The sequence below is a fragment of the Odocoileus virginianus genome, chromosome 1, assembly GCF_023699985.2.
Source record: "Odocoileus virginianus isolate 20LAN1187 ecotype Illinois chromosome 1, Ovbor_1.2, whole genome shotgun sequence".
Taxonomy (NCBI): domain Eukaryota; kingdom Metazoa; phylum Chordata; class Mammalia; order Artiodactyla; family Cervidae; genus Odocoileus; species Odocoileus virginianus.
Window position 1 is genome coordinate 68,746,364 of NC_069674.1, and position 1,153,433 is coordinate 69,899,796.

Below are 1,153,433 nucleotides of genomic sequence, written 5' to 3' on the forward strand. Positions count from 1 at the left end.
GGATTCTCAGTGGCAAATCAGAGACACCAAAGGAAAGAAGGAATGACCCCTTGTGGTGGTTTAAAAATACGTACACACACTCTCCAATAATCCTCCCTACAAGAAATGGCTTCATTTCCCTCCTCTGAGCCTGTGCTTTATTTGTTTTCAATGGATAGAATGTGGTAGAAATGGAGTATTGTGACTTCTGAGGATAGGTCATAAATGGCATTACAGTTTCTTCCTTGCTGTCTCTGGGGCCACTCCCTCTGGGGGAAGGCAGACACTCCAGCAGACCCATGGAAAGATCCAGGTGCAGGGAGTAAGGCCTCTCCAAAACAGCCAGCAAGGACCAGAGGCAGCCTGGCGACAGCCATGCGAGTGAACCATTTTGGGGACAGATCTCTCAGCCTTCCTCAAGCCTCCAGATGACTGCAGCCCCAGATGACGTTGTTTTCCAGCTAGACTGCTCCCAAGTTCCTGGACCACAGAAATCGTGAGATGATAAATTCTTGTTGTTTTAAGTTGCTAAATTTGGGAGAGGTTTGTTATGCAGCAGAACATAAGTAATACACATCTTAATGTGCATATAAATGTAAATAGCTAATTTTGTGGGGGGACACTTGGATCCTTCTCTAAGCATTTTATGTGAAATGACTCATTTAATCCTCACAACAAATGTATAAGGTAGGTAATATTACTCTCTGCATTTGCAGATCAGGAAACTGAGGCAACTTGAAACTAAGAGGCAGAAACTAAGAAACTTGTCCAAGGTTACCCAGCTACTGGCAGAACTAGAATTTGAACTTCAATGGTTTGGCTCTATTTTTCTGTACACTAACTTCTCTTATAATGGTGCTAGTGCCACAGAGAAATATGCTGTAATGAAATAACAAGAGACAGGCTTACCCTTCATAATAAAAGCTGTAGATTAAATATAAAGAAACTTTCCTAAAAACTTAAAAGTTTTGGGAATTTTTAGAAGGAGGCTAGGTTCTCATCCACTAAAGGCCCCAAGATGAATTACTTGACCTCTCAAGTCTATTTACAATTCTATGACATACTCAATATACCTTCTAAGATATATCATGATTCAGTAACTCTCCCTGGAAATACTGAAGTTGGATTTATAGCATTGTTTTTTCCCTATGTTTGATAAAAACTAATATGCTGTCTTCATATTGAATTCTATTGTGCTAGATGGGGGAAAAATGCGTATGTACTACCCTTTTCATTTATTTTGGATTGGTATAGAAACCTATATCTAGTTTTAATACTTTCCCTTTTAATTATAATATTCACATAATTAATTTGATTTATGTAGAAATGATGGTAGAAAAAATTAAACTCCTACTCTATTACTTTCTTTTTTTATTTCCTTCAAATGTCATTCTAAATTTTCATGCATCTCAAAGAAACTTTTATTTCCAAATTGAGAGAGGTTCATAACTTATCATTCTTTAAGCATCTAATATATGTAAAGTTGTTCACTAATGATTAAGTTGGTGTATTTTAACTCAATAAACTCATATTCTCAGTGGCAAATGTAGGTCTCTTCTAATTTATAGAAATAAAAAGATTGGCAAAATCACCTTAAAGTCTTTAAATAAGTGTTACCTTTTCAGTGGGGACTTCCCTGGTGGCTCAGCAGTAAAGAATCTGCCTGCAATGCAGGAGACCTGGGTTTGATCCCTGGGTCAGGAAGATCCCCTGGAGAAGGGAATGACAACCCACTCCAGTTTTCTTGCCTGGAGAATCCCATGGACAGAGGAGCCTGGAGGGCTACCGTCCATGGGGTTGCAAAGAGTTGGACACGACTGAGTGACTAACACCCACACATACCTCCTCAGTGAGATCTTTCCTAAACACCATCCCAACAGGTTACTGTTTTTTCTTTTCCTAGATGCTATTACCATCTGGTAAACAGTGTATATATTTTGCATATTTATTGGGTTTATTTTCTATCATGTGGCTGTAGAATGTAAGCTTTATGAAGGCAGGATTTTTGTGTGTTTTCTATGCTGTCAATTTCATATCTAGAATAATGTCTATTATATGACAGGTATTTGATAAGTATTTGTTGAATAAATGAATGTAAACGATCCAGCAGATTGGGTATGTGTCTCCCAAATAGTGTTCCTGATAATTGCCATCTATTGATTATTTGATTATCATATTGATCTGGGAAGATTGGTATTGATATTATTCCTGTTTTCCAGATGTTGTGATTAAATAACATACCCAAGGTTATGCAAAATTAAGCCGCAGATTTGCTTGAACATTAAGCTGAGAAAGAAGCCAGTTACAAGGCCAGTCACAATATGGTAGAATTGCATTTATATGATCTGTTCAGAATAGGCAAGTCTATAGAGACAGAAAGGTGATTAGTGGTTGGTTAGGACGTGGGGCAAAGGGAGGTTGTGGGGAATGGGGAGTGACTGCTAACAGCTATGAAGATTCTTACAGGGTTGCAAAAATGCTTTAAAATTATTGTGGTGGTGGTTGTGCAGTCATGTGAATATATTATTAAACATTGAATTTTGTACTTTAAGTGGGTGAATAATATGATATGTGAATTATTTCTTAATAAAGCTGTTAAAAAGAATAAAGTGGTTTCAAACTCAGATTTCTTTAGGAACCAAAACTGGAGAAAAGACTGGTTCTGAAGACCCAGTTAGGGATAGCACAAGGTTTCCTGGAACATTTTGTGCCAGAAAGTAAAGAGGTGCTCAGAAACTGATTGGAACATGTCCAAAGACACTGAAATTTGAAAGCGTCTTCCTTGGTCAAATATGGGACAATTCAAGAATCAAAAATCAAAGAGATAGTTAGTAATTACTGTCAATACTGATACTAAAGACAAGAAACAAAAATTAAGACAAAAATAAACAGAAAACAAAGGGGTGACAGGAGAAGTGAAAGCTCTTCCTTACATAAGCATGTCACCTAATTCCATAGATGGAAGGACAGGATTATATCATTATTCTCCAACTGTTATAGTAATAATTGATTCAGGCAAACATCTTGGATAGATGCTAGGCCACGGAGTGAAGGATTCTTGGAAAAGGATACTTACACAGTCTCCAGTATTACCCCAGTTTTTTTTTTTTCAAAAGAGGTGAAATTCACCAAACATGTTAATCATTTTACAGAGAACAATTCAGTGGCATTTAGTACATTTTCAGTGTTTTGCCACCATCACCTTTCCCTAACTCCAAAACGTTTTCATTACTACAAAATAGAACCCCTTATCCATTGAGCAAATTGCGCCTTACTTTCCCTCCCCCTAGTCATGGACCATCACCAATCTTTCTATGGATTGGCTTATTCTGAATGTTTCATATAAATGGAATAGAACACTAGATGACCTTTTGTGTCTGGTTTCTTTCACTTGGCATAAATGTTTTTGAGGTTCATCCACATTGTAGTATTTACCAGTACTTCATTCCTTTTTATGGCTAAAAAATATTTCATTGTATGTCAATACCACAATTTGTTTATCCATTCATATACTGGTGGATATTTGGGTTGTTTCTAATCTTTTGGCCAGTGTGATTAGTGATGCTCTGAACATTTGTGTGCAAGGATTTGAATGCCTGTTTTCAATTCCTTTGGATATAAACCTAGGAGTGGAACTGCTGATAATTGTATATTTAGGCTTTTGAGGAATTGGGAAACAATTTTCCACAGTGATTGCATCATTTTACATTCTCACCACTAATGTATGAGTATTCCAATGTCTCTTTATCCTAACACTTGTTTTTCATTACAAAAAAAATTATAGTCATGCTTGTAGATGTGATGTGCTATCTCATTTTGGTTTTGCTTTTCATCTGTCTAATGATGCTGTACATCATTTTATGTTGATGTATCATTTTTTCATGTACCCATTAGCCATTTGTTAATCTTCTTTGGAGAAATGTCTAATAAGTCTCTTGCCCACTTTTCACATAGACTACTTTTTAAATACAAAGGAAAAAAATGTATCTTTACCATGGAGTAATGATTACAATGTAACATCACCAATAATAGTATAGACATTGTATCCCTCTTGATGCAGTATACTAAAATGAACTTGATATCATCTATTTAGTGTAGATGACAAAATTATTTAACTTGAATCTAATAAGGAGCAGATGAATACAAACTGAACAACATCCTGCAAACAGAATTCAATTCTTCAAAAAAAGTGGATGTTATAGAAGCAAAAAACAAAACTAGGGATTATTCTAGACTACAGGAGCTTAAAAAGACATGGCAATTAAATGTAATGCATGATCTTTGACTGTATTCCAGATTGAGAAAAAGGTCCACTAAAAACGACATTTTGGAGATTTGAATATGGCCGCTGTATGTTACTTATGATGATACTAAATTTTCTTGTAGCGATAATGGAATTATGTTTAAGTCGGAGAGTTATCTTTGTTCTTAGTAGATACTCATGGAAATATTTAGGGGAAAAGAGTAACAAAATCTACAAAAAACTCAAATGATTTATCATAAACAACACATCCCCTCCACACACACAGGGAAAGAAAATCTGGGGAAATGTTCAAAAATGGTGAATATGGGTTAATATGGATGTTCACTATTCTCAACTTTTCTGTACTTTTGATATTTTTTAAAATAAAAAGTCAAGAAAGTATTGTAAAAAGCTCTTTAAGTTCAAGCAGCGCTGTTCCGGTTGGTTTAAGTATCTTTAAAATACAACTAGCTCCTCTGATGAGTTAAGAATACAATTGACAGAGTAAATGATCAGGATGAGTATCTTTCAAAAACATTTTGTTCCCCAGTCAAGTTGATTAGAGTCAGCTAGGCCTAAATTTGAATCATTGTTGGGTAAAGTCTTTAACCTCTTCAGGAGTCAATTTCCTCTTAGTAAGAAATAACTCCTTGGTGGCTTGTGTTAAAATTGTTATACACATGGTGTTTATTGAACTGGACTTTTAATTCCTGTGCAAAAGCTTAATCCTACTGTTTGCATCTTCTCCTCCTTTACACTCAAGCAATCCTGTGGGGTAGGTAAAGATGAGAGATAAAATGACTTTTCCAAGGTCACACAGCTAGTGAAAGACCCAGGTTTCTCAGCTCTTGGTCCTGTGCCCTTTCCACACCCGCCAGAGAGGAGGAAGCGGCGCTCATGGGGATGCAAGGATGTAGAGGAGCAAAGGGGGAGAAGAGGCCGCGTGAGGAAAGGTGGTGTGAGACCCGCGGAGGCGCGGGCCAGGGCAGAGCGCATGGAGAGACGTGTGGCGCGACCCGCCGGGGTGGGTAGGGGAGAGGACGTGGTTGCAGAGGGAGGGTCGCGCGGGCCGGGTGCCGGAGAGAGGCAGGAGGCCGGGGCCAGCCGCGGGGGCGCCGGAGGCGGAGGCCCGGGCGGCGGGCAGGAGCGGGGGCGGCGTGGGAGGGAGTGGCGGTGGTCGTGGGGGGGGGGGTCACTTCCGCACAGGTGGACAAGTCGCGTGGGTGCGGGGCGCGCGGGCGGGACCAGCACGGGGGTCTCGACCCCACCCGGAGAGTGGGGACGGGGGCGGGGCCGGCCGGGGGCGGGTTTTTCTGGGCCCCCCGCGGGAGCGGCGGCGGCGGCGGCGGCGGCGGCGGCGGCGCAGGCGCGGTTCCCGCCTCCTCCCGGCCGGCGGAGCGAGTGAAGGCTGCAGCTCGGCTTGGCTCCCGCGTCGCTGCCGCCGCCGCCGCTGCCGCCGCCGCGAAGCCCCCCGCCCCTCTGGCGCCGCGCCGGGATGAGTTCCCGGAAAGGTGAGTGGCCCACGGCGTCCCCTCCTCCCCGCCACGTGGCCCAGCAGGCCGGCCTGCCCGACCGTTAACGTGTGTCTTCTTTCCTCAGTGCTGGCCATTCAGGCCCGAAAGCGGAGGCCGAAAAGGGAGAAACATCCGAAAAAGTGAGTCCACAGAGCGCCAGTCCCCAGACGCCCGCTCCCGCCCTGTCGGGGGTTGCCCGCGACCGACCGGGGGAAAGTTGCCGGATTCCTGGAGCCGGCGGGCGGGCGGGCTGATCCCCCGGGACGCCGGCGCTCGCCTCCTGCGCGCCCCGCGGGCGGCCCGGGGGGAGGGGCGGGAGGGCGGGGGAGGGGCGCACGCGAGCCCGCGGCCGGCCGGCTGAGCATCCCCGGACCCCAGGCCTTTCCGGCCTCCTGTCGCCGCGGCCGTCAGGGGCGCACGGGCGAGGGGGCGTGGGGCGTCGCACCCTCCCCTTGCCCTCCTAGCTGGCCGGGGGGTCGCGGGCCTTCCAGGAAGGGGCGCTGGCGTCCGGCGCCGCGTCCGGGCGTGAGGCTGCGGCATCGTTCCCACCTGGGCGCCGGGGCGCTAGAGGAAGAGGAGCCGAGTGCGAGTGTGTGTGTGTATGTATGTATGTATGTATGTGTATGCATGTTGTCTCCTCTTCCTCCTCGGCCCCCGCCTCTCGGCCTTTTTGCTGAAAATCCGAGCTGGTTGTCAAGTGGTTTGCCTCGGGCGTGTTCCTGGCGCGAATTCAGCTCCGGGACCTGTACGTTTAGGCTCTTGTGTTTTTTTTTTTCCCCCCGAAACTTTCTGCCCGGGCCGAGCGTGACTTCGCTGAGCCGCGGCTGCGCCCGGGTCTTGGGCTGCGCGGGGCGGGTGGGCGTGTGCGCAGGCGGTCCCCGGCGCGGCTGCCCAGCCCCTCATTGTGCCGGGAGGAGATGAATAGGGTGGTGATATTTCAAACGTGCCAGCCGCCAGCCACCTCCAGCTTGGCCGGGGACCGGAGTGGGAGCGGCCGGCGCCCGGGAAGCCTTTCCTGGAGAGCTGCTCCGAGACCGCAGAGCGCCGCCGCGTCTCCTTTCCCTTTTTTCCCCTAATTTTGAAGAATCTACTAGCGTTCAGAATCTTTACTCCTCCTCCTAGATTTTTGGCTACACTCTTCCATTTGAGCAAGAAATACTCTGTGGTTTTTTGGTATTATAGGGATAATCCGTGATCATCTTTAAATAAAATCACGAAGCATTTCTCGTTGGTTTGTTTTCTTTGGGGCACTAGCCTGCAGCGTCTTAGATTTTTCCCCTTCCCATTCACTTTGGTGTCTGTCTAGCGAATTTCATAACCATTGGTGGCGTCTATGAAAGCTCCTTAAGTCATTACTAATGTGATGTATCATGATGTTTACTTGAACGTATGTTCAGGATGTCACAAAATGTTGATACCTGTATAATAACGCCTTTTCTTAAAAACAAGCACCCTGCCCTCAAACAAACCTACTACTAGAATGAGGAAAACATATTTATTAAGGGCTTAAATTGGTGGGTAAAAATTGAATTAAGATTTTAAATCGCAGTGGATATTTGGTAGATTTAGGTACTTTAAAAATTAACGCTATCAATCAATCTTATATTTGAGATTTCCTCTGGTGAATGATGGAAATTTAGCTCATAAGTAAGGAGAACTATAGTGTTGTGGCTCTTGAGTTTTGGTCACGACTTTGAAATTTAAGCATTTATTCTACACAGCCCATTTTGTTCAGAAAAGTTAAAAGGAGTTGGAAAAAAAGCATGCCCTTAGTTTTGGGGATGGCTGTTTGTGTGAGGGTGTGTAGGTGGATATATGAATATGTATATCTTTTGATTGAGGCAGTGTCATTTTTCACTTAATTCTTTGAATCATGGCAGTATTACTTTAAAGGAATCCTTGATATCATTGCTTTATTCATATATTCAACAAGTATTTGTATGCCTTTTCTAGAATACATTGGTAGAGCTTTGAGCAAGAAAAGCAAAGTTGATGAAGCTTTATCTGTTTGGGGGCTTCAGAACCGATGACAAAGAAGACGATTCCGGATAATGTCCTGAAGATAGAAAGTGAAGATGGGGTGCCCTAAGTACAATGACAGATAACATTTGAAAACTGTGCCAGTCAATTTGCTGCTCTATTTTCATGTATATATCCCTGGTGATAATCCTGTGAGGCAGACACTGTAGTTACCACCACTTTACAGATGAAGCAGAGACATAGCATGAGTAAACAACATGTCCAGCTATTAAGTTCAGTCCAGGCAGACTGAGACCAGAGCACACTCTGAGTTCTCTGAGGAGGTGGCGTTTGAACAGAATTTAGAATAAAGAGAAGATGGGAGTATGGCAAAGGCCCTGGGAAGGAATGGGCTAGGAATGTCGGAGGAACCCAAAGATCGGAGTGGCTAGAGTGCTACTGGAGAGGATGGTGATTTCGGAGGAGTCGAGATGGATAGGGTCTGGCCTTGTAGGCCCTTGAGAGGCACACAGGTAGCAGTGGCAGGCTCTGATTCCTATTTTTAAAAGCATACTGGCTGTTAACGTGGAGAGTGGATCATGAGTGGCGGGAAGAACTACACACTGAGAGCTTGCCTTCCATAGTAATAGGGGAGGACGCTGGTGACTTGAGTGATGTGGGGAGAGAAGTGATGGTGGAGGGACTTCAGGAGACTGATAGCTTCAGAGGTTTTCCTTATTTTACAGACAGCTCCAATAGAGAATAAGGGCACACAATTAGCTTAGTTTGAACCAAAATTCAGGTCTCCAGATGCCCAGTGTTTTTGGTTTTTACTTAGTTTTCCAGAGCAGGAGAGGGAGTAGTAGATCTAATTTTAAACTGTTTTAGTATAATGACTGGCACGCTTGAATTTTATGACTATATAGGCCTGGCTTGATTCAGTATGATCTACTTTTATCATTATATGCTTGTATGTACAAGTGCCACTTCATTTTAATTCAGTTCAGTTCTGTGAGTTTTTATGACTTAAACCACTTCGTGTAGGCTCCTTTTTTAGAATGCTAGTATTTGTAGTTGTGAGAAATGAGATTAAGATATTTCAACTGAGATTGTTAGCTTGTCAGATTGTCACTGATTTTAGTTTGCTGATTGTTAATTGTGCTGCTTTGTAACAGGCAGCAGGGAAGAACTACAGTGTCATTCGAGCACCAATAAAACCTTAAGAATTGGATAAAACACATGTCTTGCGATAGATTTTAGCTTTGGGGCCTGTGCAGCTGTATACAATTTTTTAATTTAAAGAATAAAAGAGTTTTTTTCCTCACGTGCAACTTTTTCTTGAAACACAATTCACATATCATAAAATTTTATTTTTAAAAAGTTTAGTTTTTCAAGTATGTAATTTGCTTTTAAAAAAAATATATTTACAAAGTTGTGCAACTATTATCTAATTCCAGAACATTTATATCGCCTCAAAAAGGAAACCCTGTAGTTGTTGCTTCCCATTCTCCCTTGCCCACAGCAGTCACTAACTTGTTTTCTGTTTCTATAAGGCTGGCTATTCTGGATGTTTCATATAAATAGAATCGTCAATATATGATCTTCTGTCTGCTTGCTTTCTCTTAGCATAATATTTCTAAGGTTCATCTGTGTTATAGTGTGTATTGGTATTTCATTCCTTTATGTTGCCAAGTAACATTTTATTGTGTTGGTATACTGTGTTTTAGTTGGATATTTGTGTTTTTAACTTTCTTGGCTAAAAATTTTTTAACACCTTTTTTTAAATTAAAATTTTTAATTTTGAAATAGTATAATTTGCTGGAAGTTGCAAAAACAGTACAGAGTTCCCAGTGTTCCCTTTGTCCATCTTTCCCCTGTGGTAATATATTCTATAACCTAGAACATTGTCACAACCAGAAAATTGACTTGGACACAGTACTGTTAACTCAAGTAAGGTTTCGCTAGTTTTTACATGCGCTGTGTATGTGTGCATTTCTATCAAGTGTTATCACTCGTGAAATCATCACCATGATTAGTATGCAGAACTGTTTCATCATCACAACTTCTCTTGTACTTTTTAGTAATCATATTCTCTCTTTAGCCCTAACCCCCCATAGGCACTGATCTGTTCATCACTGTAATTTTGCTACTTTGAAAAAACTGTATAAATGGAATCATATAGTATGCAACTTTTAAAATTATTACCTTTTTTAAGTTATTGTCTGTATTTTGGCTGCACTGTGGGACATATGGGATCTTAGTTTGCTACCCAGGGATTGAACCTGTGCCCTTGCATTGGAAGCATAGAGTCCTAATCACTGGACCACCAGGAAATCCGAGTATGTAACCTTTTGAGATTCACTTTTCTCAGGCAGCATAGTGCCCTTGCGTCTCATCTTTGTTGCTGGTGTATTGGTCACTTCTTTCTGTTGCTCTTGCTCAGTAGCATTTCACTGTGTGACTGTACCACAGTTTGTTTAGCCATTATTCATTCATCTGTTGAAGGACACATGGATAGTTTATAAATCCGCTAAACATTCCTGTACAGGTTTTTAATGTAAACATGTTTTTTCACTTATGTAGGGTACCCAAGAGTATGATTGCTGGAGGACTTAGTTTGCATTTTGACTTTCTAGCAAGTTAGCAACTTGGTCTCTTGGTGTCTGTCCCTCTCTCTCTCTCTCTCTCCTCCTCTGCATATTTGTGAACTGTGTATATGGTATTGGTGATGGGATTTTGTATCCTTCGGGCTCTTAACTTTCTATTGGCTGGTGGAGCTGGTTGGTTATCTATATTCTTACAGTATGTATGAGTTCTGACTGCCACAGAAAATGGTTGGCATGGGATTGGTGGCATTGGGTCAGTAAATCACAGGTGAGGCAGTTTAGGAATGCTGTCATCCAAGTTTATATCTTACTAGGTAAGCCTCACAGAGAAGGCAATGGCACCCCACTCCAGTGCTCTCGCCTGGAAAATCCCATGGACAGAGGAGCCTGGTGGGCTGCAGTCCATGGGGTCGCTAAGAGTCGGACGCGACTGAGTGACTTCCCTTTCACTTTTCACTTTCACGCATTGGAGAAGGAAATGGCAACCCACTCCAGTGTTCTTGCCTGGAGAATCCCAGGAACAGAGGAGCCTGGTGGGCTGCCGTCTATGGGGTCGCACAGAGTCGGACACGACTGAAGCGACTTAGCAGCAGCAGCAGGTAAGCCTCAACTGTACCCTGTAGCATAAACTCAAGCTCACAAGCCCATGACTTTGAAATTCCTCCTGTGGAAGGAAATCACTTATTTTTGACTTCTTGACTTTATTATACTGTTGTGTATTTAACAATTATTTTTATATACCAACAAAGCTGTTCAATACAACAAATATATATGAAGCAAATACCTAGTGCTCGCCAGTGTGTTGGATGCTAGAAAGAATAAGATAAATCCCTGTGCTAACTGGCAAGTAGGGGAGATTATCTGGGCAACAGACCTTTGCAGAATGGTGTGATGAGTGCTGTAAGATTTAGGTACAGTGGTGCTTTGATTGTTAAGGGACTTTGATTGTTAGGAAGAGATCTTGTTGGATTTTAACTTTATTGTTATTTTAATGATAGCTTAATTTTAAATGATAAAAGTAATATGATCATGGTAGAAAATTCAGGGAATTCCCTGGCAATCCTGTGGTTAGGACTTGGAGCTTTCATGCAGGGGGCACAGGTTAGTTCCCGAGTCAGGAACTTGATCCTGCAAACTGTGTGGCGCGGCTAAAAAGGAAAAAAATAGTATAAAACAGTTTAAAGAAATAGACATCCATTGTAGTTACACCAATTATTTTGGTGTGTTATCTTTTTATATGTACATATTTTTGTCTTTAAATAATTGAATTATATGTGTATATGTATGTTTGATGCATTATCCTTTTATCTGTGCATATTTTTTCAAGCTTTATTATTATTAAGACATCATTGCCATATAATGTATGTAAGTTTAAGGTGTACAACATGATTTGGTGTATTTATATTATTGTGAAATGATTTGTTGTTTAGTCGCTAAGTCCTGTATCTGACTCTTTGTGACCCCATGGCCTGTAGCCTGCCAGACTTCTCTGTCCATGGGATTTCCCAGGCAAGAATACTGAAGTGGGTTGCCATTTCCTTCTCCAGGGGATCTTCCCAACCCAGAGGTTGAACCCTTATCTCCTTCATTGGCAGGTGGATTCTTTACCGCTGAGCCACCAGGGAAACCTCTGTGAAATGATTACCATATTAAGATTAGTTAATGCCTCCTCCATCCTCTCGTATAATTACTTTTTTCTTTTGTGGATATAACATTTAAGCTCTTTGCTCTTGACTTCCAAGTATGTAATGCAGTACTGTTAATTATAGTTTGCTTATGCATATATTTGTTTTTTCAAAATTGAGCTATAGCATATGTACATACATGTGTGTATAGTAATGTAAAGACCTCTAACTTTCAGTATGTAGCTTGATGCTTTTTACGTTCGTTTATATCCTTGTCACCACCACTCAGATCAGAATGCAGACCCTTCAGTACTCTGTGTCTGCTCAGTTTTGCAGTGATGTCTGACTCTTTGTGACACCTGGACTGTAGCCTGCCAGGCTTCTCTGTCCTTGGAATGTTCTAGGCAAGAATACTGGAGTGGGTTCTTCCAGATCGAGGGATTGAACCCACTATATGGTTCCTCAAACCTCTCCCCAGTTTATATCCTGCTGCCCAGAAGTAACCACTTGCCTGGCACCTGTCATTATTGGTTAGTTTTGTCTGTTCTTGAACTTCATGTAAGTGGAGTTATATGGTATATACTTCAGGTTCTAGCTTCTTTCATGCAACATTGTATCTATGAGATTGGTCTGTACTGTTGCAAGTATGAGTGTATCCTTAGTCTGTTGTTACTACTTTCTGATAGTCCATTGAATGAATATACTACCACGATTTTTTTCCTTCAGTTTTTATTCATTATGAATAAAGCAGCTACAAGTATTCTTGTACATGTCCCTTTGTGGACGTTTGCAGTTGTTTCTATTGGAGATATGTTCTAGTATTGAGATTGCTAGGTTATAGAAGAGGTGTATACTTAGTAGTAATTGCAAAGGTATTTTTCCCAGCTTCATGAAATAGTTCTGATTGAACTGCATTACATTCCCACCCACAATGTATGGGGTTTCAGTTGTTCCATGTCTTTGTAATATTTGATCGTGTCCTTTTTAATTTTAGCTATTCTGGTTATGTACTGATGTCTCATTGAGGTTTTAATTTGCATTTGCCTGAGTGATGCTTATGAACATCTTTTTGTATGTTTATTGGTCATTTGAATTTTCTGTTTTGTGAAGTGCCTGTTTTGTCTTTTACCCATTTAAAAAAAATGGAATGTAAACCTTATTTCTTACAAAAAATTATGAGTTTTGTTGAGATCTAGTGTACATACCATATAGTTCATCTGCTTAAAGTGTACAGTTGAGTAGTTTTTAGTAGATTTACAGAGAGTTGTATTAAACTGGATCTTGAAGAGCCAATAAAAATTTGCCAAGTAAATACGAGGGGGCAGGGTGAAGGTCTTCCAAGCAGAAGCTTCGTTGTGGTTGATGTTAACGTGGGGGTGTAAGTGGCATGCTTGAATTCCTGAAATATCAATCAGGGAGCTAAGACTGGGGTGCAGGTGTGGTGAGTGCTGAGTGGGGTTCTTTGCTGAGAGTGCAGATTGAGATTTTCTAGAAATATTACTCTAGCTGCTGTGTGGGGAATGGCTTAGAGGCAAGAGATCCATCAGGGGGCAATTGCAGGAGGCTTCAGGATACTGGTAGGTATTAAGGGAGTAGAATTCACTGGATTTAATGTGTGATGTCAAAGGAGAGTGAGAGGAGACTGTAATGAACCCCAGGTTTCTGAATTAGCTAAATTTGTGGATGGTGTTGCCATTCCTCAAGATAGAGAATGTGCAGCAGCTTTGGAAAAAGCTAATGATGGCTTTTGTTAGGCAGTTAGAGGTGTCTGGTTCACTTCCAGTTAGAGGTATTGGTCAGTGTTGACTGCTAGAGCACTGGGAAGAACTCCGGTTAGAAGCGGTAACTGGAGTTGTTGGTGGCAGCTGGCTGAAGGTGTTGAACGTGTAGAAAAGAAAGCCGTAGGTAGGGTAAAAGAGGAGGCAGAGGGATAGGAGAGCCAGGAGAAAGCTGATGCACAGTTACCAAGGACATTTCAAGAAGGGAATGGTCAGTAGAGCACAGTCTGCAAGGGTAAAAAAGAAATCCAAGTGAGATGAACCCTAGTGTTGGCCTTTCGACTTTGGCAAGTAGGAAATTGTTAGAGCCCACAGCTAGAGCAGCCTCAGCACAGTGCGTTTGGACACAGAGACCTGCCGCCCCATGAGTGAATGAGATGACAGGGGTAATCTTTTTCTTTTTAAAGATTAGTAGTTAAATAAGCTTTCTTTGTGTCAAGGAGAAAAGGTAAAGAGAAAGTGGTTCTTGAGACGTGTTTTTTTCCCCCTGCCAAAATGTAAGCGAATGACTAGGAGCTAGGAGAAAATACTAACGAGGCATTTATTTGGAGCAAAAGCCTTGAATTGACAGGAGGGGATGGGATTAGAGCACAGGTCTGTTTTGTACAGGAGGAGGCTATCTTCCTCCTCTGAGAAGAGGAAGGCTGTAGGCTGCATGTTTTAAAAGCATGCTCCTAAAAACAATAAATACATAAAAGCATGCTCCTAGACTTTGTTGGAATCTTACATGGTACATGATATGGGCACATGCCATATTGTCTTTGGAAAATCCAGATAGAGAAGACCTCTGACCCTAAGGTTGTGTACTCATGGTAATGTTCAGTACATTTTGGCTGCAGTTAGGATTTGGTTATTGCTGTCTTTTTTTTTCAAAATGATTTGTCTCGTCATCCCAACTCTTTTGCATCTCTCTATATATGAGTATTGAGGTGTTGACTTCTCTGTTCCTGCTTTAGTTCCCTATTGTTTTTGGTTTTATGGTCACTAGGTGCGTGGGATCTTAGCTCCCTGACCACGGATTGAACCCACACCCTCTGCATTGGAAGGCAAAGTCTTAACCACTAGGCCATCAAGGAGGCTTCCCTGTTGTTTTAATTACTGTAGTTCTGAGTACTTTTTTAGGCTTTTGTAGGGCAAGGGCCCTCCCACATCTCCCATATACCCTTTGCCATTCTTGGTTTCAGAATTTTTTTGGCTGTTCTTGCCTGGGTTCGATCCCTGGTTGGGGAACTAAGATCCCTCATGGCAGAGCCATAAAGAAAGAAGAAAAAGAAGACAAAAATGACTCACATTGTCACCATCTAGCAAGATATTCACAAATGAAAAATTGTTAATATTTTGGTATTTTTCTTTCTAGTTTCCTTTTAATCCTTGTTTCTTTTGTGTGTTATGTAATTATCCCGTACATGATTTTGTATCCTGCTGTCATTATTTGCTATTTTGTCATTAACATTTTTATTATTCTTAATATTTTCTCATAATCAATTATTAATGACAGTAATATTCTAATTTACTTAACTGCTTAATTTGTTTGAATATTTGTTGGTAGAAAATGTTTACTGTCAGGCATTATAATATTTCAGTGAACATCTCTGCATTTCAGATTTTCTTAGATTATATGGAATCTTAGAAATGGAAATATTAACTCAATGACAGTGAACCTTTTTAAGACTCCCAATTTTGGAATGTTCTTAAGAGTCACCAGGGCTAGAACTAGCTAATTACAGGATGTGAAGAGGAAAGCAATAGAAGAACAATGGCAAAGTTTGACTGAAAATGTTATACCCAATGAGGATTAAGAAAGTTGGGAGTTGTCTGGAGATGGGCAAGAGATTTTGTTTTCAGCACACTGTATTTGAAGTGACATCTATCCAAAGGGAGGTGCATTATGGGGAGTTGGTATAAGGGTGGGAAGCTGGGACTTAGAATATACCTTTGAGGACAGTTAGGACTGCAGTGTCAGCTTACTGAAGAGAAGGGGGCGGAGAGAAGAGGTCTGGAGCCTGAAACTTGGAGAATGCCATTGGACAAAATAAGACAAAGGAAGCTAATGATCAGTTTAAAGAGTATAAATAAATGGGAGAAGGAAGTTTAAGGAAACTGAGATTTGAGAAGAGTTCATTAGATTTGTTCATTTGGTTCATCATTGATGGCTTTTATATTTCAGAGGTGAGTATTTCTTTCCTTCCTCCCGCCTCCATCTCTCACTCCTTCCTTCTCTTCCTTTCTTACCTATTATTGTCTCATCATCTAGTCCAGGTAGATAAAGTATTTCTTGTGTTGATGACTAAGGATTAAGACTTTTTTTCTTGCTCTGTGTTTATATCAAAGGTCTAGTAGGCCGCTGGAATTTTATCACCAAATCTTATATTCTGTTTTTTTTTTTTTTTTAAGTCATTACCTGGAGTTGCCAGGTTTTTAAGCTTGTACCCTGCCTTGATTCCAGGATCACTGTCAGCCAAGGATAAAGGTAGCACAGCCTAATCTAGACCCCTGGTTTGTGTGGATAGCTCTTAGGCTTTTTTTTTTCCTTTCTTTCCTTTGTTTTGGTGGGGGTGCTCTATTTTGTTGTGTATGTCTCCAAGGGAACATTTCAGATTGTTTGTGTTAGAAAATTCTTCATGTACCTGACTAAAAGACAGCTTTGGTTATAAGTCCCCTAATTCCCCAATGAGAAATTTAAAATTTTATGCAACTTGGAAATAAAAATTTTATTTTTTAATAGATATAGATGGAGTAGTTAAATGGTTACTTATGATATTTAATCTCTAAATTACCAAATACATTTAAATGCACACATTGTATTGGGTTGGCCAAAAAGTTCGTTTGGGTTTTTCTGAAACATCTTCCCCAATACATTAATTTAAAGTACCTCATGTTTCTTGAAGCAGTTTTATTCAGACATTGTACATTTGTAACATCAGTGACTTATCATTAAAAACGCTTTTTCACTCACCACACAAAAAATGGAAATATGGGTAGTGATGGCTGTGTTAATTAACTTGATTGTGGTAATCATTTCACAAAGATATGTATGTCGAATTATGTTGTACACTTTGAATATATATAATTTTGTCAGTTATGTACCTCAATAAAGCTGAAAAAAGTTATCAAAATTGTGAAACTGCAGAAGCTGAAGTACTTGGTTATGAAGATTCACTACTGTCTTTATTTTTCTGTTTATAAAAATAAATTTTTTAAAAAAACATGTTGAAAAGTGCTTTTTGAATCAGGTTTTTTCCAGAACACATGATACATATTTTTAAAAACTCCCCCCCCCAAAATAAACAACTTCCCCTCAGTTTTTATTGAGAAATAATTGACATAAATTTTTGTGTAACTCTAAGGTGTACAGCACAATAGTTTGATGTACATAATTGAGAAATGATTACGACAGTAGATTTAGCTAACTTTCATCATGTCATATAGATAAAATAAAGAGAAAGAAGAAAAAATTCTCTTTCTGATGATAGCTCTTAGGATCACTCTCCACAACTTTGCTGTATACCATATAGTCATGTATGTACATGATTAACTATAGTCATGTTGTACATTACTTCTCTATACTTATTTATCTTATAACTGGAAGTTTGTACCTTTGACATCTTCCAGTTCACCCTCTCCTCATCCCTTGCCTCACAAATCTGATTTCTTTAAAAACTTTATTTCCTAGAACAATTAAAATTTATAGAAAAGCTGTGAAGGTAATACAGAGAGAGCACATACAGAGGTAATACAGACTCCAAACTGAGATGTATCATCCTTGAATCCGTATATGATACTGATACTGGATATTTTATCCAGGTATATCGAGCTTTTTGCAAAACTGAGGCCTTTTTGTTCTTCCTTCATTTATTGTTTGGAATTGCATTTGTTACCATTTAACAATTGACTTTTCTTTTTTTTTTTTTTTTTAATTTTTATTAGTTGGAGGCTAATTACTTTACATCATTACAGTAGTTTTTGTTATACATTGAAATGAATTAGCCATGGATTTACATGTATTCCCCATCCCAGTCCCCCCTCCCACCTCCCTCTCCACCCGATCCCTCTGGGTCTTCCCAGTGCACCAGGCCCGAGCACTTGTCTCATGTACCCAACCTGAGCTGGTTATCCGTTTCACCCTAGATAATATACATGTTTCAATGCTGTTCTCCTGAAACATCCCACCCTCGCCTTCTCCCAGAGTCCACAAGTCTGTTCCATACATCTGAGTCTCTTTTTCTGTTTTGCATATAGGGTTATCGTTACCATCTTTCTAAAGTCCATATATATGTGTTAGTATACTGTAATGGTCTTTATCTTTCTGGCTTACTTCGCTCTGTATAATGGGCTCCAGTTTCATCCATCTCATTAGAACTGATTCAAATGAATTCTTTTTAATGGCTGAGTAATATTCCATGGTGTATATGTACCACAGCTTCCTCATCCATTCGTCTGCTGATGGGCATCTGGGTTGCTTCCATGTCCTGGCTATTATAAACAGTGCTGCGATGAACATTGGGGTGCACGTGTCTCTTTCAGATCTGGTTTCCTTGGTGTGTATGCCCAGAAGTGGGATTGCTGGGTCATATGGCAGTTCTATTTCCAGCTTTTTAAGAAATCTCCACACTGTTTTCCATAGTGGCTGTACTAATTTGCATTCCCACCAACAGTGTAAGAGGGTTCCCTTTTCTCCACACCCTCTCCAGCATTTATTGCTTGTAGACTTTTGGATAGCAGCCATCCTGACTGGCGTATAATGGTACCTCATTGTGGTTTTGATTTGCATTTCTCTGATAATGAGTGATGTTGAGCATCTTTTCATGTGTTTGTTAGCCATCTGTATGTCTTCCTTGGAGAAATGTCTGTTGAATTCTTTGGCCCATTTTTTGATTGGGTCATTTATTTTTCTGGAGTTGAGCTGGAGGAGTTGCTTGTATATTTTTGAGATTAATCCTTTGTCTGTTGCTTCGTTTGCTATTATTTTCTCCCAATCTGAGGGCTGTCTTTTCACCTTGCTTATAGTTTCCTTTGTTGTGCAAAAGCTTTTAAGTTTCATTAGGTCCCATTTGTTTATTTTTGCTTTTATTTCTGAAATTCTGGGATGTGGGTCATAGAGGATCCTGCTGTGATTTATGTCGGAGAGTGTTTTGCCTATGTTCTCCTCTAGGAGTTTGATAGTTTCTGGTCTTACATTTAGATCTTTAATCCATTTTGAGTTTATTTTTGTGTATGGTGTTAGAAAGTGTTCTAGTTTCATTCTTTTACAGGTGGTTGACCAGCTTTCCCAGCACCACTTGTTAAAGAGGTTATCTTTTTTCCATTGTATATCCTTGCCTCCTTTGTCGAAGATAAGGTGACCATAGGTTCGTGGACTTATCTCTGGGCTTTCTATTCTGTTCCATTGATCTATATTTCTGTCTTTGTGCCAGTACCATACTGTCTTGATGACTGTGGCTTTGTAGTAGAGTCTGAAGTCAGGCAGATTGATTCCTCCAGTTCCATTCTTCTTTCTCAGGATTACTTTTGCTATTCGAGGTTTTTTGTATTTCCATACAAATTGTGAAATTATTTGTTCTAGTTCTGTGAAAAATACTGTTGGTAGTTTGATAGGGATTGCATTGAATCTATAGATTACTTTGGGTAGTATAGCCATTTTGACAATATTGATTCTTCCAATCCATGAACACGGTATATTTCTCCATCTGCTTGTGTCCTCTTTGATTTCTTTCATCAGTGTTTTATAGTTTTCTATGTATAGGTCTTTTGTTTCTTTAGGTAGATATACTCCTAAGTATTTTATTCTTTTTGTTGCAATGGTGAATGGTATTGTTTCCTTAATTTCTCTTTCTGTTTTCTCATTGTTAGTGTATAGGAATGCAAGAGATTTCTGTGTGTTAATTTTATATCCTGCAACTTGACTGTATTCGTTGATTAGCTCTAGTAATTTTCTGGTAGAGTCTTTAGGGTTTTCTATGTAGAGGATCATGTCATCTGCAAACAGCGAGAGTTTCACTTCTTCTTTTCCTATCTGGATTCCTTTTACTTCTTTTTCTGCCCTGATTGCTGTGGCCAAAACTTCCAAAACTATGTTGAATAGTAGTGGTGAGAGTGGGCACCCTTGTCTTGTTCCTGATTTTAGGGGAAATGCTTTCAATTTTTCACCATTGAGGGTGACGCTTGCTGTGGGTTTGTCATATATAGCTTTTATTATGTTGAGGTATGTTCCTTCTATTCCTGCTTTCTGGAGAGTTTTAATCATAAATGGATGTTGAATTTTGTCAAAGGCTTTTTCTGCATCTATTGAGATAATCATATGGTTTTTATCTTTCAATTTGTTAATGTGGTGTATTACATTGATTGATTTGCAGATATTAAAGAATCCTTGCATTCCTGGGATAAAGCCCACTTGGTCATGATGAATGATTTTTTTAATATGTTGTTGGATTCTGTTTGCTAGAATTTTGTTAAGGATTTTTGCATCTATGTTCATCAGTGATATTGGCCTGTAGTTTTCTTTTTTTGTGGCATCTTTGTCTGGTTTTGGAATTAGGGTGATGGTGGCCTCATAGAATGAGTTCGGAAGTCTACCTTCTTCTGCAATTTTCTGGAAGAGTTTGAGTAAGATAGGTGTTAGCTCTTCTCTAAATTTTTGGTAGAATTCAGCTGTGAAGCCATCTGGTCCTGGGCTTTTGTTTGCTGGAAGATTTCTGATTACAGTTTCGATTTCCTTGCTTGTGATCGTTTTGTTAAGATCTTCTATTTCTTCCTGGTTCAGTTTTGGAAAGTTATACTTCTCTAAGAACTTGTCCATTTCTTCCAAGTTGTCCATTTTATTGGCATAGAGCTGCTGGTAGTAGTCTCTTATGATCCTTTGTATTTCAGTGTTGTCTGTTGTGATCTCTCCATTTTCATTTCTAATTTTGTTAATTTGGTTCTTCTCCCTTTGTTTCTTAATGAGTCTTGCTAATGGTGTGTCAATTTTGTTAATTTTTTCAAAAAACCAGCTTTTAGCTTTGTTAATTTTTGCTATGGTCTCTTTAGTTTCTTTTGCATTTATTTCTGCCCTAATTTTTAAGATTTCTTTCCTTCTACTAACCCTGGGGTTCTTCATTTCTTCCTTCCTCTAGTTGCTTTAGGTGTAGAGTTAGGTTATTTATTTGACTTTTTTCTTGTTTCTTGAGGTAGGCCTGTAATGCTATGAATCTTCCCCTTAGCACTGCTTTTACAGTGTCCCATAGGTTTTGGGTTGTTGTGTTATCATTTTCATTCATTTCTATGCATATTTTGATTTCTTTTTGATTTCTTCTATGATTTGTTGGTTATTCAGAAGCGTGTTGTTTAGCCTCCATATGTTTGAATTTTTAATAATTTTTTTCCTGTAATTGAGATCTAATCTTACTGCACTGTGGTCAGAAAAGATGACTGGAATGATTTCAATCTTTCTGAATTTACCAAGACTAGATTTATGGCCCAGGATGTGATCTATTCTGGAGAAGGTTCCGTGTGCACTTGAGAAAAAGGTGAAGTTGATTGTTTTGGGGTGAAACGTCCTATAGATGTCAATTAGGTCTAGCTGGTCCATTGTGTCCGTTAAAGTTTGTGTTTCCTTGTTCATTTTCTGTTTAGTTGATCTATCCATAGTTGTGAGTGGGGTATTAAAGTCTCCTACTATTATTGTGTTACTATTAATTTCCTCTTTCATACTCGTTAGCGTTTGCCTTACATATTGAGGTGCTCCTATGTTGGGTGCATATATATTTATAATTGTTATATCTTCTTCTTGGATTGATCCTTTGATCATTATGTAGTGTCCATCTTTGTCTCTTTTCACAGACTTAATTTGAAAGTCTATTTTATCTGATATGAGTATTGCGACTCCTGCTTTCTTTTGGTCTCCGTTTGCGTGGAATATTTTTTTCCAGCCCTTCACTTTTAGTCTGTATGTGTCCCTTGCTTTGAGGTGGGTCTCTTGTAGACAGCATATATAGGGGTCTTGCTTTTGTATCCATTCAGCCAGCCTTTGTCTTTTGGTTGGGGCATTCAACCCATTTACATTTAAGGTAATTATTGATAGGTATGGTCCCGTTGCCATTTATTTTGTTGTTTGGGGTTCACTTTTATACCACCTTTCTGCGTTTCCTGTCTAGAGAAGATCCTTTAGTATTTGTTGAAGAGCTGGTTTGGTGGTGGTGAATTCTCTCAGCTTTTGCTTGTCTGTAAAGCTTTTGAGTTCTCCTTCATATCTGAATGAGATCCTTGCTGGGTAGAGTAATCTAGGTTGTAGGTTATTCTCTTTCATTACTTTAAGTATGTCCTGCCATTCCCTTCTGGCCTGAAGGGTTTCTATTGATAGATCAGCTGTTATCCTTATGGGAATCCCTTTGTGTGTTATTTGTTGTTTCTCCCTTGCTGCTTTTAATATTTGTTCTTTGTGTTTGATCTTTGTTAATTTGATTAATATGTGTCTTGGGGTGTTTCGCCTTGGGTTTATCCTGTTTGGGACTCTCTGGGTTTCTTGAACTTGGTTGGCTATTTCCTTCCCCATTTTAGGGAAGTTTTCAGCAATTATCTCCTCGAGTATCTTCTCATGGCCTTTCTTTTTGTCTTCTTCTTCTGGGACTCCTATGATTCGAATGTTGGGGCGTTTCACATAGTCCCAGAGGTCCCTGAGGTTGTCCTCATTTTTTTTTGATTCTTTTTTCTTTTTTCCTCTCTGCTTCATTTATTTCCACCATTTTATCTTCTAACTCACTTATCCTATCTTCTGTCTCTGTTATTCTACTCATGGTTCCCTCCAGAGTGTTTTTGATCTCATTTATTTCATTATTAATTTTTAATTGATTTTTTTTTATTTCTTCTAGGTCCTTGTTAAACATTTCTTGCATCTTCTCAATCTTTGTCTCCAGGCTATTTATTTGTAACTCCATTTTGTTTTCAAGATTTTGGATCATTTTTATTATCATTATTCTAAATTCTTTTTCAGGTAGATTCCCTATTTCCTCCTCTTTTGTTTGACTTGGTGGGCTTTTTTCATGTTCCTTTAGCTGTTGGGTATTTCTCTGCCTTTTCATCATGTTTAGATTGCTGTGTCTGGAGTGGGCTTTCTGTATTCTTGTGGTTTGAGGTTCCTTTTTATTGTGGAGGTTTCACCCAGTGGGTGGGGTTGGACGATTGGTTTGTCAAGGTTTCCTGGTTAGGGAAGCTTGTGTCAGCGTTCTGGTGCGTGGAATTGGATTTCTTCTCTCTGGAGTGCAATGGAGTGTCCAGTAATGAGCTTTGCGATGGGTCTCTGTGTTAGGTGTGACTTTGGAGAGCCTGTATGTTGACACTCAGGTCTATGTTCCTGCGTTGCTAAAGAATTTGCGTGGTATGTCTTGTACTGGAGCTTATTGGCTCTTGGGTGGTGGTTGGTTTTGGTGTAGGTATGGAAGCTTTTGGATGGTCTCTTATTCCTTAATGTTCCGTGTGGTCAGGAGTTTTCTGGTTTTCTCAGGATTTGGGCTCAAGTCTCCTGCCTCTGGATTTCAGTTTTATTCTTCTAATAGTCTCAAGGCTTCTCCAACTATACAGTACTGATAATAAAACTTCTAGGTTAATGGTGAAAAGATTCTCCACCGTGAGAGACAACCAGAGAGGTTCACAGAGTTACATGAAGAATAGGAGAGGGAGGAAGGAGATAGAGGTGAGCAGGAGGAGAAAAAGGGGACTCAAGAGGAGAGAGACAGATCTACGCAGTTATCTGTTCCCAAAGTGTTCTCTGTAGCCCAGACACCCACAAAGATTCACAGAGTTGGATTGGGAAGAGAAGGGGAATGGAGGAAGTAGAGGTGTTCTGAGGGAGAATAACAAAGATTGAAAATCTAGTGTAGAGGTTAGACTCTTTGAAATACAATATTTAAAAACAAAAACACACAAAAAATTTAGAACTGTATATGAAGTTCAGTTTAAAAATAGGGTTTCTCTCTCTCTCTCTTTTTTTTTTTTTTGTGGCTATAGTGAAATGAAAATGAAAGTTAAGGAATAATAGAGGAGTATTAGAGGACTCTAAAAGGAAATAGGAGAGAAAAACAAGAAAAAGAAAAAAAAAAGAAAAGAAAAAAAAATTTTTTTTTCCCAAATAAAAAAATCGTAAAAATATATGAAAATGAAAGTTGAGGAGTAATGGGGGAGTAATAGGGAATTATAAAAGAAAATGAAAGAGAAAAAATAAAAAATTTAAAAAAAAAAAAGGGAAAGAAAAAAAAATTTTTTTTTAATTAAAAAAAAAATGTACATATATATCTAGGAATTTCTCTGAGGTTGTTGCGGTCAGCGTAGGTTCAGTTCAATTTCAGATAGCTCCTCTTTCCAGCTTACACTTCTCGATATCTGTAGGCCCCTTCCCGTGTATTCGGTGTTACCTTCAGGGATTTTAATCTGTTGCACCGGTCCTTTCTGAAGCGGTTCCCTTTGTTTATTTGGCTTCTGTTTGCTGTCTCTTTGGTGTCTAATTTCCGCCCTGACACAGGCGGGCGGAGGTGATCTCTTATTTAGGTTCTCTAGTTCAGTTCAGTCCTGCTACGGGGAGGGCGGGGCGCTGCAGACAGACACCGCTCTGTGTGGATAGCGCTCACCGTGTTCCGGCCACACTGGGTTTGCCCCGCTCACGGGTGTCTGTGCCCTCGCCGTCTACACTGCTCAGGCTCCCGGCCGCTCCATGTGGAGCGGGCCCTGCGTTGAGTGCGGTTCCAGCTTTCGGGTACTCCACAAAAGCGCAGATTCGGTTGCTCCTGCGTTTTGTGCCTTCCCCGGCCTGAGCGGTTCAGGCAGCCAGAGGCTTGGGCGCACTCTCCCGGGTGCAGCACGCCTTATCCCTCCGCGGCGAGCGGCCCAGGCAGCCAGAGGCTTGGGCGTATTCTCCCTAGGTGCGGCGCGCCTTTTCCCTCCGCGGCGAGCGGCCCAGGCAGCCAGAGGCTTGGGCGCCCTCTCTCCCCGGGTACGGCGCGCTTTTTCCCTCCGCGGCCCCAGCACGCACCGCCAGTCGGGTCTCAGGAAGTCTTCAGCTAGAACCCGCAGGCCTGTTTGCAGTGTGGGAGGGGGTGGCTTCTCAGGGGCTGAGTTTGCCCTTTTCCCCTCCCCCCTGCCTCCTACCTCCAGCGGGGATGGGCCGGCTCTTCTCTGGAGATTCTCAGTCCCTTTGTTTTGCGAACCGCCGGCAGTGTGTTCGGGCCAGTTAATTTTGTCCCTTGCTATCCCACAGTTTAAAAAAGCTCCCTCCGATTGCTCTCAGGGTCTTCGGGCCGGACCTCACCCTAAGCAATGCCGCCCGCTCCTCTCCGTTCCGCCCCGCTTGTTGCTGGCGGGTGCGGGTGTCTGGGGTACTTTTCTGCTGGGAGTTGCTTTTAGGCACGTAATCTGTGGGCCTTGTTTAATTTTTCCTCCCAGTTACAGTGCCGAAAACTTCCCCCAGTCCCGCCAGTGAGAGGGTTTCCTGGTGATTGGAAACTTCCTCTATTAAGACTCCCTTCCCGGGACGGGTCTCCGTCCGTAGCTCTTTTGACTCCCTTATTATCGTTTATATTTTGTCCTACCTCCCTTCGAAGACAATGGGCTGCTTTTCTGGGCGCCTGATGTCCTCTGCTAGCGATCAGAAGTTCTTTTGTGAAATTTGCTCAGCATTCAAATGTTCTTTCGATGAATTTGTAGGAGAGAAAGTGGTCTCTCCGTCCTATTCCTCCGCCATCTTGGCTCCCCCCCCCCCCCCCCCCAATTGACTTTTCAAAAAATTTTTAAAAAAGATTTGTGTATAGCAAAGTCATGTCCGACTCTTTGCAGCCCCATGGACTGCAGCACTCCAGGCTTCCCTGTCTTTCACTATCTCCCAGAGTTTGCTCAAACTCATGTCCATTGAGTTGGTGTTGCCCTCCAACCATTTCATCCTCTGTTACTCCTTTCTTCTGATGTCCTCAATCTTTCCCAGCATCAAGGTCTTTTCCAGTGAATTGGCTCTTTGCATCAGGTGGCCAGAGTATTGGAGCTTCAGCTTCACCATCAGTCCTTCCAATGAATATTCAGGGTAGATTTCCTTTAGATTTGACTGGTTTGATCTTCTTGCTATCAGAGGGACTCACGGGGGTCTTCTCTATCACCACAGTTCAAAAGTGTCAGTTTTTTGGCACTCAGTCTTCTTTATGATCCAGCTCTCACATCTGTACATGACTACTGGAAAAATCACAGCTTTGATTAGCAAAGTGATATCTCTGCTTTTTAATATGCTGTCTAGGTTTGTCATAGCATTTCTTCCACGGAGCAAGCATCTTTTAATTTCATGGCTGCAGTCACTGTTTGAAGTGATTTTGGAGCCCAAGAAAATAAAGTCTGTCACTGTTTGCATTTTCTTCCCCGTCTATTTGCCATGGACCAGATGCCGTGATCTTAGTTTTTTGAGTGTTGAGTTTTAAGCCAGCTTTTCACCTCTTTCACCCTCTTTCACCCTCATAAGAGGCTCTTTAGTTCCTCCTCACTCCTCATTTTCTGCCATTAGAGTGGTATTATCTGCATATTTGAGGTTGTTGATATTTCTCCCAGCAATCTTGATTCCAGCTTGTGCTTCATCCAGCTTGACATTTTGCATGATGTACTCTGTATAGAAATTAAATAAGCAGGGTGACAGTATACTGCCTTGACCTGCTCCTTTCTCAATTTTGAACCAGTTCTATGTCTGATTCTGTTAATTATTGACCTGCATACAGTTTTCTCAGGAAGCAGGTCTGGTATTCCCATCTCTTTAAGACTTTTCCACAGTTTGTAGTGATCCACATAGTCAAAGCCTTTCAGTTCAGTTGCTCAGTCGTGTCTGACTCTTTGCGACCCCATGAATCGCAGCATGCCAGGCCTCCCTGTCAATCACCAACTCCCAGAGTTTACTCAAACTCATGTCCATCGAGTCAGTGAAGCCATCTAGCCATCTCATCCTCTGTCGTCCCCTTCTTCTCCTGCCCTCAATCCCTCCCAGCATCAGGGTCTTTTCCAGTGAGTCAGCTCTTCACATCAGGTGGCCAAAGTATTGGAGTTTCAGCTTCAGCATCAGTCCTTCCAATGAACACCCAGGACTGATCTCCTTTAGGATGGACTGGTTGAATCTCCTTGCAGTCCAGGGACTCTCAAGAGTCTTCTCCAACGCCACAATTCAAAAGCATCAATTTTTCAGTGCTCAGCTTTCTTCACAGTCCAACTCTCACATCCATACATGACCACTGGAAAAACCATAGCCTTGACTAGACGAACTTTTGTTGGCAAAATAATATCTCTGCTTTTTAATGTGCCATCTAGGCTGGTCATAACTTTCCTTCCAAGGAGTAAGCGTCTTTGAATTTCATGGCTGCAGTCACTATCTGCAGTGATTTTGGAGCCCCAAAAAACATAGAGTCTGACGTTGTTTCCACTGTTTCCCCATCTATTTGCCATGAAATGATGGGACCAGATGCCATGATCTTAGTTTTCTGAATGTTGAGCTTTAAGCCAACTTTTTCACTCTCCTCTTTCACTTTCATCAAGAGGCTTTTTAGTTTCTCTTCACTTTCTGCCATAAGGGTGGTGTCATCTGCATATCTGAGGTTATTGATATTTCTCCCGGCAATCTTGATTTCAGATTGTGCTTCTTCTAGCCCAGAGTTTCTCATGATGTACTCTACATATAAAGTTAAATAAGCAGGGTGACAATATACAGCCTTGATGTACTCCTTTTCCTATTTGGAATCAGTCTGTTGAGTCAGTGAAGCAGAAGTAGGTATTTTTCTGGAATTCCCTTGCTTTTTCTGTGATCCAGCGGATGTTGGCGATTTGATCTCCGGTTCCTCTTCCTTTTCCAAATCCAGCTCATACATCTAGGAGTTCTCAGTTCATGTACTACTGAAGCCTAGCTTGAAGGATTTTTCGAATTCCAAAAATATGTTGGAATTATTTGCCTGTTTTTAAATTGATTTTATTGGGTTGATGTCTCTAAGCCTCCCAAATTAGTATTGATTAAAATGATTTCAGACAGTGCCCCAATCAGTCATAAGTAAAGAGTGTCCCTTCCCTCTCTTCTCTGTCTGACCAAGTCTCATCTGAGTCAGGCTTCTCTAGGAATGATCATTATGTCATTCTCCACTATGCCATCAAAGCTAGCATTCTTGTCATTCTGATTGTTCATTTCCTCTGGAAGCTTTTCTTTTCTTTTTTTGCCTTAGTGTGTTAAAAATAAGATACTTGAGAGCAGTCTATCTCTTTAAAGACTTTATAAGGACTAGAACCTAAGGCAAATACCTATTTTTTGAGGGATACTTTTTTGGGAAAAGACCATGGCTTATACTTGGGCTTATATGATGTTTTATGCTGAGTCCTTAGCCTTACTGGATAAATCCTACAAAATGTAGTTTTGTCCCTGATACTTGAATTCAGTTCAGAATTAGTTGACCTATCAATTCCAGAGTGTGTGTTTTCCAGCTATTTTTTGGATATATTCTTAATGTAAATATCTTTAAGCTTTATAATTCTCAAGTTAGGGTCTTAGAATGTGGATCCTAAAAGGATAGGGACAAGAGGGACCATCTGTGTGAGATTGTTGATTGCTTTAAACTTGGCGCTGTGTCCCACAGGGGCATAGAGTGTGGGTGCCGTGTCTCCTGTAGTACCTCAGTGTAGTAGATGTGCCCCTGGACAGTTGTGTGAACTAGGCAGGGTGGGTGGAGTAAAGACAGATTCCAACCCCAGGAAGCAGAAGTTTGAGATGTGGGAGGCATAGGACAGCACGCTGAGCAGTGACGCCTGACTCTCGGGACTCCCGTGGCCGGGGGCTTCCTTTGGTCCCCAGCTGCTGCTGCTGCTTCTGGTGTGCAAGGAACAGAGCTTGCTGCCACTGTTTCTGCTGTCAGTCAGCTGTTCCCACCAGTTACACAGGGAGTCTGTGATTATTTTTACGTCTAGAATGTTCCAGTGAAAGTTTTTTTTCGGGAGATGGGGTACATGATGTGTTTTATCCTAAAATAGAATGTACAGTAAGTCTCCTACGTACGAACGTTCAAGTTGTGAACTTTGAAAGATGCGAACGTGTGTGCCATCAGTGTCAGATGTGAGTGAAACTGCAGCTTGCTGTTGGTCTTCTGTCGCTGATGACCCTTCAGCTCTGCCGTCTCCCACCTCCTCTCCCTCCTCCAGGCAGGAACTCTTCTTAGCCTGTTCACTCGACGCCAGCCGGCCCAGCCCCTGTATATCAGCTGTTGTACTGTACTACTGTACTTTCCAAGATGAAAAGTTTTTTTGTTGTTCATTTATTTTTTATGTATTAATATTATTTGTGTGAGAATGTTATAAACCTCTTACAGTTCAGTACTACGTAGCTGATTGGGTTGGTTGCGTACCAAGGCTAACTTTGGACTTAATGTGCTTTTGGAATGAAACTTGTATGTATGTAGGGGACTTTCTATAAGTGTTATTTGTATCACTGATATAAAATTGGCTGTGTTCTTTTCACAACTGAAATGTATTGCCTTAGGTTGTGGATCTGAGAATGCAGCAAAATAGCCAGGACTTGAGAGAGCACCTGGGCAAGTGTTTTTCAGTCTCTGTAGTAGGAGAATGTTTTTGGGTGGAGAGCCATGCCGTGCAGCTCGTGGGATCTTAGTTTCCTGACCAGGGATTGAATCGATGCTTTTGAGAGTGGAAGTGCAAAACTCAAACCACTGGACCACAAAGGAATTCCTGCAGAATGCTTTTAAAATAAAATTTTACCTAGAACTCTATTATATGTAAAGTGGAAAAACTGTCTCTTGGTCTTTCCCTCATCTACTATAGTGCTTCTTCAAGGCAGCTTCTTGAAAAAGAGCTTAAAATTCTTCAGTCCTTTATTTCTTCTTTTGTCCTTCAGTGCAGAAGTTCCCGTGAAGGAGTAGTAAGGGGGACTGAAGAAGCAGGTACTTAATTAAGGTCACCTGTCTTTAGTTTCTGAGCCAGTTTAGTGCTGGTTAGGCTGCTGGATTCTGATTCACTGGCTTTCAAAATTACCATATAGTCTGCAGAAAGCAAATCTTTCTGGGACTAACACAGAAGGTAAAGTTCTTAGCCCCTAGAGATTATTGCAAGAACCTTATTTTTATTTTTTTAAATATATATTTATTACTTATTTAATTAACTCGGTTGCACTGGGTCTCAGCCACAGCATGCAGGATCTTTCAGTTGCAGCGTTAGGTGTGCTAGACCTTTAGTTGCATGTGGGAGCTAATTCCCTGACCAGGGATCAAACCCAGACACCTTGCATTGGGAGTACACAGTCTTAGCCACTGGACCACCAGAGAAGTCCCCAGAAGTCTATTCTTTCCCAGTTCTAGATGCTGGAAGTTGAGATCAAGGTCTCAGCATGACTGAGTTCCTTCTGAAGTCTCTAGATGAGGGTCCTTCCTTTTCTCTTCCAGCTTCCGTGTCATTCCATGGCTTGGGGCTGCATCACCCAACCTCTGCCTCCATCATCACATGATGTTCTTCCTATGTGCCTGTGTCCAACTGTCTTTTTAAAAAAATTAATTTATTTGTTTTAATTGGAGACTAATTACTTTACAATATTGTTGTGATTTTTGCCATACATCGACATGAATCAGCCACGGGCACACATGTGTTCCCCATCCAGAACCCCCCTCCCCATCCCAGTGCACCAGCCCTGAACACCCTGTCTCATGCATCGAACCTGATCCGACAACCCGCTTCACATATGATAACATACACATTTCAACGCTATCCTCTCAAATCATCCCACCCTCGCCTTCTCCCAGAGTCCGAAAGACTATTCTTTATGTCTGTGTCTCTTTTGCTGTCTCACACATAGGGTCATCGTTACCTTCTTTCTAAATTCCATATATATGCGTTAGTATACTGTATTGGTGTTTTTCTTTCTGAATTACTTCACTCTGTATAATAGGTTCCAGTTTCATCCACCTCATTAGAACTGATTCACATGGATTCTTTTTAATGGCTGAGTAATACTCCATAGTGTATATGTACCACAGCTTTAATATCCATTCGTCTGCTGATGGGCATCTAGGTTGCTTCCATGTCCTAGCTATTGTAAACAGTGCTGTGATGAACATTGGGGTACATGTCTCTTTCAATTCTGGTTTCCTCGGTATGTAAGCCCACTGCTAGGCAGTTCTGTTTCCAGTTTTTTAAGGAATCTCCACACTGAAGAACCTTATTTTTAAATTCCTTCCTTGACTGTCAGAAAAAGAAAGGTGAAAATACAATTTTTTTCCTTTGGATGGAAACTGCTCTTAGCATGTGACATGGACGTGAACTGTTTTATCGAATGGATATATGGCAGGAGTGGGATAGAAATTGCTTTATGTAGGAAATTTTAGTATACAGTAAGATAGTTTTATTTTAAGGGTCAGTTATGCTTTCTGTCTTAGTTTTAGAAACTTGATTTTTCAGTTCCTACAACACTAAGGCTTTCTGTATCCTTTATCTACGTAATAGATAGCCAGCACCCTGTAGGTTTAACAGTAGTAGCAGATCTGTTCTCTTCCCCTTGACTCCACTGATGCCCACTACCTTCACTGTCTTTGCGATCAAGTTAAGGAACACCTGAGGATATGTTTACCTTTCAGAGGATCCTAGGGGGTATAATTTTACTCTTAAAGTTTGAATCCTGATACTTGGTGTAGGCAAAACCTGTCTTAGCTAAATAAAGTCATAGTTTCCCCTTTTCTTGAAGTCTGGTTACTCTTTGAATATTCTTTGCTGAGGCTGATCCTGCTGTCAGAAGGAGGTGACTAGGGTTCAAGTTTTGAAGGCATCTCTTTCCTCAGTGGTGTAAGATAAATTATTTAATTTTTCTAAGTCTTTTTTTTTTCTTCTTAAAATAGAGCTAATAATACATCTCAGAGAATAAATGTAAGGATTCAATAAAGTAATTATATCTGTGTAGTACAAAATAAACTTAAGTGGCAGCTGTTAGTCACTTTATGGTGTTTCAGTTGTATTTTAGGGTTTATTATAATAGGCAAAAAGAAAAGCTGTGGAATTATGATAAAATTTTATTAAACATCTAAATATGATCATGTCTTTAATTATTTTGTCCAGCTTAATTTTTTTTTATCTCAGTAATAACGCCTACAAGTTATGAATAGGACATACGTTGTCTAAGGATAAGTCCTCGTAGTGAATTAGAACAACAGAATTACCATTAGATATAGAAATCATGAGATATTCATTGTTTGTAGCAGGTGATCTCTAGGTCTATAATTTGAAACTAGACTAAGGGGATGGAAGGAGACTGAGACATGTGATGAAAGGAATGGGTAATCCTGGTAGTGGTTTTAAAAATTCATTTTTTATTTTTTAATTATGGTTAGGCTGAGTCTAGGGGCTTCTCTGGTGGCTCAGATAGTAAGGAATCTGTCTGCAATGCTGGAGACTCAGCTTTGATCCTTGAGTCAGGAAGATCCCCTAGAGAAGGGAATGGCAACCCCACTCCAGTATTCCTGCCTGGAGAATTCCCATGGACTGATGGGGTCACAAAGAGTCAGACATGACAGCGGCTGACACACGCAGGCTGAGTCCAAGAGGGAAATAAACATCTAAGTATTCCGTGTTTTATGAGATAAAATTATTTTGGGCAAGATCGAAAAATTACTTCTTGTTAAAGGAATTCTAGTTTCCTGTTAGATTATATTAGGAAATCAAAGTGATGTTTTCCCATGAAAAGAATTCTTAATAAACTGAGTTGAGAACTTTGGCTAATAAAGGATTAAGGTGGCTGTCAGGCCTGAACCACAGTATGTATTGTTGTTAGGGTAGGAAATGCTTCGCAGACTACCAGTCTCAGAGACTTCCCTTTCCCATACCTTGCCTCCCATGTTTTCCACAAGACCAGAGAAATTCCTCTGACTCCATAATCTGAAGTTTAAAAAATTTTGAAAATAAGCCCCATTCCTTCTGTTTGATATAGTTGCAGTCTTACATTTCATTATGGAAGAGCAGGCTGAACATGATTTAATTTTAAGCTGAATACATATGACATTGGGCTATATGAAACTGACTTTTTTTCTTAAACATCAAATTCCATAAAATTTCTTGTGGTTCATCTAATACAGATAATAGCTAATATAGCACCTAACATTTATAAGGATTTACTGTGTTAAACATTCTCCTAAATGCTCAGTATCCACTTATTATGATTAATTTTTATCAACCTTAGATTGTGTTTTTATATTTTAGAATTTACTTATTTATTTTTAAAAATTGGGCTTTAAAATTTTTCAGCTGCTTAGAATCCATTTATCCTCCCAGAAAGAGGCCTCAGTTTTGTGTGGGGTTTTTCTCTTATGTGTTTTTGATTCACATACTTTGGGTCCTTTCCACATTTCCCAAGGATAGATCACAGCCTATTTCAGTTGTATACTCTAGGGCTACAGTGAGACCGTCCACCCAGAGCTAACTCCAGGGCTTTGCTTTCTCCTATTGGCTTGACTGTTAGAGAATGTGAAATGGAGTTCTGAAGCCATTTTGTCACCAGGCGGATCTCAAAAATGAGCAGAGAACAGAGCCTAGCCAAGAAATAAAGAAAAAGTCAGTCCTGGTGATGTTTAAACGTCTGCTGGAGCATGGACTGCCTCCTGGACTTTTATTTATTTGCTTAAGCCAGATTGAGTTGCAATTTCTGTTACTTAAGACTTAAAGAGCAACATTATTCATAATGACCAAGGGATAGAACTGAATGTCCATTAGCTGATAAACAAAATGTAGTATTATATCCACACAGTAGGATATCAATTAGTAATAAAATGACTGACATACTCTTACAACAACATAGATTTACCTTGACAGCACTTTGCTAAATGAAAGAAGACAGTCATAAACATATTCCATTGACATGAAATGCCTGGCATAGGCAAATCCATAGAGATGGAAAGTAAAAGTAGTGTTTGCCTAGGGCTACGGGAAAAGGGGAATGATTGTTGATGGATACGCGTTTCTTTTGGGGGTGATGGAAATATTCTAAAACTGATCATGGTGGTAGTTGTACAGCTCTGTACCAAAAGTCTTTGAGTTGCATATTTTAAATGGGTGTGAATTATGTCTGACTAATATGGCTGTTTAAACAAAACTTTAAAACTGTTATAATTCTAAAAGATACTATTCTGTTATTCTGTTATTATTCTCATTCTGCATATGAGATACTGAGGCACAGAAAGCAGCAGGTCCATTGTTGAGAGATGGTAGGTTCTAGAGCTGGGATTCAGAACCACTGGTCTGACTACCAAGGCCAAGCTTACAGTTGTGCTGTTCTGTCTTTTTCAAAGACAAGGCTCATCTGTATGGAACTTTGAAGTTGGGAGTTACTTGGCACTTAGTCAATCTAACCTTTCATTTTACTGATGAGAAAATTAAACCTTGGATAATGCAGTGACGTATAAGATGGCCAAGCAAATTAGCGGCAGCCTGGGATTCATGACCTACCCAAAGAAACAATTAACAGTGACAGAAAGTGGAGGGGTTAGTAGCAAATCGAGATACAGGCCTTGTGCATGTAAAATAAGGGAAGGGTCGGTTAGTTCGGATGACTGCACAAGGGGATTTTCATAATAAAGGCCATGATATTCTGAGAGGATAGCTGGCGTAAACAGATGTGTTAGGGAGAGAATGAGGTGCCCTAAATATACAGCGGGGTGCAGGTGATTCCCAGTGGGAAAAATCATGAAGTGCTATCAAGGTAATGTGAGGGAATTCTGACTTTTGCTGTAAGCAGTGGGAACCATTGAAGATTTTTGAGGAGCTGAATAGCATGAACACATGCTTGAGAAAGATAATGGGCAGCTTATGTAAAGGATGGATTGAGGTGGGGGCAAAAAACTGAAGAGAGAAACTTCAGCACGTTGTCGCCATGGTCTAGGTGCGAGAGAAGGGTGGTTGTGGTAGGAATGGAAAGGAGGGGATGGATATGAGAGTCTGCACAGGTGGAGTCCCTGGGACTTGGCAGTTAATTGGAAGCATGCTAGATTGTAAGTTCCTGGGGGGGCAGTGTGGCCAGCTTGCAGTGTACCCCTGGCACCCAACACAGTGTCTCATACATTTATTGAAAACAGAAGGGGTAAGATTTTAATAAGCTTTTGGACATCATCTCTGACTTCACAGAGTTTGGTCTGTTAATAAATAGAGCAGGAGTGGAGATCGGAAGAAGGGGGAAAAAGCATAAGGAGTAAGGGGAGATGCAAAAAATTCAGGTTTTGTTGAATTTGAAGTATTTGTGAGACATTCACGTGGAGCTGTTGAGCTGGGGAAACTGGAATCCTGACTCAGATGAGAGGGAGAGGCTGCAGTAGGTTTTGGAGCATTTGCAAAAGGGTCATCATTGAGGCGATGAGAATGAATAGGAGAGAGCTTTGAGGATAACCTACATTTGGAAGGGGCAGTCGGAGGAGCAGCAGCAGTAGCAGAGACAGAAGAGGACCCTGTTATTATTAGTTCTGTCTCTGAAAGCCAAAGGAAGGGACAGTTTTAGATGAGTTTTAGGTACAGCCTGGGAGTGAGTGAAGTAAATGAAGACTAGTGAAAAAGGCCGTTGGACAACTTAGGTGAGTAATGGAGGTGTTCCCTGCTGAGGATTGGGAACTTTTTAAAAAGTCTAGAGAAAGCTGCTAGTAAAGGGCAGATTAAAGAAGTAAGTTTAGTAACTGAATATTTACCGAACTTGCACTGAGTATTGGGCACCATGGCAATGGGCATGACCCTTTCTTTGATTTAATCCTTATAGTGACTCTAAGAGGTAAGGTAACGGAAATATTATTGTAAAATGGAGGAGTGTTTTAAGAATAATTATAAAAATTATTATGTATCATGTTACAGATGGCCAAGTGACCTTGAGAAATTGCCCTTAGTCGAGGTCACAAAGCTTCTTTTGACAGGTGACCTGCAGAGCCTACACTCTTCACTGTTTGTTTTTTTTAATTGAAGTATAGTTGAGTTTTCATAGGTAGTTTTGATAGCAAAGTGTTAGTCACACTTTGTTGAGAGACTTGTTTTCTTTCCTCTTTGTTTTATTTATTACTGTGCAACAAATTGCCTTAATTACCAAGATGTACACATTAAATATCTTAGAGTTTTGTTTGTCTGTTAATCTTAGAGATGAAAAAAAAAACCCAACAAACCATGGTGTCTTAATACAACAAACATTTATCGCCTCATAGTTTCTGACGATTAGGAATTCAGAAGCAGCGTAGCTGGGTGGTTCTGGCTCAGGTTTCGGTCATTTGAAGGCTTGGCTGGGGCTGGAGCAGCCGCTTCCAATCTGGCTTGCGATGGCAGTTGGCAGGAGGCCTTGCTGCTTTGCCATGTGGACCTCTCCTTGAGTGTCCTCGCAACATGTCAGCTGGCTGCGTCCAGAGGGAGGAGTAGAGAGAATAAGGAGGACCCTGCAGTGCTCTTTATGACCTACTCTGGCCAGTCTCACACCTAGCTTTGGAAGTCTCACACATGTCACTTCTGCCACGTTTTATTTGTTAGAAGTGAGACAGTTGAAATTGGAACACGGTTAAAAATAAAATAAAAGCTATCAGAAAAAAAGGTGAGTTACTGAGGGGAGCCTTAGGTTCTGCTCTTCGAGGAGAGTTGTATTAAATAATTTGTGACCATATTTTTAGAACTATCATACACATCAGGTATACTGCAGAGGAAAGGCCCTGGGTGAGGAATAGAAAGACTTGGGTTCCAGCTAGTTCTGCTGATAGCTGCCATGTCTGCTGAGATGTGATTCATTTTCCCTGAACACCTGTCCCCTCTACGGAGGAAAGGTTGTAACGCTGCAGTCTACTGCGCAGTGTGTCCTAGAGGTGGCAGCAAGCAGACGGCATCTGTTTCCTTCACAGTGGTGCGGGCTGCTTATCCCAGTCCTGCTGCTTCCTGACTGTACAGTCTTGAGCATGTTATTTAATCCATTGGTCCTCATTGCCTTGTTTGTGGAACAGGAGATACAGTTGTCTCTCCCGGGGCTACTCTGAGAGTTCAATGAGAGTTCACGTGACATATTTAGCATGATGCCTGCACGTTTTAGGCCAGGTGTTACTGAATACTAGTGACTTTAAGACTCGTGCTTGTGTGCATCCTCTCTTGCTTGGCCTTTTCCCAGTACTTGGCTCTTTCTCATGGTTATTCATGAAGAATCCCTGTTTTATAGGGTATTAAAGTATGATTATAGTTTAAAGCTGCCATTATTACTCTCACTTTAATATATTTTTTGGCAAGCTCAAGTGTATTTCTTTAAATAAAACTCTTTTTAAGAATTTATCACTTGATTGTACATAACTGATTTGGTTAGAAAGTATTTCAAACTGTTCTGTACCACATAGTGACTTAATAAAATTGTCAAGTAATTATAGTCTCATTAGTATTAACACATGTCATGTGTGTGAACCAGTTTGAAACTGTTTTGGTTTTCTGAACTTTCTTTTTCTGAGGGAAATTTCCAGTTGTAATGTAATTGCATCTTTCATGCACAATTGAGACCTTTGAGATGTCTTTGCTAGTGGTAAGTTAGGATTAATTTGTGCAAATGATCACGTGACTTTTCTTAATAGCAGCTCATAAACTGTTGAGGATGACATAAATATAACCTCTTACTGAAACTTTAGGTTTTATTATGGTAAAAAATGCATATCATAAACCATCTTAACCATTTAAAAAATATTTATATATTGATTTGGCTGCACACATGAATCTTAAATCTTAGTTGTGGCATGTGGGATCTTGTTCTCTGACCAGGGGTCAAACCTGGGCCCCCTGCATTGGGAGTGCAGTGTCTTGGCCACTGGAGCACCGGGGAAGTCCCCATTTTAATAATTTTTAATTGTACATACTGTTCAGTGGCATTAAGTACATTGATACTGTTGTGCAGTCATCACCACCATCCATCTCCAGAACATTTTCATTATTCCAAATTGAAACTCTGTACTTGTTAGAATCTGGGGTTTTATTAAACATTTTTTAAAACTAGATGGCATTATGAAAACTGATTTTTAAATTTTTAAAATGACTGATGCGGGATTCATTGCACCTCCATTTGCTACAGTAGAAAATGACAAATGGACACTACCTACATAGAATAGCAGTGTATTTGTAGTACAATACCTTTATGAAGGTCTTAGCTCATTTTATATAATAGGAGACATTTTCAATAGCAGCAAAATATTACGGCTGTCTCTTTGGAGATGATTGTGAATAATCTAATACATAACAGAATACAGAACTTTTGCTTTAAGTTCTCTTTAGAAGAATTTGTATCACATTTGCTGTAGAACCAGTTTCCTATCACATGTAAGAAATGTGGTTGAGGTGAAAAGCTGAAAGCCTTTCTGCTAAATTCAGGAACAAGACAGGGATGCCCACTCTTACCTCTTCTATTTAACATCTTGAAATTCTTAGAGCTGTAGAGAAGAAAGAGAAATAAAAGGCAGCCGAATTGTAATGGAACTGGTAAAAATGTCACAGGTAAGAATGTTACAAGTGACAGTTACTTTCTATATAGAGAACCCTAAAGTCTCCACACAAACACTAGAACTAATAAATGAATTCAGCAGAATAGTAGGATACGCAATTAATATACAGAAATCCGTTGTGTTTTTCTAACATTGTATACTAATAATGAAAGAGAAAGTTAAAAAAAAAAATCCTGTTTAAAATTATGCCGTGAAAACCACCCCAGAAACTTAGGAATAAACTTAGCCATAGAGATGAAAGATCTGTATGCCGAAAGCTGTAAATCACTGATAAAGGAAATTAAAGATGATTTTAAAAAATAGATATCTCATGCTCTTGAATTAAAAGAATATTGTTAAAATGGTATACTACCCAGAGCAGTCTGCAGATTTCATGCAGTCCCTATCAAATTACCCTTGACATTATTCACAGAACTAGAACAGATAATCCTAAAATTTATATGGAGTCACAGAAGAACCAGAAAGCAGTTCTGAGAAAAAAGATCAAAGCTGGAGGCATAACATTTCCAGATCTCAGACTATCCTTCAAAGCTGCAGTAGTCAAAACATTTTGGTATTGGCACAGAACCAGACAACAGATCAGTGGAACAGAATAGAGCCCAGAAATAAACCTGTCCGCACTCCTGTGGTCAGTCAATCATAGACAGAGGAGGCGAGAATACACAATGGAGAAAAGGCAGTCTCTCCAAGCAGGGGCGTTGGGAAAGCTGTGCAGCTACGTGTGAATCAGTGAAGTCGGAACCCTTCTTTACTCCATGCAGAAGAGTAATCTCAAAGTGGTTGAAAGGCTTAAATACAGGATATGACACCAGAAAATTCCTAGAAGAGGACATAGACAAAACATTTTCTGACGTAAATCACGGCAGTGTTTTCTTAGGTCAATTTCTCAAGGCAAAAGAAATAAAAGTAGTGATAAACAAACGAGACCTTATCAAACTTAAAAGCTTTTGCATAGCAAAGGAAACCGTCAACAAAACAAAAAGTTAACTGATAGAATGGGAGAAAGTATTTGCAAATGGTGTGACCGAAATATATAAACAGCTCATACAACTCAATAGCGAAAAAATACATGGGCAGAAGACCTAAATAGACATTTCTCCAAAGACAACTTACAGATCCCAATAGGCACATGACAGGATGCTCAGCATCATTAATTACTAGAGAAGTGCAAATCAAACCCACAGTGAAGTACCTCACACCAGTCAGGGTGAGCACCATCAAAAAGCCTATAAATAATAAATGCTGGAGAGGGTGTGGAGAAGAGAGAGCCCTCCTGTAGTGTTGGCGGGGATGTAAATTGATGTAGCCGCTAAGGAAAACTGAATGGAAGTTCTTTAAAAAGCTGGAAGTAGAGCTGCTCTGTGATCCAGCAGTCCCACTGCTGAGTATATGTTCAGAAAAGATGTGCTCTATTAATGCAAAAAGATACATGCACTCCAGTGTTCAGAGCGGCACTGTATACAATAGCTAAGACATGGAGGGGGTCTGTGCCCAACCCCTGCATTGTTCAAGGGTTAATTTAGTTTATACATATTCACTCTTTTATTGTGATAAAAAGCCACAGAGTAAAAATTTTCTCATCTTAACCATTTTACCTGTACAGTCCAGGAGTTAACAAACTCATTATTGACAGGGTTTTTTTTTTTTTTTTTTGCAGTAACTAGTGCCTTTGGCCAGTGATTTGTTATATAAGTGAGTATTGAAACTCCTCTGGTGAATAACATTTGGGTCACAAAACATGTATTAATACATCTCTGGTCAATACTGTGTTAATAACTGTAAAATAACTGTGTAAAATAACTCTAGAACTTTTTCATCTTGGCAAATGGAATTACCTACTTACTAAACAGCAACTCCTTCTCACCCTGCACTTCAGTTCAGTCACTCAGTCGTGACCCCCTGAACCACAGCATGCCAGGCCTCCCTGTCCATCACCAACTCCCAGAGTCCACCCAAACCCTTGTTAGCAGTCACCATTTACTTTCTGTTTCTGAAAGTTTGACAACTTCATTGTTATTCAGTGGCCAAGTTGTGTCTGACTCTTTGCAAATCCATAAACTGCAGCACGCCTGGCTTCCCTGTCCTTTACTATCTCCCTAAGTTTGTTCAAACTCATGTCCATTGATTCAGTGATGCCATCCGACCATCTCATCCTCTGTCACCCCCCTCTCGTCTTGCCCTCAGTCTTTCCTAGCATCAGGGTCTTTTTCAGTGAGTCAGTTATTTGTATCAGGTGGCCAGAGTACTTAATCTTCAGCTTCAGCATCAGTCCTTCCAATGAATATTCAAGGTTGCTACTTTTTATAAATGGAATCATGCAGTATTTCTCTTTTTGTGACTGGCTTATTTCACTTAGCATAATATCCTCAAGGTTCATCCATGTTCTAGCATGTGACAAGATTTTCTTCTTTTTAAAGTCTGAATGATATTCCAATATAAAAAGTAAATCCATTGTATTTATATATATTTATTTAAAAGTTGGTCTATTTCATAGAAAAGTAGCTGAAAATTTTATGTTAATTTTGTAGTTCTGGTGTGGTATGTAATACTTTATTTCGCCTTGTAGACTTTTCACTTTTTAGTAAGTCCTTGATTTTTAGGAAACAAAAAACTTGTGTCTACAAATATGTGGTGCCATTTAAATCCTACAGTCAGCAAAGTGCTTATAAAATAAGCAGAAAAAGACTTAAAGCTGCTTCATTGGTACAATCACTATGGATGACAATATGGAGCTTACTTAAAAAGCTAAAAACAGAACTATCATATGATCCATTCATGGGTATATATTCAGAGAAAACCATAATCGGAAAGGATATGTGTGTACCCCAGTGTTCATTGCAGCACTGTTTACAATAGCTAAGACATGGAAGCATTGACAGATGAATGGATAAAGAAGATATGGTACATATACAGTGGAGTATCACTCAGCCATAAAAAAGAATGAAATAATACCATTTGCAGCAACATGGATGGACCAAGAGATTATCATCTGTTTCAGGAAGGGGGACCCCTTCCAGGGCCCAAAACTGGGCTCTTGTTTAACACTCAGAAATGAATTGTCCAAGGAGACACAGGTGCTGACAAAGCAAGAGATTTTATTGGGAAAGGGCACCCGGGTGGAGAGCAGTAGGGTAAGCGAACCCAGGAGAACTGCTCTGTCATGTGGCTTGCAGTCTCGGGTTTTATGGTGATGGGATTAGTTTCCGGGTTGTCTTTAGCCAATCATTCTGACTCAGAGGCCTTCCTGGTGGTGCGCACCCTGTTCAGCCAAGATGGATGCCAGAGAGGATTCTGGGAGGTGGTCAGACATGTGATGTCTCCTTTTGACCTTTCCCCAACTCTTCTGGTTGGTGGAGGCTTATTAGTTCAGTGTCATGTTCATTACCAGGCCCTCCTGTCTTAAAACAACTCATGCAAATAGTTACTATGGTGCCTGGCCAGGGTGGGTGGTTTTAGTCAGTGTGCTTCCTTTAACAATACTAAGTGAAATTAAGTCAGACAGATAAAGACAAATATATGAAATCACTTATATGTGAAATAATGATAGAGATTAACTTATTTACAAATCAGAGATAGTCACAGATGTAGAAAACTTAAAGGGGAAAAGGGAAGGGATTAAATTGGGAAATTTAGGACTGATAAAAGTACAGTGAAAGTGAAGTGAAGTTGCTCAGTCGTGTCCCGACTCTTCGCAACCCCATGGGCTGTAGCCTACAACGCTCCTCTGTCCATGGGATTTTCCTGCCATTTCCTTCTGCAGAGGATCTTCCCGACTCAGGGATCGAACCTGGGCCTCCTGCACTGTAGGCAGACGCCTTACCGTCTGAGCCACCAGGGAAGTCCAGCAAGTACAGCACTATACATAAAATAGGTACTGAGTCCAGACCTACTTACAGCACAGGGAACTGGACTCAGTACTCTGTAATGACCTATATGGGAAAAGACTGTAAAAGAAGAGTGGATATCTATATGTACAACTGATTTACTTTGCCATACAGCAGAAGCTTAACATTGTAAATTGATTATACTCCGAAAAATTAAAAAAGAAAAAGGTTTAAAGATGCTTAAATGTTAAATGCACGTAGTTAGGCAATGGAGTCCGGCTTTTTGTTTTTTACAATTCCATAGAGACTTAGAGTTCATTGACTTTTCATGAAGCAGTTATTTGAGTGCTTTCTATATTTCACGCTCTGGCCAAAGGTGACAAGAAGGAGCTATTTTCCATTTGAAAGAGAATTGTGTGATAAATCAGAGTGATACTGAGAATTCTTCACTTTCCAAGACAATGAGATATTGTAGTTGAGAATGTTAAAGATGCAGTTGAGAGTGGTTTAAGGCTAATGAGGCGGCTGAAATAGTTATTGATGAGCTACTCATTTTTCCAGAATGTTGTAAAGCTTTTAGAACCCTGATAAAAGCATTCAAGATGATTATTTTGCTTTATGAGTTCTCCTAAGAAGAAGGTTTTTTTCAGCTTTTAATACAGTAAAAATTTGTGCCGAAAGACTTACTTGGTACTTCCCACATGGTAGGTGGCAGGAAGTAAACATTTTACACTTTCCTTTTGAAGGAAGGGAGAAGTTAAGTTTCATTTTTATGTTTATTTTATGTTTGTGAGGCAGGAAAGCGTGTTACAGGGCTGTCTGATAGAACTTTGTGTGATGGGTGATGGTAGAGATGTTCCGAATCTGTCTTGTCCGATACGGTGGCCACAAGCAAGCTCTTGAGCATTTGAGATACATGACTAGTTTGACTGAGGAACTGAAGTTTTAATTTTCTTTAATATATTTAAATGTCAATAGTCACATGGAGCTAGTGGCTATGTTATTGGCCAGAGTGGATAGAGAATTTAGCCCATATGATCAGAGACCATGTCTGTTTCAGACACTTGTTTCTTTTGCAGCTTTGTGTTTTAAACACATTAATTTCTTCATGTGTAAAATAAATACGAACGGTTGTGAGAAAAGTTTTCATCCTTCCAAGGATGTGGAGTTTCAGGTATCTTTTGCCTTAGTCTCCATTACAACTTCCTAATTGTTAAAACATAGAATGTCTTTTTCTTATATATATTATTTTCTCATTTGTTGCTATATACTTGTTCATATTCATTTGTTTAGTCTGGTTTTATGCATTTTTTAAAAATGTGAGAATGAGTTTAGAGTATCTCATTAGCAAACTCAAAAGGTACACTTGAATTTTTAGTTTTTGAAACTATGGGAGAGAAATCAGGACTGAGAATTTTGAGATCCATCATATTGGACTTTTTTTTTTTTTTTTAAACACTTGACATCAATATGAGTTGTCATTGTCCTTTGTTCCATTTCCACAATTACTTCAAATCCCCTTTTCCTTCCTTCATTGTTTAAATCAGAAACTAGATAAGCAAGTTGTTTTTATTTTTTCCAAAGTGCAAATGTGGGTGAAAGTGAATAGGTTTAGAACAGAAGAATGCTTAATTGTTCATTGTCTAGAGGCCATCATTCAGTTGTGCTAAGTCACTTCAGTCGAATCTCACTCTTTCCGACCCTGTAACCTGCCAGGTTCCTCTGTCTGTGGGATTCTCCAGGCAAGAACACTGGAGTGGATTGCCATTTCCTCCTCCAGGGAAGCTTTCCCACCCAAGGATTGAACCTGCATTTTTTGTCAACTGCATTGGCAGTCTGGTTCTTTACCACTAGTGCCACCTGGTGCTACAGTTGGAGCTTAGCAAAAAGACTTGCAAATAAAGTTATTGGCGTGCTGTAGAAATAAGGAATAATGGAAGGGTTGTACTATTGAGCCTTTAAGAGGGCTGAGGTAGGAGTCTGCAAACTGTAGAATTCTGGCTAAATACAGCCTGCCACCTGTGTTAGCATGGCCTGTCAGGTAAGATGGTTTTTATATTTTTAAATGACTGAATAAATTCAGAAGAAAATTTTGTGACATACAGAGATTATATAAAATTTGATTTTCAGTGTCCACAAAGTTTTATTGAAGCACAGTCACACACATTTGTTTACATATTAAGTGTGTGCTTTTGTGCTATAACAAAGACCATTTGCCTACAAAGTCTAAAATATTTGTCTGGTTCTTTGCAGAAAGTTTGCCAGCCTCTGGTCAGAATATTACTGAAAGATAGGGAAATATGAGACTATAAGCTAAGAAGTAGTTTTTTGAAAAGTAAGAGGCACATAACCAGTACTTAAAGTCTTAAATGGAAATACACTCATAGTGAGTCAACAAATGTGTATGAAGTGAGAGATGAATATGGGTTTTTTCTTCACAGAGCCTGAGTTCTGATAGAAAACTTGACAGGTGAACGCAAATTTCTGCAGGTTTTCTGGCCTTTACTTTCTCCTGTTAAAATTTAAGACTCTGGTACTGCTGAAATACTGTCTTCATCCTAATAATCATAAGTTTTATGCATGTTTGCTATTTTGCAGTAGCTCCTTTAAGTCACACGTGGCACCCAGGGCCTCCTCATAGGTTTCTACTTCCCTGACTTAAGCGTCTTACTGCTTCCTACAGGTTTTTTTTTTTTCTTAATGAACTTGTGAACACATCTTGCCCTCAAGATTCCCCAAGAGTAATTCTGGGCTTAGAGAAATTATTTTTCAGTTCCTTAGCAAAGACCTGTTCTTGTTCAGTCACAAACTCATGTCTCACTCTTTGTGACCACATAGACTGCTGCATGCCAGGCTCCCTGTCCTTCACTATCTCCTGGAGTTTGCTCAAACTCAAGTCCATTGATTTGGTATTTCCATCCAACCGTCTCATCCTCTGTCACCCCCTTCTTCTCTTGCCCTCAGTCTTTCCCAGCATCAAAATCTTTTCCAGTGAGTTGGTTCTTCACATCAGGTAGCCAGAGTATTGGAGCTTCAGCACCAGTCCTTCCAATGAATATTCAGGGTTGATTACCTTTAGAATTGACTGGTTTGATCTCCTTGCAGTCCAAAACCATAGCTTTGACTAGACAGACCTTTGTCAGCAAAGTAATGTCTCTGCTTTTTAATATGTTGTCTAGGTTTGTCATAGGTTTTCTTCGGTGAACCAAGCGTCTTTTAATATTATGGCTGCAGTCACCGTCTGCAGTGATTTTGGAGCCTAAGAAAATAAAGTCAGTCACGGTTTCCATTTTTTTCCCCATCTAATTGGCATGAAGTAATTGGACTACAACATAGAGTTCTAGAAAAACCTCTACTTCTGCTTTATTGACTGTGTCAAAACCTTTGACTGTGTGGATCACCACAAACTGTGGAAAATTCTAAAAGAGGTGGGAATACCAGACCACCTAACCTGCCTCTTGAGAAATCTGTGTGCAGGTCAGGAAGCAAGAGTTAGAACTGGAGATGGAAAGACTGGTTCCCAATAGGGAAAGGAGTATATCAAGGCTGTATATTGTCACCCTGCTTATTTAACTTATATGCAGAGTACATCATGAGAAATGCTGGGCTGGATGAATCACAAGCTGGAATCAAGATTCAGTTCATTGGCTCAGTCATGTCCAACTCTTTGTGACCCTATGAACCGCAGGACGCCAGGCCTCCCTGTCCATCACCAACTCACGGAGTCCACCCAAACCCATGTGCATGGAGTCGATGATGCCATCCAACCATCTCATCCTCTGTCATTCGCTTCTCTTCCTGCCCTCAATCTTTCCCAGTATCAGGGTCTTTTCCAGTGAGTCAGCTCTTCACATCAGGTGGCCAAAGTATTGGAGTTTCAGCTTCAACATCAGTCCATCCAATGAACACCCAGGACTGATCTCCTTTAGGATGGACTGGTTGAATCTTCTTGCAGTCCAAGGGACTCTCAAGAGTCTTCTCCAATACCACAGTTCAAAAGCATCAGTTCTTCAGCACTTCAGCACTTCTTTATGGTCCAACTCTCACATCCATACATGACTACTGGAAAAACCATAGCCTTGACTAGATGAACCTTTGTTGACAAACTAATGTCTCTGTTTTTTAATATGCCATCTAGGTTGGTCATAACTTTCCTTCCAAGGAGTAAGTGTCTTTTAATTTCATTGATGCAATCACCATCTACAGTGATTTTTGGAGCCCAGAAAAATAAACTCAGCCACCGTTTCCCCATCTATTTGCCATGAAGTGACAGGACCAGATGCCATGATCTTAATTTTCTGAATGTTGAATTTTAAGCCAACTTTTTCACTCTCCTCTTTCAGGTTCTGCCATAAGGGTGATGTCATCTGCATATCTGAGGTTATTGATATTTCTCCCGGCAATCTTAATTCCAGCTTGTGATTCATCCGGCTCAGCATTTCACATGATGTACTCTGCATATAAGTTAAATAAGGAGGATGACAATATACTGCCTTGATATACTCCTTTCCCAAAATTGAACCAGTCTGTTGTTCCTTGTCCAGTTCTAACTGTTGCTTCTTGACCTGCATACAGGTTTCTCAGGAGGCAGGTCAGGTGGTCTGGTATTCCCATCTCTTTAAGAATTTTCCACACTTTGTTGTGTTCCACACAGTCAAAGGTTTTAGTATAGTCAATAAAGCAGAAGTAGATGTTTTTCTGGAATTCCCTTGCTTTTTCTATGATCCAGCAGATGTTGGCAGTTTGATATCTGTTTCCTCTGCCTTTTCTAAATCCACCTTGTACCTCTGGAAGTTTTCGGTTCATGTATTGAAGCCTAGTTTGAAGGATTTTGAGTGTTACCTTGCTAGCATGTGAAATAACTGCAATTGTGGGGTAGTTTGAACATTCTTTGGCATTGCCCGTCTTTGGAATTGAAATGAAAACTGACCTTTTTCATTCCTATGGTCACTGCTGAGTTTTCCAAACTTGGTGGCATGTTGAGTGCAGCACTTTAACAGCATATCTTTTAGGATTTGAAATAGCTCAACTGGAATTCCGTCAGCTCGTCTAGCTTTGTTTGAAATAATATGGAGAGGTCCCAAATAACCTTTGTTTACATGGAATATGTCTATCAATTATTACTCTATTAAAATTTTAACTTGAGTTAAAAATTTATTTATAAGTAAGTTTATTGTTTCTTAAAAATGATGGCATCATAGTCACATAAATAACATTTTAAAAATGAAAGGTAACTTTTCCAAAATAAACATTTACTGAGAAAAATGGCATTGTTTTACATTTTTTGCAAGACTCAATATTTGACTTAACAGAAGACAGTTGGATTCTCATATTTACCTCTTCTTTCAGTCTGTTGTGAGGTACTGTTTGAAGTATATGTGAAGGAAATCTGGCCTTGGACAGATTTATTGTTAGAAAAAAAGTGTGTTTTTAGAGCCTTTCACATAACTGTGGATATTTTTTGTTATCACACTGAAACTTGGCAAATGTTAAAACGGAAGTTGATGGAAGAAAGATTGTATTGTGGAATCTGAACCCATATTGATGGATTTAGCATAAGTCTTGCTGAAGACAAAAATCAACATTTTTAAGTAACCACAAATACTTTGATCTGTTTTTCTTTAATTGGTAGGCTTGCTTCACTCACTTTTTAAGAAGATGTCTACCATACCCACGTGTGAATAAGTAAAGTTTGTATATGTGTTCTTTTAAGTAAAAATGATGTGTCATGAAAAAAGTAGCTTGTTTAGCTGACAACTCAGTGGTCAGAATGCTTTTTCTTGAGTGATAATGATATCTTGAATGATAGTATAATATCATATTATTCTATGATAATATTTTGTTGAGCAGCAGTAGTTTTTTGTGTGTTCTATCACAGAATTTTAAAAGTATAAGGGTGAAGATTAAAACTTTATTTTTTTTTACTTCTTCATTAAAGACCATCTTAAGTGAAAAGCCTTTTTTTTAATAATAATGTTGACGTTTACACTGACTAGTACGGGTAGGGATTGTTGTGTTGATTCCTGCTAAGGCACTGGCGTTTTTATCTACCACTGTTAGTGCACCATCAGTGGAAGAAAGCAAACAGCATTTTAGTATTATTCTCAGGGCCCACAGGAGTCCCTTAAAATACATCATCTGAACATAATCAGGTTTGCTTCTTTCTAGTTTGTGTGTGTTTTGTTTGGGCCCTGCTTTGAGAACTGCTGTTGAACAGTTTCGCTCAGTATTCGAGACTCAGTCATTACTGAATTTTTCTGGAAATCTCAGTTTGATTTTTTTTTCTTCCTTCAGCATTTTGTTAGAGTATTTAATGCAGTGTGATGGTGTGAGCTTCTTGAGGATATATACTTGGTGCATAGTCCCTGGATTACAGTACATGAACAAAAAAATGTTTGTGGAATGATTGAGGTAGTTGACACAGATATTTAAGAGAACTCCTAACCTAGCCTGGAATCTTTACCAAAAGAAAAAATGGCCCTATATACCTCTGTTTAGAATTCTTGAAATGTTTTTGCGCATAGAACATTAAATATTATTTACAGTATTGACCCATAGTTATACTACATAAAAGATAAAATTATACCTACCAATCTGTGTGTGAGACTAGGACTTTCATTAAAGTTAATGCTGAAATGGATCAAAGGAGCAAGTTTGAATATCTCTGTTCAAAAAACCTTTTAAATTAGGAATAGAAAGACCCTTAAAAGCATTTTAAAAGGGGAATTCCCTGGCAGTCTAATGATGAAGACTGTTCTTCCAAGGCAGGGAACACGAGTTCCATCCCTGGTCAGGAAACTAAGATCCCACATGCATCATGACATGGGCCTCCACCCCCCCAAGAAAATAAAATAATCAGTCTTAACCTGATAGACTTGGTCTTATTAAATGTTGTAAATAAACCATTCCCATTAAAATTAGGAAACAGATTGGGTTGACAACAGTTGCTTGGTGTTAATTCTGCTACTGCAGTCAGATAAAATACTAAACAAAACATACACAAATTAGAAATAAGCATAGTTTATTATTTTCAGGTTATATTGTCCACTTGAAAAATTTGAGACCATTTTGAAAATTATAATAATCAAGAAGAGTTAAAGAAAATTAGCTGTTCTAAACAGAAAAAAATCAAATTTTAAAAGCATTTCAGGAGTAATTTATTGGACATATAATGAAAAACCCTGTTTACAAAAGGATCTCAAAGTTATGATTTCTCTTGTAATTGAGGTCATTTATGCAGATAAATAATTTGGACAAGTTATTTAGTTAGAACATGGACATTTAATGTCAGTACTTTTAGCTTGAGACTCTTAGGTGAGACCTGTTATTTGAATGAATTTGTTACAGAATTTTTAAAAGATAAAGTTTTAAGTCAGCTCTTATTTTTGCCTCATAATAATTTCTGATTAGTGCTTTGTTATATCTTAAAACATTTTTAGGTTTCAGGTATAGGAATTATATTGAAACACATTTTCATAAGATTTCTTTTTTAAAGTTTTTTTGGTTATGAGAAATTTCAAACTTAGAAGTTGAGCTAATAGCATATTAAATCCCAAGCATCTGTTACCTAAATTTTAAAAATTACTAGTTTTGCTCAATTCTATTTTTCCCCCCTTTTGTGAATGTTTTAAAGCATGTATGAGATACATTATTTCACTCCTATATACTTCCATATGCATGCTGCCATAAAAAAGTACTATAGACTGGGTGGCATGAACAGTAGACACTTATTTTCTCACATTTCTAGAGGATAGAGGTCTCAGATGAGGGTGCCAGCATGGTTGGGTTCTGGTGAGGGCCATCCTCCTGGTTTGCGGATGGCTTTCTTGCAGAGTTCTCACTGCGGAAGAGAGAGTAAATTCTCAGATTTATCTTCTTTTTAGGGCGCTAATCCTCTCATAAGAGCCTTATGCTCATGATCTCATCTGAACCTAATTATTTACCAAAGGCCCCATCGCCAAATACTATCACGGTGTTGGTTTTGGGTTTCAGCGTATGAATTTTGGGCTGAGGAGATGGGACACAATTCAGTTCATGGCTGTATCTACAACACTTGTTTATGTTCTTATACATAATTCCAATGCTTTATCATACCTAACCGAATTAATAAAAATCTTTGTTGTCATCTGAAACCAAATCTATATTCACATTTCCACAGTTACCTAAAGGGTTTTTTTTTTTCCCCCACAGTGGATTTGTTAAAATTGGGATCCAGAAATAAGTCTATGTGTTCTATTGCTATGCTTTTCAGATCTGGGTAACTAAAAGAATGATTTTAAAAGCAGTGCAGTGGAACAACTGACTTTTTATTCCATCAACAGTTGTATAAAGAACACAATGAGGAAGGAGAGGGGAGGGACTGCTATGGAGTAAAAGTTACTTAAAATGTAACAGAAACCGATGTAATATGTGAGTCCCCCCTTTGGATCTTTATTTTAATAGCTCAGCTGTAAAAAGGTGGCAATATCATGAGTTCTCTAGCTCCAATAGTTTAGAAAATAGGAGCATATAAACATTTGAGTTGTGAAGAAAAATTCTGAAAGTATCAATGTTTTAATTAAATAAGCATTTTTATAGTTCTCATAAGTTTATAACAGTCCTAACACACTAATGTAAATGTTATGTGAGGATATTGTTAAAAGCCAAGGAACTGTTGACTCATGATACAGCTTTAGAAATTTCTCCAAAGCTGAATTCATCACAGTAGTTTTATAAAATTTTACAAAGAACACTTAAGATATTTTTGACAGTGAATATTTGAGGTGAAATGACATTATCCAAATATGATTTTAACCAGTAGGTGGCAACAAATCAATATCTGAATTTAGTTTTAAGAAAATTCTTAGGGAAATAGTTTGTCATTGACAAGGTGCATTTGATTTTTCGCCACAAATATTTTGTGCTTACATCTTTAATACATGATTTTTAATAATATAGATTTTATTTTATATTATATGCATAGTGCATTGTAAAGATGTGATTGATTTTTGATAGTTGAATTTATTTTATTTATTTTTTTAGTTCTACCACTTTATTTCTACCAACCCATCTCCCTCCACCCTCGTGCACACATGCTCAGTCACGTAACCCCATGGACTGCAGCCCGCCAGGCTCCTCTGTCCATGGACTTTTCCAGGCAAGAGTACTGGAGTGGGTTGCATTTCCTTCTCCATATAGTTGCATTTAAAAACTGAGCAGTATTGCAGTTACTTGGTTTATTACTTGATAGAAACCAGTAGTCAATGATGATTTGAAGAATTATTCTTTTGTCTTGCATTTTTTAAAGTTTAATGTAATGATATTTAACTTAATGCAAATAAGCTAATGCTTTTAAGGAAAACTTTGTAGAACTGTGTGATAGAAAAAATTGGGAAAAATCAGTGTTTATCAGTAAGGGTTATATTTGTGTGATTATTGTAATGTAAATGCTCTAGATCTATTGTCATTTTTATCAACTGTACCTAACAGCATTGCATCAGAAAGTTTGACACATGACACAAGAATTGTAGCATCCTGGTGAAGTTTTCCAGTGACTCAGTTCCTTATTTTGTTGATGGATATGTGTATATTTTCTTCTTTCTGTTTCTCTCTTGTAAAACTATGAAAATGGGTTGGCGGGGTTATACCAGAAAGTTAATGGTGTAACTTTGGAAGTAGGAGAGGAGGTTGGGGTTCAAGAATTTGCTTTAAAGAGTTAACTTAGCTATTTTTTATAATATTAATAGTTGTTCATTCTGAAGAGGGAGAATGAATCTTTGTTAAAGTACCATTTGTTTTTTTCTGTGTCATTTGAATTAAAATAGACACAATTGAACGTAAGTAATTTTGATGAGAGCAACTAGTGATTATAAAATGTTAATTGTGATTTCATGTTAAAAATGTAAAGATATATACATCTTGCATTTTGTCCATTATCTGTATATATAAACTAAATGTCATTATTTGATACTTGATAGAGTAAACATTTTGGAGAATTATTCAGTCTATACTCATCTTTTTGATGTAAATTTATTCATCATAATTTATATGGATACACATTTGTAGGCTTTTGCTGGTTTCTTATTTTTTATTTTATGAATGTAACTTCTGTAGATATCTTTTGTGCAGTTATTATCCCTTTTTTAAAAATTGAAGTAAAGTTGATTTATAATGCTGTATTTTTGCTTTCCAATAAAGTAATTCAGTTATATGTGCAGTCTTTTTTAAATATTCTTTTCTGTTATGGTTTATCATAGGATATTGAATATAATTCTCTGTGCTATAAGTAGGACCTTGCTGCTTACCCATTCTATATATAAAAGTTTACATTTAGATTGTCTTTATTTTTTTTATTTTTTATTTTTTTTTAATAGGCACTGGAGTCATGGAAAAATAACGTTTATTCTACTAGGAATGCCAACTTATTGAGTATTCTCCAAAGTGGAAATTACACAACGCCATTTCAGGAACAGACTGCTCAACCCACCCTCAACATCCACAAATGACTATCACAATAGTTAAACCACATCAAAACAGTCCAACATAATTAGGCTTCAATATATTGGACCATTATGTTCTTCTAAGATGCTAATAAACCAAAACCAGAAATATTAACATCAAAAGAAAAGATATTACTTGAGGCTAATTATCATACAGATTGTTAGTTCCTTGCTGTATCCCATCCAGAACATTAATAAAGGAAATATTTTACTGCAAAGAAAATTTTATTTTATATATATTACTAGTCATGAATTTGTCATTATAACATAAATGCTGTCCAATGCCATTAACCAAATGGCATGACCATTTTATGTCCACAATTCACTTCTGTATTTACAAACAGTTTTCATGACTTATAAAAGTATGTCTCTCAGTGAAGGTTTAACGTTGAGATGCAACCTAGCATCCATAATAATATTTGCTGTTCTGCAGATATCAATGTAGGACAGAAGTATTTACTCCCCTTTCATCTGAGTGACATGTAGGGGAAAAAAAAGATCAACAGTTTACAAGTTCTAAGTCTCCAAAGAAGATTTCCAGATGCACTTAAAGAATTGCTTACAGACAGTAAGAGTTTTAAGAAACATCCTCCATGTCCACATCCTCTTGTAATTTCTGTACCATTTTGTCTTCCAGCTGCTTTCCTTTGCCTGCAAGAGAGGCCCGGATAAGATGGATGTTTTGCTTGACCTCTTTAACGTCCTGAACTTTCTGTAGTTCTTTACTTTTCTTGAACCTGTTCATTATAAATTTAGCTTGTCGCTTCTGTTTGATCTCTTCAACTCTCTTCATTGCATCCATGGTTTTATTCCATAGTGCTCGCTGGTATTTAACAGGTTCATTTCTACGTTTTTCAAATTCAAATGAATTATCCACCGTGAGCTCTTTACCAGCTGCTTTCCGGAACGCTTTAGTCCATCTGACCTTGCGAGGATTGCGCTTCTTTTTGAAGTTTTTATGGCACTTGGATTTACAAAATCTGAACACCTTGCAATCATTATGAATGAACATCATGCCGTGGCCTGGGTAGATAGGGCCCGAACAGAAATAACACTTTTCAATCCGCATGTTGAATGCGTGTGGAAACTCGCCGGCCGAACACCCAGCTGAAGAGTTAGATTGTCTTTATAAAGGGTAAAGTAATGTGCAATTCTGCTGATGTGTGTATGTACTGCCTTCTCCCCATCCCTGGCTACTTTTGGCTTCATACGTGATTTAATTTTGTAGTTGGATAAATGCAAGTGGCTGTCAGGAATGCACTTCACCTGCTTAATGATATATTTTGCTTAGGGACTTGTGTGCTCCATACTTTAAAATGCCCTCTTATGTAACTTACCCTTGTTTTGTTTTCTCATTCATGGTGACCCTGGGTTCTTGGCTGCCTGTGGCCTTCGCACTGCTGTTTTACCTATCCTTCATTTGGCTAGTTTGTTTGTTTCTTTAAATATTAAAAAAAATTATTTGTGCCAGGTCTTAGTTGCAGCACTGGGATCTTCAGTCTTGGTGTGTGGCATGTGGGATTTTTTAATTAGAGCATGTGACATCTGATTCCCTAACCAGGAATCTAACTCAGGGCCCCTATATTGGGCACCGAATCCCAGCCACTGAACCACCAGGGAGATCTGGCTGGTTTCTTATTCTTCCTCCTTGCATCAGCTTTGATGTGCTTTAAGAAAATTTTTTATAACCGTTGCACCTACAGTGCATCTTCAGTTGTGTTCTCTTGGAGCAGTGCATCTTTTCCTCTGTAGTGTTTACAGGATAATTCCATTGCTTTTTGTGCTTTTTGCCCATCTGCCTACTAGACTTAAGCTCTGTGAGACCAAGGGCCTATGTGCTCTATGCAAACCCTACACAATTTCAGGGCCTACGGCAGTGCTTGGAATGTTGTGTTCATTTAATAAATAGTTGTTGAATGAATGAACTTGAAAGATTTAAGACTTACATGTCAGAACTCATTTAACTATCTTCTGTTCTTTATGTATTAATGAATTTTTCTCTCCAAAGTTAGAGTATGCTCTCAGGATCAAAACTTTGTTTTATGGATTATTCTTTATGTTTAGCTCTCTGACACATCTGGAAGTTATTGTAGAATGTCGTGTTAGGTATAATCCAGAGTGATATGTAATACCCATTTGCTGTAAACTACACTTATTGTGCATTTCTTATTGTTAGTTACTGAGAACTTAAAATGTAAATCTGTAGAGAAATCGTTTTAGTCCATTAATGAATATCTTTTCTGTTTCAAGAGAAAAATCTGTTTTTTGTTTTTGACTTTTTTTTTCCCCCTGGCCACGTGGCTTGGATTTTAATTCTCTCCCAGGAATTGAACCCAAGCCCTCTGCAGTGAAAGTGTGAAGTCCTAAGCACTGGACCACCAGGGAATTCCCTAGAAAAATCTACTTTTAAACTAATAGATTTTCAGTTAGCATGGTAGCATGAATATATAATAATTACCATTTAAATTATTTACTTTTTATCAAACCCATCTCAATTTTACCATCAAAGGAGCAAGTTACAGAAAATACGTAGTTTTGTCCTGCGTTTCATGTAAACTCTGTGGTGTTGTCCTTTTCACATTTGGGTAGGTTTCATGTTTTTAGGTTAAGTAGTACTTTGTATTTTATCTGTTCATCCATCCTACAACTTTATTCTTTGCTCAGCTGTTTGAGAGTATGTTATAGACATACTAACTTCACCCCTAAGTAATTCAGCATGTCTCCTAAGAAGAGAGATTTTTCCTACAATACAGTCATAAAGTAAGTGTGACTCTCAGGCAATTTAGTCTTGGTAGTACAGTATTTTCATCTCATGTATGTGTTATGTGCTCAGTTGTGTCTGACTCTCTGCGACATCATAGACTGTAGCCTGCCAGGCTCCTCTGTCCATGGGCTTTCCTAGGCGGGAATACTGGGGTGGGTTGCCATTTCCTGCTCCAGGGGATCTTCCCGTCCCAGACCCATGTCTCCTGCATTGGCAGGTAGATTCTTTACTACTGAGCCACACACTGTGTGTGTGTGTGTACACATAAAATTTAAATCCAAGTTTACACATTGCATTTAGTTGTCATGTTTCTTAGTTCTCCTTAATATGGAGTAGTACTTCTGAAATTCTCTGTGATGAAGGACCAGTTTTTCCTTTTTTCCATTTTCTATGGACCTGTAAATTTGTAAAATATTTTTATTGTATAGTTGTATTTTATTATATGTATTTTTATAAAATACAGTAAAAAATTCTTAGGAAAATGGAAGAAATAAAGATTTAAAAATATAACTTATTTTAAAAATCAGATTCTACTTTGAAGTTGTTTTAAAAATCCCTGAACCTGTAATTTTTTTTTCTATACGGTCATGAGAGTTTAAAAAAGTCCAGGCCAGTTGTTTTATAGGTGCATCTTTTCATTTAGATTTGAGTGGTTGTTTTGTCATGATAAAAATCAGATAAATACTTTGACCAGAATACAGCATAGGAGATTTTATATCCTTCTCAGTGCCTCACAGATGGGGTACATAATTACTGCTAATGTTAATAACCACTTGATTAAAATGGTATCTTCCAGATTTTTTGATATCGTAGTGGTTACTTTTCCCTTTTAAAATTAGTAAGATACTTTGAGACTGTGTGAATATCTGTTCTTTTATTTATACTGTGGCTCTAATATACCACGATGTTTCTTGATTCAGTCAGCTGTGGGTTGCCAGGTGATAATTGTTACCTTTAACGTTGACTAGTTGTCATTGTTTTGAAGAGAAGAGCTTTTCCTGGTCTCACAGAGTTTGTAAGCCACTGAGTAGAGACCAGCCCTGTCTTTGCCTTTTCTGCAGGATGCGTGTCTGGTGTGGAGGTGATAGGACTGGCTGTCTGTGTCTGACATCTCCCACTCCCCTTTCTGTACCTTCTCCGTCACTGCTCTTTGTTCTGTTTCCCGTTTTCTTGTTTTCCCTGGACTCCCTGGTTCAGAACTGTGTCCAGGCCTGTGAGGGCTCTATCTCCTTTTTTTTCTCACTGTCAAAACTGATTTATTCAGTCTGCATTAATGCATGAGGTTTTGTTGTTTTATTTAACTTTTCATACCTGTTTGTATTTTAAGAGATTTCTAATAAGGTGAGTGAATAGATTAGATGACTAGTAGCCAGTGTGACATGGTGAAATATGAAGGAAAAAAGAAGAAAATTTGTAGGGGGTGGTTAATGCTGGGAAGCAGCCCATCCTGTGATCAATGTCATGTAGGCTCATTTCTGAGACTGGGACCCTAAGTCACGCCTTTTTTGTTGTTGTTAATACCTTTTACTACTGGACTGCAGATTAATTTAAAGCCCCCGACCCCTGACCCCTAATCTCTTGTATGATCCCAGTCTGTTTGTATGATGTTGTCATTACAAAGGTCCGTCTAGTCAAAGCTGTGGTTTTTCCAGTGGTCATGTATGGATGTGAGATTTGACCATAAAGAAAGCTGAGCGCTGAAGAATTGATGCTTTTGAACTGTGGTGTTGGAGAAGACTCTTGAGAGTCCCTTGGACAGCAAGGAGATCAAACCAGTCCATCCTGAAGGAAATCAACCCTGAATATTCATTGGAAGGACTGATGCTGAACCTGAAGCTCCAGTGCTTTGTCTACCTGATGCAAAGAACTGACTCTTTGGAAAAGACCCTGATGCTGGGAAGGATTGAAGGCAGGAGGAGAAGGGAACAACAGAGGATGAGATGGTTGGATGGCATCACCAACTCAATGGACATGAGTTTGAGTAGACTCCAGGAGTTGGTGATGGACAGGGAGGCCTGGCGTGCTGCAGTCCATGGGGTCGCAAAGAAGTGGACACGACTGAGCGACTGAACTGAGCCAAGAGGTAGATACAGTTATTTGTGTGGCTCCTTTGGAAAGTAGCAGTCTGTATATTTGGTATCTTCTAGAAGAAACTCTCGTATGTTTGAGAGTTCTTTAAATTAGCTCATCCAAATTTAGTGTATCTGTCTTCCTCCGATTCAGCAAATATTAGGGACTTGGTATAAGTGGGCATTGCTTGGCACTGGGGGTACAATAATGGGCAAGCAGATGTGGCCTTACCCTGCAGCATAGTGTATTCTAGTTGGGGAGTCAGATGAGTAAGACAGTTACACTTCTCAAAGTGAATGAACAGTGATGGGAGTAGAATAAGATGCTATGGGAAAACTACCTGAATTTGGCATGGAAAAGGAACATTTCTTGAAGACCAGGATGTGGGGAGAGGTGAAAAATCAGGACACTGTGGCACTGCTTCTGTGAACAGGTAGTAAGTATTTTTGCCTTTTCTGGCCACACCTCTGTTGCAGCTACTTGACCCTGTGATTGCAGCGCAAAATCAGCCAGAGACAGTAAAAAAATGAATGAGTGTGGTAATGTTTGAGTCAGACTTTATTTCTGGACAGTGTACTTTGAATTATGTTTAATTTTCAGGTGTAATGAAATATTCTTTTTATTTAATTCCCCCCCAACCATTTAAAAATGTAAAAACCATTTTTAGCTCACATGTAAGAAAAACAGATGGTGGGCTGTAGGCTCCTAAATCTTGGAATATGGTGCTAAAAATCCCGTTATCAATTCTATAAAATTGATGCTGTTATGTAATATATCTGTAGTCAGTGCATGTGCTAGTCTGTTAGTAAGATATACATTTGTAGGTAGGATAGAAAACTATGGTATTTCTGCGCCTCTTGCTATTTTTTTAAAAACATTCCCATAATTCTTTAAGTTGAAAGTAAAGGATGTTGAGTATTAATGAAGGTACACATGCAGAGACACTTGCCTGGTATAATAGTAAATTTAGAAGGCCCTGATTCCAGTCATGATCTTGTCAGTTATTGGCTCTGTAATGTTGAGCAGGTCATTACACTTTTCTGAGCCTTATTTGTGAAAAAGAGAAGCTTAACACAGATAGTGCTCAGAATTACTGTAAATAATAGCATACTTTAAAGCACCATGTAGAGGGATCGGGTGGAGAGGGAGGTGGGAGGGGGGACTGGGATGGGGAATACATGTAAATCCATGGCTAATTCATTTCAATGTATGACAAAAACTACTGTAATGATGTAAAGTAATTAGCCTCCAACTAATAAAAATAAATGGAAAAAAAAAGAAAAAAAAAATAAAGCACCATGTAGTGTCAGTATCTTAAAATTACACAGCCATTTCTAATATCTTCACATATCATATAGATGTAAGATGGCATTATGATTGATTAGTTTATGTCATTAAGATGTGTTCTTGAAGAATTCAGGCATCATGCAGATATTCAGTGTCTGCTATATTCTAGGTGTTTGAGGATGCAATAGTAAACAGAAATTGTTCTGTCCTTGTGGGTTATAACTTGATGTGATACAGTATCAGTCATAAGTGCTGTGAAGAAAGGGAAGGGGATAGGTAGGGATTGTGGGGATGGTGGATGAGGAAGAAACTGGGAAACTGCCTCTGGAAATGATGTTTGAACCAAGACCTTGTGGATTTGGGAAGTGGAGGAGCTTTCAGAGAGATAGAACGTCCAGTGTAAAGACCTGAGGTAAGAAAGAATTTACTATATTTGAAAAGCAGAATAAAGGCCAGCAAGAATAGATTAGATCAAGTGATGTAGGAAGGTAGGGGACAGATTTATAGGGCCTAGTGGACCAAGAAGAAGAGTTTGGATTTTATTCTGAGATTAAAAAGCTGTTGGAGGATTTTGAGCAATGAAGTGAAATAACCTAAGTCCATTTAAAAGTGATAAATCTCCCTTTCCCCTTTCTCCTCAGCAATTTTTTGTCCTAAAGCCATTAGGTAATGCATGGCAACGTAGGTACTCACAGTGTGAGGAGGGGATATGGGAGGCTTTATGGCCCCTGAGCAGCTTGTGTGGGCTGAGTTGCTTCATTTGTGTCCAACTCTTCGACCCCATGTTCTGTATAGCCCACCAGGATCCTCTGTCCCTAGGATTCTGCAGGCAAAAATAGTGGAGTGGGTTGCCATTTCCTTCTCCAGGGGATCTTCCCAATCCAGGGATTGAACCTGTGTCTCTTACTTCTCTTGCATTGGCAGGCAGGTTCTATACCACTAGCACCACCTGGGAAGCCTGAGCAGCTTATTTGGCCCCAATTGGGATGAGGAGGGTGGCCTGGACAGAGTGTCCATGCTGGGAGGGCCTGACAGTTGTCACAAGAGTCAGAGGCCAAGCAGGGTGAAGACAGGATTTCTCCTACCTGATGGCCTGATGTGGGATGCCACAGCTCAGCCAAGGTTAGGATAGGGTGTTAAGGGAGAGCAGACTGGATGGCGAGTCCAACCATTGCCTCCCCCATGTATAAGGGGTGGCCTGGGGTGGAGTGTGAGCATTAAGTCATAGTAGTCTGTCAGTCTTAATTTTCTGATCTTGATGATTTTATTGTAGTTACATAGACCATCCTTGTTCTTAGCATTTGAGTATGATGGAACATCAACATTGGCAACTTCTGAGCTGGTTTGGGGAAACCATTTCTTTGTACTGTACTTTAGTGCAATTTTGTTGTTTCAAAACTGAAAAAGAGAAAAGAAAACCAAAATCCAGTAATGTCTCTCTGGTTACTGTGTAGGATGTGGACTGTAGAGTGACAGGAGTGAAAGTGTGAAAATCAGGGAGGAGACTGCTGCAGTCTAGTCTGGGCAGATTGTGACAGCAGAGTGGGCAGGTGATTTCAGTGGAGGAGGTGAGAATGGTCAGATTGCAGACTTCTTTTGAAGGTAGAGCTAACTGGATTTGGATAAGAGTCAAGGATAGCTTCTTAGTTTTTTCTTGTGTGTGTGTCTGTGTTTGCTTAGTTTTCTTCAAGGTGTGAGGATCTAGAAAAAGATGCTATTAAATAATGCAAGAATTCATTTTTTTTTAATAGGGTTTGTGAAAGCAACTGATTTCTAGTCTTAGCTTACCCACTGAGAATGGTGTGTGAACTTAACTTCTGTCTTGACATTTCTTGTTCTTTGTTACTTCATATGGATAACATAGTATAGAGTGTTTACAATGGGACCATGAGGCTGCTTTAGCCGTGAGAGGTCTTGATAACGGATTGGTTGCTGACTTCTAAAGAGCTTCTTAGCCTGCATGGGTCAGACTGTAAAGAGGGAGACCCGGGTTCAATCCCTGGGTCGGGAAGATCCTCTGGAGAAGGAAATGGCAGCCCACTCCAGTACTCTTGCCTGGAAAATCCCATGGATGGAGGAGCCTGGTGGGTTACAGTCCATGGGGTCACAAAGAGTTGGACATGACTCAGAGACTTCACTTTAATTTTCAAAGAGCTTGTTAGTGATGAAGTGAAATACTTTGTCTTTGAAACCATTTTGTTAAATATTTTTATCATTGACTTGGATAAAGACATATATTACCTAACTGTTAAATTAGCACATATAGGGATCTTGAGAGCTGCCCTTTGAGAGAAAATGCAGTTGGGATTCGTAAAAGTCTTGCTTGAAAGAAACCACTTCTAAGTGATTGTTACTGATGAATACCATCAGTTAACCTCCCAATGTACTTACTTCAGTGTACATGGTGGACTTTACAATAGGAATAATAGGATTACTGGGTACTAAGTGGAAATTAGTGGGAAACTCAAGGCATGGTGCCTTATCAATGCCTCCGTTAGTTGTCAGTAGCATTCCTCCCCAGTCAGAGAGTGTATCAGCTTTGCTTATTCCCACTGTACCTTCATTTTTTTTTCCAGCTATGAATCATTTGGTCAGAGTGCTTTTAAGGAAAGACATTTGAATATTTTCAAAAATTTGTTTCTATTGTGCAAACTTGAGTAGACATTTTTGAAAAAAGCTTTTATAGGTAAAATTTTCAGCCAGTTAGCTTGACTGCACTGTGGAAGGGTGTGAGTGAAGTGATATGTTCTCAAATCACTACAATAGTATTAAAGATAAAAATAATATTTATATAATACTATGCATAATATATTTTTACCTCTTGGAAGTTAATGTACTATTTCTTCTTTGTTCTTCTTGAAATAGTCACTCGAAATGCAAGAAACACTGGTTCCCTCTGTTGTTAGTATGTAGCATCTTCTACACTTTAGTCCTGAGTTACTTAGTAACTAAATTTGAAGAAAGATTTTATTGTTCTTAACATTCTGTATAGTGCCAGCAATATTTTATTTGCATTAATAAGATCAGTCCTTACAAAAAGTTACTTTCTTCTGTGTCTCAAATATGAAATATGGGTGTTTCAGAGAAATTTTTGTGCAGTTCTGCCTTGTGGTTTGAAGTTTGAAACTCAGGAGGAAGTCATTTGATACCTGAATTTTCTGATGTTTTTGCTGATCTTTCACTTTCATTTGTTTCTGAATTTTATTAAAGAAGTTTTGGGCTTCCCAGTTGGGAAACAGTGGTAAAAACTCTGCCTGCTGATGCAGGAGATGTGGGTTTGATACCTGGGTTGAATAGATCCCCTGGAGGAGGAAATGGTAACCCACTCCAGTATTATTGCCGGAAAATTCCACGACTAGAGGAGCCTGGTGGGCACAGAGAGTCAGACGCGACTGCGTGACTGTGCATGCACACACAAGGAAATTTTGATGTGTACTCTGGTGTTTTTGCCCTGGTGCAAAATTTCGATATTTGTGTAAACGTACATTTTTACTGTGTCTTTTCATAGTTCTTTTTAAACCCCCCCCCCCCCCTTTTTTTCTCTTTTCTCCACCTGCATCTCTGGTGTGAGCCAGGATAAAGGTGTTGAGAGGAGATCACTGAGCTGGGGGCAGTATTTCTGGCTGAGGTGGAGATACATGACTAGAAAATGAGATATCTGTGCAAGCTTTAAACACCATTGAGGTGAACATCACAAAACATTCACCATTTTAAGATGAATAGTGGCAGTTGATACATTGACAGAGTTGTGCAGGCACCAGTTCTTTCTGGTTCCAAAACGTTTCATCATTCCCCAGAGAAATCCTGTAGCCATCAAACAGTTGTTACCCACCCCCAAGGCGACCACTAGTCTGCAATTTTTCTCTATGAATTTACCTATTCTGGATGTTTTATATAGTAGAATCTTAAAATATGTGACCTTTTGGGTCTGGCTGCTTTCACTTTGCTTAATATTTCTAAGGTTCATCCTGTTGTAGCTTGATGAGTCCTTCATTCCTTTTTATTACTGAACAGTATTCCACTGTTTGTATATGCACAATTTGTTTATCCATTCATCCATTGGTCGATATTTGGGTTGTTTCCACCTTTTGACTGTTACAAATAGTGCTGCTGTTAATGTATGTATGTGTTTGGGTACTGCTTTTCACTTCTTTTGGTTATATACCTAGGAGTGGAATTGTTGGGGTCATATTGTGATTCTATGTTTAATTTTATGAGGAACCATGGCTTTTTCCCCCAGAGGGTATGCTATTTGATATTTCTTCCAGCAATATATGAGGGTTTCTCTACACATTCATCAAAGGTCTGTGTAGTCAAGGCTATGGTCTTTCCAGTAGTCATGCATGCATGTGAGAGCTGGCCCATAAAGAAGGCAGAGCACTAAGGAAGGCAGAGCACTGAAGAGTTGATGCTTTTGAACTGTGGTATTGTAGAAGACTCTTGAGAGCCCCTTGGACCACAAAGAGATCAAACCAGTCCATCCTAAAGGAAATCAACCATAAATACTCATTGGAAGGACTGATGTTGAAGCTCCAATACTTCAGCCATTTGATGGGAAGAGCCAACTCAGTGGAAAAGACCCTGATGCTGGGAAAGATGGAAGACAGGAGGAGAAGACCGCGACAGAGGGTGAGATGGTTGGATGATATCACCAATTCAATTCAACGGACATGAACTTGAGCAAACTTGGAGTTGGTGAGGGACAAGGAAGTCTGGCATGCCGCAGTCCATGAGGCTGAGAAGAGTCAAACAGGACTGGGCAAGTAAACAACAGCAGCAGCAACACGCCAGGTGTCCACGTTTGGATAACCATTGCTTGTCTGTCAGTCAGGTGAGAAAGGTCCCAGGAAAAGGGACTGTTTCTGCCCAAATGTAAAACAACTGCCAAATATTTTTTATCTTGAAACATCCATTGATGCAGTGCAAGTGCTTTCTATTTTTATTAGACAGACTCGGTACTCAGCATTGAGGTTTAATAAAATCAATGTTTTACTCTTTCGTTAACACTCCTCAGTGAAACTGGCATTGCCTTAACTGCGATCCTTGTCAGTAAAGAATACAGTGACTCTTAGTGCGTTTTGGGGTCCCTGCCTTGGTTGGTGCTGTGGCATCTGCTTTTAACCATGGTTTTTACATTGTCAGTTGCAAATGTCAGTAGCGAAAAAGGTAGTATCTTGGTATTGTTATGGTTTCGATATTGTGGATTTCTTGGGATTTGTGAACTGTCCTTTGAGAATTGCTGGAAGGGATGGACACTCCCACTATTGAATTGTTATGGCAGTTCTTTTTCCCAGAAAAAAGAGATAAATCAGAGTTGAATTTTCAAGTATAATGGAGAAGTTGTTGTTTAATCACTCAGTCTTGTCCGGCTCTTCTGTACATGGGGTTTCCCAGGTTAGAATACCGGAGTGAGTTACCATTCCTTTTTCTAAGGGATCTTCCCTACCCAGGGGTCGAACTGCAGTCTTCTGCCATTGACAGATTCTTTCCTTCTGAGCTACTGAGGAAGAGGGAGAAACAAATCCTTACAGCTTTGCAGTTATTCATTCTTTATTTTTTTTTCATTTATTTTTATTAGTTGGAGGCTAATTACAGTCTTGTAGTGGTTTTTGCCATACATTGACATGAATCAGTCATGGATTTACATGTGTTCCCCATCCTGATCCCCCCTCCCACCTCCCTCCCCATCCCAATGCAAACTAGTACAGCCACTATGGAGAACAGTGTGGAGATTTCTTAAAAAGCTGTTAATCATTCTTATTTAAGACTCTTGACTGGCCTGTAATTCTAGATATTATTGTCACTTATTTGCAGGTGAGGTAACCAGATCCTGAGAGGTTAAATAGCTTGACCAATGTCATAAAACTAGTACGTAATGACTAATGAGCTGAAACTAAATTCTGGGTGAAATCGAAGTCCTTATGCTTTTTCCTAAGCCAAACATGTCTCCAGATGGATGTCATGGATCCTGGAATGAGGAAGAGTCTAATGAGAAGGTCAAGTTATCTGTTACCCTATCCTTGTACCAGTTTCTTATCTCGTCATTAACCTTTTGCTGTTAAGAATAATAGGAATCTTAATTAGAAAGATGCTCATGGAAACATGAGCACCTATTTGTTCTCATTTGTAAGATTGGAATAAAGGCAAGGAATGAAATACTGCCAAAGCTAAAGTCCAAAACATAGCTTATCTGGTCAGTTCTCTGGGTTTCAGAGTTATTTATACTGGTTTGCTCTTGAAGGACTTAATGTGATGGGAAAGTTGTACAAGTGAATATTGTGCTTTACCGTATTCTTGAGAGTGTCTTGATTAGTAGACTACGCAGGTAATGCTGCCTTTCAGTTCTTTCCGAAAATTATTTGAGAGGTAGATTTCGTTGCTTAAAGAGCCCTTTTGCTTCAAGTTAAAAGACACCTTTTTAAACATTACCAGAAAGATGCCATTTTATTTTTGCTTTGTGTACAAAGGCAGCAAGTTTCAACTAGGAAGTAATTTCAGGAAACTTTTGGTAAGCAATGTCTATAATTTGAACACAGATTAGGAGGAAAATGATGGAAGGGTCTCGGAATTACAGTACAGTATATTAGAATCACACAAGTACAATTGAACTGGAGTTTTATTTGTGTGATCATCAAGAATATTTCTAGGCTTGCCATAGGGATGAGAACACAGATGCGTAGTGTTTGGAGTGTCATAATACTACCAGAAACTGTAGGGGTTATCTGATCAAGTGATTTTAGACCAGTAAAATCTTTTCTTGAATAGAAATTGTATCTAGGAGTCTTCATTTTTAAAAATAAAAGGCAGATGATTGAAATGAGAGTTGTGGGTCTGAAATTCTGCTGCTTGTTTGGCAGGTTCTGTTTGTTGCTGCTGCGAGCCATTGGTTAATAAACAGCATTAATTTAACATGGACTGAGTGTTCATTCTGGTCCAGGTACTGAAACACTTCACATGCATGATTTCACAGTTGGAAAGCTGCTCATCTAGTTCAGCTTCTGAATTTTATCTCTGAAACAGCACGCCCACAGAGCTACTATGAGTTGCCCAGGGTCTGAAACTCTTTACTTCCTCTGGGGTCTGAAACTAGTTTATAGTTATTGTTATTAAAATCCTTTTAGTCATTTTATCTAACAATATGTGTGGTGTGTTATTTTTCCAAATGTGAAGCTAATACGTGTTCATTGCAAAAAACAAAAACAAACTTACAAGAGTATAAAAGGGAAAAAAAATAGTTAACCTCAATATTTAGGGATTAATCATATTTTGGCGTTGATTTTTCTAGTCTCCTTTATAAATTGTTTATTAGAAAATTAATATATCTATCATACCATCTTGTTATGAGTCTTTTATGGTTAACAATATATTCTAAGCATATTCTCTTTTTTCATATTCTTTGTGAGAATGATTATTTAGTGAAGTTTTACTAAAGTTGAACAGTTTACAAAATATTCCAGGAAATAAATAAAAGAAAAAATGACAAAACTACAATATCAGCATTTTGTAACACCTAATGAATTAATGGATGTGTCAGTGGTCATCAGTGGCTGACAACATCATAAAAGGAGGGATAATCATACATCACACACACTGAAAAATTAAAATATTGTGAGGGTGGGGAGACTCCAAAAGAATATGTGTTTCTTGAACTCTTATTTTTTAAGAGAGAAAAAAACATCCAAATCAAAAGACAAGCAAAGTAAAAATACTGGGAATTTACAAATGAAAAAACAGAAATAGCTAATAAAGAAGGAAAGTTTGGCCTCATTTACAATCAAACAAATGCAGATTTAAGTAATGGCTTATTTGTTTTAATGGCACCATCTAGAATTCATGGGAGTTAACAATGACTTGTGAGCCCATCAACAGAAGAATGGATAAAGATGCGGTCCATATATACAATGGAATCTTAATCATAAAAAGAATGAAATAATGCCATTTGCAACAACACGAATGGACCTAGAGACTGTCACACTGAGTGAAGTCAAACAGAAATATATATCGCTTATATGCAGAATCTAAAAAAAAGAAAAAAGATGCAAATGAACTTATTTACAAAACAGAAGCAGACTTAAGAGACTAATTCTGGCTCACCAGCGGGGAGAACGTGGGGAAGAAGACTTCCCTGACCTCTTGGACCATTTCTCTGCAGACTCAGGAGTCTTTTTTCACTGCTTCATACCCTCTGCCTGCTCTGTTACTGCACTGACCACAGTGTTCATGGCGTTCTGTCTGGGTGCTTTTCTCCTCTACTGAATGAGGACATAGTGAGACTCAGTGCTTGTCCCCGTGCCTAGCAGAGTATGTGGTGCAAGGGTGGCACCATGGAACCATGCCTGTCTATTAAATGAATAAATAAGACCTACACTATCGTGTGGAGAAGGAAATGGCAACCCACTCCGGTGTTCTTGCCTCGAGAATCCCAGGGACAGAGGAGCCTGGTGGGCTGCCGTCTACGGGGTCGCACAGAGTTGGACACGACTGCAGAGACTTAGCAGCAGTAGCAGCAACACTATCATGAGGTGAAAAATGGTGCTTGTGGGTTGGATCACACCTGTGAATGTGTTCATGTGCCTGGCAATGCTTGGAAGCTTGAAATATTTCACATAAAAACTCCTTATTTCTGTATTCTGAAAACATGAGACTTTCTGGCCACCCTGCATCCGCATTCTTTTCTGACGGCTGTGCCCTAGACCTAGGTTGTGGTTTGCGCCCCTTTTAGATGGTCTGCCATAGTCCCACGCGCTCATCTTACAGGAGGCCTGGCTGTCCCCTTAAGACGTTTGGGCTTAGAGCTCTGATGTAGTGGAGGGATGGATGCTACAGAACCAGATCTCTCTACATCTATCTCTGATTGGCCTGTTGGTAGAAGGTGGACAGCTGTTATTTTGAAGTTTTGGTCTTTGGCATGTTTCTGCAGTTTTACATTTCTTTGAGTTGGTTAAGGATACTGCCTAAGACTTTGATACATACATATACAACTAAAACAAAGTGCTAATGAATTGAATTTCCAAGGACATTAGCAGAATGACTGTGCTAATGACATAAGCCTGAATAAAATGAAGTGTTTTGCTACTGGGAAAGTTTATCATTCAGAAGTTCCTAAATTCCTCTAAAACTTTTGATATATAATCTGTATGCTGTTCTATGGCTTTTTGGTTAAACTTTTCTGACATTCAGGAAATATTTATGGACTTGCCTGGAAATATCTTTAATTTCTTTATGAAATTAGAGATGGAATTTTGTTATTTATGTTTGGAGTTTTAAGACATTAAATAAATTGTTTTCTTCGTGACTAAAATTGTGTGTCTCCGTTGCAAAATTTGTGTGCAACTTTTGGGGAGACATGTCAATAATTCTTATTTTTTAAATATATTTTTATAAAGCTGTCAAGAAATGCTTTTTTATTTTCTAATTATTTATTTGGCTGCATTGGGCCTTAATTGTGGCACACAGAATCTTCTTTGCATCGTGTGGGATCTTTCTGTGTGGCTCATGTACCCTCTAGTTGTGGCTTGTAGGCTCAGTATTAGTGGTGTGCGGGCCCCGGAGCACACGAGCTTCGGTATTAGTAGTTGTGACTTGCCGGTTTAGTTGCTTTGTGGCATGTGAGATCTTAGTTCCCTGACCAGGTATCATACCCGTGTGACCTGCCTTGCAAGGCAGATTCTTTACCACTGAACCACCAGGGAAATCTCCGCTCCTTACGTTTTTATAGGAGACTGATCACAAGCAAAGTAATGTGGCCTGAGGAAATGGGGCAGTGCTGAAGGGCTTTAAGCAGGGCTGTAGTGGGATCTGTTTGCTGTTTTTGAAACTTGACTGCAGCAGTGGTGGGTGGAAGTTTCAGGAAGTGTGAGGCATCAGGGGCAGTGTTTCTGTTGGGGGAAGAAATAGTGAGGGCGCCAGCTAGAGGGAGGGAGATTCCTCCTGTTTATTTTTGATGAAGTTTTAAGTAGTTAGGTTAATTTGGCAACTCTTTTTCAGATAAGATGAATGAGTACTGTAAGTAGGTGCCCAACAATATCCCCTTAATAGCTCCCATGCAGATTGAATAAAAGGAAAGATCATTTCATAACTCTCTTGAGGAAAAGATTCTTGTAGTTGAATAAGCAGACACTCATGATTACCCTCTCTGCCCTCTGATACATTCAAGGTATACACGCCAAGTGCTTTAGACATTCCAGATGGGTTTCTGGTAATAGGAAGTAGTTACTGGTACCAGTCACCAAGCTGCGACCAGCCTAGTAGTTTAAGAGAAGAGATACTGTGTGGATTTCAGTCATGAGATTCACCACTTCCCCTCTCTTCGCTGCTGTTCCCTCAGCTGTACCTGGGGATTCTAAAAGTATCTACCTCAGAGAGTAGTTGCAAAGACTAAATAAATTACTACATATTAAGTGTTTACAATAGTGTTGTAAGTAGAAATTTTATCATAGGAGTTATGTTAAAAACAGAAAAATACTTTTGGGTTGCATTACAGTCTTTTAGTTGGTCATCAGAATGAAGATTACAGTCCAATCAGTTAGAAGTTTGTACATGTCTACCATCCATTAAGGTAACCACCCCCTTCACCTGTCGATTGCTCTTGAAGTTCTAGTAATACAGCACTTTCCACATAAACAAGACGAACATTTACATGTGAAAGCAGCCAGCGTGCTCTGGAATGGGTTTTCTAGAGCTCTGCCACAACATAGCCCTGTGAGTGATTCTGAGGGGACGTGGAAGGAGTACGCGGGTGCCATCTCAGCCTGTTTCAGTTAGTTGTTGGTCAAAGGCCAGGACTTGTTTCCTGCATATTTTTTAATTACCCTTGATGCAGATTTTTTCTTTTTAATGAAAACAATATATAAAGTATTATGACCTCCAGGCGGAGCAAGAAAATCTCTAACCCCTAACTTGTAACTGTGGGACATATTCAGGTGATAAGCCCACAACTCTTAACAGTGAAGCTGTTGACTGATATGTATTAAGGCCTTCTATTTGTCAGTGCTTTCGCATGCATTATTTTGTGTCACCCTCACTACAATTTTGAGATAGGTATTCTTATTATATTCTGTTTTTGTAGGTGATGATTAGGGATAGTAATTAAGTTGAATTTTAGGAGCTATCATTCAAGTCCAGGCAGTTGGCCCATATTCTTAGTCATCATTGTATATACCCTTCATTATTAAAATATTATCACAACTATAAAAAATAAAGCATTCTGATTATATTTATAGTCAAATATAGAATATTTAGAAAACAATAAAGGGAAAACTTCATAGTCTTACCACGTAAACAATGGCTTTGAATATAAATTCGATAACTTACAGTGAATGATGTCTGATTCGTGATCTCCAAAGAAGATTTAGCTTCGGGACCAGGGACTCGGCTTGATCACTCAAGAGCTGAGTTGTAGCAGAGTTTAATTAAAGTGAAAGAGGACATTGGAAAGCATCTGACATAGACATCAGAAGGGGGACGGAGAGTTTCCCCCTTGCTAGTGTTAGCAAGGGAATTATATACTTTTTTAATTGGTTATTACAATAAGTCAAAAGAATGTCTTAAGGTCTTACTAGACCCACTCCCACAATTTACATTTTAAGATGACAGGATTAGTTAGACAATTTTCAAGAAGGAGAAACTGTCTTCAAGCAGGATACATTGATGTTATATAATCCTTCCTAAGGAATGTAGAAAAAAAAACTTTTGTCCTTTCCTCCTCCTCGAGAATTCCAGACCCCTATCTCCTCCTCAAGAGCCCTAGACCCCTCTCTCCTCCTTGGGAGGAGAGAAGTCATCCTCCTGGACCTCTTATCAACCTGCCGAGGAATTGACTCTCAAATTCATCTAGATTTCCGTGTTCCTCATATTTACTGATATTTATTAAAGATTTCTGCAAGACACTGTGCTGGAGCATTGTACAGGTATGTCTGGTATTTTTCCTCAAGGAGAGTCTTTTTAATAAAAGTATAATGTAAAACGTGAGATTTAGGGGCTGCCAGTGGGGCAGCTGAGGGGCAGGCTGGGGGCAAGAGTGGCCTCTTTGCCTCATTGTGCCCTAGTACCGCCTGGACACTGCTGGCTACCGGCACCACTAAGATCTGGACTTTGGAGCACGTCTTTGACCACCCATGGGAAATCGTTACAACAGCTGCAGTGCAGAAATACCCAAACCCTATGAACCTGAGTGTGGTTTGAGTTGATGTACTGAACAAACACATAGATCCCTCTGAAAAGTTGCATAGCCATGCACTTCTCAGCACAGAGTGGGGACTGCTTTCCATTGTGAAATTTATTATTGGTGCAGCAAGAACCAAAACATATGTGCAAGAACATTCTATAGTGGATGCCATAGAGAAAACAGTGGAACTTAAATCTGCGAATATTTCATTTACAAATAAGGTTTCAGTAATGAGAGACTTACATACAAACCACATCCTTAAGCCCCAGAAAGAGCTATTTTGAGTCAAGAAGCCATAATTACTGAGAAGGGAGTCAGTCTCAGCAGTTACCTTGAAGGGCTAATGGCAAGTGTGATATCGTCAAATGCTAATAAAGGCCAAGAAGCAATGGAGTGTTTAATACATAAATTAAATGCTGAAATTGAGGAATTGACAAATTTGGCAAGAGGAAGCATACGGACACCAATGGCGGCAGCAGCATTTGTGGAGAAATGATAATGAAAGTTGATATATGACACCTAGTTTCCCAGGTTTCTACAAGCTGACAGTGCATTTATTTGTTATTTAAAAAATACAACTCTATTTTAGGTAGATTTTTTTTTTTTTAATAAGCTGAAGAAAAGTTATGTGACTTGACCAAAACAAAGATGTGCAGGGTTTCTAAATAAAAGGGATCAGTTGAAATTACTTTTTTCTGAGATGACTGATTTTGAGGATTCCAGTATTTATGCCGAAATTTAACAATTTTTGAAAAGTATACTTGGAAATTGGTATTGGCAGGTGAAACCTCCCCAAGGTAGAATTTTAAAGCTTTTCATGCATTGGAACTCTGTCTGGATCTGGACCAATCCCAAAACCAAGCAGAGTCCCCCTCTGCATATGCACGACTGCTGTGCTGTGGTAAACTTGGAGAGCTTATGTGAGGGAACTCGCTTTTAAAGGAGAAATTGTATCATTTAAAAAATACATTAAAAACATAAAATAAAAATACATTAATTGTATAAAATAATTTGTTCTGCTCTAAACCACCATTAAAAATCACAGTGTTTTAATTTTGTACTCAAATAACATTTTTGGAGTAAAAATAATCACGAAAGTAATGACTCCAACAAAAGTAAAAAAAAAAAAAGGTGAGATTTAAATAATACTTTGAAACAACAGGAGAAAATAATAAAAATTAGAATACTCCTATTGGCAAATGGATGGCACTGCCAGTGAGTGCTGTAAGGGGGTAGGAAGCTTTTCTCATCTTTCTGTTCTTGTTGGTATTTGTAGGAGTCCTAAGTCACCAGCTTCATAGACTTAAGTTCTAAAGTAAAGCACTTATTATACATTGGAAACTGTTTGATTCTTTATGCTTGGTTTTGATTTATCATTTGTTTATCCTTTTTAAAAGATCATAAAATTTCTTTAACAATAAGAGCTGCTTGCATGAAGAAAAGCCTCTTTGTATTCACCAAGGCAGATGTAATGACATTTGTACTTCTAAAATTTTCAGTAGTAAGACTACTATAGCACTAAAATTAGTTGCTTCAGTTGATCCCCCCTTCTCCCTACTGGGGAAATCGTGCTTAAGTCTCCCTCCAAGATAGTTCATGATCTCTTTTACATTATATGGTCCAGCCCTCACACTGAAACCTCCTTTTGAGCTGAGACCTTTGTGTTTCCAGGCCATGTTCAGTTGCACCTGCCTGGTGTTCAGATCTCTTTTTCCAGTAAGCATAGAGGGAAAGGCTTAGGTTCTTTTTTTTGGAGCTAGGTGGTATGATGATTTGACACCTGACCATTAATTTACATTTTGCATTTCTATAATCAGATTGTGTTCCGGCATTTCTTCTTTCAGTATTGTAACTATTGATAAATCTCTCCCTTTTTAGAATTATTTTCTTTTAAATAAATGTTCCTGTGATAGTGTTTTAATTTTAATCCTGAGAAATTTCTGACTTTGTTCCTCATTTTCTTCTTCAAAGTTGTTTTCTACTTAAGTTAGAGATGTATACAACATTAAAAATGCATCACAGCTAGAGACATTTGTAAATGAATGTTTTGGTTAAATGCTTTTCCAGCTGAAGGGTGGCATCTTGCCAGCCAGAGGGCGGCAGTTAGCCAGCAGTCTCTCTACATGACTGTTTCTTTTTTTCCATTGTTCAGGCAGAGTAGTATCCTGCTTCTTTAAGGGTAGAAAACTCTTGTCCTCTTTTCTCCATGAGATTTTAAGTCAATGTTTTTTGCTTGGTTTAAAAGAGTTGACCAGATGATCGTGGTGTGGTCTCCAGGTTAAAATTTATACCTAAACAGTTTGGTTCTAGCAATATGTCGCATGCAATAATAATAATTCATAGTTATTATGAGTTTCATTAATGTTTTGAAACTTCAGTATTTTTGGTAAATATATTTGAAGACAGACTGAGAGTACAGAGATAGATGACCTTCTGCAGCCTGATGAATTCTTTTAAACGCCTAAAACACTGCCTCTTTTTCTCTCCCTGCAAACTGAAATCTGACTGTACTGAATTGCAAACTAAAGAAAAGAAATCCAGCACAGTTCTCATCATTGCTTCTGGCTCTTAAAACTAAATAATGTATTGATCTTGGCGAGAAGTATTTTGATTTTTGGGGGTCTCCTTTCTTGTTGGTTCTCTAAGCAAGTTAAATGAACAGAAGAATTGATTAATAAAGCCATAAGAATGAGGAAGAGAGCATATTTTATCTGAAAGAAGCTTTTTGTTTTTAAATGTTATTTATCTAATATAAACTGTATATTAATTCCTTTTCATGATCTTTTATATACTGCTGTAATAAAGTAACAGGCAACAGGATTTTTGATCAGTAAATATCCTGTATCTTCTCCAAGCCTTTAGAACCCCAGAGAACAGAGAACTTTATTAAAATAGATACTTGATCCTAAAGCATTTTGAACAATAGTTATTTGTTGCCACAGTGTAGATGCTTCTAGGGTTTAGACTAGAGTGATAGTTTATATTTTTCCTTTAGATCAGGAATCTGAGCTGTAGTTTGATTTTACGGTCATAGTCTCGGAAGGCTTTTAGTTTTTCTTTTAGCAAGGAGGTGTGTGTCTCTGGGTTGAGATCTGTAGGCCTCACATAGCAATTACTGATAGCTGCTTGGGGCTAGGGCAGTCCTGAGGTGCCTGGAATGGGTTGCAGTGTGTACCGCTGGTCCCTGGGTTCCTAGAGTCACAATATTGAAAAGGTAAAGCAAATAGTTTAGTTTGTCAGTTTGTCAGTTTTCTCACCTTTAATCATATTAGGAGAGTACCTAATGGGAATGAAGGGTTAATACAAAAGTCCATCTCAAGTCTTTGAGCAGGACATTTCTGTTTACTTTAGTGTGCGTACATGCACATCCTGCCTTATTCCAAAAAATTTAAGGTGGCACTTTCCTGTAGTTTTTATGATCTGAGTAAGACTGACTTATGAATACGCTTGCCAGTCTCAAGTTGAAATGAATCTGGCTTCCAAATGGTGTGTACTTATTCCAACAATGCTTCCATTGTACTGCAAGGTCTTGTTATACCTTTAGGGTTTGAATATGTTCTCTTGTCGTAAATCTTTATCCTTTGATGTTAGAATCAATTTTTGGCATTGACTAAAAGTCATTGAGTGCCAAACCTGGTGAATAACCTGGATAGGCAGCCTGGGTTGTTAAAGCGTTTGGTTTATTGTTTTTGACTCATGAGCTATGAGCCAGAACGGTTTCAGGATGATGAAATGAGTTTCTGAGCCACAGTTAACTCGTTGTTACATCTAGCAGCCTTGAACAATGGGTTCAATTGACTCTCAGTCTTTGTGGGATGCGTCTACATTAGCAGTACCATTGATATCAAATAAACAAGTTAACATTGTCCTCACTGTGATTTTGATATGAATGTTCTCTTGCATTGGAACTGTAGCAAAGTTTTCCACCGCAGATTTCATATTTTCAGATTATAGTGAAAACTTTTATCATTAGCTCTAGTTATTTTCTTAAAATGTCATTTGAAAAAGCTTTTTGTAAAAGGTGCAAAATAGAGAACAACTTCTAACTTTTTCCATTAGTAGAAATGTTTGAAACAGTCTTCACCAACTTTCTGTACCTTTATTTGCCACTGTCCGCTCACCACCACTACCCCTCCCCAACTTTTCCTGTGTTCTGATTTTCCTGAGTAATTAACCTAATTGGATGAATCAAATTATTAGTTTGACAACATTTTATAGAAGGTGAAACAGACTTATGGAAGATGTGACTGAGTAGTTTGAGGAATCAGAGATACTAATGAGTCAAAGTTCAAATCTCAGTTTTCTGATTCTGAATACCTTCCTTAACAATAACTTGAAAATTATGAGTTTTCTCCCTGTATTTCCATGTATTTTACTTGTGGATTTAATGCTGCACAAAGTTAAATGTTAAGCTTTTTCTCAATGAGGTAATTTTAAGTTTTATATTGACATGGAGCTGTACACGCATTAATCTCAACTGATTGTGTTTTGGCCTTGAAAATAATTGTCGAATATGAAAAAGTTACATTCCTCTTATGCCTGGGCCTTTGTTGTTTGCCAGAAAGTTATATTTTATAATCATATTTGTGTTGGTATTGAAACATTTATTTGTAGCGGTGTTAGTCATGATGATGCTATGCAGCTGTAAAAGTCACATTTTAAATTTTACTGCATGAGATATTTGTTGTTCTACTATTTTGTCTTATAAATTTGTACATTTAAATTAGACTGAAGCATAAAGTTTATTTGTAAAAATACTGTAATTCAAGTATGATGGTATCCTCTCGTGCTTTTGAATTAAAGAAGTGATCATTTTTATTTTGGAAATGTTTTAGACCTGTATAAATATTTGTATCATAGTCTTAAAGTTTGGATTGCAGTAGCTCAGATCACCTGCCACTGAATTCATTCCCTGGGGAATGTGATATGGACATTCACATTGACACCTCTGTTCGTGTCAGCTTCGTTGGAAAGTGTGCGTGTTCAAGACCAGTGGGTCCCCAAATAAAAATTAGAATGCTTGTGGGAAAGGAGACTTCTTCACTAGCAGTTTCCTGTGACCTGCCACTGCCTGCTGGTAAACAAGAGTTTAATAGCTGTGCTCCAGATTCTTATGAGCAAGTGTCATGTTAAACTCTGGCACACCCAAATGCTCAAAAACTCAGAGGGAATGTTTATATGAAGGATTGTGTGTTGGATGTGCAGTCCAGCCATCCTGTAGTAGTCTACATTTTATGACTGTTTAAAACTGAACCATTTTGGTGACCTGCATTCCTGAAAAGCATTGTATCAAAATGGGTTATGCTTCTTTCAGTATGGAGAGGCCATTTCATCTCTCCTGCCTCATGATACAACATAATTTCTAATTTTTAAAGTTCCTCTTTAAAGTAATCACAGTGTACTGATTTTCCTTAACTAGAAATAGATACGTTAGCTGTCATATTCTTTTAGGTTCTGATTTTTTTATGGTAGGTCTTAAAAAATGACAAGGTAAAGAATAATAGTAGAAAGAAAGCATTAAGTTTAGCTAAACAGAAAAAATTATAGAGCATCAGAGCACCAAATCTCATATTTAAAATTTCAGCGGACTGAGACCTAACAAATTTCAGCATCTTTTCCCCCAAACTAACAAGGGCTTGGGGTTCAACACAGGTTTCATGACTCCAAGTTTAGTCCTGAGATTATTACTGAGATTTTTGAATGAAGATGTTTGATACTTGGGTTGTGAAAGGAGAAATAAGGACTAGAAGGGAGGGTGTCAAATGCTGCAGGAGTTGGGAAGAGTGACAACTGAAAGTTACCTGTTAATCTGGTATCATCAGCAGCAGCTTTTATTGGGTGCCTCCTGTGTCAGGGGCCTTGTGTTTCAGTTCTTAGGAACAGAGAGAGGAGGACCTTGACATCAAGGGCTTGTGCCAAGGGGAGGGAGAAGGGAAGGTGAACCTTTGCAAACATAAGAGATGATAGATATGGTCAGATGACCTTTCAGGTCTCCTTCACGTGTGTGTGTGTGTTTCACATGTGTGTGTTTTAATCTCTTCATATGGCTTGTGGGATTTTAGTTTCCCAGCCAGGGATTGAACTCAGGCCGTGACAATGAAAGTGTCAAGTCCTACCACTGGACTGCCAGGGAATTCCCTTAAAATCTGTGCTTCTCTTCTCCAGTTGCCAGTCTCTGAACTACTCTTCCAGAGTAGAAACTGTGGGATGTGTTCTGATGTGTGGAGCATGTGGGATAGGATAGAAGAAAATGCTATAGTTTCAGTGAAGAAAGTGTTATTTATTCTCAAATAATAAGTGTAATGGATATAGAGGCAGTTTTATCCAGACAGCAGTTGACTTTACAAGATTTATTATTCTCTATTCTTAATATCTGATAAATTATTTTACCAATATCTTTTTCAAAAAGGTTAAAATGCAATTCTTTAAACAAGAGTTTTAGCCATCATCCTATATATGTGTTATGTAGGAAATATTTCATTCAAAAAGTTATGTAGATAAAGTGCTGTTCAAAATGTTGAGATGGGATGAAACCTTTAGTTGAAGAGGGTTATGGGAAATTTAAACTTTACTTGGAAGAACTGTGCTCTTCCATCCGAACCCAGTAATAAGTCATAAGAATGGGAAAGTCTGAGTCTGGGGACAGTGACAGTAGCAGCCGCACCTCCATCTGGCCCTGCGGAAGAGGGACATTGGAAGAACAAGGGCCTTCATTCCCAGGGTCTGCAAAAGTAGTGTCCTCAGGGCCACCAACCCTGTTAGTGCAAGAAGCAGTCCTTTTAGAGACTTGGCATAGGAGTCTTAAGTTCCAGTGGGCGTTGGGGGAAGAGTCCCCAAGGGCCGGAGTAGGGACTGGGAAAGGAGAGCAGGTTAGTGTTGCTGTTGATGTGCCTTGCCTGATTCTAACTGGGCTGAGCAGGGTTTGGGAAGGTGGCAGTTCTCATTTGAACAGGTGCTTTTGCTGGTTCCTGAGTGCTAATGAAAGATCCGCGTGTAATGGAGGGCCAAGTGAAGGCCTCCTGGGGAAGGCAGGCTCTCAGGAGGAGAGCCTGAGAGCTTGGGGAGACTCCCCCCCCCCCCCCCCCCCCGTCTTGGGGAGGGTCAGTTGGAGGAGGGGCCAGGGAAACTTCTAGGCTGGGGGTTGTCAGCTTATTCTGAAGGCCTTTTTACGCTTTCATCAGTGCAGAAACATTATACTGTAGTAGTGATTGGATCAATTTTTGTTGCTCTTTTGTTTAATGAGTTTTCAGCTTTTTAGTTCCCTAAAACATCCTGCCCAAAATGCTAGCATGGAGTAGTGTCTGCCATGAATACAAAGTGGTTAAGAAGAATTCCTCCCCCTGCCCCATAGCTATTTCCTGAATAAGCCTTATTCTTTCAAATCTTTGTATATTGCTTGTGGTATTTCCTCTTCCTAGAATGTTATTCTCTGCCTGGTGAACTATCGCTTAGTATAAATAACATCCCTCCTAGCTGTTAGCTGCTCAGTCCCTTCTCTTGCCATTGTGCATGAATTTACTACTCTTCTCTTAGCCTGCTAACTGTGTACTTTAGTGAGTTGATTATGTTGTACTCTCTTGTTTACTGTTACATTCTTAGGCTAAACAGAGGTGTTTAAAAAGCAGTTGTCTGTGATAAGTGCCAGAACATCGGATCAAGTAATAAAAAAAATAGAAATCAATATTTAACTTCACAGTGTGCAAAAAAATTAACTCAAAATGGATTATAGTCTTAAATGTAAAACTATAGACTATTAGAAAAATCTTTGTGACTTGAATTAGGCAAAAATTTCTTTGATAGGATATCAGAAGCATGATCCATTAAAAAAAAAAAGTTGGACTTCCATAAAAGTCTGCTTTTTAAAGAGGCTCTGAAAGCTATCAGAAAGAGAAGCTACAAACTGACAGAAGTGAAATGAAGTGAAGTTGGTCAGTTGTGTCCGACTCTTTGTGACCCCATGGACTGTAGCAGAAAATATTTGCAAATCGCATATCTGACAAAGAACTGTTATCCAGAATATATAAAGAATTTTGCAGACTCATTTAAAGAATTAGCAAAAGAAAATGACCCCAATTAAAAAATGGATGAAAGATCTTAACATTTTTCTAAAGAAGATAATATAGATGAACCCATAAAAAGATGGTCCATTTTATCAGTCATCAGGGAAATGTAAATTACCATGAGGTACTTCTGCACACATTTGTTATGGTTCAAATAAACGGAAATTGTGCCAAGTGCTGGAGAGAATGAGGAACCACTGGACCCCTTCACACATCAGACCGTATGACTCACTCCTGGGTTTTACCCAAATGAAGTTAAAACTTATGTTCATACAAAAACATGCACGCAGGTTTTAGAGCAGCTTTTCTTGGGTTTTGTTTACAAGTGCCAAAAATGGGAACTATTCAGTTTTCTCTCAACTGGTAAATGGATAAGCCAACTGTGACACATTCCGTGCAATGGAATATTGCTGAGCAATAAAAATAAATGAACTACTAAAAATAAATGAAATTGTTGCAACAAATGGATGGATCTAACATGTATTATGCTAAGTGAAGGAAGCCAGATTCAGAAACACACAGACTGTACAGTTGCATTAGTATTGGAAAGAGCAAGGTGCTGGGAGCTGGAGGTGGGGGAGGTTAGATGTAGAGTAGCAGGGAGTTTGGGGAGGGGATTGTTCTGCACCATGAAACTCGAATGTATTTTGCTCATGGGGCTGGTTACACAATTGTCTGTTTCTCACAGAACATCTGCAGAACTGAACACTTAAGGGTGAATTTTTCTGTATGTAAAATTTACCTTAATTAAAAATGAAAACAGAAGTAATTGTATGGATGATTTAGTAAAGGTTTTGTTGACTCTAATAAAGCTTGATTAAATTTGCAGACTTGGACGTGGTGACAGTTTGCCAGAACGTGATAATCTCTGGAGGCCTCACAGGTGATTGCAGCAGGGACCTCTGTAGCTAATCTTTTCCCGAAAGTGCACAACTACAGAGGCAGGCCTTCGGATGTTGGCACAGTGTGTGGATGAGATGGTCCTTGTGTAGGGAGAGCCAGTGTCTTGAAAAATCCACGCATGTCGAATTAGACAACGCGCAGTGGAGCTTATTAAAGAGAGGAAACTCTACGATTAAGGAAAATGTGGCAAGACGTAGCCCTGCATCCTCCTCCCTTGCGTTTCCCGTAGTTGTTTACCACTGGGTGTGGCTTGTGGAGCAGCACTTCATTCTGTTCAGTATGTTACTGAACTCCATGTAAAACTAAAGACCTGTGATTGGCAATTGGTTTGCAGTTCCTAGGCATTCCATTTGTTTCTATTTTTCAGCTGTAAAGTAAAATTGGTTTATTTCATTTTGACAGTTTTGCCACACTTCTGAGTTATTGTTACTGAAGTTTCCCCAGAGTATTGCCCAGTGGATGGAGGAGGGGCTCAATTAAGTATGCTTAGTTTCTACATTTTTTAAAGTTCATTTATGACATTTGAAAGTGAAAGTGTTAGCTGATCAGTCGTTTCCGACTCTTTGTGACCCCATGGACTGTACCCTGTCAGGCTCCTCTGTCCATGGGGTTTTCAAGGCAAGAATACTGCAGTGGGTTGCCAGGGGATCTTCCTGACCCAGGGATTGAACTTGCATCTCCTGCATTGCAGGCAAATTTTTTACTGGCTTCACCTCTGAGCCATGGGGACCCACCACAAATATTGTGACAACCCCCCCCACTGCCCTCCTGCCCTGGCTCTTATGAGAAGCAGTCGTATATATAGTAGTGGCTTCTGGAGCCAGGTTGCCTGGGTTTGTCTGTGCGCCCTACCGTTTGTTTACTAGCTGTGTGACCTTGGGCAACGTTACTTACTTTCTCTGTGCCTCTGTTTCCTCATCAGTAAACAGGGATGATATTAACAGTTACACTACTGACTCCATCGAGGGTTTATGTAGATGAAATGAGCTGATAATAAAGAGAGCGCCCTCACGGCAGATGGCAGGCAGGGGGTGTAATGTCAGTGTTTTGGCTGTTGGTGTGGTTGTGCGTGCATGTTCAGTCATGTCTGACTCTCTTGCGACCCCACAGACTGTAGCCTGCCAGGCTTCTCTGTCCATAGGGTTTTCCAGGCAAGAATACTGGGTTGCCATTTCCTCCTTCAGGGGATCTTCCCGACTCAATGATCGAACCCACGTCTCCTATCTTTGCTGCATTGCAGGCAGATTCGTTCCTGCTGAGCCACCACGGAATCCTGTGGTTGTAGTTGTTATTATTTTTATTCTATGTTAGTGAATAGCCTTCTAAGCCTTCCTTAAATGTTGAAATCCAAGAAAGACTATGATGCTATTTCTCCTTTGACTTCCTGAAAATAGGTTTAGTTCTGGTAAAGTCAGCTGAGTTAAATCCTTTTTTTTTTTTATCCTTGTTTCACTGAAATTCCTCTCTCTTATATTTCATTGTATATTTGATTTTTAGTTAATATGCTTGATACATTTGCAATCTGCCTTCTAACAACTCTTACATAAACTAATTGCAAATCATTTGTTACAGCATACCCTCTTCTGTGTTCAGAGGTTCAAAACCAGTTCATTGTCTTAAATTTGCAACAAAACTAAATGTATCTCTTAAGTTAAAAGCTAGGGTGGCGTTCTTGTGGTGGTATTCAGTCGCTAAGTGGTGGCTGACTCTGCATCTCCATGGCCTGTAGCCTGCCAGGCTCCCCTGTCCATGGCTTTGTATAAATTGAGACTTGGAAACCTCCTTAAACTTCAAGGACTGAATCCTATCAATCAGAAGAATACTGACTGTTTGCTTCTCTGTGTACCATGTCACCTTTGTAAAATTGTGTCTTTTATGTAGAGAAGTGCTTTCAGCACAAAGCTGATTGTATTTGTCAGAGTGTTTTGAAGACTTTTGTTAAAAAGCACTTGTGGAATGGTTTGTGGAAATGGTTATAAGGTTTCAGATTATTCCTGTCCTCTTCAAATCCATTCTTCAGCAGGAAAAAATAAGACTTGTCTTTTAAACTTAATAGTAGCAAACTGGTTTGCTAAGACGTTTTTCCTTGTGGGGTTATATTGGGTAGTTGTTCATTAGGGTTACTTTAAAAAGCCATAAACTGACTTGCTAGCAGCATGTATGTCCTCTGTACTGAGATTCGAGGTGACTCTCACACCTGCTTTCCTACCTTGAGTTAGGCACCTTTCCTGCAGAGCCTGAACTGTATGGTTCCCTTACTCAGTGCCTGCTAACCTCTGCTCTGCTTTCTGTCTTAATTGCTTGTTCTAGGGATGTCGTGTAAGTGGAATTACATCACATTTGTCCTTCTGTGTCTGGCTTTCTTCACTTAGCGTGTATTGAAGTTTCATCCATGGTGTAGCATGTGTCCAATATCATTCTTTTTTACAACTGAATAATATGCCATGAATTCAAAAATATAAACAATGTATTGAACCCAACATATCCAAAACAGTATCATATCAACATGCAATCTGCATAAAAGTACTAATGAAATATTTTCCATTAACTCGTCTGTTCAGATTAGCCACATTTCAGGTGCTTGGTAGCTAACCGTGGCTGGTGACTGCTGTACTGGACATCAGAGAACTAGATAAGGGAAGAATTACTTAAGATTGTTAAGCAGCACAAACTTTCTTTAAAAAAAAAAAAAAAGTATGCTGAAAGGCAATATTAGAAATTTTAGTCATTAGCCATAGTGGGGAAAAGGGTTTTACAAACAATGATAAAAATCCAGGCATAGCTATTCCTTTATTTCAAATCTCATACAACATAGGAACCTTTAGAGGGAAAAATAGTTCACTGTGAAATTTTTTTCACCAGAAGTCCTAGTCTCTTTACAGGATTTTTTTATTTGATATTCACACTGTCCTAAATACAGTGCTAGTAAGCATCAGGTAATTAACCTTCTGAGTAGAAAAATTTGAATGGTGAGTTGAACTGGAACAGAACCTTGCAATGGGTGCCGTAGGATTTGATGAAAAGTCTTATCCAAACTGAAATTTTTCCTTTCCAGCCGCATTTTTTGAACTTTGGAAATTGGGCCTGATTTATGTCAGTCACTTATTCTTCTAACTTGTTGGACTGTCAGGACATAGGGGCACAAAGGTGAGGGTACAGAGAGGAGATGCCCATCGCAGCCATTTTGGATGTGGCTTTGTTGTATGCTATGTCTGCTGAAGGGCTTGGATTAGAAGCAGGCCTTCAGCTACCTTTCAGAGGCCCTGAGAGTATGAACATAGTGCCTAAAATGAAAGACTCTGAGATAGCCTAGAAACAGTATATTATCATCAGATGAATGCTTTGGAATAGAATAATTAAAATGAGGTAAGGAATGTTTCAGCTGTGATGAGCATGTGGCGTCAATGATCATTCGTTCCTTGAAGCTTTGGTATCTGAGGTTTACCTGTATTGCAGAGGAGTAAATAGGAGAATATGTGGTCAGAGGAATGGAAAAAAACTTAAGAAGTAAGTGACTAGGCAGTTGTTTTAAAATAAACAAGTGTTTCACTTTTGTCCTGGCACATCTTTCAGTTACTGTTCTGGTTAAATAGATATTTTGAAGTTACAATATCTTTCATGCCTGTATTGTATGAATTATGAATGTAAGTTTATTGTTTAGTCGCTAAGTTGTATCCAACTCTTTTGCAACGCCATGTACAGTAGCCCTCCAGGCTCCTCTGTTTATGGAATTTTCTAAGCAAGAATATTGGTGGGTTGGACATTTCCTTCTCCAGGGGGTCTTCCTGACCCGGGGATTGAACCCATGTCTTCTGCATTGGCAAGCGGTTTCTTTAGCACTGATCCACCTGAGAAGCCCGAATGAAAGTTTAGGAAACAATAAAATAGGCACCTGGATACCCACACCCTAACTCAAGAAATAGAATGCTGTCAGTCCAAGTCCTTGCCACCATTTTAGCAGTCTCATTCCAAATTTCAGAGTTAGACTTTAGAAGAAAGTTGGTTATTTTAGACAAGTTATTTAGACAGTATATTTCAGCAGAGATTGAGGAACTTGTTATTAAAATGGTTAATTATGTGTCTGGAAGGAGGTTATTTGTTTATTTTTTAAAAGGCAAGAGTAGAATTTCTTAAAGCTCTGTTCTGAAGCCATTTCACACTTGCCCTTCTTGCTGTGGTTCTTCTGTGGAAAGGGCTTTTTGCTCTGTAATTGCACTGGCACTGACTCTAGCTTCTTGAGCATATGCCTTCCTTCCTTCAATGGTCTAACAAAAGCATCTAATAATTCAGGTGGCTCTACTTAAAAGAATTTGTTTTAATCTTAAACTATCATCTATGGGATTCTCTTTTTCTGCAGCAGTAGCGTATCTTTCGTAAAACACATATATCCATTAGTTGAGACTTGTTCATTTCGGGATTGCTAAATTAATACCTATGTTTTTAGATAGGTTGTGTTTTTAATTCATCAATTTATTTCAGCAATTTTGTTTTAAGAGATTGTTCTTGATAAAATTAGAAGGAGCAGACTGAATTTAGTTTTTATGGCCAATTTTGTACAATCTCCGTGAGACTTCCCTTTCTTATGATATAATAGTATCAGAATAATGAGGCTGTTCTTTTTTCCCCTTCAGTATAACAATCTCAAAGTTCCAACAGAACATTTCTTTGACCTTGATTAAGCTGTGAATTTTATTTGAAAGTGAAAATTGGCATTTTGGAGGCTATTTATAATGGTGTGATGGCAGTCTTTTTGCAGACTGTCCATTTGAAAGCTGTGTAACTGCAAAAGAGATTTATTTGATATTTTAAATTACATATCCTTTGGTAATGTGTAACATTATTTAAGAAAATTATTTTTAATTACACAAGTAATGCCTATAAAAAATCCAAGTTCAGATAATCCCCCTGACTGCCATTCCTCATTCCCTGTCCCATCTCCAGAAGTGAGGAAGCACTTTTTCTAATCATTTTGAGATTGATATTCTCCCCCAACTTTATATACATATATGTATATGTATGTATATGTGTGTGTATATATATATGCATATATGCACCTGAGAACATAATACATCTGTAATAAAAGAAGTATATTGTGTGTATTCTGCAAGTTGTGATTTTCTTTTAGTTTTGGAAATCATTCAGTACATGCAGATCTACCATGAGGCTTTATGTTGTGAATGTGCCATAGTTCTTTTAACAGTTGGGTTGTCCCCATTACTTTCTGTTGAACACAGCTTCATGTTGAGTGTCTTTTTCTGTGTGGTTCTCCTAGGACATGTGTGAATCTTTTTCTAGCTTAGATTTGGAGCAAGTGGAATTGCTGGATTTTAACTATCTAGTATTCCCTACATGAAAGTTAATAATATAATATTTTTTGACATGATTGAGTGTTAATTGTGCTCCTGGAATGAATTTTGTGTTTGTAATATTGGCATTTTAGTTAAATAGGGAGGATAAGGTCCAGGTATAAAACTAATGATTCTCAACACTGGCTATGCATTAGAATTGCCTCTGGACTTTTTAGGCATCGTAACCCCAAGAGAATGATTTAGTAGGTCTTCAGAGCAGTACAAATAGCTCCTTGGCATGAAGAGGAAAGTTAAATACAAGACATACATCTGAGACTTTTCTTAGAATGCCCAAGTTACTTGGCCCCAATCCAGTACCTAAGTTACACCTAAGATGCAGTAAAATATAGTAGAAAAAATTTCATTTTCTTTAGACTCTTAATATAAGTTAACAACCCTTTCTTTCTCTGGACACTTAACATAGTGTGTTAGTGTAATGAATGATTACTTTAATATTGATAGGAAGAAAAAGATAGTTTTTTAGGGGGGAGAGGGATAGCAAGATTATAAACATGAAATCTGAATAGGACTGAAGTTGTAGGATTGTGGTACAGTTTTCATAAACATTATTAATAAAAATGAATGTTTAAGCTTAATTTTTTTCTTTCCTTTTTGTTTTTTTTAAATTATGAAAGTATTTACAGGACACTCTGAAAATACAGAACAAGGTGACATATAGTTCCACTATATATTAGAATTTTTTTTAAGGAGGTAAATTTTATAGTAGTAGTAGATAATAAAGTTTTTAGTTGAAGTTTTAATATCAAACTCTCAAAAATTAACAGAATGAATATACAGAAAAGTAGAAGGTTCTAGTAGACCTGAAAAGCACCATGAACCAATTCAACATAATTAAGATTTATACAGTTTTCACACAAAAATAGAATACAAATTCTATTCAAGGTCCCACGGATTATAAACTGGGAGACTCTGAAACATATCTAGGGACATAAAACAAGGTACAAAATTTCATGGTTTTTAAGGCATTGAAATCATACAGAGTCTATTCTCCTATCACTATGTAATTGTTAGAAATCAATATCAAAAGATATTTGAAAATAACCCACATATTTTCAAGTTCAGTGTGACATTTACCAAGAGAGATCTTTGAGTTAACCATTGAAAGCCTCATGATTAGCTTTTTAATATGGTTGAGGGCCCAGACCCTTTGCATAGGCCACCTCGGTTTGTATTTTCCTGCTAGTTCACATACTAGCTCTGTGAACTGTGGTGAGTTACTTAGCCTTTCTATACCTCAAGTTTCCCTTTCTGTAAAATGGGATACTGATAGTATTTATTTTACAAAGATATGGGATTATCAAGAGAGTTATTATATATCTAAAGCAAGCAGAAGAGTGCCTGATGCACTGCAGCTGGTATGAAATGTTAACTGTTGTTATTGTTGTTGTTTTTCATTACAAATACAATTAACACTTAAGTTTCAGTCTTCAGGCATTAATGTTCTAAGTGACCAGAAACCAACAGTTGAATACATAGCTGAAGATGATGAGGATGAAGTTCTTGTACTCTGGTGGATTGATTCAAAGATGCTTTGATAGGTCAAAGCTAAGATTCTTTGTGTGTCTTTGATAGGTTTCAGACCCGGTCTGTTGCTTCTCGCATGTTAAATGGAGAACTAGTTCAGATTTCCTGTTCATATAATTGGTAGGAAATCCCACAGACAGCAAGACAAGAATCGAGTCTGTTTCACTGAAGTGTTTGTGGTACTTCCTAACGTTTTGTAAAGCAGTGGAGCTTGGAAGTACACTTACTCTTGCTAACTTCTGTAAAGGTTTTTATAAAACTAAAGGACAACTCAGACATGAGGTGAGAATTTTAGGGTTACCAAACAAGGAGTGATAGTCGACAGCGTCCCTTGGTGTGGGTACTGTGTGGGCACACAGACACGATGAGCTGTGGAGAACTGAGAAGTCTTACAGGTACCTCCGTGAAGCTTGATATTTCTTCTTCAGTGTGACATAGATTTTAAAACCTTGTTTTTTAATCTCATTCACCTGCTGGATGTCTTATTTTGGTTTTGGCTGTGTGGTTCTGTATCTACCCTACATTTAGCCAGGACTTCTTTGTATGGCATGGAAGATTCTCCTGGAACAGTCCACTGCCAGTATCCCTGGCTTCTTTCCTTACCAGTACGTACTTTACTCCTGCCAGCCACCAAAACAGTTTAGAAGGCCAGTGTGTTAGGGTTCTCTGTAGCTTTGTTTGTACCATTTTCCTGTTCGGTGTAGACTTTTCTTCACCTGGCAAAGTTCTCCCCTAACCCCAATAACCAAGCCCAACTGGCTTCTCTGACTGTTTGCTTTCCCCAAACACACTGCTTGTTTCCTGCTTGCAGGCTGTGCTGCACACCTGTGTAAGTAGACTTTTGGCGCTAGACTGTCTGGGTTGTCATCCTGGCCCAGCCACACACTTGGCTCTAGGATCTTCTTCTTTTTTTTTTTTTTGTTAGACTGAGATATTATTTACTTTTAAGTCACCTTTCTAACCATTTAAAAGTGTACAACTCAAGGGCATTTATCATATTTATAACATTGTAAAACGTCTCCATTACCTAATTCCAGAACATTTTCATCCCCCTAAAAAGAAACCATTGTGTGTTAGCAGATACTCCCTATTTTCCCACCCCTAGCCCCTAGAGTTTTCCCTCTGTAAATTTCCCTGTTCTGGGTCTTTCATGTAAATATAATCATATGTGTTTTGTGTCCGACTTGTTTCACTCTCTGTGATGTTTTCAAGATTCATCCATGAGGTAGCATGGGTCAGTACTTCGTTCCCTTTATGTATGGATATACCACGTTTTGTTTATCCATTCATCAATTAAAGGATGTATGGGTTGTTTGCACTTTTTGGTTATTATGCATAACACTATTAAGGATATTTGTGTACAGGTGTTGTATGAGCATGTTTCCTCTTGGGTTTACATGAAGGAGTGGAATTTTTGAGTCATATGGTAACTCTGTTTAACTTTTTGAAGAGCAGATTGTTTTCCAAAGCAAAAGTACCATTTTACAGTCTTACCAATAGCACATGAAAACTCCAAGTTCTCCATATCCTTGCTAACACTTGTTATTGTCTTTATGATTATAGCCATCCTGGTGGCGATAAAGTGGTATTTCGTTGTTATTGGTTTGCATTTCCCTAATGACAAATAATGATGAACATCTTTTCATGTGCTTATTAGCCATTTGTATTTCCTCTTTCGAGAAATGTCTATTTAAATTCTTGGCTCAATTTTAAATTGAGTTGTTGAGGTTTTAATTGCTGAGTTGTAAGAGTTGTTTGCATATTCTGGATGCTCAACCCTTATCAGATACATGATTTTTCAACATTTACTCTCATACTGTGAAGAATTTGCTTCTCATTAGCAAAGTCAAGTGGGCCTTAGGAAGCATCACTGTGAACAAAGCTCTAGTGGAGGTGATGAAATTCCAGTTGAGCTATTTCAAATCCTAAAAGAAGATGCTGTTAAAGTGCTGCATGCAATATACCAGCAAATTTGGAAAATTCAGCAGTGGCCACAGGACTGGAAAATGTCAGTTTTCATTCCAATCTCAAAGGCAATGCCAAAGCATGCTCACACTACTGCACAATTGCACTCATTTCACATGCTAGCAAAGTAGTGCTCAAAATTCTCCAAGCCAGGCTTCAACAGTATGTGAACCAAGAACTTCCAGATGTTCAAGCTGGATTTAGAAAAGGCAGAGGAACCAGAGATCAAATTACCAACATACGCTGGATCATAGAAAAAGCAAGAGAATTCCAGAAAAACATCTACCTCTGCTTTATTGACTATGCCAAAGCATTTGATTGTGTGGATCACAGCAAGCTGGAAAATTCTTCAAGAGATGGGAATTCCAGGACACCTTATCTGCCTTCTGAGAAATCTCTATGCAGGTCAAGAAGCAACAGTTAGAACTGGACATGGGGTAGCAGACTGGTTCCAAATCAGGAAAGGAGTACGTCAAGGCTGTATATTGTCACCCTGCTTTTTTAATTTCTATGCAGAGTACATCATGAGAAATGCTGGGCTGGATGAAGCACAGGCTGTTATCAAGATTGCTGCGAGAAATAGCAATAACCTCAGATACACAGATGATTCTACCTTTATGGCAGAAAGAGAAGAGAAACTAAAGATCCTCTTGATGAAGGTGAAAGAGGAGAGTGAAAAAGCTGGCTTGAAACTCGACATTCAAAAACTAAGATCGTGGCAAATGGTTGCATTGCATCATAGCAGATGGTCCCATAGCTTCGTGGCAAATAGACCCATAGCTTCACGGCAGATAGACCCATAGCTTCATGGCAAATAGATGGGGAAACAATGGAAACAGTGACAGATTTTATTTTCTTGAGCTCCAGAATCACTGCAGATGGTGACTACAGCCATGAAATTAAACGACGCTTGCTCCTTGGAAGAAAAGCTATGACCAGCGTAACAGCATACTAAAAAGCAGAGACATTACTTTGCCGACTAAGGTCCATCTTGTCAAAGCTATGGTTTTTGCAGTAGTCATGTATGGATGTTAGAGTTGGACCATAAGGAAAGCTGAGTGCCAAAGAATTGATGCTTTCGAACTGTGGTGTTGAGGAAGCCTCTTGAGAGTCCCTTGGACTGCAAGAAGATCAAACTAGTCAATTCTAAAGGAAATAATCCCTGAATATTCATTGGAAGGACTGATGCTGAAGCTCCAATACTTTGGCCACCTGATGTGAAGAACTGACTCATTGGAAAAGACCCTCATGCTGGGAAAGATTGCAGACAGGAGGAGAAGGGGACGGCAGAGGGTGAGATGATTGGATGGCATCACTGAGTTGATGGACATGAGTTTGAGCAAGCTCCAGGAGTTGGTGATGGACAGGGAAGCCTGGTGTGCTGCAGTCCATGGGGTCGCAAAGAGTTGGACATGACTGAGCGACTGAACTGATGACTATCATTCTGTATATTATCCTTTTGTTTTCTTGATAGTATCTTTTGCACAAAAATTTTTAATTCTTATGTTCAATTCATCTATTTATTCTTCTGGGTTTTTTTTTTGTGTGTGTGTGTGCTTTTGGTATCATATTTAAGGAACTCAAGGCTAACCCAAAATCATCAAGATTTACACCTATATTTTCTTCTATAAGTTTTATAGTTTGAGCCTTTATATTTAGATCTTTGATCCAGTTTTGATTAATATTTTGTTTATGGTGTGAGGCAGGAGTTGAGCTTTATTGTTGTACATGTGGACATTCAGTTTTCCGGCACCATCTTTAGAAGACGGTTCTTTCCCCCGTTGAATGGCTTTGGCACTCTTGTCAGAAATCACTTGACTATAATATGAGGGTTTATTTCTGGACTCTTAATTCTTTGGCATTGATCTGTATGTCTGTCTTTATGCCAGGTCCCCACCATTTTGATTACAGTAGCTTTGTAGTAAGTTTTGAAATCTGTGTGTGAGCCTTCCAACTTTGTTAAATTTTTTTAAAGTTGGTTTTGGTTATTCAGGGTCCCTTGCATTTCCATATGAATTTTAGGGTCAGCTTGTCCATTTCTCCAAAAAAGGCAGTTGGAATTTTGGTAGGGATTGTATGGATCTTTAAATCAATATAAGGAATATTGACACCTTAACAGTAGTAAATCTTCCATTCCATGAACGCAGGATGTCTTCCTGTTTGTTGGTGTCTTCAATTTTTTTCAACAATGTTTTGTAGTTTTCAGTGTATTAATTTTTCACGTTAGTCAATTTTTTTTCCTAAATATTTTATTCTATCTCTGGCATCTTGAGCAAATTTCTGAAACTTTCAAATCTTCAGTTTCCATGCATATAAAATGAAAATATTGAGTACTACTATCTGCATTTATTGTAAGGGTTAAATGAGTTAATTCACATAAGAGGCTTAAATAAACTAGATTGTTCAAGCTAAATGTTAAATATTAAACTGTGAACTCCAAGAGGAGGAATTTGCGTTACATATTTTTGTGTTATATTTTTTCTTCCCTTTGCTCAGGTAGCAAATCACTCAGTAACTGTTGATACTTGAAGGAATGTAGAAGGGTGGGAAAATTGGGCTATATCACAAATTTCAGTTCCTAAGTTTGAAGGTTAATGTTGGTTAGGAGTTAGGAACACTAATTCCTCCTTATACTCACATATTTTGATATGGCTTGTTTTCTTACACATTTCAGTATGCCTTACACAATAATCTTGTCACTTCTTGAGATAATGATTTGTTTTTTTTTTAAGAAGTTAAGGGGACTTTGGCTTCTTTGGTGAACCCACAGTTCTTTATGTGCCAAAATTGTGAATGAAATGAAACTGTCTTAATATAGGACATTGTAAATCACAGTTTTAGAGAACCAAGTAGTTTCAGTTGTATATTAATATCTAGTATTGAAAACTATCTTTAGGTTAGAATTATAAAAGATGAAAGTGAAAATTGCTCAGTTACGTTCGTCTCTTGCAACCCCATGGACTGTATAGTCCATGGAATTCTCCAGGCCAGAATACTGCAGTGGGTAGCCATTCCCTTTTCCAGGGGATCTTCCCAACCCAGGGACTGAACCCAGGTCTCCCACACTGCAGGCGGATTCTTTACCAGCGGAGCCACCAGGGAAGCCCGAGAATACTGGAGAGGCAGCCGTTCCCTTCTCCAGCGGGTCTGCCCGAACCAGGAATCGAACTGGGATCTCCTGCATTGCAGGTGGATTCTTTACCAACTGAGCTATCAGGGAAGCCCTGAAATTATAAAAATGCTTCCTTTTTCTGGGTACTATACTGATATAATTTCTAAAATTCTTATACAGTTGATAATTATTTTCTAAGCTTGTTATAAATTAGAGAACACTTTAAACCTTAGCATCATGGTGAATACAGCACTAGATCTCATCCTGTGTAAACATCTCAGTTATGAGTGTAAACATCTGTTATCTAAGAACTTGTGTTACTTCTTCTGTCTCCCCAGCAGAGCAAGGGCAAGAGTTTAGTGGCTAGATTAACTATTAATGATACTCTGCCGTGGTGAGAAACTGGTAGACAGTTTTCAGGGATTAGTTTCATTACATTTCATTGCCAATAGGGGGTGAGGCTCACAGTATTAGGAATTTATTTAAAGATTCATGTTTTCACACTTTAATGCAGTTTTGTATTTCTGAAATACCTCAACATAAAAATAACAAATCAAGAGAAACAAATACTGTGTGATGAACGGTGCTCAAAGTGTTAGGATGGATGATCTGTGGTCTTGACCTGGTGCACAGATAGTCCTGGCGTTGGTCTCTTCCCTCTGCCTTCGTGTTTGATGGCTTCCAGGGGGTGGGTGAGAATGGGAATCCAACTTTTAGAGACTGACCCACTTTTCTTGCTAGGAAACAAGTCTTTTCTTTTAAAGTAGTATTTCTTTGGGGTTATACATTGTACTCAGAATAGTAATTTTAAAAGTGATTGAAGGAAAAACATTTACTTTAGTAAGGGAGGTTTCTTGTAAGTGGCAGCAGAAGTTACCTTGAAAGTTTTAAACCAGAAACCTAACCAGCCTGAAATCACCTCCAGCCCCCTCCAGTTCCTTCCCACCTCCCTGCCCCCGCACATACTCACTCCTCACCCCATTGTAGAGTTTGGAGTGGACACATTGTTGTTGTTTGGCATTGTGCCATATTCAGGAGCATAAAGTAACCTTGTTTTGGAATTATAGCAGGAGAAAATTTTACACCAGAAACATAAGCAACAAACTAACTTTTAGGGAAGAGAGCGAAATGGAGACTTTACCTTGAAAAATAAAATTAGATTTTAGAAGTACACTAATTTAACCAAAGTTTAAGTTATAGTTGAAAAATATGTACTGAGTTTTAGAATGAAGACTGTATCAAGTGTTGATTGTTTTTGGCATAAACATTTTCATTTTATGTTCAGTATATAGTTGATGGAGGGTGATTCCAAATCCATGGATACTCAGGGCCAACTAAGGGACTTGAGCATCCATAGATTTTGTTACTAGCAGGGTGTAAGGCAGAGGAACCAGAGATCAAATTGCCAACATCCGCTGGATCATTGAAGAAGCAAGAGAGTTCCAGAAAAAAATCTGTTTCTGCTTTATTGACTATGCCAAAGCCTTTGATTGTGTAGATCACAATAAACTGTGGAAAATTCTGAAAGAGATGGGAATACCAGACCACTTGACCTGCCTCTTGAGAAACCTGTATGCAGGTCAGGAAGCAACAGTCAGAACTGGACATGGAACAACACAGTGGTTCCAAATAGGAAAAGGAGTACGTCAAGGCTGTATATTGCCACCCTGCTTATTTAACTTATATGCGGAGTACATCATGAGAAACGCTGCGCTGGAAGAAGCACAAGCTGGAATCAAGATTGCTGGGAGAACTGTCAAAAACCTCAGATATGCAGATGACACCACCCTTATGGCAGAAAGTGAAGAAGAACTAAAAAGCCTCCTGATGAAAGTGAAAGAGGAGACTGAAAAAGTTGGCTTAAAATTCAACATTCAAAAAACTAAGATCATGGCATCTGGTCCCATCACTTCATGGCAAATAGATGTGGAAATAGTGGCTGACTTTATTTTTTGGGACTCCAGGATCACTGCAGATGGTGATTGCAGCCATGAAATTAAAAGACACTTACTCCTTGGAAGGAAAGTTATGACCAACCTAGTTCAGTTCAGTCGCTCATTCGTGTCCGACTCTTTGTGACCCTATGAATCGCAGCACTCCAGGCCTCCCTGTCCATCACCAACTCCCGGAGTTTACTCAAACCCATGTCCATCCTAGAGAGCATATTGAAAAGCAGAGACATTACTTTTTCAACAAAGGTCTGTCTAGTCAAGGCTGTGGTTTTTCCAGTGGTCATGTATGGATGTGAGAGTTGGACTATAAAGAAAGCTGAGTGCTGAAGAATTCATGCTTTTGAACTGTGGTGTTGGAGAAGACTCTTGAGAGTCCCTTGGACTGCAAGGAGATCCAACCAGTCCATCCTAAAGGAGATCAGTCCCGGGTGTTCATTGGAAAGACTGATATTGAGGCTGAAACGCCAATACTTTGGCCGCTTGATGCGAAGAGCTGACTCATTTGAAAAGACCCTGATGCTGGGAGGGATTGGGGGCAGGAGGAAAAGGGGACGACAGAGGATGAGATGGTTGGGTGGCATCAATGACTCAATGAACATGAGTTTGGGTAAACTCTGGGAGTTGGTGATGGACAGGGAGGCCTGGCGTGCTGCAGTTCATTGGGTCGTAGAGTCGGACATGACTGAGCAACTGAAATGAACTGAGGGGTGGGAGTCCTAGAACCAGTCACCCCCTATTCTGTGGATATCAGGGGATGACTGTAATAATATGACTGGGTATCTTATAAGTAATAACGGAATTGTAATGTTGGATATTTTTGCAGACTATTTTTAAAAGTATTCTTATTTTCCCCTGGTAGTCTATCATAATCAAATAATTATCATTCTTGAGACTTTAGCACCAGTGAACCAACTTATCCTTTATTATTCTTAACAGTAACTAACTTTCTTAACTCGTTTTGTTTTGTCATTTGTCAGTGAATTTATTTTTTTGTATTGTCCATCAGTTTTGTCTAAAATTGCATCCTTTGTTGCAGATTTTCAGTGTTTACTTTGCTCTGGACTTAATAAAATGAAAGCCCAGAGCAAAGTAAACACTTAATCTTTTTTAAAAAGACTTATTGGAGAAGGGAAGGGCTACCCACTCCAGTAGTCTGGCCTAGAGAATTCCACGGCCTGTATAGTCCATGGGGTCGCAAAGAGTCAGACACGACTGTGTGACTATCACTTACTTACTTACTGACTGTTTTTATTTTTTTGGCTGTGGTGTGTCTTCATTGTGGTGTATTCTCCTTGTTTGTTGCAGGCTTCTCGTTCGGGTTTCTCTTGTTGCGTAGCGCAGACTCTAGGCACACAGGTGCAATAGTTGAACCACACCAGCTCTAGAGGTTGGCCCAGTGTTTGTGGTGCGCATGCTCCAGGCATGTGTGATCCTCCTGGGCCAGGGATTGAACTGGTGTCCCTTGCATTGCAAGGCGCATTCTTAACCACTGGACCACCAAGGAAGCCCTAATGGTTATTTTTGCTTGCACAATTTTTGCTGTTTTGTGCATTCTCATCACAAAGAAGCCTGGAATAATAGAGACTCCTTTTTAGGTTAGACTGATCTTTCAGATGTTGGGCAGTTAATATTTGATGGACCTTCCTGGTTGGCTCAGAGAGGTTGCTTTACTCCCTGCCCCTTTGAGAAGAGTCTCTTTTGTGTCAGTCTCCTGAGTTTTCAGTCAAGACCTCGGGACTTGGTCTTAGGTGGTAATATCAGGGATTGACACCTGAGCCAGAAAAGTGTCTACTGGCCCTCTTGTGGACTTAGACAAAAGATACTCAACTTAAGATACTCAGCAAAAGATACTCCAACTTAAGTTGGAGACACCAAGAGATCGCTTTAAGTGCGCATCCCAAGGCAGTGGAATCTGCAAACATGTGAAGTAGAGAGGAGAAGCAGTTAATTGGTAGTGAAGGAGAAATAGAATTAGGGTCCAGAGGTGTTGACCGCCAGAGTGGGAAGCCTTAAGGTGGAGAACAGTCCCTTTGAACACTTGATATCGTAACTGGGTTTCAAGAGCTGTCCTGTTTTCTGAACAAGATTCTGAGACATACTGAGGCTTTTTCTTCTTCTAGATTTATTCTTGCTGTATTATCCTATCATCTGAAGTAACCTGAGCACATACCTGTTTCTTGTAGCCTGAAAGTCTCCAAACTTGACAAGTGAGAGGAAATTTAGTAAATATGTTGGAAGAACACCTGTGTTAAAAGGATGACGGCCCTAGAGTTTAGGTAGAACTGTCTGTCCAATTGTGATGTCTTATTTAATTTCCATGTCATAAGAGTAAGGGTCCTGTGTCTGAGCTCATGCTTGGTGCTGAGTGATCTTAAAGGACACGGTAGTGGATTGTCTCCATTACAACCCTGTGTTACTCTTTTGCTGCTGTTGCTCTTAAAATTCTACGTGGATTCAGGACTGCCCTATTTCTCTTAGGGTCTGAATCTTTGAAGCACCTCCTTTACTGTACTTGGTTTCAGTAGTATTTATCAGTCACCAATATTCCTTGTCAGAGATCTTAGGAATTGGTTCGTCTCTGGACCCTAATTGTTCCGTGACTTTTCACACTCATGGTATTGAATGGAAAATGAAGTATTAGAGATAGTAGGCCATTAACTGAAGAGTTGAACTATTCATCTTTACAAGAAGTTTGAGTATGTTTTAAAGTGTCAGTGTAGGGAAAGCACGAGAAGTTCCCCGAGGTGCTCAAGCGGCTGCGGCTTCAGAAGCGAGGCACAGGCGGTGTGGACACTGCCGCTGTGGGCGGGGTCTTCGAAGTCTCCAACGCGGACCGCCTGGGCTTCTCGGAGGTGGAGCTGGTGCAGATGGTGGTGGATGGCCTGAAGCTGCTCATCGAGATGGAGCAGCGGCTGGAGCAGAGCCAGGCCATCGATGACCTCATGCCGGCCCAGAAGTGAGGCCCTGGCTGCACCAGCCGCCTCCACCAGCTCCTCCGCTGCTTCCTAACTTATTGCCGAGGCTGTGCCTGCCATGCGCCCCGGAGGCTCGCTGTGTGGTGGCTGAGCCCTTAGCCTTGCTGTAGAGACTTCGTCGCCCTCGGTAGAGTTTATTTTTGTGATGGCTGAGATGTTGCTGATGCTGAAATAAACTAGAGTTTTGGCCTGTCCCAAAAAAAAAAAAAAAGTGTCAGTGTAATAAGAATAAACAGAGATCATAAAGCGGGTCTGTAAGTTGGATAGAAGAGAATGAGTGGGCAAAATCTCAATGAATTGATTTTTCTTCTTTGTTATATATATACAGTCGTGAATAAGAAGAGTATGATGTCACAGACCAACCAGTTTTATTCAGGAAAGTTGACCAACCGTGATGATTTTAATTTATCGGATGTATGAGAAAATTGTCTCCCCTAATAGGGTTAAGAATTCGCCTGCAGTGCAGGAAATGTAAGAGACATGAGTGGGGAAGATCCCTGGGTGGGGAAGATCCCCTGGAGGAGGACAAGGCAACCCACTCCAGTATTCTTGCCTGGAGAATCCCAGGGACAGAGGAGCCTGGTGGGCTACAGTCCATGCAGTGGCAGAGTCAGATATGACCAAAGTGACTTAGCACACACGCAGTCATGAGAAAATCACATTTAAGAAGATGATTTAGAAGAAGGCTGGAATATTCTGCTTGGGTTGCCAGATCCTTGGAAATTAGCGGTAGGTCTCAGAGACAGTAATCCTTTGGAGAAGATGAAGAATGTTATTGTTACCAGTTGTTTATCTTTTCTCTCCTCAGATTCTTCTCTGTAGACTTCTGTGGTTCAGTGGTATGATGATCTCTGCAGACTCTCCTAGCTCTACTAAATTCTAGTTGCTTGAATCTCTGAGTAATTTTATCTGGAAATATTTATTTAAGAACTAGGACTAGGAAATTAACTATATTATAACTTTAACTTGAGTAGAACAGCTTAAGAATACTATGAGAGTGTCAACAAGTAAGTGTGAATTGAAGTGAAAATTCAGGTCTTTATCTCTAAGGAAGCTGTGGTCTCATAGAGAGTGACACAATGTATGTATTTTAGTAATTTTGTAATGCAGGTACATGTGATATGTAGAGGGGCAAAGGAGACAAACTGTATTTTGTCTGGGAAGATGTCAGGGAAGAGGTAATGTTTGGGCTGAGATGAGAAAAGTGAGTTGGGGGGCTTCCCTGGTGTTTTAGTGGTTAAGATTGAGCTTCCATGCAGAGGGCAAAGGTTCAATCCCTGGTTGGGGAACTAAGATCCCACATGCTCTGCAGCATGGCCAAAAAAAAAAGAGTGAGTTGGGTATTTAATGGAGTGGACAGTGGCATACTATGGAGAGGAAAGTGTATAAGAGAAGACTTGGTGGTATGAGAAAACATGGTCTTTGGAGAATCACAGAGTAGAGATCAATATTCTGGAGCATTACATATATATATATATATATATATATGTATATAATATATATAAGGAGAGTGGTGGCAGTAATATCCCAAATGAAACATGGGTACTAGTTTGGAATCCGCCAAAAATGTCTGTCTTAGTGGGCTGTGGTGCTGCTGCTCGCTGAGATAAAGACTGTAACAGGACACTTTCGATTGGTTAAGTTAGATTTGTTTTGTTGTTGTTGTTGCTGGCCGCACTGCATGGCTCGTGGGGTCTTAGTTCGTTGACTGAATTGAACCCAGGCCCTGGCAGTGAAAGCTCTTGATTCCTAACCACTGAACCACCAGGGAATTCCCAGTGAGGTTAGTTGTAGACATTGCATTCACAGCAAACCAGGAATCATCCATGTGAAAATGCCAAGTAGGCCTGGAAAGATACATAGTTCTAGGGTGCAGGAGAAAGTATTGGGCTAGAAATTCAGATCTGGTCATCATCAGTGCCCTGATGGTTATCCATGTCATGGATGTCAGGGGTGTAGATAGAAGAGCCAGTGAGTGGAATCACCACCATTTAAGGTCCAGGTGAAAAAACCATCCCGCAAAGAACCCAGAGGAGAATCATAAGAACCCAAAAGCACTGAAAACAAAGCTTGCATTGTTCTATAATGTTGCTTAGAAATTAAAAGTTATGACTTAAAAAAAAATCAAAAAATAAATAAATAAATAAATAAAAATCAATATAATTTTAAATAATTTATTCACACTTCCAGGTCCTACTTGCTTAATTCTTTGTGAAATAAGCAAATGTGGCCTTCTTTGTACTCACTGGCCTGAATGTATAAATGGAGATTGTGGATGGTTGAATAAATACGTGTTTGCAAGGTTGTAAGACTGCTGCTTTGGAAGTACCGAGGAGGGATGGAAAAGAGAGTAATTTAAAATTGAGGGGATGGGCTGGGTGTAAGGTTTCAAAATGTGAACTTATAAAAACAGACCAGATCTCTATGTCAATTCTTAAACCAAAGCAAATTCTAGAAGGAGTCCAAGATGTACGTGTAAGAATGAAATTAGAAAACATAGAGAAAACAGGATGACAATTTAAAATTTTTTGGTGTGAGGAAAGTTTGTAAAGAAAAAGATTGGTGGAATTAATTACAGGAAAATAAAGTGTAGGGTCTTGGATACTGTGAAATATCCAGTATGGTTATAGAAAAACAACTAATTTGGGGGACAGATTTGCAGTATGTGTGAGAAAGTGTCCTGTGTGTGGTCATGGTGGTAAATGACTCAAGTGATCAGGGTTCAGGACACTTGGGGAGCCCAAAGGCCATGGGACTTAGCCAAGAGTATTTGAAATCATATTGACATGAGCATCAAAGCCCCTAGGACTGTGTCGGATATTGTGGTGGAATGAACATAGGGAGTAGTCAGACCCAAGAATGGTATTGATAAGGATTAGATAGGAGTGTAGATGGAATGCGTGGCTTTCAGTGGATACAATGTTATCGTGGTATTTGCTAACATTCCGGAACCTTTCAGTCCTTCTGGAGCTATAAACAAATCTGAAGGTTTGAAGAAAATGTGAAAATTATTTTGGAAGCGTTCTCATGAATTACTTGAAACTTTTTTGATTTGTAGCTTCCAAAATCACCAGCCAGAAACTGGTTTAGAGCTTTGACTTTTCTAATGCACGTGTAAGATGAGTATATACTTCCTTAGAGCTATGCAGTTTAATATCAGGGACTTTGAGCTTAAGTGCACAGATATTATATAGATACACTGAAGTGTGAACTTTCTGTCTTTGTGGAATGAAAAACTGCTACAACAGAAAATGCAAGTGTCATCTCATTCCTGAAATGGCTAGTTGATAAACTGAGAATAATTCTCTAGATATATAGGAAGGCAGAGATACAGATTAAAATTTAATTTCCACATATAATAGTACTGTGGTGTTAGAAAGATGTATTTTATGGATGGCAATAAGAAAGAGAAGGTGGATTAAAATTATAGAAAAGCTCTTTAAAGTGGGACAGACCTAGTCTACCTCATTATGTTATTCGGCAAATATTTATTTGGATCCCATCCTTTTCTGGGCACTGCCTAGTAAATAGCAATAGGCAGAAAGGGCTTATTACTTTGTGCCAAGCACAACACTGTTTGCCTTTCATGAGCTTTGTCATTAAATCCTCACAATAATGCTTTACATAAAATTATTAACCCATTTTATAGGAGAGGAGATAGAGGCTTAGAGAGTTTTAAGTAATTTCCCCAAGGTCGTATCGCTATTAAAAATGACGGAGGAGTCCGCTTTCAAATCCAAGGCTGCTTGGCGGTGGGCCTGGAGCCTGAGTCTTAAATGTCTTTTTAAGTGGGGCGTTACTGAGCGTTCACTGTGGCACCAGGTGCCCGGCTCTGTCATCCACGTAGGAGTCCTCAAGGTGAGCTGCGCTGTCAGCTTCAGTTTACCGCTCTGCTGTTGTGCTCTCCCCAGTGGTTGGCTGGCTGCAGCCTGTGGTAGACCCTATGCTATCATCAGATATTCATGCCAGCTTTATAATGCCCACTGGATGAAGCTGTTAGCTTCAACAATTTGGAAAAACTATTTTAGCAGCATTGAGAGGGTATTTCTGTACAAATCCATTGTATTTTATGTAACTATCTTCCTTTTTCCTTTACATCTCATAGTCCTTGTATTTCTAGAATTAAGATTCTTAAAAAGAAAAAAATCACTTTACCCTTTAAAAAAATCTGAAAACTATTGAGGTCTACTTTGAAATTTTATGACTTCCTGTAGATTTCAGTGGCACTGTGTTTTATGTTTGATATGTGAATTTTTAAGATTTTGAATAGGAAAACATTTACAAATAGGAAATCAGCTTTACGTATATGAAATAGTCTGGGTAATAGGACCATGTCAATTTTTTTTCCACATAAAATTATGTTCTTTGGTTAGTGGTTAGTATTTTAAAGGAAATGTTAGATTTTCCCCTTATTCCTCTTTTATTTTTATCTCACTTTCCCTTTTAGTCTGTGATCTATTTTTCCAAATCAATATGAGCAATGATCTTTTAATTAAATTGAATTGGCGCTTACATTTCTGTTGCAGAAAGCATTGTCAGTCCTCTCCTAAAAGGACAAGTATATTATCTGCTCGGTAACAGGGTGTTGCTGTTCACTTGTGCTGTACTGCAAAGGAGGAGGGGAAATTAAGGTGTAAAACAGAAGTGTTTTTCTAAAGGAGTTAGGGAGCAGGTACTAAATGTATCTTTAATTAAAAGACAATCAATAAATTTTAACAAAGATTAAAATATTTTTAATCTAAAAATTGGGGTTCTGGTTTGATATTTCATTCTTAAGTGACAAAAATGATTCACTGAGCCATATTTTTCAGGGCTGGTGAAATAGAAGTAGCCAAGGGTTGCCTATCTGTTCATTACAGTCTGTAACTTTATTATCCCAGCTTCTCAAATTATCTAGTAAATTGAATCCAGTTGTTAGCATTTTTAGTTTGTATTTTAATTTGCCGCATTTAAAATCATCTTGGAGAGCCATGCTAGTTCTACCTTAAAAAAGAAAACACCCCTCTGCTTGGCAGAAATGGTACTTCCTGCTTTCATAAACAGTCATGTGCATAGTTTAGCAAGGCCTGATGCCTCTGGAGCTTTTTCCCTTTATAGCACCATTGAATCCCAGTCCTGACAGAAGTACTGCGAATCTTGTGGCCTCATTCTGAACAAAAGGAATTAGAGAAGAAAAATCTCTTGATATAAGGCTTGAAAGCAAGGGCAGGCAATCTTGGTTGTGAATATTTTCTGATTTTTCCAGAAATCAAGCAGAAGATTGAGCTGCTGATGTCAGTTAACTCTGAGAAGTCGTCCTCTTCAGAAAGGTACAGCTCCATCTCTTGCATGAACAATTAATGGTGTAGCATTGCTAAGAAACAAATCAGGGCATATTGTTTTCTTGTCAAGTTTGCTATATAACGTATTGTACTGCATGCTGGTCATTGTGCTGTCTTGAAGATGTGTATTTGGGTAAGCTGTTCTGCTTTTACAAAAAGGGTAATTGATTTTTTTTTTTTTAAATAGTGAAGCCTAATCAGCTGCAGCATGCACACCATAACACAGCAGACTGCTGGCTTATGTGTGACAGCTGTTTGAAGGCTTTAAAAAATAATTTACTTAGCTAGAAAATAAACAAAAACCTTGCTTTCCTTAAGGAAATAGTACTAGGTTTTCTTACTATATTTTGAGGTTGTTGCTGCACAAAATTTCCAATATTATTTGTAAGGTCTAGGTTAAAAATACTTAGCTTTTGGTTGTAATAAATATTTTCTTGTGTGGAAAGGGAGTGCCATTTGTAAATAGCTTAGGAATTGCAAACCCACATATTAGTCACATTCTGAAAGAGAGATACGATGCTTCTTCAAGTCTGTGCTAGGAAATGGAACAGTCACTGCATGCAGTAATGGTTCATGCCTGCAGGTAAGGACAAAATGACTCAGAAGTATTTTTAAAGCGATTATTTTATCTGTCAATCAAATGATTATACCTGTAAGGAGATATTTCCATAAAATGTCTGTTTAACTTAATAAATAGAATTAACATACGTTTCTCTCAAGTCAGAAATGAGACTATAGTTGCCTATTTTTATATGTGAATGTGTGTTCACTTCTCTTTACAAAAATGGTTTATACTACAAAATATTTTAAATTGAAGTTCTTGGGCATACAGTTGGTACTTACTTTTCTGTTGGTTACCTAATAGTTTATACCTAATGTTGATATTTTTATATTTAAGATGTGTTGATTTCTCTCTTCCCTGGTTACTCTTCAGGGTTGTCTTTTTGTTCACATTTAATATTTAAGAAGATATTATGGAGAAATAATTTGCTAGTTAAAGAATGATGTAGGAAAAACACCAGAAAGAAAATAGGTGAAGAACCCAGCATGGTAAAATGAATTTAATTATAGTTCACTAGTGTATGGAGGACATGATCTGATGGCAAAATGATGACATTAAATTGATTTATTAGTATAATTGGGTGAAAGGCCTCTGGCTTTAATTTAGGGAATTATAAATAAGGAAGGTATTACTGCTTTCTTTAGAGGTTGAAAATAGAAAAATTTAGACACATTTGTGTTTATTTTTATGTAGCTTCTAACTTCTCATTTGTGCTTAGCTATCCCATTTTAAGTGTTCTTTTTTGCTGAGATAAAAAACAATCTTCAGCCTTGTGAATATTCTGCCAGTAAAATGGTGGTGATGGGAAGGGGAGAGGATGGTGGTGTAAATGGTGAACGGACTGGGTGCCAACTGTAATGTTAGAGTTTTGTAACTAGGAAGAGCATTCTTAATGGCATGACAACAGTAATTATGTTGGCTTTTTGAGTATCATGTTTTCTCTATTGAGAAATTGAAGGTTGAACAGAATGGATGAGTATTACCCAGAAACAAGTTCGGAATGGGTGAGGCTTTTATGGTTAAAATATACTCTTTTAAGGAAATATTCTAAAATATTTTGGTGATGACATTTATTTTAAAATTATTATTACCGTCTCAACTAAGGTCTTGTGGTTAAATCTGATAAAAGGGAGGATGAATGCGGACATGGTTTTAAAGTTTAGAAATCAGCCACTGTGCTTATGACAACTTTATACATATTTTTACCAGAGGGTGCTTGCTTTATTATTCTTTTGGGGTTTTTCACACATATATTTAGCAATTGTGATATGCTGACCTAATGGATATTAATGTAGTTTATGGATCAGCCAACACTTTGCTAACATAGAAGTTGTTTTACTAATGTAGGCATATTAAAAATAGAAATTATTCTTCCCCCCCAATTTAAAAAATTATACAATGATAAATAGTCATTCATTTGCTTTTTTAGTTTATCTGGAAGAATTTGAAAACCAAGAATCTGAAATTTTAAAAAAATTACAGCCTAATTATACTATATTCAGCCTACAAATTTAATTTAGTATCACGTAGCATTGCCACTACACTCTGCAATTCCTTGTTCTCTAATCACCTAAATTTTTAACATCTTTGACTGTTGTATTTTAAATTAGTTATCTGAAGCATGGCATGAGTCTTAAAGATATTTGGAATTTACCTCTGGTCAGTATTTCCATGTATTTATTGGTTAAAGAAAGAATGAAGAAACCTTGTTTTTCTTTAAAGAGAGGAGAAGCTTCCTATGTATTTAATGGTTAAAAAAGAATGAAGAAACTTGTGTTTCTCTAAAAAGAGGAGAAGCGAATTGTAAAAACCAAGTTATCTTTTGTTACGATTGATTTTTGTTTACTGTCTGCAGTGTAACATGATCTTTGAATGTTTGGGAGAATCAAGTGGAGGAATGATGTTTTTAAGTACAAAATACAATAGGTGTACAAACAGTGATGTGATCACATTCCTGATAATCTTAACAGATCTCAATACACCTTGAAATTTATTTATTTATTTTTAACACCTTAAACAGAATGAGGGGGATCCATCCAATGTCATTTGGCCGGGGAGGTGTGGAGCACTTCTTTTCAGAATGGCTGACTCATAGGACAAAAATCAGTTGGGTGGCAAAAGTTACAGTTTATTTTTTGGTTTTATATTTTGGAGAGAGAGAAAAAAAGTTAGCTTACCTATTTTCAAAATTAAGGATGGAGAACACTACTGTGAATGAATAAAAAACCAAATGATCCTAATTGTTGCCAGTTAAAAGGAACACATATATGTGGCAAGAGTGCCCTTGCACAGATTTTAGGAATAAACCTTACACTGAGTATTTCTTTTTTAATTGAGCTACTGTTGAATACATGAGTTGTATTCAGCTTAAATATGATAGAGACAAGGGTCAGGCACAATTTTACTTCTTCATCTACTGCTACTTACTGTTTAAAAAAAAAGCCATGCATATTTATTTGATGCAAAAGTTAAGTTTTCAGATATTTGCTTCTTCTTGCCTTTTCCTAGCTAGAACACTCCAGGGAAGTGGAAATTTATGGGGTTACAGTCGGTGGGGAAGAGGCGGATGGTAATAATGATAATACCTAGGAAAAAATGTAATGATTGTTTATTCAACATTTTTAGATGATCATTTATTGAACATTTTCAGATACTAGTTCTCAGTGAGGAGAAAGTGTGTGTGAGGGAGTGGGGTGCTGTTGGAAGGACTCCGATAAACCATTCCCAGAAGGGCCCTGAGTGAACAAAAAGCACTTTGCTCTGCTACAAATTTTTTCAGACTCTTTTACTGCTTCTTCAGTGGGCTCATGAACAAATTCAGACCATACTTAATACAGAAGAGTTGAGCCCAGAGTGCTGAGAGCTGTGATCCCCAGTCCATCTAGGCTGAGTTCAGGAAGAGTTGAGGAGGTAAGAGATAAGGGGCTTGAGAAGCTGAGAATCCGCATTCGCCGTAAGCATTGCCCACATCTGCTGTTATAAAATGTGAATGAATGATGTGATTAATAAGGTTCACAGTCACTCAGAAATTAAAGGAGTATCAGTGCCTTGTAGGAAATGGAAATATCAGTGCCCAGTATCCTCCCTGAGAAGGAAATGGATACTAAAAGGACCATTTCTTGTTGTGCGTGTGTTTCTTACTATTTTTTTTTTGCTGTCAAAGGGGTCTTTATATTGGAATAGATAAATAGTATCCTAGATCTTTAGCATCCCACAGAGCTAGCACATACTTGGCAAATTGCTAGTTACCTTTTAAAGAAGAGAGAAAGGGAGAGGGAGAGAGCATCTTAAAAATAATTATGCTGTGGCCTATATTCTACCAATGCTATGTAGACGGAGTTGGTAAGAGCTGATGGAGATTGGTGTGTTTGCCCCTCCATTCATATAAGGGTATTTGAAATACATGAAGAACCTGTGCTGTGTGGCATGTGGGATCTTAATTCCCCAACCAGGGATGGGACCCGTACCTCGGCTGCATTGGGAGTGTGAAGTCTAAAGCACTAGGCCACCAGGGAAGTTGCGAATCTGTGCTATTTTTGTGTATATATTTTAGTTCCTTTTCTTACTTTGGAGCCTATTCAGTGAAGAGAAAAAGGGCATATGATAATAATGCGTGGTTGCAGAAAGCAAAAAGAGAAGTCTGGAAGAATCGGAAGAATGGAAGGGAAAGAATAAATAAGAATCTCACCATATAAAGAGAGAAGAAAGTAAAGGATGTTCAGTGGAAAATGATCCAGGATCAAGGGGTCTTTTATTTGCTCTGATGTTGAGTTTAATTTTCTCCATGTTGCTGTGGTGAAGTAGTTGTGAGAGGAGAGCCAAATTTTTAAGATTCTCTCTTCATTGAACCTATCCCCTCCCCATTCCAATACAAAGGATAGATTGGCCTCAATGATCAGTATTTTTCCCCTTTCCACCTGTCACTCTTAACATTTTTGGCTTGTTTTTGTATGTGCAGGATAGAAGCATTTGAGACATTTTTTTTGAGATAACTGTGGCTTACTGGGTTGTCTTTCATCTATTCTAGCTTTATGCTTTCTTCTGCTTTTATTGATTATTTAGTAATATTTAAACTGTAGTTGTGTATGGGAAAGTATGTAGATCACAGATCATTATAAAATTCAGTTTGATTTTTTTTCTTTCCTGTGTAGTTTATGTGTTGTATCTAAATCTTGGCCAAGTCCTTGGTCACTAAGGTTTTCTTCTAGATTGCATATAGAAGTTTTCAGCTCTTAATAGTTAAGTGTGTGATTAATTTTGGCCTTTAATATTAAGGTAAAAGTTGAAATTGTTTCTATACATGACCAGTCAGTTGTTTTATCTCTTTTTGAGTATTATATGTATGTATACACACACACACACACACACACACACACACACACACACTCTGTGTACTCTTTTGGTCTGTCTGCTCGCAGTGTTACCTGTGTGAGATTCATCTGTGTTTTCCTGTGTAGTTGTGGTTGATACAGTCTCATTGCTGTACAGTATTCACCATATGAATCAGCTTAACAGTAGATAAGTAATCTGTGCTTCTATTGATGAGCTTGTGGGATGTTTGCAGTTGGTAGGTATTAGAAGTAGTGCTGCTGTGAGCATTTGTATACATGTCTTTTGGTGAATGAACCTATGCATAGCTTTTCTGTTGCGTGTGTTCCTAGGAGTGCAGTTGCTGAGCTTTGGTGGATATTGCCAACTTTCCAAAGCAAATGTGCCAATCTGCACTCCCACCAGCTGTGCTCCAGGTCTTTGCCAGCTGGCTTCTGTATATTCTTTCTCTCTTCCCTTCCCTTTCCCTTTCTCTCCTTACTTCCTATTTCTTTTAGCATTCTGGTGGATGTGCCAGGATGACCTAGAGTTTGAACCTTTTTGAAGAGGACTAGAAGCAGATAGGGGACTATTTCTGAGTTCCTAAGGTGGCTCAGTTGGTAAAGAATCTGACTGTAATGCAGGAGACCTGGGTTTGATCCCTAGGTTGGGAAGATTCTCTGGAGAAGGAAATGGCCACCCACTCCAGTATTCTTGCCTGGAAAATCCCACTGATAGAGGAGCCCGGTGGACTACAGTCCATGGGGTCGCAAAGAGTCAGACACGACTGAGCGGCTAAACCACCAGCAAAGATGCTTAGGAAGACGATCAGAATAAGTTTAGACCAAACAAGAACCAGAGGATATAGCCATCTGAGGTGCTGCTCTCCCACTCATGACTTCTAGTCTTTTACCTGGGTGTTACAGACCATAGGTGTTAACATCAGTTTTCAGATTTGGTTTTAGCAACAAAATTATTCTTTCAGCTGAACCTTATTAGAAACCTTTCATGCAAAACATAAAAAAAGACAAATGTGAACAGGGAAGCAGGACAGTGACCAGAGCCCCACAGTTGTTGACACTCAGCCACCCCAGCCCTGAAAACCCCTCCCTAGAGTTCCAGACTTGCTACTTTAAAGCCCTTGATGGAGGTAGGCCCCATAGGTCTGATGAAGAAATTGTGACATTTTTGATATGTTTTGGTCTACGTGTAGTTGTTCCTAAATTATTTTTTTAGTTTATTACCTATTTAAACTTTGATTCTGTATTCTGATGCCTCTTTAGAGGGTTGCCATATTACAGCCATTTCAAACCTTCCAGAATGCAGATCTGCTCAGGTAGGTAACTCCACTTTACAGACTCTTCTGCTGTCTTCCTGTTCTTGGCCTAAAGGTGAACTCCATACCTGGGCCATTGAACACTGGTACTCTTCAGCCTAGCCTCAGACTCCTCCACTTTGGGCATGTTCCTCCTGCCTTGCTATTTTGCACCTCCTAACCGTCTCATCTCAAGGAAGCCCTGTCTTGGTCAAATTATGCCTATTATAAGCCATTACAGAACCATGCATCTTTCCTTTGTAGCATTTGTCACAGCTGCTGTTTGTCAACTGGGAGTATCAGTGACATTTGGTTTACTTACTGGTTACATTTGGTTTACTGTTAGCCCCAACTTACGATTTCAAATGCAGAAGTGCTCTCATCACAAAATATTTTTTATGTCATTATTTTCAGCTTATAAATTATGAACTTTGTGCAAAGGGTTTTTTTTTTTTTGATGTACGGAGATACTGATTTCTATGGTATTGGCATAGATTAAGTCAATTTTATATATATGTGTGTGTATATATATATATATATATAGTCATATGATCAAGTATATGTGTGTGTGTTAAGTTGCTTCAGTCCTGTCCAACTCTTTGCAACCCCATGGACTGTAGCCCGCCAGGCTTCTCTATCCATGGGATTCTCCAGGCAAGAATACTGCAGTGGGTTTCCTTGCCCTAAGCTAATTTAACTCTTAATGTCAGGGTTACAAATCTTAGCATTAAAGTAAATCTGAACATGTTCCACCTTGGTTCTGTACTGGTAACATCAAGCCATATAGTCTTTTATTTTCAGATGTTAGTATTTCAGATATCACCTTGGTGCTTTTTGTCATGGTTTACACTTCATCTTCTGTTGTTAACATCTTGTTTTTTGTTTATGGTTAACAGTGATAAAATACATAACATAAAAACACAAAATTTTATAATCCTTTTTAAATGCTAATTTTCTTTAAAAAGGAACCTTTGTACCCCTCCCAGAATGGGAGAACCAGTATCATTTGCCTTTAAAAACAGTTGCTATTAAATTCTGTCTAGATTCTGTTGTCCGATAAAGGCTTCGGGCCTGAGCCATATGCTCTTTCTGTTTACAAGGGAAATTAAATTGGCCAGTGTCATAAAAGAGCTTAAATATGTGTGAGTACCAAAGTGAGGCTTGCTCTTTGATATATTCTGATAGATTTAAAGAACCTTGGGAGAGGGGTCATTTTCTCAGTATGTTGTAAGATTTGAAAAGAACCTGATGCTGGGAACGATTGAGGGCAGGAGGAGAAGGGGGCAACAGAGGATGAGATGGTTAGATGGCATCATCGACTCAATGACATGAGTTTGAGCAAACTCCAGGAGATAGTGAAGAACAGCGAAGCCTGAGGTGCTACAGTGCATGGGGTCACAGAGAGTTGGACATGACTGAGCAGCTGAACAACATCATCGTCATCATAAGGTCATCCAGCCAACGTGTATCAGCAGCTGCCATGTGCTAGCCAGTCAGTTATTGGGAGACCAGGGAGCAGCAATGGCAACACAAAAGCAGAAGAGATTTTGGTGGGTGGCTTACCCCTGACATACCCTGGTTGTTGGGTGTGCAATGCTGAGTTTCTGCATCATGAATGACTCTATGGTGGGAGGCCATTAGCACTTTTTGAAAGGATTATAAATAACCAATAATTGCATTTTGGGGGAATGTATAGTAAGACTATAGCTGTGGTGAAGGGTTGCAAACACAATTGTCTACTGAAGGCCATTGTAAAGGAGCTATAAGGGCCTGGTGGGGACTTCAGCAAATTGGCAACCACAACCTCATCTAAAGAGATGGCACTGATCAGCTGTTGCTGATTGCTGCCATGTTGAAATACAAAGTTGTGTGAGTTTCTGTGATTTTCAGGAAAGTTGAAAATTTGGTTTTCATGTAAGGTGTCTCATTTTAATTGAGAGTGCAGATTAGAAAACAAAACAAAGCAGAAACTTGTGCCAGTTTTTTTTTTTTTTAAGAAAGAGTATCTGTTTTCTTTTTTCTTTTTTTTTTTTAAGAAAGAGTATCTGTTTTCTAAATTCAGTTCATGGTAAACATTTTTTTCTACTGTACTGTAGCACATGGATTTACAATTTGTGAGCCACAGACCTGTGCAGATTTATTTTCAAGGAATTTCAAATTATATGAGTACTAAGCATTATCTATAAAATATAAGTCAAACAATTGCCTTGTTAAGGGATGTATTTATAGGTTTTCTTGACATTTCAAATATGCAGAAATACTGATGACCTCTCCTCTAATAACCACATGCTGCTGCTGCTGCTGCTAAGTCACTTCAGTTGTGTCTGACTCTGTGTGACCCCATAGACGGCAGCCAACAGGCTCCTCTGTCCATGGGCTTCTCCAGGCAAGAGTACTGGAGTGGGTTGCCATTGCCTACTCTGAACCACATGCTAAGATACCTCAAATTCCATGAGATACCAACTGTTATAGAATAGAAATGACCTCCAAAAGAGATGTATTTCTCAGATGGAACTTAAACTTTAATAAGTAATCTGAAAATTACAGAGGTAGGACACTGTTCTGTTTGAATGACTGCCACTTCATCCTTTCCCCCTTTCCTCCTTTTTCCTCTTTGCTTCCATCTCTCCCCACATAAAAGATTTTAAAGCTAGTTAGACATAAGATAAGGTGTTTGATCCCTGGATTGGGAAGATCCTCTGGAGGAGGAAAAGGGAACCCACTCCAGTATTCTTGCCTGGAGAATCCCATCGACAGAGGGTCTCAGAGGACTCCTGGCGTGTGACAGTCCATAGGGTCGCAAAGAGTTGGCCACAACTGAAGCAACTTAGCATGCATGCATGCAGAATAATACCTACAATGCAATAGAAAAGGGCCAGAGAAAATACATGTGAGGGTAGAAAGTTACGAGGGAGGAGATTCAGATACACATGCAGATATGTGGTGTTTTGCTGTGCAGCTTCTGAAGGTGACTAACAGATTTTGCCTTATGTTTTCTAACAGGCAAACTAAAGGAAAAAACGTAACATTACTCATATTACCTATAAAGAAAAATATACTAATTTATGCAGGAGAATCAAGCCTTTCCTTAATTATGATGATCATTATCTAACAATCTTTCCCATGTATCTCAGAAGATAACACTTACTCATTTTAGAATATTCAGATTATAAAGAAAACAAAGTACTGTGCTTTTATCATTAAAGGTCGGTTATTATTATTGTTTTTAAGGTTAACTTTTTGTTTCAGCATAATGTATGTCTATAAAATTCAAGCAGATGTATGTTAATATTAATCACATCACCAACAAGAAAAACCAGTGTCATACTGACAAATTATTTAGGAATTAACTTTTTACACTTAACATATGCAGTTTTTCTTATGTTATGACAAACTTTTTTGCTTACACCCTCATTTGGGATTTTTGTGTTAGTCTCTTTTTGAGTGTTTCAGAGATGACTTTAGGCAATATGCTAGGCAGTGTTGTCTTACTAGTCTCTTTGCTCCTTGTCTCTTCCTTCTTGTAAAGTCAAATATTGTTGTGGTACCTTTGCTGTTTCTTCGGGTGTTTGATAGTGAAGTTTGTACGATCAACTTTAACAAGATACAAGACTCAGTAGATTGTTGTATTCACTTAGGCATTTGCTAAATTGCTTTAGTGTACTTAGTATTCATGGCTAATGAATCTTAACTTTGTAAGAGATTTCAGGAAGTTAAATGATCCAAGCTTCTTGCTCCATACAGGTAACCTTTGATGGTTGGTTTTTCTCTTTTTATTTTTTTTAAAATGTATAGGAATTAAGATTCTCTAACCTTCCTTGTTAAACCAGGGCCTTGTTGGATGTGCGGTAAGTGTTCACTGACAATTGCAAATTTTAATCATCTTTTCATTCAAGATCTTCCCTTTGACAAAATGCACTTTTCTTGGTGGAATTTGAATCTTTCGGGAGGAGTAAGGGTAAGGAGTATGCTTTGTACAGCAGGAGTCCAAATCCTTCGGTGAGCCTAGAAGTAGCGTGTGAGAAGTCAGAGTGAAGTGGAAGGCTGTGGGACCGTCTGGGAGCCCTGAATAATTGCACATGGCTTGGAATGAGGCAGAAGAAAGGGTGGGAAGATAGATGAGAGAGATGCTGTACCCTGATGGCAAGGACTCTTCTATGCACCAGTAAGGGTTTTGACTTTTATGCTATAGTTTACAAGAATCATGGGGGAAAAAAAAAGAATCATGGAAAGGTTTCAGTAACAGAGATGTTCTGCCCATGTTGAGAACAGATACATGCTCCGTAAGGCTAAAAGTAAGGTCTTTTAATGAAGTTCAAAGAAACACATTTTATCTTCTAGGCTTGAAGGTTGCAGCATGTCCTGTAGAGTTGATAATTCATTTGTTCTGGAAGTGGGTAAAAAAATTATAGCAGTGTTTTCCATTTGAGTGAGAGAGGGCAGATGAATTCCTTGATGCTGGGAAGATTACCACGAGAGGCAATCAGGACTTACTGGTAGTCCAGTGGCTAAGAATTTGCACTCCCAATGCAGGCGCCCCAGTTTGATCCCTGGTCAGGGAACTAGTGGAGTAGGAAATGGCAGCCCACTCCAGTATTCTTGCCTGGAGAATTCCATGGACAGAGGAGCCTGGAGGGCTATAGTCTATAGGGTTGCAAAGAATCGGACATAACTGAAGCGACTTGGCACACATACACTCAGGGAACTAGATGCTACAACTAAGACTCAGTGCAGCCAAATAAATAAATAATTTATTTTTTTAAAGCACAATCATGCATGTGTGGCTGATTCATATCGACGTATGGCGAAAACCATCACAATGTTGTAATTATCCTCCAATTAAAATAAATTAGTTAAAAAATAAGCAATGAGGTCCTACTGTATAGCACAGGAAACTATATTCAATACCTTGCAATAATAAATTACAAAGGTAGAGAAACTGAAAAAGCATCTAAAGTATATATATATGTATATAAAAGTATATATATGTTTATATATAAATATATATGTAACTGAATCACTTTGCTGTACAATAGAAACTAACAGAACAATGCAAATCAACTATACTTCAGTCTTTAAAATTTCTTAATAAATAAATAACCTAAGAAAATAAAAACATACTCACACACTGCTTTTTTTTGTTAAAGGCTCTGAAATACATTTTTCTTCAAGGCTGTAAAAGGAGGTGATTCCGTATTTGTTTGGATGGGTAGATATGCTCTAAAGACAGATAGTTTGCCAGTTGGATCCTAAGTATTTTTTCTATGTTATATATAGGTAATCATGATTTCAGGATACCCAATAATCATGAATATGAAATATTAAAATATAAAATGTTTGCCTCAAAATTTTCTGTCAGCAGTTTGTGACAGAAGTCTTTGTATGCTGTATATGTAAAACTTCACTTCTGTAATTTATCTAAAATACACTAAGCCAGGCCTGTATAATGGACTTTGCATAGTGGTGGAAGGTTCTATTATGTGTTCATGTCTTACTGAGCATTTGATAAGTTGCTCTTATGACTAAAGAATAAATTTTAAATTTTATTTAATTTTAGCTTAAAATTTATAACAACTGAATAATATTTTCAGATGGAACTGCCAATGAACTCTGTTGTCTTAACCTTTCTTTTTTCATTTAGAAAAGAGTATTATTTTCTTTATTATTTTTCTTTCCTGACCTCCACTCTATCCCTTTCCATTTTCTTGTTATTTTGCTTTTTATCCTGACAATATTACATTATATGGGTAAAAGAATTTATTTCCTTTACTTGAACTCAAATTGATAATACAAAGGCATTCACTAGTTATTTGTCCTTTGATAAAGGTGTTTTTAGTTCCTCTTTTTCTTTTAAGGGCAAAAAAATATCACTTAATTATTTGCCATTGCACCACTTAACTAAATTTTAAGTCCTCTTTTTAATGTTGTACTAACGTAACAGTGTCCAAGTCTGTGTTCCATCTGATTTTATGGTTTAAGGTATTTAACACATACACACATACACAGATTACTCTCAGATTGTTCCTGGCCTTGTTTTAGCCAGAATTTAAACAAAATCCAAAGACTTCATAGCGCTCCAGTGGTTTAAAACTACGCTTGCTCTGCAGTGGGCATGGGTTCAGTCCCTGGTCTGGGAGTCCCTACGTGCTACCAGGCACTCCCTTCCCTCCTTCAGAATCTGTTCTTGTCCTCTTCACTAGCCTTTTTGCCCCTTAACAGTTTTGTATTGATTCTGATAGTACTGCCTGAATTCTGAATGAAAAAGGGCATCCTGTTTTAGGGGTCAAGATAATCCGTAGTTTGAAGGAGGAGCCTTTGTTTAATGCGGGGCTGAAGAAAGTTTACAGCTATGTTGCGTACAAAATTATACTCACTTAAGAAAAAAAATTATACTCATTTATGGAAAAGGAAGTCTGATGGAATTAAATACAGAATTGTGGGAGAAAGTTTTACTTTGTTGCTCAGCTCAGTCATTTTCTTAAGAGATTAAATGTTTGCTTTTATAATTTGACAGTCTGTGTTTGAATAAATGAAAGACTTCTCTAGCAGAATCCTTGGGTGCCTATGATGCAGTTCAACACCTTGGTCTGTCGTGTGTGATTTTCTCTTTAGTTTAGGACTGTCAGTTTTTTCTGGGCTTTTGTAGGTGAAGGAAGAGAGTGTATTGATGGATTTATTGCTACAGTACTACCTTGGTATACTTCTGTTTCACTATCGATGCAAGTATTTATTTCAAAGTGAACAAATCAAGAATTTGTGTTTGGGCATAATGAGCTGTGCAGTGTCCAGTACATCCTCGCTCTGTCCCTCCACGGTCGTGTGCCCCCAAGGAGCTTCTGCTGCTGTTGCTGCCCTGAGGTCAGCTATGTTCTCTGTGGCAATGTGGCCCCTATTTCATGGTCCCCTGAGGCAGTCATTATCCCTTGTTTCTCTGAGTTACTATAAAGTGCTTAATGACTGATGGCAAAGGCGGAACTGATTTTCATAGTAGTAAAACTTAGCTGCTGTTCACCCACCTGATTGTTTAATGGAATCACAGATTTTTGTGGAGAACCTTAAGGCCTTCTGATTCTTAGGACTAGATGTTATGAAGTATCTGTAGAAATATTTTTAGGTGAATGCAAATCAAGTGTTTTCCAAGAAATTCTTCAAATTTAATGTTTTAAAAGTGGATCCACAGAAGTTGACTTTTTCTAAAGATGAGGCTTTCTCTAGTTCCCTGATGTGATTTGGTGCTTTTTGTAGTTCTAACTTTTAAATCCCCATGGCATCGTTCAGTGGCATTGCTCCTTGCATGCATGTAAGTTAAAACCTCTACATCTGCAAATGTGAAACTGTAGAGTGACTGATATCATGTCCCCCTGTAAGCCCAACACAGCCCATAGCAGCCTTTTTCTAGTCATACAGCACATCAGTGTTTCTTTTCTTGCACTTTTTGCATTTAAGTGCATGTGGTACAGAATAATGTATTTGAATTCAAACACTAGAATAACATTTAGCTCAATGATAGCCTCATGCTTTGAGAAGCACATAGACAACAAGAGCTCATGTGAGGAAACTGAAGATACACTGTCATGTCTCATTTTTTTCCAAGTCATAGGCTTATTGAAAGGAATGTTTGGAGCAATCATCACATTATTAAAAGTATTTTCTCTCTAACTTTAATGTATCTTAGTTGAGATGATAAAAGTAGAAGTGTACTTATGAATGATGTGGCTCAGTTATAAGATTTTGTTTTTTATTAACTAATCAAAAGCATTTAACTCGTTTTTTTGACCAAGCTTATATGGATGAATGTAATGATGAAAATTATCATAGCAAAAAGGGAAATTAGAGATCCAGTTTATCCTCCACCGTTGTTTTCTGCATGAGAAAAGCCAATGCCTGAAATAGTGAAGTGATTCATCTAAGGGTCCAGATAGGATTCTTGTAAACCTTCATTGTTTATAAAGTTAATAAATTTGGAGTCTTGGAACATTGCACAAGGCAATTGGTTTGCCTAGTTACCTTTTCTTAAGAAAACCAAGAATGATTATTTTAAATTATACTAGTACTCTTCTTTAATATCTGCTCAAGCCAGAGCATGGAAGAAGTAATGTTCAATGCCTTTCGTTTTATAGCACATTTTCATATTCACTATTAATTCTTCAAGAAATCCTTACAGATGCATATTGTAGATGGTTCTATTCCCACTTTATAGATAAGAAATCAGTATGTTATGGTTTAACAGTGTCATACCTCAGTTAAGTCAAAGAGGTCCTTTCAAAGCCGTATTTTGCAATTCCAACAACTGTGCTCACATTATCTGACAGTTTTGCGTATTTTTTTGTAGTAGGTGTCCTGAGTCAGGTCGCATGCATTTAATAATTGAGTTTGTACTCATTTCTTCACTGACTTCAACATACAAGCAACCAAGAAGGAAAGAGATTAAGAGTGCCAACCTTTGCTTTGAAACAGACCAAATATAACTAGGACACACAGACAGAATTCAGATTTTCACTGTCTAATACTTTATTGCTCATCCTGATTTACTGTTGTATATCATAGCTTCCCTGGTGGCTCAGACGGTAAAACATCTGCGTACGATGTGGGAGACCCAGGTTCAATCCTTGGGTCGGGAAGATCTCCTGGAAAAGGAAATGGCAACCCACTCCAGTATTCTTGCTTGGAAGATACCATGGATGGAGGAACCTGGTAGGCTACAGTCCGTGGGGTCGCAAAGAGTCGGACATGACTGAGTGACTTCACTTTCATCATGGTGCTTCACACTCAACTACCTGATTCTAGAAGGCATTTGAGCTACAAACCAGTCACATAAGGGGAAAGTTTCACTTATCTGGAAATGCTCCTCATCAGCAGATTTTACTCATATGGGGTCCCTTTTCTCCTGACAGTTCTAGGCAAATGAAAGATTGTTGTCACTAACTGGCCACCTTTCAACACTGGTAAAATTTATAGTTGATGTCTTCAGTATTCAAAATATCTGGCTCTGAAATAGATCAGTTCAGTCCAGTCACTCAGTCGTGTCCGACTCTTTGCAGCCCAAGAACCGCAGCATGCCAGGCCTCCCTGTCCATCACTAACTCCCGGAGTCCACCCAAACTCATGTCCATTGTGTCGGTGATGCCATCCAGCCATCTCATCCTCTGTCGTCCCCTTCTCCTCCTGCCCCCAATCCCTCCCAGCATCAGGGTCGTTTCCAATGAGTCTGCTCTTCGCATAGGTGGCCGAAGTATTGGAGTTTCAGCTTCAGCATCAGTCCTTCCAGGGAGCACCCAGGACTGCTCTCCTTTAGGATCAGTCAGTAGACAGGTAGGCTGAGTGCAGAAGGGTTCTGTGGTTAGTGAAGAAGTTAGAGTAGAGAATGAAGAAGTGAAAGTCATCTGTCTCAGTTTCTGTTTTGATTTCTTCTTTACTCACGTGCTGGCCCTTCCTCAGAGTCTCTGTCCAAGGACTGTGCTCTTCTTGCTGCCCTCTCTCTGAAGATGACCTCATCTCTCATGTTTCATTTCTCATGTTTCCATGCTGTTGAGTACCATCTGTGAGCAGACTTTTGAACTTATACCTCCAGTTCTCATTTCTGAGCTACAGACATATATATCCAGCTGCCTGCTTTACATCACTACCTAAAATCTACTGAAATGTCAAATTTAACCTGCCCTATACCAAACTCATTATTTGGTTAATTTTTCCTCACTGTGCTGGTAGATAGGTTATATGGCCAATCTGTGCTTCACGTTTCTGTCTCGTAAAATGTATTTGTTGTTGTTGTTGGTTAGTCACTCAGTCATGTCACATGTCAGACTCTTTGCAAACCTGTGGACTGCAGCATGCCAGGCTTCCCTGTCCTTCACCATCTTCTGGAGCTTGCTCAAGCTCATGTCCATTGAGTCGGTGATGCCATCCAACCATCTCATTCTCTGTCATCCCCTTCTCCTCCTGTCTTCAATCTTTCCCAGCATCAGGGTCTTTTCCAGTGAGTCAGCTCTTCAAATCAGGTGGCCAAAGTATTGGAGCTTCAGTTTCTGCATCAGTCCTTCCAATGAATATTCAGGATTGACTTTCTTTAGGATTGACTAGTTTGATCTCCTTGCAGTCCAAGGGACTCTCAGGACTCTTCTCCAACACCACAGTTCAAAAGCATCAATTCTTAGGCACTCAGACTTGTTTATGGTCCAATTCTCATATCCACATAGTTCAGTTCAGTTGCTCAGTCATGTCCGACTCTTTGTGACCCCATGGACTGCAGCACACCAGCTCCCTGTTCATCTCCAACTCCCAGAGCTTGCTCAAACTCATGTCTGTCGAGTTAGCAATGCTGTCCAACCATCTCATCCTCTCTTGTCCGCTTCTCCTTCTGTCTTCAATCTTTCCCAGCATCAGGGGCTTTGCAAATGAGTCAGTTCTTTGCATCAGGTGGCCAAAGTATTGGAGCTTCAGCATCAGTCCTTCCAATGAATGAATATTCAGGACTGATTTCCTTTAGGATTGGCAGGTTGGATCTCCTTGCAGTCCAAGGGACTCTCAAGAGTCTTCTGCAACACCGCAGTTCAAAAGCATCAATTCTTCGGTGCTCAGCTTTCTTTATAGTCCAACTCTCACATCCATACATGACTACTGGAAAAACCATAGCTTTGACTATATGGACCTTTGTTGGCAAAGTGATGTCTCTGCTTTTTACTATGCTATCTAGATTTGTCATAGCTTCTCTTTCAAGGAATAAGCGTCTTTTAATTTCATGTCTCAGTCACCATCTGCAGTGATTTTGGAGCCCAAGAAAATAAAGTCTGTCACAGTTTCCCCATTATTTGCCATAAAGTTTGACATTAGATGCCATGATCTTCATTTTTTGAATGTTGAGTTTTAAGCCATTTTTCATTTTCCTCTTTCACCTTCAAGAGGCTCCTTAGTTTCTCTCTGCTTTCTGCCATAAGGATGGTGTCATCTATATTTCTGAGGTTATTGATATTTCTCCGGGCAATTTTGATTCCAGCTTGTGCTTCATCCAGCCCAGCATTTCAGATGAACTCTGCATATAAGTTAAATAAGCAGGGTAACAATATACAGCCTTGATGTACTCCTTTCCCAAGTTTGAACCAGTCTGTTGTTCCATGTCTGGTTCTGTTGCTTCTTGTCCTGCATATAGGTTTCTCAGGAGGCAGGTCAGGTGGTCTGGTATTCCCATCTCTTTCAGAATTTTCCACAGTTTGTTGTGATCCACACAGTCAAAGGCTTTAGCGTAGTCAATGAAGCAGAAGTAAATGTTTTCCTGGAATTCTCTTGCTTTTTCGATGATCCAACGGTTGTTGGAAATTTCATCTCTGGTTCCTCTTCCTTTTCTAAATCCAGCTTAAATATCTGGAAGTTTCTGGTTCACGTACTATTGAAGCCTTGTGTTGGTTGCTCAGTCATGCCTGACTCTTTGCGACCCTATGGACTGCAGCCCACCAGGCTCCTCTGTCCATGGAGATTTTCCAGGCAAGGATACTGGAGTGGGTTGCCATTTCCTTCTCCAGGGGATCTTCCCAGCCCAGGGATTGAACCCGGGTCTCCTGCACTGCAGGCAGATTCTTTACCGACTGAGCTACAAGGGAAGCCTAGCTTGGAGAATTTTGAGCATTCCTTTGCTAGCATGTGAAATGAGTGCAGTAGTTTGAACTTTCTTTGGCCCTGCCTTTCTTTGAGTTTGGAATGAAAACTGACCTTTTCCAGTCCTGTGGCCACTGCTGAGTTTTCCAAATTTGCTGGCATATTGAGTGCAGTACTTTAACAGCATCATGTTTTAGGATTTGAAAAGTATTTGTAGGGGGAGGGAAAGAATAAGTAATCCTTTTGTTTATGGTTGCCCTTAGAGCTTTTGGAGTCATTGATAAAAATTACCTTATCTGTAAGTTTATAAGTGCATCTTAAATATCTTTGAAAGAAAGCAGAAGACAACAGGAAACTTTGAGAGGCCTTTACAAGGATAGAAGGAAGTCCCTTACCCCTAATGTTACTCCAGCAAATAGTGATGTTTTGCTGATGTGTGTACGTAAATTTCAAGCTTTTCTTTTGGGAGCTGCTGGAGCCCCTGTCACCTCTGCTAGACTTCTTACTCATGTTACTTCTTAACTGCCAGGCTCTACAACTCTGGGGCCCACTGTGACTAGGAAAGGCCCTTTTGGCTCTAAAATTTTGTCACTCTGCTTATTTTAATTTTTAAAAGGGAAGGTTTATAACTTTCTGTAGACTTAAAAGCCTCAGCATTACCATATCTCATTTGCTGCACAGTGTACATCTACGTGGTCACTAGGTCCTGTCTCCCCCGCGACTTGACTGCACTGCCCTCTCTCTCCAGCCGCTCCCTGCCTCAGGCCTCAGATGCTGACCTTCTTTCCGAGCTCTGCCGGCCTCTCCCCTTTGCACCACCTCCGCGCTTGGGTTCCTTGAGAGACTCTTCAGTATAGCTTAAGGTCTTCCACAGTCTGGTGCCCCTCATCTAGGTTCACACTGGTCTGCCTTCCCCCGTTTGGTGCTTTCACCCTTTTATCTTCCCACCAGACTCTTCCTCTGCCTTGACCTCCGGACCTTTTAGGCGCCATCTCTGCTTTGAGCTGCACTTCTCTCCCCCTGGGGGCCCTTCTCCCTTTGTATTTCTGTACTAGATAGGAAGACAAGTTACCTCTTTTTGTGTTCCTGGTACCAAGAGCGTCTTCTGACCCATATAGTAGTAGACTTAAGTGTTTAATGTTTATTTGAATTAAGGTTTTAAGTTTCTTTCCTAACTAGTAAGGAAGTTTTCTCTAAGAAAAAGTTATTTTTGTCTTTTTTATTAGATAAAGCTGGTCAGTATCTTCTTGTTTCACTTTCTTCTAAAAAGCTTTGATGAATGTTCTTTCTGTGGCTCTTACCCCACCTCCCTGTCCTTAGAGACGTCAGAGGCTCCCTCGCTGTCAGTGGGCTCTCCAGCCTCTGCTTCTGGAAACGCCTGCCTGATGTTGGCTATCCCTCGAGCCAGGAGCCTTGGTGGCGTACTCAGTTAATTAATGTCAGAGTTGGGGCTTGAACTTACGCTGCCTCTTTGTCTGGTGTTCTTTCCTTTGTGTCTGACTGAAGGCAGCATCCAGAATACTAAGCAAAGCTCCCTACATTGGTTTGAGAAAACATTGTTTGGGCGGTTCTCACATTTAAATTTAGGTGAACTACTGAACTGCATATATTTATTGATATGCTCTAGTTTATAGATAATTTTAAAAGTGAAATATAAAGTTTTATACCTTTTCTCAAATCCAGAATTTATTGAAATTCTTACCTTTGTTCACAGCCCTAAATTTATTGTTATTTAAGATTGTTTTGCAAGTGATTTTAGAATTTTGATTTTAATCTTGCCCCCTTTGCTTCTTCTTACAGCCCCCTGCTGTAAAGTGACTCATTTAGACTTGGAGAATTAAGATTGGAATGTAAGGATGTCCAGACTTTTGAGTCTTGGCCAACCTTTCTTTTGATACCAGAAGAAATGAGATACTGAAATAAATGTGTATATTTGAAATGCTGCTTTCTTGGCAAACTGAAAATCTTTCTAGCTTTCTTTTGTTATATTCAATTTATGGATGCAGTCAAGCCAAAGGTTACTACTCTTAAGGATCCAAGATTTGTCTTGCCTTAGAGATTCATTGGTGAGCCAAGTTGACTGTTCAGCAGTTCAGTTGACTACTGCAGACCAGCCTAGGCCATCTCTTGAGTGGATGTAAGCTAAAAATAGATGATTCTTTTCGAATTGGCAAAGCACAAACTCTGGATTGTTTTTTGTTGCTTGTTTCAGATTGGACTTTGTGTGCCTATGAGTAGATCTTTGTGTATACATTAGAAGCTAATAATGGTTATTTTGCTTTAATTACTGTGGAGTTTTATCTACCTTCCCCCACCCTACCTACCCACCCCACAATTTCCAGCTTCTTCCCCAGTCAGGCAAAGGAAGGGAGGATGTGTATTAGATAACTTAGAGCACTAAAATGCAGGATGATGCTGTTGATTTAATAGATGTAGTAGCAGACCTAGAAATGTCTGTCATTCACCAGGTTGATAATGGCACAAGATGGAAGTGACAGTGGGAAATGTTTCATTTTTTTATTTTAAAAATATACCAAACCTAATTTGGTCCTTGGAGTAAGATTATCTCATACAGACTTGAGAGTGGCCCTGAGGACTTTTTCTAGGGGGAAGATTTCCTTCTGCTGTCTTTACTCATTTCCAGTTATGTGTTTGACAGGGGAGGTAGTGGAGTAATTGATGATAATCCTTGAGAAGTTGTTTGGTCATTTTGCTGAGAAAAATGAGGGGGCCTGTGAAGAGAGGAAGAGGAGAATTGCCATGGTAACAAGAGATTCTGTCTGACTAGATCTTCATCCCAAATAGAATACTTCTTTCCTGTAAGGGAAGGGATCATCTTGTGTTGATGAGTTTATTCAGTTCCAAAACTGGAAAAGCAGCATGATATATTGAAAAGAGTTTATGGCCTTTACAGCAGTGAACCAGAAAGTAAATCCTAGCTAGCTACCTAACTTCTTTAGGTCTTAATTTTCCTAATCTTTTTTATAATAAAAATGATAATGCCCACCTTATGCGGAGTTGTAACGATTTCAGGAGGTAATATATACAAAATGGGTTCTCAGGAGGCAGTGGTTGGTGGTGTTTTAGGAAAGAAAAGGTAGCATAGAGAAGTTGTCATGTTTTGGAATCAGGCCAGTTTTGGTACAGCTTGGATCAGTTGACTTACTCTGTTTACCTCGGGCAAGTAGGTAACCTTTGGGCCCCAGTTTTTTATCTATATAAAGCAAATCTAATAATGCATATCAATTATATATTTATGAGCTTTAACTGAGATAATGTACATGAAGATAATGTGCATGATATACATGAAGTTTAAGGCAAGATAGCAATTAGCAATTCAGTAAGTGATCTAGGAGCTGGTAGATGCCTCAGAGCAGGAATGTCTAGATTTAGTCCCTCAGGATTGTTATATACTTCAATTTGCCACCATCAAATTTTGGTATTGGGATTAGCATTCTTTAGGAGCAAAATTTCAGAAGTAATACATACCATTTTTCCCATACAGTCTTTTCTTAATAGTTAATATTTTGTATTCTGACTGCATTTCTGTTTTCAGTTAGAGCTCTTACATCCTCTTTCCTTTGAGCTCTTCCGTCCAGTTTGACAAAATGATTCTTGAACATTTAAAAAAACTGAGACAAAATAATAATAAAAATAAAGGTTACAGACCATGAACTAGAGTAGTGCTGCCAAAGATTACTTTTATTAAATACCTTAAACACTTAAGTAAATATTCAGTAACTATATCTGACGGAAATACTTGATAAATATTTTGGTAAATATCAAGTAAACATTTTCATTTGTACTAAAGTCCTGTAATAAATCATGAGCATATTTAAAATAAAACACATGGAGAAAATGTACTTTAGAAATTGCTGTTTCAAAGCAGTAGTCTCATCACCCAGAATTCTTGCCATTTTTGGAGACTGTGGAGGTCCAAAGATCAGCTGTTAGTTTACTCTGTATTTTCTGAAACTACAGTGTATGTTTAGGCTATTAAAGTTAAAACATTTTTTTCCCTTCCCTTTCATTTGTCCCTGACTGTAATTTCTGTTCAAGATTTATATGTAGGGAACTATATAAACTAGAAATATTGTATGTTGCCTTGCATGGTTTTTATACCTTTTCTGTACTCTTGGAACTCAGTTTGAAGAAATGTTTTAAAGTATGTTCATTCCATACTGGTTCTAGGTAAAATGATTATTTCACTGATTATCCATAAAAGGATAAAAATAGTAAGTTTATAGAAAATTTACTTTTGACCTTTTAGATTTGTGCACAATGTATTTGATGTAGAGATTGAATTTACTGTAGGTAAAACATGCGTTATGATGTGGAATGCAAGCAGGATTGATTTCCAAAAGAATGCTTGTAGAAAAGAGGTAAGGCAGTAGTTTGTAGGTAAGGAGCAGTTGTTGACTAGATCAGAAAGCCAAAAGTGAAGGTGCTACAAAGCAAGATTCTGGTTTAGGGAAGAAAAAATTAAAAGCTCACTCTCTCTGGTCTTCTTACTCTTATCAACTACTTGTCTGTATTTAAATCTGTATTCAGATACTTTATATTTTTCTCTTGCTTTATATACAGAATGGTACTATTTCTATATCTGGTTCTAACTAGATTTTGTTAATCATATTCTTATTTTCTGCTGTCATCCCATTACTTCTTATCAGCTCCCAGGAGTCTGTTTGAAACAGTGTATTTTGATGTTCAGGCTCTTTCCCCCCTCTAGCTTTCTTAAGGCCTCTGACCCAATTATAGGAGGGAAAACCAGAAAGATGTGTTATTTTATTTTTGGGTGTGAAAAACAATGTACTGCTTTAGTGATGCCTTGATAATCAGGAAAGAAGTCTTATTCTGTGTGTGTTTTTTATTGGGTGACTTCCTGTGTAAAGATAAACTGTATCATTGTTTTTTCTAACTTAGGCAAGATATCTATATTTTGTACTGTTTGATGCTAAGTATGTTGTAGGTTTTTGTTTAAGAAATTTTTCATTAAAATTTGTGCTCGCTTCGGCAGCACATATACTAAAATTGGAACGATACAGAGAAGATTAGCATGGCCCCTGCGCAAGGATGACACGCAAATTCGTGAAGCGTTCCATATTTTTTTTAAAAAAAAAAAAAAAAGAAATTTTTCATTAAAATTTTCAACTTGTTAGGACTTGGGTTTATCATCATCATCATCTTTGTTGTTGCTGTTGTTGTTTTAGTTTTCTCTTTTTGCCAAGTTATAAAAATAAGTTGTGCTGAGTAAGAATTTGTAATTCATAGCCTCTTTGGGACTGTTTCTCAAGTAAGGATTCCTAAAGTGTACGTGTAACTATTCTGATATGTAGGGGCAGTGTACACTTGGATTGGCCAGGGATAACCCCAATTTATGTATGTTTTCTTGACTAACTTATTAATAGGAGAAGCAAGGAAAGAAGCCCTTTCACTCTGAGTGAATTGGATGATGAAATATGTGGTTGCCCTGCCCTGGCTTAATGACTTTAACGAATCTCCAGTGCGGTCACTGTGTTTATGTTTTCTTCTCTGGGGTCAAGATGTCCACTTCCACATGAAAGCTTGCAGAGGTGTGCTCCAAAATGACTGTGGTTGTTTCTGTCTATGTGGTGGGATTATGAAGAATGTCACTTTTTTCGCTGTACTTATCTCTCACTTCCAGCTGTCTACGAAATGAAATTGAAAGTGAAAGTTGCTCCATCATGTCCAACTCTGTGCGACCCCATGGACTATGTAGTCCATGGAATTCTCCAGGCCAGAATACTGGAGTGAGTAGCCTTTCCCTTCTCCAGGGGATCTTCCCAACCCAGGGATCGAACCCAAGTCTCCTGCATTGCAGGCGGATTCTTTACCGCTGAGCCACCAGGGAAGCCCAAGAATTCTGGAGTGGGCAGCCTGTCCCTTCAGCAGATCTTCCCGACCCAGGAATCGAACTGGGGTCTCCTGCATTGCAGGTGGATTCTTTACCAACTGAGTTATCAGGGAAGCCCACTAAATGAAATTAATTGTTATTAAAACCATAGCAAAACAACTGAACATGTTTTCAAAAAGCATTTATTTTTGACCCCAAAAAATGGAGACTGTGCAGTGGTGAAGCCTATCAGTCAAGCTTCTGAGTGCCAAGAGATACAAACTGGCTGTTTTAAATAGAAGTAGAACTGAAAGGTTTAAAGAAGGTGATGGAACAACAGAAAGGCTCGAGAACCGCTAACAGAGGCAGCAGATGGCCTCCTGCCATGGGGTCAGTCTTGGGGTCTCTTGGCTACTGGGCCACCACCACTGTAGCTAGGCCTGCCCTGCTGTGACTTTGCTGAGCCCTCGAGTGACTCTCCGAGAGTGCAAGTGCTAAAAGCTGAGCCTGTACCCCAGCTTCCAGGGAGCAGGAGCAGACCCGCTCCAGGAAAGGGAGGCACTGCTTCTTGGTGATTTCCTTTTGAGTTCTGTTTTTTGTTTTTTTTTAACCATCAGCATGATGTTGATGATGAAAATAGTAATGATGATCTACTTATTTTGATATTTGTTTATTAGGAATTTAAATGAGACAGGCAGTACATTTAAAGGGAATCTGCTTTGACTTGAGAATGATTGTTAATTGCCACTAGTTGGAGTCACAAGTAATGGTGCTTTGCTATTGTTTACCCTCCATAATTCAGCCCTTACTTAGAACCTTTTGTCATTTCTTTGCCTGGATGGGGGAGTTTGGAATACTAATTATTTTGACACAGGGGTTGATTTAGATACATGCCTTGCTTTTAACTCAGGGTTATTTTGCTCCTGAGTTGTGTCAAATCTAATAATATGGTAGCTTTTTTAGTGCTTTAATTGTCAGAATGTACTGCCACTGTTATTGACTGTTTATAAACACTTAAATGCATTTCCGTAAATCAGTCTAGAACTTAAATGTTTATAATGAACCTGAAACCAAGTGGGAAAAATAGAAACATCTTCTGTTTATTGCTCTGGCCATGTTTCCCTGGGTTCTCAAAGTTTGACTTGGGATTTAATAGAGCACCCAAGTGGTAGACATCATCTGTGTGACAGTTCTTCACTCATCAGAGTCAAGACATTCCAATGTGCTGAGATTGTAGAATTTAGTAAATGTTTTATTAATAGACCTGCAGTAGGGAGTGGGGATATGTAGAATGTTATGACCAATAGTACTTGTTAGATTTTCTATTTTAATTTTCTCCTTTAAGTATTAGAATTGAAAAATAATTTGGCAGTCTACAGAGTGGTATTTCAGAAAGTCACAGTTTTCAAACCAAATTTAATCAAAAGCTTACAATTCTTGTTTTTTTGAGGAGTCATTTCTGTTTGCCACTGAAATACCTTGGACTTGTGGCGTCTCTTAGAAAGTCGATCGTGCAATGTTCTGGCAGCTCTTCAGGCCCAGGGCCTGTTTTGGCAGAAACCTGACTTCATGGTATCATCTACCATAATTTAAAGTGAATCCTCATACCAGTGTCTTTCCTCAGAGAAATTATGTCATTCATATTCTGCATCTTGCAGCATGATGTGAAAGAAACCATATTCACAAACTGCTGTTTGATTCTCTCTATATATTTGTGGAAGTGGTTCATTTACCTGTTTTCATTTATTTATAGTTTCTTAATAAAAGTCTTGAAGATATTTATTTTAGTTTCTTAAATTTGGTGTTTCGTACCTGGTGCCCATAAAAATCTTGGCTCCTGTTGATGTGTTTCGGTGCACTGGTTTGCCCTCATCTCCTTTCTCTGGCATGTGTCATTAGTATAAGCAGTATCATATTATGGGAAGGATGCTTGGTTTATGTGTCAAATGATTTTGGATTTTCTAATCTTGGACCTGTCGTTTAGTAACTGTGTGGTCTGGATTGAGTCTCTTACATTATCCTAAAATCTGTTTCCTCATCTGTAGAATAGAAATAAAACTCACTTTCTCTTTTATAGAACACTGCTTCCCTGGTGGCTCAGTGGTAAAGAATCCACCTGCTTGTGCAGCAGATGTGAGTTTGATCCCTGGATCAGGAAGATACTCTGGAGAAGGAAGTGGCAACCCACTCCAGTATTCTTGCCTGGGAAATCCCATGGACAAAGGAACTTGGTGGGCTACAGTCCATGGGGTTGGAAAGGAATCAGACATGACTTAGCATCTAAACAGCAACATGAGAAGAAATGACATTACTTTTCAGAGAATCAGTCACTTAACAAATTATAATGCACCATTATTTTATGTGCCACTAAGAAAGAAAATTCACTGCCTATTGAACTGTGATATACCAATGGTTGCAAAAATGCATCCTCCTTCCCGAAATTATAAATGTAAAAAAGTGATGCGCATTAGAATCAATATGAGATGTTATATATGAAAGCCCCATCCTCCATAGTGCTGTAAGAGTGGTATTTTAAAAACCACATATCTTATGCCATTTCCCTGCTTGAAATTCCTCAGTGACACCCATAGCCTAAGGATAAAATCCAAACCCTTAACATGATGAACAAGGTATGGCAAAATGTGGATCAAAGTGTGATGTCCAGACTAGCAGCATTGGCATCACCCAGCAACTTTAAAAAAATGCAGCAGCTCAGGCTCTCCTGTTCCTGCGGAATCAGAAATTGCAGGACAGCTCCCAGAAATATGTGCTTTAACCATCTAATCTCTTCAGGAGCTTCTGATACATCCCACAGTTTGAGAACCACTGATCTAGGTCAAACTTATTTTAAGTTTCTCTTTTTCCCCTTCCTCTCATGTGCACATAGAAGTTAATGTAGAAATACTGTGACTGCTAGAGTATAAGGTGAGTATTCTTCTTAAGAAATGATCTCCCAGAAAAGAGCGCTTGCACTCATATGAGGGGGGACTATCTCAATGACTGTTTTGAATAGAATTCTTTGTAATGACATGAATTGAAAAGATTTCAGTCAGTGCTCAGTTTCAGATATTTTTAGAATTCAGTGGTGGCAAGTAATTAAAAAGAGAAAAAAAAAAGCAAAGGCATTTAATACCAATTTTATAATTATTCCTCACAGTTCCAAATACTGAGTGTCTGCCTAAGGCCTTTAAAGATCACATAAAAACAAAGTAAAACAATAGCTGACTATAATGTGGAGATGATATGTGTATAAAATCAAATGGGAAAGTTAACTGACCTGAATGAAATAATTATTTCTGACTTGGTATAACAGTTCTGTGGCCATATACTTAAACAAAACAACTTAAGCAACTTAAAATGAAGATGCTATCTTTTGGAAAACTGACTTTATGAAGTGGCTTTATTGATGGAATACAATAATGACCAACATGCATGTGAAACATTTGAATAAACATGCTTCATGAGAGAAAAAAAATCTTTGAGTAATATTTACATGAGTTAAAACCGTCAAATATTTAAAATAAATTATATATTATACTTAAACATTCATTATTATTATAAGTAAATATTTGACTGTTACATCTCTGTACCTGAAAGTTCACTTAAAATTTTCAGGGCGCAATTGCCAAATAATAATAGCTGTAGTTTCCAAAAAAAACTACATCATTCTCTCTGCCTGAAATGGTTCTACCACATGTTTCTCCTCATTTGGGGGTTTCTGTGTTCTTTGAAACATTGGTACCATCTTCTTCCCATGTTGACTGTGCCTGTTTTCCTTCCCACCCCGAGGTCAGCAGAACCTTTCTTTAGCCTCCTATAGCGTCTGACACAGGCGGTAGCATCAGGCACCTGTCTGCATTACTTTGGTGCTTTCGGTAGCTTTTTTATTTCTTCTGTTAATGTGTTTGTTATTTTAGGCTGTGTCTGTATCTATAGAGTAACGCACAACTAAGTGTAGTAAACATGGACTTTGTAGACAGTCTTGGTTTCAAGGATGGCTTATCCGATGTTTAGTTTTATAACTTGAGGATATTTAATTTTAGTCTCCAGATACTGAAACTCATAATTAGTTTGTTGAATTACAGTAAGGAGTGAAGGAAGTGGCACATGGGAGCCTTTACCAAATGCTTATTATTCAACTTTGTCTTCACATCATAGGAACCCAGAATATATTTCTTAAATGATAGGGAGAGATTTTTTTATAACTTAGACCCCACTGTCAATGGATAGATCAAAAAGCAATAGTAATCCATGGATATAATTTTAGCATATGTTTCAAAATTTTGTTTATTAACTAATATTATTTGTATCATTTCAAACAGTATTAGTTTATTCTATCCCTTTGAAAAAATACCACCCACAATCTCACCTTTCAGTGGCAACTACTGGTATATATGTTTATATCCTTTTCGTGTCTACTTTTTATTTCTGCATAACTGAATTTGCCAAAATACAGTCTTATTTACCTTTTATAATTGGAATAGGAAAGTTCTTCTTAAGGTGAATCTGTTTTAATTAGGGACCTAAATTTGACATAAAGGGTGAAAAAGGTTTCAGTTCAGTCTCTCAGTCGTGTCCGACTCTGCGACCCCATGAACTGCAGCACGCCAGGCTTCCCTGTCCATCACCAGCTCCCAGAGCCGTCTCAAACTCATAGTCATCGAATCTGTGATGCCATCCAACCATCTTATCCTCTGTTGTCCCCTTCTCCTGCTGCCTTCAGTCTTTCCCGTTATCTGGGCCTTATTTTGATATAAAAATAATAAAAGCTATTAAAATTAAATTAATTTTACCATATACTTAACAAAATATATATTGTTGCATCTGTAGGTCAGTTCATAGAATGAACAAAGAATGACTTAAACATTATTTCTGTTGTAATGTTTCCATTTCCCTCCCCCAATATATTTTTTACTTCCTATTTGAACGTTACAGGAATTATTAAGAGGGCCTTGCCTTTATTTTGTCAAAGTAGTGGAGAGTTTCATCTCTTTTCCCAGGGATCTCCCCTAATTCTTGTATATTAAAGTTTTCCTCATTTGAAGAGTCTTAATGTGTTATTTTTGTTGATCTTATCATCTGCAGGTGTGTGTTGGTTGACTAGGTTCTCATTTGTCTGGAACTTTTCTATTATATACATATGTTTTATTGTCACCATGAAGTCTTATTTATTTTCAAGATTTTTAGTTTCATTGAATTGTATCTGCATTCTGTTAGCAAGTGCTTAGTTTTCAGCGAAAGACTAGTCTGTGCCTCCATTAGATAATTCTATGTCTGTTTGTTTTTTTAAAGTAGGGAGAGATATTGAATTTAATTTATGACTGGTTAGTTCACTTTTGAGTATTTTTGTGTTACTTTTGCAAAGTCATTACACATTTGTGATTGATGACAAGTTTTTAAATACAGCTTTTTACATGGCCATTTTTGCTTTAATGTTTACTCCTGACTCTTCATTTTTAAAAAAAATCTTATTTTTTAATGAATTCAGGTGTACTAGATTCATATGGTCTTATGTTTGCTTCTATAAACAGTGATTCTTGATAGTAACTGGTATGTGCTTTTTTAATTTCAAAATGTTTGGATTGTTTTCTATGAATAAATTCCTAAGGCAGGATCACAAAATAAGTAAGGTAGGATTTTATTTTTTTTTTTTTGGCTACACTGTGCAGCTTGCAGGATCTTAGTTTCCCAACCAGGAATTGAACCTTGGACCTTGGCACTAAAAGCATGAAGCTTTGATTACTGGACTGCCACAGAATTCCCTAGATGGGAATTTTAAAGGTTTTTGATACATATTGCCCAGTTATTTTAGTATTTCACATTCAGCAGCAGCATGTGAATTTCAGTACACTTTTATCATATATTTTTTTTAAGAAAACAAATGATAACAAAAGTAAATCAAGAGTATCCCATTGGTATATGCCTTTTATAGGAAAGTAAATTCACTTTCTTGATAAATTTTTGGCACATCCTATGTTCTTCTATTTTTTTTTATTTAAGTGTTCCAGATTAATCCTAAAGTACAGGCAGATATGTCATTTCCTCATTCCCCATTTTCTACTTACTTGCTTTTCTACCAATTTGAGAGCCTAGCAGTGGTCTCCAGCATCCATCTCCACCATCTTTGCAGTTGAGTTTATTCTGTCCCATGATCCATGCTGCTGGCAGCCTGAGGCCCTGCATTTGCCTGTGTTCTCCTTGCTGCTTTTCCTTTGCCTGAGGTGCTCCATCTCCATCTCTGCCGGAGCCATAACACATCCTTAAGAAGCCATTGTTTATTAAAGGGGTACCTTTCTCTTATTAAAGAATTTTGTGGTTTTGATCACTCTCATGCTTAGGTGCTTGGGTTGAGATTGAGCCCTGGAGCAACCAAACCAGTGTGTCCGCCATGTTTGTTCCTAATCTAGTTTATTCAGCCTGGTATAGGGGCTGAGTCTTTCATTACAAAATGTCCTCCCCAAACCTGCCTGTATTCTACCTTCAGGTCAGGTCAGTTCAGTTCAGTCGCTCAGTCGTGTCCAACTCTTTGCGACCCCATGAATTGCAGCACGCCAGGCCTCCCTGTCCATCACCAACTCCCGGAGTTTACTCAAACTCATGTCCATCGAGTTGGTGATGCCATCCAGCCATCTCATCCTCAGTCGTCCCCATCTCCTCCTGCCCCCAATCCCTGTCAGATCTGGGTCTTTTCCAATGAATCAACTCTTCGCATGAGGTGGCCAAAGTATTGGAGTTTCAGCTTCACCATCAGTCCTTCCATTGAACACCCAGGACTGATCTCCTTTAGGATGGACTGGTTGGATCTCCTTGCAGTCCAAGGGACTCTCAAGAGTCTTCTCCAACACCACAGTTCAAAAGCATCAATTTTTCAGTGCTCAGCTTTCTTCACAGTCCAACTCTCACATCCATACATGACCACTGGAAAAACCATAGCCTTGACTAGATGGAACTTTGTTGGCAAAGTAATGTCTCTGCTTTCTAATATGCTATCTAGGTTGTTCATAACTTTCCTTCCAAGGAGTAAGCGTCTTTTTAATTTCATGGCTGCAATTACCATCTGCGGTGATTTTGGAGCCCCCAAAAATAAAGTCTGACACTGTTTCCACTGTTCCCGCATCCGTTTCCCATGAAGTGATGGGACCCGATACCATGATCTTAGTTTTCTGACTGTTGAGCTTTAAGCCAGCATTTTCACTCTCCTCTTGCACTTTCATCAAGAGAGTTTTTAGTTCCTCTTCACTTTCTGCCATAAGGGTGGTATCATCTGCATATCTGAGGTTATTGATATTTCTCCCGGCAATCTTGATTCCAGCTTGTGCTTCTTCCAGCCCAGCGTTTCTCATGATGTACTCTGCATAGAAGTTAAATAAGCAGGGTAACAATATACAGCCTTGACGTACTCCTTTTCCTATTTGGAACCAGTCTGTTCCATGTCCAATTCTAACTGTTGCTTCCTGACCTGCATACAGGTTTCTCAAGAGGCAGGTCAGGTGGTCTGGTATTCCCATCTCTTTCAGAATTTTCCACAGTTTATTGTGATCCACACAGTCAAAGGCTTTGGCATAGTCAATAAAGCAGAAATTGATGTTTTTCTGGAACTCTCTTGCTTTTCTGTTGATCCTGTGGATGTTGACAAGTTGATCTCTGGTTCCTCTGCCTTTTCTAAAACCAGCTTGAACATCTGCAAGTTCACGGTTCATGTACTGCTGAAGCCTGGCTTGGAGAATTTTGAGCATTACTTTACTAGCGTGTGAGATGAGTGCAATTGTGTGGTAGTTTGAGCATTCTTTGGGATTGCCTTTCTTAGGGATTGGAATGAAAACTGACCTTTTCCAGTCCTGTGGCCACTGCTGAGTTTTCCAAATGTGCTGGCATATTGAGTGCAGCACTTTCACAGCTTCATCTTTCACGATTTGAAATAGCTCAACTGGAATTCCATCACCTCCACTAGCTTTGTTCGTAGTGATGCTTTCTGAGGCCCACTTGACTTCACATTCCAGAATGTCTGACTCTAGGTGAGTGATCACAACATCATGATTATCTGAGTCGTGAAGATTTTTTTTTGTACAATTCTTCTGTGTATTCTTGCCACCTCTTCTTAATATCTTCTGCTTCTGTTAGGTCCATACCATTTCTGTCCTTTATGGAGCCCATCTTTGCATGAAATGTTCCCTTGGTATCTCTAATTTTCTTGAAGAGATCTCTATTCTTCCCATTCTGTTGTTTTCCTCTATTTCTTTGCATTGGTCACTGAGGAAGATTTTCTTATCTCTCCTTGCTATTCTTTGGAACTCTGCATTCAAATGGGTATATCTTTCCTTTTCTCCTTTGCTTTTCGCTTCTCTTCTTTTCACAGCTATTTGTAAGGCCTCCTCAGACAACCATTTTGCCTTTTTGGATTTCTTTTCCATGGGGATGGTCTTGATCCCTGTCTCCTGTACAGTGTCATGAACCTCCGTCCATAGTTCATTAGGCACTCTGTCTATCAGCTCTAGTCCCTTAAATCTATTTCTCACTTCCACTGTATAGTCATAAGGGATTTGATTTTGGTCATACCTGAATGGTCTAGTGATTTCCCCTACTTTCTTCAATTTAAGTCTGAATTTGGCAATAAGGATTTCATCATCTGAGCCACAGTCAGCTCCCGGTCTTGTTTTTGCTGACTGTATAGAACCTCTCCATCTTTGGCTGCAAAGAATATAATCAGTCTGATTTTGATGTTGACCATCTGGTGATGTCCATTTGTAGAATCTTCTCTTGTTTTGTTGGAAGAGGGTGTTTGCTATGACCAGTGTGTTCTCTTCGGAAAACTCTGTTAGCCTTTGCCCTGCTTCATTCTGTACTCCAAGGCCAAATTTGCCTGTTACTCCAGGTGTTTCTTGACTTCCTACTTTTGCATCCCGGTCCCCTATAATGAAAAGGACATCTTTTTTGGGTGTTAGTTCTAAAAGGTCTTGTAGTTCTTCATAGAACCGTTCAACTTCAGCTTCTTCAGCGTTACTGGTTGGGGCATAGTCTTGGATTACCGTGATATTGAATGCTTTGCCTTGGAAATGAACAGAGATCATTCTGTCATTTTTGAGACTGCATCCAAGTACTGCATTTTGGACTCTTTTGTTGACCATGATGACTACTCCATTTCTTCTAAGGGATTCCTGCCCCCAGTAGTAGATATAATGGTCATCTGAGCTAAATTCACCCATTCCAGTCCATTTTAATTCGCTGATTCCTAGAATGTCAACATTCACTCTTGCCATCTCCTGTTTGACCACTTCCAATTTGCCTTGATTCATGGACCTAACTTTCCAGGTTCCTGTGCAATATTGCTCTTTACAGCATCGGACCTTGCTTCTGTCACCAGTCACATCCACAGCTGGGTATTGTTTTTGCGTTGGCTCCATCCCTTCATTCTTTCTGGAGTTATTTCTCCACTGATCTCCAGTAGCATATTGGGCACCTACCAACCTGGGGAGTTCCTCTTTCAGTATCCTATCATTTTGCCTTTTCATACTGTTCATGGGGTTCTCAAGGCATGAATACTGAAGTGGTTTGCCATTCCCTTCTCCAGTGGACCACATTCTGTCAGACCTCTCCACCATACCCGTCCGTCAAGGGTGGCCCCACACGGCATGGCTTAGTTTCATTGAGTCAGGCAAGGCTGTGGTCCTGTGATCAGATTGGCTAGTTTTCTGTGACTGGTTTCATTCTGCCCTCTGATGCCCTCTCGCAACACCTACTGTCTTGGGTTTCTCTTACCTTGGACGTGGGGTATCTCTTTATGGCTGCTCCAGCAAAGCGCAGCCGCTGCTCCTTACCTTGGATGAGGGGTATCTCCTCACGGCCGCCCCTCCTGACCTTCCCAGATCACTAAGTCCTCACCATTTTCATCAGAACCACTTTGTTCTTAAATTAAAATCTTTAGTGCAATTTTTGTCTTGGCTCCTGTGTTCAATCCCTGTGACACCAAATCTCCTTTGACTCTTTTGTTACCACTTGTACTTGATAATATATTCAAATATTTTTATCCTGTATGTGCTTGACTGATATTTCTTGGCTCTCGGCCTCACTACTTACCTCGGTAATCTTACCAGGACTTATTCCTTTTCTGTGATCATGGAACCTGACTTGAATTTTATTCCTGAATGAGGCAGTGGAAGAAAAATAATCTCTGTCACAGCAAAGAGTTGTGATTAGGACTTTATATTTGATATAATAATGATGAGATATTTAGGTGTGTGGATTTTTGTATGTTAGCCCCAAAAGAAGGACTCTTTAAAGTAACAGTGCCTCTTAAATTTTTGAGGTGTTTGTATCTGCTTGCTTTGTTGAGCTGAACTTGCTGCCGTTTTCTTTCCTTCTTGGGTATCTGCTTTTTAAACAACTGTTGGTGGGTTAGTGTCATTCCAGCTTCATTTCCACCACGAAAAGGCAGCAGAGACTGTTACTTCTGCGAACTGTAAAGTTTAATATAGCAGAAACTATTTATTTGTAAACTACAGTGTTTCTATATAAAAAGGTACTGATGACTGTACATATTAGTTTGACTCCGAAGTAGAAGAATAAAAAGATGTTTTGGCATCATTTCTGCACCTTTACTTTAGACTCATCATTATATATCTAAAGAACTTTTATTACATTTTTCATATTCCCTTTAGTATACATACCCTGGATTATCAGAAATTTCTGTTAGAAACATTTTTGAAGAGAAATATTTTCAGAAAGTTGATGTGCTTTTTGCAGCTTCAGATGGAAAATTTAAAAATGTTATTCAAAGAATCTAAATCCAGACAGTGTATTTTTCTAGTAACAACTAGTCAGTTTTACACTTACAATGAATTTTATATATTTTCCTTCATCATTTTTCACCTATCAACTTAGGATATTGGTTCTGGCCACTATTCATGTTTTTATTATTAAAATCTTCCTATTTTAAGAATAGTCAGCTAAAAATAGCTTGTGGATCTGGAATTTTTACCCATGTCAGTTATTTTCTTCTCCCTCATTTCTCTGAGGGTCAAGGTAGGTTGTTAGATGTGTGTGATTTTTTTTTCTCCTTTTTTGTTAATGATATTTCTTTAAATGAAAGAGGAAAAGCTACTTCTTTGGGCTCTCAGAACTGTTTTGTATTAGTATAGAACATTGCATTTTCTGTGTAACTGAGTGCAATAAAGTGTAGTAATGTAGTTTTTACATCATCTTTCCTGACCGAATGTACAACATAGAAGTGGGGACTGAAGCACTGTATTTTTAGGGCTTTTTCTACATTTACCTCATTGAGAAAAGAAATGTGACTAAACAATTACACTGAAATAAAAAATGTTTTCCCTTAACAATTTTGTACTTTAAAAAAGTTCTGTTTAGAGTTACTGGTTCAATTAATGGCAGTTGTTCTAGATACACATTTTCCTTTAACTAGTAAATGGATTTCCTGTGGTCTGTGGCGTATGGTGTTAGTTTGCTTGTTTGATAGCAAATGAGGTAAGGGTATAAAATGACTTCAAAGGACTATGGGTAGGAGGGCAGGATAGGCCTATTAAATGCCCTTGTCAGACTTTTTATTTTCTTTAATTATTTCCCTTGATATGAGGGTTATATAAAATAGGCCTCAGTTTTCTAGTAGTATTCTGTAAAATGGAGGATAATAATATCCATCATAGAGTTGTAAGAAGGATTGAGTGAAAGTATGTAAAGTGCTTAGGACAGTGGCTAGCACGCATTTAACTCTCTCTTGTTATTATTACATTTAATACTGTTTTTAATTGTCCCTGTACGGAAGCTTTTTAGTTTGATGTAATCCCACTTGCTGTGTTTGCTTTCATTGCCTGAGCTTCCATATGAAATCATTGCCATGACCAGTGTTATGAAATCTTTCCCTTATGTTTTCTTCTAGGAGTTTTATGTCTTATATTTAACTCTTTGAACCATTTTGAGTTGATTTTTGTGTATGGTGTAACATAAGGGTTCAATTTCATTCTTGTGATGGTGGATATTCAGTTTTCTCAAGACCATTCGTTGAAGAGACTATCGTTTAACAAGACAGCACTTTAGTTAGTGTTAGTCATTCAGTCATGTCTGATTCTTTGCGACCCCATGGACTATAGCCCTCCAGGCTCCTCTGTCCATTGAATTCTCCAGACAAGAATACTGGAGTGGGTAACCATTCCCATCTGCAGGGGATCTTCCCAACCCAGGGATCAAACTGGAATCTCCTGCAGTGCAGGCAGATTTTTTACTTTCTGAGCCACCAGAGAAGAAGGTGTTTTATCCCATAGCAAAATAACTTTTGTTATTTTTATTATTATTTTTTTTACTTGTGGTTTGGTCACAGAGGTTCATATTTTTCTGATACCTGCCTGGAATAGGAAGTGGAGAAATGGGTGAATCTGTTTGTTTTTTTCTTGCAGATGTCTATGTATTTAGTAATAGACAATAGGTAAATTTCTTGAGAACCCCTCAGGATGCAGTAAAATGAATCTAAATGGGAGGTGAAGAACATACGTGTTGTGAAAAAGAATTCTGGATTTTGAGGCAGAGTTAATTTGGCTTTCAGAGTTTCAAGAATAGGAATAGTTGCATTACTGACAGAGATGAGAGTTTTTAACATTGGGAGGGGGAGCCATAGGATCTGTGGGAATGTTGAGAAGTCTGAGGGTGGTTTTGCATTCTTCCAAATTCATAAACAGGTGTTTCTGAAAAACTTTTTATTTTCTGAAGCTAAAGTATGAGCTTGGAACCCAGGGGAGGAAAAACAGAAGAAAAAGAGGCTCTGTATGTCTAATGTCCATTCAACAAATAAAACTCATCAGACTTGTATTATAGTTTTTGATTATGTATCAGTGCTTTAGCTCTTCTATATAGACTTGGGGTCTTTGTACCTTGAGCTTTCCTTGGATGAGGTTGTAAAATAACAGAGATGTTTTAAGTCTGGGGGTTCTGATGGAATAACTACTGGGGGATTGTCTTCAAACTCGGAGACTAGGATTTGAGGAAACATACCCTCTTACTCCCTAATAAAGCATGAGGATAAAGCCCAATCAAATCCTGGGCTCAGATCCTTCTTGATTTTTGTCATGGCTCTGTGGTTTTTATACGATTCACTTGACTTCACTGGTAGTTCCATCTCTCCCATTTTTGAGCCTGAAGTAACCCTTATGGTTAACCTTTTGTAGAAGCTTCCAGACTACTTTTCAAAGCAGCTTGCCCTTTTTCATTCACACATGCATTATAAGAGATTTCCACTTTTTCCACATCCTTGTCAACACTTGTTATTATCTTTTTTATTACAACCATCCCATTGGGTGTGAAGTGATATCTCATTGTAGCTTCTGTTTTTATTTACCTGATGGCTGATGAGGTTTGATTGTCATTACTTATCGCCATGTGCTATTTGGTCAAACATATATCATCTTTGGAGAAGTGTCTGTTAAGATCCATACTTGTCTCACTTGTAAACTGCGTCATTTATCTTTTTTATCACTGAGTTGTAAGAGTTTTGTATTTGCTTTCCGCTATTGGGTTTGAACGTAACATGCCTTTTTTGATTCTGGGAGAAAAAGGACCTGACAGCAGTTAATAGAGACAGTTGTCATTACTAAGATGTTTCCAGTAATCTTAACACAGAAGGTAGAGAAAGCCAGAAATGAGGAATGACTTGCTCCTGAGTGCAGATGAAAGAAATCACTGTTCTCTTATCCTTATATCCCAACCTGTATGTTGTTTTTATTTAACTCTAAAACTTAGGCGGGGAAAAAGCTATCTTTTTGAAGTGAAGGTCTTTGTTGCACTTATCTTTTTAAAGCATGAATTTTGTTTCTTCCTTGAACACATATGCAATGGTTTATTTTTTTTTAATCAAGCAAAAAAATCTATTTTGTATGCTGGGAATAAATATAAACATGATAGCTTCTTAAATACTTCACAGGCAAATTTGGTTTTATATTTATTTAATTGAAAATCTCATATTTTCACATAGTAGTTATTAGCATATTTTGGAGGTCTTTAGAGTCTGAGTACGTACACATCAACAGAAATTTGTATTTGGTAGTAAAATGCTATGTTTTAAAGGTAATTTTATTAACATAGTTCACAACTTTTAAATTCCACTGTAGCAATGCTCAGTAGAACTTTCTGTGATGATGGAAATGTATTGTGCAAAAACCACCCTCCACATGTGGATATTCACACTGGAAGTGTGGCTGGTTAGACTAACTGCTAAATGTTTAGGTTAATTCATTAATTAAAATTTATTTATTTATTTTGAGAGAAGAATAGTTTATCAGAACCTAGGGAGACACTATTAGAACAGTGGGCTGGCTCAAGGGAGAACCCGGCTTGTAGCCAATTTTATTGCCTCAAGAAAGAAAATTCTTACTGGAACGGTGGCATTAGGTGATTGGTTAGGATGCTATAGGGTGGATAATAGGGTAGATATTTTACCCCATATATGGGGTCAACTGCCTGATTTAGATCAGGAGGCTTATGGCAACAGTTACTCTGGAATTTGGTTAATTCCAGAAGATGTTTTTCCTTTGACTTTGGTACAATGCTCCACACCTGTCACCTTGGTATAGGCCTCCATGTTCCCCCTTCTTTTGATTTATGGACCAAATCTTTGGCTCCTTAACACCCTGCTCATGACTGTCTACCTATTCCTGTGTCAGGCTGTGGGGACCAAGGTCACTGGGGAAAGAGGAGATGACCTCTCTGGTTTCTTCAGGCTGGACAGGGGCATTGTGGTGTCATGGGTCCCAGTGCCTGCTTCTGTCAGGGTTCATGTACTGAGGGAGATAACGAGACCACAGAACAAGGCGGCTTGGTCTAGTGTCTGGGTGTTGGCCAGGTGATATTCTTGTTGTACTACCATCTGGAGATTTATTTCTTGTATTCTAGAAAAAACAGACTTAAGAAGAAGTTTAAAGATACATGGCTAGAAGATTAATAGACGCAGAAAGGTTGCCAAAGGGCCTAGAAGGAGGGGCTTGCTTGGAGAACCAGGACCAGACTTTGGTCTGTGACATTAGTGTTTCTCTAGGTTTGAGAAGATACAAGAATTGGGGCTCATGAAAATCTCTACCTGAAAACATAAAACTATCTGAAGACCTATTCTGCCAGTTTTCCTAAAATTTTGTATAGCCACCTGTGGCTAGTGGCTACGTTACACAGGTTTTGGACAGCACAGTTGCAGAACCTTGCTAATCTACTATTACTTTCTTAAAAATAAACAAAACAAAACAAAAAAGCAAAAACACTGAGTTCTGTTGTAAGAAATTTTATAAGAAATAAGTAGAATATATTTTGGTTAATTTATTGACTTTATTTCCTTTTTTCTCCGTAGTCTGTCTTTAAGAGTGCTTGTTTTCTAGATGCAGCCTAGTTAAACTTTGTATGTAAAATAAGTTTTCTTATTTTGATTTTGTAATTAACAGTATAAAAAATGGCTGTGCAGTTTTTCACCAAATTTTCACCAGATTTGAGATTTTCTGAATGAAAATGAAGGCTGTGGGTCATACTTTGAGTGACTTTGGGAGTAAGATGGCCGTCATCGGTGAGAGAGGCTTGGGGGGGTGATTTGGATGCCCTGCCACATTTCACCAGGATGTGACACAGGAACAACATCAAGTGTGAGTTCTAAACAGAAAGTTACCAAGAAGATGAGCTTAAGTGCTGGTTGGCAGCTGGCTCTAGCCTGCTGCAGGGTTGGTAGCAGCAGTGATTGGCCAGTGCAGATGGAGAGAAGCCAGTTGCTTCTCTTAAATAAAATCCATCATTTACTGACTTTATAGGCAAAAAAGCAAGGCATATTTTATTGACAGTTTTTGGGTGGTGGCAACATTCTGGGAAAGGGGGATCTGTTCAGTTGATACTTTAACACCCTTTTTTGTTTAAGCTCATGTGTCTCTTGAGATTAGGGCCTTTTCTCATGAAAAGGTCTAACTCTGATTTAGCAAATAAACATTTGAAACCTTTTGGGGTCAGGGAAGATGTTCAAGTTCACTTTAAATAATAGCACAACATACATAGTTCATAAAATCAGGTATAATGGTAGGACATATTTTCACTGACAGTTTGCAGTTTGATTTGGAATTCTAAATGTTCCAAAATGGAAGATGGTAGTAAACTATACGTAGAACACATTGACCAAATGATACTTGAGGGGTGTGTTTACTAGGTAAGTTAACTGTGTTAAAATCTTTTGTGAGTAAAGGACAGAGATTCTGAATTCCTAGAAATAACTCTTTACAAAGCTGTGCCTGTCCTTATGGAGAAAATGACAAAATAGCCCTGAGGATGTAAAAGCCTTCTTGAACATGATGTGAACAGAGGATGGAATGATTTTATATTGTGTGGAAGCCATTTTTTCTGAAATAGCCTTTAAATTCAGTGAACCTGTGTAACTTGATAATCTCATCTAAAATAAACAATTGCTGGGACAATTGGAATGAACCAATATCAGAGCTTTACCTCACACATTAAAGAAAAACTCCAGATGGGTAATTCTTTGGCCTCTAGATTACACACCTTTAAGCAGGGAGTTTCATATTTTCTCTTTCATGACCCAGTGTGTACCCAAACCTATCTTTGTATAACTGAAATGTTTAAAGAGGCAGTACTCCATGAGACAAGTGCTTGGGCCTGGTGCACTGGGAAGACCCAGAGGGATCGGGTGGAGAGGGAGGTGGGAGGGGGGACTGGGATGGGGAATACATGTAAATCCATGGCTAATTCATTTCAATGTATAACAAAAACTACTGTAATGATGTAAAGTAATTAGCCTCCAACTAATAAAAATAAATGGAAAAAAAAATAAAAATAAAGAGGCAGTACTCTTACACCTAAATGCATATTTTCTACTTTATTTCTTTTTCAATAAAATACGGTCTGTGACCCAGTACATTGGTTTCGTGAGTTGCTGAGTATAGCTTGACAGAAGTGACAGGCTGCCTTTGAGAAACTCTTGTATGTGTGTACTGGGAGATGTGTGTGAAAATGTCAGAATGTTTATGATAATATAAATACATCCTGGACATTCATTGAGAAAAGAACTCAATATACTGATAAATATTCAGATGATGTAATACTATATGACAGTTACAGTGAGAACTGGAATTGGAGTTACCTCTGTCAACATGGGTAAATCTTGGAAAACAACTTGATTGGGAAAAAATTGTAAAATGTTGTATCATATTGTTATTGGTACAAGCTGAGTCTTAATTTCGGGATAGCTGTTAAATGTCGAAGGTTGAACTGAGGCGGGGGAGAGGGTGGGCTTCAGCTCTGTAGTAACTTCGTCATTCATTTAAAAAGATCTGAAGCAATTTATGACTAAATGTCAAGGTTTGTTAATATGCAAGTGAGTATACCTGTTTTGTTTGTTTCAAATAATGGAATATAATACATAAATATGAGGGGGACAAAAAGGAGCAAAGGGGTTGGATGAGGCTGGGGCCTTAAGCAAGGCCCAGATCGTCAGAGTTGTATTTATCATGTTAAGAATATTTTGCCTTATCTTGAAGGCAAAAGAATTTAAGAAAGAAATGAGATAACATTTGTGTTTTTGAAGACTTACTTTCACTAATGTGTAGGACATAAATTGGGTGAGAGGAGGTTGAGAGTAACATCGTCACAATTCAGTTTTGAGGTATTTGTGGTCTGAGCACCGCTGGGCGGTGGGAGGGGGAGGAGGGTCTGTAGATATCAAGGAGGCCAATTCATTGGTAGCCGATCACATTTAGGGGCAGGGGCTGAAGTTGAGGATAACTCTTAGGGTCTCTGTTCACCACTGTTGTATATAAATGGTGGTAACAAACTCCAGACTGTGGGAAACATTATGAAATAGCTGACCCAGTTTCTTCAATAATTAAAGATTTTTTTAAAGGTGATAGAATGGGAACCTGGTGATTAAAAAGAGGGACTTAAGAGCATATGAACCAATTATAATTTATGAACCTATTTGTATTCTGATTTGAGTAATTAAACTAAAAGTTTATGAAACAATGGGAAAACGAAAACATGGGTTGAATATTCAACAATATTAAGAATTTGTTATGTAAGTGTGATAATGAAAGTGTGGTTATCTTCTTGTGATCCAGAAAAGCTGGATCAGATTATAGGTGATACATACAGAGAGAACTGGACAGTAAGTCAAAGTTTTCTATGGGAAGGTGGTCATGCTAATCATTTTCCATTTGAATTTTGAAAGAACTAGAACTAAAATTTTATAATTATTGTTTTTATGTTCACACAGGTGTTTTTTGTTTTTTTGTTACGTTGTTTGGTTTTGATTTAAAAAGTAATTTTCTCTTTAAAGATGCATGCATGCTAAGTTGCTTTAGTCACGTCCAACCCTTTGTGACCCTGTGGACCATAGCCCACCAGGCTCCTCTGTCCATGGGGACTCTTCAGGCAAGAACACTGGAGTGGGTTGCCATTTCCTCCTCCAGAGGATCTTCCCAACCCAGGGATCAACCTGCTTCTCTTACGTCTCACTTTGGCAGGTGGCTGCTTTACCACTAGCACCACCTGGAAAGCTTTTTTAAAGATGGAAGAGGGCAATTCCTTAGCTGTCAGATTTGGCCCATGTTCAGTCCCTAGCTGGAGAATTAAGATTTCGCAAGTTGTGTGCCAAGGCCAGGGGAATAAAAAGATGGACCAAAAGGTACTATGATTGTCTGACAGAGTACCAGCTTGAATAGTAATGGAGATATGTGTGATGATAATGGAAAATTGGGTTTGCATCATTATACAGTTTGTGTATGTTTATTGTACTTTCAGATGTACCATTGGGTATGATTCTTTTTATCTGTTGGGTTTTTCCTTCATGATTTATCATTCTTAAACATTATAAGAATTTTTAAAGTAATACCACTGTTTCTTAGGTTTATAATTTTAACTTCTGTTTCAGTTGCAGCTGGTTCAGGAAGCCAGCTTTGTGTTTATTCTTTTATTACTTTATTGTCTTCCTTTCACATGAAAGAAATTTCATAAAACCCAAAGTCAGCAATTCCACTGACCCCATAAATAGAAACCATTTTTCTGTTGGGGGTATGCTGGGATGCATCTGGTGGAATGGAAACCTACTTTGTTTCTCTGCATCCATCTTTATATGTTGGAGATGTTACTAAAAATCTTCAAAGATGAGAGACCCTTGTGTGTTTCATCATCAGAGATTCTGTCCCCTTGTTTGTAAATCAATGTAATACCTAGCACATTGCATGGCATGTGCTGTGCTTAGTCACTCAGTCATGTCTGACTCTTTGCAACCCCATGGACTGCAGCCCTCCAGGCTCCACTGTCCATGGGGATTCTCCAGGCAAGAATACTGGAGTGGGTTGCCATGCCCTCCTCCAGGGGATCTTCCCCACCCAGGGACTGAACCCAGGTCCCCCGCACTGCTGGCGGACTCTTTACCAGCTGAGCCACCAGGGAAGCCCAAGGATACTGGAGTGGGCAGCCCGTCCCTTCTCCAGGGGTCTTCCCGACCCAGGAATCGGACCAGGGTCTCCTGCATTGCAGGAGCACTCCTTGCCAGCTGAGCTACCAGGGAAGTCTGCATGGCATGTAGTTGGTCTTTAATAAATACTTGTTGAATGAAAGTATCATCATATTGAATGTGTGAGTCTTTTACAGTTTGTTTTTAAAGTTCAGTTTTGCTTTGTTAAAGTAAAGGCATCACTCCTGGAAGCATGTTTTTACTTAGAATAAGAACACAGACAGTGGTTCACAGTGAGCAGGATTATGTGAGAGGTTTGGGTGTTCCTGTGATGTAATTCATGGTAGAATGAGCCTTGTTTGTGCTGAGCCCTTTACCGGTCAGGCAGTCTTATAAAGTACCAGTGGGGTTTCCAGATAAAGACTTTTTTGTTTGTTTAAATTCACACATATATTATCCAGAATTATATGGTAAATAATTTTATTACTTTGGGGCATTGAATTTATTTTAGAAAAAGGTTTAGATAAATAATAATAAAATTTGAAAATGGTGGCATATTTTTAAAGTAGTTAGATGTTTGAATAGTAGCTGTCTTCTTGAGCTATCTTCTATAGTAAGAACTCAGGGTTTTTTCTTCTTTGTTTCAACTATTTGAAATATAGGTGAGAAAAAATTGAAATGTTTTTGAAATGTTGTGATGTGCAGGACACTGAACCAGAAATTGCACGGTGTGGAGACGGTGGTGCCTGGGCATGGGAGAGGAAAATGTGTGTGCAGCTGATTGAACTGCTGGAAGGCCGAGCTCTGTGGAGGACTGTCATTCCACAGACCTGCCTGTTGAAGGGAGAGTGCGACTGCAGAGGTAGAGTGAGTGAGGAAGCGTGGCTTTTTAAGGCAGACAGGATGGTCCTGAGTCCTGGTAGGAGATCCACTCGGGTAGGGAGGTTTGCAAGGATGATAGACGCAGATTGGGAAGGAATGGCCTTCAGCTCCACCTTCTGCCTGGATTATTAACATGTGGAAAGAAAGCCTGTGACTGACTGGTCAGCACTTTACTAATCTCTCCAGAATAGGCTTTTTCATTTTTGCATACGTTAGTCCAAGTATAGTTGTTGCAGTTGATTTTTTTCTTTTTAAGCTGAAGCGATGTGCAGATTATTCTTGGAGTTTTTGCTGTGGGGCCCATCTGGGCAGGTGGAGTTCAGGTTGTGAAACCTGCGTGGCCCCGTGTGCTGTTTCTGGACTGAGAAGCCCTGGGTAGAGGCGGGTCTGGCCCCTCAGGTGTCTGTGCAATCAGCACTGACTCAACCACTTCTCCCTGGGTCATTTTGCACAAAGAATTGCATTAGTAATGGAAATTTTATTCTGTGCCCTTTGTGGCTTTTAAAAAAAGATTAGTTTAAAAATATCTATTTGAATAAATGTGAAAGCTTTTAGATAATGCCTGCCTCATAGCAGGAACTAGAGTTTAACTTGGCTTTTTCCACAGTAAAATTGTAGACTTCTCTCTTCTGTTTCCCGTGTAGTTTGAACAAAATGAAGTCAGCAGGGCCATGCAGTCAGCAGGGCCTTATCACTCTTATTCATGATGAAGCATGTATATGCTATCATATACACAGTGATAGCATGTAAGTTAGGTCTGTTGGAAGTGTGTTTTAAGATTCATGTTATTATCCATTCAATTGCTGCATTTACACTAGAATACTTTTTTAAAAATGTAATTTATGATGGAAAACATGTAAGGGATACTGTAGAATAGTAATGTTTAAAGAGTTAGAAGTACTCAGAGTAGATACTAAAAGCAGGTAAGAAAATAAAAGTTCTAAAATGGCAGTTGCACTGTTAAAAACTGTTTTCTGCTTGAAATGCTTAAATTGTTAGGAATATTGTTTTCAGCTACTGTTTGGTCAAATTTTACTTCATATTTTAAGTTTCAAGCTTTACTGATGATAGTGCCTTTTTTGTTTTGATATCATGGATTGTTACTTATTAGAAATGTTAATGAGCCATTGAATGAAAATGGTGTTTTCTTTGGTTGCTTGGGTGTCTGTAGAGGATTGTGTGTAGGAGCTCATTTTAAGCAGTTAAACTGTCAATAAAGATGTTCCCTAATGTTGGCGGTGTAACATACAGATTTTTGTATAGCAGTTTCTTAGTATGTTTGGTTTTTAAATGTGGAAAATCTTTGACCTGGTAAGTTGCCTTGAAACTCTGTTTCAAGAAAATAAACTCTTGAAAGAGGTGTTTTTTTTTTTAAGCTTGGTATCACAAGTCAGACTGTAAAAACTATAATGGACCCAAGAATGAGGAGAAACAAGTTGACTTTAAAGCAGTCAGTGTGTAAAACATTAGTTTTATTGCCACATTTAAGCTCCACCTTTTGTCTGCTGATTTTAAAACAACCATTTAAGTGAAAGCTTATTTCACTTCTTCAGGATTTAAATCATATTATTTGAGTTCCTGAAATTCTCCCAAATAAGTGGTGATGGATAGACTAACTTGTATGCCTCTCAAGTCAGGTGTACAACCAGGGAATTTTTGCCTGTTCTTGCCACCGGTTTGTAATTGAGTCCTTACTAAGATTCTTTGCTCATGAATTCCTAACATGTAGAAATAGTATATCTGTTCAACAAAATTTCTTGTACTTTCAACTGGTACTTTATTTATATGCTTATTGCATATTTGGGAAGAAGAAAGGAATAGTAAATATATTCTTTAATACAGAAAATTTTCATTACTTCATTGAAGAATCAATGTAAGATAATAAAACCAAAGTTTTAGATTATAGGCTTGATGAATTTACAAAGAAGAGGCATACACTTTTTCAATTTAGACTTTTAAAATTTATTTATTAATATTTTATTTTTGGCTGTGCTGGGCTTTTTTCTAGCTGCGGTGAGCAGGTGGGGCTACTCTAATTGTAGTGTGTGGGTTTCTCATCGCAGTAGCCTCTCTTGTTGGGAGCACAGGCTCTCGGTCTTCAGTAGTTGTGGCACACAGGCTTAGTTGCTCCATGGCATTTGGGATCTTTGCAGATCAGGGATCAAACTTGTGTCTCCTGAATTGGCAGGCGGATTCTTTACCACTGAGCCTCCAGAGAAGCCCCTAATTTTGATTTTTTAATCAGCTTATATTTAATGTCTCTCTTAGTAAAATGACATGTGCTAATAAGCACACAGGCACTAAAGCACAGCTCTTGTCCTCAGTCATCTATTCAAAGTCATACCTAATGAAGAGTCATTGACACCGCCCCACACCCTCCTCCCCCCCACTCCCCACCCCCCACCCCGGGGTAGTGGAAAGCCTAAAACAGACCTGCGTAATTGGAGCTCTGGATGACCTTCATCCCAGTGTAGAGAACCCAGGGGGTGATATGTAAATGCTCATTAGTTTTTTTGTTTTTTTTTTTTTGGCTGAGCCAGTTCTTAGTTGCCCCATGTGGGTTCTTAAATTGACACATTCAGACTTCTAGCTGTGGTATGTGGGATCTAGTTCCCTGACCAGGGATCGAACCTCGGCCCCCTGCATTGGGAGTTCAGAGTCTTAGCCACTTGATCACCAGGGAAGTCCCTGCTCATTAGTTTTTAAGCGAAGGATTTTTAAAACCAAATTCTGTTGTAATTGCATGTGGGCCTGGCCTGGATGTGGCTATTCAGTTTCTTCCATAAAGAATTCTCTTCACTTATCTAAAGGGAGGCAGAGTGGAGTAAGGAGTCTGAGATTCTATTAATCATCAAATTGGTTTCTCATCACAATACCTTACCATAACTTCTTCAAAGTACTGTAGCCAGATTACAGTCTTTGCTCCGGGAGAGATTATAATTTGACTGCCCTGGGGTTAGGGGTGAGTGGGGAGGGAGCTGTTGCTGTGTCCAGCTGAGCTCTGTGTATTCAGTAGCATACCTCCCACAACCTGCTGCTTCCCCAGCCCTTGGTTTTCATGCTCTGGTTCTGAGGAGGTGTCTGATCAATGTCTGTCACTTTTTGTTGTAGCTTTTGTTCTTCCCAGCTGTTACCTCTTCCATTCACTTTGTTTTCTTTCTTGTTTCTTGGTTTTTACTGTTTTGTTGTCTGTTATTTTCGATTTTCTTGTTTTTTTGTTTTTTTTTTTTACTAAGGGAAGGAGAGGAGAAAAATGTATGATGTTAATAATCAGTCATGTTAAGTCTGTTAGCTATGCTTTTCTGTTTGAACTCTTAATGGTATAATTGAGAGTTGGACAGTGAAGAAAGCTGAGTGCTGAAGAATTGATGCTTTTGAACTGTGTTGTTGGAGAAGACTCTTGAGAGTCCCTTGGACTGCAAGAAGACCCAACCAGTCCATCCTAAAGGAGATCAGTCCTGGGTGTTCATTGGAAGGACTGATGTTGAAGCTGAAACTCCAATACTTTGGCCACCTCATGCGAAGAGTTGACTCATTGGAAAAGACCCTAATGCTGGGAAGGATTAGGGGCAGGAGAAGGGGATGACAGAGGATGAGATGGCTGGATGGCATCACTGACTTGATGGACATGGGTTTGGGTAGTCTCCAGGAGTTGGTGACGGACAGGGAGGCCTGGCGTGCTGCGATTCATGGGGTCGCAAAGAGTTGGACACGACTGAGTAACTGAACTGAACTGATTTATATTTTGATGAAATTAACTAAAATTTGGTTTTACCTGAAAGAAGTAGATGATTGAAACAGACTGTGATTAGTGTAATGACTTTTAAAGAGACATACATTTACTGAAATGGAGCATCCTATTCTTGAAATCTTTTGGAGCACCAGGAATTCTTATTTGTATCTGCCTTTCTTTGCCTGTGTCTATTTGTATCTGCTTTCCTCACTTGTATTTGAGTCATAAGCACACCTGGATATATTGCCAGTAGACATCTGTTAGATATGGTAATGACTGCTTATAGCAGAGGTTCCTAACCATGGGTGTGTGTCAGTCTCCTAGTGACATGGGCCGAGGCCACATTCGAGACCTGCGGAGTCAGAATCTCCTGTTTATAGGCTTTTGTCTTTTGAAAAAGCTTCTACGTGATCTTTGTATATAGTCCTAAGAACTACTATGTATCTAAAGTAAAAATAGATTCAGTTTTGCATGGCATTTTATATCCCACTGGAAATAAACTCCATATTCTTAATTCAAGGGTGTTGAAATCTGGTCCCAACCTTTCTTTCTAGCACTTCTGCCCATATTTTGCTCTGGGGACCTTGTGTATCAGCAGAAGCAAACTTTCCTGTTGCCATGCCTGGGTCTCCTTCCTGAGAGTCCCCCTTGCCTCCAAAGCCCTTTCTCATAGGTCAGCCTCAGAGGTCACTTCTTTCCGAATTCCTTGGGACTAAACTAGCCAGAGAGAGCATCTCTGCCTTTCTGGATATTTTGTTCTGTCGTTGTATTCCTGAGCCATGACTGTGTTGGGGTAATTAGGTTAGTAGGGTTTCTGAACCAGTGTCTGCCTTGTTTTGTGGTGTTATTTGTATGCTCTGATCTGGTAAACACCTGGTTCCATGCATGAAGACACATTTTACTTGTTTTAGCAAGGAAAAAAAAGTTTGATAAATATTTCTTGAACAGATGTGAGGTATTTTCTCTGTAATTGGGTAGTCAAGCAGAATTTGGAACTAAAGGGTAGAATCAGAAAATTTATGACACGGGGAAGGAGAGAATATCACAGTCCCCAAGTTCTCTTTGAGTTGGTGGGATGCTTAGACTGGTGGAGTACCTTAGTTCCTGCCACATCAGTCTGATGAGATATCAGTTTGATGTTTTTCAAGCAGTCCTCAGTTGTGAGATAAACTTGAACTGGGATGGTACTGTGCCCTGTGTGAATACAAGGGAGAGTTATTTGTAACATTTGGTTTAATGGGTGCTCAGCTCAGCACCATCTTATATTTTGAATTTCTGTTCCACCTTAGGTAAGACTCTTATACATTCAAAACTAAAGATAAAGTTTGGTTCTCTTAATCTGTGCAGTGCTGCCCTTGTAAAACAGTGAGTGGTTTAAAACTGGACAATGAGTTTCCCATGTGTTCATATCCATGACTGGGAGGTTTGAAGAATTTCATATTTGGTAGTAAAGAGTATTTGACCTAAACTAATTGGGAGTGTTAAAAGAGCATAGGTTAAGAGTGGTTGACAGGGGAGAACTCACTGGTAGCTATGATGATCTGTTTTGTTTTCCTTTTAGTCAGCTTTATTAAGGTATAATTTACATTAAATACATTTCACCATTTTTAGATACACAGTCAGTGAGTTGTGCATGTGCATGGTGTAACCGCATTGATGAGGTGACATTTCCTCAGCACCGAAGGTTCCCAAGTCCCTGCACAGTCAGTACCCTTTCCCCACTCCTTAGCCTCTGGTGACCATTGTTCTGCTTTTCATCACTGAAGTTTTGCCTTTCTAAAATGGAGTCATATGCATTATAGTTTGACTTCTCTCTTAGCAGAATTCTTTTAAGTTTATTAATGTTCTAGTATTTATTGTTCCTTGTTTTGTACTGTTGAGTAATTATTCCATTGTTTAGCAACAGTTTATCCTTTTTACTGACATCTTTTGGTGAGCTTTAAACTGGCACATTATTTGTTTAAGGATTTACTTGACATCTAGTATCCAGACTGTAGAGAAGGATTCTTGCCTGAAAAATCCCATGGACAGAGGAGCCTAGTGGGCTACAGTCCATGGGGTTGCAGAGTCAGACACAAACGAGCGACTAAACAACAGAAGCAATACAAACTACACATGAGCGTGATTTTTCTTGCTTATGAAAGTGAAAGTTGCTCAGTTGTAGGTCATTAAAATCAAGTAGAAACAGACAAAAGGTCTGAAAGTAGTGGTTACATATGCAGTCTCTGAAAATGGTCATTCCTATAAGATTAACATTAATGTGCTTCAACATCTCTGAAGAACTGTATACACAATACATGTAGTAAGGTTGGCATTAATGCTAATTGAAACAAAAGTCTTAAAAAATAAAGCCATTTATCTAAAATTTAAGAATGTGGATGACTGAAATTATGAAGTTTCAGAGAGGCAGAATATTGCAAAATTCTCAGTCAGCCATTGTAAATTGTTTTCCCTCTAGGGGAGCAACTTTAAGATGAGAACATTTCTGTTGTGTAGTCCATTGAAACTAGGTTACAAGACAGTCTTTGAGGACTGGGCTTAAGTTTGTACTTGTCAAAAAAACCCTGGGTAGAACAAGTCATGTGTTACTGGAGAATGTTAGTACGCAATTTGCTTAGTTGTTAAACTTGAAAAATGCACGTTAAATTTGGTTCAGCCTTTTTTTTTTAATCTAGATGTGTTTGTAGCAGCAGTACGACCCATTTTGCCATTTTGCCGTGTAGAAGTATATGATAATTAACAAGGGATCCTTCTAAAACATCCTTAAATCTCATAACCAGTCATTATTATAAAATAACATGAGTTTAGAAACAGGTTAAGAGGTTGACTGATGCTGACCTTTGCATTAGGATAGTCACAGATGAGCAGAGGGCCAGAGAGATCTGGTCACAGTATCAGGGTATACTTCCTTATTGGTCATAACTGGAGCTCTGAGGAAACTAGTTATGGTATCCACACACCAGAAGGATGGGAACTGGACGTGAGGATTAACCTTCATTGACTGCCTACTACATGCACAGTTACCATACCAAAGAATTTATGTATCATCCCTTTTAATTATCTTAAACCTCTGACTTTCATTAGAGGCTCAGGGAAATGAGTGTAGTCACTGACTTGAGTTCTTGTGGATTTTTAAGTGATGGAACTGGTTTTCACACCTAACGCACAGGCTTTCTACCAGAAAATTGTGTGTTGTTTGGACTTGGACTTTTATCCTCGCTCTCCAGCCCTAGACAGTTCACTTTGTTGTTCTTTAGTAAATTCTCCTGAGGCGGCACGGATTGGGGAGGGGTGGAGTGGTTTTGGGGTCAGAGATTGGAACCACTTTCCCAGCACCCTCTTTCTCTTTTCTCTTTCTTGTCTTTATAAATTAATAATTTATTTCGGTACGCGTGTGCATGATACCCAGTTGAAAAGGTATCAAAGGAGTTTAGGAATATTTGAAAAGTAATTCTAATCCCTGACCATCAGTCATTGAGTTCCTTTTCCTGGAGAGAGCCATTATTGTCATTTTGTTGTTGCTCCTACCAGAAAAAGTCTGTTAACATGAGGTGCATGCTTTGTATCTGTAAAACAAATGTTACATGCCATACACAAATGCACTATACCTTTGTATTCATCAGTGGCATATCTTCCATATTAGAACATAGAGGACAGCCTCTTTTTTTTTTGCATGCAACTTTTTTAGTCTACATACAGAATTGTGCAGCTGTCACCAGCCACCTCATTTTAGAACATTTTCATCATCCTCAAGAGTAATTCTGTATACTTGAGTAGTTACTTCCATTTCTTCAAATCCCCTCAACCATAAGCAGCTACTAACCTACTTTCTCTCTCTCCTAGGGATTACATATAAATGGGATCATGCAATATAGTCTTTTATGACTGGTTTCTTTCATTTACCATAATCTTTTCAAAGATCATCCATGTTGTATCATCTATCATTACTTCCACTACTTTTTATTGCTGAGTAATATTCTGTTATATTACTATTTTGTTGTATTTATTCATTCATCAGTTAATAGATGTTAGATTGTTTCTGCTTTTGACTATTTTGAATAATGAGGCTAACAACATTTATGTGCAGGTTTTCCTTTTGAAGTACATTTTAGCCTCTCTTACGTATATCCTTGAGAATAGTATTGCTGGGTCATATGGTAACTCTGTTTAACCTTTTGAGAAACTGCCTCTAGTTCTTCAAAACGGCTGTATCATTTTCCTTTCTTATTAACAGTCTGTGAGGAGTGTAATTTTTGCGTATTCTTGCCATCACTTGTTGCTGTCTTCTTGATTGTTGCCGTCCTAGTAGGCGTGGACTCATGTCTCACTGTGGTCTGTACATTTGGCTGTGCCAGGTCTTAGCTATGACACTCTGGATCTTTGATCTTTGTTGTGGTCTGAGGGGTGAGCTCTTTAGTTGTGGCATCGTGTGTGGCTTTGATTTTTGTTTTTCTGATGGCTAATGATGAACATCTCTTCTATGAGTTTTAAATAGTTTTAGCTTTTAATATCTGGATCTGTGATCAACTATGAGTTAATTTTTTTTTTTTTTTATGGTGTGAGGAGTCCAACTTGATTCTTTTGCATGTGGATATTCATTTGTCTCATGACCATTTGTTTAAAAAAACACTATTCTTTCCTTATTGAATGGTCTTGGCACCTTTGTTGAAAAATCATTTGACTATAATCTGAGGGTTTATTTCCAAACTGTCAATTCCACAGAGTTGATTACTGTACCTTTTTTGTAAGTTTTGAAATCAGGAAACATTTTTCAATATTGTTTTGGCTCTTCTAGGTTGTTACATTTCCATATGAATTTTGGGAATGGCTTGTCAATTTCTGCAGAGAAGCCAGCTGGTATTCTGATAGGCATTGGGTTGAATTTGTAAGTCAGTTTGGGGCATATTGTCATCTTAACAGTATTAAGTCTTCAATCCATTAATGAGGGATTTTGTTCTATTTATTTGATGGTGGTGGTTTAGTTGCCAAGTCGTGTCTGACTCTTGGGACCCCATAGACTGTAGCCCGTCAGGCTCCTCTCCATGGAATTTTCCAGGCAAGAATACTGGAGAGGGTTGCCAGTTCCTTCTCCAGGGGATTTCCCTGACCCAGGGAATTGTACCCAGATCTCCTGCATTGCAGGCAGATTCTTTACCAACTGAGCCACCAGGGAAGCCAAGGCAAGATCTGTTTGTTTAGATCTTTGATTTCTTTCAGTAGGATTTTTTAGTTTTCATAGTGTGTGTTTTGCACTTCTTTTGTTAAATTTATTCCTATGTACAGTTGACCCTTAACACAGGTTTGAACTACTTGGGTACACTTACATGTGGATTTTTTTTTTTTTTTTACAGTAGTACCCATATATACGGAGGGCCAGCTGTAAGTAATATTTGGATTTTCAGTCTTACCCTAGCCCTCTCTAATTGTTCAAGGGTCAACTGTATTTTTTTCCCCCATAAAAAGCAGAAAAAAAAAATTTACTCTAAAAGATGGCAGAAGTAAATTCATCTTGAAAATATACTTTGTTATAATTCTGGTGAAACAGATTTTCCCTCTGAACATGTTCTTCTACTGGCTGTCCCACTGAAGTTTTATTGTCTTGTAATAATTCTTAAACATTTCTCTGATTCCCATGTTATGAGCTGGCAGTAGCCATCTTCAAATCCACAGATTCCAAGGAGAGAGTATTGTTGGCTATTTTTCAGAGGGATAGCACTTTTTATTTCAAAAGAGTATATAAACATTTTATGGAGGCAGCAGTTTAGGGTAAGTAGGCACATCTTTTATCAAAGTGTAAGAAAGGTGACAGGAAAAAATGCTGCATTGTAGAATAAGGCTTTCAAATATGGTGGGAACATTTTCAAGGCTGCTGATGGCTAAAATAATCGAGTCAAGGAAAGTGGTCTGAGTATGAAGGTGATTTTGAATGTAGACGAGTTCTGATTGTGATCTCAATGACAGGTGAGCAGGTCTTCTTTCTCAAGGACGATGATGCTTGAGGTACCACATGGTTCCATTTTTCAGTTGTGGTCCAAAGAGAGGGTTGAGTTGGGCCAGAATTGTAACCAGCCAAAATAGATAGCAGCAAACCAAACAGGTCACCAAAATGGTGATGATAATTCCCCAGCTGGGATTGTTCAGGTGGAACCAGGACATCAGGAAGCTGATGAAGCCACAGAATTCATTGATCACATTGAGAGGCACCGTGAGCCTGGTATCTGCTATGATTGCTGCCAGAGCTCTTTATTTGATGTTATATTTTTTTATACTATTGTGAATGAAATTTTCTTTATTTGCCTCATTCTTTGTATTGTCTGCATGTGCCATAATCTATCATCAGGTTATTAACAGATCTCCGCTTGATGGACATTTAGGTCCCCAGACATTGCTGTTTGTAGACACTGTCATTGTATTCGGTGAATCCCAATAAGGAGGTGTGCTGAGCTGAAGGATACTCCAAAATATTGAAATCATCAAAAATGAATATGCTCTCCTTGTTTATAATTTTACAGCTAAAACTTTCAGGATTCGACTGTATAAAAAAATTGTTCCAAACGCTTTTCAGTTTTTTTTCTTTTTAACTTATTAAAAATAATGATATGCTAGAGGAAATTCATGTTGCTAAAGTATCGCCTAGAGCAGCCTGTCCAGTAGAACTTTCTGAGATGATGGAAATGTTCTATCATCTGCACTGTTTGGTACTGTAGCCGCTAACTGTGTGTGTAACTGTTGAACACTTAAACTGAGGGTAGAGTGACTGAAGAACCAGGTCTTAAATTTTAATTCTGCTTAATTTGGCTAGTGGCTATTGTGTCATATAATTGTAGTTGCTTTTAGATTTAAAGCTTGCAAAAGGGACTTCCCTGGTGATCCAGTGGTTAGGAATCCAGCTGCCAGTACTGGGAACGTGGGTTTGATCCCTGGTCTGGGAAGACCCCACATGTCGTGAAACAGCTAAGCCTATGCGTGGGCCACTACTGCTGAGCCCCGTGTACCTAGAGCCTGTGTTTCACGAGAGAGGCCACCGCGATGAGAAACCCCAGTGCAGCAACCGGAGAAAACCCAAGTAGAGTGGTGAAGACCCAGTGCAGCCAAAATTAATAAATAAATAAAATACATGACCAAAAACCCCTTACCAAAAAGAAAAAAAAGCAACCTTGCGGAGGTGTGCAAGAGCCATGTCCAAAGTGGGACATCTTGCATTATTTCCTGCATAGCATGAGGCAATCATTAGTGGTTCTAGTTAAGTTTCATCAGTATATGGGTCTCAGTAAACAAGGTTTTTTTTGGGGTGGGGAGGAAGAGTGGTAGTTGCAGCTTACCCTATACCCAGCTGGCTTCAGATTGCCTACAAACAGATTTACATAGAAACACATGGTCCTTAGTTTGCTAGTTTTTATATGTGTATCTCATCTTGATATAAAAAGTATACTTATACAAGGTAAAACTTGTATATTCTTTAGAATCTGTTTTTAAATTTATGAATTGATCTCAGTGATTATGCTATGGGTCACTGAAGATCAGGAAGTAGAGAAGGCTAGAATCTGTTGGTGGTTTAACTAATCTTGTATGTTAGCTCTCAACTAAGGCTCTGCTCTTGGCTCTTTAATTCCTCAGTTCTTCCTGGCACTCACACATGCTTGGAAAGACTTTAGCTACCAACTGCTTGGGCTTCTGAGGTGGCTTAGTGGTAAAGAATCTACCTGCCTATGCAGGAGATGTAGGTTCGATCCCTGGGTCAGGAAGATCCCCTGGAGAAGGAAGTGGCAACCTACTCCAGTATTCTTGCCCAGGAAATCCCATGGACAGAGGAACGTGGTGGGCTGTAGCCCGTGGGGTTGCAAAAAGTCGGACGCCACTGGGCACATACACACCAGCTACTTACTCGTGACCTCTGATTCTGTTAGCAGCCCAAACCTTTGTTTTCAGCGTACACACCAAACAGTCCGCTGTATTTTTCCAATGCTAGACATCTCACATGCGCCTCAAATGCTGATGAGCTAAATCAGAGGTAAACTTGCACTGAAAACCCTTCCTCCTCCTCCTGCTGCTCAGTTCTCCATCCAAATGAATGGTGATACTGTCTTACTGTGAGCGATCTAGGAGACAGACACTCACTTCCAGTTAGCGAATTACTGAGTTCTGAATTCAGGTTTTCATCATCAACTCCTTGGACACCTCACTAGTGTTCCTCCTTCTGTCTTTTATCCTTTGTATCCATTCTGTATACCAATTCCATATATTTGCAGAGAGCAACTCTCTGGCCCTGAAATTGTATTTCAGTGGCTCCTACTTATCTTCAGGATAAAGCCCAAATTCCTTAGAACTGTACATTTTTTTCTCTTGTCAGCTGACTGATGCTGAACCTCTTGCCTATCTCCACTCACACTAGGCTATTTCAGGACTTTGTGCCTCTGATCACCCTGTTTCCTGGGCCGTGGCCACCTTCTTCCACCCTCTGTGCCTCATTCTGGTCTATATCTAAAATCACCCCCAACATGTAGATGTTTGTGGCTCAGCCCTCTGCCTCTTCACCTTCCATAACAACACTTAGAGGAGCTGATTATGTTCCCATATTCATGTTTATAGGAGCTTCTCTCCCTCTTGCTAGACCACGCATTCCCTCAATGCTGGGCTCCTTTGCATCCCGGTGCACGTCCTGATAAATGCTGTATGCTTGTCTGAGTACTTGTGGAATCAGTGGATGCCATTTTTACATGCTTTTTGTACTCTGGTTTAAAGTTTTCTCTTTTTCTACTTTGGTAGTAATAACATGTTCTGCCAGGCCCCACAACTTTTGTATAAGATATTAGTAAAGTGGATAAGAAGTATATAGCTCTGCCATACATATGTTGTCAGGTGATCAAACCTTCAAGCCATTTGTTGTCTAAGGTGTAGTTTACTTTGAAAGCAGGTCTGATTAACATCTTCACTAACTGTGTTACGTGTTCTAGAAGACAGCACAGCCTTGGATATAAAATCATCTAAAGTGTCTGACTTGATTGTTTCTGTTAGAATTGGGAAAATAAAGTTTTTTTGTTTTTTTTAACATTCCTGTGCCCCAAGGAGAACTAGTTCTCAGTTCTTAATTCTTCTGATCATTTCAGTTACCTAAAAAAACAAACCCAATCCAGTTCTCACTGTTGAGGCCAAAATCTGATAATTTAAAGTCAACTACTCTCTTACTTGGCAGCTCTGTTCATTTTCTATTGCTGCATTACAAATTACCACATTCTTAGCAGCTTGAAACAATACCTGTTTATTAGCTCACAGTTCTGTAAGTCAGAAGTTAGGGCTGTACACTGGACTGAAACCATGCTGTTGGCCAAGGCTGCTATTCTCGTTTGGGGATTCGAGCCCTCTTTTAAGATGTCTGGTATTGGCAAGAACTCATTTCTTTGCACTGAAGTCCTTGTTATCCTTCTGGCTGTTGGCTGGGGACCACTCTCACTCCTAGAGGCCACTGGCAGTTTCTTCCAGTGTGGCCCTAATGGGCAGTTTATGACACATTTGCTCTTTTCCAGGCTAGCTCAAGCACATCTCTGACAGCGTCTGTGACCAGAGAACTCACTCTCCTTTAAGAAGGTTCATTTGATTAGGTCAGGTCCACCCAGTGTAGCTGTCCTTTTGCCATATAACATAATTGAAAGAGTTATATCATATTCAAGGACTACCTACACCCAGAGGAATGGGGAATTACAGGGTGAGGAGCTTTGGAGCTCGTTTTAGAATTCTGCCTACCACCACAGACACTTCACGTTTAGATTTAATTTACAGAAAGATTAGAAATTCTCTTTTCATTGGAGAGGAATACATGACATCATTGTGGCTTTTTCCCCCCTAGCTGTGTGACTTTACCCACGGCTATAGCAGCTAGCCTTTTAAGATAAGCTATTTTGAGAGAGAGTGTATATTGATTGATTCTGTCCTTAAGTAGAAATGCCAGATTGCATGTTTCTCAGGCTGACAGTAACCACCAAAAGAGGGAGAGTAAGGAGGGTGGAAAGAAGAGAGTGAGTTTTAGATGCGGGTGGTCAACATAAGAAAGAGAAGGAAATTTGACTTTATGTGAATGTCCCTAGAATAATACCTGAAGAAATTGGTTTGGAATTTCTTTTTTATGTTTTGGTTAACAATTAAATGAATTAATTTCTAAAACTGTGTCAGTTTTTAAGCTGATACAAAGGAAAGTATTTATTTTTCTGCCAAATGTGGAGTTTACTTGTCCTTTTCTCTGCTGGAATAGAAAAGAAATAGCAGCTGGAAGGAAATTGGAACTCCTATCTGGTTGCCTTAGCAATATAGAGCAGATGATGCATGCATTGCTAGGGTAGTTCAGTGTTTTCCTCCTTTCTCTAATAGAGCAAATATACATGAAAAATATAATATGGTGTAGATGATAATCTTAGTATTCTATGTATTTATGTATATATCTTTGTATTCTAATGTAATATTTAAAGGAAAATATTTTGTGGGTTTTTTTTTTTTTAGCTATTTTTACAATAGCCCTGTTTGGAATAATGATTAGAATATTTAGTTATATTGTATGTAAGGCAAAGTAAATATAGTTCTTTGTGAAAAGTATGAATGACTAGTTGGAACTTTTCTTTTTAATTTTTTATTCTGAAGTCTCTGAATTGGTACATTCTTCAATCACTAGGGCTTCCGCAGTGGCTCAGTGGGTAAAGAATCCGCCTGCACTGCAGGAGACACAGGAGATGTGAGTTTGATCCCTGGGCTGGAAAGATCCCCTGGAGGAGAAAGTGGCAACCCACTCGGTATTCTTGCTGAAAAATCCTATGGATAGAGGAGCCTGGCAGGCTACAGTCCAAAGGGTTACAAAGATTAGGACATGACTGAGCAACTAAGCAAGCAAAAATAACGTGTGCCTTATGTAAACTTCAGACTATTATTAAATAGACTCTCAGCCTACTTTTTACAGAACCACATGTTACTTTTCACTGTAAATGTACTGGGCAGTTGTAAAAGAGACCGTGCATATAGATTGCTTAAATTTAAATGTAGATATTTCTGATTTTTCTTGGAAGCATATACTTTATTAAAGTATAAAGTAGATATTAAAAGGCATTATATAGTTTTATAGGTTTCTGCTTTGTAAAAGCCAGCTTTTTGAGGTATAATTCACATACCGTATATCTTAGACACTTGAAGTATGCAGTTTAACATTTTTTAGTATATTCACATGGTTGTGTAACCATCACCACATTAGAACATTTTCCTGCCTCCTAAAGAAGCCCTCGTACCTGTTAACAGTCTCCATTTCTCTTCTCTCTTTCCCTTGCTCCCAACCCTAAGCAACCATTAATTCACTCTGTCTCTATAAATTTGTCAGTTTTTCATTTAGTATAATGTTTTCAAGGGGCATCCATGTTGTAGCATTTTATCAGCACTTCATTTCTTTCTGTTGCTGAATAATATTACATTTTAAGGATATACAGTTTTATTTATTCATCTGTCAGTTTGCACATTTCGATTGTTGCCGCTTTTTGTCTATTATGAATAACACTGCTGTGAACATTTTTACACAAGATTTTGTGGGGTCAAATGTTTTCATTCCTCTTGAGTATATACCTGTGAGTGGGATTGTTGGGTTTTAATGGGCTTCCCTTGTGGCTCAAAAGGTAAAGAATCTGCCCGCAATGCAGAAGACCTGAGTTCTATCCCTGGGTTGGGAAGATCTCTGGAAAAGGGAATGGCTACCCACTTCAGTATTCTTCCTGGGAAATCCCATGGTCAGAGGAGCCCGGTGAGCTATATAGTCCATGGCGTCGCAGAGTCAGACATGGCTGAGGAACATTCACTTCTCTCATGGAAACTCTAAATTCAGCCTTCTTCAGAACTATCAGATATTCCAAGACAACTAATGCTGTATTACACTCCTACTGCAACATACGAGGGCTTCAGTTTCTTCATTCTTGACAGTACTTGTTACTGTGTTTTTTATTATTATAACCTTCCAGTAGGATGTGAAGTATATATTATCTCATTGTAGTTTTGAATTCACTTTCTCAAATGATTGATGATGTAGAACACATTTTCATGTGCTTATTGGTCATTTGTATATCTTCTTTGGAGAATTATCTGTTCTGTTTCTTTTCCTTAATTTTTAAATTTATCTTTTAAAATTGCTTATGCTTTTAGTATCGTGTCTAAGAAACATTGCCTAGCCTTAGGTGATTGAGATTTACCCGTTTTTTTCCCACAAGTTATTCATTTTGAGTTAATATTATGTGTTTATGTGTGGTAGGCCTCACACAGGTGTTTTTGTATGGTTTGTTTGTTTGTTTTTATATACAGATAGTCATTTGTCCCAGGACCATTTGTTGAAAAGAGTATTTTTTCACCGTTTAGTTTTGTTGGCACTGATGTTGAAAGTATTAATGTCCTGTCCTACCCCTCCCCCACTGCATCTGACATGCTTCTAATAATTTTTGGCCACCGCATGGATTGCAGAGTCTTAGTTCCCCAACCAGTAATTGAACCCAGGGCACAGCACTGAGAGTGCTGAGTCCTAACCACTGGACTGCCAGGGAACTTCCCTAGTAATTCTGAATAATTTTTTCAGTTTATTTTTTGAAATAATGTCTTGATGGTTGTCAGTAGGATTAATGAAATTTTTTTTAATGTCACTTGATGTATTTCGTGATTATGCACTTGATGAGATCATCTCTTGATTTTTTTTTTAACAGTTGAGATTTTAACCAAGCTTTTAAGTGTGGTGGAAACCACCAGAGACCACTCTGAAGAAGTCGGCCTTAAGAACAATGTGGCATCATTCTCTCTTCTGTACAGTTGCCCTGAGACAAATTGTTATGCTTTTCCTGTGTGGTAGGCAGTAACAAGGCTGGATGGGATGAAAAGGAGTCAGTGATTGGGCTGTAACATTTGGCAATTACAGTATATTGACCTTACTATGATGAACTGGGTAGTTTGAGAATTGGTGATTATTAGTGTGAAGCAGATTACTGGGAGACACCTTAGAAAGAAATATTCACTGGCGTGACCGGTGCCAAGCAGCTCCTCTGCTGCTGTTGAATCTGAGGGTCTAGACTAGTGCCATCTAGTAGCAATGTAATGTGGGCCTCATTTGTAATTTAAAGAGTTCTAGAAGCTACATTTAAAAAGTAAAAAGTAGCAGAATTTCATTTTAATGATTTATGTTTAAAACATTATTTTAACATGTAATAAGTATAAAATTATTCAAGTATTTCACTTTTTGTACTAAATCTTCGATATTCAGTATGTATTTTACATTTAGAGCACATCTCAGTTAGTACAAGGCACATTTTGAGTGTTCAGCACCCAGCTGGGGCCAGAAGACAGCACAGTTCTCGATGTTTTGATGTGATAGCCGGTCAAGATATTACATGAACATTACTCAACTTCCTCTGTGTTTCAGGGTACCCTGACTCATCCCTTTAACTTGATAGGACTGGCTTTTGGGTAACTGCCTGCCTGCTGTTCAATGTGACCCTCCCTGAGACCAGAGGGTCTGAGAATTTTGTTAAGTGATACGGCAGCTCGCCAAATGGGTCATGAATAATTGAGAGACATATATTATACTAAAGATACCTAAGCCTCTCAAACTAGATGAAATGGGCCTGTGAAAATTAGAATCTTTCCTCCCATATCACAGATACAATGTACTCCATTGCAGTACAGCTGTGTATAACAAATACTACTGATGAGAGGTGCTCACATGGGCATCATTTTGCCCCCGCATCCTTGGATTTGTCAATGTCTGGACATGTTTTTTTGATGATTTAAAAAAATTTTTATTGGAACACAGTTAATTTACAATGTTGTGTTAGCTTTAGGTTTACAGCAAAGTGAACCAGTTATACATAAATCCACCCTTTTCTTTTTTTAGTTTCTTTTCCTGTGTAGGACATTGCAGAATATTGTGTTGAGTTTCCTGTGCTATAGAGCAGGTTCTTTTTAGTTACTTATTTTATATGTAGTGGTGTGTGTATATGTCAGCCCCAATCTCCCAGTTTATCTCCACCCTCCCCACATCCCCTGCTAACTGTAAGTTTGTTTTCTATGTTCATGACTCTACTTCTGTTTTGTAAATATTTTGACTTATACCCATTTTTTAGATTTCATGTGTAAGTGGTATCATGATATTTGTCTTTCTCTATCTGACTGACTTCACTCAGTATGAAAATCTCTAGGTCTATCCATGTTGCTGCAAATGGCATTATTTCATTCCTTTTTTTGGCTGAGTAATATTTCACTGTATATATGTACCACATTCCTCTGTTGATGGACATTTAGGATAGCTTTGTCTTGATGTGTTTTGATGATCACTGTCATGCAGTGGCTTGAGACCAGGCTGATAGCATCCCACAGAGTATGAAGCAGCACCCACAACAGTGAGCCATCTGGCCCAAGTTTCAGTGGTGTTGAGCATAGCAGTACCCTGCATCAGTGAAACAAGATCCTTCAGTTTTACTAATAGTTACATAGTCTCCACAGGTAACAGGTGGTGGTGTTTTTTCTTTGTTTTTGTTTTTTAAATTTAGAGAATCTCTTTTTTCTTTCATATAAAATTTCTAAGGAAGAAGCAGTCAACTTGTAAGGTATTTCTGATTGAGCCAATTTGTCAGATAGATTCCATCCATGCCTCCTTTTCTCTAACCTCTTCTCTTTGGGAAGTGGTGAAACTGGTGAAGTTCCTCTCCTATCTCCCCTTCCTCAGACCTCTTTTCCCTGGAACCATTTTACTTTCACTAAAGAAAGTCGTGTCTGTTAGAAAAGAAAATAAGCAGTTGCAAAGCTGCCAGAAGGATGATTGCACTTCCATAAGGTCTCCTGGGGTTTTTTTTGGATGTTCTGTCAGAGATGTGGGTGTTTGGTTGTGATGACTTCCTTTCAGTGCTCCATCATGAGGCACAGTTAACTCAGAATGTTATCACCACCATTGTCCTAATGTCTGTTACCCAGGGAGCTGTAACTTTGAGTCTTCATAAATTCTAGCAAGTAGAAGTCAGTGCTAGTCATTGTCAGATTATAAATGTTCCTTAGTTGTCCTTTCAGAGGTAATCATACTTGCCATTGTTGGCCTTTAAGGTTACTGTGGGGTGTGATCCCCCCCCCCCCCCGCCGCGCCCCAATCCTTATGACTGCTGGTGTTTCTATTGCCTTCCTTCATCTGCTGTGGCACTTTTGAGTTTTTGGTGACAAACCACATATGAGCTATAACTACCTTAGGTTGAAGGCAACGTAATAAAGGCTATTTGGGGCCTATCTTAGATTTGGCAAGAATTTAGAGTTTCAGCTTAAAAGGGGGCAACTCCTCTGGCTCTGCCTCTTGCTAGCAGCTGGAATGAGCTTGCACCCTATGATGGCTGACCTTCTCAAGCAGGTTTCCAGGGCTCTACGCCCTAGGCTGCACCACGGTGAAGAGAGAGAATTTAGAGTCAGCCTTCCCTGCAATGCGGGAGACCTGGGTTTGATCCCTGGGTTGGGAAGATTCCCTGGAGAAGGAAATGGCAACCCACTCCAGTATTCTTGCCTAGAGAATCCCATGGACAGAGGAGCCTGGTGGGCTCCAGTCCATGGGGTCGCAAAGAGTCGGACACGGCTGAGCGACTTCACTTTCACTTTCATTGTGCAAGGAGTAACAGTGTTCTAAAAGGTGCTTTTAGAAAGGGGGCATCAGTACAGGGCAGCCCCGCTCCCTCCAAAAAAATGGTGGTTATCTACCACATTGGTGCCTGTGAAGTTCTCCTTGCTCCCCAGACTAGAGGCCCTCTACCTATCCCACTGAACCTGTCTCTGGGGACCAGTTTAACAGCCAAAGCCCGTTGTCCCTGTTACTTGGTATCCGTTCCTTCCTCGCTTTATACCTATAGAGCTGTGGCCAGCTCAGGGAGAGCAATGGTCCTATTGTTAGGGTAGCTTGCAACTCAAGGGACATTCTGCATCCAGTTGAGTCTTGAGGTTCAAGATTTCCCATTGGGATGTGGCTAGAAATTGCAGTTAAATTTTATAAGTGGAAACTTCATTTTGTAGAGTTGCATTACGAATGCTTTATTTTTGAGCAAATTTAATATATTCTTGAGGTATTCTAGATATTTGAAAGGTTTACATCTGTAACCTCTTAAGTTTTTTGCTTCTTTTTAGTGTTAGAGGTTTTTCAATCTTTTGTAAAAGAGTATACTAAATATTTAGCTTTTATGTGACAATCAGAAATGACCCATGGAAACTTTGCATTGATGTATGAATTGTATTTGTATTAGACTACATTCATGTGTTTTCTTTGTTTAATTTCCAGTTTAGAACAGTGTTCTTGTCTTGATAAGTAAGGTTGATGGATACCTGAATTGTCTAATGAAAATATCTATGTGTCAGTTACAGTAAACATTAGTTGGCTTTTATGAGTTATCCAAGAATCCTAACCACTTTTCTATGGTTTCAATGGGTAAATGAATTTTGATTTAAAAATGACGGATAATAAACTGTTGTGTTTTTTTTTTAATGTCCAGGATTGTTGTCCTCTTTTTTTCTAATCTCTGGGGAATGTGTTCTAACTAATAAGGTTATGTGTCATGGGGAGCTGATTGTCTTATTTCACTTACAATTCATGGTATTAATATATGAAAACTTAAGAAATATTGAAGCTCTGAGTGAAAATGTGCTTGCAAAAATACTCCTCGGCTAATAGGATAGCCAAGGGTAGCCCTCTTGTGATTTGAAACTTTACTTGAATTCACCTAAAATGAAGTAACATTAATCAGCATCTCTTCTTAGTGTGTGAAAAGTTACATTTTTTTCCATATTAAGAAACTCTCAAGTGTGTCCATAACGCAGGATTTCCTTCTGAGTAAATAGGAATTCTCCTTCCTCTGATTTCAGGCCGGAGCCTCAGCAGAAAGCTCCCTTGGTTCCTCCACCGCCGCCGCCACCACCGCCACCACCCCTGCCAGAGCCTGCCCCGCCAGAGCCAGAGGAGGAGATTCTGGGGTCAGATGATGAGGAGCAGGAGGACCCCGCAGACTACTGCAAAGGTGATGTTCTTGTCTTCCCCCCGGGCCACCCCATGGTTTGTTGAGGGTAAGGACAAAGGGAGTTAATGATGCAGACTACTTGATCTTTATTAAATTAGCCTCTTGATGTCAATATTGTTAAAAAATTTTTAGATTGTTTAGTATAAAATGATACCAGAAAATATGAGAGATATCAGAAGGAAAAATTTTAAGAGCTAGAAAGTAAAATACATAGGTACATACATATACTGAGTAATTTCAAGATTAAACCTGCTGGCAGAATTAAAGATGGTATACAGCAGGATAATTAAATATAAAAGCAAAATAAGCCATCTGAGAAGGACATAGAAAGTAGGTTGAGCACTGAAGAACTGATGCTTTTGAATTGTGGTGCTGGGGAGGACTCTTGAGAGTGCTTTGGACAGCAAGGAGATCCACCCAGTCAATTCTAAAGGAAATCAACCCTGAATTTTTATTGGTAGGACTGATGCTGAAGCTCCAATACTTTGGCCACCTGATGTGAAGAGCTGGCTCATTTGAAAAGACCCTGGTGCTGGGAGAGATTGAGAGTAAAAGGAGAAGGGAATGGCAGAGGGGTGAGATGGTTCGATAGCATCACCAACTCAATGGATATAAGTTTGCCAAACTCCGAGAGAGAGTGAAGGAAGTGAGTGTGCTGTAGTCCATGGGATAGCAGAGTCAGACCTGACTGAGTGACTGAACACCTACCACCACCAGACTCCTACTGGGGTAGCCAGTCTAAGTGTTGTTCACCACATTGGATATGTTTCCTGGCTGCCAAGACTATCAAGGAGCTCCTCCTTTCTTTGGGTAGCATTGAGTTACATAGTATTTTGTCTGTGGAAAGAAAATCTGCCCATTTGTTTACGGAGACAGATGTTTTCCTGGCATTGTACTCAACAAAAAACCTACCTTGTGGATTCTGCCATTGTGTGACATAGTAGATTATGTTTTCAGCTGTGATTTCACAGAACGCATAGAAATTACTCAGGTGAAGTATTCTTGTATTTATGTTTTGTAAAGACCAAGAGCATACAGCTAAGCTGCTAAAAGGCAAGCATATTGTATGATGAATATTGAAAATAATTTGATCCAGACCTCATACTCTGTGTAGACTGGATCCCAAGAATCTAGTAGAAAGGAAAGGGAGTCCATTTGCCGCCTCTTTGTAACTTACCTTACTCTCTTGGACTTTAGTTCCCTGTAACAGAGAATTATCACAGTCTGAATTCTTAGCTTCCAGACAGTTAACAAGACATTTATTTGCTACAAATTATGGAAAATGTATATCAGATTCTATATGGCTTAAGGATAGATGGCAGGAAATACACACTGTTTAGGCCATGAAGTGTAAATGCCTCTGTCTCTCTTGTATCATAGTATCAATTTAGCTAGTGATTGCAGATCATTTGTGTGTTTGGTTAAAGAATAGTGTACTCTTTATCAGGAAGTGAAAGTTATCATTCTGCTATGAAACTTTAAGAAGGAATCTTCTTGTCTAATGTGATTCTTCCATAGGTGTAGATTTCTACACATAGAATCAGCGTTTTCCTTAGAAAATTAAATATTCATTTGTAGCATTTATATGACTAGTGATTATGACCCCACAGTTAAAGGTCTGTGCCTTCTAATATGGAAAAGAAGATGTTTTCTCTCTCTCGTAATCTGTATTTCTTGGTTTGAAGTTTTATAAAGAGGAGATGTGGACAACTGTCTTTAGATTGTGCCAAAGCATCAGGCTGGTGTGAAAGAACTGTTCTCTGCAGGAATTTAGGCTCCACCCTGCTGGAATGAGATCTGTTTGCCTCACACCTTTTGTGAGGAACTTTTGTGGTATAGATCATAACATGTTGTTTAAGATAACTGATAAAGACTTTCAAGGAGCTGATGGAGTTGATTGGCAATGTCTGGGAAAAGAACTGTGGTTCGCCCCATCTCACCCCACCCCCCCGCCCTGCCCCATCCATTAGAATAGATAACTTTCTCTCTGGAAGTGGATGAGTTTCAGTTACCAACATGGTGCTTTATCACCCATGAGTACTTCAGTGTATTTTGCCTGCAGTCAAGTACGTTCTCCTGTGTTAACCATTACACAACTGTTAAGAAGTTAATGTTGATATACTTCTGTTCAGTCCTTAGACCCCACTCAGGTTTTGCCAGTTGCCCAATAGTGTTGTTTATGTGAATCCAATCCATTGCAGAATCACATTATATTTTGTTTTCTTCTTCCTTTGATCTGGAACAGTTCTGTAGTTTTTTTCTTGGCTTTTATGACTTTGACATTTTTGAAGATGTGGGCCAATTATTTTGTATACACTTTCTCAGTTTGGAATAACAAAATAGTGTTGTTCTGTGAGAAGTGTTCTTCTCATTGCATCATATCAGATAGTACATGATTTTGATTTATACCAGTACTATTGATGTCAACCACTTGTTCAGATAGCTCTATTGTAAAATTGCTCTTTACCCCCTTGGAGTTAATAAGCAGTCTGTTGAGAGTAACTTTGAAGCTGTGTAATATTCTTCTGTCAGAAAATTTACTTGCTTCTTCCTCTCCCTCTGTCCTGTCTCTCCCTCCGTCCTATCAATCCATCCATTTATCTGTCAGTTTGTGCATCTTAAATGTACTCACTCATGGGTTTTCTTTTTATTCAGTGGGTTATAGTCAGTTACTTTATTTGTGTTTATGCTTAGATTTTCTCAAATTGGCCATTAGAAGTCCCTTCAGGTTGATTCTGTGTCCTTTTGAAAAGTACCTATCATTCTTTTTTTGTTCTATACATTATTTTCTTCACTCAATATGTATTAGAAGTCACTCTGTAAACTACCTATAAAGCTGTGTCACTTGTTTCATTTATTGTTGTTTTTTAGTTTCGTGTAAACCTTTATTTTTAATTAAAAATTTTTATACAATTTTAAAGGTTATACTTTATCTACAATTATTTCAAAATACTGGCTATATTCCCTGTGTTGTACAATACATCCTTGAACCTGTCTTATATCCAGTAATTTGTACCTCCTCCTCCTGCAGCTGTGTATCTTCCTCCACCCCCCAGCCTGTAACCATCACTTTGTCCTCTGTATCTGTGAGCCAGCTTCCTTTTTTTTTTTTTTTTTTAAACTTACTGGTTTGTTTTTTAAGTTTCTCATATAAGTGATATCATTACAGTATTTATCTTTCTCTCTCTGACTTATTTCAGTTAGCATAATGCCTTCCATGTCTGTGAATGTTTCTACAAATGGCAAAATTCCATTCATTTCAGTGGCTGTGTAGTATTCCATTGTGTGTGTATGTGTGTGTGTGTATATATATATGACATCATGTCTTCTTTATTCTTCTCTTGATGGGAGAAGTCCCTCTCATTCTTAAACCCTTTCTTATTTTCAAATAAGATGTATTCATCTTATATTTTTCGAGGCCTGGAATCAGCTTTCTCCACAAGGAACCCTGGAGATAACAGTATTTAGAAAAGAAGATCTGAGCATTAGAATGAGACTGTTACTATTTGGGTGTTCCTGCTTCTCCATCTCTTAGCACAGAGCTAAAGACACACACTTCCTTTAGATTTGTATTTCTGTTTTTATTTACAGATATATTAAAATCCGTGAGTTTATTATATCTCATTTCCACTCTTAATACCAGGAGATTCAGCTCATTTTTCTCCTTAGCCTATCTGTAGTTTCTTTCTTTGGCAGTAAGAGGCTTGCCTGTCAGTATCCTCATTATATTTACTTATTCAACTTCCTTGTATGTAAGAGTCACCAGTCATTGTCACTGCCATTTTGAACATGTCTGCCCTTTCCTTATTACCTAGCTTGTTCTTAGACATCCTTTGTTGCTTGGCACTACCTAATGGCTGTGTACTGAAGTGTTCAGGAAGGTGGAAGGAGAGAGCTGCCCTTCACAGTCTAAGGGTATGTTTTGCTTAGTCTGTGTATGTGGCTTCTCTCTCTTCCGTCACTTCACATCTTCACTTGTTTCCTTCATCTTCATTCTTAGAGAACCTCTGACCTGCCAGCCACTTCTTAATAGTCCTGAAGTAAAATAAAACAGTAACCGAAACAAAACACACCACATCTTTTATCTCTCTTTACAAAAGACGTTTTTGTTCATTATAGGAGTTATAGGTATTTTGGGGGTCATGGTGTGGAAGGTCACCTGGAATCCCACCACCCACCTTTTGCTGCAGTAAGCTTTTAAGTTCCTGCAATTCTGAGTCATTTATGACCAACCAACTTGTATCTTAACTTTTTACCTTTTTTTTACCTCTTTACCTTTACAAGGTAAAGCTCATTTCCTTACTCAGAGCATGTGCAGTGTTCATTGTTTTAACAAAAAAGCCAGTGTTTAAAGGTCTGATATCACTAATGCATTATTCATTGCTCCCTTCTATTGTGCTTGGCAATTTCTGTGGCCTGGGAGTCTTCTTTCCCTTTCTTCACAGCTAACATGTTCCTGCCCACGAGTCCCGGGGAAGTATGGACTTCAGCGTCTATAAAACTTGGGTCAAAACCTGGCCCTGTTGCTCTCCATTTCTGTATCCTTGGACATGTCCCTTTGTTCTAGGCTTGAGTGTCTTCATCTGTCCTATAATGTCATCTGTCCGTATAATAAAATATGTAATGGCATCTATCACCTATGATTTTATGAGGAATAAAATGAGATAAATATGCTTCTGTGTATCAGGGCATGTTACCTGATACCTAGAGAGAGGATTGTTCTGAAATACGAATTCTCTTTTTGCCAGTCCTTTTTTTGTTCAATCATCCTCTTGTGTGTGTTACCATTTATACTTACATGCTGGCCCCTGAGTGGTCTTAACTGCCTTACTTGTGGTGGACTTGCAAAGAAAGTGGTCAGCACTGCTTCTTTCTCTCCTTGTTTTTTATTGGTTACCTCTGGTCAGTTGTCTGGAGCGGTAACTGTAGCAGCAGGCTGTGCGGTTTATTCTGGATTTTACTTCCAAGTTCAGAGGATAACAGGGGTCAGGCTTGGAGTCAGCTTATAAGTAAACAGTTCCAGGAGGCCCTTGTGTAATACTTGCTCACTTTATTTATTTTTTTTAAACTCACAGCTTCCTTGTCAATGCAAAACTTCCTCCTCTGGGGAGATTTTAGTCTAATGTGGGTTTTCAGAGTGTGACCCTGTATCAGAATGTTCCTAGGCTGGACTCTGAATCTTGAGTTGGAATCCTTGGGAGTAGGACCCGGACTCTTTAAGTATTTTTAACAGGTTAACTTAGTGATTTTTTCTGCACATTGAAGCTGAGGTTGGCTCACATGAGGCACCTACCATTTGTCTAAAACTCCAAAGCTCTAACTGCAAGAAGTGATCCTTCTCTTCACTTTACTCTGTGTTACTGATTTACTGTGAAAGGGGAATTACTGCTTTGAACTACATTATCTTCTAAAATTTCCCCGGAACTCTGAGCACACATGTACTCCAAGGACTAGTAAATGGTGAAAGAAGGAACATTGCTTTGATATATCATGCTGCCTGCACCAACTGACTTCCTCAGAGATCCTGTTTTGTAGCTCTCCTAAATCATTTTTAGATAAGTTGGCACATTAGTTATACAGTTTGTCACTTAACATTATTTCTGGAGACATTGGTCTCAACATAGTTGTGGCCTGACTTGGTACTAAAACGTCGTTTCCTTATGCCTTCTTCAAATCCCTGACACATCTTATTTAGGACCCTTGATCACCCACAGTAGTGCCCACCCCACCCCATCCCCCTTAGCACTCATGATGTGTGATTATACATTTATTTTTGTGTTTCTGATCTCCTCCTCAATCTGAATGATTTCCTATAGTCAGGAGCAGTATGTTTTGTTAATCGCACTGTGTTTGAACCATCTACTGTGCAGTAAGTGTTTTTGGTTGGGTGAAGAAGTTGTCTCTAGTGTTAAACTTCAACTAAGGGCAAGAGAGTACTGGTGTTACCCTGTGTGTCTGAGAAGGCGTGTCAGAGTGAGGAGGTTGACATGCCATGGAGGACACACAAATCAGAGTTCAGATCCTTCATTTCTGCTTTAAACTGTCTTAAAATCATCCACGGTGCCCCAGAAATCTTCAGTAGGGATTTGGGAATATCTTCTTCAAAAAAAGCATAGGGTAAACAATATGAATAGTTGCATAGTAAAAATGTGAAATGGCTTCCTTATATACAAATTGCCCTTACCATATGTGTTTACTTTCCATTTGTGAAAATTTAGACTAGTTGAGTTTTAGTAACTCTCAAAATTTAATGTTGGTTACAAGTTCATATTGGTCTTCTTGCCTCAGAATCTGTGATTTGTGACTACTTTATAGTTTCAAGGTTTGTTTGTTTGTTTTTTAAGGAAAAAAGCAATATTCATTACACAAGTTGACTTCGAAATGGTGTCATTTAGCTGAAATATTTTATTGAAAGTGTAGTCTTTTTTTTTTCAGGCACAACTTTATTATTATTTTTTCTTTCATTTTGAAATCAGTAAAGGAAACTGGGTTCTAGAAGCAGCAGTAATCTAACACAGCAAGTTTGTGCATTCATCTTTTTTGTTTATGTTTAAATACATTTAAATTACCACACTGTTGTCACACCTCATTTGCATGAAATTCTGTACCATACATACTAATTGTAGTAAAGTTACCCTCCCATGCCAGTAAAAAAAAAAAAAAGAAAGAAAAACTACTCTGGAAGATAATTTTCACTGAAATCTAACCAAACTTGGTTAAGTGGACAGTGACAAGATTTCAAATTATACAAAAAACAACGTTTTAACATTTGGGCATCAACTTAAAGAAATGGTTTGCCTATACAAATTTTTGTAATTTTTTATATATTCTACCCTCATATGGTCCTCAGAATTAAACCATAATGAGCAGAAGAGGAAAAAAGAATGCCACTGAGTGCTAAGGCAGAACATCCTGACAGAAGTAATGAAGGTAGAGTCTATACTATCAAGTGCAGAATTTCATAGGGCCAGTAGGTTAACAGTCTGTATTTTTCACTTATACAGGTGAAGTGGATTTTGCAGTTGTCAGTTCTGTTAAGTGCACCAAGTAAAGCTCCTAATATTGATACTATAAGGCTCCACCTTAAGTTTTCCAGGCTGCAGTTGTGCAGAAAGTCTTTTTTATTTATTTTTTACAGTAGGTCCTTGTTGATTGTCTGTTTTAAATATAGCAGTGTATACTTGTCAATCCCAAACTCCCAGTCTATCCCAACCCCCACCTTTCTCCTCCACAACTATAAGTTCATTTTCTAAGTCTATGAGTCTATTTCAGTTTTGTAAATAAGTTAAACTTTTTTAAGATTCCCTATATAAGTGACATCATAGGATATTTTTCTTTCTCTGTGTGATTTACTTCACTTGGTAAGTCCAGGTCCATCCAAAAATTTAGTCTTTAGTTTCTGTTCTTTTTGATAAGTAAAAAATAAACTTTATTCATTCACAGTTCTTTTCCTTTAAACTACTAACGCTGCATACATACTGGATTCACCATGGTAGTCTGTGTTTGTAGAAATTACTTGGCTTAATTTGGCTTACTTGAATCCTTGAGAAAGAGATTCTGCATATCTATATGAGGAAGGTAATATGCCGTTGAATTTTTTACATGAAGCTTCATTATATTCCTTTTTCGGAGACTGAGGTGATTCCAGCACAGTCAGGCCTGTTGCTGCTTTGAATCACTACTGATGCGGCTATTTATTGATCACTAAGCTTTAGTTGCATAACAAGGGAATTCTCTGAGGCTTTCCTATATGTATTGTATTTTACTACAACAATTGTAAGGGTATATGAGAAACAGCCTGTTTTCTAGGAGCTCAAGGCCTTATAGACTTCGCTAATAGAATATAAGCTCCTTCACGGAAGAGCCTTGTCTGTCTAGGCTCCCGTTCCATCAATAATACCGAGGGAGAACAATCTGTGGTCTGAATATGGAGTGATTGAATGGACCAGACTAAGAAACTACTGAAGTGCCTTTCTTCATATTTTTTTGTGTGGTTAATTATAAGAGGAGGAAAAAGGAAAATCTGTGAGGATTTTAAAGGAATGAGGTTGTATTTGATTAGAGGTAAAAGAAAAGACTTCATAGAAAATGGAAAGGGGGCCTTTCCGGTTAAGAATAATTGAACTTTGTTGTAGGGGGTGGGCTTTTCTCTGTTGTTTCAGTGCCAAGGGTGCAGGTTAGTCCCTGGTCAGGGACATGAGATCCCACAAGCTGCTGGACCGAAAAAAAGAACTCTTATAGCGTGATCATCTCTCTTAAAAATGTGTTTAAGGATGAAATAGCTATACCAAATGTCAGCAGTAGGTATGTGGTTACTGTGGAGGCTTCCTTCTATACTATTATGTCTAGTTGTTGTAGTACTGTCTGTTGAAAAAACACTTTTCATTCTTCCTATGGAATTGCCTGGTGCCTTTGTAAATAAGTTCACCGTATGTATTAGGGTCTATTTATGGACTCTTTTCTGTTCCATTCCACTTTTGGTCTGTTCGTGCTCTTACTGTGTGCTGCCTTGATTTGTGTAGCTTTATATAGTAAGTCTTGAACTGGGTAGTGGATGCCCTCCAACTTTGTGCTTCTTTTCCAGAATAGGTTTTGACTTAACTAGTTCCTTTGCATTTACATATAATTTCAGCCTCAGCTTATACAGTTATTTTAGATGTCTCTCTTTAATGGCATTAAATCTTCTTATCTATTGTAGAAGAGCATAACTTAACCACCCCTAAAGTCTTTTTGGCATGTGATTTACTTTGAGCTGAAAAGGGCCGAAAGACTCAGGAGGACACTTCTGATCTTGGGTGGCCTGTGCCTGCAGCAGCTCGGGTTCCCAGTCAGAGACTGAGACTGGGCCGCAGCATTGAGCACACCACATCCTAGACACTGGACTCATGGTCAGTGACGAGGGCTCTGCTTTTCAGCTTTACACAGAAGAATTTCCACAGAGATGGAAAGTAGTGAGGCAAGTAAAGTATTTCTTAGGAGGAAAAGACATGTGTGAATAGACACATGGGCAGATTGAGAGGCAGAGAGTCCCTGAGTTGTGCCCTCCTGGCAGTTTAAACCACTTTTCTGGTTGTCATGGCAATCACCAACTGTCGAGGCCCTGAGAGTTGTGTCATTTAGCATGCTAATATATTAGAGTGAGTGTATAATGAGGCCTGTGGTCTCCTGGAAGTCAGACCTTCCGCCGTCTTGAGCCTTGTTGGTTCTAACCAGTTCTTTTTTTTTTTCCCCCTTCTTTTTGCTGCTTCCCCCTGAAACTTAGATAAGAGTAATTGATTTCTAGAAAAAGATTTTTAAAAAGGAAAAAAAGGAAGATTAATTGGTTTCTATTTGGAGGAGGGATTGGGATATGATTCTGGGGTCATAGTCTTGGCAACATGTTTGTTTATGTCTTTAATTTCTCTCAGTGATTTTTTTTTTAACGTTTTCAATGTGGAAGTCTTGTGTATAGTTAAATTTTGCCTTTCTCTCTCTCTTTTTTTGAATGCTGTTAATAGAAGTTGTTTTCTGATGATGTGTAAAATGTAATTGATTCATTGACCAGGTGTCGTATAACTGCTGAATTTGTTTGCTAATTCTATTGGTGTTCTGTGTGCAGATTTTTTGTATTTCCTGCACAGTCATTTATCATTTCAACACAGGTAGTTTTCTTTTCCTTAGCATTCCTTATGTTTCTTTCCATGCTTCATTGCTAGACACACAAAGCTGAATAAAAGTGGTAGGACTGGAAATCCTTATCTTGTTTCTGATCTTACAGTAAATGTGTAGATTTTTTATTTATTTATTTAAATGTGTGTATTTTTAAAAAATATATCTCTTTATTAGGTTATGATGAATCCCATGAATTTAAAAGTAAAATGAAAAGCATAAGGCTTACAAAGAAAAATAGTAGATGTCTTCACAACCTTGAAGTAAGGGGAGATTTTGTGGAGAGAATGCAAGAAGTGTTAAGGTTAAATCAGTTAGAAATTGGATTTCATAAAAAATGAGATGACCAGCTTCGGAGTAGGAGAAAATAATTGCAATGTATGTAGTTGACAAAGACCGTGAATTGGAGACTATATCAAGAAACTTTGTGAAATTTTAGAGAACTGTTCTTTGTATTAATTAGGGCATATACATTTATCAAATATTAGGAAATTGTATATCTAGATTGTAGGATTTCTCTCCTTCTGTCTCTAGCTTCTTTGTCTTCTGTTTGTTTTCTGCATTGAGCATATATTTCTTTGTAGGTAGGAAAAAAAATGTTTGCAGAGAAAAAACTTAGCAGTGAGGAACCATTGCAGATTTTGGCCAAGAAAGTGCTATATATACTTAAAGATGATTAATTTAAAATTTTAAATTACTTGATTTGGAGAGAGAAAAAAGGTATATAAAAGAGAAGATAAAAGCAGAGCATTACAGAGATAGCACCTTTATCATTGATAAACTATTGGACATAGAGGGCAGCAGTTTCCAATAGTTTCCATAATGTCTGCATAGCAGATCCCTAATGAATATTCCAGACCCTAAGACTTGGGTGACATTCTCTGGTTGGCAATACTATGTGCATTGTCGTGTGTCATTAACATTGACACTGCATATTGGGAGAGGACACTTCAGTTCAGTTCAGTCACTCAGTCATGTCCAGTTCTTTGCAACCCCATGAATCGCAGCACACCAGACCTCCCTGTCCATCACAAACTGCCCATCGAGTTGGTGATGCCATCCAGCCATCTCATCCTCTGTCGTCCCCTTCTCCTCCTGCCCCCAATCCCTCCCAGTATCAGGGTCTTTTCCAGTGAGTCAAGGCTTCACATGAGGTGGCCAAAGTGTTGGAGTTTCAGCTTCAGCATCAGTCCTTCCAATGAACACCCAGGACTGATCTCCTTTAGGATGGACTGGTTGGGTCTCCTTGCAGTCCAAGAGACTCTCAAGAGTCTTCTCCAACACCACAGTTCAAAAGCATCAATTTTTCAGTGCTCAGCTTTCTTCACAGCCCAACTCTCACATCCATATATGACCACTGGGAAAACCATAGCCTTGACCAGACGGACCTTGGTTGGCAAAGTAATGTCTCTGCTTTTTAATATGCTGTCTAGGTTGATCATAACTTTCCTTCCAAGGAGCAAGCATCTTTTAATTTCATGGCTGCAATCACCATCTGCAGTGATTTTAGAGCCCCAAAAAATAAAGTCTGACACTGTTTCCACTGTATCCCCATCTGTTTCCCATGAGGTGATGGGATCAGATGCCATGATCTTAGTTTTCTGAATGTTGAGCTTTAAGCCAACTTTTTCACTCTCCTCTCTCACTTTCATCAAGAGGCTTTTTAGTTCCTCTTCACTTTCTGCCATAAGGGTGATGTCATCTGCATACCTGAGGTTATTGATATTTCTCCCGGCAACTTAATTCCAGCTTGTTCTTCTTCCAGGCCAGGAAGAAGATGTACTCCGCATCATGTACATCATGTACTCATGATGTACTCTGCATAGAAGTTAAATAAGCAGAGTGACAACATACAGCCTTGACATACTCCTTTTCCTATTTGGAACCAGTCTGTTGTTCCATGTCCAGTTCTAACTGTTGCTTCCTGACCTGCATACAGGTTTCTCAAGAGGCAGGTCAGGTAGTCTGGTATTCCCATCTCCTTCAGAATTTTCCACAGTTTACTGTGATCCACACAGTCGAAGACTTTGGCGTAGTCAATAAAGCAGAAGTAGACATTTTTCTGGAACTCTCTTGCTTTTTCGATGATCCAGCGGCTATTGGCAATTTGATTTCTGGTTCCTCTGCCTTTTCTAAAACCAGCTTGAACATCTGGAAGTTCATGGTTCACAGATTGCTGAAGCCTGACTTGGAGAATTTTAAGCATTACCTTACTAGCGTGTGAGATGAGTTCAATTGTGTGGTAGTTTGAGCATTCTTTGGGATTGCCTTTCTTAGGGATTGGAATGAAAACTGACCTTTTCTAGTCCTGTGGCCACTGCTGAGTTTTCCAAATTTGCTGGCACTTAGAAGCTCTGAATTTGAGACCCTCCTTGATTCTGCCCTAGGTGTCTGCTTTCCTCGACTGACATTGATTTCTTTCCTTGACTGACATTGATTTGTAACCCTTCTGCTGTAATAAACTGTAACCACAAGTATAACTGTCCCCAGTGTCTTTCATGAGTTCTTGCCACATACTATTAATGCCTGGAACTGAGTGTGGTGTTGGGACCCTCCAAACCTTCACCTGGTGCCAGCAGTTAGGGTGATTTTGGGGACCCCTCGACACTGCAGTTCTGTCAGATGTGAGGGTGGTCTTGTGAATGGTTTCAAACCTTACACAAATATTATAGATTTGATAGGGAAACAAATGGTATAAGGAGTATTAAATGAATAAAAAAGATGCAGATAAGCTGTTTAGAGAGAAGTCTTTGAGAGATTCTGTGGGGCCAAGAGGAGAAAGAACGAGTGGGAGAACAGAGCAGTCAGGCAGGCAGGAGAGCAACTAAAGGGGTCTGTTCCCCTTGACGTGGGGCAGACTGGGGAGGTCTGAAGGTACAGCTATTAATGAAAATTTAATTTCTTGGGTGTAGATGAGGGCTCGCTTGTACTTTGTATATGTCAGTGGCCCTTGTCCCCACTGGTCAGCCCACTGCATGGTCTGCCCCTCTGGATCCATTAGTCCCAGAACACCACGTGATGTTTGTCGCAGTCTTTGCACTCCTGGTTCTTGTGGTGCTGCCAGCACCCTCTGTGAGGTGCTCTGGTCTGTGTACTTAGTACCAGAGCAGGATTGTGTGGGGCAGGAAGTGAGAGTGCCCAGCCTGGATGCCCGCATGCCTGTGCCTCTGCACCTCCCTTCGTGGGTCCTCCAGCTGTCCCACAGCTCAGCTCTCCACCAGCCTGCATACTGGTCCCTGCAGGCTGGTTCAGAAAGGGCCCATAGTCCATGCAATGACTTCACTTCTACTCCTTCTGTGTCCCGTCCTCCCTCACCCCTTTATGGGCTCACTGGAGCACAAAATCCCTTCCTTCTTGCAGCTTCAAACTGAAGCATTCTTGCCAATCATTTCTCCTAGTTTGACTCTTTAGGAGCTGTTCACTAATTTCCCAGGTGGACCCACATGTTTGATTCTTATGTGGTGTCTACAGTATAATTCTAAATACGTTTATAAACAGAACCTGGTAAGGGGGCAGGTTTTTCTCTTTCTTAAAATTTACTTTTACTGAGATATAATTGATATGTTGTGTAAGTTTTAAGGGGTACACTGTGTAGGACAAGGTCTTTATTTGATAGGTTTACATATTGCAAAATGATTACTACCATATTCCTCTGTCATGTACTTCCCCGGTGGCTCAGATGGTAAAGAATTTGGCTGCAACGTGGGAGACCCAGGTTGGATTCCTGGGTTGGGAAGATTCCCTGGAGAAGGGAATGGCAACCCACTCCCATATTGTTGGCTGGGAAAATCCATGGACAGAGGAGCCTGGAGGGCTACAGTCCCTGGGGTTGCAAAGAGACATGACTGAGCAACTCACACCTCTGTCATATCACGTAATTATCATTTCACTTCTTTTTTGTGGTAGGAACAGTTAAGATCTTGTCTCCTAGCAGTACTGAAGTTTATAGTACATCATTGTTGTCTATATTTTCTCTTTTGTTTTCCATCTGAAACTAGTATAAAAAAGGACTGTTTTTTTGTTTTTGTTATTTAGTTGTTAAGTCATGTCCAACTCTTTGTGACCCCATGGGCTTGTAACACACCAGCCTTCCCTGTCCTTCACTATCTCTTGGAGTTTGCTGAAACTCAGGTCCATTGATGGTGATAGTATCCAACCATCTAAACCTCTGTCACCCGATTCTCTTCCTGCCCTTAGTCTTTCACAGCATCAAGGCCTTTTCCAATGAGCCATCTCTTCACATCAAGTGGCCAAAGTATTGAAACTTCATCATGAGTACATCCAGTGAATATTCAGGGTTGATTTCCTTTAGGAGTCACTGGTTTGATCTCCTTGCAGTCCAAGGGACTCTCAAGAGTCTTCTCCAGCACCACAATTCAAAAGCATCAATTCTTGGTGGTCAGCCTTCTTTATAGTCCAACCCTCACATACATACATGACTACTGGAAAAACCAAAGCTTTGACTAGACGGACCTTTGTTGGCAAAGTGATGTCTCTGCTTTTTAATATGCTGTCTAGGTTTGTCATAGCTTTCCTTCCCAGGACCAAGCGTATTTTAATTTCATGGCTGAAGTCACTGTCTGCAGTGATCTTGGAGCCCCAGAAAAGAAAATCTGTCACTGTTTCCACTTTCTCCCCATATTTGCCATGAAATGGTGTAACTGGATGCCATTATCATTTTTGAATGTTAAGTTGTAAGCCAGCCTTTTCACTATCTTTCACCTTTATCTAGAGGCTCTTTAGTCCCTCTTTGCTTTCTGCCATTAGAGTGGTATCATCTACATGTCTGAGGCTGTTGATAATTCTCCCAGCAATTTTGATTCCAGCTTGTGATTCATCCATCTTCGCATGAGAACATTTCATGCAAAGATGGGTTCGATAAAGGACAGAAATGGTATGGACCTAACAGAAGCAGAAGATATTAAGAAGAGGTGGCAAGAATACACAGAAGAACTGTACAAAAAAGATCTTCACGACCCAGATAATCACTGTGGTGTGATCACTCACCTAGAGCCAGACATTCTGGAATGTGAAGTCAAGTGGGCCTTAGAAAGCATCACTACGAACAAAGCTAGTGGAGGTGATGGGATTCCAGTTGAGCTATTTCAAATCCTGAAAGATGAAGCTGTAAAAGTGCTGCACTCAATATGCCAGCAAATTTGGAATATTCAGCGGTGGCCACAGGACTAGAAAAGGTCAATTCTCATTCCAGTCCCAAAGAAAGGCAATCCCAAAGAATGCTCAAACTACTGCATAATTGCACTCATCTCACACGCTAGTAAAGTAATGCTCAAAATTCTCCAAGCCAGGCTTCAGCAATCCGTGAACCATGAACTTGCAGATGTTCAAGCTGGTTTTAGAAAAGGCAGAGGAACCAGAAATCAAATTGACAATATCTGCTGGATTATCGAAAAAGCAAGAAAGTTCCAGAAAAACATCCATTTCTGCTTTATTGACTATGCCAAAGTCTTCGACTGTGTGCATCACAATAAACTGTGGAAAATTCTGAAAGAGATGGGAATAGCAGACCACCTGACCTGCCTCTTGAGAAACCTGTACGCAGGTCAGGAAGCAACAGTTAGAACTGGACATGGAACAACAGACTGGTTCCAAATAGGAAAAGGAGTACGTCAAGGCTGTATATTGTCACCCTGTTCATTTAACTTCTATGTGGAGTACATCATGAGAAACCCTGGTCTGGAAGAAGAACAAGCTGGAATTAAGTTGCCGGGAGAAATATCAATAACCTCAGATATGCAGATGACACCACCCTTATGGCAGAAAGTGAAGAGGAACTAAAAAGCCTCTTGATGAAAGTGAAAGAGAGAGTGAAAAAGTTGGCTTAAAGCTCAACATTCAGAAAACTAAGATCATGGCATCTGATCCCATCAACTTCATGGCAAAGAGATGGGGGAACAGTGGAAACAGTGTCAGACTTTATTTTCTTGGGCTCCAAAATCACTGCAGATGGTGATTGCAGCCATGAAATTAAAAGATGCTTGCTCCTTGGAAGGAAAGTTATGACCAACCTAGATGGCATATTAAAAAGCAGTTACATTACTTTGCCAACCAAGGTCCATCTAGTCAAGGCTATGGTTTTTCCAGTGGTCATATATGGATGTGAGAGTTGGACTGTGAAGAAAGCTGAGCACTGAAAAATTGATGCTTTTGAACTGTGGTGTTGGAGAAGACTCTTGAGAGTCTCTTGGACTGCAAGGAGACCCAACCAGTCCATCCTAAAGGAGATCAGTCCTGGGTGTTCATTGGAAGGACTGATGCTGAAGCTGAAACTCCAATACTTTGGCCACCTCATGTGAAGCCTTGACTCATTGGAAAAGACCCTGATACTGGGAGGGTTTGGGGGCAGGAGGAGAAGGGGATGACAGAGGATGAGATGGCTGGATGGCATCACCGACTCGATGCACATGAGTTTGAGTAAACTCCGGGAGCTGGTGATGGACAGGGAGGCCTGGCGTGCTGCGATTCATGGGATTGCAAAGAGTCGGACACGACTGAGGGACTGAACTGAACTGAACTGAACTGAACTGTGATTCATCCAGCCTGCCATTTCACATGGTACTCTGTGTAGAAGTTAAATTAGCAGTGTGACAATATACCTCCTTGACTACTCATTTCCTAATTTTGAACCAGTCTTTTGTTCCTTGTCTGGTTCTAACTGTTGCTTCTTGACTTGTATAACTGGTTTCTCGGGAGACAGATAAGGTGGTCTGATATTTCAATGTCTTGAATTTTCCAGTTTGTTCTGATCCATGTAGACAAAGGCTTTAGCATAGTTGATGAAACACATGTTTTTTTGGAATTCCCTTGCTTTTTCTATGATCCAGCAGATGTTGGCAATTTGATGTATGATTCCTCTGCCATTTCTAAATCCAGCTTATACATCTGGAAGTTCTTGGTTCACGTACTGTTGAATACTAGCTTGAAGGATTTCGAGTATTACTTTGCTAGTATGTGAAATGAGTGCAATTGTGCGATAGTTTGAATATTATTTGGCATTGTTGTTCTTTGGGATTGGAATGAAAACCGACCTTTTCCAGGCTTATGGTCACTGCTATGTTTTCCAAATTTGCTGATATACTGACTGCAGTACTTTAGCAGCAGTTTTTTTTAGGTTTTTAAATAGCTCAGCTGGAATCCCATCATCTCCACTGGCTTTGTTTGTCCTAATGCTTCCTAAGGCCCACTTGAGTTCACACTCCATGATGTCTGGCTCTAGGTAAGTGACCACACCATTGTCATTATCCCAGTCATTAACACTTTTTTTGGTGTAGTTCTTCTGTGTATTCTTGCCACCTCTTCTTATGTCTTCTGCTTCTATTAGGTCCTTACCCTTTCTGTCCTTTATCATGGCCATCCTTTCATGAAATATTCCCATCGTATCTTTAATTTTCTTGAAGAGATCTCCTGTGTTTCCCGTTCTATTGTTTTCCTCTATTTCTTTGCATTGTTTACTTAAGGCTTTCTTACCTCTCCTTGCTATTCTCTGGAACTCTGCATTCAGTTGGGTATATCTTTCCCTTTCTTGCCTTTTTCTTCTTTTTTTTTTTTTCCTTCTCTTCTTTTCGCAGGTATTTGTGAAGCCTCATCAGACAACCACTTTGCCTTCTTGCTTCTTTTTTTTCTTGCAGATGGTTTTGGTCACCTCCTGCTGTACAGTGTTATGAACCTCCGTCCATAGTTCTGCTGACACTCTACCAGATCTAATCCCTTGACTCTATTCATCACCTCCATTTTATAATCATAAGGGATTTGATGAAGGTTATACTGAGTTGCCTAGTTGTTTTCCCTACTTACTTCAGTTTAAGCCTGAATTTTGCAATAAGGGGTTCATGATCTGAGCCACAGGCAGCTCCAGGTCTTGTTTTTGCTGACTTAATAGAGTTTTTCCATCTTCGACTGCAAAGAATATAATCAGTCTGATTTCGGTATTGGCCATCTGGTGATGTCCATGTGTGGAGTCACGTCTTGTGTTGTTGAAAGAGGGTGTTTGCTATCACCTTATCCATATTTCTGCCCATCTTAGCATTGAAATTCTGGACTGGGTGGAATCATGATAATTTTTCTCTCTCTGTATTGAAACCTGTTTCAACCTGGAATTGAAAAAATTATGAGATAAAGAAGTTTCAGATTTTGTTGGAATCTTTTGGTCTATTTTATATTGACTAGGAAGGAGTAATTGAAATTTTGCTGTTTTTCTCTTATACAATTTTTTTTAAATTGATTACATAAGGTACACCCCCTTTAAAGGATGTACTTCAGTAGTTTTTAATATATTCATACAACTGTGCAACTACTACCACTCATTCCAGAACATTTTTATCATGCCTCAAAGAGACATGTTTGGTAGCAGTCAGTCCCCATGACTCCCTCCTCCCAGTCCGAGTTTTTAGTAGAATTGTTGGGTAATATTATAACTCCATGTTTAACTTCTTGAGGAATTACCAGACTGTTTTTCCAAAGTAGTCTACATCATTTTGTATTCCTCCCAGCATTAAATGAGGGTTCTTGTTCCCCTACATCCTCACCAACATTTTGTCCATCTTAGTGGAAGTGGTATCTCATTGTGATTTTCATGGTGATTTCCCAAATGGCTGTTAATGTTGAGCATGTTTTCATGTACTTACTGGCCGTTTGTATATCCTCTTTGGAGTTGCTATGTCTGTAAGTGTGTGCCCATGTGTACATGTGTTCTTACCGCTAAAGTTGTAATCCATAACATATGATTTGTTTTTGAGGATCCATGAGTTTTCCTTCACTTTCTCAGTGCCTGGAAAAGCGGTACCACTACCATGTCTTAATAATGTCATCAGTGCTTTTAATACCATGACTATTGTGCTGCCCCTGCTTTCTTGTTGGCTTTCGGTGTTGGAAAGTACTATATGAATTGAGGTTCATACCTGTAGTCTAAGAGATCTTAAGTTTGTATTACTGTAGCTGTGTATTTTAAACTCTTGTTTGCTAGTTCAAAAAATTTTTATAAAAGTGGTATATGCTAGTGTTAAAAATTCAAACAAAAGAGGGGGACTTCTCCTGTGGTCCAGTAGTTAAGAATCCACTTTGTAATGCAGGTTGCCTGGGTTCAACCCATGATCAGGGAACTAATATTCCACATCTTGCAACAAAGAGCCTATGCACCATATCTAGAGTTTGTGCCCTGCAATGGAAGACCCTGCCTGATGCACCAAAGAGGCCACGTGCCACAACTAAAACCCGAATATTTAAAAAAATTCTAAAAAAAAGGAAGCAAGAAAATTAACAGTCTCACATTTTATATTTGACACACTATTCCACAGCCAGTTTCCCCAAGGTAAATTATAAAGGGGTTTAAAGTTTCATAGGTATCCTCCCAGAAATTAATCTCTTCATATGCATATCCATATTTATGGAAGTTACATATGGATATGCATATCCATATGTAACTTCCATAAATGAGATTGATATGTTTGTGATCTCCCATAATATGCTATTTTCTTTCAGTAATTGAGGATGTATTTCCTTGAACCTAAATACAGTTCTGCATCATAGTTTTCTGCATAGCATTCTCTTCTTTGTGTTTACTTTGATTAACTAGCTTTGTAGTGATTAGATGTTTATGTGTTCTCAGCTTTCATTATTGTAAGTAATGTGACCAGGAACTCCTTGTCTGTTCACAAATTGGTTTGTTCTGAGCATCAATGTGTAGGTGGAATTAGCTAGTTTGAAATATAGTGCATTTTCATTTTAAAACGTGTCACCAGTTGCCCTCCAGGAAGATTATACTGATTTATGTACTAACCAGAAGTACATCAGTGTGCCTCCACATAACACCACTGTCTTTAAATGTTATCTCCAGTAATCTCTTCATTTTTATTGTACTCATTTGATTATTTGTAAGACAGTCCATTTGTATTTAGTATTTTTAAAATATTGTGTCCATATTATTTTTGACCACTGAATTTCTAAAAACTTGATTTTTTTCTTTTTATGTCATGTGACCTTGTATTTTTTTTTTTAAAGAAGTTTTAGTTCTTTGATTATAATTTCTTAGCATCTTGACTATACTCTTTTTTGTTCTATTATGCTAAGTAAAGTAATTTCACCTATTTTCCTTGTATTGATCCTAGCAGCAGCCTACTTAGCTCTACCATCCATAGATGGGACTGTACCATCCATATTCACTGTGACCTATCTCATCAGGCCACCAAAATTCTTCCCTAGGGCAATAGTAATTTTTCCTGTATTGGCAACACACTAAGATGGTGGTGGTCTTTCCAATACCATCAAATCTGAGGCATAAAAGAGTGTTTTCAAGAAGGAAGGATTTAATAATAGCAGTATTCAGTTAAGCCACAGTTTCAGGAAGATGAAGGCTAAGAGTCGATGAACTACTTGGGCTGGGGTCCCTAGGGGCCCATCAGCTGGGGCCAGTGACAGGTCATGCAGATGTCAAGGTGAGGACACACTAGAGCGAGCATAACAGATTCTTTGGTGAAATTTAGCAATGAAATTGAGAGAGAGGACTGTTGCTTGTAGGGGTTGAGGTCAGATATGGGCAGGAGAAAGTTGATTTTAAGACAGGATACCCGAGCAAGTTTCTAGGCAGAAGAGAAGAGATCTGAGGAAAGGTTGGAGAGCCAACAAGGACAATTAAATGAGTGATTTGGGGATGTGGTGGGTTAATCTTGGAAAGATTGAAGGCACATTTTTCTTGCTGAACAGTGGAGGAGGTTTCATATGGCTTTTGGGTTTAGGAGAGTAAGGACAGCATTTCACTGTTGTGTAATGCATTACTCCAAAACTTAGCACACTGGGCCAGCTTTTAATTTTACTTGTAATTTTATGGATCAGGAATTTAGAAAGGATAAAGCTGAAGGAGGTTTGTCTCTGCTTCATGATATATGGGGCCTCAGTTGAGACATTCTAAAGGCTGGAGACCAGAATCATCTGAAAACCCACTATTCACAAGTGTTGTAAGCCCAGAACTGCTGCTGGGTGTGCCCGTGTGGCTTGGCTTCCTAACAGCATGGTGGCTTCAGAGTGGTCAGTTGTCTTACCTGGCGTCTCAGAGTTTCAAAAGGAAACCTCTCCTTTTCAGGATGGAAGCTGCGTTGCTTTATGACTTAGCCTCAAAAATTGCACATCCATTTTCATTATATTCTGTTGGTTAAACACACATCAAAAGCCCATCCAGATCTACAAGGAGAATTAGAGTCTATTTCTTGTAGTAGAACCTCAAGGTTCCATAAGAGCCAGTGGTTAGAGAGATGCTGTTGTGACCTTCTTTGGAGAGTACAGTCTGCCAGAAGAATGCCATAAGAAATTAGTAAAAGGATGATGTGCACTTCACATTATGTACAGCTATACTTTTATATAATCACTTAACCATTTTTCCTAAGACATAAATTCATATAATATTCTTTTTGTCTGGTGCAGATTATAAGACCTAAGGCCTACTGACTGTATCTAACTTGCTGTGTTAGGTACTTAACCATAGGAATACACACAAGCTGGTACATGAGTTAGTTTTTCTGATGATGATTAAACTGGAAAATGTTAATTACTCTTGGATTGTAAAACTAGGTGGGGCTTTAGAATGAGGCTTGGAAAGCAGTTCTGTTTTTCATCTGTATGTCAAAGCACTTTTACTTACTGCATTTGTAGTCACTCATCTGTAAGACCCATGTTCTTTTCCCGTTTTTTAAATTCCTTTAGAAATAATGAGAATTTGGATAATTCACAATGAATTATTCTTCATTGTTTACAAGAGGTATGACATACACCTGGGAACATGCCTGTAGTTGTGTGGATGAGTCAGATGTTGCTGTGCGCTGTGATAAACCCATGCTCATTCATGAACAGTAGAAGTATGAAATAACAATAGGTCTTGACATTGAAGGAACTTAGTCTTTCAGCTGTAGTTTGATGTCTGAGTGTATAATTATGTCCTTTGGTTTTAAATGGATAGGTAAGTGTTGTCAGTTCTTTTATTTTAAAAGTATTTTTGTTCCTAAAAGAATGCTTTTTTTTTTTAAAGTTGTGAAAGAAATCTCAATATTTCTCAGGTATCTTCTGATTTTTGAACTCTACTTTCACCCAGTTCTCATTGCAAGATCCTTTGTCTCCCCAGTTCATAATTCAATATATTGTATTTTTGCTTACCCAGAACATAATTAAGAACTAAGAAATGAGCCCAAAATCTTTGAGTTCACATGAAATGTCCAAGTTCATGTACTAAAGTTCATGTTTGCTATAGAGAAAACCCCCTGTTAAGATCTCAAATAATGACTGTTTACTCTTCCTCTGCCTACCAAGCAAGTAAGGATAAAGCTAAGAACAAGAAGGAAGACATTAAAGCTATGAAAATCATTGTAAGACCTGGTGAACATTGCGGCCTTAGCCTATTTGATGTAGTGATAAATTTTTTTCGGCAGGTGGACTTGCCTAAACTCATCAGGGGTTAAAAGTCAGATTATTATCAAGCTTTTATACAGCAACATTTGGGCAAGAGGTCAGCGCAAGTAAATTTTATAATACCTTTATTGGAGCAGTGGTTAAGATTCCTCTGTCAAAGATACATTGATGAGACAAATGACTGTGACTGGCACTGTGTACTTAAACAATAGAAAGTATTGGCATTGGATACGAAGTGTGTCCATTAACTATCATTAATTGTGAATTCTAAGATTTGTAGATTATTTATATGCTCAAAATACCTTCAGTGAAATTGAACACTTAGTTGTATGTGTATGTTTGAGAAAAGAAGTTCGTAACCCAAATTAGAGAGTCAAGTAAATCTGTAGACTGGACTACTTGAAAACAGCCACTAGCAATCTGATCTGATGGTAACTCCTGTGCATTTTAAGAACTCCTGCCAATAACCCACCCCCGCCCACCAGGGTGCATTTAAAATGCTTTTTTCTAAAGCCTTTTCACTGGATTTAGAAATGATTCTGGACTGCTCTAGACTATACAATGTAGAGATTGGGCTTTGAGATTCTTGCTTGACCCCCAAGATGTGAATTGCATTTCCATTGTGAGCTCTGTTTTTGTTGAAGCTCTTTTCTGTTAATTTTCAGTATATATATATTTTTAAACATTTGCTTATTGCTCTAAAGTGACGATGAAAGGAGAAGAAACCTAGATTATTGATCATAAAAGCAGAAGGAATCCTTATTTTTATTTTATGCTGTTTAGAAGCAGATTCTAATTTTGTATACATATGGAGCTGTTAGTGCACTTCTGCATCTGAAATGTTTGTACATCACCCTGATCGTTATGTTCAGCATCTATGTAAGGCAAACGCTAACGAGTATGAAAGAGGAAATTAATAGTAACACAATAATAGTAGGAGACTTTAATACCCCACTCACAACTATGGATAGATCAACTAAACAGAAAATTAACAAGGAAACACAAACTTTAACGGACACAATGGACCAGCTAGACCTAATTGACATCTATAGGACGTTTCACCCCAAAACAATCAACTTCACCTTTTTCTCAAGTGCACACGGAACCTTCTCCAGAATAGATCACATCCTGGGCCATAAATCTAGTCTTGGTAAATTCAAAAAGATTGAAATCATTCCAGTCATCTTTTCTGACCAGAGTGCAGTAAGATTAGATCTCAATTACAGGAAAAAAATTATTAAAAATTCAAACATATGGAGGCTAAACAACACGCTTCTGAATAACCAACAAATCATAGAAGAAATCAAAAAAGAAATCAAAATATGCATAGAAATGAATGAAAATGAAAACATAACAACCCAAAACCTATGGGACACTGTAAAAGCAGTGCTAAGGGGAAGATTCATAGCATTACAGACCTACCTCAAGAAACAAGAAAAAAGTCAAATAAATAACCTAACTCTACACCTAAAGCAACTAGAGAAGGAAGAAATTAAGAACCCCAGGGTTAGTAGAAGGAAAGAAATCTTAAAAATTAGGGCAGAAATAAATGCAAAAGAAACTAAAGAGATCATAGCAAAAATTAACAAAGCTAAAAGCTGGTTTTTTGAAAAAATAAACAAAATTGACAAACCATTAGCAAGACTCATTAAGAAACAAAGGGAGAAGAACCAAATTAACAAAATTAGAAACGAAAATGGAGAGATCACAACAGACAACACTGAAATACAAAGGATCATAAGAGACTACTACCAGCAGCTCTATGCCAATAAGATGGACAACTTGGAAGAAATGGACAAGTTCTTAGAGAAGTATAACTTTCCAAAACTGAATCAGGAAGAAATAGAAGATCTTAACAAAATGATCACAAGCAAGGAAATCGAAACTGTAATCAGAAATCTTCCAGCAAACAAAAGCCCAGGACCAGATGGCTTCACAGCTGAATTCTACCAAAAATTTAGAGAAGAGCTAACACCTATCTTACTCAAACTCTTCCAGAAAATTGCAGAAGGTAAACTTCCAAACTCATTCTATGAGGCCACCATCACCCTAATTCCAAAACCAGACAAAGATGCCACAAAAAAAGAAAACCACAGGCCAATATCACTGATGAACATAGATGCAAAAATCCTTAACAAAATTCTAGCAAACAGAATCCAACAACATATTAAAAAAATCATACATCATGACCAAGTGGGCTTTATCCCAGGAATGCAAGGATTCTTTAATATCCGCAAATCAATCAATGTAATACACCACATTAACAAATTGAAAGATAAAAACCATATGATTATCTCAATAGATGCAGAAAAAGCCTTTGACAAAATTCAACATCCATTTATGATTAAAACTCTCCAGAAAGCAGGAATAGAAGGAACATACCTCAACATAATAAAAGCTATATATGACAAACCCACAGCAAGCATCACCCTCAATGGTGAAAAATTGAAAGCATTTCCCCTGAAATCAGGAACAAGACAAGGGTGCCCACTCTCACCACTACTATTCAACATAGTTTTGGAAGTTTTGGCCACAGCAATCAGGGCAGAAAAAGAAGTAAGAGGAATCCAGATAGGAAAAGAAGAAGTGAAACTCTCTCTGTTTGCAGATGACATGATCCTCTACATAGAAAACCCTAAAGACTCTAACAGAAAATTACTAGAGCTAATCAATGAATACAGTAAAGTTGCAGGATATAAAATTAACACACAGAAATCTCTTGCATTCCTATACACTAACAATGAGAAAACAAAAAGAGAAATTAAGGAAACAATACGATTCACCATTGCAACAAAAAGAATAAAATACTTAGGAGTATATCTACCTAAAGAAACAAAAGACCTATACGTAGAAAACTATAAAACACTGATGAAAGAAATCAAAGAGGACACAAACAGATGGAGAAATATACCGTGTTCATGGATTGGAAGAATCAATATTGTCAAAATGGCTATACTACCCAAAGCAATCTATAGATTCAATGCAATCCCTATCAAACTACCAACGGTATTTTTCACAGAACTAGAACAAATAGTTTCACAATTTGTATGGAAATACAAAAAACCTCGAATAGCCAAAGTAATCCTGAGAAAGGAGAATGGAACTGGAGGAATCAATCTGCCTGACTTCATGTCTCAGTATCTTTCTTACTAGCTTGCCTTAAGTACGACACATTTTTATTTTGCAGTGTAACAAATAGAATTTTTCATATATGCCATTCTCTTGGTAGTGTTTTTATATGATACAATTTTACATTTAGATTATTAGTTCACTTTTCCCTCATCTAGTCTAAGAGAAAAGGATATCTTTAAGGATATCCTGTCTTGTTAAATTGCTTTCCACAAATAATGAAAGTCTGGAATTGGACAACTTGCACTGCTCTCAAGGCTTTTCCCAAAGACCATCAGTGTGTCTTTTCAGAAAATATGCCAAAATTTTGTTGATGTGGATCTGGTTCTCTCATGATGTTGCAGTCAAACCGTGAGCTGGGGCTGCTGTCAGCTGAAAGTTTGGCCCAAAGGAACTGCTTCATTTCCCTGCTCTTACCTGCTCAGGTGGTTGTTGGGAGGCCTCACAGGGCTGGTTGCAGCCAAATAGCTGGCTTGGCAGGGGTGGGGAGGGCACCCAGGGCACCTAGCAGAGTAGCCACAGCCTTATCTCTTGGGAGGTGACATTAAACTTGAGTGCTGAATGTCTTGATTCTCTTATAAGAAAATTTCAGTCTTTGGATAAGTCATTAATAAAATGGTGAGTTAATTGTCATGTGGCCATTTTGTTTTATATAGAAATATCAAATCATTGTGTTCTGCACCTTGGACTAACATAATGTTGTGGATCAGTTATACTTCAATAAAAAGAGAAAAGATGAGTTAGATTCTTTTCCTTCCTTTTTCACTTTGGGTCAGTTAGTTGTACCATCTTAAGTGCTGTAGGCAATACTCTTAACATTGGCCTCAGTTGAGTTCAGTCGTGTGTGACTCTTTGCCTCCCCATGGACTTCAGCACGCCGGGCATCCCTGGCCATCACCAACTCCCAGAACTTGCTCAGACTCGTATCCATCACGTCAGTGATACCATCCAACCGTCTCATCCTTTGTCATCCCCTTCTCCTCCTGCCCTCAGTCTTTATCAGCATCAGGGTCTTTTCCAATGAGTCAGCTCTTTGCATCAGGTGGCCAAAGTATTGGAGCTTCAGCTTCAGCATCACTCCTTCCAAGGAATATTCAGGATTGATTTCCCTTCGGAGTGACTGCTTTGATCTCCTTGCAGTCCAAGAGACTCTCAAGAGTCTTCTACAACTCTCTCTCGAGAGTCTTCTTAGATTCAAGGGATTAGATCTGATAGACAGAGCCTGGTCTCTGACTCACAATCTGTGTCATTAGTCACAGTGGGTTTGGGCAGTGGTGGAACAGTAGTCAACACTTATGGAGCACTTAATATGTGCCCAGATATGGTTTTGAGAAAGTGAAGTATGGGGCAAGTGCCCAGAGAAGTAATTTACTCAGTGTCACTTAATGAGTAAATGCCACTGCTGTGGTTCCAAGTTGGCATCCCTGAATTTAGGCACAAGTCTGTACAAGTAAATTGATAAGGAGGCAAAGGCCTGAAATTATTTGTTGGCCTTTGTATTAACATTTCAAGTGTTCAAGGTCTCTTATTCTGTTTACTGCAGTCACCGTAGCTCAACTGCAAAAATTGTTTCTTCATCCGTCATATTTATCTTTTTAAGGTTGTAGATAAATAAGGATCCTTTGTCTCTGGAGCATTTGTCTTTTCTCTGGTTTTCCCTCTACAGCTCTCTCCCATTTATTAGTATTATGGGAAATACTTGATGTAATAACAGATTAATCTATATTCAAGAATTTTTAAATAAGTTTTCCTTATTGAATCTCCCCCAGTCTGAAGGGAGTTTCGCAGTTGTGTCATAGGCTTCATAGTTGCTTATTTTGGGGTTAGATTCTTGGGCTGTTTTTGTACATTTATGCATACTGCTTTGTGTGTGCCTGTGTGTCCATGCAACTGTGTGGCATGAGGGGCCACTGGGTCTTATTCCCCCTCAGTGGAGGCACAGTCTTAACAGCTGAACTGCCAGGGAGTCCCTGCCTTTTTATATTTCACATTATTATTAGTGTTTCTACTGAGGTGTGTATAATCTAAATTTTACCTTAAATTACTAAGGAAAATAGTGTTTCCTAGTTTCAACAAATTTTTAGTTGATATACCCTACAAACATATTTCTTACAACTGTTATGTATGATATGACTGTCACACATTAGGAAGTTTGTGTATGATATGATTTTAAAGCAGTAATTTATTTTCTTATTTGTTTTGTAACCTGAAAATCACAGTTATTAAACACTGGTTCTAAAATTTTGTTCATGAAGATTAATTACAATAGATACTTATGTAACATTGATGAACCATTTCCAACTTCTTATCTTGTATTGAGAAAATGCCTACTGCTTAAAGTGCCAGTTTCTGTTTTATATCAGTTTTTCTGAATTCATTCGCAATTCTATACAGTTAATTCATACTTTAATCATCATAAAGAAAAGGGGTACATATTTTAGCTATGCAGGTCAAGAAGTGACAGTTAGAACTGGACATGGGGCAATAGACTGGTTCCAAATCAGGAAAGAAGTACGTCAAGGCTGTATATTGTCACCCTGCTTATTTAAGTTATATGCAGAGTACATCATATGAAATGCTGGGCTGGATGAAGCACAAGCTGAAATCAAGATTGCCAGGAGAAATATAAATAACCTCAGATATGCAGATGATACCACCCTTATGGCAGAAAGTGAAGAAGAACTTAAGAGCCTATTAATGAAAGTGAAAAACGAGAGTGAAAATGTTGGTTTAAAACTCAACAATCAGAAAACTAAGATCATGACATCCAGTCCCATCACTTCATGGCAAATAGATGGATAAACAATGGAAACAGTGACAGACTTAATTTTGGGGTGCTCCAGAATCACTGCAGATGGTGTCTGCAGCCAGGAAATTAAAAGATGCTTGCTTCTTGGAAGAAAAGCTATGACCAACCTAGACAGCATATTAACAAGCAGAGACATTACTTTACCAACAAAGGCCCATCTAGTCAAAGCTATGGTTTTTCCAGTGGTCATGTATGGATGTGAGAGTTGGACTATAAAGAAAGCTGATCACCAAAGAATTGATGCTTTTGAACTGTGGTGTTGGCGAAGACTCTTGAGAGTCCCTTGGACTGCAAGGAGATACAACTAGTCCATCCTAAAGGAGATCAGCCCTGGGTGTTCTTTGGAAGGACTGATGTTGAAGCTGAAACTCCAATACTTTGGTCACCTGATGTGAACAACTGACTCATTTGCAAAGACCCTGATGCTGGGAAAGATTGAAGGCAGGAGGAGAAGGGGACGACAGAGGATGAGATGGTTGGATGGCATCACCGACGTGATGGACGTGAGTTTGAGCAAGCTCTGGGAGTTGGTGATGGACTGGGAAGCCTGGCGTGCTGAAGTCCATGGGGTCGCAAAGCGTTGGACACGACTGAGTGAAGTGACTGATTTTAGCTGATGGTTCAATACTTTATCATAGTAGAAAGAGCACAGTGTTTAGAATGTAGCAGAGCTTGATTCTAATCCTGACTAATGCTTCCATCCTGGGTGATGTTGGACTAGTGTGTGTAACAACCCCCCCGCCCCCCACCACCACTACCAACACACAAGTCTTTCAGCAGAAATGATGATAGAGCATCCCAGTGTTGTTTGCCTCAGATGGCATCATAAACAAGAGTCTAGAATGGCCCCTGAGCAGGTTTTTTCATTTATTTTCCCCTTTAACCTGCTGTTCAGAGTTTGTTTCTGAGGATCTGGGGTCACACCCATATGTATTATCCAGACCTGCAACAGAGCCTCTCTCCTCTGCCCCAGTGGTTGGAGCTGGTCCCCACCTGCTCTGGGATTGCCTGTTCATCCAGAGAGCTCCTTGCACCACCACACCTTTGGAATGAGTAAGAGACAGGTTGAAAAATGGCATTCTTTTTTATTGTGAAAATTCTCAAGCATAAAGTAATTTTAAAGAATAATATGGGGAATCCCTGAATTTCGTCTATTTTAGCGTCATTGAATAATTACATTTTCTTTTATTTATTATATATGTATGTGATGTATATACATTTTTCTTATGCTTCATTATTTAAAAAGCAGTTAAAAACATCATGACATTTACAGTAGACATCTAAGAAAAAGTACATTCTCCTGTTACATAACCATATCATTGTGTTACACTGAAGAAAATGAATTATTCCATAATGTCATCTAAATTTCCTTTACATTTATCTAATTGTCTCAAGAAATGACTTTGTTTGCGCTTTTCCTTTTTAAATTTAAGGCAACTAGCATTTGCTATTACATTGGTTTTTATGCTTCTTTAATCCTTATTTTTTAAAATTTTTATTGTTTGGGCCACACCATATGGCTTATAGAATCTTAGTTCTCTGACCAGGGGTTGCAACTGGGCCACAGCCATGAAAACGCTGAGTCCTAGCCATTGGACCACCAGGGAGATCCCTTTCCCATCTTTGGTTAAATTTATTCCTCAGTATCTATCTTTTTTTTTTTATTTTTAGGATTATGTCTTTGTGATTTATCTTTCTTCAAAATTTATTTAGTTTTTGGTTGCACTGGGTTTTCGTTCCTTCACACAGCTTTCTCTTGTTGCGCCAAATGGAGGCTTCTCATTGTGGTAGCTTCTTTTGTTGTGGAACTTGGGCTCTAGGTGCTTGGGCTTAGTTGCTCCATGGCATGTGGGGTCTTCCCAGACCAGGGATTGAACCTGCATCTCCTGTATTGGCAGGTGGATTCTTTTCCACCAAGCCACAGGGTAGTCCAAAGTATCATTATATTGTTAAGATTTCAGTTTCTCATTGTTTATTGCTGGTATCTAGAAATACAGTTATTACATCTTGAGCTTATATCCTCCTATTCTCTTTACTCAGTAGTTTTAGTAACCTTTTTGTAGACTCCTTTACCTTTTCCTATTACCATTCAAGTTGTCTATGAACAGAGATACATTACTGAATCCCCAAGCAAGTTCGTGTGCTCCACCTCACAGTGAGATCAAGCAGACTGAACCATCAGAGTTTCAAGTAGAGAAAGGTTTATTGCAGGGCCGAGCAGAGAGACTTCAGGTAGCTTGTGCTTCAGAAAACCCCGGACTCCTTGAGGGATTTCAGCAAAGCATATATTTAAAGGCAGGGCTGTCCCAAGGTGTGTGATCTCCTCATGCCCAGTTCTGTGGTTGGTTGATGGTGACCACACCTTAGGTACCAGTAAGTCTGGGGGCTGCCTGCTCTTGATCATCAAGTAGTTAATTTCTGACATTTGGTGGTGGTTTTAGCATCTGAAAAACTTAGGTATATGCTTGAGGTACTATTATCTGGGTACTTCAGAGAAGAGTTGTGGCAGAGGATATGGGGGATGGGGGTCTATCCCAGGAAGGCCCCATAAGGGCTTCTTTGGTTACAGATAGTTTTACATCTTCCTTTCCGTTTATTTTGCCCAGTGTGCTGACCAGAGCTTCCAGGCCAGTATAGAATAAAAGTAGGGAGAGTAGTCTCACTTACCTTGTTCCTGATTTTAGCAGTTAAAGCATTCATTCTTCCACAGTTAGGACTGATGTTATCTGTAGATTTTTCATAGATGTTCTTTTTGCCCTGCTTTGTTGAGAATTTTCATCAGGAATGCATGTTGATATCGTGAAGTATTTTTCGTGTGCTTGTTGATCTGATATATAGTTTTTGCTCTTTTGGTGTGTTATTTGTGGTGAATTACATCTATTGATTTTTGAATATTAAACAGCTTTTAACTCCTAGAATACTCCCGACTTGGTCATGATGTGTTATTCTTTTAATATGTTGTTTAATTTATTACATCACTATCAGAGAGCTTAGAAACTAGGGTCAGTGAAAAAAATTATACTTATATTTTTTGCTAGAAAATAGTTTGCTGAAAATTCTTCCAGGCTTTTGTCTATGAGAGAGTTCTGAACTTTTGATTCACTGTTCAAATTGAACTAGTCTTGTGCTCAGCAAGGAAAAGGGAGTCATCTTTATCCTGGCCAACAGTTCGCCCCAGATAGCTGAGGATAGTTTCAGAATTGTTTCCTTTGAAGCCTTCCTAATAAATGGTGCAGGTAGATCTTTATGGGTTTTTGGGTGTGCTTGGGAGATAAGAATCGGAGTGGACTTAATTGCTTAATGACCCATTCTTGCTCGCTTGTGTTTGTAATCCTATCTAATATATATGTTTAAAGACTAAAAGGAAAACTTTGGGGAATTCCCTGGAAGTCCAGTGGTTAGGACTTTCACTGCCGAGGGCGTGGGTTCGGTCCTTGTTCAGGGAACATTAAGATCCTCCAAGATGTGTGACATGGCCAAGTATTTTTTTTTTTTTTAAAGGAGAATAAAAGGAAAACTTTTAAATGATGAATGCATGATTTATAATAAATAGTGTAAGTCATGAAGTACAGTTGTATCAACCAAACCCCTAAGTCAGAGGAGTCATCCGTTGCTGGACCCTTTCTGGTTCTCTGAAGCCGTCAGCAGGGCCCTTGTATGGCACTGCTGTTACCCCGTGCTCCTATACTGAATGATGGTGAAGAAGCAGAAGGAGGGAGCCTTGTCTAACCTTTGACTGTTCTCAGGATTCCTTTTGTGTGGACAGTGTTGTGTAGGACACCGGGTTTCCTCTGTTAGTAGCCATCGTGGTACGTGTTGTTTGCTCATTGCAGGGAATTGGAGAAGAGAACTCATTTTCTCTTAATTCCCTGGATGCTGAGGCAGTTGGTGAGGTCTGCTGTGCAGAGATGTGCTCCACTCTCTTGGCAGCCTGAGAGTTAACCATTCTGTGAGAAGAGACTGAAACATGTTTGGAAAGACTGTTGCTTCCTGTAGAAATCAGGAAATTAGGATTTGAGAATACATGGATTCAGTTTTGAAATTATGTACATCAATTTTCAAAATAAAAATTAGGATCAGAGCTAAGATTTTGTGTGCTGCGTGGCAAGGCCAAAGAGAAAAAAAAATTAGGATATGTTTGATACTTTCAGTTGTTTTTATATTTTTGTCTTAAGATTTACTTTTATGCCCCTCTTGTTTAGTTGGCCTTTTTTTTTTTTTTGCATAGTATTCTTAGTGTGAGGACTCCTGAAATAATTGGACTATGCTAGTAATTTCTTCAACTTTCAGTCCTATCGAGAAAAGGAACAGCTGCGCTTCTGCTGTGATTACACTGGAAATAGTGCCCGTTGATTGTAGCTCACATGTACACACTCTGGCTGTTCAGGAATTCAAATTTGAAACATGCAGTAGTGGTACAGGTTTCTTCTCTTTACACATAATTAAATTAGTTGTAAATTTAGAACCTTTCATGTTAGCTATAATATGCAATTAAATGATAAATAGCTTTCAATTAAGCTATCATGTTTCTGTGTAGTAAGACTGGGAAACGGTCCTCTGGGTATTAAAAATGGAATGCATTTCTTACTGGTGAACAAAGTATGCTTTGGAGTCAGACCCGACTTCCAGCCCTGAACCAATTACTTATGGTTCCTGAGACTTTTGTCCAGTTCAGCAGTGTAGAAATTACACCGTCTGTTCTGAGTGGTTGTAAGAAACAGTAGACATCAATGTTTCCTAAATACTTTGAGTGGTTGTAAGAAACAGTAGACATCAATGTTTCCTAAATACTTTGTGCTGCGAAATGTGTCTAGTTTCTTGACGAAATGATTTTATGTCTGGAATTTGTAGCATCTTCTGTGCTCTTGGAGGTTCCCAATGTGTGTTAAGACACTGGGCTCTGAGAACCCCTTTGGTCAAGAAATCTACTCACTTTGTTCAACTTAGCATTTCCCAAACAGAACTTCTCCTCCCTTCCTTCTTCCTCACCCCTGCTTGCTCGCTTTGTGGAAGGTCTGCAACATGTTTCAGTGGATCATGATTTTGAAAATACAGTGCTTAGCACAGTATCCCTAGTTTACTTGAATAGTATTCAATTTCTTTTCCTCCTTTTCATTGTTAATTTGAATGATTTAAACACTGTTGTGAACTCAGAGCCCACTTGAATTTGGTGTAGCCTTGTATGTTAAGTAATAGCCATTTTTTCCTCCAGTTTTATTGAAGCAGAATTGACTTAAGCATTATGTGAGTTTAAGCAGTACAGCCTAATGACTTAACATGTATATATTGAGAAATGATAACCACAATAAATTTAGTTACCCATTCATTCATTTAATAATTTATTATGTTTTATTCCTAATTTATTATCTTTCATTTCAGTTCTTCTTTTGCCACAAATGTTGTTACAGACTTTGAAAGTTCTTATAAAGTTCTTACCTAGTTAAATTCCTGCTTTAATAATTCAACACAATTTATAATGATAACATTTATAATATTTCTTGAACTGCTACTCCTGGCCCTCTGACAGATGTATTGAGGGTGTGGTTTAGATGCTTCTTGTTTTGAGCATAAACACTAGGCATGAACCATCCTTACCTTTCTTGAGGGATTTGTAAGAATTCTGAAGATTTAAAAAATGAGAGCATCATTGCAATTAAAAAAGAAGCAGTAGATATTAAAGAATAAAATGTAGAAAAGTATTTTTTTAGGAAAAAATTGGAAAAGATAGAGGAAAAAAAATAAAATAGAGATAAAAAGAATAAAAGAGTAATTTTATAATCCAGAGATGTTTGCTGCTAAATATATTTATCTTTCCAGACTTTTTCTTGTGTGTTTCACCAAAATGGTATCATATTAGGCATGCTTCTTTGTACCCTGATCATCTTATTTACAATGCGAAGTGAGGTCCCTATGAAGCATTCTTACCTCCCCAAGCCCACCTTAACACTGAGTACTCTCTCTTGCTCTCCAACCTGTTTCCTGTCTGGAGCTTGAGGTTGAGGACAAGTGGTGAGAGGAGCACGTTCTTTTGGTGGGTAAATTGTCATGTATAGTATACTTCCTTATTGGTATGCAGAACTATGCAGAGTACACATCCTTTGTTTTGGTGAGTTGTGTTACACTGACCCCAGAAGATTTGCATTTAACTTACTGGTTAGAAATGTCCAGAGTTGGAATACACATAGTATGTGCACCTAGACTTTAAAACCTTCAGTTACTGTTATGGTGTGTTGGGCTGGTTCATTGCTTTTTCAAGGTAAGTTTTTAAAAACTGAAGAAGCCTAAAAGAAAGACATAGGGCATTTTTCTCTTGATGAAAGATGCTCTTGAAAAAATGTTTTATTATTAAGCATGTTTCACATCCAGTTTTACTATTTAGAGATTTATTTCCTGATATGAAGAACTGATAAGGAAAAAGTTTCTATTACTATTTTTCTGGGAAAAAAAAATTTCTTTTTTTAAACAATCATAGGTGGCTATCATCCAGTGAAAATTGGAGACCTCTTCAATGGCCGGTACCATGTAATCAGGAAGCTAGGATGGGGCCACTTCTCTACTGTCTGGCTGTGCTGGGATATGCAGTAAGTGCTCCTGGTCATGTGTGCTGTTGATTCCTGATCTGGTTCAACATCTTTATTTTATAACAAGCTATTTAAATATTAACTTTCTTCTGCTTTTATATCTCAGACTTATTCTTTGTAATTTCACAGTCTAGTCATATAGTAATTCATCCATACCAGAAAAACATTTCAAATATAAAATAATAACATATAGACCTTTCACATTAGTGGGTTTTGACTTTCTTTTTTTTAAAAGCTATGATCCTTAATATGAAACTGCCTTCTTATAGTACACATACTCATGTGTAGTATGTGTGAATTGAAATAAAAGTGTTTTAAAATAATACTTGATCTTGACCATACTTGACGATGAACTCTGATATTTATCTGGTGTGCCATATTTTTATGAGGACAGAACAGAAACAAAAAGCAAAAAAGATCTACTTATGAAGCCACTGCTTAACTGTGGCCCCACAATTTGAAAAGTACTATTTTAAAGGAAAGTATTAAAAGTTTCTATTAATTAGAGCTTATTAGAGTTCACTATAATGTTTAGTTTATTAGTCTGGTTTATTAGTTAACACTTCTGCTGTTAATATTTTTTTTAATGCATTTTTTCAAAGGGGAAAAAGATTTGTTGCAATGAAAGTTGTAAAAAGTGCCCAGCATTATACGGAGACAGCCTTGGATGAAATAAAATTGCTCAAATGTGTAAGTATTACAAATATGTGAATAATATAAGAAAGGTTAATGACATAATTTTACAGAGGAATTTTTCTGAATTTTACTAAATTAATTGAATTTATTATTTATAAATTCAAATACTGAATCTTTTATTTTAAAAAAATTTTCTTTTATTAAAATAGTTTTGGTTGGTATAGTGGAAATGACTTTCAGTCTTAAACACTTATGTTCTTGACTTTGTTTTTCTTTCTCTAGGTTCGAGAAAGTGATCCCAGCGACCCAAATAAAGACATGGTAGTGCAGCTTATAGATGACTTCAAGATTTCAGGCATGAATGGAATACGTATCCTTTCTGACAGTTCTGTTGCTTCCTAATGGCTGAATTAATATTCTAGTTTTTCTTTTCAATTTTAAAAAATGTAAATATTTCAAACCCTTATAAACGTACGTCTGCTCTGCTTTATCACTCTCCACATGAAACGTCTAGTGTCACCGTATTATATGATTCTTGAAAGATGAAAGCTTCTTAATTATAAGATGAGTTGCTCCTTTTCCTTTTTTAATATGGAGGCCTTACTTCTAGTTTTGGAGAAGAAATATGTCTTACAAGTGAAGCAAGGGCATCTCATGATCTCTTTTTTCTTTGGAGAATATCATTTTTAACTATGCTTCTGGTCAGTTGTTTGCATGCTTAGTAGCTTTGGAGGTGAGGCTCAGCAGGGTGAATAGGTGTGGAAGGAGTTATTTTCTGTTTTTGCCTGGGGCATTACTAAAGGGTAGCCCAGGAGTGGCAGTGACAGCGGAGTAACCTGTAGTTTAATGTCATTGGAACCAGTGGAGGGAAGAAATAATGTCTTTAGTTTCCAAAATGCTGTTTCCGTATTTTAGTGTTGGATCCTCTGAGTTAGCTCTTTGTGTGATTGACCTAGGCAATGCCTTCATTTCCCAAGATTCAGGAATACTGGACTGTGTATTTGTAGTCCTTTGAGGGCCAGGAATGTGTCAAGAACCAGGGTCCTTTCCTCCTTCCTGACCTTTATTATGCCATTTACCATCTTTGGAACAGAGCCAGCATTTTGGTGTCTGGCCTGTTGGAGCTTCAGAAGCCTGAGGGCGAGCCTCTCCAGCTTTCACCCCGAATGACATCCCATCTGTGCGTCTGCTAAGTCCTGGTTCCTCCGGGAAGCACTCCCCTCACGCCTGGTCATTTGAGGAGGTTTTTGTATTTCTTACAGGGATCGGATTCGGGGACACTGGTGACATTTGGTGACCGCTGATGTTGCCTCTTCTTAGCCTTAAGATCCTTTCTGTTAACTGCAGGGTGCATTTTCCCTCTTGATAGATGGAAAGATGGAACTGGTCCTCTGTCCTGTTCTTCAAGTGAGCCTGTTTATGGTAGGCAGGGCCATCCTTCCTCTTGCATCACATTTGGAATGTTGTTAAAACAGCTGCTGAAGAGAGGGTTTCTAGAGGAAACACCTAATTTTTAGGTCAGTGGAGTTGATTTTTTGATATATACACTCCAGTGGCTATCAGTGCTTTGTGAATACTCTGGTGATAATTTAGAAACCTTGGGCTTTGGCTCTATGTCTGCTATTAAGTTTAGACCTTAAGTTCCATTTTTTTTTTAAATGAGTTTGGGAAATAGTAAGGAATTTCTTGCTTTAGATCATCCATGCATAAGTCTGTAGCACATTTGTTTTCCGGTATTGTAGAAATATTTTTCTTATTTTTATTAAAGATATTTAAAGCAATAGTTACTATGATGATGTGCTTTAATAGATCTAGAGATTACATAAACTATTAAATGACCTTTTTATAGCCCATATATAGGCCCTAAAGGGTTTCAGAGCCATTCATTTTTGAGTGAATGACATGTTTATATTTACATTAGAGACTTTGATGGGGCGTAGTTCTGGAGGGCCAGTGGTTGACTTGAATTTCTATTTTTATAAAAAAATGACAACAGATTCCTGAGACTTCATTATTAAAGGTTGTTCTTACGACCATGCCATGTCCTAAATTGTGATCATACATTCTTAAAAACTTAAACAATTAAAATTTTGATCTAGTGACCCAGTGAAAGGTACTATTGAAGGAAAAGGTTAAATGTCTTCACTGTGTTTGGTAAATTTCTGTTTTATAAAATGTTTTATGTGATGATTGGATAGAAATTTAGTTAGGCAGGCAGGACACTTAAGAGGGGCAAGTTCTCTTGTTCTTTCCCTCATGGGTTTCTGTGAGGTTTTAGTCTTGCTCATTTTCATTAAGGCTTATTGTCAGGAGGGGTGTGCTGGATGGAGGAAGCCCACAGGTAAGTATTTTGTCAAGTCATGACTCTGCCACCTTTACCCTGTGTCAGGCAAGGAAGGGTATTAGACTCGCTGAGGTTTACTTGCCTCGTTCCCCCCATTGTTATGTTAGTTAGTTAGTGAAGTTGCTCATCCCCCCCATTGTTATGTTAGTTAGTTAGTGAAGTTGCTCAGTCGTGTCCGACTCTTTGCAACCCCATGGACTGTAGCCTACCAGGCTCCTCTGTCCATGGGATTTTCCAGGCAAGAGTACTGGAGTGGGTTGCCATTTCTTTCTCCAGGGAATCTTTCTGACTGAGGGATCGAACCCTGGTCTCCCGCATTATAGGCAGATGCTTTACCGTCTGAGCCACCAGGGAAAGCCCCATTGTTATGAGTACACATTAAATCCTATATGGTACATAGTAAGTATACTTAGTAAATGTTAGATTTTTCTGTTTAGGTGAGAAACAGTAAGCAGCCATTTTTTTTCTTTTTTATATTTTTTATCTTGGCTGCACTCGGTCTTTGTTGTGATCTGCGGGCTCTAGTTTTGGTGCACAGGCTTAGTTGCGGCATGAGGGATCTCAGTTCCTGGACCACGGAGCGAACCTGTGCCCCCTGAATTGGGAGCATGGAGTCTTATCCACTGGACCACCAGGGAGGTTCCACACTTTTGGTATTATTGATAGTATTGATGTTATACTTTATAAAGAACTAATTCTTTTGCCAAGTGCCACAGTGATTCTGCTTTCAGTAATTGTGTCACTCCAGGAATTGCCTCCAGAAATGATCCTTAACCCTGTCCCAGATGTCTGCATGGTCTTCGAAGTGCTTGGCCATCATCTCCTCAAGTGGATCATAAAATCCAACTACCAAGGCCTCCCAGTACGTTGTGTAAAGAGCATCATTAGACAGGTGAGAGACTTATGACTGCAGGCCCCATCCTCCAATACCTACTGGCCAGCCTTTCAACACAAATTACTATTTGTTTGTTTGTTTTAAAATATTTATTTTTTTTGGCTGTGTTGGGTTTTAGTTGAGGCACCCAGGCTTAAATAGCCCCAACGCACGTGGGATCTTAGTTCCCCAACCAGGCATTGAGCTGGCATTTCCTGCATTGGAAGGCAGATTCTTAACCTCTGGACTAATGGGGAAGTCCCAAATTACTGTTTTGTTTTGTTTTAAATAAAAGTAAAAAATACATACACAGACACATATCTCCCGTTTTAAAGATACATATATTATAGTGCTTAACACTATGAACTTGTTAAATCAATTTTATATTGATATTTGCCTAATGATAAGCTATTCTGTCTTATGAAGAGAGTAATATGTAAATGTCAAACACACGTTTCTTTTGGCATCTGACTCTTTTTTCACATAAATGATGCAGTAAAATAAGAAATCGTTTTATCCAATAGCATTTACAAAATGTTCCACTTAGAAGATAACACAGATAAACATGTAATGTGTTGTTTTTATTTGCTATTTCTTAGTATTTGGATGAAGGGTAAATGAAAGATAATCTAAGGAATGTTTAAGTTATATAGGGAATATTTGTAGTTTTGCCTTGACAAAAGAAAAAGACCCTTCAGTTAGGGTCTGTTTGAGTGATGATACTTAAGCAGATATTTATAGAAATGGAAGTATCCATATATGGAAGATCTCCTTCTGATTAGAAATGCTTCCCAGATTCAGTTTTCTGCATAGAACATACCAGTCTTTGACTCATTGTCCTGAGAGCCTAAGGTGGGAAAGTTGTGGATATGTCTTATTCTGGATTACCTATTCTGATATAATGGATAATATCTGTGGATATTTCTGCAGTGTAAGTAATATCAAGGAGGTTGTTTGGTTTACTTGAGAAGAGGACTAGGTGGTTTGGTTCTCTTTTTTTGGTCCCAGAGCCTAAAACTTGAGCTAGATCTGCCTGAAGATTCTATACCTGAAATATAGACCTTGATCCAGAATTCTTAAATATGAAAAGAATCAGGGAATGATTCACAGTTAAGGAATTGTGAATTTTAAGATCTGAGTGTCTGAAGAAGAAGCTTCCTGACAGTTGTAGAGGTATTTGCATGTTGGCATATGTGTGTAGGTTTTTAAATTTTTAAAAAAATTTGAAGCTGAATTTGTTTTGTTAAAAGCACCCTGGATATTGCTTTTGAAATTGTGTATGGGTCACTCTGTTTATTCAGTATGTTGTTCATCTCTTTATTTACCTTTGTCTTTTTTGTACTGCAGATTGGCAGCTTATCTTCTAACATTGTAGATGGTACTTGAGAAGAGGGGCTACGCTGGCCTCCCGGGAGGACTGCACTCCCACACTGTAGTGTGCATGCATGTGTGCCTAGTATGGACCCATGGGGAGCTTTTGTTTAATATATCTGTTCCCTTGTAGGTTTTAGATAGTAGCATTTTAACTCATTATTTTAACATGCCTAACATCTCAAGTGAAAAAACAATAACTTTCCTTTGATTTAGAAGACGATTCATGTTAAGGGAAAATGTTAATTGGAATTTTTTGATCCCCGAATGTCGCTTTGGTATACGTAACTATTAGTTTCAAATCTAAACTTTAAAAAAAAAAGAATATAGTTAAAATTTTGAAAAAATTTGTTGTCTAATGTAAATTTTCTACTTTATCTCTGATAAATCCTGGAAATATTGAAAGATTTACATATTTTTTATCTTGATGAAAGGAAAATGCCCATTTATTTTTCTTGTAGTTAAATTTAAAATTAAGAAAATGCACAGTAAGAAACAACTTATTATTTATGACAATTCTTATTTCTAAATATGAAGTTAAGAAAGCATGTGTGTATAGTTCTTTAAATTGGAGTATAATTGCCTTACAATGTTATATTAGATTCTGCTGTACAACAACCCAGAATCAGCTCTACATATACATATATCTCCTCCCTGTTGAACCTCTCTCCCACCCCTCTAGGTCATTTTAGTGCCCCGAACTGAGCTCCCTGTGCTATACGGCTATATAGCTAGCTTCCCACTAGGTATCTTACACATACAGTGTATAATGTCAGTGCTACTCTGTTGATTCATCCCACCCTCTACATCCCCCACTGTGTCCACAAGTCCATTCTCTACATCTACATCTCTGTTCTTTCCCTGCAAATAAGTTCATCAGTACCATTTTTATAGATTCCATATATATGCATTAATATACAGTATTTGTCTTTCTCTTTCTGACTTATTTCACTGTGTATAACAGACTATAGGTCCATCTACATCACTACAAATGACTTAGTTACCTTCCTTTTTATTGCTGAATTATGTACTACATCTTCATCCATTCATCTATCGATGGGTATCTAGGTTGTGTCCATGTCCTGGCTATTATAAGTAGTGCTGCTATGAACATTGAAGTACAGGTTTTACATATTTTAACAAAGTTCATAATTTCAGAAATAACAGCTTGAATGTATATCACACAGGTTCTGTCATCCCCTACTGTTGCCTTAGGTGTCACTACAACTTAAGCTTGGCATTGTTGGGAGAAGGTGAATTAGCAGAGGAACCGTCAATATTTATTTTGTATTCCAGAACGGAAAACCAAAATCTTGCCATTCTTAGCTGATAACAATGTCCCTAAATCTAAATAAGATGTTCTTAAAGTGTATTGAAACTTTAATGCATACTTACTGAACAAATGATTTCATGAATGCAATCCTCACTTTAATTTATGTACACTGCTCCTTAGAGAGTAAGAACTTATGTAGTATTTTATTGGTCTAGAATAATTTCAAGATGAAATTTTGATTTTATGTGGTCTGCACTTAGTTCTTGTAGGCATTGTTAATAGAAGCTTTAATTTGATCCCGTCTTTAATTTTCTTTTAAGAAAAATACCATGAAATCTGGATTTTTTTCCCCCCTCTAAACTTATAACTCTCAAAGTAGTACATTGTTATATATCCCAGGCAATAATCTCTCTGCCTGAATTTCCTTTCATTCTCTTTGAGTCATCCTCTGGGTTCAGTACTTTTGATTCCTGGGTAATACCAGGAAGATCCTTTATTAATAGACCCACTCAGCTCTGTTACTCCGCAAGATACAGCAGAGTGGGCCACCTTTCTAATATTCTCTCACTGTGCGGCCTCCTTCACCTCTGAAGTCCAGTGCAGCTAACAGTGTTTCACTTATCGCTGTTGCACCCAACCCTCTCCCCTGGTCACCTAGCCACTGATCCCTTCTGGCCATGTATGTTTCTCGTGGTATTCCTTTTGTTTCCAGCACCACCTTTCTTAGTGGTCCTTATCACCTCACCTTTTCACTTCAGTTTATTCTGTTGACAGTTATTTTCCTCAGTAAAATTTTGCTTTAATAATTCATATCCTTATGTAGAAACCTTTAGTGGCATTCTGTTGCGTGTTCTGGAAGATCAATATTGTTGACTTCCGTGAAGCAATGTATATAGTGATGTAGAACTTGGGTGTTGGTGTCAAGTATAGTTCTGTGTGTCCTCAGGTTCTGAATCCATGGATTCCACCAACCATGGATTGTAAACATTCAGGAGAAAAATTTGAGAATGTCCCAAAAAACAAATTTGAATTTGCTATGCAGACAACTATTACATAACATTTACATTTTATTTACAACTATTTATGTAGTATTTACATTGTGTAAAATACTGTAAGTAATCTAGAGATGATGTAAAGTATGTGGGAGGGTGTGTGTAGATTACATGCAAATACTACTGCCCTTTCATTATAAGGGACTTGAGCATCTGGGGCTCTTGGCATCCACAGGGGAGGGTGGATGTCCTGGAACCAAATTCTGAGATTCTGAGGGACAACTGTATACGCTACTCCAGCTAAAGAACTTTGGCCAAGTTACATAATCTTTTTAAGTCATAGTTTCATTATGAATAAGATGAGAATAATAATGGTACCTTCATTATTATTGTTATGGTATAAAGGAATATTGCTATAATAATTATGAATATTTGTTCAGTGCTTACTATGTGCAAAGTATAATTTTAAGTACTTTATAAATTTTAATGCATTGAATCCTCATAATAAGCCTATGATATAGGTTTTTTGTGTACTTTTTCTTTTCTTTTTTTCTTTTTTTTAACGGAAGTGGAACTACAGTTAAGTAGTTTAGCCTTAGTCAAGAAACAACCAGTGTATGTGGTGGAGCAGGAATTCAAACCCAGGTAGTGTGGGTTTGGAGTGTATGTGTTTACCATTTTTCCAAGCAACAAATAATATCTTTGGACTTGTACATAGCTCATGTCCAATAAACGTTAAATCATGGCTCTTCTTATGAACCTATTTAAGGTCTTCTACCATCTAATGAAAGTCCATGTTTCCCTTACAAACCCTGAATCAGCTTTTATTCCCTGGCAGGTAAATCTTTCCTTATTGATTAATTAATTAATCATTTTTTAAATAGAGATTTGTTAGTGTCCTTCCGGTACACAGTTTCCTTTCTAGAATCACCCAAATTAGGGTTATTTTATGAATATTCAGAGATGTCCCAAGCATTTATAAACACACGCTGCTTTACCAGGATTTTTTGTACATCATTTTTTACTACTTTTCTCTAGGTTATTTAGAGAAAGTGCTTACTTTGCCATTTTTTTAAGCACCACATCTTTGATTCATTTCTTTTGTCCTAGGCTGTAGAAAATAACCGTTCTTTCTTTTCTACCATGTTTATAAAGACGCAACCAAAATTCCACTTCTATGACAAGGCTTCCCATACTTGCCCATTAAGAGTGGTATTTCTTCCCTCCCCAGGGAAGGATGGCTGAAGCCTGCACTTGGTTCTTTCTAATGATTGCAGAGCCTTATAATGTAAGCTAATGTTTCTCACCCCTGGCACTATTGATGTTTTGGACTGGATAGTCCTTTTTTTAATTTCATGGCTGCAGTCACCATCTGCAGTGATTTTGGAACCCCAAAAAATAAAGTCTGACACTGTTTCCACTGTCTCCCCATCTATTTCCCATGAAGTGATGGGACCAGATGCCATGATCTTAGTTTTCTGAATGTTGAGCTTTAAGCCAACTTTTTCACTCTCCTCTTTCACTTTCATCAAGAGGCTTCTTAGTTCTTATTCACTTTCTGCCATAAGGGTGGTGTCATCTGCATATCTGAGGTTATTGATATTTCTCCTGGCAATCTTAATTCCAGCTTGTGCTTCTTCCAGCCCAGCGTTTCTCATGATGTACTCTGCATAGAAGTTAAATAAGCAGGGTGACAATATACAGCCTCGACGTACTCCTTTTCCGATTTGGAACCAGTCTATTGTTCCGTGTCCAGTTCTAACTGTTGCTTCCTGACCTGCATACAGGTTTCTCAAAAGGCAGGTCAGGTGGTCTGGTATTCCCATCTCCTTCAGAATTTTCCACAGCTTTTGTGATCCACACAGTCAAAGGCTTTGGCATAGTCAATAAAGCAGAAATTGATGTTTTTCTGGAACTCTCTTGCTTTTTTGATAATCTAGCAGATGTTGGCAATTTGATCTCTGGTTCCTCTGCCTTTTCTAAAACCAGCTTGAACATCTGGAAGTTCATGGTTCACGTATTGCTGAAGCCTGGCTTGGATAATTTTGAGCATTACTTTACTGGCGTGTGAGATGCGTGCAATTGTGTGGTAGTTTGAGCATTCTTTGGGATTGCTTTTCTTAGGGATTGGAATGAAAACTGACCTTTTCCAGTCCTGTGGCCACCGCTGAGTTTTCTAAATTTGCTGGCATATTGAGTGCAGCACTTTCACGGCTTTATCTTTCACGATTTGAAAGAGCTCAACTGGAATTCCATCACCTCCACTAGCTTTGTTCGTAGTGATGCTTTCTAAGGCCCACTTGACTTCACATTCCAGGATGTCTGGCTCTAGGTGAGTGATCACACCATTGTGATTATCTGGGTCTTGAAGATCTTTTTTGTACAATTCTTCTGTGTATTCTTGCCACCTCTTCTTAATATCTTCTGCTTCTGTTAGGTCCATACCATTTCTGTCCTTTATCGAACCCATCTTTGCATGAAATATTCCCTTGATATCTCTAATTTTCTTGAAGAGATCTCTAGTCTTTCCCATTCTGTGTTTTCCTCTATTTCTTTGCATTGATCACGGAGGAAGACTTTCTTATCTCTCCTGGCTATTCTTTGGAACTCTGCATTCAAATGGGAATATCCTTCCTTTTCTCCTTTGCTTTTCGCTTCTCTTCTTTTCACAGCTGTTTGTAAGGCCTCCTCAGACAGCCATTTTGCCTTTTTACATTTCTTTTCCATGGGGATGGTCTTGATCCCTGTCTCCTGTACAGTGTCACGAACCTCCATGCATAGTTCATCAGGCTCTCTGTCTATCAGATCTAGTCCCTTAAATCTATTTCTCACTTCCACTGTATAGTCATAAGGGATTTGATTTAGATCATACTGAATGGTCTAGTGGTTTTTCCCTTTCTTCAGTTTAAGCCTGAATTTGGCAATGAGGAATTTAAGTCTGAATTTGGTAAAATCACTGCAGATGGTGACTGCAGCCATGAAATTAAAAGATGCTTACTCCTTGGAAGGAAAGTGATGACCAACCTAGAGAGCATATTAAAAAGCAGAGACATTACTTTGCCAACAAAGGTCTGGTCAAGGCTATGGTTTTTCCAGTGGTCATGTATGGATGTGAGAGTTGGACTGTAAAGAAAGCTGAGTGCTGAAAAATTGATGCTTTTGAACTATCATGTTGGAGAAGACTCTTGAGAGTCCCTTGGACTGCAAGGAGATCCAGCCAGTCCATCCTAAAGGAGATCAGTCCTGGGTGTTCATTGGAAGGACTGATGCTGAAGCTGAAACTCCAGTACTTTGGCCACCTCATGCAAAGAGTTGACTCATTGGACAAAGCCCTGATGCTGGGAGGGATTGGGGGCAGGAGGAGAAGGGGACAACAGAGGATGAGATGGTTGGACGGCATCACCGACTCAATGGACATGGGTATGAGTAAACTCCGGGAGTTGGTGATGGATGGAGAGGCCTGGCGTGCTGCGATTCATGGGGTCACAAAGAGTCGGACACGACTGAGAGACTGAACTGAACTGAACTGAACTGAAGTCCTTGTTTGGACTGGATAGTGCTGGGGCTTCCCAGGTGGCTCAGACGGTAAGAGTCTGCTTGCAGTGCAGGAGACCTGAGTTCGACCCCTGGGTCGAGAAGATCCCCTGGAGAAGGGAGTGGCAACCCATTCCAGTATTAGTCACATCCTCATTAGTCACATCAGGATGATAATACATAATTTGTGGCTTTCTTGTGGAGATGAGTTTGGAGGGATTGCCTGTAAAGTTTTCGGCCTAGTGACCGGCACAGGGTAGCTGCTCTGTCTGCCCGGCTGCATTGTGAGCACCCTGTGACCCCGACCACGTGTTATGGGTTTCACATCTCTTCGTAGCTTCCTTCATGTTGTAGGCAGTCAGGAATGAGAGGTTATCTTTTCTTAAATAAGAAATGTATGTTCCTCTTACTGTACTAAGTGGCTGACCTTTCTGTGATCTGATGGGCCTGTAGATAAACGTTCCCACTTAGTTTTGAAATGTACCAGCATAATTGAATCACTTGCTTTTCCAGGGTTTCCCATACACTATTACCAATCCTTTGATCGTTTTTTAGCTGTCCTCATTTAGTCCTGGTGACCTTGTGCAGGGTCGGGAGGGGCCATCCTCTGGTGATGATGGTGAGAACACTCCCTTGCCTCCCTCCAGGCTGCTTCTCTGAGCTCAGGTGTGGGTCTATTCCCCCCCACCCCCAGCTTTCATTTATTTTTCTTTTAAAATCATCTTTATTGAAGTCAATTTTATGTTTAGCTTTTATTTCTAAAGCTGAAAGAAGAAATGGTGCTGTGATGGCAGTGTTTGTTATTTGTGGTGCATTGAAGGTATACCACAGGTGATGGGGTTCTAAATGCTGTTGCTGTTCTTTAAACATGGCTTTTACTTTCCTATGTAATCGAAAGGGTAGCTGATATTTCACTTTTTAAAACTTTATGGTTTAATTCATTGCCCTTAACAAAAACCTTGTGAATAAGCGGCAGCTTACCATTAAATGAGGCTTGGTAAGGGCACGGTGACTTTGCTATGATACACAGGTACAACATGTAGCCTGGGATTTTTGAATCATCATTACTCTTTCTGTTATCATGATTATCACAAACATGGATTATGCTCTTGCAGGCACTCCCTGTTTTAAGTGCTGTCTTTGTGTTATGCTGTCTAGTCCTTACCACAGCCTTAGTAGGAGGCTAGCGGTGTTATTACCGCCACTCTGGAGGTGGTAAAAGCTTCTCCAGGTTCCACAGTTACTGTGGGAATCAAGGCTGGAATCCGGATGGTGTGATCCAGAGTCTATGCTCCTGACTGCGGGCTAGTGTTGGTATGGAATGTCTACACAGGAAGATTCGGAAGCATTTTACATTATAGCATGTCTTGTGAAAAGTGTGCATTCATGTTTCTGGTGATGGTTTACTTTTACATTAATAGTGCAACTAGCAATTAGATCATTTTAAAGTACATTACTTAATTGGTGATATGTACTGCAGTGTGTAAGCTAAGGGACTTTCCAAATGCCTTGCTCTTTCAAACCCACCTTCTGTGGGGCGGCTGACTTTGCAGACAAAATGAAGAAATCAGGTCCCCACCCAGCAGGCTGTTACCATGAATTTGTCAACACTTATTATTTACCATTTAAATGATCTCACTGGTCCTAGTTACCAATGAATTCATTATGATCAAGCCAATATTGTTCAATTTTTAGAATAGAAAATTGATTGGTAAGCGTTTTTATGCTCTTGGATTTGCCCATGTGGTAGTACATATGATTCTCTACTAACCTGAATTCTCCTCCTCAGAGTGCTGGGTATGCAAGTCAGAAATTCGGGGAAGCTGCTCTCTTCAAGGGACTCTAGCCCCTTCCCCAGCTCATGCCTCTGCGCTGCTGCAGTGCTAGGCAGTGTTTTATCTTTTGACCTGACTGTATTCAGAAGTGAAGTACAGCTACTTAACTTTTGTATTAATTTTCGCTGGTCAGAGTTGGAAAGAACAAGGAGCAGAGGGAGATTTCAGGACAGAGCGGATGAGGAAAGTGTCCGTGGCCCTCATCCTTGGTGATTGTGGCATGTGTTTCCCACACTTCTCATTCAGTCTAGCATGTGCTTGTCGGAGCAGCTTGCAGCATTTACCTCTTGTCTGTCCTCTGTCCTGGTGAGGAAGGGAGATCCTCTGGGAGCTTTAGCTTTCCCAGGAGCGAAGCCTCAGGCTTGAGGAACGCCCTCTGCTGTTTCCCTTCATGTCCACAAGGACCAGTGTCCCCGCGTGGTGCTGTTGCCCTCAGCGCTCCCCTGTACGGCCAGCCCCTCTGCTGCTGGTCGGGTCTCCCTGGTGCTGGTTACGAGGCCTTGCCCACATCATCAGAGGTCACCCCCTCTCCTTGCCCAGCGTCCTTTGTTGTGGTGTGGCAGAAGAAAGGCACCCATGTTGTGACCAGATCAGAAGAAAATGTGCAAAATTGCTCTTGTTCTGTTTCTCTGTGCAGTTTAGAATTTGGGAGGAAGCTTTCTGTGGGTGGTGAGCAGGCCCTGGGAGATACCTTCAGGTGAAACCTCCATGTTATTCCCAACTTACTCCTCCCTTTCTGTATGTGACAGGACCGATTTCTAGCACACCGAGGTGGAAAGGAGCTAGTGTATGTTGTTAACACCAGTAATAAATGGTCCTTCACATGGTTCATAGGTGCCTAGACAGAAATATTAGAGACTGTCCTAACCAAGTGCCTTATTTTACGGCTGAATTTGAGGTCAGGGGAGGGAAGAGACTTGATCTGAGCCATAGCTAGTCAGTTTCTGAACCAGAACTGAAATCTGGCTCCCAGCCCAGAGCTCGGCCTGCGGGTCTGCACTACTGCTGCCTCACGGAGAGGCTCGGCCCCTGGCCCTGGGGTGTGAGCCGCCTCCCTGGAGTGGGATGCAGCCTGTTCCTGGCCCATCTGTGGTTCCTTGACCTGGGGTCTCATGATGGAGCAGATGGCAACGAGGATCTCTGCTGCCTCCTGCTGATGAGGCCCAGTATGTTTTTTAGGCAAGAGATACACACGTTCTGTGGTAAGACAAGTGAGGCTGCCGAGGTCTATCCTTGAGCATGAAATTTGATTCGTTGTTTTTTTTTTTTTATTGTCATAATATTTGGCATAAATTTTTGTAAGATTGCCTATCATTTTTTGATTCTGGATTCTGGGATGTTTAACTGTTTTAACTTCACTGGCTGAGACCAGAAATGCTATTTTTGAAAATAAAATCATTCTTACAGCTATATGTTTTAAAAATATATATTAGTATTCATTAAAAGAATCAGAGTTTATCAGGTAGATCCCATTCATATTATAGATGGGAGAAATGAAACCCAGAGAAATTTAATAAGTGACTTAGTGAAGTTATGTTTATTAAGTCAGTATCAATACAAGTCTTCTGACTTAGTTCATTTTACCATTTAGTTTGAGCTTCTTGTCAGCTCGACATTGTACTGTGAGTTCTTCATACATTATTTCTAATTCTTTCCATATTTCTGTCTAACGGATAATGTTCCCCCTTTTATAAGTAAGAAAATGAAAAGGTCAGGCAGCTTAAGTACCTCGCCTTGTAGAGTGATTGAGAAGAAATGCAGGAATGGTCTGAGTCCCAAGGTCATGGTTTAACAGTGCTCCATGCTATCTCTTAGCTGTTTCTTCAAGATTTCCTTTAGCTTAATTAGTTTATCCCTGAAAGCGATAGTCTTTTCCTTGTGTTCAAGTCTTCTCTTTATGTTTGTTGTTAGACATAAGCAATACTTCTTGAGGAAGGTTAACTGTGTTGAGTGCAGTTGTTGTTCAGTTGACCAGTCATGTCCAACTCTGCGACCCCGTGAACTGCAGCACACTAGGCCTCCCATCCCTCACCATCTCCCAGAGTTTGCACAAGTTCATGTTTATTGCATCGGTGATGCTGTCCAACCGTCTCATCCTCTGACGCCTTCTGCTCCTTCTGCCCTCCATCTTTCCCAGAATCAGGAACTCTTCCAATGAATCGGCTGTTTATATCAAATGACCAAAATACTGGAACTTTAGCTTCAGCATCAGTCCTTCCAGTGAATATTTAGGGTTGATCTCCCTTAAGATTGACTGGTTTGATCTCCTTCCTGTCCAGGGGACTCTTAGGAGTCTTCCCCAGCACCACAGTTCAAAGGCATCTATTCTTTGGCATTCTGCCTCCTTTACAGTCCAGCTCTCACAACCATACGTGACCACTGGGAAGACCATAGCCTTGACTATACAGACTTTTGTTGGCAGAGTAATGTCTCTGGTTTTCAGCACACTGTCTAGGTTTGTCATTTCTTTCCTGCCCAGAAGCAATCATCTACTGATTTCATGGCTGCAGTCACCATCCGCAGTGATTTTGAAGCCTAGGAAGAGGAAATGCGTCACTACTTCCACCTTTCCCCCTTCTATTTGCTATGCAGTAACGGGTGTGGATGCTATGATCTTAATTTTTTTAATATTTAGTCTTAAGCCAGCTCTTTCACTCTCCTCCTTCAACCTCATCAAGAGGCTCTTTAGTTCCTCTTTGCTTTCTGCCATTTAGAATGGTATCATCCATATATCTGAGGTTGTTGATGTTTCTCCCTCCTATCTTGATTCCTGCTTGTAACTCATCCCACCCTGCATTTCTCAGGTTAAACAAACAAGGTGACAGCAGACAGCCCTGTCATACTCCTTTCTCAATCCTGAACCAATCAGTTGTTCCATACAGGGTTCTAACTGTTGCTTTTTGACTTGTGTACAGATTTCTCACGATACAGTGAGATGGTCTGGTATACCCGTCGCTCTAAGATCTTTCCACAGTTTGTCATGATTCATAGAGCCAAAGGCTTTAGCATAGTTGTTGAAACAGAGATAGATGTTTTTCTGAAATTCCCTTGCTTTCTCTGTAATCCAGTGAATGTTGGCAATTTGGTTTCTAGTTCTTCCTTTTCTAAGCGCAGCTGGGACGTTTGGAAGTTTTTGGTTCGCATGATGCTGAAGCCTAGCCTGCGAGATGTTAAGCATGCTCTTACTAGTATGGGAGATAAATGCAGTTGTCTGATGGTTGGCACACTCTTTGGTATTGCCTTCTTGGGAATTGGGGTGAGGATTGGCCTTTTCCAGTCCAGTGGCCACTGCTGGGTCTTCCAGATTTGCTGACATAATGCAAAACATTGATGGCATCCTCCATTGAAGTGAAGTCACTCAGTCGTGTCCAACCCTTTGCGGCCCCATGGACTGTATGTAGCCTACCAGGCTCCTCCATCCATGGGATTTTCCATGGAAAATGGAAAAGTGGAGTGGGTTGCCATTTCCTTCTCCAGGTGGTCTCCTGCATTGTAGGCAGACACTTTACCATCTGAGCCATCAGGGAAGTCCTGTCCTCCTCTCGGGATCTGGATAGTTCTGTGGAGTTTCATCACATTCACCAGCTTTATTAACAGCAGTGCTTCTTAAGGCCCACTTGACTTCACACTCCAGGATGTCTAGCTCTGGGTGACTCACCACACCATCGTAGTAATCCAGTTCATTAAGATCTTTTTTATACAGTTCTTCTGTGTATTTTTTCCATCTCTTCTTGACCTCTTCGGCGTCTACTAGGTACCTACCACTTTTATCCTTTATTGTGCCCATCTTTGGGCAGAATGCTCCCTTGATGTTTCCAGTTTTCCTAAAGAGATCTCTAGCCTTATCTCCTTTGTTGTTTTCCTCCGTTATTAAACACTGTTCATTGAAGAAGGCCTTCTTGTCTCTTCTGACTGTTCTTTGATTGGTGCTTTTAATTGGATGTACCTTTCCCTCTCTCATTTTTCCCTTCTCTTTGTTCTCCTGCTATTTGTAAAGCCTCCTCAACTAACCGCTTTGCCTTCTTGCTTTTCTTTCTCTTTGGGATGGCTTTGTTCGCCACCCCCTGTACAGTACTATGGACCTCTGTCCATAGTTCTTCAGACACTCTGTCATATAGATCTAATCCTTTGAATATACTTGTTGCCTCTACTGTGAATTCACACAGGATTTAAGTCATACCTGCTGGCTTAGTGTTTTTCCCAGTTTTCTTTAGTTTAAACCTAAATTTTGCTATCATGATCTAAGCCACAGTCAGCTCCAGGGCTTGTTTTTGCTGACTATATACAGCTTCTCCATATTTGACTACAAAGAATGGAATCAGTTTGATTTCGGTATTGACCATTTGGTGATGTCCATGTGTCAAGTTGTCTCTTGTGTTGTTGAAACAGAGTATTTGCTATGACTAATGCAGAATTCAGTTAGCCTTTGTTTGCCCCTCTTTATTTTTTGTTCTCTAAGGCCAAACTTGCCTATTACTCCAGGTATATCTTGACTTCCTACTTTTGCATTCCAATTCCCATTGATGCATAGAATATCTTTTTTAGGTGTTAGTTCTAGGGGGTCTTCTAGGTCTTCGTGGAACTGATCAGTTTCAGCTTCTTCGGCATCAGTGGAATAAGCATAGACTTGAATTACTGTGAGGTTGAATGGCTTGCCTTGGAAACGAACCGAGATCATTCTATCATTTTTGAGGTTGCACCCAAGTACTACATTTCAGACTCGTTTGTTGATTATGAGGGTTACTCTGATTCTTCTATGGGATTCTTGCCCACGGTAGTAAATATAATGATCATCTGAATTAAATTCGTCCATTCCCATCCATTTTAGTTTACTGATTCCTAGGACGTCATTGTTTATTCTTACCATCTCCTGCTTGATCACTCACAACTCACCTTAATTCATGGACCTAATGTTTCAGGTCCCTATGCAGTACTGTTCTTTGCAGCACCGGGTTTTACTTTTGTCAACCAGACACATCCACAACTGAGCATTGTATCCACTTTAGCCCAGCCACTTTATTCATTCTATTAGTATTTCTCCTCCACTCTTCCCCAGTAGCATATTGGACACCTTAGACCTGGGGGACTCATCTTTTGGTGTCATATCTTTTTGACCTTTTTAAATAGTTCATGAAGGTTCTCATGGCAGGTATACTGGGGTGGTTTGCCAGTCCCTTCTCCAGTGGATCACATTTTGTCAGAACTCTCAGCTGTGATGTGTCTGTCTTGGGTGGCCCTGCATGGCATAGCTCATAGCTTCATTGAGTTATGCAAGCCCCTTCGCCACGACAAGGAAGTGATCCATGAAAGGGATTAAATATCTGAAACCTTAAATTCTTACTGAGAACACTTTGCTCAAGTGTCTCATTTTCATTGAAATTCATTTTAACACATTTGGATACTGGATTGTATTAACTGGATCTTACCTAAGTATCTTCACACACAGTGAAACAACCCAAGAACTATGAAAGAACTAAGGTGGAAAGTTAGAAGCAACTTGTTCATGAGATGGTAGTGAAAGATACTTTTGGAAAGATGCTGACATTTTAACTTTGAGTTAATATTTGATGACTGAAGTGAAATTTTAGTTGAAATAATTTAAAATAGTTTAAACTTTCTAAAAGTCTTATTCCTTTTCCTTCCACAGACTGGAAGTCATCAGTGTACTTGTCCATTAATTTCTTGTACTTCTCAGAATTTCTCTCACTATTCATATGTAAGAACTCCAAGTGATACTTCGGTTTGCACAGAGAAGATGCATGAATGCCAGTAAATATATACAGGCTCATTGAATTGTGTTCCCTTCAGAATTATAACCTATATATGGAAACATATTTCCTACTGTTGGTCCTTTGACATTTTAAACATAATTTAAACATATTTTAGTTGAAGTATTATCTAAAACATTAAATATTAATTTTAAGGTAAAAAAGTCAAAGCCTTGTGGAGATAGGGAACTTTGTTTATTGCTGTGTATCAAACATCTATAAGCATATGCAGCCTGTTATAGGAGCACAAGTGATGCTCAGTCAGTGAGGTCATGTGAAAGCATTTCCAAGGAAAAGTTTTTTTTAAATGAATGTGAGGATTTTCATCTTGGTTGAGAGACTCATGTTCCTTCTGCTTTCCTTGCAAAATCTCTGTGCCTTCACTTACTAATGTTTTGTCATCTTAAGATTGTTTGGGCTTCCCTGGTGGCTCAGCTGGTAAAGAATCTGCCTGTAGTGTGGGAGACCTGGGTTGGATCCCTGGGTTGGGAAATTTTCTTAAGAAGAGAAAGGCTACCCACTCCAGTATTCTGGCCTGGAGAATTCCATGGACTGTATAGTCCATGGGGCCACAAAGAGTCGAACACGACTGAGGGACTTTCACTTTCAAGATTGTTTAGCCAGAAACTGGAAGGTAGACAGAAGCGTTGGGTTTTTGCTGAGAACTTTTCCGAGTTGTTCGGTATTATATATCTTCTGCTTGTCTTTTCCTCACTTCCTTGTCTAATGTGATCAAGACCACCAAATGACTTAAAATGTTTGAATGAAGATATTTATCAAATGCTAATGTTTATTGAGCATGTAGAATTTATAATATATGGGAACATGAACTGTATTTTAAAATATTTTTTTCCTTATGAAAAGAAAGAATTCCCCTTTTATGGAAATAGTTCCAGAAAAACTTTGGCCTTGCGTTTAGGTCGCCATACTCTGTAATTTTTGCTGTAATTTACACACACACACACACACACACACACACACACACACACATATGGTAAGTATGTGAGTATCTTGGTTTAGCAGTTTCTTTTAGTTCAGTACTATAGTTTATTGCCTGGGTACCAAAGCTACCTAATTCTCCTTTCCTACAATATTAGAAATGTACAGATATCATTAGCCATTATGGGAATGCAGATCAATGAGATACACACTTCACACCCACTAGAGTGACTAAAATGAATAGACAGATAGCAGGTATTGGCTATCAAAAAAGTTGGAATCCTTGCACATTGCTGATGTGCAAGGTGTGTAAAATGATGCAGCCATAGTATAAAACAGTTTGGCAGTTTATTGAAAGACTAGAGTTACAGTATGACCCAACAATTGCACTACTAAGAAAAATAAAGGCATGTCTGCATAGAAACTTGTACATGAATGTTTATAGAAATATATTTATAGTAGCCATAAAATGGAAAGAACTCAAATGTTCATCATTGAATGACTAAACAAAATGTGGTATTTTCAGTGGAAAATTATTTGGCATTTAAAAGAAATGAGGTATTGCTACATGCTACACATGGATGAACCTTGAAAGTATTGGGCCAGGTACAAAAGACCACTCTGTATCATTCCACTTACATAAAATGTCCAAACCCAGGAAAGTAGATTAGTGGTTGCTTAGGGCTAGAGGAGTTGGAAGGAGACGGGGAGTGACTGCTAATGGGTGCAGTATTTTTTTTTTTTTGAGTGATGAATGTGTTCTAAATTAGATAGTGATGACTGTTGCACATCTAAAAACCATTCTATTGTATGCTTAAAAGGGTGAATTGTGTGACATGTAAATTACATCTCACCAAAGTTGTTATTTTAATAAGTATATGTTTAAATGCATTTGCTTCTATGAGCATAAATTATCTCCAGAATGATATACACTGGTTGCTTATGGGAAGGAGCTGGGTTCCTATCGGGCCCGAGTTTCTGTTGTGCCTTGTAATGACTGTAACTATTTTATAAATAAATGTTGAATAATAGAAGTATTAACTCCTTTCTGATTTTATGTGATCAGGTCCTTCAGGGGTTAGATTATCTCCACAGTAAGTGCAAGATCATTCATACTGACATAAAGCCGGAAAACATCTTGATGTGTGTGGACGATGCGTATGTGAGAAGAATGGCAGCCGAGGCCACTGAGTGGCAGAAGGCGGGTGCTCCCCCTCCTTCCGGGTCTGCAGGTGAGAGACTGGGCCAGCTTTGTGTTGGTCTGTGTAGGGCACTGAGAGCCTGCAAAGCTGTTCATAGGAAGCAACTGAGTTAAATGTGCACATGTTAGGAACTTGCATAAGAGCCCGATGACTGGAAGTAAGTAGACCCTTTGCTTGAGAAGGAAAATGCCCCAATTAAGTTGTACTTTAATATTTGAATTACTTAGCTTTGTCCTCCCTTAAAAGGTCACTGAATTCTTCTTACCTGTTGCTTCATTTCCATTTGAACATTGTCTGTGTTGGCCACTTCTCTGCAGAGGAGTGTATGGTAACAGGTTTCCTTTAGCCAACCTACAATCATCAGAATGCTTCCTTGTCTCCATTGAGCATAGTTATATCACTCTGAGTGTGACTGGTGGACTTAAAATTAGTTACAAGAACTTCACGGTGAAAGAAGATCAACTGACTTGAGCATTGGTGTATGAAGTTTTATTTCTGGTTTTCACAAGATGTCAAGATGGCTGTGAAGTGTGGATGATGCTTTCACCCTCTCTTCACATGCTTTCTGCCCTAGTGTGTTGTCAGGTATGCACAGGGACTACAGAGTGAAAGCCCTTTAACTGAAGCTGTTGGCAGACGAACCACTTATGAGTCTTGTTTTCTACCATCAGGTTGCTGTTTAGATCATGGAACCATAGTCTGTTAAGCTTTTGACATTGGCCAAGTCTGTTCATGTCATTTCTAGACTATTTGCAGTAGTATTGGATTTATTTTAGTTGTGTAAACTTGTGAAATAGTTTTCAAACATAGATGTGTAAATTAATTGTTCTGAAAGGTGGAGATTAATTGTTCATTTCATTGTCTGTAAACAAGTTGGGTTGTGTGACTCTTCTCCATTTTCTTATCAGTCAGTGTTTTGTGATTGTGTGCTTTTGAAATGAATGAGTGTTTAATTTCAGATTAATAAGAGAAATGACTCCATGTGAACCACTATGGCTTCGCTTTTTAAGAGCCAATCATTTGTTTGAGTTGGATAAACTTTCTTTAGGGCTCTTTGAATAACAAGTTTTAATATTTAACAGTTGTTGAAGTTGCATAGCCATTGAAAGGCAGTAGTTATTTCATTTTACAGTTCAGATTACCTACAAAAAGGTAAGTATCTGTTTCACTCTAAATGTTCACTTTGTTTTGTTTTGTTTTGTTTTTAGTGAGTACTGCTCCGCAGCAAAAACCTGTAAGTACTTACACATATACTTATATTACCTCCTTGTCAAAAGTGACTAGTCATTATTGAACTTTTCTAATTGTAGCATTAGTTTTTGTTTCTTTCTGCAACAGCTTTTCTTTAAGGGTTGTTTGAGGGAATTAGTTTTACTTTCTGTTGTTGTTGTTCCTTTCTCAATCACAGATGTTGTCATGCATTTTAGTGTAAAAGACAGCCATGTTTATAAATGCCGTGTATCCTTGGATATGCAAGACAATGTTTTGAAAAAGTGAAGTGATTTTTAAAAGTGGGGTAATTGGAGCTGTCCCAAAGTCTGTGTTTTCCTCGTGCGCTTTCTGGAGTGCTGTTGGCTGAGTCTGATAAAATGTGAGGTTATAGAGATAGGGTTTTAAGTGTGATTATTCCACAAACCCTTTTGATTATTTCTGATTTGCCTCTAAGTTACCTGTTTTTTCTGAAGCTGCTGTTCTAATTTTCTTCCAGCTAGTATAGTTAAATGTGAAAGAGCGTTATCTGTGTGGTCCTATCAAAATACCAAGTGTGAGCAAATGAAACAGGCTGTTTGGAATTAAATTCTACCCCAGAGGACCTAAACCTGGTTTAGGCTTGGTTCCAGTCAAGCATAGAATATATGTATATCTCAAGTTGATGAGTCACCTGCAAGTTTAAAGATCTTTATGACCGGAAAGCCCTTGGGAGGAAATGTGCAGAACTCCAGAGTGCAGCCAGCAAGCCTCAGTCTGGAGTGGGAGTCCCAGCAGGAGGGGGAGCTGTAAGAATTCTCCCACCTGGCCTGCTGAGCTCTGCCAGGGCTTGAGCAGCGTGCTTTGATTATTGGTTCTGTGAAAGACTGGAGGATCCCGTTGCCAGTACTTTCCAAGTCAGATGGCCATGACTGGAGGCAGACTGAAACCATGGCTTTCTCTTTTTTTCCCTTTACTTCATATGCTCATTTCTTACAGTTCCTGCTGTCCTGGCTGTTGCTAACAACTTAGTGTGAGAGACCCAAGCACAAACAGCGCTGTTGACCAAACATGAATGAAGAACACCTGTTTTGGCAGACAGTTGAGTAAGAGAGTAAAGAACAGGGAACATTGTTAATACTTTGTAGACAGGCAGCAGCAAATGAAACTTGCAAGCGAGCTTCTTGTCTAAAGGCAGGAATGTCTCGGCATATTTAGTTCTTAGAATTTAAAGGGAAAAGGCTTGCTGGATTTAAGCTGTAGCTCTCCATGGGCAGGAGCTGATAATAGTTCCGCTACTTGATATCGGCACTGGTTTCTTTTTTTTCTGGCTTTGCTGCAACACTAACCATATTGTGGATCTCATGTCTGGGCATGTGATTTTAATTGAATAGACCTGAGAAAACAGACTGTGTTGGTATTTGCCATGCTGCCAGCACTTAGACGCTGCTGCATAGTGCTTTAAAAAGAAGCAAACTGACCTGTGCTATTTTCTTAACATGTTGTAGATAGGAAAAATATCTAAAAACAAAAAGAAAAAAATGAAAAAGAAGCAGAAAAGGCAGGCTGAGTTACTGGAAAAGCGCTTGCAGGAAATAGAAGAATTGGAGCGAGAAGCTGAAAGAAAAATAATAGAGGAAAACGTCACGTCAGTTATACCTTCCAATGAGCAAGATGATGAATACCACCCAGAGGTGAAGCTAAAAACAGCAGGACTGGAGGAGGTGGCTGAGGGAGAGACTGCGAATAACAATGGTCAGTGAACGCTGGAGAGCGGGCTGCACCCCAGGGCATCACACAGGGTGACCTGTGCTGCTGTGTTCAGACCTGAGGGTCTGAACCCTCCCTTCCAAGCCCTCCCTGGAGAATGTGGGAGCTGTCTGATACTTGCTTTGTAAAATATGCATCAGAAATATGTTTCAAAATAGCTTTTGTTTTTTAATGGAAAATGTCTGAGAAGCACCATATCTTTATCATGTTAATGATTGTCCTTCATTTTGTAATTAAGCTTTGATTTAACAGTAATGTACCCTTAGACAATCTCTGAAGATTATAGAGGAGAGGGTAGAAAATGGAAGTACAGCTCTATTTATGCTCATTTTCTCTAAGAGCTAACTTTTTCTAATAAGAGTAGGCTAGTTATTTAGTAAATGAAAAATAAGATTTAGAGAACCTGGAGATTTACCCCGAGAGCCCAGAGGTGTTTGCTGTGTAGCAAATGAAATTAGCACATTCAAACATTTCTCTTGTTGGAGAGGATAAATGCCTGGTGCACTCTGTTAAGGAGAGTGACAAGTTCTGATTCTCACCCTTCCGCTTCTTAAGGTGAAGCTGAGGACCAGGAGGAGAAAGAAGACACTGAGAAAGAAAACACTGAGAAAGATGAAGACGATGTTGAACAGGAGCTTGCGAACATAGACCCTACCTGGATAGAATCACCGAAAACTAATGGCCATATTGAGAACGGCCCCTTCTTACTGGAGCAACAGCTGGATGATGAAGATGACGATGAGGAAGATTGCCCAAATCCCGAGGAATGTAACCTCGATGAGCCAAATGCAGAAAGCGATTACACGTATAGCAGCTCCTATGAACAATTCAATGGTGAATTGCCAAATGGACGACATAAAATTCCCGAGTCACAGTTTCCAGAATTTTCCACATCATTGTTCTCTGGGCCCTTAGAACCTGTGGCTTGTGGCTCTGCACTTTCTGAGGGATCCCCCCTTACTGAGCATGAGGAGAGCAGTCCATCCCATGACAGAAGCAGGACAGTTTCAGCCTCCAGCACTGGGGATTTGCCAAAAAGTAAGTGTTCCTTCCCATGAGCTCTGCCTTCAGTCCCTTGAGTGTCATGCCCTTGACAGATACTGGGAAGGGGGTTGCCTGGAGGAGGTATAGACATGTATGTACGCAGTAAGCACTTTTATTTTATTACTTTTGTAACCATGAGTAAGTTAGTATACTTTAAAAAGTATTCTGGGCCATGAGGATTTCTGTCAGATCCCATTTCTGAGGTTTTTTTTTTCCTTCTTCTGTCTTAGTGATGATACCTTTGCAAAAGTTTTCCAAGTCTGGCATTTTACCCTGTAGTTTTCTATAGTGTACTTCCATCTGATAATGCGATGTTTAGTTTTTGGGTTTTTTGTTTTGCTTCATTTCTAGTCGAGGGAAGATGTGCCTGCTCTCTATCTGTATTGAGGAAAAAGTATCTATTTTGATAGCTGTTCTTGATTACACCACTCTCCTGTTAAAATTTTAAAGGAAATGATGTAGGTTTAAATGTAGTGATGATGTATATCAAACCCTGATTTTGAGGGTGGATGCCACAAGACTTATCTCTGCCTGTAGTGTGCTGGGGGACTTCAGAAGGTACACACTGTGTCCCAGTTGGTTCGCACTCTGGCCCACAGTGGAAAAGCTCAGAAACCTCCTCTGCTCCCTCTGCTGACAAGAATGTTAACACATGGCGAGTCCACTGATGAGCCAGCCCTGCAAATAGCTCAGGATGTTCTGCAGCCCCAGAGACCCGCAGAGTCCTCTGTTACTCATTGGCCACAGCTAGTCATCCTAAGGATGTGGTTTTTCTTGTAACTTGGATAGACGTATTCTCCTCCTGTCAACCTTTACTCTGACCGGAAGGTTTGAAAGTGCTTGAAATGCTTTCACAAGCAATGTGGCTTCATCTAAGGAAAAACTCACCTCTTACCCTCCTTGACTCTCATTCTCTTCCCGTCCCACTGCTGACGCTTCGGGCACCACGTGTGTGGGGGGGCTTTCCTGCACTGAATAGCTCTCCAGCACCAGCCCAGTGTCTCGCAGTTTAAGTAACGTTTGACGCTGCCTGGAGATAGTGTCATGTGCCAGGGTCTAGGGCTCAGTTTCATCAGACTGTTTTGTTCCCCCACCCCCAACCCGTCACAAGTCCAAGTTGTCATCTCTGCTTCTGATAAGTTCTAAATTGGAGGTTTCTGTGATGCTGTCCTGGGGTTCAGTTAATTTGTTAGAGCAGCTCACAGAACTCAGGAAAACAGCCAGCTAGCTGCCTAATCCAGCTAGCTGGATAATCAGTTGATGAAGAAAGGATGTAAGTCAACAACAGCCGGATGAAAGGGATGCACCGGGCATGGTGTCTGGGAAAGGTGCAAGGCTTTCATGCTCTTTCCTGAATCACCCCCTCCCTGATGTATCATCCATATTCCTCTGTGGTACGGACTCACCAATTCTTTTTTCTTTTCAATTAACACATCCAATTGTGTGTTGTTATCATTTACAGCTTTTTTTTAAAATGCCAGAATTACCCCAAATTTGCCCTTTGTCAGCCTCTTCAAGTTGGTTCTTAGGTCCTTTTGACACAGCCTCATTATTCTCCAGGTGCCTGCTCGCTCTTCTAGAACCATGTGTCCCAAGTTCATACTTGGGACAGGACCCAGGCTGGATTCAGCCTTGTTGCCGAGTAGTTTTTGCTTTTAAGATCTTGTCAGTGTTTTATAATGTATAGGAACAGTAGTATGTAAACTTTATAAACACGCATATACTGAAATGAATGTTCAAACATCTTTTATTGATGGAGTGAACAGTATAAAAAGGTTTAGTAATCTCAAGTGTAGCATGGTCTCGTCCCCATTTATTTTTAAGACCTAATATCGAGTGTCTGTGTGAACGTGGCATGCTTACTGATGCTTCTGTATCCTTGCTGATGCTTTTCCTCCTTCTTGGAAGGCTTCCTCCTGTTTGTGTGAGCACACTTCTTTTGTCGGGTCCTGGCAGATCCCAGTTCTTGTTCCCTTCTTTTTCCTTTGGTCATACTTCACTGTGTGATCCTTGTTCACTTCCACTGTCTTCCTCGTCACTGGGGTGTACACATTGAGAGTGCTTTGTATTTCTACCTTTGTGTCCTCAGCATCTAACTTGGTGCCGAGACAAGCACTTATTGCATAATGAACCAACAAATGAGTGATACCTGCCTGTATTCTCCCACCTTTTCCCATTCACAGCAGAATTTTACTTTGTCGAACACACACGCCTTCTTCAGGACCCTATCTGTGGCATGAATATTGCATCAGGGAGAAAGAGCAGGTCTGGTTTTTCCACTGATGCCAATCTCTTACCAAGCTGACCTTTTTGTTCATCCAGTCATTTGTTTGGAGGCACTCAGTTTGGGTTTTCAAAGCCTGGTCCTTGGAGAACTATGGACAGCCTCTGCGTGGAGGTGCTTTGTTTCCTGTTGGGAGGGTCCTGTCCTGGAGGTTGGCAGTTGGCCCCCGGGCACTAGAGAACAGGAAGTGGGAGAGGTACCCTTTACTCAGAGTGTGTGGATCCTTGTCACTGCAGCAGAGGGCGTATATCAGGAAATAGTAGAAGAAATGCCAGGGCTGGAATGAGAAGATTGAGGATCACCTTACGTGCCAGGCTTAAGAATGCAGACTTCTCCCTGGAGTAATTGTATAGCAACTGAAGGTTGGGAAGAGGAGGCAGCGTTCTTCTTGGATTATTAGCTGCTGGAGCCATACCACATATTTTGGCTTAGCATGTCTGAAGGACAGAGGCCTGGGAGCAGGGTGGCACCTGCAATGCACATGTTGGCCTGTCACCCTCACCTCGTGGTGACCGTGTCAGCAGCAGTGCTTGACTGGACGCTGGAACACAGCTGCACACTCTTCTCTCTCCCACCCTTGCTCCCGAGACTGTTTCCTGCAGAGCAGTTCAGAGAGGGCTTTTTAAAGCACACCCTCCACACCCCATCTCCACTTAGCATACCCCCAGAGGCGTCATTGTCTGAAGCTTACAGCCCTGCGCCTCTCTTTCTGATACCATCCCCACCCACCTCTGTTTCCCCTACTTGTTCTGCTCCTCCCACACAGCCTTCTTTCTGAAGTTTCTCAAGGGTGCACATTTATTTCTGCCTCTCTGCACCTTGTACGCACTGTCATGTCTTCCCAGAGCCTCTGTCCTTCCTGCTGCCCTGCATTCAGACCTCTCCTCAAACATCGCCTTCTCAGAAGAGACCCCTTCGGCTGAATGCCCTCATCAGTAATCCATCTTCCATTCTCTGCTTTTTTCTTCTTAGCACTTAGAGTTTCTTGACATAGTATGTGAATCATTCGTTTTATTTACTTTATCATCCATATTCTCAACGAGCTTGTGAGTTTCCTAATTAGGGTGTGGTGGCAGAACCTTGTATGTCTCATTCATGCTCTTCTGGTGCCTGTACAGCATTGGCCACGTAGAAGGGACTTGCAAATACTCGGTGAACAGAGAGGTAAGGTCTGAGTGTTAAATCTTGTAGGTTCTGCTATTTCCTTGAGCGGGTATTAAATCTTCTGCATATAGAGTGTTTGTGCCTTCCTTGTAAGGCTGTTTTAAACTTAAAGTATCAGTGAAGGCCTGCACAGTGCCTTGCAGATAAGTGATGGTGGCTGTTCATCATGGCGGCCCCACTGGGCGGCATCTTGCTGGCACCCAGGCTCACCTGATGGCATGAATACAGTGTTACCCAGAGACTTAACAGTCCCAGCCCTTCCTGAAGCAAAATCTTCTGCCTTTCTCTTTGTACTTTTCATTCCCTCCTTAGTAGCAGAGAGCAAGGATGAGCCATGATATAGTTGCATAATAGTGACTGAATCAGGAGAGGTGATCTGATTTTCTGGGCAAAGCAAAATCTGTATGATTATGTAGCAAGTGTGTGGGCCTTTTTGAGTGTTGTAGTCTGATAACCTTTCAGAGACACTTAGAGCAGGAAACTGTCACACTGAGAAAAGAGATGCAAACTGATTCTCTTCTACCTCCTGTGTGTTCTGAGTACAGTTAAATTTTTGAGGTAAATTTCCAAGTATCATTTGGAAGGCATTGTGTGCTGGGTAACCATGCACAGACATGAACCAGGAGGCTAACAGCAGGTCACCAAAGAGACTTTGTCTGGTGCTCATAAACCAGGGTATTAATGGCAAAGAAACTGTAGTGGTGGTCCCTGGATTAACAATGGTTTGACTTTATGATGGTTGCAAAAGTGAAATGCATTCTGTAGAAACTGTGCTTCATGTTTGGAGTGGTGGCACCCACCACTTGGCCTCTCATCCTTGGCTGGTCCCTCTCTGGCCTAAATAGAAGTCTTGGCCCTCAGAGGGCGGGTGGAGCGGAGCCCCTAGCTCTCCTGTGTTTGGTCTTTTCTTTTTGGGGGTGAGGATGGTCCTTTTCTCTTCCTCCTTTACTGAGAACTGAGCCTCACAGTGTTTAAGTCATTTGTAACTTGTAGATGTTGAAAATGAAATTTGAATCCAGTTCTGCAAAGCTCCAATTCCACTGTTGTGCTTGGTGACTTTATTTAGTGACATGAGGGATTCATCTAGCCATTTCCGGTGCTGGCCATCTGTCTGTTGGGTCAGCATTTTTGTTTTCTCTGGAGCTCAGTTTCTCAGCCCATCCCCTGTTCAGTGTGAACACCTCACATGTCTGTGTGGGTCTCTGTGCTGCTGCCCTTGTCATTTCTGATTTCTGTGTTTCTTCTCCTTGGCTCATATCTGGCCTTTGGTGAGACACCTCATGGTGTTAAAACTTCCTCATAAAGAGGGATGTGGGCCTAGGGCAGATAGAGAGAAGGAAACACCAGAGTCTTGACTGGCTCGGCTTGATACATCAGTCCGAGGAACAGTTCTTGAGGGCTAAAATGCAGAGTTCTCTCGCATTTTCTGGCCCCTTCTGGGAAGCTTTGTGGGTGCCCCAGGTCCTGGATGCCTCACTCAGTCACTGCCCTGCTCATGGTACATGCGGCCTGGCCTTGCTGCCTGCCTGGGATGCCAGGCTTCACACAAGGGTCTGCCTGAAGATGGTTGTTCAGTTGCTAAGTCATGTCTGACCCTTTGCAGTCTCATGGATTGCAGCATGCCAGGCTTCCCTGTCTTTCACAGACTCCCAGAGTTTGCTCAAACTCTCGTCCCTTGAGTCAGTGATACAATCCAACCTTCTCAATCTCTGTCACCCTCTTCTCCTGCCCTCAATCTTTCCCAGCGTCAGGGTCTTTTCTAATGAGTCAGCTCTTCACATCAGGTGGCCAAAGTATTGAAGCTTCAGTATCAGTCCTTCCAGTGAATATTCAGGGTTGATTTCCTTTAGGATTGACTGTTTTGATCTTCTTTCTGTCCAAGGGACTCTCAAGAGTCTTCTCCAGCACCGCAGTTCAAAAGCATCAATTCTTTGGCACTCAGCCTTCTTTATGGTCCAACTCTTATATACACGCACACACACAACCCCCTCTTCACCCCACATGCACACACACACACACACACACATACCTCTCCATCCCGCCAGGGAGTGTTCTCTCTACCCTTGAGTTTAGTAATATCACACTTCCGAGCTAGACGGAATCCAGTAGGGAACTGACATAATCTAATGAGGAGCAGCTAAAAGTTACAGGAACTGAGCAGGCTGACCCAGAGGTGAAGGATAGGGAGAAAGGAGAATGGGCAAATCAGTGTGCATGGGGTCTCTGGGCAGCTTGCCCTCTTGTGAAGTATTTGCCTGAGATGGAGAATTTGAGAACTTAAATTTGTTGAGTTCAACTTACAGGATTCCATGCCTAATTGATCATCCCACCACTTTTCTAGAAAAGGAGTGTGCCCTGCAAGCATTGTGTACACACTTGCAAACCACTTAACCCAGGCCCTAACTGTCCTGCTGTTTACTCATGCCAGCAAAAACCCGGGCAGCCGACCTGCTGGTGAATCCCCTGGACCCACGGAATGCCGATAAGATTAGAGTTAAAATTGCAGACCTTGGAAATGCTTGTTGGGTGGTAAGTAAAGTGTTCTTTCTTTGGTTGTGATCATGTATTAGAAGATGCTTTTTCTCTTTTTACGTCTGTGTTCCTCCACAGTAATGTAGTCTGTTCCCTTCCAGCATAAACACTTCACAGAAGACATCCAGACGCGTCAGTATAGATCCATAGAGGTTTTAATAGGAGCAGGTTACAGCACGCCTGCTGACATTTGGAGTACGGCGTGTATGGTAAGAGCGGCCTGTGCCCTTTCCTCTATGTAAAGGCTTGTCCCTTTAGTCCCCGCGGTAGGCCAGTCTTACCAGCGCCCATGGCCTAAGCCTTCTGACTGGAGGTTGTCCGCTGAGGGGCGGGCGGGCAAGGTTTAGAGTTGGCAGGATCCTTCTCAGGCATGTCCTTGGGTGTGGTTTGGTTTGGGCTTGTGAGAGACAGCCTCGCAAGGCCCTCTGTGGCCCCCAGCTGCAGACCTCAGCTGTGGTGATGGACTCCACGTAGTTCCTGTTGGTGCTTGAAGTCTTGTGGGCTCTGCGCAGCCTGTGTTTCCCTCCCTCAGGCTGTGGAGGAAGATGAAATAGCTGTGATTTAGGGGGAGCTTTGAGGCAGTCTGACAGACCTGTTACTGGAGAGGAGAGGCTCTCCCCACACACCACTCTTTATGCTCTCTCCTGTTAAGCACAGTCTAGAAACTGTTCTGGCTTACGGTTCTAGGCCGTCTAGCCTTGTCAGAGGCACTAGCAGCTGCATATGCTGTTTGAGTAAGTCTGTTCCCACAGGCAGCTTGGCAGTGGTTTTCCTCAGGGCCTCGGGCTGCCTCTTTTCTCTGATATAACAGAGCCGTTTTGCTGCCACTTGTGTGCATCAAAAGTCTGGTTGTGTCTAAACTCTCCCAAGTTCCACCAGTGTCTCCTCTCACTCTCCTTACCTGTGAACTGATGAGCATGAATAGTCCCTTGTCTATAAGCCAGTTTCAGTTTCTTTCTCAGTCCTGTTTCCTGGCCAACTTGTCACCTTTCTCTTAGTGAGCTGAGCTTTGTGGTCTTTTGTTGGAAACGTGGGTGTATCTGTTGCTTCAGGTGGTGTTTCATGCTTTTCTTGTATTGTACCCCACCCCCCCACCACCCAAATTCTTCTCTTCTGTTTAAAGTGAGAGAGCATGTGTGTAAAGCTTGGTACTTGTCTCCTCACTAAAAAGGAAGAGTGCAAAATAAATATAACTGTCTGTGATTTAAAGGTAACTGCAGCACTACTTGGGTGTGTGTCCTCTGATGCTGAAACAATATGAAAAAAGAAACTCTGTCTTTCAAGCTTGCAACCAATATGGCCAAACAGGTCTAGAACAGAAAGTATGCCTTTCTGTTCTCTGATGGGTAATGCCAGAGAATAATTTTAAAATTACATTTCTCAATAAGTATAAAAAACTGAGTCCTTGCCATGCTGAGTATGGAGACAAATGGTTAGAAGGGTTGGTGTGTGTGTCATGGTTCCTTTGAATGTAGGGAAGAAATCAGGCTCTCTCTGCAGGAGTCCAGGGGCAGGATGGGGTGGAAGGGCTGGAAGGCAGTGGGAGGCAGAGGCCGGGTCAGGAGAGGGAGGGCACTTTCACCAGCTGGAGCTGCAGGGGAGCAGTGTTCTGTTTCAGGATGTGTGAGGTCAGGCCTTACTTGTCTTCAGCTACACAGAAGGGGCCATATGTGGGTTGTCCTGAATTACACTCTAAAAACTCTGAAATCTTGTACTTCTAATTTTGGGTGATAAATTTTGGTGATATAACCAGGAAAAATAGGACAAGATCACAGATGTAGTAGCATAATGCTGGAGCTGTCAGTACAGTTTTATACCAGATTGTCTGTCTTGCCTTCCGTGAGATAAGAGTGTGTACCTCCACAGTCTCCGGTCCTGCCAGCCCCTGTAATCACTGTCAACTGTGGCGTCAGTGTCCAGCTTAGACTCCTAAGAAAAAGCACTCTCTCTAGTCTCCTTCTGCCTCCTCCCTTCCCAAGAAGTGAAGTCCCTCAGTGCTTCTAGAGCTACTTATAAAGTTCTTTATAATTAGTTTAAGGGTGATTTTCTGGGAGTGGGGCAAGCCTTCATTCCCACCCCACTCCTCCCTGGAGGTCCTGACTGAGAGGTCCCGTCTTGTTCTCCATAGAGAAACTGGTGAAGGTGAGGCAGTTGTCACCCACCCCACTTCTGTTAAAGTTTAAATACACAACAGTGTATTAAATTCGTGACACCAAGCTGTAGTAAAGCTCTGGATTGCTCTTGGTGGGAAAATCCAGGGTTTTTTGTTGTCGATGGCATTATGTCTTAGAGACTCCAGCGGAGGGAAGGGTGGTGGCTGGTGCCCGTGTTCGCTGGTAGGTGCGTTTGCCACTGGCAGGGAGGAGTGCTCTTGCAGCCGGACAGGGTGAGGCAGAGTAGCTGGGGTATGTCAGTGGTTGAATCTCTTGTTCTTTTCTTGAGCTTTAGCGCTCCTCCAGATGTAAGTGTGCATGATCTAAAAATTTGGTGTGGATCCTGACTTTGGTGGTTCTGCATTTGTGCGTCAGAGTCCTTGAATAGGGCTCCATGGTGACCCCCAGTCAGCGCCATAAAGACAAGAAAAGCCAATCTTGACACATTTAACCAAACTGCTCAGGAGTGTTCACATCATGGAAGGAATTCATGACCTTATTTATTCAGAATGGAGTGCGTTGATATGCGATGGCATTTCAGGAAAGGGGTACTTGGTCTCCCCAGAGCCTGAAGAGAAACGCTGCTCCAGGGGAAAGCCATCTGAGGGGACTGGTCCGAGTACTGAGGGAAGAACCCAGAGTTCTCCAGTATTAAACATGGACAAAAATAATAAAGGTTATATTGAGAGTAACTCAGAGAGTTGAAGGCAATAATCTTTCATGATTTCCTAGTGGCCAGCGTAGAAACCTGTGGCAAAGTACAGAGGCTAGTGTTTCATTATGGTGTGCATTTACCCTATTGTCTGTGTCCTATTTGTTAAAATCTTTTAAGCAGAAATCCTGCAATGAAAGATACTATATTTGTTAGACTCTTGACAAAAGATATTGTATATGAAGAGATTTTTTTGTGTGTCTTTAAATTGATTTTAGAAAGAAGTATTGAGTTTAATCAGGTTGTAACTTATGTTGAAGACAATTTGATACATAATAAAAGATAACGAGAATATGCAGAAAAAAAGAAAGTCTTATCACGCTTCAGAGAATTAGGACCTGATAACTTGTTGGGGGAGCCTTCATCTTGCCTCTTCCTTACCATTTCATTGACAGGCTTCTTCAAGTTGTATTTCCTTGGAAATACATGGATGCTAATCAAAATGGCCATCTTTACAAAATGCTGAGCTGATGTAGCTTAGTGTTAGGCTGATAGAAATGCATACAACCAGATTGGAATGATTTTGGAAATCAATTAGAAGAATGAGGTGAAACCAAGGATGGTAAAGAGCAGTTGGTGCTTTCCATGGATCCATCCCTCAACTTCCGGAGTCTTCTGCCTGCATTGGGCTTTTACCATTTTGTCTTGGCATGTGTCCCTGGCGAGAAAGACACTTATTTAGCATGTGATCCACTGTTGCCCTTGGGCCTGTGGCCAGGCATGAGGTTTTCCGCCCTCATCTGCAATTGCCAATAGTGTCCTTATTGTTTTCTGGGTGGAGAGGGCAGGCCGTGAAGTGCGCAGACGACCCCCTTGTTCCACTAAGACCTGGCACATCTGGTTTCAGCTCAGACCCAGGTCTGGTTCAGGGCAGGGATCCTGAGTTCATGAACTAGTGCTCGTCGCAGGGTAGCTGGCAAGAGGCTTGTCATCTTACTTCCCTCTTTTCTTTAAAAAAAAAAAAAAAAATGCAAGATGAAGAGACGTGGTCCTGGGCTAAGTGCGCTTGCCTTGGTTTGTGAAGGACTCCACCCTAGGCAGATGAGCCTTCCCTAGTGGGTGCACATTGGCGGTCATCAACAGAAGGGGAGAGGGTGGGCCAGTTCGGCCGGGGCTGGAGAGGGAGCGGGCGGTGCAGCAGCCACTGAGCCCTGGGCCTCAGTGAAGTAGGGACGGGCCCCTGGGGGCCTCCACAACAGCGCACGCTAATATACAAGAGAAGTAAGTATGAAGGAGACCGGAAGTGGGGTTTGGCTTGTTCTTTTTAAAAAGAATTTGTTTAAATTCTTACTTAAAGCATGTTTTTTTTAAAACATGATATTTGATTAATAGAGCAGTAGCAATTGTCATCTTTATTTACTGTTAGCAAATTAAACTCATGGTCCTTAGACAATTTTATAAATAAAAGATATAGACTCACTGGCAGAAATGAAAATAAATACCCCTCCTGTCACCTCACCAGCACCCTACCCTGTACCTTTGGGGGCTGATCCTATAACCAGGAAGTTCTCCTTGCCAACCATAGGTGGCTTACACAGTGATCTAGCACCTCCTGGCCTGGGGTGACCGCAAGAGGGGCTTCTTTGGTTCTAGAAATTTCCTTTGGTTGAGTCAGAAATGAATGAAGTGATGAGAGTTGTTGAAAGGAGCCCCCAGTTACTAAGGCACAAAGGTCTTCCCTTCAGGAGGGTGGCAACACCCTCGGTCCAGGCCCAGGCCAGCCTGCAGGTTGTGGGCAGGCTCTGGGTCAGACAGCCCTGGTCCCTGGAGTGTTCCGGCTAGGCCTGCACACAGTCGCTTCCTCCGAAATATATGAGTGTTTCTGAAGCTTCTTTGAATTTTTGGGAAGAAGAAAAAAAGCCTGATGTTGAGCCTTTAAAGGAGACTCTGGTTTGATTCAGATCCTCATAAAATGTAGGTCTCTTGTACCAGAAAACATTGCTGGCTTGGACCCAGTCTCTGAAGCGCTTAGCATGTCATCTGTTGTATCCTAGGCATTTGAGCTGGCAACGGGAGATTATTTGTTTGAACCACATTCTGGGGAAGACTATTCCAGAGACGAAGGTAAGTATTGTTGCTTGCTGAATACCTCAGTATGGGTCTACAGAGAGTCTGGGCCTTCTGGAGAACATTGTGTTTTTGCACAAAAATAGAACTGTGTTTGGTTTTCAAACACCAGATTCAGATGCTTTCCCTTAGAGCTTGAAGCCCCCTCAGTCACAGTGACTGGGCAGAGCCTCCTGGCACAGGTGACCCTGCAGGGAGCTTGTGGCCTCAGCCCGCCCCCTCGCAGGCTGGGAGAGGACAAGCCGGATGAACCCGAGGCCTTTCCATGGTCCTTTTGTCCACTGATCTGCTGCCCATTTCTCTGTCCTGCTGGGGGCTGAATTTAAAATGACGGAATTCTGGCTTGAATTCCATCTGCAAACCTATCCATCTCCATGCTTACTTGCTTGCAATGCTGGGATGACCTGGGGTGAGCTGGCCTCAGGTCAGCTGGTTAACTGGCTGTTAATGCTCCAGTCCTGAGGCCTGCCATCCCAGAAGCCTCTGCATGGATGTGCTGCAGACATTGTTGATTTGAATCTATTTCTGATTTTTTACTAATTTCGATTTTTCCCCCCTCTTCTTTTATCCCATCCTTCCCTCTGCCCCTCCCATTCCCGTATCCTTTTTTTTCTCTCCTCCATAGACCACATAGCCCACATCATAGAGCTGCTAGGCAGTATCCCAAGGCACTTTGCTCTATCTGGAAAATATTCTCGGGAATTCTTCAATCGCAGAGGTAGTACCTCTTCTTTTTGAAAAGCGCCACGATGCAGACAGAAACGAAATAGCAGCTGCTCATGGTAGCATTAATGGTGACAAAGGCATTTCTCTTAAATTCCCAAAGCAACCCAGCAGAATTCCTCTGCTGATGTCAGAGCTGAGGAGGAGACCGCACTTGGCCCCAGGCCACGGTCCCCTGTGCGTCATCCCCTCCGAGGGGCCTTGAGCAGAGCCTGTGCTCTGTTTGTGCAGGCGGCGCTCTGTTTCTGTCTGCGCGGGCGATAGCGGTGTCTGCATGCAGTGTACTGATTAAACTGTCGTGTGTTTCTGTTTTGCTGGCAATGTTTCCCAATGCAGATCACATAGCATTGATCATTGAACTGCTGGGGAAAGTCCCTCGAAAATACGCTATGTTGGGGAAATATTCCAAGGAGTTTTTCACCAGAAAAGGTAACGGTATTTACGTAACACTAATTTTCAGCATGATCCTCTCCCTAAGGAGACATTGTGCATTCACATTTGGGCAGTGGATACAGATCTGGACTTTTACACCTGGGGGATTCTGCTGAAGAAAACTCTCAAGAAATAAAGAATCATCCGATATCTGTGGAATAAGAATTTTGTGAGACAGCAGTCTTCAGAAAATCCTTTGATCTTCTCCACACCTCTCCTTTACACTAAGCATCGGTCCGTGTATTCAAGTATTTATAAAAGGAGTTTAAAGGATTTTTAGAAACCAGCTATACTTGCCTTTCCATTTTCCATGTTGTTTCTGGAGCCAGAGTGCTTTTGCAGTGGAGCAGAGCCCTAGAGGGTGGACTTAATGGCAGTCCGTCTGCATCCTAATTCATGGGTCTGAGCTGGTTCTGTAGGGGGAGTGGGCCTGTGACGTCCTGTGTGCCTCACATTCTTATACATCAGATCCTGTTCTCCTGGGGCCTCACCTCACACTGTACTGTGGGTGATTTATTTTAATATTATACTTGGTGATCTCCCCTTGGCATGGCCTAGAACACAGCTCTTTGCCCCAGATAGTCCCTAGTTAATGATCAATTTTTAAAAACACCCAAAAGCCCCAGGGAATTTATTTTTACAGAACCTTCCCCCAGTGCCGTCGTCTTTCATGTGAGCATGGGTAGCTCTCTTAATTCATGTTTTTTCATCATAGATTTTTTTGGGGGCGGGGGGAAGGAGTGCAATTTCCTTTAAAAAAGAACTTTTTTAAGTTGATGTGGGCAAGACATGGAGTTTCTAGAAATTTTTACAAGTACTAGATACTCTGTCTTCTATTGTCAAATTGATTCTCCAAATTTGGCTTATTTTCCTGTGAGATAAGGCGTTCTTGTGCAGTAGTAATGCTTTATGATTCACTTTGGTGATTTCCAGCTAACCAGTCCTGTCTTGTCTTTTGAATTTCATTTCCCTGTTTTTGCATGAGGCCTGATTGCTAACCATGCCAAAGACGGTGTTTTCCTACGCCACTTACTCTGAGTGCATTGACCAAACTCTTAACTTTATTGCACCCACCCAGTGGGTAACCTGTGAAGTATGTAACTGGATGCAGTATTTTTTCTTTTTTTAAATCTCATCACAGGAAAAAAAAAAAACTGTCAGGGAAAAATGTTCTTCAGACATGTCTTAGTTTGATTCTAAGAATCTTATCTTTGAGTCTGGGTCACTCAAGCAGGTACAAAAGTCCCCTCACCACACACAGACCTTCACGCGGTCTCAGGTTGTACTCAGGGCAGCACATTCAGTGGCAGAGCTGGGGCTTAGGGTGCAGTGGGGGACCGGCATGGCATGTCCCATTGTCTCCGAGGCTGTTGTGGGGCCCTTCTGGTGGTGCATCCTCCCTCCAAGGAGGCGTAAGAGGGTATCTGCAACCCGGGGTACGCCGAGAGCTGATGCCTTTATTGTTGTAAACAGCAAAACACTGTGTACATTGTGAATTTCTGGACAGCAGTATTGCTGAGAGTGGACAGTTTCCTAGGAGATTTCTAGAAAATGTTATTTGAACATAGTTGAAGCAAAGGAAAACTCTGGATTATTTTGGCCTGGGATGGCGTGACTTGGGGAGTTGTTTTAATTTTAACCAAGGTAGACTCCTTCCACATTTTGGAGTGTTTTCAGAGCCGTAGGAGATGGCCTGAGCCCCATGGGGACTTGGCTGGGAGATGACCTGCCCCCAGCTGCAGCCTTCCCCATGTCGGGTGCAGCTGTGAGGGGAGGTGGCCAGAGTTGCAGCCTGAGCTGCCACGCGGTGTGGGCCTGCGGGTGCCCCAGAGCGGGTGGGAGAAGGCCCGGGAGGGCGCTCGTCCCCACCGCAGGCACCAGGTGTGGTGATGACCAGCAGCCAGCAAGGTTCACAGGGGCTTTTCCTTTCATTGTGCTGCCGCCGCCCTTGGCTCTATAACAACAAGGACCAGCACTGTGCATAGTGGGGAAGAAGCTGAAGAGGGACAAAAGGCGGGGCCTTAAATGGTGAGAAAATGAAGTCAGGCAAATGACTTGAAGGTGCCTCTGCCCACAGCCTGTGGACAGGTTTGCTCATGGAGACCCTGCTTGGAGACTCTTGCTCCTCTTGGGCTTTGCCTCTGATCTGAGCTACAGGCACGGCGGGGGGGGGGTGGGGGGGTGGGGGGTGGTGGTGAAAGCTGCCAAGTCCCATCCCAGAGCCAGTAGTGGGCCTGGAGCCCTCTCCTCACCGCACCTGGGGGGCTCCTTCAGCAGATGCTGATACGTGAGCCTGGGGTCCTGCTGTGCCCAGTGGCTCTCTGTCCAGGGTCCTGGCTTTCACACTGGCCTTTCCGTAAGAGCCCTTACTCCTCGGACAGCGGGAGCACCGCCCGCGCCCAGAGGGGAGTGTAACGTGCTCGTGTGGACCTGGCCGCCCCATCGTCACGTCTTCATGTGTGTGTGTTGTGGGGATTGTGTGGCTGGGCTCTTGTTTGAGGAGCACGTTTGAAGGTGGCCTGCGGAGTTGAAGGGTGTCTGGCGTCCTCGGTAGAGGTAGACTGACATGGAGCTGACGTGTGTTACTCTGGCGACTAGGGTCCTTTTCTCCTTCCTTTGGATGATTAGGTAGGAAATCCCCTACAATGACTGGGAATGGGGACTTAAATTCTTTCTTGATTATTATTTATTTGTAGTAACTCTGAAACTCATGAGGGATTTAGGGCTTTCACAGAACTCATGGGAATAGTATGATGATGAGTGAGAATCTGTCTTGAAGTTGATTTCACTGTGTCCCTTGGGATGAGGGGGATGATCGGCTGTAATTAAAATGTGTGTTGGCATGCCTCCACCAGTAAGGGGGAGTGTATATATGTTTTAGAAATTTCTTCTAAAATACCTTTGTGCCAGAACTGGTAGAGAAAGGTGAAATTGAAAACTGTCATTACTTTGCTTACGCCTCTTTGGAAAGCAGGGGGCTTGAGAGGCTCGAGCAGCGGCCTCCCTGCTCTTCTTTGTCCTCCCCATCCTCCCTGTCGTCCTGGGCGGGAAGCACATCTTACCCTGACCCAAGGCCGGGGAAGAGGTGCCTTAAAGCTAAAAATGAGGTGTAGCTAAGTGGCATCATCTTGCTTATAATTCAGAATAAAATAACTGCTACTGGTTTGAATTGTTTCTTGGTCAGGCATTTTGAAATTGAGGTGGACTTTTTTGGCCAGCAATGTAATTACTGTTCTCACCATGTTAGGATTTAATCTTCTGATCTTTCCTTCGAGTGTGGGACTAGCCTCAAAGATATATAAGAAAAGCCATCTTGGTTTGTATGTCAAGGTGTGGCCCAGCAGAAGTGAGCGCCTCTGTGGATCTTGTCCCCATGCTGTCTTGCATTGGTCTGGATGTCGATATGGGTTCCTCCAAACCTGTGCCTGACCCCTAAAGGTGACAGTGTTAGGAGCAGGGCTGTTAGAAGATGCATCAAGTTATGAATGGTGTAGTACCTTATGGAGACACCTGGAGAGCTCGCTGGCCCCTCCGCCACCAGAGGACACAGTCTCTGCCCTGGAGGAGGGCCCTCACCCGCCCACACTGGCGCCTGCCTTGAGGACTTTGAGGAGTCAGTTTGTTGCTGTAAGCAGCCTGAATGGACTAAGACACAAGCCTAGGAAAATGTCCTAGTCCTCAGGTGATGGCAAGAAAAACAGTACAGCCAGGAGCACACCTCATTGTTCTGCCAAACAGGTATTCTGTGGTGCCATCATTTTAGTAAAAGTTGCTGTATTGAAGATTGAAATATCAGAGGAGATGGTTATCTTTAAAAAGAAAAAGCTGCTTGATTCTAGATGAGGGTGTTGAGTGTGTTGTAATATATGTGAGTGATAGTATGTGTCAGACCAGAGACCTCTCAAGTACAGTGGGAAATTTCAGAGCATGCAAGAAACTCATGTGTAGTCAAAGGACTGCATTTGCAGGCACACCTTCAGGGTTTGTGACGTCCAGTAGGAGGAGGAGAAAAGTGCAGGAGAAGGTGAAACTCAGGAGCCAGGTTTTCAGTCTTTTTTTGTTTTTTCTTCTGGCTGCATCTCTCCGCTTGTGGGATCTTAGTTCCATGGCCGGAGATAGAAGCTGGGTCCCAGCAGTGAGAGTGTAGGGTACCAACCACTGGACTGCTAGGAAATTCTCAGGAGCTGGGTTTTAGTATAGGTACTATTCTTGATTTTTAATGTTCAGATGGAACATTTTAGGTTGATTTTTAACTTATCTCCAGAATTACCTAAAAAATCATCACATTCTCTTATTTCTGTGAAGAGAAAAGCTGCTGTGTGATGTTTGGCATGCACTGGCTGGGCACTGCCCCGCCTGATCTGCTTGGCTTCAAGTTTAAAACCTTCTTGATCATAGCATTTCCATGCAGCATATGCAGTGAAGACAGGAAGATGCCCAGGTACGCTTACAGTGGTTTGCAAACTTGAGGGCCGCCCAGCCTGGCAGCGCTGGGGACGGAGGACGCGTCCGTCGCGGCCCCGCTCTGTCCTGCAGGCGTGTGTCCACTTGGTTGAGCTCAGTGGGAGCTTGATTCTGGAAATAACTAGAATAAAGTGTCTTCATACTTGTGAGTCTTAAAGCCTTTGAAACAGAAACTGCTTTAACTCTGATTTTATCAGGAGCGTTAATTCTGTGTGGTAAGAAGTCTGGTTTTTCCTCTCTGTGATAAACTCTCTCAGGACCTGAGCTCCGTGTGAGCAGGGGCTGGGGCTGCCAGTGCAAGTGGGGTTCTGCCCACAGTGGGTGCATTTGAAGTCTCCACTGGAGTCCCAGTCTTTGCTGTAGGGCGTCCTTTGTGAGCTGGAAGCAGGCTGGCAGTGGTCCCCATGCTGGGCCAGTCCTGGTGAGGCCTGTCATCCCACCGGGCCCTGCGCGGAGGCTGTGTGACAGAGGCCCCCGCGAGGGTTGCGGTAGGAGACGGTGTGATGATGTCACAGCCAGCTCCAGCGATGCCGGACACAGCAGAGGTGTGAGGGAGATGACAAGCCACAGCTGAGACTAGGTTTCAGTTACTGTTCAACTGCTTAAATTTGAGCATATGGTTAAAAAAAAATGGCAGTGAAATTGCTACAGCATGTTCAGGTAAATTCTATCATAGTTCATCCCATTTATTCCTGTCATTTATTCTGAGCTCCTCAGTAGTGAGTTGTTTTTACTGTATCCTTAAACAGCCTGGAATTCTTTTTTAAACTTATTTTTTGGTAAGCTTTTTGCCAGTTTTTCAGTAACAGTTTTATTGAGGTGTAATCTACATACCATAAAATTCACCCTTTCAAAGTGTGCAGTTCAGTAATTTTTAGTATATTTACACAGTTACGCAAATGTTACTGCTGTCTAATTTTAGAAGGTTTTCATTACCTCAAAAAGAAGCCCTTGGCCTGTTAGCACTCCCCCTCCATCCCCCCACCATCAGCCCCTGGCAATCCTGGTCTACTTTCTGTCTATGAATTTGCTTATTCTGGATTTTTTCATATAATTGGAATCATAAAGTATGTTGATATTTGTAATGGCTTCTTTCATGTACTCTCGTGCTTTCCAAGTCCATCCATGGGTAAGCATGAATCAGTACTCCATCCTTTTTTTTGTACGACTGAACCACATCGGATTCCCCATTTACCACGTGATGGACATCTGGGTCGTTTCCACCTTTTGGCTATTAATGCTGTTGTGAACATTAATATACAAGTTTTTGTGTGGATATGATGTTTTCATTTCTCTTGAATGTGCATGTGATACTTGAGTTACAAAGGTTTTTACTTTTTTATGAAGTTCAGTTTTCTGTTTCTTAATTTTATTACTTGTGCTTTTGATATTTTAATATAACATCTAAGAAACCCTTGCCTATTTCAGGGTCATGAAAACTTATTTTTCTGTTTTCTTCTAAAAACATATGGCTCTAGCTCTTCTACTTAGGTCTAGGATCCATTTGAGTTAATTTTTATTTGTGTGGGAGGTAAGGTTCATTTAGAATTTGACCTCAAATATTTACTTACATGTACTTTGTAGGAAATTATTCAAAATTTTTAAGTTTTTTGTCTTCCTTAATACCTGTATCTACTGATAGGTTTCCTTTCTCTGTGTCTGCTACTGAAATTTGTCATAATTTATTTTATATCATGGTTTCTTTTTTAGTTACCAGTAATACAGTACCAGGATTTTGTTTTATAGTCCCCTATGTGCGGTGTAAAACCTCACGTTTGTGTGTTTAATTCTGGAATGTTATAATCTCATAGGCAAAGTAATACATTTTCCTTCATAAATCACCTAAAATAATACTCCAGAGAAGAGAAACAGAAGGGCTTAATATTTTTCCTTAGCAAGAACGCATAGCAAGCAGCTGGCATGCGGAGTGGCCGACCCGAACTTTCACTCCAAGGGAGGAGCCCTCTTCCAGGCCTGTTGATGAGTCTTCCTCGGTGTGTGTGTGGCGGGGAGGTTCTGCCCACAGCGCCGGTCAGGGAGCCTGAGAGGCAGCGCTGCCCATCTGGCCTTGCTGGCAGCCAGGTGGCCTGCATGTGTGTGAGAGCTTGATGCTGAGGGACAGTTAGGTGTTACTCAGCATTCTTTAAGAAAGAAAGGGCTGGAAAGGGTTTAAGAAGTAAAAACTGTCTCAGTCAAGTGTTTCAGTATTGGCACAATTTGTTTAAACAAAACATACCTTGATATATTTTCCTAAGGGAAAAAATTGTCAAGTTGTAAAAGCTATTTATACAGTAGGACAGATAGTAAAAAAAAAAAAATATTTTGAAAATGTTTTACTATCTGATAGTTTTATTTTTGTTTTGTATTATACGTGGTGGGAATGGCTGTGTTTGGGGTGGCTGTGTTTCTTGTGTGTTAGGGGTCAGACTGGTCAGAGGGGTCAGATGAGTGGACTTGAGGCCCTCACTTATCAAAGGAACCTTTCCTTGGCAGTTCTAGGAATGTGTGTGCTGAGTCGTGTCTGACTTTTTGCGAGCCTGTGGACTGCAGCCCATCATCCTCCTCTGTGGGATTTCCCACAAGAACTCTGGAATGGGTTGCCATATCCTTCTCCAGGGGATCTTCCTGACCCTGGGATTGAACTGAATTGCAGGTGGATTCTTTATCACTGAGCCACCAGGAAGGCCACTGCATGTATGAATTTGTGTGAGTTTGGGAACTTACGGTTTGTTTTTAAGTAACTTCTATCAACTATTTATAAGATAGTGCTGCTGCTGCTGCTTAAGCAGTTGAACATAAATAGTACATACGATGACAGGGTGAGGTAAGTACATTACCTGTTTCTCTTGGCATCGTAGAGTTTTCCCACCTACCTTCATAATCCACATATTTGTTCACTTTAGAGGCAACACACTTCTATTATTGCAATATTGTTATGTATTCAGTATCTTTGTACATACAGTTTTCTGTGTGCGTTTTACCTGGTCAGAAGTGTGTCAGGTATTCTAGGATTTCTTTTGGAATCACCTTTTTCAGTTTATAGTATAGCTTTCCCGCCTTGTATGGTTTTCCTGTTATTATGCAGATTTTAAGGCATCTCTCATGGTGAAGCAGCTCTCCTTTCAGGGAAGTTTGTGTGTACTTGGATGCCTGTTCATGGAGCTTAGTCTGAGAACGGCATCCTCAGGAGCAGATTCCCAGTTCTGAGCAGCTTGTGCTCAGCAGTTGCTCTTATTTGCAAGCCTGGAGAGTGCTTACTCCACTAAAGTACAGAGTTATGTCCCCCATGGAGCTGGTTTTGCCATGATGAGTGTGTTTCCGTAGTTTGCTCTAACCTTGTCCTGGTGTCATCAGCAGTCACTACAGAATCAGTGGAGCTGCATTAGAGAGGATGCGGAAAGAGGAAGAAACAACCTTAAAGCTGATGTCTGGGGGTGGTTGCTTTCCATCTTTATGGCTCTTTGAAAATTACTCTTGGGATCATTTGTAGAACATAGTTTTGGTTGTTTTGGCCATGCCAGACAGCATACAGATCTTAGTTCCCTGATCAGGGTTTGAACCCATGCCCCCTGCACTGGGAGTGTGGAGTCTTAACCACAGAACCACCAGGGAAGTCCCTAGTATGTAGTTTTGACTTTTATTACTACTTAACATGTGGCTATATAGTTTCCACCATGTTACTGAGTAATATTAAATAACATTCATCAAGTATATGTACCAGGTCTGGCTGTGTTTTTGACCACAATTCTCTGATGACTGAACACTTATGAAGTTGTGAGTATGTAACATAATTTTACAGTGAGCATATTTGGGGGCCAGGGTTTATTTCCTTAGGTAGGATTCCTACAGCAGGAGTTTCTGGGTAAAGCGGTGAACATGCATTGCTTGCTCCCACTCACTCTCGCGGAGACTGCTGCCGGGAGAGGAACTCTCGCTCCTGTCAGACGGCAGACACCTGCCTCGATCTCTCTGCTTGGCTGTCTGCCCTGTCCGCGTGTGAGAGTCAGGAACTTACTTACACCTCTCCCTTTCCCAGAGATACATTCTTGTGATTTCTTTGTTCAGAACTGTGTGCACATCGTGACAACCCTGTAGACAGACCAGTTCATAAGAACGTAGGTTGAAAGAGTCTAGGCCAAAAGGAAGTCATTGTGGGTGAATTACAAGTTGTTTTTCCTTTTGTTTTTTTACATTGTGATACTGTCTTTTGGGATATTCTTTTACCTTCTCTATGATTAAAGAAAGAGGAGGGGTGTGCATCTACTCTGAGTCACAGACCAGGCCTCCTGAGGAGACCTCTGTGAGCACAGGACTGACCCTGTCAGCGCATGTTGGGTGCTAGCCCTCCTGCTCTGGTCGGGTCACAGCAGGCAGCCCCAGAGAGGGGAACTGGCCCAGCCCCTGTGTGAGGGCGCCTGGGAGCAGCCTAGGCCCCGGGGCATGGAGGTGGCCTCGTGGTGTGCAGGTAAACATTGCCAACAGGGAAGATGAGTTATTCTTCATGACAGTCATACTGTCCTTTTGCCTTAAAATGACTTTTCTTCCTGTTATGAAAAAGGCTATTGCAGTTCCCAGACCATTTACTAGCATGTCAGTCACTGTCTGACATGGACAGGGCTGTTCATGACTCACACTCTTCATGCTGCAGTTAGGACATTTTGAAAAGGATAACTTACGGCTTTTTATAAATTGATGTCTGATAGATTTTAGAACAGATTTGTGGAGATCGATGGAATTCTGATTTGGGTTGACTCTAGAGTTGTGCTGTCCAGTTACAGGAGCCAGTAGGTACTTATAGCTATTTAAACTAAATATTAAAACTCTGTTCCCTGGTCACACCAACTCCATCCTGAGTGCTCAGTAGCTGTGTTGAGCTGACAGCGACCATATGGCAGTAGACCATGTACTGTCTACTGTATTGGACAGTAGAGATAAAGTATTGATACATCTCTACCATCACCCAAAGTTCTCTTCATTAGCACTCTTCCAGATGAAAAGATTCCCCTTTCTTTTCATGGTAACCTGCAGGAAAAAACCAGTCTATTTAAGGAGTTTAAAGCTTTTTCTAAGCAAAGAAGCAAATTGCAAAGAGTCCCAAGTTGAAGAGTACCTGGATCCATCTTAGCAAATGAAAATATTCTGAGTGTCCTCAGCATGCTCTGCTTATTTAAAGAAACCTGGAACTGATACAAATGAATTTTTCCCTTTTAAATGAACCCCTGTTTACATTCACCAAGCTTCCTTAGTGGGGAAGCTGGCTTTTGTTGTTGTGTAGTGTTGCAAAGGTAAGTATCTGCTTTATTGTAAAGAACTCGGCTGGACCAACAATGGGAAATGCACCTTAGGAGCTCTCCTGACGTTGCCTGTCCTTCCCTGCAGGAGAGCTGCGGCACATCACCAAACTGAAGCCCTGGAGCCTCTTTGATGTACTTGTGGAGAAGTATGGCTGGCCCCATGAAGATGCTGCACAGTTTACAGATTTCCTGATTCCGATGCTAGAAATGGTTCCAGAAAAACGAGCTTCAGCAGGCGAATGCCTTCGGCATCCTTGGTTGAATTCTTAGCAGATTCTACACTCACCTGTTCTGAGCTGGCACATGTTGTCCAGTGCATTTGGCCCTAAAGGGGGACTCTCATTCTTAACAGGATTACAAGTGAGCTGGCTTCATCCTCAGACCTTTATTTTGCTTTGAGGTACTGTCATTTGACGTTTTGCTTCTTGTGCACTGTGATCCTGGGAAAGGGCAGTCTTTTGTCTTCAGCTTAGTAGTTTACTGACCCACTTTTCTTCTGAAAACAATAACATGTCTCTAAGCATTGTTTCTTGTGTTGTGTGACATTCAAATGTCATTTTTTTTTTTTGAACGAAAAATACTTTCCTCCTTGTGTTTTGGCAGGTTTTGTAACTATTTATGAAGAAATATTTTAGCTGAGTACTATATAATTTACAATCTTAAGAAATTATCAAGTTGGAACCAAGAAATAGCAAGGAAATGTACAATTTGATCTTCTGGCAAAGGGACATCATTCCTGTATTATAGTGTATGTAAATGCACCCTGTAAATGTTAATTTACATTAAATATGGGATGGGGACTCAAATTTCAGAAAAGCTACCCAGTCTTGAGTGCTTTGTAGCCTAAGTTGCATGTAATGGACTTTTAACTGCTCCAAGGAGTTGTGCAAACTTTTCATTCCATGACAGTCCTTTTGCATTGGATTTTAAACTGGTTCTAGGTTATGTCATTCACTGTATGGCACTTTAAAAAAAGGACATGCTTCTCATTCTAAAATACACATTATAGTTTAGTGGTCCCATTCGTATTTTTGCATATTTTTAATTAAAAGTACTTTTAAGGAAAAAGAGCAATTTCCCTTTAAAAATGTGGTAGCCCAGTACCACGTGGTGTTGCTTCCTCCAGGCACTGTAAGTTAAACTCTACATAGATTAAATTGGACAAGAGAAACATGTTCAGTGTGTGGAATGAAAAAATACACATATCTTTTTTTGGAAAAGCTTATTCGTGTTTGTCTAGAACAAAGGTATGGTATATACAACTTGCAGTGCAATGGAAAGAAAGAATACTAACATCTCAGAGAAAACAGGGACTGCATTCATTCCAGAGACAGTTTTGTGTGTGGCTACAACAAATTTTACTAGATTTTTCATTGTCCTTCCATGCATTGAAGTTGAGAAAATGATTTTCCCTTTGCAGGTTGCACACAATTTTGTTTAAGCATTTCCTTAAAATTGTAGAATCCAGGACACAAACCATAGTAGGCAATACAATTTTAGAATGTAATATATAGAGGTACATTTAGCCTCTTTTAGAAATCAGTGGATTGAATGTTGTTTTTTTTTAAATTTTACATTCCTCAAGGTGCCTCGTTTTTCTTGACTTTGTCCATTAACATTTATCCATATGCCTTTGCAATAACTAGATTGTGAAAAGATAACAAGTGTTGTAACAATAATCCATTGTTTGAGGTGCTTGCAGTTGTCTTAAAAATTAAAGTGTTTTGGTTTTTTTTTCCCAGACATTGCCTTGGTCATTGGCCTGTATTTGAAGTGATAGAAACAAACATCTGCTATCCTTTTAATGTAGTATAACCAGAATTAAAGGACACATCAGCATTCCTGTTGAAAGAAATGTAGAACATGCATCAAGGCTTAATATGAGGAAAACACTATTTGTAAGGGGTATGACATGGTCTAGAAAACATGCTGTAGCGTAGATTCAGTACCTAGAATTTCTGTGAACCCTTTCCATTCATATTTCATCAGAAACATGCTAGTTACGTTTTGTTTGAGCATTGTCAGTTTTATTTTTTTAAACTATTCACTGTGAGGGAATGAGACACATAATTCTCTTAGAAGTCAACATTAGATCGTATTGCTGTGAGGTGGAAGATACCATTCATTTATGTGATGTGAATGCTAAGTTTTTCTAATGAGGCTGTAGGTTACCTTGTAGGTTCTGTGAAAGATAGTGGCTGTAGACCAGTGATGCCATCCATGACGTGCACAGGAACCAATCTCACGAGAACCACGGAATACATGTATGTCTTCCCTAAGTCTGTAAGAATTTTTATCAGGGTTATAGCACACTTGAAGTTAGGAAACAGTCTAGATTATTACTACTTTTGTTAGGATCTTTCACTTATAAAATAGCCTGCTAGTTTATAAATGAAAAAGCGATTTTTAAGAAAGAATATGCAAGGGTATTAGGTATAGTTTGGTTTTTAGCAGATTCTTGGTGGCTTGATGATGATAAATGCATATAAGCTCAGTGAGAACCACTGGTTATGCAGAACACTATAGCCAGGTCAGTGATTTTAGTTGAATGTCCTGTCTTTTCCTTTCTCTAGTCTATGTGACGTCTTCATGGAAAATGACAAGCAGTGGATCACATATGTGATTATAGCAGATTCAGAAGCTGGCTGGCTGGAAATTAGGACTGCCCCAAGGCAGAGGAAAAGTGGATATAGGAGCTCCAAAAAAGCATAAAGTTTCTAGGTGAAAACTGATTTACTAACTTGCTTCTTCCTGTACTTGGATCATCTATAGCTAGCTAACCAGGATAAACTACTGTTTCTATTGAGATACTTCTTAAATTCCAGTTTTCTCCCATTACTTTTTTAGAGATTAATGGAGTTTACAGAAAGGCTTCTGTATACTTATGTAGTAGGCAAATATAAAAAAACTATGAGGAATTAAATCTTCAGGCCAGTCCTTTTAAAGAAGTGTGAATACTGATAGTTCATTATGGGACTTTGTCTTCTGTTTAAAACTATCAGGCAGTGGATGATGTAAAGCTCTTTCTTCTCAGATAGATATTTCTTTAGTGAATGCCGTAAGTAGAATTTTGTCTGCTAATCAAAGAGGGCAAAGTTGACTTAAGTTCTTTTAAAATTTGAAGATGATCAGGATTGAGCCCTAAGCAGAGTGCTATTTAATGTAGCTATTTTTAAAAGGAAATGGAAATTAAAAGTGTAAAACGTATTACTGCCGATCTTAGTCATTTTTAGTCTGTCTACTTTTTCCTCCAGTACACAGATTTCATATACTGTGCCAAATTTTAAGCAATTGGATGATGAAAGATGTGTTGACAAATACTGTCCCTTCTATTGGTTATACTTACTCCTCCTGAGAAGTAGAAGATAATAAGTATTATTCCAAAATAATATTTTATATTTCAGCAATAAAATGTTCACTTGAGAGGCCGTTTTCATTTTGCTTAGCTAAGAAATAATGCCTTTTTCCTTTAGTTTTGTACACCCAAAACAAATTTCCTACTACTCTTTTAAGTACTATAGCTAGACAGTATTGTGTTAATTTAAGGTTTCTTGTTAATGTAAGGTTTTCACATAATTTTGATTCATCAATAGGACATTTCAGTCATGTGCTAACATGTCCAAGTGAGATACTCTGTATTTCCAAACAGTTGTAGTCTATAATTGATTCCTGTGCTGCTTTAATGAAATAGATTCGTTTCGAATGATGTCAGATATAACTGAATGTTTGTAGCATTGATGTAGCATGGTAGCTTCCTATGGCTCTTGCTCCTGCGAAGTAACATGTAGGAACATTACAGGAACAAGCCTTTACTGCTTCCTGATGCTTGTCGCAGTCCAGTCCAACTGAGGTAGTAGTTGCTAAAGAAAATGGAAGGCTTCTTACAAACTGTCTGGAAAAGGTAACTCTTGTAAAAAACGCTTAAACAGACCCCAATCTCAGAAGTTGTTCAGGACAATTTGGTAAAACTGACATAATTGTGGTTTATTAACATGAATTAAAATGCCCAACCAGTGCTTCAATGTGACAGTATATTTAAAATAAAAAAGAAATTAAAAGCCATATACTGTACTACTTTCACAAAGATCACATAGTTTTGCAAAGACTTGTCATATGTACAATGCTATATATCAAATGAGAAAAGCTGTAAGCAATTATATACGCAAAAGAAATGCAGTATTTACAGTCAGGAGACATTAAAAATCATTTATACATTTAAATTACATTTTGCTTGCAAATAACCGATAAAACAAAATGAGCCATGTTCACAGCAAACTATAAAAATCTGTATTGCATTTTTTTATACCTAAGATGCACTCACAGAACTGCTGAAAGAAAGAAAATCCTCATACTGCCATTACTCAGCTGTGTGGTTAATGCATATGTATAAAATAATATAGAAAACATTCACTAAATGAATTTTAACTGCAACAATAAAATTTAAAGATCATGTAGCATCAAATCTACTGCCAGAAAAACAGCTGGAATGTTCACTTACAAAATAAAAGATACTAACACTGGCTTAACAGCACATTTTTTTAAGGAATTTTAAAAAGCAAAAATGGGAAAAATACAATGAAAGAGCACTGGTGTTTTTTCTTTTTTTATACAAAGTTTCATGTACAAGCTTTAAAAAGTACCTTAACAGGTACATATGAAATATACAGTTTTATCTTACAGAACATTTTAAAAAATGTTTTTGGAGTCCATTTTAATGCCACCCCGAACCATGGTAATTGTTCTGAAATGTCGGTGGCACCTGTGCTCTGTGAATTGGAATCTGTCCAGGCACTGGAGATGCCTGCTGAGGTCCTTGGACCCCATGTGGCAGGGCCACAGAGCCAGGATGAGGACAGAACCCTGAAGCGGTAGGTGTTGGAATACTGTTTGGTCCTTGGGGCTGGAGATGAGGACCTGCAACTGGTAATGGACAGTGTGGCCCTGTTCCAGAAGGCTGGTGTTGGGGTCCCAGTCCCAGAGTGGTGTGATGTGTAGCCTGTGAGGGATACGGTGGTACAGCTGGATGAGCACTTGAAGGAAAAAGTGGAGGTCCTTGATGAGGTGGATGGTGTAAGGCTTGAGCTGACGTGGTGTGATGCCCAGAAGCCAGAACACTGGAAGGCGGAGGAGGAGGGGGTGGTGGAGGGGCTGAATTTACCACATGCTGGTGTTGTGCTTGTAGACCTTGGAGTCCCGAGGAAGGGTGGGGCGGTGGATGGTGATGAGGGGCAGGACCAGGAGGTGGAGGGGGTGGTGGCAAATGGTGTCCAGCAGTTTGAGAATGAATATGCGATCCGGGGGTGACAGCGTGAACAGGCCCCACTACATGTGCGACAGAGTGTGGCTGATGGGAACTTGGCTGTTGTACAAGGTGTGGTCCTGGCGCAGGTGGCGGCGGCGGAGGGGGCGGGACTACAGCAGCAGCAGCTTGGTGGTGAACAGGAGGGTTCTGAGAAGGCAAAAAATGCCCTGGAGTAACGTGGTGTCCTGGAACTGTTTGCTGGCTTGTGGTGCCAGGAAGTGCTTGATTTGGTCCTGATGTAAACACAGTTTGTTGGGAAAGACTACCTTTAAGCTGATTATAATTCTGAAAGTTTGCAGAGGGCTGCTGGCTTTGATAATAAGACGAAGAAGAAGGGGGTGGAGGGGGCGGAGGGGGCGGTGCCGTGCTGCTCAGACTCGGCTGATTAAACTGACTGTATGTTGCCGAAGATTGTCCTGAGGGTGTCTGTGTAAATAATGCTCCAGAAGTTGCCTGCTGAGTACTGGCAGCTGGGTAAAAATTTCTTTGAGGCTCTCGCTGAGGTGTTCCAACTTGAGGTGACTGTGAATGGTGAGGCCTGTAGGGAGAGCCTAACTGCTGTGTCGGAGGCTTTGGTGAGAGATAACCATGCTGTACAGGCGTGTGAGGCGTCGATGACTTTGGAGGATTTTCTATGTGAGGTGACGGAGGACAGTGCAACTTCATGGGTGCAGAAGGCAGCTTCTGTGAAAGTTGCTCAGAGGAACAGCGAACGAGTGGCTGTGAAGGATGGTTCTTTGAAAGTGCTTGGGGGTTATTTGACAGCTGTTTTTGATGGAGTTCTGTTTTCAGGTGGACACCATTCTCAGCTTCAGATACAATAACTGTTCCCTCCCAATGGGAATCTGGTTTTGTAAGTATTTTCCCATGTGGCTGAACAGGAATTACAGGTCCAGGTGAACCAGGCTATGTAAAGAAAACAAATTATATGAAGTTATGAAACATTCTGTATACACTGAGGTTTGTTATTATAACAAATATTTTATATATTTAATATAATGAATGTTTATATCATTCATTTTAAAAGGGGCAGGGAATAGGATAGGTCTGAAGACAACCACAGAGGTTATGGATATTAAAAAGCCAGTTTTTTAAGTAGTTCAACAAGTTCTGATAATAACCTTCAACTGAATTCCCCAAATTTTCATTGAACACAAATTAAGGAAATTAATCTCCATTTTTTTCCCCTAAGCACCTTAAACACTTGAGGCAAATTTCAATTCTGTAATTTAAATTTCTATACTCAACCTAATGACAAATCTGCTTGGGGTTGATAAACTTCCCCCCACCCCCAACTGTTTTCATTCTTAATACCTTTTCATTGTTCAATACAGATATATTCACATACTCTCATACTTGGATTATAATGATATTCTTTAAGGAAAAAGATCAGATTGTCTTGTTATCAGTTTCCAAAGATATTGCCCCATTAGGTTATCATGTATTCATGATCTAGGACAGAGGTAGCATTTCTTTGAAATGAATGTCATCTGACCTTTTGTTTTTAGAGAATTAACTGACTGGTCAAATATTTCATGAACATACTCTAAATTTCCTAGACACAAGCATAAGGAAGGGGTGAAACTGCTGAAGCAAAACATAAGCAGCTGAAGTGTTTACCACGTTGGAACTTTAACAGGAAAAATGTCCAGAAATCACAAACTGATACTTGGGTACACCAGGTGTGCTTTACCATCCACTTTTCAGAAGTGGAACTTTCACATTCAAAGGTCAATGTTATTACCTTGCTCATTTTTGAAGGACTTTTACAAGTATTTTGGGAAGTATCTGGGGATGGGCATTCATTTGTAGTTGTGGGTTCTAGATTTTCAGGATCAGGATCTGTAAAGCATAAGGAATCACAGAAAATGTAAAATTACATGATAAATATTTCCTTTTACTAATACTTCAATGTACATTCTATTAATTCAAACCAACGTCTAGAAAGGCTCTCTCCTTTATGCTTTTAAAAGGTATTTAAAACCACCACCTTGACAGGTCATCTGCTTACTGACCTTCCGTAAGCTCACTGAAAGAAGGGACTGGGCCCTTGGGTTGCAACTGGGGAATGTGATTTGAATGAGATGAAGGAGAAGACGGAACATGACTCGGTGAACATGGGACACATGGTGACTCTGCCCCTAGAGATGAAGCAGAAGCAGACCCGAAGAGAACGTTAGGAATGCAGAGGACGGGGTGCAGGGTGATTAGCTGACTCCACTTTTTGGCAAAAGAACAAGCTCACTTACCACTGTCTTTGTCTTTTCGGTGATCGCTGAGAAGCAAAGCTCTCTGATAACTCCTCTCTCTCACTTGCTCTACTGAAGTTGAGGCCGTCCTTTAAAATCAAGTTATATCATCAGTTTAAAAGTTATTGCTGGCTAGGTCATTTTTTGCCACTTGATGGTCAACATATCCTCCCAGGTATAAAGGCTTTGGCAGTTAAGGAAAATACTTTGGTGTTAAGTTTTGAAAATAGTACCCAAATGAAGAACTCAAGCAGACTCCATTCCTTTGTCTTAAGCAAGTTCTTGGTGAAGAGGGAGTTGTTGAAGGGTAGCATGTTAACATTCAGACCATCACTTCAAGTTACCAAAGGGACCAAATATACCCCTTAATTTACCTTGTGTCTGGATTAGAAGGCTAGCAGGAAGCTAAGAGGACCAAGATGTAAAATGCACATGGCCTCCTGCCCTTTGCCAAGACCCTCACTAGCCAGCTGCTTCTATTTTTTGAAGAAACACTAGACATGGTTGTTTCAAGGTAATGATATGGGTGGTAAACAAATTGTGAGATGCTATGATAAAGGTTCTTTGGAAAGGAGTATTTGTTTGAAAAACGTGAAAATTATCAAGGAGTAGCTACAATGGACCTTTAACGACACAGGCAAATAAATATCTTGGTTTAAAACCTTATCTCTCAGCAAAACGGATCTGTCAAAATTAATATTACAAACCACTGTCTGCTTAGCCTTAGGAGAACAACAACAAACAGGGAGTAACTGATTAACAAAAAATCTGTTGTTTTGCAGGATAAGATAGTTCAAATCTTTACAGGTATAGCTCCATTCAAAATGAGCCAAAATACTGACTGGGAGCTAAAATAACAAAGACTACTTTCATAAGAAGGTATACTGTTTGTTTGTAGTTCTAAAGTTACCAATGAGGTCTGTGTTGTTTTTTTTTTTTTCCAAACAGGCAGCTTACCATTGAACTTCTGGTTCATTCTTTTCACTGGCAGACGCTTCCTTAACAGTACCGTTATTGCTGGTTTCTTCCGAAGTAGCATGATAAACTGTAGCTGGTGTTGGTAAAGGTAGGCTAGCAGTACTTTCTACCTGCTCCCCATTTTCACTCCTGTGGGCACACCCATCACCACTGTTGCTGCTCAAGTTTCCACTTGTGTGAGGTGATACACTAACCAGGGCAAAGTGTTCTGTCTTAGAGCCACTTTTCCTAGCTTCACGTTGTCTTTTCCGATATTCTAATAGGGAAACCTTAAGCAAGAAAGATAAGGAAAAGCACATCTTTTATTCTTGTTTTAAGTATTAGAAACAATCTATTCTTTTTTCTAAAGAGAATTATTATATTTACATTAGGAAAATTATGTAAAATAATTTGATTCCGAACAAATAACAATAATAAACAATTAGCAAATGCCTACTTTATGCCAGGCATTGTATTTAGATGATTTTACATACATTATGTCATTTAAGCCTCACAACAACCCTATGAAATAGGTATATTATCATCCCCATTTTACAGATGAGGAAATTGAGTAACTCACTCACTCAAGGTCACACAGCTGGTGAGTGTTGGAGCCGGGATTCGAACCTAGGTCTTACTTGAAAGCCCGTGCTCTTTCCACTATACTATATTGCTTCCCACAAAGTTGCCAACTGGACTCTGTTATAAAAATTAAAAGCACACATCACTAAAATTCTTTGACTTGAAAAGCAATAAGCCTATTAACAAATAAATACGTGTTATAGCTTCTCCCACTGCTCTGAAATAAGGCATTCTTATTGTTTCAGTATGTCTGCCAACCAAATAATGGTGGTAAATCAGGGACAGGGAACTATTTAAATAATCTATTAGTACAATACTTTTCAAAATACTTTTATATCCATGGCTTAAAAATACTACAGGTATTACTGATGAGGAAAGAGGCCATTTCTTCCATTTAGGGCCTCATGTTCTATGTAAAATAAGACAAATAAAATAATCTGCCTGCAGTGCAGGAGACCAGGGTTCAATCCCTGGGTCAGGAAGATCCCCTGGAGAAGGAAACAGCAACCCACTCCAATATTCTTGCCTGGAGAATCCCATGGACGGAGGAGCCTGGCAGGCTACAGTCCATGGGGTCGCAAGAGTCGGACATGACTTAGCGACAAAACCACCAAGATGACATAGTACTCAGTTCCATTTCTTTGGTTGGGAAGTGGTTATCTTTAAAAGTTACTCAAAGTGAAGTAATCACCTTGAGTTTTTGATCTCTGAAACCATGGTCCTTGTAATAATTTAGTTCTCTGCAAACAGTATCTAGTCAACGGAGCACTGACAAAAGGTTTAAAAATGTACACATCAATAATTTAATATGAGTAAAGTATGAATGCCTTACATAATAACTACTAATTACCCTCAGTAGTAGTATGAATAAAACACTATTAAAAGGACTATAAATTGTTAAATTTGTAACCTTTTTCTTTTGTGGTGGATTCTGGGGTGTGCAACTTCCGTCGATCAAATTGTCATTAACAGTCCGTCCGAAACCAGATACAAGCCCATCTTCTGAAGTACAAAACACAGGTGTTTCCATAAACATGCCTCTAGTATCATCCTGCATCAGGCACTTTGACTCACTTATTCGGAAGCCGCCTCCAACCTCCAACTGATGTGAGGGTGTCAGGTCCCTCAAGTTGGAGTTTACTGAGAAGTTAACGCCTGTTCTCTCAGGACTCTTTACCCAGGAAGAATACAGTGGGCCCCGACCCGAGTGAGCAGATTCCAGTTGGCTGTTAGAATCAGTCCTGTCATGTGTACTTGTTTCCATGGTTTTATGTAAGGCAGTCTGCTCGACTGTATCGAGTCCCAGTTGAAGATCTGACACCGGTTCCTTTTCTCCAGGGCACTGCCTGTTGATTTCAGTCCTACTCCTAGGGCTGCCATAGCCAATAGTCTTTATTTCTTGCAGACCCAGTTCCGTTAAATTAGAATTTCTAAAAGGCCCCAATGTTAACATGGTTGACGATCTGTCATATCCCTGTTGACAGAATTAAAAAAAAAATTACAAAAATAACCACATTTGGAAGCTACTTACATTAAAACTACCAATAATTTAAGCAAAATAATGATACTAAGAAAAAGCCACCAATTAAATCTTTCTTAACATCTCCTTACCTCTTGACTATAAGTGCGTCTCTTAATTTCTGGAGAACTTTCTGGGGAAGAAATATTCTACATAAAAGACAAAAGCAGAATTGAAAATTAAAATATATAACTAAATCCATATTTACAGAAATGAAACTTACAAGAAACTACTACTCAAACTGTTACGAGAAACACTTTGGTTTTAAACTTTCTTTTCTATTTCCACTGTCCTTATAGTTGGCTTTGAAGTCAGTTTGATATAGTCATTTAGTCTGACTTCTGTAGATCAATAAAATGAAAGTTATGTTCATTTGAATAAAAAAAGTTAAGTTTAAATTCACATAAATGGAAGTTCAAAAGTTTTCACTTAGTTCCTTAAAAACTATTATTAAAGGTTACACTATTTATTAAAAGGGGAGAAAAGCTATTAAAGAAACCCCATCCCCAAGGGCTTTTGTTTTTGCCATGTAAGTTTCTCACCTCAAAGTGCATGGTATTTCCTGGTGTGCCAGGAGTTACTGGGGTAACTGGTGAATATATGGGCTTATAACCATTTCTACAAGCTTCATCATCTGACTTTATCCGTGGAGGAGTGGAAAATGATGGGTCTGTAGGAGTAATATCTGTGTGAGTTGGTGTAGCATATGGTGAAGGAGTAGGTGTGGAGGTTTCTGAGTAAGCAGAATCTAGCAACTGATAAAGTCTTCGTTTTTTCAGTGGTGTAGTTAAATCTGTTGGTAAAATAATAAATTATAAATTATATTGCTGACATTTGCTACAATCTGTAATGCATTCTGGGAAAGCACAAAACATTGACAATCATCATTATGATGATTTTTCACCCCAAAACTAAATTTGAAGGTTTTCAAAGATAATACTAACATGAAGCAATCTCTCCCCACCCCCATTCTCCTCCCCCCAATTTCAGCAGTACCAAGCATTACCTTGCCAGAAGGCTTACAGAGCTAGAGGTTGCAAAAAAATCTTGGAAGTACAGCTGTTAATTTAACTGATTTCTAAGAGTCCTTTTGAATCTGAAAAACAGATGGCTAACTAGTCCCAAAATTCAACCATAAGCCTCAACATACATGGTACTGCAAATTCTAGTTTTCATGTCTATATCTATCTTCATCCAAAACGTTGGAGGCAGAAAAGAGGGGGAAAAAAAATATACACACACACACACACACACACACAACAATGCGCTACTTTTGGGCTTCCTTGGTAGCTCAGATGGTAAAGAATCTGTGCTGCTTTTTGTAAGGTATATAGTAATTAGAGTAAATATGCATATGTTTTATTTATATATATGTATATGCTATATATGTCCTGTTACATTCTCCACACTAAAACAACACTGAAAAGAAGTTCTACCTGGAAGGGAACAGCTATCATTTAGTAGTAGTGGGCTTCTATTTTCACCATTGACTGTAGGACTTCTGGATCTTTCTTGACAGGGTGAATTAAATCTATGTAAAATTGCTGAGTTTTCCTCTTCCAGAGCTTGTTTCAACCACCGCTGAAATACACAAAACAATAAGTGAACAGAAGTCAGTTTGCAGCTATAATGGTACAGCCAATTCCAAAAGTATTTCACTACCAAGAATGGTAGTATGGAATGAGAATGGCATTGGCTCAAACTAGATTTTCACATCCAAAACAAAGTTTACCTTTTTGCATGAGCCAGATATGTTTTCAGGAGGTTCTTTTCTTCTCCTTTTTTCTGAAAGGAATGGTGAAGTGAACCTAATATAGTGCTTAGGAGTAGAGTATACATGCGGACTGTAAGTGAGACCTGGTAAAGAATTGAGCTGTGTAGCTAGCACTTCAGGATCTGTAGTTATGCGGAGAGGCCTCTCTGAAAGGCTGTCTGAAGGTTTTCCTGTCTTCTCATTCTTCTCACTTAACCATTCATTGACCAAGTGCTAGACAGAAACAAAATTTGGATCACTATATATGTAATTATACAGCTTCTCCTATAGAGTATTTGAACAGCAAGTTGAAAACTGACATTATCTAAAACAATTAATTTAAATCACTCATATTCTATGTTCAAAAAGTCAATATGTTATTCTGCATTTCCTTGGTTATCCACTCTTATTACTAAAATTTTTTACACAGTAATACTTGTATAAATATTTTTATAAAATAGTAAAAATCTAGGACACCTAAATACCACCTTAAAAACACAAATTCTAAAGTTAGGTTTGTTACCGCTTCTGTATTATGTGGAAAATGTCTGTCAGACATGAGGCAGTGCTCTTTTACCCTGGCTACTCATCAGAATCTCTAGGTGAGGCCAGTGCATATGATTTTTCCTTTAAAGCTGTTGCATTGACAATCACTGTTGATTTATGGGGTTTGAAATCTTGTAAGTTCCCATGCTTTGAAAATTCACATATTCCTTTTTTTAATTCTGTTGGGGATTTTGGATCTACATTGTACATAATAATTCAGTCTTTACTGGCTACATGAATATATCTGAATATCCTCACCTTTTTCTTTAAAAAACAAAAAAAAACTAGTTAGTAAAGTTCTGGTGTAATGGTCATGAAAATAAGGATTACAATTTGTCAGCACAAGCACATTTTCTTTGCTGTGTGGGCATTTTTATCTTTTCTATCTAGTTATTTTCTATAAATACCATTTATACTAAAAATATATGTAGAAAAAACAGGTGTATATGTATTTAAACATACATTCTCACACGTACAGAAACACACACATTAAATAACTACCCACATCCTGACTTCCAGAAATAATCCAGATAAGCATTTTGGCATCTTTTCTTTCCCTGTCTTTTTCCATGTATTTAAACTTCCTTTCTAGGACAGGCAATAGAATGCAGTGCTAAATCAGGGTAACACTGAACAGAGATTAATAACAGCAAGACTTAAGTGTGGGCGAAAAAGAAAAAGAACGGCAGTGCTAAAGCACTTGGGATTCTGCAACCAGACTGCCACTTACACCATGACCTCCAACAAGTTATGTAACTTTTCTCCATCTTAATCCTGGCCTATAAAAGAAGGGTTATAATAGAAACTAGCTCTACAAGTAGGGTTATTATTAAAAGAGTTAAATAACCAAAGCTCTTCTTACAGTACCTGGCACAGAGTAAGTGCTGTGTCCTAAATGAAGGACGCTTTTACATTATGGGAATTCAGGATCATTTGGTATTCTTGTCAAACAGTATGTTGTTTAAAATAACAGTATATATCGTAAGCGAAACCTGTGGGGGAAAGCTGTTTTTTGTTTTTTTTTTAACAGTATCAGGATATAGGAACCTGTATCTCAGACCAGGAGATTAAGTCTGTAGCCCCACAATAGTTTAGTAATTAAAGGGCAGGGTTTAAGTCATAATGTATCATCAAGAAATTTTTTTTTTTTTTCCTGCACCACATGGCTTATGACTAGGGACTGAACCTGGGTCCTCAGCAGTGAGAGCTCAGAACTGCTAGAGGATTCCCAAAGATAGCTTTTCTTTTAAACATGAATCTGTTTTCTTTCTCACTAATCCAAATTATAAAGAAAATTTACGGTTACTTTTTGTCCTTCCAAAGTGGGCAAAAATAATGGTCATTTTCAAAAGCAAGTACTAGCTTGCTTGTTCAGGATCCAGAGTGCAAAAACGTGAGCACAGACTTCAAATTAGAGCTGTAATTTTAGCTCTTACCTCCATCCAGCCATTACAATATACTTGCAGATTCAAACTAGGTTTTTACTAAATTACTTCTCATGGTTTCATAGTACCTACAAACTATACTGAATTTGGTAAGAACAAAAAGGAGATAAATTTGGTTTTGAACTACTTTGTTGTAAACAATATAACAAGGATTCATTTATGAGCTACCCCACTCCCCAAAGAGTCTAAGGATTATCACTTTGGTATTCTGCTCCAATCCACTATACCAGAATGGGAGTAAAACAAAGCTTCATAATGGTGGTGTGTTATTTCTGAGGTTACTATAAAGCTCAAGGTGGTTGATCTCAGTAAACTGTTTCCCTCAATTGCTTTATTAAAACTGACAGTAGTTTTTGAAATTAGTTTTTGAAAGATTTTTATTAATAAGTTGATGTAAAACTACCCTTCCTGGAATCCTCCTACACAGTTGATGAGAATGTAAATTGGTACAATCACTATGGAGATTCCTTAAAAACCTAAAAACAGAGCGACCATATGACCCTGCAATCCCACTCCTGAGCATATAACTGCAGAAAACTAATCAGAAAGGATACATGTACCCCCAGTGTTCATAGCGGCACCATTTACAACAGCCAAGACATAGAAGCAACCTCATGTCCATTGAATGGTTAAAGATGTGTGTACACAAACATGATGAAGTATTTACTCAGCCATAAAAAAAGAATGAAATAATGCCTACAGCAACATGGATGGATCTAGAGATTATCATACTAAGTGAAGTCAGTCACAGAGAGACAACTATCACGTGATGAGACTCATGTGGAATCTAGTTTAAAAAAACAAATGAACTTATTTACAAAACAGATTTACAGGTACTGAATTGAAAACAAACAATGGTTACTTAAGGGGAAACGTGGATGGGGAGGAGGTGTTAGTTCCTCAGTCGTGTCCAACTCTGCAACCCCATGGACTGCAGCCTGCCAGGCTCCTCTGCCCAAGGGATTTCCCAGGCAAGAAGAATGGATTGGGTTGCCATTTCCTTCTCCAAGGGATCTTCCTGACCCAGGCCTCCTGCATTGCAGGCAGATCCCTTACCATCTAACCCAGTGGTGGGGGGCATAAATCCGGAGCTGGGATGAACACACACACTAATGTGTCTGTGTATACAGATTGTCTGTCTGTATATAAAACAGACAACCAACAAGGACCTACAGTATGGCACAGGAAACTCAATATTCTGTGATACTCTATATGAGAAAAGAATCTTGAATGAATGTATCTACAACTGAATCACTTTGCTATTCATCTGAAACTAACACAGCACTGTAAATCAACTATATTCCAACAAAACTAAAACTACCCTTCATACATTTTCAAATCCTTAGTACATTCTATGGAAATCAATTTCTTAACATTTAATTCTTGTAACTACCTATATACCACAAAATTTATATATATATTATATATATAAAGAAAAGATAATGTCTCAAACCAGCCGTTCCTGAGAAATATAGTTTAAGTACATAGAGTAGGCAAAAGGAAATCATTAGAAATCATAATTGCAATACTAAAAGGAAGTCTTGATATATCAAATATTTTATATTTTTACAATTCTCTTTAAAATGTTTAGAAGTATAAAAACTATGACTTAAAAAAAAAAACTGACTCTATCACTCTTCCTTATGAAATGTTATAGTCTTAATTCCTAAAACATGAATATATTTAACATCATGAGACACTTGTTAGACAACAGTTCTTACATTCATTTAGAATCATACCTTCTTTGTTTTAGGGTACTTTGTTGGACATTTATTAAGTACTGGAACTTCATTTTCAGTAACTATTTCTGTTAGTGCAGTTTCAGTTTCTGGTTCTATTGCAACTACAGTATTTTCCACATCGTTTTGTTGTGAGCTAACTTCTATGTCAGGAGAAGACGGCTGGATATCCGAACACATACTGACAGTCCTGTGTCTCCGACGCTGCTGTCCAATGTGAGTTCTACTCCGAGAAAAACTTTTTCTCTGTTTAGTTCTATTTACTTTGGCTGGGGTTGGCTTGCTAGCAGTTTCTTCTTTTGCTTGTTCCTAATTCAAAATACAAAAGAATGTAACTTTGAACAACATGTTTATATAAGACAGTAGTTGAACTCTAATGGTATCACAATCTGTCTCAGAAGCTAACTTCCTCAAATTTCTTTATGAATTCTGTAAATTGACATAAAAATTTCCTTACTCAAAAATGAAGCAAGTCTCATATCTGAAGTCTAAGTTCTCAAAGGATTTGAAAAATGCTGTTGAAAGGCTAATATCACATCAAAAATTCTTTAGAGATGTAATTGTGAAGATTCTATTACAAAGTGGTTAAGTGTGAAAATAAAAGTAGCCCTGAGAAGCAATACCTGAATAACTTCGGCATCACTGACAGTCTGTGTGTCTTTACATTCAGTTTTAACTTCCGTTTTGGCTGTGCTGATTCTTTCCAAAGCTTGTTCTCTTCTCTTCTCTCTTTTTTCAAGTCTGGCAAAAGCTTGCAGAATTGCTTCCATTTTCCTTTCTTCTCTTGTCTGTGAAATTTAAATTTTAAGAGACATAATAAATATTGCTCTGAAGAAAATTCAAAATCCAAATATTCATAGCAAATTAAAAAAAATTCCTATGATGGTGTTTAGCAAAACACTTCAACTGATGATAAATAAGGGATAAAAAAAGATTTATATTCATTTCTGATAATTCCAAACATCTTGGTAAACGCTGTCATTACAAATGTATTTCATGAAGAGCAAAATTCATAAGGTGATATGTTGAAAGAGTTAAATTCATATAAATTTAAGAAGTGAATATATTGATATGTCATAGCAGGATATTGTGGGGTGAAGACTGGGGTTAAAATCATGACTCTATCCATGACCCCAAGCAACATAATAACCCTGGGTGGGTAACAGTACTTCACTGAATTGTTAATGAGTTCAAATACAAAGTCTCTATGAAGTTTTCCAACCTTACTTGAAAAATGGTACGCCTTCCATAAGTGCTATTTATTATTTCTACTTCAGTTCTCTTGTCTTCCATTATAATTCCTATGAGGCATTCCTCTACCTTCTGCTCTTCCCAAGGCAGACTAAGGAACAGCACAAACTCCTTTGAGCATCAGTTCTCTTTGGAGAGAGAACATTAAACGCAAGACCCAGAGCCCTGGCCAGTGGGCCTGGTAAATGCTGCTGGTTTCAGCTAGAAACAAGAAGCAGGTCCATCAACTGCCCAGTTCTCCAAATGAAGAAAACCAGGTCCTGAGATTCAGATCCACTTGTCTTTCTTCCTTTGTCATCACTGATGTGGGAAAGATCAGTAACTCAAGATCTGGCTGCATGATCATCTCAACATTGGAGCTTTAGAGTTCGAGTAATTAGCAGATATTCAAGCATCAAAATACCCACACGAAGGAAACTATTAACTCTTTCCTGTATTTTTTTTTTGCTTTGTTACACTAGATAAGGGAAATCTATAAACAAACCCCTCTGAGAACTTTCTAGTTAGTTAAGGGCTTCTCTGGCAGCTCAGACGGTAAAACAAACTACCATACTGCAGACGTGTTGGTCTTACAAATGCGCTGTCTTCACCCTCTTTTACAGGTAAGGAAACTGAGATCCAAAGAGGTAAGGTTACTTGTTCATGGACAGATATCTGCATCTTTAGCTTTCTTGGTCTGAGATGATTAATAAGACATTAAAATAAAGAACACAAGCAAAAGATTATTTTTACTGGAAGTTTTAAAGCTGCGTTCTTCAGCTAATTCATGTCTCTCCAGTCTTATAACTCACTTTACTCAACCACCATTCATCTATGGCTCTCTATAAAAATCCTTTCTCCATATATTAGGACTTTTCTAAAACCCTAAATTTAGAAGTCTGGAGTAACTAAAAAATGTGATTTTCATAACTGCTTCACCTGTTGATGGGGGTGGGTAGAAAGAGACGGGGTTCATTATTGTGCTTATAAATTTAAAAATAAATCTGAGAAAAGTATACCTTTCCAAAAGAAACAGACTAGTCTTAGCAAGAATCATTTTATGTGTAAAACAATTTACCCACAAGCCAGGCACCCAAAAAAGGTATTTTCTAATCCACAATTATTCAAGGTTTTCTAAGATAAATATGAATTTATGCAAAAAGAAGTGTCTTTGACATAATCCATCATTCACTTGTTTTAGAGTAAGAGAGAAAATTATTTGGTGTAAAGACAAAGTTCATTCATTTAAAAATTGAAAAAAATATAACTGACAGTAAAGCGAAATCCTTTATTTAAAGGTGACTCAATCCTTTTGAGCTAGTCAGGATCTTAAAAATTATCAGTCCTACACTGCTGAAGAAACCAAAGCCCATGAATATTAAGTGAATCTCTAAAAGGCAGAACCATAATTGTTATCCAAGTTTCCTGGCTTCTGATTTGCTCTTCTTTCCAATTACCAACCAGTGACATACTACATAAAAAGCATAACTCTTCCTACAATTACTACAACTACTAACTGAAAGCACTAAACAGGTATCCTAACAGCTTTAACCTAGTTTCGTCTTAAAAAACACACGTTAGAAAATGTAAACATACCTTTGATTATATGAAAAAAAATTAGTTACTAATCTACTTTTAAACTCCACATATCATTCAGCTTGTATATTCAAGAATCTAATACATTCTTTGACACACACAACCAGATATACAATATCTAATGACTGAAAATTTACCACCCACTTTATGGATCTAACTGAATAATAAAGTTTTATATGTAACTTGAGATATTATAAGATGATTGTGCAGGGGACTAGAAATTAGTAGTCTTAATTAGCCCCAGCAGACTGTTTATATAGACCCTAACATCAGGGCTTGATGTAGTTTAGGTAATACTAGTCATGTAAGTCTACCACTAGGATGTGCTTGTTAAATTATCCAGACTCTTTCCAAGCCAGTGACTGCTGAGACCTCAAAAAGTCATTTTTATTCTCTGTGTTCTTGGCAATTGTTAGACCCTGATATAGAATCAGAATCACACAGGGTTGAACTGACACAGTTATTATTGCTGGAGGGTTAGGTGCTAAAGTAAACTATGAGAGATCTCTGATGAGATCTACAGATGGCTTTTATGACTTATTTCTCAGTTTATGTACTTTACAGTAATGCATAAAGAGTAGTTTTTGTCAGCAGAAAACTTTGTAAGAAAGTCTGTTTAATAATATCCCTTTAAAAAAAAATAATATCCCTTTATAGGGTTTTAATCATTTAAGGATGGGTTCAGTGAGAATTTTTATTCTAACTTAGTGCTTCACTAAGTATAAACACTTAAGTGTTTACTTCAGTGTAAACACATTGGAAGACAAATGTAATTTGAAATCACATAACATTGTACTTGGAAGAGATTACAGAGATCTTCTTGTCTAAGCTCCCTATTCAACAAATAGTGAAAGCCTAAGGTCCATATAGTTCAAGAATTACATAAATAAAGAACATGAATTAAAGTTGTATACAATATCACAGTGAAAATATATAAACTGAGTAAACTTAAAATTCACTACAATTAGAGACATTTGGTAATCTGAAGCAGAGTGAAAATAAGTTTATGCACTGCAGATGCCTTACAGTAGCTTTGGAAGGAAATTTGCTAGTAGGATGTAAGAATTAAGAAGGATACAGAAAATGGAAGACATTTAGGTACTTGTGATTTACTTTTTTCTTTTTTTTACCTTGCCACCAAGTAGGAAGTAGCTCTTTAAAACAACAAAGTTGCCTTTTAAAGCCAAGGGAAATAGCAGGGCCAGCCTGCCCAATCACTCTCCCAGCCTGACAGAGAAATGAAAAGGCTTCTTCCTCAGCTGGCGGCTTCTCTGGTGGCTCAGACAGAGTCTGCCTGCAGTGCAGGGGATCTGGGCTTGATCCCTGTGCTGGGAAGAGCCTCTGGAGAAACGGCTGCCCACACCAGTATTTTTGCCTGGAGAATTCCATGGACAGAGGAGCATGGCAGGCTCCAGTCCATGGGGTTGCAAAGAGTTGGACACAACTGAATGACTAACACTTTCACACTTTATTCAAATAACTTCCCTTATCCTTTCAAAAAGGAATTAGAAACTAATTTTTAAAAAATGGGTAAGATTATTGCTTACCAATAAAATTGTTCCATAAGAGTATCTCCATTTCTTCTCTACCACATGATTTAAGCTCATCATGCTGTTTTCCTGTTTGATGTTTTTCCTTATACCCCATCCTCCATGAAAGCTGCTCCAGAACAGGACCCTTGCCTTCTTTGTTCACCCAGTACTTTAGATGGTGCTCAGCATATAACAAACATCCAATTTTTTGTACTGTGTATACACTATATACACACCATATATACACACACTATATACACTATATTGTGTGTACACTATATAAACCATGTATATCACTATTATTTGAAGGCATGTAATGAAATCTTTAAGCAAGATTTTGGAAATCTTGATTTAATTAAGGCAGCTGAAACTGAATGTCCTCATTTTGTTTGAACAGAAAACCTATACAAATAAACAGGTTCCTTTTTGCTATTCAATACTATGATTAGTTACCCATTCATTGATTACTCATATTTGAAGATATAATTCCTAAACACGGATGAGAGAAAGTAAGAAAATTAAAACTAGTGATCAGCATTAATGCTGTGAGGAGAGAAAAGTGAGATGGACAATACATGTCAGATGACTTTTCTGGCAGATTTACCCTGCTTATATTTTACTATTTATTATTAGAAATCCTTTTACAGCTTCTAAAGTGATCTAAACCAAGTCACTTCCTGGAGGCATTAGTAAGAGCATGGATTCTACAGAGTAGTGTTTTCTAAGTCTGTTTTTTCTATGGAATGAAAATTTGTGGTATGACAAAGGTGTCAACACCACAACAAATTGCAAGGATGTATTAATACAAGTTTAGGAAATGCTGACAAACAGAATTTCTCAAAAGCATTTAAACATACCATGTATACTGGGAATCTCCAAGTTGGGGACAAGGTATATTGTTTACTAAACTCAACTAGCCACAAAGCTCTTTCACAAAACATCTTAGAATTCCATGGAATACTTTTTGATGTCAAAGATCAATATTGAGAAAACAGGAATCCTACATCCTGGTAGGACCTCCAGGGCACTGCCTGGACTATAAGGAAGCTTAACTTGGTTCACACGCATGGGCCTATCTATGTAGCTTTCTTCAAATGGCAGCCAGGCACATTTAGTGTTTAGCTCATTGATTGACCACCTACTTTTACAAAAGCCAGACATCTTCTATCCCCTAGAAGCTATGGCTGTGACAATGAATAAAATTACAAACCCTTGCCCTTATGCAATTTATATTTTAGTGATACACAATTTTAGATTGTCCTAAATGCTTAATAGGTTCAAGAACTTCACACCTAGGTAACTATTCTTTCATGCCCTTGGTCTCAAATTTCTCTCCTAAGTGTGAAGACCACTGGAATCACAGCTTCCCTGGTAAAGAATCCTCCTGCAATGCAGGAGACCCCGGTTTGATTCCTGGTTCGGGAATATCCGCTGGAGAAGGGATAGGCTGCCCACTCCAGTATTCTTGGGCTCCCCTTGTGGCTCAGCTGGTAAAGAATTGACCTGCAATGCGGGAGACCTCAGTTCAATTCCTGGGTTGGGAAAATCCCCTGGAGAAGGGAATGGCTACCCACTCCAGTATTCTGGCCTGGAGAATTCCATGGACTATGAACCATGGGGTCGCAAAGAGTCATCAAGTATTACCCAGACTATTCCCAAGGTACAGTCTTTCCATAAGGTTGTAGAAAATTATTTTGAAAACACAATATTAGAAGATACTATATATAAAGAAAGTTATTTTCATTTAATTATAAATGGGGCAGAAGAGGGGAAGTAAACCTTTTTAATTTAAATCTTTCAAAAGTTTTATAGTTTTTATCACCTGTTAGTTCATCAAAATAAGGTGAGCTTCCCAATATCAAACCCCCTTCTATACACTTAACCTCTCACAAGATTAACCTCACACCTAACCTCAACTACCAAGGAACTGGGGGAGTCTATTCAGTAGTCTCGGTTTTAGAACCAGGTAAGTATAAGCAACCAGCTGAATTACAACTTACTGTATTTTAACCCACTGTATTTCAGCTTAACTAGGATGACTGTAAGATTCTCCCAAGTCAGTTTCAGCCCACTGATAAAGAAGAATCTCTTGCTAAAGAAAAAATGTCTAATAACCATCTGTTTACTTCCACATCATTTAGCCCCAAGTTAGCTTTTGTAAGCAGGTAGTAAATTCTTAAAGGGAGGGGATGGGACAAACCATAATGAAGGAAAAAGGAAACTGTTAATAAAAGAATGGCTTCCTATCCTAGCCACATAATGATTTGAATATTCTTCCAAATCTTAATCATTCAGCATTTCATATGATCTACAACCAACCAATCTTACTACCCTATATCCCTCCCCACACCTCACCCAAAAAGCTAGCCTATAAATTCAGCCAAATGTGATTTATCATATAACCACCTCCAGGCTATTTCCCCTAGAGAAATAACCACCCATTCAATTTCACACAATTGAGCCACAAACTAATCTGTACTTATTTACTAAACATCATAAGGTCCATTGTAAATTCTACCTAGTTCAAGAAATGGCCTCTGAACCCTCCAGCCGTTAAGTTACCAATCTTGTCTCTCCTTTACCACACTTCTTGCTGCATTCTAACCGTTGAAGGCAGAGACATTGTCTTCCACTCTTAAGTAGCAACCAAAATACATAAAAGACACTGGTGCTATTTTTGGAGACCAAACAACATACTAATATTAACCAACATACTAATATTGTGTATGGAACTGCCATTTTTGTAAGTAAAAACTATCCTCAAAAATTTCATATGGTTCAAGCTGTACTACAAAAGGATAAGCTGAAGTATATTTGAATTGGGATATTACATGGTACTTAAAGGGGAGGAAAGTCTGACTCTCTTTATACCCCAATCTCATGAGGACTGGTATTTCCTATTATAATGATTTAAAGTCTGTCCTGTCCAGGAGAAAATTTAAATGAGATTGACCTAAGTTTCTCAGGAGTTGACCTATCTTTCTCATTACTGATGATAACCTAGCCTATAACCTAGTGTAAAAGGCAAACACTAGACTATGAAGAAAGTGAAAGTCACTCAGTTGTGTCCTACTCTTTAGGACCCCATGGACTATACAATCCATGGAATTCTCCAGGCCAGAATACTGGAGTGGGTGGCCTTTCCCTTCTCCAGGGGATCTTCCCAACCCAGGGATCAAACCCAGGTCTCTTGTATTGCAGGCAGATTCTTTATCCACTAAGCCATAAGGGAAGCCTGAGAATACAGGAGTGGGTAGCCTATCCCTTTTCCAGCAGATCTTCCAGACCCAGGAATCGAACCAGGATCTCCTGCATTGTAGGCAGATTCTTTACCAACTGAGCTATCAGGGAAGTGTGTAGGTTAATAAAGACTGATTAGCATTTAAACTTTTCTAAGCAAAATATTTCAGAATATACTACAAATAGTAATACTTGGGGGGTCATGGCAACTGCTTATGAATTCTTAAGATGCATGCTTTTGCATTCTCATCATTTGAGTATAGCAAAAATTCTATAATTAAAACATCAAGGCAAATATTGAAATGACAATAAACAACATTACAGTGACTTTGAAGGCTACAGGTTACAGAGCCAAGGATTTTAAAATAACTTATTTCAAAAGGGAACTCTGGAAGATCCGCTGGACAAGGGATAGGCTTTAGTATTCTCAGGGTTCCCTTGTGGCTTAGCGGATAAAGAATCTGCCTGCAATACAAGAGACCTGGGTTCAATCCATGGGTTGGGAAGATCCCTGGAGAAGGGAAAGGCCACCCACTCCAGTATTCTGGCCTGGAGAACTCCATGACTGTCACACACTGTTGCCTATGACAAAAGGGAACGCTCATACACTGCTGGTGGGAATGTGAATTGGTGCAGTCACCAAGGAAAGCAGTATGGAGGTTCCTCAAAAAATTGAAACTATGATCCAGCAATTCCATTTCTCAGTATTTAAAAGGAAACAAAACCACTAATTTGAAAATATACATGTATCCCAATGTTCACAGCAGCATTATTTATAATTGTCAAGGTACAGAAGCAACCTAAGTGTCCATCAACAGAGAAATGGATAAAGATGTGATACACACATGCACGTGCATACACACATCAATGGAATACTCTTCACCCATAAAAAATGAAAATTTCCCATTTATAGCAACATGAATGGACTTGGAGGATATTATGCTAAGTGAAATAAGTCAGAGGAAAACAAATACTCTTATGTTATCACTTACATGTGGAATCTAAAAAATACAACTGGTGAATATAAGAAAAAAGCAGACTCACAGATATAAAAAAACAAACTAGTAATTACCAGTGGGGAGAGAAGAGGAGGAGGTGGGGAAATATAATGGTAGGGGATTAAGAGGTACAAACTGCTAGGTATAAAATAAGCTATAAAGATATAATGTACAACACAGGGAATATAGCCAATGTCCTGTAATAACTATAAATGGAGTTAAACATTTAAAAATTATGAATCACTATATTGTCCATTTGTAGCTTATTTAACACTGTACATCAACTATACTTCAATAAAAAAATTTCACACCCCTTCAAGATGCCAGACAAATTCCTAATACTGACATTTGTTTCATCCTATGAAGAATACTGATATTAAAATGAGTATGCTAAAATAGATACAAAAACATGAAGTATTCATTTGTCAATATAGCATACTAGTAGACAAAATCAGGACAAAAATGGATTCCCAAGAACGCATTTTTATCTACTTATTCAAACTTCCATCATATTCAATAAAAGGCATTTGTATTTTCTACTGGGATCTAAAAATGAGAATGTTATGGGTTTCCCTAACTTCTGCAATACTAAAAGAAGAAAGTATTTTTAAATCAACCCCAGAGTCATATAACAAATCTCCAGGTTTGAGTTTCTTTTTTTTTCCCCATTGCCCATCTCCAGCCCCCATCCCCACCCCCACAGTCCCCAAGCACTGTTATATCCTTTAAAGCCATATTTTTACCAGATGCATGTCTCAAACAGAAACCAGTCATAGCATAAAGTGATCTTCTTAAAGCTTCTCCAGGATTATTGCAAAGACAAGGCTGTGGCAATTGTGGAATGAAACAGGCCAATATTGAAAATCAAGTTTAAAAAGGGCCATAGGTATTTGGGATAGGTACAAGTAATTTATTAGATGTAACTGAATCTTAGAAAAGGGTCAAGATAATTTCTCTATGTAAGAGGTAAAACTCCTTTTTCTTTATAAGCAACCACCAATATTTTTTCTCCTTTGTTTTCCTTCTCTCCTATTCCTAACACTACCCTTGTCCTATCAGAGCAGTGCTTCTGAAACCCCAAGGCTGTGGAACAGTCTGGCATCGCTTTTGCAGTTTTGAATATCAACAATACATCAGTGTTAGAGAAATGACCATCAAGGCAACAGAACAGTTACATTAAGCAGGCCTACAAACGACCAAGATCCAAAGACGCTACCACTAAGTCCAGTGACACTTGAGAGTCCAGGAAACAACATTAAGATCACTGAAACAGGGAATGAGGAAGTATATAAAAAGGGAGTGGGGAAAACCCACACTACGATCATCAGCTGGTAAATAAAGACATTTTCAAATCTTAAGGCAAACTATACCACAGTATTTTCTTAACTGGCCTAGACATTATATCAATTGCTAAAATACCATGGATTTTTAAGAAAATATCTGTCCTAACTTTTATACAGGTATTTGCAAATAAATAGTACAAGGAGTATAAATGCCAAACTTATTTTAATGAAAACCTTATTTTATGATAGCAGTATGAGATACAGAAATAGCAGTTGCCAGTATCTTTTTGCATAAATGTTAGTGCTTTTATAATCTTTTATTTTTTTATAATCTTTTAAACTCCATTTTTGTTTTACATTAAATTATGAAGAAAAAAAGATACATTTAAATAATAAAAAACATTTTGAACAGTAATTCTGGCATTAAAATTTATTAACAGTACACTGCTTCAAAAATGTTAAAAGTATTTCATAAATGTTACAAATTCTAAATTGTCTAGTGAACATACAGTAAAAATACAAAAGATTAGTGGAAGTTACTTGAATGGTAATGACAAAGCCAAACAGAAATGCTCGGTGACACCATCCTGTTTGCTAATTTCAAAGAACAGGGTAAAGACCCACCTAAAGGCAGCAACGAGTATTCTGGGAAGAACAATGTCACTAAACACAAGTGACAGCGTGAAGCTGCTACTGGCCTTCCAACTTACCATCTTCCTTTTCCTCTCTGCAATTTGTTCCTCAGACTCCATTTCTACCTCATTGCTGATGGGAGTTTTTTCTTCTATATCATCAATAAAATCTGGTTCCTGAAAGATGGAAATGACTGCTTTAAGCATCTACTCCTCCATCTACAAACTAGACACACTGAACAATGTATTTTAAATAACTTTCAATCCTGAACTAATTAAACATAAAAATTGTTCTTAAGCTCATTTCAGAAATTTATAACTGGTTTCTTAATTCAGGAAACTTTTCAAAATCCTTCAATCAAATAATGTTGTTTTTAAAAATTCTAGTCAGTAATATTCTTTTATCTATAGAAACCACAAAGCCTTAGGTTTATATTCTTCCCAACACATAAACATATATATTATTTCACAAAACCTAGTGCCCACAAATACCACGTGCTCGGTAAATATCTGTTCAATTTAAAACTTAAGGGAAACTTATGAAAATAAGACACTGGAGATGAATAAAATCTTAATCTTCACATTTAAAAGGTCTTTCCACTTGTTTAGAGGGCATATAACAAAATACTTTGTGAAGCAGAAGAATAGGCCAAACTCTTTTCTTTCCCCAAATTTATCTTACATATTTTTAAGAGAATTTCCTCTCAAAAATCTTATGTCACACTTACAGAATTGATTTCATTATGTCCCAGATATTGGGCTTCCCATGTGGCGCTAGCTATAAAGAACCTACGTCCTGCTAGCCAATGCAGGAAACCTAAGAGACAGGGGTTTGATCTCTGGGTCAGGAAGATCCCCTGGAAGAGGGAATGGCAACCCACTCCAGTATTCGTGCCTGGAGAACCCTATGGACAGAGGAGCTAGGCGGGCTATAGTCCCTAGGGTCGCAGAGTTGGACATGACTGAAGTGGCTTAGCAAGCACACATGCATGCATGTCCCAAATTAAAAGAAACATTATGGCTTAAGACTTTTAGAGTTCTTAATAAGTAAGAACATTTATTATAAACATAAGAACAGTGTCATCTGGAAAAAATGCTTAAATTACCCAGTCTTAGAAAAATCTTATATTCAATTCTACAAGGATTTGCTGTGTGAGCTGTTCCTTAATAGTTTAACAAATATTGTACAAATTCTAGCAGAATTTGTGCTCTATAAGTATACTTCATTAAATAATAGAATGAACTTAATTTTAAGCTATTTTACATAAAAAAGTTTTAAATATGACAAATTAATTTTCTTCTGTTAATTTCTGTCATCAAGAGTCAGTAGAGGACTTCCCTAGTGGTACAGTGGATAACAAACTGCCTGCCAACGCAGGGGACACAGGTTTGATCCCTGGTCCAGGAAGATTCCACATGCCGTGGAGCAACTAACCCCAGGTACCACAACTACTGGAGTCTGTGTCTATAGAGCCCACGAGCCACAACTACTGAGGCTGTTTGCCTAGAATCTGTGCTCCACAACAAGAAAAGCCACTGCAGTGAGAAGCCCATGCACCACAATGAAGAGTAGCCCCCACTTCCCAATATGAGAGAAGCCTGCACTTATCAACAAAGACTCAGTACAAGCAAAAATAAAAATAAATACATAACTAAAATGTGGAAAACAAAACAAAACAAAACCCAGTTAGTCCTGAAATAAAAAAATTCAGTACCTGATTATTGGATACTGATAGTCTCAGTGGAGAAAGCTTTCTCTGTTTAGTTTCTGGGCTCTTCATTTTGTTCGTTGTTCCTTCACAATCCAGAGTAATATTCTGATTTTGTGTGTCTTTTTCTTTTGAAATATCCTTTTCTTTTTTGCCTTTCTTCCTTCTGGTCTCATAACCGCTGTTGATGTTCTCCGTGGATTCAGAACTATGTTTCAGAACGGGGCACTCTGAATTTTCTTTGAGGCATGCACAATCCACCTTGTACTTACTGGAAAGAAAATCACTTAAATATTTATTCAAGACATAAACTGTAAAATTTTCTAATCCATCTTAAGCTATATCTCTACAAAACTCTATGCTGTTACTAATCATAAGCACTCCTTTTCACTAATTTTCATCCCTGGTAACTATGACAAAATAAATTTTATTTTCTCATAAAACCAATATAAAAGTTAGAAGAACCAGTCATAAGGATCACCAGTGATGGTTTATAGAAGGAAAAAAACAAAACAAAACTGTAAGCTAAAACTGAGTCTTTTTAAGTAAAATGATACCACGGCTTATATCAAGGCCAAAAAAAAAAAGTTTACTTCAGCATGTTATAAAATATATATGCAGAATATGATAAATACTCTAAATGTGACTTAAATTAAAAAATGCTAGGTAAATAAATACCAAACCTTAACTAGTTTGTCTTAAATAATTTCAATAACCAGAGTTCTTTAAAAAGCTACCTTGAAAAAAAAACTGAGTCTTAATTCCTTTTGCCCTTACGTATTCCCTCTTTCAAATAAATGGAAGCTTGAAAAAATAATTCATTCTCTTATCTTCACAGTAGTGATAATCATTACTCCAATTTTACAGATGAGATTAAAACTCAGAGGGTTAGTATCTTGTCCAAAGTCATACATTAAGTAGTAAGGAAGACAGTCAAATACAGGTGTATCTGAGTCCAAAGACCACACTTTCAGCTCTTCAATTTTCTTAACTTTCTGCCTTCTATATGTCTACCACCAAGATTTATTAGTTCTATTCCTGGATAAAGGTTGAATGCCGAAACTGGAGCTACATAATGAGAAGTCTCCCACTTTGCATGTTTTGAATAGTTTAATGTTTGTTCGTGACTTTACTTTCACTTTTCACTTTCATGCATTGGAGAAGGAAACGGCAACCCACTCCAGTGTTCTTGCTTGGAGAATCCCAGGGACGGGTGAGCTAGGTGGGCTGCCATCTATGGGGTCGCACAGAGTTGGACACAACTGAGGCAACTTAGCAGCAGCAGCAAAATATAAAATAATTGATTTTTCCAAGTTTCTAATAGTCCTGCTCATCTCATGTTCAACACTGGTTCAGTTCAGTTCAGTGGCTCAGTTGTGTCTGACTCCCTGCAACCCCATGGACTGCAGCACACCAGGCCTCCCTGTCCACCACCAATTCCCCGAGTTTACTCAAACTCATGTCCATCAAGTCGGTGATGCCATCCAATCATCTCATCCTCTGTCATCCCCTTCTCCTCCTGCCTTCAAATTTTCCCAGCATCAAGATCTTTTCTAAAGAGTCAGCTTTTCGCATCAGGTGGCCAAACTATTGGAGTTTCAGCTTCAACATCAGTCCTTCCAATGAATATTCAGGACTGATTTCCTTTAGGATGGACTGATTGGATTTCCTTGCAGTCCAAGGGACTCTCAAGATTGTCTTCTTCAACACCACATTTCAAAACCATCAATTTTTCGATACTAACCATTTTCTTTATAGTCCAACTCTTACATCCATACATGCCTACTGGAAAAACCATAGCCCTGACTAGAGGGAGCTTTGTTGGCAAAGTAATGTCTCTGCTTTATAATATGCTGTCGAGGCTGGTCATAACTTTTCTTCCAAGGATTAAGTGTCTTTTAATTTCATGGCTGCAGCCACCATCTGCAGTGATTTTGGAGCCCAAGAAAATAAAGTCTGCCACAGTTTCCCCATCTATCTGCCATGAAGTAATGGGACCAGATGCCATGATCTTAAGTTTTTTGAATGCTGAGCTTTGAGCCAACTTTTTCACTCTCCTCTTTCACTCTCATCAAGAGGCTCTTTAGTTCTTCTTTACTTTCTGCCATAAGGGTAGTGTCATCTACATATCTGAGGTTATTGATATTTCTCCCGGCAATCTTGATTCCAGCTTGTGCTTCATCCAGCCCAGCGTTGCTCATGATATACTCTGCATATAAGTTAAATAAGCAGGGTGACAATATATAGCCTTGACACACTCCTTTCTCTATTTGGAACCAGTCTGTTGCTCCATGTCCAATTCTAACTGTTGCTTCCTGACCTGCACACAGATTTCTCAAGAGGCAGCTCAGGTGGTCTGGTAATCCCATCTCTTTCAGAATTTTCCACAGTTTATTGTGGTCCACACAGTCAAAGACTTTGGCATAGTCAATAAAGCAGAAATAGATGTTTTTCTGGAACTATCTTGCTTTTTCAATTATCCAATGGATGTTGGCAACTTGATCTCTGGTTCCTCTGACTTTTCTAAAACTAGTTTGAACATCTGGAAGTTCACGGTTCACATACTGTTGAAGCCTGGCTTGGAGAATTTTGAGCGTTACTTTACTAGCGTGTGAGATGAGTGTAACTGTGTGGTAGTTTGACCATTCTTTGGCATTGCCTGTCTTTGGGATTGGAATGAAAACTGACCTTTTCCAATCCTGTGGCCACTGCTGAGTTTTCCAAATTTGCTGACATACTGAGTGCAGCACTTTCACAGCATCATCTTTTAGGATTTGAAATAGCTCAACTGGAATTCCATCACCTACACTAGCTTAGTTCGCAGTGATGCTTCCTAAGGCCCACTTCAGTCCACATTAGAGGATATCTGGCTCTAGGTGAGTGATCACACCATTGTGATTATCCGGGTCATGAAGATCTTTTTTGTACAGTTCTTCTGTGTATTCTTGCCACCTCTTCTTAATATCTTCTGCTTCTGTTAGGTCCATACCATTTCTGTCCTTTGTTGAGCCCAACTTTGCATGAAATGTTCCCTTGGTATCTCTAATTTTCTTGAAGAGATCTCTAGTCTTTCCCATTCTATTGTTCTCCTCTATTTCTTTGCACTGATCAGTGATCAACACTGGTAGAAAGATACAAAATAAAACTGCCTAATTCTATGAATCAAGGATAGAATTCAAACATTATGCTCTACCCTTCAACTCTCCAAATCAGGTATTAATAGAAACTAACTCTTTCTGGGTATTTTTTTTGTGATTTTAGGAAAGTAGAACTGCAAACAGTAACAGTGGCAACAGGTAATATTTATTCAGCACTTATTTTGTACCAGGAACTGTTTGAAACTTTTTACGTGTGTTAACTTATTCTTCTAAACATTCCTGTAAGGTGGTATTATTCTCATAATGAGGTAATGAGGTAGAGAGATGACGAAACAGGTTCAAAGTTGTATACCTAATATAAGTCACTGAGCTAGGATTTGAAACCAGAGAGTCATATTATAAAATGTTTGTGTTTTTACCCACTACGGGAAACAGTCTCTCAAAGCAATGAGCAAAGAGCCATTATGCTAAATTTCCCACCTTGGGGGGGTGGGGTGGGGTGGGGGGGAGTGGGGGGCCGTGGGAAGAAAGAGCCTAAAAGCAAATACTTTAGTTATCAGGAGAAATCTGACTCCAACAATCAAGTAGAGATGCACACTGAAGAAAGAGAGATTTCATTGAGAAAACATAATGGGCATTAAAAATGTCTCCATGTAAAATAGATACCACACAAACTTTTAAAGATACTACATGGATTAACTTTGATTTTTTAAGTTGTACAGTAAAGAAGTGCTGCAAGGAAGTAAAACTATGGGAATATAAACTGGTCATGCATCCTTATCTGGTAAAAACTGAGTTTGGACACATTCTACAACCTAACAATTCTACCTCTAGGTGCCTGTCACGGGGAGAACATGTACACATGCAGCATTTTTTGTAAATCTAAAGGCCCATCAATAGTGGAATGGATAAATAACATCAGCAGTCAAAGTAATGAACCAAAGCTACATATAACAAAAGAACTGAGTCTCATGAAAGTAATGAACGAGAAAAGATAAATGCCAAATAATACAGATTGTAACTTACATAAATTTTTAAAACATACAAAATTACTGGTTACTATTTAGGGATATCTAAAGACAGTAAAAACATTAATTCACCAAATTAAAGATGGCAGTTATCTCTGGTGAAAGAGGGAAGAGAAATGCAATCTGGCTGCTAAACACAGAGGGCCTTCAGTGGACAGTGGTTTGTTTTCTTAATTTGGAAAGTAGGCACATGGACTTTTTTGGGGGGAGCACACAGCTTGCAGGATCCCAGTTCCCTGAACAGGGACTGAACCCAGGCTATGGCAGTTAAAGCCCAGAATCCTAACCACTAGGTTACCAGGGAACTCCCTACATGGACCTGTGTATTACTATTTTTTACAGTAAGCTTTTTGAAAATTTAAATTGAAGTTTTTATACTCAGAATTAACTTTTCTTACCCCCTAGTGTTTCAGAACAATAGTTCTCAGAGTTTCCTTGCAGGATCTCCACAAACCCTTTCAATCTACATTGCAAAGAAAATTTGGCACAATTTTTCTTTTCTTTTGAGGGGAAAAAGTGAAATCATCCATTTCTATTGATTAACCAAATTAATTGAATGACTAAAATTGCACACCCTACCTAAAATACAAGAAAGAAAAGGAAAAAATTCTCACATAAACAATGTCAGTATTGCTGAATTAGGATTACAAATTATTATACTATAAGCATCACATAACAACAATAAATAAGAAAATTTAGAATAAATTTTAGAATAAAATTTTATTTTTTAGAGTAAATAAATAAGAAAAACTTAGAAGAGTTAAGCAACCATGCTATAATGGAAGCTAATACCAAAATGTTTGTTTCCAAGTATTTTAAATTGCCTAATGGTAAGTAAAAATAAAATGCTATAAAAGTAATGACAATACCCATATTTTTATAGGGACATTCAGAAATTATTTCAAAACAACAGACTTGAACTTACCAATTCCCATAGTCAAAATCAAAGGCAATAGTAATTTCAGTTCCCTTTGGAATACTTTGTATAGAATAAATGTAAAGATGTATGGTTCCATCTTCAATTTCATGCCTCACCTGTTAGTTAAAAGAATACCCAGAAGGAGTTTTGTATCTCTATAAATTATCTTCTACCTTTAGAAGCATCTCATCTTGCAATTTTGAAAACTATTCTTTTCAAAGTAACTCAAAACACAACATGGAAAATATGCTATTAATTATAAGACTTGTACATTTATTATCAACTGGGAAGGAGGTATACATCAATGCAAGTTTGATACAGGCTCTAGTAGCATCAAAATGAAAATACTCTATTTCATCAGTTCTATGATGCACATTTTTTCACCTTTTAACATCTCTTAATGAGAGTTTTACAACTGATGGCATCTTTGATTTAATGAAAAGAAATAATGATACAATTTATAAGTAAGCAGTTAAAGTACAGTTTAACACTATACTTTTCTACAGTACACACTGTTCCAGGTACATAGTCTACACGTATTAAATCCTTTAGTCCACATAGTATCTTTTTACAAATAAAACTGAAGCACAGACAAGGATGCAAAGCTAGTTAAGTCAAATAAAAGACATGAACCTATAAGTCTGGCTTCAAACCCTACACTCTTAGCTGTAACACTATATAACTATAAAATGTTTATTTTGGTATGAGAAAAAACAAACCAGAAATATTTTATATACCACTTCTAAACACAACTAAAAAAAAAAAAACTATAGAAGCACATATAAAGTCAACTTTAGCTTTCAGCTTTGTCATCAAGTTTGAGCAAATCAGAGCATATATTTGACTCATAAATAGAGCTTCCAGAACAGAGAAGTCCAATAGTTTTTCTTAGAATGAACATCACCATTTCTTCAATGTGCAAAGTAACTGAAGACCTCACAGCCACTATCATCTTAATTTTTATAATGGAAAGATGCTAGGCACTAGAAAATGCATCAATGGATACAAACTGGTGATCTTTTTTGGCCACCAGACTTCTGTGCTTAATTAAATACTCAGATTCCATACATTCCCTACCCCTGCCTCCCCAAAGGATTTATGTGTGCTTACCTCTGCATTGGGTGTACAAGAACGCCTGATGAACCGAGCTTCATTCCCAAAAGTCCTTGCATCAACACACACTTCTAGGCCATGAAATTTAGAATAGAATAAAACAAAAGGGTATGGTCTACGAAAAAAGAAATGCATTAGAACTATTAACATTTTGAATTTAAGAAATTTCTAAAAGACTCATATTAAGTAGGGAGGCCAAGATTTGAATATAAGCAATCTGATACCAAAATCCATTCTTAACCACTAGGCTAATTCATGCTAATAAGATTTTTACCTGTTCCTATAACCTTACCTAAACCAAAGAAAATTAATTAGTTCAAGGTGGGAATTCAAATTTACAAACAATGATAAAAAGGGAATGACTACTGCCTTTACATAAGGATTCATAATGAGATGCCATTAAAGTTCCTATCACTCCATTTAAGTGTTTGAGTCACAGCACTGTTTCAGATCAAATCTGCTAAGTAAAAGGGAAAGATTCTTGTATATCTTTTGTAACTTAAGTAACACAAGTTATAACAATACAAAATACTTAAATAATTATAGTATATAGGTTGAAAATGTTATTTCCCTAGAGAGAGAAAAATACTTCCAGACCTCAGGGATGCAATGGCTATCATAAGATCACATCAATTCCCATCCCCCAAATCACAAATGATAGAGGCCTCCAAAGTCCTTCCAGTACCAAGAAAGCCAGATTTGAAAGTGGTGACAATAAAGTAAGACCAAATCTAACATACTCTGATAAAAGACAGACATGGTCACCAATGGTCTTTGCAGGTTCTAGCAAATCTAGATGGAAAGGGTTCCTTGTAACATCAGGTAATCAGAGATTTTCATTACCTATACTGCTATTTTTAAGTAGATTGCTCTAAGACTGTCAACAAAATAGGATGGGTAAGATTCTAAGGAATGCATTTGCATCTTTTTTGTTGTTATATTTATCATGGTTCAAAAGTTGTCATTAATCACTGTTCAACAACACTATAATTTTAAATATTAAATTGATCACTTAGAGAACAAAAAAACACATTATAGTTAAATTAGTCAAAAATTCAATACTTGACTATAAAAAACTAATATGGGAAAATAAGTATACCTCTTAAAGAAATATCCATTTGCTTCAAACTGTTCTCTCAACATAAACTTCCCTCTGTATTCAATGATAAGTGCATCAGGAGGCAAATCTTTTGCAGATTTCAGAATCTTCTTATTTTTTTGTATATGGCTCTACAATGGGAGAAGAGTTAAGATTAACTAAACCAGATCGCTTCTGGACTTTCCTTAACAATTTGCCTGCCAATGCAAGGGACACAGTTCAATCCCCGGTCTGGGAAGATTCCACACGCCTTGGAGCAACTAAGCTCATGAACCACAAGTACTGAGCCCATGTACTGCAACCACGGAAGCCCGCTGGCCTGGAGCCTGCGCTCGGCACTCACAGAAACCACTGCAGCAGTTTCTCTTTGAGCACTGCAGTGAAGAGTAACTCCTGCTTGCTGCAACTAGGGAAAGTCCGTGCACAGCAATGCAGACCCAGCACAACTTAAACAAATAAATAAAATAAAACCAGACTGCATTCAGTCTAAGTACTTAAAATACACAGCAGAAAAACATTTTTGTTCTATCATCTTTTGGCAAATGATGTATTTACCTCTACAGGAGGTTTGAAGATCAAATTGTTGGTATTCAAATCTGATTTAATCTCTTTTTTGTCATTTCCATTGCCCAATCTCAAAGCTATTCTTTGTGCCTCCCTCTGAACACCCTCACTATATTGGTTATTATCTGCCTCTTCATATTGATCCATCCACGCTTTCATTTTTGTCTCCCATCCAAAATTTGAAACATCAGATGAAGGATCAATCTCCGGAGCTGAGCCCTAAAATCACAGCAAACTGAGCATTAATATCTGGATTTTAAGTATTTACACACACACACACACACACACACTGACAATCTATATAAAAGAATATAAACTAGAAATAATAATAGGCTTTCTAAGTAGGTCCCAGTGGGAAAAAAAGTGAGCAGCTTACTACATTTTATACTGATGCCAGACACACGACTTGGAAAACTGAAGGGAGGGGAATTAATCTGAACAGCAGAAACTTTTTACTACTGTAGCCAAAATTGGAGCTATCAATAAAACTGCAACACCCCAAAATAGTCTACAGTTAAAAAAAGACAGCATATGAAAAACTTCTTTGAATCTACCAATATCTAGTCTATGCTCACAGTTGTATTTAACCAGAAAAAAAAATCTGCAATTATACGTAAACTATACATATTGCATATTAAGTATAAACTTATTTTCTGATATAATACTTCAACTTTTACCATGTTTGTAACAAAAACATACTCGGATATCTTACTTTTGTGTAATTCCAAAATCTATAATGAATTGTCCACATGATAAACTTTACATAAGAATAAAATTCACTTCTCACAGAGTGTGAACAAGGACCTTTAAGCTTAAGTGCTTGCCCCCTCCATACCCCCGTTTAAAACGTTTAAGAATGCTAAATGCTACACCACAGCAATATCTTTTTTGATCCACCTCCTATAGTAATGAAAATTTAAAAAACTGAACCTAACTGAACTTAAACACTTTTGCGCACCAAAGAAAACCATAAACAAAACAAAAAAGACAACCTACAGACTGGGAGAAAATAAATACTTACAAATGAAGTAACTGACAAGGGATTAATCTCCAAAATAAACAGCTTATGCAGCTCAATTGAAAAAAAAAAATTAAAAAATGGGCAGAAGATCTAAATAGACGTTTCTCCAAAGACGACACACAGATGGCCAAAAAGCACGTGAAAAGATGTTCAACATCACTAATCATTACAGAAATGCAAATCAAATGAGGTTATCACCTCACACTGGTCTGAGAGGCCATTGTCAAAAAGTCTACAAACAATAAATGCTGAAGAGGGTGTGGAGAAAACTGAATCCTCCAATCCTGCTGGTGGAAATATAAATTGCTACAGCTGCTATTAAGAACAGTATGGACGTTCCATAAAAAGTAAAAATAGAGCTACCATACGATTCAGCAGTCCCACACTCCTGGGCATATATCCAGAGAAAACCATAATCCGACAAGATACAGGCACCCCATTGTTCACTGCAGCACTATATACAATATCCAGGAACAGACAACCTAAATGTCTGTCTACAAATGAATGGATAAAGAAGATGTGGTACATATATAAAATGAAATATTACTCAGCCCTAAAAAGAACAAAATATAATGCCATTTGCAGCAACATGGATGGAGAGACTGTCAGATTGAGCAAAATAAGACAGAGAAAGACAATTATAATATCACTTATATGTGGAATCTTAAAAATGGTACAAATGAATTTATTTACAAAACAGAAATAGAGTCACAGATGTAGAAAACAAATTTATGGTTACCAAGGGTGAAAGGGTCAGGGGAGGAATAAATTGGAAGATTGGGATTGACATATATACTAATATAAAATACAGATAACTAAGAAGGACCTATTCAATGTTCAATACTCTGGGAACTCTACTCAATACTCTATAATGACCTATATGGAAAAAAAAAGAGTGTATATATGTATATGTAAAACTGATTCACTTTGCTGTATAGCAGAAGCATACCACTGTAAAACAATACTCCAATTAAAAAAAAAAGAATGCTAAATGCTAAGTAGTGAAAAGTTACAACCTCTCAATAGATTTTATGAAACAAAAAGGGAATTCCTTTTCTCACTGGAATAAAATTTATAGAAAGGCATAATTACCACATTATTTAAAAAATTTATTAAAACCGGACTCCCTCAGTTACTTGTAATCTCAGGATGAAAATGAATTAATGCAGATAACAAAAACATATATTGTATCTTACTGATAATTCAAATTTATAGTGAATTTATAACAGAGTTAACACAAAGTTTCAATTAAGCTGTTTGTAAATGCTGTTCTGATTTCTACAGAACTGAACATCTTTATGAGAAGATAACTTCCATAATGTGTACAACCTAATGTAAGTATGAAATTTTAAAATCATGTAAAGATTTCAAGAAAATTTTTATATATGCTTTATATATATATATAATTTTTATATATGTACATGTTAAACATGTACATGTGTACAGTAACACTTAACTAAAATTTACCAACAGCCCACCTTACGTATAAGTAAATAAACTATTACAAAAAGTATCTTAAAAAAAAAAAGTATGTTCTCTGTAATGAAACAAACTATAGTAAGTTGTTCAGCTATTTGATAGGTTTATTTTACTAATTGATATTTTATGGACTCATGTATTCCACATTAATAATTGATCACTCAATAATATATTTATACAAATATGAAACATTACATATTTTTGGCCTTTATTTTTTTTTCAGAGTTTTTCACAGTGAATATAGTTCTGTAATACAAAAATGTTTTTCATATATTACATACAGACACAAAAGTCTACAAGCACTTTTTTTTAACTACCTATTATTTGTATTGAGGTACAGTTGATTCACAATATTATATTAGTTTGAAGTGTATATCAGTGATTCAAAATTTGTATAGATTACACTTCATCTGAAGTTCTTATATAATAGTGACTATATCCCCCATGCTTACTATTGTCCTTGTAGCTCATTTATTCCATACACAGTAGTTCGTGACTCCTAATCCTCTAAGCCCCATCTTACCCTTGTCCCCTTCTCTCCCACTGGTAACCATGAGTTTGTTCTCTGTAAGTCTGTTTCCATTTTGTTGTATTTATTCATACTGTTTAGATTCCATATGTGATAACATAGATACCTTTCTCTTACATAACTACATATTAAGATTTTTATCACCTCTATTAAAGAAATCTAGTCCATTTAAATTTTTTTCTTTTTTGCTCCCCTTTCCAAAAAAAACCTCCTCTACAGAAGAGGATCAGAGCTCTTCTATATCTCTTTTTCACATATGACAGAATCACTTACTGGAAATATAATGATCATAAACAGACATCTTCAAGTTAAGAAAAAAATTTTCATAAGATGCACAAAGCATTTTGAAAGTTTTAATTCCTTAGTCACTTCCTTACATAATAAATGAAAACATATTTCAGTTAAGTAAAAGATGCTCCTTCCTCATTAAGTCTGATATTCAGATTAAATAAAGTGGAAAGAAAGGAAAACCACTGAAGGATCAATAGATCCAAGAGTTTACTATAAAACCCTTTTTCAGATCGCCACTCTGGCATCAGAAAAAATACCATAAATACAAATTGAACATGGTAAATATAAAATACCCAACTTTAACATATAAAGAACATTTTATAAAACTTTGGACTTGCAGTATGTTGCCAACACCATGTATTAACATTCTTAAGAAAAACAAATCATTTGACAACTACTTAATGATCTCTCTTTCAGGAATATGAGGTAATTAATAATTATTACACTTTATACTATGGGGACAACAGATTCTAACATTCTTCCCACATCCTATTTTAATATCTGCCAACTTGAGATACTTATTTTCCTTTACCACCTATCCTAGAAACCTAAGAGTAACACTGTGTAGCTGACCTCTATCATCCAACACAAACCTATCTTTTAAGGGAAGGCAGAGTTGGAGGAGGGTGGGAGGGTTGGGGGGTGAGGGGCTGGGCTTGCTTCTCTCAGCAATCCCGGCATCTACAAAATTAAGGATGTATACTAATTAATTCAAGGTACAAGTAACAAGTTTGTACTTACATGGTGAATCTATGGTGATTTCAAAGTATTTTATAACTACTGACTTGACTAAATCCCTAGAATTCAAACTATGTAGAAGAGCAAAATTTCAAATTCCAAGTATGATTTTGCATTTATATGTCTGAAGGTGAAGGCGAAGTCGCTCAGTCGGGTCCGACTCTTTGCGACCCCACGGACTGTAGCCTACCAGGCTCTTCCATCCATGGGATTTTCCAGGCAAGAGTACTGGAGTGGGTTGCCATTTCCTTCTCTAATTTTATATGTCTAGTATACTAAAAAAAAGTGGCACTAGAGACATGGAATACAATGATAAATGAAAAATGAATCAATATTAGAAATTACTTATGTATCTCTTTTTGTTTAATGTTAACAGTGTTAATAAACTTTAATCCAATTAGAATTCTCTATGGTCCCACTTCTTCCCACTTCATTTCATAAAGATAATAAACAATGAAATGACACAGAATGGGGAGAGCATTAATGAAAGACTATGACCAAGCAACCACTTAGTAAGTTTTTAGATACTTGACAATTGATAATAAGGGCTTAGATTCAATGTGTTTACCTTAACTCTTGATGATTTCCTAGATCCTTCACGAAAGGCCTGAAATAACACAGCATTCTGAGTTAGATCTTTAAAAACTGGATAAATTAATATCTAAGAATGAGCTCACTCAAGCTTTTTCTTGAAATTGCATAATTACACAAAATATGGTAAAAGCCAATATAGCCAGAACTAAGGGAATATTGAAGTAAAATCATCTACTAGAACACTAAACTACTAATAAAAATAAATACAGACAATGTAAAAACATGAAAATATGTATATATATATAATGCTAAGAAAATGTCTAAATTTTCTATTTGCTCAATATTAAAATACAATCATGGAAAAACACTTGATAAAAGTTGGAAGGTTTTAAAAATATTATAGTAGTTTTAAGTCATGAGCAAAGATTTGGGGTGGTGATAAAACAATTTTGTTATTACCTTAATTTTCTAGGTCAACTAGCAAGTAATATTTGAGTACCTATCGGGACTCAAATAATAAGCAATGTGGTAAACAGAATTGTACTTAACTAATATTTAATGGGAACTCTCTATTCTGCCACATTCTAAAGTGGAATTTAAGACTCACTTCACCACTCCACTCCACAGAGTGAGTGTATTTAGAGATTAACTCTGTATTTACAGAGATTAACAAACATTAAACCTAGAGTAAGCAATATCGTTCCAAATTTAAATTCCAAGTTTGTGTGCAGACTGTATGTTGGAAGAGAGCAAGTTTTGTTAAAAGAGAGGAGGAGGAGGAGGAGAAGCAGAAGCAGTAAGAGCAGCAAAGAATCTTCACATAAAACTTGGGGAAAGAGCTAGGAACGCAGAAAATGGCTTTGTTCAGCCATGTGGAAAACTGAACACAATTCTGGTACTAAAGAAATAAGAAAGAAGGCATGCAATAAGCAAAAATATGTCGCATTAAAAAAAAAACTAGTATACCACACTTGTACCTACTAAAAACAGTATGACGTAAGACTGGTTAAAAAACTGTAAAATTAGGTCATGAAAGTCAGTCAGATTTTAAGATTCTGGCTTAAATACTTTAAGATCTTCACTATGATGGAGGAATCTATGAAATACCTCTCAACAGGGAAGGGCTTCCCAGGTGGTGCCAAGAACCCGCCTGCCAATGCAGGAGGCATAAGAGACATGGGTTTGATCCCTGGGTTGAGAAGATCCCCTGGAGAAGGAAATGACAACCCACTCCAGTATTCTTGCCTGGGAAATCCCATGGACAGAGGAGTTTGGCAGACTATGTTCCATCGGGTAGCAAAGAGGTGGACACAACTGAAGCAACTTAGCATGCAGAGAAGTGATATAAAACAGTATTTGTAGAAAATGTCATATCCAAGTGCAGAATGACTGAAGTGGAAAGAGGATAAAGTTGGAGAAATTAAAGAAGGTATTACTATACTACTATGAGGGAATGAGGGCATAGACTGGGTTTGTAGGAAAAGGAAGAAAAATAAGAACACAGCGAAGAGACATTCCAAAGGAAAAATCAAGAGTGAATGTCAAAGACTGAAGATGATTTACAGATTTTAAACCTGCATAATGGCTATGCAGCTGAAACAAAAGAAAAAACTGAAGTATGATGAAAGAAGATACAAGTTTGGTTTACAGAGGAAACACTGAAAGAAAATAATAAAAGAACATTTGTAAGTAATATGTGCGGACAATAATTTCATGAAAAAATTAATATCAAGTGTAAAAAATTATTTTCAAGTAAAATCGGAAAATTTTAACAATTAATAAAATTTTTAAACTCCTCATATATGGGTCACAATACACAATCTATGTCTCTAACAGTGTTAACACTTCATGTCAAAGTTCTGAACTGCTAAAACACCAACCAACACCTTACTAGGTGTTTATGAGTATTTTTTAAATGTCATCTGTCCAGAATGTCTACTGTGAACACCATTCACATTTTTAACAATCAGCCATAACAACAGGTTGAATAAAAAGCCAATTTTTAACTACATATTGCCCCAATAGTAGTAAAAACATAACAGCAAAGCAAACTAGATCTTTATGCCCAGTTCTGAGATTTTTTTTTCCTAATCCTTATCAAGTATTACTAATTCAGCATGAGAGAAAAAAATCATTAATACCTAAACATGACTTCCTAAATTGTAAAATGCACTTAACAGATGATCTCTTCCTCTGTACACTATACTCTGAGATGAGGAAAGTAACAATGAAATAAAGCAGAATGTGATTAAGTGCTATAATAACAGGTTCAAGTGCCATGATGAAATACGAAGAAAGATGATCATTTTTGATAGGAGAAAAGCAAATTTCATTGAAAAAGCAGTGCTTCAGATGGGCCTCAAAGTAGAATAGGAGTTTAAAAGATAAAGACAGAGAAAAGAATACTGTAGTAATGAAGGGAACAGTGTAAGGATAACATGTCAGAAAACAGAGGTAGAATTTGGTAACAGTTGTATAGAGAAGCAAAATTAGAGAGACATATATGTGAAGACTACTAATAGTTAATCAAGACTACTAATAAATCAAGACTTATTTTAAATAGGAAGGTGAAATTAGAAAATGGAAAAATGTACTTAAAAGTACATGCTGCCTATTAAATAATCAAATATCATAAAGAATTACTCCAAAAAAAACAATGTTTGGGGGGGTAAAACTTCATTTTATATCTAGGTATAATTTCACTCTTTACAGTTTTCTGCCATATCCTGGTGATATTTTAATACAAAAATTTAAGTGAGAAAAATCTAGATAGTAAGAAACTCAACAAATGTGTAGCCTTATAAAATGATTAATCATGATTCAGAGACAGCTACAAACCTCTACCCATTTATAAGCTACTACAAATTTACCACGCTTATTTCTGTTTTATAGAATGGCAACTTTCACTAAATCTTACCTTAAAACTTATCTTTTGCATTTCTATAACTAGTCTCATCATAGTGATGATTTCAAAGCAGTTTGCAAACATTTTTCTCCACTCCATTTCAGTCTTTAAAGTACATTAAAATTTTTTAGAGTTTTTTAAAATTAAACTTGATCTTGCTACCTTTTCTAGCTATTAATACTATCCAAATTCTCTTTCCTGTAAAACTGTCACTCCCTGTCTAGTCATCTTCAAAACAGAAAAAACTTACTTTTTTACATTTTGAAATATTTTGTTCTTTCTCCCCACTTTTTTTCCTTCTTTTATCATTAACCTTAGAAACTCTTGAAGCAGTTAAAGTAATCGATGTTGGGGTATGCTGAAATGCAGTATATAATTCCACAGGAACCTCATCACCACTCTCAGTTGCACTGGTATCACCATCTTCAAAGGCAAAATAAAAATTACTGCATAAATAATATTTCTATTTCAAACAATAAAATACCATTCTACATGAAAAAACTATTATTTCTCTATCTTTCTGAAGAATAAACCTTTTCCCCCCACTTCCTCACTCATAGTAAGACACATTTAAATACAAATTACAATGTATTTCTTAACCATTAAACTAGAAAGGATACAAAATCTGACAAGGTACTCAGATGGTGTGACCATGGGAAACAGACACCTACAAACATTGCCAGTGTCTGTAATTAAAAATTCTTTATGAAGGGGAATTGAGCCATATCTAGCAAAATTATATATGCACTTACCCTTTTCACCCAGCAACCCCATATCTAGAGATCTATCCAAAGATAAAATGGGACACATACAAAAAAAACACAAAAAACACCTTATCTATAAGCGTTTCATTGACCTTCCTATTTGTAATAACAAAAACAAGACAAAACAAAAATGCTAGAAATAATTTAAATATCCATCAAACAGTTAAAAAAACTTATCATTATTCAAAATCAGTTGTATTGGCGTTAACATGTTTTAAAAGCCACAGTGAAAGTTTAGCATATGTTAAACTTTTAAATCCTATTCCTAAAAATAAAATAAATACTATCCCATATGATCAACTAATGGATCACCATCTTTCTAAAGAACAAACATATTTTACTTCTTTAAACCAATAGGTTATCTATGTGCACAAAAATATGTTTTAAATTTTTATTTTGTTTTCCATATTTTCTAAAATAAATATTACTGTTCTATAAGATCTATAAAAAAGAATATTTAAAATGTATACCTGAGATAATAAATTATACATATAACCAATGTTCATTAGCCAGGGGTTTACATCTGACTAAAAACATGCAGGCCACTTATTCTCTCAGTCATACTAAAGTTCATTTACTATAGATCCTTTTTACCTACCTGACATATTTTCCCTTTTCCGGCGTTGTAGTAGCACCGCCCTCTCTTTATCCAAACTCCTATATTAAAATATTAACATATTTATCACTTTCATAAATTTAGATATAAATCAGATCTGTTTTAAATGTGATAAAAACTTTATAATTTCTCTAGTGTTCTTATTGAAAAATGAACAACACAAATTATGTGTACTATCACTTGCCTTGCAGTTTAGATTTGATTAGCATAATTAGCAGTAGATGCCAGTTAACTGACTCTGTTAAGAAAACAATTTTTTACTTAGAAAACCAGACTCCTGCATCCTTGGGGATTCTCCAGGCAAGAATAATGGAGTGAGTTGCCATGGCCTCCCCCAAGGGATCTTCCCAACTCTGAGACTGAACCCAGGTCTCCGTTATTACAGGTGGATTCTTGTCCATCTGAGCCACCAGGGAAGCCCTACTTTTTCCCAAACTGAATATTTAAAGCAAAAGTTTAGGGGGGAAATGGTAATATAATTACTGCACTATTACTATCTGCCTAAATTATTTCCATTTTTGAAATGATAAACATTAGATAATTACTATTTGCCTAAATTATTTCCATTTTTGAAGTGATAGACACTAAGTATTTAACAACTAAAATATTTCATTAACCTGTTCCAGCCTCCACTCATGAAATAGAGCATCCACAGTAACTGTTTTATTTGCCCCCCACACCATCCTTGCAATGTTTTCACTGTCTAAACTTATTAGTCTAAAGGTCAAATAGCTAGATACAGTTATTTGGGAGAATAAGGGCTTTAGACTGAAGTACCTGCTACTGAGACTTGCCTTAATGTCTGGTAGGTCAAAACTATCCTAGCATTACTGATAATTGTAGTTATCACAGAATGACAGTCAGTTATTGCCTAAGTGACTATCCTCATTAATGGTCAGTTTTTAACTAACTCTCACTGAATTCATCAGCAGATATTGACTTCATGATTAAAAATAAAAGATTATTAATATGTTAAAAAAAAACTCTCTGGCAAAAGGCTAGTAACTATTAAAAGGTGAAACAAAGTCACATAGAAAAACCTCACTTCATAATAAAGCAATGAAAAGTATCACAGTGACATTACCATTTCTCACTTAGTTAAATCAGCAAAAATCCAAGTCTGTCAAAAACTGTTGTGAGGCGGGGGTAAATAGGCATGCTTATCCATGACTGGTGGAGATTCAAAATGGAACAGGTCCTACTGGAGGGGAATTTGGCGGTATCAGACAAAATTTTACACATCCATTTACCCTTTAACTGAACAATCTCACTTCTATTTGCAATTACAAAAGACTGGAAACAACACAAATGTCCAAAGGGCTGTCTAAAGTACACAACATGTAAAAGATGGAGCATTGAGTTATAGGAAGAAGTAAGTTAATTTCTATATTATTACCATGAAGTGATCTTTAGAACAAATTTTTAAGACAAAAAACTACTGTGGCAAAAACTCTATGCACCATTGCTTACCTAAGTAAGCAGGGGATACAAATATACATGTTCGTATCTGTACTTCCCTGGTGGCCCAATGGGTAAGGAATCTGCCTACAATCCAACAGACCTGGGTTCGATCCCTGTGTCAGGAAGATCCCCTGGAGAAGGAAATGGCAACCCACTCCAGTATTCTTACCTGGGAAATCCCAAGGACAGAGGAGCCTGGTGGGCTACCGTCCAAGAGGTCAAACGAGTTGGACATGACTTAGTGACTGAACCACCACCATGTGCATATCTGTTTCTATTATTATAACAAAAATTGGAAGGAATAACTGATTTTTTAAAAAACTGTTACTTTCAAAGTCAAAGGAACAGGAATGATGGGACTACTTACATAACTAAACAAGCATATGACTACACAAGAAAGATATAAAAAGTCACTCTTAAAAATAAAATTATTACTCAATCCATTTCTCACAGGAAGTAAACTAATACAACTACTCTGCAAAATAATTTGACAATTTTTCTAAAAGTTATTTTTAATTGGAGGATAATTGTTTTACAATGTGCTGGTTTCTGTAGCATGACAATGTGACAATTTCTTACAAAACTAAACATGCAACTGGGGCTTTGCAAGTGGCTCAGTGGTAAAGAATTCTCCTGCAGTGAAGGAGATGGGGGTTCAATCCCTGGGTTGGAAAGATCCCCTGGAGAAGGAAATAGCAACCCACTCCAGGGTTCTTGCCTGGGAAATCCCATGGACAAAGGAGCCTGATGGGATACAGTCCAGGGTTGTAAAAGAGTTGGACACGACTGAGCAATTAACAACAATAGCAAACATGCAACTACCAAATGACCAAGCAATTGCACTCTTGGGCATACACCAGAGAAAGCAAACCTTAGGTTCACACCCCAATCTGTACACAAATGTTTACAGCAACTTTATTTGTAATAGCCAAAAAAGTGGAAATGACCCAAATATCCTTCAGTAGGTGGTTAAACAAACTCTGGTACATATACACCATATAACACTAATCTGAAAAAGGAAAAAAGAAAAACACAAAATACTGATAACATGCCACAAATTAGCTGCTTTTCCAGGGAATTTTGCTCAGTAAAAAAAAAAATCCCAAGAGGTCACATACTGTGTAATTTCATTTCTGTCTTTAAATGACAGAATTAATGAAATAGAGTATAGATAGATTAGTGGTTGCCAAGGGCCAAAGATCGGAGTGGAAAGAGGTGGATATGTCTAGAAAAGGCAATGTGAGGGATCTTTGTGATTGAAATTTTTTGTATCTTAACTATACCAATGTCGTATGCTGCCTGTGGTACTGTATTAACAGTTTTGCAAGATGTTACCTCTGAGAGAAATTGAATAAAAGATGCAGAGGATCTCTGTATTATTTCACAAATGCATGTGAATCTACATTACTTGAAAAGGTTAACTTTTAAAAAATCAAAAATAAAACAATCAAAGCCTGAAGTGTGTACACAGTATGTAAACAGTAAAATTCTTTCAAGAGACCCCAAACACAATAAATTAACTATACATCCCTATGGAAAACATCTAAAGGGGGAAAAAAGTTCTAAACTTTTTACATAATCATATTGTTGGTGCTAATGTTGGTACTGTTACTCTGAAACTGTTATATTCGTCCATGCAATTAAGCAGTTGAGAAAACTATGTGATACTCTGATTACTGACCGTGTTGTAGAGAACTAGCATAGGAGACACAGGTGGAGTACAGAAACAGTAAGATGAAAGCTTGTAGAGTTGACCCCTGAACAATGTGAGGGTTAGGGGTGCCAAAATGCAGCATTTGTAGTTTTGTAATATTTACTATTGAAAAAAATTCACACATAAGTGGACATGCATAGTTCAAATCCATGCTGTTCAAGGGTCAACTGTATCCCTAGATTTAAATTGTAATTATCAATATAAACTCCTGTATTTTATCTTAAAAATAAACACACAAAACTTATAGTAGACTAGCTTTGTCTACTAAAAAGGCATAGGAACATTGAGAAGTCCAGTAGGAAGGAATATTACTAGCTCTCTGATTCTGGTCTTGAAAACTTATTCTGAGCTTGGGGCACAGAAGTAGAAGATAAGCCTGAGATATCTTGTCATGCTGACAACTGCAATATGCTGATACCCAGTATGTTTAAACCCCTGACTTCTTAAAATTATTTTCATTATTCTAAAAACAGGTAAACACTACAAATCAACAAGTATTCATCCTGCCATTCCTCAGTAAAATATAAAAGAAGTAAACAGTTAATATGGAGAGGTTCTACAGAAACAGTCCAGCTAATAAGTGGTAAGCAACAGAATTAACACATCACTTAATTTGCAACCAAAATCACCGCAGATGGTGATTGCAGCAATGAAATTAAAAGACGCTTACTCCTTGGAAGGAAAGTTATGACCAACCTAGATAGCATATTAAAAAGCAGAGACATTACTTTGCCAACAAAGGTCCATCTAGTCAAGGCTATGGTTTTTCCAGTGGTCATGTATGGATGTGAGAGTTGGACTGTGAAGAAAGCTGAGCACTGAAAAATTGATGCTTTTGCACTGCAGTGTTGGAGAAGACTCTTGAGAGTCCCTTGGACTGCAAGGAGATCCAACCAGTCCATCCTAAAGATCAGTCTTGGAAGGACTGATGCTGAAGCTGAAACTTCAATACTTTGGCCACCTCATGCGAAAAGTTGACTCATTGGAAAAGACCCTGATGCTGGGAGGGATTGGGGGAAGGAGGAGAAGAGGACAACAGAGGATGAGATGGCTGGATGACATCACCAACTCAATGGACATGAGTTTGAGCAAACTCCGGGAGTTGGTGATGGACAGGGAGGCCTGCTGTGCTGTGATTCATGGGAAAGGAGAAAGAGTCGGACAAGACTGAGCGACTGAACTGAACTGAATCAATTAATAGATCTTAAAAATGACTATCAATGGGTCCCATTCACATATTATGGGTCACTTGATAGAATACAGTCTATGTCTTACCCCGCAAAAAGGAGGGGGATCTAAATCTAATTACACACTATTTATAGAAATCTATATATAGAGAAAACTCTTAAATCATGAAAATGGAATTGGTAAAGTCACCAGGATAAACAATTCATTCCCTTAAAGAAACAAACTGCAACAGAGATTGGGGTCGGTGGGGTAAGGAGTATAGGTGTAGATTACTAGAGACTTAAAAGAGATGTCTATCAATACTTTAAGAATGCCTGGGGGCTTCCCTGGAGCTTTCCTGAGGGCTCAGCAGCTAAAGAATCTGCCTGCAATACAGTAGAAACAGGAGACTCAGGTTCAATTCCTGGGTTGGGAAGATGCCCTAGAGAAAGAAATGGCAACCCACTCCAGTATTTTTGCCCGTAGAGTCCCAAGGACAGAGGAGCCTGGTGGGCTACAGTCCAATGGGTCACAAAGAGTCAGACACGACTAAGCACAAGCATGAACGGGGGCTGCCCTAGTGGTCCAGTGGTAAAGAATCCGCCTGCCAAGGCGGGGGACACAGGTCCAATCTCAGACCTGGGAAAAGCCTACAAGCTGCAGAGCAACTAAGCCCACACGCCACAACTATTCAGCCTGTGTTCCAGAGCCCGCGCACTGCAACTACTGACCTCGCGTGCCGCAACTACTGAAGCTCCAACGCCCCAGAGCCTGTGCTCCCAACAAAAGCAGCCTCCATACCGCAAAGGAAGAGTAGCCTCTGCTCACCACAACTAGAGGAAAGTCTATGCAGCAATGAAGACCCAGCATTGCCAAAAATAAATTATGTTTAAAAACAAAAAGTGTTTAAATGTAGATTTTGTTGTAATCACTGTTTTGTGATTACAGATTTTTGTTAAGAATTCTTTTATTGATACATACTGAAATATATAAACAGAAATATATATACTTAAATATATATGTGGATACATATGAATGAAATAATATAGTTGGGATTTGCATTAAGATATATGAAGGAGAAAAATTCATAGCAGTGTAAATGAAAAGATTATTGAGAACTGCTAAAGCAGGGTGGTAGAAACATGTGGGTTCGTTATACCAGTACTTTTATATAGGTTTGAAATGTCCATTTAAAAAGATAAAGCAGGGTGGTAGAAACATGTGGGTTCGTTATACCAGTACTTTTATATAGGTTTGAAATGTCCATTTAAAAAGATTTTTTAAAAACATAGAAAAAGAAATGGGAAGAAAACACATTATTGCCAATAGGCAGAATAATAGTATAAGCCTTACAAAACGGTGTATTAGAAGGGAAGACCCTTCTAATAACTTTTTAACATAATGTGCAGTCCACTGAAAAAAGATGTCACTTAGAAAATGCACTAGTATTTTATGCATTGTTAAAAACCCTAGATAGAAAATAAACCATGACACATTATCAATGGAAAGATTCTTCCCAATTCTGGAGATGTCAGAATGAAAACAAACAAAACCTCAAACCATAAAAATAAAGCACATATTAACACAGCATCCATTCATTGTTTAATCTAGAATTCATACAGAAACTTCTGTTAAGTAAAGATTACCTCGGTAAAATTACTGGTAATTTTACTGTATGCACAACTTACCTAGGCTGACAACGTTCACAAAGATATGTATCAGGAATATGCTGCCTGTCAATCCCCATGCAGTCAATATGTTGCCAAACACTTTAAAAAGGAAGAAAAAAAAGCAGAACATACAAAATATTATTAAAATCATACTTAAATTAAGATTTGATATTCTATTTAACTATCACTTAATAAGTGCCTATTTTGAGTTTAGCAGTATAAAAGGTAACATGAAGAATTCATAGAAATATGTCCTTGGAAAGATAAAACTTTGAGATGCAAAAGTAAGAGGACAAATATAGGATATCATATACATGATACAAATTTCTAAAGCAAATATAATATTAAAATGTTAAAGGTACATATTTTATTACAAATCACAAGCTGCAGATGTCCACACTATTTGGAATTAATGGGAAAAGCATCCTGGAGAATAATGGGACTTGAAGAGAACCTCACATGGGAAATTATGCAGAAAGAAATGTCACATAGCAATGTTTTCTCAAGTAGGTGGATATAGACAGCAACAGTCAGAAGGCAGTTAATGTATTTGAAGAATGTTCATTTTGAGAAACAGAGGGGAATAAAATTCAATTAGTAAAGTGTATTTAGAGTACATAGAACCTGGAATGTCAAAGTGTGTGTAGCATTCCTTTAACTGGCAACAGGTAACAACTAGAGGTTGTTTTGATTGTATGAGTATAAAAATTAACTAAGAGGCTTTTCCAACATTCCAGATCTAAGTTAAAGAACCAAAAGAACTAGAATGATGGCAGAGAAGAAGAAGTTAAAGAATCCAAGAGTCATTCCATGAAGATAGAGACTAAATTTATTACGAACTCTTATTTTTAAGAGTAATACATGGAGCAGCTTGAGGCAAACTTCTGAAGTTTGAGGCTATTTTATGGACAAAACTTTAATTGGTTTACACCCGATATATATGCCTGTTTCTAAAAATAATCTTATTTATTCTTTATATAATAATGAGCTACTTTTTAATATATATAATTTATACATAAAAGCTACTAAGTTAACTGCTATGATCTTGCTTTTTCTCAACTGAGGATGTTGGGACAAGAATTGGTAGAATGTAAAGATAACTGTCTATATATCAAAGATGATAGGGGAAAAAAGTTTAAAAGAAAAGCAAAGCACTTGACAAGAGTTAGAATAACAAATTATGTTAAATTTGGGGGGGTAAGTAATAGAGTCATGGAGACAATAGAAGAAATAAAACTAGGAAATGAATAAATATCAGAGCCCTAGTTGGCAAACTTGAAAGAAAGTATGGGCAGTAGGTACATGAAAATGCATAGAGGCAATGTAAAACAAGAACAGAGGAAAAAATTAAGTATGTATTATACTGGCAGTATATATTATACTACAGGTTAAGCAGTAGAAAAGTAGAATAACAAAAATTCATAACAAATAGACCAGTTGCTAAAAAGCAAATACCTTGAATAATCCAAAATGTGTGAACTGGTCCTTCAAGAATTTGTAGATAGGTATAAATCCTAAGAACTATTTCACTATTTTCTAATAGATATAATTCTATATTATATGTAGATCATTGTAATTAATCAAAAGAAAAACACTTTAGATTATGCGTTAGAATAAAAATACTGTCAAATGGTATATAATTTATCACATAAGACAAAAATCAGCTATGAGATATTTTATATGATTGGTTAAAATATGAATTGAGAGTTGCTACTAAGTAATAAAAAAATAATTAGGAAAACAAGTTACCAGTGAAGTTATTTTCTTCGGTTTTAAATTTACCTCCTGAATAAACTTGCTGAGGTGATTGCTTATGGTAATAGTATGTACCATAAGTTTAGTTGTTAATTTGAAAGAGCATCACAATATAGTTTTATTATTAAAATTAACTCAAAGTATTAATATTACAACTTTCCATAAAAATAACATCAAATTTCACATTTCACTTAAGACTAATTTTTACCATTTTTGACAAAGGTAAATCACCTTTTTGAAATATAACCCTAACTGCATGTTTGTATCAATTACATCTCACTCCTAATCACCTAACTTAATAGACGGGAATAGGATTACAAATAATGTAAAGTAATTTATATTTGGCTCAACAAGGCCAAATGTTATTCTCACATTCAAATATGAATACTATTTCAAATAAAATAATGAAGCTATGCCTTAAGGACCAGATCCAGGATATTCTGAAAACTATCAAACTTTCTTACCCTCTACAGTGCTTAAATACTGCTTAAATACACTCTGCTTCCCAGCCTATGCAGGGGATGGACTCAGTAACTTCCAGGTTGAAACCCTACTGTTCCCTCTCCATCCTCCCCAACTCCCTCCCACCAGAAAAAAAAAAAGAAAGAAAACAAAACCCCACTTTCTGTCCCAATCACACCTTCTCTAGGGGAGGAGGCCTTTCTTGGTGGCTGAACCAGGGTTGGGGGAGGGGAGACTGTGGTTCTGGTTCAAGGAGACTCCAGAGTGCTGCAAGGTTCAAGTCAAAAGGAGGTGAGAGAGTCAGGTCAAACAAGCATCAATCAAATGTATAATTCCCCCAAACTGGAAAATCACAGTTGACTATACAGCACAAATAATTCCAAAGGAAATACACAGGACTCAATTCTCCTCTCATTTGTATCTTGTCTACTTTATGTAGTGTATTACTACTGAATGAGTGAAAAGAGTGGTGTGATTCTGTATAAATAAAGTTTAGAATTGATTGCCTATTACTCAATTAACAATGAGGATTTCCAAAAAACTCTTAAGATAGTTTCTTTTCTTTCTTTCTTTCCCATAGGGCACTTTCTAGGAGCAGAACAGTTTGCAATGATAGTAGCAGAAGGATCACTTTAAAAATTCATTTATCAGTTCCTTTCAAAGTGACTTTAATTATCTTTTCCAACATTAACAATCACAAACATTAGGAGCATTCAAGAAAATAAGCAAATAGCATGAAATATTTTACCTGCATTTGTCACAACAGATCATGTATCCATCATCATGTGTAAAACCACATATGCACCTGGTTACATCAGTACCATAACTTCCATCCTCAGATGTGCTGATTGTAGTAGCACTGGAAGTTTCATCAAAATTAGGAGTGGTAAAGATGCCTACTTCATTTTTGCTAATAAGAACTGATGGAGGAGGGGAAGCTGGAGGTGTTGGAGGAGGACGAGCACCATAATTATGGTCCTGGATAATTAAACACAAACACAGCACAATGTAATTTCAATAACAGTATGATCTAAGCAACTTAAATAAAATTCAGTCCTTAATCTGAGTATTTGAGAGAGATGAAATTGGCCCATTTCTTATACCTTTAAAATAATGACTTTCTGAAACTAAATTTTAAACCATAGTAATAACTGAAAATATCTATATACAACCTTGGTCACCTTCACAAAACAAGATGTGAGAATAGTGATGGTTAAAAAAAACAAACACAAAACCCTTGGGAAAACAGAGGCTAAAGAACAACAAAAACAATTACAAAAGACATATTGTCACTAGACAGTATACAACAGGGATTTTTTAAGTTTGGGTATTTTTTATTCTGGTTCAAGTGGTAAAAATTTCTGATAATGGTAACTCCATAATACCACAAATGTGTTCAGTTCTGCAGTTGTTTTAGTCTGCGCTCTGCCTCTTACTAGCTATGCAACACTGAGTAAGTTAGCTAAGCTTTCATTTTCTCAGCTATGAAATGGGGATGAAAATTATACCTATGAGGTTGTTTTTGAAAATTAGATAATATATGTAAAAATTCTTAGCACAGAGCTTGACATATAAGAGCTAAATGAGTGGTAACTATATAATTTATCATACAAATCACTATATAATTTAAAATCAATAGTAGACAGTATAATTTTACCTACAATCTTTTTAAAGAGAAGGTAAAGAATTATAACACAAACTAGTAAAAGCATAAAAAGCAAAATAATAATACTATAAAAACTTCTAAGGAATTCCTCTTATAGAATTTTAATCCCTTGAATAAATATAATTGGATCAATTAAAAATTAAACTACAAATTATATACCTAATTGTTTAGATAGTATAAAAGGTCTGCCTTTTAAATATTCATTTTTAGGCATAATACCACATACATCAACTTTCAACATTTAAATATAAAAAATATAAATTTATATACAGATATTAAAAAACTTTCCAGAGAAATGTTTGACACTTACCGCATAGGGCAAACCAATGTAACTGTGTGAATGATGCGAGCTGCTGGTATATAACTGGTGGGGATAACTGTTGGATTTCTCAACTACCACAGGGCTAGCTTCTACGGATTCTGGTCTGGAGGGAAAAACATTGCATCAAAGAGAATTCCACTGATTCTTTTTTTTCCTTTTCATCTATTTAAAATTATAGTTCATCACAGCACTGTTTATAATAGCCAGGACATAGAAGCAACCTAGATGCCCATCAGCAGACAAATGGATAAGAAAGCTGTGGTACATATACACCATGGAATATTACTCAGCCATTAAAAAGAATACATTTGAATCAGTTCTAATGAGATGGATAAAACTGGAGCCCATTATACAGAGTGAAGCCAGAAAGATAAAGACCAATACAGTATACTAACACATATATATGGAATTTAGAAAGATGGTAACAAAAACCCTATATGCAAGACAGAAAAAGAGACACAGATGTATAGAACAGACTTTTGGACTCTATGGGAGAAGGCGAGGGTGGGATGCTCTGAGAGAACAGCATCGAAACATGTATATTATCTAGGGTGAAACAGATCGCCAGTCCAGATTGGGTGCATGAGACAAGTGCTCGGGGCTGGTGTACTGGGAAAACCCAGAGGGATGGGATGGGGAGGGAGGTGGGTGCGAGGTTCAGGATAGGGAACACATGCAAATCCATGGCTGATTCATGTCAATGTATGACAAAAACCACTACAATATTGTAATTAGCCTCCAACTAATAAAATTGGGAAAAAATAAAAAGAGAATGCCAGGCAAAAAATTAAATAAAATTATAACACTTACTATATTGACTATACAAATGTCTTTAAAATGTCTAAAACATAGACACCCTGCAGATATGACATACCTCATCTAGAGTCCATGTTATAAAAAAAACTTTTAATTAAGCACAATAAATGTTCCACCTTCAAATTCTGATATAGTTTCCCTCTCTATCACTGAAAAAATTACTAGACATTAAAAATTAGTTACTCAGTGGCATTGGGGACACGATGCACAGGGGTGGACAAAAGTGGCAGAAATCATTTAAACGAGACCAAGGACATACTGAATGCATATGGATGGACCCCAATTTGAATGTGAAGTATACATTTCAATGTGCAAAGTTTTATGTATGTGTTACTATGTCAAGATATAACAAAGCCTTGGAACTATCAGAAAAGCTAAGGAAAAGAAACTTTACAATGAAGCAAGATTTGCTTATGAAAAAAAATGCAATCAGTAGACTGTAGTAATGTCAGATTAGCAGTTCTGGCCTGATAATGACTAAATGATGGTGAGCTGACCAACCACTGACAGTAACAACTCACCTACTATGGTTGACTTCTAAGTTCCCTGGTCTAGCATTTTGTGTACATCATATGCCCAGATTCTTCACTTATATCAATCCTCTTGGAGCCCTCGTCTGACAATTCCTATTGATCAATGTGGTAGTGAACCTACTTCTGAGGGCAATTCACAGTGAAATTAATTTCTCCCTTGAGCAAACACAACGTGACTTATTTCCATGCCTTTATTCTTACCAAGCCACTGTTTGAGATGATTTTTTCAAAAGCTTTATCAAACCTGTTAATCAAAACCTTCCCTTAGAATTTAATACTATTTGAATTCTTCACGGTTTAAGGCTGCTTAATGCAGTTAAAATCTAACTGGTCAAATTTCTATTGTCAACTACTTCTCTCCTCAACTCATCCCTTAAGCAAATTCTCAATTTTGCTCTAAGTGACTATTACTTGGAATCCAGTGTGCTAGAATCAGGAGAGAGAGGAGACACAAACTGAGGTCAAGTGGTTCTGAAGGAGATTATAAAAGAAGTCTCCAAAATGTTCTGAATCTTTAGAAAACCAGTACTCACCTAATAGCTATGCTGTGATGTTAAAAATTGACTTAATTTTTTTAAAGAGAAATGTGTTTCTTAATTCCAAAATTAATTCATGTTTATTGTACACACTTTAAAAGAGACATAACAAGAAAGTGAAAGATCATGTCTTCACCCAAACCTGATAGACCCATGTAAGATGCCATGTATCCTCCTCTATATTTGTCTATCCATCTCAGTTTTTTAAAAATGAAAATATACAATATGTATTCACAATCTGGTGCTTCCCTGGTGGCGTGTGTGTGTGCTCAGTTGCTTCAGTCGTGTCCAATTGTTTGTGACCCTGTGGACTGTAGCCTGCCAGGCTCCTCTGTCCGTGGGATTCTTCAGGCAAGAAGACTGGAGCGGGTTGCCATGCCCTCCCCTCCAAGGGATCTTTCATACCCAGGGATTGAACCCACATTTCTCAAGTCTCCTACATTAGCAGGCAGGTTCCTTATGGCTAGCATCACCTCAGAAGAATTCACCTGCCAAGGCAGGAGACCCGGATTTTATCCTTGGGTCAAGAAGATCCCCTAGAGAAGGAAACGGCAACCCACTCCAGTATTCTTGCCTGGAGAGCTCCATGGACAGAGGAGCCTGGCCAACTACAGTCCATGGGGTGCCAAAGAGTCAGACACAACTTAGTGATTAAACAACAATAACAAATTCACAATTTGCTTTTTCAACCTTCCAATGTTAACACATAGTGCTGTCTTATTTTTTATAATAACTGCTTATTTCATTATATGAATGTACCATAGTTTATTTAATATATTCCCTACTGGATGTTTAAATTGTTCCTATTCTTCAGTGTTAAAGGTATCATTGCAATTGTACACTGTTTTATGTATCATTTTCTGTTTACATAATGGTATTTCTACAGCATGGGTTCCTTGAGGCAGACTTGCTGAACAAAAGGGTAAAATTCACATAAAATAAACTGATAAACCGCTCTGATTACAACACTGATTCCTTTAAAATTCTTTTAAAAATATACAGCAGGAGGACTTCCCTGGTGGTCCATTGGTTAAGAATCCACCTGGCAATACAGGGGACGCCAGTCTGATATCTGATCAGAGAACTAAGATCCTACATACTCCAGAGCAACAAAACCCGACTGCCTCAACTACTGAACTCATGTGCTCTGGGCCCATGCATCACAACTAGAGAATCTGTGCGACACAATGAAAGATCCAACGCAACCAAGTAAATAAATATATAAACACTTTAAAAAATACATAGAGGGAAGAAGTGGAGTTTTAGCAATTCCTGGTTATTAGAGCAACATGTAAGAATTATGGCCATTATAGAAAGAATCACTTTTAGGGATTTAGAGTGTGGCAAGAAATTTGTATTTTGGAGTAGATAATGGGTGGGAAATAAACAAGACTTTCAGTCCAAATATAGATAAATTCAAGCATGTAAACAAGCCACAAATCCTTTGCATAACCTCATGATTCAAATTAAAGCTATACAGTACTATTCACAATTGCCAAGACATGGAAACAACCTATACGTCCATAGACAGATGAAAGGGTAAAGAAGATGTGGTACATATAATACAATGGAATACAACTCAGCCATAAAAAAGAATGAAATAAACTATTTGCAACAACATGGATGTAACTAGAGATTATCATACTAAGTGAAGTAAGTCAGACATAGAAAGACAAGTAATGTATGGTGTCACTTATATGTGGAATTTAAAATATGGCACAAATGAACCTATCTATATAACAGAAGCAGACTCAGAGACATAGACAACAGGCTGTGGTTGTCAGAGGGGGAGGGAAAGAGAGGGAGGGACTGGAAGTTTGAGGTTAGTAGATGCAAAGTACTATATTTAAAATAGATAAATATTAACAGCGTCCTCCTCTGCAGCACCTGGAACTATATCCAATCTCCTGGGATAAACCACAGTGGAGAAGAACACAAAAATGAATGCATATGCGGATAACTAAGCCACTTCACTATACAGCAGAAATTAGCACAATACTGTAAATCAACTATACTTTAACATTAAAAAAAAAAACAAATTAAAGCTCTAAGTACTGAAAAGGCAGCAATGCAAGAAGGCAGAAACACTTCATCAAGATCTTCATTTCTATGCTGATACTTATTAAAAGTAATTTTTAAAAGGTAACAATTTAAAAAGAAATGGGTTGACACAGTTTAAGGATTTTCCTGAACTATAAGATAGTTTTAATAGAAAACAAAAGAAAAAGCAGGGCACCAGACATCCTGAGAAGTGTTCTTTAAAAAGTCCATGGTGCTAAATATCCTCAAAGCACACAGTAAATCTGAAAACAACTTTGTGACAAATACCAACAGTCAAATATCCTTTAGATCCAGTAACCCCGTTTTTGAAAATTTATTCTAATAACATTAATTTTCACTAAGTAATTACTCACAGAATTGAGATGTTCTTTGTAATACTATTCCTAAAACCAGGTATACAAGTAGAAATTATTTAAATGTCCAACCAGTAGAAAATGATTAATTAAACTTGAGCAAACCTACTATATTTACACATGGACAATGCACAGCAAGAATGCATAATAACAGAAGTTACTACATTATGGTTTTGGGAGCTTTCTCAAAATCTCCTGGAACATTAACACAAAGCTTTAATAATTTTTTTATACTGCATGGCTAAACAGATAATATACAATAAGTTTTTGTGTAAATAGTTGTTACAGAGTTTTGCCAAGAGAACACACTGATCATAGCAATATCCTCTTCCAACAAAACAAGAGGCGATTCTACACATGGACATCACAGGTCGTCAATACTGCAGTCAGATTGATTATATTCTTTGCAATCGAAAATGGAGAAGCTCTATACAGTCAGCAAAAACAAGACCTGAGCTGACTGTGGCTCAGATAATGAACCCCTTATTGGAAAATTCAGACTTAAATAGAAGAAAGTAGGGAAAACCACTAGGCCCTTCAAATATGACCTAAATCAAATCCCTTACAATTACACAGTTGAAGGGACAAATAGATTCAAGGGATTACATCTGGCAGAGTGCCTGAAGAACTGTGGACAGAGGTTCATAACATGGTATAAAAGACAGTGATCAAAACCATCCCCAAGAAAAATAAATGCAAAAAGGCAAAGCAGTTGTCTGAGGCCGCCTTATAAATAGCTTAGAAAAGAAGAGACGCAAAAGGCAAAGGAGCAAAGGAAAGATATACCCAACTGAATGCAGAGCTCCAAAGAATAGCAAGGAGAGGTAATAAAGTCTTCCTCAGTACTCAATGCAAAGAAACAGAAAAACAACAGAATGGGAAAGACTAGAGATCTCTTGAAAACTAGTTACCAAGGGAAGATTTCACGCAAAGATGGGCACAATAAAGGACAGAAATGGTATGGACTTAACAGTAACAGAAGATATTAAGAAGAGGTGATAAGAATACACAGAAGAACTGTACAAAAGCAATCCTAACAACCCAGATAACCATGATGGTGTCATTACCCACCTAGAGCCAGACATCTTGGAGTATGAAATCAAGCGGGCTTTAGGAAGCAACATGAACAAAGCTAGTGGAGGTGATGGAATTCCAGCTGAGCTATTTCAAATCCTAAAAGATGATGCTGTGAAAGTGCTGCACTCAATACGCCAGAAAATTTGGAAAACTCAGCAATGGCCACAGTACTGGAAAAGGTCAGTTTTCATTCCAATCCCAAAGAAGAGCAATGCTCAAACTACCACACGATTGCACCCATTTCACATACTAGCAAAGTAATGCTCAAAATTCTCCAAACTAGGCTTCAACGGTATGTGAACCAAGAACTTCCAGATGTTCAAGCCAGAAACAGAGATCAAATTGTCAACATCTGCTGGATCATAGAAAAAGCAAGAGAATTCCAGAAAAACATCTACTTCTGCTTCTGAGTATGCTTTATAAAGCCTTTGACTGTGTGGAACACAACAAACTGTGGAAAATTCTTAAAGCCATGGGAATACCAGACCACCTCACATGCCTCCTGAGAAACTTGTATGCAGATCAAGAAGCAACAGTTAGAACCGGACATGGAACAACAGACTGGTTCCAAATTGGGAAAGGGGTACATCAATACTGTACAGTGTCACCCTGCTTATTTAACTTATATGCAGAATACATCATGCGAAATGTCTGGCTGGATGAAGCACAAGCTGGAATGAAGATTGCTGGAAGAAACATCAATAACCTCAGATATGTAGATGACACTACTCTTATAGCAGAAAGCAAAGAGGAACTAAAGAGCCTCTTGATGAAGGTCAAAGAAGAGAGTGAAAAGGTTGGCTTAGAACTGAACATTCAAAAAATGAAGATCATGGCATCCAGTCCCATCACTTCTGGCAAACAGATGGGAAAACAATGCAAACAGTGACAGACTTTATTTTCTTGGGCTCCAAAATCACTGCAGATGGTGACTACAGCCATGAAATTAAAAGACACTTGCTCCTTGGAAGAGAAGCTATGACACAGAAGTTTTTTAATGCAAGGTCTTTGCCGACAAAGGTCCGTATAATCAAAGCTATGGTTTCTCTAGTAGTTGTGTAGGATGTGAGAGTTGGACCATAAGGAAGGCTGAGTGCTGTAGAATCTATGCTTTTGAACTGTGGTGTTGGAGAAGCCTCCTAAGAGTCCTTTGGACTGCAGGGAGATCAAACCAGTCAATTCTAAAGGAAATCAATCCTGAATATTCATTGGAAGGCCTGATGCTAAAGCTCCAATACTTTGGCCACCTGATGTGAAGAGCTGACTCATTAAAAAATTGACTCTGCTGCTGGAAAGATTGAAGGCAGGAAGAGAAGAGGACAAGATGGTTGGACGGCATCACTGACTCAATGGACATGAGTCTGAGTAAGCTCTGGGAGATGAAGGACACGGGAGCCTGGAATGCTACAGTCAGTCCATGGTGTCACAAGGCATCAGACATGACTGAGCAACTGAACAACAACAATTTCTAGTTACATGATATCCTGAACTTCTTTGAGTCGACTTTTCCATTTAAGACTGCTCAGAATTCTGAAAGAAACTTTTAATTTGACTATTTAGCTACACAAAGGTTGAGTCATCTTCAAGGGCTTGTTTTTGATTTATAGCACATTACTAAAGAGCTTCCAAAAAGAGACCTTTACATAGATTCTAGAGTTGAGAAAATAAAATTGTATTTTAAACTCCTACTCTTAACTGTGAGATTTGGGAACTTAATATTCATTGGTTTAAGATAATACGATTTAAATTTCCTAGTTAAAATCTATTACTTAAAAAAATACAATCACTTGTTAAAATTTTTATACTGGAGAACTTTATATCCCTCCTACTTTTATATTCTGTCCCAATGTATGCTATCATAGTCAGTACTCAGTCACTCAAATAATGCAGCAAATTTCAATCTCGGTCTTGTTGCTGTTTTAATTCTGCTAGTTTCCTAATGCCTTTTAGTATTTCCCAGCTGCCTGAAATAGGCACTAACCAGAACTGTTCAACAATAAGGAATCTGCCTGCAATGTGGGAGACCTGGGTTCCATCCCTGGGTCAGGAAGATCCCCTGCAGAAGGGCATGGCAACCCACTCCAGTATTCTTGCCTGGAGAATCCTATGGACAGAGGATCCCGGTGGGCTACAGTTCATGGCGTTTCAAAGAGTTGGACATGACTGGGTGACTAACACTTTCACTTCCACTTGAAATAGACACTAGCTGGACCTGTTACTTTAAAGAACTATACCATTCAACTTATTGAAATCACATTGTTATTTTTTACATATAGGGACATTTTGTTCAATTCTATAGCCCCTTATATCTGTCTACCATGAAGAAGCTATAAAAATTTTGTAGCTTTAGTTCTACCTCTCCTAAACAAATGAAACAGAATTAACTAAGATAGTGAGCATTCAACAATATTTGTATGTAGTAAGTTTCAGAGTTCACAAAGAGACCTTCAAGCCTTATGATTCATGTTTTACTACTGTTTCCAAACTTTTTCATCCTCTCAAACAGACACTTTGTTCCATATCTCTTACTTTCTATAGGTCCAAGCACCTGGTAACCTTTACTATCTATCTCTATTTGCCCATTCTAGACAACTTACAGCAGTTCAGTTGCTCACTTGTGTCCGATTCTTCACAACATACTCTTCACAACATAAGACAATTTACATAAATGGAATCATAAAATATTTATTTTATGTCTTTTATTTTATTTAGCATAATGTTTTCAAGTTTCATCCATTTTATACCATGTTTCAGAATTCTATTCTTTTTTATGGCTAATATTCCATTGTATAGATGGACCACATTTTGATTTGTCCATTCATCTGTTGATGGACACTTGAGATGTTAGACCTTTTGTCTATTGAGAGTAATGCTGTTATGGATATTGGTATACAAATATTGTTTTGAGCCTTTGATTTCAATTCTTTTGAGTATAAACCTAGGAGAATTTCTGGGTCATAAGGTAATTCTGTTTAACATTTTGAGAAAGTACCAAACTGTTTCCTATTTTTTTTAATGCCTTAATCTCCGTTTAAAATTTTTCTTTTCCCTATCTCCTAAATGTTTATGTTTTCTAGGTGTCTGTACTTTAAACATTGGAGGTTTCATCCACTACTATAGTTTTCAACATTTCCTTTGTGTTCATGACTTCCAAATCATCCTCAATCTATTTCATTAGCTCCACCCAAATAGCTCTCCATATTACTGCTGCTGCTGCTAAGTCACTTCAGTCGTGTCCGATTCTATGCGACCCCATAGACGGCAGCCCACCAGGCTCCCCCGTTCCTGGGATTCTCCAGGCAAGAGTACTGGAGTGGGGTGCCATTGCCTTCTCCGCTCCATATTACTAGACCTCTTAATTTAGATTTAGGGTTGCCATTTCCTTCTCCAGCGCATGAAAGTGAAAAGTGAAAGTGAAGTCGCCCAGTCGTGTCCTGCTCTTAGCGACCTCATGGACTGCAGCCTACCAGGCTCCTCCGTCCATGGGACTTTCCAGGCAAGAGTACTGGAGTGGGGTGCCAGTGCCTTCTCCGCTCCATATTACTAGAACTCTTAATTTAGATGTCTCATGACTATAAAATAGATGTTTGTTGTAGAAAACCCTTTTTTACATCCCATATTTTGGGATTTAAAATTAAACCAGGGACTTCCCTGGTGGTCCAGTGGCTAAGACTGGGCACTTCCAATGCAGGGGGCGTGGGTTCAATCCCTGCTTGGGGAACTAAAATCCCACATGCCGTGCAGTGCGGCCAAAAAAAAAACTAATTAAATTTAGAGCTGAAGCCAACCAACTTTTTCTGTGAAGAACCAGAGAGTAAATATATTCAAGACCTCAAACCATGGTTTCTGTTGCAACTTCTCAGCTCTACTGTACCTGAAAAGCCAGAAAATACAAGTAAATAAGTGGACATGACTGAGTCTCAGTAGAATCTTATTCACAAAAATCAGGCAGCAGGCTGGGTTTGGCTCAATGATCCCAGTTTGCTGACTACTTGTTTAGAGAAAGCAAATTTGGGGAAGGAACTGATTGTAATAGAGCACCATTTTTCTCTGATTTCAATGGCTTTAGCAAGTGTTACTAGTTTAATGGTATAACTTTCTTTGAAAATGTATCATCAACAGGAATTTATTAATAAATAATTATTGAGGGTTTATTATATACCAGCTACTGTTCTAGGTACTGGGAACACAATTCCATATCTAAAATCTTGTATTTACATTCAAATTGTTTTTCTCTTATAAAAATGGAAAAATGCCACTTTGTATTACAACCCTATTCTTCCACTTACTCTCTGGACCTTATCCCTTCTCACCTTTTCAAGATCTGTACACTTTACTCTTGCCTGCAACTATTCCCTGTGTCTTACATATTCAGTCTACCTCTATATTAGATCACTGCTGTCTTATTATTCCATTTAAAACTCTTGCCCCCTTTCATTTGTCGTTTCTCTGTTCCTCTTTTTAGAAAACTCCTTGAAAGAGTTATTCGTGCTCAACATCAGGCTTCACAACACCACAATAACTACCCATACTGTCAAACTCATTGGCAATTGTAGTTTAAATAGACTTTTCAGCACGTGATGTAAATGTTCCCTTCCTAAGATTTAACTCTGCTAGCTTTCTGGATACCACACTTAACTGGCCACTCTTTCTCATTTTTTGCTTGATTTTCTTTTCTGCCCACAAATGTTTTCTCTTTTCCCCCGGCTCATCTTTTTCTTTAAACAACTCTCCAGCCAGTTACTTAATCCAAAACCATAAAGTATCGTTCTTGATTATTCATTTGCCCTCGCCCTCCACATCTAATTCTTTGGTCAATTCTGGCTCTTCTTCCAATATACATTTACAATCAATACACTTCTCTCCCTAGTCCAAGTCTTTGTCATCTCTTGCCTTGGACACTGCAGTAACACTGTGAATGTATTGAATGCTACTGAACTGCACACTTAAAACTGGTTAAAACGGTAAACTTTATGCTATGTATATTTTACAATTTAAAAAAAAAAATCACAAAAGGCTAGTTTCACTAAAGCCAAAGGTACAGAGAATCAAGAGTAATAAATCCTCCTGAGACAATAAACAATATGAGGCCTGAAAACTATGCATTAGCTTCAACATGCCAGTAGCATGGCCAAAGTAAAAGTCAACTTGTATGGAGTAGTTGGAAGAAGAGCGAAGGACGCAAGCATTCAAGCATGTGAACAGACTGACATTTGAGACAGTGCCCAAGGAACCAAAAGAAAGACAGGTGCAGATAATACTGACACAGGGTCAAGAGTTAATCTGAAATAACCACTCTTAGAACCTACCTCTAACCCTGTGAGGTGATACTGGGTGTTAGAAAAGGTAAAATGCTGTTGCTAAGACTAATTTAGTGGAGCAGGTAGAACAAAGATGCAGTGGGGATGCTTTGCAGATGGCCCCAAGGGAGTGGCAGAATATGGATTTCTTTCCTTCAGACTGGAAGTAGTTTTGTTCTGGCCTAAAATTAGTGTTAATAGATCTGCTTCTGCTGAGTTTATACAGGTGTAATGTGGAGGGCAATTCTTGGATTCCCAGACAATGCTGTCATGAAGCAAGGGGTGGAGAAGCAGTCGCTGAGTTCTGCCTGTTGTGACATTGAGTGTAGTAGGACAGAACTATTCAGGAAAACAGTACCTGCTGCTCCAAAAATGATATTCAGGAACTGTTCTAGAAGGTATTTTAAATATCACCATTGTTCAACCTCCAGTATTATTATACACCAGGAGATGACTGATTTAAGTGCCACAAACTGATTATCATTAAGTCACTGTGTATCCATGAGACATGAAACAAGCACTCTGGATTTCAGATTTCACATTTACAAAATCAAGTCTTAATTCTAAGTCACATGATATTGTAATAACAAAGCAAATACTAAAGCCTAGATTCTCTTAGGTTGGTCTAGTACTATTCCTATCAAACTGCATTATTCCCACGTCCTGTGAGATTTATCAGAGTGCCATTCTGTCTATGGATTAATGACCTAATGATGTAAACAGCTTTACCTCCTTTCTGTATTAAAAAGTGGTACCATGTATTATTTTATTAGACTTACACAAAGCCTCATTTCTGGTAATTCTGAATCTATACCACTTTAACTGTCATTACTTCATAAACTTTACAAATATGGAGAACAAATTTGGGCATTAAAATTTAAATTATTTATATAACATTTCAATTCTTAAAAATGAAAAAAGGTCATTTTTAAATGTGTTACAGTCCTAAATTATTATTGACAACTCAGAAGGCAGAACAACTACCATTTTGTTTGCAGTAATCTACCTGATGTTGCCACATTTTCCTGGAACCACTTTACAAATTTAAAATTGTATTTGTTTATACCAAAATATCCTTATTCTTTAAAAAGCCATCATAAATTATCATTCATTATATATTTTAGTGTAGACATTTAAGCAGTCAGGTGAATTGAAGATCTAAACAGAGAGAAATGCCAATCATAAAATTAAGAGAGGAATTTAGAGAAAAAGGCTAGAATGATTGATTAAATAACTCTGGTTCCTCCTGAAACTGGACCTCTATGATTTCCTTCTTCCTCATCAAAATTTTAATTTCTTCCCTATATAAACCTTCAAAATACAGTTGTATTTTAATGAGAAGTTTATATGAGTATTTTAAGTGAAATCTCTAGTTTTTCTTTCAAAGTTAAAACATTTAATAACAGACACCTGGGTATCCGTAATTGCACATGGACAGAACGGCTCCCTCTTATAGTAATGAATATAAAAGATATCCATGAGTTCTCACTATGCTCCTTCAGATTTGTGATCAAAACATTTCTATCATTCTTGTTATACCTAATACTTTTTAAAGATATATTAAAATTACACACATTACAATAGCATACAAGAAAAATTTTTAAATGGAGAGATTTGGTGTGACAACTGTTCTCAGTTTACCACATGTGGCATTTTACCTCATTTAACTCATCAATTAACAAAACAGCTCTTTTGATCTATGTGGCAAATGGATCTGGAGCCAAGCAGCCCTGGATTTAACTCTTTATTTTTGGTTAACTAACTATGTGGCCTTGGGGGAAGTCTCTAAATCTCCTTGAGCTGCATTTCTTTTGTAAAATGGGAATAACAGCTGCTTACACACTGTGTTACAGACAAGAAAAAAAAAATATTGAAAAACTTTATTATTAAGTATAATAAGGCAAATGAGAAATTTCAACAGTTCTAAACAATGATAAGAACTAAGAACAGTACTTCAAAACCTTCTTTTGAACATTAAAACAAATCACAATTAAATGAAAGCACTTCTAAATTAGGATAAGCAAATTAACACTTTTAAGGGCAGCAAAAGTATTAGTTTCTTGACAAATAAAAAGTGTAAAGAAATCATGAACAGAAACATTAAATACCAGTGGAACACAAGTAAAAAGCTACTGAAAACATTTCATTATACATTAAACATTTTAGTATCTTTAATTACATAAATTCAGACTACAAGCAGACAAATATTTCAACAAACTAATAATGAATTCTGTCAGCAGATGGCTCTAGTAACACTGAGATAACCTAATATTAAACACTATAAACAAAATACAGGCAGTAAAAATGTACTGAATCTCAGAAATCTGGAGTCAAAAAGAGCCACATTAATACTTCAAGACCTCCTTTTTAAATGAAGATACCAGAGTCTACAATAATTGTCTTAAGGGCTCACTGGTATATTAGTGGCAGAACAAAACTGAAAACCTAAATATCTCCCTTTAGTACTCTCAGTCAATAAAGAGGCATTTACTGTATTCCTAGTCATAGCACTAAAAGCCCTCCTCCAAAGTAATTCACCTGTAACTTAGATACGTCACGTTTACTAATTTGTCCACCTCACCCCAAAATACACATATTTACCCAAAATCTCATTATAAAGATTTCTAAAGAATATTTGGTAGTAAAAATAACGTTAAAAAGAATACAATGTTAGTAATCATGTTCCCAGTGTCTGAGAGAAAAAGTAATTTGGTTTTTCTTTTTTAAAAAAGACTAGGAAAGAATCAGTTTAACACTCCTTAAATTACTTAATACCTCTTCCCACTTCTCAGCTCCAGAAGGGTTTCTCACCTTTGCTTCTTTATTTTTTTTTCCATTTATGTTTATTAGTTGGAGGCTAATTACTTTACAATATTGTAGTGGTTTTTGCCATACATTGACATTAATCAGCCATGGATTTACATGTATTCCCCATCCTGATCCCCCCTCCCTCTCTACCCGATCCCTCTGGGTCTTCCCAGTGCACCAGGCCCAAGCACTTGTCTCATGCATCCAGCCTGGGCTGGTGATCTGTTTCACCCTAGATAATATACATGTTTCGATGCTGTTCTCTCGAAACATCCCACCCTCGCCTTCTCCCACAGAGTCCAAAAGTCTGTTCTGTACATCTGTCTCTTTTTCTGTTTTGCATATAGGGCTATCATTACCATCTTTCTAAAGTCCATATATATGTGTTGGTATACTGTATTGGTCTTTATCTTTCTGGCTTACTTCACTCTGTATAATGGGCTCCAGTTTCATCCATCTCATTAGAACTGATTCAAATGAATTCTTTTCAATGGCTGAGTAATATTCCATGGTGTATATGTACCACAGCTTCCTCATCCATTCGTCTGCTGATGGGCATCTAGGTTGCTTCCATGTCCTGGCTATTATAAACAGTGCTGCGATGAACATTGGGGTGCACGTGTCTCTTTCAGATCTGGTTTCCTCAGTGTGTATGCCCAGCAGTGGCATGGCTGGGTCATATGGCAGTTCTATTTCCAGTTTTTTAAGAAATCTCCACACTTTTCTCCATAGTGGCTGTACTAGTTTGCATTCCCACCAACAGTGTAAGAGGGTTCCCTTTTCTCCACACCCTCTCCAGCATTTGTTGCTTGTAGACTTTTGGATAGCAGCCATCCTGACTGGCGTGTAATGGTACCTCATTGTGGTTTTGATTTGCATTTCTCTGATAATGAGTGATGTTGGGCACCTTTTCATGTGTTTGTTAGCCATCTGTCTTTGGAGAAATGTCTGTTTAGTTCTTTGGCCCATTTTTTTGATTGGGTCATTTATTTTTCTGGAATTGAGCTGCAGGAGTTGCTTGTATATCTTTGAGATTAATCCTTTGTCTGTTGCTTCGTTTGCTATTATTTTCTCCCAATCTGAGGGCTGTCTTTTCACCTTGCTTATAGTTTCCTTTGTTGTGCAAAAGCTTTTAAGTTTCATTAGGGCCCATCTGTTTATTTTTGCTTTTATTTCCAATATTCTGGGAGGTGGGTTATAGAGGATCCTGCTGTGATTCATGTCGGAGTGTGTTTTGCCTATGTTCTCCTCTAGGAGTTTTATAGTTTCTGGTCTTACATTTAGTTCTTTAATCCATTTTGAGTTTATTTTTGTGTATGGTGTTAGAAAGTGTTCTAGTTTGACCAGTTTTCCCAGCACCACTTGTTACTAGAGCTAATCAACGAATATAGTAAAGTTGCAGGATACAAATAAACACACAGAAATCCCTTGCATTCCTATACACTAACAATGAGAAAACAGAAAGAGAAATTAAGGAGACAATACCACTCACCACTGCAACAAAAAGAATAAAATACTTAGGAGTATATCTACCCAAAGAAGCAAAAGACCTATACATAGAAAACTATAAAACACTGATGAAAGAAATCAAAGAGGACACAAACAGATGGAGAAATATACTGTGTTCATGGATTGGAAGAATCAATATTGTCAAAATGACTATACTACCCAAAGTAATCTATAGAGTCAATGCAATCCCTATCAAGCTACCAACGGTATTTTTCACAGAACTAGAACAAATAATTTCACAATTTGTATGGAAATACAAAAAACCTCGAATAGCCAAAGTAATCTTGAGAAAGAAGAATGGAACTGGAGGAATCAACCTGCCTGACTTCAGACTATACTACAAAGCCACAGTCTCAAGACAGTATGGCGCTGGCACAAAGACAGAAATATAGATCAATGGAACAGAATAGAAAACCCAGAGATAAATCCATGAACCTATGGACACCTTATCTTTGACAAAGGAGGCACGAATATACAATGGAAGAAAGATCACCTTTGCTGAATTTAGTAATTCAGACAGAATGCCTGACATAAAAGACAGAAGAAGCAGTAGAAGAGGTCAATTTATATCAATTAGGATAAAAAACATACAATTCTAATAAATGCTGAACTCTGGCTCAACTTTCCTATTTATCTACTGGTAACTGAGTCTAGGTTTTCTTTCATATTTCTTATCTTGAAGCAGAGACCTGAAAATATCTTTGTTATATGCAGTCATTGATTATAATAAATTTACTACTCCTAAAAGTAAAGCTACTATTTACACGAACTATATATCAAAATAACTTAGTTACGTTATGGAAGTCATTTTTGGTAACAGTATTAGGAAAGAATAGAAAAGGCCTAAAATTAACAAATCAATCAGTTCTGCTTCTACTATTCTGCTCTGTGACTTGTTTCCTCATCTGTATTTGAAAATAGTATCTATCTCGTAGTCATATCTTTATCTTTCTTATTCAAAAAGAAAGACTGTTATGATCTCATAATTTTCATAACTAGCCGAGGCTTCACTGTTCTTTTCTCTTCTGAGATCCTATATGTTGTCATTTAGCCTAGAATTTCTCTATCCAATACAATGGCCTCTAGACATATATGCAATAGAACACTTGAAATATGGCTAGTTTGAATTGAAAGATTCTGGAAGTGTAAAACCAACTCGTGGCAAGGTAATGGGGAACAGAAAAAAACAAAATACAAGATCCCTAACTCTGCAGGAAAGGCAAGACAAATCCAAGATGTTTAAAAACCTAGTAATGACAAGAAAACAAATATGTAACAGAGAAGCTGGACTAATGAGTTTTATTTCAGAGACACGATAATCCAAGAAGAAACGTTACTGCCTATGGGAATACTGGACTAGAGTATAGCAAGTCCATTATTATAGATCCTGAACCAGACCTTCAATTTCCTATCTATAAAATGTGACAGATAGCATGTATTCTATCTAGATGAACTCAAATTAGATGAACTGTGATTAAATAAATTCCCCTTTATAGTCTTAGAAATGAGTATAAATTTGGTTCAGTAAACTAATTCACTCAACAATCAAGTATCCCTAAACTTTATAGTAGTTTAATCTATGAGTGATATATTTTAGCAGTGTTTTTAAAAAATATAACTAATAGGGACTTCTCTGGTGTGTCCAGTGGCTAAGACTCCACACTCCCAACGCAGGGGGTCTAGGTTCAACACTGGTCAGGGAACCAGATCCCACATGCCGCAACTGAAGAACCTGAATGCCTCAACTAAAAGATGCCACAGATGTGGCTACTGAAGACCCTGTGTGCTGCAGCAAAAATCAAAGATCCCACATGCCACTATTAAGAGCCAATGCAGCCAAATAAACATTTACATATATATAAAACTAATATATAATTAATAACATCATATAGCTACATGAGCATAACAAAATTCAGTACTTAAAAAAAAATATTTTGGAATAATTATGTAGCTGCACAGGACATTAATAAAGAAATATATGGGGAAGTCCCATGTGCCCTTTCCCCAGCATCCAGCACCAATACAAGTACAGTATCTTCTGATTACATATTTGAAATAAAAAGGAAACATTATATAAAAATTTCTTATGAAAATAGCTCTAAAAACTTTATATATATAAATATAGTTTTTATATATATATATAGTTTTTAAGTTTGAAAATTTATCCACAAAAATTCTGATAGTTGTCTCATAGTAGAAATTGGTACCAGTTATACTTTTTGTGTCCACTGAGTAAGGGATACTATATCCAAGGGACACATACTTGTATGTGGAATAGAAAAAATAATTTCCTAAAACATAAATGTTCTTTAAAAAAAATAGTCATTCTGTAATTACCTACAAGTTGATCATTTTCTAATAATAAAAATGCCCATATTTGTACCAGGAAAGATTTGGCTCAACAATATAAATCATTATTATTCTATAAACACTCTTATAAATGCATTTAATAAAGAACACAGGCAGAAAGCTCTCCCCTAAACTGCTGTCAATATATTATTCATTCTGTTTTAACTGTATAATTAATATGTGGCTTTTATTCTGTTTGTGAATTGCCTTACAGCATACATACTAAACATGCAAACAAGACAAAGGAGCATCTCACATTGTATACTGAACTAATTCCTATCTCATACATAAATAATATTTCATAAATTACATTTTGCAGTAAGTGCTTATGAGGTTAATTTAAAAAAACTGTCAAGGTGAATTTTTTAGGAAGCAAAAAATCTTTGATTATTACCAATAAACGCCTATAACGATCATCAGATATAGATTTGCATCTATCAGATGCATTAAGAAAAACTGGTAGTTTAGTCTGGGACCCACTTGCCTGTCAAGCCCTGCTTCCAGGTTCTTTTTTCTTCCTTAGGAGTGTGCCTATCTGGGCAGAAGGAATGTCAATCAACAGTCACAAGAGTACCCTTGTTTGGGAATCCATTATTTTACAACAAAAACAACTTACACATAGTGCAAAAAAAGAGAGGCTTTTAAAAACTATAATAGTCATACAGTTAAATGGACTATGTAACATATTATAGAAATATCAGAGAGCACCCCTGAGTCTTTCCTAATGGTAGAAGCGGGAGTGGTAAAAACATTTCTAGACCATTTGAAATGCCAGCAAACGGAGAGTATTAACTGTTTTTTGTCCTTTCTACACACCAGTTTTAGGAGCCCTAAAAGAAATAAATTTCCTTTTTTTTTTCAAAAAAGTTAAATTCAGCTTTCTGGTCAATGAGTGTCCCATTTAACACAATTCAACTATATACTGAATCAGAGAGCAAACATACATCTTTCTATTCTTTAGGTATTCCAACACTGTCACATGAACCTTTTGCAATTTTCAAAAAACAATCAATTTTTGTATCAGTAATTCAGTGTTAACATAGTGGTCTTTCAAAATAAAAGAAAATCTATCCAACACAACTGCCAAGACCAAATAGTCTAGAGGCAAGGTAAGAACCTTTCGCTAAATCCCTCAGAAATGGCTCCCACAAAAGCAAAAGGTGCCAAAACATTCATCTAGAAGGAAATACTCCCTTTTTCTTATTTAAAACTGGCTGGAATTTTATTTTTCAACTCAACTTAAAAAAAAAGGGGGGGGGGGTAACGGTGTTTAAATGGACATTACGTTTAAAAAGATTCAAATTGAAAACCAAATTAATTTTCCAATATAAACAAGACAGATGCACCATTTTAAAAAACAACCTATTATCTTGATGCTTGCTGTCAACAGTCAGCAAATGGAAGAGACAAAAAGAATCAGAAAAAGAGAATTTTGGCTCAAAAGATCTTTACAAAAAGTAATTAGAGTTACAGGAATTTTTGCATTTAAACTTCTGAGATTTTACTTTAGCCAAGAGTCTAAAATGAGAAAAATATAAATGCAAATCAAGAACTGCTTGGTTGTGCTAAAATAATTATACGAAGTATTTTGCTCTTTCCTATCCAAAGTACCTATGATTTCAATACTTACTCTGAGCCTGCAGCCATTTCCAAGTATGACGTTTCTGCTGTATCAACCCCCAATGGGATCACTATGCTCATGACGTTCGCCTCTGGTAAATTCGATTACTATGGAGTCCTATGCATTGGTGTCCAAAACACTGGGGCATGCCAGCCACAGTGCTCATTGCAAACATCTAAGTGCATCCACAAACCCTGTTTAAAAGAAAAGGGAGTCAGAAGTTAAGAATCATCTTCATATTCTCAGAAACAGTCAACCTATAATAAAGGAAAGTAAAATACATAAAGCAAGCATTCTTTATTAAAATATCAGTATCAGTGCAATTTGCTTAGGGAGTCTCTATTTTGTTCATTTTTCTGGAATTAAGTTATGAGATTATGCTCAAAAGAAAAGTTTCTGAATCATAATCTTCCTCAGGGAATGAATTTAGGGTGCCACAAGTGGAATTACTAAGGCATACTGCTTAGTAAGGAACCAACAAATATTATTCATTTTGAAAGATGAAACAGAATTTCTTAAAGCACTTTCCAAAAATAAGGCTTCCTGGTTCAGTGAATGATCTAACAATAAACTAACAAACATCTGAGCACTTACTGTGAACTAAGCACCATACTAAGCTTTCACACGGATAATCTAGGTAATCCTCACAACTCAGGTGAGGATCTCCATTTTACCACCAAAGAATTCAAAAGTAACAATGGATAAATAACATAACCAAAGCTGCTGGGTTTAAGGGATAAAACCAGAATTTGAAACAATTCTACTCTACTATCTATTTTTTTTAAAGCTATTTTATTTGTAATAAAATTATTTTACAGTGGTTGTCACTTTCTATTCTACATAAATACATGTATATTAAGGGAGTTTCTCTATTTCTCCAGTTTTCTTCCATGAGTTAATGATTCCTAATACAATTAAAAAACTAACATAATTGAATTATGTTTAAAGAAATTTACCATAGTAAAGAAAATATATTCAGCTTCAATATCAATTTTTCCAATTTAAATTGTTTGTGCATGCGTGCTCAGTTGTGTCTGACTCTCTGCGACCCCGTGAACTGTAGCCCACCAGGGTCTTCTGTCCATGAGATTTTCCCAGCAAGAATACTGGAGTGGGTTGCCATTTCCTCCTCCAGGGGATCTTCCCAACCCGGGGATCAAACCCACGTCTTCTGCATTGGTAGATGGATTCTTTACCACTGAGCCACCTGGGAAGCCCAGAACACCTGCTGTATGTTGTGTGTGTGAAATATCTACTTAAAATATTTCAGCAATGATATAGTACAACTTGGAACAAAGCAGATAATCATACAAACAAGAAAAACAGTCAAAACTGTCCCTCTCATGTTATACCTGAAATACTGAAGACAAGTATTTCTTCAAATAGCAATTCTTTATTTACCCTTAATTTTTATAAGTAAGTTTGAGAATATCTACTCAGGTTAATTCCTGTTTCACAGATGATACAGATTGTGAGCTCATATTTTATGGGGAAAAAAAACACCAAAATAGAGAAATAAGGTAATAGTGGTTTGAATTCTCCAAGAAAACTAGCCTTTACTTTTAAACAGTATGTAACTGAGGAAGAGCTACTAGATTATAAGTTATATTAAAAATATACAATAATAGGCAATTGCACTTGAAAGTTAAAAACGTAAGCAGTGGAACCTATCTCTAACACTCTAACAGTAGATGTGTGAGCTAGACAAGTTATTTAACCATTCTAAGCTTCAGGTTCTCTGTTTATAAAATGGGGATACATCCTCATACAGTTTCTGTGAAAAAAAAAAAAAAAATGAAAAAATGACTGTAAAGCATTTCATACACTGCATTATGCATATTTAGCAATCATTAAGTGGTAGTCACGTAAGAGTTGCTCTTATTTCATAACCAAAAAACTATGTGGATTAAAAAAAAACTCTCCAGTTCTCATTTAAAGAGAATCTTCTAATAGTTTTTAAAAATAAAGTATGTAATTATAGTTCACCGTTTGCTATGATTTTACATTTTCAACAAATTAAAATTATCCTCTAAAAACAACTGCCCTATCTGCTTTTCTGCACCTGGGACTGTTTTAGAGTTACTTCATAAAAAGCTGTATTTATTAACCTGCACAAAGCTATAAAATTATAAAATTTCTAAATGATAAAATGCAAGCAATATATAAATCAAATGTTATATTATTTTGTATTTCTTTAAAATGCTGAAGACCTGGACCTAAGAACAATTACAAATAAAAAAATTTCTCCTTGTTGGTAGCATCTAGTTGGTAGAAGCTTTCTTCAGCTCAGCTGATCTTTTGACTCATAGGAAACCTTATCTTTTAGGTGTATGTTGCTAAATATATAGTTGTATGCTTTTTTTTTTTTAACCAGAGGCAGAAACTGGAAAACAGAAATCAAATAATTATGTATTCTTTTAGGTAACTGAGTAGTATTTCAAATCTAAAACAATCTATTTGAGTATGTATTTAATACATACTTTCATACATACATACAGCCCATTTTTACATAAATATACAATCTTCAGTATTTAACACTGTATTTGAGCTGTTTTTAAATAACAGTGAAGAGCATGCCACAAAAACCTATTTCAGACAATAGTTTATATTTGTGTCATTACTGCCTCTCTCTCAAATCCTGCACAGCGCACAGAATGAAACAGGTACTCTACAAAGAACAGGTAAATGAATTAGAGCACCCGCGATGACAATGCAGCTCTGGTCTCATTAATCAAATGAGTTATCAACCTATGCAAGTAAGTGCTTTAAGAACAACCACATGACACCTTTTCCAGAAATGCACCTCTCTTCTAAAATCACAGAAGCTCATCCCCAGGATAAACACAGCATTACATCTGTAAAAGAACCACAGACGCTTGAGTTTGATTCAGCAGAGAAGATGATATCAGAATTTACTCACAAGAGGTCAGAAGGCAAAAAGTCATATCTATTGAGATCATAAAAATGGCAAATATTTCACTATATTCATTAATATCAAAAACTACATAGCCAGAAAACTCATGCTGCTTAAAAATCCAGCTGGCACTTAAATCATAAATTCATTAGGGTCAGATCACTGTGTCTTTAAAAGTAAGAAAAGACAATATAGTATACAGATGTAGAAAAGATGTGAGCTTATAACACAGGCATAACTAGGGAAAAACAATTCAACAATCGAAACAACTACCACAAAGGCTTCATATCTTATATGTGAATCAAAAACCTGGTTTACCTAACTGACAAGTTAAATATATACAAAATATATTGAGAATAAGTGGTGGCCATTAAAGGAATAATATAAAAGGAAATACCATGAGATGTCTGGTAAATCTGAGGTCCAAGAAAGAATACAGGTCTTCACAAAACCTGCTATCCAGAATAGACCTAGAAACCAAGTGAACATAGGAGTATTGAGCTATTTATTAATGGCACAAAAGTATACACAGTACTTCTAACATGGAACCTAAAACCAAAGGGATTCATAAGACAGCAGCTAAGTCTTAAAATGATAAATTTATTCTTCACTCTTTAATATAGATGAATACAAACAGAGGCTAAGGAAACAGTGCTAACTACCAAATCAAACTGGAAAGAAACTGGGAAGATAGTATTACAAAGAATTTCCTGGTAGTCCAGTGGTTAGGACTCTGTGCCGCCACTGTGGAGGGCATGAGCTCAATCCCGGTCAGGGAACTACGACCCCAAAGCTGTGTGGCGCAGACAAAACAAGAGAAACAAATGAAAACTGAGGCTGCAACCCCAGTTAAAGGGTCCAGAAAACAAAAAACACTGAAAAGATGAACATGATACCAAACAGGCAAGAAGGATGAAAATAAGGACAATTTTTTTCCTAAAAGTACAAACAAAGGGCCCAGCTCAATTTAACACAATCTCTTTGAAGAAAGGGTCACTTATTATTATCTTTCAGTCCTTAAATAAACACTTTACATAGATAGAACTCAATAAACATGTAAAAGTAGATCCATGTTGACACTTTGGACATGTAACACTAAGAGAATAAGCAGGTGAATTTTGGGCTCAATTACTAATAGAAAGGAAACAAAGAAAACTTGCAAGAAACTATGAGGACACATAACTGAGATTTCCTTATAAATCAGAAATTAAACTGTCCATATTATTCATATAAGATTTTAATTTTATTTACAGCTGTTGACTAAGGTATAATAAAAAAGAATACTAGTTGATAAAAATCTATTACCAAGTTACTACCTATGAAACTCTGGGCACCTCATTTCACTATTGTGGGCTTCAACTATAAACAGAGGTAGGTTAGGCTGATGATCTTAGAGTTTAAATCTTAGTCCTAAGTACATTAAAATACTTCTTGATAATCAAAATGACAGATAAATATCAGATTCTAAAAACCTAACAGAATCAATTATATATTTCTCCAACTGGGTTAATGTATCAGTACAGTGCTCCAAGAGCACTCAAATGTCCTGAAAACAGCTTATAATAATGATATAATGATACAAATGATGATAAATACTGAGTGCTTTCAATGCTTAATCCTCACAATGAGCCTATGGCATAGGTACATTTATTATCCCCATTTTACAGATAAGGCAGAGAGGTTAAACTTATCCAAAGTTCCACAGATAATCAATTAGAAGAATCAAGTTTTGAACCCTAATGGTGTCTCTAGAACCTACACACTAGTTTCCCTGAAATTAAAATTTGCCAGATGACTGGTAAAATAAATAATCTAGAATTTACAGCTAGAGGGGGAGAAACTGACAATTGCCTCTCTCAAGAAGAAGAGAAATTAAATAACTACGTAAGTGTTTCACTGCAGAACATCTGGACTACATTTATTCTGGCTCATTAAATAACAGTTAATAAAATCTACTTAGTTCCCCGCCCACCCCCCACCCCCTCCCCCGCCACAAACCTCATCTACTTCATAAACTTACACCTCTCCCACAACAATGCATTAAAACACTATGAAATAGTGTTTTAATAGTAATAACGCACAGGCTCAAAGCCTAAAATTTGTGCTTAAAAGAGTATTTTGGTGACAGTACAAAGCATTCAGAAGAAAGATAAAAATATTCAAATTCCCTATTATTTTCAGGAACAAACACATGCCTTGCTAGTGTGTTGAAAGCAACCCGAAAATTAAGGAAACCAGGCTCCAAATCTGAGATTACTCCTGGTGCCTCAGTGGAAAAGAATCCGCCTGCAACCTGCTCCAGTATTCTTGCCTGGGAAGAATGGAGAGAGGAGCCTGGTGGGCTATAGTCCATGGAGTCACAAAGAGTCAGACATGACTTAGTGACTAAACAGCAACAACGTATATACATAAGTATACTCAATTCCTTATACAAAGCTATATTAAACAAAGACCACCTATCAAACCAGTTGAATTTTAACTTGAGTCTCCTTTGATAACAATTTTGTTCCTAGAGATAAAAAATTTCATCAATTCAACTTGCACTATGATAGTTTTGGTGCAAATAAACTTTAGAAAAACCTTTCTTCTGGTAGTCAGGATTAATGCAGATGGACCTACTTGAAAAATGGAAACCTATATATAAAATTCAATGTTCAAAAAGCACAGTTTCTGTTTCTATATGAGAGTTCCACAGAGTTTCACTATATATTTTAGTAATAAATTCAGTATCAAATTAGCAATGCTTTAGTTTTCATACTCTACCACTTATTAATAATGGTTACTTATTCTCTTGAAGCATTAGCTTCTCACCTGTAAATAGAAATAATCACAGAACATATTTCTGTACCGTTTCAAGGATTCTGTGTGGCATTCAGTTAAGTATAAGCTATGACTACCAGATAATATTTCTAGGAATTAAATATTTAGGAAAAGTCTTTAAAAGATGAGTATTGGACCGGATGGCATATGTGGAAGCTAAAATATGATACAAATGACCTTATTTACAAAACAGAAACAGACTCACAGACATAAACAAATTTAGGGGAGGTGGGAAAGGAATAAATTAGGAGTTTGGGATTAGCAGATACAAATTACTGTATATAAAATAAACAACAGGGTCCTACTATACAGCACAGGGAACTATATTCAGTATCTTATAATAAACCATAATGATAATTTTTTTAAAAAGTATTGTAGAACAATTCTCAGCTATTATACTTGTAAAAGTCAATGAAACTATTAGGAGTTTCTGATCTATTGTAGAGTCCATTTTTGTCAGTAAAGGAGAAAGGATGCTTCTGGCAATGAACTGCAAATTCAGAGAATGTGGCAGAAGTAGCTGCACTTAAAAAACTAACAGTCAAACCTCTTTATTACAAACTCTAAACGTACTGTTTCAATTAATTTCTTAAAATAAAAACCGATACAGAGTAATGTTTAAAATAACTAGGTCATCTGGCCCTTGAAATCCTTTGTACAAAATTTCTGTCAAAACAAGATTGGCTTTAATGAGATTAAATTCTTTAAAGAATAAGCCAATGCCAGCCCTCATGATAACTTCCCAATAAGCACCAAACCACCCCTATAGTTAAGAACGAGGGACTTTCTAAAATCAGCTAATGTCTGGCAGTACTCCACCATAGCTTACCTTGCAACCCAGTTTACCTTATCTTTAGCTCACTAGAGATTCGAAGAGCTCAAAAAAAAAAAAAAAAGCAACATAAATACAAAGAGTGAGCCCTAGTGCAAATTTTGGTTGTTAATGATGTGCCAATGTTGGTTCACAGAATGTAACAAATATACTATAATGATAAGAAATGTTGATAGTGAATATGATATACTGAACTATCTGTCCGGGGTACCACTCTTTCTAACAGGGTCTGGAGAAGCTATTCTAAACACCAATTTTCAACCTGTCAAACTACTGGTATACTCCTCTATTACCACCCTAAAACAACCTTGAATTAAAACATTTTCAATACTATCCAGTTTTTTAATGCATGCTATTATTTTAAAAGTGTTCATCATTCCTTAAGGTGTTGGATATCGCTAAACTCTAATGTAAAATCTAGTAAAATTCAGCCTTTATGCAATTCAGTGATTAGCATCTGCTTAGAGTCTCTGGGTATAAATGTACAACTTTATACTTTGTAAATGCACAAACAATTCTCAGAATGAGTTTAGCCTTTGTTCATACTCCAGTATGTAAGTAACAGAAGTATTTCATTCTAAATTGTTACCTAATCCTACTTTCTACTTGCCATGTGGCCCACGACTATCTACTTAGAATGTACCACTTGATATACAAACACAAAAGAAAAATGTATCTTTAAATTTAAGAATCACATCTTCCCAATTCCTTAATATCTTATTTTTATGTATAAAAGTAATGAGTAGTATACTCATTACCACATACTTCAATGGGTTCTAAACCTTCCTTCAGTTAGAAAAAAAAAAAACCCTGTTATTTACAACAGTAATTTTAAAATGGTGCTCCCTATAATAGTCCTAACAGAGCTGGGGATTGAGATAATAAGAGAAAACAGGGAAGCAAACAAAAGAAAATGAGAAGACAATATGTTCTGGAGATTTAAAAGGAAAAGTCTGAAGCTGCATGTTCTATGTGGTAGCTACGAAATGGGAAAATAACATTAACACTACTCAGCAAAATATAAAGGAATGAACTATAGATACATGCAACAACTTGGGTGACTCTCAAAGAAACTGTGCTCATTAAAAAAAAAAAAAAAGTTAATCCCCAAAATGTCACACATACTGTATAATTTCATGTATCCAACATTCTTGAATGACAAATTATAGAAATGAAGAACAGACTAGTGTGGCATTAATATTAAGAGAGTAACACCAGGGATCCTTGCAATGATAAACTGTTCTGTATCTTAACTGTGGTGGTGGAGACAGGAATCTATACCTGTGATAAAAATGAAAAGAACCATATACACACACACAAGGACAAGTAAAACGGGATATCTGAACATAATGTGTGAATCAATGTCAATATGGTGCTCATACTGTACTACAGTTTTGCAAGAGGTTACTACTGAGGGAAACCAGGGAAAAGACACACAGAATTTCTATTATTTCTTACAATTGCAGGTGAATCTACAATCACCTCAAAATTTAAAAATATTTAAGTGACATTAACATTATGACCTTCAATTTTTGAGTACTGACAGAAACTTTCTGCAAATAAAAATCTTACACAAAAATCTAATCATCTATTTTTATTCTAGGATAAAAGACAGTTTAATCTCCTATGCTTTTCCCAATGATTGCCAGCTCAACTTCAAGTGTTGTGTCAAGGAGGCTACAGCCACATACAAATGGGAGGTGGCCACAGTGATTAATGATACTTGCTAATGGGCACAGCAAACATTTTCACTTCATTATTTGCTAAGCCTATGGTTAAACAGGGTGGCAGGGAAATGTCCCTGCCTGCACATCCTCCCACCTACCAGTTAAGTTTCATTAAAAACCTAAGAATTCCTGCAGAATAGTTTGAAAATCATTAGCTAAAAGGAAATATTTACTAAGTCAACATGTGACATGAAAAACTTATTTCATTGGTGAATTCTCTTATCAAAGGCAAAAAACAAAAGCACTCATAAAAAAGTAGTATTAAGGTATAACAACTAAATATCAAAATTAACAATAAAAATCCTGCATTTATCTTTAGTCTCTCAACCTATACAGACTATCAAGCTGGTTCATTCTCGCTTTTTTAGCCTACAAAAAGTATGTCATCAGGAAAGGGCATATTTTTTACTGAAACGAAGTTGGCAATACTTTTATTCTCTCATTCTTTATCCTACTCTCAAGCAAAACAATGTTCTCACCCTTCATGAACTAAGTATTCCTTCTATCACTATTTTCAGTCTTTTAGACTGAGACTTGAATCCTCTCATTTCCCTATATAAAAACAACGTGCATCAAATCTAATTAACAGGATTTGAACAAATCTTTCTGATCCTACTGTCTACATTTTATTCTATTAGACTAGGCTAGCAGAATAATTTTCTAAGTAGTTGCTCTTCTTATTCTGATTTGACCTTTAAATCAGTGATTCTCAAACATAGATCCAAAAAGTGCCCCTTTTCATACATATGGGGTTAGGAGTTGAAAGTAACAGATGTGTAGGCCTCACCCCAGAGATTCTGATTAGGTAGGTCTGGATGTGATCTTAAAAATATATATAAAGGATCTGCTTCAGTGTTCTATTTTAGAACATTTGCTTAAATACTGAATATACTTCAAAGCCCACTCTAGTTTCCTAATTTTGCCCTCTTTAAAAAAGCATTTTTAAAAAAGCATAATAGCTCACAGTAATAACTGGTTTCCTAATCTTGGCATTATCAAGTTACCTTGTTCCATTCTAATATTCCAATATATAAATCCACTGATTATGCCAGTCTTTTTGTGACTGTTGTCATATCCTTGCTCATTCTCTTTCATTTTCCTGTATTTATACCCATCCCACCCAATAATAAAAATATTATTAAACCTTCCAGGATCCTTTAGGTATCAACGCTTCCTTGAAGTCTCAACTTCCCAAGTTTGACATCCCTGCCACAACCTAGCTTTAAGGTTGTCAGCAGATCAACCTCCTGATCACTGCTTTCCTTCTCTGTAAACAATAACGTGACTAGGTTAACTCAGAGACTGTTACTGCTATACAGCCTCTTACACACTAATCTCTTCCCTTCTTAACTGCCCAAAGAATATATTACTTCTATTTTTTAACCACTGGTTTATACTCTGACACACAATTTTAAGTGTTAGATATACAGATTATCTACTTCACTCTATAGCAAGAACTGAGATACTTACATCTGAGAGAGGGATCTAGCTCTCAAAGCTTAGAACAAAGTGGCTAAGACATCACCTAAGCTATTCTTTCTTTAAAAAAAATTATTTTTAAGTGTTTGGCTGTGCTGGGTCTTCAGTGCTGCACCAGCTCTTCTCTAGTCATGCATGTGGGTTTCTCCCTGCGATGGGTTCTCTTGTTGGGGAGCATGGACTCTAGGGCACTCAGGCTTCAGCAGCTGCAGCACTCGAGCTCTAGAGTACAGGCTTAGCAGTTGTGGCACTCAGGTTTAGGTGCTCCAAGGCATGTGGGAGCTTCCCGGACCAGGGATCAAACCTGTCTCCTGCCTTAGCAGGCAGATTCTTATCCACTGAGCCACCAGGGAAATCCCACCTAAGTTATTCTTGTTTCAACCACACTTTCTTTAACACATTTAATCCCTTCCTCCCTTTTTAGATGAACATATCTTAAAAACAAACAAAAACTCTGCCACTGAAGAATGTTAGTGATTGATTTCCTTCTGGAAACTTTTTTTTTTCTAATTGCTTCTTTTTTCCTTATTACTCGAAAATGTGGCTGTCCTTTAAGGTTCAATCTTCCCCATTATTAGTCTCCAATTTTGTATTTAACCATTCATTGCTGATTCCCTATTCCTAGCCATTAATTCAAATACCTGCCATCACTGCAAAATTCAAACTTTCTAACAGAATCTTTTCACATTATCTTCTTCCATTCCATTCTTTTTATTAGTACTCTATTCTCCCAGTTCTATTTTTAATCCTTCTTTTCTCAGTCAATTTAGTCACCCAGTCTTTTATGTCTCCCCAGTATTTCAGATTTACTCTTTCTCAATTTTCATGCCCACCTCCACCAATCATCGTCATCATCTGAATAATTTCCAACAATCAACCCTTACAGCTTATCACCATCGAGTTGAGTACTTTGTCTCCAAACAATAGAAGAAATCTTTAGTGTTAAGCACTCCCCCATCCACATCATGGCAACTATTCTGTTATTTCAAAACACAGTAAGTATAAATGCAAGTTCATTCATTTAACATACTTATTGAGCATATATACTTTCTCAATACTATTCGATGTGCTGGGAAATGAGGAATGTATAAAATTAAGTTGTCCTTGAGACACCTGAAATGAGTTATGACAATCTAATATAATCAAGGCTATCTTAAGAGTAGTTTTCTCAAGTAACTGCCTTGGATTAATAATTTGTATACTCTCATTACCTTGTCAAAAAATAGTCTTTTTTAAAGATTAATGGAAAGCTATGATGATTTTCAAATGACTTAAAATTCTTGATAATTCTTTAGCTCTGTGACCCTCGGCTCAGTCTCTAGGTCTCTCATGAAAAATCAGTGAAAGATCTACATTGCAGAGTTGCTGCACAGAGAAAATAAGATACATAAACACACTGTAGATACTCATTTATGGACATTAGTGTTGTGCCTCTGAGAATTAAAGCCATGAAGTTTATATTTTCCAATTCAATGATCATTTAATTAATTCCAGTCAAAATCCTATTGAGTATCAAAGCCACTCAAATGGTGAAAAAACACATCAAAGAATAAATGATGGGACTTCCTGGGGGTCCAGTGGCTAAGAATCTGACTACCAACGCAGGGGACAGGTGTTTAATCCCCGGTCTGGGAAGATTCAACATGCTGCAGAGCAACCAAACCCATGTGCTGCAACAACTGATGCCCGCATGCCCTGGCATCCACGCTCTGCAATGAGAAGCCACTGTTATGAGAAGCCCACTCATGGCAACAGAGTAGCCCCCACTTGCTGCAACTAGAGTAAGCCTGCATGCAACAATGAAGACCCAGTGCAGCCAAAAATAAGTTAAAAAAAATTTTTAAAGATCAAATTGATAAAAATAAATAAATGGTGAAAGAAAATAAATACATGGTGAAAGAGTTTAAAATATTTACTATCAAAATCTTAAGTATAAAGTAAGAGTACTTTTGGGACTTACATGGTAGTCCAGTGGTTAAGAACCTGCCTTCCAATGCAGGGGACTTGGGTTTGATCCCTCATTGGGGAAATAAGATCCCACATGCCACGGGCAACTAAGCCCACGTGCAGCAAATACTGAGACCGAGCTCCATAACCAGAGAGCAGCCTGCATGGCGCAATGAAAGATCCCATGCCACGACTAAGACCTGGTGCAGCCAAATAAGTATATATTTTAAAAAAGAGTACCTTAACTTCTAAGTATTTAGCAACCTACAAAGTCAGCGAGAGAATGAATAAAAAAGGGGAAAATACTTTCCATGTTTAAACTGTTTACTTTTATGGAATTTTTCCCAGTCTTCTGATTCCAGAGCTTACAGTATTCAAAGATCAACTTCCTCCTCTTCATACTTTAATATAAAAACAAAATCTAGAAATGGAAGACTAGTGTATTACAACTAGACAGCTGAAGCTTAGAGAAAAAGTCTATGCATTTCACCCTCAAAAATGAATCGACACTAACAGATCTAAATCTCTATCAGGAATGCTTTTAGAGGCATATACTCACTGAGAAATTCTGCAGTAAAGAGGAAAAAAAAATTGAGAACAAAGTTGGTAGATATGAGTGCTACAGTGACTAGTATTATTTGTTAAAAGACAGGCTACATCCACTTTTACTTTCAAATTTCACTGTAAAGATCTTCATGGAAAAGATTACATATAAACAAAAAATAATCCACATGTACTGAGCTGATCAGCCACTCTTATAAATAAAAGTCATCTGAACATGGAGAAAGAAATTACTATGTAAAGTCAAGGACTGAACTAGAAATACTTTTCCCCAAATCCATAATGAACCACTTACTTTAGTACATAAGAGGCTTCTTTTAAGTGATAGTTTAGGCTATACATATAAGCAGAACGTCTTTTAAAATCTCCATCACTCTAGATTAAATATCACACAGGCTGAAATTTGAAAACCACACAAACTGATCCCATGGACATTAGCCAACACAATCATCAGTTACTTTCCATAGGAAATATGTACAAGATCAGCAAGCCAAACTTAGTAGCTACCATGATGCTCCCATACAGAGGGCATTCAATTTTTTGCCATTAAATGAATCTAGTTTATAATATTATCAGAGATAGAAAGGTCCTTAAAAAAGAAAAAAAAAGTACAGTTTAAATCTCACAAGATAACAAGGGCTCTTGGATCTTAACATGTCAGTGTATCTGTTAAATTCCAGAATCTGTCATTTCATTTAGTGAGGGTCCTATAAACCCCACTGGACAAACCAGGGTCTAAGTCTGAAAGAACATTTTAGATCTCCAAGATACTAAGAAAAAAAAGAAAGTTACAGAACACTGTAAGATCCATCCTCTTTTGGATTAAATATAGAGAAATCTAGATTTACATATAAAAAAGTGTGCTGTGCTTAATTAGTTGCTCAAGTCATATTTGACTCTGTGACCCCATGAACTGCAGTCTGCCAGGCTCCTCTGTCCATAGTGATTCTCCAGGCAATAATTCTGGAGTGGGTTGCCATGCCCTCCTTCAAGGGGACTTCCCAACCCAGGACTGGAACCCAGGGCTCCCACACTGCAGGCAGACTTGCCACAGGGAAGCCACAGAACACTGGAGTGGGCAGCCTCTCCCTCCTCCAGGGGATCTTCCCGACCCAGGGTCGAACCGGCTCTCCTGCACTGCAGGCAGATTCTTTACCAGCTGAGCTACCAGGGAAGCCCAGGGACTAGAAATTTCATGAGTTCAAAGTCCATCATTTAACATACAGAATAATGAAAGATTGTATACACATATATATTGGTATATACATATACACACACAAATTGTATATGTAATACAATTGTATTTATAATTGTATTGTATATATATTGTATATATAACATGTGTGTATATATGTAATATATATATGTATATATAATATAAACCTGTATTTTTAATTTAGGATATTGTTCATCATTATTTTTGGGTCAAGCCAAAATATTTTTTGAATATGGCTCTTATTATTTGAATCCTGGGTTCTCATTCTTGCATAAACCGTATCTAGAATGCATTATCCATGGTTTTTGGTTTTAGATTATTCCAAGGTAAGAAATCACCTAGACACTTATGGAGCAATGTGAATGCAGATGTCCTTCTAGATTTGTATTATTTTTCCCCATAATCTTTTGTCTTAGCAATACCTAACTTGACAATTTTCTTCAGCAATTAATTTGCCTTTATCAAGTTTTCCAAAGCATTTAACTAAGCTTTCGTCTAAACAATTCTCTCTTCACATTCACTTATCTCTGATTCATGTAATATCTAACTAATATAAGCACAATACAATAAGCACTCCATGTAAACGATACATGTGGGCCCTGGGCCACAGTAGGACTATTTAAAGAAAAGATCTCACACATTAATTCTAACTCTAGGTTCTTAACTTTAGTCAACATGGTGATATTTTACATGTCTACAATGGGGATTTGGGCCTAAAAGAAAATCTTCTAATTCATCATGGGACTTGTTTTTGCACCTTTTCACTCTATACCTTTTTAAAACAGGATAAGATTTGGTAATGCTACAAATAAGCTTTCTCTTAATGCAGTTGTAATATAATTGACTCAAAGAAGTTTTAAATCAACAAAGTACCTCTAAAATGCTTCAAATCCACTGTATCATTTTATTAATTCTCACTATTCTGAAATACCACCTTAATTTTCTCAGAAGGGAATTTGAAGTTTTATAGGATTAAATCCCCACTCTGCAAATGTTTACAACACTTTCCTTCTCCTAGTCTCTCTGAAAATTTCCAAAGAAGTTAATAATTTTCATTCAATATGTTTTCCAGGATCTGAATCAGTGTAACATTCAAATTATCATCCAAATTCATTACCAAGATTTTACTATCACCGAAAGGAAATATGCCAAGTTGATAAAAGTCTCATCAAAATGTAATCAAAGCATAAATGTGTTTTCTGTCTCTTGCCCCTTTCGTGCCCTTCTGAGCTTTTTGAGGCACACGTATTTCTTGCACTACAAGGCCCCAAAGATCAGACTCTGCTTTGTCCTAAAAGCTGCAATGTCTGATGCTCTGCTGCACCACCTTACCAAGGCCTTTTTAAAAAGTGCTGCCTTGTATCTGTGTAAATGAAGAACCTGTCTCAGTGCTTTCAGAAAAAAATACTTGTAAAAAATTATACGAAGGAAGAATTTTTAAATGGAGGAAAAGAAACAGCACAATTAAAATAAGTATTTTCAGCCTTGCTTTAGAAATCAAATTGGTAGCACTAAGAGCAAATCATAAACTGTAACTCAAGGTTCATATAACAGTAACTCTAAAAATTAAACAAGGACATGGAACTACACCATTTTAAACAAATCTACCAGTCTAAGTACTTAATTTTTATGTTCTGAATTTAAAATTAGACCAGATTCGAGAAACTATTTTAAATCCCATTTGTATGGAACACTGTGCAGGAATATTATCAATACTATCAAAATTATCTATACTTTTCTTACTTAAAATTAATTTATTGTCATGATTATGAAATCAAATTATATGCATTACAGAAAAACCAAAAAGGAAAACTCCCATAATGCCAATTACCTTGAAACAAACCACAAACTAAAAACCTTGGTAAATGTGCAGTCACCAGAGTAAAAACTTACTCAGGCAAGAATCATCAACAGATGCTAAATCTAGGAGAGGAAAGTCTGATGAGGAACAGAATAGTTACACAATCTCAACATACCTCTTTAGGAATTACTTAATAATGACAAAATGAGAAACAATTTACTCAATGGATGGAGAAACTACTCAATACCTTGGCAAGCAATCAAAATGAACATACTGGTAGTGGGCAAACAAACATCAAGTACCTTCAGATAATAAAAACAAACAAACACTTATTATCCAGTATTCCAGCCAAAAAGGCAAAATCTGAATTTAATTATGAAGAATCCTTAGACAAACCCAAATTGAGAGGAACTGGATAAATAACTAGCCTGCCAATGTCATGACAAAAGACAGACTGAGCAACTCTCTTCCAGACTATTGGAGTCTAAAGAGACCTAAGAACTAAATGCAATCTATGATCCTGGATTGGCTATTGTACCAGAAAAAAAAAAAAAAAGTACTAATAAAGGGCATAATTGGGACCACTGATGAAAATGGAATATGGTCAATAAGCTAATCTCTGCTAATTCTCCTGAATTTAACACTCTGGTTACTAAGAAGGGATGCTTGTTCTTAGGAAATCCATACTTAAGTATTAAGGGCTCTAACAGGGCACGATGTATACAATATATTCCCAAATGTTTCAAAAACTTTCTAAAACATGTACAGAGAGACCAATATAGTATATAGTGAAAAAATGTTAAAAATCAGGGGATCTGGATGAAGGATATAAGGCAAGTTTCGAACCATTCATATAACTTTCCTAAGTTTGACATCACTACAAATTAAAACAAAAATGAAAACCCTGGTTTTTCTGGGGAAATTGGTCAACATACACATACATATTTATATACATGCAATATAGCATTTTAAAATTAAGAAACAGAATCATCAGTTTGATAATACTTAGTTTTAGAAATCTTCCCAGATACATCTGGGTATCTGGGGGAAAAGCAATTATTTTCAGATGAATTAGAGGTGCTTTTCTCTTGCCCTCCATCCAAGGAAACTACCCCCCACCTTACCCCCTACACACACAACATAAAAACTCAAACCACTACCATCTCCTTTACCAGTCACAGCTAATTAGAAGGATCAAGATGGAGAATACTGGCTCTCTGACACCTTGCCAATTCTTCTGAGGCCCAACTGCACTTTCCTCAAATAGGTTCTGTGAGATTTCCCTACAGCCTTGTAACAAAACGTTTACTTCAGCTAGCTGGAGCTGATTTCTGTTCCTTGCATCCAAACAAATCCTAAAACAGTAGGCTTTTGAAAAGTAGAAATAAATGGAACAAGGGAAACAGTAGCTACTGAAATTAATCTTTTGTCTGTGCTTCAAAAATAGTGTTTAGGTGGAAGTTTAAAGCTAAAATGTAATAAGGCCCTGTCAAATTCAACCAATTAGGCAGCTTCATTTAAGGAGAAATGCAAACAATTCCCAAAGAAACAATCTTACTTTCAAACTTACTTTCTCAAGAAGAATTCCTACATCAGACTAACATCAGACCTGCCCCCAACCCCATCAATCTATGGCTACTGAAGTCAAGTCCTAACCATTCAGATCTCTCACATCAGGAGAGTTTTTTGCCACATGATTAAAGATGAAATGAGCTTTCAAATTCTAGAAAGCCGTCTCCCTTTAAATGACATACAAAATATGAGGAATACAAAAGATCTCTCTGTAAAATCAAAAATAGAAACTATCACCTCATTAATCTGTGGGGGGGGGGGGGGAATATTAAAAGGGTGTATCTTTCTCAAACGTCTTCTGACAGACCAAACAATGAGAAAAATGGAGAACATTAAACCTATTTAACTCTAAAGTTTAAATGATTTATCATAGTAAATTCTGTTAAGGCCTTTAAATAAAAATTATGTTTTAAATACCTTTTGGGAATAAAAGTCAACATAAATCTTTGTTTTTTTTTTAAATTTCTGGTCTCAGATAAAATGTTAGATAACTATGTAAACTTGAAATTATAAATACCACAATCCAAAACTAACTCAATCCCAATGTTATATTATACGCTTAGCTTCTGCTACAAGCTCAGACCTTAAATGCTGCACCCATGTTGGTTATAACACAGGTATGATTACTCAATATTATCTCTCAATAATAAGCATCAGAACCAAAAATGTCTATTTGTTTGGATTAACTCTAAATTGAGCAATCTAAGAGTTGCTAGAAAATCATAATCTTCTCCAGATGTATAAATAGAATAAAGAAAGCTGTACTTATTTTGCTTCTCATGTTAAACCCAGATTTCACATTCGAGGTAGTTTTAAAATGCAAAAACAAACACTTTTATTTAAAATTATGGATGTGTAATTATTTATCCACTAAATTGTAAATCAATTATTTATTCATTAAAAAGTATGATGTCTGTTTTGATGACATCTTAATGCAACACATCAAAAACGAATTCTGTGACTGACCTGTTGCATGGAAAATATTCAATACGCCTAAAAGCTTAAACAGTTCTGGTAAACAACCCAATGAGATCTGAAAAGGATGTAAATTTTACCTAACAATAAAATATGGCTTTCCAGTTTAAAATAAAATTTGATTTATAAGTTGTCCACAAGAATTCATTTCAAATCAAAATAAAATACATATCAAGTGAAATACAAGACTGACTACCTTCTCTACAGTTTTCAACCACAAATACTGCTCTTCATATTAAAGTGTTAGGTAACAAAAATAGTTATCATTTTAATATTAAGAAAAAATGAGGCTCCTCCCAACATTATTACAAAAGAGGCAGTTAAAAAAAGGGGGCGAGCCACTCCAATTTTAAACCCAGCCTACAAACTGAATAAAATTTACACAGCAATATCTCAAATAGTATGTCTTGTTACTCTGCCAATCAACACAAAAAACTTTATTGCAAAATAAAAATGTTATACTAAAAAAAAAAAAGTTATACTCAATAATAAAAAGTCTTGCAGAATACAAATATTTAACATTCATTCTAATAAATGACAAGGAATGTTCCTGATCACTCTGAATATCTGAGATGTAAACATATTCACTTAAAAGCTTTAAACTGAACAATTGAGCACCTACTATCTGCTAAGAATGACTCCCTTGGATACAGACACTATTATATATTATTAAAATACCTTTTAAAAATAAACATAACATTTCTTAAGATTCCATACTAATATTCTTTAAGCAGTTTTTTGATAGCTCTTCAAAGTTCTGTTGATTTTATTCAATAATTTAAACACACAGTGACAGTACATATTTTATATCCCAGCAGTAATTTCCAGAAAAGAAGAGCTATTAGAGTAATACACTTTAAAAAATAAAACCATACGCCTCTGTAGGAGTTTGAAGCATTAAAAAGGGTATACTATTCTTAGAAATCAACTTAATAAATTACAGTTTCACTAAGACCACCATGGTATGTACTGAGACTTTTTCCTAACTTATTAATTGGCTCTTTGCCTCACTTTTTCATTTTTAGAGTCAAGAATTCCTAGGGCTTACTGTAGTATATAGGGAAAAATTCTCTGGTTGGAAGCTGTGAGGAAAATAGACAAGGCAAAATTGTAGAAGAGTTATCAGAGAGACCTAAAGAGTTGAAGAGAAATGAGAAGCCCTGTAAAGGTTCTAAACTTAAATTGAGATCAAAGGAATCCTATAACTTATACTGACAACAAAAAAGAAACATGATCAAAACACAGTCTCTAAAAATAAAATTTGCTCTCCAATTATGTTATGATTTTCTACAGATCCATTTAAACAGATAAACAACTAATCCCTCAAACTTAGCCACCCTAAGAACAAAGACCTTTTGACTAGCTTTGCCCCAAGGGCCAAATGTTTCAAAACTCTCTGTGAACAAAAATTATGCCTCACCTTTTAATAAATTTGCCTCGACAATGCAAAACACACATAGTCAACTGGAGTACACAAGAATCAAAAGCAAACATTTACAACCATGTTTTTTATAAAGGGCAATATACAAACAAATAAATAAAAGGCCAGACTCATTTTATAGGGACCAGAAACATATCAAAAGAAAACAAAAAGAAACAAACCTCAAAGCAATGAAACAGGCCAGTATGAAGAAAGCGCATACAAGTGAAGGCATCTTTTCTCATAATTTCCAACTCTGTATTGTTTCTTTGAAGCCAAATAAATCCAAATGCCTTATATGTCTAGACTTGATCAAGGTCAAGATCAACAAAAACACATGTATAGACAGCATTCCCTCCTATGACTACATAAACCAAGTTTTCCTGGGAGTATACTTATTTCCTACATTAGGTAGTAAGTTTAAAGTACCAACCCTCTGATCTTAACCCACAGATCTTAATCACTTAGTCTATAAATGTGCAATCTTTACACAGCAGTTGAGGATCTGAATGAAATGCTCACTCAGAACATAATACAAATGAGTAATGACCCCAAATCCCTACACAAACCCTCCCACTACCCACAAACATTTCATCTTAAAACATTTCAAAGATTTTAAGCAAGGCAGTGTGTTCAGTCTTCCATGATGAAACTGCCTAAGCTAATTTCTAATATTTTGTAAATCAGAAATTATCAGTCTAATTCACACAAGCTTCATAAATTCTCTTATTTCACTGTAAATATTTTAGAGCAGAATTTACAAAGGAATAAGAGAATCATTAGAGAGTGGATCCTCTCCAACCTCTTTAAGCAGTACTGGATTGAAAGGCACTCATCTTCCAGTTGCTCCACAATCATCAGAATGGTCACTAAACACCATTAATAACCCACTCATATCTCATTGCTTACTTCAAGCCAAAAGAGATCGACCTCCCACTAGACAGATGAATTCTAATCATTCACACTTTTAAAGTTAAGTGACATCATTTCGTTTTCTGCCCAGATCCAAGGCCCTATTATGATATGGTTTTTATTTAAAGTCCCACTAAAACAGACTAAATTTCACATCCCATAGCGAGTAAATAAATGGACATGTTTGGCAAAGAACAATATCAAGAGCTAGAGCTTTACTTTTTTACTTACATAATTGTGACAGTATAAGACAATTACAAGGCAGCAAGGCACAGAGCTCTGCTTTATCAAACACACAACCAACTTACAAAATTCCTAAGGAACGCTTAAATATATGGGGAAAATGGATGCAAAATATGATAGTGAAAAGAACAAGCATCTCCACACCCAGTGAAGTAACAGGTTTAGGCTTGTTTGTACAGCTCCCTAAAAATTAATTTGAAAGAGTACAAAAACCAAAATTCACAAAATTGTTCAAAAGTTCAATGAGAAACGTTCTACTGTAGATTAAAACATCGATTCTTACAAAATAGGCTGTACTTGCACACTAAATATTTTAATTTACTTTAGCTTATTGAATGAAAAACGCTTGGATTAAACCAAACAAAAACTATTATTTGCCCCCTGATAATTTTTTTATATGTAAGAGCACCTGACCTCACTGCTGAAATTTCTAAATAAAAACACCTGAGTGCTTTTTAGTTTTTGAAACGTGGTGTCATTTTACTTGTCTCTCAGGAGAAACCCATAAAACTAATCAACTAAAACACAGCATTGCAATTTGCAGTAAAATCGACACATCTTTGTAAACGGTTTGGGGAGGTGAAAAAAGGCCCAGCCTTTTCATGTAAACATAATAAGCCTGTAATATGCTGCAGACAAACGCACTGCAAGGGGTGTGGAGGACCCGAGCTGATTAGATTACCACAACATCAGCCTGGGGCCGCCATTTTTAGAATCTGTAAAGGACAAAAGAGGGAAATTTCACTTTTTACCGGCCATCTAGGAAATTAAAGGAAAAAAACTGACTGTTTTCCAATTAGGTATTGATGTCTCCAGCCTAGAGCTGAATGCACTGCACTTAATTCTCTCCAAGGTCTCCAGAACTCCGAACACCTTACGTTATTCACATCTCTAAAAGGTGAGGGGAAACGGGCAAAACGGGGCTTACTCTAAAGCTAACTACAGCGATTTCCCCCTTGACTTTAAACTGTGTCGTTCGTAAGACACAGTCCAGCAAGAATGCATCTCTAAGGAGCTAAGGCCGGTGGAGAGAGCCCTCCGGATTGTTTGCTCTCTCCTCCTCCCCTCTTCAGCACAGTGAACCGTTTGTTTCTCTTCTGTGTCTGCTGCCACAGTGTTTGTGCCAATCCCTTGGTCAAAATCAGCTTTCCTGAAATGTGCCATATTGTGGCTTCTAAGCCTCCGCTACAGTAAAGGGTGACGATAATGCAAGCAGGGAGGGGGCGGGGGGCAGCCTGAGACGGCTGGGTGCTGGGGTGACCACCTCAGGGGCGGGTTTACCCTCTCCCGGAGAGGATGAGGAGCTGACTCGTTCTCCCACAAAGGGATATACCCAAGGCGTTCTTTCCACCCCCTTCGTATTTACGAGAAAATTAAACCAGAGACTGCCGGGCGACAAATGGAAGCAGCAGAAAAAAAATGGGGCCTATACGGGTTCCCAGCACCTGAACAAGATGCGGTAGAGGAAAGGGAGAGAGCTGGCAGCTCCTGGGACCACTTCGACACAAACCCTACTAACAGTCACAAACCTACCTCCTTACCCAAGCGGCTCTAACCCGCTGCCGGCGACGAGTGCGCCCCCTCCCTAACTCCCACTCTCAAGGGGGTTTAACTGCCAGTTTCCCCTTCCCCAACCCTAAAACCCGCCATAATGCTCCCTTCCTAGGGAAAAGGAAGAAAAAGGATATATTCGAATCAAACAAGCAACGTCTAGCCCCCGCCAAGACACCTGAGTCAACGTCGACTCCCCCACACCGTAAGGATAAAGATGAGAAAGCCCCCTCCCCCTGGCAACACACGTCCCTCCACCCCGCAAACCCCAGGAACTCCCAAGGAGACGACAGGCACTGACCTGTGATGTTCACACACCAGACACCCGAACCCCGTTATTTGCTCGACCCCCAAGGAGTCTCTCCACACCTCCGCGGTCAGACGATCCCCCGACAGCAGCCACTGCAGACACAGGAGCCGGCTCCACACACCCCCTCCCCAAACAGCAGCGCTCAGCCTCTTCGCCAGCAACCGAGGAGTAGGGGAGGGGGCACAGAGACAGTCAGCAGGAACGCAGAGGCTACGGCGAGGCTGCTCAGAGTGTCTATGCCCCCTCTATTTGCCGCTTCCGAACTCAGGTACCGTCTCCGACTCGGCCCCCTGCGCCCGCTCAGTGTCACTGCCTCTCGCTCTGGGAAAATGGCGGCTGACGGCGGCGGCCGCGGCGGCGGCGGCGGCCGCGGCGGCGGCAAGTGCACGGGGCCCGCCCGCCCCGCTCCGCAGGGGCAGAGGGGGAGGGGACGAAGCTGCCCGCCGCCATTTTGCTTATGGGCTGCCGCCCGTCGTTGCCTCTCCACGGAGGCTCGAAGACAGCCAACTGGAGGCAGAGCGGTCGACAGAATCTCCGTCTATTTCACAACAGATGCATTCAACAATTCACCGAAGGTTTGGGAAAGTTTCGGTATTTGATGGGATTGGTTCTTTATCCCCTTTCCCTGAGTAGCCCTCAAGTCTGGATATGGGTGAGCTTGGGCGCGACACTACTGGGTGGAAGGATGATGATTGTAGGCCTTGTAAAGACCCCCATCCTCCCCGCAAGCACTTTCTCCCACTCCCAAAACCACCTCTGTCCTGTTCTTTCCTCCCCCCCCCTCCCCCCCCCCAAGTCTGGCCTCTGGAGCGGGGTGAACTCGGTTAGGGTGTCACTCGACGCCCACTAGGGGCTGAGGCGGCTTCAGTGCGCAGGCTCCGAGCACCGGATAAAAGCGGAGCTGTTGAGTCCAGCGCCGTCTCGATGGAGGAGCGAGAAACGGAAGAGGTCGGGGGGAGAAGCAACTGGAAAAACACAGCCACCGTCAGCGCCGCCTCCCTGCCACCGTGTATCGGGGTAAAAAGCTGTCGTTGCCGTCGGTGCAGTTGCCGTCGCTACCTCCTGCTTCTTTGGCCCGGGGAACGATTTCCCCGCCGCGGGATAATGTGCGGGGAGGGGATCGGGAATTCGTTTAGATGGCAGTTGACTAAACGGGGGAGGGTCAGACAGACGGTTATCGAAGAACAAAAGGGAAGGCCAAAGAATAAAGGGTTTCCCCAGTAAAATGACACGGTGATTGCGGTTCCTGTTTTCGGGGTCTTTCCCCGAAATGGCGGTTTCCGTCTTCTTGCTCCACAGCGACCCGGAGCGCTCGGTAAGCGGGGTGGGGAGAGGCAGAGGTGGTCCATGCAGCCAATCAGTGTCTGATGTGTTCTCTCGAGCGCGTCCTGATTGGCTAGCAGTGACCTCATGCTGCAGCAGCGGGTGGGGCCAGAGCCGTAGGGGGAGGCTGTTGCAAAGGCCGAGAGGGAGAGTGACGATGGTGTTCGTTGCTGCCGCGGCCGATTCGGAACACAAGCCGTGGCGAAGGGAATCTAAAGGCTCTTCCTTGACTATTTTCTCCTGTCCCTGCGCGAGGTGAGGGCCCCGGCTCGGCCTCTGCGAAACTTTGGGGCGCTGGCGCGGATGAGGAAACAAATTCTCCCGTGACTTTAGTAACTGCGTCAGGGCAAGATGGCGCTGGGTCTCCTTGGGGCGCGGGGGGAGAGGCACGTCCACCGTCGCCGCAGCGCATGTGACCGGGCTGCATTCCTGTGGGGTTTGGCTCAGACCCAGGCGGGGGCGGGGGAGGGGAAAGGGCTGGGGCGGAGTAGTCTGTGGTGCGGTCGGCGGCGGCGGCCTGAAGAGGAAGAGTTGACTGAGGGCGCTTCCCCTCCCCCATACTGCTTAACAGTTGCGGCTCGCTGGGGAAAGCCCCCCGAGGGACGCTCCCGATGGGGCTGTGACGGCTGTTGGTGAAGGAAAGGCTTGTCGCCCTATTTCTTATCTGCCTTTCTCCTTACAAAGTATACTTACGTAAGGTAGCAGGTCCCTAATGTGGGAGCTGGAATCCACGAGTCGGGAAAGGCCACTGGACTGAGTAAAGAGGCTAGCTGCTTGGGCTACAGCGCCGAGGAATATCGATTAATTTCTGAGAAAACTTAAGTTTCCAGATTCGAAAAGCAAAGTAATCTTTTAAGTTTGGAATCAAGTGTAAAAAGCGTGATGATCATACCCAGGAACACTTGTAATTTCCTGAACGTTAAAAAGAAATCAAGGAGTATACCATCTGAAGTTTGAGGGCCCTTTTCAAACTTGTCGCTTCTATCTGTATTTACTTTCTTCCCGTTTTCTCCCTGTCTGTATATCCTACAAGAATGTGAAATCCTATCTGAATTTTTTTTTAATTTAGACGTGATTAAGTAATACAATAAAAACTGCTAGTATTGTAATATACATGAAGTAAGGGCGTTTTCAGTATTCCTGGTCTCCTGTTGTTTTTCTGTTGTCCTCTTAACTGTGGTTTTTAAAAATAAAAATGAAATTGTAATCATTTTTGGTAACTGTTATTCATTAAGATTCCTGCACCATTATGAAATATTAAAACTTGCCTCTTTAAATCACTTTTGTCTAAGTAAGAATTTTAGTTTTAGTATTTGAAACTTTGCTAGATGAAGATTTCCAGCAGCTCAAAAGTTCTTATGGTCAATATTAGCAGATTAAGTAGGGAAGTTTAATTTTATTTTTTTATTGTTCCCACTTGCCAAAGTAGTATAGCAGCTATTAACTGAACTAGAGAAGAAAAAGGGCTTCTCACCTTGGGTGGTGTTGAGTGAGAGCTGGAAGTTATTCAACAAAGACTTTTCCATCTAAAACCTGACTTGCTTTTTTACTGAATATCTATATTTGGTGCTGTGAGAATGTTGGTCCTACAAAGAAGTTTAACCTGGAACCAAGGTTGATCTATTTCGTCTTAGTTGTAGACTTGGTAGTTTGAAAACAAGATTGAATTTTTAATGCTTTAGTACAAAGATTTTAAAATTAAACTTTTTTGTCCACTCTATAAATTGGGCTTTTTTTCCTGTAAGAATTCTTGAGTAATTTCAGGACTCTATATTACATATAAGTAAATGTCTTATTCCCCTTAAAGGAATTTTCTTCTGGCTTAGAAAAGAGGGACTAAATATGAAGTCAGTAGATTTAAATGTAATTTTCAAAATGTTATAACTTCACTGTGCCTTAATAAGGAAAACAGGCCATATTGCAAGCTAATGGAACCAAATCCTTGTGCTTTTAATCCGTTTGTGTCCTCACTGTTCCTGATTGCCAAATCCATGAACATATTTAGCTCTTATTTTTCTTTACTTTCCTGTGACTCTTGAAATAGTACTTGCAGTTACTTGTCTTTGTCTACCTTCTTGGATTTTATGTTCTCCCTCGACAATTTCATTTGTGCCCATTCTCTAATTAAACATCCAAATTTTCATCTCAGATTTGCAGATGCAGTGTTCAGGTTTACCAAGGGCCACAGGCTTCCTTAGGGTTGCAAAGAGTTCCACACAACTTACTGACTGAACAACAGGCTTCCTGAGCTCATTAAAAAAGAAAAAAACTAGGTACTTGATCCCAAACTGTAGCTTTCAGACTAAATCAACAAGCCAAAAACAAAAAGCCCTCTTTTGGCCCTCAGAGTTTTGAGTAGAGGTTAAGGGCTGATGATGCTCAGCAGCAAGGTTTCCTCCCCTTTCATGTGTGATATGGGGAGGGGAGGCTGCTAATGGACAGAGATAGTGCTGCCCCCACAAAGATGGGAAAACAGCAAATGGCCTTAGTATTTTTTAACGTTCATATTTCTCACCTATTAATGGACATTTTAACCTACAAACTTCAACGATATCTGAACACCAGAAATTATTTGGGTTTTATAGTCCCTTGATGTATTTGGGGCTTATCATGTAGTACTGCTTGCTCTGATATAGACAACCCAGTAAGTACTGCCCTTGTGTTTTTGTCACTTGTCATTTTATGTGTTACTGTGTCAGCCACTAGCAGCTACATGTGTTTTATGTATTATAAGGTTGGCATTCCAATAATAGGGCTTATTAAAATGGTATGTAAAATGAAGCCCTGAAGGAAATCAAATTTGAGCTTTTAACATAAACACTGATAACCCTTCTGTCTTAAAGCTTTTGGGGGGATTTTTGAATAGTCATTGTCTGTTAACTTCATTTTTTGACATTTGCTGAAACTAAATTCATAGTAAAAAAAGAAATCATCTTAATTACATGTGACTTTCAGTGGATTTTGTTTTTATATAAAACTCCTGCTTCACCTCTGGTTTTAATGGCCTTTAAATGCAGAATGAAAAGATTTATATCTGAGAACGGAGTTGAAACCATTAAATACACCTTAAAATATTATAGTTAAACAACATACACAGTTTGCTTAGTTTAACTTCCTGGGGGTGGGTGGGCACAGATTAAGTGCTATCTTATTCTCCCTGGGCAAGGTGTTTGTTAACACTAAAATTCATATTTGCAAGTGTTGGTCAAAAAAAACTTTCCAGGGTTGTGGATACCTTAGGTCAAATTGATGTTTTTCTCTTAAGGAGAGTTAATAAGTTTGTTCCTCTATCTAAAAGAAAGTTACCTGCTCTCAGCTATTGAAAAAGATCAGGTCCATAGTCTCTTCCCTGTTGACTTGTTTATGTTTAGTTCAAGTTTGAAACATCTGTAAAGACGGGATTTCACCTGGAAACTAGAAAAATCGTGTTCTTTTATCTACATGAGGCAAATAGGAAATACAAAAACTTACAGACCCCACCTTCTCTGAATGATTTAGGAAAAGTATTTTATGCCTTTTTTTAATGCCATTTTTTTCTTCAGTGCTTATGTTTGCCATAAATTCTGCTTGCTTCAGTGTTGATCTTGCACTTAAATTTCTTACAAAATAAAACTGGGTTTGGGGTATTTTTGTTTTTCCTTTATTATATGCATACAACTTAACAGAAAAGGACATTGTCAACCTTGTGTTTCTGAGGTACAGAATATACCTTCAGTAAACAATCTTTTATATGGTGCTGGTTCTATTAAAAGTAATTTGGTTATGGACCCTGGGTAAATGGTATTTCATGCAACTGAAAATTAAGCCAAGGTATATTATGTGATTATTTATAGGGATGATATCACTTTAATATATTTTATCCTCAAAAGTATTTATTTTTAAAGGTGATGGTAGTTTAGTCACTAAGTTGTGTCTGACTCTTGTGACTCCATGGATTCACATAGACTTGTCAGGCTCCTCTTCCATGGGATTTCCCAGCGAGAATACTGGAGTGGGTTGCCATTTCCTTCTCCAGGGGATCTTCACTACCCAGTGATCAACCCAGGTCTCTTGCATTGCGGGTGGATGCTTTACCAGATGAGCCACCAGGGAAGTACCCTCTCAAAGTACGTTAATATTTGTATCTTAGATTTAAAACCACATTATGGTTTTCTCTCTGCAATTGCTTTGTTCTTGGGACAGACTGGAACTGTAGCTCTAAGTTCAATCAAATAGTTTGCATTCCTAACATATTTAGGGCTTCCCTGGTGGCTCAGATGGATGGGAGATCCAGGTTCAGTCCCTGGGTTGGAAAGATACCTTGGAGAAGGGAATGGCCACCCACTCCAAGATTCTTACCTGGAGAGTTCCACGGACAGAAGAACCGGGTGGGCTACAGTCCATGGAGTCACAAAGAGGTGGACACGATGACTAATAACTTTTCACACCATATTTAAGATACATGGAAACATGGAAGATGATTCCTAGCTCTTACATTTTTCAGTTCGATTGACAAGATAAACTCCTTTGAAAAATTATATATGACTGAAGAGATATTCTACCGATAACATAGAGGTCAGGGGTTCACTTGTACCATCTTTGAACTTTAAATGACTAAAAGTTAACTAGTTCCTCTTCTCCACAAACTCAGCCCTTTAGGTAAGTTTTATCTTAGGAAATAAGACTATATACAACTGTTTGCATTTATAACATTTTGTGAAAGTTCTTTATTAAGTGCTCCTGATGCAGGTGGTGTTATATAACCTATAGTATGTGATTCCTTAGAATATACCTCTTCAAAACTCCTTGGTCTATATGCTAATTCCCTTTGCTAGTTGCTACTCCTGTCCTTCCTGTTTTTATTAATTGCTTTTTTCTGCTGCTTGTTTCCCAGTGTTATGTCCACAATCACCTTTTGTTGTTTAGTTGCTAAGTTGTGTCCAACTCTGCGACCCCATGGACTGTAGCACACCAGGCTCCTCTGGCCTCCACTATCTCCCATAGTTTGCTTAAATTCATGTCTACTGAATCGCCTTTACACACCTTTTATCTATTGATGAACTCCAGAATCCTCTCTGAACTCAATTGGAACAGCCAAATATCTCACACATCTCTGAACAAATTCAAAACTGACCTTCTTTCTCTTAGCTTTTCTCCTTTTGTTTCCTTTTAATGGTTCTCCTAGGTAAATTTATATAATCAAACATTTTTCCAATCAAGTTTTTTTTGCTTAAAACACTCAATTAGTTTGCCACATTTGAGGATCAAGCTACAACACACCCTATGGCATGCAGCGTCCTTCATCTGTCTCCTGTTTATCTCCAGAAAATGAGATATTCCCTTTTCTTTGTTAATTCTGTGTCTGTCACACTGTCCTGTTCATGTTCTTTTCCGTTATAGTTTATGAAATATTGGTAGGCAGTGTCTCATCTTTGTAGCTAACGTGCAGAGTTCCTGGCATATAACAGGCACTCAGTTTTGTTGCAGGAATAACAATATGTGTTCTGATGCTAACTGCCTGAACATTTTGCCATAGCATGTGTTTATAGTAATGATATCTAGTCAGTTGGATATATAAATGGATGGAAAATGTTCTGGTTCATTCTATACCATCATGTTACAAAACTTTTGGGGTTGTTCTCCCACCCACCCATCCATTTAACACCTATTTTGCCAGTGTTGTTAGTCCTCAAATCTGCTTTCTGCCACCTCGTCCAAGTGAATTTAAATATTCACTTAAATATTTGTACCTGTTATTGTACAAGCTAGGGTTTCCCTGGTGGCTCAGTTAGTAAAGAATCCGCCTGCAATGTGGGAGACCTGGGTTCGATCACAGGGTTGGGAAGATCCCCTGCAGGAGGGCATGGCAACCCACTCCAGTATCCTTGCCTGGAGAATCCCCATGGACAGAGAAGCCTGGCGGGCTGCAGTCCATGGGGTCACAGAGTCAGACACGACTGAGCGACTAAGCATAGAATAGGACTAGTCTGTATTCTGTTAATTTATAATCTGGCTTGGGTTTGGGCTTCCCCAGTGACTCATGGTAAAGAATCTGCCTGCAATGTGGGAGACCCGGGTTCAGTCCCTGGGTTGGGAAGATCCTCTGGAGAAGGGCATGACAATCCCCTCCAATATTCTTGCCTGGGGAATTCCGTGGATAGAGGAGCCTAGTGGGCTACAGTCCATGGGGTGCCAAAGAGTTGGACACAACTGAGCAACTAACGCTTCGGGATTAAGCCTTGTAGGTTTGTATTGTAAGCATTCAACCAGGAGCCCCAGTTAACAGGTAATGTGCTTTGTAGAGGAGATTGAATTTTTGAACTAGGAGGGACAATGTGGATTTCAATAGTGGATGGGGTAGGAGCAGTGAAACAATGTATTTGCAATCAATCAGTATGGCTTTATGTGCAAAGGCAAAGAACTGGAGTAAAGAAAATATGTTCTAAGTATAAGAAACCTGTTTGACTAGTCTTACATGCAGTACACTGAGAGATGAGACTGAAAAAGAGGGTGGACTGGAACCAGATTATTTTTTTTAATCTAGAGTCCTTTTATCAGTGAAGCTCAAGCCATTCTCTCTTCTTTCTCTTTTATTTTGAGGAAATAGTTTCAAAGCGGAAAACTACTGACTTGTCTCACAGAGGTCCTCAGGGACTTCACAGGGACCCAGATATTGCTTACTAACTCCAAATTGAAAACTGGACATTCAGTAAAGAGTCTTGTCATGTAACATTTTAGATACCAGAGTCATAATTTGTAAATGTTCACAAGTAGCTAAACATCAGAACAAGCTAAGAATGAATACCATTTATAAGGGATCTTGACATCTGTGTGGCAAGGATATGGAGGGACAGCTGTGCTTAATCTGTCACGTGAGCTAGCGTTATCTTTGCCTTTGTGCTGTGTCTTACAGAAATTAGTTTTTAGTGATAGAGACTTGGTTTTTATTGTCTTTTTACAAGTGAGGAAGTATCCATCAAGATAACTTGGATTTAAGTACTTCATTTTTCTAGGTATGACCAAATTTGATCATGTTTTCTTTTTTTCCTTAATTTTTAAGTGAATCCTAATCAGTGAGTGCTTACGTTGAAGTCATTCATGTTTGTTTTCAGTATTTTATGTATCTTTGTCTTGCTCCTACGTGATCATTAACATAGAGTAGACACTTAATATTCGGTTCCCATTCTTGCTCTCTTCCCCCTTTTTTCCTCTTTTGTATTCTCCAGACTTCCCTCTTGATTACTCACTTGATTAATTGCGGTTTCTATATTTAATGTAACAATGTATACTGTTGATATATGTGTATCAGTGTGATCTAAATTTATCCTTACCTCTGTAGGCAAGAAATAATATAACAAGTCAAACTTTGGTATTCTTGAAGCCCTCAGCCTCTGTAAAGATGACCAGTTAAATTGATGGGGAGATTAATAAGACTTTCTTAAAATTTCCTCACATTAAGCTACAGAGTAAACTGAGCTTTAATTGAAGTTCGGTAGTAGATTACTTCCTAATTCATAGCTTTAGGTCCAAATAGCCTTCTCTGAAATAAAAAAACAGAAAACATTGAAAGAAGCAGAGGTTTATGTCATGAAAATCAAAATTTCATGATTATGAAACTATAATAGCTATGGCATAGTTATTTCTGTGTATCCCTACCTTTTTTTTATCAGCCAAATGGGAATTATCAAATTATGTTCAAGGATAAGGTCTAAATTCTGACCGGAATTTAATTGGAGACTTAGATCAAAGTGAAAAAATTTTTAAAGGTAAAGTCTTTGAACAAATGGCTAAGTTTTCTGAACCAGGTACTTAGTAAAATTAATCATTTGTGGAAGCGAAGCAACTGCTTGCTTTTCTATGCATGACCTTTTTTTCTCCCACCAGCCGTTGCCATCATGTGTTCCAAAAATACTAGTAATGAACAATACTTAGGTTATGTCTTCCATTTTTCAAACAGTAAAACAAATCTTATGTTCCTATTGGAATAAATGTTACATTTATAAATGCAGTTTTTTCCTTGCTATGCATTTTTGTGAAATAACAATTTGTGTGAAATTAAAATATAATCATTCTGAAATGAATCAGCAATGTAAAATGAAGGAATCAGATTATAAAATCAAATGAGGTAAGGCTTAGAAGATGGAGGAGGATAGTTAAGCATTCATATGTGGATTTTTAATTTCATTCTTTGGAAAGGAATTCTCAGTGAAAAGAAGATCTTCATATCAATCATAAAATTTGGCATTTTAGAACTCAGTAATTATATCCAGACCAGCAAACTTCTTAGAACTTGGGGCCCCAGAATGATCAGGTGAAGGTAAATGTGTTAAGGTATTGGTCCTCTTCAGATTGAGAGCATAAGGAAGAGTTTTGACATCACAGGCTATTTTGACTTAAAGCATGAACTTGAAAGTAGTTTTATTGTTCAGAGTTTAATTATTCATTCCCTTGCAGCCTCTCCCTCTCACTGGCAGAACTTACTTCCTTGCTTGCTCATTCTGTTACTATGCATCAAAGAGGCATTGTGTACCCAAAGTTGTTAAGCTACTTGGAAGAAAGGTACTTACAAGAACAGGATAATTATTAGTCATAATAAACTGTCTTTGTAGAGATACATGGGTAACTCCCTTATATATTAGTAGCAGTGAGCAACTAGATAGCTTCCCAACAAGCTGGTTAGATTTGTTCTAAATGAAGGACTTCTGCCTCATAGTCTAGGTCTAATGTTTATAGCAGCCTAACAGAGTCTGTTTTGAAGATAGGATAACAAAATTTAGGACAGATCAATGTGTGTCCATAAATCTCTAAGATATGAATCAGCAAAGCAAAACAGTCATGAAACTTGTAGGGATTTTTGGTAGAACGCAGCAATTCAATTCAGTACGTATGAGAGACAGACTAAAAAGAACTAGTTGGCAGGGGGTTCAGTTCAGTTCAGTCGCTCAGTCGTGTCTGGCTCTTTGCAACCCCATGAAGCACAGCACGCCAGGCCTACGTGTCCATCACCAACTCCCGGAGTTTTCTCAAACTCAAGCCCATCGAGTCAGTGATGCCATCCAGCCATCTCATCCTCCGTCGTCCCCTTCTCCTCCTGCCCCCAATCCCTCCCAGCATCAGGGTCTTTTCCAATGAGTCAACTCTTTGCATGAGGTGGCCAAAGTATTGGAGTTTCAGCTTCAGCATCAGTCCTTCCAATGAACACCCAGGACTGATCTCCTTTAGGGTGGACTGGTTGGGTCTTCTTGCAGTCCAAGGGACTAAAGACAGTTCAAAAGCATCAATTCTTCAACGCTCAGCTTTCTTCACAGTCCAACTCTCACATCCATACATGACCACTGGAAAAACCATAGCCTTGACTAGACAGACCTTAGTTGGCAAAGTAATGTCTTTGCTTTTTAATATGCCATCTAGGTTGGGCATAACTTTCCTTCCAAGGAGTAAGCGTCTTTTAATTTCATGGCTGCAGTCACCATCTGCAGTGATTTTAGAGCCCGAAAAATAAAGTCTGACACTGTTTCCACTGTTTTCCCATCTATTTCCCATGAAGTGATGGGACCAGATGCCATGATCTTCAGTTTTCTGAATGTTGAGCTTGAAGCCAGCTTTTTCACTCTTTCACTTTCATCAAGAGGCTTTTTAGTTCCTCTTCACTTTCTTCCATAAGGGTGGAGTCATCTGCATATCTGAGGTTATTGATATTTCTCCCAGCAATCTTGATTCCAGCTTGTGCTTCTTCCAGCCCAGCACTTCTCATGATGTACTCTGCATATAAGTTAAATAAGCAGGGTGACAATATACAGCCTTGATGTACTCCTTTTCCTATTTGGAACCAGTCTGTTGTTCCATGTCCAATTCTAACTTGCTTCCTGACCTGCATATAGGCAGGGGTTTAGGCCTAATCAAATACACTATAGAGTTGCTAGATTTAGTTGTCTAAATAACAACACTGTCATTTTTCAGAAATAGTTACTAACAGCAAATAAGGACAGGGTCTCTTGATTTTAGAAAGTGTTACTTTGAAAAACTTACTGCTGCTGCTTAGTCCCTTCAGTCTGTCCATTATTTTTTGGTTCACCTCCCCTTGTCTTCGTAACCATTGCCACTATTTTAGCTCAGACCTGGCATAGAGTAGCCTACCCTAAATATCCATCAAATAAATGAGTATATATAAAACTGTGTAGTGACATAGCTTACTCTGGCTTTAATCTTGCCCCTTCTAATCCATCTAACATCCTTCAAAGTGATTTTACTAAAATGTGAGACTGATCTTACTTGAAATGCTTTAAAAGAATCCATGCTCCTAGAGTGGCATAAAGGAAGGAACTCTGTGACTTGGTGGCTTCTCCCTTTTTTCCAAAGATCCAGTTGCTTTTGCTTCCACCCATATTACTGCTTTCAGTTCTCCAAACTTGTTCTGTCAGACCTTTCTTTTGTATCATCTCTTCATAGAATATTCCTTCTGAATGCATCCTTCGGTTCAAGTGTTCTTTTCTCTCTCAAGCTTTCTCTGGTGCTCTTCCAGAAGTCTGTTGTTATTTAAACTCCATGTACCCTTTACCCAGTTCTATTAATATCATAGCAGTTTGTTATAATTGTTTAGAATCTCCACACCCTGCTAGAATGTGAGCCCTTGAAGGGCCGTGTTTAACTTGTATTGTCTCTCAGATAAATGCATAGTCCCTGTATTAATTCTCAGGGCATAGTAAGTGCTCAAGTAAATGTTTTAATTACTTAGGTCTCTTCTCTCTTTGTTGTAAGTAGGAAACTGCAAATTAGCTCCTGAACTTTAATTGTGAAGAGAAGTAAAGATGATTTTTTTTAGTTAAAAGCTAGGAAAATGGTAATGGTTGTGCCCAAGAGCAAAACCACTCTATTTGGGGGTGGAGGTGGATGAATAATTGAACATCAATTCTATCTTTCCTAGTACTCTTTGTCCATTGCAGATAAAAGCCTCCTCAAAAAAAAGTGTTCAGTTGTGTTGATCAAATTGAAAATTCCTGTCCAACCTCTGGTATTTGGTTATAAATTCTTATTTTTCAGGTTAAACTTGCCTTTCCATAGCATAATAAGAAGATAACTGTACGGGTACTTTTGCTTCATTACATTAGAAAAAAGAACCTTTCCATTGCAAACTTTTCTAAACTGATCAGCAGCCCTATTAATAGGATAAAATTTCAGGACTAGATTCTGGTATCTCATTTCAAAAGAATAGGCATGGTTCCACAAATAATGAATGGAGATCATAAATGCTTACCAATAGGCAGCAACAGTCCTAGGGACTAAACATCCCAAAATGGCTTTGATAAAAAAGTACATGTTTGTCTCTGTACAGAAGGATCCTTAGTCTGAATTCTTAATAGTTTACAATCAACAGATGATATTGTTGATATTCATTTTTATAAAGTTGAATCTAGTAATGTGTTGACCAGTCCCTTCCACAATGCAAGCAATTTTATAATCTTCAGGCAGGTTTGGCACTGTTAAAAATCAATTCTAAGATTTGTAACATTTTTATAAGGTGATACATTCTGTTATACAGATCCTGACAAATTCTTTTCCTTCTTTTCCAAACTGCTTTGTGAAACTGCTACATGAAAACTGGTAGAAATATCACACATTTAATTCAAGGCAGACTTAAGGTTGGTCACCCATTTCTAACAACTTAATTGATTTTTCATTGAAGACAAATTCTTAATGCCCACGGTCATACTCATGGCTACCAAGCCTTTAAAAAAAAAAAAAAAAAACTTAAAAAAATTAGCTTCTCTACTACAGGCATGTTAAAATGTTGCATGTCAGTAGTTCCCAAGCTAGTTTGACTACTATAATTATCTGGGAAGCTCACTAACTATACATTCCAGGACTCCACCCGAGTTCCCCCAAACAGATTATTATGTATCATTCGTAATTTTCTTAGAATGTAGCAATTCCATAAAAACCACAGTTGCTGAAGTCCTTAGTGTGACCCAGGAGTCTGCATTTTGCAGAAACTTCTCATGCTCAGGCACTTGCCATGCAGGTGCCAGTTTGATAAACACATGGAAGGAAGCATTCCACTAAAATGTGTCTATAAAGCTACAGTGCCAACAGTTGTTCCCCATTCCCTATTTCTTTTTTGGAGAGCTTTATTGTACCTTCAACCTAAGAAGCCTGGAGGTACTATTGGCATGAACCATTTAGTTTCTTCTTGGAGATTTCTTCAGCATAGCGACATAATTTGTTTCCTAAAAAAATCATAATGTTCTGATGGACTTTTTTCTGTAGTAGATAAGGGTCAAGTCTTGTTAGCCTGGAATCAGTCTGTCTTTTAGGAGTGCTTAGGTTTTATGTGAAAAATACCTTATTTATATACTCTTTTAATATACAGGAGCATTTTAAATGGAGAGGAGCTATCAGCTGTTATTTTAAACATAGTGACATTTCATCCTGCTACTTTGACAACTAACTGTTCAGAGATATTTAGACAATGATCTTTCAACCAAGGTTACTGTTTTTTCTTAAAGGTAAAAGCAGGAACTTGAAATCCCAGAAGTGCAACTCAAGAGCAGAAAGAAGCATCCTTTCATTTAATATTAGTAACTTAAGAGTAGTAGATTTTAAGAACTTTAGATATCATGAGTTAGGACTTAAGGACCCACTTCAACATAAAAAATCCAGCCCCAATACCAGTAAATATTCTCATCATGTAATTCCACATGTATCATGTTCACCAGGCAACTTTATGCACACTATTAGACTTCCTGTATAATAACCTCCTTGAAGGAAATTACTGGCTAAAGAGATAATAATGTGTCTTTTCTTCATAAACTGATAAATGAACTTTTTTTCAAATACACCTGCTCCTTGGTTACTCTGTCTTCAGTCCAAAAGATACCAATTTGCTTATTAACAAGAACAGGTTTTTTGATCTTACATTTAGATTGTTAAATTAGTATTCTTTTGACTTAAGTTATTTATAAATGCCAAATATAAAGAACTACAAATGAGTTCAGCAAATCCATAATACAGCATATGGGGATATATATATATATATGAAAATATAGTAAATAGTATACCAAGAGTTTATGCTTCCATCAAGCTTCCATTGTTGTGGGTGTGTGTAAGGGAAAGAGGGAGGCTGTTTCTGAGAATGCTGACATATCTTTTAGTCTTGATATGGTCACCATGTTGTCCAGAGGATTAATCTGGAATAGAAAATGTAAATTTAACTTACTCTAGATCAGAATTAAGCTCAAGGTGGTCTTTGCCTGCTGATTGTGCCAAACTAATTGTCTTGGCAGTGTTTCAATGGATACTGGGTAGGGACAGTGGGAGTTGCATTCATAGGCATCACTGTTTAGATGATGAGGCATTTGGCTATCTTAAAGAGTCATAGTTACTCCTTATCTTACCCTCACTTATTTCTTTTTGATTTGTAATTAACTTTTATTGGAATCTAGTTGATTTGCAATATATTAGTTTCAGGTGTACTACAAAGTGAATCAGTTGTAAATACACATATATCAATCTTTTTAAAATTCTTTCCACATACAGGTCATTACAGAGTGTTGAGTAGAATGCCCTGATCTTCATTATCTATTTCCTATAAAGTAGTGTGTATATCTCACTTAATTGAATTTTTAACTTTCTTTTCCCCCAAATTAAGGCATAGATTTGCCTCAGATGGGAAACCTAAGTGGTCATGTCATTAATTATGGGATTCTTCAACTTGAAAAGCAAGATGACATAAATGCATTTAGAATGTATGGATATTTTGTGGGGTGAGAAGGAAAGAAAATTTTTTTCAGATGAGTATATTCCAACACATCATGCCTAATAAATTCAAGTCTGAAGGGACAAATGGAGTGTGGAATTGAGTCCTTCCAACATTCCACTATGTTGAGCATTATTCCTGTTCAAAGAGGCAGTGAGGGAATTTGTGAGTTGCTACAGTTAAAAGGAATTTGCCATACAAGCACCCAAGGGCAGAGAGAAGGATGGAGTTACTGGTCTTAAGAATATGACTGAGTTTACAAAAGTGCCAATTACATGAACAAGAACACATTGTTAAATTCCTCTCAAACATTGTATATGAGAGTAGGTACATCTGTGGCCTGTCACAGTGGTCAGTCTTGCTCCATGCAGCATAAGCATAGCAGATGTTAGCAGAGATTGATAGAATTCAGATTAGTCTAAAAACGTCCAATATACAGTGTTACCTCTCCCTGCCTCTTTATGCATGCATTAGTTTGCCCAGCAAGTGACCGACTTCTGTTTAAACAGCCTCAGTGATACTGGACATCTCTGTGGTCAGCTTTTTTCCTCTGCACCTCTGGAACTGAATACATTATTCCAAATTGGTTCTGTCCCACAAAACATAATGAGTAAAATGAGGAACTGGATAGGTAGGTGGCAAACAGCAAAAGTTATTTGGACATGTAACTCACTTGTAAGTAGACTAACCAAGTAAGAACTACTGGAGAAATTTAATCTCAATTTTTTTTTAATGTTATTTTAAAATCTTTCAGTTCAGTTCAGTTGCTCAGTTGTGTCTGACTCTTTGCGACCCCATGAATTGCAGCACGCCAGGCCTCCCTGTCCGTCACCAACTCCCAGAGTCCACTCAAACTCATGTCCATCAAGTCTGTGATGCCATCCAGCCATCTCATCCTCTGTCTTTGGGAATATTCAAAAAATAACTTCTATTATGTTACTAGAATTACAGCAAGTTTCAGAAGTTATTTGAGATAAAAGATATTACTTGTAAAACTAAAATTATACACATAGTATATAACTGTACACATTACAATAAACTTAAATCTGTTTGAGTTATTTCTTCATAATCATTGAATTTATTTTTCCCTAAAGTGTGAGTATGTTTTAATACATGCTATATTAATTGACCAAACAAGCACTTGGTGATATTTTCAGGTGCCAGAAAGCATTATGATGAAGACCATGTTGAAATAAATATTCAGCCAGCACTTGTAAGTTACTGTGACCATACATGCTTGCATGAAGTTGAGGTTTATCTACCCTTTATCCCATTAAGGACTAGAATAAGACTAGGCAAACTATAACCAGCACTGCCTGTGTCTTTATAGCTGAGGAGTTAAGAACATTGTTTATATTTCTGAAGTGTTATTGTGGGGGTGGGGACACCCTATTTGACTGAGACTGTGGTTTGAAAAGCCTAAAATATTTCCTTTGTGACCCCCCTATAGAGAAGAAAAAAAGAAAAGATTGTGGATTCCCGAACTAGAGCAGTTAAAGTATGCTGAACTTAAGACTTCTGAAAACAAATAATGCTCAAATGGTAACCGGTAAGCCAGAGAGCCTGCTGGTCATCAAGGGATCAGTTGGTACACAGAAAAGGAAGCCAGGTTAGCCAGGAGGTCAGACTACACATACCAAGAAATGGCTAAGGAATAGGCAAATAATTATATACCCTGTGTCTGAGCCAGTAGATGGAATAATATGCTATGATTAAAATGAATTTATAATAGCATTTAAAAAGTTCTTAATATATTTATCAGTATAATGCTTTATGCCCTCTATCTTAGTGGCGGACAGGGAGTGTGCACATGGAGCGCGCACCCTCGCGTAAGGGGGCTACTTAGTCCTCTGCTGAGTGCTGCGCAGCTGGTCAGACAGCAGCGTTCTCTGAAGTGTCATGTTGTTGTTTAGTCAGTCAGTCGAGTCTGACTCTGTTGCAGCCCTGTGGTCTGCAGCACACTGGACTCCTCTGTCCATGGGATTTCCCAGGGAAGAACACTGGAGTGGGTTGCCATTTCCTTGTCCAGGGGGTCTTCCCGCCTCAGGGATTAGACCTGCATCTCCTTCATTGCAGGCAGATTCTTGACCGCTGAGCCACCAGAGAAGCATAGTGTTGGCACTGCCCGTATTTTAAAGAGAAACAAGCTAATGCGTTAAGGAAATCGTGCGTCAGGGCCTGAATCATGCTCAGTATTCAAAAATAATTAATTAATGGGATAGGTGACATTAATAAATGGAAAACAATTATATGTCTTCTCATTAGGAAAGTAACCTTCAAATATGGCACTAACCAAGTAAAAGTTTTAGTGCAGAGGAACCACAGATTACTGTGAATACTTTATTACTTGACAGACTACTAATAAAGTTAATTGAAGTTTAATAAGCATTGTCAAGATTTTCTTTTGAAATGATAGACTCTTCAGTGAAGTGTTGGCACTTTATAAAGCAATTAACAAAGCTGTATTGAACCTAAAAATTGGTCACCAATTCTTGTACATCCTATGTGTAATTGCCTTCCTTTGGGCAGCCTCTGACATATTAAAATTTAAGACAGAACTGTGCACTTAATCACATTCACCAATAAGAGAATTTACTTCATGAGGCATTAATACATAATATATACTGACAGTTTCACAGGGGGGACTGAGTAAGGAGTTGAAACTGCAAAAATTACCCTATAAGATTTTCTTCTAATTGTAAAATACATGCATGAGGTCTGTTATCTTAAATTTTTAAAGTGTACAGTACCGTAATATTTCTCCTAAGCTTTTTTTCTTTCTGCTGCTTATTTTCCAGGTGCCCTGTCTTTCTAAAAATGTCTTCCTCTAAGTCATCTTTCATTTTGCAGAATAATTTAGCACTTGTTGGCAATATACAGACTTAGCAAGTATATTCTCATACTTGTTTAGGAAGTAGCAAATATCATATTGCATGTTCTTCTACCTTGTGGCACTGATCTTAGTACAAGGTCCCACTGGGTTGAGAGGACTGGTAGTATCAAGAACGCTGTAGCCGCTTGTCACAGATGGACACAGCTATAAAAGCAGCATCTGTCTGATATCTTTGAGAAGTGTCTCACTGGATTTACCTTTTTTTTTTTTTTTTGCAAAGAGAGACAGATGTTTATTTCTTCTAAGGGCCCAGAAGTGAGACAGCTTGAATACAGTGTTTATAGTCACTAGCTAGTCACTTTTATTTATTTTTTTTTCCCATTTATTTTTTATTAGTTGTAGGCTAATTACTTTACAATATTGTAGTGGTTTTTGTCATACATTGAAATGAATCAGCCATGGATTTACATGTATTCCCCATCCTGATGCCCCCTCCCACCTCCCTCTCTACCTGATCCCTCTGGGTCTTCCCAGTGCACCACTAATTTTACCAAGTATTTGGCAAGGTGTGACTGTGGTACAGGACCTTTTCTTTCACAACTTAATTCAGGTCCTTGGCCTGCAAAGGCTTGGTCCACTTCAGTGCTTTCCCTCAACCCCAGGCCCTTGGTCGGCAATAAAGTAATAAAGAACTGTACATTTTAATCATAAACAAGTGAAAGAGAGCTTAAATTAGTTTAATAAACTTGGCATACATTATCTCCGAGCCTAAAACATTTTGAATAAATAACAAAGCATTTGTACAAACTGGTTTTTCTATAAAAAGGCCACATTTCCATCCAGCACATTTTATTTGGCTGTGTTCCTTTCCTATAATAGGACAGAACTTCAAGAATTCCAAAGCAAATTTGTACTTTCGTATAAATTACTGTTTGGTGACTGTCATGCCTCCATAGATATTTTCTACCTGATTATATAAAATACGGATAGCTTGAGATTAGCCAGAGAAATGATTCCAAGCAACCATGATGTATTTGCTTTTAAGCCAGTAGTACTTAAAAGGGGGATTCTGGGTCAACCTATAGCAGAATTAACTGTGGTGCCTGTTTTTGACAACCTACCAAGTTAAAATCAAATCAGTCCTGTATTTTGAAAAGGTATACTCGAGAAAATTTAACCTTTTTTGAGGTACTAAATTTCAATGAAGAGTTTGTCTCTTAAAATACAATTATGAGAAAGGATACCATAATACAGGCTCCTCACTTATGAGATGTTTTATGAAACCCGGATTAATATTTTAATAAGACTTCAGGAATGCAAATATTACAGGCTATAGCTTGAACAGTTGTAAATAGTGTGTTTGAGCAATCATGGTTTTTTAAAGGAGCTCTGAATTTACAGTGCAATCCTATGAGGAAAGAAGAGAGAGAAAATTGCTATTTTCAGCTGCACACAGATGAATTAATTGCATCACATCTGAGATTTGATAGTCCCTCTATTCTTGTTGAACAGGAAAACTGCATGATTAACTTGATGTTAAAAAAAAAAGATATACTTTAGGATGTCAGAGAATAATGAAAACACTTTCAAAGATTAGTTGTGGAGGCGAGAGAAGGATTTTGCCTGGCCAAATGAGTTTAAATATTATAACAAGGAAATTAGCAATATTTAAGAAAATTGGTTATCTAAAAGGAAGTTACTTGTCTGCACAGTAGGTTTACCATAAACAATCTGATACTGCTAACCTTTGGTAGGCTTAAAAAAAAACTTTTTACAGTTACATTTGTAATCTGTGAACCCAACCATTAACTGGAAAATAGTCGAGGAGAATTCAGGTGCAAAAAGCAAGATCTTTGTACATAGGGAATACAGCTTCAAAACACCTCCAGAGTGTGGATTAAAGTAGTTCATCAGAATCCTTTTCTTATGGCGTTTCATGGAACCAAATTATTTGGGCTAAGATTGTTTCAGGCTCCCAGAAAAAAACTTAAATGACCTTTAACATCAGTTTCTTCCAGAGATACTCCCCTAGATCCCAAATACGCAGATTCCTAACCAATTTTGTGCCCTGACCTTTTGACAGCCCCATGAAGTGAAGTGATAATCGCACAGTTGTGTCCTACTCTTTGCGACCCCATGGACTGTAGCCTGCCAGGCTCCTCTGTCCATGGAATTCTCCGGGCAAGAAGACTGGAGTGGGTTGCCGTTTCCTTCTCCAGGGTCTTCCCAACCCAGGGATTGAACCCTGGTCTTCCGCATTGCAGGCAGGTTCTTTACTATCTGAGCCACCAGGGAAGCCCCATGAAGCCTAAGCATTCTCAGCATGCTGTAAATGTGCATTACAGAGTGCACACACGACTCTCTGCCATCCCCGGACTAGTCGTTAGTAATGAGGCCTTTAGCTACTGTTACCCCAGCACCCCGTTCTAGCTTAGGACAGCCTCTTCCCTCAACAGACCCTGGAGAAACCAGCTGACTTCAAAGTGGAGCTGAGAAGCCACAGTGAGGAACTTAAAGAAGTTAACACTCTTCAAAGTCGGGCCAATCAAGAGGAAGGAGAGGTTCTGTCGTCCAGTTTTGGCCTTTTGTGGAAATAGGCCCTTTCACTGTATATATGACAAACGGGCTTAATCATACAGTGGACACACCCAAGATCCCCTTTCTCTTCATTCAGAACTCGCTCGCTCCTGGTGGGATGGAATTTGCCCTCGTGAACTCTACCCAGCCGTCCAAACATTGGCTCCCCGTCTGGAAGAGGGAGCTGTGGGTGGCTGCGCAGCAGATGCAGCAAGCTCGTGGCTTGGCCACCGGCCCGAGCGAGTCGGGGCCTGGCGCGCTCGTCCAGGCAGCCGGCTGGCCCGCGCCGAGAAGGGCGCAGCCAGCCCGCTGGCAGCGTCACATGGGCGCCGCCCTCGCGGCGGGGGAGGGGCCGGGGTTGGCCCCGGAAAGCGGCTCTTGGGTCTTCAGAGGCCCGCCGCCCCTCCGCCGAGACTGCCAGGCTGCCGGCAGCCAGCAGTTCCACGGGGTCGACGGAGAGGGCAGGCCGCAGGCCGCGCAACCGCTACCGGGCTGGAGCTGCCGCCCCGCCCGCGTCGTCGCGGAGGAGCCTCAAAAACGCACTTCCTCCGCGGCCGAGCCCACTTCCGCCCAGCGTTTCCTGGCGCCCCGGGGCCCAGAGCTTTAACCTTTTCGGTGTTCAGTGTCCTAGTTGACACACTTTAAGGTCAGCTTCTCATTCCTTCCAAAAAGTATATAATGTATCTTACAACTTGCCGCGGTGCACAAGGCTCAAACTGAACCTGGCCGCAACCATTTTCGGAAATACTGGTAGCTGTCAGTCTGTCCATTGTCCTACGTGCCGAGTGGAAATGACTGTGCATTATGCTCTGCTAGAGGAGGCCAGAACGATAATGTCCCTGCCATGGGAAGGATTTGTATTTGAATTCTGAGGCCCCTGTCGCCGCTTACCAGCTGTGTCCAAATTTAAAAGAATGTCGCTGAGTCATTTGTTGATGGATCTAATGAGGTAAAACATACAAATCCCTTAGCATACCTGGCATAGAGTTGTATCTAGCATAAAGGCTAAGTAAAAATAAGGAAATGTATAAAATACTTATCGAGCATCTATTTGTTCAGTATTATGTTGGTTGTATTAGGTAAGGCTTCTCCCCGTCCCCCATAGGAATGGCCTCCTCCCATCTGAAAGAGCTGGTGTTTCTTGGTATGTTACCAGCTCCCAGGCATCCTTCAAGCTCCTGGTTCTGAAGAAGTTTCTGTTGTATTCGACTTGACCATTATTGCGGAGCTTCGTACCGGATGAGTGTTCTGTAGGAATGGTAGACAAGCCTAGGTGTGGTATGACTGTAGCACCGCTCTGTTCTTATTTCAGAGAAACACTGGACTAGCAGCAGTCGAGAGGCCTCCCAAGCACACTTCATGCTGCTGGTTGACAGCGAACCGGAACACTTCCCAACCGTGCCCCTACCGTTTGGAGCCAGGTGCAGGTTGGAGATGGGGTGGTGGTAGTTGCACTAACAAAAAAAAAACTGACACTATTAGTTTTCTGTGCTGCTTGTGATAATTTATATGGAAATGATAAGAGAACTAAGCATACAAAAATTATTTTCCACCAAAAAATTGACAAACTCCATACTTGTGACTAACTCATTCATGATCCATTTGATCTTGAGATATTGAGGAGTAATTAGAACTTTTCTAGGCTGAGTTGTTAACTTGTTTTGATTGATTTCTGCATTCCCAGCAGGACTCTTTAAGTCCTTGCCCCTTCAGACACTATTCTCACTACTGCATATCTAAGACAAGATCTTCAAATATCACAATTCCTACTGTGGAGTGAAATGTTCTTATCTTCACGCTGGTTAAAGAGGTGGAGTTTCCTTATACTTTAGAACATTTTTTATGTAAGTTACACTACAGTTTTGTTTTTTTTTCTTAATGACATTTTCAATGCTTAATGACATGGAAGGATGAGCATCATTTATAATTTGATGAAATCCCATATACAAAGTAATCTCATTATTGTAAAAAAAATAAATGTTATGCAATGCTGAGTTATTCCTCTCTAAATATGGGGAAATAAAAGTTACTTTGTAAACTGGGGTGGGTTGCTGTGCCCTCCTCCAGGAGATCTTTCTAACCCAGGAATCGAACCTGCATCTGTTACCTCTACCTGCATTGGCTGGCAGGTTCTTTTACCACTGGCACCACCTGGAAAGCCCATAAAGATAAACAAATAATGTCAGTTTTATAAATCAAGAAATAGAAACATAAACATTATTTAGGAATCTAGAGTTACCTCTCAAAGATGTTGCCTCTTGAGGTTAAGAATGGGGTGGTGTTCCTTTTAATTTTAAGCTCTTGGATGTAAGATGGGGTATTTCTTTTCTTTAAAAAGAAAATGCATGATTTACTTTGCTAAATAAATTTAAAAAAATAAAATATCTGTGTTTAATTTTTAAAAATTTATTTTCATCCAGATTACCCTACCCTTTTCCAGGTTACTCTTCACCACTCAGCTTGCAGAGCAAAGAGAAATTTGAAAACCCAGCTGAAAGGCACTTTGAATAACATCAGTATCAGGTAGAGACAAATTATAAATTGCTGAATATAAAGCACGAGGGTTTTTCCTTTCTTTTAATTGTGGGGCTAGAAATACAACTGTTTAATTGTCCTAAACTGCATCACACTCTTTCTGGCTTGAATCTTTACTGATTATATGTTTTGTTGCACTATGGGAACTATATTAGCAAAACAGTTCTAAAGTCACAGTTGTGTATTTGGCGCCCTCTAGTGCAATTTTTAAATGACAAAAGCATAGTTTATCTTTGCTGAGCTTGTTAACTGGAACAGAATAAAATTTAAATTTCAATCTACCTTCCCAGTGTGACTGATCTTGCTTTTTTCCGACATGCGCCAAGACTGACCCCCCCCCCACTCTGTATCTACATGTTATTTCTAGTCATGACATTCACTAGGCTGTGACCTTGCACTAACTGTAGTTCCTTAATCTCTGCACTTCAGTTTTCTCATCTGTAAAATGAGGATGATAATCATAAGAACGCTAACATGAATGCCCTGCACATATTAAGAACACAATAATTGCTAGCTATCTTTCTTTTATACTTAATAGATCAGTCAGTACTCAACATACTTAAAGACAGTAATTGATCTTGACTCATAATCTGCTAGTTGGAGAATGTGAAGAATGCTAATGACTAGCTTAAAAAATAAAGAATAAAAGCTTAGATGTGATTCTCCTCTCTGGTCCCATCTTACTGAGTCAATTCATGCCAATTCTGAAGTCTGGAAGCGTGGTAGATATCTGCATCCCTATTTCTTAAAGGGTATATAATTACAGGCACTGTACATTACTTCTAACTCTCAAAACTACAATCTAGTTAGGCAAAGGATATTATCCCCATTTTCCAGAAGAGAAAATAAGCTCTAGGTCACCCAGATAAATGTCAGAGGCACACTTCCAACTCGAGTCACCCTCTAGAGCCCATGGCCTCAAAGGGCATCAGAAACACTTTCCAAAGGGAGAATGCTAAGTTATGTAGTCTTCGGAAGTGCAAGGAAAATCTTGTAACTCCCTTCAGGCATTCAGTCATCAGTTCAGAGGATTCTTCCTGTCAAGAAAGCCCATCTATCTAGCCCTGCCATAATGATATTTTTTTTTTTTTTTAGATCCCTGATGGTTCACATTTGCTTGGCAGCTTGCAGTTTTCAAAGACTGGCCCATGGGTTATCTCATTTTCTATTCCAGAAAGCTTTTTGCACTCATTGTCCACTGAACCTCCAAGCTGGGGCAGTAAGTTCTTTCCTGGCAGAAGATTGCAGCTGCTTTGATTTACCCTCCACGGAATATACTGCACACCCTAAGCCTTACAGCTGGGAACACAGATCTGGCCATGCAAGCATATAAAATAAACTCTGATGGGGAGAGGTGTCCACACTCGGATCAGCCTGGTCACCCCACGTTGGGCAATGAGCTCTCTCACTGGAAGCCGTGCTACAGAATCAAAGGCAGGGTCTTGGCTATCGAAACCACATTCAGCAGCCCTTCAATCAGCCAGGCCTCCCCAACATATGTGCTCACTTGCTTGGGGCAAGTATATGATCATGTAATTGCTTTTCCTCTCTTTTACCTTTTCTCCCATCTTCCCCTCACTCCCAACTCCCTCTGGTCCTTAAAAACTTCCTCCACGTTTACACCTTAACCTCTTTGTTTGGATCCCAGTGAATGCCTAGGCTTGTGTGGGTGCAAGGTTTTGAATCAGCCATAGACACAGGCCTGGGGGGTGGGCCTCCTGGAATGTGGAAGGGCCACGAGTTGAAAACAAATGAACCTCTTTTACCCTAGTGGGATTTTGGTGGTTTTCTAAGCCTGCTGTTCAGCAGGGCACTTCACCAGAAGCTGCAGTTTCTGGATCTTTCAGACAGCGTGAGCACTAACGGCAGAGCTGCCCACAGGTGTGTCCTCTTCACGGATTTCGGCAGAGCCTGGGGGCCTGGGAAAGTTGTCTTTTAAACAAGCCTCAGTTTCTTCCTTAGGAGAACAGACTTTACATTATTTGAAAAGTAGCTTAAAGTATATCACTCACCATCATTTTTTCCATAATGAGAAGTTCACAAAATGATAGAAGGGGTCAGATTTGACAGATCTGACTATAAATCTAAGAAAAATAAAATCCTGTTCATTCTCAATTATCTGTGCTGGTGGAAGGAAGCAGGAGACAGAATTCCAGTGCTACGTCAATACACTGTTCATTTCTATTGGTTTTACAGGGCATTTTAGTCATTAACATTTTTATATGGGTGTGTCTGTGGTTCTGGAAATTTACAACTGTTTACAGCAAATAAAGCTACTCCGGGAAGATGCTGAAGGGGCTAGAATGCTGTCAAATGACTTTTCCACCCTTTGGACCAACTCTGCTTAGTGAGGGGTGGAAACAAACTGGGCTTTAGCCTTAGACAAAGAAAGGTTTAAATCCTTACGCTGCTGTGTGACTTTACACCCCTTACTTGGAAAATGGGGGAAATGCTTTATGGTATTAGAGAATAACCTTCCAAGTTATTCCAAGGGAATTCTCAAAACACAACCATGAAATGTCTCCAGCATTCATTCAGGTATTTTAATCTAGAGGAGCCTGGATGAGTTACAAATGTCCAAGAACACACCAGAACTGCTAATTAACTTGGATTGGGGGACTTTAGCAACCTCTCTCTGAGATTCTGGCTATAGACTATAAAGGGGCTTCCAGGAATGACCCAGGAAGGTCACAGACTACAGTCTCTGGCTGGAATCTGGCCAGTGAGTAACTCAGCCTGGAAGATAAGCATATTTTGTGTCCCTGTAAGAGAAATAAAAAAAGCTCAGTTTCTTTTAGGTTGCTACTCCATGGTTTATCCTTTGTCAACTTATCCTGTTAATACATGATTAATTTCCAATAATTAATTTAAATGTATACTAAGTGGCAGGTGTGGCCTTGAGTTCATGATGTTGCCTGAGAGGTTAGATGCCAAGAAGGCTCATTTGAGCAGCTGCCCTAAACAAAACCCTGGCACCATATGCACAAGTTCTGAACTGGGGTGGCAGAAGTGGGTGGTGGTGGTGGAGGGATGGATTAAAGGCAGGGATGAGTTGGTTAGTATCAGGTAGAAAGAACTGGAAAGTGAGAGAACCCAAGAATATAGATCTGCTGAAAATACCAGATAAATCTCTGCATCTGTATTTAATCATACCTATGATGTAACTACCATGTTCTGGACTAAGGACCCACTCTTGATCACCAGGGTAGAAACGGGTCCTTGTGCCCATAAACAAAAGAAAGCTTGACAAACTCAATCATGTTCTTCCCAAAGAGTACATTTGTACTCAGGATCAGGAAACCTGAGCACTGTTCTACTAAATGTTTCGATCTGTATTCCTTAGAATATAGGTTCAACAACCAACAGAGAAAAGTTCAGGGACTCCTCTGGTGGTACAGTGGCTAAGACTTGGTGCTTCCAATGTAAAGGGCCTGGGTTCAATTCCTGGTCAAGGAATTAGATCTCACATGCTGCAACTAAAGGTCCCACATGCCGAGTATAAGACCTAACGCAGCCAAATACAGAGAAGTTCAGACAGTAGGGCAAGTAGCATTTTCTGCCATGATTCCCTTCCTGTGGTTTCCCACTCCAAATCTACTTGGTTAATAATTCAAAATGCTGAACTAGGAGCTGACTGAATTCCCTATAGACAGAAAACACTGAAAACTAGTGGCAGTACTCCCTTCTCTGTTGTTTTTCGGATAGCGTAGGTACGTGTGTATTCTTGGGGCAAAGAGTAAACGAATAAGGACTTAAGAATTGGCATTGTAAGACTCTATCCCCTAGTGATAATGATACCAGGATCTTGATGTCTTTCCTGACAGACAGTCTTGTCTAATACAAATGTAGACATAAATTACATAGAATCTCTGGATGGTAATTTACATTACATGATGGCAGTGACGATAAATGGTCTGTCTCGTTATATGGGGTGGGAAGAGGACTTTTAACTGGTTAAACAATTAAAACAGAAATTGGGAGGCTTGGATTTTAGTTCCACTTCGTAATTGACCCTGCATGACTGAGCAGGTAACATATTCATAATGTTTCCATTTTTCCATACATAAAATAGAAATTATGTGTGATTTTATCATTCAAATCACTGTAGTGATTACCTCACTATAAAGATAGTTATGAGAATCAAGTATTCCTTCCTGTATTCCTGCACACACTCTTGGGTGCCCTCCATGTGGTGGGTACTAAAACATGTTCTCTGCTCCCATGGAGCAGAATCTAGTGGGTGAGGCATATCAGAATGTTTCGAGGAATGTCCACTGAGTCACACAAGTCAAAGGTTATTATCAAGGGGTGACCACCAACTATCATAATGTTCCTTGGCCCTTCACTTCTCTCTTCATACTTCCTTGTCAAGGTCGAAGTGATAGAAGAGGGAGGAGATTAAGTGGTCATTTGGGAAGAGGTGATCTGCTTTGGACAGGCTGCCACTCCCCCCGCCATCCCCAATCCCCAAACCCAATCAGCCCTAACTCTTAACTACTGTACAAATCAGCATTTTCTGGTTACATCTCTTCTCTTCCATTTGCCCCACCCTCTTGACAGGGAAGTAGGAAAATTGAGATTTGCAGAAGTTGGTAAAAACTCATGTCAGAAGGCAGAGTTCCATTTCTAGATCCAAGAAAAACTTCCTGTTTTGTTAAGACCCTTCTTAGGAGCGGAAACTAGCTCACTCAAATGAAAACCACAATGAATAATTTCACTGATTTGTACCATATGTTTAGCAAGCCTAAAATCTCAAGAGGGGGTTGGTGAATCAGAAGAGAAACCATCAGAAGGGAACTGACCCATATCATCCCCCCAACTGACCAGGCTCTTCCTCACTTCCTCCTGCAACACACCCTGCAGGAACAGCCACAGCTCAGAGAGTGGAATAACTTTGGGAGCACATGATACAAAGGCAACCTGGCAGAGCCTCCTAGGCTGGTTCAAGGATGGCACCACTCAGATTGCTCATCCCTTCTCCAGATGGATTTTTGTTTTTTTTTACAAAAAGATCTAGAAAAGCAGCTGTATTAGCTTAGACTATGCTGCAGTAACTAGCTAAGCCCAGAATCCTGGCTCAACACAATGGAAGTTTATCCTTGCTTTCCTTATGTGACTGATGCAGGCTAGGGGGAGAGTGGGAGGTAGACACAAGGGAATCCTGCTCAACAGCCCTGGCTGATACGAGCTCTGCCATTTGGAGTCTTGTCCTTCACCATCCTGGCAGCAGAGGAAGAGGATGCGTGGAGGACGCACACGTGTGCTCTCCTGTGCACAGCCTGGAAGTGACACCGTTTACTTCTGCCCCAGTGGCTGGACAGGGCACACTACGAGGGGCTGTGACTGGTGCGGAAGTATGTGGATATTTGGCAAGCGTTCAGTGCCTCTGCCCTTGTAGCACTGAAAGCTGAGTGCATGCTGGAACATGCAACGACAGTTCAGAATCCCAGACCATGGAAGAACTGTTTGAATCCGGATCCACTGAGATGTATCATCTCGGGGTCTTCCTTATGGGTTTCCTGAGTGCCTAATAGGCAGTTCTCGGGTCACAAACGGCCCACCCCATTTAAGGAGTGTTCTTCATGAGGGTTGTGCTGGCATTGCCTATTAATTTGCCTAATTAGCCAGTTCACAAGAACCGGTCGCTTAGCATAGCCTCACCAAAGGTTGTTGGGGGGCTGACTTAGCTTGGTGTCCCTGAAGCATGGACAGATCAATCACTGGAATCAAAGCTGACTTTTTAAAAGCCGTGGAATTTTAAGCTGTTTACATTTAATTCCACAAAAATGATACCATAAAACCAGAAGATTGTTCTCTGAAAGACTATTGACCAAAATTGTTCAAAATATGATTCAAGCCTCTTGCAGGTGACTCATGTCTGACTCTTGTTCAATGTTTTTATGCCAGGGGAGGATGCTCTGTACTCAACATCATCACCAATTAAATATACATAAGGCCCATACATGGATGATAGAGTTCTCTTAAATGATCTCGTATGTCCCTGCTGGGGGATACGGGGTCACTTTCCATGTAATAGCTTACCCAGTACTAGAATTTCTCTGCCTCCCCTCCACTCTTGCTCCTTGCTCTGGGGACATCTTGCCACCCACCAAAAAGGAGAGAAGCAGAGAAACAAGGGAAATAAAACTCAGTTCGAGGCCAGCTGACTTCACAGGGTGGTTCGCAGTCAGTCTGTTTTACTTGGCCTGCTTTGAAGCTGTTTTGGGACATATGAGGTTCTTCAACCAAGAGGTCTTTTCCAGACCTGATTTCCCCTTGGAATGACACATTATTCTCGCTTCCAACGTAGCAATTGTAATTCCTGCCTGGGGAGCAGCAATTGCTTTGAATTACACACTATTTGAATAAACCAGTATAGGATTAACAAAGACTTATTGTTCTGCAACCTTCTACTGAAATTTGCAGGAGTAATTTCTGGCGACATTACTTTTCCCTGCTGAGCATTTGACTATTCAACCAACACTTCTCCACTCTTTAATTGATCCTTCTTAGTTGAATGTAATAGAAACCTTTTTTAGCATTCTACCAACACTGAACAGGATGAAATAATACTATCAGGGTTTTCTTAGTTCACCTTTTACTCCCTTTCCCTCTCTGGTATGTTTACTATAATTCCATATCTTTAGAATTTCTCAGATTTCTTGTGCCCAAAAACTACTTCCTGGCCACTATATATACGTGCAGGTACACATTGTAACACAATTTAGGATTCTGTCCTTTACAGTATGTGTATCATGCTGTATTTTAAGTAGACCTCAGGAGCACAGAATATAAACAGTGATTATCCCCAGTCTGGGATGACTCTCATTGTTGAGCTGGAAATGCTATTTTAAACACGTTTTTATGACGACTTGAGGAAACCACCTACATTTACTCTATTCCGTTTTAAAAAATTCTCATTCACCTTTTAAATCATTTGCAAATGAAACTCAATAACTAAGAATAAATCTACCAATATTTACTTCCAAACCAAAATTATTTCTAACAGTACCAAAAGAGGATCTCTTTACAATGACAAGGTCTAAAGTTACAACTATGAAAATGCTGAGACCAAGATATTACTGACTGATAGAATAGATCTTTATAAAAGCTTCTGATTTCGGTGAATGTGAAATCAATAAATTAGAGCTGTAATGGTTTTTTTTTTCTAGCTGGTTTTAGGCCAGGTAAATCTAATAAAGATCATGAAGATAGGAAGCTAACTTGAAACCAAAATAACTACCAAGAGCACTTTGTATTCCATTAATAAGTAACAAAAAGCTATGCATTGCTAAATGAAAATATAAATTCTGCTTGCTTATGTAAAACTTTAGGCCCACATAAATATTGATCAAAAAAACAGCTTAATAGTACAATATTTTTAAAATCGGCTTTGATGAAATCCACAAAAAGTAATCTTGACCCATTTGTCTCCAAACTGTCTTCTCATATCCTATACCTAAGTTGAAATTTTTCTTCCAGGGGGAGTTGGAAGATATTTCAGATACAGTTATAAGAAGTTTGATAAATTAGTATTATTAAATTAGATGATGATCAGGAACTAAAAGAAAAAAAAGTCAAGTCTAGAATCTTCACTGAAAAGATTTCAATATATAAAAATATAAGCCAACTTTTCTCCTTTTTCAAACCAGAGACTTTGAAGCATTTCCTTTTAGAAAAATAAATAAATAAAAGGAAATGGTGTTGCTGCTGGTGATAATTTCATTAGCAAGGAGATAAAACTAATTCATTTAGGGAACTTGTTTCAAAGTTGAAGTGCAGATGAAATCCAACAACACACAACTGGAGTTGAGTGGGCCTTATATAGACACTTGGCTCACAGACAGCATAAACAAGAAATCCCAGTAAGTTCAAACAAAGCTGAGGCCAAAATCATGCGGCGATTTGTAGAGGATCAAAAGGTATTTGCAACTGTCCTATAAACAGACGTTAAAGTAAATGAAAATCGTAGGAGCAGGTTTAAAAAAAAAAAAAGAAGGGCTTTAGAAAAGCTGCATCTAGCCCAGATTTACAGTACTCTTGCCTGGAAAATCCCATGGACGGAGGAGCCTGGTGGACTGCAGTCCATGGGGTCGCTAAGAGTCAGACACGACTGAGCGACTTCACTTTCACTTTTCACTTTCATGCATTGAAGGAAATGGCAACCCACTCCAGTGTTCTTGCCTGGAGAATCCCAGGGACAGAGGGGCCTGGTGGGCTGCCGGCTATGGGGTCACACAGAGTCGGACACGACTGAAGTGACTTAGCAGTAGCAGCCCAGATATATTTTTTTCCTCCTCATGAGTAGTGAGGGCATGATTACAAACAAGTGAGTAGGAAAAAAAAATAACAAGGAACTTGAAGCATAAACTTCCAGACTTCTGGTAACACAGTTTATAACAGGCTCAAGTATTCAAGCTTCTAAATTAAAAAGAAACAAAACAAAAAAAAATCCCAGTCTGAGCCTAAAACATTTCATATTTGGTAAACTATTTGGGGAAATTCCACCAAATCTTCAGGCCAAGTAATTTTATTTATCCTTACCCTCCAGCCTGTCCATTTCATTTTGCTTCAGCAGTTGTTAAAAAACTGAGTAGATAGCTGGGATAGACCCAGGAGCTCTCTTTTCTAAGGAAAAAAACTACATGTGCATCCTAGGCAGATAAGAGAAGTCAGTTTCTTCCTGGTTTGGGCCCTTGTCACTGTTGAATAATGTTCTCCTTACTCCTGTCTCCCTCAGTGCACCATATACTGACCACTCGCCTCCCTGGGCACCAAGGACCACAGTGCTGGGAGCTGTGCTGAGTGCCAGGGTCACCGGTGGCTGTGAGCAGTGAGGCAGACCTCTGGGCGCCTAGGTGCTCTCCCAGATCGTAGCTTTTCCTCCCCTTCCTTCCTCTACTGGATGTTCACCCTGCAGTGACCGAGTTGGTTGTGCTGCCCTGGCGCCTCAATTGCCTTCATTAGGACTGAAGGGCCGCCCCTTAGAGGCCACCCCATCTTGCTGTTTGCCAGCTGTATGCCCTCCTAGCCACCCTCCCACAGCCCGCATGGGCTGGGACTCGGCTGCGCGTGAGTCAGTTGCTCAAGAAGCATGACTCCATCCAGATACAGTCACTTCCCCTGAAGATACTGATGGCTGCCTGGACCAAATCCTAGTTTGGGGACTTCCCTGGTAACCCAGTGGCTAAGACTCTATGTCCACGATGCAATCGCTCCCAGGGTTCTACCTCTGATCAGGGAACTAGATCCTACACACCACAACTAAAAGATCCTGCCTGCCACAACTAAGACCTGGCGCAGCCAAATTAATTAACAACAACAAACCCTCCAAATTCTAGCTTGCCTTATCTACTGAGCCCACCTGAGTACCTTTTCCAGAGCCGGTCTAACCAACAAAGTTCGCCCTTTGCCTCCCTCCTCCTACCTGCTGATGATGCTAAAATGTAGGTGATGGTAACAGTAATCAATGACAGTTATTAGTAAAAAGATTAGTCTCAGGACTTCCCTGGTGGCCCAGTGGTTAAAGAAAATCTGCTGGCCAATGCAGGGGATAAGGGGATTGCTAGTCTGGGAACTAAGATCCCACATGCCACAGAGCAACTAAGCCCGTGAGCTGCAACTACTGAAGCCCATGTGCCCCAGACCTTGTGCTCCAAAACAAGAAAAGCTACTGCACAAGAAACCCGCGTACCACAACTCGAGAGTAGCCCTCACTCAGTACAACTAGAGAAAGCCTATGCACAGCCACAGAGATCCAGCACAGCCAAAAATTAAAGTTTCCCTCAGAACCTGTCATAGGTGTTTAATATACTTATTTATCTAATAATGACTATAGCATTTGGAGAAACCAACACGAGGAGAGGTTAGGTGACTTGCTCAAGGTCACCCAAAGAACAAATAGCACAGCTGGAAAGTGAACCTAGATCTTTCTGATGCCAGGTATGTTTCTGCTCCCAATTCCAACATGTGGGGTTTTGCCACACACCAAGCAATTTTAAGGCACCAGTTGGGTGTCCTATAGTTCAACTCAACTCTGACACTATCTGGAGAGCATCAAATCCCACAGGCTAAGGGCTCAGTCCTGTGAAAATTCACACCCCACCCCACTTCAGACCCCACCCCACAATCACAAGAACAGTTGTCACCTGTGCTTCTGGTCATAGATTGGAGGTTCCACCAACTCCTTCCTTGGGATCCATTAATTTACTACAGTGGCTCACAGAACTTACAGAAACATTTTACTTTCCAGATTAATAGTTTACTGTGTAACTCAGGAACTGCCAGATGAAAGAGCTGCATTGGGCCAGACAGGGGGAAAGGACGCAGAGAGTGCACCACTCCTCAATCTCCACCTGTTCTCCATCCCAGAAGCTCCCCTAAGCCCATCCTCTTAGCTTTTCCTTGTTCAGTCACTAAGTCATGTCGGACTCTTTGCAACCCCGTGGACTGCAGCATGCCAGGCTTACCTCTCCTTTATTATCTCCCAGAGTTTGCTCAAACTCATGTCCATTGTGAATCAGTGATGCCATGCAACATCTCATCCTCTATCATCCCCTTAGCTTTTTCTGGAGGCTTCATTACTTAAGCATGATTGATTAAATCACGGGTCGTTGGTGACTGAGTTCAGTCTCCAGCCCTTCTCCCCTCCCCTTAGGTCAAGGGCATGTGACTAAAAGTTCTCCCTAATCACATTGTTGGTTCTCCTGGTAGCAAGTCCCCATCGTCAGGTGGGGTCCAAAAATCATCTCTTTGAAAAAGGCACCTTTATCACTCTCATCACTTAAATTCGAAGGGGCTCTGGAGCATTATGCCAGGAACAGGCACAAAGATCAGATATCTATTTCTTATAAATCAGAATATCACACCAGATAAAGACTCTTCCCCACCGGCCGATGGTTCTCAACATTTACTTTGTGACTACATCATCCCCACATGCTGAATGTTTGTTGAAGGGAGGCACCCCTCTGGGCTGTGCAGAATCTCAGTTATGTGGCCTCGCAGTAGGCCTTGGACACCATCCATTAGAAAACTGATGTCTTTGCCCCTCTCGTTTATGCTTCTCTTATGTAAGCTGGCTTCACTACCAGCTGACATGGCTTGTTCACAGTGGTTGAGCTTTACACCTAAGTGTGGTTATCCATCTGCTCTCTGGGGCCTGTGTAGGTTTCCCCAGGATCCAGGAAGCTCCAAATCTTAGGGTTTGGGCCCAGGCCTTTACTTTTACTATTCAGAGCTGAGCCTCAGAAAACTGTAGTGAGCTGTCCCACATCAACAACTAGTTAATGGCAGGGCCAGGACATTTTATATGTAGTATTACCTTTTTCAACCCCCATAACAACCCTATGAAATAGATGCTTTATCACTGTCATTTAACTGTAAAGAAATTGAGCCACAGAGAGGTCAAGTAACTTGCACAAGATCACACAGCTAGGAAGTGGCAGAGCCAGGATCTGGATGAAGATGTCTATTTCCTAACCATACTCCTAACACCTGCACCAGATTGGCTTTCATGGGAAATGGGGAATGGATGTTTCTGAAACCCAACCGAAGACACAGGGATCTGAAGTTTTTGGTGCAGGAAGAGCAAGGACCATTTATCATAGACATCCATATTCCTAGGCTCAAGGCTTGCCTGCTAATGGACAAAGGACCAAGGATGACCTTTACCGTCCACAATTAGCTTTTCAGAGCTTTTCACTTTGCTCCAAGAAACTTATCCAGCCCCATGTGGTCTCTAGGCCATTCTCTGCATGCTTTATGGTCACTTCAATTCCTAGGTTAAAGTTCAAAGCATATAAGACACAAGGAAACAGAAAAGGAACCAAATAAAAACTACCAATAAAACAAAAGTTTGGCGATTTTGAAATCTTGTTGCATAACTCTTTGCTTGGGAAGAAATGCTCAAAAATCAACAAAAGGAAGAAAAAACAGGATGTTAAAAAGTACTTTTATTATGTTTTTAGAAGCTTACTGCCAGACTACAATTATTTCTGCCAAAAATAACATACTTACTCCTTGCAACCTACAAGATTTGGGGTTTGCTTGGAATTTTGTGGACTTTCGGGGAGTGAAACCATAAGTTCCCACCAAGTTCATTTTCAAAAAGAATGTGCCAGAAATGAAGATGTGTCCAGGGAAGGAGTCCCCAGGGTGGAAACAAAGGTCCAACAGCCCCTACTATGAGTGATGGGTCCCAGAAAGCTTTGGCCTGAAGACCGGCACCTTCCATGGGGTCCCTTCAGTGCATGCACCTGGAGTGAGCGCAGGGCTCCTTTGGAAGGCTCTGTCCAACAGGGCAGGGGATGCAAAATGACACAAGATCTAACGATGTGGGAAGGGCCCAGGATCAGGAGCCAAACAAAGCTGGGCTCAAATCCTGGATCCGCCAACTCCTAGCAGTGTGACCTCCCTGATCATCCATTTCCTCATTGGTGAAATGAGAATAACATACTGTCCTGCAGGATTGTCGTGAGGGTTAAATGAGGTATCAGACGTGCATGGCTCAGTGGCCAGAAGTGTCCAGAAGTAGTAGGTTAAGCCCTTCCACTTGGGAAAAGCCTGGATAGAGCCACATCACTGCCAGCCAGGAACAGAGGGAGGGGAGAAGCAAGACCCTGAGGGAGCAGAGAGCTGATGGGTGACTCAAGGGTTCAGGAGGGAGAGGAAGAGAAGAGAGAAGGGCTTGCTCCCTTTTGTCCTCCAAGATATACTTGGTGGAGACAGATAAAAGATTCCAAGGGTAAAGGAAAAATTACTTTGCACCATCCAAGAGTCAGGTTTTTTCAACCACTTAAGCACCACCCTGGAGAAGGCAATGACAACCCACTCTAGTACTCTTGCCTGGAAAATCCCATGGACGGAGCCTGGTAGGCTGCAGTCCATGGGGTCGCTAGGAGTCGGACAGGACTGAGCGACTGCACTTTCACTTTTCACTTTCATGCACTGGAGAAGGAAATGGCAACCCACTCCAGTGTTCTTGCCTGGAGAATCCCAGGGACTGGGGAGCCTGGTGGGCTGCACAGAGTCAGACATGACTGAAGCGACTTAGCAGCAGCAGCAGCAAGCACCACGCTTCCAAATATTGAAAGCATAGAAAAGTGGTCTCCATTATTGTTACTAGTGGTGGGATTTTTTTTTTTTTTAAAGGTTTTTAAAACATTCTCTGCACTTTCTTGGTCAAGCTTCATGTCGCTAACAGCAGGGGGTTCCTCACCTAACTTCCACATTTCTCAAGTCGAATTCAGTAGCTTCAGGGACAGCCCCCGATCCCCCACCCTCCTAAATTGGGCAGAGATTATAGCTCCTGGGGGTGCTGGGCAGGGGTCAGTTCTCTGGGTTTTCAGGGAGTCACTGCAGAAGGCACCAGCCCAGAAGCCTGTTCCTTCAGTACTGCAAACTATTTTACAAGCACCAATTTTCCCAATTGGTTTTGTGCTTAAATCCTAGTTTGGTTCATATTTCTTGCACTAAGAGTATACTATTCCAAAAATGAGGGCCGAGGGGGCTTGCCTTTATTTTAAGTGGAGAATCAGGACATTTGTACAGAAATGTTTATAATTCCAGAAAACCATGCCATGTGCCAAAGGAGCAGCAGGACAGCGTGGGTCTGAGGGGCTCCCAGGCAAATATCCTCACCACCCCAGCTTTCTTAGGCTTCACAGCAGGGTGGGACTTGAAGGAACCGTCTTCAAAGACCGAGCAGTGTGCATTCCAGCTGCTTTCCTGTTCCAGCGGGCCGTGGCCTTTGCCTTGCTCCTGCTTCCTCGTTTCCTCCTCCACACCTTCCTTTGTGTAACTGCCCATGTGGAGCTCCCTTCCTTTTCTCCTAAACGCCAAGCCCCTTTCTCCTGCCATCTTTTTTACCAGCGTGACTCCTTTCAGAGTATCCATGTGTCTGTATGTTTCAAAGAAGTTCATAGTCTGCAGCAAGCGTGACTAAATGGATGTCGTTTATTTATTTCAGGATATGAGCCCCTGCTGACTGCCAAGCATTGTCCCAGCGCACAAGGACTCCGCAGAGTTGCTGTTTGTTGTTTGCTAGGGGAGCCTCCACCGTCTGAAGGCAGCTCGAGAAGCTGAACATGGGGATTTCTGTTGCTGCCCGTGCCTAATGAGCATTTGATTAGCTTTGTCCAAAATGAACAGAAATTCAAAATGACCCATTCCAAGCCTGTAGAGTCAACCTGGACTGACTCTCCCTATAAGAAGCTTTCCACATGAAGATTCTGGCTTGGCAGGCAGGAAAGGCTTTAGTATTTTAGTTGAACCCACTGTAGCTTTTCCAGGGGTAAAACCAGCCATGAGTGCAGCTCAGAAGGCTGGTGTTCCAGCACTTCTCTAGGTGGAGACACCACGAGCATTTCTCAGGTGCCTCTCTCACCAGAGATGCTCACTGAGCCACTGCACTGAGGCCTCAGCTCCTACTCAGGAAGCTCCCGTCCCTGGTCTGCCATCTGCTCACCTCCTGTTGGTGAGATCAAAGCGGTACTTCTGTTCTGCTTCAAGTGTCACTACTAAAGAGAGAGTACTATGGGCCTGTGTCAGTCGCGTATTCCAGAGAAATGGAACTAAGAGATCTGTAATATATAGTGAAGGAGTTTTATTTTAAAGAATTGGTGCATGCCCTTGTGGAGACCTGGAAGTCCAAAATCAGATGGTAGAGGCCAGCAGCAGGCTGGAGACTCAGGAAACAGTTGTGGTTTGTATCCACAGGTTCTGCTAGCAAGCCAGGAAGAGCTGATGCTACAGATGCAGGAGTAAGGTAGTCTGCTGGCAGAATGTGCTTTTGCTATGCGAAGGTCAGCCTTTTGTGCTATTTACGCTTTCAACTGATTAGATGAGGTCCACCCACATAATGGAAGATAATCTGCTTTATCTAAAGTCCACTGATTTAACGTAAACCTCATCCAAAAACATGCTCGCAGAAATATCCAGAATAATATTGGACCAGATATCTGGGCACTGTGTCCCAGCCAAGTTGACACATAAAATTAACCATCACAGACCCTTTTTACTAAGCGACAGGAAGGAACTGTCTCCTACTCTTTCTTCCTGCTGTACCATTTCTCTGGTGCAGTCACTTCATCATAGGTACCCCCCATCCAGCTTCCTGTGTCCCCGACCTGGTATGATTTTCCTTGGAGGTCAGTGACGGGGGGGTTGAGGTAGAAGAAGGGGTGCTGGACTAGAAGATAGTTAGAGGAACACTGAACTCAAAATCTACTCTTCTCATGAATTCCCAGCCTATATGTCCAGACCAAGAAAGAGAACTCTCATTGCTCTCAGGTTTCCTTCCACAGCAGCCTTCACCCCCAGGTCAGAGGAAGATCATTTCCCACCCTTCACCAACATCTTGGCTCTGGAGCTCAAGTTTAGCCAACCACTGTCTCTCTAAGGAGATACATCTCCAGTTGGTCAGCCCCAGTAGCCCGTGGTGTGAGTACAAAACTTCCTGATTCCATGTATGTGGTTTTGTTGAACTATGGGGACATTAGTCATGTTTACTGTTGATGGAAAACAAAGAAAAGCTGTAACCAAGGCCTCACTGTGGTTCTTAACTATTGCTCACTAACTGTAATAAGATTATAAAAAGGCCCCAAATAGAAAGTGTATACACGGTCAGAGTAAACAGGATCAGAGACCAGACTACTCCTACAGGGACGGATGGTGACTTGTCTCCTTCGCTGGAATAAGTTTGTGTACACACCCTCCCTGATGCTGCCTGTGTATTTCCTGTTTTATTGAGATACAATTCACATTTCATACCATTCACCCATTTAACATGTATGACTCAATGGTTTTTAGTATAATCACAGAGTTGTGCAACCATCACCACAAAGAATTTTGGAATATTTCATCATCCCCTAAACAAACCCCATACCCATAAACAGCCACTCTGATTGCTTCTCTCCCTGCAAAATTCCCAGATCCTAGGCAGCCACTAATCTACTTCTTGTACCTTATGGATTTACCTATTCTGGACATTTCATTAAATGGAATCATATAATATGTGGTTATGACCAATTTTCACAAACATAAAATTAGCTTAGATCTTGTCATGATAATTAGACCAAGCCCTCACTTCCCAGAGATACCGGTCACATTGCTCATCTCAGTACAACAGGCAAATAAGTATCTAAGCAGTAGGAAAGTCAGATTCTGAATTTCTAGCAGCCCTAAGCAGGCAGAAATCCTGGATTCCGTGTCAGTCTGACTTACAGTCAAAGGAAATCTCAAGGGGTGTTTAGTAGACAAGGCACTTGTGATCACATGAAGAGCCTGCTGAACAGTTCTGTCCGGCAGGCCAGGTGGCGAATTTCCTGGAGTCCAGCTGTACCCTTTAAGATGTGTTTCTTGGGAAATTAGCTCTCTTAGCTCTTGTAATTCTCTTCCCAAGGAGAAATAAGTAAATATGAAATAGGCATTTTATCTCTATGTCCTGACTGAATAAGACATGGACACAGAGGGTGTAAAATCAAACGTGTACAGTATCAGAGCCAGACCCCCAGGACCAAAGATCCAGAGCATGCTGCCCCACAATGCGGTGCATTTGGCAGGTTCCAAGAAGGAAGTGCCGAGAACTGGAGTCAGTGCTCTGAAATGGTGAGAACAGCTAGCTATTCAAAACAAAGGAAACACTCATTATTAGCCAGCTCTCAATCGCCTGTCTCTAAGGCCTGTGGTATGATTTTCCATTCTCAGAGTCTGAGAATTATAAAATGTGGCTTAAAAAGAAATGAGTTCTTAAACCTAAGAGTTTAAGGATCCTTCAGCCAGTTCATGAGGCTAATCAGGACCCATGTTTGTGACAAAGCTCCTTGTAGAGGTTACAGAAGGCTGGTCCATTGGAAAAAGGTACTGGCCAGATGAGCAAACTTGAGCTTGAAGGGAAAGAATGACGGAGTTTACATAACAGCAATGACCGAAGTGAGAATGAAAGGGGAGGAGGGTGGAGCATGTCCCTGACCACAGCTCATTCCAAACATGGCCTGGGAGTCAAATCCTCTCAATAAAGAACTCCAATGACGCCTAAGCTTTGTGCAAAGGTTTCAGAGACAGAAGATCATGGCTATTCCCTCTCTTTCATGCAAATTTATACAAAGCTCAAGTTATTTTCATAGGCCTTTGGAAAATGACAGCTTGCCTTCCCTGAGAGCCCATGCTTGGTCAGAGGAATGAAGAAAACAAATTACTCAGCTTATCTAGTCAATTAAGCTGGCAGACAAATACATTCTAAAAGGAATCTAAACAAGGAAAAGTTTGGAACATGGCCGTTACTTTATAAACTGCCTTACACTGTTTTTATAATCCCTTGTGATTTCTCCTCTCCCCTTCTGCATTTTAATCTTGAAGGCGGGGGGTATGTATTTTCCTTCTGTGCTGGCATTCACTGTGCCCAGCACACATGGGACAGGGAACTCTATCACTTTAGGCTGGTGGTTTGAAGCCAAGAACCCACACTCAGGCAGGCAATGGTGACACAAGGCAGAAGAAGCAAAATTTTCGACAAATTAAGCAAATCAATTTGCGACTAATCAATAGTTAGTTGTAGCATCTTGAAACCCATTCCAAGACCCAAAGTGTTTTAGAAATTAATCCCATGAAATGTGTTGCACATTTTAGTGAACTGAAAGCAAAATTACGGTTTTACAAGGAATGTATATTTTAATAAATCATGTGTGTAATCCCTTGAAACAGTCTAGAAAATTTTATTTTTCTTGGCTGGGTGCAAACGTGTTAAATGAAGTTGAAATGCAAGGAAAGAAAATGCAAAGGTCCTGTGTTGAAGAAGAGTTTTCTCATTCTGGGAAGGAAAAAAAAAAAAAAAACAACCCAAAAGGTCATGCTGCTTTCTGAAGTGCTGCAGCCAAAGAAAATAATGCAGATACAAGCTGGACTAACCAAAAAATGGGCAAAAGATCTAAATAGATATTTCTTCAAAGAAGACATACAGATGGCCAAGAGGCACATGAAAAGATGCTCAACATCATCACTAATTATCAGAGAAGTGCAAATCTAAACTTACAATAAAGTACCACCTCACACTGTCAGAATGGCTACCATTAAAAAAATATACAAGCAATATATGCTGGAGAGGGTGTGGAGAAAAGGGGACCCTCCTACACTGTTGGTGGGAATGTAAATTGGACAGTCGCTAATTTAAGAAACCTGCATACTGCTAATAACAGTATGCAGGTTTCTTAAAAACCTAAAAATGGGACTTCCCTGGTGCTCCAGTGGTTAAGAATCTGCCTTGCAATGTAGGGGACATGATTTCAATCCCCAGTCGGGGAACTAAGATCCCACACACCAAAGGGCAGTTGAGCCTGGACACTGCAAGTCCACACCCTGAGCTCCAATTGCAGAACCCGTGCGCCACAAGGAGAGAGAAGGCCGCACCGGAATGACATCCTGAGAGGCGCAGCGGAGACCCAGCACAACCAAATGAGTAAATAAACGTCAAAAAATAAAAATCATTAAGCGTCAAAGGAAAAAGCAAAGCTCGGGAATAGTAAAACAAACAAACAAACAAACAAAGCCTAAAACTACCATATGATCCGGCAATCCCACTCCCGGGCATATATGAGGCGAAAACCATAATTCACAAAGATACAGGCACCCAGTGTTCACTGCAGCACTATTTACAATAGCCAGGACACGGAACCTACCTAAACGCCCATTACAAAGCAATGGTAAAGAAGATGTGGTCCGTGTATATGATGGGATATTACTCAGTCATAAGAAAGAACAAAAGAATGCCATTTGCAGCAACACGGATGGACCTGGAGGTCGTCATAGTGAGTGAAGTAAGTCAGACAGAGAAAGACAAATATCATATGATATTGCTTGTATGTGGAATCTAAAAAACTGGTACAAATGAACCTATTTACAAAACAGAAATAGAGTCACAGATGTAGAAAACAAATTTATGGTCACCAAGGGGGAAAATGGGGGCGGGGAATAGGGATTAAATTGGGAGACTGGGATTGACATATACACACTATTATATATAAAATAAATTACTAATAAGAACCTACTGTGAGCACTGTAATGACCTATATGGGAAAAGAGTCTAAAAAAGATTGGATATATGTATATTATAACCAATTCACTCTGCAGATACAGCAGAAGCTAACACAACACTGTAAATCAACTATATTTCAATAAAAATTAATTTAAAAAATAAAATTAAAAAGAGTGAATATATGTATAACTGATTCACTTTCTTGTACAGTAGAAACTAATACAACATTGTAAAGCAACTATATTCCAATAAAAATTAATTTTAAAAACTTAGAAAGTACAAATTGGGGGATGGAAATACTGACCTTATGAAATTTAATGTTTTAGTTGCCCCTCCCCCAACACGTGGGCACCACTAATGTCCATTTCCAAGTTAGTGGTTCTCATCTAGGATGCTTGAGATAGTTACTAGGAGGTTATTAAAAAGTCAGGTGCCGGGGCTCAACTTAGACCTACTGAATCTGGGGCAAGATTTCTGATATTGAATATTTTTAAAAGCTCAACAGGTCATGGTATTATAGCTGGGTCTGTGGATTGTACCTTGAAGATACACTGAAGTAGACTGCTGCTATGGACTGTTTCCCTTCCATATGGCTATGCTGAAGCCCTAACTCCTGTGATGATATTTGGAAATGAAATCTCTAAGAGATCATTAGTTTAAGGTGGCAGCATTGAGACTGGGGCCCTCATGATGGGATTAGAGAAGGGACATCCAGGCCCTCACGCTTTCTCTCCATGTAAGGACACAGTCAGAAGGCTGCTATTTTTGAGCAAGGAAGAAGGCAATCATTAGGAACTGAATCTGCTGACACCTTGATCTTGGACTTTCAGCCTCCACAACAGTGAGAAATAAATATTGTTTAAGCCACCCCATCTATGGTATTTTGCTGTGGTAACCCTAGCTGACAAAGATAAGCATGAAGTAGATACATGGAGTTTCCCCTGCTCTGTAATGCTGGAAAAGCTGCAGTCATATCATAGCACAGAGTTTTTCAAATAGTTTGAGGTCACATTTTCTATACACATTCAAATTTATATTATGCTAGGCCTTGGAACACTCATATGTAAATGCTGAGTCAAGCATCTAAGTCATGGTTGGGTGGGAATGGATTCGGTAAAGATAAATGTTTTTGAAACTGTTCTAGACAGTCTATTCCTTTTTGTAATACTTAGCATGTTTTTTGTCCTATATTTCATTTGTGTACAGGCTTTCTTTGCCACTAGATCATAAACTAGCTTCAAAGAGGCAGTTCCTTTGCCTCTTTGTGGATTGGCATGACCAATCCACATCTGCAGCCTCCCAGTTTAACTGAGTACCTGGCACACAGTAAGTGTTCAATTAATATTGAATGAAATGCTTGTTCAATGAATTATACTTTCAAACATTTTGAAGGACAGTTTTCTGCTCAAATAAAAAAGCAACAACAACATCAACAACACTTCATTACTGGACATTTTCAAACACAAAACCATAAAATAAGCTCCTATACACTCATCATCCTGCTTAAAACATTACCAACCTATGACCTATCATGTTTCAACTATATCCTTCCACTCCATGTACCCCCAGATTCCACAACATACACAATTACTTTAACAAAAACCCCACACCTTACCTCATTTCATCCATTTTCTTCAGCGTCTATCTCTTTAGGATAAAGACCCTTCAAAGAAAATAGGACAAAATATAATTACAATAACACTATCAAGCTTGAAAAGATTAACTATAATTTTAATACCATAAAATATCCAGTTAGTATTCAAATTTTTCCAATTGTATCATAAATAATATTTTTGTTTTTGTCTGTCTGAATCAGGACCCAATGCCCCCAAGGCGAATTTACCTCTTGATCTGTCTTTCAAGTTTTTTAACCACCAAATTTCCCTTCTTTTTCTCTTCTTGCAACTTTTTGTTTGTGTTGTTGAAAAAGCCAGTTTATTTGTCCTGTAGAGATTTCCACATTCTGGACTTGCCTGATTATATTTTTGTGACATCATGTTCCCCTAATGTGTTCCCTAATCCTGCAAACTGGTAGGTAGAATGATATCTATCTAGAAGGTTGATAAAATTCAGGCCCCACCACCTGCCCGAAAACTGCTTTTCTTGGTAGGGGATGAGGACAAAAAGGCTTCTCTTTTGGTTACTATTGTTGCATAAAAAATATATAACTTAGCTCAGCAGCTTAAATAACTACTTTTTTTAAACTAATTTATTTTTAATTGGAGGATAATTGCTTTACAATGTTGTGTTGCTTTCTGCCATATATCAACACGAATCAGCTATAGATACACATATGTCCCCTCACTCTTTTTTTTTTGTCCCCTCACTCTTGAACCTCTCTCCCACCTCCCACACCCCATTGTACCTCTTAACTTTTAAATTTTGCTCATGATGTTTGGGGTCAGGAATTTGGAAAGGAAAACAGGTACAGTTTACCTTTGCTTCAAGGTGTCTAGGGGCTTAGCTCAGGCTAAAAACTATACACATACCCCAATACCAATATTACCACTGCACATGGAATATAGTTTTAAATTTCTTTATAGTCTGTTATGGGCTGAACTGTGTGCCTCCAAATTTATATGCTGAAATACCTCAGAAAGTGACAATATCTGGAGATAGGGTCTTCAAAGGGGTAATTAAGGTTGAATTCATTAGGGCGGGTCCTAATCCTATGGCTGGTGGTGTTATAAGAAGAGGAGATTAAGACAGAGACTGCACAGAAGACTGTGTGAAGACTCGGGGAGAAAATAGCCATCTACATGCCAAGGAGAGGCGCCTCAGAAGAAACCAATCCTGCTGAGCCCTTGAGCTTGGACTTCTAGCTTCTAGAACTGTGAGGTAGGAAACTTCTGTTGTGTAAGCCACCCAGCCTACAGTATTTTTTCACAGCAGCCCTGGCAAACTATGACACAGTTCCTTTTATCTTTAGGATCTATCACAGTAGGGACAGAGTTAGCTTACTATATTATAAAGTTATTAGAAATAATTCCTTTCTGTATAGTTGCCACTAATTCAATACACAGATTCATTTGCTCTCAATCTTTAGGAATTTCTTTTTTTAACCCATCTTGTAAAATTTTTGCTTTATAATATTTAAAACATAGACATGGTTCCAAAGTCAACCCTACAAACTAAAGAACACTGAGAGAAGTCAAGTCTTCTGTGTAATTTTCTCCTCTTCACTCAACCCCCTTCTCCTTGAAGATAACCAGTTTTCCTAGTGTTTGGTTTATATTCCATACATATAAGTAGCTGTATTTCCCTTCTTCAGATAATACTAGTATACTCGACATGCTGTTGCACATCTTGTGTTTTTCATTTAACAATATATTCCAGAGATCATGTGAATATACAGAGCCACTTCTTTTCTACAGCTGCACAGTACTCCATTTGCATAGACTCCTTTCTAGGTGGACATGGGTGTTGTTTTCAGTCTTGCGCTATTACATAAAGTAGCTTCTTCGGCTGCCTGAGACTTTAGGATAAAATCTGATTAACTCTGCCAACATCCTATGTCCACCCCTGTCTCAAACTGAGTTACTGATAGTTTACCCTGATTGCTAAAATATTCCATCTTTCATTCTTTCTTACCTTATTTGGCATAGGAAATCCTTAGCATGAATAACTCAAAATTCTATATTCAAAATAATACTCATTGGGTGTCTGAAGGAAAAAAGCAGCAATTTTTAGTTCTGTGGGTTACTTACTATTTAGCAACTTAGTCTCCTCGCCCTCCCTCCCTCCTTCCTGCCCTAAGCAAGACCAAAGTCAGGGGTTGTAGGAATGCTTCTGGTTCAGCATTCCTTACATCTAGATGAGGAGTCAGACCACATCTCAGGTACCATCTCCCCACTGCTGATGTGGAGAACAATCTGCCTTCACTTATTCGGTAAATATTTAATGGATCAGTGCTATGTGTCACACATCATGCTAGGTGCTAAGGACAAAGTAGTGAACCAGACCTCATTATCTATTTTCCTGGAGCTCAGACAGAGGTCCTTAGGTTCTGTGACTGGCTCAAGCCATTTTGGTCCACACAAAAAACAGAACTTAGTTATCCTTCCCAAGTAGCTCACAGCTTCAAGAATATCGTCATCTGGAGAAGGAAATGGCAACCCACTCCAGTGTTCTTGCCTGGAGAATCCCAGGGACGGTGGAGCCTGGTGGGCTGCCGTCTATGGGGTCGCACAGAGTCGGACACGACTGAAGTGACTTAGCAGCAGTAGCAGTGGCTATATAACATTCAGCCGAAGACTAGCAGGATGAAGACTAGCAGAAGACTACTCTTTCTGCCCCCTTCTGATGCCTGTGTCAGAAGCTTTCTCTATCTCCTTTATACTTTAATAAAACTTTATCACACACACACACAAAAAAAGAAAAAAAAGAATATCGTCATCTTCCCAAGGTTAACACCAGACTGAGACTTTCTCCTCTTTGTATGAAAGTGATGGCATGCTCAGTCATTTCAGTCATGTCTGAGCTTTGCAACCCCATGGACTGTAGCCCACCAGGCTCCTCCATCCATGGGATTCTCCAAGCAAGAATACTGGAGTGGGTTGCCATTCCCTTCTCCAGGGGATCTTTCCAACCCAGGTTTCCCACATTACAGGCAGATTCTTTACCATCTGAGCCACAAGGGAAGCCCAGAAAGTGATGGGAAAAGGCCCAAAAGGTTTGGCAGTACTTTCAAGGCTTCGCTCTCAGGTGGACAGATTGTAGATCCAATGGGAGCAAATGCTCTAATTTTAATGGATAGCAGTAAGGCTTTCCTTTACATGCCTCTTCTAAATCAACCATGTCTCAGTCTTAATTTCACATTTATTTTGCTCTGGACTCCCAAATTCTTTTTATAAGAGCAACAATCATCATTCATTGAATATTAAATATGCTCCAGGCATCGTGCTAAGTCTTTTCCACTTAAATCATGTAGTTACCTCCAATTATAAGGTAGGTACTATTATTATTGGGTTTCTCAGGTGGCTCAGTGGTAAAGAATTCACCTGCCAATACAGGAGATGTGGGTTCAATCCCTGAGTTAGGAAGATCCCCTGGAGAAGGAAAAGGATACCCACTCCAGTATTCCTGCCTGGGAAATCCCATGGACAGAGGAGCCTGGCAGGCTACAGTCCACAGGGTTTCTAAAGAGTCGGACATGACGAGATTAAACAACAGTACTGTTATGAGGAGCACACTGAGGTTTAGAGATATTAAATAACACGCCAAGGTCACACATCTAATAAGGGCAGACACAATTAGAGAAATCAGACTGGGGCAGGTAAGGCAGTCTCTACTATGACTAATTGGCTATAACTAGAAAAATAATAGTAACAGCTAAGTTTTACTGAGCTCTTACTATTGTACCAAGTACTATGTGTTTATGCATATTTATGGGGCTTCTAGGGTGGAAAAAAAATTCTTCCTCACCCCTGATATTTCCTTCCACAGGGCAGAAGAAGCACTTCTGGCATAAAATTTCTGACCTCTCCTTTTTCCTTGACTCACTCGTCCCGAGGAGCGGAGAGGGACAGGAGGCCACCGAAGGGGAGGAGAAGCAGTTTCTCCGCGGTGAGTATGTGGGTAGGAAGCCTCTCTCTTCTTTCTTTCCGCAGCAGGTCTCCTCCAGAACCCCTGTTGGTTCTCTTCTCTCCTAATGCCTGGTTTTCAGGGACAGTTCACAACTGGGCGGCCTGCCCCGGCCAAGTGGTACCTTGCCTAATTCTGGGGTTCACTTACCCACACATACAAACCACTGACTTCAATATAAAACCTATGAGAGTAAAGTTGATATTTTGATTCCATTTATTTGACTTGTTCACGTCCATTCCTTAACTACTCAGAGCTTTGTAATGGATGAGGGGTGTCCTTTATTATATCCTCTTGAAACCCCAACATTATCAACCCATTTAATTCTAGTAAGACTTCCATTAAGAAAGTACTCTTATCCTCTCAGATGAGGAAACGAAGCAGTCCTCATTTGGCCTCTCCCTTGAAGGATAAATATTTGCTCTCAGTTCAGGATCAGAAGAAACTAAAGCACGTGAGAAAGTCTGCAAACTGTTAAAAGCTATACAAACAGAAGGCCAGAGAGCGGTGGTTCTGGCTCTGACGCTGGCAGTGGGACTCGGATTGGTTAACTTTCCTGCTTCCCGTTCCTTTATCAGTAAAGCGAGGGTTACGAGAGGCTGCGGGTTGCAGCTTGGTCCTGCTCTACCGTTCAGACTGTGAATCAATGGTGACTCGCCACTGACTGTTTCCCCTGGCTTCCTCTGCGTCATTGTGGACTCTTGGAGGCTGACTTTTCCTTTGATCGAGCTGGGCCCAGTCTCTGGGGGACACTAGGTGCTTGAGATTCCCCCTCCGTAACCGGCTCTGCCTTCTGAGGTTTGCTGCTCGGTTGCCTTTGGTTGCGCGGCAACATAACTCACGCCCACACTTCCGGTCCTGAGAGCCGGATCTGCTGTCGTCGGGCTGTCGTTGAAGGGGCTTCCCCCACCCTGCTGCATTTCCTTGCTTCCTTACAAGGGCCAGATGATGACTCCCTAGTCATTCCTAGGAAGTTGTGGGGACTGAAAAACATGCACATATACATCAGGTCAGCATTAGGAAGAAAAACGTCAAGAGAGCCAGGATTAAAGCCTGGTTTGGGACAGTGAGTTCTGCCATTGCAAAAGCCTGTGCTTTCAATGGCACCGTGAAATCTCGTTGAGTCACCAGGTTCTGGGGGGATGAGGCCATATGGCAGGCCTACACTGTGTTTCATCTGATTCCGAAACTCTGGTGGTTTAACACCGGAAGACAGCAAAATAGCAAAGAACAGGAAGTGGAAAAAACATTTTGCCTAGTGGAAACTACCTCTCCTTCACCTGCATTCCTCCAAAACAGCAGTCAAATTAGCACAGATACCTCCTTTTGGCGGGGGCGGGGATCCGGGCATCCCCACCCAGATGGTGCCTCCCCAGAAAGGACTTTGTTGATGAATTTGATACCCCAGTTCTTCAGAGGAGTTCTAAAGGCTTAATTAGAGGAACCTGAGGTTGTGTCTCCCTGCTTCCATAACAAGATAGCTCACTCTCTTGCATTTTTTGAAAAAATAAATTGCTGTGGGGTTGGGACACGAGAATAGAGCCAGAGCCAAGCTCTAAACCAGCGAAAGGAAATGTTTACATGCTGGGAAGTATTGGGACTACTCCTCCATAGGGAGGAGCAGAGATGTGTTTGGTTTGACCAAGGGGAACAGAGGAATAAGACAAGCACAGGTTTTGAAAGTGCAAAAGGGTGGGGAGGTCAGTGTGTACCAGAGGGAACAGGCAGTCAGGATAAGAAAGACTCCTCTGTCCTTCTGAACTTTGCCCTCATAGGACCTGTCCCCACCCACCACCAGCAGACACTTCCTCACTTAGGTGGGGGAGGGAGGCTGTGACCCTCTGTGGCATTGTTCCCAGGATGAAAAATATGGGTGTTGGCAACCATATCAAAGGCCTGGAATTGTTCAGAAATCTTTACACCTCTGATCACCAGACTGCAGAGCCCAAGGGCCATTCAAGGCCTGTGGAAACTTTGGAACAATAGACTTGGCCCCCTGCCTATCTGTTTCCCTGGCTTTCTGACAGACGTATTGGGCTTTAGACCAATCACCAACTTACCGATCTCCTTCAAGCTGGTTCTCACTAGTTAAAGTCTAGGCTGAAGCCAACAGCAGTTAGAGACGGAGAGCTGAAGTTGGTGCACTCCACTCTTCTGGGACTGAAACTAGCCTGACTGAGTGAGGTACTCGCCTCAGTACACACTTTAAGGGAGTGCCAAGAAACTCAATGAACAAGATAAATAATATTTAATATCATTAAAATGTTTTCTGATATTTTGTTCATCATAGATTATTTTGCATTAGTTTTGATTTTCTAAAATGATTAATATGAATATTATTAATCTTAAAATTACTGAGGTTTTTGGTGCCCCCTTAAATTTTATACCTTGTGGGGAGTACCTTAATCATCTCACCCTAGACTTCAGTCCTGATGAGAAATGATTCACAAAGGGTCAAAAATAGGAGATGTGGAAAAGCTCTGTGAAGACTAATCAGGAGGTGAGGATCCTTCAGAAGGTGTGGAGAGTGTGGCCCTGATATCCCAGGCCTGGATACAGAAGTTGGGTGAAGATATGACAAAAATCAGCCTTGTTACAGAGAATTCTGCCAGGGAATACAGCTGGAAAGTTCTCTCCCAGGGCTTTGTCCAGTCCACCTGAAACCATTCATGGGGAAGCTGGGGCAAGTGTTAGCAGCAGGTTGTTGCCTACTTGTATCATCTGAAAAGGATTGAAAAAGTTCTTTTTCCCCAAGGTCACAACGGGTACACCACAGTAGAGTGGTCAGTCCTTTGGCTCTTGAAGTTGTTTTGGTTTGAAAGAAACTGCTGTTGTTATGTTTAAAAATAACTGGACCAAATAATGATCTTTTACTTTTATCTAGTTTGTTTCACTTTTTCTATTTCATATTCAGTGCTCCCATTTCATTTCATTTATGTTTTCCAACTTCTCCATCTCTCTTTTTTTTTTTCATGTTCTTTCTGAGGCCTTTATCAAGCATAGTAGAAAAGCTTTTCTATACATATACATACATAATAAATATATATATATTTTAGAAAATTTAGGAATTTTTGCCTAACTAAAAAATTTATGACATTTTGATTCTACTTGTTTGACTTAGTATGAATAGAATGCTAGATTTCTAATTTTAAAAAGATGCAACAAGCAACAAAAGTTTACTTACCGTGCAGGGAAACTATAGTCATTATCTTGTAATAACCTATAATGCAAAATAATATAAAAAATAATATATGTGTATATGTATAACCGAGTCACTTTGTTGTGCACCTGAAACATTGTAAGTCAACTATACTTCAATAAAAAAAATATATATGTTAAGAAAAAAAAAAGAACCCGCCCTTATAATACAACGATCTCTGTGGCAAACAATTATTGGTAGAGATCTCAGCAGAGACAGACTTACTCATTCATTCATTCATTCAACAAATATTTATTAAGCACCACAAACCAGACTAGAGTAGGATCTACCCTGCTCAATATAATAGAAAGTGACAGATAGGAATGTGAACTGTGTATGCCAAGGTCAGGTTCAAGGGAAGGGCAGGATGGCAGAAGGACCCCTCATTCAGTTCAGATCTCCTTCCATCTGGGACTATAGTATGTAAGGAAGAGGAGGACTCAGGGAAGGCGCCTGCCTGGGATTACAGAAAGGGACAGAGAGAACTCTCAAAACACCCTCATCCGTCTCTCAGATTTGTATCTGGGCTTTGCAGGACTAAAGTGAAGTCGCTCAGTTGTGTCCGACTCTTTGCAACCCCATGGACTGTAGCCCACCAGGCTCCTTCATTCATGGGATTCTCCAGGCAAGAATACTGGAGTGGGTTGCCATTTCCTTCTCCAGGGGATCTTCCCAACCCAGGGATCAAACCCAGGTCTCCCGCATTGCAGGCAGACGCTTTAACCTCTGAGCCACCAGGGAAGCCCTAAGCATGACCTTAATTCGCAGAGGTCTTGCTGCACAACTCCAAGGGGTACCATTCTCCTAGAATATAGTGGCCTTGGACAGGATGGAGGGTTCTGTCTTGGCACAGTAAAGAGTCTCTGAGAGGGAGTTGAATTTGCCCCTGAAGTTATGTCACTGAGCATCTGTGGGCCTGTGCACCAGAAATCCTGACCTTTGGGAGGGGGGGCGGTGGTCAGTGGAGGGGAAGAAGAGGGCCTAGATGGGTCCCACCCCTTGGATTCCTTCCCAGGGCTGACCTGACACTGTGAGAGTTTGTTCGGCTTTGTGGCCCTGGCCTAGCTTCTTGGGTGAGAAAGGGGCTGTGACCCTAGTTAGGCAGCCTCCCTGGGAGACAGAAGCCATTCCACTGGTGCTCTCTAGCATGTGCTTCCCAGGGGAGGTGGCCTGGGACCTAGTCACTGGTCAGGAAGCCTGGGAAATGACAGGAGAGGGGATGACAGGAATGTTTTAGGTCCCTGAAACCTCTCTCTCTTTTTAAACAATTAACCAACAAACATGAATGCAGTGCTTTTCTACACACCTTCCTGTTCCCTTTTCATGACAACTCTGCTATGAGAGGTTCTATTATTTTATTCCTGTTTTCCAGCTGCGGAAATTGAGTCCCACGAGGTGACATAATGTCCAGATAAGACAGTGAGTAAATGGAAAAGTTGGGATTGAATGTTACATTGGTGCTTCTTTCCCTGTGTCACTCAGGTCCTGTGACCCAAATGCTTCTAGACCTCAGACCAGAACCCTGGGTCACCCTTTCCTCCTCACACACGCCCCATGGTGGCGAGTGTTTCTACCTAAGAAAGCGCCCCATCTGCTCATTTTCCCTCTCTCCCTGCCACTGTCCTAGTTCAAGCCATACTCATCATTTTGCTACCACTCCTATAGTCCCTTGGTTTTTGGTTTTTCCCCCTCTTCTTGCTGGCTGTGTGTCTTTGAGCTGGTTTCTCAACCCCTCAGGGCCTTAAAAGGGAACTGAGACTAGCACCACCACGGGGCTGTGCTAAAGATTAGGCAGATGCTTTGTTTACAGGGGTTCCTTCCAATAGAATTGTAAACGTGAGACCCACGTGTAATTTATACACTTCTCTAGTCACCATATTTAAAAAGGCAAAAAAGAAATGAGTGAAATTAACTTCAGTAATATAATCTATTTAACACCACATATATACACAGTATCCATTTTAAAGGGGCATCCCTGGTGGCTCAGATGGTCAAAAAATCTGCCTCCAACGCTGCAGACCTGGGTTTGATCCCTGAGTCGGGAAGGTCCCTTGGAGAAGAGAATGGCAGCCCACTCTAGTATTCTTGCCTGGGAAATCCCATGGACAAAGGAGCCTGGTGGGCTACAGTTCATGGGATTGCAAAGAGTCAGACATCACTGAGCAACTAACACTTTGACTTTAGTATTTTAAAATATTAACATTTATATTCATTTATTTCATACTAAGTCTTCCAAGTCCAGTATGTATTTCACTCTAACTGTGTGTCCCAGTTTGAAGGACTAGTCACATTTCCAGTGGCCAGTAACCACTTGTGGCCAGTGGCCTCTGCCCTGGGCAGTATAGGCTTCGAGTGCTCAGAGCAAGGGTCTGGTGTGCGCTCTGCCAGTGGCCTGTTGGCTGAATACAGTGTCACAGCTGTTCCACGGCCCTGGGCCCCAGGCACATGCTTCCTCCTGGGATCATGGCTTCTGCTCTTGCTGTTCCCTGCCTGCTGCCTTCACCACGGGAGGTTATGGGACTGACTCCAGGGGGCAGAAGCTCTGTCGTGTTTCCTGCCAGCTGCCAGCCTGAATGTGAGGCCCAACACTCCTTAGTTTTCTTGTCTGCTCATGGGAAGCCCTTCCACTCAGCGAACCTAATTATATCCAATCAATCTTCAAACAATGAGCATGTCTGGTGGGGCTCCCCGGGGTGGGAGAGCATATTTTGAGTAAGGAGGGTTCGGGAAATTCCCCTTTGAGTCAGGAGAAGAGGCCCATCCACATCCCCAGCCCCATGATGTGGAGGAGGGAGGTGCCGGAATCCACAGTGGAAGGTGGTGATTAGGAAGCGGTTTCCGGGCAGAGCGCCGAGCCTCTGCAGAGTTTAGGCTGTCCTTCCATTTCTTTCATTTTAAAAGAGCTTGCCGAGAAGCATCTGGAGCCTGGAAGGATACTCTGCCCTTCAGTGGGGTGTCCTGTTCCCATCCCCAGTGCTGTCTGCCTCTGCCCAAGTACAGAGGCAGAGCACTCTCTTTAGAGAGCTGGGTCCAGCAGGCCAACTGCTGGCGCTCAGCCCCGGTCAGCTTCTGCCAGGGGCTACTCACGCTGGGGGGTCCACTGCGCTCCTGCCCAGGGCAGCTCCAGGGCTTGGCTTTGCCTTCCTCCTGTTGTTCAGGAACTCAGGTGTCGCCATTTGCTGGGGCTGCCCTGGCAAAGCACCATAAACTGGGTGGTTTATCTTAAAAGAAAGTTACTATCTCCCAATCTGGAGACAGAATCTGACAGAGGTCAGAAACCAGGGTGTGGGCAGGTTGGGTTCCTCCTCTGAGCTGTGATGGAAGGACCTGTTTGAGGCCTCTGTCTCAGCTCCTGGTGGCCTCTGGAGATCCTTGGCTTATAGGTGATGTCGTTCCAGTGTCTCTGTGCTTGTCTTCCTCAGGGTCCATGTATCCTTTTACAAGGAGCCCAGTCAAGCTGGATTGGGATCCACTCTAATGACCTCATTTAGCTTGTTTATCTTGGTGAACACCCTATCCAAACAAAGTCACTTTCTGTGGTACTAAGAGTTAAGATTAAATGTGTGAATTTTGGCGGACGGATGCAATCCACTTTATAACACCAGCCTAAGCTCTTCTGGAAGAGAAGAGGGAACCTGGGAACCAAGGAGGTGTCTGAGCCTCTGAGCTCTCCAGGGCCAGTGACCGTGTCTTTAAGCCTGTGGTGTATCCCACAGAGCTACCAGGATAATTACCCACAACTACCAAACCAGTTCACAGACACTCAGAATTGCCTGGTGCTGCAGCCAATACAATGGCCAACAAAACTCTGCCCCTGCCCTTTAGAAATGTAATCCAATAGGAGAGATAACCAAGTAATAAAATAAAGGGCAGAGAAAGGTATGGAGAATAAAGCTGGGCACTCCTGGGGTGGAATTCCAGGGAAAGGTGGGCATTCCAGGGAGGACTGGATTGCATGGACGTGAGTGGAAGCAGCTGGGTGGGAGAGCAGGACAAAGCCTGGTCGTGGTGGGCTCTTCTTGCCAGGCCAAGGGGGCCCATGGGGGTGTTTTGTAGCAGGAGCACCACATAAAGCAAATCACTCCTTAGGGATATACATCCGGTCGGTGAGAATGGGCTAGGAGGGCTTAAGGTGGTGGAGGAGGGAAAGGGCGGGCTTGCAGGAGTCTGGGGAAAGGCCTGAGTTAGGGCAGGTGCCCTAGAAATGCAAAGCGGGGTTGGGAGCGGGGAAATGGAAAGGAAGAGCCCACAGAACATGATGCCCAGGTGTGGGAGAAAAGAGCAAAGACAAAGATGGCTTCAGCTTTTCAAGTCTGGGCGATGCAGAGAGGGCGGTGCCGTTCAGAGCAGGAAGCAGGGAAGTCAGGGTGTGGCTGTCCTGCTCCGTGCAGACACACCCTGCCAGAGTGGGACACTTCCCCTCCTCCCACCTCCCTTCAGTTGCCAAAAGCAGGAGTGAGTGGCCTCCCCTGACCCCACTTTGTCTCTTTTTTTCCTCAGAAGCTGTATCTTAATCGGTTAAAGGTACTCTGTTGTCTCAAGGGTGTTCTTAATGTCGCAATGAGGAAATGAGAGAAGGGAAAGACGTGCAAGCAATATCAGGGAGACTATGAAAAATGACGAGGTTTCAGTGGTGTAAAATAGATATCTGACAACATCCGCCCACCGCTGGCTCAGTATCCGCAGAACACCTCTGACACGGGCATCCTCCTTTTGAGGCAAAATAGACATTTGTGTTTAGTCCCCAGGCCCTGGCTTTTCTGCAGGACCTGAGATGTATACAATATGACTTTTGTCTCCTTACGGAAACGTCTTATCTCCCGTGTGTATAGGCTCTGGAACATGCCTGTGTGGTGTGTGTGTACGTGTGTGTCTCTGTGTACTGTGTTCCCTACTTAGTATCTCTCCATCCCTACCCTATCTCAGCCCTCTCCCACTGCTAGCAAGTTCCAGGGCCCCGGCCTAATCAGGCAGAAACTCTAGTACGGGCAGCTGTCAACAGTGTAGCTGGAAAATCACTCTCTGCTAATAAAGATGCTGAAAATGAGATCTAGTTGACGCCACCTTTTTCGTCTCAGCCGTGATCTGTTATCTCTGAGGGCTGAGGTGCGGGGCGGGGGGGAGCCCAGTAAGAGATGCGGTTGGGGCCGTGACCACACCTGTTTCTGGATGGGGCTCACACAGGGAAACATCTGGAAATATCATGAGGTTGAGTATAACGCAACACGATGTACAAAAGGCTAAGCAGTCAGCCTGATGGAGACGATGGGGTTGAAGACTATAAAAGGCTGGGATATCACCCCTTCTGGTTTCAACGTCTGCCACTTCATAAAAGGATTTAAATTCCGTCAGAAATGATCCAAATGGACTGCGGTAGGGGAGTGGCATAAACCATTACCTTTTATCCATATAATAAAACACACTACAGTCATTAAAAGGGAGTGGCAAAAGTGATTATACTGACATGGAAAGATGTTTACGATCTGTTGTTGAGGATATACTGTAGTAGCTAATATGTGTGTGTGTGTGTGTGTGTGAAAAGCATATATAAACTAAGTGTTGAAAGTGTTTATGACCTAGTTGTATTATGGGTGAGTTATGTCCGAGTTGTAGCATGGGTGATGTTTCTCTCTTTTTCTTCCTCTTTTTTTTTCCTTCAATGAAAATATAGTACTTGTGAAATTTTAAATAGATATAATTACTTCTCAGTTATTTAAAATTATTTCATATATGCCCTCAGAAATACTTCACTGGTGCTTAGAGAGTAGTCTTAGATGAGGAGCATTTCCTGACTACCCAGGGTCTCCCCCAGGCCCTCCATCTCAAAGCTCCTGTCGGCAGGACTGCTCTCCTGAATCCTGCTGAGGAGGCTGTGGGGAAGCACCAGTGCCTTCATCGGGAGAGGAAGGGGGTCTTAGGCAGGTTCAGTGACTCTTACTGCGAAATCCCCAGTTACTCGGGTCCTGTAGGAGGTGAGGATTGGCCTTTCTGTCTCTTCTCCTGTTTTCCAGCTGCTTCTCTCATGAATAGGTTTCCTTCCCCATTTCAGTGCCATGACTTTGCTCTCCCAGTGCTACTGTACCCAGGCCAGCTGGTGAGCAGGACTAGTTTTTAGGGTTACAGAGTCTTCAGGTCTCACTGGGGTTAAGCGCCACAAGAAAGGGAGAAACAAAGTTAGAAGGTCAGCTGAAAATCGGGGGGCGGGGCCAGGGTGAAAGGAGGCGGCCTCCCTGCACTGCATGCCTGGAGGGCCTGTGCAAGTGTCCAGGCACCAGCGGGCAGGTCACTCTCAGGAACTTGAGTGCAAGGTTTCCTGCAGCAAAACTCTTAGGGCTGAAAAGACACCCAGCTGTTCTCAGACAGCTGTGCAGACTTTTGTGGCGGCTCTGAAGGGTTAAAGTGGGTCAGACCCACCTGTTCAGCCCCACCTTGCCCTCCGAGGGGCACCAGGGCTGCAGGCGAGGGCACTCTGCTTCCTGCAGCGCCTGCAGGGAGCGGAGCCAGAACTTCAGTGCAGCCTTAGACACTGTTGGGTTGAAGGATGGCTTCTTTGTGATTTTTTACCATGACCCAGCTATCAGTGTTTCATCTGAGGAAATCTGACCTGGAGAAAAGGGGCTACCCAAGGATACCCAGACTCCCCAAGGCCTCAGGCTGCAGCCTCTCGACTCTTCTTTGCTCTGCTTTTTCTTTTCTAAGGACAGAAGAAAGAATTCTGACAAACCAACTCCAGGGGGTTCAGCCAGAAAATAGGGAGCAGTGATTATAAACTCTGCCTGTGACCCTGGGTTACTTATATAACCTCTCTGAGTCCCAGTTTCTTCATATGTAAAGAGAAAGACTAATAGTATATGATTTGGAGTTGTTGTGAAATAATGTATCTTAAAGAATTTAGAGGACAGCACTGGGAGGCACTAAACAGGGATGGACTAGAAAAACGTGTAACAACTGGTAAGGGCAGAGACAGCTGCTCTCACCAGAACAGAGGGTGGGGCTGCCGGAGCAGGCTCTGGAGAACCACTGGGTGCCAGGTGTTAACTCATTACCTGCTGGATTGTGGGGAGACTCCAGAAACGAGCTGGGGTGATGAGAAGGGTAATGCTATGTGTCCACAAGTGTGAAGTTGCTTCAATATTTTAACTGTCAAGTATGGCAGCATACCACCTGAATATCGATTGTAATTCTGAATGTTAACTGTTAATTATTCGCTAGAATAAGTAGATATTAGCTACTTTGAAAGCTATCACGTTTTGAAAGCTATTAGGACTTTGAAAGCTATCAGGTTGTCCAAAAATTTCATTTGGGTTTTTCTGTAAGACATTATGGAATAGATTCCCTCCTCCCCATTATATGTGTGTATGCATTGACAGACAGACAGACAGACAGACACACACACACACACACACACACTCACACACTCACAGAACATCTTAACCTTTAAGACAGAAAACCAGAAAGGTAAAGGATCGACATGTGTCAGACTTGAACTGTCGTTGCTCAGATGTGCGGTCTCAGGGTCTGGAGTGTGCGGGTGCCAGCAGCCTGTTCAGAAGGTATTACCTTCTGATGAACCTTGCAGTCCTGCTCTGTCTCGTGTGGGTTCTGTGGAGTTCACACTGCAGTGTCAGGGAAGAAGGCTGGTGGGATATGGGAAAACCTCCCTGGGCTCTGGCGGCAAATCAAGTTGTTCTCTGCTAGCTTGCTAGGACTGCCTTAACCCGGTATCACACATTGGGCGGCTTAAACAAGAGGAAGTTATTTCCTTGCAGTTGTGGAGGCTAGAAGTCCTAGATGAAGGTGCCCACACGCTGGTTCCCTCTGGGGGATCTGTTCCCGGCCTCCCTCGTTGTCTTGCAGATGGCTGTGTTACCCCTGCATCTCCACACCATTTTCCTTGGGTGTGTGTCTGTGTCCAGACCTTCTCTATTTACAAGAATTCCAGCCACCTTGGATCAGGGCCTTTCTTAATGACCCCACTTTAGAGCCTATCTCCCACTGTGTTTACATTCTTCGGTTTTGGGGTTCATACTTCAATATAACAAACTGGGGGGGAGACATAATTTGGTCCATAACAAGTTCTTTCCGCCTAGCCTGGTGAACCCAGCATGCTTTGCAGGCTTTCCTCTCTGGCACATGTAGGGTACATGCTCCTCTGAGATTTCTCCCTGTGTCGTCTTTTTTTGCTTTCTTGCGAAAATACTCAAACACACAGTAGTATGTATGCCAATACATGCATCCCTCACTAAATTCAATACAGCTTAAACATTTTGTCATATATCATTCTTTGTATGTATGTGTGTGTATTTCCCTAAAGGTAAATATTTAAGTTACCTTTAAATGTTGTAGGATGCACTTCTAAATATAAATGATAAAGAAAAAGATAGTCTTTCACACACCACTGTACCATTATCATGTGTGTATGTGCTAAGTCACTTCAGTCATGTCCAACTCTTTGAGACCCCATGGACTGTATCCCACAGGCTCCTCTGTCCATGGGATTCTCCAGGCAAGAATACTGGAGTGGATTGCCATGCCCTCCTCCAGGGGATCTTTCGGACCCAGGGACTGAACCCATGTTTCCTGTGGCTCCTGCATTGCAGGCAGATTCTTTATCACTGTGCCATTTGTTCTAACAATAATTCCCTATATCATCTAAATATAATCAATCCATATTCATGATTCTTAAACTATCATCAAAATGTCTTAAAATTATTTTCTTCACCAACCAAGCAAGATTCATGCACTGAAAATGGTTATGTATCTTCAGTATCTTGCCTCTTTTTAGCTTAAACAATTCTCCCTCACCTTTTCAGGATACTGACTTTTTGAAGACACTAAGCCACTCATACTGGCAGACATTCCAGCCACTAATACTGGAATGTCCCTTATTCTGGTGTTGTCTGACATCTCCCTTGAGGTCACTACAATAAACAGCTATTAAAACCATTTATTTACTGTAAAACAGTTGCTGAGGACAGACCTGGCATGACTCCAGCTCCTTATGTATGTTCTATATGAGAAATTCTCACCAGATTTTAGTACCAGGAAAGAGTTGTGCCTCCCACCATGAATGGTATTTTATTTTTTTCTGATGAGAGCTAGGAAACATTCTGTTTCTCTTTTTGTTCAAAAAGTGCAGAGTGTAATTTACAGCTGTGGTACTTTGTAGGGTTATCACATCTGTTTCACCTTTTCCCCTTGATCCTGAGTTCTACTTTGGTCACTCTTTAAGGTATTGTGAGTCTTTCACTGTAAATTCAAATTCTTTTTTTGTTTGCTTTGAAGATTTGGGATATAAGTAAATCCAGCTGATTTCTGCAAGGCCTTTCCCAACATCCAAGCTCAGAGATGAAGGGCTTGCCCAAAGGTGCTTTATAGCTGATTCCTTTCAGGGAACCAGAGGGTTGCAGAGAACTTCTGAAGACCAAGCCTCTCCCCCACACAAAGCGTTCTTCAAGGTAGTTATGATTTAACACTAACCTTGTCTTCTTGTCTTGTTAACAGTAAACAGGACATCTGCTTCACTTGTTGATTTCTTAAGGGGATCCTGGCTCTCCCATAGTAACTTGTGGCCCACATGTATCTGCCATCATTCAGCTGTTCACCAAGCTCTGTGCCAAGAATGAAGAGAAATCTAAGAAAGCAGTTATGGCCTCTGAACTATCACGGTTAGGATTTATGGCTCTTTTATATTTCCTTGAGATCACAATAGCTTTTGATATGCTAGGACTTATGCAAACCCGTTCAGTGGGGTTATTAATCTCAGTGTAAACTTGATAGCCAGAAATATAAATACCATGAGGTCTGGTTTTAGTGGCTGCTTATTAAGTACTTATTATGTGTCAGGAACATAAGTGTATTGTCTTATCTAATCCTCACAACAATTCTGTAAGATAAACACTGGTGTCTACATTTTCTAAAACAGAAATCAGAGGTTCAGAGATGCTGAGTAACTTGCCCGAGTAAGTTGTGAAGCTAGAGTTTAAATCTACATCTGTCTCCTAAACACATCTTTTAACATTATACCACATTGTCTGTGTTTTGTTCCTTGCCTAGAAAAAAATTAAAGAGGAGAAAAACACTGCTGCTAAACTCAGAGCAAGGGGAAAGGAAACTATTACGCTTTTGACCTCCTCCAATACACATGGGGCAGGACTGCTCCAGGACGGGAGTTAGGTTAATTCTGCTTGTTTATTTTCCTGATCCCTAGGGTGGAAGTGACTTCTGACCACCCCAGCACCTGACAGTATGTGAGGCATCGGCAATAGCATCTGGTCACACAACTTCTTCCAGAAGGCCCACCCACGGCCAGCTTCCCTTCACACTGGCAGAACGAAAGCAGCAGCATTCCCAGACCATGAGGCTCGCCAAGAACTCAAATGCTTATTCAATAGAACAAATATGGTTGAAGAGAGTTTATGATTTGATTACATGTTGGCAACCCACTTCAGTATTCTTGCCTGGAGAATCCCTTGGACAGAGGAGCCTGGCGGCCTTTGGTTAATAGGGTCGCCAAGAGTTGGACATGACTGAGTTCCTGAGCACACGGAGGCAGAGCAGCTGTGCCAGCAACCTTGATGATCTGTGCTAATGGGGGGATGCTGGGACTGAAGTGACACCCACACCATCTGCACTCGGAGGGGCTTTTCTGGGGTCTGGAAGTGTGAGGTCAAGAAGTGGTAACTTAGGGCTCCTCCAGGGCTTCAGGAAGTCCCTGAAGTTCAATGCAGACTTCATGTGTATATGCACATATTTCTGGATAAGGGTCTTTAATTGATGTCAGATTTTCAGAGGGGACTCTCACTCCCAAAGGTTAAGAATCATCACTTTGAGACTAATTGAGATAACGCTTTATTATTTAATATTAACTGGAGCTAATTTAAAATTAGTTTACCTTTCTATTTGGTTATCTAGGTGGTGGGGAAATGCCAAGAGTGAAAACTGTGTCACTGATTAACTAGAGGAAGTTTAACCCAGCAGTTAAGAGCCAGGGTCTGGAACTTTGCTGTTCTCTAGCAACATGCTGTTGGGCAAGTTACTGAATTACTCTGAGCTTCAGTTTAGTCCTCTGTAGAATGGGTTGATAACTACAGTTCTACCTCATGATGTTTCCAAGTGGCACTAGCAGTAAAGAACCCGCCTGCCAATGCAGGTTAGATGTAAGAGACGCAGGTTCGATCCCTGGGTTGGGAAGATCCCCTGGAGGAGGACATGGCAACCCACTCCAGTATTCTTACCTGGAGAATCCCATGGACAGAGGAGCCTGGCAGGCTGCAGTCCTCAGGGTCGCACGGAGTCGAACACGACTGAAGCGACTTAGTATACACACACCTCATGATGTTATGAGGGTTAAGCAAGATTAATAGACACAACGTCTTTAGCATTACCTGAGGTTAGCCATTATTACTGTTTGTTTTATTATTTTGTTTCTTATTTAACAGAGTGGAATCATTACTGGTGGCAGAGTCTTTGTGGCAAGAAGCTGTCAAGGTTGCCCTTCCAATTTCTGCACATGTTCGGCACAGGCTGGGTCCTCCCACATCATCCCTCCTCTCTCTTCCCTAGATCATTTAAAGCTGGCTTAGTCTTGAGGCCAATTCAAGAACCACCTTCTCAGTATCTCACAGCAAATTCCATATTCCAGCATGGTTTATTATTTCTTCTTTAAAATTTTTTACATTGAAGTATAGTTTATGTACAATATTATATAAGTTATAGGTATATAATATATAAAAACTCACATTTTTAAAGGTTATACTATATTTACAGTTATTACAAGATATTGGCTATATTCCCTCTGCTGTACAATAAATCCTTGTAGCTTGTTTTATATACAGTTCTTTTTACCTATTAATCCCCTACCCCTATATTGCCCCTCCTGACTCCCCCTCCCACTGGTAAACACTAGTTTGTTCTCTATATCTGTGAGTCCGCTTCCTTTTTCCTATATTCACTAGTTTGTTGTATTTTTTTAGATTACATACAAGTGATATCATACAGTATTTGTCATTCTCTGACTTATTTCACTTAGCATAATGCCCTCTAAGTCCATCTATGTTGCAGCAAATGGAAAAATTTCATTCTTTTCTTTGGCTGTGCAGCATTCCATTGTACGTATGCTTTTATGTGTGTGAGTGTGTGTGTGTGTATACACATTTTCTTTATTCATTCATCTGTTGATAGACAGTTAGCTTGCTTCCATATTTGGCAACTGTAAATGCTGCTGTGAATATTGGGGCACATTTATCTTTTCCAAATTAGTGTTTTGTTTTTTTGAATATATACCCAGGAGTGAAATTGCTGGATCATATAGTAGTTCTATTTTTAGTTTTTTGAGAACCCTCCATACTGTTTTTCACAGTCCATTTTAACCAACTTTAAGTGCACAATTCAGTGACATTAGGTACATTCACACTATTGTGCAACCAAGGTCACTATTTCATATCCAGTGCTTTTTTCTTATCATCCTGAACTGGAACTCTGTATCCATTAAATAATAATTCCCCTTTGCCTCTTTCCACCAGCTGCTGCTAACTATCATTTTACTTTCTGTTTCTGCAAATTTTACTATTATAGGTAACATATACTGTGCAATCAGACAGCATTTATCTTTTTGTGTCTGATTTATTCCACTTAGCATAATGTTTCCAAGGTTATTCACACATGCATCAGAATTTCATTTATTTTTAAGGCTGAATAGTGTTCCATTGATGTATTAATATATATCTCATTTTGTCTATCCATGTATTTGCTGATGAATATTTGGGCTGTTTCCACCTTTTGGCTACTGTGAATAATACTGTGATGAGCACTGGTGTACAAAATCTGTTTTAGTCTTTATTTTCAATTCTTTCAGGTATTTACCTAGAATTATCAGATCATATAGTAATTCTGGTGACCAGAGACCTGACCTTGGATCTTTCTCGTGTCCAAAGATCTACTTGCTAATGGACTGGGACAGGCTGTTCTTTGTCTGCATCCTGGGGGGCTATGCAGATTAGGCTGCCTGTGACCTCCCACCACAATGGTCCCTTGTGTTCCCACTGGGCATTTACATTGTGCCAGAGTCTGTGCCGAGTGTCATGTCTTGCATGACTCTGTGAGATAGATTTGATTATTATGCCTCTTTTACAGATTAGGAAACTGAGGCCTGGGAGTGTTTCATAACTCTCCAAGGGCACACAGGTTGCAAGTTCTGAGCCAGGATTTGAACCCAGATAAAATAATGTAGCATTTGTGTCTAACTGTATGCAATTCTACTTTTCCAAATGGAGTGACCATTAAATTAGTCAGTCAGGATTGAATTTCTTTGCCTAGAAGGGGTAAACAATTTACATAGGATAATTATGGTAAAAATCAAAGATATAAATAAAAAAGCTAATCCAAGCCTCTGTGGTTTAAGAGAAACTCTCTTGGGCACCCCCTTATATATCTATGTTAAAAAAATTTTTTTAGCCTCGTATACTGTGTAGAGGAGCTAATTTGCTTTCTATCTGCAGCATAAATCCTGAATTCTATGATGTTTAAGGGTAACTCAGCAGACCTACAGAAATGTGCTCTAAGGTGTTGAAATTTGCAATGAAATGTATCACTAGATGGCAGTAAAAATCAATGTTTAAAAATCCAACTGCTTTCTAACTCTGAAAATGAAGCTCTAGGAAAGCACCATCATTTTTGACAAGATTAGGGCAAGTGTATTTAATTCAAGATGGATTTTAATTACCAAGAAGAGGATTCACAAGGTTTTTAAAGGTAAAAGACCTGAAAAGTGTAGACTTTTATAAGGAAAGACACTTCTAAGATTTTTGAAATTCCTGCTTTGGAGGAAGACAAGGTTTTAAGTAAGTATTTTGACTTGGGAAACTGCCATCAGCAAGGTAACATCACATCCGCAAACTTCTGACAGTCTTTCAGTCCACCATCTTGGTTTGGATAAGAATCAACCTTTAGTCCATAAATGAAAACAAAACTGCCAGTTTAGTCCTTGGGGAAATTCCTTTCAGTTAATGCCAGAGAAAAACCCAGTATTTAAGTAATTCAGGAAGTCAGAATTGACCTACAGGTTGGTTTAACACCTAAGCCCCTGGGTCTGTGAAATATGATAATGATAATGAAATAATGAGATAATGAAATAGATCTCACCCATCAGAAGGGAATTCCCAGCTTTTTATTTGAGAAAGTGGCAGGCAGTGAGAGGTGAGGTAAACACATTTTCTCATCTCAGCTCACCAAGATTTGGCTTTCATAGGATGAATTTTAATGATCTAACTGGTATCCTGCTTAGGAGAGAGGATTAATGTTTTAATTTAGAGAAGGCCTAGAGTCAAAATGGGAAACTTTCTTTTTTTTCTCTCAAGCTATCATATGAAAATTATAGCCTCTTCCAGAAAGTTCACAGGGAACCGGCATGAGAGAAATGGAATTGAGCTAACACCTCCAAGAAACTGAAATTTCAGGGCACGCCTTTCAAAAGGCACACACAGGCTGACTCCAGCCCATAGACCACCGAGAGTCAGAATATATCTGGAAGGCCCTGTCAAAGCACAGAGTGACAAGACCATTCTTTGAGACCTTAGGGGCAAATCATTGAACCTCTCTGGGTCTCAGATTCTGCGTTTGTTAAATGGGCATAATAATACCTCACAAGTGTGCTGTGAGGGCAAATGAGACAATGGATGTGAAAGTACTTGTAAGGTATATGGTGCCATCATATATGGGCTACTATTGCTTTTAATATGTCAGCCCACCTAACTCCGCAATCATTCACTCACACACACACACACACACACACACCCCTCAATAACGTAGACTGGAAGCCCGAACATTGTCTTTGTTCTCTATTGCCCCAGACGCATCAATCTGCACCTCCTTGTCTCCATTTCCAAAACCAGAAGACTCTCCTGTGTGGACTTTCTGCTTCTAACCTAGCCTTGCTTGACTCCTGCTCACTGCTGAAGGAATAATCCTGTTAAAAAGCTCACTGATTAGATCTTTCCCCTGCAAAACTTTCAGTGGTTTCCTACTGTCTGCAGAATAAAGTCCAAACTTCAAAGCAGCTAAAATGAAAAGCCATCGACAATCTGGCTCTCCTACCTAAATACCATCAATGAGAGGGCCATACAGAAATCAAAATGTAATGTTACATCAGAGGAGAGGTGATGTAACCACAAATGTTTGCCAGCAATTTTTTCTTCCTCGTCTTTCAATCTTGACCTTGAGAAAGTCCATCTGAGGCTTGCTTTCCTCTGTAGGGTCATTTTAAGGGAAACCTACCCACCTTTCTACCCCTTCTAGCCTGCCCAAGTTCCCTGCACTCACCCACCTGTCCTAGAGCATGCTCTGCCATGATACTTAGCTTACTTTGTGAGAGTTCACCCTCTTGCTGGAAGTCAGAAACTCATAACCCGTTGGCTGAACCTGACTCTGAGATGTGCTTTTGACTCTCATAATGTTGGTCTGCGCTGTGCTGAACTATATACCAACTTATTGGACAACTGATATTATAAAAAAATTCTGCCTTGTCTTGAGAAACTAGGAAAGCTAAGCAGCCGACCCTAGAGTCTCGGATTCAAATGGCCTCAGATACAGTAGCCTTCTTGTAAAAGTTGTCTATAAAGCTGTCTCCACCTTCTCAATTTCGACGTTTCCCCCAATTCCAATACTTACAAATGTTTTATTCTGCAAAGACTGCTCTTGTCAGTGTCATTAGTAAGCCCCATACTTTCCAAATCTAGTGGTTTCTTCTCAGTTTTGTCTTACCCCACCTTTCAGTAGATTTGACACAACCACCTTTACTTCTTGACATACTTTTTCCCTCCTCCTGGCTCTCATTATATCCCATCTTCTGGGCTCTTCTCACTCTCCTTTGCCGGTTCCTGTCCTCTGTCTCACTTCTAAAGTCAGGGCGGTCGGGACTGGCTCAGGGTCCTCTTCCCTATTTGTACATTCTTCCTAAATTATCCTATCCAGTCTCAGAGCTGTAAAAGCCATCTATTTACCATGCACACTAACTTTTTTTTCTAACTTGGACTTTTCTTTAGGAGTCCACATGTCCACATCTAACTGCCTAATTTGCCGTGCCTTCTGAATTTTTAATAAGCATTTTGAACTTCACTGTCACAAAAAATAATTTTTGGATTTCTGTCTTCCAAACTTCTTCCTTCTCCTCTTCTTCCTACCTCAGTAAATGGCGCCACCATCTGCTCTCAAAGCAAAAAACCAGTAGCCCTCTTCCCACATTTAGTTCTATTCCTGAAACACACATCTGTAGTGGATGCTGTGATGTGCCCAGCAGAGGGGAGGAGGGGACATATGCCCACAGCTGCTGGATGTCCTGACAATTCAGCCCTCTGCCCTCTCTGGAAATTGTCCTCACCTGAAAAGAGCTACCTCACTCAAGGTCACCCCCCTTTCCTAGGGGCAAGAAGCCATACAGAGACATGTTTTGAGGCCGAACTCCTAACACCAGGGTTACCCTGGAAAGCCATCCCAGCTTCAGTGTCCCACCCACTCCCATCCCAGGGAATCAGCTGAGGCTTCACAGAGACTGCATCACAGCCCAGCTTCTCCTGCCCAGCCTGCTTCCTTCCTTTCCCTTTTCTTCCCTGCCCAAGAGCCCTAAATAATACACTTATTTTACCCTGATCTCACTCTCTTAGAGTCAGCTTCCCAGGAAACCCAATCTGCAACACCATCCCATATTTATCCACCTTTTTCCATCTCCACTGACTATTCTAGTTTAAGCCACCACCTTCTCTTACCTTGACTACTGAAATAGCCTTCCCCCAATGCCCCTGTTACTACTGTTTTCCTCACAATTGTCAGCTATCTTTTTAAATATTCAACTTGTTTTATCTTATTTCATTAGATGATATTTGATACAAAAATGTAATATGTGTGTGTGTATATATGTTTTGAACCTTTAATAAAAGTAAAAAATGAATGCAAAAAAAAAATCATGATGCAGAAAATTTAGTATGAATGTAAATCTCACTAGATGTTCAAATTTGGTATAGTGCAAGGTTTTTTTTGTTTTTTTTTTTTTTTGGTATAGTGCAAGTTTTGTTCATACTATTTTGCATTTTTAAAAACTCAAATCACTTTGGTTTATATGCATGCTATAAAGTATTGGCAACAAAATTCTTCAGATTCACAGTATTTTGGCTACATTATTTCTAACAGATATAGATTTACTTCCAATTTAAAAGAAAAGAATATTTTTAAAATAGACAAAAGAATATTTACTGTTTGTACATAATTGAGACTCAATTAGCGGTTTCATCTAAAAATTTGTTTTTCATAAAATGCTGACATTGTCATTGAATACATCTATATATATGCATGCCTTCCACTTAATTAAGATCTGGAACTATTGGAGTTGCCTGAGTATATTTCCTTGATGATAACCCCTCCTAGCTTTCCAGAAGTGAGATTTGTTTTTATCATTCTTGTACGTAAATCTTTATACCTTCACCATATAGGCATTTATCACTAAATAATAAAGAGTTTAGTTTTGTTTTTGTTTTTCAGATTTATAAAAATGCAGCCATAGTGTACCTGCTGAGCTTGTGTTTTTCCCACTCAAAAGTATATATCTAATATAATGTGGTCATTTATGTTGATATTAGTTACTTAGGTTTATTCATTTCCATAATTATGGTAGTATTAATTAATAACATTTAATAAATTGATTATCCACATAAATAAATCCACTATTTATATATTCTCTGATGATAAATATTTGCATTTTCCATTTTTGTACATTTTTTTGGTGCTTATAGTTAAGAATGTCTCAGGCCTATATACCTAAAAATAGAATTGATGAATTTAGTATATGTAAAATGCTCAATTTTATAACATATTGACAAATTATTTTTCAAAGTGATTATATCAAATTTTTCTTTACCAACAGCATAAGAAGCCCTATTGCTGTACATCATAGTAGTGCTTTAAATTTATGCCAATAAAATGGATATTATCATTGTGCAATTAATTTTAGAATTACTAAGGAAGTTGAGTATCCTTCAATGTGTGTACCATTTGTTTCTTTTTCTACTAAATTCCTGTACATATTTTTTGCTCATTTTTTCCCATTTTTTTGGCTTTTAGGAAGTTGATTTTCGAGTTCTTATATATTTAGTATTATTATTTCTTACCAGTAATAAAGTTAATAAATACTTTCTACCAGTTTGTAGCATCACTACAAACAAAGCTAGTGGAGGTGATGGAATTCCAGTTGAGCTATTTCAAATCCTAAAAGATGAAGCTGTGAAAGTGCTGCACTCAGTATGTCAGCAAATTTGGAAAACTCAGCAGTAGCCACAGGACCGGAAAAGGTCAGTTTTCATTCCAATCCCAAAGAATGCTCAAACTACTGCACAGTTGCACTCATCTCACACGCTAGTAAAGTAGTGCTCAAAATTCTCCAAGCCAGGCTTCAGCAATACGTGAACCGTGAACTTCCAGATGTTCAAGCTGGTTTTAGAAAAGGCAGAGGAACCAGAGATCAAATTGCCAACATCCGCTGGATCATTGAAAAAGCAAGAGAGTTCCAGAAAAACATCTATTTCTGCTTTATTGACTATGCCAAAGCTTTTGACTGTGTGGATCACAATAAACTTTGGAAAATTCTGAAAGAGATGGGAATACCAGACCACCTGATCTGCCTCTTGAGAAACCTTGGCATCTGGTCTCATCACTTCATGACAAATAGATGGGGAAACAGTGGAAACAGTGGCTGACTTTATTTTGGTGGGCTCCAAAATCACTGCAGATGGTGACTGCAGCCATGCAATTAAAAGACGCTTGCTCCTTGGAAAGAAAGTTATGACCAACCTAGACAGTATATTAAAAAGCAGAGACATTACTTGGCCAACGAAAGTCCTTCTAGTCAAGGCTATGTTTTTTCCAGTTGTCATGTATGGATGTGAGAGTTGGGCTATAAAGAAAGCTGAGCGCCAAAGAATTGATGCTTTTGAACTGTGGTATTGGAGAAGACTCTTGAGAGTCCCTTGGGCTGCAAGGAGATCCAACCAGTCCATCCTAAAGGAGATCAGTCCTGGGAGTTCATTGGAAGGACTGATGTTGAAGCTGAAACTCTAATACTTTGGCCACCTGATGTGAAGAGCTGACTCATTTGAAAAGACCCTGATGCTGGGAAAGATTGAGGGCAGGAGAAGAAGGGTACGACAGAGGATGAGATGGTTGGATGGCATCGCTGACTCAATGGACATGAGTTTGCGTAGACTCTGGGAGTTGGTGTTGGACAGGGAGGCCTGGCGTGCTGCGGTTCATGGGGTTGCAGAGTTGGACATGACTGAGCGACTGAACTGAACTGAACCAGTTTGTGGCTTTTAGTTTTCTTTATGGAATATTTTGACGAACAGAAGTCTTTTTAATCTAGTTGTTTATTGTGTTTATTATTTCCCTTATGATTTTTGTGTTTTGTTCAATAAATCTTTCCTGCTTTCCTCGGTTATATTTTCTACCAAAAGTTAAATGTTTGCTTTCCACAGTTAAACCCTTAATTCACCTGGAATAGATTTTTGTGTACAATATGAATAGATATCCAATTTCTTTTTTTCTCCAAGTGGCTAGCCGTGAAGAACTGTGAAGGGTCTGAGACTTATCCTACTTGCCAGTGGAGAAGCTAGTCTGCCACAGTCTTGTTGACACTGGCAGAATACATGAGACTCCTGGATCTCAGACAAAGGGCAGGATTTATTACTCACAGCACAGCAAACAGTGTGCTGGGTGTTGGTTTCTTTGGTCATGTTCCCAGACAGAGGGCTATGAGAAGAGGACTGGGTGGAACCTGCAGTGCAGTGGTTTGTGTTATGGGAAAGGAAACAAAGTTTAGAGAACCTGAACCTTTTATAATGGGCAGTGAGTCAGTCTGATCTTTACCCCAGCGTGTGCTGAGTCGCTTCAGTCGTGTCCGACTCTGCAGCCCCATGGACTGTAGCCTCCCAGGCTCCTCTGTCCATGGGATTTCCCAGGCAAGAATACCGGGGTGGGTTGCCATGCCCTCCTCCAGGGGATCTTCCTGACCCGGGGATTGAACCCGTGTCTCTTAATGTCTCCTGCATTGGCAGGCAGGTTCTTTACCACTAGTGCCACCCGGGAAGCCCACTAGGGATACGTTATCTTCTTAGAAAACAATAAACAAACCTACTCTCATTCTGTAGGAAGACCCTATCTCTGTTTTTTCAGAGTAAGCTATACAAAGAGTCTTGAAAAGACAGCCTGGAAAAAGGCAGTCAATGTCTCTGCTCACAAGATGTTCAGAAACACAAGAAGCTCATGTAAAATTGTCTCCTAATAACAACCAATTTGGGGAGAATCAAATCTTAATGATACTGAGTTTTCCTATCAGTGAATATACCTCTATACTAGAAAACATTTTCTTTCAAGTTTTTCACTGACGTCATATAATTTCCTCCATAAATGTTCTCTATATATTTTGCTTGATGTATTCTTGGGTATCATAAGTTATGTTAATGCTATTTTTTTTTTGAAATTATGTTTTCTAATTGCTTGCTGCATGATAGAGAAATGCAGTTGTTAAAATAAAAAACTTTAAAGAACTTCTAAATTGTAAAGTAAAGTAAATAAATAGAGAGCTTAGTGAATAACTATAAGGTGGCTACACTAGCAACCATCTGGGTCAAGAAACAGAACTTTTCCAGTCATATCACAAGTCCCTCTATATGTCCCATTCAATTCAGTGCCCCCTCTCTTCCTCCAAAATAACTACTATCCTGACTTTCATAGCAATCTCACTCTTGCATTTCTTTATGCTGTACTTCAGTTTGCCTGTCTTTTTTTAAAACACCTTGTTGTCTTTTAACTCTCTTAATTTACAGATTCCCCCTCCATCCTTTCTTTTCCTTACACCTCATCTGTTGCAGAACTCAGTCTGTTGGACACAGAGTTTTATAATCTGGATTTCGCTGTTTGCACACTTGTGATATAGTCAGTCTATCATGTTTCTCTGCCCTCTGGATTTCCCAGAAACTGGCAGCTCAGTCCAGATGCTCCATCAGGATTAGGTTTGATTCCTTTAAGTTTTTTCTTCAGGAAGTCTGGTTTTCACTTTTTTAAAAAAATATCAGAAAAAAAAAATATCAGCAGCCACTGATATTCAATGTTTAGACTCATTAACTGTCAGTTGCAAAAAAGATAATATTCTATTTCTCCCATTTTGCTTTTATGGATTACTTTAAATAACTGTTTGAGATGCTTCCTTTTCTCTACTAGCTGGTTATCCAATGGAACAGTTTATACAGAAGAGGCAGGAAAAGCACTTGAGTTTTCTCTTTTATTTCCCCAGTTTTTTTTTGTAAGAAATATAATTTTATATACTGATCTTAAATCTAGTCATTCAATGAATCTCTTATAGATTCTAATAAGTTTTACCTGTATCTTTTATGAAGGCAGTTATAATTTAAAAATGATGACAGTTTCATTTTTCTTTTCAAATTCTTATCCCTTTTACTTCTATTTCTTGCTTTACTCTGCTGGTGAAGATTGTGCAGTGTTGACAGAGGTAGTGATGGTGGGCTTATCTGTCTTATTCTTTATTTTAAGGGACTACTTTTTATATGTGATAATTACAAGCAGAAGTATATTATTTGGTAGAAATTGTTTCTTAGGTAAAGGAAAATTTTCCTCATTCCTAGTTTTGTAAAATTTTTTGTTATCATCAATGAGTTTTAAGTTTTATCAAATGATTTTTTTGCACTTATCAGGTAATAATATGGTTTTTATCTTTTAGCCTCTTAATGTGGTGATTTAAATAAATATATTTTAGAAAGCCATTCTTACTAACATATAAATTGGTCCATAGTTTTCCTTTTTCAAACTGTCCGAAAAATGAGTTGTAGAGGCATTGCTTCTATCTATCCTCTGGATAACTGTGTACTAGATTTAAGTAAATAGATTGTTCATTGAAAGTTTGATAGTTACTTTCTTTGTGGGAGATTACCAGTTTTTAAAAAATCAGGTAAAACACATAAGGAACTTAAAAATTTTTCTGTGTCCTTATATTTTATATGTTTCTTGTAAACAGTATACTGATGGGTTTTTTTTTTCATTTATTTTTATTAGTTGGAGGCTAATTACTTTACAATATTGTAGTGGTTTTTGTCATACATTGACATGAATCAGCCATGGATTTACATGTATTCCCCATGGTTTTTTTTTTTTTTTTCTCATTTGTTTTTATTAGTCCATGGCTGATTCATGTCAATGTATGACAAAACCCACTGAAATGTTGTGAAGTAATTAGCCCCCATGGGTTTTAAAAAATCCAATCTCAAAAAAAATTTTTTAACTGACAATTTTAGTCTACTTATATTTATTAGCTTCTCTAATTTGGTTTTATTTTTTTTCTACCTTACATTGTGCTTATTTGTTCTGCTTTTTCTACATTTTTCTGTTTGCTTTTTTGGGGGGCCATCTTTTGTATTGATTTAGTGTTTTTTCTTTCTTATTTTACTTCCCCTCATTGAAGCTATATCTTCTATTGTTTACTTAACATTTTTATCATTGCTATTTAACTTTCTAAAAACAGCACAGAGAATACTATATAATGGATCCACTCTGGAGTTATTTTACCTGAATTTGAACCCAGCTCTTTGCTTACAAGCTGTGTGACCACTTTCTTTGCCACTTCATCTGTAAGCTGAGGATAACTATAATATCTAACTCAGAAAGTTGTTATGAAGGTTAAATGAGTTACTACATACACCTGGTGCATTATAAACAATCTGTGGCTAGCTACTGTTCATCTCTATCTCAGGTCTCTTCCCAATTAACACACCTTTCTTCAACTCTGATCATCTCATCTTAATTAACATGCTATTGTTATCCAGTATTTTAGTTCTTTTTCTTAATCCCACAATTTAGATGTTTTATTACTATTTTGTACTATATCTGTTTAGATTTACTTACGTATGTCCCAATTTCTTTGCTCTCTATTCCTTTTTGCATCTCAAATATTACTTGTTGACTCATTTTCAGAAATTTTTTCTGTTAGTTTATTGTGAGTAAATCCCCTTAGGTTTTGTTTATCTGAGAATGACTGTATTCCACCTTTGGTCTTAAAAAACTGTTTTGATGTATAAAATTGTACATCAACTATACTTCAACTTTTAAAAAAATAATAAAAAGTTTTGCTGGAACAGTTTCAGGCTGACAATTATTTTACTTCAGCACTTTGAATAGATTATGCTAATATCTCTGGGGTTTATTATCAGTCTAAAAGTTACTCTTTTGTAGCTGGGATACCACTTCTCTTTAGTTACTTTTATGGTAGTTCTGCTATGGACTACGCTTTTACTGTCATGTTTGACTTTACTTTGCATTTATCTTGCTTGATATCCTTTATGATTCCTATATGTGTGGATTCGTATTTTTCACCACTTATGGCAATCTTTCAAACAACCTGGATTCAAATTTTACCTTTCCTTTATTCTTTTACTCCTACTGGAACTCAAAATAGACATATATATCTTCCCTGATTCTGAACCTCTTTTCATTTTCCAACCCCTTGGCTTTGTGTATTTCATTCTGGGTAATTTCTTTAGATTTATCTTCTAGCTCACAACTTTCCTCTTCAGTTATACTTAGTGTACATTTAATTTACAACCATATTTTAAGTTTCAGTGATCATATTTTTCTAAGCATTTTTCTTCAGATCTATCTGGTTATATCTAATGGATTCTTTATATATTTTTTTAGAAACCACTTTTATTTCTTTTACATATAAAATATGATTACTTACATTCTCTATCTGGTGATTCCAATATCTAAAATATAAAATAATATGTTAATTATTTCTGATGATTCTGTCTGATGGTTTATTTGTGTGTTTAGTAATTCTAGCATTGTGAGCTCTTACTCCACTAAGCATAATTGGTGAGCCAGCTACCGGTGTTCTAGCAAGTTAACAGATTTCTTGGTTTGGAGTTTCTTTTGACTATCCAGAGTCTGTAAGACTGAATTCCAGACTAGAGTTGGCCAATTTCATGGGTTAAAAATTTCAGAGAGTGTCTATTCCTCTTTTTCTTTTCTCTTTTTCACCCTATCTAGAATCTGTGGAGACAGAGTTCTTGATAGGCTTCTTTGCTTTGCTAGCTTGAATATTTTTCCTGGGCCATGCTTATCTAAGGTTACCCATCTTCAAGGGTACTGGTATATAGTGTGGGGATTCTCAAATTTAGCCCATCTACTTCCAGCAGCCCAAAGCTAAACGTCCCATTCCTTTCTCCAATATATGGATTTTGCATTTGCTTACACTTTATGCTACTTTTTTTCCCATTTATTTTTATTAGTTGGAGGCTAATTACTTTACATTTATGCTACTTTTTACTCTCTTTCTTTTTTTATGCCTTTGGGATTTCTCTTACTTCCTTGCAAGCCACTGCTACTGCTAAGTCACTTCAGTTGTGTCCAACTCTGTGCGACCCCATAGATGTCAGCTCACCAGACTCCCCCGTCCCTGGGATTCTCCAGGCAAGAACACTGGAGTGGGTTGCCATTTCCTTCTCCAATGCATGAAAGTGAAAAGTGAAAGGGAAGTCGCTCAGTCGCGTCCGACTCTTAGTGACCCCATGTATTGCAGACTACCAGGCTCCTCCATCCACGGGATTTTCCAGGCAAGAGTACTGGAGTGGGGTGCCATTGCCTTCTCCATCTTTGCAAGCCAAGCCATGTCTTAAAACTAAGCTCATTGTAACAAAAGTAAACAAATGGGACCTAACTAGGCTTAAAAGCTTTTGCACTTCAAAGGAAACCATAAACAAAACAAAAAGACAACCTACAGAATAGAAGAAGATATTTGCCAACAAAGCAACTGACACAGGATTATTCTCCAAAATATACAAATAGCTCATGTGGCTCAGTATGAAAAATGAAACAACCCAATCAAAGAATTGAGTGGAAGATCTAAATAGACATTTCTCCAAAGAACTCATACAGATGGCCAAAAAGCATATGAAAAGATGCTTGATGTCACTAATTATTAGAAAAATGCATATCAAAACTACAATGAGGTATCACCTCACATTGGTCAGAATGGCCATCATCAAAAAGTCTACAAACAATAGATTGGAGAGAGTGTGGGAACCCTCCTACATTATTAGTGGGAATGTAAATTGGTACAGTTAATATGGATAACAGTATGGAGGCTCCTTAAAACACTAAGAGTAGAGCTACCATTAGATCCAGCAATACCACTCCTGAGCATATATCTAGAGAAAACCATAATTCAAAAAGGTACTGCACCCCAGGGTTCACTGAAACACTATTTACAATAGTCAGGACATGGAAGCAACCTAAATGTCCATCAAGAGGAACAGATAAAGGAGATGTGGCACACAGACACAATGGAATATTACTTAGCCATAAGAAATAATGAAATAATGCCATATGCAGTGACATGGATAGACTTAGAGATGGTCATACTGAGTGAAGTAAGACACTTCACTTCAGACAAAGACAAATATATGATACTGTTTATATGCAGAATATAAAAAAATGGGAATAAGAAACCTATTTACAAAACAGAAATTGAATCACAGATATAGCAAACGAACTTATGGTTACCAAGTGGACAGGGGAGGGATATTAATTGGGAGATGGGGATTAATATATAGATTCACTATATATAAAGTGGATGATCAACAAGGACCTAGTGTATAGCACAGGAAACTATACTCAGTACTTTGTAATAACCTTAATGGGAAAAGCATTCTGAAAAATAATAGATATAGGGATATGTATAACTAAATCACTTTGCTATATACCTGAAACTAACACAACATTATAAATCAACTATGTTCCAATATTAAATTTAAAAAAATGTCATTGTAATTTATTTATTTGCATGTTAATCTAGTCTTTAATTAAGACTTTGCAAGACGAAAATGTCCAACTGCTTTTTATTTTTTTGCAAAAAGTAGTGACACTTGGTAATATATATATATATATATTTTTTTTTTAACTTATTTACCAAGTGGCCTGTTGCTTTATACCTGATAGGGTTTTCTTTTTTTTTCTTTTGTAGTGGTTTTTGCCATACCTTGACATGAATCAGCCATGGAGGGTCAATGTAATTTATTAAAAATCTGGTAGTATTGTATTAGGAAGGCCTTTTAGAGTATCCAGCTGATACCTGATAGAAGCACAAGTAAAGAATAATCTTTTAAAAATATAAAATAGTTTCCATCTCTCCCCTATTAAGACCCTCAAATGGCTTTCTCTAATACTTAAAAAATGCACCAACCATTCTGGCCTACCAAGCCATAAGCTGGTTTCTAAAGCTCCTATCCCCTCCCTGCCATCTGCTGCTCCTCACCTAGAGTGACCTTCTTCCTGCCTTAGAGCATTACACTAGTGGCTCCCCCTGTGTGGCATATCCTTCTCTCTTTCTTCACATGGCTGGCTCTTCTTATCATTCAGGTCACACCTTAAATGCCACCTTTTCATAGCAGCCTTCCTTGATTCACTTCCCTATTTCTGCATCACATCACCTTGTTATAATTCTCTCTAGAACACCTCCCCTTCACCAATCACAGCCTTGTCATGGTGAAGGGACTTGAATAACTCAATGAAGCTATGATCCATGCCATGCAGGACCACCCAAGACAGACAGGTCATAGTGAAGAGTTCTTACAATATATGGTCCACTGGAGAAGGGAATGGCAATCCACTCCAGTATTCTTGCCTCGAGAACCCCATGAACAGTATGAAAAGGCAAAAAGATATGACAATAGAAAATGAGCCCCCCATGTTGAAAGATGTTCAATATGTTACTGGAGAAGAGCAGAGGGCAATTACTAATAGTTCCAGAAAGAATGAAGCAGTTGGGACAAAGCGGAAACGATGCTCAGGTGTGGAAAGTAAAGTCCTATGCTGTAAAGAATGATATTGCATAGGAACCTGGAATGTTAGGTCCATGAATGAAGGGAAATTGGATGTGGTCAAGCAGGAGATGGCAAGAGTGAACATCAATATCTTAGGAATCAGTGGACTAAAATGGACAGGAATGGGCGAATGTAATGCAGATGACTATTATATCTACTACTGTGGGCAAGAATCCCTTAGAAGAAATGGAGTAGGCTTCATAGTTAACAAGAGAGTCCAAAATGCAATACTTGGCTGCAAGCTCGAAATTGACAGAACGATCTCGGTTCATTTCCAAGGCAGACCATTCAACATCAGAGTAGTCCAAGTCTATGCCCCAACCACTGATGCTGAAGAAGCAGTTGACTAGTTCTGTGAAGACCTACGACACCTTCTAAAACTAACACCAAAATAAGATGTTCTTTTCATCATAGGGTATTGGAATGCAAAAGTAGGAAGTCAGGAGATACCCGGAATAACAGGCAAGTTTGACCTTGGAGTACAAAGTGAAGCAGGGCAAAGGCTAACAGAGTTTTGTCAAGAGAATATGCCAGTCATAGCAAACACTGTTTCCAACAACAGGAGAGATGACTGTGACTCTGCACATGGACATCACCAGATGGTCAGTACCAAAATCAAATTGATTATGTTCTTTGCAGCCAAAGATGGAGAAGTTCTATACAGTCAGCAAAAATAAACCTGGAGCTGACTGTAGCTCAGATCATCAGCTCCTTATTGCAAAATTCAGGCTTAAATTGAAGAAAGCATGAAAAACCACTAGGCCATTCATGAATGACCTAAATTAAATCCCTTATGGTTATACAGTGGAGGTGATGAATTGATTCAAGGGATTAGATCTGGTAGATACAGTGCATGAAGAACTATGGACAGAGGTTCGTAATATTGTACAGAAGGCAGGGACCAAAACCATTCCAAAGAAAAAGAAATGCAATAAGGCAAAATGGTTATCTGAGGAGGCTTTACAAATAGCTGAGGAAAGAAGCAAAGTGAAAGGCAAGGGTGAAAGCAAAAGATGCCCAACTGAATGCAGAGTTCCAGAGAACAGAAAGGAGACAAAGAAAAAGCCTTCTTAAATCAACAATGCAAAGAAATAGAGGAAAACAACAGAATGGGAAAGAGTAGAGATCTCTTCAAGAAAATTGGAGAGATCAAGAGAACATTTCATGCAAAGATTGGCATGATAAAGAACAGAAATGGTAAGGACTTAACAGAAGCAGAAGATATTAAGGAGAGGTGGCAGGAATACACAGAATTATTAAAAAAAAAAAAACAACTCTTAATGACCCAGATAACCATGATGGTGTGGTTACTAATCTAGAGCCAAACATCCTGGGCTGTGAAGTCAAGTAAGACTTAAGAAGCATTACCACGAAAAAAGCTAATAGAAACAATGGAATTCCAACTGAGCTATTTAAAATCCTAAAAGATGATGCTCTGAAAGTGCTGCACTCAATATGCCAACAAATTTTTAAAAGCTCAGCAGTGGCCACAGGACTGGAAAAGGTCACTTTTCATTCCAGAAAGGCAATGCCAAAGAATGTTCATACTACCATACAACTGTGCTCATTTCACATGCTAGTAAGGTTATGCTCAAAATCCTTCAAGCTAGGCTTCAACAGTACATGAACTGAGAACTTCCAGATGGGAACTACAAGCTGGGTTTAAAAAAGGCAGAGTCGTCAAAGATCAAATTGCCAATATTTGTTGCATCATGGAGAAAGCAAGGGCATTCGAGAAAAACTTCTGCTTTATTGACTACACTAAAGCCTTTCACTGTGTGGATCACAACAAATTCTTAAAGAGAAAGTTTACGAATTTTATGTGTGGAAAATTCTTAAAGAGATGGGAATATCAGACCCCCTTACGTGTCTCCTGAGAAACCTGTATGCAGTTAGAACTGGACATAGAACAACAGACCAATGCAAAATTGGGCAACAAGTATGACAAGGCTGTATATTGTCACCCTGCTTATTTAACTTGTATGCAGAGTACATGTGAAATGCCAGCCTGGATGAATCACAAGCTGGAATTAAGATTGCTAGCATAAGTATCAACAACCTCAGATATGCAGATGACACCCCTCTAATGGCAGAAAGTGAAGAGGAACTAAAGAGCTTCTTGATGAGGGTGAAAGAGGAGAGTAAAAAAGTTGGCTTAAAACTCAACATTCAAAAAGCGAAGATCATGGCATCTGATCCCATTACTTCATGGCAAACAGAAAAGCAGTGACAGATTTTATTTTCTTGGCCTCCTAAATCACTGGAAATGGTGATCAAAGCCATGAAATTAAAAGATGTTTGCTCCTTGGAAGGAAAGCTATGACAAACCTAGGCAGTGTATTAAAAAGCAGAGACATCACCTTACTGACAAGGGTCCATGTAGTCAAAGGTATAATTTTTCCAGTAGTCAAGTATGGATGTGAGAGTTGGACCATAAAGAAGGCTGAGTGTCAAAGAATTGATGCTTTTGAATTATAGTGCTGGAGGAGACTCTTGAGAGTCCCTTGGACAGCAAGAGGATCAAACCAGTCCATCCTATTAGAAATCAATCCTGAATATTCATTGGAAGGGACTGATGTCGAAGCTGAAGCTCCAATACTTTGGCCACATGATAGGAAGAACCGACACATTGATGCTGGGAAAGACTGAAGACAAAAGAAGGGGGCAGCAGAGGATGAGATGGTTAGACAGCATCATCAACTCAATGGACATGAATCTGAGCAAATCCTGGGAGATAGTGAGGACAGAAGAGCCTGGCGTGCTGCAGTCCATGGGACACAGAGTCGGACACAACTTAGCAAGAGAACAACAACAATAAGAACAACAAGAGCATCTATTATTATTAGCAGACATTTCCCTATTTATTATCTCTTTTCCTACCAGAACATGAGACCCATAGGAGCAGGGATCTTATGTTTCTGGTTCACCACTATCTTTCCCAGGCTTTAGAATAATTCCAGATACACAGTAAGGACTCAGTGCATGTTTGGTAAATGACTGGAGCTGAGTACTGGCAACGTCATCTCTGTAGACAGACCTAGACTCTCCAGGGCTCCACTGTGCCCACTACTTCCTATTATCTCAGCAGCCCAGCTTGCTTTGCTCTGTGACTTACTGGCTCTAGTAGGTATTTGAGTTTTAAATCCCTACTCATAATGTTACTTTAATTATCTTCAACATTTTGAGAGCCGAGGCCATGTTTATGTTTCTTTTCTTCTTCAACGTCTTGCAAATAGTAGGGGGGAAGGAATTAAATTCATTGAATATATTGCCTACTAGTCAAGCACCAGCATAGCACTATACCTTAATTTATAGCCTCACAACACCACTATGGGGCCAGGCTTTATTATTTGTGTTCATTCAATAGGTGAGGACACCAAGGCTTAGGGCTGTTTAGAGTTATGCAGTAAACGAAGGATTTGGCATTAGGACCTATCCAGACAACACATACTCAGTATGAACTACTGCAAAACTGCTGCCCGTGTCGAGGGAACAGGTTACTGTTTCAATATGCGAGAGCCACGGTGGAGCAACTAATCGGGTATTTCAGAATATTTCAGGCCAGGTTTTACTTAACAGTCTGGCTATTCACTTCTCAATTCCATTCCACTGAGCCTATGAAGGTTTAGCTTGAGGTGTGTCTCTACTTGGTGAGGAGAGGCCTTGGAGGTATTAATCATGCCTTTCGCATGATGAGGGTCCTGCACACCCAATAAATGTCTGCTCTTGGCAAATATTATGGAATCTGACAGCAAGATTTTTCAAAGATGGTTATTTCAGTCAAATCATCACCTGTCACTGGATCACTGAACAAAGACAGACGTTGAATACAATGAATGTACGCCACAACACCAAACAATCTTTTAAATAACAAAATCTTATTTTTATTTTTTTACAGAAATTCAGATATTCCAACAAATTTCTTTACATTTCCTGGACCTTAAAAAATTACACACAACTTTTGGACACAATACAACAGAACAGAATGAGAAAGGGAGTCACTTTTTTTTAAAAAAGATAAAAACATACTTCTTATACCTAATTAACATTTAGTGATTTACATGTGTTTTACCTATGTACAAATGGTACACTGTCAATGACCCATCTTCAGAGCACTATGGTATGCTAAATTACACTTAGGTTTTATGGAAAACAACTTCTTAAAAACACTTGCATGTGGATAGGAAGCACTTTTCCATTTTCATAAACACCACTATTAGTGTTGTAGGACTCCCAGTGGAATCTACAATTTACACGGATTAGAGAAAGCCAATACCTTCTATTTTTATTGTAGGTAAAGTAGAGAGGTACCTCCCCTTAACTAAAAGATGAATTCTTGAAAAGTTGTGTGTAATTAAATTTAGTAAGTAGGGTGTTTTGAATGCAGAGGGAGAGCTAATATTTAAAGCAACAAATAACTCCCAGAACAGCTAATACTTTAGAGATAATAAGTACTCCCCTAATGTGGTTCTTTAGAAAATCCATATCTTTGTGAATTGTATTTCACTTATTTGACTGTATCTTTAATATACTTTTTAGCCATTTGAAACATAAAACTCATTTGGGGTGAAAAGATGCTAATACCAGTGACATTTGACAAAACTAGGGGTGTGAGACAGGATAAGAGAAATCAACCACGATCTGTATCTTGGTTGATTCTTCTTGTATTACTCTCCATTGTTCCAATAATACATACTAAATGGATCTTAATTTTGAGTTCAAAAATGAAGGCATTCTACATGTTCATGTTTTCTGCTCAGGTATAGAATATGATTTGGCTTATATTGATAACTCCTGCACATACATTTTAGCTTGTGTCATTCTCAAGCAATTGGCTACTTCAATATTAAATATTTTTCTGTTGTTGCATATTGCAGGACATGTGATGAGGGTGATGGTGTGGGACGCCTGGGAGCAAAAGATTGTTGAAGACAACTAATCATTTGTCACTACTTTTAAATGCCAATCAACTAAAAACAAACAAACAACAAAAAAAAACTGTGTTCTTGAAACTAAAATTAGTAAACAAAAAGACCACTTACTCCTATCAAGTTTCTTTGACCTGTATTAAGTATATATTCATTTAGTTCTAAGGCTATTAAATTATTATGTATTTTATTAGTACCACTTACTATCATTTAGAAATAGGTTTAATGGAATGGTGTTATTTTTAAAATAAAAATGAGTGCCTATCAGTAAGGGAAAGAAAGGATATGGATTTCTGATGATATGACAAAGAAATAGAAAAAGAAGATATTTTAGATGTTTATTTGTAAAGTATATTAAATTCTTATACATATTACTAGGGGCAATTAGAAAAAGTGTTTATTTGATAGCAGCCTATATATTACATGTGAGCATTCAAGGTGAAAATGAGCTTTCTATATTTTTCAGAGTTCCTTGATGCTGTTTCCTGAAAGATAGGGAAATCTATGTTGCTCAGGAACCTATGATGTAAAAATGTACTTCCTGTAATATACAGCTTGATGGAGTAATAGTATACATCAGAAACACTTTCTCAGTAATAACTGGTACAGACAGATTAAACTGAACAAAGACTCAGTAAAAAGTTTGAAGCGTTAACATCTCTTAACTGAGTGGTTGTAACTAATCACACAGTGACATAAATGAACAGCAGAGATGGGAACCAAAGGTCATGGCTCCTATGAAAATATTCAGAGGCATTTTCTAAGACGCTTCCTCAATAACTGATGGTTGATCAGCCTCTTGGCTATTGAGATAGGAATAATTTGGGATGCACTGCCTTTTTTGAAATAATGTTGAAAGATTAAAGCTTTTTGTTTTCTGTTTGATTAAAAAAGGACAGTTTACAAACCTCAGTACATATATATTTTACATGTTAATTCTAGCACATTTATATTCCTCTTCCTTAAAATATTTCCTGAATGTGATTTCTCATGAATGTCATCTGCTCTTATTCAATGATAGTTTCCAATGAGCTGGTGTTTAATCCGTGATTGTATCTCCTTTCAGGAAAATCACTCCCATCTCTGCCGATCTAGGTTTAGTAGATGCTTTGACAGTTGGATGCGTCACTCTTGCCGGTATCCATCTTGGTACTCTGATCTCTCCCAAGCGTTTTCCTTCTCGATGCTGATGTACAAAAGCTGTTATTCGATTAGTTTAGCTGTTATTTGATTTGTTTTGTGCTCATTCTAGAGAATATTGGCTTAGCAGAACTGCAGAGGGGGGTGGGGGGATGGGCAAGAGAAAGAGAAAAGAGAGAAAGAACAAATGCATCATTTTCTGTCCTCAAGATTTTTGTGCATATTTGTCAAGGAAAAACCATACCAACAAATGCACCTTAGATTTGTTATCAAACAAGACTGAAAAGAGTGAGGTTTCTGGCCCATTAAACAAACAGCATAGCCTTCCTGGTAAGGGGGGGTCCCCTGATAATTCAGGCATGCATATCCCCTGCATGTGGATGAAGATTACAGGCTGCTTTGAAGGAGCAAGGAAGAATGCAAAATGATCCCACGCATCACCGATTTTTCTGCCTGGCACAGAAAATGCCTCACTTGAGTGTTTTCCTTTTCCTTTCAAGTTTTAGTTATTATCAAATGAACATTATAACAGTTTCAAAAGGAATGACTACAGAGGTGAATCATCCACAATCCAACCACTTTGAGACACCAGCTGTTTTCTTCCCACGTCTCTTTCTGTTCCTTATCTAAGGTGTGCACTTATTTGATATAGTTGGAATCACAGCGTAGATGACATTTCCAATACAATATTAAAAAGTTTCCTATATTTCCACTCTCTCCATCATCAGCATCAGTTTCTCATGACTGCATTATATTCCATTCCATTCTCATTCCTCTCCGGGCCACGCTCAATATTCCGCCCTAAATGATTTCACCACGTCAGATACATAGGTACGTTTCTGTTTCTTTTGTTACTATCGAAAATGAATATTTTTGCATATGAAACTTGACTTGTTCTTTTAAATTCTTTTCTTTAGGACAAATGCTCAGGGGAAGGCTGCTATTCCTTTTCTGCAACATACTAGGGACTGTGCCTGTATTGACAGAGACCACAGATGGTGTGATCTACTCCATCCTCTGGCTAATTTTCATAGATTTTGGCACTGCTAACCAGGAGTTACAGGTACCTTATACATTGTGAAGATGGGCCAATGCACCTAGTAGCTCAGATTGGGGCTGACAGAAAATAATCTGTTGGATTTTGAATTACAGAGCACTTAGAAACACAAATTATAATAAAACAATTGGCCCATTATTCAGTTATAGTCCTCACCCCACATTTTAAGATAAGATTATGCTTTCTGCATAAGTGCAAGAGAAACCCCTGAAAGATTCTGTCGTTGTTTCTAGAATTTATCCCCTGTTGGCTTCCAACAGGCTTTAAAAAAAATCTTAATGCACATTATGATTTTTAACACACTTCTCTCAGTCAGAGAATTTGCTTTAATGTACCCAGACTACACAGGGGATAATTGAAATGTGATCATGCCATAATGATTATTAGTCTGTAACGGTTCTCTGAGCTTGAATCATGCTGGCAGAGGCCCTCTGGAAGGGAATGCTTTCTTCAGATAAGCAACGTAAGCCAGCAATCCAAGGATCTGACATAGTGCCACAGGGCACTTCTGAACTTGAGTGGTCTCTGCTGCAGTGTCATGGAGGTACTCTGGCTTGATGGAATCCAAAGTTGGGCTTGTGGGTCCATGATTCCACTGCTCCAGCTTATAATTCGCTCATTCTGCATCATTTTCTATTTAAAATCCACAAAACTGAAAGTCTGGGTTTTCCAGCAAGATTTGTGAAAGGTGCTACCTGGGGAGGGAGAAGGGGAGAAGAGGGTGGGGTTGCAAATGTGGGAAGGAGAATAGGGAAATGATGATGAAAAGTGACCCTGCATGTGGAAGTGCGCTTCTCAGCGTACCTATGTGATGCAGGAGACAAGGGAGACAAGAGGGGGTCCCCATTGTATTGAGGTTCACAAATGAATATACCCGATTTAATGATAGAAAATTCTGCTTTGGTTGAACCATTTGTTTCTAGTAGCGGTAAAGAACCCGCCTGCCAGCTCAGGAGACATGAGACGTGAGTTCGATCCCTGGGTTGGGAAGATCCCCTGGAGGAGGGCATGGCAACCGACTTCAGTATTCTTGCCTAGAGAATCCCATGGACAGAGAAGGTGGGAGGGCTATGGCCCATAGGGTCACAGAGAGTTGGACACGACTGAAGTGACTTAGCACACATGCACACAGAACCCAAGACTCCCACTTTCTCTCTCCCCAGTGCTAAGCTGCCTGATTTGGCCTTATAACATCACATTGGGCTGGGGAGAGAGCAGACGGGGGTGGAAGGGCTTCAGATCAGCCCCTAGAGCTCTGACATCCAAGCCTGGGGAGAAAGGAACTTTCTAGAGGAAAAGCATCTTCCTGGGAAGATCCTGAGCTTTCTTGTACAAAGTGAACCTCTGTGGCCAGTCTCACAGAGTTCCTATTTATGCCCCACCATCCTGGCCCACAGCTGAGGGGCAGACCAGGACAAGTCTTTCATCACCAACCCTTCCTGGATCTGCTCTGGTCACGGGTCACAGGTAGCCACTGCGTAGCCAAATGCCTCATTGGATCCTTCACTGCAATCTCACCATCAATTTCTCAGCTCTTCCTTCTTAAAGCTCTCTTCTTTGTTGACCACTCTCAGCATGGGGCCTATACTCCCCAAACCCATTCCTAACCTTGGGCAGGAGGCTGAGGAGTGAATGGGAAAAGAGAGTGAGGCCTTTGAGGCAGGCCTGGACAAAGGGAGGCAAGTGGGTCTCTGCATACGAGATTCAAGGAGGTGCTCACTCTCAGAGTTTTGCAAACACAGGACAAGGGCCTCCTTAAATTTTGCATGCTAGGCTCATTGGCCTCATCCTAGTCCCAGTCCTGCTGTGAGTGCAGGCTGCACGGTCACCAGGTCCCTTGGGAAAGCTGGCTGGGCTGGGGTTACTCAGACATGGCTCCCACTGTGTATTCTTTCTTCCTAGAAAGACTGATTCCACCATGCAACAGGAACCCCGGGGCATGCAAGAATTCTGCAGCATGTGCCAGGCTGAAAAAACCAGCACTTGTGTTCCAAGGGTGATCAGAACACCAACACTCTCCACTCAATGCCAGGACAACACTCTGTAGAAGCAGTGCAGTGAGAATGCTATCATGACTACTTAAATGACCTGCACAAATAATTTTCCACCTGAAGGCTTGGAGGGGCTAGCCCTTCAAACAGATGTGTGAAGCTGGCAGGTTAAGAGGGTAAAGGGCAGGGTTTTCCCCTCCAGATGTTGCTGTTACTCCTTCTAATGATTCTGAGACACCAGGGCTGTCTGCAGAACTTGATGGCAGCATTAGCATGGTTACACTGTGATCTTTGCTTTATAAAACTTTCTGCTTTTTTCAAAATTCTTGCTAACATTTCACACGCACCACGGATGTTGCATAGCTCAGAGGAGTCAATTTAAAAGCTGTCATCTTCTCCTAGGTTTATACAGAGCAGGACTGAATAAATAAGTCATTCAGTGCGGCTGTGGATCTTTGTTCAGTTGGGTTTGTCCTTGTAACATGTCATAGGCTCTGAGGCACCCATGTTCCATTTCCAAAGGGCTCTTTGCAAACCCTTTTCGAAGCTGTCATTTGAATCACTGCTCATGAGAGCAGCATTTATAATGGCCACATTGTCCACACTATCTAAATGCTGTGGTATCGCTGGATTTTCTATGTGTTTGCCAGCTCTGAAAGGTCTCCTGTGACCTGCTTCTGCAGATTGTTCCCATCTGACCTATTCCATAGGGGCTTGGAGTTCCCAGTGTCAGGACAGCTGAGGGGCAGGCACTGGGCAAGAAAAATGAGTGGTGGGGGCGGTCAGGCTTTTAGCAGGATGGTGTGCTAAATCTTTGTTGTGAAAATGAGTAAGGGTGGAATTCCAGGCTGTTTTTTCCTCATTGGCCCTACAGGCTTTGTCATTTTCTCCCACTCTGTCGTTTCAAACTGTGCTCACCTCTAACAATGCTTTCTGACACTCTTCATCTTCTGGAGGTTGAATATGCCCCCCTGGAAATAACACCTCACCTTCTAGGCCCTCAGGAGTTCTACAGGATCTGCCCCAAGATAGGGGTGGCAGGGGGAGAGCTGGCTACAGATTCTCCACATTCCTTTCACTGAGAGGTGGGTTTATGTTCCCTTCCCCTTCAATCCGGGATTTAAGAGTATCAGCGGTTTGCTTTTTAATGTGGTAAACAAACAAACAAACAAACACATAGAATACAATCTACCGTCTCAGTCATTCTGAAGTGTGTAGTTCAGTAGTGTTCAGTAAATTCACATTGTTGTGAAACAGATCTCCAGGGCTTTCCATAATGCAAGCCTGAAATTCTATACCCATTACACAACATCCCCTCTCCCTCAGTAACATACCCCCATCCCTCAATAATCACCGTTCTGTTTCCCCTTTCTATGAATTCAATGTCTTTAGATAGCTCCTGTAGGGGGAATTATACAGTATTTGTCTTTTTGCAACTGGTATATTTGACTTAGCCTAATATCCTCAAGGTTCATCTATGCTGTAGCATGTGACAGGATCTCCTTATTTTCTAAGGTGGAATAATACTCCACTGTGTGTATGGACCACATTCTGCTCATCCGTTCATCTGTTGATGGGCATTTGGGTTGTTCCCACCTTTTGCGTATTGTGCGCAGTGCTGCTATGACATAGGTGTAAAGATACCTCTTCAGGACCCTGCTTTCAATTCTCCTGGATACACACCCAGAAATGGGACTGCTGGATCATATGGTAGCTCTATTTTTAGCTTTTTGAGGAACCTCCATACTATTTTCTTTTGTGTGTGTGTGGTTTTTTTTTTTCATACTATTTTCTATTGTACTGTTTCATAATCCCACTCACAGTGCACAAAGATCCAATTTCTTCATATCTGTCTGACATTTTAAAATTTCTGTTTTGAGAGAAGCCATCCTAATGGGTGTGAGGTGATAAGTGTAGTTTTGATTTACATTTTTCTGATCATCAGTGATGTTGAGAGCCTTTAGAGCACTGGCAATTTCCGATCTCTCTGCTGGAGTGACCACGTGAAGAGGTCCTGGTAGCACGGAGAGGGAGACTGGTCCAGCTGAGCCCAGCTTTCCAGCCATCCCTGCAAGGGGCCTACCTGTGAGTGAGCCTTCTTGGACCCTCCATACTACTGATCGCCAGAGTGACCCTAGTTGATGCTACATGGAGCAGAAGAACTGCTCAGTTAAACCCTTCCCAAATTCCTGATCCACACAATTGTGAGAAATAATAAAACTGGTTGTTAGGAGCCATCCTAATGGGTGTGAGTTTTTTCAACAAAACTTTGACAAAGTTTTAAGCCACAAAAATTTGGGATAGTTAGGGCAATAGATAACTGCAACAGTGGGCAGATGCCCTTTCTCTGACTGTGGTTGAGATCTGCTGCATTAAATATTCCTTCACGACACAATTTCTAGAGGAACAGTACCTGAAACCCCATCCTCTGATGACTGGTTTACCTGTATCCTCTCTTTGGGCAATCACTGGTTTGTCCCTCAAGGGGTCTAACTGCAGTGGGTTTGGATTTATGCTGAAAATAAATGCATGGTCAAAATATACTTCTGCGCTGAATTAAGGTCTAACACTGATTTTGGTCACAGTCGATTAGCACTAACACTGTAGGTGATGAGAAGGTCTGAAGTTGTTGAGGTTGCATGTATATGTCCATTGCTCATCTTGCCTTGCAGGCCACCCTCCCGTCCATCAGTCCCCATCAGCACATACTCTGGCCCTTGACCACAGTGATGCAAGAAACCAGTGATAGGAAGCTATGCCCCAGTTCCCAAGTCCTTCTAGATTCTCTAATGCCTTTTTACTACAACCAGAAAGGTAATGCCAGTACTTCTTCTAGGCTTCATCATCCAGCTCACATCCAGATTTTTAGTTGCTCATAGCCTGGACTTTTTGATGGGCTTGGCTGTGACTGTACCTGCTTGGTGGTATCTAGAGTTTCAGTACCAGTGCCAGAGGCAGAGGGATGGGCATGGAGGAGAAAAGAAGGATTACAGTCGATAGTATTATAGTCTTTGACTCTCTTCACATAGGACCAGTGGTTATGTTTACATTTTTAGAACAGAAAGCAAAATACAAAATAGAAGTAACTTACTCATGAAGACATCCACCCCCATAACCTGTCATAGTTCGGTTTGGTTTCTTACCATCACGTTTCAGTTTATTTGCTTCATAGCACTGCTCATGATCTGTAACTAGCTCATGCATTTTTTTTTTTTCCTGCTTTTCCCCCCATGAGAATGTGAGCTCTAGGCCATCAGCATCTCCTTTGTCTTGCTCACCCATGGACCATCAGCTCCCAGCTCCGAGCCTGATGACAGGTGATCAAAAAATATTAGCAGAATAAATGGGAGAATTAAGAAACCAAAGAGCGTCTCCCTCTCCCCTGCCAAAACCCCATTAGGTCAGTGCTTTTTAAACTTCAATATGCTTAAGAATTGTCCAGGTATCTTGCTAAATATGCAGATTTTGATTAAGCTGGTCTGGGATGAAGCCTGGAAATTTGCATTTTTAAATATCTCCCAGGTGATGCTGCTGCCGCTGGTCCCACACTCTTGGAAGTAAGGCTCTGGACTGAGCTCCCTGAGGAGAGACCGTGTCCTACTCATCTTTATACTCCCAGCTCAATGAGGTGCTTGGTTTGCAATAAGTGTTCAAAAATTGTTTTTTGAGTGAATGGATGGAGCCAACCAGTCACATAAATCTATGAAAAACCCAGCAAAGCAAAGCTTGGGAGACTGGTGGAGGCACTCAGTGACCTGAAACTTCAATAAAGACTCTGAGGGGCTTTCTATTCCTTCTACTTCCATTAAAGAGCTGGGCAGAGGAAGCCAAGGTTAGGGAGAGGGGTTCTCCCATCCTCAGCCTACAGACAGAGATTTTATCTCTTGGTTGTAACAATAATTTAAAAAAAAATATACACACAGAGGTATCTAGGAAATGCAAAATATACAACCTGAGACAGACCTAGTAACTTTTCTCTCATCCTTACTTCCCTTCTCCTACTTTTTAGCCTTTATATTCTCTGCCTTTCTTGCTCTTTTTCTGTCTCTTGCTAATTTCATTTCCATCAGACGTACTGATTTGAACACAGGAGAGTTAGAGGATAATTGCAGAGGATAGTTCTTCTGGCTACTCATGTAGATCTTTGCTGAGAAGGGGCAGAAAATGGCCGAAGGATAAGGTCCTGGTGACCGTGCACTATTCTTGTGTTCAATGGACAATTCACCACTGACATCAGGCACAACACTATCCCATGTGACCTTTTCTAGAAAGTAAATAATTCATGAGCAGGAATTTCTATTGCTAACTCAAGAATGTCTCTTTTCTTTCTCCCCTTGTCTCCACTAAGAAATACTATAGAATCTGTTCTCCATAGTGGCTGTACTAGTTTGCATTCCCACCAACAGTGCAAGAGGGTTCCCTTTTCTCCGCACCCTCTCCAGCATTTATTGTTTGTAGACTTTTTGATAGCAGCCATTCTGACTGGCGTGAGACGGTACCTCATTGTGGTTTTGATTTGCATTTCTCTGATAATGAGTGATGTTGGACATCTTTTCATGTGTTTGTTAGCCATCTGTATGTCTTCCTTGGAGAAATGTCTGTTTAGTTCTTTGGCCCATTTTTTGATTGGATCATTTATTAAAAAAACTGGAAATAGAACTGTCATACGACCCAGCAATCCCACTGCTGGGCATACACACCGAGGAAACCAGAATTGAAAGAGATACATGTACCCCAGTGTTCATTGCAGCACTGTCTACAATAGATAGGACATGGAAGCAACCTAGTTGTCCATTGGCAGATGAATGGATAAGAAAGCTGTGGTGCATATACACAATGGACTGTTACTCAGCTATTAAAAAGAATGCATCTGAATCAGTTCTAATGAGGTGAATGAAACTGGAGCCTATTATACGGAGTGAAGTAAGTCAGAAAGAAAAACAACAATACAGTATATTAATGCATATATATGGAATTTAGAAAGAAGGTAATGATGACCCTATATGCAAGACAGCAAAAGAGACACAGATGTAAAGAACAGACTTTTGGACTGTGGGAGAAGGCAAGGGTGGGATGATTTGGGAGAATAGCATTGAAACATGTATATTATCATATGTGAAACAGATCGCCAGTCCAGGTTTGAGGCATGAAACAGGGCGCTCAGGGCTGGTGCACTGGGATGATCCTGAGGGATGGAATGGGGAGGGAGGCGGGAGGGGGGATCGGGATGGGGAACACAGGTAAACCCATGGCTGATTCATGTCAATGTATGGCAAAAACCACTACAGTATTGTAAAGTAATTAGCCTCCAATTAAAATAAAAACATTTTTAAAAAAAGAAATACTATAGAATCTATTAAAAGCAACAGGTACAATTCCTTGGAAGGCTTCCCCAGGCACACGAGAATAGAATGAGGGTGCTTGCTTGTTAATCCTAACAAAATTCACTGTCCAGTTTTAACAAGAAGCCATTCCGTACTTTACAGGTTGAAAGGCTTTTAATAATGAGTTCAAAAGACACGCCTGTGGGAGGAGCAGTGTAGCACCCTCATTCTCAGTGCATTTCATAAGAACTCACAGGGTGTCAACCTTACTATGCCATTCCTGCTTTGGTGACTTCCACAGAAGTTGTATACTTCCACTTCAGTGACTTCCACAGAAGTACATATGCTTCTGTGCACAGAAATTACACATTTTTTTCAAAATTGTTTTGCTTTCCCCTTTCACAAACTAGCTCATAAGTAACAATTCACTCTGTGGTCATGACAACCTTTTAAAAATATTAATAAAAACAAATTGAGTATTACCCATACATGAAATTGCAAATCATGGAACCCACATATGTGTGAGCTCCTCAAAATAAATACTCATTTCTGCCTGTGACTGAATATTTAGCCTCCCACATCTTCTTCTAAGCTGCTTCTCCTTCCTGCTCAGGGAAGATGACCAAGAATAACGTGTCATTTCCTCCTTCCTTGCTTCTGTCCACGTCTGTCTCGCCCGAGGTGCACTTTCCCTCTGCCTCACAGGTTTTCTCTTTTCCAAATGCTACCTTGAGATATAAGTTTCCTGATTTTCCTGAAGGCATATAGCTGTTTGGTTAAATATGTTTTCTCTGGCTTTGAATACGAATCTCACGTGGGTGGGTAACCCTATAGAAGCTCTTTAACATCTCTGAGTTTCATTTGAAAGGTGGGAGTAACCCCTTCCCAAGGCTGTCCTGATGACTGACTGATAGAGATGATGCTTATAAGGTGCTTAAGACCGAATGGACAAATGTGGCCAATAGGAAGAACTCAATAAATGTTGCCAGGTTGTTTTTGTTGAAGGGGTGAGGTAGCTTTAAAAAATGTCTGAATATGAAACAGACACACACATCAGTGCTGTATCTCTACTATCGTGATTTCCCAAGTGACCAAGTGTGTATGTGTACATGTATCTGAAGTTTTTGGTCTTGGAAAGACTGGTCAGAGTGACTCTGAAGTGGCAGCCAACCCCAGAGGAGGTGCTGGCAGCTTTCAGAATGAAAGGCAGGGCCACTTTCCCTGGTCAGGCACACCAGATAGGCTTCTCTTTGGAACTTGTTTGAACTCTCAGGCTGTTGAGAGTTGTCGCTAGGAAAATCCAGTCCCAACCCAGAATGTCCCAGTCCACTCAACCAGAACCACAATCACCTGCTTCTAAGTATATCTCCAAGGTTTCAGTTCTATGAAAACTTTCCAGAGTTGTCCTGCTCAGCTTTGTTTATACACAAAATGACTTCGTGGGAGAACATCCATTTTTTAGGAAATATTTTTTTGCAAAAGTCAATATTCGCAGTAGAGGCTGTAGACTCTCCGCCTTTTACCCTTGAGTGTTGCCATTTCACTGTCCACTGGACCAGTGTCCGACTGCCTGCCCCAGCTTCTCTTTGCCTTAGGACTTTCTCTGGACATAAGAACCCTCTCTGCTGTGCACAGGGCAGACGAGAACCGCCATGGGATTAAGTCTCCTCTTACCAGCAGTCCTCAGTCGATGCCTGATGGAAACTGAGGTTTACATACCACCTGCCTTGTCCACGGTCTCCCAGGCTTCTCCCATGGGACTGAGCTCCAATTACCCAAGAAGTGACTTGTGGCTGCCCTCCCTTTCATGTCTTCCCTTCTCTTGTCCCGCCTGTGTTTCCTGGGATCACTTCCCCAGCAAACTATTTACACTTGATTCCTGGTTTCAGGGACTGCCTATGGCAGAATCTGAACTAAGACTGTAATTTTTTAAAATTTATTTTAATTGGAGGAAAGTTGCCTTACAATGTTGTGATGGTCTCTGCAGTGCGACAATGCAAATCAGCCATAATTATACATACGTCACCTCTCTCTTGAGCCTCCACGTCTCCTGCCATGCTAGTCCTCTGGATCATCACAGAGCACCTGGCCGGGCTCCCTGTGTTAGACAGCAACTTCTCACCAGCTATCTGTTTGACACATGACAGTGTGTGTATGTCTGTGCTACCGTCTCCACTTGTCTCACTCTCTCCTTCCCGCACTATGTCCACAAGTCTCTGTAACTGTGTCTCCACATTAGAAAGTCATCTCCCCTTCACTCCGGCTGTTTCTCACAAAGGATTCAGTTTGGCCTTTTTGCTCTGCTTTGTGGAGCTGATGCTGATATGCTCCCAGCAGAAGTAGATACCTATCTTTGTGGGGAAGTTTACGGGTAATGGCTGCCAGCAAAACAAGCTTGGCCATGAAAAGAGAAAATGCTAAGGATTTCTTTAAGGCATAGGAAGACAGGCACAAAACAAATTATCCATCAAAAGTTAAATGTCAAGATTAGTAAGCTCTTTTGTGAAGTTTCATCTCGCTTCTCTTCCCTTGACCCCTGAGACCCAGGGAGGCCTGCAAGAGTTTTAATGTGATTTCTACAATGTGCTTAACTTTCAGAGAAGGAACAGCTTAGACCCTGGGAGAATTCCATTAATACAATTTTGCAATAGAAAAGCTTCCTATTGCCTAATCTTATTAGATCTGTTTTATGGACAGTAAGTGGGTAAAAGCTGAGTTTGTGACTTGGTAACTGTGAATACATAATTTTTGAGTGCTTAGAATTGTGGAATAAAGAAGAGATTTTCTATGTCTGCAGAGAGGAGGTACAGAACTCCAGAAATGACCATTTACTAAAACAGAATAAAACGGAGCATGCCACATCCAAGTAGCCACCACAAAATAACACACGGGAGGGAAAAAGAGAGGAACCAGTTACTCCAATCTTTCTCCAACTCTCCTAATAAATAAGACCTTTGATATAACCTTAAAATGATTTGTTAGTAGCCATCCTTACTTATATTTCTACTTTTGCTTAGTTTTACATCATTCACTCAACAAATACTAAATTGAGCATATATGATGCATCAGGCACAGTTGTAGGCACTGGGGACACCGTGGTGGACAGAAGAGAAGAAATCCTAGCTTTCACAGACCTTGCACTTGAATGTGGTAGACAATAAACAAATAAACATACATTGTAATATGTCAGATCATTTTAGGTGCTAGGAAGAAAAAGAAATCAGAGTAAGAAAAGAGTTGCTATTTGGAAGTAGGTGATCAGGGAGGGCCTCTCTGCACTAAGCGGGGGGACAAGATAGCTGGGGTCCCCACCTTCTGGGTGGAGCCATCAGCAAAGGCAAAGGCAGGAGGGAGAGCAGGGGAGCCAGGGCATCTGGGAACAGGAGACGGGTCAGCCACGAGGATGGGGCAAAGCTTGTGATAGGGAAGTCACCGGAGGGTAGGGAGGTAATGAGAACTATGTTAGAAAAACTTCAACTATGGCTATTTGTAGCAACCAGACTGTAAGGGTAAGAGTGGAAGCAGGAAGGGCAGTTAGGAGACAATGAAGTAGTCTGGGTGAGCAGAAGTGCTGGCTTGGACCAGGCTGGTAGAGGTGGAGGTGGTGATAGGCAGATTTAAGATGCACTCTTTTTTCTTTTTTTATTTTTTATTAGTTGTAGGCTAATTACTTTACAATATTGTAGTGGTTTTTGTCATACATTGACATGAATCAGCCATGGATATACATGTATTCCCCATCCTGATCCCCCCTCCCACCTCCCTCTCCACCCGATCCCTCTGGGTCTTCCCAGTGCACCAGGTCCAAGCACTTGTCTCATGCATCCAACCTGGGCTGGTGATAAGATGCACTCTTAAGGCAGACTTGGCGATAGGCTGCATGAAGTGTGTGTTGGGGGAGGGGAGAAGACTGACTAATGGATGATGAAGCTTCTGATCCAACCCATTTGGGTGAATGATATGCTATTTCTTGGAATGGGGGAACACTGGGGGAGAAACATTAGAGGAAAACAAGAAATTTAGTTTTGTATGTGTTAAAGTTTGAGCCAATTATAAGACATCTAGGTGGAGGCCACCTAAGACAGACGGGTCATGGTGGAGAGTTCTGACAAAATGTGCTCCACTGGAGAAGGAGATGGAAAACCACTTCAGTATTCTTGCCTTGAGAACCCCATGAATAGTAAGAAAAGACAAAAAGATACGACACTGAAAGATGAACTTCCCAGGTCAGGAGGTGCCCAACATGCTACTGGAGAAGAGTGGAGAAATAGCTCCAGAAGGAATGAAGGCTGAGCCAAAGTGAAAACAACACCCAATAGTGGCTAAGACTGGTGATGGAAGTAAAGTCCGATGCTGTACAGAACAATATTGCAGAACCTGGAATGTTAGGTCCATGAATCATGGCAAATTGGAAATGGTCAAAAAGGAGATAGCAAGAGTGAACATCGATATTTTAGGAATCTGTAAACTAAAATGGACAAGAATGGGCAAATTTAATTCAGATGACCATTATATCTACTAGTATGGGCAAGAATTCCCCAAAAGAAATGGAGTAGCCCTCATAGTCAACAAGAGTCCGAAATACAGACTTGGGTGCAATCTCAAAAATGACAGAATGATCTCTGTTCGTTTCCAAGGCAAACCATTCAATATCACAGTAATCCAAGTCTATGTCCCAACCACTAATGCCGAAGAAGCTGAAGTTGAATGGTTCTATGAAGACCTACATGACATTCTAGAACTAACACCAAAAAAGATGTTCTTCTTATCACGGGGGACTGGAATATAAAAGTAGGAAGTCAAGAGATACCTGGAGTAGTAGGCAAGTTTGGCCTTGGAGTACAAAATGAAGCACAGCAAAGGCTAAGAGTTTTTCCAAGAGAACGCACTGGTCATAGCAAACACTCTCATCCAACAACATAAGAGATGACTCTACACATGGACATCACCAGATGGTCAATACCGAAATCAGACTGATTATATTTTTTGCAGCCAAAGATGGAGAAGCTCTACACAGTCAGCATAAACAAGACCAGGAGCTGACTGTGGCTCAGATCATGAACTCCTTATTGCCAAATTCAGACTTAAATTGTAGAAAGGAGGGAAGACCACTAGGCTATTCAGGTATGTCCTAAATCAAATCCCTTACGATTATACAGTGGAAGTGACAAATAGATTTAAGGGATTAGATCTGATAGACAGAGTGCTTGAAGAACTATGGATGGAGGTTCATATCTCTGTATAGCAGGCAGTGATCAAAACCATCCCCAAGAAAAAGAAATGCAAAAGGCAAAATGGTTGCCTGAGGAGGCCTTACAAAGAGCTGTGAAGAGAAGAGAAGTGAAAGGCAAAGGAGAAAAGGAAAGATATCCCCATCTGAATGCAGAGTTCCACAGAATAGCAAGGAGAGATAAGAAAGCCTTCCTCAAAACCAGATCTGAAAGAGACACGTGCACCCCAGTGTTCATCGCAGCACTGTTTATAATAGCCAAGACATGGAAGCAACCTAGATGCCCATCAGCAGATGAATGGATAAGGAAGCTATGGTACATATACACAATGGAATATTACTCAGCCATTAAAAAGAATTCACTTGAATCAGTTCTAATGAGATGGATGAAACTGGAGCCCATTATACAGAGCGAAGTAAGCCAGAAAGACAAAGACCATTACAGTATACTAACACATATATATGGAATTTAGAAAGATGGTAATGATAACCCTATATGCAAAACAGAAAAAGAGACACAGATGTACAGAACAGACTTTTGGACTCTGTGGGAGAAGGCGAGGGTGGGATGTTTCAAGAGAACAGCATCGAAACATGTATATTATCTAGGGTGAAACAGATCACCAGCCTAGGTTGAATGCATGAGACAAGTGCTCGGGCCTGGTGCACTGGGAAGACCCAGAGGGATTGGATAGAGAGGGAGGTGGGAGGGGGGACCGGGATGGGGAATACATGTAAATCCATGGCTGATTCATGTCAATGTATGACAAAAACCACTACAATATTGTAAAGTAATTAGCCTACAACTAACAAAAAAAAAAGAAAGCCTTCCTCAGTGATCAATGCAAAGAAATAGAGAAAAACAATAGAATGGGAAAGACTAGAGATCTCTTAAAGAAAATTAGAGATACAAAGGGAAAATTTCATGCAAAGACTGGCACAATAAAGGTCAGAAATGGTATGGACCTAACAAAACCAGAAGATATTAAGAAGAGGTGGCAAGAATACACAGAAGAACTATACAAAAGAGATCTTAATAACCCAGATAACCATGATGGTGTGATCACTCACCTAGAGCCAGACATCCTGGAATATGAAGTCAAGTGGGCCTTAGGAATCATCACTATGAACAAAGTTGGTGGAGGTGATGGAATTCCAGTTGAACTATTTCAAATCCTAAAAGATGATGCTCTTAAAGTGCTGTACTTAATATGCCAGCAGATTTGGAAAACTCAGCAGTGGCCACAGGACTGGAAAAGGTCAGTTTTCATTCCAATCCCAAAGAAAGGCAATGCCAAAGAATGTTCAAACTATCACACAATTGAGCTCATTTCACACACTAGCAAAGTAATGCTCAAAATTCTCCAAGCTAGGCTTCAACAGTACATGAACTGAGAACTTCCAGATATTCAAGCTATATTTAGAAGAGGCAAAGGAACCAGAGATCAAATTGCCAGCATCTGTTGGATCATAGAAGAGGCAGAAAGATTCCAGAAATACATCTACTTCTGCTTCATTGACTACACTAAAGCCTTTGACTGTATAGATCACAACAAACTGTGGAAAATTCTTAAAGTGATGGGAATACCAGACCACTGTACCTGCCTCCTGAGAAACCTGTATGCATGTCAAGAAGCAACAGTTAGAACTGGACATGGAACAACAGACTGGTTCCAAGCTGGGAAAGAAGTATGTCAAGGCTGTATATTGTCACCCTGCTTATTTAACTTATATGCAGAGTACATCATGAGAAATGCTGGGCTGGATGAAGCACAAGCTAGAATCAAGATTGTCGGGAGAAATATCAATAACCTCAGATATGCAGATGACATCACTCTTATGGCAGAAAGCAAAGAGGAACTACAGAGCCTCTTGATGAGTGTGAAAGAGGAGAATGAAAAAGCTGGCTCAACATTCAAAATGTCCCATCACTTCATGGCAAATAGATGGGGAAACAGTGGAAACAGTGACAGACTTAAATTTCTTGGGCTCCAAAATCACTGCAGATGGTGACTGCAGCCATGAAATTAAAAGATGCTTGCTCCTTGGAAGAAAAGCTATGACCAAACTAAACTGCGTATTAAAAAGCAGAGACATTACTTTGCCTACAAAGGTCCATATAGTCAAAGCTATGTTTTTCCAGCAGTCATGTATGGATGTGAGATTTTGACCATAAAGAAGGCTAAGTGTTAAAGAATTGATGCTTTTGAACTATGGTGTTGGAGAAGACACTTGAGAGTCCCTTGGACTGCAAAGAGATTCAACCAGTCAATCCCAAAGGAAATCAATCCTGAATATTCATTGAAAGGACTGATGCTGAAGCTGAAGCTCCAATACTTTGGTCACCTGATGTGAAGAGTTGACTCATTTGAAAAGACCCTGATGCTGGGAAAGACTGAGGTCAGGAAGAAAAGGAGACGACAGAGGATGAGATGGTTGGGTGGCATCACTGACTCAATGGACATGAGTTTAAGCACGCTCCGGGAGTTGGTGAAGGACGGGGAAGCCTGGCGTGCTACACTCCATGGGGTCCCAAAGAGTTGGACATGACTGAGCGACTGAACAACAATGACGGGGGAGGCATAAAGGAGGCCGTTAGACACAGGGTCTGGACAGCAAGGGGAGAGGGTGGGACTGGAGACACATATTTAGGAAACACCAGTTGTGTGGATGGTATTTAAGATCATGAGCTAGGAAGAGTTCACTTAGAGGCTGTAAGAGAGAAGGGGGTGGGGGACACCCAATAATTGGAGGCGGGGTCATATCCATCTTTAGAGGGAGAAGTGGTCTGGAAGCAACAAAGAGCAAGGGGCTATTACTCCTTAGCAGCTTTATATTAGGCTGTGCAGCTGGGCAGTTTCATATTAAAAAAATAAACTGAGTAGCAAATAAAATAGAAGCCTCAGCTGTGATGTCTCTGGGATAGAGTATAAAGGATTGCAGCAGGGACCTTCTGGACTTGGATGAGCTTGAAGCACACACGCGGCTGGGGTGGGGCTGTTTGGGAGGGTGGTTCTTCCTGTCCACAGCTCTCCCAGCTCCTCTCCTCACCTTCCAGATATCTCCCCGTCTTCCTCCTTGGCCTTCTTCTCTTCTCTTTTCCCTCCACTCCACTAGTCAGTGAGCCTGGGGTTCCAGGACATAAGAAAGCTTCCCCTGAGGTATGGGTCACTGGCAAGGTCATTTTACTTTAAACATCCATCCCAGACGTTTCACTAATTAATAATTCAGCAAAATTTGTAAAATGTCAGAATGCAAATTCTCCTGAAAGGGGAGTGTATTTGTCCTTCACAGATCAGTGTGAATTACTTTAATCAAATAATCAGTTAACAGCTGGTTGAGATCAATGTGTACTATATTCTCCATTAAAAAAAAAACAAAAAACCTCACTAGGAATAGAGCAGAGATTCTTAAGTTTTATCATGCATAAGATTGACTTTGGAAACTCATTAAAATGCAGAGTTCTAGATTCCATCCCCAGAAATCCCCACTTTCTAGATCCAGATGATTCTGATGCAAGTGGCTTTTGAACCACATGGGGAAACACTGGGTAGAGAGGATTGAACAGAACGTTGGGAATCACTGTATTTCTGTGGAGAATGTCCTTGGCAAATTGCCAGAAGGAAGACTTTTGAAGCAGGTCTCAGGAGATCTCTGACGAATGAGGGAGGAAGGGAGAAGAGATCCTAGAATGGAAGGAATGTAAGAGAGCTAATGCCTTCTCTGTGACCTTGTTGGCATTGGAACCCCCTAACGGCTTCCAGGGTGTACTATGGAACTGAGCATTTACGATGCAAAAAGTACGGGATTAGGTATTAAGCACTTTCCAGACATTGGCTCATTTAATTCTTATCATTTGCCTTTGCCTGAGGTACTTTATAATCCTTGTTTGTGGATTAGAGAGGCCACGTAGCACCTTTGCAGAGCAGTTCTGAAACCCTTGCCTGGCTGACTCTGAATCCATGCGCATACCCATCCGGTCGCTTTGCCGAAAGGCACAGACTGGGCAGGGATCTCAAAGGGGAGGCTGTGATGATCACCCAGCTGCTCAGGAGTCAGACTCCGTCCTCCGGAATGGTCTTCCTTTGGTGCCCCCTAGTGGCCGCTAACCTGTAGTGCTGAGAAGTGACGGGGAGAACCATCACTGAATTGAGTCCTGGCTTCCAAGGTCAAGAGTATGATTCTTAAAATACAGCGCCAAAAACCACTGCAATGTTGTAAAGTAAAAAAAAAAAAAAAAAAAAAAAAAAAAATATATATATATATATATATATAGCGCCTTTCACCTGGTCAAACATGCAAGCCGTTGACTCCCTGTATTTGAGCATTTCCAGGGAACTCGCGTTAGAGCTATGTCCCTCTTCTTCTGCCTCAGTGACACATGACATGCTAATTTCCAAATTACAAGCCACAGCCTTTTAACCTGATCACACAGGGGCACACACCTTCCCTCCAACCATTTGGGCTCAGAGGACCGGCTTAATTTTCATTAATCGGTGAGGAAAAGGACTCCTGCTTCTGTACTCTACTAGGCCTATTTCTATTTTTAACAGCCTGTCTTCTAAAACACTAGTGGGCCAAAAATAGACTTACTTACAATACAGTCCATCATGTACTCAGATGCCAGGAGGAACTAGTTTATGCTTCATCCAAGATGAAACACTTTAAAGAAGCACATTATTTCATGTAACTATTTATTAATATCATTCTTAAAGAGTCCTCTGACAAGAACCCTTTGCAGTAGACCTTGGAAACTAGAGAACTTGAGGCAGAAAGTTGTGAAAAGAGATTTCTGAAGAACTACTTGGTAATAGTTTTGGCCAAGGTTATAAAATGCTTTGGGAGCTTTCTTCCTTAACTTCAAACACTATCGGTCTCTTAGATTTAAACTTAACTCTAGATCTGTGCTTCTATGTGATCTAGATGAATTGGATCATCCTGTAAAATCAGGGTTGCCAGATTTAGCAAATAAAAATAGAGGATGCTTAAATTTCAGATAAACACTGAACTTTTTTTTTTTTTTTTTTTTACTGTATGTCCCAAATATTGCACGGATTGCCTAGGACTTTTCTAGTTTTAGCACTGACCATTATGTTTGGGAACGCCCTCAGTGCCAGGCAAATGAGGACAGTTAGGTACCCTAAATAAAATATAAACCATACATTCCTCTTGAGGATTTTACCATTCACTGAGAAGTCTTGTGGAAGATAAACTATTTTCTTGGTAATAGCTTTACTAAGACGTTAACTTACATACCATAAAATATCACTTAAAGAATATAACTCATTGATTTTTGATATATTCATAGAGTTGCACAACCAGCACTACTAACTAATTGTAGAATATTTTCATCACCACAAAAACATCATACCTCTCCACTCTCCCCTCCCTCTGGTCTTTGGAAACACTCATTTATTTACCTTCTGTCTCTCTGGATTTGCCTATTCAGGGCATTTCCCATAAAGTAAGTCATGCAACACATGACTATCCTTTGTGACTGGCTTCTTTCACTTAGCAAAATTTTTTGAAGGTTCATCCATGTTGTAGCATAATTCAGTACTCCAGTCCTTTTTATTGCCAGATAGGGTACCGCTGTATCAATATGCCACATTTTGCTTACTCGTTCTTCAGGTGAATAGTATTTGTTCCTAACTTATGGTTATTATGAGTAACGCTGCTCTAAACATTCTTGTACAAGTTATTGTGTGATGTATGTTTTCATTTCTCTTGGGTACATATACCTAGGAGTAGGATTCCCGGGTTATATAGTAACTGTGTGATTTTCTGAGGAATTTCCAAGCTGCTTTCTAGTGTCCACACCATTTTATATTCCCATCAGCGATGTATGGTGGGTTTCAATTTCTCTATATCTTTGTTAACATTCATCTCTCTATTTGATCACAGACATACTAGTGGGTGGGAAAACGTATCTTTCTGTGGTTTTGATTCATATTACTCTAATGATTGAAGATACTGAGTATCTTTTCATGTGCTTATTGGCCATCTAAATATTTTATGTATATCATTTGGAGAAATTCTGAAATTCTTTGCTCAGTTTTTAAACTGGGTTACCTAATTTCTTTTGGTTGAGATTTAAGATTAATAAAGGAAATTAAAGATGATTCAAATAAATGGAAAGATACCCAATGTTACTGGAAGAATTAATATTGTTTAAATGGCCATACTACCCAAAGCAATCCACAGATTTAATGTGATCCCTATCAAACTACCCATGGCATTTCTCACAGAACTAGAAGAAATAATCCTAAAGTTTATACAAAAACATAAAAGACCCAGACTTCCCAAACTAGTCCTGAGGAGAAAGAGCAAAGCAGGAAGCACAACCCTTCTAGACTTCAGACAGCGCTGCAAAGCTACACTAAACAAAACATGTGGCATCGGCACAAAACCAAATATACAGATCAATGGAACAGAACATTGGGTCCAGAAATAAACCTGCACACCCACGGTCAATTAATATTTGACAAGGGAGGCAATAATATAAAATGGGAAAAATACAGTCTCTTCAACAAGTGGTGCTGGAGAAGTTGGACAGGTGCATGTAAATTAATAAAGTTAGAACACACCTTCATACCATGCACAAAAACAAACCCAAAATGGCTTAAAGGCTTATACAAGACACCATAAAACTCCTAGAAGAGAACATAAGCAAAACATTCTCTGACCCTATCATACCGGTATTTTCTTAGGTCTTCCGAGGCAATAGCCATAAAAACAAAAATAAACAAATGAGACCTAATCAAACTTATAAGCTTTTGTACAGTAAAGAAAACCATAAACAAAATGAAAAGACAACCCAGTGAACGGGAGAAAATATTTGCAAATCATGTACTGACAAGGACTTAATTTCCAAAATATATAAGCAGCTCACATAATTCAACAATAAGAAAAAAAAAAAAAACAACCAAAAAGTCTACAAATAACAAATGCTGAAGAAGGTGTGGAGAAAAGGAAACCCTTCTATTCTCTTGGTAGGAATGTAGATTGGTACAACCACTATGGAGAATAGTATGCAGGTTCCTTAAAAAACTAAAAGTAGAGCTACCATATGACCCAGCAATCCCACTACTGAGCATATACCCAGAGAAAACCATAATTCAAAAAGATACAGGCACCTCAATATTGCAGCACTATTTACAATAGTCAGGACATGGAAGCAACCTAAATGTCCATCAATAGAGGAATGGATAAAAGAGATGTACGTATATATACAATGGAATATTACTCAGCCATAAAAAGAAAAAAAATGATGCCATTTGCAGCAATATGGATGGATCCAGAGATTGTTACATAAAGCGAAGTAAGTCAAACACAGTAAGACAAATATCATATGATATTGTTTATATGTGGAATCTAAAAAAGGGGTACCAATGAACTTATTTATAAAACAGAAGTAGAGTCACAAATGTAGAAAATAAACTTATGGTTACCAGGGGATGGGGAGGGGGATAAACTGGGAGGTTGGAACTGACATATACACATTGCTATAAAATAGATAACGGACAAGAACCTTCTGCAGCACAGGGAACTCTACTCAATACTCTGCAATGGCCTACATGGGAAAAGAACCCAAAATCAAAGACTGGATTTATGCATATATGTAACTGATTCATTTTGCTATACGCCTGAAACTAATGCAGCATTGTAAATCAACTGCACTCCAATAAAAATTTTAAAACAGATTATGCATATGTGAAACAGAAAAAATATACTAAATGTATTAGTACTATAGTTAAAAAAAAAAAAAGATACATGCACCCCTATGTTTGCAGCAGCACTAGTTACAATAACCAAGTGATGGAAACAATCTAAATGTCCTAGGTGAATGGATAAAGATGGTGTGGTGTATACACAATAGAGTAATACTCAGCCATAAAAAAGAAAGAAATAATGCCATTTGCAGCAACATGCATGCAACTAGAGATGACCACACAAAGTGAAGTTAAGTCAGAAAGAGAAGACAAATACTATTTGATATCACTTTTAAGTGGAATCTAAGCTATTACACAAATGAACCTATCGATGAGATATTCCCTGGTGGCTCAGACAGTAAAGTGTCTGCCTGCAATTCAAGAGATCTGGGTTCGATCCCTGGGTTGGAAAGATTCCCTGGAGAAGGAAATGGCAATCCACTCTAGCACTCTTGCCTGGAAAATTCCATGGACTGAGGAGCCCGGTAGGCTATAGTCCATGGGGTTGCAAAGAGTCGGACATGATTGAGCAACTTCACATGAGATGGGAATACCAGACCACCTGACCTGCCTCTTGAGAAATCCGTATGCAGGTCAGGAAGCAACAGTTAGAATTGGACATGGAACAACAGACTGGTGCCAAATTGGGAAAGGAGTACGTCAAAGCTGTATATTGTCACCCTGCTTATTTAACTTATATGCAGAGTACATCATGAGAAACGCTGGGCTGGATGAAAAACAAGTTGGAATCAAGGTTGCCAGGAGAAATATCAATCACCTTAGATATGCAGATGACACCATCCTTATGGCAGAAAGCGAAGAAGAACTAAACAGCCTCTTGATGAAAGTGAAAGAGGAGAGTGAAAAAGTTGACTTGAAGATCAACATTCAGAAAACTAAGATCATGGCATCTGGTCCCATCACTTCATGGCAAACAGATGGGGAAACAATGGAAACAATGACAGACTTTATTTTCTTGGGCTCCAAAATCACTGCAGATGGTGACTGCAGTCATGAAATTAAAAGACGCTTGCTCCTTGGAAGAAAAGTTACAACCAACCTGACAGCATATTAAAAAGCAGAGACATTACTTTGCCAACAAAGGTCCATCTAGTCAAGGCTGTGATTTTTCCAGTGGTCATGTATGGATGTGAGAGTTGGACTATAAAGAAAGCTGAGCACCAAAGAATCGATGCTTTTGAACTGTGGTGTTGGAGAAGACTCTTGAGAGTCCCTTGGACTGCAAGGAGATCTAACCAGTCCATCCTAAAGGAAATCAGTCCTTAATATTCATTGAAAGGACTGATGCTGAAGCTGAACCTCCAATACTTTGGCCACCTGATGTGAAGAACTGACTCATTTGAAAAGACCCTGATGCTGGGAAGGATTGAAGATGAGAGGAGAAGGGGACGACAGAGGACGAGATGGCTGGATGGCATCACTGACTCAATAGACATGACTTTGAGAAAACTCCGGGAGTTGGTGATGATCAGGGAGGCCTGGCATGCTGCAGTCTGTGGGGTCGCAAAGAGTTGGACACAACTGAGCGACTGAACAGAACTGAACTGAACTCATGAAACAGAAACTGACTCACAGAACAGACTTGTGGTTGCCAAGGGGAAGGGGAGGGATGGACTGGGAGATAAGGATTAGTAGATTACATATAGAATGAATGGACAAGAAAATCCTACTGTATAGCACAGGGAACTATATTCAATGTCCCGGGATAAACTATAATTTAGGAAAAGAATATAAAAAGGAATGTATATATATGTATAACTGAGTCAGTCTGCTGTGGAACAGAAATTAACACATTATAAATCAATTATACTTCAATAAAAAAGAGTGGGGGAAAAAAAAAGAATTCTTAACATATTTTGGATACAAGTCCATTATCAGGTACATAATTTCCAAATACTTTCCCTCTATTTGTACTTTGTCTGAGAAATCTCTTTTCCACCTAGTGTTCCCCAAATGGAACACTAGAATTCTTTAGTCCAACCATCTTTCAAACATTGAAGTTACACTGTGCCAGGCAGGGTGGTTCCCAGGATGAAAAGGAGCTTCCAGGAGGAGCTCAGTCTTGCCTGTGGGGGGTGAATGAGAAACATGCAAGCAAATGATTTTGGGCAAGACTGGGGTGGGGAAAGCTTTAGAAATATAGATATTCAGCTATCTCTAGTATTTGGTGCAATTCAGAACACACAGAAGTGATTGAAACATATCTGAAATAAAGATTAAATCAACAGCTAGAGAAACTTGGGATCCTCTTGCCTCTCTTTTTCCTGGGTGTTGAGTTGTGATGTTTTTATTTGCCACATAATTGAAAGAATTCTAAATGGCTTGTAACAAGCAACATTTCCATCACCATTAAACATCCCTAAGACTTTGGTTACAATGAAGTCATGCTATCTGGGAGCTATTTTCAGTTGGGTAACAGATTTAATGACCTGCCAGAACACAGGAGTAGTAAATTTCGAAAGACTCAGGCCAGGGAGCACAGAGCCCGTGTACATCCATAGACCTGGTGAGTTGGAGGGAGAGTGGCAGGAGTGTGAGGATGGGCAAAGGATGTCAAGGCAGGAGAGGCCAAAGAAAGGAACACCTAAGAGTGTCAAAGACGAGTTCTGATTGCACAGTTGTGCCCCAGGCCTGCCCTGTTCATGGGGAATGAGCATTTCACCTTATAAGGTGAAAGGATAACTCACATAAAAGTAATTCTCTGCAAGAAGGATCAAACTACAAAGCTTGAATGTCATGAGATTAGGGGCAATGAACGAGTGTGAATTAACATGTACGCATTGTGATTCTGAGGGCCTCCTGAAAACCAGCTCATTTGAACATAAGAAAGAATTACTTTAATGTAAACAGGCTCCCTTTTAGGCACTAAAACACTGTCAGCAGAAAGACACTCTTGAAAAATCTCTCCCATCTCTTTTTATATACGTCAAATATTAATTAAAGCAAATAAATTAGGTTGCAGTTATGTGTAACTGTGAATTGTAGTATTAAGAGGAAATGCTCTTCAGCACAACTAATTGGCATCAACTGTGATTTGTCCAAATTAATTTAATATCCAGAGTGAGGTTAATATTTTGAACATTCTAATAATAAAAAGAATTAGAGAATGAGATTAGAGCAGCTGCCAGCTATGGATGACATTTCTTGGGAGTCCTATCACATTTCTGGGGTTACCTTCTGTTCACCCCAACATCAGTTGTCTCATCAGTGAGAGAAGACCCCATGGACCGGTTTCCATTAGGGATCTCCGAGTTTACAAAACGACTCATCCTTCCCTCCTCTGCCATCTCCCCTACAAAAACCCTGTCGGACTTTACCATGATGTTCTGAGAAGACCAAGACTAGCTCTGTAAGATGAACGCAGTTCAAAGTCTTGCCAAGGGCCATCTCTCCCATTCTGAGATCTCCCACTCTATGAAGGCAGTTTGCTCTAAATACTGGAATCCCCTTGGAAATATGCAGGAGAATTAAAAAAAAAAAAGTATGTGTGTGTGAATGAATGAGCACATTCATATATTGTTAAAAATCAGAATTTAAAAAACTAACAAACTGGTTTCAGGTTTTTCTTTTCCTTAATAGGATCACCTGCCACTGTTTTTCTTTGAAAATAATCTTAGTAACAACATGTTTACTTGACACGTGATCCTTTTGGGAAGATGAGCTGAAGACTAAATAAACCTGACAGAAATATTCATGTACACATGCATAAACACACACACACTCCTATTTTCTCTTCGTCTGCAAAGTTTAAAGCAGCCCAGTGCTTCAACATGCACTGGCTATTAAAAGGACACCCTTATCAAGTATTTGGGTGGCTGGGGGACCTCAGCCAGAGAGGCTGACTCTCAGTCCAGTGCTATTGCTTGCTCCCACCCCACGCTGAACCAGAGAACTGTGGCCTCTCAGGACTGGGTACAACCACACTGCCCATACAGTGCCTCATGGCCTCACTCTGGTGAGAAAAAGCTGTCCCAGTTGAGATCCTTTCCTCCTCTTTGGAGGGTTTTTGAAGACATATCTTTTAATGGGAAGGTGTGGGGAGGGCCAAGTCCTCCGGACGCCCAGGTTCTAAGTTCCAGTTTGGACACATCTCAAGTTGGCAACCCAGGAGGAAGTCAGAGTCCCTAAGGACACTGCCCTGAGGCTCTTTCCTCGATACACAGACTGGGCCGTCAGTCTCTGGTGAAGGTCCTGCTGTCTCAGGACCCCTGCCCTAGGACTGGTAGGGTTTTCTGCTTGGGCTTTTCCACCTAGCTGAAAATTTCATGAAGTCATTTCTTGGACCTGGGACAGTGCCTACAATGACATTAGCATTTAGCATTTTACCATTTATTTTGCTTTTGCCATGAGTGAGGCAGGCTCTGTGCTAAGAGCCTTCATACATTTTCGCCTGTAACCCTTGCCCCATGGGACATATATCAATATTCCCATTTCACCGGCGTGCAAGCAGGCTTACAGAAGGGAAGCAGCTTGATTGTGGTCACTGGGTTGGTAAGTGGTCCCGCTAGGGTTTGCACATCATCTGTATGATACTAAATGCCATACTGTTAGCTATTAGTGGTTGTCACTTCTCAGATTCAGGGCTGTTTCCTGCACAGAACATTTGCATACAGGGTGACCCAAAATGTTTGTTGACTGAGTGAAGGAGAAAAGCTAACAGTTTCACACTGCCAACTTTATGCCAGGCAATGATCTGGGCACTTTATGAACATACACACCCAAACAATTCCAAGAGGCAAGTATCGTTAACATCCCCGTCTTACAGATGGACAAGGGAGGCGTGGAGAGGTAATGTAACTTGTCCAAAGTCCTATGGCGAGCAGGTGGTGGGCCTGGGATGGTATCGTGGGCAGTTTGACTGGTCCAGAGTCTGTGATCCTGAACATGACACACACTCCCACTCCTGAATGAGCATCAGCACATCCAAAAAGTGGCCACGAGGCTTTTATTCTGGTGGTGTAAGGGAGGGTTATTCCGGATGAGGAAGCTATTCTTGGAAGCTATCCTGGCCCCTGTAGGCCTGCTCAGCTACTACCCCTGCTGCGTTCCAGGAGCATCTGGTACTTAATGGCTTTCTTGTCTATTGCTCCTTGGCATGTAGTATGTGATTTGGTACATTTTAAGTGAATAATCAGCTAAATGCAATCTCCTCCACACATTTCTTGACTGTGCAAGAAATTAGCTAAGAGGGAAAAAAGGAAATTGAGAAATAATTTTAGAGATGAGAAGGAAAGGACAAAAGCTGACAGGAAAGATAAAGAGATTGTGAGAAAAATAGTAGGACCTAAATTAAAAATAACACTAAGTTAAAATGGAGTTTCATTTTGTTTTTCCTCCAAGAAAAACACATGTGTCCGCATCAGGGAGGAGACCTGCTCAGCAAAACATGAGAAACTTCCTCTCTAGGGCTGCCTGTGAACTGTGAATGACTGATCCCAGTTTTATCAAGTTCAGTGCCTGATTCCTGCAGAGATGAAGTGGAATGAGGAGCATGGCCGAAGGAAGAGGAAATGGGCTTCCTAATCAGAGAAAACTGGGTTCAAATCATGACCCAGCCAGTGATTCACAGTTTGAGCTTGAGCCAGTAACATGATGTCTCTGGGCCTGTGTTATCACCTCTCCAATAAGGATAATAAACCTCACCTATCCCATAGGGTTAGGTTAGAACTAAATGATGACAATTGAAGCAAAGTGCCTGGCATGCAGAAGTTATTCAGTAAAAGTGTCAACTGCCTTTTCCGCTGCACCCTGACATTCTGACTACAAGCTGCCCCAAGGCAGCCCAGAGTTTCTGCCACACAGACCTCAACTGAAGAGGAGCTGGTATAAGAGCAGAGATCCTGAAAACACAGTGCTTGCGTTTTAGACAGACTTTGATGTCACTGAAGCAAATGCAGAGGTGGTAACTGTAACCAATTTGTAATTGGTTAGGGACCACACCTTTTAGTAGATGTGCTTTGAAAATGGAGGCAGGGGAGTCAATTTCATTTGGCCAGAATGGAATTCAATACACTCATAAAAATAAATCGAAATGTTTCCAACTAGAAGATCAACCTTATACTCATCATTTGCATTATTCACTTCATAGGATTTTTGAGAGGGAGAGAGAAGTTAAATGGAGGTCAAGGAAAATGAGGAAAATATGATCTGGAATCAATAAGGCAAAGCCATTTCTATTCTTATTTCTTTTCAGGGCAGATTAGGGGCTCCAATTAGAGAAATCCATTAAGCCAAATATGAAGGGCAACTAGAGCATTTCCAGCTCTGCATAAACGGGCTTTGCTGTCCACCTCTGAGACAGTGAGGGTTGTTCGCAGACTCTCAGACGCTCTACTGCATCTTCCCACATGTGCTGTCCTGGGATTGGGCTGCCAAACAGCTGGGCTCCTCTCCCAACTCTGACACTGGCAGCTGCTCACGTGTGTGTGTGTGTGAGAGAGAGACAGACAGACACACAGAGAGAGACAGTTTACCTCTGATCCTCCCTGGATGAGTGTACTCTGGCTATACCTACTTCCAGGTTGACCACGGGGTGGTGTGGATAAAGTGCCTTGAAAAGCTGGCCCTGGGGTGCTGCAGGTACAGATCCATGACCAGCTTTGAGCTTTGCAGGAGGCAGTCAGATCTGGCATCCACTTAGAGACCTGGAACCCAGGGCAAGACCAGCAGCTCATACACTGACAGGTAGACCTGCCCTTCTCCAAATCACTGAGGCCAGCACATCAAACCTTCTGTTGCCTGGAGGGGAATGACAGTGTGATCCTGTGCCTGAGGTCAGAGAAAGCTGGGTTCCAATTCAGCCCTATCAGTGTGTAATGAGAACTGTGCTTACTGATGCCAAGAAGCTCAGAATCAAATCTGATGCTCAGCTGCAGCAACTAGAGTAACTTTTATGATTAGCATATTTGAATTGGTTCCATTCCTTGGTTCTGAGTTTTCTCTTTTAATAATATATGTATCTTTTATTGTATATATATCCTTTATTATAATTAATATATAGACATATATGTGCATACACTTTATTATAAGTGGAGTCAGATCATTTTTTGGAGATGTAATTTTTGCCCAATAGAAGTGGCTGGGTGATGATAACGTTTAAGATTTATTGAACTTCCCTGGTGGTCCAGTGGTTATAAAGAATCTGCCTGCCAATGCAGGGGACATGGGTTCTATCCCTGCTCTGGGAAGATCGCACATGCCTCAGAGCAACTAAGCCCATGCGTCACAAGTACTGAGCCTGCCCTCTAGGGCCCGCAAACTGCAACTACTGAGCTGGTGAGCCACAGCTCTAGCCCGAGTGCCTAGAGCCTGTGCTCAATAAGAGAAGCCACTGTAATGAAAAACCCAAGCATTGCAACGAAGAGAAACCTCCACTTCCCGCAACAAGAAAGCCGTGGAGCAGCAATGAAGACGCAGCACAGACAAAAATACATATATTTTAAAGCAAGATTCATTAATTAACTGAAAGAGTTCATCCTCAAATGATCTTTTTTAGCATCTATCTCTTTGGGATATCTCACAAGCCTAATAAATCTGGGTTATAGCCTTAGACCCTCTGTGGTCTTTGAAGTTGTTTAACCTCAAGTCTCAGTATAAAAATCACTGCCCCATTTACTGAATAAAGTGCTACAGGGATCAGATAAAATAATGAATTCCTTTGAATTGAGGCTTTTTTGAAAAGTACAAGAGTGGTTCAACCATTCTCAATGTACAAATAATTGTTGCTTGATGAGGAAAATGCAACTAGGAGGAGTGAGGAAGAAGATGAAAGTGTATTACACACTTCGCTTGATATTTTCTGCTGGCTCCTCCGGATCCCTTCTCCACCCAGCCCTACATCTTAGGAGGCTGATCCCCTTCGACTGTGTTAATCCGCCTGTTTTGCTCTCTTAGCTGCAGCCAATAGGAAACACTGGCAGGAGGTCAGAAGAGAGAGCAGTTAGGGGATTTTTTTCTCGTAAGGGCCATAGGTTTGTGGCAGCATCCTTCTACTGAAAGCCACAGCTCCTGGGAGAAGCCCTCTCCCACAGCCAGCTGCCAAAACAAGTCTCTCCAGCTTTTTGTAACCACTCTCCACGTAATGGCTCCCTCTGCTGGTAACCTGGGGACGCTTTATGTTCTTTAGTCCTCCCCACATCTTTGTAAATAGTTGCTTCAATAAACTCTGCTAATTACTCTGATGGAGGGCATCCGTTTCCTTTTGGAATCTGGTTGTGTCCCTTCAGAGGCACAGCCATCACAAAACCTCCTTAGGGTAGATATCACTGCTCATTTTATAGATGAGAAAAAGACACGGTTAAATAAATTTCCCAAGGTCCCGTGAACTGTAACCTATAGAGCTAGGTATCAAACCTTTGTCTTACGTCCTTTCTATCCATCTCATGTTCTCTTCTATGGGTAAAGTGTTTTAATTTTTGATACTTTATTAGGACCTATAGAATAATGCTCAATGACAGTTTGTGGTGAAGACATCTTGTCCTTTACCTTAAAGGGAGGTCTTCCAGAGTTTCACAGTTAAGGATGATGTTTGCCATTGATTGATTTGTAGTGGATACCCTATATACAGGGTCACAACAGAGTTGTCCTGTATTCCAAGTTTTCCAAACTTTAAACTTTTCTTAGATCACTGAATATTTTCTTTTTCTGTAACTATAAGAATGAATGTTGGCTTTTCAACTTTAATGTGATAATATGATGAGTTTAGTTCTGGGTAGGTGTAGATCATCAAAGATTTTGGTGATGGAAGAGATGTGAAGAAAGGAAGCTGGAATTTCCATCTCCATATCCACTGAACTTGGAAACTTGCCCTAATCACCTCCCCAGATAGTCTTTCCAAGCTCTGCTGTTAAGAGAGTGGAGAGTTTCTCATCGGCCTGGGAGGAACCAGTCTCCTGCGGTGCCTCCTCTGGGCACTATATAACATGGAGCTACAAAAACCTGTCCAATCTCTCTTCCTCTGGAGAGCCCTTAGGACATGGCCAGAGGACCTGTCTCAGGTACTTTCATCATCTCAGTTGTTCTTTCTGAATGCCCAATGAGTGTTCTCTAGACTTGCTTTAAATGTGGTGTCTAGAGCTGAAATCAGCACTGCAGGCCTGGTTCAAATACTGTTAAATGGAGGACACTCCCTTCCTCGCTCTAGACATTTTATCTTTTACAGCTTGAGATTCCATCAACTTTTTTTTTTCACAGTATTGTTGCCCAGTGGCCCTGCCACTTAACTAAACCCCCACGGTTTTCCCCATATAGCTCATGACTTATGACTTCTCTGACTGTGTGGTTGGATGGTGAGAACTATGGTCAGGTCCTTATATTGACCTTTGTTGAATTTCATGCTATTAGAGCCAACCTGTCAAAATCTTTTGGATCCATATACTGTTATTCATCAATATGACATCCCACACAGCTTTGTTGTCTGATACTTACAGTTGTCAAAATCATACGGGCAAAGAGTAGAAAGGTGGTTCCCAGGGGCTGGGGGCAGGGGAGAGGGAATAGGGAGTTAAAAGAAAAAGAATTCAGGAGGAAGAGAAATCTCTGGGATAGAAATAGGATGGATCCAGTGGTGAGGGGATAAAAAGTGTGCCAATAAAGATCTGAGATGGACAGAAGGGGATCTGAAGTTGTTATTGGATGAGCATCATGTCAGCAGAGGGGCTGGTGGGGTCCACCGAGGTTGGAGGTGCATTTTAAACCTGAGCAAAGGGGAAGCAGTTTGGAGTCATTTCTGGAAGGGAAACGTGAAGGACCAACAGGGAACAGATGAAGGAGGTCCCCATGGGCGATGGATGAGTGCTCAGGGGTGGTTAGTCTTGGGTCTTTTTCCAGCAATGCTTGGCTACCTAGGAACAGAGGTGGGGAAAGCAGATGGGGTGTTGGTGGTGATCCTGCATGCAGGGTTCTCAATGTGGGGGAAGAAGCTTGGGGTGCTGACAAGCTCTGAGGAGGGCAGGGCAAGACACCCTCTCTGTCTACAGTTCAGTTTAGAAGGAGGGGTCTCTGGATGCAGCTTTGCTTTCAGGAACCAAATTGTGAGGGGTGGCTGGCAGGCTTGTGAATTGTAGTTTGCTGTAAGATCTGAGCCTGCCCCAGGTCAGGGACTTGAGCCCCGAGGGCTGCTTTGCCCCCAGGAAGCCCCCCATAGGAACACCTGTAATGTAAGAGGGGTGAGAAAAAGCCTTACAGATTGGTTTGGGTGGTTTGGTGTGAAAAACATCTGCAAGGCTTATTTTCAGGGCAAGTCTAAAGGGTCTTCAAGATACTTTCACAGTTTTCCTATTGACAGTGAGATATCCTGGTTTGTATTCAGTCTTCACAGCAGGCTGGGACAAGGCTAGAATTCACCGACTTATTTTAAGTAGATTTTAACGGCCACAGGAGCTGCTACACAGTAATGATTGCAAACCACATGCACCCTTTCTTTACTGCAGAACCTTCAGTCAGAGAATCTCCCTGCTGTTCTCAGGCACAGCTTCGCTCTTTGTTTTTAGGGATGACAATGAGGGGGCCAGTTTTGGGAGCCAAGTAAATTTTTATCAGTATTCAGGAAGGAGGAAAATGATGGACTTTAACACACTGAAAGATGTAAAAATTACACTTATCTTTGCATGACAAAGAGGCTTCAGTTCCAAATTTACTGCCCCCAGGAGCAGTTTTGCTTGAGTAAGAACAGCTAAACTGGCAATTATTCTGACATCACACTAATGCTAGGGAACTGGAAGCTCCGTCCCCTGAGAGAATTTTAGAAAGGCAAGCCACGCAGCTCAATGGGCTCAAAGCTGCTCAAGGAAGTTGGAGGTTCTGAGTTTTAACTCTGGACTTTCTATATGATTCAACATTTTGGTAACTGGGATCTTCTTGACAAACAATGATTCATTTTGTATCCCCAGAACCTGGCATGCACTGGTGCTTCATGGGTTTAATACACAAAAAATCACCACTGGAATAGAAACCAGGGGGCTACATGGTGGTACACACTTCACAGCATCACCTCCTAGTTTCTGCGTTATTAGGAAAAGGAAAATAACCATGATGGTTGGAGTAGTGGTAAATAAGAGCCTGTGTTCTGGAAGTAGACTGTTGAGAGTGAATCCATGTTCAACTGTCGACTCGTCAGACAGCTCCACTGAGCTATCTTCATCTGTAAAGTAGGACAATATCTTTGTGCCTACTTCACAGATGATTTTGAGGAAGAAATGAGATAATACAAGCAAAGCCTCTAGCATATGGCAAAATCACAACGATGCAAGGGAGTGGAAGTCTTTTAGCCATTATTATGGTTACATTTTTCTCTAATTCTACTAAAGACTGACTTCTCAATCCTGGCTTGCACCCTGAGGTTTTCCTAAGTACACCAAACATGCAGGATGTCCCTGTTCAGAGAGAAGGCATGGGGCTCAGTTAACTCACAGAAGCCAGCACCGTGTCCAAGTCACAGTACTTCCTCAGTTGGTGCTTACTGAGAGAATGAATGTTGAAAGAAATCTGCTCTTGACTTCTGGGAACCACAGTGAGTTGCTCAGTTGTGTTCAACTCTGTGTGACCCCGTGGACTGCAGTCTGCCTTGGGATTCTCCAGGCAAGAATACTGAAGTGGATTGCCGTTTCCTTCTCTTGGGGATCTTCGCGATCCGGTGATCGAACCTGGGCCTCCCATATTGTAGGCAGACTCTTTACCATCTAAGCCACCAGGGAAGTCTCCTAGTTAACTAAAAAATGCCCAAAGAATCAGAATTGGGGGATCTGTGCAGAATGCAGGCCATAGGATTTTAAACCAATTCCCCCAGTGGTTCTGACACAACACTTTAGGGCAGCCTAAAGGCCTCCACTGAGAAACTCCAGGGGTTATTTAAAAATGTGATTTGTGATGTTCTTTTACCTTTAGGTTTCCTTCTTTCTTCAATGAGTGAAAGAGTGAAAGAACTGAAATCACCTTCAGTCACGTATTGGGCTGGGAAGGTCTGAGCCCAAGCAAATTCTGGGGCTCAGAACTTGAGCCCTAGAAGTTGGGTGGTACACGCATGGACATGCTTAAAGGGTTTGCCACAAAGAGGTAGAGTTATGTGGACATCCTCTATGTCTGGAAAACCCCCAAAAGGGCCATTCTTTCGATTGTTAAGCTAGAAGCCTATCTGTTCCTCAGTTTGACATTTCAGGACTACTGAATTTTCCACTTAAGAATTAAAGGAAGAAATACTCTGTAATGCCATTATAAATAATTCAAAATCCAAGAAGGCTTATGACCTGCAGTCACACTCCAAGTCCAGGAAGGATGTGTTTAGATCAGCAATATATATATATATTACTAGGAAATAAATGCTAGGCTCATGAGTCTGTAGGGGAGACATGTCTGTGTATTTCTATGATTTGTCTAAGGAATTACACTTTGCCAGAGTCTGGCTACTACCTCTCACCTCCAGTTGAGGTCACCAGTCTGTTTTATTACCACATGGCGCTACAAGGCACCACTCTGCCTTCCCCACTAATCTCTTGTAGTAGATGTTGCCTTGAACTGGTCTTAAGATTCAATTATTAATCAGAATTAATTTAACAGGCTGTTGATGCCAGGAATGAAATTTTTTAAATTTGCAAAGCTGGGATAAGCTGATCAAGGAGAATGGTATGATTTCACAGGAAATACATTAAGCTTCCCATGACCGCCTAAAGAGCTTACCAGGGTTCATGGGAATGCAGAGAAAGGTGTGTTTGGGTGGATAGTTACTGGTCCACAGAGAGTAATTAGGAGGAATTTGTAAACTTAGAAGGCCTCAGTTTAGCCAAAATTTTCTTAACTTTTAAGGATCACAATGCTACTACACTCTTAAAAAAAACTTATTTAAAATGTAGCACCACAAATTTTCCTTAGACAAATGGTACTCCGGAGATATTTTCTGCACTGAAATCTGTTTTATTTCCTTTTATCATACCAAAGTGGTGAGATGTTATAATCTTATTATCTTTGAGGCACCAGACTTGAGACAGGAGGCTGAAAAATGACCTAAATTATTTGCCATATACTGGAAATACAGAGGAATCTGTGTTAAGTGTGAGAAGCTGTTTTTAAAGACATTTTCTCATCAATTAATGAACTGACCTCACCCCGGAACTCTCACACTGCCCTGTGCTTATCTGAGGTCACCTAGAAATGTAATGGGTGCTCATCTAAGTGCAAGAATCTGTTTTCTTCATTTTTATGTTTACTCCTTTTTTCCCACCTGTAGATGAATGTTGACGAAGGTTGAAATTACTTTTTTTTTTAGTCAGAGAATCGGACCTCCCTATCCCCTGCTGCCAGGATTAGAATTTGCTCTGTAACATTGTGTAAGCTCTATGTGATCATGTGCAAGTCAGGAGGGGCTGTGAGCTGCACCATTTGCAGACTCAGTGTTAGATGAAAATTGTTCAAAAAGCAGAAAGAAGTGCCATTCAAGACATTAAAATTCAAATTTTCATCATTTTTTCCTGTGGTCATTCTCTCTTGCCTCATCAAGATATTTGTTTCCACTCTTTCTTTTTGCTTATTGCAGTAATAGACATGTAACATAAAATCTGCCACTTAACCTTTTTTTTACATTTACACATTCCATGTACATCTTAAGCAATACAGTTCAGCTGTATTAAATACATTCCCATTGTTAAGCAACCACCACTGGCCATGGTGCTTTTTACTTCATATTTAATGTCCCTCTGAGTAAATAAAAATTAAAAATTTAAACAGCATGAATTTTACCATGTGTTTTTACATCGTGCAACACCAGTTTTAAATGCAAATGTCAGAGCATTTAACTTATTTGCGCAATCACTGAAACCACACAAATATATTTTGTCCCTGGGGAGTGCCTTGAGCTGGCCAGAAAAAGTAAACACAGACAGATTCAGGAAGACTGGGAAGGAAGAGAGGGTTCCCCGGGCAGAGTGGGCTCCAGAGAGTGGCTGGGTTGGGCCTCTGGCTCGGGGACACGTCAGAGCCTCACGGGCACCCGGGAGCCCTGTCCCGTGCGCCTCCCACGCCTGACGGCTGCTGCTGCTCCCCCGCTCGCCGGCTGATGGACATGCTGCTCCCTGGCTTGGGGAAGCCCTTGGGGTTCTCCCCTTCCCATCGCGGGATACACGGGTGGGAATCTCCAGCCCTCAGCAGACGGGTGGACCACTCCGCCCCGCCAAGGGTACTGCAACGGCTGCATTAGGTAAAAGGGTCAGGGCGGGCAACAGGTTCTTCCCTCACCGAGTTGCAGCCTCCCATCCACTGTCCACCAGACACGCTGCAGAATGGCCGGTCCTGGGGCAGAGGGTGGCGGTGGTCACAGTGTGGGCACGCGGTGGGAAGGCTGGGCGGGGCTCAGGTTCCAGGGCTCAGCCGACTGGGCTGAGAACGCACCCCGGGGAGCTGGGGACACGGGGTGGGTGAGGGGAGGAGGGGGTCGGAGGCAGGGGAAGCAGGCACCATGGAGAGCCCCCAAGCTCCCGTCCGCCTCTCCACTGGCTCCGGGGCGCCACTGCCCCGTCAGACCTCACCAGCAGGACCCGGTTTCAAGATGGGGGTTGCACAGCATTGAGCCCCAAGCATGGGGCCCCTCGGAGCCTGGCAGCCTGCGGGACTACGCTGGCCGTGCGCTCACAGTGCCCTGGATACAGAAGCGGGAACAAGGAAGCAAGAGGAGGCTCTGCGCGGCCCACCTTCGAGGCCGGCCCCGCCCATCCCAACCAGCAAATGGGGTCCTTCCTGACCCAGCAACAGCCCTGGGAAGAGTGGTCTATCCTCTGGACAAAAGCTTTCTCTGCTCTTTACGACTGCCCTGTTTTTAGCATTTCCCCCTTTGCTTCTTCCTCTTGTTTCCTGCCGACTTAAGCCTGGTGCTTTTACCAGACCCCAGGGCTGGGGACAGCGTGGGTTGCACTCCTTCTGAACACAGAGTTTAAAATTTGACACTGTTTGTGGCTTCTTTTTGAATTTTCCTTTGCTGCTTTTCCCTTCCTTGCTTCCCTGCTGTCTCCCTCTGTCTGAGCGAGGGGAGATCTGTCTTTTAATTATGTTTTACAGTAAATTAAGGTGACATTCCCTGCCTGGCAGGATGCCTGTGGTTTCAGCAGTTAATGCTGGTGAGGCTCTTGCGGCTCCTGGGGTGGGGAAGGGGAGCTGCTTATGAGGACTATGGGAGGCCCAACAAGAAGAGGAGAGGGGAGAAAAAGCTGGAGAAATTCACAGAAGCACAGAAAACACAGGAAAGGAAGCATGGGGAAATGGGGAGGGAAGAAGATGGAAGGAAAGTGTCAACAAAGGAAGGGAGGCAAGGAGAAGGAGGGAAGGAAGAAAGGGAGTGAGCATTTTTGCCTGCTTTACCCGCGTGGTTTTAAAGACTTGACCTGGTAAAGATGCTGCCCCCAAGCAGACATACTCCCGCACACAAGCCTCTTGACAAGGAACGAGAATCCTGGGTGGAGACAAGGAATGTCAGTACCACATCTCTCTCTCTGTTCCTGTCAGATTCTTGAAAATGTGAGTGCGTAGGAGTCCTGAAATGTGCTTAAGAGTCTTCTCAGAGCACAGCTCAATGAATTAGCACCCCGTGAAGGTGTGGGTGCTTGGCAGAAAACTGGGGGGGATGTGTTTAAATGGGAATGTTCAATGGGATAGAAGAATGCTGGCAATCCGCACCCCCCCCCAACCCCCACCGCCCTGATCTCCCAGTAGGGCCCAGAGCTGTGATGAGAAGACCTGGGCTTTTTCATTCATAAGAATCTTCACAACAAATGAACTCTATTTTTCCAGAGTGATCAATGCAGGTGCCATATAAGCCAACTGCACTCATAACCTCAAGTCTTGAAAATTCTTTCCTCCTAACAGTAATATAATGAACCAACGTCTTGGGCCTCACTGAGAAAGTACTACTAAATCTCGAATTGTTCAAGAAAGGAAAAGAAAAAGGCAACTTGCTATCTGATGGACTCATAGCCAAGATGGCACACAGCTTCTTGGTTGAGTCTGACATACCAACCAGAGATCCAGGATCTGCAGGCCTCCTGCTCTTCCTGTCCCCTCAGTAACTATTGTTTCTTTCCAGAGGAAGGGCTCATGTTGAATTATGATACAGATCCCACTGAGATCTTCCTCACAGCTGCAGCAACACCTCATCTGCCAAGGGAGACCTCCGTCAAAGGCCTGGAGTATCTGAAACGTTTACCGAGGTTTCTCTCACAACCAGGGAAATGTGAGAACACTCTTTATCTCTCATTCAAGAGAGGAAGCTAACCCGTCCTGGCAAAGGTGGCCCTGTTCTTTTAAGAACAGACTTCCTCAAAACAGTGATGTGTGGATCGCTCCCATCAGAATTATATGGAATGATGGCTTATGAATCATCTTTCTGCATCCTCACTGCACAACTATGAAATCCCTGTGGGTAAGGGGTCAGCGTCCACATTTAAGTAAGCTGAGAGTTTGCCATCACTTATATACTGATGTTTGTGAATCACTACTTGGAGCAGGGGCCTCAAACCAGGGCGAGTCTCACTGTCACCCGGAAGCCTGAAAGATACAGGTGGCTGGACCCCACTCACAGAGTTTCTGATTCAGTAGGTCTGGGGTGGGGCCTAAGCATCCACATTTCTAACAAGTTTCTGGGTGATGCTGACGCTGCTGGTCTGGGGACCACACTTTGAAAACCATTGGGTTAGAACAATTAAAACAATTTAGCCTTGTGTCAGTCAGGTGTAACCTACTTACTGTTCCCGGAAGCCCTGAGGACAGTGTGGGAGGCAGCGGCGGGCTGGTGTTCTGTCCCTTTTAGAGCTGAATGTCCGGGGAAAGTACAGGGTCCCCTGACCCCGAAGTCAGGTGGGTCAACACTAGGACCCCGGGGGACAGACGTGGGTTAGTACATATGCCTGTCAGGTGGCCAGACCTCTGGCTGGCTCTTCAGACTCTTGCGAACTCAGTTTGGTTTCAGGTAACAGTGGGGTTAGGGTATTGTCTTAGCGCAAGTCTTGAAGGGTCCGGCAGATCCCAGAACTACACTGGAATAACCAGAGGCAGATGATAAGGCAAAGTCATCATCACCATGGTAGCAGCCATCTGGGCATGTTCCCACACCGACAGGCCACCAAGCACCAAAAAACTGTGTTTTGGGGCTTTCCACAGCGTCTGACTTCCTCCCCTCTCACCACGGTCTCCTGTAGTTACCAGTACGGCCACTAGAGGGCTCAGCAGGACAATTATTATCTGAAGGGCCAGGAAGGAGCTGGAAGAGGCCTGAATTTCCAAAAGCTGCTCCCTCCCATTGACAAGGTCTACTGGCATTTTTCAATCTTATGTGAAGTGCCACGCAAATGTAGCTTTAAGAATCCTTTAGAGCGACCCTTCCAGCCAGGTTTGCTGCCTACAAAGCCCCTACTCCATCAAAATGATGGAGCTGAAATTCTGTCCCAATAGTACTTTTCAAGGTCACAGCTCTTTGCAGTTCTCCATTTTGTCCAGCAGCATTAAGAACCTAAGACCATGCACAGGAAGTTATCTACTTCTGTATTTCCACCTCCCTGTCCTGTTCTTCCCATCCAACTCTAAATCAGCATCAGATACAGGGAAGACGGCTGCAGACCTGATGCACTATCTTGGAAATAATTGTGTGTTAATCCAGACTGGATCTATGGAAACCAAAATGGGCCAAATGATAACTTAGTGATGATCCTTTGCTTTTTAAAAAAGATTCATCATAAAATGCCTTGGATTTACCATGGGAAAAGAAATCTCTATTAACATGAGATGGCACATTTGGTTAATCTCTGTATTTCTAATTTTACATAAACAAGGAGTGTATCTCAAAACTCTTCTGGAACTTTGCACATGTGGGTCTCTACACTTGCCTTAAGTGGCTTTCAGATTATGTTCGGACTGCGTCAGTGACTTCCCTGGCCCCCTTAGTTCATTAAGCAATACACTAAAAGGAGAAAATGTGACTTAATCCAGCTACTGAGTGTCCTTAAGTTCCAGAGCTCTAATCACCGGTGTCTTGGAAAGAAGTGGATACCAGCCAGATAACCTCAGACTGTAGAAATCAGCATAACCGGGATAACTAAACCTGGGGTCAGCCACGTCCCCCTATGACGTGGTAGGTCTGTGTGGGGAGGGCAGGCTATTTGCCTTTCTCCTGTGCCTTGTCCCTCCTGACCTCATCGTTCCTCACTTAGTAACAGAGACTCACAGGGCTCTTGCTCCTCTGGGCTGTCTCTTTGCACATAGCCCAACTATAATTTTCTCCATAATCCTACAGTGAGAAATGAATACTGCCTGGAGGAAGCTGCATGGAAACAGCTGAGTTAGAAGCAAACTTATCATTTACTTTTTGAAACTGGCTGTTGTCAAAGTCATTTTATAGATCAGGAGCCCAAGGTCCAGAGAGGGCAGTGTAACTCTCCCAAGTTCATCCAGACATATAGTGGCAGAGCCAGGATTGGGACCTAGAGTCCTTTCTTGGGATGAAATCAAAGTGACTCCTTCACTTCATTCACTTCCTGGTTGGGTACAGGGTTCTCTCCCAAAGAGAAATGAGCTGGGGGCAGCACATTGATAGGTGCTGGGATGGAAAGAGAACTGAGTTGCAATACAGGCTCTGCCCCATGTGGCCAGGTTGCTTTCCCTCAGTCATCTGTGAATTAAGGGTTCTGGAGTGAAGAGTCCATCTCTAAGGACCCTTAAGCTCCACAATTCTTTGTGTATCTAAATGATGGGTAGGGGTCCCAACACTGCAGGGGGAGTAAGTGCTTAGTCACATCTCATGAAAGTCCCTGCAATTTCCAATTCTGGTCATCACAACAAGTAACTTGTTAAGTTTCTTCCTACCCAATTCCCTCTCGACACATTTGAAACTTCAGGGAGACCAAGAACAGGAAGTTCCAACCCGGAAGTCACAGTCAGGTGGGGAGGCTGTACAGGAAGTCAGGACTCTGTGTCAGGCACAGATTCCTTCTCCCCAACTTACTTATTCAGTAAATCTATTTTATCACACTGAATTCACTCAAAGTAGAAATATGGTTTATGTAGATTCAAGGAACACCAAAAGGGAATGTGTGTGCACATGCATGTGTGTGTACAATGAAAGGCCAATATAACCCATACGTGGCTTAAACACTATTCCCCTTTCTCATTCATAATCGCATGTTTGTTCAACATATGTATATGTGTCCACCATATACACAGGTACAGAGAAAACAGTAAAGAAATGAGGAGATTTCCACTTTTCTCCATAGCTCATTTTAACCCTGCCGCATGGTATTTATTTTCACATGGCATTCACACCTGTGAAGACTCACAGAGCATTTATCTGTTTAAGCTGGTGGCCCCAGAAGAACACTGCACAGCAAAGATGCACTGGTGACCACAGCTTGCATGAGGAGCCTACACACGTTTTCACTCTATGGAGTAGAATGCTGCCGTGAGAATGTGTTCACATGCCCAGAATCCTAAAAGCTGACAATATGAGGGCTCATTGTCAGAGAACAATAACCAAACGCTTTCTCCAGGCATCCCCAGCTCCTTCCCAGGGAGGTGCCAGGCTGACAGCGGCAGTTCTCTGGGGATTGTAGGAGAGAGAAATACAAATACAGAATCAGGAACAAAGACAGGCGCTCTATGGCTTAAAAGTGACGGTTCATGCGGCCCCACTGCCAAGCGGCGGAAGCGGGAGTCAGAACAGCAGAGGAGCCATGCGGGGATGGTCGGCAGAAGCGCACGAAACACAGCCATGCTCACACTTACATGGCGTAGTCTCACACTACCTTAGTGTGCTTTAAGCATTTCCATCATCTGAGAGTGTAGGAGGGAAAAACAGAATGGTTAATGGTACAATAAATTAAGAGCTCGCACTTTTATTTTTAAAGGTTAAAAATAACAGTGTCATTCCTGGCCATTCCATTCCCAGTGTGAAGAGAGACACATGTGATTCATAGTGGTGAGAAATACAGTTCTGAGAGCCAGAGTTTAGTTTCATACCTTGGTTTTGCCACTTGCAGCTGTGTGACTCCATGCCTCAGTTTCCTCATCTGTAAAATGGGTCTAACAGTAACACTTACCTCATAAGTCCGTGGTGAGGATGGAATAAATTAACACATGTGAAATACCTAAACAGTTCTATTCAATGCTAAGCATCATTTAAGTATTAGTTATCACTGTTGTTCTTTTGATCTTTGGCTTCCTCAGGCAATACCACCCAGATTAGATGATTAAAACTTTGCAGAAAGCTAATGACTCAGCAAGAATTTAAGATGCTCAATAAGAAAAACAAAGAAATAAAAAACACTTAGGATGAATAAAAGAGACAAAGTTAGAAATGCAGAGGTTGAACAATAGTTTATATGTTATTATAATTCTTTGAGGGCATCATTTCAAATTCCAAAGCAATTCAGAGTTGCTTTTTAAGAAAGATAAATAAAAATCAATGGCACACACACAGATTGATTAGAGCCCTGAGGCCTGGTTCACGGTGGACAATCCCAGGCTATGTGCACATCACCAGGTGTTACCCTGCGGACTGCTGGCATTTTACAGGCTTTACCTTGTTTCTGCCCTGTGCCTCACGCAATAAGCGACCAGTGCTAGGACAGGGGTGGGCCATGAGTACCAATTCAAACAGAAGGACACACATCTCCCCTCTATTCTTTTCCAGATCCATTCTGTCAGCTTTGACCTCACTCGGCAGGATACTGTGGTCAAGGAGAGTATGAGACCTTAGCCTGAAAGGAACCTGCAAGTAGAGAGCTCTGAGGAGGATTACACTGCCTTCACTGATTACACTGTGTCCCTGAGTGGGCAGAACTAGTGTCCTGCTAGTTCTTTACCTGCCTCCACAGTGAATTCCCTCCTTCACATCCATCTCCTAGTGCTGCATCTGCTTACAGAGACAGGTCTAATTTAAAAACATGGCAGATGGCCAAGAGGCACACGAAAATATGCGAGAAACGCAAATCAAAACTACAATGAGGTATCACCTCACACCAGTCAGAATGGCCATCACCAAAAAGTCTACAAACAGTAAATGCTGGAGAGGGGATGGAGAAGAGGGAGACCTTCTACGCTGTTGCTGGGAATGTAAACTGGTAAGAGCCACTATGGAGACAATGTGGAGGTTCCTTTAAAAACTAAAAATAGAGCTACCATATGATCCTGCAGTCCCACTCCTGGGTATATATCTGGAGTAAAACATGGTTTAAAAGGATCCATGCACTCTTATGTTCGCAGTGGTGCCATTTACGATAGCCAAGACATGGAAGCAACCTATACGTCTACTGACAGATAAAATGGATAAAGAAGATATGGTACACGTATACAGTGGAATACTACTCAGCCACAATGCCATCTGCAGCAACATGGAGGGCCTAGAGATGATCATACTAGTGAAATCAGACAGTGAAAGACAAGCATCATATGATAGCACTTACATGCAGAATCTTAAAAAATGATACAAATTTATTCACAAAATAGAAACAGATTCACAGACTTGGAGAACAAATGTATGATTACCAGTGGGGGATGGGTGGGAGGGGAGGGCAAGACTGAGAGTTTGGGATTGACAGGTACACACTGCTACATTTAAAACAGACAGGACTTCCCAGGTGGTCCGGGGGTTAAGAATCCACCTGCCAATGCAGGGGATATGTGTTCAGTCCCTGGTCTGGGAAGAGTCCACGTGGTGTGCGCCGGCTAAGTCCATGCAGCAACCTCTGAGCGGGAGCTCTGAGCCCATGCGCAGTAGCTGCTGAGCCCGGGCACCGCAACGACTGGAGCCCATGTGCCCTCGAGCCCGAGCTCTGCCACAGGAGAAACCGCTGCAGCGAGAAGCCCACAAACCACAGCCAGAGAGCAGCCTTTGCTTGCCACAACTGGAGAAAGTCCATGCGAAGCAAGGAAGATCCAGTGCAACCAAATTAATTCATTTAAAAATAGAATAGATAACCAACAAGGGCCTACTATATAGCAGAGGGAACTCCAGTCAATATCCTGTAATAACCTAAATGGGAAAAGAACTTGAAAAAGAATAGATACATGTGTATGTATAACTGAATCACTCTGCTGTACGCCTGAAGCACAACCTTTTTATTTTAGGACCATCTTACTTAACACAACATTCTCAATCAACTATACTATGAAATAAAAATTTAAAAAAATAAAAAATAAAACAATTAAAATAAAAAGAAAAAAAATGTGGCATTCCATGAACCCAGAGTAATGGCTGTCCTGTCCTTCTGACCCAGGGACACCTGATTCCTTCCCCTCTGACACCTCACATCTCCTGCTTCCCATTTCACCCTCTCCTGATTTCTCTTGTCTGGTAGTTACCTGACTATGTCACTTCTTGTTCATCACCCGTCTGAGAAAGTCTCCAGGGAGGAAGCTGGAGGCCTCTCCCCCATCACTCTAAGTTCCCTCACACCCTTTCTCACTTCTTCAAAGGCAGGAAGGATTGTGTTGGCATTCACTGGGACGTGAGCATTTGGATGAAGCAATGTGATTCTTTAAAGCTGGAACATTCGGCACTAAAAACATCATTTCAAACGAAAAATTAAAAGCAACATTGAAATCTTTAGCTGCTTGAACACAGAAGAGAAGGATGACAAGGAAGATGCCAGGGACTGTTTAGTACCCTGGCTTAACCAACCTTTGGCAGAAAGGGTGGGTTATAGGCTGCCTGGGCAGGAAGCATACTCACCCCTGGAGCACAGATCCCACCATGGTTCTCGACTTCCACAGGAGTGCATTCTCCCACCATGCAGTGTGTGGTGTGTGTGAGGTGTGTGTATATGTGTCCAACCACAGACTGCTGTGCTCTGAGAAGGCCTCTGCTCTGATGGTATTCTTTGGTGTAAATATACCCCCAGCTGCCAGTTAGGCTGTAGGCTCCTAAAGGATGGGCCTGGATTATTTCTCAGGCAGCCTCTCTTACTCTGTCAAGCACAGCAGACCCCCACTGCAGGGGTGTGTCAGGGTTGCTGGTGACTGCAGTTTTTATTTGTCTGGCAGGTAAGCTAGCTTCTTAAAGACATACTCTCAGATCTTTCCCAATCACAGGTACTGCTTCAAGGACAGAGAATACAGAGCCTGGGCTCCGGAACACAGAGAGGCACCCTGATGTGTCCAACTCCTCTTTGAAGGGATGCTACTTATGTTGCATGGAATGCTGCTCTGGCAAAATTACAAACGGGAGAATGAGGCAGCAAATATTTAGGGGAGCAGAGGGATTTCTAACCAGAAAAAAGCAGGTCTAATGAAATGATACTTGCAGCAATGGAGACATTTAAATAGAATTATTAAGCAATTAGCTAAATTATAACTAGAATGGGAACTATATGATGATTCATGTCAATGTATGACAAAAACCACTACAATATTGTGAAGTAATTAGCCTCCAACTAATTAAAAGATAAATAAATAAAGAGGATGAGCATCTCTAAAAAAAAAAAAAAGGAACCATTTGAAATAAGTCACTCTATTGCCTTGGAGGGCTTTCATTCCATGCTGACCAGAAGGGCGCGTTATTTTAACAGAAGAGAAAGAGGCAGTCACATTTTTCTTGCTGATGGGAAGAAATGCCATGAATCTCAGAGGATCAGTGATCCCATCAGACTGTGGGACCACATCTGGAGGGCTGGAGTCCTTGGTGCAGGGAAGACAGCTGTGGCGTCATCATTCTACATGGGGTGAAGTTTAGGGAAGAGTTCAACTGCAGTGACTTCTAAATTCTGCTCTGGATCCCATGACCCAGTGCTTGCCTCCCAAGGTATGATAGGTATTTCCAGGTATAAGTTTTCAGGCTGTTTTAGTGGGTAGCCAACGTAAGAAAAGGTCAACAGAATGGGTTCTATTGCTGGCTGAGGAGCTGATGCCAGAGTAATCTTTAGAGTACTTTGATGCTCTGTGCTGTGTCTTGGCTGCACAGATCTCAAGGAAAACCTCTTCTGGATCCCTCTGAACTCTAAGAATTATCCCACAGATGACAGGTATGATATTCCAATCATGGCTGAGGCAATACTTTATGTGCGTCCTTCCATAAGAGTGGGAGAAGACTTCTTAGAGAAAAGGAAATGCGTTACCTCTACCAAAAGGCAGCAGTGGCTTGGTGGTTCCATGTCCACGTGTGGCCAGCGTCCTCTTCTCTTTGCTATAGATGCACACAGACCTTGTGTACAATCACTGCTCAAATGCGGCACCTCTGTTTTGAGAGCTCACTAAATATGTGTCGCTGTCAGAGTAGAAGATCAACCAGCAGGCTGAGAGTCCACTCATTAAGCAATTTTAATATTTATAATACTCAAAACATAAAAGCAGACATAGTTTTTGTGTTTCCATTTGATTTACTCACACTTGAATGAATATCTGTCTCATTCACTGGAAACTTTACAGAAACCAGCCCAAATGTCCCCCTGAGTATTTCTTTTGTATCTGGGTGATTTACACTGAGTCCTTGGAGTTTGGGTTCTATAGTTTAATTTCCCACTTCCTAGGTAGTAGCAGATAATAGATGGAAGGCTGAGTGTTGACTGATTTTTTTTTTCCCCTTCAGATGCATCACCTCCTGACCCTTTGGTGCTCTGTGGTAGAGTGTAACAATGAAAAGAACAGAAATGAAAGAGAGTCCTAGTAAAAAAGCATTTTCAGCTGAGAGGCCTTTCATAGAAGACATATGAGATGACGCTGCAATTTATTGTGAGTATCAAAGAAGTCTAAGCTGGATGTGACCTTGGTAATTAATTATCCAGTCCTCGGCTTCATTTTTCAGATGAGGAAACAAAAGCTCAGAGAGGACAAGTGAAAGCCAATTGGGAGAGTCAGGGTTAGAGGCAGAGCCCCTGACTAGTGCTCCAGGACCACCCTGCCCACCACACTGTTTCCCATTTGCAATAGAAGAGTACAAAGATATCCATCAGGGAATATATTAGGAAGAGTATGTCCAGCCTGCCTTCTGAGTTTGGAACGATTTAACCTCTTCACAAGAGAGTTAAGGGCAAAGTTAGAAAACTGCGTTAACTCCTCCAACAAAATACAAATCAAAAGGTTTGTGTGGTCTGCCACTAGGCCACTGATCCCCAAATGTGAATAAACTATGGACTTCTTTAAAGGAAAATAACTCTATAGGACCTATGGTAAATTTTCTTAATCAGCACTTGAGAAACAGTTACATAAGAAAGTCTCATTCTTTGAATAAGATTTTCAATTGAGAAGTGTCACTGAGAAAAGACAAATTTTACCTTTATAATTGGTAAAATGAAAGCACAAAACCTAAACGTCCTTATTAAACTTCAAGACCCCCATCTCTCTGCAAGCATACATGCCCCAAACCTGATTTAAGAAAGGCTGTCCTAGCTTAGAACTCATCACTGCTCCTGTCTGGCCCGTGAATAAACTTCTGTTTACATCCCTCCCATCTTTGTTCCTTTGGTGGATGCTTCTGTACAGAATCTGTTTTTTTTCCTGGTTCACATTTTTGCAGTGGAGCCTGTGTGTCCTGTATTCCTGTTTTCTCTTCACTCTCTCTCTTTCTGAATCTGGGGTCACGTTCTGACTTTCCTAATATTTGATTTAGATGAAAATTCAGCACGTTCTATTTTTGTGGAATGGAATTTTTAATGGAAATGCTGATTTTCCAAGGTGAAACAGATGCAGGTTTCGAATCTGCCATCTAGGAAGCATCAGTCTGTCTGGATTTCAGCAAAGAAGTTGCATTGGTTAAGATGCACTTTAAACACCTCAGCTGGCCTTGTGCAGTAGTAGTTAAGTTCTTGTTTTACAACCTTACCAACTTAACATTGCCATCCTGTCCTCCCTCCGGGGTGACAGGTGGCTAAAAACACATTTAGCTTTTCCTCTGAGGGGGAATTTCTCTCTCCCTGACAACCTCTCTATGCTCCATGTCTCATAGACAACTCGGAGTTTGCCAGGGAGCTCCCCTTGGGAATGCCTCTTTGCGTCCTACCTCCATTTGTCTATCCTGGGTCAGAAATTTCTTTTTTGTTAAGAATTCATTTCCCAGTGGAAATGTAAACATGGTAGAGTTTCTTCTAGGTTTTTACAGTACTGTTGTTTTTGCTTTGGATTTTATAGAAAGGAATGGGTCCTAGCTCTACATTATTTTGGCTTAAAAAAAAAATGGAAGGATGTTTCTTTATACTGTACTTGTACATTCCAATGGACTGCAAGGACATCAAACCAGTCAATCCTAAAGGAAATCAGCCCTGAGTATTCATTAGAAGGACTGATGCTGAAGCTCCAATACTTCAGCCACCTGATGTGAAGAGCCAGTTCATTGGAAAAGACTCTGAAGCTGGGAAAGACTGAAGGCAAAAGGAGAAGGGAGTGACAGAGGGTGAGCTGGTTAGACAGCAGCACCAATTCAGAGGACTTGAATTTGAGCAAACTCTGGGAGATGATGAAGGACAGGGAAGCCTGGCATGCTGCAGTCCATGGGGTCGCAAAGAGTCAGACACGACTTAGTGACTGAACAACAACAACAAATTGCTAGATACAGGATGCTATTTATATTTAACTTAATTAAAATAAAAACAATTAAAAAAATTAGTTCCCCAGTCTCACTAGCTACTTTCCAAATGCTCAGAAGCCACGTGTCTAGTCCAGGACACTGGACTGGACAGAGCAGATAGAGAATGTTCCCATTATTGTTCTATGGGGCAGTCCTGCTCTACATTTATTAAGTTCTCGTAAAACATTAATGTAAGCTGTATACTATGTGATAGAAGTCTAATTCTGAAAAAGACACAGTGAAACATAAGTATGTAAGTATGTAACTCCATCTTCTGTGAAAACCCACCTGTAAAAGTGTTGAGGATAATGATTTATTTACTAAGCAGTACAGTAGAAGTCTGGATGTATTTATGTTCATGTCAGCCACATAAAGCCTCATCATTTAATTTCAATTCTAAGAAGATCAGCCTTTATTTAAATGAAAATATAGAACTGACTGTCTCTAAACCGAGATGTGTGTGTGCCAAGGTGGGGATGTTGGAAGTGTTTGGTGAAACATATCAGAAACACCTGGAAACTTGTATCAACTTAGACATTTCCTCTCCTACCCATCTAGGATGAGGATTTGTTGGGGGAGAGGAGGTGCTGCACTTGGAACTTCTGGAGTTTGAAAAAGTTCAAGTGGTTCTCATGTGTCTCCTCATTCCATCCTTCTAGTTGGGAACCACTGCTCCCCAAAATGGTTAAACTAGTTGGGGAGACACACCTAATCAGATAATATCAAGGAAAATTTATGTAAGTCAAGTATGTAAGTCTTTATATAGGTTGTATTAGAGTTCTCTAGAAAAGCCAACCCAATGGGAGATAGGTACGCACGTGTAACTGATGATAAGAACTGATTCATGTAATTACGAAGGCTGAGGAGTCCCATGATCTGCTGTCTGCAGCCTGGAGACCAGGAAACCCAGTGGTGTAATTCAGTCCAAGTCCAAACGCCCGAGAACCAGGGGAGCTGATGGTACTGAGTCCCAGTCTAGGTCTGAAGGCCAAGAACCAGGCATGCTAATGGTGCAGGAGGAGATGGACATTCCATCTGAAGCAAGAGAGCAAATCTGCCCTTCCTCCAGCTTTGTGTTCTATTCAGACTCTCAACAGATGGGATGACGCCCACTCACACTGGTGAGGGTAATCTTTTTTAACTCAGTCTACTCTGTTCTGGAAATATCCTCACAGACACACCCAGAAATGATGTCTTACCAGCAATCTGGGCATCTCTTAGCCCAGTGAAGTTGATCATAAAATTAATGATCATATGGGTGGTTCCAGTTATAGGGACAGTCTCATGGACAATTCTGCATAACATAAGGACAGTGGGTAAAGCTTTATGGTGAGCAAGGTTACAGTGCTTCTCCAAAGCAGTGTGAGCGATGCCTGAAGGGAAGTCAGCAAAGCATTAAACATTTATTCATTCAACAATCACCTATTGAGCATCTAATAATATCTGTCAAACATCTTGACATGTATTGTGAATATGATTAAGTAATAAACAAGGGATGACACTGCAGTGTGGCAGCTAAATTTTTGCATAGGTTTTGGAGTCAGCCTGGGTTTAAATCTGGTATGCTCTAGCCATGATCTCAGGTAAATTAATTAACTTTTCCAAGGTTCCGTTTCTTGCATTAAATTGGACATAATAGTAGTGTTTACAAATGGGGTTATTATGAGAATTGAATGACATACATTTCATAGTCAACATTCAGTAAAATGTAGTGACTACAGTATTATTAAAGAGTATATAGTTTAGTGAGGAAGATAAACTCACTTGATCTGTACACTTCAGGGCAGAGATGCCTGGTTCAACTGATATGAAATGGTGCTAAAGAAGACAAAGGTATAGGTTTAACCCCTGTGTGGGCCAATCAGCTGAATGGCAGACCAGTTGTCCTTGCCTTTAGTCTTACCATCTCACAAATGTGGGCCTCTGGAAATCAAGATGATGGTATATGGACAATTATACATGAGAGCTACTTATTACCTAGTTTAAAAGACAGTCAGGGTGTACCTTTAAAAGTTTAAGTCAGATTACATCACTCCCAGTTTACAGTCATCAGATAGCTCCCATTCCCTGGAAAAGGAAATGGCAACCCACTCCAGTATTCTTGTCTGGAAAATCCCATGGACAGAGGAGCCTGGCAGGCCACAGTCCATGGGGTTGCAAAGAGTTGGACATGACTGAGCAACTAAACACATAAAATAGCTCCCATCACGGCTCCTAAAAAATTGGGAAAGGAGTATGTCAAGGCTGTATGTTGTCACCCTACTTATTTAACTTATATGCAGAGTACATCATGTGAAATGCCGAGCTGGATGAATCACAAGCTGGAATCAAGACTGCAGGGAGAAATATCAATAATCTCAGATATGCAGATGACACCACCCTTATGGCAGAAAGCAAAGAGGAACTAAAGAAACTCTTGAGGAAGGTTAAAGAGGAGAGTGACAAAGCGGGCTTAAAATTCAACATTCAAAAAACAAAGATCATGGCATCCAGTCCCATTACTTCATGGCAAATAGATGGGGAAACAATGGAAACAGTGATAGACTTAATTTTCTTGGGCTCCAAAATCACTGCAGATGGTGACTGTAGCCATGAAATTAAAAGACGCTTGCTCCTTGGAAGAAAAGCATGACCAAACTAGATAGCATATTAAAAAGCAGAGACATTACTTGGCGAACAAAGGTCTACATATTCAAAGCTATGGTTTTTCCAGTAGTCATGTATGAATGTGAGAGCTGGACAATAAAAAATGCTGAGCACTGAAGAACTGATGCCTTCAAATTGGGGTACTGGAAAAGATTCTTAAGAGTCCTTTGGACAGCAAGGAGATCAAACCAGTCAATCCTAAAGGAAGTCAGTTCTGAATATTCACTGGAAGGACTGATGCTGAAGCTGAATCTCCAATACTTTGGCCACCTAAAGTGAAGAGCTGATTCACTGGAAAAGACCCTGATGTTGGGAGAGACTGAAGACAGGAGAAGAAGGAGATGACGGAGGATGAGATGGTTGGATGGCATCACTGACTTGATGGACATGAGTTTGAGCAAACTCTGGGAAATAGTGAACAACAGGGAAGCCTGGTGTGCTGCAGTCCATGGGGTCACAGAGAGTCAGACATGACTGAACAACAACAACAACCTAGTTTAAATTCTCTGTGTAGCACTTTTTAACTCTGGTATCTTCTTGCTTCTTAAATATAAAGTCTGTCTCTCTCCAGTAGAAAACAAACTCTAAGAGAAGTGGGATTTTTGTCTACCTTGTTTGCTATTTTATCTCCATCTTCCAGAATTATGCTAATACATAGTAGGTGCTCAATAGGTGTTTACTGACTGAAATGAAAGGATGAACAAGTGACAACTGTTTGAGGATCACAGCTCATCTCAGCTTTCTTGTTGGTGCTACTTGTGCCTACAGTGAGTTTCCTAGGCTGTGGATATTGGCTGCCTAGATGCAAAGTGTGAAGCACCCTGGAGAGCTCACTAAAGCTCACTCTTACCAGCAAAACACACAGCAAATGTTGGTTGATTGAATAATACCCAATGAGTGCTTACTCTGCATCTGATAATAGGGTCTTTATGAGCACTCATTCATTTCATCTCAATAAATCAATCAGATAGGCACCATTCTCATTTCCATTATAATGTGAGGATCAGTAAACTGAGGTCTTTACAGTTAAATATGTCACCCATGGCCACACAGATAGTAAATGGAAAGGTCAAGATTTGAACCCAGGGCATCTGACTCCAGAGACCACACTGCTAACTGTTACAGAAAATTCACAAAGGAACACACACAAGTGAAGAGAATGCAAGGAAGGAATGAATGGCAAAAAAAAATGCCAGGAAAACACACTTATACTTGTTTAATGCGTATAAATCTGGCTGATAACTGTCTTCTACCTGTATCAAAATAAAAAGTATCCCTACTTCTCCAAGGCTACAATGGCCTTTAGTGGTTTAGGAACATCTGGTAAGAGGTACAAATGTCTCGGCAGTATGGAGATCTATTAAAGGAATTCACTGGGCATGATCCACCCAAACCATCATGTAACTGAAGCTGCCTTCTCAGCATCCAGACCTGAGTAGGTCATGCTGAATGGATTGTGCACATGCGTGTTGATTAACTAGTCATTGTTACATTGGGAGCCTGTCGGCTAGCTTTTGGCCCTAAGTCTTCCTTCTGTCCCCTTTCTTCATGTAAGAGTTTGTCTCTACTGGACAATGGCAACTGCCACAACTTTTTGTCACCTGGTCTTGCCATCTTGACCCCTCCTGCCCAGCCAGACCCCACTGATGTCTACTAGGCCCAGACACATAATTTTAGGAAGCAAATGATGCTACAAAATATTTAAGGTCAAATAACAAAAGCATTAGAGTTTCCAAGGGCGTCCAGGAGATATAGGAGAGAAAGAGAAATGAGGATTCACAAGGAGTTTGTGGTTCAGCCCAGACTGAATCCAGAGACAGGAAAGTCCTCCTGAGGATTTAGTTATTCTCACCATCTGGTCTGACCTTTGCATCAAGTAGAAATACTGAACAGAAAGCTCCTAAGACAAGGTGGTGAGCTATGACAGGGAAGGAGCCTTTTGAGGTGGATGAAAAGTATTCTAAGTGAGAAATGACAGAGTAAAAGAAATGCTTTAGGACTCAATTTGCTGGGTTAAATATGCTTTGCAGAAGTATTACTCTGTGACACATTTGGACAGAATGAACATTGTTTATGAAGAAAATTATTCTCTCCTCAGATATATGTACTCAAGCCCTATGAATTAGAGTCACTGAGTAGCTGGGAGCAAAATTTGGTCCTTTGCAGCTACCTGTTTTTTCTGTTATTGTTCAATAGAGAACACAACGCTATGGGCACTAATATCACCCCATAGGATGATGGACAATGCAACCAACTTTAGATTTTCCATCATGAAAGGCCTATGACAGTTTGCTGCTGCAGTTAAACTCACAAATGTTCACATTTATCATCCGTGCCAAGCTCTTTAACTGGAGCAGAAAATAACAAAAGACAATGCTGATTTCTGTAAGTTTCATTCCATTTCAAAGTTTTCTCACTGTTCCAGCTTGGTTTTCATTAATATATACTGAAACTGCAAAAGATAGGAAAATAGGAAGAGAGAAGGGATGGAAAAAACTTACAGAGAACACACACCATTAGTCCCTAAATAACTGGAGGGCTGATCAAGCAGAGGGACTGAGACTATTTAGTGTATGACAGGCATTTCCTTGTGCCATCTTAGTCCATTTCCATGACATCTGTGAAGGCAAGTATTATTAATCCTCCATTAGTAGATGAGGACAGTAAGTCCAAATTTAGCCTCTTACCCAAATTTAGCCTCTTACTAATTAGTAAGTAGTCGTGCAGGTTCGGTGGGTAGTGATTTAAATTCAGGGCTGGATGCTCTGAAGACTACACTCTATCAAGCAGCCTCCGTCATCCTCCCCCTGCCCAATGCCCTGTGTGTTGCACAGCATTCCAAAGCACCTTTTTTCTTATGAATTAAGGTGTTCTATGAGACTTGACATCACTAAAATTGACGATTGTTTTGTGAAGCAGGAAAATACCCACCGCATCTGCTTTTTTTTCAGTGAGAAAATTGTGCTGAAAGGAGGCTCTCAGAGAATTTGAGAATCTGGCTGGGGTGTCTGGTGGGTTTGATGTAGGCAGGAACTCATGGGGACTACATGGGAGAAGGTGACAAGGGGCTCCTGGAGGAGAGGGGCCTCAGGTCACTTTCCTGTATGACAGTGCTTTAGCCCTGATTTTTCCCTGACTGTCACCAACTCCTGTAGCTTGCTCAAACTCATGTCCATCGAGTCGGTGATGCCATCCAACCATCTCATCCTCTGTCATCCCCTTCTCTTGCCTTCAATCTTTCCCAGCATCAGGGTCTTTTCCAGTGAGTCAGTTCTTTGCATCAGGTGGCCCAAGAATTGGACTTTCGGCTTCAGTATCAGCCCTTCCAATGAATATTCAGGACTGATTTCCTTTGAAATGGAAATGGACTGATGATTTGATCTCCTTGCCACCCAAGGGACTCTCAAGAGTCTTCTCCAACACCATAGTCCAAAAACATCAATTCTTCAGCACTCAGTTTTCTTTATGGTCCAACTCTCACATCCATACATGACTACTGGAAAAACCATAGTTTTGACTATATGGATCTTTGTTGGCAAAGTAATATCTCTGCTTTTTAATATGCTATCTAGATCGGTCATGCTTTTCTTCCAAGGAGCAAGAGTCTTTTAATTTCATGGCTGCAGTCACCATCTGCAGTGATTTTGGAGCCCAAGAAAATTAAGTCTGTCACTGTTTCCATTGTTTCCCCATCTATTTGCCATGAAGTGATGGGACTGGATGCCATGATCTTCATTTTTTTAATGTTGAGTTTTAAGCCAGCTTTTTCACTCTCCTCTTTAACCTTCATCAAAAGGCTTTTTAGTTCCTCTTTGCTTTCTGCCATAAGGGTGGTGTCATCTTGCATATCTGAGGTTATTGATATTTCTCCCGGCGATCTTGATTCCAGCTTGTGCCTCATCCAGCCTGGCATTTTGCATGATGTACTCTGCATATAAGTTAAAGAGCAGGGTGACAACATACAGCCTTGACATACTCTTTTCCCAATTTGGAACCAGTCTATTATTCCATGTCCAGTTCTAACTGTTGCTTCTTGACCTGCATACAGATTTCTCAGGAAGCAGGTAAGGTAGTCTGGTATTCCCATCTCTTTAAGAATTTTCCACAGTTTCTTGTGATCCACACAGTCAAAGTCTTTAGTGTAGTCAATGAAGCAGAAGTAGATGCTTTGGATGCCCATGCTAGCCAAACGGAAACCACTTTTTGTCCATATCTTCCATGAAAATCCAGCAATCCATGACTTAAAAGGCACCTGTGACTTCTATCACTCCTCATAGCACAAGTAGGTCATTCTATATTTTTTCTATTCTCTCCCTTTATAATTTCCCATTTCTACTTGCCTTTGATGTTAGGCAAGCCAGGCTGTGGACCCTTGGTCAACAAGAATAGAACTATTCTAGGAGGCTCTTGACTGGCGGTCCTGTCTTTCCAGAAGGCAAGTCCTGAGACCAGGAGTTTGGGATTGAACTGCAGCCTGGGCCTCATAAGGATGAGCTTTGGGAATCAGTATGTTTTGGGGACAATTTTTTCCCCTTACCTTTCTACTTACACCATCTGTCTGGCTAACTTCTTCAGCTTCTCTGGCCTGGGGAGCCTTCACCCATCTTTCCTGTGGTTGGAGGACAGAAGGGCTGCTGGCTATGTGCTCCTGAGCCCTGGGAAGGGCCATCAGGCCAGTACCCTCAGGCATAAGTTCTATACTCCAAGACACTGCTCCTTTGCTGGAAGGATATCTGGGCATCTAGGTCTCTTGGTTTTGGACAACAGGGCAGGGAGGGAGCTAGATTTGAGTTAGGGTTCTCTGCTTGCTGGGGCAGGGCTCTCCCCTCCTCATGCTGTGAGGCCATGTCCTTGACCCTTTGCCTGCTAATTCTGGGAACAGACAGCACCCTCCTGTGGGTATGGGGAGTCTGAGGGCAGTGGGGACAGAGACCCAAAGGTCCTGTTTCTCTGCTCTAACACCATCAGCACCCAGGAAGGTTAACTGTATTTCTTAGGCTGTCCCATAGAAAGAGGCCCAGGCTGTCTCAGAACCTCAGATGAGAGTTTGCCAGGGCTGATTTGAGTCAGGAACAGCAGTAGTGGGCTGCAGAAACTGAGTCTAAAACTAGGAAACTGACAGAACTTCTGTTTCCTCTTGGGTTGTCCTCACCTGGATCATTTGGTTCTGCTGTACAAGGCCCTGCTAAAGAGAGATCTGGTTCACAGCAGAATGTTCAGGACTTCTGACAATACCATTTGACTTTAAGGATCAGGGGGTGTTTGGTCTTGAGCTGAGACAATCTAATAAGTACAGGAAAGTGGCTTTCAAAATGCCAAGGGTTGTCATCTGGAAGAGGGTCTGACTTCTTTTGTGAAGTCTCCAAAGGGTGGCAGAGGCCTCTGAGAGGTGGGCCTCGACCCAAAGATTGAATAGGCCTTCTAAGGGAGTCAGAATCATGAGAGGAGCCTAGCATTTCCAAAATAGTTTTAAGAATACTTTAAATAAAGATCCCCTGGAGAAGAAAATGGCTACCCATTCCAGTATCCTTCCCTGGAGAATTCCATGGATAGAGGAGCCTGGTGGGCTACAGTCCATGGGGTCAGCAAAGAGGTGGACATGAATGAGCAACTAACACAACATCATATTCATTAAATAATAGCTTTTATTCACTGATAGCTTCCTTTGGCTAGGTGCTTTACATACCATGCTACCGCTGCTGCTAAATCGCTTCAGTAGTGTCCGACTCTGTGTGACCCCATAGATGGCAGCCCACCTGGCTCCACCGTCCCTGGGATTCTCCAGGCAAGAGTACTGGAGTGGGTTGCCATTGCCTTCTCCTTACATACCATGAGAGACTACTAATTAACTACCCAATCCATTCTTTCATTTTGCCTTAATCCCCTATCTTCTTGAGGGTAGCAGTATGTCCATCTAAAATCCTAACTCTTCCAGTCTCTCGTCAAGATAGGTAAGACCAATGAGTTATAAATAAAAATTATTGGGTGGGGCATCTAGTGTATTATAGTGCTAAGTTGTTCAGTTATGTCCAACTCTGCGATTCCATGGATTGTAGCCTGCCAGGCTCCCCTGTCCATGGGATTCTCCAGGCAAGAATACTGGAGTGGATTGCCATTCTCTTCTCCAGAGGATATTCATGCCCTAGGGATCGAACCCAGGTCTCCTGTGTTGCAGGCAGATTCTTTTACCATTTGAGCTACAGGGAAGACTTGGGGAATCTAGGAAAATGTTTTAAACAGTTAGCTGGAAGGCAAGCTTCTTTTGTCCTTCCTTCTTCTTCCTATCTGAAATGCAAATGTGATGGTTGGAACTGCTGCAACCATCCTATGATCACAAGGTAATCTCAAGGATACAAGCCACAAGCTAAAGATAATACAGCAAATTAAACAAGGAAGCTGGGAGATTCTTGATGTTGTGGAGCCCCTTGCCAGTCATGAACTGCTACAATTAGAATTCATACTATATGAAGGAAAATCAATGTCTCTGTGTTAAAGGTATTATTATTTGAATTTTCTGTTATATGTAGCTGACTCAGTCTGGAAACATACATTATTTCGTTTAATCCTCACAACAGTTCTGGATTATAGGGCTTACTATATCCATTTTGTAGACAGGAAAATGCAATCTCCAAGAGGTTAAATAACTTGTCCAAGAACACATAACTAGAAAGTGGTAGAGGTAAGATTTGATCTTGGATCAATCTGACCCCAAGTTCATCACATTTCCATGTTGCTTATTTCTCTCTCTCTCTCTCTTTTTAACAGAGTAGCTAATGTGTGACAGCAAATTCTATAGAAATCCATACCATGAACTACTCCTGTTTTCTGAAGATGCTTCATTAGGCTCGCTGTTGTTATGCCTGACCCATGCCAACCTGACTGGAGAAGGGGAGTGATCATTTGGAACCTTCTAATCTCCGTGCCACTTCCTTCTACAACCCTCCTATCTTAACATATCCTCTCTCTTTCTCACTTACCCACTCTCTCTCTCTCTCTCATACATGCCTGCTTGAAATGGATACTCAACATTAAGTGCTATTCTGTTTTAAGTTAGTGGACCTATTGTTTCCAATGTCCATCCTCTGCATGTCTAGACACCAGCCAAATCACACAAACAAGAGTAATTTAAAGAAGGGAAGTCACAAGCTGGGCCCTGTGCTTTCCAAGCTCCTAAATCTTGTTTGAATAGTTTATTATCTATATTTCTTTTCCTCTTCTTCTTCTTTTTTTGTTCAGCTTAGTGGCCATACTAGCAAATGCGAAGGTTGATTTACAGTTTGTACTTTGTGCACTCTCTGAAGTGGAGCAAAAAACTGAAAGGCTCATGTCAAGCCCATTCATTCTGACACATTTAGGATCAAATTATTTTTAAAGCACAAATTAACTTTAAAGCCCATAAGGGCTATTTAATGTTTTGGAGTTTTGCTTTACAAATCTATAGTGATCTCCCTGGCATAACATATATTTCAAGCTAAAGCTATTGCAGATTTGGAAATATGATTTTTTATATAAAACACTCTGAGATGAAATACTTCAGAGGATGAAAAATTAAGCTCGGAGTGAAGTAAACCAAACCTGCTCAATAAATACAGTCACCTGGAGACAATGACCCAAAAGGCCCCAGAGTCGCAGAATGTTGTAGCTGGAAGGTCTGAGCGATCATCCAGCCCAGCCCTCTCATTTTAGGGAAGGGAAAACTGAGGCCTAGAGCAGTCATTGGGCTGTTGTCTAAACACATAGAGAGCGGACACTGGAAGCCATAGGTCCAGGAACTCAAAACAGAACAGCACTTAACGTTGAGTATCCATTCAAGCAGGCATGTATGAGAGACAGAAAGTGAGAGAATGAGTTAAGGTAGGAGGGTTATAGAAGGAGGTCGCACAGGTCGTAAGTCACATAGCTAGTTAGGACAGAACTAGTCCTTGAACCTGGGCATTCCAAACTCTTCATTCAAATGAAAAATACTTATAAAATAAAAAATTCTGGTAAGAGAGAAATTTTGGGGGACCAATTTATCTTTTTTCTGAAATTATTTATTAATCTGGGGAGTTGTTAATAACATTCTCCACATACCTTGCTGCAGGACCTATGGAATATGCTATCATGTATCACTATTTCTATTCATCACATATTGCTTGGGCCATAATCCTACTGATGTACATGTCTATGTTCATTTCTTCATGCACACTCTAAAGTTCTAGAGGCTTGGGGCTCCAAGTTACTTTGGTTTTGTATTCCTTGCTGGTATAGCACCAAGACAGTTACAGAGCAGACACTTAACAGCTACTTCTTGGTAGAATGAACAATCAGAACAAAGCAATCTTTGTGTACAAGCCCACAGTCCCTAAAATTATTTACTTTTACTCTCCCATTCATGGCCTGCCTGTGTTAGACCTTTGCTGAAGGTTACAGCCACTCTTCAATCTATGATTCCCTCAAGCTGTTATGGGTTACTTGGTTTTAGGGGTTGGACAAAGAGGGATTTGCTAAAAGGCCACTGATAGCCCACAGGCTGCCTTTATGTGAATTAGAAAAAGATCACTCCTTCCTTGCCAAGGGTTCTCAGTCAGGGGGAAATTTTGGATCCTAGGGGATATTTGGCAATAACTGGACACATTTTGGTTTATTACAACTTAAGAGTGCTACTGGCTTAGAATGGGTACAGGTCAGGGATGCTGCTAAACATCCTGAGATGCACAGGAAAGCCCCTGAGACCCAGATAATTAGCGGGTCCAAAATGTCAACAGTGGTTATGCTGAGAAATGCTGCAGCAGGAGGAAAACATTCAGAACTAGACTAGGATGAAGAGGGGCCTTGTTTTTACTTAAATGTGCTTTACTAAGAATTTAGCATTTTCTGCATCAAATATTGATTTGGACCAAGGCTGAATACTTCAGAACACCTGTATTTAGGAACATCAGGACTACACTAGAGTTTATTTAAGCTCTATGTTTCCACCTTCGAGAAAGACCCTTCAGACTAGGATCAATTCTGGAATACAGTGAGCCTTGGACTACAGAAGTCTCATTCATTCACTTGGTATCATGGAAAACTCCTTAAATGCACAAAGTCCCAGTTATAATTGATGATTGTGAATTATTGAGAGATTCTCCCCTGTTCCTCCTCCAGGTGATATTGTCACCAAATTCTAAGTTCAGCCCCTCATGCTTCACTCAATAAGCTTTCTCTCGCTGGTATTGATGTCTTCTTGATATATGCAGGTTGTTATCATCTCCACCCTCCAATTCAACAAAACTAAGTAGCTCTCTAAAAAACTCTTAGTAAATTTACCAACCTTTGATTATACCACTTAATCTGTGTTTGCAAAGTGCTTCACCTATATTCTTATTTAAGCAGTTTATTGCATCTAAATGAGGTTTCACTTGGAGGTGGGAGAATGGGTTATTTAATTTGTTCCTCTGCCTGCTTTTGCAACTCCAGAAGCTCTGCTACTTTAGGCCTTCAAAGATAGCAAAAACAAGGTTATAAAGAAATGTAGTGAGCTGGTCGCATTATAGACTAAATCAGATCTCCTGAGTTCAGCATCACATGGAATGACTTTAATGGGTCTAGTCTTTGTTTTCTAGAACATTTGGGCTGACAAGGTTATACCCCCTGGAACTAAGACTTAGCTTTCTCTGAGGAGCAGGAACAGTAAAATGTACTTAAGGAATAATTCAGGATTTCATTTCAGAACCAAGATGATTCTCCCCACTTCAGAGTGCATCTGCATTAAACAACCTCCTGTCCATAGCTCCAAGTGCTTCTGGATCAGAAACCTTCATTTCCTGTCTCTTCTGCTCTTATGGAGGCAGGCTATCTGACCCTGGGGTGGACACTATGAGCAGGGCGCCTGTGCTACTCTGGAGGGAGGAGGAGGATATTGTGCAGCCCACTCAGTCACATTTCTGCATGTTCTCACACCTACGTACACTTGCTAAAACCCATGGAATAGATTTTCTCTGGCTGGTATTCCCTTGCATGTTTATTAAAAATTTGCTACAACATAATAGTATTGTTTTAGAGACAGAAAACTTGCAGAAAAGATTAATTTAGGTATCCAGAATGAGTGACATCAGCAAGATGGCTGAAGAAGATGTTTGTTACTTATATTCCTTCCTCAACAACAACAAAGTGGAATCCATCCATAGACAAAAGTACCTTTGTGGGAACTGTGGGATCCAGGTGGAGACTATGAAATGCCAGTACAGTCTAAGAATGAGGAAAGCTATTTTAGGAGAAAGACTCTCATTTAGGCATCTAACTGGCTGACCACAGTCATGCCTATAGACCCAGGAACAATACTGTCCCCTGAGGACTAGGCTACAGGCCCTTTTGGCTTTGGTTCTGTCTTATGGATCACGGACTTCCCTCATAGCTCAGCAGGTAAAGAATCTACCTGCAATGCGGGAAACCCCGGTTCAAATCCTGGGTTGGGAAGATCTGCTGGAGAAGGGATAGGCTACCCACTCCAGTATTCTTGGACTTTCCTTGTGGCTCAGCTGGTAAAGAATCCACCTGCAATGCAGGAGACCTGGGTTCAGTCCTGGGTTGGGAATATCCCCTGGACAAGGGAAAGGCTACTCACTCCAGTATTCTGGCCCGGAGAATTCCATGAACTGTATATAGTCCATGGGCTTGCAAAGAGTCAGATGTGACTGAGCGACTTTCACTTCACTTTCATTTTCATAGATCATATACTCAGGGACCTGGAACAAGTCTCGTCCACCTCTGGGCTGAGTCTCCTGTGTGCTTGGCCTTGGCTGTGGACCTTGTAAAGTGCCCTGTGAATTGGCTTCAGCTACTCTTGGCCATGGGTCCAGGAGCCCCTGGTAAGCACTGACTTAGACAATCACTCATGGAGGAGAGCACATCTGTGGAGGTCTGCTTTTCCAGAAGAGAAATTCTAGCAGTTCACTGGAGCAAAACAATTCAATACTGGATTCAGTGGAGAGGAAAAGAGGAACAATTTGACTTGAGCTGTGTCATCCCACCCCAAGGTGGCACTGCTCAGAGTCGAGAGCCCTTCTCAGCCTGTGGTTACTCCTGTGGGACAAAGGAGGGTGTGTGCACGAGTGCTCAGCTTCCCCACCTGTGCAGGATGCTTCTGGAGAGGCTCACCTCTCTGTGTCATTAGCTGCAAGGATGGGGGCTGCAGTGTGTCAAGCGGATGAGATCCTAAAGACAGTATTAAGGACTCCACGGGGCATGCCTGCCCATGAGCCAGTGGGGATGTCTCACCTGCAGATCTCCTCACCGGGCCCCTGCACATTCCCCTGTGCTCCACAGGGCCCATCCACATGCCCCACTACCTCATGCCTGACTCCCTGTATGTGTTCCTAATGAGTGGCAAGAGCAAGCTTTTGTGGATGGTGACACGACTGAGTGACTGAACTGAACTGGACTGAGTGAGCTTGAATCAGTGGGCCCAGGAGATTGACAAACTTGAACATTTAGCACTACCCTTGGAAAAGCAAAAGAGAGGTTGTCAGCACCTGGCATGGCTCTGTAGGGTTGAGAGAACTCATTCCAATTTAAGAATTCTACCACAAGAGGAGGCAAGAAGTGTGGAGCCGGTATTGCTATAGAAGATCTGAGAAAACCTCAGATCCACAGCAAGGCTGGCAGAAAGTATTTCTCTCTTGAAATCAGTTAGTAAAGATGCAAGAGGCAACTACAAATGCTAAGAGAGCAATGCAAGAGTTCAAGGAACATAAAGAATCAAGGACACATGATATTACCCAAAGAACACAAAAATTTTCCAGTAACCGATCCCAAAGAAATAAGGATATATGGTTCACTTGACGATTCAAAATAGCTGTCCTAAAGAAGTTCAATGAGCTATAAGAAAACACAGCAAGATAAACCAAAGTGAATATATATATATAAGAAAAATTTAGTAACTAGATAGAAGCATTACAAAAAAAAAGAATAGATCAAGCAGAAAAAAGAATCTGTGAATTAGAAGACTGGAACTTTGAAATTATTATATCAGAGAATAAGGAAAAAGAATAGGAGAGAGTAAAGAAAGGCTGTGTGATCTATGGGCTAGCATCAAAAGAAATAATTGGTGAATTATTGGAGTACTATAAAGAGAAGAAAGAGGGAAGAGGGCAGAAGTTATTTAAATAAATGATGGCTGAGAACTTCCCAAATCTGGGGAGTGATTTAGACATCCACGTTCATAAAGCAGATGTGTTCCCAAACAAACTCAATTTAAAGCAAGACACATTACAATAAGACACACATTACACTAAAAGTGTCAAATATCAAAGACAAAGAGAGGGACCTTAAAAGAGCAAAGGAAAAGAAGTTTATAACTTACAACAGAATCCCAGTAAGACTAAGAGTGTGTTTATCAGCAGAAATGTTACATGACAGGAGAGCTTGAAACAATATATTCAAAGGGCTAAAAATTTAAAAATTGCCAACCAAGAATTTTCTACCCAGCAACACTGTTCTTCAGAAATGAAGGAGATAAAGACCTTCCCAGGCAAATATTTACATTAAACAAAAAGAAAGATTTCAAATAACCAAACTTTACACCTCACAGAACTAGAAAAAAAAAAAACAAACCCACCACAAAGTTAGGAGAAGGAAAGAAATAAACATCAGAGTGGAAGTAAATGAAACAGAAATGAAGATGATACTAAAAAAAAGAAAACCAATCAAACTAACAGCTGGCTTTTTAAAAAGATAAACAAATTGACAAACATTTAACTAGACTAACAAAGAAAAAAGAAGATTCCAATTAATAAAATCAGAAATGAAGGATGAGCTATTGAAAGAGGAGATACACCACAGAAATAAAGAAGATCATAATACTATGAAAAAATATACACAAGTATATTGGACAATCTAGAAGAAATGGACAAATTCATAGAAACGTGCCACCTACCGAGATAGAATCATAAAGAAAGAGAACATCTGAACAGACCAATAATGAGTAAGGAGGTTGAATCAATAATAAAAAACCTTTTGGCAAAGAAAAGCCCAAGATCAGAAGGCTTCCCTGGTGAATTCTACCAAACATTTAAGGAGGAATAAATGCCAATCCTTCTCAACCTCTTCCAAAAAATTAAAGAGGGAGCACTCCCAAATGCATTGTATAAGTCCAGCATTATCCATATAAAAAAGCCAGAAAAGGGTGCTGCATGGAAAAAAAAAAAATATATATATATATATATATATATTTATATATGAGCCAATATATCTGAGGAATACAGATGTAAAATTTCTCAAAGTATTAGCAAACTGAATGCAACAGCATCTTGAAAGACTCATACACTATGACCAAGCTGGACATACCCCTGGGGTGCAAGGATGGTTCAACATATTCAAATCAAAAAATGTGATACACCATATGAATAGAATGAGAGCTAAAAATCATATGATCATCTCAAAAGATGAGAAAAAGCATTTGACAAAGTGCAACTCCCTTTCAAGATAAAAACTCTCAACAAATTGGGTATGGAAGGAATGTACCTCAACAAAGTAAAAGCCACATATGACAAACTCACAGCAAACATCATACTCAATGGTGACAGCTGAGATCTTCTCTAAGATCAGGAACAAAATAAGGATATCCACTTTCACAACTCCTATTACATAGTACTGAAAGTTATAGCAAGAGCAATCAGGTAAAGAAAAGAGATAAAAGGCAGCCAAGATGAAAAGGAAGATATAAAATTGCCTTTGCTTGTAGATGGTATTTTATATATATATATAATTCTAAAAGACTCCAGCAAAAGGACTGTTAGAACTAATAAAAAATTCAGAAAAGTTGCAGGATACAAAACCAACATACAGAAATCAGTTTCATTTCTACACATTAACAACAAACTATCTGAAAAAGAAACAAAGTAAACAAAAATTCCATTTTCTAAACAATAAAAAAATAGTAAAATACTTAGGAATAAATTTAACTGAGGAAGTGAAAGATTTCAGATACACTGAAAACTGTAAGACTTCGATGAAAGAAACTGAACACAACACAAACAAATGGAAAGTTTCTTGTATTCATGGATTGGAAGAATGGATATAGTTAAAATGTCCATACTATTCTCCAAATGATCTGTAGATGTAATACAATTCTTATCAAAATTCCAATGGCATTTTTCATAGAAATAGAAAAAACAATCCTAAATTTTGTATGGAACCACAAAAGACCTCAAATAACCAAAGTGATCTTGAGAAAGAGCAAGGGTGGAGGCCTCATACTTCTGCTGTTCAAACTATATTATTAAGCTATAGTAATCAAAACAGTATAGTCCTGACATAAAAATAAAATAGACATAAGACTTGAAAGCCCAGAAATAAACTCATGCTTTTATGATTAATTAATCTAAAAGCCTGGAGTGCTGCAGCTCATGGGGTTGCAAAGGGTCAGACACAACTTAGCTACTGAACAACAAAAATCTACCAAAAAGGAAGCAAAAAAATACAATGAAGAAAAGATGTGTTGGAAAAACTGGACAACGACATGTAAAAGAATAAAACTGGACCACTTTGTTTTTATACCATATCCAAAATAAGCTCAAAATGGATTAAACACTTACATAAGATCTGAAACCATAAAACTCCTAGAAGAAAATGTAGTCAATAAATTCTTAGGCATTGGTTTTAGCAACAATTTTTTTGGATCTGTCTCCTCAGGCAAAGGTGATAAAAGCAAATATAAACAAATGGGACTACATCAAACTGAAAAGCTTTTGCACAGTGAAAGGAACTAGCAACAAAATAAAAAGGCGACCTACTGAATGGGAGAAGATATTTGCAAATATTACATCCAATAAGGGGTTACTATCCAAAATATAATAACAACTCACACAAATCAATATAAAAAACAATCTAATTTAAAAATGGGTATTGAATTAAAATAGTTTTCCAAAGAAGACACACAAATGGCCAACAGATACATGAAAAGATGCTTCTTGCTGCTAATCATCAGGGAAGTACAAATCAAAACCATGAGATATCACTCACATTTGTTAGAATGGCTGTTATCAACTCTATAATTTCAATACCTTTAGAGCACGAAATTTTTGCACCTTGTTTTATGTCCTTGGTTATGTTCCAGTGTGTTCTAGTTTATAGTCTATGGGAACTTGAATAGAATTCATATCCTATTATTGTGTGAAAACTGTATAAATATTAATTATGTTAAATCGGTTCACTGTGTTTTTCAGGTCTACCATATCCTTCTACTTCCCTGTATATTTATTCTATTAAATTTTGAATGTTTGATATTGAAACTCCAACTAAAAATCTTACCTACTTAAAAAAATAATTGTATACATACAGTGGAACTATATGTAACCTTGTTCTCTATTTTTCAAGTCTCCCGTAAATGTGTTATACTTTCATAATTAAAAAAAAAGAAAAGAAGGGCTGTTATTAAAAAGACAACAAATAATAAGTGTTGGTGGGGATATGAAGAAAAGGGAATCCTTGTGCACTGTGGGTGGAAACGTAAACTGGTATGGCCACTATGGAAAACAGTATGGAGGCTCCATATATTAAAAATGGAGCTGACATATGATCCAGCCATTTGACTTCTGGGAAAATATCCAAAGGAAATGAAAACAGGATGCTGAAGAGATATCTGCACTCCGAAGTTCATGGCAGCATTATTCACCATGGCCAAGACATGGAAACAACCACTGGATGAGTGGATAAAGAAGATATGAAAAAAAAAAAAAATATATATATATATATATAAACTCAGCCATAAGAAAGAAGGAGATCCTGACATTTACAAGAACATGAATGGACCTTGAGAGCATTATGCTAAGTGAAATAAATAAAACTGAGAAAGACAAATAGTGCATGATCTAAACAGACAGTACAGTTGTAGACTGGTGGCTGCCTGGGGCTGGGCAGTGGGGGAAATGGGAAGATGTTGGTCAAAGGGTATAAACTGCCAGTTATAAGAGGAATAAGTTCCGGGGATTCAATGTACAGCATAGTTAATACTGTATTGTACACTTGAGAGCTGCTCATTTAAGTTCTTAAATACTCTCACTTAAAAAAAAAAAAGATAAATATGTGAGGCAATGGAGTTGTTAACTAAACCTATCCTGTCAATCACTTCATAAACAGATACCTGAATCAGATCATCACTAAACTTAATGCTACATGTCAGTCATGCCTCAATAAAGCTGAGGGAAAAAGAAAAAAAAAAGATTAATTGTGGAGATGCTTTGAAGGTTCTATTTTGTAAATTAGCAGCATAAGGGTTAATTTTGGGAAGAAGGCTCCTGGAAGATGTTTGAAGCTCCCAGGGAAGGGGGAATGGAGGCCAGTTTAAGCAGGGAAACCCCGGGGGTGTCACTCTAGGCTCCTGGGATCAAATCCTGAAAATGATCAAAAAGGCTGACATGCTGCAGTTCATGGGGTCACAAAGAGTTGGACACCACTTAGTGCTTGAACAACAACAATCTCAGGACAAACTGGTTGAGAAGTTATCTATTTGCTTTCCTTGGCCGTGGGCTCATTGCAAAGGATCAGGAGGCATTTCCTCCTCTTCTGGAGGGGGTGTGGCCTGGACCTTCTGGAGGTCTTTACTTCTTATGTTGAACTGGGAGGCAAGGTGTCTCTCCTAAGTCAGTGCTCACTAAGGCAGTGATGGTCAGACTGTAGAAGTGAGGTGGGCTGTCTGAACAGAGGGAGAAATAGCTTCTACCTGACACCAGGAGGACACTTGTGTTGCTGATTCCACATGTGGTAGACCTCTGTTTGTAAACTGAAGAAAACTGGGCATGAGGTAGTAGGTGGCTGTGGAGCCTCAGTAAAGATCCCTGGAAACACCGATTAATCTGCCTCACAATTCTGCCAGCTCATCTCTGCTACCAGTTTGACAAGGCATGCTTGGCTCATGAAAGTGTATTCTGGACATTCAGCTCACATCTCTGAGTATCTTCCTTTTGCTAATCAAACCCAGAGAAGCATTTCAGCTGCTCAGATGCCAAGCAGAAGCACTGACACTTTAATCTGGACCGTGGCACGTTATTAGCACTGCGCTCATCCTTTCATTCATTTGCTTCTCTAGCAGAAGAAGCCGCGTGAATGATTTTTTCACTGAGAATGATAAATGGGTTTGACGTTTCCCACTCTCATTTTTTGCATGGTCTGTGAATGTACTTGTATTTCCCAATTTTCAAATATAACATGTCCAGATGTGTATGAATGAGAAGATGCAAATATCCTGATGAGCTTAATTTTCCTGGAGGGAATTTTGCAATAATATGAATGTGGAGCCCAAATTGTTAAACGCACAAGGGAAAAAGAACAGAAAAAGAGCTTTCTCATTAAAAAGAATCGCAATCTGCTCATTTTTTGCATTGCTTTGATCCTAGAGTTTCCCTCCCATCAGGGGTCTGGTGACAGGGGGGACTATTGTGGCAGCTGAAACTTCTCTATAGCCATGTTTGTTTCTTTGTAATTTTTGAAACTGATTGTTCCTTGACAAACTGTTTGGGTGCTTTCAAATATATGGGCTGCAGTGGTGAACTCAGAGAGATGATGTGGAATCCCTATTAAAATATGCAAATATCAACGAGCTCTGATATAAAACGACTGGAATCCTGAATGGTCGTGATTATTTTTGAGCAAAGGGCTTCCCCATGAACTGCATTTAAAGTGATTAATTTAACTACTGTAACATGGGGTATTAGTGTTGAAGGATATATACTTTATAATACAGGAGTAATACAACTGCTGTTTTTTATGAGAGAAGAGGGAAAAGAGGCACAGGCTTCCTACTGCAAATTATTTTCTGCTAGGATATTGAGAAATCATTCAGAAGCCAGGGTCAGAGTTTTTTGTGTGTAATCATATAGGAGGCTCTGGTGCAAAGCTGAATGTAAGTGGTTGAGGGAGCAGAGAATAGAGAATGGGGTTTTTTGTTTTTATTTCCTCAGATCCAAATGGACTAAAGAAATGCATCCTTTTGATGACAGACAAAGGGCAGAAGAAGATGTTTGCATAAAAATAAACTGTGGTGAGTGTGGCGGATTCCTAGTGGTGCTCTGTTAATTGTGATGGTTGTAAATATGGACCATCTGTTTTGGAACCATTATTAAAAATGCAAGCACATTCTCCACCATTCACATGATTTACTACTTTCTTAGCAGGATCAAGATGAAAAATTTTCAGTTGCATTTACAGGGATAAAATTAAGCTGATATTAAACCCATTTAGTAATGCTGGGAATGGTTTGGGGCTTTGCCTAATGCATGTAAAATAAAAATTATGAATACCAACAGGAGGCCATAATATATTTGCTCTTAAATTTCTACACAGCTATGAATTGTATAGGCAGTTTCTTCTATGTAGCAGACATATAATGAGGAGAGAGAATCTCAATGTTGGTAAGGGCATTACCAGATATTAAAAAAGAGGAAGAAGCCTAAACACTAGCACTTAAAGATGATATCTCAAAGATCTTGAGTTTGTATAGGAAATCCCTCTTTTTATTTATTTTAACATTTGAGTCAGAGAATAGAACAAGCTAATAAATTCCCAAATCCAACCCATGTAAATAACCACATTATAGGAAAAGTGAAACATCTTTGTTTTTCTGACTTTGCTCCAGTTTCCTTCTCTGAGTGCTTCTGAACATCTGAAATTTAGATTATCAATCATTTCACTTATAAACTTGATTCCATAATGATATGCTCACTCAAGGTCAAGTACAAAAGAATCTCAGAAGAACACAAAACTGAAACTGCAATTAAAAAAATCAAGTAGATATTTAAAGATCACATATATTGGGCTATCAGGTCAGCTGTCTCAGGCACACTAAGAAATCCACAAGTAAGGATAAACTTCGGGGAGAATTTCCTACTTGTGTGGATTGTGATAGGTTCAACAGATTACCCAGAAGGTGGTAAAAAGACTCTCCTGTAATTGACAGAAAATGAAACAGAACAGGAAAATGAGCTAGCATGTTCTTCAGAAGAGTTTAGGCACATTCATCCGTAAGAGCTCAATCCTTCCTTTCCCTGTTTTCGCATCACTCCTCCAGCTTGTTGTAAGTCAGCACTGCCCAATACAACTTTCTGTGATGCTAGAAGTGTTCTGTATTGTTGTTAGGGGAAACACACTGATTGAAACTGCCCACTCTGGCCAGGCACCATAGTAACCATTTGCATGAGTTGTTTTATGACAGGAGATCCTGATAAGGAATACGGAACTAATAAGCCACCACCAACCGGAAGAGTTCGGGAAAGGTTGAAAGGAGACACCGTGTGTCCTTCCACTTCCCAGAATCCCTCTCGCTAGCATCCATCTTGGCTGAGCGATGCGTGCGCCACCAGGAAAGGAATTAGACTGATTGGCCAAAGATCACCTGGAAACTAATCCCATCACCATAAAACCTGAGAACTGCAGAGCAGTTCTCCTGGGTTCCCTGACCCTACTGCTCTCCACCTGGGTGCCCTTTCCCTATAAAATCTCTTGCTTTGTCAGCACATGTGTCTCTTCGGACAATTCATTTTCGAGTGTTAGACAAGAGCCCAGTTTCCGGCCCTGGAAGGGGTCTCCCTTCCTGCAACATTTGTGCTGTCCAATATGGTAGCCCCTGGCCACATGTGACTACTGATCATTTGAAATGCAGCTAGTGTGGCTAAATTGGAAACTTTAGGAAACAAATTGCATTTAATTTTAATTAGTTTAAATTTAGCCAGTGTAAGTCTAAGTCCTTAATATTGCAACTGAAGACTTCACGATGAGTCAGCAGTGGGAGGATTCCAAAGGATAGTTGGTGATGTGGTGTGAGGGAGGGATTGTTCCGAGCAGGAGGGTGTAAGTGTGTGGTTAAGGGAATTCATATGAGATTAAAATGATACAAATGGTGCCTTCCAAGGGAGAAGGTTTCTGTGAATCTATACCTAAAGCTCTCAATAAGCAAATTAGGGAAGGTCTTTGAGTTCCTCTGGAATGTGAAGCCCTCGGGGCTATATAATAAAGCACAGGCATGGTTTTTCCTTAGGATTCTCCCAGTGTAATGGAGAGAGATGAAGAAGAAGAAAGATTATACTATTGACCAAAACACAAGTAAATACATTTTGCAAGAGATTGGGAAAGGGACGGAATCCAGAGATAGCACTGGAAAGAAAGATTGTTAAAAATGGTGGCATCTACACGAGACAACTTCCCAGGAACAAGAAAGCCATGATTTTCTGATTTGTGGTTGGGCTGGGTCAAGCTCAACCTTAGAGAAGATTAGAGAAGGTCAATCAGATGAACAGGAAAGGGTTGGGGCGCTGTGTGGGCTGACTGGAGATTATGGGGTGAGGTTAAAAAATCTGAGTTTTTACCTGACATATCAGTATTTAATGCTCAGCATGAGATAGGCATCGTTTGTGCATGAAGTATCGAACAGGGTTCTACCCTCAGGAAATTATAACAAAGATGGCAAACCAGCTCTACCTAAGCTGCAATAAACAACAACACAAAGCAACACTTCAATGCAGTGCCTGGAGAAGCAGAGCAGGCTACCCCCAGCTTCAGAGCAGGCAGAGACTCCTGTGAGTTGGGGTGGCCAGAGTGCAGGGTGGGTTCGGCTTGAAGAGTTTAACTGGATGGAAAGCAGAGGAGGGAGAAGGGACAACAATCAGAGGGAAAGTACAGAATGACTGGAGGAGCCAGCTGTCCGAAAGTTACGGTGGTCATAGTCAAAAGTGTGGGGTTGACCCAGAGAACCCTAGAAAGTCAGCAGACAGCTAATGCGGCAGGCTTGGAAAGGGCATTCTCTTGACAAATGCAGTGGTGTTAAAACAGCCCAAGGCTGGGAGGCCCCAGGGAGGCAGTGGCTGGAGCAAGATGAGCTATTTCTACACCAGGGCAAAGGATGCTTAGGACTGAGCCCACAGCCCAGCTGAATGGCCTGAAAATGAAACTGTTCAGCTCTAATAGCCCCTGTCTGCCTGGGAAAGAGGGGTCCAAAGTTCATTTTATACGTGAGTTGCCACCCAGGTCAAGGCAGAAATTTCAGAGGAGGCTTAAGAGATTAAACCCAACATCTCCTTTATGTAACTGCTCATAGTAATTGGAAGAAGGATTCTGAAACCATGGTTACCATAGAGGACTAAAATTAAGATCAAAGGTGATGATTTCAAATCCAAGGAAATAGAATAGGTTCAAGCTAGAGCTCACATTTATGCTTTGTGTAGACTATCTGATAATCCTTTGCAAATGCATCCTTTTATGAAGCAATCTCAGGAGACAGAATAGCCGTTCACGAAGCCCTGAAGCTTAGTGCAGACCCTCCCAGTACTGGGTAACAGGACGGAATCCTAGGAAATGAGGTTTATAACAGGTATGAGGTTTTTAGACATGCATTTTACAGACACTGCTGATTCTTGTTGCTCCTGCTGGGCCTAGTTGAGAATTGGCATCTATTAGCAAAGGCAGTCACTGTAAAAAATATTTTCCCAGGAGACTTCAGAGTAAAGATTTTCTAGTAGAGCTCAGTTCTTCAAGTTTTTCTTTCAGTAGGGATAACCATATCATTTATAAGGAGGGGGAAAAACTGTTGTGTAATGTCCTAGAACGGGTGACAGGAAGTACACCCAGGGGCTAGCTCTCCTCATTGTGAAAGGGGTTCTGGCCTGTCTGGAATGTTGTGGACAGCTATGAGGCCTCTCTACTCTGAATAAACATAGCAGTTCCCCGCATAAGGGCTTCCCTGGTGGCTCAGATGGTAAAGCGTCTGCCTGCAATGCGGGAGACCTGGGTTCAATCCCTGGGTTGGAAAGATCCCCTGGAGAAGGAAATGGCAACCCACTCCAGTATTCTTGCCTGGAAAATCCCATGGACAGAGGACCCTGGTAGGCTATAGTCCATGGGGTCGCAAAGAGTTGGACATGACTGAGTGACTTCACTTTCTTTCCCCACATAAATCCCTCATTCTTCAAAGAGAGGGGTACACTGTCAGCTGTTCTCACCACGGAGTTTCTTGCCCGCATTGCTGCTGTCAGGCAATGTGGTGGTTACCCAATGTCTTCCAGAAGCCACAGCTGCAGCCTGTCTTGTGTCAGAAACCAAGATGGGGTTCAGGGTGTGGGAACCAACTGTGGGCGGGGTGGGGGGTAGGGAAGAAGTGAGTGGAATTAAAAGGAAGGGCCGTCTGAGAGGGAGGTGGCTTTGGGGAAGTGTTCTGAACAGGAGAAAAAGGTAGTGCTGGAATAATTCTTCGTCTTTTGGGGACAAATCACTATAATTAGAATTTTAAAATTTTATATTTTAAGTTCCCTCAAATTGTTACTCAAGTAGTCTCTTTATCTTAAGAAATTTTTTGTGTGTGATGTAGAGTACACATTCAGAAAAGTGCATAATATACAAATGCACAGACTAATAATTTACTATAAAGTGAACACTGGTGTCACCACCAGTCAGGTCAAGAAATAGGACATCCTGGAAATCTCATGTGCCCCTCCCCAGTCACAGGCTTATGTCTTGCCTCTGGGGGTAACACCAGTCTACATTTCTTAACAATCATTTTTCATTATGGCACTATGAGCTATGAACATATTCCAACAATATTCTAAGTCCAACTTTTGATACTAGAGTAATACTAAAAATATTCTTTTATATTTTCTTTCTCTCAGCATTGTGCATTGTGAAGTTCATCCCTACTGATGTGGGTAGCTATGTTTCTTTTATTTTCATTTCTGTATTCCATTGCATAAATACACCAATTTATTCATCTGTCCTAGTAGGGATGGCCACTTGGGTCGTTTCCCTTTCTTTTTGAGATCATTGTTTTCTCAGCAGCTGCTGGCTCCCCATACTGATGATCACTACTGAGTGATCATGCCAAAAAAATAATTAAAGTTCAGAAGGAGACTTTCCAGACTGTAATAAAGATCAGTCACTGAGAAAGTGTTATTGATCACTTTCCAAGTAAGACATCATACACGATACACAACAGGGTTCACAGAGGCTCCAATACTGGGAGGAATTCGAGTTTCTGTATTAGCAACTCAAATTTTTACCTGCTCTAATTTTATCAGTATGAGACAAATAACTTTCTGTATTGGTACATTCAGGTTACAAATTATCAAATAACAATTTAAACCTTTATTTTTTTGAGCTGTGTTAATTTTGCAGACTTACTATCCAAATCTTTCCTTGTTGTCTGCATTCTCTAAAATAGCTTTCTCTCATGATGATATAATCAGCTAGTAGGTGACAGCAATAATGTCTTCATGTTATTTCAGGTTTAGCCTTCAAAATGAGAATGAACTAAAAGTGGAAAGTACTTTAATATATGCATTCATTTATGCTAGCATTGACAAAGAGTGATGCCAAGCATCAGTCTGGCATCTGTCATAATAATAATAATAATGATAATTGCTAATGATTATAACAACCATGGTAACAACATGCTGTCATCCATACATAAAATGATGCCACTAATCCAGAGTCAGTAGACCGTAATTTTTAAGTTTTTCCCCTTCAGGATTGGGAAATATATGTCCCCAACCATCCCTGCTCTCTTAACTAGCTCCCACTAAAAGTCTGCCCTCAGGCAAGTTGACTTTGATCATATTTCATCCTGACTCTAACTTCAAACTAGATAGAGTTCTCCTGGGCACACTCAGGGTATTCCTGGACCACTTGATATAAGAAATGCTATAAGAGAGAGGACAGAGTGATAATCATTTGCTGCCAGTTTATTTTGGCAGCTATGGTGACAACAGTCATAAAATGTGTCTTAATTAAACATCATAAAGCAACTGGAAAGAAACAACTCACTTAACTGTTTTCCTAGTGGAAAACCCTTTGGTCATGGATTCCATATAAACTCAGGCCCATATATATCTGCTGTCTAGTAGATATCTTCACTTGAATATCTTCTTGGTAGCTCCCACCTCAACATGTCCTCAAACTAGAATGATCACGTCTGGTTTTCCAGCCACAGGCTCAGTTTATATTGTCCCAGTAGCATGAACAGTACCTCCCTTCCTTTCCAATTGTGTGCAGGTCTGAACAATAAACAATATGCTCACCCTACCCAAAATGCACTCTTGTCCTCCCTGCCTCAATTTCTCTCCACATCTCCGATTTACTACTTCACTGACGTTCACTTTCTCAACTGCTGGCACTATCATCCTTTCTGTGGCTTAAAGTGGAGAAGAATGATGCTCTCTCATGAAGTCTTGTAGATTCTACCTTGGAAGCCTCTCTCCCACCAAGCACTTCTCCAACTGCCAATGTGCTTCTCCACACACCATTATCTCCTGCCTGGGTGCTTCCATGAAGTCTCCCCTCTGCTTCCTTTGCCTCTAGTATTGCTCCTCTGTAACTTGATTTTCACCCTCTTTGAACCACAAGACTGATCATGTCACCCCAACTAAATCTGTGCAATGGCCTCTCACTGCCTTTGGATGAAGTCCATGGTTCATGGGGCCCATCACGGCTACCTGCAGGCTGCTCCTTTTGGCACTGCTCACGTCACCCTCTACCCTCTAGGAGTGCAGGACCTCAGGTGTTAGGAGCATGGTACCTGCACTCTCTAGATACACTTCTCCTCTGGCACCTTCCTCCCCTTCACCTGGTTCACTCCTCCAGATTTCAGCTTAGTTGCTGCTTCCTCCAGGAAGCTTTCTCTGGCCCTTCTAGACTAGCATATGTGTTCCTGCAAGGTATAGCCTGCATCTTTCCTACTGGAGCACTGACCATAATTTATTCTCACTGATTATTTATAGACTATACGCTCCAAGAGGCTAGAACTGTGTTCATCTTGTTTATCACCAAAACCCCAACACCTGACTCAGTGTGTTCACAAAGGGTTCATCAGTGAAATGACTAACATTCAAATTCAGGGTATCTGAGGCACAGAAGAATGAACTCTTTCTGTACTATTTGGGTCAGACACCTTTTATCTTCCATAATAATCTCCCTAGGAAAAATAAATAAATAGGACCTATTCTAACTTACAAGTTTTTGCACAGCAAAATAAACCATAAACAAAATGAAAAGAACCTATGGAGTAGGAGAAAATATTCGCAAATGATGCAGCTGACAAGGGCTTAATTTCCAAAATATATAGACAGCTCATACAATCTAATAATGACAACAACAACACCAAACCCAATTGAAAAATAGGCAGAAGACCTAAATAGACATTTCTCCAAAGAAGACATACAGATGTTCAATAAGGACATGAAAAGATGCTCATTGTTGCTAATTATTAGAGACATGGAAATCAAAATTATAATGAGTTACCACCTCACACCAGTTAGAATGGCCATCATTAAAAAGTTCACAAATAGTAAATTCTGGAGAGGGTGTGGAGAAAAGGGAATCCTCTTACACTGTTCATGGGAATATAAATTGGAACAGCCACTATGGAGAACAGTATGGAGGTTCTTAAAAAAACTAAAAATAGAGTTACCACATGATCCAGCAATCCCACTCCTGGGCATATACTCAGATAAAACTATAATTAGAGGGGCTTCCCTGGTGGCTCAGCGGTAGAGAATCTGTCTGCCAATGCAAGAGACACGGATTTGACCTCTGGTCTGGGAGGATCCCACATGCCAACAGAGCAACTATACCTGTGCACCACAATTACCGAACCTCTGTTCTAAAGCTGGAAATCACAGCTGCTGAGGCCACACCCCACAATTACTGAAGCCTGGGCACTCTGGAGCCTGGGTTCAGCAACAAGAGAGGCCACTGCAATGAGAAGCCCATGCACTGCAACTAGAGAGTAGACCCCGCTTGCTGCAACTAGAGAAAAGCCAAGCATAGCTAAAAATAAATAAATAAGATTATAAAAAAAACTGTAATTTGAAAAGGTACATGTACCTCTATGTTCATAATAGCACTATTTACAATAGTTAAGATATGGAATTAAATGTTCACTCTTGCCATCTCCTGTTTGACCACTTCCAATTTACCTTGATTCATGGACCTAACACTCCAGGTTCTTATGCAATATTGTTCTTTACAGCATTTTATTTTACTTCTGTTACCAATCACATCCACAACTGGACACTATTTTTGCTTTGGCCTAGTCTGTTCATTCTTCCTGGAGCTATTTCTCCATTCTTCTCCAGTGGCATATTGGGCACCTAATGACCTGGGGAGTTCATCTTTCAGTCTCTTACCTTTTTGCCTTTTCATACTGTTCATGGGGTTCTCAAGGCAAGAATACTGAAGTTGTTTGCATTCCCTTCTCCAGTGGACCACGTTTTATCAGAAATTTAATTCAGATGACCATTCTATCTACTAGCGTGGGCAAGAATCCCTTAGAAGAACTGGAGTAGCCGTCATAGTCAACAAGAGAGTCTGAAATGCAGTACTTGGGAGCAATCTCAGAAACGACGGAATGATCTCTGTCTGTTTCCAAGGCAAACCATTCAATATCACAGTAATTCAAGTCTATGTCCCAATTGTTAATGCCAAAGAAGCTGAAGTTGAATGGTTCCATGATGACCTACAAGACTTTCTAGAACTAAAACCAAAAAAAGATATCCTTTTCATCAGAGGGGACTGGAATGCAAACGTAGGAAGTCAAGAGATACCTGGAGTAACATGCAACTTTGGCCTTGGAGTACAAAATGAAGCAGGGCAAAGGCTAACAGAGTTTTGGTAAGAGAACGTACTGGTCACAGCAAACACCCTTTTCCAACAACACAACAGACAACTCTACACATGGACATCACCAGATGGTCAATACCAAAATATTCAGACTAATATATTCTTTGCAGTCAAAGATGAAGAAGCTCTATACAGTCAGCAAAAACAAGACCTGGAGCTGACTATGGCTCAGATCATGAAATCCTTATTGCAAAATTCAGACCTAAATTGAAGAAAGTAGGGAAAATCACTAGACCATTCAGGTATGACCTAAATCAAATCCCTTATGATTATACAGTGGAAGTAACAAATAGATTCAAGGGATTAGATATGATAGATAGTGCCTGAAGAACTACGGACGGAGGTTTGTAACATTTTACAGGAGGCAGTGATCAAGATCATCCCCGAAAAGAAGAAATGCAAAAAGGCAAAATGGTTGCCTGAGAGGCCTTACAAATAGCTGAGAAAAGAAGAGAAGCAAAAGGCAAAGGAGAAAAGGAAATATATACCCATTTGAATGCAGAGTTCCAAAGAATAGCAAGGACAGATAAGAAAGCCTTCCTCAGTGATCAGTGCAAAGAAATTGAGGAAAACAATAGAATGGGAAAGACTAGTGATCTCTTCAAGAAAATTAGAGGTACCAAGGGAACATTTCATGCAAAGATGGGCACAATAAAGGACAGAAATGGTAAGGACCTAACAGAAGCAGAAGATATTAAGAAGAGGTGGCAAGAATATGCAGAAGAACTATACAAAAAAGATCTTCATGACCCAGATAATCATGATGGTGTGATCACTCACCTAGAGCCAGATATCCTGGAATGTGAAGTCAAGTGGGCCTTAGAAAGCATCACTACGAACAAAGCTAGTGGAGACGATGGAATTCCAGTTGAGCTATTTCAAATCCTGAAAGATGATGTTGTGAAATTGTTGCACTCAATATGTCAGCAAATTTGGAAAACTCAGCAGTGGCCATGGGACTGGAAAAGGTCAGTTTTCATTCCAATCCCAAAGAAAGACAATGCCAGAGAATGTTCAAACTACCTAACAACTGTAGTCATTTCACACGTGAGCAAAGTAAAGCTCAAAATTCTCCAAGCTAGGCTTCAATAGTTCGTGAACCGTGAACCTCCAGATGTTCAAGCTGGATTTAGAAAAGGCAGAACAACAAGAAATCAAATTGCCAATATAAGTTGGATCATAGAAAAAGCAAGAGAATTCCAGAAAAACATCTATTTCTGCTTCATCGTCTACGCTAACGCCTCTGATTGTGTGGATCACAACAAACTGTGGAAAATTCTGAAAGAGATGGGAATACCAGACCACCTGACCTGCCTCCTAAGACATCTGTATGCAGGTCAAGAAGCAACAGTTAGAACTGGATGTCAAGCAACAGACTGGTTCAAATTGGGAAAAGAGTACGTCAAGGCTGTATATTGTCACCCTGCTCATTTAACTTACATGCAGAGTACATCATAAGAAATGCCGGGCTGGATGAAGCACATGTTGGAATCAAGACTGCAGAGAGAAATATCAATAATCTCAGATCTGCAGATGATACTACCCTTATGGCAGAAAGTAAAGAGGAACTAAACAGCCTCTTGATGAAAGTGAAAGAGGAGAGTGAAAAAGTTGGCTTAAAACTCAACATTCAAAAAACAAAGATCGTGGCACCTGGTCTCATCACTTCATGGCAAATAGATGGGGAATCAATGGAAACAGTGACAGACTTTATTTTCTTGGGCTCCAAAATCACTGCAGATGGTGACTGAAGCCATGAAATTAAGATGATTGCTCATTGGAAGAAAGCTATGAACAACCTAGACAGCATATTAAAAAGCAGAGATATTACCTTGCCAACAAAGATTCACCTAGTTAAATCTATGGTTTTTCCAGTTGTCATGTATGGATATGAGAGTTACCATAAAGAAAGGTGAGTGCCAAAGAATTGATGCTTTTGAACTGTGGTGTTGGAGAAGACTCTTAAGAGGCCCTTGGATAGCAAGGAGATCAAGCCAGTCAATCTTAAAAGGAAATCAGTCCTAAATATTCATTGGAAGGACTGATGCTGAAGCTGAAGCTCCAATACTTTGGCCACCTGATGTGAAGACCTGACTCATTGGAAAAGACCCTGACAGTGGTAAAGTTTGAAGTCAGGAGGAGAAGGGGATGACAGAGGATGAGATGGTTGGATAGCATCACTGACTCAATGAACATGAGTTTGAGCAAGCTCTCTCTGGGTGTTGGTGATGACAGGGAAGCCTGGCATGCTGAAGTCCATGGGGCCTCAAAGAGTCGGACATGACTGAGCGACTGAACTCAACTGAAGATATGGAAACAAACTAAATGGCCATTGACAGATGAATGGATAAAGAAGATATGGTACATATATAAAATGGAATACTACTCAGCCACATAAAAGAATGAAATAATACCATTTGCAGCAACATGGATGCAACTAGAGATTATCACACTAAGTGAAGTAAGTCAGAGAAAGACATATGATATCACTTATATGTAGAGTCTAAAATACAGCATGAACACATCTACAAATCAGAAACAGACTCTCAGACATAGAGAACAACCAACCTTCCCATTGGTTGCCAACAGGGAGGGAATGAGTAAGGGAAGGATTGGGAATTTGGGACTAGCATATGCAAATTATTATATTCAGAATGAATAAACAAGATCTCTCTGTATAGCACAGGAAACTATATTCAATATCCTGTGGTAATTCATAATGGAAGAGAATAAGAATAAGAAATATATATATAAATGTATAACTGAATCACTTTGCTGACAGCAGAAATTAATACATTATAAATTAACTACAATAAAATTTTTAAAATATCCATCTGGCTTTAAATATGACACTATATATGATACAAGATTATTGATAGGAAAAGCTATTTATCAATAATTCTAAATTTAAAATGAGTTTGCTGATTATTTATTTTAAAAAAGAAAATGTATCAAGAACTAGTATACACAGTTGACATTAGATCAACAGCCTAAGGACTTATTCTCATAGAAAACCTGTCCTATTTCCAGGCTCAGTCCCTTAGAGGCAGATGTGGATAGTCCCCCCAGCACTCACTGCTGCATCCATTAATCTGTTCTCTTAGACAGAAACTGGAAAGGGTGCTTATCATTTTGTTCACTCCCTTCAGCACATATACTAAGAAAAGAATCTGAAGGCACATGGTCATCTTCTGCCTGGCTTAGAAAATTGACATTTTTGAAAAAGGAGTTCAATGATTTATAAACTTATGAAGAGCTCCAGGCTGAAGGACTTGAACTTCATTTTTTAAAAAATCCTTTCCCTCCAGATTTATTCAGATATAATTGACTATTTAAGGTGTACAACATGTACAATAGGTTTGACGCATTTACCTATTGCTAAATGATTACCTTCATAGCATTAGCTCACACCTCCATCTTGTCCACAATTATTAACATCCTTTCTTTTTTACGGTGAGATCTACTCTCCTGGCAACTTTCAAGTATATAATATAACATTGTTAACTACAATCACCATGCTATATATTAGACTCCCAGAACTTATAACTAGAAATGCATACTCTTTGACCAATGTCTCCCCATTTCCCCCAACCCCCAGTTCCTGGTAACCACCACTTTATTATTTGTTTCTATAAGTTTGTTTACATTCCACATATAAATGATATTTTCAGCATTTACTTTTCTGTAAGACCTGCGCTTTAGATTCATTCCTAATCTTTTTGTAAGATGATCCAAGGTCCATGGGGTTTGTGTGAGATGGCAGCAACTGACAAAAGAGTGAAGAATAAATATTTTGTGAGGGATTTTCCCAGGCAGTGCAGTGGTAAAGAATATGCCTGCCAAAGCAGGAGACACAAAAGACATGGGTTCGATCCCTGGATCTGAAGATCTCCTGGAGGAGGAAATGGCAACCCATTGCAGTATTCTGGCCTAGAAAATCCCAAGGACAGAGGAGCCTGGCAGGCTATAGTCCATGGGGTCACAAAGAGTCAGACATGACTGATCATCCATGCATGTACCCTAAAATCAACAGATAGTCCTATAATAATAATAACCTTTTGCTGTTGTTGTTTTAAGGCTCATTAGCTTTAAAGTATCTAATAAATAGTGCCTTGCAGTGTGTGTAATTATTACAACTGGGTAGAACCAGCCACTGGTAGAGCAAAAATAATATTTTTCCCTTAATATCCAGACCCCAGTCACCCAAAGCTCTGGCCTTGAGTTTCTGTCTTCTTCACCTCTTCTCTTCCAATTCTAGAGAATTTCTACCATGTTGTAAAGAGTGTGGGCCTTGGAGTCATTCAGGCCACAAAATACTTGACCACTATGACGCACCAAGCACCATTATAGGGTCTGGCTTCTAAGCAGGGCATTCCTGAGGCATAAATTCAAATTCTAGTTCTGTCAGTTCCTTTCTGGATGATCTTGGGCAATCCAACCACCTTTGAAATGAGTGGTAATTTTTGAAATGGGAATAATAATTCTTCTATGCTGAAAGTGGAGGTTGTGGGATTGACTGGAATAATGACTATGTAATAAGTGTCTCATAATGTTTTAAATACCTAGTAGGTGCTTGATAAGTGGTAGCATTTAAAATCACCTGGGCACTCTGGCCCTTGCAGGAGGTCAGCATAGTTTGTTGTCTCATGCCTTTTCATGCCTGCTGGAGGAAGACTGTGGAAGGGGAAGAAGAGGAGGTCGTGAGAGCACAAAGTCACAGGTATAGCCCTTGTGTGCACACAGACCACCTCTTCCCCTAGGATGGAGTATAGTGCTGGCTGAGGCGGAGATCCAGACCGCCTGATCACAAGTAAATACTTCTGTTGAATGTACAAAGGGGCCAGGAACTATGCTTTCCTCTCAAGAATTACCCATGTGTGATTAAACACCAATGCCTACCAATATAATTAGTAAGAATAAACATTCAGAAGATTAAATAATGAGTCTGCTTTATTCTCTTTGGGTGGATGAGTGAAATACAAAGAGAGAAAAAATATATATATCTTGTGGAGACAGTTTACATTTTTTGTATTTCACAGAAGGGAGTCAGACTCAGTTAATTCATTCTCTTCTTCCTCCTGCTGATTCTTTTGCTTCTCCTTCCACTGCTCAGCTTCTCCTCTCCCTTCATCTTCTGCCACTTCACCAGCATCATCGCTATCATCATTATCAGCAGCAATAGCAGTAGTAGCACCATTAACTTTTATTGAAAACTTGTTCTGTTTGAGGCATTAGGCTACTTAAGCCCTTTGGGATGTCTGTGCACCTCTTGTCAAGCAGGCAGTTTAGAAAAGGGTTTTGAGCTGAAAATAGTAATTTGGGAGTTGGGATCTGTATTCATTTTCTAGGGTTGCCATATGTACTGAGTGGCTTATGTAACAAATTTGTTGCTTCAGAATTACAGAGGCTACCAGTCTAGGATTCAAAAGTTGGCAGGGTTGATTCTTCCTGAGGGCTGCAAGGAAAGATCTTTTCCAGGTCTCTCCCCTCTGGTAGTTTGCTGGCAATCTTTGGCCTTCCTTGAATTGTAGAAGCATCATCCTGATCTCTGCCTTCATCTTTATATGGTGGTGGTAGTGTGTGTGTGCACACACGCATATGTACAAATTTCCCCTTTTATAAGGGTACAGTCACACTGGATTAGGGCCCACTCTAGGACTGCATTTTAGCCTTACTACCTGTTTAGAAACCCTATTTTCCAGCAAAGTCATATTCTAAGGTACTAGGGATCCAATATGTCCTTTTTGGGAGGGACAAAATTCACCCCAACATGGACACGGAAATTAGTGAAATTATTAGGAAGAACATGTAGAAGGAGGAGAGGACTGAGAAAAGGAGCTGAGAATTTTCAAAAGCAGTGTTTACTGCCTGCCTGTGAGGCATCATGAGCACAATGAGGCCCTTGGCTCTGACAGTCAGGAGGGTGAAGGCAGATGGCTGATCCCAGGCATGTCCCATCCTAGGACTTGGTTGGGTTCCCTTTCCTCATTCCAGGGCCCAGCCCTACAGATAAATATTTTGTTCAAACTGAATGAAGAAAAAGGACAGGCTTGCATTAATAAATAATATTCATTCTAGGAATGTCAACAGAATTTAATCATTTTGATATTTTTTTCATGTTGTAAACATTCAGATGATGTTCATATCAAAGAACATAATGGACAAACATTCTAAACAGATCCTAAGTGCTCTCCATTTTAGTAGACACTTCAGAGAAAATTTCACGGTCATCAAAAGAGCATCTATGATTACAAAAAAGAGAGTTTTAATGCTTTGGTTTTGAGAATCCAGAAGCTCTATTTGTATCAAAGACAACTTTGGGGTCAGTGCAATCCCTTTGCTGGTTTGGGAATCTGTTAAGATCTAGAACCATTTGAGGATGCTGGGAAGAAACTGTTGTAGACATTTTTCTCCTAATAGAATGAATTTTATTCTGAGTTAATAATTCAAAACACACAATACATGTCTAAACAATCTATGAATAACTCAGTCCTGAAAAACTTAATATTTTAAATATGAGAGAATCATTATGCTTTGCAACAGTTAACATAGGAACTCTGAAAAAAAAATGAAGTGTAACTAAAACCCAGAACCTTCAAGTCATTTTGACCCAAATGACCTAAACATCAACTAGAAAAAAGTTAGCTTTCCCCCGGAACCCTGATCTTTGTCTGAAAGCTTGCACCTCTCAATGCCATGTGCCAGGCAGAGCTGTGTCTTCACCCAGGATTGCTGTAATTCTGTGCTGTCACTCTCGGTCATTATACATGGCCTGCAGCAAGCTTCAATTACCCGTAAAGGCACCACCTGTCGCCTTTTTAGTGCTTAATCACAAAATATATCACGGTTTACTGTGTGACAAGCCTGAAACACTATACTGAGTCGCAGAATCTCAGAATCCACGGAAGAATAAAGCCCAGGTTTGGGATGGAACTGAGTGGCTGAGATAAACCTGGTGAATCTTATTCCCTGAGGGGTGAGGGATCCAGTCTAAAACCTGTGGATTGGGCTCAGAGGAAATGAGTGTTAAGTAGAAAGGGTGTTTGAGGGCAGCCTAAAATTCCCAGAGGAAAGAGGAATATGACTCTCTATGTGGGATGATGGTCTCTAAAGAACTGGGAGACCCTGGGGCCCAACTCCAGGCTGGATGCTTTGTGCTTTGGTGGCTGGAAGCTTCTCTGTGGTGCTGTGAATCCTCCTTCAGTGCCACTGCAGTCCAGGCTCCACAAGATTGCAGTTGAGGGCACCTGGAACGAGTGATGGAGGGGAAGAGGAAGGGACTGAAAACAGGAGGAAGACTGATGTGGGGCCATTCAGGTCAACTCTGGCCATGCATGATGGCTCCAGATAGGAAAGGATGTCAAATACAGTAACAGGTGATAGCTGTCCCCATTATCATAGGCAGTCGTGACCTCCATTCATGAGGACTGTGTTTTCATTTGAGTCATTTTTCTCCTGAAGAGCAGTTACTGGGGCTCCAAAATGCTTCCTTACCCTTTAGCTCTGCACTATCACATTATACGTGGAGCTGACTTCTTGAGCTGAACTTAAAAGAGATGCCAGAGAGGACCCCAGATATCATCAATGAAAAATGTCACTGAATGTCCTTTCCTTTGGGTTAAGACCAGGAATCTGTGATAACTGGCTCAGTCAGATGCTTTCTCTGAACAGTAAACTGAGGTGAGTGTACAGATGAGTGAGGGGAATGTATGGGGAGCAGGAGTCCTGAGCCTTCCCTAGGGTCCTCAAGGAGAAGGCATTACAAAAGGGCAAAGTGCCAGGAGTTGGGGGTTACTTAAGAGGAGCCACTTAAGAGGCTGCCCACCATATGGAATCAAGAAGGATGGTAGACATCTATTGTATTTTTTTTTCTGCTTTCTATCCTTTCATCTTTCTTCTGGTACTTTGACTTTCCCTCTCCATCATCCCCAAAGTGATTCTGGCAGTCCTAGCTGCAGAGTTGGACATGTGAGTCAAGTCTGGTCAACTAGAATATCACACATCTGGTGATAGTGATTGGCTTAGGGTTGCATATATGGCCCAACAAGAGCTGATAAAAAACAATGAAACTTTCTTGGGAATCCTGGAAGGATATGCCTCACTTTTTAGACTGACTTAAAACTAGAGAGAATCTAGGGCTTGGAGCTTCTCTTTCTACATGGTATGATGTAAGGCTCAAGACTGAAGGTTGACATATCAGAAGGAGAACCAAGAAGAGTCCTGATGCTATTGTTGAACCAGCCCTGAATTCAGCTGTGCTTTAAGTGAATTATTCCTGACGTACTTAATCCAGTTTGGATTGTTTTCTGAGGTCTGCAACTGAAAGTGTCCTAACTGACTCAAGGGAAGAAACTAACATTTATCTGATACATTTAGCAGTCATGAACATCCTACATCCCCATCTGAAGGCAACATTTTTTAATACCAAAGAGATTTACTTTGCTACTGGTTAGGTTGAGTACATTTGTGAATTTTTTAGACATTTACTTTATCTATTGCTAATTGACTGTGACAGTTCTTTGCTTTGGTATAGTGGGCTCAGAGTGTTTATATTGTTTTTGATTGTGATCTTTCAAAAACAAGGACTGGAGTTTTCCAACAACTTTGTTGTTTGACATTTAGTTTCTTTTGAAGGCAACTTTTGAATCCTCTGGTTTTAGAGTTGACAAAGTATTTCACCTACAGTGATAAATATTTTACCTAAAATATTTAGCCTATAATGAATTGCCCTAACATGAAGTACACATGAAGCTTTGAGATAAAGGAAGTGGCTTCCATGATTATCACCTTCCTTTCATCTTTGATTTTCTTGTTTTAAGCAGCCTAGAAAAACAGAAGGGTCCCAGATATGTATAACTTGCACAGGAATTGAGAGCTTCTTCCAGAGCATATTTATGGCAAATATGACCCACAGGGTCCCCTGCTGCTGACATTCACCAGTTCAGACACCTCCTTCTAGAATGAAGTCTTTATACCCTGTGGCCTCTTTGTCTAGAGCTCAGGGCTCTGCTAGACTACTGATATTCTCAGAATCTCTCTGGTCTCTCCTGGGACAAGCAGGGACTTCTGAGACCCTTATATGCCTCGAGCAGCCCTTGAGAAACTGGAAGCATATCCTTAGGCCCATCTGCCTGATCACCCTCCCTCAGCTCTGTATAGTCTGTGACTCAGAGGCCAGATGATATGGCTTTCTGCACAAGGCTGGTGGTCTCATAAAGAGAAGCTGGGACAAGGGCCTATCTATTCTGGGGCCTCCAGAACTTATTTGGAGCTTCTATTGTACTTTGACTCCTGTCCACTCCCTGGTTCTGGTCTCAGAGTTGTGTGTGTGTATAGAAGCTCCAGCATCTCAACTGCTACACACGTCTCCAATTCCTCTTTCATGTACTCTCTCTGGCCAATAAGGAAAGGAACTAGTTTTCTAAGAATACTCAAAGAGGTAATTGGGTAGGTAGGTTGATGGTGGGGGTAGGAAGCAAAGATTTGAGTGGGAGATAAAGGGCCATTTAGTCCAGCTTAGATTGAATTTGGGAGAAGGCAATGGCACCCCACTCCAGTACTCTTGCCTGGAAAATCCCATGGACAGAGGAGCCTGGTAGGCTGTAGTCCATGGGGTCGCTAAGAGTCGGACACGACTGACTGACTTCACTTTCACTTTTCACTTTCATGCACTGGAGAAGGAAATAGCAACCCACAGTTCTTGCCCGGAGAATCCCAGGGACGGAGGAGCCTGGTGGGCTGCCGTCTATGGGGTCGCACAGAGTCAGACATGACTGAAGCGACTTAGCAGCAGCAGCAGCAGCAGATTGAATTTGAGGTGTCTAAGTGCTGCACTCAATATGCCAGCAAATTTGGAAAACTCAGCAGTGGCCACAGGACTGGAAAAGGTCACTTTTCATTTCAATCCCAAAGAAAGGCAATGTCAAAGAATGTTCAAATTACCGTACAATTGCTTTCATTTCCCATGCTAGCATGATTAAGCTCAAAATCCTTCAAGCTCGGCTTTAGCAGTACATGAATCGAGAACTTCCAGATGTACAAGCTGGGTTTCAAAGAGGCAGAGGAACCAGAGATCAAATTGCCAATATATGTTAGATCATAGAAAAATCAAGGGAACTTCAAAAAAATATCTACCTCTGCTTCATTGACTATGCTAAAGACTCTGACTGTGTGCATCACAACAAACTGTGGAATATTCTTAAAGAGATGGAAATACCACACCACATTATCTGCCTCCTGAGAGACCTTTATGCAGGACAAGAAGCTACAGTTAGAAATGGACATGGAACAACAGACTGGTTCAAATTGGGAAAGGAGTACATCAAGGCTGTATATTGTCACCCCACTTATTTAACTTACATGCAGAATACATCATGCGAAAATCTGGAATGGATGAGACACAAGCTGGAATCAAGATCACCAGGATAAATCTCAATAACTTCAGATATGCAGATGATACCACCCTTATGGCAGTAAGTGAAGAGGAACTAAAGAGCCTCTTGATGAAAGTGAAAAGGAGAGTGAAAAAGCTAACTTAAAACTCAACATACAAAAAATGAAGATCATGGCATCTGGTCCCATTACTTCTTGGCAAATAGATGGGGAAAAAGTGGAAATAGTGTCAGATTTCATTTTCTTGGGCTCCAAAATCAATGTGGACAGTGACTGCAGCCACGAAATTAAAACACACTTGCTCCTTGGAAGAATAGCTATGACAAACCTAGACAGCATTAAAAAGCAGAGACATCACTTTGCCGACAAAGGTCCATATAGTCAAAGCTATGGTTTTTTCCAGTAGCTATGAATGGATGTGAGAGTTGGACTATAAAGAAGACTGAGCACCTAAGAATTGATGCTTTCAAACTGTGGTGCTGGAGAAGATTCTTGAGAATCACTTGGACAGCAAGAAGATCAAACCAGTCAATCTAAAGGAAATCAACCCTGAGTATTCATTAGAAGGACTGGTGCTGAAGCTAAAGCTCCAATACTTTGGTGACCTGATACAAAGAGCTGACTCATTAGAAAAAATCCTGATGCTGGGAAAGATTGAGGGCAACAGGAGAAGGGGGTGTCAGAGGATGAGATGGTTGAAAGGCATCACTGACTCAATGGATATGAGTTTGAGCAAACTCAGGGAGATAGTGAAGGGTAAGGAAGACTGGCGTGCTGCAGTTCATGGGGTTGCAAAGTGTAGGACAAGACTTAGCAGCTGAACAAAAACAACAGGGTATTTCAAGGGGCTTCCCTGGTAGCTAAGTGGTAAAGTGTCCACCTGCAATGCAGGAGACATGGGTTTGATTCCAGGGTTGGGAAGATCCCCTAGAGAAGAAAATGGCAACCCACTTCAGTATTCTTTCCTGTGAAATCCCATGGACAGAGGAGCCTGGCGGGCTATAGTCCATGGTGTTGCAAAAGAGTTAGACCTGACTTAGCAACTAAACAACAAGGTATTTCAAGACACCCTGCACTGGCCATTGGAAACAGGATTTGGAGCTCAACAGTGGTTGTGGTCAGAGTGGTTGATTATGGGTGGTCAAAATAATAGGAGTGGATGAGTGTAAGGAAGAGAAGAGAAGAGGTTTGAGAAACAGAAGCTGGGAGGATCCTGGGAGGAGGCAAGTTCTCCATCCTGCTTGACAATGAAGCCTAAGGTCCCACACATACATACATACATACATATATATTCATACAGATCCATCCATTCATCCATCCATCCAGATCCCAGAGAACTTGATGCCTCTTGGAAAGCTCACAAAAATCTACTTAAGCAGCAATACAAAGTTCATTTTGCCTTTCAATAAGAGAGAAGTATATCTGGCAAACTGAGATGTAAACTCAATTACCACTGAGCAAAATTCTCAAAGGGAAGGCACTGTCAGCCTTAGGCTTAAGAACATCACTGGTTTAGGGACAGCAGCCTCTTCATGATCTGCCTTTGTAACTGTTTAAAATTTCAACTCACTTACAAAACAGCAACAAAGGACAAAGCCTAGACCTGGTGTCCTGAGCTCACAGAAAAGGAAGGCCACCTGGAAGAGCAGAACAAGAGACTCCAGCACCAACTGTTGTGGGTCAAGAGATAGAAAGCTGCCAACACAATTGCCGGGAAAGAAGATGGAAGACAACTCCTGGAGATCAAGACAGCCAGGTTTATGCCGGAGCAGTGCCTGCAGGGTGAGTTGTGGGAAAGGCAAACTTATGAAGGGCATTAATCAAGGTAAGAGCAGAAGGAAAATGAGGCACTTCAGGGCACAGTGTGTGGGAAGCAAGGGTGTGATGGGAATCATTAGGAGAGATGCTGGGACTCCTTTGGCCAGCAGGCCCTTTTGTTAGCACTGTTTGATTCTAGCTCCTAAGGTTAGATGCTGGGATTGTCAGTGCCCAAGGGTGGTCCTCGAGGAATCTGATTCTTCCCTATGGTGTCATGAAAAAAGTGGGAGCCCAGGGTCTGGGAGCTTTGGGATGCTTTTCTCCCTGGACTACCTATTAGGGGAGGACTGGGTGGGACATAGGCATGCATCTCATGTTGACCAGACAGACCCATGAGGATCGTTTGTCAAAGCGAAGGGAATCTCTTCTTGAGGTGAGGCTGGTGCAGCTGTCTGGATGTGAACATGCTGTATGTGTTTCCAGCACATGTCTGAGACTACTCCCATCCAGACATTGCTGACTGCAGCATCAGCCAGCCAGGTCCAGAACCCAGAGCCCAGACCTTCTGGCTCCCAGGCCAGTGCCTTTTCACTAGCCAGTAGACAGCCCAGTAACAATTTATGTGCCTGACCATTTTCACCTCTGAAATTATGATAGTAAAAAATAGCTCTAAAGCACAGAATTTTAACTGCATTTTAGAATAGGACACAAAAAATTTAAACTATGAGCACCTTGTCACTGAAATCATGCCATGTTTTGAAGATTATGACCTAATCAAAACTATCCAGATATGCTGTTTTGGAAGCTCTCAACAACCAGACAGGGTGTTTTTGAATGCAGCAATATAAATCATCTATATGACGGAAAACCACCGACTCTTAAACATTACTCTCAGGGGGAAAAAAATTATCTTCCAAACCATTCTCAGATTATATACCAGGGAATTCCATATGATTCATTATATACCAGGGAATTCCATATGATTCATGGAATTCCATATGATTCCAACCAGTTAATTTTGAACTGGTTAAAAAAAAATTTCAATATATACAGGTCAGAGTCAACCCAAAAGGAAAAAGCAGTGACAGAGACAGGAGTTGGTTTTAAAAGTCCTTTTAAGAAAATATATTTGAATATAGAGAAGAGGTATTTTAATTATTAATCACTAAAAAATTTGAGACTTTTCTTCTGTTTTATTTTTCATTTGACAATGAAGCTTTCACCAATCAGAAAATATCCACAGACTTTATAGCACTTACCTTTTTGGTACTATGATAGCCTATATTATTTGCCTATTTGTTCATACTTTAAAAAATGCTGACATTTTATAAACAAGAGAATTAAGAGTGAATGATGATTACCAGGGTTTGGGGGAATTAGGGAGATTTTAAGGGTACAAATTTGTAACCAGTGGATAAGTCCTATAGCTCTGATACACAGACAGTACCATATTACAAACTTCAAAGTTGATAAGAGATTATATCTTAACTGTTCTCACCACAAAAAGAAATGATCATTAAGTGATGGAACATAGATGTTAGCTAATACTATAGTGATGATCACATTGTGATATATAAATATATCAAATCAACATGCTGTGTACCTTAAATTCATACAGTGTTATATCAATCACATTTCAATAAAAAGCCAATTATATGATGAAATGGTACCAAAATTATACTTGTTTGGTAGATTATACATTAAGGCAATAAACACTGCCTATGTGTAGTAATATATACGTATCAATTAGCGATACCTACATATTTCAAATGCATTTCAAAAACTAAAACTTATTTTAATAAATGTAAGACTTAAATTTTTTTTCTATGTTGCAGGTTATTTTTTCCATGAATACATTTCTGATCTTAAGTAACTGTATATGAATTCAGATTCCCTTCATTTGAGTAATCCTTTTTCCCCAAATCTCTTGAGTAACTTCTTTAATTAAAAATACAACAGAAGGTATATTCTTTATTTCTTATATGCCAGGCATGTATTTATGCCCTTAAGATCATTAGATTATTTAAAAGAGACAAATTAGGAATAATCTTTTTTCTCTCATTTCCCTTGAGGACAAGAACTATAACCGGCAGTTCTGTCTGTAGAAGAGGATTCTCAGGACAATGTTTTGTTTTGTTTTGTTTTTCTGGAACAGACTTTCTTACCCTGGTCTGCTCATACTGATATGTGATACTGATGTCCACCTCACCTGGCCTCCTTACCTAGGACAAGACCCCAAGAGCTAACACTAGCTGCTGTCACAGATGTTGTTTATAGAGGTATCAAGGACAGATATGTTGGAGTAGAAAAAAAGATCTTAGTGGGTTTTAACAACAAAGTTTATTTCTTGTTCATCTTCACATGAGTTGGCTGGGGGCTCTGCTCTATGCTTCTTTATTCAGAGACATGAACCAAATCAGCAGCCACAATTTTGAGCATTCATTTGTCTCGCAAGCAGAACTGAAGATAGGTCTTGAGGCATCACATTGTCTGTTAAAAGTGTCTGGTCTGGACAATACTTGCTACTCATTGACTAGAACAATGTCATGACCTCACTCAATCTCAAGGAAGCAGAAAGTACAATCTCATCATGTGCCAGGAAGGTGGGAAGCCAGAAACACTTGGTGGGCAGCATCAATGATCATTATAGTCACTTACACAATATGCATTCACTGTCTCCTTCCTAGGAGAATGCTGACTTTGATGAGTTATCCATCTCTCCCAGGCTGCCCATGGAGTTAGGCAAATCTGACCCTATTTCCTATTCCAGGAATCAACCTTGATGTATTTAAGTGAATCAAAATAATCTCAACCTGGTTATAATAGTTCAGGAAGGAACATGAAACATAATTCAGGCCAATGAGATGGAGTGAGAGGTTATAGGGCCTTTGGGGAAAGTTTCTTCTCACTTTTCTGGGACAGCTTCTAGGAATGACTCCCTTGTTCTCTGTGGACATGAAAGAGAAAGCATGAGAGCCCAAATGCAACTTGCAGCTATTCTGCAACCAAGAGGAGAACCAGTTTCAGGATGGAGTTGACACTGAGGCTGGTAGAACAGAGAGACAGAAAATACCTAAATAACTGGCCTCTGGGTCAGCCAAACCTAAAGCCTATTCTACCTTTGGACTTATAGTTATCTTATCCAAGATATGCCCTTTTTGTTAAAGCCATTTTGAGTTGGATTTTCTGTTACTTGCTGCCAAAAACATCCAAACAGACACATCTGCTTAACCAGGTCTCCTATCATAGCCTTCCTGCTTGATCTGTAGCCCTTGACTCCAACCTGGTCTTCTTATTCATACCCTACTGGCTGTCTTTCTCTCTTGTCACAGTTCACTCAGATATAGAATATAAATTTGCCTTAAATTCCCAATATCTTATGGTTTCCTCCCCTTGCTTTCAACTTCATGACCATCATATGTAGCCTGCTGATATTTTACTTTCTGCCTCCAACTGCGTGGACTGTTTCTGGTCTCCCTTGATTAGCAGCCCCTCACACCAATGCTAAGAAGGACATCAGCTTCTTGAAGACATTTTTGCTTCTTGAAAACATGTCCTTTGTATTGTTAAATTGTATTTTACCTGCACAGTGGCTGAAACTAAAACAGCCTACCTGGTCAACTGCTATCCAATACAAAAGGTCAGCAGAGTGGTACCCCTACTCTGTCAGCAGCACATACTATCAAAGAACTGCTAGCTTTGTGATTTAATGACTTGTTTGAGTCCTAAATTGGGGCTGTGCTCCCAAGGCCTCAGCCATCTGATTTAAAGCTGCCACTGAAGCATCCCATCACATCTCATACATGGGCTGAAGGGTGACGGCAGAACCCATCCCTATGGCACTTGTCACAGCGAAAAGCAGAAGCCCCAGCACTCAGTGAGCAGGGATGTGCTTTTAAGGCTCAGGTTTTAATGGGGATATTTTATGAGAATTCTAATAGGACTGAGGTTAACACATCTTGTATGTCTCCCAGCCTGGCTCATTTACCACCATAAATATAAGAAGCTGTGCCAAGATATCTTACCTCAAGTAGTTTTGGAGAAGTCAAGGATGAGGCAGAGCTGTGAGTAATCTAAGAAACAGAAATATTCTAGGAGCTGTCAGAGTGGAGGGCCTGGTGTGACTGGTGACTGGACATATGGGGCCTGAATTGATCCTTTTCTGAATTATTAATACTTCCCCAAACCATACCATGAAAGACCTGGACCTCTTAGATTTACTGTCCTTGTATCTAACAGGGATGATTCCAAAGAGATCTCTGGCATATTATAGGAGAATACTCAGAGACTGACAGTTGCTTTGGGGAATAAAGAGACAGCATGTGTCTGCTTTTTTCTCCCTATTCCTTTTCTTTAGCTCATTTTATTGAGTCATGCAAGGCTTTCACTAATACAGTCGAGGCTTACAAACGGTCAGAAGAACCATTGTCTTAATGAACATCATTTAAGGAAAAGAGGAAGAAAGAAAGGAGATGAGGGGCAGGGAGAGAGAACAGAAGGCTGTTATCTAGCCCTCTTGGCTTCCTCTCATCCAGAAGGCTGACTTTCCGGTAGTGGAAAGGAGGACGGGTCAAATTATGGTAATTAGAATCTTATGTGGCAGCTCATGATTTGCATTTCCTTCATTTTATTGTTTCCCTTCACGTTTGCTGGAGGATGAAATAATACACTTCTATGTTTGTACCAAAGGATTATTCTTGGGACTCAGAAGAGGGATGGCCATCAGCGAGCACGTCTGGCCTGGTTTCCCAGAACGGTTTTCAGGAGGACAAGGCAGGTGGCTTAACAGAATCAGGTGACCTATCTATAGGGGACTTGAGAGACTTGAGAAAAGGATCATGAGATTTTTAAGAATTTCCCTGTGCACCCAGGTGCTAATTCGTTTGATTGTACATTGGATTATCAAAATCATTAATTTTTTCCTTTTGGTTTTCTACTAAACATGTTTTGCCTTCCAAGAGACTCAAGTTATAGGAAAAGCCCACTGGGAGTTAGGTATAGCTCATTTTCTTATCAAAGAGAGGTTGCAGTCTTTTCTTCTATCAATACAGCAAAGACCTTCCAGCCCAGGCCCTGGGTTTTCCCCATCTATTGTGAGGTGTGATTGGCAACTTCTCACTGATGATAGAGGCTACCAATTTTCCCTAGCTGCCAGTCACAGGTCATCTTCAAGCTCACTTCATACTAAATAAGAAAGGAAAGAAAGTGCTTGAAACATGAAACTGGAGGATTGGTTGGAAGTTCCTATAATATATTTTAACAGAATCACATTTTCCAGCAGCTACTTTTGAGAAGAAACTATTAGAGAAACATTGGTTTTCCAATGTAATATGATCGCAACTAGTTGTGGGATGAACATCTGCTATTAAAAGCAGGGGCCCACACTGACAGCCACCTGAATTCTTTATCTTTGCTATCAACACAAGCCCTGTAGTTCCAATTATTATTCTACATCACTCCCCATGCGGAAAATTTACACAGCCTTCAGTTCATTCCCTCTTCTGGGAGGCCCTGTGGCAACTTTGTCCATGTTCTGATTATTATTCGAGTCACTAATAGTTGGAAAGTGAATGCTCTGCATTCATCATGTGCCAAGGATGATGGCCTGAGAAGCTTCAGCACTGGGATCATTTGGTCCACTTTTTCGTTTTGCACAAGAAACTGGGGCTCAAGTGACCTCCCTCAAATCTGTTGGTTATTTAGAGAAAATTTGGCAAGAGAATGCAAAGGTTTCTTAATGTAAATGTCTTATTAAAGTCTAATGTGTACTGTACTTCTGTAGTATATGTAGAAAAGTATGCATATCATATATGTTAGCTTAGTGAATTCACAAAGCAGGAACACCTAGCCAGATGGCACCCAGTTCAAGAAACAGAATCCACATATCTGTACTCCTTTCCCAACAATATTGTGCCCCCCAAAGATGACCTCATCTTGACTTCTAACACCCTAGACCAATTTTGTCTGTATCCAGACTTTATATTAATGGATCCCAAAGCCTTTGACTCTGTACTCCTTACTACTAGAGTTTCTTTGGAAGAGAGACACCTTCTAAAGGAGATAACATAAAACTTCAGTGCTTTGAAAAATGATGCTGGAAGGAGAGCCCAGCTTTATTTTGAGGTCAAATTTCCATCATATTCTAGTCGACAGTGCTACTATCTTTCACAGTTAGGGAAAATGCCACTTTACTGGGGCCAAGTTGCTAAAAAAAACCCCCAAAAACAAGACAAACCTAAACCTGCTCCTGTTCAATCAGCTGTGGAGTGCAGGGCCACCTAGTTTCTTCGTGGCCACTCTGATGACAGTTATAATTCTGTAAGAGTAGGTTCTAATCATTCTTTGGAAAAATTTATTACCTTTTTGTGGCTGCTATTGACTTTCACCCTGACATATTACTCTTCTTGACAATATTGCTTTTTCATTGCTGATCTTAGTAGATCCAGAGACAGACATATCATTTGAGTACATTTTTAATTTCTTCACAATGAAGAGCCAACTTTCTAAGGCTCATTTCCTATAACGCAATGTTAGTCTTTTTGTTTGTTTTCATTTTGATTTAAACACTTAGTTTCTATGACAGACATTTACCATCCTTCCTCTGTTTTCTCCCCTTTCTCCAGGAGGTAATGAAAATCTACATGCTTCATTTACCATCCCATTGTACAGCGGACTGCAACTTATAAATGCGAGTAAATAGCAGGGTCTGAGACAGACTAAAGGTCAACTCACAAAACATTCGTGAGACTTACATCTTTGGTCACACATCCCTTTTTGCATAGTCAGAAACTTTTTCCAAAACAGTTTTTTATGTATGGAAATGTAAGTGGCTAAAGATTCAATCTATCAGCTGTTCAAACTTTTCAGCTTATCTGTGGATCATCTTATTTTTCTGCTCTACAAGTTACTGAATATGGGAGAAACAGAATAGATTCTCCTTGTCTAGTAAATGAAGGAGATCAAGTTATAGTAGTAGAAACAAGGTACAGGATCAAAGTGCTTGGGTTTGCTTTTCAGAGAGCGTTTTATACAGCCTGTGTCTTCTTCCCCAGAGGCAGCAGGATTCTTTGCCATTTGAGTCCTGAAGAACTCTGAAAGAGCCAATAGTGAACAAGCTATTTAGTCATGGATTGTACCATGTAAAAGTGAACTGAAATAAGTGGCCATGACAGAAATGATTAACTCATCTGTAATAGAGTTTGGACTCACAGAGAATTCTAGTAGTTTTTTATTTCAAATGTGGAAGAGAGATGTTATGGTTTCTAGGGAAGAAGCTAGCCATAGATAGTTCTTCCCTCAGGTTAAAAAAAAGTATAGGCTGCAAGTCTTCAACTAATAAGGGGACTAGAGGCATACACTTCTATCCATTCTCCTTCCTGAGATGTCTCCCTATCCACTGGATGGTTGTAGGCCCTCTTGCCTTTGTGGGGTGAAGGAAGAGGGAAAAGGGAGGTGGGAAAGAGGGCCAGAATGATACAGATGGGGAAATGCCCTATCCTTGACTTTGAATGAGAATGTGATGTTTTCCTTCCATCAGCAGTATGGAAACTTTGCTATTTTGAACTTCTTAAAGATCCAGTATCTTTCTATAATCCACTGGGAGACTGGGAGTAGGCGAACTCTCTCAGAGAAGCCCTCAGGTTCCTGAGAGCATAGTATCTCAAGGAAGAAAAACCTGAAATCATCCTGTAGCTACTACTGAAGACTCGTAAAAAGCTAACTGTCAGATAAAGATTGTCCTAGTTTGCTAGGCCAGGTGAATCAGACGTAGCTGCCTTGGAAACCAAGAATACCAAGGCTCTGCACTCCTGGGAGAATATTATTCCTAATCAGGCATGAAATACATCCCTTAAGATGCCTGAAAGTTAGAAACTACCTCCATCTTTGATTGGCAAAAGTGGCAGTAGCCCAAAGAAGTTGAGGACCCCAAGGATGGCAAGGCAGCCAGCAGTTCCGGCCATGCCGCTAAAGATGCAGGCAGGTGGGAAAACCCTTGAATTGTAAGGACCACATGGCTGGAAGCTAAAAATATCAAGGAGCCTGTGATGTAAGGCTGCCAGAAAGTCTTTCTCTCTACTTAACTCCATGATTAATTGAATCCTTTTTAATTATGCCAGAAATAGCCCTGTCAATAGAAATGTTGCCCAAAGGCTCAATGCCCAACCTTTTGAAATGTCCTTTGTACTTCTTTGTGTTTGTTCTGAGCAATGAGAAAGCTTCTCTGATGCCAAGGAAGTCTAAGCCAATGACATCCTCTCCCTTTTACAGATCATATCATGACAGTGGTAACTTGGTTACTCAAGAGGAAACAGTTCAGAAAGACTGTTTCAGTTACACCAACAAGAAGCATGAGAAAAAGGGAGCAGGTTATGGCAAAAATAACAGAATATCAATCAGAAAATCAGTGGTAAAGCCCTAGATTTGTGGAAGATCTAGAACGTTCAAGATGCTCTATCCACCCTTTCATGTCAAAAATGCATAGAAAAACCAATAACTTGATACTTAAATGTATATATTTTGGTGTTTTATTGATATGAATTGCTTTGCTTATTCTTTTTTGATCCTTATTTGAATCTTGGAGATAGAAAGGTATATATTAATTTTGTATACAAAGACAATGAGGCTCAAAAAGATGTGACTTGTCCAAAGTCCACACGTGGTTTACAATCTAGTTGGGGAGAGTGACCCTGAAATAAGGGATGAATAAGACACTGCAAAGCTTGATGGTAGCAAAAAAGCAAGCAAATTCCAGAAAGGATATATATACATGGCTAGGTAATGCTGGCAGGTTTTCAGATAGGAGGCAGGATCTACAGGAAAGAGGCATTGTAGAAAAGCAGTGCCTGTGGGGAGACCAGTGAATGTGTGATTTGGACCCAGAGAGCAAAAAGGCAACTTGAGGAACATCTTGATTTTAAGTTGTGTACAAAGATATTTTGGAATTTGTGGGGAGAGCTGCCTTGGGGTGGTGAATAGGTCTGAATTTTGTTGTTCAGTCACTAAGTTGTGTCCGACTCTTTGTGACCCCATGGACTGCAGCATGCCAGGCTTCTCTGCTCCACTGTCTCACTGTAGAGTTTGCTCTATTTCATGTCCATTGAGCCAGTGATGCTATCTAACCATCTCAACCTCTGCTTCCCCCCTTTCCTTCTGCCTTCAATCTTTCCCAGCAAAAGGGTCTTTTCCAATGAAAATAAGTCAGGCTACAAGGACTCAAATAATTTAAAGCTTCAGGATAAATTTCAACACTTGGAATTGCATTTGGAAGCAGTCAGGGAGCCAGGCTTGGAGCACAGAGCCGTGGTGAGCACACAAAGTCCATCTGGTTTATGCTACTCAGCAAAGTGCCATCACCAGCTTTCTTCTTGTCTTGAAAGGCAGTTTTGAATAAAAAACCTAGCAGAGTAAATCAGGAAATTCAGAAACCCAGAGACATACTTGCTTGGATGACAAATTCTACAATATATAAAGTAAATTCGATGCTTTCATGTTACAGAGAAGAGAAGAGCTCCTAGAAACAGGGCCTACAATCAGTCAGAAAGTTGACAAAGAGTCTTGTCAAGGATTCATTACTCCATTAAGATGTGTATGGAGGGGAATTCTCTCGAGAAATATCTAAGTCAGCCACAGCCACCTGAACCCAGGGCTGGTAATAGTCAATGTTGAAGACTAATACTTTAAGGAAAATCATAGTTTATGAATACATGGCTACATTAGGTAATTTTTCTGTTTTTTTTTTTTTTTTTTTACTACTCAATGATTTGAGTTGTCCAAACCCATTTTAAGGTACATATGGATGTAGTAGAAAACAGTGGGAAGAGAGTAATTGATGCTTGAAATAGAGTCACAGCTTTTTACTTCTAGTAGGCTGGGCAGTGGGACAGGAAGTCAGAATCTATGCTTTTATATTAATTTTATTTCCTTCACGGTGGCTTCCTGTGCAGATAGCTGAAGGCTGGCTGGGAACATGGGAAACCCCAGAAACTCAGTCCATGTAAAGATAGCCCCTTGGCTATCCTCTTTTCTCTGGGAGTTTACTATCCTTAAAATTCACTTATTCCCTGACCTCTGTTCTTAGATCTGTGCTAAGTTCTCTCCATGTATTCACTAAGAACACCATGTGCTTATCAGCTGTGGTGTGAGAATGTATACGTGTGTGTGTGTGAGAGAGAGAAAGAGACAGACAGAGAGACAGACAGACAGACAGGGAGACAGGGAGAGACAGGGAGTTGGGGGTGAGGTAGGCAGAATTAAATGGTACAGGGTGGTTACTGGCTTCCAGAGTAGTTCTGGAAGGGAAGCTGTCATGAGCATGTGATGGGCTGTGAATCCCAGCCTTTGCTTTGCCCCTCTCAGTTCCCCTGTGCTTTTCATACTGGGAGCATCTTGGTCTATTGGATATTTTGAAGTTTAAAGATATTTTTTAAAGCATAGTCTGTAAATACAAGAATGGCATTCAACCAACAGGCAGCAACTGCTTTCCACACCAGCAGAAAGCAAAGTTGGATGTGTTGGATTTAGAAACACAGTGCTTTCCTAAAGGAGTTTTCCAGGGTAATTCTGGCTATAATTTTTGTTCTGCTGTTGACTTTCACCACAATTCCCATGAGCAAGCAGTCCTGCCCAAGAATGAGAGAGAGACTGGTGAAGGTGAAGAGAAAGTCAGAGGAGGTGGGCAGTGCAATTTGGACGCTTCTTTCACAAACACCTCAGGAAAATGCCTCCTTGCCCATGAATGGCTACATCTCCATACACTGTTGGTACAGTATCTTTCTCTTGGGCTTCAGCAATTCTCACAGCATTCACCTGAAGAAGGCAGGGAGAAGACAGCCTTAGCCTCAGTAGAAAGGCAAGAAAGTCACGGTACCAGCTGGCCTTAGTCAGTGAGAAAGCGTTAGACTTGGAACTCCAGGCTCAGTTTATCTCCTCACATACATAATTTAAGCATAAAATAGAGTACTATGTGCTTTCTCAACAGTGTGAGAGCAAAGTAACAGGAAAAGGTTTTATAGTCCCATTGGATAAAGCCCTACAGTAGATTGAAAAGATAAAGTGTGAAATGGTGTGTGGAGAGAATGAGCAAAGCTAACGGAGTCAGTCTGAGAGGCTGCAGCTGACAGGATTTGGGATGGAGCACCTATGATGCCTTGTGGAGGACAGTCTTGAATAGTTTGTTCATATCTCTGGATACACATACGCTGAGCTCCCTGATAGGCTGTAGGTGATTCTGTTCTGCATTTTAGACTATAAACTAGTTGACCTACATCATGTGTCAGAGATTATAAGAACAGAACCAAGGAAACGGCTGGGAAGTTAAATTTCCTATGTGTGATCAGAAAGAAATGGTTTCTACTCCTCCTGTGGTACTGTGCACAATTATCAATACAAAAGCCTCACTCGGGATAGATTGCACTGCCCAGGTTTTAAAAATTCAGTGAAAAGAATGCAAGGTAGATAACCATTCCAAATCTATTGTTCTCATTCTTTCTATTGTTTTAGGACATGTGACTACCCTGGGAATGAGCTGACATTAATTTCTGGCTTCACAGCTGCTGTATTCCAACAAGTTACCCAAATTGTACCGAAAGGAACTATAAGACTCTCCTATACTTGAAGGGTAGTAAAGAATCCGCCTGCCAATGCAGGAGATGTGCGTTTGATCCTAGGGTCAGGAAGATCCCCTGGAGAAGGGCATGGCAACCCACTCCAGGATTCATGCCTTGAGAATTCCACGCACAGAGGAGGCTGGCAGTGCTACCGTTCATGGGGTCATGAAGAGTCAGACACAACCAAGCAACTGACACTTTTACTTTCCCAAACTTGAAGGGCAGAGAGCATAAGATGAAGAACATGAGGCTTCAGTGATGATGGTGAGGGCTTCTGAGTGGTTGTCTGTGCAACTGTGAGAACAGCCCCTTTTAGAAGTGGAAGAGTATGTGCCACAATGCCCAGCAATGAAAACATATACAACAAAACAGAGCATAAATGTTAGGTGGCTTGTAATAGCAAAGATCTATCTAAATAATCATATACTGCAGTAAGGCTGAGAAATATACAGGGTGCAGTAAGAGAATTTTCTAGAACTATTTTGGTTCTGAACAATACTGGGCTTTTAGAATATATTACATTGTTTCTTTAAAAAGTTATTTTTCTAATAGCACAAATGCATTCACATAATCTGAGTAATTAAACTTAATTGTGCAACCAGAAAAAATAAGCAAAATTAACTGCACTAACCATATATAACAACGTTATTAGGCATATAAATCTTCTGTTTAAGTTTCATACAGTGTACACGCTCCTGCTTACACACACACATACACGTCTTCCCCAGGTTCATGAACCTTCATCTCACCATGTTATTCAGTATGGAACCTATTATTTCAATCCCTCTTTCTCCCCTACCTACAAGGAAGTAATAGTACTAAAGATGTTGATGAGGTCTGTTAGTGAGAACACATGCTAAAGTAGCAGAATAAGAAAGTTCATTCTATGATAACAATAGTGGCCATTTATTAGGCATTACATATGTCTCGTATTGGGTTAATCACTTTATGTATCATCTCGTCCAAACTTTGACAACTCTATGAGGTAGGTATTATTTTTAATCTTATTTGGCAGATGAGCAGACTGAGCAAATAGCAATCTACCTATAGAATATACCAAAGTTTGGCTCCTAACCACTATACTACTTTGATGTTGATAATATTTATTATTTTAATTCTAAATATTGCAAGCCAATCCTTGCTCCTACATCTTTTCTTGTGGGTATGTGAACTTTGTATAAACATTTCAGTCTGTAGTCAGTAGCTAAGCTGGCTGGACTACTGTGCTCAGGGGGGATGTTTTTCAAAGTGAAATTGTTTATACCTCATCCATATTGCTCCTTTGTAAGTTTTCACCTAATATCCATGAGGCATGAATTGTTTCCATGAAGAGAAGTTGGGGGTGGGGGAGAGTCTGTTCACACAGAGGGATGCAGACCTGGAGTTAGAGATGGTGGGGGACCAGAACACAGGTGTACTACTGGCCCAACCAATGTTTGTGAGATAACTCCATAGGCGATAAGAGTCCATGGATGTGCTCACAGGGTTAAAGACTAAGCAACCTTGCTACATAATGAGATATGCCTTTCAGAAAGAAAAATTTGGCACTATTGCACAGAAGGGACTTCTTGGAGGAGCAACTGGAGACAAGGAAGAAGTTACTGCCATAGTCCCTTTGAGAGATGATGTGGCCCTGGGGAAGGAGAGAAGTGTTCAGATTTTCAAGACATCTCTAGTTTGAGATTAACAGGGTTTGGATATCAGTGTGAAAGAAGGTTGGGAAAATATGGACAATATTAACCAAGATGACAAGGAGGAGCTTCTTTATTTCCTTGTATGCATGCTAAGTCACTTTAGTCGTGTCCAACTGTGCGACCCTGTGGACTATATAGCCTGCCAGGATCCTCTGTCCATGGGATTCTCCAAGCAAGAATACTCGAGTGGATGACCATGCCCTCCTCCAGGCAATCTTCCTGACCCAGGGATCGAACCTGCGTCTCTCACATCTCCTGCATTGGCAGGCAGATTCTTTATAAGTGCCGCCTAGGAGAAGTTAAATAAATGAAAATCTGGATATGCTGGATTTGCCAGACCAGTGGGACAGTCAGCTGGCAGGGTCCACTGAGAAGAGCTAGAGCTCTAGATGCTCACTGACTTAATATATCTATTGAGCACCTACTTTAGCTCCAAGCCCTCTTTCAGAGACTTGGGCAAGAGCAGTGAATAATCATCATCATGTCAAAGTCTGGTAAGGTCACAGGGTGGCTGAAATCCCGGGAGTGTGAGACAAACAGAGAGGATGGCCAAAGACGGAATCCTAAACAACCTCAACAACCAGAGGGCAGGTGGGAGAGAAGGGGGCAGCGAAGGGAGCTGAGAAGGAGTGGTGACAAGAGCAGGAACACACAGTTTTAGGTGGAACAAAGGGAGGGAATCAGGTCTGCTTTTTAAGTTTAAAAAAATATAACGTGCTTAAAAAACACACAACCTCAAATTCATCATATAAACTATTTTAAGTGTACAACTCCATGTATTAAGTGTATTCACGCTGCTGTACAAAGGATTTCCAGAACTTTTTCACCTTGTAAAACTGAAACTCTATACTCTTTAAACAGTTACCCATTTCCCTCTCCCCCAGCCCCTGGTAAGTGAAAAGTGTTAGCTGTTCAGTTGTGTCTGACTCTTTGTGACCCCATGGACTATAGCCCCTGCTCTGCGCTGTCATGGACTATAGTTCCTCTGTCCATGGAATTCTTCAGGCAAGATACTGGAGTGGATTGCCATACCCTTCTCCAGGGGATCTTCCCGACCCAGGGACTGAATCCCTGGTCTCCTGCATTTCAGGCAGATTCTTTACCGTCTGAGTCACCACAACCCCAGATCCTGGTAACCAACATTCTAATACTTCCTGCTTCTATGAGTTTGATTACTTTAGATTCCTGATGTAAATGGGATTATACAGTATTTATATTTTTGTGACTGGCTTATTTTCTTAGCCTAATGTTCTCCGAGCAAATCCATGTGATAGGATTTTCTTTATTTAGAGAAGAATAATATTCCACTATATGTATATACCATATTTTATTTATCCATTTACCTGTAGACGGATGTTTGGGTTGCTTCTACCACTTGGCTATTATGAATAATGCTGCTCTGACACAAGTGTGCAAATACCTCTTGGAGTCTCTGCTTTCAATTCTTTTGGATATATCCCCAGAAGTAGGGTGGCTGGATCATATAGTTCTACTCTTAATCTTTTGAAGAACCACCATACTGTTTTCCATAGTCTACTTGATTTTTGATAACCCTCTCTAATTCTGACTGGGAAGAATAGAAAAGAGAGCTATTTTATATATTAACTGTGTGTTGAGGAGAATATATGTATTATCTCACAAATCCTCAAAACAACATTATAAAGAGGTATTATTACCACATTGTGCAGGAGATACAAAAACAATAAGTAGTCTATACAGCTCGTTAAGACATGGGACTTGACTTTGGGTTGCTCTGATTTTCAGATATAGCCATTTTGTTGTTATATTTCTAAGAAGAAGGGCTCATTTTTTCAAGTTTCCTATTGATTAATGAACAGATTTTCATAATTTGGGAAGTATTTTGTGAATCACATAGTTACACTGAAAAGGATCGAGTCAGTAACTATACAGCCACTCTGATTACGTGGGCCCCAAATTCTTACTCATATCCTTCTATGCAGAAAATAGACGCAGTTCATTCCTAGGCATCACCAATAGTACTCTAGGTTAGCACTACCCTGAGCCTCTCATCTTCAGCTTGCTGTCTGCATTGTACTCAGTTGCTGTTATTGTGCAGAATTAATGAATAGTTTGCAAACTAGCATCACTTCTGTGAAAGTTGATGGACATGTTAATTATACCTTATTTAGATTTCACAGTTGCATGACCCAGATTCGTCTTTTCGGCCAAATTTCCAAAGATTCAGGCATTTTAGAAACTCCAGTAACACAGTGCATTAAAATGCAAGCAATGGAGGAACTGGCCACACAGAGGCAGGATGATGATGAGCTTGGTTTATCTGATTGGAGGGCTAGAGTCAGGTAGTCTGTTTTTGGGATTTTAAGTTGATTCAACAGTGTGTATCTTTCCTCTCTGGGGTTTTATTAAAGTCTTTTGTAGGCACTGTACCTACTCACAGTGTCTCCTTTCTATTAGGCAAGGATGAAAGCATTTACTTGAAGCCTAATCCTAGCTGCTCATTACCAATTTCCTCAGTGCATTAACTCTCTTATTTTTGGTGTTTGTAGTCTATCTTTCTAGAAGATCATTATGCACACTTGGGTTTGAATTCTGGCTTCACCACTTTTTATTGAGCTACTAATATGACAGGCATCATGGGGCCACATTTTGAGAATTGCTTTTTTTTAAAATTTAGCTGCACCAGATCTTATTAGTAGTTGTTGCACGCAGACTCTTTGTTGCAGCGTGCAGGCATCTCTCTAGTTGTGGTGTGCGAGCTCTCTTGCTGTGGTGCATGGGCTCAGTAGTTGAGGCACACAGGCTTAGGTGCCCCATGGCTTGTAAGATCTTACTTCCCCAACCAAGGATCAAACTGTACCCCCTGCACTGGAAGGCAGATTCTTAACCACTGGACCACCAGGAAAGTCCCAAGAATCACTTCTTCAAGCCAAGATATGAAGGAGGGTGAAGATGGAAAGAATGTGTGTGTATCTGTGTGTGCATATGTGTGCTTGTGCTCACCCATGGGGGTGGATGAAACAAGGGGAGTGCTGGGTAGAAGTATTCCAAAGGCTTGGTGATAAAGAAAGCATGCCATGCTGGGGGACACTAATGCTGTAGAGTGTAGAATGTAGGAAGTGCTGAGAGGGAGGTGTCAGCAGTGACACATTACAAAGGACTCAGTTAGTTGGAGTCTTGGTGGATTTATATAAGGACAAGGATTTGAAGATGTTGACAAAGAGGACTGAAGTGAGGGTCAGAAAGCAAGTGATGACAGATAAAGTCAAGCCTGAGGGATCAAGGTCTTGATCAACTTGAAAGACAGAGAATGGATATTTGGGGTTTTTTACCCTTTTTTTTTTTTTCCCTGGAGGCCAGAGGTAATGGCAGAGTCCAGAATCTAGAGTGGGTGACTGGAGTGGCAAGGAACTGAAGAGCATTAAGCAGAGGAAATCAAAGAACTGAAAGTCCACACTTGTGTGCATGATCACTGATAAGCTCTTTATGAAGGTGGCAGGGCTTGAAGGTGAAGGAAGACTGGGGAAGCTGATCAAATGCTCAGAAAGCATGCAGGTCTAAGAGGCTGTAAATTACAATGATGAGGGACTGGGAAAGAGGAAGCTTGGTGACATAAACCTCAAGTCTTTTTATTTTTTGTGTCTTTTTTTTAACCTGGGGGTGCCAGAATATGCCCTGGAATCTGCACTCAAAATCAAGGAAGGCAGTGTCCTTAAAAGGCTGTGGGATGATGAGCAGGAGCTTCAGAATGGGGCTCTCAGGGCAGAGCAGGACTTTGGCTGAGGCAAGGAGGTGGGGGAAGATTCAGGGAGGAAGTTGAGGGAGTTTTTTTTAATCATAGGGGGAAAAAAAGGAAGACAGTGTGGAAAGTCAGATGTCCCTGGCATTATGGTGGTTCCAGGGTCTTTCTGACAGTGGGAGTGGGACCCCTGCCTGGGACACTGTTATGACTCTCCCATCCATCGAGTCCTGGTTCCCATGAAGGAAAAGTAGACTTCTGCACGAGCACTTGCTCAGGAGGAAGAAGTGGCCACCAGTGTGGAGGTGGGATCTCGTTGCTCAAGGATGAAGCTACACCTATACGGATTTGCAGAAGACAAGGGGCACTGGATTCTGCAAAATAGGCAACATTATAAATTATGAAATAGATTAAAGATTACTTTAAAAACAATAAGTTTCCCTGGAGAAGGAAATGGTAACCCACTCCAGAGGGAAATCCTATGGATAGAGGAGCCTGCTGGGCTGCAGGTCCATGGGGTTGCAGAGTCAGATATGATTTTGTGACTAAGCATGCATGCATATTTGAAAAAATAATTTAGAATATAATTATCTGCTTTTCATACATTTTCTGAGAGAACTATATGGCATAAAATTGAAAGCTGACAATCAATAACCTGTAAGTACCTAATTTACTAGATTATTTCTTTCTTCCAATTACTTCTGTAGAACCTTAAAAAAAAATTTGTATTATATTCCATAGTAACAAATAACAGACTCTACCTTAAATTTGTTTAAATTATCCTGAATATTATAGCTTACTGGAAAATCTTTCTTATAGTGTTTTATAGGGCTTCAATATTTTCTATGTAAAGCACATTATAATAATTTTTTTTTTTCAAAATTGAAAAAAAGAAAACAAATTTATACTAGTTTGAAGAATTCCACTTAGGGATTTTAGTCATGAAACTGTGCTGCAGGGATGGATTCTTAGAGATCAAACACTGTTATGATAAGAAGCCTATGAACTGCTGTCAAGTCAGACTTGTTGCACATGCTTATTGAGCTTGTATAGAATCCATGTTACAGGAGAAATGAAAAGAGGAAGGAAATGAAAACTAGTGATCAGGAGCTCTAGACTATAATCTGTTAAACTATATTTTAGGTACAGATGATGCAGAAAATCAACAAGACATCTCCCTGTCCTTAAGTAGCTCCAAGTTTAATGAGACAGACAGATAAGGAGTCCACACTGATTAGAGACTCTGCTTATGTGGCACTTACTAGGCCCTGGTGATGCTTTACATGTGTAACTTACTTTATCATCACAACCACCCTATGAAGTTACGACCTATCATTATTTATTCTACAGAAGAAAAAAACAAAGGCACACAGATCATACAGTTGATAAGCGGCAGAGCCAGATCTTGAACCCAGGGAGTCAGGCTGAAGACTTTGTGCGCTACCACAGGAAGCTGCCTGTAATTACAGTATGTGTGAAAATAGCTATAGAAGGCTCATGAATAGGGAACAAAAGAGGGAAGGAGGGCTCCCAGAGGACACAGTGGCATCTGAATAGGCCCCTGAGAAGAACAGCTCACATTTATTGAGTCAGGCATTATGGCAAATATTCTACATAAAATAATTCCATTGAATTGAACCCTCTTGACATCCCTCTGTGGAAGCTTAGTTATCATCATCCCCATTTTAGAGAAGATGACACTGAGACACAAGATGCTCATCACTGGCTGCACGTTTTGGAGCATATTTTGGAGACTGACTTCTCTAAGGCAATCTGGTGCCAGAACTGGGGCACCCAGCCACTGCACTACAGGTGCCTCAGTCCAGGAGCTCCAGGGGCAGAAAGGGCAGGCAATGGTGAGAGGGGACGGGGCCTGGGGCAGAGGGAGGGTGTTGGCCAGAGTAGGAGGAGGTGTGTGTGGGAAATGCCCTGAGGCTAGCGGGTTCAGGGACTTCCTGCAGGGAGCACATAGCTGGGAGACTGGACAAATGCAGAGTGAAGGATTTTGATTCCACTTGGGAATGAGGATAATTGTTCCTTCCACACGAATATACAGAGCTCAAGAGTGCCTCTTGGATAAATTTGTTAAGTGGTGAAGTCTGTGGTTGGTGTGCTCCTGCCTACCCCCTCCCCACACCAAGCATACATCCCTAACTCATGTGACCCAGCAATTCCAATCGTCAGCTGATTCTGGCTTAGAGAGGGGATGACTGCACAAGGCACTCAAGCCCGAGGCGGGTATGGTTGCCAACTCTGCACAAGGTTGTGGGAGAATGAGCTACTCACAGTACTGTCGGGCTGCTGGGGACTCGAGGAGGGACCACAGAGAGCCCAGAACTATGCAAATCTAAACTCAGTCAATCTGGTTTGAAGCATGCATGAAGGACACTGTGAGAAGTATGTGGGCTTAGGCTCTCTCCAGCCATAGCACCTCTGGCTCTGCCACCCTGATAGGAACCTGGTCTGTTTCCTTCTCAGTCCTTCACCAAGATAGTGTTCTAGTCCCAGGAAGCTGAGCCCAGGTTGTTATGGAAGGAGCTTGGGTAAGCACTGCCTGGGCAAGGAGAACAGATTAAATACATGCCAGATTCTTTCTAGACATCAAATCTAGACAGGCCAACAAGCATCTGGGGGAGAAAGGCTGCTGAACTGATTTATTTAAATTACAAGAGACCGCCATCCTCTCTTTTCTTTTCACTGGGAGGAATTTCTCAAGAGAAAGTGATTTCTGCTGTCTCTGTTCCAACTTTGCCTCTAGCTCAGTCATTCAGATAGGGAAGGAGAAAGAACAAGTGGTTAACCTACAGCCACTGAGCCGCACATCAGTGAGCCACAGAGGATGGTGCAGTGGTCCCCTCAGGTTCTGCAGAGAAATTAAATAAGACAAGCGATGTGATCAGGCACTGGGGATTTCTGGGAACGCTGCCTTTGGGAGTTTGGATCAGGGCAAGGGAATAAATAGCTGCAAAGGACAATAAGAAACTGTAAACACAGCAACTAGAAGGTATCCTCAGGAAAAGCCTCGCGGCTCCTCATTCCCATCAGACCCCGAGCCTGCAGCACTCCCTGACTTGATACCACAGCAGCAACAGAATCAGGGCTGATGGGCCCCGTAGGGATTCTGCTAAAGGACTTCAGGGCTTGTGAGAGTGCCATTCCTTGCTAACTTCTTAACTCCTGTTTTCTAGGAGCCCCTGGAAGGAAAATACCAAGTGCTCAAGCCTGAGGTCATCTCCAAACATATCAAAGAATGTTCAGAGGTGATGGTTTAGTCACTAAGTCGTGTCCAACTCTCGCGACCCCATGGACTGCAGCCCTCCAGGCTCCTCTGTCCATGGGATTTCCCAGGCAAGAACACTGGAGTGGGTAGCCACTCTCTTCTCTAGGGGATCTTCCTGATTCAGAGACTGAACCCAGGTCTGAAGAGGGGACCACTTCAGGCAAATTCTTTACTGACTGAGCCACCAAAGAATGTGCAGAGATCCATTAAAAATCATACATGGAACACTGTTCCTTCAAGCCAGAAAATAATAACAAGGGAGGTGGCTTCTTTCTCCTAAGGTCACACCAGAAGTCTGTGGGGCTATATTTCACTCTCTGCATCTCTTTCCTTTGGCCCAGACAACTTGAGACTCCTAGAGGTCATGGCACTCAGAATCAGCACAGTGCCCTCTGGATGATGCTGGAACATAATGCTCTTTTTCAGCAAGGTTGTCTCAGGACATAGTTCACTAAATTAAGCATCATTTTATTTCTCAAATGGAGCTTTTTGCAGCTGAATCAGGAGTGAGGGGTGTTCATCCATAAGTAGGTATGTTTGTTCCCTTTGTTATAAAACCTGTCACAGATTTTTACAATGTGGGAATAGTTGCCCTTCAGTCTGGCAGCCCACCCATCCAATGTGATCTTCATAGTTCTACATGCTGTAAAATAAGAAACCAAACACTAGAGAAATTCTCAATGAAAATGCAGCATCTAACTGTCAATACAAATATTTGGGATGTTAAAAAAGCTATTTCTTGTTGGATTAAGACCACAGATTCTCCAAGTATGGACCCAGGACCCACAGATCCATATGACCTATGAGTTTGTTAGAAATGCACATCCTTGGCCCCACCTCAGACCTTCCAAGTCAGAAACTTCAGGGTGAGGCCCAGTGGAGCAGAAGGCTTAGAAGGTGGTTTTGGTGTGTACTGCTCGGCGAGAACCGCTGGTTTACACGGACCTGAGAAAAAGAGGGAGCAGGCGGGGGGCTCCAGACACAGGCTGAGCTTGGGAGGAGGGAGGGAAGAGTGACAACTTGGCAGTGGGGGCGGGGAGACCCATAGGTAGCCTGGTAGCATGCATACGGAGTATGAATTCTTAAAATGTGCTTTATTTGACATTACAGTCATGGCAACAGGCTAAAGTGTCATATTTCCAAATACGCTTTTCTCATCAGTATAGGCACGGAGCTGCAGCTGTAGCCTGGGTGACTCTGGACTCACAGAGATGACTTCCCTTCTAGTGCTTATTGTATCTAGCATGTCCACCATGACGGAGCCTTGATGTTCTCAAGAATGCCTTTAGAGCCACATCCACTGCATTTATATACCTCTTTAGCTTTAGTCAGATACTAACCAGTCTATACTTTCACCCCCCACTAGGAAATATGGACAGTGCGATTTTTGAAATTATATTTTCTTTCTTTTCTTCTCAACAATGCATTCTAAGATTCTGATACAAATCGGATGCATTTTAGAGTACATATGGAAAATCAAGATTTAAGAAAAATGTAAACATGCATTTTTTCATATTCTGGTAAGCTAAGGAAAAAAAAAAAAAGGATGGGAAAGACAGTTCAGAGAATCGAGAGGAAGAAACCCTGAAGAATAAGCCTTTTAGCCAAGAAAAAGGATTGTTGGTTGTTGGTTACATTCAGAAGATTTGCATTTTTAAAGTTAATGACTAAAGTAATAAAAGGTTCCAGTTAAATTATTACAGTGACTGTTTGCTTCAGGGCAAGTAAAAAACCTTTGAGGTTTTAAATCACATTTTTCAGTCTGGCAGGAAAGGGTATTTTAAATTCCTACAAATGATTTCTTTAATCTTTGTAACTTTTCTCTACCTGGTCCCTCATTCTCACACCCCTGGCAGGCAAATGAAAAAAAAAAAAATTGTACAAAAGAATGTTGGTATTTGGATACAAAGGTAGAGCTGAGGCTTCCTTGGAGATAACCTAGGTTAATAACCTATAAAAAATTGGTAGCTGTATTTAATTGCCTAAAAAACATCATGTTTTGGTTATCCTGTTTTTGAGCTTTGGTGTGATCCAACCTTTGACATGCGCGTTGACAATGCGGCAGGACCCTTGAAATTGAACCTGCCCCAGAAAAGCCCAGTGATGTGCTGTAACTGTAACACCAGAGCTGACATCTCAGCATTTGCATCAAAGAGTCAGGGCAAGTGGAAATTTTACAGTACAGTTCTGCACTAATGCATAAAGATGCTAAGACTCACATATTTTGCCTCCTGAATGAGGTCTTTAATCCAGCATGCTCCTGGTACTGCAAACAGAGATCCTCAGAGCAAAACTCCATTAAAGAGCATGATCAGAAAGAACTGAATGTACAAAAGTTTTTGAATAAAACAAAACATATCTCAATGCCCAGAATATAAGTAATCAAAGCACTCTTTGTCAACAAAGCCCACCTTCTGGAAAAACATTGGGGCCTAGTGATAGGCATTTGCTTAGAGGCTTTACTGAGGTTTAAGCCCTGGAAAAGCAAAAGGTTTTATTTGACCTCAGACTGCAAAGACTCTTTCTACACTCTCTGAATAAAGGTATAGAAGTGAACAGTAAAGTGGCTGGAACTGGGCTCTGGAGACTGACTGACTGGGACCAAATTCTGACTCCATTGCTTATTAGTTGAGTAACACTGAACAAGTTATCTAACACTCTTTTGCATTAATTCCTTTATTTGTACAATAGGGCCAACAGCAGTATCTAACTCAAAGTTGGGGTTGGGTAATGATGTAAAGTACTTAGAACCATGGCTGACACATAGCAAATTCAATAAGTTCAGCTTCTACTACTAATATTATTTTAATTTTTATGACTGAGAGTCCTGTAAGAAGATGAAAGAAGCAGCATTGCTTTCTTCCTTTCTTTCCTCCTTTCTTTCTGTCACTGTTCTTTCTTTCCATTTCTAGTTCTTTGCCACATTCAAAAGGGATCAGGAGCTGAGGAGTGACATTGAGCATGTGCAGAGTTATGTGTGGATGCAGCCCTGGTCTGGAGGCAAAGAGGCTGACTTCTCTTCCTAGCTTTACCGTTAACTACTAAAAGCCGTGTGACTGCGGGGAAGTTTGCTTGCCTTCTGTATTAGTTTGCTAGGGCTCCCTTCACAAAGTTATCACTCCCTTAAAACAACAGAAATGTCTTGTCTCAGTTCTGGAGGCTAGCAGCCCAAAGAAAGGTGTCCACAGGGTTGGCTCCTTCCAAGGCTGCGAGGCAGAATCTGCTCTAGGCCTCTTGCTGGCTTCCAAGGGTTTGCTGGCCATCTTCAGCCTTCCTTGGCTGGTAGAAGCATCATTCTGCTCTCTGCCTCCATGGTTACAAGGTGTTCTCCTTGTGTGGGGGGTCTGTGTCCAAATGTCCTATTTTACAAGAACTGGATTAGAGGCCCACCCTACTCCAGTGTGACCTCATCTCAACCATTATATCTAAAAGGACCCTACTTCTGGATCAGTTCACACTCTGAGGTACTGGGGGTGAGGACTTCAATATGTGAATATGGTTGTGGGGGCAAGATACACAATACAACCTATGATAAATGGGACACTTTTCAGAGTCTTCTGGATGTTGCTGTGCTCTGCGATTCTCTGAGAGGGGCATAAAGCATATACGGTATTTCTCCAACTTAACTAACTAGAGAACACTTTTGTTCTGCTGTGGAGAATCCTGATGGCCTCATGCTAATCATGGCAACATTGTGGACAGTGCTGATGGGGCTGTGACTTCCCTACCATGAATATGGAGAATCGGGGCTGACCATAACCCAGTTTGGAATGTCTTCCCTCCATCTGAGGGCAGAGTCCATCCTGGCTCTCCTCCAGAGGCACCCCCCCTGTCTGTGGCTAACTCACTGGGATGATGGGTGAAACCAAGCCAGCAGCCCCTCACTGCCCTGTCAGTCTTTGGGTGGGTGAGAGCTCCACACCCCCACCCCCGCAGAGGCCCTTTCTGGCTCACAGACAGCTGGTGTGGGTGACAGGGAGACTGGGTGGCTGCATTGACATTCAAGTAGCTATGATCCCATGCAAACTAGACGGGAAAGCCCATAAGGGAGAAAATGACTTACTCATAAAATTTTATAAATAGGTTGAAAGAAATACCTGCCTCAGCTTTGCTTTGTGTTGCTGTCAGCAAGCACATCTTTCAAAGCAAGCTGACAGTCTTATTGACAGTGCTGTTAACAGCATTCTGAATAAGGTAATTACCCAATAAAGTTAATGTTAGCCAAACTGCACAAAATTTGAGTTAAAAATATATCTGATTGCAGGACGGAAACCTGAGTCATGTGTCTTACCCACTGAACCTGTGATGTGCCTGCCTTGAGAGGAGGAACCGTCTCAGGAAGGAGACTGTCATTTATATTCTGGACATGAACCCACTCTTGGAAGGAGGAGCCTCAAGGATGCTTTCTTCTCTACCTTAAGGCAGCAAGAAAACGAGGTTTTTGCTTTCTATTTTATCTCTGCATGATGTTTCTGTTCACTTTGCAGGGCACAGTGCAGTTTAGCACAGCCTGCCCTTTTCCTTGAAAAGTGAGCTGAGGTGGCATCAGAATAGGAATTCATACTACTGCATGGGTTTCAATGTCCTTGTAGGACTGGTGCAAGGAAACAGTCTGAGTGCTGTCTGAGCTCTCCTGTCTGCATGCCCTGGAACTGCAAAGTTGTGAGACAGCTCACACAAAGGGCATTAAGATTGAGCAGAGGGAGTACAGGACTTAGGGTCAAAAGAATTGAGTTCTAATAGCCAGTATGTCATTAATAATTGATTGATTTTTGGCAAGCCAGTTTCCTTTTTCACACCTTGTTTTTCTCATATGTCAAATGGAAGTAAAAAAAATTCACTCTATCCCTCTGGGATGAGATAATAATAATAATAGGTATGGAAGTACCATGAATATAAGTAGTTATTTTTAGTCTTAAATGATTGGCCAGCAGGGAAGTTGTCATTTTAGGATATTAAAAAAATAAGATAAAATAGAAACTTATAAAAAATAAGATTTAGGAACTTCCTAACAAACATTTAAGTCCATGGCAGATAGCCTCATTAGTGAATTCTACCAAAGAATCAAAGAAGAATTAATACTAATTCTAATCAAACAACTGATTAGAATTGAATAGAAAATAGAAAAAGAGGAAGCACTTTCACACTTCTTTTACAAGGTCAGTGTTACCCTGATACCACCAGACAAGGGAGCCATAAGAAAAGAAAATTAAAGGCAAATATCTGGGATAAACACAGATGTAAAAATTCTAAACAAAATATTAGCAAGCCAAATTTAACATTACATTAAAAGGATCACACATCATGATCAGGTGGATTTATTCTAGAGTTTCAAGGATGGCTCAACAACCACAAATCAATCAATGTGATACATTAACAAAATAATGGATAAAAATTCTATGACCATCTCAAGAGAAGCAGAAAAAGCACTTGACAGAATTCAACATCTACTTATGATTAAAAACTCTCAACAAATTGGGTATAGAGGGAACATAACTCAGCATAATAAAAGTCATATATGACAAGCACATAGCTAACATCCTACTCAATGGTGAAAAGGCAAAAGCTTTCCCTCTAAGATCAGGAATAAGACAAGGATGCCCATTCTAGCCACTTTTATTCAACAAAGTATTTGAAGTCCTAGCCAGAGCAATTAGACAAGAAAAAGAAACATAAGATATCCAAATTGGAAAGGAAGAAGCAAAACTGTCACTGTTTGCATATGAGATGATATGATATATATTAATAGAAAACCCTAAATACTCCACCAAAACCCTATTAGGACAAATAAATACATTCAGTAAAGTTGCAAGATATAAAATTAATAGGCAAAAATCTGTTACATTTCTATACACTAGTAATGAACTATCAGAAAGAGAAATTAATAATCTAATTTACAATTGCGTCAAAAAGAATAAAATGCCTAGGAATAAATTTAACCACAGAAGTGAAAGTCTTACACAGTGAAAACTGTAAGACATTAATAAGAGAAACACTACACAAATAAATGGAAAGATATTATGTGCTCATGGATTAGAAGAATTAATATTGTTGAAATGTCCATACTACACAAAGTAATCTATAGATTCAATGCAATCCCTTTGAAAATTTTCACAGAAACAGAACAAACAATCTGAAATTTGTGTGGAGCCACAAAAGAATACAAACAGAGAAATTTTGAGAAAGAAGAACAAAGTCAGAGGCATCATGTTCCCTGATTACAAGCTATGTTACAAAACTACAGTAATCAAAACAGTATGATATTTGCATGAAACAGATATATAGATCAATGGAACAAAATAGAGAGTCCAGAAAAAGTCCATTCATATATGATTTATGACAAAGGAGTCAAGAGTATGCAATGGGGAAAGGACATACTCTTCAATAAATGATGTTGGGAAAACTAGATACCCACATGCTAAAGAATGAAATTGGATCAATGTCTTACACCACATACAATAATTAATTTTAAATGGATTAAATATTTGGATGTAGAAAGTGAAACTATAAAACTCTTTGAAGAAAACACAGGCAGTGAGTTCCTTGACATTGGTCTTCGTGATTTTTTTTTCTTTTTTCTTTTGGCGATGAAAGTAGAAATAAGCAAGTGGGACTACTTCAAACTAAAAAGCTTCTGCACAGTAAAAGAAACCATCAACAAAATGAAAAGGTAGCCTAATGAGTGGGAGAAAATATCTTCAAATTATATAGCTAATATGGGGCTAATATCATACCTATATGTATAAAGAGGGCTTTCTTGGTGGCTCAGTGATAAAGATCCACCTGCCAATGCAGGAGACATGCTTTCAACACCTGGATAGAAGAGATCCCCTGGAGTAGGAAATGGCAACCCACGCCAGTGTTCTTGTCTGGAAAACTCCATAGAGAAGCCTGGTGGGTTGCAGTCCGTGGAGTCGCAAAGAGTCAGACATGACTGAGCACTACTATTATTACTACTTTATATATAAAGAACTCATGCAACTCAACAGTGAAACCTCAAACAACTTGATTTTAAAGTTGTTAAAGAGTAATTATCCTCCAGTTAAAATAAATAAGTTAATTAAAAAAATTGTCAGAGGACCTGAACATTTTTCCAAAGAAGACATATAGATGGTCAATAAGCAATGAAGATATAATCAGTAATCATCCACAGTCATCATGAAAAATCAAATCACAACCAGCTATTACCTCACCCACAATGAGCTATGACCTCACCCCTGTCAAGAATGGTTGTGATCAAAAAGACCAAAAGTAGCAAGTGTTAGCAAGGATATGGTGGAGAAGGCAATGGCAACCCATTCCAGTACTCTCACCTGGAAAATCCCATGGACGGAGGAGCCTGGTAGGCTGCAGTCCGTGGGGTCGGGAAGAGTCAGACATGACTGAATGACTTCACTTTCACTTTTCACTTTCATGCATTGGAGAAGGAAATGGCCACCCACTCCAGTGTTCTTGCCTGGAGAATCCCAGGGAAGGGGGAGCCAGGTGGGCTGCCGTCTATGGGGTTGCACAGAGTTGGACATGACTGAAGTGACTTAGTAGCAACAGCAAGGATATGGAGGAAAGGGAACCCATTTACAGTGTGGTGGAAATGTAAATTGTTGCAACCACTATGGAAAACATTATGGAGGTTTCTAAAAAATTAAAAATAGATCTACCATATGATCCAGTAATTCCACTTCTCAGAATTTATACAAAGAGGATGAAAACACTAATTTGAAAATTTTTTCAAATATCTCAGGTGAAGGGCTGAGAATAATTCATTATGGAGGTTCTGTGTGAGCTGTCCCTGAAAAGTGTGAACAAGCAAAGATTGATTGATTAAATCAGTATTTGCAGAGCTCCAACCCTGTGACAAGCATTGTTCTAGGGACTTGAGAGTTCATCAATGAACAGAAGGAAGATTCTGGCACTTAAGAAACTTACATTCTAGTGGAGAAGGTCAAGGCCAGGTGAGTCAGAAGATGCAAGTCATGAGGGTGAGGTGAGATCAACCTGGGAAGACAGCAGTGTTAACAAAGATAACAGAAAAGGAACTCACAGGGGCGATAGAAAATATGTTTCATTTCTGGTTTTGTTTCAGATTATTTGGTAGTGGCTGTCTGGAATTGATGCTGAGGAGAATTCTGAGACTTCCTTCTGGCTCAGGTGGATGAGGGACAGGGTTATTTAATGATGTCTGTAATGAGTGTGGAAAGGGAGGATTGGAGGATATGTGTTGGATATTCACCATTCTCACGTGGCTAGATCATACTTGTGCCATTATGGTCTGTGGTCTTCCAGTCTCCCAAGAATGTTTTGAAGTTCAATAAGCAAGTATTACAAAGGCCAGCACTTGGATATTCTCACAGCAAGGCTTTCATACATACGTGGAAGTGTTACTGGCTTACTTCTCTAACTTTTATCTTCTCTACATTGAGATCACAAGTAGGTGTGTAATGCAGCAATGTTTCATAGAACTTGTTTCTGTTTGTGGTTTCATTTCTATGGCACCCTGGACCCCAGCTCAAAGTAATCTTCAGCCTATAAAGATTCTCAGAATTTTAAGTTGCTTATTTTTTATTCCCATCTTCTGTTTGAAGTCATCTAATTTATCCCCTTCATAGCACTTTACAGAATGATATACTTCTTTCCTTTAAGTCTCTTAAAGAAACTATGCAGCCCTTCTTGTTGACTCATTTTTGCCTCATACCTCTTAGATAGTTTGTTGGGGTTTCAGAATATCTTATCCTAGAATGACTCCAACTGTCTAGTTGGGTCTCAAAGGAGGAAACCCTACTACTTAGGCTTTGATGGGTCAAATAAATAAATTTAGAAAATCCTTTCTCTGTTAGGATTGTACTGCTTTTAGACTACCATGTTAGTGCAAAATTTATTTTGGATATCAAGAGTGTCCATTTTTTCCTATTAGAGTGGACTATAGGAAATTGTCATATTTTAGATCAAAAAGGCTGCCAAAATTTTTCTATGGTTCAAGGTATATTTGCATACCTTCATTAGCAATCCTAATCTGGAGCATTTGAGCTTTAGACTATATTAGGGAAGACTGTCTTGTTCTTAGAAAGGCAAAAGAGAAATGAATGTAAATATTTTGTTAAAACATGTCTTTCTGCCTTTAAAGTACATTCTTCCTGTTACCTCCTTATGACAGTAAAGTTGCTCAAAAGCCTTTCTTCCAAAACTTGAAGAGTTGGATGCGCTTCAACTCAACTTTTGTAAATGACTTAAAGCCAGAAGGCAGATTGTTCCCTTTAGTATTCACTGGTTGGATGGAAAAAATGAAGTATTTAATGAGAAACTCTGGGATATGTGGAATGATATTAACAACTCTATTTGTTTCCCAAATGCCTGAGGCCAATTTGGTTCCTGGATTAACTACTGAATAGCATCTGTGTTTAATAGCTGACAGAACCTTGCAGGCTGGTGTTCAGGGAAGTTCTGTCTGATCATCTCTTTTTATTTCATTCATGTAATCCAGCGACTGTTTGTGCATGCAGGTATGGAGGTACTGGATGTTTTGATAAACATTTGTATGAAGGACTGCAGTGCAACTGAAGAGTACAATGTAACAGACAGTTGGAGAGAGGGCTGTTTCATTTTGCTAGAAATTGGCAACTAACCCATTTTCTTAAAGGGAGATGCTGGGAGTAGTGCTCTGTTCCTGGAAATAAAAGCCAAACCAATCTCTTTGTGCCATGGACTTTGCTCACTGGACCTACTTATTATTGTCTGAAAACTGTCAGTCATAGAAATAATGCAGCCAGTTGGCTAATTAGCAGGGATTCTGCTCCTGGGAAGGGGAGCATCTATGGATGACAAAGGGACACTAAGAGACCTTGGCTCCCTGCACTGTCATCTTATACCATTTAGTCACACACATGAGATGTGTGGGGCAAAACAGCAGGCTGAAGCCCAGCTCTGCTGACATCACTAATAAAAATGGCAGCACCCAGAGAGGTTTTCACCCCCCAGAGACAGGAGTGTGAAGTCAATTCACAAAAGGCTGGTGAGATGCTGTCCTTTGGTGTCAACTTTTTTTCATTGTGCCAAGAAGAGGTTTCTCAGCAAAGTCTCAGACTCCCTCTGCCAACTGACCAGGTCCCGGTCCTTAAAGATGATAGACGACATGAAGCATGAAGATCAAAACTAGAGATCTGAGATATTCCCAGTAACAGGAAGGAAGAAGCAGTTTCTGGTTTTGTTTTCTAGTAGAAGAATCACAAGAGTGTTTGAATGTCTGCTTCAGTCTTTCATGAGCATTCTCCTTGGAGGCTGATGTGAAAGATATCAGAAGCTTCTTTTTCTTTCCTCAGATAGTCATTGTCTCAGAGCTTTAGGTATTAGAGAACAGAAGATGCCATGTGATGGGGATAAGAGGTAGAAAGCAATCTGGGAGTGCTTACTTTTAGGTAAAGACGAAATCTCATGTCTTCTTTTTCTGCTTTGTTCTATAATTTCCTTAAAAGTCATGTCACATAAAGACAGTATAAATAAAAATTATTTTGCAAGTGGGTAAAAAGAACTCAAATTTGGAGGTATGATGTTAGAAAGGCATAGTCAGAAGCCACTGAACTCTGAGTTTTTATTCTAAAGCCAGTCTGTGGATCTGGTGATATATTTTGGTCCATTCATTTAACTTTCATGATTTTTTCAACAAAATCACTCCCTGCCACCTGTGGAAGTTGCAAGTTGGTTTAATTAGGGTTTGTACTTTGAGAGGCTCATGAAAGGTGTTTAGAAATACAAGGTAGTGTAACAAGTAGGCTGAGGACATCTTATAAAAAGATTAAAAATACACACAGGGTACCTAAAGCTCATTTCAGAGAAGCCTAAAAGCAAACTTTGCCCAGAGGCTACATAAATACCAACTGGAGAGAGTAAGATCAGCTTTCCCAGGACTCAAAATATCAGAGATAGGGTGATTCTGTTAATCCTGTCCCTTTGAGTACTACTAGAATTTTCAGCCGCTCTCTCTAGTTCCTCTCCAGGATGGAAGCACCTCTGGGTTTACAAATCCTCCAGCAACCCCACTTCTTCCAGAGCTCATTCCCTGACTGCAGGGCCAAATGACCTCCCTCAGCCCCATCTACTCCCCAGCAGCTCTAGTTCTAACAGTTTCTATATTGAGGGCACTAAGTGAGAAGACTGCAGAGAATGGGCATGATGGTTATCCTGACAAATAGCATCTTCAGAAAGTCCCAGTTTATCCCATTTGATCAGAACTTTGATCTGTTTTTAAATTGGTTTGGATTATAATTTCATCATTCAAAAGTTGGAGATATTCAGTGATTTTTGCTTTTAGCTTTCTAAAAAGAAAATCCAAGTATCTTAAAGATAAGCAATTACAACTCTTCCCACAATTATAAGCTCTGTTAAATGCAAATAACAATGGAAGTAAAATGTATGAACTTGATATCCAAACCAAGACTAAGCCACCTTGGATTTGGTGCCAATCAGAGATACTGACTACAAACACTTGAAATGAGTTTTCCTTCCCCAAACAGTTACTTTATGTGTTTTGAGTATGACTTTTCTGGACATCTGGTATGGTTTCCCAAACCCATAGTTTGAACTTTTTCAAAGATTGACAGAGTGATAAAGGCAAAAAACTGAGAAGAAAGGGACATCAGAAAAACAATGGGAGCAGGACGTTGGGGAGTAGAATAAAAGACTGAATGTTTGTTCTCTTTCTCATCCTCTGATGTCAAACTTTGTGACTCATCTTAGGGGCTCAGAAGCAGAGGATCACACACAAAGCTAGAAGTATCACAGCCATTTTCAAACTGCAGGCCAAGGAACCCCAGCAATTCTTTTCTGGGGCTGCCTCACAGATGGGGAAAGAGAGAAAGGCTTCATTCCCGTTATCCCAGATCTTTCATGGACTTGACAACAAAACAGAATCCTAAAGGGAGAGCCAATTAAAATAGTTTTCCAGATGAAATTTAACCCATTTAGCATTTCGGTTTTAAAATAAGGATCATCACAAAGTGAACAAGGTGGAGAAAATCAGCAACGATTAGAAATGATCCAAGTGAAACATCCTGTCATTATTGGTTCACACCCATCATGGCTGGACTTTCCAAGCTGACAAAGAGGGTACTCCTCACATTGGCCTCTCCAAAGTCTCATTCCTATGATATTCAGACTCACAAGAAAATAGAAATTAGCTGTAGATCACTCCACTTCTCACTCTTTACATCGTCTCCCAGCTCTCCTAAGTTTCTTTTGTTTTCTAGAAAACCAAGATAACAGCAAATCTCAGCTTCATGATTTGCACAGATTATTTTAAGGTCATTCCAGATGGTCATCATGGATTTCTGTGCCAACTCAAGAAGAAAGAATTTTGTTGTACAATGATGGGATAACAGAAAAGATACTGAAACAAGCCATAGACCAGGGTTTAGAGAATTACTGGAGCTGACTATAAAATACGGAAGAATGTGCTGGAGTTTTAAAACAGTCCCCAGGTAGTGTAAGAAGTGCAAGGGGGTAGACAGAGGCTGATGTCAACCATGAAAGCGCTTCCAGAACTCTTCCAGAAGAGCAGGATTTCTTCCCAAGAGATTGGAGGCTGGACTCCCACTACTGTGCCAGTCATCACACATCCACATTGCACATAAATGGTGGGGAGTGGAAACACCTGCTGAAAGCTCTGCTGAGACAGAATTACAATAATTAAGTCACGGGGCTCTGCCCTGCTGCCACAAGGTCATCATGGGAGGAATGATGCAGCAGCTTACAAAACTAAGAAGTATTTGGTCTTTTATATGCCCTGCACTGCACTTCGTATGTGACAGTAGCTCGGTAACTGTTAAAGATGGTGCAGAAAATGCCTTTGCAATTTCTCTTGGGAAATGTCTTTCTTTGCAAAACCTAGGTTGAAAGGAAAGCATAACTATTTCTAAAAGTGATGAGAAGAGAGCAAGAATGAGTCCTTTATGCTAATGCTGTCCCTCCCCAACATAAATAATTCCCAGGGTGTATTAAAATTGGAAGGTCATCTAGGCATCTCTTTGAAGTACAGCAAGAAACCACAGCAAGGTCTTTTTGGTCAAATACCAAGTTCAACAGCATTCTGCAGCCTATGCTGAACTTTAAACTTCTAAGAAAATAATCTAACCTGATTTCAGATGTGTTTTATCAGCTCACTATTAAACTCTTAGTGACATAACCTTTCCCATTCCTTTTAACTAGGCTGGAATCCTTTCCCTTAAAATGGTCATTTATTTAGACCTATCAAAATTTTAAGAGTTCAAAAGGATTTTCCCCACCCACTTCATCAAAAACCAAAACAACAAGCGAAGTGTTATCTTCCAGATGCTTTTAAGGAACCCATTATACAAAGTGTCTTTGAAGTTTTACATCTGATAGCCTGTGAAACTGAGCTCCATTTTACACTGCAGCTTCCCTCATCCATACCCAACATTATTTCCTCTAAGAACTAGAAGATGGAGGTGTGAACCTTGGCACCAGCTCTTATGAAATGTATGAACTTGAACAAGTCACCTAGCTTCTGTAAGCATGAATTTTTTTGGGGGGGGGCCTGTAAAATGAGGACAATAAAATGAAGATTGCTGGAAGGATCAAATGAGATAGAGGATATAAAAACACATTGTAAATTGTAGAGTGCCCCGCAGATAATAAATACTAAAGAAACAGTGATAGTACAGTGGGATGAGCATCAAATTTGACATCAGGAGACATAGGTATAAATCTGGAATCTTCTGCTTAACAGTTGTGTGATTTAGGGCAAGTCTTGTAAACTAGGGAAAAGCCACTTTCTTCAAATGTAAATCTGGATTATTAAACTACCAAAAAACTTTGTAGTTGAAATAACAGCCAAGTGAACCAGGTGGAGATGTCTAGCCTAACCCATGCCAATCAGTTATTTTCTCTTGGGAATTTGGGATTAGGATTAAAGGACTATCATTCATTTCTGAGCAAGGATGTGAGACAGAAGAACTTGAACCACCCTGTATAAATGGCTTATTAGTAAAGAAAGCAGGTTTACTGATGAGGAAGAATGAAATGCGTGAGCAAGACAGGGATACACACGTACACAGACAGAAAGAGTACTGTGTATGAACTTCTTTACTCTTGACTCTTGACCTCTTTACTCTTCCATTTCTAGGTGACATCCCTAAGTATCCTTTTTGTAAATTCCTCCTGGATTAGTCAAGGTTCAGTCGTAGATAGGAGAATCTTAACTATACTTAACTAGTGTAAGTGGAAAGGGATTTAATGCAGGAATTGGATACTTACCAGGCTGTTGGCAGGGAGAGGAGCAGGCTTTAAGCCAAATTTTCAGGAAAACCCCCCCAAATGATCCCACAGAAGTGGCCCACTGGGGGAGTCACTACCCTTCCAGAAAGCTGGTAAACAAGAAAGCTGGGGAAGCAAGAAGCTGCTCCCACAGCCACTGGCTTTGGACCGCACTGGTTTTGTCAGGAGGCACACCAGTAAGATTCCTTATACCTGTGAAGCTGAGAACTGGTCAAGGAGATAACTGCTACTACTCTCAACTTCCAACCCAACCCCATAAATTCCAAGGATCTGAGCAATGTGAGCTCTCTTGCTTCAGTCTGTGGCATGCAGCAAACCAAGCATGGGACATGATAGGGTTCAGTGGGCTAATCTACATATCCCCACAATATCTACTTTGACTCTTTCTCCTCAAAGGTGGTCCAGTCAATTTCCGTTCATTTGAACCGAAGAGCACTCATCAACACACCCAAGTGAAACTGCCAGGCTCCTGATTTGCTACAATGGAGCCCTTAGGTTTCTTTCTATGAGATGCTCAGGGATGGTCACTTCAGAGACCAACATAAAGAAATAAGGACGAGGTCTGGCTCTGCTTGGGAAGTTGTGATCATTATGATGTCTCTTCTGTCCTCTTTCAACATTTTTTGTCCTGAATTACTGTTGGCAAGCCCAGAGCTTAAGATGTGGGTACTTTCTACATGAAATGGCATAACTGCAGAAGAATTAACACCGAGAAGAACATTTTTGGCACCACCACAAGCCTGAACTGAAGTCTTAGTAAAACAGCAGGTCCTTCTGTGTCCCACAGTGCCGGGCACCTTACCCTTCCCTCACTCCCCCACCTTCAGTTCAGGCCACTTGTTGCACTGAAAGCCCACATTCCATGGATCTGGGGGCATATTTCAGGAGCCCTGGGCTAACCTTAAGTTACTCCATTAGTGTGGTGCTAGGCCTGCATAGAGTCATGGAAAGTGCATAGAATGTGAGTCATTTGCTTTGGCACTTAATAGTAAGGGACCTTAGACTAGAAATTAATCCCTCTGAACCTCAGATGCTTGTCCAAGATGGAGCAGTAATGCCTGATATAGATATTTGTGAGAACTATGTGAGATAGTAATTACACAGCCCTCTGTAACAGTGCTCAGCATACAGACCACATGTATTAAATACTAGCTTTTTGGGGGTTGGAGTTTTGATATTTGTGGGCTCAGCCATGTTTCTGAAGCCCTACTTTTGGTCAATGGAACCTCGTCTTGTTGTCCTCAGTATGAGTCTGTGTCTCCGTTATAGAAATCTGCTACTCAGCTGCTTGCCCACACAGACATCTGAAAGTTTTGAGTTTCTCCACTATACCAATCGCCCTCTTTATGGTCACGACATCCTTAACTGCCACTGCTGGCTTGAGGTGCCACCTCCTATTTGTCATGTTGTTCTCTGGATGCCAAGCTCTACCTGGCTTTCCTCTCGTCACTTTTAGTTGGGTCCTTACTTTTCCTTCTTGCTACCGGTATCTCCCTCTCTTCCTTTCTGGCTTCAGTGAACATATCTGCTCTCAGAGTCTGGATATTAGCCTTCTCATGTCAGGTATGAAACAAAGTCCTGCAGGTCCCTGCTGCTCAAACTGTGGTGTACTGGCATCACCTGAAGCTTACTCTGAATCAGAATCTGCAGTCTAACCAGATCCCAGGTGATTCACAGGCACATGAGAGTTTGAGAAGCACTGAACTATACAAGGAAATGTAGCTAGGCTTAGAAAATCTTTTGGTAGTGGCTGGAAAAATCTTTTAATCTTTTCCCTTGTGATGTTCTAGAGATAAACTGCTGTTTTCTAATAGAGCTTGCTGGCACCTCCATCAAAAGGACTGCGGTATGGTATTCCATGCCTTTTCATTCAGGGCATGTGTTTTTTGTGCTTTAAAGATGAAGTCCAGACTTCAGTTAAGAAGCCATTAAATGAAAACTCTGGTAGGATGTTGACTCTAAGGCAGTTCTACTTGCTTCTGGATCAAATCAAATGAAGGAATTCTGCATTTGTGAATCATACTATAAAGAGAAAGAACTCTTGAAGTCCATTTTTTATCTTTGGTTTGCCTTCCTCCTACTCCAGATTTCCCCAAACCTTCCTTTTATCAGTCCTTCAGAACTAGCACCCAAGCACACAGCAGAGCCAAGATGTCCTAAGGAACATGGTGGAGAAAAGCTTTGAAAAATGGCAGGCATTTTTGGTGACATGACTGAATTGGTATCCTGTGTTTGTATTCAAAACATGTCTTTGTGATATTGGGGTATTATAATTTTATCCTTTTTCAATTATCCAGATACACCAAAACCCTGCCCTTCCCCTTCTTAAAAGCTCTAAGTGGCATAAGGATGAACTATCTTAAACAAAAGCAAAAAGAAATCATCTTATGAAAGGTATAGAGATATTGAGAGACATAGTGGTCTTTCCCACCTAATTGCCCCACACCACCTCACTTCGACCTATCCTGTCATTAGGTGATTGAGGGAAAAAAAACATACCCTGTCCTTCATTTTGCTTTTGTACACATAGATGCTACCCATTTTTCTGATGAAGCATTTAAGGAAAATAAGTCTTCCATTCTCAGAGCCAAAATCAGTTTGACCTGGTCCTATCCAATCAGTACATCTAGGTTGGCTGTCGTCTTCTGAAAATGATGGGCTCCATGATATGCATGAGGTAATCTGCTGTTTTCCTTTAGATATTGACAGGGTTTGGGAGTTGGGTTAGAAGAGAGGGCTTAAAAGTCATTAAAAATAAATAAGAGGAAAGAAAAGGGCTCTCCCTTGCAAGACGGAAAAGGTCTAGAGGTCAACGGCTAGAAAGATTGAAAGTGCCCCCAAGACACTTAATAAATCAAGAGATAGTGGACTTTGCTGTTAGTAGAAAGGCAAATAATTTCTTGCTTCTTAAGCACAGCAGTGGTGGTTAAAATACAATAAGTTAAATTTCTGACCTGAATAGGATTTTTCTAAGCTGTGCTGAGTGCACAGTGACTATCACTTGCTTTTAAAAAATGCCACCAGGAAAATATCTAATGGTGGGGCTCCATCTTAAATAAAAGATACTGTATGAATTTTTCAACAGTAGGGATGACTTAGAAGTAAGTGCCTCAGAAAAGACTGCCTGATGTGTACATGATGCAAGACATCTTCATGGATCATTTTCTCATCCCTGCAGGAATTGAGTGAAGAGGTGAATGTTTCCCTACTTGCAATAAAATACCTACGTTCAATGGTTAATTACAAATTAATAAAAAGGGTCATAATGAGTGAATGAGTCCAGTGGGCCTTAGAAAGCATCACTGTGAACAAAGCTAGTGGAGGTGATGGAATTCCAGTTGAGCTATTTCAAATCCTAAAGGACGATGCTGTGAAAGTGCTGCACTCAATATGCCAGCAAATTTGGAAAACTCAGCAGGGGCCACAGGACTGCAAAAGGTCGGTTTTCATTCCAATCCCAAAGAAAGGCAATGCTAAAGAATGCTCAAACTATGACACAATTGCACTCATCTCACACGCTAGTCAAGTAATGCTCAAAATTGTCCAAGCCAGATTTCAGCAATATGTGAACCGTGAACTTCCAGATGTTCAAGTTGGTTTTAGAAAAGGCAGAGGAACCAGAGAATAAATTACCAACATCCGCTGAATCACCGAAAAAGCAAGAGAGTTCCAGAAAAAACATCTATTTCTGTTTTATTGATTATGCCAAAGCCTTTGACTGTGTGGATCTCAATAGACTGTGGAAAATTCTGAAAGAGATGGGAATACCAGACCACCTGACATGCCTCCTGAGAAATCTGTATGCAGGTCAGGAAGCAACAGTTAGAACTGGACATGGAACAACAGACTGGTTCCAAATAGGAAAAGGAGTATGTCAAGGCTGTATATTGTCACCCTGCTTATTTAACTTATATGCAGAGTACATCATGAGAAACGCTGGGCTGGAGGAAGCACAAGCTGAAATCAAGATTGCCGGGAGAAATATCAATAACCTCAGATATGCAGATGACACCACCCTTATGGCAGAAAGCGAAGAAGAACTAAGAGCCTCTTGATGAAAGTGAAAGAGGAGAGTGAAAAAATTGGCTTCAAGCTCAACATTCAGAAAACTAAGATCATGGCATCCAGTCCCATCACTTCATGGAAAATGGATGGGGAAACAGTGGAAACAGTAACTGACTTTATTTTTCTGGGCTCCAAAATCACTGCAGATGGTGATTGCAGCCATGAAATTAAAAGACGCTTACTCCTTGGAAGGAAAGTTATGACCAACCTAGACAGCATATTAAAAAGCAGAGACATTACTTTGTCAACAAAGGTCCATCTAGTCAACGCTATGGTTTTTCCAGTGGTCATGTATGGATGTGAGAATTAGACTATAGAGAAAGCTGACTGCTGAAGAATTGATGCTTTTGAACTGTGGTGTTGGAGGAGACTCTCGAGAGTCCCTTGGACTGCAAGGAGATCCAACCAGTCCATCCTAAATGAGATCAGTCCTGGGTGTTCATTGGTAGGACTGATACAGAAGTTGAAACTCCAATACTTTGGCCACCTGATGCAAAGAGCTGACTCATTGGAAAAGACCCTGATGCTGGGAAAGATTGAGGGAAGGAGGAGAAGGGGACGACAGAGGATGAGATGGTTGGATGGTATCACTGACTCAATGGACATGGGTTTGGGTGGACTCTGGGAGTTGGTGATGGACAGGGAGGCCTCGCATGCTGCAGTTCATGGTGTCACAAAGAGTCGGACACAACTGAGCAACTGAACTGAATGGAACTGAATGAGTGGATCTTTCCCAGTCCACATTACAGGGTAGCTAACTTTAGCTAAGAGAACAAAAATGCAATATTTATAAAACAAAGTTCAGTTTCTGGCAGCATAGGGAAGCATCATTCTTAGTTTAAGACAGATGCCTATTAAAGATATTACATCCAGATGGTATAGCAGAGTTTTTCACACTGTGGTCTCTGGGCCAGCAACATCAGCATCTCCTGGGAAGTTGTCAAAAACATAAATTCTACGGCCCCACCCTGACCTGCTGAATCAAAAACTCTGGGGGTGAGAGCTAGCAACCAGTGCTTGAACAAGACCTCCGGGCAATTTGGGTGCTCACCAGTTTGAGAACCACTGCTACCCAGCGAAGTCTAAGCAGGGATTGTGATAGAGTAGAAAGTGCCAGGGTTCTGGAGCCAAAACTGAGTTCCTCTCCTCCTTGCTTTGTCAGCACTAGCTGTGTGATGTTGGTGAGCCATTGGCCTTCCTGATCTTGACTTTTTCTTCTGAAAAATAAGGACCATTTCCCCTCCCCACAGATCTGTTGTGGGGCAAATGAGATGACCTAAGTCCTTATTCATGCAGTAGCTCAGAAAACACTGATGCTTCTTTTCTTTCCTTCCCTGAAGCTGGGTTCCTGCTAGCAAATCTAGCAGGTCAGATTCATCAATATTTGTGGAAAGTTAAGAGCATTTTCTTATACTATGGACATGATACTGAAAGTCAGAAACTTGTATTAGGCAGGCTATTGCTGCCTTGGCCTGTGCTGTCTTATTCAGGCCTTACTGCCATGTGCGGCCACTGAGCACTTGAAATGTGGCTCCTTGAAGAGAGATGAGCTGCAAGAATAAAATACACACAAGATTTTTAAGACTTAATATGAAAGGATGTAAAAATATTAATTCATATTTTTTCAATATTGTTCACATATTGAATTTAAAGTTTGGATATCCTGGGTTAAATAAATATATTCTTAAAATTAATTTCACCTTTTTTAAAAAAAACAAAAAACAACTTTTAAAAGTGTGGCTACAGGTAAACGTGAAAGTGTTTTTGTGCCTCACTTGATATTTCTCTTGAACAGTGTTGGTCCAGGCATCCCCAGGGACTGGCATGGCACTGTCCACATGGCAGACCCAGGGGACCGGGGAATAGAAACTGCTGATAAAAACTGCTTATTAGTTTCTTGGCTACAAAATTTACAATCTCTGTGGCACTGCTCCTCATTAAAGTCTTTGCAGCGTTTTGTAGCTGCAAAGGATTCCACAATCTTTTCATGAGTTATTCCTCAGGACATAGTTTGTGAGGCAGGTCACTGCTAAATTATGAGGCTCATTAAAATGATCTTCATCATTCAAAGGTCAGTGGAGGCCTCCACAGACATATACCCTCACACAGTGGTGAAACGGAATAGCAAAGGAATGCTAAGAACTACAAAGAAGAGTCTGGGGTGGGGTGGGGCTGACTTAGAGTAATCTGCGCCTGTTAGTAACGGCCTGCCCCAGGGAAAGCTCACTGAGTGGTCCCTGTATCCCTTGTGGCATCACCTCTCCGCACTCCACCATGCTTTCTTACAGGCAGAATCTAGAGACTTGATTAACGCTTCAAGCATTTTAAAGTCAGTTTTCAGGAAATGAGAATTCTTTCAGCATTCAGCCCACTCTATCTTCTCTTGCTTAACAAAAGACTGTCAAAGGCAATTCCCTCAGATGTCTATTTGTCCTCAGTTCGACTTAAAAATCAGCTCAGGAAATCATCTGTCAATCAAGTATATTACAGAGAGAAACAGTCATGGAATTACGTGAGCTGAGATGTTTCAAATGACAATTTTGTACTTGCACCTCTTCAATTATTCAAGACAACACAAGTCTGCTCTAATCCTTAAAAAGATTTTAGGATTAAGGAAACTTGGCACTCTGTGTTTCAAATATTTAGAGTTATTTGAAGAACCCAACTCTTACATGAGACTCAGGGAAGGTTCTAAAACTGGAAAGAAGACCCTCAACATGAGAAAAGCACCAGGCAGTAAAGACAGGTGACCCCATGTATGTCTAATATGTGTAATATCTGATCACTCTTTTCATTACAAGGGTTTGTTTTGATGGGGTGCAGGAAGTTCCCAGCTAGCTAAGCTGAAATATATTGAGCACCTGCTGATGCCAGACACTCTGCCAGGCACTGCAGGTACAGAACTGAAAGAGATACAGTCCGAAGTCCAGCTTGCACTAAAACAGAAACAGATGACAATCCCTTTTATATATCCATGATTATTATTTTATTGATTTTCATGTATAGAGTTCATTGTTTTCTTTTTTTCCTTGCTTGCAAGGCACCATTCTAGGTAATTGGCCCTTGGGACATTTTTAGAGTATAAAGCTATATTTAATTTTAGCAACAGAGAAAGGGTTATTTTACACACAAAAGTGAAAAGTCTTTAGAGTCTATATTTAGTATTCAGAACAAAAATGTCTTTTTTGAATGAATGAATGCTTCTTTGAAGGTAAAACTGTCACATCATAATGTAATATGAATGCACATTTCAGGCTGCTTAAGCAGGTTTTCCCCTACCCTAGGACAAAAGATTCATTTTTTTTTTTCCTTAAAAGAGACTTGAGGATACTCATCCATTTCATCAACTGACAATTTTGCATTTAAAGTTTATATATGCCAGACTGTAGCTATTGACATTAGTATGAATATCAACATCAGTCTATGACAGTCTACCAAAGGTTCAGGGCAAGGTACTGTTACTTAAAGTTTTATAAAAAACTCCTAATTTCATCTCAGAACTTGGTTAACATGTCTACATTTGTTCTGGATTCGAGAGTGGGTTTTCCCTCTTCATTTCTTAAAATAATACCCCCAAATAGCACTTTCTACTCAGTTGTCTACTTTCAGGATAGATCTCCACCCCTCTGCACCTCCCACCCTCAGAGCCCAGAGTAGGACTTACCTATCTTTGGTTACTTTACTTATTGTATTAAAGTTAATACCACACTAGTCACTGGGCTTCCGCCCTACTGTGTGGGTACTTCTCTCTGTGAGACAGACTCGCTCAGGCCCACTTTCTGCACTGTCTGGTATTCAGTTTTCCTGCTTTTTCCTCTAGGCCGTGTTCCCTCTCTCCTGTCGCTCAGGACCACTCGTCAGGGTCCATACAACTTGCTTGGACCAATGGAACGTTAGCATTGTGACACAGCAGAGGTTCAAACATCCTGAGCTATTGAGCTTGATTTTTCTGTGTCTCTTGTCATCACCTCATGAAGGACATGCTGGCCTATTAGTTCCAGGAAGAACAAGAAGGACACATGGAGCAGAATACCCCGAGAGAAATCTAACCCAATGCCCAAACCCAGGTAACCCACCGACTTGTAAGGAATAATAAATGACTGTACCGAGCCACTGAGTGTACGGATGGTTTGTACACATCTATAACTCCCATCCTTCCCACCCTGTCATTACCACAAGGGACGGCTCTCCTCTTCTCTATTTCATAGGCTTCTTTTCCACCTAACTTCACTATGTCCCAGCAACCGTTGGCAAAAAGTGGGACCTTCTATGGCACTGGGAAAGTGGAAGAGGAAATCAGGGGAGGATATAAGGGCAAAGGAGAAGACTGATGCTAGTTGTGAGATTCCTATTAGGAGGATGAAAAACTTAATTGTCACCATATTCAGCCTGCTCCTGCCTCAATTCTTCTATCTCCCTTCTCTCCCCCAGTCCTAATTTCTTACCCGTAATAAATATTGTTCCCACAATCAATCTTCACAATGAGGCTGAAGTTCTACTGTATTTATTGCTAACATTTATTTGATACTAACCAGATATATTAAGCACTGAGCTAAGTACCTTACTTAGATTTTATCTTTTAAACCTCACTGTGATGCTGTAAGATAGATAGCTTGATCTACATTTTACTTCTGAAGAAGCTTAAGAGACATCAAGACCAACAGCTAGTAAGTGGTGGAGCTGAGACTCCAATCCAGGCAGCCTGATGTCACAGCCTGGGTTCTTTCCCCCCACATCCCACTGCCTCCTCTTGTTGAATCCCCTTGTCCCCATTTCCCACTGTCATTCTCCTCACCCACTCCACAGATACACAATAATGAATGTACTTTTATTCTAATATGTTTTATATTACACTGTGGATCACTGTTTGATGTGTATTATTTTTAATTTTTGTAAATAGTATTTTATTATTAATCATATTATTTCTTTTTATTTTTCACTAAGCATCTTGTTTTTAATACATTCATGTGCCATGAAAAAAAAATTTTCTTCCTGATTAAAAAAAAAAAAAACTACATTCATGTGGTCATGTGTTGATTGCCAAAGCAATCCTGACAAAAATGAACAAAGCTGGAGGTATCATCCTTCCAGACTTCAGATTATACTACAAAGCTATAGTAATCAAAATAGCATGGTACTGGCACAAAACCAAATACACAGTTAATGAAACAGAATAAAGAATTCAGAAATAAACACACGTGACTATCATCAATTAATCTATGACAAAGGAGGCAAGAATATACAATGGAGAAAAGTTTCTGCAACGAGTGGTACAGGGAAAACTGTACAGCTACATGTAAAACAGTGAAGTTAGAACAGTCCCTCACACCATATATAAAAATAAACTCTGAATGGTTTAAAAACCAAAATGTAAGACATGACAGCACGAAACTCCTAGATGAGAACATAAGTGAAACACTCTTTGACATAAATCATAGCAACACTTCCCCAGATCAGTCTTTCAAAGCAAAATATAAGTAAAAGCAAAAACATTTTTAAATGGGATCTCATCAAACTTAAAAGCTTTTGCACAGCAAAGGAAATCAACAACAAAAAGATGACCTTGGAAATGGGATAAAATATTTGCAAATAATGTGGCTGACAGGAGGTTAATATCCAAACTATACAAACAGTTCGCCCAACTCTCTCTCTCTCTCTCTATATATATATATATATATATGTATATATATATATATATGTATAAAACAACAATACAATTAAAAAATGGGCAGAAGATCTAAACAGACATTAACCCAAAGAACACACACAGATGGCCACCAGGCACTGGAAACGATGCTCAACATCACTAATTATTAGAGAAATGCAAATCAAAACTACAGTGAGGTATCACCTAACACCAGTCAGAATGATCACCATCAAAAAATCTACAAGTAATAAACGCTGGGGAGAGTGTGGAGAAAAGGGAGCCATCTTACACTGTTGGTGGGAAAGTAAATTGGTACATATACTATGGAGGACAGCATGGAGGCTCTTTAAAGAACTAAAAATAGTGCTACCATATGATCCAGCAATCCCACTCCTGGGAGTATATATTTGGAAAAAATAAAAGACACATGCATCCCGATGTTCACAGAAGCACTGTCTACAATAGCCAAGATATAAAAACAATCCAAGTGCCCATCAACGATAAGTGGCTTAAGAAGATGTGGTATACATACACAATGACAGCGTGCAGGAAGACATGGCATATATACACAATGAAAGTGTGAGGGAACTCAGACTTTCTGTTTGGTTTTGGTGTAAACGGAAAACTGCTTTAAAAGATAAAGTTTATTCATTTGAAAAAAAAACACTCCTTAGAGCTGTTTCTTGGAACTACTGAAGCCATCTTTTCATTTTTAAAATTTATTTAAAATAAGCATCCCCAGGTACATATTTTTCTCACAGAACTTTGATAGCTACAAGAGACTGAGGGCAAGAAAAGGGGGTGCAAAGGATGAGATGGTTGGATGGCATCACTGACTCAATGGACTTGAGCTTGAGCAAACTCAGGGAGATAGTGAAGGACAGGGAAGACTGGCATGCTGAAGTTCATGGGGTCACAGAGAGTCGGACATGACTTGGCGACTGAACAACAACCTGAAATGTATTGTTTAAATAATAATAAAGTTTGTTATCTAGTGGTTGTTAATCAGCTGGTGAGGGAAAGAATCAATTTAGAGTGCATCAGGAGAGAGAGCCAGAGAGAAATGGGTTTTGAATAATGAGGGAGGATTTCTCCCCATTCTAGCTTCTAATAAAATTTTATTACTTACGTTTGTTTGACTTATGGATTATATTCGCCATGTGTATGGCGAGGAAAATAAAGATGTGCTCTGACCCAAACACAGTCACACACTAGCCTAGTGGCACGAAATTTTTATCACCCTGTGGACAAACGGAAAGGACTGTGTTCTCCTATATTCAGGAGATTCTTGTCTTGACTGCATTTTCTGCCTTGGTGGAATCCTTTCCCTCCATCAGTTCTGAAGGACATTTCTCAGAGACATTTTTAAGGCCCTGAGTTTGCCTCTCACAGTTCCACAATGCAGTGAAGGACTTCACAGACACTGGAATTGGGTAACATGGTAAAGAGCGAGTCTCATTTCCATCAGGGGGTCATGGATTCTCCTTGGTGATTGCCACTGAATTTACAGAGCCAGCTGTAAGGTTTGAGCTCTTTGAGTAGCAAGTGTAAAGGAATAACTCCTCCCACATCCCACCTCTGCTTATCCTGAGATATGAGTATATGCAGGAAGATTATAAAAGTCAAAGGAAAAAAAAAAACTTCCAACAAACCAACCCTCACCAGTCATATTAAAAATATTTGCAAAGCAACCAGATAAAAAAAATCATATTTAAACATGTGAAAGGAGCAATCTCTAGATTTTAACGAGGTCCCCATAACAACATAGAGTTGATAAGAACAGAGGGAGCCCCTGGTGCAGTGCTTAGAGTGGGGGCTCTGCATCACATGAACCATGGCATACAAATAAGCTATTATGTGTTAGTATAATAAAAACTATAAAATCAAACTCTCAAAGTAAACACAGTTGATAGGTGTCAAACACTGTGACAGACAGTTTACATGCATTATTTTCACCAAATCTCTGTGAGGCAGGTACTATGAATGTCCTTACAGAAGAAGACACTGAGGCTTACAGAGGTTAACCCAAGTTCACAGGGCCAGCAGGTGGCACAAATTGATTTCCCATGGCTGGCAGACATCTGTTTCCAAAAATAGTCGCAACAGAACTATACTGTGGGTGCGTGCTCAGTCGTGTCTGACTCTTTGTGACCCCATGAATTGTAGCCTGTCAGCTTCCTCTACCCGTGGGATTTTTCCAGCAAGAATTCTGGAGTAGGTTATCATTTCTTCCTCCAGGGGATTTTCCTGACCCAGGAATTGAACCTGTGTCCTCTGAGTCTCCTGCATTGACAGATGGATTCTTTACCACTGTGCCACCTGGGAAGTCCAGACTATATCAGAGAGGTGATTACTTAGCCTATTATAGAGTGAAATTACTATTTTCATGGGTTACCTGCTGATTTCAAATTATAAAAATTAGAAGCGATTTGAGACGGTCCGCCTCCTTATCTGTAAAATGAGGCTATTGGTCCTCAGCCCTGGCTGCACATGAGAAACTCCTGGGAGTTCTTGTGCTTGGGTGCACCTCACGCCAACTGAATTAGAATCTCTGCATTGGTGCCCAAGCACCGGAATCTACTTTAAAGCCCCGCAGGTGATTGTAAAGAGTCAAGTGATTTATGCCTCTAAAAGTCCTCACTCTGCATTTCAACACTTCTTTAGCTTGATCGCTCTTTGCCCAATACATGAGAGGGGAGAGTTGGTCATTCACTCTACATCTGAAGAGTTATGAAGCCCACCACTAAGACTTTCTCTCAGGTTGATTAAAAAAAAACAAAAACTAACTAACCAGTCACTCACGTTTTTAGATTTTTCTGAAAATGAGACTTCAAGATAGTGTTATCTGGTAATCTGCTACCTTATACTAGTCAACATAGTATCTTTGAACACCTTCAGGGAAGGTGTTAATTTTTTTTTTTTCTTTTTCTTTTAAATGGGTGAACTGGAAACAAAGCTCCCAGAGCCCGGATAATTGCACTTCTCCTGTCAGGACAGTCAGAGAATGTCTCTTTCATTTTGGGTGTTGGCATTGGCACCAAAACGCCAGCCCCTGGTGAGGAACTATCAGGCCAGCAGACGGAGTTTGCTCATGTGACTTCTGGGCTTGTCATCTTCTCTGGGACAAGGGACAGTATTCTAGATTCTCTGTGGAGAACTGCCTCTGCTAAGGGCTCTGGGTCAGAGCCTCCTTCAGGGAGGGCCGCAGCCTCACCTGTTGCCTGAGGCGCTGTGGCTGGCTTTTCTCCAGAGACAACCAGTCTTGTGGGTCTGTCAGAACACGTGTTGGGGTGGCTGACACTAACACCACAGCTGCTTTTTCTCCCTGGTTGAATCCTGCCCTCCAGATCTCTTGATGATATTGTCACTCTCTCTCTTGTGGGCTCGACAGCACATCAACTTGCAGACAGCGTTGGGTGGCAGTTGCCAGAATTCACATTTCACCTCCTGGTTATTCCAGGCACATCATCAAAGGTGACACGGACGAATTAAGTTAGAGAGATGATATCTAGTCAGGCCAAACTGATCTTTCTCTACCAAATCCAAGGCCCAGATTACATGTGCAGTAAACCAGGAAGAAAAAGTCAGTGAAATGCATAAATAGCACTTGCTGAGGATCAGCTGGCTGACTGACTGGAAAGACATGGTTCAAGGGTGACAATGTTGGCAGTTACAAGGGACTTTTCCTCAGTTTCTAGAGCTTAGATTTTCAACAGGCTGCTCTAAAAACGAATGTTTTAGCAGTAAGAGAAAAATCCCCACCTCTCCATTCTGACTTGTCCCTGTCCATAACATACCTACTGCATTTTTTCATTTCTTTACAGTTGTGTTCTTTTTTGTTTATCTAACACTAACAGACTCGATGCTTTTCTGCAAGCTGATTTTTTTAAAGCCTCTCAGCAGATGAAACCTTGTATATCCAATTGTCCTTGGGAAGCAGTCTCTACTTATTATAGCATCATCTTTCACTGGTGCTGGAGTGAGGTAGCTCAGGGATGGGCATGCGCTCACTTTACAGACACCAGGTACCAACAAAGTTACCTGCCAAAGCCACAGGTATGAGAATGGGAAATATAACCTGATACATGTAACACTACCTGTTCTCCCCAAAGAGACAGAGGGCAGACTCTGCCCCACTTACTCAGGAACTCCTGGTGTCCATCATGAGGCTTGGCATACACAAGAGGAGGAAGAAATGTTTGATGAGTTGACTGCCCTGGTTTTTCCCGTCGCTCAGCACACAGCAACTGCATAGCCACATTTTTGTGGCTGTTGAAATAAGGCCTAAAGAGGTGCACTTGTGTGTCACAAGTGGCAGAGTTAGTACATTGTTCTAACAAGCTATTCTTTGATTCTTTAAAAATACATGTGAAGGAAGAACTGCTTCATGTACAGAAAACATGTTAGGAGGGGACATTGTTTACAAAATTCTTTCATGTAATTGATTCAATAAAAATAGTGCTAAAATTTATTAAGCATTTACTATTTCCTGACAACTATAATACTGGAGGTAAGAGATAAATAAGATATAGTTTTTATTTTCAAGAAACTTAGAGTAAAAAATGTTATTTGCAGGGTTTTTGTGGGAGGTGGTCATATTCTGTGAAGCACTGTGTAGTCCACCAGGCTCTTCTATCCATGGGGATTCTCCATGCAAGAATATTGGAGTGGGTTGTCATCCCTCCTCCACGGGATCTCCCCAACCCAGGGATAGAACCCAGGTCTCCCACATTGCAGGTGGATTCTTTACCAGCTGAGCCACCAGAGAAGCCCTGAGGCACTAGCAGAGAACTCCTATTTCTGCAAGTAATCTCAGCATTTATTTATCTCAAGAGTATTTGCTTGGAACTGTGTCCTTACCTTCCTTACCAGATATTAAAAACAACACTCTCCTTTGTCGGGCCAAGTGAAGACTCAGGTTACAGTTAGGGGCAAGTGAAGTGACAGGTTACATTTTCAGTGTGTTCTCTGACCGGGCAATTGAATATCAGTGAGCACGTAGCAAGAATGTAAACATCATTTGCCAAAACAGTTTCATGTACACTAAAAAAAGAAGTCTGAGTAGGGAGGCTGAGGCCCAAGGAGATTTAACTAGAATTAAAGTTAAGAACACTAACATTTCACTTGGTACCTGTTTTTTTCCAGGTAGGAGACATGAAGAGAATAAGAGACTTCAGCGTGAATAAGAGAAAAAACTAGAGGGGTTCATTGTTAGGAAACTAACTAGATAAACAGGAAGAAACTAAATTACTTGAGCATATTTATGGGGGGGAAAAATTTTCAGAGGTATATTTGTGGCCTAGAAACTTAAATGTGTAGATGAGAAGACCAGAAATAAGAGATTTTCCCTGAAATAGAGTTTACTTTAATGACTGAGTCCATATTACATGTAAAAAACAGCAAATTTAGGAAGAGATAATGGATCTTAATTAATTTATTGGATCATTAATTTCAAAGACTGAGGGGCCTACTGATGCAATCTAGAGTACATAGATCTGAAATTGGACATAGTCTTAATAAAATAAAATTAAAAAATAATTGGCCACAGATCAGTAACTTAGAAGTAAGTAAACATAATCAATAAACTTGAGTGGCCCCTCAAACTTGGGAGGTGGCGTTAAGATATTCCTCAAATTTTCAGCTCTCATGATGATACTGTTAAAACAGGGAAGTAAGGGGTAGGGAGAAGCAGGTAACTTTTAACCTAACTACAAGACTTCATTTAAAGTTTTGCTGGAATGTTGAAAATTTACTGGTAGGGCTAAGTGTTAGATTTCATGTTTTTGTTGTATACAATTTCTTTTTTATTTTCCACTCCCTCCTTCTTCCTTTCTTTTAGCTGCTTTGATGTTTACCTAGAGATTCTTTCTCAGTCCTGATCTCAGGGACTGAAAAGATCACTGAAATGTCAAAACTGTTTTGGATATTGGAGTAAAGTGGTTAGAGATGGAGCCTGTGTGATAGCCACTCAAAGTCCGCCCTGCCTTTGCCCTCAGATTCTTAAACCACTTCAGACTGGCAGTCTAATCGGGGAGGGCTGAGAGGAAGACACTTGCTCTGAGGGCATCATTTCAGGTTGGGTACCCATCAAAGGGAGAGCTTCTTCTTCAAGCGCACCATGGTACATTCATGATCTCAATGTGCATTTGTTGGATAGACTAGAGTCAGTCTCACAACATCATCTTAGATGTTGTCCAAGTTACCTCAGCATAGAGGGTCAACTGAAGGAGACGATCTCTAGCAACACATCCATGGGCAACTGTAAAGTTCTCTTCCTTCTCCCACACTTTTGGATGTCCCCCCCTCCCCCTCCCCAGTGGGGCACTCTGCCCTGGCACCTAGGGTAGACAGCGGACGGCACTGACTACATGGGTGCCTGCAGATGCCCAGCAAGACATGGAGAATCATGCTGCTGGTGAATGTGTAACTTTAACCATTACAGACACAGTAACTGTTTCCACATAAATCAGGAGTCTGAAGTGGAAGAGGGGTTAGCTATGAGTAAATATCACAAGGATGTGGGCTTCCCTGATGGCTCAGATAGTAGAGAATCTGCCTGCAATGCAGGAGATGCGGGTTCAAGCCCTGGGTCAGGACGATCCCCTGGAGAAGGAAATGGCAACTACTTCAGTATTCTTGACTGCAGAATCCCATGGACAGAGAAGCCTGGTGGGCTACAGTCCATGGAGCTGCAAAGAGTCTGACATGACTGAGTGACTAGCACTTTACTTTCACTTTAAACATTAAAGGAGGAATGTTTCAACTTACTAGAAATAAAAACTTCCCAAGGTTAAGATCTGTGAAATAATGGAACGACCATTTCATGAGCTAGAGATGGATTCATTAATTCATTAATTCAATCATTCAATACATAATTATTGTATACTTACAAATGCCATGCATTATTCTAGGCTCTGAGGATACAGTAGTGAACAAGAGAGAAAAATCCCTGCCCCTGTGGAGCTTTTCTGGGGAGACAATTAACAACAACAGCAACAACAAAAGACGCAGAATATCCAGTGGGCTGGATAAAATACATGTGTCAGAAAACATTTTAGAGAGGTTGGCCAGGGAACACCCCACTGAGAGGGTTATGTTTGGGTAAGACAGGAAAGATATGAGGGAGCGAGCTTTGAGGTTTTGAGGAAGAACATTTTAGGCAGAGGGAACAGCAATCGTAGACCCTGAAATGGGACCACCCCTGGAGTTCTGAGAAACAGCAAGAAAGTCAGTGCATCTGGAGCAGAGGAAACAAGCAGAAAAAGCTCAGAGGAGGTCAGAGTGGCCAGGATGGAAGCAGATCTGCCTGGTCTTGCACACCCTGGGAAAGGATTCTAGCTTTCACTCTGAGTGCATCATCCAGTCACTGGAGGGTCCCAAGTTGAGGAACAGCATGATCCAGCAACCCTTCTTTAACAGGATCGCACTGGTTCTGCTCTGCTAAGACTTGGCCTGCACCAGGGTGGCAGCAGTGATGGGACAGAGAAGGGTGAGGATCTGGGTGTCTTTTGACACAACTGAGCAGCTAAACGAAAACAAAAGCAAGTTAATATAAGGACTGGTAACTGACTATGAAATCGGGCAGTTAGGACACTAGGGGCGGTCTTCATATGACAGGGTCCGTGTAGAGCTGGGGGAGAAAATGTGAATGAAGTGAGCTTATGAGAGAGCAAGAAGCTGCAAGTATATAAAACCATTCTATGAGCACTAAGGTCTGTTTCAACTCTCAGATTGATTTGAGTCCTTCTGAAAAAGTGTCAGGATATATGCTATTTTTTCAATGTACACTCTGAGATGCTTTAGTGACCACAAGGACTTCATTCAACACAAATCCCATTGGGAAACACAATTCACTGTGGCCTTGCTAAAACTTTAATTCAAAGTACTTGAAGGTTTCCTGATCTTATCTCACTAGGTTTTTTATAAAGTTACAAATTCAAGCAAGAGGATGAGTTTTAAACCAAGGCTATTCCCTATTCTCAAGTGTATTAAGTGTATTAAGCTTTTGTTTGAATACCGTTATCTAAAAGCTACCAAATGAAAATAAGACTAAACTCTTACTTGTACAGGGCTGACTAGTCAGTGGAAAGCAACAGAATCAGCATGCACTAAGAACTGATTACACTATGTTGTGTAATAGAACTTGAAATTCTGAGTAAAATGATTTGTGTTTGAGTCCTGGATCCATTCCTTCCTAGCTGTGAAAATTTACACAAAATATTTAACTTTTACAAGCCTCAGGTTCTGACATGTAAAACTAGGATGGCAGTAACTATCTCACAGGATTATTCCAAAGATCAAATAACATGTCATTTGGAGGAAATGATTAGCAATAAGCAAACCCTATATCAACATTACTGATTATAAGTTGCTTCTATACTCATGTTTTTGTCAGATTCTCCCAACTCTATAGAGGAGGCAGAGATGGGTGTTACTGTTCTCATTTTAAAGAAAGTGAAGCAGAGGCTCTGAGATGTTAAGACACTTATTCAAAGTCACATGACTAATAAGTGCCAAAGTTGGAACCAGAAACAGAGTTTGGGTCTGTGATCTGGGGCTCTGTTCACTGTCAAGGCGTCCACATGGAATCTAGTGGGGCAAGGAGCCTCCTCTGCATGGGACTGAGTTTCTAAATCTGACGCATTCTCCTCTTGATGGTATGAATGAGTGCAGCTGTGGGGAGGTACATGGCTAAGGAAGAAACACTGAGGCATCCTCGACCTCCTTCCTTTTGAACTTTCTTTCCCTTCTCCTAGTCACCCCTGCATTGCTAACACATCCCTAAAAAGCCTTCAAGGACAACCTTAAAGGACAGCTCTGAAGGTGTCCCTTGAATTGGAATATTTTACAACTGGAAGAAACCTCAGATGTCATGTAGGCAAGCCTGCATTTTATGGACAAGGAAGCTGAATTCTGGGACTATTAAGATATGAATACAGAGCCCCTCAGGTCACATCACACCAGCTCTCGGCAGTGAGTGTTCTATCCACAGGCCACACTGCCGCCCACAATGAGGTCGTGGCACGGCATGGTACCTTCAGTCAAAATTCTGAAGTGTTCAAAAAAAAATTCTGAAGTGTTTCTCAATTAATTATTTACGTAAAATGAATTTATTATAACTCCCCCTATTATAGCATTAAAAAGAGCTTAAACCACTTAATAAATGGTAGCTGAAGTCATCTCTTGATGGATAATGTTTTCTCATTTGCAGTTGAAGTGCTAGAAGACAAAGTGACTTTAAAATTGCTTGAGAGGCCCCAATTATCTGATAAGCAGTTCCAAAGACCATACCCACAAATGCAGAAACAGACCTCTTTATGAGTGGTGTCTGACAAGGAAAGAGATATTTGTGGCAAAGGAGCTCTGGAAAATGTAATTATTTATCCTTTCACAATTAATGAAAGAAATTGAAAATGAAGCTTTCATTTCAAATCCTTTTTATCTGGATGAAATTTTAATTTTACATAATTAAATTGACTTCACAGTTCAGTGTGTTAAAATATGCAATTAAGCAGCATAACGAGGTTAAATGCCTAGTGTTGTTGGCTCATTTAGAAATCACGCTGTCCAACTCCCAAACAAGAATGAACACCTGCCTGTCTGCATCTATCCCCAGATCCAGGGACAGCACACAGCCAGCAGGGCTGGCTCCCCAGATTCAGGGGACACAGCTATGTTTTCTTGCATATGCTAACTCCTGTATACAGTGAGCTGGGTATTTAAAGTTTTCACTCCTTTTTTGTTTTTCAGTGGAAACTTTTATGGGGCATGTAAAAATATTTCAGAAGTCTGATTGACTGCCACAGATGATTAACTTTATCTCTTACAGAAGTTCCCTCTAATGTAACGCTTGCATCATCAAAGCTGTTGCTTTTGGTTTGGTGAAAGAACATCACAACTCCTTCATTCAAACTTTGACATTTCACAATTTACGATAAACTTCAGCTTTGAGCTCTTTCAAATTATGTTTACATTCTTTGAAAAGGAAGGCCTTATGAAATGCTGTGAGGGGTGTGGTATGGGGACATGGAAATGGTATTGAGGTGAAGTCACTGGAAATCCATCTTAAGAAGCAGAGGCAGACATGTTCATCTGAGCACCTCTCCTCTTTTCTCTTTGAAAAGCACCTTCATGAAGATTAATTCATGATTCTGGAGCATATAGGTCAACAATCAGAACTGAGTGTCCTTCCCTTCTCTGCTATGGTCTGTAACAGTGATTCTTGTTTTGACCACTGGGGTGGCTGTTGGGAAGGACTCATAGATCCAAGCAGTATCTCATTATACTGAAGCCATTTGGTGGCTTCTCTAGATACACAGGGCAAGCATGTTCTTATATTAATTATAAAAAACAAATGAAGAAAAATGATAAGGCCTTTCAGGACAAACTTCTTTGCATTGGGGGGCATATGCCACAGTTGCAGGTTTATTCTTCCTATAATGGTCCCACTACTTGCTATAGGGTGTAGTTTGTTATGATGATTGGCAGGTCATAAAACTGTACATGAATGTACAAAGGTTTCTTCTTCTGAGCCAAAGCTTCAATTATGGTACTATCTGCTTCCATGATACTAGAAGGCATCATGTAGTTTATAAAATCTCCTAAAATTCCATGAGCTAGATCTGCCTCTTGTTTTACTGCATTGCCTTGGAACCCAAAGGAGGCCTTAGCTATCAAAGGACATAACGTTAGTTTTATTAAAAAAAAAATTTATCATGAGAAACAGTTTCAATAAGGGAGAACTTATAGTAATGTAGCCATGCAAATTGCAAAAGCCCCTATTTGTATATAACCAATTTCATAATTACAAATTATTTTTATAGATCCTCAGGGAAGTAAGATCTAACATAAGGTAACATCAAGTTATTTGGTTTTGGTTATTGTGTGCACTTCAAAGCCATTAAACTACTGGTTAGTGAAACTATGACTATACACAAACATACAAACAAACCACTGATAGGCTTTCTCTCAAACAACCTAAGTTATTGCAAGTTTCAACACTGAACAAGTATTTGAATAATAACAATAAAGGCTACTTTGTACAACTGCAAATCTATAATTTCTCAGAAACATTCATGTATGATTACATTTTATACAAGGCTTAGACCTGTTCTGACTTTAAACAGACCTTATTGTTTAAGAAATGCCTGGGTAATAAAACTGTTGACACATTATCAGAGTTCTAGGAAAAGGAATTGCAATTGTGAAATAAAAATGCAGTAGAATTGAAATATTTTATCAGTATGGCCTGATGTTCTCTGCTGATTTACTAGATCTATCTTATGTGATCTAGATGAACTGCTACAGATTTTAGTTCTTCAGAACCACATGGAAGAAACTATGGTCTACACCCATATATGATACATCCAAATGCAAAAGAAAAAGAAGATCAATACGAAAAATTATACACAGATAGTCCCTAAACCTTATATTGGTTTATTTTAATCTTCTTTCCCATTAAAGCTTTTACTACGGTGTTTCCAATATATCAAGTTGAAAATAACATTTTCTTTAATAAAAACCTAGATAGAAGGGATCAGACATCCACATTTAATTGAATCAACTGGAAGGAAAGATTCATCTTAAAAACTGTTTATTATTATTCTATAATCCTCCTGTTCCTTCCTGAGGTATGAATTCAGGAGAATTGCCAGATTCTCATAATATGAGATCATGCGTGAGAATTCTCAGTAGTCAAGTGAAAACTTTCCTGGTTTTGCTAATTTTTTTCTTCTTGTTATATGTGGTCAAAGAGTACCTGGAAAGTTAAAGGTTCTTAATGTAACTTTGATTTGTACAGTGAATAAATAGCATTCTGGGTGGTGGTCAGAAACAAGCATTTGCAGAACAAAGTAGTATTTTTTAAAATTCATTCTCTAGGGAAAGTTATTCTAATATTAAGTTATCTTTACCATGAAATGTGAAGTGCATTTAACAGGACAAAGACCCATGTACATACAAGTCCCAAAGACAATAGCCAAGGGCACCAAATTAATGAGCACATGTGAAAGCACTTTAAATCTGCAACATGCTTTGTAAGTGTAATTACCATCTTCACACAGTCCTTTTTACGTAGAATAGGCAACTTTGAGAGGGAAGTAGTTGTGTTTTAGGAAGTTCAGCACTATTCCCTTATGAAAGGATTATTTTTGTGTTTAGAATATTTCTGCTAGAACTGAGTAAACCATTATGTTTTCTGTCTATAAATGAGGGAGATAAAGGGCTCATGGTTGACTGCTGCTCTCCTAGACTTCTCTATTTATCTCTTTATATTTCATGGTTTACAAGCATAAAGAGTGATGCTCTAAACATAAAGCTTACTACACTATCATTACATGTGACATTCATGTAGGTGCTAACATATGCTTATATTTGAGGCAGTAAAGAGTTTTGAAGTAAACACTACTTGAAATAAACTGAATTTCATAATTCAAGGATGGATTTAGTTCTTAATTAGGGAAAAAAGCTAGAAGGCTGTGCCACTTAATTGAAGGTGGCTCCAAAGTATTAAAGATAATATAAAGATAAAACAATTTAAGGAAGCTAAGCCTTTAACAAAACAGAGACAGTAAAATTCTATCCCAAGAAATTGGTTTAGAAATCTGGAAAGAAAATTAAAAGATTCATCTTGAATAATGACTTGCTACCTCTTACTGGGATACTATAATATTCATATATCATTCACTAGTCAATATCCTATTATCTATCCTAGTTTGTGTGTTGTGTGTGTATGTTTCAGAAGGCATTTTCTTTTTGAAAAGAAATTTGAGGACTTTGACAACCCAGATAACACATTTAAAATTCAGCTAATTAAGCAATTACTGAAATAGCTTACTGTAACTATTTGGGGTATCTCTACCTCTTTTGGAGAGATTGAGTCTAAATTCAAATATAGTGAGTAGCTGAGTAAAGAGGCTTATAGATGATTCTCAAAGATTCCCCAGGCATTTATTTCACTTACTGTTTAGCCAAGTAGAGAATGCTCTCCTCTCTCCCTATACATACATGCTGTATCATAGCCATGAACTCAGAGAGGGAAGGAAAAAGAAACTGAAAAAGTGAAATATAATGGACTCAGAGAGCCTCAGAAAGGTAAATGCAAAAATACACTATTTTAATTGTGTAAATGTCTTGAATTATGCTTGAGAAAGTCTAAACTAGACACCATGAAAAGATGCAGCATCTGTTTGTCCCAAACTCCCAAATCATCCTTTCCCTAACCCTCCACCTCCTTGGTAAACCTTAAGGTTGTATTGTATAGCAGAGGGAATTACATTCAATATCCTGTGATAAACCATAATGGAAAAGAATATGAAAAAGAATGTACACCTTGATGTACAGTAGAAATTAACATTATAAATCAACTATATTTCAATAAAATAGATTTTAAAAAACATGAACAGTGGATAAACATCAAGGCCCTACTGTATAGCACAGGGAACTATATTCAGTATTTTATAATAAACCATAGTGGAAAGGGACATGAAAAAGAATGTAGATACATTGTCTAACTGAATCACTTTGCACTACAGCAGAAATTAAAATAACATCATAAATCAACTATATTTCCATTTTTTTAAAAAAGCAGCAAATTAGACCAAGAGGGGATGCTACCAGATGCGAAAGGATGGAGAATGCCATTTTTTGTGCTGTGGGGTAAGAGTTCCCCAAAGCAATCTTACCTTTGTTTTCTGCCTTCAGTTCCTCTGCCATCAAGCTGTCTTGTCGGTTACCAAGCACGAATGCCAGAAATGAGAGGATGAGGGCATCCAAAATCCCAATGATAGCCAGGATGTAGGCCCAGCGGACTGAACAAGCCCCAAGAGTGTACTTGTCTGTCTTTTCTCCACACATCCGTTTTACTTCATCTGAATCCCAGCCATCAGGGAAAATCATACAGCCAAGCACAAGGCAAGCAGCTTAGAAAGAGGAAAAAAAGAGAAAAAGACTTAATATAAATTTCATTTTAGCAAATATTGCCACTGTGTGTCAAATCATTGTCCAAATTCTCCATGTAAAGAACAACATGTCTTACTGCGGTCCAACCCTGAGTGGCTCTCCCTCCCCACCAGTTAACTTAAAGCCCATCACTCTGCAGTGAAAGGGGCTCTGGGAACACTCTTTACATAGGGCGGAACATTAAAAGAGAGATCGAGGTAGGTTGATCAATAAGAAAAAACCTAAAAAAAAAAAAAAAAAAAGTCGAATTTTGGCATGCATTTGTGAGAAGGCTTTCACTGCAAATAGGCCCACAAGCAATCCTAGCACTGCAAGATGACAATTCAATTCCAGCTTTCAAGAGCTATGACAGCAGTCAGATAAGGGATTAGGTGTGGGATAACATGGTGATACAAGAGCATATATTGACTCTGAGTCACAGTAAAAAATAGTTTCATATTGTGACCAACACACACACATACACACAATGAAGTTTCTTGAAACTATACTTACTGCATGCAATGCACTCTGATATTTTCTATTCTGTTCTCTGTTCTATTTCATTTTTAAAAAGGTTGAAAATCATGGCAACACAGTATGGCACTGCAGAGCTTTTATGTAATATGTAAATTCAGGAATTTAAGGAGAATGCTTAGTACTTGTTCTATTTCCCAAAAACCACCATGTGAAATACACAAATACTTTTTAATAAGAATATATTGATTTGAAGGCTATCACTGCTACTCTCCTTAAATTTAATAAAATTATTTTGGGGTAAGTGGTGACAGTGTTAGGTTATATTCTGAATAGGTGGTTCATCCATTAATTAATTCACTCATTAATTCAACAACCACTTCCTGAGTGTCTCTGAAGGAGTACCATAGTTCTTGGTGCTAGGGATACAGGTATCAAGAAGAGAGACATGGCTTACGCTACCATAGACTTTATGTTTTGTCAGGGAAAAAGGACAAAAGAAAATGAATAAGCATCCAAATAAAGTAATTTTAAGTTGTAATAAGTAATAGGTAGGAAAGAAACAAAGGGCTTAGAGAACAGAGAGTAAGACCTTCTTCAGAGAAGGTAAACAGGTAATGCCTCTTGAGGGAATGACATTTAAACTAAGGCCCCAAACAAGCAAAGCACTAGACATGGGAAATGGCAACAGCCTGTGCAAAGGCCCTGAGGTTGAAGAGAGGCTTGGTGTGTTTGAGAAGCTACCAGGAGATTAGTGATGGGGCTGGAGTAACTGATCATGTGGAGGCATCCTTGCAGGTTACCCATTTGCGGGGCACATAAATAAAGAAAACTATGACGGCACAACCAAGTTAAGAGTTCTGTGATTGTCAGAGATAAACAATCCCTGAGGCTGGCAAGAGGAAGCTGCATATAGCTCTTGCCTCACTGCTACTTACTGAACAAGCCAGAAGTAGACAACTACTTTCTTACTTCTTAACAGAAGCACAGGTCTACAAGGCAGGTCTGGAGAAGACAGATACCAACGGGGCAACAATCAGGAAGACAGCCTGGGAGAACTCTGCTTTTGCGTTCCTTTGGATTATACAGAATGACAGTTCAAAACTTCAGGTCACACTTGGTTGCTCTTTTGTCTTTGCCCACATCCCAAATGTTAACATGCTTGCCTTATCTATCCGTGCAGTATCTCTATATACACGCGCCTACTTTAAGCCTTTGTTCTCTCTCAAAGGGAACCCTAACTTCCCTCTGCCTTCTCTGCCTTCACTCTATTTCAGATCAGACATTACTGCTCATACTGAAAATGTCATGCTGGTTCCCACTGGTGCTGAAGAACACTTAAACACTCAGCCAGGTATTCAGAGCTCCACGGATCAGCCCCCACTTATGTTTCCAGTCTTCTTCCCTTTATACTCTCCACTTCACGTGGGCTGTAATATGCATGATTGCCTGTCTATGCACCAAGTTTTTGGATCTCTGTTTTCTCTTCTGCCTAGAATATTTGCCACTACTATCCCTAAATAGTCTACCCTTAAATATTTTTTATTGTGGTAAAAGTCATATAATATAAAACATACTACTTTAACCACTGTTAACTGTACAGTTCAGTGCCACTAAGTATATTCACATTGTTGTACAAATCTCACCATCATCCGTCTCCTGTGTTTTTCACCTTCCTTAGACGAAACTCTGTCCCTAACCCCCTGGCATCTATCAATGTGCTGTCTGACTTAAGTATTTAACTACTCTGGGTAACCTGCACAAGGGGAATCCAACAGTACTTGTCTGCACCTAATGTATGTGCTGTGCTCAGTCGCTCAGTCGTGCCCAACTCTTTGCGACCCCACGGACTGCAGCCCGCCAGGCTTTCTGTCCATGGGGATTCTCCAGGCAAGAATACTGGAGTGGGTTGCCATGCCCTCCTCCAGGGGATCTCCCCAACCCAGGGATCAAACCCAGGTCTCCCGCATTGCAGGCAGATTCCGTATTGTCTGAGCACCAGGGAAACCCACACCTAATGTATACTGGAGAGCATTTTTAAGGCTAACTTTATGTCCCACAAACATCTGGTGCCTTCTCCTCCCCACCCTGTACTCTACAGCAGGCCTCACAGCCATCTGCTGCATACACAGTGGTGTACACATGTCAACCCCAGCCTCCCAATCCATCCCACTCCCCTTCCCCCTTGGTGTCCAGACATTTGTCCTCTGTGTCTGTGTCTCTTTTTTTTTCTGCTTTGCAAATAGGTTCAGCTGTACCATTCTTCTAGATTCCACATATATGTGTTAACATACAAATAGCTCATGCAGCTCAATATCAAAAAAGCAATTTAAAAAATGGGTAGAAGACTTAAATAGACTTTTCTCCAAAGAGGACAGACAGATGGCAAAAAGGCAAATGAAAAGATGTTCAACATCACTAATCATTCAGTTCAGTTCAGTCGCTCAGTCGTGTCCGACTCTTTGCGACCCCATGAATCACAGCACACCAGGCCTCCCTGTCCATCACCAACTCCTAATCATTAGAGAAATGTAAATCAAAACTCAGTGAGGGGACTTCCCTGATGGTCCAGTGGCTGGGCCTTCACACTCCCAATGCAAGGGGCCCAGGTTCCATTCCTGGTCAGGGATCTAGATCCCACATGTCGCAACTAAGACCTGGTGCAGCCAAGTTAAATAAGTACTAAAAAAAACCTACAATGAGGTACCACCTCACACTGATCAGAATGGCCATCATCAAAAATATATTTACAAACAACAAATACTGGAGAGGGTGTGGAGAAAAGAGAATGCTCTTACACTGTTGGTGGGAATGTAAAGTGATACAGCCACTATGGAGGACAGTACGGAGATTTCTTAAAAAAACTAAAAATAAAACTACCATGAGATGGTTGGATGGTATCATCAACTCAATGGACATGAGTTTGAGCAAACTCTGGGAGACAGTGAAAGACAGGGATGCCTGGAGGGCTGCAGTCCATAGGGTTACAGAGTCAGACACAACTGAGCAACTGAACCACAAATGACTTAGCAATTTCACTCAAATATTTTTTTAATTAATTTATTTTCTATTGAAGGATAACTGCTTTACAGAATTTTGCTGTTTTCTGTCAGTCCTCAAAATTTCACTCAAATATTTAACATTCAGTCAAAAGCAACATTCTTCACAAAGTGAACCATCTCAAATTCTTCTTGACTTACAATGTTGCCCTTCTCTGAACTCACATGGTTGTTGACTGCACTGATCTTAAACATCTTGTTTTTTAAAACATGTTCTATAATTATTTATTTACAAGCATTGTCTCAATTACAGACTATAAACTTTCTAAGAAAGTCTCCTGGGTTAAGTCATATTTATAGCACCTAAATCAGTGCCTTGTACAGATTGGCATTAAAATGCTTTTGAATGGGAAAGTGAATAAAGGAACAATCAAATTATAGCACCTAGACAGTATACTCTAAAATACAGTTTATAAAAGTCAATATCACAACCACCAAAAGTCACAAATCTAGTTAAATATGGATTCATATTTCAGTGACATTTAACAGAAACAATTTTGTTATAACTAGACAACAGATTACAAGTGCTTGGGAGATTAGAACAAAGTTAAGCAAATGATCTTCCATTCCTTCTGTAGTTTCTAGCATTTGGTACCAACATGCTCTCCACGGCACTTCTAGTAGTAATCATTTTTGTATTTTAAAAATATGTGGTTTCCATGAGTGAAAATTCATTTTATTTGCAAAGACCCAGGTTTTAAAATACAAACTATACCTCAGAAAAACACGGCCAAGGAAGCTACATTTAAAATATCCTAAATGCTTTTTTAACAATTTTTATTAATGAGAAAATTACTTTCTTATAAGAGGAAAATTAAAAAATTTAATGAATGGGAATCACTTGGAGAATGGTAACTTGTAGTTTTAGCCAAACTTAACACACATCATCAAGTGACCCAGGCTCAGGCAGGGTATTGGATATTATAGGTCAATTTCGCTAGAATAGGATGTTTGTGGAATGCTGACATCAACAAAGACATCTTTTCTCAAGGTCTTTCTGCACTGAAGGTAGACTATCTTAAAAGTTTCCATTTATGGAAACTCTGAATATCACACTGTGATAAAAAGAGCAAAGATAGAATTCACACTCTGAAGCTAAAACCACAGGAGAATATGAGTGGCAATTCATTATTCCCCATCTTCAAAGCATATGATTGTCTTAATCAAATTTTAAGTGAAGAACCTGGGAAAACAGAGGCTATACAATATACTGTTGTGCTTCATTTTATACAATTGCTATTCTCCTGAAAGTAACAAAAATACAATTTTTGAAATGCAATTTTCATTTTCTATACAGTTTAAGCGAGTTGGCTATTCAGAGAAATCTTAAGATAAAACCTGGGCTGATAAGGTTGGGTTTTGGCCTCCCAGGGTCAGGGGAAAGGCTTAGGTCCCCCCAACCCACCCTACAGGTGTATCCTTCAGGCCATGGGGCACTAGAATTTGTACTGAATTCTCCAACCTTTTCTTGTTGGCTCTCTCTTAAAGTGAAAGGTCTGATCTTTTAAAAAATTTGTCTGGTTTGAAAATCTGAACGGTTATATAGAAAGATAATAAAACATGAAATTCAACTGCATTTAAAAGCTTCTAAAACTCTGTAAGTGAAGTCTGTGATTAAAATCCAATTTTTAAAGAAAGAAATCCTATCTTTTTGAAGCTGTGCTTCTACTTCAAATGGCCACTGCATAGCAAATTTTATCTTCTTATTATGTATTATTAAATACACATTTTCTTCTCATCCTATCTGAACTTCCCCAATTTGGCTATTTTATTTTTGAAAGGTAAATCTTCCCCAAATTACAGTGTATTAAAGATTACTCTACACCATTAAGATAGTGTAGGCACTGTTGGTTTCTTTAGAAAGGTATGGGTCTCACATTCTGCATTGGTGCATTGATGCTATTATAAATCCTGCTTCCTGGCATTCTATTAACCAGAACCTTACCAACCTGCACAATCTGTAGAGCTTCTGGAAACTAACAGCTATTTGTAATCTTGACTAAGAAGTACTTACAAGATCCTAGGCGAATGTCTCAATAAACGAAAGATTAAATAACATTCCTCTTGGTTCTATAATTAATTATTTCTAATTCTTTACAAACTGATCATGTTGTATGATGCAGCACCATCATTACACTAAACATTAGCGTATACATGGCACCAGAACATTTGATTAATTTGGACATGCTATTTCCTGACTGGGAGGGATAGTGGAGAATTAGTTCCAGCTGGGCTGTTATCCAAAAATGGGTTTCCTATTAGGATGTCACCTAGGAAATGACTAAGTTACTTGCTGTTATATATTCCTTCATTTCGGCAGCAGGTTTTCCAGAAGTGTATCACAGAATATTCTTGAATGTTAAAGAGACACAAGAGCTCGCAAGCTGGAGATGAGCAGAGAAGAATGATGAAAAGAAACCCGTGTCCTTACTGAATGCCGCCATGACATCTTCTAATCTGGAAATATACAATCAGGCATCTTTGTGAAGCCAGGACTGTTGATTTCAATTTTAAGCATACTCCAAATAGTGAGGAAGCGTTCACATTCTAAAAGGAACCTCTGTGTAGAGGCTACTGCTGCCCACAATGGGTCCTTCTGAAATAGTACATAAACAACTAGTGGTTCCCTAGAGCCACTAATTGCTCTGGCATTTTTCTTTGCCAAAGAGCTGAATGTAACCTCTGTGAAAGAAACAGCCTCAGAAAAATCCACAAATGTTTTTAATTGGGTCTTTCTCCGAAGGGAAATGAAGCAAGAGGGGAAAAAGCAATAGAGGGGTCTATGATTTGGGTTACTTTGGCCTGCTGATATTGCTGGACCAACTATCCAATCAGGACTTTCAACACTGCAAACCTGAGAATTGCTTATTTTTTGGACAGGAAGGGAAAGTCTAATTCATTCTTTTAAAAGTCTATGCACTGGTGCACAGAAAGCATGATAAATTGCCTCATGTTGCTGAAGCACTCAAGGGGAACGCAGCGAAAAAAACGAACCTGCACTCACTTAACTCTATCAATTACTGAGGCACACAGTAATTGAAGAAACTGATAGCAGGGCTGCCAGGCTATGGAGGGGGCTTTCACATGAGGACTGTTACTCTATACACCTGCTAAAGGAGAGGCACATCATTCCTACAGTTTCTTCATTAGCACACGGCCAACAGAACTGAACTGCTGTACGAACTACAGTATTCATACATCTGGGAAAGGTACTGTATTTATACCTCTGGAGAACTGAGTTGCTAGACAATCCAGGACGTGAAATACTGTGGTTTAGAGTCCAATGGAGAAAACAAAATTTTCTCCTGATCAGGTCTGATTTTAAACCTACTATAATTTTATGGCATTTAACTTTGGGTCATAACACAAAGAGATACAACATTCCTCAGAAAGGGGAGGAAGAGAAAATGTAAATAAACAATGGGCTCTCAAAAGAAGAGCATTAGAAAGTTGTGTGTGATGAAGACAGGAGCTTCTCTATGCAGGTGCTCAGCCCTGATTGTCCCAGTAAAGGGAGCCATACATTCACCTGTACCTTGTGCTCAATCACCTGTAGAACCTACCCCATGGGGAGAATCAGGAGTCCACCCACACCTGCCCTGGCAGCTAAGGGGTGGAGAAACTGCTTTTCTGGAATAGGATACCAGACAAGAGGAAAAACATTTAACTAAGTACAATGTAGCTTGTTACTTTGCTCAAATTTTGAGGATTACTAACCAGATATAATATAAATCAGAATGTAGAACTTAAAAATACAATGCAGTTCTGATCTCTAGAATTCCAGCAGATGGTTTCTGATGTCTATCTTGGATCCAATCAGACTCTGTGAAATCTTACTATGACATAGTTAATAACAGTATGCATCATAATAATAGCTAACATTTATTATATGAACATCATTAGTGGGGCACACTGCACACACATCATCTAATTCTCAAATAAAGCAAAGACAAACACAAGAGCATTACTTCCTGTCTCCTCTAACTTCCAGAAAGAGGGGTTTTTCCTGAAATACCCTTGGCTCCTTATCTCATTCTTTCTTCCTTCCCATGGAGATGAAGTGAATTCCCCAGGAACACCTGGAAAATTACTGGCTGTACCAGCCCAGTCCTTTCCCCTACTTACCTTAGGAGCAGTTTGCCCTCATGAAGCATATATTCCAGTCCTCTGTGCTGTACATTTTATACAGGGTGAACTTGATTTTCCAGTGCTGCCCAGGAGTAGGAAGATGACTATGCTTGATTCTGGGGTTGCAAATTAGGGTGTCCTTTTGGCTCAGAGACTCAGTCATTTCTTCAGTCATCCTCAATCATTTCTTCTTTCTCACATAAAGGGCATATTTGGCCTTCATCTGCCAGCTCTCCTTTCCCTCAGTTGGTTCAGAGCTTCAGAGTGTCCCAAGTTCTGGAGGCTGGAAGTCTGAGGTCAGAGCACCACCATGGTGGGTTTGGTTGGCACCTTTTTCTGAGTTGCAGAGAGCTGACTTCTCTTTGGGTCCTCCCTCACGCATGGAGGAAACGGAGCTAGCAAGCTCTGTGGCCTCTTCTACAAGTGAGTCATGGGGGCTCCACCCTCAGAACCTAATTACCTTCCAAAGGCCCCACCTGCTAATACCATCACACTGGGATTAGGGTTTCAACCTATGAATCTTAGGGAGGCATAAACAATTCAGCCCTTTGCAGAGCAGAAACAGAGGGTTGTCATTCATTGCTTCTCCACCAACCCCAGCATTACTTCGTCTTTTACATATAGGAAAAAAGGAAGCTGAAGCACAGAAATTCCAAATAGCTTGCTCAAGGTCATACAAAGCCCTCAAGTGGTGGAACAGGATTTGAACTCAGGTAGTCCAGTATTCTTGCCTAGAGAATCCCGTGGACAGGGGAGCCTGGTGGGCTGCTGTCCATAGGGTCGCACAGAGCTGGACACGACTGAAGCAACTTAGCATGCATGCACTGGAGAAGGAAATGGCAACCCACTCCAGTATTCTTGCCTGGAGAATCCCATGGACAGAGGAGCCTGGTGGGCTGCCATCTATGGGGTCGCACAGAGTTGGACACGACTGAAGCGACTTAGCAGCAGCAGCAGTCTAGCTTTGGAATCTATGCTTTTAACACCACATGCTATCATCCTTTACTTATTAACAATAATGATACACATGAAATTACTTTATCTTAGAGTTTAAGATTTCAGTTTTGTTTTTCTTTTTTTTCAGCCACGCAGCAGGGCATATGGGATCTTAGTTCCCTGACCACAGATGGAACCTGTACCCCCTGCAGTGGAAGCGCAGAGTCTTTACCACAGATCTACAAAGGCAGTCCCCAAATTACTTCAGAATATTGTTTTTTCTTAAAATGAGAACATTTACAGAATCTTGGCAGTGCTTATTTTTTATAATTAGACATTTATTTTTTGAGTACAAGAACTACTAAAATGATGCTTAGAAACTGCTAGCTTTTATATGAATTTTTTTTTTGTTTACACCAGTATTATACCTAATCAGAATTTTACCTTTTATATAGTGGCAAGAACATTAATTATAAATTATAAATGTGAGAAATGGGAATTGATGAGATTAATTATAAATAAATATAGGTATATTTTGGTTTTATACACATTTCACAAAAAATGCATCCTTTTTTTGTTTGTTTTGGCTTGATATTTTGAGTGAGTTTTTGGCTTGATATTTTGAGTTAGTTTTTGGCTTGATATTTTAAGTTGGCTTCGTGTTAGCCAACATTTTATGTGTTCTTAAAAGGCATATATTCGAGTATATATGCATAACTAAGAATATATGTATCTTATTCATTTATATATGGCTACATATATATAGAATAATTTCTGCTTCAGTTACAAATAAAGACATGAATCAATCCAGTTCTATTTAAGTTTCTGTGAAGCTTTGTTTCTTTTAAGTAACTCCCTGGGTGTCAACAGATACATTGTTTTAATGAACATTTCAATCAACAGGATACCAAACAAGCTGGCAGTCACAAACTTGTCTGAAAAACTGCCAGAGAGCTCTTGACTCAGGCAACATTTTCAAGTGCTAAAATCTATATTGCATTTCTGACACAGGATCTTAATAGAGGAAAATATCATCTTTCTCCACAACCGTATGAACCATACACCAATCACCATTCTCCCGGTAAAATCTGCTTCAGCCATGATAACACCCAAAGCAGAGACCAATGATTATCTTGCCAGCACTTTTCCAAGTGGCTCTTTGTGCTAAGCCTACTTTATTTGTAAAACAGGGAGCCCTAGTCTAGATGATTGAGTGGTTATCTGCTATTTACCTTATATCATTCATATTTAGGAATACATTTGTATTCACCTGATGCTCCATACATACACACATGATGGGAAATAACTGCATTTGTAGAAGTGATTCCTGAGTGGACTCAATGTGGCACCCTCACTCTCTGCCCTAACTTGGGAAAAGTTGCCATTGGCTGGAGACAAAGTCGGGAATCTCATGCCAATCCGGTTAGCAACACTTAATTTCTCAGTAAAAGGGGTAAATTTAGGAGCAACTGAATTCCTTGTCAGTGAGGATGAGCTCTCCCAAGCCTGCTAGACTCCCTGGAAACCATGTGCCTATTTGTATACACTTTCCTGAATCAGACTTTGGTACCAATATAGCTATATACAGCTTGACTACTTTTTATTCTCCTGAAATAACATTTGAATACTTTAGAAACTTCAACTGGCAAAAATCAATTGTTCAAAGAAAACATGTGGAAAAACTACTACATACTAAAGACGTTAAGCAGTGGAACCAAGCTCAGGCAAGATGGGTGCTTTCCTAACCATCCTTTGTAAGGAAGGCTCTTACTTTCAAAGAGGCATCAGATACACGTTATTAACAGGCTCCCAGATTATGTTTTTTTTCACAGTTTAGCAGATATTTCTTTCATTCTCTTTCCCTTTCTTTCTCCCCCACGTCTTTATTCTCCCTTCCTTTTTTATATCTATATCGCTATTAATATCCATATTGATCTATAGAGATCTCCCTCTGCTTCACTCCTGGTGCATATACAGCTTAAGAACAGTCATATAACCTATAGAGTGCTGTCACTCTCTTTGCAGAAAGGGCTTGTAACATCACTCAGGACAGACACGATACAGTCTAGGCACTGAATTATTTTTTCACCAAGTTGAAAAAGGCAGAACAGCAGAATGGGGCTCTGAATCTGGATAACAAAATGTTCGAACTGACTGTTCCTGATGTCTATTCTGTTCCTCCTCAGTGTCGCTTCCTCTCTTCCACCCCCTTGCCCCTTGGATGCTTAAGATAAAGGTAATGTGGATTCTGAGGGATGTTTTATTACATCTAAAACAAAAAAGTGCTAAAGAAAAAAAGACAACTATGGTAAATTGTTTGAGTTCCTTTTTTTTTTGGTTCTTTATTTCTTGTTCCCTTTCCCCATTAGATTTTCCTTGAAAAAAAAAAAAAGTCTTTTAAAGGCTTCCATTCTTTTGCTCTGTCTTTGAAACAATTTATCAGACTTGGGGAAATACTGTGAGATATGTCAGGCTTTAACCAATCTATGGTAAAATCTTCCAGTTATTTATATGTTTATGAAGAATGCCTATGATTTAGAACAAGAAACTGTCCCCAGAGAAACCGAATTGGAATTGGCAGTAGGTATCAAAAAAAGAATAGGAGAAAAACTGGTCAAGAGAGGGTAAGATAAGTCAGCATGTTAAGTGTTCTGTCAAAAGATTTCCACACATCTTGCAACTTCAAATTCTGAAAGCCAGAAGTTTGTAGATAAAATCTTGACCATTGTGATATTTGAAGAACAATGCCTGAATCAGAACAATGCCTTCCTTTGACTAAGACAAAGTGTAACTCAATCTTAACTTGCCCGAAGGTGTCTTTGCTTTGAACTCAGGTGCCAGAATGGCCTGAGGCAGGGCTGTGTAGAAGTCTGGAACTTTAGTGGGTAGCTTGGGCTTTTGCTCTCTGCCCTTGGGGATCATTCCTCTTCTTAGGGTTCAATACTTTGACCTTTTAACCACCACCCCAGGTTCCTGCTTGAGGGTTAAAAACTCTATTGTGATTCATTTGCCACTCTCATAACCAAGACTGGGTTGTGCTGATGGAATTACAGGACTGTGATAATCTAAAGTATTTTGAATTTTGAGATGATGGCCACATGAATTACTGATAAACTCTGCTAGTTAGAAACATTTCATAAAGTGATAGGATGGTAGACTTGTTTCAAGATGTTTCACTAAAGAATTTCTTTGTTCTTTCATTTTTTAATAAAGAAATTCTTTATTATTTATTCTATCTTAATCCAGAATACCAGTTTTCTATCTGTCCAGACAGAGTAGGGGCTAAATCAATTTTTGTTAGAGATAAATAAATGACCAGGGGAAGAGCTTAAAATTACTGAAACAGAACAGTCTAGAGCAAACATGATCTGGGCTTGGGTTCTGGTCCTGATCTTAACTTGAACCCAGCTCTAGGCCAATACTTTGGCCATGTGATACGAAGAACTCACTCACTGGAAAAAGATCCTGATGCTGGGAAAGACTGAAGGCAGGAGGAGAAGGGATGATAGAGGATGAGATGGTCGGATGGCATCACCTACTCGATTGACATGAGTTTGAGCAAGCTCTGGGAGTTGGTGATAGACAGGGAAGCCTGGCATGCTGCAGTCCATGGGGTCACAAAGAGTCAGACACGACTGAGCGACTGAACTGAACTAAGGAATAAGAAGAAGATGAACACACATTCTCCACCTTACAGCCCTGCCTGCTCTCCCTCTTCAAGGTACCATCTGTATTCTTCAAAGAGAAGTCAACACATCACTTGGGACAAATTGAGGGTTTGTTTCTATAATCAAACACGATTTAGATGAAACATTTCCTCATTTGCAATGTGCATTAGTTTTTCTACAACTATTAAAACAAACCATGAGCTAGTGACTTAATACAAATATTTTATAATTCTGTACATCAGCATTCTCATTTGCATCTCAATGGGCTGTTTTAGTTGTTTGGAGGGCTGCATTCCTTTCTAGAGGCTATAGGCAACAATCCATTTCCTTGCCTTTTCTTGCTTCTAGAGACTGCTGGCTCTTCTTGGCTCCTGGCCCCTTAGTCCTCTTCAAGGTCAGCAATGGCAAGAGAAGTCCTTTTCATGTATCATCTCTCTAACTCTATTGTCTCTTCTCCATCCACTTTGAAGAATTCATGTGATTAGACTGGAATCACCCAGATAATCTAGGATAATCTCCCCATCACAATGTCATCTGATTAGCAAACTTAATTTCCTCTTTCCATGTGACCTAACATATTCAGAGGTTACAGGGACTAGTGTGTAGACATCTTTGGGGGGCATTATTCTGTGTATGTGTATAGTGTGGTATACGATGTAAACATAGGGTGTCATTATAATCTTTTTATAAAATTAAAGTCTAGTTGGTCTATAAAATTTCACGTATACAGCAGTGATTCAAATATATATATATATACATACATATATGCTTTTTCAAATTCTATTATTATAAGATATTGAATATAGTTCTTGTGTTAAAATGTAGGTCCTTGTTGTTCATCTATTTTATAAATAATTGTGGGCTATGTGTTAATCCAAAACTCCTAATTTATCCCTTTCTCCCACCTTTCCCCTTCAGTAACCAGAAGTTTGTTTTCTAAGTCTGTGAGCCTGTTTGTTTTATAAATAAGTTCTTTTGTATCACTTTTTCAGATTCCACATATAAGTGACATCATATATTTGCCTTTCTCTGACCTACTTCATTTGGTATGATAATCTCTAGGTCCATCAGTGTTGCTGCAAAAGGCATTCATTCATTCTTTTTCATGGCTGAGCAATATTCCACTGTATATATGTCCATCAATAGATGAATGGATAAAGAAGATGAGAAAAAGGACAGCTCTTTACCAGGACTGGAACGCCATATAGGACAAAACACAAACCACCTTGCCTCCTGTGATTTTCTCTACTCCAGGGCTCTGCTATGGGGGTACCATGTCACCTCTCTACCTCTGCAGTCAAGTCATCAAGTTACCATGTAGCTGGGTTCAAACTCCCCAAGGAATTGTCTGGTTAGTCACTATCTAGTATATAGTGTCCTGTTGATCAGAGCTTCTCTCCAATCTGCCAGTTGGCTGACCTCTTTCTAGATGGCTGTCTTTGGCCCCAATGTCCATCCCTGGCCCATAGCTGTGATCAGTTAGTAGGACCACATGGTATGCTTCATTTGTGCATGAGGGACTGCCATGGCTCATGGCCTTGGATGGGTGCTGTGGATATGGCCATTCATATCATATTTTGCCCAGTTCTGGGGAGGCAGTGTTGATGTAGGAAGTTAAGGTAAGGGTTAGGGGTGAGGGTGGTTGATTACTAAATACTCTGAATAATTTGTGGCACCAAAAGTTTGGGTTTGGTCCTCTTTAATGGTCACTCGAAAGTAAGATGAGGAGCACTTTTCTAAGTCCAGGGACAGACCCTTAACAGCTTTGGCATATGGGGAATTTACCCCAGAGCTAAACTTAAGCATTTCAAAGATGTTAGCACCTTAGGTGAACTGGCCCACCTGAGGGATCAGAGGGAGTGAAAGTGGTGGCCCTTTGGTGGCCAAAGCAGGAGACGGCTAGGGTATTTAGTGGTTGAAACTTGAAGAGACTGGTCATGGAAAGCCTATGACGACTCTATCATTTGGGTTTTCTTCCCTGGTTGCTGTGGCTAGAACTCCCAAAACTATGTTGAGTTAAAGTGGTGAGTGTTGGCATGTTGTGATTATCCTGTTCCTGTCCTCTGATTTGCAGTTGCTGTGGTACAGACTGAGGGACGTTAAGTCAATTGCAGATCTGCTGTATGGGACAAATTCTGAGTCCCCGTGCTTCACAAGGCTGGCCTTCCATGGATCTTTGCTGGGTTTTCTCAGCATGACATGGTTCTGTCTTAGTTTCCTACTTAGCCTTATGTTTTCCTCTTGGGACCAATCTTTGACTTTATTTTGAGTCTGCATGTCTGAAGTCCTGATACTTTGCCTGTCTCTGACTGTGTACATCCTTTTGCTTAGGCCCTCAAAGGCAAGCTTGAGTCATGTTTCAAGAATATGGAGTATCTTGACCAAAGCAAGTGATGCTCAGAAAGGCCATGACTTGGGGGCCTTCTTGCTATAGGATCAAATCCACTGCTCGGCCACATCTCTGCCTTGGATATTGCCTTCAGCTTGAATCATGCCTAAATTTGGAATTCTTTGGGCTATCTGCTGTTCCTCTTAGTGACTCTATGCAAGCACAGACTTGCTAGTCCCTACTTTCTCTCTTTCAGTCCTGGCTCCCCACTGGGATCACAGCATACTATCTGGCTGAACCTATCTAAACTGCGGCAAACAAATCCATTTCAAAAGCTCCAGACTTGTAGAGGTGACTACCAAAGACTATTATTTTCTCCTTCCTTCCTAAAAATGTGGGTGATCAATATGAGTACCTCTGATGTCTACAGGGTGACAGAGCTAAATAAAAATTTCCTGAAACTTTTGCCATTTGACACATTTGGAAGTTTGAATAAGAATGCATATGGGCCCTGTAGCCTAACCTCTAGGTATTGTTGCACTCAACCTGAGGGCTCAAGCTTCACACCTCTAATCTATCTTCACAAAGACAGGCAATATATTGGGAGGTTCAGATGTAGTTGCATGAAGTTAGTGATTGGTCTAGTGTGTAGCATGAGCTCAGTACCTTTCTTCTTATCCATTATTCCCATTTACTAATCTCTATTAATGTACTGATAATACATTAATAGTATTATTATTTTTATATAAAGCCAAAGCCATCATTTAGGTGTCTGAGAATTCAGAATCCTCAGTGAAAACAAGCAGTTTGCACAAATGCTGAAGAAAATAAATTTGTCAGAGAAATTGGAGCAAACACCTTTAGTTTCTTCATTTTCCTAAATTTTAATACTGTAAAAATAGTAGCTAACATTAGTAAGCACCTGTATCAGACATATATTAATCAACTCATTTAAACCTCATTCCAACCCTGTGGAATGGGTATTATTATCATCCCCATTTTACAGAGGTTGAAACAAGATCAGAGAGCTTAAATTCTTTAAAAATGTCACAGTTACCAAGACTGACACCTTCGGCAAGCTGATTGTTGTTCTCTTAACCAGTCTACAATGATAGAGTTTAGTTTTTACTATTTCAGGAAAATATGGAGCTTTCCTCTGACAATACAATCAGAATACCAAAAAAGAATTAGAGTCACCTAAGAACTGATGAGACTAGTGTAGATAATATGACAAAAGACAGGTTTGTGACTTAATTAAATACAGTCAACAATTAAGGTCAAAGCAGGCTGGAAAAAAGGCAAAAATTGGACTTATCAACAAATACTTGTACTGCAGCACATGGCTAGAAGTCTGTTACTGAGAAATGGTCTTGTGGTGCAATAGTACTAGAGTTCCTATGAACTTCAAGAAATGGACCAATTTATCTTAAAGTATTGGCATTCTGAATTGTCAAAATGACATCTCTAGAAATAACTGGCAGCAAAATCAAAGTAAACTGAAATGAAGCTACTTCATTGATTTTTGTTATTGTTGTTGTTGAACTTTAGAGCAACATATTCACAGTTAAGGGAGTTTCTGTCAACAGCTGATGAGAATCTTAGGAGATGCCATTTTTTGTATGACCAGACATAAAGTTATTTTAATTTCCTTGGCAAACAGCCTCTTCAGTCATGTACTATTATATATGTTCCTGTTCTGGAGATAGCAGGTGATTAAGACACATCTAAATCCTTTTCCCAAGGGACTCATAATCTAAAAGGGTACCCAGTTTAACTGCCATAATTAGAAAAAAAGGGGAAATATAGGCTTCTGAGTATAACTGAACATATACTCCCAAATCTGCAATCTACGTTTTGAAATCTCAAAATTTACTGGAAGGGGAAATTTAAGATATTTAGTCCCACACCATTATTCTTTCAACCAGATTCAAGAGTTGGAAAAGTACTGGAACACAGAGGAACTAGCAGTTAGAGAAGAGAAGTAAAACAGTATGTGTGTAAATGTGTGTGGGGGGCATGGTTGTTTAATTGTAGTATATAAAATAAAGTACAGGTACAGATATAACTGTTAGGAATAGGAAGATAATTAGTACCAAAACAGGAATACGCAGTAAAACTTACAATTACCAGTGGAAATCTCTGCTATACGACAATAAGATTCAAACTCAAGTTCCCTACCACTAGTGTGGTATGTTATTCATCTCTTCTACTGAAAATACAGTAAATATCAGGACTAGATGTTTCCAGAGTGAAAGTTATGTTTCCTCTAAGTAGCAGGAAAAATGATTTACAATTCCCATACTTTAGATGAGAATACTTCATGTATTTCCTCAGTGCCAGATCCTAGAATGTTGCCTAGAAACCTGATGTGATCTATGGTTTACATGATCGATAAGAGCTGACAAGAACCTCACTCTTGGGTGTTTCTTCATGGTGATGGGTGTTTGGTTTCTACCAGCCCTCCAAGTTGGCCCTTGGAAGCAAGGATAAGAGTTCTAGAAACTGATATTCCTGTTCTCCCCTTACCATTTCTTTATTTTTGGCACATTCTAGGTTTTTGGCCTTTCTGATATCCCTGTAGACTACATTATTAGCATTTCTTGGAATCAAGCACCATTTCATAGCTTTAAATTATACTTGCTTGCCTTTACTTTGCTGGTAGTATCATGGTTGAATATGCCCCTCAAATCCCGAGTTCCTCTCCTTGAGCATCCTCTTCCTGCACTGGGTAGGGGGATCATACTGGTTCCTTAAATTCTACAGGAAGTGTTTTCAGTCATGCAGATACAATCAATGGAGAACTCAGCACAGCCTTTATAAGCCAGAATGGAGCCAGTATACAGAAAAATCTAAAGAAAAAAAAAGTACCAGAGAAAATGGAAAAGGCACACAGTTCTGTATCTAAAACTACTCATGGGTCAGAGAGAGAGAGAAGTAACATCCTCCTTGTGGTTCCAGCAAGACCTCTATCAGGGATGATTAAATCCTTAAGTTAAATGTTCCTTGAAGTTTCAGCTGTCATGGAGCTATTGTAGACTGGTCTTCCCAAGATAACAATAGCTGCAGTATTACACATTATTCTTATATGGTTGGTGACCAGTGCATTCTCATGGTTCCTACTGGGTCCCAATTTTGTACGTCCACCTGACCAGAAAGTTTCCACACCTGGGGAGGGGGTATGTGTTTTATTTTACACATTCCAGGCTGATATAATGTTAAATTTGATAGAATATATTTTTCAGTGAACTGGCTAGAAACCCTAGGCTCTTGGCTCTTCCCTGATTGAACACTATGTACCCTGGGAAATGGTGAGCTCTGGAGTGAATTAAGCCTAATGGAGCATGAACTTAGGTCTCCATCCATCTGCTGTCAAGCACACTCATATATTTGGTTTGACTTGAAATGGCGCTTTAGATGTGGTTGAGTGATGATGCAACTGCTCCTCTGGCACACCTGGGATGTTGAATGTTTGGTGTCAAGTTTAGAATGAAGACCTAAGGCTTCTTTTTGTTTTTTTTTATCATCATGCCCTGAGGGACCAGGATATTGGTTAGCATCATACTTTAGTCGAGCTGGGCGTTGGATCCTGTAGCTATTACCCACCCTTGCACCCTTGCTCCACTGCTGCTAACCCTGCTCCTGGAAAACTCTCATAATTAAAGCTTCTCACATTTTTTGTCATTTTTCAAATTGTTGCCAAAAATGAGAACTGTGGCTGGGCCACTTAATCTGGATGGTATTGAGATCAGTACTGACCACTGAAATGTCATCACACAAACATCATCCATGATGATCTTTCTCCTATTTGAAGATTAATAAAAAAGGAGGCCAGCATGGGGTATTGTAAGATATGTCCTACTAAACTGAAAATTTGACTTCTGTAGTAAATAGCTATTACCTATAATTTTTTATCACCTCAATGTAGTCAGTTCATACATCCTCAAACAATGTAGTTTGGGGATACAATCTTCACTGAACTTGATTTCTGGCTCTGCTTCAACCTAGAGTAAGAGCTCTATTATGAATGCCAACTGTCTTGAATATATGACCTTAATGGTCAAAATATTGAGAATACTGCCCACCTGGTCTGACTTGTCCAGCTGTAACAATGCCCACAGTAGTCCTTTGGGATGCTGAGTCATAGGCCAGAGCTGGATGTTATGCAGCAGTGTCCCTGTTGAGGCCTGTCAGTGATAGCCCTATCTGGTTTATGTGCCAGTGGTGGCACTTGCTGGCAGCAGTTGATGTCTTGGAATTTTTAAGGGAATGCCAAGTATCATGCCTGTGGTTACTTTTGATGATGATATTGACTAGCTAGTATAATCATGAAATACAGTTAGGCTGTATGCCTATAACATACAGCCTACTGCTTTGCCACTAAAATAATGTACTGGAAGATGAAAGCTTGACAACACATCCCTGACTCATTCCTCCAAACAAAACGAACAAATTGAGAGTGCTGGCAGAGACAGGAGGGTGTGTGCCAACCTGAGTCAAAGTTTTTGCTCCCTATTGAGGAACAGTGAAGAGGGCTTGTGGAGACGCTAAATTTCCTGCTCCTGGAGGGAGTCAGACCAGCCTGCTTGCATGTGCTGCTTATATTCCTGGGAGAACTATCAGATTTCACATCCTGGAGGAGAGAGATTTGGTCGCTGAAAAGAGGACTGCTGTTTGTTCCCAGAAATGCCTCCTTCCTGCCTCAGCCCAGCAACTGCCAGCTCAATGCTTATCAACTGACATAAGCAGAAGTTTTCATGACCAACATCAAGGGCCGAGGGAACCTCAAGGTCATCACTGATGCTGAAGATAAATAAACCATGATGAGACAGAGGAATGATAATTCTCTTATGGGGTATCAGACACCCAAGAAGGAAGGTAAAGCTGAATTGGACCTGGGGGGTGTACTGTCATAGAACTGAAAAAAAGTGGAAGAAAGACAAGAGATTTGAAGTTTAGAAACTTAAAATATAAATAGTAAGAATATATGGATAAATAAATTTTTTAAAAAGAAGAAAACTTCTTTGGATAGACAGGTCTTAAATTATTAATGGTTACCAAGACTCAGATGGGATTAATGGGAAAACATTCACATACCTAGTTATACCTTGGGGAAGCTTACAAATTCCTTGGACTAAAAAAATCTTATAAATTTCCACAAAGAACATTATGACAACAAAAATTAAAGGAACAGTTACTATGTGCTACAGAATTCTGAAACAAAACATATACTGAAAGGGAAAATAATAATCCCTCAACTAAAATTCTGAAGCAGTCTAGCAAATCCTACACATTTTAGTGGAAGTAGAAATGCAGTGGTATAGTGCAAATGCTTAACAACTGACTCTACAGAAAAATGATAGATAAAAAAAAAAAAACCCCGAAGCCTTGCTTTGTAGTGCTTGCCAATTTCACAGTGTAAATACTCCCTCCATGGTCAATTTCAAGCTATCAAGGTGATGTCATTGAACACAGAGTTGAGAAGAAATGAGTCAGTTTAAACCAGCTCTAGGACATCCCTCTACAAGAGAAGCAATGCAGACAAAAGAAGTTACAACAGCTTAAAAATACCATCTTTGAGGAATACTGGATGAGTAAGCAAAGAAAATACCTTAGTGGGAGGACACTTTTAATATGTTAATAGAGAAATGAAGAAATGCAGGTGTGATTATTGCTGTTGGGCTGAGAAGGTAAGCCTTTGAAGACTTGAAAACAAATAATTTGCACTTCCAAATTAATAGGGCAAAATGCAATAAGGAGAGAACTGACCAAGTCAGAAAAGTAAGAAGAGGGACTTCTGGGTTTCCAGTCCACCACACAAGGAGCTTGGAAGTCACCACTTAACCTGAACCATAAGTAAAAATTTGAACTAAAAAGTCAATAAGCTTTTTAGATCTGTCAGGGAAGTGAGGTCACAGGGCAAACCACTGCTCCCAAATTTGGAGAGCCATACAGGTGGACATAAATATTCACAATAGATAAGAGCAGAAATCCATGAGTGGAAACCTCAGGTACCAGTGCTGAGGTAGGAAAACCTGAACTGTGGACAAGTCTGAGGGTTAAAAACCCCAGGGGACCCTGTCATAAGATGGCCCCCACACTTTGGTGAGTTTTACGTCCTTGAGCTCTGCCAGATCCCCACCACGAAGACTGGAGAAAAATCACTGCGTGCTTCTGGCAGAAAGATGGGAGAAGGGACCATTCTGAAAATCGCCAGAGCATCTGTTCATCTTAACAGGACCTATCTCCAAGGAAAACTATCTTACCAGAGTCTAAACCATTGGAATTTTATCAGAGGCTAATAACCCTTGGAGAAGGAAGGAAATATTCAACACTAGCCTCTTCTAGCCATCCTATTCCATGTAAGGCTAGAGAAAAATTGAGAAGCACTTATAAAGAAAAGTAAGTAGAGGCAAAAAGAAAATATGATGTATGATAATATTAAACCTAAAATAAATGGAAGAAACAACACAAAGAATATCAGTTATGGAACAAATATGAAAAGTCTGAATTCCCCTATCAAAATACATTATCATACTCAGACAAAATCTAGTTATATATGTTAATAAAAATCAAAATTAAGATAAGACAAAGATATGTCAAACATATGTGTGAATATGTCTCCTTAGATAAGGAAAACAAAAGCAAAATTAAACAAATACGACAAATTAAACTAAAAACCTTTTGCTTTCAGGAAACTACAAAAAAAAAAAAAAAAAGAGAGAGAAAAGGCTACCTACCGAATGGAAGAAGTTATTTTCAAACAATATTACCTGATAAGGGGTTAATAGCCAAAATAAACAAAAAACTCATACAACTCAACACCGCAAACAACCTGATTAAAAACTGGTCAGAGGATTCAAATAGATGTTTTTCCAAAGAAGATATACAGATGGCAACGGGCTTATGAAAAGATGCTGAACATAACTAATCATCAGGGAAATGCAAATCAAAATCACAATGAAATATCATCTCACACCTGTCAGAATGGCTATTATCAAGAAGACAACAAATAACCAGAGTTGCCAAGGATGTGGAGAAGAGAGACCCTTGTGCACTGTTGTGGGAATGTAAATTGGTGTAGCTTCTATGGAAAACTGTATGGAGATATCTCAAAAAATTAAAAATAGAACCATCATACAATACAGCAATTCTACTCCTGGGTATTTACCTGAAGAAAACGAAAGCACTAACTATAAGAGATATAAGCGCCTATGTTCACTGCAGCATTATTTACAATAGCCAACCCAAGTATCCATTAACATATGAATTGATAAAGTTTTGATACATCTTTATCCATCAGACTTTATCTTTATACTTTATCCATTAGTATACCACAGACTATTACTCAACCACAAAAAGAATGAAATCTTGCCATTTGTATCATCATAGATGAACCTAGATGGTATTATGTTAAGTGAAGGAAGTCAGACAAGGACAAATACTGCACTGTATGATTTCACTTACATGTGGAATCTAAAAACCAAACCAAATCAACAAATAAAACAGAATCTGAGTTACAGATATAGAGAATAAATAGGTGGGGGAAAATAAAAAAGAAAGGTTGAAAATAAGGATAGGGACAAAGTTAAATCTAATTAATGCATACAAAGAAAGGAGAAGTAGCACAATTCAAAGTCAAAAGCATTTAATGGGACCTTGGCCTCTGATAGCTCAGCTGGTAAAGAATCCACCTGCAATGCAAGAGACCCTGGTTTGATTCCTGGGTCAGGAAGATCCTCTGGAGAAGGGAATGGCTACCCACTCCAGGATTCTGACCTGGAGAATTCCATGGTCTGTATAGTCCATGGAGGTCACAAAGAGTTGGACATGACTGAGTAACTTTCACTTTCTGCCTCTGGCCACTTGCCTGGCCAGGGTCACCTCCCAGCTCAGAGAGTCTGTACCTTCATGAAGATATCTACCACCCCTTTGGCCATGTACAGGCTCATTCATTTGTCACCCTTCTCCACAGGGACTTCTGTGCCCACCTCATCAAAGTCCAGGAAGAACTCCCAGGACAGATCAACAAACTGCCCTGCCTCCTTTACCTTGCTGGTTCGCTGAGGTCAGCCCTGCTCCTCCAACGGCCTGGTCTTGGTACATTTGTAAACGGCTGTGTCCTCCTCAGAATAAAGTCAGGGAACATTTCTGAAGATACTGAACACAGGAAGCTGCCTCGCAGCCATGAGCTAGTGATGTCTGGGGATTACAAGAATTCCTTGTGTGTGTATTTCTCTTACACACACACAAACTTGACACACTCTTTAGTGCACGGCCTCTTCCATAGCCACCTTCACCCTTCTGGTCTAACTGTACCTCCTTTCCAAGCCCTTCCCCATCCATGTACTTTTTCACTCCCGCAACCCTCCCAGTACCTGGCCTTTCTGAGCAGCTGTGCCTTCTGTCTTTACACTCCGGTGGAATGCTCTCTACCTGATAACTCAGCACAATCCTGCCTCCTTCCCATTCAGGTGTGACATATGGAGCTGTAGCTGGGTCACACGTGAAATCAGATTGCCTGCAACACAGCTCCACGCACGAGGCGAGTTAACCGACCCGCTCCTCACACCAGTTTCCACCTGTGGAGAATACAGACCCCTTTGTCTCGTCTTTCCACAGACAACCGCCTGCCCTCGAGGCCCAAGTTCTTGGTATTTCAACAGTAAGGCTAGACTGACACAAAGAATAGTGTGAAAACTCCAATATAAAAGATAAGCACTTTCACTGAAAAAAAAAAATTTTTTTTTTTTTTATGAAATATCAGTAAATCCCCACCTTTTTCTTAATTCTCCTGGGCCCCACAGCCATTTTCAAGTTTTCCTGAGTGCTCTCCTCGGAGATGAGCATAGCTTCCAAAACGCAGTTCTGAGGAACTGAAGAGAAACGAGAGACGCCCGGGAGGGGAGGGGAAAGCCCTCTGCACTAGCGGAAGCCGGCGGGTCTGGCCACAAGATGCAGGCGAGGAGCGCAGAAGATGCCACACTCCCCAGAGTTCAGCGGGAGAATTGCGTCCAGAGGGGCCACAAGACCAGCGACACTAACTTCCGGTACTCCAGTCAGAGGGAAAGGGACTCTGGTACCACAGGGGTTGAAAAGTGAGGCTGAGGCTGAGCCCTCCTGCTGCAGAAAAGCCCTGTTCAGAAAGCCTTCTCCAGCCGGTGGCTCCACGTAGGCGAGGCACACGTGCGATCATGTCACGTGGGCTTCTGTGCTTCGGGCTGATTGGTCGATTGATGGAGGGCAGGCTTACTGCAGGCTCTGGAAGCCGAAGTGACATCAGGCGCCTCTACGGAGATAGGAGTTTGAGGGCTTTTTCTTTCTTTCTTTCTTTCTTTCTTTCTTTCTTTCTTTCTTTCTTTCTTTCTTTCTTTCTTTCTTTCTTTCTTATGCCTCAGAGTAGGGGCTGATATCTGGAGGTCACTTAAAATTTTGGATTAGGTCACACTGAAACTGTCTTAGCTTGCAAGGAGTCCGTGTCAAGAAGCAATTTATTAAATGGTGAGGTCAGAACTATGCTAAATCACTGTGTTAAAACTTAAGAGACAGTTCACCCCTAAAATATCCTGCGTGCTTTTAACTGGATTCTGGTTTGCACAAAAGACATTTTGAGAAACATGAGATACAGTTTAACATAAACTGAAAATTAGATTGTATTGGGGAATTATTGTTTTGTTAGGTAGCCAGGGAAGAGGCCAAGGAGGAAAAATAATTCCAGTTTTCAGTGACGCATGTTGAAGTATTTAGCCAGCTAATGATGTTTGGAATTTGTTTTGTAACATTTAAAATTTTACTAAATCAAGGATATGGGGTAAAATGGAAGGAGAGGAACTATTATAGAATAAACGAAGAGTGCTCGCTTCGGCAGCACATATACTAAAATAGAATAAACGAAGGAAAATACTTAAGACCATGTGAACTGAATGCAATAGAATGGACCTTGCTTGGATGAAAATTTTTGTCTGTGAGAAAGTGCCATCACAATCAGGGGAATTAAAAAATGGCTTTTTATTAGATAGCATTTAAAAAAATAATTTTATTAGATAATAAGATTTTTTAGGCATGTATTTTTAAGTCCCTATATATCAGATAGATACATGAAAGAATTTATCATTAAAAATGTTATCTGGGATTTGCTTTAAACTATTCCAGGAAATATGCTGGTAGGGGAATAGATGAAACAAAATTGGCAGTATTGATAATTTCTAAAGCCAAGAAACAGGTACATGGGTAGGCTTATTATAGCAGATTGGTGCAAAGTAATTGTGGTTTTTGCATTGCTGAACTTTGTCATTTGTTATTGGAATACATTCTTAAATAAATGTGGTTATATTGTACATTATTTTTATGTGCATTTCTAGCTTTATTTTTTGTTTTTTGCTAATGACATTGCCTGCTGTTTATATTTATTTCAGACTATAGAAATGATGTAAGACAAAAAGCAAATTTGAGCGATTTTTAAATTTGAATTAAAAATGGGTTATAAAGCTGCAGAGACAACTTGCAACATCAAAAAAGCATCTGGCCCAGGAACTGCTAATGAATATACAATGCAGTGGTGATTCAAGAAGTTTTGCAAAGGAGAACAGAGCCTTGAAGATGAGCAGCATAGTGGCTGGCCATTGAAAGTTGACAGTGACAGAAAAGAAAACATGATGGATGTTTAAGGGAAAAAATAAAGGATATGGTAAAATCAAATAGTAGAAGACAAAAAGGCAATTAAAAATAGAAGAATCAAAACTATAAATATGGCATGAGTTTAAACCTCTGGACTGTAAGAAGAGTGAATCTATTAACCTCAGTGCTAAAAACACTCTCTTGCTTGCTGATAGAGGAAGAGAATAGAATTAAACACACCATGTGACCCAAGACAAAAGCACATTTGAAGCCTTGTTAATGTAAAGGCAGTTCAGCCATTTTCAACTTTTAGAGTCAACCAATGGACAAAGTGGAGATGATTAATGGTGCTTCCAGGATGTGTAACATTGGAAGTTCCATATACTCCTCATCCCCCAAGGAAAGAGTGGAGAACCCTTCCTGCTGGTGGAATCAAGAGAGGGAGTTTCATGGTCAATGACTAAAGAAGAGTGAAGACCCTAACCGGGGTCCTCATGTATCCAGTAGTTCACCAATCTAGCTCACCCCCTGGCCAAGGAGGGTAAGTGGGTAAAGAAATTATAGATTTTGGTAGGCTAAGAGGAAAACCAAAAACAGAGGGGATCAATTAGCTCTTTCCTGATTATCTTTGTGCCAATATTGAGAAGTGACAGGAAAAAAATGAAATGGTGGTATAACATGTTGATATTAAGAGAGGACTCAAAGCAGCTCTTACTGATTGTACATAGCATGTAGATCTTGCATGGTCCTCACACGTGGGGGGTGTGTAAGAAGCCTAAAGATGTTGTCTGGTGGTCTTATGGCCTGAGGTTGGGGGGGTGGGGGGTCAATACTGCAAGGAAAGAAGTGATCTTACAGCTAAGGACTGAAGGGTAGATTCCCAGACTGGGAAATGAGTAGAGATTGGAGCTGACCCCAGGGAATCTGTGAGGCCTGATGTCTGAGGTTGGGACCTAACTCATTAAAGCAAGATAGCAAACTCCTTGGGAGAACAGACCAAAGATATTATAATGCTGGAGGCAGTATGGCCAGAACTTCTGCAGGTCAAAACACCTCAACTGATGTCAGAATGCAAACCAAGGGTGTGGCGCCAATGCTATGAAGAAATCTAAGTTCCCTGAGGGAGTAAGCATCCCGGAGAACCTGTAAAGTAGGGAAAACTGCTCTTATAATAAAATATACATAATATAAAATTTACCACTTTAACCATTTTTAAGTGTACAGTTCTGTAGCATTTTAAGTTCATTCACATTGTTATGCAACCATCACCACCATCCACCTCCAGAAATTTTTATTTTCCTAAAATGATACTTTCCCCATTCCCCTATTCCCTCAACCCGACCCCAACTTATGGCAATGACTATTCAACGTTCTGTCTCTATGAATTTGACAGCTCTAGGAATTTCACAGCAGAGAAATCATACAATGTTTTGTTTTTTGTGCTGGTTTATTCCACTCAACATAAGGTCTTCAAGGTTCAACCATGTTGTAGCATGTGTCAGAATTTCCTTCCTTTTTTAACAATGGGTAACATTCAAGATTGCTGGGAGAAATATCAATAACCTCAGATATGCAGATGACACCACCCTTATGGCAGAAAGTGAAGAACTAAAGAGCCTCTTGATGAAAGTGAAAGAGGAGAGTGAAAAAGTTGGCTTAAAGCCAACTAAGATCAGAAAACTAAGATCATGGCATCCGGTCCCATCACTTCATGGCAAATAGATGGAGAAACAGTGGAAACAGTGGCAGATTTAATTTTTGGGGGCTCCAAAATCACTGCAGATGGTGACTGCAGCCATGAAATTAAAAGACGTTTACCCTTGGAAGGAAAGATATGGCCAACCTAGAGAACATATTAAAAAGCAGAGACATTACTTTGCCAACAAAGGTCCGTCTCGTCAAGGCTATGGTTTTTCTGGTAGCTGTGTTTGGATGTGAGAGTTGGACTGTAAAGAAAGCTGAGCACCAAAGAATTGATGCTTTTGAACTGTGGTGTTGGAGAAGACTCTTGGGAGTCCCTTGGACTGCAAGGAGATCCAACCAGTCCATCCTAAAGGAGATCAGTCCTGAGTGTTCATTGGAAAGACTGATGTTGAAGCTGAAACCCCAATATTTTGGCCACCTGATGCGAAGAGCTGACTCATTGGAAAAGACCCTGATGCTGGGAAGGATTGAAGGCAGAAGGAGAAGGGGACGACAGAGGATGAGATGGTTGGATGGCATCACCAACTCAATGGATATGAGTTTGAGTAAACTCTGGGAGTTAGTGATGGACAGGGAGGCCTGGTGTGCTGCAGTCCATGGGGTCTCTAAGAGTCGGACACGACTGAGCGACGGAACTGAATTGAACTGAACATTCCATTGTTTGTGCACCACCTTTTGTTTATCCATTCATCTGTCAGTGGACACATGGGTTGCTTCTGCCTTCTGTCTATTGTGAATCATGCTATAAACACGGGTGTACATGTTCATTAGATATTTTTCAAGTCTGCTTTCATTTTTTTTTTTCATTATATACCCAGAGGTAGAACTGGGATCATATAGATTTTCTATGTTTTTTTATTCTTTGTAAAAAAATGATACTATTTTAGCTGTTGCATCATGTATTAGGTTGGCCAAAAAGTTTGTTTGCGTTTTTCTATAACAGCTTATAGGAAACACCGAACAAGTTTTTTGGTCAACTCAATACATTCCTACCAGCTACATGCAAGAGTTCCAGTTTCTCCATATCCTCACCCACATTTGATACTTCGATATTTTCCTTTTCTATCTTTCTTTCTTTCTTTTTCTTTTTTTGATAGTAGTCATGTTAATGGATGTGAGGTAATGTTGTGGTTTTGATTTGCATTTCCCTGATGACAAGTGGTATGGAGCATATGTTCATGTGCTTATTGGCCATTTATATGCCTTCTTTGGAGAAATGTCTATTCAAGTCCTTTGCTCATTTAAAAATTGGGTCATTTGTCTTTTTGTTGTTGTGTTGTAGTAGTTCCTTATAAATTCTGGATATCAATTCCTTATTAGATACACGACTTACAAACATTTTCTCCACTTCATAAATTGCCTTTTCACTCTGTTGACAGTGTGCGCTGATGCATGAAAGTTTAAAATTGTGAAGAAGTTCAATTTACCTACTCTTTTTTTTTTATTGTTGTTCTTGGTTGTGCTTTTGGTCCTTATAGAGTTTTAAACTTAGAATTGACAGAGACCCCAAAGAATCTGTCAACATACCTCTAAAGCCTAATGAGCAGAAGGAAACATGGCTAACTTTAATTGGGAAATTCATGCCTTTTTTAGTTTTTATATTTTGCTACTGAGTGACATTGGGAGCTCTACTGTAAAATATGATCATGTTGCTTTTTTGTTGTTCTTGTATATCTGAATTTTAGTGTGTACATTCTTGGCCCTTAATCAAAAAGGTGGCAGAATATTCAGGGCAAAATGTGACAAAAGCCTCATGAAAACTTTGATAGAATATCATTCCACACCAAGAACAAGCCCTGGCTGGCAAGCACACTGCTCACACACAGGCCCTGTGATGTTGGATGAGGATTTGGAACTTATTTAGGTTAGTTTGTTTTTCTTTCTTGAGAACATGAAAACCATCACCCTGGGAATAAGAAATCTGTAATACAACCATGCTAAAGATGGGAATTTAAATTGAACGTCATAAAAGGCAAAACAGAGTTTCAGAAGGAATCATTGCACTGTCACATCCATTACCTTCCCGCCAGATCCATGGGACACAAGTTCATTAAGTGGGTGTTTTCTGCGCTGCTCTGGTTCCAGGAGTGCCACATTAAAGAACCTGACAAACTGGCTTTCTTTCCCTTTCATATTTGAGAACATAAATATTGCATTGGCACTAGGGTAAAACTCAATTATAAAGACAAGTTATATGAAAAGCTCAAAATAAAAGCTTTGCTCTTTTAGTTTTGTTAGACTTCTGCAATCGGGTATGGAGAAATTGTTCCAATCTCCAAAGTATACTACATACTCATTGTTTTTTAAAAGGCAAATGAATTATTACACTTACATTCTTTGGCTTAATATACCGCAAATCTGATTTCTGTTTTGTTGATGCTTCTAAGAAGGCTATAAACCTCCTTTTGGCAGGAAAAATCACTGTATATTTTATTTATTTTTTGATCATGTGCTATTAATATTCTCAGGCAGTATATTTGTTCTGTCCTTGTTTATGGATTCTTACAGTATATAAATCATGTGAACCTCCTCATATATCTGCCAATTTGAAATAAACTGCAGGTTTTCGCATAGATTCTCAGCTCAAACTGTTTGATAAGTCTTTGCTCAGAGCTTATCTCTTATTAGTCATTAATGCTTGTCTTTATTTCGGGAGAGTATTTTCTTTTTGCATTATTACCCCCTTTTCCTGACCTGATAACTATTTCCTTGTTGTGGGAAAGATTCCTTTGACATGGAACAGAGAAATCCTACCCAGAATGACTTGACCTGCCTCTCCCAGAGCTTGTTATTTTCTTTTTTGGTTGCACTGGGTCTTTGTTGCTGCGTGGGCACTCCTCTAGTTGCTGGGAGTGAGGGCTCCTCTCCAGTTGTAATGCATGGGCTTCTCATTGCAATGACTTCTCTTGCTGCAGAGCACAGGTTCTAGGATACGTGGATTCAGTAGTTGCAGCACACAGGCTTAGCTGCTCCACTGCATATGGGGCAATGACATTCCTGGACCAGGAAGATTCTTAACTACTGGACCACCAGGGAAGTCCTCTTCTAGAACTTGTTGATGGAAACAGTTTCTAACAAAAGGATAAAATGATGGATTATTTCATTTTAACTTCACCAGCTAATTTGGCTTTAAAGAAAGACCCTTGTCTTTTCTTATGCTTCCTATTCACCTTTTCCCAAAGAGTGGCATTTTTGCAAGTTCATTCCCACCCTTTGAGACCCTTCTTCAACGAGCCTGTCTACTGCCCTTTACCTTAAAACTATGCATTTAATTTTTATCAATCAGTTCCAACACCAACTCCCAAAACAAATTCCTGGGTTGGAACTCTACAGGAACACCCAGTTTACCAGATGCTGAAAAATCCTCAGAGCCGTCAATATCTTTTATCTTTTGTGACACATGCTTGAATTTTTCAGTTCTTGCTGTGTTCAGTCTGCTTCTTTAGTGATGGTGAAGCAGGGACCTACACTTGTTTCTTTCTTCCCTTCTAAGACTTTCTCCCCACTCCCTTAGCTAATTTAGCTCTTATTCTCAATACCCCTCATAAAGGAAATTTGGTAAATTTACAGAATTTAAATTTGTACATACAAAGTATGTACACACATGTAAATACTCAGTGACCCAATTTTTTTTCTGTTTTGTCCTTTTAAATTATCTCTTTTTAAACTCTCATTTGCTGAGTACATTTTTTACACCCTGTTGCTTTGTAGTTCACATTTAACCCTCAAAATGATCTTGTAAGTAGGGGTTAATCCTGGTTTATAAATGAGAGGTTTGAATCTTGGGAGTCAAATCATCTGGCAAAGAGCGTGCCTATTTCAGAAGTGGGCAAGCAAGAAGGTGAGCCTAAGCCTGCTTCTGTTTCAACTCTAGCCCACTACATTTGTACCTGGTGTTCTGCACAATTTCCAGGCCTTCTGCTCATTGCTAGCCCTTGTCTATATAAGGTAGACAAGTGCTAGATTTAGTACATTTACTGCTAGTGCTGTAGGTCCCTTGGGTAAGTGGTAAGTTTATTCTGGATGTTTTATATTCCTCCTGTCACCTAACTTCATCTTTTGTTACATAGATCTCACTCAGCAGAAATAGTGTGTAAATATTCCAGATGTGAAATATGCAGATGCAAAGCCCTTGACGTTCATAGTCTCAGCAGCTTCTTTGGCCTTGTTTACAATTAGGATATTTGCTCCTTTGCATCTGCATTTCTCTCAAGCTGATTGTCCTTACCAGAATATTGAGGATTCAAAAGTAAAGGAAATCCAACCAATAATGTTGTACCCTTTTGATAAGAGTCTCTCTGTCTTCTTCTCTGTTGCTTTGCATCTTTCATTGTTTCACTCAGTTCCGGTTGGAGATGACCCATCAATGACAATTACATTGAAATAATACAGTTAAGTGATTCAGGTACTCAATTAAAACCTGGCAAACTGTTTCCCTTTCTTTTGGGGAATTGGTGGTGGTGGTATACCTCCATACAAATCTGAATTTTTCACTCTATTTTGACATTAGGTTTGTAGTGACACAGATTTCTATCACCACTGCTTCCACTTTCAGAAAAAGAAAAAAAGGGGCTTTTAGTCTTTTAATTGGATAAGTGAATCAATTTTGTTAATTCAATATAATTGTCACAGTGCCTTTAATAATTGTTATTCTTCTGGGTGTACTTGGGTTAAGACTATTAAATCTGGTTCCCAAGGCTTCCATACTGCAATAGATCAGTGTTTCTCAACATTCGTTTTTAATTATTCCTGTATAAGGAGCATTTTTAGACCTTTTTCTTAATTGCCCCCTTCACAAGAAATTTTAATACCAAAGTGCATCGTGTATCTGTTTATAAATTGCAGCCCTTTGGGAAGGGCTCACAAATTGCTCTAAATTGATATTGCCCCCATTGATAATGAATGTAGAGACCACCAAGGTAAATTTGACAACATTATGGTTAGGTGTTAATTCTAGAACAGTTTTTATGATCCTTACTGTTTTTGAATAGGGAAGAAGGGGCAAACACTCCTTATTTCTCCTGTTTCAAGACCCTACCACTAGACCTAGCTACTTCTCAGCTATGTAGAATATAAACCAATTACTAATTATGTGTGGTGTTATTAAGAATCTCAGATGACAGAAGTGCAAATCAAAACTTTAATTAGGTACCAATTCACTGGTCAAAATGGCTATCATGAAAAAATCCACAAACAATAAATGCTGGACAAGGTGTGGAGAAAAGGGAACCTTCTTACACTGTTGTTGGGAATGTAAACTGGTGTAGCCACTATGGAGAACAGTATGGAGATTCCTTAGAAAACTAAAAGTAGAGCTACCAGATGATCCAGCAATCCCACTTCTGGGCATGCATCCAGAGCAAACCATAATTTGAAAAGATACAGGTGCCCCAGTGTTCATTGCAGCACTATGTACAATAGCCAAGACATGGAAGCAAACTCAATGTACACTAGTGGAGGAATGGATCAAGAAGATGTTGTACATAGATACAATGGGATATTTTTCAGCCATAAAAAAGAATGAAATGATGGCATTTGCAGCAACGTAGATGGACCTAGAGATTATCATACTAAGTGAAGGAAGTCAGACACAAAAACACAAATATCACATGATATCACTTATATGTGGAATGTAAAAAAAGAAAAGGGGTATAAATAAACTTATTTACACAACAGAAAGAGTTACAGATTTGGAAAACAAAACTTATGGTTACCAGGTGGTAAGGTGGGAGGGGAGGGATAAATTGGGAGATTGGGACTCATATATACATACTGTGCTGTGCTGTTCTCAGTCACTCAGTCATTCATGTCCAACTCTTTGAGACCCCATGGACTGTAGCCTGCCAGGCTCCTCTGTCCATGGGATCTCCAGGCAAGAATACTGGAGTGGGTTGCCATGCCCTCCTCCAGGGGATCTTCCCAAACCAGGGATCGAACACACTGCTATATACATATAACAGGTAACCACCTCTTGTATAGCACAGGAAAGTCTACTCAGTACTCTGTAATGACCTACATGGGAAAATAATCTAAAAAATAGTGTATATATGTATATGTATAACTCATTCACTTTGTAGTACACCTGAAATTCACACAACACTGTAAATCAACTATACTCTAATAAATTTTTAAAAAAGGAAAAAAAGGATATCAGATGACAAATTGAGGTGTATAAGAAACCCAACTTTCTGTATTTTTCTATAATGAACTGAATTTCTATTTCTTTCTCCCAACTGCTGTGTGGTAGACATTTGATATCAGGCAACCCAAGGCCGTCACTCCTCTTTTCTCTGGGGTTTCATTTAAACTCCAGGCAGGCTTACAGACCTCTGGTCTGGAATCTCCTATCAGGACTGGTATCTGCTGAGATGCCCTGTCTTCCAGCTGCGGGTTTCGGTGGGGCGCTGTTATATTCTCTTTGCGTGCGTGTGTGCTCAGTCCCTCACCGTGGTGCTCCCGGGAGTCCACCTCTCTATTCCATCTGGCATCAGGGCTCACCGGGCATGCCTAGCAGGTGGTGCAGGGGACCTGGACCTGTCTGGGGCCTGTCTGCTATTTCATGCTGCTTGTAGGACTGGGCTCTTGCTACCTCTGCCCACTTTGAGGGTCTGAGGACATGGTCCTGGGGTGTGATAAGGAACAAGACTTCTCTTTAGGGGCCCCCTTTACTCCCCTCAACCCTCCTTACACCCTGAAGTCACTTTGCTCTCACTATTCACAGTGCTCCTTTCACATCTTTTGTCTTACGCCAGGGCTTGGGCTTTTGCAACTCAAAAGCCAAGAATTTGACTCTTGTTATCTGCTAAACTGTCCTTTAACTGAGGGAGTGAAGGCAGAGTTCTGCCCAGCTGCCCCAGATATGGAAAAAGCAAGGGTGACACAATAGACTAGAGGAGCAGATGTACGTTAGCTTTCTGAAACAGGATCTCACCTATTCTCAGGTGCTTATTTCTCACTCTAAAGGATTAGTTCTTAACATACATTTCCATTGGTAAAAGTATTTCAATAGGGCAAGGCATGGCCTACCCATTTAAGAATCAATGGTAACCACTCCTTGGTGAATTTAGTAAGGTATGCCCATTTATATCTAAAATGCATAAACCACGCAAGAATCCTTCCTTATTGCTTTCTGAGAATCTGTTGTGTTTCTTGAACTTTAAACTTATCCTTGGAATCTAGGTTTTGGAAGCAGAGGCCTAACTTCAGTCTGAGGCTTCAGATGGTGGTGAAGAAAGGATATTGGCCCGTTTGCATCTGATCACTCTTAAGAGATATTCATGGAGTGCAATCTGCAAAGAGACAGACTTCTTGTGGTTCTAGCAAGACCGAGGTGAAGAGCATAATGATGGCCATACACATTTAGATTCTGGTTAATCCTGGACATACCAGTTACATGGAGAAATTTATTCTGAACCTGGTCTTGAAGATCAAGCAGAACTTCTTGTACCATCGGCTGTGTTTGGGACTTTGCTTTTATAGCTCTTCTCCAAAGAGGGGCAAGGTACTAAGAAGTGCAGAGTGCAAGGAGTTCAAGCAGAAATTTATTCCCTTAACCAAAAATTTTAGAACGTACCCGTTTTAATAGAGAGTCATTTCAGAAAGTACTCCCCTAAGTTTGAAAATATTTCATTCAAGTAAAGGGCAGAAATGGTTTGGACCTAACAGAAGCAGAAGATATTAAGAAGAGGTGGCAAGAATACACAGAAGAACTATACAAAAAAGATATTCATGACCCAGATAACCATGATGGTGTGATCACTCACATAGAGCCAGACATCCTGGAATGGGAAGTCAAGTGGACCTTAGGAAGCATCACTATGAACAAAGCTAGTGGAGGAGATGGAATTCCAACTGAGCTATTTCAAATCCTATAAGAGATGATGCTGTGAAAGTGCTGCACTCAATATGCCAGCAAATTTGGAAAACTCAGCAGTGGCCACAGGACTGTAAATGTCAGTTTTCATTTCAATCCCAAAGAAAGGCAATGCCAAAGAATGCTCAAACTGCTGTGCAATTGCACTCATCTCACATGCTAGCAAAGTAATGCTCAAAATTCTCCAAGTCAGGTTTCAACAGTACATGAACCATGAACTTTCAGATGTTCAAGCTGGATTTAGAAAAGGAAGAGGAACCAGAGATCAAGTTGTCAACATCTGTTGGATCATCAAAAAAAGCAAGAGAATTCTAGAAAAACATCTACTTTTGCTTTATTGATTATGCCAAAGACTTTGACTGTGTAGATCACAACAAAGTATGGAAAATTCTTACAGAGATGGGAATACCAGACCACATTAACTGCCTCCTGAGAAATCTGTATGCAGGTAAAGGAGCAACAGTTAGACCTGGACATGGAACAACAGACTGGTTCCAAATTGGGGAAGGAGTACGCCAAGGCTGTATATTGTCATCATGCTTATTTAACTTATATGCAGAGTACATCAGGCAAAATGCCGGGCTGGCTGAAGCACAAGCTGAAATCAAGATTGCCAGGAGAAAATATCAATAACCTCAGATACTCAGATGACACCACCCTTATGGCAGAAATAGAAGAAGAACTAAGAGCCTCTTGATGAAAGTGAAAGAGGAGAGTGAAAAAGCTGGCTTAAAACTCAACTTTCAAAAAACTAAGATCATGGCATCCGGTTCTATCACTTCATGGCAAATAGATGGGGAAAGAATGGGAACAGTGAGAAACTTGATTTTTTGGTGTTCCAAAATCACTGCAGATGGTGACTGCAGCCATGAAATTAAAAGATGCTTGCTCCTTGGAAGAAAAGTTATGACCAACCTAGAGAGCATATTAAAAACCAGAGACATTACTTTGCTGACAAAGGTTCATCTAGTCAAAGCTCTGGTTTTCCAGTAGTCATGTATGGATGTGAGAATTGGACTGTAACGAATGCTTGGCACTGAAAGATTGATGCCTTTGAACTGTGGTGTTGGAGAAGACTCTTGAGAGTCCCTTGGACTGCAAGGATATCAAACCAGTCCATTCTGAAGTAAATCAGTCCTGAATATTCATTGTAAGGACTGATGCTGAAGCTGCAACTCCAATACTTTGGCCACCTGATGTGAAGAAATGACTCCTTGGAAAAGACCCTGATGCTGGGAAAGATTGAAGGCTGGAGGAGAAGGGGACGACAGAGGATGAGATGGTTGGATGGAATCACTGACTCGATGAACATGAGTTTGAGTAAACTTCGGGAGTTGGTGATGGACAGGGAGACCTGGCATGCTGCAGTCGATGGGGTCGCAAAGAGTCGACACAACTGAGCGTCTGAACTGACTGAACTTTAAAGACAGACAGTATCAGCCCTAATTTCCCCTTCCTTTCCTCTCTGGCTAAAGAGCACACTTCGGGCCTTCATTTGCCTCTGCAACACTATGGTTGCTGCAATAGTAAATCTATTTACCATGCTAACATGGAGTCATCTGACTGCAGTGTCTCCTAGGATCTTGCCTGGACTTGCTGTCCATTTTCTCAGTCTTCGTCTAAGCCTTCAGAGATATTTAAACACAAGGAGAAACCCATCTTCATGTGGGGAATACATACAAGGTCCTGGGCAGGTCTCATAAGTGATCATGCATAGTGAGTGTATCATGGAATCTCTGTTCTCAGCACTATACCCTGTCTCTTGTTGAATGAACAAAATCTTAGAGACTGAGGGTCCTGCATTTCTGGTGATCAGTTGATCGCTTGTGGCTACAGGTACCTGGTGGCACCTTCTGGAGGTTTCCCATGATGGGTATGGGAAGGGTATCTCCTAGGGGCTCTTACACCCTGACATTTGAAAGTCTAGTCAGTTGAGTAAGGCAGGGAAAATATATTTTGGAGGAGACAGTGTGGAAGAGGACAAAGAGTACCTCGATATGGCTCATGCTACTGCTTCTAAGAGTTTCTGTTGTTTTTTTTTTTTATGAGTTACTGAAGCATTCTGGGTTAGGCTTCATCTGAAAAAGGGAACACATGAATTAGACCTGCAGTGTCCTAAAATTCTATATCAAATGCTTTCCTCCGTGGTCACAAGAATAAATAAATGAGTTTCTCTTTGAGGAGAATGACCTGTTTCTCTCTGGAAGTATCCACAGAGGCAGGATACTCTGAGATGATCGATTCATGTTTTGTTTTTACTGCTGTCACAGAAACAGCATGAGTATGATTTTCCCTCTCACCCAAAAGAGGACAAAGAGAGCCCTGAGTGGTGGAGAGCAGGAAAATCCTTAACTCCTAAGTTCTCAAATAAGGATGGGAAATTATCTGAGATGTAGGAGCCAGTGAGGTCTGAGCTGGGTGTGCTTCTTGTCTCAGGTCCAGACAGCACATGGCAGGGTGGAGCATCCGGGGCTGCCTGGCAATGGGCGCCTGCATTCCAGCCTCTGTAACTGCCTTTCTTTGGGGCACCAGGGAGGTTTTACCCTGAACACATCAGTAACACCAAGTGTGGACAGAAGATCAGAGCAGGAGTTGGAAAATCATATACCCTGCTGCCTGTCTTTACACAGCCTAGGAGCAAACAATGGATTTTACATTTTTAAATGATTGAAAACAAATAAAAAAGAATACTTTTTTATGACTGTGAGATAACAGGGGGGGAAATGTATAGATTGGTCTCTGCCCCTGGATCCTGGAATAGAACTTCCCAAATCCTTGTAATTTCCTAAGTGATAAGAACCCTAGGAATATCAGGACCCTGGTTCCTGACACAGAATTCCCAAATCCCTAGGAATTTTCTGTGCGATTGGAGTGTTATTTGTTCTACTGAGGTGACTTTTCATGGGCTCTTAAATGAAGTTGGTCACCAGAAAAGACCAAGTCATGATTAGAAATGGAATTTTCAGCTCCACCCTCCATTCTCCAGAGAGGAAATGGAGTTAATATTGATAACTGACCATGCTTACATGAGGAAGCCTCCATAAAATTCTAATAGTATGGCGTTTGGAGAATTTCTGGGTGGGTGACCACGTGGCGGGTTGGGAGGGTAGTGTGCTCAGGAGAGGGCAAGAAGCTTGGCACCCCTTCCCACATATCTTGCCTTATCTATCTCTTTCATTTGGATATTCATTTGTATCCTTCATCATTTCCTTTTATAATAAAGTAGTAAACAAATAAATAAGCTGTTATTTCTGAGTTCTGTGAGCCACTCTAGCAAATTAATCCAACTCAAAAAGAGGGTCATGGGAACCTCTGCCTTATGGCCAGTCAATCAGAAGCACAAGTGATCTCCTGGATATGTGACTGGCATCTGAAGGGGTGGGGAGTCTTGTGGACTGAGGCTTTAATCTGTGGATCTGATGAGATCTCCAGATAGATAAAGTCAGAATTGAGTTAAATCATAGAACACCAAGCTGGTGTCACAGAATTACTTGGAGTGGGGAAAAACCACACACACATGGTGTCGGAAGTACTGTGACTGTGTAATAATGTGAGAGCAAAGGAGAAAGACAGGAGGAAGGAGGACTAAGTTTTCTTTTGCATGCATATGTGCTAAGTCACTTCAGTTGTGTCCAACTCTTTGTGACCCTATGGACTGTAGCCTGCCGGCCTCCTCTGTCCTTGGAGATTCTCCAGGCAAGAATACTGGAGTGGGTTGCTCTCCTCCAGGACATCTTCCCAACCCAGGGATCAAACCCGTGTTTCTTATATCTCCTGCATTGGCAAGCAGGTTCTTTACTACCAGCACCACTTGGGAAATCCAAGTTTTCTCCTACACAATGACAATTGAAAATTACATGAAATTCAAAGTTTCAATGTCTATAAATGAAGCTTTGCTAAAACACAACTACATTCATTTGTTAACCTATATATTGTCTATGGCTGGTTTCTACAGTTTTGGAACCAAGCAATTCCAAGGGTGACCACTATGGCCTGTAAAGCCTGAGATATTTATTATCTTCCCATTTATAAATCATGAACCCTTGACTAGAGAGCCCTAGGAGATTTTCACTTATCTCTGGTAAGAGGATGCCCATAATGATTGAGGTGAAATTCACCATCACCTGGGGTTCATGGTAGACCAAATTAGATCTAGAGAGAAGAATGTGATGTTTATTATATGAGTGATGCAGATTGACTTACACCTATTATTGTTGTTTGCAGAAAAGATTAATTACATAAGAAGTTTTATTGAATTGGTAACTTGTCTTAAAGTGCCTTTTTTATTAGGCTTTTTTTTTTCATTCAAATATCATCTCTGGGTAGGGTGGAACGTTATATAATCTCAATTTATTAGTAAACTGCAAGTTCTGAAAACAAATATAATCCATCCCTATTACAGTTTCTAGTTTAAAGTGGAAGATTCTTTAATATTTGGCTATACAACCAATGAAAAAGATAAAAAGTTTCATTGAAACTATGTCTATGTCAAACCTACCTCGCAGAGGATTATTAGAGGCATTTCAAAGAGCAAGAATCAGATTCTTCTACTGGGAAGAACAAGTGGCATTCTATTCTATTTCATTCTATTCCATCACATTCTCATCCCATTTTACTTATTAAATTTAGCTACACAGTCTTTTGTTCAAAAGAAATCTGAAGCACAGAAGCATGGTATAAAACCAGATAAAAAGTTGAGCTGAGTTGGTTGGTAGAGAATTTGGAGGTAGGGTTGGAGAAGGGTTATCCAGAATCTTGCCTCCTCCTCGTCTTCACCTATGAAGGTCCCTTAGGAGGGGTTTCAGAAGCCTGATTTTGAAAAACTCTGAATGAATATAACTTTATTATTTGTATGAGTATTCGGTGATTTGTTTTAAATCTCAGTTAAGTGGGAGATAATTCTTTAACATGAATTAACTTTAGTACTACAACAATATGGCAATAAAAGGAAATAACTAGAAAGCAAAACTTAAATTCAGAATTGTGGATTAACAAACTTGGCACGGATGTATGTTTTAGAAACTAAAACTTCAAAAGTAATCTGGGGCTTCCCTGGTGGTCCCAAAGGTTAAGGATCTGTCTGCCAATGGAGGGGACATAGGTTTGATTCCTATGTCTGGGAATTCCTATGTCCTGGAAGACCCCACATGTGGAGCAGCTAAGCCCCAGCGCCGCACTACTGAGCCCTTGCTCTAGAGCCTGCAAGCTGCAACTACTGAGCATGAGCGCTGCAACTACTAAAGCCCTTGCTCCTAAAGTCCACGCCCTGCAACCAGAGAAGCCCGCACACAGCAATGAAGACGGCGCAGTCGAAAAGAAATAAATCCTAAAAAAGCAATCTGGCATTTACTATAGCATTTTCTTTACTATAGGGGGTTAAGTTCTTCCCCTAAATATACATGTGCCCTTATTACAAACATTACAGACAGAAATAGTTCTTTATCGACAAGAACAGCATACACAAAAGCCGATAAAATTTTTTTGATTAAGTCTTTAATTTGAATAAATGGAAAGAAATGTCAAGTTCCTGGCTAATGAGGCTAAATGTTGTAGAAATGTAAATTCTTCCCAAATCAAATTAAAGGGGGGTGGACTTTTGATAGTTGTTTTTGTTTTAGTAACTTAGTGATAATGTTGAAGTTTACTAAGAAACAATGAAAGCAAATTAAAATAAGTATTATATTGATATTACCTCTCTATTAGTAGAAACTCTGAAATATATACTAACTCGAAGTCAGTTGGCTCTGAATTTAGATTAGTACTTAAACTGCTTTGGGGGCCAGGGATTGGCATAGTCTTTCTGGAAGTTGACATTATGTTTCAAAGTAAAGGAATCAATTTCCTTTGACTCAGGAAAGTGGGGTGGAGGAACAAATACTAAGAAATCACCAATCATGGACAAAGATTTCTAAAGAACATTCAGCATACAATGATTTAAATAGCAAACAAAATTAGAAACCATATACCTTTTCAATTAGGGGTAATTAAATTTTAAAATAATCACAAAGTAGAATAATAGAGATCCATTTAATTATCTTCAAATTATATGAGGTGGGAAAGTGTTCAGGACAAGTGAAAAAATCAGGTCACAAAATCCATCCATATAATATCACTTTTGCTTAAATTAAGATTGGTAAGAAATGCATCTTAGCAACAGTGGTTTGTATTTTCTAACTTGTCTACAATAAGCATGTATTATTTTTCTAGTCAGGTATAAATAAGTACCATAAGAAGAAAAAACATTCCATCTGAACTAAATATAAGCTTGAATTCAAACTGCTGCCTATTAAAATTAATGTCAAAGCACATGACACAATCAAATCCTAACAACGGCTCAGCAGTTGAGAGGATAAAAATAAACTTGCAAATACACATTCAAGCGGAGGAAAGGGGCATAATTACCTAAAAATTGTCTTCCCTGTTGGCAAAGTCCCATTCCAGGACCCTCTAAAGCAAGCCCCTCACGTTGACTCTGTAGCACCAGAACACTTGATCTTCCCAGAGATTCCAAGGTTTCCCATTACGGTAGGGAACAGAATGGGGTGTAAGCAACAGAGTTCAATTGAGCATCGTCAGACACTATGTTGACAGATGAGGTCCTTGAGTCCTACGGCTGTGCTTCTCAAAACTCAATGTGTCTGTGAGTCACCTGGGGATCTTAAAATGCAGTGTCTGATTCAGTGGGTCTAGGGCGGGGCCCGAGGTTCTACATTTCTAACAAGCTCCCACGCAAAACCTGTACTGCTAACCCCGCCCGCCCCCCTACCCTTCCGCTCCCCCAACAGTGATACTTGGAGGAGCAAGGATTTCCAGAGGGAGGTCTCTGGTCCAAAGTCAAACAGCTAGTATAAAATGTGTGTGGGTGTAGCTTTCTACTCTTTTGACTGTTTTAAAAACAAATGTGAAATGAGTTTGAGAAATGGATGTGTGAAACATTAGCTTTCCCAGGATGAATTATTTTCCATAACTATTCAGGCTGCTAATAACAATGCTTGACAATTATGTAGTTCATTATATTTTCAAAGCTTTTCTGTAACTATTAATTTGCTCATCCACCAATTTATCTTGAAGAGAGGTAACTATTATCATGGCTCAGTTAATTGTACACGGTGTTTTCAGTTCTTTACAGTAGGCTGATGGTGGAATCTGGATTTAACTTAAACTATGGAAGTATTATTACACATAAGTATTATACACAGACATATATGAGAACATAGACCAAGATAATGCGGGTGGGACCTGGCTCACATGTGCCTTAGTGTTGTCTTTTAAAAGTTAGAAGAATGGTATTTGTTGAATGAATACATGTTAAAATTAAGTCCTTCGGTAGCTGTGTGGTTTAGGCAAGTTACTTAACCTCTCTAAGCCTTAATATTCTTATTTGTAAAACAGGGATAAAAAGGTCTTGTGGGGATTAAATGTGATGATATTTCCCTCCTCTATTAACCCATCCCTTGCTCCCTTCCTTCCTTCTGGTCTCTTGCTTCCTCTCTTTAATCCTACCTCCTTCTTTTATTTCCTTCATCTTACCCCCCAAGTGTTATTAAGATATATGTAACATGTAACATTTTATAAGTTTAAGGTATACAATGTGACACTTTTATACACATATATATTGACAAATGATTATCCCAGTGATGTTATTTAACACATCCTTCACCTGACATAATTACCATTTTTGTCATTCTTGAGGACAGAACATTTAAAATCTACTCTCTTAGCAACTTTCAAATACACAATATGGTATTGTGAACTGAAGTCACCATGCTGTACATTATACCTCAGGACTTATTCATTCTCTCACTGGATGTTTGTACCCTTTGACCTCTTTCCTTCTTCTCTCAATAAATAATGTTTGAGAGCATACTCTATGCCAAGAACTGTTGTACATGTTGCCTAGAGATATGGCAGTAAATGAGACAGACAAGAACCCCTGTCCTCGTCCTCATGGGCTTTACATTCTATTGGAGGAAACAGACAACAGATGGGGCATACCCACCCCCCGAGCCCTGCCAAAGCCAAACAAGCAAACAAACCAACCTCTCAAAACCAGTAAGATATGTTAAGCATGTACAACAGTCACTTAATAAATGCTTATTAAATTAAAATATTATCAGTACACTGGGGAATGAGACTATGTCTCATGGAACACAATCTGTTCAAGTACATGCTCACTTTTCCATAGGAAACAGCAGTATTTTATAAGCTTAAGCTTAGTTTAGGTTGGATATCATTCTTTGTATTCAGTCAGCAACTCTTTCATTCAATAAACATTTAAACCAGACTAATTTTTTTCTCCTATAGATGCTTCCCTTCCTCTGTTTTTGCCCTCTGGTAGAATTTACCCTGTGTGGGTACCCCCAAGCTTCCCTTCTTTACTTCTTCTTTCATCTCCTTCAAGTTTATCTTTTTTTTTTTTTTTTTGGTCCTGATTCTTCCAAGCAAGGATCTCTTAGTGATTACAGTAAGCATTGCATATTCAATTGTCCTGGCTAATGTATACATTTACAGCATGAATAGTCCTTCCTATTTTCACAGAACAAAACCTATGATAGGCCTTTGGGACAAACTTCCCTGGAAGGACTTGAAAATTGTTAGGTCCTGCAAGGGAAGTTCCTTTTTATGGAGGTATGAATGATATGGTAAGAACCAGAAAATGGTAGGACTTGATAGGGAGATATTTTTGGAGCAAAGAGGCTTTCAAGTATCCTCAAGTCACACCATCAGAATTTCTTGATCATGTCAGCCACACAATCCTGAGCATAAGTGATTGATGAGTAATCCCCTGTGTAGGCAAATATTCCTATAGCCATGAGGGGTGATGAGTGCTGTCACGTAGGCAGTGCCATGACATCCAAATAGGGGACATCTGTTTTCAGCTTGGAGACCAGTCAGGACATCACTCTTGCTGTCAAAGGAGTGGAATGTGTCGCCTCCCATACTCTCTGCATAAGGAGCAGCACGGCGGGGACGGCAGGCTGCGTGGCCATGACTCCACGTGGGCAGAAACAGCCCATTTTCAGGTGAAGCAAGGAGGGCTCATTGTCCCGCACGCTAATCTCACTGCTTTTCTTCTTCCCCGTGACACTGAAGGAAATATTCTGCTTTGGACATGGCACGTTTGAGAAGCCAATTAATCATCTCAGCAGAGATGCTGAGGAGGCAGCTGGATATACAAGTCTGAAGATCAGGGAGAGATCTGGGCTGGGAATAAAAAAATTGAACATCACTGAATTGCATGAAATCACCCAGAAAAACAGAGGACAAGGAGGTATTTCAAATAAAATGTCTTCCACTTGCCAAAGCAAAGCTGTAGAGCATTCACTGTGAGACTTTTCTGCTCCTGTCCTTCAGAGTTGAGAGACCATCTGAGATTTCTTTGAGCTCTTCTTTCACAATGAGCCTAGAAGAAGTCTTAGGAAACAGAGGGTCCCATGCAGTTTGGACTTTTGATCTCACAAAGGTACATTCTTAGTGGGAAAAATGTGCCAAACACAAAAGTACAATTACCGTGTAACAGAACCTTAAGAAACATGGGGGAGAAAAAGTATATTGTAAATCTGACATTTGACTATGAACCTTGGCTTGTAAGTTCTATTCAGGTTCCAAGTATGACTTTGTCTTTCGCTATTCGACAAAGGTATAATAAACACAGACCAGTCAAGCTAGTTAACAGGCTAATTCATTTCATGTATGTTTTGATTTAAAGTACACATGTCCCTTGATACTGCTTTAGAGCCTTCAAGAGGAGGACTCTCATTCCCTATCTCTTCAACACAGGCTGGACTTAGTGACCCTTCTAATGAACAGAATAAGGCACACATATGGCTGTGTGACTTCAAGGATGGTCCACAAAAGATGAATGAAATTTCAGACTTTCTCTTTTGTATTACTAACTGTGGCAGCAGTCAGCTGCCATGTAGTGAAGACAGCCAAGCAACCCTGTGGAGAGATCCATGTGTTGAGGTCTTTGTTTCTGCCAATGCCCTGAAGGAACTGAGGTTTCTTGCCAACAGCCATAATGGAAGTGGATCCTCCACTGGAGGCTCGAGTTAAGGCTTCAGACGACTGCAGCCTGGCAGAGAGCTTGACTGACATCTCATGAGAGACCTTGACCCAGAACCACCCAGCCAAGTTGCCATAGGATTCCTCACCTTCAAAACTGTGATTAATACATATTTAGGTTGTAACGTTTTACATTAATTTTTTACACAGCAATAAATAATGACTATAATGTACACTTATCAGTCATAAAGTATATTTCTTTTACTTTTTTGCTTATTTTGTAGAAAACTTATTTAGATTTTAATAAAATTTTCTATGAGTATCCTCAAATTAATATGAAAACAAAAAGAAAAAAGGATTTCCTATGTTATTTTTAAGAAGCAAGAAACAAATGAAACCTAAGGCCACACAAATGTCAATATTCAAATGCAGAATTAACTTCAAAGTAAAGAAAGTCTAATTTAAAGTTTTTTATGGCTATATAATTATATCTAAATGCTTCTGCCATAATTTCATTATTCTTTAAAACATTATTCTCCCATCAGAGTATAATAATTACATTTCCTTAAGTGCTATGAAATTTTATAATCTTGATGAGAATTAAGAATTCTGCCTTTTTCTTCTAGTTAAAAACAGAGATGGCAATAGATTGGGGGGAAGCTTTTAAACATGTTAACGAGAAGAAAATAGCTCTTAGAACCCCAGGCACAAAGCAAAATATCAGAAAATAAAGGTTTTTTTCCTCCTTCATTTAAGAGGGTAGTTATTCATACGTAACTCTAACATGTAGCACATGCAGACAGAAACAAAACTATTTATTTATTTTAATTTAACTACAGTTGATTTACATTATCATTTTTGTTTCAGGTATGTAGCTTCAGATTCTTTTCCATTATAGGTTATTAGAAGATAGGAATAACCTTATGTTACAGAGTAAATCTTTGCTTATCTATTTTATACATAGTGGTATGTACCTATTAATCTCATACTCCTAATTTATCCCTCCCCCTCCTCTTTTTCCTTCAGTAACCATAATGTTTTCTCTTTTCTTTATTTCATTCTTTTTTATGGCCATGTAATATTCCATCAAACACACACACACACACACACACACACACACACACACACACACCCCCCATATGTTCTTTATCTGTTGATGGACACTTAGGTTGGTTGCTCCCATGTCTTAGCTATTGTAAATAGTGTAGCTATGAACACTGGGGTAAAAATATCTTTTCAAAGTAGTTTTTTGTCTTTTCTGGATATATGCCCAGGAGTGGGTTGCTGGATCATATAGTGACTGTTTTTAGTTTTGGAAGGAACCTCTATACTGTTTTCCAGAGTGACTGTACCAATTAGTATTTCTCCCAACAGTGTAGGAGGGCTCCCTTTCCTCCATACCCACTCCATCACTTATTATTTGTATACTTTTTGATGTGTCCATTCTGACTGGTGTGAGGTGATACTTCATTATAGCTTTTTGTTGTTGTAAATATTGTCTTTCTTTCCTCCAGCTGTGCCACACAGCTTGCAGGATCTTAGTTCCCCAACCAGGAATTGAACCCAGGCCATGGTAGTAAAAGCACCAGATCCTAACCACTAGATCACCAGTGAACTCCACGCTGTACTTCTGATTTGCAAGAAATAAGCCTATTTAAAAAAAAAAAAACAACATTTGAGAAGCGCTGTTGTCTTCCTCCTCCGAGCATTAGACTCTTGCCTGTAACATTAGGATAGTATTTACCCTGTCCAGAATTCTATCTTTACCAGGATCCAGAAGAATTCTTTAATTATGCATTTAATGACACCAACCAACTATAGAAATTAAGAAAAAAACCTACATTATGAAATTAGTACTCTATATGGTTTATTTAACAGTTAATTTACACCTAAATTATGTGCATCTATGAATTCCATAGAGTGGGGTTGGAAATAAACCTGCAGTTTCTCCTAGGAAACTGATGGGATCCAAACTCCAAAGGGGTTGATAGTCTTGAATCTCATCTACTCTGGATCTTGTCTCTTTTCATATTGAACAGGGTCTGCAGAGCCTTTCCTTCATGCCCCATGCCAAACTGCCATAGAACCCCACTGTCCAATTCCGTGGCCATTACATGTATCTCGGTTCTGTAGATTTAACTTAAACTGAAGAACAGATTTCTCAGCTGGACTAGCTACATTTTAAGTGCTCAAGAGCCACATGAGGCTGTTGCCTCAGCACTGGGACAGAGCATGTCCATTGCTGTAGAAGGTTTTAATGGATGTGCTACTCTAGAATGCTGCTTCTGTGCTATTTCCATGAAAAGTTCCCAACCTTGTCTTCTGTCACTGCTCCATGTGCCAATGTAACTAATAAATGAAAAGCAGAAAAACTGAAACTGGCAAATTTAATAAAATTAAGATCATTTATCTGACACCACCCAGAGATGAACATGTTTTGGCTTATTTCCTTCCAGTCTATTCTCCAAGCAAATGTACACAGAAGTAGGTCATAGTGTGTGTGTGTGTGTGTGTATATATATATATATATATATATATATATATAGAGAGAGAGAGAGAGAGAGAGAGAGATTTTTCTATGTCATTTCTATGTCAATATTTTCATATGTCACTGGCATGACATCATCTTAATGCTACACAGGATTTTATCATATAGATATTTCTGTATTGTTCATGCTGTTCCCAAATTTTCACCACCCTGATTTTGTATATAGTGAACATTCTCATAGTTAACTTATTTATTGTTTAATAAATCAATTATCGTTCCCTTTAATACATTTCTAGAATCAGAATTTCTAATGTTGGGACTGCTGAGTCAAAGAATACCAAAGTTTTCAGGTTTTTGATGCAAGTTGACACAATGTCTTCCAGAAAATGTACATTAATTGACAAACCCTCCAACATTATTTCAGAAGGACCCTGTCTTTTATTTCCTAGTCAGCTATGGATTTTTTAAAAATTTGTGTTCTTTGCCACTTTGGTAAGATTAAATCCCTTTCATTTGTATTTATTTACTACGAGGCTAAACATCTACCAGTCTTTACCAATGGTATGCCTAAGATGCTTTGCTTCATCCAGTGTGGTTGTCAGATAATTTTTAAAAGACCAGATATGCTACCAGAAATATCTACCAGAGAAGAATTTGCACATCATAAGTGCATAATATGATGTTTCTTAATGAAACTTTTTCTACATCTTTGTTTTGATATGCTTAAAATACTATTTTTTTCACTCCTTTGGAAGCCAAAGATGATTTTTTTTAAAGGTGATAAGCTTGAAGCTATGACTTCCTAAATTCACATCTGTTTACATGTATAACCTTTTTTTTTTAACCACTGAAGTGTTAGTATTCCTCCTAGACATTTCTGAGTTTTTAAATATATAAGGAATATTAACCCTTTGTTCAAACATTTCTCCTCTGATCTTGGTTTTTGCCTTCAGACTTAATTAGCAATGTACTAAGAAGTAGAGAACTCTTAATAAACATAAAATGATTAAGTGGACACCTCACTAAGTGATGGGACTTCCCTGGAGGCCCATTGGTTAAGAATCCACCTGCCAATGCAGGGGACAGGTTTGATCCCTGATCCGAGAAGATCCCACGTGCCGTGGAGCAGCTTAGTCTGTGCAGCACAACTGCTGAGTCCATGCTTGAGAACCTGGAAGCTGCAATTACTGAAGCCCGTGTGCCCTAGAGCCTGCGCTCTGCAACAAGAGAAGTCACTGCAATGAGAAGACCACGCACCACAACTAGACAGTAGCCCCTGCTTGCTATAAAAGCCCTTGCAAGCAATGAAGACCCAACCAAGCCAAAAACCAATAAATAGATAAAACTAGTTTTTAAAAAATGACTAAAGGAGCATAAAAGCAACAGGGCAAGTCACAAAGCAAACCTTGGCACATCTCACCACATAAAATCCTTATTCTTGTATAGTTCTGTTTTCCTTGCTGACTGCCCCTCATTAGTTGGCTCTTAAGGTTAGGGTACCCCAGGCTCAGCCTCAGACAACTTTCCTTCTGTCTACCTCTTCAGTACCAAAGATCACATCTGGTATCAGCTTTAAAAATACACCCATATGCTGAGGATTCCATGTCCATCTCTAGTCTCATCCTTTCCTCTGAACTTGAGACTTATATATACAACCACTTTGGAGGGACCTCTCAAATATAACATGCGTAAAAGGGAACTCCTGGGTTTTCCTCCCAAACCAGTTTTCCCCACAAACTCCCTTATGCTACAAATTACTGATGTAGCTACTCAGGTCAAAAAACCCTTGTGTCATTTTGAGGCTCCCCTCTCTCTCACCCCCACATTGGATACTTCAGCAATATATGCTGACTCTGCCTTCAAAATATGTCCAAGATTTGATTATTTCTCACAACTCTTTATTATCACGCTAGACCTAGCTACTTTCATGTGCTATCTGGATTGTTGCAATTGTTTGCTAATTGCTTTCTCTTCTTTAGACTTTGTCCTCTCCACCTTTTTTCTACATAGCAACCAGAATGATGATCCTTTTAAATCTTAAGCCATACTATGTCTCTCTTCTGTTCTAGTCTCCCAAATGCTTCACATCTCACTCAGAGCAAAGGCAGGGGGGAGCAGGAAGATCCTGCAGAACTGTTCTTATCTACTGTCTTTCTGATTTCATTGCCCATTGCTGTCCTTTCTGTCTACTCTGCTCAGCCACACTGGTAGCTCTTATATTGAAGACACTGAGTATTCACTGCCTCAGGGCATTTATAGCTGCTGTTTCCTCTCCAGAAAGCTCTGTTCTTAGATGTCCAAATAGTGAGTGCCTTCTCTTCTCTGCTCAAATGTCACCTTCTTAGGCATACAGCCTCCCAATTCCTGGGATTCTTTACTGTTTCTACTCTGCTTTATTGTGATTGCCTTATTTAATGAATACATTTCTATTTCTTCTTCTCTGAATTGCTCAGATCTTTGATTCCTTTTTCTTTCAAATTTTTAGTGTTTCTGTTTAAAAGACTGACTTATATTTGGGATACATTTACCCTTTGTGGGAAACATTTTCTCCTGATTTTGATTTGCATTAAAATTTTATTTATGATATCCCCTGAAGTATAGAAATATTAAAATTTTATGTTGTGTGTGTCAATCTTTCTTCCTTATCATTTATTTAGTTGCTTTTATGCATTATGAAGTTTCTTCCCCTTTCAAATTTAATAACATAATCACATATGCTTTCATGTAGAGTGTTCTTAAATTTTTTAACTTTGAAGTCTATCTGAGATCTTTGCTGTATGGTATAATTGACAACGAGATTTGAGTAGATGACAATAACACAAAGGTATGTGAGAACTGACCAAACAGGATGAAGAAACCAGGGCTTCTAGAACATAATTGGTTTTGATATCTAAAAAGTATGCTTTCTGAGCTTTTCCTAATCATGGATAAAATAGAAGATACCCCTGCTACTGGATTCTCGTCTCTCTAAGCTGATTTTGGAAAAGCCTCAATGTGGCCGAGGAGTCTTACTGAAGAACTGAGCTATTTGCAGTTGGTGTCTGCTCACCAGGAATCTGAAGGGTCCTGCAGAAGCCTTCGTTGGCAACCCAGTTTCTTCCATTATTAAATGGGTTGAGCAATATTATTGATGAAATATATAGACAGGCAGCAAGTAACACACAGACATAGGTCCAACACAGAGTGGCTAAGAGTGCAATGCTTTCCCAGGTCTGAGGATCTAACTTCAAAACAAATAACTGTCTTTATTGTTCTCACCCAGGACTGAGCTTTGGCCACTGATTAAGGTTGGTTTGGCTTCAAGCCATCATATCCGCAGCTTACTATGAGCAATGTCTCTAACTTTACATGGCACTCACAGTCTGTAGCAGGCAATGTTTTCTCTCATTGTATCCTCTTTTCTGGACTGTTATCTCATTGTTTCACATCTTTATGTCCTATTGCCCCAAAGAGAAAGGTTTTTTCCTCCAATTAAACACACACAGCTTTTGGAAAATATCAGAAAGCATCACATCTGACTTGATTTGACCTAACATTTCACACAGTGCATGAAGCAAAGGTGCAAAGACGAGAAGTAACTACCAGCCAGAAGGATCGCTGCGTGTTGCCTTTGATTACAAAGCCCTCTGATCATGCAACAGTTGTTTTAATCTTAATGATAAGATTACACAAAATCAGTGACTCTCCAACAAATGTCAGGGAAGAGTACATAACAGATAAAGGCAAATAATTTTATACTTAATATTCTATTTTGGAACTTCTTGAGGCAAAGCAACAAGATAATGCTAATTGAGTGTTTCCCAAGAACTTCATACTATGTATGGCCAGGTCACTTTTGACCCATGTATAGACCCTTTTTATGTTTTGCTCACGTGTTTAAAAAAAATTAAAGATTGATTTAGTTCATAATTCAAGTCATTCTCCACCTTTAAAGTTATAGAGCCAACATACAGGGCAGGCTGTGAACTTGTAGGGGGTCTGATGAAAGTCATAATAGATTAGACATAAATGTACATTAATCAGTAAGTGAGCTAGCACTGCAAAGAATAAACATCTAAGGTCAAGTAAAAGTGGGGGGAACATTATTTCATTCACATTAGGAATAAAAAGTCCTGACACAGTCATGCAGTGAAATGACCACATTTTTTTCTTTACTGATTGGGTAGAGAAAAAAGACATGGGGACCCTGAGGGCCCAGTTCCTCTAAAGAAGAGGGTAGCAATAGGAAGCTGTTCCTGGATCAACCAAAATGTTGGGAGAAGAAGAAAGGTGAAGGAAATCAGCACAAACTCCATGAGGATTCGGGATGAACTGAAAAGGTGTGCTTCTCCACAGAAGCCAAAACTAGATTAAGCTGTGATTCAAAAATACAGGTCTGGGACCGAGATAGTTAACAGTACTTTCGTATAGGAGAGGAAGGGGAAAATCCTTTGAGTTCCCACTAAGTGCTAGGCATATCCTAGGCACATCACAATCTTATGATGCTGGTTCTTCCATCAAGAGAGGAGTGGGGAGGAGAGTCAGCATTGGTACTGCCATTTCTTAGCATTTGACCTTGAAGAGATTGTTCATTTCTCTGAGCCTTGTTTCCATGCCAGTCACTCTTTAGCCACTTACTCATCCAACATTTATCGATCATATTCGCTGTATCAATCGGTGTGCTTGGAATCAACAATGCAAAGCCGAATTAGGATATGGACTCTGGACCCAATAAGCCCTCAGTCTAGAAGAGGGAAAAACCACATCTAGCAGGTAGATTATAAAACAAGATGGTTAGTGCAACTAGGAGAGAGGAACTCTGTGAGCTCAGACCATTTATACTGTGATGATATTAAAAATATTTACCATCTTATTAATATGGTTTTATTGAGTCACAAGGGAGGCAGCCATAAAAAATCAACCCATGACCCATCATTTAGGCCCTTCCTCTGCCTACTGGCAGGATGTCAGCCCTGAAAACATCCCTTCAAGTAGGAAATTTGCATGAGTAATTACAGCAGCAGCAGCAATACAACAAAATATGCACTTGGGAATTAAAGAAGGGAAATTTCTTACAAAAAAAATTCAAGACTCTTCCACTTGCTTTTATAAATTTCTCTTTAATTCTACAATCATAATCAATAAAAGTAATGAAAAGAAAGAATAATTCTTTCAAAAGAAAGAGGAACATTGATATTAGCAGAGAAAAAAATCAAACACCAATTCTTCAACTAAATTGTAAAATGCGTATAGTAACATTTTCTGGGTTATTAATAGGAATAAACTAAATAAAGGATGTAGGCCAGCTATTTCCATACTTAGCAGTTACAGGGCCCTGAATAAATGGAGACTCTTAAAGTCTTTTTAACAGATGAGGAAACAGACTCAAAGAGGTTAAGCAATTTGTTCAAATTTACATAACTAGTTAGTGCTGAAGCCAGAATTTTATATCATTATATAATAATACAATGGAGAGTCCGTAATTTTTCCTTATATTTGTTTAATTATTTCTCTAAGTTGTAAGTGGCAAGTATAATGATATGTTAACCTTAGTCACTATTTACCTTTAGCTGTTTTGACAAGTTCAATGTTGTACACTAAACATTCATTAATGCTGACATTTGGTCGAATTACAAGGCTTTGGAGGAAGACTGGCTAATCTGACCGCAAGTTCATCACTCAGGAAACATTGATCCTGCTGGGGCAACTAATCTAAATTATAAGCATAAGCACCCACGATGATGGAAGCAGCCACTGGGTGTGAGCCTTGAAAAGTCAAATCTATAAAGTGACAGCAATGGCCCATGGCATGTGATGATGTTTAATACAGGCAGGGAGCGTGAAAGTGATTTGTGATTACAAGGATGTGGCATAGCCACCATAAAACACCTTTAAGCACTCACATATACCAGGTGCCATATAAGCCAACTAAGGATTTTTCTTCACACACAAAAAAGGATAATTGTAGGAGGAGATATTTTCATTGAAAATTTGCACCTTTAAAAACATTTCACCTAAAATCATTTAGAAACTATAGTGGAATATTTTAAACAGGATTTGTAAAAATAAAGCAAGGTACACCTGCAATGCATTTGGAGTCTGTGATTTTTATGCCCAGAAGGAGAACTCCATGCAGAAACAGAAGTGATTAAAGGAGGAGACCTCCCCTCCTCACACTGTCTGAGTCAGGCAGTCTTCTCTGACAGTTAAGAGATTAGGAAGATACCTGTCAGTCTAGGCACTGAACAAAGTAAAAAATAGCAGATCAGTTCTTTCCTCAATTGCAAGTCCATTAGCTAGATCATTCTTTCCTCATGCATCTGAAACAACTCACCTTTAAGCAGAGATAAAACCTATGTAAAGCTTCACTAAAAAAATAATCACATTTTCCTTCATTCAAGTTACAAACAATGGATAAATGGGAATTAGGGTGTCTATAATTTAGCTCTTGCTGTCTTGGACACAACTCTATCTTGATATCATTGCTTTGCAGTTATGCAAAGCAGAGTTTCTGTACAAAGACAAGTCAAAGTGACCATGGAATCTACAGTTTAGACTTTCCTGGATTTTTTTTCTTTACAAATAAAATCTCAATATGGTTTTATTTTTAAATCAAATGGATTAAATTTAAATCTGAATTTTAAATCTCTGAACCATATTTTCCTCATCTTCTGAAGAAAACACTTTAACTTTGAAAACAATTCAATGTCCAGTCTTCATTTATGGACCCACCTACTGAGAGTTCTGAGGAAAACTATGCAGAAAAAGTCCCTGGTTAATTACAGATATGCAAACCACTACTTTCCAATAGATGCTACACTTGGAGATAACAAAAAATGTTTCCATAAAAACATGACCTATTATTTCAACACAGAATGAATTAACCTCTTTTGAAAGTTAGTTTTATAATAGCAATCTAGGGCAAGAAGTTCATAACTAGTAAATTAGTAATTAAGTGCTAAAATTCATCCCATGAATTGTGTTGCTTTTAAGAAATCTGAAATTCAACATACATTCCTTTTACAGGACCAGCAGAATAGTAGCTATGTGTATAATACACCTATGGCTGTGATGGCTAAATGTCTATCATGGACCCATATTTCACTTCCATGATGTAAGACTGTTGTTGGGAAGTAACTTCTCAGCCAGGGACTACATTTCCCAAGCACCCCTGCATCTAGGTGGAGCCCTGGATTAATTCTCACTAATGGAAGTGTCAATGATGACACTTTCAAGGCAAGATGACTCAGTAAAGAGTGTATGTGTGTTCTCTGCATTTTTTGAGAAGATTCTGAGACCCAAGGACAGGGATCAGCAAAATATATCCTGGTGGGCAAATCTAGCCTGCCACTTGTTTTTGTAAGTAAAGTTTTACTGGAATAGAGCCTTGCTTAGTCACATTATGGCTACTTTCTGTGCTACAATTAGAGAAATGAGGAATGGCAGAAGGGTATGTAGCCATAAAAGCCTAAAATATTTACTCTAGCTCTTTAAAGAAAAAAGTTGCTATTTCTTGTCATAGGGAATACTGTAGACAAAGTACGAAAGGAGCCTGTGTACTTGCATCATCATGAGGAAAAGTGCTTGATTAGAAATACCCATTTTGGGTCTAAAGGAGTGACAGAGAAATAAACTTTTGCATTTGAGGCACTGTACAATTTTAAGTAAAAGGTTTTTTTGTATTATTTTAGCATATGTTCAAAGAGAACTGAAAGGTCAAAGTTTTTATACGGCTGAAAGAATGCTTAACTGAAATTTGGTGCAAAACTGGCTAATGTTTTAGGACAAGAAAAATGTAACCTTTTGGAAAAGAAGAAGTAAAACTGTCACTGTTTGCAGATGATATGATACTAAACCATAGAAAATCATAAAGATGCTACCAGAAAACTACAAGAATGAATCAATGAATTTGGTAAAGTTGCAGGATATAAAATTAATACATAGAAAACTCTTGCATTACTATACACTAACAAATAAAAGATTAGAAAGAGAAATTAAGGAAACAATTTCATTTACCATCATAACAAAAAGAATAAAATACCTAGGAATAAACCTATCTGAGGAGGCAAAAGACCTGTACTCAGAAAACTATAAGATATTGATGAAAGAAATCAATGATGACACAAACATATGGAGAGATATACATCATGTTCTTGATAAGAAGTATCAATATTATGAAAATGACTATACTACCCAAAGCATTCTACAGATTCAATGCAATCACTGTCAAATTAACAAAGAAATTTTTCACAGAATTAGAGCAAAAATTTTTACAATTTGTATGGAAACACAAAAGACCCTGAATAGACAAAGCTGTCTTGAGAAAGAGAAATGGAGCTGGAGGAATCAGACTTCCTGGCTTTAGACTATACTACAAAGCTACAGTAATCAAAACAGTATGGTACTGGCACAAAAACAGACACATCAAAAACAGATCAATTAAACAGGTTAGAAAGTCCAGAGATAAACCCATGTCATAGATTAGGTGACAAAGGAGGCAAGAATGTACAAAGGAGAAAAGAGACAGTCTCTTAAATAATTGGTGCTGGGAAAACTGGACAGCTACATGTAAAAGAATGAATGAAATTAGAACACTAAATAACACCATACACAAAAATAAACTCAAAATGGATTAAAGACCTAAATGTAAGGCCAGACACTATGAAACCCTTAGAGGAAAACATAGGCAGTACATTTGCTGATATAAATTGCAGCAAGATTGCTTTTGATTCACCTCCTAGAGTAATGAAAATAAAAACAAAGATCTAATTAAACAGCTGAGATCTAATTAAACTTAAAATTTTTTGCATAGCAAAGGAAACCATAAACAAAACAAAAACACAATCCTCAGAGTGGGAGAAAATATTTGCAAATGAAGCAACTGACAAGGGATTAATCTTCAAAATATACAGATAGCTCATGCAGCTCAATATAAAACCAAGCAAAACAAATAATCCAATCAAAAAATGGATGGGAGATTTAAATAGACATTTCTCCAAAGAAGACATTGTTGTTCAGTAGTTAAGTCGTGTCTGACTCTTTGTGACCCCATAGACTGTAACCTGCCAGGTCTCTCTGTCCATGGGATTTCTTAGGCAAGAATATTGGAGTGGGTTGCCATTTCCTTCTCCAGGGGATATTCTCAACCCAAGGATCGAACCTGCATCTCCAGGGAAGGCGGGTCCTTGGCAGGTGGGTCTTTACCACCCAGTCACCAGGGAAGTCCGAAGAAGACATACAGATGGCCAAAAAAGCACACGAAAAGATGCTAAAAATTGATAATTATTAGGGAAATGCAAATCAAAACTACAATGATGTGTCACCTAACACTGGTCAGAATAGCCATCATCAAAAAATCTACAACCAATAAATGCTGGAGAGGGTGTAGAAAAAAGGGAACTCTCCTACACTGTTGGTGGGAATATAAACTGATACAACCACTATGGAGAATAGAATAGAGGTTTCTTAAAAAAACTAAAAATAGAACTATCATATGACCCAGCAATCCTACTCCTAGGCATATACCTGGATAAAACCATAATCCAAAAATATACATGCACCCCAATATTCATTAAGCCAGGACATGAAAGCAATGTAAATAGAGAGGAATGGATAAAGAAGATGTAGTACGTATATACAATAGAATACTACTCAGCCATAAAAAGAATAAAATAATGCCATTTGTAGCAACATGGATGAACCTAGAGATTGTCATACTGAGTGAAGTAAGTCAGACACAGAAAGACAAATATCATATGATATTGATATATGTGGAATCTAAAAAAAAAAGATACAAATTGGACTTATTTACAAAACAAAAGTAGAGTCATGCATGTATAAAACAAACATAGCTATAAGGGGATGGGAGGGAGGGATAAACCGGGAGGTTGGGACTGACATATATACACTGGTATATATAAAATAGGCAACTAATAAGAACATGCTGTATAGCAGAGGGAATTCTATTCAGTACTCTGTAATGGCCTATATGGAAAAATAATCTAAAAAAGAAAGAGTGGAGATATATATATGTGTGTATATATATATATATATATGTGTGTATATATATATATATATATATAAAATTCACTTTGCTGTACACCAGAAAGTGATACAACATTGTAAATCAGTTATATGCCAATAATTTTTTTTAAAAATGCAACCTTTATCTTTTCTATGGGACAGAATAGGGGACATAAATTAATTTCTATCTCTACTTTATAAAATTAATTGGATTGCCATCAGATAAGAATCATTTTCATCACTATCAATTTTCTAAAAGTTATTCTCTATCTACTACTAATCAACAGTAAAAAGGAAATTAAACAAATGAACACACTCTTAGAAAATAAGATAATCCCCAGTCAGTTCTACTCACTAGCATGTCCCCTAATGCTGAAAACACATGCAGTAAAAAACTTTTGACTGTTTCAAATTGTGTCGGTATTATAGGCAAGGTGAATGAATAACTAAAGTCTGAGTGACTGACTAGTTGAATATCCAATTCCAAAGACCTTAAAAAACTAAAAACAGAACTATCATATGACCCAGCAATCCCACTCCTAGGCATATATCTGGATAAAACCATAATCCAAAAAGATACATGCACCCCAATATTCATTAAGCCAGGACATAGAAGCAACCTAAATACAGAGGAATGGATAAAGAAGATGTAGTACATATATACAATGGAATATTGCATGCAGTATTATATTTAATGGAATATTACAAACTACCGCACAATTGCACTCATCTCACAACTAGTAAAGTGATGCTTAAAATTCTCCAAGCCAGGCTTCAGTGATACATGAACCGTGATCTCCCAGATGTTCAAGCTGGTTTTAGAAAAGGCAGAGGAACCAGAGATCAAATTGCCAACATCCACAGGATCATCAAAAAAGCAAGAGTTCCAGAAAAACATCTATTTCTGCTTTATTGACTACACCAAAATCTTTGACTGTGTGGATCACAATAAACTGTGAAAAATTCTGAAAGAGACGGGAATACTAGACCACCTGACCTGCCTCTTGAGAAATCTGTATGCAGGTCAGGAAGCAACAGTTAGAACTGGACATGGAACAACAGACTGGTTCCAAATAGGAAAAGGAGGACGTCAAGGCTGTATATTGTCACCCTGCTTATTTAACTTATATGCAGAGTACATCATGAGAAATGCTGGGCTGGAAAAAGCACAAGCTGGAATCAAGATTGCTGGGAGAAATATCAATAACCTCAGATATGCAGATGACACCACCCTTATGGCAGAAAGTGAAGAACTAAAGAGCCTCTTGATGAAAGTGAAAGAGGAGAGTGAAAAAGTTGGCTTCAAACTCAACATTCAGAAAACTAAGATCATGGCATCCGGTCCCATCACTTCAAGGCAAATAGATGGGGAAACAGTGGAAACAGTGGCTGACTTTATTTTTTGGGCTGCAAAATCACTGCAGATGGTGACCACAGCCATGAAATTAAGAGACGTTTACTCCTTGGAAGGAAAGTTGTGACCAACCTAGACAGCATATTAAAAAGCAGAGACATTACTTTGTCAACAAAGGTCCATCTAGTCAAGGCTATGGTTTTCCCAGTGGTCATGTATGGATGTGAGAGTTGAACTGTGAAGAAAGCTGAGTGCCGAAAAATTGATGCTTTTGAACTATGGTGTTGGAGAAGACTCTCGAGAGTCCCTTGGACTTCAAGGAGATCCAACCAGTCCATCCTGAAGGAAATCAGTCCTGGGTGTTCATTGGAAGGACTGATGCTGAAGCTGAAGCTCCAATACTTTGGCCACCTGATGAGAAGAGCTGACTCATTGGAAAAGACCCTGATGCTGGGAAAGATTGAGGGCAGGAGGAGAAGGGGATGACAAAGGATGAGGTGGTTGGATGGCATCACCAACTCAATGGACATGGGTTTGGGTGGACTCCAGGAGTTGGTAATGGACAGGGAGGCCTAGCATGCTGTGATTCATGGGGTCGCAAAGAGTTGGACACAACTGAGTGACTGAAGTGAACTACAATGGATACAATGGATCCAATTCTAGAAATGTGGCATTCTGTGATAGTAAATACAAATTTATCTTGGTAATACACCATGGAATCGGCTCTTTTAGTTTTCTGGTTGTTCTTTTTTTAAGCATAAAATATGTAGTTTTCTGAACTGATCTCCCATATGGTAACCTAGAAAATTTTGGCATATACTCTAATTAACTCTCCTTGGTTTTCCCATGACAGTAAGTCTGTTAGCAGGGCATATGAATTTTTACAACTCTATGAAAGATACACGTTGCTGTATATGAATTCTCCAACCAGATGGTATAGCCATGTTTCATTTGAAGTTAGCAGTCTGGATCTATACTCAGTTAAGGGTGAGTAAGCCTTGGATCCTCCTGCAGACAGGGAGCTCCAGCCAGAGCTGATGCATGGTTTTCTTTAGTTGAATCTCTTCAGATAAAAGTGCAGTTTTTCTTGGACTGGAATGTTAACATTTTCTGCCCATCAATGTTGAGGTTTTCCTCAAGAAAAATTAATGAAGATTCTATGTGTTGGATATATGTTACTTCTGATGTTTCTTTTCTCTCAGTGTTTGAGTTGATCTCTAGGATATGGTTAAAATAACTTGTTTTAAAAATCCCTAAAGCATTTCAGATTCAAATTCAAATGCACTGTAAACAAAGTTGATTATATAACTCAAGAGGTTGAACCTTCAAGTTCTTGAGTTTGTGATCAAGGTTATTAGTTTCTTTTATTTTCTGAAGTTAACACTGGAAGAATAGGCATTCAATTAAATATACATATTTTTAAAAATACCAGTCATGATTGGGTTTGTGAAGAAAGTTTACCTGAGAAATTGGGACTTAAATTGTGTTGAAGAGGAAGATACTTTTAAACACAGAAGATTATGACTTATTTGAGAGAACTGTGAGAATCAATTAAAAATGTCTAAAGACAGGGACTTCCCTGGTGGCTCAGGGGTAAAGAATCCGCCTGCCAGTGCAGGAGACATGGGATGGGTTTGATCCCTGCTCTGGGAGGATCCCTCTGCAGAGCAACCAAGCCTCTCTGCATAACAGTTGAGCCTGTGCTCCACAGCCCATGTGCCACAACTACTCAAGCTCGTTCACTCCATAGCCCATGCTCCACAGCAAGAGAAGCCACTCAATGACAAGCTCGCACACTGCAACTAGAGAAAGCCCGTGAAGCAGCAGTGACCCAACACAGACAAAAAATAAATAAATAAATTGAAAGTTTTTTTTTTAATGCCTAACGATTGTTTCAGTAAAACCATATATTTTGATTTAAAACTTTGAAAGTTGATGATCTAATGGTCATTATACAGAGTTTTTGCTTTTATTAAATTATTTTGATCCAATATTTGAGAAGATAGGTTCTGTCAACAATTGCAAGTCCTAAAGGAAGAAACTTCTTTGCTTTCTTTGCAAGCTGGTTGAATATTCCTTGGCTTGTTTGTTCACTCACTTGTATCATCCCTCCAACCAATACTTATTAAAGTGCCTACAAATCACCCTCATTACTCTGGGAGTTGGGTATCACTTATGATACCTCAAGGAGCACATAGTTAAAGAGACTAGGTTCCAGAGTCAAGCTCCCTGAATTTGATTCTAGACAGCTCCATTTATTAGCTGTGTAACCTTGGATGAGTTACTAAAGGTGGCTGTGCTCACTGTCTTCATCTGAGAAATGGAAATTAATAAAAGTACTTACATCATTGAGTCTTTAGGAAGATTCGATGAAATAATCTAGTTTAAAAATCTGGAGTGGTGAAGGTAAATAGCGAATACTAACGTTGTTGTTGTTAGGTTGTGTCTGACTCTTTGTGACGCATGGACTGCCACATGCCAGGCTTTCCTGTCCTTCACTATCTCCTGGAGTTTGTTCAAACTCCTATCCATTGAGTCAGTGATGCGATCCAACCATCTCTTCCTCTGTCATCCCCTTTTCCTCCTGCCCTCAATCTTTTCCAGCATCAGAATCTTTTCCAGTGAGTCAGCTATTCTCATCAGGTGGCCAAATATTGGAGCTTCAGCTTCAGCATCAATCTTTCCAATGCATATTCAGGGTTGATTTCTTTTATGATTGACTGGTTTGATCTCCTTGCTGTCCAAGGGACTCGCAAGAGTCTTCTCCAACACCACAGTTCAAAAGCATCAATTCTTCAGGGCTCAGCCTTCTTTACAGGCTCACTCACCCTTTACTGAGTATAGATCCAGACTGCCAACTTAAAGTGAAACATGGTTATACCATCCGGTTGGAGAATTCATATACAACAACATATATCTTTCATAGAGTTGTAAAAATTCATATGCCCTGTTAACAGCCTTACTGGCATGGGAAAACCAAGGAGAGTTAGTTAGAGTATATGACAAAATATACTCTCACATCTTTACATGACTACTGGAAAAACCATAGCTTTGTCTGTATGGACCTTTGTCGGCAAAGTGATGTCTCTGCTTTTTAATACACTGTCTAGGACTGTCATGGCTTTCCTTCCAAAGAGCAAATTTCTTTTGGTTTCGTGGCTGCAGTCACCATCTGCAGTGATTTTGGAGCCCAAGAAAATAAAATCTGTCACTGTTTCCACTTTTCCCCCTTCTATTTGTCATGAAGTGATAGGACTAGATGCCATAATCTTAGTTTTTTGACTGTTGAGTTTTAAGGCAGATTTTCACTCTCCTCCTACAACTCTCATCAAGAGGCTCTTTAGTTCCTCTTTGCTTTCTACCATAATAATAATCTGTAAGATGATTCAGTTCAAATATATCACCAGAACTGAACCATAAACGCAAGCCATGTCCTGCCATTACAGTTATTAGTATCTACATATTATAAGGTAAACACATATTGGATTTATCATCTATTTCTCCCTGTCCCCATCCCAAAATAGCATACAAATATCTTTCTCTCTTCTCAATCAAGTAGACAAGACAAAAAGTCAGGATACAGGCATTTTGGACTCCTGAATTAATTTTGCCTGTCATTCAGGAAGATCCTGTGAAGGAGGGCATGGAAACCCACTCCAGTATTCTTGCCTGGAGAATCCCATGGACAGAAGACCTCTAGAGAATCCCCATGGACGAAGGACCTGGTAGTCTGTGGTCCATGGGGTGGAAAAAAGTTGGACATGACTGAAGCGACCAAGCATAATAACGACACAGAGGACAGCAGTTCACATGGCTTGCTTTGGTCTAGTATGAGTTAACTCAATTAGTTACTAATATCGCCATGGATATTGTTAACTATTTGGGGAAAAGACTCCAGGGAAAAGTGTACTTGGGTAGAATGGTTAGAGCAATCACCTTCCCCTCAGTCAGCAGAACACTGCTTCTGGAGGCTAAGGAGATTTCTCTGTAGTTTACATCTTTATATACAGCTGCTATCACCACCTCACGGGAACTTGAATTTCCTTTGACATTGTCTTAATTAGGTTTACTGTGCTCTGGGTCCAGCAACTTCAGGGACCATTACTGCACCATTCTTAAGCCTGGTTGATATCAGTGTTTACGTGATCTCAATATGGAAGCATCTACTTCCTTAAGAAAGTTAGTTGTACTACTAAAAGAAGTATGGTGTCTCCATGACCACACTGCCAGTCAGCACAGCACCACTTTTAAGATTTAACCCCATCCAAGTTTACCTTTGTAGGTATAATATGGAGATGTATGGCATCTAGTTTTAGGGAATGTGTTTGAGAGTAATGAAAAGGGGACCAGACAAATGGTGTATAATAGAGTATATGACCTTGGGAAAACATTTGACTTTTATGGGTTAAGAAAGAAGAGATGAATATTGATGCACAAAGGGCTGCTGTGAGGCCAAGTGTGGAGGTTTTTGAAAACAAAAGGAGCTATGCAAATGTGACTATTAATATAACCTTGAAAGCAAAGATGAAAGTCTTCAATGATGATTTAATTGACACTGACTAGAGAGCAACCTATTTCCTTAACACCTGTACGTACAACACAAGGTGACTAGGAAGTTCACATGGGGTTGTTTATACAGCAACTTTCTAACCCACTCTGACACGGAAATCATGTACCTTCTGCTAAATTTGCATCTAGTTGATAGAAATAGACAACTTGGCATAGTAAAAACAGGCAGCATGGTATAACTAACACTCTTCCCCACACTGACTGAGGGAAGAAAAAACCCCTCTTTTTTTGACTCCAAGCCACAATCAACTGGAAAGAAATCTCAGCCTGAGGTTGGAAATGGACAGAGTTGGGCTGGTGTGCTGACAAAGTGGATGGTAAAGGGATTGCTTGTTGTTACATTGGGTTCAATTAAACAAAAAGGGTTACTGTGGGAAACTTGAGGGAGGGCCAGGAAACAATCTGAAACATTTCATGATGATTAGGGAAGAAAGGGCACAATGAGGACCTTCTCCGGGGGGCAGTGGGCCAGCAGGGCACAACAGGGGACCACTTCTAACTAAACCCTTTCTTGCTAATATTAGTGTTAGTTGGCTCAGAAATAGGGTTCCTGGCTAATCCAGATCAAAGCAAGACAGCTTTCTATGGCAGCAGCCTAGCTTCTTCCCTGACATCACTCTCTGAAGTTTTGAGAAGCAGCACCATTCTGTTCAGTTGCTTATTTAGAACATTTCACTAAGGTACCCACGTTAATGGTTTCAATTTTTGTGCTGAAAGGTAGTCTCTTTGATCTGTTATAGGGCCTCAAATCATTTCCCGAATCCTACTAAGAATTCCCTACCACCACCAGAAGCATCCATAAAAAGCGTATGGCTATTCTGTGTGTTATGCAGCACTCCTAGCCAGCATCTGAAAGTTCCTGCCCTGCTGGTGCGGCCTGGAATTTCCTGGTGAGAGGGAAAGAGCCCTGAAGGGCTGACAGAAGATGGTGGTTCAGATCCTGGTTCTAAAACCCGAGTGCTTTATGGAGGAAGTACCCACTATGCTCTAGGCAGAGAGAGGCACAGGGTATCTGAGATGAAGCTTGCCATGGAGGAGCTGACAGTCTATAGGGGCACAGACAGGTGGAGAATGAAACATGTTAAATGTGGCATCTACTTACCAAACCATCAGAGCAAGCCAAGGGCAAGGAGTGGATGATGCACTCTACCCACATAGAGCCACAGGTGCTGAAGGATGAATGGGGTTCCAGTCACAAGAAGGTCGTGTGCAAAGATACGTGGTGGGTTCAGGTAACCAGATGGTGCAGGTAGTGAGACCTCACTGAATCTCAGATTTTCCACTGGTAAATTTCCACCTCACAGGCATGTATTGAGAAACAAATAAGATAATGTAATGTTTGTTATGCTAGCTCCGGTATCTCTTCTAGTTTTTCTCCAAGTAGGGTTTGCGGATCACCTGTGTCAGAATTATTTGGGTTACTAGTCAAAAAGGCAGACATCTGGGCTCTAACCCAGATATCCTGAGTTTGAATCTGGGGTGCAGCCCAAGGAGTTGACATTCCAGTAAGTACTCCAGGTGCTAAAGATGGAGAACCACTAATGCCATCTATAGCGATTCTGAGCAATTCTGAAAGAACTAACTTGACTTCACAGACTCACTGGGTAGCTAAAGGACTAAGTCAGCATGTATTCAAAGTTGGGCTGAAGTGAAAAAAAAAATCAGAAAGATGTCTGTGTAGATAGATTGGGGAATGTATTTCCCTGAAATCTTTCTTCTCAGTCTATCTCGAGATATTTAAAAGAAGTTTGATATTTAAAAGAAGTCAGAACTGAGAATTTGCAATAAAAAATTTATATATATATACACAGATATATTTTTAATGGTGCATAAAGTACTATATGCATATTTTCTTTTTACGAAGTCAGCATTAAATACCAAGCAATTCTAACTGCAAGGAAGCAAGAAATTTGAAAGCTCTCCATAATTTTACTTCAAATCATGTATTATTTTCTTCCAATGAACACTTTGTGATTTAATATTATGGCCCTATTTTTTTTTCTGCCAAAGGCGTAGCATTGAAAATAATTGTACTAGTATCTATGGAAAAATACTTGATTAAATGGATCCACATATCACTGTAATTGCTTTCTACTGGCAAGTTAGTAGCCAAATAAAATGGGATATTATTCAACTGTCAAGACTCAGGATTTACTATCATTAAAGCTGCTCAAGTTGACTGTGATTGTGGAAGTTCTCAGTATGGTGGAAAACGAGAATTTAAAGCCGTGACCTGGGAGCTGGGGGAGGGGAAGTCTGTAAGGGGCTGAAACGAAGCTCCAGAGGAAGGAAGACAACAGACAGAAGGGTGAGTGAGAATGAAACGCTCCAAGGGAGTCAGTTATACCAGAAAGAGTGCGGGATTTGGAATCAAATCCATACTCACTTTCAGGCACCTTTATGCATTTGGCAAAGTAATTAACAATAGCATTCTCAATTTCTTCAGTAAAGTGAGAATATTATTGTCTATCTTGCTGGGCTGCTATGAGGATTCAATCTCTGCAGATACTAGATGTTTAGTAACTAATAACTATTAAGACCACTCACTGGTATATCCAACGGAAATGTAAAAAAAAAAAAAAAAGACCCTAGATTTTATTTTTAATCCTCAGAATGAATTTCAAACCATGCTTTGTTGTTTGAAGAATCCAAAGTCATTAGCTACATATGACTTAGAGAAGTTGAAAGCACTGCTAGGCAGGCTTTGCAGAGCATGCTTTCGGGAAGCAGGGTTCCCTCTGGCGGCATTTCATCTAGTCTGAATTCTTCAAAGGCGAGATTGTGCCAACAGCTACTGGTTTCAAAATATACAGAGTCGGAAAATATGTTGATGATGGGATATTTTGATTCTTAAGAACCACTTGGAGAGGGAGCCATAAAATTAATTAGCATACACATAAGATTGCTCAGCATGTATTAGACTATGTTCTGCTAGATTATGCATGGTTGAAAGAAAATAAAAAGGGGAATGTAGAGAAAGTGAGTCACCACAATCAGCCAAACCCCTATTCTTACCTTTAAGAAAGGGTAAATGGGAGGCCAGGGCTCTGTTTCTAGCCAGGCATATTGTTCTGAGGCATGTGGACATGTGGACAAGCAGGCATAAATTAACATGGGCTCCAAAGGGAAGTGGAGAAGGCACTGGCACCCCACTCTAGTATTCTTGCCTGGAGAATCCCATGGCCGAAGGAGCCTGGTAGGCTTTAGTCCATGGGGTAGCTAAGAGTCGGACACGACTGAGCGACTTCACTTTCACTTTTCATTTTCATGCATTGGGGAGAAGGAAATGGCAACCCACTCCAGTGTTCTGACCTGGAGAATCCCAGGGACGAGGGAGCCTGGTGGCTGCCGTCTATGGGGTTGCATAGAGTCGGACATGACTGAAGCGACTTAGCAGCAGCAGCAGGCAAAGGGAAGTGGTAGACACCCATGACCTTTTTAAAAGAGATGTCCAGATGGAGAATGAGAAGATCCATGTAATATCTTAGAAAGAAAATAAAATGTGATTGCAAATGGTCTTACAGTCAGCAGATATTCATCCAGACAGGTCCTCCTCATCTCAGGGAGACCTGAAGAAGTCTGAAAGGTAGGAGGAGAATGCTGTGAGGATGGTGGGCAGAGGAATCTTGTGCAAGGCCAGTGGGTTTCCTGTGGGCAGGCCCATCTCAGGCTGAGCAATGTCTAAACGGCCACCCTCTTCAGGAAGCGTGAAGGGGGAGGATGCCTCTGTGTGTCAACTCCTCATGTGGGATTTATATCTGCCTATGCCAGGAGACTGGTCATTAGGTTTTAGACAGCATCAAGAAGTGGGGCTGGGAGCAGGGGATCATCAGTATCACATCGCTGAAAGTAGATCCCAGATTAGTTCACAGACACTTATTTCCTAGCAAGACCCATTCCAACTCATGTTGCCCTCCTCTATGGCCTACAGCAGGCCTCACCAGACTAATGGATGCATCTGAATTAAGCTCTTTTGAACTTGTGTAGAACAGTACGTGTTGACCATGCAAAAACAAAGAAAGCTTCAATGGAACAGGCTTTTCCCCTGCATACCACAGCTCCAATCTCATCTACTTTCCCTTGGAATCATGTAAGACACAATTAGCCAATTCAGGGATGTTGGAAGGAATTAAAAAAAAAAAGCAGCAGACATCTTATTTACTTTACTTAGGTAGAGAAGCTCAAATTACTATTTTGTACAACTAGAGTGATTATACAGTTTTAAATAAAATGTCTCAATTCTAAAATCTGTGACAAGAGGAATAAAACCTCCCCAGTAAAGAAAACCCTACCAGTCATTTTCTGTTTTTTTTGTTACTGTACTCATTTTATTGAAGAAACAAAATGTGGTGCTTCTCTGGAGACAAAAGCACGTCATTAGTTTTAACCTTTGTCAATGCAGCACAAAAGCAGACATATTTTGTTTCATATCAGAAACCCACAAATGAAAAACTGAAAGTCATTGGTAACCAAGGAAACTAACAGTGAATGGCTGGCTGTCTTTCAAAGGAAGATAAGAAGGGGCAGGAGAAAGATAATGGAACAGAGGTTAAATTCCACTGCAGGAAAAGATGCCCTGTGCCCAGGTATCCTATTAGTACCATCTCTATTTGCATTTTGCTGATTTCTTGTAACAAAATCCCCTGCCACAAACAATTCAACACAAGGGATACCTATTTTTGGTCTTAGTCCACAGAAGAGTTGTGTTTTATGATAAAACCTATTCAATATTTCATTTTGCCTGTGGCCCTGTAGGTATCCCCAATTTTGCCCTCAAGGGCTGTCACCCCAAAGTACATACCAAACACTATTTCTTGCCAAAATATTTATTTGCTGTGTGATTGCCAAGTTATTATTCCTGAACATAATAACATTGTCAACTGCACCTATTCACGATGCACACCCAGATATCTGCTACAGAGTCATCTTTCTCCAGCTTTAATTATCAGTCAAATGCATTCACAGGATGCCACCATGCACTGAGAGAAGAAATTAGATGTAGAATCCTGGGCCAAGATAACCTTAAGAGATGGAACAGACATATGGAGTGAAAAGATAAAAGACATCCAACTGGAAAAATAGCAAGAGAAAACATAGCAACTGCCCTTTGCCAAAGCCAGCTACACAGCACTGTACATACATGTGGGAGAGCTGGAACAAGGGTTGTCATCACTCACGGATGGCTTCCTGAACCAGCTGGAGACAGAAAAGGAAGCAAAGATGGAAAAAGGCATAAGAAGCCCCTGAGGTAGGGAATGTGTCAGGTGTGAATGCTCGCAAATAGGAGAGAACAATTTGTATTTAGTGTAAGACAGTGAATGTGTGTGTGTCTGTATAAGTGTGTGGAAGATTCACTTAGCCAGTATAAGGAGTATAGCTGCCCTATAAGAAAGGGCTGGTGGGGTAAAGAAGCATGTGGTTAGAAACCTGGAGTTTATAGAACTAGAACTAAAACAGACTTTGAAGAAAAATCACATTGCTTAGTGACTCATCTCCAGGCAGGTGAATATCCAGACTGTTGGACATGGATGGAACTTAGTTTCTTTTGGCATGTTCTGAAATGAGACTCTTTGACCTTACAAATATTATTACAACCATATACAGAGTGCCTTCTGGGTGCCGGATGCCTCACTCAAAGGTTACAGATATTATGTCTAATTCTCACGATAAGCCTGCAAGGTATACACAATCATCCTCATGTCACAGGTAGGGAGTCTGGGGTCAGAAAAGTTAGGTCACTTGCTCAAGGTCACACAGATAATTGAGTCTGGAATTCAGATCCAAGTCTGATTTCCAAATTCAAATGTTCCCAATATAACCTGCTGCTTTCCTTAGAGATGCATTTCAGAGGGTACAAGATTCAGGAAATTATTTTTTCATGGCAGCCCACCTATATCCTCTAACCCTAGAAACATGTCTGAATATCTAAAACAAACAAAAATGCTCAGACATTATTATCACTAGCCGAAAGGAGCAAATCCTTTGGGTCAGTTCTTAGATTTTCTGCCAATGACATGGGGCAGAAGGACCAGCATGATGCCGTGGAGGACTGTCACATCTACTTTCCTATTCCTGTTCTTAGGTAATGCAACTAAGAAACCTACTAATTAAATCGCACGTGGAGTTGCAATCCGAGGGGAATTGCCTACTTGTGGTTTCTCTTTGGAAGCAAGTCAGAAATTTCTTGGCACACAGTGAATGGGCAGACCTTAGGTGCCATCTGAAGATATTTTTAATGTGAGCATTGTCATGCAGGAAGTTGCTCCCAATTAAGCTTAAATAGTGGGCAAAAAACGGCCGTCCCAGGGAGGCAGTATCACCTGGCTCTGAGTGGAGGCTGCTAGTGTGCAGCTTAAGAGAATGAACTGGGCCTGAGGATTTGGAGAGATGCCAAGTAACAAATTAGTTCTGCATCCAGTAGATGAGGTTGTAATTTCCTTTCCTTGGCGGGGAGGAGGGGATGAAATTTTGCAGGTAAATGCTCTGAGAAAGTCCCCACAGACGGGGGAATGTCAAAGTGTTCTGTGTAAATTTGAGGGGGGAAAAGAGTGACCTCCATACACATGTGGGGTCAAGCCAGGGCTCAGTAAAGGGGTCAGCAAGTGACAACTGGTTAAATCTGGCTTGCAACCTGTTTTCATACAACCAGAATGACTTATGCATTTTCAAAGGTTTAAGAAGAGAAGAATGCTTGTCAGAGCCCATATATGGCCTGCAGAACCTAAAATATTTACTATCTGGCCTTTTACAGAGAAAATTTGCTGATCTCTTTCTTGTATGAATGACACTGGTAAGGGACTTAGAGCTCCTCTGTGCCTCAGTCCCATTCTGGGGATTTGATTACTTGTGGTTTTTAGTCAATCCTCAATTTCTGGTTCAGTCTTGCTTCTCTCTTGGATCTTTCCACTCAGCTTAAAAATATCTTTATGTTTCCAAGACCCTGCCTCCTTTGAAAGACTCTGCCCTTGGCCAAACTCAGGCTCCTCTGAGCCTTCTTCTAGATGAGGCTTCAATCTTGGCCTATAAAGACGGCAGACTCAGAGCGAAGGACCTCATCCTCCCCTGCTCCACCAAGAGACTTAAACCAACTCTAGTTTCTCACAACTCAAGGCCTCATCTCCATCCACTCTTAAGTTCATGTCTGAGAAAGCTCAAGGCTGCCAAAAAATTTACTGCATCCCAGCCAACACCAGAAACCCTGCCTCTGATAAGCATCAGTCAGCAAATCCAGATGCCCTAATTACACAGAGCAGCCCCTTTAACCTGTGTTTAGTAATTTTCCACATTTCCAGCTTGAGCCCTAATCATTGCCCTTGCCTAGTCCCTCCTTCTACCTTTAAAAGACCTACTCACTCTACACGGATCAAAATGGAGCTCAGCTTACACTGGACTCTTTTCCCTACTATGGTAGTTATTGAGTAAAATCAGTCTTATTTGCTTTTTACTAGTGTCAGACTTTAATTTTTTGGGCTCCAAAATCACTGCAGATGGTGATTGCAGCCATGAAATTAAAAGACACTTACTCCTTGGAAGGAAAGTTATGACCAACCTATATAGCATATTAAAAAGCAGAGACATTACTTTGCCAACAAAGGTCTGTCTGGTCAAGGCTATGGTTTTTCCAGTGGTCATGTATGGATGTGAAAGTTGGACTGTGAAGAAAGCTGAGTGCCGAAAAATTGATGCTTTTGAACTATGGTGTTGGAGAAGACTCTTGAGAGTCCCTTGGACTGCAAGGAGATCCAACCAGTCCATCCTAAAGGAGATCAGTCCTGGGTGTTCATTGGAAGGACTGATGCTGAAGCTGAAACTCCAATACTTTGGCCACCTCATGCAAAGAGTTGACTCATTGGAAAAGACCCTGATGCTGGGAAAGATTGGGGGCAGGAGGAGAAGGGGATGACAGAGGATGAGATGGTTGGATGGCATCACCGACCCGATGGACATAGGTTTGAGTAAACTCTGGGAATTGGTGATGGACAGGGAGGCCCGGCATGCTGCGATTCATGGGGTCACAAAAAGTCGGACATGACTAAGCGACTGAACTGAACTGAACGTCTGACTTCTCTTTCTGATGCCTCCTAAAACTTTCTTCATCACCCAAATGGCCCTTGCTTATTACCTCTAAGATCCTACCTCCCACCTACTCCTCAGTCCCCAGAAAACAGGGTGCTATTTCCATAAAGTTCCCACTGTCCTCCTTGTTTGTGTAAGTTGCTCAGCCGTGTCCAACTCTTCGCAACCCCATGGACTGTAGCCTACCAGGCTCCTCCACCCATGGAATTTTCCAGGCAAGAGTACTGGAGCGGGTTGCCATTTCCTTCTCCAAAGGATCTTCCTACCCAGGGATCAAATCCAATTGTAGGCAGATGCTTTACTGTCTGAGCCACCAGGGAAATCCTATAGATAGATAAGGTAGCTGACATTTATTGAACGTCTGTTTTGGGTCAGAGAAATGCTAGACACCTCACCTAGATGATGTCATTTAATCCTCACAACCTATAATCACCATTCATAGATCAGGAAACTGAGGCTGAGATGGTACTATTAATACCTTCCCCAAGGTATCACTGCTAATGAGGGCAGAGTGATTCTAGAGCATACGCCCTGATGTGCTTCTTAGGCAAAATCAAGGTGGTGCTATATGCCAGAGGCATAGAGACTGGAACCAGAAATGTATCATCTTGAGGAAGGAAGAAGACCTGGCTGAAATCATCTTTATTTCTTTTGTACACCTTTATGGAAGAATCCCCTGGAGGAGGGCAACCCACTCCAGTATTCTTGCCTGGAGAATCCACATGGACAGAGGAGCCTGGTGGGCTACAGCCTATGGGGTTGCGAAGAGTTAGACACTACCAAGAGATTAAGCACAGCACAGCACATGAAAGAATCACGATGCTGGATTTCTTAAGTCCAGCTCAGCCCAGTCTGAATAAAAAGCAAAGGCAAGCACCCCGTTTCCCTTCCTTTCACAAACTACACTGCTGAGGGCATGTGAGCATCTGATCAGTGGCCAGGTACAGAGGCATCTGGAAGCAGGGGCCAAGGCCCCGGGGCTCAAGGTTGCACACAGACAAATTTTCCCAGAGATACTTAACCCTTGGGTTCCCAGAGCTCACAGTGCCATCCAGCCAGATAGCTTATGGCTTAAAATCTTTATTTCAGAATAATAGCCGTAAGGAGCCCAGACAATCAAGGCTTTGTTCAAATCTATACCAGTTTCAGAGCTTGAGGAGGCTCAGATTTCTAGCTCAGGGAAGAAACATCACCAGGGATGATGCTTATCCTTATAGATCATTAAAGGGCAGCCTTCTCTCCACTTATCAAATATCTTCCCTCACTGGCTTGACTCAAACTCACCCTTATCCCGCACCCCACGGGGTGTTACATAGTCTGATTATTCTCACAGCAGCTGTTTCCTCACCCCCTAGTACACTCGGAGGTGACCCTGTCACATGAAGACAATTGGATTCTTATAAGGCCTTTGAGATGAAGATAGACTTCTATTGAAGTAAGTCACTATTGAGTCGGATTTTTTTTTTTTTAACCAGACTCTCTTTCAGAGTATGAATCACTCCTTTTAGAAGTTTCACTGTGATGCCCCATTGAAATTTTGTATCACCTTAAGTGACTGTCCACTTTGCTTTCACAATCTTGTCCCTTTTCCTGCCACAGACCTCTTTTGCATCTCTCTGCAGTGTCAAGGGCAACTCTCCCTCCACACTGTGGACTTTCTACCCCTCTCCAAACGGGCTTGTACTGACAAGAGAAGGAGTACTCAGAAGTTTTTTGCATTGAAGAGCTCACTTTCTTCAGGTTGTAAATGCTTTCTGAAGATTACAGACTCTTTGGGCACTCGGTCATAAACAAAACAATGCTTTTAGCAAGGCATTCACCAATCTGAATGAAATAATCTAATTTTGCTTATGTAAAGTTCTGCATTGTCATTATTAGCCTTGTATGAAACGTTTCTCCAATAACTTCAGAATCATAAAGTCTTGAAGCATTTAACTGGCTCACTCCCATAAAAGGGACTGTTCGCTAAGGAGGAAGAAAGAAGTAGTGAGGATGATCTCTAGCATCATCCTTATTATCTGGGAGCTATCTGCTGGAGTGCCTCTCTTGGCCCCATTTTTGTGGGCTTTCCAGCAACTTCTGAGGCTGTTGGGGATGTGTGTGTCCATCTCAAAGGCTGACTCAGTCACTCCTGGGAGAAGCTGTGTCTTCTGGTTACAGTGGCTTAATTGTAGCCTCTTATTATACACACCTTCTCCAGATCACTGAGCAGGAGCACATGGCATCTGATCCTGGCATTTCAGGCTCCTTTGCATTTATGTGGGCAACAGACAGATATCTACTCTTAGTTGCTGTCTCCCCTCAAGTAAAAGCCTTCTATTGGGCTCATTCTTGGATGGGATTTAAAACAGATTCCTTGATAAAAAATTTTCTCTCTTGCTCATTTACTAGAGCAGTGCTTCTCAAATGTTAAACAACATGTGGGTTACTTGAGGATTTTAACCAGAAGTGCAGATTGAGTAAGCAGATCTTAGGTGGGGCTTGGGATTCTACATCTTTTTTTTTTTTCTAATTAAAAAAATTATTTATTTATGGCTGTTCTAGGTCTTTGTTGCTGTGCGGGCTCTTCTTTAGTTGTGGCCAGCAGGTTTCTCACTGTGGTGGTTTCTTGTTGCTGATCCCCAGCTCTAGAGCACAGGCTCAACAGTGGTGGTAAATGGTCTTAGGTGCTCAGCAGTATATGGGATCTTCCTGGATCGGGGATCAAACCTGTGTCTCCTGCGTTAGTAGGCAGATTCTTTACCACTGAGTCACCAGGGAAGCCCAAGATTCTACATCCGTAACAGGCTTCCAGGTATTGCCAATGTGAACCACCAAATACACTTTTGAGTATAAGATATAAGCTTCAGTGAAATTGAAATTTTGTGACAGCATCTCAAGGGAATCCCTCCCAGAAGCCCATGGTCCCAGTGGATGTACAGGCACCTTCTTTGCTCTTGGTGCTCTCCATCACTCACACCTCTGTGCTTGTTTTTGTCCCGTCATCAAGTCCTGTCTGACTCTGCAGACCCATGGATTGCAGAACGCCAGGCCTCCATGTCCCTCACCATGAATCCCGCTGTTGCTGCTAAGTCGCTTCAGTCGTGTCCGACTCTGTGCGACCCCATAGATGGGAGCCCATTCCCTGGGATTCTCCAGGCAAGAACACTGGAGTGGGTTGCCATTTCCTTCTCCAGAACCTCTGTGCTAGTCACACACAAATCCATCCACCCTGGATTACTCACATTTGGCAGATGTGTACCCTCTCAGCAAGAGCTTGTATTCAGTTAGTCAAAATCCTAAATGCAGTGAACATCACAATTTATCTTTCTGGGCTGGTCTCCTGTCTACCCCCTAGTCCTAATCACCTACTAACTGACCGATACTGGCTGAGAGGTTGCTACAGGCCAGGTCCTGCCCCGCGGACTCTGCAAACTCCATGTTCTGTCATTCCTCAAGGCTCTTGAATACACTACTCCTTTTCCAGGAGTCCTCTATCCCCTCCTCTGCTGTTAGGTGGCAAGAGGTCCTTGCCACCTCCTCTGGAAAGCCCTCCTAAATTCCTCCAGGCAGGGCTGCATGGCATCCTTCTCTGTACTCCAACAGCTTCCAGGAAAGATCTGTTTTATTTTGTTCATTTGCCTGTGTCTATTCCCCAAGTGTACCCTCCAGACTGTGAGTTCTTAAAGTGAAGTGTTAGTCATTCAGTCATGTCTGACACTTTGTGACCCCATGGACTGGGCTTGCCAGGCTCTTCTGTCCATGGGATTCTTCAGGCAAGAATACTGGAGTGGGTTGCCATTTCCTTCTCCAGGATATCTTCCCAACCCAGGGATTGAACCTGAGTCTCCTGCATGGCAGGCAGACTCTTAACCGTCTGAGCCACCAGTGAGTTCCTGAGGGGCCTACAAGTGTCCTGCCATTCCTAGCATCGATTCCGATGCCTTTCCCTGATCTCCAAATTAATGCAATAAAGTGAATTCTGCTAGCTAACCTATTTGCTCTTCAGAACAGTCAAATCCTTTCTCAACTCCTAGATCATAGGTAAGCAACATCTAAGTGATGCTGTCCACTGATCCACTTTACTGAAGCACAAAGAATAAAGAGAAATGGGAGGAGCTCTTCAAAGGATGGAAGGCCAGGGTGTTGTTCATGAAGTTCCCTATGGCTTGGACTGGGGAGTTGACAATACATGTCTCATACAGTAGAATTAAACATCCCCATGTGCTACTCTACGAGCCACTACTGCATCATGGTGAAGAGTATGGGGTGTGGGATTAGATATCCTGGGTTTAATCTGAGTGAACAGCTTAGTTTCAAAGCCAGTTCTCCTGACAGGACTAGTACTTCCCAGCACTAGTAGTCACAGACAGCTGTTGTGAGGATGGAATGGGCTTCTCTAAACCAGCACTTAGTCAGTGCCTGGCACCAAGCAAGCACTCTGTACATGGTTGTTACCACATTAAATAGCACCATGCTAATCTGAGGAAGAAAGGCAATGCCAAAGGATGTTCAAACTACTGAACAAGTGCATTCACTTTACACGCTAGGAAAGTACTGTTCAAAATTCTCCATGTTAGGCTTCAACAATACATGAACTGAGAATGTCCAGATGTTCAAGCTGGATTTAGAAAAGGCAGAGGAACCAGAGATCAAATTGCCAACATCCGTTGGATTACAGAAAAAGCAAGAGAATTCTAGGCCATCCCTGATAAACTCACTCCTAAGCACAGTGCTTGGCAGTGGGGAAGCCCTCAGTACACAGAGATGCTATTATCACTATCAGGAGTAGAAGCAGCCCACGAATGGGAACAGCACACTTCAGGACTTGCATCTCTGCCACTGGCATCCTAAATAGGAAAAGTTCTACAGGGATAATTATATTGATGTTTAGATCTGTTAGATGGAAATGGCCCAGCTACTCAGTTAAGAAAGTGGAGAACACATATCTAAATATCTAATAGAAATGGTAGATATTTCACTCTCCAATCATGAGAATAGAAGGCTTCCTCAGAAGTCAGGTATCACTGCTGATATGAGTCAATTTGCTTTAATTAGTAGATATGTGAGCCCACTTATACACTTATTTCAATATCATCCACTACAGTGATGAGAGGGGTGTACAGCAGACACTGGTGGTTGACTGACTCATCCCTTCCCAAATCCCTTTCTCTTTCTGACTCAATAAGTTGCCAGATGAAGCCTGTTGTAGGCTTCCTAGGAGCTCTGATTTTTCTGGTACAGATGCTGCCCTTTCTTCTTCATCCTTCTTCCTAAAGGAACATGAAAAAGAGGTCAGGAACTGCAGCAGCTATTCAGTGATTATGAGTAAAGGACAAAGAGAATCAAGGCGATTTCGGCACCGGCCTTGTAGATTTGCTGAAACGCGTTCCAGTAGGGTTATGTGAAAACTCTTTGCTGAAGTCCCTCTTGTGCAGGGTGCTGCCTGTGTTTGTGCGTGCTCAGTTACTGCAGTTGTGGCCAACTCTCTGCGACCTGTGGACTATATAACCCACCAGGCTCCGCTGTCCATGGGAATCTCTGGGCAAGAATATTAGAGTGGGTTGCCGTGCCCTCCTCCAGGCGATCTTCCCAACCCAGGGATAGAACCTGCATCTCCTGCATTGTAGGCAGGTTCTTTACAAACTGAGCTACCTGGGAAGCCCTGGAGGGTGCTGCTACTTGAAGCTAAAAGAATATCTAAATGATGCAACATGGATATAATTAGACATGATCATACTAAGTGAAGTAAATCAGAAAAACACAAATACTACATGATATCACTTACATGTGGAATCTAAAATATGACACAAATAAAGCTACCTATGAAACAGAAATAGAATCATGGACACAGAAAATTGACTTGTGATTGTCTAGGGGGAGGGATGGAGTGGGAGGTTGGGGTTAGCAGATGGAAGCTTTTATATATAGAAAATGGATAAACAACACAGTCTTACTACAGAGCACAAAGAACTGTATATAATATCCTATGAGAAACCGTAATGAAAAATAATATAAAAAGAACCTATCTATCTATCTATCTATCTATCTATCTATGTATAACTGAATCACTTTACTGTATAGCAGTAATTAATGCAACACTGTAAATCAACTGTACTTCAATAAATAAATATAGTACAATAAATACATTGTGGTGCTTTAAAAATTAGTATTTGTTATATAAACCCTACGAATATGTGCTAATGCAACAATAGAAAGACAAATTAATGACTTATTCCAGACTCTTCCTAGATCCCTGCAGAACTCATATTCATAAATCCAGCCCCAATTCACTCTATTTCCTTGGAGGCAAAATGAACACTTTCCTCAGGCAAGAACCACTAGCTCAGGCTAAACTCAGCTATCCAAGGTCCAATCTTAAGTTGACATATGTCAGCCTTACTTAGTTCAGATCATTTCACTTGGGGTTCTGGGTGACCTGAACCTTTATGAACTAAGGAGGAAGATATCTAGAGTTGATCCAAACAGATTAATTCCCTCTTTCTGAAAAACTCAGGTTCACAACTTGTACATTTTTGCAACTATATTATGAATAGTAAAAGAAACAAATGAATAAGGAGACTTGTGCTTTCATCAGGCTGAATGAAAAGAAGTAAATAATTGAGACTTCCCCTAAGACTCCTAGCTTGTCCTGGGTATCCCAAAGAGATTTCTGATCCCTTTCACTAGGCAGCAGTTGGGGTCTGTGACTCCACAATAATCAATCTTTCTAAGAGCATCCACTGTACTCAGTGTGAATCAAGGTATTCATGTTCACAGCTCCATGGGGGGAGGGTCCTGAGGGCAGGAGGTTGGGGGGAGCAGGCACTGTGCTTATTCGACTTTGTATGTAAGCAGTTAGCCCAGAATTTGGTACTCCACAGAAGTTTGCTAAATGCTGAATAAATGGAGTCATTTCTATTAATAGTGAGTTGGTAATTCAAACCTCATTGCTGTACTCTAAATGTATTATATTTGCAGAAAATCATCTTAGTGACTAATGATTTATGTTATATAAACATTCAGTAGCGCGGTCCTCTATAATTATGTTTATCTTTGATTAGGACAACTACAATTTGTGCCTGCCCATTTAATTTGTTTCAGTACAGTACATACTACGAGTAAACTTGGAGTGTCATCCCAGTTAAGACAAATTTCTTATTGAGTTTTAGGATCTGTTTTTCCAATGGAAACTGGATAACGCAGCCAAAAAGATTTCAGCTCTCTTTTCTTGCTGTTTGCCAATTTTTATGTTCTATTTCACAGAAATAAAACTTTGAATCATAATTCCTCATTGCACATACATACAGTACTATTTTCCTTCACTTACAATGATACTGGTGATCATTTAAAGAATGTTCCAGAGTGTGCTACAGAAAATAAAACTTAGAGTCCTCGGTGAGCAGCTAACAACCAAAGTGGAAGTGAACAAATTCTCTAAAATACAAGTGTATAAACTGAACAACTGATTTATTGACTACAATACACCTGGCACTGGGGCTATTTGCTATACAAAATTTACTCAAGTCTCATGCAGTCACTGAAGGGGATCAGGACATGCCATCCCCAAATATGCCCTTTAACAAAGATAATTTTGATCTGAAGGCAAGTAAGAAACAACAGATATGGGAAGGGTTCTTGTCTGCCTAAGAACAGGGCACACATTTCCCCTTTCCTGCTCTAGGATGAGGGGAGTGACCCTTATCGCTGGAGATGGAGAGCTGGCACAAAGAGTCTCATTTGTTTATGAGTCTCCATAAACTAATCTTCCATTAATTCCCCCATATATTTCCTAATGTGCTTTGTTTTGTTTAGTCACTAAGTAGTGTCTGACTCTTTGTGACCCCATGGACTATAGCCCACTAGGCTTCTCTGTCCATGGGATTCTCCAGGCAAGAATATTGGAGTGGGTTGCCATTTTCTTCTCCAGAGGATCTTCCTGACCCAGGGATCGAACTTGGGTCTCCTGCATCTCCTGCACTGCAGGCAGATTCTTTACCACTGAGCCACCATGAAACTGCGTATTTCCTAGTTATACTGTCTAGCCCCTCCTGTGACATACGGGAAATTTCCTGACATTTCTGCTCCATGGGGGTAGGTTTTCCATACTATTGCTCTTCAAAATCAGGATCTGTCATCCTCAAAAAGCAGAGCAGTACCTGATGCAGGCTTCTTCATAACATTCTAGGCACCATGGCTTAGGGGAACATGAGGGCCAGGTTTGCCTCCAGGCAGCACTTTGTACTAGCCAGCTAACCAAAAATAAGGTGATTAATCTCTCTGAGCCTCATATTCCTTGGTTATCTAAGAGAGGGGTAATAATACTGTTGGGGAGTAAAATCTTTCCGTCTATCCTCTTTATGTTCAGTGAACGGGAGTCTGTAAATTTAACTGACAAAGACTGATAGACAGGAAGATAACTGCGTTAATATTTTTACACACATGAGAGTTCACAGGAAAAAAGTGAAACTCAAAGAAGTGGTTGGATGAGGTTATACACCCTTCTTAAAGAAAAGAGGGTCTGGGCTTCAAAAGAATGATTGTAGAGAAGTAATCAGTCTTTTGTCCATTAAATTTACAGATCCCTGTTCACTGAACCTACCTCTTAGGTAGATGGAAAGCGTTTACTCCTGTTGGATGTCACTCACTGCCAGATATCAAGCAGCCTTTCTACTGAGAAAACTGTCTTGATCACCATAAAGTGCTCAGCTTGGCAGATGAAGAAAATGCTGTTAACCCAGTTTTATTATGACTGATTCTAGATGTTGCTTTCCCAAGAGTGAGCATGCGTGCTGCCAGTTCATCTATGGTGTGTGTGTGTGTGTGTGTGTGTGTGTGTCTGTGTGTCTGCTTCCTTATAAGCACCCACTACTATTTATATGGCAATGGCTATGTTATGGGCAGTGTGAGAAAAGGGATTTCTTGGGAACAGTTGGGTTTAAGAAAGTTAGTAAAGAACTCTCACAGTGCTAGCAGTTTGAGCTGGGATGGTGTTTGAGCAAGAGCTCTAGGTGAGAGGGTGTGGAAGACAAGTGATGCTCTCACCTACAGCAGCAGATCATTCTACAGACATAGGTCCCCGAGCCTGTTAGAAACAGCAATTGTAATTTATGAGTGTATCAGTGAAATATTTGTCTGGTGATGAAGGAGAAACTTGATAATTAGTATTTTGACTAGTCTGTGAAATCAATGACAAGTTATTTTGACTACTGTCAATTCAAAAACACAAAATGTTTTATCAGTGGCTGCAGTCTCCTGGTACAGGTTAACATTCAGCAAAGAACTAGTAGCTGACATCCATTAACGGGGCTTGGATTTGAACTATGTTAGTGGATAAGAGCTCATTAATAGATTTTTCAGGGTTTCTCATGGGTAAGATCATAGTTCAATAGCCACACAAGGAAATCCTACAATTCTTACCACAAGTAGTTAGAGCATTCCTTTGTGAATGGGCTTTATGCTGGCATTTTTACAAGCTATTTGCTGAAGACAGAACCCCATGCTAGATTTTGCTCAGATTGTTTGAATCTAAGTTTGAACAAAAATAGAGTTTTCAGGGACTTCCCTAGGGTCCAGTGGTTAAGACTGCTTCCACTGCAGGGGCTGCTGGTTCAATCCCTGGTTGGGGAACTAAGATCTTGCATTCTGTGTGGTGCAGTAAAAAAAAAAGTAAAAAAAAAGAGTTTTCAGTCTTGGCTGCCCATTAGAATGACCAAGGGAGCATTTAAAAGACCCAGGCTGTATTCCAGGCCAAACAGTTTAAGTACCTCTGGGTGTCGGGCCCAGGCATCAATGCTGTAGTTTGTAAAACTCTCCAGGTGATTTCCACGTGTGACTAGGGTTAAGCAGTAATAGCCTAGAGCTCTCCGTGGGTCACTCAATTTCTCCCACTGCTTCTGCTTTACCCTGGAGATAGCAAGATACATGCAAAAATTGCTAGTAAAGTTTCAAGACAATCTATCCAGAAGAATCATAATGTGTATGATAATCATAGTGTATATAATGTATATAGAATGTATTTGATTCTACATATAATAGTCCCTGTAGTACTAAGTAGTAGAAGCAGCTAAGAATAACAACAAAAATAACTAATACTATGAATTATCTCATTCAGCTATTAAGAAAAGCCATGTGAGGTAGGTACTATTGTTACCTTCACTTTAAAAATAAGAAAACTGAGGCTATGGAGGGTGTAAGAGTCTGCAGGAACGTTCAGAGAAGTTTTTATCTGGCATGAGTGCGTGCTAAGTCACTTCAGTCATGTTCGACTCTTTGTGACCCCATGGGCTGTAGCCCACCAGGTTCCTCTATCCATGGATTTCCTAGGCGAGAATACTGGAGTGGGTTGCCATTTCCTTCTCTAGGGGATCTTCCCGAACCCAGAGGTCGAACCCACATCTCTTGCATCTCCTGCATTGGCAGGCAAATTCTTTACACTAGTGCCACCTGGGAAGCCCCTTTATTTGGCATGTCCCTCTTTTATTTCCTGTGGTAGAGAAAGAGTCAGAAGGAGATTAGGCCAGGAGAGCTGCCTTCTTGCAGACAGAGTCCAGAGAAGTCAAGGCTACACCGACAGAGGAGATCTGATGGGTAAATGCCTGCCTGATGAGCCAATTGCACCTGATGTTTAGACATCAGATTCTTGTGGGCATACCTGCCCTCCACCTCCCTGTAAAGATCAAGCTGAGTTTTTGCAAAAAAAAAAAACACACATTATCTAAAACAGTAGAGCTTACAAGCCAATAAGCTCACAAGTCCCTTGGCTAAGTATCACTGAAGTTGAACTAAAAAGGGGGTAAGCTTTTAGTTTCATGAAACTAAAGAAAAATCACTGTGCATTACAGGATTTTGAAAATAACAGCTCAAGAGACAGTTGCTGGGTTATAGTTCGATAATTCGTTAGTGTTATGAATGCCAGGTGGTGAAGAGGAAAAACCTCTAGAGCCGAGACTTACGCTGCGTGTCTTATAATCAGATCTGGCCAGCTGGTGGAAGCAGGATGCTCCCCAGTCCTCTCCTATCACACCCTGCATGGGAGAGTGGGAGTCCAGGCTACTGAGAAGAATGTGGGAGGGGGTAAAAAGTGGCTTTTATTTTCACTTGGAGGGAAAAAAATACCCTCTTCTTATGACTAACAAGAAGGAGGAGGAAGAGAGAAACTTCACAAGCGAGAGGCTCCATTTTGTAAACATGAGAAGTACTGTGCTCTGAAAATTGAAGCGATGAGTAAAACAAAAATTTTCGGTTGGAAACATTCTTATTTATGCTTGTTCTCTACCATATTTATTCCTGAACAACCAAATTACTCTAGGGGAGGAATAGAAAATAAACTAATTTGTGAAACTTGGAAGTTATGAACCAGCAGAAAAATCTCAGTGTGAAGCAATTTAAATATTGCTCCCGAGGAATCTTTAAGAGCAATAACCAAAAGATTTATTATTCTTCGTGTCTATTTTGTTATGTCTGGTTAGAAAAACTTAGGTTGTTTTTCACCATTTATATATTACTTCAAAAACATTGGCTAACATAATGAGGTACAAAGAACAGATAATCATCACTTTCATAAGATCTTCTTTCTATGCCTGTAAATAATAATAATTTAAAAGTTCTGATATATACAATGCTATGGTAATTAAGTGCAACATGAAAAAAATGTCATTCAGAAGCTAATCTTCTGAGGATGTGAATGTCTTGCAAATATTCTATAATCTCTCCCATCTGTTTCTCCTTCCATATAAAACTTTTCCCACTCAATTTAAGGAGGAATTTGTCACTGAAATGACAGGCCAGAGCAAGAAAGGATAATTAGTCATCTGAAGGAACCCTCTCATGTTTTACTTAAAAGATACAGCCAAGAAAGAGAGGTGTCTAAATAAGTTCTGATTCTCAAGTTTACCTGAAGTGAAAATGGACCAAAGAAGGATATTTACTGAGAAGTAATTATTGCAAAAACAATCAGCTGGATCCTCTTTAATAAAAAACTAGCTCATTCATGTATCCTCTCTATAGAGTTCACTGAGCATGCAATGTTTTCCGAGGTGCATTAAGAGAGGGAATCGCATATTCCCATTTAAGTGAAACTACTGGTGATTCTAATTTAACTCATTGGCTGATGATCTAAAAGTCTGATATTGCCAACTTTCCCTATCTTGTGCATTGCTGGTGATCAAAAATAATGCCTGATTTATTCTGACATTCATACTGTAACTGATATTTCTCAAGTTATTTGATATCTCACTTGGAAATAAGATAGACTGTCCAGGAAAATATGTGGTACCAAAATACAGTCAACATGCTTACTTATTCCTTGTACTACTTTCAATGCAATGTGCCTTATTCTTGCCCTCCCCACCCACCCACAGGGTGTGTTGAGGAGAAGCAGACCTCTTTAATATGAGTCAACCTAAGGAAGCATTGTATAAGGGGCAAATATGCTTCTAAAATCAAGTAATATGGTCCAAAACCAAACATAAAAGTTTTCCCCATCCCTCAGAGGTAAGCCCTTTCAACTCTTTGAACTGTTTCTTCTAGCATTAATTTCCATGTTTCTAAGTGTATACATATACTGCTACCTAATACATTTGCTTTAGACACTGACTATTGAAAAATGCTTAATTTCCTTTATGATGGGTAAATATTCTTCTGCTAATATAGTTATGGCTAAGTCCATATGTATTCAATGTTCCCATTATAATGACAACATAAGGATTGTTCACTGCTGAACCAGACAGTTAATATTATTCCATTTCCTTATTTGAATTATATTTTATTGTTCATGTAGCTCATAACTTCCTTATTTATTTACTCATGTGCTGGGGAGCATCTGATTAAATGTTTCTCACAACCTCCAACAGCTCTATAAAATGACTTTCAGTATGACCTTCAACACGGTCAAACTGTCATTTAATTTATGGGTCCATCTCTCTCTTGCAGATATACCTACTCGGGTCCTCTCGTTTCCTGCTCCGATCTTGGATGGCTGTGTTCTGGCTGGTGGCAGAGATATCATGCTTGGACTTCCTTTCACTCTCACAGGCTCTCCATCTCTTTCCTGTTATCCATCTCTATGTCTTCCTCCTTCTTTGTTTATTCCCTTTGGTTTCGTGGGACCCATGCTTTAGTAACTTCTTGAATAATGGTGCGGAGAGAGAAAATTTTTTGTGTGCTTGCATGTCTGAAAATGTTTTTTTTTCTATCTTCTTTACACGATAGTGTGATTATAGCATTCTCTGTTAAAGATCATTTTCTTTCAGTATCTTGAAGGTATGACTCTATTGTCTCCCAGCTGCCAATGCTTCTGTAGAGAAATTCCATACTCCTGTAATCATTTTCCTCTACATTTTGTCCCTTTATTCTCTCCAGAAGGGTTTTTTTTTAGCATACTTTCTTTCTCCCTGGTATTTTGAAATTTCATTATCATGTACCTTGAAGTATACCTTGTTTTCATTCATTGTCTGAGTACCTGGTACCTTTTCAAACTAGAAATCAACACCATCCTTCTTAGAAATTTTGTTCCATTTCTTTGAAAATGTCTTCCTCACTGTCTTGTAAGTTCCTCTTTCTATAACTCTTATTAGTTGGGTGTTGGGCATTCTGAATTGATACTCTGTTTTCTTACCCTTCCCCTGTCTCTCTCTCTCTCTCTTTTTTTTTGTTCTACATTCTGGGGGATCCTTCCATTGAAAAAATTATTTGGGCACACCGATTGTCTTAACCTCTTTGGCCTTAAGTTATCTGTATTATTACTAAATTCAAAATCATAGTAAGGCTTCTGTGAATATATATAAAATTTTTAGTACACTATCTGGCACTCTTCAATGAACAGTATGGGAATCCTAAAGACATGATGTTATGGACTGAACTGTGTCCCTTCCTAATTCAGGTGAAGCCTGAACCCTCAATATAACTACATTTGAAGATAGGGCCTGTGAAGAGGTGATAAGGGTGGGGCCCTAACCTGATAGACTGGTGCCCCATAAGGAAAGAAGAGACACCAGAACTCTCTGTGTCCACCACACGAGGTCACAGTGGGAAGTAGCTATCTACAAAGGAAGAAAACTCACCAGGAGCCAAAACCAACCATGCTGGCACCCTGACTTCAGATTTTCAGCCTCCAGAAGTGAACATAAATTTCTGTTGTGTAAGTCATCTAGTCTATCAGATTTGTTATGGCAGCTCAAGCTGATTAATATATTTATAGTGACTATATGCTTTGTGAAAAATGTTATTAGCTATTGGACTTACATATTTACTTCAGAAAATAAAGAAGGTATCAGTGAAGAAAGATATCTGTTATGTAGCCATGAAAGTTTAGGATGTTAGTGGTACTTAATGCTATTGTAGAATCACTGAATTACATAGGTGAACAGAGAGGAGAGGTTAACACTACTAAAGTGGTCTTTATATCCAACACTAGCTGTCAGGTATCAGAAGTGGGCTGGACCAACAAGGTTGGTGCCAGAGAAATGAGTGGACAATGGGTAGAAAAAACGGCTACTCCATAGTGAAATAAATCAGCCTAATGATGGCAGTTTTAGCATTACTTTAATAAAGATGAATCTTTTTTAAGAAGATGAAAATATACAGATGGCAAGTTTTCCCAAGTGAGGAGGTTTATATCTAGGACAGATTAAAAAGATGAATTAAATATTGTTTCCACTAGTGTAATTATGTAACACAGTAACAAGCTGTACTTGTTGGAAAAATGACCCCTTACTGCCACAATGTAATAAAACATGTGGCCATTCCATCTAATATCAAGTTTTAGAAAGGAAGCTACAATGATGAAGATATTAGGTGGTTTCTATCCTTACAGAAACAAAATTAATAGAGAACAACTGTATAGACACCAAGGAGGTAAGGGGAGGCAGGGTGGATTGGGAGATTGGGATTGACATGTATATACTATTGATATGCTCTATAAAGTAGGTAACTAATGAGAACTGACCATATAGCACTAGAAATTCTTTTGGATGCTCTGGTAACTTAAGTGGGAAGAAAACCCAAAAAGAGTGAATATATGTATACGTAAAGCTGATTCACTTTGCTGTATAGCAGAAACGAACACAACATCATAAAGCAACCGTACCACAATAAAATAAACAAAAAACCCAAATTATTCCTGCTTCATTATGGTGGTAACCTTCAGCCAGTCTGTTGGGGATGGAGGTACTATAGGCCACTTATGGTCATCACCCTAGGGGAAGGTCATGAATAGACTTATTTAGTCCAAAACTATGTTTGCTTTCACTTTACCAGTAGTTTCCCCAGCCACCTGAATAGAAACAGATAAACAAAATGTCCATCACAAGGTAGGTACTGAGGTATGAGTTGTGGAACAAATGAACATTGTTTCTCTAGAAAGTTGTTTTTGCTGACTATAATCTTGGGAATTTACAATGGAAGACAAACCACTAAATTATTCCTCCAAATGTTTAACTAGTATTCAGGATTGACTGATGTTTTCAAGTATCTGACACTGATAAATTGAGTAACTTGGTTAATAGTTACTTTAAACTATTGTAACAAGTTATAATAGTTGGAAATAATTATAAAATAGTTTTATATTTATATTTATTTTTATAATACAGTTATAAAAATAGAAGGCTTAGCCAGGGCTGGAAAAGTTTCAGAAGCCTCTCACAGAACTAAAAATTGTTTGTAGATTTCATGATTAATATCATCATCATCATCACCCTTTGTACTTACCAAAAAATGCCTATTTTGAGGTGCTCAAAGCATTAGTAAGGCTATACAGTTTCTTGGATAATATTCACAGTTTTCATATCTATACCTTTAACATTTAACATTTAACCTGGTGCCCTGGATTGTATATAATTCTGACTTAATTTAAAAGGGTTATCTGTATAGAAAACTAAAGGCATTGAGTCAGGTTTCTTAGAAAATATTTCTAAAATAGTCATTGTTCACCTTTTAAAGTGTAACTAGGTTATTTCACAATAGTTGTGTATTATAAATTGTTCACATTATAACACAGTAATAATCTTTAGGCTAAGAATCTGTATAACAGTTTAAAATGAACCACCAAAACCTTTCCTTTTATTGTAATAATAATGTCTATATTCTGAAGACCACATTCAAGTAGTGGTATTAGAATGGTCCTATGCAACTTAACTATGTACAGGAATTTAATCATTTGTGTCTTTAGGACTAGGAAGACTGCAAATCTTATTGCTGCCTCTAAATGAAAAGCTGGGCTTAGTGATTTCTTCATTGTTTTCTTTCTAAAAGAGCTATGACCTCATCAGGCACTGATAACTTAGAGGATGGGTTAAATATGAGGTTTGAGCCTTGTCTCTTTGGAGGAATATTGGGATAATAAGCAGGGTTACTTTGGCCTGTTCATAGAATCTCATAAAGCGCTAGAGAAAGGAATCTCAAATAAATGTGTTTCATCTCAATCCAAAGAGAGATGACTCATTACCCACTATATCAGTATCTGATTTTTCTAAGTAATGCCAGTGTTGAGAAAGTCCTCCTTATATTAGATCTCAGGTTCCTTCCTACAATGTATATGGTTCCTCTTCTGCCTTTTGGGATGATAATGCATAAGTTAAAATTCTTTTTTGATATGGGCGCTTATAAAGGCTGGAACCGTGTCTTTTTTGCCTTCTTTTTCTTAGGCTAATATCCCCAGGTCCTTCCAGCATTCTTAGCTTCTTCATCATACTGTTTTGCAACTGTCTTAGTACTTCATTGTCCTTCTTTTTTTTTAATTAATTAACTTATTTTAATTGGAGGCTAATTACTTTACAATATTGTAGTGGTTTTTGCCATACATTGACATGAATCAGCCATGGGTGTACATGTGTCCCCCATCGTGAACCCCCCTCCCACCTCCCTCCCCATCCCATCCCTCAGGATTGTCCCAGTGCACCAGCCGGGAGTGCCCTGTCTCATGCATCCAACCTGGACTGGCGATCTATTTCACATATGATAATATACATGTTTCAATGCTATTCTTTCAAATCATCCTACCCTCGCCTTCTCCCACAGAGTCTAAAAGTCTGTTCTTTACATCTGTGTCTCTTTTGCTGTCTCACATATAGGGTCATCTTTACCATCTTTCTAAATTCCATATATATGCATTAATATACTGTATTGGTGTTTTTCTTTCTGAGTTGCTTCACTCTGTATAATAGGCTCCAGTTTCATTCACCTTATTAGAACTGATTCAAATGCATTCTTTTTAAAAGCTGAGTAACCTAGATGTCCAACAACAGAAGAATGGATAAGAAAGCTGTGGTACATATACACAATGGAATATTACTCAGCTATCAAAAAGAATGCATTTGAATCAGTTCATTGTCTTTCTTTAAAATGTGGTGCCTGGAATTGAATGCAGTATTTAGGCTATGGCAAAAGCTCTACAAATAAAAGCTAAGCCAATATCTCCCTTGTTTTGAATCCCATTAAACCATCCTAAGATTGCATTTGCTTTTTTTTTTAGGGATCACATCATTTTGTGGACCCATAGTGTACTTTCAGCAAACTAACCCTCTACACCCAGATGTTTATCACAAAAACTGACAAATTCATTCGCCCTCCATCCTTTGCAAGTAGAGCTGATTAACAGTCTTATTGAATATAAGCATGTTAGTTTAGACTACTGACTCCCAGTCATGAGTCATGCTCTTTTCCAAGGACTATTCAGGATCTCTGGAGGAGGGAGAGTTGGGTGACTGGATGACACACAGATGACTAATTTAAAAAGCATAGTCTACATGGTTGTATATTTGAAAAATAAAAAAGAGACACTGGAAAACCCTCAGGAAATGAGAAGTCAAGGTATTCCAGTTACCAATTTATTACTCAGCTGCAAATTCATATTTATCACTTGCTTTGCAAAAATTGAGCTGGACCTTTTAAAATATTTTATTTTGTCAGCTAGTAAGATCTTAAGCTTTGTCAGTAAAAGGTACTGTAGAGATACTGAGGGGGACGAGACATCTCCTTGTGAACAGCTTTTCTTGGTACTCCAAGAGCAGATTTCTAGCAAGTCCCATCATCATGGCACTGAAGTGACGTCTCTGCCATTCAGAGAGCCACAGCGTGTCCCTCTCCACCAAGGTCTGGATTTTAATCCTCAGCCAAGGGTGGAGGGTAGGGAGACTTTATCTTGGACACTCTAAGCTCTAAGTATATCTGATTTTCTTATCTTCTTTAGAGCTTTTTGGGCTTCCCAGGCAAAGAATCCACCTGCCAATGCAGGTTTGATCCCTGGGTCAGAAAATTTCCCTGGAGAAGGAAGCAGTAACCCACTCCAGTATTCTTGCCTTGAGAATCCCATGGACAGAGGAGCCTGGAGGACTATAGTATATGGGGTGGCAAAGAGTCAGACATGACTGAGCATTTTTGTTGTCGTCCAGTTGCTTCTAAACAACAACAACAACAACAGTAGAGCTCTTTTTTTTTTACTCGTCAATCTCTTGTTGCTCCAATCCCCTTTAGAAGTAACAGTTCTTTATATTCAACATTCTGGCTCAAGTTACTGTGTGATTTTTTTCTCCTAATTGGAACTATAACACCTGACAAATGCAAAAGAAAATAATGGAGCTCTTCCCTCTCCTGAATCAAGTGGTTCTGAGGTGCTGGGTTCAAATCCTGTGCATGGTGCTCCAGGCCTCCCACTGATGGTCTCTATTCTGGCTCTACCATCTTAGAAATCTTAGTTTTCGGATTTCTCCTGTCAGCACTCTTTACCCCAGTCAAATCTGTATGCTGTTCTCCACGAGGTGACCTATATTCACACCCATCTCTGCCTTTTTTTGCATGTGGTTACCTCCTTCTTGAATGCTTGTTTTCCTCCGCTGAACCAGTCTTATTTCCTTATAAACTTGGATTACCATTCCATTCCTCTAAAAAAAAAAAAACCTTCTCATCAATTTTATCACATTTTAATTGCTCATTTGTCCTACATCTGATGTTGCTATTTCTGTGGCTTTGGTGTACATGTAGAATGTAAAGTATGGATTTTAAATATTTGAAATCTCTTTTTAAAATCTGTTGAAACTCTGACAGTAAATCACAAATTCCTCAAAGGCAGGGACTTTGTCTTTTATTTGTCCTGTATGTCTTTCTTGGGGGGCCTGGTACAGAGCTCATTGGAGGTTTCTTACTTAGTCAGAGCTAGCTGAATGACTAGGGTCAGCCAGAACCTTCAGTTCTTTGTCAGTGTTTTGACAAATGATGTGCTGACAAGTGCTGCAGGAAAAGAAATATGCCCAAAGAAGTATCCATTGCTTGGGGTATATGTGACATTGAGGCAGTGCATATGGTCCAGTTTATACATTTCCTACTTATGAATACAGGTCAGAAATAACCCCATTCAGTGTAGCATTAGGGCCTCCCAGGTGGCACTTTTGATAGAGAATCTACCTGCCAACACAGAAGACATAAGAGATATGGGTTTGATCCCTGGGTCAGGAAGATCCCATGGAGGAGGGCATGGCAACCCACTCCAGTATTCTTACCTGGAGAATCCCATGGACAGAGCAGCCTGGCAGGCTACAGTCCATGGCGTTGCAAAGAGTCAGGGCATGACTGAAGCAACTTAGCATGCATGCAGCGTAGCATAAACACTGTGTCAAGCTAAAGAGTCAGCAAAATGTTACAGAGTAGGGAACAATCACATTTAAGAGACAATATGGCTGGGATACAGACTGGCTATAGCTACTATAAGTAGTTTCTTAAACAGTTTACTCAACACATTTTATGCATTAATTGGAAAGTCTGAGTCATGAGTGGCGAGCTGGAACACAGCCCCTCTATCAGCACTGAAGCCAGGCTTGGAATAGCATCAGCTCTGCAGGATTGGAAACGTACAAATGACAGATAACACAAGGACTGCTAACCAGCTTCCATGTGGGGACATGAAGGGCAGGCAAAAGAAATGTGGTAAAGACTTCTTAAGGAAGACCTGAGGTGCTACTACCTACGCTGTAAATAATACTGCAGAAGCTAATCAGCCTCGCTTATGGCCCTCAGATGCCAAGTAAATCACTTTAAACCGTGGGACCACAAACTCTAGAGAGTCAATAAGCAGAATTGTGAACAGTGACCAAGTCAACAGCTAATTTTCCAGAATATGCAATAAGTAAGGAGCTGCTGACCCCTCTTTATCAGTCTTCATCACCATGTGAAAGCACATGAGCCTCAGAGTTGCCAATACCAGCCTTCTATGAATATAAAGAGAAGTGAGGAGGCAGGTCTAAGATGTTGGAAGAAATAATAGAGAACTGACATTGTAAAGGAGAGAGGAATGTTTACAGTCATCAACAAGTAATAATACATACAAGATATTTTTGGCGGCTTAAATGGAAGTACTACAATTACACAAGAGGAAAAAAATCTAAACAAAATTTATGTGATAGAAGGCAAGATGGTATTTTATTTAGCAATATTCTCAGACACTTAAGCAAAAACATTTTCAAGATATCTTAAGGTTAATATAACTGGTGCCGAGGACAGTCATTGATCTCTGGATTTGAGAAGTCTTCTAATCTGAAATCAAGAAACAGTCCCACTTAATGTGCAGCCTCCCCAAATTATGGCCTAAATGTCCAAAGGCACCATTATTAATCATAAGAGTAGAACTGGGGTCAGTTCTTAACTTCTTTAAAAAGAACCAAACTTTAATTAAAATTACATAGAAAAATTCTATAAAAGTGGCTTATTTAATTTTAACTGAAAAAGCCTAAATTTAACTCTAGGGAATCTCAGTAACATTAATCTCCTTATCTCACTACACACACTCACACACACAGCCACTTATTTCCACTGAACAGAAAACGCTGCCACTTGTTGCAATAATTTAGCAATTCTGTACATGCAGTAAGATCCTTGGCAGTTTTCACCTGATGGAACCACAAGGGAAGATTTATTAAACAAATTTAACATTCTAGCATCACAGTCTCAAAGTAAATATTATTTACATCATCTTTGATATCTTCCCAAGAGATATTTTGTAAACATAAGAGGATCCTTCATACATCATCAGATTAAACAAATCATTGAGCATTGGATTTTTGCTGTTCATCAAATTCTACAGCTTGATTTGCCAGTGTCTGAGGATTGTGTATTCCAGGGCAGTGCTGTGTTTTGGCTTCTGGTGCTTTATCTTAGCTGAAGATGGCAGTGATTTAGGAAAGCCTTAGTCTAGGGTAGTCACTGTAGCAATAAAGTACTGTTCTATTTAAAGCGTGCTTAGTAATGTACCTAATACAACATTACCTTCAATGAGGTTTTATACTCATGCACAGTTATCAGTCTTGATGTAGACAAGAGTGAGCCATGTGTATCTGATTTTCAATGGACAAGAGAACAGTTATCACTGTCATATACCCCGGACTTGTGCTTCCCTCTCTCTACTCTACAAGCCCTTCCATCTAAGGCATTCAATCAAAAGTTACCTTGACTTCAAGATTAAGGGCAGAGCATCCCTGACCCCAGAGGAATGTTACGAACCTCCTCTGCTCTGACAATTTCAGATGAAAAGGGTCACAAATTTACTACCTTTAACAGATTTAGACATCTGATTTGGGTAATGCATGCTTACAATTATTTTCTGATTTCCTTTATTGCAAGAGTAGCAGTCAAGTGTTGAACAAGAATATTAGATTTTTTCAATAACTCTCTCACCACAACACCACATGAGGCAAAAGTGCTGTCTTTGAATTCTGCCGTGGAGGCAATATAGGCTGGCAGTTTGTGGATCCAATTTTAGAAACCAGAGTTCTAATCCCATATTCCCAACACAGAGCAGCTGATGTATGCAAGGAACCATCCTGGTGCTGAATTCTTCCTGGTCTGTTATTCACAAGAACATTCAGTGCAATAATGAAAGCAATGGTATTTTCATGAAAGTTAAGCAAAATCAGTAAGTCTCTACATTGGAAAAACAGTTCAGAAGGAGACTTAGTTTTGTGGTGAATCCTGTTCATCTCAGATCTGTCCACAATTACAATATCTTCTTCTAGTTCTTCCTGAAGATGTCCCTTCTCTTACCATAATAACCAAAAGGTACTTTGGTTATAAAAGCAGCAGAATAGTGCTCTATCAAGTAAATAATTTAGTTTCTAGATGTTACCAACCAAGACATTCCAGTACCTCACAATATCTCAAATTCTTTTGCATCTTTACAGTGTCCAGCATCCATATGTCAAAAATTCTACATTACAAAGATTTGTATCCTAGACTGAGGACCCCAGATCACAACAAGGGAAAGGAAAGTGAAGTCCTTCAGTCGTGTCCAACTCTTTGCAACCCATGAACTGTAGCCCGGCAGGCTCCTCCATCCATGGATTTTCCAGGGAAGAATACTGGAGAGGTTACCATTTCCTTCTCCAGGGGACCTTCCCCACTCAGGGATCGAACCCTGGTCTCCCGCACTGCAGGCAGACCTTCTCTGTAGGCAGACCGTCTGAGCCACTAGTGAAGTCTTGGAGACTGAGGACCCCAGATCACAACAAAGAGGACCATAAAATGAGGGATGGAGGGGAGGTAAGTATTTTAAAGTTCTTAAATAAGAGAACAGAGACAGTATATTATGAAAATCAGACCAACTCAGTTTATTGTAGATTCCTATTTGGGAAACTGAAAAAACAGAATGGAAGCTTAAAACCATCTGCCTCTAACATTGACACCTGTAACTGTGAACAGCTGGACTCTAGAGGCAGGAAGTCTAATGCTCAGAGCCCTAAGTGTTTTTGGGGTTGAAATGAGTCACATATACCACCCTCTCTGGAAAGCAATCTTGTAAGAAACAAGCACTCAGGTCAAAAATGTGAGGTTCTGGAGTTAGCACATATGTTGATTAAAGTGAAAAAATTACATGAGTGTGGAGATGTTTTTCCTATAATATTGCTGTCTTATTTATATGAAAGGAATGGCTACAGTATGTTTGTGTTGTTTATTCTTACTGACTACATGCCAAGTGTGAAAGTGGAGCTTATTAAGTCCTGTCAGGAAAATTGGCTCTGGCAGGGCCATGGGAGGGAAGATGACAGCTAGTTGGCTGGGGTCTTATTTTGGAAACTTGGAAGAAGCTTCATGATGTGAGTACTATGTGAATATTTTAAACATTGCCATTTCTGTGTGGGCAAATTTGATTGCATTTGGTTGATAAAGTCACATCCAGTACATGAAAGACCCCAGGGAAGAATTCACAGATTGATAAAAATTTCCTCTTTAGATTTCAAGTTTAGGTGGACCTTTGTGACTCAAAGTTATTTGTAACTGGGGGACGGAGGACAGCCAATGAGCAAGGAAGTCTGTTCACATCACAAATGCCTGGTGATGTTAGTCTGCACAGAAATTATCAATGATAAAAAGAAAAATATGATCTTACGGATAAGATATAAAGGTACAAAACTAAGGCAGGTACGGTAGATACTCTGAAGAGTGTGTGTGTGCTCAGTCGCTCAGCTGTGTCCACCGCATGCACTTTGCCACCCCATGCACGGTAGCCCTCCAGGCTCCTCTGTCCAGAGAAAATGCCAAGCGTTGCTACTTTCTCTGCTGGTTTGCCACACTTATTACTGCTGTTGGACTTTGGTTCATGAATGGGAGGATTCTGGTCCCCTGTACTGTGGAACAGAGACATGTGGCATTATGCTTAAAGAACAAAAAGGTAAAATGTTAAGTTTGTTGTTTAAGTTGCCTGTTTCATGTGATAGGCCACAAAATGCCAAATGGAATTACAGTCATTGTTTCTAAATAAATGTCACACTTAGTTCAAAATTGTCATCTTTTCAACGCACATTTTGTTTGGTGAAGGGTGATCACATACTCAATGTAATTTCTGTCTTTGCATGATACTTAAAACTAGGTGGAAACTTAATGCAAGGGCTATCTTAGTGAAGAATTTATCTGACTATGTATGATTTTCAGGGATGTTTCAATAAATTAGAAGCAGGAAGGGGCCTCTACATACAACTGTCACATAAATGATTATGGGAAGATGAAAAATGAATATGGGAAGGCTTCCCTGGTGCCTCAGATAGTAAAGAATCTGCCAGCAATGCAGGAGACCTAGGTTCAATCTCTGAGTCGGGAAGATCCCCTGGAGAAGAGAATGGCTACCCACTCCAGTGTTCTTGCCTGGAGAATTCCATGGACAGAGGAGCTTGGTGGGCTACAGTCCATGGGGTCACAAAGAGTTGGCCACAACTAACTGACTAACACATGAATATTTAATTCATCATAATCTTTAAGGAGGCAAAAACACAGTGCTTACTATCTATAAATCATCTTAATGATTTACACTACATATGATGAGAAAGTTCAAGGTTATACCAGAACTCAGATTTATTCTCCTTTTGCTCTTTAATCAATCTCTGGAGATAAGTGTCTCTCATATATGATAAACCAAAGACATTTTCCACTAGGGAGAGACAGAAGAAAATCTCATAAATCTCAACCTTTTTTGTAAAGCTTCATTTTTTTTTTTGAGTTGAAGGGATACTACTAAATGGTCTCTCAAAGAATGTTCTTTTTCCTTCTATCCATTCTCCTATCCATTCAGACATCTATCCATACTCCTACCCACCTTTCTATCTATCCATCCACCCTCTCTCTCTTCAAAATAATAATAATTCAAAATGACTCCTTCTTTTATTTCAATGTTTATGTCAGAATAAAAGCAGAGCTGTTTTGGCTGAAGGGATGGTGATGAGGAGGCCCACCCACTGGCCTCATCCTCCTTTCTCACCTCTTCTTCCCCCTGGAAGTATAGCTGAAGCAATACCATACACCCTATGGGACTCTGTGGAGTTCAGGAGGAAGATGAGTTCCAAGGAGATGAAGTGACTTATCCATGAGTGACTATTAGAACAACTAGAATTCTATAGGAGTTCCTGACTTTCAGCAGTCCTCTTTTATATACAAATCACAGAATTTAATTAGAGGAAGCCTCTGATTCTCAGTATTAGGTATTTAACTAGTAGCTGGGTTGTTGACCATAGCTACAGCTCCACAAACTGCACCCTGAATTGTTTTTAAAAGTAGATGCTCCATTTTCAGATGTGTGTAGAAGTCTCAGGATATTTGGTTTAAGTTTGTGGTGATATAGCAAGCAGTTGAGAGATCACTACTGCCTAAAGTAGTGGAAAAACTTCTGGAAAACTTCCAGCATCCACAATATTCAAGACTCAGGATCACAATCATAACACCAAAGAATATCATTTTTTATAGTAAATTCTTCAGTAAACTTAACCTTTTATTTCTGAACTAGACACAGTCACTTTCCCAGTGTTTCAGTTACCTACTTTTGCAGAACAAACTGTCTCAAAACTTGGTGGTTTAAAGTAACATCATCTTATTTTTTAATGATCTGAGTCAGGCATTTGGACAGGGTGCATCTGCCTGGTTCTCTTGCTTCACATTGCAGCAAGAATTCCTGGAATTCCCAAAAGATCCAAAATGGCCTCATTCACATGGTTGGCAGTTGATGTTGACTTTGGCTGGGAGCTTAGTTAGAGGTGTTGGCTAGAGGCCTCAGTTATCCTTCATGTGGACTTCTTTGCACAGTTATTGGGCTTTCTCACAGCATGGCAGCTAGATTCCAAGAGGAAACTTATCTGTATTTGAAGACATAATCTGAAAATCTTTTAAGATACAGACTCAGACTCAGAAGTTGCTCAGAGTCACTTTTGCTATGTATCAGTCAAATGAGCCAAAGAGTCAGCCCGGATTGAAAAAAGAATGTCAAAGACACATTGCAAAAGAGTTTGTGGGAAGAGAATATGTCTGCTAATCATATAAATGATTTGTATCTAAAATATATAACAGATCGTTACAACTCAATAATAAAATACAAATAACCGAATTAAAAGTGGACAAAAGGATTTAAATAGGCATTTCTCAAAAAGAGATATATAAATGGCCTATAAAAACACAAAAAGAAGTTCAGTGTTATTAGTCATCAAAGAAATGTAAATAAAAACCACAATTTGAGAATACTTCCTAAATATTAAAATGGCTACAGAAATGGAGACATAATAACAAGTGCTGGTAAGGATTGGTGAAATTAGAACCCTCATTCGGTTCTGGTGGGATTATAAAACGTCGCAACCACTTTGGAAAACAGTCTGGTAATTTCTCCAAAGATTAAACATAAGAGTTATCATGTAATCCAGAAATTCTATTACTATAATAGGTATACAACAAAGAGAAATGAAAATACATGACCACACAAACTTGTACATAATATCCAGAGCAGCATTATTCATAATAGCAAAATACAAAGGTGGAAGCAGCCAAGATGTTCACTAGCTGATGAATGGATACATAAAATGTGGTCTATCCATACAGTGTAATCAGATCAGTTCAGTTCAGTCGCTCAGTCATGTCTGACTCTTCGATAGTATTTCACAATCAAAATAAATGAAGTACTGAGGCATGGAATAACATGGATTCATTTTAAGTGAAAGATACTAATCACAAAAGAACACATATTGTATGATTCCATCTTATATGAAATGTACAGAAATATACATTAGTGAAATCTATAGAGACTAAAAGTAAATGAGTGATTGCCTAGGGCTGTGGTGCAAAGGATGGAGAGGAAAGGGAAAATGATTGGGTATGAGGTTTGGGGGGGGAAGGTAATGAAAATGTTCTAAAATAAATTGTGGTGATAGTTGTACACTTGTGACTATATTAAAGCCATAGAAGTGTACAGTTTAACTAGGTGAGTTTTAAGGTACATAAATCATATCTCAATAAAGTTTTTAGTGGGATGAAGAATATTGTTGCAGCCATCTTTGAAAATGCAATCTACCACTCTGAGGGATTCGCAGTTTATGCCACAATAAGTAGAAATCTAGGGAATTTAATAAGTTGTAAACACATATGCTTTACCATCTTTAATGGGAAGAGTACTTTTTGGTAGGTAGAAGATGACGTTTTCTGTGTCAGCATGGATTACTAGAAGGTCAGAGACTAGGCATGAGAGGCCTATTTGAAAAATAAAAAATTTCTTTGGAGACCTAGAGTTCAAAGTTGTTATAAAGCTAAAGTTTGTGACCTCTGTCAGTGCAGGGATCCCCTCTTCCTGCCCTCCTTCCTTTTAACATTCTATGATAAAATGAGAGAACTGAAGTTGGAGTGTACATGCTCCCATCTCTTACCCTAGTTACAGATGCAGCTAAAAAGCCAGTTATAATCCCCTTGTGAGAGAGAGAACAATTCCCTAGTCTGCCATCCTCACAGATGGCAGTAAGATTAAGTGATCTGCCAGCTACATGGAGGGAAAGGTGTCAGTGTCATCACCTCTGTTTGGAAATACTAGGTGCCCCCTCTTGCCCAGCTCACTCTTCTCTGGTTTTCATCATCATTTTGTAGCACCTGCTTCTTTTCATATGAATCTGATGGAGTGGGCAGTAATTCAGTTTGCAAACATGCTAACTCTGGGAAATTACATATTAGCATCATGCTTTTAGGAAAGGCCACACACAAAAACATGAGTGTACTTGTTTCTGGAGTGGCAAACTCCTTCAGTGAAACCTCTCTCATGGAATATTAGGCTTTTCTCCTAATACCTCAAGAGGGAAAAAAACAAAACAAAACAACAACGACAATTCAACTAAATCTCAAGAGCCCTCAAATTAATTTTCAGGGCCAGATCTCATTTGACTTTTGGATGGGCAGCAGATGCGTCATGGGATTATTTAATGGGTAGGGTTGGAGACTGAAAATGTGGAGATCTGAGGATGGGTCCACAGATTATGAAGATAAAGAAACTTGAAACCGTAGTCCTCACTTTGCCCCTTGGATTGTCTGTGTAAGAGGACATGGAGGACAAATGCCTGAGCAGAGCTGACTTCTGGGAGCAGAGGATGGGTTTTCCTAAAACGTGTAGAGATGTATCATGTGAAGGACTGTACAGAAGGCTTTCTTTCTGAGGAAGGAAACAAGACAGGTTTCTCAACCTCAGGGCATTTGAAGGTCAACCTCAGTCATAATCACATGATATCTTTCTCTATATTTGCACTCGGGCTATGAAAAAAGTAGTCAGATCTTCATTTAGCCTTCTTGTTAATCATAAACCCCCAAACTGAGCTCCAACACACATAAAGTGTTGGTTTCAATATCCTAAATGATGAGTCTGGGCTATTATGTAACTAAAAGTGGAAAATCACTGGAGGGAAAAAGTGCTACACTAAAGATAAAAGGTATTTCTATTTGGCTAGAGTTGCCATGTGCAACAAAAGACCAAATTGGAGAATTAGATGAGGGGTTAAAACTGATAAGGAGTCCCTGTAGAAATGAAATGAATGTTGATTTATGAATATATTCAAAGAATCCCAGACCTGAAGGAGTAAAGTACAGACTGTCACACAGCGATAAATGGTCAAAATGGAAGCAAAAACTGCACAATTTGATACAGCAAAAGATGAGGTAGAAGCAAAAAATGTGTAACACAATCTACACAGACAAAAGAGTTTTTGCATAATTGTTCCATCTAAAACTCTTAAACGCTTTTATGAATCTATGCTAGAGTGACAACTCTTCCTAATAAGTCTAAAGCACTATTAGACATGTAAGTGTCCTTTGAGTCTTCCAGGATCAAATTGTACTTAATAAGATTTTCCTGCTTCTCTAATTTCCGAAGCCTGGTCACAGGCTCGTCTGAAAGTCCCCTAAGTACTGTGTTCTTACCCTCACCATACAACACTTGCCATATTGTACGATGCTGTGTAGCTCCCCAAGTAGACCACACACTCCCTGGATAGAGATGTTATGACATTGTTAATTTCTCAGTATCTAGAACACTGCTTGATTCAGCTAATACATATTTTCTGAGTAAAGGAAAAATTAATGAGCATTAAGTGGTTAGGTATATTTAATTCACACTATTTGAAAACTGATACCTCAGCATATTGATTTAATAAATATGTAGCATTCTACCAACTAGAATAAATACATATTATTCTATTAACCAGAACATCTCTCACCCAAATAATTCCAAATTAATAGAATCTTTAATTAATTATAAGGCTAATATGATGAGCACCGGCCAAAAAAATTCTAAAACTAGAACAAGGACTACAATTTGCAACCTGATATGTAGCACTCAAATATCAGTGGCATTAGACTAGAAATTTTAGAAAAAGTCATGGTAAAAGGAGTACATGAAAAACAACAGAAGTAAAGAGGAGGACTTTTTTTTTAAAGATAATGAAATTAATGAAAGAACAGTTTTCACACTGTGTTCTAAAAATAGTATCAGAAATAAACATTAATAGTGACAAATAAAAGAGACTGTAGCTTGTGACTACATATGAGAGCCTGAATATTATTCTTACTAAAGTCATTTACATCTGAAAAGACCGCTTTGTACAATCTTAAAAAGCCTCCCATTTCTTACTCTCCACAGCACACACTGCAGGCTGCCTCATTTCTCCTGGAGTCCAGAGGGAAGGCATTAAGCCTCAGCACTGCTCCTGATACAACCACAGCTGATGGTTTTATCTGATCACCGAGTGAAAAGTTACTAGGTGGGGATGAGTTGAGAAGCTACCAAGGGGACTGTTGTTTCAGCTGTCCTGAATTCTAGTGATCTACTCTGCTAGTGGAAAGGGGATTACACATCATTTTGAACTCAATGAAGATAACCCTCCCTAAACTCAGCAAAGTAGCTGAGATATTTATTTACTAGTCCTAGCTCTACTATTAAGAGGAGTGGGACTCCTTTGGCCATCATATGACCTTTCTGGATCTTAAAGAGTTTCCCATTTGAATCAAATAATCTGAATCTAGTGATTTTTTATATCACACTTCCTTTTCAGAATCTAGTATAGAGTTCTTCTCTCTGAAAATAAGAACTACTTTTAATAGAACTGCCGTATGACCCAGCAATCCCACTTCTGGGCATACACACTGAGGAAACCAGATCTGAAAGAGACACATGCACCCCAGTGTTCATCGCAGCACTGTTTATAATAGCCAGGACATGGAAGCAACCTAGATGTCCATCAGCAGACGAATGGATAAGGAAGCTGTGGTACATATACACTATGGAATATTACTCAGCCATTAAAAAGAATTCATTTGAATCAGTTCCAATGAGATGGATGAAACTGGAGCCCATTATACAGAGCGAAGTAAGCCAGAAAGATAAAGACCATTACAGTATACTAACACATATATATGGAATTTAGAAAGATGGTAATGATAACCCTATATGCAAAACAGAAAAAGATACTCAGATGTACAGAACAGAATTTTGGACTCTGTGGGAGAAGGCGAGGGTGCGATGTTTCAAGAGAACAGTATTGAAACATGTATATTATCTAGGGTGAAACAGATCACCAGCCCAGGCTGGATGCATGAGACAAGTGCTCGGATCTGGTGCACTGGGAAGACCCAGAGGGATCGGGTGGAGAGGGAGGTGGGAGGGGGAATCTGGATGGGGAATACATGTAAATCCATGGCTGATTAATGTCAATGTATGACAAAAACCACTACAATATTGTAAAGTAATTAGCCTCCAACTAATAAAAATAAATGTAAAATAAATAAATAAGGCACAAGAAAAAAACTAAAAAAAAAAAGAAAAGAAATAGTAGTTACTCTAGTTTATTAAGGTCTGTGACATAGTCCAAGTGAATCATTAAAAAATGTTATGACAAGTACAGTCAACATAATCAAACAACATACAATGAATTGGAAAAGGTAGGGCCTTAAAAGGGGTGTAAGTGGAGACAGCCAAACATGGTGTTTAAGAAGAAGGGCTCCAGAGCCAGACTACCTGGGTTTGAATCCTGGTTCTGGCACTTACCAGCCATGAAACTTTGAACAAGACATTAACCTCTTGAAACATCAACTTCCTCATCTGTAAAATGGGGAGGATAATAATAGCACCTTACTAATAGGTTGTGATGAGGATTATATGAGCTTGTGCTGTAAAGCCTAGAATAAACACTGCATAGAGTGGGGGTTGTTAGTCAAGCATCTATTCATGGAAGCACTGATGGGGTTATTTTCCTCATCATGGAATTTTCTGTCAATTTTGAAAATTGATGTATCATTGATTTACAATGTGTTAGTTTCTGCTGTGCAGCAAAGTGATAGTTATATACACACACATGCATTCTTTTTCATATTCTTTTCGATTATGGTTTATCATAGCACACTGAATATAATTCCCTGCTGTATACAGTAGGACTTTGTTGTTTATCCATTCTAATATAATAGTTTGTGTCTGCTAACCCCAAACTCCCAATCCATTCTTCCCTCAACACCTTCCCCTTTGGCAACCACAAATCTGTTCTTTGCATTACAGACTTTCTTTATTCTTCAATTTTTTCATGTTTATAAAACATAATCTTTATCAAAGTACAGTAATGGGTATTATATTGCAGTAAGAAGCCAAGATGAAAAAAGTTTCTGGCTATAAAAAAGAACAGCTGTTTTATGGAGCTAGTATGAAAAGAGATTATGGGGAAAAAAAAAAAAAACCCACAGCAAACAAGGGCTGAACATAATCCTTTCAGTTACACCTGGGAGTCCTGTTGTGAATAAACATGTATTCAGTCAACAGATATGTATTGAAATATTACATTGTGCCAGGCACTGTTGTAGTTGCTGGGATACAATGGTGAATAAAAAAGGTAGCACAGAAGAAAATAAAGGAATTGCTCATGATGCTGTTGGGAAAATGGAACCCCTGTTAAAACAACAATACCATCACTACCAAATCACTGAACAATGGTGCAAGCTGCTAATGTCAGCTTCAGGATGTGCTGTTGGTTTCTGCAGACATCAAGTGTTTTGGCAGGAGAGACATGATTTTGACCTATGTACATTACCAGGCAGAGTGTTAACAGAGGGGCTTGTCTTTTCACTACTTGTCTTTTCATAACATAAAGTTGTCATTCTCAGAGTCTCATTCCATAGGAGTATGCAGGTGCTCCAGTGAGAGGTCCATCCTCACCAATCTACCAAAAGAAACACCTCTTGTCAAAGTCACCAATGATCTCCTTGATTCTAAGTCCAAAGATCAGTATCCAAACCTGCTCCTACTCCCCCAAGGCTGGTCCCTGAACAATCTTCCTCATCTCAGTTAATGGTGATCCTGTCCTCCTGGTTGCTTAGCCCAAAGTCTCTCGAATCATCCTTGACTTTCTTTATTTCTCACACATCATGCCCAATCCTCCAAAAGTAAATGTGTTCAGAATGCCACCACTTCTCTTCCTCCACTGGGCCAGACTTTCACCATTTCTCATCTCAGGATGTCTTTGGTGTCTTCAGAGGGTTCCTACATTGCCCTTGTCCACTTATTATTTACTTTCTAAAAATACTAAGTCAGATCACATCACTGCTCTGTATAAACCCTCCAAAATCTTCTCATCTCACTCAGAAGTACATCCCAAGTCTCTGCTCAAATGATGCCTTATTCAGTGAGGTCTTCCCCAAATGTCCCATATAATAGAGCAGTATCTCCCACCTCCCATCCCCAATGTATACCTATTCACATACTGCCCTCAGAACCAGAAATCCCCCAACCCCTTCATCCTCCCTTTTCCCCTTCAAGGCACTTATCTCTCTGACAACTTGCTTTTTGTTTTGTTTCTGTTTTTGTTTTTAAATATTTCCTGCCTTTAGACCATAAACTTAGCACGTTGCTGCTGCTGCTGCTGGTAAGTTGCTTCAGTCGTGTCCGACTCTGTGCGACTCCATAGATGGCAGCCCACCAGGCTCCCCCATCCCTGGGATTCTCCAGGCAAGAACACTGGAGTGGGTTGCCATTTCCTTCTCCAATGCATGAAAGTGATAAGTGAAAGTGAAGTTGCTCAGTCGTGTCCGACTCTTAGTGACCCCATGGACTGCAGCCTACCAGGCTCCTCCATCCTTGGGATTTTCCAGGCAAGAGTACTGGAGTGGGGTGCCATTGCCTTCTCCAGGAACTTAACGTGAACAGGGATTAATCTGTTTTGCTCACTGCTCTATCCTCTGTCCCTAAAGTAGGCACTCAGAAAATAGTTGCATATGTATAGGATGTCAGAATATCCAAAGCCATCCCCTCCTTCTTTGATGGCAGAACCTGGACATCCAGTTAGGGAAAATCCTGATTATTCCTTCATCCATGGTCTCATTCTTCTTGTCAGTGACTAGTATAGCCCTGCATAAATGATTGAATAATATGATGCAATGTGAAAATTGCTGGGAAAAATTGGCTGATAAAAAAGGGACATGTAGGAAAAGAAGTCCCTTCTCCCTCAACATAGTATCTGGAGCTGGGGCAGTTACCTTTTGTTCCTGAGGACAAGGAAGACACCTGGAAGACTGGAGAACATCAACAATGGACAGTGATGAAATTGTTAAGCTGCAGATTCAACTAGTATGGAACTGCCTCACCAATGAGTTCTTGTTCAGTGAGACTATTTGATTCCTTATTATCAAAGCTTAAGGCCAAAGTTATTCTGAGTTCATTTTCAGTTGCTTGGCAGGAAAAGCACTTATAAGTGATACAGTATGCATAGATTGCAAATTTCCTCCACATACACAGACATTGGCTAGGATTTTGTCTTCAACAAAGTAGGGATTACTACTGTTGTGACTATGTTAAAGAAAGTTATAAAACTCTAAAGTCTCAGCTCTAAGTCATTACTGGTGCCATAGGAGTAGTAAATTCAGGGGTTACTCAAAGTTAAACCATTTGGATGAAAGGCAAACCATTTATTTAATAATTATTTCTTGACATCTGTGTATCACTGTGATTCAGATATCTGGAAATATCTGGATAGTAGATATTATCTAGGAAAAAATCATAAAACTATTAATTGGAATTTTAAATTTACATTCAGGTGTTTTAGCATTATGTAAACATGAATTATATCTAGGAAAAACAGAAGAAATATAAGGTGTCATTATTAGAACTCTTCCAAATCTGAAGCTTTGGAAAGAACCAATTAAATATATAAAGGAGTAAATTAGCTTTGTTGTCTTTACAAGGCCCCTGAGAGTCCTAGAAGAAGAAAGCCTTTATTTTTTGTTATGTTTTAAGAATGCTGTTGTTTCATGTCATGCATGAAAAGCTGATTCTTGGTGGCTAGAAAAAAAATTTAAATTTCTAGATTTATTTTACTAAAGTCTGTTTCATGGCTTCAGATTCAGTTAACAATCATCTTTATTTTATTTAAAAGTCAGCTGAATCACTGACTTTAGGGGAAGGATCCTTATTGAGAAGGCTGTATTCTAGGGTCTGTAAACACTTTAATTCTTCTATCAGAACTCATTCTTCTAGTCCAAGGCTAGACTTGAGTGATGATTTAAAATGTTTGTAAAACTACAATGACTATTTCTGAAAAACAGTGATGAATGGGGTGACTGCAAGTGCTTTTACTTGCTGTGGGGAAATATTTTTGAGAGAAGAAAAATGACATAAGTACAAATGTTTCCAAATAAATTTTAAAAGATACATCTGCCATTTATCTCCTGAAAACATCTTTATAAATGTGAAGAGGGTATGCAGAATTTTTCCACATTTATTAGGGCTCATCTATTAGTTTGAGCCAGCTCATACATATGAAAAAAAAATATTTTGTGCATCCTTTTGTGCAGACTTTTGTTCTATCAGTGTTTACTTGACTTATCAAGGGATAATCAAGTAAAAGGCATGATATTCAGACATGACAGAGCTGTAGTCATGGGAATAAATATTTATAAATTACCAAATGAAGTCCTTCTTCTTTTACCTAATATCCAAAAGAGCCTTTAACCCTGTGATAACAAAGAAGAGCAGGGAAGAATTCTGAAGAAACTGGATTCTTTTAGAAATTTTTCCTTTTCCCACAAATATTTAATGAGAGTCTGGTATGTGTCAGGTACTCTGTACTAAGGACATAGTGGTAAACAAAAGTGACCCTGTTCCTGTCCACTAAACATACTCAAGATTGGTACCTTTGGGGCTCTTATCAAAAACTCTAATTAAGTGTTTAAATTCACAAACTTTAAGAAGCCCAAACAAGTAACTGTAATTGAAGCAACTATTATGAAAGTGCCATGAAAGCATAGAACGTACAGAAGGACCACGACCAAGATGTTTCTAGTGTTCTTCCTAACTGGTCTAAACTTTAGACAGGCTGCCACGATTTTCTTAGAACATTTACATCAGCATTTACCTCTTGCCAGTTTAAGATAAGAATGTCTTTCTCAAGGACCTAGGAGCCATCCCTTGGAAATGTAATCATCAAGAAAGACAGCACCCCTATCTCCCAGTCTGGTCATGAAGGGGTGTAGAAGCCTAATTTAAGTGCCAATTAGTAAATACAGATGGCCTAATCACATTCACCAACCTTTCCTCTAGCTCATTTCAGTACTTGAAACCTCTCCCTCCTTTTCTCTCAGTAGAGCTGAGTTCAATCCCTCGCAGTAATCTTGAATAGTCTTCTCCGCCAGTTCAACTTGTTTGGTCCAGCTTTTCTTTGAGGGCATAATCTAGTTTGAGTGACAGAGTGGCTGGGGACACTTCACAAAGGAAGTGATGATTAAGACAAGTCTGAAAGTTGGATTATTTAGGCAAATACGGATGGGGGATGAGTGGAGTGTAGGTGGGTTGTTGTTGGGGATGGAAGAGGTATGCCAGGCAAGGAGGTATACATTATTCTTTATCACAACCTTTCATCAGCCTTGGTCAATTTCAGCCTTCTCACTGGTTCTGAAGAGGTAATTTCAAAAGCATGATCATTTTATAAGCCCTGGATTCCTTTCTTTGACAGTAGCAATTAAAAGGCATTGAGGTTCATTTGCAATTACACAGGAAAGCCAATTTAAGATTCAAGGCAATAAAGGTTTTGTTCTTAAAATTCTTAAATAGCTCAAGTTGCTTTTCACTTAGCTGATCTTTGAAGTTCCCATCTGGACACTGACCTTTTAAAAAGTTCTGGGGCTTTAGCATCATTTATTTATTTTTTTTGTTCTGGAATTCTGCCTTTGTTTTTTTTTTTTTTTTTTTCATTTATTTTTATTAGTTGGAGGCTAATTCCTTTACAATATTGTAGTGGTTTTTGCCATACATTGACATGAATCAGCCATGGATTTACATGTGTTCCCCATCCTGATCCCCCCTCCCGTCTCCCTCCCCACCCCATCCCTCTGGGTCTTCCCAGTGCACCAGCCCTGAGCACTTGTCTCATGCATCCAACCTGGGCTGGTGATCTGTTTCACCTTTGATAGTATACTTATTTCAATGCTATTCTCCCAGAACATCCCACTAAGACTCACTCCCTTCACCCCACCCCCAGCTTTATTGAGGTATGATTGACAAAGAAAATTTGTATATGTTTAAGGTGTACAACATGCTTTGATATACATATACATTGTGAAATTATTACCACAAATCAAGCTAATTAACACATCCACCACCTCACATAGTTACCTTATGTATGTGGGGGGTGAGGTGTGTAGTGAGAAGACATGAGATCTACTCTGTCAGCAAATTTTAGACACACTATTGTTGACTAAGGCACTATGCTGTATACTGTGTCTCCAGAACTTATTTATCTACTAACTAAAAGCTTGTATGCTTTGACTGACATTTCCCCATTTACTGTAAGCCTGCCCCAGTCCCTTGTAAATACCATTCTATTCCTTGAGTTTAACCTTTTGGATTTCACATATGAGGAGCTTTCATTACAAGCACTATCATTAGATACATTTCTTTGCATATTTATTTCTGAATGAATTACTCAAATTCCACCTCTCAGTCATACACATGAGAGCTGAGTGTAGCATGAGAAAACATTGATATGAAAAATTTAGGAACAAAGAAGCTGTGATTAATGGCACAGGTTAACTCACAGCATTTGGGTTCTCAAAGATAGCCTATGGAAGAGGAGGAAGAGAATCACTGTCAAGGCAGTTAGGAAAATGAAATGTCAGTCTCTGTAAGTAAAGCAGTGCCTTCATCCTTCATAGCCCTCCACTGCCCTGTATTGACCCCAAACTACATAATTAATCAGTTAAGAGGTGTGAAAATTTAGATCTGAGCACATGTCACTGTGGGGCTTTCATCAAGAACTCTTTTTAATTCAAAGACAAATTTTAGAAGCCCAAACACATTTTGTAGGCATTTAAATACTTCTAAAACTACTAGCAGCTATAATAGAGGAACTTCTCTTTATTCTGAACTTTGGTATTTGAAAGTACACTCAATTCTTTTTGAGGCATTCATTGTTATGTTCTGCTTCTTGGCAATCAGTCCATCCATCCGTCAGACCATCCATCCATTTATCATCACTGCTGAATCATCACGATAATACTTAACATAATTATTCACTCCTCAACAACCTGGCAGTTGGCTAAAATCATCACTAGTTTGCAGATGTGGAAACAGAGGTACAAGGATTAAATAACATATTTAAAGTCCTATAGCTAAAAGGCAAGGGATCTGGGATTTAAAATGTGGTTTGACACATTAAGACACATAGAGTCTATATTCTTAATCTCTGGTCTTGAATTTCTAAACCTACTTATGTAATTGTTCCCTAATATTTCCCACACCATGTAACTCCAAAAGCAGAACAAATTCAGCTTATTGCCTAATGATGGAACAGGAGTTATTGTGATAATTATCCAATTCAATGATGGAGAATGACAATATTTTACTGAGTACTTAGTGTAGGCAAATTATTATGTCAGAAGCTGATGTCAGCAGTAGATGACACGCTTCCAAAGAGCCTACAGACAAGCTGACATGTACAAGGCAGCCCAGGATTGCATCATCTAATTGTACAAAACTCAGCACTTCTATATTCTTTCTTTCAAGTTATCTAAACTGGGATTTACTTCAGATACCTATAAATACCCTTATTCTATCATTATCCTTATATAGAAGCCAATCTAAATTTTGTTTTCTAACATTTTCTGCCTTTTAATCAACTCTCTTACTTCGACCCCATGTTTCTCTTTCCTCTTCTATAATTAATTTCAAGTATGAGGATGGGGAGATTGAGCAAAGATGATTCTATTTCTCTTTTACTCTTTCCCTTTATTTTTCTTTTGCTGCAATCAACTATCTGCACTGCCAACTTCTCTCAGTTGAGATAAACATCAGACACTAGTCTTCTTTGTTTGCCTTTTAATTCAGACACTTTCAAGTGTTCTAACAAATACACCCTTCCTCTAATTAGCTAAGGCAAAACGGTGTAGAGGATGATGTGTGCCCTGGAGTAGTTTCTGCCTGGATCTCTCCCCATGCAGCCTGTTGCTTGGTATTGATATCTCCTTCCCACAGTATCACATGGTGGATTGGAATTCCAGCTCTGAACTGACCAGTGACTGGATCTAGCTTTCAGATATCTCAAGTTCCTTGTTTGTAAACTGGAGACAATAATAGTACACGCCTCATATGGTTGCTCTGAAAATTAAATAAAACTTGTGCTGTCATGTTATCTTATTATGATCATTTAATGAAGTATCTGCTATTCTTACCACCACCACCACTACCATCACCCAACACTTATAATCATCATCCTAGGGTTTTCTCCAACTCCCTTATCAGCCTATGTTGACATTTCCTGGTCCATACAGCTGTGCTAAGTTGCTTCAGTCATGTCTGACTCTTTGTGACCGTATGGACTGTAGCCTGCCAGGCTCCTCTGTCCATAGGATTCTCCAGGCAACAATACTGGAGTGAGTCACCGTGCCCTCCTCCAGGGCATCTCCCCAACCCGGGGTTCAACCTGCATTTCCTGTGGCTCCTGCATTGCAGGCGGGTTCTTACCGCTGAGACACCAGAGAAGCCCCCCGTACAGCTAAGAGCTGCTTTATTTCTCACTCTTCCTGCACTACTGCTTTTTTTTCTTTTTGGCCTTTTCATGCAGCTTGCAGAGTCCTAGTTTCCCAACCAGGTATTGTACCCTTGGCAGGGAAAGCATGGAGTCCTAATCACTGGACTGCAGGGAAGTCCCTTTATGGTACTTAAAATCATACTCCCTAACGTAGAGAGCTGACTTTGCTTTAGTCAATTAAAAGGGAAGAAAAACCCTGACTAATTCAAACCCAGATATTTAGTGAGTCTTTTAGAAGATTAGGGATACAAGGAGGATTTCTTATTTACAAGTCAAAGTCTAACATTTACTCCCAAGTTTTAACTTGTTGTATTGCATCTCCAGTCAAAGAAAATAGTTATACAGCCAACTGGAATCAATACTAGAATGGGGATCAGCTAACATGATCAGTTCAGTTCAGTTGCTCAGTCCTGTCTGAATCTGCGACCCCACAGACTGCAGCATACCAGGCCTCCCTGTCCATCACTAACATGATAATGGGATATAATTTTGGTTTTAGCAATAATTTTGTGAAGGAATTATGGCAAAATGATGTCTATTTAACCTTAGTTGGGGGAAAGGTGTTTATTTTTGGTACTTTTCTTAGTTTGAATAGTTTCATTATGAAAAATTAAAGAATAACTATGCATCCCGCATAAGCCCCAAATCTCCACTGGCAATGTCTGAGAATGTAATATCATATCTTCCCAGAATAGTCTCTTCCTTTTATCTTCATAATTGCATTATTTAATTACTGTACTATTTAACTAAAATATTTTAAAACTAATTAGACACTGTTTTAACTATTTCTCCAGATGTCTTCCTTGCTTACCAGCCAAATTTAGGAAGTGATGGCAAACATGCTTGGCGGTAGCTGTATATTTAACTGTTTATGGTTGCTGTATAATACCAGTACTGTCATTCTAAATGTACTTTACTGTTCTCATAGGTTTTTACACTCTCTGCCATTTCCATTACCGATGATTCTGTGCTTCTACCTGCTCATTTAAGCTGAAACCCCTTGTCATACCCAACCTCTCAAATCAAAGATAATATTTATTTTGAATATTATTTACTTCAAAATAAAAAATATCTATCTATGTATCTCAAGACATATCTCAATTACTGAAAATCCTCTACTTATAGGAGATGGGAAGTTTCTTGCATTTATATTATAGATGGACAAATAGAAGTGCAGGACTTTAAATCCCAATTAAGATAATTAAAAAAAAGCTGTAGCTAACATTTATTGAAAACTCACTCTGTTGCTTATTATAATTATTTTTTTTAAATCCTTTCATCAACCCCATAGTTGTTGTTGCTGCTCAGTCACTAAGTTGTGTCTGACTCTTTGTGACCCCATGGTCTGCAGCACATTAGGCTCTTCTGTCCTTCACTAATTTCCAGAGTTTGCTCAAATTCATATCCATTGAGTCTGTGATGCTACTTAAGTATCTCTTCCTCTGCTTCCTGCTTTTCCTTTTGCCTTAAGTCTTTCCCAGGATCAGGGTCTTTTCCAGTGAGTCAGCTCTTTGCATCAAGAGGCCAAGGTATTGGAGCTTCAACTTCATTCCTTCCATTAACTATTCAGGGTTGATTTCCTTTAGGATTGACTGGTTGATCTTCTTGCAATCCAAGGGACTCTCAATAGTCTTCTCCAGCATCACAATTCAGAAGCATCAATTCTTTAGCACTCAGCCTTCTTTATGGTCCAACTCTCACATCCATACATGACTACTGGAAAAACCATACCTTTGACTATACGGACCTTTGCCGACAAAGCGATGTCTCTGCTTTTTAATTTGTTGTCTAGGTTTGTCATAGCTTTCCTTCCAAGGAGGAAGCATCTTTTAATTTCATGGTTGAGGTCACCAACCGCACTGATTTCAGTTCAATTCAGTTCAGTCTCTCAGTCCTGTCTGACTCTTTGCCACCCCATGCACTGCAGCACGCCAGGCTTCCCTGTCCATCACCAACTCCCAGAGCTTGCTCAAACTCATGTCCATTGGGTCAGTGATGCCATCCAACCATCTCATCCTCTGTTGTCACCTTCTCCTCTTGCCTTCAATATTTCCCAGCATCAGGGTCTTTTCAAATGAGTCAGGTCTTCACATCAGATGGCCAAAGTCTGGAGCTTCAGCTTCAGTATCAGTCCTTCCAATGAGTATTGAAGACTGATTTCCTTTAGGATGGACTGGTTGGATCTCCTTGCAGTCCGAGGGACTCTCAAGAGTCTTCTCCAACACCACAGTTCAAAAGCATCAATTTCTTGGTGCTCAGCTTTCTTTACAGTCCAATTCTCATATCCATACATGACTACTGGAAAAACCATAGCTTTAACTAGACGGACTTTTGTTGGCAAAGTAAAGTCTCTGCTTTTTAATATGCTGTCTAGGTTGGTCATAGGTTTTCTTCCAAGGAGCAAGCGTCTTTTAATTTCATGGCTTCAGTTACCATCTGCAATGATTTTGGAACCAAAGAAAATAGTCTGACACTGTTTCCATTGTTTCCCCATCTATTTGCCATGAAATGATAGGACCAGATGCCATGGTCTCTGTTTTTTGAATGTTGAGTTTTAAGCCAATTTTTTCTACTCTCCTCTTTCACCCACATCAAGTGGCTCTTTAGTTCTTCTTCACTTTCTGCCATAAGTGTGGTTTCATCTGCACATCTGAGGTTGTTGATATTTCTCCTGGCAATCTTGGTACCTGTTTGTGATTCATCCAGCCCAGCACTTCACATGATGTACTCTGCATGGAAACTCAACGGACAAAGTGACAATATATAGTCTTGACATACTCCTTTCTCAGTTTTGAAACAGTTTATTGTTCCATGACCAGTTATTACTATTGCTTCTTGATCTACATACAGGTTTCTTAGGAGACAGGTAAGGTGGTCTGGTATTCCCATCTTTTTAAGAATTTTACACAGTTTGTTGTGATCCACACAGTCAAGGGCTTTAGCAGAGTCAATGAAGCAGAAATAGATATTTTTCTGGAAATCCCTTGCTTTCTCTAAGATCCAGTGGATGTTGGCAATTTGATCTCTGATTCCTCTGCATCTTTGAAACCCAGCTTGTACATCTGGACGTTCTCGGTTCATGTACTGCTAAAGCTTAGCTTGAAGGATTTTGAGCATAACCTTGCTAGCATGTGACATGAGTACAATTGAATGGTAGTCTGAACATTTTTTGACACTGACCTTCTTTGGGATTAGAATGAAAAATGACATTTTCCAGTCCTGTGGCCAGTGCTGAGTTTTCCAAGTTTGCTCACATATTGAGTACGGCACTTTAACAGCATCATCTTTTAGGATCTTAAATAGCTCAGTTGGAATTCAGTCACTTCTACTAGCGTTGTTGGTAGTAATGCTTCCTAGGGCCCACTTAGTTTCACACTTCAGGATTTCTGGCTCCAGGGCAGTGACCACACCATTGTGGTTATCTGAGTCATTAAGGCCTTTTTTTGTGTAGTTATTCTATGTACACTCGCTACCTCTTCTTAATCTCTTCTGCTTCTGTTAGATCTTTACTTGTTCTGTCCTTTACCATGCCTATCCTTGCATGAAATGTATCTCTAATTTTCTTGAAGAGATCTCTAGTCTTTCCCGTTCTATTTGTTTCCCCTATTTCTTTGCATGTTCATTTAAGATGGCCTTCTTATCTCTCTGTCCTCTTCTCTGGAACTCTTCATTCAGTTAGGTATATCTTTCCCTTTCTTCCTTGCCTTTTGCTTCTCTTCTTTCCTCAGCTACTTGTAAAGCCTCCTCAGGCAACGACTTCCCCTTCTTGCATTTCTTTTTCTTTGGAATGACTTTGGTCACTGGCTCCTGTACAATAGTTCTTCTGTGTCCATAGTTCACTCTGTTCACTCTGTCTACCAGATCTAATCTCTTGAAATTATACATTACCTCCACTGTATTATCATAAGCAATTTGATTAAGGTCATACCTGACTGGCCTAGTGATTTTCCCTACTTTATTCAAGTTAAGCCTGAATTTTGCAATAAGGAGCTCATGATTTGAGCCACAGTCAACTTCAGCTCTTGTTTTTGCTAACTGTATAACACTTCTCCATCTTTGTGTAAAAAGAATATAATTGATCTGATTTCAGAATTGACCATCTGGTGATGTCCACATGTAGAGTAATCGCTTGCGTTGCTGGAAAGGGGTGTTTGCTATGACCAGTGTGTTCTCTTGGCAAATTTCTGTTAGCCTTTGCCCCACACTCTAAGGCCAAATTTGCCTGTACTCTGGGTGTCTCTTTACTTCCTACTTTTGCATTCCAAAGTCCTATGATGAAAAAGACATCTTTTTTTGGTGTTAGTTCTAGAAGGTGTAGGTCTTCCTAGACCCAGTCAATTTCAGCTTCCTCAGCATCAGTGATTGGGGCATAGACTGGGATTACTGTGATGTTGTATGGTTTGCTTTGGAAACAAACCAAGATTTTTCTGTCAGTTTTGAGGTTTTGCCCAAGTACTGCATTTTGGACTCTTTTGTTGACCAACAACCCCATTAAATGTGCATTATGATTATCTTCATTTCACAGATGATAAGACCAAGGCACAGGGAGGTTATGTAACTTGCTCACAAAGGTAGATCGAGCAGGATCCACTTTTTAAACTCTGTTCTGTACAAGACTGACTTAATTACCATGCGTAGACTTGCATGTATTTGCTTAAAAGGTTAGATTTCTGCCAGAGGTGTCCTAACGCTTCCTACAGGACTGACAACATTCACAGCAGCGTCAGCGTCTTTTACTCTTTGTACTCACTCTAAGGAAATGTTATTGTTCTTTTTTTTTTTTAATTTATTTATTTTTATTTGTTGGAGGCTAATTACTTTACAACATTGCAGTGGTTTTTGTCATACATTGAAATGAATTAGCCATGGATTTACATGTATTCCCCATCCCAGTCCCCCCTCCCATGCCAGCCGTGATGCCTCTGGCCTCAGGCTTCGCCCTCTGTGGGTGCTGACCCTCTGCCATGAGCCCTCAATCTTCAATCTTGCTGGACCTAGCCATGGTGATGGTTTAGAGGGGACATCACACAGGGAGCTTTGCAAAGCCTTTGGCAGACATACAAAGGCCTCTGATCTGAACACAAGTAGTTAGGTTCAGGGATTGCTTGGTGCATTTCAGGCAGACAACTCTCCTGAGACAATTAGAACAAAACCATACATTTGCGCAGTGTTATGTGGTTTTCAAAGTCCCTTAACATATATAATATCATTTGACCTTCTTCCCAATCCTTTGAGGCAGGCAGGAGCAGTATTATCATTATTTCCCTTTTTTACATTTTTAGAGAAATGTGACATTCAAAGAGGATAAGTGATTTGTCAAGCTCACAAAATGTGAAGCATTTCAAATACAGAGTCAAGGCAAGTCAGCCCTGGATACCTGTCAGGCTGCTTAAAACAACAAAGCTAGTTTTTTTCTGTAGACACGAACAAATGGTGGATTTGAAAACGACAACAACAACAAAAACAACATGATCAAAGCAACACTGCTTTCTGATATCTCTGTTTATCTTCTTACTTCCAAATCCCATTCACTACTGTCTGGTTAAAAACCAACCACGCTGACGGAACCCTATCACTAAAGATGGATAATTATGATGGGCGTGTGGTTCATGCAATACGTTTCCAGTCCCCTTGAGCCTCTAGTTCTGTCTGAAGTGTTCTTCATTGGCTCTAACCAACATGTTTATATTAAAAAACAAGAGCCTGACAAAATCTGCGGAAGCTTTTTAATATTTTTTATGATGTTTCTTTTCAGTAAGTGTCATTTTGATTTTGATCAGCTTCAAAAGCAACCTGGGTTTTCTGCTCTCTTCATGTGAAAGTAAGTTTGGTGTCATTTCTGAAGATGTAGCAACAGTGATAAATATTGCTTTATGTGTCGGGGATGTTCTTGAAAGTTATCTGTAAACTGAATCACCAAAAATGTGATTGAGGCTCTTAAAGTGAAGACTGCTTTGATAAGAAATATCACTTACTGATGTGTTATAATTTTACAGTCAGCTTTATCAAACCAGAGTAGACCTTAGAATTTCTCTCTCTCTCTCTGTGTATGCATGTATAATTTATAAGTACATAGTGATTAAATATTTTTTACTCATTACTCTGTCATTACTCTGTAGCCTGAATTCTCAAGTTATAAGTTTGTGCTACTACAGTAGTTATAATATGAGTGAGCATGATTTTGAAAGCTTAACCAAATACAGTTTGGATAGCCATTTAGAAAACGAATATACATGCTCATTACTATCACTGGAATTAGAGGAACTGACCATTTTCTTCACTTGCTTTAACAGGAGAAAACTTTTCATTTCTTTTTATTCCATTACTAAGAAGGAATTCTTTGTAAAGTTGGATTATTAGAAAGGAGAGGCACATAAAAGGATTGTCCTTATGAAACAAAGTGAAAGCCCTTATTCTGACTGAGACCTGTCAATCAAAGGTTTAAGAACTTTATTAGATGTGTAGACTTTTTCTTATGGGTTAAAAGAAAGGATAGTTTCTGAATTTGCAGTGCCAAAGCCCAGGTTATTTGAGTATTTAGTTATCTATACCTTGTATAAACAGCTGAAAATAACAGAATTGTGTTTAGTGAGAGACATTTCAGAACCTTAAAGGATGAAGGAGGTGGCTGGTAAATCCCATAGGAAAACAACTGTTTTCCCCCAGTAAAGTCCATTTAATTCTGATGGTCCTCTGTAACCATTTTGAAATAATTCATCGGCTCCCTGGAGACTGACAATCCTGATAACTTCATCTGGCAGGGGAACAGTCTTGAAACAAGTTCTGCATGGCCCAGCAGCTTCAGTAGCTGAATAATTGAGTGGAAAAATCCATTATTGAAGGAATTTGATCTTCCTGCTATTTGCTTTTCCAAAAGTTGGAAAAACAAACAAACAAACTATCATCGTGACTGACAGAGTTTTTTCCTGTTCTCCTGGAGGAGCTTCTGTCAATCCAGGTAGATTCAAATTATACATTTAAGCATTTTAAGTCATAAAAACCTTAAAATTAAATCATCAGGACTTATACAGATTTCAAAAAAATTAACTGTTATATTTTAGTATGTATTTAAAAATCTATGGGGTCTAAGCTGATCGACATAGTACACGTTAATTAATACTTGCTGAAGGGATGAATAAACCGATTTAGCATCCAAGCCCCATTTGATAAGCTTATCTTAGAAATTTAGAATTTTGTCCAAATGCAGGAATTTCTACAGGTCTGAATATAAGAAATTGTATTCAACAAATCTTCAGCATCTATGTACAAGGCACTGTGGGGCCATAAGGGAAAGATACTAAGTGCCATGTAATATAGAGGTGCCATCATAGACCCAGCAAGTATTGTGGAAGAGTGGGAGTGTGTTAATTCCAACTTGTGGTCATCAGAGAAGAATGTTTAAATTCTGACCCTGGCCTGGTAGTTTCTACAAGTTGCAATTTATTTAAAGCTTGCCTTTGTGAAAAATGCTCTTCACATAGGTTCCAGAATTTTCTTTCTGCTCCAACATAGACTATGAGTAACAGAGTTGAGTATAATGACTATTGTCAAAGGAATCATATCCCCAGTATGTGCATCACAGTTTTTTACAAGGCGAGAATGGAGTAATTTGAAAAATTTCGTTAAAGGTCATCACCTCCTTTACTACCCCCTCCAGTTCCCCAATCTTTTAGATTATGGTTTAAAGTGTATTTTTCACTTTTATACAAACATAAACTTGGTTTCCATTCACTGTAAGTCCTAGACTGATGTATTTCAGTGATAAGTTTGTACGAAACACTTCTACTGACATCATTCTGAAGGCACCACTGATTCTGTGTCCTTGATGTTTAATTATGGGGAACTTTACCACTCAGCATTCCAATGTAATAAAAACTGAATGGAATCATAGTTGCCAGTCACCTTACATGTAAAACTTACAGGACACCGGGGACAAACATATCAAGCAAAGACTCAAGAGTCAAACTGCTTTCTGGAATCTTCTAGTTCCTACCCACTCCACTTGCTGCTTGTCTCCTGTATATTAAGTTCCATTCAGAAGGCAATGAAAGAAAAGAATCTGGATCTTTAACAAAGGCAAACTGCTTACAGAAAAATAAGCCTCCAATGCAAATGGTTTTCAGTTTTTTAAAAATGGACATTTTGACAGTTGACTATCACATGAGTCAGGGGCTCTCTGTGTATAGGTTCCCACCCTTGCTGAAGATGGAATGAGTTTTTCTATGGGTTTGGGGAGCTGTGGAGCCAAGTGCAGGGCAGCCACGATTTTAGGTCATGTGGACCAGAGCCAGCTGTAGGCTCTGACATAGAGAAGGGCTTGTGATGACAAGGCTTGCCTGGTGCTCTTGGCATTCTGGCCCTAGCTGGGAGTTGAGTAGTCTGAGTTCATGTTTGGTGCTTCTGTGGGATGAGGGAAAGCAGTGCCAGTGCCAGCTGTAGGGAAAAAATTGCCCAAGACCTGACTCCAGCTCTCCACATGGCTGCCTGCTTTTTGCCAAGTTCAGGCCTTGGCCTGATTCCCCCTCAGAGAGAACTTCTTGACCACTCTATCCAGCAGCCACTCTCCCAAAGTCTATCTCCTTATCCTGTTTAGTTTCATTCAGAGAACTTGTCATTGTCTGGAATATATGCTTCATGATGCTGGAGCCTCAGGTGACCAAATCCTTTATGAAAAATCTCCATAGTGTAAGAAGAGATATTAACAATGAGCACGTGCTCTGCTTATAAATGGATTGGAGATGGGAAAAATACTGCAAACCTCTGGCTTAGTGGAAAAAGCATCAGAAATGAATTTCAGAACTGCATCTACTACCAGTAAACGGAGACTTGGGTAATTAATCGGTTTGTTCTTCCATCAGATATGGATGACAGTACCTACTTCACAGACCATTATGATTTAGATAAGACATTATCTACGAATGCACTCAGCACAGTGCCTGACACAAAGTAGCAGCTTGATACCTCTTAGCTGGTTATGAATATGCATGACTTTGGGCAGTTATAACCCTTCTATATACATCAGTGTCCTTATCTGTAAAAGAGTACTAACTCCAACTCATGGGGAAACTGTGAAGAATGAATGAAATAACAGTACACCCCCTTATGAACGTTCAAGCATGAGGCTATATTTCTGGTTTTGTCACGAGCTAAGTGACTACATCAGTCTTTGGTGTCTAAATCTTTATCAGTAAAAAGAGGATTTTATCTGCATTATCTACTTCTTCACTCTGAGAATAAAATGAAATAAAGGTTTGGAAAATGCTAAAAGTGAAAAGTATTATGAAACATGAGCTTTTTGTCATCACCACCATCAACATCAAAATGATGCTTTCAATGGCTCTGATAACAGCTCAGATAAACAGTAAAGGTCCTATTAGAACCTGTATGACAATAATCTTTCAGTCATAAATCAACCTGGTGACTTGGAAAGTATATAGGATGAAAGTTACATATACTTTTGAGTGTTTGTATTCTCCACAAAACAGAGCTCAATATTTAAATAAATATTTGTTGAATGGAAAGAATGGAGGCTTAATTTTCAAAAGTAGTCAGCTCAGAAAGTATTCAACAGTGAAGTAATGTTATGGTGATAAAATCTACTAAACAATTTTTCTACTATGAATTCAGATGCCTTACTTATTTATTGCTGCTTTTGAACCGTGGTGTTGGAGAAGACTCTTGAGAGTCCCTTGGACTGCAAGGAGATCCAACCAGTCCATCCTAAAGGAGATCAGTCCTGGGTGTTCATTGCAAGGACTGATGCTGAAGCTGAAACTCCAATACTTTGGCCACCTGATGCGAAGAGCTAACTCATTTGAAAAGACCCTGATGCTGGGAAAGATTGAGGGCAGGAGGAGAAGGGGATGACAAAGGATGAGATGGTTGGATGGCATCACTGACTCAATGGACATGGGTTTGGGTGGACCCCGGGAGTTGGTGATGGACAGGGAGGCCTGGCGTGCTGCAGTTAATGGGGTCGCAAAGAGTTGGACATGACTGAGCGACTGAACTGAACTGAACTTTTCCCTCACTTCCCAACCTTATGTGCGAGTCAGTGGGCCAGGAGTTACAGTTATAAGCGTTAAACACAAAAGAGTGGAGAGGAAGGCTGGGTGCATTACCCTACACAGTCATCAGGCCAAGGGCAAAGAGGCTTGCGTCCTCTCTTGTGGCTCCTGGTATAGGATGGGGCGTCTACCAGCCTGGCTGGAGCCAGAGCCTGAGGATCAATGCCACGGTGCTCCCTGGGGCTATAGTTGCAGGATAAGGGAAACTCTGGGTGGTGTCTAGGTTTAAGAGGTATAGGGCTTTTGCAAAACTAAGCTTGGGCAGCTCAGGAGTGCCTGTGTAACCAGGCTACGGTTATTATGGGGCTTCACATCAGTCATTGTTGATGTTTGGCACTTTGGTTGCTTGGATGGGTAAAAAAGAGACTGGGTGCCTGGCCTTTTCTCACCACTGCTACAAGGAACAGAAGCCTGTATGTAGGTCCTCTGTGATGTTTCCATAATACCTAGTGCACATCTACAACAGAGACCTTCTTCAGCATATTCAAGTATTAAGTTTTTGATGTTTCTGTCATTAGACTGTGATAGGTGCTTAGTGAAGCTTCACATCCTCTGATGATGGACAAAGTCTCTGGCATAAAGAAGGTTCTATACTGGTTAAATGAACGAGGAAGAGAATGGATAAAATGTGTGATAGGTTCTTTCACTCTCAAACCCTAATACTGCTCTCACTTTAAAGAGAGGACAAAGGATTCATCAATCAATTAAGGAACATCTAATATCATTGCTCTGTCCTACTACTTCTACCCCATTATAATCAGTCCAAGAATTTCAGTTACACCTACAAGAAAAAGTTTATTTCCAAAATAGGACTTGAAAGCCACATTTAACTGAAATGATAACAAAAAGAAAGTAAATATAAAACACTTCTGTGATGGAAACTATTAGGGGTAATAATGGTGATTCTACATACATAGGTTTAAAAATCACACAAACTAGTAGAAAACTATAGCAGTTACTCTCATTTATTACATCACTAACTCTGAACTTGTGATCATTCAGATCGGATGGATCAAGAGCAAAGTTTTCTCTTTTAAAAATAAAAAGTAGACACAGTTGGGAGAATATTTACCTATTAAAGAAAAGCCTTCAAGGCCTTTAGAAGAATTCACATACATGCAAAGGGAGCAATCACAATGCTAGCAGAAGCCAGTATGGTCAGTATACAAAGCAATTTTATATACTGACTGAAAAAGGACAAATTCTAGTCAGAATTTCAGCAAAGATAATGCCAGTTCCTTAAAAATTCAGTCTATTTCAGACTTTAATTAATTACAATTGTATTTCCTCTGAATTAATGCAAGTAAGTAACCACATTTTATTTTCTTTCACATATGTCAGTAGAGGCAGGCTCTACTTGCCTATTTATATGTATAGTGAAGTAAAGTAGAGTAGACTTGAATAACCTAATGAGAATAATAATCATTTAATTTCTTCTGCTATGACTATTATCGGAAGCCTGCAATCTACCTTTAATCAAGGGAGATCAATTTAAAGATGCATCTGCAAGTCTTTTTTTTTTTTGCATCTGCAAGTCTTAACTAAAGTGCTTAATGATTCAGTTGTATCGAAGCTTGAAATATAAAGAGTGGAAACTTCATTTTGTAGTTAATTCTAAAGGCAGCTTTAATGAATATTCACAAAAAGAACGACTGAGTTGAATTAAGCAGTGTGGAAAAGACATACAAAAAGAACAATTATGCAAAAGCAAGTTTAAATGGCAAGAAATACCTTAACGTGCTTTGTATACAAATTAATAAAAGAATGTTACTTCCATCAAGCAAAGTATTATTGGCTGTGTCACCTCATATATCCATTTATCATGCCATAGCTTTGTGACTTACATCCTGCATGAATTTATCTGGCAGGCAGATGACTATATTTGCTTTTAATCAGGGAAGAACAGAAGAGATAGTATTTGTGAGTTCTTTAGTTCAACCAACATTGTTATTCAGTACTCAGATGTGGGTTAGACATTGGGGATAAAACAGAAGAACAAGATAAGGTCACTGATTCCCTCAGTGAGCTTATAGTCACTTGGGGAGGATGGACATACAAAAAGAAAATGATTTAGAGCTCATTAGTCACTCCAATAAAGAGTGCAAAGGCCTAGCCATTTATCTTCTGGCAGTGAATGCTGGCCAAGTCTAAGAGCGTAAATCTTAGATTGTATTATTAGGTATTTGAATGCAAACTCCATCTGTAACAGTAGATCCTATGATCACCAAGGCAGGTATGAAGTTCAGTGAAAAGCTTTGTGTCATGAGCTATGTTTTGTCATTAATGTGCCTTTAATCTACCTTGATACAAACAGATCTGAATAGAGTGATTTTTATTTCCTAGTCTTTGATAACATTCTAAAAGATACAGGATTGCTATTGTTATCTCTTTTTCACATTGGACAAAGAAACCTGAAAAGTGCTCACTTAGACTTGTAGCTACTCATCAATCATATTGAGATTAAAATCACAAATGGAGGAAACTACACTTCATGAAGATGCTGTTACTTCTGAGTAGGATCTATGTGATCTGTCTCAACTGATCAATTCTACATATTTAAGTATGTCATGGGCTCACCGTGGAACTAGAGTTCACAGTGAACATCTTCATTGGCACTTGCCCTCTTGGCTAAACACATGCTTATGAGCCCTGAGAAGGTCCTATACAGGGAGACTGGATCCTATGTGATGAAAATTAAAGAAGCAATTAAAAGTTTGGGCACTGTCATCACAGCGGGATAGAGGGCTCTTGCCTGCAGCAACAGGGAAGCCTAGGAAAGGCTTGCTCCAAACCATTTTCAGAAGAATCAGATAAACAACTGTCCTCATATCTGCCATTATTTTCATACATGCCAGCAAAGAATGTTTGAAGCAGATTCCACAAGAGGAAGGGGCATTTGGTGGGAGTATTCCATTCAAAAACTATTTTTTAAAAAAAGCCAGTTTTTATTAAAGCAGTTCATATCACCCAGCATTCAGCAATCTTGATTGTTTAAAAAATAGAGAGTCATATGATGTACCTCAGGATTCACTGCTACTTATTACAACATTACTCATTGGAAATACTGTAATCATAATATTATAAATACAACTTAATTACAAAATAAAGTTTTCATTTTCACTCTTGATACTTCACTGTTCCTACTTATGTCCTAACCAGATGCTATTAAGTGTAAAAAAACAAACGATTCCCATTAACACAAAGCTTATAGTCTGGTGGGGAAATGGGCTGCCCCATTTGAATTACAGAAAAAATTTCAAGATTTTAATAGGGCTCAGTGGGTTTTTTTTTAACTTTATTTATTTTTAATTGAAGGATAATTGCTTTACACTATTGTGTTGGTTTCTACTAAACATCAACATGAATCAGTCATAGGTTTACATGTCCCCTCCCACCTGAACATCCCTCCCACCTCCGTCTCCATCTACACCTTTAGGTTGTTACTGAACCCCAGTTTGGGGTCCCTGAGTCATATAGCAAATTCCTATTGGCTATCTATTTTACAGAGGGTGATGTATGTTTCCATGTTACTTTCTTCATACCTCCCACCCTGTCCTTCCTCCCCACCCCGAGATGTCCATAATCTCTTCTCAATGTTTGTGTCTCCACTGTCGCTCTGCAAATAGGTTCATCAGTGCCATCTTTCTAGATTCCATATATATGTGTTGATATACAACATTCGTTGTTCTCTTTCTGACTGACTTCACTCTGTATAATAGGCTCTAGGTTCATCCACCTCATTCAGACTGACTCAAATGAATTCCTTTTTATGGTCGAGTAACATTCCATTGTGTATATGTACCACAGCTTCTTTATCCATTCATCTGTCAAGGGACATCTAGGTTGCTTCCATGCCCTAGCTATTGTAAAGAGTGCTCAGTGTTTTTAAGAAGAGTTGTGGAGGGCCAAGGGCACCCATCGGGAATACTAAATTTGGTCAAGAGGGCTGAAATTTCCCCTGATGTTTAGGTAGAGACCTGGAGTATGATTAGGTGGAAGTGGGGTTGTGGGGGAGACACAGAAAACAGACCATGGAACAGCGCCTGTCACAGAGTAGGCTCTTAATAAATGATTGCTTAATTAATAATGCAACAGCATGGGCTCTTTAGCCTTTTGCCAATGCTGACAAGGGTACCATGACATCTTCAAGCCTATGATTATAAGTTTTCACTGCTGGAAGCTATGCTGTGAGGTCTACAGCAGCTTCAAAGGTAAGTTTCTATATTATGAGGTATGCTATGGAAGTCCTGCAGTAATTGTTTCACACTACTAACAGTCAATTTCCAAGAAATTCATGCCCCCAGAGCAACTTGACCCCGAGAAGTTGTCAAGAGATTTCTGAAGCTGTTCCCCACAGACTGAGAGCATACAAGGGGAAACTGTACCACTGAGTGTGAATTTAGTCATATGCACTGCAGATTACAACAGTCTAAGACTGTGGGAAATGATCCATACACAGTGTAGTCCAAAATATGATTCCCTTCACTCCATGTGCAGCACACCTTTCTCTATAGTTTAATTTACCAAACCAAGTAGGAAAGATTTGTCAGGAAATCAAAGGTACCCTCTTACTCAAGTGGGCTCTCTGCACTAGCTTGTTATCCTATTATAACAAGGCTCAAAATATTAAAAAAAATGATTTTAAAATAATATTTCTTTGGTCTTAATGACTCCTCTTACCCTCACACCACATTTTATGATTTTTATCTTTCTCTAATACTAAGTGAGCCAGTGGCTTATGTAATCAAGTCTGCACTCTGATTTTTGCTTGAGCGGGTGGTTTTTCTAGCTACCAAAACAATAATTAATATGTTAACCTAAAACTCCATTATGGGCATCTGAAGCTTTTGAATCCTTGAGATACAGAGTGATACATAGAACTTTTTGCAAATTCATATATAGCAACCTTGTGAAAAGCAGAGTCATCTTTTAAACTATTTAAACTGGTGTATGAGGCTCTGGCTTGCTAGTAGACCATTAAGAGTCCCCTTACTCAACCCTCCCACCCTTCCATTAATGGCAAGTCTCTCTCATTTTTTAAAAATTGAGATATAGTTGGTTTACAATGTTGGGCTAGTTTCAGTTATATAGCAAAGTGATTAATTTATATATATATTTATATATATATAAATGAATATATATACACACACACACATATATATATTCTTTTTCATATTATTTTCTCTTATAGGTTATTACAAAATATTGAGTACAGTTTCTCGTGCCATACAGTAGGTCACTGTTGGTTATCTATATTTTATATAGAGCAGTGTGTACATGTTAGGGCTTCCCAGGTGGTGCAATGGTAAAGGATCCACCTGACAATGCAGGAGATCGAGAGACCTGGGTTTAATTTCTGGGTCGGAAAGATGCCCTGGAGAAGGGAATGGCAACCCACTCCAGCCCAGCATCCTTGCCTGGAAAATTCCATGGACAGAAGAGCCTGGTGGGCTACAGTCCATGGGGCTGCCAAAGAGTTGGGCATGACTGAATGCCTGAGTATGCATGCAGTATGTATATGCTACTGGCAACTCTCAAAATGGAACTGGTTGCTGTGGGTATTCCCCGGGCATCTTCTCACTTTCCAGTTGGCGCACAAAAATGATGTTGCAACAAATGAAACTGACTTTGTAAAGGTAGAAGGAAAGCTCATGTGTGGCTACATGAGAAGGAATGAGATTATGACTCTTCATGGACCACGTCTGGCTCTAGAGAGACCATCTGGGGACAGCCCCAGTGAACGTCTTCTGAGCAGGGACCACAAACTATTTTGTCTCGCCATCTCCGGGGCCCATTGTAGGACCTGGCACACAAGCACTCACTGAATAAATTAATATGTTTGTTGAGCTGAGTGGTGGAGGAGAAGCAACAGGAAGTTGGGCAGCCTTAGAACTCCCAGGTGAAGGCAAGAAAACTGGCAAACAGCAAGCCCTCTGCGGTCGTGGTGGGTGCTGTGACCTGCCCTCCATGTCACCCAGATGACTTTCACAGTACGATTGCTGAATGTTTAATTTCTGGTAAAAATAAAATATCTTTAAACATTGTTGCTTATATTTAAGTCCTCTTTCCTATCACCAGATCATCTTCATATTATAACTGATTGTATTACTCCTCCTGCTTAATACCTTCAGGACTGTCAAATGCCTACCAGATAAAGTCCACACCTTGACAGAGCTTAAGACAGCTTTCATAATTTGAAACTTACCTAGTTCTCCAACTCGTCATCCCCTTAGAGACTTGACCCTGCATAAACTCAGCTACTTGTAATTTCCACAACTGGGCCATTTCATGGGGCCCTAGGCTGCTGTTTATCTGTCTCCTTTGCCTTCCTCCCTCAGTTGAACATCCACCAATCTTGTAAGACTCAATTCTGAACAAGTCTCTGACTCTACCTTTCTGGATGGCCTGTACACCCTTCTTCAGTGGCACGCATAAGGCGTCACTGAATTTGTGAGTTAACATAGATACCTCTGAATTCTAGACAGAGGCCTAGAGGCCTCCTGTCTGGAGCCACTTTCACATTCATTTCTGTATCCCAAGTGCATATCATATGGTAAATGCTCAAGCAGACTAAATGAATAAATAAATAACCAAATGAGCATTTCTCTCTGTGTCATTTTTGGCATCAAAATAGGAATAATTTGTCTCTTTGTTTCACACACAAACTAACCTCCAAGTTTTATGTCTCTAATATGGAAAAGAATCTCTCAACAAGATACATTTGAAAAGAAAGGTCCTTTTCAACATTTCACATACTGCCAGAAGTGCCTACCAACTTTTCCAGTAGTTTTCCAGCTGACTCATCTGGGGCCTACAGATTGGGTTACTGTGCTCTGCTAGAAGAGCTTTTTATAAAACACCCCTATATTGCCTGGCATATAATGTAGGAGACTCATAAAGAGAAAGGAAAAGGAAAGAGAAGTCGCTCAGTTGTGTCCAACTCTTTGCAACCCCATGACTGTAGCCTACCAGGCTCCTCCATCCATGGTATTTTCCAGGCAAGAGTACTGGAGTGGGTTGTCATTTCCTTCTCCAGGGAATCTTCCCGACCCAGGAAATGAACCTGGGTCTCCTGCACTGCAGGCAGACTCTTTACCCTCTAAGCCACCAGGGAAGTTCTGCTAACCAAATCAATCACTTTTTAAAAAGTTACTACACCATCTGTTGCGACTGTTCCATAAAAATGAAGTGAGTACATAATGCTAATTCTAAAATATTTAAGATGTTTTCATCCCTTGGAAATTTTAATAAAATATTTAGATTAAATTTTCTTAAACATATACAACTTTTTTTTTCAAATTTCTTTTTTTTTGTTTTTTTTTTTATTTTTTATTTTTCCATTTATTTTTATTAGTTGGAGGCTAATTACTTTACATCATTGCAGTGGTTTTTGTCATACATTGAAATGAATTAGCCATGGATTTACATCTATTCCCCATCCCAGTCCCCCCTCCCACCTCCCTCTCCACCCGATGATCCCTCTGGGTCTTCCCAGTGCACCAGGGCCGAGCACTTGTTAAACATATACAACTTTTAAGAAAGGGAATCTGGGGACTTCCCTGGTGGTCCAGTGGCTAAGACTCTGAGCTCCCAATGCAGGGGACCCAGCTTCAATTCCTGCTCAGGGAACTAGATCCTACATGTTGTAACTAAGACCCAGCACAGCCAAATAAATAAATATTGAAAAAAGGAAAGCGAATCTGGGACAGGGGAGATGAAAAAAACATAATTTAAGTCATTTCAACTTCTTACTTTGTAATACTTTGTACAATCAATTATTTTTTGAGCAGTAAGGATAATTTATATGTTGTGTTATCTCTTCTCTTCAAAATAAGAAGAAAAGATGTGGGCACAGATAACACTCGGGAAGAAAAACTAGTGGGGGGCAGAGTGGTATGTGAATTATAAAAGTTGCTTTTGGCTCTCTAAAAGATGGAAGAAGTAGATGTGAGAAGAAAGAATACTTCATCTTCTCTAACTTGCTTTCCCCACGATTCTTAACTCCTCCTTTCTCTTTCTCCATTCAGTTCAGTTCAGTTCAGTTCAGTTCAGTCGCTCAGTCATGTCTGACTCTTTGTGACCCCATCAATCGCAGCATGCCAGGCCTCCCTGTCCATCACCAACTCACGGAGTTTACTCAAACTCACGTCCATCGAGTCGGTGATGCCATCCAACCATCTCATCCTCTGTCATCCCCTTCTCCTCCTGCCCCCAATCCCTCCCAGCATCAGGGTCTTTCCCAATGAGTCAACTCTTTGCATGAGGTGGCCACAGTATTGGAGTTTCAGCTTCAGCATCAGTCCTTCCAATGAACACCCAGGACTGATCTCCTTTAGGATGGACTGGTTGGATCTCCTTGCAGTCCAAGGGACTCTCAAGAGTCTTCTCCAACACCACAGTTCAAAAGCATCAATTCTTCTGTGCTCAGTTTTCTTCACAGTCCAACTCTCACATCCATACATGACCACTGGAAAAACCATAGCCTTGACTAGATGGACCTTTGTTGGCAAAGTAATGTCTCTGCCTTTTAATATGCTATCTAAGTTGGTCATAACTTTTCTTCCATTAGAACTGTCTAATTCTTACAGCTTCCCTAGGTTCAAATTCAAACACACCTTCTTTTATTTCCTCCTTCCAAATGAACATAAATGAGTTTTATTTTCATGTTTCACCTTCCCCATAATTTATACATGTTCTGATATCCTAGTTCAGATTTTCATTCTATTCATTTTTCACACTAATTCTCAACTGACTGACCCTCTTCATCTGTAATTATTACCATGAAGGTTTTGAATATCATTAAACTTTTCTCACTGGCTGTGTTAACTTTAAGGTAATTTGATTAATTCAGCAAGTCATTGGTAGATGCAAAATTAACACCTAACTGAATTTGTGCATTATCAGTTTTTTGCAGTAACTAGATATGAAAGATAAATTAAATCCTTAGGGACTGGATTTTTAAAAGGCTGGTTGTTTACCTGCAAGATTTTAAGTAATTTTGTTAAGCTTTAAAAAGTACGTTCTAAATTGTTTCCCCCAGAATTACAAACAGAACAATCTTCTGAATTCCCCTGCAGTCTTAGTTTAATAACTTTTCATTTCTGTGCAGTGTGTATATTTTCAGGGGTCAGTCAAAGGTTTTTCACTTGGGAAAACCCAATGACTTGGAGGCAGAAAAAGTTATCAACTGATAAATTGTAGAACAATGTAACTTGCCAAGGTCCTCCTCATGCAGAGGCTTCTGCTTTCTTCATCCTTTATCCCAGTACAAAGCGAGGTTAGTACACGTGTGTGTATGTGTGTGTGTCCGGGACAAAGCCAAGTTAGTGTGTGTGTGTGAGTATGTTTCCCTAGTACATTATTCCACTTCCAGCATGAGCTGCATCATGTTCAAATACAGTAGCTTTGGATTAAAATGATAAGGCAAGTGATGTAGAGTGCTAAAGAGCCCCATGCAAATCGTGACAAAAGTAAGACCTGTTCATGGTGTGTGTGTGTGTGTGTGTGTGTGTGTGTGTGTTAGTTGCTCAGTCATGTCCGACTCTTTGCGACCCCATGGACTGTAGCTCATCAGGCTCCTCTGTTCGTGGAATTCTCCAGGCAAAAATACTGGAGTCGGTTGCCATGCCCTTCTCCAGGGGATCTTCCTGACTCAGGGATCGAACCTAGGTTTCCTGCACTGCAGGCAGATTCTTTACCGTCTGAATCACCTCATGGCAAACGTCAACATCTTCTTTTACAGGAACAAATAGTTAGCTAAAATGTTTTCGTGGGTGGAATGGGAGTCACCAGGTGCTACAAGAATCCGTGACAAGCCCATGGTACAGGAGAGACAGAAGGCAGATGATAAAACGAGGAAAGGAAGTACAGGAAGCGGATGATACAGGATTGTTAGTAGCAGAGAAGGGAGAGTATATGAGAAATGAAAAAGTGCTAATCATGGCAGACACACATGAGGCTCAGGAGCCACTGAGGGATGACAGTGAGATGTAATCACTGCCCTTTATGTACGTGCATAAGGCTTTCGTGGGCTTCCCTGGTGGCTCAGAGGGTAAAGTGTCTGCCTGCAATGCAAGAGACCTGGGTTCGATCCCTGGGTCAGGAAGGTCCCCTGAAGAAGGAAATGGCAACCCACTCCAGTACTCTTGCCTGGAAAACCCCATTGACAGAGGAGCCTGGTAGGCTACAGTCCATGGGGTCGCAGAGTCGGACACAACTGAGCGACTTCACTTTTCACTAAGGCTTTCGTGTAAAAATAAAACATAAAACCAAAGTAAAATCCAAAGGATGTCATCTACATTGGTAAGCCTAGTCAACATGTCCTAGTTGATTTAGGTTCATCAAATTCATTGAGTTACTTTGGTGACTTCTGTTTATTCTGTGGACCACTATATGTGTGAGTTTTTTCTTCTAAGTAACTACTTAAATGATAATTTTAGTTAAATGCTAGGAAACAGAATAAAATCATGTTAAAACTTTATTAATAAAGATTTAGTATATTATTTTCTATTTACCTGCTTGACTAAAGGAGTAAAAAGGAATGTTTGCAATGTTTTGATTTGGACAAGTCTATCTTGGCAATACTTTAAAATATCACCTATACAGATACTCTGTAAAATGGTTCTAGAAGTACCAGACCAGCTACTGAATGATCTTCAGTTTTTTATCTGGTTTTATTAAAAATAATATTCAATAAATAAAAAAAACCTTACCAAAATAACATAATTCATCATATTACAGCCCCCAAATAGACATATAATCTCAATAGATACAAAGAAGCATTTGACAAAATTCAACAAATGGGAAAGACTAGATACCTCTTCAAGAAAATTAGAGATACCAAGGGGACATTTCATACAAAGATGTGCACAATAAAGGACAAAAATGGTAAGGACCTAACAAGCAGAAGATGTTAAGAAGAGGTGGCAACAATACACAGAAGGACTATACAAAAAAGATCTTCATGACCCAGATAACCATGATGGTGTGATCACTCACCTAGAGCCAGACATCTTGGAGTGCAAAGTCAAGTGGGCCTTTGGAAGCACCACTATGAACAAAGCTAGTGGAGGTGATGGAATTCCAGCTGAGCTATTTCAAATCCTAAAAGATGATGCTGTGAAAGTGCTACACTCAATATGCCAGCAAATCTGGAAAACTCAGCAGGGACCACAGGACTGGAAAAGGTCAGTTTTCATTCCAATCCCAAAGAAAGGCAATGCCAAAGAATGTTCAAACTACTGAACAATTGTACTCATTTCACATGCTAGCAAAGTAATGCCCAAAAGTCTCCAAGCTAGACTTCAACAGTACATGAACCGTGAACTTCCAGATGTTCAAGCTGGATTTAGAAAAGGCAGAGAAACCAGAGATCTAATTGCCAACATCTGCTGGATCTTCAAATAAGCAAGAGAGTTCCAGAGAAACATTTACTTCTTCTTCATTGACTCTGCTAAAGCCCTTGACTGTGTGGATCACAACAAACTGTGGAAAATTCTGAAAGAGATGGGAATACTAGACTACCTTACCCACCTCCTCAGAAATCTGTATGCTGGACAAGAAGCAACAGTGAGAACAGGACATGGAACAATGGACTGGTTCTAGATTGGGAAAGAAGTACATCAGGGCTGTATATTGTCACCTTATTTATTTAACTTATATGCAGAGTACATCATGCAAAGTGCTGGGCTGGATGAAGTACAAGCTGGAATCAAGATTGCTGGGAGAAAATATCGATACCTTCAGATATGCAGATGACACCAGCCTTATGACAAGACAACAAAGAGGAACTAAAGAGCCTCTTGAGGAAGGTGAAAGAGGAGAGTGGAAAAGGTGGCTTAAAACTCAACATTCAAAACACTATGATCATGGTATCTGGTCCCATCACTTCATGGCAAATAGATGGGGAAACAGTGGAAACAGTGACAGACTTTATTTTCTTGGGCTCCAAAATCACTGCACATGGTGACTGCAGTCATGAAATTAAAAGACACTTGCTCATTGAAAGAAAAGCTATGACCAACTTGGACAGCATACTAACAAGCAGAGGCATTACTTAGCCAACAAAGGTCCATAGAATCAGAACTATGGTTTTTCCAGTATGGATGTGAGAGTGGGACCATATAGAAATCTGAGCACCAAAGAACTGATGCTTTTGAACTGTGGTGTTGGAGAAGACTCTTGAGAGTTCCTTGGACTGCAAGAAGACCAAACCAGTCAATCATAACGAAATCAGTCCTGAATATTCATTGGAAGGATTGATGCTGAAGCTGAAACTCCAATACTTTGGCCACCTGATGTGAAAAACTGACTCATGTGAAAAGACCCTGATGCTGGGAAAGATTGAAGGCAGAAGGAGAAGGGGATGACAGAGGATGAGATGGTTGGATGGCATCACTGACTCAATGGACATGAGTTTGAGCAAACTCTGGGAGTTGGTGATGGAAAGGGAAGCCTGGCATGCTGCAGTCCATGGGATCACAAAGTGTCAGACACAACTGAGCCACTAAACTGAACTGATCAATAGACTACTGATAAAATCAAAGAGGAAATCAACAAATATCTGGAGATAAATGAAGGAACACACAATTATCCAAAATTTATGATATACAGCAAAAGAAGTTCTAAGTAGGAAGTTTATTGCAATATTAGCTTACCTCAGGAAATAAAAAAATATATAAAATAAATTACCTTACCTTATATCTAAAGAGGCTAGAAAAATAATGGCAACAATAACAACAACAAATTCCCTAAAGTTTGGAGGAAAGAGTGAAAGAAATCATAAATATCAGAGTATAAATACAATAAAGGTGAAAAGATCAACGAAACTAAGAGCTGGTTCCCTGAAAAGCTAAAATTAAATAACATTTAACCAGATTCATAAGGAATAAAAGAAAGAGGGTCTAAATCAATAAAATCAGGAACAAAATAAGTGAAGTTACAGCTGATACCACAGAAATACAAAGAATAAGAGACTATTAAGAGCAAGTATATGAAAAAAAAAAAAAAAAGGACAACCTAGAAGAAATGGCTTCACAGGTGAATTCTACCAAACATTAAGAGAAGAGTTAACACCTCTCCTTCTCAAACTATTCCAAAAAACTGCAGAGAGAAGAATGCTTTCAAATTCATTCCAGGAAGCCAGGGTCACCCCGATACCAAAACCAGAAAAAGATATCATAAAAAAAGACAATTACAGGCCAATATCACTGACGAACATAGATGTAAAAATCCTTAACAAAAATGATAGCAAACCAAATCCAATAATACATCAAAAGGATCTTATATGATAATCAAGTGGGATTTATCCTAGGGATGTAAAGATTTTCCACTATTAGCAAATCAATCAATATGATACATCATATTAACAAATTGAAGAATACACATCATATGATCATTTCAGTAGATGCAGAAAAAGCTTTTGAAACAATTTAACATTTATGATAAAAAACTGTCCATAAAGTGGTATAGAGAAAATATACATCAACATAATAAAGGTGATATAAGACAATCCCACAGTGACCATCATACTCAGTGGTGGGAAGGTGAAAGCATTTCCTCTAAAGTCAAGAACAAGACAAGGATGCCCACTCATCACTTTTACTCAACACAGTATCGGAAGTCCTAACCACAGCAATCAGAGAAGAAAAAAATAAAAGGAATCCAAATAGGAAAGGAAGAAGGAAAACTATCATTGTTTGCAGATGATATATTACACATAGAAAATCCTAAAGACCCCACCAAAAAGACTACTAGGGCTCATCAGTGAATTTGGTAAAATTGCAGGATACAATTTGAAAATCTGTTGCATTTCTGTATACCAACGATGAATTATAACAAGGAGAAATTAAGGAAACAATCTCATTTTCAATCACATCAAAAAGAATATTTAAAAGTAAACCTACCTAAAGGAGGTAAAAGACCTGTACTCTGAAAACTATAAGATAGTGATGAAAAAAAAACTGACAACAGCAAAAATAGATGAAAGATATACTGTGTTCATGGATTGGAAGACTAAATACTGCTAAAATGACAATACTATCCAAGACAATCTATAGATTCAATACAATTCCTATCAAAATACCAAGGACATTTTTCACAGAAGTAGGATAATTTAAAAATTGTGTATGGAGATATAAAGGTCTCTTAATAGCCAAAACAATTTTGAGAAATAAGAATAGAACTGGAGAAATAGTGCTCCCTGACTTTAGGCTATACCATAAACCTACAGTAATCAAAAACAGTATGATACTGTCACAAAAACAGACACATGGACCAGTGTGACAGAATAGAAAGTCAGAAACAAGCCTACACACAGTCAATTAATCTACAACAAAGGAGGCAAGAATATACAATAGCGAAAGTCAGTCTCTTTAATAAATGGTGCTGGGAAAACTGGACAGCTATATAATGAAATTTGAACATTCTCTAACACCACATACAAAAATAAGATCGAAATGGATTCAATACCTAAATGTAAGATTGGAAACCATAAAACTGCTAGAAGAAAACATAGATGAAACAGAAGTGCAACACTCTTAAGTATAAACAACAGTATTGTTATTTTCTTGATCTGTTTCATAAAGCAAAGGAAATAAAAGCAAAAAATTAACAAATAGGACCTAACTAAACTTGAAAACTTTTGCACAGCAAAGAAAATCATTGACAAAATGAAAAGACAACATATTGAGTGGGGGAAAATATCTGCAAATGATATAAATCACATGGGATTAATATCCAAAATATGTAAACAGTTCATACAATTTAACAGCAAACAAACAAACAAACAACCTGCTTTAAAAATGGGCAGAGGAACTGAATAGAGATGTTTGCAAAGAAGGCATACAAACATTCAACAGGCATAGGAAAAGATGTACAATATTGCTAATCATCAGAGAAATGCAAATTAAAACCACAACAAGACATCGCCTCACACCTGTCAGAATGGCTATCATCAGAAGGAACACAAATAATGAATGTTGCTGGGAATGTGGAAGTAAAGGAATCCTGTACACTGTTGGTAACAATGTAAATTGGTATAGTCACCATGGAAAACAGTATGGAGGTTTCTTAAAAAAAATAAAATAGAACTACCATATGACCCAGGAATTTCACTACTGGGTATTTATCCGAGAAAAAACACTAATTAGAAAAGATATACTCATCCCTATGTTTATAGCAATATTATTTACAACCACCAAGATATGGAAGCGACCTAAGTGTCCATTAACAGATTAATGGATAAAAACGTTATGGTATATGTACACAACAAAATATGACTCGGCCATAAAAAGGAATGAAATGTTTCCATTTGCAATAACATGGATGGGCTTGCAGGGTATTATGTTAAGAGAAATAGGTCAGACAGGGAATGACAAATACTATATGATATCACTTATATATGGAATCTAAAAAATAAAATGAACTAGCAAATATAACAGAAAAGAAACTGACTCAGATATAGAGAACAAACTAATGGTTAGCAGTGGGTGGGGGCAAGATAGGGGTAGGGGTAGGGGATTAAAAAGTACAAACCACTATGTGTAAAATAAGCTACAAATATACATTGTATAACACTGGGAACATAGCCAATATTTTAGAATAACTACAAATGAAATATAACCTTGAAAACTTGAGAAGCACTATGTCATACACCCTAAACTTATATAATATCGTACATCAACTATACCTCAAAAATATATTAAAATTACTAATTAGAAAAAAATTGATAATTAGAACTTAGTAAGTTAGTTATAAGGTCAACATATAAAAATCAATATTTTTATATATTAGCAATGAAAAACGAGATCAAATAACATTTCTCTTAATATGAGTTTCAAAAAACAATTTAAAAAGGATTTGAAAAGAGGAAGAAACTTTTAAAAGATGTACAAACCTCTGTACTAAAGACTACACGGTATTGTCATGAGAAATTAAAGAAGACTAAGCAAACAAGAGGACATACTGTGTGTTTGGATTGGAAGACAGGTTCAGTTCATTGTGCAGTCGTGTCTGACTCTTTGCGACCCCATGAACCGCAGCACGCCAGGCCTTGTCCATCACCAACTCCTGGAGTCTACCCAAACCCATGTCCATTGAATCAGTGATGCCACCCAATCATCTCATCCTCTGTCATCCCCTTCATCCTGCCCTCAATCTTTCCCAGCATCAGGGTCTTTTCCAGTGAGTCAGCTCTTTGCATCAGGTGGCCAAAGTATTGGAGTTTCAGCTTCAATATCAGTCCTTCCAATGAACACCCAGGACTGATCTCCTTTAGGATGGATTGGTTGGATCTCCTTGCAGTCCAAGGGACTCTCAAGAGTCTTCTGCAACACCACAGTTCAAAAGCATCAATTCTTCGGCACTCAGCTTTCTTTATAGTTCAACTCTCACATCCATACATGAATACTGGAAAAACCATAGCCTTGACTAGATGGACCTTTGTTGACAAAGTAATGTCTCTGCTTTTTAATATGCTGTCTAGGTTGGTCATAACTTTCCTTACAAGGAGTAAGCAAGCGTCTTTTCATTTCATGGCTGCCATCACCATCTGCAGTGAGGAGCCCCCCAAAATAAAGTCAGTCACTGTTTCCACTGTTTCCCCATCTATTTGCCATGAAGGGATGGGACCAGATGCCATGATCTTAGTTTTCTGAATGTTGAGCTTGAAGCCAACTTTTTCACTCTCCTCTTTCACTTTCATCAAGAAACTCTTGGTTTTTCTTCACTTTCTGCCATAAGTGTGGTATCATCTGCGTATCTGAGATTATTGGTATTTCTCCCGGCAATCTTGATTCCAGCTGTGCTTCCTCCAGCCCAGCGTTTCTCATGATGTACTCTGCATATAAGTGAAATAAGCAGGGTGACAATATACAGCCTTGACATACTCCTTTTCCTATTTGGAACCAGTCTGTTGTTCCATGTCCAGTTCTAACTGTTGCTTCTTGACCTGCATACAGGTTTCTCAAGAGGCAGATCAGGTGGTCTGGTATTCCCATCTCCTTTTCCCCACAGTTTACTGTGATCCAACACAGTCAAAGCTTTGGCATAGTCAATAAAGCAGAAGTAGATATTTTTCTGGAACTCTCTTGCTTTTTCAGTGATCCAATGGATGTTGGCAATTTGATCTCTGGTTTCTCTGCCTTTTCTAAAACCAGCTTGAACATCTGGAATTTCACAGTTCACGTATTGCTGAAGCCGTGAGCAATTGGAGACTTTTGAGCATTACTTTACTACCATGTGAGACGAGTGCAATTGTTCAATAGTTTGCACATTCTTTAGCAATGGAATGAAAACTGACCTTTTCCAGTCCTGTGGCCACTGCTGAATTTTCCAAATTTGCTAGCATGGTGAGTGCAGCGCTTTCACAGCATCATCTTTCAGGATTTGAAATAGCTCAGCTGGAATTCCATCACCTCCACTAGCTTTGTTCGTAGTGATGCTTCCTAAGGCCCACTTGACTTCACATTCCAGGATGTCTGGCTCTAGGTGAGCGTGACTGATCACACCATTGTGATTATCTGGGTCATGAAGATCTTTTTTGTACAGTTCTTCTGTGTATTCTTGCCACCTCTTCTTAATATCTTCTGCTTCTGTTAGGTCCATACCATTGCTGTCCTTTATTGAGTCCATCTTTCCATGAAATGTTCCCTTGGTATCTCTAATTTTCTTGAAGAGATCTCTAGTCTTTCCCATTCTATTGTTTTTCTCTATTTCTTTGCATTGATCGCTGAGGAAGGCTTTCTTATCTCTCCTTGCTATCCTTTGGAACTCTGCATTCAAATGGGTGTATCTTTCCTTTTCTCCTTTGCTTTTTGCTTCTCTTCTTTTCACAGCTATTTCTAAGGCCTCCTCAGACACCATTCTGCTTTTTTGCATTTCTTTTTCTTGGGGACGGTGTTGATTCCTGTCCTATACAATACCACAAACCTCTGTCCATAGTTCATCAGGCTCTCTGTCTATCAGATCTAGTCCCTTAAATCTATTTCTCACTTCCACTGTATAGTTATAAAGGATTTGATTTAGGTCATACCTGAATAGTCTAGAGGTTTTCCTGACTTTCTTCAGTTTAAGTCTGAATTTGCAATAAGGAGTTCATGATCTGAGCCACAGTCAGGTAAGATACCAATATTCCTGAAACTGGTCATAGATTTAATGCAATTCTGATAATAACACCACTGAGACTCTCTTGACAAAAATGAACAAATTAATTAAAAATTTTGTATGAACATGCAAAGTATCCAGACCATTCAAAGCAACATGAAAAGAAGGAACATAGTTAATGGACTTTAATACTTTAAAATTTACTATCAAGCTATATTAGTTAAGACAGTGTAGCATCTGGCATCAGAATAGACAGAAACAGATCAATGAAACAGAATAGAGAGCCCAAATATAGAGCTACATTTATATGGTTATTTGCTTTTTGATAAATTGTACCAAGATAATTCAACAGGGAAATGAAAGTCTTTCAACAAATGAGACTGGAACAACTGGGTATCTGTAAACTTCATCATACACAAAAATTAATTCAAGATGGATCATAGCCTCAAATATAAAAGCTAAAACTATAAAACCTCTAGAAGGAGATATATGAGAATATCTATATAAACTGGGGGTTGGAAAGGTTTCTTAGATTGGATACAGCAAATACGCACAAAATTGTAAAAACTGATAAATTTGTCTTCACTAAAATTAAAACTTCTGTTCATCAAAAGACATTGCTAAGAAAATGAAGATTCCAGCCACACAATGGGAGAAAATATTTATAAAACATGCATAAGACAAGGAATCTATATCTAGATCATAAAAAATCTTCTACTCAAAAATAAATGGCAAACAAATCAATAAAAATGGGAAATATCCAAATCAAACCTTTACAAAGGAAGATTTAGGGATGGCCAATAAGCACACGAACAAGTGGTCAACATCATTAGGCTTTGAGGATTTGCAAAGGAAACCATATCACTAAACATCCACCAAATATCACTATACATCCACCAGAATGGCTGACACTAAAAAGACTGATGACTTTAAATGTTGGTAAAGATTTGGAACTCTCATACTTTGCTGATGGAAGTGTGCAATAGTCCAACCACTTTGGAAAACATTCTGGCAGTTTCTTATAAAACTAAACATATCTTACCCTGTGACCCAGTAATTTCACTCTTAGTTTCTTACACAAGGGAAATGAAACATATTCACAAAAAGATGAAAAAAAATTCATGACATCTTTATTTGCAATGTTCATTAACTGGAAATAACCCAGGAGAGTACGTAAACAGACATTCATACACAGGAATGCTAATCAACATAAAAATAACTAGGACACATGCAACAACATGAATGGATCGCAAACACATTACGCTTAGTGAAAGAAGCCTTACACAAAAGAACTCATCCATTTTTTTATATGAAGCTTTAGAACACACAAAAGTAATCTGTTGTGGAAAAATCAAAACAGTGGATGCCTTGGAGAGTAGAAGTTAGGACTGAGAAGAGTATGGGTGAACTTTCTGGGGTGATAAAAATGTTCCATCATTTTTATGGGTGTTTGAGTTACAGGGGTATGCATTTGAATGGTATGCCTAAGATCCATACTTTATAATGAAATATTGAACTCTAGTTAATGATACTCATGCTGAAGTGTGTGGGTGTGAAAGTCACTGACATTTGCAACTCATCTTGAAATATCTAAAAAGATGGATTGATAGATGGAAAGGTATATGATAAACCACAAACATGTTAACAATGCTAGAATATAGACAGCAAGTACATGGGTGATTACTGCACAATCTTCCAACTTTGCCTATGTTTGAAAATTTTCATAATAAAATGTGTAGGCAAAAATAATAACATGTATTACAGTTGTCACCTGTGATAGACTGTGCTACTGGGCTACACGAATAGTCACCAATAATTAGCTTATGTCAGCACTTCAGAGGGACCCTGACTGGTCAGCTGAAAGGAGTTTATTAAGCAAGCATGAAAAGATTCTCAGAACTTATTTTGACTAAAGATGAGTGAGTGTTTTAATTTCCATAAATCTCCTGAGAGTTTTTGCCAGTACATCCTTGGGTATATCACCTTTCAACTTAGGACTGAATATTGAGAGGTCTTTTTGTAGCACAGAAGCTAACATCAATAGTTAACAATTTAAGGACCCCTGGTGGGGGAGTAGGGGCCTTGAGACAAAATGGGTACAGTGATGGTTTTCTAGAGAATACAAGGTGATAATGAGAGTGACCACTCACAGAAGTCACAGCTCAATATGCTTCCCATTATGGAGAATAAACTCCACCTCCAACTTAGCCATTCGCATTTACAGAAGGCATAGATTATGAAACTTCTAACAAAACTGAGTATCAGAAGGAGAGCAGAGGATACCATCTATAGGTTTAAGAACTTCTATATGAAATAATTGATTTTGCACACACACATATTCACTTATACACATGTACCCATATGTTTACATATATACATTTATAAATATACAAACTATATATAATCATATTTATATTACATAATGCTGGAATTTAAACCACCATAGCCAATCCTCCCAAGTGTAGAATATGATGTGTTTTGAAACAGAAAGTATAATTGACTAGACTTCTAAAACTATTCCAAATTAAATAAAATCTTAAGCTATATTAAAGGTGAGATAATAATAGCACAAATCAGATTTACATTGGTTGGAAACATATTTGAGCATGGACACACGAGAAGGGATGCAGTTACTTTGCCTGTGTCCTGCTTCCCCTACCTCCCTGCTCTTAGCTTGGAGAATTCTTCTCAAGGCATGATTAGAAAGACCCTCTGAGTACTTATGAAAATTTCATTTACATGAGCTATCTAATTTTAGTTGCCCCTAGAAACACTTTCACAAAGCTACATTTTAATACCATGATCACTAGTTTCTGTTCTCTAAGGGTTTAGATTACTACTACCTTGGCACTGAGCTTCCCAGGTGACTCCGTGGTAAAGAATCTACCTGCCAAGGCAGGAGACACAGAAGATAAGAGTTCCATCCCTGGGTTGAGAAGATCCCCTGGAAGAAGAAATGGCAACCCACCCCAGTATTCTTGCCTGGAGAATCCCATGGACAGAGAAGCGTGGTGGGCTGCAGTCCATGGGGTCGCAAAGAGCCAGACATGCCTGAGCATGCACGCACCTCGGCTCTACCATGTCAGTTATCACTTCTGTACCTGCTTGACTTTCTATCCTGTGAAAATATGTTGAGATCTTTCATCCACTGAGGTGGTCTTTATAGTTTTTTGTACACAGTGTGTAGGTGGTAGCTGTACTATTTTATTCCTGCCCTGTCATTTTATTGGAGCTTCAGGGGAAGACTGCTACGTTTAATTGGTATGTTTTTAGAAAAACCTAGAGTCAAATTTGCACTTGCATTGCAGCAGCTAGCCTTAGCCTAGGTTTTTCCACTTCTAATTACTTTTCATCTATTTTTTAAAATCCTCATTATAATTTTCCTAATTTACTTTATTTCATCAATCTAAGATTATAAAACAATATTAGTCTATGAACCACAAAGAAAAAATTCTGTCAATTAGTCTAAGAAACTATGCTAAGATCTGTTGATATTAAAACACACATTGATTTCAGAGAGAGAAAAATGAGAAAAAATTCATTCTTAGAATTGATAAGATATGGTATCTGTTTTGCATTGTTTGCTCCTCAAATTCTGTTTGGAGGCAGGTGGAATGTTTATAACAAATGACTGAATGAGCCTGCACATTGCATGGGGTTCCACTTGGCTGGGTGAGCTATTGGCAAAAAGGACAGAATGACTATATCTCTGGCACTTGTGTTGGTACCCTGGTCACATAAGAGACACCCTCACAGACCGGCGATTCTGAGGTACGCTTAATAAAAACCTCTCCTCTGATATATGTATCTTTAAACCCCACAGCAACTATAGCCCTTCCAAATGATATACAGACAATAAAAATTTGTGGAATTAAGCAAATAAATGACGAACTTACAGAAGAAAGTTTTATGTGAACCTTTATTGGCTACTTTTTTTAATAAGAGGCCAAGTTAAACCATCGATTAAACTTAAGGTATTTTGATATCATTTATTAAGACTAAATAAGGCATTGAACATAATGCCTAATACAGAGTAGGTCTTTAGTGAACATCTTACTGCTGAATAATTAAACAAAATGAACTAGTTCTTTCTAAACTTATCATGAAATAGAAATTTGAAATGTCAAGTGGTATAGTTGAAACAGAAAAAGATACCTCAATTAGTTCAATCAGACGACTCTATGGTCTTGATTCTTAGTTTAGAATATCAAAGTGCTGTGTGGATGACATTTTTTAAGACTAATCAACACAGTATGGAATTCACAACCAGGTTCTCCCGTGGGCTGAAAGCTTGCCAGCCTGCAGCTCGGGCTGTTCATTTACAAAAGAAAGTAAACAAAGTGAGCTCCCAGGCTCCTAACAGCTCCTAATGTTGATTTGTTAAAACTAAAAGAAATAAAATCATGAGGAGGTCCATGGGCTGAATTGCCATGCAATCCTAACTCTTCTATCCTTGGATGAAACTCGAAGGACATAACTTCACTGCCTCCAAGGATGCCTTTTCTCATTAATATTCTTGGGAAAGCCTCTTATGAAATACACTGCCTTTGATAATAATCATAATTTTCTTGAAAATGGATCTACTAAATAAAAAATCAACAGAAGTAATTCTAGGTGAGTGAATGCTATTTAGCTAACAACAAGGTATTTAGCTATTTGTCACATAAACCAGAATGACATAATTTAAAGGGTGCTGCTACATAACATACCTTTGAGACTAATGGGACTGTTGAGCAGTTTGTATGTAGGGAAATCTGTTGTTTCTCTGATATGACAGCCTATTTTCCCACTCTTTGAAGCACTTCATAAGGATAAATTTATTTGGAAAACATCTTAAAGTTTTTAATAGAAATATAGTTGATATACAATATCATATTGGTTTCAGGTGTACAGCATTTTTGCCATTTGTATAAACTGTAAATAAAAGTTAAAAGTTATTACATTTATTATCCAATAAGCTATTACAACATAATGCTATAATTCACTGTTATACAATATATCCTCATTGCTTATTTATTTTATACATATCAGTCTGTGTCTCTTAATCCCATTACCCTAATGTTCCCCACTCCCTTCCATCTCCCCACGAATAACCTCCAGTTTGTTTCCTATGTCTGTGAGTCTGTTTGCTTTGATATATATCTTCATTTATATTATTTTTTTAGACTCCATATACAAGTGATATCATACAGTATTTGTCTATTTTTGCCTGATATTTCACTAAGTATAATATTCTCTAGATCCATCCATGTTGCTGCAAGTGACAGAGTTCATTCTTTTCTATGGCCATTTTTTCAAATTCATGTTTTTGTTTTTCTCCAGGAGTAGAAATGCTGGGTCATATTGTAATTCAAGTTTTAGTTTTTTGAGGAGTCTCCATATAGCTTTCCATAGTGGATGCCCCAATTTATATTCCCAACAACAGTATATGAGGGTTCTCTTTCCTCAACGTTCTCACATTTGTTATTGTATTCTTTTTGAAGACAGCCATTCTGGCAGGTGTGAGGTGATATCTCATTCTGGTTTTAACTTTTGTTTCTCTGAGGATTAGTGATGGTAAGCATCTTTCCACGTGCTTGTTGGCCATCCGTATGCCTTTTTTAGAAAATTTAGAAAAATGTCTAAAATATCTAAATTAGACATTTAGAAAAATGTCTAAAATATCTAAATGTCTAATAAAAATCTAAATTAAAAATCTAATTAAATTAAATTAAAAATCTAATTAAAAATCTAAATATCTAAATGTCTAAAATGTCTAAAATATCTAAAAATAAAAATATCCTCTGTCCAGTTTTCAATTGGACTATTTACTTTTTAAAATTTTGAATTGCATGAACTGTTTATATATTTTGGATATTAACCCTTTGTTGCTTATATAATTTGCAAATATTTTCTCCCATTTAGTAGGTCACCTTTTTGTTTTCTCAGTGATTTCCTTTGCTGTGCAAAAACCTGTAAGTTTCATTGGATCCCATATATTTATTTTGCTTTTATTTCTTTTGCCTTAGGAGACAAATCCAATAGAATATTGCAACAATTTATATCAGAGTGTTCTGCCTAGGTCCTGTTCTAGAGTTTTCTAATTTTAGGTCTTACATTTAGGTTTTTAACCCTTTTTTTTTTTTTAATTTTTGTATGTGATATGAAGAAATGTTTGAATTTTGCTGTTTCACAAACAGCTGTTCAGTTTTCCAAGCACCATTTACTGAAAAGATTGTCTTTTCTCCACTGTATACTTTTGCCTCATTTGTCATAGACAAAAAGGCAAAACGGTTGTTTTAGGAGGCCTTACAAATAGCTAGGAAAAGAAGAGAAGCTAAAGGAAAAGGAGGAAAGGAAAGCTATACCCATTTGAATGCAGAGTTCCAAAGAATAGCAAGGAGAGATAAGAAAGCCTTCTTCGGTGACCGATGAAAAGAAATAGAGGAAAACAATAGAAAGGGAAAGACTAGAGATCTCTTCAAGAAAATTAGAGATACCAAGGGAACATTTCATACAAAGATGGGCACAATAATGGATAGAAATGGTATGGACCTAACAGAAGCTGCGGATATTAAGAAGAGGAGGCAAGAATACACAGAAGAACTATACAAAAAAGATCTTCACGACGCAGATAATCACAATGGTGTGATCACTCACCTACAGTCAGACATCCTGGAATATGAAGTCAAATGGGCTACAAACAAAGCTAGTGGAGGTGATGGAATTTCAGTTGAGCTATTTCAAATCCTAAAAGATGATGCTGTAAAAGTGCTGCACTCAACAAGCCAGCAAATTTGGAAAATTCAGCAGTGGCCACAGGACTGGAAAAGGTCAGTTTTCATTCCAATCCTAAAGAAACTCAATGCCAAAGAATGCTCAAACTACCACACAATTGCACTCATCTCACACGCTAGTAAAGTAATGCTCAAAATTCTCCAAGCCAGGCTTCAACAGTACCTGAACCATGAACTTCCAGATATTCAAGCTGGATTTAGAAAAGGCAGAGATCAAATTGCCAACATTAGCTGGATCATCGAGAAAGCAAGAGAGTTCCAGAAAGACATCTACTCCTGCTTTATTGACTACACCAAAGCCTTTGACCGTGTGGATCACAACAAACTGTGGAAAATTCTTAAAGAGATGGGAATACTAGACCACCTTACCTGCCTCCTGAGAAATCTGTATGCAGATTAAGAAGCAACAGTTAGAACTGGACATGGAACAACAGACTGGTTGCAAATCGGGAAAAGAGTACATCAAGGCTGTATATTGTCACTGTATATTTCTTATTTAACTTATATGCAGAGTACAACATGTGAAATGTCGGGCTGGATGAAGCACAAGCTGGAGTCAAGATTGTCGGGAGAAATATCAATAACCTTAGATATGCAGATGACACCACCCTTATGGCAGAAAGCAAAGAACTAAAGAGCCTTTAGTTCTTTGATGAAAGTGAAAGTGAAAGAAGAAAGTGAGAGAAGTGAAAGTGAAAGAAGAGAGAGAAAGTGAAAGAAGAGAGTGAAAAAGTTGGCTTAAAGCTCAACATTCAGAAAACTAAGATCACGGCATCTGGTCCCATCACTTCATGGTAAATAGATGGGGAAACAATGGAAACAGGGAGAGACTTTATTTTGGGGGGCTCCAAAATCACTGTAGATGGTGACTGCAGCCATGAAATTAAAAGATGCTTGCTCCTTGGAAGAAAAGCTATGACCAACTTAGACAGCATACTATTAAGCAGAGACATTACTTTGCCAACAAAGGTCTATCTAGTCAAGGCTATGGTTTTTCCAGTGGTCATGTATGGATGTGAGAGTTGGACTGTGAAGAAAGCTGAGCGCCGAAAAATTGATGCTTTTGAATTGTGGTGTTGGAGAAGACTCTTGAGAGTCCCTTGGACTGCAAAGAGATCCAACCAGTCCATCCTAAAGGAGATCAGTCCTGGGTATTCTTTGGAAGGACTGACGCTGAAGCTGAAACTCCAATACTTTGGCCACCTCATGTGAAGAGTTGACTCATTGGAAAAGACCCTGATGCTGGGAGAGATTGGGGGCAGGAGGAGAAGGGGACCACAGAGGATGAGATGGCTGGATGGCATCACCAACTCGACGGACATGAGTTTGAGTAAACTCCAGGAGTTGGTGATGGACAGGAAGGCCTGGTGTGCTGCGATTCATGGGGTTTCAAAGAGTCGGACACGACTGAGCGACTGAACTGAACTGATACATTTTAGGGTTATTTGTTTCTGTGAAAACTGTCATGGATATTTTGATAGGGATTGCACTGAATCTATAGATTGCTTTGAGTAGTTTGGCTATTTGCTGCTGCTGCTAAATTGCTTCAGTCGTGTCTGACTCTGTGTGACCCCAGAGACGACAGCCCACCAGGTTCCCCCATCCCTGGGATTCTCCAGGCAAGAACAGTGGAGTGGGTTGCCATTTTCTTCTCCAATGCATGAAAGTGAAAAGTGAAAGTGAAGTTGCTCAGGCGTGTCTGTCTCTTAAGTGACCCCACGGACTGCAGGCTACCAGGCTTCTCTGGCCTGGGATTTTCCAGGCAAGAGTACTGCAGTTGGTTGCCATTGCCTTCTCCTTGGCTATTTGATCAATATTAATTCTTCCAATTAAAGAGTACAGGATATCTTTCCACATCTTTTTATTGTCTTCTATTTTCTTTTCAATAATTTTCTAGAGTATAGGTTTTTTTACCTCGTTGGTTAAGTTTATTCCTAGGTATTTTATTCTATTTGATTTGTTTTGAAATGAGATTGTTTTCTTGATTTCTCTTTCTGATAGTTCTTTATTGGTGTCTAGAAAAATGATAAGTTTCTGTATATTTATCTTGTATCTTGCAACTTTGCTGAATCCATTTATTAGTTTTAATAGTTTCTGGGTGGAGACTTCAGGGTTCTCTCTATAAAGCACCATTTCATCTGCAATTGGAGAAGGAAATGGCAACTCACTGCAGTATTCTTGCCTGCAGAATCTCATGGGCAGCAGAGCCTGATGGGCTTCAGTCCATGGTGTCACAAGAGTCAAACAGGACTTAGTGACTAAACCACCACCACTACTATCTACAAACAGTGACAGTTTAATACCTCTCTTGTAATCTGGATGACCTTTATATCTTTTCTTCTCTGATTGCTATGGCTATGAGTTCTAGTACTATGTTAAACAGAAGTGGCAAGTGTGGGCATCCTTGTCTTGTCCTTGAATTTAGTGGAAAGACTTTCAACTTTTCACTGTTGAGGATGATACTGTCTGTTGGTTTGTCATATTTTGTTGAGATATGTTTCCTTTATTATGCTGAGATATGTTTCCTCTATATCCACTTTAACAAGAGTTTTTATCATGAATGGATGGCATTCACATGTGGCTCCTGGCTTGTGCTGGCCACAGACAGAGTTCTGATGCTTTGCTATGCCTGCACAGGTGCCCGTCGCTCTGCTAAGACACAGCGTCAAGTGCAAGTCCCCTTTATCCCTCATGGCCAATCACTGCCCCCAGCCTCTGCCACCCTTGCCCCCTATGGGATCACAGGGGATGAGCTGTGGTAGAGCAGCTACCGTCAGGGATCTGGGCTGCTTCTGGGGCTCTGTTTGAGTAAGCACCAAGAGCGGCCACTGCCACTCCACCCCGGCTCCTTGTTGGGACCAGGTTGCCTCTATGTCCCATAGTTGAGTCTTTTATTCAGTCATGGCTGGCCCAGATCCAGTGCTGCAGTGTGACAAGGAGCATTCGCTCAGTCTGAGCTGAGGTCTTTAGCCAGGCAGTTGTGGGAAAACCGGAAGACGCTAGATCACACCTTTCTCTGCCCTGCCTCAGAGGCAAGCCAGCTAGCTCGAGAGTGGAATCTGTCCTCTTCACTGCCCTTCTCTGCGGTCCTCCAACCAAACAAGGGGGCTTGTCTGTCTCATGCTGGACCCAGAACTGGTGCACCAAATCTGCGTTTTGGACTGCTCACTCCATAGGGCAGGTGTCTGCCTGTGTAACCTTCTCTCTTTTCCTCTGAGTCTCCTCCCAGGGGCACAGGTCCTGATCTGATCCCTTTTCTTCCCTTTCTACCCAATTACATGTGGATCTTTCTTACAGTTTTGGTTGTACAGGAGTCCTTCTGCCAGTTTGCAGTTTTTATTCAGTAAGAATTGCTCTACATGATGTACTTCTGATGTGTTTGTGGGAAGAGGTGAGCTCCAAGTCCTCTTACTCCACTATCTTGATCTGATCTCCCTTAAAAGATCAATTGCTTATTACTAGTCACAATCTATTGAGAGGCAAGAGTGGATTTTCACAAATAAAACAATACAGCTTAGGAATACAAAAATAAATCTCTCTGACATGACCAAAAGGGATCAAACCACTTGATTTAAGTTTTGGATAGTTTATCATCCAATAAGAGTTAATTCACACTTGGGAAGTACTGATTTATAAGGCATAAGGGACTAGATAATTCAGTTTGCAGACACTGAATAGAAAGAAAATCCCTAGAAAAGGTTAAAATATTTGGGAGCATTGAAAGAAAGTAAGTTACATGTGGTTTTATAGTAAAATGCAGTGGCAAGAAGTTAAACTCTGTAAACAGAAAGGTTAAACTACACAGTAGAGGTTATGATTATTTTCTTCACACACATCAAGAAAACTCTAAGTAGAATGTGGAGCTTTCAATGTCAAATGAGGTAAAAATATTGGCCTGAATTCAAAGAACTGCTGCAGCAAAGTGATTAACGTAAGGTGATTGAATTATGAGACAAGATTAAGGGTATTTCTTGTGTATAGGCTGATCACGTATAACCCAGTACCATGGAAAAGAAAAGCAGGCAGAAGATTTTATCTGAGACAAGACAGCAGTGGTTCCATTGGCATTTTACATTGGTGCTATACAGAAACTGAGACTCGGGGGACTGTCTGAGAGCTTAAATCCTTTGGGTGCTGATGATAGAGATTTAGCCCTAATTTTCAGTTCTGTAGGTATCCCATCAGGTGAGATAATCAGAAAATCTAGCAAACCATCTTCTCACTAAACTGTGAGGGGATCTTGCAATCCTGATCATACTAACTGTTCCTGGGTAATATCAGCCAAGGGCTTATAAGTCTTGGCTCTGGACCACTTAAATTCCTAAGGAAGAATGAGTTTTTCAGAACAGAAATCTGATGGTGGCACTATCACTTCTTTCCCCAAACATCCTGCTGTCACAGCTGTCATCACACACAAGGACACTGATGGGGCCACATCTCTCTCCCTGAAGCCATGCTCCTGTTTTGCTCACCTTCACATCTCATGCACCCAGTACACAGTCTGGCATGTGCCAGGTGTTCATAAAGGTTTGCTAAATAATAGAACTGATAGGTATTGTCAAAGAGGATGTTTCAAGGAGGAGTTTAGCTAATTAACTAAAGAAAATACAGTCTAAACGTGTGGAAAGTTTCCAGATCATGAGTTCCAAAGGAGAAACTCTCCCCAAGGACTTTGGTGGAACTCTCATTCTTTGCTCTTATTTCCTGATGTTTTTAATATGAGGGCAGACGGCTCATACAACAATTAGACTGACTTGAGGAAACCTTCTCTACAGTGATGGTTACCCTTGATTCTGACTGATGTGCAAACTACAAAGTCAACAGGACCAGTGATTCTGAATTTTTCAAGTATTCTCAGAAGGGAGAACTGCTCAAGTCAAACAATCTCACTTGCTCCTTTTGTGATGGTATCTGACCCACTAAGTACAAAGTGTCTCTGACATACTAGCTATTTTGCAGCGAAGGACAGGCCAGTTCACAGATGAGGAAGAAACCTTGTGCAGCTACTGTCGGTCTGCAGCCCTGTGAAGGCTGATGCTTGAATTTTAACTGCTAGAGTTCAAACACTTTCTTGGACATCAAATACTTTTCTTTGATATCATTGAAAAATACATTTGACATTAGAACAAAAATGGTTTAAGCTCTTATTTTCATGGTGCAGGGAATTAAGAATCATAGAACAAATTTAGATCCAGAAGAGGAAGACTCAGGAGAAGGTAGGGAAAGCAGGGGTTAGCAAGAGAGGAGAATAAGAAGCCTACAACATTAAACTATGTTAAACTACAACATTAAACTCAACTAGTTAACACACAAATACACAGACACACACACACACACACACTTCCCACTGACAGCAGATCTTTAAAACATCACCATAAAAATAGGTTTATTTCCCTACTGCCAGCTTCAACTAAATTTCCCTCTCCTGGGGCCCTAGCACTTTCAGAAACAAGGGAGAGTGACTTGTGCATCCCAGCCCCAACCCCGACCCCATCACAGCTTCTCTGCTACCATCACCTACTGGGATGTCTTTGAAACTAGGAAAACCACTCTGGCCCTTTATTTACTAACTGGGCCCAGCATCAATATCCCTGCCTCCCAAGTGCCTAGAAATGCCCAGGGAAGTATCTCCCATCAATCTCTTGACTTGTCTTCAGTCAACTCCTCTTGTTCCCCCTCCGTTGGAATCTTAGACTCACTTCACAGGGGGCCAGTTAGTAGGAATGATCTCAAGCAACAGGTTCTCTTTAATGTCCCCCAAATTTATCTACATCCAACTCATCCTCATATGCATATGCAGGTTTCAGAGAATGAAACGGGTCAGGTCCAATACTCTTATCTGTGCCCTTGACCATATCTTCTCCAGTAAATTCTAGAACCATATTTTATCTTCCATTCCCTATCCCTTGCCCCTATCTTCAATCATTACAATTCTTTTCTTTCCTTTGGTTTTCTTCTAGTTACAAGATTCATCTTTCTCTTCCCTTTTCATTAAAACTCTCAAATACACCCTTAGTTTTTTTCCACCCCTGTTCACATACATGCCCATTGCAATCTGGCTTTTATCACACACACTCTCCCTTCCCACCCTTATTTAATCCTCCTACACTGGCTTGCAAAATCTACAGGGAACCCTTCAGCCTTTAAAATACTCAAACATTATTAAACATCAAACTGGTGATACTTCACTTTTCCAAATTCCTTCCTCCTTTAAGTTAACTTCCCCTCTTTCCTATTTCCCCTGTGAGGGGTTTCACCATCTACTCAAATCTTACAACAAGCAGGGTCCTAATTTCACAACTGCTTTTTTCTCACATATCCCAATGCCAAATAATCACAACAGTTTGCCTATCTTGAGTCTTATATAGCTCTTATATTTGTCTTTTCCCTTGTCTAGTTCAGGTTCTTATAATTTTATCTTTAGATTATAGCCACAGCCTCATCACTTATCTCTTTACTTCCCACTTTGCACATCTCATTCTTTAATGTGAGCTTCTGGACTTTTCCCATGCTTAAAACACCCCACTGACTGCCTAGTCATTCATGTCCTCTTAATACAATAGTTTATGTTTACAAACACTGAACGAGTTGAAATTCTTCATATTCTCTGTGTTGATTCTTACATCCAGACCTTTGCTTATGTTGTTCTTTCTGCCTGGACACCTTTCTCTCACTAACCTTTATTTCATGCAAGTTTATCCCTTAAGAATCAGATTACCAGTGACTTCTTCCAGGAAGCTCTCCCTGACATGCCCATGCTCCCACTTGCTTCTCTATACACTCCCACAGCTTCTCTGAGAGCACCTTATCTTTGATTATTTAATATGCCTGCTCTCCCATTTATAAAATATGTCCCTTTCCTGAGGGCAAGAACTGAATGTTTATATCCTTAGAACTGCAGTTCCTGATTCATGTTTAAAGTTCAGTAAATGTATACTGAATGAATAAATCAATGAACCGCTGGAGCCTTTTCATGAAATACAGGAAAACTGAGGCTATATAGATTCAATTGATTTTGATGTGCTTCATAAAGGTAAGAGTCTTCAGAAGGCAACCAATTAAACAGAAGATTAAGCTAAAGCCCAGGGCCCAAGGAATGTTAAGCAGAGAATCTTTGGAGACAGATTTATTATGGACAAGAACTCAGTGAGAGAGTGTCAAGAGAGATTAATACATACGTAAAGACCCGTAGGAAGTGATGGCAGATTAAACTGATGGCTTTTGGAAATTTGGTGCTCGTCATTCTGTTTAAGCTATGATACGGATATAGCCACAACTTATTTGTTTCTCAAGGAAACTGAAGGTCAATGTTTAAAACTGTTGACTAAGGGGCACTGGGGAATGAATGTCCATGAAACAGTATAGTGTTTTAGTCATTCAGTCGTGTCCAACTCTTTGCGACCCCATGGACTGTAGCCTGTTAGGCTCCTCTGTCCATGGAATTCTCCAGGCAAGAATACTGGAGTGGGTAGCCATTCCCTTTTCCAGTGGATCCTCCTGACCCAGGGAATGAACCCAGGTCTCCTGCATTGCAGGCAGATTCTTTACCATCTGAGCCACCAGGGAAGCCCATGAAACAGTGTAAGTCTTATAAAAAAGGACAACAACTTTCTCCAACAGGACAGAGGATCCACAGGTCTTCCCTGGAAGGAAGACCTATGTTTACAATGGTGGTGGGATATAGAAATCTAGCCTTCATTTAGATAGGAAGTCAATCTTGAAGCTTAAGAATTAATAACAATGTCTAGCAATGGAGGGATATTGGTGGTTCTTGAGACTGCCTATCATCATCATCAGTTTTCTTCCTCAGACTACTCAAAATGAAAATACAGCCTAAATATGAACAGTGTGTTTGCAATCTTTGCTACAAGACAAATTCCTTAGCCACCCATTCTAAAAGAATGGCCTCACTCAAGTCCCTTCTGTTTGGAAGTTCTGGAAACAGTGCTTTCAAGGACCACAGATCAAGAACAGTTGGGGTAGGGGAAAGTAGTTTCCCTCTTCATGTTTCAAGGGTAACTTGAAAAAGCCTACCATAGGGCCCTAGGCAGCTTGTTTGCTTCTGTTTTTTTAAAATTCTTGGGAATATTATCTGCTATTTTATCACTCACTTCCCACATGTTAAAAATAGGCTTATTTGTCAACAATATATTAAAAATGCACACAACCCTTTCAGTGAACTTTAGTCAGAATTGTGTAGCTAGTCATAGTCAATTTCTATCACTATAGTTTTTAAGTAAACTAATCTCCAAATTTCTTTTCCAGGTTGATTTTTTCAAAGTAATTAGGGGCATATGATAAACTTTACAGCTTCCCAGGCAGCTCAGTGGTAAAGAATCTGCCTGCTAATGCAGGAAATGCAGGTTTGACCTCTGGAGAAGGAAATGGCAACCCACTCCAGTATTCTTGCCTGGGAAATCCCATGGACAGAGGATTCTGGCCAGCTACAGTCCATGGGGTTGCAAAAGAGTTGAAGACAACTTAGTCACTAAACAACAACAACAAAATCAGTAGAGCAGTAAGATCTTCTGTAAAATAATCCAGGAGAAATACAATATGGTAATTCACATTTTTCAAAGAAAGATCGAAAATGTACTTGTGACAATGGGTTATGTAAAAAAAAGTTGGACATCATTATTATGAATGTTCTCAGTGTTTGAAGAAAAGGAAACCTCCCTATGCTTGATTTTGACACTTCCAAATGAATCTGGGTGCTGTAAAATTCTTCTTCTCAAATAGAATATTGTTTTGAACTGAGACAGACTTGATCACTGGCCAAACCAAGTTCCATATTTCTCTCTTGCTTCCAAAGTGACATCTCTAATAGATGGACCATAGATGATCCTAAAATTATAATTGTATGTTATTTTTTTAAATAACAAAATATAGATTTAACTCTGTGAGAAAAATACTCAAAAACACCACCACAGTTTTTTCTTTTCATCTAACAGATTTGTTTCTTTCAAAACTCATATGGTACATCTCTTGAGAGGAACATAATTACTCAGTTAAAAGCTGTACTTTAAGCTAAATTGACAGCCAGAATACCCACCAACCCAGCCAATGACTCAGAGCGGTTATCCCTGGGTGGGAGGGGTATTGAAGATTTTACAAAGTTTTTATATTCTGTTTTACATATTGCATATTGTTAGGTTTTCTAAAAAATAAAAAGAAATATAATTTAATTTTTTTTAGAAATATAATTTAAAAAATAGTTTAAAGGCAAAAATAGAATGCATCGAAAGAATTACTAGGGTGGTAAATATAGTTAACACCATTCCTTTGAGAAAGGAATGAGAATGTGAGAATATTTACCCTTGGGAAGACTTGGTTGTCTGCAAATACCTAAGATGGAGTGGTGTTTCTTCTGAAGGCAGAACTCAGGTTTATTGGGAGAAATAGCAGGGAAACAGATTTTTGTTTCTATTCAAGGAACATTTTTCTGATAACCTGAGCCACTCATCGGTGGATTTCACTTCTTTCAAAGGAGTGAACTTCTGTTCGCTAAACGTGTTTAAGAAGAGGCTTGGGAACCACAGGCCAGGGACTGCAGAGACGAGGCAGCTGCACTGCGGGGAGTCAAGGGTGGAGAACGGAGCGTGGACTTCGAGGCTCCTTCCAAACAGGAGACAGGCCTCTGATCTGTGCTGAAACACACAGCTTCATTCCACACCTCATCTTATGCCATTGACTGAAGATTGAACAAACAGAGGAAGGAGTTTAATATAATGGAAAATCATTTTTGGTCTCTTAACTGGATGAAATGACAAATTCTTAATTTTTTCATGGCCGTTTTTATTATATAGTCTACAGTAGACACTTCAGGGAATCATGTAAAAATGTGAAATATGAATTACTGACATCATAAACCATTTCAGATGGAGCTGCTGAAGAAGGTTTTGAAACACTGAGGCAAGATGAGTTTAAGCAGAATATGAAATACAATCAAATTAATATTTTAATTCAGATGCTACTCTGATTCACATTTGCTGGTTTCTCAGAAAGAGCTCTTTTTACCAGGGGAACACTGAAGGCAGGATGTCTGAGTAGTGTGAAAATTCTGACAAATTATAAGGTAAGAACAGCCACTATTTCAGAGTGATTATTAGAAGGAAAGGAAGGGTGATTTGGATAGGGTATATATTTACATAGAAGAGTTCATAAGAAAGCAGCATAGAGCTTATTAGGAGCAATTCTATTAGTGGAAATTGATGATAATAGAGACAGTGCAACTGTTAGGCCCTCATTCCTGAATAAACAGGGACAGGTACTGGAAATAAATTTTTGCTTTTATTTGCTTTGCTTTTTATTTTATTTGCTTCAGATAGAGCATCTGTTCACTTATCAAGGAGACTGAAATTCAAGAAAATTGCTACATCTTTTTGGCTTGTGACATAATAAAAAATGCAAATCATACCATCAAGGTCAAATTTCAGTTTGAAATTAGTTGCCTGGAGAATCCCCATGAACAGAGGAGCCTGGCAGGCTACAGTCTATAGGGTCACACAGAGTCGGACACGACTGAAGTGACTTAGTGTGCATACATGCACTACCAAACGTATTGACTGAGTGTCACTGAGGACATAGCCAGTGAGGACATAGCTTAGAGGGATTAGAGATGCATCTGAAATTCGTAATATGTGGCCAGGAAAGGTACGAGCTGTCATTAGCCAAAGTGTGGTACTGTCATGAGGCGTGTTAAGTAACGCTGATGACTGCTCAACATGGGCAAGACTTGACAAGAGTAGGCAAAATGTAGAAGTGGAAAGGCTTCAATCAATCAATTATCAAAATCAATTGAATATTTACTCTGTAAGATATATTTTACCCATCCCACAATGTTTCAGTGGTTTTGGAAAATAGAGCTTTCATAACACAGAAATAGTCTAATTTAATTTAAGTCAACACTTTAAACATGTAAGAGCAAACAGATTTTGGAGAAGTCAGCATTTTCATATAAGACTCTTATGCCCCAAAACACAATGAGTCATGTCTCTGTTACAGCAAATATTTATGATTCTCATAAGCTTGTCTTAAGATTATCCTTGAAGATAATCAGGAAAATTGGGTGGTGGAAAGGAATGAAAGACAGTATATATAGCACAATGGTTTAGAAGATAGTTTTTAGTCCCAAACAGAAAGTAGAGTTTGTTTGGAGCTTATTTACAGACTATGTAACCTGGAAAGTTATTTAACTTTTTAAAACCTGTTTTGTATCATGTACACAGGGGAAACAATGGCATCCCCCTCATAGGGCCTGCTATCAGAATTGAGTGACACAACATCCCAAACTTAGCACTGTGCCTGACACATAATAAACTCTCTATAAACAGATGTTATTATGAATACTGCATTTACAATTGTTGCTTTTAAGAAATGATGAATGAGAAGGTAAGGACAGTCATGTACAATTCTTTCTACCTTTGCCATGAAAGTAAGAATGTTTATCTTTAGTTTACAGGTCAAATGTCATCCATTCATTTGAATGTTTATTTAAGATCAGCAAGATGCCAGTAATATAAAGACATATAAGGCATTTCTTTGCCCTTATGTTCTTCAGAGTCTAACATAGGAACTAACACAGTCATAAAAATAGTTGTTGTACAATGTCATGGGTGCTACCCTGGAGATAAATGTCAGAGATCCCATGGTCCAAAGAAGGAAGGTAAGGGCAGAGGAAAAGTTCATCCTCTGCTCCTCTGTTCTTCAGTCACTACACAGTCTATATTATTCAGGGCCACAACATAAAAGATGAGTTGCAAAACATTATATAATAAAATATGGCATTAGAGGTGTTGAATCTTTTAATGAAGACTAATCATCAATCAATTAGAGGATTAGATGGTTGGATGGCATCACCAACTCAATAGACATGAGTTTGAGCAAGCTCCGGGAGTTGGTGATGGACAGGGAAGCCTGGTGTGCTGCAGTCTATGGGGTCACAAAGAGCCAGACATGACTCAGCAACTGAACTGAACTGAATCATCAATTCTATTAATTCTTAGGGGGATTTTTTTTGTTGTTGTTAAACTATATTTATGTTAGCCTGTCACTTTCATCTATGTTGATTTTATGTTTCAGTCAAAACAAAGTTTCTTTCTCCATTAATTCACATAACTTAAAAAAAGCTCACTTTTAAAAAACTAACATTATGTTGTTTTACATCTCAAGGAATAGAGCCATAGGAAATTGAACAGGAATCTGAGTAACTGATCAAAAAGCTTAGTTCTTGATTTATAATGTTTTAGGGAATGAATTCTGGTTTCTCTGGCCTTTGGTAGGAAACCATCACTGAGTTTTGGGGACCCAAGAATCTGTACCATATCACTGGTGGTAAGAAGGCAGAAACAACCAGAAAGGAAAAGGAAGCGGCCAGATAGGTGGTATGATTTTTAGCATGTCTTACAGGCTACAGCCAGGCATCAGTTAGGTCCTACAAGAGAGAAGCTCTATGGATACTACAAGGTTACAGGGTAAACATAAGATGTCAGTTCTGGAATAACAGAAAGAAGAGTGGACTGTAAGTGAGATGATCACAGTCCTAGTATTAACTGTGCAAAAAGTCCATATGTGACTTTGGTTAAGTCATTTAACATTCACCAGTCTTGGCTTTCTCAGCTGAAGAAATTTCCATCTCTTCTATAGCACAAATACTGAGTACTTACCATAGGAAAAACAGTGAGATTCAAAGAAGAATAGGACATAGTCCTTGCCTCCAGTTTAGTGAGGGAGATGGGAAAACAAGTACGTTTAGCACAAAAGGAAGAGTGCTACATGGCATCAGACGCTTAACTGGGACTGCGCGTCAGAGTCACCTAGGGATTTCCATTTTGAATCCACCAAGTTAACTGTTCTCTGTGGAGCCTGAGTTTGAAAATTCTCCCCAAGTTAATCCTAAGGTATATACCTATTAGGGATTCTATTAGAAGGTTGGTTTTTTTTTTTTTGGTCTCCAGGGTTCCTTGAGGGCCCATAGGAAGGATGTGGAGAATGGAAAGGAGGGTAATTTAGACAGGAGTATGAGCCTCAGGCTCCTTCAAACCTGATATCTTTGAACCTACAGAAGAGCCAAGCATGGCTCCTGGGGAAGCCACTGTTGGTACTCCAAGGCCTGATCAAGAGGGTAACAGACATGCATTAGGGTCCAGGGCTTAGAGGGATTAGAGGAAGTGTCATAGGTGTGAAAGGGGTGGGAGGGTCCACAGGACAATGCAGCTGGCATAACAATTAGTTCAATAGCAGGGTTCACCTGTTTGTACTGAAGGTATGTCCTCTACAAAGCCAGGATCCATAGGCGCATGTGGAAGGATGCACTAGATCCTTGAGGCATATTCATGATACAAATTATAAGGAAAGAATCCCCCTCCCTTATCATCAGCACCAGTCACTTTCTTCACTGTGGTCTGGTCTCTGACAAAACAGCTTTCTTATACTGTCTAAAAGGATTCCTCCCCAAAGAGGAATGGACAAACATAGTTTTATGACTAGAGGAATGCTTTTGTCTAGTTGTCTATTGGTTTTGACCCTAAAGCTTGTCCAGATCCTCATCTGACACCATAGAATGACGGACATATCAGCTTTGGGGATGTCAGTGCATTAACAAGAACATAAGAATGTCTGCATCTTCTGATACAATGTGGGCATAACCAAGGTGAATGGAAGCTGTATTGGAACCTTCTGAAGACATGTCAAGTCAGTGGCATCTCCTGAGAATGACTGATTTATTTAGAGGGTCTAAAACATTTCTATGATTAAGCACTGCATTACTGTATATGTGTTCCTTTGGATATAAGTATTGAGAAGAAGTCATTGAGTTCATTGGTAAAGGAAACAGAACAAGCATGGTCTCTCGCTTTGGAAACTGCTGTCACAGAAGTTAAGTGAAAGACTTTACTACCTAAAAATTTTAGTTTGATATAAAGTTGACTCCATTTTGTATACAAAATACAGAAAATACATAGCTGTCTGAGAAGAAGTGATGCAAATAAAACCAAATTTGACTAGAATTACTTTAGTCATTGGGGAAAGACTGGCACAAAAGAGTGTGAGGGGTGAGCCACAAGCACATTATCTGGAGAACAGAAACCCTAACAGAAGATCAAGGAGAATTTTCATTTCACTTGAAAGTTAGAACATTTTACTCCTTATGAAGTACCTCATACAACATAGTTATGAAATGGAAAACTGAATGTAAGAGATAAATAATGTTTTTCCTTGGTGCTTAGAAAAACAAATAAGCAAATGGTATAGAGGGGACTTGGCCATCTCATGTAGTACTTCCTCAAAAGCTTTCATTAAAAGAAATAAAAATATAATTCTCATGAGATAAGGTACACAACTCCCCCAGTGTCACCACTGGGAAGAAAGGCGAGACTTTTGGGGCCATGGATTGACTAGTGGGAAAGAGGTCAGAAAAAAGGCTTTGTGTCCTTTCATGGTCCTCTGTGCATCTCTCAGTTTTAATAATATGCATAATCTTTGGATGCTACTTGAAAATTCTACATTTTTTCCTCTTTTAAAAAGAAACCTTGAAAGCCCTTGTATAAAACTTATGATTGACAACTCAGTTTCTAAACATGAATAAGATGACTTGTCATGACAAGTCAGAGTATTTTTATTTCCAGATGTGGAAGCTGAGAGTAGGTGTTGAGTGCAGAGAGAAGGCAGATTCTGAGTCATCAAACTGATTAGAGCTTACCTCCCAATTCCTACCTCTGTTTAGCTCTTCTAATTAAAATACACTTTCCCTTTTGTGAGTGGATGGCTGTATGCCTTAATGCATCATGTTGTTGGCCCTGCCACATATAGTCCCAAATGATCATCACTCACCAGCAGCTTCCCCAGAATGGGAGCCTGGAGGATCTGTTGACTGATAATATAAATATTACTAAAAGAATGGACTAGAAATGTCTTCAATACCTGTACAGACCAAATTTTTATATAAAACCCACTTACTATCATTTCTCTAATGAATCAAGATGCTACATGAGACATACATTGTCCTGGAATTGATCTTTTAAGTGGTAGGTCACATGGCAAGATTATTGGAAATTATATTGAGACAGGATGGTAAAGCAGGGTATCACTTATACAGGGTAAAGTGAGAAAACACAGGGTAACTTGAGAAATAAAAGGAGGGTATCTGTTATCTGTCTTCATCTGGATGAAGTGCATGGGTATGCTGAATGACTTTCATTCAAGTGCCAAGCAATAAGTAATTTGATTTTAAGTTAGTATTTTCCCTGGATTTAAACATTCACACAGCTTTCACTTCTCCTCCTGTCTTCCCTATCAATTTTCTTCTCTTCTCTCCTCTCTTAACACAACCTCCCCTCATATCTACTGAACAAATCTGTTTTAGACAAGTTAGAACAATTTAACTAATAGGCCAGTTTAGTCCTGATTCTTAAATACAGTTGTTGTTGTTTTTTTTAAGTACTCAAGTAAATAGCAGCATTTCATCTTCTGCATTATTCTCTTCCATGTATTATTTAAAACACAGAGGTTTCTGAACAGGGGGTAGACTGAAATTTATGATTTTCTGCAGGGCTTCAGTTTCTTTCAAAATATCTATGAGTCATAACACTAAATAAGGTCATCTCCACAGGATTTAACATTTTTTCATGAACTATGTTTCACATGATTGACTGCTTAGGTGATTGTGAAGACTTATTTACACTTTTCTAAAGTCTACTAGTTGGCTGTAATTTTAACTCATTAATAATATTTTCTATTGATGATAAGTTAAGCCATCTGAAAAATGAGTTTCTGGATATGCAAGCTACACGTTGTTTACTTTTCCATTTTTCCAAGATTCCATCACTGACTTCTTTCAGCTTATATTTCATTGTCACTACTGGAGAGTGGTTACTAATGGGAGTAGTGAGCATGAATAATTCACAACACACAGCCAGCGTCCAAGCCTCTGGTTCCAGTGCCAAAAGAAAGATGGCACCCTCCTTCCCAGTCTTCTACCCATTTTGGGAATCTGATCACAGTTTTCTCATACATGGACACAAGCTGGGTATTATGGGGTGGCCCTGCAAGACTTCAGAACCAGAGAACTCAGCAATGTCTGTTAACTGAAGGTCAACTTTCCCATCCTCAGCTTCTTCCCCTGCCTTCTGAAATGGAATGGTTGCAGAGTCACTTCTGATTGTCTTGGTCATATAACATAACCAGACTAGAGAGACATACAAGAAAATACATTTCTCTCTGTCTAATTTTTCCTGTTTTGTTTCTTTCTCATATAAAAACTTTTATTTAGGTGATCAGATTCACTGTAGTATCTAGATGAGCTTATTACATTATTCATATATCTTGTTATCCTTAGTAATAATCAACTTTTATAGCTTACACACCACAGGCCCTTGGTAAATATTTGCTGAAATAAATGAAATATAATTTAATGTCATGAGTTCTTACTCCTGGCTAGTTTACCTGTCTTAGTGGTATATTTTGTAATGCAAGGAAGGATTTTCTAAAAGTGGTATCACATCAAGAATTATTAAGTCTTGACCATGACAAGCAAAGCTATGATTGTAATTTTGACATCTGAACATCAACCAGTAAAAGCAGACCCAATAAATCACATAACCTAGGGGTTATGAACACAAAGTTAGACAAAAAAGGTGTAAATTCTTTATTCTATCTGGTGTGTGACTTTGGCCAGGTTACTTTATCTCTCTGTTCTTCTTATATGGAATAATAGAAGCTATACCATAGGATTGTTGAAAGGATCAAATGAGATATTACATATGAAGTGCTGAACATAATGCCTGACATAATAAGCACATAATACTAATGGTGAATTAGAACTCATAAGTGGTAGCTAGTACTACAGTTACTAGAAATGTTCTATGACAGCAAGATCAATTATTGCAACTCCATTTACCAAACAATCATTAAGTTCTTGGCTGAATGCCAGTTTTAATATTTCTGCTTAGCCAGATGATTTCTTTATAATCATTGAGTTTTATATGTAAAATGCTATATTTGAAGGCGATAAAACATAACCCAAGGATCTTCTAATCAGGTTGTTAGCTTGAAATTTGGTTAGTTGCCTTGCACAATGTAGAACTGATGACAAGTCAGATTTGGAAAATATCTAGAAGGCATGATAAGAAAAATAAATATTAATGAAAACAATTATAATGTAATTATAGTCCTTTTCCTAGATAAAGACAGCAATGACAAATCAACTAAGATTGGTTAGAACAATCAAAAATAAAAATGAACAAAAACCAAAAATATTGACTTATTTATCAAAATTAAATAGACAAGAATAACTCACTGTAAGACTGATGGACAATATAAAGCATGGTGCAAAAGATCAGAGATTTTTTTACTGATGAACTGTCATCAGCCAGAAATAGACACATCATAAAGTATCTTAGGTATCATATGGAAAGAACTGTGGAACAGAGACATCACAAGTGAATACTAGGGGACACAGTGAATGAGAATGAATACACAATCCACAGTAGTTCACATTCACACAGTCAACACCTGAGCCTCTAGTCAGTCTGCCCAGACACTAGTTACTGGAAAAGGAAGATTTCTCCAAGCCTGGACTAATTAAGTTCTAGTGTTTACTTCTCAGCACAAAATGATGTTAATAACAGCTGGGATGTTAATATGGCAACAGAAAGGATTTGATTATTTTTAGGGTATGAAATAATCTCAATATTCTGTGGTTTTAATTTGTAAATCGCCTTAGTCTCATGAAGAATACCATTTAGGCACAGCAAAACAAAAGTTAAATTGAAATGAGAAATGAAAAAAAAAAAAAGAAGAAGAAAAAAAAGAAATGAGAAATGAGAACAAAGTAACCTCAAGCCACTTACATTTTAGATTCACACTCCTAAATTCACTGGGCCTAGGGGCAGTTTCATATTGAATGGGGAGAGTTAGGGTTAAAATTTTCTGAAAGATGTTCAAAGGTTAAGAAGTAGCAAATGGTCTCAAGTCATTCCTTCCCTTCTATGTTAGGAAAGGACCTAACTCTATCTAGGCTGAGGAAGTTGGGTCCTTTGTAACTTATTATCAAAGACAGGTGCAAAGCAGCAGAGGAGAGCATATTCTTGTGTTACAACACAGTTTTCTGCGCGCTACTTTCTGCCCTGAGTTATTAATCTGAAGGCCAAACTCTGCTTTCAATTCAAAAGGTGTGAACTCTGAGAATGTGAAATGTTGTTTCTCTTGGGCAAGGATATTGCAAAACATTTATAGAACAAGACCTGAATTCTTAGTTTAGATTCAGGGTCAAAATGACATGGTAAAAAGCTACAAACCAAGCTGAAAGTGTGGACAGGCACCTTACAATAAAGAAATCTAATATACAAATAATCATAATTATAATACAGATTAATGTTTAATGAGGCAGCAATCTAAGTGCCTTATGGATACATCCAATTTTCAAAATAACACACAAAATACGTACCACTCACATAATCATTTAAAGAAGGAAAGCTAAAACAGAAAAGTTGAGTAGCATGCCCAGGTCACACAGCTAATAAAAGGGTGAACCAGGATCTGAAATATAAGCTTTATGTATTTTTCCATTTTTCAAGATTATAAAAATCTAGCTTAAGAAAGAGGAAAATTGGGAGATGGTAATTTTCATCATTGGATTCATTAGATTACAATCATTAACCTTAAAAATATGCTATACTTAAAGATATATCAATTATAAAATCTACATATACATAAACTTCATAACACAGATTAATTATAGGTAATATATGTACTTTCTTAGAAATGGTCAAGAACTGAATTTGTTCCTTATAAGGCTCCAACCTGGATTCATACCTCTATTGTTTAATGCAAAAGTGACAGTAAGTCCCCAAAATAAATTTTCTGAGGGGAGAAAGAGTTGCCTTCCCATTCCTACTCTACCCTGAGTAAACTTAAACCCTCCTAACAGGACGCTCAGCAACATCTGTCAAGTTGGAAGATCTCAAACAGCCCAACCATGGACAGGGTGAGGCCTAATCAATTAGAAGGAAATCACTCCAGTGGTAAGTCACAAAGGCAACCATTCTTTTCTCGAAAAGGAACTCACAGCTGGCTCATATGGAGCTGTCTATGATGCTGATCTCTTTTTGAGCCTGGCTACTCAGGCCAGCAGCAAAGATCATACCCTCAACCTCCACATAGAATCACTTCTATGAATAAAGGTCTACAAGGCTTAAACACTGTGTAGAAGCAGGCAGGAAGAGCCATACTGTGAAACTCAGAGTTCTGGAGCAGATATGGTGGCTACTGATGCGAGCACAATACAATTACAAGAGTAATGCTCAAAATTCTCCAAGCCAGGCTTCAACAGTATGTGAACCATGAACTTCCAGATGTTCAAGCTGGATTTAGAAAAGGCAGAGGAACCAGAGATCAAATTGCCAACATCCATTGGATCATCAAAAAAGCAAGAGAGTTCCAGAAAAACATCTACTTCTGCTTCATTGACTATGCCAAAGTCTTTGATTGTGCGGACCACAACAAACTGGAAAATTTTTAAAGAGATGGGAATACCAGACCACCTGACCTGCCTCCTGAGAAATCTGTATGCAGGTCAAGAAACAACAGTTAGAACTGGGCATGGAACAACAGACTGGTTCTAAATAGGGAAAGGAGTATGTCAAGGCTGTGTATTGTAAACCATACTTATTTAACTTATATGCAGAGTACATCATGAGAAACGCTGGGCTGGAAGAAGCACAAGCTGGAATCAAGATTTCCGGGAGAAATATCAATAACCTCAGATATGCACACCATGAAAGGAGCAAACGGCCAGCTGGCCACATTTCTATGAAGAAAGAATCTCCTTTTGGAGACCAGTGTGCTTCAAAAGGAGTCCTTCTTCCTTTTCTCATGCTCTTACCTGGGAGAACTACCAGCATTTCCTCTGATTATGCACCCTTCCCTTATTTTTATTTCCGAGAATCACCAACACCTAAATTTTAAATAGGATTGTCAAGTTTAGGTTAATTTGTAAGCATTAATGTTGCCAAGGATAGAAAGGCATGCTTGTTTTCCCATTTTGTCACCAACACTGTAGTTACTATTACTATGAATACTACAATAATAAATAAACGGTAGAGGCATTTATGGGGGAGAAAAAAACTTGATTCTGCATTCAAAGTACCTTGACAACATGACACATGTCTCCCTGAGCAAAATAAATCCACAGGAAAAGTATAGCAAAGTCAGGGGAGAGCACAAACAAGAGGGAAGGAATTGTGTTCCTAGGAGGAACACTACACTCCTACAGGTCAGTCTCTGCATGTAGACCCTGCCTGCAAATCAAACCATACCTGAGAAATAGAAGCCAAGGGTGAATTATCCAAAATTTATAGCTCTTATAAACACGCCAACATTATTCAAACAGAGAAATTTCCTGTGAAACACTAAATGCAAATCTATGTTCACCTAAACACTAAGAAATAAAGACTATTTAAAACCTATGTTGTTACCCAAGTCACAAAACATCTGTCTTCCTCTGGACCAACTTAAAAGCTGTTTTTCCAAAATACTCCAAAACATGAATGAGTGTATGCATGCACGCTTGCATGTGGTCAGGGCTGGGGTTGGGGCCACTAACCTCATTCAAGTCTACTAAGAAATGTTCTGATTAGTATATCATGTTGTGCAGTCTATTGAAAAGGTCAAGGTCTATAGCTGAGCTAAATATAACCTGGTAAGAGGGAGTTAGAAGCACTCTGGAAAATTTTGAGAGGCTTTCCACTGTTTGGAAGATACGAACATTTTTTGAAGGGATTTTGTTCTCTTTTTATGAAGTGTGTGACTGACAAAAAAGAGGTATCAAGGACAACTGAAACTTCTTAGACAAATAGCTTTAGAGAGAAATCTAGAATAATTTCTCACGGCTTAAGAAAATCATACAAATAATGTTATGTTCCTCTTGTCTATCTTTTCTCTAAGAAACTTGAATCATCTTCACAGGTTTAAATAGAACTGGCAATCTTGCTGCTTTTGTGAGAGCTGAGGTCGGCGTGACCTTCCTGAAACAGCAGCTGACAGGTGTCCTTTGCTGCCTAAAACCCCAATGACTCCTCATCGCTCGTGGGATGAAGCACAACAGCCTTCTGCCACGTAATCAAGGCTTTTGGTTTTCTGGCCAATGCTTATGTTTCCAGCTCCCTCTTACATTGTTTTTCTCCTACTCATTCTGTGGTCCTTCAAATGACCTGTGATATAACTGTGAACCTTGGACAGGTGAACCCACATTATCTGTATACCCTTCCTTACCCTTGAACTGTTATTTCCCCAATAATACCACCACTTACAGCTCTGTCTCACCGTCTGCTCCTCTTTCCAGAGCAAAAATGATCGTCTCTTCCCTTTTGCCACCACTGTACCTTTTGCAGGCCTACAACATAACACCCAGAATATTTATCATATTTATCAACATGCTTGTCCTCCCCTCAGCTGTAAATTCCAGGAGGGAAGTGTCCACCCAGCACAGTGCCTGGTACATAATAAGTTGAACTGTAAACAATCAAAATCTCCAGATAGATAAATACAGAAGTTAAGCAAACAATTTCTGCATTGTTTAAAGACATCCTCAGATTAATCAAAGCTGCTATAATTTTTCTGTTTTTAAATCTCATCCCTTCTTCCTCACTATGTGCCAATTACAAAAGCAAAACCCTTAAAGCAATGTCCCTTGTGGGTTCCTACCATCCCAACACATATTTGGGAAGAAGCAGTACATACCAAAAGAGTATTGCATATGAAAGCATGTCAGGGGGTGCTGAAAGAGTGTGCCAAAATACTAGGCTGGTGACTCCGCTAGCCCTGTTTTAATCTGTTTCAATTTTCTGTGCCAAGCAACAATAGTTATCACGTGCCTAGCACTGACGAGTACTAAAAACAGTTGCACCTGCATCTTATATAATTTTACATGGCAGGAAACTGAGCTTTCATTTGCACAAGATTATTTTTATTAAGATTCTTCAGGCTTCCTGGACAAGTTTCCTACTCATCCCCTTATACTAAACTGAGCTCAATGACAGGAAATCACCACACATCACGTTCCTTCCAGCACTTCCCTTCAAGCACCATAAGACAGTGGCCTTGGAACCAATTGCCTGGATTCAAATCCTAACTCCATTATAGGTTAGCTATACAACCTAGAGCAGTTTTCTTTACCTATCTGTGCTTGAATGCTTATAAAATGGGGATTAACAATATCTACTTCATTGGGTTGTAGTCAGGAAAATGATTAAAATCAAATAAAAAAGTATACATATATGCATATGTATGTGTAGTATATGTATACTACAATATGGTAAGGACTAGAAAGTATTATTCCTGATCAAGAAGCTTCAGCAGCCCACCTTGATTCCTGCATCAAGTGTGAACTTTTGATGTTACTTTTTAAATCTTTGCCATTTATTTGTTTTTCCACTCACACACCAGGTTCCCACATTATTTCCTATTTAGAGGTCATTAACTCTCATCTCAACCTATAGATGTCTCTTTCCCCCACAGGTCCAACTACTGGATTCTCCAAAGCTGAAGTAAAGTCCAGTTTTCCCCAAATATTTCTAGACTCTACAGTTCTGCTCTAAGAATCCCTGGAGCACTATCAAACAATTAAAATAATGCACGGAGTTACCGCCTAGCTGTTTTGTATAAGAAAGCAAGAACAATGGCGGCTGCCTCCTTTCCTCCCAGGGCCGGTTCAGAGTCTGTGCTAGTGCTTGAGAAATGCTGCTTTGTGTCTCTCTCACAGGAAGACAAAGAAAAGAGTTGTGGGCCCCACTTTCTTCCTACCACTCACCTGGGCTGGCTAATCAGCGCACGTTTGGCCAAACTGTAGCTCTCCTGGGCAGGGATGCCTATTGAGGCAGGAGATAGATGGGCTCCAGGTGAGGCATCTACAGCCAGCCTCTTGATTATACTTGTAGATAGAAATAACAGCAACAGGGTAAATAGCTGGACTTTGCCTTCCATGGACACTTTAACAGTAATGGCAGGGGCAGAGAGGAGGTGAGTCCTGCCTAGATAAATATAGACAGACCACAATTCTCGTTCTTGAGGTCAAGGAGACTTTACCAACCGCACATACACAGAAAGGCTCCTTAGAGGTCAAAAAGGGAGGGGGTGCCACCCCACAGTAGGTGATGTCAACCTGCCCACAGGCCTCTTCACTAGAATCCATCTTGGCTAAGAGATTGTGGATACAGGACGATCCTGAGATAAACCAAATACAGTCTCAGAATCAGGCAAAGCAAGAAGACTGGCCAGAGGAAACTCAGAAGAAATACTCCATATGAGTGATTCAAACTACCAAAAAGGCCTGACTAAGTCTGCCTGTGTGTGCCTATTCACACGCACTGTTTTTCCTCTTTAACACTTTACTTGCTTCACCACTTTCTGTCTCTTTGAGGAAATTCATCTCTACAAAGCGGACAGGCCAGGGGCCTTGCATTGGCCACTGGCCCTGAAGGTCTAGTGGCTAGGAATCAGCACTCTGGCTGCCACAACCTGACTTCAATCTCTGGCTGAGGAACTGAAATCTTGCTTCAAGCCACTGTAGGTCAGGGTCACCTGGGATCACTACTGGAACACTTATAGAAGGGAATTTCCTACAATAATACAAATATAATGATTAGCTAAAAAACCACCAGTTTTTCAAAAAAATTTCCGGATGTAGACAGATTATACAAATTTATATTTACAAGAGCTCTCCATTTGCTCCTCTCCCTCTGTTCCTTTCATTTTGCAACACAGAACTATTTATGTGTTCATACACAGACATGCAAGTGGAGAACAAATGCTTGTAATAAAACAAGTAATCAAGACTGAGAGGAAAACTGCATTAATTATTTGAAAGAATTTTATCATTTAGAAGAATATTGGTTTCAGACATTTTGATTCTTATTTAGTTTAAGCATAGGATGAAATGTAACCCAGAATAAAACAACACTCTAAAAAATGTAGTGAACTTTTAAATCACAAAGTAATAATTAATTGTGTATATGTTCTCACAGTTGCCTAGATGTTTTTATATTTCTGAAAAGTCATGTAATATTAAGCCATTTTCTCCAGACTTGGAATAGCTGGAATTTAACTTGTATTTGCTGATATTTACAGTGAGAGCAAATGAAAATATTTTTTCTAAAATACTGAAAATCTAGCTGGTTGTCATATTACTTATTATTGTCTTGTCTGACTCTTTGTCACCCCATGGACTCTAGCTCCTGCCAGGCTCCTCTGTCTGTGGCATTTCCCAGGCAAGAATACTAAAGTGGGTTGCCATTTCCTTCTCCAGGGGATCTTCCCAATCCAGGGACTGAACCCAGGTCTCCTGCATTGGCAGGCAGATTCTCTATCGTTGAGCCACCGGGAAAGATGTATTTAACATAAATGAAAATTAAAGAGGGATGGCCCAAATATTCCTTCCATATGCTTTCCAGGCTCCTGAAACTTGGAAAGGTATACATCTCCACTTTATTCTCCTACTTTCCTCATGTCCTATGGAATGAGAAAGGCCAATGAACTGGAAGGTCAGGATACCATGTAGAAGGTTTCTAAGAGGAGTTTGCCAGAACGTGTCCCTCTAGACAGCCAAGGAATCCTGTCTACTCTTACCATCATCACAGTCATGATTTATTTATACAGGATATGTGTGTGTACAATCTTTCATTTGTGTCCAACTCTGCAACCCCATGGACTATAGCCCGCCAGGCTCCCCTGTCCATGGGATTCTCCAGGCAAGAACACTGGACTGGGTTGCTGTGCCCTCCTCCAGGCGATCTTCTTTACCCAGGGGCTGAACCCATGTTTCCTGTGTCCCTGCATTGCAGGAGGATTCTTTTACCCACTGAAGCATCAGGGAAGCCCATAGAGGATACATATACATACAAATTGCTTATATACTCAAGAGGGAACCTTGAGGGATCATTCTGGAACCACATCATTATAATTCAAATAAACACCTATTATAATTCTCATGCAACCTCCCAAGTCCAGATTCCAATGCCTAGAATGCACTATTGAAAAAGAATTACAATATGTCCCTCAAGTACTGTAAAGTAACCAATGCAGCCATCTACACTGACAAGTGAATAAATTAATTCCACCTGGAAGCAGAAGAATTAAACTGGCATAGACTCTACTTCTTAAAGCAAGCATTTGTTGAATTCTTATTAGTACATATGCCAGAAACCTTACATTAGCTCACTTAATCCTCTCAACAACCCTCTGAGGTCAGTACATATTACCACCTTCATTTTATAGAAGAGAAAACTACGACTCAGAATAATGACCAAGGTCACACAGCTTTCTGAGACCAGGCAAGGGAGCCAAGATCTGAACCCAGACCTCCAAATCCAAAGTAAGAACTTTCGTAACTCAGTTACACACCTTCTAGAGGACTCAGGAATTTACTATAGGTGTTGAGGCCCTATACAATCCTCTATAGCTACAGTGGATCTTTAATTCAGTGTGTTACCAAGGACATTAGCAATAGTAACAAATTGTACTACAATGAATTCTACATTGTCACTTTCATTACAGGGAGGAGTCCATTCATTAAAAGATCAGTGTTCATGTCAATTATTAGTTTCATTACCTGACTTTATTTGAGCGACTTTCATCTCCCCCTGCCTCTCAACACACAAAACTCCATTTGTTATCTGCTGCCTTATTAACCTTTATTCTGCAATGTATGATTAATAATAGTTGGCAATGAGTCTGGGTTACATATCAGGGGGATTTCCAAGATAAATTTACTGACCCAAAGGTGCTAGGGTAAATATTTTGTTATGGATTCATGTATTTCCACTAGAAATATACAATTAAATACAAACTACAAATGAGGTATTAAATCAAATTCCATGGTTCTTTCCCTGGGATGCTTTTTTTAAAGTCAGGCTGCAAACAGCATGCATCTACTAAAGACCCAATAAGTATGCTGTGGTTCAGAAAGTTGTGTTATAATGAAACACACTGCAATACAGCTCAGAAACAGCCTCTGAAACAAAAATTTCATTTGTTAATACCAGGCCAAAAATTTCCTCCTTTACAATGTGTGTGTGTGTGTGTGTGTGTGTGTGTGTGTGTGTGCGTGCACGTATTATCCTTTGTAAGAGTTATGGCTTACAGAAGGCTCAAAGGCAATCAGGAATCCATTAAGTTTCAGTGTCTGAATATTTTCACACAAGTTGAGAAGGAAAGAAAATTCCCTGCCTGTTCCATATAAAAGAGAGGTTCTTGCCTATTGTAAACTTTTCAGCTTGCAATGCCCTAGTGGAAGAAGGCCAGGTGGAGGCAGGAGGCTGACCCAGGAAGACAGAATGTGTAATTTCCTTGCTCTTAGACTTTTCACATAGATTTGCTAAAGCAGTAAGCTCCAATTATGGGACCCTTTGGAGGATGGTAGGAAGGAGCTGCTGGTTGGAAAGAGGCAATAGGCTAAATTAAGTCTCCTTGACATTTCTAGGGACTACCCATACAACTGGAGGGGAGGGAGTGGCTTCCATAGTATTCCACCAGAAGCCAACCTGATCAAACTCACCTTGAAGCTCTTGAAACATTAGAACCCCTCTTCATACCCTACTCAGAGCAAGCAGGAAAGATGCAGATGAGTTGACTGATAACAAGATCTGGATATTCCCTGGAGGTCAGTATTAGAGGAGAACAAGAATCTAGCGAGTGATGGAAACTGGCAGGGACGAACATTTAAAAGAGGCCCAGAGCAGGCCATTCAGAGGTAAAAAAAAAAGCCCAGGGCTGGTACCATTTGGTGAGGCTTATTTGATATTTGATCATTCTCTTCAGTGATAAAAAACAAAGCCAGACAAAGACAAAAATTGCAAGGTAATGAACTACAGGAAAAAAAGGAACCGGGGCAGTCCAAGATGGCAGTGTAGGAAGATCCTGACCTCACCTCCTCCCCCCCACACACTGAATCTATAGCCACACACGACTTGAAAACTAGCTGAACAGTTCCTTCACAACAAACAGTAAAGGAGACACACCAAGACAGGTAGGAGAGGCAGAGATGAAGTCTTGCCAAAACTCCACCCTAGGCATGATGAGCTATAATCAGGATGGAGCTCATACATCTGGAGTTTCTCTCTGAGGAGCAACGGGTTTGTGCCCCACATCAAACATGTAACCCTTGGGACCTGCAATGGAGAGATAAGCCCCGAGAACATCTGTTCTGGAAAACAAAATGGAGCTCATGACCAGGAGACTCAAAGTGCTATAGGGAGCTGAAACTTCTCTCACCCTGGGGACCAACACAAAAGCAGCAATTTGAAAAGTAACTAGACTATATGTGAAGGAGATTCATTTGCTAATCTCAGTGTCTGCTGGAGTATCAGAGGGGCTGATGGGACTCTCCTCAAGCATGAAGGCACTGGTGGGCATCATTTTAAAGCCCTCACTCTGCCTTATAGCACTGGCAAGTGTGCCCAGCTCTGTGTTCTCCAGTCACCTTGCTAAAGCCAGCAGGCATGCAGAGTCCACGCAGGGCATGCTTCTTAACCATCTGACATCTTTTTCCATTGCTTCACTTTCAGTCTCTGTGTGTCCTTATTCCAACCGAGTCTCTCAAAGGCAAAACATAGGTTTTTTTAATTAAAATTCACTCAACCACTTTATGTCTTTTGATTGGAGAATTTAGTACATGTACATTTAAAGTATTAATAGGTATGTTCTTATTGCCATTTTGCTCATTGTTTTCTGGTTGTTTTACAGTTCTTCTCTATTTATTCCAAGGATGAAAGCATGGTTCAATATTCACAAATCAATCAATATAATGCACCATACTAACAAAATGAGGATAAAAATCATATGATAATCTCAACAGATGCAGAAAATGCCTCTGACAAAATTGAACATTCATTTATGATAAAAACTCTCAATGAAGTGGGTATAGAGGGAACATATTGAAACATAATAAAAGTCATATATGACAAGCTCACAGCTAACATCATAATTAAGCTCAAAGCTTTCCTTTAAAATCAGAAATAAGACTAGGATGCCTACTCTTGTTACTTTTATTGTGGAAGTCCTAGCCAGAACAATTAGGCAAGAAAAAGAAATACAAGTCATGAAAATTAAAAAAACCCAGCAAAACTGTTGCTATTGGTGGATAACATGATTTTATATACATAAAACTGCAAAGACTCTGCTAAAAAATAGAACTAATAAACTCAATAAAGTTGCAGGATATAAAGCAAATGTACACAAATCTGTTATGTTTTCACACACTAACAATGAAGTATCAAAGAGAATTAAGAAAACAATCTCATTTACAATCAAAAAGAATAAAATACAGAGGAGTAAATTTAACCATGGAGGTAAAAGATCCATATATTGAAAACTCGAAGATATTAATGAAATAAATTAAAGAAGACTCAAATGGAAAGATAGTCCTTCCTCACAGACTGGAAGAATTAATATTATTTAAATGCCCATACTACCCAAAGCAATCTACAGATTCAGTGCAATCCCTATCAAAATCACAGTGGCATTTTCTATAGAACTAGAACAAAGAATTCTAAAATTTGTGTAGAACCACAAATTACCATGAGTAGCAAAACAATCTTGAGAAAGAAGAACAAGGATAGAGGTATCATGTGTCTTGATTTCAAAGTATACTGCAAAGCTACTGTAATCAAACCATATGGTACTGGCACCAAAAAAGACATAGAGATCAGTGGAACAGAAAACAGAGCTCAAAAATAAACTCATGGATATATGGTTAATTAATTTATGACAAAGGATATAAGAATATACAATAGGAAAAGGATATTCTCTTCAATAAATAGTGTTTAGAAAACTGGAAAGCTATATACTAAACAATGCAACTAGACTTTTCTCACCGTATATCCTTGTATCCTATCTTGCACCATATAAAAAAATTAATTCAAAATTAAAGACTTGAATGTATAAACCATAAAAATTTATAGAAGGAAACATAGACAGTAAGCTCCTTGACATCAGTCTTGGAAATGATTTTTTTTTTTTTTTTGGATCTGACTCCAAAAGCAAAGGCTATTGAAGCAAAAAGAATTTTAAAAAGCAGGAAACAGGGCTACATCAAACTCAAAAACCTCTATACAGCAAAGGAAACTGTCAACAAAAGGAAAGGGCCTACTAAATGGGAGAAAATATTTGCAAATCATATATCTAGTAAGGCGTTAATAGCCAAAATATATAAGGAACTCATAAAATTCAATAGCAAAAATATGCAAACAATCTGATTTTTTTTTAATTGGCAGAGGATCTGAATAGACATTTTTTCCAAAAGAACATATATAGATGATCAATAGGCACATGAAAAAATGTTCAGCATCACTAATTACCTAGGAAATACAAGTCAAAACAACAATAAGATATCATCTCACATCTGTTAGAATGGTTATTATCTAAAATATAAGAAATAACAAGTGTTGGAGAGGATATGGAGAAAAGGGATTCCTAGTGCACTGTTGGTGAGAATGCAAACCGATGCAGCCACTATGGAGATCAGTATGGAGGTTCCTTAAAAAATTAAAACTAAAACTACCACATGATTCAGCAATTCCACTTCTGGGAATATATGCACCCCTATATTCACTGCAGCATTACTTACAATGGCCAAGATACGGAGACAACCTGTGTCCATTGATAGATGAATGTATAAAGGTGTGGCATATATACAATAGAATACTATTCAACCTTAAAAAAGAATGCATTCTTGCATTTGTGACAGCATGAGTGGACTGTGAGGGGACCCTCAAAGTGCCCTTACATGAAATAAGTCAGAAAAAGAAAGACTAATACAGTATGATCTCACTTACATGTGGGATATAAAAAAAAATCCAAACAAGCAACACATAACACAACAAAACTCATAGATAAAAGAACAGAATGGTAGTTTCCAATGGCAAAGAGTTTGGGGGATGGTCAAAATGGGTGAAGGAGGCCAAGAGGTGTATAAACGCTCAGTTATGAAATAAATAAGCTAAAAGGATTAATAATATGGTAGTGCACATTTGAAAGTTATCAAGAGAGTAAATCTTTAATGTTCACATCACAAGGAAAAAAACCTTCTTTTGTATAATACCAGATGCCACCCTTATGGCAGAAAGTGAAGAAGAACTAAGAGCCTCTCGATGAAAGTGAAAGAGGAAGAGTGAAAAAGTTGGTTTCAAGCTCAACATTCAGAAAACTAAGATCATGGCATCCGGTCCCATCACTTCATGGCAAATAGATGGGGAAACAGTGGAAACAGTGGCAGACTTTATTTTTTGGCTGCAAAATCACTGCAGATGGTGACCACAGCCATGAAATTAAAAGACGCTTACTCCTTGGAAGGAAAGTTGTGACCAACCCAGACAGCATATTAAAAAGCAGAGACATTACTTTGCCAACTAAGGTCTGCCTAGTCAAGGCTATGGTTTTTCCAGTATTCATGTATGGATGTGAGAGTTGGACTATAGAGAAAGCTGAGTGCCAAAGAATTGATGCTTTTGAACTGTGGTGTTGAAGACTCTTGAGAGTCCCTTGGACTTCAAGGAGATCCAACCAGTCCATCCTAAAGGAGATCAGTCCTGGGTGTTCACTGGAAGGACTGATGTTGAAACGGAAACTCCAGTAATTTGGCCACCTGATGCCAAGAGCTGACTCATTGGAAAAGTTCCTGATGCTGGGAAAGATTGAGGGCAGGAGAAGGGAATGACAGAGGATGAGATGGTTGGATGGCATCACTGACTCAATGGACGTGGGTTTGAGTGGACTCCGGGAGTTGGTGATGGACAGGGAGGCCTGGTGTGCCGTGGTTCATGGGGTTGCAAAGAGTCAGACATGACTGAGGGACTGGACTGAACTGAACTGAAGATGGTAACTAGACTTATTGTGATGTCCAGTGTACACCAATATTGAATCTTTACATTGTAGATATGAAACTAATACAATGTTACATGCTAATTACACCTAAAGCTTTTTAAAAGCTGTGACTTTGGAGAAGAGTGCATTACAAGAATGATGTATGTGGGAATAATTTTCACATTATTCAGTGAGCCTAATCACACCAAAGAAGAAGTCGGACAACTTTTAAAATTAAAAATTATTTGAGACCTTTTCAGGGGGAAATAAGAACACAAAGGGCATCTTTCTCTGGTGTTAGTTCTAGAAGGTCTTGTAGATCTTCACAGAACTGCTCAACTTCAGCTTCTTCAGCATTACTGTTTGGGGCATAGACTTGGATTACAGTGATATTGAATGGTTTGCCTTGGAAACGAACAGAGATTATTCAGTAGTTTTTGAGACTGCATCCAAGTACTGTATTTTGGACTCTTTTGTTGACTATGATAGCTATTCCATTTCTTCTAAGGGATTCCTGCCCACAGTAGTACATATAATGGTCATCTGAGTTAAATTCACACATTCCAGTCCATTTTAGTTTGCTGGTTCCTAAAATGTCAATGTTCAATCTTGTCACCTCCTGTTTGACCACTTCCAATTTGCCTTGATTCATGGACCTAACATTCCAGGAATGCAAAAGTAGGAAGTCAAGAAATACCTGGAGTAATGGGCAAATTTGGCCCTGGGGTACAGAATGAAGCAGGGCAAAGGCTAATAGAGTTTTGCCAAAAGAACACATTGGTCACAGAACACACCCTCTTCCAACAACACAAGAGAAGACTTGACTCTACTCATGTAGAATCTTTTACACATGGACATCACCAGATGGTCAGTACTGAAATCAGATTGATTATATTCTTTGCAGCCAAAGATGGAGAAGCTCTACACAGTCAGCAAAAACAAGACAGGGAGCTGACTGTGGCTCAGATCATGAACTCCTTATTGCCAAATTCAGACTGAAATTGAAGAAAGTAGGGGAAACCACTTGACCTTTCAGGTATGACCTAAATCAAATCCCTTACGATTATACAGTGGAAGTGTACAGATTTAAGGGATTAGATCAGACAGAGTGCCTAAAGAACTATGGACAGAGGTTCGTGACATTGTACAACAGGCTGGGATCAAGACCATCCTCAAGAAAAGGAAATGCAAAAAGGCAAGATGGTTGTCTGAGGAGGCCTTACAAATAGCTGAGAAAAGAAGAGAAGCAAAAGGCAAAAGAGAAAAGGAAAGATATACCCATTTGAATGCAGAGTTCCAAAGAATAGCAAGGAGAGATAAGAAAGCCTTCCTCAAATCAATGCAAACAAATAGAGGAAAACAACAGAATGGGAAAGATTAGACATCTTGTCAAGAAAATTAGAGATACCAAGAGAACATTTCAAACAAAGATGGGCACAATAAAGGACAGAAATGGTATGGACCTAAGAGAAGCAGAAGATATTAAGGAGAGGTGGCAAGAATACACAGAAGAACTATACAACAAAGATCTTCACAACCCAGATAATTACAATGGTGTGATCACTCACCTAGAGTCAGACATCTTGGAATGCGAAGCCAAGTGGGCCTTGGGAAGCATCACTATGAACAAAGCTAGCGGAGCTGATGGAATTCCAGTTGAGCTATTTCAAATCCTAAAAGATGATGTTCTTAAAGTGCTGCACTCAATATGCTAGCAAATTTGGAAAACTCAGCAGTGGCCACAAGACTGGAAAAGGTCGATTTTCATTCCAATCCCAAAGAAAGGCAATTTCAAAGAATGCTCAAACTACCATACAATTGCACGCATCTCACATGCTAGCAAAGTAATGCTCAAAATTCTCCAAGCCAGGCTTCAACAGTATGTGAACCGTGAACTTCCAGATGTTCAAGCTGGATTTAAAAAGCAAAGGAATCTGAGATCAAATTGCCAACATCCATCGGATCATTGAAAAAGCAAGAGAGTTCCAGAAAAACATCTACTTCTGCTTCATTGACTGTGCCAAAGCCTTTGTCTGTGTGGATCACAACAAACTGTGGAAAATTCTTCAAGAGATGGGAATACCGAACCACCTGACCCGCCTCCTGAGAAATCTGTATGCAGGTCAAGAAGCAACAGTTAGAACTGGACATGGGACAGCAGACTGGTTCCAAATAGGGAAAGGAGTATGTCAATGCTGTATACTGTCACCCTGCTTATTTAACTTATATGCAGAGTACATCATGACAAATGCTGGGCTGCATGCAGCACAAGTTGGAATCAAGATATCCAGGAGAAATATCAATAACCTTAGATATGCAGATGATACCACCCTTAGGGCAGAAAGTGAAGAAGAACTAAGAGCCTCTTGATGAAAGTGAAAGAGGGGAGTTAAAGAGTTGGCTTAAAACTCAACATTCAGAAAACTAAGATCATGGCATCTGGTCCCATCACTTCATGGCAAATAGATGGGAAAACAGTGGAAACAGTAACAGACTTTATTTTTTGGAGCTCCAAAATCACTGCAGATGGTGACTGCTGCCATGAAATTAAAAGACTCTTGCTTCTTGGAAGAAAAGCTATGACCAACCTAGATCAGCATATTAACAAGCAGAGACATTACTTTGCCAACCAAGGTTTGTCTAGTCAAGGTTATGGTTTTTCCAGTAGTCATGTATGGATGTGAGAGTTGGACTATAAAGAAAGCTGAGTGCCATAGAATTGATGCTTTTGAACTGTGGTGTTGCAGAAGACTCTTGAGAATCCCTTGGACAGCAAGGAGATCCAACCAGTCTATCCTAAAGGAGATCAGTCCTGGGTGTTGATTGGAAGGACTGATGTTGAAGCTGAAACTACAATACTTTGACCACCTGATATGAAGAACTGACTCATTGGAAAAGACCCTAATGCTGGGAAAGTTTGAAGGCAGGAGAAGAGGACGACAGAGGATGAAATGATTGGGTGGCATCACCGACTCAAGGGACATGAGTTTGATTAAACTCTGGGAGTTGGTGATGCACAGGGAGGCCTGGAGTGCGGCAGTCCATGGGGTCGCAAAGAGCTGGACACGACTGAGTGACAACTGAACTGAACTGAAGAACAGAAAGGCTTGAATTCAAGATAAGACAGAAGCACTATTCATTTTCGTATAAGTCATAATGGACAAACCGTCAGGTTTTATCTAATGTAACTAATCCAGAAATCCTATATTTGAGGTTTAAATGATGTTATCCTCAATTAAGCCAGATACATTTTCAAATGGCTAAATCTCTTGGTTTTTCCAGAGCCTGTTTTATAACAACAGTTTTGCTTCTGGGGAAGGGCAGGAAGAGGATTTCACAATTGCACAGTCCTTATCCTCAAATCACCGTCTATTTACTACATAAAACAGACCTCTTTCCCTTCAGAAATCATTTTTGCAGATAGAGTTGCAGTATGAAGGGATGGAGTGGCAGGGAACTGACCCATGGAGGGGGAGTTTTTGTTTGCCAAGAGCTCTCATTCATCATTTCTTAGCTAAAACTTCTGGTTGTTCAAGAAAGAACTTAAAGAGAAATGACTTCAGGCTTTGGGGTTATTGGGAAAAGAAAATGTCACGTTTCTGCGAGAGGAACACAGATGTCCCATCAAAGTACATCTGACTCTATAATATTCCAAATTTCTGTCTTTGTGAAGGCAAATTATAATCTTGTGGTTGCTTGCCTAACCACCACGTGTTACGCAGTGACTTGTGTATGTGGTTAGCTTATATCCTGAGATAACTTGAGAGTCATGCACATCTTCCCCCAAACTTCTAAATGTGAATTTGAATTTACTATTGGAGTTACTTTCATCTTCTAAAAGTGGGATCTTCATTGGAAAAGAGTTGAAATTCCAGTTATTAGTGATGTTTTATAGCCATCAGTATTTGGATATAACATACTGATTTTATTTCCATTTTCTCTGAATGGAATTTAGTTAACTTAGATTAACTAGAAGAATTAAAATCAGACAATTCTGTACTTCCTTATGCACTTTATGGGGTTGAATGAATTGAACACTCCCAAAAGAAGATATTTTAAAAGAATTCTTGCACTGAGAAAAGTCAGTGAAAAAGTAAGCAGCATCAACTCTCTCTTCCCTCCCTGTTGCACTGGGGTGGTTCTAGCAGCCTCCCATGTGGAATGGGTGCATCTGGGGAGGAGACTAGGGCAATTCTCACTGAAGACCATGACTTGTCTGGGCAGAGTCTCTTATCCAAGATTCCACTTGGGGGAAGACAGAACGATAGAATTGGATTATCAAAGCATGTTCTGTATGGGACTTATTTGGGAAGTCTCAAAGAGCAGCCCAGGGCCAAGATTGGGTCTCAGGTTTTTTATGGCAGTCCAAATACTGCATCTGTTCTTCAGAAGATGGGGCTACTCCTCACTGGCTTTTCCATTAAAATTATGGAATAAGTACTCTCTGGCTCCTTAAGACCATTCAGACCAGTGAAGAGCTTTAATCTTCACTAGTTTTATTGCCTTATCTTGCTTAGGGGAACAAAGTCAAAGTGATGCAAGAAAGGAAACTTTTCAAAACTGAGTTTTTGTGACGAAGTCCTGGAACTGGGGCCAAAAAAATACAAGTTGCCTTCCCTTTGAGCTGTCATCTCTGTTCTCGCAGAGTGTGCTAACACTCCTGGTACTACGCTTTACCATGAGGGAAAGCTCTGTTGAACAGTCACCTCTCTTCCTTATCTTACTCAGGCTTTCAGCTGCACTGCAACGAGATGATCACTTCTTTCTTCAAACACTCCCCTCTTCTGTCTTCCACTGCAGGCTCTCACTCTTCTGGTTTTCTCTGATTGTTGGGCATATGCTTTTTCATTGCCCTATCAGGCTCCCCCTCTAAAGACCTATGATTTTTGGCATTCCCTGTGCTTCATCTCAGGCTCCTTTTTCTGCCTTGCTAGATGTTCTCCCTAGGGGATCCCATTTATTCCTGTGGTTTTAAATGTCATCTATGTTTTAATTAGATGGTTCTTAAATTTAAAGAAAAAATGTTGATGTTTACTCATTTAACATTTATTGAGATTATGCAAGGCAGAAGCGTGCTTCTATATTATCATTTTGACAACCTTAACATCCTGGTCGTACACACTCATTCACTTAAGAATCCTTTCAGTAATCTCTCTTCATTCACCAACATTGCCAATCTGTCAACAAGTCTTAAAAACTTGCTTCTTTTGTGTTTTTCACACCTCCTCTTTCCTTGCTCCTGGTCAAAATCTTATTCAAGAGCCTCATCACCTTCTGCCTATGGGGAGAAAACAGAATTTTATCTGGCCCTCTGGTGTGGAGAATACTGAGCCCAATTCCATGTTCATACAGGGTGATGGTGGGGGTCATTCACTCAACACATATCATTTGGGCCTACTATGTGCCTAGTGCCATTTGGGATCACACTGTCCTTGCTCTCAAGTTGTTGATATCTTAAGTGGAAGAGGCAGAAAAATTAACAAACCCCTAGAAGATGGTAAAGGTGATAATGGGATATGCACAGGTGCCATGGGAAGGGCACTAGCCTCAGCCTTGGGGATCAGAGAAGTTCTACCGCTGAAAGTGAGCACTGACAGAACTGGAGTTAGCCAGAGATGTGAGGGTGTGTGTCTGTGTGTGTGTGTCTGTGTGTGTGTGTCTTGTGTGTGTTGCAGCGAGGATGTGCATATGAGGAATATAAGCACCAGCACAATGAGGCAGAGAAACTGCCAGTGTCTCCCCACCACAGAGTTTTAAGCAGGAAAGTGATAAGGTCAGAAGCACTCTTTAGAATACTCCCTCTGACTAGAGTCAGAAAAAGAATTGAGAGGAAAGTCATTTGGAGGCTGTTGAATTCAGTAACCAGCAACAGATAATGGTGGCTTTGAACTAAGACAGTGGCAATGGGGATGGGCAGAAGTGGAATGATCAATAATTGACTGGCCTTGGCAAATGATTACATGGAACAGAGCTAGGTTCAAATCTGATCTCGATCATTAACTGGATGCAAGCCAATCACAACCTTCCCTAGCCTCAGTGTCCTCATTGTATGAGGGAGATAACAATAACTAATGCCCAGGATCATTATGATGATAAATCAGGATTTACTGCATGTGAGAATACCTGACATAGAAAGTTGTCAATAAATTTTCACTTCTTTCCTTCTCCAAACATTTTATTGATTTTATAATACCTTACTCCAGAACACAGCTGCTGCTGCTGCTAAGTCGCCTCAGTCGTGTCCAACTCTGTGCGACCCCATAGACGGCAGCCCACTAGGCTCCTCTGTCCCTGGGATTCTCCAGGCAAGAATACTGGAGTGGGTTGCCATTTCCTTCTCCAATGCATGAGAGTGAAAAGTGAAAGTGAAGTCGCTCAGTTGTGCCCGACTCTTAGCGACCCCATGGACTGCAGCCTACCAGGCTCCTACAGCAGTTCTCTGCTATTTCACAATATTGAAATTAATTCCCTGTAGAGCAATGTTTCTCAGTCTGGGCACTACTGAGATTTGGGGCCTGATGATTCATTGTTGTGGATGCTGTCCTGTTCACTGATTAGGTGCCAATAGATGTCAGGAGTACCCCAACCCCAGGGATGACAATCAACAATGTCTCCAGACATTGCCAAACTTCCCCACAACCTGAAGTGGAGGGAGTGGGAAATGGCTGTAGTTTAGAACCAGTATTCTAGGCTTTCCTGTCCCTTTGCCAGCCACACTTTCAACACCACCTCCCATCCCTCCAAATACAGATTTTTTTGGTTACTTTCCTCCATGAACCACCACTCTAGTCAGGTAAGTATATTACAATCTCATTCTCATCTCATACCACCTAATTTTTTCCACACCATACACAATGCCAAGAATACAGCATTGAATATCACTGAATGATATCTTCATCAACTCTATTATCAAGAGATTAAAGCCCAAACTCTTAGCATGTAGTCAGTACTGCAAAAGCCTAGCCCTTCTAACTCTACAGTTGGATATCATTATCTCCTCTTATTACCCTCCCTCCCCAATTCATCCTTTGCCATAATACTTTGCCTTCCAGACTTCTAACATTTTGTAGATTAGGGCCTCCCCAGGCCCCACCTTCAGCTTACCCACACAAAGAAAACCAACATAGATTTGCCAACTTTATTTTTCCAGGTAGTAACATTTCAACAATGATGACAGGAACAAGCATCCCACTATCACTTCGTGAAAGGAAATTTTCAAAAAAATAGAAAAGAATATAATCTCGATATAAAAGAAAATAATTTAAATGGATTGAATTTAGTTTTATGAAAGAACTCAAAACATTGGTCTTATTTTCTAAGAAAATAAGATTTCTGGGATTTCTGAGAAAGTTGGTACAGATTTCATCATGGACCACCTTTCAAAAACCACCAGTCTCATTTCCAGGCTGACCAGACTAAGTTACTTTCTTCTTTGACCAGACCCTCCTAGCCCATGGGCTTCTATATGCAACCACCCAATATTCTCTTCCAACCCATCTCTGCTGGAAACCTCCACTCTGTCTCCAAAGTCAGCATATAGAAATTAAGTTATGTCCAAATCAGAGGCAATCTTTCTTTTACTTACTCTACTTCTTGGGGAACTTCCATAGTCTATCTATTGGAGATGTGTTTACATAGGCTACAACCAGCAGCATCGCCTCACCTTTGACCCCACAAGTAAATAGCAGGCATCTAATAAATGCATGCTGTATCAAGTGATGGGATAGACTTTGGCTTTGGATATTCCATTGCTTCCGCCAGGAATACCTAATCTACTAGTTTTCTATTGCTGCCATAATAGATCGCCACAAATTGAGTGATTTAAAATGGAACAAATTTACCACCTCATAGTTATGTAGGTTAGACGTCTTACACAGGTTTCACAGGGCCTAAATCAAGGTGGTGGAAGGGCTGTTTTCCTTTTTTGGAGGCGGAATTCTGTTTGCTTTTTTTCCCTGAAATTTCACCTTGTAGAAGCCACCTGAATGTCTTGGCCCAAAGCCCATTTCCTCCATGTTCAGAGCCAGCAAAGCTGCATCTCTCTGACCCTTCTTCCATAGTCACATCTTTCTCTGACTCTGACTTGAGCCACAACAAGTCCTCTGATTGTAAGTATCCATGTGATGATATAGAGCCCACTTGGATAATCTAGGTGAACACCTCTACCTCATTTCCTTAAATTTAATCACACCTGCTAAGTTACTTTTACCACAGAAAGTAGCATATTCACCGGTTCTGAGAATTTGGCTATGGGCATTTTTTGAGGCTATTATTTCATCATCTTTACCCACTTTAACTGTTCTTTATCAATTTACATTCCTCACTTTTTATTCATGATCTGAAACTTGCTCACAATCACAGAAATAATAGATGATAGAATCAGGATTTGAACCTGGGTCTATGTGGACACAAAGCTCCCTCTAATACTTATGTGATGGAGAAAGTGATGGAAATCCTCTGTCTTGTGCTGTGTATGGCCACCATGTGGAGTGGGTGATGAGGCAGTGAAGTACCTTTCTCTGAGTACATTTTAGATGGCATTTGAAAATGCACTGATGCTTTCCACCAACCCCTGTATGAGTCTATGGTTCTGTGTTCAAAGACAAGTGTTCACGGTCATACGAGACATCTGAAAGTCACTCTTGTACATTGGATTCCAGTTTCTGTAACTCATCTCTGCATGGTAAGGCGACACCAATCCCTAGTTGCCAATGGATTTTTAGCATCTTGGAACATTACACAGTTAGGCTTCCTAAGCTTTGATCTAAGAACACATGTCCCACAAGCTTCCTTTTAGCTGTCACAGGGTTCAGATCTGCAAAGAAGGGCTATTTTTGTTTAAAAACTTAGCATTGATTATACAGTGGTGATTCATGGCTTGGGTACTTCAAGGCTTAATTAATATAATAGCGCATGGTAAGTAAGGTCTCTGTGGCAGAAGTCATAACTAATTGGCACTGAACTAAAATCCAGAGTAACTAAACTTTTTTCCTCTAGCAGGGCTTAGTAGAGACTGTTTCTTACAGTAGAAACCTTGCCATGACCTCCATTCATTATGACCTACAGACTGTTGAGCCAGTCAGACAATACAAAAAAGTGCTCCTGACTTCAGAATAGTCTTCACCTACCTGAGGAAGACTTGGTGGCAAGGTTTTAAAGAAATCATTGGTTTAGAGGCAGGGCTGTATATCCTGTCTCTCCAATTTCTCTCATCCACTTGCATTAGAGACTACTAGGGAAAGAGAGCTCTTTCCTTTTTTCCCCAGCCTTGTTGAAGTATAATTAACAAGTGTTTTCATATATATATACTTGTAAAGTGATCAGCACAATCAAACTAAGTAACATATCCATCACCTCACAAAGCTACCATTTTCTTTCTGTCTCTCTCACTTTTTTTTTTTTTGGTAGGGTGAACACTTAAGATCTACCTTTTAAGCAATTTTAAGTATATAATACAGGTTTGTTAGCTATAGACACTAAGCTGTACAGAAGCTCTCCAGAACATATTTTTCTTTTATAAATGATACTTTATACTCTTGGATCAATAACTCTCCATTTCCCCTGCCCTTCAGTCCCTGACAATCCCCATTTCACTCTCTGCCTCTATGAGTTTAACTATTTTTGTTTTTAGATTTAAGTGAGATCATGCCATATCTCTGTGTCTGATTTATTTCACCTGGCATAATGCCCTCCAGATTCATCCATATTTTTGCACATGGTAGAATGCCCTTCTTTTTAATGGCTGAATAATATTCCATTGCAAATATATGCTACATTTTGAGAGTGCTGTCTTGATTTAAGTAGTAAAGTGTCATTGATGATAATCCTCCATCTATATATGATTATCTGAGCTTCAAAATGTTCATATCCACGAAGGAGAGAATCCAACAGTTTTATCCATGTTAATTAAAACTGACAGATGCATCATAGATTCACATGCACAACTTTTATTGACCATCAAGACAGATAAAACAGATAGAGGGGCTGAGGTTCAGATGTAGGCTTAGTGAGATCACCCTGTTTCATCATGTGCTTCAGATATGGGCGATCTACCTAGCAAAATCAAACAATTGGGCTGGAACCCACAACAATTGAATAGTAGGGATAACAGATAAACAATCAAAAAGCAAAACCAAAGTGGCCTAAAACAGGAAATTTGGCATAAGAATATCTTTCTAATAAATAGTCCAAAGACTCTATTAATAACCTCATTTTCTAAAAGTTCTCTATGGGAAATGGAAGTGTCAGAAGGAGGAAGTAACATGTAAAGAAGCTGAGAGCTTTTAGAAATAATTACTGCTAAGTGGAAATGTCACTCTCTCCCACATTCCCATATCTTTTTAGATTAGCAAGCAGCAGTGACCAGATGGAGGCTGTGTGTTCAAATGCCTTCTGTGATGCTTGCCAAACAATTGCAGGAGTCAAGCTCCTCTTGAACAGATGGACCACTGATTTCTCAGGTTAAAGATCAGTCAGGCTCATTAAAGAAGTTGCAAGGGTTCAGCAGCTAAAATTCCTTTTTAGCCTCCCGTCCTGAGGGACAGAAGCATCTTCTGCAACCAAAAAAAAAAAAAAAAGGTTGACCAGAGTTGGGCGATTAAATATCCCACAATATTGATATCAAGGACTACAGGAAAGCATATGGACAAAAAAGAATGGGTTTAAAGGATGGCCATTTAAGCCTAATGCTGTTGTTCTTTGGAATTTTTTGGTGTGGTCTATTATCAGTACTTTCTAATAGCCTATATGAGAAAAACAGTGGTTTTTGTATATACGTGGGGCTTCCCTGATGGAAAAGAATCTTAAAAAGAGTGGTATATGTATGTATATGTAACTAACTTTGCTAAACACCTGAAACTAACACAACTTTATAAAGCAACTATACTTCAATAAAAAAAAAATTTTTTTAATGTATTGACCTGAAGCTAATTAGTGGAAGACATTTTGTGTAAATTCAAGCTTAATTTATTACCATTTTGAAATAACCAGCACAATCTGGATAAGGGAAGTCAACAATAGGGGCATCTTGTCATCAGCATAAAAGGATTAAATTAAATGGAAAATTTGAGACCAGCACTCCAGGGGAAACACATGAGGAACCACAGGTCAAAAATTACATTTCATCTTTCCTGAGCAAGATCAGATCACAGAAGATTAGATCAATAGCTTCTCTGACAGAACAACTTTAATTGATATTGAAAAAGAGCCAATTATTTACTCCTACTTTAGGGAAAGACTTGATTGATGTAATGGTCTGGGAAACTGTGTTTGGAAAATTTTTTTCAAATTGACCTGGAGATGAAATGTCAAGTATTCCCAAGTTAACCATTAAAAAGCATGTGAATTAGTTAAAATTTGACTTCACTGTCCTCTCACATTCATCTGCTTTCCATCTTCATTTATTGCACTGTAGAGTTACAGATGTCCACCAGTTTCATTAGAGACAGATATTAAATATAGTCATAGATCAACATAAATGAAACCAATGATAACCAGAACTCAAAAACCTATGACAGATACACAAAAACTAGAGAGAAAGGAACACAAGCACACCACTACTCGAAATATTTTTATAATTAGAAATCTTTAGAAAGGTATTATACATATCCATACATCTACACTTTCCTAAGCAGGAAAACAAAATGCCATTTTACCTCGGTTTGACTTTGGGTCCTCTTTATGATTATGAATTATTTACAATAGCCTCTCTGCAGCTATGGGTGTAGACAAAGCTGTAGATGGTGTGGGCCACAGGAACACGATGTAGCTCATTAAGGAGACCTTGTGAGCACACCGATGCTTCCTCCAGGAGGCAGAGCTACACCAGTGTGCTAAGGGGGACACATAGCTCACTCAAGGGGGATGGCGTCACTTGCTTCCTACTTTCCAGTGATACAAAGCTTCTCTTTTCTTTCTTTCCATGGTTTCCATTCCCAACATCTGTAAAAAGCTTATGATTTCCACAGCTTGTTATCTCTGCTGATTTTAATGTTCACCACTCTCTTCTCTCTGCATTTTTCTTTCTTGTCTCTTTGGATGCCCATGCTTCTCTCACGTTCCTTAACTCTCAAATGTTGGCCTGGTCTTGATACATTACTGCACAGGCACGGGGCTCTTTTTCCTTTTCTTTGTAATATGCCTAACAACTAATCTCAGTGCTCCCCGTCTGAAATTTAAGTGTTCTGTGGATTTCACTGTTGCTGGCCTCAAGGGTTACTCCTCTGCTGGTAAAGGCCCTTTTCAACTTGAAACCATGTTTAGAGCAGAACCGGACTCTTGAGGGGGCTCTTGGTGAGGAGGGTGTCTATGAGTTATCATGAATTTACTGAAGTGGGTCCTGAATTATTTCACTCAGTAATAGAAAATGAATATTTTCCAGATATTCCATGGGCATGCACAGAATAAAATGATGGGTACATTTCTGAATGCCTTAGAAATTGCATTTGGGTGCATTTCATTGGATTGTAGCCAAATACAACTTCATGTAATACAGATCCAGAATGACAATTCTCACTGCCCGACAGAAGCATCATTTGGATTTTTGGAAAATTCTCATCAAGTAATATGATCAATCCTGTCCGAGAGATGTAAAATAACACAAAGTATTCCATTTTCTCCTAGGTTTTCTCTCTTACCAAGAATAATTTATCTTGAATAACTCATTTGCAGCTCAGTCAGAGAAATACTTATGCCTAAAACACCTGGTGATAGGATTAATGAGCATCTTAAATACAGGTTAACAGGACAAAAAGAGGACAGAAAGGGAGTCAGGACTTACTGTCTGTAATGCAGTCTTGGTAAATTGACTCTTTCCTCCTCTCCCAATATTTTATGCCTATTTCTGTGTCCAGCATGGAAGAGGCAACAATGGAACAGAAGTAATAATTGTAAGTCCTGTTTGTTATCTCCAATGGGCTTGTGGTATAGTTATTCAAAGCAGAAAAACCACAGTTTAAGAATAGGATAAAATAATGGAATAATTTGGGAAAGTTATCACCTTATAGAGAAACAGATTTCTAAATTAATAGTGTAGAAGCAAAATGCATACTTGTTAGTTCAGTGATGACTAAGTGAGGGTATAAAAGCAGCCTATAAATACTTTAAAGGTGTAAATACCAAGTAGGGTGAGGAATTATTTTGTCTAGTACTCTACAGAAATAGCACTGAACACAGAATTAAGAAAAGGAATACGCTGAATTATATTGTGAACAATTATAAAGGAATTCTTAAACTGTAGTCCCAAGTAACTTAATGACCTGAAGAACAGCTCTGGCTCTTTGATACCACCTGCTGTCATCCTACAGCTGTCCAGTCAGGTCAATGAGTATCAAGACTAAATAGACCCCATGATAGAGAAGGGTAAGAAGTATTCTCCAGCTCTTTCAGAACAGAAGGTGAGGTGGAAAGGCGGGTAGAGGTAGGTCATGGTAGATTTGGGGAGCCATGCTAAGATAGCTGCACATCAGACTTACCCAAGAAGCTCTACCAGTACATTGGTGCCAAAGTCCTGTCTCAGATCTACTGAATTAGCATCTTTGGAGTCAAAGCCAAAATCAATATATTTGAAACATTTCATGGAATTTCTTTTCTGATGAGATATCAGGGTTACAAATATTTGCTGATAAGCTTTAAGCAAAGGAATAATCAGCACTGCCTTTTAGAATAATCATTCTGGCTGCCATATGGGGAACAAAATTAGAGACTGGAAACCACATGGAAGTTTCCTGAATAACCCAGGGAAGAGGGGATGAGGGCTTAAGTTAAGGCAGTGTCAGAAAGAGTGTAAAGGAGAATCCAAAACATGTTCAATGATGGCTAGCAGTTTGAGGACATGAAGGAAAGTGAGGAGCCAAGACTTCAAGTCAAGTCTGCAAGTCAAGACATCCTTTACCACCCTTCACTAGAAATTAGGTAGGGAGTTTCTTCCAAGACTGTATGGCACAACATAATCAGAGAGATAGAGTCAAATATTAAAAGAGAAGTTGAAGTCCAAGAAGCAAAAAGGGACACCAAAGCCTACCAAGCTGGCAGGGGTAGAAAGAAAGAATGAAACAAAGCCTGGCATCCCAGAGCCAGCTGAATAACAGCAATAGCAAGGAGACAGGGAATGCAGCAACTATTTAGAACAGGTGTAAATTTTGTGGGCTTGAGTGGACTGGTCAAGATTAAGAAGGAGGGAGGGGAATTATAATCATGTGGAAGATAAAAAGAAGCCTAAAGTGAGATACAGGTTAGTGGGATAGAAGTTGAGGCAATCTGCTCTGGAAAGATCAAGCTTGAAGTATTAGGAACCATTCAAATGGGGGTGTCCAGGGCACATTTGGAGGTAAGGGTCCAGAGTTCACTGGGCTGAGCAAGAGTGAGTCATTAGCAGCTAGTTGGTGGTTAAAACTTGGAGAGTGAATAAGATCACCTTATGAAAGGACCAGAGGCCCAAGAAAAAAGGCTGGATTTGTACATGGATAAATATACAGATGCTGATAAAGGGAATAGTCTTATGAAAGGTTTCAAGGAAGAAAGATCGGAAAAGGCAGGACAAGAACTGTGAAAAAGTGCTTTTCTGGAGTCTGCGGGAGAGTTTCAGAAAAGAGTGATCATTCATGCCCAGTGCAGTCAAATGTCACGAGACGGTTCATTTTTTTAATGGTGTTTCTGTTTATATACATGTACCTCTATTAAAAAACAGTATAATGTAGAGGACTTGTCTAAAACTAATAGGTAAAAGATGACTATAAAAATCATTGCATTATATATAAAATCATGGGCTTCCCTGGAAGCTCAGCTGGTAAAGAATCCACCTGCAATGTAGGAGACCTGGGTTTGATCCTTGGGTTGGGAAGATCCCTAGGAGGAGGGCATGGCAACCCACTCCAGTATTCTTGCCTGGAAAATCCCGATGGACAGAAGAGCCTGGTAGGCGAGAGTCCATGGAGTTGCAAAGAGTCAGACATGACTGAGTGCCTAAGCACAGCACAGCATGGCATGTATAAAATCATATAAATAGACAATTAATTTGGAAGTGGAAGCATGGCAGTTATAAGTACCTGGGAAGATTACTGGGAAGCTGATCTTTTCACTTTCTCCTCACCAACACACTAAACTAGTTTCTCTTTTACCTTGGACACTGTGACAAATGTATAAATTATTCAATCTGATGAGATCTGTAGGTTCTTTTGTCTAGTGTTTTGTTTGTCTACTAGCCTAGTGCAAAAAAAAAAAATCAGGCATCTACTTTTGAGAATATATGTTTGTGTCTATGGTAGAATCATTTTTTTGTGATAGTAATTTATAATTTTCACTCCATATTTCCTATTTCTTCTTCCCTCTACAGATAAAGAAACAAAGACTACCTATAAAAACTTCTCTTCTTGGCTTTTGTTTCCAGAAGCAAAATCCATTGAGAGAAGTGGGGTGTCAGAAGATAGGGGTATCATGAGGAAAACATGAAGAGAGAAAGATTTTCCCAAGTTAAAAATAGGCTCCCCAGAATCAGAGGAACAAGAAAGAAAAGTCTGTGTGCATGCTTCTGATGGAAATAGGAAGAAAGGGAGATATTTTCCAAAGCCAAGACCATTATCTATGATGGAAGGAAGAGACACATGTATGGTTTCTTGGGCATTAGAAACTATGAAGAACTGGTATTGAATAGAGCAACAGGACCTAGGAGAAGTCAGCCTAGGACTCCTAGCCTTGACACAGCTTCTTGTGTGCTCAGTGTCAAACCAAAGCCATCAGTCAATGCACTTGATGACATGAGCTGGGGTAATATAGGGACAGATATGTGATGGCTGAGGGACCTTCATGATTCCTGGCAAAACCATGGTGGGAGAAGACTTACGGATAGCTGAGTTTATAGTCCAGCAAAATGTAGCGCATCACGAGTTGCATGCTACGTCACTTCAGTCATGTCCGACTCTTTGTGACCCCATGGACTGCAGCCCGCCAGGCTCTTCTGTCCATGGGATTCTCCAGGCAAGAATACTGGAGTGGGTTGCCATGCCCTCCTCCAGGGATCTTCCTGACCCAGGAATCAAACCCACATCTCTCAGTCTCCTTCATTGGCAGGTGCGTTCTTTAACACTAGTGCCACCTGGGAACAGTCAGAATTAAATTGCTAACTGAAAAATAAAGGAATATGGTATCTCCTGTACTCATGAGCTTGTGGTCCTCTATTCATACCCACAATATAAATCATTCCCCACATGAATCCCTTTGTTATACATCTAGATGTGATCCTTGGGGAAATCCTAAAAGACAGGCTTTCACACAACAGGTGGGCCAGGCTGTCTTTGTGAAGGTCTCAGGCTCCAGAATAAAGTAAAACAATTGCCTTTGGAGCATCTCTGAAAGTAACAGTCTCATTTTAAGGCCAATGACGTAATTATGTTAGCTTCATGCCACAAAGTTAATTGGGATCCTGAGTGTGTTAATCAGCAGACGCTTAACTCTCCCACTAGGAAAATAATCAGTTCAGACCCAATGGCCTTTGCCAACTCTTATTTTATCTAGTGGTTAACAGATGTTGGCTTGTGGGAGCTACTTGTATCTTCACTGGAGTCCTACTACTCCTGAAATTTTCAGCTGACAAAGTGAACTGATTAGTTTGGACACTTCAGGGAAGAAGAAAGGGTTGTTGGGGGAAAGAAAATAATACTCAACACTGACAGGAATAAAATCAAATGAAAAGAGATGCAATGATTGTTGTGAAAATGAACATCAGTGGTTTAGAGCAAGAAGCAAACATTAAGTGGGCATCCTTCGGGGCTGACCTAAGACTTTGTAACTCAGACCCATTCCAGACTGTGTTTCTACTTTCAGAATTTTAATTTTTCTTTTAAATACAGGCAATATTTTTGTTTCAGATCTTACATAATTGTAAAGCACTTTCTACCAGAACAACCAAAGAGCATTATGCCCCTGCCATGGAGAGAAAGTATAAATGTAAACTGATACTGGGTATCATAAATTATTTTTTATTACAAGACAAGTAAATGACTGCCTCTGAAAGTGGACTTTGCTTGTGTGGTAAGAATTAGAAGAATGTTTATTGTTGCAATACAAACCTTTAAAACAAAACCCTTGGAGGTACAAAGACAGATTTTAGTGCTCCTGTTACTACTCTACAATTTGCTGTTAAATCAGTCCCCTTTCTTAAAGCAGCTAGTAATTTACGGCCTAAAATATGTTGCTGTTGTCGTCTGTGAATTCAGAGTCACAAAACTGTTAAATTTAATGAACTATGGTTAAGAAATGAATGAATAGATATGAGCATCTCAAATCAAATTCTCAAATCTATACTTCGCTTTTCTTGAATTCTAAGTGTGCTTGCAACAAGCACAGCTCCACCCCTCATTGGCTTGTCATGCTCAATTTTACAAGGACAAGCAAACAACCAGGCATGCTAGCTGTCTGCCAATTACAGCTGTGGCTGCTCTGGGCCTCGGGTGTACTGGAAATATTACTGCTGGGTAGGAAAGTGCTCTCTAGGCCATATGCTTGCTGTTTGTGGCCATAAAGAGCCACATGGCCTCTGGTGCGAAGTGATTTGGGCTGTATTTGAGTCACTGGAAAACAGAACTAATATCTCATGCAAGTCTGCGGCAATTCACTTGCTTTCATTTCTAAGGGATATAAAATGACTTAGATCTAGAACTATAGGCCCAAATCTCAAACTGACTTGCAATCAATAATGATTATTCAGTGCATTATCTTTTCCTTCTCAATGTCAGGGCCCCCTTCAGACGTTATACTACTGTTAACATTTCAACAGAAGTTGTACTGAGGACCATTTAGTCCAGGAGGATAAAATCACAGAATAGATACATTTTTGGAAGAGAAGTAACTAAAGCAATACTCTCTCATGGACCAGTTTTGTAACTGTACATCCTTACTTCTCTTGTGTCTATACTCCCTTCAGAGCCTGACTCATGCTACCTGGGTCTCACTCTCAGATTTGCTATTGTTGGGTTACCCCAGCCTCATTTGAGGCTGCTACTCAGCCTCAGTGTCATAAGACACTGAACTCCCGTCCAGTATCTCCATCTCCTGTGCCGACTAAGCCTTTCTGGAATGACCCTTCACAGATACTTTCTACCCTTGTTCTGGATCATCAGGCTATGCTCCAGGTGAAGAATCTGCCTGGCTTCTTGCCTGCCACTTCTTCTATGATTCTGGCCCTCAAGCTGTGGGCCAACTCTTTCAACATGACTTTTGACCCTTCTCTCACTGCCCACAGACAGGGTATGGGAAGCACTTCACAACTACTTTCACTGAAGGGGGTGTTATACCCAATATTTGATGTATGTTCTTTATCACATTTCTTGTAAGACTCTTTACCAGCTCTGGTCAGGCAGGAGCTGTATCTTGAACATGAGACTGAGTTTTCCTAAAAGAGGAGATGACATCACAGGCAGTGGCAACTATATAAACACAAGTTCATCATTCTGAAAAGGGCTTGGGGTTCTTAGGAAACAGGAATTAACTCCTTGCAATAAGAACACTGAGGGCTGAACAAGGAACAGCAAGAGATGAAGTTAGTGATATAAGGCCTAAGGGAGGATCTTGTGTTTAAGATGTGTGTCTTTGCTGTCCCAAAGACCACCAAAGAATATCCAAGGGAAGCTTTGCTAAAAAGGTCTGGCCAATCAGAGCATCACATCCTTCTGAATCTTGTCCTTGGTTCAGAGTTGGACATGTGATACAATCAAAATCAAGAGACGCAGTGAACCTTTTGCTGAACCTCTAGAGAAGAAAGCACATGGCCTTTGTTCCCTGGGACTATGAGCCTGGGGCTGCTAGGAGCTAACATGTTGGGTCAGACACTGAAAGCAGCGAGGGAGAAGGCTTCAGGGGGAGAAACTGAGCTCCTATATGAAGCCATGAGTGAAAACAGACCTAATCCTAGATTGGTTATATGAGCTAAAAAATTTCCTTTCCTGTCAAAACCAGAGTTGGGTTTCCTATCCCTTGCAATGGTTCCCAACCTTTGTGGCACCAGGGGTCAGTTTCTGGGAAGATAGCTTTTCCATAGACTGGGGTGTGGGGATGTGGGGGATAGTTCAGCAGTAATGCAAGCAATGGGGGGGCAATGGAGAACAGCAAATGAAGTTTCGCTGGCTCACCCGCCTGCCATATTCCTCCTATTGTGCGGCCTGGTTCCTAACAGGCCACAGACAGTACTGGCCCAAGGCCCAGGGGTTGGGGACCTCTGCCTTACCCCCCAAAAGTCTTCAGACATATGGCCTGGATGCTACACTAAGGTACTTGGACTTAATGCTCTAGAAAATAAAAAGAACGTGTGAGGGTATGGGATCTACATAGTTATGACTCTCTTAATATTAAAGTTATAATTAACCTTTCATAATCCTGAAGAAAGGCCTGGAGATCTTAGGGAATGATAAGCCATTCCTTAAAACTAGATTTGTTTGATTTACATTTGTTAACATGGTCTGTTGCACATGGTTTATAGCCCTTCTCTATATGTTACCTTAGGCAGTTTATCATTGGTTCTTAGACACCTGTCTTATTCTCTCAGATAGCTCTTCTCTTGTTGATACTAGGGACCACGACTCTGTGTGCAACACAAAGTCCTGAGAATACAGTAGGTGTTTTCCAACTGCTTAACTGCCTGGGGTAAAAAGGATGAGAAAAAAAGGCAAAATTATTTTACTGGAGACTGTGAACCCTTCTCACCAAGATTAGTTTCAATTTCCTTTTCACAACATAGCTTATTCTCTAAGAAGAAGCTAAACGACTCTATCTACAGAAGTGCTAACCCTCCTGCTCTTGTATATGTTTCTGCCAATCAAAGCAACTCACCCAACTGCATTGAAATGCATTGATGAATCTGCTGATGATTGCTGAAACCAAAAGGAAAACATCAATCCTTGTGAAATAATCAAACTAACAGTTTCTGATGTAAAAGCAACTTATTTCATTTTCCTTTGTGAAAAATGGATCACAATGTCTAAGGAGCTATTAATCTAATTATCAGCCTTCTACATAAATCCTCTACTCTCTTGAGAGTTTAATTAATTTGGAACATCCATTTCCAAGAGATAGAGGACAGAGATCTATGTTCCCAAAGATAACCATGAATAAATTTTTAAATTTGATTTACACTTAAATAAACATGGTCACCCTTTTTTTTTAAAAGTACCATTTCTGCCTTTGTCACTTTTTTTTTTTGAGTTCTATCAAAAATATGTTGCTAGATAAAGATAAATTATCACCTCTATCACGTGGGGAGGCAGAACTAAATAGATTCTTTAAAGAGTTTAGAAGATAAGAAGTGAATTTTCCCCTGTATTCCAACCTATAACTGAAGGTAAAGTAAGCTTCATGCCCATAGAGAGGCCAAAACCTTCACTGGGGACACCTTGGGCCTGTTGCTTGATCTTCCTCATTGCCTGCGGCTGCCCTCCCACCCCTCTGTCTAGCTTCTTCCCCAACATTCTACCTGTACCTCTCTGCAATCACTACTGTTATTCTTCCTTCTATTTAAAAATAAAACTGACCATTGTCTAATACAAGGCCCTTTTCTCAGTCTTGACTCTCCCTCTTTGGGGGGATTCTTAACATTTGTTACTGTCCTCTTCTTATTGAAACTCCCTTCCCTTTGGTCTCCAATCCAGTTGCATCATTCTTCAAAATACATCCAAATCTGTCCAAGCTAAACACCATCTCCATTGCTACCACCTAAGGACAGCTTTTATGAAAGCTTCCACCAAATCATTCATTCAGACTGTGCCTTACACAAAAACCAGAGAGATCTTAAAAAATTGTAAAGTTTTCTCACCATGATCACCGCCAAATCTTCCAGTGGCTCTCCACCACGTTTAGAGCACAACTTAAAAGCCTTGCAAAGGACTAAAAGGCCCTATAGCATATATTCTCTTCCTGCCCTTCCAACCTCATCATCCACCACAGACTGCTGTAGCCACAGTGCTGTGAGCATCCTGAGACTGTTTTCAGAACAAGGCCTCTGCTTTGTTCTCTCACTTCATTCCTGAGTCATCTCCTTGGAAGAGCCTTCCCTAACCCTTCAGCTGAACTAGCGCCCTTGTTACTCTTATTACCCGGCTTTATTTTTCCTCACTGTACTCAGCATTATTGAGCATTTTATTACAGAGGTGTGTTTAGTTACTATCTGTCTTTTGACTACAGTGTACGTGTTTAGTTACTGTCTGTCTTTTGACTACAGTGTACGCTCCATGAGGGTAGAGATTTTGAGTCTTCTCCATCACAGGATAGTGCCTCTCACTTACTAGTTACTCAGTACAATCACTGAATGATAGCTTGCCTGCCTTTGTTGAGAAGAATCCCTTGTTATTTATACTGAGTCCACAGAATCAGAACTAGTTTCTGAGATGGTAAAACTGCTTCCTGGCCTCTGATATCAGCACACCAAGAAATCTTAAATGCAGCGTCAACAAAAGTCTAGATAACCTTTCTCAAGTGGGTCAATAGGATTGTTTACAAGTGTCTTAAACAACAGAAATGTATGTCTCACAGTTTGGGAGACTGGGAAGCCCACATCAAGGTACCAGCATAGTCAGATGAGGGGCCTCCTCCTGTTCCACGGCTGGTGCCTTTTTATTCTTTCCTCACATGATGGAAAGGGCAAGGGAGCTTTCTGGAGTCTCTTTCACAAAGGCATTAACACCACACCCTTATGACCTAAGCACCTCCCAAAGGTACCACCTCCCAATACCAGTCAGGCACTAGGATTTTCAACATGTGAACTTGGGAGGGAATACAAACACACAGAACACAGAAACCAGCATTTTAAAGAAATACTTGTACATGCAGCCTAAGTCACTTCAGTTGTGTCCAACTCTTTGCAACCCTATGGACTATAGCCCGCCAGGCTCCTCTGTCCATTGGTTTCTCCAGGCAGGAATACTGGAGCGGGTTGCCATGCCCTCCTCCAGGGAATCTTCCCGACCCAGGGACTGAACCCATGTCTCTTATGTCTCCTTCATTGGCAGGCAGATTCTTTACCACTAGCGCCACCAACTAACATCAAAAAGGGGTGTATCACATTTTCAGGTTGACACTGGTCATTATATACTCATGCTACTTAAGTAAATAGCTAATGAATTTGTCATTTTTAACTAGAGAGATAAGGACTGTTATGACACTTCCATACAAAAAGCTCCATATCTTTTGCCCACCCCTATCTTTGAATGGTCTCACTGCTGTGCCATAAAGATGCTTGTTGACATTTTCATAGTCACATATACTAAGTAAAGTTCTTTTACAGATATTTTTTCTGTGTTTGCTTGGTTACTGTCACTATGTTTTGGAAAACCACCTCTTCCCCATTTCATGTGGTTTTCCTAACCACTGAAATTGGAATTTCTGCTGGTGGGGACTGGGAATCTGAATTTTCAAAATTACTCAAGATAATTCGTATGCATAGTAAAAGGCCAGAAAGGGACCAATCCAAGACCAAATCTTGCTTTGGATTGCTAGATGAAGTTTGAGAAAAGATACTCTTCATACTAGAGTTGCTGATCTAGAAAGAATGAATCTGGATCTTCCACCAACCCTCTTTTTCACACTTGGGGAGAGGCTCCCAACCTGCGGGATAAAGCCAAGAAGAGATAAGGAGATTCAAGAGATTTGGAGGTAATTCCTGTGGACTAGTTCCTGAGACTTGATTCCTTAAGTTCTTCTTCCAGTCTTGTGAATCCTCTCATAGCCCTCTCGGCTGCAGGAGCCAACACTTTCTCCTTTTGCTTAAATTCATTAACTTGGGTTTCTGTCACTTCCAAAAGAATCCTCACTACCCTAGAGTAAAATACTGCCCATAAGAATCAGAGTAAAATAATGCCCAGGAGGCTCTAGAAGGCTGCTAGAATCTTTATCATATATATTAAAAAAAATTTTTTTAAATTTTATTTATTTTTGGTGTGCTGAGTCTTCACTGCTGCAAAGGCTTTTCTCTGGTTGCAGAAAGTGGGGGATACTCTCCAGTTGTGGTGTGCGGGCTTCTCATTGCTGTGAATTTTCTTGTTGTGAAGTACAGATTCTAGGGCAAGCAGGCTTCAGTAATTGCAGCTTGAGGCCTCAGTATTGGTGGCTCCCAGGCTTTAGAGCACAGGCTCAATAGTTATGTCATACATGCTTAATTGCTATGTGGCATGTGGGATTTTCCTAGATCAGGGATCAAACCTGTGTCTCCTGCTGTGGCAGGAAGATTCTTTACCACTGAGCCACCAGGGAAGCCCTTATCATATACATTTATACCAATGCTGTTAGTCCTCAGAATGCCTAATGTCATTATGTTTCATTACAAGTGAATAAGTATATATAGAAATGGGGACATGAACAGTTGGAAAAGGAGAGGAACTGCTTTTCTTGGAATGATTTGGGAGCTAAAACAGTGAACAGCATATTGAGATTTAAGATGTGTGATACACATTGAGGAGCTCAACTCTTGAGTGGGAAACAAACACCCACTACTACTTTAAGAGGAGCTGTTAAACTCCAATGCAAGCTGAAGGAGTGGTTGAATCAGTATCGTCTTCTCATATTTCCAGGATGATGCATATGTCCACAGCGCAGTCTGCTTCTCTAGAAAGCCGGCATCACAGCAGAAATACCCGGTGTATATAATTTTTCAGTAGCTTAAAGTACTGAAGAAGCCAAACCAGAATAAAATGAATGAATATTTTTTAAAAAGTAAACTGTGGAGCATAAAAATAAGATTAACAGGGATAAAATAATACTTTAGGAGAGGCACAGTTTCTGTACATTTTGGAAGAAATCTGAAGAATTGTGGGTCAAATACGACTCAGCACTAAGAGTCCCCATTATTCTTGGTCTTATCCAAAGTAGCACTGTAATCAGTGTTCCAAATTTAAAACACAATTTTTTTCTGGTGGATATTATAATACTCTTGAGCAATACCATGTGTCAGAGTCTATCGGGGTCCTAAAGTCAGTTTAATTCAGTTCAGTAAACACTGACAAGCATGAGGCTAATCCTGGGAGAGATGCTACAAGACCTTGACAATTGCAGAAATACAGAGAAAAAGGCAGGACAAATTTCACAAGTGCCAAGGGCAACCATATGTATAATTTCTAATTCTTCACTTGTAAAAATGATGCCCCTGACCACCTTTCAATACATCTACAGTTGTTTCCCCAGAAGTACTTGGAAGCATGTGTGCACAGCTGGCTTCTCTCCTTTGTATTGATTATTGTCTATAGCTTCCAAGTAACATAAAATTAATAGTCAACACATAATCAAAGCCATAATCTTGGCCTGCTTCTTGGATTTTTTTGTAATGGAAAAAAAATCAAAGGTGTTTTCTTGACACAGAGTACAGTTGGGGGAAGGTTGAGTTAACACAATTTAAAAAAACAAACAAACCCAAGGACACAAATGATCAGCTTCTTTTAAAGGTGTTGGTTTCCCTTTTACTCCCAAACTAAATTAGTTTCAATCTTATTTTCAGTATATACATATATCCCTGGTGGCTCAGATGATAAAGAATCTGCCTGCAATGCAGGAGATCCAGGTTCAATCCCTGGGTCAGGAAGATCCCCCAGAGAAGGAAATGGCAACCCCACTCCAGTATTCTTGCCTGGGAAGCCCCACAGACAGATGGGCCTGGTGGGCTACAGTTCATGGGATTGCAAAGAGTCAGACACGATTGAGCTACTAACACACACACACATATACTGGGACAGTCATATCAGAAATATCATGGTTAAAACACTAAAAGCAACACATACATAGTGAGTTCAATTTTCTCAGTCATGAATTTAGCCAAAATTTGATTTGGTACATGAAGTTGCCAATGGCTCCTGTCTGTGTGGTTGGGCAATTCTGAACATCCTGTGTGACCTGCAATCAGAGAAGGCCCAGCAAATCTCAAAACACCCATACAAGTTTTGGGAACTTTCCTTCTTCCCTCAAATACCTTTATGTCTGGTTGAAAATTCTCATGGCAAAGAACCTAACATCATTCTGTCAGGTTACATCATTATTTCCAGGAAGTCTTTGTACAGAACAAATGAATTTGGGGAAGAACAACTGATTAACAGTTACCCACACCAGAATGTAAATAGGAATAGCTAGCCACTATGGAGAATAGTATGGAAGTTCTTAAAAAAAAAAAAACAACTAAAAAAAGAGCTAACATATGATCCAGTAATCCCACTCCTGGGCATATATCTGGAGAAAATCATATGTAGAAAAGATACATGCACTCCAGTGTTCATTACAGCACTATTTACAATAGCCAAGACATGGAAGAAACCTAAGTATCTATCAGCAAATGAATGAAAAAAGAAGATGTGGTATATATACACAATAGAATATTACTCATCCATAAAAAATGAAATTATGCCATTTGCAGCAACATGAATGGAACTAGAGATGATCATACTAAGTGAAGTAAGTTAGGCAGAGAAAGGCAAGTAGCATATGATATCACTTTTAAGATGTAATTTTTTAAATGATATAAATGAACATATTTACAAGACAGAAATAGATTCATAGACTTCGAAAATAAACTTATGATGACCAAATGGGAAATGTAGGGGGAGGAGGGATAAATTAGGAGGTTGGGATTAACATATGCTGCTGCTGCTGCTGCTAAGTCGCTTCAGTCATGTGTCGTGTCTAACTCTGTGTGACCCCAGAGATAGCAGCCAAGCAGACTCCTCTGTCCCTGGGATTCTCCAGGCAAGAACACTGGAGTGGGCTGCCATATACATACCACTATCTATAAAATGGGCTTCCCTGGTGGCTCAGATGGTAAAGCGTCTGCCTGCAATGCGGGAGACCCAGGATCGATCCCTGGGTTGGGAAGATCCCCTGGAGAAGGAAATGGCAAGCTACTCCAGTACTCTTGCCTGGAAAATTCCATGGACCAAGGAGCCTGGTAAGCTACAGTCCATGGGGTTGCAAAGAGTCAGACACGACTGAGCGACTTCACTTTATATATAAAATAGATAATCAACCTGCTATATAGCATGAGCAACTCTACTTAATATTCTGTAATAACTATATGGGAAAAGAGTTTGAAAAAGAATAGCTATATGTATGCCTGCATGCTAAATTGCTTCAGTCATGTCTGACTCTTTTCGACCTTGTAGACTGTAGCCCGCCAGGCTCCTCTGTCCATGGGGATTCTCCAGGCAAGAATACTGGAATGGATTGCCATGCCCTTCTCCAGGGAATCTTCCTGCCCCAGGGATTAAATCTGTGTCTCTTATGTCTTCTGCATTGGCAGATGGGTTCTTTACCACTAGTGCCACCTGGGAAGCCCAGATATATATGTTCAGTTGAAACACAACATTGTAAATCATCAAATATACTGCAATATAAACAACCACAACAGCAACAATAAAACAGTCACCCACACCAAAGTGAGTGCTAGCATGTCAGGCTAGAAGGAAGCAGTGAGGGTCCTGAGGGAACAGGAGGAGGCGAATTTTGTTGGAAGAGAAAAGAAAGCCCTAAGACAAGGGTCTCCAAAACATTTTTGTTCATATATCCCAATCCCTCCAAATTTTGAAAAATTATGTGCCCCTTTGCAAATTTTTTGATTAAACATCTAAAATAATTTATTATAAAATGGAACAGCTGTAAAGGAAGTATGTACCTATTCTAAAACAAAACACTTTCACATTACTCTTTTAAACATATCCAATGGAATTTAAGTAGCATAGAGACTGGATAACCTTTTGTCATTTATTTAGTAAAACTAGACCCAAATTCTTAGTCAAAGTTTTTACACCATTCCTTTGCTCCTTTAAGTTGTATTTGCCTTCCACTTCCCCTCTAGTCATTATTCAAAAATATTATATTTTAATCTTTTGAAAGCTTTTATGATTTTATCATAGTTCTCTGAAAAATAAAAGTATATGAATTAGAATTTTTAAATGTCCTATTACTACAGGTGGCAATAGGTTTAACAATTTTCCTTTGAATGAAGAAATAATATTGATAATTATTGGTAGTAATGCATAAATATTATCAGTATTATAAAAGAGATCAAAACAACACATGTAGATTAAGTTTTGATAAAATATCAAAGTAAAATGCTTCTGAAACTGCAGCTGTAATGGTCTGTTATTTTTACTGCTGATCTAGCTCATACATTCCTAGATTAATATTTATTACTGGAATGAACAGAGTTCATTATCAATTTGATTCCTCTTTTTCATTTTATAGACATATACTGTGAAATGTTGCTCAAGTAAATAAGTGGATGGGATTGTATTACAGTAATTCCAACCAGTTATTTGAACAAATTTTGAGTCATATGCCCTAAATCCCAGGGTGATTTATTCATCAAGACAGTATGGTACTGGCACAAAGACAGAAATATAGATCAATGGAACAGAATAGAAAGCCCAGAGATAAATCCACGAACCTATGGTCACCTTATCTTTGACAAAGGAGGTAAGGATATACAATGGAAAAAAGATAGCCTCTTTAACAAGTGGTGCTGGGAAAACTGGTCAACCACCTGTAAAAGAATGAAACTAGAACACTTTCTAACACCATACACAAAAATAAACTCAAAATGGATTAAAGATCTAAATGTAAGACCAGAAACTATCAAACTCCTAGAGGAGAACATGGGCAAAACACTCTCCGACATAAATCACAGCAGGATCCTTTATGACCCACATCCCAGAATTTCAGAAATAAAAGCAAAAATAAACAAATGGGACCTAATGAAACTTAAAAGCTTTTGCACAACAAAGGAAACTATAAGCAAGGTGAAAAGACAGCCCTCAGATTGGGAGAAAATAATAGCAAACGAAGCAACAGACAAAGGATTAATCTCAAAAATATACAAGCAACTCCTCCAGCTCAACTCCAGAAAAATAAATGACCCAATCAAAAAATGGGCCAAAGAACTCAACAGACATTTCTCCAAGGAAGACATACAGATGGCTAACAAACACATGAAAAGATGCTCAACATCACTCATTATCAGAGAAATGCAAATCAAAACCACAATGAGGTACCATTATACGCCAGTCAGGATGGCTGCTATCCAAAAGTCTACAAGCAATAAATGCTGGAGAGGGTGTGGAGAAAAGGGAACCCTCTTACACTGTTGGTGGGAATGCAAATTAGTACAGCCACTATGGAAAACAGTGTGGAGATTTCTTAAAAAGCTGGAAATAGAACTGCCATATGACCCAGCAATCCCACTTCTGGGCATACACACCAAGGAAACCAGATCTGAAAGAGACACGTGCACCCCAATGTTCATCGCAGCACTGTTTATAATAGCCAGGACATGGAAGCAACCCAGATGCCCATCAGCAGACGAATGGATGAGGAAGCTGTGGTACATATACACCATGGAATATTACTCAGCCATTAAAAAGAATTCATTTGAATCAGTTCTAATGAGATGGATGAAACTGGAGCCCATTATACAGAGCGAAGTAAGCCAGAAAGATAAAGACCATTACAGTATACTAACACATATATATGGACTTTAGAAATATGGTTAATGATAACCCTATATGCAAAACAGAAAAAGAGACTCAGATGTAAAGAACAGACTTGTGGACTCTGGGAGAAGGCGAGGGTGGGATGTTTCAAGAGAACAGCATTGAAACATGTATATTATCTAGGGTGAAACAGATAACCAGCCCAGGTTGGGTACATGCGACAAGTGCTAGGGCCTGGTGCACTGGGAAGACCCAGAGGGATCGGGTGGAGAGGGAGGTGGGAGGGGGGACTGGGATGGGGAATACATGTAAATCCATGGCTAATTCATTTCAATGTATAACAAAAACTACTGTAATGATGTAAAGTAATTAGCCTCCAACTAATAAAAATAAATGGAAAAAAAAAAAAGGACAAATTGTTTTTAAAATGTCAAAAAAAAAATAAAGTTAGTTATTAATTTAATTAATAATATTAACAATTAAAATTTTGTCATATAAATTTACTCAATTAAATTTAATATTATAATTATTTAAAATAATTTAAATGCTTATTATCTTTTAATCTACTTTTAAAATTATGGTATACTGATATACAGTATGAGTTTCAGGTGCACAACATGATGATTTGGTATTTGTATATATTGTGAAGTGATCATCACAGTAAGTCTAGTTAACATCCATCTCCCTTCATAGTTACAAGTGCTTTCTTGTGCAGAGAACTTTTAAGATCTATTCTCTTAGCAATTTTCAAATATGCAATTCAGTAATATTAACTATAGTCTCCATGTTATACATTACATTCCCAACACTTAGTCTTTTATAACTGGAACTGTGTACCTTTTGACCTGCCTCACTTACTTCACCTACCACCATGCCCTGCCTCAAGCAATTTTTAATTTATTTTGGAAAACAGCAACTCGTCTTACAAGAACATTTGATACTTATTCATTAGAGTAATTAATTTTATCAGGTTCTGGGAAGTACACCAGAAAGATTTTACCAAGATTCTTCAAATAACTATTAATTATAACTGTTTCTCTTTCACTTAAAGACATCTTATCTATCTCAGTGTACTCAGAAATATTGGAGAAGGTAAACTATCATCAATTTCAAAACTCATTTGCCAACCAATTTTTAAAAAACAACATGACAATTAAATTTTTGGCACAACTTTGGAGCTGCAGATCTAGCTCATTCAATTTATGGAAGTTGGCTTTGATATAATGTAATTGGCTAAGTAGCCCTTATTGCCAAACAATTGGCTTGACAGCCACGCTTTTTGTTAGATACACTTTGGCCTCATGTTTACCTTCTAACAAATGTGTTAATATGTGCAGCCACCTCATTCTGGATTCTTAATTCTCAGATAGAGAGGTAGATAGAGCATGGAGCTCTGCCAAGAGTTTGTTGCAAGGATGAAATAAAATACTGCCATCTTCACTGTTTGTTTTTATTCTTTGCTGGCTTTGTTATCAAAGAACTGTCCCTCAGGAACAATGTTTTCTTTAATAACAGTGGGGGATGGAAACAATGAGTCATTAAAGAAAGATTACATCACTTTGGGATCCAGACTATTTCAACAAGGACCAGCACACTTGCCTCTAACACTATACTTGACCTGCAACAGAAGTGTGTCTAAGACAGGAAAGATGCCCTACCTAAGTGCTTTGATTAAGGGAAGTTACCCAACTTCAATATGTCCAGTTGTCCTTTTGTTTGACATTTTGGGGGTTACCACAGTGAGATTTTCGAGGGCTTAAAGAGACTTTGTTTTATAAAGCAGGATAAGAGCGAGCATGAAAGAGGAGATGAGAAAGAACTCTCATAACAGATAGATATATTGGCTACAAGTCTCCTGTTCGGTAAATCAGTATTAGTAAAGAGTATGTATGGACCCTGAGGATCCAGAAATTGATTCCCTTGTGCGTGCTTACCGCACGGACACCCTCTGCAAGTCCTAGGAGCATGTGAACACAGGTGTGGAGCTCTGTTTCCTTAGGAAACCAAAGGAAGGCTGGAAGGCAGTGCTACAATCAGAGAAATTGTGAGGGCAGTTTGGTACATTCTGGCCAACAGCAAGGGTTTTCCTAAGGAAGTCATGTCTTCTAATTTTCAGGTTAAGAGAACAAAACCTCTTTTTTTGCCAGCAGCAAAGTACATACTAAGTGTATCAGGAAGTATGTTTTTTTGCGGACACATAGGTCACTAGTTAAATTTAGGCAAATGAACAAAGTAGACAAACTTATTTAAAAGGCCTCTAACTTGCCCTGAGGGTAACACACCCAACTCCAGTCCCATAGTCCCTGGCTAGTCCTCAGGAGCTCTCAGACTGCTTCTGATGATTTGGAATTCCCCATTCAAACCTACTTTCCTTATGCCTTGAAACTGACCCCACTCTTCATCTCCCTTCCAATCCAAACTCTCAAGTCATTTTTTACGGCTGACTTCCCTGAGGAAGAAGGTGACCTGATTTTCTAATTCACGGTAAAGTGTGAATGATTAAAAGGCTTAATTCTCCTTGACATTGCATTCATTCTCAAAGATGAGTTATTGGTGGATTATGAACAGAGCTATTTTATTTGAGAGGTAGAATAAAGAAAGGGGTGTTCTCTTCTTTTGCTCTTCCTTCCCAAATACAGAAGAACTGAAAATCAGCCCTTTGCCTGATTCCTTCCCACTCACCAAATAAAAGATTTACCTAACCTACTGGGAGTATGTTCAGGCCTTTATCTTTTACTAGTACGTTAAGCACTTAGGGAGGCATGATGCAAGTAACTGAACTACTGAAGAAAGGGCTCAGACAGTATTCTTCTGATTTCAAGAAATGAATAGGTTTCCCAGACACTCACCTGGCTATCGGTGACTCAGGCAGAGAAGGAAATATATTTGTCTACACTGCTCAAGAATGAAGAGGACAAATCTTCCTGATAGACACCCAACAACTTAAATTGTCCTGGCGTTTTCCTCATGCACCTTGGGAATGCACCATCATGGAAGTACACTTAATTTCAAAAATTCTTTCTCTTCACAATGTTTTTGTTTCTTATGACAATGAACTTTATCTAATTAGAAAGAAATCATATAATTCAAAGCACAGGTTTAAAAAAAAAATTCTAGTCATTCTATTAATCAGCTGAGATTTATGTCACAATCCCAGTAAACAAGAGCAAAAAATAATACAACTTGGTGGAAGCTGGAGGATGCAGCCCTGGCTTTTTACTTCTGGAGCAGCCTCTTCTATGCCTGGGTAACAAGCTCTTTCCTAATTTGCATCTTATGATCCCAGTTCTTTGAACAGGGGCACTGCTCTGTTGTGGATAAAAGTCATGGAACCCAGTGAGTTCTTTTAGATCTTAGAGTCAATTACAGCTAAAAAGTGACAACAAATGAAATTTGTCATCAGACTTTATTTTTAGTGCCAAATATTAAAAACCAAACCAGGAGACTGTTAAAGAGTGAAATATCTCAAGGAATTAATCTTCAACGCAGATTAGCCCCTCTGGGCATTTGGATAGAAAGATGTGTTTTTAAACTGCTATTTTGAAAACCAGAAAGTTAAAAATCAAAAGAGCAAAATGTTACTTGCTCTGTTTTTATGTCAATAATTAATTCCCAGTTTACTTACCCCTCACACAGCACCATCCTACAATCTCACTTTACAGAATCCCAGCAAGCCAAGTCTGTTGAAAGATAGCAGTGCAAACACTACCACTATTGAAGGTAAAAACAGCAGGAAAACATTACTGTGATAGGTTACAAAGACCTTTCACTTTAAGTATGTCCCTGTGTTACCATGGGCTTGGTTTCTTTTGGGTGCAGATAGTTTTAACAGAAAAGAAGGACTATTTGCCAAAAAAAAATTTAAAAAGTGGAAATGGCTATTTTATATGATCCTAGAATCATTGTGCCAGATTTTAGGCATCATTAAGCTTAGCCCAGTGGTTTTCAATTTTGATTGCTCATTCAATCTTCCTAAAGCATTTCAAAATGTCTAATACCTGGGTGCAACCTCAAATCAGTTAAATGAGAACATCTGTGTTGAGTCTTCCAGACCCTGGTATTTTAAAAGTTTTCCCAGTTCTAATGCACAGCAGAGTTTGAGAACCATCTCTGTTTCACAGATATATACACAGAGCCCCAGGGAGAATTAGTGACCTGTCCAAGGTCACATTAAATGGTTTTCAGTGGAACCATTCCTAGGCAACAGCTCTTTTGACATCCTCTGTCTTTGGTGAACACTCCCAAGTTTCTAAACAAGAGACTAGCTGGTTCCTTCAGGCTATGAATTATTTATAGAGCATCTACAATATGCCAGATGCTGGGCTAGTAGCTGAGGATAAAATAGTGAGCAAAACAGATGAGATTTCTGCCCTTATAGAGTTTATGGTCTAGTGGGAAAGACAGACATAATGGATTAGTGATAAAATAATTGCAAAATTATCACTGTGATAAGTATTGAGAAGGAGAGGGTGATGGTAGCAAAAGAGACTGACTTTTCTGAGGAAGTGAAGACTGAATGAGACCAATTTGGCAAAGGAGAAAAAGAAGAAAGGGTTGGGGAGGGGGTAGAGAAAGAGGAGGGAGAGGTGGCAGGGGGAGAGAGAGCTCAAGGGCAGAGAAAGGACTTCCCGATCTGTGTAAGAGAATGGCATCTGTGGCACAAGAGAACAGTTCCGGGAGAGAAGGCCAGTGAGACAGGAAGGGAAGTCTTGGGGGAGCTAACAACCGACTCTGTTCATTGATTTCATTTACAATATAACCCCTACTTTAAAACATGGACTCAACCTGCTCACTGCAGAAAAAAGAGTCACATGTACCATGACATTGTTCCTTTTCTTTCAGTTTGAAACAAACACAAGATATGAACCCACAGGTAAGATTCAAATAGACTGTGGACCTTGGATTGGGCACTGATTCTCAGTGTCTGGCTACCAAGTCCAATTACTTCAAGATTTTAAAAAACACTAATGCTGAAGAGAAACCTTAAATCAATTTAATCAGAATTTAGGGAGGAGGTGAGAGGGTATTGGCATTTTTTAACAGCTCCTTGTGATCCCAGTGTACAGCCAAGATTGAGAATCCCTGTCTAGGTTGAGGATTTGATTGGGAGAAATATAAGGAGTGAACAGAAAAATTGTTTGTATTTGCTCTTCTCCATCTTCAATTACTGCCTCCACTGGATGCATTATGACTCACCATGTAATGGAGTTCTCCTCTGTGTTAAAACTTCTTAATGAACAGCTGGATTGGAATTAAAACTGCAGGAACACCAGGGAGAGCTCCTAAATGAAAAGTAAAACTCCCTGCTCCTGTTTCTCCCTCACACTCTCTCTTCTCATCTTTAAGCTTTAACCTTTCTACTGACTCAGTGCATTTTGTTTTAAAAACTAGAATTGTATATTGTGGATCACTATAGATTAATATGCAGTTGTAAGAAATTACACATAGACTTCCATACCCATCACACAATTTCCCCCAAAGGTAATATCTTACAAACTATAGTACAATATTGCAACAGGGATATTGACTTTGATACATTCAAGACAGAATGTTTCCATCACAAGGATCTCTCATCTTGTCCTTTAATACCACATCCCCTTCCCTCTACCCTCACCTACTCCTTGGCAACCACTAATCTGGTATCAATAGCTACAATTTTGTCATTTAAAGAATGTTATGTAAATAAAATCATAACTTCCTGGTATTATCATTTTTCACTCTGGAGATTCATCTTAGTTGTTGCTTGGAGTTTGTTCCTCTTAACTGTCAAATGGTATTCCACACTATGAATGTACCACTGTTTACCTTAATCATTCACCTATTAAAAGACAACCTGAGTTGTTTCCAATTATTGAGTGTTATGAATGATATTGTTATGAATACTTGTATGTAAGATTTTGTGTGAACATATGCCTTCACTCCTCTGGGAGAAATGTCTAAGAGTACAAATGTTGGGGCTTATGGTAGTTAAACATTTAGTTTTATAAGAAATTGCCAAACTGTTTTCCAAAGTGGCTATACCACCAGTTTATATACCCATTAGCAATGCTTGAGTGATGCAATTTCTCCATATCCTTGCCAGAATTTGATGGTGTCATTATCTTTTTATTTAGCCATTCTGATAGGTGTCTAGTGATGCCTTGTGTTTAATTTGCATGTCATTAGCTGCTAATGATGTTGAAGAGTTTCTCAAATGTCTATTTGCCATTTGTATATCCTCTTTGATGAGATGTCTTTTCATGTCTTCTGATTATTTTCTAATTGGATTGTTTATATTTTTACTGTGGAATTTGAGAGCTTTGATTATTCTTTATATGTTCTAGATACTAGTCCTTTATCAAATATCCAGTTTGCAAAATGCATTCTACTGTGTAGCCTGAATTTTTGTGCTCTTAACAAGTCTTTCACAGAACAAGAGTCTTACATTTTGATTGAAATCCAATGTAAATTTTTCCTTTTATGGATTTCATTTTTGATGTCAAGTCTTAAGAACTCTTTGCTTAGCCCTAGATCAAAAAGATTTTCTCCTATGATTTTTTCCTAAAAGATCTTATAAATTTTCATTTAATTCCATAATCTAGTTTGAAATAATTTTCATATGAGGTGTGAGAATTAGTATAAATTCATTTTCTATTATAAAAACATTTTTATACTTATGGAGGTACAACTGCTTCATCATTACTTGTTGAAAAAGCTATCTTTCCTCATTAAATTGCTTTTATACCTTTTTTTCAAAATGAATTTATTTTATTCCATCTACTCCTCTGCTAATATCTCTCTGCCAATCTTTTATTTGCTGTGTTTAGACTATTTACATTTAAAGTAATTATTGATATGTTAGGACTTAACTCTGTCATTTTAATCTTTTGTTTGTTCTCTCTAGTTTTTACTTCTTTGTTATGTTTTTCCTGGGATCCTACAGTCACTTGAACATCTGTTTAGAAGTCCATTTTAATTTATCTATAGTGATTTTGAGTGTATCTCTTAGTAAAGATTTTTTAGTGGTTGCTCTGGGTATTCTTTTATTTATACATAACTAATTGATAACAGTCTACCATTATCATCATTTCACGAGTCTGACTGGAGTATAGAAATTACCTCCTTCTATATCCCTTTAGTCTCCCTTATTTATACAATTGTCTTCAATAGTTCCTCTACATTCATTTATAACTGCATCAGTATTTTAATTTTTACTTCAATTGCCAAATGTAATTTAGAAAACCCAAGAGGAGAAAACAAGTCTATCATATTTATCCACATTTTTGCTTATCATGTTCTCTCTTTCTTCTGAATGTTCTAACACTCCTTCTCTTGTTTCCTTTCTGTTCCAAGAATTTCCCTTAGCCATGCTTTTAGGACAGGTCTACCTTTGTTTCTCATTATTTGACCTTGTTTTGATTTCTCTTTCATCCTTCAAGTATATTTTTGCAGAGAATAGAATTTGGGGTTGACAGTTTGATATTTTTTTTTATTTTAGCACTTGAAAAATAGTATTCCAATTCCTTCTTTTCCTCCATGGTCTCTAAAAAGAAATTCACTGCCATTTGATTTTTTTTTTCTATATAGGTAAAGTGATATTTTATTCTGGCTGCTTTAAACAGCAGCCTTAGTTTTCAGAAGTTTAATTGTGAAGATCCTCATGTGGCTATCTTTGGGTTTATCCTGTTTACCCTGCTCAGCTTCCTGGATCAATGGGTTTACGTCTCTTGACAAATTTGGGAAGTTTTCAACAATGTTTCTTCAAGTACTTTTTCAGCCCCATCCTCTTTCTCCTTTTTGACTGAGACTCTGATGACATAAATATTTGAGTTTTTGTTATAATCCCATGGGTCCCTGAGGCTGTATTCATCTTTTTTTCTTTTTTCCTCTCTGTTTTTAGATTTGGTAATTTCTGTTGTCTTTCAGTTCACTGATACCCCAATCCCTATTTTGTTGTTGATTCTATCCATTGAATTTTTCATTCCAGTTGCTGAGTATTTCAGTCCTAAAATCTCTACTTTTTTTTCTTTATAGTCTTTATTTTTCTGGGACTTTATACTTCTTTCCTGAGGCTTTCTATCTTCAGATTTGTTTCAATTTTACTAGTATTTGTTCACTGAAGCATTTTATTATTGTTGCTTTAAAATCTTGGTCAAATAATTCTAATATCTCTGTAATTTTGATGTTGGCACCTATTGATTGTCTTTTTTTCCTTGGTTTGAGATCCTCCTGGATCTTGTATGACAAGTAATGTTTAGTTGGAATCTGGACTTTTCATGTTATGTTATGGGGCTGTGGATCTCATTTAAATCTGTTTTAACTGGTTTTCTCTGTCATCACTCTGGCAGAGGTAGGGGTAGCTGCAGGTAGAACTCCATGTTCCTTACTTAGATCTGTTGACACCCAAGGGTATGGGTTCCTTGTTACTACTGGATGATGATGGAAGTTCTGACTCTAGACTAGACCTTCTCTGATACTACATCAGTGTGGAGGGATAAAAGCACCTGGTTACTGCTGGGTGGAGATGGAAGTCCAGGCTTCCTGTGTGGTCTCCACTGACAGAAGCAGGATAGAGTGGAAGTCTAAGCCTCCAACTGGCTGATGCTGGCATGGGTGGAGGTGGAGCCACAGTTTCCTCTGTGATGTTGGCTGGAGTGGATTGTGCATGGATGCTAGGTTGCTTCATTTGGGACTGACTCTTTGCCACCCCAGGACTGTAGCCCTCCAGGCTCCTCTGTCCATGGAATTCTCCAGGCAAGAATACTGGAGAGGGTTGCCATGCCCTTCTCCAGGGGATCTTCCTGACTCAGGGATCGAACCTTCATTTCTTACCTTTCCTACACAGGCAGCAGGTTCTTTACCACTAGTGCCACTTGGGAATCTAAAAGTTTTCTATCTTGCTGGGCTGCCGCATGGTGCTTTGGATGTATTTGGAAAATAAATCTAATGCATTTGGAAAATATATTTTGAAAATGTAATAAATAAATACATTATAAAATAAATCAAATGTATTTGGAAAATTGTCTTCTCTGGGGTAGAACTTGGCTCTGTGCTTTAAATGTGTACCATGTCTCTCCTTCTAAAGAATTTCTTAGTATACCTCAGTAACCTTCATATTTTTTATGCCCGTGACCAGAAAACTTTTGAATTAGCTATCTCTATTACTTCCACTTCATTGCAATTGGTTTTCCTTAAATTTCCTAGATTTGCACTTCTACTGAGACCACTCTGAAAGATTACCAGTTCATCCGCAAACTGTTTTTCTTTAAAGTAAATTCAAGTGTCTGCTGCATTTAGTATATTTTGGTTACTGCTGTTAACATTATAATTTCCACCTCTTTCACTAACTGTTGATATGACTTTGTGCAAATCATAGTCTCATTTATCTTCATTAAAAAGTGGGGGTTATAATCTGGACCTATACCTTTTTTAGGATTGAACTGAGGCCCAAGTGATATCATGTCTATTTATTTAATGAACATCAATTAGTGTCAGACACTATGGTTGGCTCTGGATATACAACAGTGAGTATAATACACACTCAAGGACTTGAACTGGTCTAAGACAGAGATAAGTGAACAGGTCATGGGATAAGTGGAAGTGAACTTTATATGCTCAGCAATGTCACGTGTACACTTAGGAACCTTGAGGGCTCAGGCAAGGCTTCTCAGAGGAGGTAGATCTAAGCTGAGTTTTGATGTATGAGTAGGAGTTTAGTGATGGGATAATACATGGGATATGCTCTGCATACTTTGAGGTGCTAGGAAAAAGAGAATATTTTCCTTATAAAGTCAGGAAAATAGCTTTCATGCTATTCCAACAAACTAAAAGTGAGGTTCACTTTCAAAGAAATGTGTGTGTATTATGTGTAATCAACTCCATTCTCTGCTTTGGAGGAAGAAATATGTACAGAATGTCTTTGCACTATGTAATTTTGGTGTACAACCATGGTCTTTGAAAATGGAGAAGAGAAACTTCTTAAAGACTTTTCATTAATCTTTTTGAGAGAGATTAGCTCTTATATCACAATGACATACTCTGATAATTATAATAGTGACTAATTCCATTAATTGCATTTATTCATATTTGAATACTTGGTTAGGTTCTTTTACTATCATCATTCATTCATCATTTTGTGTTTATCTTTTTTGATATATAAATAAGTTATGTATATGATAATTGGCCAATTTCAATATTCCCAAAGAGTTTTAATTTTTTACTTCATGAACAAAACAAAACATGAACAAAACAACTCAGTCATCTATGCTCAGACAGTTTTCGCTACAACATCCAACAGCACTGTTACACCTTTTTCATCCAGAACTCACCTACAGTTCATGATTCTCCATCTTAACCATTTGCAACTTTTTACCGTCTGCTTTCTCGTTACCTCTAAGTACATATAGGAGAATGCACAGTTGTGCTTTGCAATTATCATCATTTGCTTCTAATTTGCTCTTCAACATTGGCAATGTGAAAGCTTTTCATTTCCATATCTCATTTTAATGTGATGGCTTTAAAAATAAATGCAGCCCAGGTAAAATGTTTTTTCCCCGTTCATGACTGAATGTAGTCATGGAGTTCAGCTCAGTTCAGTTCAGTTGTTCAGTTGTGTCCAACTTCCTGCAACCCCATGAATTGCAGCACGCCAGGCCTCCCTGTCCATCACAAACTCCCGGAGTTTACTCAAACTCATGTCCATCGAGTCAGTGATGCCATCCAGCCATCTCATCCTCTGTTGTCCCCTTCTCCTCCTGCCCCCAATCCCTCCCAGCATCAGGGTCTTTTCCAATGAGTCAACTCTTCGCATGAGGTGGCCAAAGGACTGGAGTTTCAGCTTCAGCATCAGTCCTTCCAATGAACACCCAGGACTGATCTCCTTTAGGACGGACTGGTTGGATCTCCTCCCAGTCCAAAGGACTCTCAAGTCATGGAGTTAGAAGGCACAAATTCCACTAGTTGTATGATTTATATCCCACAGGGCAGAAAAGTAACATATATTTTCTTTAATGCCCATCTTTCTGAATATTGATTTGTGGGGCCAGTGTCATTCTGATACAATTGCAAATGTTGAAGAGTTCTGCTCTGATGCACTACTTCCTACATATAAGCAGTGTGTGACTTGGCAGTTCTACTAGGGAAATTTCATCAGGTCATTGCTAGGGATCAGCCAACAGAAATCTACCACAATAACTCTTTGAAGACTAAAGCATGCTAAGCCAATTACATTTCTTTTTACATCAATGCCACACAAGAAAAAACAAAGAAATAGCGACAAAGTAATTTATCTTGAAATATGGCAATGATTTTAATGCTATTACACACCATCTCTCATCAACAAGGTAGAAAGTAAAGTGTTTATTGTCCTCTTATAATGCGGGCAGATACTTGATTCAAGGATGGAACATGGTGGAAGAGGGCATATGGTATGTATTGGAATTGGTCCTGAGACCACTGTATTTATATTCAACATTTATGACCCAGAATCAGAAATGCACTTATAGACTTGTGGTGAATTCTCAATCAGAAAGGCTATTACTGCTCTCAATACCACAGACTGTGTTCAAAAATACTTTAATACTTTTGAGATATTTTAGTATCAAAAGAATGTAATTTAATGCCATAAGGGTAAGCATATAAATAAGAGAACATTTGGAACAAAAATCTAGCAGCAGATATTAAAAAAAAAAGAATATCCTGGGAAATATTAACTGTTTATAAATATAAAGTGAATGAACAAGTAACAAATGATCATAAAAAAAAATAACATGTTCATGAAGAGCTAAGGGTTAAGGATAATTCCTTCCACTATAGTCTGTTTTAGCTACATTTTTCTATGAATGCCTCTAGCTCAGTTACTACATTTTAAATTCTTCCTGAAGGAAGTAGGGAACAGTTAGAGAAGAGCAACAAATCAAGATGAAAGGAACAGAAAACTGGTTCACAAAGAAAGATGAAAAAAATGGGGTCACTTTAGGCATGGGGAGAAAAATAAGTAATAGGTGACTTGATAACTATTTTCAAATACAGGCTGGATCATGTCAGTGGGCCGAAAAGTTATTTTCAGTATCAATCAAATGAAAATATAACAAGACACAGAAAACAAGACTCTAATGAAAAGAAATGGGCTAACATGAATGCTAAAGAAATACTGGACTTATAATTTTTTCTTAAATATGGAAAATATCAAACTATGAAATAGAATTACTTGAAAACATTTTGCAAATCATTTCCTCCAGCACATAAAAATATTTTTTGTTTTTTATAAAATAAACAAGCACTTATTATAGAAAATCTAGAAAAAACAGTGAACAAGAGATGACTATAAAAAGCATCTATTCTACAAGCTGGAGAGAGCTAAATCCTTCCAGTCTTTATTTTTTCACATGTGTGTGTGTGTGTGTGTGTGTGTGTGTGTGTGTGTGTGTGTATGTTGTGTGTTTTTAGCAAAACAGGGTATCTCTGTTCATTCTATTTTTGACCTGATTATCCTTCCACTTAAAATCATACGTGAACACTTTTTCACACCTTCATAGCATTCTACTGTCCTGTAAAGTGAAAGCTCAGTCATGTCTGACTGTGATCTCATGGACTGTAGCCTGTCAGGCTCCTCTGTCCATGGAATTATCCAGGCAAGAACACTGGAGTGGGTTTGCATTACCTTCTACAGGGGATCGTTCTGACCCAGGGATCGAAGCTATATATAATTATATTTCTAATGCAAATTTATATATACATATCATCTAATATAAATTTCTGACCCAGGGATCGAAGCCATATTCCCAATTGTTGAATCAAGGGTTTGCAGAATTAATATTTTTTTAAATTAAAAATATAAACTTATGTATAAACACATGTGGCAAAAATACAGCATATACTTTAAAGGTATGTAACATAATTAAGATGTTATTTGACTTTGTCTAGCAAATAGAAAGAATGAAGAAAGACATAAACAGAACTTCAGCTTGATTTAGAATTTTCTATGTCCAAAACATTTCAGCTAAAGAGAGAAGACATGTTTACAATTCTCCTTCTAGGTGACAGAATGCATGGGAACTACTCTCTCTATATATTTCTATAATCAAAAGCTCTTCAAAATAAAATAACTATTGTTGAAAAGAAAACAAATTCTAAGGGCATCAGTAACTGTTTCTTAATTATCTTCGATAAAATTTGAAATGATTGATAATACCACCGACAGTGTGAAAGAATGACTTTTTCTAAACACTCAGATATAACTGAGTATTACAACTTTAAAACATAATATACTGAAAACTAGACACACCAGAATCATCCGATAACCCATTTAGTATAGAATAGAGTTGAATAAACAGTAAGAAATATTAACTATGCCTTAACAATACTGACATTGGAAAAATAAAGGTTAGTAGAAACCCTTTGAGTTGTAAGGGTTAGAAAGATACTCTTAGACAAGTTACACTACATTAGTGCATTTCAGCTTCCTTGTAGGGAGCGTACTCAAACACCTGAGGAGGTGATCTATGTGATGAGGACAGGTAGAACACAGCATTCTGGATTCACCCTGGACAATAGGTACAATCTTCTGTAATCTTAATGTAAGGTAGTTATCATTCATGCCATCAGAATCAAGAGCTCTGTAAAAACCTACTAGGCAGATGACTTAGCCTACACAAGGACGCTGATTCTGTGGTCTTTTTCTGCACATCTTTATGATTTCAAGTAAGAAAAGCTTAATACCATTTTTTCCTCAATTTGGTGGTAAGCATCATATCTTTTAAGAATTAAAGCATTAAAAACTGACTTCTTCCCTACTTTTTAGGTAAAAGTGGCATTTACTTCCAAATTCCAAACTGTGGACAAAGATAACAAATTTTCAGGTGTCATTAATAGCAAGTCAATTGTGTTTTACACTATTATATTTCATATATAACATAGAAAGTAAAGTGCTATACTGATCTGGTAGACATGAACAATTCTGAATTGTTTCAATATTCCTAAAATCTCAATAATGATATGTGAAGGTTTGATGATTTATGTCTATTCTCACTGAATCATTTTCTTTATAGGTATCTTTAGGAATCTAATTTCTACCCCTTTGACCAAATGTATTCACAATAAGCAGACCTCAGTCTGATTATTTTAACATTCTTTCAGTTAATCCTATTTCCAGCACAGTAAAATTGATCTAATTTATTGTTCAGAAATTCAGTTATTACAGCCAGAAAAAGAAATGAGAAGAAAAAGAACAACAACCATGAAATCAACTACGCTACAGCTAGTTCAATAGCAGAGTGTAGACAGAGCGCCAGAATAAATTTGATTTTTTTGAGATTTTCCTTGAGTTACAATCTTTCTTTTTCCCTCTATTTCAAATGGAAACCTGCCATTTCCAGAATTCTGTTTTATTTCTGTTAATATACCTGAGCCCTAGGCTCTGACACGTCAATTGGCCCAGAACTTCTGAACTCATGGTATTTTATGGTAGACATCAGAGAGGAGCAGGCTTGGGAAATACAGCCCCATACCCCCAGAAAAGGAGTGTCAATAAGGCTCACCCTTACATTTAAGGGATAGGGGTATATGTCTTCAGTTCTACAGTTCACAACAATAAAACCACAGGAAAAAAATTCCATTTAGATGGAGCTCCAAATTTTATTAACACCTTATTTGCTCTTAACTTCAAATATAAAAATGTTTGCCTTCAGTTTAAACCATATTAGCAATTGTAAAGAGCAGTTGCTGCCCCCAAGTGACTGAAGTGGTTTAGTTGACTAGTTTTGAAGGCTTCATCTTACTTAATAGCTTTTAAATTAGTAAAATGAATGTTGTTGAAAGAAAAACAGCAATAAAAAGTATATGGAATTGGACTACAATTTTGTAAACAGTCTGTGCAAAGATACTTATGATTAACCAACACCCAATGAAGAAGTTTGTTCTTTCCTTTATTCTTTCCTTCCTTCAGTCAATACACAGTTAATTAGCACTTTTGCCAGACACTGTGAAATACTGTGAGGATATATTAATTCATTAAAGATGAGAAGTCAAGAGGTAAATACAAAGTTGCAATATGAAATGATAAATCTATAGACCAAGACAACTAAATGTCAAGTAAGCTAGAGGGTAAAGCTACTAGAAGTGTAGGGTTAGATGGGGCAGGTTTAAGAAGGCATCTCAGAAACATGTGACAGCTTAAAGATGACCAGGTATTGGAAAGGTCAATAAGAATATCCCATGGAAGGGAGGCTGCGAGACATAAAGGAGCATGGACCATTCCCAGAACTGTGTGTGGTCACACATGAACAGAAGAGAGGGTTTATCCCATGGGCAGGGATTTGCTCAAGAATTTTAGACCAGGGATTGATTTGATTTGCTTGTAGAAAATTCACTCAGTATTCTGTGGAAAGGAAAGGTGTAGAAGAGCAAAAGATGCGAGGCAGGGGGACCAATATGGGCTAATTACAGTGGTTCAGGTGAGAGAGGATGAAAATCCAAGGCCGGAAGGTACAAGGAAAGAGAGAAGGTGGGTGAATTTAAGTGATAGTGAAAAACCTACAAGGACTTCAACCCACATGCACATATGAAAGGATCATTACATATTAATATGTAATTATATATATATAATATACATGTTTTTATATTGTTATATAATATATTTTTATATTGTTATAATATATATATTATAAATGTTAACATACTTTCAGCTTTATGAAGCAAACTTTAGTAAGCCATACTTTATAAAATCACAAACTAGATTGTAACAAATTATTTCTATTTTATGTTTCAAAATATCTAGTGTTGATATCCACATAATTAGAAGGGATCACAAAAATATTGATAAAATCAGCAGGTCTACTGAAATAGATTTCAAGAAGCTGTCTAACCCCCTCAACTATCTCTGAGAAGAACAAACCTCAGAAGAACTTTGTCACAAAGACTTATGATTACCTGTGGAATCTTTGAGGCACCAATATTCACCCACATTTCCATTTCTTCTAGGACTGAATCAGTCCTGGAAACAGCCATCCAATAAGGGATGATGTACAGCCAGTGTTTACCTATTTACATGTACTGTACTCATCTTTATGATTCAATCCTCTATTATTCTGTTAAAGAATTCTTTAATACAATAATGCATTTATTGCATTTGGAAGAATAAAAATTGTGAAACATCTTCCTGTTGATTCATTTCATTATTTTTTATTTCTATCAGTATTTCCTTTTTCTTCTACATTAAGAATGCACTATTAAAATATAATGGAATGTTTTAAAGCAATTTACCAAATTCTGTACAGTTTTGGTGTTAAATATGATTATAACTGCATGTGGTTTATTATCTTGCTTCAAAATATAGATGAGATCATTAGTTTAATGATTTAAACCTCCCAATAAAAAGAAATTAACATAACAGAATGAGCTAATTCATCTTATAACCACTCAATGGGCCTCTTTGGGGAGGGAAAACATTCTGTAATTAATGACATGATATTGGTGCACTAAAAGCCAACACAAGCACAACATACTCCCTCATTCTCTTGAAGGCCTTTCTCCAAAGGCCTGGGAGCCGCTGAGAGGAGCTGGTGGAAGACCTTTTCAACAGGACTTGCCAGGGTGCTATTAGAAGAGTATAAAAGAATAAGAGCTGGGTCATGCTTCATTGCAAACATAATGGGTTTCTTCCCTTAAGAGCAAATACTAACACAAAGTTAAACAATGAAGGTTTGAAATATATTAAAAATTATTTTTTCAAAGTATATCACATCAATCATTTTAAAACAAGAACTCTGCTTATATGAATAGGGAAATTTTGATTCATTTTGTAAATGAGGCAACAGGTAAACAAGGGGTAAGTGGATTTCCCAAGATCACCCATAAATTTGATGTCACAGTGGAGGCTGGATTTCATGAATCCTGACTCTTATCCTTATATCTTTCTTTTCCCCATAAAGTGGTTAAGATGACACTACTCCCTTCAGGAATAAGATTAAGACAATAAGAACGCTTTCTAACCATGTTCTATGCTAGCGCTTTTGGAGTAAAAAATGACTTTCATTCATGCTTCCCTGAATCTGACCTTCTATGAGTCATTATACTTGGAATGTTCATGCCCAAAGCCCAGACCCATTGTCCTCATGGGAGGAAATTCACTGAACAGTTTTGGAACTGATCCTCAAAGGAGAAATAGATAAATACACCTTTCCACTTAAAAATTTACTTACATGTTCTATTTTTAGCTTAGAATTGACAGTGGATGCCTTTTCATCCTACCAGCTGGTGTTTTTAAGCGTTCTTATTGCCAAGGGAAAAGAAAATTTTATTAAACATTCTTGCCATGTACAGATAGTGAAGCATAAATGAATGCAATAAATGAAGACTAAAATTCATTTCAGATTAAAAGATACTGGACCAATTATCTTCTAGTGCAAAGATAAGACATCTGGAATAAAGAACAGAGGCAGGTAACAAGGAAGCCTTAGGGTCCAATGATTTGATAGAACATATGGGGATAATTTTCCCCCAGTAATAGTAGTTGCGGTTGATTTTGTTATCATAGTAGCAACCATAAGCACAAGATGAAAAACTGTGTTTTATAGTACTGTAAGTCCACAAGAAACATCCATGGTGATTACCTCACTTAATCTTTACAATAACTCTATGGTAAGTACTATTTTTCTATCCTGTTAGAGACTGAGAAACTGAAGATCAAAGATAAATCTGACTTAAAAAAAAGAAACTTGGCAAAAATCACTTGGGCCTTGGGCACCAATACCTACTTCACCCCATGCCTAGCTCTTCTGTCTTCCTTAAAACCCAGGCCTTTGGATCCTGACTTTTCACAGGGTGTCTGTGCTGCTTATGATAGGTTAGGACTCTGTGACTCAGGTGTCCAGACTCTGTTATCAACAGGAGCCATGCAGGGCTCTGGCTCCGCCTTTTTGCCCCGAGGCATCTGCTGCCTTCTCTGGTGGCAGCAGAGATGGGATTAGTGGAAAAGACTGGGACATCAGAGTTAAGAGATTTCTGCTCATCAGAGTTAAGAGTTAAGAGGATCCAGGCAGATTCCCAGCAAAAGGCACCATGGGAGGGAGGACTGACCAGCACTTTCCACACTCCAGTATATCTTGTATCCAGTTTTGCACACTTAGGGAAGGGCATTAATATTGAAATTTACGTTTATGCTTTCTTTCCCTCCTTTTTTATTGGTGTGTGCAGAAATTCTGTAGGAGGGTTACCATAGTAACAGAAAAGTAAGAGAAATGATATTTCACCTTGAAAATGCATATCATAGGCTATTAACTAAAGTGGCAGATCTGCTTACCCTCACAGATGAAGACAAAGCCTTCTAAGGTGACTTCCAGTTGGCTTTACTATTGTTCCTATATATATATATATACATATATATACATGTATATATATATTATGTATACATGTGTATTTTTTATTAATAATGTTCAAAAGGAAATTTTACCTTTTGAGGTTGAAATCTAAGAATCTTTCTTATCAGATAAGTTAGCAATGCTTTTTGACTATATATATATATATCTTTGCAATGTATACATATTTTTAAATAATAATGTTCAAAAGGAGATTTTACTTTGGGAGGTTGAAACCTAACAATCTTCTTTATGAAATGAATTAGCAGTGCTTTGTTCTGACACATAAGTAAACGTTGCAAATGCATAAAACATGCTGTGGGAAGAATGCTTTTGTTTTTTGTTTTGTCAGTCATACTTGATGACTATAATAACGGTAATCAGATCATTTTCTCTTCCATTCTCACACCCCCGGCAGCTCAGCTATCCAGCAAATCACCTATAACAATCAGTGTCTCCGATCACAGAATAGTCCATGGGATGATTTCCCTTGGTTCTATGGAGACAGGAAGATGTTCAGGGCAGGAATGATAGAACGAGCAAAAGAAATCTTGTTCTAAACTTAGGCCTTTAATTTTATGTCATAAAAAGGCAGAAATTATATCTGAAAAGCAATTTGGAAAAGTTCATAAGAAGAGGAGAGTTTATAAGGATCTAGACTAAAGTTTTTCTAGGTTTCTGCTCCCTCCCTTTCCGGGAATGCTTTGTATTCATGTCTTATTTATGGACTGGTCTGCGCTGGGGCCCAGAGGGTGAGCACTGTTCCTGCCTGATGAGTGGGACAAGATAGATTTTCAAGGGCATGTATTCAATTACATTTAAGTTGAAGCAAAACAGGTTAATGCCTTAACACAGACTTTGGAACCACCAAGATTCCACATATTGTTTAAAATCCTGGTTCCTGTATTTACAAGCTGTGTGATTTCTGATGATTAGTTTATCATTGCAAAGTGAAGTAATAAGAGAAGATTAAAGTGAGTTAAGGTACACAGTGTCTGATGTACACTGAGAAACAATATGAACTGAAACACTGTTCAAGTAAAGGTGTCCACAAAACTCAAAGAAGGTGGTAACTAGCTGACTGGTAGGGGTAGAAGAGGAAGGGGGTGAGCCTTCCATGAAGAGATGTGTAAACTAGATAAACACCTTATGAGAGAGAAGCATAGAGAAAACAGGGTGACAGATTGGGAAACTGACTGTAATCTTGGCTTCCGCTTTTTGCTGTGGATTTTGAAAGATAAAGAAATCATGCAAGCATGATTGTATTGAGATTATGGAGCAATTTGCACACACTGCACACAGCATTAAAGGAGCTGTGCTAAGTCACTTCAGTCGTATCCAACTCTTCGTGACCCCAAGGACTATTGCCCGCCAGGCTCTTCTGTCCATGGGATTCTCCAGGCAAGAATACTGGAGGGGGTTGCCATTTCCTTCTCCAAAAGGAGCTGAGGGGCATTTTCCTTTTTGGCATGGGAAAGCAGGGAATATTTTATTATGGAGCGATATGGCCATGGAGGGGTTTTAACAAGATTATTGGTAACCTTCAGGATCCCAGGTCATAGGGAGAACTGTAGCCAATTATAGAAGGTTAAAGGTCATGTGGAAAATGAAGTGGAACAGGGCACACATATTACTCTTTAAATAAATTTGAAGAATAAATAGATGAGGAATATAGGAGAATTGCTTGAAGGAGAAAGTGAAGGTTTGATGCTTTGTCTTTAGGATTAGTGAAACATGTTCCTCTTTAGAGACTCAAGAGAACGATTTGGTGGCAAAGGAGTAATGAAAGAGTGATGATGGACAGATGAAGGCCCTGAAAGAGGCAGAAGGGAAAGGGAATAAAGATGCAAGCGGAGGGAACAGGTGAACATCTACATTGTTCTTTAAGTCAGAAAAGAAGGGGGAGAGGGTAGGTTGAGACACAGCCATTTTAAATTGGAAAGCAATAAATTTGAGGGCTCTCACAAGTCATAGATCCTTTAAATTGGTGAACATGGTAGTTATAAATGAATGTGAAAACAGAATATATTTTCATGTGATTTACATAAGAACCAGAACCATATGTCTTGAATATTTATTATTATACAATATTTATTAAGCTCTTCTGTGTAACTGAACAAGTTTCCAAATGGAAAGCACAGCCAAGAAAACAGTTTGCATGCGCCAGGCAAAGCCTGAAGACACAGCTATTGCCCAGTACTCCCTGCAAAGCACCATTTCTTTGGTAAATTCAGTATGGTCTATGGTCTGATGCTAGGTTCAGACGTGCTCTGAATGGATCCATTTCAGAGATAATCAGTTTGAAACTGAAACATTCGCCCTAAAATGAGTCAGTAAACAATCTGGGGTAGGACAGTCCAGTGATTCAAGAATTTAACTATCCTGTTTCTATCACAGGAATTTTGATGTTGTTTCCTGTCAACTGTTGTAAACAATAAAAGAGAAACTATCACTTAATGAAACACAAATGCAAAACCAAAATTTTACAATAAAATCCAATTCCTAATAGCATTGTTATTCAAATGACCCTATAGTTCTCATTTGCTAGTTGAGAATTTATGCAGGAACAAAAAACCTATAATAATTTTAAACTAAATTAACTCCTGATGAATAAGCACATACTAAAGGAAAGAAACATTCAAAGCTAATGAGAATATTGTTTAAATGTGATGGGAATGAAATTGTAAATTGGTAAGCATAAAACATTTCTAACTGGAAGATTTGTATTTTGTGTGCTGTGTTAGTCATATTAGTTTGAATAGGAAAATTTATTGATTATTTTGGATATAGTATTAGAATGTTTAATTTAGATGAGATAAACAGACTATAATGGAAATCACTTTTACATGTAAAAGGAATATAATTCTGTACTTTCATTTACTGTATGCCTCTAGGTCCCCACCTCTACACTGAAGGCGGGTTGGTGGGGGAGCCCTGAGCTGCTGGTCTTCCCCGGTGATGTACTGCTCCCCAGCAAGTATTTGGTAGAGCCCTGATCTCTGCCTGCCCTCCCTGAGGCAATGTGTGGGTTGCTGTTTTTAATGCCTCTCAATCTACAATGTGCTTTTGCACATGGAAAAGTTCTTGCTATCTTGCCAAGCTTGATAGGGTCATCTCTTCACTTGCAATGCTAAGGGAAAATATCTACAAAGGAATAGGAATGTGGAACTTCAGCAGGAATAGACTATGATCTATAATGGGAGACACACACCTATGAACACATCAAAAAGCCCCTAAAACTCGGCTGAAAGTGATCATTTTCCAGTCCATTTCCCTCAACTGTATATTCTGTGGGGCAGCAGAGTATTACCAGTATTCCTAGTTAAATGACTGCTGATGCAAAAGGTAAATCTTAGGAGTCAGGGTAGAAATGAAACACCAGAGCTGCATATCTGAGTCTCCGGTCCAAGATAAACCCTGTATTTATCTACCAGAGCTACAGCTGGAGTGAAGCCCAAGACTCCTGCTCTCTGAGATCTACTCTTCTGGATCTGAGACCCCTAAGCATAAATTCTGGGTCCCCAGGATCTAGATACCAATATTTACAGGAACTTTCACTGAGTTCCAGATGAACTCATCATGTAAATGAATGTAAATTCTAGAAACTCTAAAGGGGTCACCAACACCTAGGACACGGCAGGAAGATGAGCAAGCATGGGTACCTGTGGCCACTGTAACTGCAACTCTGTAAGAAGTTCTTATAAATAGGAGGTGGCAACCCAAAAGGAAACATGTGAGAGGAGGAAAGAATGAATTCCAGATTGTAGTACTTAGATAGAAGAGGCTTAGGTTTTATATTATACATTGTTCTACCTGGAAAAAGAATTAAAGCAAGCTTTCTGGCAAAACATTTAAATCAATTTTTACTGCTTATTTTTCTGATCATTATTAATATATTTTAAACATACAGAGAATTATTTTCTCTTATTTTAGTAGCTTTAGGTCTTCAGGCCCCTTTGTGGTTTTCTGTGCACCCATTGGAGAGTGGAGAACTCAAAAAAATTTTAAGGCTACCTAATACAACTACCTGAAGCTCCAATACTTTGGCCACCTGATGTGAAGAACTGATTCATGGAAAAGACCCTGATGCTGGGAAAGATGGAAGGCAGGAGGAGAAGGGGACAACAGAGGATAAGATAGTTGGATAGCATCACCGACTCGATGGACGTGAGTTTGAGCAAGCTCCGGGAGTTGGTGATGGACAGGGAAGCCTGGCGTGCTGCAGTCCATGGGGTTGCAAAGAGTCGGACACGACTGAGCAGCTGAACTGAACTAAACTGAATATGACCAGGGGGAATTATTGGATCTGAGCACTCAGGGGTTGATTTTCAGATATTCTGCTGGGGTTAAGAAGGATTAATATCCCCAGGCATCTCCTACTCCATCTGGTTTCTCTAACGAAGGGTCATTATTTATTTGTAAATTCTCTTACAAATTCAGAAGAAATATCACTCTACTGGGGGTGATTTGGGCTGCTTCCATGTATCGCATGGTAGTACAGGAACAAAAACAAAGTACCTAAAAGGATGGGGGAATGTTGACCACTCACTTGTGGTTTCTGTTTATCTTACTTATTAAAAAAAAGGAAAGAAAAGAGGGTTAGGCAAGAGTATCTAGTTTATAAAGAAAAAGAAAGTGGGCTGCTAGGAAGGTTAAAAGTGGGACTGATTATAAAACTGCAGAAACTATCTGAAAGTTAGCTACAAAACCACCTAACAAGAGCTTGATAATGAGGCAGACATAGAGATATCAGTGCAAGTCCCATACCGGCCCCACACTCTCCTATGGGATGGTTGGCACATATAAAAAGGCTCCCCTGATTAAGTACACAGGAAGCCTACACTGGGCCACAGTGTGAAAACACTTAGGGCATCATCAGTGAAGAGGCTTTAAACTGCAGAACTATTTGTACCAGCCACATGGAAAAGAAGAATAAGCTAATCCTCCACAAAAATTCCTCATCTCCAAACTTTTCCACTAAACTAGAGTCCTATATCTACCTGGATTTGGGGGCAAGGTACTAGTCAGGGTACTAGGGTACCACATACATCACATACATGGTACCCCACTGCATCACTCATCTGTGCATCTTCAACCGGCCAGCTCCTGGTCCTCACATTACCTAGAGTTGAGAAACCTGGGGTCTGTTCCCAACTCAGCTTCTGAGTTCCACCTTAGTCTTGACAAAGGAGAACTGAAAGAGCCCAAGGGCAATTACCCGAACCTTGTGCTCCCCCTCTGGTGACCACTACACTAATTTATTGAATATTTACTGAGGCACATTAGATGATGAGGACAAAAAGTAAGATAGGATGTATTTGAAGACTTGAACTGAAATATAAAGGATAAATAGGAATTCCCTGAGCTCTATCCTGAGTTACACACAGCACCTGCCACAGAATTCACAAGGTTCAGGGCAAATGAACATTCAGAGCCCTTTGTTCAGAAAGTATGAAGAATTTCAAGACAGTGACAATAGAGCAGTAAATCATGTGGGGCCCCTTCTGAGCCTGAAACACTCTCGTGACACAGGTTGCATGCCCAGGAAGCCAGCCCTAACTATACAACCTTTATTTTTTTGCCTAAAGTCCAATCTTCCAAGATCTCAGAACATGTCTTTTATCACTTGCCCCTCATTCTCGGTGGAGACTCTGGATCCTGCTAATGCTGGCAGACTTAGCTGCCTGCCTGGAGCTTTGCTGCATGCTCTGGACTCTCAACAAACCTGTGTCATTGAAGCTGGGGTTCTCTGACACTACATTCCTACAGAACTACCCCTGCAACCTGCTGCTATGTGTATACATGTCCTCTTACAGCCCCCATCAGCTGGACCTCTCTCACAGTCAGATGGATGGGCTGTCTCTCCTCCTTTGAGCATCTGACACCCACCTGAGGGGGTGAAAGGGTAGGTATAATTCAGGTCCTGGACCTCCCAAATTCCTTAGGCTCTGGGGGTGAAAGAGAGAGACATCATGAAGTCATTCCCCTAGGCTGAAGAGCAGTGTCTCAGGATCCCAAACGCAAGTGGACCAGATGAAAAGTAGTATGGTGGCCTTCTTGGCCTCTTATACTTAGTAAAGGAAAAGTGAATCAATGAAAATAGCATTGCTCCCCAAAGATCAACACAGAGTTTTGATATACATGCTTTTAATATGTACATGGTCAAGCGTTTTCCTTTCTTCTCTTGAAAGTCATCCAAAATCACACTCAATTTTTGGCAAAACAAGGAGAAGAAACTCTGAAATATTTGTAGGGGCTACCAAAAGCAATCACGTTCACTCAAAGCTGCATGAAAGAAACTGGAGAGGAGCCAAGCAGCGATTTCAATGCAAGAACTCAGATATGGTGGTCTCAGAAAGCACTAACAAAAATACACATTCTTAAGTCAAGAGGCCCATTCCAAGAGGACTGTGCTTGCAGCACTGCAGGTAGAAACGGGAGTGAGCTGACCTGGTTTAGTTCACAGAAGCAAAGGAGAAGGAACTACAGCATGAATCACGGACATAGCGATATATACAGGAAGCCAAGAAGAGCCATAGGTCTGTGAATTCCAGTTATCAAGCAGTATAACTCCCATCCCTTCCTGCCTTCAATTTTTAAAAAAGCAATAGAAAATCTATAGCATCTGTTTTTCACAGGAAGCTATCAAAGTGATCTCCCCCATCCCTAAAAAGAGTCAGGCCAACATGCTTCTACCAGAAAAGTTTACCAAACCCTGAAAAGGAATATAATTGTGATGCTACTTAAACTGTTCCAGGAAAGAACAATTAGAGGGACATTTCCAAATTCTTTTAATATAGTAAGCATAATATTAATACCAAAAGATGATAAAGAGTGTCCACAAAAAATTCCCAAAGGTCAATGTCTCTTATGGATGTCAATGCAAAAATCCTAAATAAAATAATAGTAAATGGAGTCCAACAGTACATTAAGGAATAATGATAAAAAGATGGCCTAATATTTAGAATTATATTAATATAATTCATCATACTACTAGTTTCAAGAAAATAAAAATATAGGATCAGCACCACTTTTAATTTTTTTAAAAAAAGAACATTCCTTTAAATAAGAATTAAAGATACTGCCTTTCACAAAAAAATATATTTCTCTTAGTGCAAAAGTCAGCATCACATCCAGAAACTGAGAGGATGGGAATAATCCATGGGAGACAGATTTTTCACTGTCTTCATGATGTTTAAATCGCATGAATGAATTATCTATTAAAAACTGTATGAATAATATGTTAAGAAAGAAAAGACCTTCTCATCAGGCTTTCTGTCCACAACCCCATTCTCTCACCTGTAGTAAACCCTCCAACCATGTGTGAGAGGCCTTAAATCCTCTGCCTCACCTGCCTCAGTAGAGGAGACAGACTTCAAGGAGGTAAGTCCAAAAGGAAGCGAGAAGCCAAAGGGATCAACAGGAGCACGCTTCCTGCAGACCCAGAGTTTTTAACCTCCTCCCCTCCCCACCTGCCATCATGCTATATCCCCAGCACTCTGGCCCAGGAACATCCATGCTCTGAGGCATGGCGTGAAGGAGATGGAAATGTCTCTATGTCAGGGTAGGTAAGTGTGGAGTGAACTTTGAGACCTTCTGTGTCACTAGTTCTTGTCTGCTCAGTCCTGCTTCCCTTGATCTTTTGGAGCCTGCAAGTATCATTCAAAATCAGATGGAGGAAGAAATGCAATGCCTCTACTTTTACAGTTAGATGAGCTTTCTTAATAGTGAAAGGACATGATAACTTAAAATAAAGAGCCCCAAATCACTGGAACGAGAGGAAAGCAGGGGAAGGAATTAAAAATCCTAATCTCCACACCTACTATGATTAATAAGATGTGAAAATCTCAAAGATACTCTGTAGAGACAAATCAATAAAGTTGCCACATAAGCCAATTCTGCTCATTTACTGGAACCAATTATCTTATGTAAAATGACTATGTCCAAAATAACAAGTTTAAGATTTTTTTATTTACTAAGTTACTTGGAACAACTACAAATATTTCAAAATGTATCAAGGGTATCTAACCCACATGTTCACTCTTACATCTCCTTTGCATGATACACTTTCTGGGGGGAGACAAACAGTAAAAATTTCTGTATAGCTTTAGAAGTTTGTGGATCGTTGCTTTAAAAACCTTGTCCTTTCGTTAAGAAAAGATATTATAATTGAACATAAAAGTTATAAAATGGTAAATGAAAGTGGCATCATCATGATTCATACCTTTTCTATATAATTCCATCATCCCCAAATGATTTATCAACAATTAATTAAGCATCACCACTTGCTGAAGATTATTTGCCACCCTACTTTTGGACAAGAAGGGCATATAAAGAACAGAATTGATCTTGCAAAACATTTCAGGAGTAATACTGGAATTAAATGACTGGTTCCTGTCCTTTGATCAGTGGATGGACTGGTCCTCAAACTTTTGCTTTGATCACAGTGAGCACATTTTCACAGAATTTAAGGACTTCCACCCGTGGAGTCAACATCTCAGTTCAGCGAACACTTCAGTCTCTCTGCAAAACCAAGGTTGAGAGTATCCATGTGGTTCCACATGTGCCTATTTCATCAGTTCACAAAGTATATACAGCACACTTCTTGTATTCCCATGTACATTTCCTTCCCTATGGGCAGATAATAAATACTGTCCAACAAATTAAAACCCACATGGAGTTCTGGCTCTGCAAAGAATGATGCTGAGCGTATCTTCCAGGCATTCTCTAATCCTCAGCCTGGATCACAGCCAGCCCACAAGCTGCCAGTCAAGAGGGGGCACACCTAGTGTGGGAAGAATGGCAGATGGCACACTGGGCAACTCGCCAGCTGCCTTTTGAGTCCTAAATCTGTTCAGTGTTCATGAGATGAAAGCAACTGATGTTTTAGGGTTTGAGGAGGTGGCAAGGAGAAGGAACAAGAAAAAGCAAAACTTGGAAGGGCAATATCTTCTTTCAGCCCTTTTCATGATGAATGACTGACTCTACCTACTACACACATTGCAGCAGAGAGAGTCACCAGAGTGTAAACACCTAAGAGCCTAACAGGACAGACCCAACTTAGAAGAGAACTTTGCTAACTGCACCACTGATGGAATGAAAAGAGTGGCTTGAAAGAGGCTCCACCTGGGCAAATGCACAAATGACAGCAATCCTCTGGAGCCCCTTGATCAGGAAAGTCTGACTCCACGAGAGGGTTAGACTGGGTCCCTAGAAGCAGAGCCAGAGCCACGTAATTTTGCAAGTGATTTATGAGGAGTATTCTCAAGAGACACACTTGCAAGGAAATGAGGAAGGAAGGAGATGACAGGGGAGGGCCACCTGTGAGGGGAAGGAAGCAATTACCCTCTAATAAGGGCAGTTCTCCAGGGAAAGGTACAAATGTGAGTCCATAGCAGCCAGCACTTACAGACTGAGAGGGGTAGGTGGGTGCAGCATTACCGATGTGCTACCACAGCATGGCGCATCCTAGACTTGCAAGGTCAACCACTTAGTCCTCGACCCTACATCCTTTCTAAAACAGCCATCTTGGGCTTCCCTGGTAGTACAGCGGATGAAAACCCACCTTCCAACGCAGGGGACACAGGTTCAATCCCTGGTCTTAGAAGATCCCACATGCCAAGGAGCAATTGAGCCTGTGTGACACAATTACTGAGCCTCTGCTCTAGAGTTCACAAGTTGCAACTACTGAAGCCTGTGTACTCTCGAGCTCATGCTACACAGGAAAAGTCACTGCAATGAGAAACTCACACGCCACAACTAAAGAGCAGCCCTGCTTGCCACAACTAGAGAAAGCCCACATGCAGCAACAAAGACCCAGTACAACCGAAAATAAAAGAAATAAATAGATAAATAAATTATTAAAAAATAAATAAAAGAGCCATGTTCACAAGTAATGGCTCTTTTTCAACTCAATGGTTGAAGTGGGGCATCATATATCTTATACTCGTGAGATGTTTATTATATAAACTTCAACTTCCATTATGCACAGCAATGCTGTTTCAAATATTTTCATGAACACACTAGATCCCTCACCAGCTCCCGTGCTCTCATCCTCTTTTCTGATTCCTAAGCTCCCACTATGTTTCATTTTCCATGTCATTCTGGACTCATGGGACCTGCCCTGCCCTGGCCCACTTGCTCCTCATTGGCAGCATCCACACTTTATAAAGAAGGAAGGATAAGGAAGCAGAGCTCAGTACTTCCCCACAGAGAAGGCGTCTTCTTTCAAAAATTAGTCGTCTCCACAAAATCAACAGAGTTTGGTCTCTGGGTTCTGAACTGCCAGTTTTATGTATCCAGGTGTGCTGAAGACTTGCAAGTATCAATAATTTTATGTGGCTGAAGCCTAGGCTGAGTGAAAGTGAGAGAAGAGGCAAGAATGATAATTGAAGAGCCTGATCATGGAAGGGCTCGTATGCCCTTATTCATGGAAGTGCAGAATACGTGCTAGGATAGCCCCACATTTAATAGGTGAGAATCATGTACCCTAGGAAGGCAAAGTGACATGATTGACCAGTGGCAGACATGAGACTAGAGTGCTGGCTTCCTTGCTTCAGCCTGGTATTGCCCCCCCAAGTGGTTCCTTTAAAGACTAGGCCTAGGACATGACTGAGCGACTTCACTTTCACTTTTCACTTTTATGCATTGGAGAAGGAAATGGCAACCCACTCCAGTGTTCTTGCCTGGAGAATCCCAGGGATGGGGTCGCACAGAGTCGGACACAACTGAAGTGACTTAGCAGCAGCAGTGCTTTATTTCATGAATGGGTAAGTCTCATGGTTTTTCTAAGTAAATCAGAATTCCCAACACCCTCATCCTCAGCAACTCTAGTTTAAATGTCAGCTGCAGATATCTACTGAAATAAATTCCTAATTTTGCCCACGGGTTATTCAGAATTTCATTATTGTTAGCTTATTTGCATACTGAATACCTGTTTTATGCATGGCCCTATTCTGGCCATAATTTCAGCTCTGGGACACTCTATGTGTAGAACAATTGTACAACATGTTTCATAATTTGTTATTTTTTTTTTTTTGCGGATACTTAACTTTGTAATGAAGTGATTCAAAATAGCCTACAACAGCGATCTGTACAAAGAAGCAACTCTCAACTTGGCAATTGGGCATAAGCACATATGTTCAGGCCTCACAATTACTCATCCTGGAAGTACCTTCTCAGAAGAGTCCACTCCAAACTGTCCAAGTAAAGTTGTTTATTCTCTTTTCTATTTGAGATACATTTTCCATTCCATGGAAGGGTATTTTCTCTATAATTTTTCACCTGCAGGTGAAAAGGACTACCTGTAACCAGCTACTCACAATTAAGCATTGAGTATCTTGTCACTTTCTGCCTTTTGGAAATTGGGGAGATGGTAGGGAGGGGTCAGGAGGAGGAATGTCCTTTGATGAGCAGCTGGTATGCATCAGGCTATGCATCAGGCACTGAACTAAATGACTCGCATGTTTAGTCTCATTTGATCCTTACGGCAACTCTGTGAGGCAGAATCATTATTCTGATTTGACAGTTAAGGAGCATGGCTCAGAGAGTCAATGGTTAACCACAGATCCCAGAACAACAGGATTCACACAGGGGTCTGTCTTGCTCCAGGACTTTTATTTCCCTCCTATGTGATATTTTCTTCTCTCCCTACCTGTTTCCATGACAAAATGCTTCAAAATTTTGTTTGGTATAAATCTGTGATGAGTAAATACCAAACATTATAAACTTCATCCTAAAGTTCCACTTTCTGATTTGCATGTGATGATAATGATACCTGTTTCATTACAATTTACAACCTTACAAATTAATTGTGAGGAACAAATGAGATGATCAATAAAAAGAATCTCAGAAAATAATAAACTGCTACACAAATGGGAAGCGTTATTCTACGTATAGTTACAGTAGGTTCAACTGTGGGGGCTGGGAGTAGAAAACAGATGCTAGGGGCACTGAGAGCTCAAAAATCTGCAGGTTTGGCAGACACAGGAAGCCTGGGAATTGAACAGATTTGCCCCTTGGGGCTGCTGAATGTCAGCAGAAGTGGAAGAAGCACCCAGGATGACCACTCAAATATCCTGAGTTAGTTCAAGGGTGGTGCAGAACTATCAGACCTAAGAGCTCCTACGGAACCCTTCAGGATGGCCTTTAGAGAGCTAAGCACCTGAAGAACGTAATTACTCCTTAATGAAAATTGCAAGTGCTTATATGTTACTGTCCACTATGAAGGATCCACGGTGACTAGATTTGAGTAAGTCAAATTCTCTCCTTTCAGATAAGGGACCTATGGGCTCTTAGAGCTTTTTCCCAGCATGAATCCCTTCTGAACTATGTGAGACAGTAGGCGAGCCCAGCCTCAGCCAAGCCCAGCAGCAGTGCAGACTCCAGCCAAGGCAGGCTTTCTTGAAACGGTTCTACTCAACAGTGTAGGGATATCTCCCTGGACACCACAAGGGTATGGTTTCACCTGTCACTTTGCACAGCTCTCAGAAAGTTATTTTAGCCAACAACTAGGTCCTACTGTATAGCACAGGGAACTATATCCAATATCCTGTGATAAACCATAATGGCAAAGAATATGAAAAAGAATATATTTGTATAACTGAATCACTTCGCTGTAGGGCAGAAATTAAAACATTGTAAATCAACTACACTTCAACAAAATTTTTTTAACAAGGAAAAGAAAAACCTGTTTTCATCAGATTATGATTTTCTAATCTGGGTTCTGGGGCAATGTCCTGTTACCACCCCACCTTCAATCAGAGCTCACTGTCTCCACTGAACATTCTTGCTATCCAGGGTACAATTTATTATGCTTTGGAGTTGAGACTAATAACAGCCGAGAGTTAACTGCAGCAGCATGCCAAGGGAGTGCCTGACACTGGAGAAGGCTCCTTTACTAGCAGCCTTTAAGTATCCACCTGAGTTTCCCTAGGAGAGAGATTTAAGATGCAGGGACAGAACACACAGAGCACGCCTCTAAGCAGCACTCACAGAACAAAGTAAAGCTCAACAGGACCCTTAATACCAGGGACATGAGTGAGACAGAAACAAGTAAAAGGGTAAACCACTGGCCAGTTAGGGATTAAGATGAGCTGAGGTGCCTGTTTGTTCCCAATCCCCCACCCCTGCCAGTTTCCCCCTGGAGGATTCATTAATACTTTCTGGGTCCAGGGAAGTGCAGCAATGGAGAGAACACTAAAAAAGCAAATATCAAAATTGCCCCAAGGTCCATAATCTTGGCTTTTACTTATTCAGGAGCTATGGCTTCTAGGACTCCTTAGAGACTGAAGACCCAGAAACCAACAAGACTATACACCTTCCCATGCCAGGTAATTTTGTGGAAGTTAAAATAATTCCTCAACCAGTCATAAGTTTGTTTTAAGATAATGGAGCCTCACAATGGGTTCTTATAAATGTATCAATCTAATAAATGCCAATTTTGATTCATGAGAATTTTGATAACTTTCAACTTTAAAAATATTATCTTCATTATTATAAAATGATAAAAACAGAAAGGTTAAAATTTACATTTAACGTTGTATTCTCATTCTGCCGATCTTTCCTCCATTGCAAAATGTAGAGAGAGCTTTGGAGATTTCAGTAATTAATTCCCATGGTATGGGGCTCAACATGGACCAGCCCCTAGAGCTTTTCATAAGCTGTTCACAAGTCTGGAAAGCTTTTCCTCCCCTTCTGGTGAATTTCTGGGCATCCCTCAAATCTCAGTTAAGTGTCATTTTCTCAGTGAAGCCATCTTGGATGTATTGGACTCCTTTGTCAAATGCCCAGGTAGGATACCATTCCTTCCTTTAACGCACATCGCTGTGCTCATAATCACCCACTTTGGTGTGATCATTGGATTAATATTCATCTTCTCTTCATGGAAGGCTGCATGAGAGCAGAGACCACACCACGTTTGCTCACCAACTTAGGCCTATTGATAGCACAGTGCTTGGCACACAGCAAACACCTAATAAATATTTACTGAATGAGTGAAGAAATGAATGAAAGTACCTATAAGAAATTACGATCTATAAAGACCAGGTTCACAATGAAATGTTCAATACAAATCAACAGCAGTTTATCAAATGACCTCTCTTCTGTTTTAAAGTGAATATTGCTCCAAATGTGTGTGCCTATGAAGTATATTTGTTTTTAGCTTATCTAATATGAAGACTTGAGTGAAAATAATTCCTCTAAAACTTTTCTTTTCCTTTAGCAATAAAATGGAGAGGGAGACTAAGGAGTTATTCCAAACTTTCAGTGAAAGTCATTTATATACATCCATTCCCTCCAACATTTGGATCTTATAATACTCAAGGGGTGACAAAAGTCAGGAGCAATATCAATACTCAACATCATCTGAAATCTAGTTTCCAAATCCGTTCACCAGAAAAGTTCTGTAACATTATTTTGCTGTTTTATGTCTCCCGCGTGGTATTTCCAAGTCAGAAAACCTTTTGATGGGATTTTGTGTTTATTTTTCTATTCATAATAACAAAGAAGCTCCTTTGGGCATGTCCATTCTACCTGGAAGAAGGTAGATGTTTGTCAATTAAAAATGCTTGGGAGAACATCGAATAGATGTTTGCAATAACAAACACATGTTACCAGGCTAATTTCTCTAAGCTCAGTACACACAGATTTGAGACATGCTACACTCAGGCAGGAAGAAAAATTACTTCTAAGATCGACAAGTGTCAGTGACAATACGTGTTAAGAATTTTTTTTTTTCATTAAGAGGCTAAAAATTAACAGAAAAAAAACATTGATCAATTTCATGTATTCCATTCAAGAAAGGACAGAAAACTATTTTCTAGTCATGGCATCTAGATAAGCATTTCCTGAATATTTTGAGAAAAACTAGTGTGTGCTACTATATTTCAAAATTTAGCACTACACAGAATTAAATGGTGTCCTGTATTGCAGGATTTATCAGAACCTTTGTGAACAGTTACATCACCAGAGTGGAATTATAAACATGCATATTTCACAAACATACTTGACCACAGAGCCCTTTCTGTAAGACATGATTTTTTTTTAATTTAAAAATTTAAAACTGTTGTTAAAAACATAAAATCTACCATTTTAAACATTTTGAAGTGTACAGTTCAGTGATGTTAAGTATATTCACATTGAACAGATCTTCAGAACTCTCTCATTTTGCTAAACTGAACAACTATTTCCCCATTTCCTCCTTCCTTAGCCACCTTTCTGGCAACCACCTTTCTACTTTTGTAAGACATGATTTTAATACACCAAAAAACAAGAGTCTTCAAGTAATATGCTAAAAAAAAAAATCTGGATTAGTCAAAAGATTAAAACTACCAGGACAGATGTAGTGGATGATTATCTAAAATTATTCAGTGGTTTTCTTTGACGATAATGGGTCACATCTTTTTGAATCCCCATCTGCACCATTACTTCAAAGTTTCTATTGATTATCATTACTATCATGAGTTTCAGAACCCACTCCAGTGCCTGGAGAATCCTATGGACTGAGGAATCTGGCAGACTACAGTCCAAAGGATCACAAAGAGTCAGAAATGACTGAAGCGACTTAGCAGGCATGCATGCATGGATGAGTTTCAGAGAACAAAAGTAGGGAATAATGTTTTGGTATTATTAGAAACAATGGTTTTTCCATCTGTACTAAGAACTTCTTGAGAGGAAGCTTATAGTTTACAAGGGCTGTTTTATATATAAGGAAGAATTACCATGAAAAATTATCATTAAACTTATTGTATCAAGTTTCTTCTCATCTTAACACCCTGCAGTAACTCTCATGGCCTGAAACATGAAAATAAGCTTCTTTGTAAGTATTCTGTGGCTCCATGATTTTGTCCAAGTTTAAATTTCTAGTCCTTTTTCTCAATACTCACTGCTTCATACATCCCACTAGTCCTCTGCCTGCTGTATGCTGTTTTTAGATCTCTGTCCCTTTATCTCTTTTTATGATTTTATCTGAGCAAGGGCTTCTTCCATGTTCTCCACTAAGAAGCCACCTTCTCTCTGCAACAGGAAGTAAAGCCTCTCCATGACATCTTGCTTAGTCTTTCAGCACATAATTCATTCTGCTATTACATCCACTATTCCAGAGCCACAGGGTCTTTGAGGTCGAGGATAATGCTTTAATCTTTTTATTCACCTTAATCCTAGCACAGTGTCTTTTCATAATAAATACGCAAAAATTAGTACAACTGAATTGAACTGAATCCCCAAATAGACCTCCTCTGAAGGTCTTTTAGAAGTAGATTAAATTCTAACTGTTCAGGGATGACTTATGGCTACATCTTCCACAAGGAAAGGGATGAGCTAAACCAGCTGCAATGATTTCTTGTACTGTGGTGAATGTGAGTAGAAGAAGAGGTCTTATTTATTTATTTTATATGACTCTGCTGAGTAGATCACATGTGCCTCCTGGCTTGGTATGTTTTCCTGTGCCTCCATAACGGCAGGTTTGAAGGAAGCATGGTGAGCTTGTGGGCAAATACTTCACAGTGTGCATAAGTGTGTGTGTGTGTGTGTGTGTCTAGGTGGGAGAAAGAGGATGTGTATGTCACAGAGCTTTATAAATATTTTAACCTCAAATAAATATTTTACTTCTTTCTTATTTACTTTAGTGAAGGGTGACTATTTAGATGCCATTTGTCAAAATCAATTTCTAAAATAAATTTACTCTAAGATTTATTTAGTGCTTATTATAGGCCAGGCACTATTCTAAATGCTTGGCATGGATATCTAATCTGATCATCACAACAACCCCACAAGATAAAGACTGTTTCATTGTCATTTTACAACCAGGAAAAACAAGGCACAGAGTACTTATATAATTTGCCCAATGTCACACGGTAGAGAAGGGATTGAAAACCAGGCTGTTTTGACTCCACAGCCTCAACTTCTGCATCATGTGCATGAATAGAAATGCACAAAGTTAGGACTGAATAAATACCTGTTTTCTTGGCAAACAGTTGAATCAACTGATAAGACAGGAAGATTATAAGAGAAGCACAATTGTGTTAAATCTTTTATAATATTAGTTGACTTGCCTGTCATTTGCTATTCATTCTGTAGTAGAATACAAGTTAAAAAAAAAAATGTGGGGTATGTTGGGTGCTTGACTGAAAAGTCTAAATGGGAATAATTCTCATAAAGAAAATCTTTATTGTCATTAAGAGGAAAGCTTTAGACCAGCTATAAGTTACACTGGAAAATACTTTAACAGGTTGTAAAACTTACATTTGAAAAAAGCATTTGTTCCCTATAGGGTTCTGGTAGTTCTTCTCACCATGGACAATATGTTGGTTGGATTTTTTATTTCACAGAATGTCAGTATAATTCTGAGCCATTTCTTTGAAAACAGTTCTCATTTCACTGCCTCTAGGTCCACAAAGGATAAAATCTTAGTTTTGTTAAAATTACAGCTATTTGAAATTAGAAATCTCTTTTATTAGAATCATTAATACTTGTTATCAGTCTCCTAGAGGGTTTAACATAGGAGGCTCCTGTAATGCCACATCAAATTGTCCTTTGATCAGGTTCAAAATCCTCAATCAAGGGTTGGATTGTGACATTTTACAGTGAAATTGCATTTTTTAAATCAAGCCAGTGTCATAAAAAAAGGACTGTGTTAAATTAAAAGAGACTTAATGGATAATAACCAAATATAATGATACTGGTTTAAACAAATATAGAAAAATATTGGGTCAATTGGAGAAATATGAATATGGACTTGATTTAGATGAGATGAAATTTTATCTAAATGAAAAGAAACCATTGGTTGTAAAAGTAACAGATTACATAATAGTGGGCATAATAGGATAACATTTTGATTAGATAAAAATGAATATTTGCAAATACTCACACATATCTGCATACAAAGGGATTTGAAAATACATGCAGGAGAATACTATAGTGATGATTTCTGAGTTCTAAGAATGTCATATTTTTTATTTTTGCTTGCTTATATTTTCTAATATTCTAGAAAACCCTTAGTGTTTAAAGGTTATTAAAAATAGAATGAAGTAGCTTTTTAGGACAGGACTTCATATTACCCATTTCATGGAAAGTGAGACTGGATTTCTAAAAATGTATCTTCTCTCCACGCCTCATCTTTCCCTCTTGAAAGCACATAAAATTCATCAGTGGCACAAATCTAATCTATATTGTTTTACTCAGTTCTAGCGACTAAAACAGTATACATTTACTAACCCTGAGTAATGAAAATGTTACATTAAGTAAAATGTTTAATCAAAACATTAACAATCCAACTTCAGTGTGAGATTTCTCATAGTATCTATACACATTTATTAATATAATTCAAATTTAATATATTAATCCAAATGAAAAGTATTAAACATGAAATTGTATCATGCAGCTCTTAGATTCTATTAAGAAAAATAAAATGTAGTCAGAAAAAATGAGGTACAGAGTGGTTATGTAACTTGCCAAAGTCACAGAGTAGAGAACCTTCTATCTGAGGTTGATTAAGGTTTCTATAAACTATATACAGTAATTGTCAAGATCACAGATTTTGAAGCCATTGTCTTGATTTTGATCCCTAGCATTGCCATATACAAACTAGGGCAAGTGACCTAAACATCTGTTCACTCATGTGTAACACAAGAGTAATGACATTCATCTTATATTGGTGATGAAGCTTAAATGAAACATCTTATCACTGTGGCTGGTACAGAATAAGCTCATGGTCAAAATAATGAAAGAAAGGAAGATAAGATAAAAACAAGGAGGAAGCCACATCACTTTGTTTCACCAGTGACAACAAAACATCATATCCTATTCTGAAACTGAGTATTGTCATCGTCGATAACTATTACCATTGCCATCAGAGATATGTATTCAGAATATTCCATGGGATGCTCTGAAGTGAATCACAAAGACTGTTCCTGACTTCTAGAGTCCAGCAGACCATTAATAAAAACACATAGAAAATAAATCAAAATAATCAGGCATATCCTCTAGAAAGAAGTACGTAATCGTCTTATTGTGTATAGCATAATGATCATGTGCCAGGAATACAATGAATGAGAAAATTGTTGGACCTTGATGTTTATAAAGAAAAACTGTCTTCTTATTGCTGACAGATGTCTTTGTAGAAAAGCTGAGATTTCTTGGACTTACTTGAAAGTGAGAAAGCTTTAACAGGCAAAGGGTAGAAATAATTACTCTGTTAACTGGGTTGGGAACTGATGGGGAGGCAGTATTCTAGCTGTGACACGCAGACTGGACAAAAAGATCCCACCAGAAATTAGATTATGGAAATGATGGCTGGGATGAAACAGAAGAGATGGAAAAGCCAGAGAGCTGGCTGTGAAGAGAAAGCACCAATGAGGAGAATATAACAAGCGTCCTTTCGCTATGTGACCCTGATCAAGTTCCCTACTTTCTTTGTTCCTCAGTTTTCTTATCTGTACAACAGAGAGTAATAGGGTTGTTATCAGAATTCAGCAAATTAGCATTTGTAGTGCGGTTTGTGATTGCACAAAGTAAGCACTTAAGGTGCTGGGTAAATGTAGCATGTTGGGACTGTTCCCAGGTCAGGCATGGAGAAGGTCACAAAGATGAGTTGCTCTCTCAGTCAAGGTTAAAACACTTCGAAATCTTGTTTTATACACAGTATGCTATATGAATGAGATCATGTGGGAAATAGAGGCTTACAAAGAGTGAAATAAAAATAAGAGGATCAATATGGATTAACCCATTTGTGAAACAGTTCATTTTCTCAAATTCAGAATAATCCTGCAAGAGACATGGCATGGAATTATCAACAAAGGCCAATTCTGGCTAAGAATACTACTGTAATTGATCACTTTTCCTTTTCTTGCTTTTGAAAATATGGGGACACTAACAACAGAGAGAGGAAAAAAGCCAACAATATACACTTTCTCCTTTTCTCAGTATCTCCCAGCTTGTCCATTCTTCAACCTCTCATCAACTGTTCTCCTTTCAAAAAGAAGCACAAAGCAGTGTATGCACTAATCTAACACTTGACCCCACACAGGGCCCTCACCTGGAGTGTGGGCATTCTTGGAGTGTACAGCCACTTACTTCACTACACTTTTCCATAACTGTGCTATAATTGTGCTCAAAGGGAATGCCAGATTAGGGATAGATATTCGTACATTATTCATCTCACATATAGGATATGGATTGTACCTCATTTGTGCTCACAAAGTTAAGAAATGTCACCTTTCTCTAATCAATGTCAACAAAAAATGCTACATTGATTTGAGCTGGTTAAAGTTTCTCTGATAACCATTTTTTTATGGGCTTCTCAAAAACAAGAAACAAAATTTAATGTTTACTATTAGGGAACGGAGTTCTATCACTGTTAAAGGTAATTTAGAAGGGGGTGACATCAGGAATACTGGAAATCTTCAAGAGCTAAATTCAAATAGGACAGGCAGGAAAACTGACAGAAAATGCAAATTTTCAGTTAATGTGTATCTCAGTCACATGACCAGACTTTGGAGAAGATTTATACCAAGTTTATGAGCTATTTGAACCCTCGTAAATAATACTAAGAATAGTTAATAGGCTATTTATTTGGGAAGGAGCCAAATGAAGAAAAAACAAGCTAATTCACTAAGATACAATAAACAAAACCCAGTTCGGCATCACTTCCAATTACCGCGTCCCAGGAAATACAAAATGAAGCCCCCTGCACAGTGCTGTAAGGCTATATCATCAGACATGCTGATTTCACACGACAGGGCACAAAAGGTGGCAGGGGTTTAAAAGGATCCTATCCTTTCTCTACTTGAATAAAACAGTGCTGATGAGCTGGGGACAGGGTGGAGGGCTGCTTTGAGCCCCCTGCTTCTCTATTTCTACACAGCACTTACAAGGATCTGCAGCAGCCATTTCTGACATTAATCCATCTGTTCTGAAGCTGTCGGCACTCACTTTATTTACTCCAGTGACCAGAGGTTAGATCAAACCATCCCTATGTCCAGAGGGCAAAGGTTTGATGTGAGCTCATTAAGTTGGAATCTCTCATGGAATGAATGACAGGAGAGCTAAGTGAATCAAAGTTCTCTTTCCTGGGAAGCACCTCAATGGTTAAAGTTAGGAAATGTTTTGACAAGCCCTCCCTACTTTGGGAATTTGTCATTCTCCATGGAAACTGCTCCATGTTGAAACATGCCTATACATCTCTCAATCTGAGAGCAGATCTTCACGTCTTTGCTCTCAACTCATAAGAGTGCAAATGATGCATCCATTTTATTGATTGCTTTTTTTTTTTTAATATATAACTGAAAATCACTATTTCCCTCTCTTTGTTTCTGAAAACTTCAGGATGACCTGGTAATATAAGCCAGTCGTCCTCCCAAGCTGAAGCTATTGCCAATAGCTTCCATTTTCACCCCATTCTTAAAGAAGGTAGGAAGTGAAAAAGTACATTTCTAGACTCCTTAGAAGCTAGGTTTTGGATGCAATATATATTCTGCCAATGAGATGCCTTTGCTGGCAACAAAGGTCATTAAAAACCTCAGGAACTGGATTCCATATTCCACAGCTTCAAGGGTGTCAGACAATTGACGAAGGGAGCAGGTAGGGAAGGAGAGCAGTTGTGCTTTTGACCTCTGTGTTGCAGCTATGGTATTTTAACCTCAAAATCAATTGTCCAGTTGGTTTCTGCTCCTCCAGCTCTTTCCGATAATTTTGTAAACACCTAAGTCTCTATACTAAATTCTTCTCTTTAAAATAACTCAAGTACACTGAAAACCGACAAAGCCATCTCTCCTGGGTGAAAGTTGGACAAAGACCTGTAGTCTACTGCTAATGTTACAGGAAAACAAAAACACTGAACGCTAAGGAGATTCATGGGTCGGTCTACCAGTGAAAGGAATCGTAAACAACCTGGAGAAGAGAAAAAGAGAGAGAGTGGCAGGGCAGGGAGACAGAGAGGAGGAAGAAGAACATAAAGCAGGGAGAAGGAAAGGGAGGAGGAAAGAAAGAAACCAAATGACTTGGTGTCCAAATCGATAATTTGCTCAATGCAAACTCTCAATTATTGCCAATCTATGTTTTCAGTCTGTCCCTTCTCAAATATGCTCCTGTCCAAATGCATCTAATTTCTTGACTGGGTGAGGAGAAATCAACCCAAGAAACATTATTAAATTGGATATGCATCTAATGCCATCTGCCAAATAACAGAAGATGGCTTGTTTGTCATGCAGCACAATCTAATACAAGGATAATGAAATGGATTAGCTCCACATAGTTAATTTGCCACTTTTTTTCTGAACAGAGATAAGCCTGTATAACCTGAATTTGTAGCACTTTACAGTGTATTAATACAAACTATATTCATATACCCTATCTCATTTACTCCTAATACAGTTTTGTGAAATAGACAAGTAGGAATTATTTTCACTTCTGTTTGACCATGGAAGGAATAGATACTCAAAAAGACCCCATGTTATTGAGTGGCAGAAATGTGAGTTAAGCTAAAGATTTTTGTTCTTTTCCCAATCCTAACTGCATCCTATTTACTCTTGCTTGACAATCACACCAACCATGTGAGACAGTAAGGGCAAGAAATGACTTCCCTGGCATTTTTACAATGAATCTTATTGACACCAACAAAGAACAAGTCACTGCCTTTATCTTGACTTACTAACTTTAGATACCACTGGACTTCACAGATACAAGTACAAAAATAAAAATAATTAATTCTATACAGAATGTTAGGAAAGAGGGGCACTGATGTGTGTGGTGATGTTAATAATGGAGGTCACCATTGGAGAATCATTAGGATGGTTTATTCCTACTGCGGTGAGCATCCTAGAGGGAGGGAGGTAGAATTAAAAGAGAGCATCAGATACACAATTCTTGAGAAACAAAAAAATGGAAATAGGATCCAAAACTCAGATGATAATTCTGGGTAAATGCTATGCTGTTGGAACATGTGGAGTCCTAAAACATGGTTTTGCTTGATTCTCATCATAAGATTTTTAACTCCAGCTAAAGTCCTTTCTAATCCACAGACAGAAATTAGAGCTAGGTCAAACATCCAGTTCCACTTATCCATAACGTCTTGACCCAACAACAAAACAACAACATAAAAGCCAGTTTGCTTCAATCAAGTAGAACTGATGGAAATACTAGCAGAGCTATGACTGAACAAGAATTGACAACACCATGGGCACTCAGCCAGACTCTGCAGACTTTGCAAAAAAACACAACAGTTGATTTTTAGCAATGGAAGAGCAAATTCTTCCCAAATTACCTAGGTATTTTTAGTAGTAGCATTGGTGGTGGTGGTTTAGTCGCTAAGTCATGTCCAAGTCTTTGCGACCCCATGGAATGTAGCCCTCCACGTTCTTCTGTCCTTAGGATTTCCTAGGCAAGAATACTGGAGTGGGTTGCCATTTCCTTCTCCAAGGGATCTTCCCGACCCAGGGATCAAACCTGTGTTTCCTGCTTGGCAGGCAGACTGTTTACCACTGAGCTACCAGGGAAGTCCAGTAGTAGCATTAGAGTAATGCTACAGAATAAATGTTTGTGTCTCCCCCCATTCATTTATTGAAATCTTAACCTCCCAAGTTGATGGTATTAGGAGGAGGTAGGGCCTTGGAAAGGTGATTCAATTATGAGGGCGAAGCCCTCGTGAATAGGATTAGTGCTCTTATAAAAGAGACCTCACTGAGCTCTTTCGCCCCTTCTGCCCTGTGAAGACACAGTGAGAAAACACCATCATGAATCAGGAAGCTGATCCTCACCAAACATGGGACCAGTGCCTTGACTTTGAACTTCTCAGCCTCCAGAAATGTGAGAAATTAGTTTCTGTTGTTTATAAGCCACTCTGTCGGTGGTATTTTGTCAGGGCAGCCTGATTGGACTAAGACGTGGCCACAGTTGTCTGAAGCATGGTAACACAGTCCACTTATTTCTTGTTTCCAATGTTTACATTTCCTGCTTTCCTGAGGAAGGACAAATATGTAAGTACTGTCTAAAAACACATTAATGTGATGAGCTTCTGCAGTTCAGATGAAATGCAATAGATCCCTAACCTCTAGGAAATCCCCCCAAACCATGTTTTTAGTAGGCTGAAATCAGAAACATACTACAATTTCCAACAGCACTAGGAATTTTTTTTTAATTGAAGGATAACTGCTTCACAATATTGTGTTGATTTCTGCCATACATCAACATGACTTATCCATAGGTGTATATATATATATATGTCCCTTCCCTCTTGGATGTCCTTCCCACCACCCCGTCCCATCCCACTCCTCTAGGTTGTCACAGGGCATGGGTTTGAGCTCCCTGAGTCATATGGCAAATACCCACTGGCTGTCTATTTAACATATGGTAATGTACGTGTTTCCATACTACTCTCTCCATTTGTCCCACCTTTTTCTTCCCCTTTCTGGGTCCACAAGTCTGTTCTCTACGTCTGTGTCTCCACTGCTGCCCTGAAAACTGGTTCATCAGCACCATCTTTCTAAATTCCATATATATGTGTTAATATACGATATTTGTCTTTCTCTTTCTGAGTTACTTCATTATGTACAATAGGCTCTAGGTTCGTCTACCTCATTAGAACTGACTCAAATGCATTACTTTTAATAGCTGAGTAATAGTCCATTGTGTATATGTACCACAACTTCTTTATCCATTCCTCTGCTGATAGACATCTAGGTTGCTTCCATGTCCTAACTATTGTATTTACACTAGGAATTCTTTTATTTGTTTGTTTTTGCATACTCTTGATAGCCATAGCTAAAGAGATATCAATTTTCAGATATGTCAATTATTGTTAGGTAAAGGTATCACTGATACAGTTTTTTGGTAAATCTGTTTAAGCAATAAAGATGAATTCTTCTTTAAAATTAAAGTTAACATGTCCCTGGAAAATAATATGCAAAAAGGAGGATATCTTACTCAAATGTTAGATTCCATTATTAATTCTGGAACAAAATGACAAGTATATCACCCCCTAGCTACTTATCTCCTCTCTAGTACCTGTCATCAACGGGACACTTCTCTTTCTCCCACTTGTCAAGGCTATAGCTTGGGGGTGATGTGATGTAGCCAGGAATAAGATGGGTCAAACCAGCTATAAAAGTACTTGGATCCCTATAAATTCTTGCCTTCTACACTCTTCACAGCCAAACATTAAAGTATTCTTTAGATGGTCAATGGTGGCTGTTGTAAGAATTTTGATCTCCTCCAACCAATATTTCTGCCCACTCCATTTTGTTATAGGCTTCTTTGAAGAAGACTCAGCATGAAACCTTATGAATGAACCAAGGTTGTACTTTTATTTTGGGTTTAAATCTGTTACTTCTGGTAAAATTCACTTAGCATACATAAAATACTACTTAGCATACTAGAATTTGGACACATTAAGAAGTAACAAGTGGTACTTAAATGTGGGGCTGAACACAGCACATTATGAACTGATCTGAAAACAGGAACCACTCTATATATATTTAAAAGAAGAGATTTAATATTTGGTTATGTAGTTGTTGGAAGCATCTTAGAAGCCAAAGCAGACAAGGTTAAGTTGCTCAAAGATTAACTGCTGCCCAGGGCTGGAGAAACAGGAACATTCTTGGGGCCAGGGCTCCATGTGGTATGTTTCCGGCTATCCCTGCAGCTTGGTTATGGGTGCAGGAGCCCAGGAACCTGCTGCCTAGACAACCCCTCACCCCTGTGGCCAAGGCCACGATGCTGTTACCCCTCCTGTACTGTTAGAAATCCTCCCCTCTCTCTATCTCCCCATCTCCTAACAATGTCTTTCATTAGCAGAACCTCATGGAAAGCCCACTGATAACAAGATATGAGCAACACAATCTGAGTGCTGGGACCTAGAAGAGCACAGGCTAGTTGAGAGCAAACAGGCCAATAACAGAACATAGGGTTTTTAAAATATAGCAGAACAGAGACCCTTTAAAACTGAGTTGGTGATAAAGTTGAAAACAATCATAAAGTATTTAAAGCCTAAATGTGAAGTCACTGTATATTTCTTTCCAGATCTTTGGCAACATCTCACAACTTAGTTGTTAATACTGGATTTTTTTATTTTTGAAACTGTAGCCTGAACACACATATATTTCACTACTATTTCAATTTGTAAATGTATTATTAAAGGTGTATACCATTAGTCCTCTATCTATGCATTATCCCCTTCCACCCTTCAATCTTTCAGGTAAACATAAAGTTTTTCTGAGAGCATCTTAATAGCTCCATTTTGAGTTAACTATTTCATCATAATTTTTGAGCTTACAAATACTTAAAGCAGCACATTATATAAATACAACTTTATAAATTAAATGTATATGCATGTTTATGTTATTCTTTACTAATAGAGTAAATAAAATTGCAAAATACAATGTTCATTTATATATACAGAACTGTAACAGTTAACTCATTAAAAAGTGACTCTGTAATTGCACTAACAAACATAGATAACAAGAGTATTCCTGGCACTTAGAAACTCCATGCTCTGTTGGACAACAGAAAACAAAAATGAAACCAAAATCTTCATAATCAACTAAATTCCCATTGTGAACACTTAAAATATAAAATAATTATCAAAATAATACATATAATGATTTATGAAAATAGAGGTTGCTCTGACTTTTTAAATTTCTTTTTCTTACAAATAGCTAAATATTTGAACAATCTTATAAGGAGTATACTTGGTCATTATCTTGAGCTGCTAATTCTTAGCAGTTTGAGAGAAATTACCATTAATACATAAAATTCAAATTCTAAGTCCTTCTTTTTTATGAATTGAGTTTTAGATTTGGAAGTGCTTGCCATACACTGTCTGAATTTTCAGATCATAAACTTTTCAATTAGTTGTGAATCAACTAATGTGCACATTATAGATCTGAGATAAGCATTCTGTGACTCAATTAATTTACTTCATCACCAGTAACTCATTAAAATAAAAATGATAATAATTGTGCATTTTTAAATCACAAAATCCATTTTTGGTGAACAGGGCTGCCTATAGTCAATGCTGGTAATGATGATGAGGTGAAAAGTTGCAATCCACACCTAGTTTGTAGATTAAGATTAAATGAAACTATAAAGGAAAATCACTGAGGAGGCTCTGAGGGAAAATGACAGAGGCACAAGGAAGAGATCAGCTAACTGATCCCACCTACTAAGATAAGATGTAAGAAGCGGGTTACACACCTCATTTCCTTTTCATTCATCATTCACACAGTATAGACTAGACCATGACACCAAAGGGTAGGGTTTCCACGTAATTTATACATATATAGCTGGGCAATAGAGGAATTAAAGAATAGAACAGTTAGGCAATTACACCCCTCATGTCTTTTCATCAAAGCAGTGGGATGGCATTAATGGGTTGGGGAGGCAACAGAATAGGAAGGAAACAGTAATTATTTGAGCTCATTCTATGTGAGGGATCTGGGCCAGGCATTCTACATACAAGATCCCACTGAATTACTCTAAAAGTCTTGAATAAAACTATTATCTTCATTTTACTGGGAAGGACATTGAGTCTCACAGAGGTTAAATGACTTGTCTACAGGATACTAATAACAGAGCTGTGACCAGAACTTAGGCCTGCAAGTCACAGGACTCTGGCTTTTCTCTATGTTACGCATACCTCTGACAGCTACAATGCGAGGCAGATGAGGATATAGTAACTGACTAGAAACTAGCAGAATCCCTGTTCTGAGTGCCCAAGGACAGTAACAGTTCTCATTTCTCAGAGGTTAGAACCAATCTTACAAGACAGATTTTGACTGCCTGCTTTATTTACCACAACTTGACCTTGGTGGAGGGTTTCAGAGGATAAGCAATGGGTATGGCTATAACAGTTGTCTGAGTGATACCCCTCCTCACCACCTTCCTTTTTCCTCAGCAACCATTTGTACACATATGACATGAATTTCAGTCCTAGCTTCTGCCTGAAAAGTACTTCAACCAGTAAATGGAAGAATCAAAGCTATTCATCTTACCCCCATCTCTTTCCTGATCACCTTCCTTAGGCCTGCGACGGGTGTTACCAACCAAGACAGTCTTAACAGCCCCCTCAGCTTTACTAACCATTAGACAGGTTTCTTCCTGATGTTAGGCCCTTTAAACTTCCCTTTTCTTAGGGCATCTACTCTAGAAAACTTGCAATTGTGAATTTTTTTTCTGCCCCTATGAGATGTTAAGTCTTCTACAATGCAGGAACATCTTTCTCAAGGGCCTGGGAGCCATCCCTTCAAAATGTAATCATCAGGAAAGATACCACCCCCATCTCCCAGTCTCTGTGGGAGTGCAGGAGTCTAACATAAAAAAGCACTAATTAGCAAACACATATGGCCTGAATCACAGGGTCTAACTCCTCTCATCACAGAAATCCTCCAGTGCTTTTCCACTAGTTCATTCTAGTGCTTAAATTCACCACCTTTTGTTTCAGTGAAGTTGAGTTCAATCTCTCTGCCATACTGCAACTGTCTTGAATAAAGTCTTCCTTGCCTATTTAGCTGATCCAGTGCAATTCTTCTCTTATGTAAGCAAGTCTTATTTAGATCAAGAGCCAGGCAACTGCAAAGGCTCTATTAAGTAAGTTTTCAAGGCAAACTACAAACCAAAAATGTATTTGAAATGCATATGACAAATGCAAGGTTAATATCTACTAAATAAATAACTTTTACATATTAAAAACGGTACAAACCCTCCTACTCTGTTGGTGTGAATATACATTGGTACAACCACTATGGAGAATATTGTGGAGGTTCCTTCAAAAACTAAAAACAGAACTACCACGATCCAGCAATCCCACTCCTGGACATGATCCAGAAAAGACAATAACTCTAAAAGGTACATGCACCTCAATGTTCATAGTGACACTATTTACAGTAGCCAAGACATGGAAGAAACCAAAATCTTTACCAACAGAGGAATGGATAAAGAACATGTGGTACATATGTATAAGGGAATGTTACTCAGCCATAAAACCAAATGAAATAATGCCATTTGCAGCCACAGGGATGGACTTGGAGATGATCATACTAAGTGAAACAAATCAGAGAAAAATAAATATCATATATCACTTATGTGTGGAATCTAAAAGTAAATGATACAAATGAACTTATTTACAAAACAGAAATAAACTCACAAACATAGAAAGCAAACTTATGATTACCAAAGGGCAAAGGGAGGGAGAAGCAAGGGATAAATTAGGAGTTTGGGATGAACAGACACATATTACTGTGTCTGTTTATATGTGTCTACACATATAAAGTAGATAGCAAGGACCAACTTGTCTGGCACAGGAAACTAAACCAATATTTTGTAATAACCTATAAATGGAAAGAATCTAAAAAAGAAAATAAAAGAAAGAATGAGCTTTAACAAAAAAGGTACAAGGATGCCTACTGTACCACACCATGAAAACTATAAACGACTTAAATGTACAGCAATAGTGTCATGGTACATTAAAATTCCCCACCTGTTGATTAAAATATAATGCATCCATTAAAACTGGTACTTGAGGTGAGAAGTTGCCTTGTTACACTTTGAGTTAAATAAGCAGATCCCATTTGTGGAAAGTCACATAAATCAATTCATACCTACACATGAATGGGGGAGGATTCTAAGCAAAGAACACCAAAATGTTAACAGCCGCTATTTCTGGGTGATACTTATAGGAAGATTTTTACTTTCTTTCATATTTGACTATATTATTTGAAAATGTTAAACAATAAGCATCATCATTTTTGCAAACACAATAAAAATATTTTAAATATAGAATATATATTCTAAAACCAATTTTATCATGTATATTCAGGCATAGAAAAACAGACGCTTTAACCAAAGTGTTTACAGTTATCCATCAATAAAATGATTACTAATTTTTATTTTCTCATTTTTTTCTATATTGCTTGCTTTCACAAATATAGTACTTTTAAAATCAGAAAAATCCATTGCATTAGAAAACAAACAGAAAAAAATATTCTTTATCACCAGCAAAGCAGAAGACATTTTCCCTTCCCTATTCATACCCTAGTACTTTAAAGATTAGATATGCTTAAGTGAATTTATAATTGATGGGCGGGCTTGCCTTACTGACTCCAATTCCTTCAGTTATCTTAACTTGGAACATGGGAGCCAAGTACAGTTTCCAGTCTTGCCAGCTTATCACCAGGAAGACATTCTAAAGTGTGAGTCATAAGACACTCTCCCTGACATTCTCCATGAAAAAAATAATGAGCCATTGCAATACATATGCCATCCGGAAAAAGAAAATCTAAAATTTCAATTCCACTTTCAGTTCTCTCTGGTCCTAGTCCCACTGGATTTTAAGAAGGAGTTATGGGCTCTGGTTTTCCTATTATAAGCCCTCCACCTCTGAGAACCTGCCCGGGATAAATGCGTGAAGTGAAGAAGTAGAGGGTTTATAGGAGCCTGATCTTATCATTTCCACTCAACTTTGTCTCTTCACTTTAGTAAAGGTTTTTCAGAAAAGGGTGTGGGCAGAGAAAGAGCTCACTGCAGAATGGAGACAGGACATTCTCAGGGAAGTAACGAGGGCAAACACAGAGTCAGAGGCCATTCCTTTTCTCTCTGTTCCTTTTGAGAAGGTTGACTTTGTTTCCATAAACTGCTTTTTAAAGACATTATTTAAAATCTGTAAGTCAGGAAGTGTCTTTTAACCCCAAGGATAGCACTTTTGATGCTAAACTCCATAAGCAGAACATCTCTTTTCTTTCTTTTCTGCCTCAACCTACTCTCTAGATTTCTCAGATAGGTTCAGGTGATTTTTTTCCCCTCAGAGTCCCCAGGAAGACTCAGAAGACCACAGATGTTTCTGAGGAAACAAACAGAAATTTAATTGCCTTAAGGTATCCATCCATCATGAGGGGGTTTTCTTTTGCCCCTTTTCCTTGAATGTTTCCACTAAAATGAGGGATGAAAATACAAAACCAGAAAGTTGTATGAACTGAAGGAAGCAGCTGAATGTGAAGGAACTAGCCTCCTCATATGCACCTACCAAGAGAATTCAAGCAGACACCCAAGCAAGTGGTCATTCGAGACAGAAAAAGTTACTGACATTTCACATTCTTAGGGAAAAGAGCCCAGACTCACTAGCTGGAGAGAAAAAGCCGAGTTTGAGACCATTATCACTGAGAGGGATGATGGGAAAGCACCACAGAGAGATGCTCTTTGTCCTCAAACTCAGTTTTCCACCCTGATTAAATCACACATGGATTAGCCAGATGGACTGAAGTACTTTCCTTGGAAATGTAAACGGATCAAGGTAAACCCTCGCACTAAGGCCTAAAAAGATACATTGAGATACCACGAACCACAAATGTGAAGAGCAATAAAAATCTTATTCTTTGCCCTGTCTCATAGAGTTATTGAATGCAGCAAGGGCTGATGTGACTTATGGGATTCCATTTCAGAATCCTTAAATGATCTCATTCTAATTCCCCACTTCTGTGCCTGCAGAGACTTGCTAAATATACTGAGATTATCACACCTGTACTCCGTATATGTATCATGCCATCAGGGGAAGAAACAAGAAACAGCGTGACATTTTCCATCAAAGCCCAGGAGCATAGTGTGGCAGGGCAGTTATTTTTGGCTCTCAGGGGGGAAAAAAAGTAATTACATTGGGCAGGGATTCCTTGTATATCCTAATGCATGGCTTTGTTAGAAATCCTCACATGATGCATCACAACAAAAACAAATGAGCACAGATTCCTCACCACTGTCTCCATGGAATTCTGTCTCTGAGTTCTGAAGTTTACTTCTTCACATTTGTCTCCCTAGGAAGCCAGACCAAAAACTCCACACCATAATTTCATCTGAAAGGAAATGAATCCTTTCGAAAGATAAAGACATCATCTTAATTTTAATCTGAAAGGCATTTTTGTTTGTGAAACTACATCTATTAGTATTAAAGCTCAATCTTGCCAGTGTGCACCTCCTTTCAAAAAGCAACAATAGACACTTCAGTATATCTTCTTAAATGGGTTTTATACTTCTGTCATTGCATGCATACTCAATCTCTTCAGTTGTGTCTGACTCTTCATGATCCCATGGACCTTAGGCCCCTCTGTCCATGGGATCCTCTTGTCAAGAATACGGGAGTGGGTTGCCATGCCCTTCTCCAGGGGATCTTCCCCATCCAGGGATCAAACACATGTCTCCTGCATCTCCTGCATTGCAGGCAGATTCTTTACCTGTTGAGCCATCAGTGAAGCCCCCACTTCTGTCATTAAGTTATTTCAAATTTAAATGATCAAATAAAAATTGTGTTAGGGCCTAAACATTATAAAATCATTTCTTCCCATTCTTTAAAGGCAATCAAAGCCATTTGCTTTTCTATCAAAGCAATTCACATTAATAGTCTGAGTACTGTGTCCTGGTATCTTTGACACTGAGAGATTCATAATAGAAATATCTATAAAAACAATCACCCTAAGTGATTTTTTACATTGAAACAGAGCCTTGTACAATGTTCATTTAGTACAAGGATGGTTTTCAAAAGCAGGTTCCAAAATATTCATAAAGGGTGATAGGGAATTAACTGAATGCTGTGGATTGACAGGCTATCAACAAAATAACATACATTTTTCATGAAAATGGCTAAATCACTATTTACTTGATGAACTGCAATGTAATGGCTCTGAAGGAGCCATTCTGCTGTATTGGCTAAATAATATGTGTTTACCAAAACTGAGTAATTATAGAGTCATCATATAAAGCACTGTCTGTGCCTGCCAAGGAGCGAGATGAACCTGCTACAGGATGAGACCTTGAAATCTGGCTACAGTTATTTCTAGTTCTGGCACTGCAGACAGGAATGAATAAACTATATTCTGAAGTAAAGTAAAAGAAGGAAAAGAATTTCCCTGTCATTTTCACCATTCAATACTTTTTAGGAGAAAAAAAGTTCTACCAGTTAAGACTGTGATTCCAATAAATTATTTTACTGAGAAAGAACCCAAGGATGCCATCTTACTTTGCAATATTTTGTACCATATTAATGATAATGGAAGTTACCCACATGTCTTGAGGAAAATATAAAATCAAAGTAAATCAATTTAGCTGAAAATGATAGTTTTTTCATCACCATGAATTGGAAAGCCTAAAGGTAAATCATATCTCAATTTATACAGCAGAAGATGGATTTCCTACATAGCGGGAGACAAACAAATAAAATATAAGAGAAAAAGAGGAAACTGCCATTATTTGACCACTCCTGACTTACAAAAATTGTAATTTTATGTGGTTCAACTTAATATCATTCATGTGTTCCAAACTTTTACTTCCAGGTATGTGGATACTTCCATTTATCTAAATTGACTGATAGAAAAAGAAAAAAGTAAAAAGTAATGTTTTTAAAGCATTTTTATAAAAACAAATGTTTGTTTCAGGGAGAATTGAAAAATGCCTAAGATATGAACCTTGATGAAATCTCTATTTAGGAAACACAGAAGTGAGAAAGGTAAGAGATTGTCAGCCTAGGGTTCCCCAAATGAGGAGCAGGTATTGGTGTTAAACATGCCTGAAAGCTAGAGAAAGCAGTAGTAAGCAAATGTCATTGGACTTAAAGATTTAGAGACTATTTTTGGCCTTGACTTATATATAGCCTAACTGGCTTTTTCACTTGTATTATCAATTAGATGAAAAAAGTCTGGAAGGTGAGAAACTTGTAATTGTTTGATTCTCTCATCTAGTTCAGTAAGTGTTTTGATAATCTGAAAAAAAAAATGACACAAACGAACTTATTTACAAACCAGAAACAGACTCAAAGGCATAGAAAACAAATTTATGGTTCCCAAAGGGGAAGGAGGGAGGGATAAATTAGGAGTTTAGGATTATAATATATATACTGCTATATATATGGGCTTCCAAGATGCCTCAGTGGTAAAGAATCTGCCTTGCCAATGCAGGAGACACAAGAGATATGGGTTTGATCCCTGGGTCAGGAAGATCCCCTGGAGTAGGAAATGGCAACTCACTCTAGTATTCTTGCCTGGAAACTCCCAGGGACAGAGGAGCCTGGTGGGTTACAATCCATTGAGTTGCAAAGAGTCAGACGTGACTGAGCAACTGAGGACACACTACTATATATAAAATAGGTAAAACTGAAAAGGACCTACTGTATAGTACAGAGAGCTATATTCAATATCTTATAATAACCTATAGTGGAAAGAATTTAAAAAGAATAAACACATACTACATATTATAGTTATATAAATATATATACACACAAATATACACATATAAAACTTAACCACTTTGCTATATACATGAAACTAAATCAACTACAGTGTAGTGTTAGTCACTCAGTCATGTCCAACTCTTTGTGATCCCATGGACTGTAGCCCACCAGGCTCCTCTGTCCATGGGATTCTCCAGGCAAGAATACTGGAGTGGATTGCCATTCCATTCTCCAGAGGATCTTCCCAACCCAGGGATCGAACCCAGGTCTCCTGCATGGCAGACAGATTCTTTACTGTTTGAGCTACAGAGAAGACCAAAAACTTCAATAATTTTTTTTTTTAAATAGTAGTTTGACCAGTTAGAGAAAGCATTCTCCTTTTAAATTCACTATTTATAGAATGAATCCCAAAGACACCTGGGGAGTGAAACTTTCTTTCACTGCTGATTAAAGTTATCATCAGATGTTTTAGAGAAAGAATGTGGTTTTTCCCCTGGTGTTTATCTCCACAATATGGTCAAGTCCTCACACTCTGCAGTCTGAGGGCCAAGCTCAAATGCAATTTGGTATTCAATTACATCAACATAACACATTAGAAAAAGTTGTAGAAAAAGGACAACACATACTATAAAGTTGCAATCAGAACCCAGATGCAAAATAACAGCTACAGATTTCAATACTGCTCATAATGTGACAGCTTTCGTATCTTTGTGTCTGAAAACTATTAATCTCCTAAAGTTAAGAGTTTATTTATCTATTGCTATTAACCAGTCAGAGGAATGCATGCTATCTTGTAACTGATAGCTTAAAAAACAGTTGATTAAATTTGAAAAAAAATTGAACACTTGAGATGTTAAGTTCTAAATATGATATGCATGCCAAATAAAACTGTCATCTATGAATAGCTCTGATGAAGAATCTTCCTAATGAAAAGGTTTATAGACACAGAAAGAAAATAGAACACTCAGTGTGATCTTCTGGTGGCCACATCTTCACTTACTTGGTTTTTAATCTGCTTTTCCACCTGCCCCCTTCCTTCTATAATGCAAGGTATCATTCTAAGTGATTAGAAAGCAGAAAACACAAACAGAACTGATTTCCCTTAAGTCAATTTCTACTGAAGGTTACTTTTCAAGTCCAAATAATTTTTTTCATTTCTGGGATAATTCCAGTCCTCTTGAGGAAAAATTCATAGAAACTGACCTACAAGGCATTTTACGAAATAAATATCCAGCTTTGTCCAATCCCTGTGTCCCTCTGAGAAGGCACTAACTAATAAACCTTCTTGGTGATTAAAACAATATCATATAACAGTAGACTTTCATTAGCAGCTCCTGCAGAAAATGAAAAGTACTGCTCACAGTGTCAAGAGGCTCAGATTAAATCAAAGGACAGAAAAAAATGGTCTTCGTTCTCTCCTTTGCTACTACCAACATGCAGGAGAGATAGTAAGTGAGGTGGAATTTGAAAAATTAGGGAAGTATTACAATATGCAAAACTCTCTTTTTAAAAGACATATAAAAAAATGAAATCAACTGTTTCCATGTCTGATATCATCAACTCTGTCTACATACAAATTTGATTGTTATAAACAAAAAAGTTATCTATATAGAGAGGAGGAATGAATCTAGAAGACTGATTGTTTTGTGTCATTTCCTTAAAAGAAATGCAGTAACCAGAAAAGGAAGAATTAACTTTAGCGGCAGGTACCATTTCTCAAGCTTTGAGAACATTAATAGATGAAATGATAAAAGTTTATTGAACATTTACTATATTCTGGGTCCTTGTATTAAGTATATCACTTCCTTTAATCTTCACAACAACCCTATAAGGTAGATGCTCTTTGATATACCCATTTAACAATGAAGAAACCAAAGACTAGAAAGATTTACTAGCTTGCCCAAGGACATACCTAGTAAGAAGGGAAGCTGTGGTTGGACTCAAGAAGGCTGACTCCAGAATCAACGCTCTTATCCATCATGTTATACCATTACCTTATACACTAAGGCTTGTGAAATTGATACTTCAGTTCCATAAAACACCTACCTGTATTTTAATAATATAAGGCACTTAAGTGTCCTAGGAACAAATAAATACACAAGACCACCACATATAGGCCAGATGACCAATATAGTATTAAAAAGAAAAACAATGACTACTATAAACCAAAAACAAACAAATCAAAAGCTATCTAGGCAAATCAAAACTTCAGAGCAACTATAGAGCATTATTAACAAATATCTGAAAGGTCCCCACATTTAAAATATTCTTTAAAAAGAATCATCACCTACCTAAATCAGGTTCCTTGTTGTTAGGTTCTGCCAGTCCATATTTATGATTCAGAATTACTGGAAAAGAACAACTTTGGGTTGACAGAAGGTATTCTATAACCAATACAGTGGAGGTACCCCAAACCTTCAATGAAAAGTTCTAAAATTCCTTTCAACATAATCCATAAACAATAAATCTCTTAAAGGAACGGCTTCTAAAACATTCACAAAGTGGGTCAATTAAGATAACACTTAATACAAGGGATTTCACAGCAATCATAACATAGCACTCACTTCACTGACACACAAATTAATTGTCCTGAAAAAAAAAAAAAAAAAAAGCTATTGTATGCTTTCTATAGGGATGTGCGCCTGGCTAGAACACACACATGGATCTCCCTTAGTGAGCGGTGAAGTCACTCTGCAGGCATGTCAAAAATACTCTGCTGGTTACAAACGGCCTGGGCTGGTATCTCTCTCTGCTTCTGTCCTGAACCATGCATGGGGAAGGAAGTGCACTGAAGGAATCCAGCTTCTGAGTCAGTTGTTAACTGCAGGCGGAATGATGGTTTCTCTATCCTCTTTAAAATGCCCAATGGTTGTGTTAATTTGCCAACAACCTTTTTTTTATGGTAATCATCAGTCAACTTTAGCGGGGATGAATACTGCATTAATCTACATTTCAGTTCAATAAGCCCATCAAGATGCTAGATTTTGATACGTCATCTTCCTATTATTATAATTTTTCTTTTCAAAATTTTATTAATTCTTTCTTTCATGCTCCTCTGTATCTTTTTTTAAAATATAATTGTATTTATTTATCTTTGGCTGTACTGGTTCTTCGTTGCTGTGCAGGCTTTTCTCTAGTTGCAGCAAGTGGGGTGAGCAGGGGCTATTCTTCTTTGCAGTGTGTGGGCTTTTCCTTGCTGCGGCTTCTCTTGCGGAGCAACAGGAGAAGTGGGCTTCTGTGGTGCGTGGGCTTCAGTAATTGCAGCACATGGAGTCAGTAGCTGCAGCTCCTGGGTTCTAGAGTTCAATCGTTATGGCACATGGGCTTAGTAGGTCCATGGCATGTGGAATCTTCCTGAATCAGGCATCAAACCCACATTGGCAGGTAGATTTTCTACTATTGAGTCACCAGGGAAACATCCTGTAATTTCTCCTATCCTCTCTGTATGCTCCTCTACTACTCTCTTCCAGTTTCCAAAGATAACACACCCATACCTCTTTTTCTGACCACTGAAGAACATCTCTGAAATTGCTCTTCGAAAAAACCTGCAAAAGTATAGGCCACCAGTATTTTCAGAATATCATGGAGTAGCCTTAGAATGAAATGGGGTGGACTTCCAGACTCCTCACCTAGACCACTTACCAGGGGTAAAGAGTCACAGTGGCTTTAGGATTAAGGAATTTTACAATTACACATTGTTGGTGGTTAAACAGAAGCACATGGGGCCAGACTCCATGTTATCTTCAATGCTTCTGAATTTTCTCATGACTTTTATGGAGGGTCTTTAAAAATGTTTTACCAGCTGAGCCACCAGGGAAGGCAAAGAATACTGGAGTGGGTAGCCTATCGCTTCTCTGTCGGATCTTCCCAACCCAGGAATCGAACTAGGGTCCCCTGCATTGTGGGCAGATTCTTTACCAGATGAGGTGGTGCTGCTGCTGCTGCTAAGTCGTTTCAGTCGTGTCTGACTCTGTGCGACCCCATAGACGGCAGCCCACCAGGCTCCGCTGTCCTTGGGATTCTCCAGGCAAGAACACTGGAGCAGGTTGCCATTTCCTTCTCCAATGCATGAAAGTTAAAGTGAAGTCGCTCAGTCATGTCCAACTCTTCACGACCCCATGGACTGCAGCCTACCAGGCTCCTCCGTCCATGGGATTTTCCAGGCAAGAGTACTGAAGTGGGTTGCCATTGCCTTCTCCAGATGAGGTGCTAGGGAAGCCTTAAAAATTCTAGATTTCTGAGCCATCTGCTGATCTATGAGTGGTGGACCAACTGGGTCAAGGGACTCATGCAAAGATGACTAATGGTGTTTGTATCCTTCAGTGCTAATGGTCAGTCACAAAATAATCAGAGCTCACAGAGGTCAAGCATCCACACAATGGAAATAATGGTCATGGACTCCTCCTGTCTCCTCTTGCCAGTTCACACCTAACTGCGCCATCCAGGGTGGGTACTATCCTGATAAATGGGTATTACTGGGGGACATGAGTATTGGGTAATACTGTGCTGTTTGCTTTGGAGACAGGCTTAGGATTACATCTTGCTTGTCTCTCACCCTCTTCACTGGCTAAAAAAAACCAAAAAGTCTCCCAAGTTTCTACTAGCCATACTGATCTTTGTTTTTTAATTTCCTAACCACACTTTCTGAAAATGGGGTCCTGACATAGTTCCAACTGTTAGGTATACACTTTCTTACTCTCCAACATAACCCAAGTCAATGAGGACGATTCAAGATTTAATTACCAATCACTAGATCACCTATGACAATCACTCCAAAGGAAAACTCAAAATATCACAAAAATGAAAGAAAGATCGGCTTAAAAATGAAAAGCATCTCTGCAGAAGTACAGTGAGGTCTAAAGATAAGGAAGTCCTATTCTTTGGCATTCTAGAGCAGAGGAGAGTAAGTAGTGATCTCTGGCAGCCCCAGTGATATACTTAAAAAAATAATCACCGCCCAAATCCAGCAGTTTGCCAAGGAGACTCTTTAAAAAAAAGTACAATATGATGCCAGAAAGAACAAGGTTTAATAAACACACAATTAAATAATCTAGCAAACATTGCCTGGTCAGATGGCACCGAGCCTGCAGAACCATCTGGCCGAAGAAATATTCAGAGAACCAACAACCTGAAAACCTAGATTCTACCCAGTAGGCTACAAATCTAGGTTCCTAGATATAAACTGCTTCATGAAAAAAAATAACAATTCACAAAACCTCAGCAATCTACTCTTTTAGATTTTCCCCTCAGTTTCCATAAATTTATCATTCAGTTTAATTTGATATACAATGTGCCATTTCTTTTATCTTTTAAAAAGCAAGAATCCTTGTACCAAAGCTTCATGTCAATGTCTGTTATATATAGGCTGAAATGGAGAATTACATTAAGGCTAAAATTTCTTTTTTAAAAGAAGTGAAACAGATAAGGGTTAATAACTAAATCATATAAGGAACTCCTACAATAGCAAACATTATATATAACTCAAAAACTGGGCTAAAGACTTGAATAGAGTTTTCTCCAAAGAAGAAAATAAATGGCCAATAGCTATAGGAAAAGGTGCTCAAAATCACTAATCATCAGGAAAATGCAAATCAAAACCACAATGACATATTATCTCACATCCATTAGTTGGAGGAGAGAGGTGTGAGGAAAAAGGAAGAGAAGTTGTATAAACTGTGATTGCATGTTGATTGAGTTAGAATGCTAAGTAGAGAGTTCAGGAAAGATCATGGGATTTTCAAAGCAAGAATACTGGAGTGGATTGCCATTTCCTCCTCCAGGGGATCCTCTTGATCCAGGGATCGAACCCATGTCTTCTGCCTCTCCTGCACTAGCAGGTAGATGTTTTACCACTGAGACCCCTGGAAGCCCACACGACATCGTGCTATACTTAACAACACAGTTTGCACACTTAAAAAATTTATTAAGAGGGTAGATCTCAGGTTAAAGATTCTTAGCACATATACAAAACAAAGAAGAGGCATAGGCAACTATTAGAAGTAATTGATATGTCTTGATTGTGGTGATGGTTTTATGGATGTATTTATCTCTTTAAACTCATCAAATGATACATATTAAATTTGTGCAGCTTTTTTGTGTATTAATTACATCTCAATAAAGCTGTTTTTAAAAATGTAAAAAAAAAAAGGAATTGAAAAGAACCACTCACATGACTAAGTCATAAATCATACATTGGTGTATATAAATATTCAGTAAGTAGATACCCAATCTTTCTTAGGATTCATGGTTAATCTATGCAGTCACACAATTCTTTAGAAATAGAGTCCCATAATTCATATGTCATGAACAAATCAGAAAGTCTTAGTGGTCATGATCTTTCCTAAACTCTCTACTTAGCATTCTAATTCAATCAACATGCAATAACAGTTTATGCAACTTCTCTTCCTTTTTCCTCATATTTCTTCTCCTCCAACTAATTTTCTGCTAAAGAGACAATATTTAAACTGTAGGTTGAATGCCATTTGCTTACATGTCTGTGAATATACACACACAAGCTTCCCTGGTGTCTCAGTAGTAAAGAATTAGGCTGACAATGCAGGAGACATGGGTTCAATCCCTGGCCAGGAACACACCTGGGAGAAGGAAATGGCAACTCACTCCAGTATTCTTGCCTGAGAACTATCATGGACTGGGGAGCCTGGCGGGCTATAGTCCGTGGGGTGCCAAAAGAGGTGGACACAACTTGGCGACCAAACCACAATAATATGTTAGTTACATGCAAATCTTCAATTTCTCAAATTTCCCTTCCCCTCATTATTAGGCTGTTCCATATAATTGCTGTTCAGGTAGTTCAAAATTTCATATACTTATACTTCAGTTCACTTAAAACCATACTCTATGGGTGATGAGTTTATGGCTTAGTGATAAGAGTGAAAGAGGAGAGTGAAAGGCTGGCTTAAAACTCAACATTCAAAAACCTAAGATCATGGCATCTAGTCCCTTCATTTCATGGCAAATATAAGGGGAAAAAGTAGAAGCAGTGACAGATTTTATTTTCTTGGGCTCCATAATCATTGCAGATGGTGACTGTGGCCATGAAATTAAAAGATGCTTGCTCCTTGGAAGGAAAGCTATGACAAACCTAGACAGTGTATTAAAAAGCAGAGACATCACTCTACTGACAGAGATTAGTATACTCACTGCTGCTGCTGCTAAGTCCCCTCAGTCGTGTCTGACTCTGTGCGACCCCTTAGACAGCAGCCCACAAGGTTCCTCTGTCCATGAGATTCTCCAGGCAAGAACACTGGAGCGGGTTGCCATTTCCTTCTCCAATGCATGAAAGTGAAAAGTGAAAGTGAAGTCGCTCAGTCATGTCTGACCCTTTGAGACCCCATGGACTGTAGCCCACCAGGCTCCTCTGTCCATGGGATTTTCCAGGTATACTCAGAGCTATGGTTTTTCCAGTAGTCATTTACAGATGTGAGAGCTGACCATAAAGAGGTTTAGCACTGAAGAATTGGTGCTTTCAAATTATGGTGCTGGAAAAGACTCTCGAGAGTCCCTTGGACAGCAAGCAGATCAAACCACTCAATCTTAAAAGAAATCAACCGTGAATATTCATTGGAAGGACTAATGCCAAAGCTGAAGTTCCAATACACTGGCCACCCGAAGAGCTGACTCACTGGGGAAAGACTGAAGGCAAAAGGAGAAGAGTGGCAGAGGATGAGATGGTTAGACAGCATCACTGGTTCAGCGGCAATGAATTTGAGCAAACTCCAGGAGACAGTGAAGGACAGGGAAGCCTGGTGTGCTATAGTCCATGGGGTCACAAAAAGTCAGACATGACTTAGTGACTGAACAACAACAATAATAATTGTATACTGACTTGAATTGTGAAACATATAGTAGTTTTAGTACGCTTTGTCATGGTGGCTGAGATTGTTGCTGCTTCCTTAGAATTCTCTGTAAATCATGTTGTTTATATACAGGGATAGTTTTATTTCTTTCTTACCAATTTTGTTTTACTTCTTTTTTTTTAACCTTATTCATTGGCTAGGATTTCTACTATTACGTAGAATAAAAATGGAGACAGTAAACATCCTTGGTTTGTTCCTGATCTGAAGGGGAAAAACATTCAACTTTCATCTTTTACTATTCAACTTTCATCTTTTATTATTTTAGCTATGTGTGTGCTGCATGCTAAGTCACTTCAGGCTCTTTGAGACTCTATGAACTGTTGCCTGACAGGCCCTTATGTCCATACGATTTTCCAGGCAAGAACACAGGATGGGGCTGTCATGCCCTCCTCCAGGGGATCTTCCTGACCCCCTGGATCAGACTCGTGTTTCATATACCTTGCGTTGGCAGGTGGGCTCTTTACCACTAGCGCCACCATAGGCTTTTTGGAAATGCACTTTATCAGATGGGGAAGTTTACTTTTATTCCTTGTTTATTGACTGTTAATTTTTTTACATCATGAAATGAACATTGAATTTTGTCAAATGGTCTTTCTCTATCATTTGAGATAATTGCATGATATTTAACTTTTAGTCTGTTAATATAGTAAGTAAAATTGTTTGATTTTTGAATCATTCCTGGAATAAAGCCCAGATGGTTTTATATATACATTCTATATATATATATATGTATAATGTGTCATACATATACATTTTATATTCATCATATATCTATGCACACACACACATATATTAGTATATTATATATATTATATCATAAATTAGTCAAGAAGTATTTCTGTTTCTTCTGTTTTTCAAAGTTTATTATTATATATATGTGTATATATATGTGTGTGTGTGTGTGTGTGTGTGTGTGTGTGTGTGTGTGTGTGTATATATCATATGTGTGTGTGTATGTGTGTGCGTGTGTATGCTCAGTCACTCAGACATGTTTGAGTCTTTGCAAACCCCTGGACTACAGCCCAGCAGACTCCTCTGTTCATGTAATTTTCCAGGCAAGAATACTGGGGCAGTTTGTCGTTTCTTTCTCCATGGGATCTTCCCAAACCACGGATTGAGCCTGCGTCTTTTGTGTCTCTGGCATTGACAGGCAGATTATTCAACACTGTGCCACCTGGGAAGCCCAAATATATCTCAAATATATTATATATCTCATACATAGTATTTTATATGTATTGTTGGATTTGATTTGCTAATTTTAAATTGATTTTATGTCTATGTTTATGAGGGATTTCATTTGTAGTATTCTGTAATATCTTTGCCTGACTTTGGTATCCAAGGTTACTCTGGCTACATAAATTAGTCAGGAAGTATTTCTTTTTCTTCTTCTGTTTTTCAAAGCTTATTATATCTTTCTAATTCTTTGATAAAATTCATCAGTGCAACTACAAAGATCTGAAGTTTGCTTTACGAGATTTTTGTTAATACATTTAACATTGTTTATGGCAGAAAGTGAAGAGGAACTAAAAAGCCTCTTGATGAAAGTGAAAGAGGAGAGTGAAAAAGTTGGCTTAAAGCTCAACATTCAGAAAACTAAGATCATGGCATCTGGTCACATCACCTCATGGGAAATAGATGGGGAGACAGTGGAAACAGTGTCAGACTTTATTGTTTTGGGCTCCAAAATCACTGCAGATGGTGATTGCAGTCATGAAATTAAAAGACATTTACTCCTTGGAAGGAAAGTTATGACCAACCTAAACAGCATATTAAAAAGCAGAGACATTACTCTGCCAACAAAGGTCTGTCTAGTCAAGGCTATGGTTTTCCAGTGGTCATGTATGGATGTGAGAGTTGGACTGCGAAGAAAGCTAAGCGCCGAAGAATTGATGCTTTTGAACTGGGGTGTCGGAGAAGACTCGTGAGTCCCTTGGACTGCAAGGAGATCCAACCAGTCCATCCTAAAGGAGATCAGTCCTGGGTGTTCATTGGAAGGACTGATGCTGAAGCTGAAACTCCAATACTTTGGCCACCTCATGTGAAGAGTTGACTCATTGGAAAAGACCCTGATGCTGGGAGGGATTGGGGGCAGGAGGAGAAGGGGACGACAGAGGATGAGATGGCTGGATGTCATCACCGACTCGATGGGCATGAGTTTGAGTAAACTCCGGGAGTTGGTGATGGACAGGGAGGCCTGGCGTGCTGTGATTCATGGGGTCGCAAAGACTCGGACACGACTGAGCGACTGAACTGAACTGATTGATATAAGCCTGTTCATAATTTACTTCATCTTGTGTTAATTTTGATAAATTATAATTTTCAAAAAATTGAACTTGTTGAGTTGATTGACATAGACTTGTTCATATTATTTATTTCTTATTCTTTTTAGTTTGTAAAATCTGTAGTGAAATCCCCTTTCCTTCCTGATACTGGTAATTGCATTTTCTCTCTTTTCTCTTGAACAGCTTTGTTAGAAATTTAATAATTAACATAATTATTAAATTATAATAATTAATATAATTAAATTTAATAGTTTTGTTGATGTTTTTGAAAAACAGCTTTTGGCTTTGTTAATCCTGTTGTTTGCATTATTTAAGTTTTATTATTTCCTTTCTTCTATTGATACTTACTTTTGGGTTAATTTGCTCATCTTTTTCTGCCTTCTTAACAAGGAAATGTAAATAATTGATTTTTAAGCTTTTCCTTTCTTTTTTTTAATTTAAATTATTGAAGTATAGTTGATTTACAGTTTTGTGTTAATTTCTGTTATACATCAAAATGATTCAGTTATGTATTCATTTACATACTTTTCCATTATGGTTTGTCATAGGATGTTGAATATAGTTCCATGTGCAATATAATGCCTTTCTAATATAAGCATTGAAAACTACATATTCCTCTTAAGCATTGCTTTAACTGTATCCCCAAACTGCTATGATTCATTTTCACTATCATCCAGTTTTAAATATTTTCTAATTCCCTTCATGCACAAATTACATCTCAATGACAAAATCATGAAGAATTATTTTCATAAGTCTCTAAAGACAAGATATACAAGAAAATCTATATGCTCATAGTATGTGAATTATTTGAAAATCTATGCAAGTATAACCAGTGATGGAGTAACTTTTTAAATTAGAATTTTTAAAGAAAATATTTCCAAGGTCAAGTTTCAGAGAAAGCACCAGACACAAAAATCATTCACTGCAGTCAAACTAATGCCACGAACAAGAGCAGCCCAGGTGCACAATCTATCAGGTCATCAATGCAGTTCATTCTGTATAAACATTTTTTAAAAAGTAGAATCTGGTAGAATCTTCACAATACTTTGGTAAAAATCTTCCTAATGCTTTAAAATAAGATTGCTGCTAACCATAAAATTTGTTTCATCTCTGGATCCTGTGGAAAAATGCCGAACTGAAGAAAATTGTCAAACATAAAGATGTTGCACATTTTTTGACAAAGGACAAATGTTACAAATCTTCCAAATTCCTCTGTAATGACAAGTAGTATGTGACATAGCAGATACTTTGAAAAAATATAATTACACTTAATCTGTCTCTTCAAAGCAAAGGTGTCATTTTTAGCAATGAGAACAGAAACATTTGAAAGACAAACATGGAAATGTTTAAACATATGGATTTTAAGAAATAACATATGGAAATATTTTCATTTTTTTCTTCATAAAAATTATGTGTCACCTTTAAAAAGCCTCACATCATTTTAAATGTGTTTTAAAATCTTTTGAAGAATTTTAGTAGGAACCATTTGAAATATAAAACTGCAACATCATCCAGTTAGTGTGCCAGAACAACTTAATGACATGAGAAGAGATAGAAATCTACTAGCTGAATTTCAGTAAAAGCCTTTGCATAATTAATAAGTGAATGAAAAAACTGAGCATCATGCTTTAGTAAGTGCACTCAGTGATGCCCCTCCTCACATGATGCACATGTTGTTGTAGACCTGTATTTCAGCCATCAGATCTATTAAATGCACACATCTTTAAAATGAATGAGACTTTCAAGCTGCTCCATCACAAAGTAAGAAACCAAGATTTAAAAAAATAAAGAAGGTTGTTCAGTCACATTGCTGTTGCTGGTAACAAAAAAGAACTGACAAGTGATGCTATCAAAAAGCTTAGAAACTACTGGTTAATAACACAAGTTGGGTTTGTGTACTGGTTCTACCATAAATAATCCTAGGATAGTTATTTAATCTCTCTAATAATCAGTTTTCTTCTATGAATGATAAAAACATTAAAAATATATATCTCTTAAGATTGTTGTAAGGATTAAATGAGACTAAAATCCATATAAACTACCTAGATCACTCATAATCACTTATGTAATTTTATTTTAAAAATATTATTACATATTATTATGTTAACAATTATGTTATATTGTTATAATTAGCATTATATAACTTCATATAATGTAAGTTATATTACACTTATTATAATATAATTATACTTATATACTTATAATATAATATATATAAAATAATATATATGTACTTATATATTTATAAGTATAATATAATTATACTTATTATATATAATATTATATATGTATATGTAAGTGTACATGTAAGTTAATGTATAATGTAAGTTATATTATACTTATATTATATATGTATATATAAGTATAATGTATGTATAATTGTACATACATGTATGTATACATGTATACATATAATTATAGTATGTATAATGTAAGTTATATTATACTTATTATATTATATATTAATATTATATATTATAATATATATTATAAGTATAATATATTATACTTCATATAATGTAACTTACATAACTTTGAAATATTCTAGTAGCCTCATTAAAAGAGGGAAAAGAAACAGGTGAAATAGCTTTAATAATATACTTTATTTAACCTTATAACTCCAAAATATTGCATGCATGCTAAGTTGCTTCAGTCATGTCCAACTCCTTGCAACCCTATGGACTGTAACACACCAGGCTCCTCTGTCCACAGGATTCTCCAGGCAAGACTACTGGAGTGAGTTGTCATGCCCTTCTCCAGGGATCTTCCTGACCCAGGGATGGAACTCACATTTCTTATGTCTCCTGCAATGGCAGGCAGGTTCTTTACCACTAGCACCACCTGGAAAACCCTCCAAAATATTATTTTTTGACATGTGGCATGGGTCATATTTCAAGTGGTCAGTAGCTGCATGTGGTTAGGAGCTATCATATTTGGTCAGTGCAGGTCTAGAAGATAATAAACATACAATAAGTATAATTTGAAAATTTTTATTGTTATTACTACTATAGTTTTCAAATCTCCAGTCATCCTCACATTCAAATTCAAATCCAAAACACATTACTAGATAAAATATTATAGTATTATCTTTGCCACTTCTCCTTTTGGATCTTGGCGATGGCCTTCTTTTGTTCTCTGAAAATCATAAGCAACCCAGTTGACCTTATGAGGTTGAATCACAGGCCATGGGGCTAGTCTGTAAATAATCAGTCAGAAGGAAATGTATATTTAGTTAGGAATTCAATAAGAAACAGACTTTCTTGAGGTGAACTTTCAAAATAGGTAAAAAAATAAAAGATAAACAATCCAAGCAAGGAGCCATTGATTAAGGACATTTTATGTTCTAAAAAATCCAGAATATATTCCAATCATAAAAACTAGTGTGTAAATCTTAGGTGGGAAGGGGTGATAAAAAATAAGTAAAGAAATCTAATCTGAGAGGGAAAAAGCAAAGTATAAAGGCTTTTAATAAATAAATACTGAAAAGAATATTACAGAAAGCATTTGATCCTATTTTTTCCATTCATTTTTATTTTTAGATGCATACTCTTTTTTCATTTAATGTTGTTGTGCTATCAAATGAGAAAATTATACCTTTAGCAAAAAAGATATATCCAAGATGCAAATAAAATATTTAATAAACACTGAATATACTCAATAAATAATTAATAATATGTTAATAAATTAATTAATAGTTAAATAAATATCTAATAAGGTGAATCAGATGGTTAATGAAAAACATTTTTGAAAAATATTGTTTTTTTCAAACTATCTGTCTAAAGAATTGATCAATAACTGCAATCTGTTCTTACAAAATAACTTTCTGAGCATAAGGCTATTTTGAATGTGACTTTTTAGCATTAACCTGAAAATTTAGGTCTTCATTTTCCTCTAATCATTTTTAAAGTCTATTTGCACAGTAAATGTCTAATTTAGAAACACTCATATCCTCAGTTTACATTACATACAGTACAGAATTCTACATATACAATACAGAATCCTCACAGAATCATAGTAGGTATAAACATGCCATTGTAAAATGGACCTGGGATACTGATAGATCTTGCACTAAGTTCACACTTTTTCACTGAAAATAAAATAGCCCATTACCCACTGAAAAGCAAGTCATTAATTGTTAAGGTGTCTCTCAGGATCCTTGAGCCTTTTCTGAATCCTTGAGCCCTTCCAAGGGGGAAAGCTATTCATGCCCGTCCCAGAAAAATTGACGTATGCAAAAAAGCTTTTGTATGCAATTTTCATTGTGCCTCCTCGCTCCTCCAACCCTAGGTTAATCTACTGGTGGCACAGAAAGATCACCCATAGGCAAACATTCCATAGTTCTACCAGCCAAGAAAGTAGTTACACACAGGAAACTGCTTCTCCTTATGGCCTAGCCCCACCATACCAATTACCTTGTTGGTAAGGGGAAGGTAGACTCAGTCAGGGACAGTTAGTTCTCTGTAACCATCAAATAAGTTGGTCCATAGTATATACCCAGTAGCATCACAACTAACATCTTATTGGTGTTTTTATTTTTTTAAGTTTTATTTTAAATTGGAGGATAATTACTTTATAATGTTGTGTTGGTTTCTGCCATATATCAACATGAATCAGCCATAGGTATAGTATGTCCCCTCCCTCTTAAACCTCCCCCCTCCCCTCCCACCCCTCTAGGTTGTCACAGATTTGGGTTCCCCGCGTCAGAGAGCAATTCCTGCTAGCTATCTATTTTACATATTGTAATGTATATCTTTCAATGCTGCCCTCTCAAATCATCCCACCCTCCTTCTTCCCCACTGTGTCCACAAGTCTGTTCTTCATGTCTGTGTCTCCTTTGCTGCCCTGCAAACCAGATCATCAGTACCATCTTTCTAGATTCCACATACATGCGTTAATATATGATATTTGTTTTTCTCTTTCTGACTTACTTCACTCTGTTTAGTAGGCTCTAGGTTCATCCACCTCATTAGAACTAACTCAAATGCATTTCTTTTTTTCTGATTAATAGTTTATTGTATATATGGACCACATCTTCTTTATCCATTCGTCTGTTGATGGACATCTAGGTTGCTTCCATGTCCTAGCTAATGTAATGCTGCAGTGAACACTGGGGTACATGTCCTGTTTTCAATTATGATTTCCTTGGGGTATATGCCTTACTGGCATTTTAAAGTTGGAATTTTTTTAACAAAAGGGGTGAATTAATATATATTATAGAAAACCATAATGTCAGTTTACTAAGCATCTAAAGGAAAAATACGTAAGTCAGTTATACAAGCCTTATATTACTATACATCTGTTTTTTCATCCAATGATGCAGCAATGCTTTTGAACTCATACTGTCTGGCACTAGAAAGCTACAGCAAAGACCCAAGGAGCTTATAGTTCAATGAAGGAGACATACACAAACAACAGTTATAAAAGAAGGAAACCAGAGGAGGGCCCTGGTTTTCAGGGAAGGTTTTAGGAAAGACTGAAGATGAAGCTGAGTTCAGAAGAATGAGTAGGGACACAAGGCATCCCAGGTCATGAGCAAAGCAGAAGTGACAGTCTGCGAAGAGAGGAAGTGCTGAAGCTGGCAAGCTCATCAACCTGGTTGACGCAGAGGTCAAAATGGGGACATCATAAGAGCTGGGTCTGGAGAGATGGATAGAGGTCAGATTATAAAGGATTTTACATATCTTGCTGGAGCTTTTGGACTCCATCCTGAAAGACTGTGGCAAGGTAATAAAGTGATTGAAACTGGGAAGCAAAGGCATGAATGGATTAAGCAGTGGTTCCCACAACGAGGTCCACAAAGCTTTAGGACATTGCTAAAACCGTCAAGAGTTTTGTGTGGTCAAAAATATTTTCATAATAATAGTAAGACAATGTTTACTTTTCTTACTGTCATTCTCTCATGTACCATGGAGTTTTCCAGAGGCTACAAACTGAGTGATGACATCATTGATCCGATGTTCCTATGTTATTTTTGTGTTTTTGTCACTTTTGTTTCTAATGAAGTAAATGTCTGTAACTAGATCTATATCTATCCATTGCACATACACAAAGCCCTCAACAAATTTTAAGAATGGAAAGGTTTCCTGAGACCAGAATATTTCAGAATTGCTGAATTAAAGGTTTCACTCCAACTGTATAAGATGGAACAGGGGTGGAAGGAGAGGAACAGTTAGGAGGGTCATTTGCATCACCAGTGATTGATGACAATGACCTGGATTAAGGCTTAAAGTAGGAACAGAGAAAAGGAGATGAGTCTAAGATATGTTGACATAAGCAACAGAATTTAGTAATTAATTAAATGTAAGCTATAAGAGATCTAGAAGGATACTCAGATTCTAGCTTTGAAAGTTAAGGGGAAGCCTCACAGAGAGAGCAGCCAGGAGGAGCTTTCAAGAGCAGGATGATTTTTTTGGATGTGTTTTACATTTATTTGGTCATGTGCACTAGAGAGCTGGCTATACAAGTCTGGAAAACAGTAGTGTCTAGAGCTAGAACTAGATTGTTAGGTAGCCTCAGCATGTAAGTGGTAACTGAAGTCTTTAAAGGAGATGGGATCATCTCTAGAGAATGTGGAACATGACAAGAAAGCAGGACTTAAGAGAAACAGGAGTGGGCAGAAAAGGACTCTTAGAAGAAAAAAAAAAAGCAACTCATAAATGTACTATCAGGAAGGAAAGGCAAGGGTGTTTTAGGAAGAAGATATGAGTCAGTTATATAAAACACTGCTGAAAGGAGTCTTCCAATTCTGACAAGATGACAAACCAGACCTGATCATTGAGCTCCTTCCCCTAAATCAACCCTGGAGAAAGTACGTAGGTATCAGGAACATTAAAACTGAGAAACTCCTGGGGATGCCAAAGGCTATCATGAATCAGCAAGGTCAAGTGCACTCTGGTGCAATGGGAGGACAGGTTGAGGGGAAGCTTTTAAATTCTGCTCTAGTCTCCATCCAGCAATGCTGTGGAAGATCACAAAAACCAGCACAAATAGCCTGTTTCTGGGGTACTACATCATGCACGCAGAATCCTAGTGGAGCAGGGAGCTGGAGTACAACACTGAAGCTGATTGACCCTGGTACATTTATTCCTCCACTTCTCCCCTTTAAACCTCCAGGACTAAATGATGACAAATGAAGGAGACTGGCATGATAGTTAAATGAAACATAGGAGAAAACTCTTGAAGAAAGGAAGAGCTTATCATTTCCAAAGGGATAATGAAATCATATCTCCAAATAGGAAAAAAAAGGATACAGGAAGAGAATAAAGTAATATTTAAAAGTATTGAAAGGAAAAACTTTTAGCCTACAATTTTATGTCCTACAAATTATTATATAAATGTGATGGTAAAATAAATATGCTCTCAGGCTGCTAAGGCCTCAGAAACTGCACCTCAAAGGCCCACTTTGGAAATATTCTTAGAGGAAGTACTTAAAAAAGACAAGATATAAATTCATGAGAATCCTCCAAGAGATACAGGAAATAAGAATGATCAAAAAATTAGAAAAATGTATTACCCTCTAAAAAGGGAAGGACCAAAGAAAAGAAACAGAAAAAAAAAAAAAATCATAGCCCCAAACAACCCAGTTCTAAATACCAGAAGATATCAACATGGTGTGGGGATGGAGCAAGGGGCACTAAAAGGATGAGAGTGTCTCATTGGAGAAACCTGTAAATGATGCTAGGTTAAGAATTCGACAACTATGAATACAATAAGAATGGCACAATTATGGCAGAGAGGTGAGGAGAAAGCCTGAGAGGTGTCTGCTGAGAGAGTCATTCTTGACTATATGGATAATCAATTTAAGACTATTTGGATGATCAATTTAAGAAAAGCCAGATAATATACGTGTTTCGATGCTGTTCTCTCTAAACATCCCACCCTCGCCTTCTCCCACAGAGTCCAAAATTCTGTTCTGTACATCTGTGTCTCTTTTTCTGATTTGCATATAATGTATATTATCTAGGGTGAAACAGATCACCAGCCCAGGTTGGACGCATGAGACAAGTGTTTGGGCCTGGTGCATTGGGAAAACCCAGAGGGATCGGGTAGAGAGGGAGGTGGGAGGGGGGATCGGGATGGGGAATACATGTAAATCCATGGCTGATTCATGTCAATGTATGACAAAACCACTACAATATTGTAAAGTAATTAGCCTCCAACTAATAAAAATAAATGAAAAAAAAAAAAGAAAATAAGAGAAAGGTAAGGCCTCTTTTAAATAAAATGATGTTTTATTTGCAAAAAAAAAAAGAAAGAAAAGAAAAGCCAGACAGCAGTGGATTTAGGAAAGACCAAGACATGAAGAAACAGACAAGTGGACAAGTGTAGAAAACTCTTGTAAAATTGCCTTTATGGAACAGACAGGAAACCACAGATAGGCAAAACCCTGAGTTGAGGGAAGGCTTCTGAGATGGGAAGGAAGTGAGCATTTTTTATTTTATTTATCATCACAAAATAGATTTAATGTGTTTCTGAAAGACATACAAATCAGTCGGGCAAATTAGGATAAAGGGGAACTGAAAGGGGGAAATTAAGTCATCAGATGTCCACCATGCATACCTTATACACTTGTAAAGTGGAGGAGTGTGCTGAGCTTCCTTGCAGCCGGTCAAAGAGAACAATTTGCTTAAAAGTAAACCCACATAAACATGAATTTCAATTAGAACGTCTATCTGCATTCACACAAGATGGCACAACAGGCCCTAGAAGAGCTGGCCAAGTCCTTGCCTTGGACCACCACTCTTCTACTCTCATGTTTCCATCATCTTCCACAGAGAATAGATGATGCCTCGATAAGGCATTGGATACTCCAACTTGAAAGCAGACAAGACGCAGGTTGAAAGGGCATTTTTTGCAAACCAGATTTTTAAAAGAATATCTTAAATTTAGGTTTTTTTCCTATCTTGTTTGCTGTAACCATCATATTCAGTTGATACTGAAGCCCTGCTAAGAGTAATGACCAGAGCAGTCTGAGGAGCCATTGAGACATTTCTCCTTGATTTTGTCCTTCTGTATCACAACTAGAGATACACAAACTGGATGAAGCACAAGCTGCAATTAAGTTTGCTGGGAGAAATATCATTAACCTCAGATATGCAGATGACACCACCCTTATGGCAGAAAGCGAAGAACTAAAGAGCCTCTTGATGAAAGTGAAAGAGGAGAGTAAAAATGTTAGCTTAAAACTCAACATTCAGAACTTAGGATCATGGCAATCAGGTCCCATCACTTCATGGCAAATAGATGGGGAAACAATAGAAACTGTGAGAGACTTTATTTTGGGGGGCTCCAAAATCACTGTAAATGGTGATTGCAGCCATGAAGTTAAAAGACGCTTGCTCCTTGAAAGAAAAGCTATGACCAACCTAGACAGCATATTAAAAAGCAGAGACATTACTTTGCCAACAAAGGTCTGTTCAGTCAAAGGTATGTTTTTTCCAGTAGTCATGTATAAATGTGAGAGTTGTACTATAAAGAAAGCTGAACACCAAAGAATTGATGCTTTTGAACTGTGGTGTTGGAGAAGACTCTGAGAATTCCTTGGACTACAGGAAAATCAAACCAGTCCATCCTAAAGGAAATCAGTCCTATTTTAGTATATGTGCTGCTGAAGCAAGCACAGGAAATCAGTCCTGAATATTCATTAGAAGGACTGATGCTGAAGCTGAAACTCCAATACTTTGGCCACCTGATGTGAAAAACTGACTCATTGGAAAAGACCCTGATGCTGGGAAAGATTGAAGGCAGGAGGAGAAAGGGATGACAGAGGATGAGATGGTTGGATGGCATCACTGACTCGATGGACATGAGTTTGAGTAAGCTCCAGGAGTTGGTGATGGACAGGGAAGCCTGGCGTGCTGCAGTCCATGGGGTCACAAAGAGTCAGACACAACTGAGTGACTGAACTGAACCGAACTGAACCGATCTCAAGTAGAACAAGAGCCTTGTCTTCAAAGAATAGCTCAAATATCAATAGGCATGTTCCTTTTCATAAACCATGGGTCCACCTTAGCTCCCTGTTATCTTTCTTTCCTGGATTAAAGTTCTAAGTCTACCTTCATTTTTCTTTGCTGACTTGCCTCAGTCATGTCTCAAATTCATATACATATATAATTTCATTTATTTTTCCAAACATAAATGAGGGCTTCCCTCATAGCTCAGTTGGTAAATAATCTGACTGCAATGCGGGAGACCTGTGTTCTATCCCTGGGTCAGGAAGATCCCCTGGAGAAGGGAAGGCTACCCACTCCAGTATTCTGGCCTGGAGAGTTCCATGGACTGTATAGTCCATGGGGTCGCAAAGAGCTGGACATGACTGAATGACCTTCACTTTCACTTTCATGTTTCCAAACAACTCTGTTATGTACTATGACTCTACCTTTATAGATAAGGAAAAATAAAATCAGAGTAACTTGACTGAGTTGTACTGATTATAGCCCAAATAGCAGTGCTGAGATTCCAATCTTTTTGTAAGAAATAATTAAGGAATAACACAGACAGACCTCCAAGTGTACAACCCTGGATCTTTTCCTGGATCTTTAAATGGTTATTGCTCTGTTCTGGTATTTTCTATGTTAGTCTGTTTGTTTGTTGGTGGTGATGGTGGTTTAAATAACATCAGGGATGGTTAACATAAATTTCTAGCTGGAAGAGCAAGTCTATTTCACAGTACCTAGTGAGAATGTGAAGGGAAAATGTTCATCCCATGGTTGTTTCAGAAGGCACTTCTTGTTTGCTTCAGAAAGTTGAAGGAAGACTAGGGACACATTGATAGATAGTGACAACTTTTTCTGTAGGAAAGAGTGAAACCTTACCCCACTCTTGGGGAAGATGGAACATGAAATATTGTGTTATATTATCTTTCTATATTTAAAAAAAAAAGCTAGGCTGCTGTTTTAAAATAGGGCAGATGTAACCCCAATTGCCTTTTGGGAGGTTAATTTTTAAATGTTTGCACACCAACAATTTCATCAATAAAAGCATACATCTCTGATTAAAATGAGAAATACTCATAACTAAGAAGAAAAATAGATAACATCACTAGTAGCTATTGATTTTTTAATGATTTTCAGTTTATCACAGGGAATTTTCTTTTGGTGCAAGCATTTTGCTTGCTTATTTTGGGTCAAATTCTAAACCTAGCTCTGACACCAGTATTTAATTCCCAGCGGCAAGTATATATACACAAGTAAATCTTTCAAGAATATCTTCTTATCAAGTGAGCTATTTAAAATAATAATCTGTGCCTTCTTTGGTGGCTCAGTGTTAAGAATCTGCCCAACGATGCAGGAGCCACAGGTTCAATCTCTGCTCTGGGAAGATCCCACATGCCAAGGAACAACTAATCCCATGCACCCACAACTGTTGAGCCTGTGCTTTAGAGCCCAGGAACCTAACTACCGAGCCCATGAGTCGCAAATACTGAAGCCTGCATGCCCTATAGTGTGCGCGAGATGCCACTGCAATGAGAAGCCTGCACACCACACCTAGAGAGTAGCCCCCTCTCTCCACAACTAGAGAAAAGCCCACAAAGCAATGAAGACTCAGCACACCAAAATAAATAAATAAATAAGTAAATTAAAAATTATAATCTATTTTCCTGCCAGAAAAAAAAACATACTGATGTCACAGTTCAGCTAGACTTTTGGATAGGGAAAGTTATTTTCTTATTCATTTCTAAACAATTAAAAAATAGAAATCTGGAAATAATGGCAAAATAAACTTTTCTAGAGTCATAAAATTATTTTATAATCCTAAGTGGTTAGTTATTTTTAATTAATTTTAGTATATTTGATTTACAATATTGTGTTAGTTTCAAGTGTACAGTTAAGTGATTTAGTCATATATATATATGTATATATATTCTTTTTCAGATTCTTTTTCCACATAGGTTATTACAGAGTACTGAGTAGAGTTCCCTGTGCTATACAGTAGGTCCTTGTTGATTATCTATTTTATATATAGTAGTGTGTATATGTCAATTCCAACCTCCTAATTTATTCCTCCCCTCTCTTTCCCCTTTGGTAACCACGAATTTGTTTTCTAAATCTGGGAGTCAGTTTCTATTTTGTAAGTATATTCATTTGTATAATTTTTTTAGATTCCACATATAAATGATATCATATGGTATTTGCCTTTTTCTGTCTGACTTCACTGAGTATATGAAGTCTAGGTTCATACGAATCTCTAGGTTCATCCTTGTTGCAAATAGCATTATTTCATTCTTTTTTATGGCTGAAAAATATTCCATTGTATATATGTACCACATCTTCTTGATCAACTCATCTGTTGATGGACATTTAGGATGCTTACTTGTCTTAGCTGCTATAAACAGTGCCGCAATGAACACTGGAATGCATGTATCTTTTTGAATTAAATATTTTTCTGGATATAGCCCAGGAGTGGGGTTGCTGGATCATATGGTAGTTGTATTTTTAGTTTTTTAAAGAACCTCCATACTGTCTTTCATAGTGGTTGTATCAATTTACATTCCCTTAACAGTATAGGAGGGTTTCCTTTTATCCATACCCTTTCCAGCATTTATTATTTGCAGATTTTTTGATGATGGCCATTCTGACCAGTGTGAGGGGATATCTCATGGTTTGATTTGCATTTCTCCAATAATTAGCAATGTTGCACATCTTTTCATGATTTTTGACCATCTGTATGTCTTCTTTGGAGAAATGTTTATTTAGATTTTCTACCAATTTTTTGATTGGGTTGTTCATTTTCTGGGTATAGAGCTTTATCAGTTGTTTGTATGTTTTGGAGATTAATCTCTTGTTGGTCACTTCACTCACAAATATTTTCCCCTGCTCTGTGGGTTGTCTTTTCATTTTGTTCATGGATTCCTTTGCTACACAAAAGCTTTTAAGTTTAATTAGGTCCCATTTTTTAAATTTTATCATCACTCTAAGAGGTGGATCCAAAAAGATATTGCTGCAATTTATGTCAAAGAGTATTTTGCCTATGCTTTCTTCTAAGAGTATTATAGTGTCCAGCCTTACATTTAGGTCTTTAATTCATTTTGAGTTTGTTTTTGTACATAGTGTCAGAGACTGTTCTAATTTCATTCTTTACATGTAGCTGTCCACTTTTTCCTGTACTTTAAGTGGTTAATTCTAATAGTTCCACAAGGACAGGTTATAAGCAAGAAGCCAGAAGCCATGACTTAGACTTGAGGTAGACATTTTAGTACTACATGAAGCTCTGTGAACATCTGATTAAGTAAACATTTTAGATTCAGCATTAATCAGACAATATAATCAGGACAGCAATTGTTAATATGTCAACTACACATAAACAGATACTGGTGACAGAACTGGCTAAATTATCAAACCTGAAACGAAAATGCCTACTTTGGTTATTTCCTTAGTTTTCAAGAAGATCCAATTGCTCTCATCTTTGAATAAAGAATATTGACTACAAAAAAATGTACAGAGACAATAGGGCAGATTCTCAAATATGATAAAACAATTTAATTAATGATTATGTTGGGATCCCATTTTCATACATGAATTGTTCTATTGTCTCTTCCTAAGTGAGGAAAAGTTGGTACTATGGGATCACACTAGTGGGTTATATATCTAGATTTTAACATAATTGTGAACAGACATCTACAAGACGGCAATCATTTAGGATGATGTTAGGCAAAGGCAGCATAATATGATTGCAACTCCAAGGGGCTAAATGACCATTTAAAAATGAGCAGGGTGAAATGTTATCATTACCTACATGATGCATTATGACACAAGGTATTATCTGCTGCTTTACTGGGATAGCACTTTCCATCGATGGTCATTAAGCAAGTTGTATCCTGGCATATGCTGCATAACCTCAGCTTTTATACTGTGAAAGAGCAGTTGGGACTGCTGGGCAATAGTTCTCATCCCTGATACTCATCATAGCCAAAACTGATGCATGAGGTGTTTCAAGTTGTGATTGCTTGAAGTGAACAATCGAAGCTACTTTGTTCATGACCCTGCATATAAAAACGTCAAGTACTTGAAAAACTAGATGATTTGAATCTGAAACAGGGTTTAAAACTGATTCCACACAACCCTCTGGTCTGCTTATAACCCCAGATGGAGAGAGTGCAAATGATTTCAACTCACAGCAAAGAAGAGCCCTAACATAGATCAAATCAATCAGGACACAAGTCAGGCAAAGTCAGTACAAAATCTGATCACAGAATGCTTTGTAAGTTATGTAGTTTGCTTCTTTCAAATTTCCATAGGAATTTAAACTACATGTTGACAAAAAAGACCCTGCTAGGCCTGCTTTAAAGAATGATCTGACATTAGCATGATTCATTTTATATAAGCAACTAACAGATTTAAAAGAATAATTTGCTTCCTTTAGGAATTGGGAGGGAAGCTCTCTGATGGTGAATTTCTTAGCAAACTCTTCCACTTAGATAGTTTAGTGTAGGCTGTAAGAGGTATAGGAATAATGATATTTCACTAATCCATAAAGCCAGCTTTTCAAGTTCAAGAGGTTTCATGGGAGAACTGGACTGGTCACCATGACGATATTCAAGGACACTGTTTTTCTCCTCCCATCCTCCCTCCTCCCACCTTGCCTTCCATCTCACCATAAACATTACTAAATGTTGACAATGGACAAGTCTCTCCTGGATTTGACTAGACAGACTATGAACACCTTGAGATAAAATGTTTTTTAATCCCTAGCACGGTGCCTAGAACATAGTAGGTACTTTACAAAGGTTTGCTAATTATTCATCACTTTAATTGTATTCAATAAAATTTTTTGAAAGTTTATTATGTGTCACACATTGGGTTAGGGGTGGCTGGGGTGACAGTGAGAGCAGTGAATAATACATAGCTCCTCCTCTCTCATCTAGTAAAGAAGAAAGATCCCAGAAGTTAATTATAAAGCAATGTTCAACTCTAAGCCATTCATCAAAAAGCATTTTTTAATGTAATAATGTAAATAAAAGCATGAGGTTGGTCCAAGAACAAAGGATGTCTTGTGAAAACAGAATTCTTAGGAAAATGTTTGTAAGATAGAGAACTAACAAAATTACCCCTGGCACGCCTATTTTTAAATTCTCTGATCTGCTCTTATTTGGGTCGCTTTCATAAACACTGGGCTTCCCTTGTGGCTCAACTGGTAAAGTGTCTGCCTGCAATGTGGGAGACCTGGGTTCGATCCCTGGGTCGAAAGATCCCCTGGAGAAGGAAATGGCAACCCACTGCAGTACTCCTGCCTGGAAAATTCCGAGGATGGAGGAGCCTGGTGGGCTACAGTCTATAGAGTTGCAAAAGAGTCAGACATGAGTAAAGTGACTTCACTTTCTTTCTTTCTTTCCTTCATAAACACTGACTTCATTTTCTTAAGAGCTTCACTATGGTTTGGAACATAGTGTAGAACACAAGAATAAAAATTAAAATGTCACATATAAGTTAACTGATGAAATTCCAATCTTTAACAACCAAGACAAATTAAAATTGAAATCCCTCCATATATTAGAATAAAATGCTAAAAGGACAGTGTAGAAAATGCCATGCCAATAAACTGGGAGACATCCTAGTGCCACACTGCGCCAGAATCAATAGGGCAATGGAAATATTTTACACTATTTTATGGGTGTTAAATTATAATTTTACCATTGTGAACAGAAGTAATGGGTACTGTTGGTGAAACAGCAGTTAAAATGACACAGAAGCTTCCCTGAAATTTTCTAAGTATAATGATTTATTTTAAGAATATCCAGTCCAGTAGAAGGGAGAGCTGGGAAAGGATAAGAATGTATCTATTTTTTAAGTAAAAGGTTAAAAAGAAGATGGAAGAAATACTTCATTTAGTCATCTATATGAAAAATCTCCAGAAAAACCTTCTAGGGAATAATTTCACCAAATCATCTCCCAGAGTTAAGATAATCCCTCAGACATTCCCAACTGTGAAAATATAAAAACAACTTCATTACTAAAAATAGAAATTAGTAACATAATTAATCACCTACAGATGTGACATTAGAACTAAGAAGAAAGCTGAATCTTTAAGAAAAGCATTTCATCTAAACTGTTTTTCTTTCATTACCTGTCCTTCTTTTCCCCTCAGGTAACAGATAGCAAAAAACCATAGTTGTCTTTCTAATCATCATCATAATAGTGATGATAAGAACTGATATTTATTGAGCACCTAATATGTGCCAGGTAGTACCATATTAAGAGCTTGTATACATTAATTCCATTCACTATTCCTAGCAAGCATATGAGGAAATTTTATTTTTCAGACAAAATCTTATTCTCAGTGAAATTAACAAAGATCACAAACTACTACATGTTGGAATAAACACTCAGGTTCAGGTCTACGTGTACATGACACCAAACATCCTTTGTCAACATCAACACCTGGACAATCCCTTTGAACATCCCCATTCCGAGCATCCCCGGTCTCCACTTCACACCTGCTTTCCATCTCATGTCCTTCACTACCAAGATTACAGCACGCCTTTCCTCTCACTGGACCCTACAATCTACTGATTGAACAACATTTTACTGCCCCACCTAGCAAATTCCATGTATCTTAACCATAGACACAAAGCGCTATATTAGCTCTCCAGAACTTATTCATCTTATAACCAGAAGTTTGCATCTTTTACAACCTCTCCAGCTTCCAACAAATATTTTCTGTTTCTATGAGATGGGTTTCCTTAAGATTCCATATATAAATGAGATCATAGAGTATTTGCTTTGCCTGATTTATATCCTCGTGGTTAATCCATAATGTCGCAAATGACACGGGATTTCCTTCTTTTTAATGACTGAGTAATTCTGTTGCATATATATATATATATACATATATATGGTGTATATATACACCATATATATGTGTGTGTATATATATATACACACACACCACATTCTCTTTATCCATTCATCATGGACATATATATATACATCATGCATATATATATACATATATATATACACACACACCATATATATATATATATATATATATATATATATACACACACCACATTCTCTTTATCCATTCATCATGGACATTTAGGTTTCCATGTCTTGGTTATTGTAAATTATGCTGCAATGAAATGGGGGTGCAGATACATCTTCAAGATAATAACTCCATTTCTTTTGGATTTATATCCACAATCGGAATTGCTTCTATTTGTAATTTTTTGAAGAACCTCTGTGCTGTTTTCCATAGTTCTGCCAGCCTTTCTAACCATCACTAACACTTCCTAATAGTTCAGCCTTTCCTCCAAGGCTGGGCCAAGTTAGATAGCTCACCTCTTTGCTTCTATAAGCAGCAGCCTTCCTGATGACTTCATTATAAATGTCCCAGTGACAACCCCCAAACATCTCGCTCAATGAGGCCTACCTTACCCTTAACCTTTATTTTAACTGGCATCCCCACCACCTCTCCCACACTGGTCTCTATCACCATTACTTTATTCTCCTTTCCTCTCACAACACATAATGCATCCTTCCTAATGGACTAGAGTTATTTACTCTAAATACTTATTTTTTTCTTTCTCTCAGTAGAATGCAAGTTCCATGAAGGCTGAGAATCTTGGTATGTTTCACTAACCAATGTATCCCCAACACCTGAAACACTGTAAGGAGCTCAATAACTATTTGTCCAGTGAATCAGTTAATTTGATTATAATTATTGATTCACTCAAAGGTATTAATATATTTCCCAATAGCCCTTGAGTCCTTGGGTTTAGGGATTCCATCTTATTCATCTCTGAATTCCCAATGTATTTTTCATCACCATAACCATCATCAGGGTAATGGGGGATAACAATGAATGTGTACAAGTTGCCAGCTCTGAAACCCTTTTTTTTTTTTTTTGGTACAATAATAGCATATTTCATCTTCACCATCAGAGAGCTATTACATTTTATCCCCTTTGTACAGGTGAAGAAACTAAGGCTTACAGAGATGAAGTAACTTGTCTAAGTCATATAGACAATTAATGACAGAGTTGGGATTCAAGCCCATGCAGCTTCACTCTAGAATTCTTGTTCAACCACTCTGTAATAAAAGTTAGTTGAAGAAAAGTAAATCTCTATAAGCCACATAGCTCTACTTTAATGTATTTGGGGAAAGAAGGAAACTAGAGTGATCAGCATTAGGAGGACTATGGCAATCTTTGCTTTCTGCACTTGAACAATTTCCAAATCCATTTCTTCCTCCTTTTCATCTTGGCAACTTATTATTCCCCCTTTTTATTTTTCTATAGCACTTTTTCTCTTCCAGTGCTTTGATCTCCAGTGTTGACAGCCATCATCTTTTTTGGCTTTCCTGGCTGAGCCTCTCCAATACTCAGTGAAGACTTCATTTCCTCTAGTTTAAGACGCTGCAGAAAAATTATCTCCATGGCCTCTTTCCAAGAAGATTTTTAAGTGACTTGCCCCCATCATTATGTAATGTTCGTTGACCTCATCTCACATTTGCAGTCCATTTCCTTCTCTCCAGTGTGCTCGTTTGGGTCTTTTCTTTCTGACTCCTGAGTCTCTGATATCATTCCATAAATATTAGCTGCTAACAGGTGGCCATCTGCAGCACATCCAGTTTTCCCCTTCCCCAATGTCTCTCATCTGCTTAGGACTCACTTTCACTTTTTCTCTTCTCTACCCTCAACCAAATCTGCCTATATCTTATCTTTCTTCATTTAATCTACTTTAGCAAAGCTATTCTTGCTCACCTACCACAGTTATTTCTCAAATTCACAGCATTTTCCTTTTTAAAAAAAATTTCAATGACAAGTCTTTTTCTAATGCTATCTTTTCTCATGTCGTCCAGCGTCTTACTTCATAAAGTATTATTTCTCTTTTGCACAAACTTACTATATTTATTGTTTTCTCTCTCTGTCAGTCTTCCTGATCTTTCAAACAGTTAACAACTACAAATGTCTGTCATACCATGCCCTTGAGTTCCTGGCCATCTCCCTCATTCTTCTTAACTCACATTACCTCAAAGTGTAATCCACATTACTCTTCTCCATGCTTCCCACCTGATTATTCTTCAATCCTGTCAATATGTTTTAAATATACTATTCTACCAAATCCAACCCTTGGAAGGCTACCAGCAACCATCTAAATTTTAATTTTAGATATCTTAAATGCAACATGTCTTCAATTTTCATCTTCCTCCATCCTTATGTGGAATTCAACACTTAGCACTACCTCTACCTCTCAGCTCTTCTTTTCTTCTTTGACAAGCCTCTTTGTTATCTATCTGTCTTGTCTCTTTATTAAATAAAAGGCAGAGGATTGTGATAACGGTTCTATATCTGGTGCCTCTACTCCACCTGCAAGGTAGAGAGCCTGCCACCGACATAACGCTGAGCGCTGTGCTGGTGGGTTGGGGCCCATTACTAGTGTGGCCCCCTCTGGCTCTCTCCTTTCTGTGTACGAAAAGCAGTAAGAAGGTCTGGCTGCAACCCCTGGAAGAAAGCCCAGCAAAGTTCTTTCCATTTTGCTTTGCTTCTTGGCTCTATGGCTTATCAGCCAAGGCAGACACAGTCTTCTGTATGACCAAATCCGGGCCCCTGAAACTCTCCCTGGGATCAGAGCCAAAGCTCTCTGCTAGTAAGTGTTCCTCTACCTTTCTTTGTCTTCTCTGAACTTTTTTTTCACTTGGAATTTGAGGATGAGAGTAAACTTGTCAAGGATAGGATGGGGATATTTCCAGTGCCCTACTCCAGCTCAATCATCTTTTCATGCCTTCATAACACAGAGAAGATGATTACTTCTCTGTGTTCCTCCTGCCCCTTTTCTTCCTCCCTCCCCTCACTGTGATATTCCTGAGCTTCTAGCTTTGATATGATCCTATTCTGCCTTTCCTTCAGCAAACATATACGGCCACTGACCTCAACTAAAATCTCCACTCAGAGGACCCCTAAATCTGTAGCTTTAGTTTCATCCTTCTTCCCAGTTCTAGTTTGGAATCTTGAACTTTTTGCTGAAGATACCCACTGCAAAATAAACCTGTCTAAAGCCAAGTTTATAATCTTCCCCCTAAAATCCACTCTCCTTTTTAATATCTAGATCTGTGCTTTTAGTGGTATTATAATCCTCCAGTCATCCAGATCTGAAACACGAATCCATCTTTGACTTCTTCCTTTTCTTTCCCTTTCCCATTTTCCATGGGTCACTAAATTCTGCTCACTCATCTTAGAAGTGTCTTTCAAATTCACAACTGTTCTATATCAATCTGTCAACTGTATTTCAAGCTCTTGTTACCTTAACAACGACAATTTCTTTCTTTAACTGGTCTCCTTAACTCTGGTTTCTCTTTCAAGTAATCCTATACAATGGCAGCAGATTGCCCTTCCAAAGAAACACTGTGAACCCATCACTCTACTGCTCAGAACACCCATGGCACTCTAGTCTCTGCTGAATGAAGTTCAAGCCTCTTCATCTGACATTTTGGCACTCTCCATGATTTTTCACCAATATACCTCTTCTGTTTTCTCTTTTTGTCACTATCCAACTTGCATTCTAGACTGCAATCAAATTGGATCTACTAGTTTTACTGTTTGAAACAATTTCCTCACACAGAGTAAAGAGCTTGGGCTCTAGAGTCAGGCAAATAAGAATTCAAGTTACGGACTTGATCACTTGTAGTCTGTATAACCTTCCTGAGCTATGGTTTCCTCATCAATAAAATGGAAACAATCATGGTATTTGTCTTGGAGGCTTGCCATAAGGATTTAAGTGCAGAATTAGCACAGTACCCAACACATTAGAAGGGATTCACTATCTTTTAGCTAGAATGAAAAGTGAGAGTCACTCAGTCATGTCCGACTTTTTATGACCCCATGAACTGTAGCCCACCAGGCTCCTTTGTCCATGGAATTCTCCAGGCAAGAATACCAGAGTGGGTTGCCATTTCCTTCTTCAGGGGATCTTCCTGATCCAGGGATTGAACCCAGGTCTCCCACATTGCAGACAGACTCTTTACCAACTGAGCCACCAGGGAGTTTTTTAACTAGAATACTACTGATTATTTCTCCTTCTTGGAGCATGATTTATGCTTTCCTATCTATGTCTTCTCCATGCCATCCCCACTGCATGGAATGCTTCCACTCTATCTCTGTTCATTGAAATCACACTCTCATTTAAAGGCTAGGTTGAAATCCTTCCCTTCTATGAAGGGTTCTGGACTCATTATGCTCTGAAGTGACTTGCCCTTTCTCCAAAATCCTAAGAAGATCTGCATAACTTTTAAGAGGTTTATCACATTGTTTCACAGTTCTTCATTTTTAGGAAACTATCACAATGTAAACTTTGCAAGTTTTCTCATTTCTTATACTCAATTCAAAGCCACTTGACCCATGTTCATTGTTGAGTCATCTATTGTGCTGCTGCAGTCTCTTGACTCCAGGAACTATTTGTTTAAACAATGAATTAATAAAGTTTTGATTTCACTTCCCTTAAGAAAAATAGAAAATACCCACAACATAAAAATAACATAAAAGTTAGGCTTTATTGATATTTTATTGAGCATGTCAATGTACTTCCCCTAGGTCAGGCACTGCTAAGCCTTTTATGGCATATTAGGCATGCCGTAAAAATAGGACTTTCTCATATATTTTAATTAATATAACTTGGGGGGAAAAGGATTATTTTCTTAGCTATTTCACATACAATTTGGTTGATTCTCAGCAAAAACACTGGCAGCAACTTAAAGCCTCTCAGGACTAATACCTAAAAAGTGGTTTTTTTAAATATAGCCTTCAAGAAATAGCAAGGCAACAATAAAATCAGATCAGAAGAAATTCAAAGTGTAAACTATGTATTTGGGAAGATCCCCTGGAGAAGGGAAAGTCTACTCATTCCAGTATTCTGGCCTGGAGAATTCTGTGGACTGTATGGTCCATGGGGTCACAAAGAGTCAGACATGACTGAGTGACTTTCACTAAACTATGTATGGAAAAACATTTTTCCTTTCTAAAGATTAAATAAATGCAAATCAACACAGCCTTAAGGAAATGATGATGATGGTGATTATGCTCAGTTGTGTCCAACATTCTACAACCCCATAGACTGTAGCCCACCAGTCTCCTCTGCCCATGGATAGAATACTGCAACGGGTTGCCATTTCCTACTCCAAAGGATCTTTCTGACCCAGGGATCAAACTCATGTCTCTTCAAGAATCCGTCTGCCAATGCAGGATATGCAAGTTGAAACTCTGGGTCAGGAAGATCCCATAGAGAAGAAAATGGCAACCTGTTCCAGTATTCTAGCCTGTCCAAAAATCCCATGTACAGAGGAGACTGGTGAGCTACATCCATAGGGTAGCAAAAGAGTCGGATACAACTTAGCAACTAAACCTCGGCAATATAACCTAAGATAATGATCAAACAGGCACACACATATACTATACATTAAGTTATAAAGTGACAAGTAATTTTTTGAAAAGAAATCTATGAATATGTAGTTGGGAGTCATGAAGGCTGTAATATTCCATTCAAGACATGGCCCAACAGAAGCAAAATCATACAGGCAAACATATGTTACCACATAAAATAATATCAATCTGGAAGTTACTTTGCCCAATAAAAATATAAAAAGCTTTTTAGAAATGGCATCAACATGATGGAATATTATATAGCCCTTAAAATTCATAACCATAAAGTCAATTATATCAGACTCCTGTCCTTCCTTTTGGTTGTCTGGCATCTGAGTCCCTCCCTAATGTTAGGAGAATTCCATATCTTATGAGTGTCAGTAAGAGGCTACAGAAATATAAAATGCCAGATCCTCATTCTCCTGGCCTTCCCTATAGCTAGGGCATGGACATGTGTCCTACAAGTTACTGTTCAGATTCTCCTGCTGTGCTTTAAGGAGGAGCTGGTGAGTCAGAAAGAGGAGCCAGGAAAAAAAAAAAAAAGAAAGAGGAGCCAGGGAAGGTTTCTCTCTAGAGACAGTGGTGGTCAGTGGTGTATTAGTTTGCTAGGGCTGCTATGTCAAAGACCCATAAACTAGGTGGCTTAAAACAACAGAAATTTATTGTCTAATGGTTCTAGAGGCCAGGAGTCCAAAATCAAAGTGTGGGCAGCACCGTGTCTCCTCTAAAATCTGTAGGGGAAAATAATTCCTTGTCTATTCTAGCTTCCGATGTTTGCTGGTGATCCTTGGCCCCCACTCTCTGTCTTCATCATCATGTGGCCATCTTTTCCTTGTATGTCTTTCTCCTCTGACAGGGGTATCACTCATATTGGATTAGGCCACCCCCCAACTCCACTCTGACCTCATCTTAACTACCTACATCTGCAACTATTTCTAAATGGGGTCACTTTCTGAAGTACTGGAGATTAGGATTTCAACCTCTCTTTTTGGAGGGCCCAATGCAACCCCCACAGGGGCTTCCCTGTGGCTCAGCTGCTAAAGAATCCTCCTGCAACGCGGGAGACCTGGGTTCGACTCCCGGGTTGGGAAGATCCCCTGGAGAAGGGAAAGGCTGCCTGCTCCAGTATTATGGCCTGGAGAATTCCGTGGACTGTATAGTCCATAGGATCACAAAGAGTCAGATACGACTGAGAGACTTTCACTTCACTTCGCTTCACTTCAATGTAACCCATGACAGGTGGTATCTACCAATCAATGCCAGTCTATCTGCAGTGCAAGCTTTAATGTCTATTGCTTGGGTGGCTTCCTCCTCATGCTGGAGACCTGACTGGGACCTTGCATGGGCCTCTCCAGCCAATTACAGCCCTCCTGGCAATTTTAGAAGTTATCTAATACCCTCTAATAGCTATGTTCTACTTAAATCAGCTACATTTCTGTAGCTTTCAACCAGGAATGCTATAGACTATTCAGAAGTATAATAATTATGTGTCTATGAGTTTTGATACAGTTTAATGACGTGTATCTACCCTTATGGTGTTATACAGAAAGGTTTCATTGTCTTAAAAATCCATGTGTGCACTCATTCATCTCTCCCTCCCCCCTCTCCTCTGGAACCACTGATACCTCTTGAAACTGTGTCCATACTTTTGCCTTTTCCAGAAAGTCACAGAGTTGGAATCACACAGTGTTTAGCCTTTCCATATTGGCATCTCTCCCTCAGCAATATGCATTCAAGATTTCTCCGTCTTTTCTTAACTTCTTTTTACTGCTGAATAATATTCTACATGTACCACTGTTTATCCATCAATCAAAGAATACATGTACACAAAGAGTAAGCCCTAATGTATCCTGTGGACTTTAGTTAACAATGTACCAATACTGGCTCACCAATTGTAACAAACGCACCTTACTAACGCAAGAAGTCAATAGAGTAAACTGTAGGGGGCATGGGGTGAGGGTATGAATTCCCTATACTTTTGCCCAATCCTACTGTAAACCTAAAACTGTTCCTAAGAATCTATTAATTAAAATAGTAATGTATAATTATTAAAATAGTAATGTACAATTATTAAAACAATGTATATTTATGTATCACATCAAATGAAAAAAAAGAGCAGGATAGAAAATAGAATGTGTTATATGATTGTAAGCATGTGGAAATATGTGTACTTTCCCAAAACTGGAAATTAGGGAAATATTATATTGGGGTTGGGGTGACAGATAGCTCTGCTTTATTAATTTATATTTCATTTATTATAAATTTATTAATTTATATTATATAATTTTCTTAATTTTCAAAAATTTCTTAATTTTATATGATGTTCAAAAATTTCTTAATTTTATATAATTTTCTTAATTTTCAAAAATTCTGGAAAAAACGAGAAGGAAAGAAATAATGACTCAAAGTACCTCCAATCTAATACTATAATTTATTATTTTCTTAGTAGGAATTTCAAAACAGTGTTTGGGGATAGAGAATCTATCTACCACTTTGGTATTAAGAAAAAAATATCAAGCATAATTCACAGAATAGTTAAGAGTGACAGCCATTTAACCATGCTCTCAAGACAGAAATTGAATCTTAACTATTTTGCTGTTAGTACCTAGCACAGGCATTACAAACAGAACATGCTTAAGTATTCGCTGTTGAACGGTTAAATTACTTATAATTGTATGAGTAAGCAAGTGTCCTTGATGTAGGAGTAAGAATTTATTCTCCCAATTTTCTACTTCAATTTCCAATTTCTTGGCTCTGCTCAAACTGACACCAGTTGATGAATAAAAATTTATGCTCTTAAATCAATTTCTGCACTTATTGTTTTTCATCATGATCTCAATTATATGCTAACCGGAGTTAACATTTACTAGTGGTATAATGATATGGGGCAATCTGTTTTCTTTTCAGGCTGACTCGTGAGTGAATGCTAACAACCATTAAATCCAAATGGGCAATGCCATTATTAAACATTGGAAATACACTCACTTGAGATGGTGAATAAAAATTTTTAGACAGCAACATTATATGAACTTGTCAAAGCTCTTTTTAAATCAGTAAGAAAATTCAACCCTCAAAATTGAAACGTTAAGGCTGCTGGTTGGTAGCATGAAACTGTATGCAACAAGCCTATTTTGGATCACTGCTTAGCTACTAAGGTCAATAAGACTGTTTGTGCCATTTACAGTTTATGCATAAATCTAACAGCATAAACAGATACTCTAGCCAATTTACATTCTCAGCAGCAACTCTGCTTTTACAATTTGTTTGTCTTCTGAAAGGGGGGAAAGAACAATTTAATTGATTGCACATAGTGTCTCCCTTACAATTTTCTTAAAAATATCAGGCCAGCTGTGTTTCATTTCAGAGTTCCCTGTCCTCAGATTGAGGCACAATCATGTTTTGCTCAGAATATAGAGGCTCCTAAGAAATTCTATGAAATGCTTAACAACGTTCCTTCTACAGAATTCTTTAAAGAATCCACACAGAAATTCCTCTGCTAGAGATCCTGAAAAACTCATCAGCTGCAATTTCCTCTTCTTATTCCTGAAGCTGTACGTGTTTCTTAAAAAGCAAAAGAGAAATTCTAATTAAGAGCATTGTTTTTACACGGATAAAATATGAAAGCTACTATGTCTGATGGTTAACCATTTTTGATATAACTATGATTCTCCACTGTTCACACTAATGCCCTCAAACAGGTTTCAAAGAAAAAATAAACTTCTGTGTGATACACAGTTCACATACTGTGTATCACACAGTTCTCTTTCACTGACGTAGGAGAAATACAGTGCCACATTTAGAGGAGATGAAGGGATTCATTTAACTCTCCCATCTCTAAGTAAGTTGTACTTTTTAACAAAGTCTCTAATAAGCAAGAAAGATTTATATTTTAAATCATTTTTTCTACAGAAAAGAAATAAATCAACCAGCAGGTCAAGTGCCAAAAAAAAAAAAAAAAAAAAATTCCTAGAGGAAAAGAGATGATGTCACGAATAGAACGCTTTGCCTGGTGTTTGACTATGACAGGAATAGAAAAGAGTTGTAAACAATGACCCTAAGATACTAAAACCAACATGAGATGGTGTTTTTATGAGTAAACACTGTTTATAGTGCAAAACACACCGCTGCCTGGAGCATCCCAGAAAGGTTTACGAGAGGAGAGGCACACAGCTGTCCTCACAGAGAAAGCAAGAGTACAGGGCTCAGAAGCATGGACTCTAGAGCCAGACCACCTGGGTTCCAGTTCTCCCTCTACCTCTGATCGACTATGTGACCTTAATGTAAGAAAGTTACCTTACTGCTTTGTGCCTCAGTTTCCTTGGCTATAAAACAGGCATAATAGCATCTTCCCCATAGGGTTGTTAAAAAGAACTTGGAGGAGTACCTGGCAAATAAACACTTTCTAAATCTTAGTATAATTATTTGTGGACATTGAGGATCCAGAAAAGAACCAAATGGCAGGGGTCAACTGGAGAAACAGGCACATCTTAGGCAAATAAGGTAGGGATGTGATCACATCCCTTTATGCCAGTGCCAGCTTAACAACATCAAATCCATTTGAGAAAAGAAGCTGGTCAGCACAACCTAGGATCTCTCTCTGACTGGTCTGATGAGGAAGGAATCTGCAGGTGGCAATAAGCCAGAGCCAACCCCTTTCCTTTTCTTTGCCTGATGTATTCTAAGCCAGTAGTTGATTTTGAAAAAAAAATAGTAGCTACCTTTTCTTACTCTAAGCTTACAGGTAGAAAAGGGATAACGAGTAGGCTTGCAATCCAACCTTTTCTGTTATTGCATATGAATTGTGGAGTGGACTAGAAGGGGATGCAGAATTTCAGAAAGAAATCTCCTTGTCAACATGCTAATGACAGACCTCTGATGACAAATGGTATTTACTTAGGAAAAAAAAGATACATATGTATGTACAACTGAATCACTTTGCGGTCCACCAGCTGAAACTAACACTGTTTAAACAACTATACTTCAATTTAAAAAAAATCAAATGGTATTTACTAACAGAAGAGTCCTTATCTATAGAATACTTATAGGAGGATGTACCTGGACTACCTAGAACTGCTTATGGTAAACAGACTTGGAATCTGTAGATTTATGGGATAGAAAATGTCACATAAACTATGGAACTCTCTAGCATACAATGGAGATTTTTCTAAGTGATGCAAACTGCACACATCACTTACACGCCTGTTTATCTTGGCCCAGGATATACATACTGGTGCAGCAAGAAAAGACCTGGGGTGCAAAGAAAAGACCAGACCACTTTCTGCTTTGCCTGTGCCCTGCAACTACTTGACTCCTTACAATTATTACTGTGTGCATGCTAAGTTGCTTCAGTCGTGTCTGACTCTTTGCGACCCTATGGACCATGGCCCACCAGGTCCATGGGATTCTTCAGGCAAGAATACTAGATGGAGTGGGTTATCATTTCCTTCTCCAATTATTAGTGCAATTGACACTAGATAAGATTTTACTATTTTTTCTACAATGTGTAACATTTCACTATTTGTTGTTTCACGTTAATCTAGCCATATTTTGAATTATTGATAAGCAATTCTAGTTTCATTTGTTTCCTCTCTATGACAACCTTTACACAGCAACCACACAAAGGGAGGTGAGGGAATTGAGTGGATTGGAAAAGAGCAGGAGTTTTGGGAGTGACACCAGCTCTAACAATTCTGCACCAGCTATGTAATCTGTCTTCATTTCAGCTTCCTCATCTGTCAAATGGAGAGAGTCACATAGGGACTGCTATGAGGATGAAGTTAACTGTGTGTGTGTGTGTGTATGGCTTAATATAGCACATAAAACTACAGTAAACACTTGCTAAATCACAGTTCTTGAAATTAGGGAGAGATCTTACTAAATCTTAGATCAGTGCCTCTTGTTGGCAGACAAAAGGGAGGAAAGAGATAGTAAAATGAGAAAGATCCTGTTCCTTTCACCTTAATTTTATGCTAATATGCTTCCTGTTCTGATCTGAACAATCAGAAAAGAAATTTGCATGTAGAACTTCAGCCACATCTTTCAAAACAGATTTAAAATAAATATATATAAAATATTGTTACTTGGTTTGTATCTGTTTTGTGGAGTTAGCATATCTAGTTCAACAGATTGCCACTAATTTAAATAAATGCTTTTACTTTCTAAAATCTGAATTGCAGTACTGCAGTATGACTTCTTTTTTTTTTTTTTTTTTTTTTTTTGCAGTATTACTTCTAAAAGGAAAATATTCCTTTGGTTTGTTTTCAATATTGCCCTTGTCTGAACTGCTTTTCATGTGTGTGCTATTTGTCCTGCTGATATTCTGATAGACTCAACAATGAAATTAGAACAAACCCACAATCATTAAAGGAGTAGAAAAGAGCAAATTTAATTTTCCAAGGACTTCTTCTGGGCAGCCTATTTCTATTGTTCTGAAACTTACTTCTAAGTTTCAATTAGGTGTATAATGGGTGACTTTAGGAAAAGAGGTGGTATCATCTGCGTATCTGAAAAATATCAATAACCTCAGATATACAGATGACAAAAGCTCAACTTTCAGAAAACTAAGATCATGGCATCTGGTCCCATCCCTTCATGGCAAATAGATGGGGAAACAGTGGAAACAGTGTCAGACTTTATTTTTGGGGACTCCAAAATCACTGCAGATGGTGACTGCAGCCATGAAATTAAAAGATGCTTACTACTTGGAAGGAAAGTTATGACCAACCTAGATAGCATATTAAAAAGCAGAGACATTATTTTGCCAACAAAGGTCCATCTAGTCAAGGCTATGGTTTTTCCAGTAGTCATGTATGGATGTGAGAGTTGGACTGTGAAGAAAGCTGAGTGCTGAAGAATTGATGCTTCTGAACTGTGGTGTTGGAGAAGACTCTTGAGAGTCCCTTGGATTGCAAGGAGATCCAACCAGTCCATCCTAAAGGAGATCAGTCCTGGGTGTTCATTAGAAGGACTGATGCTAAAGCTGAAACTCCAATACTTTGGTCACCTCATGCAAAGAGTTGACTCATTGGAAAAGACCCTGATGCTGGGAGGGATTGGGAGCAGGAGGAGAAGGGGACGACAGAGGATGAGATGGCTGGATGGCATCACCGACTCGATGGGCATGAGTTTGAATAAACTCTGGGAGTTGGTGATGGACAGGGAGGCCTGGTGTGCTGCGATTCATGGAGTCACAAAGAGTCGGACACGATTGAGCGACTGAACTGAACTGAACTGAACTGAACTTAGGAAAAGAGTGGTGAGGGTCCTTTATGAACATCCATGTTACCTGTATATTTCAAAGAATTAAGACTATTAAATTTCAAAAGCATACAAAAGCCTTATAAACTATCTTTCCATCCTACCACCTTCTGTCAAAAAGTTGTACTAATAAGACTTTTTGGTTGTTCTCCTGTGAAGGATATAGCCCAAATACCATCTGAACAACGACTTCAAGATATTCATAATACAGCCAATGGCTCCATAACTATCTATTATCTTGTTACTCCTTTCATAAACATAAGTAACCAACATTAAATTAAAATTAAATGTTAATTTTTAATTAAAAAACTACTAGAACTGAGAACTGAAATTATAAGTCATAAATTGAGAGGTTAACACATTCAAAACCAACTTATCACCAGTAAGCATGCGGACAGAGTGAAGCACTTAAAAACTGATGCTTTCAAATTGTGGTGGTGGAGAAGACTCTTGAGAGTCCCTTGGAAAGTAAGGAGATCAAACCAGTCAATCCTAAAGGAAATCAACCCTGAATATTCATTGGAAGGACGGATGCTGAAGCTGAAGCTCTAATACTTTGGCCACCTGATGTTAACAGCCGACTCACTGGAAACAACCCTGATACTGGGAAAGACTGAGAGCAGAAGAATAGGGCAACAGAGGATAAGATGATTGGATGGCATCACCGACTCAATGGACATGAGTCTGAGCAAACTCTAGGAGATGGTGAAGAACCGGGAAGCCTGGTGTGCTGCAGTCCATGGGGTTGCAAAAAGTCAGACACGACTTAGCAACTGGACAAGCTTTTATTACCTTTTAATTAAAATAGCCTTTCCCTTCTCCAGGGGACCTTCCCAACCCAGGGACTGAACCCAGGTCTCCCACATCGCAGGCAGAGTCTTTACCAGCAGAGCCACAAGGGAAGCCCAGAATACTGGAGTGGGAAGCCCATCCCTCCTCCAGGGGATCTTCCCGGCCCAGGAATCTAACCAGGGTCCCCTGCATTACAGGTGAATTCTTCACCAACTGAGCTATGAGGGAAGCCCTTAAATACCCTCACTGAAAACAATCCATTTGGAAAGAGTCTATTTTTATGAGGGCATAGTCAATATGCCTTCTCTATTCTGCAGTGTTTAAAGCACAGAAGAAATTTTCCACTAAAATAATTTATGGTTGAGTTCTATAATACTCTTACATGATTGAGGAAATGAATCATTTCTGAAAATCACTCAAAATCACATTGAGATGCTCAATATACATCAGTATTAGACATTTTGCTTTCCCAATCCATCCTTCAAATGTTTTAATTTACATGTTTACTAATATCCTTTTTAACTGCTTCTTTGTAGATTTATTAAGATCATTTGGTGATCATCTTTGTATGATTCACCTTAATCAGCAAAATATTACATACATTATTACACATACTTGGTTCTCTGCTGCAAAATAATATACTGTTTATGTCCTTTGCATGATCTTGTTTGAATCTTTAATAGGATGTGTTATAACCAAAAATGACTTAGTCAGTCAGTTTAATGGTGAAACATTTCAATTTATGGATTATTACTTTCCTTAGCCACTAAATTTATGTTAACTTTTAACTTGTTTACACATTCATTATTTTAGTTATCCAGTTGATTCTCATAGCAACTTTGTGGACAAGTTAGATTCTTCAGTGAATAATGCAGGCACAAAGAGAGGTTAAATTATTTGTTCAAGTCATGCAGTTGGTTAGTGAAGGAATCAGGTCTCCTGGTTTTTGTTCAAAAGCTCTTCCTAATAATCAGGAAATACCACCTCACACCTATTATATGTTAGAGAAAAAAGACAAGAAATAGCAACTGTCGACAAGGACGTGGAGAAAAAGGAACCCTCATACCTTGTTGGTAGGAACGTAAACCTGTGGAACTGCTATAGAAAACAGTACAGAGAGTCCTCAAAAAATTAAAAGTAGAACTGGCGTGTGATTCAGCAATTCCACTCCTGGGTAGTTATCTACATGAAATGATACACTATCTCAGAGAAATCTTTGCACCCCCATGTTCATTGCAGCATTATTCACAATAGCTATGACATGGTCACAACCTAAGTGTCCACCAATGGATGAATAGACAAAAAAGATTTTATACACACACACATATACATACACACAAATGGAATATTATCCAGTCATCAAAAGGAAAGAAACTGCCTTTTGTGACAACATGAATGAAAACTTGAAGGCATTATGATAACTGAAATAGGTCATAAAAAGAAAGACAAATGCTACATTATCTCATTTATATTTTAAAAAGTTGAATTCACAGAAATTTAAAAAAGCTGAACTCACAGAAACAAAGGATAGAATGGTGGTTATGAGGGGCTGGAGGATGGGGGTTGGGGAGAAATTGGCCAAAGAGTATGAACTTCAAGTTACAAAATAAGAAGTTCTGGAGATCCAATATACTGCATAGTGACTATAGTTAACAGGACTTCATTTTATCTTTGGAATTTGCTAAGAGAGTGATATCTTAAATGTTCCCACCACACACACAAAGAAGGTTAATTATGTGAGGTGATGAATATGTTAACTAACCTTATCGCAGTAATCATTTCTCAGTATATAGCATATATCAAATCATCATGTTATACATCCTGAACTTATACATGGTTATTTTGTCAATTCCATCTATTCATTCTAAAGCTAGGGAGGATCAAACTTAATGAACACACACTAAAGGAAATAAAAACTGAAAAAAGAGCATCTGAGTGTCAATCCCTGACTTAGCCTCTTTTAGGCTTCTTCTTCTAAGATACCTACACATATAAACACACACACACACATACACACACAGAGCTAAATCATTAAAATGTGAGACAAAACAAAAGTTGGGGTACTGTCATGAAATTTGGAGGCAACAGGCTAGTAGAATCTGGACTGGAGCTTGCCATAGTTTTCCCATTGAAATAATACTGACATTTTTGAAGAGACAGACAGATGCTCTCCCCTCTGCCCCACTCTTCCCAGCCCCTGACTCAGTAATCAAGTACCTGAATCAACCAAAACCTTGCACCATCTCTCTGCCATGAGTTTGCTATGTTTGGTCACTACGTGTTGGCATCACCCTCCCTCTCTGGATACCTCCTCTACATTCATTCTGTAACTCTCGTATCCAGAAAACTATAGGAACCATATTGGAAAGGGGATGGGCATAAGAAAAGAACGTATACCAGCAGTACACTGCTTTCTGAGAGGTGAAGTCCTATTGAAGTTGGCAGAGAGCAAATTGATATAACCACTCTAAAAATAAATCTGATAACCTTTAACAAGAGCCTGCTCATTTAAAATACCCTACCAATTCCATATCTAGAAGTCAAGAGAAATCATCAAACATACAGGCAAAGATCTATGTTCAAAGATATTTATCATGCTATTTATGACAGCAAATAATTGAAAATCACCTAGACATCCAAAAATAAGGCAATAATTACACATCCTAATCATAAATACAATGAAATAGTAGGCAGTCGTTTTATTTTCAAGACTATTGAACAAATGAGAAAATGTTTACAATTGGCTAACAAGAAAACACATGCTTACAGTACTTAAACCTGGATAATAAGATGATGAGAGATGCTAAACTTTTCTTACTTTCTTCAGTTCAGTTCAGTCACTCAGTTGTGTCTGATTCTTTGTGACCGCATGGACTGCAGTATGCCAGGCTTCCTTGTCCATCAGCAACTCCTAGAGTTTACTCAAACTCATGTCCATTGAGTCGGTGATGCCATCCAACCATCTCATCCCCTGTCATCCCCCTCACTTCCCACCTTCAATATTTCCCAGCATCAGGGTCTTTTCAAATGAGTCAGTTCTTCACATCAGGTGGCCAAAGCATTGGAGTTTCAGCTTCAGCATCAGTCCTTCCAATGAATATTCAGGACTGATTTCCTTTAGGATGGACTGGTTGGATCTCCTTGCAGTCCAAGGGACTCTCAAGAGTCTTCTCTAACACCACGGTTCAAAAGCATCAATTCTTTGGCACTCAGCTTTCTTTAGAGTCCAACTCTCACATACATACATGACTACTGGAAAAACCATAGCTTTGACTAGATGGACCTTTGTTGGCAAAGTAATGTCTTTGCTTTTTAATATGCTGTCTAGGTTGGTCATAACTTTCCTTCCAAGGAGTAAGTGTCTTTTAATTTCATGGCAGCAGTCACCATCTGCAGTGATTTTGGAGTCCCCAAAAAATAGCCTGTCCCTGTTTCCACTGTTTCCCCATCTATTTGCCATGAAGTGATGGGACCAGATGCCATGATCTTTGTTTTCTGAATGTTGAGCTTTAAGCCAACTTTTTCACTCTCCTCTTTCACTTTCATCAAGAGGCTCTTTAGCTCTTCTTCACTTTCTGCCATAAGGGTGGTGTCATCTGCATATCTGAGGTTATTGATGTTTCTCCTGGCAATCTCGATTCCAGCTTGTGCTTCCTCCAGCCCAGCATTTCTCATGATGTACTCTGCATATAAGTTATAAATAAGCAGGGTGACAATATGTAGCCTTGACATACTCCTTTTCCTATTTGGAACCAGTCTGTTGTTCCATGTCCAGTTCTAACTGTTGCTTCCTGATCTGCATACAGATTTCTCAGGAGGCACGTCAGGTGGTCTGATATGCCCATCTCTTGAAGAATTTTCCACAGTTCGTTGTGACCCACACAGTCAAAGGCTTTGGCATAGTCAATGAAGCAGAAGTAGATATTTTTCTGGAGCTCTCCTGCTTTTTCGATGATTCAGCGGAGGTTGGCAATTTCATCTCTGGTTCCTCTGCCTTTTCGAAATCCAGCTTGAACATCTGGAAGTTCATGGTTCACGAAGCTGAAGCCTGGCTTGGAGAATTTTGAGCATTACTTTACCAATGTGTGAGATGAGTGCAATTGTACGGTAGTTTGAACATTCTTTGGCATTGCCTTTCTTTGGGATTGGAATGAAAACTGACCTTTTCCAGCCCTGTGGCCACTGCTGAGCTTTCCAAATTTGCTGGCATATTGAGTGTAGCACTTTCACAGTGCCATCTTTTAGGATTTGCAATAGCTCAACTGGAATTTCATCACCTTCACTAGCTCTGTTTGTAGTGATGCTGCCTAAGGCCCACTTGACTTCACATTCCAGGATGTCTGGCCCTAGGTGAGTGATCACACCATCGTGATTATCTGGGTTGTGAAGATCTTTCTTGTATACTTCTTCTGTGTATTCTTGCCACTTCTCTTTAATATCTTCTGCTTCTGTTAGGTCCATACCATTTCTGTCCTTTATTGTGCCCATCTTTGCATGAAATATTCCCTTGGTAGCTCTAATTTTCTTGAAGAGATCTCTAGTCTTTCCCATTCTATTATTTTCCACTATTTGCTTGCATTGATCACTGAGGAAGGCTTTCTTATCTCTTCTTGCTATTCTTTGGAACTCTGCATTCGAATGGGTATTATCTTTCCTTTCCTCCTTTACCTTCACCTCTCTTCTTTTCACAGCTATTTGTAAGGCCTCCTCAGACAACCATTTTGCCTTTTTGCCCTTCTTTTTCTTGCAAGTGCAAATCAAACTACAATGAGATATCACCTCATATCCAAGTTGTCCAATTTTTACTTAAAGTTTTCAGATGGTTGCCATGTAAGACAATGTGATAATTTAAATAAAACTATTTCACCCCAAATGGGAAATGGGGCACAAAGAACTTAGTTGATCTCTACTGATTACGTTCCCACTATTTCTCATGGTGAAATCTTAAACATCCTTCAAGACCTCAGTCATACCGCAGTGACACCAAGGTTTTCTCCATTCTCCATTTCTTTTGCTTCTTAAGATCCGCACAGCAGTCTTTGTGCCTTTCTCATAGAATTTATCTTATCTGCCATTAGAGCTATTTTTGCTCTCGACTATCCCCTCAAAACTTTAATTACTTAAGTGCAAGGACTTCTGTAGTGGTCCAGTGGTTAAGAATGCACTTCCACTGAAAGGGGGTGGGGTGGGGATTGATCCCTGGTCGGGAAACTAAGCTCCCATATGTAGTATGGTATGGCAAAAAAAAAAAAAAAAAAAAACCCACTTAAGAACAGGGATTATGTATTATAGTCTTCCACCAACCACAGAACCTAGCAGGGTGACTTGATGTTTTAGAATTAGCATCCAAGTGAGAGTAAGCTGAAGAAAGGAAAAGAACTTCTTGTATCCAGCAGAGGGTCAGACGTGGTTATACGGGATGTCACTGAACCCTCACTTCAACCTCATGAGGTAAGTCCTGCTGATTTTATAGACAGAGCATCTGTTGTTCAGAAGGGTTCATCAGGGTACCCACAATCCAATAGCTATTAAATAACCAGGAGGAATCCAACCCATTTCTTGCACTCCAAATTCTAAGGCCTTTCTAACTCTAACCTCTACCAAGAGACAGAGGTTAACAAGCACAGGTTTCCAGAAAGACAAACAGTATGGATACCCTTAAATAGTCCCTAAACTATAAATCCTTGAAAGCAGGGTACACACCTGCATGCATGTCTTTTTGAATCTGTCTGGTTTTTGTACACTGCCTTTAACTCCAAGAAAAAATCAGTGAGTATCTATCATCTCCGCTTCATTTCACCTGGCATATCTGACATGAGTTGGCTGCCAGGCAGCATTAATGACATCACATTTTCTTCCTGCACACCTACCCATGTCTTTCTCCAAAAGAACACATTTAGTTCAGAAGAAAAATCATTGGCTTCGAGTCTGATGACCTGAATTTGAATTCAACTACACAACTACAGGAATGTTATTCGCTCTCTGACTTTAATTCATGTATCAGTTAAATGAAATGATTTCAATTAGTGGACATAGTTATAACCACATCCTAGGGTGATTTTGAGGAATCAATAATATAACTGATTGTAAAATCTGATACATGAATTTTCTGGTACCTGGTAGATAGGCAATTGACTTAGTCTGTTTGGGCTGCTAAAAGAGTAGTATTAATTGGATAAATGATAGAAACTTATTTCTCACAGTTCTGTTTAGCCTCCATATGTTTGAATTTTTAATAATTTTCTTCCTGTAATTGAGATCTAATCTTACTGCACTGTGGTCAGAAAAGATGACTGGAATGATTTCAATTTTTTTGAATTTACCAAGACTAGATTTATGGCCCAGGATGTGATCTATTCTGGAGAAGGTTCCGTGTGCACTTGAGAAAAAGGTGAAGTTGATTGTTTTGGGGTGAAACGTCCTATAGATGTCAATAAGGTCTAGCTGGTCCATTGTGTCCTTTAAAGTTTGTGTTTCCTTGTTCATTTTCTGTTTAGTTGATCTATCCATAGTTGTGAGTGGGGTATTAAAGTCTCCCACTATTATTGTGTTACTATTAATTTCCTCTTTCATACTTGTTAGTATTTTGCCTTACATATTGCGGTGCTCCTATGTTGGGTGCATATATATTTATAATTGTTATATCTTCTTCTTGGATTGATCCTTTGATCATTATGTAGCGTCCATCTTTGTCTCTTTTCACAGCCTTTATTTGAAAGTCTATTTTATCTGATATGAGTATTGCAACTCCTGCTTTCTTTTGGTCTCCATTTGCGTGGAATATTTTTTTCCAGCCCTTCACTTTTAGTCTGTATGTGTCCCTTGTTTTGAGGTGGGTCTCTTGTAGACAGCATATATAGGGGTCTTGCTTTTGTATCCATTCAGCCAGCCTTTGTCTTTTGGTTGGGGCATTCAACCCATTTACATTTAAGGTAATTATTGATAGGTGTGGTCCCGTTGCCATTTATTTTGTTGTTTGGGGTTCACGTTTATACCACCTTTCTGTGTTTCCTGTCTAGAGAAGATCCATTAGTATTTGTTGAAGACAGCCACGTGCCCCTTAGGGCCCAGCTGATCACTTCTGGTGGTGGTCTCATTTGGGGTCTGGGCCAGCAGATTAGTAGCTTCCTCGAACTCGTGGAAGGCCAGCTCGTCAGCCGCTGCCATGGTCTCTCAGGGTCGTCTCCGCATCCCTCTGAGGCGATCTCAACCGGTGGGGCCTCACAGTTCTGGAGACTTGGGAAGTCCCAAGATGAAAGCACTCACAGATATGGCATCTGGTAAGGGCCTGATTCCTGTTCATAGAAGATCATCTTCTTGTTGTGTCTTCACATGATGGAAGGGATGAGGGAACTTTCCAGAGTCTCTTTTCTGACCTAATCATCCCCAAATGACCCAACCTCCTATATTACATTGGGAATTAGGCTTCAACATATGAATTTGGTGGGGGTGGGAGGGACACAAAAATTCAGTCTATAGCAACAATACATATTGGTTATCTCTTTGACCTTTCCTTGGATAACCACTGCTAATGTCAGCTATGAAACTGTTCCCTTGACATGTCCAAATCAGCCTGTATTCTGCAGGTAAAATGCTCCCTCTCTCTCCCGCCTAACAAAGAAGCTTTGCTTACCCAAGTCTATGATCTTTGGACTCAAAGTCTCCACATAAATAGGAATATATCTGATGCACAATTACACCTCCATTCAGTTGGGTCCCAGCTCACTAGGAAGCTCCCAGTTGGCAAGGATCTGAGTGGAGTGGCTGGGTTATAAATAAAAAGCTTTAAATTTGTGAATGACTATGACTTGACAGCATGCTTGTGAAAAGGTATGAATCCTTATCTAGAAGACAATAAAGGAAACAGAAACTCCTAGCCAGATTCATCCAGAAATGAGTCACTCTGTGCTAGAATTCTAGCTGTCACTTTACCTGTTTAACTCAGGGAAACTTGTTAACCTCCTAAAGGTTCCATTTCCTATTTCATAAACAGGAATTATGAATCTTACATTTCAAGGCTCTTGTGAAGAATAAAGGGAATTATAAGAAGTGAATGCCACAGGCCTACAGTCTAACATATAATAAACACTCAATATATGCCAACCATGTGTTCTCAAATATATTCATGCTTTAAATATTATGTTTTGTTCCAAAGATATAAAACCAAAATTTATGATTAAAAAGTTGCCAGGAATGATTGGTAGGCAATATAGTATAGTGGTTAAAATCTTGGACTTTTGATTTAAAGAGTTTGAATTTGAATCCTGAATCCACCATTACTGTGTGACTTAAGACAACTTACACTCTTTGCCCAGCTTACAAAATGAGTATAACAATAGTACTTGGTTCATTAGAGTATTGAGAGGATAAAGTAAAATTTTATGTTAAGCACTTAGAAGAATACCAGGTATATAATAATGCCCTAGATAGTTGTCATTACTTGGGAACACTTTTTTTTAAATTGAGATAACACTGGTTTATAACATTATATTAGTTTAATGTATCCAACATTCTACTTGTATTTTTGTACACACTACAGCATAAATACCACCAAAAAATGACTTTCCATCCATTACCATACAGCTGATCCCCTGGATTTTATTCTTACTTTGCCACTCATTTGATAAATTAAGTGTTAAATGCATTGCTAAAGTCAGCAATGAAAAACACTTTATTTCCCATCAGTTCTACATTATTACTAAGTAAAAGTTCAAGAGAGGAGAAATAATAGTTTTTATACCATGAAATATAAACAGGAGAAAATAATATCTCAAATGTCATTTTTTCTTCATTCTCTAATTCTACAGTACTGAAACCATTTTGCTAGGCTCAAAAATTTAATCATTAGAAAAGTAGATGGAAAAGGAAATGGCAACCCACTCCAGTATTCTTGCCTGGAGAATCCCATGGACAGAGGAGCCTGGTGGGTTACGATCCATGGGGTCTCAAAGAGTCAGGCCTGACTGAGCAACTGAACAACAAAGTCGATTGACAAAGCCCATTATGATTTTACCTTAGGTGAAAAATAAGATCTCACAAAAAGGATCAATACTATTTTGAAAAACTATACACCTGAATTTAGAAACATATAAATCACACATACGTACACACATACACTCACCCACACACCCCTCCTTAAAAACTCAAGTAACTAAAGTAATTGTAAAAACTTGTTGAGTAGTTTTGATGGATTGGGTCTGTTAATGCCAAATATCAATAAAAGACCAGGGTGAAACAACCAACTTGAGAACAACCTAATTTTCATCTTCTTTGCATTGGCAATTCTAGAGAAGTTTATTTTTACTCAAACTATAGGAATACTAAGCTATGAAGTCAAGTCCCTATAAGGTAACACAGGATAAAAATACAAAGTATTTCAATATAAATATTTAGCTAGAAAATAAACATTTAAAATTTCTAATTGTATTAATATTTATAAATAAGTGTCCTAAAGCTCAATACATATTGCATACTCTTTTGCATACTCTTGTTTTATATTAAATTTTATTTTAATTGGGAAAAATAAATAAATATTTAGCTAGTTAATAGGTAGCTGGTTTCTAGCAAAAAAAAAAAAAGTGCCACCTACTCCCTTGAGTTTTTCAGGTCAGATTCATGGAGCTCAGCTCCTCTACCTCCTAAAAAAGTTCTTGTCTGACACAGAGGCAGAAAACCATGGAGACAAAACACTTGTTTGAACTAGTGCAGTCTGTCTTATACTTTTACAGCTCTATTCTGATTTCTTTTATGACTGAAGAGGTGACTACAGTGATTTACTGCTACTAACCAGAATCAAAAGTCAGTAACCTTCATTTTCAAGCCAGATTTTACCTTTTAAAATACTCTCTCTGAAATATACTGTGCATTTCTCAAACAATTTTACTTTAGTAAAAATGGACCAGTAATCACATCATTACTGATCTCTAATGAAACACATAATCACTTTTTTTATAGAAATCTTTGCTTCATTTGGGCTAAGAGTCTAACTCCAAAGACATTCAATTAAATGTAATTTTGAAAAATTTTAAATGTTTAGTGTCAAATTTAAGCATAGTTATTCACCCATATTACAGAAAGTAGGAAAACCAGAAAATAATTGTCTAAGTGATCTCATTAAAATAAATGTTTAAAGATTTAATTTATCAACTGTGATATAATATATCATTCTTTTCAAGAGTATGTGCTGTGCTTTGTCACTCAGTCATGTCTGACTCTTCGCGACCTCATTGACTGTAGTCTGCCAGATTCCTTTGTCCACGGGGATTCTCCAGGCAAGAATACTGGAGTGGGCTGCCATGCCCTCCTCCAGGGGATCTTCCCAACCGAGGGATCGAACCCAGGTCTCCAGCATGGCAGGCAGATTCTTTACCATCTGAGCCACCACGGAAGCCCTTTTCAAGAGTATGGTAAAACTATTCTCTAGGACAAGCATCAGCCAAATTCTTCTTTAAAAGGCAAGGGAGATCTTTGAAGCTTCAGGCCATATGATCTCTGTCACAGCTCCTCAAATATGCTGTTACAAAAGCACCTACAGATAATATGTAAACAAATGAGCAGGGTTGTGTTCCAGTAAAACTTTATGTCCACTGAAATAAGAATTTCATGTAATTTTCACATATCACAAAATATTCTTTTTATTTTTTTTTCAATTCTATAAAAATATAAAAATCATTCTTAGACATTAAGCCATGCAAAACCATGTGGCAAACCAAATTTGACCAGGTAGCTATAGTGAGCCAACCCTGTTTCTAGCCATCACAAAGGAATGTGATGTTATAAATTTACTGTCTGGTAATAAGAGAAATTAGGCTCACAAAGGACATGCTTTGATCCATAGTGCCATCAAAACCATAATCTATTCTGGAGAGATCCTGAGGTTCACTTCATAATCTTTCTCTTTTTCTTTCCCCTCCAAAGACATCTTTAAGCACACTTGTAAAAAAAGTTATCAAAGTTATCCAAAGACCAAAGTAATGTACTCAAAAGGAGAAATTTAAATAGCTCCATCATTAATTATATATTTTTTCTCATTCATTCATCCAGGTGATAAAATTTCTCTGAGTGTCTACTCTGTGTTTGATGCCTTGAGAAATGTCAGGAGTGCAGAGAGGTGTAAGAACACAGTCCTCGCCTTGAAGGAGACCAGGGTGCAGTGGGTGAGACAAGCAAGTAAACTCAGATGCCACACTCTGTGCTCTGTGCTAGGGAGCAGGGATCCTCCTCTGCCTTGGGAGGGTCCAGCCCAAAGGCCCACTCCTCGCCTGTGTGGCAAAGCCTTCTGGTAGGATATGTGAGCTGAGCCTCAAAGACTCTGCCAGATAAGGCGAACCGGAAGAGAGTAAGCAAAGTCTATTGGCAAAAGCCCTTGGCTAAGCAAGCCAATTCCCTACTTTAAACTTTCACATAAATTTACTTTAATTAGATTGTGGAATCTCCCCCAAGTGAAGAGACTAATAAGTAATAACAAAGTGGAACTTTTCTGTTTTATTTGCTCAGAAACTTCACTATTTAAAACCTAAAGCACTTCTAGTGGGAGTAAACATTGAGTCATCCACAAGGAGTCACTGGTTGGAAGCTTTTTTTGATAACCTTTTGGAGTTTACCTTGTTATTTTTTATTGCATCCATGTGGCATAATGCTAAATAATTCTTCTTTCTCTCAGTGTTTTATACCTTTTAAATGTTTGTATACTGCTATTATCATTCCCCTGAGTCACTTCTAAGCAAAGCTAGACATTCTTTGCTAAAGATTCTTTAATCTTTCCTTGTAATTTAATTCCATTGTTCCCTTAATAATTCTTATTATTTGTTTTCTCTTCAAGGCGTTTTATCTTCAGTTTTCTGAATCTTTCTCTTAATGAAATGTCCACACCTGAGCCACTCAAATACCAATAGCAGAAACAGAGAACATATAAGTTTATTGATGGCTGCTCTTAGTATAAACCTAGTTTGTCTTGACTTATGTTTTCTAAATATTCTTCTTTCCAAATTGAATTTCTGAAAAATATCTGGCACTGGGTAGCGTCTTTTTCCTTAAATAAAATATGAGTTTAGGATTTTTGCTTTGTTTCTCAAATTCTAAATCACCCAAAAGGCTATGCTCACTTGTTTTTTATCTTCCCCATTGGTCTCTGTCATTTTCTATTTGGTAAACACAAGTTACTTTTTGGTCTTCTGAATACTGCTGAAAGTAATTGGCTATTTTTATTTAATGAAAATGTTAGCTTAAATATTATGCCAAATACATTTCTAAAAATTCCATCCTTTGAAAATGTTCAAAAATAATATTTTCTCTAAGGTTTTCTTTTCCTCCAAGAATTTCAAGAATCTTTATAAACACAATTGGGATAAATACTAGGAATGAGCCAATAGTAGCCATGCTATACTGTGTTTACAGTTTGCAGCTGAGAATTTTTATTTTCTCAACATATAATTCACTACTTGTGCTACTTCTGAACACTACACAGGGGGTGAGGGTCCTTTCCAATGATAGGGGAGAGGTGAAGTGACCCAACAGCCACACCTAGGACTGGAGCCCAGCTCCAGACTACAAATGACCCTAGAACTTCCTCTCTACATAACAGACAAGAAAATGTACATTTTGTTACTTCTACAGGACTTAAGTGAGAGGCTTCACAGGTGCCTAGGTAGTAAAGAATGCAGGAGACACAAGAGATATGGGTTTAATCCCTGGGTAGGAAATGGCAACCCACTCTCCAGTATTCTTGCCTGAAAAATTCCATGGACAGAGGAGCTTGGCGGGCTACAGTCCATGGGGTTGCAAAGAGTCAGACACGACTGAGTGACTGAGCATGTGCGCACGCACACACACACACTTCAGTGCAGATATCAATATAAAATTCATAGCTCTAAAGTACTTACAACAATGTAATGAGACACACAGTCCAGTAAACCTTTACAGATGGTGGCTGTCCTCCACCATCAGGGGGTATTTATGAGAATGATGTAAAATGGAAAATTCATAAATAGATCTTGTGAAAGGTTTAGAGAAGAAGAGGGTTAAAATTTTTGAGCTAAAAATAATGAGAAAAAATTTTAAATGTCTGTGTGTTTCACAGAAATTATAGAGGCTGGGCTGCTTTAGATAGTGTTAAAGGGTATTTGAATTTGCTAATTTGGTTCAGTGGAAAGGATATTGTCTTTGAGGTCAAATGTCTAGATTTTTTTTAACATTTATGAAATCTGGTAAAAACCAGATGACAAGTAATTGAAATCTGGAATTTTTCAAGCATAACTCATCAACTAAAGAATCTTCGTATACTCTATGTAGAATATTTGATTTTCTTTAGCAAAACGGCAAGCATATATGACTTGTCAATATGAATAACCTTAAGAATATGCCCCTAAGTAACTGAAAGAATTGACCTACCAGATAGGGCTAATTATATTCTCCCATTAAGTGATGAACAAAAATCTGCCAAAACCAACTTCTGTTACAGTATAATTTATGCCAAATTGTTCTTTTTAACAATTGGCAGATTCAGACACTTCTTGTGTTCATCATCACCATTGAGAATACACATCTTCTTAGAGTGTCAGTAAGGAACTTGACACTGGATGACTGCTCAAAGACATCAATCTGTGAAAACACATGGCAGATCAAGTTCTAATTCTCTCAGAGAGCCTTTCTGTAGCCCTCCATATAACCCCTGAGCAGGGTAGCCACTTCAGGGTAACATAATTGCCTTAAGAATAGACAAACACAATGGAATTCTCAACTGTGATCTCAGTGAACACAGCAGATGTGGAAAAACATCATTAGAACAATAATAAATGATAAGTGAAAGTCTTAAATTACCCAGCAAAATTAAAACTGTACAAAATACCAACATTCACTCTGATTTCAAACAACTTAGTACCTAGATGCTTGCTCTAGCATCTTAGAGCTATACCAGGGCCTTGCCCACCTGAGGACGCAGGATGTTCAGGGTTGTGAGAGACAATAGGGCTAGCAGCTTCTGGGCCAGCTTACAGAAAGTCTCCATCCCTCAGAAAACTCCACAGGAAGTGACTTCTTCCTCCCAGTACCTTGCCATCTTTCAGCAGTGCAAGGAAGCTTCTGGAAACTGGTGTTTTTACTCCCACAGGACTAAAACCCCAGTCAATAGAAAGGGAATTTACCATTTGTAAAGTGAAAGTCACTCAGTTGTGTCTGACTCTTTGCAACCCCATGGACTATAGAGTCCATGGAATTCTCCAGGCCAGAACACTGGAGTGGGTAGCCTTTCCTTTCTCCAGCAGATTTTCCCAACTCAAGGATCGAACCAGGATCTCCTGCATTGCAGGCGGATTCTTTACCAACTGAGCTATCAGGGAAGCCCCGTACTGTTTGTAAGTACCTACTATATGTCAGACCCTACGGGAGGCCCTGGGGACACTGAAACAAATAAGATCTAACACATGCTCTCAAAGGCACTAAGGCCAGCAAGTGTCTTGGCCACTAAGCTCAGCAAAAAAAAAAAAAAAAGGATAAACAAGTCATAGTAAAACAGTGTGATAGGAGCTGTGAAACAAGGACATGTAGCTTTGATGAGTACCCGCGCGTGTTAAGTCACTTCTGTCGTGTCCAACTCTTTGCGACCCATGGACTGCAGCCTTCCAGGCTCCGCTGTCCATGGAATTCTCCAGGCAGGATTACTGGAATGGGTTGCCGTGCCCTCCTCCAGGAGATCTTCCCAACCCAGGGATCGGCCCCACTGTTCTTAATGTCTCCTGCATTGGTGGGCAGGTTCTTTAGCACTAGTGCCACCTGGGAAGCGCCAAGAGCGTACCTAGGGGATGCTCTTTTTTTCAGGAAAGGTTTCCTGAAGGAGGGAAAAGAGAAGTTTGCCAGTGAAGAACAGAGAGTAAGGGAGAGGAATGGGATGTGGCAGCTGTCGAGCAGGCTCACCCCGTCTATCATCACAAGAAAGTATTGAAGGGGTTCTGGTTTTTGCCAGAATCCCTTTTCTATGGGGCTCAAGATAAAGTTTTAGCCCACAGGAGACTTTATTTGTGCTATTTGCTTAACATGGAACCCTTATTCCCTGTTTTCTATCAAATTCCCACGCTCCTTTCAAGACTCAAGTCCCCTTTGAGCTAAACGCTCCTTGGTTTAGTTCAAAGCAGCTTGGTTTAGGACACCGCTTCTTTCTGCTTGCTCACACTCCTTGCTCACACTCCTTTCAAATAACAGATGCGATGCTCTGTAAGTGTTTGCTGAATAAGTGGGTTAGTGGAGGGTAAGAAATGTGCCTTCTTTTCATACCATGAAGTGTGTACGGGGGAGAAAGACAGATTGCAGAGAAGAGGAAAACAAAGGACAGTGTGGTAACTTGGGGGAAGTGAGGGGATAATGTGAGGAAGCGGCTGAAAACTCCCTGATCCACAGTACATTTTTCTTCGTAGGCTTCCACTGTAAGCATGGCCACGGCATCCCAGGAATTCCCAGAATTTCTCAAAGGTCTCAGATTTTCTTAGGTGGTGTGGGTGATGAGACAGCCAAAAATTAATGGAGATTCATATACAGGCATGCATCCTTTTATTTTGCTTTGCTTTACTATGTTTTCTTTTGTTTTTTACAAATTGAAAGCTTGTGGCAACTCTATACTGAGGAAATCTATTGGTGCCATTTTCCCAATAGCATCTGCTCACTTTGCTTCTCTGTATCAGATTTGGGTAATTCTCACAATTATCAAAACGTTTTCATTATTATTATACTTGTTATGGTGATCTCTGTTTGGGGATCTTTGAATTACAAAAGATTATGACTTACTGAAGCCTTAAATGATTGCTAACATTTTTTAGCAATAAATTATATTTAAATTAAAGTATTTACTTTTTTAGACATAATACACTTTTAGACATAGAGTACAGCATAATATAAAGATAACTTTTATATGCACAGGGACATCAAAAAATTCATGTGATTTGCTTTATTGCAACACTCACTTTATTGCCATAGTCTGGAACCAAACTTGCAATATCTCTGAGGTAAGCCTATAAAAAATATTTTTTTTTTAATGAAATAACTATGGAAGTTAAGAGGAACATGGTGAAATGATTTATTGGGTAACAAAATAAAAAAAAATATAAGATTCTCTACTCAGTGTTACAGCTCTAAAGAAATTTTTTAGATGAGAATACTCCACGATATAATATTATAGTCTATAATTTTTACTTTAAAGGAATTTTTACAATTTTATTAGAAAATTCACTTGTTACTAATTACTTTAAATGTGTTTCAAGTGCTATAGGAATGTTCTTTATGCTCTAATAAATTTACTTTTGCATTTGATTTTATTTAGTCTTCTTTGACTTCCAGATTTTTACTGGGACTCCTTGGATATATTAATCTAATGATTTTTAACTCAACCAAGCAAAACACTACAACTAAAAGAATAAGATCTCTGCGTATTTTTCAACTTTCTTTTTCTTAACTCTTCAGTATTGTGCCTTTGTACCATATTTCATTGTAGAAATATAGAGGATCTAATAAAGAGCACAGGTTGAAGAAACGAGGATGTCTTTGATTTTCCTAGATTGAGCTTTGAGAAACCTTTAAAGTAATAGTTCTGTCATTCTTTCCCTTGAGAAACTCAGATTTATAGCATCATAACTCTACCCTTGCTAGCTAAACCCTCTGCTTTCAGTCAACATCAACTGCCTCTAGTATCTTACCATAATCGCTGCCATGGAGCCTTTCATTTCTGGACTATTATTTTTCTTATGTCAATACCATTTGGTGTCATTTTGTGCCATCTTTATTTCACTATATTTGACCTCCTTCATGTCTCTCTGTAGAAATGGTCTTTGAAAGCCATTTCATACAATGTAACCAGAGTTCAAAGAATAGCAAGGAGAGATAAGAAAGCCTTCCTCAGCGATCAGTGCAAACAAATAGAGGAAAACAACAGAATGGGAAAGACTAGAGATCTCTTCAAGAAAATTAGAGATTCCAAGGGAACATTTCATGCAAAGATGGGCTCGATAAAGGACAGAAATGGTGTGCGCCTAACAGAAGCAGAAGATATTAAGAAGAGGTGGCAAGAATACACAGAAGAACTGTACAAAAAAGATCTTCACGACCCAGATAATCAAGATGGTATGATCACTCACAGTCACCTAGAGCCAGACATCCTGGAATGCGAAGTCAAGTGGGCCTTAGGAAGTATCACTACGAACAAAGCTAGTGGAGGTGATGAAATTACAGTTGAGCTATTTCAAATCCTAAAGGATGATGCTGTGAAAGTGCTGCACTCAACATGCTAGCAAATTAGGAAAACTCAGCAGTAGCTACGGGACTAGGAAAGGTCAGTTTTCATTCCAACCCCTAAGAAAGGCAATGCCAAAGATGCTCAAGCTACCGCACAATTGCACTCATCTCACACGCTAGTAAAGTAATGCTCAAAATTCTCTAAGCCAAGCTTCAGCAATACATGAACCATGAACTTCCAGATGTTCAAGCTGGTTTTAGAAAATGTAGAGGAACCAGAGATCAAACTGCCAACATCCAATGGATCATCGAAAAAGCAAGAGAATTTCAAAAAACATCTATTTCTCCTTTTTGACTATGCCAAAGCCTTTGACTGTGTGGATCACAATAAACTGGAAAATTCTGAAGGAGATGGGAATACCAGACCACCTGAGCTGCCTCTTGAGAAACCTGTATGCAGGTCAGGAAGCAACAGTTAGAACTGGACATTGAACAACAGACTGGTTCCAAATAGGAAAAGGAGCACGTCATGGCTATATATTGTCACCCTGCTTATTTAACTTATATGCAGAGTACATCATGAGAAATGCTGGGCTGGAGGAAGCACAAGCTGCAATCAAGATTGCTGGGAGAAATATCAATAAGCTCAGATATGCAGATGACACCACCCTTATGGCAAAAAGTAAAGAAGAACTAAAGAGCCTCTTGATGAAAGTGAAAGAGGAGAGTGGAAAAGTTGGCTTAAAGCTCAACATTCAGAAAACTAAGATCATGGCATCCGGTCCCATCATTTCATGGCAAATAGATGTGGAGACAGTAGAAAATAGTGGCTGACTTTATATTTTGGGCTCCAGAATCACTGCAGATGGTGATTAAAAGATGCTTACTCCTTGGAAGGAAAGTTATGACCAACCTAGACAGCATATTAAAAAGCAGAGACATTACGTTGCCAACAAAGGTTTGTCTGGTCAAGGCTATGGTTTTTCCAGTAGTCATGTATGGATGTGAGTGTTGGACTATAAAGAAAGCTGAGCACTGAAGAGCAGATGCTTTTGAACTGTGGTGTTGGAGAAGACTCTTTAGAGTCCCTTGGACTGCAAGGAGATCCAACCAGTCCATTCTAAAGGAGATCAGTCCTGGGTGTTCATTGCAAGGACTGATGTTGAAGCTGAAACTCCAATATTTTGGCCACCTAATGCCAAGAGCTGACTCATTGGAAAAGACCCTGATGCTGGGAAAGATTTAGGGCAGGAGGAGAAGGGGACGACAGAGGATGAGATGGTTGGATGGCATCACCGACTCAATGGACATGGGTTTGTATGTACCCCGGGAGTTGGTGATGGACAGGGAGGCCTGCCGAGCTGCGGTTCATGGGGTCTCAAAGAGTCGGACATGACTGAGCGACTGAACTGAACTGAACTGAACATTAGGTGAGCAACTGAAAAAACTGAGTAAGCCCAAGAGAGAAGTAAGTGGTTCCTATTTTAGTGTGGCTGAATATATAGGATTCAGTTCAGTTCAGTCTTCAGTTGTGCAGTCCAAGGGACTCTCAAGAGTCTTCTCCAACACCACAGTTCAAAAGCATCAGTTCTTCAGCGCTCAGCTCTCTTTATAGTCCAACTCTCACATTCATACATGACTACTGGAAAAACCATAACTTTGACTAGACAGACCTTTGTTGGCAACGTAATGTCTCTGCCTTTTAATATGCTGTCTAGGTTGGTCATAGCTTTTCTTCCAAGGAGCAAGCATCTTTTAATTTCATGGCTGTAGTCACCATCTGCAGTGATTTTGGAACCCCAAAAAATAAAGTCTGTCACTGTTTCTACTGTTTCCCCATGTATTTGCCATGAAGTACTTCCCTTGTGGCTCAGCTGGTAAAGAATTCGCCTGCAATATGGGAGATCTGGGTTTGCTCTTTGCTTTCTGCTGTAAGGGCGGTGTCATCTGCATGTCTGATGTTATTGGTATTTCTCCCAGCATTCTTAATTCTAGCTTGTGCTTTTCAGCCCAGCATTTTGCATGATGCACTTTGCATATAAGTTAACTAAGCATCCTATATATATATATATATATATATATATATATATACACACATACATACATATACATATATATATATATAGGATTATGAGAACATTAATTCAAAGTTGCAAAAAAATTAATAAACAGAAACCTCAATTATTACAGAGTTGGCAGACCAGAAGGGGGAGCTCTCACACCCTGCAAACATAGCAGAGTCCAATGGGAACTCTTCTTTCCTGGCAAGGACTGCACCAATGAAAAACCATGGGCTCTTTGTTTACTGAGCCTGCCCAACATCATTTTCCCCTCTATAGGAGCGGTTCCTTCCCTTGCCCTTGGGAGACTTGCATGTGGCTCATCATAATTGCAGACCCAGACTGCACTTCTCTGCTGATCCCAAATAAACTCAACTTTGTGGGAGAAATGTCTGGCAGTTTATTATTATTTCAGGTCAACAGAGGTGATAGAGTAGCCATGCTTTCTATGTGGACCCAAGGGCAGGAAAGATGCCCTACAGAGAAAGAAGAAGGAAGAACAGGAGCCTTGGTGTTCTTCCAATGTCATTCTTTCAGGCCCATCTGCCTTCCTGTTCTTGAGGCCAGTGAGACAATGTGGATCCCCTTTGGGTTTTAGGTTTACTTGCCTATTTCTACCACATTTAGCCAGAAATAGCTTTTATTAGTACATGTACATTTATAAAAAAACAAAGTTATTTTTGAGTGTTTGCAAAATCTAAAGCTCGATGAACACCATCCACATTAGGAAATAAACAGTAAACCTCACTATGACTTAATCCAATATGTGAAATTACCTGGCGCACTAGAAAAATCCAAACTGAGGAAATTTACTCTCATAAAGTACTGAAATTTATTCTGATAAAGTATATTTGAGACAGAGCAGAAATTGAGACAAAAAATGCAGAAGAAAGTCAGTATCTCAGTGGTGGGCAATTTATTTCTTCCACTTGTTGTCCAATTCCTCCCACGTCTCCTACCTACTGCTTCTCTTGTCAGTCAGTGGGCCCTTCTGATAGCTAAGTAGATAAAACCTGTGGAGAGTGTCTCTGGGGTAGGAGTAGAAGAGGAAGTCTGAGAGTGGGTGGCAAAGAAACTGGCTGCCAGTTTCAGGAAAAAAAATTATTGCCTGTAATGATACAAGTGACACTATGTGGCAGACTGGCTGGAGCCCACAAGAAAGCCACTGAATGTGCTCGGAGAACGAGCGGCATGTCAGCAGATGGGAGAACACAGCTACGTCACAGCTGAACAGCTCTGAAGCTGGCTCTTTAATGGACTAGACATGCATATTTAGGAAAAACTAGAGTTAATTTTAAAATCTCCATGTTTGGTGATCATGCTAAAATAGCCAGCCAGTACTTAATAAAATAACTACAAGCTTCTTGTAGATCAAACCTTTAGAATCTCCTCCTCCCTGATGTCTTTCATGGCAATGAGGCATAGAGTAGATGTGGGGTAATTGTAATATAAAATGAGCTCTCTGGACAAGAATTAGGCACAGCATGTGGCAGTGTTGATCCTTAGAAAATGATGGCTACTAATTATAACTAATTAACCTCAACTGACTTATTAAGGATAACCAGAATGTTTAAAAAGGGATGTAAAAATAATAATAATATTAATTATATACTTAAATATTCACCCATAACTTCTTTACAAAATTAATTATCCTGACGGAAATGTAGGACAGAAGGAAAACTAACACTAGCCTAAAACCAATATAACATGCTTGCAGAAGATTTCTTTTCCTTTTTAGAAATAGCTATTTTTATCTTTCTGATTATTTTAAAAAAAAACTTTCAAAGAATCAGAAGGCCTAGAAGGATATAAAAAAGAAAATTTAAATGACCTAAATTACATCACTAGGTTCATTAATTGATATTCCTGAAATTATCCTTCCCAGACTACACTAAATAGTTGAGAACTACTATACTAGGTAGATTTTTCAGTTTGCTTTGCCAAAAGGTTGAACCAGAATTTTTTATAAGAGTTTTATTGAGATACAATTTGCATGCTATATAAGTCAACCTTTTAAAATATACAAATGGGCTTTTAGTATATGCAGAGAGTTGTTGAGCCATTGCGAATATATGACTTTAGAATATAGCCATTACCATTAGCAGTCACTCCCCACTGCTCCTGCCCTCAAGCCTCCAGTAAACATTAACCTATTTCTGCCCCTAAAGATTTCCCTATTTTGGAAATTTCACATAAACAAAATCATATAATATAATATAATCTTTGTGGCTAGTTTCTTTCACTTAGCATGTCTTCAATATTCATCATGTTGTAGCATGTATCACTACTTCATTTCCTTTTATTGATGAACTGATGCTGCTGCTGCTAAGTCACATCAGTCGTGTCCAACTCTGTGTGACCCCATAGACGGCAGCCCACCAGGCTCCCCGTCCCTGGGATTCTCCAGGCAAGAACACACCCCATTATATGGACACATGGAATTTTGTCTATCTATTCATCAGTTGACAAACTTTTTTTTTTTCACTTTTTGACTATTATGAACATTCATGTAAAAGCTTTTGTGTGAATGTATATTTTCATTTCCCTTTTGTAGAATTGCTAGGTCATAGGGTAACTACGCTTAATTGTTTGAGGTCCTACCGGACCGTTTTCCAAAGTGACTCCACCATCCTGCATTCCCACCAGCAGTATATGAGACTTTTGATTTCTTCACATCCTCAAAAACACTTGTTATTATCTGAATTTTTTGATTCTAGGCATCACAGTAGGTGTGAAGTGGTATCTTGGGGGTTTGATTTGCATTTCAATGATGGCTAATGATGCCGAGTATCTTTTCACATGTTCACTGGACATTTGTATATCTTTCTCAGAGAAATGTCTATTCAGACTCTGCCTGTTTTTAAATTGGGAATTCTTAAAGTGATGGGGATACCGGACCACCTGACCTGTCTCTTGAGAAATCTGTATGCAGGTCAGGAAGCAACAGTTAGGACTGGACATGGGACAACATACTGGTTCCAAATTGGGAAAGGCGTAAGTCAAGGCTATATATTGTCACCCTGCTTATTTAACTTATATGCAGAGTACATCATGAGAAATGTTGGGCTGGAGGAAGCACAAGCTGGAATCAAGATTGTCAGGAGAAATATCAATAAGCTCAGATATGCAGATGACACCACCCTTATGGCAGAAAGTGAAGAAGAACTAAAGAGCCTCTTGATGAAAGTGAAAGAGGAGAGTGAAAAAGTTGTCTTCAAGCTAGCTCTACATTCAGAAAACTAAGATCATTGCATCTGGTCCCATCACTTCATGGCAAATAGATGGGGAAACAGTGGAAACAGTAACAGACTATTTTTTGGGGGGGCTTCAAAATCACTGCAGATGGTGACTGCAGCCATGAAATTAAAAGACGCTTACTCCTTGGAAGGCAAGCTATGACCAACCTAGACAGCATATTAAAAAGCAGAGACATTATTTTGCCAACAAAGATTCGTCTCGTCAAGGCTGTGGTTTTTCCAGTAGGCATGTATGGATGTGAGAGTTGGACTATAAAGAAAACTGAATACCGAAGAATTGATGCTTTTGAACTGTGGTGTTGGAGAAAACTCTTGAGAGTCCCTTGGACTGCAAGGAGATCCAACCAGTCCATCCTAAAGGAAATTAGTCCTGAATATTCATTGGAAGGACTGATGTTGAAGCTGAAACTCCAATAGTTTGATCACCTGATGAGAAGAACTGACTCATTTGAAAAGACCCTGATGCTGGGAAAGACTGAAGGCGGGAGGAGAAAGCGACAGAGGATGAGATGGTTGGATGGCATCACCAACTCAATGAACATGAGTTTGAGTAAACTTTGGGAGTTAGCAATGGATAAGGAGGCCTGACCTGCTGCAGTCCATCGGGTTGCAAAGAGTCGGACACAACTGAACGACTGAATTGAACTGAACTGAACTGATTTGTCTTTTTTATTACTGAGTTCTATAAAAAATAGACCCTTAACAAATAAATGATTATTTTCTCTCATTCTAGGAGTTGTAACTGCACTTTTGATGTTCTTTGAAGCAATAAAGGTTTAAACTGTGATGAAATTCAATTTATATATATTTTTTCTCTTGTGTTTGTGCTGTTGGAAACAGAGCAAAGAAACTGTTACCCAAGGACAGAAAGATTTACAACTATATTTTCATCTAAAAATTTACAATTTTAGGTCTAATATGAGCTAATTCCTGTATATGGTATCAGGTAGAAGTCCTGACTTCATTCTTTTCCATGTGGATATCCACTAGTCCCACTACCATTTCTTGAAAAGACTTATTTCCCCATTAAATACTCTTAACATCATTTTTTAAAGTGGACATCTATAAATAGATGTATTTATAGATGTATGACTCTCAACCCTATTTCCTGATCTATATGTCAATTCTTATCCCAGTACCACATTGTGTTGAATAATAAAGTTTTGCAATATGTTTCGAAATTGGGAAGTGTGAGTTTTTTAACTCTGTTCTTTTTCAAGATACGTTTGCTTTTTTGAGTCTCTTACACTTCCACAGGACATTTAGCATCAACTGTCAACTCTTGCAAAGAAGCAAACAGATTTTCATAGGAGTTGCACTGTCTGTAGATTAACTTGGGGAGTACTGCCGTATTAACAATATCATGTCTTTGGGTCCATGAATATGGGATGCCTTTCCATATTAGTTCTTTAATTTCTTTCAACAATGTTTTGTAGTTTTCAGTGTACAAGTCTTAAACTTCTTTTGCTAAACTTGTCCCTATGGATTTTTTAATGCTGTTAAAATGGAATTGTTTTCTTGATTTCATTTTCATCATGTTGGTTGCTTGTGTACAGAAATAAAACTGACATATATTAATTTTTTATCCTACAACCTTGATAAATTCACTCATTAGCTCTACTTTTTCCAGATTCCTTAAGTTTTTCAATATACAAGACCATGTCCTTTGCAAATAAAGTTTTTCTTCTTCCATTCCAATCATGATGCCTTTTATTTCTTTTTCTGGCCCTATTTCCCAGATTAGAACCTCCAGTAGAATGTTAAAGATCAGTTGTGAGAGTAGACATTCTTGTCTTGTTCCTGATCCTACAGGGATCTTTTAGGGCTTTTAGTAGTCTCTTAAGTATGATGTTGCTTGAAGGCTTCTATTCCAAGCTTGTTGAATGTTTTTCTTTTATCATGAAAGAATGTTACATTTTATCAAATGCTTTTCTTGTGTCTATTGAAATGCTCATGTGGTTTTTGTCCTTTACTCTGTTAATAAGATATATTACATCACTAGTATTTTGTTAGGGATTTTTGTATATTTATGAAGGATACTGGTCTATAGTTTTCTTGTGAGTCTTTGTCTGAGTTTGATATCAGGGTAATATTGCTCTCATAGAATGAGTTGGGAAGTATTCACTTCTCTTTTTACATAAATTTATGAAGGACTAATGTGACATTCTTTGGGCACTCTGAATACATCATTTTTGGCCTTCCAGTTAACAGTTTCAGTGAAAAGTGAGCTGTATATCTTACTGAATGAAGACCCGTTGCATATAATAAGTTGTTTTCCTCTTGCTACTTTCAAGATTCTGTTTGTCTTTGTCTTTCAATGATTTGACTAATTTGTCTAGGTATAGATATCTGAATTTATCTCACTTGGAAATGGCTGAGTTTCCTGTATGCTCAGATTGATGCTTTTCATCAGTCTGGGGGCAAGTTTGCCAGTATTTCTTGAAATATTCTATCCCTTCCTCTTTCTCTCTCTTCTCTCACATCTCTCCTGCGGGGACTCCTACTATGCATGTATTGATACGTTTGATAACGTCCACAGGTCTCTGAGACTCTGATCATTTTTCTTCATTCTTTTTCTTTTTGTTTCTCAGACTGGATAATCTCAATTGGGCTTGCTTCAGTTCTGCTGGTTCTTTCTTCTGCTAGCTCATATCTGCTTTGGAACTCCCTACTGAATTTTTCATTTCAGTTATTGTACTGTTCAATTCTAAAGTTATTATTCAGATCTTTATAATCTAGCTCTCTATTTATAGCCCCTATCTGGTAAAATATCATCCTTCTATTTCCCTTTAATTCTTTAGACATAGATTTCTTTTAGTTCTTTGAATATATTTATATAGCTAAAGTCTATTAAACATAATAGCTAGAGGAATTGTGCTCAATAATTCCAGCATTTTGGCTTCCTCGGGAACAGTTCCCATTGACTGCTTTTCTTCTATTGTAGGGGCCATACTCACTCATTTCTTTGTGTGTCTTACAATTTTTTGTTGAAAAGTAAGCATTTTAAGTAATATAATGTGACAACTTTGGAAATCAGATTCTCACCCCTATCCAGGGTTAGCTGTTGCTCTTTTTTTTCTGCTGCTGTTGTTTGTTTTCTGACTTTCCGGAACTAATTCTACAGAGTCTGTACTCTATGTTATGTATAGCTACAGAATTCTCTGCTCAGTTAGTCTAATGGTTGGTTAATAATTGGACAGGGATTTTCTTAATTGCCTTAAACTAAGTTTCCCAGCCTTTGTTGAGGGGTTCTATGTGTATACTGGGGCACAGCTGCAGCACACTGTAAGTTTATAACTCTGCCTTTAGTGCCTTCACTTCCTGCTTGCACAGAGCCTCAAAGTCAGTCAGACATGATAAATCAGGACATTCTCTGGTCCTTCCTGACATGATCACAGCCTTACACATGTATGTAGCCTCCTATGTCCCCAAGACTATGGAAAAGCTTTTCAAAAACTCCTATGGACATCTTGCTTCTCACATTTTCCTTTTAAGTTTGTAGTCAGGCTCTTGGTTGCCCCAATCAGCATTGCAGCCTTGGACAGCAGTAGCATTAAACAATCGCCAACGATTATCTTTTACACACTTCTAGAGGATAGTGATTTTCCTAGATAGTAAGCTCCAAATCAGTCAATTACAAATGCCGTGTGAAGAAAACTTTTCCAGGTAACTGTGGGAAAAGTCAAGTAATGACAGTACTCTGGAGAGAGGATGTTTTGGAGAGTTCCAAACCCATTAGCCCAGTGGCTACTAGGTTGTTAATTGTGAGACTCCTAGTAATCAAGGCTACCACAGAGCTGGGTGAAGGGTAATGCGTATATAGGATAAGTAAGAATGCCACAAAGGTCACTTTTACTATTGAGATTCAGCTGTTTTTCTTTAATAGATGCTTCTCAGATTTTTGTAAGCCTTTGGTTACCTTCTAGAGCTTTGAAAAATTTGATTTTCATAAACTTTGCTAGTGATCTCACTGCTTTTATGGAGGTGCAATTTTTAGAGACCCATTCCCAAAGTTCTTCACCCCTTCAAACTTTTAAAAATAAGTATTGTAGAACTTTTTCCTGTACTAAAAATAACAAAAAATGAGAACATGACATTTGAAGCAATGATCTTCAATTTAGAACCACTTATAGTTCACAGTATTCTAATCCAGCTAAGAAAGTACAGTTGCCTTAGCTCATCCTAGCATTAAAGTAAAACTCATTCTACTATTTCTTGAAGGACAGAATAACTGAATTGGTACCTGACAAAATAAATGAATGAATGAGTGAACACATGCATAATTGATGAATGTCCTTCCTCCCCAGAAGCTCAAGTGTGACCAAGCGAGGCAGGCTGGCAGCCTACCAAGATGCCTTCTAGGGAGGCAATTATTATCATGGTGATTTTACCCTGATGCCAAGTCTGGCTTTTGGATTTGCAGACTCAGCTTAAAGCTAGTCTGTCACCTTATAAGTGGGACCACATCCCTCCAACAGCTTCTTGTTAACCCAGCTGAGAAAGATCAGAAAGCCAACTTATTAATTTACTATATAAACTATAAATACCACAAGGACTACAATAATTTTTCAGCAGGTCTAGTGCATTTTCCCCCTGGAGGTAGATCTAGATGGAAAAACAAATCCTTTTGAGATGTTTGCCAGGTGAGCACAGAAACACCATAAGAATTATTCTAAAACACAAATGTTTAATGACACTGGGTGACTGAGGCCTGAGAATCTATTAAAACTTAGCTTCTGCCTTGTTCCTGTTGCTTAGGAGACTAGAAATAATGAAAAGGTAATCTCACCATATAAGATCTAAGATCTTTTTACCTGGAGGAGGGAGTTAGTAGAGAGGTAAATGAAAGAAAGGCAACAAATGCCTTCTTTTTTTGGGTGGGGGGGGCCACCACCAGTCTTTGGAAAGTTGAGCCCAGCATGGAGTTAGGCTGGCACGGCCCCAGTTGTGATGGACAGGGAGATAGATGCTTACATGAGAAGACGAAGTGGTCTGACCTGGGGAGAACAAGATTTCCCTGAGCCTGAGAAAGGTAAAAAGAGGGGACAGAGTTTGGGAAAGTGGTTCTACAAGTAGAGGCCCACAGCCCCCTTTCAGAAAACTGTACACTTAGTACCTATCTGCTCAGAAACCCCAGTTTTCAAATGGACCGTTAAAGCTATGAGAGTAAAGGCAGACTAAAAATGGGAGGACCAACTTCTCTAGAACCTGGAGAACTTCCCTGTAACCTGTAGAATTCCTCAGTGGAAAATATGACTAAGATTTAAATTCCCAACTGCTCCTTACTTTTCTGGTGTGAAAGACTTCCTTCTCCCGGGCAAAGTTTACATGGTTCTCATCAAGGTCCTTTTTGCCGATTCCCCTTTTAATATGTACCATTTCTGAACAATCCCTCTTTTGATATGTTCATTCCTTAGTCTTACTTTGTTTTCATAATAGAGCTGCTCCAACCCAAGCTCTAGGAGGTGTCTCATTTTATCACCACCTCTTGATTCTGCTTCTCAGTTTTATATCTCCTGCATCTGCATCAGACAGGTTCTTGAGGCATTTCGTCTCAAAATAACTGTCTAAAAAGACTTCTAATCTTTCTCTTTCCCATTTGTGTGGGTGTTCAGTCTCTTCAGTAGTGTCTGACTTTGAGACCCCATGGGCTGAAGCCTACCTGGCTTCTCTGTCAATGGGACTCTCTGGGCAAGAATACTGGAGTGGGTTGCCATTCCCTCCTCCAGGGGATCTTTCAAACCCAGGGATTCAACCTGTGTCTCTTATGTCTCCTGCATTGGCAGGCAGGTTCTTTACCACTAGCACCACCTGGTACCCTCTATTTAGTCTTCTATGTTCCTTTTATTGGGGTTCCTTGGTGGCTCAGCTGGTAAAGAATCTGCCTGCAATGCAGGAGACCTGGGTTCAATCCTGGGTTGGGAAGATCTCTTGGGAGAAGGGAATGGCAACCCACTACAATATCGGAGTGGCAGGCAGATTCTTTATCACTAGCGCCACCTGTACCCTTTGTTTAGTCTTCTTTGCTCCTTTTATTCTTTAAACTTTTATTCAACCTCCCTCAATTGCTGGTGTGGATAGCATGTCCTAATATGCTTATTCACTGGGTTTTCTCCTTCTTCCATCCTCAACACCCTCACAATTGGCTTCACTTGGTTTCCTTTGCCATCATTATTGCCCACTATTTAACTTATTCTCCCCACACCCTCTGCTCTAATTATTCAAAATGTCCCTCACTTCCATTTTTCCCACTTGCATAGGTTGCAGAGGGAAAAGGAAAAGTGAAGTGAATAGTACTCACGTCCACCATGATTCCAGGATTCACAAGACACCCTCTTAAACTGCTGAAAGGGGCTATGGCTAGAAGTCAGATAACTGATGATTTGCCTCAAAAGTAATTCCACAAGACACACAGAAACAAGAGGAAGTGGTTACTGACATTCAAGATTCAAAACTAACCTTTAATGAGGGCCCATGGACTTTTTCCATTTCCCTGATGAGAAAAGAATGAAAAGAGTGTCACTTTCTTGCATATTTATAGCTTTTTTTTTCAAAAATAAAAAAACAAGACAGCAATTCCTACAATCTTACTTTTAGACTTTAAAGACTGTCAAAAAGAGGAGCAAACTTGCAACAAGGTCCAGGCTTACTGAAAGCAATATTTTTCCATCTGGAAATCAAATGAATTTAAAATGTTGCTGTTTAGGAGAAAAGACCATTTCCTTCATAGAAACACTTTGAAAGAGAAGCCAGGTGCTGTGTATTTAATCAGCAAATGCTAATGAAATGCTAAGATCTCAGGGCATAAACTGTCAAACTGAAGACCTTCAAATGCTGATTCAACTATCTGAATATCTAGTTAAAGGAAATACACTCACAGGGGCCAATTAGCATGGACATTTTTAAAGATTAACTTTAATGATGATTGACAAGGCCAGCCTATGTCTAAACAGATTAGGAAAGCGCTAGTTTGTGAGGGATGATGGCAATCCTGTGTCTAAGACTCCAGCCACAGATTATCTCGGTGCTTGAAACCTCCACACGTTGTCACTGTGTTGTGTTGTGCTTAGTCAGTCAGTCGTGTCCGACTCTGTGACCCCATGGACTGCAGTGCACCAGGCTTCTCTGTCCATGGGGATTCTCCAGGTAAGAATACTAGAGTGGGTTGCCATTCCCTCCTGCAGGGGATCTTCCCAATGCAGGGATCAAACCCAGGTCTCCCACACTGCAGGTAGATTCTTTACCGACTGCGCCACCAGGGAAGTCACTGTGTTAGGAGCCACAATAAGAACTGACACTAAAATATGAACGATTGACAAGAGTAAAGAAAAGGTGCAGGGAGGAAAAGCATAGATACTAAAGTCCTATGAGGGTTTTTTCACATCTGTGACTACAAGTGATCCTATCACTACATAAGATATTCACAAAAACCTCCCGAGACCCAACAGTTACTATCATTAAGACCAGCCATTACAGCATGCTGGTCAGGAGCACGGGCTACACAAGGAGACTAACTGGACTTGAAGCCTGCATCTGTCATTTCCTAGTGCCTTACTTGCCTCAGTTTTCTCATCTGTAGTGCTAATGAAAGTCACTCGGTCATGTCCGACTCTTGCGACCCCATGGACTGTAGCCCGCCAGGCTCCTCTGTCCATGGGATCCTCCAGGCAAGAATACTGGAGTGAGGTGCCATTTCCTTCTCCAGGGGATCTTCCTGGCCCAGGAATCAAACCCAAGTCTCCTGCATTACAGGCAGATTCTTTACCAACTGAGCTATGAGGGAAGCCCTTCTCATCTGTGAAAGGGGGCAAATAATGTACTTTGAACACTGCTGTGAGCAGTAGATTAATTATTACATATAAGTTGCCTTTAAGAGTGGCTAGAGCATGGTAAAAACATAACCAGTATTTCGGTTATTATTTTTCAGATGAGAAAACTGAGCCATAAGGAAGTAAGGTGCCTGCTGAAAATCACAGAGCAGTTGTGCCAGATCCCTAAGCAGTAATCAGGGCCATCTGTCTCCAAACCCAGGAATGCACTTTGCCTATCATCTCCTCATAGTAAGATCTTATGAAGCTGGCTGCTATGTTTTTCAGATTTCTTTGCAGAAATGGGATGCAGGATATGTAAACTGTGCTCAGATGTAGGGTACAAAGATAACCTGAAAAGATCTAGGTCAGGGATACTCAAATCTTGATGCACAAGTTCAAAGCTCTTGATATTCAGGCTACATCCAAGAACAGTTAAACCCAGTATCTTTGGAGGTGGGACCCATTCATCAATAGTTAGTAAAGCTCCCCACACTTGTCAGGTCAGAATCACTGGGAGAACTTGTTAATTCAAACTTCTGTCACGCATCCCCCTCCCTCCTGCCCACTGCCCCAGAGTTTCTAATTCAGTGGAGATGGGATAGGACCTGAGAATGTGCATTTCTAGAAATTTTCCTGGATAAGTCTGAGGAGCCACACATAGTAGGAGGATGAATGTATGCAGAGGTAGGAGGAGCTGATTATTCCAGATTGGAGTCTAGAGACACAATGGGGAACAAAACACGCTCCTGCCCACCTCACAGCTTCTTTCCTAAAGCTGATTCAAAAAGGTCGACATTTTTATGCCCATCTTTGGTACTTTTAATCAAATTAGTGTCTCTCATCATTCCAGTGCATCTATTCCAGTAAAAGCAGTAATATTTCATTCAACACTAAACTTTCAGATTGGATATTTTTTAAGTCGCAACCCACTTACTGCTATTCATTTACCAAAATGTTTTGTATTAATGGATGAGCAGAAATTCATCCAGCAAATAGTGAAAAGAGGAGTTACAGTCCTAACTTGTCCTTGAATTCTAAGTTCCATGACAGCAAAGACATGTCTGTTTTACTTACACTTCATGTCCAGAATAAGTGCAGTGCCTGACACACAGCAAACATTCCAGAACTGTACATTGAACAGAGGAAAGAGGAAGGGAGGATGGTAGGAGGAGAAAGAGAGGAAAGAAACATGATGCAAGGCAAAAAACAACAAATGGAACAAAGAAGATTAAGTGCATATTGTCCACAGTAAAGAGAAAACAGTCATTGACCTTTATGTATTGAAATGCATATCATGGAAATACGGAAAAGAAAAACTTTTAACATATAAGGCAGAAATACTAGAAGCTCAGTAATAGTAGATCTTTTTGAGTCACCCTATTGAAGTCTCCTCTTATATAAAGTATTCCACTGAATTCTCCTGTTAATTGACTTGATCTGTAAATCTTGGTCAGCACATAGAGAAATGGCGTCCACTTTAATTTATAGCCAAAAGTGAATATAGTCATATGTGAACATTGGATTTTAATCCTGTCATCAGGCTTTATGCCTTTTACTTTATATAGTAGTTTAATATTTCCTTTATGGTCTGTTTTTGCAACATGGATTATGTTTTATTTCTCTACCCTTAAAAAACAGCTTTATTGTAGTACAATTTATATTGCTTAAAATTTGCCTGTTATACATGCCTATCTGCAGTCTCTATGTTTTTTGGAAGGTATAGTTCTATTTCAAATTCTACTTGTGAGTAGCTTTCAGCTTTAGAAAACATACTGACCCTATGATACTAATTATCAGTAGGACAGTGAAACAGTATTAACTCCCTCTCTTGATGTTAAAGTGTTAGTTGCTCAGTCATGCCCAACTTTTTGGGACCCCCTGGACTGTAGCCCACCAGGCTCCTCTGTCCATGGGATTCTCCAGGCCAGAATACTAGAGTAGGTAGCCATTCCCTTCTCCAGGGGATCTTCTCAACCCAGGGATCGAACCCCCGTTTCCTGCATTGCAGGCAGATTCTTTACCATCTGAGCAAGCAGGGAAGTCCAAGAATACTAGAGTGGGTAGCCAGTATAAAAGGAAGCCCTTTATTTACTAATTTTCTTCTTACTGTTCCTCACACTTGCTATTTTAAAGACAATTCAAGATTTTCCACCAAGCTTATAAATAATAAACCAGTATTTATTTTCTTTCAAGATTTATTACAATTACATTCTCAGTAAACACATTTCCAACAATTAGGAATTAAATATGCACAAATCAATTTTCTTAGTGATTCCTTTTATGACATTAATTCCCCTTTCTTGTTTTCTTTGTTTTTATTCATTTCTTTCTTGGCTAGAGAATGCCTGTAAGAAAAATTTCCAGCATTATATATAAATGACATATTTTCTAAGCCCTTCTAAATCTGAGAATGTCTTTCTGTTTCTTTCAGGCATATATGGCTTAGAATTCCTCTGTCACAAATGTGTCTCCTAAAATTCTGTTGACACATGGTTTTCATCTTATGGAGATTCTAAGACTTATTTGACTTTTTATTGCATTGTAGGAAACTTATTTTTTTCCTTATTGAATGCTTGTCAGAATTTTTCTTTACTCTTGGAATTCAAAAATATCACACAAATATGTTTAGACTACAGCTATTTTCATTAATTTTTCCTGAAACACAATAAACTCTTTCAGTAGATTCAGATCTTCTTGGACCTTGGAACAGTTTCTTCTATTTATATCTATGAATTCTGTTGACATTCCATTTCTTCATGAACCTTCTGTTAGAAACATCAATTACCATAAACTGGACTGTGGTTTCTCATTTCCACCTCTAACATCTATTAATTTTCACTTCTCTACACACACACACACACACACATATATATGGATATTATTTTAAATAACATAATGGTTAATATCTAGGAAGGATTCACCACATGCTAGGCACATGAATTATCTGAATGAATCTTCATAAGACAATTCTATAAGATAGGTTCTGTTGTATCCTTATTTTGTAGTTGAGAAATTTAAGGCCCAGAGAAGATGTAGGCTGCATAGCTGGTAAGGGATGGAGTTATGATGGGAAGGCAATTATTCTGGATTTTTGATGCTGTGCTCTTAACCACTATGCTTACTGATAAGAATATGATATATATCATAATGAAACAGATAAGACTTTATAGTATAAGCAGAAAGCATTTTTCCCATTAGGTCTATGCCATCAGCAGAATTTAATATTTCTGCTATAGTCAGAGAATTTCATATAATCAATCAAAATATATAAATATAAATATATGGCATTTCCCATCATGATTGACACTAGGTTTGGTGAAAACCAGGACAGCTCTATGACTGAGTCCCAGACTGTGGCCTTAACCACACCCACTGCTTCCTCCACAGTGATGCCCAGCCATCTTCCCCCATCTTTATTTCCCCTAAAGTTGAAAATGGATCTACACATACACACGTAATTTTGTGGCTTCTTGTGATTGATAGTTCAGTGGCTTTCTTCTCTATTAGGTCTTGTCTTACAAGCATTAACTGATGCACCTCCAGGAAAGTCCATTAGCTAATGTATCTGTCTATTATACCATCCTCCTCCTCAGACGTCCTACTTCCTCACCACCAGCTTGGAAAATTAAAATAGTTGACTTGTTCAAGATTTTAGAAAAGAAGCACTTTTTTATTTCAGATACGCTGCTTCTCTCAGATACATACTGGCCTCTTGAAATAAGGAAGGAATTCCATTTTCACGCTCAAGAAAATGTCAAAATGGACAGGCACATTTACAAACTTACACAGGAAATACCCCCAACATCAGCAGGTAGTTTGTTCTGGTTCAGACCAGTCTTCAATGAGCAATGCCCAGGAATTTTACAAAGTTTCCCCATATTACCTCAAATTCCCTGACAGATCAATTTGGCAACCTGGTCTTGTCCTGCAGCACATCAGGGAGCTGCGAATCTATCTCATTTTCAGATCTGCTCTAAAAGTGGATTTGGTTGCACTGAAGTTGGCAAGAAGAAGCAAGGTCTATACCTCCAGGCCATCTGGCACTATTTGTTTCAAAACTTCTATGCTAAGTTTATAAAATAAAAGTCAGGATTCTTGCCAGACATAATTTGGTTCTTGGTTTCAGAATTCAGGAGCAATATATTGGATAAGAGACAAGAATAAATTGAACCCAAAGCATAAGAGAAAAACACTGATAAATCGAACTGAAAGAATCCACTAACAAAAATGAAAAAAGTAATTCACAGACTAGGAGAAAAGATTCAAGATCTACATCTATATCAAGGGAGTAGTACCAAGGGTACATGAAGAGCTCTCACACCAAACTCTTAACAAAAGATTTGAAAAGACACTTCATTGAAGAAGATATGTGCCAAGAGGCACATAAAAGGATGCTTAGCATCATCATTAGTCATCAGAGAAATGCAAATTAAAACAATGAGATACCATCATACATCCATTGAATGGCCATGTACAAAGGACTATCAATGCCAAGTGTGAATGAAGATGTGAAGAAAGTGGAACTCTTGTACACTGCTGGTAGGAATGTAAAGTGACACAGCCATTTTGGAAAACAGTTTAGAAATTTCATAGAAGTTAAACATGCACTTATCACTTACCCTTATGTCCAAGAAATTCCATTCCTAGGTATTTACCCAAGAAAAGTGAAAGCGTGAGTCATTATACTCTTGCACATGCATGCTCATAGTAGCTTTATTCATAACAGTTAAAACTTGGAAACAACATAAATGCTCATCAACAGAAAAACAAAAAGTACTACATTCATACAAAGGAACACTATTCAGCAATGAAAGGAAATGAACTACTGATTAACACAATCATTCTGATGAATTTGAAAAGGCTCTGCAAAAGAAGCACAAGACTATACACTGCATGTTCCAATTCTCTTAAATTCAAGAGAATATCAGCTCATTTACAATGACAGAGAGTAGATCAGTGGTTGCCTCAGTCAAGGATGAGGGGAATGACTGCAAAGGGGTGAAAGGAAAGATTTGAGGATGAAAAAAAATTGCCTGCCTCTTGCTTGTGATAGTAGTTAGGCATATAGTTTGTCAAAACTCACAACTGCACACTGGAAATAAGTGCCTTTTGTTACATGAAAATTATACCCCCAAAGAGTTGAATTTTTTTCTTAAACTAAGCCAAAAGTAAATTTCATTCAGGAAAGCTCAGAATTCTACTGCAGTGCTCCACCCATTTCATGTTTTAGAATTTTTATAAGAATGAGTTTGCCCAAACTCCAGGAGATAGTGAAGGACAGGGAAACTTGGCGTACTGCAGTCCATGGGGTTGCAAAGAGTCAGATACAACTTAGTGACTGAACAACAACAATAAGAATTGAAGAAGCCACCAGCAAGGAAACTCTAGATTTCTAAGTTGAAGGCAAACAAAAATTTAACTAACATTATTGAGAAGACACAGGAAAAGTCAGGAAGCATTACTAGTTGTTGTTTTTTTGTTTTTTTTTAGTATGCAGATTTCTCCTTCCCAGGGGTTCTGTACTGCTGAGAAGACACTGAGTTGATTTGAGAAGGGGATAAATGTGAAAGGTGGAGCAGTCACTATTGCGGCAACTATCACAGAAAGTGGTGAAAGAGACAACTTATGCTAATGGACCCAGTTCTCACAGGTGCAAGATGATTCCTTAGAAAAGCCAATAGACAGTTTTAAGTATTCCAAGCAACGAGGCTTCTGTCATTTCTTTAAAAATTGATTCCAAGGAATAAAAAGATATTGTGATGAAGAGATGCTTTCCCAAAGCATTTGGTTTGAATTGCTTCACTCCTTAAACTCTTCCTGTTCCTGTCCTCCTACCTGATGTGTGCATTTGTGACACATCAAAATCTGATTTCTTTCCTTTTCCCATAAAGAACAGAGCTATGTTTCCCTTCAAGTAACAAAAAAGCAGGGAAAGTAGGACATTTTAACAATCAAACGTATTTCACAAGAGGTATTCAGGATTATCAGCACTCCAGGATCCCTCTCTGGGTCACCTTTCATAGCAATGGTTTAAATCAGGCACCTGTGAGGATGCGAGGTGAGTCAGCAAATTCTTCCCTTCTCTCTTGTGATTATACAATGTGTGGAACTTTACGAGATGTCACGGTGAATTCATCCCCTGCCACCCACAACAACAGGGATATTTTCGACCTTTCTGCAGTCCTAATAGGTAGTTGGAAACTGGAAACTGTCCAGATATTTGGGGAAATGTAGCCAATCTGAGATATCTCCTTTTTGCCCTCACCAAGCAAAACTTCCTTCCTACATCATATATCAAAATTTTAAAGTCACAACCCAGGTATACTACATAATGACAATGCTATATTGCTTTGTAGGATTCCTAGAACTTTTAAGGAAAAAACTACATATTCTGAATCGTAGATGTATAAATATTACTGGGAAGATAACTAAAATAGCATAATTCACGAATATATTCTAGCAACGGGGAGGAGGAGCATAGCCACAACTTCCCTGCCCAGCCTTGAGTAACAGAGAATGGCCTGCAGACATTTCACCAACTTTATTTTCTTCTTGATGTCCACCCAAGGAGCATATTTTGACAAAGCTTTTTTACAGAGCAAAAATTCCTTCTCACAATGCAACTTTTCACAACCCCCTGCCAGTTCAGTCTTATCACCATGACAACCTCATCCCAAGAAAAACAGCAGGGATATCATCAGGAGAACGGAAAGGAGACAACTTCTAATGTTACCCTTGCCCTAACGGGGGAGATGACTGACTTCAGAGATCTCATCTAACATTGCCCTTCCTGTAGGCTCTCGGTATTCGATGATACGCTGAAAGGTTCTATATGAAAACTTCCTTATACTTCACTCATGGCAGTTAGCACTATCTGAAAATATATACTTTTTACTTGTGTATAGTTTAACACAGAAGATGAAGGCAGGCAGCTATGATAATGGTAAGACAGAGCAGGATTACTAGAGAGCTGTAATAATGCATGCTTTGGAAAATAGAGTGAGAAAAAATACTAGTCCATGCAGGTTTGACTCTAGAAACACATTACTGAAGTGGTGGACCCAGGATAGTGACTATGAGGTTTCCTTTGCACACACTTGTTTCTACCAGATTTTGGGGTCAAATCTTACAAATCTAAATGTTGTCAAGCACTCTCTGCCAATAAAAAATTGAAACATGTAGTTTTCAGTCTCGTTAGTTTTATATTACTTTGGTTACTTTTCATCAAGTCCAGTTTTACCCAGGTCAATTTTTACAAATTTCAATTTTACCAAACAGATTTAGTCCTACAACTTGTTTACCAAACATACAAAATTTTACCATGTGCAGTATTTATCACTTTAATTTTCACTTTGAATTTTTATTTCATTGTGAATTTTAAATAAACTAATAGTGTGTATTTATTGCTCAAAGAAAGCAACATTAGTAAGGGAGACAAATATGATGACAGGTGGGGATCAAAACATTCTGCTTCCAATTCTACTAATTTATCGAAGGTTCAAAAAAATAATTTCATGTTTACCATGTGCTGAGGACTGTGTTAGGATCTAAGAGACAAAAAAACCCACATAAAGTCAGTCCTAAGAAGCTCACAATCTGGTGGAAGAACACATACTTCTAGTGGGCTCCAAACTATTTGCAATAGCATTAGTCCCTCTGATACCATTCACCGGAATTTACTACAAAACCATCCCATTAGATCAAGGCAGGGCCCCGTGTGTTTTTAACATCTCAGACAACGTCCAGATAGGACTTCTCCTGCCGTCTTACTTGCCATTTTTCATATGTGTCTCCCACCCACCCATCCCTATTCTACAAAAAAACTTTACTATCCATTCATAGATAACAGAAATATCCTTCAAATAAACAAACATTCAAGACATGTTTGGGAGCTGATGCGATAGCAGGTTATAACACACCATCAACAAAGAGAAAGTCAATTAAGTGAGCACATTGGATCAACAAGATTCTCCAGCACTATGTATTGTGGAACTTCTCAGAACCTTTAAGATGTTAGTGTGCTTTATGAATCATTGGTAGAGCAAGAGAGCATGCAGCAATTCACAAACTCATTTGCCTATAGAAATATTTTTCTTAAAAAGTATCTCTTAAGAAAAAAAAATTGCAATGGGGAACACATGTAAATCCATGGCTGATTCATGTCAATGTATGGCAAAAACCACTACAATATTGTAAAGTAACTTAGCCTCCAACTAATAAAAATAAATGAAAAATAAATAAATAAATAAAAGAAAAAAAACTGCATGTTTAAGCTATGGACATTTTCCTCTACTCAGAAGTATAGTCAATGTCAGGCAGAGTGCTTTATTTGTATTAATTCATTATCAACTATTTACTGGTAAATGTATAATAAAATCACAACCAGCTGACCCTAGGACAAATCAGATGTGAACAAGATCCTGGAAACATTGAAGTCAATGATGAATCAAGAACTATGCTAATACTCAGATGCAAGTACCAAATTTACTGCTCTTGTTGGTCCCACATAGACATCATATATTCAGAACCTATAACCCTTGAATTTCCTTTCACAGGCTCCCTGGCCAGAAAAGGACAAAATCCTAAAAGTCAAAGTATATGTGAGAAAGTAGCTTCCTCACCATCTCCCAGACCATTAGAGGATAGATGTTTATGCTGTGGGTGGACATCTGAGTATTTCCAGCTATAAAACTAAAGTCATCTTTTAGGTACTGACTGCTCTGGTTGAATTCATATTGTTTTTAATGGCTGTTTGAAACAGTAACAATTTATCACCAAAGAGGAAATTATTCTGAAAGACCTAGATTATTCTTAAATGGACTACAACTTTCACTGAAAGGAAAAAGGAATTAACTGACCATTAAGCCATTCACCAAATTTCTTTTATCCTTTCTGATGTTTTCAATGTTCAGAGAGATAATTCTGGTCCAGATTTTGGCCTGGATAAATCCTACAGGTAAATTCATAGAATTGGGGGACACTCGTTTACTATGTGCATATCCCAGACAGCTCACTTTATTTTGCTGCAACACTATTTTGTCTGTGCTAAATTATGTACCTGTACTCTTATAAGTAGTCTCTAATGTCACTTTCAAAATCTGAGCATAAAGCTACCAAATAACCTATGAACCAATTATGTACATATAACATCTATATTGTGACTCATCTGGAAACAAAGAAAATTTGCCAAATCTCTCATTTGGGGAAATAATATTACTACTTTAGAACTTGCAAGTTAAGGAATGAAAGCATCAAGTTCAAGTCCAAAGTAAAAACGGTGAACTATATTCTGAAACTCAGAGAACTAGGAAGCAACTAAAAAATAGGAAAGACATAATGAACTGGAAAACACAGAACCAAGTGAATTAGACTCTCACCCTCTGAGAGAATCATATCCAAATGATATGATATCCTCTAATGCTAAATTCTCCCAACTCCCATGAATCATTCTGGGAGAAAAACATTAGCTCTTGTTGGTAAATCATTTTGATGTTGTAGGAAGCAGAGAGTTGAAAGTAAAAAACACAGGTTTTTTTTAAAAGGAATAAACCAGGTGGATTGGCTTGTTTTGATGACTGAAGCCAAAGCTCACTGTCTGGGGTCTCTCTGATTAGGGTCTAGAATTTTATAATTCTCTTATACGTTCAAGAATTCCAAAAAACTATGTTAGCTTTTTTCAGCTAACAAGATCACAGGATCACAGAAGATCTAAGAGTACAAAACAGGAAGGAACATTGTTTGTAAACAGTATGCCTTATTAAAACATGTGGTTGGATGAGAGAGGCAGAATAGTTGCAGTTAAGAAAATGGACTAGTTACAGGTAAGAAATCTGGAGCCAGATATGTGAGTTCAAATCCAGCTCTGTTCCTTATCAGCTTTAATATCTTGGGAAAGTTATGTAATTTCTTTGCTCCATCTACACATGCTGGTTACTAAGCTACTTTCTATCAGCTCTCCCTTTTATATTCTAATCTTTAATGCTAAGGATAGACCTCTGCAAGCCACATTTCTGCTTTGTCATATTGCTCATTTTAGGCTCTGCCAATGTGGAAGGGGGAGGAGCCAGGAAGGTCAGAGGAGGAAAAAGGGACTTCTTATTGATCTTCTTGTCAGTTGCCCTAATCTTTTTGTTCTTCTCATCAGTGGCAGTTAGTTTCAAAACCTGCAGTTGACTCCAGTTTGCAGTTTGCCAAAATTCCAAGAGCCTTCATTGTATTTCCACACAGAGACTAGCACCAACAAGGAAGCGTCCTCTCCCAAGAGGACTAAGCTCCTTCTCTGGGCTTCTAAGTCTTATAATTTTAACCTCTTCCCTCTGTTCCTCCGTCCTTAGAGGTGTTTGCTGCTTCGTGCAGTGGTTGCCTCCATGAAGTCTTTGCATTCTTTTTTGGCCTTTCAGTCCTTCAGTACATGGTTAATGTGTATGTTAAAACGGTTAATAATTCTTCATACTAAATTTTCTCAAAACAATTGATGTGTGAAAAGATCATCTAGAGCTTGGGAGAAAGCATTTGCAAATTATGTATCTGATAAAGGATTTACATCCAGGATATATAAAGAAGTCTTTCAACTCAAAAATAAGACAATAAGGGCTTCCCTGGTAGCTCAGTGGTAAAGAATCTGCCTGCCAATCCAGGAGTTACAGATTCAATATCTGATCGGGAAAGATCTCACAAACCATGGAGTAACTATGCCTACCTGCCACAACTACTGAGCCTGTGCTCTAGAGCCCAGGAGCTGCAACTACTGAAGCCCAAGTGCCCTAGACCTCGTGCTCAGCAACAAGAGCAGCCGTGGCAAAGAAGACAGTGCACCACAACTAAAGAGTAGTCCCTGCTCTCTGTAACTGGGGAAAAGCCTGTGCAGCAATGAAGACCCAACCCAGCCAAATAAATAAATTAATAACAAGCAAGAGACTTTAATAGACAATTTACCAGATAAGACATACTACCAAGAATGAGCAAGAAACTGGAACTCTCACACATTGTTCATAGGGATGTATAATTGGACATGCTGTGCAGTGCTTAGTGCTTGTGATCCCATGGACTGTAGCCCACCAGGCTCCTCTGTTCATGGAATTTGCTAGGCAATAATACTGAAGTGTGTTGGCATTTCCTACTCCAGGGGATCTTCCCGACCCAGGGATGGAACCCATGTCTGTTTCTTGCATCTCCTGTATCAGCAGGCAGACTCTTTATCACTGTGCCACCTGGGAAACAAAATGGTACCTACACTCTGGAAATAGTTTGGAAGTTTCTTTGAAAGTTGTTTATAAACTTACCATACAACCAAGTAATTCCAGGCCTAAGAATCTATCCGAAAGAAATGAAAACACATGCCCACACATTATTCATACTTGTCAAAACTAGAAAAATGTAAATGTCCATCATCTGGGGAGTTAATGAACAAAATATAGTAAGTATATCATTCTAACAAAATTCAATTCACCAATAAAAAGGAATGAACCTATGATACATGCAACTACATGTGTGATGTTTAAAAGCATTATGCCAGTAAGAGACAAGGGATTCGCAGGTGGCTCAGTGGTAGAGAATCTGCCTGTAATGAAGGAACACAGGTTCAATTCCTGGGTCTGGAAGATACCCTGGAGAAGGAAATGGCAACCCACTCCAATATTCTTGCCTGGGAAATCCCATGGACAGAGGAGCCTGGCAGACTATAGTCCATGGGGTCACAAAGAATCAGACATGAGTTAGGAACTAAACAACAACAATAGTGAAAGACAACAACACAAAATACCACAGACTATAGGGTTTCACACTTATGAAATATCCAGAAAAATATATCTATACAGATAGAGAGCACATGAGGCTGGAAATGAGAGCAAGTACAGACTGCAAACAGGCTATAGGGAGTTCTGGGGGGTGATGGGAATGCTCTAGAGCTGAACTATGGTGATAATTATACACATCTATAAATTTACTAAAAATAACTTATATAAACTTATGATGTAAACTTATGATGGATAAGTTTTATGGTATATAAAACTGTATCCAACAAAGCTATTAAAATGGTATGGTTTCTGTCTCCTGGACAGATCTGACAGATATAACTTTCATAGGATCTCTGTGAATATAAAACAAGTTGATGAAGTTGAAAGAGGAGAGTGAAAAAGCTGGCTTAAAACTCAACATTCAAAAAACTAACATCATGGCATCTGGTCCCATCACTTCATGGAAAAGAGATGGGGAAACAATGGAAACAGTGACAGACTTTATTTTCTTGGGCTCCAAAAGCACTGCAGATGGTGACTGTAGTCATGAAATTAAAAGATGCTTGCTCCTTGGAAGAAAAGCTATGACAAATCTAGACAGCATATTAGAAAGCAGAGACATTAGTTTGCCAACAAATGTCCATATAGTTAAAGTTATGCTTTTTCCAGGAGTAGTGTATAGATGTGAGAGATGGACCATAAAGAAGGCTGAATGATGAAGAATTGATGCTTTGGAACTGTGGTGTTGGAGAAGACTCTTGAGAGTCCCTTGGCCTGCAAAGAGATCAAACCAGTCCATCCTAAAGGAAATCATTCCTGAATATACATTGGAAGGACTGATGCTGAAGCTGAAACTCCAATACTTAGGCTACCTGCTGTGAAGAACTGACTCACTGGAAAAGACCCTGATGATGGAAAAGATTGAAGGCAGAAGGAGAAGGGGGCAACAGAGGACAAGATGGTTGGAAGGCATCACCGACTCAATGGACATGAGCTTGAGCAAGCTCCAGGAGTTGGTGAAGGACATGGAAGCCTGGTATGCTGCAGCCTATGGGGTCACAAAGAGCTGGACATGACTGAGCAACTGAACAACAACAAGGAGGTGTGTAGCCTAGCACCAGGCATTTAGTAAGTGCTATGTAAGTGTTAACTCTTAATTATATTACTTTGTCCTACCACAAATTAAACACTATATGTACACTGCTCTTGGCAAAATATTTGGCACATAGTAGGTATCAGTACAGAACAAGCTGACCATGCCCTTGTAAAAGGCCAGTATGGAGGTATCCATATTGAAATGACAGAATCACTGGTCTGTGGGAATGCTATGCAAAGAAAAACAAAACAGCACATGCATACACACACACCATATTTCAAAATGGGACAAATATACTGGGCTAGGAGTCAGAGACAGGAAAGGAGAGGAAAGATTTAGGCAGAGGGCAGGAGCAAAGATATAAATGAAAGGCAGGAAGTACTGCTGAGCATAAAGGAACAGACTGCAAACCAGAGAAGTGGGTCCCCCACCACCCTCCCTCCTGCTACTCAGGCAGGTACATGTCTACAAGCATCTTGTCTTGGCCAAGGTCTTTCAGCTTCTTGCTAAGCTAAAATTAGAGCCTTGAAATTTCCAAACTAAACTATTAAGTTTCCTTTCTTCCTTCCTTTCTCCCCAACTTTTTTTTTTTTCCCAAAAGAAGCTAGAGGGAGGTTTTGACCACAAGGAAAATGTTATTTAAACCCAAATTGTCCTTCTGGGGAAAATGAAGTGCAGCACCCACGGCAAAGGCAGTCTGGTGAGGTCTCCTAATACAGTCCTCCTGAATTCCACAGTACACCTAAATCACATGCCCCACTCCTAATGAGCTGACTCAATACTGCTCGCTATGGATAAACAACCTAGCAAGAACACTGACTGCCCAATGAAAGGAAAGCGGGGTCCACAGGTAAGAAGTGATAGCCAGAGAATTACAGTGACAAATTCCTAAGTGCTTCTGGGCTAAAGGCTTAAAGTTCAGAAGTACAAGGGGAAAGTAAGCACTGGGGATATAGCTACTTCCAGTAAATGGGCAATTACAGAGATGCAATTTTTCCTTGTGTCTTTGCATGAAATTCTAAAAAAAAATTTTACTGTGGGATACTCTCCCCTCCTTAAGTTCCATCAATCTCTCAGCAATAGGCACTTTCATCTGCAAGTCATAATAACTCAATTTTATTTGCCTGGGTACCCAAAACAAAAGCAAACAAATATGCCAAAACACATTTTTTTTTCTAACATGATGTGAACAGCTCTAGAATTTCTAAGTTGGAAAACACACATCCACTGTACTGCTGTTTCCAATTCCACTATTTCTAACTGGTCGTGACTATGACAGCGGCTTCCCTCTTGCACCTGCTTAAAATTCAACAATCTATATCCCAAAGCCACAAACAGCCCATTGTATCTGGCTTAACATTAATACTAGATAGAAGTTAAAGTTGAATCCCATCTTAAGACAAAGCTTGAGTGTAAAAACTCACCAATTCTCTAACAGAAATAGATTAAGAAATAGAATAAGAAAGATGCTTGTTCAGGTTATGACAGAGTATTTAACCCCCAAGCTGTAAATAAAAGTGCTATTACTTACCCTGATAGCTCATAAAGTCCTCAGAACTCAGCATCAAAGTAGTTCTCTCTGATGATCAAACATGTTACTTGTATGCATTAAAGGTAGAAACATCATAGTATCTCTCAAAAATTAAAAATGTCTCTCTGGTATTTTAGTTTGATTGTCAGAACCTAGCTAAACCTACCCCAAATATAATTAACCCATAAGTGAAGTGAAAGTTGCTCAGTCATGTCTGACTCTGTGACCCCATGGACTATAGCCCATCAGGCCCCTCTGTCCAGAATTCTCCAGGCCAGAATGCTAGAGTGGGTTGCCACTTCTTTCTCAAGGGGATCTTCCATTCCCAGGGATTGAACCCAGGTCTCCTGCATTGTAGGCAGATGCTTAGCCAGCAAAGCCCCTAATTAACCCATAAACCCCATATCAAACCTAAAACACTTTTCAGATATATTTTAAGGGCAGAATATGGAGCAAGGCAGTCCAGACTTCATTACATGTAGAAAAAATGCTTCAGGACATTCACAACTAAGCTATGAAGTATTTTCATAAATATGTAATTAATAATCATCCACACTTAGCAAAATAAATGAAAAAAAATCTTACATTTGGCAGTGCTGGCTGTTTGATTTGTCTTTTCTTTCCTGGCTATTTTTCAAAATCCAACAATTCACAAATGGATTCACCCACCTCTAATATAAGTTAGTTGGGTTCTCATTTCTGTTTCATTTTTTATGTCTTATTTGAATCTCCTAAAATGACTATCAAGAATGTATTCAAAGCCATAGCCATAAAATGTATAGGCAAGCAGAAGAAGAATATAATTTTCTATCAAGATGAAAGCAGAAACCCTTACTATAGAAGTGGGGCTGGTATAGTTATGTGTGGAGCCAGTCATAAAGAGGAAAGGAAAGCCCATGATGGGATACTTGCCAGGAGAAACAGATCACCTCCTCTAAATGAGACAAGAACTTTGCGTGTCATCCTGGTCTACATCCCAGTCACTGCAGAATTTTTTTTTTCTGATTTCATCTTCTGACACCATCATAGACAACATTCAGCTTACTTTGCTTCTGAAATGATCAACTGAGCAACTACTCTGTGCGTGACAACATATTAAGGCCTGGGATATCAAAATAAAAGCGGCTTTGGCCTTGGCTTTATTGGGCTCATAGTCGAGCCCTCTGCCTTATTGCTCAACCTTCTCAAAAAGAGAAAGTAATTTCCACTCTATTTCAGTCACCCACGGGTCTCAGAGCATATTTGCTGAGTACTGTTTTGCCTCTAGTGTTTCCTGCATGTTCAAATTATCATTTCCTTTCAATTGATCCTTCTCTACCCTCTTCTAGAGACCACAGGAAACTTCAAACTCTTCTGCTTCCCTTCCTAGCCAAGTTGCCAAGGGCAATCATTTCAAAGTGGTCCTGTCTTTCATTCAGACCTCCTCAGCCTTGTCCTTGTCCTTGAGTTTTGAAGTGTGAAAATACAGTAAATTATTATACTGCCATTCCTGTTGTTCAGTTTCAGGTGAGTCCGTGATGTCCTCCAAAATGTTGCTCTTCCCTTCTTGGTAACTTTCTTGATCCCTCCACATAGTTGTTCTAAACTTTTTCTCTACTGTATCCATCTTTCCTACCTACTCACATATCCTAGCAGATGACCAAGCTGGTACAAACCTTTCATCTTCTTGACGTTGCCTCATCCTCCTCACTACCTGTATCTCTACCCACTGTGTCCCCACACCAGCCTGCCTCACCTTTCTGGACTGAATCTTTCAGAGTGATCTCCTAATGTCACTTTCTACCACCTCTTTAACAACCTTGCTATGGCGGAAATTTTTTCCTGCGCCTTCAGTAACTCTCTCACCTAACTCAGCATAAGTAAAAATACTCTCAAGCCTCTTCTAGCCTAAAAAAGAAATTTCTCAGTTCTGCTGTCCCTCTAAACTCCAATCCTTTTCTTTATTTTCATTGCCAATTTTAGAGCTTCAATCTTCTACAGTTTCACCTTACAAGTGAAGAAAGCAAAGTTAAATGTTCTGGTTACATAATCTGTGCATGTGAGAATGGACCCAAACACAAGGATACTACTACAGTTCTTCACCTTGATAACTTCCTTCCTCCTAACACTACTCTCTCCTCCAGTGCCTAAATTTTAATCATAATTGTGAACACCATTTTCCATGCCTAGACCTTGCCCCCAAGACAACAGTACAATTTTGGTAGAAGATCTGGGTTCTCCGGACTTCTGAATAGGGCTAAACAGACATAAAATCTAATATCTACTATCAGCTTTGCTGTAACTTGTTCAAAGCCATTTTTTCTTGAAAAACTTCCTCAAAATGTGTGTGTTGTATGTATGGTTAATGTTCCTTTTACATTTACTCTGTTTGGTTGTACTTTCGACTCACAGAGAAAATGCAGCTCACAACAAAAGAAGTTACTAGACCATAGGCCAAAAAGGGCAACCACTCATAAGCAAGCCCCTCACCACCAGCATGCAGTATATTATCAAACTGTGCCTACTGCCAAAGGCTATTATTACATGTTTAAGACAAAATCTTTGAGCAATAATTGCCTGTCTGTATCCTTTGTCTTCAGGCCATCTTGGAAATGGCTAAAACCTAAGATTAGCTGTGGGTTGCCGATCTGGGGGCAGGAACTTTTACAGAGCAACCTATTTGTTACTCAACTTCTAAGACTGAAATAAAGGAACTTTTAGCTGTAGCCCTTGGTTTCTCTGAATTTTTATGACACCATATAGGAAAGTCAACATCTGAATTAAAAATATACTTAGCTGTAATGACTTCTCTAATAGCTTAAACTAGTTAACCTATTAATAAGAAAAGGAGGAAACTTAAGAAAATGAATTGAATCAAATCTACTCTGGGAGACTCTCATTATCATTCTCTAACATCTGTTTTTTGTTTTTGTTTTTTTTTCTGGTCTTCCCACTTTTTCAATGGGAAGAGAACAGAAGCAACATGCCACCCTGGAAGAAAGCATTAAGTGGCTACAGGTACTTCGGCAGACCCTCTTCCCTCTGCCACTTGGACTGGACTATGTTAAACAAAGAAAGAAGCCTATGGTGTAAAATCTAGGAGGCACTCACAGAGCCACGTAAATGTAGGGTTGGCATTTATATAATCTGAGAGTGAAAGACAGCACTGCCAGAGAAGGCTGCCCCATGAGGCTGGATCCCTAAGGTAAGATGCTACCCATGAAGCCACCCTGCCACCCACATGGACATTAGCGAGAGGAATAAGTTGTGGTTAAATCTCTGAGATTTTGAGGGTTATTTGTTACTGCAGCATAAACTCCCAACATATACCCATCTTCCCAACATTAAAAATTGAAAACAACTTAAAGTTTTCATAGGATGACACTATATTCTAACACAGCATAGAGGAAAAAGCATGAGCGGGGCTTTTAAGGTAGATCTGAATCTGGATCCTAGGCCTAACGCTTACCAGTAAGTGACTTTGTGTAATTTATACTAACTCCTCAGTTTCTGGTTGTAAAATACTTTTTCAGATTTTTTTTTTCCAGAATTAAACAAAACTACTTAGTCAAATGTCCGGCCACAATGTACAACCTCAAAACTTGGTAATGGTCATATCTGTCATACATGGTTAGTTTACTAATTTCAACATTGTTAGGAATCCGAGGCTTAATCTAGAAGATGGAGTTCAGGTTGTCCACAGGTTAACTATCCCTGAATAGACTTGAATAGAACACCTGGATTTTATCCCAGGAAAACACCTTCTGTTGACTTTTCCTTTTCCTTCTCCTAATCTCCATCTTCCTTATTTTTATTTCCCAGGAGTACCTCCCCAAAACTGTCTTTTTACCAATCAAGACAGATTTATGTATCTTGAAATCACAATAGTCTCTCTCATGGTTCCAAGATTTCCTTGCTAGTTTGGCCCCATTACAAACATGCATTTAATCAGGAAATCTGCACTGTTTTACTAGAAACCTATTATTTTGTGAGTCAGAGATGAAGATCATTACCTCAAGGCCCTCCGTGTGTCATTAATAATAATGTCTTATACTGATCACCGCTTTTCCTTGAGAAGCAAAAACACTGCCTATACATTATCTCATTAATTCTCATGACAGCCCGTGAGGTAGTGTGGGGTGAGAGCTGCTAGTAACCATCCCTCCTTTTCTCGTCTGTGCCTACTTTCAGATGGAAAAGTTCAACAGCAATTTAAAAATTAAAGTTATTTTACCAAAATCAATCATGAGAAATTTTCCAGATGCTATTAATATTTAGAATGTACCTTCACAATATACAACAATTATTCCAGACTTTCATGCTAACACAGATTTAAGTTACACCATAAAATCAATAGAAATCTATAAATGAAATCATTCTGCTCTGCTGGAAGATTCCTGCAACAATGGAAACAATGCTATTGTTTTCACACCAGCCTTAGAAGAGGATGACACTACTCTGGCTTCAAGCACCAGTTAGTAAACTTTTTCTGCAAAAAAATAGTAAATATTTGAGGTTGTGGGCCATAACATCATTGCAGCAACTACTCACCTCTGCTCTTGTAGCAAAAAAGCAGCCATTAATGAGTGGACGTGGTTGGGTTCCAATAAAACTATACTTATGGACTCTGACATTTAAATTTCATATAATTTTCAAGTCATGAAATATTTTTTCTATTTTTTCAACCACTAAACAATGTACTAATCATTTTTAGCTCAGTTTTTATAGAACTGTAGAAAAACAGATAGCAAGAGTAATTTGGCCCACAGGATATACAGTTGCCCAACTATTAGCTTAGAGACCAAAATGGGGATTTTTGAATCTTCAGCACAGATGATCTCCACATCTTTACTCTCCCTGAAGTCTTTCTCCACTCTTTCACTGTTTGCATCTTGGGCAAAAATGTTTGTAAATGTTCAAACACATACACACAAAACAGAAAGCACTTATTTAAAAAATATATATATATATATCCACTGTGGAAATGAACTTCCTTAAAGCTGAAAATACAATGAATAAAACATGTAAATCCATGGCTAATTCATATCAATGTATAACAAAAACTACTGTAATGATGTAATTAGCCTCCAACTAATAAAAATTTAAAAAAAATAATAAAATAAAATAATGAGAACTCAGAAATGACAGTAAAAAAAAAAATAAAATAAAAAAAAAAATAAAAGAGTGCTGTGCACAAAGACGTGAAGTTTTGCATCCAAAATTTACATTTATCTCCAAATAAGCTCTATTTAGGAATCTATGGGATTTGTCATTCGTTTATTTGTCTGTATTTAAACATAAAAAAACATTTCTCTAAAAAAATAAAAATTTAAAAAAAAAAAAAAAAAGCTGGGTTTCATCTTCTGGTCTGTCACTTCATTTATATATCAGGTGCCAGCTGATCCATCCTCAGGCATAGAAACTGGTGGCTTGTCTTCAAGTCCAGTTAGAGGCGTCTGGTTAGAGGCGTCTGGCCGCCTACTTCCCCTGCCCAGTCTCCCTCTGGCCATCCCTTCCACCAGAATGCACCTGGATGCTTTCACCTGATTAATTCAATAAGCACTCATTCAGGTTTTCTCCTACAACAGGCTCTGTTCCAGGCACCATATAGGATGACAAGTGTGTACTACAGACACATGGTCAGGTGTTCAGCCAGCATAGAGGAGGGTGTGGTTAACTGTTGGACATGGCACCTGGGGACGCAAAGCTCCAAAGAGGAGGTTATGCTTAAGCTGTGCTTTCTAAAGAACAGAAACCCTTCAAGTGTATCACTAGCCATTGCCCTGGTCTTCTATCAGGGAACATCTCCTGGACTGCCCTGTCTCCTTTAAAGCTATAGGTGCCCTATGTCTTGTTTTCTGGTGACCAGCTGCTATCGAATGAATGTTTGTGTCCCCCTCAAAATTCATATGTTGAAATTCTAACCCCCAAGGGTGATGGTATTAGGAGGCAGAGCCTTTGGATGGTGCTTAATTCATGAGGGTGGAACCCTCATGAATGGGATTAGTGCCTTATAAAAGAGGCCCCGAGATCTTGCTCACACCTTCCACCAGGCAGGGATACACCAAGAAGTCTGTGATCCTGAAGGGGGCTACCACTCAACCATACTGGCACCCTAGTCTTAGATTTCCAGCTTTTAGAACTGTGAGCAATACATTTCTGTTGTTTATAAGCTATCCAGTCTGTGAAATTTTGTTACAGCAGCCCAAAAAGATCTGATCAGACATTAGCTTCATAGCTAAAACTTGTTAGCATGATGCAAAGCAAAGTGACAGGGTTTGAGAATCAGACTGTCCTGGGTTTGAGGTCAACTCTAACACTTAATATCTGTGTGACTTGGGCAAGTTATTCACTTTTCTGAGTGTCCAGTTTTGTGATATGACACACAGTGCATAATATTGTTAGAAAAAGTAAAATCAGAGCAATGTCAACTACTCAACACGGAGGCAGAGGTGGATAAGCTGAAACTGATGCTGTTACCACTGACTGAAGAAGAGAACACTGTGGCAGAGCACTTCAGAGCTCACATGTTAGATTTATGAAGAAATGGACTTGCAAAAGGGAGCTCTTATGGGGAGGAGATCAATTCCAGAGAGATTTACGAAGATGTCTTATTAGCACGTAATGACTACTGGGGGAGGGGTGGATGACAAAGGAGATTTGGCTTGGGTGACTGGATAGTGATGCCTTCCACAAGAGGAGGAATGTAAGAAGGGCAGATATCGTATTAATAAAATTTACCCAAAAGGATGGAATGGAAATAAAGAGATTTTTAAAATATATGCACACATGGTTAGTCTTGTAATTTTAGACAAGGAAGTCTCAACATTATTTTGTATCTATTTTTGTATAATCAGGATAACATAGATGTCCTGGCCTACTATAAAAGAATATTCACATACTGTCAGTCAAATGTGAATGAGCATGCTTTGGAAATTGAAGGATAGAAAAAATATTTGTTTTACATTTTAAAGAAGAAAAAGTAAAATCACGTGTAAAGAGTGTCTAGCATATTTTAAACATCCAACATACTACATCACACTCAAACAGTCATCTTTTAACAGATGACTCCTAGAGTTAGGCCATTCTGAAGCATGGACCCTAATCGTGGCCACCAGTGACATAGTTGGGCAACACTCTCTTTATAAAGTTGCTCCTTAGGTCCCCATGTGCAGGACTCAGGGACCTGAATAAATCAATGGAGGCCTAAGATATGTAAGTCTGCTGATTCAGTTTTGTGGAAAATTATACATCAAATTGTACTTAGCTTTTTGATATTTTATTGAGTCATTAAGGATGGGAACATTCACATCTCAAAAAATAAATTTTGTCTAAAATTTGCTTTTTTAAGGCTGAAATCAGCTATTATGAAATCGCAATATGATGGTTAGTAGTACCTTTGATATTTCATTTTTAATGTGTAAAAATGACATAAAGGAAGCCCAACATAAGACTTCCCAAAGATTCTGCCAGTTGTCTGAAGTCCCACTTACACTAGTAAATAAATTCTTCCTTCAAGGCTTCAAATACTTAATGTTGTTTCTAAAAAAAAAAAAAGCTGGAAACATTTCCAAGGAGAAATCTCTGTGTTGAGAACATTAGGCATGCAATATGTTGTTTCCAGTTAAGAAGGAAGAAGCATGAACATGAACAGAAGGACAGCGCAGCCTGGCCCTCTCTGTGAGGCTCTGCACATCGGCTCTGAACATATGCCCCACGCAGCCTCTTCCAGGGAAGGCCCATTTCACTCCCTTGCCCCAAGGCACTGTCAGAGCCCATTTTCTTGGTGATCCATAACTCTGGCTGGGAATTCATCTATGTCTGTCAGTGGCAACAAATTTGAAAAACATTTCTCTGAACTGTCACCACTGCAAAAGGATCATTATGCTGACATCCACCATACACCAAGCAAAAGCCCATGCTATACACAGAGGAAAGGACACACACATCACAGTTCCCAATAAAAAGCAAGTCTGAAAAGCATTTATTGAGAATAAAAGAGCCATGGCAGTAAAATATTCCCAGGAACCCAAGTACAACAGCCAAGCTAAATCTCAGTTTTCTTTCTGACAGCCCAGAGATTCATGACCATCTTCCCAGTTAATACACTCTAAACAGAAGCTCCCTGTATCTGAAGATCTCCATCAGTGGCCCTGTGAAAGCCACCCAATCTTGTTTTATCTTTATTACTCAATACACTTTTAAGTAGTCTAAGCAAAGCCTACCTGTGCCCTCACATTATAAGATGGGAATTCAGAACAATAGACTTGAACAATGTCCATCTCAAGTGCGTCAGGGAGCTAAAACTGCCAATTGTCAAGAACCTGAATTCCTTGCTTCAACAAAGGTAAACACACTAAATTGGCACTTCTAAATTACATCCTACCAATCCACAATGACAGGTGTGTTCCAGTTTTCCGACCCGCTGCAATTGGCTGTGCAGAGCAGTTTAATGACAGATCCTTTTAATTAATTTTATTATGGTAAACATACATATCACATAAAATGTATCATTTTAAAACATAAAACTCAATGGCATTAAGTACACCCATGAGGTTGTGCAGCCATCACCATGCCTCAGTGCCAGAGCTTTTATATCATCTCTAAATGGAAACTTGTACTCATTAAGCACTGACTCCCCATTCCCCACTACCCCCAGTCCTTGGCAACCAGTAATCTGTTTTCTATTTCTGTGGATTCATCTATTCTAGATGTTCTTAGGAACAGATTCACATAATACTTTGTGTTTTGTTATCTCTGATTGAATCCTCTCTGCCATCACTGTAAGATGACTTATTCCACTGTTAATATTACCTGCTCTCCCCTTAACATTGGGACTCATCTAAAGGAGATGTGATAGTCCATTTTACATGTCGATTTGGCTAGGCTACAGCCCCAGTTATTCAGTAAAACATTAATCTAAGTGTTGCCATGTAGGCATCGTATAAATGTGATTAAAGTCCATAATCAGTTAGCAAAGGCCTTAAGAGCACGACTGATTCTTACCTGAAGATGACAGAGAAATTCCACCATAAATAGCAGCTTTGGCTCATGCCCAAGAGTTACTGCCTGTCCTTCCTGACAGCCTGCCCTATAGATTTCAGATTTGCCTAGTCTGTCCCCACCATGTAAGCCAATTCTCTGGCTTATATACTTTCTTAACATGTATCTCCTACATGTATTGATTCTCTGGCTGAATCCTGACTGATACAGGAGGAAAAAGAGAGGCTTAAATACATGGTATTCTGAATTTTCTGGTCTACTGAAGTTGGCTATCTAAAAGTTAGTGCTTACAGAGCTATAAAGATGCCCTATCTTAAATGGTTGTTTTAGATAGTCTTTGTCTGGATGCCTCTGTCAGTAACTATTAATTGACATTAAGAGGAAGAAAAAGGTCTGACTCTGTATCCCGGGTTTAGATTCATACTTGGGGCCCAGGTATCTGGCCAATACTACACACAACTTGCTTCAGAGCTCTGAGATTACTCTTGGTTATCTTCATGAAGCTATGAGACACCCAGGGCACAGACATAAACGCTTTCACTCGTTAGCCCTTTACTCCAAGTACAGTAAGCAAAGAATTCAGGCTTCATAATACCATTTGGAACAAGAAGCCTCGTATGCTTTTTCCAGCTCATCTTTGTCTATGGAAATTTGACTCATTTAAAATTCACCTCAAAGATCAGTCTACTCAATAGTTATTCCAAGTCTCCAAATTAAATTAAATGTGAAGGCTTCCCGTTGAATTCCTGCAACACACTATGCCTCTCTTAGACCACTTAGCATAGTCTGCATCTTGATCTTCATTGTCCATGTGAAGGTGCCATCTCCTCCCCATCAGATTATGCAAGTGATAGATCACTCATCTTTGGGATTCCATGAAGACTAGCACAGTGTCTACTAGGAGACTGTCTGCTGAAGTGAATTAAGTCCTAGGAGTCTGGGGAGAAATGAGAGCCCATCTTTAATCCTTCTGGGTCAGAACTGGGTTGTCTTTTCTTCACCGTTTCTCTGCTCCTTTACTCCTTTACCTGTTCTCCCTGCCACCTGTTTTTACTAAAGCTAGAGGAAAATACTTGAATCTCACAGCTGCCATGATCCAAATGAAACTCTTCCTGGAAATGATTAAAAAAAAAAAGGGAGAATTCAAAAGGGTCAAGTAAGGATGACTCCAAGAACACACATCTTCCCATTTTCTTGATTTCCTTTCCATCACCTGCTTCTCAAACTGGTCCACACCAAGTTTAACAGTTAATGTTGTTACCCCTTTTTCTGGATATCTAGTCAGAGGAAGTCTGTGGTCAATATTAAGGATTAGAGAAAACAAGGAAGAAAATTATTTCATCTGTTACATTCTTGCCTTGAGTCTGGATTCCGAACCTTTCTCTTCACCCTCCATGGGCTGAGTAGTGACTGCAAGTTGCAAGCAACCACATTTTTCATCCTTTTGTTACAGGATATTTCCTTCTGTTATAGAAGCTATATCTGGATACAATCATTTTACTGACACTGCATTTATCCAACAATTTTTCAACCTCTTTTTTATTAATGCTTGCCATATTGCATATCATTATTTCTTAATTTGGTACATCTGTGTAATGAACTATATCAATAATATCAAGATGAAAATCTATCTCTCTATATCATATTTCTCTTATTAAAATAAGATTGTGCACTGGCTTTGCCTGTGCAGTAAAATCCTCTAACTAATCCTTATATGAGATTAAAATATTTGAAGATTGCTCTACTAATTCATTCTGGATAGATGCTGGTAGAGGAAGAGGTTTTCTACTAATTTAATGTCCAAGAAATTTCTCCAGTCACTTAATACATGCTATAGTTATTTCTGAGAAGAGGTCTTCAGAAGATTTTTTGGGGGGGTTGCTAGTTAATGTAGGGGGTATTACTATTTTATTAAACAGATTTTATTTTTATAAGCTTAATTCCCTTCCCTTAGAAATTGTGAGTAGGAGGTCACATTTGATCTACACTTTTGTATTAAACATACAGTGGATGCTTGAAAAATATCAACAGAAGGATTATCAGACAAGTAATTGTTAACCAAGGCCAAATGTGATTGTACTAAAAGCTAATTTAATTTCAGGTTACTCTGATGCTAGCAGAGTGTCTGGGTCAGAGGAGCTAGAAATCATTTGGACACTGCTCCATCCATAACTTACATCTAAAGAATCATGCTGCTTCCAGTGCCCCAACTTAGAATAAAAATGGACAATCTGGAATGTAATCAGCCCAAGGATCCAGTGTGATTAAATGAAAGAACTATGTTACATGAGGCACAACTCAGGGAAATGGGGATGATGAGAACCAAGAAGAGGAGATGTCATGAAGAAAGTGAAACTCAAGATCCATAATCCCAGAATGTCCTCTCAAAGACAGATTACATATTTTATGTGTGGCTGGGAAAGCAGAATTAGACAAATGTATACAAATTAGAGAGATGCCAGTTGGGGCTCAATATAAGAAGGACTTTCTAAAATCAAGACATCCTATATTTTCTTAAGAATGTAAAGTATTTTTCCATTAAACAAAACTTTACTTATACAAAGTGACATTTAACTTCAGTCATTCAAAATTTAGCATCTGAACTGAGATGTGCTTTCACTGTTACATACATATGAGATTCTGAAGATTTATTATGGAAAAATAATATTAAATATTTCATGAATAATTTTTTCAATTACATATGGAAACAAAAATATATACATTAAATAAAATACATTACTGAAATTAATTTCACTAATCTCTCTCTCTCTTTTTTTAGGTATTCAAACATCATTCACTTCTTTATTTTCTATCAAAGTGGTTGTTCAGTCGCTAAGCACTGTCCAACTCATTGTGCCCCATGCACTGCAGCATGCCAGGTTTCCCTGTCTTTCAGTATCTCCTGGAGTTTGCTCAAACTCATGTCCGTGGAGTTGGAATTGCCATCCAACCATCTAGTCCTCTGTTGCCCTCCTCTCCTCCTGCCGTCAATCTTTCCCAGCATCAGGGTCTTTTCCAGTGAGTCAGCCTTTGCATCAGGTGGCCAAAATATTGGAGCTTCTGCTTCAGCACCAATTCTTCCAATGAATACTCTGGTTTGATTTCCCAAAGATTGACTGGTTTGACCTCCTTGCTCTCCAAGGGACTCTCAAGAACCTTTTCCAGCACCACATTTTGAAAGCATAAGCCCTCTTTATGGTCCATACATGACCACTGAGAAAACCATAGCTTTGACTGTATGGACTTTTGCTTTTTAATACACTCTAAGTTGTCATAGCTTTTCTTCCAAGAAGCAAGTGTCATTTAATTTCATGGGTGCAGTCACTGTCTGCAGTGATTTTGGAGCCAAGAAAACAAGTTCCATCACTGTTTCCACTTTTTCTCCATCTATTTGCCATGAAGTGATGGGATGGGATACCATGATTCATTTTTTGAATGTTGAGTTTTAAGCCAGCTTTTTCATTCTCCACTTTCATCCTCATCATGAGGCTCTTTAGTTCCTCTTTACTTTCTGCCATTAGAGTGATATCATCTGCATATCTGAGATTGTTGATATTTCTCCCGGCAAACTTGATTCCACCTTCTGCTTCATCCAGCTGGACATTTCACATGATGTACTCTGCATATAAGTTAAATAAGCAGGGGTCTTTGAGACCCCATGAACCACAGCATGCCAGGCCTCTCTGTCCATTGCCAACTCCCAGAGTCCACCCAAACCCATGTCCATTGAGCCGGTGATGCCATCCAACCATCTCATCCTCTGCTGTCCCCTTCTCCTCCTGCCCTCAATCTTTCCCAGCATTAGGGTTTTCAAATGAGTCAGCTCTTTGCATCAGGTGGCCAAAGTACTGGAGTTTCAGCTTCAACATCAGTCCTTCCAATGAACACCCAGGACTGATCTCCTTTAGGATGGACTGTTTGGATCTCCTTGCAGTCCAAGGGACTCTCAAGAGTCTTCTCCAACACCACAGTTCAAAAGCATCAATTCTTCAGCACTCAGCTTTCTTTATAGTCCAACTCTCACATCCATGCATGACCACTGGAAAAACCCTAGCCTTGACTAGATGGACCCTTGTTGACAAAATAATGTCTCTGCTTTTTAATATGCTATCTAGGTTGGTCACAACTTTCCTTCCAAGGAGTAAGTGTCTTTTAATTTCATGACTGCAATCACCATCTGCAGTGATTTTGGAGCCCAGAAAAATAAAGTCAGCCACTGTTTCCCCATCTATTTACACCAACAGTGTAAGAGGGTTCCTTTTCCTCTGCAACTCTCCAGCATTTATTGTTTGTAGACTTTTTGATAGCAGCCATTCTGACCAGCGTGAGATGGTACCTCATTGTGGTTTTGATTTGCATTTGTCTGATAATGAGTGATGTTGAGCATCATTTCATGTGTTTGTTAGCCATTTGTATGTCTTCTTTGGAGAGATGTTCGTTTAGTTCTTCGGCCCATTTTTTGATTGGGTCGCTTATTTTTCTGGAATTGAGCTGCAGGAGCTGCTTGTATATTTTTGAGATTAATTCTTTGTCAGTTGCTTCATTTGCTATTATTTTCTCCCATTCTGAAAAATGTCTTTTCACCTTGCTTATAGTTTCCTTCATTGTGCAAAAGCTTTTAAGTTAAATTAGGTCCCATTTGTTTACTTTTGCTTTTATTTCCATTACTCTGGGAGGTGGGTCATAGAGGATCCTGCTGTGATTTATGTCAGAGGGTGTTTTGCCTGTTTTCCTCTAGGAGTTTTATGGTTTCTGGTCTTACATTTAGATCTTTAATCCATTTTGAGTTTATTTTTGTGTATGGTGTTAGAAAGTGTTCTAGTTTCATTCTTTTATCAGTGGTTGACCAGTTTTCCCAGCACCACATCAACTGTTTTGATGACTGTTGCTTTGTAGTATAGCCTGAAGTCAGGCAGGTTGATTCCTCCAGTTCCATTCTTCTTTCTCAAGATTGTTTTGGCTATTCGAGGTTTTTTGTAATTCCATACAAATTGTGAAATTATTTGTTCTAGTTCTCTGAAAAATATTGCTGGTAGCTTGGTAGGGATTGCATTGAATTTATAGATTGCTTTGGGTAGTATACTCATTTTCACTATATAGATTCTTCTGATCCATGAACATGGTATATTTCTCCATCTATTTGTGTCATCTTTGGTTTCTTTTATCAGTGTTTTATAGTTTTCTATGTATAGGTCTTTTGTTTCTTTAGGTAGATTTATTCCTAAGTATTTTATTCTGTTTATTGCAATGGTGAACGGAATTGTTTCCTTAATTTCTCTTTCTGTTTTCTCATTGTTAGTGTATAGGAATGCAAGGGATTTCTGTGTGTTAATTTTATATACTGCAACTTTACTGTATTCATTGATTAGCTCTAGTAATTTTCTGGTGGAGTCTTTAGGGTTTTCTATGTAGAGGATCAAGTCATATGCAAACAGTGAGAGTTTTACTTCTTCTTTTCCAATCTGGATTCCTTTTATTTCTTTTTCTGCTCTGATTGATGTGGCTAAAACTTCCAAAACTATGTTGAATAGTAGTGGTGAGAGTGGGCATCCTTGTCTTGTTTCTGACTTTAAGGGAAACGCTTTCAATTCTCTTCTTTACCTTTTTCTTTACTGTGGATACTAGAAAACTAGAAATTATATATACGGCTTACATTCTGAATGGGCAGTGTTTGTCTAGAGAGATAGGCACGGCCCTGACCATGACCTTCATCTCATGAACTGGAACACAATATAACAGTAGAAAAAGTTCAGCTAACAAGCATATGAAAAGATGAGCTTTTAAAACCATTAAAAATCTGGAGAAAGGTAAAGCAGTGAGATATCAGTTACATATACAGACTGACCAAAAGAAGAAAATTAGAAAAATGAGAAAACTGAAGGTACCAGTGGAGATGAGAGGGTACAGGAGAGCACCCTGAAGGTGGATATGTGGACTGAAGCAGTCGGCCTAGACAGAAAATTGACCCAGTACTATCAAAGTTAGTATATGCATGCCCTATGGACTTCAATTTCCAAACAATCCCACACAGGTGCATCAAGGGATATGGACAAGATGCTCAATGCAACGTGGAGATCTAAAGGCAATCCAGGTGTCACCAGATAAACTGTGGTGAATACTGCTGTGGAGTACTGTGCAGGTGTAAGCAACAATCGACCATAAGTCCCTATAGCCAATGGATGGATCTTCAGAACCTGGTGCTCCACGAAAAAATGTTTCAACTAGATAATGGGTAACAGAGGGAAATCTATAGCAGTATACCATTTACTGAAATTTTTAAAAATAGAGGAATACAAAAGAGAATTTTTTTCTTTTTTTAAGAATCCATACATTCCAAAGGATACACTGCAGATTTCTTACAATGGTTTGTCAGTGGGTGAGAAGACAATGGGAGGAAATGAGGGGGAAAGGGGTTAACCAGAAAAAATATACCAAAGAAAAGAGACAATCAAGTCATGCTTCTGCACTTTCCATGGTGCCTTGGGCTTCTCAGGTGGCACTAGTGCTAAAGAACCTGTCAGCCAATTCAGGAGACATAAGAGACATGGGTTAAATCCCTGGGTTGTGACAATCCCCTGGAGGAGTGTATGGCAATACACTCCAGTATTCTTGCCTGGAGAATCCCATGGACAGAGGAGCCTGGAAGGCTATAGTCCATGGGATTGCAGAGTTGGACACGACTAAAGCAACTCAGCATACACTCATATGGGGCCTATATAAGACAAGTGGCATAAGCTCTCTGAATTTCAGTTACATCATCAGCAAATAAAATCTACTCTGAATGACTGCTAATAAAAATAAAAGTGCCACAAATAAAGCGCCAAGCACAGTGTTGGTATATCCTAGGGCTCCTTAAACAGCAACAATGATTATCATTTGGAGTTTATACAGGTTCTGCATACCCTCTGAAGCACATCCTCATACTCCATTAGGCACTGATGTTCACAGATTGTTTAACTCCGGGCTAATCAGGCCTCGATGAAGAAAACAAGGTGCCATGATTCAGATTTCAGGTAGTTTGAAAGGATTATCCTTTGTCTTACAGGAATTACTCTCCCTTTGCAAATACTTCTTCCATCCAGAATTTGCTCTCTCTATTTATATACTATACAAATGAATAATTTATCACTGTATCTCTCAGAAATGCAGACCCAAACTAAGGCCTGAGGAAACATAAATAAAAAGAATTAATGTTATTCAATGACAGAATATTAAGAAGTTTTGAGAAAATGGTGATCCTTCCCGTATATTATGTTCCTCATTTAGTCTCAGCCAACATCCCCATCAGGATGGCACACCCTGATGTACTCCTCTTGAGTGCCATTGCCTATAAACTCAGGTAGCTTTAAAATGTTAATTCTTCCAACTTTGGTTCCTGTGTATATCTTATCCTTCCTCACAGAGTGGTCCATAGAGTTATAGTGTAACGTATTGCATATATATTACATATAAATGATATCCATATGACATATAATAATATAAACTAGACAAAAATGCCTGGTTTCAAAGCTTTTACTGCTCCTCACAAATCCACTGCACACAGAAATTAGTACATTTCAACCCCTTCAGAGCCTTTGTCAGGCATCCAGAAATGCAGAGGAAAAACAGCCTTTCTGCATAGCCCTCACAGGCACCCCACTGAAATCAGGCACCTGTCCAGTGCAGTTGGAGATACACCTTCTTCTGGTTGCCAATTTTCAAGCTTTTTTAGACTGTTTTTAAATGGGGTTGGGGAGCCCCAAATGTTACTGGAAGATGAGCCAGGATCATGTGGCTGGTTCTACCTGGACCACTCCTCACTTGCTGGACCCAAACTCATGGCTGGAGTCCTGGTTATGGGCCCACATGATCCTCCCCATACATTGAGGGAAGGATGGAGAAAGCTCCACCCTGGAGAAACAGGCTTATTGTCTTCTGTCTTGAGCCCTTCCCTTTAGATTATAAACAGGTGAAATCTTAACAGTGCACCATACAGGATATCAGAGAGTTTTCAGGGTGTAGGAACTGCCATCAGCAGGACAGGTTAGGAGAATTAGGAGGAGAATCAGTGCTCACCAAAGGAGACTCGTTCTGTGTATAAGCTGTCAGGGACACAAGGCCGGAACAGAAGATATAGGTAGGCTATAGTAAAAAAGGATAGGATGCTAGGTTGTTTAAGGTCTTAAACAACCCAGAGGACAGATTAGAGTATTGGGAGTAATGATGACAACAACTAACACTTACGGAGCTCTTAGCATTATAATGATACCAATGTTCTTGGTACTACGCAAATAATTTTGCATGTAAAAGTATCTTACATGCAAAATGCTTGGAATATAAATATAAAATTAATACTTAATATTAATTCATTAATTTATTTTGCCTATTAATTTATTAATAGGAAGAGAAAGGAGTAAGTTGTACTAGATCTTAACAGAGAAAAGGAAAGTATGGACTTGGACTTACAGGATGTGGAGACCAAGGGAGGAACAGTGCCATAGTCAAGAAGGGAAGGTGCATGGAAATTTCTTGAAATTGCCTTATGAATTCAAGCTTTGCAAATACTTGCCAAATGAGAGGCTGAATGTATCCTTATGGGGTGTCAAGGTAGCAGCTGTAGCAGCTGTCTTAAAAAATTCAAATTTACTCAGAAGTTTGGGATTCATTTTCTATGTTTGATGAAACTATAAACAATTAAAATCATAAGACTGTTGATTCTAGAAGTAAAATTTTAGACTATGACTCAGTTTCTTTTCATCTTAATTTTCTTTTCTTAATTTAATTTTTATTTTATATTGGAGTGTTGTTTATTCACAATGTTGTGTTAGTATAAGGTATACAGCAAAGTGACTCAGTTATTTATATATATGTGTGTGTGTGTCTACATGTTATTTTTCAGATTATTTCCCATATAGATTATTACAGAATAATATGCTATCCAGTAGATTCTTGTTGATTATTTTATATAGAATAGCGTACATATTAATTCCAAACTCCTAATTTCTCTCTACCCTGGTCATTAATTTTCTTCTAAAAAGACAGTATTGTAAAGTAATTAGCTTCCAACTAATAAAAATAATTGGGGGAAAAAATAAATAAAGGTGAGAAAAGAAATAGCTAAAAAAATAATAATAAAAAATAAAACTCTAAAAAAAAATAGAACTGTATCTGACCTTGCATATAGTCACTTGTAATCTGGTAGGCTTCTATGTATTGGGAAGAGGGGACCATGATAAGCAAAAAGATTTTTCCAACAAATATGATCCTTTAATCACACTGAGACAAGGTTAATCATAGAAGGGCATCAAGATTTGCTTTGTATTGCAAAGTTTGCCAACAGCAAAATCAATACTATCTGACTCAAAGGAAAATGTACAGAAACTGGGAAAGAAGGTGACATAGCACCAAGTATGAGATGGATCCAATAGGATCCATCAGGATCCCTGCTCCCATTGCCTAGCTTGTTCCTCTCTCATTTCTCTCTGTGTCTTCTTTCTCCCAGGTCTCTTTTTAAGCGGGGTCTTATTAGACAGACTTTTCATCAGCACTCCCATCATCATCCTCACCATGCCTGGCTTTCTCCATAGTGCTTTTTCCCACCTGATACAGTATGTTATATATTTAGTTGTGTGTCTGTCTGCTCCCAGTAGAATGTAAGCTCTGTGAGGGCAGAGAATCCATCTGTTTGATTCACTGCTGCATCATCAACAGCATCTGGGACAGTATCTGTCACTCCGCAGGGGCTCTATTAATATTTGTAGAATGAATGGTGACACATACCATCTTTAGTCATGAGCTTTCCTTTATCCTTCGGGTTAACATCAATTCATAGACTCTGGGTACCAGTCCCTTTATTGTTGATGGAAGGGGGAAAATAAGACAATTCAGGGTAGTTCTGAGTGTGGACAACAGAACAAAACCACCTGGCTTCAAGCTTGGCTTCACGGCCCAATAGAACTTTCTGCCATGATACAAATCTTCTGTTCTACACTGTCCAGTAGAGTAGACATGAGGCACGTGGACCTACTGAGCACCTCAAGTGTGGCTAGTATGACCGAGGAATTTAATTTTTATTTCATTTAACTTAAATGTAAATTTAAGTAGCTTCGGGTAACTAGCGCTTACTGTACTGGACAGCACAGTTGTAGCTGTGTAATCTTAGAGAAGATTTCTTAATTTCTCTGTGCCTCCATATCATCATTAGTGAAATGGCAATAATAGCAATGGCAGTAACAATAACAGCAGCAGCACCCATATTTCGTAAAAAGTAAATCAGACAATATGCAGTACCATAAAAGGTACCTGATACACACTGAACTCTAAATAAGTGGTACTACTGTGGGCAAAAGGAGCTGGCTTTGCAAAAACACTGAATCATTCAGACATAACAACAATATTAATCTAACATATAAATAAGCAAATGGAAACATAGGCATTTCCAGAAAGTAAGATTATATCAAATATGTGATAACTCAGAAAATAGGGTAAATGTAAAACAAATCTAGAATCACATGCCAACAAGTTGACAATTTTAGTTGACTGTAATGTTCAGTGCAGTTCAGTCACTCAGTCGTGTCCAACTCTTTGTGACCGTATGGATTTGAAGCACAGCAGGCTTCCCTGTCCATCACCAACTCCCAGAGCTTGCTCAAACTCATGTCTATCAAGTCCATGATGCCATCCAACCATCTCACCCTCTGTCAGCCCCTTCTCCTCCTGCCTTTAATCATATGCAACATCAGGGTCTTTTCTAATGAGTCAGTTCTTCACATCAGGTGGCCAAAATATTGTAGTTTCAGCTTCAGCATCAGTCCTTCCAATGAATGTACAGTTCCTATGACTGCAGTGTTACTCTTTAATAAACGAGCAGTTACCATAGCAGCCAGAAATGGTAGGGATCTAACAGAAGCAGAAGGAAAACAATAGAATAGGAAAGACTAGAGATCTCTTCAAGAAAATCATAGATTCCAAGGGAACATTTCATGCAAAGATGGGCTCAAAAGGACAGAAATGGTACGGACCTAACAGAAGCAGAGGATATTAAGAAGAGGAGGCAAGAATACACAGAGAACTGTACAAAAAAGATCTTCATGACCCAGATAATCATGATGGTGTGATCACTCACCTAGAGCCAGACATCCTGGAATGTGAAGTCAACTGGGCCTTAGGAAGCATCACTACAAACAAAGCTAGTGGAGGTGATGGAATTCCAGTTGAGCTATTTCAAATCCTGAAAGATGACACTGTGAAAGTGCTGCACTCAACATGTCAGCAAATTGGAAAACTCAGCAGTGGCCACAGGACAGGAAAAGGTCAGTTTTCATTCCAATCCCAAAGAAAGGCAATCCCAAAGAATGCTCAAACTACCGCACAATTACACTCATCTCACACACTAGTAAAGTAATGCTTTAAATTCTCCAAGCCAGGCTTCAGCAGCACGTGAACCATGAACTTCCAGATGTTGAAGCTGGATTTAGAAAAGGTAGAGGAACCAGAGGTCAAATCGCCAAAATCTGCTGGATAATTGAAAAAGCAAGAGAGTTCCAGAAAAACATCTATTTCCGCTTTATTGACTATGCCAAAGCCTTTGACTGTGTGGATCACAATAAACGGTGGGAAATTCTGAAAGAGATGGGCATACCAGACCACCTGACCTGCCTCTTGAGAAACCTGTATGCAGGTCAGGAAGCAACAGTTAGAACTGGATATGGAACAACAGACTGGTTCCAAATAGGAAAAGGAGTATGTCAAGGCTGTATATTGTCACCCTGCTTATTTAACTTATATGCAGAGAACATCATGAGAAACGCTGGCTCCCGGAATCGAGATTGCTGGGAGAAATATCAATAACCTCAGATATGCAGATGACACCACCATTATGGAAGAAAATGAAGAAGAACTAAAGAGCCTCTTGATGAAAGTGAAAGAGGAGAGTGGAAAAGTTGGCTTAAAGCTCAACATTCAGAAAACTAAGATCATGGCATCCCGTCCCATTACTTCATGGCAGATAGATGGGGAAACAGTGGAAATAGAGGCTGACTTTATTTTTCTGGGCTCCAAAATCACTGCAGATGGTGATTGCAGCCATGGAATTAAAAGACGCTTACTCCTTGGAAGGAAAGTTATGACCAACCTAGACAGCATGTTAAAAAGCAGAGACATTACTTTGTCAACAAAGGGTCTGTCTAGTTAAGGCTATGGTTTTTCTAGTAGTCATGTATGGATGTGAGATTTGGACTATAAAGAAAGCTGAGAGCCGAAGAATTGATGCTTTTGAACTGTGGTGTTGGAGAAGACTCTTGAAAGTCCCTTGGACTGCAAGGAGATCCAACCAGTCTATCCTACATCAGATCCAACATCAGTCCTGGGTGTTCATTGGAAGGACTGATGATGAAGCTGAAACTCCAATACTTTGGCCAACTGATGCTAAGAGCTGACTCATTTGAAATGACCCTGATGCTGGGAAAGATTTAGGGCAGGAGGAGAAGGGGACGACAGAGGATTAGATGGCTGGATGGCATCATCGACTTGATGGACATGGGTTTGTGTGGACTCTGGGAGTTGGTGATGGACAGGGAGGCCTGGCGTGCTGCGGTGCATGGGGTCGCAAAGAGTCGGACACGATTGAGCGACTGAACTGAACTGAACTACCATAGCAGCCAGATATTACAAAGTCATTTCAGAATCAAAGACAATAAGTATCTTCTTAAAGGATCCTTGTGAATAATGTTAACTAAGCAATATCATAAAAGGGCTCCCTTCTATGTCTGGTGTTTATCATTGAGAACAGTTCACTTCCCAACACTTCTCTCCAGTTTCCCATCTCTACTTTATACCCAAGATTCTACACAGTTTTCTTATTTCTGAGGGTCTACTTAGATGTCTTTTAAAAACTCACAAAAGTGAAATGGTAAAATGATCATTTCATTAGAAAACAGGATTATGAAGGATAGCGTATGACACCACTTTATTATTGCCCAAGGAAGCAGCAAACTGATGTCATTGAATTTGGAAGGAGGTTTGAATTAATTTTTTTAGTATTTTGTATTTTTGTGAGCCTCCAAATGAGATTTACTTTCACTACCTCTGCAGGTTTTACTTTCTTTATATACTTCATGCTTTTTTTCCTTCCCAGAGAATTTGAATGTCAAGTCAAAATTGCAAAGGAGAAGAGGATGGGGGAGAGAGGACTAAAAAAGGTTATTTTGCTCCTTGATTAGACTTTAACTGATCAGCTCTTCTCTTGCTACCATTATATAAATATCCGTAACCTAAGCAGGGATGGCAGAGACCACACATGATTACTGCTGCCTCTTTCACATGCCAGACCCATCTGTCTAGCTCCTTGAACTATATTGCTCTCTTTTGTCTTTCTCCTTTGTCCTCTAGAACATCTCACCTTGTTCTGCTCTCAGATTTGATGGTCATTACATTGAAGGCTGAGAGCTGAATTTCTTTTGGAAAATTGTTTAAAAACAAGGTTTATACTCACATATGTTAACATTTACTTGGTTCAGTAATGTTTTCATCCTTTGTGTTAAGGTCAAAAATCAAAATCATAGGGCCCACAGATCTGATTTTAATAAAACATCTGTTTATTCAGTGCCATATTTCTCTGGTCAAGGTGAGCTGTTTAGAGTGTGTCTTTCCATATTTACACACATAAGATAAAAATGCATAATCAAGTTTGGTTTATGGTTCATTGTTTTGAAACTTGAAATAAAAATAGGACCTATTTTTCCAAATGCTTAAATCATATGGAAGTGATAAGATCTCTAGTTGCACTGACTCTTATGTGGAAATCACTATGTTGATCCCTCTCTAAAAAGAGCTAAGAAGTTGTCCGTTAGATCAGTTCCTAGGACAGAGCTTTGAGTTGTGGCATCAGTTTAAAGCATTGAAATGTAAAGCGAACTTAAAACAAGTATCCTAGGCACTAAATGCAATGGTGAATAAAACAGCCATGATCCCTGTCCTCAGGAGGCTTCCAGTAAGAAGAGCACAGGAGCTAAATGGCTAATTGTTACACTTCTGTCTGAACCCCAAAGATGTGATTCTACAGATCTCAATCTTCAAACCCAAAGAGAGGGCTAAAAGGGAATCCACTTCAGGCAGGTTCTGCAACCTTCTCTGTTCTCCTTTTACTATCATAAAATTCCCACAAAGGCCTAGAATGGAAAGGGTTAACCTTACTGAACAAAAAAATGGACTAACAATGAATTGACAGCTTCAAAATGTACATGATTCCTCTTCTAGTTTAAAAGAGAAATAAAAATTTGAGGTCATATAAGAGTTTTATGGAACAGCAACCTACTATATACTTTCCACTTCTTTTTGTTTCCTTTGGGACTGCCTTTCTAGAGTGATGATAATGACACAGAGATGATGATGGTGATACTATTATCTAACAGTTATGAGCCTCTTACAAGTTCCATCAGGACTTCCCTGGTGGCTCAGATGGTAAAGCATCTACCTACAATGTGGGGGACCCGGGTTCGATGCCTGGGTCAGGAAAACGCTCTGGAGAAGGAAATGGTAAACTACTCCAGTACTCTTGCCTGGAAAATCCCATGGATGGAGGAGCGTGGTAGGCTACAGTCCATGGGTCACAAAGAGTCGGATACAACTGAGCGACTTCACTTTCTTTCTTTACAAGTTCCAGATGAGAAAGATACTATTTTTATCCTCATTTTACAGATAAGGAAACTGAGGCATAATAGGCTCAGAAATTGGTCCAAGTTCTTCTAAGCAATGCAAAATTCTTTCCAAACTTGAGAAGAAAACCAATCACAAAGAGATCCTTAATATCAGAGAACATTTTAGTCTTCATATTTTTCTAATACCTGTAACAGGCATGTAACAGGGAAGGATAAATGAATAAATGAAATGATAAAAGAAAAACTGAGAAAATCACAGTATTTCTATATTAAATTTGGTACTTTTATATTGAAACTAAGAGAATCTACATTACATGCATATGTCATTGGAAGTGGAGACCTTCACTTCCTTGCTCCTAATATATAATTCATCTTAAAAAATATGATGTGAGTTCACCATGGGAGATTCATGAGTTTTGAGTAGTTGATTCAAAAATTAAAACTGGCTTACATGCATCCATCCACATTTCGCCAATCATGGCCCCCTTCAGCAATGGCATCAATTGTTTGACTTGACACTTTGAAATTTAGATTCTATATGGCCAATGAAAGTGAAGTGAAGTGAAAGTCATTCAGTCGCGTCCAACTCTTTGAGACCCCATGCACTATACAGTCCACGGAATTCTCCAGGCCAGAGTTCCCTTCTCTAGGGGATCTTCCAAATCCAGGGATCGAACCCAAGTTTCCCACATTGTAGGCAGATTCTTTACCAGCTGAGCTACCAGGAAAGACATATGGCCACAGAACTGAGCAATGTTAACTAAATATTATCCACAACATTTACATTTTGGGCAACATGATAGATGGATATCCCCCACAAAACCACACAAATAGAATACCTAAAAATGTTGAATAAAATTTCAAAATATTTTTTAATGTGCATAACTTACCAATAGTTAAGTAAGAGAAATCTTTAGAAGTAAGAAAAAAATTCAGAGAAGCAACTGAATACTAATACTGACTTTGGTGGCATTCAGTTCAGTTCAGTCACTCAGTTGTGTCTGACTCTTTGTGACACCATGGACTGCAGTATGCCAGGCTCCCCTGTCCATCACCAACTCCCAGAGTTTGCTCAAACTCATGTCTATTGAGTCAGTGATACCATCCAACCATCTCATCCTCTGTCGTACCCTTCTCCTCCCATCTTCAATCTTTCCCAGCATCAGGGTCTTTTCAAATGAGTCAGCTCTTGGCATCAGCTGGCCAAAGTATTGGAGTTTCAGCTTCAACATCAGTCCTTCCAATGAATATTCAGGACTGATTTCCTTTAGGATAGACTGGTTGGATCTCCTTGCAGTCCAAGGGACTCTCAAGAGTCCTCTCCAACACCACAGTTCAAAAGCATCAATTCTTCAGTGCTCAGCTTTCTTTACAGTCCAACTCTCACATCCATACATGACTACTGGAAAAACCATAGCCTTGACGAGATGGACCTTTGTTGGCAAAATAATGTCTCTCCTTTTCAATATGCTGTCTGGGTTGGTCATAGTTTTCTTCCAAGGAGCAAGCATCTTTTAATCTCATAGCTGCAGTCACCATCTGTAGTGATTTTGGAACCCCAAAAAATAGCCTGTCCCTGTTTTCACTGTTTCGCCATCTATTTGTCATGAAGTGATGGGACCAAATGCCATGATCTTAGTTTTCCGAATGTTGAGTTTTAAGCCTACTTTTTCACTCTCTTCTTTCACTTTCATCAAGAGGCTCTTTTTAGTTCTTCTTCACTTTCTGCCATAAGGGTGGTGTTATCTGCATATCTGAGATTATTGATATTTCTCCTGGCAATCCTGATTCCAGCTTGTGCTTCATCCAACCCAGCATTTTTCATGATGTACTCTGCATATAAGTTAAATAAGCAGGGTGACAATATACAGCCTTGATGTACTCCTTTCCCGATTTGGAACCAGTCTGTTGCTCCATGTCCAATTCTAACTGTTGCTTCCTGACCTGCATACTGATTTCTCAGGAGGCACGTCAGGAGGTCTGGTATTTCCATCTCTTTAAGAATTTTCCAGTCTGTTGTGATCCACACAGTCAAAGTCTTTGGCATAGTCAATAAAGCAGAAATAGATGTTTTTCTGGAACTCTCTTGCTTTTTCAATGATCCAGTGGATGTTGGCAACTTGGTGGCATTAACTGACCCTTAGTGACTGAGGTTTTTTCCTCATATTTTTCATATCATGATACACATAGAAAATGAAATTGTTATAATAGCAACTGCTAGAAAAAAATAGGGGAGTATTTGGGAGCATTAATATGTATCTGCAAAAACATTCATCATATTTACTTCACGTAAGAAAAATAAAATATAAAGTATTACATATATTGAACAAACATTCAATGGCTAAATATACTGGATTTGTATAAACTTGACATTAGAAAATTTGTAGATTTTTTAAAAATTTATTTATTTTTTCCTGCACTATGCGGCTTGAGGGATCTTAGTTCCCTGACCAGAGACTGAACCTGTGCCCCCTGAAGTGGAAGCCCAGAGTCTTAATCACTGGACCACTAGGAAGGTCCCTGCAAATATTTTTAAAGTAACTTGAATTTTCTTTCATGAATGTAAATATTTTTTCATTCTATGTCATGCTTGAGATAGTTGCATATAATTATTAATAAAATCTTTGAAAGATTATCTTTTCAAAAGTCTCACTGTGGATATGTCATTTTTTCTACAAATTTGTAGCAGCTAAAAATCAATGAGCTTGGTAATCAATTAAGAAGTTAGAGGAAGAATAGAAGAATATGCCCAAAGAAAATGGAAAAAGGAAGTAAAATATAAAAGCAAAAGTTAATGCCACATAGGACAGAGGAATGTAATGGAGAAGAAGAGCAAAGATAAAGTTGGTTCTTTTAAAAAGATTCATAAATTTGACAAAATTTTGGCAAAGCTGACTTAGAGAAAAGACAGAAGACACCAATGAAGAGCTTTTCAATGATTTTTGAAGTATAGTGTGAAGAACTTTATGCCAATAAAGTTGACAAGGTAGATAAAACAGACGAATCCTTAGAAAAATATATCTTTAAAAACTGAAGATGAAAAACCTGAATAATTCTATAACAATTAAAGAAATGCAATCAGTAAAGTCTTCCTCAAGGAAATACCAGGCCCAGACAGTTTTACACAGTAATCCTATTAAACATTCAAAGAATAGCTAATTCCAGTGGTTCACAAAGTCTTTCAAAGAAAAGAAAGTCTTCTCAACTACTTTTATGAATCTTATATAACCTTGATATCAAAACTAGATAATGACAGTATGACAAAGCAAAAAATAAAAAATCTTACCCATGAAATACTCTAAAAATAATAAATAAAATGTTAGAGACTGCTAAGTCTTATCATATGTGTGAAAGTTGGCTGTGTTTTTAAAAATGCATTATTTCAACATCAGAAAATCCAGTATTGTAATTCATCTCATCAATATATACTAGTCAGAAAAGTCATTCGATCACCTCAATAGATGCAGAAAATTCATTTGATAAATTTGAATATATATTCACAATCCAAAAACTTATCAATGTAGGAATATAAGAGAATTTCCTTAACCTAATAAATAGTATTTGCAAAAAAAAAAAAATACAGCATATGTCATAGTGAATAGTGTCATAGTGAAATATTAAAAACATTTCCTTTAAAAACAGAAAAAGATAAAAACCAAACATGTTACTTAGGAATATGTACTTTAGTGATAAAACTAAGAAATATAGGGTAGTAACACAAAACTCAGAGAAATAGCTATGTCTGGGTGGTTATAATCAGGAAAATGGATAGTAGACACACAAAGGGTCATTATAGACAAACACACACAAGCACATATACACAATATAAAATATATTATTCATAACATGTTTGCAGATGAACTGAAACAATGATTCATTTTGCAAATGTTAAACAAACCCAGAATGGTGGCTAGTCTAAATAACATTATAACTATAACAGAAATTTAAATCACTTTATCTTCTATTATACAAGTTCAAGCTTGTCTTCATATAAGTTATATTTGTACACTAAAGTCACAGTTTAACATGTTTGGGAATAAATTTCAAACGAACTGCTCACATCTCCATGAAGACGTAGAAAGAATTATATGTGCAAACTTATTTCCTGAGTAAATCTATCACAATTAAAACTTTATGTTTAGGGACCACTTTCCACATCATTATGTTGGTTTTTTAGAAACCTTTTGCAAAAAAAATCAATCCTTTAACAGTACACAAAGGAAAGGGGCAGCCTTCATCAAATGAACTCACATTGCAGAATTCTTCCGCTTTGTTCCAGGCACATTAAGTTCAGCCACCAAATTCTAAGAGGCCAAATTCTAACAGCAATGCTAGTGTGATGTGTTGAACCACAGTATTAGGACAGTTCAAGATTTTCAGGTTTGTCTGTTCAGGCAAAGACAATTTAGTGGGAACTGGAGCCAGAGTGGAGCACTGGGGCTAATGAGGGGGAAGTCTGAGGAGGACTAAAAAGAATGTTTTCTGAGTATGAGATGGAAAAGGGGGCTTGATATTGAGCTAGGAAGTGTGCTTTTCAAAAGCCTTCCTCTAAAGAACTTTCTGAACTTCTGGTCCCCAAAGTAGAAATAGAAGACAAAATAGAAACCACACTGAGTTCAGGTTCCATTGTTTTTAGAAAAAGGGGACAAAAAACAGAATTTGGGTGTTCTCGGAGTGGCTTCCACCAGAATAAGGTATATATGAATATAGTAGGCACTCATTCATTCTCTCTTTTTTGTTGTCATTGTGTTTAAGGACTAGAATATGTAGGTAGACAGTAGTAATGAAATTAGGTGCCCAAGTTTTCATTCTGATCATATGAAGCATAACTTGCTTATGGCTGGGGTTCATGTTCTAAGCTATTATAAACATTATTTTTAAATTCTGCAAAGTCCCTAAAGCTTCCCAAGAAATGCTATTTCCAATTTTACTTTTTTTAAAAAATTTTCAAAACATGGTCAGGCTGCTGCAGATGCAACAGCGCAGAACCTTATGGAGCCTCTTCCTGGGAAAGGCCCCTCCCCCATATTGTCCGCTGCAGTTCCTCTCTGAAGCACCTAATATATGATACACATTTCCTGAGTTATTTTATAGACACTAAAACCACCACCAAATGGAAAAAATCAACTACTTGATAATCATGAGCATGTGGCCCCCAGACCTACTGGCACCTAAGGATTGATAAAGCTAACCTGTGACACAGCCCTGTTAGTTTTCCCTATAGTCCTGTCTTCCTCGTAGCTCAAACAGTAAAGAATCTGCCTGCAATGCAGGAGATCTAGGTTCAATCCCTGGGTCAGGAAGATCCTCTGGAGAAGGAAATGGCAATCCACCCCAGTATTATTGCCTGGAGGATCCCATGGGCAGAGGAACCTGGTGGGCTACAGTCCATGGGATCACAGTCAGACACAACTGAGCGACTTACGTTACACTACTACAGCCCTGTTATCTTACCATCAACCACTCAGAGAATTGCACATAAGCTGATAGCATGCACTTTCCTCCCTCACCTTGCCTTTAAAAATGCCTTGCTGAAATCATCAGTGAGTTCAAGTGTTTTGAGCACTAGCTATCCTGAACCCCTTGCTTGGCACCCTGCAATAAATGCTGTACTTTGCTTCACAACAACCTGATGTTAGCAGATTGGTTTTACTTTGTGTGGATTCATTAGGTTCAGTAACACAGAGATACAACCCACAACCATAATGCATAGTTTATGACCACCAAAATTAAACAGCTATTTAGAATCCTCCAGTTCTGAATTTCTCAACTCTTTTTGAATTCTACAATAACCTACTATTAGCCGGTCTCCAGTGTGGCAATCCACTCCAGTACTCTCACCTGGAAAATCCCATGGATGGAAGAGCCTGATAGGCTCCAGTCCATGGGGTCGCGAAGAGTCGGACACAACTGAGCAACTTCACTTTCAACACAACTGAGTGACTTCACTTTCACTTTTCACTTTCATGCATTGGAGAAGGAAATGGCAACCCACTCCAGTGTTCTTGCCTGGAGAATCCCAGGGACAGGGGAGCCTGGTGGGCTGCCATCTATGGGGTAGCACAGAGTCAGACACAACTGAAGCGACTTAGCAGCAGCAGCAGCAGTGAGCTGCTAATTTTCCAGGGATGTCCAAGTTATTCCAAAGTGTTCATCTCCAAGCTGAGAAACAATAACCAAAAAGTTCAGCTGGGAGAAAGACCAATCCAATGAATTCTCTGAAAAACATAGGCCAGTGGAAAGTCACAACAGATTCTTAACAAGATAGATAAGTTATCAGTTCAGTTCAGTCACTCAGTCGTGCCTGACTCTTTGTGACCCCATGGACTGCAGCATGCCAGGCTTCCCTGCCCATCACTAACTCCCAGAGCCTACTCAAACTCATGTTCATCGCATTGGTGATACCATCCAACCATCTCATCCTCTGTTGTCCCCTTATAGAGAGTAATTTAAAAGAATTTATATCAAGGCAAAGGACTGCAAAAAAGTCCAGGAGGAGCTGACCTTTTCTGAGTGTCTCCTTCTACTGCCTGGATTCTGGACGAATGCCTTTCTTACTCTTTTTCACCCTTCACATTTTATCCTCCACCCTCCATCATCAAAATGCTATCTTACACATAGTGTTAGGGGGTAAATGACTGGATCTGACTATAAAAAAGAGAGTTCTGAGAGGCACAAGATGACAAGGCTGGAGCTCCCTCTAGAGACCATCCTGCAGTGCATGGAGGGGTCCTCAGTAAAGTGAGCTAGGGCTGGACGGTTCCCAGCCCATTACCCCACCCCAGCTCACCTTGCTGAAGAGCCCTTTCCAGCAGATGGAGAGGTCTGCAAGGGCAGAGCTATTCACCATGCCCTGAAGGATGTAGTTTGGAAGCTGCCCAGCAGAGATTAACCAAAATCTCTTCACCAGCACTTATAGAAGCAAATGGTCTGAGCAAGAATGCTTATTTAATAAGTTCTCCTGTCAATCTCAACTCTGGATACTCACCACAAAAGGGATCTTGATACTGTGGATATAAAACAGAGAATGTTCATTTGTTCATTATTCAATCCAGCAGTTTTGGTCATAGTCACAGATGTAGTCATAACAAATGAATACTCTAATTTTATAATAAGCTGATGACTTCAAATATGAAAGAAAAATATTAATAAGAAGCAATGTTGGGCTTTTAAAAATATTCTTCAGAAAAGCTAAAGAAATACAAAGAATTAACATGTTAATGAAAGACAGAGCAACACAATCTTCATTTGAGCATAAATCACTACTTTTTTTGCCCAGGAAGAAAAATAATGATTCACAGATATCATATTGGGAAACCTAATTTCCAGTGTATTACAGTTACTTTTAAAATATCAGACAATAAAATGTGGCTTCTGATTTGTTCCTGTAACATGATGTTATTAGAGATAGAGAATATTCAATTTTTTCTTTTGATAACTGTGAAGAGGGTAGCATGAATAATATTTCTCTGTCATTTGGTGAAACTTCACAAGAATGCCTAAGTATTTGACATAAACGAAAGATTGTCTGGTCCACATTGCCTTCAAAACATGGCTTCTTTTTTTTAGATTAGTTCAGCTGAACTTACTAAACAGTTCAACATATCTCCACAACATCTTCTTGTTACTTCTGAGTCACTATTATAGATAAATAAAATGGAAGAGCTAGACCCTGTCAACACAAAATTAAACTCTTAACTGAATATGGTATTTTCTTAGTAATCTACAAAATTCATTCTAGGAATCACAATGGCATTTCTGAAAGGCTTTCATAGCCATTATCTTTCTCGATCCTCAGGACAAAGTAGATATGAAATATACAAGTTGTGAAATGAAATTGTCCTTCTTTAAGTTATGTATTGTGAGTCCAATTTTTCTGTCTACTAAATTTTCTGAATACTAACCACTCCTCCAGGCCTGCACTCTTTAGTGCAGCAATTATAGCTAACATTTATTGAGTGCTTACTGTGTGCTGAGATGGCGGATGGCATCACCGACTCGATGAACCTAAGTTTGAGCAAGTTCCACGAGTTGGTGATGGACAGGGAGGCCTGGTGTGCTGCAGTCCATGGGGTAGCAAAGAGTCAGACTCGACTGAGTGACTGAACTGAGCTACCGTGTGCTAGGTCCAGTTTTAAGTGTTTTCCATGCATTAATTCAATAATCCTAAGAACACGGGGCTGTGCTATATGATTTTACTTAAAGTCCCATTATATTGAGGAAATCTAACTCTAGACATTTATCACCTATAATTGTTTCCTACTTGCTTTCTCTTCTAATTGCACCCTGTCTTTGATGGTTTTCCTAATATTTACTTTATTGGTAAAGGTAGCAATAATTGGTTAGCAGATGACAGGTTTTTAACGTCCATAAAACCTTCAATCTCTTTGTATCCCAAATACAATTAATGTAAACTTTAGAAAAATAACATCAAGAAAATGAAAAAATCAAGAGTAGTTGGATGACTTGCCCAAAATAATCCAGCCAATAAACAATCAAGTCAAACTATAAATCTACACCCAGTTCCCTAATGCCTCCTGAAGCTGCCCAAGTCTATTTTTACCCTTTTTGGAACTATGTCTGTGACCTGGTAATCCTGTCTACCATCACCACCTTCATCATCACCATCAGTAAACAAATCTACTAAGAACATTTCTACATTCGATGCAGGGCAGAAATGAATGACACAGAGCCAGCAATGCCAACATTCCTACAGGAATTCACACTCTAATAATAAAAGCAAGGAGATCAGAGGTACAACCAAGGGGATATAGTGGGTAAAGAACCACCCAGGCTCTAGGTTATGAAAGCGAATAGGATGAGGAGTACCTCATCTCACCTAAGCATGCTTGAGGAGGGAAGCCTGATAAACATGTACTAGATATTTCCCTGTGAATACCAGCTCCTTTTCTTCATGTTGATACAAAATGTTGCAAATGCCTACTGAAGATTTAAGCTAAGCAAATGAACATTTAAGTTAGGAGGCACTGCACTGGAAATCAGATGTGTTAGTTTCAACTCTATCAAGGTATAATTTTGCCAAGACAACTTCTCTCAGCCTCAGAGGCAAAATATTCTATTGGATAGGGGGAGAATCTGATTTTAGCTCAAGCAATTGACTGGCTCTGTGCCCTTGAACAATTTTTAACCTTCAATTTTTTCATATACAAAATGGATAAAATAATTCTAACCTTGTAGGTTTACTGTAAAGGCTAAATATACTAACTAAATTAAAAGACACTTGCTCCTTGGAAGGAAAGTTATGGCCAATGTAGACAGCATATTAAAAAGAGACATTACTTTGCCAACAAAGGTCCATCTAGTCAAGGCTATGGTTTTTCCAGTAGTCATATAGAGATGTGAGAGTTGGACTATAAAGAAAGCTGAGTGCTGAAGAATTGATGCTTTTGAACCGTGATGTTAGAGAAGACTCTTGAGATCCCTTGGACTGCAAGGAGATCCAACCAGTCCATCCTAAGGGAAATCAGTCCTGGGTGTTCATTGGAAGGACTGATGTTGAAGCTGAAACTCCAATAGTTTGGCCACCTGATGTGAAGAGCTGACTCATTTGAAAAGACCCTGATGCTGGGAAAGGTTGAGGGCAGGAGGAGAAGGGGCCAACAGAGGATGAGATGGTTGGATGGCATCACCAACTCAATGAGCATGAGTTTGAGTAAACTCCAGGAGTTGGTTATGGACAGGGAAGCCTGGCGTGCTGCAGTTCATGGGGTCACAAAGAGTCGGACATGACTGAGCGGCTGAACTGCACTGAACTGAAATATACTAAGGTTTTTGCAAATAGTCAGCAGCAGATGCTTAATAGTATTTACCATTATTATTTCTTTATTGAGAAAATGAGGAGACTATTAAATAATTTTTCATACCCCTCCAATTTTTATATTGGAGGGATTTATATTTATATTATTTATAAATATATATATTTATAAATATAAATTTATATTAAATAAATTTATATTCTTACCTGGAGAGTCCCAGGGACAGAGGAGCCAGGCAGCCTACCGTCCACAGGATTGCAAAAAGTCAGACACAACTGAAGCGATTTAGCATGCACGTACACATGAGTCTATATCCACTTGGCACTGGGTTAAGTACACTTGTTTAAATGTTTGATTTAACAGATTGTTGCTTAATGACCATGTCATTTTTATAGCATGAAAGGCCAATCAAATCACTTCTAGAAAAAATAGTTCTTATTTTCAATCAACCCACAATCCAATTAGGGTACATTAGCATTAAGTCATTAATGGAAGAGAGATAAGAAAAATGCCTCAAATTGCTTAGATTAAGTATATTTTACCTAATTTATCCTCTAGTGAAAAATCACCTATGAATTGGTGCAAAACTTTCACAATTTTCCAAACAAGAAATAATTTTTTTCTAAATTCATACTATATCATCTTTTCTCTGGAATAGTATCTTTCATACATTTTGGCTACAACCCATTGCAATCTAGTCCACACACACATATGCAAATATTTTAAGAAATAAAAAAGAAAGGTTTCACAAACTATCTGTGTTGCATTCACATTTTCTCTTCTTTTTTAATTCAAGGTTTAATGCTGATCATTATCTACTAAACTGATATCGTGACCCATCGAAGGGTCACCAACCACCATCTGTAAAACACTACAGTACAGCAATTCTTTCTCTATGAAGATTGCTTAAAAATGTCAACTAGTCAGTATTACTTCTCACCCAGTCAGCTGGTTAAAACATGTACATTCAGTTAAATAATATGTTTCACATAGATCACAATATTGCTGGTCATTAATCAACTGGAATTTAAATAAATTCAATTAATCTAGCTTATAACTATATTATGTTCTTAAAATGCTCTAGAAATATATTTACCCTAAATGCTCACTATAAGTTCCCTTTTCCCACTTAAGGCATTCAGTTCAGTTCAGTTCAGTCACTCAGTCATGTCCGACTCTTCCCAACCCCATGGACCACAGCATGCCAGGCCTCCCTGTCCATCACCAACTGCTGGAGTTTACTCACTCATCTCCATTGAGTCGGTGATGCCATCCAACCATCTCATCCTCTGTCATCCCCTTCTCCTCCTGCCTTCAATCTTTCCCAGCATCAGGGTCTTTTCCAACAAGTCAGCTCTTCACATCAGGTGGCCAAAGTATTGGAGTTTCAGCTTCAACATCAGTCCTTTCAATGAATATTCAGGACTGATTTCCTTTAGGACGGACTGGTTGGATCTCTTTGCAGTCCAAGGGACTCTGAAGAGTCTTCTCCAACACCACAGTTCAAATGCATCTTTTCTTTAGCGCTCAACTTTCTTTATAGTCCAACTCTCACATCCATATATGAATACTGGAAAAACCATAGCCTTGACTAGATGGACATTTGTTGGCAAAGTAATATCTGTGCTTTTTAATATGCTGTCTAGGTTGGTCATAACTTTCCTTCCAAGAGTAAGTGTCTTTTAATTTCATGGCTACAGTCACCATCTGCTGTGATTTTGGAGCCCCCAAAAATAAAGTCAGCCAATGTTTCCACTGTTTTCCCATCTATTTGCCATGAAGTAATGGGACCAGATGCCATGATCTTAGTTTTCTGAATGTTGAGCTTTAAGCCAACTTTTTCACTCTCCCCTTTCACTTTCATCAAGCCAACTTTTTCACTCTCCTCTTTCACTTTCATCAAGAGTCTCTTTAGTTCTTCTAAAGGCATTATAGACATCAATTTAGCTTCACAATCTGTAACTAGAATTTCAAAGAGAAATTGTAGGAATGCTCTTTATCAAATTTTACAGTGACTTTTTCTTTCTTAGGTTGAGTTATTTTAATCCTCCATGTTTGCATCTATCATACAAGAAATTCTATCCTCTTTCCTTGTTTACCTTTATCCTAGAATCTATGAGAACTCCTTATGGGAAAAAAGGGGGGTATAGTCATAATTTTTCCTTCTTGGTAATTGGCATTAGCTCACAGCTTTGGACTGTAATGCATATTTCAGCTCTCTGCTTATTCTGTGTCAATATATTTTTAAGCTATTGATAATATCAAATTCAGCAGGCTTTTGATGTTATCAAGTTTCACAGGCTTTTCAACCTTGAATTTCTATGTCTTCTCTATTCGTATTTCATTTATTTTTGCTGTCACTCTTCTACATCCCTGTCATTCTTCACACCTGGATGTATTTGCCTATGTTTCACATACTGAGCCTTCTGTCAATGATGATACACTTTTCCCATTCTGATTTTTACAACTTCTCTCATGACACCAAAAAGACCATGCAGAACACCCTGCCCCGGGAGTTTCCAGACATTTGAGTAAATGGGCTTATGATGCATTCTACACTAAATCCAAAGCTGAGTTCCCTTCCAACTCCTGTCTGCCATGATTTTCTAATGTGAAATTCTTATTAGTTAAGTTCTTCATGTCTGCCTTTGAGCTAAGGCCTTTTTTCTGGTCTACAACTATTTGTCACTCATTTTACTACCTTTCACTACTCTTCCACTAGCCCTTTCATTGATAAGTCATAATTCCAAAATTTCATGCAATTAGACTAACTTAACACAGCCTATCATTTAGGATCTTTTCTCCTGTTAAGAATACACAGACAGTCCCTACACTGCTGCTCACCTGGTTTCATTAGGAAAGATATCAGAATCCAGGCACAAGAGACCCATTCTGGTAATTCCATGTCAGCAACTCTATTTCAAAAAGGTTTGCTATCTTCTTTCATTGTGCTCAGTAGTAATTAGATATGGTTCATGTCTATATTGATCAAAAAAGCATTTCTCGTCCTCTTGCAACCTACTCATTCTTCTGTTTTATTTTAGTAGAAGCAATGAGAAATGTGCTCAAGATTACACTTAGGACAATTTAACAAGGACAGTGCTGTGATCCTGTGCAGTACATGTGTCATAGAATTTTAATCATAATTTGAGAGCTGTATGATAATAGTTACATAAACACATAGGATGCTGGGGTAAGATGGTTTTGCTTGTTTCTTTTCTTGAAATGCCCCAGTGATTTTTCATAACAGCTTTATTTTTAAATCACCAAATAACTTATCTACTATTTGCCATGTGAACCAGCCTCTTAACTTTCTGTCGTCAGTAATATCTTCTTGTTATTATTAATAATAAAGGTCAGTTTCTTAGCCTTTCCTCATATCAAATAAAAACTCCACTCGACTCATTATAAGGAAAAAAATCACATTAGTGAAAGTTTGTGTTGACCCTCAAAGTTCATATATATTATATAAATTACACTTTAAAACTTTCCTAATTATCATGCTATTAAGCCCCCCAATTAGAATTCTCCTGGAGAGTTCTTTGCTTCATGCCAGTGTGATATGAAGTTCTCTCTACTCCTGTCCCCATGGTTTATCTCCTCATACCACACACAGAAGGGCATTGAGCCACATGCTGAAACTATAGCTATATGCTCTGCTAGGTTTGGGTCTTTTTGTTTTCATTTAAAAGTTTGCTCACTTTGAAAAGTTTCTAAGGTAAAGATATAAAATGTAATACATTGGCCTGGCCATCTAGATTCTTTTTACTGCATGATATCATCACACCAAACATAAGCACCAATCACTAAAAATTCATTTTCATACTAAGCATCTGATACAATGTTCTAGTTATGTATGTATACATATTTATTATTTATAAAAATATATAAGCACCTTTTTAACATTTTGACAATGGAAAAAAAGCTTTTACATGTACATGTAGCCTCACACCAAAGAAACCACCTAATAAGATATGATATGGGTTATATAGGGCCAATTATTTTTCACAAATGTTCGCTTAAAATCTCACAGTTATAAAAATTCATTTGATATTCACATTACTATGTTTTCCAACATCTCTTCAATTCTCACACTACATGAAAGCAAAAAAAGAAGTTTCAAAATTCTCATTTAAAATCATTTTCTTGTAAGTTTGGCTTGGCAAATCGAAAATTCTAGCAAGTGAAATATGTTGTTAGAAAATGAAAACTGCCTTTCCTGAGGGTATACATTCTTCTCTGCATCTGGGGGAATATTTGAAATGCTCTAGCAGAGGAAAACCCCCCTTCAGGGCCATTCCATAACTCTGAACTTAGGATGGATTAGCATCTCTAAGAGGCAAGACCTTACTTTGTCATATGCTCTGCTGCTGCTGCTGCTACTAAGTCGCATCAGTTGTGTCCGACTCTGTGCAACCCCACCAGGCTAGAAGGCACCCCACCAGACAGATCTTCTGTCCCTGAGATTCTCCAGGCAAAAATACTGGAGTGGGTAGCCATTTCCTTCTCCAATGCATGAAAGTGAAAAGTGAAAGTGAAGTCGCTCGGTCGTATCCAACACTTCCCGACCCCACGGACTGTAGCCCACCAGGCTCCTCCATCCATGGGATTTTCCAGGCAAGAGTACTGGAGTGGGTTGCCATTGCCTTCTCCTGTCATATGCTCAGCACCAGTCAAATGATGAAACCTGGTGACTGTTCTGAACTTGAATAAATCCTGACCTTGTCTCTTCAGAGTTCCCCCATCAGAGCTCTGCACATGCTGGGCCACACAGCTGAGCAGGCCTGCATATCCAAGAAGAGCACATCTGCACTGATGCCCAGTATTGTGAAAGGAAAGTTTGGAAGACATACCCTCTTCTCCTGTGCTGACTGCTCCTACAGGCGTGTAAGGAAACCCAATGTGGAACAGGAGTCCCCACTCTTATGAAAGAAAGTCTAACCTTCTGATTCTTACATAAAACCTCCATTTTTAATAACATGATATTTTTTCATGAGAAACTAAAAGGTAAGGGTAAATCTGCTGGATCCTAATATATAATTGATTATATCCCTGCATTGTAATAAAGATCATTACCTATGCATCAGAAAAACCCTTGATTTAGGAATAAGCTCATCATAAATTAGGCCATCAAAAAATTCTGGAAGAATTCCTTTAGTGCAATTACTGCTGGGGTCACAAATCCATGAGAAAAATGAGTATCATGGCTTTCAAAGTATATGGTATTCACTTCTCAACCTGGCATGTGGGAGATTTTAAGTAACTTCCTTTTTTCCCATTCTTCATTCATTTTTTTATTCATTAACTCAAAAAAAATGAATACCTATTATGTGCCATACATATACATACTACTGTGTGACAAGATGCAGCAGTAATAATAACATAAGAACAGTAACCCTACCTACTGGCTCAGCTGGTAAAGAAACCACCTGCAATGAGGGAGACCTGGGTTCGATCCCTAGGTTGGGAAGATCCCCTGGAGAAGGGAAAGGCTACCCACTCCAGTATTCTGGCCTAGAGAATTCCATGGATAACAGTCCATGGGGTCGCAAAGAGTCGGACACGACTGAGCAACTTTCACTTTCACTATGTACTGAATACTGTTTTCCTATACACCTTGGCTTATTTAATCCTTGCAGCAATCTCCTGAGGTAAGTACAATTATATGCTCACCTTGCAGATGAGCAACTGAAGTACAGAAAGATTAATTCCCTAGATCATATAGTGAATGAATACCAGAGCCAAGGTTCACATCCACCTCTTTTTACTCCAGTGTCCATGATCTTTACCACTATGATATATGAGAAAAGGACATGGGTTTGTAGAACTTTGAACATACTGGAAAAGACAGACATTAAACAAATAAACACATTTGTAATCCCAAATGCTGATAAGATATATAAGAAAAGAGCACAGTGCCTTGAGATAGGATGGCATAACAATGCCAAGGCTCTTCCTGCTGCCTAAGAAGTGTGATAATTACCTACAGTGATTCTCATCTCACCAAAACAGCAACGGTACATAACTGAAGAACTCAGGCTGATTTAAAAGATCTGGGGAAAACTAAGGTTGGGAAGCTGGGGAAGGTAAGTAAGCAATTCAGTCTTCAATCCTTGTCATACTTGCCATACAATCAAGGCTCACTATCTTGGAGGCCCTTCTTGTTGGTACAACTCAGAATGACTAGCGACAGGGATCTGGTGAATGCAATCCCCTCCCCCCTTCTCATTTTACCCTTCCCAAATATCAAAATCCAATCAGGATTAGGTGCTCCTTCTTCACAGATGAAACCAAGAACCTCCTCATCTGCTATATTCCACCAAAGTTTATGGTAGATGTCTAAAAATTTCAAATTCTGCCTCAATGCTTTAGCTTATTTAAAAAAAAAAAAAACATGGAGGAGAAGGAAGGAAATCGCAACCCACTCCAGTATTCTTGCCTGTAAAATTCCATGGACAGAAGAGCTTGGCAGGCTACAGTCCATGGGGTCACACATGCAGGAGAGGGGGTGGAGGGAGATGGGTTGGGAGCAATAAACAGAGGAAGAACTAAAAGAAGAAGAGGGAGAAAGAAAGATCTCATTGGCTTGTAATTGGTAAAACTTGCATTTCTGAAAATAATTTAAGATAATGGCTTATAGTCAACAAACAAAAAAAAACTCCACCTTTACGAGACTTGGCTATTAACAGACCTGAAAACAGAGACAGAAATGCTGATTTGAAAACATGTAAATCCATGGCTAATTCATTTCAATGCATGACAAAAACCACTGCAATGTTGTAAAGTAATTAGCCTCCAACTAATAAAAATAAATGGAAAAAAAAATGAAAACAAAAACATGAAATCAGAGAATCACACTCCCACGAAGACAAAATCCCGTTTCCATTCAGATTAAAAAAAAAAAGATCTGGACTTTATTGCCCTGTTTGCCAATTACAGATCTACCTCTTTTTATTAGTAGAGTAATCAAACAAAAAAGAAACGTCTCTCTTCTCAAGAAATTATTTTCCTGTGGATTTGGGAAATTTTGCATCTCTAATTGTTATTATTTATTTTACACATTATTTTTATATCTTCACTGTTTATGTTAGGCATGGTCCCTAAGTAAAGGATTACATCTTGAAGAAGTGTGACATATTAGCTCCTAAGTCTGTAGTTTCATTCCACTGAGGTTAATGATGATTCAGAGGGGAGAAAGAGAGGGAGAGGGCAGGTGTTCATAATAGCACCATTAATTATGGTCGTTTCCGTGCATCTAGGTAGAAAGCAACATCATTTTCAGGTCCAATAAATTAAGTACGTTTTCTAGTTCATTGTTCAGAATCATAAAAGAATAATTCTTGATGTTGTATTGCCACAAGAAAGTCTTCTGCTTTCATCTTAGTGTATTATTTCACATGGGATTTTATAGTCTACCTGGCTCTGATTTATGAGGTTACTATATTAAAATGTTTAGATAACTAAATACACATCTTAATAATTTGACTTCCAATGAAGGTTAAACATTCTCCGATAAGCAAATGGCACATTGAGTCTCATCTTTAATAGTTAGCAAATTACACTTGAGAGACCTAGGTAAATTATAAGAAGGCTTCTTAATATTAAAGAGGAATAGTCCAAAGGTTAGAAACTAAACTTTGACAGTAATTTACAATCAATTATGTCAAATATATTGTTAGTATGGAGACTTTTGTAAAAAACCTGAAAAGCACATTAAATTTGACTTTCTTCAGAAATACCTTCTTTATCCCATCTTTTAAAAAATCTGTGAATACAACTGAACTTAACTCTTAATATACTTGACTTTGAGTCATAATCAATTCTTTAATTAATATACTTAATTAATAAATAAAATTATGTCTTTCTGTGGTTTACCTAGAAATAAAATACCATATAAATGGCAAATAAGTGCCAAGAGCTTAAGGATCTGGACTTATCTGAAAATGAAGTAAACATCCTTATAGCTTCATCAGTACAAATGTTATCATCACATTTTACACTGATATATGGGAAACAGGATAGCATACTAATATCAAACTTCTGAAAACACGACATCATATTTCACTACTGTAGAATAAATGATTTTTTTGTACACTCTTCCAGGAAGAGAAAAGAAAAAAACATCATAATAGTTGCAACTTGTATTAACTTCAAAGCTGGGAATTCTTTCCCAAAGATAGTTTACTTTCTTTCCCTTTTAAAACAACAACATCAATTTAGACATAAAATCTCATAAAAGTAAAACATCTTGTAATATGTTGAGAAATCACCCACAAATCACTTTCAGACCTTTGAAAAAACAATCTAATTTGAATCATCAGTCTAAATAGGTCATTTAACTCAGAAAAATTAAAATTAGAAAAAGAATTGACCCTGTATAGCTAAAGCATCTGCATCCTCAATGTCCTGCTGTCTTCAAAGTCAAACCACAGCTAAGTGTCAAGAACAACAATAATATATTAATTTATTCCAAATCTCCAAGTTAGTCTGCTCTTGAGATGTTCATAAAAGACAACATTATATAGAAAAAATATGGGGAGGGATGCTTAAAGAAGTTGAGAGTGGAAGTACAGAAGGAAAAGCAGAAAACTCTATATTTAAGAAAAATAAAGGTATATATGTATATGGGGGGCGGGTCTCTACTAGGGAGACCTCCTTTCACATGCACAAGTTCACAGTATATGCAAATGAAAATCAGCTGCAGCACACTTAACACAAAGCAAGTAACTTCCAAAGAAGTTTATTCTCCCACAAGCTTCTCTTATAGTTAACTAGCAGCATAAGATCATGAACCTTAATGCTCTTGTCTGGCAACCTTCAGAACTTAAGCAGCCTGTAACATTCTGGTAAACACAGGGATCAAAGCCCTACTCTCTAGAAAACCTTCCCAGGCATAGGAAAAACAACAAAATCTTAAAGGTAACACCTTTAAAGAAAGAGAACAATAAACTAAAACACAAATGAGAATGTGGCTGACTGAGATATCCTCTACTTTTCCAACCAGATCATCCATAACATCAAAAGGACCCCCACCATGTTGGAACAAGAAGGTGTCAAGTGTTGGAGGATGGAATCTGCCTTTAGAAGGCAGGGCTTCGAAGGTGGCTAGCAGAAAGGGAATCAGCACCGCTGGAGGCAGAGAAAGGAGTCAGTTTCAGGGCTCTCCAGAGCCACCAGAAAATGCACCCTCCCTCTCTTTTTGGGTTAAAAGTAACTCGGATGCTCAGGAAAAGTACTTTCACATTCTCCAGCTAGCAACAATCTATCATCCATAGGCAAAGAGTGATCAGAGACACCAAAGAAACGAGCTTTCCTCTGTGTCCATCTTCCTAAGGCAACTTCCCCAAAACTGAGATCTTGAGAAATCTTGATTCCCTCAAGATTTCTGTTCAAAGATGGGATGAAAGGACCTTTGCTCTGACAAGGGAGCAAACAGAAGACTTGACATTGGGGAATTACAAAGGAACATCCTACGGTACAATTTTCTTAAACGGGTAAATCCCAAAATAGAATTCGGGTTTATTCACCTCCAGACGGATGATAAAAATTTTATAACTTCCTGGGATAGAGAGAAACAACTTCACTCCAGCCCCCAACCCCAATCACCCTCAGAAGGCAATGACTTAAACAGTCCCAGAGAGGGACTGAGCAGGCTGACCCTCCTTCCACTACAATCGCTCCAAATCCGCTTTTCGCCTCGCTGTCAGCTCCTCGTTTAGTTTCTCTGCTCACTCCTTAAGCGGCCGCTTCCCCTCCTCACCTCGAGTTCTTAGCGGACTCGGCCCAGCAACCGCCCTGCCCCTGACGTGTCCCTCTGGGTGGCGTCCCCCGCACTTGGGAGGTTCTCGCAAGCCCCAGTCTAGGCGCTGATGCTGAGGCTGAGGAACCCCAGGGGTTCCGGCCTCCCAGGGCTCCCGCCAGAGCGGATGAAGTTGCTCGGGCCCCCAGGGGCGCGCACTGCCCGCGCCCCTCCCACTGCCGCCCCTCCTGGGCTCCCGCGCCCCGGGTCCCCCGGCCTCGGCGAGGTGAGCGCGCACTCACCCGAGGTGAGCTGCATCCAGGCACAGATCTTGTACACCGTAGCCGTGTTGCAGAAGAAGAAGAGGGTAAAGCAAATGATGCAGGCAATGATGAGCATCATGGAGAGGCCGATGAAAAAGGAGGCGGCTTTGAAGGCGCCCGAGGGCAGCGTGGAGAAGTCCGTGAAGCTGCCCCTGCAGGTCAGCTCCCGGGAGAAGCCGTTGCCGATGCAGTAGTGGAAGAGCCCGAAATAGCCAGCTTGCGGGGTGTCCACGCCGTCGCCGATCCAGTAGGGCTGGATGAAGCACACCACGTTGACGATGGCAAAGCAGATGGTGAAGATGGCCCACAGCACGCCGATGGCCCGCGAGTTCCGCACATAGTTGGTGTGGTACAGCTTGGCAGCCTCCTGAGCCGGGAGCATCGCGGCGGCGGCGGCAGCGGCGGCGGCTCCGGGCATTCTCCCCCTCCTCCTCCTCCACGTCCTCCGCCTCCCCCCCGCCTCTCCGCGCTCAGGAGACACACTCGCCGAGCCGCGCGAGCTGCAACTCCCCTGCCTCCTCCTCAGCCCAGTAGCGCCAGTTTCAGAGTCTGCATCCTCGCTCCCGGAAGGAGGGCGGGGGAGCGCTGAGCACCCCTCCGGCTCGCCTGGCACAGCCTCCCGGCCCCCCTCCCTCCCTCCCTCCTGGCCGGGGCTCCAGCCCTCCTCACCGCCCTCCGCCCCTCTTCCCGCCGTCGCCGATGCAGCTGCGGCAGCTGAAGGCGGCAAATCCAGCGCGCGGCGTGCGAGCTCGGGCGCCCCTCCAGCCTTCCGCCCCCAAGCGACCCAGGGACGCCCCTCTAGTGCCGGGCGTGGGCCAGGGAAGCTGGCCTTGAGTTGCGAAAGGGGGAACTTTAGAAGGGAGTGGGAGCATCCACAGGGATCCCCGAGGCGATCCCAGGATCTCTGCTGGGGTTAGGGGCCGGGCACCGAAGACTGATTCTGGAAGCCTTTCAAGCACCGCACAGCAACGTGCTTCGACCTCTGCATCTTTGCAGGAGTACGAGGGGCAACGCGGCAGGTGAAGGCGAGAAAGGCCGAAGGAAAAGAGACGTGCCGCCCCAAGACAATCCCCGGTGACTACCATAGAAAGACTGCCCCTGGCTAACTCCTCGACTGGCTGGAGACAAGTTGGGCAGAAGCCTGGCAGACAATAACGTAAAAGGCACACCTCATGGATAGTCTCATAAGCTGGACCTGTTTCTTCTTGGCATTCCCATTCCCTCCGCCCCCGTTGGGTCAGACAAACCGACGCTTATACTTTCCTTTAAGTAAGGTCGCTTCCCCCATGAATTTTGCCATAAATGGGGCCTGTGGGGCATAGAAGTGATGGTGTCACCTAAATGTATAGTTTTTCTCAAAACATTGGTTATTTTGGCCAGTGGTCTATTTCTTATACAAATATTCATTGGCAGATGTTTTGTGCCCAGGCACTAGGCTGCAGGCTAAGGATACAATAGCCACAGCAGATGGTTGTCTTCTTTCCCTGTCCAGGTGTTTCTTCCTCCCCCACAACTAACCACAAAGTTGTTTTCAGAGTAATTTCCTCTGGATTATCCATATATAATCCCTTACATTTTAATGTGGCATTACTATTATACACCCCTACTTGGTGCTGTTTCCTTAGCTTAATGTTTTTCCTTTCCAGACTTTCTATCGCTCTTTTAACATTCCCTGCCTTTTAAACTCCTTTATTTCCATTTGTTACTTTTTTGGTTCCTTCTGACTATGAGATGAAACCCATAACCCCTACACAAAACAATGAAACCAGAATGTTCAGTAGCAGCCTCAGGTATGGGTAACAAATCATTTTGAACACTATGATCACTGAATTCTCTGAGCAGAAAGGAGGGAATTCTGTTAGAATTTGACCCTTAAATCTACCCTTAATTGCATACCTTATTATAACCCAAAAGCGTATGTAAGCTCTTTGACACTGTTGCCATTATGTCCAGTCTGCCTAGCTTCTTCTTAGAACAGTGAAAGATGTGAGATACCAGGTGGAAAGTGAAGTTAGCAGGAAGAGGTAAGAACACTTTTAATACAATAGTTCAGTTTGGAGGGGTGGCTGCTTAGCAAGCAGGAAGAGGTAAGAACACTTTTAATACAACAGTTCAGTTTGGAGGGGTGGCTGCTTAGCAAGCAGGAAGGAAAGCTCCAAAAGGTATTCAGCTACAGAGATAGCAGTTATGTGGAAAAGGGGTCATACCCTAAGTGGTGAAGACAAACCATGCCCCTCATCTATTAACCTGAAGATTTGAGATTGTATGGGGAGAGAAAGGGAAGTTTGTGGAAATAAGGATATGGGACACAAAAGCTAATGAAGGGATTGAAATGAGATTCAAAAGTGCAAGTATTGAGTATTGCAATTTTGGACTCCCTTGGTGGCTCAGATAGTAAAGAACCTGCCTGCCAATACAGGAGACATGAGAGATGTGAGTTTAACCCCTGGGTTGGGAAGATCCCCTGGAGGAGGTCATGGCAACCCACTCCAGTATTCTTACCTGGAGATCCCCATGGATAGAGGAGCCTGGCAAGCTACAGACCATAGATTCACAAATAGTCAGACACGACTGAAGTGACTTAGCAAGAACTTCTTACAAGTGTGCTTGTAGACTCTAAGAAAGTCTTTTAAAAATCAGAAGGATTGGGGTGCAGGGTGGGGGTGTGGGGAGGAAGGAGGATGACCTAAATATGAGCCAGCCCAATATAACACTTGCAAGTCTCTAAAAATATAATTTGTGATGATGCATCATCAGTGCATTGGTGGCAATGGAGGGTCAGAACGTCTGTTAGGTTTCATTTGTTTTAACTTCCCTGAAATTGCTGTTAAATCAGAAAAGCAGAAGAGTTTTAACATAGAAGGATGAAGAGGAAAGGTGAGGGTAATCGGATTTATGGGGCCATCTGGCAGGCCATGTGTCCTAGGGGCAGTGATAGCTTTATAGCAAGAACTACAGTAATTTCTAGTGACTCTTTCAAGCCCTCAAATCCCACCCAAACCTGCTTGTATAAAGTGGTCTTTCTTTAAAATCAATGCCTAAAGGAGATCTTACTGTTCCCCTGGGGTAGTTGAGATAGAAGGTTGCTGAGAGGGGAAAGGCTGAGAATCAAAAAGCCTGGTTTAGCTCTCAGTGTTTAACTTGCCTTTACAGGACCAAGAAAAGACTGGCGAGTGACTCAGATTCAAATGTTGTGATTCAAAGAGCTTTTCTATTTGAGTCATGCTGAAGTAGAGCCTTATTCTTATCCCCATTTTGGAAATCCCTCTGTGTTCAAGCTCAGAATCACTATGCCAAGGGGCATACTCAAGGTGTCCCCTCTTATCAACAGCATCTAGGGACAGACCAGTGTTTGTTTATTGTGACCTAAAGTGATCCCTTCCCCCTGAGAATCTGAGCTGTTGCTCCTTGAGGTAAGGGGTCAATCACAGATGTATTGAACACTTCCAATGGTCTTCCTCCTCACTTTTACCCTTCCCTGAAGATTTCCAGGATGAAGAAGGATCTCGCAAGACCATTGGAAATAGGGGTGACCTGTAGACTTTTCAGTTACTATCAATGAATGCAGATTGTCCTTCTACATCTTCCCAAATCCACCCCCTCCCCCGTTGCACATCTCCAAACTTGCCCTTGGCAACCAGAAATCCCAGAGGTAAGGCTGTCCCTGTCTTTAATCTAAAGCTTTAGTCTCAAACCATGCAGACTTTAGGAGTTCAGACAGTCAAGCATCTAGACAACTAATTACATTCATCAAATGTTATATGACCAAGGAAGTTGTTTTGGGAAGGAAGAAATAATACTAGCCTGGTTCATGCTAAGAAGTTACTATTGATAGAAAAGTATTTTGAAACTAAAGCGTGATTCATATGTGCTAAATAACTAGTAGAAGTCACTGTCATTGACAGCATCAAATTAGAAACAGAATACTCAAATCTCAAACTTCACTGTTTAAAATGTTTTTCTCTTACTGCCACAAAGGGTCAGTAGTGAGATCCAGTTATTCCCCAAACTGTTTTAAAGTTAGGGTTATAAAAGAAAAACAACCGAAGAATAATAGTTGGACTATATAACACTACTAAAAAGATTCGTGAATTAAAGGACTGACTGTTTTGATTCCAGGCTAGTCTATGATGACTTGGGAGAGTATAAAAGCTTTGCAGGGCAAGGAACTTGGGATCCAGACCCAGTACTATCTTCACTTAATAAGAGATTAAGGCTCTTGGGGTTCTTTTCCTCATTTCAATAATTATAGTGAGGAAAAGGGGACACAAGAGGAATTCTAAGGTCCCCTTCTGCAGTAAAATTCTATTTTGTTCTACAAAGACTATTTTTGGATGACTTTGCAAAAATAGATAAAATGCAGTACTTGGGGAAAAAATGGGGTGAGACCTAACAAGAGATATCAGACTCTGACAATGCAGACATGTTATTTAAAATTGAAAATCCTTTCTGAAATCAAATTGTTATATTAATAATTTTTCAGGCAATGGGCACTTAGTATTTTCAAGTGAGTCATTGCTATGACCTTGGGAAATGCAGAAAAAGATGATTTCCAAAAACTGTTACTTAATCAGTAACTAGGACTATTACCAAGGCCAATATCAAAACCCACTCCAGAACATGAAGATTGTAGAAATGAAGCTCTTTTCACTCACTAAGGGCTTCCCTCTGCTCCTCCCCCATCTTTTTCTCCTTTCTTTCTTCCTTTTTTTAGGGCTTTCCAGAAATTGTGAAACATCTCTTAGTTAAGCAGTCACTAGGTTAACAGTGGTAATCAGATGGATGGAATGTTTCAACACCCCATACAAATCAAGATCAAATGATCACAAAGCTCCAGTTTCATTGCACCTATACCCTTTGCAATGACATGTGGAATTCCACATACACAGAGAAATGGGAAACAGAAATATCAGTCATTCTCTTTCTTAACCTTTTCCTCTAGTTTCATTTGCATTCTGTGTAAAAGTTATCCCTTTTATAAGTACTCTTCACTTTTCCAGAACCTAGCTAAAACCATAAGCTATTTTCTTGTAAGACTGAACATCTCCTATGTTAGAAGAACTATCTCTCTGGTAACCCTTCTAAGCCCTTGGTAATTTCAGAACAATTCTGTCTGAAGAAAAGAAGTAACCTGTATTGAGTAAAATACTATGGAAACATGACCATCGCTTGAAGGATGATTTTTTAAAGTCTGTCATGCAGTGATACTATATTAAAGTTTTAAATTCAGTATGTAGGTTCATTTCTCTTTCAATCTAGTGCTGATTCATCTTCCTGATCTTTTTAAAAAATGAATTCTATCTGCTATTCATTCTGACCCTACTTCATGGAGTTTCCCATTCAATATGCACCTTGATTGAAAATCATTTTCATTTTGAAAATCTACACTTATATTTTTAGTATTGGGCTCATATTTGAAACCACTACCTGAATTCTCTGATAAAGGCATATTTATCCACAAAACTTGTCTCTACTTGGCAACCACTTGAGTCTCTCAAATCTCAGGTTTGGCCTTGGTGAGGATCTTCCCCAAGACACTTGGTCTTATAGTCCCAAACACCCTCTAAATGTGGGGGGGGGAAACCAACCCAGATGCTTTCTTTTACTGCTGTAGAGACACAAAAATATTGATTTTGATATTTTAGTGCTTTTATTGAAGGGTCACATTTTCATGTTGACATAGTCAGGTTTTGCAAGAGAAGCAACCCAAACTCTCAGTTGCTTATAACAACAAGCATTTTCTTCTAACCCACATCACATGATGGTTGTTGGCTGGCTAACCAAAGACCACACAGTTGACCTGAGTGCAGGTCTGCTTATATTCTTATTCTGAGATCCAAGTTGAAGAAGCAGCTCCTCTCTGGGACATGTTGGCAGAAGTATAAGAGGCAGAGGCAAATTATAAAACTGTATCTAAAACTTCTGCTCAAATATAGAATGCAGCATGTCAACTCACATCCCATTGGCCAAAGCATATCATAAGAAAAATCTGAGAGTCAATGTGCTAGGGATATATAATCTTAGTAATCTTATTTACTTAGTAATCCTTATAATCTTATTTACAAGAAACAAATGAGTGAAAAATTAAGAACTTTAATCAAATCCATCATATCTATCCTCTGATAAAATATTAATACCAACTTACTTTTCAAACAGATTTGGTTCCTAGAAAGACTATATGCGTATATGATTTTTGTTTTAAGACCATCAGTCAGTTCAGTTGCACAGTTGTGTCCAACTCTTTGCAACCCCACAGACTGCAGCACACCAGGCTTCCCTGTCCATCACCAACTCTCAGACCTTGCTCAAACTCATGTCCACTGAGTTGGTGATGCCATCATCCAACCATCTTATCCTCTGTCATCCCCTTCTCCTATCTTCAATCTTTCCTAGCATCAGAGTCTTTTCTAAGGGATCAGTTCTTCACATCAGGTGGCCAAAGTATTGGAGCTTCAGTTTCAGCATCAGTCCTTCCAATGACTATTCAGGACTGATTTCCTTTAGGATTGACTAGTTTGATTTCCTTGCAGTCTCAAGAGTCTTCTCCAACACCACAGTTCAAAAGCATCAGTTCTTCAGCCATAGACTGTTTCATTTTGAATAAACACTGCATTGGAATGAAAATACTCTATTTATTTTTTTTTTATTTTTGGCTGTGCCGTGCAGCTTATGGGGATCTTAGTTCCCCAACCTGGGATTGAACTCAGGCCATGGTGGGGAAAATGCCAAGTCCTAACCACTGGACCACCAGGGAATTCCTCCACTCATTATTGAATTATCTGCCCTTACTTGCTTTTTTTATGGAATAAATTAATAAATTGAAAAAGTTCCCATGAGAAGCTAAATTCATCATTGATCTCATCATTTTACAAAATTCAGAAGTGCTATATAATTCTCCCTTTTAAAATGTGTGTCTTCAGAAATGGCACTTAGTTTCAAAGTGGATTTTACTTCATAAATTCTCATGCACCTACAGTGTTTTCCAAATTTGATTATGAATTCTTTCAAACAAACAAAAAACCCTAGTGTAACCATAGTAATGACTTACAAGATTAATTTTGTAATGTTACTTAAATGTACAGAGTAAATATTAAAAGCATAAAAATTAATCAACTTTCAACAAAGCAAGTATACTGAACAAACTGATCAAAATGATCAAAACAGCCATTTGAAGGTTTGAAAATTATCAAAAAAGACAATTCATGAAGAATTGCTGGGATCTGGGAAAGAAAAGTAGAGTCTGTGATCTTTTTGCCTGGGGTGGCTCCCTTCTTACTCACGCTTAGCTCAATGAGCATATTGTTTTAGCAAAGCAGGGCTCGCATTGAACTCCAACAGCTTCTGCCAGAATGAGAAGACTTCATTTGGAGTAAAGGACAAAAGTCCATGCCAAGCAACATTATCACTGAAGTTAGTTAGTTCAATAAGAAATGAGTATGGAAAACCCATGTCTCTGCTAGCCTGAGGTCCCACTTAGGGCAAGTTGTGGACTGGTCCGAAATTTAATGGGGATACCCTGGAAATGAGAAAGCCATAGAAAAGCCAGATAAGCTCTACACACATCTCTGACCAACTGAGAAATGACATGTACAGTTAGAAGAGACAAAAAATGATTTGATAGAAAGTAAAAGCTAAGGAAGACTTGAGACATGCTAGAGAAATTCACTGTCAGAGGATTGAAGCCTTACTGGTTTGATGTATATTTGAGCACAATCTCTACCTGTGGCTCAGCTGGTAAAGAATCCTCCTGCAATGCAGGAGACTGGGGTTTGATCCCTGGGTTGGGAAGATCCCCTGGAGAAGGGAAAAGCTACCCCACTCCAGTATTCTGGCCTGGAGAATTCCATGTTCCCAAAGAGTCAGACATGACTGAATGACTTTCACTTCACTTCACTTCTACCCAAATCATTGCCTGACCACAAAGTTATGCACATCTAAAGGAAAACTCTAGGAAGCCAGGCTAAAAAATGTAATAATAATAATAATAATACCTGAGCAGAGATATCAGGAGCTATGAATCATGAGGGAAACAGGTTCTGCAAGCTAAGTCCAGGCAAATTACTCAAAAAAAAAAAAAAAAAATATTCTTCAGGAGGGAGAAATGAGAATCTTTGTAGCAATGAGAGTTGTTATAATTTATTATTCAAACTGTTCAGTTTTCAACAACAAAAAAAAAGAGACATGCAAAGAAATAGTAAATTCTAACCCTTACTAAGGAGAAAAATCAGTCAACAGAAGGTGACTTTTAAGTAGGCCCAAAGGTTAGCTTTAGCACACAAAAACCTCAAGTCAGCTATTTAAAAAGATTTAACCATACAACCGACAAGGGGTTAAAATCCAAAATATACAGACAGGTCACACAACTCAATTTTTAAAAAATGTTAATCAAAACCACAATGAGGTATCATACTGGTCAGAATGACTTTTATCAAAAAGTCTACAAACAGTGAATGCTAGAGAGGTTGTGTTGAAAAGATAACACTTCTCCACTGTTGGGAGGAATGTAAATTCCTATAGCCACTATGGACAACAGTATGGATGTTCCTTAAAAAAAATAAATATAGAGTTACTATATGATCCTGCAATCTCTCTCTAGGGAATATATCTGGAAAAGATGAAAACTAATCCAAAAAGATATATGCACCCCAATGTTCATAGCAGCATTATTTATAATGGCCAATATGTGGAAGCAAACTAAACATCCAACAGCAGATGACTGACTTAAGAAGATGTGGTGTGTGTGTGGGTGTGTGTGTGTGTATACACACACTGTATATATACAATGGAATATTAGTCATACAAAAGAATGAACTACTATACATAAAATACATAAGTGACAAGGATTTACCCTATAGCACAGGGAACCATGAAAGTGAAAGTGTTAGTTACTCAACGTGTCCAACTCTTTGTGACTCCATGGACTGTAGCCCTCGAGGTTCCTCTGTCCATGGAATTCTCCAGGCAAGAGTACTGGAATGGGAAGCCATTCTCTTCTTCAGGGGCTCTTCGCAGCAATCAAAACTGGATCTCCCACATTGCAGGAAGATTCTTTACCATCTGAGCCACCAGGGTATAATAATCTATAACAGAAAATAATCTGCTATACAGAGAACTGTACAAAAAAGATCTTCATGACCCAGATAATCACAATGGTGTGATGACTCACCTAGAGCCAGACATCTTGGAATGTGAAGTCAAGTGGACTTTAGGAAGCATCACTACGAACAAAGCTAGCGGAGGTGATGGAATTCCAGTTGAGCTATTTCAAATCCTGAAAGATGACACTATGAAAGTGCTGCACTCAACATGCCAGCAAATTTAGAAAACTCAGCAGTGGCCACAGGATTGGAAAAGGTCAATTTTCATTCCAATCCCTAAGAAAGGCAATGCCAAAGAATGCTCAAACTACCGCATAACTGACTCATCTCACATGCTAGTAAAGTAATGCTCAAAATTCTCCAAGCCAGGCTTCAGCAATACGTGAACTGTGAACTTCCAGATATTCAAACTGGTTTTAGAAAAGGCAGAGGAACCAGAGGTCAAATTGCCAACAACTGCTGGATCATCGAAAAAGCAAGAGAGTTCCAGAAAAACATCTATTTCTGCTTTATTGACTATGGCAAAGCCTTTGACTGTGCGGATCACAATAAATGGTGGAAAATTCTGAAAGAGATGGGAATACCAGAGCACCTGACCTGCCTCTTGAGAAACCTGTATGCAGGTCAGGAAGCAACAGTTAGAACTGGATATGGAAAAACAGACTGGTTCCAAATAGGAAAAGGAGTACATCAAGGCTGTGTATTTTCACCCTGCTTATTTAACTTATATGCAGAGTACATCATGAGAAATGCTGGGCTGGATGAAGCACAAGCTGGAATCTAGATTTCTAGGAGAAATATCAGTAACCTCAGATATGCGGATGACACCACCCTTATGGCAGAAAGTGAAGAAGAACTAAAGAGCCTCTTGATGAATGTGAAAGAGGAGAGTGAAAAAGTTGGCTTCAAGCTCAACATTCAGAAAACTTAGATCATGGCATCTGGTCCCATCATTTCATGGCAAATAGATGGGGAAACAGTGGAAATAGTGGCTACTTTTCTGGGCTCCAAAATCACTGCAGATGGTGACTGTAGCCATGAAATTAAAAGACACCTACTCCTTGGGAGGAAAGTTATGACCAACCTAGACAGCATATTAAAAAGCAGAGACATTACTTTGCCAACAAAGGTCCATCTAGTCAAGGCTATGGTTCTTTCAGTAATCACATATGGACGTGAGAGTTGGACTATAAAGAAAGCTGAGCACCAAAGAATTGAACTCTTGAACTGTGGTGTTCAAGAAAAGGAGAAGACTCTTGAGAGTCCCTTGGACTGCAAGGAGATCCAACCAGTCCATCCTAAGAGAGATCAGTCCTGAGTGTTCATTGGAAGGACTGATGTTGAAGCTGAAACTCCAATACTCTGGCTACCTGATGCGAAGAGCTGACTCATTTGAAAAGACCCTGATGCTGGGAAAGATTGAGGGCAGGAGGAGAAGGGGACAACAGAGGATGAGATAGTTGGATGGCATCACCGACTTGATGGACATGTTTGGGTAGGCTCTGGGAGATGGTGATGGATAGGGAGGCCTGGTGTGCTGCAGTTCATGGGGTTGCAAAGAGTCAGACATGACTGAGCAACTGAACTGAACTGAACAGATATATATATATTTATATAGCAATACAATACTGTAAATTAATATAGTTCACTAATAACTACATTATTCATATTTAATAATACAATAATGTTTAAAAAACTAATATAATATTGTAAATCAACTATAGTTCACTAAAAAAATTTTAAATGTTTTAACAAAGAAAGGAAACCATGTTTAGAAACCTAAAAGTATAATAACAATTACATAACAAATAGAGAATATCATAGAGAAATAGAAATCATAAAAAAGAACCAAATGGTGATTCTCAAGTTGAAAAGTTCAGTAACTGCAATGACAAATTCATTAAATAGGTTCAATAGCAGATATGATATGATACCAGAAAGCATCAGTAAATTTGAATATAAGTCAAGAGAAAATATACAATCTGAAGAACATAGAGAAAAAAGATTTAAAAAAAAAAAAGCATAGCTTCAGCGATCTGTGGTACAATATCAAGTGTACCAAAGATGTGTAATGAGAATCCCCTATAGGGACAAAAAGCTTATCTGAAGAAATAGTGGCAGAAAACTGTCCACATTTGATGAAAAACATTATAGACCCAGGAAGGTCAATAAATTCCAAGTTGGATAAACACAAAGAGATTTATATCAAGGCATATCATAGTTAAACTGCTAAAGCTAAAAAGGAGGAAATATTGAAAACAACAAGAGGAAGAAAAACTTCATAGGAACCCTGTAACTATATAATTTATAGCTGATTTCTCATCAGAAAAAATGGAGGCCAATGGCATTAGGATGACATTCAATAAGCTGAAAGAAAAAAAAAAAAACTAAACCAAGAATTCTATATCCAGGAAAATTTTCCTTCAAAACTGAATATCACTCAGCAATTTCAAAAAAGAAACAAATTATTGATACAAATGGAATAGCCTGGGTAAATCTGCAGTGAATTAAGCTGAGTGAAGAAAGCCAATCCCAGAAGATTATATACTTTGTCATTGTATATAACATTGTTAAAATAAAAATTATAGAAGTGGGGAACAAATTAACAGCTGTTAGGGGTTAAGGAGGGAGTGGATATCTAGGGGAAGTAGGTCAGCTATAAAAAGTAATCCTGAGAAAGGAGAATGGAACTGGAGGAATCAATCTGCCTGACTTCAGACTCTACTACAAAGCAGCAGTCATCAAGACAGTATGGTACTGGCACAAAGACAGAAATATAGATCAATGGAACAGAATAGAAAGCCCAGAGATAAATCCACGAACCTATGGTCACCTTATCTTTGACAAAGGAGGCAAGGATATACAATGGAAAAAAGATAGCCTCTTTAACAAGTGGTGCTGGGAAAACTGGTCAACCACCTGTAAAAGAATGAAACTAGAACACTTTCTAACACCATACACAAAAATAAACTCAAAATGGATTAAAGATCTAAATGTAAGACTAGAAACTATCAAACTCCTAGAGGAGAACATAGGCAAAACACTCTCCGACATAAATCACAGCAGGATCCTCTATGACCCACATCCCAGAATTTTAGAAATAAAAGCAAAAATAAACAAATGGGACCTAATGAAACTTAAAAGCTTTTGCACAACAAAGGAAACTATAAGCAAGGTGAAAAGACAGCCCTCAGATTGGGAGAAAATAATAGCAAACGAAGCAACAGACAAAGGATTAATCTCAAAAATATACAAGCAACTCCTCCAGCTCAACTCCAGAAAAATAAATGACCCAATCAAAAAATGGGCCAAAGAACTCAACAGACATTTCTCCAAGGAAGACATACAGATGGCTAACAAACACATGAAAAGATGCTCAACATCACTCATTATCAGAGAAATGCAAATCAAAACCACAATGAGGTACCATTATACGCCAGGCAGGATGGCTGCTATCCAAAAGTCTACAAGCAATAAATGCTGGAGAGGGTGTGGAGAAAAGGGAACCCTCTTACACTGTTGGTGGGAATGCAAATTAGTACAGCCACTATGGAAAACAGTGTGGAGATTTCTTAAAAAGCTGGAAATAGAACTACCATATGACCCAGCAATCCCACTTCTGGGCATACACACCGAGGAAACCAGATCTGAAAGAGACACGTGCACCCCAATGTTCATCGCAGCACTGTTTATAATAGCCAGGACATGGAAGCAACCCAGATGCCCATCAGCAGACGAATGGATGAGGAAGCTGTGGTACATATACACCATGGAATATTACTCAGCCATTAAAAAGAATTCATTTGAATCAGTTCTAATGAGATGGATGAAACTGGAGCCCATTATACAGAGCGAAGTAAGCCAGAAAGATAAAGACCATTACAGTATACTAACACATATATATGGACTTTAGAAAGATGGTAATGATAACCCTATATGCAAAACAGAAAAAGAGACTCAGATGTATAGAACAGACTTGTGGACTCTGGGAGAAGGCGAGGGTGGGATGTTTCAAGAGAACAGCATTGAAACATGTATATTATCTAGGGTGAAACAGATCACCAGCCCAGGTTGGGTGCATGAGACAAGTGCTCGGGCCTGGTGCACTGGGAAGACCCAGAGGGATCGGGTGGAGAGGGAGGTGGGAGGGGGGACTGGGATGGGGAATACATGTAAATCCATGGCTGATTCATTTCAATGTATGACAAAAACTACTGTAATGATGTAAAGTAATTAGCCTCCAACTAATAAAAATAAATGGAAAAAAAAAAAGATAACTGGGGTTGGAGGGGATTCTTGTATTGATGGTAATGTTTTGTATCTTGATCTGTATCAATGTTAATATCTTAGTTGTGCTGTAGTACTATAGTTTTGCAAAATGTTACCAATTGAGGGAAAATGAATGCAGGATACACAGAATATTTCTGCATTATTTCTTACAATTCCATGGGAGTCTACAATTATCTCAAAATAAAAACTTAGTTTTAAAAATTACATGTAAAGATAAACATTGTATTTTTTAAACTTCAGAAAACAAAGTGAATAGACCAAATACTCCAATTAAAAGACAGAGATTGTCACACTGGCAAGAAAACAATCTAAATGTCTATGAACTGATAATAGATAAACAATATGTGTTTTATCCATACAACACAATTTATTCAAACACAAACATAGAAAAACTAATGATACATACTTCAGGATGGATGAAGCTTAAAAGCACTACACTAAGAGAAAGATGCAAACAATTCCATTTATAAGAAATTTCCAGAAAAGGAAAATATCTAGAGATAGTAGATTAGTGATAGTCTGCAACTGGAGGTGGGAGTGGGATTGATTCAAAGAGGTACAAGAGAACTTTGGGGGGAAACTTACATGTTCTAAAATTGGATTATGATGATTGTTGCAGAACTGTAGACATTTACTTAAAAAGAAATCCTTGAACTGCACACTTAAAATACTTGAATTTTATAGCATGTAAATTACACTTCTATAAAACTATTTACCAAGTTATGCTTAATTGAGTCTTCATTCTCATACTTCTTTTGAAATCTACTCATACAATTATTAATCCAAAAGTCTTTTACAAATTAAATATAATCAAACCACCAAACTAGTAAAATTAAAATTAACATTTCTAGGACACAACTGAGAAACTTAAAGATACCACCTTTTCCTTAAATAAGAAGTCCTCTCACTCTCACTGTGAATATCACCATGGTTGATCTAGTGCAGGTTTTCAGAGGCTGAAGTGTGCCTTATGGCAAATCAATTTATCTCACCAATTTTCCCTCCAAACTACTGCAAAAGTCTCTTCTATTATGTGTTATAACTTCACAATATTATTCCAGTTTACTGTGTCATTTTCACATGATATTATCATAGTCACTAAATAAGAAATGAACATCTTACTCTAAGAAAATTATTTTCAGTTGCAAATTATCACTGTAAAAAAAGAAGAGCGAAAATTTTCCCCTGTATTTGAAACTAGTAAGAGTTGTCTATTCGCTAGTGGTTCAGTGGTAAAGAATCCCCTGCCAGTGCAGAAGACAAGGGTTTGATCCCTGGGTTGGAAAGATCCCCTGGAGAAGGAAATGGCAATCCATTCCTGTATTCTTGCCTGGGAAATCCATGGACAGAGAAGTCTGGCGGGCTACAGTCCATTGGGTTGCAAAAGAGTCAGACATGACCTAGCAATTAAACAACAACAATAGTAATTGTGGGATGAATGTTATCATTTTGACATCAGGATGTATAGTAGACTTGGACATTCTTACCAACACATTCAAAATTAGATGCCCATCAGCAGACGAATGGATGAGGAAGCTGTGGTACATATACACCATGGAATATTACTCAGCCATTAAAAAGAATTCATTTGAATCAGTTCTAATGAGATGGATGAAACTGGAGCCCATTATACAGAGCGAAGTAAGCCAGAAAGATAAAGACCATTGCAGTATACTAACACATATATATGGAACTTAGAAAGATGGTAACGATAACCCTATATGCAAAACAGAAAAAGAGACTCAGATGTATAGAACAGACTTGTGGACTCTGGGAGAAGGCGAGGGTGGGATGTTTCAAGAGAACAGCATTGAAACATGTATATTATCTAGGGTGAAACAGATCACCAGCCCAGGTTGGGAGCATGAGACAAGTGCTCGGGCCTGGTGCACTGGGAAGACCCAAAGGAATCGGGTGGAGAGGGAGGTGGGAGGGGGGATCGGGATGGGGAATACATGTAAATCCATGGCTAATTCATTTCAATGTATGACAAAAACTACTGTAATGATGTAAAGTAATTAGCCTCCAACTAATAAAAATAAATGGAAAAAAATTAAAAAATTAAAAAAAAATAAACTCTGGTGAATCACTCAGTATCAGTGCAGTCATAAATATGTAGCCCTCCTCTGATCTAAAACTGTTTGTCATTTCAGTTTTTCAGCCTGTTTCCTCATTAGACAGTAAGTGTCTTTGATAATTTGAAATATGTTTATATTAATTTTTAAATAGCATGTAACTAAAAACTAAAATGGAAAATTCTCCTAGAAAATTCATAAATGCTGAAGAATGTGTTGTGTGTATCTCAGTTTAGGAAGCACTGACCTAACTCACTACATGTTTGACCTGATGTTGTTTCTCAGTTTGATGAGCATTTATATTTCATTACTGTCCTCACTAAAAGCATGAAATGCTCCAACTACTTATTCTGTTGGGAGGTGTATTCTACTTAATACCTTTTTAAATTGAAAACCATCTCCTTTTTTTTTTAATTTATTTATTTTTTTTATTAGTTGGAGGCTAATTACTTTACATCATTACAGTAGTTTTTGTTATACATTGATATGAATTAGCCATGGATTTACATGTATTCCCCATCCCAGTCCCCCCTCCCACCTCCCTCTCCACCCGATCCCTCTGGGTCTTCCCAGTGCACCAGGCCCGAGCACTTGTCTCATGTACCCAACCTGAGCTGGTTATCCGTTTCACCCTAGATAATATACATGTTTCAATGCTGGAAAACCTCTGCTTTTAACTATATTTCAGGCTCAATTCATTCCTATAATATGTTATTATGGAGAATTCTGAAATCACAACTATTTCTTTAAAAACTGAAGCAGATTCTTGGCCAAGGGTAGAGGAGTGACTGGAGAGGGAGAAAGGAGAACAAAGATAGTTTATGCGGGAATTCCCTGGTTGTCCAATGGTTGGGACCCCGTGCTTTCACTGCTAAGGGCACAGGTTCAGTCCCTAGTCAAGGAAATAAGACCTTGGCAAGTCAGTCAAAAAAGAATTTTCTTTCTTTTTTAAGTGAAGATTAAAAAAAAAAAAAAGAATGCAGTCATAACAACAACAAAAGATAACTCACTGCAACCCTCCAGTCTGTTCCCTGGCAGAGGCAATGACGACCCTTTGGGAAAGAAAACTAGTTTCACTACTAATCTTCCCCCACAGAATATCAGCTCAGACACCTTTGCATTTGGGGGTCTTCTACACAGAAAATTAATTCCCTTCCTTCATTGACATGACCAAATAGTGCCTGCTGTGGTTGTACAGAATGCTAAATATTGGGGTTATGGATGTAAATGAGGCACAGTCCCTGCCTGAGAAGGCACATGCTACCAGGTAAAAGAGAGACAAATTGAGTATTACATACAATGCACTGTGTAAAGTTCCGGCATCAATAGAAGTGCCTTCTGAAGGCATTGAAGGGAAGTATCTAATTAGCCTTAAATCCAAGAAAGCTCCTTTGATGAGGAATGGACAGATGAAGGGATAGAGAGAAGTAAGAACAAGCAGCAGGATGTTACAAGAAGTAGCAAAAGCAGTAAAGGCACTCCGGCAGGAAAGAACAAAGGAACTTGGAACTGAAGAGAGATGTGTCCGTTTTCTTATTCATCCCTCTACCCATCCACCCATCATCCATTCAACCAACAAATGCTCAGTGTTAAATTATCTCTTAAATTCCAGATGCTGGGCTAAGTAGTATGAAGTCAAAAATTATTAAGATTTGACCCCATTACTGTAGAGGAACTGGAGTCAAATGGTTCAGGAGAGACCTAAATAACTGCAGGATCTCCTAATTTATTTCTTGAAGCTGTTCAGTTTTCTCCTTCTTTACTGCCAAACTAATCTATTAGGTTGGTGCAAATGTTATTGCAGTTTTGGACCATGAATTTTAAATCATTTTAACTAGGCTCAAACACATTTTAATTTATTTTTTTAATAAATTTGTTTTTTTTTAATCAAAATAGGAACCATTACAATTAACACATTCTTTTCCAACAAGAAGTATGTTTGTTTATTCCTATAATGTGAAAATCCATGCTTCAGGATTCAACAAACTCTTGGAAAGGATTTTATGTCTCTTGCTAGTTGTGGAAGCATTTCCCTTGAAAAAAGTTGTCAAGATGCTTGAAGAACTGGTAGTCAGTCGGCAAGAGGTCAGGTGAATATGGTGGATGAGGCAAACTTTCATAGCCCAATTTGTTCAACTTTTGAAGCGTTAGCTGTGCAACCCACAGTCGGGTGTTGTCCTGGAGAAGAACTGGGCCCTTTCTGTTGACCAATATGGGCTACAGGTGTTGCAGTTTTTGGTGCATCTCATTCATTTGCTGAGTATACTTCTCAGATGTGATGGCTTTGCTGGGATGTAGAAAGCTGTAGTGGATCAGATGGACAGGAGACCACAGCGACCATGACCTTTTTCTGGTGCAAGATTGACTTTGGGAAGCGCTTTGGAGCTTCTTCTCAGTCTACCAACTGAGCTGGTTGTCAGACAAGATCTACTTTTCGTCATATATCACAACCCTATTGAGAAATGGTTTGTTGTTGCGTAGAGTAAGTAAAGACAATAGTGCAAAGTAACAATTTTTTTTTTTTTTTAATTTTTGGTCAGCTTGTGAGGAACCCACTTATCCAGTTTTTTCACCTATCCAATTTGTTTCAAGTGCAGAATGACCGTAAAATGATTGATGTTGAGTTCTTTGGCAACTTCTCATGTAGTTGTAAGAGGATCAGCTTCAATGATTGCTCTCAATTGGTCTCTGTTGACTTCCGATGGATGGCCACTAGGCTCCTCATCTTCAAGGCTCTTGTCTCCTTTGCATAACTTCTTGTACCACCACAGCACTGTATGTTCATTAGCAATTCCCAGGCCAAATGCATTGTAGATATTGTGAGTTGTCTCCACTGCTTTATGACCCATTTCGAACTTGAATAAAATCACTAGAATTTGCTTTTTGTTTAACATCTCCTATTTATCCTTCACACTGAGGACAGCATACTTTTTGAAATGCAAATCTGAGTAGGCCATTCCCTCTGTTTAAAACACTTAGTGAATTCTCACTGCTATGAGATGAAATGAAAAATGTCTTCGCATGCTCCTGCCTGGTCTGGATGCTTCTACCAACCTCTCTAGTCTCAACTTATTTGACTCTTGTCCTTCTCACTCACTTCTCTAGCCATACAGGCCTTTGTGTCTTTGTTCTTACCATGGTCTGGTCCCTCTGTGACAGGACCTTTCCACATGCTGTCCTGTGTGTATGGAATACTCTTGGAGAAATGTAATCTTCCTCATCCTTAAGACTTCGGCCTAACTCTTATTTGTTCTTCAGGAAAGAAGCCTTTACCAACCTCTTAGACCTCCTGATAGTCCCTATGATCTCTCATTTGCACTATTCACCACCCTTATAATCCTGTGTCTATTTGTGTGACAACAACAGAAGTGTTGTTATGTGACTTCTGAGGCTAGACCATAAAAGGCAACAGCTTCTGCCTGCTTCTTCTGAGACTTTCAGACTAGGAACTTGGCCACAGGCAAGTCCGAGATGAAGAACTGAGACACTTCCCCCTGTTCCACAACCATGTCTGTACCAGCTGATATCCAGCACCATCTGTTTTTTCTCTTTAAGATCTAATTAATTTCTTCATTTTTGGCTGTGGTGGGTCTCGGTTAATGCATATGGGCTTTCTCTAGTTGCAATGAGCTCAGGCTTCTCTTGTTGCAGAGCACAGGCTCTAGGGCTCTCGTTTTTAGCTGTTGTAGTGCATGGGCTCAGCTGCTCCCCTGCATGTGGAATCCTCCTGGGGTGGGGACTGAACCTGTGTCCCCTACATTGGCAGGCAGACTTCCAGCCACTGGACCATCAGGAGAGCCCTTCTAGCACCATCTTGCATCACATGTGAGAGCTATCTTGAAAACAGGTCCTAGCCTCCAGTTGAGCCACACAAGCTAGTACTGTGTGCAGCAGTGATGAGCCATGTCTGCAAAGCCCTGCCCTGTTTTAAGGCAGGAAATGTTGGGGTAGTTGGTTACACAGCAAGAGATAACTGGAATATATATAATAAAAGAGATTCATACTTAACTGACAAAATATCAAGATTAGGTTGTCAAGATCAGTAAATTGGATTGATTTTTGGTCACTCACAAAGTGCTTTATTCAGTCAACTAAATAATGGAACAGACCAAAGCAGCCATCAAAATAGCACATCAAAGATTCAAAGAGGACTTCCCTGGTCATTCAGTGCTTAAAATCTGCTTGCCAAAGAAAGGGACACAGGTTCAATCCCTGATCCAGAAATATTCTACATGCCGCAAGGTAACTAAGCCCATGAGTAGCAGCTACTAAGCCCAGGCACCGGAACTACTGAAGCCTGAGCACCCTCAGCCCATGCTCTGCAACAAGATAAGCCACCACAATGAGAAGACCGCACACTGCAACAAAGAGTAGCCCCTGCTGGCTGTGACTAGAGAAAAGCTGCATGTAGCAAGGAAGACCCAGTGCAGCCAAAAATAAATGAAACTTTAAAGAAGATTCCGAGAGTACAACATTGTAATTCAACTATACTTCCAACAAAAAATAAAGAGTCACAAATTAATCATAGTAATATAAAAGATTTGTGCCCTTTCACCCATTCTAGACCCCAGCTCTATACTTTATTTCTGCCCATTCTTTAGTCTTTCCTATCTTCATTTTCCATTCTTATGCTATTTAAATCTACTAATTGCCTTGTTCTAATCTTTGTGATACAGGGTTTAAGCCAATGAGAATTTTGTGACTGGTAGAGAACAAACTTAAGAGTATGACAAAGGATAATAAAAATACCTGATCAAAGGAATCTGCAGTGACATTTCTTCTGAACAAAAATGTCTAAAATTGTTTAGGGTCTTGATTTTCCTTATGCATGTTTGTAGCATTTGTCTTACTGGATAAACAAAAGTTGAGGAATTTTGTGGATTCTCTATAGCATGGCTACTGATTAAGCTGATAAGGTTATTAATGTTTGTGATAGGGGATGTGTAACTAATTTCTCTCGAGTACACCTTAAGAAACCCTGCTCCAGTATCCCCTCAAATGTTAAATATCTACTGACAGGATGCAAAGACAGCATAGTACACTGTGAATAAAGAGTGCTAGATCTTTAGTCTGGTGACCTGTGTTTGAATCCTGGCTTATCATTTATTAATTATGTAGCTGTAGCCAAATCACTTATTCTTTCCAAAGCTCAGTTTCTTTGACTAAACAATGGGTACAAATTTGTATCCATTCCAGAGGGTTGTTGGGAAGGTTAAAAGAGATAATCCTTGAAGAATTAAAGAGGTGCTTGGCCATAAAAAGTGCTCAGTAAATCCAACTCTTGCATTCTCTCCATCATGACTCATTGCTTCTGGTTTTATTCTACATGGCCAATCTTTGCATGACCTTTAGAGAAAAATGGTGTGTGTGAAATAATCTTCAAAGAAATGAGTCAGTTTATAATTTTTAAGATTACTTATCATATCAAATCATTCCCCTACCAGAGGCAGAGATCAAGATGGTGAAGGAAAAGAACACAGAGCTCACCTTCTCAACAAACATACATGTGGGACAAGTTTCACAAACAAATGACAGAAAACTAGAGCAAGATCCCTTATACGACCAAAGCTGCAAGAAAATCTCCATGTAACCAGGTAGGATGAAAAAAAAACCTCCTCTTCCCTCTTCTGTTGTCTTCCTGTTTATTGCAGTTGTATTACAGGTTCACTCGGTGAAGAACAACCCTGCTTCGTGTGCTAATGAATCTATATACAAAATGGAAACAGACTCACAGACATAGAACACAAACTCATGGCTACCAAAAGGGAAAGGGCGGAGAAGAGGGATAAATTAGGAGTTTGGGATTAACAGATACAAACTACTATGTGTAACACAGATAGGCAACAGGATTTACTATATAGCACAGGGAAACATATTCAATATCTTGTAATAACCAACCTATAATGGAAAAGAATCTGAAAAAATGTATATATAACTGAATCATTTTGCTGTACAGCTGAAACTAACACAATATTGTAAATCAAGGATACTTCAATAAAAATAAAACAGGTAATGTTAGAAAAAGATAATGAAAATCAAAACCACAGCGAAATACCACTGCATTGAAATACCACTGCATATCCACCAGTAAAGCTAAAATTAAAAAGACAGGCACACTAAGTGTTAGTGAGGATGAAAAGCATCTGGACATCTCCTGCTGTGCTGGCAAGAGTGCAATTTGGCAAAGCCACTTTGTTGAAGTGAAGATATTGTTTTGCCAGTGTCTGCTAAAGCTAAACATTTGCATACTCTTGTGATCCAGCATTTCCACTCTTAGGTATGTCCCCTAACAAAAATGCAAGGGATTCTGTGTAAGTTCTTGTATACCAAAAGACTTATACAAGAATGTTTATTGTACCACTCTTCGTAAAACTCCCCAGATGGAAATAACCCAAACACCCACCACCAGTAAATAGATTTTTAAAAATTTATTTTGTATTAACACAATGGAATACTGTGTAGCAATAACAATAAACAAACCACAACTGCACACAAGTGTGAATCTTGAAAGGTTCTGGTCACCAATTCCAATGTGTGTTGTGAAAAGGGCATTTCCACACAAGAAGAAGAAACTCGCTGAAACTACAATTTAACTCAACTCTGACACTATGCTGAAATAGCATCAGAACCCACAGGTTAAGGGGTCACTCCTACAAGACTGCCTCCTCCCAACTTCAGATACCATTTGCAAGTCCAGATTGTCACCTGTGCTTCTGATCTATCTGCTTCAGATTGGAAGTCCCAATGAATCCCTCTTTGGGTTTGATTTGCTAAAGCAGCTCATAGAATTCAAAGAAACATTTTACTTAGAAGATCACGGGTTTATTATAAAAGGTTATAACTCAGGAATAGCCAGATGGAAGAGATACACAGGGCGAGGTACAGGGAAAGAACGCAGCGTTTCCTTGCCTTTTCCAGGGGCAGTACTCTCCCAGAACCTCGGTGTGTTCACCAATCAGAAACTGTATGAACTCTGTCTTTTGAGGGTTTTATGGAAGCTTCATGACATAGTCCTAACTTATTAAATAATTGGCCACTGGCAGTTGAGTCAACCTCCAGCCCCTCTCTTCTCCCTTGAGATTAGGGGTGTGGGTGGAACTGAAAGTTCCAACCCTTTAATCATGTGGTTGGTTCCCCTGGCAACCAGCCCGCATTTTTAGATTACCTATGGGCTTTCTGAAAGTCACCTCATTAACATAACAAAAGACACCTTTGGGGCAATTCCAAGAATATTAAGAGCTCTGTACCAGGAATGGGTTGAAGACCAAATATATATATTTATTATTGTAAATCCAATATCACAGTCTCTTAAGAATTTTGTTGATGAAAAGAAATCAAGCTCAAAAATACATATTGACAGATTCTGACTACAGAGTTAAAAGATAGGCAGATCTAATTGACAAAGATAGGAAAATGGTACTGTTGAAAGCAGTAATGACTGGGAAGGGCCTAAGATAGATAAAATTTTATTTCTTCCTTTGGTTACAGGAGTGTGTTCATTTTGTGAAAATTCATTACGTTGTACAAAAAATACTATGCTTCCGTGTGTACATTCAGTTCAGTTCAGTCGCTCTGTTGTGTCAGACTCTGCAACCCCATGAACTGCAGCACGCCAGGCCTGCCTATCCATCACCAACTCCTGGAGCCTACTCATATGCATTGAGTCAGTGATGCCATCAAACCATCTCATCCTCTGTCATCCCCTTCTCCTCCTGCCCTCAACCTTTCCCAGCATCAGGATCTTTTCAAATGAGTCAGCTCTTCACATCAGGTGGCCAAAGTATTGGAGTTTCAGCTTCAGCACCAGTCCTTCCAATGAACACCCAGGACTGATCTCCTTTAGGATGCACTGGTTGGATCTCCTTGCAGTCCAAGGGACTCTCAAGAGTCTTCTCCAACACCACAGTTCAAGCATCAATTCTTCGGTGCTCAGCTTTCTTTAGAGTCCAACTCTCACATCCATACATGACTACTGGAAAACAAAAGCCTTGACTAGATGAACCTTTGTTGGCAAAGTAATGTTTCTGCTTTTTAATATGTTGCTTAGGTTGGTAATAACTTTCCTTCCAAGGAGTAAGCGTCTTTTAATTTCATGGCTACAGTCAACATCTGCAGTGATTTTGGAGCCCAGAAAAATAAAGTGTGACACTGTTTCCACTGTTTCCCCATCTATTTGCCATGAAGTGATGAGACCAGATGCCATGATCTTAGTTTTCTGAATATTGAGCTTTAAGCCAACATTTTCACTCTCCTCTTTCACTTTCATCAAGAGGCTCTTTAGTTCTTCACTTTCTGCCATAAGGGTGGTATCATCTGCATATCTGAGGTTATTGATATTTCTCCTGGCAATCTTGATTCCAGCTTGTGCTTCATCCAGTCCAGAGTTTCTCATGGTGTACTCTGCATATAAGTTAAATAAGCAGGGTGACAATATACAGCCTTGACGTACTCCTTTTCCTATTTGGAACCAGTCTGTTGTTCCATGTTGAGTTCTAACTGTAGCTTCCTGACCTGCATATAGGTTTGTCAAGAGGCAGGTCAGGTGGTCTGGTATTCTCAACTCTTTCAGAATGTTCCACAGTTTATTGTGATCCACACTGTCAAAGGCTTTGGCATAGTCAATAAAGCAGAAACAGATGTTTTTCTGGAACTCTCTTGCTTTTTCAATGATCCAGGGCATGTTGGCAATTTGATCTCTGGTTCCTCTGCCTTTTCTAAACCCAGCTTGAACATCTGAAAGTTCATGGTTCACATATTGCTGAAGCCTGGCTTGGGGAATTTTGAGCATTACTTTACTAGCATGTGAGATGAGTGCAATTGTGCAGTAGTTTGAGCATTCTTTGGGATTGCCTTTCTTTGGGATTGGAATGAAAACTGACCTTTTCCAGTCCTGTGGCCACTGCTGAGTTTTCCAATTTGCTGACATGTTGAGTGCAGCACTTTCACAGCATCATCTTTCAGGATTTGAAATAGCTCGACTGGGATTCCGTTGCTTCCACTAGCTTTGTTCGTAATGATGCTTCCTAAGGCCCAGTTGACTTCACTTTCCAGGATGTCTGGCTCTAGGTGAGTGATCACACCATTGTGATTAACTGGGTTGTGAAAATCTTTTTTGTACAGTTCTTCTGTATATTCTTGCCTCGTCTTCTTAATATCTTCTGCTTGCTTCAAGTGCATACCATTTCTGTCATTTATTGAGCCCATCTTTGCATGAAATGTTCCCTTGGTATCTCTAATTTTCTTGAAGAAAATTACATTATACTTCAGTTGTTTTAAGTGTGTACATTGTATTGTGAACATTACACTTCTGTTTTTTTAAGGCAAGCCCCCTGGCTCAAGTTTATACTCCAAATTCATAGCTATTAACTAAAGGTTTTATTTTGGGACCAAGACAGTCACCGTTTGTTCTTCAAATCCTGTTTTGTTATACTTTCAAAATCTTTGGAACCAAATGACTAGGATCTTAGTTGGCTGGTTATGACCTTTCTTAGGCCTTCTAGAATGACATCTAATGACATAATCATTCAGTTCAGCTCAGTTGCTCAGTCATGTCCGACTCTTTGCAACCCCATGAATAGCAGCACGCCAGGCCTCCCTGTCCATCACCAACTCCCAGAGTTTACTCAAACTCATGCTCATTGAGTTGGTGATGCCACCCAGCCATCTCATCCTCTGTCGTCCCCTTCTCCTCCTGCCCCCAATCCCTCCCAGCATCAGGGTCTTTTCCAGTGAGTCAACTCTTCACATGAAGTAGCCAAAGTACTGGAGTTTCAGCTTCAGCATCAGTCCTTCCAATGGACACCCAGGACTGATCTCCTTTAGGATGGACTGGTTGCATCTCCTTGCAGTCCAAGGGACTCTTAAGAGTCTTCTCCAACACCACAATTCAAAAGCATCAATTTTTCAGTGCTCAGATTTCTTCACAATCCAAATCTCACATCCATACATGACCACTGGAAAAACCATAGCCTTGACCAGACAGACCTTTGTTGGCAAAGTAATATCTCTGCTTTTTAATATGCTATTTAGGTTGGGCATAACTTTCCTTCCAAGGAGTAAGTGTCTTTTAATTTCATGGCTTCAATCACCATCTGCAGTGATTTTGGAGCCCAGAAAAATAAACTGTGACACTGTTTCCACTGTCTCCCCATCTATTTGCAATGAAGTGATGGGACCAGATGCCATGATCTTAGTTTTCTGAATGTTGAGCTTTAAGCCAACATTTTTACTCTCCTCTTTCACTTTCATCAAGAGGCTCTTTAGTTCTTCTTCACTTTCTGCCATAAGGGTGGTGTCATCTGCATATCTGAGGTTATTGATATTTCTCCTGGCAATCTTGATTCCAGCTTGTGCTTCATCCAGTCCAGCGTTTCTCATGATGTACTCTGCATATAAGTTAAATAAGCAGGGTGACAATATACAGCCTTGACATACTCCTTTTCCTATTTGGAACCAGTCTGTTGTTCCATGTTGTGTTCTAACTGTTGCTTCCTGACCTGCATACAGGTTTGTCAAGAGGCAGGTCAGGTGGTCTGGTATTCCCATCTCTTTCAGAATTTTCCACAGTTTGTTGTGATCCACATAGTTGAAGGCTTTGGCGTAGTTAACAAAGCAGAAATAGATGTTTTTCTGGAACTCTCTTGCTTTTTCGATGATCCAGCAGATTTTGGCAATTTGATCTCTGGTTCCTCTGCCTTTTCTAAAACCAGCTTGAATATCTGGAAGTTCACGGTTCACCTATTGCTGAAGCCTGGCTTGGAGAATTTTGAGCATTACTTTACTGGCGTGTGAGATAAGTGCAATTGTGCGGTAGTTTGAGCATTCTTTGGCATTGCCTTTCTTAGGGATTGGAATGAAAACTGACCTTTTCCAGTCCTGTGGCCACTGCTGAGTTTTCCAAATTTTCTGGCATAATCATTAGACCTTACCAAGCCTTTCTGCACATTTTTGACTAGTTTTTGTGGGATTATCACCACATATTATTGCTATTGTTTTGAGATTTTTTTGCCAGCTGTTGCCTGTTATTTTTAATACTCCTAGACATGACATGCCTATACCCTCTGTTTACCTCACTTACAAAACTACAGCCAAAACAGGAATTAATCTAAACCTTGTCTCTCAGAATTTGCCACTCATAATTGTGATTGAAATCAGGCTCAAGCAGAAGTATCATAAAGCAGTAAGAGCTACAGAGAAAGGCTGGCTGGTCCAAATAGTAACCAGGAAATAATCATCCTAAATCAGGAATAGAAACAGAAGTAGAAGAAAGTGGCTGAAATTATTTTCTGTCAATTTCAAAAACTTCTTGAAATATCCATGATTATAGGCCAGAGACAGTAGTATTTTATATATAATAATTAAAAATTAGTATTTACAGTGCTTAATATGTGTCAGATTTTGCACTGTGTTTCTATACATATTGTCTCTGTTAAGTCTCACAACTACCTATAAGAGGTCCTATAATTATAGTTATCTCCATTTTACTGATGGGGAATTGGAAATTTAGAAATATTATGTAACTCACCCCCGACTGTCCAGTAAATGAGTGGCAACATTGGAATCTGATTTTAGGTCTATCTGGTCCCAAACTCCACTATCTTAATCAGTATCCTCTACTATTTATTGTACAATAGATAGTGTATGCTGATTGGAGATCAGGGATGAAAGTTTATATAGGAGAGCTGAAATGACATATGTTACAATAAAGTGTCATAAACATAGATCAAAATTCAAATATTGAAAGTATGAATCATGCTAATCATGCCCGGAATAGACAGGTCACCAGTAAACCCAACCATATGCCATATTATTTTATTTTATGGGACCTGGGTGCATTGTATATTTACCAAAGATATCTCTTACTCTCTCAACATTCATTAGCACGTTATTTGTTTAGAAACTCAAAGTTGTTGGATCTGTTAACTGAGATTAATTTATAAACATTATGGGTTTTACACATCATCCGGGACCATTCTTTATTATTTTGTGCCTGTACAAGGGAAAAGAAAAAGAAGACTTGGGGACTAGAGGTTCACTTTCCTATATTACTGTTGCCATGACAACTCCCAGGCTCTTCTCTGATGAGCTGTTGCTATCACTCAAAAAAAAAATTAGTAAGTTTTGTGTTTTTATTTTCTACCATTGACTTTTTCTGAAGTATTTTATTTCTTATGTCTTATGACCCATGACCAGACAAACTACAAGGCATGAATAATCATCCTAGTTGCTTTGGGATCACGTTCATTGGTTTGTGTAATTCAAAATTTTTTTTAAATCATGAAACTAATTACTCTGCTTTCAATTTAAATTTATGATGTATTATGGTTGAGCTAACCATAAAACATTACATCATAAAACAACAGGTTTGGCTGATGCTGAAAGATTATGGCAAAATCAATGGACCAGGCTTTCCAAGCTAATATGGTAGGTTGTAGAGGACAAGATTGTCTATCAGAGTAGCAGGATAGATAAACTCGGTGTTTAATGTCGTTGAAGGGACCATTAGTTTGCTACTTTACTCCAAAATATCTCTTCTACTACTCATCAGACATGGTGCCTGAAATGCCACTACTAGAGCTTTATTTCTGTGAGTCTTCAAAAGTTTTCTTAGGAAAAAAAAAATCTTGTGTGAAATAAAAGATGCATATTTAGAAGTGCATAAACAATAAATAAATTTAACAACTACAGTAATTACTAAGTAAACACCTGAGAAACCATCACTGAAATCAAGAAATAAAACACTGATAGCACTCCCCAAATTCTCCATGTATCTTATCCAATTAACAGCTCCTTCTCTCTTTCCCAGAGATAACAGCATTCTTGATATTTACAGTAACAATTCTTTTCTTTATAGTTTTACCAGCTGGGTATGCATTCCTAAACAATATAATTACATATTTTCTGTTTTTAAAGAGTTCCCATAAATGGAATTATGTTTTAGATATTTAATGTTTTCCTTCTCTTGCTAACATTATATGCAAGATTCATTTAGGCTGTGATAACTACAGTTTACTCATTACCATTAGTGTATAGTATTCCATTGTACTCTACTGTTGATGGACATTTGGGCTATATTTCCTTCATCTTTTGGGTTGTTCACATGATTTTTCTACTTCATTCTTTTACTGTGATAAATTACACTGATTGATTTAATGTTAACCCAATCACACATTCCTGGGGTTTTAGTTCCTGAGCAACTATTTTCATATGTTGAGATTGTGGTTGTGCTGTGCTCAGCCATGTCTGACTTTTTGTAATCCCATGAACTGTAGCCTGCCAGGCTCCTCTATCCATGGAATTTTTCAGGCAAGAACACTTCAGTGGGTTGCCATTTCTTACTCCAGGTGATCTTCCTGACCCAGGGATTGAACCTGTGTCTCTTGTGTCTCCTGCACTGGCAGGCACCTGGGAAGCCCTAATGTTGAAATTAACCTCTCTTTTTCCTTTTGCTTAAAACCCTTGCTGAGTCTTGGAATCAAGGATATACTAACCTCACAACAGGAATTGGAAAATGTTCCCTTTCTATTCTCTGGAAAAATTTGATTCTGTTTGAGTTCATCATCGAAATATTTCATTATTGATCATTTGGTAGAATTTTCTGGTAAAGAACTTGATTTCTGTCCCACTATCCCTGAGGGTGCTAAATCAAAGCTCAAGCTTCCTATTATGTTTTTTAACATTGGCAAAATCTCTCAAGCAGTGTTGGTGCTCAGTGACTTTACTAACCTCTTTGGGATCAGGTTATCTCTCAGAATTTGTCTGACATTTCCCTCAGAATTTGTCTGACATTTCCCCACAATTTTATTTATTTATTTTAAACTAGTTTTTTATTTATTTTTGGCTGTGCTGGATCTTTGTTGCTTTGCATAGTTTTCTCTAGCTGCAGCGAGCACAAGCTACTCTCTAGTTATTGATGCACAGGCTTCTCATTGTGGTGGCTTCTCGTCGCAGAGCACAGGCTCTAGGTACATGTGAGCTTCAATAGTTGAAGCACACTGGCTCACTAGTTGTGGCATATGGGCTCTAGAGCTCGGGCTCAGTAGCTGTGGTTCACATATTTAATTGCTCTATAGCATGTGGAATCTTCCTGGACCAGGGATCAGATGCATGTCCCCTACACTGGCAGGCAAATTTTTATCCACTGAGACCAGGGAAGTCCTCCCCACAATCTTAAATTCTTTAAGGTTTAAAAGTAAATTTAAAAGTTTTTATTTGCTTTTGCTTCAAGTCTGCATTTTTATTTGTTTTAGAGTCCAGAGAAAGTAGATCTGAATAAATGTTTAAAAAGGAATCCTCTATAAAATGCAAATGTGCTTGGGAGAGTAAACTCTTTGACTACTTCATTGATTCAGTTAAGTTCATTGTTTTCCTAGTATATTTCAGAACTAGGTAAAAATGATGAGACAAAAGTGAAGGAAAAAGTCTTTTGTCCTAGTAAGGACAGATCATAGAAGTGGTTTACCGCCCATGCCACATAAGCTCCAACTTCTACTGGAAGAAGGAGAAAAAATTGCTATTGTACCCTGACCCACTTGCTTCACCATTTATGTTCTGTTGACTTCACTCCTGGCTCCACATCCTCTGGTCCCAGCACCACCAACCAGCTCTGCTCCCATCTTTTCCACACATTTGGTCTCTAGTGTGTCATGGAACATTAGTCTCTGGAAACCAAGAGGCACCAAACCTTCAAATGTTCACTTCAAAAGAAGTAGGTCCTTGAAGAGTTTCAGGGGACACAGTTTGACAAGTAATCACATGGTGCCCTGGGTATAGTAAACCACCCTCAGAAATTACTTTGTTCTTTGAAAGAGGTCACAGGCTGTCTGGATGAGATAAATTTCCTGCATTATTGAGGGAATAATAATCTCTCTTCCTTAGGGAAGTGTTAGATGTTCAGTCGTGTGTGACTCTTTGTACCCTCATGGACTGTAGCCCATTAGGCTTCTCTGTCCATGAGATTTTCCAGGCAAGAATACTGGAGTGGCTTGCCATTCCCTTCTCCAGGGGATCTTCCTGACCAAGGGATTGAATCTGGGTCTCCTGTTTTGTAGGCAGATTCTTTACGATCTGAGTCATCAGGAAAAGGATGCTTTATTCACTTATCTACCTGAGATCTGAGCAGTCTACCTGAGATCTGAGAGGTCCACCTAAAATCAGAAAACTAACCAAACTGATCACATGGACCATAGCCTTCTCTTAACTCAATGAAACTATGAGCCATGTCATGCAGGGCTGCCCAAGACAGATGGGTCATGGTGGAGAGTCCTGACAAAACATGGTCCACTGGGGAAGGGAATGGCAAACCACTTATTATTTTTGCCTTGAGAACCCCATGAACAGTATGAAAAGGCAAAAAGGACACTGAAAGATGAACTCCCCAGGTCGGTAGGTGTCCAATATGCTGCTGAAGAAGAGTGGAGAAATAGCTCCAGAAAGAATGAAGAGGCTGAACCAAAGCAAAAACAATGCCCAGTTGTGGATGTGACGCGTGATTGAAGCAAAGGCTGAGCTATAAAGAATAACATTGCATAGGAACCTGGAATGTTAGGTCCATGAATCAAGGTAAATCGGAAGTGGTCAAACAGGAGATAGCAAGAGTGAACATCAGCATTTTAGGAATCACTGAACTAAGATGGACTGGAAGGGGTGAATTTAATTCAGAAGACCATTATATTTACTACTCTGGGCAAGAATTCCTTAGAAGAAATGGACTAGCCTTCATAGTCAACAAAATAGTCTGAAATATAGTACTAGGTGCAATCTCAAAAATGACAGAATGATCTCTGTTCATTTCCAAGGCAAACCATTCAATATCACAGTAATACAAGTCTATGCCCCAACCACTAATGCCAAAGAAGCTGAAGATGAATGGTTCTGTGAAGACCTACAAGACCTTCTAGAACTAACAACAAAAAAAGAAGTCCTTTTCATCATAGGGGACTGGAATGCAAAAGAAGGAACTCAAAAGATACCTGGAGTAACAGGCAACTTTGGCCCTGGAGTATAAAATGAAACACAGCAAAGACTAACAGAGTTTTGCCAAGAGAACACTCTGGTCATAGCAAACACACTCTTCCAACAACACAAGAGAAGACTCTACACATGGACATCATCAGATGGTCAATACAGAAATCAGATTGATTATATTCTTTGCAGCCGAAGATGGAGAAGCCCTATACAGTCAGCAAAAACAAGACTGGGAGCTGACTGTGGCTCAGACCATGAACTCCTTATTGCCAAATTCAGACTTAAATTGAAGAAAGTAGGGAAAACCACTAGACCATTTAGGTATGACCTAAATCATATCCCTTATGATTATACAGTGGAAGTGAGAAATAGATTCAAGGGATTAGATCTGATAGAGTGCCAGAAGAACCATGGACAGAGGTTCATGACAATGTATAGGAGGCAGTGATGAAGACCATCTCCAAGAAAAAGAAATGAAAAAAGGCAAAATGGTTGTCTGAGGAGGCCTTACAAATAGCTGAAGAAAGAAGAGAAGCTAAAAGCAAAGGAGAAAAGAAAAGATATACCCATCTGACTGCAGAGTTCCAAAGAATAGCAAGAAGAGATAAGAAAGCCTTCCTTAGAGATCAATGCAAAGAAACAGAGGAAAATAGAATGGGAAAGACTAGAGATCCTTTCAAAAAAATTAGAGATACCAAGGGAACATTTCATGCAAAGATGGGCTCAATAAAGGACAGAAATAGTATGAGGACCTAACAGAAGCAGAAGATATTAAGAAAAGGTGGCAAGAATACACAAAAGAACTATATAAAAAGATCTTAATAATCCAGATGACCCTGGGGGTGTGATCACTCACCTAGAGCCAGACATCCTGGAATGTGAAGTCAACTGAGCCTTAGGCAGCATCACAACAAACAAAGCTAGTGGAAGTGATGGAATTCCAGTTGAGCTATTTCAAATCCTGAAAGATGATGCTGTGAAAGTAATGCACTCAATATGCCAGCAAATTTGGAAAACCAGCAGTGGCCACAGGACTGGAAAAGGTCAGTTTTCATTCCAACCCCAAAGAAAAGCAATGCCAAATAATGCTCAAGCTACCGCACAATTGCTCTCATCTCACATGCTAGCAAAGTAATGCTCAAAATTCTCCAAGCCAGGCTTCAACAGTATGTGAACTGTGAACTTCCAGATGTTCAAGCTGGATTTAGAAAAGGCAGGGGAACTAGAGATCAAACTGCCAATATCCATTAGCATCATCAAGAAAGCAAGAGAGTTCCAGAAAAACATCCATTTCTGTTTTATTGATTGCACCAAAGCCTTTGACTGTGTGGATCACAACAAACTGTGGAACGTTCTTAAAGAAATGGGAATACCAGACTACCTAACCTGTCTCCTGAGAAATCTGTATGCAGGTCAAGAAGCAACAGTTAGAACCGGACCTGGAACAATGGCTGGTTCCAAATTCAGAAAGGAGTATGTCAAGGCAGTATATTGTCATCCTGCTTACTTAACTTCTATGCAAAGTACATTATGTGAAATGCTGGACTGGATGAAGCACAAGTTAGAATCAAGATTGCCAGGAGAAATATCAATAACCTCAGATATGCAGATGACACCACCCTTATGGCAGAAAGCAGAGAGGAACTGAAGACCTTCTTGATGAAGTGAAGTGAAAGAGGAGAGTGAAAAAGGTGGCTTAAAGCTCAACATTCAGAAAACTAAGATCATGGCATCTGGTCCCATCACTTCATTGCAAATAGATGGGGAACAATGAAAACAGTGACAGACTTTACTTTCGTGGGCTCCAAAATCACTCCAGATGGTGACTGCAGCCATGAAATTTAAAGATACTTGCTCCTTGGAAGAAAAGCTTTGACAAACCTAGACATCATATTAAAAACCAGAGACATTACTTTGCTGACAAAGGTCCATCTAGTCAAAGCTATTGTTTTTCCAGTAGTCACGTATGGATGTAAGAGTTGGACAATTAAGAATGCTGAGCACCGAAGAATTGATGCTATTGAACTGTGGTGCAGGAGAAGACTCTTGGATGGCATGGAGATCAAACTAGTCAATCCTAAAGGAAATCAGACCTGAATATTCATTGTAAGGACTGATGCTGAAGCTGAAGCTCCAACACTTTGGCCACCTGATGGGAAGAACTGACTCATTGGAAGAGACCCTGATGCTGGGAAAGATTGAAGGCAGGACGAGAAGGGGACATCAGAGGATGAGATGGTTGGATGGCATCACTAACTCAATGGACATGAATTTGAGCAAGCTCCAGGAATTGGTGATGGACAGGGAAGCCTGGCATGCTGCAGTCCATGGGGTCACAAAGACTTGGACATGACTGAGCAATTGAACTGACTGAATGACCTAAAATCACTGATTTTCCAGGTAATGAAAGGGTTTGGAAGGCCCCTGAGACATGCTAGGTTGCTCTAACTGCTGAAGATGCCCCCAAAGTCTTTGTTTTCTAGCAGTTATTTTACAATGTCATTAATATATCTTCTGAATAAGTTCAGACATCTCCTATGGACTTCTAAGCTAGTCCTTGCAACAACTCTGCTTCCATCTTAGCCGCTTGCTTTGGCTTTCCAGTCTACTGCAGAATTTTCATGGGGATGCATACATAATAGAGCTTTGTGTGATTTATTTTTGATAACTAATGGGACAGTATGATATGAACTTGTGCAAGATATGAAATCAGGTCACAACTCGGGTACACAAGAAATATTATTCTTCCCTTTATCTTTTAATATTTCATTTTCAATTCTATCCCTCAGACCACCAAGTTGGGAGGAAATTTCACTATATTAGTAGTTACTTTGGTGTTCTATTTCCAGTCCCCCACCCTCCATCCCTCCCTCTAAGTTGTGTCAAAACTTCAGAAGCTATCACAATGAACAGAACTAGGTTTAGGAAGGAGCAGGAGGATAGCTGTTCATCTGTCATTGGTTTGCAATGCTCATTTCTTCACTTCCTTCCTCTGAGTTGGCCGCCATGTTCTCCAGATCCACAAGCTCTTTGCACTTGCATATCACTCATGAGCAAGGCCAGAAAACTCAAAGCTTATGGTTTTTCTAAACCAGTGGTTCTCAACTAGGGCAACTTTGTCCCCAAGGAACATTTGGCAATATGTGTAAACCTTTTTTATTGTCACAACGTAGAATAGGTGGGTATTACTTAAAACTAGTTAATAGAGGTCAGGGCTGCTGCTGCTTTTGCACATCCTACAATCAAGGACAGCCCCCCTACCCCACCTAAGAATTATCAGTCCAAAATATTAATAGTGCTGAGATTGAGAAACTGTGCTCCAGACCAGCAACTTTGACCACTCATTAAAATTCCTGGAGATATTTTGACAAATACCTATTCCTGGGGCCAAAGTAGACTATTTAAATTAGAATATTTAGAGGTAGACTTTGGTACTGGCATAAAAAAATATAAAACAAAAAAATATCTCCAGATAACCTGATATGCAATCATGGTTGAGTACCACTGTCTTGGATGATTCATCCACTTATTTCTCTCTGGGGTGCAGCACTCCTTGTGTGCTATCAGGAAATGAAACATCAAGAAACTTATAGACCTCTCAGCTCTCCATCCCAAGAGAGTCTTCTTTTAATTTAAGGGAGATCCTCTCTCCCTTCTGTTTCTTTCAGCCCACTTTTCTGTTTCTTTCAGCCCACTTATACATTTATGCTTTTAGGTCCCAGGTACTTTCTACCTGCCCCTCACTTTCCCTTAAGCAATGAAGCACAGCTGAATTAATGGGAGAAAATGAACAGGAAAATGCTGTGTGTGTGTGTGTGTGTGTGTGTGTGTTTGGAGTAGGTACCAGTGTTTGGGGGGACATGAATTAATGTTTCCAAATATTATCCAGGTGTAAAATTCTGCATGCCAGGCTTCAGCAATACATGAACCGTGAACTTCCAGATGTTCAAGCTGGTTTTAGAAAAGGCAGAGGAACCAGAGATCAAATTGCCAACATGCCCTGGATCATTGAAAAAGCAAGAGAGTTCCAGAAAAACATCTATTTCTGCTTTATTGACTGTGCCAAAACCTTTGACTGTGTGGATGACAATAAACTGTGGAAAATTCTGAAAGAGATGGGAATACCAGAACATCTGACCTGCCTCTTGAGAAACCTGTATGCAGGTCAGGAAGCAACAATTAAAACTGGACATGGAACAACAGACTGGTCCCAAATAGGAAAAGCAGTATGTCAAGGCTGTATATTTTCACCCTGCTTATTTAACTTATATGCAGAGTACATCATGAGAAATGCTGGGCTGGATGAAGCACAAGCTAGAATTAAGATTGCCGGGAGAAATATCAATAACCTCAGATATGCAGATGACACCACCATTATGGCAGAAAGTGAAGAAGAACTAAAGAGCCTCTTGATGAAAGTGAAAGAGGAGAGTGAAAATGTTGGCTTAAAGCTCAACATTCAGAAAACTAAGATCATGGCATCCAGTCCCATCACTTCATGGCAAATAGATGGGGAAACAGTGGAAACAGTGGCTGACTTTATTTTTGGGGGCTCCAAAATCACTGCAGATGGTGACTGTAGCCATGAAATTAAAAGACGCTTACTCCTTGGAAGGAAAGTTATGCCCAACCTAGACAGTATATTAAAAAGCAGAGACATCACTTTGTCAACAAAGGTCTATCTAGTCAAGGCTATGGTTTTTCCAGTGGTCATGTACGGATGTGAGAGTTGGACTATAAACAAATTTGAGTGCCGAAGCATCGATACTTTTGAACTGTGGTGTTGGAGAAGACTCTTGAGAGTCCCTTGGACTGCAAGGAGATCCAACCAGTCCATCCTAAAGGAGATCAGTCCTGGGTGTTCATTGGAAGGACTGATGTTGAAGCTGAAACTCCAATATTTTGGCCACCTGATGCCAAGAGTTGACTCATTGGAAAAGACCCTGATGCCGGAAAAGATTGAGGGCAGGAGGAGAAGGGGATGACAGAGGATGAGATGGCTGTATGGCATCACTGACTCAATGGACATGGGTTTGTGTGGATTCTGGGAGTTGGTGATGGATAGGGAGGCCTGGCGTGCTGCAGTTCATGGGGTCGCAAAGAGTCGGACACAACTGAGTGACTGAACTGAACTAAACTGAAACTTCACAAACATTCTATAACTTCTTAAAATCTACCACTATCATTCTTTACTGAAGCAACTGGAGTTGTGCTCCAATTCCAGCTGCAGAGGAGTGTGGGAGAGAAAATAGCCTTCATTTCAGAGGATCTCTGTAAAAGAGTTCCTTTATAGGTCTAAACATTTCTAGTTTTGTTGAACAGTTATCTGAATCTATAACTTCACATTTACAATTGTTAAAGGACAATTCTAATAGGATATTTTACCATCAACTCACACTCAACTTTCCAAAGCAAACGCATCCTCATCTGTTTTAAATGTCCCCTTTTTCTACTCCATCCTCTCCTTCATTTCTGAATTACCTTAAAGAGAACAGCAGTCCTTCATCACTCAAGGGTGAAAAGGTAGAATCACTTTTGATAACTATCTTTCCTCCAGCCCTTGATCCTATTACATTATCAAGATCTTTTCAATATTTTTTGAATGTATCTTATTGCAATTTGATTCTTACAATTTCCACAGCTACCACCTTAGTTCATGACCTTATCATTTCATGCCTGCTTTACTGTAATATTTTCCATCATACTTGGCTCCATTGATTGCCATGCTCCATTCATTCTGCAGCCAGGATATTGATGTCATTGAGTCCTGCCTTCACCAACTTATTGCTCTGCATAAGAAATTGCAAGGATTTCCTTGTTGTGAGTTGAATTAATTGCAAGTTCCTTTATGTTGCTTTCAAGTCCTCCACAACTGACTCTTTCATCTGCCTACCCTTTCTAAATCCATAAATCTTCTAACCTATCCAGGCTATGACCTAAAAATCACATACCCACCATGGCCAGTTCTAAAATTGATGTTACAGACAATCTGGTGTGCAGCTGGAACCACAATTCCTGCCACTGCACTGGGCTGCCTGCCTCTCTGGAGACAAAATTTTCAATCAGTCCTCCACACAGAGAGCAAAGGTGAGTTTTCTGGAAGTGAAAGTATTCAATAGTAACAGTAGAACTGAGCCTTCAGGAGTCCTTCTCCCCCAGCCAAGAGAATAAATAAAAAATACTATCCCTCCTGGATGGAATGGCCAAGATTACTCCTACCCTTAAAAACATAAAGGATGCAGGGGCAGAGGTTCTCATCATGTTCTCATGACATTCAGCAATTTGGTCCCTACAAAATCAAATACTGATATATTGTGGTGGATGAAGGAAGACTACCACAAACTCAAGACACATAGGACTTGTAGCATTAGATGTTGCATCCTTGCTGGAGCAGATTAATGCAGCCTACATATATAGTATGTAGCCACTGATCTAGTGAATGCATTCTTTTTCATCTCTTGTCAGAAAGAAGAATCAGGAGTGGTTTGTATAAATGTGGCCTAGACCACAGTACAATTTATGTCTTCATCTAGGGCTATATTAACTCTCTTTTTCTCTGTCGTAGTCTGAAGAACCTAGAGAATATGGACATTCTGTAGAATATCACATAGGCCCACTGTTTCCATCTATCATTGAGATCATGTTCATCATACTGCTTGAACAAGAAATGCTAAGTATACTGGGGGTCTTGGTAAGACACAGAAACTCCAGAGTGAGGGTGATGATGAAGTACAAAGTCCTGCCCCCTCCATTAACTGGGGAAAACTCTGAAAGAACGTCTCAACTCCAGTGCTTCTCCTGGAATGGGCTGAAGCCTCTCTTGAAGCCTTATCATAGATCAATTTCTCCTCAGTGAATTCCTCTTTCTTCACTGCTTTATAAGGATTGTTTCCTAGTGCAGTTCCCAGTAGGTCTCCTGTGTACAAATATCCCACTGAGAGTCTGTTTCATGGGCAACCTGAACCTTAGATAAAGCCTGTGGGGGAGTTGGTAGGTGATATCAGCCACCAAGGTAGTGAGTAGTACATTCTGATGGCAAAGTTCTAATCTGGTTTTTGGTGGGAGGGAGGACAGAGGAAGAATGGCCTACCATCTACAAGAGACTGTGAGAAGCTAGGCCCACCTCCAATTCCAGCTGCATAGGAGTGTGGGAGAGAAAATAGCCTTCATTTCAGAGGACCAAAGCAGAAGCAGAGACCTGAGAGGATCACTGCCCTCTGATGAGCTCTAGAAGGCGAAGAAAATGTTCCGAGCAGAGTAAGGGGATTTTCTGATAATAGAACATGAGTTTCAGATTGCTGGTGGAAAGGGAAGGAGTATGATAGAATCTAAAAGGGGGAAGCAAAGAATTGCTTGCTAATTAGAGTGGGTGGGAGGAGAGGCATCTTGGGTTATTACCAATAATTAAAGTAAACAGAGAAGAACATAATGAAATCAACCTTGGGATTGTTAAAACAGAGTGGGCAGGAGAGGCTGTGCCTGAGGATGAAGAGGACAGGTGAGGGCATTGTTGGGAATACAGTGTCAGGATCCCCTTTCCACTGGAGTTTATGTGAAGGCTGGGAGGAGTGGCTAATATTGAGCATTAGACTCTCTGAGGCTTTCCCTTCAGTCCTTGCATAGGGGAGACTCTCTCTTTGCCTAAAGTAAAACTCCCAGCACATTTGTGAAATCAGGTGAATTATTTTTTTTCTCTTTCTCAGAATAGCAACTATGAGACATATACTCCCCCATCATAAAATTTTTCCCTTCCTAATCACTGATATAGCATTAAATTAAAGATGTTTGGTTATAATAAAAAGGTTCAGAAATTGAAGCTGTCAAGCAAAAATATCCGTGTTAATATCAGCACCATTAAACATACACACATAAAGAAAAAAAAAACATTATCTGCCAAGTGGAAAGAATAAAATCATCAAGAAATTAAAACATGTTCTGCTTATAAAAAGCTGAGGTGAAGAATAGACAGGAAAAAATAAACAGTGAATTTCAATAACTGCTGAACAAAGCTTTCTCATTTTGTCCGAAAAATTGATTAAATGCCTATGGAAGAAACACTCTAATTCTAAGCCCATTTTTAACCTGAGTAACTTTGGGGAAAAGTCATTGATTTATTCATAAAACAAATATGTATGTGTTTGGCACCTACTCCCTGGTGGCTCAGATGGTAAAGCGTCTGTCTACAATGTGGGAGACCCGGGTTTGATTCCTGGGTCAGGAAGATCCCCTGGAGAAGGAAATGGCGACCCAATCCAGTACTATTGCCTAGAAAATCCCATGGACAGAGGAGCGTGTTAGGCTACAGTCCATGGGCTCGCAAAGAGTCGGACATGACTGAGTGATTGAACTGAACTGAACTGAATGTGTCAGGCACCAGACTTAATCTTAAAGATAAAGCCATGCAGAAGATGAAGAGGATCCTTCCCTTCATAGAACTGGGGTTCATAGCCAGATACAGACAGAGCAACAGTCGGATAGTGTGGTAAGGGCTGATGGAGACATTATAGGAATTTTCTGGGAGCACTTAGGGGTCCCACCTTAATTTCAGTAGGAGTCAGAATAGTGAGATGACTAGAAGGGAAACACCTCAAGCAGAGGCAAAAGCAACAGCTCCTTAGAGGCCTAAAGTAGAGGAGGTCTTGCAAAACCGGCTGGAATTGTTGATGAGTGATAGGCAGAGGGGAGCAAGGGAGCAGCTAGAGTGTTAAACAAGGTAAAACAATTTAGTCCTTACCTTGGGGAGGATGAGTCATTGATCACATCTGCATTTGAGACAGATCACCCTTAGCACTGTGTGAAAAAAAAAGGAAAGGATTGTTGAGAGGTTTGAAGCGATTAGACCAGGTGATTTTCAAGATTTTTTTCCACCTTAAGCATATGATTTGTTTAAGGAAATTGTATAGAACTTCTGTGTGTAATCACTAGATAGTTCAGAATAGCCACAGATTATAAGGGCTAACATTTACTATAGCCCTTCTGAAAATCAGGACCTATTTAAGCATTTTATATCAATCAGTAAATTAAAATCCCACAACAACGCTATGATATACGTTCTATTATTATTTTCATTGTCCTACTTTACAGAAAAGGAAACTGAGATGCAGTGAGGATCATTGGTTAAGTGGCAAATCTAGATTTGCATTAGACTTCAGTGCCCAGATTTTACCTTAGGATGCACATATACTAACTACTCCACTTCCCATTATTCAGAAATCTCATGTCCTGGGAATTTCTTGGTGGTCAAGTGGTTAGGACACTGCAGTCTCATTCAGAAGGGCCCAGGGTTGAAATGCCTGCTCAGGGAACTAAAATCCTGTCTTGTGGTACGGCCGAAAAAAGAAAAGAAAGAAAGAATTCTCATTTCCTACAGGAAGCATTTCCCAGGTGAAATGAGAAGGAATCTCTCTTTGTGACCAGGAGTGACAAATCTATAATCTGTACCTAAAGTTGGGATGCACTCCAAAGGGAAAGCAGAAAGGTAACCAAGATGATTTTCTCAATGTCTGGGCTCAGAGATCAACTTTGTTTTGTCATAAATAAAAGGTTTCTAGCTTTCATAAAATATTTTCCCCAATCCCACAAACATCACACTTAAATTGGTTAACCAAATGCCTTCTCTTTTTTAAGCAATAAATTGGAGAAAAAAAGTGTAAGAAGCAGTATAAGCCTATGATCATATCCTTTAAAAATAATTAAAGATGTTCTTTTTTCTTTAGCTAAAGTAATTACTCCTGTTTTTCAACTGAATTAAAAGTGGCTTGAGTTTTAAAAAAATGAATTAAATGCAAAACAGATGGGAAATCACTTTGATATTCCAGGTTTGGTAGCTGAAAGTGTTGCAGATCTTGCCTAAAATTACTATTAATAACAGTTTAAGGAAACTGGTAGTTTTTAAGCAGCTTAGTGGTTGAAGAAAATAAACTTTTCATATGGTGATTTCCAGAGAAGATGGTCCCTTCAAATTGGGAGTGACGAATATACTAACATTGTTATTGTTGTTCAGTTGCTAATATTCTAACATTGTTGTTATTCAGTTGCTCAGTCATGTCCCACTCTGCACTTTTCAACTCCGTGGACTGCAGCATGCCAGGCTTCCCTATCCATCATTATCTCCTGGGGTTTGCTCAAGCTCATGTCCACTGAGTCAATAATGTGATCCAACTATCTCATCCTCTGCCACCCTTTCTCCTCCAGTCTTCAATCTTTCCTAGCATCAGGGTCTTTCCCATTGAGTCAGCTCTTTGCATCAGGTGGCCAAAAGATTGGAGCCTCAGCTTCAGTATCAGTCCTTTCAGTGAATATTCAGGGTTGATTTCCTTTGGGGTTGACTGGTTTGACTCCTTGCAGTCCAAGGGACTCTCAAGAGTCTTGTCCAGCACCACAGTAAGAAAGCATCAGTTCTTTGGTGCTCAGGCTTCTTTATGGTCCAGCTCTCACATCCATTCATGACTACTGGAAAACCATAGCTTTGACTATATGGACCTTTGTCGGCAAAGTGATATCTCTGTTTTCTAATACTAAGTCTAGGTTTGTCATAGTTTTCCTTCCAAGGTGCAAGCGTCATTTGATTTCATGGGTGTAGTTACTGTCTGCAGTGATTCTGATGCCCAAGACAATGAAGTCTGTCACTATTTCTATTTTTCCTCATTTATTTGCCATGAAATGATGGGACCGAAAGCCATGATCTTAGATTTTTGAATGTTGAGTTTTAAGTCAGCTTTTTCACTCTCCTCTTTCACTTTCATCAAGAGGCTCTTTAGTTCCTCTTCACTTTCTGACATTAGGGTAATATCATCAGCATATCTGTTGACATTAATCCCAGCAATCTTGATTCCAGGTTATGATTCATCCACCCTGGCATTTTGCATGATTATTCTGCATAGAAGTTAAATAAGCAGGGTGACAATAAACAGCCTTGATGTACTCTTTTCCCAATTTTGAACCAGTCTGTTGTTCCATATTGGGTCTAACTGTTGCTTCTTGACCTGCATACAGGTTTCTCAAGAGGCAGGTAAGGTATTCCCATCTCTTTAAGAATTTTCCACAGTTCGTTGTGATCCACAGAGTCAAAGGCTTTAGAGAAGTCAATGAAACAGAAGTAGATGTTTTTCTAGAATTCTCTTGTTTTTCCTATGATCCAAAGTGTGTTGGCAATTTTATCACTGGTTCCTCTTGTCTTTTCTAACTCCAGCTTGTACATATGGAAGTACTTGCATGTACCATTGAAACCTAGCTTGAAGGATTTTGAGCATTACCTTGCTGGCACATGAAATGAGAGCAACTGTGCAGCAGTTTAACATTATGGAGAAACTCTATACAGTCAGCAAAAAAAAAGACTGGGAGCTGACTGTGGCTCAGGTCATGAACTCCTTATTGCCAAATTCAGACATAAATTGAAGGAAGTAGGGAAAACCACTAGACCATTCAGGTATGACCTAAATCAAATCCCTTACAACTATACAGTGGAAGTGACAAATAGATTCAAGGGATTAGATCTGATAGAGAGAGTGCCTGAAGAACTATGGACGGAGGTTTGTGACATTGTACAGGAGGCAGGGATCAAGACTATACCCAAGAAAAAGAAATGCAAAAAGGCAGAATGGTTGTCTGAGGAGGCCTTCCAAACAGCTATGAAAAGAAGAGAAGCGAAAGGCAAAGGAAGAAAGGAAAGATATACCCATTTGAATGCAGAGTTCTAAAGAATAGCAAGGAGAGATAAGAAAGCCTTCCTCAGTGATCAATGCAAAGAAATAGAGGAAAACAATAGAATGGGAAAGACTAGCGATCTCTTCAAGAAAATTAGAGATACCAAGGGAACATTTCACGCAAAGATGGGTTCAATAAAGGACAGAAATGGTATGGACCTAAAAGAAGCAGAAGACATTAAAAAGAGGTGGCAAGAATACACAGAAGAACTATACAAAAAAGATCTCCATGACCCATATAATCATGATGGTGTGATCACTCACCTAGAACCAGACATCCTGGAATGGGAAGTAAAATGGGCCTTAGGAAGAATCACTATGAACAAAGCTAGTGGCGGTGATGCACTTCCAGTTGAGCTATTTCCAATCCTAGAAGATGAGTGCTGTGAAAGTGCTGCATTCAATATGCCAGCAAATTTGGAAAACTCAGCAGTGGCCACAGGACTGGAAAAAGGTCAGTTTTCATTCCAATCCCAAAGAAAAGCAATGCCAAAGAATGCCCAAACTACCGCACAAGTGCTCTCATCTCACATGCTAGCAAAGTAATGCTCAAAATTCTCTGAGCCAGGCTTCAACAGTACAAGAACTGTGAACTTCCAAATGTTCAAGCTGGATTTAGAAAAGGCAGAGGAAATGTTGGCAGATCAAACTGCCAACATACACTGGATCATCAAAAAAGCAAGAGTGTTCCAGAAAAACATCGACTTCTGCTTTATTGACCATGACAAAGCCTTTGACTGTGTGGATCACAACAAACTGTGGAACATACTTAAAGCAATGGGAATACCAGACCACCTGACCTGCCTCCTGAGAAATCTGTATGCAGGTCAGGAAGCAACAGTTAGAACTGGACATGGAACAACAGACTGGTTCCAAATCAGGAAATGAGTATATCAAGGCTATATATTGTCTCCCTGCTTATTTAACTTACATACAGAGTACATCATGAGAAATGCTGGACTGGATGAAGCACAAGCTAGAATCAAGACTGCCAGGAGAAATATCAATAACCTCAGATATGCAGATGGACACCACCCTTATGGCAGAAAGTGAAGAAGAACTAAAGAGCCTCTTGAACTAAAGAGAGTGAAAAATTTGTCTTAAAACTTAACATTCAGAAAGCTAAGATCATGGCGTATGGTCCCATTACTTCATGGCAAACAGGTGGGGAAACAGTGACAGACTTTATTTTTGGGGCTCCAAAATCACTGCAAATGGTGATCGCAGCCATGAAGTTAAAAGATGCTTACTCCTTGGAAGAAAAATTATGACCAACCTACACAGCTTATTAAAAAGCAGAGACATTACCTTGCCAACAAAGATCCATCTAGTCAAAGCTATGTTTTTTCCATTAGTCATGTATGGATGTGAGAGTTGGACTATAAAGAATGCTGAGCACTGAAAAATTGACGCTTCTGAACTGTGGTGTTGGAGAAGACTCTTGAGAGTCCCTTGGACTGCAAGGAGATCAAACCAGTCCATCCTAAAGGAAATCAGTCCTGAATATTCGCTGGAAGAACTGATGCTGAAACTAAAAGTCTAATACTTTGGCCACCTGATGCGAAGAACTGACTCATTTGAAAAGACCCTGATGCTGGGAAAGATTGAAGGGAGGGAGGAGATAACAGAGGATGAGGTGGTTGGATGGCATCACCGACTTGATGGACATGAGTTTGAGGAAACTCCGGGAATTGGTGATGAACAGGGAGGCCAGGTATGCTGCAGTCCATGGGATCACAAAGAGTTGGACACGACTGAGGGACTGAACGGAACTCAAACATTCTTTGGCATTACTCTTCTTTGCAATTGGAATAAAAACCTACCTTTTCCAGTCCTGTGGTCATTCCTGAGTTTTCCAAATTTGCTGGCATATTAAGTGCATTTTACAGATGAGAATAGTGAGACACAGATCAATCAGGTAACATGAACAAAGTCGAATGACTTGTAAATGGCTTAGGTGGGATTTGAACCTAGTGAATCTGGCTTCAGATACTTCACTGCCTCCAAGGAAAAATCTACTGAGGAGAGCATCCTTCCCAAATACAAATACAAAACCCAGGAGGAGAAAGTCTAATGCTTCATCCCTTTCTTCTTGCTTTAAAACTAGACATAATACCTGGAAGTGCAGTGGTCATTATGGCATCATGAGGAGTCAAGAAAAGCATGAATTAAAGATGGAGAGAATTCAATGATGAAGACCTTTCCACTGAGTGCCACTGAACCAACGGCTGTAATAACCTGCCTCTGGATTGTATATTATGTGAGAAAACTAGAATCCTGTATGTTTAAGCCACTGTAATTGGACTCGCTGTGAACTGCAGCCAAGCACCTTTGTAATCAATGCACTCGTGCACTATTCTATGACAGCACTTTTCAAATGCCTGCAATCATCTGGGCCCTCATATCCCTGCCTTACAAGACTGGGTGTGCCTTAATGGCAGGAGAAACCCAGTCTAATAATTAGTTATTCTCAGGGACGGCTGCCAGTGAACACCCCGCCCAACCACTCTTGGACTAAATGCCCTCAGTCCAACAGCTCTCCACAAACTCAATTCTGCTAACAAAAGTGAGCCCGAAAGCTAATTCTTCACCAGTTCAATCCTAAAATGACTGCAACACTAGATGACATCTTAACTAAAGCCTTGTTAGAGACCCTGACTGAGCCAGGGAACCCAGCTAAGCTGTGCCCAAACTCCTGACATGCAGAACAATTGTTTAATAAATACTGTTTATACTACTAAATTTGGGGAGTAATTTGCTATAAAGTGATAGGTAACTAATGCAGTGTCCAATAAATATTCAATTAATAAAGCAACAAGCATCTGCTGAGCTGAAAAAAATGGGTAAAGAATGGAAATACAGGAAATATTAGGGAAGAATTCTTCCATAGAGAAGGTAATAACTGAGCTGAAATTTGAAGGGTGAACAAAGGGGAATGGAATATATCTAACAGAGGGATTTGTGTGTAAAGGGCAGAGAGAATGTAAGGGGATTTGAGTTAGGAAACTTTCTAGTAGAGCCTTAAGAATAGAGGGCAGGATAACTGTGAGAAGCAGCTAGAGATAGAGGTGAAAGCTTTAGTAAGAGGAATACTCAGAGGCTTTGTATGCTGTGCAAGGATGAGAGCTTTGTCTTCTAGACAATGGAGAGCCAGTGAAGGGAAGGGGCTTTAGATGGTAGTTATGGAGGGTGATGGAGTGGGAGTAGTGGTGTGGAACACTGGAAGGAGGCTGGCTGGAATACTAGTGGGGAAATGTGAGGATAGTTGACTCAATATCTTTCAGAGCAATGCCACTCCATTTGAGAGAGGGGTATAGAGGATAGGATCTAAGGTGACTTGTAGATCCTGTAGGTATACTTCACTGAGGTCTCTGCTAAGCTGTAGACATAAATGAAGGCATTATCAAAGCAGAGGTGGTAGGTGAGGGATGATGGAGATTTAACGTGCACATATCATGGGGCAGATCTGAAATTCTCTTATGGTTTCATATTTATTTCTTACAAGGACTTGGTGAGTTGTGCATTTTACAGAGGACAAGGAAACTGAAGTTCAGAGAAGTCAAATAACTTGCTCAAGAAAGTGGAAAAAAAGTGAAAGTGTTAAGGTGCTCAGTCGTGTCTGATTCTTTGCAACCCCATGGACTGTAGCATGCCAGGCCCTTCTGTCCATGGGATTTTCCAGGCAAAAATACTGGAGTGGGTAGTCACTCCCTTCTCCAGGAGATCTTTCTGACCCAAGGATTGAACTCGAGTCTTCTGCATTTCAGGCAGATTCTTTATCATCTGAGCCACCAAGGAAGCCCAGCTAATAAGTGAAATGTTTCCACCCACATGACCCTCTCAGAGGCCCAGATTATTTCCACTTCCCATAGTGCTCTAGGAGACTGACAAAGTGACAGGACCAAGAGAGGAATTTGGGGAAAGAATGGTATTGAAGAGATGGATGAAGAAAAGGAACCTGTTAAGTGGACCACAAATAGGCAGTCTGAAGCAGGGGAGAAGATTTGAAAGGGTGGTGCCATGGAGGCAGTGGTAAGAGAGAGATTCAAGATGAGGACTCTGTCAACAGGATTAATGCAGCACTGAGATGAATGACAGAAAAGCAATTACAACCGGTCTTAAAAGGGCAATCTCAATAGCTTGGTGCCAGAATGCTCGTGCCTGAGGAAAGACTTAGACAAACAACCAGGGGCAATAAATGCAGACAAGAGTCTGGCTGTGAAGAAAAGGAGAAATATTAAAAAATGTAGACAGGGAACTCAGGGTTCAGGCAATATTTTGCTTGTTTACAGGACGAGTTTAGACATCAGGAGTTGATCATATTCTGTGCTCAGAAAGATCTGATGGTTAGGAAGAGGTCTGGTGGTTACAGGAGTGGGAGATTATTGATAGAATCAAGTTTGTCATCGGACACAAGGAATCTCAGTCTGGAGAGAGATGACAGCCTCCACCTTGGTCTCTGAATGCAGTCTCCCCTCCATGTGACCTGGAATGATTCTTCCTCTGCTGTCTTGAAGTGATCTATTTGGTTCCATTATTTTTATGTCTGCTCTTGAAAACAAGTTGAGATCTTTAAGAACTAATTCAAAATTCTGCTCCTGAGGGGCAGCACCAGACTACAAAAATAAGTTCTAACAAGATTTCTGGGTCTACCGTAAATGTTCTGTGTGACCCTTGTTTCTTAGTTTTTGCTCTGTCTTTTCTCCTTAGATCCCTAAAATATTGTAAGGATTCAAGAGATCACTGTGTTCTTCTATCTGCCTAGTACTGAACACAGCTTTGTGCACACAGTGGGTGTGTAATTAACACGTTGATTTGCATCTGCTTGATTCTGGGAAAATCAGGTCCATATAAACCTTTTAAGGAAGACCTCCATTTTTCTTAAAGGGAGGAAAATATCTCAGCACTTAATCCCTGCAGTCCATAGGCTAGAGGTGAGGTCATAGATTTATACCTAAGCAGTCTTTGTTATTTTTCTCATTAGGTAAAATTGTTATCAGTTCAGTTCAGTCCAGTTCAGTCGCTCAGTTGTGTCCGACTCTTTGCGACCCCATGAATCACAGCACGCCAGGCCTCCCTGTCTATCACCAACTCCCGGAGTTTACTCAAACCCACGTCCATTGAGTTGGTGATGCCATCTACCCATCTCAGCCTCTGTCAACTCCTTCTCCTCCTGCCCTCAATCTTTCCCAGCATCAGGGTCTTTTCCAGTGAGTCAGCTCTTGGCATCAGGTGGCCAAAGTAGTGGAGTTTCAGCTTCAGCATCAGTCCTTCCAATGGACACCCAGGACTGATCTCCTCTAGGATGGACTGGTTGGATCTCCTTGCAGCCCAAGGGACTCTCAAGAGTCTTCTCCAACACCACAGTTCAAAAGCATCAATTTTTCGGCACTCAGCTTTCCTCACAGTCCAACTCTCACATCCATACATGACCACAGGAAAAACCATAGCCTTGACTAGACAGATCTTTGTTGGCAAAGTATTGTCTCTGCTTTTTAATATGCAATCTAGGTTGGTCATAACTTTCCTTCCAAGGAGTAAGCATCTTTTAATTGTTATAGCAGCAGCTAAATAGACTGTGATTTACAGGTTAAACCAGAAACTGCTGGCTCCCTTCTCCTTCAGACCATCAAGATGCCCTTTTCTTAGCACGTAGGGACAGAGTAATTGTGAATTCTATATGTATCAGTAAGTTGCTTTCAAGCAGCCATTACCAAAATGAACGAATTGAATAATAGCATTACAATGGCTAGTTGATATAGAAATTTGATCCAGCGACAAACCCACTAACATGTTTCTGCTTGTTTCTAATTTTAGAATTCTATCAGATTAAGGCAAAACTGAGTCAAATTATCATTCAGTTCCACATAAACTGATGTTAAGAAGCTGTTCTTTTTCATTTCTACCTGGAAACCTATTTCATCCAGCATTTAAATTAAATGCAATATATAGGCATATGGTTGGTACATGCAGGATGATTAAGCTAGTTTGTGGATGCAGAACAAGTTCACATCTAGAAGAAAGGAAGACATATGCAGTTCTCCATCCAGGCACGTTTCAGTGTCATGGTTGATATGTTTTACTCTTCATAAGTTTGCTTTGATATTTTGCAGTCACTCTCCAAATTACATCTCTACATAAGGATGAAATCCCAGCCCACCTCAGTATCTCTGGGGTCTTCAGTCACAGGGAACATGAAAATCACAGCATGAAGAGGTCAGAACGTTTCCCATTCCACTCAGACTCAGAACCGAGTTAAACAACAGTGACATCCCTATTGCACTGGTTGCAAATATACACTATGGCTGCATCACTAACACTGTATTTTGTTTGTATCATTCAGTAGATAGGCTGGCGGTCAAGTCCGATTTTGAGCCCAAGAATAGGAGAATCAGGAGTGAGGGATTGTGTTTTTGAAGTCCTGAAGCACTCCCTAGTTTTGTCGTGAATTTTCATCACTAGAGTGTTTGGAGGCCATGTGCCTGAGGGGGCTGTCTGTCAGCAGAGGCATAAAGCAGTGTTCTTGGCTGCGTGTGATCAATAAATATCCACTGGCCCTTCTGTGAATAACAGAGCTGGTGACCTCAGTGTCACAGAAAATTTCTAATTTGGATAATTACATTCTGCTTCTCTCTATTGCTCCTGTAGCCTAAATAGAAAATGGAATTCTTCATTTTCGTTCGTCAACTGCTGCTTAACTCACACTGCTGTGAGGTGTCGCTGTGAGCTGTTAAACATCTGCTGTGCCCTACTTCGGAGGTGGTTGCATTTTAATTGAATTTCACTTTAATTGACTTGAACACACTATATAGGTAATAAATCTGTTTGCAAAATACTTTCAAGTCTACTCAGATAGAAAGATTCCCATGAATATTAAAACACAATAATTAGCTTCATGAAAGATATTTGGGGATTCATTTTTCTTAAAAGAGTGAAGGAAAGTCTATTAATGAGTATTTTTCATGAATGTACAATAAAATAAAAATTATTTTTCTTTATAAAGCTAAGAGTGTTCAATTAGAAAATTAACCAGTGGGTACCCCCTCAATACCTGCTTAGCACAGGACTAGGTTCTGGTTCTTGTGAAGAAGTCTTAAACAGATCCAAGAATAAGTAGTTTCCACTAGAGGTCAGGCCTATCTCACTAAAGCAAGCACTGGGAATACCAAAATACAGAGGGAAGGGAGGAGAGCAGAAGACTATATGCTCTGCCCCCATCACCAACCACCTCTCCTTCCAATCTCCCATCAATACCAAGCCCTCAGTTTTAAAGCTCTATGGAAGATCCCTTGAAATGTGAATTTATGTCTTGAAAGGACTACTAAACAATCAAATATTCTTACAAGTTTTTTTTTTTTTCTTTTCAACACTTAATGAGAGCCCACTATGTACCAGAAACCTTACCTACAGTATTGTGATCGCCATTGGGTGGGTGAAGATATTCTGAGAGGTGTGTTAAGTGGCCGAAGTTGCATGGTTAATAAATAACAGAAATAGGATTCAACTCCTTTGGCAAGTTGTTGCCATTTCTGCCTCCCCAGCTGGCCTCCCTGCTGATGAATTAGATGTGGCCCTTGTCCCACAGGCTGAGGGAAAAGCAGACCTGTACATAACTACCATACAATGTCATGGGAACTACCACAGAGAAGTATACATTCTGGTACCTGAACTCAGAGGAGGGAATTACTAACACTGCCTTCGAGGGGGAAGGGGGGAGAGGGGTCAGAAAATGTTTTCATAGAAGAGGTAAAATTTTAGACTGGGTCTTGAAGGACAAAAAGGGAGTGAGTTCCAGAGTACAGCCTGATTAAGTGAAAAGTAATTGGGCTTCAGAATCTAGAAGACTAGATTCTGAATCCTGGTTCTAGCTCAAACAGTCCATGAACTCGAGCAAGCTTTTTAAATTTTTTATAAACCTGATTTTTCTCATTTTCAAAATTGGAAAAACAGCTAAATTCTAGGAGTACAGGAGGAAGAAATAGATAGCACAATGCCTAGAAGGTAGTGGACATGCAGTGATAACCATTTATCTTCTTTCTCATGCAGAGAGAGTGACATGCACCGAAACAGGTTGATGTAAGAACCAGAAATTTGGTGTGGCTCCAGCAGAAAAAGGGTGAGGTATCTTGGTGGGAAACAAGGTTTATATAGATTCTGAAAGACTTTAGGTAACCTTTAAGAAGTTTGGATTTTATCCTATAGGAAGTCAGGAACCATCAGTTATTTTGAAGCCAAAAAATGTCATGATCAGATTTCTGTCTCAAAAAAACTCTGATTTTCAGTGTGAAAATTGAACACTACAGTGATAAGGAGGCCAGTTAGGAGTCTATTGCAATGGAACAACTTACAAGATTTGAGACCCAAAATCCATATACTGAAAGTAAGGATAGAGACTGACAGTAAATGCAATTGATGGAAATTTTTGACTGAAAAACATTAAACCTAACTTGGAAATTTTAAATAATGGGTTTCTGTAGACAGCTGCTACTAACTAGTTCAGGGGAGTGAACATGTTTTTGGAGAAAGGATTATTAATATTACCCATACAACAGAATTTGAGACATGTAGGACATACCAGTAGACATTTCCAATGTAGCGAGAAGTTTGGCCTGATGCTCAGGATAGTGGTATGAACACGACTGTTATTGTTATGTAGGTGGAAGCTGAAGTCATGAGATGAGGCAAATCATCCTGGGGGCATGGGAGGAATCAGGGGAGAACATATGTCTTATGGAAGCAGGTTATTACTGCCATTGGTTCAGTGACCTCTTATTGAGGTAAGAAAAAAAGGTTGCCTGATGAATTTTAGAAAGCCTTGAGGGTTGGGTAAGGGTTAGAGAAAGAGAGTGAAGGTTAGCTAAGGGGAATCATCAAGGCAGGAAACCTAAAATGAGTTTAGCATAAATTAGCTCATCCCATTAGCTGTCAGGGCCTTGGAAAGCAGAGATCATTCATGCATAGAGGGAAAGTTATTTAGAACAATTTTCTCAAAGAGCAGTAGATAAGACATTGGCCAACGGAAACAAACCTCAACTGAACACTAAAAGGACACTTGGCCCTTGGGAAGGTGGAGGGGGTGATAAGGGAGATTTCAAAGAGGAAATGGTACAAATGTTCTTAGAATGAGTGAATCTTGAGTTCAAGGAACTTGAAGGCCATTAAGTCATTCAGAGAAGCATGGAAAAACACTCATTATGAGCTTAGTATGTATAAAGTTAAGTCTCTCAGTCATGTCCGACTCTTTGCAACCCCATGGACTGTAGCCCACCAGGCTCCTCTGTCCATGGGATTCTCCAGGCAAGAACACTGGAGTGGGTTGCCATTTCCTTCTCCAGGGGATCTTCCCGACCCAGGCATCGAACCCAGGTCTCCCGCATTGCAGGCAGATGCTTTAACCTCTGAGCCATCAGGGAAGAACTAGTATGTATAACCTAATAATAATTCTCAAGTGAATGTGCTTTTTTCTTTTGCCTTCCTAGATATTTAACCTTCATTTCTTTGAGCCTGGGTATCCCAATGTGGGTAAAAGAATACATCTGAGAAATTAGGAACTTTGAAGAAAGAATGCAGAGTAAGGATATGGTAACATTGTGAGATTCAGCTTCTGACATGCAAAATAGGATCAGACAATAAGACTACAGCTTTACTAACCCAATTTTTGTCTTGAAAGAGAATTTCTTAAATCCCCTCATCCCCTATATTGGCAAATTTACTACTGAGCTTGGAAGACAAAGTTCAAGATGGTGTTATACCATCTTGTAAGTAACATACTGTAACCTCCAACAGACCACAAGGTAAGGTGAAGGATGTGGCAGAGATACTGGTCTTCTCAAAAAGTGAAAGAAGAGACGAGATAGTGTCTATCAGACATCCCTGTTGAGTCCTGACCTATTACGAATTATGCATTGTGGAAATAAAACTTTTGTTTTAAAAAGCATTATTATGAGTGAAGTACAATGATATTTTCTGTTCAGTTCAGTTAATCAGTTGTGTCTGACTCTTTGAGAGCCAATGAACTGCAGCAGGCCAGACTTCCCTGTCCATCACCAAATCCCAGAGCTTGCTGTTCAGTTCTACTTTATATGATTTTATTTTTTTAAAATCTTGGACACAATCTACTAAATTGATTTTACAACCTAAAAATGGACTTTGATCAATAGTTTGAAAAATATTTAAGATTTGTAATGAAAAATTATATATTCTTTATTTTCAATATGATGGAGAAGTTTTACTATGTTCTAACATCTTTGGAAAACACTGAAATGTCAAAGAAGTTGATGAGGAAGACAAAGAAGAAGTGAACTTAGAAATTAATGGAAAACAAAACAAAAAAAGAGAAATTAATGGAAAACAATGTCTTTGGATAAAGAGCCTCCAAGAGCCCTCTGTATCCTAAACTAGAAGTCTTTTTTCTTAATATTTATTTTTATTTATTTATTTAGCTGTGCTAGGTATTAGTTGTGGCATGCAGGATCTTCAATCTTCCTTGAGGCATATGGGATCTTTATTTGAGGCATGTAAACTTTTAGTTTTGACGTGTGAGATCTAGTTCTTAAACCAGAGATAGAAACTGGGTCCCTGCATTGGGAATGTGGAGTCTTATCCACTGGATACCAGGGAAGTCCGTAAACCAGAAGTCTTGATGTTAATAATATAGGGTTGGAGCTGGAAAACTTTGAAGAACAAGGAAGCACAGGACAAAAGAGGGGAAAAGAGAAGGTTTGAGGGGGCACAACTGTCTCTCATCAAGGTGGTTTCCAGGAAATCCCTGGAGGAAGTCTCCCACCTAAGCCTGCCTGTGCACAATTTTCTAGAGAGAAACAAGCAGAAGCCATTACTGAAAACAGAAGGATATGCAGAGTTCTCTGGAGGGGTGCCAGGTGCTTATTTGAATTGCTGATGGTTGATGATCAACATCTTTATTTGAATTGCTGATGAAGTGGGATCCAATTTTGGTATATCAGGGGTTCAGATGTGTAAGGAAGTACCTCCAATCTTAGAAAAAAAGGGATGTGACATCTAAAATACTACATATTTGTAACTAACATTATTTTTCATCTCATTTCCTGCCCTTACTATATTTTCTTGAAGAATCTCCACTTAACAGTCCCCAGGTCACTCACCATGTGTCCATTAGAGGTTGTGAGGAGAACAGAGTAAATGGAGATTGGCCTTGGGGACAGATATTCTGAAAAGAAAATTTTTACAAGGTGAGAGGCATGGCTCAGTGAGTAAGGGGCTTTGTTTGCAAGCAAGAGGCAAAACAACAAAACCCCAAAACCAATTTAAGCAAGCAAGAAAAAAGAAACAGTGTTGTTGGGATGACTTACAAACTCAAGTCAGCAAGTATGCAGCGAGGACAGGGCCAGAACAGTCTGGGGACCTCAATAACAAGAACCAATATGTATTCTCTTGAAAGTGGAATGGGCCAGCTCTCTATCAGTCTCAATTCCAGAGTCAAATTCCCAGAAGACAGTCTCTAATGACCTAATTTGGGTCACAGTCTTATCTCTTGACTAGGGAATGACAGCACATCTTGATTGTTATACTCATCAAGTCTGTATCCAGTGAAGGTGAGAATAATTATACAGGGCAAAATTGGGACAAACAACAGAAGAGGGATTGAATGTTGGACTGTGGAAAATCACAAAGTCCACACCATGCAGGTATCATGCTGATAAAGAAAGCAGCCTCAGGAGACCTACTGGGCCCAGAGGGGACAGAGCAGCTGACATCCATTCTGAGAGGCCTGGGATCTGTGCATGGCTCATGTCCAAAGCAAATGCACTTGACTGCCTACATTCCTTTCCAGGACTGAATTTGGAATTCAAATCAAACGCTATTTGGATGGAAGAGATATGACTTTACTGGACTGTTTCAAAGAGCACATCAAAGGAGCTCTTTGTAAATAAATCATACGGCTGTGTTATATAAATCTTGAAGGGCTGTAACTGCTCTTAAATATGCAACTGGGTTAAGTTACAATTAATGGCAAATGCCAGGACATTGCTGAATATATTTTTTTCCTTTTCTTTTTATCCTTTCAAGAGGTGAAAATGTTGATTCCGTGCCTACGGGAATTATGGATCAATCTTGTCTATTCTTTTGCTCATCATCTGCCATGATGGTCCATATTTGAACACTTACCAAATGCAAACTGGGCTTTTTCCCATGCAAATACAGGTTTTTACTGAGAGCATTAGGTTATTTTTAAATCACGGGAGAGCACAGATTATTGAAAGATAAAATACTCCTATGATGCCACTTTCTTAAATGAATGAACTTCACATACAATTTGAGATGTATCTCTTCAGTAAATTTAAGTAACATACTACACATACACCAGTGTTCAAATCCACACACGCATGTTATGCTGCTGCTACTGCTTCTGCTGCTGCTACTTCCTAAGTTTATGAGCCCCATCTGGTTTGTGTGATCACAAATGGACACAAAACGTCCATTTTTGATCAGCTCTTCTTTCTCCAGAGACAGGAATACTGGAGGGAAGACTGCCATTTGTAAAGCTTGAAATATATAAAACATGTGCTCCTTGCCTCATGGTCTTCCTTTACTAAAAACTTTCAACAGTCTTCTGGTGGCCACTCAACTTGTGGTCCCCGCTGCTGTTACCCAATGAGCCACAACTTTGGTTGGAAGACAGTGCAAATTCTTAAGTAAGATCAGCAGTATCCGATATTAATGCTAGGCTGGAGATGCCAAACTACTTATCCAGAAGTTCCAAAGATGTTTCAAACTAAAGAAACTTTAGAGTCCAATTCCTGGACAACTTTTGAGAAAGTACAAATGCTAATACCATAGCAACAGAAACCATTCAAGTAGGTCATCACCTTTTTAAATCTATGGATGCTAAACCTAGCTGGGAAAGAGAAAAATCCTGAGGGATAGTGAGGGATCTGAGAAGGCCATCTGCTTTAAGTGGAATTAGACATGTCAGCAAATCATTTGTTCATTCCAATTTGATCACTAGGTAATTCCTGCCTTCTGACAGAATTTCAGTTTCACCAAAACTGGACTTGTGTATTTATATGATGGATTTCATGTTTTTAGTTGCAATTTCCTTGAAAATATGCCAATATAAAAGAATGAAGATAAATATATCTGTAGATGTAGCTCATCACTACCATTCTAGGGAAGGATATTTCTAGAGATATTTGCTCAAAACATCTAAGTAGAAGGATTTTGTGAGATCTATAAAAATTCCAGCAAAGTTTTACTTCATTTTCCAAAAATGAATTAACCCAAATATGAAGTTCCTAGTTATCCCTATATCGAAATAGTGTAGTGTACTTCAAGTTACTTGCCTTCCCCAAACATTATATGTAATAATCGTGGATCCTCACTGTGACTACAAAAATTTTTCTTAATAGTTTATATGGATTTCTTTCCTTAGTTTTATATCTGAACAACCAACTAATTCTGCTTCCACTAATGTCAGCCTGACTGATGTACCATCTCTTTAAAATGCTGTAAGTTCAGATTTGATTTTCCCAGATGAGATACTGCATTTTTCATGATGAATCAATTTGAGGGCTTGACTAATTTTTTTATAAAGGAAAGATTGTTTTCATAGTTTCTGGTCTTTCTCTTTCCTGAATAAGATTGAACTTGCATGGAGAATCACCAGTGGTTTCTCATCATGTAGACACCTGCAGTAGAACCCTAGGTTTTGGTTGGAAGGATCATCTTTTGATCTTCAACATGGCTACCTGTTGAAGTAGCCATGGTCATCATTCAGTCCTGTCCAACTCTTTGTGACCCCGTGGACTGCAGCACGCCAGGCTTCTCTGTCCTTCACTGTCTCCCAGAGGTTGCTGAAACTCCGGGAGTCAGTGATGCCATCCAACCATCTCATCCTCTGTCATCCCCTTCTCCTCCTGCCTTCAATCTTTCCCAGCATTGGAGTCTTTTCTAAAGAGTTGGCTCTTTGCATCAGATGGCCAAAGTATTGGAGCTTAAGTTTCAGGATCAATCAATGAATATTCAGGACTGATTTTCTTTAGGATGGACAGGTTTGATCTCCTTGCTGTCCAAGGGACTCTCAAGAGTCTTCTTCAACACCACAGTTCAAAAGCATCAGTTCTTCAGTGCTTAGCCTTCTTTACGGTCCAACTCACACATCCATACATGACTACTGGAAAAACCACAGCTTTGACCATACAGATCTTTGTCAGCAAAGTAATGTCTTTTTAATATGTTGTCTAGGTTGGTCATAGCTTTTCTTCTAAGGAGCAAGGGTCTTTTAATTTCATGGCTGCAGTCACCATGTGCAGTGATTTTGGAGCCCCAAAAAATAAAGTCTGTCACTGTTTCCATTGTCTCCCCATCTATTTGCCATGAAGTGATGGGACCAGATGCCATGATCTTAGTTTTCTGAATGTTGAGTTTTAACTCTCCTCTTTCACTTTCATCAAGAGGTTTTTTTGGTTCCTCTTTGCTTTCTGCCCTAAGGGTAGTGTGATCTGCATATCTGAGGTTATTGATATTTCTCCTGATAATCTTGGTTCCAGCTTGTGCTTCATCCAGCCCGGAATTTCTCATAATGTACCCTGCATATAAGTTAAACAAGCAGGGTGACAATATACAACCTTGATATACTCCTTTCCCAATTTTGAACCAGTCCATTGTTCCATGTCCAGTTCTAAATGCTGCTTCTTGACCTGCATACAGGTTTCTCAGGAGGAAGGAAAGGTGGTCTAGTATTCCCTTCTCTTGAAGAATTTTCCACAGTTCGTTGTGATCCACACAGTCAAAGTCTTCAGTGTAGTCAATGAAGCAGAAGTAGATGTTTTTCTGGAACTCTCTTGCTTTTTCTTTGATCCAACAGATGTTGGCAATTTGATCTCTGGTTCCTCCGCCTTTTCTAAATCCAGCTTGAACATCTGGGAGTTCTCGGTTCATGTACTGTTGAAGCCTAACTTGGAGAATTTTGAGCATTACTTTACTAGCATATACCTGTCAGAGGGACCAATATTTTTTTGTCTCAGCCTATCTTGCTGAGAGTCATGACTTAATCATTTCATCAGAAATTACCACTGACCTTCTGTGGGACTTGTTCTTCCATAAGATGTACAGAATCAACTGTAGTCAAGTGTTGCTCACTATGCTATTGAATAACTTGTAACTTCTGAGGTTTGTGAAACAAATGTATGATTCAATACAGTTAACTGTGTTCTTAGGGGACTTACAGTCTCCCAAATTATAAAAGAAGTATATGTTGTATGATTCCCTTTGGGATTTTCTAAAACTTGAATGGTAACTTCAGTTTTCTCTCGGCCCTAGAGACGTTTTGTGTTGGACCTCTCTCTATAGATTAAAGTAACTATCAATCTAAGAATTACATAATTGGTCAAATTAATTGCTACATATGACCAAATTTGGGGATGGGGGATACTGTGTTTATTTTTCTTCGCTAAACTGTGCCTTATAGCTTTCTTGAAATTGTTGTCTTAAGGGACTGACCTAGACTTGCTGCCCATTCTGACAAAGCTCTCCTTTATCTCAGGTACCCTAAATAAATGACTTTGGGGCCAACCTTGGATAATCTGATTCATAAGCAGAAGAAAATAACTCCTCCATCCAAAGTCAAATCTACTTCTTCCTGCTGAGTATGACCTGAAACTCTTTTCACAGGAATGAAAGTGTCTCATTTCACAGCTAGAAATCAAGGGCAAACACACAGAAGATTTAAACTTTGGTGTAGATGAGGTTCAGTCTAACTGCAAATGCTGCTTACAAGGGTCGATTATGTAGGCCTGGGAAGATAAAAGATGGACCAGCAACAGTGAGGATGGGAGGTTGTTAGTGATGAGTAAGGGACAGTAAAAGAGAAACTCCAGAGGAAATGCAAACTGGTAGTAGGTGTTCAGAAGCCTGCGAGAGAGTGACTAGCATAGTTTTGCCCTAGTGGGTAAGGTCTTAATGACAAACAGATCAGGGGAGGTCAAGAAGAGGTAAAACAGAAAGATGATAACTTATACATGTGCATTTGCTTGGGTAAGATGTTTCTGGAAAGCTGTGACAATTGAGAGGAATGACTCCTCAACCATCAATTTTGAGGCAATATTTTAGAATGTGGAAAAATCTTGAGGCTAAGCATTTATACTCCAATCAAAGTGTTTGGAATGTTTGTAACAGAGTGTGAAATAAACCCATGATATAGCTAATCAGAGTTTCCTAAAATAAGCTATATTCATGTGTCTGGGATTAAAATACTGAATGAAAATCACACTTTGAATCTCATTAACATACTTGGGAGACTCTGATATGCAAGGGATGGTATAAAAGCACAGTTTTTATATTTTCAGAGACTCTCCAGTGACACAATGGGAAGTCTATGTATTTTTTTAGACTATAGTTTCTCATCACTATAATGAACCATGCTGAGAAAAGTGTCAGGAAAATACTCAGAATAATGAAGCAGTTTCTACCAGAAGAATTTTCTCTGGCCAGTGCCCTGTCCTGACTAAGCAAGGCAAGTATACAAAGGGAAAAGGAAAGGTAAATTAAAATTTATCTGAAATTTGAAATAAAAATCAAGATAAAGTTTTGGACTTTCTCTCTGTTAAAGCAGAGTTCAATGAGACAATAATATTAAATTAATCTTTTCCTTTTTACATAAGACCTATGGCTTGGTGGAACACAGAAACATCATAGACATTTAACGTATCTTGATTTTCAATGCATATTTGATGAAGATTTCCACAACAGCCTCATGAATGAGTTGTTGACATGACAGCATCATTGGTGAGTTATGGAGGTTTGTACAAACACAACTGTTGCTTGTGAATGACAGAGTGTGGGTCAGTCTTTTTCCAGAGCAAATTCTGAGTAAAGCACACAATGCTATCAGTGAGACAGCATCTTCAAAAAGTGTGCTAGAAGCTCTCCTTGACTTTATCTATTCATCAATCTCAGTAACTTGAATAAATTCCAAGAAAGCAAGATTATCCAAATTTCAGAATGCAAAATTAGGAATGATGATTTATTGAATAGAGTAAACACAGCTGATTCCATGTTACCATCTATTATTTACAGCAGCTAGAATACTGAATTAAAACCTATAGAGTGAAATTTAATAGAAATAAATGATAATTCATGTATTTTTCATCAAAAAATGTGTGGTCTGGAGACAGGTTGTTTTTCATGAAAACATCTCATAGAACATCATTCTATCTTAAAAAAGAAGTGTGAAAACCACTAGACTAGTGATTTCTTAACTTGTGGAGTATTTTTTAGTGGCACATTTTAAGAAAGACATTGATAAATAGTGAAGGATCCAAATGTGACTGAAGGATCCTGGAGACCATATCTACGAGAAACAATGGAAGGTAATATGCTTCTTAGTGTCGATAAGTGAAAAGTAAGAGGTTCACTATAAAACTTTTAAAATATATTTTAAGAGTTTTCCTGGACAAGTAAAAGGATACATTTGTTTTATACCACCACAACAACAACAATAACAAAACCCCCCAGACCTGATAATGAGGCAGATTTTAAGTCCTGAGAAAATCTATATTTAATTAACTAGGAAAGTGATGTAGGTTGCTTGGCAAGGTAAGGAACTCCTTTTGCTTCATGGCAAAGAGGTCCTCAGGAGACTGACCACAGCACAGAGCCAGTAATTAAGACATGGGAGTAGGCAGAAGGAGAGACACAGATTGTGAAGGGAAGAACACCGAGGATGGAACCCTACATCAAGAGTCCCTGAGGAAGGCAACCCAGAGGAGACCGAGTAGGAGAAAGTCACGACTTAAGAGACAGAAAACAGCATCACTTTTTAGAAACCAGAGGAGGAAACCAAGAAGAAATAAAATTATCACCAGCATCGAACAACTCAAGAGAGATCAAGTAAGATAAGAACTGAAGAGTAAACTTTGGATTTAACAGACATGTCTCTGTTGATCATAGTGATTTCAGCCACCGTAAGAGGACAGAAGCCAAACTGCGGAGAGCTGTGGGAAAATGAAAGGTGATGAAGGGGAGCAGATAGTAACAGTTGTTCTTTCCAAAATGTTCCCTGAAAAATTCCAAAGGAAGAACAATGGGGCAACGTTATGGATCAAATGTTTGTATCCCCCACACCCAAATCATATGCTAAAGCCGCAGACCTCAATGTGATGGTCTTTGGAGTTGAGGTGTTGGGAAGTAATAGGGTTAGATGAGGCCATGACAGTACAGCCTCATCGTAGGATTAATGGCCTTATAAGAAGAGGAAGACAGAGAAAGATCCCCTTCTCTCTGTCATGTGAAGACACAGCGAGAAGGCAGCCATTTCAAGCCACCAGAAAGAGAGCTCTCATCAGAATCTGACCATGCTAGCACCTTGATCTTGGACTTCTAGCCTCCAGAATTGTGAGAAAATACACTTTTGCTGCTTAAGACACACGGTTTATGGTATTTTGTTACAGCAGCCTGAGCTGACTAATACAAGCAACATCCAAAATGAGGTTCTGGATCAAGGGACTTCTAATTTATTTTTTTAGGATGGGCAAGGTTGAATGTATTTCCAGGCTTAGGTGAGGAAAGCAGTGAAAAGGAAAAGGTTGAGGAGACAGAAAATAAAATGGATAATTAATGGAACAAAACTAAGAAAGCAGTAGGAAGTGGAGCCAAGAGCATGACACAGGGATTGATCTAAAATAGGAAAAATACATACTGGGTGTATGTGAAGCAGAGTTTTCAGAATCACGCCCCATAATTGGCTGTTGAAGTGTTTAATATTCTGCATTCAGGAAGTGTTGGAAGACAACAGAGTACAAGGTTGAAGAAGAGGATTCCACAAAATGCTTTGTTTATCAGGAGCTTTGTTTTATTACTCACCTTTCAGAAACTATTTCCTCCAAGTATTTTGGGGAATAATGGAGAAATTTTTATTTCCATTGTAGCTATATGGTAAGTAGAGTGATTTTAAAAAATTTAAAAAACAAAGTTTAAATAACTGCTTCTAGGTGAAGTTTTAAGTCAGGAACATACAAGTCCATAACAGTCAATGAAAATAAATAACAAACATATTATTAATGCTACACAATACTCAGCCAAAAGCATTTTCTAAAGATTTCCAATGCAAATCTGAGTGTCGGAAATATCTTTCTATGAAGAGAATAATTTCACCTCTCCTGGAGTTATTAAATGCCCAATTTTTAAGATACAAACTCTTATTTAACTATTGAGTTCTTTGAAAAACACACTTAAGGTTATCCGGGCTCAAGGAGTCTCCGCTGATGACCTTTACTGACACAATTTAACCCTAATTTTTCCTGTTCCTGCAGCTTAGGGAATTCCATACACTCCCCCAAGTAACACCTGGCACCTCTCAAGTACAAAATGTTTGTTAATTCAAGTTTCATTGCTTTTTAGCATTTTCCCAGGAAGTAATAAATGTGACAATCAAAGCATGACTGTTTTGCAGAGCCTCATCTATATGTAATATAAATAGCCTGATTAAAGATTTAATCGTCCTGATTTGCAAGTAGAGGGTTTTAAAACACTGCCATCTACTGCACAAGCCACAAATTGCATAGGCGTTATTTTTAAGTTCTTCATTTATTTATCTGACTGTGACAGGTTACAGTCTTAGTTGCGGCATACCCTGTCCTTCACTATCTCCTGGAGTTTGCTCAAGCTCATGTTCATTGAATCAGTGATGCTATCTAACCATCTCATCCTCTGTCGTACCCTTCTTCTCCTACCCTCAATCTTTCCCAGCATCAGGGTCTTTTCTAATGAGCCAGCTCTTTGCATCAGGTAGCCAAAGTATTGGAGTTTCAGGTTCAGCATCAGTCCTTCCAATGAATATTCAGGGTTGATTTCCTTTCGGACTGACTGGTTTAGTTGTGGCATTTGGGATTTAATTCCCTGACCAGGTATCTAACTCAGGCCTCCTGCATTGGGAGGGCTGAGTCTTAGCTACTGGGCCACTAGGCAAGTCCCTGCATAGACATTTTATAAACTGAAAATAGATATAGGAGAACATGTTTGGCTCAGCTGTATCCAGCTCCATCACTAAACTGTTGAAGATGATTTGAAATAGTAAAGTTGAATTTATATTTAAAGATAAATTTATATATGCACTACCATGATACTTTCTAGAATAGTCAGGCTTGTGGAAAGGCAAGATTGGGGAGCATTTGTGGATTCTGACATGGGAAGCGTAGTGTGAAACTAATTTTTAAGTATTACTTCTGCTAGTGGCTAAGAACCTCTTGTTGTGAGTCACTAAGTAATAACCATCTTGAACATTTAAAACACGCTTGATTTAAGGGGAGACTTATAAAACCTTCAGTGAAACAAATAGCTTTTTGTCTGGCTCTCAGAGTCCTTGAAATTCTCAGTTCAAGAGAGGTCAAATATTTATATAATAATGTGTAGAGTTAATTCATCCTTTTCTGCATATTTTTATTATTAAAAAGTTGCTTTCAACAGAATAATTCATTGATTCTTTTTATATCTCATTTGAGTATATATATTTGGTAGAGAAATTTTTATGAGAATATAATCGCTAGGGCCTGTATCACCCTAATATCATGAAAAAGTACCCTTGACTGAATTAAGTAAAAAGAATATGCTTTCACTGTTAAGTCTCCATTCGTCAAGGGAAAAAATGTTCTCTAAATCTCAATCATTTTATCTGTTTGCCTTCACTGAAGTGGATGATCTATTCTGTGATTTGCAGTTATTGTCTAGTAATACACATTAAAGTGACATATCTTAGGATTTCGATTGGCAAGGCAAATATAAACAAGCAAGATCAATAGCCTGATGACCCCATGGATCAGAACTTTGGAGTCTTAATGTTTACCCATTATCTTTCACAGGCTTCTATTTAGGTGCGTGGTGTGAATACCAATTTACCTGCTTACAATCTGTGAATAAAGCATATTGACCAAGAAAAAACAATAGAGAGTAAGCATGATAGACTGGTGCCCTGCTAATGTGACCATTAATCAGTAGAACAAGCAATTTAGAAAAGTGTATAGTAGGGAATTCTGGTGCATTTAAATTCAACATTTTAAACTGGACTCAACTTAGTTTAACTTGGTTCACTTAGTTCACTAAGTTCACTTTTTGGGTTATATCTATAGAAATAATTCTTGATATATAATGCAGATTCTCAGTAATCTTATAACAGCTTTATTTTTCTGGTGTGATGGTTTATTTTATGTGTCAATTTGGCTAGACCACAGTGCCTGGGTATGTGATTAAATATTATTCTAGATATTTCTGTGAGAATGTTTTGGATGAGATGAACATTTAAATCAGTGAACATTTAAAGCATAGTGGCCTGCACCGGATGGGATTCATCCAATCAACTGAAAGCCTGACTGGGAAGAAGGAATTCTGTGTCAGATAGCTTTCAAACTTGAACTGCCAATTTATATTCCCATCAATAGTGCAAGAGGATTCCCTTTTCTCCACACCCTCTCCAGCATTTATTGTTTGTAGATTTTTTGATGATGGCCATTCTGACCAGTGTGAGGTGATACCTCATTGTAGTTTTGATTTGCATTTCTCTAATAATAAGCCATGTTGAGCAGCTTTTCCTATGCTTGTTGGCTATCTTTACGTCTTTGGAGAAATGTCTGTTTAGGTCTTCCATTTATTTTTGATTGAGCTGTTTGTTTTTCTGATATTGAGCTGCATGAGCTACTTGCATTTTTTGTAGGTTAGTCCTTTGTCAGTTGCTTCATTTGCAATTATTTTCTCCCATTCTGAGGGTTGTCTTTTCATCTTATTTACAGTTTCCTTTGCTGTACAAAAGCTTTTAAGTTTAATTAGGTCCCATTTGCTTATTTTTGTTTTTATTTCCATTACTCTAGGAGATGGCTCAAAGAGGATCTTGCTGTGATTTATGTCAGTGTTCTGCTTATGTTTTCCTCTAAGAGCTTTACAGTGTCTGACCTTTAGTTCACTTTGAGTTTATTTTTGTGTATGGTGTTAGGGAATGTTCTAATTTCATTCTTTCAACATGTAGCTGTTCAGTTTTCCCAGCACCACTTATTGAAAAGATTGTCTTTCTTCATTGTATACTCTTGCCTCCTTTGTCAAAGATAAGGTGCCCATAGATGCATGGGTTTATCTCTGGGCTTCCTTCCTATCTTGTTCCATTGATCTATACTTCTGTTTTTGTGCTAGTACTATACTGTCTTGATTACTGTAGCTTTTGTAGTATAAAGTCAGGAAGGTTGATTCTTCCATCTCTGTTTTTCTTTTTCTTTCAAAAGCTTGCTTTGGCTATTTAGGGTCTTTAGTGTTTCCATACAAAGGTTAAACTTTTTTTTGTTCTAGTTCTGTGAAAAGTGCCATTGGTAATTTGATAGGGATTGCACTATTTTTTTTTCCATTTATTTTTATTAGTTGAAGGCTAGTTACTTCACAATATTGTAGTGGATTTTGCCATACATTGACATGAATCAGCCATGGATTTACATGTGTTCTCCATTCCAATCCCCCCTCCCACCTCCCTCCCCATCCCATCCCTCTGAGTCTTCCCAGTGCACCAGCCCTGAGCACTTGTCTCATGCCTCCAACCTGGGCTGGTAATCTGTTTCACCCTTGATAGTATACTTGCTTCAACGCTATTCTCTCAGAACATCCCACCCTCGCCTTCTCCCACAGAGTCCAAAAGTCTGTTCTGTACTTTCTGTTTTGCATATAGGGTTATCATTACCATCTTTTTAATTCCACATATATGGGTCAGTATACTGTATTATTGGTCTTTATCTTTCTGGCTTACTTCACTCTGTATAATGGGCTCCAGTTTCATCCATCTCATTAGAACTGATTCAAATGAATCCTTTCTAATGGATGAGTAACATTCCACTGTGTATATGTACCATAGCTTCCTTATCCATTCATCTACTGATGGGCATCTAGGTTGCTTCCATGTCCTGGCTATAAACAGTGCTGCGATGAACACTGGGTGCACGTGTCTCTTTCAGATCTGGTTTCCTTGGTGTGTATGCCCAGGAGTGGGATTGCTGGGTCATATGGCAATTCTATTTCCAGTTTTTGAAGGAATCTCCACACTGTTCTCCATAGTGGCTGTACTAGTTTGCATTCCCACCAGCATTCATTGCTTATAGACTTTTGGATAGCAGCCATCCTGACTGGCGTGTAATGGTACCTCATTGTGGTTTTGACCTGCATGTCTCTGATAATGAGTGATGTTGAGCATCTTTTCATGTGTTTGTTAGCCATCTGTATGTCTTGTTTGGAGAAATGTCTCTCTAGTTCTTTGGCCCATTTTTTGACTGGGTCATTTATTTTTCTGGAATTGAGCTGCAGGAGTTGCTTGTATATTTTTGAGATTAATCCTTTGTCTGTTGCTTCGTTTGCTATTATTTTCTCCCAATCTGAGGGCTGTCTTTTCACCTTGCTTATAGTTTCCTTTGTTGTGCAAAAGCTTTTAAGTTTAATTAGGTCCTATTTGTTTATTTTTGCTTTTATTTCCATTACTCTGGGAGGTGGGTCATAGAGGATCCTGCTGTGATTTATGTCGGAGAGTGTTTTGCCTATGTTCTCCTCTAGGAGTTTGATTGTTTCTGGTCTTACATTTAGATCTTTAATCCATTTTGAGTTTATTTTTGTGTATGGTGTTAGAAAGGGTTCTAGTTTCATTCTTTTACAGGTGGTTGACCAGTTTTCCCAGCACCACTTGTTAAAGAGGTTGTCTTTTTTCCATTGTATATCCTTGCCTCCTTTGTTGAAGATAAGGTGTCCATAGGTTCGTGGATTTATCTCTGGGCTTTCTATTCTGTTCCACTGATCTATATTTCTGTCTTTGTGCCAGTACCATACTGTCTTGATGACTGTGGCTTTGTAGTAGAATCTGAAGTCTGGCAGCTTGATTCCTCCAGTTCCATTCTTCTTTCTCAAGATTGCTTTGGCTATTCGAGGTTTTTTGTATTTCCATACAAATTGTGAAATTATTTGTTCTAGTATTGTGAAAAATACCGTTGGTAGCTTGATACGGATTGCATTGAATCTATAGATTGCTTTGGGTAGTATAGCCATTTTGACAATACTGATTCTTCCAATCCATGAACACAGTACATTTCTCCAGCTATTTGTGTCCTCTTTGATTTCTTTCATCAGTGTTTTATAGTTTTCTATATGTAGGTCTTTCATTTCTTTAGGTAGATATACTCCTAAGTATTTTATTCTTTTTGTTGCAATGGTGAATGGTATTGTTTCCTTAATTTCTCTATTTTCTCATTGTTCATGTATAGGAATGTAAGGGACTTCTGTATGTTAATTTTATATCCTGCAACGTTACTGTATTCATTGATTAGTTCTAGTAATTTTCTGGGAGAGTCTTTAGGGTTTTCCATGTAGAGGATCATGTTGTCTGCAAACAGTGAGAGTTTTACTTCTTCTTTTCCTATCTGGATTCCTTTTATTTCTTTTTCTGCTCTGACTGCTGTGGCCAACACTTCCAAAACTATGTTGAATAGAGTGGTGAGTGTGGGCACCCTTGTCTTTTTCCTGACTTTAAGGGAAATGCTTTCAATTTTTCACCACTGAGGATAATGTTTGCTGTGGGTTTGTGATATATAGCTTTTATTATATTGAGGTATGTTCCTTCTATTCCTGCTTTCTGGAGAGGTTTTTTTTTTTTGTATCATAAATGGATGTTGAATTTTGTCAAAGGCTTTTTCTGCGTGTATTGAGATAATCAGATGGTTTTTATCTTTCAGTTTGTTAATGTGGTGTAGTACATTGATTGATTTGCGGATATTAAAGAATCCTTGCATTCCTGGGATAAAGCCCACTTGGTCATGATGTATGATCTTTTTAATATATTGTTGGATTCTGTTTGCTAGAATTTTGTTAAGGATTTTTGCATCTATGTTCATCAGTGATATTGGCCTGTAGTTTTCTTTTTTTGTGACATCTTTGTCTGGTTTTGGTATTAGGGTGATGGTGGCCTCATAAAATGAGTTTGGAAGTTTGCCTTCTTCTGCAATTTTCTGAAAGAGTTTGAGTAAGACAGGTGTTAGCTCTTCTCTAAATTTTTGGTAGAATTCAGCTATGAAACTATCTGGTCCTGGGCTTTTGTTTGCTGGAATATTTCTGATTACGGTTTTGATTTCCGTGTTTGTGATGGGTCTGTTAAGATCTTCTATTTCTTCCTGGTTCAGTTTTGGAAAGTTATACTTTTCTAAGAATTTGTCCATTTCTTCCAAGTTGTCCATTTTATTGGCATAGAGCTGCTGGTAGTAGTCTCTTATGATCCTTTGTATTTCAATGTTGTCTGTTGTGATTTCTCCATTTTAATTTCTAATTTTGTTGATTTGGTTCTTCTCCCTTTGTTTCTTGATGAGTCTGGCTAACGATGTGTCAATTTTATTTACCATTTCAAAAAACCAGCTTTTAGCTTTGTTGATTTTTGCTATGGTCTCTGTTGTTCCTTTTGCATTTATTTCTGCCCTAATTTTTAAGATTTCTTTCCTTCTACTAACCCTGGGGTTCTTAATTTCTTCCTTCTCTAGTTGCTTTAGTGTAGAGTTAGGTTATTTATTTAACTTTTTTCTTGTTTCTTGAGGTAAGCCTGTATTGCCATGAACCTTCCCCTTAGCACTGCTTTTATGGTGTCCCATAGGTTTTGGGTTGTTGTGTTTTCATTTTCATTTGTTTCTATGCATATTTTGATTTCTTTTTTATTTCTTCTATGATTTGTTGGTTATTCAGAAGCGTGTTATTTAGCCTCCATATGTTTGAATTTTTAATACTTTCCCCCCCCCTGTAATTGAGATCTAATCTTACTGCATTGTGGTCAGAAAAGATGACTGGAATGATTTCAAATTTTTTGAATTTACCAAGGCTAGATTTATGGCCCAGGATGTGATCTATTCTGGAGAAGGTTCCATGTGCACTTGAGAAAAAGGTGAAATTGATTGTTTTGGAGTGAAATGTCCTATAGATATCAATTATGTCTGGCTGGACCCGACTGCACTGAATCTGTAGCTTGTTTTGGGTAGTATAGTCATTTTCACAATATTGATTCTTCCAAAGAACATGGTACATCTCTTCATCTGTTTGTGTCATCTTTGATTTCTTTCATCACAGTCTTATAATTTTCTGCATGTAGGTCTTTTATCTCCTTAGATAGGTTTATCCCCAGGTATTTTACTCTTTTTGCTGCAAAGGTGAATGGGATTGTTTCCCTAATTTCTCTTTCTGAGTTTTTGCTGTTAGTGTATAGGAGTGTAGGGGTTTCTGTATATTAATTGTGTGACTTTGCTAAGCAAATACTAATAAAACTAAAATCTGGTTCTTCGAGAAGACAAACAAAATTGATAAAACATTATTCAGACTCATCAAGAAAAAAGGGGAGATGACTGAAGCCAATAAAATTAAAAATGAAAAAGGAGAAGTTACAAAAGACACTGCAGAAATAAAAAAGATCATAAGAGACTACTATAAGCAACAATATGCCAACAAAATGGACAACCTGGAAGAAATGGACAGATCCTTAGAAAAGTACAACTTTCCAAGACTGAGCCAGGAAGAAACAGAAAATATGAACAGACAAATCACAAGTACTGAAATCGAAACTGTGAACAAAAATCTTCTAACAAACAAAAGCACAGGGCCAGATGCCTTCACAGGTGAATTATATCAAGTGTTTACCCATCCTTTTCAAACTCTTTCAAAAAACTGCAGAGGGAGGAACACTCCCAAACTGATTCTATGAGGCCACTATCACCTGATACCAAAATCAGACAAAGATTTCATATAAAAAAGGCAAATATCACTGATGAACATAGATGTAAAAATCCTCAACAAAATACTAGCAAACAGAATCCAACAACATATTAAAAGGATCATATATGATGATCAAGTAGGGTTTATTCTCCACTTGATGCAAGGATTCTGCAATATATTAAAACTGATCAATGTGATATACCATATTAACAAATTAAAAAGTAAAAAAACATGATAATCTCAATAGATGCAGGCAGAGCTTTCATCAAAAATCAACACTGATTTATGATAGAAATTCTACAGAAAGTGGGCATAGTAGGAACCTACCTCAACATAATAAAGGCCATATGTGACAAACTCCAGCAAACATTGTTCTCAATGGTGAAAAACTGAAAGCATTTCTGCTAAGATCAAGAACAAAACAAGGGTGTCCACTGTCACCATTATTATTTAATATAGCTCTGGAAGTCCTAGCCATGGCACTCAGAGAAGAAAAAGAAATAAAAGGAATCCAGATTGGAAAGGAAGAAGTAAAATTCTCACTGTTTGCAGATAACATGATACCATACAGAGAAAAATCCTAGAAATACCACCAGAAATACTACTTGAACTAATCAATGAATTTAGTAAAGTCACAGGATACAAAATTAATACACAGAAATCCCCTGTGATTAATTTTGATAAAAGACTCATGTCTTAACTATGGACATGTGAGCTTGGAATTTAATAAGTTGAGATTTTTATTCTCTTTTGTTCAGCTATTCAGTGCAATTAGAAGCAAACAGCTTATCCTATAGCCCTTAAATCCCTCACAACTTTATTTTCTCTATGGGAGCAGTCACTTGGCTATTCAAAGTGTTGCCTTGAATGGACACTTAATTCCATGTGGCTGTAAGTGTTAACTGTCATTACCTAACTTAATTAGCTCTTTTGCCACTATGTGTATGCTGTGTGACACTAGAATCTGTGACACTGCTTTTATTAGCTGGATTTTAGGCGCCACCAGGTCCAACTAGTTCAGATAACCGGTTCCAGGTTTTCTCCATTTTTCTGAGTTCTGTTGCCTATCAGTTCAGTTCAGTCCAGTAGCTCAGTCGTGTCCGACTCTTTGCGACCCCATGAATCGCAGCACGCCAGGCCTCCCTGTCCATCACCAACTCCCGGAGTTTACTCAAACTCATGTCCATCAAGTCGGTGATGCCATCCAGCCTATAGGCACTTCTATAAATGACTTTTGTATCTTAAGATTTTAGTGGTGGTGGTGGTGGTGGTGGTTTAGTCACTAAGTTATGTCTGACTCCGTGACCCCATGGACTGTAGCCTGCCAGGCTGCTCTGTCCATGGGATTCTCCAGGCAAAGATACTGGAGTGGATTGCCATTTTCTTCTCCAGGGGATCTTCCTGACCCAGGGATCGAACCCAGATTTCCTGCATTGCAGGCAGATTCTTTACCAGCCGGGCTATGAGGGAAGCTTTTAGTGATAAGGAGGAAAAACAAAAACATTAATGAAAGATTTGAAACTGTGTATACTTAACTATTTTATTAACATAAGCACAGCTGAAAAGAGCAAATTTTGTGAATATATTTCAGAAAAGAAAGGAGAAAGAGGAGAACAGTGACTAAGAGGAAACAAAGGAGAAACTAGGAGGGCAGAGATGAAGAAGAGAGAAGGAGAAGGAAAAAGTTAAAGGGCATGTTGGTAGGAAAGAAGCTAGAAAGAGGGTAAGAGATACTGAGTGAATGGAGAAAAACTGGGGGAGAAAGAAATGTAGAAAATTCAAACGCAGGAGATGGCCTCCAAAGCTCACACTTTTAAACATGATAATCCAAGTTTACACAATTAGTAAGTGGCATTTGGATTTGGATCCAAATCTCATAATTCTTGAGATCCTTTATTTCACCAAAGTGTCCTCTGGACAATTCAAACATAATTTTTTTCATTTGATTTGGTGCATAGAAAACTATAAAATCATGTACAAATGAAGATGGTAATGCATTACTTGAACCATGCAGTTTACTCCATCCAGTCAACTCAAAAGTAGAGGTTAACTAGCTCCTTTGATTCTATATTTTGTTTTGCCTTGTGAGACCTTACTCCTGTATGTCTTTCATCCCAGAAAGTAACCAGATAGTCCCACAGTAGATAATCTTAGTGTTCTCTATGATAGACTGTATATGGCACCTTAGTTCATGGATCCATTTCTTACTAAGTTTACACTGACAGGACTGTAGAATGTACAATCTAGATAGGAGTCATTTGAGTTAAGTCAAATACAAAATGTAAGTAAATGGATGAATTTTTTCTGAGACAAAATCTCATTTTATTTAGGCCAATATGATTACAGCTTTATAACATGATTTCAGATTATAATGCCATTACTATGTTAATCCTGAGGACATCAACTGGATTTTATATACTAGCTATAACAATAAGTAATATTTTATAGCTATATGATGGTTGTTATGAATACAAATTGCCACTATCAACTGTTCCTGGACTATTACCAATTATTCTCTATTGCTTTGACTTTACAGTGAAGGCGCTATAGTGAAATTACTATCTGTGCAAAGCAATTTTTAAATCCTTTGGATTACTCTAATTCTATCTGCCTATTTTTAATGGATGCAAATTGTAGAAGTAGGCTATTCTGGAGTTGGAGGTCTGATTTTACCCTTTTATTACTCATATAATTTCAGCCAGTCTTTATCCTTACACATAGATGATATTATTTGCTAGCTATTTTAAAGAGAGAAAAAAAATTTTTTAAATTAGTGAATAGAAGACTTAATACACAAAAGAAGTGAATCAGAAAAACCTGAATAAGCAGGCAATTTCAGAATAAAATAATTATATTTAAAGTCAATAGCTATGGGGACTTCCCTAGTAGTCCAGTGGTTAAGAACCCACTTGCTAGTACAGGGAACATGGACTCAATCACTGGTCTGGGAACGAAGATCCCACATACCTCAGGACAACTAGGCCCATGTGCCACAACTACTGAATTCTATACAGCCTAGAGCCTGTGCTCCACAACAAAAGGAGCCACCACAATGAGAAGCCCACTCACCACAATTATAGTAGCCCCTGCTCACTGTAACTAAAGGAAGCCAGCACACAGCAACTAGGATGCTGTGGGCCCCAGTGAAGACCCAGTGCAGTCAAAAAAGTAATCAACAGCTATCAATAATCTGCTTGAACAAGGCTAGTTAAAATATTTAGTGAGAATTCTTTACAGTATTATTGTACATGAAAATAATACATCCCAACTATGACTATCCTCTTTTTGAAAAAAAAGAAAAATTTTGTCATAATTATACTAAGAACACTTAAAGAATAGAGACATGTTTATGTATAACTGACCACTTTGCTATATACCTGAAATTCACATATCATTGGTAATCAACTCTACTTCAATATAAAATTTTAAAAAATGTTAAGTATACCAAGAACTCTTAAAAATCAACAATAAGAAAACCAACTACCCAATTTAAAAAATTGGATGAAGGATATAAACAGACTCTTCTAGAATGTATGCAGATGGCACATAGACATATGAAAAGGTGCTCAACATCATCTGTTATTAAAAAATTGCAAGTTAAAACAGCAATGAAATACCACTATAGAATGGGTAGAATTTTTAAAAATTCTATTAGAATGGGTAGAATTTTTAAAAACCGACAATACTAAACAATACTAAACTAACAAAGACGTGAAGCAATAGGAACATTCAGTCATTGGTGGGAATGAAAAATGGTGTAGCAACTTTGGAAGACAGTTCAACAATTTCTTACAAAGTTATGATCCAATAATTGTGCTCCTAGGTACTTACTCAATAGAGTTGAAAACATAAATCCACACAAAACCCCACAAAGGAATATTTACAGTAGCTTTATTCACAATTGCCAAAACCCAGAAGCAACGGAGAAGTCCTTCAATAGATGAAGAATAAACAAACTCTAGTACATCCATGCAATGGAATCTTATTCAGCAGTAAAAAGAAATGAGCTATCAAGCCACAGAAAGATGTGGAGGAATCTTAAATGCATATTGATAAATGAAAGAAGTAGATATGTACAGATGTTATGATTCCAATTATATGACTTTCTGTAATTCAAATTATATGACATTCTGCAAAAGGTAAGATTCTAGAGACAACAAAAAAGATGAGTGGTAAAAAAAAAAACAGTGGTGGCTAGAGATTCAGAGCAGAACAGAAGGGAAGGAATGAATGAGTGAAGCACTGGAGAATTTTAGGGTGGTGGAAATGTTCTGCATAATCCTGTAATAGTGAATACACAGCATTATGCATGTGTCACAACCCATAGAATTCTATAATAAAAAGAGTCACTTTCGATGTAGACAAAAAATAATAATTTAGGAGGTTGGAAGATCCCAGGAAAATGTAGACTGTGACAAGAGAATCTAATTCTATTACAAATGTAAGAAACAATTTCACTGAAGGGAGCCCAGGGAAAGGTAGTGACCTGAATAACTTTGGAAATAAATGTAAGATAAAAGGCAAAAAGAATTGCACATAAATAATGTACTACAGTCTATAAAGTTGTTTCCCACAGGAATATGGGTTAACAATTCCAAGGTTACTATACACGTTTATTGGAATTAGACAATTAAGTAAATGAATGCCAGATGGTGGGAGCCAAATTCCTTACTGCTGAAGGAGATGTGAGAGTTGGACCATAAAGAAGGCTGAGTGCCAAAGAATTGATGCTTTCGAATTGTGGTGTTGGAGAAGGCTCTTGAGAGTCCCTTGGACTGCAAGAAAATAAGTCAATCCTAAAGGAAATCAACCCTGAATATTCACTGGAAGGACTGGTACTGAAGCTGAAGCTCCAATACTTTGGCCAACTGATCTGAAGAGCTGACTCACTGGAAAAGACCTGGAGGGTGGGAAGATTGAGGGCAGGAGGGTGACAGAGGGTGAGATGGCTGGATGGCATCACCAACTCAATGGACATGAATTTGAGAAAACTCCAGGAGACAGTGAAGGACAAGGAAGCTTGGCACGCTACAGTCCATGGGGTCGCAGAGTCAGATACGACTTAGTGACTGAACAACAAGGGAAGAAAGCTAGAATGATACTTGTGGTAATCGAGTAGAACTGGAAACATTAAGAACTCATGTTTAACTTCATATATATAAAATGGGTACTTACAGAAATATTTACACATATGTGTATAGACATGGGTTAGTATACACATATATATTTCCTTGGTCTGTCAGCTGACAGAGACTTAAAGAAATGACACCCCTATAGCAACAAGCACACCTAACATTCAGTGTGGATTTTTATTTTCTTCTGCTAAGATAGCAAGAGACAATTTATTTATTTATTTATTTTATATCGTAGTGGTTTTTGCCATACATTGATATGCATCAGCCATGGATTTACATGTGTTCCCCTTCCCGATCCCCCCTCCCACCTCCCTCCCCATCCCATCCCTCTGGGTCTTCCAAGAGCACCAACCCTGAGCACTTGTCTCATGCATCCAACCTGGGCTGGTGATCTGTTTCACCCTTGATAGTATACTTGCTTCAATGCTATTCTCTCAGAACATCCTACCCTCGCCTTCTCCCATAGTGTCTAAAAGTCTGTTCTGTATATCTGTGTCTAAAAGAGATGATTTATTGTACACATGTTATATTCAGCCACAATTGAGAATAGAACTAGTCCATAATATCACAGATTCAGGGCAAAGGACCAATAGGAACCATGTTGTTACAAGCAAGGTGAGTCTCTCAAAGGTGGTCGAGGGGATCAGAATGGCCATAGATGTTCCAGATCCATTGAGACAAGTTCTAGATAGTAGGCATGCAGCCCAATAATCTGTACCCATGTCCCTGGCTTCTGGCTTTCCTTTTTTCTGCATCTGTGACTTCCATGGGTATACAAATATACTTGGACTTGTGAGTCATCTTTTTTCTTTTGCACTTCAGCCTGTGCATTTGCTTCTTCCTCCACTTTGCTCTCATGGCATGGAGGTTTTTCAAAAGATGGTGCTATGGCTGAGAGCTCAATGTGGGTTTTTAATACCATTTTCCATTAAAAGGAACCAAGATCCTTGAAGAGAGCTGATTCTAGGACTAGGGCAAGAAATATACAAGATAAGCCTAAAGCATCTTGTAATGCCAGAAAGTAAGGAACTTCTTAAAACAACCCATATCAATGGGGTTATGTCAAAGGGGCAGAGGAACCAACTAAAAGAGCTTCTAATGGCCAAAGCTGGACCAATTTGAGCAACAGAATTGTGTTGGATTATACCCCAAAGTTTAAAGGAGTATTTGTGAGTCCACATTGATAAAAATAATTGCATAAATTAACAAACTGGTAAGAAGGGACAAATCCCCCATGCAGAAGAAGTCCAAATATAAGTTATACAGCTTCTTCACCCCAAAGGAAGGAGGTATAATTTCATTCCTTAAGTGTGGGCATGCTCAGAGACATTCCTTCTAAAGAGTGCAACATGGAAAGTAGGGGGGGGGGGGGGAAGGATAACTTTAAAATGAACGTCAATGTCAACAGTCATAAATTATGTTGATTGCATGTCTCCTTCATATAATATGATGAAAATGGCACTTTACCTCTTATCATATTCCTTCTTCAAACCCACAACTCCAGTCTAATCATGAGAAAAACATTAGAACAATTCCAGTAGCAGGGCGTCCTACAATGTACTTAATCAGGACCCCTTAAAACTCCTTGTCTTTAAAACTTTTTGTATCGCTCAGTCATGTCTGACTCTTTGCGACCCCGTGGACTATACAGGTCACAATACTTGAGTGGGTAGCTGTTCCCTTCTTCAGGGGATCTTCCCAACCCAGGGATTGAACCCAGGCGTCTCACATTACAGGCAGATTCTTTACCAGCTGAGCTACTAGGGAAACCCTGTCTATACAAAGAGCATCTTAGAAATTTCCACAACTAAGGGGAGCCTACAAAGGCAGATATGATGGCCAAATGTAATGTGGTATTTTGGAATGCATCCTGGAATAGAAAAGGGGTTTTAAGTAAAAACTAAGGAACCCTGAGTAAATGACAGATTTTAGTTAACATTAATGTATCAATATGGGCTCGTTAGTTATAACAAACATACCATACTAATGTAGTTACTAATGGGATAAATTTGATAGAGAAGATATATAGGAACTTTCTGCACAAGCTGCTCTATTTTTCTGTAAATCTAAAACTATTCTGAAAATTAAATTTTAGTCATGAAAAAAGAGGCGTGCTATTTGCCATCACTACTGCTACTGCTAAGTCACTTCAGTCGTGTCCGACACTGTGCGACCCCATCCCTGGGATTCTCCAGGCTAGAACACCGGAGTGGGTTGCCATTTCCTTCTCCAATGCATAAAAGTGAAAAGTGAAAGTGAAGTCACACTAAGCTTGGATTAATTCCAATATTTCTTTATTCTACATTCAAAAGCAACCTGCAAGAGATATATAAGCAGTAAGCAAAAGAGCAGGAATTACTAGATCTCAGTTTGGCTGCAAAACTCTATTGTCTTTCCACTAGATCAGCATTTGTCAAAATATGTCCTATGGGGCATTAAGCCCATTAAAGAGTCTTCGGGAAAAGTGCTTTTTGTAAGAAATTATTTACTTGTTAAGTATATTTGGGAAATTTGTTACAGAGCTCCCCTGGGGCCCTTTAGAGACAGCCAATAGACATTAGTAAATAAATGATTCTGAGAAATCTTACAATAAAGAAACCTATTTAACTCTAACACAGTGTCCCCCAAACTTCTTTTCTAAGTAATCTACTTTTCACATAACTTTTACTTCACTGACCTCGCTCCACCAGGCTGGGAGACCGTGATGTTGTCTTCACGCAGTATGTATTGACAATCTGTGGCAGATACTGCTGACTGCTTCCCAATATCAACTCACCCCTTCTTCTTTAGTAACAAGCTCAATTTTTAATTTGACACATTATCCGCTAAAGACTACATTTCCCAGCTTCCTTTGCCATGTGGTCTAACCTTGTGATTAAGTTTTGGCCAATGAGATGTAAACTGAATTATCTATGGAACTTAAGCAAATATCCTTAAAAGGGAGGCAGGGCTGTCTTTCCAACTCCCTTCCTTCTTCTTGCTAGCTGAAGTGTATATATGGGAGCTGGAACTCTGACAGCTATCTTGAACCATGGAACAGCACACTAAAGATGATACAGGAGCCAAACAGAAGAAACCAAGACCCCTCACACCTATGTAGCTGCCCTATCAACTCTAATCTTCCTACCAACTGCCTTTACAAGAGAAAGAAGTGCAAAGATACACACACCTATCTTGTTTAAGCTATTTTTATGATTTTTTTAATTGAAGGATAGTTGATTTACAATGTTGTGTTTATTTCTGCTGTACAGCAGAGTGATTCAGTAAGTCCCCTACATGTGAAATTTCAAATATGCGAACATATGTTTGCATGTCCAATCACATAAGCTAGTTCATGTGCCTGGCGTACATTGTCAAGAGTGTGCATCCTCTACAAGTGGTTGCGCTTGTGTGTACTTTACAGTACTGTACTGAGGACAGTAGTACAGTATCTTTATTTCAAGCCAGGATGTCTGGAAGAAAGCATAAATGCAGCGGTGATGTAGCTGCTACTGCCGAAAAACCTAACATTCACAACACAGGAAATGGCAAGGGGATTTTCTTCATTTGATGAGGCATTTAGTTTTTGAGGCATAGGGCCTGACTATAAAACTGTACACAAAGGTTGCAGCAGCTATTCAGAATGTAATTCAGTGCTACCGTGTCATCTATGATGAGAAAAAAAAAGAGCTACTACCCGGACATTTTTTTCAAGACGGTAGACAGAATTGAATCCAGCAAGGAACCAGAACCTGTGCCATCAGCGTAAGACATGAGTGAAATTGCAGCTTGCCCTCCATCTACTATTGCTGATGGTCCTTCAGCTCTACCATCTCCCACCTTTCTCTCCCTCCTCCAGTCAGCAATTCTTCTAGGCTGTTCACCCAGTGCCAGCCCCTGTATGTCAAGTGTTATACTGTACTGCTCTATTTTTCAAGGTACTATACTGTAAGAGTAAAAATGTTTATTCTTTATTTTTTGTGTTTGCTTTCTATATATTATTTGTGTGTTTTTAATGTACTGTTTATGTGCAGTAGCATATATATATTTATGTGTGTAGGCGTGTGCACTAGGTTACTTTAATCATGTCTGGCTCTGTGAGACGCTATGGACTGTAGCCTTCCAGGCTCCTTTGTCCATGGGATTCTCTAGGCAAGAATACTGAAGTGAGTACCATTTGCTTCTCCAGTGGGTCTTCCCAACCCAGGGATCGAACCCATGTCTCTTATGTCTCCAGGCAGGTTGGCAGGCAGGTTCTTTACCATTAGTGCCATCTGGGAACCCCTATATATATACTATATTCTTGTACTATATACAGTACTATATAGTTGATTATGTTATTTGGGCACCTAGGCTCACTCTGTTGGACTTAGGAACAAATTGAACTTACAAACGTTCTCTTAGAATAGAACTCATTCCAATGTAGAGGACTTACTATATATATTCTCGTTGCATTTATATCTATATCTATAGATATAGATATATTCTTTTTAATATTCTTTTCCATTATGGTTTACTATAGGATAATGAATATAGTTTCCTTGGCTATACAGTAGGACTTTGTTACTTATCCAATCTATATATAATAATTTATCAGACATCTGCTAATCTCAAACTCCCAATCCAGTCCTCCCCCATATGATTTTTAAAATTCGATATGTGGCTAATTTGGTTTAGTTGATATATGCAGCTGAAATGACTCCTAAGTGATAAACATTCTTATTTAAAATAAAATAGTCTGAATAAAATAATACATAAGCAAAAAAGACCTCACTAAAGTATTGATTATTGAGGGGTTTGGGAGAGGAAATAGTTCTTTTGTGCTAATAATTAACACTTAGTTTCAAACAGATAAAGTCCTTGAAAGTCAGTCATGGCAATCTGTTGTCTATTCAAGTATTAGAACAGAAATATCATCTTTTGAAAAAGCTTCCATTATTTCCCAGTCAGACTTAGATGTTCCTCTCCTAACTTGCATCAAACCTTGAGATACTCCCTATAAAACAATCACTGCACTGTGAATTGTCAGTCTTTTTATCACCTAAAGAGAAAAATTTAGATTCTCTCTCCTCTTATCTCCCATACCACAGGCAAGGACAGCTGTTACAGTGCAAGAAATAATTGGTGCATGAATGAATAAATAAAGGAATTTGCTTAAACTTTCCAAACAGGTAAATATGTTCTTTACCCTAATGTTCCAATATTATCAAGACAACTGGGCTATTTTCTCATGCGATCTTCCTTCTAGTTTTTGGTCTTTCTGTTTGTGTTTCCTATGGAAGCCCCCCCTTGCACACTCCACATTTTATGCAGTGTAGAATGACTCATTCCTTCTAAAGCCACGCAAGCCCTTCTCTTTTATCTTGGGTCTGATACACAGAACAATTTGATCAGGATGGAGATTTGTCATGGCCCATTGTGACTGAGCGCAGCTTGCCAGGTGACACAGGCTCAGGAGAAATGTGGCTCAGGAATGGCCATGTGGAAAACGGATAACATCATGCTCAGTCTTGTTGGCTTCCTGACTAGAAAGTGTGTTGGATTGGGGGCGGGGGGTGTCAGGTAGGGATGGCAAGTCCCAGAGTCCTGAAGACTCTTCAGTCAGCTCAGGTTCTCAGGTAGAACATTTTTATGACCTTGTAGAGGATAAAATCCTGAATAGCTTCTTAACTAAGAGTCCAAGAAAATCCCGAATTTCAGTATTTCATCTCTAAACATATAGCTTTCAGTATAAAATATGCTTAGACATTACAAGTGAGATAAGTTTCTCTCTTCTCATTTTTCACTTGAAAAGAAGTGACAGATACAGCATCTTGAATTTGAATGTCTTTAGAAAGGACAGGTAGTCTGTGCTTTGCTCCAGACCCACAGTCACAATTACTTTATGTTTTATGTTACCTGTTTATCCCTGCAGGTGTGTGCATTTGGGATCTCTAGAAATAAAAGTTTATTTTCAGAAACTTCTGTATTTTAAACACTACCACTGGTCCCTGTTTCTTAGGCATTAATTTTATAAATGATCCATCTAATTGGGAAAAGGAAGGATTATTTAATAAAGGGTGCTGAGATGGTGAATTTATAATTTAAGACCACAATTTAGATTCTTATTTCTCAACCATATATCAAAATAAGTTTAAGGTGGATTTAGAGCTACATATACAAGTTTCAAACCATTAAAGGTAAACTAGAACTGGGAATGGGATAACTCTGGAAGGAGGAGGAATACTAAATTTAAAACATGGACGAAAATGGGGATTATTTAACCACATAAAAGTTACTTTGGCCTTTAAAATAAGGATGTTTCCAGACCTACATGCCTGCTATGAAAGAATGGTTAAGTGAAAGATGGTGCCTTTATATCAATGGGATATTATGCTGGTATTAAAGTTATAGTTAGGAAGAATTATAATAATGATACTAATCACCAATATAATAATAGTTATGTGTCACATTTTATACAGGTATATCTTCAGTACCCATAGTAACTGAAATGTAGTTATCATTATTTTGATTTTACAGGCAATGAAGCTCAGGCATGAGAATTAAAAAAAAAAACTAATATTTATTGAATGCCAGGGCTTCCCCAGTGGCTCAGCAGTAAAGAATCCACTTGCAGTGCAGTAGCCACAGGAGACATGGGTTCCACCACTGGGTCTGGAAGATCCTCTGGGGGAGGGCTTGGCAACCCACTCCAGTATTCTTGCCTGGAGAATCCCACGGACAGAGGAGCCTGGCGGGCTACAGTCCATAGGGTCGCAAACAGTCGGACTTGACTGAAGCAACTCAACACGCATGCGCATTGAATGCCAACAACGTGCCAGAAATTCTATTTTATCCCTAAACAATGACCATGCAATATAGATATTATGTGAGGTGATGGATGTGTTAATTAGCTTGTGGTAGTCATTTCACAGTGTGTATATATATATGTACACCTTAAATATATACAATTTTTATTTGTCAATTATGCCTCAGCAAACCTGGAAACAATACACTTTAATTCTGAGTAGGATGTTAAAGCTCTACCACGTCATGTTTTACTACTGTGCTGTTTTTCTGAGTTCAATAGATAAATGCTTTGAGTTCTTAAAAATTGAATAAAAATTTTAAAATAACTTAAAAATGAAGAAACTAAGAAACAAAGATCACACAACTAATCATTTGCACATATGTTAGAAAAAGTGCTTTTCTCTTGTTTTTTTCTTTCTATTTTTCCTTAATTTCTAAGTGAGAATTCACTTTATAAGGAAAAATTATGTTTTTAAAGAATTCCAACAGAAAAAATAGCCAGTGCCATTCAGACCCTGTCTGTAGTCTCCTTGCTCAGTCACCAAGAGTGCTCAGGGGCCTATAGGGAAGGCAATCAGAACTTGAGTGTTTAGAGTATGTAAAGGTTCAGAAGTACAGGCGGGGAAGAAACTGTGAAATCAGGTACAGCTTAGAGAAGAGATTTTCAACCATTCTGGAGTCACTAGATATCACTTTGAGTATCTGATAAAAACTGAAGACCCTCTTCCCAGAAAAATGCACCTCCATTTACTCGTGTACAGTTTCAGGGTATTTCCAGACCTCTTTATCCACAGAAACCCAGGTTTAGAAGTACTGACCCCAGCATCAGTCTCCTGGAAAGGAAGGGCCACCTTACCACTTAGGGTAAAAAGTGGGGAGATAATTTTAAGAGGTGAAATGGAATGGGGCTTCTCAGGTGGCACTAGTGGTAAAGAACCCATCTACCAATGCAGGAGATATAAGAGATATAGGTTGGATCCCTGTTGGAAAGATCCCCTGGAGCAGGGCATGGTAATCCACTCTAGTATTTTTGCCTTGAGAATCCCATGGACAGCGGAGCCTGGCGGGCTACAGTCCATAGGGTCGCCAAGAGTCAGACATAACTGAAGTAATTCAGCACACCAAAACGGAATGGCCCTTCTTCTCTGCCTGCATTTTAATTTGACTGTTAGAGATTCCTATGGATGACCTAACAGTCCCTTTCAAAAACATTAACAATCTTGGGAAAGTCAAAGAAAAAATGGTGAGCCATTAACACTATAGTGTAAGTAAATTCAGGGCTTCCTCAGTGGCTCAGCAGTAAAGAATCTGCCTGCAATGCAGGAGATGCATGAGAAACTGGTTCAGTCCCTGGGTTAGAAAGATCCCCTGGAGGAGGGCATGGCAGGCCACCCCAGTACTCTTGCCTGGAGAGTCCCATGGACAGAAGTGCCTGGTAGGCTACAGTCCACAAGGTCTCAGAGTCAGACATGACTAAGCCACTGAGCACACACACATAAGTAAATTCACTCAGAGTGCTTTCTTTCTAACACCTGTGCACAATCAGATGGATTACACAAATGAGAATTTTAGTTATTCTGGAGCTTGGAATACTTTGGGAAATGAGATAGGCCTGGAAAAGGATATACATTACTGATCTCTAGATGGAAGTGAGGATACTAGAGGTGAAAGAGGGGTGCAGAAAGGAAGGAAAGGTTTCAAATATATTTTTAAAATACTTAATATGTGCCAGGTATTGTGAAAGTCAACTCATGTATATTATTATGACACTTCAGTCAGTTCAGTCGCTCAGTCATGTCTGACTCTTTGCGACCCCATGAACCGCAGTACACAGGCCTCCCTGTCCATCACCAACTCCCGGAGTCTACTCAAACCCATGTCCATCGAATTGGTGATGCCATCCAACCATCTCATCCTCTGTCGTCCCCTTCTCCTCCTGCCCTCAATCTTTCCCAGCATCAGGGTCTTTTCCAATGAGTCAGCTCTCTGCATCAGGTGGCCAAAGTATTGGAGCTTCAGCTTCAACATCAGTCTTTCCAATGAACACCCAGGACTGATCTCTTTTAGGATGGACTGGCTGGATCTCCTTGCAGTTCAACGGACCCTCAAGAGTCTTCTCCAACACCACAGTTCAAAAGCATCAATTCTTCAGTGCTCAGCTTTCTTTATAGTCCAACTCTCACATCCATACATGACCACTGGAAAAACTATAGCTTTGACTAGATGGACATTTGTTGGCAAAGTAATGTCTCTGCTTTTTAATATGCTATCTAGGTTGGTCACAACTTTCCTTCCAAGGAGTAAGCGTCTTTTAATTTCATGGCTGTGGTCACCATCTGCAATGATTTTGGAGCCCAGAAAAATAAAGTCAGCCACTGTTTCCACTGTTTCCCCATCTATTTGCCATGAGGTGATGGAACCGGCTGCCATGATCTAAGTTTTCTGAATGTTGAGCTTTAAGCCAACTTTTTCACTCTCCTCTTTCACTTTCATCAAGAGGCTCTTTAGTTCTTCTTCACTTTCTGCCATAAGGGTGGTGTCATCTGCATATCTGAGGTTATTGATATTTCTCCCGGCAATCTTGATTCCAGCTTGTGCTTCCTCCAGCCCAGCATTTCTCATGATGTATTATGACACTTAATTCTCCCCAAAATTTGTGTGCTATTTCCCCCCACTTTACAGATTTAAAAACAAACCCCAGAGGCTCCATAGTGGAGAAACTTGCCCAAGACAGCTGATGAGTGATATGACCAAGACTGACTGAATTCAGGATTTTTTTCCTCCAAACAAAGCCTCCTTGCCACAATGATTTCTTTGGACGAGAATCTAGCCATTTTTTATGAGATTGTTTCTATGAGAAAATGTAGGTCAAAGTCTTGACTTACAAATGTAATTCTGAAACACAATCTGTTTTTTAAATGGAAGCTGCCAATGTTCATCTTGATCATCATACTGTTATTTGGAGGGGTTTCTTCCTAACACACAGAACTGGCCTGATGGGCTTCATATACCAGTGCTTGCTTTTTAGATGATCTCCCTGCAAAATATACTGGCATTCTTCAAACAAACATATGCCTGGGTGTTACCTAATTAACTGCTGAGCTATGAACATTGTGAAATTCAAGTTTACATATGTTTTCAAACAACATATTTTAAATAAAGTTATTTGCAACCAGAAGAGGAAGCTCATTTATCCATCATTCATTTGACTAATATCTGTCAAGCATCTCCTCTGTGCCAAACACTGAAGTTGGAGGGAGGCTGCTGCAGTGAACCAAAGAGTCCCTTTCCTCAAAAAGGCTGTGTCTCCTGAAAATTTGTCAACAGAGTTGAGATGCTTTTACTATGGTGCCCCTGTGGAGTAGAACTTAAAAGAATGAATGTATTGAGAAGAAAAGGCATGGAAATAGCCTTTCTACTACATAAAATATAAATCATCTCTGGATCTTCCTGCTCATCTCGTGCACTTTAAATTGTTACTTGGATGAATGCCTGTCATTCAATCAGAAATTCAACTCTTTGCTTGCATGGAGTGTATTACAAGTTGCTGGGGGGAAACACAGGCATGGGCTTAAGCAGGCTGCAGTCTAATGGAGGGGACCAGACAAGTTAAAATTGTCAAGAAAACTCAAGGTCAGGTGTCAGCAAACATTCTGTAAAGGACTAGATACTGAATTTTAATTTTGGTCTTGCAGCCATTATGGTCTCTATTACAACTACTCAACTCAGCCATCATAGCATGAAAGCAGCCACACACAACATGTGAAAGAATGGGTGCAGCTATGTTCCAATAAAGACTCACTTGCAAGAACAGGCAGCAGGCTGGATCTGACCAAGCAGCAGGCTGGTTTGCTGTCCATGCTCCCAGTGAGGCGATTCTGCTGCAAGTACCCTCTTACAGAAGGCCAGCATAGGAACCCCTTCCTTTCCTCAGCAAAGGATGCATGTCCTTTTCAAAATGACAAGGCCATCTTCCCAGATAAAGAAACCATGTGTGGGGCAATGACTTTTTCAGGTAAGGCATTCCTATGCCAGAACTTCCATGAAACCACATGTAGACCCACATTGCAAAAGTAAAGTATTTAAATTAAAACTGCAAATGATTGGTAAAGAAAAGCAAGGAAGCCATTGCAAGTAGGAAACAGAATAAGCCTCAACTCGCTAAGAATATGAGGGCTTGAGGAATAGTCTGATGGAAGAAAGGGCATGCATAGGCATGAATGAAGGCAGCAGTAAGTTTCCATGGGAAGATAAGCATGAATCTTTGGAGTTGACATTTCAATTCAATTTGAAAAACAAGCAGGGGATCTAAGGGAGAGACAAGTCCAATGTAATGAGTTGAAGCAGGAAGAAGTTGCAGTCTGGAGGCCAAACTATCCAGACCAATGGTCCAGGATATGTCATGTGGATGGTCTGCTCTAGTCAACGTTGTGCCTTATTTATTATACTACTGAGGGAGATCAAAGGCCTTGGTGAATTGTTGATGTGAAGCTGAAGGAAGGAGAAAGATTGTAGGTGATAATCCATGACCTGGCCATCTGTGTGGACAGAAGTAGGTGACAAAACTTTCACTCGGGCACTTTGCATACAAATCAAAGACATATATCTTATGTAGGCAGCAGAGGCAACTGATGTCATAATCCTAAATTGCATACCCACACATAAGCAGCAAACCACCTGTAGCCAGGCAATTTCGTACCTATCCAACAAACCCAGCTACTACCCATCAAGCTGAAGCATTCAGAAGATGTGCTTTCCTACTATGTGACAGAACCAGTTCTGTTCTTTGTGTTTGAAAGACATATTCCATTTCCCCATCTCTGAGCCGCATCCTCTGGAATCTAAGCTGTCCTGGTTGTGTCCCAGTGTCCACTTGGTGATCCAAATTTACTGTTCTAATATTTTTCTTTTCTCTTAAGGGGGGAAGCCCAATTCTTACAGGACCACTTATTTCCACACTTTATATACTCCTAGATTTTTTTTTTACATTTTCATATTCTGCTCCTCTTGAATGTCTACACTCTTCCAATGACCTACTTTCCCTACCATCTGGGTCAATTAAGCCCAACAAATATTAATGAGCATTTACAATGCCCAGATACTGCTTAGGTTTTGAAGATAAAATAATGAATAAAATACTGCATTTCTCCTCAGTGAGTTCACAGTCAGATAGGATGAATTTACAGTTGCTATATAAAGAGATTTATTTATAATTTATTAGACATTGATGAATGCACCATTGTGAAAATAGATGTTTTTCTTAAAGCATTGTTGATAATAATAACTTACATTTTTATAAGCACAATTACAAACTCAAAAGCCTTTAGGGCTGAGCAGTTTATGTCAATTAATGTTATATCAGATGTGAAACCTATCAGGGACTGTCATTCATCTGAAAGCACCCAAATTAGAGAACATGAAACATATTCTTCTACAAAACCAAACATGTCTCTGTGCTACCTGGTTGAGATCATGGGTTTACTGCTTTAGTTTTTATGAAGTAAACTCACATGTTTTCATTTGACTAGCACAAGAAACTGTAAGGCAGCCTGGACAGGCACTACTGTGTTTATTTTACAGACAAGAAAACTGAGATTATAATTTCCTATCTGCGTGGGTGAAGTTGTACTTATTATTCTGGTAAACTCACCTATATGTTTATTGGTACAGTAACTGGTCTCTGAGAAAGGCTCTCTGTGAAATCTGGCCTTTTAGAAAAGCATGTGTGTAATAGTGAATAAAAGTAGTGGCCACAGGACTGGAAAAGGTTAGTTTCATTTCAACCCCAAAGAAAGACAATGCCAAAAAATGTTCAAACTATCGCACAATTGCACTCATCTCACACACTAGCAAAGTAATGCTCAAAATTCTCTAAGTGAGGCTTCAACAAGACGTGAACTGTGAACTTCCAGATGTTCAAGTTGGATTTAGAAAAGGCAGAGGAACCAGAGTTCAAATTGCCAACATCTGTTGGATCATCAAAAAAGCAAGAGAGTTCCAGAAAAACATCTACTTCTGCTTTACTGACTATGCCAAAGTCTTTAACTGTGTGGATCACAACAAACTGTGGAAAATTCTTAAAGAGATAGGAATACCAGACCACCTTACCTGCCTCCTGAGAAATCTGTATGCAGGTGAAGAAGCGACAGTTAGAACTGGACGTGGAACAACAGACTGGTTAGAACTGGACATGGAACAACAGACTGGTTCCAGATAGGGAAAGGAGTACGTCAAGGCTGTATATTGTCACTTACATGCAGAGTACATCGTGAGAAATGCTGGGCTGGATAAGGTATAAGATAGAATCAAGATTGCTGGGAGAAATATCAATAACCTCAGATATGCAGATGACAACAACCTTACGGCAGAAAGTGAAGAGGAACTGAAGAGCCCCTTGATGAATGTGAAAGAGGAGAGTGAAAAAGCTGGCTTGAAACTCAACATTCAAAAAATTAAGATCATGGTATCCAATCCCATCACTTCATGGCAAATAGACAGGGAAACAATGGAAACAGTGACAGACTTTATTTTTTGGGCTCCAAAATCACGGCAGATGGTGACTGAAGCCATGAAATTAAAAGATGCTTGCTCCTTGGAAGAAAAACTATGACCAACCTACACAGCATATTAAAAAACAGAGACATTACTTTTGTTAACAAAGGTCCATCTAGTCAAAGCTATGGTTTTTCCAGTAGTCATGTACAGATGTGAAAGTTGGGCCATAAAGAAAGCTGAGTGCTGAAGAATTGATGCTTTTGAACTGTGGTGTTGGACAAGACTCCAGAGAGTCCCTTGGACTGCAAGGAGATCCAACCAGTGACACCTAAAGGATCAACCCTGAATATTCACTGAAAGGACTGATATTGAAGCTGAAACTCCAATACTTTGGTCACCTGATGCGAAGAACTGACTCATTGGAAAAGACCCTGATGCTGCGAAAGATTGAAGGCGGGAGGAGAAGGGGACAACAGAGGATGAGATGGTTGGATGGCATCACCGACTCAATGGACATGTGTTTCAGCAAGCTCCAGGAGTTAGTAATAGACAGGGAAGCCTGGCATGCTGCAGTCCATAGGGTCACTAGGAGTCAGACATGACTGAGCAAGTGAACTGAACTGAATAGTGAATAATGTTGGATATGACCTCTCTTGTCAATAGCCAGGATTCCAAACTCTGACCTCATTAATTTCTATGCTTAAATATAGGCTAGTGAATATAACGTCTTAAGGCCATCCCTCCTTAAAGAATTGCAGGCAAGCAGAGTGGGGTTCAATGACTAATACTTGTCCATGAGTAACCTAGTTAATAATAAGTCATTTGGTGTGACAGGTGAGAGGAGCTAGACTGGAAACCAGAAATACACATGTGCCATCTGTATCCTGAAATGTTGCTCTCGAGTGTGTTTTCATCTCAAGTGTGGGAGTGGGAGCCAGATTAAAGAGGCAAAGATATACAATGGAAAAAAGACAACCTCTTTAACAAGTGGTGCTGGGAAAACTGGTCAACCACCTGTAAAAGAATGAAACTAGAACACTTTCTAACACCATACACAAAAATAAACTCAAAATGGATTAAAGATCTAAATGTAAGACCAGAAACTATCAAACTCCTAGAGGAGAACATAGGCAAAACACTCTCTGACATAAATCACAGCAGGATCCTCTATGACCCACCTCCCAGAATATTGGGAATAAAAGTAAAAATAAACAAATGGAACCTAACGAAACTTAAAAGCTTTTGCACAACAAAGGAAACTATACTCAAGGTGAAAAGACAGCCCTCAGAATGGGAGAAAATAATAGCAAATGAAGCAACAGACAAAGGATTAATCTCAAAAATATACAAGCAACTCCTGCAGTTCAATTCCAGAAAAATAAATGACCCAATAAAAAAGTGGGCCAAAGAACTAGAGAGACATTTTTCCAAACAAGACATACAGATGGGTAACAAACACATGAAAAGATGCTCAACATCACTCATTATCAGAGACATGCAGGTCAAAACCACAATGAGGTACCATTACATGCCAGTCAGGATGGCTGCTATCCAAAAGTCTACAAGCAATAAATGCTGGAGAGAGTGTGGAGAAAAGGGAACCCTCTTACACTGTTGGTGGGAATGCAAACTAGTACAGCCACTATGGAGAACAGTGTGGAGATTCCTTCAAAAACTGGAAATAGAACTGCCATATGACCCAGCAATCCCACTCCTGGGCATATACACTGAGGAAACCAGATCTGAAAGAGACACGTGCACCCCAATGTTCATCGCAGCACTGTTTATAATTGCCAGGACATGGAAGCAACCTAGATACCCATCAGCAGACGAATGGATAAGGAAGCTGTGGTACATATATACAATGGAATGTTACTCAGCCATTAAAAAGAATTCATTTGAATCAGTTCTAATGAGATGGATGAAACTGGAGCCCACTATACAGAGTGAAGTAAGCCAGAAAGATAAAGACCAATAATACACCATACTAACACATATATATGGAATTTAAAAAGATGGTAACGATAACCCTATATGCAAAACAGAAAAAGAGACACAGATATACAGAACAGACTTTTGGACTCTGTGGGAGAAGGCAAGGGTGGGATGTTCTGAGAGAATAGCATTGAAACAAGTATACTATCAAGGGTGAAACAGATCACCATCCCAGGTTGGATGCATGAGACAAGTGCTCAGGGCTGGTGCACGGGGAAGACCCAGAGGGATGGGATGGAGAGGGAGGTGGGAGGGGGGATTGGAATGGAGAACACACGTAAATCCATGGCTGATTCATGTCAATGTATGGCAAAAACCACTACAATATTGTAAAGTAATTAGCCTCCAACTAATAGAAATAAATGAAAAAGAAAGAAAGAAACTTAGCTGAGTGAGATGCTAATGGGTCTCTTGGCCTCTAGTCTGTCCTTCTTCAAACCTAGTACATGAGAAGTGATCAAGTAACATTCTCCACACTTGAGCACTGAGTGCTGGTATCATTGGCTCATGCATGGAATGAAAACTACTCGTTACACCAAACATTAAATAAGAAGAGGAAAAGTTACACATGTGGGCAGATATTTTCACTCCAGTGTAGTTAGCTGACATTTTAATACTTTGGTTTCTCTTTTAGACATGATTTAAAATTATTCTTACATTCAAACTAATATATGGTGCTAGTATTTAAAGATCACATCTATTTGTGGCCAATGAAGAAAGCTTTCTTAAGCAAAATAAATAAACTTTCCAGTTTAGCCTGATTTTCACATAGTTCTCACACTTCACTTAGAGAGATTTCATATCCTAAATATAAAATGTGAAGGAAAGGAGAGAGGGGGAGAAAAAAGAAGTGAGAAGGAGGAAGGAAGACTGTTACTTGGTTTCAGAGGAAACAAACTTCATTGGAATTTTTGTATATTCTAAAAATCATTTTAAACATATGATTTCATAGAAACATAAAGATATGCTTTTTTTCTTTAATTCCTTTGGTATGGTAAGAATAAGAAGGATATTTCTAATTTAAAAAAAAGCACACAATAACAAGATTGTGCAATCAGTTACTCTGACCAGTGTCTTTATTAGAATTCAGGGTGCTGTTTGGGCACCCATAAATCTGGACCAGATGCAGGAGACAGCTGCATCCAACTGCTTCTGTATGAAATAAGTGATGAAGATTTTGTCCCTCCAACTAGCACCTAATTCATACATATCTGCTTCCTACATGCTTTCATGGGTGAACAAATGGTGTGGAAGTTTTCAGCTTGATGCCTATTAATACACTGACTGCTTAGACAGCCAGTTGCCCTACTTCAACCATTTCATTAGGTTTCCACATGAGCAAAAATGGATTCCAACTGTATTATGAATCTAAAGAAATCTCACCCCCCCAAACTACTTATTATTCCATTAAGAAAACAAATAGGATTTTAAAATGAATAGTTAATGCACAGAAATTCAGTAGGTTTTCCTCTGTGCCCTTCTTCAATTTTACAGTGAATTCCAAGATCCATTTCTCTTTCCAGATTACTCTGTCCAGATCTGATTTCAAGCAGGGTCCATGCTTTCGGAAGGCAGAATGTCTTCTCTGTCGTGGACACTGCAGCGTTTTAGCTTCAGCACCGTTGTCTGACGGCTTCGACTTTATTAACCTTTTCCAGCTGATGGCTTACCCCTATGGCTCTATTTGAGGTGTCTCTAAATGAGACATATTTTGAATTTCTCTAATTACAGAACTATCTTGACAATGACAGTCACTGACTATAATTACTCGCCCAGTTTCCTCCAAATCTTTAAAAAAAAAAAAAAGTTTGTCAAGGCTGACAGGCTACTCTGACATTTCAAAAATAGTTATTTTCTTGGGTGTAAAATGATCTGCTATTTTGCCTCCCCGATTCTGCCTACTCGGTTGTCCCTGTGCATCCTCCTCCCTCTCCAGAGGTCTTCATCAATCATTCATGTTTGCGAACAGATGCTACACATATTTCTCCTCTCTGTGGCCACTACCCTGGAGCCCCCAGAACATTGAACTGAATACGTGCATTTGAAAGCCTTGTCTACAACATCTCTGCAGCTCTCCCATAACTCACTGCATTTTCCACCAAAGGGTGGGAGTGAGAGGAGCATAATGAAAATTTACCAAGACATCAGTCTCCTAGACAAAGGATTTCAAGTCTGCTAGTCCTGTTAGTGTTCCTGTGAAAAACAATGAACAGACTAATGAATTATCTTGAAGCATATTAAAGAGGAAGATAGACACAAATCTGTAGGGATAATGAGACTTATCTCTGTGGGTTTTTTATTAATGAGAAAAATATGTCTTTTCTATACAGAATAAAATCTTTAGCCAAGAAACAGTTACTTAAGAAAGATCATTTAGGCCATTGTATTATCACTTGTCTAACATCTCTAATTTACATTTGTGCTCTGACACAGGAAAGAACTGAAATGTGACACTTCTGGATACCAGGACTGTTTGTAATGACACAAAACAAATTTAATCATCTGACTTTCTTGCACTTATTTTTTTAAACTTCCACACTTTTCTTGAACCTCAACTTTTTATGATGTCAACCATGCTCTGGGTGTTTGCACCAAGAAAATTTGATTAATGTGTCGGTGAGTGTTATTTCCCTATAAGGCTAATAAGGAATGGTGATAGCACACCTTTATTGGTCATTATTACCATTTACATGGCACCACTCATCTCACGACAGTCAACAAAAATAATGTGAATCCAGATTCTGCATTTGTCACTTTGTCAACTGTTAGAAATTTAATCAGACTCTGTGATCTTCGAAGAATCACAGAGCACTGAGTATTAAGGTGGAAAACACCTTAGAGATGACCTAGTCCAGCACCTTCCCATTTTGACTGTGCATCAGAATCACCTTAGGTCATTTTAAAATTACAAATATCTATGTGGGATATATTCTTATAGATCTTGATTCAGAAAATCCAGTATAGAGCTCAAGCACCTGTACTGTTTAAAGCTCCAGAGGGAACTCTGATGACCAATAAAAATTGGATTGTGAGTTACCATTAGATTCACTTCTCTTATTTCAGAGGAAGAGAAGACTAAGAACTACATAGCTTTTGAGACTTTCCAAGAGTCACATATGTAGCACACGATACTGTTAGAGTTACAGCCAACTTTCCCCACTCTTCATTCTGTGCTCTTTTATATTGGTCAGGATTCATTTGGTTGCAAATAGCAGAAATTCATCTAAGCTACTTTAAGCTAGAAAGGAAGTTCATTGGCTTCTGTAATGGGAAAGTCCTCAGAGTTAACACTGGGACAAGGGGCAGTGTTTCCCACTCCAAGCTTCTCCAGTGTATCCACTGGTAGCCATAAAAGCATATTCTACCAATCTGGTAACTACAATGGAAAGAGTTTTTCCTAATAGCAATAGGGGAAATAAAATAACCCAGGGAGCACCCTGATTAGACTGGCCACTTGCTTCCTCCTCAGCCAACGAAATTCTCTAATGACAAGGGTGGGTGAGTGAGTAAACTGTCCAGTAAGTGTGGAATAGAAGTGGATCTGTTGTAAGAAAATGACTGGAAAATATTTTAGACATATGAAAACTACCAGTGTTCATCTATCTGAACCACCCTGTAATCTAATTCATGAATTTCAAACTATTTTAACCATGACCTACTGTGATGAAAAATAACCTGATCCTAAGATTCCCAACTTTTATGAAACACAAGTTTCACAAAATAATACTGTTTTGCATTCACTCTGATATTTTCCATTCTATCACTTTCTACTTCATTAAAAAAAAAATCCAAGTCCTGATTTACCGTAGTGTTTTCATGACCACAGTTGGTTGAGAGAAGTTTGAAAACTAGTTTGATTGATATTCAACAAATATTTAATGAACAATTAATAATGTCCAGCTATAGAGATAAGAATTCTTCAGCACTTAAATGACACAGATGACAATCTCTGGTCTCTAAACGTGTAAATAATCAAGAAGAGACTAATTAGGTCTGTGGCACAGAAGAAGGAAGCTAATCAGTGGGAAAAGCAATACAGCATCTCTCAGGAAGAGAGCTGAGGGTTGGGGTATACTGAATCTAGCCAGAGATGATGCTGGATAAGAACCAGGCAAGCAAGCAAGCAAGATGGATGGCCAGCCGAAGCCAGGAAGTAACACACAAACCAAGGGTGGACAGAAGGTAATCCCAGGAGACAGCCAAGAATACATGAGAAAACAGAAGCAGAGAGGAGAGACAATTAGCATGACACTGGAGGTAATGTCAAACGAGAACCAGCAGCACGTAAAAGTAGGTCGAAGGCCCTTTTAACAGCTTGTGCTGAAAATCTGCCCAAGAACAGCCAACGAGACAGAGGAGGAGGAGACTACCCTGCCACATTCACAACCTAGGGAATGTGATAGGGAATAATAGGGAATTGGAAATCTTGCTTAAATATTACCAGGATCTGTGGAGTAAATCAACTGTGAGTATTATCACCACCCTCAGCCTCTTTACGAGAATGTGCAATATGGAGCAAACACTACTCTAATACATACGGTTAACAAGGATTTCTACAGGAGAGATTGATAGCTAGGTCTCAAATGGTAATGGAAGATTCTAAAATAGTCAAATCCTGTGGTGAGGTCCTTAAAGCTCATAGTAATGGTATTATCTGAGAAATGCAAGGAATATCTTCAAGATGAGTATATTTCATATATGTTGCAAGGGATAACTTTAAATTATACTTGTTTATTTACTGATTTACACCTCTTTTGTTGACCAAAGCATTTGAACCAACTCATATTGTGTTTTATTATACAAAAAAATGTCTTCACGTTATGGATGCTTCCTCAAACTGTGAAAATAACTCCCAAATATCTTTTCATGCTGTGAAATAACTGCAAGGAGGCCTATGAATTTTGATACCTTTCTTCTTGATTTCCTTGATTTCCCTTGGATTCTTGCCTGCATCTTTACTTCTTAGAGAATTTTCTCTTTGTTTATTAGCTCTGGTCTCCTCATGCAAAGAAATAACCATTGCCTATTGAAGTGCCTTCCTATTTCATTTTCCTTACTGCTTTCTTTCTCCCAACTACATCTTTTTTGCCATATAAAACTGAGATCTAATAAGCATGTGGTCTCAACCTGGTAAAAGCCCTTGGTAAGCGGCAAGACCTGGATTTATGTACCCCCCAAAATCTCTTCCCATGAATAAGCTTCAGACTGGGTTAAAAGCAATTGCCAACTCCTGTCTCCTCCTACCCTTCATTTACATCTCAAGGACAAAGAACACAGCCTCAGCTTCCAATTTAGCTCCCAATGTGCAAATAAAGCCCAGCCGCAGAGAGGGAGTTATTGCTATCCTGGATTTATTGCTTCTGTGGCAAGCACACTTACACACCACACAGCCAGCCAGGGAGCCCTGGCCACATGCTACCTCTCCTCACGATTCATTGCTCCCTGTCTGCTCTCATGAGAGACCAGGCTTTCAGGTTAATCAACCTTCAGTGTGACTACCCTGCACATCTGCCCAATGTTACATGTCCCTGTGGTTGGAAATGAGTAACTTTAGGAGTCAGTTGTGGAACAGTTCTGTGCATGAGCCAGTAAGATCAAGGCATACAAGTTCTGCAATCATTTTTCTAAAACCATTCCGACTTAATCTTTTGGAATTCAGATTTTTTCTGATTTTATAAAGAAAATATGGTTGCGGTCCATATACTACTTAATATGCCCTGCAAGTCTGAGACAACATCCTGTTATCCAGCATATGAATATCTCAACAGCAAAACATGTGACTTCTTACACAAAACCAGACAAATGAAGAGACTGAACAGTTTTAAGTCAGATTAAGCCAGATGTTGTTTCCAAATGATAACCAAAAAAAAATTTTCTGATCTTTCTAGATTTTAGACATCTATTATAGACAAAAGCTAATATATAATGCATTAGGTACCAACTGCAGTATCTGGTTATCTGAGATTGGCCAGTCACCTGCTGAGGTTGTTGCATTCTGAATACTGAGAATTGGGGGTGTTGATCAGAAGATCTCCACTCATTACTGCTCTGTTTGGGAAGTGCAGGCACCCATTCCTATGTGGTCTTTTTGATGCCAAGCAATATGCTGAGCCTGACTGAGATTATAAATTTCATCAACTTTAATGTGAAAGGACAGTCTGTTGAGATATTACTTTGTGTTTTTCCCCCAGCATTTTCCCAAACCCCCCATGTCCTCTACATTCCTTTGCCTCTGGGTAGGCAACCTCTTTTTCTGTTATTTGTTTCCCAAAAGGCTGAAAAGCTTGAGGAGATGACATTAGGAAGAAATGGAGAGAAGTGAATGATTTTGAGGAGTGAGAAACAGAAGGAGAGAAAGGGGATTTTTTGAAAGACTTAGAAGGATTTGGAGAACAGCAGACACCACAGGGAGTAGGGACCTAAGGCTGGATGGGAAAGGTGGCAGAACTTGGGTGAGGGGCTGACTACATGGTCACTGTTATGGACAGAACGTTTGTGCACCCCCCTCCCAAGCTCATATGTTGAAACTCTAACCCCTAGTGTGATGGCATTTGGCCTTTACAAGGTAATTAGATAGGGTCATGAGGGTGAGGCCTCATGATGAGATTGACGTCCTTGGAAGAAGAGAGACCAGAGTCCTTTCTCTCTCAAGTAAGGATATAGCAAGAAGGCAGCCATCTGTACGCCAAGAGGAGTATCCTCACCAGCAACCATATCTTCCATGCTGGATCTTGAATGTTTCAGCTCCCAGAACTCTAGAGAATAAATTTTTGTTCTTTAACCCACAATGGCCTATGGTATTTTATTACAGCAGCCCAAGTGAAGCCACAAAGTGGTGACAAAAATTCACATGCCCAAAGTAAAAGAGCTTTTCAAAGGTCCAGGAAAGATAATAGGGATATTAACGGCAACTAGGATGGACTGAAGATGGGAAGAGTCACTCAAAGTATTTTGTAAGTTCCCTGGAGTACCTTGTAAGACTAGGTTGAGTGTAAGGTGTTCCAATATGATTGAATTTGAACTTTCTGTCAACCTGGCCAAAGTACTTGATACCAAAGTCATACTAAATTAGATTTTAAAAAAATAAAATAATTATGTTGTACATCTGAAGGTGTAGATTCATATTTGCCATCATTAATTTGCTAACATCTTTCTCTCTCTTATTTCTTACTATTTTAGATATACTGCCATCTTACTCCTGATACCTATGGTTTGATTTATATTTTTTATGCTTTATGGTTTACATTTTTCACTTCTCCATACTTCTTCCTCATCTATCCATTTTATTCTCTATTTTTGATGAGGAAAATTTTCATCTCAGAAAATTTGGGGATGACCCCGTAGGACAAAAATAAAGGTAGAACATAGGATAGAAGTGAGAGCATGAGTGTGACCCCATATAGCTCAAAACAAACCATTCAATTACATTTGTTTCTGTTTGAGAATCTTGACCCATTGGTGTCCTCTTGTAGGTAAGGCTCTGGCTTGCAATGGGATATTGGAGCAGGAACTAGGTGTGGGAGTGGGAAGGTTCTGACCACTTAGTAGATCTGTGTTCTTTGCTGCTGGGCTGAAAGCAAATAGCAATACAAATATGTACAAAGTGCCCTGAACAAAGTCCTCCATAACTGCAATGATACTACACAACTGGCAACACTCAGCAGTGTTATGTCTTTGAGGAAAAAATAGGTGAAGGATGAACTTCAGTAATTGTATATCAAGAGGGTTTAAGGTTTAGGAAATGCTTCAAGGATGTCATAGTATGTCCCATATGATGAGGCCACCAGTAGACTCTTCAGATATGATTCCATTCTTGTCTGACTGGAAAGTGTTGTGAAAGAGGAACAACACTTAGTTGAGGGCTTCCCTTATTGGACGAGTATCTATCTTCTTATCGGGTCTTTTCAGCATCCTGCTCCCTAGCACCGACGTCTTCCTGCAAGTGGCCCTGAGGAGTATCCTGATGTTGCTCTCAAGTGCCTGCAGGTGGGACTAAATAGTTTAAAGTTTTCATACATGTAAAGAGTGATAAATTCACAGTTCCTTAAAAGTCTTGGCTATTTATTGCTAGGAACTTATTGTTATTTTAGCAAGTAATTTTTAAATTACATTTTATACTGTTTATTACTAGTATGTAAAAAATGTTACTGACTTGCATCCTTTGTGCTTTCAATGTTATAAAATATTCCCAAGGATTCCTTTAATGTAAAGATTTTTGTCAGTGTCACTTTCTCAGAGACATCTCAATTTTTTTCATTATAACCACTGTCCTAATTTACATTGATATGCTTACTTTCACAAAATTCCTCTAGAATTTTTCAAATGGTGTTTGCCCAGAGTTTTCTGAATGATGGCATTGTCAACATACCCACAGTCAGGAATTTATTCTATAACTCTGTCCATTAGAGGTTCAATTTTCTCTTCCAATGCTATCATTTTTCATTTCTTTGCTGCACTTTTATCTTTTGTGACCAATTCCTTTTTCTGAGTATTCATTTTGGCAAAATGTCATGTGGGCTGGGTTATCACTGAGAGGCAAGAAGGCAGCACAACTGCATGCTTTGCTGTGTTTGAACTTCATAACAAATGCACAGTGACAGATCACAGACTTTAAAAGTACTGATGTGATTGGTCACTGTTCTTAGGCACTGATTTTATACATCTATATCCACTACAGGAGTGAGTATATATCCGGAGAATATATACTGGAGAATATATCTGGAGAATATATACTCACTCCTGAAAAATGAAAACACTAACTGAAAAAGTTACATGCACCCCAATGTTCTTAGCAGCACTATTTACAATAGCCGAGATATGGAAGCAAAACAAAAGTCCATCAACAGATGCACAAATTAAGAAGATGTGGTATTCACATACAATGAAGCATTATTCCACCATAAAAATGAATGAAATTTTGCCATTTGCAACAACATGGGTAGAAAGTGAAAGTCAGTCGTGTCCCATTCATTGCGACCCCATGGACTGTAGCCTGCCAGGCTCATCTGTCCATGGGATTCTCCAAGCCAGAATACTGGAGTGGGTAGCTGTTCCCTTCTCCAGGGAATCTTCCCAACCCAGGAATCAAACCGAGGTCTTCCACACTGCAGGCGAATTCTTTACCAACTAAGCCACCAGGGAACCTGAAGAAAATTATGCTATGAAAAATAAGTCAGATAAAGACAAATATTGTATGTTATCACTTATACATGAAATCCAAAAAAATGAAACAAACTCATGAATACAACAAGAAAAACAGACTCACAGATATAGAGAATAAACCAGTGGGAAAGGAGGGAAGGGCAAGATAGGGGTAGGGAACTAAGAGGTATAAACCATTATGTATACAATATATAAGCTACAAATAAGTCATAGAGCAGAGGGTATATAGCCAACATTTTATATGAATGGAGTATAACCTATAAAATTTTGAATCACTATGCTGTACACCTGAAACTAATATTGTAAATCACCTAAACCTCAATAAAAACTAAAATTAAAATATGATCATGCTTATGTGCAAGTGTGTGTGTGCACATGTGAACAAAAAGTTTCACATGTGAAGCATAAATAACAGAAATAAAGAGAGATTTCCACTTTATACGTTTCTGAAGTTTTCATATGTACATTTTACTTTTCCCTTTTAAAAGGAGTTAAGACATGATTTATACAAAGCAATTATGTAAAGAACAACGTATGCTGAAGTCTAAAGTTAATATGTTAACTTTACTCTCCTTTGAAAAACATCTTTAGAACACTTAGACTCCTGCCAACTCCCTGCCACCTTGCATGCCATTCTTTTCCTTTTGCAGATGGCAGATTGTGGGAACTCAGCCTCTATAATCACACGAGTCAATTCCTTATAACAGATTTCTTTCTATCTCTAGCCTATTGGTTTTGTTGCCCTGGAGAACTTGGTTAAAACATGGCCTTAGATCAGTGAAGTGGTGAGGGCAGAAGCCAGGCCACAATGAGTTTGCATGATACTCTTGCCTCATGTTTTAGTTCTGACTTTTTCCAACACCATAAAATTAGACATATAACTATTACTATTATCATCATTATTTTTTTGCAGGCAATGTTTTAGATTTAGCTATATTTACCATTTTCTTTCCTCACCATTATTGCTTGTATTTTTATTCCTTCCTTCCAGTGGAATTCTCCCTCTTCTGAAGTATAACTTTTACATCTAATTTAAGTATAGATCCATTGGTGACAAACTCTCTAAGTGTCTATCAAAAGAAATTTATTTATTTATCTCTCATTCTTAAAAAGAAGGTCTTGATATAAATTTAAGATAGATATTTTATCTTGGCTCTTGGAAATAGTCTTCCCCTCCTGGTATTTATTGTTGACTCATAAGTCTATTATCAGTCTATTTGTGGTTTCTTGTTAGACTTTTCTCTTGGGCTGTTTTTATGATCTTTTGCTTGTGTTTGTTTTTCTGCAGTGTGCTAAAGTGGATAATGGTAAATTCTGTGGTATCACATGGTAAGGAACAGGCTTTACTGGGGGAACACTAACACACCAAGGATACTAAGCAAGGACCCAAATGTCTCAATTCTTCTTCCATCCCATAGAAATCTAAGTCACTGTGGGCCATACAACCAAGCTGCAGTGAAGAGACACCCTCTTTATCCTCTCTCCTTTTTTATTGGGCAAGTATGAGAAAAATCTCGGTGAGACAATCACAGATTACTTAGTTTCCAGGAAATGATGTTTCAGGTATCAACTATTTAGAGAGAGTTTTCTGAGAAACTCAGCTTCCCAAAACCTTGGAGGTCTTCAGGCCAATAAGAAGTTGTAGAGCATCCTTTGGGGACTGGAGGCAGCTCCTGGCCCTAACTAGTTCATTGTCCAGATAACAGGCTTCTGGAGTCTCAGCAGTTTCAGTCTCTGCTGATTCATTTGCTGTAGCAAACTTCCAGCCACTAATCTCTGGTCTCTGATATATCTGACTCAGGAAGAGACAGCAGTTGTTTGCTCCTCATTTCCACTCTGCAGCCCTTCAGGTTCAGGATGGGATATGTCTCTAAGTTCAGCCAGTCAGGGTTTATCATTTCCCCTGAGCAGTTAAGGAACCTGCCTGACAATGCAGGGACGCAAGAAATGTGAATTCCATCCCTGGGCTGGGAAGATCTCTTGGAGTAGGAAATGGCACCCCACTCCAGTAGTCTTGCCTGGAAAATTCCATGGGCAGAAGAGCCTGAAAGGCTACAGTCCATGGGGCTGCAGAGTCGGATGCAACTGAGCACATCCACATCCACTGAGTGAAGTATTAATAGATTTCTCTTAAGAGTCCTACATTCTCAGGGAATCCAGTTGCTATTCTGACTCAAAGGGCGACATCTAGAGGCAGAGCAGAGTAGCTGCAGAACTAGCTGAAGGCATTGGTATGTGAATTTTACTTCCAGCCATCCCTGTGGCCCTCTTTCCCTGGTGACCAGAGTTCCTGCCAGGGCACAGACTACTTCCTTGATGCCCAACAGACACTCATCTATTTTGGACTTCATTCTGGTTAGAACGAAGAATGACGTTTCCCTGTGACGACTTTTACAGTGGAGTGCTTTGAGGCTTTTTTCCCTCTTTGCTGATTTTCTAGGAGGTCTCTTTCACAGTGGAGTGCTTCAAGGCTTTTTTCCTTCTTTGCTGATTTTCTAGGAGGTCTCTTTGCCTAAACACTGTTACATCTTTTCTCTCTTCCATTTACTAAGCCCCAGGAAAACTTGTTTGTCTATTAATCTTCTGGCTTTCTTTTGTACCCTATCGCTGCAGCTGCCTGCAAACACCCAAGAACTGGGCCCAGAGCCAGAAACACATCACTTGTTGACAACCCTGCCACTCAAATGAGGGATTTTCCTAACTTGGCATGCTGTCTCCAGATGGTGCAGTCTCAGACTCAGAGAATGAGCCTCTGCTTTCCCCATACTGCTCAAGAATGAGGACAGGATGCTGGGCCTCCTCTTTGGTCAGTCCAGCAATTTATCCTGCAATAGCAGCCCCAAGGATTGGTAGATCCTGAAAGCATGTCTATCTCCTTCTGCGGACCACCCACCCCTTCTAGTCTCCCTGGCTTAATTCAGAAACTCTAAGTGTAGCTAATTGGAGCAAATTACTGAAAAGCAATTTGGTAAATATATCTATAGTCTTCAGAATATAGACATTTTGACCTTGTTACTGATTCCCAAGGGGTCAGTGACCCCTTGGATGGATCCTTTGCCTGGAGTCACAAATGCTAACCAAATGAAACCAGGTTCAGAATAGCACAGCAATTTAGGAATGAAGAAGGGAGAGATGTGCTCTAAAAACACTTTCTCCTGGAAGGGAGGAGAGTAAGGGAATTTTAAGTGAGGCAGATTTCATAAGAGCTCTAGGAAGGGGCAGACATTTCCAGGGGCAGCTGGGTCATTCAGTCCTACATGCTTCTTTGCACAAATTGCGAAGGCCAGCTGCTGCTGCTGCTTCTGCTGCTGCTGCTGCTAAGTTGCTTCAGTCGTGTCTGACTCTTTGCAACCCTATGGACTGTAGGCCCCAGGCTCCTCTGTCCACAAGATTCTCCAGGAAAGGATACTGGAGTGGGTGGCCAGTCCCTCCTCCAGAGGATCTTCCCAACCCAGGGATCGAACCCGTACCTCTTATGTCTCCTGCATTGGCAGGCAGGTTCTTTACACTAGCGCCACCTGGGAAGCCCTCCTACGGCCTGAAAGTGAAAGTGAAAGTCACTCAGTAGTGTCTGACTCTTTACAACCCCATGGACTGTCCATGGAATACAGTCCATGGAATTCTCCAGGCCAGAATACTAGAGTGGGTAGCCTTACCCTTCTCCAGGGGATCTTTCCAACCCAGGGATTGAACCCACATTGCAGGTGGATTCTTTACCAGCTGAGCCACAGGGAAGCCCTAAGGCCTAGCAGAGTACAAATCCCCTCCCTGGGCAGGGATCTTAACATAATAATGATGCAAAGGTAACTTTTAGACACAGTCAGTCTCCATTTCCTTTGTGCAAGCACTTTACTGTGGTCAAGTCAGGCCTTGATTGATTGACCACTGCCTAAAGCACAGCTGAAAAACATCTCTGTCAAATACCAAGTGCTCTTGCAACAAACACAGATAAATCAAGGAAAGGATCAGCTTGCAGAGGCTGGGATGGGTGACAACCTGATCATTCCAGTTCTAGGATTTTAACCTAGGGAAATATTGGAACACATGTTAAGATCATTCATAAACATTTTTACAAAAGCAAAAATTGGGAACAATTTTAAGGCTCAGTTGATGATTGGCTAAATAAATTATGATGCACCCATACAACTGAATTCTATGTAGCAGCTACATTGTAGCTACTTAAATTTACAATGCAGATCTACAGTTACTGAAGTGAAAAAAAAAAAAAAAACGAAACAGAACAGCATATGTGATATGAACTCAATGTATATTTCATTTGACCCCTGAAGCATTTGGTACTGATGGTTGTTTCCTCTTTCACGAACCTTTCTTAGTTTCATGATACCTTTTTGTTCACTCCTAATTTTCCTGTGCTTTCTCTGGCTGCCTTCTCAACCTATTAATCTATACTTTTTGTCCACTTCTGAATGTAGATGTTTTCAGATTTCCTTGTTCCCCTTCTTTTGTCTTCTCCTTCTATCCAAGCACTTTGAATAACTTCACTTGGTTCACGAATTTAATAGCCATTTAAATGTTAATGACTCTCAAATCTGAGTGTTTAGCTTAAGGGTTTTCTAAACTCCAGAACCATTTAGCCAACTGGGCGTGACCATTTGGATGTCTTTCAGGCTCCTCAAACTGCCTGCCCCAAACAGAATTCATCTCCTCTATCCTTCCCAAACCACTTCCCCCAGTGATGGCCACTACCTCCACTCAAGGTTCTAACAGTCATTCTTGTCTTTTCCCTCTCTTTAACCAAACAAATCTGTCAGTCCTACCATCTGAATAGCTCTCTAATCTGTATTTCTCTTCATATCCTCTTCCTAATGTTGGACTATTTAATAACTTCATCACATGATCAAGGCACTGGTGGAGTATGGGTTCTCAAGGAGCTCTCAGAACCACCCACACTGCCAGCCAAGACTCTTGGCTATTTGTTATTTAAGAATTCTACCCTCATCTGAGAAAAAGATGAACTTGATGAATGGAGGACAGAAGACAAAGATCTTCCCTGTTCAGTTCCCAAGAAACAATTGATATGATACTGCAAGGGAAGGATATTAAAATATTAGATGCTCTTCAAAATCTTCTCACCTTTCTCAGCCATGGGCATTTTTACATACTAGTTACTTTGCAATATTTTTAATAAACAGTAGAGGAAGCCCATTCTCACTGTCAATCATCTCATATGTAAAAGAGAGAGGCACTTAATTTGCATACACCTACCCCAAACCAGGAAAGCAGTGACCAGATCAGGTCCAGAGTTTAACTGTAAATGGACATCATTTTATCAGCTAATCCTGTGACAGGAGAGGCATTCACTAACAGAACTATGAGATAGAGCCAAGAGAGAAATCACCAGTAGACAACTGATAGACCAATGTATAGATGATATATGGTTAATACTTAACAAAAATGTCAAAGAGAAATGAAAAAAAACTTTTTCAAAGAACTCTTTGATTTCTGTCACTTAATGTCCTGTGTCTTTCAAACCAGGTAATTAATTTACATCCTGACAAGTAGGAGGAAGTCTCCCTTGATATTTGACCAATAATTTCTCTAAAACATCTGGAATTATTTTTCATGGAAAAAATTGGAAAAAGAATATTTGATTTATCAAAAAAAGATTATATTCAACATAAGACAATATCAGAACACAAATGAATTTCCTCACAAATATTTTTACAGTTTAATGTAACTTTTATTTGAAATACACAGGGGGGGAAACTTGAAAACACCACCATCTTTGCAAGATTTGAGCCTTTATCAGACCCTGTTTTTGCCATCCCCAATTTAATTTCCTAAAAACTTTAAAATGGTTTACAAAATCAGAGATTTATACGGTCTCTGTTTTTTCCAGTCTTGCCTGTTTAATATAATCAATACTGCTGCCACTGTGGTCTTTCCAAGATGCAGAGATCCATGCTAAAAATCCTTCAATGATTCCCTATAATCTTCAAGATTATGTCTAAACTTCATGTTATGGCATATACAACTTTTTATACCCAGGACACTCTTACCTCTTCAAGCTTTTTTTTTTTGTATTCTCCCCTAGCCTTATTACTCCATTTCCTTCCTTGTATCCAACCAGCTGGCTCTGCTGAAACATCTGCAGGTTTTGTAATGTTTTAATACTGTTTCTAGTGCTGGGCCTTTCCATGTTCTTCTTATCCATCTGGCTAACTCCTACTTATATTTCAGCATTTATATCATGTCATTTTCTCTAGGAAGTCTTCTATGATGTGCACTTTTTATTTTCTGTCCTACTCCCATCATTTTGTGTGAACTGCCCACACCACAATTCCCACAGACCAGTTAATACCTGCACATTCGGTGGGTTTTGTCACATGAAAGGGAACCCTGAGCTTGGGGAACCTGGATCTTTTATAAACATTCCTGCATTTTACTCTTGAAATAGGTATTATCCTTAATTATGCTGGATAGAAAGCTTGGCTGCCCCTTTGCTCTAGTGAGAGACATATCTCTATCTTTTAAAGCTGTTTGCTAGCCAAACATCCTGGAAGAGATAGTCCTGGAAAAAAGTGCAGCCAATGTCTTGCTCACAAGTGAAAATTCAAGAGACCCAAGGAAGAGTGATTCACAACTATATTTTGAAGCTAAAGCCAGGATTTATGGTGGATTTGTGAGGTAATTTTTAAAAAGGGCAAATAAATACGACTTCAAAATCGTTGACCTAAACAGCTAGAAAAAATGTAATGGTGATTTATTGAGATGGAATCACTGTGCAAGTAGCAGGGCAAGAAGATAAGTTTGGTTTTGGCCAGGCTAATTAATCAACAAAATAATTACAATCATAATGATATTTATTGAGTATATGCCACGTGCTAGGTGCTGTGTTAAACACATCACATACATTTAATTGATAAACACCAACTAAGCACCTTATACATGCCAACTTAAAAATATAGTCCTGAAAGTAGAGTTGTTTTATTTGGTGGGAATTCTTAGGACTTTAAGCCCTGGAGACAGCATCTCAAGTAGCCCTGAGAAACTGCTTGGAGGAGGCCAGGGAAGGAGTCAGGTTATATAGAAGTTTGCTACAAAGCAGGACGTCAGTATGAACATCAAAGATTATTGTTAATTAAGGAAAACCAGATATCTCAAGTTAAGGAATCTAGCATTTTTCTATGTATGTATGGAAAGATGAAGGCATCCAGGCTCACTGAAATGATTCCTTTCACATGTATCTCAGCTTTCTGGGGTCAGTATCCTGTGTTTTCACATTCCCAGTCTGTAGGGAGTGGCTGCAGGTATTTTCCTTTCTGAATTATTTTTAGGGCTCATTGGCTCACACCAGAGAGATGCAGGCACTGATGATTGTGACATCCTAGTTTATTGATGTGGCAGGAAATACTCCATTTCATGTACATGTTAGTCATTAGTCTAGGAGCTGGAGATACTGTATTGAACAAAGCCAGCAATATCACTACTTTCCATTGTGGTGCTTGCATTGTAATGAAGGACAGTCAGGCTGCTGAAAAAGTTCACTATGAGTGGGGATTATCTTTTCCTGAGATGTCAACCTTGAAAGGTAGGTTTTATTTTCCCTTGCTTTACAGATGAGAGGGAAAAAAGCCTTAGGAAAGTAATATGACTAAGGTCACAGTTAACAGGTGTTGAAGCCAAGATGCTAACTCAGGTCTGTTTAATTCTAGAACCTAAGTTTCATTATTTTCCTTTTGAATAAGAATGTAATTATGAATGCATGCATGCTAAGTCGCTTCAGTCGTGTTCGACTCTGGGCGACCCTATGGACAGCAGCCCACCAGGCTCCTCTGTCCACAGGATTCTCTAGGCAAGAATACTGGAGTGGGTTGCCATTTCCTTCTCTGTAATTATGAATATTCACTAGAAAAAGTGAATATAATGAATGTCTTTTAAGAAGCATTAAATTAGCCTGGGCAATAAATTTTCCTCAAAAATGCAATATTGAAAGTTAAAAAAAAACACATCAAAATAATGGATCTGGCTGTTACAGTGGAAAAGTTAACTGAATTGCTTTTTCAACTTAATATTGATTTAATTTCACTCTGATATTGGATTTTCTTATATTTCATCACATAAATTACTTTTGACTATATTTTCATTACATAACTATTACTTTCTTTTTTTCTTTTGTGATATAATTTTTAAAATTATGTCATTGAAATGAATTTGAGTAGAGGTAAATTTTATTTTCCCCATTCAATGGAACATTTAAAAAGACTTCTAAGACATATTCATAGCTCTCAGATAGTGTAAAGCACTGAAAATTGTGGCCTGTAATGAAAACCCAACACTTAGAAGGAGATACCTTTGACCATTTAGCAAAGAAAAGGTTTTGTGAAAAATATTTCCTGGGGCTATATACAGTGAAATTCTCAAATAAGGTGATAGGGGCCACAAGAAACATTATATTTTTGCTAAATGTAATGAAAAAGATGAAAGGAAAAAAATTGTGGAAAGGAAACATTACTAACATATTTATTCAACTACTCATTTATTCATTTTGTATTTATATTAATTATTATTTAATGAGACTTGGCATTTGTAACACTCAATAAGCTTCTAATTACTGCCTGTCTTCCCCGCTAGACTCCAATTTTTACAAGGACTGATATGATGTCTCTTTTGGTCACACATCATTCCCCTAGCACTCCAGCATGATAGGTCCTTAACAAATGCTAGATTCATGAATGAAGGAATTAATAAATATATCTGGGTATTTTCATCCAATTGGTGCCTGAAAAATCACAGGCACAAATATTCATAATACAAGGCTGAAAGTTTTAGGTGCTACAAGTGTAAATGATTAATCCTGTGAGACTTGAAGGGTTAGAAAATTTTGTTCAAAAAATTGGGGGAATTTCACAGCTTCAGGGCTTGAATTTAAGATAGGCAGGTACCTTCAATTTGGTCTCCTAGAAAATGCAGTCCAAGTCAATGATGACAGTGCTTTCAGATAAATGGAAGCCTCATACCAAGGGCAGAAAGGGCAAGTACAAAGGGAAGTGGGATGAGAGAACATATGTGAGCTTGAATTTTAAAAATAACTAATTGAGTTTCACTTCTGTCTAGATTATAAAAATTTGAAAAGAGCATCACACCTACCCTAAACAAAAAAAGTAGGATAAACTAAAAAAAATAATAATTTTCTCTAATAACCCGTCAGAGAGCTAAGATCACACAGAAGTCAAGTAATCTCACATCAGGAAAGACAGGCTCCTCCAAGGAGAGATAGAGTGGGAGCCCTAACTCATGTATGGCAAAATAGCGGCTGGGGAAAAGATAGATGTCATACAAGGAAGCAAACACATTCAGCTAAAATTTTAAATAATTTGTTAAAGGCCAATTGTGATTAAAGTAGAGCTTCAGATACAACGCGAGTTCACACTCATCCACAAGCTTATCTCTGCAGACCCTTACTGAATGCTCACCAGAAAGATGAGGGGCAGAGCAGAGAAAGTTTTGCTTGGAGGTGCAAGTCTAGAGGAAGGGGAGTGGCTACCTCTCCTTTGGGAAATGGACTTGGAGAAATGTTGGGAATTGGGAACTGAACAAAGCCCTGCCTGGACCCTTGTTTTGTATAAAACAAAAATCTTAAGTCTTTGGAAGAAAGGCAGCAAACCCTGTCACCTCCATGGTACATGTGAAAAGCTCAAACTACAACTGGGAGAAAGGTGAAAGGAAAATCCCTCTAAGCCTAGAAGTGGAGCAGGAAATACTCTTCCACAGAGTATTTGTGGTGTAAAGACACATAGCAGAGTTTAGCTGCTATGGGAAGGAGGACAGGTTTACTGAGAAAAAAAAACACCACTCCTTAAGGCTCAAGGCCTGCCTTAAGCCTGAAGCAGGACAGGAAAACAGAGTACACTCCACCATCCTCCAACCAGACAAGCAAGTACTAAGTTACAGAAAGCATTCTGTCTCTGGGGGAGAGGCAAGAAGTTGAAGAGAGACCACCTCTAAATTGTGGGTGCACAGGGAAGTCTAAAAGTTGAGGGTGAAGCAAGAATATTGAAACAAAATGAAACACCCAAAACTGTCAAAGTCCATTCAAATTGCAAAAATGAAATACCACTGACTGTAGTTTATAAACAGAAAATTATTTCTGACAGTTCTGCAGTCTGGGAAGTCCAAGATCAAGGTGCTAGCATTGTCAGGTTCTGGTAAGAGCTCTCTTCCTGGTTCATAGCCGGTGCCTTTTTGCCAAAGCCTCGTGTGATAGAAGGAGCTGCGAGTCTGCGTGGAGCCTCTTTTATTAGAAAGTGAAAGTGAAGTCATTAAGTCATGTCCAACTCTTTGCGACCCCACAGACTATACAGCCCATGGAGTTCTCCAGGTCAGAATACTGCAGTGGGTAGCCTTTCCCTTCCCCAGGGGATCTTCCCAGCCCTGGGATCAAACCCAGGTCTCCCACATTGCAGGTGGCTTCTTGACCAGCTGAGCCACAAGGGAAGCCCAAGAATACTTCCCTTCTCCAGCAGATCTTCCCGACCCAAGAATTGAACCAGGGTCTCCGGCATTGCAGGCAGATTCCTTCCAACTGAGCTATCAGGGAAGCCTATTAGAGCACTGTCTAAAAAGGAGGGTGCCACCCTTATGACCAATCACTCCCCAGAGGCCCCACCTCCTAAAACCATCAGATTGGGTGTCAGGATTTCAACATATGAATTTGGTGATATGGAGCAGGGGGATAAAACATTTGGATCAAAGGACTAAATTTATTAGCATCAAGTTTTTCAATAGTATTGTTGTCATTTTATTTATGAGACTTTTCCACTTATCATTAATTTCTTTTTTCAAAACCAAACTTTTGGCTTTATTAATTCTCCCTATTTGATATTTGGTGCCTATTTTATATTTCATTTGTATCTTTATTTCTACTTCTTTCTATACTTTTCGATTTATTCTTAAGTCTTACTACTTAAGGTGAACTCAGCATTAATTTCTAGCTTTTAAGGCTCCATTTCCCTCTTAGTACAGATTTCACTGCATTCTACAAGTTTTGACATTTACCATTTTTGTTACAATCAGTATTATTTTTAAAAATCTAATTATTTAAAAAAAAATCTAACTATTTCATCTTTCAGTTCAGTCGCTCAGTCATGTCCAACTCTTTGCGACCCCATGAATTGCAGCACTTCAGGCCTCTCTGTCCATCACCAACTCCCGGAGTCCACCCAAACCCATGTCCATTGAGTTGGTGATGCCATCCAACCACCTCATCCTCTGTTGTCCCCTTCTCCTCCTGCCCTCAATCTTTCCCAGCATCAGGGTCTTTTCCAATGAGTCAGTTCTTGGCATCAGGTGGCCAAAGTATTGGAGTTTCAGCTTCAACATCAGTCCTTCCAATGAACACAAGGACTGATCTCCTTTAGGATGGACTGGTTGGATTTCCTTGCAGTCCAAGGGACTCTCAAGAGTCTTCTCCAACACTGCAGTGCAAAAGCATCAATTTTTCGGCACTCAGCTTTCCTCACAGTCCAACTCTCACATCCAAACATGACCACAGGAAAAACCATAGCCTTGACTAGATGGACCTTTGTTGGCAAAGTAATGTCTCTGCTTTTTAATATGCTATCTAGGTTGGTAATAACTTTCCTTCCAAGGAGTAAGTGTCTTTTAATTTCATGGCTGCAATCACCATCTGCACTGATACTGGAGCCCAAAAACATAAAGTCTGACACTGGTTTCCACTGTTTCCCCATCTATTTGCCATGAAGTGATGGGGCCAGATGCCATGATCTTAGTTTTCTGAATGTTGAGCTTTAAGCCAACTTTTTCACTCTCCTCTTTCACTTTCATCAAGAGGCTCTTTAGTTCTTCTTCACTTTCTGCCATAAGGGTGGTGTCATCTGCATATCTGAGGTTATTGATATTTCTCCTGGCAATCTTGATTCCAGCTTGTGCTTCATCCAGTCCAGCATTTCTCATGATTTACTCTGCATATAAGTTAAATAAGCAGGGTGACAATATACAGCCTTGATGTACTCCTTTTCCTATTTGGAACCAGTCTGTTGTTCCATGTCCAGTTCTAACTGTTGCTTCCTGACCTGCATACAGGTTTCTCAAGAAGCAGGTCAGGTGGTCTGGTATTCCCATCTCCTTCAGAATTTTCCACAGTTTATTGTGATACACACATTTCATCTTTGAGTTATTTAAAAGTGTGGTTTTGAATTCTCAAACCTATGAATTTTTTATCTTTTAAGTACTGACTACTCCTTCTTGATTTTTGATTGCATTGCAATGAGAATTATGATCTTTATGATGGCAGTCCTTTTAAATTTGTTTAGATTTGTTTTATACCCTCGTACATGGTAGTCAACTTCAGTAAATGTACTGCATGTGCTTAGAAAAGTGTCTTATCTGGTAAAAAAGGTTATGAATTATGTTTTTCAAATCTCCCACATCCTTACAATTTTTGTTTGCTCAACCTAACAGTAATTTCGAGAGACTCTTGAAATCTTTTGCTATAGTGGTGGATTTGTCAACTTTTCCTTGAATTTTCATCATTTTTTTGCATTTTCACATTGTTGTATTTTTAAGAGTTGTCCCATAATTTTGATGCAATAAAAAAGTTATTAAGCTTCAGATTATATTGTACCATGACTCTCACTCTTGATGAAAGAGATAAGTGTCCATTTTGGTCACTTAATATTCCTGGGTTGTTTCCAAACATGATTACTATGAAAATTAACCAATATGAGTAGAGTAGTTTCTCAGTATTCATGGGGAATTGTTCCATGGATGCTCAAGTCTCATATAAAATGGTGTGGTATTTGTGTATAACCCAATGCACATCCTCCCTTGTATTCTGAGTGACCTGTAGATTATGTATAATGTCTAATACAATGTAAATGCTAGTAAATAGCTGATGAAAGTGAAAGTGTTAGTCACTTAGCCATGTACAACTCTTTGTGACCCCATGGACTATAGCCTGCCAGGCTCCTCTGTCCATGGAATTCTCCAGGCAAGAATACTGGAGTGGGTAACCAACCATTCCTTTCTCCAGGAGATCTTCCCGACCCAGGGATCCAACCCAGGTCTTTGGCACTGCATGAAGATTCTTTACTGTCTGAGCCACCTGGAGACCAGTAAATTCAAGTTTCACTTTTTGGAATGTTCTGAATTTTTTTTTTTTTTTTTTTTTTTTAGTATTTTCAATCTGATGTTGGTTGAATCCACGGATGTGAAACCTGAAGATCCAGAGGGTCAGCTGTACTCATCAGTGGAGTGCGTACACATTTTTATCCTAGCAAAAAGGTCAGAATGAACTCTAATAGGTGGGTTAGTTTTCTATTTGTGCTATAGCAAATCACCACATACTTAGTGGCTTAAAACAACACAAAATTATTTTCTTAGAGTTCTGGAGGTCAGAAGTCTGAAATAAGTCTAACTCATTTCGAGGTCTGAACAGGGCTGCATTCCTCTCTGGAGGCTCTGGGGAAGAATCCATTTTCTTCCCTTTCCCAACTCCTAGAGTCTGCCTGCATTCCTTGGCTCCCCTCCCCCTTCTAAGTGAGTAACATCAGGCCAACTTTCACATTGCCCTTCTCGGACTTATGCTGCCTCCCATTTTCACTAATGATGATGCTTGTAATTATGTTGGGCTCATGTGGATAGTATTGTCTAATCTCCCTATCTCAAAGTCAGCTGATAACCTTCTTCAATCTGCATTCTAATTCCCCTTTGCCATGTAATCTAACATATTAACATGTCCTGGAATTAGGTCGTGACTATCTTTGAGAAGCCATTATTCTGCCTACCACAGGTGGTGAATGGAGGTGGGAGGGACAGGAAAGGTGGACATCATGCTTAGATTGAATTAGAGTAAGTTAAGATTAGAGAAGGAAAAAAAAAAGATTAGACAAGGTACATAAAATAATACAGCAATCTGCCCAAGTATGATATGGCTTTCATATCTACTTCATGTTTTCTCCTAAAAAATGCAAGTAAACATAGGTAATTATTATTTAATTGGTATTTATATGTTATTAAAACATATTTACTTCAGAAAAAAGTCAACATTTGGTTTATTTTCAGATAATACCCTAAATAATGTCCTCATCTGAGTGGATTTCTATGAATGCCTAACATGGTACTGAGGATACACTACCCAATTTCTAAAGATCATGCTTCTCCTTCACATTCAAACTTGCTTAACAGTAAATGGTCAAAGGACTTAACGTTAACTTCATTTCTGAATAAACTGTCTGGATTTTAACTCAATTTTATTTATTTATATGCTTATTTATTTTCTGCACAACGAACATTTCCTTCCTTCTTTGCGGTTCAGGGTGCTCTCCAAAGTGGCTAAAACTACAATAATAAGACTGCTGAGCGAGGATGGATGCCATAATTAAAGACACAGAAAACAATCATCCTTGCAGCTAAAATTAGAACTTTGGGAGTTTTGGTGTTTTAATTTCTGAGTGGTTTTTTCTTAGGAATTCATTTCATTAACCAAATGTGGTTAAACACGTACTTTGTACCAGAGCTCATGCTAGTCATTTGGGATAAGTAAAGTCATTAATCAATTCAGTAAATATTTATTGAGTGCCTCCTAGGCATCAGGAACTTTTCTGCTTGAGCTCTACAGAGGCGTTACATTTCGGTGTGAGAGACTGACAATAACAAGTAAAATATGTAGATGATAAGTACCATGAGTAAGTACTGTGAATCAAAATAAAGGAAAAAAGGGGGATAGGGGACAGTGGAGACAAGTAGTCAAAGAAGCCTTCTTTAGTAAGGTGACATTTGAGAAGAGATCAAAGGAGGTCAGGAGTGAGCAGTGTGAATAAGACTGAGAAAAAGATTCCAGGAGGAACAGCAAGAGCAGAGTCACAAGAAGCTGGAACCTGCCCAGCATGGTCCAGAGAATCTATGGAGGCCAGTGTGGCTGAAAGAGAGTGAGCTTGAGGAAGAGAAGCAGAAGATGAGGTGAGCCAAGTAAAGGGAGAGGTGGGAAGCAGGTTTTAGGGGGTCTTATACATTGTGAAGATTTGGCTGGGATGGAAAATGAGAAGGATTTGAGCAAGGGAATGACTCAAAATTATTTTCATAAAGTTAGATTAAGTTACTAAAATAAAATCTTCTTGAAATTTTCCATCTGTATTTGGGCTTGCCTCTAGTTTATCTGATGCCACGACCAAGTTCCTCAACCAGCATTAAAGATTTTCTTTCTGTTTGATTACATTTTAAACAGTTAATTTATATTTTATTAGTCCTGGGATGCCAGTACATTACAATGTAAATCAGACTTTCAAAATGGCATTGAAAAACAATTAGCTTGAAAACACATTTATCACCAAGTATTTTAGGATTAAAACTTCTATGTTTATTTAATATACAAATCATTAAGTTAAAAACTAGAGAATAAGTAACCAAAGATTAAAAGAGCACAGAGGTACTGTTTAAGAAATTAAAAATAAGAATAGTAAGCTTAGTTTCATTTGTTTCCTTTTTGGGGGGCTCATAACAGTATTATAAATAAGTTATTTGAGCTTTGTTTTGAAGAATGAAATTTCTCATTGTTTCATGTTATTTGTTTAATGTTTTAACTTTGAAAAATCAAAATTACAGTTAAAGACCATTTTAACACATAAATACTACACTTTTTGCTCCTTATGTTTACATATTGATAGGCAGCAATTTTTAGGACTTTAAAATATCCCTCACACATAACTGTTGGAGATTCATGGCTTGTGATGTGTTCACTTTTTTTAATAGGAAACTGTTTCCACATCATTTTCTCATAATTCTTAAACTAATGATACATGTATTACCAAAATTTTTTGTTTATAAAACTAATTCTGACAAAAAGAATTTTTTCCTTCAATTAAAACTTGAGTTTTAATACAGTAGGCTTAAAACTACAGCCATTAAATATGCCATAGAGGATCTTTGTGAGCTTCTTACTATTGGGATATTTTCTGAAGACACATTCTTTCTGTGGAAAAAATAATTTATACCATTTGAGCACCAACTTCCATCTACTACTATTACATTTTTAAAGGATTATTTGCAGGTTAATGTGTAATAAACATATATTCTCTGTGTGCAGTCTGACCCAGAGGACTGGCTCAACTATCTTTGTGGTGATAACTTCTGTATCTCCTTTGCTAGGCCACTTCCTTTGTAGCTTCAGATCCCATTTCTTCTGGACCTCTTTAACTAGTTACCCTGTAGACACTTCAAATTAAATCTGAGAAACTCACTTTGGTCTTAAAGATAAAACCAAATCCCATAAAGATAACACTAAATCAATAAACCTTCTCCTTCTTTATTTTTTATTTCATTAGCTGCAAAGCCTAAAATCACCTAAGAAACCTAAATGCTACTCTCAAAGACTCCAGTCTCCAACTCATTTAATCAGCCACTGAATTCTATAAAATTACTTCTAAATTTCTCTCAGATGCAGCTTCTTTACAGTGTGATGTAATAGAAAGATTAAGGGCTTTGGAATCAACCAGACCTAGGTTCAAGTATATTCTACTTGAAAGATAAATCACTTAACTTCAGATAGTTTTTTCCCATTCACAACTATTATATTGTAAAGCTTAAAACGGATAATATATCTATCACAGTGTCTGCCACATTATGTTTAGTAAGCCTTCATTGCCATTCCCTGTTACTCATTCTCTGTCCCATTCCCTTGTTTCCCATTTCTTTAGTTTAGGCCATTATCATTTATTGTTTAGAAGTTTGCAGTAGTCAAATGGATTCTATTTTCCATGCTATAGTCAAAAGGAACTTCCTTAAAGTCAAGTGTTCATTTGCTTCTTTGCCTAAAATTCTTTTTTGGCTCCCTGTGGCCTATACAAGGTTCAGTCCTCTTAGTATAACATCCACTTGTATTCAGCCTACCACTTGCCACTCTGTAGATTTATTCTTAAAAATTACTTGCTGGTCCCTGGCATGGGATTGCCCATTTGCTCCTTTTATGTCTTTATCTTGTCTTCTTTGTTCTTTTGCTTAGAATTCCTTTGTTGGTCTCACAGGTGAATCCTTATTCTTAAGTCTCAGTTCCCTCCTCTGGGAAACTTTCCTAAATCTGTCTAGACAGTAAGGCACTCCCCGCCAGGTGAACAAATTATTTATTGATTGCTTAACAGGTATGTCCCAGGCAGTATAGTATATACTGAAAATGGAGCTGTGAAGAAGACAGGGTTTCCTGCCCTCATAAAGCATCTAGAGATAGACACTAACATTTAGACAATTATTTAGTTACAATTTTGTTGAATGTTAAAAAAAATAGTGTTACGGGAATGTATAACCCCATCCAGAGAGTGTGGATGAAGAAAAGATACTGAAAGATTTGATGGATGGTCCCATTGTACCTTTTATAATTCGTTCTTAAAGTACTTAAACAATTGCATTTGAACTGCTTTAAATATATGATTTTTAACTATCTGTTAAGTTATAGGAGACCATGATTATTAAAACATCTTTTTGGCTATCACAAATACAAGATTCTGATTCTGACATCCATGACTTAAATCAATGTACATCAGGCACTCAGTATATAATCTTTTATCCCTAGCAATAACCCAGCCATTATTATCTCCTTTTTACAGATAAAGAAGTTTACCATTCAAAATTGATGCTGAAAACTCAGATTCTCTGTATGCAGGTGCTGAAATCAATTTTCCTAATGGAAAAAATCCCCAAACAAGATTCCCAAAATGGACCAGAGATTCCCTAATGGACCAGGTTGAGTGACCTCAGCATGCACACTGGGGGACTTACCAAAATGCTGGCAGAGGTGATGCGATGTCCTGAAGGCTACCTTTTGCTTCCCCAAAATAATTCCTCAGAGTGGGAAGTCCAGTGCAGTCCAGGCAAGAGGAAGAGAAGAGCATCTCAAAGCAAAAAGGGCCTCAGATACACCATGGAATATTACTCAGCTGTTAAAAAGAATTCATTTGAATCAGTTCTAATGAGATGGATGAAACTGGAGCCCATTATACAGAGTGAAGTAAGCCAGAAAGATAAAGAACATTACAGCATACTAACACATATATATGGAATTTAGAAAGATGGTAATGATAACCCTATATGCAAAACAGAGAAAGAGACACAGATGTACAGAACAGACTTTTGGACTCTGTGGGAGAAGGCAAGGGTGGGATGTTTCAAAAGAACAGCATGTATATTATCTAGGGTGAAACAGATCACCAGCCCAGGTGGGATGCATGAGACAAGTGCTTGGGCCTGGTGCACTGGGAAGACCCAGAGGAATCGGGTGGAGAGGGAGGTGGGAGGGGGGATCGGGATGGGGAATACATGTAACTCCATGGCTGATTCATGTCAATGTATGACAAAACCCACTGAAATGTTGTGAAGTAATTAGCCTCCAACTAATAAAAATAAATGAAAAAAAAAAAAAGGGCCTCAGCAGCTGATATGGCAGTCCCTCTTCCACTGTCTATTCCCACCTCAGAATTCCAGCTGCGATGACAGGGTATGACTAAGGTTTTGCCTTTCAAGGCAAGGGTTCCAGGAAATCTGGTCTCTCAAGGAACTCTCCAATCCTCCACTCTCTCAAAGAAGACTGGTGTGGAGAAAACCTCGCCATGTCTATCAAGCCAATGGACCCACTACACCCCACCCCACCCCACTAACCTGGGACTGTCCCAAAGTTGAGCCCCATGTTGGACACCAAAATTGATGCTTAAAGCTCATCTTCTCTGTTCACCAGTGTAATCAAATCTCAGAGACAGAGTTTTGGGTGAAGTAGGAAAGGATAGCTTTATTACTTTGTCAGGCAAAGTGGCAGGTGGGGGCGGGACAGTGGACTAATGCCTTAAAACTACCGTGTCCCAACTTGGGGAAGATAGTGACAAGTTTTATTGTAATTGTTCAAAGAGAGTGTGAGTAGCTTGCGGACGTTCTTCTGATGGGTTGATAGTGAGGTTAAGTAGGCACCAACATCATCAACCTTCAGGTTCAACTGGTCTGGGGTCAGAAAGCTTACGGGCAGTCTACTATCATTAACCGTTTACTTCTCCCAGCGGGAGTGGGTTCAGTATCTGCAAAATGCCTAAAATGTTGTGCAAGTCCTTTGATGGGGAAACAGGACCCGGTCCCAAGGCTGCTCTTGACTTTCTCCCTGGGGTCACATCACCTACGTTGGCTAAGCAACAACCACTTGAATGTGCCCACTGGAATTCAGTCATGGAAGCTGAATGAAGGCTATTTCCTGTTATCAAGGAAATGGGGGACACACAAATGCTTTTTGCATAGAAGGCCCATAGGACCTGACTGGGCAGCAGTATGAATGGTTCAACTACTCTTCCAGGGTCTCTCTGAGCCAATGGCCACAATCCAGCAGCTTTCGGACCCCAAACCCTCTTTTTACCACACATTCCTGTCTGCTTCTATACCTGTTTATTTTCACAATCTTTTAGCGTCTGGTTTCTAGTAAGTGTTCCACAAACAGCATAATGCTAAAAGGAGTGTTACTTTTCACTCTTGTTGCCTTCAGCAACTCACACCAGAACTTCCTCACGTTGAGGGGGAGAGACATTACCAGATGTGCTCGCTTTCAGGCTTGGCACTAAGGCTACTAATTCCAAATTGTTTGTTCAATGCCATCAGTTTCTCTCTTTATTTTTTTGCATTGGAGGCCAATTTCCCATTCCCTCCTGAAGTAAAAAAAAAAAAAAAACCACCCACTTTTTGAGAATATTGGTCAATTGAGCCCACCTTCCTCAGCTGCCTGTGTGGAAAGGGGCCTCCGCTCCACAACCTCCTTCCCCTCATGGGTGGGGCTACACGACAAACTTATTCATCACTTGGGGTTTCTAAACTTGGCGCCTCTAGGCTGGAAAACTGAAGCCACGGGTTCTCTGCTTACTGGGAGCCTGCGGGGACCTCCTCAGCTCCGTTCAGTACACTGCCTCCGTTCGTTCTATTGACGTCTAGGTGGCAAAGACCACAGGCCTAGTTGCCCACAACAAGAAAACAGGAGTGGAACAACCGTCGGTGGCGCCAAAGCCCTGCAGCCTCGGGCCTTGAAAGATTAGGGAGGGGCCGACGCTCCTCTTGCGCGCTGACGTCACGCCGACGCTCGGCCACGCCGGCTCCTCCCAGAAGCCCGCGAGTCCGGTTTCCGGCGGGAGCGTGGAGACTCTGGTGTAGGTTACGCTACGCTTTTGGACCCGGCGCTGGCCACGGGCTTCTCTGTCCTCTGGTAGCTGCCAGAATGCCTCACCCGGAAAATGTGGTGCTTTGTCGCGAGTCCCAAGTGTCCACCTTGCAGTCCCTGTTTGGAGAGGTATTGTGGTCCAGCTGTCTTTTCTCTTCTAAATCCCGGAGGCAAAGAATTACATGGTCTTGCGACAGTTTCCAATTTTTAAATTTTAGTTTGAATTGAGGGGCCGTAGACTGTGTTTGAGTTGAGATAGGGGATGTCCCACTCCTCACCCAAAGTAACTTCTGAGGAGTTTCTTGAATTGTACTGGCCCGCTAACTAGGGCTCGTTGGCCCAGGCATGTTTTTTTACACACGCCAGTTTTGAGAGAGTGTTAATACAGAGTAGCAACTCAAAGTTGCTTCTTACCCCAGTTGTATAGGATTTTATCCAACAGGTGTGTTTGCACAGTGTTACTTATTCAAATCTGAATCCCCCCCCGTTTCAGTGAGGTAGTTGCTCTAAGTCCTGTGTGGATGGGTGATTGCTGGGAAGGCCAGTGAGGTCCATCGTAGTGCATCTGGTTTAACACTTTAACGGCTGTTCCAGCGTTATTAAAGCACAGAAGAGGTGTAGTCTTGGCTTCTTGACTAGCAGTTCGGGTGATGGCTAAGAGAAGAGGTTAAGTTTCCTGTGGATGAAAACCACTAGGGAGTCCTTTCCGTAGGAGCTTGCATTCATTAATTCAATACTTAAATCTACTTTTTTATTATATTCTGGTGGCTTTTAATGAGCCTTTGCTTCAAATTCATGAATGAGACTTGGAATTAATCAGATTCGGATCTCATCTGAAGGAGAGTAAATGAGAATTTAGTCATACTCATGTTATCCCCCCACACCTCAGGTGTTTCTTGAGTACTGCTTTCATCCAGCTAGCCGGATGGCAGCCTAGGGTGGCCTGTGAAGTGTTAGTGGAAAAGTACCAGCCTCCTAAAGGGGCGCATTAGTTAGGGAAGATGTCAATGACTTCACCCTCAGTCAATATTCTGGTTATAATGCTTTTAATCATAGTTGCCCATAATATCACTGAAACATTTTCTTGGTTATACCTCATGCATTCATTCCCTGGAGTTAACTGACCCAGATCTCTCCAAACAGAAGTGGTGCTCCTGAAAATGAATGTTGTCAAATAGAGATGAGTAGTATCAATTTGGTATAGATCAGAGAAACAAATCATGTTTAGCAGTTTTAATAGCACGCAGTTTTAATAGCACTTTTCTGTAAGGCACGGTACATGTGGGAGATGCAAAGATTTGTAAAAAAAAAAAAAAAAAACAAAAAACTGGTTCATATTTCCAAGCAGACTCATTTATGTATTCAGGAAATTGTTACTGAGCATATTCTCTGTTCCAGGCACAGTGCCACATCCAGAATTATTAGTTTATGTTAGATATATGAAGGTGAAAAGTTAAATAACAGTGCAAGAGTTCAATTCTGGGTAACACTAGAAAAGATGATGTAAGGTGGAGTATTATTAAACACCTTTTGGATGCAGACAAGTATGGCAGGATTCCAAAAAAAGAGGATTTCAGGGTAGCTTGAAAAAGTGTCCTAATGAATATCTTGAGCTTCTCTTCAAGGTGAAATATAGTATTTGGATAGCAGAGATGCTCAGCAAGCTTGCATTTAGTTCTTGAGACAGAATTTTTGAGCTAGTTAATTTGCAAGATGCTTATGTATGAACTTAAGAAAAGAATCCATGTATTAGAACATCCATTTTTAGTTTTGGGGCTGCTATTGCCATAGGCATTTGCCATTAATATTTTCCTGTATAAACTGAGTTCCTCATTTGTCCTGCAAAAAGGAAAGTTGTAACTTGGTGGCTAGAATGTAATAAATGTCTGTGACTACAGTTGACCTTTGAACAATGTGGAAATTAGGGGTGTTGACCCCCTGTGTAGTGTAAAATCAGTGTGTAACTTTTGACTCCCCCAAAACTTAGCTACTAATAGTCTTACTGATAAACAGTCAACTAACACATATTTTGTGTGTCATATGTATAATATTTGGTACTCATTTACAATAAAGTAAGCTTTAGAAAAGGAAATCTTATTAAGAAAATCATAATAAAGAGAAATGCATTCACAGTACTAAACTGAGTTTATCAATGCCATGAGTTTACGTTGGCTACAAGATGAATTGTCTGTCAGTATGTACATCAGTATTGTCTTAATAATGCAAAGCATTGGGCATTTTATACATATTAGAAGGAAGAAGGGTGGAGAAAAGGAAAAGAGGGAGAGGGAGAGAAGGAAGGGAGAGGCTGGGAAACACAGACATACTGTATGGTACTGTAATCCTTTGAAAGCCAAGTTATAAAACAAAACTAATGCATTATTAATTTTATATTAAATATCCCTCACCATATGACTTTGTAAGGCTATACTATTATCTATATATATTTTATGCTTCATGACATACCTAATTTTTTCTTAATTTTTTCTATATTTTTAGGCTATGTGGTTCTTCTGTGAGTTTTTTCAAATTAATGCAAATCTCCAGAATTTCTTCCAGTATATTTATTGAAAAAAATCCATGTATAGATGAACTCAGGAAGTTCAAAACCTTTGTTGTTCAAGGGTTAACTGTACTGTTGTAGTGGTAGATGGTAATCACAGAGACTCTCCTTTTTCATGGAAATTGAGTTGTCACCCAATTTTCTTGTAATTATTTTTTAAGTGTATGTCAATTCCTTCAAAGCATATATTGTTCTGATTTTTTTTACTCTTTAGTGCATCATGGTTTTCAGTGTTTAGTTGTTGTCTAATAAATGTTCATTGAATGAATGAAGCATATCTGTAATATTGACCAGACCATAGAGAGATGTTTGACACTTTTTACTTTTCTCTAGGCTGCTAACTCATAATGTACTGCAGGAGAATCTTGGGAATAGATGTTTTGAAATGTATGCTGTGTAGATTTGATTGTTGAAAATGATGATGATGATATGTATACATATAGGGGTAAATGTAGTATACATAATTCAGAAGTATTCTGTAAGTTTTCCTTAGAAGAGAGGATTCTTGAAATTCTAACCCTGTGATTCTGTATGCTTAGTTTCAGAGCTTTAAAGTGTACAGTGAAGTTGCAGCCTGTGAACTTAAATTCTATAAAAAAGAGTTAAGAAGTATAATCAGAATTATTCTTTAAAAAATCTGTTAAATCTCCCATAAATTTGAAAATACAAGCATATATATATATATATGTAATAATAAAAGATTAAGTGTATGTGTGTATATATATATATGTGTATATATATACACACACAGTAATATGTCATGTATAATACATAGGCCAAATATGATTTTTCCAGTAATTTTGAGAAAGAGTAGAGTTGAATTTAAGGTAAGTTTAAAGTGTAATGTTGAATTCACTAAATGCTCACTGTAGAAATAATTTGGATTAAATAATTTACTTTATCATGTAAAACTTTTTCACAAGTTAATAAATGTTTATTTTATGTTTTGTGTGTGCAGATTGATATTTACCTTTTTTCCCCTAGAGACATCATTTCAGCTTTCCATCTATTTTTATTTATGGCCATACTGCCAGTGGAAAGACCTATGTAACACAAACTTTGTTGAGAAGTTTAGAGGTAAGACTACCCAAGCTCAGTGTTAATTGATTTTTATTCGTAGACTCCTAGAAATGGAAGGGATCTGGGAGATGTTTAGTTTAAACTTATGTTTGTCTAAATTTATTTTTTACTCTTTTCTTTATCCTCACTAAATTGTAATAAATTGAATAGTAAATTGAATAGTAAACATGTTCTGTGGATTCTGTATCATTAATATCTTGACTCTGTGTAGCTTTAATCATAGCCATTGCTGCTGAGTTTATTTATCGTGTTTATTTCATTTATTTCCACAACAGTTTTCTAAGTGGTCTGTTCTTCACCCTGTAGCTAATCCATGAAAATATTAAATAAGATCTTCAGCAAAATGTTCAGGTGTTTTTCTTGGTATATAAGACCCTTTGTGAGCAGAATTCAGTTTATCTTTGGTAATGTAATGCCTGAGAATTTGAGATAGAATCTAGCAGACTTATGTTCCTCTTGTAGGTTCCTCTTCTAGGTGCTCTCCCCATCTGAAAAGTAGGGCTAATAGTGACAATATTTGGAATTTTTTTGAGAATTTAGTGAGTTAATATATGAAAAGTTCCTACCACAATACTTAGTGTATAGTAAACACTCAGTAAAGGTTAGATGCTATTATTCGTGATTATTGCCACACCTCATTTCGTATCCTAAGCCAGGGATGGGCAAACTTTCTCTTTAATGGCCAATTAGTGAATATTTTAGGCTTGTGGGCCAGGTACTTTCTATTACAACCTCTCAACTCCTCCTTAGTAAGAAAGCGGCCGTGGACAGTATCTATCTGAATGGACATAGCTGTGTTCTCATACAGCTTTATATAGCAAAAGGCTGTTTGCTACTCCTGGTCCCAACTTTAGCTCACAGTATGTGTTTTGTGTGGCATACTGAAGTATTGACAGTTCTTTCTGTTTCTTACTTTGAACCCTGGGCATACATACACTGCTCCCTTTGCTTGGAATCGCTTTCTTATACTCATTCTCTCTACCTCTCCTAACCTTGAGTACTCAAGGTCCTGGCTCAGGCATTTGTGTTTGTAACTCCCTGTAGGAAGTGTCCAAAAATAACGTATTTTGAATAAAAGCATGAAAATTGAATACGGAAGTTCTATATTTAAGGTCTATTTCATTTTTTAATGTATCATGATTTTTGCTGCTAGTTAATCATTGTAATAAACGATGATTATCACGACTTCTCGTACAACTTCACAGACATTTAGGATATGTTGCCATTAAAGGCCATAGATAGCACACAGATAGCAGTTAAGCAAGACAGTTACTCATAACAGAGACATCATGGACTCTAGTTCATAAAGGAGTGGGGGTAAAGGATGTCAGAAAATGCTGTTGAAATTGTGCCTAAGTAAATATATTGTAGCCTTACTTACATGGTTCCTCTGGAAAAGAAAAGCTTTATTGGGTGAGATTTATAGAGCGTCACTAAAACTGGTTATGTTGTTTAATCACTAAGTCATGTCTGACTCTTTTGGGACCCCATGGACTATAACCCACCAGGCTCCTCTCTCCATGGAATTTTCCAGGCAAGAATACTGGAGTGGGTTGCTATTTCCTTAGTCAGGGGATCTTTTCAACCCAGGGATTGAACCTGCATCTCCTGCATTGTCAGGTGGATTCTTTACCACTGAGTCACCAGGGGAAACCAAAAATAGTTAACAGGTGCCATGCCTCTGAGTGATCAGTACTGTTTTGTGATTTCATTTTGAGAACAGACTATATTTGTTAGTCTTTTGTTTCTACATTGCTTCTGGAGTTACTTCCATTTGGTAGTTCTTTAAATGAAGAGTTCATTCTCAGTCCTCACAGGTGGATTACTGTGGTTTCTAACTCTTAATTTTAATTAGCATTTTTTTTAACCTAGGTGTGTCCATCATTAAAAATATTATCTTAAAATTATAAATAAGAAATTCTTACTAAGAATTTTAACATTCACATGTCCTTGGGGTTCTTTTTATGAATTCTTTAGAAGAAATTACAAGTTTGCTTTGAATCCCTGTTGGAAACAAATGAAAACCCAAATAATTGAAGTAAGTTTAATAGAGGGATTGTTTTACAAAGGTTGAAGAAATGTTAAGGGAACCAGTAAGGGATGGTGATGTGCTGATAGCCTTTAGCTCCCTCAGATTTAAATGGACCATCAGAAGGAACTGTAAAGGCCCCAGCAAGAGGTGTAATCCGTGACAAGGGGCTGCCCAACTCGAGCCTTTAGGAGAAGATGGAGCCACTGTCAAGCTCTGGGCCACTGAGGGGTGGGAGAGGGAGTCAAGGGAATACTCAGTTTTTTTCTCTCACCATTTTTTTCTCTTTGTAAAGTCTCCTGGTTCTTCCGTTTGACTGAATCCACTAGATCCAGAAAAACAAGAGTCTGAGCAATGCAGTCTGTAGTGGTCAACCTCATGGGGCACAGAGCGGTTTGGAGAATGGTGGGGTATAGATTTAGAAGGGCAAATGGGCGATATCCAGCAAAGCCATTATTGTGTTTGTATGTTTTCTATTTACACTTTTTGTTTTTGTTTTCAGCTTCCACATGTCTTTGTGAATTGTGTTGAGTGCTTTACTTTGAGACTGCTTTTGGAACAAATTTTAAACAAATTGAATCATCTTGCTTCTTCAGAGGGTGAATGTTCTGCTCACATAACCTGTGAAACATTTAATGACTTTGTTCGCTTATTTAAACAAAAAATAACTGAAGCTGAAAATCTCAAGGATCAGACTGTATATATTGTAAGTAATTTAATTTCAGTATATCATATCTTACTTGAAAACAGATCTATTATATCAGTTTCCATATTTTTTTTGAGATCCGTTATGTACAGTGCATTGTACAAGGTGCTTATGTGATATAAAAAATGTTTGATATATTTCTTTTTTTAAACTGAGGTATAGTTTTTCAGTTGAGGTATGTATAGTTGATGTGCAATACAATACGTTTCAGATGTACAGTGTAGTATACTTGAAACATTGATTCATAATTTTTAAAGGTTATACTCCATTTATAGTTATTATAAAACATTCACCATATGCTCTGTGCTGTACAATGTATCCTTGTAGCTTATTTATTTTATATGTAGTAGTCTGTACTTCTTAATCCCCTATCCTTATGTTGCCCCTTCTCATTCCCTGTGCCCACTGGTAACCACTGGTTTGTTTTCTGTGAGTCTGTAGATATAGTTCTTATCCAAAGAGAGCTTCAGTTTAGTACAAGAGTTATGATGTACTCATATGACTACATGTAGAATGTGATTAGTGATAACATTGATAGGCAAAACACTGATCCAGGTACATCTGGTACAGCCTCATAAGGTGGTAACATCTGAGATAGAGCTAATAATATGATTAGGGTGTTATTAGGAAGAAAATGAAGAAGAGAAATTTCAGATGGAGGGAATTAGGCAAAGGCATGCAGATGGGAATGGAGGCTAGGGAATAGTAAATACTCTGGTCTTTGTGGGTTATAAAATATGAAGGAAGACAAAGAATACTGGAAAAGTGGGAGGGGGTAGATCGTGGAGTGTCTTGAAAACTATATTAATGTGCCTTATTTCATTTCCTAGACAGTGAGAGGAAGATGTAGAGCAACAAGCATGCTTTAGGAAAATTGCTCTGAAGGCATGTTGAATAGATAGATTGGAGGGAATTGAAAGACATAGGCTAGATGGTTTTGAGGCTCTTGTAACTGTTTTCATTAGAGGCAGTTTGGGCCTGGATTAGAGTTGGGGTAGAAAATGCAGAAAAGAATAAATGTAAGAGACAGCAAAGGTCAAATTTGTCAATTGTGTATGTGGTAGGTCTGGGAAAGATGAACCATTTGATTTTAGATTGACTTGGTTTAACTTGTTACCATCAATTTGAAAATAATTAGTAGACAACTGAAAGTATATAATGTGCTTTATGTTAGTGAATTTTTTATAATACTTTAATCTTATTTTTAAAATGATTATCTCTGGAATTGAAATTAAATTTTAATATAATACCATCTTATAACAGCCAAGTTATAAACTCACTGAAAGGACTAAGTTTTATGCATTCTTGCATCTTCTTAAATGTATAAAGCAGTTGCTTCCACTTTTTAATTTTGTTCATTTATTTATGCAAATATGCCAGGCACTGTTTTAGATACTGGAGATAGAACAGGGACAGAAGAGTCTCTGCCTACTTGGGGCTTATAATCTAATTGAAAAAGGTAGATAATAAGCAAGCTAATACTCTAATGTGGTACATTAGAGTAAGGCAGAATCAGCTGGGCAGGGGAACATAGTAATTTTCTAAGTGAGGATGGCAGAGAAGATCTCACTGAGATAATGATAACAGAGCTGAAACTGGATGGAAGTAAGGGGCAAGCCATGAAAATATCTAAAAAAAAAAAGAGTATTCCAAGCAAAGAGATTGGAGTATCAAGGAGGCCATTTTGGCTGGAATAGTTTTAGTAAGAGGGGTAAGGGGTAATGCTGAGAAAGAGTACAAGATAGAAGCATGCAGACTAGTGTTGTGGGTTGATTGGTTTCCTCCAAAAAGTTGTTGAAGTTTCCTCCAAAAAAGTATGTTGATGTTCTAGCCCCTAGAACCTCAAAATATGACGGTATTTGTAAATGCGATCACTGTGGTTCTAATTAAGTTGAGGTCATACTAGAGTAGACTGGGCCCCTCATCCAATATGACTGATGTCCTAATGAAAAGAAATGTAGATGCAGACATGCACGTAGGGAGAATGCCACATAAAGATTGGAGGTATGTTGCCACAAGGCCAGGAATTCTCAGGAGCTGGAAGAGAGACCTGATGCAGTTCCTTCTCTAGTACCTTCACAGAAAGCATGGCCCTGCTTGATCTGATACTTAGAGCAACTTGATCTGATACTTATAGCCTCCACAAAACTGTGAGATAGTAAGTTTCTCTTAAGCCACCCTGTTTGTGGTATTTTGTTATGGTAGCCCTAGGAAACTAATACAACTAGTTATGAAGTTTTCGTGATCCTGAAGGAATGGCGTTGTCATGATATGAGTGAAGAAAACTACAGCAGGTGGGGTCTTTCTGGGGGAAAAAGTTCTGAGGAATTTGGTTCTGGGCATGTAAAGTCCCAAGTGGAGATGTTGAGTTGGCACTTGGACACTTGGCGTCTGAGGTCAAGAGAGGTCCAACATGGAAATACCATTTTGGATTTCTGAGCGTATACTTAAAGCTGCAAGATAGAATTAGGTCACCAGTAGAGTGAGTGAGTTAGAAAAGAGTTGGTCCAGTGACTGAGTACTGTGGTGCTCCAGTGTTGAGGTAGTGAAGAAATTAGGAGACAGAAGATATCATTGATGTACAAATAAAACTTAGATAGTGAATAGTCTTGGGAATCTCTAGGCTTCCCCTTCCCTTGACCTTTGACTCGAAAAAGTAGGCTTTTGTTGGAGTGCTTCTGGTTTGTTCTCCTTGGCCTTTCTGTGTCATAGGCTTCTTCAGCTCCACATGTGAGGCAAGAAAATAACTTAGACAATTCACCCTCCGAAGTGAGGTGTCATTCTTCTGGTCCTGAGGTCCCTAGCTAGTTTTCCTTTCCACCTTTCAGAGCCTTATTTGTTTTGTATGTAATACTCAAGATTCTTAGTTTTACTTAGGAGGAATAGGAAAAAGTACATCTGCTCCATCTTTAGAGTAAGTACATAGTGAAGAATTAACAGCTGCTAGGATAGTTTGGCACCATTACCTTGATTTATGCTAAGGCTACTTAAGTTTAACCCACATTTGCTTCTTTTACCATTAGTGCACATATCACCGTGGTAGAAGAAGGCATATAAAATTTTAGGATTATTATGAAAATAGTTTTGACCTCACCCAACTCCTGATAGAGGATCAGAAACAGCACATCTCCTGCCCTCACCTTACAAGGGCCTACAGATCACACTTCAAAAGCCAGTGATACAAAATATAAGTTGATCTTTCACTGGGTAGGATAGGCGACAAGATCATTGGAGGAGAGAGGGATTTAAGGAAATAAAGAATCTACCATATCAGAAGGAGGTCATTTATGTGGATTTTGAAATATGCAAAAAATATAGGAGTTAACGTTAGAAACGTGATAGAAACTGACATTTAAAGGGCAAGGAGGAAAGACCCCAGTGTTGGATGACTCCAACAAGCAGAGCTTCAAACTCTCTTCAGGGAGGGGGAGGGGTCAATGTTCTGTGAAGAGCCATGAGGAATCAGTAGGACCCAACTCATGTTCAGGCCTCATGGATCAGTGTAGGCATCAATGTTGTTTGTTAGATGACTAAACATTAAAGGTGAAAAAGGTTATGGGTGGTTAGCATAGAACATTTAGAGTAATTTTGTAGAATATGCAGTTACTTAATATATGAATTGGTAAGCTTCAGCACTTAGGAAATAATGCAGAAAGATGTCTGAGAATGTTTTCTAGTCAGTAAACAAGCTTACAAATCAAGTCTATTAGATTGCTTTCATGTCAGTTATTTTTTAAAATGTTTGAATTTGAATTAAAATTTTAACTTCTTTGAAGATTAGTTATTTGATAATTGCTTTTGAAGAAGTATCATTTATTAAAATACTATAAAACCATTAATTACAGTGGGTTAATTATATTAAGTCAGAAGATTGAACTAATACTGCTTCAGCTTTGTGTTTTGAATTAAAATGGGCATACAAATGGACCAATTTATTTGAGTTAATCTATGTCCTGTATTAGAGAGTTTTAAATGGAAATTGATGGGGAAATTGCATATTGAGAATACATAGTTGAGAAGCTAATTTGTTCCTTTTTAGCAGTAAATAACTTCAGCTTTATTTTGTCTAAATGAATTAGGAATGAAATATCTTAAGTTGATTACTCTCATACATTGTTTCAAGCTGCCTATTAAATCAGCAAAACAGATATAAAACATTTTGGATTATTCAGGGAAATAATATTATATTCCCTGCATTTTAATTTTATTCCTAATAAATAATTATAATTTGCAGCATAATCCCAATAGTATTATCATAACACTGAACAAAAATTTAATCTTTCTTAACATGTTTGGTTTTCTAGCTAAAGGGTTTAGCATGCATTTACAAAGTTCAAGCAAGTAGTTTTACATATTGAAATTTAGAATTTTTTTCTATCTCTCAGGTCAGAAAGCTTTGTAATTTTTGGTGTGTGGTAGACATTTATCTTTTATCAAGTGAAATAAAAATGCATATAGTTTTATTTCATGTATACCCACATCTTAATTCACTATCTTTTTGATAGTTTATCTTTAAAACCTTTTTAAGTGTATTTATGACTTATTCTTTAAAATTTGGGTTAAAACATGTTAGTAGTAACTTATTAATCTATTTGAAATTTCTTCCTTAAATGTTAATACTGTTTAAAATATTGATTCATGTCACATTTTTTAACATGGAAGGTTCAAATCTTATATTATGTAAATGTTTTGTGAAAGTACTTTTAAAATTGGTTTTGACACTGCATTTTTTTAAATGAGGTTCTAGATAAAGCCGAGTATCTAAGAGATATGGAAGCAAACCTTTTACCTGGATTTCTTAGATTACAAGAATTGGTAAGTGATGTGTGAATCTTTTTCCCCTATGGCCTAATCAGTAGATATGTGTTGTCAGTTTTTTATTTTTGCCTATTTGATAGCTGAGAAATAATCTCTTAATATAAATTTGATGTACATTTCTCTATTATGAGTGAAGTTGAGGATTTTTTCAAAGTTTTAATCAATTTGTGCTTTGATCACACTTGTTCTTCAGTTATTTAGCTTTTATTTTTGATGGTGGAGTGGCTAACACTACTTTCTGTTAAAAGATTTTAGGTGTTTACTGGAATAAATGGTGGGACAGGGCTAGACTTTGAACTGTCTGCAAGAATTTAAAAATTTTCTTTTTATTTCAGAAATATAAAATAGAATGATAGGTCTGCTCTGGATCATCTGACATTCTGTCTCATGGCCACTCAGTTATTGGAACCAGCTTTGTGTTTCAACTTAAAATCGTGTTGGCACTGAATAATATTGATTCTAATTGTCATGGCTTCATTAAAAAAGAAAGAGATAAATTTACTTTGTATCAACATACGTGTCAGGTGAAAACCAAATAATAATACAACAGTAATGGCAACAACAGATAGTAGTTTATAGTAGTTTGAATAAAGGAAATCAGTGAGAGTTCAGTTTTCACCAATACCAGTTGGTATAGGAATACTAAACTCAAAAGGCTATTTCCTGTTAGTACCATATTGATGAAGTGAGCAAAGATTTAGTTTAAGCAAAACAGTAATGTTCATCATATTCAAATAATGTTAATTTAAGTTTTATTTGCTTTATAGTCTTCTATTTACCTTATAAAGATTGGTTTTATAACTTTATAAGTACCTTGAACATAAGTAGTTTATACCTACTTAGTTTTATGTCTCTACTATTTAAGTATAATATTAAGGGACATTATAATAAAAATTACTGGTTGGGGCATAGACTTGGATTACTGTGATATTGAATGGTTTGCCTTGGAAATGAACAGAGATTATTCTGTTGTTTCTGAGATTGCATCCAAGTACTGCATTTTTGGACTCTGTTGTTGACTATGATGGTGACACCATTTCTTCTCAGGGGTTCTTGCCCACAGTAGTAGATATAATGGTCATCTGAGTTAAATTCACCCATTCCAGTCCATTTTAGTTCACTGATTTCTAAAATGTAGATGTTCACTCTTGCCATCTCCTGTTTGACCATTTCCAACTTGCCTTCATTCATGGAATGTTATTCCAGGTTCCTATGCAATATTGTTCTTTACAGCATCAGACTTTACTTCCATCACCAGTCACATCCACAACTGGGTGTTGTTTTTGCTTTGGCTCTGTCTCTTCATTCTTTCTGAAGTTATTTCTCTACTGATCTCCAGTAGCATATTGGACACCTACCGACCTGGGGAGTTCATCTTTCAGTGTCCTATCTTTCTGCCTTTTCATACTGTTCATGGGGTTCTCAAGGGAAGAATACAGAAGTGGCTTGCCATTCCCTTCTCCAGTGGACCACATTTTGTCAGAACTCTCCATCATGACCTGTCTGTCTTGGGTGGCCCTACAAGGCATGGCTCATAGTTTCATTGAGTTAGACAGGGCTGTGGTCCATGTGATCAGTTTGATTAGTTTGCTGTGATTGTGGTTTTCATTCTGTTGGCTCTATGATGGATAAGGATAAGAAGCTTATGGAAGCTTCCTAATGGGAGAGACTGACTGAGGGGAAAACTGGGTCTTGTTCTGTTGGGCGGGGCCATGCTCAGTAAATCTTTAACCCAAATTTCTGTTGCTAGGCAGGGCTGTGTTCCCTCCCTATTGTTTGACCTGAGGCCAAACTATGGTAGAGGTAATGAAGATAATGGTGACCTCCTTCAAAAGGTCCCATGCATGCACTGCTGCACTGAGTACCCCCAACCCTGCAGCAGGCTACTGCCAACCCATACCTCTGCCGGAGACGCGTGGGCACTCACGGGCAAGTCTCTTGGAGTTACTGCTCCTTTCTCCTGGGTCCTGGTGCATACAAGGTTTTGTTTGGGCTCTCCAAGAGTCTGTTTCCCCAGCCCTTTTAAGTTCTGATGGGTTTATGGTGGGGTTAGTGGCGACCTCCTCCAAGAGGGCTTATGCCATACCCAGGTCTGCTGCACCCAGAGCCCCTGCCCCTGAGGCAGGCCACTGCTGACCATACCTCTGCAGGAGACACTCAAACACAGTTGTGTCTCAGTCTCTGTGGGTTCTCTGGACCCTGGTGTGCACAAGGTTTGTTTGAACCCTCTGAGTGTCTTTGGCGGGTATGAGGTTTGATTCTAAATGCAGTTTCTGCCATCCTACTGTGTTGCTGGGGCTTCTCCTATGTCCTTGGACGTGGGGTATCTTTTTGTAGTGGGATCCAACATTCTCCTGTCGATGGTTGTTCAGCAGTGAGTTGTAATTTTGGAGTTCTCACAGGAGAAGATGAGTGCACCTCCTTCTGCTCCACCATCTTCCTCACCACATCGTTCTGCTCCTTGTTGCTGGTGAGCTGGACTTTGCTGCTCCTGAGAAATCTGTACACAGGTCAGGAAGCAACAGCTAGAATTGGACATGGAACAACAGACTGCTTCCAAATCAGGAAAGAAGTACATCAAGGCTATATGTTGTCACCCTGCTTATTTAACTATATGCAGAGTACATCATGAGAAATTCCAGGCTGAATGAAGCACAAGCTGGAGTCAAGATTGCTGGGAGAAATATCAGTAACTTCAGATACGCAGATGACACCACTCTTATGGCAGAAAGTGAGGAAGAACTAAAGAGCCTCTTGATGAAAGTGAAAGGAGAGTGGAAAAATTGGCTTAAAACTGAACATTCAAAAAACTAAGATCCTGGTATCCAGTCCCATCACTTCATGGCAAATAGATGGGGAAATAATGGAAACAGTGAGAGACTTTATTTTTTGGGGCTCGAGAATCACTGCAGATGGTGACCGCAGCCATGAAATTAAAAGATGCTTGCTCCTTGGAAGAAAAGCTATGACAAACCTAGACAGCATATTAAAAAATGTCTTTTCACCTTGCTTATAGTTTCCTTTGTTGTGCAAAAGCTTTCAAGTTTCATTAGGTCCCATTTGTTTATTTTTGCTTTTATTTCTGAAATTCTGGGACGTGGGTCATAGAGGATCCTGCTGTGATTTATGTCGGAGAGTGTTTTGCCTATGTTCTCCTCTAGGAGTTTGATAGTTTCTGGTCTTACATTTAGATCTTTAATCCATTTTGAGTTTATTTTTGTGTATGGTGTTAGAAAGTGTTCTAGTTTCATTCTTTTACAGGTGGTTGACCAGTTTTCCCAGCACCACTTGTTAAAGAGGTTATCTTTTTTCCATTGTATATCCTTGCCTCCTTTGTCGAAGATAAGGTGACCATAGGTTCGTGGGCAACCCAGATGCCCATCAGCAGACGAATGGATGAGGAAGCTGTGGTACATATACACCATGGAATATTACTCAGCCATTAAAAAGAATTCATTTGAATCAGTTCTAATGAGATGGATGAAACTGGAGCCCATTATACAGAGCGAAGTAAGCCAGAAAGATAAAGACCATTACAGTATACTAACACATATATATGGACTTTAGAAAGATGGTAACAATAACCCTATATGCAAAGCAGAAAAAGAGACTCAGATGTAAAGAACAGACTTGTGGACTCTGGGAGAAGGCGAGGGTGGGATGTTTCAAGAGAACAGCATTGAAACATGTATATTATCTAGGGTGAAACAGATAACCAGCTTAGGTTGGGTACATGAGACAAGTGCTCAGGCCTAGTGCACTGGGAAGACCCAGAGGGATCGGGTGGAGAGGGAGGTGGGAGGGGGGACTGGGATGGGGAATACATGTAAATCCATGGCTAATTCATTTCAATGTATAACAAAAACTACTGTAATGATGTAAAGTAATTAGCCTCCAACTAATAAAAAAAAAAAAATAAAAATAAAAAAAAAATAAAAAAATAAAACAAAAAAAAATAAAATAAAGTAAAAATAAAAAATGGAGACCTTACTTTGCCAACAAAAGTCCCATCTAGTCAAAGCTGTGTTTTTTCCAGTAGTCAGGTATGGATGTGAGAGTTGGACTATAAAGAAAGCTGAGTGCTTTTGAATTGATGCTTTTGAACTGTGGTGTTGGAGAAGACTCTTGAGAGTCCTTGGACAGCAAGGAGATCCAACGATTCCATCCTAAAGGAGATCAATCCTGGGTGTTCATTGGAAGGACTGATGTTGAAGCTGAAACTCCAATACTTTGGCTGCCTGATGAGAAGGGCTGACTCATTGGAAAAGACCCTGATGCTGGGAAAAATTGAAGATGGGAGGAGAAGGGGATGACAGGATGAGATGGTTGGATGGCATCCCCCGCTCAATGGATATGAGATTGAGGAAACTCTGGGAGTTGGTGATGGACAGGGAGGCCTGGCTTACTGCAGTCCATGGGGTCAGAAAGAGTCAGCCATGACTCAGTGACTGAACTGGTAATAAAAATTAAATATTTGGGGAGATGGTGCCTAGGGCCTTTCCACCTTTAACAGTTAAATGCATTACTCAAATTTGAGAAACTACTAAAAGTTCTAAACTGATTGCCACTGAAATCATTGTATGCTTAAGATTGACTCCTAAAATCCACTTTTACTAATAGTCTTGGGGGGCAGATGTGGAGAGGACAGGAGAAAAGTAAATATAACTCTTGGTGACATATCCTGGAAGTCTTCTCATGCAGTCTAGCCTCTCCCAGTTTGATTATTTCTTGGTAGTTTACTACTGATACCAGAGATCTGTCCTCATTGAGTAGAGGTCTCTTCTTCTCTTTGTTTTTGTTGTGTTGTGTTGAGTTTGTGGGATTTATTTTTGTTTTTGCATGTATTCATCCACTGTTTCCCATTGCTTTGTTCACGGACTCCTTCTCTGGTAGCCAGAGTGCATTCTTGCTGTCCTCTCACCTTTCAGTAAAATTTACTTCCTTATTTTCCCCTGTGCCTAGTAATGGTGATCATGTATCCCGCCACAGTAGTCAGGCCATTCACTTTTTTTAGTTTTATTTATGGAAACTGTATGAAGAAAACGAAACGATTCATGGTAAGCTCAGCTCCACCAGAAAAGAAAATTGTTTTGATGTTTATGAATACATACTTGATTTTTAAATGTGTATGTCATTGAAAAGAAATACAGCCAAAGCATTTCCCACTTTTTATATTAAATACTTACCAGAGTAAAATGAAGTTTAAATTATGATAGATATCACTGTACTTGAAAGTACTTTCAGATGAACAGATGAGAACCAACTTAAAGTCCTTTTAGACTGTTAATAGCCTATATTTTTTTAATCTCTCAGTATTTTTTTAGCTGACTTTATAAAATGCTTTTGGATAATCATATTTTAAAGCGAAAGCAGCTCAATGCTTTGTAATCAAGATTGTGTTTAGAGCATGCCCTTTTATCACTATAGAAATCAGGAATTATTAAAAATTAATAAGACAAAAAGTATTTGAAAGTAAATATTTTCTCTTTCATGAAGATGCTACACTTTCTATGGAGTCATTAATTTATTGAACTTAAACTTCTTTGTTAGCCAGAAGTATATGTCTATAAATAATGAAAATTTGAGTATAAGATTACACATGTTAGAAACTATAAAAGTAAATCACCATCAAAGAATAGTAAGAGATTAGTCCTAAGAATAGTTAGAGAACAAAACAGATATCATATCTGTTACTCAACTTAGGAGACATCCCAAAGAACATGGGAAGAATTAAAATTTGTGTTAGAGAAAAAAAATAAAATTTGTATTGGGAATGTAGAGGTGTCTACAGATAAATTCTAGCATTAAAATTAGCATTCATGGCCACTTGTAGAAGGATAACATACACACTGAGTTTGGTCTCTTAGTGTTATTTCTAGAATATTATAATTTCAAAAGATGTCTGTTTACTTAACAATGGTATTTTGGATACTCATTCTTGTTTGTGTTTTTAATGTAAGCTCATCATCTTCAACAAATATATTCTTTCCTGTGGGTACTATAGCCATATCAATTTTCCTTTTTTGATTTATTATTTAAGTGTATGATTGCTTTGAAAACACCCATAAAAAGGTCTTATTTTAATCATTCAAGCAGATGTGTTTCTTAATTTCTATAAAATAAGTCCTGTGACTGTGCTAGTGTTACATGTAACTGAATTGTCAATTAACCTGAAAGTTTTATGGAAATTCTAAGTAATTATGTAGGAAAATTTGCATATAAAGATGAGCTCCTTGATTAGGTTTTCTAAATATGGCCTATTAATATGCAAATAATTTGCCATATATTAGAACTTTGCTGGATTTATTTTGAAAGAAAAATTCAAATGAAATTATTGTTCTGATTAAGAATTTTTAACACAAGTTTCCTTTTATTTATCTCTCTTTTACAGACTGACAGAAATGTGACTGTTATCTTTCTCAGTGAAATTGTTTGGGAAAAGTTTCGTCCAAATACCGGATGCTTTGAACCATTTGTCTTGTATTTCCCTGATTATAGCATAGGTAAAATTGAATACATTGTTTTGACTAACGATACTCAGTAAAATATTTTTTTGTTACTTAAAAGATTAAGCTAGCATGTTCAAATGAGAATACTTTGATGTCTTAATCTATTAGGGTTTGCTGCCAATCTCAAATAAATGTATTTCTGCACTTAATAGAGGTTTTATTTTGGAACTATGAGAGGTGGTTCTCTTATAATTACTTTTTTTTTAGTGAGCATTTCTCACATATTTATGCTAATGGTGTCTTTTCAGATTTTTCTAGTCAGGATAGTACGATATATATGTTGTGATTATAATATCCTTACAAGTGAAACTCAGACTAAGTTAGCAAAGCACATTAAAATTGTACTGAAATGTTCATATACCATGTACTTGAGTTAAGTACTACCAAGAATGTATCTTTTAATTTTGTAAATCTCATTTTTCATTACAGTAACTTTTACAGTGGCAACTGCTAGTCCTTATTTTTGTGTGTGTGTGTGCTTAATCTTAAATTTCGTAGATCCTAATGATTTTTATCTTTGGAAAAGCACGATAGCTTTTTGTGTTTCTGAGTAGTTTTGTAGATTAATACTGTGCTGTTACTGTACAAATATACTTCTGATTCAAAGATTATAACTTAAGCATAAGGTGGTTAGAGGCTCTGAAAAAGATACCATTCCTTGACCTTGGCTTCAAAACACTGTCCCTTTGAACTAATAGTTATAAACATTGATTATATTAAGATCAACACAGTTTTGTCTGTTTTCACAAGAACAGCAGTCAAATAACACCTCCTGCCTTTGCTAATTAACTGAGATAGAAAAAAGAAGCCCAAAATAGATGAAGGGAGCCCTTATTTTTAATAGGGCTATGAAAATCACAAGGAGAAAAGGGTAGGAAGAAAATAAAGATTTCATTAAAAAATTTCTTTGTACTTAATGTCATGACTGTTAGATGTTAAAGTTTTTCATGACCTATTTTAGGTTTAAGTACTGAAAAATTATTTTAAAATGCTAGTTTTCTAGTGAAGTTGAAATTAAAGTATGCTATCATGAATTGTAGAATTTGATTTTTTTTTAATTAGGATGTAAAGCAGCAGAGATGGAGACAATTTGAGGACATAATTAAAGTGATCTTGTTAATTTTTAAAAGTATAGGAAAGTGTCGATTTTTGAAAAGTATGATACAGAATCAAGTTCATCTAGTTATGAAATTTTAGAGACTTTAACATACCATTTTTTTAAAAAATTCAAAAGCACCATCACACAAGAAAATGTTAAAAAAGAAGTATTAATTGATAAGCCAAATTATAGTCAGAATAAGTAAGCATGGAACCTGGGCAAAAGGATAATCTTAGTGCCTGAGTCATCCAATCATAACTTGATACATATGTCATCTGAAGGACTATGTTATCTAACCTTCAGGACACCCTTTCCTCTTAGCAGTATCAGGGGACTAATTTGGATTTCTAGTTTTCTGCTCTCTCCCACATGCAGACTGCTCATCTTTTGGTAATGCTTTTTTTTTTTTTTCCCTTCAGTTGGATTATAGTACAGTTAGTCAGGTTCTTAGTATAGTTATTGGAATAGCTAAATTCCAATCAATTGGAATAAATTATACTGTGCTCTAGTAAACAATCTGAAAATCTCAGTGACTTATAATTTCCCACCTCACAACCTTTGTGCAATTTTTATCCTACACTTTACATATACTACTGTTTGGGCTTTACAGAAATGAAAAGGCAAGGTGGAAAATATCTTTTATCGTGTACCCTCCTGGATATTTGTTGAGCTTTTTGGATAATGAACGTATAGTTTCAACTTTGGAAAATTTCAGCGATTATTTCTAAAAATATTTCATCTGTCCCCTCTGCTCCCCACATGTTTTTCCAGGGCTGCCATTAAATGACTGTTAGATCTCTTGATATTGTCCTGCTGAATCTCTTATTTATTCATTTAAACATTGGATCTTTTTTTCCTTAGTGTTTTATTTGGTTTAGCTTTTTTTCTGTGTCTTCCGAGTTCACTGACCTTTTTCTCTACAAGCGTCTTCGTCTGCAATTATCCAATCCAGTGGATAAAAAGAAAGAGAAAAGGCAGAGGAGCCAAAGGTCAAATTGCCAACATCTGTTGGATCATAGAAAAAGCAAGAGAGTTCCAAAAACATCTACTTCTGCTTTATTGACTACACCAAAGCCTTTTGATTGTGTGGATCAAACAAACTGGAAAATTCTTCAAGAGATGGGAATAGCAGACCACCTTACCTGCCTCCTGAGAAATCTGTGTGCAGGTCAAGAAGCAACAGTTAGAACCAGACATGGAATAACAGACTGGTTCAAAATTAGGAAAGGAGTACATCAAGGCTGTATATTGTCACCCTGCTTATTTAACTTATATGCAGAGTACATCATGCAGGATGCCGGGCTGGATGAAGCACAGGCTGGAATCAAGATTGCCAGGAGAAATATCAATAACCACAGATAGGCAGATGACACCACTCTTATGGCAGAAAGTGAAGAACTAAAGAGCCTCTTGATGAAAGTGAAAGAGGAGAGTGGAAAAGTTGGCTTAAAACTCAACATTCAAAAAACTAAGATCCTGGCATCCGGTCTCATCACTTCATGGCAGATAGATGGGGAAACAATGGAAATAGTGAGAGACTATTTTTTTGGGCTCCAGAATCACTGCAGATGGTGACCGCAGCCATGAAATTAAAAGATGCTTGCTCCTTGGAAGAAAAGCTGTGATCAACCTAGACAGCATATTAAAAAGCAGAGACATTACTTTGCCAACAAAAGTCCACCTAGTCAAAGCTATGGTTTTTCCAGTAGTCATGTATGGATGTGAGAGTTGGGCCATAAAGAAAGCTGAGTGCCGAAGAATTGATGCTTTTGAACTGTGGTGTTGGAGAAGACTCTTGAGAGTCCCTTGGACTGCAAGGAGATCCAACCAGTCCATCCTAAAGGAAATCAGTCCTGAATGTTCATTGGAAGAACTGATACTGAAGCTGAAACTTCAATACTTTGGCCACCTGATGCGAAGACCTGACTCATTTGCAAAGATCCTGATGCTGGGGAACATTGAAGATGGGAGAAGGGGACGACAGATGATGAGATGGTTGGATGGCATCACAGACTCCACTGACTTGGACATGAGTTTGAGTGAACTCTGGAGTTGGTGGCGGACAGGGAGACCTGGTGTGCTGCAGTCCATGGCATCGCAAAGAGTTGGACACGACTGAGTGACTACTGAATCCAGTGGAATTTTTCTTTATAGATCTCATTATGCTTTGTTTTTCTTTATTTTCTTGAGCATATGAGCATGTTTTTTAATAGTTGTTTTAATGTCCTTGTGTACTAATTCAATTACCTCTTTCATTGCAGTGGTGTTTCTATTGACTGATTTTTCTCTGTTATGGATATCCATTATACTTTGTCATGTGCTTAGTAATTTTTGATTGAATGATATTAAGTTTTTTGTTCCTGCATGTTGGACTTTTTTCTGTTAAGCATTTAAATCACTTGAAGATATGTTTGACCCTCTTGAAGTTATTTTTAAGCTCTTCTGGAGAGAGGGTTCAGGGCTAATTTTAGTTCCACTTCTAAGATATTTCTAAGTCCTTTTGGGTTCTCTGCTGAATGCTCCATATATTTAGTATAGTTTCTCTATTCTTACTGGTGGAAAAATGAACAGATTCCCTGTCCGAACTCTGGAAATTGTTTGACTTACAGCTTTCCAATAATTGTTTTTTTCCCCAGAAGTTTTTCTTGCTTCTTGTTCTGGGCTTTTACTCTGTCTATGCATGTAAATGTTGGCATTCAGCTAAGAATCAAGGGCAACCCTTAATGTAGATTTCTGGGGCTCCTTCTCTGCATAGTGTCCTTCTCTCATGAACTTTACCCTGTGTATTCTAGTACCCTTAGCTTTCTCTACTCCCACTTCTGTCTCAACTCACTAAGATTAATGGGCTCCTTTTGCAGCTCTACTGTACCACTATTGTAAAGGTTCCTCTAATTAGAAAGCCTGGCTGATGGTAAGACTCACCTCATTTCCCTTTTCTTGTATTAGAGTTCTTGGCTACCTGATGTCTGAAAATAGTTGTTTTCTATATTTTACCAGTTTTTAGTTGTTTATCTATAGAAGAGTATTTCTGAACTGGAAATACTCCCTCATGACTGGAAGCAGAAGTCCCTCTTTCTTCCATCAGTCCAGTTATCTGTCAGCTTTTATATATAAGTACCTTTATCTCCAAGTTTTAAGGCACTTTTTACAAGTTTTTAGTGTATCAAATATTTATGTTTTAAAAACTTGGTAACATTAAATTTAAAATTGCTATTAGGTATAAAAATCCATAGGCTCCAAAGTCAAATTTTGGACTTTGTATGTTTTTTTCCAGTGGTTGGGATATAAAATTGCAGGTCTAGTAACAATCTCTATTTAGAATTCCTTCAGAATAACATTCTAGACATGAGAATAGGCTTTAAAATGATATTTTGGGAAGGGGGACTTTGTTTATTTGGTTTTTGGCATTTTCTTTTGGCCAACTGCCCTGTTTAGCAGATGCTATTTAATATAACTATTTCTGAATTTCTGTATATTAGCACCTATTGATAGACCACATATATTGTTATGTACCTGACTGACTGTGAGGAATAAGAGAACAGTTAAAGTCAAGGTCTGATGGTAAATGGCAAAGTAAAAATACTCAGAAGGATTCTTAAGAAAAAATGAAATTGACGATCAGAGCATTCCATAAGAATTTTCACTTGAAAGTATTGTGATAGCCTTGAACCCTGTGGAACTAGGTTTACAGTACTAGTCTTGGTCAAAGAGCTCTTAACTGAGAAGTCTAAAGAGACCATTGTATCAAGAAGTCAGAGGGAATTGCAATAAGGAATGACTGACTGATTCAGGTGCTATAAACTGGGAAATTTTGAATAATAGATGGTTTCTTTTTAGTTTTAACTGTGCTTCTACAATACTACATTTCTAACAGAATAAAATATAAGTTTAGGATTATAAAGGCTTCCCTGATAGTTCAGTTGGTAAAGAATCCGCCTGCAATGCTGGAGACCCCAGCTCGGTTCCTGGGTCAGGAAGATTTGCTGGAAAAGGGACGGGCTACCCACTGCAGTATTCTTGGGCTTCCCTTGTGGCTCAGCTGGTAAAGAATCTGCCTGCAATGTGGGCCACCTGGGCTCGATCCCTCATTGGGAAGATCCCCTGGAAAAGGTTCCCACTCCAGTATTCTGGCCTGAAGAATTCCATGGACTGTCCATGGAATCAGGAAGAGTTGGACATGACTGAGCAAGTTTCACTTTCACTTAGGATTCTAAACATGTGATACTGTATAAGAGTAAGATAAAAGAGAAATAAAGATAACAAAGTTGTAGGAAGAAAACCCATTTTATAAAAAAGGGAATGACAAAGTAAAGATGAAGATTTTCATGAAAAACTTCTTGAATTGTTTTCATTTTGCAAAAAAATGAAGAGCATTTTTCAATTTGGTGGTGATTTATATAGTACCCTTTGTTTTTACTTCGCTGATTTATGTAATTGGAAAAATAACTGAAGCCCATATTTTTTTTTGCTCTTGATGTTGCTTTGCTTATTATAAGGTTCTTGTGATATTCTTTAGATGTCATTTCTTAGTATATATGTCAGGTAAACTTTTCTTTAGTTGTCATTTCTTAGTATATATGTCAGGTAAAATTTAGTAATTTTTTTAGAGCATTAGATTCATGATTCTTTTACCTCAGTTTCAAAACTTGTATTACTTTTACATTTTAATCTTATAACTGTTTTATTATTCCTGATAATTGCTGAACCTCCGTGTTTATTGTTTAAACCTGTATTATAAAATGCTAGAAGATACGACTAGGGTGCTAGGTCAGTCATTCTGTTCATTTATGTCCCGTGAACAGGGAACCTGCAGAAGATCCTATCTCATGATCATCCTCCAGAGTATTCAGCTGATTTCTATGCTGCCTACATTAACATTCTTCTTGGAGTTTTCTACACTGTCTGTCGAGATTTGAAAGAGCTCCGGCATCTGGTGAGTTCTCATTTTGCTTAAATAAAATGTACATCTTTTATGTAGAAAAGGTGTGAGATAGGCTAGAAGCTAAAAATTTATTCTACAAATAGAAATCTGTAGGTTAGTACAAGTTTTGACCTTATCTGAAACCTTTCAGTCATCTTTAGTTGTTTGCTTTCATATATCCTTAGGAGTGTGTTTTTGATTTCCTCCTTTCTCTTTCTCTAATCACAGATAATTTTTATTAAAATTACAATGAAGACTAACAGAGAGGAGGTGTGAAAACTATAAATCTAATTTTTTTTAACAATTGTTTTTCAGGTTTTTGTATTAATATGTATTGATATTACCAGGGCTTCTCTGGTAGCTAAGTCAGTAAAGAATCCACCTGCAGTGCAGGAGACCTGGGTATGATCCCTGGGTTGGGAAGATCTCCTGGAGGAGGGCATGGCAACCCACTCCAGTATTCTTGCGTGGAGAATCCCCATGGACACAGGACCCTGGCGGGCTGCAGCCCTTGGGGTCGCAAAGAATAGGACATGACTGAGCAGCTAAGCACAGCACATGTATTGATAGTGGTCTGAAATCTAGATGCACTTGAATATGGTCAGAAGGTTTACTTAGGTCTTTCGTTAGCCACTAACCTTGAGTTAGCAATCTTTATATAAAGGATTACTTTGAATTTATATAAAAGGTTACCTAACATTTTTTTAAACATTAGAATAGCTGTTTATACTTCATAGGCAGTTTGGAAAATGTATTTAATTTTCGTATTTAACTTAATTTTGATCTTTCTTCTTTGGTTGTGTGGATCCAAGAGGGAGAAGGCAAGAATATCTGGTTTCTTAGAATCTTTTATTAATACTTAAGATCTTATCTCCATGTAACAAGATGGTAAAATATCTTAAGGTTAGAAAATGGAACTTTCGAAGGAACAGTTTCTCTTGATATATTTTCTTTGCTATGCTCTTTTCTTTGCTCTGAAAAATATTGCTTAGAGGGCTTCAGTGTGTATTTGAGATAGAATATAGGAGAAATTGTGTTCACATTTAGTATATTTTTGGAACTTTTAAATTGTAGGCCTCTTCTGATTTAGATGTAGATTTGCCAAGTGTCTTCTAAGTAGGCAACAAAGCAGAGACAAACTGTTCTCGCTCAAGCTCATCACTAACACCTCTCCAGAAGCTGAATGTCTGACATTCCTGGCGACAGAGGGAGATGACAACAAAGGGGCTTACGGGGCGGGGGGCGGCGCGAGGGTCAGTGTGCAGTTCCTGCGCGAGGTGGAGTCGGGAGTGAGCACTCTCCTCTGTCCTTCCTGCGAAATAACTTGTTACCTTTCCTTAACTCTGATGTCCTTGAATCCTTTGGGTATCAGTGCTAGCAGTCTTTTCAAAGTAGGTTATTATAAAGTACAAGAAGGAAGAATTATTTGGAGAAACTATTTGTAGGAAAAGAAAGTGTTAAATCTAAATATGGTTTTTATAAATCTAAATATGGTTTTTATAAAGTCCTTTGGGTTTCACTGAGGAATGATTTTATTGAGGGACGAGATTACAACTTTTTTTCTTGTTATTGTTACATTATATTCAAAAACTTGAAACTTGAAGTGTGGTTTAAGTCTTTATTACTACTAGTGATACTAATAAATATAAGATCTTTCAGTATTGGAGAAAAAACAGTATAGTGTCCTTATTTTTCTGCATATGTAGAATGTAGGATAATAAACATATTTTCCAGTTTCCTTTGAATGGATACTTTTGTTTCAAAGTTTGTAAGTGGCACATTTCTTGAGAATTTGATAAATCATCTGCAAAATATTCTTTTTAAGCATCTTTTATATGTGTGTACTTTCAAATCTGCTTTGGGGATTGTTGCTGCTGCTGCTAAGTCGCTTCAGTCGTGTCCGACTATGTGCGACCCCATGGATGGCAGCCCACCAGGCTCCCCCGTCCCTGGGATTATCCAGGCAAGAACACTGGAGTGGGTTGCCATTTCCTTCTCCAGTGCAGGAAAGTGAAAAGTAAAAGTGAAGTCGCTCAGTTGTGTCCGACTCTTAGCGACCCCATGGATTGCAGCCTACCAGGCTCTTCTGTCCATGGGAATTTCCAGGCTTGCCATTGCCTTCTCCTGGGGATTGTTATGTTACTTTATATCTAGAAGTCAATATATTAGGTGGGATTTAGCCAATTAAGGAATATTTTACATGTTGTATTACTGTTGTTATTGATAATTATGGTTTTTATTGTTGTAATAAACTATGATAACATTTTATTTGGGCAATTATATTGAAGTAAATTTGCTTGAATCCTAACAAAAATTTTACTTGAAAAATAATTTCTAATTGTGGTAAATTTTTTTTCTCTTTTTGTTTATAGGCAGTACTTAATTTTCCTAAATATTGTGAACCTGTGGTTAAAGGAGAAGGTAACTATAATTTTACTGTAATAATTTTTCTTTTAAAAAAATTTCTGTAGGATCTAAATTATTGAAATTTTCTCTTCTTTGGGGTAGCAGGTGAACGTGATACTCGCAAGCTCTGGAGAAACATTGAACCTCATTTGAAGAAAGCCATGCAGACTGTTTATCTCAGAGAAATATCAAGGTAATTTTTTATTTGTTATATATGTTGTTTCTGTATCTTTGTTTAGAATATTCGCTAATGTGTCCACATGTTTTCTTATCTACTTCACGTTGGGAAAAAGTTCTTGTGAATTTTGAATCATTTCTTACTATTTTGGGAAAGAGAAACAATTTTTAGTCAGTAATGTTACACAAGGCATATTTCTTATAATTGTTAATTTTTTAAAATCTGGAAAGCTACAGGAAAATCAGTTTCAGCTTTGTTTTTAGTTATGTTAGATATTTGAATGGCATAATGAAAAATTGAGTATTGAAGTGCATAAATCAAGTCATAAATCTATGTTTGTCTGTTCATAGTAATGAAACGACTCAGGAGACATGATTGCGCAGACATAGTATCGTGAGAAGAACAATGGTTTTGATTTCCAGCTTAACTATTTTCTACCTTTTGAGGTATTAACAACTTACTAAAACCTCTAGACTTCAGATCCCTCTTCTAACAATCCTTAGAAGATTTCAGTAATACATGTGAAAGTGATTTGTGATACAAATAAGAAAGCCTTATGGATGTTAGGTTTAGTCTACATTGCAAAGCAACATAGATTTAAAAACATCAACACTTTTGTCTTTTTTCACTTGCTAATCAATTTTATCATTTTTCTTTTATGAATACCTTAATCTATAACTACTTTGTGTTTGATTTAATTAGCCAATTAGAAGATTTTAATATTAATAGTTTCTGAATAAACAGAAACATTCCAAAGATATTTAATCCTTTTTTTAATAATAAAAAGTCATTTGATGAAAGTTTTTGGAAGTCACAGAATAGAAAAGCTTGTGATCTGATCTTTCAAAGGTAGAAAACTTTGGGTGGTTGTTGAAGTGACTCTTCAGGGCTTCCAGTTTTGCACAGGGTGGCGGCGGCCACCTGAGTCCAGTCCTCCCCACAGAGACCACGAAGGAGAGCAGATGAAGCCGCCCTCCCCTAGAAGTCTGCTCTGCTGGCTCTGTGCTGAAGGGTCCGTCTGCCAGTGCCGGGGCCCCGGGAGGTGCAGATTCTGTCCCTGGAGCAGGAAATGTCAGTCCACTCCAGAATTCTTGCCAGGATAATCCCATGGACAGTGGAGCTCGGTGGGCTATAATCCATCGGGTTGCAAAGAGTCGGACCTGACTGACTAGGCATGCATGCCCATGCTACAGAGTTAACTACGAGTTTTAAGTTATATGTAAATAGTGAAATAAACAGTCAAAGCCAGCAGAGCCAGCTCTGGGGCTGAAGTGAAAAGCTAAGCAATGACTGTAGGGAAGAGAGGAGAGGACAGTGGGGGCAGGGCACGGGGTTGACATGTGTCCTGAAATGCAGATGTATCACCTCTGGAAAGAGAGTCCAACTCTAAGTGAGAAAATACTGAGAACAAGTGAGGTCTGAGCATTGGCTATTGGAGAATCAAAAGGAAATGTTTCAAGAGTATGGAGACAAGAATTAACAAAGCAGTTTCGGGAAATGACTGTTTTTGAGGGTGATTTGGAAGGACATGATATCTCCTGTCTGCTTGGTTGTAAAGAATGAAGTGGAGTGGGTGAGATTAAGGCAAAAAGGTAAGCTGCTTACCAAGGAAGGTGAATCTGTAATAAAGCAAAACAATAAGTGAGGAACATTTTCAAGAAACTTGAGGAGAGAAGAAGTATAAGCCAAGGAAATTTATATCCAGCCAACCTGTCATTCAGGTATCGTGGCTACAGATAAACAGTGTTAAATGTGTAAGAACTCAGGGAACGCTATATTGATAAGCACATTCTGAAAAATCAGTGCAATGGAGATGCCTAGGGAAGCTTTAGCAAAAGGATTGATGGGCACTACATTTGATTAATTATAGGTCAAAACTGAAAGATGGGAACAAGGGTAGAAGAATACTGTGTATATAATCATATTCTCTGACAGGATGGGAATAACACAATTACAAGGTTGAAATATGGGAAGAGAAGAGAAAGAGAAAAAGCAAAGTAGAATAAACTCATGGTTTGCTGTATAGGTAAAAGGTGACATCAGAATAGTTCAGAACTTAAAATTATTAAAATAAAATTACAGAAGTCTCACACCCTATTATGCCTTTCACTTCTTTCCTAATCACATAGGTAATTTCTAATTTTTCTCATCATCTTTCACAAGTATGTCTGTATATACATATATCACTATATATGCAATTAATATGTAACCTATAGTATGTTTAAATATAGATCATAGAAATCAGCATTGCTAATTTGATCTCCTGCTTTACTGAGGCACTCTGAAAATATTGTTCTTTATTGAGGTGTACCCATTTGTGTTTATTGATAGGAAACATATGTTTGATTATCCTTGATTAGTTTGCAGAATCTCTTATGTGATTATTTTCTGTGTCTTTTTGAAAACAAAATTGGTATTTAGGGCAGTTTGCATTTTTGTTCCAGCTGTTTACCTTTATAATAATAGCACATATTAATGCTTGTAGTTCCTTTTTTATCATACTGTGACATAAAGGGCCAGTGAGGCTCTCCCAACAGTGTAATAGAGAAATGACATTCTAAGCCTGGTGATATCTCCTGGTCCATTTGAAACTACTTTCCTGTAAATGACTCAACTATTTTCCTTGCTACCTGTCATTCACACATGTATAATAACAATTTTTGCTAAATTAAATCAACAGTATCAGTTGGTGCTTTTTGATAACTGTATAATTGTGATCAGAAAAAAGAGGTTTTTGAAAAAATTAACATCTGGGTTATTGATATGTAATTTTATATTGTTCTAATGTACACTAAGTGATTTTGTAGCGGTACCATCATGTGTATATTATTTGTCTTGTTTATAAGGTAATTAATGTATTTTGTCAAATCAAAACAAAATTTTGTTTTTCTAGGGCTTTAAGTATAGTATATTGATTTTATATATTTTCAATCCATTATTACCCTTCCATTTTTTTTTCCAGTTCGCAATGGGAAAAGCTACAGAAAGATGACACAGATCCAGGACAACTGAAAGGTATCAAAGAAAGTGTTGAGACAGTTACCAGAGACACTTCTTCGATGATTACTCGTAATCAAGATACTAAAGTTTACACTAAAGAGCATTAGTAGTGTTATAAAAGACAGTTTACAAGCTACCATTATTTATTTATTTATTTGCTGTATCACAGTATCTTAGTTCCCCAACCAGGGACCAAACGTGGTCCCTGGCGTGAAAGCACTTAGTCCTAACTACTGGACCACCAGGGAATTCCCACAGGCTACCATGATATTTTAAATAATGATTTAAGCTACCATGATATTCTAATTACTGATTTTCTTTTAAGCAGTACTGCAATATAATGGGAGGAAATGAAGTTTGAATACCAGTTTTCTATTTTTTACATGTTGGATTATATCATATGAAAACCAAGCAGTTTATATTTCTTTAAATGGTTATATTTAACCAATCAATTGTATACATTTTATCTCAGTGTATATGTATTCCTTGAGTTTTATGGAATAAAATTCAATATTATGTTAATTTAGTTTGAGGATTACATTTCATTTGGTTATATTTTGAAAGCTTTGTGCTTTTGTTTCCTTTAAAGAAACCATTACCTTGGGTTTATCCCAGTAGAATTACAGCTGATCCTTGAACAACATATATTTGAACTGCAGAGGTCTACTTATAACACAGATTTTTTTCAGTAAATATATTGTAAATTTTTTGGAGATATTCAGCAATTTGGAAAACTGCATAGCCTACAGATATCAAAAAGAAATTAAGGAAAAGTTAAGTATGTTATGAATACATAAAATACATATAGGTATACATATACAAAATATATGTTAACGGACTGTTGACATTATCATTAAGGCTTCCATTCAGCAATAGGCCATTAGTTAAGTTTTGGGGGAGTCGAAGTTATATGCAGATTTTCTACTGTATAAGAGTGGGATGTCACAAATAGCCTCCATTATTTAAGGGTCAACTTTACTTTTATTTAGAAACAACAGCAACAAAAAAAACTATCCAAAATATTTTGCGTCAGTAGCCGGTGGTGGGGAATGTGGTATGGAATGAGGTGATACTGAGATTCTGTTTTGGTTTTTAAATGCTTGAGATACTCTACAAATGATTTTCAGTTGTGTGCTGTAATGAAAGAAATAGATGCAGGAGTTAAAAATCTGCAGTAATTTGTCTGCTCTACTGCCTATGTGACCTTGGGACCAACTCAGTGTCTTCATCTAAAATAGAAAGAATACCTACCATTAAATTACTGCAGATATTCAAAGATGCTTAAGTAAAGCACCTAGCACAGTGTCTTCCACATGCTAGATATTCAGCAAATATCAGATTCCATTTTCCCTTCCCCTAAAAATCATTGCTGCTTGACTGACTGCTGTTTTATTTATCCATTCATTCTTTTGTATAAGGTACTGTAAGGATACAAAAAAACATTAAACTTATCTCCCTCAGTAAACACTGAAGCTTAGTAAGAAATATAACTTATGTTTAATTAATTCTTTATATAAAGTTACATGGACCATAATATATATGAAGTGAGAATTCACAGTAGAGGTAAATTTTCTGTTTTGGTGTGGTAGGGGAACATCAGGGAACGTTTAGTGGAGTGTAGCTTTGAAGGGCAGGATGGATAGGATTTAGACTTCATGTAACCGTAAGCAGAGCATATCATTATAACACATAACTGAATGAATAAAACATATCATTAATATTTGCCCCTACCACCATCATTATCATGGCATTTTAAGGTCAGGACACTTAAAAATCTTTTGACTACAGGATACCATATGGAAGTCAATACATAAGTGAGAAAAGATATGATACTTAAAATCTAATGGTAACCTGTTAAATACTTCATAAAAGTATTTTGTTGTATAGGTCTTTCAGCATATACTCATGTGGAACTTCCGTACTACTCTAAATTTATCCTAATTGCTGCATACCTCGCTTCTTATAATCCAGCAAGAACTGACAAGAGGTTTTTCCTTAAGGTAATCATTTTTTTTTCACTTTATTTTTGAAGAAATAGGGAATATTTTGAAATTCCTCAACTCCTATAAATTTATAAGGGACAGAGATTAGAATAAGAGATTGGTATCCTTAGGGTTCATTCTTTAAAGATTTTGTGTTTCTTTAATCATTTATCCTTTGTTTCTCACTTCACCTTTGCCAATCAACAATGTTAACTGAGAACTTTCTTTAGGATATTAATGAATGAATGCCACTTTTGGGGTGGAGACGTGATGGAGCAAATGAGCTAAAAAAGATGTATTAGTGTCTAGTAAGATTGATATGATAAACAACTTGCAAGAAGTGTTGAGGAAAGAAGGCTTCATGGAGGAGGTGGCGTTGGTTGCTGAATTCTGAAAGACAAATTAATCTGAAAATGACAGCAAAAAACAGACACGTCTTTTCCTGAAATGAATATAGGTAATAAAATCCACAGGCCTTCAGAACTTTATCCATCAACAGAGCATTCTTCACACTTAACAAACTTCTAAACAGAGTTTCTTTGGAATGCATGAGCCATTTCTTCAGTCACCTTCCACCTAAGGAAAGACCAACTCTTTTTTTCCATAATGAACTTAGCTGTTCTTCCCCATATAATCACTTGCTCTCTTTTGCCAATTAATTATGTCAGCTGGGTGAAAAATATCCTTGCAACCAGATACATTTTGCTGCACATCCTAGGCATGTACAGTTACAAGCTAATTAATAAAAAATTCAGTCAAATTGAACTTTTCTTTCCAGATATTGGCTGCTTTTCCGTCTAACTCTCCAATCTTTTTTTACATTGATTTCTCCATCTAGAATTCCTTCCTCTCCAATCTCTGAATGCTTGAATTCCACCTATTCATTTTTTTCCCCCCTTGAATCATTTATTCTTTATTTCTCACTTTAAGATAACAACCTAAGTGGGTGAGCTAGGTAATTTTCACAGAGGAGTTCAGTAATAATTATACATTTAAAAAAGAATAAATAGGTTTTGTTAAAAATAAGAGAGATGGGAATAATTTAAAGGGTGGTAACTCCTTTATTATTCTAAAGTTCCTATTATAGTATCATATGCTCCATACACTGTTATCTGGAACATTCAGGAGTCTTTGCATGTATATTAATTGGAAAGAAATCTCATTTTAGAATTGTTTTCTTTTTGAAAAACTATGCAATTTGACTTATTAAATGTATTGTAATACATTTGTATCTATTTCCTTTTTGCCTGTCTCTACCACTAGTCTTTCTTGTAAAGAGGGCAAGGACTGCCATCTATTTTTTTTCTCCACTCTTAAATCCAAGTGCTTAACTAAATGCTGTCAATTTTATGTAAATTGACCACTTACCTTATAGAATGAATGAAAACTCATTAATCTTTGTAAGTCTTACTTTTATAGAAATAAATGTGCTGTAATAAATCAATATAAGTTCTTTAGGAAGTATCACTTTTAAAACCTCTTTACATGCAAAGGTAATCTTGTACACGATCAAAATGTGGTTTTAAAAGTCTATAATATGTTGATATTTTAAGGTGATATTTTAGGCAATAAATAGAATAAAATAATAAAGCCCAAGATACATAAATTAGTATTGTTTGTACCATGTTTTAAACAAATTGTGCTTTCTGTTTTATGGAGTCCTATCTTTTATCTTAAAAATTATTTATCTTAATTGCAGCATCATGGGAAAATCAAGAAAACCAGTTTTTTAAAGAAACATGAAAAGGTAATTTCTCTAATGAAAAAATTTATGAATTTAGGATATTATTAAAAGTAGGTAAATGCATAATTTATTAGCCATTTGACTATCAGAAGTTACTTGTATTGATATGGCACCATCATAATGTAATAGTATTTTATTATGTAGAATATGGTGATTGGGGAGGCACAATTCAGGTGAGCTGGTTCTAGAGATAAAAGTGAGTTGACAAAATTTTTTTCTTAGTGAGTTAATAGATGAAAAAGTTCACACTGGAATTTTCAGTTAAATATAGCATGTATTCCTCTTGTCCCCTTTGAAATACCCACAGATATGGCGTTGAAGAAGTTAAAAAGGTAAAACTAAGAAGGTCTAAGCAGATCAGAGATCTATAAAATTTGAAGTTGGCTGGTAGATATATGTACAGGTGACGAAGCAGATCAGGGGCTTCCCGGGTTGCTCAGATGGTAAAGAATCTGCCTGCAATGCAGGAGACCAGGTTTCGACCCATGGGTTGGGAAAATCCTCTCGAGGAGAAAATGGCAATCCACTGCAATCTTCTTGCCTGGAAAATTCCATGGACAGAGGAGCTTAGCTAGCATAGTCCATGGAGTCACAAAGAGTTGGACACTACTGAGCAACTAATACACACACATAAACAGATCAGGGAAAATTGAAACGTAATGCCCCAAACAAGCTGATTTGACCTGAGGAATCTGGACAATGCTTAGGAATTAGAAGCAATATGCCCCTTTGGAGGTATGGTTGCAGGGCAAGATTGAAATTGGTGAAAGGAGCATTTAGTCTGTTCAGATCTCTCTGTGACTCTTCTTGACAGAAACTAGAGGAGTTTGAACTATAGACAGCACTATAGAAGCTGAGTTTTGTTTCTCTTATTGTTAAAAACCGTTTTACTTAGCTTACACTTCTGAATTGCAGACATTGTTTTACTGTCTTTGCTGCTCCTGCTAAAAAAAAAAAAAGCACTTGCTGTGAATCTGTTATTCCTGTGTTGTTCTTGTTTTCTCTGGGTGCTTTCAGGTTCTCTTTTCCTTTTGCTTTAGTGTTCTTTGAGTCTCACTGTGATATATCTGGGATTGAATTTCTTTTTACTTGGCATTAATTTGCTTCCTATTTGGAATAATGATGCCTTTTTAATTCTGGTAAAGTCTTAGTCATTAACTTTTCAAATATTGCCTCTCCTCCATTCTCTCCTGGAATAGGAGATGGCAACCCACTCTAGTAACCTTACCTGGAAAATCCCATGGACAAAGGCGTCTGGTGTGCTACAGTCATGAGGTCACAGAGAGTCAGACATGACGGAGCATGCACAAACACACACAAGTTTCCATTCTCTCTAGCATGTCTTGCTGAGACTCTAAAGTATCAGTGTCAGTCTAATTCTACATTTTCTATTTTTGCTGACCTGTGCACATAATGTCCTGCTTCCTGAGTATTTTATTAGTTTTGGTTGTTGGCTTAATCTAAATGTTGGCATTCTTGAGGCCTGAGGTGTGTTCCTTTAGGCAAGTTTTACGTCTGCTTCTATGCAAGCACTTAGAAACACCAATAACTTGGGATCATTTTAAATTTAGTTCTATGCCTGGGTGCTTTCAGACCACAAAGATACTGTGAATTCTGCCTCCACATCAGAATTATCTCTGGCTTCTAGTTAAAAGTCTCAAGAAAGACTTTTCTCCTCCATTCACACAGAGCTAGAGTTTGGCAGGCAAATTTCCTTATCAAATCCATTTGCTTGGCATGCAAAGACTTTTCTAATTCGCCCTTTCACTGAGACCTCTCTGCTATAGGGAGATCATTGATTCTGTACCCTCTTTCTTATGCGTGTAGATGCTTTGGGTCATAAAGGATTATTAGGAGAAGGGAGTACTTCTGGCTGAGGTAGTGAGGGAAGGATTTGTAGTAGGGCTTGCATTTTGAGTGGGCACTCAAGAATGGTGAGGATTAGATAATCAGAGATGGACAGAGATGATACTCTGACTGAAGAAATACCAAGAAGTACAGGTGAGAAAGTATAGGATTTATAAATGACATAATGAAATACAGTTGGCTGTAGTATATGGTGAGTTTGAGAGAAAAGTCAGTTGAGGCCAGATTGTGGAAGAATTTCCTCACTCGGCAGTTAAGGGAAGAAAGCTCATCTTATTCTCTGTATCTCAGTACTTGGTGGTAATTGGTGCGTGTTTATTGCACAAATGAATAAATTGGATGAATGAATGAATGAAGAAAATCAAAGAATGAAAGTAGAGCTAAGAGATTTTAGGCCTTACTCTTTAGACAGAAAATTATTTAAGAGTGTTGAGGAGAGAGATACATGAATGCTGATCAGAGAGAACTGTGAAAGAGCTTGCACTTTAGACCATCCTTGTGAAATGAATGGATTTGTACAAGTCTAGGAAGATAGACTTGATGGGGAGGGAACTGTATAAGCGAAGACATTGTGAAGGTGCGTTTAGTTCTAGGTGAATGATAGTTCGATATTCTTATAGATTTGATTTTTGAAGTAGCCTCTTGTCTTTGGTTCATGTCATGTTAAAATCTGAACTAATTTACTGAAATCTGTATACACTTAGTAGTTCCTTTGTATTTTTGTTGCCTCTCCTCTGGAAATTTTATTGAATGCTTACTTTATGCTAAGCATTCTGCCAGAGGCTATAGACAAAGTGGAGAACGAAAGAACCATTGTCTCTGCTCTCATGAAGCTTTCAATTTAATCAAGGGATCAAACATTAAAAGCAAACCATATGATGCTCAATTCTATTTCCTTATTTAAAGGAGATTTGATTTAATCTTAAAAAAAAAAGCAAACCATACAAATAATTATCATTAACAGTTGTTTTAAATCTGTTGTGTTTCTTCACTTGTATTTTTCTCTGTACCTTCATTTTTTTAAGATGTACTCATTTTTCTAAGATTTTACTTTTCAATTCAACTAATGCATGTATGTGATACCAGGTTATTTGCCAGTTAGTTTATATGGAAAAGCAACATTTTTCCTTTCCTCATTCATAGTTCTGTTCCCCTCAATTAAACTTCTTTTCATTGCTCCTAGTTTTAGTTTTCTGGTATAAATATCTGTAACTCCAGGTTTATGTTCCAGGCTCTATTTTTCTTAATTTGACTTGATACCAGTTTTGATTCCATTTTATCTTCCTCAAACATTTATTTTATTTGGTTTTGTTTTTCACCTGTTTCTTCTCTTTGTACAGATCTTCATTCTCTAATGAGCTATGGTGAATCTGTGGTGAGGTATTTCTCACACTTAGACTTTCTCTAGGTGGGAAGCCAATTTGTGTTTATAGAACCCAAAATCAGTTCTGTGAAGAAGATAAATGTCATATTCCCTAAAGGGCACTGGAACACTTTAATTTTAAATTGGAAATGTGTGGGAATGTGTTTTCTAATCATAAAATAAGTGAAAATTAGAAAAGTATTGGTGGCATTTTGCAGTGTGATTCTCAGCTTGAATTGCCTCCTACTTTACTCCCAACACTTCAGGAATTTGATAATTTTTACTATTTTCAAGTCACTTCTGTGTTAATGAGGACAGGGACACCAGTTCCATTTAGATAGCTCAACTTTTACCTTTATTTTTTTCTTTCTTCCCTCTAACATAATTTCATTCATTATCCTTTCATCCATTCATTTTTTAAACTAACAATCCCAAGTGCTAGGGATGAAAAAGGTAAATAAAACATCTGTTTTCGAGGCATTTGTGTGGAAAAGAAAAAATGTAAATAAGTATATAATGATAATAATAATAAAAGTTGTTGAGCACCGTAAGCCAAACACTGTAGACTCTGTGTATGATCTTACTTAATTCTCAAAATGAGTTAATGAATGTATTTACTATCATTATCCTCATTTTCTAGATGATTAAGTTGAATATTAAAGAGAAATTTAGTAACTTGCCTGAGATTATATAGTTAATATCGTTAGCACCAGCATCCAGTTCCTGGGCTTTCTGAATCCAAAACCTACTGTGATGTTTGACATACTATTCTAGCACTCATACAATTGACAAATGATTATTATCTTGGATTTTTAAAGACTCATACAAACAAATGAGAAAAAGGCAAAGGTCCAGTAAATAAATGGGTAAGTGATACAAAAAGGAACTTGAAGTGTCTTATAAACATGACACAGTTACCACCCTCATTGACTAATGAAAGAAATGCAACTTTTAAATATACAATTTATTATTTATTTACTTACTTATTTTTGGCTGCAATAGGTCTTCTTTGCTGCGTGTGTGATTTCTGTAATCTCAGTGAGCAGGAGCCACTTTATAGCTGCAGTGCATGGGTTTATCATTGCAGTGGCTTCTCTTGTTGTGGAACATAGGCTCTAGGGTGCCCAGGCTTAAGTAGTTGAGGCACAAGGGCTTAGTTACCCTGTGGCATGAGACATGTTCCCTGACCAGGGATCGAACCCGTACCCCCTGCATTGGCAGACGGGTTCTTAACCAGTGGACCACCAAGGAAGTCCCAAGAATTGCAACTTTAAGCAACACTGGGATATTATTTTATATTCTTAATATTAGCAAAACTAAAAAAGAGTCTTTACCACTCCAAGTGTTGGGTGATGGTGTGGAAAAATAAGAGCCTATAAATCCTGCAGTTTGATCATATCAAAGTCAATATTTGAATGTGCTTTACATTGATCAGGATAGGCTGGGTAGTTCTGTAGTGACAAACTCTGACCCTCATTGGCACCTAAAGCTGGTGCTCTGTGACGTGGACAGGGTGGGGAGGGAGGTAGGAAAGGGGTTCAGGATGGAGGGGACACATGTGTACCTTTTTCCAATTCGTATTGATGTGTGGCAAAAACTATCATTATATTGTAAAGTAATTACCCTCCAATTGAATAAACTGAAAAAAAAAAAAAAAAGGAATACTAGAGTGGGTTGCCATTTTCTTCTCCAGGGACTCTTCCTGACCCATGGTTTGGACCCTCATCTGCATTGGCAGGCAGATTCTTTGCCACTGAGCCACCAGGGAAGCCCACATATATAGTAGTAGTTTTAAAATTGTCATGAAAATGATAAAAATAGCAAATTCTGGAGAACAGTTCCTTCTCAAGAGGGAAGGGAGAATGAGATAAGGAAGGGGTGCAGGGGTCTTCAGTTTGTAGCATGATCGAATGCTTTTTTTGTACAAATTGCATAATATTTGGATGTGGTTGAAATTGGGTGGTGGGTACACTGGTATATTTTCTAAATGTTTGAAGTATTTAACAAGAAAAGAATATAAACTTTAAGACCTGGAAAATGATTTCTAAACTATCTTTTAGATATCAGTAGCTGGTATAAATTACTTTTTTGTAATTCTGAGTAGGTTTTTTTTTTTTACTTATTCTTTTAAAGAAATGGTTAACCATGCATGTAAATAAAGCTTCCCATTTATTTGCCCTTGCTCATATAGAGTACTTAAATTCTTACAAGCTACTAAAATTATCTGATAGAATTATCTAATCTAATCTAATTATCTATAGACTCTTGAGCACTGCAGTTTTCCAGTAAGAAATAATTGTACTATTGACTCTGTAAACAAGTATGCACATTTTACAGTCTTAAAATTTTTTAATAAATTTTACATTGTTTCAAACTGATAGCTTATTCACATCCTATGAAACACTGCATTCATTTTCTAAGCTTGTATTTACTACAACTCATCTTTTTAGAACAGTTAATGTTGAACAAATACATTTTTCAGGAAGTGGCAAAAGAGGAGTGGTGAGGAGTTAGTAGTAAATTATAGTCTAGGGGTTAGGGCCTAGACCCTACTTTTGATTGTCTTGACAAATGACTTGGCTAAATCACTTAATATCTGGTTACAGCAGCAAAATAGGGGTGATGTTTGGAACTACACTGGATGACTTGTGAATTCTTTAATGTTTGTTGATGCTAAGTCAGAACATCTTGAAGACAGCGTTGAAAAATAAATCATTATCATGCAAGGTAAAATTTTAACTTGGAGACTGCCAGTTAGATTTCTTAGCCTCCGTGGGGAACTGTGTACAGTAAAATTATGTTGTTATTGGGAATTTATAATACAGAAAGCAAGTCTTCTGCTGTAAGAGGAAATCCATGTTCTTTTTTCTTACAGACAAGCAATCATCTCCTCGGACCAAAACCATTTCCATTAGACAGATTATTAGCAATATTATATAGTATTGTGGACAGCAGAGTTGCTCCAACAGCAAATATCTTCTCCCAGGTAAGCTTAATGATAGGCTGTTATATATTTTCTTTATCTTTATGGAATTCTTCAGGTAGTGTGTCAGTAGAGTTCCAGACATTTAGATATTTGGTCTGCATATCTTACTACTATAAAATGAACAATGTCCTTGGTAAGTAATTGAAATTCAAAATATACAGTCTTTGAGGGTATCATTGAATTTACACATACTTAAGGTATAACTGATGACAGAAACAGCTTGCTGTTTCTAGGCTTTTTTTTTAATAAATTTAATAATGATTATCTTGCTGATTAAAAAATGACTTCGATTGTTGATTATAATAGAAATGTAATGAACAAGTTTAAGAAATGTATTTTTAAGAAAATGATCTATAATAGTCTTATTCATCATATGTATACTTTGCAAGTTGACAATATGCATTTTTATGAAAAGTGATAGTTTCCAAAATGATTAAGTTCTCAAACTTTTCACTAGATGGCAGCAGTAGCATAAAAATAGGAAACATGACGTGTATAAAGTAGTTAAGCTTCTTTTTTTTTTTAATAACGTTGAATAAAAACCTATTAATTGAAAATATAGTCACAGACCTCTCCTGTGGCTCAGTGGTAAAGAATCCACCTGCCAATGCAGGAAACAGGTTCAGTCCCTGGTCCGGATAGACCCTTTATGCTCCGGAACAACTAAGCGCGCATGCCACAGCTATTGAGCCTGTGCTCTGGAGCCTGGGAGCCGCAGCTGCTGAGCCCATGAACTGCAGCTGCTGAAGCCTGCACCGTAGGGCCATGCTCTGCAATCAGAGAAGCCGCTGTAATGCGAAGCCTGCACGCTGTAACTGTAGAGTAGCCCCCAGTTGGTGTATCTAGAGAAAAGCCCGCACGGCAGCAAAGACCCAGCACAGCCAAAAATAAATAAAATAATTTAAAAAAATACATAGTCACAGTAGATCTCTTAAATGGTTCAGAAAAACAATACTTAGCACATGGTGTGAATGGATAGGAGAAAAGACAAAATGATGGCACTAGTATTTATGGAAAAGCAGTGTCACCTCAGAGGTTTCAGTTAGCATTTTGTTTTATGTATATGTTTTTAGGTTGAAAACATGTAAATAACAGCATTTACATTTCAATTTACTGCATATAAATATGGCTCGTGAATAGATGTTAGATTTTATAATCTAATGCATGATGGTAACCTTTAATGCTTCATTTAAAGAAGTCTGGTGACCAAAAATAGGTATATATTCTCACTGTGCTCAGCACACTGATAATTTTTATGTCAGTCAGCTTTATAGAAAATTATATATACATTTATTACATTTTTGGTTTAAGTTATATAAATAGCCAGATGGGTAGGTGTATGGTTGCCCTAATGTTGATAATTTTAAAAATCTAATTCAGTTTTAATATGTATTACAGGAATTTTTTATGATATATATGTTGATTATACATATAAATGCTTTGTCTGAAATTAGTTTTTAGTCAAATTGTACATTTTATTAATAGCTTTCTACATATAATACTTGATGATCTTTATTGTAAGAAATTTAGCCTCAAGAGGTGAAATGACTTTCTCATTATGACTAAGTGAGTAAATCTTCAAGAATTAAAGCCTAGAGAAGTGAAGTACAGTGCTTCTAAACAGAGCAGAAAGATGTTTGCATCATGTATGATTATTAATACTTCGTAGGTGCCCCAAAATTACTTTTGTGGGAGACACATATAAGGATGATAAATGGTAGTTTCTTTCTTTCAGAGACCTTATATTTTAGGGGGATAAAAAAACATGTACATAAAAGTAGTATTGTAAGGCCGTGAGTGAATGTTAGATGGTACTGCTGCAACGTTTACAGTCAAAAGAGGTCACTTCTGGATTGGACAAGAGGAGAGAACTTGAAGGCCTCACAGTAAAGGCAAAAAATGGAGCTAGGCTCATGAGGAGGATTTTTTTTTTTAATACTGCTATTTCTAATTTATATAAATGATATGTGTTTGTTGTACAAAAATGGGTAAATAAAAAAGGAAAAATAATAATAGAATTAGCTGACGCCTTATATCCAATGAATAGGATTTATAGAACTTTTAAGAGGGAGGACAATATGACCAAAGTGTGGGACTAGGAGAAAAAAACAAGACACACTTGTGTGAGGCGAACGTGATAACCATTACACTAGAGAAATGTGGCCTGTAAGACACACATTTGTGAAGTGTCACACCCGATGAGTTGAAAATAAGTGGGATTATATAGTAGCCCCACTACTAAAATTACAGCTATTTTAGTTGTGATTTTAGTTGTGATGTAGTAGTAATTTTAGTTGTGACATCGTAGTAAGTAATACTGCCACTACCACACGTCACACCTTACACGTTTACCTAACATTGGTAGAGCATTTCCTAGCAGCAGATGTAGGTTTATAGGGATGGACAATCAAAACAATGATAGGCTGCTGATTTAGGGATCTATTAGCTACTCTGAGACTTTTATAGATGAACAATGTCACCGGTCTTTGTTTTCAGTAATGTCTATAATGTTGTACTTAAGCAATTTAGCACAAAATCTATCTTTGTGTTTTAATGAAGCAAAATTCTTTTCAACTTTAACGACCTCAGCCTTTTCATTCTTTATCTCTTCTAGTTAGCAGTTATCAAAATGATAAATTTTGTATATTTAAAACATTGCTTTAAATGAATTTATGTTTATTTGATGAAAAATCATTTAGGACTTGATCTCAGTGATTCCATTTGGGATACAAAGGTTGGAGGAGATGGTACAAAGGAATAGATATCCGTAGGTTCTGCATCCATAGTGTCAGCCAACCACAGATTGAAAATACTCGGGTTGGGGGGGGGTCGGAATCTAGAAAATTCCCAAAAGCAAAACTTGAATTTGCTTTACTGGCAACTATTTACATAGCATTTACAACTATTTAATATCATTTACATTGTAATAGGTACTAAAGATAACCTCAAAAAGGTTTAAAGTGTGTGGGAGGATGTAACTAGGTTATACACAAACACTATGCTCTTTTAAATATGGTACTTGCGCATCCTCAGGTTTTGGTATGGAGAGCTGGCCAGTGGTGTCCTGGAACCAATCCCCAGGATGTTGAAGGGTGACTGTATAACTAATTCTAGGAAGTTTATGTTTACTTTTGTTCGGTCAATAGAATAAGAAAATTAAAAAATACTGTCTTTAAGAACAAAATGTGGCAGAAATTGCATCCAAAAGAAAGGTACGTCTCCCATGTACCTTGTATTTTTTTCCTCCCCATTTTCTCTCACTGACTTCTTTTTCCTCCTTTTACTTATCCATCAAAACTATACTGTTTGCCCATAGGAATGACAATTTGTCTTTAACTTTTAAGTGCAAAACAAAACTAGGACATTTGTATTGGAAGTACTTATTTGATATGAACACTAGATGGCAGTATTGTTGCATTGTAGCTGTAAGATGAGCAGGAAAATCTAGTTTTTACTTGTTAATATTGTCTTTGATATTTAGAGAGAGCTGTTTGTTAATTTGATACATTGGTTTATTTGAAGAAAAAAAATCCTGAAGATATTTACTATTACATGAGCACAGTCACACTTATACTCTTTCATTAAAATGTAAATAAAAATGGTAAGGAATTGTGTTGCATGAATATTTTCTACTGAAAACTAAATTGCTTTTTATTGATTATCATATGTCTGTATGAGATAGTAAAATATTATTTTTCTATTCATTTTGTCTGCCTATAACTGTTTTAAGGATTTGTTTTGTAGTAATTATTTTAGGTTATGCTTTTAATTTATCTTTTTAAATCTTTTGTCTTTTTTTTAATCTTGAAGAAAAAAATGAAAATTTGTTTGGAAGCTTGAATGATTTATTTCACTGTTTTGATATTTCTGTGTCTTCTCTTATTCAACCTTGCCCACTCCCTCCATAATCTTACAGTTAGGTGAAAGCAGTAAAAGTATGGTTCTTTAAGATTGTCAGATATATCACTTACTTTAAAATATTAAGCCATATAAAAAAAATAAAATAAAATATTAAGCCATATCACTTTATCTTTTCCCAGAGGATAGAATTGCTGAAGAATTTATTTCTGAAATTATTGATACAGGTTTCTAAAACTAAATTAAAAGGAAAATTATCTTTAAAAAATTAGGGACATTCAATTACACATATACTTATATCACATTATTATTGATCTTATTTAATCAGTTAGCATTTTGAAAAATTACTTTTGAACGTAGTTACTGTAATTTCTGCAGTTTGGGAGTTTTAAAATAATAACTTGTTTCTTTAATTAATTATAAGGAACAGTGCACTGTGAATTAATTTCTAGAAATAACTGGAAGATAAAAGCATAATTTTTGTTTAGTTATACATAGTTTACTAAGAAAAATTTTAAGTTAAAATATCCTTATAAATTTATTTTCATTTCACAGAGTATAAATAAGGAGCATTTTGGAGCCAAGTGTAGTAATGCGTAGTATATTTTTTCAAAAATATGCATTTCCATTTCTATTTTCTTTTGAACTCACATGTTACTGTATATTGGAATACTTTTGCACTTATCAGTTCAGTTCAGTCACTCAGTCCTGTCCAACTCTTTGCAACCCATGGACTGTAGCACACCAGGCTGTTGGTCCATCACCAACTCCTGGAGCTCACTCAAACTCATGTCCATTGAGTGGGGGATGCCATCCAACCATCTCATCCTCTGTCGTCCCCTTCTCCTCCTGTCTTCAGTCTTTCCCAGCAGCAGGGTCTTTTCCAATGAGTCAGTTCTTCACATCAGATGGCCATAGTATTGAAGTTTCAGCTTCAGCATCAGTCCTTCCGATGGATATTCAGGACTAATTCCCTTTAGGATGGACTGGTTGGATCTCCTTGCTATCCAAGGACTCTCAAGAGTCTTCTTCAACAACACATTTCAAAAGCATCAGTTCTTGGGCGCTCAGCTTTCTTTATAGTCCAGCTCTCACATCCATACATGACTGCTGGAAAAACCATAGCTTTGACTAGATGGATCTTTGTTGGCAAAGTAACGTGTCTGCTTATGCTGTCTAGGTTGGTCATAGCTTTTTTTCTAAGGAGCAAGTGTCTTTAAATTTCATGGCTGCAGTCACCATCTGCAGTGACTTTGGAGCCCAAAAAAATAAAGGCTTTCACTGTTTCCCTATCTATTTGCCATGAAGTGATGGGACCAGATGCCAGGATCTTAGTTTTTTGAATGTTGAGTTTTAAGCCAACTTTCCCACTCTCCTCTTTCACTTTCATTAACAGGCTCTTTAATTTCTTGTTGCTTTCTGCCATAAGGGTGGTGTCATCTGCATATCTGAGGTTATTGATATTTCTCCCAGCAATCTTGATTCCATCATGTGCTTCATCCAGTCCAGCATTTCTCATGATGTACTCTGCATATAAGTTAAATAAGCAGGGTGACAATATACAGTCTTGACGTACTCCTTTTCCTATTTGGAACTAGTCTGTTGTTCCATGTCCAGTTCTAACTGTTGCTTCTTGACCTGCATGTAGATTTCTCAAGAGGCAGGTAGGTGGTGTGGAATTCCCATCTCTCGAAGAATTTTCCAGTTTCTTGTGATCCACACAGTCAAAGGCTTTGGCGTAGTCTGTAAAGCAGAAGTTGATGTTTTTCTGGAACTCTCTTGCTTTTTCTGTGATCCAATGGCCGTTGACAATTTAATCTGTTTCCTCTGCCTTTTCTAAATCCAGCTTGAAAATATGAAAATTCACGGTTCATGTACTGTTGAAGCCTGGGTTGGAGAATTTTGAGCATTACTTTGCTAGCGTGTGAAATGAGTGCAGTCATGCAGTAGTTTGAGCATTCTTTGGCATTGCCTTTGGGATTGGAATAAAAACTGACCTTTTCCAGTTCTGTGGCCACTGCTGACTTTTCTAAATTTGCTGACATACTGAGTGCAGCATTTTCACAGCACCATCTTTTAGGATTTGAAATAGCTCAACTGGAATTCCATCACCTCCACTAGCTTTGTTCATAGTGATGCTTTCTAAGGCCCACTTGACTTTGTGTTCCAGGTGTGAGTGATCACACCATCATGATTATCTGGGTCATGAAGATCTTTTTTGTATAGTTCTTCTGTGTATTCTTGCCACCTTTCCTTAATATCTTCTGTTTCTGTTAGGTCCATACCACTTCTGTCCTTTATTGAGCCCATCTTTGCATGAAATATGCTCTTGATATCTCTTAATTTTCTTGAAGAGATTGCTAGTCTTTTCCATTCTATTGTTTTCCTCTATTTCTTTGCTTTGGTCACTGAGGAAGGGTTTCTTATCTCTCCTTGCTATTCTTTGAAACTCTGCATTCAGATGGGAATATCTCTCCATCTCTCCTTTGCCTTTTGCGTTTTTCTTTTCTCAGCTATTTGTCAGGCCTTCTCAGACAACCATTTTGCCTTTTTGCATTTCTTTTTCTTGGGGATGGTCTTGATCACTGCCTCTTGTACAATGTCATGTTTGGACTTAGGTTTAGTTGTAAATCAGCTTGATTTTTTCCCACAAGTATTGCATTAATTGTGGTAGCATTTAGTTATTAACCATCTGTATTTTGCTCATTTACATTCTGGTTTATTGATATAGGACATATTTAAGCTATTTTGGTAAATTTGAAATGAATTTATCATTAATCAGAAAGCAAAATGATTTAATTATTTTATGTATGGAGAGTTTTTGAAGCAGGTGCTTCATCTCTAATTTACCATAACTGTAGGACTTTTTTTTGCTAATAATTGTAGGTAAGGTTGCATTTATTTATTCAACCAAAAACCAATGTTTGGCATTTTTCTTCAATTATAGGTAGATGTATAGAACATATATAATTTTTCATTTCAGTGATGGGATTTTGACCATATTTATTTGATTAAAAATGTTTAGATATAATTTAATTCAAATTTCAAAGTCAATATTTGATCTTTTTTCACTAGTTGAAATTAAAATTTTCTTTCTCTGCTTAAAATTTTATTTAACAGATATTTTTTGAAGGGCTTATTATGTTTCACACTCTGTGTTATATAAAGAGATGACAGAAGTCAAGCAAATGCGGTGCTTGCCCTCAAGGACCTTATAATCAGCCTGTGGCTTCCTCTGCCATTCATTAGTATCGTGTGCAACTGCCAAATTATATCAGAGTTAATGGTGTTTATGTATTTTTACTGGGAGGGCATTCATACTGAAGGAACTGATACTTAAAGCGAGTATGTTGCAGGAATGGGGATCCCTCCAGGCCTTGAAAGGAGGCTCTTGTCTAACACCTAACACTCGGAAATGAATTGTCCAAGGAGACACACATGCTGACAAATGACAAAGCAAGAGACTATTGGGAAGGGGCACCCAGGCAGAGAGCAGTAGAGTAAGGGAACCCAGGAGAACTGCTCTGCCACATGCTCAGTTTCTTGTTTTATGATAAATGAGATTAGTTTCCTGGCTGTCTTTGGTCAGTCTTTCTGACTCAGGGTCTTTCCTGTTGGTGCACACATTGGTCAGCCAAGGTGGATGCCAGCAAGAATAAATCTGGGAGGTGGTAGGACGCGTGGTATCTCCTTTTGACCTTTCCCGAACTCTCCGGTTGATAGTTGCGTGTTCCTTACCAGAACCTCCTGTCCTCAAATAACTCGGGCAAATAGTTATATGGTGCCTGGCGAGGATAGGTGGTTTCAGTCAGTGTGTTTCCCCGAACAAATATATTAAAACAGGATTTTTTTCACTTCAGTAGTCCCTGCTGTTTCATAATACAGATCTTTAAATATCTTCTTCCAAGTTAAATAGCAAACCTATTTGTTGAATGTTTCCTTCTAACAGTCCTTGAACTTAGTGATATGCAGCATGATTGTTTGATACCTATGTCATACCTATCTCTTAAAAGTTGAAACTCGTTAAATTAGGGACAATAAATACTCTGTTGTGCATAGCATATTATAAACTAAGTGGCGTTTCTTCAAGTTACATGGCTGTATTTCAAATACTTTGTGATTAAACGTTATGCTCATTATGTTACTTCTTTATATGCAATATTTCAAGCTATATTTGTAGATTTTTAACCAAAATCACTTTAATCAAACTCATAGACTTATAAAACCTTTTTACCTTAAAAGTTAGTATATTATATAATACTATAATTGTTCGGCTTATATTTTTTAAAAAGTAGTTATATTTATCAAGTGCTAACCATAGAACATCAGAAATCATAGATAATAAAATACTATCCATTGCATATATTGGTTAGATAAGAATTTGAACTTGGTAAATATAAAATGTAATGTCCTACAATTTAGATATATAAGATATTCATATAAAATGATGTAAGTATGAGAATTACTTTTATAGAAAATGAAGTTGGTGAACAAAAGGGACAGTTTTACTAAAAACAAATTCCCTGGTTACTGGAGTATTAGAAAATGTGAAAAGCTGTTCTTTGTGATTTCTCTGTGTTTCATTTGACTTGTACTAACATTCTAGTGTCTCTATAATATACAGCTGAAATGCTTGATGCCATTAAGGTTAATTATGTAAATCATAGAAAATATCCTGAATGGTAGCATTTTCTAATAATCTTACTATTTTTTTTCTTAGCCACAACTGAAATTGTGAGGCATTCCATTCCAAAGATAGTGCTAGAGTCTTACTTAATGCCTACTTTGTTGATGAATAGGTCAGCAGGAGTGCTGTTTGACCGAGGCAGGCTCTTCTCTAGCAGTGACGAGCCTTACCATCTTGAAGCTCTGTCTCCACCGGGCGGTAAATTAGATTCTGAAGTCTCCTGATACTCTTGGTGTAGATGTGTTACCATTCTGCCTGTCAGACTGCTCTGCTCTAAGTGCTGATTTCAGGAGACTTTTTAAGAACGGTTTGGGGATGCTTCATATTTGGAAAGAGTAAAGTTGAACTGTGGTTGGTTTTCACTAGCTGCTCTATTGTTTTAAGGAATACTGATTTTACCAAGTATTAGTAGTGTTACCAAGGATAATAAAAAGCACAGGAATATTTTACTATGTTGCCCAGGGATAAAATCTTTCTTATTTTCATTTATAAAAGGATGGTGTTTACACCTACTTTTCTCCTACCTTCCCTAAATCTGGTGTTGAATTTCTTCAGTGTAACCACTTTGCCTTCTATGAATATATCAGCCCAGCAATAGGCATTTTTACTGAACTCCAGAAAAATGGAACCATTGCTTAAGGGTGACATGTAAAATACTGCCTAAGGGATAGAAAAATTGTATAAATTATGCTTTTAACTGTTAAAAAGAGTACTGTCTTGGAACCTTATTCTTTGTAGGCAGTATTTTATAACTACTTTTCTAATAAATATACCAAATGTATACCCTTTATTCGCATTTTTTAGGGGGAAATGTGTTTAATACCAATAAATTTTATGTGACTTTCAATGTTTTGCTAAAAACGGACAAAATTTTATACAAATATGGGCTTATACATGTCTATTCAAGTAAACCTATTAATATAGAGACTGTATAGGCAAATGCATACCTTCGATAGAGCTTTATGACTAGATTATTTTAATGAGGACAGGAGTTTTAATAAGAGCAGTTTAGGAGTTAAATGATTGAAAAAAATCTACATTATGGAAATATGTGCTATAAAATGCTCTGTAAAAAGTTGATTAAAAGAAATGTTGATGCTTAAGGGGATTTCCAATGAAAAATTGTCTTGACTCCTTGTCAGCTCACAACTGATCAGAGTCCTTTGAAGGATATTGGCCTCATCTACCTATTAGTAGATATTTTTCATGAGCTTGTGCTGCACCAAGTCCGTTTGAGAAACTAGGGTCTTTAGTCCCAAGTCACCTCTAGAACCTAAGGTGCTCCCTCACTTTGGCCATTCTAAATAGTGGTGGAGAGTTGAATTTCCAACAGTTAGGAATAAGAAAGGGAACTAGTTTTACCTAGGACTGTCTAATTTATTCCCTTTGCTTCAAATGCTACGTGTATGCTAACTTTTGAGTTCTGAATTTCTAGTCCTTTTCCTCTAGCTCTGGACCCAGATTGCCAACAGCACAGTCATACCTGAATGTGCCATATTTATCAACACTTGATATATCCAAAGCCAAATTATTCCCTAAATAATGTCCTAACTGGTCTTCCTGATAGTGCCATCTTCAAATTTGTTTTGCATACAATCATCAGAAAAAAAATCTTTGAAAAGTAAATAAGCTTTTATGTTTGTGGTTTTTTAGTGAGTTGCATTATCTGTGGAACCAAGACTACATTCCATAACATTTCTTGTAAGGCCCTCCACAGGCTGGCAGTATTTTCAGCCACTTTTATTCACCTTGTACACCATTCACTGTAAGCTCCTTCTTCTCTGAAAGCACACCCGTTTCTCTTGTTGTGCTGTTACATGTGCTGTCCTCCAGCCCTGTTGAGCTCTCTTTGATGCTTATGGTCCACATCCCCCACAGTGCCATTTCTTAATGAATTCACATTTTGCCTCCTTTCCTACTTATTAGTCACTACCTTTTCTAAAGTCGGGTAATTGGATTTATACATATCACTAGCATAGCAGTCATAGTGTGTTATTGCCATTGTATTATTGTCTCCCCTGATACCTTAAATTCTTTGTGGGCATAAACTTTGTCTTTATTTTTCTCTTTTGCACAGTGCCTTGAACATGGGATTCATTCATTGAAAGAATGACTTCCCATTCTTGTAAGCATGAAGTTAAGGCCTTCTGGATACTAAAGATTTGCAGTCATTTATGTACTACAAAGGTCCAGAGATTAGAGATGCTATCTTTAGTTCCTCTAAGTAAAAACATTCATGGCACTTTTTATTTGAGTGTTTTTGAAGAGTAACAATCCACTCCCTGCCTAAAAAAAAAAATACAAATTCAAAGTGATTTTAAGTGGAATTAGCTTTGAAAATATTTCCCTCCCTTCCATTATAGCATTCACCATCTCTACTTTTTATTTGTAAAAAATGTCAGTTGAACTCTTGATATATGCCATATGTTCATGAATTATCACATTACTTGAAATCAAATCAAATGTGTTTCTTTTTGGGTTGTGTGGAACTCACACACCGATATATATCATGTTTTTTAATTTAAATAATTTAATGTTTCAGATTGTAAAGCTTCTCCAAAACAAGCAGGTTAGGATGTTTCACAAATCAATTAACATATATACCAACCTATGAAAGTATAAAAATAATGAGCATGTTAAAATTTAATTACAGTTGTAAATTGATTTCCTTTTGTTGGCAGAAAGAACATAGTTTATTAGCCCAGGAACAGGTTCACACTGTTTTAACATCAAGTACTTCCAGCTGAAGCTTGTTAGTGACTGCCTCTCAGATTAAAGGGAAAAAACCCTCCCTGTGGTACATGAACTCCTATTGTTAAGACATAAATAATCAGCTCATCTCCTACATGGATGAGAACAAAGAACATGATAGTACACAGAGCAAAGATTAACTTAGCAAATATTGTATAACCCCGTTAAAGATGTAAATTTTAAAACATCTTATGTTTAAGGAGATTTTTATTTTTCTTTATGAATGCCTCAGTCATGACATAGGCGCTAGTCAGAGGGAGGAAAAATAACTTTGGCTTTTGAATTAGGTAGGTGCATTATTTTATACTAAAGTAAAATCCTTTAATTAGTGTCAGTATGCTACATATATATGTATATGTGTGTATATGGGTATATGAGTATAAAGGCTAAGGAAATACTATTTTTTTTTTATAGGAGTATTTATTTTCAGATATTTAGTTTCGTTTATTTTTAAGCCAATGACTAAAAACCAGAATTTACATTTTGAGGAAAAAAACCAGTGAAAATATGCCTTAAACTTACAGGTAAAGGGACTGACTTTTTGTACAGCTTTCTTTTTAAACTTTATTCTGTACTTCTAGTCCAGAATCTAAATCCTCACTTTGGAAAAAAAATGCATTTTCTCGGCTAATTTTTATTCAATTGAATTTCACTCATTTGAATTTGAGCTTGATACAGTAGACAACAAAAACAGCTGTGGAGAACAGTGTATATTCCCGTAAAATCTGAAAATTGTTGGCAAAGAAATACGTCTTCATAGGGGATAGAAACCAAGAAGGGGAGTAATAATTTCCCCACAGAAATATAAATTTACTCAAGCAATTCAATATTTCTTGAAAACAATGATTCTCAAGTGTTTCAGGCAAGATCAGTAAAAATTTTTGATGTTTAATCCTAACTTTTATTCAATTGTTGCATATTTTGTATGATTTATAGTCATTTTTTTGTAGGTTATCTTTAATCCACAAATGTACAGGAAATTTTTTATAGCAAATTTTGCTTTGGGATACCATTTCCAGTGTTGTCTAATAATTTCAGATTTTCAGAAATTGTGCTTTTTCCTCCACCCTAATTTATCTTTTAAAAATTAGGCCTTAGAATCAATAATTTTATGTGGAATATAATATTTAGTTTTCATTTATGAAAGGTTTGCCCATCATCTGTTGTTATTTAGTCAACTGAGTTGTGTCCAGCTCTTTGCGAACCCATGAACTGTAGCCTGCCAGGTTCCTCTGTCCATGGGATTCTCCTGGCAAGAATACCAGAGTGGGTTGCCGTTCCCTTCTCCAGGGGATCTTCCTGACCCAGGGATTGAACCCGCATCTCCTGCTTGGCAAGCAGGCAGATTCTTTACTACAGAGCCACCTAAGAAGCCCATTACACACCATTAGGTTAATAAATGGCACATTAATATTACTTTGGTGACATCAGACCTCTCATGTTTGATAATTTTGTTCACAGGATTGTTGATTGTTGATTCTTTTTTTTCAGTTCTATAATTGATTGTTGATTCTTAAGGCTATTACCTATATCCCTGGGGCAGAATTTTTGCCTGTATTGAGATGTTTCTTTATCTTTTTTATTACAATTTCATTTGCATTTTTCCCTCTTTTATCTGCAGTGTCTTTGCTGCCAAGTCTCTAACCTTCAGCAGACTCAAGGTATCCCCCTTCATTGTGGAATGCTTTCCGAGTTGTCATTCTACTCACTTTTCCTTATTGTTGCCTTCTGTAAAGCTTTCCTTAGTCTTTTTACAATGATGTCTTCCCTATATTCTGCATCTCCTTTTGGAATAGTGTAAGGAATATAAGCTTTGAAAATTCAGGTTGTATTCAAATCCCGTATAGTTTTTACTACTATTAGCTCAGTGACCTTGAATATTTATTAACCTCTCTGAAGTTGTTTCCTGTTCTGGAAATAAGCTTTATTTATAGTACCTGACTTATGGCTGGGCTCTTTTGAGGACTAAAGGAGTTAAAGTGCCCAGTACACTGCTTGTATCTATAGTCTGTAGATGCAGATCTGTTGATGTCTATATCTAATCTATAGAGCCTGGACTTAATAGCAAGTTCCAATCCCTCTACCATGAATTACCCATGGTCACTAATATTAAGTAGTTTCCCATACATCTTATTTCTCTTCTCTCAAGTTTTGTCCATATTCTCTGCCAGATCCTGAGAAGAGTGAATGCCAATTACATAATGTGTAATTCTCAGGAATTTTGAAGAGCAGTAGAAGAAAAGATAAAAGCACTGAACTGGGCTCTTTACTACAGTCATAGTCTTGACAGACTACCTTCTAAAATTAATAAATACCCCAAGTGAGGCACTATTTTGGCTAAACAACTTTTAATACATTAATTATTCTTCGGATTACATACCTAATTTAAAATGTGTTGTTACAACTCTAAAATATTTTGTAGTAGACCTCTTGCATGGTACATACATTATATTCTTTTTCATTAGGACTTTTGCATTTTTAATTTGAAACATGTCCAACATATTAATTAGTTTGGGGTGACTGAGTAGGGGCTGATAAAGCGTGTCATCCTTTTATGATGTCTTGTTTTCACATCTGTGAAACAAGGCATTGATCTCCCAAGATTTCCAGTCCTGATGGGCTGGCTCTCAATTTTATTTCATAATAATTTTTACATTGGAACACTTTAGTATTTATTGTTTAAAGTGCATTTGTTTTCTGTAGACCTCAAACAAAAGCAAAATTTTCACCATTTAAAACAATAGAAATAAAAAAGTAGAATTTGGGAAAATTTGGAACACTGAAGATGGGATTTACATAATAGCAGTTTTGCTATAATCCTCCTGTGCTTTAGAGTAAGTGATAAGTTGTATTAGCCACAGGTTTGGAGCAACTTTGTGATGTCTTTATGGGCTCACAGCATGAAACCAACAGCTACAAATTCTTGTGGCTGAACCACAAGTTGCAGCTAATTATCAAACTTTAAATAGGAATATCTGTAATCTATAAACTTAAAAACCCATATAACCTCACCCCAGTGGCATATTAATATTGAAATAATTAATATTCTTAAACTTGCCCACTTTGAGCAGTATTTTATCAAGTAGTTTTTTTAAATCCCTGTAAATAAAGGTCACAAATATTTTTATTTCTGTGAGTAGATTTAAGTATCTGCTTCATAGGTTCTTAAGTTATTTTGAGACAAAATGCATTCTAGCAGTTTATAAGTTCTCAAAGCCATCTATATTTTGTGTATTTTATCAGTGTAGTTAATTTTTAAATAAAAATATTTTGAGTTGCTATGGATTTATGTTCAGTTGTAAAAAAAAAAAAGGGCTCTTTCTTGCTGTATGCCCTTTTCTCAGTTTCACAACCAGTAAATTGATATTGATGTGATCTGCTGATCTTAATTAAATTTTCCACTTTTCCATTTATTCATTTTTGTGTATGTCTGTGCATATTGGTTATTTGAAATTTTATTGTATGTGTAAGTTTGTGTATCCCTCCATAGTCAGTATTCCAGTTCTGTAATCACAAGGACCCCTCCTTTTATAACCACACTCACCTCTCTCTTGCCTATTCCCCCAGTCCCTGGAAACCACTAATCTCCACCTTCCAAAATTTTGTCGTTTCAAAAATTTGTATAAACAAATTCATACAGTATTTAACATTTGAGATTGGCCTTTTGTCATTCGGCATAAATTCCTTTGAGAGTCATCGAAATTGTTGCATGTACCAATAGTTCATTCTTTTTTTGCTGCTGAGTTGTATTCCATAATATGAAATACATAGCTTGTTTAAATCTTCACCCTTTGAAGGCTCTCTGCGTTCTTTCCAGTTTTTGGCTGTCACAAGTAAAACTACTATGAATGCTTATGTACAGGTTTTTTTGTGAACATGCACAAAAGATGCAGCTACTGTTAATATGGTAATTGCACATTTAATTTCATAAGTGGTATCAATGTTTTACTACCTCCAATGAAATATGATAACCTTACTTCTTTCTAAGTTCTTTTAACCTCCTGCTTTTTAAATATTGTTTTGAGGATCAGGTGATAATCAGTTTTTAATCAAATATGAGTTAGAAAACTCATGAGATAGTCTGCTTTATCCATATTTCTTCTCTTTCTGTTGTTCTTTATTCCTTTTTCATGCTCAGGGTTCCTTCTTTTATTATTTCCTTTTTGTTTAAAAAACTCCATTTAGGCATGTTTCCAAAGATAGGTCTGCTACTTACCGATTCTTTAGTTTTACCTCATTTGAGGATGTCTTTATTTCCACTTTATTCATGAGGGATAGTTTTGCCAAATATAGAACTTAGAGTTGCCAATTCTTTTGGCGTGGACTCCTGGTCAGTCCTGGAGAGAAATAAGCCTGCCTGAGTAGCTTTCTGTTCTGGATTAGGGGTCATTAGATGCTGAGCCTACATCACCTTGTGCAGTTGCTGCAGTCATAGGACTTCCTGTATCTACATTATTCCTCCAGTCCTGGAAGTAGTCTGCCTTCCTCTTTCTGCCTTTCAGAGTCCTTTGGTAAGGTTATTCCCATGGTTTATAGTTGTGCTTAGCTGGAAAGAACTGTAAATATGAATCTAAGCCATGTTATCTGGTCCAGAAGTCCTCCTATATTTTTTTAAAATGTGTTTTCTTCTGGCTTGGCTAGTTGTTAGTATTTCTTTATGAAACATGTTCTAGGTTTATTTAAAGCTCAGTTGGATGAGAAGTTTTCTGTAAATTATACAGTGCTAAAAAGGATTTCAAAATATTAAAATATATTTTGCCAGTATGTAGAGAGCTTTGCCCCAACAAAGATTAAATCCTTCTAAGACATCAATTTTATCGACTACAAAATACTCCTTACTTGTTGCAACTAAAACACTTCCTTCATTTGGAGCCTTAACAACAGTAATGGCTCTTGGGTGTCTATTTTCTGTGTTACTAAATCCTTGGCTGCTGCAACAGATGGGCAAGACCGATCCCACTTCTGTCTTATGTTTGCACATGCTCACATACAAAACTGAGTCTGGTCCTGAGTACCCTTACTAGTCTACAGGCTTTTGCCATATTCCTGTTGATTATATCAAAATACTTAGACATTAATGCCAGCCTGCAGACAGCAGGACATCATCATTTTGTCATGAGCACTTAATGTTGGGAAAGGAAGTAAATCAATATTTTCCATGATTCTATTTGTCTTTGACCTGGAAAAGGAAATTACAACCTATTCCAGTATTCTTGCCTGTAGAATTCCATGGACAGAGGAGCCTGGTGGGCTACAGTCCATGGAATCGCAAAGAGTCGGACATGACTGAGCTACTTTCACTCACTCATTCATCTTTGAATGTGCAGTACCTAGACCAAGTCCTCAAGAGTTTCATAGATATGCAGTGGGAAATAAAATTAAAGATTCAGTAATGGAGAGAAAGCTAGGTATTCTTGTTCAGTTCAGTTCAGTTGCTCAGTCGTGTCCGACTCTCTGTGACCCCATGAACCGCAGCACACCAGGCCTCCCTGTCCATCTCCAACTCCCGGAGTTCACCCAAACCCATGTCCTTTGAGTCGATGATGCCATCCAACTATCTCATCCTCTGTCGGCCCCTTCTCCTCCTGCCCTCAATCTTTCCCAGCATCAGGGTCTTTTCCATTGAGTCAGCTCTTCTCATCAGGTGGCCAAAGTATTGGAGTTTCAGCTTCATTAGTCCTTCCAATGAACACCTAGGACTTATCTCCTTCAGGATGGACTGGTTGGATCCCCTTGCAGTCCAAGGGACTCTCCAGAGTCTTCTCCAGCACCACAGTTCAAAAGCATCAGTTCTTCGGCGCTCAGCTTTCTTTATAGTCCCCAACTCTCATATCCATACATGACCACTGGAAAAACCACAGCCTTGACTAGATGGACCTTTATTGGTAAAGTAATGTCCTTGCTTTTTCATATGCTGTCTAGGTTGGTCTCATATTTTCCTTCCAAGGGGTAAACGTCTTTTAATTTCATTGCTGCAGTCACCATCTGCAATGATTTTGGAGCCCAGAAAAATAAAGTCAGCCACTGTTTCCACTGTTTCCCCATCTATTTGCCATGAAGTGATGGGACCAGATGCCATGATCTTAGTCTTCTGAATGTTGAGCTTTAAGCCAACTTTTTCACTCTCCTCTTTCACTTTCATCAAGAGGCTCTTTAGTTCTTCTCTTTCTGTCATAAGGGTGGTGTCATCTGCATATCTGAGGTTATTGATATTTCTCCTGGCAACCTTGTTCCAGCTTGTGCTTCCTCCAGCCCAGCATTTCTCATGATGTACTCTGCATATAAGTTAAATAAGTAGGGTGACAGTATACACATATAGAAATAATTTTCCAAAAGTTTCATATATTTTTCCAGAATTTTTCATCTAGGCATAAATTAATATCTTTGAGATTCAAAATGTCGACCCTATGTGGTTGTTCAGTTGCTCAGTCGTGTCCAACTCTTTTGACCCCATGGACTGCAGCACATCAGGGTTCCCTCTCCTTCACCACCTCCTAGAGCTTGCTCAGACTCATGTCCTTTGAGTCAGTGAGCCATCCAACCATCTCGTCCTCTGTCGTCCCCTTCTCTTCCTGCCTTCACTCTTTCCTAGCATCGGTATTTTCTAATGAGTTGGCTATTCGCGTCAGGTGGCCAAAGTATTGGAGCTTCAGTTTCAGCATCAGTCTTTAATCTTTCAACTTAATTTTTTCAGTTTACTCTAGCATCATTTTCATAAACTATCAAAGTACTTTTAAGTTGTTGGTATTTACATATGTAAATATTTATGTAATGTTCTCCTAAGTTATGTATTTGTCTGTTGTTTCTGTTCATATGGTAAGTTCAAGGAATTAAAAGACTCTGAAATTAGTTTTTTTTAATGTGAGAAATCACATTATAATTTGTTTCATTTTAGATTTTTGTGTGTATTAGCATCTCCTATATCAGACCCTATCCATGTTCCCCTGCCAAATTGAGCAGTCATCTTACTAATATTTTGGAAATACCTTTTGACTGCTATATTTTAAAGTGGTATTGTATGCTTTGTACAATTATTGTGATTAATGTATCCATGGAATCTTGGTAGAACTGATTCAAGGGACTATCTGTTCCAATGTAATTGCCTTTGATAATTGTAGCTAATACAGTAAAAGTAATAAAACAGTGAGATACCTGAAAATATTCTTGAAATTCTAACTTAACTAAAGACAGATTTTGTGTTTATGGAAAAATGGGAGAGTAAATTTAGCCTATAATTTGGATTAAAGAGTTGAATTAAATATGTGAGAGTATTTGAATCACAGAAAAGTAGAAGTTATAACAAATAATATAAGGAAATGCCAGTGGGAGAATAAAATGTGAGTAATGTTTTCTATATTAAAGGAAAAAGAAGTACTAAAGAAACTTATTTTAATAATAAAGGGAGATTAATATTTCAAATGTTAAAGGGTTTAAAAGACATTTTAAAAGGGATTCAAATATCTATTACTAACCTACTTTAGCAAATGAATCCCTTGTAAAAACAAAAATAGAAAGGAATGAAGTTAATGAAGATATTTTGCCATAGGAGATAATATTAACTCTTCTATATAGCCTCCCATTTATTGCAATTTCAGACCTACTTTCTCATTATTATTCCTACCTGTTTCTAAACTGGAAAGGATAATGAGTTTGTCTTAACTTTTAGCAGTACTCACTTTCCCCCAAAGATCCTATTATTCCTTGATTGCCCATCTTATTTTGTGTCTCACCCCTTCGTAGTAAGGGTCTCAGACCACTCATCTTGTGAGAGATGGGAGCTTTGTGACTGAATTTTGTCATTACTAAGTGAGCCCTTCTTTAAATCTCTTTTTAATTCTCTTTTGTCTGTGTTAATATACCTTTGTTGTTTTAGTTTGCTTCATGTATCTCATTCTGTCCTTTAACTGTTAACCTTTCCATATTCTTCTATTTTGTTGTATCTCTTCTAAAGAGTATATAGTTGAATTTATTTTTCAGTCACTTAATCTTTGACTTTTATTTGCAACATTTAGCTAACTTTTAATATAATTTCTAATGTAATTTTGTTGATATCTTGTTTTATTCTTTCTATTTGTCTTACCTACCTTTTGTTTCTTTTTCTTAGTTTTAGATTTTTATAATTCAGGTTTCCTTACTTCTGTTCTCTTAGTTGTTGCTTTAAATATTATAACATTTATACTTATCCAAGGCAAAATTTATTGATTTACCATCATATTTACCGGTTTCCTCATTCCTTCTTGAATTTCAGACCTTCCAACTTGTATTCCTTTATTTTCCCCTGGAGGTGTATTTTAGGAATTTCTTTAAGTGAGTAGGAATATTTTGGTGGCACACCATTGTTTTTAGTTTGGAAATATGCCTTTTATTTCATCCCCAGTTTTAAGAGATTGGTTTCTTGGGGGCATACATTTCTGAGTTAACAATTATTTTCTTCAGTATGTTACAAAATATAGTTCCACTATTTTATGTCTTTCATTGTTGTTCTTAAGACAGTTGTCAGTTCAATTGCTAGTCCTGTAAAGATAATCTGATTTTCCTTTTCTAGCTACTTTTAAGAGCTTTTTATCTTTGATATTCTGTACTTCCACTGTGGCATGTCTAGGTATTGATTTCTTTTTATTTTCCCTGTTGAATTTATTTAGCTCTTCAGTTCTATGATTTGGTGTTCTTCATCTTTTTGAAAGAATTTTCGTCCATTATCTTTTCAGATATTACTTCTGCCCCTTTTTTTGGTCTCTTTTTCCTTCCAGAAATTTGATTAGAAGTATGTTAGATTTTCTCATTTTGTCTTTTCTATTTTTTTTAGCCTCTTTAGTTAGCATTCTGTATCATTTTTTCAGAACTACCAACATATTCCTTAATTTTCCCTACATCTGGGTTTAATGTGCCATATAATTTTTAATTATATTTTTTATGCAGCTTTTTTGTCAGTTCATTTTTTTATCCACTTCATTTCCTGGTGAAAGTGACACATTGAGCATTTTTTCCAAAGGGATTAATATATGTGCCCATTACTTTTCTTGATCTGTTCGGAAGTATTTTTTTTTAATTGAAATATAGTTGATTCATAATGTTATGTTAGTTTCAGGTATACAACATGGCAATTTTATATTTTTTAGATTGTTCTCCATTTAAAGTTTTTACAAAAAATTGGCTATATTTCTTATGCTGTGCAATAATCCTTGTAGTTTATTTATTTTATTCCTAGTAGGTTTTACTTTTTCATTCCCTACTCTTGTCTCGCCCCCACCTTCCCTCTCTCCACTCATAATTGATAGTTTGTTGTGAATCTTTATAAAATCTCATACAGATACATCTTTTTAACATTTATTTTTGGCTGCCGTGGGCCTTTGTTGCTGCCAGGGAGCTTTCTGTAGTTGTGCCAGCTGGGGCTCCTCTCCAGTTGCCGTGTGTGGACTGCTCACTGTGGTGGCTTCTCTTGTTGAGGAGCTTGGGCTCCAGGGCACACAGGCTTTAGCAGTTGCTGTGCGTGGGCTCAGCGGTTGCAGCTTACAGGCTTAGCTGTACTGTGGTATGTGGGGTCTTCCTGGACCAGAGATTGAACTGGTGTCCCCTTCATTGCAAAGTGGATTCTTAGCCAGTAGACTACCAGGAAAGCCCATACAGATGTTTTTAATCTTAGGTAGTTTTATCTTTTATTTTCTAAATAAGTTAAGCATGGCATATAATTCAGAAAGCTATAGGAAATATATGAAACAATTTTCAAATAAAATACAGTGAGTTTTAAGTAAATTAATGGGTTATTAGAAAAGAAACCTATTCATTAAATTTGAGATTGAAAAGTGCTAATAGATACTAATAATAGGTAATAGATAATAGATAATAGTAATATAAATAGTAGCTCATATTATTGAGTACTGTGTTTCAGGCACTGTGTTAAGTTGCTTTACAGATGACCTCATTTAATGGGCACAATACTATTTCATACATTTTTAACAACCAACTTAATTTTTTTGTTTCATTTAACTCTTAAACTAGGTAAATGTGAGCTCTTTTATAAAAATGTTGAGTAACTTAACATTTTTTATCTGTTCATCAACTTTAATCATATGTACCTTTTAAATACTATTAAGAAAATCATTAATAGAATGACAACTGTATAACTATACCTCCAAAATGAGCAGACACTTAAACGGTACACACAAGGTTTCCGATTTAATGGTCAGGGAGCCCTTAGTCCTGTTGTTGGAGACGTGCTGACGTGTCTGTTCCCTTGAACACTCCCTTTTTCACAGATCATCCTCATTCTTTTAACACATTCTTTATTCCGGTAAGATTGTAATACAACTTATTAGAAGTTAGCTCTCTCAGCTATGATCACATTTTAGTCATTCTTTTCATAAGTTTTAGAATTGTAGTTAGGAGACCTAAATCCTAGTCAAGTAAGTTTCTGCCATTATGTAGTCATTATCACTTTGGATAAGTCACTGAACACTTTGATTTCTACATTGCTAAATTATCTGCATCTAGCAATTTTTCAATGCAGAGAGTTTGACAAACTTTTTCCAGTAAGAGGCCTACATAGTAAATATTTTAGGCTTTGCAGTCCAAGAGACAAAAATGGAAGATACTATTATGATATACGTACTTGTATATAAGTAAGAGAGAAAACTTTTGTCTCACTCCACCTTGCTGGCCTATCATAGGTGATCGCATTTGTGGGCATGGTTTGTACTCAGTTGCCATCAGCTCGACATTCTTAGAACAAAGAGGGAAGGGACCTGGCCGGCCGCGTAGGAAGAGTGACCACTTGTGTTAGTTTCATTCTTTGCCACAGTGGCTTTCATGTCCCTGTGTACTCTTCTCTCACTCTGGAGAATTCAGCTTTCTTATCAAATTTCAAAGAATTGCTAGTATACAGACTGCGTTCTGTGATATTCCCCTCTTAAAAGTCAAAAATGCTAGAGAAACTTCATGAGTTGGAAATTAAAGAATTCTAAAATAGCTTGGGGCCAAAAGAAAAAAATCAAAGTGGAAACTGGAGTATAAAACTATTTCCAGGATAGTAGAGTAAAACAGTAGAATGAAAAAATAGTAAAATTCAGTTCAATATAAGGCAAGAAAGGAATGAGAAAGACACAGAAAAAATAGAAAAGTTGACACAGTGGTAGAAATAAAATTTTAGAATATCATTGCAGTGAAAGGAAATAGAGTATATATTCCACCCTAAAGGTAAAGGTTGTTAGACTGGCCTATAAATATCCCTCTGCATATTGTTTATGTGAGAGCTATCTAAAGTTAAGAAAATATAAAACTTGAAAGTTTTAATTGAAAAAATGCTTTGTATTTGCTAAATATAGTATTTTCTGTATAATACTGTGGTATCTACATATCTGTTAGTTTTTAAAAATTGTTAATATTGACAGCTGACTGAACACTGCATAAAATAACAGTTCCCCCTTTAAAATTGTAATAGGGAGCATACTACACATAGCATGTGTAGTATAATAGAGTGAGCATGAACTCTAGGTTTGAATTCTTACTAAGCCACCTGTCAGTTCTGGGGTCTGAGGAAAGTTGCTTAACATCTCTAAGAATCATTTATAAAATAAGTATAATAGCATCCACCTTGTAGGGTCATGAGGCATAAATGAGATGCTGTGTATAGAGTACTTGGTACCAAGCAGATCACTACTACTGTTACTGTTTTTATCATTCAGAGTGTTTACTGCATCTCAAGGTATGGATCACAGATTAAGTGAACATTTTTTTTATTCCTAAGGCATATGATTAGGTATTAAAGATACTGTCACCAGCAGTTACAGATCACCAAGATCTTCCTCCTTGCCATCGCTGACTTCTTTTTCTGTTGGCCTATAGGAGATGAGAAAAAAAAAATTGGGAAAAGAAAATGGGCTACTCAAAGAATTCCAGCTCTTGGGTCAGCTCTATTTCTTGGATTTAAGAGCATTTAATACTTCTGTCGGCATTATGCACATGAAATTATTTTGGATTTTGATTTTTGACTTGTCAAAATACACTTTTGCCAGTGTTAATCTCCCTGAGGATCAGTTTAAAAGCAAGAGAAGTCTAGATCTGAAGGATGTATTTCTTATGTAACCAGCTACTCAACTCTGAAAAAGACCCACTTTCACATTTTAACTGTTCGATTCTCAAGGGAGTGCAGATTTGATATTCTGAGGTATTTGGATAGAAAGTTCATAAAATTTTTATGGAAAGAAGGAATGTCCTTTGTTTATAGTTTTTAAAGGTTAGCAGTCATATGTGTGTCGTTAGTTGAAACAAATTTATCTCTAGTGGAGTCCTTAAAGGTTGATCATTAGTTTGATTAACTAGGAAGTTAAGCATATGTACAAATTTGTGTATACAAATTTCAAAGTAGTCATATTCTTTGCAGATGTTCTTGTGAATTCTGTTATATATTGTTATCAAAGTAACTATAAAATGTTTCAGAAACAAGGACATCATGCAATCTGGTTAAACCATTTTCTCATAAAAATACTTTTATTTTTAGATTACCTCTTTAGTGACCCTTCAGCTGTTAACCCTGGTTGGCCATGACGATCAGCTTGATGGACCAAAATACAAATGCACAGTGTCTCTAGACTTCATCAGAGCTATTGCTAGGTAAGCATAGAATAATCGTTAATGTAAAATGTCTTGAATTATGTAAATGATATACTAAATATAAAAATTAATCTTCTTCCTAATGTAATGTCATTAGTCATTTAAGCAAGAGAAGATCATTTAAGTGCCGAGAATGACTATTTCACTGTAGAATGAACCCTCTCATCAGATTTACAAATGACAAATTCGGAGAATTAGTTAACATGTTATATGGCGAAAATCAAGATTCTGAGAGTCTGAGACAGACTGGAATAATGGTCCTGTAGTAGCGAGGTAGGATTTAATGGGCAGTTGACTACAGACAACTTGTATGTACTGTAGTGTATGTATGTTTGTGTTTAGTTGCCAAGTCCTGTCCAACTCTGCAACACCACAGACTATATATATAGCCCACCAGGCTCTTCTCTGCATGGAATTTTCCAGGCAAGAATACTGGAGTGGGTTGCCATTTCCTTCTCCAGGGGATCTTCCCAACCCAGCGATTGAATCTGTGTCTCCTTCATTAGCAGGTGAATTCTTTACCACTGAGCTACCTGGGAAGCCAGCCAGTTATCTCTGGTAGCAGCCTCTTATTTTCTCAAACTCCTATCCCTCAGGATTCTATGCTCTTTAAGTGCTATCCTTTCTTCTTGTTGCTACTTCTGGATAGTTATTTTCTTCCCACTTTCTTGCAAAAATTTGAATTTCTTTGAGACCTGTACAATCTGGCTCTTATTTCCCTCTTTTTCTAACTGATTATCTTCTACCAGACTCCCAGCCATTCCACCACATGTATTGAACAGTAGAATATGTGGTTTACAGGTTTCTTTTCGATCTAGGTTCTGATTCTTGACTGTATTCAAACCACAAGTCCTAACATCTGTATTCGCTTTGTTCAGCACTTACTGCTTCAGAGAACAAAGTTAACCTGTGAGTTGAGAACTCCTTGCACTACCTGCGTCTGTGCGCATCTTCTGTCTTCCTTTATCAGTAGATTGGGGTCCCGCCTCCTGTGTCAGATGGGCTCTTCCACTTCCCCTCTGAATTCATCTCCGCCCTTTTCCCAGCCTCTTTCCCAGCCCTCAGACTATCTATTCTCAGTGGCACCCAACAGGATTGACCACTCTCTCTCTTTTAAAACTCTTCTCCTAGAGTCCATGAGTCCAATCTTGTGATTTTCATCTTTATTCCTTGGCTGTTCCTTCTCAGGCTCATTTGTCAGCTTATCCTATCCACTTAACCTTCACATTGAGTTGTTCCTTGAGGCTTGGCTCTTTTCATATTTTTTTTCCCTAGACTATTTTTACTTTACTCCTGACTTCAACAACTATCTATGTACTAATCTTACTCCCAGTTTTTAGAGGCCAGACCTTTTTTCTAGTATTCTTGAATTTTGGATATTTCCCACCTGTATCAATATATTTCCAAAACTGAACTCAGGAACCCCCCCCCCCCACCCTTCTTCTGCTTGCCAACAAAAAAGGAATGATGCAGCTTTCTTTCAGTGTCCCCTGGTTCAGTAATTATCACTGCAGTCTGTCGTGTTGCGCAGGCCTAAGACGTGGTAGTCACTGATGGTATTTGTCACCCCCCGCCCCCCACTCCCAGCAGCCAAGCATTAGTCGTTCTGAGCCTGTCAAGTCCGTCCTATATATCTCAGTTCATTCACTTTTATCATTTGTACCGCTAATGCTCTAGACCAAGCCACTGTTCTCTCTTCTCTGGTAACCTCTTAATTGGTTTTCTGTCTACTCTTATTCTCTTATAATTTGTTGTCCACACTATTGCCAGAGTGATCTTATAAAAATTTAATGTCACCCTTCTACTTAAAACTCTTCTATAATTTCCTGTAACTCTTAGGATAAAAAACCAAAATGTTTAGAATAATTTTCAAGGTCCCAGTGACTTGGCCTCTGCCTTTGTGCCCAGCCATACCTATCACACACGTCTTCTCCTGTAGGTATTTACACTTTGACCACTTTGGGCTTTTTTTTTTTTTCAGTTCTTCATATTCACCATTCATTGCATATGCAACACTTTCCAAATCCTCCTCTATCCAACTAACTGCTCCATAACCTTTAGATTTCAGTTTAAATGCGTATTTCTTGAAGATGCTATCCTCAAACATACCATGACCTCCCATCGTCCACACCCTCCACCCCACTCCCACACACTGTTCACAGTTAGTTTATCCAGGTCCCCTTATTTTCTGAGACTTAGCATTATTTTATTAAATTATTCATTCAGTAATTAGAACTCATTTTTCTTCCTACAGTATAAGCCCATGAAGAGCAAAGCAGAAACTTTGTCAATCACTAACTTACTCAAACCTTCTCAGAGGGTGGGAAGGATTGAGAGCAGCGCTGAAACACATGCATTACCATGTGTAAAATTAGATGGCTGGTGGAAATTTCCTGTGTGACACGGGGAGTTCAAGTCTGATGCTCTGTGACAACCTAGAAGGGTGTGATGGCGTGGGCGGTGGAAGAGAGGTATACACGCGTATACCTATAGCTGATTCATGTTGATATATGGTAGAAACCAACATAATATAAAGCAATTATTCTCCAATTAAAAATAAATAATTTAAAAAATTGTGAAGTTACTTAAAATTGTAATTTTAAAGGATAAAAGCACAGGAAAATACTCATGATACAAACTTAAGTGGTTAAAACAGTAATACAAAAAGTTGTATATCCAAGAAAGGTAGAAAAACCTAAAGCAAGGGAATAATGGTCAAAATTGTTGGTTACTGCCAAGAAATCAGGCAGTCTATTTTAATGGTAAATCTGTCATTTGTGACTTCAACAAGAACACTTTCAGCGATACAGTAGGGTACAAGTTAGGATATGGTGCATTTAAGTGGTATTTGTAAGTTGATGCCACACATGCAGAGAATACTTTTTATTCACTTAAGATTTATTGTGATGTTCATTATAATCACTATGCTAGGTTTTGGGGATGTAGCAAAATGTATAACATATCTGTATCTTGTCCTCATGCACCTATTTTCTAGACTATTTTTGCTATAAAGAGGAATAGAGGATTGTTACCTACTGAATAGGCTGTGGGGGCATGAATAGCTTATTATTTTTAAAGATATAAGCATATTTAAATGCTGATGGGAAAAAACTTGTAGGGAAGAAGAGTTAATGATACAAAAGAGAGGTAACTTAAAGTCCTTGAAAAGATATATAACATGCAATTTAGAAACATGAAGTAAAGAAATAGCCTTGAATGAGAGAGGGGAATCCTTTTTCATTACAACAGGAGGAAACTGGTTTCAGATGGAACTGAGTTTGGATATCTGTTGGCAAGAAGTTGAAGGAGCTCTGATCTGAGGCCTTCTATTGTATGTGTAAAGGTAGAGGCAAGAGACTTAAGGACAGAAGTACACCAGTTTGAGACAAATATGGATATTTGAAATAGCTGCTGTGGGGAATGGAAGAAAGTGCTAACGAAGAAAGCAACTTGCTGAGAGTGTTGAGGGCCCAGCCGGGGTTCCTGACCCTGAATCTACAGTGGCACCAATCTGTGAAACGTGCTCTTTCCAGCAGCATTCCATGTGCTGGGTACTGGGACTGCAAACGAGTGCAATTGAAATCACATGGGATTGGGGTTTTGCCAGGTGAATTCAGTCGATGCTAGCAAATGCATGCTTGAGGTGACAAACCATGGAATCTAAGCTAAGAAGGGAAGAAAGGAAGTAAAGCATGTGGAGGGCTAATAGTTCAGTGCCTCGCACTTAATACTCAGTAATTATTTGTAGATGAGGAGAAGGCGAAGAGAGGTTTGTAAACTGGTTGTTTCCAGGTGTTCCAGGTCACTTAAAGGAGATTGGGATCAGGGTGGAATGTCTGAATTTATGTTTTTTAGAAGTAGAACATTTCTTAGTGTGATCATGAGAGTAGAAAAGATCATTGGAGGTAAAAGGGACAAGTGCAATGAAGTCACTAAAGCTGAGGCAGATCTTGGAATAGAGAGGAAGACTGAACTGGATGCTGCATTATTCACTAAGAGGTGGTGACAGGGGGATAAAGGCTGGTTAGTGGAATGGTTTGAGTCTCACAGGAGCGGAGCCTTTTGTACAAGGACAGCAGCCTCACATGACAGGACTGCCTGGGCTATAGTAGAGTCTGACCTCATTGGAAAGAGCTAAAGAGGAGACTCAATCCCTCTGTGAGAGCCAACTTTCAGTTAAGCCTGGTTGAGAAAAGAAAACCATTCAAGGAAGAGGTAGAGGACAGAGAACCTTCTTGACCAAGGAACTGTGAAAGATTTGAACACAGAAACAGTAGGAGACTGGTTCTAGAAAGGAGCACAGAATATGGAGGGTAGAGTATGGAAGATGAAAACATGCTTAATAAATACTGTACTTGAATTGTTCTTAATGTTAGCGGGAGTTGAAGTTTCTGATTGTTTTCCCTCCACAGTCTAGAAAGACACTGCAAAGTAACTTAGTATTGTAACTTAAAGTTGTGTGATTGCAAATTTTCTCTGAAAAACCAAACTAAGTAAGAAAAACTCAAACTGCCTACATAAGTAAAAGGAAATAAAATAGTACCCCAGGAGAAAAAAGTATGTCATTGTGGTGAAAGCATCAACAATGTGAAATAAAAGGATAAAGGCAAAATTAAATCCTTAGATACATGCCATGTAATTAACTTATAAGCAGTCTAAATTCTGATTTAAGAATGACTCCTAGGCAAAATGCCACCAACACTATTTTTGTTTATCCTATTTCTTTCTAGATGCTTACTTTAGAAAATAATTAATTTGTGTTCAGTGAGAGAGAGAATCTTCTATAGTATTTAAAAACTATCTTTGGAATGTGTGTCCAGTTTTAATGTTGCCCTTGCAATTACTTTGTAAAATTCTGCTGTCTTAAAATGATACATGTGGGGATCAGTTAGTAAGTTACCTGTTTATATTGGAGGGTGGAGGGATGATAGGAAAAGGTAGTTAGCATCTTGGGAGTAAATGTTTCTTAGAGGGATGATCTTACATATTCAATTACCAATTAATTTAGTTTTTTTTTTTTAAAGTCCAAAAACTTTAAATGTATGATTCAATTTGCTTGAGTACTTCCCAGTGGCAAAGCAGAGAAATAGAATGTCATGAACCTTTTACAAATGCTTAGTGTTTTTAAGCCAGTCCAGTCATTCTATAAAGAAAAATTTATTGCACAAACTATGCTGCAGTGTTAAACAAATGGATTATTAAATAAGATGGAGTTCTGCCACTAACAAATCACGGTATTTTCATTTGTTTATATTCTAGTACTAGTCTGTTATACAAACATTTGTCTTTAGCTATCACAGCATAGTTGCAATTCTCTATTCTCCTTACCTCTCATAATATTGTAGTTATGGCTTCATATGGATCATTTTGTATGACTTTGTAATAGTCTTATCAAGTAATGCCTTCTAGTTCCACAGTATTGCAACTTAATTTTAATCATAGCTTCTTTAAACTTTTTCTTTTCTATTCAGTGGGGAAAAAAATTAATAAATCCAAAAGAAAATAAAACTTAACATTAAGTTCAATTTACTTTGTCGCTTAAGGTTTATAATCATAGGACCCAAAGTCATTGTAGGGAAATGTGCCTGGAGAGATGTAAGAATCCAACCGTCCTTTTTGCCTATGATTAAAAATAGCCTACTGTGTCTTTTGTCTTCTAAGACCCTCTGAAAAAGATGTTTTTAACCAATCATGAAAAATGTTTTCTTGACTTTTGAAAAGGTAATTTTAGTGGTGCCTTGTTACTCGTAAACTTGGGGAGCTCTGTGATGGCCTTCCCTGGTGGCTCAGACAGGTCCAGTTCCTGGGTCGGGCAGATCCCCTGGAGAAGAAAATGACAGCGCACTCCAGTATTCTTGCCTGGAGAAGTCCATGGACAGAGGAACCTAGCAAGCTACAGTCTCTGGGGTCGCAAAGAGTTGGATATGACTGAGCAAATAACACCACTAACACATAGTAAATGAAAGGAAAGCACATAAAAATAAATAGCTTTATGATATAATAACCATACCTTTTGTGACATTATGCCTAAGATAAGTTGTTGTTTTTTTATTTTAGTAAGTATTTTTAGTTGTTTTAGTACCCCCAATGATAACAGGAGTGTTTTGGCAGTGTTTTTATGCAATTTGGAAAGTTTTGGTGTTCTTCAGAGAGGCACTGTTGTAGTGAAACAATTAAAGTACTCTTCATTCCATCATTAGGTGCCACAAAGCCATAGCATCTCATTTGAGCTATTTTAAAATGTTTTTGCATAAGCAGTATCTATAGTTCCCTATTCTTGATTTTTAAAAAAATTTGATATGTCAGTCATTTGCTTAGAAACTTTTTTAGAAAGTGTATTACAAAATGATAGACAAAAACACCAATTAATGATGGTTTAATAAATAAGAGCATGCAATTAGTGAATCTTTAGAAGGCTGTTCTCATATGGATGATTATTTTTGCAGAATTGAATACTTTAAGGCTTTAATTTTATACTTATTGCTAGATCATTATATCTAATTATTTTGACCATTTATTCAAATAATAAACCTCCAAGTCTGAATATCTATAGTGAAGAATGAATTTAGAGAAAGGAAAATAATTATATGTCTCTGTCTTCTGCTATTTTATTCTGCCTGCCATCAGAGTACAAAAATATACATTCATATCGTCTGTTTGTTTTATCGTATTCTTGGATCATACAGATTTAGTTACAATACACACACAGGTCAGCCAGTGTAAAAAGACTGAAAAGAATGAAAACTACAAATGAGGACAGATGAGCTATGCATTATGTAATGATAAAACAGGTGTTTTGGGAGATAAACAATGTTCAGAAGCAAAGAAGATTTAAATACTGCTGCATCTGTAATTGCTTTATTCTGGTTATTAGACAAAAAGCAAATAGCTTTCAAATGAAATCCAAACTTGCTGTGCTATAATTGAAATATATGAATGTTGGATAGTTCTGACTTCATTTACTTTTATTAGAAAAGCAAACTTTATGCATGGGAGGGAAACTTTTTAAAGAAACTCTGTTCCCAGTGACATTAAAAAACAATGTTAATTCTGTCATGATGCTTTTGACAGTATCATAGGGTTGTATAACATTAGTTGTGAATTATTTGGCGTGTGCTTCTCAGAATCATACATACAAAGCTGAGCAGTCTAGGGGGTGAGGATGCTAACATACTGTCTGTTTTTGTTTATAGGACGGTGAACTTTGACATAATAAAATACTTGTATGATTTCTTGTGAAAACAAGCTTCAAAGCCATATGGACACTGTGACAATGACTAAGCCAAACTGTGTTCATCCAACTACTCAGCTGGCCTGGGAGAGGAGTTCTTTGGCTCCATTGGATTTGTCCAGACAGGTGCTGGCCCAGCATGGAATCTGATGAAAATACTCTGATTGGTCTGGGTGAATGTGAGCAGAAGACTATTTACCAGGGACCCTGGAGTATTTGGAAAGAACGTGTTAATTATAAACAGCAGGGTCTGAGCACAATCTGTTCTATTCTTAATGATGTTATCTTAACACCGAAATTGCCTGAAACCCATTTACTTAGGACTGCATTTTGATCTGTGAACTATCCCCTGCGCTTTGAACGTGCCAGCAACCCTTGTATATAAGCCCAGTCTATTCACTTCCTCTCCACAGGAGCCTCTGCAGTTGCTTGCCAAAGCAGATTTTCCTAAGGCCACCACTTTAAAAAATCATAGTTGCACAATATAATAAGTAGAAGTTTTTTGTTATTTTAAGATCCAAGTTTATATGTGTTTACCTTTCACCCTGATTTTCTCAAAAGACAAGGTAGTTTGATCAGATAGGGCAGCTTTCCACCTCTAAGTCTCCTCGTTAACTGCAGTATATTTAGGTGAGATTTATCTAGTCACTCTTGCAATAAACTACTCAACATAGCTTTTTAATCTGCATGATGGTTTTCTTTCCTTTTTTTAATCACTGGCCTTTAATAGTTCCACAATAAAAATTTTCCTGTTACATCAGTTATGAACCTGGGGTCTGATTTTCTTACCTACTTTTGAAGTCTTCTGTTAGCACTTAAATGCTTGAAAATTGTTTTGGACAGATTTAAAGTGCTTAATTACAGAGCCTAGTTTAAATTTCAGTTGCATTTTATACTTTCCTTCTCTTTTTGGAAAAAAAATTCTCACAATAGTCACCTCCAAATAGGAAGCCTATTAATGTAGTGACTGACACTTTCTGGATCAAAGAAAACAAGGGATTGTCTACTTGCGTTTATTGAGAGGTACTGAGTAGGGAGAAGGAATGAAATTATTCTTTGTCTCCCTACATAAGATACAAGATAGCAAGGAGCACCCTCACCCTCTGTCTCTTGTCCCATGGAAGATGGTGAAATTTTGTGTTCTACAAGATATTTGGAGAAGCCAGGGCCAGGAAAAAACCATGTGCGTAGCAAATTCCTTGCAAATGCACTTAGAAATCTGTGCATCATTCAAGTAGAAGGCAGTCTGAGTAGCTGATTCAAGGAGGAGCAGTGCCACTTGGAATTTTCACCCCATTTATAATTTGCTATCAAGTAGCAGGTCTGCTGTGCAGCCTTCTTGGATAGCCTGGGATCAGTGTGCATTTTGAGGGAAAAACTCTGGAATTTGAGGGGGAAAGAGTTTTATGTTTTGTAATGTACTTCCTGATGGCTTGCTAAATGACTCACTAATTTGATTAATTTATCTAAATGAAGACTAACAGAGCTTAATATGGATATTAGCATTTTAACAAGGGTCATCTGCAGATGAATTTTCTAATTGGAAGATATAAATCTCCAATTAAAGGGGAGAATCTAATGATGAGAATTATGCTGGCTGGTGGGCCAGATACTTAAGAGAGGATGTGCTTAAATTATTCTCAGCATCTATTCTACCTAAATCTAAAAATGATTTAGGAAGTAGAAAAATGAAGTTACCAAGCTGTGGGATTTCAGATTGTTTACACAGTGGTTATCCTCCATTTTAAAAATGCCTTCTTTCCATTACTGTGACTCAGATATATATGGTTAGGGGGGAAACCTTACTCCCCTTCTTACTTTCCAGTCAGTTACAATCTCTAAATCTGTCTTCATTGCCAAAGCAGTTCTTTTTCAGTAATTCTGGAAGGGATCCTGATCCAACAAGCCTCTTTTCCTTAAGGCCTAAAAAGTCAAAAAGGTGTCAGGTCTCTAGGGCAACAGTTAAGAGTTGGGGCTCTGGAATCAGATACCAGTGGTATCTCTAGAGCTATGTGACTTAGGCTGATTATTGAATCTGTCTGTGCCTCACCTACAGTGAGGTACACCTACAACTTCCCTCATGGAGTTGTTTAGAGAATTAATAATAAAGTACAACTTCCCTCATGGAGTTGTTTAGAGAATTAATAATAAAGTTGATATATCCAAGGTGGTAGGTCTCAACTGGAGGGAGTTTTGTCTACCAGAGAATATTTAGCAATTTCTGGAGACATTTTTGATGTGACAGTTGGGTGTGTGGTGGGGCTGGGAAGAGACCTGGGATGCTCCTGGAAATAGAACAACAACACTGACATTCTTGTCT

The 1,153,433-nt window shown here is 39.0% G+C and overlaps 4 protein-coding genes, 1 long non-coding RNA gene, 1 other non-coding gene and 3 pseudogenes across 28 annotated transcripts; 4 read left to right on the forward strand and 5 right to left on the reverse strand.

Annotated features, from left to right (window-relative positions):
* Nucleotides 1-222: 222 nt before the first annotated feature.
* Nucleotides 223-248,363, forward strand: SRPK2 (SRSF protein kinase 2). 13 transcript variants are annotated; one of them, XM_070469462.1, is made up of 19 exons: nt 437-475; nt 5,822-5,876; nt 101,884-101,947; nt 116,692-116,838; nt 166,513-166,664; nt 201,134-201,242; nt 201,845-201,932; nt 202,161-202,248; nt 205,008-205,114; nt 221,875-222,040; nt 223,219-223,244; nt 224,707-224,953; nt 225,524-226,006; nt 231,889-231,989; nt 232,094-232,201; nt 236,852-236,921; nt 237,550-237,642; nt 237,984-238,076; nt 247,923-248,363. In XM_070469462.1, exons 3-19 carry the CDS (start codon nt 101,910-101,912, stop codon nt 248,105-248,107), a joined length of 2,301 nt encoding a protein of 766 aa, XP_070325563.1. In that variant the 5' UTR covers nt 437-475; nt 5,822-5,876; nt 101,884-101,909; the 3' UTR covers nt 248,108-248,363. The 13 variants fall into 13 exon arrangements, with proteins under 13 accessions (XP_020763133.1, XP_070325563.1, XP_020763136.1 ...); XM_070469407.1 differs by lacking the exon at nt 437-475 and adding an exon at nt 5,168-5,246; XM_070469416.1 differs by lacking the exons at nt 437-475; nt 237,550-237,642 and adding an exon at nt 5,169-5,246.
* LOC139035672 (probable ribosome biogenesis protein RLP24 pseudogene) lies at nt 52,603-53,575 on the reverse strand (annotated as a pseudogene).
* LOC110146566 (PRELI domain containing protein 3B pseudogene) lies at nt 63,330-72,064 on the forward strand (annotated as a pseudogene).
* LOC139036685 (U6 spliceosomal RNA) lies at nt 124,735-124,841 on the forward strand. The gene has a single exon (XR_011489515.1). It is a non-coding gene; the product is annotated as a U6 spliceosomal RNA (small nuclear RNA).
* On the reverse strand, nt 155,611-160,912 carry LOC110146567 (V-type proton ATPase subunit e 1 pseudogene; annotated as a pseudogene).
* A 3,432-nt stretch (nt 248,364-251,795) lies between the features above and the next one.
* KMT2E (lysine methyltransferase 2E (inactive)) lies at nt 251,796-344,664 on the reverse strand. Of its 7 annotated transcripts, none has more exons than XM_020907472.2 (28): nt 344,299-344,664; nt 325,339-325,411; nt 324,814-324,882; nt 322,037-322,221; nt 303,053-303,167; nt 301,825-302,054; nt 298,878-298,958; nt 292,830-292,888; nt 291,718-291,890; nt 288,597-288,635; nt 283,962-284,189; nt 283,407-283,537; nt 282,305-282,422; nt 281,201-281,310; nt 276,156-276,420; nt 274,519-274,617; nt 264,553-264,717; nt 263,930-264,238; nt 260,179-260,433; nt 259,883-260,027; nt 258,989-259,239; nt 258,539-258,595; nt 257,838-258,401; nt 256,346-256,635; nt 255,389-255,477; nt 255,155-255,280; nt 254,884-254,981; nt 251,796-254,045 (listed from the first exon to the last, which is right to left on the reverse strand). In XM_020907472.2, the coding sequence occupies exons 4-28, from the start codon at nt 322,105-322,107 to the stop codon at nt 252,549-252,551; spliced, it is 5,565 nt and encodes a 1,854-aa protein (XP_020763131.2). In that variant the 5' UTR covers nt 322,108-322,221; nt 324,814-324,882; nt 325,339-325,411; nt 344,299-344,664; the 3' UTR covers nt 251,796-252,548. The 7 variants fall into 7 exon arrangements, with proteins under 7 accessions (XP_020763131.2, XP_070325488.1, XP_020763129.2 ...); XM_070469387.1 differs by lacking the exon at nt 344,299-344,664 and adding an exon at nt 327,137-327,252; XM_020907470.2 differs by lacking the exon at nt 324,814-324,882.
* Nucleotides 344,665-350,530: 5,866 nt separating this feature from the next.
* On the reverse strand, nt 350,531-394,201 carry LOC110146579 (uncharacterized). Its single transcript, XR_002316585.2, has 4 exons — nt 393,978-394,201; nt 391,759-392,900; nt 387,950-387,997; nt 350,531-358,793 (listed from the first exon to the last, which is right to left on the reverse strand). It is a non-coding gene; the product is annotated as an uncharacterized lncRNA (long non-coding RNA).
* A 31,700-nt stretch (nt 394,202-425,901) lies between these two features.
* Nucleotides 425,902-961,772, reverse strand: LHFPL3 (LHFPL tetraspan subfamily member 3). Of its 3 annotated transcripts, none has more exons than XM_070469579.1 (4): nt 961,139-961,772; nt 575,352-575,588; nt 469,213-469,240; nt 425,902-428,243 (listed from the first exon to the last, which is right to left on the reverse strand). In XM_070469579.1, exons 1-3 carry the CDS (start codon nt 961,575-961,577, stop codon nt 469,224-469,226), a joined length of 693 nt encoding a protein of 230 aa, XP_070325680.1. In that variant the 5' UTR covers nt 961,578-961,772; the 3' UTR covers nt 425,902-428,243; nt 469,213-469,223. The 3 variants fall into 3 exon arrangements, with proteins under 3 accessions (XP_070325680.1, XP_020763146.1, XP_020763145.1); XM_020907487.2 differs by having other exon boundaries at nt 469,193-469,240; XM_020907486.2 differs by lacking the exon at nt 469,213-469,240 and having other exon boundaries at nt 961,139-961,770.
* Nucleotides 961,773-1,080,656: 118,884 nt separating this feature from the next.
* ORC5 (origin recognition complex subunit 5) lies at nt 1,080,657-1,151,873 on the forward strand. 3 transcript variants are annotated; one of them, XM_020906663.2, is made up of 14 exons: nt 1,080,658-1,080,856; nt 1,084,275-1,084,367; nt 1,086,902-1,087,105; nt 1,091,846-1,091,920; nt 1,098,315-1,098,426; nt 1,104,334-1,104,464; nt 1,106,825-1,106,873; nt 1,106,961-1,107,051; nt 1,109,999-1,110,051; nt 1,111,924-1,112,036; nt 1,113,718-1,113,765; nt 1,119,867-1,119,977; nt 1,143,770-1,143,882; nt 1,151,076-1,151,873. In XM_020906663.2, exons 1-14 carry the CDS (start codon nt 1,080,785-1,080,787, stop codon nt 1,151,119-1,151,121), a joined length of 1,311 nt encoding a protein of 436 aa, XP_020762322.1. In that variant the 5' UTR covers nt 1,080,658-1,080,784; the 3' UTR covers nt 1,151,122-1,151,873. The 3 variants fall into 3 exon arrangements, with proteins under 3 accessions (XP_070325701.1, XP_020762322.1, XP_070325691.1); XM_070469590.1 differs by having other exon boundaries at nt 1,106,964-1,107,051; XM_070469600.1 differs by lacking the exon at nt 1,143,770-1,143,882 and having other exon boundaries at nt 1,080,657-1,080,856.
* Nucleotides 1,151,874-1,153,433: the final 1,560 nt, after the last annotated feature.

Coding starts and splice junctions, on each gene's coding strand:
- SRPK2 (XM_070469407.1), top strand. CDS start 5,217: ATGGAGAGACGTGTGGCGCGACCCGCCGGG. Junction 226,007..231,888: donor CACTGGGGATTTGCCAAAAA/GTAAGTGTTCCT, acceptor TACTCATGCCAG/CAAAAACCCGGGCAGCCGAC. Junction 231,990..232,093: donor TTGGAAATGCTTGTTGGGTG/GTAAGTAAAGTG, acceptor GTTCCCTTCCAG/CATAAACACTTCACAGAAGA.
- KMT2E (XM_020907471.2), bottom strand. CDS start 322,107: ATGAGCATAGTGATCCCATTGGGGGTTGATACAGCAGAAACGTCATAC. Junction 282,423..283,406: donor AATGGATATTTCTTTAAGAG/GTATACTTATTT, acceptor CTTTTTTCGTAG/ACCATACCCTTTTGTTTTAT. Junction 254,046..254,883: donor GTCCTTCAAAAATGAGCAAG/GTAATAACATTG, acceptor TTCTTTACATAG/CCTGGTTCACCTGGACCTGT.
- LHFPL3 (XM_020907486.2), bottom strand. CDS start 961,577: ATGCCCGGAGCCGCCGCCGCTGCCGCCGCCGCCGCGATGCTCCCGGCT. Junction 575,589..961,138: donor CTGGATGCAGCTCACCTCGG/GTGAGTGCGCGC, acceptor CCTCTTTCTAAG/CTGCTTGCCTTGTGCTTGGC. Junction 428,244..575,351: donor ACTGAAGGCAGAAAACAAAG/GTAAGATTGCTT, acceptor CCCCCTCTGCAG/TTCTGCTAAGCCAATATTCT.
- ORC5 (XM_020906663.2), top strand. CDS start 1,080,785: ATGCCTCACCCGGAAAATGTGGTGCTTTGTCGCGAGTCCCAAGTGTCC. Junction 1,106,874..1,106,960: donor ACCTGTGGTTAAAGGAGAAG/GTAACTATAATT, acceptor TCTTTGGGGTAG/CAGGTGAACGTGATACTCGC. Junction 1,110,052..1,111,923: donor AGATCCAGGACAACTGAAAG/GTATCAAAGAAA, acceptor TTTGTTGTATAG/GTCTTTCAGCATATACTCAT.